Here is a 1,093,553-nt window from a genome sequence, read left to right as displayed (position 1 = left end):
TCTGCATCTTCCTGGGGTCTGAGGGTGGCGGCAGCGGCTGCCCGCGCAGCTCCGAGATGACAATGACATCAGCGCTGTGCCAGCCCCTCCCGGGTTCCCAGACGTGCCCCTCCCATGTCTCTCACACCACACTTGGTTGCCTTTACCAATGTTTCAGCAGTCACCTTTGTTTGGGAACATTTTTAGATTTTGATTATTTCGGTTTGTGCCTCCCATGTTCTATTTTATCTGTGGTATACGTTTATGTTCATTTGTCCTGACCGTTGACCTATGTTTTTACCCTTTAGGCTCCGACCTTTGAATTTGACTTTGAACTTGTGCTTCTAACCAACCAATGCCATTTGCTTTCTGTTATCTGGTTCTGATTTGTGACAGGTGCCTGCGTTGTCCTAGTCGCGACCGCTCTGTGTGTGTGTGGGGGGGCTCTGTGTGTGCGTGGGGCCTCTGTGTGTGTGTGTGTGGGGCTCTCTGTGTGTGTGGGTGGGCTCTCTGTGTATGGGGGGCTCTGTGTGTGTGGGGGGGGCTCTGTGTATGTGTGGGGCTCTGTGTGTGTGTGTGTGAGGCGCTGTGTGTGTGTGGGGGGGGCTCTGTGTGTGTATGTGGGGCTCTGTGTGTGTGTGTGTGTGGCTCTGTGTGTGTGGGGGGCTCTGTGTGTGTGTGGGGCTCTGTGTGTGTGTGGGGCTCTGTGTGTGTGTGGGGCTCTGTGTGTTTGTGGGGCTCTGTGTGTGTGTGTGGGGCTCTGTGTGTGTGTGTGGGGGGGGCTCTGTGTGTGTGTGTGTGGCTCGCTGTGTGTGTGTGTGGCTCGCTGTGTGTGTGTGTGGCTCGCTGTGTGTGTGTGTGGCTCGCTGTGTGTGTGTGTGTGGCTCTGTGTGTGTGTGTGTGGGGCTCTGTGTGTGTGGGGCTCTGTGTGTGTGTGTGGGGTTCTGTGTGTGTGTGGGGGCTCTCTGTGTGTGTGGGGGCTCTGTGTGTGTGTGTGTGTGTGGCTCGCTGTGTGTGTGGCTCGCTGTGTGTGTGTGGCTCGCTATGTGTGTGTGGCTCGCTGTGTGTGTGTGTGCTCCACATTGCTCTCTTCCTTGTGTTCTGCTCGCTCTCTCCCATGTGATTCTCCCTGACAAACTCCCCCGCGCCAGCCAGCTCTCTAACTCGTATACTTCTCCCTTAGCCCTCTGATGCTCTCTCTCTCACGTGCTGCTTTTCCCCTCCTCCCTCTGATGGAGCAGGGATTCGCACGTTACGCGACCTGCTTGTACTCATGAACCTCGAATAGTGTTAATAATCTAATCAAAATGTTTGTCTTACTAATATTGTACTTTTTACACTACACGGGGTGTCCCAGAGACGCTTGCCTATGTGTTTACTAAACCGTAATATGGGCTGAAAACATGGTAAGCACCTCAAATGGTGGAGCTAATCCTGCTTTGTTGCTGGATTTCGAAAGAAAAGGGAAACTCTGTCTTCACAGAGAAAAGACTAGTTATTATAATAACATTTTCATTGGTTCCAGTCAATGTGAACATAATTATAAGGTAATTGGAGGTTGGGGTTTTAAAAATGGGTCAGAACCTGTGTTTCCCGGAATTTATTATATATGTGGAAACAAGGCTTATTTCAAATTGCCAGATCACTGGTATGGAAGCTGCTATTTTGGAATTGTCTTCCCAAAAATATACCATGTGAATGAAATTGCTGGAAGCAATGAAAACACTAATGAATTAGTGCGTAGTAAAAGAGAAAGCGTAGGAGAAATCCTAGGTGATATCTTTGGTGCATTGATACCAGCAGTGGGAGTGGCTCTGAACACACACAGAATTTGCATATTGTCAACAGTAGTGGATCGGTTATCTACTGACACTGCTGCAGGTTTCCTGATGGTCAATACCGAAATGGTTGCGATCAGATCTATGGTTTTGCAGAACAGACTTGCTCTTGACACCTTATTAGCAAAAGAGGGCGGAGTCTGTAGAATGTTGAAAGCGCAACATTGTTGCACTTACATACCTGACAAAAGTGTCAAAATCAAAAGGTATGTGAGGAACATTACAAATTTGGAAAAAGAGCTCAAACCACTGGAGGTTGACAGTGCCTGGAAGAGACTAACTGATGGTCTCTCCTCTGTAGGTCATTGTTTTTCTAACATAGGTAAAAGTCTAGTGAGTAAAATACTGATGCCAATGGCAGGTATAGGTTTAATTGTGCTAATTGTTGTAATCTGCTGCAAATGCCGAAAACACAAAAAGAAATATGCTATGAATAAAAGAGGAGTGAAACGGAATGTGGATGAACTAGAATTGGAGGAACTGAATAATCAAATTTACAAAAGGGTGAAGAATTCTCACCCTAACAAAGAAGTAAAAGAAAAATTGAATCGAATGATTGAAGAAATAGAACTGGGAAAGCTGTGAGAAGTTGGCATCTGGTTCCATTAATAGTGATGATAGTAAATATCATCAAAGAGGGGATTGATGGAGCAAGGATTCGCACGTTATGCGACTTGCTTGTACTCATGAACCTCGAATAGTGTTAATAATCTAATCAAAATGTTTGTCTTACTAATATTGCACTTTTTATACTACACGGGGTGTCCCAGAGATGCTTGCCTATGTGTTTACTAAACCGTAATAACGCTTGACACTAATATGGCCGCTGCTTCGCGGGAATTTAGTCTGCGCATGCGTCGGTCATAATCACGTGACGTGACGCACTAGCAGTTCTGGTGGGAAATGTTTGCTCATGCGCAAATACTGCTAAAATGGCCGCTTTGTTTTCTCATATGCTTCGTGCTTGCAAAGCTGCTATCGCAAAGTTGTTTGTTATGCACTTATCCTAACGCTATAGTTATTATAAAGTAAGGGGTATAGTGTAGCTAGTCATGGTATACAGTGTATTCAATTTTTCTGTATTTCTAAATTGTTTTCGCTTACTTTTCATGTACTACATTCTTTGGGGCCTGAGGAACACTCGTGACTCGATCTTGAAAAGCCTTTCTGGTACTCGTCACGTGATGGGGGAAAGAACCTCATGATGCAGTGGAGCCCAGCCAGCTGGCAGCCAAAGCCAAGATGCTCCTGGGAACCTGAACCGTGACCAAGCTGCAGAAGCTGACTTGTACCTAAAACTGTTACAATTGTATTTCACTACTGTATGCTCTATTGTATTCTGTAAATCTAGTGTCATGGGAAGCTAGAACTTAAGGGGTGGGTACAAGAACTGAATATTAAGTCTGGGAAAGTCAAAATCTTAGGTAAATGGTGACCTAATCCCCTCCTTTGTCCAATCAGAACTTGGGGACCCTTTCACTTGCAACATTAGTGGGTGGTACACTGACCCGAAAACAGTATATCTAGCCTAGGTTTAGCTAGAGAATTTGTCCGACTTGTCCGAATAGCTGACCTGTCACTGACCCAACGAACTCTATAGGTGATTGATACAGAGAGCTGCGGAGCACTCTGTCCGTAATTTCCACAAACTCAATCGGGTTTGGAAACCTTAAGTGCTGGCGGAGCACTTTGTTGGAGAAATTCGATAACCCAATCGGGGTTTTTGGCAGATTCCTTGCGGAGAGGGAGTAGCGCAGGCATTGCATCCGAAGCTGCAGGTGTTGGCCGTACCCTTAGACGAATCCGGTCCTGATCCAAATCCTGGGGTTATCCTGTCCTGACTGTCCATGAGCCATACCTGTTCGCCTACCTGCAACCTAAGTCCTTGAGGGTCCTGTCCCCGTTTTTCCCAACTGACCCGTGGCCAGGGTTAGTTCTACTATCTGTCCTAGGTAAATATAATCCATGTGGGTGTCCGTCATTCTAAACTCTTTCCTATTTTCTTGAACGAAGTATACATTTACATATGTCATTTAACCTTCTCTCCTTAAATTAGATTTTCATGTTTTATTGTTTATTAGCGTGTTCCACTCTTACCTACCTTTAGTAAATGCTAAAACTGTTTGCATATATGTTTGTTCTATTCTTACCCTTCCTATAGAGAAGAAGTATATCTGGATAAATCAAATAGTCTGAGTCTCATTTTCCTCTAAATCGTTAGTGAGTTTCGAAAGTCTACTTTGATTAGTATGTTCCCTTTCTTTACCCGCCTTTAGTGAAGTTGTGAAGTTCTGTTTATCTAAATAGCGTGTTCCTTATTTTCCCTTCCTTTATTTTTCCTGATTCTAAATGTTTCTTACTCTCATACATAGTTATACAATTTTCATGATTCTCGTGATAGATAGTTTGATTGGTGTAAACCTTTGGCTCATGACGCTAGAAGAAAATGATGATTAGATAAAGGTCTTGAAAACTTCCTGAGTTTGTGGTTATTTCAGAGTACAAAAAAACATTATTCAACTGTATATGGTATTTTTGTTTTTTTCCTACTTATCTTCACAGCTAGCTCCCTGATCCATTGTGATCATAGGTACCCGTAATGGTGGAGTGGTAAGTCGGGTACATTAGAAATTCAATAGGAAGGAACTGGGATACTGGTAGTAGAGTGTAAGGTTACCCGACTAATAAATATGGCAAAGTGAATTTATGGGCCCAATGCGTATATGGTAAAATTTGTAAGCTGGGTGACCTGCGCGCTCTATCAGTATTTTTCTGGTAGCAAAGGAAATGGTTAGGGACTAGTTAAAGTTAGGTAGGACTAGTTAAGATAGGTAGGTAGGTTATTTGCTGCTAATTGTGAAAATTTTACTGTTAAAACGTTCGAACAAATTTACAAATGTGTTGTTGCTTTGGAAATTATGAAATGTTTTAAGTTGTTTTTCTTGCTGCTATATTGATATATGTTCTAACAAACCTCATTAGTGATTGTTATATGTTTGTCTGGAATCCCCGGGGCAGAATAGCGAGTGGTGAGGAGAATCCACTTCTCACTGAGGTCAGTGGCTCGAGGAAAATTAGTGCATGGTTAGGCAGAACTGGAAGCGCTAATTAGGGTTTCTGTATGAATAGTTGAATAAATGATAGCAACGAGTTCGCTAATGAAACTTCAGTTGTGATATAACCTAGTAAGGGTCACACGAGAAAGGAGTAGTAGGTTCATCGGAGCTTGAGTGATAGCAAAGGAGTTCACTGGTCAAACTTTAGACTTAGTATATATCCCGGAAAGAGTGGATGAGTCGAAGAAGTAGCAGGTTCTCTAATGCTTGAGTGAAGGGTAGGCAGAAGAGATCTATCCTTAGTGTATGAAAAGTAGACAGAAGAGGTTTACTTGCAGTAAAACAAATCTTTCCTTTCTAGACACTCGAGTACAGTGGCGAATGTTTTACATTGTAAATTAAATAAAGCACTTGCACTTTAAGAAAGAAATCAAGTTTCCGTTACCTTGTGAAGGAGGGAGTCAGGTGCGGAGCTGCTCTGACGTCACTCTGTGCCGCGCTGGGATTGGTAGAGACAGCGGATGTGTAGCGGAGCTGGTATTGTAAAGGAGGGGTGAGCGCAGAAGCGTGATAACTTGTCTCACAAAAAGGCCGCGCACCCATTGGTCAGAAAATTTTGCAACCACTGTGTTGATTGGTTGTTGAAGAATAAAATACGCATTTGGATTGGGAGTGATTTTGTAAACAAGGTCGCTAGTGGGAAAGTATATGTGGCATTCGTATACTCCGGAGACTAGACCGGATACAAGATATCTAGGGTTTGGAAAAGATCAGTGGAAAGGTCGTAGATACGACATTATGTACGGAAACAAGAGGAAAATGACCTTAGTAAGCAAAGTAAAGAAGTATTTCAAAAGAGACACGCCTATCAAAACTAGAGAAGGAGTTGTCATCCCACCACCTAATACTCCCGCATCTTTCATGATGTTTGATAAAGGGTACCACTCTTGTGTATGGTTGGAAAATTGGGTGGAATACACAAAGAATGACGTTTTTTTATCATTTCCGTTAGATGGTACATTTAATAGCAGGATTCTATTCAATTTGAGAACCCGAATGAATGATCTGCATCCCAGACCCAGATTGACACAGTACGAAGCCTTAGAGGAATGGGAGATAGAGGCTTTTGAGAGAGACAAACCCCGAATGGATAAAGGGTTAACCAAATGGTATCCTAAAGTGAAACAAGAAACCCGAGAGAAAAGAATGAAACAATGGAGACAGAATATGATAGTAGAAGGACTGTACCCTATGATGGCACTAGAAGAACCTGTGGGAGGGAAAAGGACAGAAAAGACCAAACATTGGGTGACCAGTGGGGATTCAGATGACGACTATTTGGAGGACTTGTTGATGAAGAATCCACCTCCTTATAATGAAGGACCCAAATCCTCAAGTGTAGGGGATGCTTGCCTGAGACCTCCTTACCAGGAGGGGTCTAGACCTGTAAGTGTGAGAGACGGTTGTCAAATACCTCCTTATCAGGAGGTGCCAAGACCTTTAAGCACAGGAAATCCATTCATGAAACCTAATTATGGTGAGGGACCCAGTATGACGCATCCAACTGCCCCGACCCTGACTCCGCAAATAGTACATGAAACAAGCCTGGAAAGAGTACTGCAGGAAAGAGAGCGAGAGGCTATAGCTAAACAGAGAACAGAATTAATTCAGAAAATCTCCCAACTAAATACAAGTCCTGAAGCCTTGACAATTCCAGTAACTATTGGACCAGTTGTTCTTTTGTATGGGGCTAAACAGGGGTGTCCAAAGACTCCAATTATTACCCCAGCGGTAGGGCAGCCGAGAAAAGAGCCCTTAATTATAGATGACCAAGAAAGTGAATGTGAGTCTGTGATTTCCTTGATGGATTTACCGATAAGGGAACCAGAAAGGGGTTCAAGAAAGAAGAACACTCCTTTCAGTTCAGGAGAAGTGCAGGTTGAGACAGCTTCTGGTACTAGAAGTGCCACCGTAGTGACTCCTGAAGAAATCGAGAGATGGAGTCGAGAATTAGAGAAACCAAATCCCCAGTCGAAACCATTAGATATTTACAAATTAAGAATAGAATTGGAAGAACTGATGGCTGGAAATGTGGGGATGGACAGACTAAATACCTTTTCCGAGGAAGAACTGCTGCAAGAGTATCACTCGTAATACCAGAGTGTTCCATGAGAAATTAGTGGATACTGCGGCTAGTATGGGAATAGATATTGGGAAATCTAAATCGTTGCAAAAACCTTACAGAGCAGAGTTCTCCGACAAAGATTTAGAAAATATGAATGTGACAGGGAAAAAGGTACAGATCAGAGAATTGTTGAACCTGCTGCAAAAATGGGGAGAATTAGAAAAATGGAAAGCCAGATGAGCAAAGAAAAAGGAGGAAATTAGATCAAAACAGATGGCTTCAGAGTATGTCTTAAAAGAAGCAGACAAGGCAGAAAAATTATATCCTATGCGAGAAGTACCAGGTGGAAAGTATGTGCATGTTCCATGGTCCCGACAGGATATTGTGTCCTTTACCAATGACTTCCCGAAATTACGAGAAAAGCCTGTAGATTGGTACAGACAGGTAGAAAGGTTTGTGAAGGTACAAAAATGCCTGTGGAAGGATCTGGATGGGTTTTTCGATATTATAGTTCTCGTAGATTTGTGGACAGAATGTAAAATTGCTATCGATTGGCCTAGTCAGGAATTCCCGAGGGACCCTATCACAGGGGCTCCTTCTGATGATGTAATGAAAAAATTAAAATCAGGTAATGTTGCATCTGAAGGGAAAAGTGCCTGCAAAAGAAACTGATTGGACCCGGATAGATAGAACTACCCAGGATAGAGATGAAATGGTGCATTCCTATTATGAACGACTGTTACAGGTGTTCAAAACGTACAGCGGCATAGATAACATTGAGATGAAGGACATGACCCATTTCATTTACAGGTTTGTATCAGCTTTAATACCTGAAATTTCCCAATGGATCAAAGACAATAAAATCTGTTGGCAGTCTAAAAAAATTGATGAGGTTTTAAGGTATGCCAAATATGTTGAGGATGAGAATGGCTGACAAACGAAAAGCATTGAAGGAAAAGGTCATGTGGGCACAGGTAAAATTAGCAGAACAACAGGAAAAGCAGTTGAGTAAAATGAACAGTAATACCCAAAATCAAGGTTCTGGGGGTGGAGGGAAGGCCAAAGTAAAAATGAGCCGAGAGGAGGCCAAAAAGAAGTTCCCCTGTCACGGGTGCGGACAGATAGGGCACTGGAGAGACGAGTGTCCACATGCACAGAATGGTAACACCCAAATTAATGATTTAAATCCACAGACGCAGAATGAGAAACCAAGAAAGACCCAGCAACAGGTAAAACAAAATCAGTTGCCCCGTGCACCTAGGCAGAATTTTAGGAGCAAAGCGCAGCAGGGTGAAGACATCGAGGTTTGGGAAGGAAAGGAGGATAGAAATGCAGCAACTTCGCAATTTTTATTGAATGATACCTTCCTCTGTGATGAACCTTACTGACGGTGCCTGAGGGGGGAGGATGAGGAGTGCGTACTTGGCGCCTCCTTGCCGGTAGACCAGTCAGGGCCATACATTGAAGGAAAGGTTGAAGGAAATGATGTCACCTTTCTATTGGACACTGGGGCTACCCGTTCTACTGTGAGAACAGCAGACGTTCCAAACCTACCCCTCTCGGGAGAAGCGATCCAAGTAGTGGGCGTATCTAATCAATTGATTAGTACCCCAGTTACCGAGCCCATGGAGATTACAATAGGGAATTTCAAAGAAATGCACAGATTTGTTGTCTGTGATTCCAGTCCTGTAAACCTATTGGGACGTGATTTGCTGTGTAAAATTAACTGTACCATCTTTTGCACACCAAAAGGCGTAGAAATTCAAACCCCAGACGAAGATGGAATATATAAATTAATGTTAATAAGACCTGACTCAGAAATTGAAAGACTGACAATACAAGACTTACCTGAAGAACTCCAACAGACAGTGAAACCAGAAGTATGGGATTTTACTGGAAAAGATGTAGGATTAATGGCAACTGTTGACCCAATTAAAATAGCCATAAAGGAAGATGCAGTTTATCCAAATACTAAACCATACAAAATGAATGCAGAAGTGAAAGCAGGAGTTGCCATTGAAATAAAAAGATTGCTAGAAGCAAACATCATACAAGAAGTGTTGAGTAGTCCTTGTAACTCCCCGATAATTGGCATCAAGAAACCTAGTGGTAAGTACAGGGTAGTGCAGGACCTGCGCAAGGTAAATAAAATCGTTATTCCTTGCTGTCCTATTGTTCCGAACACAGCAGTGATTTTGTATCAAATTCCATGGAATGCTGAATGGTTCACCATTATTGACTTATGTCACGCATTCTTTTCAATCCCATTGCATCCAGACAGCAAATTTCTTTTCTCATTTGAATTCGACAGTCACGTGTACGTCTGGAATCGCGTCCCCAGGGGTATACAGAAAGCCCCTCAATTTTCAATCAGATTCTGAAAAAGTGCCTTGAATCCTTGGTTTTACCTGGAGAATCAGTTTTGGTGCAATATATAGACGACCTCTTGGTGGCGTGTAAAAGTCAGAAAGACTGTGTTGTTGACACCATTGCCTTACTGAACCACTTAGGTGAAGGAGGACATAAAGTATCACCTGACAAACTACAGTTCTGTACCTCTTCAGTAAAATATCTGGGACACCAGATAGAAAAAGGTATCAGGAAAGTTACTTCAGAAAGAATTAGAATAATTCGAAACATGCATTTACCCAATACTCAGAAAGAGATCAGAATGTTCCTTGGAGTTGTAGTATACTGCAGACAGTGGATTGTGGGATTTGCAGTCCTAGCAAAACCTTTGATAAAAATGACAAAGAAAGGAGCAAAAGACCCAGTGGAATGGAATGAGGAAAGCATGACAGCTTTTACAAAATTACGAGAATGTCTGTGTACAGCTCCCGCATTAGGAATGCCTGATTACTCGAAAGAATTTACACTGTTTTGTGATACCCGAGACAATTGTGCACTGTCAGTCCTAACTCAAGAGCATGGTTTGACTAGACGTCCAGTAGCATATTTCTCTGCTACTTTGGATCCAGTGGCTGCTGGATTACCTGGATGTCTGAAAGCAGTAGCTGCAACTTGCATGAGTCTTGAACAGAGTGAATCCATCATTATGGGACATCCTGTAACTGTGTATGTTCCACATGCAGTTGTAATCCTCCTGACCAGAACTAAGACACAGTATCTCACACCCAGTCGGCTGACTAAGTATGAGAGAATCCTTGTGGATGCAGCAAATGTAACCATTACTCGGTGTAACATACTGAATCCAGCTACCCTATTACCCTATTCACTGATTGCAGAAGCAAAGGGAGAGGTCGAGCATGACTGCATTGACCTGACTGAGTTTAGTACCAAACCACGCCCAGATATCAAGGAAATGCCCCTGCCTGTAGAAGATTTCGAACTGTTTGTAGATGGCTCATGTCTGAGACATGAGGATGGAGACCTAAGTGCTGCCTATGCTGTAGTTACAATATCACGTGCTGTAGAAGCATCCTATCTATTTGGAGTAAAGTCTGCACAAGTAGCCGAATTGATTGTGTTGGCAAGAGCCTGTAAATTTGGGAAAAATAAAAGAGTAACCATATATACTGACAGCCAGTATGGTTATGGTGTTGTGCATGACTTTGGCCAATTATGGCTGCAAAGAGAGTTCCTGACTTCTTCAGGTACTCCTACCAGAAATGGAAAAGTGGTACAGGAATTACTGGAAGCAATCCAGTTACCAAAAGAATTGGCAGTGGTCAAGTGTGCTGCTCACAAATCTGGCGATGACAATGTGACAGCAGGTAATCGATATGCTGACCAACTGGCCCAACATTGTGCAAGACATAGAATGTCAGTCAATATCAAATTGGGGGGAAGCGGAAACAGCTGCCAACTTATGGTGTTTGAAAGTGTACAAACAAGGGAGGAACTGAGAGATTTACAGGATGCAGCAGGACCCAAGGAAAGGAGAAGATGGAGAAAGTTTGGTTGTCAACAGAGGAACGAGGATGGTGTCATTGTTTGCTCTAATGGTATGCCTGTATTGCCTGATAGCTTGCTTGCTCCTATGGCCCGGCTACTACATGGAAACGCGCACATTGGTAGGGATGCCATGGTCCGTGTCTTCAAACAGACATGGTTCAATTCAAAATTCAGGAAAGTAGCAGAGGCACTCTGCCAGAGGTGCTTGACATGTCAGCAATACAATGCTGGGAAGAAAACAGTAGTTTTACTGGGTAAAATTGGGAAAGCAGAAGGTCCTTTTATAAGGTTACAAATTGACTTTATCCAGTTACCCCCTTTTAAAGGAATGAAGTACGTCCTTGTCATTCTTTGCCTATTTTCAAAATGGGTAGAGGCTTATCCTGCAAAGAAAAATGATGCTATCACTGTAGCCAAATTGTTATTGCGAGAACTAATACCTAGGTACGGTTTTCCGGTCACAATTGAATCAGACATAGGTGGGCATTTTCAGAATGAAATAATGAGTCAAATCTGTGAAGCATTCAAAATTACTCAAAAACTGCACTGTGCATACCGCCCAGAGGCTTCTGGAGTGGTGGAACAACTGAATGGCACTATCAAGTCGAGACTAGGAAAGATGTGTGAATTTACTGGCATGAACTGGATAGATGCTTTACCACTTGTCCTAATGGGAATCAGAAGTATTCCAGACCAACAGACAGGCCTGAGTCCCCATGAGATCCTGATGGGAAGAGTAATGCGACAAGCATGGGTACCAGGACACAAACTGATAAGCATTTCTGATGATTTGGTACTAGAGTACTGCAAGCAACTGGGTGACCAAGTGCGTTCTATCTCTCACCAGATTGGGGAAGACGCCGTCGCCAGGCCAGCAACTCCAGTCCATAATCTGAATCCGGGTGATTGGGTGGTACTAAAGAAACACACCCGATCAAGTTGCCTTGCACCGAAGTGGGGAAAACCAAGACAAGTAATTCTGGTAACCACGACAGCGGTGAAGTGTGCAGGTGTGCCAAAGTGGATCCATGCCAGCCATACGAAAAAGGTAACCGAAGAAACTGACGCTGAAGGTTGTCCAGCTGAGGGGTCTCCAGATGTTGGTCCTGAAGTAGCTGATGACGAACAACCGAGCACCAGTCAAGATGAATGGATCCCAGTAATCGACCTGACATTCGATCCAATAAGAACCAGAAGCCAAACATACTCAGATAGAGAGTGGGATAGTGAGGAGGAGACAAGAATAGAAGGAGATAATCAGATCATCGAAATCCATGTCAAATCTGATGAGGAGGAAGGTCATATAGGGACAGAACAGGTAATTGACACCCCTCCAAGAACTCCTGAGATTGAAAAGGGACAGATAGAAATTAGGGCAAAAGTTCAAGTGGAAGAAAATCAAAGGTTTGAAGTGCTTGAACAGGATCAGATAGAAATAGATGAAAGTGTTCAGGACACAGAAATTGAAACGCCCAAAAGTCAAATCCAGCATACACCTGAACAAGGCCAGCTTAGCAACCAGGCAGAAGAAACTGAAACAAGACCTGGGACTAGTTAGACAGAAAGGGAAGAAGAAGACGTTGAAGCAGAAGTGCCACAACAGAACGAAAATAAAAGAGCATTAGAAGAAAGCCAAGCAATAGTGCCAGTTAAAAGATTCAAGAAGAAGAATAGAGAACCAAGGTACATCAAAAGACTGAGACTAAGACTGAAAACAGTGGAGGAGAAGCTTGAGCAAAGGAAACAAGGTTCCAGTAAAACAGAGCAAACTGAAGAAAACTCTAAGCGAAGAAGTGCCCGAATAAAAAGACTGAACAATAAGTATCAGGATCCTGAGTGGACTTACCTGGTGTTAGAGGAATTCGAGGATCTTGAAATAAGTGACGAAAGTGATGAAGAATTGACTGCTGACCAGTCTACCGAAGAAGAAGAACCAACCTGAAGTTGCCCTGTGTAAGCAACCTGTGCAAAGTTACAAAGAGGGGTTGGAAAGCTTCTTTTGAGCAAAAATGTCTGATTCCAATGTGAATGGAAGACCTAGACGCAATTGTTGTAAAACATGCTGCAAAGTATGTGTATGTAGTGTAGCTTTAGTATTAATATTATGGATAGGACTAACAATTACTATTCCTTATATGATGAGTAAAGATACTAATGTTGACTCTACAAAGACTGTGACAAAGGACACAGAAGAGCTGCAAACGAAAAATACACCACAAAGTGTAGAAGGACGTGAGAAAGCACTTAGCATTAGACAAACTAAAATGGACTTAGAAGCACCAGATGAGGAAGGACTACATTATCACAGAATCAAGAACAGGACTCATTTAAACGTATTCGCAAACCTTTTAGTACATTATGTAGAAGCCATGGAAATAGAAGACTGTTATGTTTGCATGAAGCTACCTGCTTCTGTAGCTGAGGGAGTGACCTACCATCACTTGCTACTAACATATGGAATTTCCTGTAGTATTTTAGCTAGCTTATTCTATAAAAGAGGACCGTTACAGTACTATTACTCTAACTCAGACGTGATATTTTCTTAACTTCCTGTACGTGGAAATCTGAACCCTGTACATACAAAAAGTGATGTAACACGTTATATGGGAGAATATTTTCTGACTATAGGTACCATAGATTTAGGTGAAGCACATAGAGATAACTTGACCTGTTCATTACATGAACAAGAGAAAATGTTTCTAAACATGGCAGAGAAAAGAAGAGAAAGTTTCCAAAGAAAGGCGAATGATAAAAGACAGAAAACTCCTAAGTGGGCTGAAAACATGGTAAGCACCTCAAATGGTGGAGCTAATCCTGCTTTGTTGCTGGATTTCGAAAGAAAAGGGAAACTCTGTCTTCACAGAGAAAAGACTAGTTATTATAATAACATTTTCATTGGTTCCAGTCAATGTGAACATAATTATAAGGTAATTGGAGGTTGGGGTTTTTAAAATGGGTCAGAACCTGTGTTTCCCGGAATTTATTATATATGTGGAAACAAGGCTTATTTCAAATTGCCGGATCACTGGTATGGAAGCTGCTATTTTGGAATTGTCTTCCCAAAAATATACCATGTGAATGAAATTGCTGGAAGCAATGAAAACACTAATGAATTAGTGCGTAGTAAAAGAGAAAGCGTAGGAGAAATCCTAGGTGATATCTTTGGTGCATTGATACCAGCAGTGGGAGTGGCTCTGAACACACACAGAATTTGCAAATTGTCAACAGTAGTGGATCGGTTATCTACTGACACTGCTGCAGGTTTCCTGATGGTCAATACCGAAATGGTTGCGATCAGATCTATGGTTTTGCAGAACAGACTTGCTCTTGACACCTTATTAGCAAAATAGGGCGGAGTCTGTAGAATGTTGAAAGCGCAACATTGTTGCACTTACATACCTGACAAAAGTGTCAAAATCAAAAGGTATGTGAGGAACATTACAAATTTGGAAAAAGAGCTCAAACCACTGGAGGTTGACAGTGCCTGGAAGAGACTAACTGATGGTCTCTCCTCTGTAGGTCATTGGTTTTCTAACATAGGTAAAAGTCTAGTGAGTAAAATACTGATGCCAATGGCAGGTATAGGTTTAATTGTGCTAATTGTTGTAATCTGCTGCAAATGCCGAAAACACAAAAAGAAATATGCTATGAATAAAAGAGGAGTGAAACGGAATGTGGATGAACTAGAATTGGAGGAACTGAATAATCAAATTTACAAAAGGGTGAAGAATTCTCACCCTAACAAAGAAGTAAAAGAAAAATTGAATCGAATGATTGAAGAAATAGAACTGGGAAAGCTGTGAGAAGTTGGCATCTGGTTCCATTAATAGTGATGATAGTAAATATCATCAAAGAGGGGATTGATGGAGCAAGGATTTGCACGTTATGCGACTTGCTTGTACTCATGAACCTCGAATAGTGTTAATAATCTAATCAAAATGTTTGTCTTACTAATATTGCACTTTTTATACTACACGGGGTGTCCAAGAGATGCTTGCCTATGTGTTTACTAAACCGTAATAACGCTTGACACTAATATGGCCGCTGCTTCGAGGGAATTTAGTCTGCGCATGCGTCGGTCATAATCACGTGACGTGACGCACTAGCAGTTCTGGTGGGAAATGTTTGCTCATGCGCAAATACTGCTAAAATGGCCGCTTTGTTTTCTCATATGCTCCGTGCTTGCAAAGCTGCTATCGCAAAGTTGTTTGTTATGCACTTATCCTAACGCTATAGTCATTATAAAGTAAGGGGTATAGTGTAGCTATTCATGGTATACAGTGTATTCAATTTTTCTGTATTTCTAAATTGTTTTCGCTTACTTTTCATGTGCTACATTCTTTGGGGCCTGAGGAACACTCGTGACTCCATCTTGAAAAGCCTTTGTGGTACTCGTCACGTGATGAGGGAAAGAACCTCATGATGCAGTGGTGCCCAGCCAGCTGGCAGCCAAAGGCAAGATGCTCCTGGGAACCTGAACCGTGACCCAGCTGCAGAAGCCGACTTGTACCTAAAACTGTTACAATTGTATTTCACTACTGTATGCTCTATTGTATTCTGTAAATCTAGTGTCATGGGAAGCTAGAACTTAAGGGGTGGGTACAAGAACTGAATATTAAGTCTGGGAAAGTCAAAATCTTAGGTAAATGGTGACCTAATCCCCTCCTTTGTCCAATCAGAACTTGGGGACCCTTTCACTTGCAACATTAGTGGGTGGTACACTGACCCGAAAACAGTATAACTAGCCTAGGTTTAGCTAGAGAATTTGTCCGACTTGTCCGAATAGCTGACCTGTCACTGACCCAACGAACTCTATAGGTGATTGATACAGAGAGCTGCGGAGCACTCTGTCCGTAATTTCCACAAACTCAATCGGGTTTGGAAACCTTAAGTGCTGGCGGAGCACTTTGTTGGAGAAATTCGATAACCCAATCGGGGTTATTGGCAGATTCCTTGCGGAGAGGGAGTAGTGCAGGCGTTGCATCCGAAGCTGCAGGTGTTGGCCGTACCCTTAGACGAATCCGGTCCTGATCCAAATCCTGGGGTTATCCTGTCCTGACTGTCCATGAGCCGTACCTGTTCGCCTACCGGCAACCTAAGTCCTTGAGGGTCCTGTCCCCGTTTTTCCCAACTGACCCGTGGCCAGGGTTAGTTCTACTATCTGTCCTAGGTAAATATAATCCATGTGGGTGTCCGTCATTCTAAACTCTTTCCTATTTTCTTGAACGAAGTATACATTTACATATGTCATTTAACCTTCTCTCCTTAAAAGAGATTTTCATGTTTTATTGTTTATCAGCGTGTTCCACTTTTATCTACCTTTAGTAAATGCTAAAACTGTTTGCATATATGTTTGTTCCATTCTTACTCTTCCTATAGAGAAGAAGTATATCTGGATAAATCAAATAGTCTGAGTCTCATTTTCCTCTAAATCGTTAGTGAGTTTCGAAAGTCTACTTTGATTAGTATGTTCCCTTTCTTTACCCGCCTTTAGTGAAGTTGTGAAGTTCTGTTTATCTAAATAGCGTGTTCCTTATTTTCCCTTCCTTTATTTTTCCTGATTCTAAATGTTTCTTACTCTCATACATAGTTATACAATTTTCATGATTCTCGTGATAGATAGTTTGATTGGTGTAAACCTTTGGCTCATGACGCTAGAAGAAAATGATGATTAGATAAAGGTCTTGAAAACTTCCTGAGTTTGTGGTTATTTCAGAGTACAAAAAAACATTATTCAACTGTATATGGTATTTTTTTTTTTCCTACTTATCTTCACAGCTAGCTCCCTGATCCATTGTGATCATAGTTACCCGTAACGGTGGAGTGGTAAGTCGGGTACATTGGAAATTCAATAGGAAGGACCTGGGATACTGGTAGTAGAGCGTAAGGTTACCCGACTAATAAATATGGCAAAGTGAATTTATGGGCCCAATGCGTATATGGTAAAATTTTTGAGCCGGGTGACCTGCGCGCTCTATCACCTCCACCTAGCATTATTTATATTTTATCGCCCCGTACACTCCTCATTGCTTCCCCAGACTCCTCATTGCTCCTCTATTGCTTCCCAAACACTGCAGGCACTTTTTTCATATTTTAGTTTTTTGAGAATGCCAGGCTGCCAGTTGCTGAAAGCCGCATAGCTTTAAAAAATGTACATTGACACTAGAACTTCCTTTTTTTACTCACCCATCTTGGATTGGTGAATTATAAAAAGGGTCCTGCCTCATTTCGTAGGAGCATAAATGCATAGTGACACATTGGCTTACTGGCACCCTCCTGCACACAGATTTCCCAATACATATTAACCTTAACCTTTACCTTTGTACAACCGCTCCAACATACAGCGCACAGAGCTCTGATGATGTGCATCACCACTCTGACCTGCGATCTCCACTATCATTCAAGAACTGGGGCCCTCACGCACAGGCCAAATCAATCCTCTAATTCCTGAGCACTTCCATAGCAATGCACCATAATGATGACCCTCATTCTCCTTTCTCAGCAAACATCTTAATAATGCACATCCACTGGTCTACTAATGCACCTCAATTCTGAACTCCATAAACCAGTAAAGAGACGTGCAGTTGTGCCAATGCACTATATTCCTCACATTTAGAAGGAAAATTGACTTAACTGTAATTCAAATTCTCTTTCAGGGGACTCCTCATCATAGTCATAAGAACTTAATAATACTCCAACCAATGCAAAGTATCCCATAGTACTTTTACAAAACATACAAATGAATATATGTACATAATAAAAGCATTATAAAAAGGTATAATGACAACGCAGTGTTAGCCAATAGACTGCAATGCAGAGCATAGGAAACAAGCATTTGCAATGCAAACACTCTCACATTTGTGAAAGTTAGAGCTTTTTGCGTTGTAAGTGACAATGGTTTTTACTTATGTTTTTTGTTTGCAATGGAATAGATATATAATTGTTTGGAGTGAATTTGTGTAGTGGAATTAGGTAACAGTGTGAATAGATGGGGTGAGAGTTGTATAGTATAGATAGAAAGAAAGATTGAGAGGGATAGGTAGTGTGTACATGAAGTGGTGAAGGAACTCCAGACAGAGTAGCAGAAACAGTGTGTGAAAAAGAAGGGGAGAGATGGTTATAGGCACTTAAAGAGGCTGTGCTTGTGTACGCAGAAGACACCGAAAGAAAAGGAGAGTGTGTGTATGAGGTCCGGAACTTTTTGGAAGTATGTTAAAGAAACTTTGCTGAAAGACCGGAAGTTAACCAATATGAGAAATACTGGATCATTGCATGAGAGAGTGAGAACGTGATGTGAGAGAGAGTAGGAGACAGAGAGAGAGGGAGAGGAAATAGTAGGAGGGCACCTAGAGGGGGGAGGTGCGAGGTGGACCTGTACTCAGTATGAGGATGTACAGGAAGGTAGCAAATCTGAGCAGACAGTTTAGAGAGGAGACAGGGAGTGTGAGGGAGGGATGTGAGGGGGCAGTGAAAGGGGCTCAATGGGAGGGAGTAGTGTGGAATGGAAGTGTGTGGTATTTATCTGTGTAGTATAAAGAGATAAGCAGCAGGTGTCTTTGGAAACCAAGCAATAAAGATAAAACAATGCATTCCTGCAGCTCTCACAACTCACAGACCCCACATTGTGAGCTATTCCACCACACCAAGCGTTTCCGTCACTCTGTAAATAAAAACATAATTTCGCATCGGAGAAACGAGGCATTACTTCTGGACTTGACCATAGAGTGGGGGAGGAAGCTGGCTGGACCCTGGGTGGATCTGCACAATATGTACAGCAACACGTCTGGGAAGAAGACAATCCAGGCACTGGATGGCTGGAAGAATATGTTGCTTAATCCAGGCAACAAGGCGGTAGTGTGTAGTAACAAGGCCAGAAGCGCTGGGCCACTGATTGTGGGGTTAATCCCTTGACCATTATGTGGTAATGAAATAAAATGCCTCTGGACTGAGTACCACCATAGGGGTCTTCCTTCTAGAATGAACACACAGGACAGTGTTTTGAGAGAGCCGCGGCTCACCTGCCTTAAAGTATACCAGCCAGGGTGATTGCAGAGTTGCTTCATATTCACAAGAAAGGCACCACATTGGTATTTAGTCACAGTTATTATTGTCTAAGTTACTAACAGCCTAGGCCTCAGGAGAAGGTCCTCAAGGCTGGGGTGAAGACAGGCACTGCATACACCCCGCAGACAAGAATTTGGAAAAGTTTTTTAAAGCATCTGCTGGTGATGTGGGGAAAGAGTGGATTTAAAAGTGCCATAAACACCACTTTTGAAAATGCTGATTTGTGTCATAAAGTATTCATAGTTCAAGGCAAAAAGGTAAGTCAGAATGTCCCGGAGGTCTGTGTGAGTGAGAAATTCAAGACAGTAAAGGAGACAAACAAAACAAGCATTAGAAATGCAATAGGTCTCGCAGCATTAGAGTTAGTGCTTTTAGAATTGTTTATGGGTTTTTTTGTAAATCTTTAGCATTTTTGTTTCCTGTAGCCAATGCTAAAGAATTAAAAAAAAAAAGCCATAAACATTTCTAAAAGCTCTAACTCAAATTCTCCGAGACCTATTGCATTGGAAATGCAATAGGTCTCGTAGTAGGAAAGTTTGAGCTATAGGTGTTATTTATTTTTTTGTTTTTTATTTATGTGTTGTTTTTTCTAAATAGCTAAATTAATAGCTTTCTTCTTTACAAAGCCAATAGTTATAATTTTTGTAAATGTGACACCTCTAGCATTTGTAAAGCAACATGTTTTGTATTAACGGGACTTATATGTGACTTATATGTATTGATATTAAAAAAATCAATGGCTTTAAAAAACAATTAATAATTAATACGTAAATAAAATGGATTTTATTTTATATTGCCAATAGCTTAAAGTTTATTAAATATATTTAGTGAAGATGCTGTGGTTGCGCTGAGTGAGGGTGAGTGAGGGTGAGGGTGAGTGAGGGTGAGGGTGAGTGAGGGTGAGGGTGAGTGTGAGTGAGGGTGAGTGAGGGTGAGTGAGTGAGGGTGAGTGAGTGAGGGTGAGTGAGTGAGGGTGAGTGAGTGAGGGAGGGTGAGGGGGTGAGAGGGTGAGGGGTTGAGGGTGAGTGAGGGTGAGGGTGAGGGGGTGAGGGGTTGAGTGAGAGTGAGGGTGAGTGAGGGGTTGAGGGTGAGTGAGGGTGAGGGGTTGAGGGTGGGTGAGGGGTTGAGGGTGAGTGAGGGTGAGGGGTTGAGGGTGAGTGAGGGTGAGGGTGAGTGAGGGTGAGGGTGAGTGAGGGTGAAGGTGGGTGAGGGTGAGTGAGGGTGGGTGAGTGTGAGTGTGAGTGAGGGTGAGTGTGGGTGAGTGTGGGTGAGTGTGGGTGAGTGAGGGTGAGTGAGGGTGAGGGTGAGTGAGGGTGAGCGATTGAGGGTGAGGGGTTGAGGGTGAGCGAGGGTGAGGGGTTGAGGGTGAGTGAGGGTGAGGGGTTGAGGGTGAGTGAGGGTGAGGGGTTGAGGGTGAGGGGTTGAGGGTGAGTGGGGGTGAGTGAGGGTGAGGGTGAGGGGTTGAGGGTGAGTGAGGGTGAGGGGTTGAGGGTGAGTGAGGGTGAGGGGTTGAGGGTGAGTGAGGGTGAGGGTGGGTGAAGGTGAGTGAGGGTGGGTGAAGGTGAGTGAGGGTGGGTGAAGGTGAGTGAGGGTGGGTGAAGGTGAGTGAGGGTGAGTGAGGGTGAGTGTGGGTGAGTGTGGGTGAGTGTGGGTGAGTGTGGGTGAGTGTGGGTGAGGGATTGAGGGTGAGGGGTTGAGGGTGAGTGAGGGTGAGGGGTTGAGCGTGAGTGAGGGTGAGTGAGGGTGAGTGAGGGTGAGGGGTTGAGGGTGAGTGAGGGTGAGGGTGAGAGGGTGAGGGTGAGTGAGCTACATCTAATGACTTCAGAGGACTGCTTATAGACTGTTTAAATTACAACCACTGTCGATAGTAAGTACTATTGACCCTGATAACACCCTAATATATGTCCAAAGTCACAGTTTGGTAGGACTGGGCCAGACCAATGTATATGTTTCTATAAGTGTAGTCAGGACCATACAAGGGTTAGTTGAATAGCCTTGGCGGAAAACCCTGCTTCATTTTTTCGTATGAAACGATCCAGAGCGCAGCCTCAAATTGACAGGCGAAAGTATGATCTAAACATTACTGACATCTCCATCCTGAGGCGTGGGGTCTATAGCGTGACAGCTCGGTCTACACTTCATGCCCTTGGACGAACGCGGATTGGCTGTTCCGTTCTATGTGTCAGGAGCTCAAGGCTGACAAAACTGATGCCGAACTCCTAAAGGAAGTTTTAGAAAAAATGCGCTTGAGATGAGTAGCAACCAAATCGAAGGCAGGCAGATTTCGCTTCATTTATATCCAGTATCGTTGTTGTCCTGAGCGGCACCCTCGGGGCAACAGAAGCCGCTGCCATTGCTAAATAAAACAATGCAAACAATAGTTTAAAATATGGCGCGCTGAAGGATCTTAAATACAGCCTTTAACCCCTTAATCCTCGCTAATTGTACAAAACACCCACTGTAACGCAAGAGTCGAAGAGCGTTCTGACGTACCTTGCCTCGTAGTTTTTGCAGATGCGTAAGAAGTAGACAGAGGACTAACGCTTCCCCAGGGTAGGGTAACGGGGCGGCCATTTCAGAAGAGAGCGTTTCCGGTCGAGAGGAATGGCAGCTTCTCGGATGGCCACCATACCCTGAAGATTTGCCGTTTGATGGAGAAAGTAAACACAAATTGAGACAGAACACTTTATTGGTCTAAATGGAGGGAGTCTCCCTTCCAATTAGAAAGCCTGCTTGTGCGTGAGCTTGAGGTCCTTTCTAAGCAAGTCTGGTGAAGATATAAAACACTTTATTGCATTTCGGGTTACGTTATTAAGTGGAGAGGTCATTGAGTCGGTACTTGTTTTTCTAGCCTCTCCAGTGCATGTTTTGTTTGCTTCTTTACTTTTGTAGCAGGTAGTAAGATCTGATAATGTACCCCGAAGGACGGCAATAAGAGACTATACAAAAATGCAAATTCAAAGAAATCGCCCAGCAAAACGTGTGCTCAAAGTCCTGAAACGCAAATAGTTTTCTGCTTGTGACAGGCCAGCTGTTTCTGTAATTCTTACACTATTACGTGATTATGCATAGAGTAAAAGTTTTGAACGCGACATGGCAGGCAGGGGAGGGGGCGGAGCGGGGGTGTGGGAGGAGTGCGGGAACAGACGGGGAGGAGAGTAGGAGGAGGAGAGTAGAGGAGGCAAGCAGGGTAACCTGACCCAGGAGGGGGGAGGAGGGAGGAGAAATGCGTCTCGGCCGGAGCAGGGGGCGGAGCAGGGAGAGCGGGCTTTGAAATGCACTTCACACGGCCGGCCGGTCGTGAAACTGAAAGCATGGCCGGCCGGCCGTGAAAGCCTTTGATGCCGCAGGGGGTGGAGCGGCACCAGCTGGGAGAGTAGGCAAGGCAGGCGGCTGGGGGCATGTGCACGCGCTTTTAAGCTCAATGCGCATGCGCATTGAGCTTAAAAGTCACGGGCACTGCAAGGAATCGCCACGATTCCTTGCAAGTTGGACAAAGAGTGGATAAGCCCCCATAGTCTCGCTTGCTCGATGCGCATGCGCATCGACAGGCGAGACCTAAAAATGAATACTGTGTGATGTTATTCACTTAAAAAGCGCGCATATAGTACATATAGTGGTCTCTTGGCGCTGTACCCAATCAACTGATGAAAATAACAATGGCTGCAGCAAGCCAAAACAAATGGTTATTGAACCTGTGGCCAAGTATTAAAATCAACAGCAATAGTAAGGAAAACAGAAGATAGCTAGACATACAAACATATAGATACATAGGTAAGTGGTGGCTTGGAATTGGAGAGGGAGAGAGAGAGAGAGACAGGAAGCCAAAAAAGTGAGCCTTTCCACCACACCAAGCATTTCTGCTACTCTGCACATATAAACATAATTCCCCATCAGAGAAAGTAGGCGTTATATCCGGACTCCACTATAGAGTGAGGTGGAAGCTGGCTGGGCCCTGGGTGGATCTGCACAGTATGTACAGCGACACGTCTGGGAGGAAGTCTATCCAGGCACTGGATGTCTGTAAGAACATGAATTAAAATAGTGTGGGGAAAGCTAAAAACCATGTACCTTTGCACAAGTCCTCTGCCGACCCGGTCGGTCTGTGAGCGTCAAGATGATGGCATGTTCGTGTTTCAATTGTTTTTGAAAAAGAGCCTGCAGAGACGCTACATGATGTCTTCACCATGGAACCAAAAAGAGATGCTGGGAATTGAAGTCCTGGCAAGCAGTCCTCAGGCGATATGCAAAATAACCAGGCCAGATAGGGGTAAAAGGCTGCTTTATTTGGACAGGAATGCAGTTTAACGTTTTTACAAAAATATAAACAAAGCCTCACTAATACAAAGTCAATATCCAAACACCCCCAGCCTCGAGCCATTCCACACAGTAAAAACTTCCCAAAACATTCTTCTAACCAACCATCCTCACCAACTCCTTTCTTTCATGCCCTGACTTCCCCCTACCTCATTCATCGCTCCCCTGTGTTCCCTCTGGCCAAACCTTGTCTGAATGCCACAACCCTTCCTGCCTGTCTCGATCTCCTCAATTTCTGCCACCAGGAAAAACCCTGACCAGGCGTTTTTCCTGTCCCCCCATTACTTCCAATGTCAATATATACGAATGAAAGTTCTTGAATAGGGTGCAAAAATGGCACAGTGTAGTAAAGAAATCCATAGAAAAATAAAAAAACAATCTTATCAAAGCACTGCCACCACAACAGCTAGCTCCCAAAATTTTGCTCGAGCTAGAGAGCCATGAGACAAAGGACTGTCGCCTCAACAGCCCCCATATTAACACCAGGGGGCATATTTACAAGTCCCTTGCGCCACTTTTGCGTCATTTTTTCCATGTTAAAAGTGACGCAAATGTGGCGCAAGGGGCTTGTAAATCTGCACCCAGGTGTTTAAAGCTAAGGTAACTGCTAACTTTTATTTTACATTAAATAGATATAATTTGTTACCTATTAAAGAAAGGTGAACTCCATCTTGCTAAAAAATCGAAAATCTTCTTTAGTTATGTCATTGTGAGTCAACCAGCTTATCCCATTGATGTTGCAAAAGCGATGCATCTCTCTCTTAACTTTTCTCCTTGCCCTCTCGACAGGTGTGTACTTCTCTGAACCCCCCCGCCATACCCTCCTAGGCACAAGCGCTGTAAAAATCAACTTTGTCTTGACCAAAGATCTGGAAATCAATTCAAAACCCGATTTCATCTCTATTATTAAACCTAAACCTGACAATTTAACTAAATCATTTTCTCCCAAATGCAGAAACAAAACATCAGGACATTTTCTTACAGCTAATAATTCACTTAACCATGGCAATAACTTGCCTCATTTCATGCCCCCCCCCCGCTCCTCCACCACACAATTTTTATGTCATCACAACAAAAACCTAGATTTTTTCCAAAATTTATTTTTTCTGCTTGTTTCGCATCCCATTTTACAAAAGAATGTCCAATTATCCAAATGGTCACAAGAGGCACAGGAGGACCCGAAATCTGACCTGAAAATGAAACACAACGTTAACACTTATATAAACTCTAAAGAACTTCTACATTTCTAATATATCTTAACAACAGTCTGAAGACCATCGACCTAAACTCTTGACCTCTTTGATGGAGAAACTCAACGTAGCAGCTTTGGAAGCTGCACTAATTGTAAAAGAGTGCATACCAATACGAGAACAATCCTCTCTCAAATGGCACAAGGCTATTCTCATTACCGCCAATACCTAAGAAGCCTTAAAACGAGAGCTGTCTTGATGTCTAAAATCAAATTAAAAAGAAGCACCACCCACAGACTTTAAATCCTGCTAGGCTTTCATTGGACATAATGAACCGCATATTTTCCGAAGAGTAACATTTGCTCCTTTACCTGTTGTAAATGTATCTAGGACCCTAATTAAATATCCCTGATTCATGCCCTTATGTAGTTATAACAAAACATACCCTTATAAAGGCATAAGAATCATGTCCATATTTAGTCATAGCCAATGCAGTCCAAATACGGCAAGGCTACTCCCGTAGACTCCTAGAAAGTACAACGCGTTCTTTAAACAAACCAAGCCTCTAGCAGCCCGGGAATTCCCCCTGCTTTTGTTTTGATTTGCACAAGAACTCCTGGAGTCCAGAAAGAACTGTAAGTTCTTAGTGACGTCTTATGTCCAACCTTACGTCAAACCCGGCACCTTCCAGGTATAAATATACCAACGTTGCCTTAAGCAAACACACGGTGGTTTGGAGCAGAGCGGCTATTTACTTGCCCGACGCCCAGCTGATGCGAGTGCCGAAGGAAGCCGACCCTCCCATTTGACGCACTGAGAGAGACGCTGTCTTTTCTCCTGCCGAGAAATCCAGCCCCAGTGTTTCCAGTCACCCTGCGGGTTGCTGGGAGATTGAGTCCTGAGAGAGAGATACAAGACCTCCTTCATTCTAAAAACCAAGGTACGGAGCTGATTAAAACCTTAAGAGAATTCTTGATTCAGATTCTTGGCAAACACCAAATTAACTTAAACTGCAACTTACTTACTCCTTCCCACGTATTAGGCTTAGGTCAGGTACACCGGGGTAGGCGTATCTTAGAAGCACCTGTTCAGTACGTTTAGTCAATGTTTTTATGTATGTATATATTTTATCCGTTTTAAAGTATCATATGGCTCAGAAACCATATTAATGCTTTTACAGTATTATTTCATAACACTACTTTTACTGTACGCACTTTACTTCATGATACGTTTTGCAATTGTGGCAACTCACTTCTCTTACATGAGAAAGAAGACTGCTCAATAAATAACAACTTTTATTGAAACCGCCCGTCTCTCTATTTCTCTGCACTCTGGTGAAATTAAGTATGCACGATTGACTAAGCGAAATAGCTGTCTATTGTTTTCACACGACCCTGGAGATATTCTCTTTATTCTGAGGGAGCAAAGTTGTCATGTTTATGCGGTTGTCAGAAACTAATCCCTTCTTGTCTAATCAGGAAAGTTAACTCCTTCCTGAACATTCGAGAAAGTTTCTAGTGACCTCTGAGCTAGCTGGCAAACCTAATTAAGTCTAACATATTCAGCAGAGACCTAGATGACCTCAGTCCTACGTCTAAACTGCCGTTTATGTTATTCCAATGCGCAGAGCCTATTGGGAATATAGGAACTACACTACATGGCGCCCAACGTTTGGTAAGGCGATAATCTAACGCAAGGCACTAGAGTAACTCAGTCGTGCTTTTCACACAGACCCCTTTTCCCGTAAAAACTCCAAAAGACGTCTGGAGTGGGTAAAAGGTTAATATCCGCCGGAACTTAGTAGGAAGAGATTCCTATGTATTAATTTTTGGTTTAGTCAACGTTGAAGGATACAGTGTACCAAAATATTGTGCACCTAATCTTTGTTTCCTTGAAACTTGATCTGCAACAAAAAAACTTTCTGTCAGTAAAATGCCGGAAGGTGAAGAGGATAAAGAAAGAGATGCTTTGGCAACTCAACTGTTGTTAGATGACACAACTCTCCAACAGAATGACCCGAAGGCTATAATCATTCCAGTCAATGTAAGAAAAACTATAACTCTTAAACTTATAGAAAATGGACTATCACCAAGAGGTGGTACAGTCATATTTGTGGTAGAGGCCCATGAATATCGGCAGACAGAGGTATTCTATTCATGGATACATTTTCCAGCAGCACACGCTGTGACACAAGATTTCTACTATTACAAAATAGCGGAACCTCCGGATGAATACGCTCCTTTCGAGGACGTTGAAATTCCACTAACATACCAAGAGCACATGCTCTGGTTTAAAGGCGCCCTAAAATATCAAAATCACATCACCAGGCTCGGTCCACTAGGTAGACCAGGAGCCCCGTGGCCGGTTCTAGCCAGCTACACACCACATCCAGACATTGAAAAAATGTCAGACCGGGAACTTTTAGCTCAGCTAAAACTACTTATCAAAATACATAGACAATTGGTCCAATATGTCATGCGGACTTCAACAGTCCAACCAGCAATAAGAATTCCACAGACCACCCCTCACCAGGGGAACACAAATAAAATCACACCACAGAATATACAATCAGCCATTGGCAAAATACCCGCAAAACGGCAACAAATTCCATTCTGGTTAGCACAAAAAATCACTCAAATAGAGGCAGTATTTCCTGATACTACACCTCATGAGAAACACAGAATTCTGACTATCTGCCTTCCAATGGGGATCGCACCACATGTGGAGGACTGTGACACTTGGGGCACAGTCTTTGCTTCGATATACACAAAAACACATGGTGTTCCGTCTATGGCGGTTATACCAGACGTATTAGGACAGATTCAAAATGAATACGGTCCAGAACCTGCTTTAATTCTAGGTATGAAATTACTGAAAGACTTTAAGCAAGTCTTGGCTATATTACTAGCCAACATAAAAGGAGAAGCAGCATCTGTGGCAATCCGCCAGAAATGGAAAGAAACAGATATAGCAGAACAACCTTTCGAACTTGCCAGAATCATAGAAAAATCCTATGAAGAACTAGGTAGAGATAGTTTGGGTGGGAAACCACTGAAACCCCAACTAACTGAAAATCCTGAAAAAACCTTTATTGAAAATAATCTCAACACTCCAAAAAAGAGTTGGGAGGGTAATAAACAATCCACTCCCAGAGAAAAACGGTTTCAGTCCAGAGGAAGGTCTCCTCAACGGAGAGATAGATCTCCAGAACGAGGAGGCAAGTCTCCCCAGAGGGAGCCCTCTGAGAAAAGATACAACCTTAGAGATAGGGATAAATTGAGAAAACCTGACAGATATCAAGATATTGATACACGTCCCTCTCGATCTTTTCAGACTTCCTCACAGAAATCGGAAAGAAGAGGACGGTCAGAACACAAGGAAGAGCACGTCAAGTCCAAAGACAAAGAACCTGCTCATCAAAGTATAAAATTACAATTTCCAAAAAAGAAGGTAGCCAGTATTAAAATAAAACATGCCGAGGATACTGAGGACACAACTGAAAAACAGAGAGTGGGCCTAGACAATGCTAGACAGCGCAGTAGAAGTAACCATAGCTCGCAAGATCCTGATGAATCTTCTGGAGACAGTGGACACGAATGAATACATTCAAGTGGAAACTGCAGACACCAGAGTTAGCAAACCCCATAAATTATACGAAATAACATTGCGTGTAGAGGGGGACAAAACTAGGAAAGTAAAGGGTCTCTTTTGGGATAACCTTTCGAAAGGCTATGACATCCTGTTAGCTGAGAAAGACTGGCCACCAGAGGTTGTCAGGGAGTGCCCACATGGCGAAGAAATGATAATGCCTGCCTTCTCAAATCACATTCCAATTCATAAAAATACACATTTGCAAGAAAATGGGCAGTAGCCCAAGCCCCTGCATTATATAAAAATCATGTAGGATGGGATGAGGATTCTCCTCACCACAAAATCCAGTTAAAAAATCAACCAACTGCACAAAGGCAGTACCCAGTTAAGCAAGAAGCTAAAAAGCAAGTCAGGGAGATCTTAGATCAACTTGAATATCAGGGGGTGATTGAAACATGCACCTCACAAATGAACACTCCTTTGTTTCCTGTCTCCAAGCCAGACGATTCATATCGTCTAGTTTTGGACTACAGACACCTAAACTCCTGCTGCAAAACATTTGCAGTACAAAACTCACACAGTGCAGCACTAATGTATAACATCGTGCGCAAAAAATATAAAACGACATTAGATACCTCTAATGGAAAATATAGCACCTGAAAGCAGGTATTTGACCGCTTTCTCCTGTATGGGGGCGCAAAACCAATTCTGTCGACTCCCACAGGGATTCAAGAATAGCCCTGGATTATTCTCAGCAAGGGTAACAGAGTTACTACAAATATATGATGATGAGGCATTATCTTATGTCGACGACATCTATCTCACAGACGATGACCTGGAGACTCACTTAAAAAGAGTGAACACCATAATACTTGGGTTCGCAGCTGAAGGGTACAAATTCAACTTTAAAAAGTCACGAATTGCCCATTTAACTGTCCTGTTTTTAGGATATGAATTATCAAGTGAAGGCAAAAACCTAGCAGTACAAACGGGGGTGGTGATGGACGGAGCATCTGAATCAATCAAACACTCACACCCAGTCAAAAGATCTGGGTTTACTCCATCACCGTTCTTTAGCCCACTCTGGCACCCCAGTTCAGACATGGCTATATGCAAATCAGTCTGACCCTGTGCCTCATGGGAACAGTCCAGCCCGAACTGCCAAGCCATGTCTTCCCTGGACCGGAAACAAGCTTCAGAGGACCGGTTTCTGGCATTTCAGCCGTCTTCAGCCCGGCTTGCTTGAATCCAGTGGCAAAGTGAGCAAGGGACTCACGTCTGAGCATACCCTGCCACACTTATGGCGGCCAAAAGCGGTACAAAAGGGGGTGGTGATGGACGGAGCATCTGAATCAATCAAACACTCACACCCAGTCAAAAGATCTGGGTTTAATCCTTCACCGTTCTTTAGCCCACTCTGCCACCCAGTTCAGACATGGCTATATGCAAATCAGTCTGACCCTGTGCCTCATGGGAACAGTCCAGCCCGAACTGCCAAGCCATGTCTTCCCTGGACCGGAAACAAGCTTCCGAGGACCGGTTTCTGGCATTCCAGCTGTCTTCAGCCCGGCTTGCTTGAATCCAGTGGCAAAGTGAGCAAGGGACTCACGTCTGAGCATACCCTGCCACACTTATGGCGGCCAAAAGCGGTACAAAAGGGGGTGGTGATGGACGCTCCGTCCATCACCCCCCCCTTTTGTACTGCAAAAGCCTAGCAGACAACTTCTTAGAGAAGTGTGCTGTCCTCCAAGCACCAAAAACGCTGAAGAACTTGCAATCAATACTAGGTTTCCTGAATTTCGGAAGAACATACATTCTAAATTATGCAGAGAGGGTTAAACCTCTCTATGGATTAATAAAACCTGATTTCAAACCAATTAATTGGACTCAGAAACACACAGAAATTTTAAGATCATTACAAACAGACATGTTAACTAAAACAAAATTGCAAACACGCGAAAACGTACGCAACCTTGTAATCCGAGTCATCCGAGGAAGATGCGGATTCACGTACCTGACCTCTAATGAGGGAGAAACTGTACCAATAGCTTATAAATCACACTTGTACACACAAACTGAAATGAAATTCAGTTCAACTGAAAAAATTCTAACTGCAGTTCAAACTGCCGTAGCAAAAGAAAGAGCCCTAGCCCAGGGCAAGAGCATATCTGTTTTAACAGCAGTATCAGCCCTTGAGGCAGTAACAAGACCACGCATTCCAAATGCTGTGGCATTAGATCCCAAAATGGATACAATGGGAAAATTCTCTTGCTGCAGAAGACGTGAAACACGCTTATGACCCAAAAATGAAAAAACTAGAAGATCTAGAATACGAATATGAATATCCTCTGCCAATCGAAATTCTGCCTCTAGAACAGTACACCTGTGTAATCTACATGGACATTTTTGCACAATACTACGATGTGGATAAAAAATCCTACAATGCAGCGTGCGCGATTGTTAAAGGTCGCTGGCGCTTAGGTAAATTCAGACCGATAATACCAAAAACGGAATCACTCAGAAACTGTAAAGCTCAGCGAGCTGAAATAAGATCTTTAAAGATGGCGCTTGAAAATGCCTATCGCGAATTCCCGACACTAATAGTGTGTGATTCGCATTTCTGCTTCAGGTCTTACAATAATGACATGCAGACATGGATCAAAAACGGTTACAAAGATGACACAGGTGCCACAATAAAGCATAAAAAACTTTGGGAACAAGTAGTTCTTTTGCAGAAAGAACTACGAAAGACTCACGTGATACATACACTGAGTCATCAACGTGATGGCGTTCACGTTGCAGGGAATTCATTGGCTAACAGAGCCACAGCGGCAGCGGTTCAACCGGCTTCCGTAGCCACAAAAAAGCGTTCTAAAAAACACATAGATGGAGAAACCATGCTGGCAGTAAAAGCCTCATTAAAAGGCGATTATGCAGCATTACCTCTCAACTATCCACTCAGTAATACATACATAATAAATGCGAACTCTGTTCCTTTTGCTCAAATCCCTGGAGTGGGGGATAGAGTAATTCCAAACACGAACCGGATGGCTTACTTGATTCAAGAAGCACACCTGGGACAGGGTCTGAGGCAGCAAGAGATCTTGAAATCTCTAATAGAATTACAATCAGAATACTGGTGGCCGGGGAAGAGCTTGCAAATTTATAACTTTGCAAATGGATTGCCAGAACTGCAACAGAGATGGCAGTTGTGAACCGGACCAGACTATTGCCAGGACACCTTTATTATAAAGCATCAGGCTATCTATACGCAGAAATCCAGCCGGAGAAATGCGTTCCCATAATTATTAAGACTAGATTCACTTAAAATGTAGACCCCAGCGCTCGGCTGATGCCAGAACTGTTATTAAAGATTTGCGAGTCTTTATCGGCACATACGCAATTGGCATGCTACATTCTGACCAGGGTCCTGCGTTTAGCTCTCGGGCTTACAAGGAGGCCATGGCCAGCATGGGCATTGCATTGTGGTACTCTTCTCCCTTCCATACCTGAGGGAAATGCGGTAGTGGAAAGAAAAAACCGTGACATAAAGCAATCTATGACGGCGAGGGTATTAGGTTCGGGTGATGGGTGGGTCAAACATCTAACAAGTGTCCAACGTAGTCTTAACAATCCCGCCAAGAAATTCTATAAGAGGTATCACTCCTTACGAACTATTGTTCGGCACTAGAATGAAAATCCAGGACTTAGATTGTCAGACTTCAGTGGTGAAAGAAAAATCCTTTGATATCAAAGACCGTTTGGCTGTTTTACAGGACTTAAATGAAACAAGAAGAAGTCTAAGTAACATAAATCTAAACGACCACTGAAGAAAAACCACCTGTCCCAGCAAGACCTGTCTGGATTCCAAAGATTGGGGATCTAGTCAGAGAAAAGATCGCGGTGAAGAAGGAATTTGGGCCTTCTTACAGAAAAGCAGTACCTGTCTTAGCTGTCAGCGGAACAAGATCAGTAGTACTACCGCCCCTTGCTGGTAAAAAGGAGAACTGAGTTGTATCCATCGACCTGGTAAAACCACAATCATGTGGCCAATAATAAGTAGTAGGCCCAGTGGACTCCCAAGAAATAGCAGAAGACCAAATCTTGCTAAAATCCAAGAGGTTCAAACTGAGAGACTAATCACATTTGATAAACCTGCAGTAAATAAAAAAGGACTATGCAACAAAGCCATGGAACTTGTGCCTCTTGAAACCCAAATTGCAACAGTTCGTCAAGAAACACCTGTCTACAACAATGTAGCATCAGACTATGCTAATGAAACAAAGAAAGATCCAAAGACTAATGAAAATCCAGAAGCAATTCCAACAATTGACAGAACTGCATCTGGCTACTTCATCAATTTCGATGACTTTTCTGAAGATCCAAGCGAGCATGAAGAAACGCCAGCAACAAAAACTTTCAAAGACAAAGTGACTGAACTTTTTCACCAACTAAAAGAAACATATCTGATTTCACCATGGATTGAATTTTGGATTGTGTTAGGTGTACTTTTCCTCCTGCTTTGGCTCATAATGGTTTTATGTTTGGGTAGATTTATTGATGGAAAATATAGTACAATGGACACAGCAAGTCAGAACATCAACTTGGTCCTAAAGCCTCACACATCCCCTCACATCGAGAAAAGAGACCTGTCATCAGTGAACATCACAGCCAATCCAATACCCGGTGGGGTAGCATGGGACAAAACGGATTACAAAATCTATGGTCCGATTGAGCTCTTGAAATATCCACATCAGTTCAAGGTTTTATTAAGTGACTTTGTGACACCAAGTACTGTTTCTGATGATTGGGACTTTGAAAATATTAATAATATGATGTCAGATTTAGCAATGTCAGCAAAATTCACAGAACACGATTATTTGCAGGGTTCATCAAACTATGAAGAAATGTACTGTTTTAACCACTATGGTCATCACTATTTGCATAAATCTGCTAATCCTAGAAATGTTTTAACTTATAACCAATGGGAACATTGTCCAACTCCGCCAAAAAGGCAGCTCAAAAACATTCTATGAGAAATTCACATACTTCTCAGGGTTTAACAACAGTGATCCAGAAACGTTTTATTTTAAAATGTTAAATAAGACAGGAATGAAAACAATGTTGACAAATACTAAATTGATTTATTCTGAAAAATTTTATGATAAAATGTCTACATTTGGTTTTGAATTTTGGAAAAACAACATTGAGACAAAAACCATCTGAGGTACAAAAGACTGGCAGATACAAGGTCTAGAAGCAATATTTAGAGCCTGCATGATCCCAGAACAGATAATATTCCTGAATAACACCATTCAACATACAACCTGTCTTGGTTTAGCCAAGATAAAAGACTTAAACAAACCGTCTATTACAAAGCCCATACCTGATAGTAATAGCACTACAGATGTGGAGATAGAGGTATCCCATATTTTACACCAAAACAGAACAAATCCTGATTGGAAAACATGGTTGAACTGGCCCACAGACACAAATAACTGTCAAGATAGATTCCTGAACAAAATACAGGGGTTCAAACAAAACAGGCCAGACCCAAGATATTCCCAGAGACAACATCCAGGGATAGTTACAACATAAAGTGTAGGGAAATTATGCCTTGAATGGCTACAGAAGTCCACACTGCCAGAAATTAAGCAACACTTAACTTTACTTAAAGAAGGTGCTGACTTGCGGTATTTCATACTGGGACCTCGCAAACAGCGCCAAAAACGTTTCATATACACTGGGACATACGCTGCTTACAACGAAGCTTGGAAAGTGATGCAAATTGAAACTGCTGAAAAAATACGAGAAATTGATCGTATAAATTTGGAAAAATCACTTTCTGTAGTGGACAATGGGTTACCGACTCTGTCCTCCAGAATTTATTCACTGGACAGCATTGTATCATCTGCTATTGATATAATAGAGCAGGACTTGCTAATGTTACAACATGGTCAGTCCCAATTGCGTTCTACTATACAGCTAGGCTGGACGTTGCAAAACCTGCGTTCAGGCTACGTGCCATGGCGTCTAATCAACATAACGTCATTATTTTCTATCTTTAACCTTACTGATAAACAAATCAGTTTGGCAAAAAAAGGAGCAGACTATACGATTCTGAGCATTGAAAAACTTGAGAGATTACCATTGACAATGTCAGAGAGACCTGTCATTGAGTGGATAATACACGGAACAATTACAATTCCGATAACAACTTTCCAGTTTAAGTATTGCCAAAAATATATACCAGCAGGCCTGTATGAAAGGTTGGGTAAAGGATACATCAAATGTGATGGGGTTTTTATAAAGCGCAGGTTGCACTCCAAGGAGCATCTTTGCGCTGAAGAAGAGATTTAAGAACCCTGGTCGATATGGAGGGGAAAGGGGAAGTATCTAGACTAGGTTTTTACATTGCTGTTCGGAAAGAGTGAAGATCCAAGTTTTGAGGGCCTTTCTGAAGATTGCTTCTGTGGGGATTTGACGGAGATGAGAGGGGAGAAGGTTCCAGGCCTTGGAGCCTCGTACCGCCAGGGATTTTCCTCCTGTCATCTTAAGTCTGAATTTGGGAATGGTGAGAAGATTGGCCCCTTGAGACCTGAGGCATCGCGTGGGGCTGTAATGCTTGAACATTTTCAGTATGTAGTTGGGTCCCTTTCCATTGAAAGCCCTGAAAGTGATCAGTAGAATTTTGAAGAGCACCCTTTTGTAGATGGGCAGCCAGTGTAGGATGTTCATTGCTGCTGTGGCCGAGGTTCTCTTTTTCCATCCTAACACTAGTCTGGCTGCAGCATGCTGTACAATTTGTAATATGTGGCAGACTTCTTTGTTGGTCCCTGCATAAAGACTATTACAATAGTCGATGCGGGAGGTAATGAGTGCTACTGCGACCGTTTTCCTTGCGGAGATGGGAATTAGGTCGTAAAATTTCCTGAGCCCTTTAATAATTCCGAAGCAGGTCCCTGCTACGGCGGTGGCTTGCTGTTTGAGGCTCAGGGAGGGGTCAAATCTGATCCCTAGGTTACGGACTAAGGAGGCAGTACTTGGGGGGGCAATGGTGTCCTCAGGCCACCAGAATGTGGGGTTGAAGGTATTTCCTTTGCCGAAAGGTAGAATTTCAGTTTTCCCAGTATTGCACTTGAGATGATTTAGGTTCATCCATTTAAACATGGCGGTAAGGCAGTTTTGGAGCTTTGTTTCGGCTTCACAGTTGTCATTCTTCAACACCAGAATGAGCTGCGTGTCATCGGCGTATGCAATGGTATCTATACCAAAAGATGAGATGAGGGTGATAAGTGGCGCCATATATATATTGAAGAGTGTGGGGCTCAGGCAGGAGCCTTGGGGGACTCCGGAGCCTACTAACTTTTCTTCTGACCTGTACTGTCCTAAGACCACCACTTGTCTCCTATTTGCAAGGAAGCTTTTTATCCAGCTCAGTGCAGTTCCGGCAATTCCTGCCACAGCTAGACGGTCCAACAGAATGGTATGGGACACCGTGTCAAACGCCGCGGACAGGTCTAACAGAACCAGGACTGCTTTCTTTCCCTGATCTAGTGCTGCACGGAGGGTTTCAGAGGAGAAGATTAGGGCTGATTCTGTTGAATGGTGGGATCTGAAACCTGCTTGGTTGGGATGCCAGATGTTATTGGCTTCCAGGAAAGCAGTGAGTTGTTTATTGACAGCTTTCTCAGTAAGTTTGCAGAAAGCTGGCAGTAGGGAAATGGGACGGAGGTTTGTGAGGGTAGAAGGGTCCGGTAGTGTTTTTTTTTGCAAGGGTTTGACTGCTGCGAGTTTCCATTCTTTGGGGACCAGACCGTGGTTCAGTGAGGAATTTATGATGATATTAATGAGTGGGTTGGCAATCTCTATTAGTGAATGGAGCACCAACAGCAGGGGTCGAAGGGGGATCCTGATTTAATTTTGAGGATTTCTATCTGAGATTCTTCTTGGCTTACAGGTTGAAAAGAGGTCAGGGTATGAGTTATTAAGCTGGAATTGATTGCCTTGCTCTCCTCATGGTTATGAGGTTGCGGGAACTCTTTGATCAGCGTTAAGATTTTACCCTCAAAGAAGTCTGTAATGGTGTTGCAGAGGGTCTGTGAGGGGGGATGTCTTTCTGCATGGTTTTAGGGTGAGTGAATGTATTTACAATGTTGAAGATTTCTTTTTGCTTGTTATTGCTTTTATTGATGGCTTCCGTATAGTATTCTCTTTTGGCTGTTTTGATCAAGCCATGATATTGGCGACGGGCGATTTTATACATGTCTTGGTCAAGGTCTGTATAGTTAAGTCGCCACTTCTGTTCGAGGGCCCTAACCTTCTTTTGTTCCTCTTTTAGGGTGGGAGAGAACCACGGGCGGTGGGTCTCTGTTTTCTCCTGGTCCTCAGACAGGGAGGTATAGACTCCTGGCCCTTAATGAGTGTGTTGATCCATTCCCTAAAGGCCTGGCTGTCTTTGTCAGGAGCTCCTGACGGAGTGGGTCTAGACTTGTCTGCTCTTGTCAGGAAGTCTGATTGCCTAATCAGATCTTTCCAACAGGGTACTACCATGGCAGGCCCTGGGGAAACATTTTCGTTTTTTTGGTCCGAGAGTGGAATATCACTGGGAATTCGAACGGGATATAGCTATGGTCTGTCCAGGTTACTATTTGTGGAGTGTCTACCTTGAGTACTTCGATATTGGAGCAGATACAGTCAAGTATATGTCCCGTCTTGTGTGTGACGGAGGTGGTAAGAATTTTTAGGCCAAGTACATTCATAGTATCAGTGAAGCAGATTGTAGCCTGATCTGAGTGAGCATCTAGATGTATGTTGGCATCTCCCAGGATGGTAAAATTGGCTGATTTGAGGGCTAGGTTGCCTACAGCTTCACCGATGCTGTTCATGAAGTCAGTGTGTGTACCAGGTGGTCGGTAAATCAAAGCCCCTGAGAAAGTGAAGGAGTCGTGCATTTTTATCGCAAAACCAACATTTTCTGCCCCTTTAAGGCCTGGTATGGTGAAAGTTTGGCAGTTCAGGGTGTCACGGTAGGCAATAGCAATCACTCCACCCCTCTGAATAGGTCTATCCTCTCTGGAGATTAAGTATCCTGGGGGGAGGGAGTTTGTTATATCAGGGTTACTATTGGGTGTCAACCAAGTTTCCGTCATAAAGAGGCAATCTAGCTTCTTTTCCATTATTAGATCAAAGATATGTGCATCGTGCTTTCCCATGGACCTGACGTTAATCAGTCCGCACCGTAGGTTCCTTACCTGTATTGGTGGCTGATTTCTCGCTTGATTGTTGGGGCCAAGGCTGTGTCTGCAGAGTCTACAGCTCCAGGACCCTATCCAGGTCATCATGTCCAGTGGTTGAGTGCAGGACGATGGGTCTGGTTTAAGTTTTAGTAGAGCTTCTCTTGTTTACCTAATTTTTTGACCAGAGGGGGTGGCACTAGGCACGGGCGAGGCGCGGACGGACGCAGACGGGCTTGCCTTTGGCGCACAGGCGGCGCGCCCGCTGCGCGCTTCCGCTGCGCATTTGAGGGGGGCACATTGTTAAGTGAAAGGGGAGGGGGCGTGGCCTACGTCTGTGGGCGTGTCCTGTGATCGGGCGGAGAATGGCGGCAAGAACTCCGATCCGCGGCAGCCCTTAGATCGGCAGCACAGGGAGTTCTGGTCAGGTGAGGTGGGGGGAGTGCTCAGGGGGAAAGTGCAACAGTGCAGAGTACAGTTTTGTTTTTAAAAGCAGTTTTTAAGATCAAATTGTTAAAATATGCGAACGAGCTCCCGGCTATCTCGCCTCAGGAGTGGTAAATCTCTACTGCGGGCTGGTGTTCAGCTCGCTATTAAGTGGGTTCGCGGAGGGGGCGTGGCCTACGTCCGTGGGCGTGGCCTGTGATCAGGCGGAGAATGGCGGCAAGAACTCCGACCCGCGGCAGCCCTTAGATCGGCAGCGCGGGGAGTTCTGATCAGGTGAGGTGGGGGGGAGTGCTCAGGGGGAAAGTGCCACAGATCAAAATACAGTTTTGTTTTTAAAAGCAGTTTTTAAGATCAAATTGTTAAAATATGCGAACGAGCTCCCGGCTATCTCGCCTCAGGAGTGGTAAATCTCTACTGCGGGCTTGGGTTCAGCTCGCTATTAAGTGGGTTCGCGGAGGGGGCGTGGCCTACATCCATGGGCGTGGCCTGTGATCGGGCGGAGAATGGCGGCAAGAACTCTGATCCGCGGCAGCCCTTAGATCGGCAGCGCGGGGAGTTCTGATCAGGTGAGGTGGGGGGAGTGCTCAGGGGGAAAGTGCAACAGTGCAGAATACAGTTTTGTTTTTAAAAGCAGTTTTTAAGATCAAATTGTTAAAATATGCGAACGAGCTCCCGGCTATCTCGCCTCAGGAGTGGTAAATCTCTACTGCGGGCTTGTGTTCAGCAAATCAACCTGGAACTTACCTTACACACATAAATGTTATAGTGAAGGGAAAAAAGAGGTATTCCTTAGTGGTAACAATTGTAAAAAAATCACTAAGCGGTACACTTCTGTGTCAAGGTATTAACTTGCATGGAGCCTGCGAAGGTTCACAAATAACCTTTCATGTCACCTGCATGGCACTCCTGCAACACACATAGAGCCTTTTTTCAGACAGCTTTCCAATGGCAGCTACGTTCTAATAAGTGACCACAGCTGTTGTGGCATGATGCCAGGAAAAGCCTATCTCGTAACCGTTACTTCCAGGGTTATTTGCTGTATGCAAGTATTGTATCCAAACAGCAATCCAGACATGGAGGCGGCAATATCGCCTTCTTTGAATATCTCTTCTATTCGAATTGATACTTTAAGCAGAATGAAGTCTATTCTTTTACAGACAACTGTGCCTTTAACCTCGTCCAAAGAGACGTATGATCTGCAAGTTGCAAGGACAGCAGCAGAGATACATACCCTATTAACGACAAATTGCCCCGTCCATTTCGTAGAAATGTTAGGTCAAATCTTAAACATGTCTGATACCAGTGGCATCGCACATGTATTTAAGACAATTTTTTCGGTGCTGTTAGCACCCTTTGAAAGAGTTCTGGGCATTTTCCCGAATTTTGTGCATTCGTTATTCGGCGGCCTTCCTCTTCTTTTGGGACTCGTAGCAGGAATTTTATTTTTGATCCTTCTGCTCCGATATGGCAAGCCAAGCCACAGAAAAAACTTCAGCTACGGTGGAAGAAACGATCCTAGCAATACGCTACCGAGACCGAATCACTAGAGTCCTCGGATTTGCCCGACTAAGAGATCTGAATACAACTTGGTTTCTTAAACTTTCTTTCATTCAGACCAATCTGGCAAGATTGCATCTTACCTGTGCTTCGATGTCTGCTATGCGGAGAAGAATGCGTGTTGGACGTCTGTCTTACACTACCATCAGCAGTACCTATGGATATCGATACTTTGCTTGGTTCGGTAACGGCTCATGCAACGTGTTGTCCCCAGCGGCTACCTATTCTGATGACGGCATTCGTTGAGACTTCACCATTACGATTAGGTGGCGGTGAAGTACGAGATGAAAGCAGCACCACACAGGTACAACCATCTGTGAGCATTGCTGATCCCGACATCCATGATGGCAATGATTATTTCATATGCACTATTGCAGCTTTTTCGAACTTGGTCGAACTTTCACCGACTGTTGTAGACCAATTTTTCGCAAGCCTCTCTGATATGATGTTCTCTCCTAACAACGAGAATAACTTTTAAAAACAATGAGCACACAGCGTTCCCTGAACTCTGAATTCGGCCTTCAGTTTTTGATAAACAACCCTACTAAAAACAATTGGAACTATTTTTTCCCCTGAAAGCGAAATAATTTTTTCCACTTCCAAAATATTTACCTTTTTTCTGGCCCATGGTACTCTGCTTAAAGTAGAACTATTCTTAGAGAACAGAACTTCTATTTTTAGGAACTCTAGAGACAATATTTTACCTCAGCCTCTAGCACATGTACAGTATTGTATAAATATGTGATGAAATGGTCTCGACCTTCTTTTCTGTATTAAGAGCCATTTCATAAATGTAATTTTCGCAATTCATTCAGCCAATATTTATATACGCTTTATCTGAATGATACCACTGCTTGAAAAGCGTACAGTATAAATACTCATTTCCGTGTATATACCATACACCATTTTCAAATGCATTTATGTATTTTGGGGTGGGTTGGAAAACACACATGCATCATTATATGTTTAGTATTGCTTAGTATTTAGTAATGATGGACATTAAACGTGGAGTGGGTGTTGTGAATGTATCTAGGACCCTAATTAAATATCCCCGATTCATGCCCTTATGTGTTTATAACAAAACATACCCTTATAAAGGCATAAGAATCATGTCCATATTTAGTCATAGCCAATGCAGTCCAAATACGGCAAGGCTACTCCCATAGACTCTTAGAAAGTACAACGCGTTCTTCAAACAAACCAAGCCTCTAGCAGCCCGGGAATTCCCCCTGCTTTTGTTTTGATTTGCACAAGAACTCCTGGAGTCCAGAAAGAACTGTAAGTTCTTAGTGACGTCTTATGTCCAACCTTACGTCAAACCCGGCACCTTCCAGGTATAAATGTACCAATGTTGCCTTAAGCAAACACACGGTGGTTTGGAGCAGAGCGGCTTTCTACTTGCCCAACGCCCAGCTGATGCGAGTGCCGAAGGAAGCCGACCCTCCCATTTGAAGCACAGAGAGAGACGCTGTCTTTTCTCCTGCCGAGAAATCCAGCCCCAGTGTTTCCAGTCACCCTTGCGGGTTGATGGGAGATCGAGTCCTGAGAAAGAGATACAAGACCTCCTTCACTCTAAAAACCAAGGTACGGAGCTGATTAAAACCTTAAGAGAATTCTTGATTCAGATTCTTGGCAAAAACCAAATTAACTTAAACTGCAACTTACTTACTCCTTCCCACGTATAAGGCTTAGGTCAGGTACACCGGGGTAGGCGTATCTTAGAAACACCAGTTGAGTACGTTTAGTCAATGTTTTTATGTATGTATATATTTTATCCGTTTTAAAGTATCATATGGCTCAGAAACCATATTAATGCTTTTACAGTATTATTTCATAATACTACTTTTACTGTACGCACTTTACTTCATGATAAGTATTGCAATTGTGGCAACTCACTTCTCTTGCATGAGAAAGAAGACTGCTCAATAAATAACAACTTTTATTGAAAACTCCCGTCACTCTATTTCTCTGCACTCTGGTGAAATTAAGTACGCACGATTGACTGAGTGAAATAGCTGTCTATTGTTTTCACACGACTCTGGAGATATACTCTTTATTCTGAGGGAGCAAAGTTGTCATGTTTATGCGGTTGTCAGAAACTAATCCCTTCTTGTCTAATCAGGAAAGTTAACTCCTTCCTGAACATTCGAGAAAGTTTCTAGTGACCTCTGAGCTAGCTGGCAAACCTAATTAAGTCTGACATATTCAGTAGAGACCTAGATGACCTCAGTCCTACGTCTAAACTGCCATTTATGTTATTCCAATGCGCAGAGCCTATTGGGAATATAGGAACTACACTACATATCTACCTGATCCATTTTGGATTTCCCCAGGAAACCCCAGAAAAATCCTTGTTGCTTCCTTGGCAGTAACCACATTTCTAACTTTGAGATCATCATTAAGACCTTTACCTAACAGCTCTGAAATTCTAAAAGCTCCAAAAAACAATCAACTCATGCATAGTTTAAATAATAAATATTCAAAATGGGAAAAACACATGACAGGTAAGTTCTTTATTATGGCACATAACATATTCAATGATACAGGCTCTCTGACACGCTGACCTCTCTTCTTCTCTTTTGCTCAACCTTGCAAAAGTCGCCTCCCCATCTCACCTGCAGATAGCTCATTACCCCAGAAACAATTTCCATAAAAATTCAGGCCTGCCAATTTTCCAGCAATCGTAGTGGCTGAAATGTTTCTTTCTATGTTAGCCATAATGAAATGTAGCACATCCTCTCTATGCCTCCTTTAAACCTTTTAAACTATGTGTCTTATAAGCTACACCTGACTCCAAAAATTCTAACCATGCTATTCTTTAAGCTACTGAGTTTTTCGCAGACCTGCTCCTGGCGTCAAACCACAGAATTTCTGCCACTGGAAATGATATAATGCCTCTGCGATATTGTTATCTGCTCCTGGTACATGTTTAGCTTTAAAAATTATGTTATACATCAGACAACCTACCTTAAATATTTGTAACAATTGCAGTAGAGGTTTCTCTTTAGCTTTCTGATCATTGATTAAATTACCACAGTCTTATTGTCAACGTAAATGATGACCGTCTTTTTTGCCAGTTTAGTACCCCATAAAGCTAAGGCTACTAACAAAGGAAAACATTTAAAAAAGGCTATACTTCTCCCTTCAGAAATCCATCTCTATGGCCATTTCTCAGCGCACCACCTGCCTTCGCAAAAGAGCCAATAACCATTAGCTCCTGCAGCGTCTGAAAAAATGTGTATCAACCATAAAAATTCCTCATCCAGTGACCACATATTGACTCCATTGAATGCTCTCAAAAACATTAGCCAAACGTCAAAATCAGCCCTCATTGCTGCTGAAATCCTAATCTTGGGATGTGGCAGGGTGGCCCCGGACATAGCAAACCCTAGCCTTCTACAAAAGGCTCTACCGGCTTTTACCAGACGGCAAGCAAAATTCAGATGCCCTATTAGACATTGAGTTTGATTCAAAGTTAATTTAGGAGATAATTTGGCTTGTTCTAACAGTTTGATAATTTCCTGTACTTTCTTGTCCGGTAATCTTGCCTCCATTTTAACAGTGTCTAACTCAATGCCAGGAAAAACTAACCAGGTTGAAGGGGATGTATGACATTACAACGCATGCTTTTACATCGCATGCTTTTACAACACGGTTTTTACAACGCATAGTGCTTTTAGGTGCTGGATAGTGAATTGTTTAATTTACTATTCCAACTCCAGTCCCCGTGGATAGTAGGGAAGGTGTTGGATAGTACATTAAACATATTCCCTATCCTAGAGCGCCCCCCAGCGCAATGCGTTGTAATGGTTTGCGTTGTAAAAGTTGCGTTGTAAAGGCACTGCGTGGTAAAAGTTGCGTTGTAAAGGTTGTTTACCGGTTGAAGGTCCTTCTGTCTTCTCAGCCGCTAAGGGCATGCCAAGTTCCTTAGAAAACAACTCAAATTGACAAAGGGCCCTCTCACACTCTTGTGTACCAGCTGAACCAATGAACAAAAAATCGTCTAAATAATGAGTGACGTTAACATATCCTGATCTGTAAGAAAAACACAACTGCAAAAAAGTACTAAAGGCCTCAAAAGATTGCAAGAAATGGCACATCCCATGGGTAGTACTTTCTCCACAAAAACCTGATCTTCAAAATGAATGCCTAGCGATGCCAAATCTAAAGGGTGAACTGGTAACAGCCTAGAAGCTGATTTAATATCGCACTTAGCCAATTGTGCTTTTGTGCCCACTTTCTGATCAAACCCAAGGCTATGTCTATTGATGCAAACTGTACCATGGTATCATCCTTTAATATAAAATAATTTACCGAACAATCTTGAGGCCAGGAGAGGTGTTGAATCATTTGAAATTCATCCATTGTTTTCTTAGGTATTACTCCTAAAGGAGACACTATGAGATTAGATAAAGACCACGAAGAAAAAGGACCCGTCATTCTTCCTTCCAAAACTTCTGTAAATAACTTTTGTTTTACCACTTGTGGATATTCATTTGCTGACTTAAGATTCTTTGCAAATCTACGACATCTAGGGCCCTGGTAGCCTAATCTGTAACCTTCTTTAAATCCCCACTGCAGCCTTGCTGCCTCTTCCCTGTTGGTGTAAAACTTTAGCGAAAAATATAAACTTTCTACACCAATTAGTGTATAAACCCTTGTAACCAGGCTGAAATGTGCTGCCTCTCCCCCTGCCTTGACCAAAACCTCCCCAGTTTGCTTGGTCCCCGAAACATTGCAATATGGAATGTTTCCTTCCACATTTCGAACACTCGTGTTTGTACCTGCAAGAGTTCTTTTGACAATAACCTTAGCAAGAAAAGGGTGATGTGTTACTGCTAAGCCACTTGCAGTGTGCATCGTAGGCGGGGGGTCTTTGAGGGTACATCCACTGCACCCATAACTCATTATCCACTTCCACCCAAGGTTTTTCTGGGAGAAGAACCAAAGGAGCTCGAAATTCCCCATCATAATGTAGCCAAACAAATCCCCCAAATTCCATGTGTGCTTTCCTAATAGTGTCAATGTATTTTAAGATGGCTACTGCTCTTTCAGGACATTTTTCACAATAGACACTCACAAATATTAAAAATGCTGATATCCAAGTATCAATCGTTGTTAGCACCCTAAGGGCCAAATGTAGGTCGCCAATTACCGGTCAGTAACGGCTGATTTCGGGCGTTACCGACCGGTAATTGGTTTTTGAGATGTAGGGGGCCCGGATTTTACAGAATCTGTAAATTTACCGATTCGGTAAATTTACAGATTCAGTAAAATACCGACTCGGTATATTTACCGAATCGGTAATTCCAGATGTATGTGGCACTTAAAATAGTGCCACAGGCCCTTTAGAATTCGTTATTTACCATGAAACACTATCTCATGGAAAATAACGAATTCCTGTGTACATGCACATCTGTGCAAGTACACCTGTGCCATGTGGCACACATACATGTCCTAAGGGCATGTATGTGTGTCACATTGCACACAAGCCAGAATCAGGGGTGCAACAGGGTGTCAAAGTGACACCCTGTCCCCCTTGTAAATTCGGTAATTTTACCGAATCGGTATTTACCGATTCTGTAATTGACATTGATTCCTATGGGCCTCAAGGCCCATAGGAATCAATGGCAATTACCGAATCGGTAAATACCGATTCGGTAATTACCGAATCTTACCGATTCGGTAATTGATTCGGTAAATATACCTACATCCCGATTGCCAGTTCTTAAATACCGAATCGGTATGATTCGGTATTTAAGAATCGGTAATCGGGGATTACATACATCTGGCCCTAAGTCTTTTTGCTAACTCCCATGCTTCTTCCCTCGACCCCTCATTTGATTGGATCTCTCTGTGAAGCAGTTTAAATACAACCACAAATTCGCCCGTCCATATTTTATCTTTAGTCACTTTATTCAAATTTGCACCTAATGGCATAGAAAGCCCCATATAAGGCACACATTTTAAACCTTCATTTCTAGATCTCTCTTCTTTTTCTGTTTCATTTTTCTCAGTACCTCCCACAGATCTGGTTAGTTCATCATTAAACCCACCTACTTCGTCATCCTGTATAGATTTACATTCTTTACTTAACTTGGATAGCTCAACGTCTTCTGAAAAACACTCCGTCCCCACATTTTTATCCACTAATTTAAGATATGACATTTTGCTTCTCTTATAGCATACGCTACTAGTATTCAAATACCTTGGCCCATGGCTCTCACCTGTTCCTAGTGTGTTGCCCATATCCAGCGATGATCTTTTCGTTGTCTCCCCATCTTGACATCTTTTTCCCCCGTTGTGTCTGAACCAAGACTCCCCGTTCTCCTTATCCTGTAAAATATGATTTTTGGACAAACATTTAGAAACCTCCCCCCCTGCTCCACCCTGTTACCCACAACAAAAACACTCTCATCAACATCATCAAAAATGTTCCCATCCGCCAATTCTTCAATATCATCCTCATAATCTACCACCCCTTTCAACTGCACATCCTTATTAATCACACTCACGCCCGGGCATTCACCATCCCCAACTCCACCATCAAATGACCTCCAATCAATTGTTCTTGAAGACTGAGAAGCACATTTCTGATCCCACAAAGTCGGGAGGATTGCATCAAAATCATCCCTCTCTTCAGACTGGTGACAACAGGACGCTTGCGACCTGTCCAGAAATTACTTGTTGTACCTTGCACCTTTATGCAGTATTTTCCCATCGTGGTTCTGCAAGGTGCTGAAACTTGCAGACTCTGGAACTTCTTCGTCCCTTAAATGTATTAATTCTGTTTCTCTATCCACATCACTAGGCACCCAAATCCATTTCCCACCTATCACTGCTGTGTTAATACGTTTTACAAGAGCTGCGTCTTTTTTGACTTGAACATTATACTTCAATTGGCTATTTACCCTATTTTGATTATTTATCATTTTTACCTGGTCTGACGATTTGGCACTCTCTTCAACTTTTGATAATAAAACAGGAGAATGCATTGTATGTACTACGTTGTCACCTGTTACACTCCACACTATTGGAGATAAAGAACTCTCCCCAATGTTTACAGAAGTCTCACTGCCCTTAAAATGTAACATCTCTTTAAATATGGGAATGCCTGGTTTATTAGAAACTGTCATTTCTGAATCATTTAATCTTCCAAAAGATCTCCCTTCTGTTGTTAGCCCACTAGGGGGTGATAAAGAGCTCTCACGTGTCACCTTGGCCTCCCCTTTAATTCCTTTTGCTCCTTAAGGAGCTTAACACAGCCAGACCTATAAGGCTGCAACGTGTATGACCACTCTCTCGCCTCACAGACGAAAAGGAACCGAGCACTGAGGAGGTAATGGAAGCCTCTCCTGTACCATTTTCTAAACCTTTATTACGCGCTCTGGGGACAGCTTTAATAATCCTGGGGGAATTATCAACCGACGAGCAAGCCAAAACGGCAGCTGTTACACCATCAGCAGCTACCCGCCTCGGCTGCTCCATTCCCACCCAAGTCTGTGACAGAACCCTAGGCTGTAATAAAGCCTCCCATCTGGCATCGCAGAGGGGTTTCAAGGCTTCTCTAACGGTTGCCAGTGATTCAGCCATACATAAAGTTGGATTACTTTGAAAAACAACAGCATATTCTATTAGACCAGCTCCCTACCTCACAGCCTGAGCCTGAATAACTAACGGCGGTCGCCAACCGTCAGTCGCCTGCGAGCAGCCAATGACTGCACACCTGTCCAGTGGAATGTTCCACTTGCCCAAAGCTGCCCGGGGGTGGACATTCTGGGCTCATTTATGAAAAGTGACGCACTGCTGCGTGAAAACAGTGATGCGTCACTTTTCACTGCCCCCTCCTTGTGACACCAATGATGCGTCATATTTACAGTATGACGCATCATGGCGCAAGGAGTTACAGATACGTCAGTATTTCTGACGTATCTGTATGGCGCAAAAGTGACGCATTGCTGGAGCGTGACACAAAAGTGACGCAACTCCAGCAATGTGTCCTTTCACATGAGGCAAGCCCCATGTGAAAGGGCCTGCGTCAGTCTTACGCCTGCTGTGAGGCAGGCGTAAGAAATTGACGCATTTGTGTCTTAGAAGTGACGCAGTGAAATCTTATAGATTTCACTGCGTCACTTCTAGGACCCTTTCATGCGTCAGAACGCCCCCCATGCATACATTACACCTGGCGTAGGTATAATGTAGCGCAGGGGTTTACAAAGTGACACATCTACCTAGATGCGTCACTTTTTAAATTTGGTGCAACAAGGCACATTTTTTACACTGCTGGTGCGTCACAAAAAGTGACGCACCGGCGGCGTAAAAGTGACGCGCGGCCTCATAAATGAGGCCCTCTGTGAATGCCACCCCAGGAACCCTCATTAGCAAATCCCAGATGACAAGCCAGTTAAATAAAATAAATAAAAAATAAAAATACGAGGGCAAGCAACATAAAGGGTATGGATGTTGGGTGGGGGGCAATGGCGATCTGGAGTAAGCGGCCGGGTGGCTTTCTTTTATGAACACGGCACTCGCTTCCCAAAACATGAAGTGCATGGTGGCCATGAAGTGCAGCTGTCCTGCATATAACGCGGAGGAGGGTGAGCATGTGAAAACGATAAAGCACAGCGTCAATGAAGTGGGTGCCACGCTAAGCCAGGAAAACCTGTGCACTCTGCAACAACACTAAAAGAGTGCGTGGACACAAACGGAAAAACCCTTTTGTGAAAGCATACCCGTAATAGGCCAGTACTCCAGGGGAGGTGCAAGACACTAGAAGGTGAGACATAGAACTCAAAGAAACCAGAAGGAAGCAAGGCTTTGTGAGTGATGCTTTCCTTAACCAATCAGCAGTGAGGGGCAGAATGAAAAGACACATAGTAAATACAGCATGTCTTCCAGACAGCACATTCACTCTCTAGACTCAACCTAAAAACTGGCACTGTGCATTTAAGGGCCTCACAATACAGTCTGTAGCCTTTCATGCCTCACAGGTGAGAGTTAGGTCAGACAATTTTACAGAAAAATAGAGGATCCTAGGTTAAAGCTGAGGATAGTTGTAAATACTCTTGTCTGGGGAGGTGGGAGGGTTGCTCATGACTAAGATTTGAATGGCCCTGGAAGAGAATTAGGATTTACAAATAAGCAATGTTCCTTCTTTTCCAGGGGATTCTCATCTATAGTCATATGCAATGAGCAGAATAACACACCCAATCTACAAAATAAGTGGACAGCCTAAAAAAATCACCCGAAAAGATTCTTCAAAGAAGCATATTCTACTTGAGTATCCACTCTGTAGTTTTTTGCTTCGGCGAGGAGAGCCTGTGGGGACACAGGCGGGACTACCAGCACCAGAAAGCAGCGGGGGCTAACAGCTGACCACCCGCCCCTCCCCCCTGTTGCCGGGGAACTTCAAATACCTCTTGTGTCTCCCGCTTCGCACCGGCGAGGAGAGCCTGTCGGGACACATGCGGGACTACCAGCACCAGAAAGCCGCGGGGGCTAACAGCTGACCATCCGCCCCTCCCCCCTGTTGCCGGGAAACTTCAAATACCTCTTGCGTCTCCCGCTTCGCGGAGACGCTGCGCACCGGCGAGGAGAGCCCGTGGGGACACAGGCGGGACTACCAGCACCAGAAAGCCGTGGGGGCTAACAGCTGACCATCCGCCCCTCCCCCCTGTTGCCGGGGAACTTCAAATTCCTCTTGCATCTCCCGCTTCGCGGGAGACGCTGCGCACCGGTGAGGAGACCCTGTGGGGACACAGGCGAGAATACCAGCACCAGAAAGCCGTGGGGGCTAACAGCTGGCCATCCACCCCTCCCCCCTGTTGCCAGGGAACTTCAAATACCTCTTGCGTCTCCCGCTTCGCGGGAGATGCTGCGCACCGGCGAGGATAGCCTTTGGGAACACAGACAGGACTACCAGCACCAGAAAGCCGCGGGTGCTAACAGCTGACCATCCGCCCCTCCCCCCTGTTACCGGAAGTACTTCAGGAATCTTTAGTCCCCGCCCCATGGGACGCGCGGGGCGTGCGCCGGGCTAAGCCCGGGCAAAGGGCGGGCCGTCTGTGGCCATCAGGGGCAGACAGGGGCAGGGCAGGGCCCGGTCCCTTGGCGGTTTCCTACCAGCTGAACTAACAAGAGGACTGGTAAGAACTTTTGCTAAATGGACACTCTGGCGGCTGTTTACCTCTACTCTGTTGTAGAAAGAGCTCCAGGATCTATTCGCTAAATTTGTTGTTTTAAGTTAACGGTTACAATTTGATTTGTAAGTTCGATCATATAGTGCTTATTAACTGTTGAGATCTTTACAAAGATCTAACATCGATGGAGAAACGCAAGAGCACTGTGGGTACCTTGGATGCTTTCTTGATAAGAGCAGAATCTCTTCTCATCCACGAGAGTCAATTAACAGAGTGCAGACTTTCACTCAACCCTTCACAATTTCCGCTGACCTGGGACGAGGAACATAATAGTCCTTTATCAGCGAATAAAACTACTTCTCTAATATCTTCTTCCCCTTCTGTTAATCCCCCAACCACAATCTCTTAATTTACGGGACAGGGAGACTGATATCCCTACTCCAAGAGGGAAAGGCCCCCAAACTCGGGAACAAACTAAACAAAAGAAAGGATGAGCTATGGGAATAAAACAGAAGGGAGGTAAGCAGGGTAAAGAGGGAAAGGAACCAGCCGACGCTGATTCTAGCTTACGGGGAACAGTCTCCCTACAAACCCAAACAGATGAAAGCCTAAGCTATCCTGAAGTTCAGACAGGTCCCCCCACTAATAATCCTAAAGTAATCTTACAAGATCTAGGGAATCACATGGAAGGCCTTATAAAAAACATTCTTGAAGTAAAACTTGGTGAAATGACTTCACACTTGACTTCCCTTTTTGATGAAAGATTTGCTCGCATTGAGAATAAGCTGGTACAATTGAAAGAGGATGTTGATTCAATTAGAGTCCGACTGGAAACTCCCAAGTCGACCCCCATTATTACGAACATTCCTTCATTACAAGGGGATAACTCTAATCAACCTAGTCAAGAGTTGCAGTCTGCTCTACCTAAGGTACAGCATTTAGAGAATCAAAACCATATAACTGACAGCACTATGGTAAAGGTTACTGCTAGGATGGAGAATATCAGTAACCAGGGGCAGAAAAACATGATCCTTAATTCCACCAATTGGACGGCCCAATCCAATACAGATAATTTAAACCTCCCACCTGCTTCTTGTCCCTACGTCTTGGTCCTAACGGGGGTTCCACCTCTAAAACAAGGAATGACAGAATCCTGGTTTTCCCTTCGCAATAAAGTGGTGGATTGGCTGGTAAAACACAAGCATTTTAACCTTCAGAACATAAATCTAATTCTGATGGTCCGAAGAGTAGGATGGGTGGGTCCCTGGGTCCCTCCCAAAAATCCATTCAGGGTGAATGTATTGTTATAAACTTCAAGACGCCCAGAATTGTCCGTTCTCTTCTAGCGGACAAGGAGGAATCACCCATACTACCTACAGTAATATTGTCTATTCCACTTGTTTTTTTCTATAAGCCGGTTCTCAAGCCCACCTTCAAAACAAATGGCTCTATCCTAACGCAGAATAGGTTCGAACTTCTGTCATTATTAGAGGAGGTGGACTTACAACCAACTTCTTTTCTGGGATTTGCTCCTTTTACCCCGGAGAGAGAAAGTAGTGACGGACAATTGATCTTAGTCTGTAATCCATCTCAGGAAGCAGTACAAATGGAAAATCCCTTGATCCCGCTCCTGAACTCTATCCAGCTTTCTTTCAAACAGACTCAAGAATTCCCTGTAACCAATTATGCCCCCAAGTTATATCAACCAAGCCCCCAAGTAACAAAGGACTCAGATTTAGTCGTGGTTTCTTTAACAAATAGTAGCCCACTAAAAGAAAGAAGTTGCTCAAACATAACCTCCCAGACTGATGTTAATACATTAGGAGGGGCCTCTATTAGCTTTACATTTTGGAATATTGCCTGTCTTCGATCCATGTTCAATCAAGAAGGGTGGTTAACATGTGTGCGGTCTCATGATATCCTGTGTTTTCAGGAGACATGGTCAGTACAACCAATCCATATAAATGGTTATAAAACATTCTTCTCCCTGGCACTTACCTCAGCCTCAGGGCGCACGAAAGGCTGCCTAGTGGTGTATATATCAAATTTAATTTGAGTGAGAGAAACAAGCTCCTAAAAAAACTAGGAGAATTATCAGATAATTTCAATAGCCATAAATAAATCAGCCCACATCGTGGTAGTTAACTTTTATAATAACTTACAGCAAACGAAACTATTGAAGGAAATACGTAATTTCCTTCTAGACTTTATTAATAACTATCACGGAAAAAATTCCATCATTATGTGGGGTGGTGATTTTAATTTATCTCTCTTCGAAAGAAATAACAACATTACATGCCCAAGAAAGTAATATCAACCATTTTCCCCACTCTCCCATAGGGGCGTGGATGAAGATGATCTCACTCCTCCAACTGGCCTTTGCTAACCCGCTGTTCCCTTAAGTCCAACTTTCAATGGTAGAGGAGCCTCTAGCTGCATAGATTTCATTCTTATGTCAACCAGGGCATGGGCATCCGCAGAACTTTTTCCAGGGGGGGGGGCAAACCTGGCAAACGAAGGGGCGTGGCTAATGTTAATCAATAGGGGCGGGGCTAAAATGGCAGACAATCAGGATCGGTAATTCTCAGGCCAAGTTGAGAAAAAAAAGTGGGGAATTCTGCATTTGAAACTGGACAACAATTAGAGCACACATAAGAACCCTAATATTACCCCCCTGGCCCCTTAAAACTCATACATTTCCTGATCCCTAAAATTATCCCCCTGGCACCCCAAACCCCATAACCGCCCTGACCCCTAAAATTGTCCCCTGGGCACCCCAAAACCCATACCCATCCTGAACCCTAAAATGTCCGCCCCCTTGCAACCCAAAACCCTTACCCACTTCTAAACCCTAAAATTACCCCCCTGGTACACCAAAACCCATACACACCCTGAACCCTAAAATTACCCCTGCCCCCCCCCCCCCCAACTCATACCTGCCCTTAACCCTAACATTACCCCTGGCACCCCAAAACCCATATCCACCCTGAACCCTAAAATTACCCCTGGCACCCCAAAACTCATACCCACCTTGAACCCTAAAGTTATCCCACATGCATCCCAAAAGCTGAATGCTACAGGGCAGATTTACAAGCCCCTTGTGCCACTTTTGCGTCACTTTTAACATGGGAAAAGTGACGCAAAAGTGGCCCAAGGGGCTTGTAAATCTGCCCCTACAAGTTACACTACATTTGCATATTCGGAGGGGACTGTCCTCCTTGATGTTTCCATGCATGTAAGTCTAAAACACTGTAACCTAGATATGCAGCCAGCAGGTAATGCTGGTGATGCTGTAGAATGCATTAAAGTTACTGGAACTTACTTTAAAACTGCTGCCTGTTCTTCTGATACTATTCAGTGGAGTCGGGCTGATCAGCAACACTGTCGTCCTGGCATCTAGCCCCTCCCAAAGGTCTCACTTTCTAGATAGGAGTGGGTCAAATGTCTCCTGGATTCTCCTAGCCTGGGCCTCCTCTGCTTCTTCGTAGGTGCCCTTGGATGCAAAAAGAGACAGATCCATGGCCCTGTTCACCATTTACTTGGTGAGCAGCGCCGTGGATGTGTATTCCATACAAGTGCACAGACAGCAGGGGAAAGGGATGGCAGTGTAGGTGACACTTTTCCTTTGCAAAGTAATTCCTGCTGGTGTCATAGCCCAGGATGTGCTGTCTGTGCACTTGTATGGAATACACATCTATACAAGGGCACAGACAGCAAATCCTGGGCTATGATGACAGCAGAAATTCCTAAACAAAAGAAAAGCGTCACCTGCACTGGCCAACCCTTTCCCCCTGCTGTGCACATCTTACCACTCCCACCCTATGACGAGGCAGCTAGAAGTGGTGATTTGCCATGCTGAAGGGTGTGAATGTTATAAGAATGTGTGTGCCTGGCTGAGACAGCTTCCCGGCACACCACACACACACAGCAGCACCTGAGTACTTCACAAAGGTCTTTAAAAGACCATTTACTTGGTAATGAGGCTTTGTTATGTTTTCACCCCTACTTAGATCCCCTGCATCTCCACTCTGCACATGACTTTGGCTGGATGAATTAGCCCCCCCTCCTGAAATTTGAGGGAGACAAGTTGACGTGAGGTTTAAAAGAGGGGTGAACAAGGGATTGAAGACGCTGAGTGGTGACCGTGATGGGGCAGACATTTAATGCAGTTTCCTTTTTAAATGGGTTTATTGTACAAATCTACTTATACAGACTCGCAGACAGCAAATGCTGCTGCCTTTCCATGGCGTCTGAAAGTTTTTTTCGTGAAGTTGGGTCGACAAGCTGATCGGGTTCTATTCTTCCTTCATGTGGTGGTGATGAGTGGGTTGCAGGGCGCCTGCACTTGTCACCTCTGTCATTGGTAGCCCCCTGCTTCCATCTGAACACTGAGGATCACCGCCCCCCCAAACCACCGGCACCTGGAGGGGTCGCCAGGATGCCTAGGGTGATCAGCTGGCATGGGTGCAAATTCAGGATAGTGAGTGTAAAAATTCAGGACAAAGGGTCCAAATTCGGGACAAAAATTCAGGATAGGAGGTCAAAATTCTGGAAAAAACGTAAGGTTTGCAGACACATCAGAGAAGGTTGCGCAATAGTGTATAAGTAAGTAAATAGACAACCACTAAAGTACAAGTGAAAATAAGTTTATATTAGGTTGAGACAATTGTGCACTTCATGGTTTGTCAGTGTACGCGCAGCTCTAAGCAAATGTGCAGGTCTTTTTGTGGTAACAAAACCGCCCCCACCTTTCCTGCTCCCAGAGAAAACGCCTGATGCCCGGTCCAGCCAGTCTGGCCTTGCTACCACCCTCCAATGGCACCCCTCATCTTCACATAGACCCTCTCTCATGTGTATTTAATTTCTTCTATAGTGCTACTCATCCCAAGTATGTGGGGCAGAGTGTTGGAGTGCGTTACAACACACACATATTATATAGAGACAATCACTCATATAAATGGGAAAGTCAATGTATAGGAAATGTATCTTAAGATAATGGGGCTACAATGTGTCATCATACTTTCATCCATCATTCAGTCTTTCACCATTCATTCTGTCCTTCCATCTGCGTGCCCATCCATGTCCTTATTCATCCATTTACAAACCTATGCATCACGTTTCCTTCCATCCATCATTTTACTCATCCATCCCTCAATCCATCCTTTTACTCATCCATCATCCATCCATCCACCCTTTCACCCTATCCATCCGTACACTCATCCATCCACTCTTCCACCCATCCATCCATTAACTCATCCATCCAGCCATTCACCCGTTCAGTCATCCATTTACCCATCCCCCTTCCTCTTTCGATTCCCCTTTCACTTAGCCATCCATCCTTCCATCCACCCACCCATCCATCTACTCATCCACTCATGAATCTATCCATTTAACCTATCATTCATCCATCCTTTCACTCATCCATCCGCCCTTTCACTCCTTCACTCATCTATCCATCCTTTTGTCCATCTACCCGCCCTTTCACTCTCTCATCCAGCCTTACATCCACCCTTTCACTCATCCGTCCATCCATTCACCCTTTCACTTACCAATTCATCAATCCACCCTCTCACTTATCAATTCATCAATCCATCCATTATTTCATTCATCCATCCACCCATTCACTCGCCCGTCATCCACCCTTTCACTCATCCTTCCATCCAGCATTTCACTCGTGTATCCAGCCATCCATCCACCCATCCCTTCAGTTACTTACTCACTCACCTTTTCACAATAATTATGAGACCCACTAAGAACTCCACCCTCGCTGTAGTTCCTAAAGCAAGGGGTGGGCTGGAGAAGGGTTCACTATGCCCCTGCACATAGGCAATCTGAAAAAGTGGAAGGCATGAGTCATGCATGATGCACAGTGCCTTGACGTGGGGCGACTGTGACATGGCGTTGTTTCCAGAGCTTTAAGTGGGATGAAAAAACTAAGGGGATCTCTCCAAAAGGGTGTTTGATGTAATAAAATGCGTGGCTTAAAACACATAAGCTAAAATTCTGTCCTTAAAATAATGTGCCGCCCGACTGGTATTTTTGTTGCGTCTGTCATTGCATCCAGATATATAATTAAACAAGTGACGTTACACTTTGAACAAGTAACGTTACACCTACAACAAGCCTGAATTATTGACTTTGTCAATCGTTGTTAGTTGCATAAAATAAAAAAAGCAGCAACCATGGCTGCTATACTATAACTATAATCCTTTCCTTTCAACTTCTTTCACCGCCTTCCTTTAGCTAACTGGATTCTAACCTAGCAGCAGCATGGGCGTTTTTGCACTTCCATGTGACAGAATGCCCTGCCCTGCCCTGGACTGAGGCTTTAGGAGGCCGCCACATGCTGTGCCAGCCCAGACTGACCCATTGTCATTCTGTATGTGGCAATCAGCCCCACACAGAATGATAATGGGTGGGGCTGCTCTTGTGCTTACAGTGAGCTGAGGACTTTTGCAGAGGACGAGCCCCAGCGTCAGGCCTCCCTCCGAGCCCCGGCGTCAGGCCTCCCTCCGGGAAGCATTTGTGCATATGGGCGTGTGCAGGGGGGGGGGGCAAGGAGAGGTGCTCCAGGGGGGGGCAAGCGCCCCTCCTTGCCCCCCCCTGCGGACGCCCATGGGCTTCCTTCTTGAACAGTTTAACTTCGAGATTATCTAGGATTTCCGTGTCAAAGCTACCATATTGGGGCCATTTTAAAACACCATCTTTTCTGGTGTATTTGATCCACACTTCGTTATATGTGATGGGGCCTACGCCATGTTTCACATATAATTCATAAGTTGGAGTTCCAACCGGAGGAACTGGACACGAGTCCTCCAATCGGGAGTCCCTAGTAGTACAACCAAGACAAAACAAATTTCCAAGTCTGCTAAGACCAGGCATCTTTGCTCTCTAGTCTAGCTTCAAACTTCAAAGGATTATCGATTACGATATTTCTCGTGAATACACGAGTCCTTCGGCTTTGGCACTTGCAAGTTCCAAACAAAACGATCCCAAAGGATACCCAAGACTAAGACCCAACTAAGGACTGGGAGACGCTCCACTTATACTTAACTGAAATATCGATGACGTCACCAGAAGACTCGTCTCAGTGTTTCGCTCTACCAAACTTCAAGGGTCCAAATCAGGGCGATAGCCAGGGCAGCAGTCCTTCGTAGCCGTCGGGAAGCGGGGAACCTCGCAGCAAAGACTTTCGGACCACGTCGACATGCAGGGGTCGATGAAATGGTTGGCCGTCCTCCAGAATTTTCTCACGAAGCTCCTCACGAACCTCTGGCTGGACCGGTACCGCTGGAATCGCCCCAAACGTTGGGCGCAAACTGAGGTACTGGGTTTTTCAGAACCGGTACTGATCCGGTAACCCAGCGGTGCCAGGGTACACCCAAAGACCTCAAGTCCTTTCCTGATTTAGACCACAGAAACTCAGAGTCTTCTAGGTGAAGTCAAGGATCGATTTTATTGGCTGCAACCAAGGTAACAAGCGTCCTAGAAGTACAACACACGGGAAGTATATTCTCAGGAGACTGTCGCAATTCACAAAGTCAGGCTTCTCTTTTTATACGAAATATTGTGCTTTAGGCAAACATTCTTTACATTTTACAATACTATTAAGATGTTTCCATTACAAAGAAAAAGCAGAGTCATGATGACAAGGCCACAGTTCAGTTGGTACAACCCACAATAAATTACTCGAAAAGGCCCAACATTTTCATCAGATATCGCTGGACCCCCAATAAAACTGGGCACCTCCCCATCATAAAGCAAGCGAGAGAAAAGAGCAGGGACAGGTGTGAGCGAGATTCGGCAGGGTGTGTGTGCGATGAATGGGTTTATGGCCTGTTGAGCCTTGATGCTATCTTGCTCGGCCACTGGGAGATGTACTGACCAAACAGGTTCGGCCTGGGGCAATGGTTCCAACTTGCCCAGGTCAGGGAAGAGTCAATCAAGGTGTACGTGTCCTTTGGAATCGAATTTAGCTGTATTATAAGCCTATGTAAAGGGCAACTCACAAAATGGCTGCCGTACACAAAATGGAAGCCAAGGGTTCAGAACGGAAATGACGATTTCGAGGTGAAAGCGTCACTCGAGCTTGACGAAAATGTTTGTACATAGTGAACTAGCCATTCTCGGTCTTTTCATACCAAATTCGTCATTTTACGACGAAGTTTAATTCTCGAGTCCAGAATTATTACACGAGTCCAGAATTTTCAGAACTACAAACCCTCCTTTTGCCCTTACATAGGCAATTAATCTATCCTCATGCTAATCTGAGTCTAGATCTATATTCCTAAAGTCATTGAGATGTTGCTGTAACATCATCCTAGTACTTAGCTCGTCTCTTGATACAGGTTTCCTTACACATGATGTGGCACAGAGGCCACATAGTGCAGGAGCACACTGCACGCATAGACAGAACAGGAAAAGAATGGCTAAGACCATCCCAATGACCATCAGAATTTTCCATCCCCAGCCGGATATCAGTTCCCAGAACCACCCCATTAACGACCAATCTCCTTTATCCACATGAATAGATTCGGAAATCTTATGTAGTTTGGAGATGGCCTGGTACACTGTTGGAGCGTTATCTGGGATGAAAACACAGCAACTTGATTGGATCAAATTACATACCCCACCTCGGTCTGCAAGTATGACGTCTAAAGTGACCCTGTTCTGAAGGGTCATAAGACGATCCGACTGGAGCTCAGCAGTCAAGTTACTAAGGGCACCAGCAGTTTCAATCACGGTGGATTCAACTACCCTTGTCAATTGCCTTATGTTCCTGCTGTTAGCCATGGATCACCAGAACGGCAGAAAACCCTTTGCAAAGTCCCCAAATTCTTGACCTGCAGTGTCTTCTTTACTCAAGACACCTCTAACTATCCTTGTCCTGTGGTAATCTGCCGCTGCTGTGTAGGTGGGAGGCAACAGGAATGAAACAAAACATGAGCCCGAAAAGTCAGGGGGCAACCATGTATAGGCTCTATCATGGCAGATGAAATAAGTACCCTTAGCTGCTAAAAACGCAGGGGAAGTCTGAGACCCAAAAACATACGTTTCAGTACAGACACTTTTCCCTAACTGAGCTCTGGGATTTTTGCCAGTACCTTGCAGACATAAATGACCCTGATGGGGTACAATCCAAATCGGGGAAGATCTCTTAGCTTGCTGTTTCTCACCTAAAGTAGCTCCATATCCGGTCACGTTCCAATTTATATATGCAAATATCTCATCTTCCGGGGTATTTTCATAAGAGATTCCTTCCTTAATCATGTCAACTATGCCTTTGACTAGGGCGCTAGTCTTGAGGTTGTCTTTAACAGAACGTAGGGGTTGGACTTCACGTGCGTATATGAACATTGTTCTGTATGCCCACACAGAACCATTGTGGCTGAAGGGCAGAACCAGATAAGGGATACCTTTATCCGTTGTGTGAGGCATAAGACCACACACCCAACAGTTAGTCGTGTTCATTACTAGTTGGTGTTGGTGTAAGAGCTGAACAAAGGAGTTATTAATAAACTCTAACCTTCTATTGGATTCATGGTCCGGTAGGGGGTGGAAAGAAGGAGAGGAAACAGTAGGAGGAGGAGGTGTAGGGCATGTAGTGGGTGCAAATGTTACACGAAAAGAGAATAAAACATATCCTATCAAAAACGTCATCACACTGAATAGCATAAAAATGCACAATATTAAAAAACTTTTCCTTGTCATGGTTTTACATATTTTGTGTTTAAAGTTCGTTGGTTTGGCAGGTCTCTCCATCTCGGAAAACTCCATCCTCTCTAAAGTGCTGCCCGCGACGGGAGGTTGATTCTGCTAAGAAATGCTTCTGTCAGTCTAGGGCAACTCCCTTGGACCAACCAGAACTGCCGACCTAACGTCGTCAGCTGCACCCCAAAGACTTTAAGCAATCGCGGCCCTAGCAGCGGAACCCGGAAGGCGGTTCAAAAAACAAAAATAAGCAAGTTTCTCAGATGGGAGAGCTGCACTTTCAAAAATAGTACTTGGAGGGAAAAAGAAAATTGTATTTATTTGTCCATAGGTCTTGGTCTCAAATTATAACGTTTTCTTCCAGGTACTGTTTGATCCTGAAACAGGAGTTCAGGCTCCAAAGTGTTCAATCGCTTTGATGGTGGCACAGCCTCTTGCAAAATGTTCACACTTTCACGTTCAGAGTTAATTCCTTTTACGAGTGCATCACTGAAAGGTAGGAAAGATGGCACGTTGTCGGTTTCTGAGTCAGCGACACCCTTCTGGACCCACTGGTCATATGGCAGGGGTAAAGGGATCCTTTTACAGTGGACCCCGTGGATCCAGTGCTTCTTCCCTTCCACTCGAACTGCCGATCTTGTGGAAAGAAGGACGAGGTGCGGTCCGGTCCACCTGGGCTGGTCGTTCTTCGTTCTCTGGAAGTTCTTGACCAGCACCCAGGATCCAGGGTTGATTTCGTGTCCTGGAGTTTCAGAGACCGGAGGCAGGGTGTCGTGAACCTGTTGATGCAAAACACGCAATTTAGCCGTCAATTCATACAGGTAATCAAGCAGAACAGGGTGTTCTATCTCACTGAACTTGGTGGGCCTAGGCACTCCCGATATGTTGGCCGGACGGCCAAAGACTATCTCGTAGGGACTCAGTTTCACTCGCGAATGCACAGTCATTCTGGTGGATAGGAGTGCTAAGGGTAGAGCATCAGGCCATTTAAGACCTGTGCTCGCTTGAATTTTGGCCAATTTTAACTTAAGCGTGCCATTGTAACATTCTACTAATCCAGCTGATTGGGGGTGATTTGCAGCGTGGAACTTCTGCCGAATGCCTAGCCCTTCACATACATTCTTCATCACACGACCCATAAATTCACTTCCGTTATCAGACCAAACCATCCTAGGCATTCCAAATCTAGGGAAGTACTCTTTCACAAGGGTTTTCGCTGTGGACAAGGCAGTGTTGTCTTTTAGGGGATAGGCTTCTACCCATCTTGAGAAAGCACAAACAACAACGAGTACGTATTTTAAGTTATTGCACCTCTCCATGTGGATGAAATCTAGCTGCAAAACCTCAAACGGATACGTAGGAGGTGCAAAATGACCAGCTGGAGTTGGGGTTCCCTTACCAGGATTGTGTTGCAGACACACCATGCAATTCTTGACAACATTCTCTGCACACTTGGGAATCCCTGGATTTTGCCATACTGGCGCCAACATTTTGCAAATCCCTTTCACGCTGATATGAGCCATTCCATGAGCCATTGTAACTACTGCAAGCACATATGCATCGGGTAACAACCATCTCTGATGCTCTGACAATTCGATCCAACAACCATTTGCATCCATTTTACCCGTACTTTCTCTCCACGTGCTCAACTCTTTCTCTGTAGCCTCAGCTTGAATAGACTTCACACTCTCTATCGTGTCTTCACACATTCCAACATCCCCAACCCATCTTGCAGGGCCTGCAACATACATTCGGCTCATCACATTCCTTGCAGTTTCTTTCGCGATTTCGTCAGCGAATGCATTTCCACTACCAACATCATCAGTCACCTTCTTGTGAGCACTACATTTCACAATCGCCACTTGCAGAGGTAAAGTCAGTGATTCAAGAAGCTCATTCACCAACTGACCATGCTGAGTCTTAGCTCCATGCGAAGTCAGGAACCCACGTTCTTTCCACAATCGTCCAAAACTGTGAGCCACACCAAAAGCATACTGACTGTCGATATAGACAGTCACTTTCATTCCTTTTGACAACACACATGCTCTCGTGAGTGCAATCAATTCTGCTGCTTGAGCTGAATTATGTGGAATACGTGCAGTTTCAACAATCGTATGCAAAGTCGTGACAGCATATGCTGCAGTCGTGTCACCATTCGGGAGCTTGAAACATGAACCATCCACCCATAATGTACCATCGCATTCAGCAAGAGGAGTATCATAGAGATCTATTCTCCCTTTCGTTTCTTCTTCTGTCTTAAGGAAACAATCATACTGTTCTGAAGCATCTAATTCCTCTACAATTGGCAACAACGTAGCTGGGTTTAGGGTGCGGCATCTTTTTATGTGCACGTGACTCGCTAACAATGTTAATTCGTAACCTGACAATCGAGCACTAGTTAAGTGCTGTGTCCTGGTTCTGTTTAACAATATGTCTACCGCATGTGGGACCATAACGATCAAGGTGTTATTCATCACTAAACCAGCAGACTGTCGAATAGAAACAGCTGCTGCCACTGTTGCTCTTAAACAACTTGGCAATGCTTTAGCTACCGGATCCAAAGTCGACTAAAAATATGCACATGGACGCTGTTTGTCTCCAAACAACTGTGTCAGTACTGATAATGCACAACCTTGTTTCTCGTGGACATACAATGTAAAGGGCTTACTGTAGTTGGGGGTACCTAACACAGGAGCCGAACATAATGCATCACGTAATTCAGAAAAACTTTCCTGACACTCTTCAGACCAAGGGACGGGATTGGGTGTATCTTTACACGTTAATGCCACCAAAGGTTTGGCCAATAACGAAAAATTTGGAATCCATTGCCTACAGTATGATGTAATACCCAAGAAAGCACGCACTTCTCTCTGTGTTCTTGGCACACTCAATTTCGCTATTGCCTGAATTCTCTCTGGGGTTAGTTTCCTTCCCTCCTTCGATAAGAGATGACCTAAGTAGGTCACTTCTTGTCGGCAATATTGCAGTTTGGAAAGCGACACCTTGTGGTGCAAGTCACACAGATGACGCAACAATGACAACGTGGCTTTCTTACAGATTTCCCTAGTATCTGCAGCAACAAGCAAATCATCAACGTACTGTACAAGAGTAGCACCATCAGGTAAAACAATCGTATCAAGCTGTGTTTTTAGAGCTTGACTGTATATTGATGGACTTTCACAGTAGCCCTGGGCAGCGCGTTTAAAGCGGAAGCTTCGTCCTCCTAAAGTGAAGCCAAAAATATCCCTGCTCTCCTCAGCAATGGGGATGCTGAAGAAAGCATTCTTCACGTCAATCACCGAAAACCATGTTGCAGAAGCTGGAATCATATTCAATAGGGCAGTAATATCAGGAACAACTGGGAATTTGTTGCACAACTATTTTATTGACCTCTCTAAGATCAATCACAAATCTGTAAACAGGTGGCTGAGAAGGATCAGTTTGTTTCAAAACAGACAGAACCGGACTATTGCAAACGTTGCCTCTTGTCTCTTCAATGACATCTTTTTCAATTAGATCGTAAACGATCGCTAGCAAAGCTTTTTCACCTTCACTAGAAATTCTGTATTGGGGAATTCGTGGCATTTTAACATTGGCTTTTAATGGTACAACATATGGTGGTATTTCTAAAAGACCCACATCATTAGGACCAGTAGCCCAAAGACTATTAGGCAGGGACGACAATTCCATTGAAAGTTTATCCCTTGACAAGTACATCGGAGAAACCACTTTCTTACCCAGTGTAAGCTGTACTCCCGAAGGAGAACAGTACAAAGTCGCATGCAATCTTTTTAACAGATCTAATCCCAACAAATTTTCACCACAACCTGTTGTCAGAATAATGGGTGCTTCTAATTCACAAGGACCAACAGAAAGAGACAAAGGGTCAGAAATCGGATTTCTAACTGGGGCGCCAGAAAAACCTACAGATACATTCATTTCGCCAGACAAAGGTGCGCCAGGGAGTTTGGAGTGCATAATATAACTCTTTGTAGCACCAGTATCCAACAGAAAAGGCTCTGACACACCTGATGTAATCACCTCAACGTATGGTCCACTCTGATCTACTGGAACTGAAACAACTCCCTCTCTTTGTCTATGGCTGTCCCAGCAATCATTACCTTCCCAATGTTCATCTTCTGTATAGTAATCGTCAGCATAGTACTGAGCTGTCCTACCAGATGCGTTATTCTGCTGATCGAACCTATTCATAGAATTTTGAGGTGGAAGAGACTGTGTGTTCTGGGGGATGTTTCCACGTCCTCTACCTCTAGAGGCTTGCTGAACACCTCTACCTCTTGTGTTTGAACCACCATTTGCGCGCTGTAACAGAATAGGACAACTATTCTTGAAATGACCCTCTTCCTTGCAATACGAACACTGGTTGGGACCTACAGAAATAAGTGGCTGAGTATACTCGACTCTTTGCGAGTTCCTTTGATACTGTTGAGGCTGCTGATAATTACTCTGATAGTTACTCTGACCACCACTATTCTGGCTAACACCACCACGTGGCGGATATGCTTGCTGTAACAAAACCTTAGTTTTCAACTCTTTGGTTTTCTTTTCCGCTCTATCTTTCTCGTCTTTGTCTCGATTTTCGTAATATTGCGCAGTAGCCAATATCTGTGCTGAAGAGGACACTGCCCATGAACTCTCTGAATCCTTTAACTTTTTACACAACTCTGGAAGCAGATTGTGCACGAATTTATCGACAAACAAACGCTGACCACCTTCTGTGCTCATATCTTGACCACTGTGGTCGACAAACGTTTCTTCAAACCTGGTGAAAAAATCTGACACCGTTTCATCTTTCTTCTGCTTACACGCAGACAGTTTATCCCAGTTTACACGTATTGCAGGCATTATCGTTTTCATATAATTAATGATCCTACCAGGGAGTTCTGCAACTAAAGGCTCAGGTTTAGCACCACCAGTTTGTAGAGCATCTGCAGCAGTAATGTTAGCCGATGAGTCACCTAACTCCTGATCATGATCTGTATGACGAATCTTTCCCCATAAAGGCTGTGGAACAACATTCCCAAATAACATATCGATATCGGCTAAATTCATGATACATGACCCAGCAGTCTGTGACAACTCTTTGTAATACCCTGCAGGATTTTTACGCGGATCAGGCAATGTCTGTTTAAGGGCTAAAACTTCAGCTCGTTTCCATGGGACATGTACCCACACACGCTGAAAATGAGGCTGAATAGGTGGGTTAGCTGTTAGGTCCCCTTCCCTCCACTGTGGGGGAACCTCTCTCATGGGGTACTGTCGCGCCTTTTTCCTACTAGATGTATCACGCTCAGATTGCGATCCAGAAGTGCCTCCCTTACTCCGATACGACAACAATATCTCAACCGCTTTATTTACCTCGGGACCTACAATCATGCCTTCTGCGAAATCGAACCGCGCACGACACAACTCGGGCGGGTTGCATTCCTGATCATTGTCTTCCAAATCTTCACAGAGAAAAACACACATTTGTTCAAAAACGTATCTCTGCTTCGGTGCTTCCCATTGATGGAAGACTTCCATGACAGACTCTACATCATATCTTACAGTGTCCATAACCCATTTATGCGCTAAACGATTCAGTAGATCTCTCTCTCTATAGTCAGGCAGTTGACTTCGCAACTGTCTTCGTTCCGTGTTAGGGGTCGTAGTAGGCGACCCGAGAAAAGGTGAGAAAAGATTAGTGACAGTGCTGGCCATTCTCTGTTGAACGGAAGGAGAAACTGACGGAAGAACGGGCGGAAAAATAGGCTGAGATAAGGTAGGAGCAGAGACAATAGCAGAAGGAGCATTAGGAGAAGTAGAAGGTGCACTAGGCAAAGTCGTAGAAAGCACAGGTGAAGCAGATGTGATCGGTGGGCCTTGAGGAGGCTGCACCAGAGGAGCAGGAGCCAGCTGAAGAGTAGCTGGTGGGTGCGGTGGAGGAGCAGGCATAACAACCATAGGTTGCGCAACTAAAGGTTGCGGAGGTGCCGTGGCATTTTGTGCATAGGGGGGTGGCGAACTTAACAGATGTGACATTAACGGATCCTTTTCGGGCTCTTTTGCTGCATCTTGCTGAAGACGTGGCAAAACTGGATAGCACTTATCTATTACCATTTTCCATTGCCTGTGCAACTGCTCACTCATCTGTTCTTCTTCATTGTCTTTAAACTGCATAGCAGCTCGCATTATTGAAATACCCCCTTCTCTCTTATTTTTCTTCGCTGATTTAATTTCCTTCTGTTTGGCTTCCTTACGCCATAGGCAGAAAGAGTCAAACATCGCCGGCCGGGCTTTCTTCTTGAACAGTTTAACTTCGAGATTATCTAGGATTTCCGTGTCAAAGCTACCATATTGGGGCCAATTTTAAAACACCATCTTTTCTGGTGTATTTGATCCACACTTCGTTATATGTGATGGGGCCTACGCCATGTTTCACATATAATTCATAAGTTGGAGTTCCAACCAGAGGAACCGGACACGAGTCCTCCAATCGGGAGTCCCTATTAGTACAACCAAGAGAAAACAAATTTCCAAGTCTGCTAAGACCAGGCATCTTTACTCTCTAGTCTAGCTTCAAACTTCAAAGGATTATCGATTACGATATTTCTCGTGAATACACGAGTCCTTCGGCTTTGGCACTTGCAAGTTCCAAACAAAACGATCCCAAAGGATACCCAAGACTAAGAACCAACTAAGGACTGGGAGACGCTCCACTTATACTTAACTGAAATATCGATGACGTCACCAGAAGACTCGTCTCAGTGTTTCGCTCTACCAAACTTCAAGGGTCCAAATCAGGGCGATAGCCAGGGCAGCAGTCCTTCGTAGCCGCCGGGAAGCGGGGAACCTCGCAGCAAAGACTTTCGGACCACGTCGACATGCAGAGGTCGATGAAATGGTTGGCCGTCCTCCAGAATTTTCTCACAAAGCTCCTCACGAACATCTGGCTGGACCGGTACCGCTGGAATCGCCCCAAACGTTGGGCGCCAACTGAGGTACTGGGTTTTTCAGAACCGGTACTGATCCGGTAACCGAGCCGTGCCAGGGTACACCCAAAGACCTCGAGTCCTTTCCTGATTTAGACCACAGAAACTCAGAGTCTTCTAGGTGAAGTCAAGGATCGATTTTATTGGCTGCAACCAAGGTAACAAGCGTCCTAGAAGTACAATACACGGGAAGTATATTCTCAGGAGACTGTCGCAATTCACAAAGTCAGGCTTCTCTTTTTATACGAAATATTGTGCTTTAGGCAAACATTCTTTACATTTTACAATACTATTAAGATGTTTCCATTACAAAGAAAAAGCAGAGTCATGATGACAAGGCCACAGTTCAGTTGGTACAACCCACAATAAATTACTCGACAAGGCCCAACATTTTCATCAGATATCGCTGGACCCCCAATAAAACCGGGCACCTCCCCATCATAAAGCAAGCGAGAGAAAAGAGCAGGGACAGGTGTGAGCGAGATTCGGCAGGGTGTGTGTGCGATGAATGGGTTTATGGCCTGTTGAGCCTTGAGGCTATCTTGCTCGGCCACTGGGAGATGTACTGACCAAACAGGTTCGGCCTGGGGCAATGGTTCCAACTTGCCCAGGTCAGGGAAGAGTCAATCAAGGTGTACGTGTCCTTTGGATTCGAATTTAGCTGTATTATAAGCCTATGTAAAGGGCAACTCACAAAATGGCTGCCGTACACAAAATGGAAGCCAAGGGTTCAGAACGGAAATGACGATTTCGAGGTGAAAGCGTCACTCGAGATTGACGAAAATGTTTGTACATAGTGTACTAGACATTCTCGGTCGTTTGATACCAAATTCGTCATTTTACGACGAAGTTTAATTCTCGAGTCCAGAATTATTACACGAGTCCAGAATTTTCAGAACTACAGTATGTGGGGCAGAGTGTTGGAGTGTGTTACAACACACACATATTATATAGAGACAATCACTCATATAAATGGGAAAGTCAATGTATAGGAAATGTATCTTAAGATAATGGGGCTACAATGTGTCATCATACTTTCATCCATCATTCAGTCTTTCACCATTCATTCTGTCCTTCCATCTGCGTGCCCATCCATGTCCTTATTCATCCATTTACAAACCTATGCATCACGTTTCCTTACATTCATCATTTTACTCATCCATCCCTCAATCCATCCTTTTACTCATCCGTCATCCATCCATCCACCCTTTCACCCTATCCATCCGTACACTCATCCATCCACTCTTCCACCCATCCATCCATTAACTCATCCATCCAGCCATTCACCCGTTCAGTCATCCATTTACCCATCCCCCTTCCTCTTTCGATTCCCCTTTCACTTAGCCATCCATCCTTCCATCCGCCCACCCATCCATCTACTCATCCACTCATGAATCCATCCATTTAACCTATCATTCATCCATCCTTTCACTCATCCATCCGCCCTTTCACTCCTTCACTCATCTATCCATCCTTTTGTCCATCTACCCGCCCTTTCACTCTCTCATCCCGCCTTACATTCACCCTTTCACTCATCCGTCCATCCATTCACCCTTTCACTTACCAATTCATCAATCCACCCTCTCACTTATCAATTCATCAATCCATCCATTATTTCATTCATCAATCCACCCATTCACTTGCCCGTAATCCACCCTTTCACTCATCCTTCCATCCAGCATTTCACTCATGTATCCAGCCATCCATCCACCCATCCCTTCAGTTACTTACTCACTCACCTTTTCACAATAATTATGAGACCCACTAAGAACTCCACCCTCGCTGTAGTTCCTAAAGCAAGGGGTGGGCTGGAGAAGGGTTCACTATGCCCCTGCACATAGGCAATCTGAAAAAGTGGAAGGCATGAGTCATGCATGATGCACAGTGCCTTGACGTGGGGCGACTGTGACATGGCGTTGTTTCCAGAGCTTTAAGTGGGATGAAAAAACTAAGGGGATCTCTCCAAAAGGGTGTTTGATGTAATAAAATGCGTGGCTTAAAACACATAAGCTAAAATTCTGTCCTTAATATAATGTGCCGCCCGACTGGTATTTTTGTTGCTTCTGTCATTGCATCCAGATATATAATTAAACAAGTGACGTTACACTTTGAACAAGTAACGTTACACCTACAACAAGCCTGAATTATTGGCGTTGTCAATCGTTGTTAGTTGCATAAAATAAAAAAAGCAGCAACCATGGCTGCTATACTATAACTATAATGCTTTCCTTTCAACTTCTTTCACCGCCTTCCTTTAGCTAACTGGATTCTAACCTAGCAGCAGCATGGGCGTTTTTGCACTTCCATGTGACAGAATGCCCTGCCCTGCCCTGCCCTGGACTGAGGCTTTAGGAGGCCGCCACATGCTGTGCAAGCCCAGACTGACCCATTGTCATTCTGTATGTGGCAATCAGCCCCACACAGAATGATAATGGGTGGGGCTGCTCTTGTGCTTAGAGTGAGCTGAGGACTTTTGCAGGGGACGAGCCCCAGCGTCAGGCCTCCCTCCGAGCCCCGGCGTCAAGCCTCCCTCCGGGAAGCATTTGTGCATATGGGCGTGTGCAGGGGGGGGCAAGGAGAGGTGCTCCAGGGGGGGGCAAGCGCCCCTCCTTGCCCCCCCCTGCGGACGCCCATGAACCAGGGCTTCCCACCTTATAACTAATTTTACAACGCATGATTGCGCATTTAGCGACCATTTTCCAATTTCCATTACCATGCAATTGGCACGAGGTAGTATAAAGCCAACGACCTTATATCAGGATGAAAATCTTACCATGAACAGACCAAATGGTTATGCAATAAAGTGGGCCCGTTCAGACCCTGAATTAATTACAGACAAGGTTGTCAGAACCTCCATGCCAGCAATCAGCCTATGTTTGGTGGAGAGTTCAACCCCTCAGGAGATCTTAGACAACTTCAAAGCAGTAACTAAATCTGTAAAAGACGCCCTAACCATAATACCCAAAGGGAAAATAAAAATAAAGACTAGCTGGTTTTATTCATCTTGCACTAAAGTGTACCCCGACCTTAAAGCAGCTCTTAAAAAATCTAACAGAAATAGGACAGAGGTTAACCAACTAAGGAAAGCATACAATCAAACTCTACGGCAGAGAATGAAGGAATTAAAAGAGGAACTATGGGTCGCCTTACATAATAGTTGTAAAACTAACGACAGCACAGCGTTCTGGGAAGTCATAAATACACCATTCCTCTCCGGTCCAAGGGAGAGCAGTAATATAGAAGTTGCAATCACTGAATCTGATTGGATAGCTCATTTCTCGCAGATATTTGGCCTAACAGAGGATTCCACCCAAACTCCCAGTATTCGTGGAACAAGGTTCAGTAGCCCAAGCGCTTCTCCCAGTTCACTGGCCCTAGACTTTACCCTGGCCGAAGTCGAGCAAGCTTTGAATGCCAGCAGAGGTGGAAAGGCCCTGGGACCGGACGGGGTCCCTGTGGATTTATATACATTTAAAATGGACCTATGGGCCCCATTATTACTTAGGGTCCTAGAAGCCACGGGAAAAGCTGGTCTTTTGGCCTCTTGGTCAGAGTCCATCCTGGTCCCGGTTTTTAAAAAGGGCGATCGCAATAGTCCAACGTGCTATCGCCCTATTTCCTTACTGGACTCGTTGGGAAAGGTGGTGGGCCGTATCCTGTTAGAATGCCTACAGTACTGGACGGAAGAAAATAACATCATATCTGACCCCCAGTACGGTTTCAGGGAAGGCCTCGGTACCATCAAACAGGTCTTAAACCTGTCATTAATTAGGAGTAAATATGTAGATGCAAAGGGCGGAAGACTGCATTTGGCCTATGTAGACCTTACTGCAGCGTTTGACTGCGTGGATCATGCAAAACTCTGGGACATCTTGACAGCAATGGGGGTCGATACTCTGTTGGTTAACTATCTGCGAGAAATCTATTCAAATGCAACTGCAAGGGTGAGGTATGGTTTGGGGGGCCAGTTATCCGCACCTTTTAGGGTGGAACGGGGAGTAAGACAGGGCTGTGTCCTGGCCTCCTTCCTTTTTACACTTTACACAAACGGCCTGGAATTAGCCATGTTGGACGGGAGTCAGGACCTTCCCCTCATCCAGTATCGCCCAATCCCCGCTCTCCAATACGTGGATGACGCGGTCATCATTGCTCGCACTCCTCTTGAATTGCAGTGCTCTGTAAATCGATACAACCTAATCATGTGGAATTTAGATCTAAAAATCAATATAAAAAAGACCTTCATTATGACTTTTGTCAGAAAATTAAGAAAAGGAAACGATATTTATATACGCAATTCCAGGGTAGATCACACTCCCACCTATCCTTACATAAGGGTTGTTATAGATGAAAAGGGTACTTGGAAAAGAGCAATTGAGGTTAGAAAACTGCAGTTTCTAAAAGCTACCATGGCCTTAGTAGCATTTACCCAGAAACTTGAAAAACGACCCCCGGAAGAGATGCTAAGTATCTATCAGGCCAAATGCATTAGCACAGCCATCTACGGGGCAGGAGTATGGGGGTATGTACAGGCTGAATCCATACAAAAAGTAGAAAACAGTTTTTTAAGATTCTTACTAGCAGAACCACAAAGCACGTCCACATTCAGCTGCCATTTAGAACTGGGTGTGTCCTATATTTCTGACATCATAGGGATGCAACCAGTTCTATTATGGCATCGTCTCTGGACGTCTAACAAGTTAACGCTTACTCAGGCAGTCGTGACAGATTGTGTTAAGTTAGAACACCCTAAGAAGATATTGTGGTTACAATATGTTAGGAAGTTCTTATCCGACCTGGGTATGGAGAATTATTATCACAACCCCCATGAAATGGACCGGATATCAAGAAAGATGTTAAAGAATCATTGTCTAATGCATTTAGCTGGTCTCCGTCTGACAGCTGAAACAAATAAAATCTCTGTTCAGCATTCACTATCAATTCAAACAACTGTGATGAACCAGCCTTATTTAACTTGGAAGTTATACAGTTTTGATAGATTTTTATTGACTCGATTCAGATTAAACATCTTTCATCGTTTTGTCACTTTTCCATCGACAAATAATTGGTCTAAGCAGTTAACCCATTGTCCATGTGATAGTATATCCCCACAATTGCTATTTCATGTAACCCTTTTTTGCTAATTTTATATGGAACCCTGAAAGCGATGGCTGATTCCGATTTTAAAAAGCATGGGCCTTCGCCAATGTCGACCTGCTTTTATGACTCTCCAATTCCTGGAATCGGACCTCTTAGCCATAAATATAGCAAGGTTCTTAAAATTTTGTATTCGACATAGAACTAATTTGTAACTAGAGCTCTGATGCACTTTAAAGCACCGTTATATGACTTTTTTTTTAACATGTAAAACTCTGAACGAAATTTTTATACGTGTAAATTATTCACTGTGATGATTTTTAACAATAATTTAATGGAATTTCTTACTATTGGAAAATGTAATGTATTTTAAGATGTTTGATACTTATATTGTTTTTCTTGCGATGAAACCGAATAAAGTAAATAATGAGACAATAATGTCTGGTGGAGGAGTGGACAGACTTCTAGAAAGTGGCTTTACAAATCTCTGAAATTATATAATTTCTTTGAAGAGCAATAGTAGCTGCTTTCCCTCGAAAGGTGGACAAGGAAGATGCTTTTTCGCTAACTAGCATGCAAGCACTAAACAAGATACTAGCTATCTAGAAATAATTTATTTGCTTCGTAATTTATGAATAGACAATCCGATTGTATTTTTTCTTTTGTTTTAGCTAGGCAAAACCTCAAGACTCTCTTGACATACAGCAAATGGAGAGATTTCCGTGCTGGAGTCAAAAGATTTGGGAAAAATTGAGGAAAGAAAATTGTGTGATTAATATGAAAATCTGAAAGCACCTTAGGAAGAAGACTGGGCTGAGTTATCAAAACTACTTTATCACTATGGAAAAATGTGTATGGTTCTGTAGCATGTAATGCCTGTATTTCACGGACTCTATGAGCAAAGGTTATGTCTACTAGGAAGGCAGCTTTCCAAGAAATGAGCTGTAAAGAAGCCTTGTGGATGCATTCAAAGAGGAGAGCGATTAATTTTATTAGTACTATAATAAGCTCCCAAGGAGGAGAAGCAGACTTAATGGGAGGAAATCCCTTGCTAATGCCTTCTAAGTATTCCTTTTTCACACAGGAGGCTTGTGAAGGAGATTCCCTATGGGCAGGGCAGTTATAGCTGAAGAAGCTGGAAGGTGTTGTTTGATTGATGAAAATTGTAGACCAGACCTTGCAAAATGAAATGAATAAGGAATCCCCACAATTTCCTTGTGGTTATCCTGAATCCACCAGATGCAAAACCTTTTCCACTGAAGGCATAGTATGTTCCTGTTGAAGGATATCTGGCTTCCCACAGAATGTCCATGCAATCATGAGACATATTTAGATGACAGTATTTCAGGAATTCAGGAGCCAGGCCGCTACGTTCAATGATGGAAGACTGGTTTGCAGCACCTAGCCTCCAAACTTGTATGTGAGATCATGTCTGCACAGCAGCCTCTTGTCTGGACATTCGGATTTGTGTAGAAGGTGCCTGAACCACCATTGACAGGCTATTCAAGTGTTATCATTGTCATTCTGGTCTTGGAATGATACAGCTTGATAGAAACTGTTGGTATCAATGGTATTGAAGAAATGGATACAGAAATTTCCTTGACCAGTCTATCGAAAGGGCATTCCCTTTCGACCTTGTGTGCAAGAATCTGGAGGTGAAATCTGGGCATTTTTTTTTTTTGCAAATGCAAAGAAGTCTAAATGTGGATGACGCCAATCTTGAAATATGATTTAGACTTTGTCGTTTGAAAAGTCAGCCATGTTTGTTTTGGACTTTGAGCCTGAGAGAGTCTGCTTCCACATTTTGTATGCCTAGTAGGTGACCAGCACCGATATTCAGATTTTCTGACATAAGCCATTTCCATATGGCTTTAGATTCAAAAGACAGATGTTTGCAATAAATTCCTCCTGCTTCTTCAGATAATACATTGTTGATCTATTATCCATCTCTACAAGAATAGAGTTTGTCATAATCAATAGATGAAAAGATTTCAAAGCTAGATGAACCACTCTGAACTATTAGAAGGTTGATATGGTAAATCTTTTCTTTTTGCCCGACCAAATCCCTTGAGTCTTCAAGTGCCCAATGTGAGCTCCCCATCTTTGGACAGATTCATCGTTTACTAGAGTTTGAACTGGGAAATATTGATAGAATGAGATCCCATTCAGTAAGCCTTTTGGCTGATCTAAGTGATGGACTGCTCACTGTGACAGAGTCAATCTCTTTTCCCAGCTGGCTGGGAACTAGTTCTATTAGTCCTGTAGGCATTGTTGTAGTGTTGTCATGTGAAGCCTGCCATGTGGAAATAGGAAAATGCTGGAAGCCATGAATCATAGAAGAGATGCTATCTGTTGTGCTGTTGGATAACACGCTTGCAAAAGAACGAGACACTACAGAAGGATAGATGATAGTCTCTCCTCTAAAGGACACACCTTTGCAGACTGGGTATCCAGCATCGCACCAAGGTGATGTATTTTTTTGTACTGAGTATATTGTTGATATTTTGAGATTGACACCAAGACCCAAACTGGTTAGAGTAATTGGGTATGGATGAAATTTATGCAACGTCTCCTTCAAATTATTTATTTTATTTTTATTTATAAGGTTTTGTCCAGCGTAAACATGACCCAGGCGGGTATCAGAGTGCTTCACAATTAGGACAGTAAGGATACAATAGGGGGAAAAGAACATTCATTACATAGATGTGTATAGAATGGTAAAGCTGGGCTTCCCAGGTGTACAACAATGTAGTAAACAATCAAGGCATCAGAAGACAGGGCAGGAAAATAAGCAGTAGAGCCAAGGCTCTTTAGGGCAGACACTTGTTCATTAGTATTTTTTCCACTTCCTTTTTGAAAGAAGCTGTGGAGGAGATTCAATGAACTTTCAGTGGTAGAAAGTTCCAAAGCTTTGGGGAGATGCTTGGGAAGGCCCTGTGACTCCTTTCCGGGTTGGGGATCTCTTATAGTTTCTTTTTGTACCAGTGATCAATCTAGCTGCAGCATTAATAGAAGTCCTTAGCGGGGCCAAGCTATGTTTGGGAAGATCACAAAGCGTGGCGCAACCGTAGTCTAGCCAGGTTAGTACAAGAGCTTGTATCGTCTACTTAAAGTCTTCATGTGGGATGAATGGTTTGAGATTCCTTAGTATACTCATCTGGTATTTAGCCGCCTTGATTGCATTGCAGATATGATTCTTCAAGTTCAAGTGCATGACTTTTGTAATTCCAAGGGATTTAGCTGACTCAATAATGTGGGAGAGCAGTTGAAATATGTAAGAAGTTTCATCCAGAAGTCGATCTTGGGAGTGTGATCAATTTATTTATTTATTTAACGGAGTCAAACAAGAGTCAAATGTGATAAATGATAAATCAGCAACTAAAACAATACATTTAGTCAATAACAGGATAAGGATAGCTGTGTCATCGTGAGAGGGAAGGGATTAAAGGGGGGAAAAGCCAAGAGGTAGGGAAAGCCCGAGGAGGGAGAGGGGGAAGGAGCAGGTGATATTGATTCACCACCGGGTCCCATATACGCATGAGAAACACTGGTCAGACACACAGGGGCGATACATTTTTATTCGGGGCAGAGTTGGGGAGGACACTCTGACACTGGGTAGTGTATATGCTCCTCCACCATTGCAATGGACTCCTGCACATCTGGGGGGATATGCCAGACACGCTCTCAGTTGTGGGCGGGGACTGGAGTGACGTGATGGAACAGGGCCGGGATAGATTGAGGAGTGGGAGTGCTGTAGAGAATAGTCCCCCTACAAAATTACACTCTCTAGTAACGGGACTTGATTGGGTGGACGTCTGGAGATACATACATGGGCCCAGTCGGGATTACACATACTTCTCCACAACGCATGATTCCTTCTCGAGACTCGATTATCTCTTTGTTCCCAGGGGGATAGTGCACAGGGTGGTGTCGGCTGACATTATGCCCAGGGGCTTGTCGGATCATTCACCGGTAGCCCTTACTTTTCAGATTGGTCCGGGGCGGCAGACACTCAGATGGCGCATGTCGGTGTGGCATTTGCAGAAAGAGGACTACAGGGACCACCTGGCTGAAGAGATAGATCACTATCTGGCAGTGAATGTGGGGTCGGTCACGTCCCCAGCGGTACTGTGAGAGGCGTTAAAACCCACGCTGAGAGGGGTAGATATTTCTTGGTGTGTGGTGGCGCATTGGGAGTGAAAGAGGGAAATGATGCGTCGGGAGGCGGAAGTGGAGGCGCTGGCACGCAGGAGCCGGGAGGCGGAAGGCGGCCCAGTCTGACAGCAACTAATACTGGCACAGCAAAACTATGCAGCCCTACTGAAGGATGTGGCCCGCTAGGCTTGGCTGGCAACGCGAAGTAGGGTCTATCAGTGGGGGGATTTCCAGCAAGATGCTGCACCGACTATGCCAGGGTGCCTTCCATTCCCAGGCTCTGCTGAGAGTCCTGGGCCCCACGGGGGTGCCGCTTACCGAGCCCCCAGATATTGTAGAAAGCTTTGCTGCATAATATGAGGACCTCTACGCACCGAAAGAATGCCTCACAGCCGCGGTTATAGCCAAATTTATAGATGACCTTCCATCTAAGGCTGTCTCGGATGAGGTGCGGGACCGCCTGGACCGGCCGCTGTCGGACGAGGAGTTGGGCACGGACCTGGGGGAACTGAATCCCGGGAAGGCTCCGGGACCAAATGGATTTCCCAGTGAGTTTTTTAAAAAACATTTTGTGCAGCTAGCCCCACACTTTCGGCCGGTGCTGGAGCAGGCGCGGGAGTGCGGCTCGCTTCCCCCGGACTGGAGACACACAGAGGTGGTGGTATTCCTCAAACCTGGCAGACCTCCAGAGCAGCATGCATCATACCGTCCTATCTCACTCCTGAATGTGGAAGCGAAGGTCTTGGCCAAGGCACTGGCCAACCGGCTTCTACCACATATTTCCACTCTGGTACACTCGGACCAGGCTGGGTTTATGCCCCTAGAGGGTGACCCATCACAATATCAGGCGCTCACATGTGGCACTGGCGGCCAGCGGCGCTCTTATTGGCCGACATGGATAGGGCCTTTGATTCCCTGAGCTGGGTATATCTATTCACCCTACTGCGGAAACTTAATCTCGGCCCGAGATTTCTGGCCTATCTAATGCTATTATACACTGACCTGATGGCGTTGGTGCGGGTGGGGGGAGCGATCTCTTGCCCTTTCTCTATTCAGCGGGGTACGCGGCAGGGTTGCCCCCTCTCCCTGTATCTATTTGCGCTTGCCATGGAGCTGCTGGTGGCCTGGGTGCGCATTGATGCCCAGCTTTGGGGTTTTGAGTGGGTGCCGGGTCTCTCGGACAGAATAGCACTGTACGCGGACGACGTCCTGTTCTTTCTTACCGCTCTAGACAGGTCGGGCCACGGTTGCTGCATATACTACAGATATTTGGGGAAACCTCAGGATTGTATTTGAATCCACTTAAATCTATGCTGTGGGTCCTGGGGGGGTCGACTGAGAATGGGAGCATGGGCTGCATCAGTTCAGTTGGCGGTGGGGGGGCTGAAATATTTAACGGTTTTCCTGTCTGACGTGCCGGGGGTGTCCTGGGAACACAATCTGATCCCAGTGTGGGACCGTACCCAGGAAGATCTTAAGGTGAGGTCCCGCATGCCCCTGTTCATATATGGTAGGTTGGCAATTTTTAAGATGGTGGCGCTTCATCGACTCCGCTACCAGTTGCAGAACCATCCATACCAAATCCCACCCCGATGCTTCAGGCAAGTGAACGCAGCGCTGGGACATTTTCTGTGGGAGGGGAGCAGAGTGAGGGTGGCTCTGGGCACTTCTTTCCTGTCTACCTACTCCGGGGGTCTCGCTTTGTCAGATGTCCTCTCCTACGATCAAACCTCGCACCTGCTGGTCCTTAATGAGTGGTGGTATGGGGACAGGGGGGACCCGGCATATGCGGTTGAGCAGCAGCTTATGGGACGCCATTCCCTACATATGCTATTATACTCCGCACCGCTTGGGAGGTCTTTGCCGTCGGCCACGCGGGTAGTATTCCTCACCTGGAGACAGGCTCTACGCAGGATGGGGTGATGGAATACCTTGACCCGTGAGACCCCCCTTTGAGGCAACGGGCGCTTATCTCAGCTGGCAGCACTGCAGGGCTTCCGGGGATGGGACGCAATAGGCATCTTGGTCCTGGGGGATGTTATGAAGGATCTGACAGTCAAATCATTTCAGGACCTGCAGGAAGAATATGCGATGCCGCGATCCCAGTTCTACCACGATTTACAATTTAGGCACGATCTCGCCCCCAGCCTGGAGGGCCTGGAGTCTCTCCCTGACTTTAGCCCCATAGAAGCGAAGGCCTTCATGGGGGATCTCCCGGACCGTAAGATCTCCCGCATATACCATACGTTGGTCATTCACTGTTCCCCCGGCCTGCAGAAGCTTAAGAATGCATGGGAGGCAGATGTGGGTGAACCGGAGGAGGAGGACTGGGCTCAGTCTCTAGCAGGCCCACGTGGGCGGCGATAGCAACACGCCTGCGGCTAGTGCAATTCAAATACCTCCACAGTGTACTTCACTAGAGAGCGCCTGTGGAGGGCAGGAATGATTGCATCTCCCGAGTGCCTCCGTTGTCAACAGGAGGAGGGTACGCTCCTACATACAGTCTGGAGCTGCCTCTCACTACTTGGCTTCTGGAGGGGGATATGCTCCTGCCTTTCAGAGGTATTGGGTTGGGAGCTCCCCTGCACGCTGCGTTTGGCCCTCCTGCATGTTATGGAGGGTATGGGGGGCAATCTTTACAAACGGCACCTCCAGCTATTAGGCCTCATGCTAGCGAAAAGGGATATAGCCAAGGACTGGAATGCGCCCTGGGCTCCATCGGTGGCTGCATGGAAAAATGGGCTAGATTCCTGTATGGGGCTCAAACAACCTGTTTTCCTTGACAGGGGGTGCTCGCACAAACATTATAAGATATGGAAGAGGTGGGCGGACTACCAGGGTCTAGAACTGGACCCGCCACGGAAGGTAGAGGCACGTTTAACGGACTGATTCATATGCAGTTTCCATGTTAAAACGGTGGCCGGGTGGGACGACCCGGAGGGACTGTGATTCCCGGGTGTGCAGTTACAAGTTGGATGGACTTATGTGACATGGGTGCAATCTGGGGGGAGGGGGGAGTTGGGGGGGTTGGTTATAATGCGGTTTGCTATTGTCCATGAAAGTCAAAGTCATTATTACTGTGTATTCAATGAGTTCAGTAGTCTCTGGAGTGCAGAGCCCTGCAATTTATGTGAAAGTAGACAAATACAATTTGTTTAACAAAAAAAAATGTGGATGAGGAGGCATTGTCCTATGTAGATGATATTTATCTGACGGATGATGATTTACTGGATCATTTGACCAGGGTGAGCAACATCATTTTGGGGGTCGCCTTTGAGGGCTACAAATTCAACTTTGAAAAATCAAAAATAGCCCACCTCAATGTCCTATTTTTGGAATATGAGCTTTCAAGTGAAGGGAAAAGCCTGGCAGCTAACTTTTTAGAAAATTACGCACTGCTCCAACCTCCAAAATCTCTGAAAAATGTACAATCCATATTGGGATTCCTGAATTTTGTGAGGTCTTACAATTTAGATTACACAGAAAAGTGAAACCTTTCTATGACCAAATAAGACCTGATTTTCCAGTTCAACATTGTTCACTGGAACACACAGATATTCTTTGTTCCTTACAAGCTGACATGATAGCCTCCAAGCACCTACTGACACATGTAAACACCACAAATTTGGTGATCCGTGTTATAGCGGGTCAATCAGGGTACACTTACCAAACCTTTAATGATTGCAAAACGGTTCCTATAGCATATAAATCACACGTGTTCCCAAACACGGAACTGCGTTTTGCTTCCACAAAAAAATTCTGACTTGTGACTCCAGTACCAGCCTTTAAAGGCTGTCACAAAGGCAAGCGTTCCAAATGCTAAAGCTTTACATCCAAGGTGGATACAATGGGCTAATTCTCTCTCTGCAACAGATGTAGACTACAAATTTGATTCTACACTTAAAACGCAAGCATTCCTGCAATACGAACAAGAATATCTTGTCCTGAATTAAATAATGCCTCTAGATCAGTATGAGTATATTATTTACACTAATGGATCTATCCAGCCAGCCATAGAAAGTAAACAACAATACAGAACCGCTGCATGTGCAATTGTAAAGGGTTGTATGCAGGAAGGCAAGTTCCATCCTAGCAGTACGAAGACACAGTGTCTAGGAGATTGCACAGTGCAGCTGGCAGAATTAATAGCCCTGTTACTGGCACTAATAAGCACACATCGAGGATTCCCCACAACTTATTGTGTGCGAATAATTTTACTGTGCCCAGTCATACAATGAATATCTTCTCTACTGAGGCCAGAATGGGTTTAAAGATTCAAAAGGTTGCACAATTAAGCATAAATTACTTTGGGAACTGGTATCTGAGTTGAAAAACAAACTACCAAGAGTTCATATGATACACACACTGAGTCATCAACGTGATGACGTTCACGTTGAAGGGAATTCATTGACTAATGAAGCTGCAAAAGGGGCAGTACGAACTGCTACTGTAGGTACAATCACTCGTTGTAGCACAAGAATAGACGGAGACATAATGGTAGCTGTCATTGCTTCAGGTAAAAACAGCTCTGCAGTACCAAAGACATTTCCACTCAAGTACTCCTACAAGTTAGATACAAATAACATTCCATATGCTCAAATTACAGAAGTGTGGGATAGAGTAATACCAAACATGGATCACAGATTAGGCATAATACTAGCTGCATGCGAGGGCCTGGGTTCTGCACATGCAGGAGTTACCACAACAGTTTCTTTACTGAAACAATGCTATTGGTGGTCAGGATTAACTCAACAGACAAAAAATTTATGTCCTAAAGTGCGACATCTGTCAGCAGATGAAGGGTTCCACCATAGCACGGCCAGCATAGACACCATTATTGATATCAGACAGACCACTCGCTTTGGTCTATTTGGACCACCATGGCCCCTTACAATCAGATGGGGCTTACAAGTACATCTTGGTGGCAGTGGATTCATGCTCTATATTTCTGTGGGTTCAGCCTCAGCGCTCAGCTGACGCTCAAACTATTATAAAAGATTTTTAAGTCTTCATAGGGATATGCGCAGTTGGCACATTACTTTCTGACCGTCGCCCTGCGTTTAGCTCTAGGGCTTATTAGGAAGGCATGAGAAGTTTGGGTGTTGCACTGCAGTACTCATCTCCGTACCATCCCAAGGGAAATTCGGTTGTGGAAAGGAAAAACCGGGGCTTAAAGCAATCTTTCACAGCAAGGGTATTGGGTTTGGGTGGTAGTTGGATCAATCACCTATATGGGGTCCAGAGGGCACTCAATAATATGCCAAGAAGTTCCCTAGGAGGTGTCATTACAAATTTGATTCTATGCTTAAAATGCAAGCATTCCTGCAATACGAACAAGAATATCCTGTCCCAAATGAAATAATGCTTCTAGATCAGTATGAGTATATTATTTACACTGATGGATCTATATAGCCAGCCATAGGAAGTAAACAACAATACAGTGCTGCATGTGAAATTGTAAAGGGTTGTATGCAGGAGGCAAGATCCATCCTAGCAGTACGAAGTCACAGTCTCTAGGAAATTGCACAGCGCAGCTGGCAGAATTAAAAGCCCTGTTAATGGCACTAATAAATACAGATCGAGGATTCCCCACACTTATTGTCTGCGATTCATTTTACTGTGTCCAGTGCTATTTAGGATGAGAATGTGGGTACCTGATCTCAATTATGAAAGCACAGTATCGGATATAAATCCTTTTGACAAATATAAACATTTGGCTGTTTTATAGGCTCTCAAAGAATTCTGGGCACTACAAAGCAACGTGCAAGAAAACGCACCTTCACTAGGGATGTAAAATCAGTCACGGCAGGACCTATCTGGATCCTAATGGTCAGGGATCTGGTCAGAGAAAAGATTGTGGATAAAAATAATTTGGACCATCATACAGAAAGCCTGCCCCTGTCTTGGCTGTAGAAGGAACAAGAACAATACTTCTTCCGCCTCTTGCCGGCAAAAAAGAAAAGATATTTGTCGTCATTGATCTGATCAAACCACGCTATATGGCCGATAATGAGTAGTATGTCACATGGGCTCCTGAGTAGCAGTCGATCTCCTCTCGCTACCATACAGGAAGTTCAGTCAGAAAGACACATAACATTTGAAGAGTCACCAATACAAAGTAATGGACTTTCCAACAATGAAATAGAACTCATTCTTTTTCAAATTGAACAACAAAGTAATAATGAAAGATAAATATCAATTCGGCCTAACACAGATATCTACATCAATTTGCCTCTACATGAGACATCTGCCATTTCAACAAAGCCTGCTGAGCTACCAAAGATAGATCGAACTGCATTTGGCTCCTTCATCGATTTTGATGCTTTTTCTCTTGATCCCAGTGAACCTGAATCCCGCCATCTCCAGATTCCCGTAAACAACAAATTCATGAGTTCTACATTTTTCTGAGAATACTTAACCTAGTATCATCATGGCTACAGCTCTGGATAATAACTGGAATACTGTTTTTTCCATTCTGGATTGATCTTGTGACTGTCTTTTGCTTACACATGAATGGAAACTATCTCCCAGAGCGCTCTGCAGTATCAAATGTGAACTTGGTCCTGAAACCTCATACGTCATCTCATCATGAACAAAGAGACCTGTCCTTCGTGAACATTTCAGCTGTTCCAGTTCCTGATGGTATAGTTTGGGACAGAGTTTCATATGATGTATTTGCTCCCACTGAACTTTTGAAAATACTTCATGTATTTACAATCTCTTTAAATTATATCAATACCTCCAGTTCATTTTCTGACGATTGGGAATTTGAAACTGTAAATAATATGTTGTCTGATTTAGAAGAATCTGCTGCATTTTCAAGCATTGAAATGTTAGAGGGCACAACTGCTTACGACCCAATGTACTGTTACCAACATTATGGTCATCACTTTTTGCATAAATCCAGTATCCCACGTAGGCAGGACCCCAGCTGGTGACCACTAGATGAGGAGTTGCCCAATCAGACGGGCGGGGTAGCTGTGGGTACCAAGCTCGATCGTGTGGGGTACCCTGATCCGCTCCTGGAAACTTGGGGAGGCATGGAGATGGCCCAGGCACTTGCCACGGAGCAAGGCCTTCGGTGTGGACACCCTCTCGTCTCATCAGCTGATCAACATGGAAAAGTCAAAGATCTCATAGACTTCTTCTGCTTCTTGTGGTGTTGTGACTTACCCAAATGATCCGACTACTTTGAGTGTGACAATTATATCGGACTCCGTGTCTGCTTCAGGGACCTTCTTCTCGACTGATACCTCAATCATTGTAGTGTCGCAGGTCCAGCCGGCAGGGGCTTGAGGGATTGCTCACTCAAGGCCTTCATGTTCAAGGCGAGGTAATTGACGCAGACCTTTGGGTCATGGTCGCACTCAAAGCACCAGAGGCATACAAGGTGCAGGTTTATCACCAACATTGATCAGTGACAGGTGCCACAGGGCTTGAAGCAGGCCTTCCTTGATTAAATCCTGCCACACCAGGAGAAAAAACTCCAAAAGACTGAAAAAAGTCGAACAAAGAGTTTAGTAAGAAAATGACTGAGGGGTAGCTCTTCTCTGGATCAGCAGTGACTGGTGTGGAAAGAAAAGAACTGATGTCAGCATACTGGGGTGGTGCCTATATAGGCACCGCACACATCACTTTTAGTGCAGACGACGCCATGCGCACCTGAACGACTTCACCTACGTGTGCACACGGGGACTGCTCACAAAAATATTTCTGGATCCAGTCTGACGCCTGGGGATAATTTTAAGGTAAGGATTCTGCAGCTAGAAGTCTCTATCAGATGGGATCCTATTAACTGATTAGGTTGGGGAAAAACAAGGAGAAGTTGAACCCTTGGTGACTGAGTGCATGCCAGAAGTACCTTCAGAAGTGATACATGATGAGTAGGTACTATATTACTCTCAATCTGAGGTGGCAGGCATTCTTCATTTTTGCGTCTCCTGAAGCCACTGTCATGATATCCGTGTCAGCTTCAATAGGGATCTGGTTCTTGAAGTTGAATGATGTCTCAATTGTGCTTTTGACTTTAACGGTGGCTTTGACTTTTTGACATCGCTGGTGTGTTCGATGTTGAAAGGTGTTCCAACACTGACCATCATCCATCTTTGACTTCGAGTCATCTTTGTCTGCTTACCTGTTGAAGGTGGGTAAGTTACCCGACTTCGACATTATGCTTCTCAACTTCAATCAAATCAATCATTTTATATATGTGTATAGAAATATAAACAAATGTATATTTTAACCCCTTCGCTGCTAGGCCTTTTCCCCCCTGTGCTTAGCCATTTTTTGGCTTTTTGGGGTAGTTTGCGCTTAGGCCCCTGTAACTTTTTGACCACATAAGGTATCCATGCCAAATTTACGTCCTTTTCTTCCAACATCATAGGGATTCTAAAGGTACCCAGGGTTTGTGAATTCCCCTGGAGGGGACCCAGAAATTAGCCAAAATACATCTTTTTGTTTTTAAAAATGAGAAAAAAGTGCTGCAAATAAATGCATCTGGGTTTTTCCCTACAAATGGTATCAAATAGAGTTTGTAGGGCTGAAATCACAAGTTTCCCAGCTTTTAGGGAATTACAGAATTTTCTCAGAAAAAAATCAACATATTGTACACAGTTTTGGCATTTTTCTGGGACATAGCCTATTTTTGCTATTTTTTGTGTTTCCAACCTCCTTCCAGTTAATGGTAGAAATGAGTATGAAAGCAATAATGGATCCTAGAAAGCTTTACATTTCAGTAATGTAGACAACATTCTGAATTCAGCAAGGGGTCATTTGTGTAGATCCTTCAAGGTTTCTTTATAGAAACTAAAAGTTAAATAAAGGAAAAATTGAACATTTGTTGAACAAAACAGCCTTTTGTGTCAATGTTTTCACATGTAACTTCTTCTAATTATGACAACTCTTTGAAAGCAATATGCCACTACATCCGCTAGGCCTTACTGGTTGTGGGGATATATAGGACTTTTACCAATAACCCGACAAACCCAGAGCCCAAAACTGAGCAGCAACTTGCAATGTTTTTTTATTATGTACCGGGTATATAGCAATTATTCTGGGAAAATTTATACATGGAAAAATCATTAAAAGACACCTATGTATTTCTGAAATGGGAACAAAATATAAAGTTTGGAAACAGTAGATATTTGCACATTTCCAAAATTGGAATACTCATACTAGCATGAGACTTATCGGTCATTTTTCATAATGACTTCTTTTTTACACATTGTCTTTCATTTGGAAGGCAGAAATGCATTAAAAGTCAATAGGTAATAACAATTGCTTTTGAAATCTGTATTACCCTAAGTCTCCCGATAAAAATGATTCCTCACTTGTGTGGGTAGCCATAGTGCTCACTACAGGAAACTGCTCAAAACACAAAGCACACCACATTTTCACAATGAAAAGTTTCCTTTTTTTTGCAAAGTGCCTAGCTGTCGTTTTTTAACCCTAGGTTTTTTCCTGCACCTAGGGAAACTTAGCAAACCTATACATTTTTGAAAACTTGAAAACCAGGGGAAGCCAGGTGGTTCTCACCAGGTTCTGTTACCCAGAATCCCTTGCAAACCTAATTTTTTTTTTAAACAAATATTTCTCACATTTCTGTGGTGGGAAGTTCTGCAATTTGCGTGGATCCACATATTTTCTCGCTTTCCCCAAAGTCTTCTGAGAAAAATGGTACCTCACTTGTGTGGGTGGCTCAAGGACCCGCAACAGGCAAGGGCCCAAAACCTAATGAGGCAACATCAAAATTACCTATCACAAACCAACCTGGTTTTGCAAGGGGGTCCCATAAGTTTTTGGCCCGGGCCTCGGCGGCCATGTAGGGAAACCTACCCAACCCATACATTTCTGGAAACTAGACACCCGGGGGAGTCCAGCGAAGTATGGCTTGCATGGGTCCCTCATCATTCTCCTACCCAGAATTCACTGCAAACCTCAAATTTTGCAAAACAAATTGCTTTCTTCTCACATTTCTATTTGGAAAGTTGTGGAATCTGCGTGGATCCTCAAATTTCCTCCAACCCAGCATTCCCCCAGGTCTCCCGATAAAAATGGTACCTCACTTGCGTGGGTGGCTCAAGGACCCGCAACAGGCAAGGGCCCAAAACCTAATGAGGCGACATCAAAATTACCTATCACAATTTACCTATCACAAACCAACCTGGTTTTGCAAGGGGGTTCCCATGAGTTTTTGGCCCGGGGCTCGGCGGCCATGTAGGGAAACCTACCTAACCCATACATTTCTGGAAACTAGACACCCGGGGGAATTCAGAGAGGTATGGCTTGCGTGGGTCCCTCATCATTCTCCTACCCAGAATCCACTGCAAACCTAAAATTTTGCAAAAAAGTTCGCTTTTTTCTCACATTTCTGTGTGGTAAAGTTGTGGAATCTGCGTGGATCCTCAACTTTCCTCCCACCCAGCGTTTCCCCAGGTCTCCCGATAAAAATGGTACCTCACTTGCGTGGGTAGGCATAGTGGTTGCAACTGGAAAAGGCCCAAATCGTACGGTGGAGACTTAAAAATTACCTATAGCAAAGCTACCTTATTTTTGGGGGGCACCTGAGTTTTTGCCCCGGGCTTGGCGGCCATCTTGGGAAACTAACAAACCCAAACAGTTCTGAAAACTAGACACCCGGGGGAGTCCAGCGAGGTATGGCATGCATGGGTCCCCCAACGTTTTCATACCCAGAATTCCCTGAAAACCTTAAAATTAGGTTAAAAAAACACTTTTCCATACATTTTTGCGTGGGATCTCCGTGCCGGCACAAATGTCCTACCACACAGCGTTTCCCTTGTTCTCCCGAGTAAAATGATACCTCACTTGTGTGGGTGGGCTAAAGGCCTCTGACTAGGATGACCCCAAAACAGTAGAATTCTCGGTGTTTCTTGTAAATACCATACGCTACAATTTTTTAAAAATACATTTTTTGCCTGTTCTGCTTTGGACACCCACAAAAGTGAGGTATCATTTTACTCAGGAGAACAAGGGGAACGCTGGGTGGTAGGACATTTTTGCAGGAAAAAAAATCCCTGGTGTCAAGTGGGCTTTCTACCCCCCCTGGGGGGGCAGATTGGGGGCTACTGCCCCTATCTGTCCCCCAGGGGGGGCAGAAAGTCTGTAATGGTGGCGGGGGTGGGGGCATTGGCGTGCCTGTTTCGGGAAGCCCCCACCCTAAAAAAAGTGCACACGAAAATATCCCTGGGGCATAGTGGGCTTTCTGTCCCCCGGGGGGGCAAATTGGGGTCTACTGCCCCCATCTGTCCCCCAGGGGGGGCAGAAAGTCTGTAATGGTGGTGGGGGTGGGGGCATTGGCGTGCCCGTTTCGGGCAGCCCCCACCCTAAAAAAAAGTGCACACAAAAAAATCACCTGGGAGGGCATCAGTCCCAGCAGTCTTGTTGTTCTTGATCTTTTTAATGTGGATTTTTACTTCACAGTCTGTAATGTGGTCATCTAAAGAAGCTCAACTACCCTCAGTTAGAACTGGTAGTTCTTTAGGTCTCAGCCAGTTTTGGATGTTCTCTAGGCTGGGGTAATCTCTTCCTTATAAAGGTCCGAGAACAAAGAGAGGAGATATCTTTGCATATCTTCCTGATTACATGAGGTTGCTCCACTCTCATCAATAGTAAATTTATTTATATTGTTCTTGGCTCGATCTGCCCGTGCCTTCCAAGCCAGAAGGGTCCACGCCTTTTCACCATATTCATAGTGCTGCATATTATGAGTAGACCACTGGGCTTTTACTTTTAATTTGAGTTTTCCCCTATATTCCTGATGGAGGCAATCAAGATCTTTATTGACTTGTGCCATTTTTTCAGTGGATAACTCAGGGGTACTCAGCCTCTCATCCTCTAACTTCCCTATCTCTTTTTCTAACTTCTGAAATTCCAGAGACTCTTCACTACTTTTTGAGCAAATCAAACTATGAATCTGCCCACGTAAATTTGCTTTAAAAGCATCCCAGACAAAGTCTAGGGAGGTCGAACCAATATTAAGGGCAAAGTAATCTGTAGTGGACACTTTAAGTGCATTTATTTTGTCAGGATCAGAAAACATTGACCTCTTCAGAATCCACCTGGATCTGGAACTTTGTCTATCACCTACATAAAAAAAAGATATGGGGGCATGGTCAGAGAGAATACTAGGTAAAATGGAGATATCGCCAACATTCTCTAAATCCAGCCTGTCAGTTAAGATATAGTCAATCCGCGAAGAGTGACCATATTTTTTGCTAAAAAAGGTTAAACCTGTTTTGTCACCCTTCTTGGCCCTCCAAACATCAGCCAGCCCAAGATCGTGTATCATATTGATCATTGCTCGGCGAATGCCTGGGGCACCCACATGATAGCTGTGATTAGACCTGTCCTGTAAAGGGTTAAGGAGTACATTGAAATCTCCTCGATGATTATTGGAGTAGTAATTTCTGTTAATTTAGCCTGCATGTTACAAATAAATGATGGATCATTGACATTTGGGCCATAAAACAACACCCTATTTCGATCTGTGCTATAAGCCATCTACCAGACTGGTCAGAGAAGACTGCTTTAATATTACCTTTTGACCCTGACCTGATTATAATTGCCACCCCCTTTTTTTTATGCAACCTGTTCTGAGGAGCAAAAGAGCTCAATCCAACAATATTTGCCAAAGATGGTCTTACACTCCAAAATGCTCCGATGAGTCTCCTGCAGGAGGCAAATCTGGGCATAAGATTGTTCGAGATATTTCAAAACCAATCTTTGCCTACGTGGACATCTGAGCCCGTTCATATTCCATGAGATGAATTTAATTTTACTACTCATTAAGGCTGCAAAGTCTGCCCATTAAGAAGACAATATTCAAATGTTCTAAAGAAGGCTTAGCTTCCAACACAAATCTGAGATTGAGGATATTTTTTTGATTTTCTCCCAATACTACCCCACCCCTGATCCCCCTCTCACACACATCCCATCCCTGCCCCTGTGTGTCCCCCTTACTACCCTGGGAAACCCCCCTTGATCCTCCGGGCATAAGCCCTATGGGCTGAGTCCCCTTGATGCTATCAGAAATACAATTATACAAACCATAAACCTAACTCCTCTAGGAAACCCTGCAAGATAATCATTGCAATGTTTACTGAATTAAGATAGAACCCATCAGACCCCCCCACCCCAATCTATACCTCACTCCCACTCCTGATTTTATCAATGAGGGTATCCACCTCCTCGATCTGTCACATATTACACATGTGGTTGGTCCACATAATTCAAAGGGATGCCGGGAATCTTAGTTGTACCTTAGCCCCCAGTGAGGTCAAGACTGTCATTCTTTTGCCCAACTCCCACTGTTTTGTTGCAGTGATATGTGATATGTCAGACCTACTAGAAAAGGAAAATGGACTAGAAAAAGAATTACATTTAACCGAACCTGCTCTCAGAGCCAGGGATAAAATGTTCACCTTTAGGGAGTTTGTAAGAAAATTTACAGACATTTTCCTTGGCTTAGATTTTGCAGGATTCCTCTTATATGGGTCCCGATGAACTCGCTGAATATTCCGGAGATTCCTTTAGAATTGTGTCCTTTAAAAGAGAAATCACAAAATATTTGATATCTCCCCCTCCAGATCTTCAGGAACATTTTGTATTTTTAGGTTATTTTTTCGGCATTGGTTCTCAAGACGCTCTATGTCGTCTTTAAACTCCCTATTTTGATCGATTAATTTGTCCATTTCCACTGAAGAGCAATGCAAGGCTTCCTTTATTTTTGGAATTTCAAGTTCCAGAACATCAGTTCTTTGTGACACTTCTTCAACTTTCTGAGCTAATGCTTCACATGAGGACTGAATTGCGGCTTGGTTGGTTTCAGAAATAGTGAATCTTCTCCCTATATCGCCCCTTAGAGCCATCAAGATATCCGCTAGTGATCCAGCCCCCATAGTAATGGATGAATCTATTTTAGGTAAATCCGGTATATCCGGTAAAACCGGAGGGCCAGGAAGATTAGGGACTGAAAATGAAGTCACCGCTACATCGGCCGTCGCCAAAGCTTGAGAAGGTTCCAGCCTATTGTCTTGGTTGCCTTGATTTTCTAAGACCAGGTACCTATTGGATATGTCAATAGCGGGGTGAATGGCTACCGGTCTCTCAACCGGTGAACTTGTTGCATTAGTTACCCCAGATGCAGACGGCAGAGGGGGAGAGTTGATTTCTTGAGATCGGTGAATCTGAAGGAGGGTGGTCTGTGCGCTCAGAGAAGCCATGCTAGTTCTTTTGTTAAATCCCTTATCTGAGGGAGTACATATTACTTTGTAGAAGGTTTTCAGGGAGGGGGTTACTCTAACTTTGGAGGATAGGACTTTCTTGGCCCTTCCCTTCCCTCTTCCACCCCGGGTGAAGTGTTCTCCGTCATTACTTTCCTCTTGCGCTGTCTAGCAATGGCCCTTAGCTCCGCACCTGGAGGTGATACGCGTGTAATAGTGTCAATGCCTGTGTCAAATTTCGCAGTCCTATCACGGAGAGTATACCGACACACAGTTGGTTTGAGGCTATGTTGTATACTGCGAGGGGCGCAGCACGGGAAACTGCTCTCCTTATTTTCCATACAACTTTGAGAGCCACCCCGCCAGATAGACCAAGTCGTCTTCCTTAAATACACCTGAGCAGCGTGAACCACGCTGAAAAAAACAACCCCCACAGACTCTGGCAGTTCTGGTAAGCTCCAGCTCCAATGGGGCTCCTGGGTTGCGCTTCAGGTTGTAATCCGTATTATGAAAAAGACGGTCTCCTACCTTTCCCCGGCTCCCGGCCCCTCTCAGTCATGTCCGCTGGCTGCCCTCAGCCCCGGCATACTCACAGGTGCTGACTCTGCCGTGAAGGACCTGGAACTGGAGGCAGAGAATCTGCCCTTTCCACTCCCGCGCTGCACCAACAGCCCGCAGCGGCGAGAGCTCCGATGGTGGGACACCGCCCCATGGGCCAAACACCATTCGCGACTCCGAGGGCAGGTGCACAAAAACAACACAGAAGGGAGGACAAACGTGAGTATTTCCCTTTTCACAATCTCGCACAGAAAATCGCAAGGACGAGAAGATAAAACAGTAATAACTGAAAAAATAAAAGAAAACGGGGCAAAAATGGCAAAAAAAAGGTTAGGGGGTCCTTGCATCTTTAGAAACCATTTTTTAACTCCTAAAACACTTACAGGGTCCCATGAGAGGTCTGGCAGCACGCATCAAGGTGAGCTCGTCCGCGGCCGTTTAGCTTCCAGCCACCATGTTTCCCCCAACCTGACGTGAAGAACTGCTTTAGCCAAGGACTGCTTCTAAATGCCAGCCCAAACCCACACATTTCTAGAAAGTAGACACCCGGGGGAGTCCAGCGAGGTATGGCTTGCATGAGTCCCTCAACATTCTCCTACCCAGAATCCCCTACAAACCTCAAATTTCGCTGAAAAAAATACTTTTTTTTCAAATTTCTGTGTGGAAAGTTCTGAATCTGCGTGGATCCACAAATTTCCTCCCACCCAACATTCCCTCAGGCCTCCCATTAAAAATGGTACCTCACTTGCGTGGGTGGGTCAAGGACTCGCGACAGGCAAAGGCCCAAAATCTAGTGAGGCAACATCAAAATTACCTATCACAAACCAACCTGGTTTTGCAAGCGGGGTCTCATGAGTTTTTGGCCCTGGGCTCGGCGGCCATCCAGGGAAAACTACCAAACCCATATATTTCTGGAAACTAGACACCTGGGGGAGTCCAGAGAGGTATGGCTTGCATGGGTCCCCCAACATTCTCCTACCCAGAATCCCCTGCAAACCTCAAATTGTGCTGAAAAAAAATCACTTTTTTTCTGAAATTTCTTTGTGGGAAAGTTCTGGAATCTGCGTGGATCCACGAACATCCTCCCCCCAGCGTTCCCCCAGGTGTCCTGATAAAAATGGCACCTCACTTGTTTGGGTGGGTCAAGGACCCGCGTCAGGCAAGGGCCCAAAACCTAGTGAGGTAACATCAAAATTACCTATCACAAACCAACATGGTTTTGCAAGGGGGATCCCATGAGGTTTTGGCCCTGGACTCGGCGGCTATCTAGGGAAACCTACCAAACCTACACATTTATGGAAACTAGACACCCAGGGGAGCCCAGTGAGGTATGGCTTGTGTGGGTCCCCCACTATTCTCCTACTCAGAATCTCCTGCAAACTTCACATTTTGCAGAAAAAAAATCACTTTATTCTCAAATTTCTGTGTGGGAAAGTTCTGGAATCTGCGTGGATCCACAAATTTCCTCCCACCCAGAGTTACCCCAGGTCTTTTGATATAAATGGTTTCTCACTTGTGTGGGTAGGCATAGTGGCTGCAACAGGAAAAGGCCCAAATCGTACTGTGGAGACTTCAAAATCACCTATAAGAAAACAACCTGGTTTTGGTGGGGGGGGGGGCACCTGAGATTTTGGCCCAGGGCTCGGTGGCCATCTTGGGAAAGTACCAAACCCAAACATTTCTGAAAACTAGACACGCGGGGGAGTCCAATGAGGTATGGCTTGTGTGGATCCTCTAACGTTTTCCTACCCAGAATGCCAGACAAACCTCCAATTTAGCTGAAAAAAACACATTTTCAATATATTTTTGTGTGAAATCACCGTGCAGGCACAAATGTCCTACCCCACAGCGTTCCCCTGAGTCTCCCGAGTAAAATGATACCTAGGGCAAGGGTCTGTGACTGGGAAGAGCCCAAAACATAGGGAATAAGGATATAGCAACAAGAATTCTAAGTGCTACATTTTAAAAAATATATGTTTTTAGCCAAATCTGCATTGGACAGCCACACAAGTGAGGTATCATTTTACTCGGGACACTAAGGAGAAATCTGTCAACACCACCCATGTGCCTATTATAGTCTATATTGCACATAGGTTTGAGTGCTTCAGCAACCTAAACCCAAACAGTCACAGGTGAAGTGCTTTCATCATGGATGGTAGTCAGCATGTAGACATCTCTCCTGTCTGAAAACTTCACAGCTAACGGTCCTTCGCAACGCACTGCACTGCACTGTCCCCACACAAGCTTTTGACAAACAAGTAACAGTGTCCACTTTGACCAATTCCCTGAACAACCGCACACCAGTGTAGAAGTTATCTACACATTAATGGTGTCCTTTGTCCTCTACCAAGTTCCCACACAATTTTCTCAGTCACTCCAAAAGTGGACGGACAACCAGGGGGGTTAATCCTGGATTCCTTACCAATGTACACCCTGAAATGAGAGACATATCCAATCCTACTGTCACACAGCATATACAGCTTAATTCCATAGCGTGCCCTCTTACTAGGAATGTATTACCTAAAATCCAAGCGGCCCTTGAACAAGACCACTGCTATGTCTTTCCCTGGAGCATAGATCTCCGAAAATGTATCTACTAAGTGATCAATGACAGGCCAAATCTTAAAAAGAAGGTCACACGCAGGGTGATCTCGTGCCAACGCTAAACCATTATCAACAAAATGCGCCATCCGAAGCAGAAGCAAATACCAATCACGACTCATGACTGCTGGAAATATAGCCGATGCCATCAAGGGACTAGTAGACCAATATTAAGACATTGATGGCTTTCTTAGCAAGCCCATCAAAAAAGTTAAACGCAAGAACTTCTTCATCTCTCCCAGATTTGTGGGAGTCCACCGGGTAACTCTAGAATGAGGCTTAAGGCTGGCACTGTTGTCCCTCAAAAACTGTTTGTCATACAAATTAGTCTGCTCAACAATCTCTGCCAAAAACACATCGTCTATAAACAACTGAAAAAAATGTATTGGCAAAAACCTTTTTGTATTCATCCTACACCCTGGAACCAGTAAAGTCTGGCAATGCCGGCTGCACCACGCCTGGGGCAACCCAGAGGTCACACCATTCCAAATGGAAGCCTTGCAGCCCCAGGCTGCAGCCCAGATGTCTCTTGGCACACTATTGGCACATCAATGTCCTCCTCTAACACCGGCACTTCATCCGCACTAAGAGTAGCTTCATTTGCACTGAGAGTAGCTTCATCATCCGATGATGCCATGTGGGGAGAAAACTCACTGCCTGAATCTTCCCCTGCCTCCTCTGCCTCTGATGCAGTGTCAGTCTCTGAACCATGGTCAGAGGAAGACTCAAAAAGCATACCAACAACCTGCTGAGCAGTAATCCTGTGGCTAGCCATTATCCTTACTAAGAAAGGAGACTGCACAAACAAGTCAACAACAACCAACACTGTGCAAAATAAGTAAGTAAAAAAAATGTGTGCCTTTACCACAAAGATCTATATACACATAAACGAGATGATTCAATTGCAAGAGACCGCTACACTCACCAGCACCTACTCTGCAGAGAGACAGCAAAAACAATATCCCACTAGAAAGAAAAAAAACAAAACCAATTACTCACAAAACAACAAAATACACATCGAGCACAAATGCAAAAAGATTTTGACACTCAAAAAACAGAAGCCAAGCATACTGCAATTATTACACCATTTGCAAAAAACACATTCATGCAGAGAAATGAAAAACATTTACATTGTACAAAAAAAGTCTCTTACCAAACACATGCAACTACACAACTGCAGAACCACCAGTTACGAAACCGCAACCTCGAACAGTCTAAAGAGCAAATGCCTTGAACTAGAACAAAAAGGGAGAAATAAAGCTGTAAAATTGCAATTTACAAGAAATAAAACAATTAACATTATAACACGCTATGTCACTACCCAAAAGGGGGCAGAAAGGCCAAATAAACGGACAGATCTGGCCCCAGGGGGGGTAGAATACACATAACAAAATATATGTCCCCTGGAAGCGACGAATGTATTTATTTTTACAGAAAGTCCCAAAAATGCAGGTGATCTGTCCCCGGGGGGGGGGGGGGGGGGGGGGCAAAAATGTCTTAAAAATTAATTAGGCCCATAAGGAAGCGACCCTTGCCCAAGGGGTTGCTTCCATATAAAATTTAAAACACTCCCTGGTGTCCGGTGGGGTTTCCTGCCCCCCCTGGTGTACAGAAAGGCCAAATAAACAGGGGGGGGGGCAGAATATACTTTAAAAAACCAAAATGGCCCCTGGAAGCGACCCTTGCCCAAGGGGTCGCTTCCAATACAATAAAAACGAATTCCCTGGGTCTAGTGGGCTTTTCTGCCCACACCCCCCCATGGGGCCAGAAACGCCAAAAAAAACCAAGAGATCTGTCCCCATGGGGGGGCAGAATATACGTTTTTAATAAATTTGGCCCCTGGAAGCGACCCTTGCCAGAGGGGTCACTTCCATTTAAAAATAAAAAAATTCCCTGGTGTCTAGTGGGGTTTTCTGCCCTTGCCCCCCGGTGGGCAGAAAGGCTAAATAAAAAGACCGATCGGCCCCCAGTGGGGGCAGAATATACTTTTAAAATAAATTGGGCCCCAGAAAGCGAACCTTGCCCAAGGGGACGCTTCCAATTTGATAAAAAACAATTCCCTGGCTCTAGTGGGCTTTTCTGCCCCCCCCCCCAGGTCCAGAAACGGCCAAAAATCGGCCGATCTGTCCCCAGGGGTGGGCAGAAAAGTCTTAAATAAAATTTCCCCCTTAGGAAGCGACCCTTGCCCAAAAAATATATCCCTGATGTCTAGTGGGGCATTCCGACGCTGTGCGCATTCGTGCACCAGGAATGCCCTGCATTGAGATATCAGGGGAGAGGAAACACTGTTTCCTCTTCCCTGATGCCTCAAGGTGGGCAGATTCCCCCCCCCGCCCCACCGGAGCACAAAGCCTTACCCTCTTACTTGGGACGCCTGGAAGCAAATGGTTTCCAGGCATCCCAGCGCTTCCTGATGACGTTGGTGCACGCTGTGCACACTGATGTCACAGGATCGCCGAGGGGGGTAGGGGTGGCAGCGGAAGCTCTTCCGCTGCCATCCCCCTTGGTGCCAACATGTTGAGCTGCCCATGGGGGGAGCACCAGCGCTCCCCCCATGGGTGGGTGCCATGACAGAGCGGTTCCATCATGAGCACAGCCCAACCGATGCTCATGACGGAACCACCCTTCATGAGCATCGAAGGGGTTAAAAAAAGCACTCCGGGATCCCACACGTAGGTGGACTATTATTCAGTATTTATAACAATAGATGAGGATCTCCTGGAAGCGAATACATTTTCAAGTTGAAAAAGTTCGCTTGGCTGAATTGTATGGAATCATATACTATAGAACATGGTCCTCCAACTGTTTCTGTGTGCCAAACAGGCATTGTATGGGTGTTGCAGTAGGTTTTACCATGCAACACCCATGGATTATGATGCTGGCCAAGATTTACTTAATCACGTAAACCTAGGGCAGCGCCAAAACCTTATGCCTCCCCAGAGCAGGTGTAATGAGGAGACATTTCTTTTATTTCTCCTCGTTTTTAGGTCTAGCCTAGGCAGCACTTTCCATTTCTCTTCGAAACATGCTGTAATCAGGATGTGGGCATTAAGCTTCTCTTAGGTCCACCCATACATTTTATTGGCTCCTTGCAGTGTCTTTCAAAATTCTTTTCATTTCATTAGTTTATGATGTTAGTAGTCCCTCCTTCTTCTTGTTTAGTACCTCCCTCTCTGCTGTTGTTACTTTCCATGAGGATAGCCCCTTTTACATGTATGTATTATCTACAGTTTCAAAGCAGTCTTTTGTTAATCACTTTTTCGTGGTTGCTGGCGTTGCAGGCACAGCTACACACTTCCATCAGATGCTTCAATTAAATTATTCTTTCCTGGCTTCCTCTAACAACACTTCCCACCCTGGAGTGTGCATGTAATCGTTAGATGGCCGCTGGCGTGTCGAGCTGTCTGTGTAAAGGGTGGCAACTACATGGTACAAGCAAGTCACTTACTCATTAAAGAAGAGCACTGCTCTTCAACATATTTGTTTTTATTTCCGTCCTCTCCTCACCACAGCGCACAACACTGCTTACACTTTATTTCCCCTCCCCCTGCCTTCCCACAACACCCCTTCCTGCACCGGTTTGAGCATCTCATTTTGAAATAATGGTAAAAAGCTTCCCTGTTTATTTGCAGAGCATTCAGGCTCCGCTTGCCTGTGAATGTTTAGCTGTGAACGCTCGCAGCTAAATTCCTCCTCCTCCTCCTCCTCGTTTACTTTACTGGCTGCCAGAGCACGCTTTAACCCTCTACACACCAGCACACCCCTTGAAGATAAGCCGGTGGTGTTTTACACCAGCGACCTGCTGTACTACGACATCCTTCTGCTCTGTTAGGACTCCTTGGCGACGTTATAACTGGATCTTTTTTTCAGCTCTTTTACAAAATATTTATTTTTTATTTTCACGGAACAAGTCTTACATAATCAACAAAAAAAGTTACAGAAAGTCACATTGTTCCCATCTTCATGAGATATAAACTGAGAGCCTCAGTGACATCAGCACCATCTATCCGGGACACCCTCATTCAGAGTGCATCTCATTACCTCCCTTTTATTCATTTCTTCAGTTTGAATACTACTGCTCAGAGCAGCTTCATAGCGCACCCATTCCATTAGGGATGTCAAAAGCCCGTTCCTTTTGAATGGTATGGGTCACCAGGACCTTCCGCCTAAACATTGCCCCCCACCCCAAGGTACTATTCTTGTGCTGAAGTCACTGCCTCTCATTCATTGGTTTTTGAAAATGTACCTGTGTCCGCCGCCCAGATTTCCAAGTCTGCTAATACTTTTTCATGTTTCCTCAGTTACTGCCTACTCCAGTACATCCTTTTCCCAAAGTCGTCTCCACGCCAGTAATATTACCAATTGTAACAAGCATTTGCAATGCAATAGGTCTCACTTTATTGAAAGTTTGAACTATTGGCGTTGCTAATAATAATGCAAAGCCAGTATCTTAAACTTTCAGTAATGCAAGACCTAATGCATTGCAAATGTTTTTTTTTCTATTTATTTACTTTTTAAGCAATGGCGGCACCTGTGCTTTAGCTTTAAATATCTTAAGCTAAAGCGCGGGTGCTGCAATTTCTTAAAAAGTCAATAAATAGGAAACAAATGCAGATGCACACTTTTTTCCTTTTTCTTTACTTTTGTTATAATCGCACCACCCGTGCTTCAGCTTTAAACATCCTAAGGTAAAGTGTGAGTCCCGCGATTGCAAACAAAAGTAAATAAATAGAAAAAAACATTTGCAATGCAATAGGTCTCCCTTTAATGAAAGTTTGAGCTATTGGCGTTGCATTATTATTAGCAACGCTAATAGCTCAAACATTCAGTACTGAAAGACCTATTGCATTACAAATGCTTTTTTCCTCTTTCCATGTGTATAGAAAGAGGAAAATGCCTCTCTGGATAGTTTTTGTGCTGCACATAAACAATCCTGCATGCAGCACAGACACCCTTGCGCAAGGGTGCCTGCGTTAGTGCTAGACAGCAAATTGTGCACCAGCACAGGGGGAAAGGACAGGAATGCACTGTATGGCAGTCCTGGCCTTTCACATTGGTGTTGGGCAGCGCAGAAAGAAGCCTTGCAGCGCTACCCTATGCCAATTCCCCATAAATGAAGGCCTTTGTGCCTTCAGTGCTCCTACCCAATTTCTGTTGACACTGGAAGATCAGCGCATCTGAAATGTGCAAAAGCTTATGTTTAGCTAAGTGGCCACACACCGAGAAGCACGCACACCCTTCTCCAACTCAGTTACCACGCACCACAACAGCCTTTGGAATTAATGAGTTGTGTTGCTACCAACGTAGCTTGGTGTCGTTGTTTAGGTCAGCCAGCGCGCAAGCACTGCTCTGCGAAGATCTGTGGTAGTTCAGTACGGAGATAAGCTTCGCCCACTCCCCAGCCCTTTTTTTTCATTGGCTTGTGTGTTTGTCATTGGTAAATGCTGTCTTCTGATTCATTATGAGGCTTGTTAGTCCCTCCTTAGTGCGGCCATGTCGTCATTTATATCCTCCCGCGACTGCTGGACCCTTTACTTCGGTTGTTACACAGTACGAGATATTTTACACTGTGAGTACTATTTTCTTTAATGAGGTTCTCCTCCTCAGGCACGACAGGCTTTGGTGCCTTCTTTAACCCCCTCCCTCTCTACTGTTGCCAATGCATCCTTCCCCCCTCCCGCTCTCCCGTTGTCCGTGCTTTCTCCCCAATCCCACCTCGCCCTCCTGTTGTCTGTGCCTTCTTACCCCCCACACCCCCCACCCACCCGTTGTCCTTGCCTTCTCAAACCCAATTCCCTCCCTCCCGTTTCGTGATGCCTACCATTTACAATGCAATAGGTCTCGCGTAAATGCGACATCTATCGCAATGTAAATGCTTGTTGTAACTCCAATCGATTACAACTGGTGTGTGTCTGCTTTCTATCAATGTGACTTTTTCTCATGTCCTAGTTAGTGGTTGCTTCTTTGGGTTACTTCGGCAGCTCTGAGGAGTCATATGTAAATGGCGCTTATTCAGCAGTGAAGTTATGTCCGCAGACTGTAATCTCATTCATTTTTTATCCAGAACGTGGAACACAAATATCAAAGTTTAAGGCGTCTGAACGAAAGGCATTAATTAGTGTTGGTATAAGGATTGCAGCAGATTTCTCATTCAGTGCCTTTGCCAATCCATTCTTAACAGGAGCCGAGGGATGACATAAAAAAAACACAAAGTGCCATTTCAGATGTCAAGCTGCAGTAGTCATTGAGAGACAGACGCACAAAACCTGTAGCAAGCTGTACTCTTAAAGGCAGTTCTAGGGCCAGATCTTTAAATTGGACCAGTGATAGGCATTTTGCATTGGTGCTAGAGTACTGGGAAGGGGGGGGGGGGACTGGCAATTGTTCTGAAAGAATCTTGGGTTCTTCACGTTGATCCCCCTGACGAGATAGGTGACGGGGAAGTCCTGAATTTCTCCCTGGTCCTCTCTCCCCATTTTACCCTTGGTGGAACTTTAATTTACCGGCCACGGGACCTCCCGGTCCTTTTCTTAAAGCTTTACTGGAGGTTATGGTGCCTAGGGCACTGAGGTTTCCGCGCTTTCTGCTGCTGGGTGACCTTAATATTCATGCTGAGGTGGTGGAGCTCCCTGAGTGTAAAGCATTGTTGGAATCTTTTAATCTGGCCCACCTCTCTCAATGGGTCTCTCTGCCAACGCACTCTGGGGGCCACACGCTTGATGTGATTTGTTCGAACTTTCCCCTTCGGGTGGAATCTCCTCAAGCCCTCACGTGGTCGGATCATCGGCTGATCAGATTTGCTTGGTCGGCCCATAAAATTACCCCTACAGCGGTTAAAACCGCGTGCGCCCAGAAGATTAATTTGCACACTCTGTCTGCCTCCCTGAGAGGGAGCCGGCCTGTGTTGGGTAATGATTTGGCCAAGGCGGTGCTGACGTTCAACTCATGGGTTGCAGCAGGGGTGGCTTCCTCATCCAAAGGTAGTGACACTTGTAGAGCCCGTTCTTCCCCTTCCAAACCTTGGTTTTCTCCAGAGCTGCATGCACTCAAACTGGCCTGCAAAAAACTAGAACGGTCCTGGCCTCAAGCATACTGCCCCCTGGCCAAGGCGGCTCTGCGTGGGGTACAGAGGAATTACTATGCCTGTATTAAAACAGCAAAGTGTGAGTACTTTGCCAACAGGATCGATAAGGCTAACAACAACAGCCGTGAGATCTTTGCTATTGTCAAAAGCTTTCTCTCCCCCTGCACTGAGCAACTGGCAGTGCCCCCCTCGGTTGCTTGGTGTGAGTCTCTCTCTTTGTTTTTTGAGCAAAAAATAGCTGTTATCTAGTCTAGTCTTAGGTCCATCAGGACTATGGACTCCATTCTCGACTCTTCCCCTCTTTTAGGGGCATCCTCCCCTAGGTTAACGGAGTTTTTGCCACCGTCAGCAGACGGCACCTTGGAAGTGGTTAAATCCTTGAAATCAGGGTCACCGTCTGACCAGTGCCCTGCGCAGGTGCTCGCCGGCGTGGCTGAGGTGGTGGGACAGGAAATCTTGCATATCATTAGCCTTTCATTCAAGTCGGCCACTGTGCCATGTGAATGGAAACAGGCTAAGCTGCTGCCTTTGCTCAAAAAAGCCGGTGCTGATCCAGCAGTGCTTGCTAATTCTCGGCCGATTTCATTACTCCCTGCTATGGCTAAAATTGGTGAAAAAATGGCATTCCGGCAACTGAACGCATTTGTGGAATCTTCGGGGGCTCTCCACCCGGCCCAATCGGGGTTCCGTGCTGCCCACAGCACGGAGTCTGCATTGGTGGAAATCTCCGAAGCTGTTAGGGAGTGTCTGGACAACGACGGCAGAGCGGCTCTAATTTTATTGGACCTCTCTGCCGCGTTCGACACTGTGCCACACCAGCACCTTCTCTCTCGTTTAGCAGATATTGGGGTTACGGGCTTAGCCTTGGACTGGCTGGGTTCATTTCTTTCGACCAGATTCCAGCAGGTCTGGCTTCCCCCGTTTTCATCTACTGCTAAGCCCTTTCGACGGGGGTCCCTCAGGGCTCCACATTGAGCCCTTTGCTTTTTAATGTTTATCTGACCCCCTTGATAAAGATGGCCGAACAACTGGGGGCCAAAGTCATAGCCTATGCTGATGACACGCAGCTGCTGTTTACCTGGCCCGGCGCTGTCCTGGACACGGAGAGGATTCAGTCCTGTTTATCCTCAGTTTTTAACTGGCTAGCGGCCGCACAACTGAAATGCAATGAGGACAAAACGGAAATTCTGTTGTACGGTCTTTTTCCCCCTAGCTTCAGAGAATCACTTTGGCCGGCTGGTTTTCCGTTACCCTGTTCAGTTAATATCCCCGCTAAGAATTTGGGGGTCTGGTTTGGAGAAGACCTCGGATTCGAGGCACACATTAAGAAACTGACGGGGGGCTGCTTCGGCACACTTAAGGCACTACGGAAGTTTTTTCCTTATCTTCCTTCTACAGCAAGAGAGTCAGTAGCGAGAGCATTAATTCCCTCGCGCCTAGACTATGCCAACGCCTTGCTGAGTGGTTCCCCGGCCTTTCTGGTGGGGCGTCTCCAGGTAATCCAAAATGCCACCGCCATACTCTTATGCAACATTTCTAGCCGTGTGAGTGTAAAGATCCATTTGCAGAGATTGCACTGGTTGCCAGTACCGCAACGGATCATTTTCAAAATTCTCACACTGGCTCACAAAGTTATAAATGGACAAGGTCCGGCTTACTTGAGGAAACGATTTAGTCGCTACTCTCCCAACAGACCTTTGCGCTCTGCCACCCAACATCTGCTGCAGGTCCCACGTTTTCGGCGCTCCCGGCTGGGGGGGGCAGTCGATTGCGGTCAGAGCAGCGTCTGCCTGGAATGACCTTCCTTTGTTCTTGCGAGCTCTCCTGAACTTTGGTCCTTTATTAAAAAAGCTCTGAAAACCCATTTGTTCAAGATGGCCTTTTAGCTGTTCCCCGCGGTTTTGCTCTGTTTCTTTTTTTTTCTTTCTTTTTCCTTTCTTTTCATTCCGCGCCAGGATACTCCGGTAGTAATTGAGCGCGTAATAAAACAGCATATAACATACTGGAACCTACATCTGTACTAGCTAGTTGTGAAACTGAAGCATTTTTTGATTAGTCGTGCATGTGCAAACATCTTTTTAGGTGTTGGCTTATGGCTGCTTAGCTATCTGTTGGCAAGTACTATGGTTTAATTTACATAACACAGACCTAGGGTCGGATCATCAGTTAGGAGGAATTCGATGCAGAGATTCACAGCGGTCAGAATAACAGATAGTATCTCCACATGAAATTCTGCTTTTTATTAGTTATATCCATTGGAATGGGGAATACCTGTGTATGCACAGAATAACGGTGCAGAATTGTTCACAATATTCCCAATTTAGAGGGGTTTAACTTTCCAATTTAGACATGCTCTGGGTAGGTGATAAATTAAAGCAGTAGTTTCACCGTGAGGTGGGAGCAGAGTGAGGGTGCAGGAGGGCAGGTTATGAAAAGGGGAGACTAGTTTTGGCAGGAAAGTGAAAGCTTGGCAGAGTACGGAGGTGGAGGCTTGGATGCAGTTGCAGCCAATGCCTGTGATCTTACAAGCTAGTAAAATTGGGTCTAGTGTTCCCACACCTGGGAAAACCAAGTGTTGCAACACCAGACCATTCGTGATAAGGTGGAATCGTATCCCACCCGGTGATACTTCTCCACCTGACTTATTATCAGGCCCTTACAGTGGACTTTGGGTCAGCCATTTTCCTCAAGTTTGATTGACTATAATGTATATTTTAAGAAACTCAAAATAAATTCATTTATTATAACATTATTTGCTGGGGCGAGTCTATTTTAAGTCTCTGCCTCCAATATTTTCAATGGGAGGGTGTTGCAGTCTCAGTGGTTGTCTATGTGTGGTCCTGGACTTACTTTAGGGTCCTTTTTGGCTGTAGTAACTTTACTCTCGTACACTTGGCTCCACCCACTTTCAGTGGGTGGGGGCAGGTAAGTCTACACTTTCTAGTTAATTTCACCCCTTTACTTATTCAGTATTTTTTTGTTTTTTTTAGAGTTCAGCATGTGCAAAGTGCTTTATGACTGCTTGTTTCCTTGATTTCCATTTTTGCATACCTTATTTTCTATTGTTCTGCCCCTGCACATTCTATTTTTACTTCCCTCCCGCTCCTTCCACTCTCTGCCCTGCTACCTGTCACACTTTACATTTTTTAAGGAGAGTCTGGCAGTTGCAATGCACTGCTGGGCTGTTTGGTTTGTGTTTTTTTGCACTAATATGACTTTGTCTTACTTGATTTTTATACTTCTAATTTTCCAGTCTGACATGTCCGCCTGCCATGTTAGATTGAAAGTGGCTACCATGTCTCAAGCCTCACGTGAGTGCCTGGCACAACTGCAAATTTGCCCTCAGTCAGTCTAAGTAGTAATTTATATATAGCGCCAAGAAACCGCCTGGTGAACGTGCGCTCAAGAAATACATTTTAACATAGCATAATATCTTCTGGGTCCAGAGTTTCACAGATTCTGACATTTGAACACTAAAATACGTTATAATGTTTGAGGTTTTTGTGTATTCTGCTTGAACAGTTACACGTTATCCTTTGCTTGAAGGTTTCTCTGGGTACAATGTGAAGTTGTTTCTGGGGTTTCAGTATGGTGCCAAATATTACTCATTTAAAACCATCTTGGATGATTTATCTTGTTAATATATGTAATCTGTTTGTATGTTTGTGTATGGCAAGCTTGGGGGCATCGTTGTTTGATATCCCATTTAAATGGGCAATTACCCCGTTGACATATAGGCAAAAAAGAGTGGGTGTTAAAACGCACCCCTGTCTTACCCCCTGTCAACGGGGAATTTGGAGTTTGGTATTCACAGAATGGATTTACAACTACTAACTTTAACTTCCGCACTCGGGCCGGAAATTCCGGCCCGGAGACGGAGCTTCCAACTCAGAGGCGGAGCTTCCGGCCCCGAGGTGCAGATTTCCGCCATGGCTAAATCTCTGCCACCGGCCAGAATCCCCACCACCGGGCCGGAAGCTCCCCCACCAGGCCGGAAGCTCTACCTCCGGGCCGGAATTTCCGGCCCGAGTGCGGACGTAATGTTAGTAGTTGTAAATCCATTCTGTGAATACCAAAAGTAGTAAGTGCATTCTGTGAATACCAAAAGTAGTATGTGCATTCTGTGAATACCAAAGGTAGTAAGTTTATGATTTTGTCTTAAGTTAATTCTGTGAATTGTGCCCCCAGTAAGTGGAGGGCCATTCCCTATTTTGGGAAATGTAGCACGAATCTCAACAAGGGCACCCACAGCACTAAGCGGGACGGTGCTAATATTTATTTGAAGGTCTTCCTGCTTAATACCCGCTTGGTTAAAAAACATGAACTTCAACTTGATGAACTTTTAGTTGACTCTACCCCGGCTCCTAACGGAGACGTGGCTGACCAAAGCATCCAATCCTACGATTGCTAATGCGACCCCTTCTGGCTTCCTTATTCTGTGTAAAGACCGAATGGGGGCGGGGGGGTGGCCTTGATTTTCCGGAGCGCCTTCAACTGTGTTGCATTACCCACTTTGGAGTTGGATATATGACGTTAAAACGCATACTTTTACAACGCATACCGTTACAACGGGACTTTTACAACGCAAATACTATTACAACGCATGTATTTACAACGCATTTTTTTACAACGCAGGTACCTTTACAACGCATACCATTACAACGTAAGTATTGGTAAGTATATATTTTTTTTTAATTGTATATTATTTAAAATTAATATAATTTAATGTAATTGTATTTAATTTAATTTAATTTAATTTAATTTCATTTAATTAATTTAATTTAAATTTAATTTTATTTTATTTTTACCCTGTACCCCTTTACCCAAAAACCCAAAACTGACCCTGAACCCTAAAAATACCCCTTTACCCAAAAACTGAAAACTGACCCTGAACCCTAAAAATACCCCTTTACCCAAAAACTGAAAACTGACCCTGAACCCTAAAAATACCCCTTTACCCAAAAACCCAAAACTGACCCTGAACCCTAAAAATACCCCTTTACCCAAAAACCCAAAACTGACCCTGAACCCTAAAAATACCCTTTTACCCAAAAACCCAAAACTGACCCTGAACCCAAAAAATACCCCTTTACCCAAAAACTGAAAACTGACCCTAAACCCTAAAAATACCCCTTTACCCAAAAACTGAAAACTGACCCTAAACCCTAAAAATACCCCTTTACCCAAAAACTGAAAACTGACCCTGAACCCTAAAAATACCCCTTTACCCAAAAACTGAAAACTGACCCTGAACCCTAAAAATACCCCTTTACCCAAAAACTGAAAACTGACCCTGAACCCTAAAAATACCCCTTTACCCAAAAACCCAAAACTGACCCTGAACCCTAAAAATACCCCTTTACCCAAAAACCCAAAACTGACCCTGAACCCTAAAAATACCCCTTTACCCAAAAACCCAAAACTGACCCTGAACCCTAAAAATACCCCTTTACCCAAAAACCCAAAACTGACCCTGAACCCTAAAAATACCCCTTTAAAAAAAACCTAACATATAACATTTTAAATATAATTATATACTTACCAATACTTACGTTGTAATGGTATGCGTTGTAAAAGTACCTGCGTTGTAAAAACATGCGTTGTAAATAAATGCGTTGTAATAGTATTTGCGTTGTAAAAGTTCCATTGTAATGGTAGTGCGTTGTAAAAAATGCGTTGTAATGGGTGTATACCTTTGGAGTTAGAAGGAGCTGAGAGCTTGGGTTTCCTTCTAACTGTCTCGGCTCAACAGTCTATTGCCAGTCTAGTCATCTATCGTCCTCCTGGGCCAGCTGGAAATTTTTTAGAATCCCTCAGTCATGTTATCTCCCCCATAGCAGCAAAATATAGTCATTACCTAGTTCTGGGAGATTTCAATATACACATGGATAACACATCAGATCCAGCATCAGTAAGGATGCGAGAATGCATGGATATACTGAACATGACCCCGTATGCCTGTCTCCCTACCCATGAAAAGGGGCATACGTTAGATCAGATTTCTTTTATCCAAAGGGCTAGAAATAGACCCTCCCCTTCCTTTAGTATGGTGGGACCATTGCCTGTTAGGTTTCAGAGTGTCCAGGGAGCTAGTCAGGCATCTTCCTTAGGACTGGCCCGTGCCAATAGTCATAGACCTTTCCACTTGATCTCCCCAGAGGCTATGCAGAAATCACAGAGTCATCACCCTATCCCCTTAAGTGGGAACCTAGAGGGTGATGTGCTCGCCTTGGAGCACTGGCTCCAACTGCACGCCTTGGAAATCGCTCCCCCAACTATGAGGCCAGTCAAAACTTACAGAGTCTTTGCCCCCTGGTTTACGGCCGCCCTGAAGACAAGTAAAAGTGTGTGTAAACGCCTCGAAATGAAATGGCGGGCAAACTATAATTCCACAGACAAAGGCATTTACAAGCAGGTTTTGAGAGAGCATTATAGGAATGTTGAAGAGGAAAAGAAACACTTCTTTTCCACGAAAATCGATGAGGCTAGTAATAAAAGCAGAGAACTTTTTACATTGTAAAAAATGTTGTATCTCCAAAGTCCACTGGTAGCCTGTCTGCGACTACTAGCGATTGGACTAATCTGTTCGCATGTTTTTTCCACGCTAAAATCAAAACTATCCAAGACTCTTTTGAAATACAGCCACCAGCACCTGTCGTTGCCACTGCCTTATCCCCCGTTGTTAGGCGTTGCACTGACCCATCTTGGACGCAGTTTCCCGCCTTCACTGTGGAAAAATCCCTCTCAATCATGACGGCTCTTAAGTCCGGCTCACCTTCTGACCCCTGTCCGGCTAAAGTACTGTCATCTACTGCAGATGTACTCAATCCTGCAGTAAATTGTATTCTTAATACCGCTCTCCGCGAGGGCCTCATGCCTCAGTCCTGGAAATATGCAAAAATCCTCCCGCTTCTGAAAAAACCGTCGGCCGACCCAGGAGCAGCTTGTAATTACAGGCCCATTTCCTTATTGCCTTTTTTCTCCAAGTCCTTGGAAAAATATGTCAATACAATCACCACAGAGTATGTGGAGGCCAACCATCTGCTTCACTCTAGCCAGTCGGGTTTCAGGGCTAACTTCAGCACGGAAACAGCATTATTAGAAGTTGCTGAAGCTCTTAAAACCACATTGGACAAAGGAGGCAATGCGGTACTGGTGTTGTTGGACCTCTCTGTGGCCTTCGACACCGTACCTCATAACAGACGTCTGCACAGACTAGAGGAGTGCAGTGTCGGAGGAACCGTATTGAGATGGTTCACCTCTTTCCTGAACAACCGAAAACAAACTATTTGGTATCCTCCTTTTACCGCTGATATACTGCCCATGAATGTTGGAGTTCCTCAGGGCTCAATCTTGAGCCCTACTTTGTTTAATCTGTATATGGCCCCTCTCGCACTTCTTGCCGAGAAGCATAGAGCGAAAATAATATCATATGCGGACGATACCCAACTGTGAGAAGGGGGCTGAGTTCAATGGCAATGCTATTAACAACTGTTTATTCGAGGTATTTCCCTGGCTCAGAGATAACCAACTGAAATGCAACTCCAACTAATCAGAGATTATTTTCTTTGGCTCCAGCCCTTGCGATGCATGGCGTAATTGGTGGCCGCAAGACATGTCCCCTCCTTCAGCACCAGTTACTAGGGTAAAAAATCTATGGGTTAAAGTGGATGCTACCCTCTCAATGAAGGCCCAGATTCAATCAGTGGCCGGAAACTGTTTTGGGGTTCTTGAGAATGTTGCAAAACTTTCTCCCCCTGCTTCCTGTCTCGCACAGAAAGATGGTCGTTCAGGCCTTGGTGGTCTCAATGCTGGATTACGTTAACTCTCTTTACTTTGGCCTCCCGGCGTATCTGGTTAGCCGTCTTCCGATGTTTCAGAACGCGGCGGGCAGAGCAATTTTTCTAGTAGGCCCTAGGACACATACGACCCATCTGCTGGCTTCTTTACATTGGCTTCCCATTCAGAAACGTATTCATTTTAAGGCACTGGTTCTGGTCTTCAAAGCCTTTCATAAGATCGAGGCTCCCTACCTCAATGAAAGATTTCAACACTACATTCCCCAACGCATTCTGAGGTCATCTGCTCAGTTTCTGACCTCACGCCTGAGGTCCGACTGTCTCGATTCAGGGATAGATCCTTTCAAGCTGCAGCCTCTCGTTTATGGAACACTCTGTAGGAAGGTGGATACCTGACTATGGTTACCCCAGATTTTTTGCCTTGTGTTTAGCTGGTTTTCGACTTAGTTGGCCTGGGATCCTGCTAATCAGGGCCCCAGGCTATCTGCTCTCTCTATAAAATGGACTCCATGTACCTTAGGTACATACCTAATTGGATATTGGGTCACCTTATGAGCCCCTGTACAGTGTACTATAGGTACCCAGGGCATAGGTGCATCCAAGGCCTACCAGGGGCTGCAGCATATCTTTTGCCACCCCTGGCTGGCCATCCAAACTGACACAACTGGCTGATCACTCAGCTGGGGCAAGGTCGTGTAATCACCCCTTGCTTAGATATAGTATACCTATGTCTAACCTTAGATCTGGACACATATGCACCTATAAATCACTCCTATGGCAGGCCTTAACAATCCTGAAGGCAGAGTGCTTGGTTTTATGTGAGATGGTGCTCTAGCATGAGCTGAGCCTGTCGGCAGCTTTCGGAACCATGTCCTTATAGCTGTTCTAGGATATTGCCATACCATATACTCTTAAGTGCATTATGTACCTCGCGGTCAGATGCTATCTTTGGTTTGGCTTTATCTAAACATGTCGTGTAAGGTGTCATACGCTTTGGAATACTACCCCCGCACCAATTCTGGTGACGGCGGTAGCATTCCACCTTTCTAGAGGGAGAAGACATGTTACTTACATTAACGCATGCGTGCAGCTGTTTTTTTCGCGCTGTGCGGCGTTTTTCGAAAAACCGCATTACATGACGAGCTGAGCTCGTCATGAGCATGCGAGCGGCGCAACTCATGATGAGCTCAGCTCGTCATGAGCGTGGAAGGGGTTAATCCCGGTTAAAGTTAACCAGAGCCTCAGCATCACAAAATGGATGCTGCTGCCACAGACACAAGTCTGGCCTCCTGCTGCTGGACGAAACTCCGGCAGGGGAAGCCTGGACAATAGGTTTCCTGTCACAGGGAGGTGCTAGCACCACCCCAGACAGGAGATAGTGGATTTGGGCAGGGAGGGCTGAATGAAACTAGACACTGCCTGGGGCACACAAGGTGTCCCATGCATAGGCCAGTTCAAACCGGTGCTGGGGCACTCCAGCCCCAGCTCTGGCACGAAACTGGACAAAGGGAAAGGGGTGTAACCACCCCCTTCCTGGGTCCCACCCATAGGCGGGACCTAGCAGGTAATCCAGCCCCTAGATTTGGTATATAGGTAGGAGCTGAGTCCCAAGACTTTAGATAATCCTGACTGAAACTCTGATACAAAACTCTGGACCCTTCGACATCCTACTCGACGTAGAAGACTGAAGAATCTCCCTTGTGGTCAAGGAGTGACCACCCTGTGCAAGCAGGCACCATCAAGCGCTCAGCGGTTTGCTTTATCGTTGCTCCCGCCGGAGCTCGAATGACAGAGCCTGACAAGACCCAGACTTCCAGACATCCAACAGCCCGATCCACAGCCACAGCAAAGCTGAGACCCGTGGAGGCGACGAGAGACGTGGGACCGCCCATCTTGGAAAGCCAGAAAAGTGCTTTCTGTGTAGATCCTGAGGCACCCTCGAAGCTGTGCATTGGGGATTAAAAAGCCCCAGCCCCGAGCATCCTTTGCACCGAAGATCACCAATCCACACTCACCGAGTGCTGCGTGGGGCCCTTTTGCATTTTCCTGCTTGACGCGTCTGTCCGGTCACTTGCCCGTTGGCCTGTGGCCTCTGTGACGACGAACCTTTGATTTTCCAATGCTGGTCTGGTTGCTCCAGACTGGCCCTTGCTCCCCTGAAAAGGAACAGCCCATCAGACCTTGTTGGTCTGATCCAGAAGCCATCTTCGATTCCTGTGTGGATTGCATTTGCCAAGGCCTGTTTACTCCGAATCGAGTACCGACACTGCCGACAGCGAGAGCCTTTTTGGGACAGTCCATGTCCAGCACCTGGTTGTCGTCGACACCTTCTGGTCCACGTGGCAGCGGAGACAAACTTCACGACAACACCTGATCGCATCCCGACATCGCCCGGTTCCTTCCTGGTTCCATCCTGGTCACTGGCTAGTGACCCAGACTCTGTCCCCTCTGCTTTCAGGTACTCTTCATCCTCGATCCACCCTTGGATCCAACCGGACTCTTCTCTCCTGGTCGCCTGCAGCATCTTTTCTCCAAGACTCCATAGAACTCCACGACGAAACCCGACGCACTTTGACACCTATGCACCCGCCTCCTGTGGGTGAGGTAACGCAAGTACTACGGTGCTCCTGTAGAGGTTTACACCCCTAGTGTCCTAGTTTCAAGTGGTTAAGTTCTAGTCCAGTCAGAAGACTCCTAACTCTTTAACTGTCTATCTTTACGCACCCATTGACTTCTATGTGTGCACGCGTGTGCATTTAGACACTGCACCCGCATCCTGTGGACCTCCTGCTCCCTAACAACTGTTCTTATACCACTATTTTAGTATATGGTTTTACGGGCCACCAGGGCCTATCCATATTTGGCAACTTTTGTATGTTATATTAAGTTACTTGTTATGCGCTTGTGCTCCTGTGCTCATAAAGAGTTCAGGGGGTTGTTTTAGAAATAAATACATATATATTTTGAATATATAACCTGTGTGGTGTCCTTTCATTTGGTATTAAAAGGTTTGCATGTGGTAAAACAGCTGGCTTCACATGCCCTCTTGAGTTTAGCCTAAGACTGCTTTGTCCATGCTACCACTAGGATAGCTGGTCTATAAGGTTGACTTTACAACCATCACCATAAGGGTTGCTTGGACTGGTGCAAGGTGCTCACTAGATGAACAGTGAACATCATATACCAGGCCAACTTCTCACACACTCTACCTCTCTGTCTCAGACAGGTGCAAGACCTCCTCACGTTTTGGCAGAAATTAAAGACCTGGCTCTTTCAACTGTAGGTTTTCGGCCAGCTATCTGCACGTAGGTGTTTTCTTTCTGTTAGCTGTTATGTGGTCTTTTGCTTCTGCGCCGGGACACTCCTGGGAGTAGCTGTGCACTTTATAAGTGCCATTTAATATAACATAATGTGTGCTATTTATTTAACACAGTGTATTCATTTCGCTCCTGAAACACAGAGAGCACTGTCATTTGGTGCTTAGCTGAAAAAACAAGGCAATACCCATGCAGTAGCTGAATTGTGTCACCAGGAAAGTTGGGCTTAAATCCTGGCTTCCACAATTGACCAATATATATAACCCTATAAAACCCCTTCACTTCACTGTGCCTCATTTTAACTCAGAGCCAAATCAGAGACCGCCATGAAGGAATTGAGGTCTAGATGAGTGGTGTATAGAAACCTCATTTCAATAGGGTTCAATAGAGAAACATGTTTATTGACATACAACCACAATATCGCACATATATACAGTACGCATGACAAACTAAAATTTCTAGGTTTACTCATGGCAGTGTTGTCAGGGTTTCGAAGATGGGTAAAAGTTCATGTTAAACAAGCATTTGCAATGCAATCAGTCTCGCCTTTGTGAAAGTTCGAGTTATTTGGCGTTGTAGATTATATTGTTTTTTTCTTATGTTTTTTTGTTTGTAGTGGAGCGGATGTATGTTTTTTGTAGTGGAATTATGTGGTTTGAATTGGAATTATTAGTTGTGGAATTGGTTAGGGGTGGAATTGTTTGGTGTGTACGGTATTTGTGTAGTGGAATTATGTGCCATGGTGAATAGATAGGGGTGAGAGCTGTATAAAAAGATAGGAAGTAAGATTGGAAGAGATAGGTAGTTTGTGTATGAAGTGTTGAATGAACTGCAGATTGAGCAGCAGAAAGAGTGTGTAAGAAAGAGAGAAAGAAGGAGAGAGAAGGTTATAGAAGCATAAAGAGGTTGTGCTTGTGTAAGCAGAAGAAACCGAAAGAGGAGGAGGGGAGTGTGTGTTTGTGGTTTTGATTTTTTGTAGTTATGGTAAAGAAACTGTCCTGAAAGACGTGAAGTGAACGAATATAAGAAATGTAGGATTAGTGTGTTAGAGAGCAAGAGAGTGGTGTGAGAGAGAGAGAGAGAGAAGGAATAGTGGGAGGGGCACCGAGAGGGGGAGGTGAGAGGTGGACCTGTACCTACTAAAATGATGTACCGGAATGTATCATGTGTGAGCATGCAGTTAGAGAGGAGATAGTGAGTGTGAGGGAGGGATGTGAAGGGGCAGTGGAATTGTGAAATGTGAGGGGGTTGTAGTTGTGTGAAGGAGAGACAAGAGAGGTAGTGTGTGTGTGGGAGAAATGATAGGTTTTGTTGAAGTGCGATGTAGAGATGGGTTGTATTGGAATTTTTTGTTATGGAAATGCATGATGTGTTTACGTGTGGTGCGGAGCTGTGTAGTAGAACTATATTGCATTTGTCTAATCATGTGGCTAGTAATTAAATGGTCTGAACTGTAGTGGAATTATGTAGCGTGAGATAGTGTGTTATGGATTTATATATGTGGAATAGTTTCTGGAGTTGAATTGAGGTGTGTGCAAGGTGATATGCAATGTCAAATGGAGGCATGTGGTTACTATTAGAAATGACCCAGTGCAGTACATGTGATAAACACTGTCCAGCCACCTTTAAAATGTCAGTATCAGAGAGACAAAATTGAAGTTTGCTTTTCCCCTCTGCCTATTTTAGCACCAAGAAGCAATTAACTTTGCAATGGGGCTACACAAAATGGCCATTGTTGTAATTTTTTCTTATCAGCTACTATACATGTATTTAGCACCGTACATCTACAATACAATACGTTAAGCAGAGTACTGGACTACTGCGTAGTAATATCGGAATGCACTTTTCAGCAAAGTGCAAATGGATTTAAATGAGGTAATAAAAAGGCCGGTCTGCTGCTTTACATCTCTGTGGCGTGACAAAGGCAAGCCCGTCTGCGCCCGGATCGCGCCTTGCGCCCGTTTTCCCTCTCAAACTTACACCAGAGAACAGCTGCTTATGCGCAACAACTGTGAGTGCTGTAACACCCTTTTATGGAAAGGGTACTGGGATAGTCACCTATTTAAATGTAACTCCTGCAACTTTGCTTTTAGGGACACACTGAGCAAACAAACTATCCTTACTTCCAATACTTTCATAACACCACCACCAGCAAACAGGGATACATATTCGATAGGTGAAGATATTGGAGTCACTTTGAAATCACTAAGGGGCATATTATCAAGAAACGACGTTAAAATTATCACCGCTTTAGCGTCAGGAAACTGCCGCTAAAGTGGTGATAATGGGCTTGATAATATGCCCTTGTGAATTCCCATCGAAGCCCATGTTGTGGTGTGAGCATGGGCTTCTATTGAAATTCTCAAGGGCATATTATCAAGCCCATTATCGCCGCTTTAGCAGCAGTTTCCTGACGTTAAAGCGGCGATAATCTTAACGCCGTTCTTGATAATATGCCCCTAAATCCCACAGATCTCCTAAAAAGGGACTCCACAACAGAAAGAAATAACTCCCATGACATTGTTGAAGACACCTTACAGTGTACTCTGCTAAATACTAGATCCCTGATAAAACATAAATTTGAGTTTGAATGCATGATGCAGTTGTCAAACCCAGATTTGGTTTTTCTAACGGAAACCTGGGGGAATGATACTTCTGAGCCCGACTGGAATATTGCTCTACTGGCAGGATATCAAGTGGCCTGTGTAGACAGAAAAGGGAAAAAAGGGGGAGACACTGCCATATTATTTTGCTCCTGCTTCAGAGTAAGCATAGATCCTACCAAACAACTCGAAGCCGAGGCCATGAATTTTAATATTAAAATTCACAACACCTGGATTTTCCCGGGCCTACTTCTTTACCGTCCGCCAGGGTCAAGGTCTACATTTATTCAGTCACTCAAGACTCTCTTCGAATCATGTCTAGAGTTCCCTACTTTCCGAATTTTAGGTGATTTTAATTTCCACCTCGAATCCAATGATAATGGACATACAGCCATGCTGCTGGACAATCTAGCGGGATTCGGTCTGACTCAAATTATCTCTAAATCCACGCACAAGGCTGGCCACACCCTGGATGGCATCTTTACCAATAATCCTAATATTACATTGGACAAAATAATTCCCCTACCGTAGACAGATCACAAAGCCATCTACATTAAAATACCAATCTGAGAGAGAAACAGCTCCCACCTAAATAGGCCGCCCTTGGTTAAGGCTTGCCCCTGGCACAGAAAACAATTAAAAAAAAGTACAAAGAGGCCCTTGATAGGAATCCCCCTACGCTTGTTGCAGATAACAACCTGGCAGTGAACAACTATGACGAATGAATAGATCAGTAGTAGACCAGTTGGCTACGAAAAAAAAGAAACATAGAAGAAGTCAGGCTTCAGCACCTTGGTATAATTCGGATCTTAAAATCATTAAATCTAACTGTAGACGCTTAGAACTAACATGGAGGGTTGACTGTAGCAACACAAAACAGCCTACAATCTAGCCCTAGAGGAATACAAGGCAGCAATCAAAAAAGCCAAAATGATCTATTTCACAAATAGAATATACACAGTTAAGAACTCTTCTAATGAGCTCCTTAAGATGATCACTGTCCTGTTTAAGCGGCAACAGGAAAACCAGTTCATACCAGATCAAGCCTTCTGTAATAAGATCGCTAACTTCTTTCAAACCAAAGTACAATCAGCCTACAATGAACTCTTAAGAACAACCCTTAACTCGACTAACAACAATGGCAAATCTATTTATGAGAACCTAATCCTTAGCAACTTGTCCAGTTTTCCATCACTAACAGCTGAGAAAGTTAACAATCTGCTGTTACTGACCAAGTCAGGTTCTCCCACTGACCCATGTCCCACGGCCATATTACATTTGGTCTCAGAAAAGATCAGTACCCATCTAACCCCTCTCCTAAATGAGGTGATGAGTTCTGGGACCTTTCCTTTGTCTTGGGAAAGAAGCGTGTATAAGGCCCATTTTGAATAAATCCTCCTTGGACCCCCTCTGAGGTGAAAAACTACAGTCCAATATCATGTCTACCGATAGCGGCTACAATTTTGGGAAAATCTGTCAATACTGAACTAACTCACTATCTAGATTCTAATGACATCCTAGACTCCACCCAACATGGCTTTAGATCACACCACTTCACAGAATTTGCCCTGATTATGGCCACAGAGGAGATTCATAAACAGCTGGATGGGGGAGAAGAGCCGTCCTTATCCTACTTGACCTATCAGCAGCGTTTGACACCATCAATCATGCGGTGCTAACGAGGCGGTTGAAGGCAACAGGTAATAAAGAGACGTCTCTAACCCTACTCTCTTCTTTCTTTACATCTAGGGAGCAGAGGGTGTGCTGGGACAACTTGAAATCAGAGAAATATTGCCTCCCATGTGGGGTACCACAAGGCTCATGAGAACAACTAGAGAGTAAGGAAAAGGTTGACTTGTCCTATTCCCTGAGTGGCATGCCAATGAACAAAGTGGACAAATCCTTTTGCAGGTTTGGGCACGCGATTCTTTGCCCAAACTTTGACAGAAAAGGAGTGCGAAAACAACAGCAGTTGTTTTTTAGGAAACCCCTCACCCACCTACCTTGTAGGTGGCATGCTTCATCATCAGTGCCCAGCTGGATCACCTAACGCAATCCAGCTGTGCTTCGATGCCTGAATTACAGCGGAGCAGGTTTGTGAATGAGATAGTGGTGAAGTGCTATGTGCAGTGTGATTATATGATAAAAATATCTCTAGGAGTCACCCTTATAAAAGTTTTAATTAAAGGGTCCTAGGACATGGGTAAAAACATCATGGGTATCTGCGTGAGGTATTGTAATGTACCTATGTATCCCCTTTGAGTAGAGGTCTATTAGTTTCAGTCTTCAGTATTGTCAAAGAGGCTTTTGTCGGGACCAAAATGAGTGAGTGGCAAAAATGGTGCCACAGTGGTGTAAATATCAGCACACACCCTAAAGTGTGTTGTTTGAGTGGTGGGACCTTATAACTTACAGGTCATCAGGGTGGAGTACGGCGGGACCCTGACGGAAAGCATAGGTTTGAACGATTCCTCTACCCCGATTAAATGGTCAGAACCGGGCAGAGCTTATCCGAAGGGATCCATGAGGCTAGCAACCTTATCGAGTAAAAGTACTCCACCCTGACGACCTGTAAGTTATAAGGCGCCACCACTCACACAGCACACTTTAGGTGTGTGTGCTGATATTTTCACCACTGTGGCACCATTTTTGCCACTTACTCATTTTGGTCCTGATGAAAGCCTCTTTAACGATCCTGAAGGCTGTAACTAGTAGACCTCTAATCAAAGGGGATACAGAGGTACATTACAATACCTCACGCAGATCCCCATGATGTTTTTACCCATGTCCTAGGACCCTTCAATTAAAACTTTTATAATGGTGACTCCAAGAGACATTTTTATCATATAATCACACTGCACATAGCACTTCACCACTATCTCATTCACAAACCTGCTCCCCTGTAACTCAGGCGTCGAAGCACAGCTAGATTGCATTAGGTGATCCAGCTGGGCCCCGATGATGAAGATGCCACCTACTAGGTAGGTGGGTGAGGGGTTTCCTAAAAAACAACTGATGTCGTTTTCGCACTCCTTTTCTGTTGAAGTTTGGGCAAAGAATCACGTGCTCAAACCTGCAAAAGAACTTGTCCACTTTGTTCATTGGCGTACCACAAGGCTCAGCATTATCACTGACTCTATTTAACATCTATGTTACCCCTCTGGCCAAGCTAATCAGAGCGCATAGTTTCACGTTGATCTTATACGCTGACGACACTCAGATAGTCATATCTATCTTGTTGAGTGTTGAAATCCCAGCCACCAGTTTCCATAATTGTCTGAAGTCCATCATGGGATGGATGAATCTGAATTTCCTCAAACTTAATACAGATAAAACAGAGATCATGGAGTTTGGGAAGGGCAAATCTATATGGACTCAATCATGGTCGCCAACAGAGGCAGGTAACTGCCCTCTCCCATCTGCTAAGGCGAGAAACCTGGGAGTGATGTTTGACAACCAGTTAAACTTAAAAAACTACACAGTATTGTAGGGCTGGAGGGACGTTTAAGAGACCAAGCCTAAGTAGTATCCCCCACAGGAACAAACTACTAAACAACAAACTTAGGGGTCTATTTAGAACTCCAGAAGTAATTCTATGCTTTTGTAATCATGTCAGCAGTACATGAGAAACAAACACAGCAGATCCAACAAACCATACCACCAAAAAGTGAAGCAACAGGTAACGTGAGTCCCCCTTGGTGAAGGATTCCCATCAAAAGTCTTGTATAGATCAATATTCTCATTTGGTAGTCCTTATCGGGTATCGTGTCTCTTGATCATTGAGACTGGCATACCCCGACAACCAGTTAGGGGTAGCGACCCACAATCACTCGGTACTACCACATGATGTTGATACAATGGGAAGTGCAGTGCAAAAGCAAAAAACGTGGTGATTTAAAACAGGATAGGGAACCTAACACAAACCAGTTTTAATAAACGTTAGCCCCTTCCCCTTTAAAAACAAGAACAGTATAATAGCATCAACGCAGTCCACACAAATAGCTGCGAGGAGACCAACATGTTTCAGCCCCAGTGGGAAAATTGCCCAGGCTTTCGTCAGGGTCTATGTTCTAAATATATGCTACTGCATTATGAGTGATGAACGTGTGAAAAACTAAACAAAAAACACACAAGTGGAAACCAGAAAAGGATATGATTCTCCTTCAACTGTATCAACTCCTCTCTTCGGCACCTGGTCGATTTAGTACCAGGGTGTCCGGGGAGTGGACCTCACCTCTTCCTGGACCTGGCTCAGGATATATGAGACCCCGCTCTGTCCGTCGTTGTCTCTGGCTCTGACTCAGTCTCAGAGCCAGAGACAACGACGTACTAAATCGACCAGGTGCCGAAGAGAGGAGTTGATACAGTTGAAGGAGAATCATATCCTTTTCTGGTTTCCACTTGTGTGTTTTTTGTTTAGTTTTTCACACGTTCATCACTCATAATGCAGTAGCATATATTTAGAACATAGACCCTGACGAAAGCCTGGGCAATTTTCCCACTGGGGCTGAAACATGTTGGTCTCCTCGCAGCTATTTGTGTGGACTGCGTTGATGCTATTATACTGTTCTTGTTTTTAAAGGGGAAGGGGCTAACGTTTATTAAAACTGGTTTGTGTTAGGTTCCCTATCCTGTTTTAAATCACCACGTTTTTTGCTTTTGCACTGCACTTCCCATTGTATCAACATCATGTGGTAGTACCGAGTGATTGTGGGTCGCTACCCCTAACTGGTTGTCGGGGTATGCCAGTCTCAATGATCAAGAGACACGATACCCGATAAGGACTACCAAATGAGAATATTGATCTATACAAGACTTTTGATGGGAATCCTTCACCAAGGGGGACTCACGTTACCTGTTGCTTCACTTTTTGGTGGTATGGTTTGTTGGATCTGCTGTGTTTGTTTCTCATGTACTGCTGACATGATTACAAAAGCATAGAATTACTTCTGGAGTTCTAAATAGACCCCTAAGTTTGTTGTTTAGTAACCAGTTAAACTTCACAGGACAGATCAATATCTTGACCGCCTCATGCTTTTTTTTTATTGAAGATCCTATGCAAGGTCCTGCCTTTCATTCCTCAGGATCTCAGAAAAACAGAAATAGGTGCGCAAATCTTTTCTAAAATAGACTACGGTAACTCATTGTTTTTGGGTATTGACAAGGACCAGGTAGGTAATCTACAGTCATTGCAGAATGCTGCAGCACGAGTGCTACCTAACATCCCTAAATATCACTCCATCTCTGGTTACATTAGGCAGTTCCATTGGTTTACGATTCAACAACGTGTCGAATTTAAAGCCGCCCTCTGGTACATAAGTCGCTGTACGGTTGGGGAGCTTTGGACATGTAGAAGCTATTTCTCTGGTACTCCCCATGATGGAATCTTAGATCAGCCAACAAAGGGCTAGTTCAGGTCCCTAAAATCCAAAAAGCCAGATGGGGAGGGAAAATCCTATCATACCGGGCAGCCAAACTCTGGAACGGGCTGCCGACCACTATTAGGCTACAGCCTAATAGGCTTCAGTTTAGGAAAACAGTCAAGACTTGGCTTTTTCCTCCCCAAATAATTCTGTTACTGTGCCTGGACAATGTATGACACGTCACTCTCAGCGCCACTTCTGCATTTGTGCGCTCTACAAAGACGTTACTTACTTACTTACTTACTTTTGTGTTCTAAATCCAGTGGGCTCCCTGCCACCCCTTCCCCTCCCGTCAGCTCAGCGCAGGGAAGGGGGTTCACAGGAAGCTAGCAGGCATCCTCACTGCTTTAATACTGCACCCCCCTCCAAGCATCGAGGAGCCCTCCCTGCCCCTATCTGTTTTTGCTATCTAACAACATTAACGCATACGTACGAGCCTGCCACTAACTAGTGGCATAAGGTAAAATGACACCCCTGCCCCTGCAGAATGTGAAGAGGGGCCTGCGTCATATCTCAGAGATATTTATTGCCCTAGAACAGAATTTCCCCTGCCCCCTGAAGGATTGCTGGGCCTCGGAAGAATTTGGTGCCTTCTGTTATGCCCCTGCAACTAACCCGTTAAAAGCCTATGAGTGATTAAATCACTACACATTTCAGGCACAGGATGTCTGCCTCAAAAACAACTAGGTCGTTTAGAAGATGTACATACATTTGCCAAAAAATGGCAACAGCTAATATATAATGATGCACTAAACCACCAATACCTCTCTTAGTTATATATTTGCTTAAAAAAGTTGTAAACACTTTATCGAGAAGAACAAAATTTTATTTTATTTCACCCGCACCCTTCCAATATCACTGCTCTGTGCGCGCATCCTTCAAATGATGACCGCAAGCCAAAAGCAGGACAATACCTTCTGTGGGAAGCAGGTCGCCAGCCCACTCATCAGCGGCTTGGCCCCTAATGAAATCAGTACTTGGAGTTAAATGGCACCCGCAGGGCGGCTTGAACGCACAGGCCGTCCTCAAGCAGATTTCACAACGAGGGGGCGGCTTTTCCGTATCTTCAGCACAGCAGTCTCAGGTTGCTGGGAGCACGGCTCACAGCCACCATGTAATCCATCACAGGCGCCGGTCTATGGTGAGCACACCTTTTGGTAAAAGGACTGGGGGCCACTCAAAAAAGCTGGGTTGCAGACGTGCTCTTTAAAGTTGTTTACAAGTTGCCACATTGCTGATCTATTGCTGATCTAACCCCAAAAAAGGAACATTCTAAAGAAAGCCTACAAAACATCGTACAGAAGATTCACAAAACCTGCGGCAAGCTTCACAAAACTTGCAGGCTGTAAATAAAAAAAGAGTCCCTAAACACAAAAGGAAAAAGCCTTCAGAGAAAGGATACCCGTAATAGGCCAATACTCCAGGGGAAGAGCAAGACACAAGAAAGTGGAACAAATAAGGACAATAAACCATAGAAAAGCAAGCTTTTAGGAACGACATTTCAACAAATCAGCTGCACGGAGCAGAATGAAAGTCCACATACTGAACACAGCATGTCTCAACAAGACAGCGCACACACTGCCTAGGCAAGACCTAAAAGCTGTTGTTTTAATATACAGTCTAATGTACTTTAATAAAACACAAGAGTTGAAGAAATAACCAATTTTCATTCGAAATGGCCTTTAACACATTTTACTTGACATCTGCTGTATGATTTACAAGGTGAATGAATCCGTTGATGGCTCTGAGAGCGTGCTTGTGTAAAGCAGAATCCAAAAGCACAAAACAGGTCTCTCAAAAGTATAACGCAATAACATTTGCAAGTGATTATATCAGCAGCATGGTTTCGAGTCATAGTAAGACGTGGTGAAAGCTAATAAAGAGACCTAAGAAGGACAATCTGATTATACATTTAGAAAACAACACAAGCAGAAACATGAAACCACGCCTTGGATTACAAGCCTTTTTATTCCCAATTCATTGTGGAAACTGCATCTGAGTCACCACATTTATGGCACATATAGGTACAGTACAGGTACAGTAATATATCCACAGTTACCGCTTTTTGAGCATGCACCTCGCTCCTTCATCTGCCCTTTATTATGGCATTGTAATCCTTTACAATGCCGAAACTTACTTTTTTTTGCTGATGGACTATTGAGGATGGTTCGTAATCTTAATGCCCTAGGGATGCCACCTTCAGCAGACTTTATTTCCAAGGATGGAATGCATCAACACCTGCTCATCGCAAAAATAAAATCCAATAAACCTACCTCTTCACTCCAACACCTCTAGAAGATGCAATTAACTGCACAGAAAAATAAGCTGGTGCTCTCTGGGATCAGCAAGCATGGACTAGGTCTCACGTGCATGAAAGAAACACTTGTGTATTTTTCTTGTTTGAAAGGGATATCAGAGGCATATTTTAAATACCCACATGTGTACATTTGCCAAAACATACTAAAATAAAAAGCAAAAAGAATTCGCACTAATTTTAAACACAAAGCAGCTAGTAAAGTGAAGTAGAAAAATTTGATTTACGTTTTGCAATAATAACCTTTATGAAATCTTGAGACATTACCACAGACATTCGAGGCCTGTTTGGTATCGAAGTCACCTTTCCCCCCTGTGCGTATAAGCATTGATTAATACTCAGTTATTTCAAAAAGATGTCTCTATTTTTTATTATATATCTTGTACAGCACAAACGTGAAGCTATATTCTATCTCTAGAATCTAAGTTTACCGGCAGTTGTCTTTATAAATATTCACTGCTTCTCAGTTAGGGGGATTCAATTCTCCCTATTAAACACAGTCAACGAAAGTCTCAAAAATGCATTATATAATTCAGTAACAATTACAACAAAACACTGGTATCGAATACAATGCTATTGTCTTAAATCAAATGGTACATGCAACGTTCAACTCTTTGGTATGTTATGATTCGAGTGACACCCCCTGGAATATCTGCGTATGGTACATTCATATCAGGGTTTCTGAACGATGCAAAAGGTTATATATTTATGGTATTGGGTTGGCAAAACCTCATCTAAGTAAGAAAGGTAGGAGATGTAAAGTTTGAACATACATTACATTTCCATGACATAGTTCCATATGCAGCACTGTGAGCTTGGACAATACTTTACCTTACTTACTACTACCCCTTGTTTGTTCCGAACATTCGAAAGCACTTAAAACAGAGTTTATCCTTCGAAGGCCTCACATAAGGCAGCATTTTCACATGTCCTACACTTCCCAGGGATGGAAATGGATTACTTATAAAGTAATTAAAGATACGGTCACAGGGGATGAAAACACTAACGATTTTCCTTTGTACCATGATCTGTAAGGGACTCGCCCTCCACACGTTCGCACACATTGCTTTATATAAGGATATAAGGATATTTGGCCACAAGAGTTGAAAACTACGTATTAGCAGGGTACATTGGGGCACTTAAAGCTGGCTAAAGTGAAGTGAATTTTGCTGATCCTTTTGCGTGCACCATTATAAAAAGTTAACAAAACTCTATTTCTGAAAGTATATATTAATAACCAAATCACAACATAGAAAGCATTTGCCCCTGGGGAAGTACACAACGTTGAGATATCAGGTATGCACAGTTCATCTTTCCAAGGGACTCCTGTACTTAGGACTGGAGGAATGGGGTTTTCCTGGACAAGAGGAATATTCTTCAGAATTTGAAACGAGTAAAAGGAAGTTGTGCTGACTGTCTGTCCAATACTGAGCTCAAACTGCCATGTTCAACAATTTACGGTATCATGTTCCACCACTTGAAGGTGAAAAACTTCCGACGGACATTGGTACCGCAGTGCACCTCTCCCAGCTTCTGGTGGTAGGACACAATGTCGTCAATGAAAGTGCAGTTCAGCTCTAGGGGCAGTAGCATGGAGCGAATCTTTTGTTCCAGGCAGCAAGTTTCCTTGATGAGAGGCCCGTAGGGTTTTGGGATACCAAGTTCGTTCCGCAAAACAATCATGTTTACCTGTATGACAAGATTGCAGAGGTCAGAGATATCCAGTACAAGTAACATGTGATAAAGGAGAGAAAGAAAGAGGGTGAACCAGGATTTGATAGGAGAAGAGGAGTTAGAAGACAAGAATTTAAAATAGAATGGAACAGAAAGTGCGAGTAAATAGATAATAAGGTGAGGGAGGGAATGGTGGGGAGATGAAAGAAATGGAGAACACTTTAGAGAAAGGTATTCATTAGAAAGGAATAAAGATGGAAGGAAATGATAGAAAGTAGCAAAACAGAAGTGTTAAAGAGCAAGTTACTTACTTTCGGTAATGCCTATCTGGTAGAGACTCTAGCTATTCACAGATACCTTAGCTTAGAATATTCCCCAGGCGTCAGACTGTATCCTGAAAATCTTGAGGAGTACCTCTGTGCTCCGATAGTTGGCATTGCTCGGCTCCGCATTGGCATTGTCTGCATAAGTAGTGACGTGTGCGTTGCTCCACACCATTGCGCTGTCAACAGTCTAGTTTTGTGACATTTCCATGCCAGAAGCACAGCGCCACAACAGAATGCTGATGGACCAGTGTGCCGGCACTAAGGACCTACAAGGTACACCATATGGAGAGAAATCCGTTCTCAGAGCAGGGAGGATCAGAGAGTTGGTAAGGAATCTGCGGCTAGGTAGTCTCTACCAAATAAGGCAGGAGTCTCCAACCTTTTCTGTAGTGAGAGCTACTTCTGCTCAGTGAATATTATTGTTACCAGAAGCCCTCACACCCAGCTTAATTGTCTTTAAGACTAATGTCCATAGAACAAGATACTGTGGTTTAAAAAAAAAAACCTTACTAGCAGCACTATTACAGGGCTGCCATGTGTGTCATTGACAGTGTGGTCTTTGGGGATGAATGAACCCTGTCTCCCTTGGAACCTGGGTGTGTAATGAGAAAGCTACAACTGGTTCCATTGGGTAAGCACCACAAGGTGCTTGTTTAGAACCAAAGCATTTCTTTAAAATGTTTGTAGATACATCAATCGAATATCTAACCAACAAGGGTTGTCCCTTGTCCACTTTTGTACTGAAGAAGACCCTATTTGATGTATTTACAAACACATATCCACAGGGTTGAAAAGTCGACGTGAAACTATTTCATTTCCAGGCTCGCTATAGCTAGTAATTTTGAAAATAGTGTAAGCTAGAGTGAGAGACCGGAAAAGAGAATTGATGTTATTGTTTTGCTTATGTTAGAATTTGAAAGGTCACTCACTTCACTTTGTCATCACAGTCACCCATTGAATTGACTGCATATTTGTTAGTGTGTTCTTTGGTAAAACAGCCCGTATTCATTTTCTGTGTTAAGTGGTTGCAAAGTTTGTCTGAAAGACTGAAAAAGCAATAAAAGTAACACATTTATATATTTTTGCTAACTTGTTGTAGGTGTGGTACATTCATGATTGCTTAGTATAATTCAATAGAGATTTTGAAGAAATGCTTTGGTACTAAACTAGCACCTCATGGTGCTTACCCAACGGAAACAGTTGTATGTACTTGCGGCACAGGAAATACCTTTCACCATATATGGCGCCATTACATGTACAACATAAACATGAGCATTATTTTAAATGGTAGAAATTTCATGTGCAGAAAAATGATCTTCAAAAATGTACAAAATATGGAACATTGTTCTGCACTTTAAATTCCTCCCCTTTAAAAAGTGGCTGTATTTTTCAGTTCGACATATGTCACAATGTCTACTGGCCATTAGAAGCAAGAGACCTTCTGTTTGCAAATGGAACACTGTGAAATGGGACAAAATTTAAATGAAGAGTTAATTTAATCATTAAGGTAACTATTCATTTTAAATTTCTCCAATTTAAAATCATTCAGAAAGGTCATTTTGATCTCACACTCCAATACTTAGCTGACAAGGAGTTATATTTAAAAGGTAAATACCTCAGTGCATTGTTTCTTCACTTCTGTGCCCCAGCCACAGCCTGGGTAAATGTGACTGAGCACTGCTCATTATCAGGCCCTGCTATCTGCAACCTGGTGATAATAATGTAAAATAAACACAGGCTTGTCTTAAGTTATAAAGGAAAATGTGAAACTGTGCTTACTTAAAAATGAACTCAAGTTTGCGAGCTACTCTGAAGGTGTCTGTAGTGCTACTAGTAGCTCATGATCGACTGGTTGGAAGCACCTGAAATAAGGCATTCCCAAAGGTAGGTAACTTGTCCATTTTATAGAGACTTCTAACCGCAGATTCTTTATCTTAGACTAGATAGCAAAGCAATACCTCTCAGGAGATGGGTCTGCAATCAGATTTAAACCAGGAAATGCTGGATTACAGAAAGGACAAAATAACTGTCACAAAAGACCTGACTGGCAAGGTAGTAGTGCTTGGTAAACATGTGAAGAGACACCCACGTCGCAGCCTGACATATGGGAGCTGGACTGATGGAGAGGAATTTCATGCATGGAGATTGACCATCAGTAATTGACAGTTCTGACCTTCTTGTAGAAGTCTGCGATGCCATTCTGGCAGCCAGGCACCCCTCAATCAAGATAGTAAATGCCTACCTTTGAGCAAAATGTGTATCTTGGTGCACCACTATCAGCTTTTTTTGCGGTTGCTGGATCAGCCCTCTCTGTGCAAGTCACCTGTTTTGACCCTTTTCCTCAAAGGTCTCCAACACATGGCTCCCCTAAACCCTTCAACCCTAATGGGACCCGCAATCGGTTCTGACATTTTTGATGTGCTCACCATTAAAACCTATGAATAGCAGCCGTCAGTATCGTTTGACCATCAAAACTTTCTTTCTCATGGCCATTACATCAGGGAGGATGGTTCGCAAACTAAAGGCATTCTCTGTGCACCCTCCTTACATGACTGTTTTCCTATATAAACTGGTTCTAAGAACACATACATCTTTCCTATCGAAACTGATGGCACCCTTTCATGTAGGCCAGACCATCACACTGCCAACCTTCTTTGCTCGCCTCACCCTTCCAAAGAGGAGAGACTCCATCGCCTAGATCCAAAAAGATTGTTGTTGCTCTACATAGATCATGCCAAAGAGTTCTGGATAGAGGATCAACTCTTCATTGGGTGAGTCGGGGGAAGAAAGGAAAATGACCAAATCAAGATGGATGTGTTCTGCATTAAAATCGGCTACACACTGGTTAAGAAGCACCCCCATGAGGGCTTGCATGCTCATTACACCAGAGCCAAGACTGTAATCACTGGGTTAGCTCACAGAGTTCCTCTCCTCTACATCTGTCAGGCTGTGACGTGGGTGTCTCTTCACACATTTACCAAGCACTACTGCCTGAACAGTCAGGTTCGTTGTGATGGTTACTTTGTCCTTTCAGTCCTCCAGCACTTCCTGGTTTAAATCTGTTTGCAGACCCATCTCTGGAGAGGTATTGCTTGGGTATCTATTCTATGGCAAGGAATCTATGGCTAGAAGTCTCTATCAGATGAACAAGTTACTTACCTTCTGTAATGCCTTATTTGGTAGAGGCTATCTAGCCACAGATTCCTTTCCAACTATTCGATCCTTCCCATTCTGCGAATGGATTTCTCAGCATAGGGTGAACCTTGTAGATCCTTAGGGGGTGATTATGATGGTGGGTCGATCGCCACCGCCCGGCCGGCGGTGGCGAACCACCCGCCATCACAACCACATTTACCCCCGCCATATTACCATGGCGGGCGGTACCGCGGTGGACGGAAACTCTGGAAGGGCTGTTGGGAATTTCTTTGGGGGCCTGGTGCAGGCCCCATGGGGGGTGGGGGGCTGCACTTGGGGGTACCTATGGTACCCCCCCTACATTGCCATGATCAAGGTGCCTGTCACATTGTGCATGGCAATGCACAACATGCCTCTTTGGCATTGCGACGGGTGCTGTTTACAGCAGCATCCGCCGCAATGATCAAGATGATAAAGATGCAGGTCCATCAGCATTCAGTTGTCGCTCCATGCTTCTGGAGTGGAAATGTCACAAAAAGAAACTGTTGTCAGCGTGCTGGTATGGTGCCTAGCTAGGCACCACACACATCACTACTTATGCAGACGACACAGACACAGAGCTGAACGATGCCACCTACTGGAGGGCAGAGGTGCTCCTCAAGATTTTCCAGATCCTGTCTGACGCCTGGGGAATATTCTAAGGTAGAAAATCTGCAACCAGAAGTCTTTATTAGAATAGCAGGTTTTAGTGATTTCAATACAGACAATACATCATTAAAAAGCTATCTCTTCTCTCCCTTTACTAGATTAAAACATAAGAATGACTGCTTACAGAGTTTGTACTCTTATATTAGCCTGTCATCTGGCAGACCTGTTCAGGTATCTAGTCAATCTTTACTTTAAAGACACATTCTTAGTACTGTTGCATAGTGACGTTTAAACATCCTACTCAAATCACACCAAGGGGTATATTTACAAGGAAGTGCCGGAGCGCGGCGTTAGCCTTCTTGGCTTAACGACGTCCTACGCCACTTTGGAAACGTAGGGCTGCACTATATTTACAATGATATGGTGCAGCCCTGCGTTTCCCCCTGCACTGGTGCTAATTACAGCTGCGTAGCACCAACGCAGGCACTCTTGCACCATAGTGCAAGGGTGCCTGCATTGTGGGAATTATTGTTTATATGCAGGAAGGCGTCACTTCCTGCACATACACAATCTTTACTGGCAATTTGCTCCTTTTATGTGTGTGGAATGCAGCACACATAGAGCAAAATACGAGGAGAAATAAAAGTATTTCTCAGCCTTGAGCCATTCGAACGCCACCCTTTTAATGGTGTTAGTTTTTAGCTCTGCCTCAGATTTACCATTTCTTGTACATCTGGGGCAGTGTCAAAAAGTAATGGGTGGTGCATGGTTACGGCGACAGCAACATCCATTGGACGCCCCTTTGAAGCAGAAAACTGCATTAAAGGGTACGATATTTACATGGCGGCATTAAGCGGCGCAAAGTGGCTTAGCTTCTCCTTGTAAATATGGAGAAGGATATTACACCACCGGAGCATCGTAAACAAGTAGTCACCTCATCTCTGAGGCACCACAGGTCGCATTTTCAAAGTGCATCAAGAGTATACATATATAGATGAGAAGGGTGGTCTATATAGGAATCTATGACCTACATCAACACTGGAGAACTGCACTTACAGGTAAAGTAACTTTTTTTTCTCCAGCATTGGATCATTCATAGAGTCACATGCTTGAATTAAGACTAATAAAGCAATACCAAGCAATAAAAACTATAATTCAGAATGAGGTGCACAATAGGCAAAGAAGTTGCGCAAAGCACTTGCTGCCCATCTGAAGGCTCTACTCTGAATTGTACATTAAATCAGTAATGCTTGGGCAATTGGTGTCTCAATCTCCAGTTCAAAGGCCTTCGGTTATCCTTCAAATAAATGTTGGTGAAAATCTCAGTCATTGCTGACATCCCTCTGATGATGGGAGCTCTGAACTCCCTGGGATCATGTCAGACAACCTTAGTGTGAGCTGTAGTGAAGCAGGAAGTAATACATATTGATAAACCCTGCTTTGATCGTTTTAACTGTGTTTGCTTGATCAAAAGCCATAAAGAGCTGGTGAGTTTGGTGGAAGTATGTTGATTTAGTCAGGTAAAACGGCAAAAGTCTTTTAATGTCTAAAGACCTTCAATTGGTTATGGGAAGAATGTAGATAGGACAACATGGTGCTTAGAAGGAAACTGAGGAATGAATCTTGGATAAGTCCTGTCAAAAACCTTGTCCCTATAGAAATGTAATCAAGGTTCTCAAATTAAAACGGCTTAAAGTTTTTTTTAGACCTGACATTGATAGGTGACTTAGCTAGGTGAATAAAATATGGCACAATTGATGTGGATACATTGATAGTGGGTAAAGGTTCATGGACTGTACCCATATTGAGACTTATTTCTACTTCTTGAAGTACATTCGCAAAGTGGATGGCGTCCTGTTTGTAGGTCTCCAATATATCAAAGGAGCCAAAATCTAGGAGGCTTATATACAGTTTGTAAATTAGCCAGGCACACCTTGGGGTCCTCCTCAGTTTGGATTGTATAAATAGGTATAGACGTACTATGGTATATGTAAGGCAAACGTACAAGGGCATAGGTAGGGATGTGGATACTAACTTTATGCATCACTAGATTTATCAGGGTATAGAAAGGTGTGGAGGTACTATGAAAGAGGTAGGAGAAGAGATACAAGGGTACAGGTTGGGGCTGGAGTTCTGGAGAATAAGTAGAGTAAGAACTATTTGCGAACAGGCAAGTGGAGAACTGGGAAAAAGGTATTCAAAGGCAAGGTGGGAGAAGTGACTTAAGTAGGAGAAGAAGCATGCAATGAAGCAGAGAGAAAAGATGGGAAGTGTGTGCCCCCTACAAACAATGAAAGGATTGGAGGAGCACTCCACTTATCCTGTTTATACGAAAAAAATGGTGCTACAGCACTATCCTTGCTGTCAGCCCAAATGAGAATCATGAAAAAATGTTGAACAACTTGTAACAGTTTTTCCCCCTACAAACAAGACATAGAGAGAATAGACATAGTAAAAACAAAAATGTTTACTTACCTGAATAGCCCAGTAACAAGACTGCTTCTGGAATATTCTCAAATAGCTCATAGGCACCAGCAGGGATGCTGACTCTGAGTTGATGTCGGGGTTGGCACCGTAATGACATCGGAGGTACAAATCATCATGACATCAGTTCTGCTTTGTTTCTTTGCATCTTATGAGAGGTATAGAGATGAATCACATCAGTATATAAGTGAAGTGCAACAAGTAGTCATCTTATTAAGTGATTGGAAGAGTGTTTTCGGAATGGGCAAGACGGAGGGTCGGAAAGGAATCTACAGGTAGGAAAGAGTATACACTAGAAAGGTCGTTACTAAGAGTAAGTAACTTTTTCTTCTGATAGATACTTCTACCTGCAGATTCCTCCCCTTTGAATAGATTCCCAATCAATAATACCCTAGCAGGAGGGTCTGAAGAAAATTATATGAGGAAGTTCAGCAGGACAGAACAACCAAAGCAATGTTTGGCAAAGGTGTGGAGGAAAGGCCATGTTGATGCTATGAAAATGTCTGTTACCTGCACTCCACTGGCTAAAGCCAGTGGATACAACTTTGCTCTGGTAAAGTGTGCTCAAATTCCCTCAGGTGGTCTAGGAGACATAGAAACGAAAGGCTGAGAAGGCTGCCAAAGTTTGACATTTAATGTTGACAGTGGCTACTGCGCAGCTCTGTTGGAGTAAGGGTAATGTATATCCCTAGTATATGTGCAAGGCGCCTTAAAAGAGTCTTCGCTATTGTCAATCCACCAGGATACAAACTTGTTCTGTGTACCTGAATAGACCAACTTAGTCAAGGGGTGATGAACTGAAATATTCTCACCAACCACCTTTGTGAAAGTGAAGGCTGTTGGCCGGATGTTCAAAAAGCTGGTTAAATGGTTAGCAACTATTCACAGTCCCTGTTGCTGTGCTCATGACCAGGGTCCCAGTGCTTTTGGACCAACCGGATGAGATCCTTAAACATCTTGTATGGTGATGTACCACAACATGGTGGTATTGCTGGCCAGGATTTGGACAGACTAACCACAAAGGGATTGGAGGAAGGCCTTGAGAGCTAGCCAAATCATTTGTAGTTCTAGCAGATTGATATGTAATATCTGCTTTTCTGGTGACCAGAGTCCTCTAATGTCCATATCTTGCAGTTATGCATTCCACCCAAAGGTGTATGAGTCCACTTCAGTCACTGTCGCGAGGGGTGGGTGAGAGGACCTACCTCGCAAGACGTTGTCCTCTCTCCCATTAACCTAATTCCACTGCAGTGTCCCTAGAGATCACTATAGAGTTTGCTATATCTCCTTGATGTTGGGACCAATGCATGCACAGGCACCGCCGGGGGCCCCTCATGGGGCAGCATGCATAAGTGAACCAGGAGGGTGTAGGAGCCCAACAGACAGAGCAGTAGTGGGACCATCAGGACTGGGATCTGAGCTCATGTCCAAAATATTGGAATCATGTTCCGAATGTCTCGACTCCTCTGGAAAGCTCTGGGTTGTATGCAGTACTTCACCTTTGAACAGGAGACACTGGAAGGGCTCCAGGAAAGACTTGGGCATTGATCCCAAATCGAACAACAGGGATGTTTCTATTTGCAGGTGATGCAACACCATCTGCAGTGAACCAGCTATAAGGAGCCAGTTATCCAGGTACAGGAATACAGCAACCCCTAACCTGTTGGGAAGAGCTATCATCACTGACATGTCCTTGGTGAACACTCTTGGTGCTGATGTCAATCAAAAAAGAAGGTTAGGTAACAACAAGAGAGTGAGGGATAGTTGCAAAGGAACACTCTTGGTCCCCCAGTCACAATAGTATAAACAACAAAAGAGTGTAACTTCTCAGAAGAAAGAGAGAGCGAGCATGAAGAATCTTTTAGATTCTTTTAGAAGGCCCTCACTCACCAACCTGGTTGGTGACATGCTTCATCATCGGGTCAGGGCGGGCCTTAGCATGCCCATACCGCCGAGGTTTAGTCCACTCTTCTTTTGGTCCTGATGAATGCCTGGTAAATTTTACCACCTGGGCAGAACCATGTCGATCCCACTTAATGGGAAATAGTTGAACAATTTATTCAGCTCTCGTTGCCACACTTAGTTTTTAGCGTGTGTGATTGCCCATTTAATAAATCTTGTTTTTGGACACAATTCAGGCATTTTTAAAACACGTTACTACACCAGCACTTATCACCACAAAAATTCCAGCTCCGCAGTAACTCTGGCGTTGCAGCACACCGGGGAGGTACTCGACCTCTCCCGGTGGGGCTCGATGATGAAGCATGTCAACAACCAGGTTGGTGAGTGAGGGCCTTCTAAAAGAATCTAAAAGATTCTTCATGCTCGCTCTCTCTTTCTTCTGAGAAGCTACACTCTTTTGTTGTTTATACAATCAAAAAAGAAGAACAGCAAATTGGTCCTGTGTGAAACCCTCTACAAATCGCATGTTCTTCTTGGGCAATCACTCGATCAATATGTGAAAATACACGGCCCATAGATTGAGAGACACATCAAGCCTTCTCCATCCATCGCAAGCAAACTCTAAACCAGGGACAGCATTCTGAACTTTTCCTTGTGCAAGTATCAGTTCAAGAACTTGAGGTCTGGGATCAGATAAATATCAGCGTCCATCTTGGGGACCAGGAAGTACTGTGAACATCACTCCTACCCAATTTTTCGCTGAGGTGTTAGAACTGGAATCCTTGGTTTTCCCCCCTAACCTTTTACCTTTAGACCTCCTGTTTTTATGACTTCGTTTTGCTAACCAGTGCCAAAGTGCTTGTGCTCTCTCCTTAAAACATGCTAGATTGGCCTATACTCAATGGCATATTTATTTCACTTGTACGTCCCTAGTAAAGTGGCACTACCTGTTCCCAGGACCTATAACTTAAATGCTACTAAGTGGGCCTGCAGCACTGATTGTGCCACATACTTAAGTAGCATATTAAACATGTCTCAGGCCTGCTATTTCAGCCTGTGTGTGTGCAGTTTTATACTGCCATTTCATTTGCCGGGCCCAAACCTTCCTTTTTAATACATATAAGTCACCCCTAGTGCAGGCCATGGACAGCTCCGAGGGCATGGTACAGTGTATTTAAAACATTGGAAATTTACTTTTAAGCTTTACATGTCCTGGTAGTGGAAAAGTCTTAAATTAGTTTTTCACTACTGCAAGGCCTACTTCTTCCACAGGATAACATTGGAGTTACCTTGTTACATTTTATAAGTGTAATCTACAAATGGGAACAGGTACCCAGCGCATGACTGCTGTTCTTAGAATTGTAATGAAAAATCCTAACTTATGATGAAGTCAGATTTTAAATTACAGTTTTGAAAATGCCACTTATAGAAATGTGCAAAGTTGGTATTTTTCTGCCATAGCCATTTGGTGTCTGCGGCCTGTCTCTGGGTCACATGACTCGGTGTAGTTGACAGGAGGGCTTCGTGTATTCCTCTTAGACAACCACACACAATGGAGAGCTTATGTGTGACTGGATGGGCTATCAGTGGCAGGTTGGGAGGGTGGCGCTGGACTCGGGCCTACTTACACTTGAATGGGCTCTGTCCTCACTCCACACAAAGGGCTGCATAACTCCTGTAGTTAGTCTGGAGCCAGGGCCAGGAAGGCAGGGCACCTGTGCACTCGAAAGGCATGCCTCTTGAAGCTCCTACCCACTTCAACCGTACAACTGGGTTAAAATACTGGACCTCAGACACCAACTCTTCAGCACACTTCTGGACCTGTGGATACTCTGCCAGAAGGAAAGAATGATGTGCTGTTGAAAGGACTCTGCTGGAATGCTGCTCTGAAGAACTGATGCCCTGCTGTGCTGATATGCTGCCCACTTGCCTGGGTGAGAAGGACTAAACCTGCATGTCTGGAACCCAGAACCCCAGAGTGACTCCAAGGGCTAGGTGGCTGACCTCTTGATTTGGAGCCTCAGGAACAAAACTGGCCTCCAACAACCTTGCACCTGGAATATGCCTTCTGTCAGTCCACCTTGACAATTGGTGCCATCCCAGCTCTTTGGAAGTGGGCTTAAGGTGCTCTGCCGGCCTCTGTGGTTCCAGCGAATCCAACGCATCTCTGCTGCGTGGCCCTTCTTTTTTTTGGGGAGGGGGGGTAAAATGTGAATACTTGGGTCCATTAATCCTGCCAGCTAACGTTGACCCTGTAAATTCAGTCATCTTATCAAGACATTTGCAGGTTCCAGGGTAGGGCAACATTATTTTTAAGGGGGGGAGGCACTTTTGATTTCAAAAGGATTACATATATGAATGCAAGTTCTATTTATTCACAAAAAATCTTTGAACACCTAATATAAAAAAAAATTTAATTACAATTCAAAGAATATATGTGTATATATATATATATATATATATATATATATATATATATATATATACCAAAATAAAAAAATATATAAATTAAAAAAAGTAAAAAAGTAAATTACACCTAAAATATCAACTTAACTAACTCCCAAAAAATAACAAACTCATGAAATCATTATTTTTTTCGATTAATACATACAAAATACATACAATACATTGTAATACATACACAAATTAAAATAAACATATATACGTAATTAATTACGAATTAATACATTACAAAAGTATCAATTAATATAAAAAATATGTAATATTTAATACATTTCCAACCTATCCCCTATAAAAAAAGAACACAGCAATAATAAATACAGGTGTAATAAATATATAAAACCTAAGATACATATTAAACGAAATAAACAGTAGAACAATAACACAATAATTAATCAATTAAGTAACTTACATAATTATTAATTAGTTAACATTTAATTAGCAAAAAAATCACATTAAATTAAAATACATTTAATTTTATTTAACTTCATACATGATTCCCATACAGACCCAACAACCTGCAACTAAAATATAACTTACCATTACTAATATTAAAACTAAAATAACATTTGAAATTATAATTTTAAATTGAAAATATAAGAATTAAACAATTTGCATAATTAATAAAATATTAATATTTAATTAAAAATAATTAACAATAAACATTTGTTAAATTAGCTTTAAGTTTTTTTTATTCAAAATATTTCTATTTCAAATAACAATCCAACATCCCTCTCTGACACTATAGATTACTAATGACACCTTTAAAAAAAGTTACTAAATTGCAAACTATATTTTATAAAAATCACCACCAATACTAACACCTAAAATTAATATAATAAATAAAAGACATTAAACTAATTACAAAATTATTGGGCATATTAGCAAGAACCTTGTTAAAATTATCGCCGTTTTAGCGGCAGGAAACTGCTGCTAAAACGACAATAATGGGCTTGCTATATGCATATTAACAAGCCCATTATCGCCGTTTTAGCAGCAGTTTCCTGCCTCTAAAACAGCGATAAATTTAACGAGATTCTTGCTAAAATGCCCCTTTGTTTTTACAGCTATATTACTGAAAACATTAAAAACAATGATTTTCTTAAAAATAAATATTATTTAACTACAAAACGATATTCTTATTCTTGATAACGATATTCTATACAATAATATTTATCACAATATATATTTTTTCGATATTTATGTGCTCCAATATTTAAAACTCAATAGTTTGTCCAAAATATCTCTCAAGGCCAACAGGTCTGAGTGTCATCAATCAAGATTTCATGCACTGCATTTTGAGTGCCATCAATCAAGATTTCATGCACTGCATTTTGTCGTTTCGGCTTCAACTGTAGAAGTTCCAGTAAATGGCAGGTTTAAAATTCTCCCTTATATCTATAGATTGAAGCCGGGATTGTGTAGCTAGGATTACAAAGCACATGAGAGTATCCAGCAGTAAATAAATCTGCTGAGTCAGCTGCAGCACTTACAACTTGGTTGGAGACAATCAACATCTTTCATGACACCTTTGAAAAATCCTGTAGGTCTTCACAAGGTAGTTTCTCTTGGGAAAATTGGAATGTCCCCCAGAGGCATCTATGATAACACCTGAGTATAGCAGTACCACTCGTCATCTTGTTGGCAGTAGAGAAATTTCTGCTTACTGCATCTATTTTCTTACTCTCATTTTCACAAGTACTGTTGAGGAAGGAGAAGTGGGATGATGATTCCTCAGAACAGAAATGATTACAAAATCTTGAGGAGGATCTGCCCAATGGAACAAGAGATCAAGGTCAGGTGAACAATGTCAAGAGTATGCATGAGGAGGAGATCTAGAGTGACAAGTGGGTTTAGAATGCAGCGGCGGCCGTAACAGGTTAGCACTGTGGGGCGGGGCAGGGTGGGAAGGGAGAAGCCGACAGATGACAGAATGGGTATAAATAAATAATATCTATTCCAACCTTTGTCGGCTTTCACCCACCGCACCATTCCCCATCTGCCGCACCGCCCACCACGCTTATCTGTGCCGTGCCGCCCCTGTTAGAATGTAGTGTGGATCTTGATCAATAAGAAGATCTTGAATGGTGGGGATCCTGAATACGAATGAGGAGTACAGTGATGTCTTAATGGCCTTGAACAGTAATGTCTCCTCTAGTGAGGACTCCTAGAATGCCTCCTCAGAGTTCTTGATCTTCCTCTTCATGAGCTAGGATTCCTGACTGGGGATAAAGGAGCCTCAATAACCAGAGATGGGGTGGCAAAGTTGACTGGGGATGGAGCACAGGTTGAGAAGCCACAGCAGATGCAGGTAAGACAAGCTGAAGAGCCACAGAAGAGATAGGAAAAACTGACTCAGAGGGTGATTTAATAGGGGAGACCCTCTGCTACGAGGATGGAGATCAGTGACTTGAGGCAGATGACAGTGTTAACATTTGGCAAGTCTGCTCAGGACAGTGAATATGTCAAGTCAAATCAAGTCAAGTTTAAATTTGTATAGCGCACTACTCACCCAGTGGGTCTCAAGGCGCTTGAGGGAGGGAGTATTACTTATCAAATATCCAAGTTTTTAGTTGTTTTCTGAAAGTGAGGTGGTTCTGTGTGAGGCGGAGGTGGATGGGGAGGGAATTCCAGGTCTTGGCCGCTAAGTAGGAGAAGGATCTTTCTCCCATGGTGGATCTTTGGATGCGTGGAATGGCGGCTAGGGCTTGATTGGACGAGCGAAGTTGGCGGGTGGGGGTGTAGAAGGACAGGCGCGAGTTGAGGTATTCGGGTCCTAGGTCATAGAGGGCTTTGTGTGCGTGGGTGAGGAGGCGGAACGTTATTCTCTTGTTGATGGGGAGCCAGTGGAGGTCTTTTAGGTGACCGGGAATGTGAGCTTGGCGGGGGATGTCTAGGATGAGTCTGGCTGAGGTGTTTTGGATGCGTTGGAGTTTTTTCTGTAGTTTGGCTGTGGTTCCGGTGTAAAGGGTGTTTCCGTAGTCTAGTCGGCTTGAAGATTTTGTTGAGCATGCGTAGGATGTTGAAGCATGATGATGAGACGGCGTTGACTTGTCTGGTCATCGAGAGGGAGGAGTCCAGGATGAAGCCCAGGTTACGTGCGTGGTCCATTGGTATGGGTGCGGTTCCCAGGGCCGGTGGCCACCATGAGTCGTCCCAGGCGGAGGGGGATGACCCTAAGATGAGGACTTCCGTTTTGTCAGAGTTAAGTTTTAAACGGCTGTTCTTCATCCACTCGGCCACTTCTTTCATCCCTTCATGTAGGTTGGTTTTGGCGGTGTTTGGGTCTTTGGTGAGGGATAGGATCAGCTGAGTGTCGCCTGCGTAGGAGATAATGTTGAGGTTGTGTTGGCGCGCAATGGGTGCGAGGGGACTCATGTATACGTTGAAGAGGGTGGGACTGAGTGAAGATCCTTGGGGTACGCCGCAGATGACTTCGGTGGCCTCTGATTTAAAAGGGGGAAGGCGGACTCTCTGGGTTCTTCCGGCGAGGAACGAGGTTATCCATTCCAATGCTTTTCCTTGTATTCCGACGTTGCTGAGGCGTTGTATGAGGGTGTTATGACAGACCGTGTCGAAGGCTGCGGAGAGGTCGAGTAGGATGAGGGCAGCAGTTTCTCCGTTGTCCAGTAGAGTTCGAATGTCGTCTGTTGCTGCGATGAGGGCGGTCTCGGTGCTGTGTTTGGTTCGGAAGCCGGACTGTGAAGGGTCGAGGGATTTGTTGGATTGGAGGAAGGCGGCGAGTTGATTGTTGACGGCTTTCTCAATGACTTTGGCAGGGAATGGGAGGAGCGAAATGGGGCAGTAGTTCTTAAGTTCAGTGGGGTCTGCAGTAGGTTTCTTCAAGAGGGCGCTGAGTTCGGCGTGTTTCCAGCTTTCCGGGAAGGCGGCGGAGTTGAGGGAGCAGTTGATGACGTCTCGAAGATGGGGTGCGATAGTGGAGTCTGCTTTGTTGAAAATGTGGTGGGGACATGGGTCGGTTGGCGATCCTGAGTGGATGGTGTTCATCAGGCGGATGGTGTCTTCAGTGGTGATTGGGGTCCAGGCGAAAACGTTGTTGGAGGGGGGTTTTGGTTCGGAGGTAGGTGGGGTGGGCTGGTCTCCAAAGCTGTTATGTATGTCAGCGATTTTGTTGTGGAAGAACGAGGCTAGAGAGTCGCAGAGGTCTTGGGATGGAATGATGTTGTTGGTGCCGGCGGTGGGTTGGTAAACTCTTTGACGATGTTGAATAGTTCTTTGCTGTTGTGGGCATTGTTGTTGAGTCGCTCCTTGAATGCTGATTTCTTGGTGGATCGGATCAGTTGGTGGTGTTTGCGGGTGGCGTTCTTGAAGGTGGCCAGGTTGTCAGTGGTTGGGTTTTTTCGCCAGGCTTTCTCGAGGGTGCGACAGGTCTTCTTGGATTTCTTAAGGTCATCATTAAACCAGGGTGCTTTTTTGCTGCCTTGCTTGATTTGATGGTTTTTCAGGGGTGCTAATTCGTCAGCGCTGTGGGTGATCCATTGTGGGAGGTTGGTGGCTGCTTGGTTTGGGTCCGATGATTTTGCATGAGGGTTTTGGTGAAGCGATGTGAGGAGCTGGTCGGTGGTAATTTTATTCTAGTTTCTCCGGGGAATTGGTTGTGGGTGGTATTGGGTCGTAGTCTTTTTGTAGTTGAAGTGGACGCAGCTGTGGTCCGTCCAATGGAGAGCTGTGGTGTGATTAAAGGAGATGTGTTTGCTGGAGGTGAAGATTGGGTCGAGCGTGTGCCCGGCCGAGTGGGTGGGGGTGTCAACGAGTTGTTTGAGTCCGAGATTGGCGAGATTGTCCAGAAGGGTGGTGGAGTTGTTGTCGTTGTTCTTTTCCAGGTGGAAGTTGAGGTCTACAACAAGAAGCCCTCTTAGCCTGCATGTAATGAATCTCAGACTCAGTAACTTACGGGGTCATGCCTCCCGTCCACACACCAAGTGGCCAGATCAGGTCAGTGCTGCGTTACAGGTCCAGACATGCGTTCAAACATACCAAAACCACTGTGCACAGGATACAACACATAAAGAAAATATGTGTGAAAGCAAGGAAAGCACCTCACGGACGTAACACCCGAGGGGGTTCCCGGTTTATGTATGTCCGGTTTACCCACTTCTCATCATCGGTTGCTTTCCTTGCAGGGAGGATGAAAATGTGCAAAGGAAGATGTGCACAAAACAGGATAGAGAAACAGGAAGGAAGTGTACAAATACACTACCTAGTAGGATAGAAATATGTGTTCAAAACTAGCAAGTACCTACACCCAACACCAACAAAACATAAAAATATATATAAAATAGTGTGGTTTGGCTGGCTGAATCAATTTTATTCTGGTGCTGCCAAACTGCACTGTTTAAAAAATGGTTAAATTGATACCATTTGATGTTGTAATTGGACCAACATGTTTCATTGCCTTGTCATTGGCAATTTCATCAGGGCAAATGGTTGGGTCTCTTATTCATAATCCTCCATTTGGAAACCTGTGCACATACATACATAAAAACAACAGAACACAGCTGTGGTAAGGTGATGAACCAATGGGAGTCTAAATATATCTTACACTCATACCCTTGGCTATTACCTTGTGCTCGCAAACACTGGGAATACCGGCGAGCATCAACTAGGACGGCGTGTCAGCTGATCACGAAACCGTCTTGGAGACTCCTCAAGGTGAGTCACCTGCATAGAGAGACATAATTCGCCCGTTTCATGTATCTCAGAGTATTCGATCTCATTCATTATTCACATGTTGCTGCTTGCGCAAACAAGTTGCCTATAATGTACCAACAAGTAGCTGTTATAAGTCGGTTTTGCAAATTCCACAACCATTGTCAGGTCGGTAAATAGTAACGCTACATAAAAATTGTGTCGCCATGTGGGTTGTTGACTCCCTCCCCCCTACAACAGTTGCACGGAGCTTGCGCTCACCTTTTATACTCACTCAGTATGCGGGGAGAGCGCAAAAGCATAACCCGCTCGAGCGAAATGCCCGGGGGGTGCGCGCCTACCAGATTCGTAATTGACGCGCATGGACCGGGACGCGGAGCCAACGCTCCTCGCTTTAACATACCACTGCCGAGTCCCTCCGGCGCTTCCGACGTCTCGCAATCCAAACGTGGATTGGGACGCGGAAGTAGCCCGGGGGGGACTCCGCCCCTCGCGCTACCTGGCGGCCATCTTGAGTAAGGGGTGAAGTCAGAGTCAGGAATGACCTGACTTCGTTCGTGTTAAATGTTAAAAGTGAGGCGACCCGATTGAAAGAATGAAGGCGACCCAATTTAAAGGACTAAATCAGAGGTCTTACACTGTTTATTCTTAAAGAATAACATTTAATAAACCGTCCTATGGACGACTTATTGTGACCAAGCCAATCGAGTGTGCCGGTGCTGGTTACAGAAGGAGCCCACCGGCAAATAGACATTCAAGGGAAACGGGGCCATCAGGGATCAAAGCACATACTCGTGCCAGGCAGAATGATAAAATGTCACGTTCTGACTGCCGTACAGCCACCCCATTGCATTGATGATTCATAGAGAAACAATACAAATAGCCATGCTGAGTCTAAGCTGCTGCCAGGTTGGAATATTTAAGACAAGCCTGTAATATATCTACCGCCTGCTCACTTTATTCCATTCGATAGAGTCATTAAGACCCTCTTTGTCAGCCTTCTCAGAATAAATCCAGCGTGCTTCTTTTTTGGCAAGTATTGCGTCTAGGTTGTGTGTGTTACCCATCACCTTCTCTAGTACTGTCCATTGCAAATCACTGGGCCCGTGGTTTCTTTCTATGAAATGTTGGACCAGACGTGTGGTAAGTTTTCTCGCTCGGATGGTACTAAGGTGCTCCTGAATGCGCACTTTCACTTTACGTGTAGTGAGGCCTATGTAATGCAACCCGCACGTACAGGTAATCCTATAGATAACGTGTGTGGTGTTACAGTTACTGAATTTGGTCAGATACCACGTTTTGCCATTGTGTAGTTTAACTTCTTTGGTTGCAGTGGTCAATGGACATACAGAGCAGCCACCACAGGGGTAGTGACCCGCCGGGATAGAATTGGTCTGAGGGTTACTAGTCGTCGTCCTTGTATGTACCAATTTGTCGCGCAGGTTCGCTGCCCTTTTAAATGCAAAGCGCGGGACTGGCATCTTATCATTAGGAGTGTCCAGTAGATTCCAGTTTTTCCGGATGATTTGTCTGATCTTGGTGGAAAGTGGGTCAAAAGTGGTTACCACAGGTACACAAGGTTGATTGGTTTTTACATTGCGTTCAAGAAGGGCATCACGAGGGGTGTTGAGGGCTCTTTTTCTTGCGTGTTTGATGACTCTATTGGGGTATTGTCTTTGTTTTAGTCTGTCGACCAGACCAGCGGACTGGTCTACATACGCCTCGGTGGAGGAACAGTTTCTGCGGTACCGGAGAAACTGACCCACCGGCAGATTGTCCCTCAGTGCACGCGGGTGGAACGAGTGGTAGTGAAGAAGAGAGTTTCGATCCGTGTCTTTCTGATGGACAGTGGTGGCCAACTTTGTATTCTGCACTGATATATCCACATCAAGATATACCGCTTTGCTGTTGCTGATTGACCACGTGAAGCGGAGGCTTTCATCAGCTTGATTCAACCAGTCAAGGAAAAGACGTAATCGGTCCTCTGTACCTGTCCAGATACAGAGGACGTCGTCTATGTAGCGCTTCCATTCCTGGATGTTTCTTAGGAATGGATTAGAGGGGTGGTAAATCACATTCTCCTCGAACTGGCCTACATAAATGCAGGCCAGGCTCGGAGCAAATGTAGCCCCCATAGATGTCCCAGACGTCTGTAAGTACAATTGTCCCTTGTACTCAAAAAAGTTCCTCGTGAGAGCTAGCTCTATACATTGGAGGACAAAAGACACAGGCGTGTCATAGAACCATTCCATCGCCTCCAGGGCACGAGCTGCTGCCACCAGCGTCGCGCCCTGGGGGATGCTGGTGTATAATGATTCGATATCGATCGTGACCAAGAACTGGTTCACGGGATCAAAGGTCTTATCTTTCAAGATGTTTAGGATATCTGTGGTGTCCTGCACGTATGATTTCTGAGTGATGACTGCTTCTCTGAGGAAGAAATCCGAGAATTGAGATAAGGGTTCGAGGATGGATTGTATACCAGATACGATTGGACGTCCTGGTGGGGGGCGCTGTGGCTTGTGAATTTTCGGCAAGATGTAAAATGCCGGGACGCGAGGGTTTGTATTAATAATGAAGTCCGCTTCCTTGGTGGTAACCCATTTCTTTGAGACCGCATCTGCCACTAGATTTTTGATGGTACTGGCGAGTTCCGGCGAGGGGTCACGCATAATAGGGCTATAGTTGGTACGGACGGATAGAAGTCTAAGTACCTCCGTCTCGTAGTCAGCGGTGTTGAGCACGACCACTGCCCCGCCCTTGTCCGCTGGCTTGATAGTAATCGCAGGATTCAATTGCAATGATTTAACAGCTTGCCAATCCTCTCTGGTCATATTGTGGCCCTGATGGAAATGAGTTTGTTGTTCCAGGATCTCCACTTCATGTAGCACTCGTTGCTCGAACACCGCAACTTCAGGACCTACAGCCGAAGTTGGGGGGCAGAACATCGATGGCCGGTGTAAATTGGTGTCAAACAATGACATCGGGGTCTTCTCTTTATCATGGAAAAATTTGTGCAGTTTGATTTTCCGCATCATTTCGGATAACTCAGTTCTGCAAAGGAATGAGTCATGCTGAGGTGTAGGCACGAAGCCAAGTCCTTTGTTTAATACTCGCCTTTCGGCGGCCGTGAGTATGTAGCTAGATAAATTAACCACGATGTCATTCTCTGGGACTGTGGAAGGTGTATCTGACTCAATCATTTCTGAAATGTGCGCCCCCTGCTCCGTGTCACACTGGGTGAGAAGGTCTGCCATGTTGGTGGGGTTTTGCCCTTGCCTCTCCCTCTCTGGGCCTGGCCGCCTCTCCCCTGATGACCCCCCGAGCCCTGACCTAAAAAAGCTCGCAATAATGCTCCTAGATCGTCTTCAGGTTTGCCACCTGTAGCAAAGTTGACACGGTTGCCAGTGGAGGTGGATGGCGATCTGATGCCTCCTCGTCTTCACTGCTGGTGTTGTCAAACTGCCAGTTACTCGGTGTGCGTCTGTATCCCTGCTGGCCCCCTCGATTGGCTTGCTGTCTCCCCCTCCTGGACTGATATTGGCCCCTTGGTTGTTCTTGTGGCCTCTCGTAATACTCGTCCTCTGTATATGGAAAAGCCCACTTGTGAGTGTGCCTTTCTAAATTCTTTTTCAAGCCAATTATTTTCTGATTAACCAAGTAGGCTTTATAATCAGCCAAATCACTCTGGATGCGGGCCAATTGGTCCTTAGCACCTAACAAGGCACTGTTGGTGTTAAGACTCTCTTCTAATTCCAAGATTTCCACCAAAAGTGCCTCACTGAGGCGTTTGGCAGTATTGATAATTAAGATGAGCCAGTCGCGCGTGCACTTGTTTGCCACGCAACTCCAATCAAATCGGAACTGTTTGTCTTCTAGGAAAATCTTAGGCTCAAGCCTAACTATGAGACTAGGCGGTGCAGCCCCAGCTCTGAGGTACTCGGTCATAAGAGCCCCATGAAGGGCTACGCGAATCTGGCGTTTCTTAAGTGTGCTCAGCTTGTCCCATTCTTCCCGTGCCGACACCTCCGCATTCAGAGGGGCGTCAGTTAGCAAGGGTGGGCCTGCAAGTATCAATGAGATCTGCTCGTCAGTAAATGCCAAGCAGTTCATATTCATGTAGAGTTCAGGAGATGCGTGATGAGCTGTTAGACTCACGTACCACTCAATATGTAGCTGTGTCTGTTTTAAAACAATTATTGGGATTAATTTAAAAAGCTATCCTCACGGCTGAGCCGCCGTACTCAATCTGTTAATCAAAAAGGGATACGAGGGGAAAAAAGGCTATCTAGGGCAGTCCCCCACTCCACAAGTCTACAACAAGAAGCCCTCTTAGCCTGCATGTAATGAATCTCAGACTCAGTAACTTACGGGGTCATGCCTCCCGTCCACACACCAAGTGGCCAGATCAGGTCAGTGCTGCGTTACAGGTCCAGACATGCGTTCAAACATACCAAAACCACTGTGCACAGGATACAACACATAAAGAAAATATGTGTGAAAGCAAGGAAAGCACCTCACGGACGTAACACCCGAGGGGGTTCCCGGTTTATGTATGTCCGGTTTACCCACTTCTCATCATCGGTTGCTTTCCTTGCAGGGAGGATGAAAATGTGCAAAGGAAGATGTGCACAAAACAGGATAGAGAAACAGGAAGGAAGTGTACAAATACACTACCTAGTAGGATAGAAATATGTGTTCAAAACTAGCAAGTACCTACACCCAACACCAACAAAACATAAAAATATATATAAAATAGTGTGGTTTGGCTGGCTGAATCAATTTTATTCTGGTGCTGCCAAACTGCACTGTTTAAAAAATGGTTAAATTGATACCATTTGATGTTGTAATTGGACCAACATGTTTCATTGCCTTGTCATTGGCAATTTCATCAGGGCAAATGGTTGGGTCTCTTATTCATAATCCTCCATTTGGAAACCTGTGCACATACATACATAAAAACAACAGAACACAGCTGTGGTAAGGTGATGAACCAATGGGAGTCTAAATATATCTTACACTCATACCCTTGGCTATTACCTTGTGCTCGCAAACACTGGGAATACCGGCGAGCATCAACTAGGACGGCGTGTCAGCTGATCACAAAACCGTCTTGGAGACTCCTCAAGGTGAGTCACCTGCATAGAGAGACATAATTCGCCCGTTTCATGTATCTCAGAGTATTCGATCTCATTCATTATTCACATGTTGCTGCTTGCGCAAACAAGTTGCCTATAATGTACCAACAAGTAGCTGTTATAAGTCGGTTTTGCAAATTCCACAACCATTGTCAGGTCGGTAAATAGTAACGCTACATAAAAATTGTGTCGCCATGTGGGTTGTTGACTCCCTCCCCCCTACAACAGTTGCACGGAGCTTGCGCTCACCTTTTATACTCACTCAGTATGCGGGGAGAGCGCAAAAGCATAACCCGCTCGAGCGAAATGCCCGGGGGGTGCGCGCCTACCAGATTCGTAATTGACGCGCATGGACCGGGACGCGGAGCCAACGCTCCTCGCTTTAACATACCACTGCCGAGTCCCTCCGGCGCTTCCGACGTCTCGCAATCCAAACGTGGATTGGGACGCGGAAGTAGCCCGGGGGGGACTCCGCCCCTCGCGCTACCTGGCGGCCATCTTGAGTAAGGGGTGAAGTCAGAGTCAGGAATGACCTGACTTCGTTCGTGTTAAATGTTAAAAGTGAGGCGACCCGATTGAAAGAATGAAGGCGACCCAATTTAAAGGACTAAATCAGAGGTCTTACACTGTTTATTCTTAAAGAATAAAATTTAATAAACCGTCCTATGGACGACTTATTGTGACCAAGCCAATCGAGTGTGCCGGTGCTGGTTACAGAAGGAGCCCACCGGCAAATAGACATTCAAGGGAAACGGGGCCATCAGGGATCAAAGCACATACTCGTGCCAGGCAGAATGATAAAATGTCACGTTCTGACTGCCGTACAGCCACCCCATTGCATTGATGATTCATAGAGAAACAATACAAATAGCCATGCTGAGTCTAAGCTGCTGCCAGGTTGGAATATTTAAGACAAGCCTGTAATATATCTACCGCCTGCTCACTTTATTCCATTCGATAGAGTCATTAAGACCCTCTTTGTCAGCCTTCTCAGAATAAATCCAGCGTGCTTCTTTTTTGGCAAGTATTGCGTCTAGGTTGTGTGTGTTACCCATCACCTTCTCTAGTACTGTCCATTGCAAATCACTGGGCCCGTGGTTTCTTTCTATGAAATGTTGGACCAGACGTGTGGTAAGTTTTCTCGCTCGGATGGTACTAAGGTGCTCCTGAATGCGCACTTTCACTTTACGTGTAGTGAGGCCTATGTAATGCAACCCGCACGTACAGGTAATCCTATAGATAACGTGTGTGGTGTTACAGTTACTGAATTTGGTCAGATACCACGTTTTGCCATTGTGTAGTTTAACTTCTTTGGTTGCAGTGGTCAATGGACATACAGAGCAGCCACCACAGGGGTAGTGACCCGCCGGGATAGAATTGGTCTGAGGGTTACTAGTCGTCGTCCTTGTATGTACCAATTTGTCGCGCAGGTTCGCTGCCCTTTTAAATGCAAAGCGCGGGACTGGCATCTTATCATTAGGAGTGTCCAGTAGATTCCAGTTTTTCCGGATGATTTGTCTGATCTTGGTGGAAAGTGGGTCAAAAGTGGTTACCAAAGGTACACAAGGTTGATTGGTTTTTACATTGCGTTCAAGAAGGGCATCACGAGGGGTGTTGAGGGCTCTTTTTCTTGCGTGTTTGATGACTCTATTGGGGTATTGTCTTTGTTTTAGTCTGTCGACCAGACCAGCGGACTGGTCTACATACGCCTCGGTGGAGGAACAGTTTCTGCGGTACCGGAGAAACTGACCCACCGGCAGATTGTCCCTCAGTGCACGCGGGTGGAACGAGTGGTAGTGAAGAAGAGAGTTTCGATCCGTGTCTTTCTGATGGACAGTGGTGGCCAACTTTGTATTCTGCACTGATATATCCACATCAAGATATACCGCTTTGCTGTTGCTGATTGACCACGTGAAGCGGAGGCTTTCATCAGCTTGATTCAACCAGTCAAGGAAAAGACGTAATCGGTCCTCTGTACCTGTCCAGATACAGAGGACGTCGTCTATGTAGCGCTTCTATTCCTGGATGTTTCTTAGGAATGGATTAGAGGGGTGGTAAATCACATTCTCCTCGAACTGGCCTACATAAATGCAGGCCAGGCTCGGAGCAAATGTAGCCCCCATAGATGTCCCAGACGTCTGTAAGTACAATTGTCCCTTGTACTCAAAAAAGTTCCTCGTGAGAGCTAGCTCTATACATTGGAGGACAAAAGACACAGGCGTGTCATAGAACCATTCCATCGCCTCCAGGGCACGAGCTGCTGCCACCAGCGTCGCGCCCTGGGGGATGCTGGTGTATAATGATTCGATATCGATCGTGACCAAGAACTGGTTCACGGGATCAAAGGTCTTATCTTTCAAGATGTTTAGGATATCTGTGGTGTCCTGCACGTATGATTTCTGAGTGATGACTGCTTCTCTGAGGAAGAAATCCGAGAATTGAGATAAGGGTTCGAGGATGGATTGTATACCAGATACGATTGGACGTCCTGGTGGGGGGCGCTGTGGCTTGTGGACAATTGTACTTACAGACGTCTGGGACATCTATGGGGGCTACATTTGCTCCGAGCCTGGCCTGCATTTATGTAGGCCAGTTCGAGGAGAATGTGATTTACCACCCCTCTAATCCATTCCTAAGAAACATCCAGGAATGGAAGCGCTACATAGACGACGTCCTCTGTATCTGGACAGGTACAGAGGACCGATTACGTCTTTTCCTTGACTGGTTGAATCAAGCTGATGAAAGCCTCCGCTTCACGTAGTCAATCAGCAACAGCAAAGCTGTATATCTTGATGTGGATATATCAGTGCAGAATACAAAGTTGGCCACCACTGTCCATCAGAAAGACACGGATCGAAACTCTCTTCTTCACTACCACTCGTTCCACCCGCGTGCACTGAGGGACAATCTGCCGGTGGGTCAGTTTCTCCGGTACCGCAGAAACTGTTCCTCCACCGAGGCGTATGTAGACCAGTCCGCTGGTCTGGTCGACAGACTAAAACAAAGACAATACCCCAATAGAGTCATCAAACACGCAAGAAAAAGAGCCCTCAACACCCCTCGTGATGCCCTTCTTGAACGCAATGTAAAAACCAATCAACCTTGTGTACCTGTGGTAACCACTTTTGACCCACTTTCCACCAAGATCAGACAAATCATCCGGAAAAACTGGAATCTACTGGACACTCCTAATGATAAGATGCCAGTCCCGCGCTTTGCATTTAAAAGGGCAGCGAACCTGCGCGACAAATTGGTACATACAAGGACGACGACTAGTAACCCTCAGACCAATTCTATCCCGGCGGGTCACTACCCCTGTGGTGGCTGCTCTGTATGTCCATTGACCACTGCAACCAAAGAAGTTAAACTACACAATGGCAAAACGTGGTATCTGACCAAATTCAGTAACTGTAACACCACACACGTTATCTATAGGATTACCTGTACGTGCGGGTTGCATTACATAGGCCTCACTACACGTAAAGTGAAAGTGCGCATTCAGGAGCACCTTAGTACCATCCGAGCGAGAAAACTTACCACACGTCTGGTCCAACATTTCATAGAAAGAAACCACGGGCCCAGTGATTTGCAATGGACAGTACTAGAGAAGGTGATGGGTAACACACACAACCTAGACGCAATACTTGCCAAAAAAGAAGCACGCTGGATTTATTCTGAGAAGGCTGACAAAGAGGGTCTTAATGACTCTATCGAATGGAATAAAGTGAGCAGGCGGTAGATATATTACAGGCTTGTCTTAAATATTCCAACCTGGCAGCAGCTTAGACTCAGCATGGCTATTTGTATTGTTTCTCTATGAATCATCAATGCAATGGGGTGGCTGTACGGCAGTCAGAACGTGACATTTTATCATTCTGCCTGGCACGAGTATGTGCTTTGATCCCTGATGGCCCCGTTTCCCTTGAATGTCTATTTGCCGGTGGGCTCCTTCTGTAACCAGCACCGGCACACTGGATTGGCTTGGTCACAATAAGTCGTCCATAGGACGGTTTATTAAATGTTATTCTTTAAGAATAAACAGTGTAAGACCTCTGATTTAGTCCTTTAAATTGGGTCGCCTTCATTCTTTCAATCGGGTCGCCTCACTTTTAACATTTAACACGAACGAAGTCAGGTCATTCCTGACTCTGACTTCACCCCTTACTCAAGATGGCCGCCAGGTAGCGCGAGGGGCGGAGTCCCCCCCGGGCTACTTCCGCGTCCCAATCCACGTTTGGATTGCGAGACGTCGGAAGCGCCGGAGGGACTCGGCAGTGGTATGTTAAAGCGAGGAGCGTTGGCTCCGCGTCCCGGTCCATGCGCGTCAATTACGAATCTGGTAGGCGCGCACCCCCCGGGCATTTCGCTCGAGCGGGTTATGCTTTTGCGCTCTCCCCGCATACTGAGTGAGTATAAAAGGTGAGCGCAAGCTCCGTGCAACTGTTGTAGGGGGGAGGGAGTCATCAACCCACATGGCGACACAATTTTTATGTAGCGTTACTATTTACCGACCTGACAATGGTTGTGGAATTTGCAAAACCGACTTATAACAGCTACTTGTTGGTACATTATAGGCAACTTGTTTGCGCAAGCAGCAACATGTGAATAATGAATGAGATCGAATACTCTGAGATACATGAAACGGGCGAATTATGTCTCTCTATGCAGGTGACTCACCTTGAGGAGTCTCCAAGACGGTTTTGTGATCAGCTGACACGCCGTCCTAGTTGATGCTCGCCGGTATTCCCAGTGTTTGCGAGCACAAGGTAATAGCCAAGGGTATGAGTGTAAGATATATTTAGACTCCCATTGGTTCATCACCTTACCACAGCTGTGTTCTGTTGTTTTTATGTATGTATGTGCACAGGTTTCCAAATGGAGGATTATGAATAAGAGACCCAACCATTTGCCCTGATGAAATTGCCAATGACAAGGCAATGAAACATGTTGGTCCAATTACAACATCAAATGGTATCAATTTAACCATTTTTTAAACAGTGCAGTTTGGCAGCACCAGAATAAAATTGATTCAGCCAGCCAAACCACACTATTTTATATATATTTTTATGTTTTGTTGGTGTTGGGTGTAGGTACTTGCTAGTTTTGAACACATATTTCTATCCTACTAGGTAGTGTATTTGTACACTTCCTTCCTGTTTCTCTATCCTGTTTTGTGCACATCTTCCTTTGCACATTTTCATCCTCCCTGCAAGGAAAGCAACCGATGATGAGAAGTGGGTAAACCGGACATACATAAACCGGGAACCCCCTCGGGTGTTACGTCCGTGAGGTGCTTTCCTTGCTTTCACACATATTTTCTTTATGTGTTGTATCCTGTGCACAGTGGTTTTGGTATGTTTGAACGCATGTCTGGACCTGTAACGCAGCACTGACCTGATCTGGCCACTTGGTGTGTGGACGGGAGGCATGACCCCGTAAGTTACTGAGTCTGAGATTCATTACATGCAGGCTAAGAGGGCTTCTTGTTGTAGACTTGTGGAGTGGGGGACTGCCCTAGATAGCCTTTTTTCCCCTCGTATCCCTTTTTGATTAACAGATTGAGTACGGCGGCTCAGCCGTGAGGATAGCTTTTTAAATTAATCCCAATAATTGTTTTAAAACAGACACAGCTACATATTGAGTGGTACGTGAGTCTAACAGCTCATCACGCATCTCCTGAACTCTACATGAATATGAACTGCTTGGCATTTACTGACGAGCAGATCTCATTGATACTTGCAGGCCCACCCTTGCTAACTGACGCCCCTCTGAATGCGGAGGTGTCGGCACGGGAAGAATGGGACAAGCTGAGCACACTTAAGAAACGCCAGATTCGCGTAGCCCTTCATGGGGCTCTTATGACCGAGTACCTCAGAGTTGGGGCTGCACCGCCTAGTCTCATAGTTAGGCTTGAGCCTAAGATTTTCCTAGAAGACAAACAGTTCCGATTTGATTGGAGTTGCGTGGCAAACAAGTGCACGCGCGACTGGCTCATCTTAATTATCAATACTGCCAAACGCCTCAGTGAGGCACTTTTGGTGGAAATCTTGGAATTAGAAGAGAGTCTTAACACCAACAGTGCCTTGTTAGGTGCTAAGGACCAATTGGCCCGCATCCAGAGTGATTTGGCTGATTATAAAGCCTACTTGGTTAATCAGAAAATAATTGGCTTGAAAAAGAATTTAGAAAGGCACACTCACAAGTGGGCTTTTCCATATACAGAGGACGAGTATTACGAGAGGCCACAAGAACAACCAAGGGGCCAATATCAGTCCAGGAGGGGGAGACAGCAAGCCAATCGAGGGGGCCAGCAGGGATACAGACGCACACCGAGTAACTGGCAGTTTGACAACACCAGCAGTGAAGACGAGGAGGCATCAGATCGCCCATCCACCTCCACTGGCAACCGTGTCAACTTTGCTACAGGTGGCAAACCTGAAGACGATCTAGGAGCATTATTGCGAGCTTTTTTAGGTCAGGGCTCGGGGGGTCATCAGGGGAGAGGCGGCCAGGCCCAGAGAGGGAGAGGCAAGGGCAAAACCCCACCAACATGGCAGACCTTCTCACCCAGTGTGACACGGAGCAGGGGGCGCACATTTCAGAAATGATTGAGTCAGATACACCTTCCACAGTCCCAGAGAATGACATTGTGGTTAATTTATCTAGCTACATACTCACGACCGCCGAAAGGCGAGTATTAAACAAAGGACTTGGCTTCGTGCCTACACCTCAGCATGACTCATTCCTTTGCAGAACTGAGTTATCCGAAATGATGCGGAAAATCAAACTGCACAAATTTTTCCATGATAAAGAGAAGACCCCGATGTCATTGTTTGACACCAATTTACACCGGCCATCGATGTTCTGCCCCCCAACTTCGGCTGTAGGTCCTGAAGTTGCGGTGTTCGAGCAACGAGTGCTACATGGAGTGGAGATCCTGGAACAACAAACTCATTTCCATCAGGGCCACAATATGACCAGAGAGGATTGGCAAGCTGTTAAATCATTGCAATTGAATCCTGCGATTACTATCAAGCCAGCGGACAAGGGCGGGGCAGTGGTCGTGCTCAACACCGCTGACTACGAGACGGAGGTACTTAGACTTCTATCCGTCCGTACCAACTATAGCCCTATTATGCGTGACCCCTCGCCGGAACTCGCCAGTACCATCAAAAATCTAGTGGCAGATGCGGTCTCAAAGAAATGGGTTACCACCAAGGAAGCGGACTTCATTATTAATACAAACCCTCGCGTCCCGGCATTTTACATCTTGCCGAAAATTCACAAGCCACAGCGCCCCCCACCAGGACGTCCAATCGTATCTGGTATACAATCCATCCTCGAACCCTTATCTCAATTCTCGGATTTCTTCCTCAGAGAAGCAGTCATCACTCAGAAATCATACGTGCAGGACACCACAGATATCCTAAACATCTTGAAAGATAAGACCTTTGATCCCGTGAACCAGTTCTTGGTCACGATCGATATCGAATCATTATACACCAGCATCCCCCAGGGCGCGACGCTGGTGGCAGCAGCTCGTGCCCTGGAGGCGATGGAATGGTTCTATGACACGCCTGTGTCTTTTGTCCTCCAATGTATAGAGCTAGCTCTCACGAGGAACTTTTTTGAGTACAAGGGACAATTGTACTTACAGACGTCTGGGACATCTATGGGGGCTACATTTGCTCCGAGCCTGGCCTGCATTTATGTAGGCCAGTTCGAGGAGAATGTGATTTACCACCCCTCTAATCCATTCCTAAGAAACATCCAGGAATGGAAGCGCTACATAGACGACGTCCTCTGTATCTGGACAGGTACAGAGGACCGATTACGTCTTTTCCTTGACTGGTTGAATCAAGCTGATGAAAGCCTCCGCTTCACGTGGTCAATCAGCAACAGCAAAGCGGTATATCTTGATGTGGATATATCAGTGCAGAATACAAAGTTGGCCACCACTGTCCATCAGAAAGACACGGATCGAAACTCTCTTCTTCACTACCACTCGTTCCACCCGCGTGCACTGAGGGACAATCTGCCGGTGGGTCAGTTTTTTCGGTACCGCAGAAACTGTTCCTCCACCGAGGCGTATGTAGACCAGTCCGCTGGTCTGGTCGACAGACTAAAACAAAGACAATACCCCAATAGAGTCATCAAACACGCAAGAAAAAGAGCCCTCAACACCCCTCGTGATGCCCTTCTTGAACGGAATGTAAAAACCAATCAACCTTGTGTACCTGTGGTAACCACTTTTGACCCACTTTCCACCAAGATCAGACAAATCATCCGGAAAAACTGGAATCTACTGGACACTCCTAATGATAAGATGCCAGTCCCGCGCTTTGCATTTAAAAGGGCAGCGAACCTGCGCGACAAATTGGTACATACAAGGACGACGACTAGTAACCCTCAGACCAATTCTATCCCGGCGGGTCACTACCCCTGTGGTGGCTGCTCTGTATGTCCATTGACCACTGCAACCAAAGAAGTTAAACTACACAATGGCAAAACGTGGTATCTGACCAAATTCAGTAACTGTAACACCACACACGTTATCTATAGGATTACCTGTACGTGCGGGTTGCATTACATAGGCCTCACTACACGTAAAGTGAAAGTGCGCATTCAGGAGCACCTTAGTACCATCCGAGCGAGAAAACTTACCACACGTCTGGTCCAACATTTCATAGAAAGAAACCACGGGCCCAGTGATTTGCAATGGACAGTACTAGAGAAGGTGATGGGTAACACACACAACCTAGACGCAATACTTGCCAAAAAAGAAGCACGCTGGATTTATTCTGAGAAGGCTGACAAAGAGGGTCTTAATGACTCTATCGAATGGAATAAAGTGAGCAGGCGGTAGATATATTACAGGCTTGTCTTAAATATTCCAACCTGGCAGCAGCTTAGACTCAGCATGGCTATTTGTATTGTTTCTCTATGAATCATCAATGCAATGGGGTGGCTGTACGGCAGTCAGAACGTGACATTTTATCATTCTGCCTGGCACGAGTATGTGCTTTGATCCCTGATGGCCCCGTTTCCCTTGAATGTCTATTTGCCGGTGGGCTCCTTCTGTAACCAGCACCGGCACACTCGATTGGCTTGGTCACAATAAGTCGTCCATAGGACGGTTTATTAAATTTTATTCTTTAAGAATAAACAGTGTAAGACCTCTGATTTAGTCCTTTAAATTGGGTCGCCTTCATTCTTTCAATCGGGTCGCCTCACTTTTAACATTTAACACGAACGAAGTCAGGTCATTCCTGACTCTGACTTCACCCCTTACTCAAGATGGCCGCCAGGTAGCGCGAGGGGCGGAGTCCCCCCCGGGCTACTTCCGCGTCCCAATCCACGTTTGGATTGCGAGACGTCGGAAGCGCCGGAGGGACTCGGCAGTGGTATGTTAAAGCGAGGAGCGTTGGCTCCGCGTCCCGGTCCATGCGCGTCAATTACGAATCTGGTAGGCGCGCACCCCCCGGGCATTTCGCTCGAGCGGGTTATGCTTTTGCGCTCTCCCCGCATACTGAGTGAGTATAAAAGGTGAGCGCAAGCTCCGTGCAACTGTTGTAGGGGGGAGGGAGTCAACAACCCACATGGCGACACAATTTTTTTATGTAGCGTTACTATTTACCGACCTGACAATGGTTGTGGAATTTGCAAAACCGACTTATAACAGCTACTTGTTGGTACATTATAGGCAACTTGTTTGCGCAAGCAGCAACATGTGAATAATGAATGAGATCGAATACTCTGAGATACATGAAACGGGCGAATTATGTCTCTCTATGCAGGTGACTCACCTTGAGGAGTCTCCAAGACGGTTTCGTGATCAGCTGACACGCCGTCCTAGTTGATGCTCGCCGGTATTCCCAGTGTTTGCGAGCACAAGGTAATAGCCAAGGGTATGAGTGTAAGATATATTTAGACTCCCATTGGTTCATCACCTTACCACAGCTGTGTTCTGTTGTTTTTATGTATGTATGTGCACAGGTTTCCAAATGGAGGATTATGAATAAGAGACCCAACCATTTGCCCTGATGAAATTGCCAATGACAAGGCAATGAAACATGTTGGTCCAATTACAACATCAAATGGTATCAATTTAACCATTTTTTAAACAGTGCAGTTTGGCAGCACCAGAATAAAATTGATTCAGCCAGCCAAACCACACTATTTTATATATATTTTTATGTTTTGTTGGTGTTGGGTGTAGGTACTTGCTAGTTTTGAACACATATTTCTATCCTACTAGGTAGTGTATTTGTACACTTCCTTCCTGTTTCTCTATCCTGTTTTGTGCACATCTTCCTTTGCACATTTTCATCCTCCCTGCAAGGAAAGCAACCGATGATGAGAAGTGGGTAAACCGGACATACATAAACCGGGAACCCCCTCGGGTGTTACGTCCGTGAGGTGCTTTCCTTGCTTTCACACATATTTTCTTTATGTGTTGTATCCTGTGCACAGTGGTTTTGGTATGTTTGAACGCATGTCTGGACCTGTAACGCAGCACTGACCTGATCTGGCCACTTGGTGTGTGGACGGGAGGCTTGACCCCGTAAGTTACTGAGTCTGAGATTCATTACATGCAGGCTAAGAGGGCTTCTTGTTGTAGACTTGTGGAGTGGGGGACTGCCCTAGATAGCCTTTTTTCCCCTCGTATCCCTTTTTGATTAACGGAAGTTGAGGTCTCCCAGTAGAATATAGTCCTCGGAGGGGAGGGCGTGAGGGCTGATGAAGTCAGTGATGTCTTCGCTGAAATGTGTGCAGGGTCCGGGTTGTCTGTAGATGAGGGTGCCTCTGAGTGTGGTCTTAGGGTCGGTGTGAATCTGGAAGTGTAGGTGTTCGGCGGGTGTGAGGTTGTCATCGGACTGGTCGTGATGCGGATGGTGTTCTTATGAACGATGGCGATTCCTCCTCCTGTTTGGTTGATGCGGTCTTTTCGGCAGATCTTGTAGCCAGCCGGGATGGATATGGCGATGTCGGGCGCTGATGAGGCGTTCATCCAGGTTTCCGTAAGAAAGGCGACATCCGGCGATGAGGTGTCGAGTAGGTTCCAAAGTTCAATGGCGTGTCTGTGGACCGAGCGGGTGTTGAGTAGGATGCACTTCAGGTGGTTAGTATCGGAGCTCTGTTTGGAGTCTGTGGATTTGGTGCGGGTCTTGATGCAGTCGAACTTGCAGGAGTGGCTGGTGAAGGGTCCATGGGTGTGTCCTGGGGCGGCTTGGTAGCAGATTGGGAGGCGACCGGGGTTGAGTGCTGAGAGGGTAGCGGAATCGTATGTAATGCGGTTGGAGTGGGTTTTGCGGGGGTCAGGGGGTCTGTCGCTGGGCGCGGTCCAGTCGCAGACGGGCGTAGACGGGCTTACCTTTGGCGCGCCTTCGGCGCGCATAGGGCGCGATCGCTTCGCGTCAACGCTGCGCGTCAGCTGATCTAACATAAGTGGAAAGAGGAGGGGGCGGAGCGAGGGAGGAGCAGCTGGGAGGCGGGAGCGGGGTGGCGAGTGGAGAGGGGATCGATACTAGGTGCTGTAGGGAGCGGGGGTGGGGCCGCGGGGGGCAGCGGCTGGGAGCGGGGAGGGGAGATGGCCTGGGACAACAAAAATGGCACCAAACAACAACACGGTGATGCAGGGCAAGATCGGGGCACAGAAAATAATTCAGGCAGCAGAAACGTGAAGCACAGTCTGGCACACAAATTAATCCATTTTAGCAGCAGCAAATGCGATCTTCAGCAATACGCGCTACACAGGCTGGCACACCAATTATTTTAGCAGCGATCAGCAGCCAATACGATACCACAGGAGGCGAGATCGGGGGTACAGTCAGGCACAGAGTGTGGCAGCGCTACGGGATGGCCAGGAGCGGGTGGAGCGACCGTGTCTGACCAGGTAAAGGCGGTCACCTGGTGTTGTCTGAGCTTAGCACACACAGTACCCTACTTTTCTTCACCTTGCAGTCCTATCTGCAGACAGATGTAAGGACCTGCTTGGTGATATTTTCCTTGATGTGAGTGCCTCCACGAAGTCAATTTTGTCTTCGATGTTGATTTCTCAGACTTTGACATAGATATACCGGTCTTCCTAGTTGAAGAAGGGGCGTAACACAGGCCCCTGTAGCCCCCGCGGTGCGGGGAGGCCCTCACCCTCCAGGGGCCTCCGTCAGCACCGCACTTTTGCTGGGGAGCTCTAGATTAAGTCCGGAGGGGGCCCCTTTACGCACCCTGCAGGGGGGCCCCCTCAAGGTTCGTTACGCCACTGAGTTTAAGAACCAGCCATCAATGGCGACCATGTTGTCACCTTCCCCTGGATCTTCCTTGTGAGTAGTCCCTGAAAATGCTGGAAGAAGCTGTGGCAGGAGGACCACCCTCTCCTTGTCCCTCAAATCTATTATACACTCTCCTTCATGCCTGTGCTGGTCCTTCTGCAAAGTCCGTGCAGTTGAATATTTTTTCTTTGTTTCAAAGACTCCTTGGACATTTTATGACAAAACTGGCAGGAGTTTAGAGGATGGGAAGTGGGAGTCACAGGTGGACTCAGACCTGGACTCCTCAGTTTTAAGCCCTGAAGTGCCCAGGGACGAATGTTCATCAGTGACACCTGTCACAGAGTGGAGTGGGGTCAGTAGCCTCACTGAACCCACCCTGCTCTGTGGTAAGGGACTGCCTCCTCTTCTCATTAGGTGACCCATAATAAGGCTTCCCTCCCGTCACCCGAGATCACCATAGTGGCCCAATAAGTTTTCCATTTTTAATGTTTGGTGCGTGCATGTGTGTATGTATGAATGTATGAGTATTTATGCATGTATGCTGCGAATGGGAGCGTGTGCGTATGTGCTTGTGAATGGGTGTGTGCACACTTGACTTGTGCATGGATAAGTATGAGTGAGTGTGCTTGTAAATAGGTGACTGTGAGTATGTGTGTGCATGTGTGGCCTGTCTAGCCCCTGCTGAATTACCGACTCCTACTGGGTGAGTATGCATTAGAAGGAAAAGTTACGTACTTATAACCCTCTTTCCTCAACATAGCAATCTTCACTGCACTCATAAATATTTGAACTGTACCGCCCACGATTCAAGAATGTTTTTTGTCATATCTACAGTAATGACAGTAAATTATAAAAAATCATATAACTTTATAAGCATAATCATGCATTCCAAACTAACTGGGGCTGGGTTTACCAAATTTGGGTTGTTTTTCTTCTTTTAAAATAAGGTGCAACTGAAGAAATTAATACATGAAACAGCCTTGCAGCATAACTATCTATCTCCTTGCTGCCTTAGCGAACCTGAAAAAAATGTGTGCAAAATGGAGAGAAAAAGTTAAATACACTGACCCTTGTAGGTCTAAAACTTAGGACACTGCACCTTAACATGAGGTTCCCAATTCCATCATGCCTTTGTAGTGCTAATTGCTTTAGATTGCCGATTATTTTGGGGGCATCTTGAAGGGGCCATCAGTGAAAAATGTCTAGATACATCTTAAAACATCGGCTGACATCACTAAACAAAAAGCAACATTCTAAAAAGCGTGTTGTTGGTGGTTGTTAGCAATGTGGGACTGGTTAAAGAACTTTTTTCCTCTATGCTGGATGGCCCCTTTAACTGAGGATTCTACATATCTTCCAAACGTTAGGATTTACATTCTGGTAGCTTCGAGCCGGGAGGGGGGGGGGCATAACTAAAATTACAGGTAAGCAACTTTTAGTTCTGCATTATAGGTTACTCAATGATAGTCCTAAACTTTGACAAGAATAGCACGCTCATCCCAAAACTTCACAAATGGATGATACCGTAAAAAGAATATGAGAGCAGTAGGGTGAGACTGGACTAAAAATAGGCCGGCACCAACATAAAAACGGTGCCAATAGTGAATCATATAGCTAAAGAAAAGTGGCCCATGTTTGCAAACTAGGACACTTTTGAACTTGTAGAAAACATAGGGGCATATTTACAAGCCCCTATGGCCACCACGGCGTCACTTTCAGTGACGTTGTGATGGTGATAGGGGCCTCGCCTTATTTACAAGGCAAAGTGGCTTAACGCTGCCTTCTAAATAAGGCACCCTTTCACGCTGTATCCAGCATGAAAGGGGAGGGCAATGGGGTTGTGGTGGGCGTTCCACTGCAACATCCATTCATTTTGCTGCTGCCTCCTTTTTACAAGGGCAGCGTAACTAGGAGGCAGCGCCAACATTAAGACCAGGGCAAACCTGGTCTTAAACAGGCAAAACAAGGAGAAATACTTTATTTCTCCTAATTTTTGCTGTGTCCATGTGTGCTGCCTTGGGCAGCACACTTAGAAACAGCAAATTGCCTATGATTGTTTATGTGCAGGAAGGCCCCCCTTCATGCACATAAACAATCATTTTAAAAAAATGCAGTTTTGCAACTTTTATGTGTGCTGCGTTAAGCAGCACGCATTGAAGTTACAAAACAGCATTTAAAGATTGTTTTTGTGACCAGAGGGGCTGGGTGGTATGGCTGAAGCGGATGTTGGTTCCAGCAGCGAAGATTGGGTCGAGGGTGTGTCCAGCCTTGTGCGTGGGCGTGTTGACCAGCTGCTTCAGACTGAGGTTGGCGAGGAGAGTGTGGAGTCGGGGTCATCCCGGTTGTTGAGTTGGAAATTCAGGTCCCCGAGTAGGATGTAGTCCCCGGAGGTGATGGCGTGGGGTGCGGCAAGTTCGGCGATGGTAGTTGCGGACTGGGTGCGAGGTCCCGCTAGTCTGCAGATGAGGGTGCCGCGTAGCGTGGTCCTGGGGCTGATCTGGAAGTGGAGGTGTTCTGTGTTGGAGCGGGAGTCACTTGTGCTGGATGTGGAGAGTCGGAGGTGGGTCTTGTGTGTGATGGCAAGTCCTCCTCCTGGGCGCTGAGGCCGGTCCTTTCTCTGGATCTTGTAGCCATCAGGGATGGCAATGGCGATGTCGGGGTCAGAGGTGGCGTTGGTCCAGGTTTCCGTGAAGAAGGCGACGTCGGGTGAGAGGGTGTCGATCAAGTCCCAGATCTCTACAGTGTATCGGTGGAGGGAGTGCATGTTGAGGAGTATGCACATTAGGGTTTCCGCGGTGCCCGCATCATGCGGGCCTGTGGAGGTGGTTTTGTCGACGGCAAAGGAATTTCTGCAGAGTCTACATGAGAACTGTCCATGGGTGGTGATGGGTGAGGATCTTTCGCAGTCAGTGAGTCTTCCGGGGTTGAGTGCGTGGAGTGCTTTGAGTCGTATTGGCGGGGTCCCGGAGATCCAGGGTTCCTGGCACTGGCCGCGGTCGGGTTTCAGACGGGCGCAAACGGGCTTGCCTTAGGCGCGCCTTTGGCACGCTAGCGGTGCGTCTGCTGCGTGACCGCGCAAAGGCTGCCATCATGTAAGGGAGGGGGAGGGACTTGTAGCTGGGAGACGGGAGCGGGGTGCTCAGGGGGAGGTGTCACGGGTGAAAGCGGCGGCAGGAATGGGGGGAAACGGTGGGAAACACATATGGAAAATGGGGAAAAAACAAGCAACAACAGTGAGGCACAATACAAAAGTTTAAACAGCAGTCAGGTAAAATACAATCAATTTAGGGGCACAGAGCGGAAAAAAAAAGACAAGACCAGAATCAGGGTAGATTCGAACCCTGCAACAGGTGGGCTGGCAGGCAACACAGAGCACAGCAGACCTGCAGGTGAGAGTGCTATCCTGGGTCCGAAGTCGGAGGTTTCTGTTTACTTCACTCCAAAGTGCTCCCACGTATTCGTCAGTTGTAGCACGCCCCGTCCCACAGCAGAGCGGGAAGAACCCGCTGATGAAGCATGCCACCAAGGGACCTTTTGGTGGGTGATGTATTTTTTCTAAAAACGTTATTGCTTTCCCAAGCTACTAACCAAATGGTTCACTTGGGTTTAGTCACTTTTTGGAAGGTTAGCACTTTATTTTGTAAATTCTGAGTGGACTATTTTTCTTTCTTCACAACCTCATTGGCTACATTGATTGGGAGTTAGTGGGAGAAAGTTATAGAAGAATTCTATGTGATTTAATTGAGTGTCTCTTAGAACAGCTAGCAGAATCTGAACTGACTTTGCTGAAGCCTTTTCCCTAATTCTGTGGGTTTCCGCTATACTTGGTTCTTGAGCTTGTCTCATGAACATTTCTACCTAGTAAACAAAATGGAATCCACTTGGGGGGTGGTGGTGGTCCCTACTGTGGTGGGGAGCACACAGTGTTGTTTAAATACCCCTCGCACACCAACAGGCCCCTTGGTGTCATGCTTCATCATTGGGGTCTTCGCACCCCTCTACGGGATGCAGCGTGCTACGACCGACGACTACGTGGGAGCACTCTCTGTGGACTATGTGTAGATGTGTGTGGGGTTCTAAATGTGAGTGGTGGAGTGGTGAAAGTGATACCTTAAAAAATACCTGGCTCGTGGGGAAAAAAAGATTTTAATTAAGCCCCGGGCTGGTATTGTTAAAAAGGGTGCAGTGTGAGGTTACTGGTGTATAATAATGTACATTAACCTCTTTTTAGTGCGTCGACATGAACATGTGTCGGAGTGCGAAACTCCTTCAGGACGGGAAAAGCACAAAATTCCCCACCTTACTCACATGAATGTATATATAAAATAGTCGGAGCAACGCTGAGGGGAAGAGGGCGGATCGTCTCCTGTAAAACCATTGCTGAACCAAGCATGATGGAACCCCCAAAAATGCGCTAAAGGCTCATGAGGCATTGTAACCAAAAACACTAAGTCGTGATAAAAACGCCAAGTTGGCGCAGAGACTACGTGTTGAACTACAATTTAGGTACATAAACACCTATAGTTCACTATTTTTGTATATTACACTTTTATATATTTATTCATGTGAGTAAGGTGGGGAATTTTGTGCTTTTCCCGTCCTGAAGAAGGAGTTTCGCACTCCGAAACATGTTCATGTCGACGCATTAAAAAGAGGTTAATGTACATTATTATACACCAGTAACCTCACACTGCACCCTTTTTAACAATACCAGCCCGGGGCTTAATTAAAGTCTTTTTTTCCCCACGAGCCAGGTATTTTTTAAGGTATCACTTGCACCACTCCACCACTCACATTTAGAACCCCACACACATCTACACATAGTCCACAGAGAGTGCTCCCACGTAGTCGTCGGTCGTAGCACGCCGCATCCCATAGAGGGGTGCGAAGACCCCAATGATGAAGCATGACACCAAGGGGCCTGTTGGTGTGTGAAGGGTATTTAAACAACACTGTGTGCTCCCCACCACAGTAGGGACCACCACCACCCCCCAAGTGGATTCCATTTTGTTTACTTATAACGCTCAGGGAGACTGAATCCACTGTTTCTCTCCCTCCCTCTTTTGTTATTTACATTTCTACCCAGTTCCAATGAACCTTAATTTTGTTAATTTGAGACTGACACCTTCCGCTTTGAATTTCCCCTTGCTATTTTTTATGCTTTATTTAAATTAAGTAAGTTCCTTTAAGGAACTGATACTGCATCTATTCTGCCTTTTTTATCTTGTAATGATTTGCATTGCCATAATATATAACCTCAGATTGAACAATCGTTTTTGATAATCTCTGCCGTTCTTGTGGATGCAAATTTGTTTCACTGTAGTTTGACTTGCTGTGCTAATGTTAGCTCCTACTATACTATATCAATCAAAAATAAATGGTCCATACGACCAGTGGTACAACATAATATGAGAATTACACCAGAGCCTATAGATATAGAAAGGTGGATGTAGTCTTTGCGTGTATCTTTAGGCAAGTCATCTGTAAATTGTTTCCCACAGAGAGTCATCATATTTGCCTAATAGAGTGGTCACACTGGTCTTTTTTGGGATGCTGCAGCAGTACTACTGATTTTATGCCCTAAACTATCCAGGTATTTGCTCTCCCTGTAAGCTTGCATGATTGTTTCCGTAGCTGAGGCATGCCTTTCATCACTGCTGAAACAATTTCCAAATATGGTTTAGAATATGCACGAAGATAAGTAGGGTTTTGATCCAGGGATTATATTTCTTTAAAAGGTGTTAAAGTTTGGGATTAGCAGCAGAAAGGGTCTGGACTGCACTCTCTATGGTAAAGTGGCCATAATAATTAAGACTGAGCCTGTAGTGCTTGGAGTAGAATATTTAGTTTTGCCATGGCATAAAACAATAACTACTGGCAGGTGTTAATATTGCCTACTAAGGAGACTCTAAATGGAGAGCCTAGAGGTGAGGTGGAAATGTAAGATGCTGAGGTCTCTGATTAGGTACCAGTGTTAGAATACTATGGCAGAGAAGGAGCTGGGTTTGGTAGTTGCCCCATGTGTTGCTGTTGTGTCCTAGTCATTGATTCCATGTGGAACATCCTCTTCATCTAGCTCTAGAATGTAGAGTGTGTTTGGTCCCTGTTGCTAAGTACTTAGAGTCAGTTGCTGTGGGGTGCCCTGTGGGTAGGACTTTGCTGTACCTCAATCTTGAATAAAGAAGTTCATCTCAAGAACCTTCCTGCCTCCCTTGTACTTCTTTACACTGGCGACGAGTGAAGAAGATTGAACCCAACAAGACCATATCAAAAGAAGACAAGAAGAAGTCTCCTTGTGGTCATCAACAGCAAACGTCCTATAACAGCTAAGTTTTCCTAAACTTCCAGGTACTGTGTGCGCTGTTTACAGAAAAGGCTACATCCCCAAGCTGCCTCCCTGCCCATCTGCACTGCCTTGTGTTGTGATCCACGGCCTACATGACGTTTTCATCAGCAAGTCTCTTGGCACCTCCTTCTCCTGTTAACACTTTCCAGGGCGACACGCACTTTTCAAGCATCCTACATCCAGTGCGTTTCCTTGTGGCAAGCCCAAGACGCATGACGTCCAGCGCATTCTGACGCAACACAGACTTCTCGTTGCCTTGCAACCAATTTCGTTTTTGGTTTCCCTGACAACCGCTGATGAGCACAGCCATTCTGTTTCTACTGCATTCATATGTGCACTGCGATTCAGCTTTGATAATACGCTGAGGCGCACAGCAAACCTCATCATTTCTTTGTCTCTGCTGCATGTTGTTTCGCGCTGATGCACACAGCAACTCAATTTCAGTGTACATCACTACGCTGATACGCACAGCATTTCTATTTAAATTTGTGTATCAGCTATGTGAACATTCAATTTCTGCTTGTCTCCGCCTGCGCTGATACACACACCATACCAATTACTACTTGTTGCTTTTACCATGATGTTTTGTTTATCACACTGACAAGCACAGCTTGATTGCTTGTCTACTGCTTGTCAATGACTCCAAACTACAGCTACAGTGTGCTGGCATAGCGTGCTCTCTGCACTGGCACGCAGAGCCTGAAACTTACAAGCACTCAACAAACTAGAAGTCACGTCAAATAATTTCTATACTTCTTGGTGATAAACAGATATACTTCCTTTTTATTAACATTACTCTTGGTGTTACAGGCGTCACTGTTACACGTCTGTTTCACAGACGTGACATATTCTTCAACAACCGTTATTACAATATTAAGTTCTTTGTTGCAAAATGCAAAGTGTTATTCCTCCTCTGTTCTTTTTCTCTAACCCTGGTGATCCAGTTGTGGGTTGGTCAAAATGGAAAAAGGTATTCCTTAAGTATGCAAGGGTTTGTGACGTATCTCTGAGTGCAGAGAGAAAATCAGCATACTGTTACAGAATCTATGACATAATATCGACAGACAGAATATAGACACACAAAAATATCGACACAAAAATATCGACATCAAAAATATCGGAGTTCTATCTACATAAAGGTAAGTACAAAAATATCGAAAAAAATATCGTATTACAAAAATATCGAAGTTAAAAATATCGTTGTTGTATTGTGCGCGAGTCAGCGCGAGGGCATGTTGATGCGAGGTTTTCCTCGGTTGTTCATCACATGGACTCGCGCCGACTCGTGCCATTGTTTTCATTCAGTTTGGCCTCGAGTGATATTATTGTTTAATTGTGCATCACTCGAGACCATCTTCAGTTGCTTACTGTTACACTGCATCTCCTAACTGTATTGTGAGTTACTGGCTATGCTTGGTCTGCTGCTGGAGCTGTATGCAGGGAGTGCTTCATTTCTTGGAATAAACTTAATTCCTCACCTTCAATTTGTTGGTATTTACTCAACAAACTTGGCGACGAGCGAGGAGCACTGAACCTGTTCTTTAAGGAGGCATTTCCTGTACATTTTTATACTTATTTACGATTTTTTCATTTTTCCGACTTCTGAAAAAAAAATAAAGAAAAGCATTCTAAAGCATTCTTTCATGCTTCAACTTACTTTGGATGCAGTTCACAGTCTTCCGAAGAGCAGATTTGACGAGCGACTTGAGGAACAGAGTTTCCATCGTAAAAGCCGACTTTGTTTCGCTTGCGTGTGAAGGTGCGCGCCTCATTTCTTTAATCGCGCTGGATAATCCTTCCTACACGCGTATTGGCTGCTCACTAAAGGAAACTACGCTGAGGCTGATTGGCCTAAACGGAGGTCATTTCTACATTTCCTGTAGAAATTAAAGACGCCGCTTGCTATTGGGTTACCATCCTTGGCACAACTGACAAGGTGACTTCGTTTTCACCGCTTTATTTAAAACGAAGACATCTATTCGATTAACTGAGCATAAAAACGTCAAGGACACAGCAACAAACGAATGGTGAAATTACTTAAAGGGCAGAGAAGCAGTTAGATGGTGATATATGAACACAAGAAAATTTTCTTAAATAATTTTTTCTGTTATCCTATGTGACTGTTTTTTTTCTTCTCTGCAACTCTTTTTGGATTTAAAAAAAAAAAGGGGACAATTCTATTATTATTTTGCCATTAACAAATTATTATCTCTGTTACAATGTGTGCTCAAGGTTATACACTTGCACCCCCACAAAGTTATTGGTCAGCTGGTAGTTCTCCTTGTATGCCATGGATTGAATGGAAAGCCTATTTCTTAAACTATATTGAGACTTTAGATGCAAGTGGAAAAATGAAAGCTCCTGAAAAAAAAGGTATTTTTTTACACAGTTTAGGACCAGAAGGATTAAGAGCCTTCAATCAACTTCCTATATCACAAGCAAGTGGTGACATGAATGTATTTGACAAGGCAGTATATGATTTTGATAAGTATTGTTCTCCCAAAGTGTGTATAGGAATTTCAAGGTTCAAGTTTTTTCAGAGAAAACAATTGAGTGAAGAGACTGTGGATAACTTTGTTTCTTCTCTAAAAACTTTAGCTTTAGATTGTAAATTTGGTAATCTACAAGAAGATTTTATTAGGGACCAAGTAGTCATGCACTCTAAAAATGAAACTATACAGGAGAGACTTTGGATTAATGGTGATGAGAATTTAGACTTTGTATTGTCTATTGTCAGAAAAGCTGAACTTTCCTGTAGAAGTGCACTACAGGTTAAAGGGAAGGAAACTTCTGTGAGTAAGAATATGGTTGCCAAAATCAATCAAAAGTATGACAGTAATAATAGGGATATTTACAGAAAGAAACAAACATTCTCTTCCAAATCTAATGCTGAAATTTCAAAAAGTAATCTGAAGTGTTTTAGATGTAACAGCAAATCACATTTGGCAAATGATAAGACTTGTCCTGGTTTGAGACAAAAATGTTCAAAATGTGGGTTAAAAGGACATTTCACTTCTGCTTGCAGAAGAGGAAACGTAAATCAAAAAGTCAAGTGTATTGAGTTGAATGAGAATAGTGATGAGGATGATTTTACAGATGAACCCAACGACTGTTTGTTTGTTTTGAACATAAAAGATACCGCAGTTTTGAATGTAAATGACCGTTCCATAAAGAAAAAACCATTGTGCGACATGGTTATTGGTGGTGTAAAGATTAACATGTATGCAGATTCTGGATCACCATATTCCATAGTGTGCGAATCTGTATGGAACAAGTTATTTGTACCTAGACTTGGTAGTCATTTAGAAGAGAGTGATATCAATCCTGAAGGATATTCTGGGGGAAGGATAGACATTTTAGGTTTCAGAACCTTAGTTTTCAGATTTAAAAACAGAAAATGCATTGCAAAATTATATGTATCAAAGAGAGGTCCTTCAGTTCTTAGCTGGTTTGATTTTGGAAAACTTGATATTGTTTTGAATCCAAATAGCCCTACTCCAGTGATGCTGATTAATGAACAAAATGGTATTGCTTCTTTGATGTTAAGTAAATTCCCAAATGTTTTTTCTAAAGACATTGGAAGATTAACCAACTTTAAACATGAGATCCGTTTAAAGGACAACGCCTGTCCTAAAATACATAAGGCTCGTAATATTCCCTTTGCTGTCAGAGAGGAAGTTAAGAATGAATTGAATGCTCTAGTAGAAGGAGGAATAATAGAGAGAATAGAGTCCTCTGAGTGGGTTTCGCCCATAGTGGTTGCCAGGCGGGCCAATGGCAAAGTGAGATTATGCATTGACCTTCGCCATCTTAATAATAATATTCTTGTAGACCAATTTCCCCTTCCTCGCATTTCTGAAATGTTATCTGTAGTTGGGGGATCTAATATTTTTTCAACAATTGACCTATCTGCTGCATATCATCAGATTGAGTTGAGTGAGAAGAGTAAGGATTTGACAGCATTCATTACACCATTTGGGTGCTTCAGATTCAATAGGATGCCTTTTGGATTAGCATCCGCTGCAGCAATTTTCCAGAGGGTCATGCAAGATATTTTGAAAGAGTGCAAAAGTGCCATCTGCTTTCAAGATGACATTTTGGTGTTCAATGATGATAAAGATAAACATATTACAGCTTTAGAAGAAGTTTTGAGCGCACTTAATGTACATGGCCTTACTATTAAGCATGAGAAATGCAAGTTTGGTGTTCATTCCGTGAATTACCTAGGCCATGAATTGTGTGCAGAGGGCATCAAACCTAAACCATCACTTTTGGAAGCTATTAAATCGGCTCCTCATCCGTTATCTAAAGATGACGTCAGATCTTTCTTAGGGTTAGTTGAGTTCTACGCTAGGTATGTACCTGATTTCTCGTGCAGAACATATAATATCAGACAGTTAATTAAAAATAGGGTTGTTTTTGAATGGACCAATGAATGTGAGAAAGAGTTCAGTGATGTAAAGAATGCAATATGTTCTGCAAGTGCGTTATCTTGTTTTGATCCTTGTTTAGATAACATTATTACTACGGATGCTAGCGCGAAGGGTCTAGGAGCTGTGTTTTCACAAAAGAATAAAGAGGGAAAAGAAGTTATTATTGCACATGCTTCAAGGGCACTTACTCCTGCTGAGGAAAAGTATTCCACAATAGAGAGAGAGACTCTAGCGTGCATCTGGGCGTTAGAACATTTTAGGGTGTTTGTCTGGGGTAAGGAATGTACTCTTAGGAGTGATCACAAACCGTTAGTAAGGTTACTCACTACAGAAGGTATGTTAAGGGCTTCAGCACGTATTGCACGTATGTCCATGCGTTTGCAGGATTTTATTTATAACATACAATATTTACCAGGAAAAGAGAATGTTTCTGCGGACTTCTTGTCCAGGATGCCTTTACCTATTCAAGAGGATTTGCATAATGATTGGGACAATTTCCAGATTGCCATGATACATGATGAGGGCCCTATTTCAATTGATCAGACCTTGTGGAAAGAGAATTTTGAGAGTGATGACATTTTGAAAAATGTTGCCAAGTATATAGTTGATAGATGGCCTGAAAAGAAGTGTTTGAGTCCAGAATTGAGGAGCTTTTGGGAAGTAAGGTCGGAACTTTCATGTTGTGGGGACATCATAAAAAGGGGTGAGCGCATCATACCACCAGTGGGTGTAAGGAAAATTATAGCATTACAGGGTCATGAAGGCCATAGTGGCATGGTTAGAACCAAGCAACAAGTTAAACATTTATTCTGGTGGCCAGGAATGGACATGTTTATTGAAAGATTGGTCAGAAATTGTGTAATATGTGCCAATTCTGATAAGTCTTTGGTTACTTTGAAACCCAATATGAGTACACACAGTATTCCTAATAATCCATGGGAAACCATTGCCATAGACATTATGGGTCCCATTGGCTGTGAATCCAAGTATGTCATAGCTGCTATTGACATTTTTTCTAAATGGCCCATCATCAAAATTGTCCAGAAAATAGATACGGATTCTGTCCTGTGTTTTCTAGATAAAGTTTTTATTGAGGAAGGGCTTCCCGTAAAGATAATATCAGACAATGGTGTACAATTTATCTCCAAGAAAGCCAATGATTATTTTTCAAGACTTGGCATTGTTCACTCTACTACTTCCTTATACAATCCCAGTGGGAATGGGGTTATAGAGAGATTCAATAGGGTTCTGAAAGGGGCCATACAAATCACTAGTAATGAGGATAAAACATGGGAGGTAGAAATTTTTAAGAAGGTGTGGATGTACAGAACAACCACCAACTCAATGACTGGATATTCTCCTTTTGAGATCATGAGAGGAAGAATACCCAGGACAAAGGTGAACCCCTCGTGGTTGGTGAAGTCCACTCCTTCGAATGTGGATTTCGGTGTGGTCAAAGAAAACCTCGTTCGCACCCATTGTTCGAACAAAGTATATTTTGATGAGAAATGCGGGTCAAGAAAAGATCCCAAGGTAGAAGTGGACATGATGGTAAAGGTCAAGAAGCCATGGAAGGTTAAGAAAGGTGAAAGCTCATTTATGGGGCCTTTTGAAGTCTCAGAAGTTTTAAAAAATTCTGTCAGATTATCCAATAATAAAGTTTGGAATCTGAGCAGAATTGCCATCCTCAAGGCAGACAAGGATGTTTACCGCAAGGAGGTCATTTCTGAACATCATCCTGATTTGTCTTTTTTGGATGAGGATTCTCACACTGCAGACGTTTCACCTTGTTGTTCTAATAGTAACCTTTCCAATCAAGATAATGCTTCAAATGTAGCTGCCTGTTCTGATATAAATGTCATCAACCAAGATGTTACTGGCCAGAATATCTCCTTACCTAAAAGAATCACTAAGCAACCTAAGTGGTTGTCAGATTTTGTTGCTTTTATTACCAGAAAAATGTAGTTCTATGTTTTTTTTTGTTTTTTTTTCTCCCTCTTTAAGGGGGAAAGGTGTGTTGTATTGTGCGCGAGTCAGCGCGAGGGCATGTTGATGCGAGGTTTTCCTCGGTTGTTCATCACATGGACTCGCGCCGACTCGTGCCATTGTTTTCATTCAGTTTGGCCTCGAGTGATATTATTGTTTAATTGTGCATCACTCGAGACCATCTTCAGTTGCTTACTGTTACACTGCATCTCCTAACTGTATTGTGAGTTACTGGCTATGCTTGGTCTGCTGCTGGAGCTGTATGCAGGGAGTGCTTCATTTCTTGGAATAAACTTAATTCCTCACCTTCAATTTGTTGGTATTTACTCAACAATCGTTTTTTTAAATGTATTAATAACAATGTAAAAATAATTTAAAAATACATATAATTTAACAAATTATAAATATAAACATTACAAAATATTTAAAAAAATAATAACTAATACATATACATTTAAAATAAATTAAAAACTCTACATATAAATTAATATATATACTTACTCCACATATTGCAACAGTAGACAAAACCTTGGATAGGCTAGGGGTAAAAATACTATTCCCACTCCAGAGAGTGCAACAATAGAGAAAGCATTGGATAGCGTAGGGGTAAAAATTACTATTCCCACTCCAAAGGGTGCAACAGTAGGGAAAGCGTTGGATAGCGTAGGGTTAAAAATTACTATTCCCACTCCAGCGAGTGCAACAGTAGGGAAAGCGTTGGATAGCGTAGGGGTAAAAATTACTATTCCCACTCCAAAGAGTGCAACAGTAGGGAAAGCGTTGGATAGCGTAGGGGTAAAAATTACTATTCCCACTCCAGAGAGTACAACAGTAGGGAAAGCGTTGGATAGCGTAGGGGTAAAAAGTACTATTCCCACTCCAGAGAGTGCAACAGTAGAGAAAGCGTTGGATAGCGTAGGGGTAAAAATTAATATTCCCACTCCAGAGAGTGCAACAGTAGGGAAAGCGTTGTATAGCGTAGGGGTAAAAATTAATATTCCCACTCCAGAGGGTGCAACAGTAGGGAAAGGGTTGGATAGCGTAGGGGTAAAAATGACTATTCCCACTCCAGAGGGTGCATCAGTAGGGAAAGCGTTGGCTAGCATGGGGGTAAAAATTACTTCCCACACTACTCCCCCTTTAACACACAACACACTACACATACAAAAAAACACAATTATTATAAATATCAATTAATCAATTAATAACAATTAATATTATTATATTATGTAATTATATATGAACTAATTAACACATATTAATTACCCAAGAATAATTAATTACCAATTAATAATTAATTAACAAGATATTTACAAGAATAAACAATATTTATTAATACATTATTTATAATTAATATTATGAAATAATTAAAAAAACTAATTACCAATCAATTAATTAACAATAAATACCAATAAATAAATACAATCTCTTTAATTAATTTAATTTAATTATGTCACACCCTATTCCCCTACAAACACACAAACCACTTCACATAAATAAATCACATACAAAATGTAATTGTCATTTAATCACTTAATAATAATTAATTACCAATTAATTAATAATTAACAATAACAAAAAATCAAAAATATTACCACATTAACTCTAATTATTTTAATTAACTAATTAATAATAATTAATTACCAATCAATTATTAATTACAATAACAAAAAATAATAAACATTACTACATTAACTCTAATTAATATAATTAACTAATTAATAATAATTAATTGCCAATTAATTATTAATTAACAATAACACAAAATAATAAATATTACTACATTAACTCTAATTAATTTAATTAACCAATCAATAATAATTAATTACCAATTCATTATTAATTAATAATTATTTATTAATCAAAAATATTTAAAACAATATTAAATAATTAATTATAATTAAATTACTTTCCACCCTATTCCCCTATAAACCCACAACCCGCTCTGATACTAAAACGCAAAATGTAAACAAAATTACTAATTTCTAAACATACATTAAAAAACATGTTTTACAAACATATAAACAACATATTAAAATACATAACACTAAACAAAATTTCAATATTAGTAACATACATACCTTAATATCGATATTCTGTCTATCGATATTATTGCACATCGATATTCTATACCATCGAAATTAAAACATCGATATTATTGTATATCGATATTTTAATTTCGATATTTTGTCTCTCTACCCTGTTACACTATCTAGGTTCTGAAGGACAGGAAGTGTTCGAACACCTTCCTGATTTAAATGATAGTGAATCAGATTGCCTCAACGAATTCGAGATTTGCCTTAAGAAACTCGACAAGCACTACCTTCCAAAAGTAAGTACCATCCTTGAGCGGTATCATTTTGGAAAGAGAGGGCAAAAATCCGAAGAATCTGTTGAAGCTGATATTACCGTTCTGCGTAAGCTGGGTGCCACGTGTAAATTTGATGGGTCCTCGGAAGAAAGTATCCGTGATCAGTTTATGCTCAGATGCAGTGTTGAGAAAATTAAGGATGAATTTTGGCAAAAAGGATGATCCAAATCTCGATGAGGTTGTGGCAATAGCCAAGAGGATAGAGCACTCCCTCGCTTGTGTTGATGTCATCAAAAAAGAAAATGGTGTCTTAGAGGAAAAGGTTCACGCGGTTACTAAAAGCTCCACAAAGCCCGTTTGGAAACAACGTGATCCTACCCATTCCTCTGCTAACTCCAAACTCAAGGGAAACACCAAGAAGAATTGTTACAGAGGTGAAATGATCGGTCATCTTGCCAACGGCAAGTCATGCCCTGCTCTCCTCTAAGTGTCGTGATTGTGGAAAAGTTGGGCACTTAACTAAAAAGAATAAGTTGGGCAGACGAGTTAAGGAGGTTTCTCTTGAGAGTGGAAGCGACTCTGATTATGATGAGTTACACTGTGGGAAGGTTATAACACTGAATGGTCAAAATAAGAGTAAAGGGCCTCTGGGTGAGGTCCTGGTGAATGATTGCATCAGAATGCTCTTTGACTTGGGGGCAAAGATCTCTCTTATTCCCAAAGACTTCTTTGACTTGAAACTACATGGGAGGGTAAAAGTATACAAACCCAACATTAAGCCCCTGGCTTATGGTGGCCAACCATTAAAATTGTTTGGCCACTTCATAGGCAATATTGAATACAAAGGGAGATTAACTGCGGGGAAAATATATGTCTCATGCAGAGGTGACACCATAATTAGCTGGTTTCACCAGGCTGATCTAGGTGTGTCATTAGTTCCTGGTGGTGATCCCTGCATTGTCCTCAGAGACATCTCTCCACACTCTGTCCCTTTGAATGTTGTTTCGTGAGAGAATAATTCTGTTTCTTGTGTGGTTGACCCAAGTTTTGCTTCACGCACCAAGTTTAAGGACGTCTTCAATGAGAAGTTGGGTTGTCTCTCAAATTACACTCACAAGATCATACTAAAGCCTGATGCCGCTCATGTGGCATGTAGGTGTGTAGTGTACCTTTGGCCATGAGAGAGTCTATGCGCGCTGAACTCAGGCAATTGAAAAAAGAGTGTATCAATATTGAGACGGTGGCGAGCGAGTGGTTCTTGCACGCAAGGCCTCCGGTGAAGTACGCTTGTGTGGACCTCAGTGCTCTCAACCGTGCAGTGGTGGCTGACAGGTACCCTCTTCCAAACATGACGGAAATGTTGGCCCAATTGAGGGACGCGCGCATCTTCTCCACTCTAGATCTCAGGGCGGCCTATCATCAGAATAAAATTGAGGATGAGTCCATGGACTTGACTGCCTTTATTACCCCTTTTGGAACTTATACGTTCACCCGCCTTCCCTTTGGCTTGGTCTCCGCTGCCTTCGTCTTCCAGAGAGCCATGGAAGATGTGTTAAACAGTGTGGAGGGAGTCAAGATATACTAAGAAGACGTCTTAATCCATGGCTCATCCCAACTAGAACATGATGTGAGGCTGAGTGCTGTTCTTGAGCGATTCAGTGCAAGAGGTTTGACTTTGCGTAAGAACAATTGCAGGTTGAACCTCCCTAAAATTGACTACCTGGGTCACTGCTTCACTCGGGTGGAGTTAGACCTAGGGATCGCCTGATGAAGGTCATTGAAGAACTTCCCATCCCGCAATCCAGAGATGAATTAGTCACCCTCTTAGGAATGGCGGAGAACTATAATAAATTTTGTCCAAGGTTCGCTTGCCATACCTTCACATTGAGATCGCTCTTAAAAAAGGGTGTGAAGTTCTCTTCGTCTCTCCAGTGCCAGTTGGAATTTGAGGGTGTTAAGAAGGCTCTTAGTTCAGCTCTCTCCCTTCAGAGCTTCAACACTTCTTCAAGCTCTATTTTGATCACTGACACAAGTTCCAAGGGTTTGGCGCTGTCCTTAAGCAAGCAAGAGACGGCAAGGAAAAGACCATCATGTTTCTCTCAAGAGCTCTTGTAGGTCCAAAACTCCAATATTCTGTGATCGAAAAGGAAGCACTGTGTATCTTCTAGGCCATCAAGAAATGTAAAACATTTCTCTGGGTAGCTCTTTGTTGTCCATTCTGACCATAAACTCCTAAAGGACATCTTCTGTAAAAAGGCTCTAGACACCGTCTCCTCTAGAATATGCAAGTGGGTGATCGCCCTGTAAGATTTTGACTTTGTCGTAAAGTACATCCCTGGGGTAGATAACAAGGTTGCAGATTGTCTCTCTCGCTTAGTGCCAAGCAGTCTGGGGAAGCCCCACTTGACCCTGAAGATTCTTGGGAAATTGATGACTTCAAAGTTTGTGAGATTGTTGGAGGTGTCGTTTCTGAGGCAGAGTGGAGAGACGCCATGAAGAGTGATGTTAAAAATGCTTGAAGTCTGCAGATTGGTGTCCGAAGGTTGGACAGGCATCAAGGCCTTGGGTGAAGGTGTCTGAAAGTTTTGCAATTTGTGGAATGAACTTTCGATGAGTAGAAACATACTTTTCTTAGAGTGAAAATTGTCCACTTGGCTCACCAAGGACACCAGGTCATTTCCAAACCAAAGAAGAGGGTTCGTCTGCACTTCTGGTGGCCAGGTATCGATATTCTTGTGGAGCACATGGTGAACGTCTGCACAGAGTGTAATGCCTGCGATAAAGGTTGCAAAAATAGGGTTAACCCCATGATAATACGAGAAGCTCCTACACGGTGTGGCCTTGGACCTCTTGGGGCCTATCTCCAACAAGGCAGGTCAATCCTATGTTCTTGTTCTGATTGACATGTACTCAAGATGGCCTGAGGTTAAGGTAACACAGAATATAGAGACCAGAGATGTTACAAAATTTCTGGAGGACATTTTCTGCAGAGAAGGTCTTCCAGAATCCCTTCTAACTGACAACTGGGTTCAGCTCGTGTCAAGAGAGATGGAAGAGTTTCTGGCCAGGATAGGGATTGAACACAAACGTTGTTCTCTCTATCACCCCGAATGCAATGGAATGGTAGAAAGGTTCAACCTTGTACTGAAGGAGTCAATTCAACTGGCCAAAGAACAAGGCAGAGACTAGATGTCTGTGATGTTTGAGAGAGTTAAATTTTACCGCTTGACTCCCCACTTCACCACTGAGAAGGTTCCCTTTGAGTTGTTTAGGGGTTGTACTCATGACAATTACATGTTTCAAACTTGGATGTGAGGGAAAGGTACTGATTTTGAGGTTCATGAGGATGCTCAATGGCGGGCACTACAGGATCTCAAGTCAGCCAAGAGAAAGGTCAACTTTGATACCAGACATGAGGTCTCTCGCACAATGGTTCATGTGGGTGACCATGTGAGAGTACGTTTTCCCCAGAAGTCCGCTGGTGCAAAGTTCTCCCCTCCCTTTAAGGTGACCAAGCTGTTTCACATTGCTGTGAAACTAGACGATGGGCGTATTTGGAATTTGGGTAGGATTGCTCCCTTATGTTCATTTGTTTCCTTGGGTCAACATGACCAACTTGTTCCCTCCAAAGGTGTTTCTCCTCTGCGCAGGAGCACTCGTACTCGTAAAGCTCCAGAGAACTTACGCAACTATGTTTTGAATTAATTATGCATCCTTGTTCTCCCAACTCACAATGGTATGTTCTTTGGTAGCTTACTTATGTTCATTACTTCTCTGTTTTGTTTTCTATGCATTAGGTTTGGGGGAAGCACGCACGCCCTGAACTCCACCGACTACATCCTCCTCGGAGACCTGAACTTTCACCTTGAGAACAGCAACGACAACAACTCCATAACCCTGATCGATAACCTCACCAACCTCGGACTGAAGCAACTCGTCACAACGCCCACCCACTCCGCCGGCCACACGCTCGACCCCGCCTTCTCCTCAAGCCTGCACGTCTCCGCCAGCCACACCGCCGAACTCTATTGGACTGACCACCGATGCATCCACTTCGCTTTCCAGAAACCCACCACACACCACTGCACTGAACAGATCCCCTGCCGCTGCTGGAGCAAAATCACCGAAGACCAACTACACGCAAACCTCGCTCTCAGCCCACCCACCAAACCCTCCAACACCGACGACGCTGCCCATAGCCTCAGATGCTGGATCGAGGACTGCGCCAACACCCTCACCCTGCTGAAGAAACCCCCCATACACCAGCAAGAGGGCCAGCTGGTTCACCCCAGAACTCCTAGCCTCCAAGCAAGCCTGCCGGAAACTAGAGAAGAAATGGCACAGTGAACAAATTCCGGACAGCCACGCAGCACACAAGGACGCCATCCACAACCACCACCACCTCATCAGGGCGGCCAAGAGGACCTCCTTCAAAGACCGCCTCGACAACAATGCACACAATAGCAAGGAGCTCTTTAACATCGTGAAGGAACTCTCCAACCCCAGCGACATCCCGCCGTCCCAAGCCCTGTACGACTCCCTCGCCACACAACAGACCCTCCGCACACCATCGACCACGACCCCCTGATAGCCTGAGCCAGCGTGAGCATCGATGACACCATCAAGACCATGCGCACAATCCACTCCGGCACTCCATCAGACCCATTCCCTCACCATGTCTTCAACAGAGCAAGCAGCTCCATCCCACCTCACCTGCGCAACGTCATCAATCCCTCCCTCGAGACCGCGACCTTCCCAGAGATCTGGAAACACGCCGAGATCAACGCCCTACTCAAAAAACCTAAGGCAGGCCCAAGAGACCTCAAGAACTTCCGGCCCATCTCTCTGCTCCCCTTCCAGGCCATGGTCATCGAGAAAACCGTCAACAGACAGCTAACCCGATACCTCGAAGAAAACAGAATCCTGGACCCTTCCCAGTCAGGGTTCCGCAGCAACCACAGCACCGAGACTGTCCTCATCGCCGACGATATCAGGACCCTGCTGGATAACGTCTGTCACCGCACACTACGCGCAAGCCTCCACGCCGCAGGGATCCGAGACAAGGCTCTGGATTGAACCACCTCCTTCCTCTCCAGCAGAACCCGGAGCGTCAACCTCCCCCAATTCTGTTCCAAAGCCTCCGAGATCATCTGCGGCGTACCCCAGGGATCCTCCCTCAGCCCGACGCTGTTCAACATTTACATGGCCCCGCTCGCACAAGTAGCCCGACAGCACGACCTCAACATAATCTTCTATGCCGACAACACTCAGCTGATCCTCTTCCTCACCAAGGACCCCCTCACTGCCAAAGCCAACCTCCACGAAGGAATGAAGGCTGTCGCCGACTGGATGAAGACCAGCCATCTGAAGCTGAACTCGGACAAGACGGTGGTCCTCATCCTCGGCTCCTACCCTTAAGCCTGGGATGACTCCTGGTGGCCGACGGCACTGGGGGCAGCCCCGACACCCACCGACCACTCACGCAACCTGGGAATCATCCTCGACTCAACACTCTTAATGACTAAGTAAGTCAACGCCGTCTCCTCCTCCTGCTTCAACACATTCCGCATGCTCCGCAAGATCTACAGATGGATCCCGACAGATACAAGAAAGACAGTCACCCAGGCCCTCGTCAGCAGCAGACTCGACTACGGAAACGCCCTCGAGGTGGGAGCCCCGACCAAGCTCATCAAACGACTACAACGCATCCAAAACGCCTTTGCACGACTGATCCTTGATGTACCACTCCACGGCCACATCACCCCCCACCTGAGAAACCTGCACTGGCTCCCCGTCAACAAGAGGATATCCTTCAAGCTCCTCCCCCACGCAAGGCACTCCACCAGACTGTCCCAGCCTACCTCAACAGACGGCTCTCCTTCTACATCCCCAACTGCCAGCTACGCTCCGGCAACCTCTCACTCGCCACCGTCCCGCGCATCCGAAGAACAACCACAGGTGGGAGATCCTTCTCCCACCTCGCCGCCAAGACATGGAACACCCTCCCACTGAGCCTACGACAGACCCAAGACCTGCAAACCTTCAGGAGGATACTCAAGACCTGGCTGTTCCATCAGTAGCGCCCCCCCCCCCCCCAGCGCCTTGAGACCCTTGCGGGTATGTGGTGCGCTTTACAAATGATTGATTGATTGGTAGTTGCCCCATGTGCTGCTGCTGTGTCCTAGTCATTGATTCCATGTGGAACATCCTATTCATCTAGCTCTAGAATGTAGAGTGTGTTTGGTCCCGGTTGCTAAGTACTTAGAGTCAGTTGCTGTGGGGTGCCCTGTGGGTAGGACGTTGCTGTACCTCAAGCTTGAATAAATAAGTTAATCTCAAGAAGCATCCTGCCTTCCTTGTACTTCTTCACACTGGTGTTTAGCTTTTCTTCTTCTGAGGTGGTTGATTTTCCCGTATATCATAAATCGTTGCAGGCTGTGTTTGACCTGTTGGAGGTGATAAAGCTTTAGGCGTGTGGGCGCACTGGATGGGAAGACAGTAGTGATTTAGGTGGAGGAGTCACAGTTTTACGGGGAACCATAACAGCCTTGGGGATAGGTAGATGTGAAAGTGGTGTTTGAACTGGATCATCCTTAACTATGGCAATGATTGGAGTACTTGGCCGGACTGGATAATCTGCCAGAGAAAGATTGATTGCATTTTGATGCTGCGCTCTTGCACTGCGATGGTAGATGTTGAGTCTTTCAAGGCTGGGTACCTCTACAGCGAAAACCTTGATCGCTAATGCGTCATCTTCTTAATGTTGATAGTGCCCTTGAAGTTGAAAGATGAGTTCTTTTCAATGTTGTAAAATATGTGTCTATTTTCTATGGCAATCATGTTGGAAGTGCATTCATGTTTGATGTCATCCCTGGTGGCATCTTCATTGCTATCCACGATGGTGTCCTTAACGTGAACTAGGTTTAAGGCCCATGCCTGAAGCGGTGGTGCTGCTTATGCCTCCCCTCTCCTTGTATCTCCCACTGTGGTGGTACTTAGGCCCTCATCACGATGGTGGTTGGTCGGTCAGACCGCCAGCCACAATTGCGGCAGTCAGGAGAACACCAACAAGCATGTGGGCAGTCCGACCGCCACATTCAGAAGCGTCCACCGGGCTGTAGTCCGACAGCTGTGGGTCCGACCGGCAGCATCGTATTGCGACGGTCAGAACAAAGGGATGTCAGCAGTCAGACCGCCACCGACGGTGACCTGACCACCCGACATCGTCATGAGGGCCCTAGTGACTAAGGGCTCTGAACCAGCAGGTGGGGAATCTTCATTGGTTGTACTTTTGCCCTCCTTAGCCTCCTAGAGCCTCCTAGATCTTCTGCCTCTTTAGGTCACAATCTTTGAGAGTCCTTTTCAACATTTTCTGGCAATAAAGACATTCCTGCAAAGTGTAGTCGTTTGGAAGGCCAACCACACAAAATGCTTGAGGATTATTTGGTGCTTTCTTTCTGCTATAGTTGGGCCATTTGACAAACTCTGTGGAAAAATGTGTTGAAAACAATGTCAAAATCTACAGCCTTTCTGACAGGAAACACTTAGGTCTAAGGAAGTCGTCAATTGAAGACAATAAGAACTGAGAAAAACTGTTTCAGTCAAGAAGCAGAGTTTTTCAACCCTAGAAGTGTTCCAAGATGATTCTCTCACGAGGTGTAAAAAAACACACTGGTGCTCTGAAACAATTGTCAGTCCAAGCATGATGGGATCGGGAACTTGCTGGGTCCTTAATGGAGCGATTGTCCTAAGAGGTGTAACACACGTTGTTTAGAGTCGCTAGGCCAGCAGGCTGACAGTTATGCGGTAGGTTCTTTTATGCATTCATGTTTTTCTTGGACCTTATTTAAAACAGGAAAAAAACATTTAAACTTTGGTAAAAACAGCCACAAGGATGGTTATGCATTTCAATGTAATAAACATGTCTACCATTTATAGTAATTTTTATATATGCTGCGGGATCCAGAAATTGCATTTCTTATGGCCAGAAACCACGTTAACTCTTAATGATGTGCTGGATTACTTTAAAACAGACATTAAAACATAAATCATGCAATTCACATACCATGTTTGGGAAGAAAGACACAGCTTTGCCATTCAAAGCATTGCCATTTGCAGCTTTCCCATTTTTTTCGTTTTTCTCCAGCATGAAAAGCGCGGGGATGTCAATAATGTCTTCTTCCGTCAGCCCCAGTTCTTGTTTCAGAATGTCACGGTTCCAGTCAATGCAGCGCTGGAAGGGTAGAAAAATAACTTTTAAGTGTTGGACCAGCAGCACTGAACTGCGTTTTAATTGGTTACTGTGCATTTGCTGTCCTAATTTGGTCGCGCACCTATTATAATGCCTTATACATCCTAAGAACCCTTTAGCCAACCTCCCAATTTTCGAATGCACACAAACACAGAATTACGGTGCCGCAGAATCTTATACATGCATCGACAACTCAAAGAAAATAATTTTCGTTTTTTACGTACTAATCAAAATATATTTGCTGTTTTTTAACTCCTTTATTCTCAATAACAAGTGCCAGCACCTTTGGGGACGAACTGTAAAAGATATCATTTATTAAAATAAAGGAATATTTTCATCCACTTTTTTATTTTTGGGTGGAAATCAGTTCCTATTTTTTCCTTAAAATATTTATTAAATATGTTTTTTCTGTAAAGGGAGGACTCTTCCTCTAACTAAATTGTAAAATTATGCCTAATTTTAGGTTTGAGCTTCCTAAACTATGAGACCAGAATGCACCTTGAAGGTCAAGTTAGTTGCCTTTTGTAGCGCCTTATCTGGTAGAGACTCTATCTAACCACAGATTCCTTACCTTAGAATTATCCCCAAGTGTCAGACTGGTTCTGTAATTTTTTTCATGAGCAACACCCCTGCACGCCGGTAGGTGGTATTGTTCAGGTCCGTGTGGCATCATCAGCGTGTCCGTGCAGGTAGTGGCATGCGCGGTGCTTATATAAGCGCCAAACCAGTGCACAGACAGAAGTTTCTTTTTACAAATTTCCACACCAGGGGCGGGGAGCCATGAAGAACAGTGACCACTAGTGTGGAAAAACTAGGGGCCTGATAGAGTAACAGCCCTGTCCATAGAAATCCATTCGCAGAGTGGGGAGGATGGGTGGGTCGGTAAGGAACCAGCAGCTATATAGTCTCTACCAGATAAGGCGTTAACCAAGGTAAGTAACTTATTCATCTTAAATAGACTTCTACCCACAGATTCCTTCCCTTAGAATAGATACCCAAGAAGTACCATCTCCAGAAGTGGGTCTGTAGACAAAAATGTCATACAAGAAAGTCCTGCAAGACTGAACAGGCAAAGCGCCCAACTCAACGGACCTGACTGTCCAGGCAGAAGAGCTTTGTAAAAGTGTGCAAGGAGGCCCATGTCACTGCCTAGCAGATGTCCAGGAACGGAACTCCGCATGCTAACGCAGTGGACACAGCTTTTGCTCTGGTGGAGTGAGCACGCAAACCCTCAGGGAGTTGTTTCTCACCCAGTGAGTAGCAGATCTAGATACACAGCGTGATCCATCGAGAGATGGTCCACTTCTGCATGGCCCATCCTTTCTTTTCTCTGACCTACCCCACAAAGAGTTCTTCATCCACCCGGAAATCTTGTATTCGGTCAAGGTAGAATGACAATGCTACTTTTTGGTCCAGACGGTGAAGTCACTCCTCCTCCTTAGAGGGATGTGGTAGGGAGTGACCATTTTCAGAAGAAAAGAAGCTCTCATATGAGGCTCCAGTTTGTTTGGGTAGACTTTGAAATAGTGAGGCTTCCCTGAAGCTCACTGATCCTCAAGGCAGATGGTATAGCCATGAGAAATGTAGTTTTGATGTTAAGAAACCTGAGTGGATAATCGTGCAAACGCTCAAAAGGAGCGCACATAAGAAAAGTGAGAACAAGATTGAGAAGCCACTGGGCATAATGAAAGGGGATGGTGGAAACAAATGTTGTAAACATTCCAAGAATCTATTAACATAGGGGATTTGAAGATGGATAGCTGGCCCGGCACTGCAAAAAAGCAGAAATAGCAGAGAGATAGCTCTTGAGAGTGCAGAGAGCAGAGTCCTGCTGAGAAAGTGAAAGAATGAAAAGGAGAACCTGAGAAAGGGGGGCAGAAAGGGGATCATCTGTCTTTCTGTACACCATGCCACAAACTTTCCCCAAAGTCAGGTGTACAATGTTTTGGTGGAGGGATGCCCGGCTACCAAAATAACATTCCAGACTTCGGGAGGAAGGTCGAAAGCTGTCAACTGTCACCACACAATGTCGATGCAAGAAGAAGAGTTGACAGACTTTGGTTAAGGGCCCTCCCTTGCTGCTGTGACAGACGATCCTCCCAAAGGGGCAGCCCAATCGGAGGATCGATGGGGATGCTCAGCAGCTCAGGATACCAAACTCTCCATGCCCAGTCTGGAGCCACATGGATGACTTGGGCCCAGTCATTCCTGATTTTCTGAGGACTCTGGGCAGAAGTGGTACGGGTGGAAAGACATATATGTATGTATAATGTATAAACCATTATATAGCGCGCTCTGTTACTTGAGAGTGTCCTGGCGCGAAGGCCTAATCTGCACCCGAGATGAAAAGGGTCTCTGAGCAGAGAGCCACCTTGGAAACTCCAGCGTGCAGAACTGCTAACTTTCCGTTTTCGCGGCGGTGGCAAACAAATCTAATCAAGGCTGTCCCCACTGATGAAAGAGACCTTACACCATCTCTGGATCGAGAGGCTCTTTGTGATCTGCTAGGCATCTTTTGCTGAGTTCATCTGCTCTGGCTTTCAGAGAGCCTGCTAGATGTTGAACCTTCAAGGAAAGGTGCTGATGTTCCAGCCATATCCAGAGACACAGGGAGCCTACTGACAAAGGCCCCACGGCCCCACCACACCCTGGTTGTTGCAGTACCACATGACGGTGGTGTTGTCAGTGAACAATTGCACTAGCCTTCACTTAATGGAGAGTAGAAAGGCCTATAATGCCAATTGAATCACTCAAAGCTCCAAAAGCTTGATATGGAGTCCGGATGTCACCGGCGACCAGAGTGCTCTGATCGTTACCTCCCCCAAATGGCAACCCAATTCCAGGAGTGACACATTTGTCACTACTATCAGATCTGGTAGGGAAAAGAGAGGAGGTCTGCAGCGTATCCAATCACAATTTGTAAGCCACCACTGCAGGTCTTTTGCAGTTTTTCCCGAGATCTGAACCATGTCGGGGGAGACTCCACTGATGCTGCACCCACTGGAACTTCAGGTCCAACTGCAGAGCCTGCATATGCCAGTGGGCATCTGTCACCAGCAGGATACAGGGGCGCATGAGGCCCAGCAGCCTCAGAGTCAGTCTCACCAAAATCAAGGATAGAGGCTGAAACATAGATATCATAGCCTGAATATCCAGGATTTGCCATTCGGGAGGATAAGCCTGAAACTGCACCGTGTTCAGAATGGCTCAAATGAAAGGGAGTGTCTGAGAGGGAGTCAGGGATGACTTTGGCACATTGATAGTGAACACCAGCAAGTGCAGTATGTCTGCCATACTCTGTAGGTGGAAGACAGCCTGGGGCTAGCTCGCCTTCAACAGCCAGTCATCAAGATACGGGAAGACTGGCATCCCTGATCTCAGCAGATGAACTGCAACCATTGCCATACCCTTGGTGAACATCCAAGAGGCACTGGGCCAAAGGGGAGTGAAAGGTAGATTGGGCGTCATGGAAAGGCCCTGGGAGTAGCCCTGTTGCCCTTAAAGCGCTCCAACACTGAATCCTCCTGTGTCTGAAGAGGAGGGACCCATCAACGGGCATGTGCATAAGCGATGCTGGGAATTCATCAAAAAGCCAGTTGTCCTTAACCATGCATGGTGTCCTAAAGCCACTGTCGATATAACCACTCTGCCCAGTGAGTAGATTGTTTCTAGTACACATTATATCATGAACTTGCTGCATCCCTCTCATTGGCAACATCCTGGGAAAGTATGGCCCAGGTCTCCTTCGGGATTGTTGGCAGCACCTGGGCAACTGTATCCAACAGAGCATGAGAATAGCTGGCTAAAAGGCACGCAGTGTTCACGGACCGCAGTGCCAGTCTGGTGGAAGGCTGGATTACCTAAGGTATCCAGCCTCTTGGATTCCTGATCCAGTGGTGCTGCTGGGAATGCACCAGGATTTATGCAGGAGGTGGAGGCTTGGAACACCAAGCTCTCCTGGGTGGGGTGTTGTGTGAGGAAGTGTGGGTCCCCTGGAGTGGGGCAGTGGTGACGGGCAATCGCACTGTTCATAGAAGCTCCTGTGCTGAGCTTGGACCAGGTCCCAAGCAGGAAGTCATTAAAGGGAGAAGAGGTTATGATGGGACACTCCTGGCTGAAGCACTTCTGTCAAGACATTCGCCTTGACTGCCACCAAGTCAAACAGAGGTTCAGGACCCCAGCCAACCTCACCGCCATTGCAAAGGAAGCTCCCTCCTCTGTAGCCGTAGCCAGGGGGACAAAGCATATATTTGGAGAAGTGTCCAGTCCACTGGCTTCACCCAGCTCCTCAAAGCAGTCCAAGGTGTCATGAAGCTGGTATTCTTCACGGTCCAGCAACCCCTCCTATTACTCTATGTTAGACCTGGAATCCTTGGCAGGGTTTCCCCACCCTTCTTGTTTTCTGACCTTATGTTTTGCTGACTTTGTTTTTGCTGGCTTTAGGACTCTGGGCACGTTACCACTGCTAACCAGTGCTAAAGTGCATGTGCTTTCTACTTCAAACATAAAAACATTGGCTTCTCTACAATTGACATATTTAATTTACTTATAGGTCCCTAGTAGAGTGCACCATATATTCCCAATGCCTGTAAGTTAAATGCTACTAGTAGGCCTGCAGCACCGATTGTGCCACCCACTTCAGCAGCCCCTTTAAAAATGTTTCAGCCCTGCCTTTGCAGGGTTTCTGTCCATGTCGACCTGGCAAGTTAACCCTCTTGCCAGCCAGGCCCAGACTTTCCTTTTTAATACATAAGGTAAGCCATGGACAGCCCCAAGGGCAGGGTGCAGTGTATTAAAAAAAGTTGGCATATACCTTTAAGTTTTACATGTTCAGGTAGTAAAAAACTCTGACATTTATTTTTCCCTCCTGCAAAGCCTATCTCTCCCATAGGTAACATTGGGATTACCTTATTACACCTTATCAGCGCAGTTTCCAATTGGGAAGAGATGGGACCCCCAAGTTTGCTGTCTTTGAAATCACAATTGAAATACTCCGTAATATAGAGACATCAAAGTCGCAATGAATATTGTTACCCAAAGGTAAAAGCATGAAGCGAGCTCTCATCACATAACAAAAAAGGGAATATAACATATTCTCCCCAACCACCACCCATCCACCCACCTCCCACCCAGCATCCACTTTAACCAACAAAAAGGGAGGGGATGATATGAAAAGGGATATAAAAAGGGAATAAGTTAAGCTCATCTTCGTGCCTTACGACTGGGCTTGGGGTCAGGACTCGGGATCTGTGTATCTGGAAGGCGGAGGAGACGAAGGTACCGAGGGCATGTGAGCTCCCGGAATTCCAAAACCAGTAAAGTGAGAAAGGGCCGCCATAGTGCGGGAAACTCAGATCCTCTGCCTGCCAGTGTCAGTGTAAGTTTCTCCATACCCAACACCGACCGTAACCCTTGGAGCCAGCCTGTATGTGTTGGGAGTTGAGTGGACTGCCAGTGTATAAGGATGTTTTGCGTCGTTGTACCTAATGCGATAGTTATTAGCCAACCTCTACGTGACTTAAGGGGGTATGTTAGAGGGTTCGGCAGACCTAAGAGGACGTAGGCGGGAAAGTGCGGTATTTGTGTCTCAAAATGGGAGTCAATCTCATCGAGGATTTGGGTCCAGTACGGTTGTATACATGTGCAGCTCCAGAGCACATGCTCCAGGGTGCCAACCTCCCCGCAGTCTCTCCAGCAAAGCTCACTCCGACGTGGGTCAAAGCGGCGAAGACGCTCAGGTGTATAGTACCAGTAAGTGGCGATTTTGGTTAGGGTCTCCGTGAGGCCCATGTGGTATGCGGAGTATCGTGCCCTGTGATAGACACTTTCCAATTCTTTATGAGTCAACGTTCTCTCCAAATCTCTTTCCCATCTATTGTGGCCTGCATTGTGTGTGTGCGATAACAACATTTTATAACGGTCCGAGATAAGTTTCTTGTCAGAGGAGCGTGTCACAAGCCATTTTTCGTAAGGAGTTAAGAGGCGCTGTGCATGCGGTCTGATGTAGAGCCCAATGTCCAACCTGCAAATATGTTAAACGCTCTGACTCGGCGAGGCCATAGTCCTCCTTAAGCCGTGAGAACGGAATTATACCTTCCAAGTCAAAGAGGTGGCCTAGCGATCTACAGGGAGAGGAGCGCCATGCCCTAAAAGTGGAAGGGGCTGTACCCGGCTGAAACTCAGGGTTATCGAATAGCGGTGTGAGGGGAAGGTGGTCAGCTGACTTGAAATATTAGTACGATCCCAGGAATCTAATATGGTGCCCGTGATGTAAGAAGCTTAGAGATTGGGGGGTCTGTGTTGCCTATGCAGGAAGGGTACCCCCTGTAGTGGCCTGTCCGCCACCGTCTGGTCTTGAAACAACCAGTGTTTCCCAGATTCTAGGCGCTGCCGCTCCACAAGATATCTGAGTTGGGCAGCGTGAAAATACAGCTGGAGGTCTGGAACCCCTACTCCCCCTTTCTCTGGCGGTAGGACCGCTACCTGGTGTCGGAATCGAGGTTTGCACCCGTGCCAAATAAATCTCGATAGTTCCGCCTGTGACTGTTGTATCCAGCCCTTGGGAGGTTTAAGAGGGAGCGTTTGGAAAAGGTACAAGATTTGGGGAAGGATGGTCATTTTAACCGCAGCGATCTGTCCTAGCCAAGATATCGGGTGATGTTTCCATCTGCTGAGCATTTTATGTATGCGAGCATGGAGGTTGGAATAATTAAGCTCAGCAGTAGCCAGAATTGTGGGGGCCAACTGCAGCCCCAAGTAGGGTATTGCGTCCGGCGCCCAGATTATCGGGTGTTCCTCTTGTAGGTGGGTGGGCGAAGGTGTGTGGAGATAGGGAGATGTTAAGGGCCATGAATTTGTCCATGTTAACCTTAAATCCCGATCCGAGCGCAAAGCCATGTAGTTCAACAAAAATGGCGCGCAGGGACTTGATCGGGTCGGAGAGGGAGAGCAAAACATCATCTGCATAAAGGCTTACCGTGTGAATATCGCCCCCAATATACTTCCAGATATAAGAGGATGCTGCCGGATCCTAAGTGCTAGGGGTTCCATGTATAAGGCGAAGAGGAGGGGTGACAGGGGGCATCCCTGTCTAGTCCCTCTCTCAATAGGGAAACGAGTGGACGTATAGCCGTTGACCCGTACTGTCGCCATGGGAGAGCGATAACAATTGAAGATCTGGGTCCGCAGCTTTTCACCAAGACCAGCAGCCATCAGAACCATCTCAAGGTACGGCCAGTGCACCCTGTCAAAGGCCTTCTCAGCGTCAATGGCCAGGAGCATGAATTCGCCCGGGACACGGGATGCCCGTTTGATCAGGTGCAAAATGCGTTTGGTATTATCACTGGTCTGTCTCTGTGGGATAAACACCGCCTGATCTGGCTCAATCAATTGAGCCATATATGGGCCTAGCCGGGCTGCCAGGATGCTATTGAATAATTTGATGTCGATATTTAAAAGGGAGATGGGTCTGTAGGCGGCGCAGGTTGATTTGTCTTTCCCTTAGGGATAACGACAACAGCTGCCTCTAGCATTTTCCCCGGGATGGCCCCAGTTTGGTCAAAGGTGTTAAACAAGGTTGTCAGAATGGGGGCAAGTTGACTACAGAAGGTCTTATAGAATGTGGCCGTGTAGCCATCGGGGCCTGGGGATTTACCCAATTTGAGGCGGGAAATTGCGGAGACGACTTCTTCCGTCTGAATAGGCCTGTCAAGATGGTCGGCCTGGGCCTGTGACAGAGCTGGCATCTGGGCTTTAGCTATATATTCAGCGCTAACCTGGGCATCTATAGGATCTACCGTATAAAGGTTGGCATAAAAGTCCCGGAATGTTTCGGCTATGTCCACATCGTCGGTCACTGACACCCCTCCCCGCGTCCGAATGGCCTGGACCCCCTGCCTCTGCCTAGCCTCCCGTAACTTGCTGGCCAAGAGTCGGCCACATTTGTCTCCCCCTGTGTAGTAGTAGTGGCGAAGCTTGAGGGCAGCGTACTCATTCCTCTCTTGGTCCAGGGCAGCGAGGTGCTTGCATTCTACACAAAGCTGACGCCAGGCGCGTGACGCGCCGGTGCGCTGGTGCATCTGTTCGAGTTCAGAAACTCTTTGCGTAAGCTCCGCACATTTGCGACTACGTTCCTTATTTGGGCCGAAGATATAGCGATGAATACCCCTCTAAGGACCGCTTTAAGAGCCCCCCACTGTGTCCCTGCAGACATATCTGTATTAGCGTTGAGGGTGAGGAAGTCTGTGATGGCCTTTTGAATTTGTTAAGTGACCGATGCGTGTTGAAGCAGTGTGTCGTGCAGGCGCCAGTGTTTGTGAGGTCGCGTTGCAGGCGGCAATTGAAAGGTGGCCAGGACGGGGGAATGGTCGGAGAGAGAGGCTGTCAGTATTTCGGCATCCAGCGCATGAGCCCGGAGGGAGGAAGAGCAGAGAAGGTAGTCGAGTCTTGCATAAGTTTTATGTGCCCCCGAGTAAAACGTGTAGCTGCGTGGGTGGAAGTGTCGCCAGAGATCGTCTAGTCCCAAATCACGGAGACGGGTTCGTCCCTCGGCAGTGAGTACTCCGGTTTGGTGTGTTCTCTGGCCGGAGCGGTCTAAGCCATTAGCGAAGACCAAGTTGAGATCTCCCCTGTCCGTCATTAGGTGCGTATAATGAACCTACTATGAATATCGCCCCTCCCAGGGTAAATTGGTATGTGAGCAGTCAGCCCTTAATTTCAGCCTCCTCCAGAAGAACTGTGCCTGTGAAGGAGCGGGAAACTAAAATAGCTACCCTTGCAGATTTGGACCCAGAAGAGGAAAACAGCTGTATCGGGAAGGCTTGGACTTCATTCTATGGTGGTCCCTAGGGAGGAAATGAGTCTCCTGAAGGAGGCAGATGTCCGCCCCGGAATTTTCCAGATAGTGAAGGACAGCCCTACGCTTGATTGGATTATTCAATCCCCGCTCGTTAAGTGTGAGGGCCTTGAGGGTAACATGCACCATCAGTAGGCGGTGGTCTAAGCAAATCTAAATACACAGTGTGCTGGCTATCAATGTGCTGGTGTTGGCCGGGCGGTGCAGGAGTATAAATGCAAATAGGGTGCCAGGAATCACAGACGGGAGGGGGACGAGGGAACCCAAAGTCAAAAAAATCCAAAAAACAATGTAATCTAACAAAGAGACTCAAAAACAACCAAGGGAAGGGAAACGGGGGAAAATGGAAAGTTTCGAAAGAAGTGTCCGCCATCCTGGATTGTCCGTGAAGTCATCAAAGTGGGGCACGTGCAGTGACCAAAATGTGGGGTCCGGCTCACCCGCCGCCCCCCCTAGGATAGAGAGGTCATTGTATTCAGGAAGAGTCCCAATTAGTCACTCGTGTTTCTGGGCCGTTCCAGCCAATGCCCCTGCTGCCGAAGCCAAAGCATCCTGCTGACCTTTCGCAATGTCTGCCTCGTTAGGCTTCTGTGCTCGGCGGCGTCTACCCTGTCTCCATCACCCAGAGGGTGAGACCTGAGGCTCCGAAGTGGTGCTCCGTTGATCTTCATCATCGCTTGGAAGTGTCAACCCCAAGATCTGGCAGGATTCAGTGAGTGAGCGAAGTTGATGTAGCTTACCGTTAAATCTGAATATGAGACAAAATGGGTGGCCCCATGAGTACTGAACGCCCTTCTGCCTAAGGTGCTCGGTCACCGGTCGGAATTGCCGGCGGCACTGTAGGGTGATCAAAGCCAGATTCTGATATAGTACAGGGGAGTGTCCTTTATACGAAAGTGGGTGCAAAGGCCTAGCCTTTGAGAGAACGTTTTCTTTAGTTTTGAAGTCCTGCACACATACCAGTATGTCCGGTGGGAGAGCGTTGGGTGCGTGTGGGGGGCCCACACGGTGTGCCCTGTCTATGACGATGTCCGCGTCTACTAGGACCGCTAGAATATGACGGAAGAGGCCCGCAGTGAAGGCAAAGAGTGTCGTCTGAGACTTTCACTCCCCTAATCCTGATGTTGTGTCTACGTGACCTGTTTTCCAAGTCCTCAAGGTGCACTTGCATGTCTACCTGCTGATCCTGGAGGCGGAGAGTCTCTTGTTGGAGCATATTGATTTTGGTCGTGGTAGCGTCGCTTTTGTCCTCCATTGAGGAAACACGTTCCCCCACCTCATTGACATCTTTGCGAATGTCTTTTATTTCGGCTGTTAATTTCGCTTTCACCGATTGCAGATCCAATCTAAGGGCGGTGAAGAGCGACTCCAGAAACGCTTTCATAATTAGTTCGTCGTCTTTGCCTGATGGTTGCTGCGGAGCCGCCATTTTAGTTGAGGGAGCCGCCAGATCCGGGATAGATTGCGCCCTGCCAAATATATCTTTCAGGGATTTTTGCTTCCTTGTTCTGGCAGAGGTCATGCTCCCATAGGATGCAGGGTGAAAGTCAATTAGTGGGAGGTCCGCGGTTGCAGAAGCAGTCCATTGACAACCTCAGTAGAGCTAGTCCAGTCCGTCCGATCGTCGTTGTTAAGTAAGAGGAGGCTCAGTGCACTGACGATCACCGCCCAGTCCTGGATCTCGTGTGCTATGGATTTGCCTAGGGAGTGGGGTGCGCGTCTGCTTGCAGAAGCGCCCCCGGACGGGCCAGAACAATACGGTGCCGGAGGTCTGGGCAGCGCGTGACGTCTGCAATGGTAGAGGCAAGGAACTCCCCAGGTGAAATTCTGGCGACTCAACACCCAGAGGCTAGGCTAAGGGCACACCACTGACAAGGGCCGCCGAGAGGAGTGTGAGTCTCAACAGGGTGGAGGGTGCCGCCCGTCTCGGGGGGTCCAGGCAGGTATCACGGCTTGACCACGTGAAGGCCCGGCATCGCTGTCGACTAGGCGGGCATGTAGCTATACCATAGCAATAGGAAGCTCTCGGTGCACTAAGCCAGCTGTGCCACCACTACTACTGAGGTCCCAGACGTGCAGGCCATCCGGGAGTTCTCCTGCCCCCTCAGGCTGCTCCCCGATGTAGGCCACGGCTCACCCTCTGGTGTGTGGCTTACATGACCTGGGCTGCCCCGTGTGTAGCACAGAGTGAGACCTTCCGCGACTTCTAATCTCGGCGTGGGGGCGCGTATTTCTCCTCACCTCCCACCCGGGAAGGATGCCAGAAGTATAGCAGCCCCCCCCCTGTCTCCTACCCGACTCCTCTTGCTGTGGCTGGGGTGCTCCGCGCCGAGCTCCAACGCCTCCTGGCCGCCAGGTCGCCACCTGTGCCTCTGCTGCGGTTGCTGGGTCCAGGATCAAAGGCAGCGCTAGGCCCGGAGCGCCGCTGCAGGAGCCGTCCGAGGGCGCCTCGCAGCAACTCCGCCAGCCGCGGTAGATCCAGCCGCGGCAGTCAGGGAGTCAGCTGGCGGTGCGGCTGGCGGTGTAGCGACCTCCGACGTATTCCGCCCACTCAGGCGGCAGCGGCCCCAGGTATAGGAGCCGGCCTCGGGCGGCCGCTCGAGCGAGGCCTTTGCCTCCGCGCGGGTCTCGCGGGACAGGCCCCTCCTTCCGTCGCCTGGCTTAGCACTGGAATTGCGACCTCCGCTGCCCTCGTCCCCGGGCCCGAGGATCACAGTGTGCAAGGGAAGCTCTCCGGCATTAGAACCTGCCGTCGCTGCTCTCACAGGGGATATACAATGCTGATGTTGGAGGACGGCGGGCAGGAGCTCGAGAGATCGCGTCCTACCTCGCCGCCATCTTGCCCACGCCATAATCCTAACATATGGTGTAGTTAGAAATTAAAATTTTAATCTGGAAATGCCCCTTCTAGAAAGTTGTCATGTACTTACTTTAGCCATTTGGTGCTTTCTTTCGAGCGCCGCATTCGACACGGTGTCTCATGACATTCTGCTGCGGAGGCTGGAGGAAGTGGGTCTTGAGGGGAAAGCTCTTCAATGGTTCCGCTCCTTCCTTTCGGACCGGTTTTTTAAAGTGGCCATTCCACCTGGTCAGTCCTCTTTCCACTCTTTGGGACTAGGAGTACCTCAGGGCTCTGCGCTTAGCCCCACTTTGTTTAACCTGTATGTGAAACCGCTGGCTGCTGTCGTCAGACAAACTGGCTTAACTATGACATCGTATGCCGACGACACGCAGCTGGCGGTGACACTCAGTGGGGACCCTGAGGTGACTGCCCCAGGTTTCGCGCAGGGCTTTTAGCCGTGGCGAATTGGATGCGTACTAACTGCTTGCAGTTAAACGCTAAGAAAACCGAAGTCCTGATCTTAGGAAAGCAAGCGGAACTGTGGGGTGATCAATGGTGGCCTATTGAATTGGGGGTGACTCCCATCCCAGCGGCCGAAGTAAAGAACTTGGGGGTCTGGCTGGATTCCAATCTCTCTTTTACCAGCCATACTAAGAAGATTGCAGCTACCTGCTATGGTATTCTGCGAGGACTGAGACCAGTCCTCAAATTCTTCAACCCCCCAACTCGGCAACTGGTGGTCCAAGCCGCGATTCTCTCTCGGCTGGACTATGGGAGTGCTCTGTTGCTTGGTGTCAACCAGGCCGAGGCCACCAGACTGCAGAGGGTGCAGAATGCCGCTGCGCGGGCCATTGTGGGCCTCCCGAGACGGTGCTCTGTATCTGCAGTTTTAACCTCCCTTCATTGGCTGCCGGTCAGACAGAGAATTAAATTCAAGGCACTCTGTCTGACATTCAAGATCTTGAAATTTTCGTCACCTCCTGCCTTGGTGGGTCTTGTCTCCCCGTATGTTCCCAGGCGGTCTCTCAAGTCGGAATCTCTTCATCTAGTGAGTGCGCCTAGATTCAGACTGAGTAGGATGGGTGGCCGTTCATTTTGAGTCATGGCGGCTGGATTATGGAACTCCCTTCCTGTCCACATCCGTGCCCTTAATAGCCTGACTCTTTTCAGACGCGCGATTAAAACCTATTTGTTCACCTCTGTTGATTGATCGTGTTTCTTTTCAGCGGTGATTTGTTGTGTTGTGGTACTGGATCAGGCGCCAGGACGCCCCTTCGCTGGGGCAGCTGTGCGCTGAATAAAAGTTACTAACATAACATAACATTTCTGCCTATCCCTGAATACACGTCTGGGGTCTGTGACAGCTTGGCTTTGTGCATTACCTCCAGACAGCCACTCACATAGGGAGCAGCCATCCACATCCTGATGGGTCATCCTGGGCAGCATGAGAGGGAGGAGCTGACACATCTGAAAGGGATGTGTCCAGTCCCCACACAAAGGGCTATATATCCCCATGTAGTGAATCTGGAGCCAGGGCAGGAAGGACATGGACTGTGTGAACTTCAAAGGCCTCTCTTTGAAGTCATACCCACTTCAAAAGCACAACTGGGTATACGTACTGGACCCCTGACACCACCAACTCAGTACATTTCTGTACCTGTGGATATTCTGCCAGGAAGAAGGACTGGTGAGCTCCTGGAGGACTGCCACTTCGCTAGACTGCTGCTCTGGAAAACCTGCTTTTATGGTGTGCTGACCTGCTTGCTGTCCACCTTCCCTGGGTGAGAAGGACTGGAACTACACTACTTGAACCATGTTTGCCCAAAGGGCTTGCCTCCTGTTAGAAGTCTGAGGGGCATCAAAGACTTTAATCAACACCACAACCAGCACCTGGGTTCTACCAGCTGAGATTCTGGGCCTACCAAGTGGTGCCAATCCAGTACTGAACCCTTGTAAGTGGGTTTAAAGTGCAGAAGCTACAGAAACCCACTCAACGCTGTCACTGCATGGCTCGGAACCAGCACATCTTTCTCAATCGTAACGCATTGCTGCTACTGCTAGGATTGAGAAAATCACATCACCAGCTGAGAGACTCGATGACGATGCATCGCCTACAACATAGGGGTTCAATGACGGTGCATGTCCGACTTGTGTGACTCAGAACAGATGCCTTGCCTACATCCGAAGGATCAACGCTGACACGCCTCTGACTGTTCCTCGCATCTTGCTCTCGACGCATCCAGTGGGACAAGGTTGGTCCCTACATCTAACGAGCACTCCATCATGTTCGGTCAAAACTTTTGGATTTCACCCAGTCAGGCGCGACCAGATAGCCCCGGTTGGTGTTTTATTCTTTTAAGCACTAGAGTGCAAGATATTCTTTTAAATTTCATAAAGCTGTTCTAGTTATTGCATTTTTGTCATTTTGGTCTTGTTTTGTTCAATAAATAAGGCTATATTGTTATAACCAGGTGTGGTACATTTTTGTGTGGTGTTTTCACTATTTTACTGTTTTAAGTGTTGCACAAGAACTTTACACATTTCCTTTTAAGGTAAGCCTGATTGCTTTGTGCCAAGCTACCGGAGGGTGAGCACAGGTTAATTTAGGGTGTGTTTCTGACTTACCCTGACTATGATTGTGGTTCCTACATGGACAGGGTGCATACTTATCCCAACCAGAAACCAGCTGAGAGACTCGATGACGATGCATCGCCTACAACATAGGGGTCCAAGGACGATGCATGTCCGATTTGTGTGACTCAGAACAGATGCCTTGCCTACATCCGAAGGATCAACGCTGACACAACGCCTCTGACTGTTCCTCGCATCTTCCTCTCGCCGCATCCAGTGGAACAAGGTTGGTCCCTACATCTAACCCGCACTCCATCGTGTTTGGTCAAAACATTTGGATTTCACCCGGTCAGGCACGACCAGATAGCCCCGGTTGGTGTTTTATTCTTTTAAGCACTAGAGTGCAAGATATTCTTTTAAAATTCATAACGCTGTTCTAGTTATTGTATTTTTGTCATTTTGGTCTTGTTTTGTTCAATAAATAAGGCTACATTGTTATAACCAGGTGTGGTAAATTTTTGTGTGGTGTTTTCACTATTTTACTGTTTTAAGTGTTGCACAAGAACTTTACACATTTCCTTTTAAGGTAAGCCTGATTGCTTTGTGCCAAACTACCGGAGGGTGAGCACAGGTTAATTTAGGATGTGTTTCTGACTTACCCTGACTAGGATTGTGGTTCCTGCATGGACAGGGTGCATACTTATCCCAACCAGAAACCCAATTTCTAACACTCCATGAGTCTAGCCCAAAACAATAGTTCTCGGGCTCCGGCCTGGAAGGTATGGCTTCATTTGGCAGTGGAACTGGCATTGGACAATGCCCCTTTGGCTCCTTGTGGGGTTCAGAAGGGGGACAGCGCGCCACTGATGGGTGCTGGCAATTCCGGGAGCATCGACATAGGGACCAGCTCCGGGGAAGGTCGAAGTGGTGCGACCAGCATTGGTGCGGAATCAGGAATGGATCCTAATGGCCTGACTGGTGCCGGAGCCACTGGCATGGAACCATAAGGGGCACTTGCTGAACCAGAAGGGCCCAAAGGAAGGAATAAGCTGCCTAAATATGGGGAGCATGACCTCATAGAATTCTTTTAGCTGGGTGAGAGTCGCTCCAGCTCACAGAAGCTCAGGGAGGTACTGAGACGGACCAGGCGCCGGCTCAACCAAGGAGCCAGGCCTCGAATGTGGATGCTCCCTCGTCTCTTTGGCTGACAGACATGGAGAAATTGAGGATCTCTTTGACTTCTTTATCTACTTGAGGTGGTGTTACTTACCGGAATGACCCAATGACTCTGAGTATGACAAGAATATTGGACTCTGTGACCGCTCCAGAGGATGTCCTCTCAATCAGGACCTCGATCATTTGGCATCGCACATAGACCCTCCAGGAGCATGAGGGATCACACCCTCAAGGATTTTGGGTTCATGGTGCAGCAATAAGTGCCGGCCTTCGGGTCATAGTCAGTTTCGAGGCACCTGAGGCATACAAGGTGTGGGTCCGTCACCGACATCAATCGTTGACAGGCCCTCCAGGGCTTGAAGCAGGCCTTCCTTAATCATCCTGCTACAACAGGAGAAAAAAACTCAAAAATACCTAGATAAAAGTTTAGTAAAAAAATTACTACGGGCAGCTCTTCTTTGGATCTGCGCTGACTAGCGTGGAAAGAAAATAACTGACATAAGCGCGCTGGGTTGGCACCTATGTAGGCACCGTGCACATCACTTCTGGTGGGGATGGAACCAATGACGCCACATGGAGCCGAACTATGCCACTTACCAGAGCACAGGGGTACTGCTCACAAAAAAGTCCCCAGATCCAGTCTGATTTTTGTGGATAAATCTAAGGTAAGGAATCTGCAGCTAGACATCTCTTTCAAATATAGCTGTCCTGCCCAACATATCCTAGTAGGCTTTGAAGAGTCAAGGGAGTAGCCAGAAAATGTAAGTACCCCCCACTTTGATCCATACCTCAAAAACAATTCGGAGAGCGAAACATGTAAGCCAACCCCATTTAGATGAGGAACCTTCATCCTGCCACCCATCCATCTCTCTCTCCATCTTTTAAGCCTTTCATGCATCCATCTGTCTATCCATCCATCTTTTCATGCTTCCATCCATCCATCCATCCATTCACCTTTCCATCCACCCACCCTAAGAACCAAATGTAGGAAGCATTTTACTGCTTGCAAACTGCCCATTATTAGCTACTGGCAAAGGATTTTGCCATTTATAGAAGGAAAAATGCGACTCAGTAACTTGTTACCGAATCACGTTTTGCTTTTGCGATTCGGTATTAGGAAGGGGCGTGTTTAGGGCGTCCCTTCCTAATACGGAACAACGCTGATATTCATGAATGTTTTGCAACCGAGAATGCGGTCGCAAAACATTTGCAGCTTCCCTTAACCTATTCCTTTAACGAAAATGGGCTGCATAACAAAAAAATATATTGCTTTATTAAAAAGCAATCACAGACATGGTGGTCTGCTGACCCCAGCAGGCCACCATCCCTGTGATTGTAGCCCTTAACAATGGGTTGCAAATTGCAACCTCCCTCATCAATATTGATGAGGCAGGTCCATTTGAGACCCACTGCGAATAGCTAACAGTGCCACACACACAGTTGTACAGCGCAGTTTGCGATTCCCTAATAGCAAAACACTATTAGGAAATTGGAAACAAGCAATTTCGTACATTTGGCCCATACAGGGTTCACCCATCCTTCTATGCTTCCACTCACACTTCCAACCATTCATATATCCTTTTACACATCCATTTATCCATTCTTTTTCATTTGTCCATTAATTCACCCTCCTTTTATCAATCCAGCAATCCATCCTTTCACTCTTCCATTTAGACGTCCATTCATCCATCCATCCATCCAGCCTTTCATGATTCCATCCACTTTCTTTCACCCAAAGGTTTGGCTCCTCCACTAAGGCAGAGGAGCATCACCCCAGTGCTCTTTGAGCAGGAAAATTAAAATGATAATAACCTAGTTATTATCATTTTATTTTTTGCAGGCTCGGGGCTGGGTAAGGGGAGGCGGGGCTGGTGGTACAGGGGGAGGAGTAGTGTGCACACTCTAAGTGCCGATGACTGCTTGGCCAGCCTTCTTGGCCTGGCCAAACAGTCATGCACACTTTGCATGTTCTCCACCAGGCTGGATTTTATAGCCTGGTGGGTAATATGTCCAGGGCCCCAGTCCCTATATGTGTGCCAATCGACGGTGCTCAGACCATTGCAGCATTTTGATTGGCTATAGGGAGCCCGGGTGCTTCCTGGTTCTGGGTCTCGAGAAGCAGAGGAGAGAAGCGGCCAGTGGAACAGGTAAGTGGTATACTTTTTTTATTTTGTCACCTGCCACCCCCACGCCAATCAAATTCCTTGCCAGCTTCTACTGTTCACCCCATGTGAACATGTTTTCTCCTTCTATCCATCAGTCCTTCCAACTTTGCATCCATCTTTTCATCCCTTTGAGCCTTCCTGTTTTTCACATTCTTCCTTATTTTAAAATGTCCTTCCTTTCACTCTTCCTTCCAGCCCTCTCTATATCTTTCTTTCCCTCTCTTTTTTCTTCATTTCTTTGCTGTGATTAACTTTGCCACCCTGACCTCTGTTATCATGTTCCCTTACCTTTGTTTGTTTAAGAGCTTTTGTCTGCAGCACTACAGAAACTAAAGGCTCATAAATAACTGTAAGTGCCAACACCACCCTCTCGCCTAAGCGGTGAAAGTAGGGGTTCACAGCGCCATTATTAGAAGTTCATTTAAGAATGCCAGATGGAGTTGATGGAGGTCAGCTGTTACCATGGGCTAGCAAGCGCAACTCCTTCCCATATGGAAATGCTGGGTTTCCACTTTCTCACCCAGGGCTATGGAGATAAGTAACTTATTTTATAATCTCTGGGTAGAAGGTTATAACCAGATCGAGTTAGCAGTTGGAAAAGTCACAGTAGTACCACCCTTTTACGCAGCTTCTGCTGTTAATGTACTCCCTTCTGCCCTCCTCAATTGAGAGACAGGCTGACCTTCCCCTTAATAGCAGAGAGAAGGCATCTTCCCAATAATATTAAAATCAATGCCTACAGATGGGTAGAGTGTACATTCAGCAGGGATGGTGAGGAATTCTAGGGGCATGTTTACATTGTCCCTGCAGCACTTTTACGCCGCTGGGGCATACTTTTGTGACATTACAGAGGTGCAGTGCGTCAGCCCATTGTTACAAGGCCACGCAAAGCCACTCTGTGTGGCTTTTCATGGACTTCTAAATGAGTAAAGCATGCATGGAAGAGGTGTTCCATGGGTGTTGCTATGAGTGTTCCCATGCTACTCCCATGGTCTATAACACTGCCCCATATTCACGACATAGTGTAAATCTGCGGTAGCGCCAAAACTAATGCTTTCCCAAAGCAGGTGTTGCGAGGAGAAATGTTTACCTTTCTCCTAGTTTTTTTCCTTTTTCTACATGTGCTGCATTCTACAGCACACATAGAAAGAGAGAAATGGCTCCTTTTATTGTTTTTGTGTAGGAAGGTGTCCCTTCCTGCACAAAAACAATCATGCCTGCATTGGCGTACATCTGCAGTTTGTGCACTGGTGCTGGCAGAAAGGATAGGAATACGCTGTATGTTGTAGAACCCTGCTCTTTCCCTTTGAAGTAGGGCAGCACAGCTAGAAGGCTGCCTTATGCCAAAATATTGTAAATATGCCCCCAAGTGACGTGCCTCATCAGGTAAGAATTCCCTCAGGCAAAACCGTCCACAGACAGAAATCATACCTATTTTTCAAGGCTTCCGCCAGGAAAGCAAGGTTGGTCCCTCTTGGAAATCCATTTATTTTCGTTTGAGATTGTTAAGCTTTACTAACTGGCTCTCTAAGTCAGCTAAACTATCATAAATGCTTTAATATTTAAGGGCCGAATGTACGAAGCTCTTTTCAGGTCACAAACGTCCCAGCCGCTTGGGCTCACTGTGTCACTGGAATCAAGCTGTCCTGGCTGAAGAGGGGTGAAACCCCGAAACTGGTCCTAGGATACTTGTTTCCGGTCCAGGGAGGACCTGGCTTGGCAGTTTGGGCTGGACTGTTCCCATGAGGTGCAGGGTCAAGACTGAGTTGCATATGGCCAGGTCTAAACTGGGGTGGCATGCGAGCAAAAGAATGATGGATTTAACCCAGGTCTCTTGACTGGGGGTGAATGTTTGGATTTGTTCTGCATTACGTCCATCAATTGTGTGCCTTTTGCTTTCTCGCCCTAAATGCGCTAGGTACGCCCAGATGTGAGTCCTGGGCTCACCGTGTCACTGGAATCAAGCTATCATGGCTGAAGCTGGGTGAAACCCCGAAACTGGTCCTAGGATGCTTGTTTCTGGTCCAGGGAGGACCTGGCTTGGCAGCTTGGGCTGGACTGTTCCCATGAGGCACAGGGTCAAGACTGATTTTCATATGGCAAGGTCTAAACTGGGGTGGCATGGTGAGCAAAAGAATGATGGATTTAACCCAGATCTCTTGACTGGGGGTGAATGTTTTGATTTGTTCTGCATTGCGTCCATCAATTGTGTGTCTTTTGCTTTCTTGCCCTAAGGGCGCCAGGTATGCCCAGACGTGGTTCCTGGGCTCACTGTGTCACTGGAATCAAGCTGTCCTGGCAGAAGAGGGGTGAAACCCCGAAACCGGTCCTAGGATGCTTGTTTCTGGTCCAGGGAGGACCTGGCTTGGCAGTTCGGGCTGTACTGTTCCCATGAGGCACAGGGTCAAGACTGATTTGCATATGGCCAGGTCTAAACTGGGGTGGCATGGTGAGCAAAAGAATGATGGATTTAACCCAGATCTCTTGACTGGGGGTTAGTGTTTTGATTTGTTCTGCATTCCATCCATCAATTGTGTGTCTTTTGCTTCCTCGCACTAAGTGCACCAGGTATGCCCAGACATGGGTCCTGGGCTCACTGTGTCACCGGAATCAAGCTATCCTGGCTGAAGTGGGGTGAAACCACAAAACCGGTCCTAGGATGCTTGTTTCTGGTCCAGGGAGGACCTGGCTTGGCAGTTCGGGCTGGACTGTTCCCATGAGGCACAGGGTCAAGACTGATTTGCATATGGCCAGGTCTAAACTGGGGTGGCATGGTGAGCAAAATAATGATGGATTTAACCCAGATCTCTTGACTGGGGGTGAATGTTTTGATTTGTTCTGCATTCCTTCCATCAATTGTGTGTCTTTTGCGACCAGAAAAAAGCATTTCTAAATGTATAAATCCCTATTTGCGGTCTGGTAAGCTATTACCGAATCGCCCACTGGGTTTGCAAGTTGCTATTACGAAGTGGCATGCCAAGGACGTCCTTTTCCTAATAATGAGTCACAGGGGCAGGTATGCATTTTTTGCAACCGGAATGTGGTAGCAAAACATTCATCTATACCAACTACGTGAATGAGGTCGTAAACCATTTGCAAATGGAAAGTGGTCCCCAAGGGACCCCTTCCCATTTGTGAATGTGGGCTCATCCAACATTGTTTAAGAGCAGGCAGTGGTCCCACAGACAACTGCCTGCTTTTAAAAATGAAAAGGAAGCTTTTCATTTTTCTTTTTTAAATGCATCCTGTTTTCCTTTAAGCATTTCAAAATAAAAAACTGCTTTATTTAGAAAGCAGTCACAGATATGGTGGTTTGCTGACCCCAGCAGGTTACCATCCCTGTGAGTGCCGGCCATTCCCAATGGGTCGCAAATTGCGACTTGCCTCATGAATATTAATGATGCAGGTCCCTTGCCACCCTTTGGGTTTCTCAAATAGTGTAAAACACACTGTTGTACATAACTGTTTGTGATTTCATAAAAGCGAATTACAAACATTCACTATTAGAAAATCGCAAACAGACGTCTATGTACATCGGGCCCTTAGTGCTGTATTAACACACCTTGAACTTAAAAATGTTGTGCCATTGGATTATGCTGAAATACAGGGTATTGTCATTATTTTTTGAATTTGTGGTTTTATAATTGCGTGGGTGTGAATCAAATTGTACAGTTTGCTTTTTTATATAATCATCTTACTACCTATTAGGGCATGGCAAATAAAAATCTATTTGGTCAACAAATAAATGATTAGGCGCCAACTGTTAACCAAGACACTTATCCATCTATTGATGAATTTTCATAGATTAGAACAATATTCTTCCGGTTCCCCCCTCTGTGAAATTCCTCATTTGGCATTCACTGAAGGCATGTATAACAGACACCCACATGCCAGAATATTCTGGTTTCACCTGAACGTTTGTAATAGATTAAACCTGCCTCTAAAAAGCAGCCAGTCTTCGATGCAAAAAGTGATCGCTCATATACACCCTGGAACTTTGGCAAGTTGGTGATATACCACTTCGAAAAGTATACTCTCAATTGTTTTACTAGAAATCCCCAACACTGGGAAGATAACTGACTCCCCTTTTGTAGTTGATTGTACAACTCGATGCGTCATGCCCCCACAGATTGCTGCATTGGGGCAGGCTATTCGCCAATCTCCAATAGAAAACAAATTCTACTACAGCCAGTTGCTCATTCTCAGTAGCAACTTTTTCCACTTCTTGAATTTTCAAAAAAATAGATCTGAATATTATAGTCATGCTTCCAGAAAAGGGTTTACCTATATGAGAACGATGTTGGGTTAAAATGGAGCTCGTGTAGAAACCTATTACATTTATTGACTTTGCATGTATATCTGAAGTGTTGAGCTCTTAGAAGCACGGGATTCTTATTGGCTCTCTGTAATTTATTTTCACTCTTGGAATAAATAATCATGCGCTAAATCATGCGCTAAATGGGAAACTACTCCCTTACCTGAACATATGCATTCTCTTGCCTCAGCGTGTCAGTGGACAGGATCTTGCTGATTGTGTAGCGTTTTGTTTCCAGGCCTGTATACAAATAGAAGATTTGATTTTTGTTGACGTACAATCTCGATCAGCTGGAAGAACATCAACATTAAAACAAAATGGCAGTGGTTGAGCTGAAGCAGATCATTTCGAAAATGGCTTCATTTTGACAAGCTCCTTCAGTCCATTCCTGCCTGTAAGACTGCTGTGGGCCAAAGGGCTTTTGAATGAAATCACAGGAGCCTGCAGCAACTCCCACCACCGAGCAAAGAGAAACCACTACCTTTCTGGTGCTCGAAACTATGGCACTCTGACGTCACTGGAGCCGCAAAGCAGTCCCACTGGAGCCTTGACATCAGGTTCCCATCGATATTTTACATGTCTTTGAGGTATACAGTATGAGAATGAGATCCTATTAGTAAGGTGCAGTGATAAATCTAAACTTGGAACTTTATTAAAATGACTCATAGGAAAGCAGCCTTCAAGAAGATCAGGTGAGGAATCTGCAGGTAGACAGAGTATCCTTCATAAAGTTTTAGTAAGATAACTATTTTTTTCTTCTATGTGTGTGAACATTTGAGATGCACAACTTAAGCTCCACCCCTATCACTAAGGAGAAATACTTATGTGCATTTGCACAATACATTTACCGTGTGCCTAAACCTTATTAGTGTAAAGTGGAGCAGCAAACATACTGCTGGAGTGTATTCACTGAAGAAAGTAGTCATTCATTTAAGTATGGGCTTTAATACATTCATTATAATGTTACAAATTGTAGTGCTCGTTCACATTTGCACTTGCGCATTTTGAGTTATACTGCTTTTGGTGAAATGTCATTCTTATGTGAACGTGTATTCATTTATTAATATTTTACATTTATTCTGTAAAAGTAGGTGCAGATATATAATCATGTATTTATTGTGTACACTGACTGTTTCTTTTATTAAGTTAGTTTAACCAAAGGACTTAAGCACTTGGCCTTCAATGTTTAGCCTTTAAACTGAAAGTTTTGCATGTGCTGTAATATTCTTTCTTTTGCAGATGCTTTTCACATGAAGTTAGTGAAAGGCATATTGTGTATTAGAGATAGTGGGGTCTGGGAGGAGAACTTTTGGCAAGAATGAGAGGCACGGTTGAACTAAGAGAAGACTCCTATTCATGTTGTATCAGGATACGGGAGACAGCCAAGGTCGTCCTGATGTTCAAACCGCACGATGAGAAAATCAAGAGATGTGAATTTCTACTGTGAGAAGGTGGAAAACTACTGGAGTTGATGACGCGGAGTTCTTGAATTTTCTTTGGGTTTAATTGGTGTTCACACTTTAGACTTTAGGACAGATTTTCTTGGACTTTGAGGGGTACAGACCTCTGCTCTATTTTTGTTGTGTGGCTTTATGCTATGTATTGCCTTGATTTGGGGAACTTCTGCTAGAGTCTCCACTATGCTGACAACTTCCTGCTTTCCCTGATTAAACTAGGTTTCCCTACCTATTCAACTTTAGTTTGGAACTAGTTTAGGTGACTTTAGATTCATTCATGCATAGATTGGAGGATCGAGATCTGTACACTGATCATCAAATTCTATTTCTTATCTTTTGTATTGCTGCAACTGAATTTCGCGTATGCCTAATGCTAATAAGATTTAATGTGTTCGATTTTTAGGTTTACCTTTGGCGATTCTGCATCTTTATAATATGTTCTTGAGATTCATATACATCCGATTGGTCCTTAATTTGTAATAAAACTCATTAAACTTTACTTATTGATGCCTGGACCTTAATGTGTGGCCAAATGGGTTACACTGTAAATTGAATTGTTTGACTGATGTGAACTCCCCTTTACCTCTTAGGCACTTATAAAGGTTTATCACAGGATAATTGGTAAGACGGGTCCAGGGTTCCATCAGATGGCAACAGAATGAGGATGGCTAGCTACTGAAGAAAGAGGCATTAGAAGGAGAAGTTACTTACCTTCGGTAACGCGTTATGTGGTAGAGATATAGTCTAGATGCAGATTGCTTACCTTAGAATTCTACCCAGGCACCGAACTGGTTACGGAAAAGCTTTCCAGCATAACCTCTGCACGTCGGTTGAGGGCGGTGTGTGACTCCGTCGCGGTGTCCTCCACCGGATGTGATGTCAACAGAGTGCATATACCCCCTTCCCTGACACACTGACGTTATTTTCTTCTGTGACTAACTTCCACACCAAAACACAAGCCACCATAGGAACTGGCTATGGAAACAAGTGGTAACATACTATATAATGAATCAACCACAACAAGTGGTAATGTACTGAATAATATCAAGAAACAGATCTTGCAGGTAAGAAAAAAACGATATCTCTAACAGATAAGGCATTACCAAAGGTAAGTAACTTGTCTATCTGATAGAGACATCTAGCCCCTGATTCCTTACCTTAGAATTAGATACCAAAGCAACACCATCCCTGGGGATGTATGACATTACAACGCATGCTTTTACCACACATGCCTTTACAACTGGGTTTTTACAACGCAAAGCTTTACAACGCATAGCGCTTTGGGGTGCTGGATAGTGAATAGTTTAATTTACTATTCCAACTCCAGTCCCCATGGACACTAGGGAAGGTGTTGGATAGTAAATTAAACTTATTCCCTATCCTAGAGCGCCCCCCAGCGCAATGCGCTGTAATGGTTTGCGTTGTAAAAGTTGCGTCGTAAAGGTACTGCGTGGTAAAAGTTGCGTTGTAAAGGATGTTTCCCCATCCCTGGAGGTGGATCTGTGAACTGACCTTACCAAAAAATCCGTACATAGATCCAACCGGTCTACTGACAGACAGAAAAGACCAGTGGAGTGAGAAAATCAGGTGAGAAGGAAAATACACTTCACTATAAGCAACGTGGAAGAACCACACACATTAACAGTAAATAAGAGAGATGGGGAGGCATGGGTAAGCAGTAAGCAATAAGACTCTACATGTTGCCCAGACCGAAAGTGGGAATTGTAACCATGAATAACTGAATCCCAATCATCAGGGCCACAGGAACAATAAGAGAGCAAAGCTCTGCGTACCAGCAGCAATTGAGACTTTCTGGGTTGAAAACACCAAGAAGAAATCTCGAATACATGTACAAAAGGAGAAGAATGAGGCATGTCTCCACTACAAATCTACAAGGACAAAACAAAAACAGGTCTTGTCCTGGGAGAACTACAGACAAAGGAACACCACTAGAAACACCCAACAGGGAGAACCACAGAGTGCTGGAGAAGAAAAGCAATGCATACAAAACAATTTCAAAAACTGTCTTGAAAAGGTTATATGGAGGCAGTGTTACGAAAAGGCATATAGATATATCAACATTGCGATACAGATATATATACCTCTATCCAAGACATACACATGTCAATAGACCATTGCCATGCCGATAGTGGATAATACAGTGATATATATAAAATATAAAGATGAAAACAGCACCACGCTGACGTACCTGAACAAAAGTATTATAGGGCTGAGCAATCAGCAACATAGTACCAAGAAATAGAAGAAAGGAATGAGAGAGAGAGAGGGAGAGAGAGAGAGAGAGAGAGAAAGAGAGAGAGAATGAGAATCACACCCCTCAACAAAAGAAAAAACGGTGAAACATTAAGAAATTATGCTAGCTAATTAGAAGCCTGAAAAAGGCTGGTAAGAGCCACATCCTGAAAGAAAGCAACAAGAAAAGGAACCTTGCGATAAACAATACAAGGGTGAACTGGGCCTAAAATAGGCCGAGGTGAGTTAAGGCCAATACTGGAAGGCAGAGACTGTTGGAACTGTGAAGGCTAAGACAAAGCAGAAAAAAAGTAACAAAAACATAGTGCCATAGGGAAAAGTAGCTGAATAAAGCATAAGGTCCAAAATGTTGAACCAACAATGAAAAAGGCAATCGAAAGTTGAAATAAAAATAATATATATTCATTAGAGGAACAGACATTCCATAAAAAGCCGGAATCATCAAAATTAAAGGAAAGAGAAGGGCAATCTCTTGCAAGCCCTGAATGAATGGAAAAGCAAGTGCCTGGACCAAGTCCTGTGCATAATATGCCAAACATAGTGTTTCCAAAGAATTTACGCAACTGCAGTAAAATGAAGTGAAAATCAGTGAAAATCACCAAAAGAGGGAAGAAATCCCCTAATGAAGAAAGGAACTCCAAAAGTGACACGGGTGGCAATAACAGATTCCTAAAGACAAGCTTATACGACACAATATAGCACAACCAAACAGAACCGTCTGCGAAAGGACAACCAACCTTACAGGAAAGGAAGCCCACAGATGAAACCATTGGTTAGAAACCAGTAGTAAAAATCCATATTCAGATGGATGAAGCCATTAACCTACAGAAGGAGCATGGTGAGCAAAGAGAAATGTAAACACCTTGATGCCATACAAAATAAAAGCAGACAGGAAAACTATTTTGCATATATGCAATAATTGTACTCAGGATCTGACAGAACGAGTCAGAATTGCAATTTGCGATTTTTCATGCATTTCATTGCGAATTTTTATTTGCGATTCACATTATTTTTTTCGCTATTTGGAGGTTCGCAAATACGGAATTGCTAAAATCTTGCTCGCTATTTTAGAGATTCCTTATTTTTTTGAATTTCGCAAATTTAGATTCATGCATTGGGAAAGGCTATTTTGCGGACGCAAACGTCCTTTTTTTGCGATTCGCAACATTTGCGACCGCAAATTACCTTGGCGCATGTGCCGCTAAGTGTATGCACTACCCCGACTGTCTCGAAAATGGCACAAAGCTGTGTCAGCATGGGTGCCACATAAATAGAGGCCATCAAAAGGCATGTCTCTGAGAACTCAATGGTACGAAACCAAGCCCGCTGGCGTAAAACCACAGAAGAAGCCATGACACGGCCAGCCGAATCAGTGGTGTCTATCCCACACAAAATGGTTAATTTAGCAGTCTGTTTCCCATCCGAAATCAACGGGCCCGATTGTTACGATTAGCATCCGGAAGTGACGGCAACAGCGATTCCAATTAATCCCATAGTACATGAGAAAATTTGGGTTTGAGTCACCATATTCCAGGAAAGGCAGGAGGCACAGGAGAGACTCTTGCACAGGGCCCTCAGATTGAGGGTGTGAGGAGCGGTGGGAAACTATGTCGTGAGATGACGTAGGTAGAGGATGTTGTATCTTCGACTGTTTGTGACTTACCGCGGGAAGCGATGTCTCAGGAACGGCTCCTGGAATTATGTTAAGTATGACCTCCAATTTGATCTGCCTTTGGTCTAAAAAGCTGTCCATTGGTGGGTGAGATGTGGAAGAGACATAGAAAAAAACGTGGGTTTGCCTTCTTCAACTCCATGCTTTGTTTACTGCTGGTGTCCGGCCTACCACCCTCTTGCTTTACCTCTCCACCAACCCCAAATTTAAAACAAGCATTTACAATGCAACGGTTTCGCCTTTTAAAAAGTTAGAGCTATTGACATTGTTTATGACAAATTTTTATCTCAACTGGTAAGCTCATTCTGCACATTAAGTGACTGCTGCTGAAATCTCTTGTGCCCTTATGGCAGGGCCAACTCAGCCCTTCATATTGCCAAATTCATTAAATTGAGTAAAGACTTTGCTACATTTGTACAAAGGCAATTACAATGATTGACAGACTCCATTATGGACTGGATAAATACAGTCACTTTAAAATAATAAATAAAAACATATGACAGCAGTGACATAAGGAAAAAAAACTAACAGATCAGCATCTAAACATCACATTTCATTTTTGTCAGCAACAATTAGAAAGCCTACAATTTTACATCCTAACCCCAAGCCTGTTGTCCCTCTTGGAGATATAATCTAGATGTGCTATACATGGCAATAAAGTGGCATTTAAGCTAGACCGGAAGACTAGATGTAATGCATTTCCCTTGGTGTTATCCGACTGGCAACTTGTCTCAATCAAGATAAACTTCAGTTTTCATCCCATCCCATCTTATATTTTATTTGCTTTAGAATGCCTCTAAAACGTCGTTTTTAGTGCTGGGCTGAGTTATGATCAACTGGCCCACATTGACCCAAGCGAGTTTGATAATAGGATAAGTGACACAATCATCTCATTAATTTAAGGACCTATCAGCAAGTGGAAGATTGGCACTGTCCACTTTTGCACCCACCGACAAGTCCAAAAATGTTTGCCCATGGTAGATATATAGGTCTTTTTTTTTTTTAACACCTGTTCATTAGTGCACATCGCTCTTGTACTAACCCTGTGCACTGCATCAACTATACAATATGTAGCCTGGCACCCGTTATTTACAGCACAGATGCACACACACCCAGGCACGCACCCCCACACAGATGCGCACACATACACAGGCGCGCACACACACACACAGATGCGCACATACAGAGGCACACACACTCACAGATGCACACATCCAGGCACGCACCCCCACACAGATGCTCACACATACACAGGCGCACACACACACAGATGCGCACAGGCACACACACTCACAGATGCACACACATCCAGGCACGCACACACACACAGATGCGCACATACGCCCAGGAACGCACACACACAGATGTGCACACATACACAGGCGCACACATACACAGATGCGCACACACCCAAGCAGGCCAGGCAGGCACACACACAGATGCACACACACACTATACACAGATTCGCACATATGGACAAGAATGGAAAGTTAAAGAAAACAATGGGAAATAGGAAAACCTGCTCGTAGGCGCACGCACGCTTGTAAGTGAAGGTCATTTATGAGCTCAGCTGACGTACTACGTTGCACCTCGAAGGAGTGACTAACACAATTGGAATATTCCGAGTCATAATTAACCTATAAAGGTTCACTTCGTAGGACGTGGCAGCAATTGCAAATATTATCGATAACAGCAGTTTAATCAGCCTCTCATCTCATTGAAAATATATGAAATTGTTCACCCTTTTGTAGAGTTCAGAGTCTCTGAAGTTCCCAGGTCGTGAGTGCACTGCTGCTTCATGAATCGATGCACTCTGCAGCAGCTGAGGACAACCACTCCTGCGGCTGCCGCGGTCCGAGGCTCTTTCTCAGCCTCGCCTCAAGTGTGGGGTCAGGTCAATCCGGTCGTGGAGCCTGGATAAATGTAATCAACAAATACTGCCACTGTGCGAGGGCCTCTCAATTTTGCTAGCACTTTCACAAGCGAAGACTGCCGCCGGCAGTAATGATAATCCCGCTTGCGGGATCATAAATGCTTCAGCGCCATGATTGCCCACTAGTGTAAACTCCAAAACATGTCGCCTGTTCGCGCCGCAGACATTCGAAGTCTGCGGCGTCATTGGGCAGCCGGGCACAAGGCGCTGAATCGACGAGGTTTCTGTACTGCCGGGTCCGGTAAAAGTCTTAGTCAGTGGCGTCTGAAACCACTATGCTAGGGGGCGCCGGATTTTTTTTGCAAGCACTTTCACATTCATACACGTGCGTACTACTGGCTGCTCAGCACCAGCCGCCACACATGTGCCCGCCGCCCCTAAAAGAGGACCGTTCGGGCATCACACCCGCCGTTGTTTGCACCCCCATGGGGCAGACACACACTGCACACACTGTGCATTCACGCTACCCCTTTGCACCCGGCACTTAATGCACTGCACTTACAAGAACGCATGTGCACCTTTAACACTGTATCTGCCCCCAGCAAGGCGTGCTTTGCCACTGCCCCATTACAGGCACTAGCCCCCCAATCCTAAAGGCTCGACAAGTGCACAGAGAGCACTCGCCTTCTCTGGTGCCCCTTAGCGCTGTATGCCCGGTAAGCACTTTGCAGCACTTCGCGCTCTATGGCACTTTGCTCCAACGACACTGCCAGTACTGCACCCCCACCCCCACCTCCACCAGACCCTGGACGCACTCACCTGGGGTGTCAGCCAGCAGGCAGTGCAGCGGCAGCACGCCCAGCACCAGCAGCAGGAGGAGGGAGCCCCGGCCGGCTTCCTGGCTCCCCGGCGGCCGCAGCATGTTCCTCAAGCGCCGGCTCCTTCCTCCTCTCCCAGGCTCCTCCAGTGCTAACTTTTAGCCGGTCCTCCGCTCCTGCTCCCGTAAGCCCTCCACCCTCGCCCGCTGCTCCCTACTTCCAAGTGAGGCGGCCGGAGTGGCAGCACTGCAGGCCAGCCCCGCCTTGCTTCACCCGGGTGCTGCGGGAGTTCCTCTCTGGGCTCCCAGTCTGCTGTCACCCGGGAGCAGCGCAGACTTCCAGCGCTCCCCGTGGCTCCTCCTCTCGCGCTGTGGGCGGGAAACAGAAACACGGGGGCCGACCCTGCAGCGGCACTGAGCAGATGCTGTGAGCCCGGGAGGGAGAACCAAGGAGCCCGCGCACACCTCACCACAGCCAGACAGTGCCCTACCCACGCGCTCATCCGCCACTCACTAGAAGTGAGTATTACGCATTTGAGAGGGAGGCCCTCCCACCCATGGTGTGTTCGCGTAGTCCCAAAATGACACTCGTTTCAGACAGTACCGTGCCAACCAAGCACGCCTCTGTGTACCGGTGCCGCCACATCAAAAGTAGCCACGTCTCTGATTTCAAAGAAATGTGAAAATCCTACTGTTTGTTTGAAAACGAATGCATTTATACTAGTGTTTTATCACCAGTCGCATGATGTTTGTGATTTGCACCATCAGCTGCCAGTCATTTAGCGGAAAGGCAGCAACTAAGAAAACAAGTCAGGTCCCGGGCCGCGCTGTGATTGGCTGACGTCACGGGGGTGTCCCGGCCGGCAGCCAATCACAGCGCGGCCCGGGAATGACGTCACGGGGGTGTCCCGGGCCGGCAGCCAATCGCAGCGCGGCCCGGGACAAAGGGGCGGGGCTTAAAAAAAGCACCAGAAACGCCCCCGAATCGCGTTTTCGAGAGAAAACGCGATTGACAGCCTCTGCCTCCCAATGGCTAGCCTCCATTTATGGAGCTAGCCAATGATAGGCAGAGGCGGGTCATCACCCCAGATAGAAATCAAGAGGTTTTGCTAGCGCATGCGTACTTCGTACGCATGGCTAAGGCAAAACCTAAAAAACCTAATTGACATCCTGCCACCTGCCCGCACAACTTCAGCATTATCCACCCCACCTTCTTAAAATATTAAAAAATGCGTACCTGGCGTATTGCCACACAACAGTATGAGTATTTATTTACCTTCCTCTGCCCAAATAAAAAAAAAACGAGTGTCTAGCCCTCTCACCCCTACCACCCTTTCTTTAGAGAATCCCTCCCCTACTACTGCTCCTAGCCCGACTATTCAAAATAATACCTGACCTCTGCTACCTACAAACGTCTGCGCCTTCCCTCTCCCTCATCATAGAAGGCACCCTCTCTCCTATCTCCTAACCATCGAGCAGAGAGTCAGAGTTGTACTGACAGGTTGTTTGACATCTCTGCCAGCAGAGCTTTCAACTTCCCATTACTGGCGGTTAGCAGAGAAAGGGACTGTGGCAGTTGGGAGAAGAAGAGAACCCCTGTATGCTCCTACCTTCCTAAGGTTGTGTGGTGACACGAGAGGCTGTAAAGGGGATGTGATCACCCAGCCGCCCTTACACCACGTTGCCCATGTTTCTGGGAATCTGGGTGAGATGGGGGGAAACAGAAGTGAGTGTTTCTTCTATAACAGTGAGAAATATGTCAAAACAGTGAATATCTGGATTCAGAATCTGATCTGATATTCATGCTATTTGCTCTCTTTGAGAGCCATAGCCAAGACAAGAGAACAAAATATAAGTAGGCAACTATGACTACAACGACGTTGTACACCGAGGGTTTCTGAGTGACATGAAATAAAGACGCTGTCTATAATGTTAGTCAACAGAAAGGTGAAAAAATACCCACATTTTTCTCCCTACAATTTTACGTTGCATATGGACTCCAAATCTACACACTACTGTGAACATGCTATTCAAAATGTACTACTGTAAACATAGAAATAAAACTGGACTGAAGCATTATCCATGCTTCAAGATTGAACATTTTTGCCTCTTAGATGTGGAAAAAAAGTTGCTTCTCACTGCTGTGACATACTTGCAGTGAATACCAGCATTTTGAAAAGCATGTTTAGGATAGTGGATGGGTATTGGGCCCATGTGTAACAAATAACTGTACACTGAACTCCTACAGCAATAATGTAAACTATTCTAAGAAATACGGTAACCAATATACTTCATTAATCATGTTAAGAGTGTTCGCAAACACGCCAAACCCAGATCTCTCACTGGGAGCACAGTTACTATTTTTTACGAGGATATATAAATTGTATGTTTCCGTTAATTATTACATGGTGCTGAAATAACTCTTGCACCACTGAGAAAGCAAAGACAATCCTATTCATTGGCTCAGATGCTGTGTGTAAAGTGGGTGATTTCTGGTGCCCCGTGCTGCATTCACTGTGCCACCTGTTGATTGTGGGTAGGTGCAGAATTGTAGTGCTAACGGGTACGTGTGGGAAGTACCCTTTGAAAGAGATTAATTTACTTTTCTGGGAAAAATGTTGTAAACTGGCACTTGGTTGGTTGTGTGGGAGATTCTGTAATGGAATCCTAAAAGGAAGTAGATTGAACATTCTAGGCTGGTTGTCAATTAAGCCTAATCCCCGTGTTTATCACTTGCACTTATGTTCTTCTTTAATATATGTTTACCAAGCCTACATGTCCAGAGGGACATCTTTACCACACACAGTCTGATGGAGAACACGTGGATGAAAAGGAAACACGAGATGTAATCGGTTATCACGAATGAACACTACTAATTTTACAGATATCTTATTTCTATAATAGTTTTTTAGTTTGATCACTGTTGATAGATTTTCAAATTTCCAAACACATATTTAAGCCGTTGAAACTGAGTATTTTGCTTGGATTCTACTAGTAGATTCTGAGCGCAAGAGCCTAGATTTGCGGTGCCCGATATTTCATATCAGATGCGAGATGCTAGTCACACACATCATGTTTTGTGGAAGAGAGTTATCTCAGCTTACCCTGGAACATTGCAGCATCTCCATGGCCTTCTTTCTTTTTCTGTTCAAACAGATCGAAGCATGCAAGCGGGCTGGCTAAGAGCAAACGAAAGCCCTAGGGAAAGAAATGAAGACATCAAACACAAGCAGAATTTGACAGCTCCAATAATAAAAGTGATTTAAGTAGTTATGGCATAATTTAGGATTCTATCAGTATGCCTCCTGTGTTTTGTTTGCTAACAAGAATGCACAACTATAAGAAACTGGATTATTATTTGCGATGGGTGACTACCTACCTCAAGAAATAATGACGCCCTTGTTAAGGTGAACCCTTAAGGTCACTAAATGAACCTGAGCTCAACCCCCTGTAGATGATGACATTATACCTCCAGTGTGTGACTACAGGGGTATGGTTTCCCCTCCTCCCATGTGGCATTTATAATTCCCAATAGGGTAAGTCCCAATATATGAATGGTATGGCACCAGTGCTGACATTATGAAACTATCCATCACTTAGCATGTTATGCTGCTTAGAAGACATAAAAAAAAACACTATGTATGGCACACAACATGAGCATTTTATGAGTGGCTAATGCATGCTTGCATGACTGCATATGCATCAGAACCTTAATCATTCAACACAATTGTTTGTGGAATGACCAACACCTTGGATATAAAGATTACATAACACTATGAGTACTTCTCAACAGATGCAATTTTGCAGACTATAGTTGAAGTCTTATTTTGTGTTCCTTTACTATTTGCATGTCTTTACTACAGGGTTCAAGACCTATTAAGGCCTTTTTGAGGCAAGTAATATCTTACCTTGGATGCATGAAGAGCAGTGCATGTTTTGAACCAGGACAGTGTGTTTGTTTGTGACCCCAAGGGCCATAGTTAAATGGCTGAAACACATTGAAAAATAGTTAAGGGTAATAGGACCATTATATTATCACTCCCCTTTTCTGTAAGTTGATTTTAACCATACTCAAACAACTGTTAATAAAGGGATACCAAGATTAGTTTGAGGTATTTTTATCTTTTTAGGTACCCCACTAGGGAAAATATTCAAAAAGCTTCTTGAAATACGGTCAAGCCTATCCTGGTTTTTAGGGACCAGGACGAGACCCGATGATGAAGCATGCCACTACCAGAGTGGGCCAGAGTCTAACAGAGAAATACAGCCTTTTTCCTTTTTTTCCTTTTCTTCACTAGCAAGGCTTATTTTGTGAAGTGATTTTGTACACTAGGCAGGGGATACATTTTTGTGATTGTAAGTTCCAATAGGGAGACTGTATCCTATTTTTTGCATACTGAAGTTCTCTACTCCCTTCTCAGGAGTGAGATCCGGTTTGATACTGCCAGGGTTTGATTGGTTTATACAAATGCCACATTTATGCCTGACATGAGATAGTGGGAGTGAACGACTCTTGGGCACATCCCACCCAATGGGATAACAATTTCTGGGGCCAATCCTGCACACTTTGGGTATTCTTAAGATGCCAACATTCTTCAGTCACTCTTAACTTGGGTTCTGAGGGATGTGGGTGTGTGTGGGGAGTGTAATCCTAATGTCCTCTCACATCTAACTCTAAAATCGGGCAACCACTGTATCCACAATAACTCCAGAGACGGACGTTTAGTGAAACAAAATTAGAGTTTTGCAGCAACTTATCAGTGGATACTCAAGAATTGGTTTGGCATCAGGTTTCCCTTCCCTTCAAGTTCTCCCTCAGCATCATATGTAAAACCCAGAGACAGAATTCGGGTAGAACAAAAGTGGGTTTTTCCAGCAACCGGACAATGAATCCCGGAAAATGGTTTTTGACATCCTGTTTCCCCTTCTTATAGGTGTGCCACAGAATATCAATCAATCAGTCAATAATAAGCATTATTCTGTTAAAATGAAAGAACCATAAAAGCATACAGCAAATACACAATCAGATAAGAGTCATAAAGAAATTAAAGTAATGAACGATTCATACCACTGTATCTGGGTACAATCAATCCCTCATCAAATTTCTTGATCTGACAACAGCCTTTAAAAACTAGCAACATTACAACAATGTACTCTGAGAGCATTTGTAAAAACAAAAGAGCTGACTGTACTTGCTTAAAATCTCAAGCTTTAAAAAGAGGGACCATAAAAGCCTTTCTCAGAAAGTCATAAAACACGCAAAATATTGTAAAATGCATGGTATCCTGCGTAGACACGTGTCGCAGCCGCAGGGTGCCAAGGAAGAAGGATCATGCCATCCCATAGGAAAAGCGAGTAGTTGGGGTAACAAATTAAGGGTGAATCTATTCAACAAATATCGTGCATTGCTAGAAGTAACACAAGTCAGATTAAGGTTCTATGACTAAATTTGTTTTCAATAACACTTATCCTCGTCCAACCTTTTCTGTAGGGCCAGAGACTCTCTCTCTCATGTAGATGTAGTCTAGGTCTCACAAATTTGTGGCTGACCCAGACTCTATCTGAGTGTACAATCTTATTCGGGCTAATAAACAGGTCCCCCTTCCCAAGTTCTGAAGGGCTATCTTGAAATACTTTAGCCACAGGATTTTCAGAGCACAGTTGAGAGATGGACAGTCCTGCAATATCGCTCTATTTAAGTGGGCTCCTTTCGTCCAAGTGTCAACACAACATAAAAGGGGGCGAAGGGCTATAAAGTCAGAGAGGTAGCTTACTCCCAGCTCATCTTGCATTATGTAGGAAGGGGTGCTCTTTTTTCATCCACCTGGATGGGATCATGTGATCTATAACCCCAGATTGCACTCCCATAACAAGCTTTAGAGACACTCTTAACTCGATAAACTTATAGCAGGGCGCTAATCGGATTCCTACCCAATTGGAGGCAAATTTACAGATGGCTGCATTGGTCTGGACAAGATCCAACTGCTTACTGGATAATAAAGGGTTCCATCATAAATCAGCGTCAAACAAGACATCCAGATACGAAAAGAAATTCACCCTTGTGAGCGTGTGTGTACCTACCTTAAAAATTGTGTTCATTGGGCCAACTATTATCATTCCAGGGAGTACCTATGAAGAAAGGGAGTAAGGGGCATAACTTCAAAGATAAAATTCCTCACCCACTCCTAAAGTATCCTTTATTAGTAGAGTGCGAGGGAGGGATACAATATATTATAGGGTGTGAGGATATGATGGTCCTATGACCCTAAATCACCAGCATGTTCCTCTGGCCTGTATGAGGTCCTGGGCTTACGTCAGGGTGGGTAGAGAAGAGGTCACTCCCACAATGACATGACTAACGTGTGGTTATTACTGAGAGCATGCATTTAGCATGCATAATATTAGTAAAATGTGTACTTGCCGCCATTAGGAATTACTCAAATTGAGTGGGAGAAATGTTCCCATGGGGGCGTGAGGGGAGGCCTTGTAGTCACAGTTTCATCAAAGGTCCAAGCCCGTCCATGTACCTAACTCAGGCTCAGTTCCTCACGCCCCTGTGGGAACATACCTCCAACACGATTTGGTTAATTCCCAACCAGGGCAAGTACACATTTTACGAACCTTATGCTCGCAGTAATAACCACATGTTAACCACATCATTGGGGGAGTTACCGCTTCGCTACCCACCCTGATGAAAGCTGAGTGCCTCATACAGGCTAGTAGACAGGGATGAAACATGTTGTTGATTTAGGGTCATAGGACCATCACATCCTCAGACCCTATAATATATTTTATCCTTCGCTTCTTCTCTACAAATAAAGGATACTTAAGGAGTGGGTGAGGAATTTTATCTTTAAAGTTACACCTCCTTACCCCTATCGTCATAAGTGCTCCCTGGAATATGGTTGAGAACACCCTGACCTTTAGGAGTCAGGGTGAACCTGATAATGAAGCATGCCACTACTAGAGCGGGTAAGGGTTATATAAAGAAAAGGGTCATTTTCCCTACCCAACCCTAAACAGTGGGTGTGCCCTCACACAGTGTACCATTGGTCCTACCGCAGCCTCCAAGGAGCCGGTCGGGCTCCGGAAGGAACACTTTTTGTTCTGTAGTATTTCAAAGGGTGGACGTAACCCTCCATCCTTGCACTAGAGGACCTCTCCACGCTTTAAGGGTAGTAGGTTACACCTCCCCATAACTTGTTCTAGATATAGCTAGGGGCCCACTTCTAACTTCTGCAGGGACACTGGGGTAGTGGAAAAGGACAAACTAGTGGATATAAAAAGGACCTATGTAATAAACTCATACAGTCTTCGATAGGCCAGTTTGAACCAATCTATGAAAACTTGGGGGCAAATGAATCAGAGCTAAGCAAAATAAACGTACTTTATGTTGTTCCCCACACTGTACACTGTGGATATTATTCCTAACTTCTTGCCTACTCTACTGGAGTCCACTGCGGCTGTGTCAGCAGGAAGCAATCCTTTTATTACTAAGCCCGTAAATCAGTCTAGGGTGGCCTTGAGCGAGCAGGCGGAACGGATACACCTATAACAACAAAATGGTGGGGTGGGGTCCTAGGGAATTTAGTTTAAAGACCAACGAGGAGAATTTCCCCTATACGTAATCCATAACACCATACTACCTCGGGTCTATATATTAGCACATGAGTTGTGTGTGATGAATATGCAAGTTCCCTCAAAAAGATTTGTGAACGAGATATAACCAATAAGGGGGAATTATACCTGAAGGACTAGAACCCTCCCTCACACACAGGTGACATGCTTCATCATATGGGTTCCTCCTCCCAGCAGGAAATCCTAGTCCTGCTGAGGGCTACAACTCCCTCACTGTGAGGAAGGAGCTCAGGGATGTTTTTGAAATGATGTTCCCTAGTGTAACTAGGATGCTAAAATCCCATATGTGATGGTATGGTGTAGTGTGGGCGCAGCGCAAAAAAAGGGGGGACTAATAGTGATCTAAAACTGCCTAGGAAGATGCAAAAATTCTTTCTTTTATTGAGTCACTTTGAATCCTGAGGTGAAAAATATCCCTTTTTTACAGTTATCCATCTACATTAATATTCTAAGTATTGCCTCTCATTTCATCTGACTTCTTTGCTCTCAAAAACTGTCCTAGGTAAATGAGTTGTGGAGGAGGCATAGATAACATGACCACGCCTTCTTCAGCTGCATGTTTTTTTTACACCTGGAGTGTTGCCACCAACCCCAACCACACTCTTGCCTTGCCTCCCCTCCAGCCAGCCAGCAGAAATATAGGGTCCCGCAAAAGGCGAAAAATATGTGATGACCACGTGGAAAAGGTGCATTTCCTACACAGGCTGCCCCCAGCCAAGAAGTAGTGTAGACTAATCAATTTCGTGCTCAGGCGATGGAACATGGACAATTTGCTGTTTCTGCAGTAGCAGTCTGTCCACATGTGTCTCAGCCAGTAACCTGGTTTATGAGGAATCCTTCTCCTCTCATGCAGGCCCCACCAGTGAGGCTACTAACACTAGCTGACCTACAGGTGCACCCCAGTAGGCAGACATCACCACCATGTGATGTGCCCCAACACAAGCGCTCTACTTTTAGAAATATTTTGTAGAAGAAAGGGACTATGCTACAACTCTTTCTAAAAAGGATGTTATTTTAGTGATAAACCACAATGAAAAAGGTAAAAGTACCTTTGTGGGATTCTGGTACTACAAGTGTAAGACTTTCTACTATGTACAAATTTAGAGCACATGTCCCTATTGTTAACAGCGAAAATTGCTTTGACATTTCTTTATTTTTATTTGCATAGGATCTCTACAAAATAAACTGTCTCTGGGCGTTTTTTGAATTGGCATAGCGAAATGTGCAGCATGTGCTGTGCAATCATGAAATGAACACCCGTTAAAAACTGGGATTAAACAGCAGAATCTTTAGGATCCTTTTGGAACATCATTTGGGTGGGCATTTGTTTAATGTCTTCGACTCGTGATTTCCAAATCCGAGGCCCCAATATAGAAAATCCACGGTCCTCTTTTCCCATGGAATCTAGGGCCCGATGTAGGTAGGACTCATTTACCGATTTTTATTTACCGAATTTTACCGATTCGGTAAATAAGAATCGGTAAATGAGAAGGGGGGACATGTAGGAGCATCCAGATGTTCCTTTTACCGAATCGGTAAAAATCTGTATTTACCGATTCGGTAAATACCGACCGGTAATGCCCATTCATTCCTATGGGCTTTGAAGCCCATAGGAATGAATGGGCATTACCGATTTGGTATTTACCGAATCGGTAAATACCGACTGACACAAGGGTGCAGGGGGTGTCACTTTGACACCCTCTGGCACCCCCAAAAGAGGCTCGGGTGCCATGTGGCAGGCATACCTGCCCTAAGGGCAGGTCTGCCTGTCATATGGCACAGGTGTGCATGCACACATGTGCATGCACACCGGAATCGGTATTTTAGCATCAAATAGATTTGATGGTAAAATACCGATTCTGTACGGCTTGTGGGACTCAGAAGAGTCCCACCTACATCTCATATTTACCGAATCGGTAAAAAATACTGATTCGGTATTTTACAGAATCGGTAAATTTACCGATCGGTAAATTTACCGATTCTGTAAAATACAGGGCCCTACATACCATTTCAAGATTACCGGTCGGTAACGGCCGAAAATACCGATTTTCGGCCGTTAGCGGCCGACCTACATCTGGCCCCTAGACCTTGTACTCTTCCATAACATTGTACTGCTTGAACGAAGCGTTCTTGTAGGAAGGTACTAGAAAAGCATTTTCTCGTAGGCACACTGGCGCTTATAATAGCAAACATCTGAAAATCAGACAGGCCTGAAAAATGTGTTTCAGCTTTTAGCCCATCCATAACAATAATGCATAACAGTTTAAAACAACGCTTTAGCCACAAAAAAAATCAGCGTGTTAACTTTCTAATATAAGAAAATAAGGGCCCGATGTAGGTAATTCTTATTTACCACTTCTTAAATACAGAATTTTACCGATTCGGTATTTAAGAAGTGGTAAATATGAAGGGGGGAGATGTAGGTATTTCCAGATGTGGAAATACCGAATCGTTAAGAGTCGGTATTTACCGAATCTGGAAATACCGAATCGGTATTTCCTATTGATTCCTATGGGCTGTGAAGCCCATAGGAATCAATGGGAAATACCGATTCGGTAATTACCGAATCGGTAAATACCAACTTTTGCAAGGGTGCAGGGGGTGTCACTTTGCCACCCTCTGGCACCCCAAAAATAGGCATGTGCGCCATGTGGCACACAGACATGCCCTAAGGGCATGTCTGTCTGTCACATGGCTAGGTGTGCATGCACACATGTGCATGCACACCTGAATTCGGTATTTTAACACCCAATTGGATTGGGTGTTAAAATACCGAATTTGTAGGGCCTTTGGGACTCTGAAGAGTCCCACCTACATCTGAGATTTACCGAATCGGTAAAAATACCGATTCGGTATTTTACAGAATCGGTAAATTTACCGATTCTGTAAAATTGTGCCCCTACATGCCAAATCTGTAATACCGGTCGGTAACGGCCGAAAATACCGATTTTCGGCCGTTACCGACCGACCTACATCTGGCCCCAAATCATTTAACATATAAAATATATTTTCTCATTATAATTATATAACGCTATTATTGTAAATTGCACAGTTTCTCACTAAATTGCCGCTATAATGTGGATGATTGTTAGCCCTGGCACCTTGGCGTGGGTCTCCCTTCCACTTTTTTTGTTACTGTGCCTCATGTGTTTTGCTGGTGTTAGCTACTCAGAGCACTGTGCCACTGCCAATCAGTGCCACAGTGCAAGTGCTCTCTGTATAAAATGAATATAGTGATTGGATTCTATGATTGGCTTATTTGGTTTAATGTCAGACCCCAGTAAAGTGCACCAGGAGTACCCAGGGCTTGTGAATCCAAAATGCTGCTAGTGGGCCTGCAGCACTGATTGTGCCACCCACAGAAGCAGCCTGGTAAAATGTGTCTAAGGTCTGCCATTGCAGAACCTGCATGCAGTCTGGTACTGTCATGCTGACTGGGCAAGTGCACCCACTTGCCAGTCCCTAAACCTTCCCTTTACTCCATGTGAGTCACCCCTATGGTAGGCCCAAGGGCAGGGTGCATTGTAAGTATAAGGTAGGACAAGCCCTGAAGTGTGTGGCATGTCCTAATAGTGGATTACAGCCATTTTCGTTTTTCACTATTGTAAGGCTACCTGTTCTCATAGGCCAGAATGGGCTGTTGGAATTGTTACATTCTATGATCCCAACAGACTCAGGCAACACAGTAGAAATTCAAGTTTAGTATGCCTGAACTCAGAATAATACAATACATCTTTTAGTAAGGTTTATTTTAATGTCCTGTGTTTGCAAATACCACTTTTAGAAAGTTGGTATTTGCTTGCCTAACCTTTTCAGCCCGCCTCTGCCAGGATGTGTATCTGCTGTCTGGTTTCTGTGAGTGACAGGGCTGGGGAATCCCAGGAGACAGGCTGGGGCTGCCAGGTGGTGAATAGAAAGATTACAGCCAGATGAGTGGGAGGAGTGCACCTAGACTCTGAATAGGCCTGTGCCCTGAAACCACAATACTGGCTCCACCTCCTGTGGAGCATCTGATGTCTCTGCCCTGGACACTGAAAAGACAAGCCAGAGTCCCTTAAACAAAGTGCTCAAAAACTGGACTGAACTAGGCAAAGGCCCCCTGGCCTCAAAGAACAAAAGAGATTTGTGGTATAAATATTAGAGCCCTGCTCCTAAGAAATTAGATCCTGCTCAACCAAGAAGAACCTCTGCCCGACGAGAAGGAACTGGGAAAGTTGCAAGGAGTAGTACTGTCCCTGACCTGGGGTATTGGCCTGCAGTGGTTGCCTTGCTGCGGAGGAGGGGAAAAGACTGGAAAAGACTTTGCTCAACTTGGCTTCTGACAGATCTCCAAGGGCTTGTGGGTGAGCTTGCCCCCTGAACGGAGTCACAGGACTATTGGACTCCTACTGCCTCAACCCAAGCCGCTGGAATTTGCCGATTTCCCCCAGTCCAGTCCGAACTACCAAGCCATGTCTTTCCCAGACCGGAATCAAGTATCCAAGGACCGGTTTCTGGCTATCAGCCTTCATCAGCCTGGATAGCTTGACTCCAGTGTCGTGGAGAGCCTGGGACTCACGTCTGAGCATACCCAGCACACTCTGGGTGAAAATTGAAAAAAACACAGTTGATGGACAGAATGTAGAACAATGTCATACATTCACCCCAGTACAAGGATCTGGGCCTAAATCCGTCGTTTTTTTGCACTCCACACCACCCTGGGTTAGACACTGGCTATATGCAAATCAGCTCTGACCCTGTGCCTCATGGGAACAGTCCAGTCCGAACTACCAAGCCATGTCTTTTGGATTTAGGCCCAGATCCTTGTACTGGGGTGAATGTATGACATTGTTCTACATTCTGTCCATCAACTGTGTTTTTTGCAATTTTCACCCCGAGTGTGCTGGGTATGCTCAGACGTGAGTCCCAGGCTCTCCACACCACTGGAGTCAAGCTATCCAGACTTTTTTTTTTTTGGTTCACTAATGGCTGACATTCGGACTGGGTAGGTGCACAGGAGGCAGCACCCCGGGACAAACTGATTCGAAGCCCGGTAATGTGCGGGCGCCGATTGTTGTTGCCAGAGAAGACATCGCTCAATAAGCGAGGTATTGAACAGGAGCGGTACTTACAATGAAGCTGTAGCCAGACTACGGGTTTACAACCCCACCGCCCGCCCTGTTGGATTTAGAGGGTATTTTAATTTAATTCAAGTGCACATACATTTTATAATACTGGTCCTGATGAAGCGCAAATGACCCTTAAGGCGACGGAGGCGCGAAACATGTCGACCCATGACCTTCTTGATTCCTGGGGTATTGAACAGGAGCGGTACTTACAATGAAGCTGTAGCCAGACTACGGGTTTACAACCCCACCGCCCGCCCTGTTGAATTTAGAGGGTATTTTAATTTAATTCACGTGCACATAAATTTTATAATACTGGTCCTGATGAAGCGCAAACGACCCTTAAGGCGACGGAGGCGCGAAACATGTCGACCCATGACCTTCTTGATTCCTGGGGTTAGTATGCCTACAGGAACAAGATTTTATTTGGCAGTCAAATCTGCCAAGGGTATATATATCAAACATTCGCTGCATATTTACCCCCTTTTAATCTTCACTTTGCACGCACTTGTTTACCCTCATTGGACCCCCACCCCACACACCCACATGCACCATCCGGCTGTCCTAAAAAGATCTCCGATAAAGAGACCCTTCGGGGGCCTGTAGGGAATTGCAGCGCCAGCCCTACGAGGAGCAAACACCCGATGATGAAGCATGACACCCCCAGGGGTGTGTGAGGGCAACAGAGGACGAAATATGTTTTTTCACTCCTTGGGTGGGTCCTGTTTACCTAAGGTTTTGTTTTCCTTTCCTATTTCTCTCTTATACCTCTTTTAATACACAGGTGACTTTTTGCACCCGTGCGTTTCAGGTGACTATTTGCACCAGACGCTGAGGAACAGTGTCCCCTTTTTTGTTTTGACATTGATAGCCAGAAACCGGTCCTTGGATGCTTGATTCCGGTCTGGGAAAGACATGGCTTGGTAGTTCGGACTGGACTGTTCCCATGAGGTACAGGGTCAGAGCTGATTTGCATATAGCCAGTGTCTAACCCAGGGTGGTGTGGAGTGCAAAAAAACGATGGATTTAGGCCCAGATCCTTGTACTGGGGTGAATGTATGACATTGTTCTACATTCTGTCCGTCAACTGTGTTTTTTGCAATTTTCACCCCGAGTGTGCTGGGTATGCTCAGACGTGAGTCCTAGGCTCTCCACACCACTGGAGTCAAGCTATCCAGGCTGATGAAGGCTGATAGCCAGAAACCGGTCCTTGGATGCTTGATTCCGGTCTGGGAAAGACATGGCTTGGTAGTTCGGACTGGACTGTTCCCATGAGGTACAGGGTCAGAGCTGATTTGCATATAGCCAGTGTCTAACCCAGGGTGGTGTGGAGTGCAAAAAAACGATGGATTTAGGCCCAGATCCTTGTACTGGGGTGAATGTATGACATTGTTCTACATTCTGTCCGTCAACTGTGTTTTTTGCAATTTTCACCCCGAGTGTGCTGGGTATGCTCAGACGTGAGTCCTAGGCTCTCCACACCACTGGAGTCAAGCTATCCAGGCTGATGAAGGCTGATAGCCAGAAACCGGTCCTTGGATGCTTGATTCCGGTCTGGGAAAGACATGGCTTGGTAGTTCGGACTGGACTGTTCCCATGAGGCACAGGGTCAGAGCTGATTTGCATATAGCCAGTGTCTAACCCAGGGTGGTGTGGAGTGCAAAAAAACGATGGATTTAGGCCCAGATCCTTGTACTGGGGTGAATGTATGACATTGTTCTACATTCTGTCCATCAACTGTGTTTTTTGCAATTTTCACCCCGAGTGTGCTGGGTATGCTCAGACGTGAGTCCCAGGCTCTCCACACCACTGGAGTCAAGCTATCCAGGCTGATGAAGGCTGATAGCCAGAAACCGGTCCTTGGATGCTTGATTCCGGTCTGGGAAAGACATGGCTTGGTAGTTCGGACTGGACTGTTCCCATGAGGCACAGGGTCAGAGCTGATTTGCATATAGCCAGTGTCTAACCCAGGGTATTGTGGAGTGCAAAATAACGATGGATTTAGGCCCAGATCCTTGTACTGGGGTGAATGTATGACATTGTTCTACATTCTGTCCATCAACTGTGTTTTTTGCAATTTTCACCCCGAGTGTGCTGAGTATGCTCAGACGTGAGTCCCAGGCTCTCCACACCACTGGAGTCAAGCTATCCAGGCTTATGAAGGCTGATAGCCAGAAACCGGTCCTTGGATGCTTGATTCCGGTCTGGGAAAGACATGGCTTGGTAGTTCAGACTGGACTGTTCCCATGAGGCACAGGGTCAGAGCTGATTTGCATATAGCCAGTGTCTAACCCAGGGTGGTGTGGAGTGCAAAATAACGATGGATTTAGGCCCAGATCCTTGTGCTGGGGTGAATGTATGACATTGTTCTACATTCTGTCCATCAACTGTGTTTTTTGCAATTTTCACCCCGAGTGTGCTGAGTATGCTCCGACGTGAGTCCCAGGCTCGTCAAGCTATCCAGGCTGATGAAGGCTGATAGCCAGAAACCGGTCCTTGGATGCTTGATTCCGGTCTGGGAAAGACATGGCTTGGTAGTTCGGACTGGACTGTTCCCATGAGGCACAGGGTCAGAGCTGATTTGCATATAGCCAGTGTCTAACCCAGGGTGGTGTGGAGTGCAAAAAAACGATGGATTTAGGCCCAGATTCTTGTACTGGGGGGAATGTATGACATTGTTCTACATTCTGTCCATCAACTGTGTTTTTTGCAATTTTCACCCTGAGTGTGCTGGGTATGCTCAGACGTGAGTCCCAGGCTCTCCACACCACTGGAGTCAAGCTATCCAGGCTGATGAAGGCTGATAGCCAGAAACCGGTCCTTGGATGCTTGATTCCGGTCTGGGAAAGACATGGCTTGGTAGTTCGGACTGGACTGTTCCCATGAGGCACAGGGTCAGAGCTGATTTGCATATAGCCAGTGTCTAACCCAGGGTGGTGTGGAGTGCAAAAAAACGATGGATTTAGGCCCAGATCCTTGTACTGGGTTGAATGTATGACATTGTTCTACATTCTGTCCATCAACTGTGTTTTTTGCAATTTTCACCCGGAGTGTGCTGGGTATGCTCAGACGTGAGTCCCAGGCTCTCCACACCACTGGAGTCAAGCTATCCAGGCTGATGAAGGCTGATAGCCAGAAACCGGTCCTTGGATGCTTGATTCCGGTCTGGGAAAGACATGGCTTGGTAGTTCGGACTGGACTGTTCCCATGAGGCACAGGGTCAGAGCTGATTTGCATATAGCCAGTGTCTAACCCAGGGTGGTGTGGAGTGCAAAAAAACGATGGATTCAGGCCCAGATCCTTGTACTGGGGTGAATGTATGACATTGTTCTACATTCTGTCCATCAACTGTGTTTTTTGCAATTTTCACCCCGAGTGTGCTGGGTATGCTCAGACGTGAGTCCAAGGCTCTCCACACCACTGGAGTCAAGCTATCCAGGCTGATGAAGGCTGATAGCCAGAAACCGGTCCTTGGATGCTTGATTCCGGTCTGGGAAAGACATGGCTTGGTAGTTCGGACTGGACTGTTCCCATGAGGCACAGGGTCAGAGCTGATTTGCATATAGCCAGTGTCTAACCCAGGGTGGTGTGGAGTGCAAAAAAACGATGGATTTAGGCCCAGATCCTTGTACTGGGGTGAATGTATGACATTGTTCTACATTCTGTCCATCAACTGTGTTTTTTGCAATTTTCACCCCGAGTGTGCTGGGTATGCTCAGACGTGAGTCCCAGGCTCTCCACACCACTGGAGTCAAGCTATCCAGGCTGATGAAGGCTGATAGCCAGAAACCGGTCCTTGGATGCTTGATTACGGTCTGGGAAAGACATGGCTTGGTAGTTTGGACTGGACTGTTCCCATGAGGCACAGGGTCAGAGCTGATTTGCATATAGCCATTGTCTAACCCAGGGTGGTGTGGAGTGCAAAAAAACGATGGATTTAGGCCCAGATCCTTGTACTGGGGTGAATGTATGACATTGTTCTACATTCTGTCCATCAACTGTGTTTTTTGCAATTTTCACCCCGAGTGTGCTGAGTATGCTCAGACGTGAGTCCCAGGCTCTCCACACCACTGGAGTCAAGCTATCCAGGCTGATGAAGGCTGATAGCCAGAAACCGGTCCTTGGATGCTTGATTCCGGTCTGGGAAAGACATGGCTTGGTAGTTCGGACTGGACTGTTCCCATGAGGCACAGGGTCAGAGCTGATTTGCATATAGCCAGTGTCTAACCCAGGGTGGTGTGGAGTGCAAAAAAACGATGGATTTAGGCCCAGATTCTTGTACTGGGGGGAATGTATGACATTGTTCTACATTCTGTCCATCAACTGTGTTTTTTGCAATTTTCACCCCGAGTGTGCTGGGTATGCTCAGACGTGAGTCCCAGGCTCTCCACACCACTGGAGTCAAGCTATCCAGGCTGATGAAGGCTGATAGCCAGAAACCGGTCCTTGGATGCTTGATTCCGGTCTGGGAAAGACATGGCTTGGTAGTTCGGACTGGACTGTTCCCATGAGGCACAGGGTCAGAGCTGATTTGCACATAGCCAGTGTCTAACCCAGGGTGGTGTGGAGTGCAAAAAAACGATGGATTTAGGCCCAGATCCTTGTACTGGGGTGAATGTATGACATTGTTCTACATTCTGTCCATCAACTGTGTTTTTTGCAATTTTCACCCCGAATGTGCTGGGTATGCTCAGACGTGAGTCCCAGGCTCTCCACACCACTGGAGTCAAGCTATCCAGGCTGATGAAGGCTGATAGCCAGAAACCGGTCCTTGGATGCTTGATTCCGGTCTGGGAAAGACATGGCTTGGTAGTTCGGACTGGACTGTTCCCATGAGGCAGAGGGTCAGAGCTGATTTGCATATAGCCAGTGTCTAACCCAGGGTGGTGTGGAGTGCAAAAAAACGATGGATTCAGGCCCAGATCCTTGTACTGGGGTGAATGTATGACATTGTTCTACATTCTGTCCATCAACTGTGTTTTTTGCAATTTTCACCCCGAGTGTGCTGGGTATGCTCAGACGTGAGTCCCAGGCTCTCCACACCACTGGAGTCAAGCTATCCAGGCTGATGAAGGCTGATAGCCAGAAACCGGTCCTTGGATGCTTGATTCCGGTCTGGGAAAGACATGGCTTGGTAGTTCGGACTGGACTGTTCCCATGAGGCACAGGGTCAGAGCTGATTTGCATATAGCCAGTGTCTAACCCAGGGTGGTGTGGAGTGCAAATAAACGATGGATTTAGGCCCAGATCCTTGTACTGGGGTGAATGTATGACATTGTTCTACATTCTGTCCATCAACTGTGTTTTTTGCAATTTTCACCCCGAGTGTGCTGGGTATGCTCAGACGTGAGTCCCAGGCTATCCACACCACTGGAGTCAAGCTATCCAGGCTGATAGCCAGAAACCGGTCCTTGGATGCTTGATTCCGGTCTGGGAAAGACATGGCTTGGTAGTTCGGACTGGACTGTTCCCATGAGGCACAGGGTCAGAGCTGATTTGCATATAGCCAGTGTCTAACCCAGGGTGGTGTGGAGTGCAAAAAAACGATGGATTTAGGCCCAGATCCTTGTACTGGGGTGAATGTATGACATTGTTCTACATTCTGTCCATCAACTGTGTTTTTTGCAATTTTCACCCCGAGTGTGCTGGGTATGCTCAGACGTGAGTCCCAGGCTCTCCACACCACTGGAGTCAAGCTATCCAGGCTGATGAAGGCTGATAGCCAGAAACTGGTCCTTGGATGCTTGATTACGGTCTGGGAAAGACATGGCTTGGTAGTTCGGACTGGACTGTTCCCATGAGGCACAGGGTCAGAGTTGATTTGCATATAGCCATTGTCTAACCCAGGGTGGTGTGGAGTGCAAAAAAACGATGGATTTAGGCCCAGATCCTTGTACTGGGGTGAATGTATGACATTGTTCTACATTCTGTCCATCAACTGTGTTTTTTGCAATTTTCACCCCGGCTGGGAATTGAGAGGCATCCCCACTCTGAGGTACGACGCGCACAACGCCTCGCACAGTGAACGCTCTAAGACTAGGACCATCCGCCTCGCCCCCGCTCGAATGCCTTGGACCGAGACGCCTAAAACGAGCCGGGCTCGCATAGGAGAGGGGCCGCCAAACGCTCCTAGGACGCCTTCGCCTGCACACGCATCGTCCGCGTCAGAAACGACGCATTTAAAGGTACTGTGAGATTTTGCACTGTGACTGTGTGCGCACCGGACCAGAGTCCGCGACGCTGATTTTCAACTCTTGCAAAATACGATCATCCCCGAGAGAGCCGCACAGGCAGCGCGAAGCGCATGGAACTTAAAACTACGCCTTTTTTTTAACCAAGAATTGAATTGCTAATAGTATGGTGGCCTATTTCTAAATGTTATTTGGTCTTGTGCTAAGCCTTACATAAAGATACTTATTTTTATACCAACCCTGGTGTGGTGTCCCTGTGTGGTGTTGTCACTGAGTTACTGTTTGTGTTCACAAATGCTTAACCCATAACGCTCTGAGATAAGCCTTGTCTGCTCGCGCCACACTGCCTAGAGGGTGAGAAGGGGTTATTTTAGAGGGTAATCCCCTTATCCTGACTAGAGGAGAGAGTCCCTGCTTGTCACAAGTAATTACCTGTGCCAACCAGAGACCCTAAAATCTAACATTGGAAGCAGCGGAAGGGATTTTGAATTTGCATTTGTGATTAATATACAGTGATTGGTGAAGACCACTTAGCGAGTGCAGACCAATAGCGCAGCCACCTACTTTGTTGATTTTTGTTTGCCAAGAGATCTCCAGTTTTTGAAAAATCATGCCTGGTCCAAACAGTACAGAAAAAGCAGCGTCTGTAGTCTCTGACATTGAAGGAATTGATTGGGAAGAAGAGAGACTAGAGAGCTACACCTTAGCCCAGCTGAAGGGCTTCTGCAGAAATATGAGGCCCATGTATGGTTAATCCAGATATCCTCAGAAATATGTTATAAAAATATGATTACGGTGTAAATTGTTAACTATATGCCTTAACTGATGAAATTTCATTATGGTGATCTGTGGCATACATTTTGTGTTTATTGATACATTACGGTTAGGCAATGTAACACGTTGAAAACATAAGATATAATATCTTTTCCATTTCCATGAATTGTGAAACGTATTTCTATGGAAAATAGAGACACAGGAAGTTACTTGATAAAGGCAAATGCCGAAACGCGTTGTCCTTGTTAACTCGTGCACAATAGGTGACAGGTAGGACAGGTCATTTATACGATGATCAGGAATCCTGGGTGAGGTATCTGTTGAGAGCTGTCACACTTTCTGTCCGGAGAGGTGGGAGGGTTACTTATAACTTTGATGGGGATTCCCCTTGAAGAGAAATAGAACTACAGGTAAGCACATTTTCCTGCTCTTCCATGGGATCCTCATTAATAGTCATACACACTGAATAGAATAGCAAGCCCATCCCACAAGAAGCAGACCTGATATACAACAGCTCCAACAACTACCCAATAGATTCCTCATAGAAGCATGTCCTTCTTCAGTATCCGCTTTAGAATCTGAATCTAGACAATAATGCCTAGTGAAAGTATGTACAGATCTCCATGTAGCGGCTTTGCATAGTTCTGAAAATAGACACAATTATTAAAGAGCTGTAGTTGCAGCCTTACTCCCTGTAGAATGTGCTGTTGGTCCACTAGGTAAGGCTTTCTTGGCTAGTTGATATGAGAGAAGTATCAAGGATACCATCTACCTAGAGATAGTTTGTTTTGATGATGCCAAACCTGTTCTCATTGGGCCTCCACAATTATTGAAGAGGTGATCTGACCTCCTAATGTCTTTGGTTTTTTCTAGGTAGAACTTCAGAACTCTTTTCACATCAAGAGAGTGTAAAGTCATTTCAGCTGGAGTAGATGGACTAGGGAAAAAGTCAGTGTTGAGATGTTTTGATTAATGTGGAAGTCTGAAACTACTTTCAGAAGGAAGGCAGGAGGAGTTCTCATCACCACTCTATTGTTATGAATAACTGTGTATTGTGATTTCCCTAACCCTGCGTGATGATGCGATGGCCACAAAAAAGGCTGCTTTCCATGTGGATGTTGCAAAGACGCTTTAGGGATAGGTTCAAATGGGGGACCCATTAATTTGGAAAGGACAACATTGAGTGTGTTCTAACAGGAGGGAACACTTTCTTAAGTCTTTCCAAGAAGTCTTTGATCACTGGAATTTTAAAGGAAGATGTCTGTTACAGAGATTTTCTGTAGGCTGCAATAGCCCCAAGCCTTAATAGAGGAAATACTTAGGCCAAATTTGGCTAAATGAAGAAGACATGGTATAACCACATCATCTTGGTAGAAAATTGCATTATGCTTGTGTTGAATGCACCATAAATAAAACCTCTTTCACACAAAGACATATGATTTTGTACTGGAAGGTCAAAGTCAAAGTCAAAACAAGCTTTATTCAGTATACAAATTATCCATAAAAGCATTCTGCATAATAAAACCTGATTCAGGGCAGTAATATAACAATAAAAACATTTCTTCGTGTTACAATCCCCTATTTCCCCCCCCTCGTAAAATAAAATGTATCTAAAAAAAGTTACGTATTTCATTATTGATGTATAAACACCATACTAATCAATAACATTTCACGGGGTGCAAAAAAATACAACAAAACTTAAAAAGGTACCTGAAGTAGGACCCAACATTTGATCAGCTAATCAGTCTCATAGACAAGTGATTCCAAATATGAGAGCGTTTTCCTTCGCTTAATTGCTAATTGAGTGAAGGAAATTACCACATTACAGATCGTAACATGATCTAATTTACATATAAAGTAAAAAGCGGTTTTATAGGAGTACAACTTATTGGAAATAAAAAGTGGGCACAGAATTGATTTCCTAAGATCCCTGTAAAAATTACAAAACAGTATAAAGTGCAATGTGCTTTGGGCAGATTTACCATCGCCAGGGCACGTTGGAAGGTTTGCACTCCAATTGCCCATCGTAGGAAATGCTATCTGGAAATGCAATGTTCGTAGCCTTAGTATTCCTGATAAATAGAAGGTAAGGTTGGGTGCCTAATAAAAAGGGCCCTTCACAGTATGATATAACATTGGATTTAGTACATAGCCATGCCTCCCTTTTTATCTTCCTAGACCCATGGAGTTTCATTTTAAGCTCCCTCTTGCTAAAATTCTCAATAAACTTTAAAAGCAGCATTCACATCACACTCGATCAGAAGATCATGGACGTATTTTAACCATGGTATCTTCTTCGAGTGATCAAGACTAAGGCAATCATATATTATTTCCTTGGTAAAATAAGTTTCTTCCTTTGTCCAAATTCGATGCCATAAATTAATGGTCAATACACTAATCAAATCACTTAAAAAGGGGACATCTGTTTCTCTATAGACAATATAGGTAGCAGGGAAGATTAGGACTGACAACACCCTATGCAAAAATGTATTTTCCATTATTTGCAATATAGAGGTATCTGCCATTCCCCAAAGGGCGCCATCATAACACACCCCAGATACTGGAAGGTCTTTTAGCCTCTCTTAAAATGTCCAAGCCGTCTTGAGAGAGGTCTAAATCCCCATATTGGAGGGATTTAGAAGCCATGCTGGCAGGTTTAGTGATGGAAGGTTGGTATGCAGTATCAGTCCTCCGAACTTGTACAGGAGGTCCGTTCTGCATGGCAGTCTCTTGGGTGGTCATTCTGACAGGTGTAGAAGATCCGTGAACCACCACTGTCAAGGCCAATATGGTGCTATCAGTATTATCCTGGTCCTGGACCTGTACAGTTTGACAGTCACTGTTGGTATGAGAGGAACACGTCTATTTGTGGGTATCCCCAGTCCTAAAAAAATGCATTGTAAGACATCGTCGTTTAAGATCCAGTCGTAATATTTGCAAAAAAATGACTGAGAGAGTCTGCTTGGGTATTCTAAACCCATAGAAAATAAATGGCTGTTATTGTTAAATTCCTGGCTATTAACCATTTCCAAATTGTTTGGACCTCTAGAGATAAAGGACAAGAGTGAGTCCCTCCCTGATTGTTTAGATAATGAACTGTTGTCGTGTTGTTGGTTCGAACAAGGACAGAGTTCGATATTATGGAAGGGAAGAAAGATTTGAGAGCCAAATTAGCTGCTATCAATTCCAACATATTGATGTGATAAGTCTTTCCTTGTCCGACCAAATTCCTTGAGTCTGCAGGGGGCCCATATGAGCACTCCCTCTCTGGAGAGAGGCATCCTTGACCAGTGTCTGAGTTGGTCCATCCTGATGGAATGGTACCCCCACCAAAAGGTTTGTCTGTTGAGACCACTGTGGGAGAGATTGAATTGCAGCCTGTGATATAATCAGCCTGTCTTCCAAGCAGTTGGATATCTGATTTCACTGGTCCTGTAGACATTGCTGCAGAGGTCTCATGTGCAATTTTGCAAGAGTAACTATGAAGATGCAAGAGGCCATTAATCCCATTAGGGATGCATTTTGTCTTGCTTATGAACAGTGAGCCTGTAGAAGATTGTGACATTTCAGATTGATTGATAACAGTCTCTCCTTTGAAGGATACACTTTAGCTAATTGTGTATCCAATATTGCTCCCAGGGAACTGTAGCTTGTGGACTGGACAGGTCATAGATGTTCTGAAGCTGACCTGGAGACCCAACTGGTTAATGTTTTGATACAAATTTGATAATGCTTCTTTGTCTCTGGTAGTGAGATGCTCTTTATCAGTCAATCATCCAGGTAAGGATAAACAAAGATCTTTGTTTCCTTAAGTGAGCTGTGACTCTGACCATACATTTGGAGAATCAAAGTGGAGCTGATTTAAGGCCGAAATGTAAGATAGTGTCGCAATCCTACCTTGAATCGAAGAAGCTTTAGATGTTTTGCAGATATTAGGATGTGAAAGTAAGCATCATGTAGATCTATTGAGCACGTCCAGTCTCCTTGATGCAGCTGAGGGTAGATGTGATGTAATGCCAGCATCCTGAACTTTTTCTTCACATATACTTGTTCAATACTGTCAGATCTAAAATGAGTCTGAGTTCTTGCTGAGGGCCTTTCGTCTCACCAAAATTACCAGGAATACCTTCCCATTCCTTTCTTGTGATTCAAAACCTGCTCTTTAGCCTGTCTTTGTAACAGAATGTCGACTTCTTTTTGCTACAGGTCTTTGTGATGCTGTGATGTTTTTACTGGTTGAACAGAAGGAAGAGGGTACATGAATCGCTGAGAATAACCATTCTAAACAATATTCAAGATCCATTTGGTTTTTGTTATAAAGTGCCACTCTTTCAGATGATTGGTGTTATTTTCTCCAACAGGAGAGAGTAATAGAGAAGGGTGAAGTGACGACTCATTGTTTGGTAGGAGTTTTTCTTGTGGATGCTGGTTGCTGTTGAGCTCCTCTTCCTCTGGAAGGCTTACAAGGATGGCAAAGCTGTCTCGACTTCTGTTGTTGTTGCTGTTGCCAGTGAGGGGCTTCATACCTCTGAAGGGTAAATCGTCTGCCATAAGGTCTGTATCTCCTATGATACTCCTTTCTCTTTTCTAAACCAGCAGCTTTCAATGTGTCCGTTCAGTCTTCATCCTGGACATCTCTTCGTCTGCATGAGAGCCAAAAAGGGTATTATTTGAAAAAGGCAAATTCATGATCTGATGTTGAGCTTCTGGCTTAAGGCCGGTGAGTCACAGCCAAAATGATCTTCGCACCCAGATGCCATGACAATAACCGTGTCCAGCTAGGTCTGATTCATGTGCTGCTGCACTGATAATCTGATTAGATACCAGGTCACCTTCATTCAAGATTTCATGAAAATCTTCCTAGTCCTCCTTCTGTAGTTTCCCTGTAAACCTGCTCAGTGAATCAAATAGGAATCTGTTGTATCTCCCCAGCAAACAGAGGCACATTCTACCTTTATGGAGGATGCTGAAACCCCACACATATTTTTGCCAATGGTGTCTATCAATCAATCAATCAAATAATGCTTTATTCGATCACTTTGTATCATAAAAGCAATATGCATCAAACATACAAAAACATTTAAACATCGGTGGAGGTTCACATCAAGTTAAAACATGATCAACCTGAGTTTTCAAGTTGCTAAATGTATAAAAGGCTATGTAATAAGAGAGAATACTAGTAAGGAAAAAGGGTCCCTGAGTAATGAGTTTTCCTTTTGTTAAAATTATCAAAACAAGAATGAATAAAACAGTAGCGTTAAAACACCACCAAACAGTCATATGTAAAACATAAATATGTACAAACTAAGTCTATCTGCTTGCTTTCCTTATCTGATAGAACAGAGGAGGTCAAAGCCCCAGTGTGGGACTTTCTTGCCGTAGCCACTTTTACTGAGCAGGAGGAGGGTCAGCTCTGAGAAATAATGGGTTCTGCTCTGGACTTCATAAGTAGACGAGATGATGCAGACCTCAGTGATGCTGAAGTCAGAAATAATTGCGTAGCAGGCCCCAGAAGACCCGGAACAGAGGTAGTAGTGGTCTTGTAATTGTTTTGTGATGCAGAGTCTCAAAGACCACTGATGATGATGTTGTAGTAGTAGGAATATCTATGTTCAGCTTTGTTGCTCCTCTCATGAAAATGTCATTGAAAGTAAGGAGATCATCCACTGGGGACACTCTTGTAAGAGGTGTGTCCGTCAATGTATGCAAGTACTCTCTGATTGAAGAACAAGAATACCTCGACCAGGATGGAGATCTTCTTCTCCTGTGCCTAGACCCAGAGCTGTGAGACCTCCTAGATACTGATGTGGACATGTTCCCAGATGTCTCCTTGGCAGGTGATACAGTGGACTCCTAGATCTCTGAGGAGACTTATCCACCATTGATGTTAGAGGCTGACTTTTTAAAGGTCCTGAAGGGGTCGTTGGAGGGACAGACACTGTGCCAGGAGAGAATTGAGGAGATGGTATTCCTCTAGGAGATGGTGTGTGTGCGGTGTGACTACTGAAGGAGAATATGTCTGGGAATATTCACAGTCAGATGTATGTGGCACAGGTCTCCGCTGCAAACTTTGTAGCCATCAAGGCAAAATGTTTAATGAAGCTTATGATCTAGCCCTAGATGAACAGCGAGGCCTAGAGTCAGTCAAACCTGTTGGGAAAGGCTGGCTCTCTCTGGACATCAACTGTAGCCTTTCCACAGTGTGATTGGAATTTTGTCTTTCGTGTTGGCTTATGAACTGTATGCGATGTTGGATGCTTCTCCTTCGACTGAATATTCTCTACCGGTCTCGTAGTTGAACCATGTGTCTTCAACATCAACGAATGATGGATGTTAGCCATGACGGCAGCCTTCCCAAAGTTAGTCTTGACGTCAAAAGCCGAGTGTGTATTGACGTCGAACGGCAAGTGTGTTTTGATGTTGAACAATGACTTGCCTTTGTCGATGTCTTTGACATTGATGGTGAGCACACCAGAATTGTCTCCTCCGTCAACGTCATACCGATTGATGTCGAGGAGGAACGTCTATTATTTTAATGTATTTCAAAAGAACTTCCTCAGTGGGAGTTCTTGGAACAAGAGAAGGGCTCTTTGGAAGAAGACTGACATTCCACAAGGCCTTTTGATGACCAAACAATTCCTCTCCCTTGCGGACCATGGAGTCTGATCTTCTTTCCTATGCTTAAGAATGCACCTGGATAACTTCTGGCAGTGATCATGGATCTCAGGATGATCGTACCCTGGGAGGCAGACAATACAGACTGAATGAGGGTCAGTTGGTGCCTTTAACTTCCCACAGGAAGGGCACTTCACAAAAAGTGAAGGCATTCTTGAGAGAAAAATAAAAATCTTTTGTCAGAAATAAAATTCTCTGCACTCTAGGTACTGCGAAATGTGAAAAGATGTCAAATGTTAAGGGATTTAGAAAGATATCACTTATTAATTTGCCAAATAGGCAGATCTCATTGCTCCAAGGTCCTAACACTAGGACTCAGTAAAATTAACTGACCTGTCACCAGTGGGGCATGAAGGGATACAGAGGAGACTGTGAGGTTCTTAAAGGACAGTGCCAATTTTCTTTGCTTTAGATAGAAGACTATTTGATAACACGTGCCCTGGGGCCCCACACGTGGGTGGGACTATTTAGTGCTTATGACTTTGATGAGGATGCCCCTGAAAGAGAACTAAGACCGCATGAAAGCAACTTTACCTTTCTGTACAATAACATTTACTTTTTTCTTGTTTAATATGGTCATATGTGGACTTTGGTTATGTGATCGTTCTCTTACTCATATATGCTGTCTCTGTCCTACGCAAAACTAGCAGGTATTTTACAGCCTAGGCACAAATAGCTACTGCAGCCATGCCTTTATTCCCTTGTTCTGCCAGTTGGTGCAGAATATATATTTCACTCACTATGTTCCCCGCAAAAAAAAAACGAATCCTGGAACATATGCGTGCCATTCAAAATAAAGATAAAGCTTATCCTGTGGCACGTCATGTTGAGGAAGAATATAAAAGTAAGTGAAATCTTTTGTGTTTCTTTGTAATTGATCGCGTCCCTCAAACCAACAGAGGGGGCGGTTGAAATCCAAGGATATACTTGAATTAGACACTAGAGCTCCTCAGGGTCTTAACTCTGAAGAAGAATTGGCGTGGTTTCTGGGGGAATAATCTATATCTGAACATTAGGTGTACCCGCATAGCTAATCCGTTCTGGACAAGTACTCTGTATTTCTGGTATTTTATAAGGTGTAAATAGTAGTCTTCTGCTGTCTGGTTTTATTAACTAAGAATTTTTGTTTTATTATTCTGTTTATATTGTGATTTAATTTAGTTTGGTCTGATGGCCATAATAGGGACTATATGTTCTCTATGTTTTTCATAGGTTGACCCAGGATGCTGTACATGCACAAGTTATTTAATGTGATTATGAAATTTGCCAATGGAAAATTCCTTCTGATGCAATCGTGACTATGCAGATTATATTAGTTACAGACACAGTTTACAAATTCCTCAGGTACTGTTTTTGTGGCACTGGCCAGGAGGTATAATGAACATTGTGTTGTAAATTAACACTTGGGTAGCACTGTAAGACTGTTTGATCTTTACACATTGCATGTTCTGTGTACCAGATAGTGTGTTCACTTTATGTATGACCTAACGCTTTGAAGAGTCACTACATGACCACTTTGTATTTGTTAGCAGTCTTATCTCATGGCTTTATTTTCTAATATTTTGGACTATTAGCGCATATGTAGGTATATTTGAGTATTTATTTAGATACTGGTAGGTCACATCTAGGGCTACGGTCTTATGTTCAATCGCTACCAAAATTGCAACTGTTTTGATGATTTTTTCAAATGCTGTTTCAGTATTATGAATTTCAGTTTCATAGTGGCAATTGCTTCTTTATTGATGGCTTCTATAGATTATAATGATTATTGTGTGCACATATAAGTGTGTCACGATATATTTACATTTATCTCTATTATAGATGGGCAAAAAGTATCACTACAAAATGGCCGACTGTTTTGTATATGTTTTCCATCAGTCTGTTTTCTACTGTCACTGTTTAGCACGCTTTCACGTCATACGTAATTTGTATTGAAAGGGTACCGAAAAACTTTGTTTCCTTACCCGTGATCAAGGCGTACAAATGCCGAAACGCATTGGGTTTTTGGCTTGGAACCTTTAATAAATCATCCCATGCACTGTATGGATTGAGCCTCTTATTGGAGCAGAAGGAGTGTGCTTGGTGAGTTGTAAAGTATTCAGGGTGTCCTCATACCCTGGCATGCACCGTGGCTGCAGAGTCCTAGCTTCGATGGGGTGTGTGGACTTATATATATATATATATATATATGAGATGTAGTGAGCAAGGTGGACCTGTCCACCGAAACGCATCTGATCGTTTATTCTTGCAAATAAAGACCCTTGATTTGAATCCCACGGAGTCGGTGCCTGTTTTTCGAAAGGATTGTGAACACAGGATTGGGTTCATATATATATATATATATATATATATATATATATATATATATATATATATATATATATATATATATATATATATATATATTGTTTACCAGTCCTATTCCCAAACGATTGAAGGAAGGCACTGACTATATATATATATATATATTGACAAGTGCTCCAGGGTCCCCACATGTGGGCGGGACTATTCAGTGCTTGGACTTTGATGAGGAGCCCCTGGTGTGTAAGTGCAAAAATTGTTTTTCCATATTAAACCAGAATGCCTTCAGAGGGGATTGCCAAACCCTAGACATTGAACTCTACGCAGTCACTGTGCCCACTAACAGATGGGCATGTGTTGGCTCTGGGGTTTATGGGACCATGACCTTCCTACACTAGATTATATTTCCTGTTCAGTGTTCATTGTTGTCTACTTCAAGGTAAGCATATGCTGAGGAGTGTAGATATTGTATTCTATGTAAACATCTTTGTACCTTGACAATATGTTGATAGTCGATATTGTGCAACTGATATAAGTGCAGGTGGATATAAAAACTTTGATGTTTTGGTAAAACCCCTGAATCTATACAAATACCTCATACACACATACATTAATTCATGCATTTTTAGCCATTTTTAGAGTTACCCCTTTCTCTAGATATGCATTTTAAAATTACACACAGAAGGAAAAAAAAATAATCATGGAAAGAAGGCACCTACCTGATAATCAAAGGAAATAGCTGAGGAGGCACACAGGGCCACCTACCTACATGTTTAAGGTATCGTCAAAGAGCATACAATGGTCACAAAGGGAGGGTACAGGGAGATTCCTGACCAAAATAATCAAGAGAGCTCAGACTCTTGTGAGGGCTAAATCCTTCTAAAATATATCCCAGAATCATAAGTTCATAATGAAATGAGATGGATGTGCTACATTCACAAAATGACTTTGCACAGACAGGCTAACTGGGACAATAATGTTGCTTTTAGTGATGTCTCAAGATATGTGGGGATGGATGGCTATTCCTTGGGTCTTCCACTACAGACATGAGGTGGTCCATTGTAAGGTAGATCACCTAATCCTTGCAAGGTTGTGCAGGTGCCCAAGATGTACATATGAATGTTTGTACCACTTGTTGCCAGGAGGCCAAACATAACAAGAAAAAGACACCTATACCCTTAGCACAGTGATTAGTCTGGTCATCTAAAAAATTGATAGTGAGAAAAAAGCTGGAACAATAACTGTGACAACATGGACATCTTCTCAACATGTTCCTTAAGAGGGAGAGTGGCTGATAGCACTGTTGAGTTAGTGACAATACCTTTTGTCTGTGGACCTAGCATTTCTAGCTTATTGTATCTTTTATGCTCCCAAATAATGAAAACAATGAAAATGCATCTTGGTCCCTTACCTTTCTGTCTGGGGCTGGCACAAAGGTCATGAACTCATCCACATGGCCAACCAGCAGCCAATCCGTGTAGAGCTCCACTGGGGGCTGTACCTGCTGGGCATACAGAAAGTCGCGCACCACTTTGGTCATCCTCCTGCCGTTGGTTCTGGAAAATGATTTAAATATTATGAATGAAAAAGAGGACTTTTTCTACTAGGGGACGCCACTTATTCTCAATTGAATAACTCACAATGATTACCAAATCTAATTACATTTAATAACCACACCAGTATTACTAGATTGTCTGCAAAAACAGAAGCCCTGTTTTCTAGGAAAGTATTTTATTCCAGGTTATGCTCATTGTTTTACTGGCAGCCTCATAGCTCCTGTCCAGCATACATTCTCCCTCCAATCATTTGTTAAATGTAATACCATCCCAGCACCAGAAATCTCAAACATGTAATGCATTATCACTTTCAAACTGCATTTATACTCAACATTTTACAGCATTGTATCCAATCTCATACTCACACATATAAAAGCAAGGCACCAGCCCTGAAACCATTTAATGGAATACAAATTACTTAGGAAAGGAATTCCCAAGAAACAGGCTCAGAGTGCCACTGCTGTCCAGATAAAGAACAGTACACAATAGAGAGAAGTAGGTATTCTGTTCAGAGGGCTTTGTAATAGCCGTTTAATGGGATTTGCATTTTCTGTGACCCTGAGAAAATGGAACAGAAATTGCCAGAAGTCCTGCTAAGGTGAAGCATGTAGCTATGGATGTCTGCTTACTGTTGGGTGTCAAAGTTCATTGGGTTTAGGAGCACACCTGTAGTTCCATATGCAAATTAAACAAAGTTAAAACAGAATTTATTTAACCTGCTATTCATACACTGCAATAGCGTTAATGTGTTCAGATACTGTTAATGCTTCATAATATAAACAAATGTTTTGTTTAACACAGATGCGGAGCTCAAAGATGAAGCGAGATGGATTTTATCAATGGTTCTCGCTGGTTAAGATCAAATAAAGCAGAGTTTTTTCTAGAAGTCCTAATATTAAATTGACAGTGGTAGCACCTACATGTACGCGTAGGTGTCTCCTATTAAATTGCTCACTATATATTTTATTAATCATGCATCCTCTGGCATTTCAGAAGAACTTATTTATGGACTCAGTCCTCATTCACAAAGGTAAATGTAAACTTTTGTGTAAGGTTGCTACTTTTTTATATTCACAAACTACATGTGGAGATTTACGACTCTGCACTACCTATATTTGTGCGTGCAGAGTTCTGCATCCCAACTGCAGAGTCTCCGGGTGTGGAGAACTCTGCACACATAACTATAGGGAGTGCAGAGTTGTAAAAGTCTGTATTTTGTTTGTGAATCCAAAAAGTAGTACACTGTTAAAATCCAGTATCCAAAGAGGTATCCAGGTTAGGCTTTATTTAAATACAACCGCCAACATAAAACAGGTCTCAATTGCAGCACCTCCAAAGTCAGAATGCCAGAAGCCAGACCATGAAATAATGAGATTCTAATTCCATTACCGAGACATGCAAGTGCTCAATAAGTAAATTACAACACATCCCCTTTACAAAAATCAAGGAAATAACAGACCAGTAAACGTTTCATTGCAATGTCTAAAATATAAGAAATAAAAATCAACATAGGAGTATATATATATATAAAACATAAAAAACAAGGAAAATTGGAAGACACTAAATTCTAATATAAAATATAATCCTTGAATTTCACAGGCACATGCTTGAGTCTAGTTGAACTAGTTGAACTATCACTGTTTGCACCTCTATCCATAGAAGCACAACAATGGCCACTAGTTGTACGATGATTTGTCTCAACAAATTTAACCAACCTAGACATACTCCAAGTACAACCATTGTCCAAAGTCACAACATTTTTCTTAATTGCGGTGATGACAAAAGGGCCAAGAAAATTGGACAACCCTTTGTGACAATGCTTGGCTTTTTTTTACCAAAACACGATCACCCAGATTCCATTTCGTCTTCCTCACTGACATTTTGTCATCATACCGCAATTTGTATTTCTGCTGGTACTCGGCAAGTTTACTTCTCCTCAACTCCTCAGTCACAACACTGTTCTTCCAAACAGGAAGCCATACTGGATTCAACTTAGAATTTGCTATCCTCCCTCTCATAGCTTCAAAAGGCGATTTCTGAGAAATAGCATTTGGAACTGTGCGGTGTGCCCACCAAGTTTCTTTTAACACATTACTAAAGGAAACTCCAGAATCACGTGCTCGTTGAGCACAACTCTTGACAACTCTATTCATCCTTTCTGTGAGGCCAAGTCTTTAAGAAAAGAATATATCTCATGAGAGGTGAACTGCACACCATTGTCAGTGACTAAACATTTTGGAATGCCTTCTGAGGCAAAAACGTCTTTTAGAAACTCAATCACTGGCCTTGAATTAATAGTACTCATGCACTTGGAAACCACCCACTTTGAAGTGTAGTCCACTAAAAGAACAACAAACTTCTCATGAGAAGGCAATAACTCAAAGGGGCCTATTATATCCAACCCCAACTTGGTCCACACAGCATCGGGTACTTCTACAGGAGAAAGAGGAACATGACTGGTCACATGAGGCTTATTATTAATGGCACACAAATGACAGTCTTGAACAACACTTTCTACCATACGATCAATTCCTGGCCACCAATAACACTCTCTGACCCGTGCTTTTGTAAGACTCCTACCTAAATGTCCTTCATGGGCTAAGTTGATTACCTTATCCTTAAGCTCATCGGGTCGAACCACCCTATCACCTCTAATCAGATTTTCCTTGCAAAAGGTTAAATCATCCCTTACAGTCCAGAATCAAGATCTTTGTAATTTGGCCCAACCCTTGGAAATAATCTCTTTAAGACAGACACATATTTTATCATTAGCAGTGCAAGATGACCACTCTTTCTTTAACAATTAATTCTCCATCAACCAAATTACACACTCAAACTCCTCTCCCACATGTTCAGAGTCCACTGGCAACCTTGACAAGCAGTCAGCAGATGTATTAATCAGGCCTGATATATACTGTACACGGAAATTGAATTCCTGCAGACCTTCACTCCATCTCTTAAGTCTAGGAGTCATATGGTCACTGTGATGACACGAGAAAATCTGAACAAGGGGACGATGGTCAGATTTCACCGTAAATAGAATTCCCCATAAGTAAAACTTGAAGTGTTGTATTGCCCAAAACGCACTCAGCACCTCTCTCTCAATACAAGAGTAGTTGACTTCAGCTTCTCTAATGGCTCTGAAGGCAAATGCTACTACCTTTTTTCCCCCACCTACAGCTTGGGAAAGTACCACCCCCAGTCCCTTGGGACTGGCATCAGTTGTAAGGATAGTTCTTAATTTGATATCAAAATGACCCAATGTTGGCATCTTTCCAATTTCAGACTTGACCAAATTGAAAGCTATCTCAAATTCTGGTGTCCAAACAAAACGTGCTCCTTTTTTCAATAAAACTCTTATTGGCTCAATTACACTAGCAAACCCTTTTACAAACTTAGAGTAGAACTCTACCATACCCAAAAATGACCTAACTTGCTGTTTGTCTTTAAGTGCAGGGGCTTTGACAATGCTCTCCGCAAGCTGTAGCTTAGACCGTATACCCTCACCTGAAATGACGTGACCGAGATAAGTCACAGACTTCAGACTAATGCGGCATTTATCCTTCTTGACTGCGAGTCCCTTTTCCTTCAACTTACTCAAAACAGACCTCAAGACATTCTCATGTTCACTCTTATTCTTAGCATAAGCTAAAATATGGTCCTGAAAAACACAAGACATTAGGTAAGTTTCCAAGAATCAGTTTCATTATTCTTTGAAAGCAGGCTGCTGCTGAGGCTAACCCGAAAGGCATTCTCAAAAATTGATATGCACCCAAAGGAGTGACAAAAGATGTTAAATGAATGGAATCCTTATGAAGCCTGATCTGATGATACACGGACGACAGGTACAAAACACAAAAAATGTCAGCCCCCTTCAACAAGCTTATAGACTCTGATATATTTGGAAGAGGCTGACGATCTACCCAGATCCATTCGTTTAATCCGTGCGAATCCACACACATTCTCACAGCAGAACCACCATCCTTGGGTGCCAAAATCACCAGAGATAACCATTCCGAGGATTTGATCTCTTCAATCACACCCAATTTCAACAATTTTTCAAGTTCAAGTCTTAACGGCTCAACCATCAAATTCGGCACTCTCTGTACCTTATGTACACAGGGTTTGGCTGAATTTTTTTAAATGATGCGATGCTCAAAACCTTTGAGACAACCAAGGGCATCTGAAAACACCTCAGGAAAATCATTGAAATATTTACTACTAGCATCCACAAAATCAATTGACAATTATGCCCAAATCACGTTGATGTCTCCAACCCAGAAGATTATCTCCTCTCACAGCCACATAAACCTTCCCCACAGTCTCCTTCCCTTTGAACACAATCTTTGCTGTCACATACCCCACAATATCCACACGGGACCCCCCATAACTAAGAGGAGAGATATCTGGAGGCAAAAGCTTTACATTTTCAAGTCCTACAACTTCATCCCATGTTTTGTTCCCCATTAAGGTAAACGGGGAACCTGAATCAGCCATAACGTTGAATTAATTACCATCTACAGAAATATTACAAAACGGCATAACAATTTTCTCAGAGTCAACATTGCCATCATCCTCAGAAATACTTGAAATGACTACAGTGTGGATACTGTCAGAAGTGTTTTCCATTGCACAACCTTTCTTTGAGGATTTGCAAACACGGGCACAATGTCCTCTGATTTCACAGTTAATACACACTGACTCCCTAGAATAACAGTTGGGAAAACTAGAAGAGTGAGAGAAACTGCCACATCTGTAACAGCGTACTCTTTGATTGTCACTATTATTTCTCTCACGATCAAAGGAACACATTGCTGGTTTAAGTCACATTTGTTACGTGGTTGAACATCTCTGCTCAAGGTGGTGTGAAGTTGGTTGTTCTTCAAGACATTCTTATTCTTTGTACCTGAAGACACTTTGGCAATGTTGTCAGAAAGCCCATCATCTATGTCACATTCCGACATGGTGTGTAGAGCATCTTGACTTTTCTTTGTGCCTTCATTATGAGCTTGGTCACTTTCCTAATGATTTTTCCTTATCTCTTTCACCCAAGAGGAAGTATTTTCAACGCCTTCTACAATCGCAATGGCCTCAGACAACGTGGGATTTTTAAATAAAAGTTTCTCTTGCACCCTTGTGCTGTTGGTGCACCTTACTAGCTGATCTCTCACCAAAGAATCTGACAGTTCACCAAACTCACATGTACGTGCCAAAGTTTTTAAAGAAGCAATGTAGGTTCCCACACATTCAGTAGAACCTTGGATTCTTGTAAAAAACCTATGACGCTCCAAAACAACATTGATTCGAGGTCCAAAATATCGTTCTAACATAGTCATGGACATCTGATATACATCTGTAGGCTCGCCATCACCATTACAATATTTATTAGGTCCATGCTGTCATAAATATTTCTGTCTTCCACATCTAAATTATGTAGTAATATGGCTTGCTTCCTGAAGGCAGAACACATTTTCTCCCCCAATTGCCACTATATACAAATCAAATAAATTCCTCCACCTCTTCCAGGGAAGGATAGGTTCTCCTTTTTCAGACAAAAATGCTGGAGGTTGAGACATGCTGGTAGAAGTAGTTATATCTGTTTTTCACTAAATAGTCTAAAATAGAAATTCCTAGTCACAAAGGTGAAAATGCTCACCTTAAATAAAACTGTCAAAAGTATGATGAAAATTGTAATGAATGGTGATCTTTCCCCCGTAGACCGAATCGCTGTCTTCACGATGTAAAAACCAATGTTCTGATCCAATCCACCATTACCTCCGGGTAAATCTGAGCGCAGACCAATCCAAAAAGGCCGCCGCGACGTGAGCGTCAGCGTCAGACTTCAGAATGCAGGCACTCGGGGTGGAATGGAGCGGAGAAAAGACGTCGCATGGAACGCGGAGCTACATGCAGGGTACGCATGAGCACGCAATGGCGTTTAAAAGTAAGCTAGGCTAGTAACTGCCACTTACTTTTCATTTAGGTCCAGATGGAGAAAAAAACAATGAATCCCACATTTAATACATGTGCTCCAGAGATGATTCTAATGATGATCATGTAATCCGAAATGCGATTAAAACCCAAATCCTTTATGTCATTAAAATCCAATTCCAATTAAAGTGTTCTATGAGTTCTATGGTTAAGCATGCAAGTAAATTACAACCTACACTTTCACAAATGTGTAAGTTTACCTTTATGAATCAGGCCCAGTGAGTAAGTTCCAGTCTTAGCTGGAGTGCTGCATGCGTATGTAATATGTGCGCTTTGTTGATGCGTTGTCTCTGCTGTGCATGCGTGCACCTGGGTGATACACGCGACTGCTGTGTGCATTTAATTGGTCATATATGTGCGTTTGGTGGTGTTGTTTTTTGTGTGCAGGGTCTTTGGTTTGCGCCCGCTGTGTATGCTGTGGGCATGTTTTCTTTTATGTATGCATGATGTGTGCGTTATGACAGAATGTGTGTCCTGTGTGTGCAAACTGTGTTTGCAGCACACATAGTAATGGTGTGTGGTGAGTATGGGTTACTGATGTTGATACATAGCCCTGGTGGGGTGACTAGTGTATGTTTTCTCTCGTTGTGTGCATTGTGCTGGTAAGTCTAGTGCTAATGTGTTTTATTCCAAGCGTGTTGGTGCTTAAGGTGTAAGTGGTGTGTATTTGCTGTATGTGCGTGTGTAAGATGCGTGTGTAGTGGAGTTTCTGTCTATGGTGAAATACTCTTCTGCTAGTATTTCGCTTTGTGTGTTAATTAACCAGTGGGTGTGTTTGCATACTTGGGTGTGGTGATGGGTGAGTGAGTAAATTGCTGCTGGTGTGTTTGTCGTACTGTGTGCGTATAAGTTTGTGCTGCTGGTAATGTGTGTGGGGGAGGGGGAGGGGCATAGAAGCGAGGGGCACAACCACTTTCTCCAGCGGATAACTGGAAGTCGTTCAGGGAAAGATTTGCTTACAAACCCAGACAGGGAGATCGTATTTTGGGGGACATTAAACAATACATGGGATCCTCCCCCTGACTTGTTCTGGAAGACAGTGAGAGATGGCTAAATCGGTAGATGTACTGAGAAATGCCAGCCAGTGTCAGGCAGTCTCAGATCCGCTGCAACCAACCCAGGGCAAAGAAATGTCTGGCTGTGACAGGTCTGGAACAATCATGTCGTGTAAAGTAACATCGAGCAGTTCCGAGTTCAGACACCACCACCCCGGGAGCTTTGCAAAGATGCCCTCAAGCATCAAAAGTGCATTTTGGTACACTGAACACTCCCAACAGCAAAGGCACGTGATCGTGGATCAGTCACTCCCATCAACGTAAGTAGCTGTGGATCGGTCTCGGCCACGGAGGAGAGAGAAGTGACCCATGTACGGTTATCCAAAAAAATAGTCGTGGGGGCACAGGAATCCGGTAGGGGAAGGATTCCTAAACCTTGCAACAAACAAAGAACTCCTCTGACCCCGAGCCAGGGTTCAGGAGGTGCGTGCATTTGTCGGTGTATGTGCGTGCTGTCCTGTCGTTAGAGTCTCTGCTCATGGGCAGCTGATGGCTGGCTGACTGTACTCAAATATGGGTCTGCAAGACGTCAGCGCTTTGCCGTGAAATGGATCCAAAAAAAACCAGGGCGGGCGGACGGGATGGGAATCCGCGATAAAAAAACAAGCGCCTCATTTCGCCTTTTCATTTTAAATAACGTCCACGCCCATTTATTTCTTTGACGACCTGCCTCTATAGACAGTGGCACTGCTGCCATTATGTTGAAGCACCGAACGGGGTGCTTGTAAAACCAGCAACACAGAACAGAAACAGAAAGCAGCCCGGGCTGAGTGAGAGGGCGGGGGCTGCCCGCGCATGCGCGCTCCGAGCCCCGGCACCAAAGCGGATTGCGGCATCTGAAGTCCCGGGTCCCAGGAGGGGGCCCGGGTGAAGACCAGCGCTGCGGAGGAGACACGGAACACGCCGAAAGAGCCTGGTGAGCGGTTGGGGGGTGGGGGGGATGTACGCGCGTGTGTCTGTGTGTGTTCGAGTGTGTGTGTCTGTGCGTGTGTCTGTCTGTGTGCGCGTGGGTCTGTTTAAGGGGGGTGCATGTGTGTATGCAGTGTGTGTGTGCCTGTGTATGTGCGCATGCGTGTGTGTGGCTGTGTGAATGTGTTTGCGCATGGGAATATGAGGCACGAGAGGGGCGAGGTGAAATCTGCGCTCGTGCCCCTCTCGTGTCTACATTCCCAAATACGGGCAACAATAGGTCTCGATGCTCGACCTAAAAACTGATCCCCACTCAAAAATACATGTGTTGGATCCAGCGGAACGGCGGTTAAGGGTCTCTCTATTAGAGCAGCATTATTAAGAAGGTCCCAGTAAAAGGAATACCTCCAATTAAAAAATAAACTGCTAGTGATATCTCCAGTTACAAAATAAAATGCTAGTGAAGCTAGTGAGAATATCTTATGCAAGTTAGCCCCATTTATACCTGATTTCTATCATACAGGTACAAACACAGTGTAATTCAGCCCAAAATTGAGGGTAAGAAAAAGTTGAACTTATCTGTAGCTGTGAGCAGCAGTAAAGAAGGAAGATGGCTGCCACACAGGGAACTAAGTAGCCTCTGCAACTCTAATAGATTCCTATTCTAAGTTCTTTATATTGTTGTGTAGTTGCTGCTGTGAGTTGGCAATTAAAGAAATATGCATAACATTTGCCTCCGTGCCTTCCAATAAAATCCTCCAAATTCATTAGGAAACACCATCAGCAACAACGACCTGGTGCTGGTTTGGTCACATCGTCTGCAAACCTGCATTACACCACAACCAGGCAAGCCCTGACTTTAAACCCTCAAAAGAAAAGGAAAAGATAAGGCCAAGAAACACCTAGCTCCCGAGGCCTCATGGCTGACTACAAGGAGATGGGTTACACCTGTAGTCAGATTGAGAGAAAAGCCCAGGTCAGAGATGGCTGGAGACGCCTGGTTTATGGTCTATGCCCCCGGAGGGTAGCTACAAGTAAGTAAGTAAGTCACAATGCCAATTCCAGTTTTTTAGAGCTATCTAAAAATCTCATCCATCAACTTCTTCTGATTAAAAATGCCTTGGCCAGATTCCTTGTCAATTGTCCTAGACAGCAGAACATTTCCTCTCGTCATAAGGTACTTCACTGGCTTACCATTCATTAAAAGAATTTGGTTTAAAGACCATTTGATTGCTTTAGAGCTTTCTTTAAGAACTGATTATCGATCTATATAACTGGCTTTTTACCGTACCTTCTGATGAATGATTTGGGATCAGCCACCACCGGCCTCATTCATACTTCTTGATTCCTGTGCACTAAAAGAGGTGGGTGATCTTTTGCCTTCTGTACTGTGAAACTCTGGAGCAAACTTCCACCAGATCTTCACTATGCACCTTCAGACAAATCATTTTGGAAAAACCTCAAAACCTGGCTGTTTAACTGTGCATAACTGTACCTCCACCTTCCCCTAATGGACTGTTCCCTCTGTTTCTCTTCGCTGAGACCCTTTTGGGCAGACGTTTTCGTTTTATAAGTGCTCACACAAACCTTGAAGGGCGTGGCAAACATGAAGGTCAGTTTAAACCAATTATTTTTAACTGAAATGATTTCTATTTTGTTCATGAAAATATAAAAATGGGAGGAAATAGAATTCTGGGGGGAGTTTATTACACTCTGAAGCAACAGTGACGGAAAATCCCTGGCACTGAAGGAAGTAGTCTTAAACTTTGCCACATTTAACAGACACTGACCTGAGGATCATACTGTGTATTGAGTGTGTTTTACAGCTGGAATTAGGATCCTATGAAGGAAGGAGAAGCGTTGCACACTGACTAATGTACCACTAAAACGGGCTTAAACAATACTATTTCCCTAATTGGTAACCAATGTAGGAACCTCACAATAGATGTGATTGTTTAGTTGCAGTGATAAGTCCGACTTTCTGCATAAGGTTTAGCTTTCTAAGGAGCCTGCTGGTATGTTCAAGTAGATGGGATTACAGTAGTCAAGCTGGGATTGTACTAAGGCATTGATTACCCAAAATAGAATGAACAAACATTGGCAAAGTCATTAGGTCTCGCCTATGTGAGAGCTATTGACTTTGCCAATGTATTTTAACCATGTTGTACAGCAGCGCAACTGCTGTTCAGCCTGGCTAAAATTTAGTGGTGTGACATGGCGTAGAGTAGAGTGACGCAGAGTACAGTGGAGTAGTAGAGAAGAGTGGTGTAGAGTAGAGTGGACTAGTGTGGCATGGAGTAGAGTAGAGTGGTATGGAGTAGAGTGGCATAGAGTAGAGTGGAGTGGCATAGAGTAGAGTGACATAGATTAGAGTGACATAGAGTAGAGTCCCGTGGAGTGGAGAGGAATAGAGAAGAGTGGTGTAGAGTGGAATGCAATAGAGTAGAGTGGTGTAGAGTATAGTGGCGTGGTGTAGAGTACAGTGGCGTGGAGTGGAGTTCCGTAGAGTGAAGAGATGCAGAGTGAAGTGGTTTAAAGTGGAGTGGAGTAGAGTGGAGTGGCATAGAGTGGAACTGAGTGGAGAGGAGTGGCATAGAGTAGCGTAGAGTAGAATAGAGTGGCATAGAGTATCACATGGTCAGTATAGGCCTTTTAAGAAACATCATCATTTACATGCTCACGTTTCTTAAGTTGTCTTCTCTTTAACACATGATGACTTTTGACATGCATTTGCATGTGTGACATTGCAGTATAACACTCTCTAAATCAACACTTCTTACATTTCTACTTTGTAGGTAAGGAAGCAACCTTTACTTCGCATCTTTTACTTCGCAGTTGTTTTACTTAGTATTTATTAGTTCGCATTGTCATTTACTTTGCATGTTTTTAATTAGCATGCCTTTACTTCACAATGTTGTTTACTACGCTTTATTTTACTTCGTTTTTTGTTTTTTTAAATTACTGTTAATGTAAAATTATTTATGGTTGAAGGTGAAGAGAGGGACCACGAGGAGAGAGAGGTAAGTTGGGCAGTGTACTTAGGGTAGTGTCATAGTGTATGTGTAGTGTAGGGTGTAGTGTTTAAGGGTTTAGGGTAGTGTTGTAGTGTATGTGTAGTGTAGGGTGTAGTGTTTAAGGGTTTAGGGTAGTGTTGTAGTGTATGTGTAGTGTAGGGTTGTGTTTTAGGGTTTAGGGTAGTGTTGTAGTGTATGTGTAGTGTAGGGGGTTGTGTTGTAGTGTATGTGTAGTGTAGGGGGTAGTGTTTTAGGGTAGAGTTGTAGTGTATGTGTAGTGTAGGGGTAATGTTTTAGGGTTTAGGGTAGTGTTGTAGTGTACGTGTAGTGTAGGGTAGTGTTTTGGAATTTAGCTTAGTGTTGTAGTGTATGTGTAGTGTAGGGGTAGTGTTTTAGGGTTTAGGGTAGTGTTGTAGTGTATGTGTAGTGTAGGGGGAAGTGTTTTAGGGTTTACGGTAGCGTTGTAGTGTATGTGTAGTGTAGGGTAGTGTATTAGGGTTTAGGGTAGTGTAGTAGTGTATTTGTAGTGTAGGGGGTAGTATTATAAGGTTTAGGGTAGTGTTGTAGTGTATGTGTAGTGTAGGGTAGTGTTTTAGGGTTTAGTGTAGTGTTGTAGTGTAAGTGTAGTGTAGGGGGTAGTGTTTAGGGTAGTGTTGTAGTGTATGTGTAGTATAGGGGGTAGTGTTTTAGGGTTTAGGGTAGTGTTGTAGTGTTTGTGTAGTGTATGGTAGTGTATTAGGGTTTAGGGTGGTGTTGTAGTGTACGCGTAGTGCAGGGTAGTGTTTTGGGGGTAGGGGTAGTTTGTAAAGGGTTTTAGGGTAGTGCTGTAGTTAACCAATATTTGTAGGGGGTAGTGTTATAGGGTTTAGGGTAGTGTTGTGTAGTGTAGGGGGGTAGTGTTATAGGGTTTAGGGTAGTGTTGTAGTGTATGTGTAGTGGAGGGTAGTGTTTTAGGGTTTAGGGTAGTGTAGTAGTGTATGTGTAGTGTAGGGGGTTTAGGGAATTGTTGTAGTGTATGTGTAGTGTAGGGGGTAGTGTTTTAGGGTTTAGGGTAGTGTTGTAGTGTATGTGTAGTGTAGGGTAGTGTTTTAGGGTTTAGGGTAGTGTAGTAGTGTATGTGTAGTGTAGGGGGTGGTGTTATAGGGTTTAGGGTAGTGTTGTATTGTATGTGTAGTGTAGGGTAGTGTTTTAGGGTTAAGGGTTAGCGTTGTAGTGTATGTGTAGTGTAGGGGGTAGTGTTTTAGGGTTTAGGGTAGTGTTGTAGTGTATGTGTAGTGTAGGGGGTAGTTTGTAAAGGGTTTTAGGGTAGTGCTGTAGTTAACCGATATTTTTTAAATTAATTACCCATCCAAATCCCCTATTTCCCTGGCATCCCGTCCCAGTGGTTAGGTTACAAATTAAAAAATAAATAAATAAAAACACTTTGTACGCGTAGTAAAAACATGCGAAGTAAGGTACAGCTAAGAAAAGTAAATTCTAATGTTATTACTAATTTTGCGAAGTAATGACATACGTACTAAAAAAATGAAAAGTAAATGCTTTTGCGAAGTAAAAACCGCAAAGTAAAAGCATGCTATGTAAATGCATGCTAAGTAACATCATACAATCTGTAGTTATGCTGTCATGATACATTGAACATTCAGTACAAGGGACTTTGGGGCATATTACCAACCAATAGAGATAATTTTTGTCTCTAACTTATTTAGAGACAAAACTTATCGCCGCAAATCGGCGATTTTTATCGCAGATAAACCTTGCTATTAGCAAGGTTTATCGCAAATGCGATAAAAAACGGCCGCAATGCATGAATATCGCTGAAAAGTCTGCGATATTCATGCATTATCGAGCAAATGCTCTTAGCCATGTTATCCACCTCCCATTGGATAACATGGCTAAGAACTGCTCCTGGGCAAGTGTTAACTTTTGGAGATATTCGCGCTTAGCGCGAATGTTGGACTTGGCCCGTCTGGCAGGTCCATCCCTGAAGTTGTGCTTAGTATATGTGACCGGGGGATGGTGAGTCCCCTCCTGAGTGTGTGCGTGGTGAGAGAGACCTGCCGCCCATAGGAATGCATGGGGGATGTATGTGGCTCTGGCAGTTCCCGATGCGTGGGGCGTGCCGGGCCGTGTTTGGTATGTGTGCGCTCGTGAGGTTGAATGCTACAAGATGACATATGTGGCATGCGTGTGGCTAGAAGGGAAGGGCCCCTTCTAGACCTTGGTGTGTGTGTGCAGTAGGTGTGCTGGCGCGTGATTGGCTGAAGCCGGCTGGGCCTTCCCCCACCAGGCTGGCCACACCCCCCGGGGGTGCGTCCAGTGTCCCTGGCCTGGCCAGCACCAAGAAATTCCTTATAACCAGTTCCAGCTGGTTCTCTCCCTGCCTGCCCCTTTTGGAGACAAAGGGAGCTCCTGTATAAAAGGAGGGTGGGCCCTTTTCTCTCTCTCTTCTCTCTTCCTGCTTCTCCTGACTGGAACCCTGCCAGGCGCTGCTGCTGCGTGGGCTCAGGGTTGGCTGGCCTCCCTGGGCCCTGCCCTGCTCCTGAACTGCTGTTGGGCCTCTGCCCCTCCTAGGAGCTGCTGTACTCCTCCTGAGGTCCTGGACTCTCCCATGGACTTTGCTATCCGTGGTCCTAGCGCTTGGGAGCGCTCCCCTGCTATCCTAGCGCCTCAAGGCGCTCCATTCCCGCTTCTAGCGCTTGGGAGCGCTTTCCTGCGGTCTTAGCGCCTGGAGGCGCTGCCTTTCTGCCCCCCGAGCCCCCAGCGAGTGTCTACCTCGCTTGCCCCCGTCAATGCTGCCCTAATCGAGGGAACCTGGCCCTCGTCAATCCACCCGGTATTCACCGCCGCAGCCCGGGACCCTTCGTAAGGCCCGCCCCCGGGCCGCGCTCTGAGTGGCTGGCGGCCCGGGCTGGGCTGATGACGTCCCCCCGGGCCGCGCTCTGATTGGCCGGCGGCCCGGGGAGCTGCAGCGAAGGACGGGGAGAGCCGAGACCTGCAGGGAGCGGCGGGAGCCTACTCCGCGCCCCTGCGTCCCCCCAGAAGAATGGCCGCTTCCCCCCGGGGCCCCCAAGAGCGAGAGGGAGCCCCGGAGAGCGAGGAGAGACCGGCGCGTCTCCTAGCCGGTGAGTGAGGCCGGAGGGGAGGCGGGGCATCGGGCCACATTGCCGGTGGCCGCCCCTCCCCTCCAGCGCGAGCACACATGTGCTCAGAGGCCCCCGAGGCCCCCAGTGATGCCGGGTCCCCCGAGGGGGGCCCCGCTTGCCCGAAGCTTGACCCCTGAGCCCCGAGAGGCCCCGTGGGGCCACCAGTGATGCCGGGTCCCCTGAGGGGGGGGCCCCGCCTGCCCGCAGCCTTGTCCCGAGCCCGTGGGGCTCCCACTATTCCCCGAGCCCAGCGAGGCTCCTACAATGCCTGAGCCCGAGAGGCTCCACCGTGACCATTTGGCCCTGAGCCCCGAGGAGGCTCCAACGTGCCCCGGCCCTGCCTGAGCCCGAGGAGGCTCCACCACGTGCCCCTGACCCTGCCTGGGCCCCGAGAGGCTCCCTCATGGCCCGAGGGGCCGCCATTGATGTCGGGTCCCCCGAGGGGGGGCCCCGCCTGCCCACAGTTGTCTCCCTGAGCCCCGCGAGGCTCCACCACGTGCCCCCCTGTTTCCCTGAGCCCCGAGAGGCTCCACCACGTGCTCCCCTGTTTCTCTGAGCCCCGAGAGGCTCCACCATCGCCCTCCTGTCCCCCTGAGCCGGCAAGGCTCCGCCAAGTCCCTCAGCGGCCCAGCACTTCGTGGGCCGCTGCCACGTTTAGGTTTGCCCGGGCCCTTTCAGGCCCCTTTGGACACCGAGACTCTAAGGCGCCCCTGCCCCAGGACGGTCATCTGGCCTAGGGGGTGCTACGGACTAATATGCATGTGATGCTGAGGATTACTATGTGTTGCCCTGCTGATTGACTATGTGTAGCCCTGCTGATGGGGGCCTCTGTTGTGTTATGTACCTTGTCCCTTCCAGCCTGAGTACCCCATGTCTCATGTATGTGATCCCTGGTCAGAGTGAGTCTACTGCTAGTTCTAGGAAGCTCCCAGGAGATATGTGTTCTAATGCCAGTTCCATCAGATGCGTACCACTGGCAGTGGTCCCTTGGCCCTGCCCTGTACCTTTTCCCTGGTAACCCCTGCCGTGCCTTGAACCCCTTGTAAAGTGTATGTTCCTATGTGTCCTGTCTAATACAAAGACTATTTTCATATATACTTCGTGTGGAGTTCCTTTTGTGGGAGGCCTGGGATGTTGCTGTTGGTGGGTGCGTGCGCAAATGCTTCACACATGTCCTCCGAGATAGGCCTGACTGCCCGCGCCGCGTTACCTAGAGGGCGAGCAGGGGTCGACTTTATATAGGAGTGGCGGTCTCTGACTGGCTGTGGCGCAAGCCCTGGCCGGCCGGGGGTTCCATTTCCTACACTGGCGGCTAGCGGTGGGATCCGGACTGGTGTTTGCGCAAGTACCACAACGATAACTGGCCTTCCTACAAAAACTCTGTATTGTAACTGGTCGCAAAGAAAGGAGATTATTGTTTTTAGGAGGTTACTTAAATGTCCGTTCTGTGAAAAATGTGTTCTGGTTAGGTGACCCTAGCCCGGGAGGGTAGATCAACCCCCTAGTGCGATGTGTTTTCTGGATTCACCAGAAGGGTGGGATCCAGTGGTGGCAGCGTAATTGTGTTCAATGTGTATGGTCCCTGTTCCTTCCCTGGAGTAATGATACCTGCCCCACATGGGGTCAGGTCAGGTTGCTAAAAATGTCTACCCTATGGAAATGTTTAATGATCAATGGAAATGTCTGTTCTGTAGAAAAAGTGTCTGTGTACCCTGTTAGTTAGTTGCCCCTAGCTTGGGAGGGTAAATCCTCTCCCTAGCACAATATGGTTTTCTGGATTCCCCAGAAGGGTGGGATCCAGTGGTGTCTGCGTAGCTGTGTTCAAATGTGTATGATCCTTGTCCCTCCCCTAGAGTAATGGTACCTGTGCCACCAGGGTCAGGTTGAGGAATCTGGGCGGTAGAAAACTGTCTTACCAGTCTAAGGGACGATGTGTGGATGAATGTTGAGGTGTGCTGAGTAATGGGGTGTAAGTTCCCTGGGAGGAGGAGCTTGCTGAATCAACGATAATAATGTCCTTCCTTACCCCGCTGAATGTGTTGGATGCATCAAGTCCCCTTACCCCGCTGGTTATGTTTTAGATGTCAGGTGTCGCCCCGGCTGAATTTATGTTGCGTTGTACTGAGACCTGCTGGCGCTGCCGCGGCTCATCGTGTTGTGTTCTAGGTGTCAGGTGTCGCCCTGGCTGAATTTAGGTTGCGTTGTACTGAGACCTGCTGGCGCTGCCGCGGCTCATCTTGTTATGTTCGTTGTACTGAGACCTGCTGGCGCTGCCGCGGCTCATCGTGTTGTGTTCTAGGTGTCAGGTGTCGCCCTGGCTGAATTTAGGTTGCGTTGTACTGAGACCTGCTGGCGCTGCCGCGGCTCATCTTGTTGTGTTCTAGGTGTCAGGTGTCGCCCTGGCTGAATTTAGGTTGCGTTGTACTGAGGCCTGCTGGCGCTGCCGCGGCTCATCTTGCTGTGTTCGTTGTACTGAGACCTGCTGGCGCTGCCGCGGCTCATCGTGTTGTGTTCTAGGTGTCAGGTGTCGCCCTGGCTGAATTTAGGTTGCGTTGTACTGAGACCTGCTGGCGCTGCCGCGGCTCATCTTGTTGTGTTCATTGTACTGAGACCTGCTGGCGCTGCCGCGGCTCATCTTGTTGTGTTCTAGGTGTCAGGTGTCGCCCTGGCTGAATTTATGTTGTGTTGTACTGAGACCTGCTGGCGCTGCCGCGGCTCATCTTGTGGTGTTTTAGGTGTCAGGTGTCGCCCTGGCGGAATTCATGTTAAGTTGTATCCCGGACAAGGAAGACCTGCTGGCTCGGCCGCGGCTTGCCTTGGGGAGAGCTGAACGCTTAGTTCCCAGGTGGAAGACCAGTGGAGGGAGGAAGTTCCAAGACTGGTAGGAAGGTGTGTTCTGAGGGTGTTTCTCCTGGGAGAACGCGGAACCTCAGAAGTAGAGGTAGGGTGGGGCATTCTTGCCCGTGACCTCTGGTAAACCTGAGGGTGCGGACCCTAGGTGGAAGGAACCGTGGTAGTCGTGGCTACACTGAGAAAGGGAGTGGAAAATGGCTGTTGGGGGCCAGGGGTACCGCCCCCCCACTCCGGATTAGCAGGGACCAGTGGTATCTGGATGGCTTAGGGCCTGGTCCTAGTCATGGGCAACTAAGGAGTACCAGGTGGGTAGCCTGGTTGGACCTATGTCTTCATTTTTTATTTTTTTTGTTTGTTTTTGTTTTAACTTTTATTATTTTTAATATGGATATGTTTATTGGTCCGGCACTGCGGGCCGCGTCCACGTCCTACCGCCCTGCAGCAGGGAAGTCCATCCCGGTAGTGATTGGTCTCCCCTGCGTTTGGGCTGGGGGGGGCATGTGTTGGACTTGGCCCGTCTGGCAGGTCCATCCCTGAAGTTGTGCTTAGTATATGTGACCGGGGGATGGTGAGTCCCCTCCTGAGTGTGTGCGTGGTGAGAGAGACCTGCCGCCCATAGGAATGCATGGGGGATGTATGTGGCTCTGGCAGTTCCCGATGCGTGGGGCGTGCCGGGCCGTGTTTGGTATGTGTGCGCTCGTGAGGTTGAATGCTACAAGATGACATATGTGGCATGCGTGTGGCTAGAAGGGAAGGGCCCCTTCTAGACCTTGGTGTGTGTGTGCAGTAGGTGTGCTGGCGCGTGATTGGCTGAAGCCGGCTGGGCCTTCCCCCACCAGGCTGGCCACACCCCCCGGGGGTGCGTCCAGTGTCCCTGGCCTGGCCAGCACCAAGAAATTCCTTATAACCAGTTCCAGCTGGTTCTCTCCCTGCCTGCCCCTTTTGGAGACAAAGGGAGCTCCTGTATAAAAGGAGGGTGGGCCCTTTTCTCTCTCTCTTCTCTCTTCCTGCTTCTCCTGACTGGAACCCTGCCAGGCGCTGCTGCTGCGTGGGCTCAGGGTTGGCTGGCCTCCCTGGGCCCTGCCCTGCTCCTGAACTGCTGTTGGGCCTCTGCCCCTCCTAGGAGCTGCTGTACTCCTCCTGAGGTCCTGGACTCTCCCATGGACTTTGCTATCCGTGGTCCTAGCGCTTGGGAGCGCTCCCCTGCTATCCTAGCGCCTCAAGGCGCTCCATTCCCGCTTCTAGCGCTTGGGAGCGCTTTCCTGCGGTCTTAGCGCCTGGAGGCGCTGCCTTTCTGCCCCCCGAGCCCCCAGCGAGTGTCTACCTCGCTTGCCCCCGTCAATGCTGCCCTAATCAAGGGAACCTGGCCCTCGTCAATCCACCCGGTATTCACCGCCGCAGCCCGGGACCCTTCGTGAGGCCCGCCCCCGGGCCGCGCTCTGAGTGGCTGGCGGCCCGGGCTGGGCTGATGACGTCCCCCCGGGCCGCGCTCTGATTGGCCGGCGGCCCGGGGAGCTGCAGCGAAGGACGGGGAGAGCCGAGACCTGCAGGGAGCGGCGGGAGCCTACTCCGCGCCCCTGCGTCCCCCCAGAAGAATGGCCGCTTCCCCCCGGGGCCCCCAAGAGCGAGAGGGAGCCCCGGAGAGCGAGGAGAGACCGGCGCGTCTCCTAGCCGGTGAGTGAGGCCGGAGGGGAGGCGGGGCATCGGGCCACATTGCCGGTGGCCGCCCCTCCCCTCCAGCGCGAGCACACATGTGCTCAGAGGCCCCCGAGGCCCCCAGTGATGCCGGGTCCCCCGAGGGGGGCCCCGCTTGCCCGAAGCTTGACCCCTGAGCCCCGAGAGGCCCCGTGGGGCCACCAGTGATGCCGGGTCCCCTGAGGGGGGGGCCCCGCCTGCCCGCAGCCTTGTCCCGAGCCCGTGGGGCTCCCACTATTCCCCGAGCCCAGCGAGGCTCCTACAATGCCTGAGCCCGAGAGGCTCCACCGTGACCATTTGGCCCTGAGCCCCGAGGAGGCTCCAACGTGCCCCGGCCCTGCCTGAGCCCGAGGAGGCTCCACCACGTGCCCCTGACCCTGCCTGGGCCCCGAGAGGCTCCCTCATGGCCCGAGGGGCCGCCATTGATGTCGGGTCCCCCGAGGGGGGGCCGCGCCTGCCCACAGTTGTCTCCCTGAGCCCCGCGAGGCTCCACCACGTGCCCCCCTGTTTCCCTGAGCCCCGAGAGGCTCCACCACGTGCTCCCCTGTTTCTCTGAGCCCCGAGAGGCTCCACCATCGCCCTCCTGTCCCCCTGAGCCGGCAAGGCTCCGCCAAGTCCCTCAGCGGCCCAGCACTTCGTGGGCCGCTGCCACGTTTAGGTTTGCCCGGGCCCTTTCAGGCCCCTTTGGACACCGAGACTCTAAGGCGCCCCTGCCCCAGGACGGTCATCTGGCCTAGGGGGTGCTACGGACTAATATGCATGTGATGCTGAGGATTACTATGTGTTGCCCTGCTGATTGACTATGTGTAGCCCTGCTGATGGGGGCCTCTGTTGTGTTATGTACCTTGTCCCTTCCAGCCTGAGTACCCCATGTCTCATGTATGTGATCCCTGGTCAGAGTGAGTCTACTGCTAGTTCTAGGAAGCTCCCAGGAGATATGTGTTCTAATGCCAGTTCCATCAGATGCGTACCACTGGCAGTGGTCCCTTGGCCCTGCCCTGTACCTTTTCCCTGGTAACCCCTGCCGTGCCTTGAACCCCTTGTAAAGTGTATGTTCCTATGTGTCCTGTCTAATACAAAGACTATTTTCATATATACTTCGTGTGGAGTTCCTTTTGTGGGAGGCCTGGGATGTTGCTGTTGGTGGGTGCGTGCGCAAATGCTTCACACATGTCCTCCGAGATAGGCCTGACTGCCCGCGCCGCGTTACCTAGAGGGCGAGCAGGGGTCGACTTTATATAGGAGTGGCGGTCTCTGACTGGCTGTGGCGCAAGCCCTGGCCGGCCGGGGGTTCCATTTCCTACAGCGAATATCTCCAAAAGTTGGTAATAGGAGATAGCGATGTTAGCGACTGTTTTCAGTCGCTAACATCTTGGCACGCCCACTTTGCATGTCATTAGTGATAAATATCACTGACATGCAAAGCGGGGCCCAAGACGGTCACTATCTCCTATTAGCTGTCGCTAACTGGTGTTAGCGACAGCTTGGTAATAGGGAGATAATTTTATCTCCGCTTTCTTGGCTTTTAAAGCCAAAAAAGCGGAGATAAAGCCCCTTGATAATATGCCCCAAAGTTCCCTGCGCAAATGTCATTATTGGTATTTTCCGGTAGGCGATGAAGCTATCCAATTAGAATAAACAATTGCGGCCTGACAGGGGTTGCAACATGGCCACATGGATGCTGTTTATTATATATACAGAACCACTTCCTTGTTTAAGGGAGAGGAGCACTCAGCTGGCACTGCAAATTCACTGCATGCCAGAAATCCAGCTCATGCAATTTCCTGTTTACCAACACGAGGGATTTCCAGCTCTACACCAAGACGGACAGCCTGATGACACTTACCCGTAGGTAATGGGGAGTTAGCCTACATGGCAGGGATTTGCAAATCACCTACTCTAGGCCAGACTAGGTTAGGGAGGGCTAGGTAGGAGTACATTATGCGTTTCAAAAGAGAACCCCTACAGAGAGGAAAGGTATTCAAGGGGGACAGGGAGCATGTTCAAGAGGTCCAGAAGCCCATGCTCCAAGAGGCAAAGACAAAATTCAATAGTAGGGCTAGTGTTCCTTGGTAAAACTAGAAAGTAAGTTAGGCACTGGTTCCCAAAGTGTAGAGGGTGCCTCTGTTTAGGTATAGGGAAAGGACAGTCAATAAGACTGTTTATGTTGCCCTCACACATCCCCTAGATTATGTCATGCTTCATCATTGGGTGATGCTCCTCGTTGGGCCGGCGCTGCAATGCTCAATGGGTCCCCCGCAGGGTTGCTTTGGCGGAGGTCTTTACGAGGCTGCCATATAGATGAATGCAAGTAATGCGGGTAGAGACATGGGTTTAATGTGCAAGGTTAAAACTGGTAAGGGAGTTTCCTAACGCAAAGCTTTATAGACAGGACTACCCTTCCAGAGATAAAAGACCTATGGTAGGTTGGGGCTACCTTCAGCTTTACAAAGGAAACTGGGTATCCAACAAGTGTGATGACAAATATTATAACTACACTTAATGTCTCAAGAGTGGGACCTAATGTGGTCACCCCTCAGTAAATGTGTCAACATGTTTCGCACCTGTTTTGGTAATAGGGATCCGTGGCGCTTCATTAGGACAAAAAACATAAAAACATATGATGAATAAACTACCCCACACTGAATAGTGCCTGTTCTTGCTACCTACTATGTGTGTGTTGTTCCAGCTCCGACCTGTAGGGAGATAGAAAGCATAATAGTCGAAGTTTTAAAGGCGCTCTGGAGGGGTTATTATACCCACAGTGAAATCCCTTGGTCGAAAGGCTCTCACATAATACCCCAATCATGTGTAGTATTGATTATAAAAGAAATGAAAATAATTTTTTTAATAATGCACATGTGAATATGATAACTCAGAAAAATAGTCATTGTACAGAACCCATGGAAGTGAGTAGGCATAGTGCAATACATAAAGGAGACTGATGCTACTGTCTAAAGCTTGCAAAATAAATATATCTAGTATATAGTGGAGTAAAGAGGCATGCAGTGGAGTGGTGTGTTGTACAGTAGAATGTTTTATTGTGTTATACAGTCTTGGAAAGTGTCATATAGTGGAGTAGAGTGGATTGCCATAGAGTGGATTGCAGTGTTTTAGAGTGGAGTAGTTTGGAGTAGAATAGAGTGTGGTACAGTAGAGTGGCATAGAGTGGAGTAGAGTTAAGTGACATAGAATTGCGTAGACTGGAGTAGTGTGGTAAAGTAGAGTAGTGTGTCATAAAGTCAGTTGCAGTAAAGTGGCGGAGCGGCACAGAGGGAGTTGGTAGAGTGTCGTACAGTGGAGTAGAGTGGCTTACAGTGCCATACACTAAATTAGAGGTCTGTAGACTGGCATTGATAGGAGTACATTGTTCTACAGTGGCGTCTATAGAGTGGAGTATAGTGTCGATCAGTGGAGTCGAGTGTTGTTGAGCGGAGTACAGTGGAATGGTATGTTGTAGAGTTGGGTAGAGTGTAGTGGTGCATACTGTAATAGCGTAGAGTGGAGTGGTGTAGAGTGGAGTAGTGTACTGTGGAGTGGGGTACACTGGAGTGGCGTAGAGTTTAGTGGGGCAGAGCATAGTAACATAGATTGGAAAGGCATAGAGTCGAGTGGCATACTGTGAAGTAACATACAGTAGAGTCGCGTACATTGGAGTGGAGTACAGTGGAGTAGCATAGAGTAGAGTTGCATAGATTGTGTCCATTTTACTCCCTATGAAAATCATATCTTCCTTTCAAACCTGAAATAATGTTTTCCAAGCAACCAAAGGGTCTTGTAAGAGCCACCCTATATTATGTATAATGTAATCTAATATTGAAAAATAATTTTCTTCGATTTTATTGGCACTGTGGTACTTCCTATAGACTACCACTGTACTACCCCTGTAGTCTGTAAATGTTTTCTAAAAATATACACATATTTAATGGCATATCCCTACCACAACTACCATATGTGGGCTTTTTGAAGCCTACTTACAGTGTATAACTTCTCCCTCCCCATTTTTGATATTTATATACAGCACACAGACAAACCTCTCTTGCGAATCCAACATGGTTGCCTTTCCACTGTGGACATCTGTCAGTACCCAATCATATTTTATGATGTCATCGCTATGTGCCGCCTTAATATTGCGATGCTACAGCAACAATAGATATCACTAAGACGTTTTGTCTTATACCTTGACAACCACTAAACCAATTTAGCTACTATGTGAAATCAGATAATCTACATAGAATTCTGTACATTCCTGTGAAATTCCCTTTCAATCTGTACTGCCTTTTTGGTTCTATGTCCAATACAAATAAAAGTAAAATGCATTGGGGTCAACATCTGTTTAGAGGCTCCCTTCCCTCTCCCCCCCCCCATCCCCGGCCAAATGCCAACGTATAATGGGGAATAGTTCTGGAAAGTTTCAGGGAGATTCATCAAATGAGTGTCAAGTTATTAAAGGGCAGAAATCTGAGGAATTCCTGTTGGCAACCCTAGCTATAACTATAGAGTGTCTAATGCCACTGTGTAATAAAATATACTTATTAAAGCCACAAAGTTTTTCAGAACAGAAAGACATGACGTTAGCACTCCAACAGTGATTTTGAAGATGTATTAAATGGAAGCAATGTGTTTCAACCTCATAGTCTTTGTCAAAGCCAACAGTGTAAATGTTCAACCTACCGCACAGCTGGGGGAGACGCAGGTGCCATGGCCGTCCCTTGTATCTGTTTTTAGTACAAGGAATGGCCATTGGTACCTGCTTCACCCCTACTACACAGAATTATTCATGGGCTGCTGGGAGGAGCAGGTGGTTTGTACGGAACCAATGTAACAATATACTTCCAACAAAGTAGTTTGGATGAGATATATAGATGATCTCTTTCTGATCTGGAATGGATGATAGAGAGACCTGATAACGTTTGTTAAAGTCCTGAATCAGAATAATTTGAATTTAAAACTAACCATGAATTTTAGTCGAACATCACTAGTATTTCTAGACCTTCAACTATATATTCTGGACCATAAAACTTAGACCTGACTGTACAGGAAGGAAACAAAAGGCAACTCAGTTTTGCATGCATAGAGTAGTATTCCACCACCATTTAGGTCAGCTATTCCTTATGATGAATTTGTAAGAGCAAAAAGGAAGTGCAGTACAGAAAGTTAAATTCTGACAGTTTGAGGTGAAATGATCTCAAGATTTAAGCAAAGAGGCTACTCCAACAAGGTACTGAGCAAAGCTGTAGAGAAAATACACCAGAAATCACAAGATGAGATTTTGTTTGGTGATAGGAAGTCTCTAAAATCACAACAACCTAATCAATTGCAATTTGTTACTACATCCAGCATACAGTCACATGAAGTCTTTATGATACTTCAAAAACAATGGGGCCTACTGAGGGCTCAAGGAACGCTACATGATATGGTAGGGCCCAAACCTCCAATGAAATACGTAAAATGTCCTTCACTCAAGAATAACCTTTAAAATAGGAATTTACAGAATATTCAACAACACATGGATGACACTAAATCTGGCTTTTGTCTGTGTGGACATTGAAAACCATGTAAATTAAGTACTTCAATGTCCAAGGTTGCTGATTATAGTACCGGACGTAAGTACTTTATCAAGAAACAATTTACATGGAGTACGAAGTTCACAATTTATGGGATTGTGTGTCCATGACCCAAATTGTATATTGGAAGAACAATTTTTGCTGTTACAAAGAAAACCCTCAAACACATCAGGGGAGTAACCTATGGGGATTTGAATTGCAGCACAGCACAAATCACTTTAAGGAGTACCATAATAGTGACTGGACTAAACTGAAGTACTTTGGGATTGAACACTTGCCCCAACATATTAGAGGTGGCAACAGAAACTTTGTATTGTGTAGAATAGAGTCTTGGCCCATAATTGAATTGAATTTGATGCCCACATTACATATGAATTTGGATGAGAAATTATCTGTACATTTGCAAATAATGACAGCGACCAATCTGTAAAATTATTCTTTTCTATATTGCATTTGTTTTTAACCAGGGTGTATTTTTGGGCAGACTTCCTTTTTAATCTTTACTAACAGTGCACTAATGTATTAGGATATGAAATACCTGACCCGAAGTTTCCATTAGCTAACATGGGAAAAATATTAGAAAGCAGTGTAATGAATGACTGAGGACAGTTTGAAGATGATCTGATTTAGAATATGAATGAATTATTAGATAGAACGGTGTCAGGGTATGAGAATAATCAGTCACTAGGGCCATTAAACTGTCCAGATATTGCATATAATGAATGAATTACCCAAGATGAGGTTGGCTTTGGGTCGGATGAAGTATAAAAATTAGTCACTAGTGCTGTTATAATATCATTAAAACGTTAAATTGTTATATCCGTTCCAACTTTCACTAGGAAGTTTTTAAATGTATTCTCCTCTTTGGTGACTGTGCATAATGTGTAGATTTAGCGACCATTTGCATTGTTATGTATATTGTAACCAGGAAGAAAAGAAATGTGAATGATGTAATCATTCACTGTCATTATGTTTCTATTTTGGTTTATTTGCAGTCTCTACACTTTGAGTCTGTCTTCACTTTTGTTTTCTTTTTTGTATATATGACACTCATTGGTGCAAATTAGATCATGTCATCAAGACTGATCAGGTCTGTAGTGTCTTGAGATTATGTGCACTAGGACCCTTGTGGTTCTGGGCGGACTCTAAACAGGAATTACGTAATCTGCTGGGAGGTATTAAGGTGTGGTTATAAAAGCTATGTAGCAAAGTATGCAGTGTGTGGTTGTATGTTGAGGAATGAAGATGTATATTGCAGAGCTCTGTGTGCTGCATATTTTATTTGCATTCTCCCAGGCCGGGGAGGATGGTACAACTGGTGACGAGTAGGGGCTACGTACCCCGAAGAAACAAAGCTGTTCTCCTTGAGAGTTTGCAACAGCACAGCAAACTGATTGTGTGTGCCACGTGCCCCCTGAATCGATGCAAAGCACTTTGCGGGTGGCATATGCAGAGTCAAAGCCCTGCTCCAGCGCATAGGCGGCCATCAAAGAAGTTTAATGCCCTACGGGGGAGCACATCCGAAAAGTCAGCCAGAACCCGCTGGTAAGGCTGAAAGAAGAAAGACTGCACCGCGTCATGACACAAAATCACCATCCATACAAAGCAAATGCTAAAAGCCATGACAACTAGGTACACAATAGAAACTTACATACTGGCACGAGCAAGTGAAGTGCTATACGACCTCAAAATTGGACAAGACGACCATGCCCAAACAACAATGGTGCTGTGGGGAGAGGCTGCAGGTCCTGCTGTGCATAATGAACGCTGCCTCAACAGCACCTGCACATTATGGTGACAGTAGGGAGCGCAAAGTACTATGTGGCTATATTCTTGAAGCCACCACCTCTGTTTGACACGGCAAAGAAACAAAACAGCAGTGCCAGGTGGTCTGCATGGATCGAAACGTTCAATGACTTCACAGATGCACTAGAAGAAAAAGACAATAAGAAAATCATTAAAAATCTAAAAAAAACCTTGATGTAGATGGAGTAAAAGAAGTGCTAAAGAAAGTCTCACAAACTGATGCAATGCCGTAGCAAAAGATAAGAGAATTGTTGGAAGCTAACTTCAATCCAACACCAAATGTCAATTATGAAAGGTACATCTTCAACCAAGTATGATAACAGGCTGGCAAAACAATGGATGAGTTTGTCACGAGACTTGACACACTTATCAAGCACTGAAAGTTCTGTGATTTCAATGATGAAGAAACCATGCACCTCGCAGTCTTTGCTGGTTGTCTCAAACTCTTTCAGAAGACGCATGTTGAGAGAGACACTCAGTTTAGAGAAAATGCTAATGGCTGCGAGGGCAGAAGATTGGGCAGATCGACAAGCTGCTGATATGGAAGCAGGAAAAGGGTGCGATGAATCAGCGTTGATCATGAAAAGTAAGCATAAACATAGATCAGATGCGCACAAGTCGACGTCTCCAAAGAAAGAAAGGTCATGCTTCCGATGTGGGTTTTCATTTCCCCATGAAGGTAAATATCAAGTCACGGGACAGACATTCAAGGGCTGTGGGAAAGAAAAACACTTCGTAACGGTCTCTAACACAAAGGAGAAACCAAAAGCGTCACAGCGAGAACCGAAAATAGGTGCCAGAAGATTCCAGAAGCATTCTCACCATGCCCACAATGCCAAAATGAAATATTATCTATGACATGTAGAATCAAAGCAAAGTAGATTGTCATCAAATTCACCATACCAAGGTTCTTGAATGTCACTACCCAGCGCCAGTGAAGAAGACGGATGTGCGTTGATGATATCTACCAAAGATCGATGTGCACATGTAGCTGCTTGCAAAAAAGATCAAAAGTCAAAAGGAAAGCACCAAATGAAGCAAAAAGTTTCATTTTAACACTGTCCTAAGTATACATTAAAAGTGAACGGTTGCACTCTAACCTTCATTAGTGGTGAGTCGATTAATATCATGCTAGTAGAGAAATGTAACAGTTTATCTCCTGTGCCACGCCTTACCCCTTCAAACACAAAGGGATACATGTGGACTGAGTCAAAATCGTTACAGAGTCAACGGCCATTTACAGCAACCATGAGCCATAAAACGAGGTCAGTGCAAGCGCTGATTCATGTTCTTCAGGGAACTTCATTGAGAGCATACCTACTTTTCTTTGCCACCTCTGCTGACATGGGTCTGATATCTCTCAACTACAACAGCCATGCTCAATCTGAAATTGTGAATCAGTTCTGTTTGTTGTTTCATGGCCTAATAAGGCTTAAGACAATGAAAGTGCAACTTCATCATATTATTAAGGACCTTTGCTGTGTTGGCCAACTGCACCATAGAGCCACTTTCCACTTACAAAAAGCCATGGAGAAAGAACTAGAAATGTTATTGAAGCCTGACATCATTAAACGTTCCACTAGTCCTACACCGTGGAATTCTCCCATAGTTGTGGTACCAAAAAAGGGCAGTGGGGGTGTAGTGCACATTTATGTTGATATGCACCATGCCAACAAAGCAATTGAGAGAGAAAGACATCCACGTCCCCACATCGTGGACATGATTATGCAGCTGAACGGAGCCAAAGCTTTCTCCTGTCTTGGCCTGAACAAAGGATACCATCAATTTGAGCTGTAAGAGAACTGTAGGTAGATTACTACTTCTTCGACTCATGCTGGTTTGTTCAGATACACAAAATTGAGTTTTGGAGTAAGTTCAGCTGCAGAGATATGTCAGGATTCCATTCTCCGAATAATTCAAGCAGTCACTCATGTTTTCAATTACAGTGATGGAATACTGGTATTTGGGACAACACAAAACGAGCATGACAGGGTCCTTACACAATTGTGCCAATTACTTGCTGATGCAGGTCTCACTTTAAATGTGGAATAGTGTGAGTTTCATAAAACCAAAGTCAAATTCTTTGGGAACATATTCTCGGATGGGGGAATGACTCCTGACCCTGATAGCTTTGTCCCATTCTTGCCCCACACAAGATGTAACCATGTTGCAATCCTTGCTAGGCATGGCTACTTATAGCTCAAGATACATTAAGGACTCTGCTACAGTGAGTGCCCCATTGAGAAACTTAACAAAGAAAAATGTCCCATTTCAGTGGTCTCCTGAATGCGGCCAAAGTATTAAAGACATAAAACATGCAATTGGGGAGACAACTGAAGTGCCTACTTTGATACCAAGTTACATACTGGGACTACAGAAGATGCGAGTCCGGTGGGACTGGGGTCAATCCTTGCTCAACCCAATGGCCATTCAAATGACCCAAAAAACACATTTGAGCCTATGCCAGCAGATGAATGTCTAAAAAAAATGTGCCTACTCTCAGCCGGAGAAGAAGGGTCTGACTGTAGTGTTGGACTGCAATCATTTTCATGTGTTTTTATATGGGAAATATTTCACTATCATCACAAACCACCAGGTGTTGCTCACTAACTTTGGAAACCTGAAAGCTAAGATTCCTCCTTGCTTCTAACAGTGGAGGTTGAAACTGTAAGAGTGTGACTATGTGATTGTACACAAGCCGGGGAAAGATCAAAACCCTGCTGACTGCTTTTTACAAGTGCCACTTCGTCACCATAGCTCAACGTCCAAAGAGTCTGAAGAGTATCTCAACTTCATTGTGAGGTCCAGCACACCAGCAGCTCTATTCAGTGAACAAATTATTGCTGCTACGAACGCAAATAAGGACATGGTCATCCTTACAGACACTCATCCTTAAAGACACCATTACAACGCAATCTTGGAAGAAAAGTGTTCAACCGTTTGCTGATGATGTTGAATTTCACAAATTCAAAAATGTACAAGATGAGCTATCCGTTACTCCAGAAGGTATCATACTGAGAGGCTCAAGAATCATCATACCTTTGAGCCTGAGACAGCAAAGTGCTGAACTGGCCCATGAAGGACCTAGTGATATTGTTGCCACCAAAAGAACACTAAAAGGCCAAGTGTGGTTCCCTTGCCTAGATGAATGAGTTGAGAAAGAGCTGAAAGCATGCCACCTTTGTAACTGTTTATCTCCCAAGGTGACGCAAAATCCATTGACAATGTCTGACCTTCCTGTAGATGCCTGGGAGAAAGTTGCAGTTGGTTTCTTTGGGCCTCTAGGAAATGGACATCATCTCATGGTAGTCATTAATGAATGTTCGCATTTTCTTTTGGTGGAAGACTTGTCACTAAGAACCCATGACAAAGTCATCGAGCACCTTGATAACATGTATGCAGCATGGGGCATCCCAGCTATTCTCAAATCTGACAATGGCCCACCTTTCAATAGCAAAGATTTAAAGGACTTTCTGGTTTGACTCAATGACAAGCATCAAATGAGTACACCTCTCTGGCCCCAGAAGAAGTTCATTCAGTGAGCATTGATAGAGTGCAAAGGATACATGGTGACTGACAGTGCATCGTCCTGGAAAGTTCATCACATGGGACTCGTCACACTTTAAACACCTACCTTGATGTTCGTCAGCTCCTGATATCACGAGTGAGGTGACCCTGCCCACATGTCTAGATCAAGCATCTGAACGATGCCATTGGTGCCAGATCAAAGTACCCCTCAACTACCTCATATCACCTGATCTAGCCATCAAGAGCAAGCACCTGGATGACTTATTGAGGAACTTTGATGCTAATGCTGTCTGTATTTTTTATTTAACAAAAGGGGAGAAGTGGTGTCTTGAGATTATGCGCTCTAGGACCTTTGCAGTTCTGGATGGACTCTAAACAGTAATTACGTAATCTGCTGGGAGGTGTTAAGGTGAAGTTATAAAAGCTATTACAGATTGTGTGCAGTGTGTCGTATGTTGAAGAATAAGGACGTACATTGCAGAGCTACAAGTGAGGTGTATTACATTTGCATGATACCGGGCTGGGGAGGACACTACAAGGTTGAAATGCATCATGCCCCTACTAATCACAAGTTTTTGAATAAATGAATTTGCAACCGATGAGTGGTCTGCTTATGTTCTGACTGAGATGGGAACTTTGGTGGTGGAGTTATAGCGGGTGACCATCTATCCCAAAGGCAGACCCCACCCTCGTAGTGAGTGTTATTTGCCAGATTTTTTGGTGTGGGTCCAGAATACCGAGCAGGAATATTATTATACCTTAATATCATAACCATAACATTGAGGACAAACCTTGCTCCACATATGTATACAATATTCCCTACTCAGTATTCAGGACCCATACATTATTCTTAGGACTCCCGATTTTTGGTATTTATTAGTTTAGCTTTTCCGTCTGTATTTATCCATATTTATTTTTTGCCTACTTTATCTGTATTTATCCATATTTATTTTGTGTTGTGGGACAAATGAAGTTGTAAAACTGTACATTTCCATCTATATATATAATTGATAGACTCTCACTCATAATTTGATGTCTGTTTTAGCTATTTAAGATGCCAAATATTATATAACAAAACATCCACTGGTAAATATTAGCATTATGCCACAAATGTATATTGACACATGGCATTATTTAATGAAATTGCATCCTGTTTTTAAATTTCCCATGCTCAGGTGTTGGCCTATCATTCATGAAAGACAGCACTGAGTCACTTAAAAGAAACCCAATTTTCAGTATTTATCCACTTTTAAACATAAATGCAGACAGAAAACACATTGTTTTTTGTCTGTATTCATCTGTAAAAATCTGTAAAAACGGAAAACCGGGATCCTTAATTATTCTTCATATTTTAAACCTCTTTGCAGTGCGGCTGGTTCTTAAGAACCTCTTTTATGTGGCTATTAAATCTACTTTAATCTAAGCCTTTTAGGTTTGAAATCTAATAATTAAATTTTCAGAGAAAGATGCTAGGCTAACATGAGCTCCAAGCTAGTGGCTGCTGGTATTAAGGGTACACGGACCAAAAGTTGGTGCTCCGCAATTACAACTATTCCAAAAGAGCTTGTTGTAGTAATTTAATGTGATGGAATGTAGGGAAAGTGTTCCGGGTTGGACTAGAAAGGGGTTTAGAATATAGGTCGTTCAGTGTTAACGGGCCCATGTATTACATACATCGTGGGCTTACAATGGAGACAAGCAGAAGAACATCATGCAGAATGCAGCAGTTATCGCTCTGGTCGGAGCTGTGGTCGCCACGAGTCATCACCGCGTCTTTGCTGAGTCAAGGCTGACATAACATATATGGTGTCGCCTGAGGGGCGTATCGAAATCTAGGTGGTGAGTGCCAGGAAATTCATCTGGAATTAGCCATTTTAGAGCGTGTGCATGCGCATGATTATGCATTTCCTGCTGCCATCTTAGAAGCAGGCACTCCTTCTAGCTGTCATGAGGCTGGAAAAGTCTAGAAACGTCCGTTGTTGAGCTAGAGAGTGTGGAAATACGCAGTTACCAGATGTGACTGCTGGAAAATAGTGATTTCTTTGTGGCAATATCTGTAACTGTCCAAATGAGGCAGAAGATCATGTTTAAGGCCAAGAAATGCCAAAATAACACGAGATTTCAGCTAAATCTCAGCAGTCATCTTAAAGTCAAGCACATTTTGTGACTTGAATAGGAAATTAGTAGCACACAATTTTAAAATCAGGTAAAATATTTTTCTTCCTTAAAAAAAGCTCATTTTCAGTGATGTCTCGAAATTATTGTAAAATAAAAAAAGTGATGTCTAGTGAGGAGCTAAGCAGTGAAACAACAATAAACATTGATACAGGAACATATAATGATGAACAAAATGGGGTAAGTGTTTCAAGAATAATTTTTTGAAGACCATTACCGTTTGATATTTCAGAACAACAAAATATTGCGCAAAGATGGGAAAAATGGAGAAGAAGACTCAAACATTTTTTAAAAGCCATGTGTAAAAAATATTCCGGCAAACAAGCAAGAGATGTATTGCCTAATTTGATAGGAGATGAAGTAGAGTATATAATAATAACATTCTTGGAACAAGAACGGAGTACATATAAAAGACTCCTAAAGTGCATACATGAGAAATTTGATCCACAAAGAAATCTGGGTTTTGAAAGATATAATTTCAATGCAGCATTTTAAAGAGAAGAGGAAACAATGGATGAGTATGTAACAAGATTAAGAAAGTTGGTGACTTTCTGTGAATTTGAAAAGTTCAACAGTGAGGAAGCAATAAGGTTAAGAATAATACAAGGAGGCAACTCAGTAAAGATTAGGAAAAATTTGTTGGAGAAAACATATGATCTGCAAGAAATTTTACGCATGCAAGGACAGAAATGCAAGCCAGAAGCATGCTACAAACATGGAGGAAGGCAGAGTGAAAACTATACAACAAGTAAGACTAATGTCTAAAAAGGAAAATAGTAGAGAAAAAGTAGAACAACAAAATAAAGAGAAAAGACTGTGTTACAGATGTGGTATGTAATTTCCGCACTGTACAAGAACATTCCCAGCACTACAGCAGCAATATAGATAGTGTGGAAGGTCCAATTACAGAAAAGAAAGTTGTAACAGACAAAATATATCAGATGCTAAAAAAACAAGAACCAATAAGTTTGTCAGACAAATGGAATGTGTAGTGTATGGCTTGCACGAAGACATTTATCTGTCTGAAATGTTGTATATGATGTGTGAAGAAGATAAGGTCAAACAAATTAACATGTTAAATAGGGAAAATATAAAGAAAATAACCACAGTATATATAATGGTTGGCCCTCAGAAAGTTCTATTTATTCTTGTTATGTGTATAATTGAGTATCAGAAAATGAAAGAAAAACCCTCTTTAAGTCCGTCCATTGTCAACGTACGATATGGAGATACCATCAGTAAAGAAGAGCTACATGTGTTAAAGAGTGAGGTTCTAGGACCATGTTTGTTGAGCAATGTCACTGCTAAAGTCATAGATATGTAAGCAATGACATGTCATGTTGTGACAGATCATCCGGTATTAAGAAAGTAGCGAGAATAGTTCAATGGATTGGGTAAACTAAAAAATAGAACGATTAGGCTATACCTAAATGAAGCAGTAAAACCAGTAGTCCAGACACACAAAAGAGTTCCAATACACTTACAAACAAAAGTAGAGAAAGAAATAAAAACAATTCTACAACTAGACATAATTAAACCAGTCACTGGTCCAACACTGTGGTTATCACCTATTGTAGTGATTCCCAAAAAAGATACAGAGGGCATCAAGATTTGTGTAGATATGAGAGTGCCTAATACAGTAATTAAAAGAGAAAGGTATCCAAGCCCACATTTTAATGATATGATCATATATGGTGGCACTACTTTTTCGAAGTTGGATATATGTAAGGGGTATCATCAGTAGTAAAGAGACAATCAGTCGAGAGTTATCACACCATTCTCTAAGCATGTTGGGCTATACAGGTAGAAAACATAGAATTTTGGCATATGTTCGGCTACTGAAATTTTGGGGGAAATCATAAAGTATCTGATAAGACCTGTAAAAAACACCATGAATTACAGTGATGATATCTTGCTTTTTGGAAAAACGAAAGAAGAACATGATCAAGCATTGGATGGAGTATGTCAGTGTTAGAAATGGGATTTCTGGTTGGCTAAGGTTTGCACCAAAGCCCGGCAGAAACCACCACTCTAGTCAGAATAAGGGAATTACACTCCCCCCCAAAAAAACCTGCTCACTCCCTGGTTAGCTTGGCACGATCAGTCAGGCTTATCCTAGAGGCAATGTGTAAAGCATTTGCACAAAACCAACAGTAATACAGTGTAAGCACTACAAATGGACACCACACCAGTTTAGAAAAATATCCAATATTTTTATATAGTCAAGACAAGACTAAATATGATAAAAATCCACAATACAGTACTTTAAAAATAGTTAATTCGCAAGATGTTTTTAAATTGCAAAGATACGTTGAAAACACAGTTCCTTGATGTCGATAGCTCTGTCCGGGGCTATCATGGCGTCGTGAACAAACAAATCCAAACAGTTCTGGCTGGGCGCGGCGTCGCGGGTCAGCTATGGTGTCGGGAAGACCCGCAAACAGTACCTTTCAGAGATGCAGGACCTCTCGTTGTCACACCCGTTGCAGGTTGATCTCCTCTCTGATGGAATCAGGAGCGCTGGCGTCGGCAGGCATCATGTGCTGGGGTGCAAAGGGCAGCGGTGCAGGGTACGGTGAACTCAGGTCACGGTGCGAGCAGCAGCTCGGTGGCGGCATTAGGTGGCGACATCGGTGAGACCAGGGTCGCGTGTGAGAGGAAGGCGGTGCTCGTCACGGTGCAGCAGCGGCGTCGCTGTTGCTGAAGCACTGTCGTCGGATGACAAACTGAAGTCGATGGCACCGGCGTTGATAGGCCAAGGCTGCGGTGCGGAATGAGGGCGGTGCGTCGCGTAACTCTATGAGCGGTGCCCTCGAACCACGGTGCAAGCAGCGGCGTTGAGTCCAGCGTGGAGTGTCGCTGTCCGGAATACCATGGCATCGTCGTGAAGCGAGTGCGGTGCCCACAGGTTGCGGTGCGAGGAGTGGCTTGGTGGCAGCGTCAGCAGGCATCGGCGGTGAGACCAGGGTCGCGGAGTCGGAAGGAGGATAAGACGGCGTCGGGATTGAAGTCTTTGCTGTTCCTGACTTCTTGAACAGGGGGCAAGCTCTACCTCAAGCCCTTGGAGATACTCAGCACAAGTAGAGAAGTTCAGCCCAGTCCTTTCACTGCCCAAGGCAGAAGCAGCAGCTGCAGGCCAGCCTGACTAAGCAACAACACAGCAAAGGGGCAGTACTCCTCCTGGCAACTCTTCCAGCTCTTCTTCTTGGCAGGTTCCTTGATTCCAGCGAGTTCTAAAATTCGAGGGTCTGGGTCCCCTTTTCATCCTCAATTTCTCTTTGTTCTCTGAAGGCAGAGAGGCCTTTGCCTAGTCCAAACCAGTTCTGGTCAGTCATGGAGCACTTTGTTGACAAGACTCCTTCTTTCCTTTCACAGTGTAGGCCAGGGACATGAGACCCACCACAGGAGATGGAGTCAACATTGTGGAGGGAAGGCACAGCCCTAATCAGGTCCCAGGTGCAACTCCTCCCACCCATCTACATGTAGATCTTGGTATTCAGCCCAGTGCTGACTCACCCTGTCTCCTGGAAGCCCCAGCCCCTGTCGCTCAAACTCCAGACAAGGAATACACAACCTAGCAGAGGCAGGCTTGGATGGTTAGAGAAGAAAATACCTACTTTCTAAAAGTGGTATTTTCAAACACAGAATGTTAAAACCAACTTCACTATAAGATGTATTTTATCCTTCTGAGTTCAGGCATACTAAACTCGAATTTCTACCTTGTTCCCTGAGTCAGTTAGGATTATAGGATGTTATATTCTAACTGCCCACTCTGGCCTATGCAGAACAGGTAGCCTTGCAATAGTGAAAAACGAAGTAGGCTGGAATTCACTATCAGGACATCCCACACACACCAGGGCATGTCCTACCTTTCACATACAATGCACCCTGCCCATGGGGGTACCTTGAGCCTACCTTAAGGGCGACTCACATGTAGAAAAGGAAAGGTTTTGGTACTTGCAAGTGTGTGCACTTGCCAAGTCGACATGGCAGCCCCAGGCTGCGCACAGGCTCTGCAATGGCAGGCCAGACTTACACTTTACGGGCTGTTTGTGTGGGTGGCACAATCCAGTGCTGCAGCCCACCAACAGCATTTGATTTATAGACCCTGGCACTCGCAGTGCACTTTACTAGGGACTGACACATAGATCAAATGGGAAACATCCTTTACAACGCAACTTTTACCACGCAGTGCCTTTATGACGCAACTTTTACAACGCAAACCATTACAACGCATTGCGCTGGGTTGCACTCTAGGATAGGGAATAGGTTTAATTTACTATCCAACACCTTCCCTACTATCCACGGGGACTGGAGTTGGAATAGTAAATTAAACTATTCACTATCCAGTGCCCCAAAGCACTATGCGTTGTAAAGGCATGCGTTGTAAAAACCGCGTTGTAAAGGCATGCGTGGTAAAAGCATGCGTTGTCATGTCATACATCCAGATCAAATAGGCCAATCATGGAAAGACCAATCCATAACACATTTTATACAGGATCACTTGCACTTTCCCACTGTACAGCAGTGAGGAAAGTGCGCAGAATCATTACACCAGCAAAAACAGAGTCAAAACCAGGAGGTCAGAAAGCAAAAAGTCAGGGGAAACACGCCAAAAGACGCCAAGTCTAACAGTTAGCAACTTGTAAAAGCTGGTGTGATGCTCAATTTTAAAAACTGGGAAATATATAAGGATGAGTTAACATTTTTGGTCACATATTTTCCAGTGAAAGAATGCGGCCAGGCCCAGTCAAAGTAGTGTCACTCAATGTAGTACTCAGACCTATAGATGTATCAGAATTATGTTAATTTTTAGGGATGGCTAGTTATTGTTCACTCTATATTAAGAATTGTGCTACTATAAATGCTTCACTCAGAGAACTAACGATGAATGGGTGAAAGTACATCTGGAATGATGAATGTGAGCAGCTTTTAAAAAACAAAAAAAAAATATCTAGCGTAGCTTATTTTAAATACTCTGATCCAGAGTTATATACAGAATTAGTAGTAGATGCCAGACCTTTAGGACTTGGTGCAATACTGGTACAACATAAACCTGGCAGAGAAACCCTGTGAAATGTGATTTCACATGCTAGTAAAAGCTTGTTTGATGTTAAACAAAAATATTCTCAGACAGAAAAAGAAAGCTTGGCAGTTGTCTGAGCCTGTGAGCAGTACCATGATTTTTTATATAGAAAACCATTTGTAATTATAACAGGTCATCAAGCTCTTCTTTCTATTTTTGGAAACCCAAAAACGAAAATGCCTCCATGAATTGAGAGGTGGGGAATGAGATGAATGGATTATGACTGTAAAATAATTCATAAACCAAGAAAAGAGTATAATCCAGCAAACTATTTGTCTAGACTCCCTTTGAAAACTGAATTAAAACAACAGTTGGAAGCAGAAGAATGCATATGCTTCATAAATAGGTCAGCAGTCTATATGTCAAGTTCTACGTGATTATCGGACTACTCCTCATGGATCAACTGAAAAATATCCTTCAGAACTGTGCTTTTAAAATTGCTGCACTGCTACAAAACCGGCCCCACAAACAAAACCTGCCGCCACCCTTCCAGCCTCCAGGGGAAATGCCTGCCTGGCACCTGATGCCCGGTACGGCAATTCCGGCCTTGGTGGTGTTCAAAACAGACAATGTCTTGTTGGCCAGTCCATCTGCACTGACCAGCATGTGCATGTTGTGGCTACACAGATGCAGTGTTTGACATAAAACAATTACAATTAATGTGTTACTTACATTACCTAAATGAGAGCTAGTCCGCTACAAGGGTTGAACCTAAAATGTGTGCTCTTCAACAATCATTTCTAAAGTTTTGCAGCAGGGTATCTGAAAATCTTCTATCATCTCCAAAAACAGATAATCTTATCTTACTTTACTTATTGCTTCTGTTAGAGGTTTACCCATGACACGGAGCTCACATGAGTCACAACTACAGGCACATCACAAGGGAAGTTGGTAAGTCGAGATTCTAGTCAAGTCGATGTGATGATTCAGTCAGTCTCACTCTCATACTAACTGCCTCATGGCCCGCCCGAGTCCCAAATGTCTGACTCAGTCAGAGAGTGACAATTAAGTGAAGCATGGCCCGGTCTGGACTGGCAGTCTGTTGCTGAACTTGCTCTAAAGTAAGTCACTCACTCTAGAGACTAGTGACACCCACACCACACAGCAGGCATGAGTCTGACTACGACTCTGAGGCCATCCGTCACACGTTCTCTGCAGCAGCCATATTAACCCTTTACCCTACCTTAGATAAGTGAAAACTGCCACTGAACAAAACTCCCCTCTATCTCCAGCAGGTACATGGATAAATCGCCAGAGTTAACTTGACACTTTTATTGTTGCCAGAAAACTGCTGAATTTGCAAGGAACTTTGCAGTGCGGTTAAAACTGCTGCACTGCTACAAAACCGGCCCCACTAACAAAACCTACCCCCACCCTTCCAGCCTCCTGGGGAAACGCCCACCCATCTCCTGATGCCCAGTATGGCCATTCCGGCACTGACCGGCGTGCGCATGCTCTGGCTACACGGATGCAATGTTCAACATGAAATAATGGCAATTAACGTGGTATTCACATTACCTAAACGAAGGCTAGACTGCTAATAGGGTTGAACCTGAAATGTGTGTTCTTTAGCAATCATTTATGAAGTTTTGCAGCAGAGCATTTGAAAATCTTGTGTCAACTCAAAAAACAGATAATCTTGTCTTACTTTACTTGCTACTTATGTCAGAAGATTTGACCCAGGGCCCGCAGCTAACAAGAGTCACAATGACCGGCACCACCACAAGTGAAGTTGGAGAGTCGAGACTCTAGTATGAGCCGATGTGATGACTCAGTCAGTCTCACTCCAGATGACTTCATCGGCACCCGCAGCCCACCCAAGGTCCAACTGTCCGACTCAGTCAGAGAGTGACAATTAAGTGAATTAAGTCACTCATGGCCCAGTCCTAAACCTGTGTTGATTCTAGTCAGTCACTCTAGAGTCTTGACACCCAGCACCCACGCAGCAGGCACAAGTCCGACTCGACTCCAACTCTGAGGCTGTGCTGCGTCAGTGCAGCTTTTAGTGCCGCGGCAGGGAGGGCTTGCCAGTCATCTTTGCCAGGGCAGTCATCATTGCTAGCACTTTCACGCTACCAGATTGACAGCCCTTGGACCCAGTCAGTGGTCCCAAACACAGTGGTACACATTCCTTACCAGGCACCACGTCCTCAGCTAGGGTAGGATGCAGCAGGTGCGTATTTACACACATGTGCTGCCAGCTGCAGCTTGTCATTGGACAATCATGCCCAGCTATGCTGCGCGGGCTTCGTGCTCATTCGCTCTGCTTCCTGGCCTAGGCCCGCAGCAGATACATATAATGTATCAAATCAAGGGCTGCGCCAGCCGACCCGGGGTCAACATAACAACGAGTGAGACAAGTTATTTCCCCCACCTAGGTCCAGCTTGCAGGCCATCATGATGTTTATACAGGTAGAGCTTCAGCACAGCAGTGCAATCAAGCGCTGCTCAACCTGCAGCTGATTTTTTACCACCAGAAGGCTTGCTAAGGCTGATAAACAGCCAGGGGTCGCAAGCAAGGGTTCACAACTGGTGGCTTAGGGTGTGCAGATGCAACCCTTGGAGACCCCTAATTGACGTCCATGGGAATACCTGCCGTACCTAGGGCAGCATTTCCGATGCTATTTCCTGCTCTATATAACTGTCTGAAACAGGAAAAAGTAACATTAACCCTCACCGGCCGGGAGAAAACTCCAGGGGAATCTCAGCACTTCTTTTATATTTTTTTTAAAACAAACCCCACTCTGCCGGTTTGAGTTTGAAAAATATAAAAAATGCCATACAGCGGCATGCCAGCCAGAATTCAGATTTTCCCAAAGTGCTCCTGCTGTGCCGGTGAGAGTATGTGCGACAAAAATTCCCTAATGACCCAGTAAGGAGCCTTATCTATGGAGAGGGGGGTTCTTCAGTGCCGAATTCCCAAGGCAAATTAAGCCATATTATCTGCTTTTACGTAGATTCAGACGCTACCTTAAAAAAGACAAATGATTGGTTAATTAATATACATCGGGCAGAAGAGTCACTGAAAAACAGAGACCTCCTACAAATTTGATTAAATGTAATAGTGCTTGTTCTTTAAAACTTTCCACACTGAAAACATGAACTTTTGTTTCTTACGTTGGGAAGCTGGTTCCAATGATGATCCGGCCTAAAGGATACTCTTTTCCGTTTGCTGTCACAGGAGGGCTCACTTCAAGATTGCCAAAGGAGTCCAGGCTAGTAACTTCGGAGCATAAGGCAGTTTTGGACACATAACCAAAATCAGAACGCTGGTGGTAAGAGGGAAAGAAGACTTTCTCATGATCAACTCATTGGTAATAAAAATAATACATTCTGTTAAGCAACATTTTCTTTTGTTTATGTATTTACGTGCACTACGTGGAGCATACTGACAAGGGATACTGCAGCAATTTGGGTAGTATTACATAATCAATGTTTCTTCCGAACAAGCTTTGAAGAACATTTTTCATGAGAGCAGCTTTGAATGCAGGGTGACTACCTCAGTCCTGGTCAATATTGACACTTTCTCCAGTCCTAAACGTTCAACTAAAATTCATTGTTTTCCGGTGTTTCGGTTTAATTAGTTCAATGGTAGCAAGACAAGACTAGAGCACCCAAAATGCATTAAGCTGTCAAGCGAACGTCTTGACATGGAAACTTTGTACACAGTATCTCTAATGACATGGAGGGAAGTAGTGGTCATCCTATTTGAATGGTGCTAATAGAGGAATTGAGTGAATTTCAGAACGTAAAAGAATACCAGTCAGTTACAGAAAGTGTTAGTCAAAATTAAATTCCCTTAGAGAATATATCAGAAGAGTCGGCTGACAAGTCATATACCATTCGTACCTAAGAGTCTGATAACAATTCATACATTATTCTTACCCAATCGTCACTAATATCACCAAGACATCCTGATGTATTCCTAAAGGGAATTTAATTTTGACTAACAGTCTATCTGTTGCCCTGTCCCTTTGGTGTACACGGAGGGGGTGGGGGGGTCTCTCTTGTTTTTCCTAGTTATAGAAAGTGCACTTAACCTCAATGCTGCACTCAGGGGTTTAGTAGTGACTAGGACGTTTTTGTTGGGTGAGCGCATGTAGCTAGGACTTGGTATGTAGCATCTCAAAATTACAGTGAGGTAGTTTGGGAGATTTCATCTAAGGCTTTGAAAAATACTACCGTGTATATTTGCTGACAAGGAGCTGACCTGAGGTAGGAGTGAGTATAAGGAAATTAAAGATATTTCCCGTAGCGAAATGTCAAACTGTATCATGTGCTGTGAAAGATTATTGGGTGAAACTGAATAATAGGGAATTATAGTTAACTAGTGAGGAGGGGGATGAGTGTCTTGGTTGTATGAAAGGGGGTAATTCTCGGACATCATGAAGGGGTCACCTGAGAACCCTGCGTTGCTCCTTGTGTCAACTGGCATTGCCTTTGCGACTCCTGGTCTCAGAGGTGGCAAAACCTGTGGCAAGAACACAGGGAACGCTCGTTCTTATGGACATCGGTTGGGGTTCCACTTCCATTGTTTTCTGTCAAATTTTATTACACTAATAGTGAATAATGAAATATTATTCACTATTATTGTAATAAAGAATGGATTACAATTAACTGAAATAAAACACTCTCTGGCAGCAGAGGTAAGTAAAAAATGCGTTTACTGTATGTTGTGTGCGTGCTTGTGGGTGAGAGTGTGTTTATGTGCGAGCGACTGTGTGTATGTGTGTATATGTAAGCATGCATGTGTGAGCGAAAGTAAAGGTTAAATGGCATGTGATGTCACTTCCGCTTTTAATGAATGTTCATGGGTTATTTGGCTATATTTTTCTTGTATATATTTACTCAAGTCTGTGCCTGTTAAAAGCTGTTAGTTGTGAATTTTTCCTTGTTCTTGGAAAGGTTGACATGTATCCCTAGTTTTCTTGCCAAGGACGCTGAGGTCACGATCCATGGGTGGAAATCAATAGGGTATGGCAGTGAGGCAGTTGCTGAGGCAGCGAGAAAATCGATTATTTCCATTTTAGAAGAGTTTAACATAAGTGAGTGAATGATCATCCAGTGGCAGTGGCTGAAAAACATTTTGAAATCTGTCTGAATACATGGAGTAAAAGCAGGAAACATGAGAAGGATTTGGGTGTCATCCACGTAGAGATGACAGAATAAGTCAAGGGATGTGATCATATTGCCAAAAGATGAGGTGTAAAGAGAGAATAGGAGTGGTCCCAGCAAGGCGCCTTGAAAGACACATCGCAAGGGATGCAGGGTTAAAAGCGAGGAGCACCAAGAGACTAAGGGGGAAAGATCAGATCGATAGGAGGGGAACCTGTTCAAGCAGATTTTGTGATCCCAAGATCGGTTAGAAGGTAGAAAAGTGGGTTGATTGGCAGTATATAAAATCAGCCGCGGCCGGCAGTGGGAGTACCTGCAGGGCGGTGACGTGGGGAGGGGATGGGGCAGGGTGGGGGGTAGTAATGTATGGATTACGGAGTTTTACAGGTAAGTAAACATTTAAATAAATAAAACAAATTTCGTTGCGCGCACTGCATCGCATTTGGTGATGCAGTGCACTCAACGAAATTAGTTTTATTTATTTAAATGTTTACTTACCTGGGAAGCTCCGTAATCCATACATTACTAACCCCCACCCTGCCCCTCCCCTTCCCCACGTCACCGCCCTGCAGGTACTCCCACTGCCGGCCGCGGCTGTATAACATAAAGAGGAGAGGTGGGTGAGTATGAGAATAAAAGAAAGGTGATTCTGGTGAGCAGAGAATATGGAATTGGAAACATGAGTGGGGCAGTTTCCATCACCGGACACCCTAATACAAACAAGCCTGCACTGATTCTTTTGGGGTCCATATAGCAATGCACGTGACTTTTAGGGTTCCTTCTGGCACTATTTTCAGAGAAATGTGGAGTATCAGGAGGAACTCGAAAGCGTGAGGAAAAATGTAATACTAAAGTTGAACATTCCCAGATGTAAAAAATGTTCAAATGCCTAAATAATCATTATTAAAGTTGGCAAGGGTAATTTGGCAAATCATTCTTATGTGTTCATGAGCCGATTCAATATTGTGACTGGCCAACTCATAAAAAAGGAGAAATTCTGGACCTCATCATCTCCAAAGGAAATACCATCACACTGGATACCATTACTCCTTGCGATTGGTCCCACCACCACTGCATCTTCTTCTATTTTAACAGGGAGGTATCCCCCGAGGAAGGTGCAACCAAAGAAATTGAAGATATGGAAAAGGGACCTCATATATATCAATACAAGTGAACTAGCAACCCACAGTAAATATGCCCTCTCCTCCCAAGTTGACATGTCAGAGGTTCATGTACTCACTGACTTCTACTATCTCTAGTGTCATAAACTCCATTGCACCACTCCAACAAAAAAATGCCTCAGCAAAAATCTCCAAACCTTGGTTTAATGACAACTTAAATTCGGAACGCCGCAACCTAAGGGCAATTGAACGAGCTTGGAGATCCAAACCATCCTCGGATCAGCTACAAGTCCTTAGATCGGTAAGTAGGTCCTATAACAAACAAATCAAGAGCACTAAGGCCGACTACTTCAGATCCCAACTTAATCATGCCTCTAGTTGCCCCAAGAAACTTTTTGAACTTCTTAAATAGCAATTTGCGGAGACACCCAACCGCCCTGACCCTAGAGGCAGCCCACCCTCATGCGGCAAATTGGCTGCTTTCTTTACTGAGAAATCAAGACTCATCAATATTGAACTGGATTCTAAGAAGGCTCTTTTGCCAGCCTCTGGGTTTGCGCACCCTCCGTCCCTCTTAGAGAAGCTCACACCAATTAGTCTGAGCACCAAAATCAATGCCTCATGGGGCACCTTTACTCCCTTCAGTGAAAGAGACATTAACAAGATTCTTCAGTATATCAACCCATCTAATCACTTCAGTGACCCGCTGCCTCCTTCAGTCTTCAAAGAAATTAAGGATGTCGTCATCCCCCTTTGGACAAAGATTGTCAATGCTTCACTGTCACAAGGCACGAACCCTGATTGCCTAAAAGCAGCTCAGGTTTCACCTATACTAAAAAAATCGAATGCAGGTAATGCTGACAGTAAAAACTTCTGCCCTATCTCCAACATCCCCACTCTGGCCAAACTTCTAGAAAAATGCATTCAATCTCAACTTTGCGCAAACATTGAGAATTTCAAACTCCTGACCAACATCAATCTGGAATTCGAAGTGAGCACAGCACCGAATCGGCTCTCACACACATTATGGATGACATTTTAAAAATGATTGACCAAAATGAATCTTGCCTACTAATCCTCCTTGACCTTTCCTCTGCATTTGACACCATTAATCACGACAACCTCCTATCCATTTTGCAAACATTGAGAATTTCAAACTCCTGACCAACATCAATCTGGAATTCGGAGTGAGCACAGCACCGAATCGGCTCTCACACACATTATGGATGACATTTTAAAAATGATTGACCAAAATGAATCTTGCCTACTAATCCTCCTTGACCTTTCCTCTGCATTTGACACCGTTAATCACGACAACCTCCTATCCATTTTGGAGCACAGGATGGGTCTTTCTGGTCTGGTGCTGCAAAGGTTCTCATCCTTCCTCCACCACAGATCCCAAAGAGTCAAGGTGAACCACTCACTATCCCAGCCACGTCAGTATCCATGGGGGTCCCATAAGGGTCCGTTCTATCTCCCACACTCTTCAACTTGCTCTTGGAACCATTAGCGAATGCATTAAATTCCATGAACATTCTCTTCCATGTGTATGTGGATGACACACAAATTTACCTGAAAATCACCGTCCCGGGAAACCTCAAATCACTCATAACTACCGTAACGAATACTCAAAACTGGTTAACTGAGAACCACCTCCTGCTCAACACTTCCAAAACAGAATTCCTTCTCATTTCTCCTCCGAATCACAACCCAAAGTTAGACCTCTGGATAAAGCACCTCACTGCCTTTGACTGCTTCCCCCCCTACCCCCCCCCCCATTATTGATTCAGCCAAATCTCTCAGAATCACCCTGGACAAGCACCTGAACATGAAGAATCATATGAGCAAGGTGTACAAGGGAGCTAATCACCTGATGAGGCTACTCAGGAATCTCAAACCATTCCTTCGACAAGCTGACTTCAAGCAGGTGGTCCAAGCGCTTGTTTTGCCGAGGCTAGACTATGGCAGTGCTACGCTCTGTGGCCTCCCCAAATATACCTTGGCCTCACTAAGGGCTTCAGTGAATGCTGTTGCCAGATTGATTACGGGTACAAAAAGAAATGCTCACATATCCCCAGTCCTAAAATCCCTAAATTGGCTGTCCTACGAAGCAAGAATACAGCTAAAGATTACCTGGCTGTCTCACAAAGACCTCCATTTCAAATCCTCCAGGTATCTATCTCAAAGCTATAATTATCTGGAGGTAGTAGACCTTCAAGAAGTGCTCACTCTTTCCTCCTGAAACCACAGATCTTCCGCAAAAAGAGAACGTATCACAGAGCTTTTTCCGGCTCTGCCCCGAAGATCTGGTACTCTTTCCCACTGGAAGTATGCAGAATCTCCTCCACAGTTGCTTTCAAACAGGAAGTAAAGGATTCTTTATGAACAAGTTCTTGCCTTAAATGGGTTTGGATCGTCTGTTTTACGATATTGGACTTACACCTTTAGCCCTGAGCTGGTTGCTATACTTCGATAGTTAATCGTTTGCTCCCCTCCCAGTTCGCTATTTACTAGCTATTGTATTGTTCTCTGATGCAGCCCTTTTGTAACTGTTTTGTTTGGTATTCTTAATTGATGCCTGTACTTCCCTGAATACCTTCCTTCCCGCCAAGTGTGAAGTGCTCTGATATCCTTCGGGATCATGTTTGCGCTATATAAAACATTATAAATAAATAAATAGTGTTCCTGCTAATATCACATCCCTGCCCTGGGTGTCAATGAAGGTTTGTGTGACGCACCATGGGATGTCTTTCCTAAAGAGTATTGTGTTCGCCACGCGCATAGTTCGAATAGAATGCTGAGTGTGTTTCCCCCCAGTATTTCGAATGCAATCTGGTTGCATTGGTGGAGATGAGGTGAGTTTCTTGAAGGAAACACACGTCAACATTTTGGCTGCTTAGGTATGTGTGTATGAGGCGTGCCTTACGATGATCATTCATGCCTCTGATGTTCCAAGTCAAAAAGATTGTTTCAGTCATGTTTCAATTGGGTGCTGGTATGATAGTGTGCTGTCTGCCGTCAATAGTTGTGCCGAGGTACCCAGTGTGAGGAAAGACGATGCGCCGTACAGTGAATGCAATCAATACCATATTTATAAGAAAGGAAGAATAACCATTTAACAAAACCCAGGAGCCAAAATGTCCACAATCCCCCAGTGGAGCAACCTGGATCCCCCCTCCCACTCCAACTCCCCAATTAGGTTGAAAGACAAGCCAGCCACGCCCAAGGTCCCTCAACTTGGAGAGTAAAGAACCAGAATGGAAATTATCCCTTCGGGTGCAAGGGCTCAGCCAGTTCACCCCATTCCTATTAGGCTGGGTGGCCGAACGTTGGAACATACAGAGGGGAGTGATGAGTAAGATACATAAGGCAGCAATATATCAGAGATAAGGACATGAAATGCAGTTAACCATGGCCAAAGCTAAGCTAACTCGATGTGTAAATTGGGATCAGAGCTTGCAAAGTCATTAGATTGTAGAATGACAGTGTATTACCCTGGTGTCTGACCTCACCCATTTCTCAGGCTTTACGGAGGATGGAGTCTCAGTCATGGTAATTTAGCAGGCGGGCTATTATGGGCCTTGCAGGAGCCCCAGGAGGAGGCCGTGGGCCAAGTGATCTATGCGCCTGTTCAATGATGAAGTGCTCGGACAGGCCTGAGCCGAAGAGTTCACGCAGAAGGTATTCAAGATAGTCCTCTATTTTTCCTGGTGCTGTAGACTCCGGAACGCCGATAATGTGTATACTGTTCCTGAATGAGCACGATCCGAGATCTTGATTTTTGGAGCAAATGAGTTCTATGACCTTGTCCATCTTGAGGAGTCGCTGCTGCTTTTCAGCTCCAGTGTCGTCTGCTTCCGAGACCCTAGCTTCGAGTTGAGTGATGCGGGCATCATGGGTGTCGACCTGCTGCATGATTTGATCAAAGCTCAAAGATAAGTGATTTATCTTGGAGTCTATTGATTTTAGGCTGGATTTGACTTCAAGCAGTTTGGCACGAAGGCTGTCGTCTTGGGACTCAGTTAGGTCTGACTGTGTAGATTGTTAGCCAGCGTCAGGAGGCATCTCGCTGCCTTTACCTATCCCCGACCAGTAAATGTGAGCTTAGGTTGCTTGGCATCAGCCTTATCCATCGTGGGTGTTCTGTAGTGGCCAAATAGGCGGATGGGACGAGGCTAGGAGATGCTAGTGGAGTATTTAGGTGCCAGGGTAGGTTTTCCCCCTCAAGCCTTGTGGAGCCACCATGAGACCCTCCTGGACCAAACAGGAGCGTGGGCTGCTCAGTAGATAGCGTGAGTCTGGTCCGCACCAATGGCCCCGATGGGGAGGACACCAGACAGGGCATTGCAGCGTAGGGGCCGCCCGGAGCCGCTGCCAGAGACACACTGTTTGTCCGCAGTGGCTCTGCCAGGCACATAAAGACTCACGCCGCTCTAGGCCAGGTGGCATCCTTAAATGCCCAGCAGATGGGAGCACAGGCGCATCAGGCCCCAACAAGCCAGCTTCTACAAGAAGAGGAGATCCAGTCGGGGGCAGAGCCTTGAGTCAGCCCGGGCAGTTTATAGATGGCCAGGCCGGGGGAAGCGCAGAGTAGGGAGTCCTGTAGCAGTTGGCTACTGGCCTCGGATTAGCTACGAGCTGGTGCACAATCAGACCAGCAGCGTTGCCTAGCGGTGCAGCGGCGCCAGCCTGTGTCGCAGAGCACGAAAGGGGAGCATCTGCGGGCCACGGCCTCGTGAACCGCAGTGGCCTGTGTCCGATGTAAGCAGGGACCCAAAGCCCAGGAGTGTTTATTCAGAAACTGTCAGCTTCCCCCAACCACCACAGACTTACTTGTGTGTCCATGCGCAACAAGCGCTGCGTGATCACCTCTGCTGTTGCTGTGCTGCACCTGGATGTGGAGGCTGCTGAGGGGCTTGTAGAGAGCCACCCGGGCTCTCGACAACAATGTTGCCATACACCTCACGCATTCACGCACCCCTCGTTCACAGGGTATAAATAAACGGGCGGAAGACTGCTCGTACTCTTCCGGCCAAGAGGCTAGTAACTGTTGTAGTGTAGTTCCTATTATCCCAATAGGCTCTGCGCATTGGAATAATACCTTCAATAGTATAGGCCTAGACCAGACGTTAACTAGGTCTACTACTGTCGATATTAGACTTAAAGTTTTGGGTTTGCCAGCTAGCTCAGAGTTCACTAGAAACTTTCTTGAATAGGCAAGGAGGAGTTGAACCTCCCTGGATAGACAAGAAGGGATTTAGTTTCTGACAACCATAGAACATGACAACTTTGCTCTCCCCTAATCAAGAGTGTATCTCTAGAGTCGTGTGAAAACAAAAGACGACTTATTTTAGTCAGTCAGTACGTGCATTCTTAGTCTCACCAGATTGTAGAGAAAAGGAAGAGACGGGCGTGTTCAATAAAAGATGTTATTTATTGATCAGTCTCTTTTCTCATACAAGAGAAATGGATCGATATTATTGCAATACTTATGGTTAAGTAAAGTGCATACATTAAAAGCAGAAGTATAAAATAATACTGTAAAAACATTGATATGGTTTCTAAGCCATATGAAGGTTTAAAATGGATAAAATAGATACATACACATATACATTTGACTAATCGTACTCAACTGGTGTTTCTAACTACGCCTACCCCGGTGTACCTGACCTAAGCCTAATACGTGGGCGGGAATAGAAAGTAGCAGTTTAAGTTAAGTTTGTTTTGCCAAGTGACTGACTCAAGAATTCTCTGCGAGGGGTTATTCAGTTCTGTACCTGGAATTTAGGATGAATGAGGGATGGTATCTCTCGTCTCTGGTCTCGATATTCCAGGCTGCCTGCGAGGGCTACCCGGAAGCGCCGGAGCTGGATTTCTCGGCAGGAGAAAGGCAGCGTCTCGTTCTCAGCGCGTCAGGAAGGCGGGGCTGCGCCAGCGGGGTCTGCTCTGCTCTGGGCTTCGGCAAGTCTGGCTGCTCCGATCTCGTCACCACCGCGTGTGTTTGCATAGGGCAATATCGGTAATATTTATACCTTTAAGGTGCCGAGATGACGTAAGGATGGACATAGATACGTCAATAAGGATGTCATACGACCTGGTCGTTAGCACATTCTTTTGCTGAAGTTCTCGGTGAAATCAAAACAATGGCCGCAGGGTTTTTCCCAGGTTGTCATAGGTTTGATTTGTTTTGAGAACTCCGTATGCCTTATCAGGGGCTGGAGGAATATCGCTTGTCTAATTAGATGGCAAGCATTATGACCTAATCAGATAACACGTTCCTGTGCCGTAGTGTGGCTTAATCAGATAACGGTTCCTGCATCATGGGGGTTTTCTGCATCATGGGATGGCTGCTAGTTAACTTGTTAACCAGAATAGGGCCAGGAATAGGGGGATCGATACAGAACCTATAGGAATACATCACACTGTCTCCTGCGTGTTTACTGCCTGCGCGCTAGAGGCCTAGCTGACGGCCTAGCTGACCTGGGCCCCGCCGCGCTACATTGGCGACGAGGCCGGTCGCACCACGCGTGTGCCCATCTACCGCCTGTGCTCTGGTCGGGGAGCGCGCGGTGTCCACCCGCGATCGCCCTGCTCCCGTGGTGCCGCGACAGAGTGGGGAGGAGGCTGCGGAGCCCACCCGCATCGCTCCTCGAATTATGTCTGCTGTCGGGTGCGGTTACTCCCAAGCTGCCAGTTCGAGCCCGCCCACGTGCCTCCCTGGTCACCGGGAGCGCTTTCGGCTGGCGGGGCTCGCTGGCGCAGCGTGCTGTGTGGCAGGTAAGTGTCAATTGCCCTGCCCGCGAGCTGCTCCTCCCACGTGGTGGAGTCCTGTGTCTGCCGATCTGTTGTGCCAGCCTGAGTGAGGCCTGACCCTCGTTGTGCCTGCCTTCCTGCAGTGAGGCCTCTGAGCCAGGGCTGCCCCTTCCACTGCCTGAGCCCTTTGGCCAAAGTGCTGCCTTGCCGCCCAAGTGCATCAGGATCCCTGGGGGGCCCAGTGGGACACTGAACCAAGGGAGTGCCCTGGAACTTGTCTGAGTGTGCTGGGCTATACCATACAACAAGCATTGGCAACATCATACCCCCGGAGGACACTGTGGATACTGCAAGTGACCTGGAAAAAGGGAGGAATGTGATGGTTAAAGCTGCATGAGACTCCCTGTGGAGACCAACATTGGGCAGACGACGCCAACATTGGGCAGACGATGTCCACTCATACCCCAGCACCGGCAGAATAGTGCGCAAGAGGCGTTACCACGCGGCCAGAATTCCAAGGTCACGTACTTGAAGCACGCTCCTGAGCCGTGCGCCACTACGCAAGCCGCGCCGGTGCGCTCACACGCGCCCAGCCACCATGAGCAACAGCGCACCAGGGGCGGGCCCGCAGCAAAAAGGAGGACGCAATCCAGCAGTCGCCACAGGTCCTCCGCCACCAGTGCACAAGCACACGGCAGTCGCACCACTGCCCCCCTTCAGTGAGACCCCGGATCCCGCGATGGCCGCGCCAAGATGGAAGGCCTGGGTTGGGCGGCTCAACCACTACTTTAAAGGGACCCGGGAGACTGATGGGACTGTCAAGAGGTCACTCCTCATCTACTACAGTGAGGCGGAGATATATGATCTGTTCGAGACGCTCCTGAATACCGGAACGAATGACAACTATGATGCGGCGGTCACCGAGCTCAACAAACACTTTGATCCACAGCTCAATCACGACTTCAAAAAATTTAAATTCAAGAGGGCGTGGCAAACTGATGCTGAATCCGTGGACATGTTATATGCTACTGCGCCGGCTGGCCAGCAGGTACCGCTTCACGGACTTGAGGGACGAGATCCAGGACCAGATGATCTTGGGATGCCGCTCAAAGCTCTTGTGGAAGCTCATTCTCCGGAAACCAGGAATCTCGCTGGACAAGATTCTGATCCTTTCTCGCTCCCACGAGCTGACAGACGCCAGGGCAGAGGAGATGGAAGCCACTCTGCACACCCCAGTTGCCGTATCGCCGTCGACCAGACTCCCGCCAATCAAGGAAGCGAAGGTGGATGCCATCCAAAGACGACCCCAGACACCTCGCCAGATGCCTAGACCGATATCCGGTATTCCATGTGGATATTGTGGAGAAGATCATCCCACAACGGATGTCTGTGGAGCAAAAGGGAAGACATGCTCCCGCTGTGGATGGCTAAATCACTACGTCAAGGTGTGCCGCAGAGGGAAGTTCCGGTCAGCGGTAGCCAGGCCCAGAAGCATGTCGCAGGGCATTTGGCAAATCTCCCTGGATAGTCCGTCGCCAGTACCCGTTGACCAGCCCCAGGAGTGACGCCCCATGTACAAAGACGATGACGAAGTATTCGTGGTATCGTATGTCAGCAGGACGGGGACACGTCGAAGGCCACCTTCCATTTGCTCTATCTCCATCGAAGGCACTGACGTACAAGCTCTCATCGACACTGGGGCCTCTGTCAATGTGATGGACTCCGACCAATATGTTTGACTATCGCCGAGACCTCCCCTCACACCATCCACTGCAAGGATCTATACATATGGAGGGACAGACCCGCTCTCCTCCGGGGCATCATTCAGACCACCATCGTGAGCAGAAATTACTTTACTGAAGCGAAGTTCCATGTGACAGAGGGCAAGAAGGGGACCTTACTCAGTTGTCACACAGCCGAACACCTCGGACTCGTCTTCTTTGCGAATCAAGTGCATGAGTCCCATGCAAAGGCACTGTTGAAGGAATTTCCGGAGCTATTTGAAGGCCTGGTGAAGCTGAAAGGCAATAGGTTCAGGCTCCACATCGACACTTCAGTGTGGCCAGTGGCCCTCCGATAACATCGGGTGCCTTTCAATTTGCGCCCCCAAGTAGAGGAGGAGCTAAGGAAGCTCGAAGAATTGGGAGTCATCGAGAAGGTGTCCGGGCCTACGCCGTGGGTGTCCCCGCTGGTCGTGGCACCCAAACCAAAGCAACCAGGAGCCATTCGACTCTGTGTCGACATGAGACTACCGAATACGTCGGTGAAGCGGGAGCGCCACATCACACCCACGATGGATGACATTGTAGCTGACCTGAATGGAGCAAAATGGTTCTCCAAACTGGACTTCAATGCTGGCTACCATCAGCTGGAGCTGGAACCGGAAAGCCGGTACATTACCACTTTTTTGACGCATGTGGGTCTATGCCGGTACCGGAGGCTCAGCTTCGGAGTGTCCTCAGCTGCCGAGGTGTTCGAAAATGCAATCCAGGAGGTGCTGTCGGGGCTGCAAGGAGTGATCAACCCCAGCAATGGTATCCTTGTGTACTCTGCCACGCTCGAGGAGCATCACTCACACCTCAGAGCCACGCTGAAATGACTGGTGGACTGCGGACTGACCATGCACAAGTCCAAGTGCTCATTCCATCAAGAGAGCATTGACTTCTTCTGCTACACGTTCACTCGTGTAGGACTCCGCGTAGATCCGAAGAAGGCAGAGGCAATCCGTGCAGCCAGCACCCCTCGGAACCCCACGGAGGTGAGGAAGCTTCCTCGGCATGGCCACATACTGCGGACGGTTTATCCCCAACTTGGCCGTCTTGTCCGAGCCACTGCGGGCGCTCACACGTCAAGGCCACCAGTGGGAATGGTTGCTCGCCAACAAGGCGTTCCAGGACATCAAGGCCAGTCTGCTCGACAAAACCATGATGGCCTACTTTCATCCACAACGCAAGACGGAATTGGTGGTTGATGCTAGCCCTGTGGGCCTTGGGGCAATTCTCCTTCAAGAGCATGGCCCGGATGTGTGGAAACCTGTTGCCTATGCCAGCAAAGCCTTGACTGACACTGAGACCCGATACGCCCAGATCGAGAGAGAGGCATTGGCGATCAAGTGGGCGTGCCAGCATTTTCACTTATATCTGTGCGGCCAATAGTTCAGCGTCGTGACCGACCACAAGCCACTGATCCCGCTGTTTGCTGGCTCATCCCGATTAGCGCCCCCAAGAATCAAACAATGGGCCATGCAACTGCAAAGCCATGACCTTAGAAGAAATGAGCCAAGCCACCCAGGAAGACGCCACTCTGTCCCGGGTCCAGGGAGCCTTGGAGAGCAGCAGTTGGCCTCATTTCATGGACGGTGCCCGCGCCCTCTGGCCGGAGGTCAGCCATGCCTGTCAACAATTGTGGCAGGTCCGAAACGAACTCAGTGTGGGGGAAGGAGGAATCGTCCTGAGGGGACATCTCATTGTGGTCCCAGAGAGTCTACAGAAGAGGATCCTTGCTTTGGCCCATGTTGGGCACCAGGGAATGGTCAAAACTAAGGCAAGACTGAGAGACAAGGTCTGGTTCCCGGCCATGGATTCCATGGTAGAGGAGATGGTGCGGCTGTGCCATGCCTGCACAATCACCGGAGGGGACCCAGCGCCAGCGCCGGTGATCACAGAAGAACCATGCAAAACCCCTTGGACACATCTCAGTGTGGACTTTGGGAGCTTCCCGGATGGTCGCCACATGCTGGTCGTAGTCGATTTGTTCTCGAAGTTGTTGCGTCGACGGCCTACCCACAGGTGAAGAAGGTCCTGGATCGGATCTTCGCCATGATGGGGGTGCCGGAAGAAACCAAGTCCGATAACGGTCCCCCCTTCCAGGGACGGGAATTTCAGGACTATCTTGACAATCTAGCGGACCGGCACCGGAAGATCACCCTGCTATGGCCCCAAGCGAATGGAGAAGTGGAGTGATTGATGAGGACCATCAATCGCGCGCTTCGCATAGCGGTGGACAATGGGGAAGGCCCAGAGGCGGCCCTCAATCAGTTCCTTGGCCCGTACTGTTGGACTCCTCACAGCCCCACTAAGTGTGCTCCGGCTCATCTCCTGTTTAAGCGAGCCCCACGAGATAGTATCCCATCTGACCTGACGTGGGTGCCCGTGGCACGGGATAATGCGGACATCCAGGCGAGGAGAGAGACAATGAACCGGAAAGCGAGTGAGGCCCAGAGGGCTCAGGAACCGCAGCTCAGAGTAGGTGACCGGGTGGTGATCAAAGACCGACACCCCGGGTGGAAGTTCCGAACGCCCTACGAACCAGAGGTGTGGGATGTCGTGCGTGTCCAAGGGACCATGCTGACTGCCAGGAAGGGACAACAATCTGTCACCCGAAACATGTCCAGTTTCAAGAAAACAACGGAAGCAGAAGAAAACCCTGAGGTCTCTGAAGATCAGGACTCAGTGCCAAACCTACTCCCATCTGGGTCGCCGACAGGGAGAAATACATCGTTGGAATCAGCAATGCTATCTGGCCCTGGAACTGGTGGTGGTGCCCATTTGACTGGCCAGAGCGACGCTGCCGAGTCGGCTGAGGGGGCCCCGGCTGGGGTTGCGACATCTCCCTGTGTCCGAAGCCAGAGGTATGGCCTCCAGCCGAATCCGGGACCAAGTCAACGGATCCGAGACTTTGTGTGTGCCTCACCCTGAACGAAGAAAAGCTGGTGGTCTAGAACTAAAAGAAAGAAGGGATGTAGGGACCCACCCGGGCTCTCAACAACAATGTTGGCACACACACGGGGCCAACGTCCCAAGGGTATAAATAAACGGGCGAAGACTGCTTGTGGTCTTCCGGCCAAGAGGCTAGTAACTGTCACCTGCGTGTTTACTGCCTGCGCGCTAGAGGCCTCACTGACCTGGGCCCCGCCGCGCTACAGGGCCCACATGCCAGGGCTTTCCACCGGGCTGCGCCACCAGGGAGCTGAGTTGTCAGCTCAACCCGGCAGCATTGAAGCCCGCAGCGCCATCAGCGGGGAGCCCCAGGGTCGCTAGCAAAATGAAAACAGTACTGCACGATGTTGGCACACTGCAGAGCGCTGCGGCCTGAGCCGCACCAACAGCCGGATATTACAGTCCATGTGAGGGTCTGGCCGGTGCAGCAGACCTGGCCCAGTGCTGTTATTAGGAGGGCGGCCTGTCCTGGGTTCTGGGCGATCCCAGCGCGCAGACTCGACCCCCCTCTGAAGACGGATGATGTCGGATCTCGCTGGTTTGGCCAGCGGAGCTCGCTCACACAGATATTTTATTTGTTGGCAAATGGCTGTGAATGCGGGACGGTGGTTTGGGAGGGACAGCAGACACCCATCCCTGTATTCAAATTTGTTAAATGTGCCACATCTGAGCTTCATTTGCGCTTTGAAAGATATATACATCCACCATAGCACTAAAATAATCTCAGCTTTCATTGCAGATGTTGTGCAAACATTGCATCTGAGATGCAACCCGATATGGGCACATCAGGTCCTTAATGTCGACATTGTAACATGATAAACAAACAGTATTATGGCATTAGTTCTTTGAGCCACAACTTTGGATATCAGCCCTAAAAGAAGACTATAGCCAAATGCATTGATAGAAGAGGAAAGGTGAGTAAGAAAGGTGCACAGAAACACACACACACACTCATCTCTACCTCGACTTACCTAGGCCAGAAACGCATACACAAGAGGAGCCGAGACAGAAAAAGTCATGCACAGAGGTGACCTGTCTACATTGATTCAAACCATTCGCCAACAATGAGATGGATGTCAAAGTAGTTTTCTTGCTCTAATGGCTCTGACTACTTCCAGACATATGTCACTATCAGGTTCAGTTTAGAAGTGGTCATTCACAGGTGCTATGCCTTGTGCCCACCTTTCTCTTTCAGGGTTTACATTCTTAACCTTCCTTGAACATGAGTGGCATTTGGAGTGCGAGCACTTTTGAGAAGTCAGACAAATAGGCACTTCAGCTCCTCCTCCAGTGATAGGAGACGGGCATGTCCTGTAATGTGAGCAACCCTGCGATGCCTTGATTGGGTTTGGGTGGGGTTGTAACCTTTGAGCCAGCACTGCCTGAACAAAAGTGACAGAAATGCTTGAAACAAAATGCACCAGTGGTGATTCACATGGGTGTATTCTGCTGCTCACTTTTACCACGCCATTACTTACAGGGGTAACAGTATTCACGTTGATCGTGGCCTCTTCATGAAGGAAGTACAGTGCAGTAAGAAGTGTTAGTCCAATGCCCCTCTGAACAGGTACACATGAATCCCTACACCTGTTTAGCCATATTCTTTCCCCTCAGTCAGTTGTAGCATCATTATGTCTCTCTGGTCGATATTTGGGTCTACCCGCACCATCTATGGAAACTAACTTGGGTAACTGATGGAGGAAAATGCTAAAATCCTCACACATAGGAGAAACAATACTCCTACTCCACATTTTGGTAATTCAGCAACATTCTCTGCTGCTGTCTCCATTAACAGATTGTGAACAAAGTGCGGAAATGAAATCTATGCTCCAAGAGCCTTGCTAGTGATTTTCCCGCTCTCATTTGACCATAATACAAACACAACAGGACTAGGCATCAGGATGCAGTGCACAGGCCTGGAAGTGTAAGGTGAAAGCAGTAAGGAAACAGATGCCTTTGAAAACGTCCTAGAAGAACACACTTCCAAGATGACAACAACCTGACCCCCCAGGCCCCACTAATCATCTCACAGACGTTTTAAAGAAAAGCAGTGAATTTAATGTCGGGGTTAAGGGCGTCTTGAAGATGGAGGAATGGTGGTTTGATTGTGCTCAAGAGGGTGGAAATTGTTCCCCGGGATGTGGGACTTTCAATCAAATCTTCCCTTCCTCCTCAGTGACGTCCTTACCAGGCACTCTCTTTATCCATATTTTCATCCTCACCACTGAAAAACTCAACCAACATACCAGAACAGTAAGAGGATAAATTCAGAGACCCCATAGGTTTCAGCATCACCTAGTAGCACCAAAAAGGGTATACATAAACTTACCACTGCAAACAATTTCCTGTGTTCAGAAAAAATCCAAAATGTCCTCCACGTGCAGGTAGAAAGCTCCTAGCATGTGTGGGGCATATATTATGTTTTGTATTGAAGATGGCTCCCAGGTGAACATGGCGGCTATTCCCGGGCAAAATGACCATTCACACCCAGGCCAATGAATATCTGCGAGATAAGGAAAACACAGGGACCCCTCATCACATTCTGCAGTGGGGCTGTGGCCCCATCATTTTGCGTTACGCCACTGACCAGGGCTGTGTGAAAGAGTCCGCACTCATTGCCAGAACTGCTGTCAGCATTGACGGCACACGACCAGTAGAGAGCAACACACGATCACCTCCAGCAGATCTATCGGCCACATGCATCAATGTTGCCGTTTGCAAATCCTTAATTGCGAAAATTAAGGAATCGCAATTAAGAATTCGCAAACGGCAATGCATCAAAATTTCGCAAATATTTTTGCGATTTCTTATTTTTCCTTAATTGCGATTCTCAATTTGCGAATCGCAATAAAGGAATCCCATTCCCATTGATTCCTACGGGCCAAGAGGCCCATAGGAATCAATGGGAAGGCATTCACAATTTGCGATTTTCAATTTGCAAATCGCAAATTGAAAATGCAATTTCAAGTGTGCGGGGGGGGGTCCAAAGAACCCCCCCCTGCACCCCTGAAATTAAACTGAAGTGCAATTTACACACACACATGTCCCAAGGACATGTGTGTGTTTGAAATGCAACTTTCAAAAATGCAAATTTGTGCATGTTTGAAAGTTTTCGGTAAATTAGCATGAAGTCCAACTTCATGCTAATTTACCTCTTCCAAATTGCGAATTCGCAATTTTCAAATGATCATGCATTGCATTTAAGAAATCTCAAATTGCGATTTCTTAAATGCAATCGCAATTTTAGAAATCACAACATAATTGCGATTTCTAAAATTGCGAAAACATGATGCATTCCAATTTTGACAATTGCATTCGCAAACGGCCGAAATTTGCGATTCGCACCGTTTGCGAATGCAATTATCAATGATGCATGTGGGCATATGACTCTTCAGCTCTGAGAAGGCTGGAAACAGCATTGTGTTCCTGCCAGGAGCAGGTCTATGATGTGGCATCTACATGAAGGCAGAGAAGTAGCACGGCGTATTTTACTGTGCACATGTGAAAGAAACAGGATGTATTTCTTGAGGAAGTATTCTGGGCAGCAACAAACACACACCTACGTGATTTATTCGTCGTGCAGCTCTGGACATGCAAGCCGGCACAGCACCCAGTGGAAGTAAGAGAGACACTTTTGTTTTTAATGTTCATCGGTGCTCATCAACGTGAGTCCCTTGGAGCACAGGCTTTGGAAGAAGGGGTGCCACAGCACCCCCAAAGAATCATGCTCGAGTTCAGAAGGTGAATGAACTATAAAATACCCTTTACATTTTGTTTTTATCTCGTCACATTTACTGTACATTCAAAGACAGAGGTCAACTGTTAGGCTATGTCTTCTGACGAATTGCTGCTCATTCTTTTAATAAGGAGACTGGGATATACTTGTCTTCTTCTGATTGCTAATTGAGAGGATTTCGTAAAGAGAATTAGGTTGTAGTCTGGCTGGTGTAAAAAGAAAGGCTCAAGGATATCGTTTATTTCTAACACACAACAAAATATAAATACCTATAAATGACCTTGTTAGAAATTTGGCTGTTGGTTGACTGGGGTATGAACCCTTGTTGGCAAGCAGCAACCACAATCCTAGTCAAGGTAAGAGGCTGGCCAACCCTAAATCAACCTGCGCTCTGGTAGCTTGGCACAGAGCAGTCAGGCTAAACTTAGAGGCAATGTGTAAAGTGTTTGTGCAACAATTCAAGAAATGAAACACTGAAAACACCACTCACTCAAAAAGATCCCACACCAGGTTTAGGAAAAGTAGAGTAAACTTTAATAAATAGTGGCATGGAGAGCACGGGACCCACGTCTGGGACGGTATACCCAGACGTGGGTCTTGTGCTCTCCATGCCACTGGAGTCAAGCTATCCTGGCTGATGAGCACTGAAAGCCTGAAACCGGGCCTAGGATGCTTGTTTCCATCCAGGGAGGACCTGGCCTGGCAGTTCGGGCTGGACTGTTCCCATTGGGCGCAGGGTCAAGACTGATTTGCATATGGCTGCTTCCAAACTGGAATGGCACGGTGAGCAAAACGATGGATTTAGGCCAAGATCTCTGTACTGGGGTGAATGTGTGACATTGTCTGCATTCTGTCCATCAATTGTCCTTTTGGCATGAGGTGATTTCACAGCATTTGTAACACTGATTGGAACATATAGATTAATCAGAATGCCAGACAGATTAATGCAGCGCCATCAGTATTTGAAAGAGTCTTGGGAATACTGTTAGGAGGCACAGAAGGGGACCAGTTTTTCAAGATGAGGTTTTAGTGGTTGATACAAATGTGGAGGAGCACAACCTAAGAATAAAGGTGTTTTTTGAAAAATAATGACTGGCACAAGAGGTAAGTGGCTTGGAGCGATATGATACAAGGCGACAAAACTATCGCTTTTGTGTTAGCGTTCCTCAGAGAAATGAGAAGTTCTCCATCATTGAGAAAGAGGCGTTGACTGTGTTAATGGGTAATTAGGATCTCAGGTAAGCAGTTGGTCTAGTCTACACCTCGACCACTTTCCATCCTATGAGTGAAAATAATAATTCTTGTTTTACAAAACAAAATATAGTACATCTTTAATTGGAGGTAATAGCTACCATTTTCAAAAATGCAGTCCCAATCTCCATATGTTAATCAGGTCAACTTTTTCTTAGTTTTTCTCAATGGATATTACATAAATATAACCATTACAAAAGGCAACATTGTAGAATCAAGTGTAGCCTGTACTACAAACAAGAAAATGGACCATGAAAACCCATATAATCGTGAGAAAAAAAAATAGAAAGGAAAAGGGGACTGCTAAGATTAGAGTGCACAAGATTGATAACAGAGTACTCCTCCTTCAAGGAGTGAGAAGGTTTCATTTCCCACCATGCACTATACTAGCAGTTGCCTCCTAGGATCAAGTCTTTTTTGAAGGAGATATGCAAAAAATTTGAATAAACAGAGATATCATATGCAGTTGAGAACTACCAAACTGTGGAGGAGGGAGGGTTGTGTATGACTTCAATGAAGATACCTATGATTTAGAGCTAGGATTACAAATCAGTAAATCTTTTTCTCCATCATAGGATCTCTACTGATATTCATAAATGAAGAATAAAATACCAAGCTCATCCCACAAACTTCTGGTTATCAATAATAAACAGCAAACCACAAGTCAGTAAAGTACATTTACAAGCAGTATCATTAGTGCCGCTTAGCCAACTAAGGATCTAAGGCTAAAGAGTAATGTTTAATAAATATGTGGATAGACTTTCCTGTGGCTTCGTTTTATTTCTCTGCCCCTGAGGCATTCTTTAACCACGCTGCGGTAGCTGCCTTTTGTTGTGTTGCAGGAGTTCTAGCTTTGCCAAGAAGAGGTTTGTTAGCTAGATGATAACATAAGGCAATATGCAAGACTATCTAACGTTTGGAGGAAGGTACACCAGTACAGAGAAGGCCATAACTAACACAGAGTGGGTTCGTTTTATGTAAGACCTAAGTCCTGTTCAAGTAAAACCACGAGACCCTTTCAACGTCAAGAAAGTGGAGGCACCTATTTGCCAGAGAGGAGGGATTACTAAAGAAAACAAGCAGAGAGATTACTTAGTTAATATGACATTTGTATACAAGTTCAGCAGGGTGTGTTCTTACAAAACCCTTTTTTAATGAAAATTGATATACGGTTTAAAAGCAGAAGGGGCTCACTTATTTGACAATCAGATGTAACAGCCATGAGCACAGTCACCTTCCAAGAAAGGTGTTGCAACAATGCCTTATGTATTGGCTCAAAGAGCAGAACTATCTGTGTAAAAAGAAGCAGATTGGGCTCCATGGAGAAGAAGGCTGCAGAGTTGTAAGAAAAGTCATTTTTAGATCCTTGAAACCTTTATAACAGAATTGTATGTAACGGGCACTGGTAAAGCTACCTTACAAGAAAGATGCTGCAGTGATCCTTATGTATCTGATCAAAGGAATAGCAACAATTTAGAAAGACGCAGATTGAACCTCATGGATAAGAAGGCTGCAGAGTTGAAAAAGAAGTCCTTTTTAGACCCTTGAAATCTTTATCAAATGATTTATAAAGAAGAACCTTTGTGAGGGTCCTTTCTGTATGCTATGATGGCAGCCAACTGTTGACCTATAAAGTCAAATTGAATTTTTGACTTTACCAGAGGAAGGGGGTAAGTAAGGAAGGGTCATACGAATGTTTTCACAAACCTAAAGTAAGTTCAGATGACCACAGGGCATGTTCCCAGAAAACATGCTGCTATATTCATTGATGACACTTTAAGATGAAGTACTTGTATCCCGGACAACATATTTGGTTTACACTGCAGGTTCCTCTGACGTCTTATGGGAAAGTGGAGAAGCTCTAGAAATCATTGTCTTGGCCACTCAGGCAGAATGAGAATTATTTTCTATTTGCATGTTTCATCTTCATAAAGACTAATGGAATCAGTAGACTTGCCATGTGAGATTGATAGATAATTCCACAGAGTCTACTGAGGCATAATTACTTGATTTGACAGCAGCTGTTGCTCTCGTACAAACTCCATAAATTGTTGAATCCATTCCCTAGGGAGCACCTCTGCAAAGGTGTTCAAAGACTTCCACAGAGCTCTATCATAACACCTTAGCAGGGATGTGCCACTAACTGTCTTAAATACTGTTGCACTAGATCCACAAATTGTGCGACCTGGCGTGAATATGCACATGTTCTCTCTGTCTAAAGCGGCAGACATCTCAGGAGCGGAGGAGCAAGATGTCTACTTCTTCCTGACTGCCATTACTATGACAGACTCTGGTTTGGATTCTAGGGTCTAGAATAAAGAACTACTGATCTACACCAGGCACATTTTCAAACGGTGTTCTTGGTGCAGACGGGGACAGTGAATGGTGTTATCGTGATTGCGCTGCCACCAGGGCAGCCACAAACTTAAAATCTCAGTTTTTCACTGTGCAGGATGTAACCGCCTGCAATTTATAGAGGGGACAGAGATCTCGTTGCAAGTGGGTGCACCCGCCTGAAGGGGGATATCTGCTGGTCTATGGGACACCCTTTGCTCCCTGAGAGCTGACCACTGGCGGAGCATTAACAATGAGTCAACATTTCATTGCACAGAGTCAGTGCACCACCTAAGGGTGTGTTTGTCTCTGCACCTGGGTTTGTAATAGGGACAAGCACATAGGCAAAGTGATTCCCTCATTTGCATGGGCCCTCCCCCCATGCAAATGATGAAACGTCCTCTCAAGATAGTGCTGGCTCTACATGTGTGCCTGTGTCATCAAGATTATAAAAGGAGCTGCACAAGCGTCTGTGGCCCTTCTGTAATATCATAGGTCCCCAGGAACGCACAAATTGGGCACATACCCCAGTTGCTCCCCTAGGGGCACTATGCATGTTAATACACCAAATTCTGACTGTGAGCCTAGTGTTATTTCAGAAGGCGCATCATTGTAGCGCTTGAGTGAAGAATTTTTCTTCTGCAAGTTGTGGAAAGCCATGTACCAACAGAAGGGAAGATCTTGGGGAAGAATAAGGATCCAATGTCTACGTAATACCAGAGACTGAGGACTGAGAGGCTTCCACTTGAATGTTCAGCCTTTTTGCATCTCTAAGAAGTGCATTCTGAAAGGTAGTATTGCTGTCTATAAGATCTGACCTTGAAGAAGAACAGGTGGTGATGCCGGCATATGTGAGGTATAGGACAAATCTGAGTCCATTGAGATGCACCTAGAAGAAGAAGTAGTAAATGACATTCTTGTCCTCTTATGTCTTTCATTAGAACATGAATGAGGAGGACTGGGATAATCTGGGGCCCCAGAAGGAGAAGTTGGATGCGTCGGATGTAAAAGCTTTTTAGGAACCGTTAACAATGTAGGTAGAAGATCTGAAACCTGCAGTGGGAACTGAAGCAGGTAACCATCTAAGGTGGTTTTGATGGCAAAGGTGAGAGTGATGGTGAATTGAAAAAGAAAGATGCCAGAAGGAGCTTGGGAGATACTTACCATCCTCAACTGTGTTGATATTGACTCCTCAACATTTGAGTGCTGTGAAGAATGTCTCAAAAATAGAATGATTGAACATTTTGGGCCTCATTCTGAAAGCCCCGACCGAATCGGTTTGGAAATAGTTTCCAACCCACTCGGATCGGGAGAGTCCGACCGACGGAGTACAATGCATCCGGATGCTTCCAGATACAATTTGGTTGGACTCCATTGACTTCAATGAAAGCATATGTTCCTAACCGCATCATAATTGGGCCCTGGATCATTCCCGATCTGATTTGGAGGGAGCAAATGCCATTAGGAGGCCTTCCTAACCACATTAGAATCAGGCCCTATGTAGGAATGCTTTCCTAACTGCATCAGAATCAGGCCCTATGTGTCTCGTTATCAAGTACTTCGATGTTGGTCGAGATGAGGTAGAGGATATCTTTGGTGGATGGAATCCTTTCTTCAGAATAATGTTGTATCTGCTTTCAAGTTTGTGTTTAACGGTGGAGACCATGATAAGTTCCTGCCTGAAGAGGTAGTTTTGTCACATGTTCTCACGGCATCCTGGAACTAAAAAATATTTCTTAAGCCTGATCTTTTTATTTCAATCCAAGGTCCGACAGGTGTACACTTCTTATGGTCGGATGGGTGCAGTCAGATTAATGACCTATTGCTGTTTCACTTAATTAAGATATTTGTTTTTGACTACTGACTTCTTTTCATGTTCCACAACCGGATGATTTATGCTGCAGCTGTTAATTGTAGAAGGTGACCTAATTCTGTACATTGGACCCGAGGCTATCCGGTGGCTTTCCATCTTTAATCATAGTGCATTTACGATGCTATGCTGTTTCCTTTCATTGCCAAAAGTGAATGCAGGGACTGGCCCATATGACCTCTGATGGATGGGGGCACCATCTTGCACGCCATTTGTTATACCTACAACCAGACTTTGGTTTTCCAGATCCCTCTAATGTCAAATCACTCACCAGCCTATCATTACTTACCTAACCTTGAAGAAGTCACTATGTGACGAAACACATGTTTTTTTGCTGTTTTCAATACGCATGTACAGATTATCACAAATACTTGGCTTCTGTCTACAATAAACTACAGATTTGAAACATCTACAAGAATTCTCACTTTATGGACTGACTTTATTTGGACTTCTATTGAGTGATTTGATATCTTTGTTTATATGGCGAGGAAGTTGTACACATTTGTCACAACTTGATCGTAAATGCGGCTAGCACATTATTGACCTGGCTGCTTGGAAATCTGGTCTTTAAAGTGATACTTTGAACCAGAATATCTTGAAAAGAACTTATCAGATTTTTATCATTTTGGTCTTGATTTACTGATGATACAAACACTATTTTTCATAAACCTGTGTGAAATCATTTTGTGGTGTATTCATTGTGTTACTATGGGAGTGTGTTTTACAAATACTTTACACATTGCCTCTTTAGATAAGCCTGTCTGCTCTGCGCCAAGCTACCAGAGGGTGGGCACAGGTTATCTCATTTGTGTATCTAACTTACTCTAGCTAGAGTGGTGGGCTCCGACTGGCTTGGCCACCCACAAACCCCATTTCTAACATTGGAGGCATAAGTAGAATAGGGCTTGTGTTTGTGCAATATCATACAGTAACTCATTGTTCAATACAACTCTGCACGGAGACCATTCGATTTTGTTGTTTCAATTTTGCATGGTTGGCCTGTGCGATTTTCTCCTGCTAGACCATGTCACAAACTGGAGACGTAGTACCTGCACCTACAGCAACTAGTTTTGAGCTGGCTATGTTAGAGTCCTACCGTAGGTCTCAGCTGAAGTGGTTCTGTAAGGGATTTCAGATTTCTATCAAGGGACTCACCAGGCAGGTAGAGTTCTAGAAAGCTTAGAGTGCCTTGGCGTTGACCCATGTTGCAGGATCTGAAAATCCAGGAAAAGCCAGAAATCATAGAGGAGGAGGATAATCTAAGAATAAATTCCACTGGGGATTTACCATGCCTTGGGGAGGGGGCCAACAACCTGCATGAAGCAATAGTGGGCCTCTCATCCACAAACAGTGTCCCCTCAGAAACCTGTCCCCAGAGGATCTGGCAGCCAGGAGGGAAGAAAGGAAACTGAGACGACTAGATCTTGCTAAGAATGGAGCAACAGCAAAAACCTGCTTTGGCTGAGAAAAAGCAAGCTCTAGACAAGAAGAGACTAGCCATTGAGGAATGGAAGATGTCACATGAACTAAGTCTCAGAGAGCTGGACATAAGAGCCCTACAAGTGGGATCCAGCAACAGTAATGGTGGCAGCATACATGCAGTATCTTCACATGAGTCAAAGTATAGAGTACCCAAAGATTTGGTCATTATTTATGTGGTGGGGGATGATGTGGACAAGTGGTTTGCAGTCTATGAGGTAGCTCTAAAAGTGCACAAGGTACCAGAGGAGTTCTGGGCTGGTAGTTTATGGAGGTAGATTCCCACAGTGGGGAGGGACACTGTTCTTACACTACAGGCTGGGGACCAGATATCCTACACTGCAATCAGGACCATTTTGACCAGTAAGTTTGGGTTGAAGCCTTAGAAGTACAGACAATGGTTCAAGGCCAGTCTGAAGCTAAATACACAGAGCTGGGATGATTGCTTAGACTATACTGGTAAGGCACTAAAGACTGAGTGAGGGGCAGCAATCTAAATTATTATGAAGGGCTGTATAACTTATTTTTGAAAGAGCACATGCTTTATATTTGTTTTACAGAGCTGTGTTAAAACCTAGTGGATAGTAAGCTTTCTGACCCTAGGAAGCTTGGTGAGGAGGCATACATCTGGGTCAGCTCCAGAGTATCAAAGAAAGCACTTGAGGGAAGCTCTCAAAAGGGTGGTTAGGGTTCCACCCAGAGGAAGGACGGGGAGGGGGGTACAAATATCGAGTTCTCTAAAGGCCCCCAAAACAACTCACAAGGGAAAGAGTCTGGTTCTCATTCCAAATCTGGCCACCAGAAGAAAAACTACCCTGACAAATGTCAGCAGCCCAAGTCTGTTAAGTGCTACAAGTGCTTTGAGTATGGACACTATAAGGGGGATTCAAGTGTCCAAAAAGAGCAGGGGTAGTGCTGGGGGGTGGGCATGGAGATATGTCCCAATTAATGGGGGGGGGGTTGGTGGCATTACCCAAGTGTCCCTGGGTGACAGTGAGGTGGTTCCTAAGATCAATGTGCCTTTGAATACTACATATAGTACAGGCAATGGGTCACCATCAATGTGCAGGGTGTGAGGGTTCTGAGGGATACAGGAGTCAGTATGACTATGGTAAGCAGTCAGCTGGTTTCCCCAGAGCAGGTAATTCCCCATGCATTCCACCAGGTTGTGGTGGCTGACAAAAGAGAGGGTCGCTATCCTGTGGCCCTGGTTCCATTTGAGTGAGGGGGGTTTCAGTTTCTGAAGGTTGCCGTAGGCCCTGTCATGCCTGTGGACAGTTTGCTGGATAATGACCTTGAGCACACTATCTGAAATGAAGTGTGCTCAAAGGTCATGTGGCAATGCTAGGTTTACCTGACGGAATCTGTGCTTCAATGGCCCAGCTAGCTGCTAACATGGGAAAAGGCAGGTGGCGTAGGAAGTCCACCCCCTGAAGGCACCTCTAGTGGAATGGATGGGGTACCTAAGGTGGCCACCCCAGAGTCCTGAGAAGAGGGCATTGCTCCTCTTGGTGACCTGCCTGTCATTGCTGGATGGTATGTAGAAGGAGGACCCACCAATGAGGAGTTATGTAGGGCACAGAGAGAGTGCCAAACCTGTAAGGCACTGAGCCAACATTCTGAAGCCCAAGCAGCCTTTGATACTTCTGGTAGCCACCGCTTTTACTAGGAAGACAGCCTCTTTTACACTGTGCATGGAACAACAAGGGCTCTGGTGTTCCCTCAGTACTATCAATGCTAGAGGGCCTTCCTACTGGAGCTTGGTCCATGGCAGGACACCTGGGCCAAGACAAGACCTCTGCAAGTCATGTCCTCCACTTTTATTACCACATACTCAAGACTTTCTCAGATACATTCTTTAGAACTTGAAGGACTTGCCAGGCTAGTGGGAAGACAGGGTAAAGGCTTAAGACCCCCTTGTACCCACTGCCAGTCATTGGCATACCCTTTGAGAGGGTGGGCATCGACATTGTAGGGCCTATGGATCCCCAGACTGCTTCAGTCAACAGGTTCATACTGGTCTTGGTGGATCATGCCACTAAGTACCCAGAGGCAATCCCTCTGAGGATCACAATTGCACCTGCGGTGGGAAAGGCCCTGATGGGGATTTTTACCCATGAGAGTTTCCCCAAAGACGTTTTGTCTGACAGGGGCCACACTTCATGTCTGTATATAATCAGTCAATGTAGAATGAATGTAGGGTAACTTATAAGTTCTCCACCCCTTACCATCCACAAACTGATGGGCTTGTTGAGAGGGTCAGCAAGACCCTGAAGGGCATGATCAGAGGCCCACCAGAGGCCTTGAGAAAAAAGTGGGATAGCCTCTTTCCATGCCCGTTTGAACTTCTGTTTAGGTACCCTGTTAGAGGACCCCTGAGTTTGGTCAAGGAAGGTTGGGAGCAATCCCCCAGGAAAACACCCCAGGATGTAGTGAGCTACATGCTGACCTTCAGGAGCCAAATGGCTAAGTAATGGACGCTTGCTTCCAGTAACCTAGAAGCCAGCCAGGACGTCATGAAGGAGTGGTATGACAAAACGTCTACCACTGTGGATTGGCAGCCTGGTCAGAAAGTGTAGGTAATGGAGCCCAGTCCTCTCCAGGATTTCTGGGCTGGCCCATAAGATATGATTGAGAAGAAGGGGGAGAGAACTTACCTTGTGCATCTCGAGACCCCTAGGCAATCCCACCGGGTACTGTGTGTCAATCGCCTTAAACCCCACTTTGAGAGGTCTGAGGTCACAATGCTGCTGGTGACAGATGACAGGAGTGAAGTGGAGAGTGAACCTCTCCCTGACCTCTTAGCTTGTGGGGGGAAAGATGGGTCTGTAGAGGGAGTAATCCTTTCCTCCATGTTAACTTCTGGACAAAAGAGAGACTGCCGCCAAGTACTGGGACAGAATTCCTCTCTGTTTTCACTTATCCTGGGACTACCCACCTGTGAACCTATGATGTGGACACAGGGGGCAGCCTCCCCGTTGAGAATAAATCTTACAGGTTGTTAGATAAGGTGGAGTCCAGCATCAATGCTGAAGTGTCTAAAATGTTAGAGTTTGAGGTGTTAGAACTCTCCAGTAGTCCTTGGTCCAGTCTGGTTGTGCTGGTATCAAAGGCTGCCCATAGGGGGCCACACCGAAGCTGAGATTCAGTGTGGATTATAGAGGGCTGAATTCTGTAACGAAGACTGATGCTCATCCAATCCCCAGGGTGGATGAGCTCATTCGCAGGTTAGGACTGCCCACTACTTAAGTACCTTTGATCTTAGATCAGGATACTGGCAGGGTGCAGATACAGAATATTGCACAAATATCGAGTCTTTAATATCGTGGTTCACAAATATCGACAGCAAGAATATCGTGTTCCAGAATATCGACTTAAGGTAAGTAATATCTATTTTAAAAATATCGAAGTGTTAAATATTGTTTGCAAAAATATAGGAGTCCATTTTGATGTTGGGTGGTTCTCCACTGCCCGATGGGCGGTGGCGATCTGCCCGACATCGAGCCACGCACGCCCTACAATTACCCCCTGCCATATTACAATTGCGAGGGTCACAGCGGCGGACGGAAAGACCGTCCGCTGCATCTCCGCCGGCAAGCAATCCATCCGAATGCCTGCCAGGCAGATCTCGGGCCCAATATGGTAGCAGTGTCTTTCAGACACTGCCATTCATATCAGGATGCCTGGCGGAGAGGGCCTTTCCATGACGGCGATGCCGCCATGGAAAGGCATGCTGTCTTTTGTGTTGGGGGCCCGTTGGGGGGCCCGGGGTGTTGGGGGTTGGGGGGGTGCACTTGGGGAGTACCCCCTACATTTGCATGCACAAGGTGGCAGGCACCGCGCGGTGCCTGTCATGTTGTGCATGCAAATGCACAACACGCATTTTTCACATTGCGGGGGGTGCTGCTTACAGCATCACCCGCCGCAATGTGAAAAATGCGGGATCATGGCGGGACCGCCGCACCTATGGCGGCCGGTCGCTTTTGCCGTTGAGGAAATTCCGCCCGCCATCGTAATGATGCCCATAGTTCTTAAAAAGATTGTTTTTTTATTAATGTTATGTATTTTAGTACATATTTTATATGTATTTGATGTATGTTTTTTTGTATAAAAGGTGTTTGTATTTTTAATATATGTGTGACATTTTTTGTAGTTATTAATTTCTTTTAATTTTAATGTTGTGTTTTTAGTTCCATAGTGGGTTGGGGGTTTATAGGGGAATAGGGTGGGAAGTAATTTAATTATATTACATTTATTGATCATTTTTTATTTATTATATTTGTATCATTGAGATGTCATAGTGTTAATTGTGTAAAGTAATTTATTTTTAATTAATTAATAATTGGTTGTTGATTAATTTTAATTAATTGTAATTAATTATGGTAATTGTGTAGTTAATTTTAGGTGTGTGTTGTGGTGTTTATAGGTTTAAAGGGTGGGAAGTAATTTATTTTTAATTCATGAAATAATAATCAGTTGTAAATTAATTCTAATTAATTAATTTATAATGATTATGGTTATTGTATAATTAATTTTAGGTGTGTGTTGTGGTGTTTATAGGAGTAAAGGATGGGAAGTAATTTGTGTTTAATTAATTATTATATAGTTGTTAACTAATGTTAATTATTTGATTTTTTTGGGTAATTGTTTTTTTTGTGTGTTGTTTTTACTTTTAGAGTGGTAAAGGATTTTACTTATTAGTTGTTAACAGTAAACATTTTTAATGTAAAAATAAGTTTTAATTGTGTTTCATTATTTTATAGTTTAATTTAGGTGTGTGTAGTGGAAATTATAGTGTTAAAATGTGTGCAGTCAATTAATGTTTATTAATACAATTGTTTTATTAATATCTAATTATGTTGATTATGGAAATAAATGTAATAAAAAATGTTAAAGTGTTAAAGTGGGGCGCCGCTCGCAGCCGTGGTTCTGCTGACACTTGTTTCCCGTGCCTTTAAACTGAGGGGCTACACTTGGAAAGTACTTACGCTGATTCCTGCCGATTTGGGGCTAACTACTTCAGCACGTTGGGACTTTTGAGAGGAGTGGGACTGCGAGGACCAGCAGTCTGTGCGCATCATCAGCAGACGAACCGGGGTCCTCTTCCCGCCCCCTTTACTCTGTGGTACTTAACGGCTCGCGGGCTCCGCTCGCAGCCGTGGTTCTGCTGACACTTGTTTCCCGTGCCGTTAAACTGAGGGGCTACACTTGGAAAGTACTTACGCTGATTCCTGCCGATTAAGGGCTAACTACTTCAGCACTATGGGACTTTTGAGAGGAGTGGGACTGCGAGGACCAGCAGTCTGTGCGCATCATCAGCAGACGCACCTGGGTCCTCTTCCCGCCCCCTTTTCTCTGTGGTACTTAACGGCTCGTGCTCCCCGCTTCGCGGGCGCCGCTTGCAGCCGTGGTTCTGCTGACACTTGTTTCCCGTGCCCTTAAACTAAGGGGCTATACTTGGAAAGTACTTACGCTGATTCCTGCCGATTTGGGGCTAACTACTTCAGCACTTTGGGACTTTTGAGAGGAGTGGGACTGCGAGGACCAGCAGTCTGTGCGCATCATCAGCAGACGCACCTGGGTCCTCTTCCCGCCCCCTTTACTTCCTATTTAGCCCTGGTCCTTCCCGCGATACGCGGGACGCGTGCGGGTTCAGCGCGGGTGAAGCCCGGGCCAAGGGCGGGCCCGTTCTAGCCCGTTACAGACCGTGCAGGACCGGACCGGGCCTACCCCCTTGGCCCTGATTTGCCCAAGGATACCTACTTGATCCGGCCCCGAGGACTTGTGTAACCGCGAACTATGGCGGGCCGCGAGATGAGGAGTAAGGCCACGGTTTCAAGTACTATGGTTACAGGTACACTGGACAGTTTCTTGATTAGAGCAAATTCTGTACTGTCTAATGAGCTTGCTGTGGTGGAGAAACGTCTTTCTGAAGGCATTGGCAGTGTCAGAAGATCCTCCTTGGGTCTTATAGCCAGTGCTAAAACCCCAGAAAGTGAGGGGGGATCCCCCACTGCCCTACTGGACAGCATTGATCAGACTTTTATGGCTGTCCTGCAAGACCTTGGGAACAGCCCAGGAGTGGCTAGGCCTTCTCTGTTGACTGTCCCCGAGGTGGTAGTACTATCACCTACTGCTGGTACTGCTAACACTGGGCTACCAGTGGGTGGGCTGGATCTTGCTTGTAGACAGTCACAGGGAGTGTGGGAAGGGGCTGTCCCAAACAGGAAACGTGGTGCCCAGGCAAGGGGTGGGAAAACGGCGAAACTTGACAAGGGACCTGAAGTTAATAACCTCACAGACCAAGCCAAAAACAGGGAAGCCCCCCCTGTAATTAATGCTGCCACAAATTTACTTCCACAGGTTTCTGTGATAACTCAGCCCACTGCATTTAGATTTTGGGATACGGCGCAGGCAGGGATGGATAACCTGATGCTTGCCATGGGCACTACCCTGAAATCCTTCCTTAATCCTCTGGTGGACAGACTAAACTCTATTGAGCATAGGCTCCAAACTATCGAACTGGCCACCGGGGAGATGATGAACCATCTCAAATTAGTCTCAACTGTACAGCAGGGACATGATGTTGGTGGTGGGCGGTACCTTTAGTTCCCGCTCCCCCCTATCACTAATTTGGCTCCAGTAATCAATCCCGCGATGTCCCAGGCGCCAGCGGGTGCGGCCAGGGTTAATCCCCCCAGAAGTAGTGGCATGGGTCGGGAGAAGGTAGAGCGGCCCACTGCAGAGGAGGGGAGTGTAAGGTGGAGCAAGGTAGCTAACCTACCCCCGGAAGCGGCTCCTCTAGTAGTGGTATTAACTGGTGTCCCTGAGCTTAGTGGCTCTACTCCAGAATCGTTTTCTTCCCTAAAAAACAAAGTGGTTAGCTGGTTGAACATCCATAGACCCCTCCCACCGCATCAGGCAACCGAAATTGTCATAGTCAGAAGGGGCCCATGGATGGGTCTAACAATTAAAAATATAAAGGGGGACTGTGTCCTGGTTAATTTCAGGAACGCAGGGTTAGTCTCCCACATTTGTAATTGGGTGGGTGGCACTGCCGGCACCATAATCCAGACCCGCCCATTTTCTTTCTTTTACCCACCCCTAAGTAATCCAGTTCCTGTGGGGTGCGAAGAAGGGTGGACAAGAGTGGGTGCTAGGAGTTACACCGGAGGGCCTAGGCATAATTCTTATATTACCCCCATGTATGTTAATTACCTCCATGACAACAGGTTCAGCACTTTGGACCAGGTCGATTGACTTCAAACTGGAAAAAGATTGGGGGGACGAGATGGTTCAGCAAGTCACACAAACTTACAGCCCACTCTGGCAGAAGGGAGAGGGTTGAACATTGATAGGGGGAAGTGCAGGTGGAATCGGGTGGGCTCATGAATGCCCCCCCTGAAAGGGGGGACGTCATTCCTAATACAGCGTTTATGCCAAATGGGGTGAAGGATCACCCTATGCCAACCACTAAGGCAATTACTGGTTAAACATCGCTTAAAATCCTGTCTTGGAAAATTGCAGGTCTATGTAAAAAATTGGCCTGTCCAGAGTGGGGTACCTTCATCGACATGAATGATGTCTGTTTCTTTCAGGAAACTTGGGCAAGAGAGGAGCTATTCAGGTGCGGTTTTGTCTCCTTCTCTATACCCGCAAAGTAGGGGGGAAGGGAAGGCCATTGGGGGGGCTAACAATCTGGGTGAAAACTCACCTGGGCTGTAGTGCCAGGATTTTGGAGACCACATCGGAGGATGTACAATGCATCCTACTGGTATGGCCTGACGCCTCCAAACTTGCTCTGGTCAATGTTTATTCTAGACCAGTGAGCCTTACAGTGGAGTCTAAAACCATCGAGGAGCTCTCAGCGTTCCTAACTAGGATTCCCCAGGGGGCCACCTTTGTGGTAGGTGGTGACCTTAACTCCCACTTTGAGCCATTGACAGATCTGATGGATGGCGCAATTTCGGAAGAGGACGACTATTGGAAAATACCTCCGGTGGTGGGTCCTCCGCCTAAGTCATGGGCGCCGTTGGCGGTAGAAATTCTTGCCCTGCCTTTAAACCACTCAATAAGGGCAGGCAATGGCCGTGTAATTTCGGATACACCCGCAAACTACACTTATAATAAACCTGGCCAAGAGGCTCGACTGGACTATATATTTGTTGAGGCCTGCGCTTGGCATAAGGTCATTGATTTTAAGGTGGAAGCCAGGGGCGAAAGTGACCACAACCCTTTGATCCTAGATTTCCTCTCCCCTGGTCGTTCCAAAGATAGTCCCAAGGGAAGGAGTGGATCAGACAACCGGGCACTCCTCTCCAGTAATAGACGAAGAATTAGATGGGACAAAGCAGAAACCCGCCCTGAGTTAGTGGCTGAGATATACGCTAAAGTAGCCACAGCACTGGAAGCTGTTGTTGCCCTGGCCCCTGAGTTCACCTCTGCCTCAGTTTTTGCTAAGCTCGGGGCTTTGTATCAGGAACTGACTACCAGCTTAGCTGAGACCCTAAATCCTGTGGGAAAGGGGAAAAAACAGGCAATAAACCTACCTGGTTTAACCCAGTATGTAGAAGGGCAAAATCAGAGCTCCTCAGAGCACTGAAACAAAACCATAATAGAGCACTGCTCAAAGTAAAAAGGGCTGAGTATAAGAAGCTAATTCATCACGCAAAAGCTGAGTGGGAGGTGGACCATTGGGCCAATCTTACATCGAGCCTGGCAAGAAGAGATGCCCGGAACTTTTGGCAAATTGTAAACACTGGGTCGGCTGAACTAGTAGCGGCTGTGGCCCCTAACGTCACCCTATACCGGGCGGATACCCCCTTGGGCGCTCTGAACCCGCTGGCACTATCTCCCAATATCCAGCGTGGAATAAAAGAATATGAGTTTTCTGTGGGGGAGGTAGAGACAGCTATTCTTAAGCTTCCCTCAAGTAAAGCTCCGGGCTTAGATAAATTACCAGGCGATCTTATAAAGCACAAACCTGTGGTATGGGCCCCTTATTTGACGGCTATTTTTCATGCCATATGGGGAGGTATGGAGGTACCGAGTACTTGGCTGGGAGCAGAGATTGTTCCTATTTTTAAGAAGGGCTCACCGCTGCTCCCAGCCAACTACAGGCCAATCAGCCTTATTGACGTGCCCCAGAAGCTCTTCGCACAATTGATCTTAAATCGTCTTTTAGACTCGATTGAGGAGCATTCTATCCTGAGCCCCTTCCAGGCAGGATTCAGGAAGAATGTCTCCACCACGGATCAGATCTTTTGTCTATATATGCTTTATTGGAAAACAGTAAAGATCGGGGGCGGGTCATTTGATACTGTTTTCGTTGATTTACGTGCCGCATTCAATCTGGACCCACGTCTGAAGTTGTGGACTGTACTTGGGGAGCTTGGCATTCCACCTCCACTCCTGAATATGCTAATCCGACTCCATGCTGAGAACTATGCACAGATTAGCTGTGGTAGCAATGGTTCATTGACAGCTCGATTCCCCTTTGGCATGGGGGTAAGGCAGGGGTGCGTCCTGGCGCCTACCCTGTTTTGCCTCTATGTCAACGGGGTAATCGCACACCTGGAGGGGGTACTAGATAGCGACGCTCCAAAGCTTGCAGGGTCCCGGATCGCCGCGATTATGTTGGCGGATGACACCTTATTACTCTCTAAAACACCTATGGGTATTCAGCGAGTCTTGGATTGGTTTGTCTCTTTCTGTAAAGAGCGGGGTTTGGAAAAAAACACCTTAAAAACCAAATTTATGATTTTTAACCCCCCTGCACAACACGCCCATACCCTGTGATAGATGGAGTCAGGCTAGAAAGGGTACACACCTTTGACTATCTAGGGCTTACCCTTAATGAATCATTTACTTGGGTCCAGCACCAGCTGAAATTGCAACTTAAGATGACCCAGATAGCTGGGGGTATCTTGAAACTTTTGAGTAAATCATCGTATAAGCCGATTGGTCCACCACTGGAAATTTATAAACTGCGGGCGCGTGGGGCAGTGTCCTATGGGGCTGAGCTGTGGGGTTACAAGAGCGGTTCAGCAATCACTGTCGCGGGGAACAGATTCCTAAGGCAGTTGGTAGCCCTGCCCCCGAGTACCCCACTAGTGCCGCTAAGACTTGATCTCGGCCTTAGACCTATTGAGGAAGAACTGGCCCTCAGACCTCTAACTTTCTGGAGGAGGCTCTGGGTTACCCCAGAGCTGAACGAATATAGGCAAGAGCTAATCGAAGTTTTGGGGTTGCCTAATGTGGGTAAGCTTCCCTGGTTCAAGCATGTTAGAGAGGAATTTGAGAGGCTGGGCCTTGCCTCAATGTGGTCAGACCTGGAGCGCACCTGTTTCTGGAATGTCACGGAAACAACTGGTTCAGGTGTACCGGGATAACAAAATGGCTCTCTTATCATCTAGCGCCCAACCGGGCACTCTCACAGCCACGTTTCTATTGACCAAGGATTCCTATTACTTGGAGCAAGTCCTGGATGACATTAGCCCTGCTGTCTCGAGGAAGCTCTTTCTCCAATGGCGGCATGGTTCGCTACCTACTAGATCACTTATGTCTAAATGGTGCACACTATCGTCCAAGAATTGCCCAGGGTGTACCGCAGATCTAGAAAATGAGGTCCATGTTGTTTTCTTTTGTCCCGCCTATTCAAATCCGAGACAGAGGTGGATCACCCAATATGTAAAAATCTGGGGATAATCCACTGTCTACATGCGTTTAGAATTTTAAAGACGGATCTTTCACCGGCTGTGGCATTTGCTGTTACTAAGTTCTTAGCAGCAATGTGGAATACTAGAAGGGCACTTGGGGTTAATTTATAAACAAGGATAAAGAAGGCACACTTATAGAATTGCATTGGGGTTGGCATCATAACTCTAGCAGGGTAGGAGGGACAAACTGTTTTGTAATATGAAATAGTTACTGTTATGGATTGGTCTTATTACTACTTGCTTTTAAACATGTTATGTATTAGAAATAGTTACTGCTATGGATTGGTCTTACTATTACTTGCTTTTAAACATCTTATTGTACTATTTTAACTGTTTTATTGCTGTGTTCTTTTATGACAATTTTTTTTGTCAAAATAAAGATTTGGAATTGAATTTAATGGAAAAATAAGTTTTAATTGTGTGTTAATATTTTATAGTTTAATTTAGGTGTGTGTAGTGGAAATTATAGTGTTAAAACGTGTGCAGTCAATTAATGTTTATTAATACAATTGTTTTATTAATTATTAATTATGTTGATTATGGAAATAAATGTAATAAAAAATGTTAAAGTGTTAAAGTGTTTTGTTATTGGTGTGGCGTTACAGGGTAGGGCATAGGTTAAATACATTCATGTTTTAATTAATGTTTTTATTTATAAATATTTGCTACTTTAAAATAATTATTTTTTAAAATATATTTGTCATTTCATTTTGTATAATATGTGTAGGTTTTTGTTATATGTAATGAATATTATAATATGTGTTCTTTCCATATGTTTAACATATTTTCTCTTTTTAAGTATTGTTTATTTATTTTTATGAATTTGTTAAATGTTTATTTTTTGTAACTGTTTGTGTGTGAATAGTAATTTTCGTTTTTCCGCTATCCAACACGTTCCCTAATGTTGCACTCACTGAAGTGGGAATAGTAATGTTTACCCCTCCGCTATCCAGCACTTTCCCTACTGTTGCACTCACTGGAGTTGGAATAGTAATTTTTACCTCTCTACGATGCAACACTTTCTCTACTGTTGCACTCTCTGGAGTGGGAATAGTAAATGTTACCCCTTCGCTATCCAACACTTTCCCTACTGTTGCAGTCACAGGAGTGGGAATAAAAGTTTTTATCCCTCTGGTATCATACACTTATCCTACTGTTGTATTCATTATAGTGGGAATAGTAAGTTTTACCCCTCCCCTATCCAACACTTTCCGTACTGTTGCTCTCACTGGAGTGGGAATAGTAATTTTTACCCCTCCGCTATCCAACACTTTCCCTACTGTTGCACTCACTGGAGTGGGAATAGTAAATTGTACCCCTCCGCTATCCAACGCTTTCCCTACTGTTGCACTGACTGGAGTTGGAATAGTAATTTTTACCCCTTCGCTATCCAACACTTTCCTTATTGCTGCACTCACTGGGGTGTGAATAGTCATTTTTACACCTCCCCTATTGAGCACTTTCCCTACTGTTGCACTCACTGGAGTGGGAATAGTAATAATTTTTACCTCTCCGCTATCCAACACTTATCCTACTGTTGCACTCTTTGGAGTGGGAATAGTAATTTTTACACCTCCGCTATCCAACACTTTCCCTACTGCTGCACTCAGTGGAGTTGGAATAGTAAATGTAATTCCTCCGCTATCCAACACTTACCCTACTTTTGCACTGATTTTATTGTGAAATGTAACTTTAAATATTTTTTAAAATATTTTATTGTTTTAATTTATTATATATTTTAGTTTTTTTTATATTTTAAAACATTACTATGTATTTTTATTTGTATATTATTTTAAACTTTTAACATAAATTAAAAATAATAGTTTATTAATTGTTTTAAAGTAAATATATGTATAAATTATTGTCTGTGTGTTTATTTGTTATATTCTATTAAAATGCATATAAAAGTTTTTTTATTTCATGAATACTATATTTAATATTTAATGGATTTAATGTATTATCTTATTTTATATTTAATTAAAGTTGATATTTAATAATCTATATTTTTGCATCAATATTTGTAGTCAATATTTTTGTACTTACCTGTTTAAATATAGGAGCCGATATTTTTGCTGTCTATATGTTTTACTCAATATTTTTAACATCAAGATTTTTTTACATCTATGTTGTGTCAGTGAACCTATGTTGTGTCAGTGATCGCCCTAACAGAGGGAGCAAAGTAGAGGTCAGCCTTCTACACTCCAGAGGGCCACTACCACTGTGATGCCCTTTGGAATAAAGAATGCTCCTTCCACCTTCCAGAGGCTGATGAACCAGGTCCTTGCTGGAATGGAGGCCTTCTCTGCTGCTTATCTGGATAATACAGCGGTCTTCAGTAGCAGCTGGATGGACCACCTTTTTCACCTACAGGAAGTGCTTCAGGCTCTGCAACAGGGAGGCCTGACTATCAGGGCAAGTAACGGCCAGATAGAGCAGGGGTGTACTTGGGACACCTGGTGGGCAGGGGGAAGGTGAAACCCCTTCAGACCAAGATAGAAACCGTCATTGCCTGGCTGCCCCTCAAAACCCAGACTGAGGTCAGAGCACTCTGAGGCCTCACTGGGTACTATAGGAGATGTGTCAAAGGATATGGCACCATTGTTGCCCCCTTGACTGAGCTGACTTCCAAGAAGAGGCCAGGAATCCGATTTGGACAGAGGTATCCCAAACTACATTTGACTCTCTGAGGCAAGCCATGTGTATAGCTCTTGTGATCACTGCTCCTGACTTATCCAAGGAGTTTATCATTCAGAGAGATGCTTCAGAAACGGCATAGAGGTAGTACTAGCTCAGCTTAGTGAGGAGGGCCTAGGTGAACATGTTGCCTTAATCCGCAGGATGTTACCCCCCAGGGAACGGAGATGGTGCGCTATTGAGAGAAAAGCTTTTGCTGTGGGTTGGGCACTGAAGAAGCAGAGGTCATACCTGCTTGGTACCCACTTCCTTGTTCAAAATTAGCACAGGCCCTTCAGGTGGCTCAGGCAAATGAGGGGTGAATTTCCAAAACTGTTGAGGTGGTCAATTTCCCTACAGGGGATGGACTGCAGGGTCGAACAATCCAATGCAGATGGTCTATCTAGTTTTTTTTGCCTTAGTGAAGAGAACTCTCTAGAAACTAGGTATACCTCTCCACTTTCAGCTGGGGAGACATGTGTTCGACCTGAGATCCTTAGGCTGGTCTTCCCCCAAACTTTTTGCTTTTTACTTCCACATTTTGCTGTATTTGTATGCTGACCTTAGGACTCTGACCACCTTTCCACTGCTAATCAGTGCTAAAGTGTATGTGTTTAAACGTGTGTAATTGGTGTACACCTGATTGACATTTTTTTTTTAAAACTGTTTTTATTGTTATTATAGAACTCATCGGCATCAATCACAGGTTGTTTATATTTATAATGCACACTTAGGTTATGAAACTCAACACATTTACCCGAGTCCATCTCCCCATATAATTGGAAAACAGCACTCCTGACCTCGGGCCAATTGTGTTTCTATTGGGCATGAAGCCGGACTGGTCTGGGTGGATTAAGTGTGGGAGATGAGCCATGAGTCTATTTGCCAACAGTTTGGCCAGAATTTTAGCCTCTGAATTTAGGGGTGAAATTGGGCGATAGGAGGTACGGTCGGACGGAGGTTTTCCCGGTTTAGGGATAGCTACTATCGTGGCGATGCGTTGATCAAGTGGGAGTTCGCCCTTTTCCAAACTCTCGGTGTACATTTTAAGCAGATGCGGGCTGATAGTTTGTGTTAGCTGTTTGTATAATTCTATCGGGATCCCATTAGGACCCAGTGCTTTTCCTGACTGCAGTGAGCCGATTGCCACCTGTATCTCATCTTCTGTGGGATCAGCCTCTAGCTCCAGCGTAGCCTCTTGGGATAATTTGGGCATTTCCATACTGGTTAGAAATGCTGCCGCCTCTGCCTTCGATGCCTCCGAGGAGGACGTATACACCCCCCCGGAAGTATTTGGCTAACTCATTTACTATCTCCCTTGGATCTGTCGTTAATCGCCCCTCCTCTGTCTGTATTTGTAGTATGCCTCTACTGCCTCTCTCTCGCCTATCTAGCCATGCCAGGAGTTTCCCGGCCTTGTCCCCTACATCATATATTCGGTGTTTGGTCGCTGTGTGTGCAGACATCGTTGCTTTTCTCAAGTATTCCCTATAGTGATGTTGCTTAAGTTGTAGAGTGTGCGTATTCTCAGGTGTGGGGTCTTTCGCGTGATCTGCCTCAACTTTATGTAATTCCAGTTCCCTTAACTCTGCTTGTTTGTCTCGTCTATATCCCGTAATGATCGCCATCGCTTGCCCCCTAATGACTATCTTGTATGCTTCCCATACCATGGAAGGGGAATCGACCGACCCCGCATTTTCGGCAAAGTAATGTTTAGTGTCCGTCCGGAGCTGCCTTCGAATTTTGGGGATTTGTGTGTACCCAGGGTAGATGGGGTAAAGTCTGTGCTGCGTTTCATGGTTATAGGAAATAGTCAATACCACCGGAGAGTGGTCCGATATGCCTCTGGGCTTAATCGTAATGTCTTTAACATTGTGTAGATTGGATTCCACCATCAGAAAGTAGTCTATCCGTGATAGACTGTTATGTGGGTTTGAGTGGAACGTGTATTGACGTGCTGTGCGATGGGTGTCTGATTGACATATTTATTTTACTTGTAAGTTGCTTGTAAAATGGGTTACCATATACCCAGGTCTTTTAAATTAAATGCTACTAGTGGACCACAGCAATGATTGTTCCACCCACAGAAGTAGGTTTTCAAACCTGTTTCAGGCCTGCCAATGCAGTGCCTATGTGTGCAGTTTCCTGCCACTTCAACTTGCCATTTAAATCTACTTTCCAAGCCTTAAACGCCCCTTTTATTACATATACGTCACCCCTGTTGCAGGAACTACATAGTCCTAAAGGCAGGGTGCTATGTAAGTAAAAGGTAGGACTTATACTGTTGTGGTTTGCATGTCCTGGTAGTGACAAACAGTCTACTTCTTTTTTTAGTACAGAGAGGAGTATCTTTTTGATGTTTCATATGTTTGGAATGGTATTGATAAATCCTATTTACTCGTGAGGTTGGATTTAACTTTACTAATTTAGAAATGCCACTTTTAGAAAGTAGACATTTCTCTGCACTTACTGCTCTGTGTGCCTGGCAGCCTGTCTCCAATACATGTCTGGGCTAGGCTTGGTGACAGCTACATTTGTGCATTCCCTCTAGATAGACAACCACAGCACAGAACGCTCAACTTCATCTGCATTCATCTGCATACTGATGGGTCATCCTGGGCAGGAGGGAGGAGAGGAAGTAACACTTCACTTGAATAGGTAGTGATCTGTCGCCACACAAAGGGCTTATTTACCCCCCATAGCTAGGCTGGCAGACAGGACTGGGCTGAAAGGGGACCTGTGAACTTCAGAGAGTTCTTTTGAAGTCACACGCTACATCAAAGGCACCTTTTAGTATAAGGACTGGGTCTCTGATGCCATCTAATCAAACATGTTTGGTCTTGTAACCAGTAATCGCTGACTCTACACCTGCACATTGTCAGAAGAACTGCTGTACTGCCAGGAGGGACTGTCATTTTGCTAACTGCTCTGCTGTGTTGGCCTGCTACTTGTTGAGCTGCAGGAGGGACTTCCACTTTGCAACCTGCCCCACTGGGATGGCCTGCTGCCTGATACCTCGGCCTTTTGACCAACTTCCAGTGTTCTCCAAGGGCTTGTTGGCTTGTACCCTATACATTGAAGTCTCAGTGTCATCAAATACTAAAGCACCACTATTATCCAGTGGCCGAGCTCTGAGAAGAAGTAGAGGATGCTGGGTTGCTTGCTTACCGTATTCATCAACTCGCGCCCTGCTTGGGTGCAGAAGAGGCGGCTGTTATCTTGCCCTGAATCAATGCTCCAGTCAATCCAACTCGCGCTGCAACTTCCAGCAACTGTGCGTGCCGATTTCAGCTGCCGCAACGACCGCAGCATCTTCCAGCATGGCTTCATTGAGATGCGTTGCCCTGGTGACCAGGGGCCTGGCCAGAGGCGCAAGGATCTTCGACCCTCTACTCACCCGGTGCTTCCTACTCCAGTCGCTGCCACTGTGAAGCCTGAAGAAAACCACAACGACTCACTCAACCAAGCTAGGACAGTCTGGCCCATCTGTACTGTAGTGGGGAGTTGGGACCCTGAGGTCCCAGACACCAGCCAGTGCCCTTCAAAACCATATCCTTAGTGCCGCATGGAGCACTATTTTTCACGTCAATGTGTAGAAATAGTACACATCAGTCAGTACTTGATCGTAAGTGCTGTATGCACAGTATTGCCGTGACTGATTGGAAATCTTGCATTTAATGTGATACTTTGAACCAGTATAACTTGAAAAGTACTTAATAGATTTTCATCATTTTGTTCTTGATTTACTGATAATACAAAAGCTATTTTTCATAAACCTGAGTGAAGTATTTTTGTGGTGAATTCATTGTGTTACTGTGGGTGTGTGCTGCATAACTACTTTCCACATTGCCTATTTCGATCATTTCCGGCTCTTCGCCAAGCTAACAGAGGGTGAGCACAGATTATCTCATTTGTGTATCTAGCTTAACCTGATTAGAGTGGTGGGCTCTGTCTGGCTTGAGTGTATACAATAGCCAACCAGAAACCCCATTTTTAACGGCCTTCTCATCCCGTGAGGGGAGTTACTTCAGCCATTTGCTGGAACAAATCTCCAACCATTTCCAGGGTGGGAAAGGGTCGGATTTAAGTTTGGGAATACCCAAATATACATACCAGTTTATGGGCCCTCACAAAATTGCATGGTTAACTATGCCTCATTCTGCCCACTTCCCACATCCTATGTAAGAGTTACTACTACACGTTTCTCTGCTGTCTTGGTGGAGAAATATGAAGTAGCAAACCCACTTTTGTCAGAAGGATTGCTTTTGTGAATTCCTGTCAGGCGTTAATGGTGACATTTTCAACATTAAAAGTAAGGTTACCTTAAAAAATACTTTTTGAACTTTGTGAATGTGGACTGATTAGAATGATCTATCTCAGCTGTTTTAAAACACAGTAGGGGCTGCTCCTGAACGGGGATGGTATGGCGGGGGGAGGGTGGGACCAGAGGAGGGGGGTATAAAAAATGAAATAAAAAGACTTACCTGGGTGCTGCCAGCCGCCGCCTTTCCTCCGTCTTCTCCACGCCGCAACAGAAAGCACACAGCCTCCCTGATTCCCCTGGCCTATCACAACGCTGCAATGCAGCGTTGTCATTGGTCTGCGTGCCGTGGTTCACTGCTCAGACGGGGAAGGGGAGGCTGTGCATGCTCCCTACCAGACTGTGTATGCAGCCTAATGAGGAACATCCAAAGTGTGCAGGATGGTTTGGCCGGCCTCAACCGTCTGGCACACTTGAGAGTGTGCCTAACACTCCTAAGCGGAGGAGCAGCTGCTGTGGAAACCTTTTGACTTCTGTGGACCTCCACTGAGTAACTACTGGAAAACAGGGACACTGGTGTAAGTAGTTTTGACCGTTTGAAACTCACACTACCCAAAATATCCAGTTACAAGTATACATCAAACACATCCAGAAATTAGGAAATATATATTCTTTTTTATATCAACATTTTAATTATAACGGGAATGAGTTTAGTATTTCCAAGTGATTACCTGCGATGCACTCATGATTATAAAAATGAGAAGATTGTTCTGAAACTTTGCCACATATTTGTTCCTGTTTTTCCCGTTTTCAAACTAAGGGCCATATTATCAAGCAAGGGCGATACATTATCGCCGCTTTTATCGGCAGGAAACTGCCGATAAACTGGCGATAATGGGCTTGATAATATGCCCTTGTGAACTCCCATAGCAGCCCAGGTTCTGGTGTTAACCTGGGCTGCTATGGGAATTCACATGGGCATATTAACAAGCCCATTATCGCCGCTTTCTCGGCAGTTTCCTGCAGATAAAAGCGGCGATAATGTATCACCCTTGCTTGATAATATGGCCCTGAATTCTAGTAATATGTAAAACATTAAGTGGTCTGAAAAAGGGAAAAAAATCATAGCAGGGCATTCCCTATATCGATGAGAGGATACAACTGGGATACTTTCAGTTGTAGAACAGAAAAACGAAAAAAGAGGCAAAACAAAGTATGAGCACATTTCTGTAAAACAAAGAGGGGATAAAAGGGGATTTTTTTGTTTTTTTTAATTTATATTATGCGTAGTTTCCCAGCCTGCACATCATGTGCAGTTGCAAAGACCTTGTGCAGATGAAAAGCATAAGAAGAAATGGGAAATAAGGCACAAGCTAATAGCCTCATTTAGATAGGGCTGTAGAGGAATACTTGCCACAGTTGGCTTTTCACATCCACCGACTTCCCACATCTGCCAAATATTACAGATACTGAGATGGAGTGTATCCTGATGGCAGAGTTGCTTCTTCTTGGTGGGTACCAAACAGTGCGAATAGTGCAAGTAGTTACTATCTGTCGCTTTACTATCAAGGTCAACCATGTGCACCATGATGGTGGTCCTGGAAAGGAAAAGGGTAATAAGGTCCACCACCTTCTGAGAAACCGCTATCGCTGTGACAGGGACATTGATATATTGTTTTCCAAAGAGAGGCTTTGGGTGTCTATATTCAGAGAGAAAAAAAACTCAGCACAAGTCCACCATTCCAACAGGGTATGGCGGACTGGCCATCATTCATTTTTTCACTAAAGATGCTCCCACCATCAATGTGGTAGATGCTTGGATTTAAAAAAAAATTTGACCCTGTGCAAAACTCGAAATATGGCAGCCAGGTGGAGGTTTGTCTGGCAGAGGCAATATTGGTCCACCAATCTCTGAATGAGGCCACGCTGAAGGTTAACTTTTATGGAAGTGTACTGCAGTCGGTTAAAAGAGAGAACACTTTGCTTACCAGGAGTTCCTTGATAGGGAAGTCTTTGAGTCCACCGTCTCGAGGGGAGTCCAGAACAACAGGAAAACTCTTGTGTGGAGCCTCAATGTAGCCAAACTCCATTTCATCCTGTTTTCGAAGAGAAATAGAGACTATGAAGAACAAGTCTCGATAAATGGCAGTTCACAAAAGGATTCTAAACCAAGCATGATAACAAAAACATGGCAATTGTGAGCAGTTCGCCCTACTTTATATAAATAAAACGATTTTTTACAATTCTTTCAAATTCCTCACGAGTCTATGATGATAATATGATTTTTTACTCTTTAATCCATCAGTACCCCATGATCGCACCTGTACATCCATTCACCAAATAACCACATTAGAACTCCACAACAAAATTAATCACACGTATTAATATGTGTGCAGTTTTACAGAATGGAAGTTATGTGTACTGTCATTAGAGAGGTGAGTGATTTATTCATTTATTTTTCTTCCAGAGGTGCAATTAGTGCTTCTACAAGTAACGCTCTACTGGGCAATAAATAAGATTGTACAACCAAGATGGATCGCACACCGCTAGCCTCTCCTCCGGGTCGCCCCTTAGCACTCTGGTACATGTAGTGCATGTAGATGGACGAGTAAAAAGTAGTTCACCACAGTTGGTGCGAGTAGTTACTCGTTATCCCCAAGATCTCTGGACCCGAGAAATGGCTCCCTCGAGCTATGAGCTGACGAGCTCGGATCCCGGACCCGCGCCTTGAGAGGTATCAACCTGAGAATATTTGGCAGCCTGCACAGCAAGCCCCTGACCGACCTACACTCTGCTGACGAGGAACAATAATTCCGAAACACCGGTGTCCAGAGTTGGTGCTGCAAACTTGCTTATACACACAAACTTTCGAAATAGCGCACTCGTTACAAAACTGCATCTACCATGATGCTCCTGGGGCTCACCCGCTGGTGGGTGGAGTCGGAGTGCGACCCATTGACTTACTTAAATGGCTCCCTCGAGCTATGAGCTGACGAGCTCGGATCCCGCACCCGCGCCTTGAGAGGTATCAACCTGAGAATATTTGGCAGCCTGCACAGCAAGCCCCTGACCGACCTACACTCTGCTGACGAGGAACAATAATTCCGAAACACCGGTGTCCAGAGTTGGTGCTGCAAACTTGCTTATACACACAAACTTTCGAAATAGCGCACTCGCTACAAAACTGCATCTACCATGATGCTCCTGGGGCTCACCCGCTGGTGGGTGGAGTCGGAGTGCGACCCGTTGACTTACTTAAATGGCTCCCTCGAGCTATGAGCTGACGAGCTCGGATCCCGCACCCGCGCCTTGAGAGGTATCAACCTGAGAATATTTGGCAGCCTGCACAGCAAGCCCCTGACCGACCTACACTCTGCTGACGAGGAACAAATAATTCCGAAACACCGGTGTCCAGAGTTGGTGCTGCAAACTTGCTTATACACACAAACTTTCGAAATAGCGCACTCGCTACAAAACTGCATCTACCATGATGCTCCTGGGGCTCACCCGCTGGTGGGTGGAGTCGGAGTGCGACCCATTGACTTACTTAAATGGCTCCCTCGAGCTATGAGCTGACGAGCTCGGATCCCGCACCCGCGCCTTGAGAGGTATCAACCTGAGAATATTTGGCAGCCTGCACAGCAAGCCCCTGACCGACCTACACTCTGCTGACGAGGAACAATAATTCCAAAACACCGGTGTCCAGAGTTGGTGCTGCAAACTTGCTTATACACACAAACTTTCGAAATAGCGCACTCGCTACAAAACTGCATCTACCATGATGCTCCTGGGGCTCACCCGCTGGTGGGTGGAGTCGGAGTGCGACCCATTGACTTACTTAAATGGCTCCCTCGAGCTATGAGCTGACGAGCTCGGATCCCGCACCCGCGCCTTGAGAGGTATCAACCTGAGAATATTTGGCAGCCTGCACAGCAAGCCCCTGACCGACCTACACTCTGCTGACGAGGAACAATAATTCCGAAACACCGGTGTCCAGAGTTGGTGCTGCAAACTTGCTTATAAACACAAACTTTCGAAATAGCGCACTCGCTACAAAACTGCATCTACCATGATGCTCCTGGGGCTCACCCGCTGGTGGGTGGAGTCGGAGTGCGACCCATTGACTTACTTAAATGGCTCCCTCGAGCTATGAGCTGACGAGCTCGGATCCCGCACCCGCGCCTTGAGAGGTATCAACCTGAGAATATTTGGCAGCCTGCACAGCAAGCCCCTGACCGACCTACACTCTGCTGACGAGGAACAATAATTCCAAAACACCGGTGTCCAGAGTTGGTGCTGCAAACTTGCTTATACACACAAACTTTCGAAATAGCGCACTCGCTACAAAACTGCATCTACCATGATGCTCCTGGGGCTCACCCGCTGGTGGGTGGAGTCGGAGTGCGACCCATTGACTTACTTAAATGGCTCCCTCGAGCTATGAGCTGACGAGCTCGGATCCCGCACCCGCGCCTTGAGAGGTATCAACCTGAGAATATTTGGCAGCCTGCACAGCAAGCCCCTGACTGACCTACACTCTGCTGACGAGGAACAATAATTCCGAAACACCGGTGTCCAGAGTTGGTGCTGCAAACTTGCTTATACACACAAACTTTCGAAATAGCGCACTCGCTACAAAACTGCATCTACCATGATGCTCCTGGGGCTCACCCGCTGGTGGGTGGAGTCGGAGTGCGACCCATTGACTTACTTAAATGGCTCCCTCGAGCTATGAGCTGACGAGCTCGGATCCCGCACCCGCGCCTTGAAAGGTATCAACCTGAGAATATTTGGCAGCCTGCACAGCAAGCCCCTGACCGACCTACACTCTGCTGACGAGGAACAATAATTCCGAAACACCGGTGTCCAGAGTTGGTGCTGCAAACTTGCTTATACACACAAACTTTCGAAATAGCGCACTCGCTACAAAACTGCATCTACCATGATGCTCCTGGGGCTCACCCGCTGGTGGGTGGAGTCGGAGTGCGACCCATTGACTTACTTAAATGGCTCCCTCGAGCTATGAGCTGACGAGCTCGGATCCCGCACCCGCGCCTTGAGAGGTATCAACCTGAGAATATTTGGCAGCCTGCACAGCAAGCCCCTGACCGACCTACACTCTGCTGACGAGGAACAATAATTCCGAAACACCGGTGTCCAGAGTTGGTGCTGCAAACTTGCTTATACACACAAACTTTCGAAATAGCGCACTCGCTACAAAACTGCATCTACCATGATGCTCCTGGGGCTCACCCGCTGGTGGGTGGAGTCGGAGTGCGACCCATTGACTTAAATAAATAAGATTGACAAGAACAGAACTGTTCGGGTGGCAACCATGGTCTGCATTGCCCCCTTTTACTTGTGTATGTTCATTTTTTATGTGCATACATTCATCAGTTATGTGTTTTTTCATGTTTAATGCTTATGATGTTAATCAGTTATTTTTTTATCTCCTAAGATGTGGCTGTTGCTAGCTATTGAATTTAAATACTTAACACTAATGATTTGAAACATAAGTAACGGAATATGCTGTCTGCAAAAATGCTAACATGAAACTTGACCACACGGTTTTAATGATCAGTGCCTGGGCACACCTCAGACACCTTTGTGAAAGGCACCGGACAACGAGCTGAAAGACTATGGATCACACTTAAATAATTGTGACGCCTTACCTGTTCCAATACATAATGTGAAAGTACCAAATCCTTTTCTAAAAACATGGTGGCATTTCATGTTTGGAAGTATAGTAGTAGGGGCGGATTTGTGGGCGATTCTGGGCGAGTAGTCACCAATAACATGCAGGTTGCTTCCCGCCATGAAAATGCTCACAAATATGCTTTTTGCAAGAGCTCGTATGAATTTGTGCTTTGAGGGGAAATGAGGAGGGAACACCAAAGCGGATAAGAGTGCAAAGGGAGGAGATTCTATACAGAGAAATAATTTCCGCCAGCTGGAAAAAAGCGGGAAAAAACTGTTTCTATCCAGAAGTACCTAAGCATGTATAGGATCTGCAACAGTTTCACATTTATAGGATGATTCCTAAAAGTGTTTGTGGATTTCTTAAAAGTCAGAAATTTGCTCCAAACTTTTAAATACCAATAGTACAGTGAATTTCAAACTTTTCCTCAATCATCAATGGGTCGGTACCAGTTTTCCCAGAACAGGACACAATTAAAATTGTATTCTAAAAGGGAATTAAAGTTCTCTACCTGCATCCACCGATCCCCACGATTCACATATTCGAAGCAGATGCTGATCTTGTAGTGTGCTTCACTGACTAAGCTCTTTATCTCTTTCAAAAACAGATAGTTATCTTTCACGCTGAAGAGAAACACAGAGGGGGCAGAGAAAACACACAGGTGAAACAAGAATGAGACCAAAAGATGCCACAGTGACAGAGCTGTCTTCCTGCCCCGGGTAAATGCAACCAATGTCACTTCCACCCACATCCCCACTTGCCCGGTGCAGCTGTTTCCTTAAATTGCTTCACAAAACATATCTCTGACCGACCGCGCCTCTTTCCCATAAATGCTCTAGTCGAAAGCGGAGGGTTTCAGACCTTACTCCAACCTCCTGTCACCTCCAACGTCACTGGACTTTTTAAATATACACTTCTGGGCTAAATACTTTAATATGGGATCTCAGTAACATTTTACATTTAAGAAAAGATTCGTAGACACATTTTCAAATATTTCCACTTTTTGTTGGTTCATAGATAACTCTTTGGGCGTTAGTTCAATGTCTTCGAATGGGAATGGGCTTCGTAAGAAAACCCCTCAAATATTTCGATATTCTACATTTTCTATATTTTTTCTACATTTTACAACATCAATGACTGGCCTATACTAGAATTGTATAAGGCGTATACAGTGCACATGCAACAATCTCCATTACAGCAAAATAGACAAGCAAAGTAAATTATGAATTTTCAAAAGAGTCATCTGAACGCTCTCCAAATTATAAGGTGTTTGATTACTAAAACGTGTTCTGCATTTCGCATGCATAAGTAAAAAAGTGAAAAACACAAATAAGATAGCCAAAGTGACGAATAGTGTTTATCAAGCCCTGAACAACATGCAAATAACCTCAGCACAGAATTTGCCAAATTCTGAACTGGCCTTTAGGGTTGATGAATGTGTTAAAGAGTGCATAGAAGCATTCGGTATGGCCCCTATACCACCCAAGGCTCCTATGACCAGATGCAGGCCAACCACAGTGGAATGCTTAGGACAAGATGGATCAGCCTTGAAGAGCCTGCACTATGTAAACTTAGGTATGCATTTTTCGTTTTTTAACGCTTTATTAGGGTGAAATGAAAAAGAAACACTGCAGAGTCTTTTAAGTATCCTCATCTGCAAAGCAGCCATATGTTTCTGACATGGGTAGAAGCGAGGGGACTCTTTAGGTCAGCATGCCCCTCCACCCAACATGGGCCATAAAATCCAATGAATGTCTAAGTATCAGGGTCCTCTGCTACTCCCACAAAATGCAAGTGCACTTTGTGAAGCACAGACTTGAGTATTCTACACATCTCAGCCTTGTGACAAGAGCCTTTGGGATAATGTTGTTGAGCGATAGCTCTCCCGAATCTATCCTTTAGTATTCTATTTACCTGCAAACAAAAACCTCTTCAGGCTCCAGAATGTTTGGAGTGATGATCAGTGGAGCCATTCGAAAAGTTACCATGTCTGTGTAAATAGGCGCTTCCGGGATACCCTGGAAATAAAAACAAGAAGTGAAAAACATATTTGTATACATGGAGGGATGGCAAAGAAAAACTGAACATTACGATGTGTAGATTATTTTTCCTTAAATGCTTTGATGGTCAAGTAATGCACCTGTCCCTCAATCACGCATCACGTGCACAGTGTGGGGAGTAATAATGAAAGATGCACTGCTATGTGAACATTACAGAGAAAGAACATACTCTTTCCACATTCAACAGAATGGGTTTGTTGGCAGGGGAAGAAGCTTCCTTGAATATAGAATACGTACAACAAGAGTAGCCCTGGTGCAAGTTAGCGAGAATCAAACCCAGCTGAAAGCACAGACATTAGTGGAGGAAGTATAGACCTCCTTCCACTTCAACATAAATCGACTCCAAGTGGAATACATCTTATTTGAATGGTGATTGACCTGTAGTGCTGTGTGGAATCACCATGTAACTCCATTCATCTTTTCCTTAAAAAGTTTTAATCTAGTACACATGAGAACAATGCAGTTTCAACTTCCTCTTTCAAAAACCTACTCACTCGTTCTACCATGCAATTGGAAGTTGGAGAATAGAGTGCTACCTGTAAATGCTTAATGTTTAAATTTTCTAAAAATGTCCTAATTTGCATAGACTTAAAATGGGTTCCATTATCAAAGACAATCCTTCTCTGTGGTCCTTCCACCTTAATACTTTCTGCAAGAATGTAATAACAGGAGCGGTATCTGGTGTGGTGACAAAATCAAAATAGACCACCTCAAAAAGCAGTCCACTAGGACTAGCATGTATCTTTTGCTGCTTGGTAAAAGCTCAAATGGCCCTGAAAAATCAAGTCATAGCTTAATCCAAGGTCAATCGCGTAGAGGAACCATATATGTAGAATAGACTAACATGTTCTCCAGTGTTTGTCAGAGACAACACATGCTGCAAGCTGAAACCCACCTGTTAAACTGAGCATCCATGCCAGGCCACCAGTAACATTCCTTGAGCTTATGGATGATAGCTGTAATTCCTAAATGTCCCTCATAAGCATTCCCAAACAAGGATTCAAAGGATGTTGGTGGAACCAGAAGATCATGTACTAACAAAAACCCCACCAGCAGAGAAAGTTCATCTGCAACTTGTGCAAAATTCTTCAAAGGTGACTCTAAGTTTCTTTCTTTAGTCCATCTATTTTTAACAAACCAGACTAGTTGCTGCAGAAGTGGATCTGCAAGAAATCTTTTAATCAATCCTGCTAGAAATGGTACACTGTTCCTCACTCCAATCACCATCAAGCACCGCAATGCATTCCACATCATCCACTCGTTCTTCTGGGGTATCAATATTTAAGGGCATCATCAACAGACTATTTACCCTTGCATTCTTACCTCCAGACAGGTATTTGATTGAAACATTGAATTATTTTAACCTTGAAAGAATTTGTACGAACCTGGCTGTGGTATTGGCTGTACCATTGCCATCAAGCATAAAATAAGAGGCATGTGTTCTGTAAATATTTCAAAATGCATGCTCCAAAGGAAAGATTTCAACTTTTCAAAAGTCCAAGAGCAAGCCAATGCCTCCCTCTCAATGGTGCTACATTTCAGTTTAGTAGATGCAAGTGAGCGTGATGCATTGGCAATTGTGTGTTCTTTTTTACCCACCCATTGTGACACTATGGTGCCTAAGCCAAGTTGACTGACGTCCACCATCACAAAACAGGGTTTATGAGTCGAGGCTAGATTACATCATGGTGGACATTACACTCTGGCCTAAAGTGCTTGACTTCAGGGTAATTAAGAGGTCTGATAGTGACCACAATGCCCTTTGCCTAAATATCCTGTGCCCCCTGCCTATGACGGATTCATCCCCAGTTGGCCAAGGGGAAGATCCGGGGGATTTGTTCCTCACAACAAATAGGCGCCGGGTCAAGTGGGGAAAGTTGGTGAGCTCGGAAGAGTCCATTAAGAAATTATATGAGCTGGCACTCCCCAGCTTCATGGAGGTGGATGCTCTCCTGAATGAACTAAGAACCCCAGATTACTACGAGAAACTGGGAAACATACACCAGGATTTAGTGAGGGATTTGGCTGAGGTATTCCATCCGGAGGTCCCAACCAGAAAGAAAAGGACCCTTGTTCCCTCTTGGTACACCTCAGATTGCAGGGCAGCAAAATCTGAGCTCATTGCAGCAATAAAAGAGGGGTCAGATAAGGCCAATGTACGTGACCTTAGGAAGCACTATAAATCAGTGCTGGCGACTGCAAGGACCGAGTGGGACTGGAACCACTGGCAGGATCTTCATGATGCCCTAAAAGTTAGGGACTCCCGGAAATTCTGGGCCCTTGTAAACAATGGGACAGGGGAATTTAGTAAAGCGATCGAGCCCAATATAGCCCCGCGGTCTGGGAGGCCCACTTTGGGGCTCTTTACCAAGATACTAGTTCCTGCCCGGATGCAGAGTTGCAACTGCCCTTGGGTACTCAGGATTTTGGAATGGAACTATCCCTGGGGGAAGTGGAGCTTGCCCTAGAACGCTTACCAGTGGGGAAGGCGCCAGGACTGGATAGGTTACCCGGGGATCTATTTAGGCATCACCCGGACGTCTGGGGCCCATACCTCCTCATTCTCTTCAATGCCATTCTTGGAGGTATGGCGATCCCTGGGTCGTGGCTGGGGGCAGAGATTGTGCCCATCCATAAGAAGGGTTCTACTCTGCTCCCCGCCAACTACAGGCCTATAAGCCTTATAGATGTGCCCCAAAAGCTCTTTGCGCGCCTCATCTTAGACCATCTCCTAGACTGGGTCGAGGACAATGACATCATGAGCCCCCTCCAGGCTGGCTTCAGGAAGAACACGTCGACCATGGACCAAATTTTTCGCCTCCTTCTCCTGTATTGGAAGACGGTCACGCTAGAGGGAGGTCGATTGTACATGGTCTTCGTGGACCTGAGGTCAGCCTTTGACCTGGTCCCCAGGGGGAAGTTATGGGAGGTTTTGCAGAAGCTAGGAGTTCCCCCCCTCCTCCTCAGTATCATCATTAGGCTGCATGAGAACAACTTTGCGCAAGTGAGGTGTGGGAGGGATGGTAAGCCCTCGGGCAAATTCCCGGTCCGCCGAGGTGTCAGACAGGGCTGTGTTTTGGCTCCGACACTGTTCTGTCTGTACATTAACAGCGTCATTCAACATCTTGACGCTGTTGGGGACAATGATGCACCGGTTCTGGCAGGAAGGAGGGTCCCGGCAATTATGTTTGCCGACGATACCCTCCTTCTTTCCAAATCCCCCATGGGGATCCAGAGGATTGTGGACGGTTTTGGCCATTTCTGTCGACAACATGGGTTGGAGGTGAACACGGAAAAAACTAAGTTCATGATCTTCAACCCCCCCACCAAAACCAGACCCAATCCAAAACTGGGGGAAACTAGCCTTGAAAGGGTCTCGACCTTCATTTATCTGGGGGTATCACTCCAAGAAAATCTGACATGGGACTCCCAGGTAGCAAGATCTAGGTTGAAACTTTCCCAGCTATCGGGCGCACTCTTGAGGGTGTCCAATAAGCCCACCTTCAAGCCTGTTAGTCCGGCCTTGGAAACGTATAGGACCCAGGCGAAGGCAGCAGCCACCTACGGCAGTGAGCTGTGGGGACATAAAGCTGGGAAGGTTATGGCAGGGGTGGAAAATTGTTTTCTCAGACGCTTACTTGCTCTCCCGCAAGGCACACCACTCCTCCCCCTAAGACTCGACCTGGGCCTTCCGTCAATTGCAGAGGACCTACGGTCGAAACCTGTGAAGTTCTGGCACCGGATATGGACCACCGAGGAACTGTATCACTATAGGCAGGACCTTATACACGTCATGAGGCTGGATGTTAACGGCAAGATCCCTTGGCTGGCATTTATTAAGTCGGAACTGTCTAGCCTGAATTTGCCAGATTTATGGGATGATCCAGCTCAGGGCTGCCGAAAGATTTCGCGTAAAACCCTCGCACAGCTCTACAAGAACAAAAGCCTTGCTGATATGGACAATGCTTATGATAGTGGCACCTTGACGGGACGTTTTATAGTATCCAAAAATTCCTTTGTGTTTGAACCTTTTATGGATTTTATTTATCCTCTTTTGGCGAGGAAGCTGTTCCTGCAATGGAGGTTTGGCACGCTCCCTACTAAAGTTTTTACCTATAAATGGTCGCTAGGGGGTGACAAGCTCTGCCCATGCTGTAAAGCTAATGATGAAGACGATTTGCACATAATGTTTTGTTGCCATGCCTACCGGAGCCCGAGGAGGCGCTGGTTAACTCCTCTATGTCGGAACCTGGGCTTCAGGAAGTATTTACAGGCCTACAGGGTTATGAAAACCAACACCCTGGGCCACATTGTGTTTGCGGTTTCCAAATTCTTAATGGCAGCATGGATAATAAGGAAGAAAATGTCTGGTTAATTTATATTACCTTGTATTTTCTAACATTGCAGGTCCAGTAGGATTTTTATTGTATATATTGTGTTTTATCTATATGTATTTTTACTGCATCTTTTATGGCCCATGTGGCCGAAATAAAGAATTTTTGGAATTGGTTTACCAGCAATTAACGCCTACAACACTGGTCCACTGATAATGAGATATATGACATGTATAAATGCTTCATTGGTGCAGCTAGTCCACTCACATTTGTGTGCCTTTTTAATTTGTTTCTCAATGGTTGGACAACAAAGGCATATCTGTGTATGAAAAGCAAGTGATATTCACAATGCTCAGAAAGTAACGCAATGTATCCTTGTTCTGAGGTGGAGAAGTGCTTTGAGTGACCCGAACCAAAGACAATTTGGGTTTGATGCCAAGTTCTGATACACTGTGCCCTAAATAGACTAATTGATTCACCATAAATGTACACTTCTCTTTCCTTAAATGATACCCACATTTTTGAACACTTGAAGTACTCTTTCTAGGATCAAATTATGCTCTCTCACATACTTAGCAAAATGACTACCTCATTCTGAAAGGCCGGCATACCCAGAATGCCCATTAGAATAGCACCGCGAACCTCTGAAATACACTTGCTGCAGAGGCTCATCAAAATGGCATGAGTAAAAACGTATATGCCCCTAAGGGAGTAATAAACACAGTAAGATCTTGACTCTCTGCAGCAAGTGGTATCTGTGGCATGCATACCTGAGATCACGTAATGAGAACACTTTAGATCCTCCTAATTTGACCAATACCTCTTGCACCTAGGGCAACGGATAGCAATGAATGACAATGTTCTTATTTTAGGTGTGTAAGTTAACACACATGCACATTTCACCTGTTTTCTTCCTGACAATCGCTACTGGGCTAACCCATTCGGATAACACAGTAGATTGAATCACCCCTTCTGCACACAGATTATACAACAGACTTCGGAGCTCAAATCTAACGCTCAGAGGTACTAATCTGACCTTATGTACCACAGGAACGGCACATTCTTTAAGCTTCATTAAGTTTAGAACTTTGATATATTCCTTATTTTGCCATTAAAAATTTCCGACCACACTTTCTATCTTCACATCCTCATTGGACTCAATGAAGAAAATTGAATTATCGGCTATGATCACAGGTTTGTCAGCTCCAGGAATGCAAGTCAGGCTTAATCTTGCCAGCCAATGATGTTCTTGCCCTTCATTGCTACATATATTATGTTACAATTCTTTTTTCTAAGCATGTGAGCGATTCAATAAAGTAACCTAGAATATCTATATTTTATTCTCCAAATGCTTTAGAATGAATGTCAGTACCAAATAGGGAAATATTGTTCCATTTTTCTTTGTATAGAATGTCTGATAGGCTGACGCTGAATCTGCCATCATGTCCACTGCCACTTCACGAATGAGAGCTTTGCACCACGGACCTTTAGTTTTGCCAGTAATATTGTCTTATGACGTAATAGTAAGGACCACTCAAGATGAATCATTTAGCATTGATCCATATCAGATTCCATACTGCTGACTCTGACTCTGACTTGCGATTCTGAATTTTTGCACACTCCATAGAAGTGACCAACTTTTTACATTTCTTGCAACGTTTGTCAATTGCAGGGCAATGTGGATTATTGTCAGAATGCAAACTGGTTCCACATTTGTAGCGTGTATTTGACATCTTTCTTTATGGAAACTTCACTACTCTATTTTTTATAGTGATTGCTCCTATAGCTTCAGATTTAGACGCCATACTCACAGCTGACACACCCTGTGTCAGGGACTCTGCCGCCATCAGTTTACTTGACACAATTGACCTCCCGATACCCTTTGCCATGTCAATCACTTCAGTTAAAGTGAAGTCGCTGCCACTTAATAGTCTGAAATGTACTCCTCTACAGATTCCTCAGTACTTTGTTTGTGTCTAAAAAAAAATTAAACATTCTAATAAGTAGGAGTGGGCATAACTCGAGAAGTTTTACTCCGTGGAATTCCGGGAGTTTACCAAAGACTCAGTGAGATTCCGCAGAGTTCCACAATCAGCGGAATTCCGGTTTGCCGTACAATTCTACTGAGACAAAACATGCATAAGTGCTTCAATGCCTCATGCAAGGACACTGTTGTATACTTGCCTGTCAACTTACTCTCATTTGGTGAATCATACTTATACTGCAATCGAGTAAAATATCCCCTTAGACCTCAGTAAAAACACTACCCTTTGCCATCCTGTACAACCTTCATAAAATAAATTATCTAATGGCTCACTGTCGAAGGGCTACATACCCCTTTATGCCACTCAAGCCTCCCAACACTCACTGGAGGGGTGACAACCCACCTGGCCTGCTGTAGTCCAGTACGGACCGACAACAGGCGTAACAATAGTTCTCAATTCTCCAATAAGGCAGCTGTACAAAGCAGCCCGAGCCCAATGTGCTCTACCTCTCAGGGCCGGAGGTGCAACTGGAAAACAATTCAATTCAAAATATCTTTATTTCGGTAAGAGTTTACCATAAAAGACGTTAGAAACATACATTTTAAAACTGATATTTGATAAAATGTTATACAGTAGAATAAAAGTTTTTTTTTTTTTTTTTAAAACAAGCCTTTGCACAGTGCCTTGTTACGCAAGCATGTCCTGTGTACAAAAAAGTCAGTTACCAGCCCTGAGGCATTTCCTTCTAATGGGCCAGACAGCACCCAGGTACTTAGCCACCGCAAACACAATGTGATCAGTCAAATCAGTTTTCAGGACTCTAAAGGCGGCCATACATTTCACAAAACCTAGATTCCTGCATAAAGGGACAATCCAGTACTTGCGGATCTCTCGGTAGACTGGGCAGAGAAAAAGAATATGAAGTTCAGTTTCATCCGAGGATCTACATGCCGGGCAGATACTGTTTGCATCATCACTCCATTTAGTTGTAAATGCTCTGATAGGGAGGGACCCATATCTCCACTGTAGGTATAATTTCCTAAGTAGAGGAGGGTAAACTTTATCCTGACTCGGCTCAAAGTTGTAAGTGGCCTTGAAGGAGATGAAAGAATCAGTCAAAATCCCAAGTTTGGATTGATTGAGGAGCAAGGATAATTTGTTGTCACGGTATGTCTTGGCTAGCTCCTTTTTTGATATGCGTTGGCAAGTAGACAAGGGATCGGACCACATTTTAGACAGACCCAAACCCTCCAGTTCCAGTTTGATGAAATTGAGCCATTTGATTTTTCCAACATCCGGCATAGCAAGGACCTCCTGGAGTCCTTGTCTGTAACTGGCCAATTCTGGGGTTGTTCATAGTCTGCGCCAAAAGGCCAGCGGGCGGAAAGCCAAGTCGTCGTCTAGCGGACATAAACCTAGATCCATCCTGAGGGGGACTAGGGGCGTACTAGGTGGTAGTCCAACAAGATTTCGAATGAATTTATTTTCCACTTTCAGGAGGTCTGATGTTCCAACATGGCCCCAGAGTTCAGACCCGTAGATGGCAGCCCCCTTGGCCTGAGCTTTGTAAATCTGCATTGGAGGACCAATGGGCCTGATTGAGGATTTATTGTTCGCCAATAGCTTCATGATGCCCCCCGAGTGTTGAGTCAGTTTGAGTAGGACCTTCTCCAGGTGCGTGTTCCAGGTTAGTTTATCATTTAGAATGATGCCCAGATATTCGAAGGTTTTCACTCTCTCAAGCCTGTTGTGTGCAATGCTGGGGCTAAAATGGAATTTCTGTGGGGGATTGAGGACCATGAATTTAGTTTTGATGGCGTTAATTTCCAAACCATGGGCCTCACAGAAATCCACAAAGCCATCAAGGATGCGCTGGATACCCATTGCCGACTTTGATAGCAACAGAGTGTCGTCGGCAAACATGATAGCCGGCACCCTTGCGGCAGCCAATTTTGGAGCATCAGAGTTGGATACCCCCTCTAAGTGAGAGATAACCCCGTTGACATAGAGGCAAAACAGGGTCGGTGCGAGCACACAACCCTGTCTTACCCCCCTGCCAACGGGGAACCTCTCGGACAGTACACCCATCCTGCCACATCTCACCTGTGCGAAGTTGGCACTGTGAAAGCGAACTAGCATTTTCAACAAGCCTTCGGGAACCCCCAGTTTGGCCAGGACCTCCCACAGCTTGGTCCGGGGGACCAGATCGAACGCCGCCCTCAGGTCCACGAATACAGTGTAGAGGCTGCCACCCTCCAACTGCACCGTTTTCCAGTAAATGAGGACTAGCCGAAAGACCTGATCAATGGTAGAGACCTTCTCCCTGAAACCTGCCTGGAAGGGGCTCAGGATATTAAAATCCCTGATCCACTCGTGTAAGCGATTTAACAGTAGCTTTGCAAAAAGTTTTTGAGACACGTCAATCAAACTTATTGGCCTGTAGTTGGCCGGGAGCAGAGGCGATCCCTTCTTAAAGATGGGGACTATCTCTGCCCCCGGCCAAGTCGGAGGGATTGGCATGCCTTTCAGGATCGAGTTAAATAACACCCTGAGATAGGGAGCCCATATCCTTGGTTCATGTTTATAAAGGTCGCCTGGGAGCCTGTCAAGGCCCGGCGCCTTTCCAGCAGCCAGGGACGTAATTGCCGTGGTGATCTCCTCCATGCTAAATCCGTCCATATCGGCTACACTGTCATTGGAGGAGTACGACACATCTACAGGAAGGGTCATCACCTGGTCACTACTATGTGATTTGTATAGATTTTTAAAATGTTCCTCCCAGACAGAGGGTGCTATATTGGCCTCTACTGCTGCAAGTGGTTCAGCTGAGCCGTGCCTGACGATCTGCCAGAAAGTCTGTGCATCTCGACATGCGAGGGCAGCTGTCATTTTGGTCCAATTCTCCTCATCCCAATCTACTTTGGCAGTACGGAGGGCTAATTTATAGGCTAATCGTTTCTCCCTGATTACACTTATAGTGTCTCGCGCTTTAAGTGATTTCAGCAGTGCAGCTTTTGCTGCCCCGCAGGAAGCATTGAACCAGGTGGCTCTTTTCTGCTTGAACTTATTTAACCTGGCCACTGGGTTCAGCGCCTCTGCAAGGTTAGTGCATAACTCAGAGTGAATGGTGCCAAGTTCGATCATTTGTGCCGGGTTATATAGGGAGGAATTAGATACCACAGGATTACCTGTGGGATCGGATTCTGATTCACTAACTGAGTGGTGCATGCAGCGCTCAACTTTTTCCAGGGCGGGGACGACTGATGCATAAGGTCTCCCAATGTTACTTTGGTTTTCCAACAGTTTAGCCCATTTTATTCTGCGCCTATTGCTGGATAGTGCAAGGTCCACCTGGGGTGCGGAATTTTCATCAACCTTGACTATTTGTGGGCCTAGTAGCTCATATTTTAATGAAAGCAAATTGTGGTCACTATCGAGTCTGGGGATTACACCAAAAGCTTTCACTTTCCCCCAGTCCCTGGTTGAGACCATGATGTAGTCGATTCGCGACTCATAGCCCAATCTGTTAAAGGTATATTTAGGCGGGATGTCACCTTTGAACCGGCCGTTGCAAGCCCTCAGCGAGTGACTAAGCGTGAGGGACATTATTTGGGTAGCAAGTGGGGTCCAAGCCCTGGCCAATGGATCTGCCAGGGTGGGGATATTCCACAATTCGTCCTCTTCACTAGATATACCCGCCAGGTGGTCGGGGAGCGGTTCATACTGTTGATTAAAGTCTCCACCTACGATTAATGAGAAGTGGGGGTTGAGTGAGTCTAGAAACAGCGCTAGATCCTCAACTGGTCTCGAGGTAGCTGCAACCCCCACCGGTCTTGAGTATATATTGATGAATATTACTTTTCCTCCGCCAGGCCATTCCAGAGAAACACACTGGAAGTCCAAAGAGTTGGTTTCCAGATGTGTGGCCCTGCAACCCAAATGGGACCCAACCCAGATCGCAAGTCCTCCTGATGGGCGGCCCTTTCCTCCCCATTTTGCTTGGATGTCAAAGGTAGCGAAACCCAGCCGAGAGTATGTTTCTCTTGCCCATGTCTCTTGAAAAAGGCATACATCATACCCTTCGATAAGTTCCCCCCAATCAGGCGTGTCTACTTTGTTGGCTATCCCAGCGACATTCCAAGAGAGAATGGAAATTACTCCCGGAGCCACTGGTATATTATTAGTAGCTGGTGGCTGAGAACATTCATGTGGGGAGAGTATGCCTTGTTGTTTATAGGACACTCTTCGATTTTGGGCTATACAATATGGGAGGGCTATCTTTGTCAATCGTATAAGATTCAGTTTTTGCTAACTTTGATAGTGTGATGTCACGCCTACCTAGCCCTACTGTGAATTTGTAAGCCTCCAGCGGGTTTGATGGTGAAGGAGGAATTAGACAACCCATCTGTACAATTTGTGTAGTGGGAGTTAATGATTGACCTAAAAAAAGGAACTGAGAGCTTGTTCGAACGGGTGTTGAGGGTGCGGTGATTGACAGATGTAGGCGTCAATCCACTTTCTCAAGACACCCGTATCTATTGGAAGTCGGTACCCCATTCCACCCGCCTAGTGTCTCCGCCCAGTGATGACTTTGCCCACCCCATGTACCGTTCCTCTCCGGAATCCTTCTCCAGTTCCCCCCCTGGTTTTGATGAGGACGGGGTGGGTAGAAGTAGGTGAGGGGTCTGGCTGCTATTGTTGAATTTGTGCTATAGTTATTCCAGGAGTAGATGGCATGCGCAGTATTTGGATTCTCGAAGGAGACAATCACGCAGTCGCCACTACTGGACTTTTGCGTGGTGCCTACCCAAGGTACCCTACGCACCATGAGGATTTTACTCCTTAGGTGGTTGGGTATTGGCTTATTGACGTTGAACCAGTGGATCACCTTGTTCTTTAATGAGGCAAAGTTTTCCTGCTGGTTAAACGTCAATTCTGTAACCCCTGTAAGCACTACAACATAGGAACTAACCTCTGGGGGAAGATCTACATAACCCCTGAAGCGTATGTAGTTAGTACTTGTTCTCTTGGATGAAAGATGGTTAGAATTATGGCCATCTGGCCTCGAATTTAACTGACCTAACGAGGAACATACCATTTGGCCTGGCATGGCTGATGGGGTTGATGATAAATTTTCGGCCGCCGGTTGGTTGGTGGTCGTCGTTGCCCTGTTAGTTGGGACATAAGTATTTGCCTTGAGCCGAGGTTTTGGTATTGGTTTGGCCTTTGGAATGGCAGTAGAGGTGGCAGACGAAGTTGCAGTAGGGGAGGGAAGTGGGGTAGCATTGGTAGATCCCAGAGACTTAGCCTTCACGGGGGCCAGCGAGTAAGCAACAACTGGGATTGTGGGAACGGGTGGTGCAGTGGGGGGCGAAGTTTCTTGCGGACAGGTGGATTTGTTATTCTGCATGGTAATGGTTGCTAAATTTAGGATGCTTTTTTCGATTTCCAGAAGCTGAGTTTCTATGTGTGAGAATCTCACTTCAAGGGGGGAGAGCAGTTTTTTAAGTGTTTCCCAGACGATTGTTAGAAACTCAGCGTCCTTCCCTCTAATGGTGCAGAGCGGAGCTCCGGTGGTGTCGCTTCTTATTGTGAGATCATTGTTTTCTTGAATGACTACCGAGTGTGGAGGGATAGTTTCTGGGCTCATTTCAGAGGAGTAAGTAGTAGTCACTGGGAAGGGAACTGAAGGAGCCTGAAATGGTGCTTTAGTTAAAAGCTGGGCTTTTGCTATTTTAGCCTTTTTCCTTGAATATGCCGAGGTGTTTTTACGCTTCCTTTTGTTATGTGGACCGTTTTTTGGCGTGGGGGAATTACCTCCTTTTGATGGCATTGCTTTGTTGGTTATCGCTGTAGAGGATAGGCCTACCTCAGGTACCTTCTTCTGCTCAGCAGTTTCACCCAGATGGAATTGTGGAGAATAGGTGGCTTTTGGTGAAGATCCCCCCTGCAATGAGGGTATACTAGCCGCTTGCGGCTGATGGAAGTCAACGTGTGTAACAATCAAGGTAGGGGCAGCGCCGTGTGGGCGATCAGGTGTTTTAGCCCACGCAATAGGCCCTAGGGAGGATTTTTTAGTGGCAGTTAGCTCTACAGACAGTCTTCTGGCGGCATCTAGTTCAATAGACACCCTATGCTGCATTTTGGATATTTCATTGTCAATCATCCAAAGTGCCATTTTTCAATTTGGATTTGGCTAGTCTGTCTCTAAACTCGCGGGTTGCCATAGTGGATATACAAGGTAATCAACAAGATGAGGGCTGTGAGGGGAGCGGTAGAATGAAATGGTCAGGCCCAGTCCTGTCTCTACCTGCCTCTAACGGCCTCAAACGGCCCGCTCTTTGCCCGGTCTTCGCCCCGAGCTGCGCCCCGCGCGCGTCCCGCGTCGCGGTTGTTTGGCACTGTAGTAATATACGAGGCAGCTGGGGGCGTGGCCGCCGGGGGAAGAGGACCAGCTGTGTAGAGCTGAGGCTGCTGGTCCTCGCAGTCCCCCTGGTAGGCTCAACGCACTGACTCGCCCAGTGTGCTCTCACCAGGCCGTTCCTCAGCTGGGAGCGCGTGACTCTCTGCCGACCGCAGAGCCGCTCACACCAGCGAGTGGCAGCCTTAGGGGGCGGATGAGCGGCACCCGCGAAGCGGGTGTCGCAAAAAGTGGCTTGCGTGCAGAAGGGTAGACAGGCAGCAACAGGAGTCTGTGAAGGTCCTCGTGGTAATGGAAATCCAAAAAGAACACCCACTCAGCTAGCGTTGTCCGCGTCTGAAATAAGCTGGAGGCTGGGGGCGTGGCCGCCGGGGGAAGAGGACCAGCTGTGTAGAGCTGAGGCTGCTGGTCCTCGCAGTCCCCCTGGTAGGCTCAACGCACTGACTCGCCCAGTGTGCTCTCACCAGGCCGTTCCTCAGCTGGGAGCGCGTGACTCTCTGCCGACCGCAGAGCCGCTCACACCAGCGAGTGGCAGCCTTAGGGGGCGGATGAGCGGCACCCGCGAAGCGGGTGTCGCGAAAAGTGGCTTGCGTGCAGAAGGGTAGACAGGCAGCAACAGGAGTCTGTGAAGGTCCTCGTGGTAATGGAAATCCAAAAAGAACAGAGTCCGACCCCCACTAGCAAAAGCACGTCAACAGCTGTCTCCAAACCTCAGAAAACTACCATTCCCAACACCTCCATGATCCGGGAGGGACAACAAGCGCAGACTGAGCTGAGGGCCATTCTGATTGAAGAGGTGGCGGTCATTAGAAAGTAAACAAATATCCACCTTCTCTGTGGAAGAGCAAGGCACTGTTCATTTATCATTACTGTAATTTCAATTTCAGCTGCCTACCGAAAAAGTCTCAAAATGTGTATATTTTTTGTCTCCATATTTTCATTTGCTAAAAGTAAGTCATGTGAGAGTTTTTCACGGAGTTATGGTAAAAATAAGCACTAGAGCATGTCATAGCATATGGAATGTGTGTTAAAAACCTTCTTTGGCAGAAACATGTAGACCATGCTTAGGATACAAGAGATCAATGATATCTCCCAGATATCCGCATTTCCTCCTTTTAATCCTGTCACAGGGCCCCATTATTAAAGCACTCCCGGCTAGGAGGGGAATCATCTAGGCAGTTTTAACTCACTATCATCACAACTGTCATCAACAAACACCAGCCCCGCTGTAATCAAGCATTAAAGCACACCTAGGGTGCATTCGGTATCCTAGGTGGGAACCCTATGATGAAGCATGCCACCAACTAGGTTGGTGGGTGAGGGTTCTTTTTTCAAACCTATTGGCTTGTTTGCACACATTGTTTTGGATGCAGAATTACCTTTATGAGCATGTTCTTTTTGATTGATTTGATTGTATTGAACAAGCAAGAACACAGCACAAGTACAAAGTCTGAGTGTTGACAGAAAAAAAAACAATTGTCCCTGTTACCAAATAGGTATAGTAAAGTAGTGAACAGGAAGAGATCCAGACAATAAAGTATTACAAATTGTGATAATTTAAATAAAGCAACATTACACTGACCCACAAATGCTAAAGAGCAAGTAAACTACACTTTATGTCAAAAGAGTACTGTTTTTTTCCTTTTGAATAAAGAATGTTTCTCCTGGTATACCTGTCATTGTTAGTGTAGGTGATGTAAAGCTGTTTGAGGTGTGCTCATCACCAATCGTGCAAGCAAAATCTTTAAAAATCTTCAATGTGCATTCTGTTGCCCAGCACTGCCAAAACGAAAACGGTCGCGCCGGTACATCAGGGATATGGTGATGTATTACATGAGATACAGCCAGCGACACAGGGGGTTTGGGAGGCAGCCAAACGTAGTGCCATTTTGTGTTTTTTTTTTTTTAGGTGTAGCCCAATTATAGCCCAACTGTAGCCCAAGTAGTCCTATGCTTATATAATCCTATGAGGGGATTTGCCAGCCACCATTTTAGGTTTTGGTGACCTGGTGGCTGGCAGCAGGGTAGATAGTAATAGTTTTCTTGGCCCCACCCTCCCATTCCTTTTTTTAAGAATTTTAGCTTGGTTGAGTCTTTGGGGTTTATTCTTTGGTTTAGACCAGGTTTGTGGAGACAGGTGCTTAAGGGATCTTTGGAGGTTGTCGCTTGGAACATGTTTTTGAAAAATTGACCAGGGTTGGCACAGGTTTTTCGTTAAGTATTGGATGGAAGTTTGTGAGCAGGGTCAGGAAAAGGGTAGGCTGGTAGTCTAAGTTTCAGGATAGACGTTTGTTAGTTACAGTTGCAGGAAGGCAGGTAAGGAACGTGGGTGTCATTGGGGGAAAAAGTTTTAACTGCAATACTGTGTAATGTTGTTGTTATGTTAATGCCAGGGTGGGGGAACTTTTGAGGGGATCGTTGGGGTGGGAGGGATCAGGAACCAGCTATTTGATGTATAGCGAGGCTTTAGTTTTGTAAGGCAGTTGCCAGTTGGTTATTTTGTAATATGCACCTGTTTCAATAAAGCGGCCTTTTTCACACACCAAATGGGTCTTGGTTTGGCTTGCCTCCCTCCCTCCCAACCTCCCAATGCCAGAACAATGGAGAAGCATCACAGACACATGGAGACTTCATGCGTATGCGCGTGAGTGATTCATGCGATAGTGCGTGAACAGCCAGCGAAGCACTGCCAAAATAAAAAATAAAAACTCACACACGTCTGCCTCACTGTGTCTTTCGGCCCTCCCCAAATGTGTCAATGTAATTTCGCGCTTCAGGTCCCTTCGCACTTGTGTGCTGTCAGGCTGCTTCGCTCAGTTTCTATTCTTCTGAGACGCCATTCTTCCAACATGCCATTCCCCGCGAAATAGAGTTATCGGTCTCTCGCAACTTTCAACTCGTCGCGATGATGTTATGTTAGAGAAATCACTCAAGGCCATAAATGCATTTATGAGACTTTATGGTGTTTCAAGATCAGAGCTATGAGCCCACGACTGCGCTGTAGGGTAGCCATTCCACAGAACACCAATGATGTAAAGAACAGAGAGTGAGGGCAACATTAAATAAATACATTCTGTGTCCGTGCGATGGCAAGGGGCCAGTGGTGGTGCGTCCGTTGGGGCGTTGCCCCACTAACAGCAGTAACTTCAAAATCAACGTCCGGGCGAGGGTTGCTACTGACCAGTGGCCGCAGCCCCGGTTTCCTATGGGCAAGAACAGTCCCTGTTCAAGCCAATCCTGGCACTGCTGGAGCAGCGTCTGGATTGGCTGAGAGGGGTTGCCACCAGCCAGTGTGGTCATTCAATGGCTGGGACGGCGAGAGGATGATTAGAAGCGAATGCCTTTTCACTTCCGGATCTCGCTGTCCCTTCCCCTCCGTCAGAGGCGGCGCGGTCGCGGACCTGGTCAGGTACGTTTTCTTTATTTTATTTATTTTATACACCCCCCCCCCCGGACCTATTGTGAGCAGCGACTGGCCACTGCCTGTGCTTCTAACCAGGGTCCATTGTTGTAGCTCTGAAAGGTTGTTGGGCGCCCAAACTCTGCCATTCCATGTATTGCAAGATAAATAGCCGGCCAGAGTTGCTAAATGTACTCAAATCAATCTGTGCACTACTTCTGTGCCCCCCTCCCAACCCTGCATGGACACTGCTCCCACCCTGCATACAGGACCTGTGTTAAGAAGAAACCCTGTTCTCTGCCTGCACACAGGTGCCACTACCAGTTCTATGTGGAAACTGTGTCCAGCCTGCAAGCAGGTGTTCCATACGCGTCCTGCTGCCCGTGTTAGAAGAACTGCTCCCAACCTTTGTCTCCAGCCCGCACACAGGTGCTAAGTGCCGGTTCTTTGTAGACACTAAGCGGCTCTGGAAGTGCCCTGAGCCTGTCACCTCGTGTCTGCCCTGCATGTTCACTGCTCTCAGCCCTGGCAAACTTAACTGACACTCCCCCTTGCTAGCGCGGACTCTGCTCCCTTCCCTGGCACTTGGACCCCCTCCTCGCCAGTCCTGTCTGGAGGAAGATTCTCTGCATGTGGCAGCTTCACAATCCTGACGATCCGACTACGCCGGAAACGAGTTTGTTTTCAGTCTCACTTTAGTCCCCGTTTCCTGACAAGAATATCCTCCCTGACTTCCCCTGACTTGGGAAAGCGCATCTCTTCCTGCCTGCCTCTAAGCTCAGCATGCACGCTTATAGATTCCCTTTCGGAGCATGTTGTAGGCTGTGGGCATCTTCTTTAGATAATTAATGTTTAGACTGAAGTTGGAATTTAGAGGCAATACAAACTGAGCTGGTGTCTGCGAGCGTGGCGGGTTTTCCATTGTGCGAGATTCTTGGTCTCGCTAGTGTTGCTGCAGTCAAAGCTAGGCCTGACTCTGTGGTGTGGGAGCAGTGAAACCTGATCTAGATGGATGGGCTCTCTGTAACAGCAGACAGCAGGTTTTTCTGCACGGAATTCAGCTCAGATAGTCCCCGCAGTTACTGTCTTGTCCCCTACCAAAAACTCTTCGGGGAATCCAGTGCCCTCTCTACAGACTCCGACTTTAACATCCACCTCACCTCAGGTTAGTGGTGAACTTGCAAATATAAAAAATAAAATAAAGAGAGCACTTTTTACCATAACCACCTATTCTTCTCCCCTCGACCCTCACCAAGCCTCTGTCTGTGGCGTCGCTGTGCTCCTGGTAATTAAGCCCTGCCATCTTAACTCCGGTGGGAGGTCGGTCAGGCCCGGGCCTTGTGGAGCTGTTTTTAGCAGTGTGTATTTTGGTGTATTTTTGGTCTCTGCCGGCCCAGCTTTTGGAACTAGAATTAGCGCCTATGTGTCGCAGCGAAGCGCCCTGAGTTTAGGCAGGGCGTGTGTGTGGTGGATACTGGTCCGCGGAGGTTAACTGCGGGAGGAGGCATTGGAGGAAAGGCACCCCACGGAGTGGGGTTGAGGGGAGACTTGCGATTGTATACTTCAGGAGGAGGACATGTGTCGTTGATATGATGGTGCCCTGCCCACGGATTAATCATTGACTCCGCCAGAAAGGGGCAGGGTGGCAGAGACTTGGCAACTGCGCTCCCTTGATCCTCAATAGATAGAAAAACATCATCTGTTTTTGTCATTTAAACCTCTCTCGAGTCCCCACCCGCTCTTTGCCTTAGTTGCATGCCCTCGCTGTCCCCTTTGACCCCCTACCACCACGTCTCCATTAGCGCTGCTTCAGTCCGCATTAACAGGCCCGTGGCAAGTGAGAACAGAAGCCCTTCTGACTGGTGGATCATGAAACTTCTGTATAGGTCACGCTGGGTCAGTGACCTCTGCCCCCTCACCTGACCAGGCTCCAGGGTTGCATAAATCTAGGATCAAATGCAGACCGTCTGTGCCTAGGGCAGGTGCTCAGCTGATCTCAGCGCCTCACAGCAGTCACTTGTTGCTCTCAACTAGTGTTATTCTGTGAAAACAGATCAAGTGCTTGTGTGAGATGTAACCCAGCTGCTGTGAACGCCACAATGTATGGAAAATTCAGCTTTCAGTGCACTTCTATAGTTCCTCTCATATTTTACATGTTTACTTGATCTTGCATTCCCCACGAGCTAGCTATTTTATAATGTGGTTGTTTATCTGTTTTTTTTTCTGTGCATACTTTGAGGCTTGAGCCATGCCAGGAGTTTATGAAGGGCTTTGATTGAGCACACAGGCGCTAAGGCTAAAGCCAAACAAAGTGCCTGTTAGTGGGTTGGCCTCTCTCTCTGCAGAGCATATTTGGTATTCCATTTGCAACTGAAATTCTGTGGAAATGTATGTGAAGGGGGTACACTCATGTTAAAATATTTGCAAGGCAAAGTAAGAGAAATTAAAGTGCTTATATTTGGGGGAGTGCAGTGCATGTTGGGGCAGTGAAATGACAGATGTGAGGAAGGGCATTCAGGAAGAGTGAAAAGAGGATGCTGAAGAGAAAAGAGAGGGGGGTTAAGATGTGCAGATGGACAAGATATGCAGAGAAAAAGAGGATACATATCTAACATAAAGCACACATAATTGAAGGCCAAAAATCCTTCCACAGGCATCAATGCTATTTAATTTACAGACTCACTATTTCAGAATTTCAGAATCTAAACATTTTCAATGTTAATTATTTATAAGAAATCATTATTGTTACTCATTTATCTTAAACAGCTAACACCCAGTGGCAAAGCCAATCATACTGAAAGTCTTTAGGCATATGTCATTACATCTTAGAGAGAAACCAAAATACCGGTCTGATGGCACACTATTGGAAACACAGAAATGTATTTGGCATGTTCTTTTATAGGGAGCACCCACTTTTTTCGGATGTATGACATTACAACGCATGCTTTTACATCGCATGCTTTTACAACACGTTTTTTACAACGCATACCATTACAACGCATAGTGCTTTTAGGCGCTGGATAGTGAATTGTTTAATTTACTATTCCAACTCCAGTCCCCGTGGATAGTAGGGAAGGTGTTGGATAGTACATTAAACATATTCCCTATCCTAGAGCGCCCCCCAGCGCAATGCGTTGTAATGGTTTGCGTTGTAAAAGTTGCGTTGTAAAGGCACTGCGTGGTAAAAGTTGAGTTGTAAAGGTTGTTTATCACTTTTTTCATCTCACTTGAAGACCTGTCTGCACATATTTCTATATGACTGGTTACAGCCAGCAGCTGTGGGTGCTTCGCGAAGTCTGGTTAGAGCATATTTTTCCAAAGTTAATGCTGCATGCAGTGCAAGACACTTGCAGTTGTCATGCAGAACAATTTACATATTACAGTAACAGTTGAACAAGTTAATGCAAGAAGATACGGGGCAGTTTTTAATGTGTTTAATGTTTCAAAACTATATGTTCCCACTGCTTACTAAGCCTTTCTTTATCGCTGCATTCATTTGTTTTAAAATGCACCATTTGCCAATCTTGTTTAAATTTCTTTCCTCAGGAGAGGGACTCTCCCTAGACCCCAGATTTGTCCATTGAACTTGTTCACATCGCTAACTAGTTTTTTATGTTGGAAAGGGTAGAGTCAAAGCGGTCTTGCTTAGTACCCTAGCTCTCTTCAGAAGTCAGACTTGCTTGGCAACCCAGAAATTCTCTGAAATAATGTATGAGTTTTCTTTTACGAATGCCTAGAAGAACTGAATTTTTAGTCCATTTATCACAGAAATAGTGCTGAAAATCGCACCAAAAAGATGCTAATTTGTTTTAAAAAAATTCATGGAGGGAGAATCCCCCCGAACCCTCCTTATTGCCATCGGGCTCGCTCGTTCTGCATAAGCCTCACCAGTTTAAAATTCCACCAGCCGCCACTGATCATGACGGCTGATCGTCGTGGGCAATAAAACGAGATAAACCTGGCAGTATTTACAGTAAATAAAGTAAATACTGCCAGCTTTATCAATGTTTCATTGTCCATGACGAGCAGCCGCCATATTGCATTTTGGGAAATATTAAATGTGTGCGTTAGTAAACTAACGTCTAAGGCTGCTTGATAGAAATATGAAATATGGATCCCAGGGAAAGTTAGAATGGCTACAAAAGACACATCTAGTCAGCGCAACTTGCAGATTTCTCTCCGCTATCCTGTTCGAAAGCTAATAATCACTCTGGTGCCATTGAACATGTCTGGGTGCGCTGTACTGACTTTATACCCCACAGGCGCCTTTCAATGCAACACATGCCACAGAAATCAAAGACGATAGACAAAGTGTTTGAATGTTCACTCTCACTGATTTGAAACATCCTACCGTGGGAAGCAGCAGCTCCTACATATATGCGACATAGTCCTTTAGCTCCATAAATAACATGAGGGGAGTCGTTCGTTTACCATGGCTGCAGGCGCCGCTCTTTTGCCAACTGCAACTGGTTCCTGTAGTGTCACTTTAGACCGTCGGGAGGACTGGGCTGGAGCAGCTTGATCTTGATGGTGTCCGTTGCCTGCCATAAAGAGCTCAGCCAACACGTGCTGATAATCCCGAAAGTGGAGCTGAAGTGAACTCAATCATAACCCACACCCCCAGCTTACATTCTTATCCAATGAAAAAGCGAGCCTAACAGTGCGAAGGTGAAAGGAGTGCTGCAATTGTTGCCACCCACTGCACTTTGCTGCCCTCGGCCAGCCTCACCCCTTCCCCTTAATGTGAATGAGGCTCCGCTGACCCCGCCCTGGGCCAGAAGCGCCCCATTTTAAGCCTATTCACTGCTGCTTTGTGCAGCCACTCCCTGACTGATGTCACTCTCCTCGCTTGTGCCTCAAGGGCGAGGAATTATCCTCGCCCAGTTCAGCACATGCATACGAGGACTCTCTTGTCCGAGGGTCTGATGTCACCTCAGAAAAAAAAAATCGAAGTGGAGCACCAAGCAGTGAGTATTTAAAGCTGCTCCAATGGTCTTTATTTTCTCCCTTTGTTTTGTCTCCACTCTAAAGCTGCTGGGCTGGGAGGGCAACGCCCCCTTCGCCTGTTAATACCAGCCGCCCCTGTTACAGGCCCAGCAAGATCCTTCCAAATGCATGCCATACTTCTAGCGAGAAGGGAAATCTGTTGTAAGTGGGTAGAATATTTCCCTCCTTAACACTCTGACTGTCTAGATCCAAGTTAGATCTAAGGGGGAAATCATCTAACAGGAAGAAGGCTCTCTGGAATTTTCTATTAAGATTGTTGGTAGAAGAGGTGGGGAAAATAGGTAGGGGACTACCAGTTCGATACTCTTGCTCTGTGATTTCACCTGTTAAGCTCTCTCTAGGACCCCCCTCCCCTCTCCTTTTCTCCACCTCAATGTGAAGCTGCCGGTCTCTGCCGGATCAAATTTGAGAGTGACTTTCCCACTTAGGACCGTACCCTCCATTGCATATGCATACCCGCAGGTGGGAGGGCTACCCACTTGCTTCCATGGCTCCGGGTTACGGGCCTTTGGAGTGGATGTTGTGGTCAGAGGTGAATGGGGACAAAATAAAAAAAAGAATACAAAAATACACTTAAACTGTCTGGGAAAGCAACCTCACCTCTCAGAATGGACCCAATAGACATGTGTCGCTCTGGTTGACTGAAGTACTCAGGCAATGTAAACCAAACATCAACAGCATACATACTCATAATCAGGTTCACAAGATCTTTGTGCTAGGATTTTGTGCTTACAATTAGCTGCGGAACTTAAGGTGAATGAAGCAATCACACGACAAAAGTTAAAAGACCTTCTCATACTATAATCACTATCAAACATTCTGCCACCATTGTGCTACAAGCATGAATCTGTGACAGGGAAATAAGTTTGTTTTCACTACAGAGGTGTATTCTGGTGCATTTGTGTAAGTCCAGGGCCATTCGTAAGTCAAGGGTGGGCATAGACCTTCATGCACACTCTAGGTTAGTATGAGGCAATTACTAAAAATCTGATAACCAGAATACCAAATACCTGCAGCCGAGCATGCAGGGCAGGTGTCACAACTGTATCAAATGATCCTCCAAGCACTCCAAACATCAAAATGAAAGTCAAGTTCCAGTAAAGTCTCTTTCTTCAAAATTTCTCCTCTTTATTCCGTCTTCTTTCTACATCAGCCAACACGTGTTTCGTCCTGTCAGTCTTTGACAACAGACTTCTTCAGGGCTGTAATTAATTACAACAGCACATATTTTAAACTACATCTAGCATTATGACCAAGATCACACAAATAGCGTGATCAAGAATCACCGAATATTTTACAGTGAAAAAAGGATACTGTAGAAAAAGAAGTCAGTACCCGTCACCAAGACCAAACCAAAATCACCCAAGCGTGGTCGTATATATTTTGTATGCCATTCGGCAGAACCAAAGTTTATAAATCCCGAAGTAATGAAACATAAGTCAACCTAAGGAGGCAGAATCAACGTACCCCTTGAGATTCCAGCTCCTCCTTAGTCCATAAATCAATCTACATTAAATTCTAGCTTCCATGAATTACTGAAATATAAAGAAGAGCACCCCAATATAGAACCATTCCTTCCAGAAACAGGTGTACATTTAGCCAATGCACCACAAACGCACACTATATATGTAGCTCACCTCAATTCAAAGCCAATGCGTCTCGTAGCACGAGTCTAAATGTTCCTCCGTTATTAATTTTCGTATCGCTCAATGGAATTTTGTTATGGATTGTCATATCTCTTAAGTATTGACAACGCTGGATAGCTAGAGTACAGAAATACTTGTATACACTTGAGGATTAGTTTAGTTTTTATTTGGCCACTCCAAGATGCCGCCTAAAAAATATGGCTATATATTGCCATTACAAGATGGCGCCTGCGTAGCACGCGGAATATACTGGGAGAGGATCATACTTGATATGCGGTAAGCTTTACATGGATAGTAGTGGAGTTGCACTTCGATTAGGTGCGTAAACACGGTGATTTAGTGTATTATTTATGTTTCTCTGTAGCAATTGAACTTGGATGCATAACTACGACATTCTGAAGATAGACAGACATACATAGTTACTTCGACAGGTAAGATAGCGGTCGGGTTATTTGATTAAATTGAGACTTTTGTTGATTACTATAATAGGTAGAAACCTATGCATCCGTTTGCTTTTAGAATTTTGCAATCATTGCTTGACTTGAGCGATACGAAAATTAATAACGGAGGAACCTTTAGACTCGTGCTACGAGACGCATTGGCTTTGAATTGAGGTGAGCTACATATATAGTGTGCGTGTGTGGTGCATTGGCTAAATGTACACCTGTTTCTGGAAGGAATGGTTCTATATTGGGGTGCTCTTCTTTATATTTCAGTAATTCATGGAAGCTAGAATTGAATCTAGATTGATTTATGGACTAAGGAGGAGCTGGAATCTCAAGGGGTACGTTGATTCTGCCTCCTTAGGTTGACTTATGTTTCATTACTTCGGGATTTATAAACTTTGGTTCTGCCGAATGGCATACAAAATGTATACGATCACGCTTGGGTGATTTTGGTTTGGTCTTGGTGACGGGTACTGACTTCTTTTTCTACAGTATCCTTTTTTCACTGTAAAATATTCGGTGATTCTTGATCACGCTATTTGTGTGATCTTGGTCATAATGCTAGATGTAGTTTAAAATATGTGCTGTTGTAATTAATTACAGCCCTGAAGAAGTCTGTTGTCAAAGACTGACAGGACGAAACACGTGTTGGCTGATGTAGAAAGAAGACGGAATAAAGAGGAGAAATTTTGAAGAAAGAGACTTTACTGGAACTTGACTTTCATTTTGATGTTTGGAGTGCTTGGAGGATCATTTGAAATTGTTGTACAGCCACAGAGTGGCTCTGTGTTTAGAGTCGTGGTAACCGGCTCTTGTCCCCCTTGAGCACCAACTTGACTGTTTATAGTGACTTACCTATACCTGCAGTGCGCTCCTACATAACTGTTACCTCTTTTTGTGCGTGTCACAACTGTACACCATGGAACGGCCATTCATCTCCTAACAATTGAGAATAACCAAGAAGAGACACAGATGACAATGATTAAAAAAAATAGATGAGCCCACTTTATTGGAAAGCAGCTCTTTTAGAACTTTTTTGAATGTTATAACAGATGTGGTGGTGTGTGGAACATGTGGAGGGAGCTTTAATGTGGAGTTGTGTTTCTTACTGGTATACCTATTTCCCTTTTCTTTCTACTCTGCTTAAATGGCACCAAAAGGAGTTGAATGTGGTAACAGGATAAACAAATAGATAAATAAAAGTAAAGCATACATTCCAGGAGAGGACTAGAAAATTGCTAAACATTTGCTAATTCACAGCATATTCAATTTAATGAAATCTGCTACAAAAGCATGCTAAGTGAGAGAATAACAGTAGAAATTTGCTCAGCTAATGTGAGTGCACGCTTTATGCAAGCCCGGCTCTCTGGACCATGATGCCAGCTGTATAATCAAGTGGCCCGAAATTGCACAACTGAAACTTGAGATGGGCTTAGGTTAAATAAACTTGCACTCAGGGTCACTTGAATGTTGACAAATTGTCTCCTGGGTTCAAAGGGTCTGAAAAGTCAGTTAAGAGCACACAAGCCTCACTCAGCACAGCTAAACTGTAAAGTAGAAGCAACACACACAAACGACAGCTATCAAAACAAGGATTACCATTGCAATCCTCAGAAAAGTCACATTCAACTTGCTGACTGATGGCCCTCCATATCTTGAAGGTGATAGCAATAAATAAACATCTTAACTGCTGGGCTAATACCCCACTCCCCCAGACCTCCCCCGTGCTGAGCCATTTTTTATCTATTTGGGGTAGCTCCATATCCTTTTTGCTACATAAGGTATCCACATCAGATTTGCATATTGTGTTTCCCAAAATATTGGGGATTCTAACGGTACCCAGGTTTTGAGGATTCCCCTGGGAGTTGATAAAATAAGCAAAATATAGCTAAACTTTGAGTTTTTGGGGAATAATTGGAAAAAAGTGCACCGCATAAAAGTCACCATCTTCCCAGCTTTCAGCAACATGCAGAGCTGAATAAAAAACCTATTTTTTACCACAGGTTTTGCCTTTTCCAAAGAGGTAGCCAATTATTCCTATTTTCTTGAGCTCTCAACCTACTTCTAATATGTGGTGGAAACCAGTATGAAACCCAAGGAGGATCTGGGAAAGCTATAGATGTCTGTAAAGCAGATACAATTCTGAATTTAGCAAGAGGTCATATTTGCAGATCCCTCAAGGTTTCCCCAAAGCAACTAACTGCTGAAATAAAAAAAATATTTAAAATGAGTAGGAAAAACAGCTATTTGTGACAACATTTTCATCTCTAACTTTTCTCAGGATAGCTGATCTACCAAAGCAGAATACCATTACAGCCTCTAGACCATTCTGGTGGTGGGAATATATAAAGTTTGTAGGTTCTCCAAGAACTCAAGGTACCCAGATGCAATAAGTGAGCTGCACCGTATAATGGTGTTTCATTGTGTTCAGAGCACAGATCAATGCATATGGTGAAATATCTAGAGTGAAAAATAGCTATCAAGAAAACCTATTTATTTTTTAAATGAGCACAAGATATGGAGTTTAGGAGCTGTGGTTATTTGTATTTTTTCTGAATCTGTGTGAACCTGTATTAGCTAAAGATTCAGAGACTATTTTTCAAAATGTCTTCTTTCTTATACACTGGCTTACATTTCAAAGGCACAAATGCAGCAAAATTCAGTTAGTGATACCAAATGTTCTACTGTTGTAGGCTCCAACATGTCTTCTGATAAATTGGTAACTCACTTGTAAAATTTGGAGATCATATTTTGATTAATTTGCGAACAACACCATTAAGATCAAAAAGTGTTTTCGTATATTTTGTCATATGTTAAAAAGTTGCAGTTTATGCCTGTATGTCTTGTTTCAATGACCCCAAGAACTTCAATAAAAATAAAGCTTTAAAAAAAAAACCTCACTTGTGTGGGTAGGCGTAGTGCCTGAGAATGTAAACGAGTCAAAATACAATATGTATGCATCACATTTTTCCATTGAAAACAATTTCCTAATTTTTCTGTGACGGAAAGTTCAGCAGTCAATTGGAGTCCCCTCGCAAGGGCTCCCAAGGAACTTGATTTAATCATTTCCTGTGGTAGGCAATAGGCCCAGCGACACAAGTGGCACAGCGTTTTTATCTGCACAAGTGGGGTAAGGCTGGGAGGTAGGAATTTTGTGGATTCCAGTGCATTACAGAAGTTTCCAGCAAAGAAATGTATGGAAAATACATGAGTTCAGGCAAAGTTTGAGGTTTGCTGAGCATTGTGGGTAATACATCCTCGTGGGATCCATGCAAGGCACCTCCTGATTGTTTAGTTGTTAAAAATGACTGTGCTTGGTAGGTGTCCATGGGTGGCGGCCGACCACAGCCCCAAATCCCGCAGTTATTGCTATTGCGGATCTCTCCACGTAGCACTTTATGGCCTTATGTGTCATGCTCTCTTGGCACACCCACACAAGTGAGGTACCCTTTTTGTCAAGAAACTTGGGGGAATGCAGTATGGTAGGAAATGTGTGGCTTCCAACAGATTCCAGACGTTTTTCTTACAGAAATGTAAGGAAAATTTGTGATTTTAGCCAAATTTGAGGTTTGCACAGTATTGTGGGTAAGAAAATTGTGTGGGATCAATTGTCCTCTCGCTTGCCTTTGGGATGGGATGCTTTAGTCTGCAGGGGGGCAGAAAGGCTATTGAGGCTTTATGGGTGAGGGTGGGCATGATGTTAGCATGGGCCTGACCCACCCCATTATTCAATTAAAAAATATATATTACTGTCATACAGTGGGCTTTCTGACTATCTGATAAGGGCAAATTATGGGCACACCCCCTGTCTGCCCCGCAGGGAGAAAACATACTGGTTTGTCCCCTTTGGGAGGAATGTGGTTTGTCCAATGCCAGAGTGCAAAGAGTGTAGAGAGACAAAATCCTTGGTGTTAGGTGAAGTTTCTACCCTCCCGGTGGCAAGTTTGGAGCAACCTCCCCAATTGAGACTAGCCTTGTATCTGCTACCAGGGGGACAGAAAATTACTATTGGCCCCGCTTGGGCAGGGTCATGGCTCGATGCTAGCATAGGCCGCCCCACTCGTTTGTTTGTTTTGGTGCCATTTTGAAATCCATGGTGTCTTGTTGGCTTTCTGCTCCCTGTGGCGAGTGGCAGATTGGGGGTGAATACCTTATCAACTTTCCAGGAGGGGCACAAAGTCTATTGTATATCTGGGTGTGGAGAGAACAGGCCCATGTCAAGGGGCACTTCCCACTAAAACACATTGCAGTCCCTACAGTGTAGTGGTATTTCTGCCCCCACAGTGCTGATTGTGCGTAATCCCCCTGATCTACCTCCAGGGGGGCAGAAAGGCTGCCTGCTTTCGTTTTGGGGTAGAGGCATGGCCATGCCCATGGAGAGCAACCCCCACCCCTATATTTAAAAATAAAGATTTCTGTGGTGTTTAGTGATCTTTTTGCTTCCCCCTGGGAAGGGTGATGGGGGATAATTACCCCCATCTGGGGGTGGAGCATGGTTATGCCCTTGGTGGACAGCCCCCAAACCCTCTATTTTTTTAAACAAAGCTTTGATTGGTGTTTAGAGGTCTTTCTGTCCCCCAGGGGGGGCATAAAACCTGATGTTAGTTAGGGGTGGGGTCATGTCAATGCCCCAGCCCTATATTTAAGAAAAACTGTCTCTGGCATCTAGTGGGCTTTCTGCCCCTTGAGGAGGCCTACCCGGTGAAATTACCCCCACCTCCCCCTCCGGAGGGACAAAAAGACTGATGCCCCATTTAGTTGAGGTAGTGGCATTGCCATGTCCATAGTGGCCATCTCCTACCCTCTCTTTTTTAAAAAAGCTTTCCCTGGAGGATAGAAGGCTATCTGCCCTGTAATGGGCTGATGGGGGTAATTACCTCCTTTCCCCCCAGGTGATGCAGAAAGACTGATGCACAATTTAGTTAGGGGGTATGGCCATGCCCATGGTGGGCAGCCCCCACCCCTTTATTTAAAAAAAATTCACTGCTGTCTAGTGGCTTTCTGCCCACCCCCCTATACGGGCACATTGAGGATAATTACCCCATCAACTCCCCGGGGAGGCAGAAAGACTGAAATATTTTATATGTGCTGGGTGCAACACGGCAATACAAGCCCTTGCCTAAGGGGCTGCTCCCCATCTCTGGTGCTAGTGGTTGAATCCCTGCTTGGAGACCGCTCTTCTGTGACAATCACCAAGCAGGGAACCACTTCGCAGATGCAGCATTGGAAAGGGGAGCTTCTCCCGTATCCAACGATGCCTCTGCCAAAAGAATCAGTGCTCTGGGGATGAGATGCCCCCGAGCACTGAGTAAAAGAATCCCATTGGCTCATTTTACTCTCACTTTCCTCTAATTGCATCAGCGCACCCTGCAGGCTACTCAATAAACTTTTACCGAACAGCCTGATGTAAAAAAAAAAGGACTTCCTTGAGCCTTTAAATACCTCACCAGTTTTGTCCAATGGCCGACACACTCACTGGGGAGGTAGTGCAGGTGTCAGCCATTAGGCGACACCCACACTTAAAAGGTTAATAGTGGGAATGTTGAATTGCTACTTTAAATCTGAAAGAGTGCACTTGTGGTGGAAGAGCAGATGCAACCCGCCATGGTATGCCTTTGTATTTTCATAAAGTGGGTAGTAATATTTCTTTAAAACATAAGGGTGTAAAACTGCCCTTATAGCAAATTCCGTGGAGTTCAATATGACCCCAGGAATAAAATGATAATCAATTTCTAATTAAACAAACCAGATACATGGTATCTCTTTCTTTGGTATATTTTTTTAAATACTAGCACTCAATTCACGTACAAGCCACTGTATTCTATAATCGCAGGTTGGGGTCCACACTTAAAGATGCCATTTATTGGGTTCTGCTTTGGTTACTTACCTGCCCTTTCGCATATTTTGCCCAGGCTACAGTCCAAAGGTCCAAATTCCTGCCGTTTATGTGGGACGGGAGTGGAAGGCATAGTTCACCTATTGTGCATCTACCCTAAACACATAATTGCAAGGAGAGCCCTCTTAAGATTGTCATTCAATAATAGGGGCATTCGAGCGGGTAGGCAGGATGTCATCGCCTGTTTTAACTCTTCCGACATACTTTTAAACTGCTGATTCACAATTTTTTTTAACAAAATCAGATCCACCCCTCAGCGCACGGGAAGTACATGTTATCATTAGATCAATTTTTTGTGTTTTTACCTGGTGCCTTGTCTTGCGTTCCTTTAATGATAGTAAATTTTTTAATTTGTTTGGATTAATTAAAACCATTACAAAAATACACTCTGATAAATAATTTTTAGGTTAATTAACCTTTTCAATCAGTGCTCTATTAAAAATCTTATGTATTAAAAAATACAGAAATGTTTCGAAAATGCAGAGTACCCAATATTCACATTATGCTCTAAACCTCTGCAGTCTATACACATGTTACTGTTGTGAAGGATTAAAGTTTTTTGTTGTTATTGTTTTTACGTTGTTTTTACGCTCCCACAGGGTGCCACTGGGCCTTACTTAGATGCTAGCATCTTGAGATTCGACAGTACAGTTTGATTGTTTTTAGTATTAAACAAGGAAAAGTGGTTCCCTCTTTTATGCAATGATTGTAATTAACTATGCATACCAATAAAATACAATAAAATCAAATATTAGCACACAATTCACTTTCTGGAGCCACTTATGCACAGTGCAATGAGAATAAACTACATAAGAAGCAGCTAAAAACATTGCATCGGCTTATAGGGACCATTGTCACAGACTTGTATCATGTTTTGCTGTAAGTAAAACGATGCCTATCTTATTCTTACCCATACTGTCATATTCTCTGTCTCTATCAATTAGTAAACCAAATGGAGGTGTTATGTTTTTTGGGAGAAGTTGTGACCACTTTCTCTCTCACACAGAAAACGGGCAGTGTTACACGTTACTGAAGTTCTGATTGGCGCAATTACATTTTGGCAAGTAAGGGATTTGTGGAGCCAGCAGAGACAGTGACATGCACAATCACTCTATTGTCCATATAGCGTAGGCAGGATTCCTTTGTAGGTCTTCTGGTTCTGGCTCACAATGTCAGCGTCAGGCTGCAACCTCCTTCTGTTCTTCTCATTTTTATTACATTAATAGTCAATCAATCAATAAATAAATTATTTATTCGGTTCAGATCTTTGAGCCATAAAAGTACAGAATAAAATTGTGATAAAAATATATTAAAAACAGCAGCACAGTGCATATCAGAGCAGATTTTAAAGTGCAAATGCAAACTCTTGAGCAGACTAAATTTCCAATGCAGACATTGATTTTTGTGCCCGCACTGCAACTTTCAAAAGCAGCTTAACACAGTTAACAATATCCTCATCTTCTAATCGGAGAAATGCCTCATTAGATTCTCTGCAATTGCTAAAATGACGGATCTTAATCAAAGGAAGAAGAAAACACTTAGTGTATGCAAGATAAAAACTACAAAAGAATAAAAAGTGCAGCATCGATTGCCCGGATTTCCCATCACAGGGACATGGACAGGTGTCTAGGTTGGCTTGGAAGCCTAATGGAAAGTTCAATTAATATTTTATGGTGCCTTCTCTAAGACAAAACAATAAACTGCGCTCCCAATCACTTGCATTACCAGTCAAATAATTTTGTGGTGAGCCAACTCGTCCTTGATTCCTGGTAAGGTAGTCCGATACTCTTGTTTATAGTCAATAATACTCTACCATTCACTGTTAATGGAATAAAACATGGAGCAACAGTATCTGTAACAAGATCTTCCCTGGCATATGAGGCAAGTAGAATAAAATGCTTTTAAATGTATGTTGTGTGTGAATGTGGGTGACAGAGTTTGGGTGAGAGTGCGAATGTGTGAGCATGTGTGTTCAAATGTGGGATTGTGTGTGTGTGCGGGTGAAATTGAATGCGTGAGAAAGTATTAGTGGGTCAGAGTAAGAGTGAGCGAGGAAGTGCTAATAAGTGAGTCAGGGTAGGAGTGAGTGCAAGAAACTGATTGAAAATGAATGAGTGCAAATGAGTGTGAATGAGTGATCAAGAGTGAGTGAGAGTGAATGTTCGAGTAAGTGAATGTAAGTGAGCATTAACCCCTTCCACGCTGATGACGAGCTGGGCTCGTCATCAGGTAGCCTCCTCACACGCTGATGACGAGCCCAGCTCGTCACGTAACATGCGCTTTCGGAAATCTCAGCGTGCGAGCGGAATTCCGCCCGCACGCATGCGGTTAATGCTCGCATGTCTGCTGTTGAACCTGGCATGCTTTTAGGTTTATAAAGGCACCAATGGCAAAATGCTGCCTCTGGCACACTGGAGGCAATACTTGCGTATGGAATAACCACAGCAAAATGCTGTAGCTGGCATACTGGAGGTAAACCATGACATTGGGCACCTGTGGAAAAATGCTGACACTGGCATATTGGGGGACATTTTGGCTTAGGTGGCACCTGTTGAAAAGTACCAGTGCTGACACATTGGAGGGACCTTGGAATAAGTTCTTGGCATAAGGGCGGACATGCGTGGCATATGCCAGGGGAGCACCATGACAAAGTACTGTTCCTGGCATACTAGATGTAACTTTTGACATAATAGTCACCCATTGTACAATGCAATTGTACTGGCAATATTCTGGCACTGGCATATTGCATGCCATATTTAGACAAAAAATGCACCCTGTAAAAATATTGGCCCAAGCAATAAAGGCAATTTTATTCATACTGGGGCACCTAGAGAACATTTTAAAAATAAAATGGGGTCAATTTATGGGGACTGTCAGGTTTCTTGTTTCATTAGCTTGACACGCCTTTAAAGGACTTAATTATTTTTTGAGTGTCTTTTCAGAGGTTCTGACTTTTTAGCACATTTATGGTGGTGATGGTGGTATTGGTGGTGGTAATGGTGGTATTAGTGGTGATGGTGGTGTTATTTTTAATGGTGGTGGTATTGGTGGAGCAAATCGGCGGGCCCGACACCCTCTATGGAAGCAGGAGCAATTGGACGTCGAGTGGCTTGGAGTCTTAAATAAAAATGATCCTTTTAGATGCAACAAATAGAGTTGGGTAGAACAAAACGAGGTAGAAACCAATTGTGAAGTCCGTGCTGTGGACACAGGGAAAAAGCCAGGTTCATTGTCGCCTCATCTGGTTTGCAGTTAAAGCGGGACACATGTGTATGTAAGGAGTGTGCCCCCTAGAAGCTTGTGTTTGCACCAGGGCACATCTGTAAAGTGCAGCCCTCAGAATCTGATATCTGAACCCAGGGCTCGTCTTGTTTCCTGGCTCTGAACTCCTGCTCCTCAGTCCAGTTGTGAAAAAAGAATAAAAAACAACGGCCTTTGTGTGCCTTCTGTCAGGAATGGTAAACAGTCAAAATATCGACTACAAAATATCGAATGGACATAATACCGAGTTTTAAATATAGAATGGACAAAATATCGACTGGACAGAATATAGACATCAAAAATATCGTTTTTAAGGTAAGTAATGTAATATCGAATGTTAAAAATATAGACAGTTAAAATATCGAAGTATATAATATAGGTTATTAAAATTATCCAATTTTTAATAATATCGAACTTTTTATAGTGTTTTTTATGTTATTATATGTGTGAAAAGTGTATATTTATGTTATAATTTATTTTAATTAATGAAATTTGTTTTTTTAGTTTTTGCGTAATTTCATTCTGTAGTGGGTTGTGGGTTTATAGGGGAATAGGGTGGGAAGTAATTTAATTTTAATTCATTAAATATGTAAATTTATTTATTGGTATTCATTTTTAATTAATTGTTAATTAATTTATATTTGGTAATTAATTACATTTTAATTGGCAATTAATTTTAATTAATTGATTAATTGTTAATTATGTTAATTGTACTAAATTTTTTTCTGTAGCGGGTTGTGGGTGTATAGGGGAATAGGGTGGGAAGTAATTTAATTATAATTAATGAAATATGTAAATGTATTTATTGGTATTGATTTTTAATTAATTGTTAATTAATTTATATTTGGTAATTAATTAAATTTTAATTGGCAATTAATTTTAATTAATTGATTAATTGCTAATTATGTTAATTTTACTAATTTATTTTCTGTAGCAGTTTGTGGGTTTATAGGGGAATAGGGTGGGAAGTTATTTATTTATAATTAATTAAATAAATACATTTATTTAATTGTATTTAATTTGAATTAATTGTTAATTCATTTTTAAATGTTAAATTATTAAATGTTAATTTGTAATTAATTTGTATTAATAGGTAAATAATTGTAATAATTAATTTTAATTTGTAAATTTAATTGATTAATTATTATATTATATTAAATTGGTAATTACTTTTCATTATTTTTTATAGATATTAATTTATATTTATTGAAATAATATATGAAGTATTTAATTTCCCTACTATTGCACTCTCTGGAGTGGGAATAGTAATTTTAACCCCTACGCTATCCAACGCTTTCCCTAGTGTTGCAACCACTGGAGTGGGAATAGTCATTTTTACCCCTACGCTATCCAACGCTTTCCCTACTGTTGCATTCTTTGGAGTTGGAATAGTAATTTTTACCCCTACGCTATCCAACGCTTTCCCTACTGTTGCACCCACTGGAGTGGGAATAGTAATTTTTACCCCTACGCTATCCAACGCTTTCCCTACTGTTGCACCCACTGGAGAGGGAATAGTAATTTTTACCCCTACGCTGTCCAACGCTTTCCCTACTGTTGCACTCTCTGGAGTGGGAATAGTAATTTTTACCCCTACGCTATCCAACGCTTTCTCTACTGTTGCACTCTTTGGAGTGGGAAAAGTAATTTGAACCCATACGCTATCCAACGCTTTCCCTACTGTTGCACTCTTTGGATTTGGAATAGTAATTTTTACCCCTACACTATCCAACGCTTTCCCCACTGTTGCACCCACTGGAGTGGAAATAGTAATTTTTACCTCTACGCTATCCAACGCTTTCCCTATTGTTGCACTCACTGGAGTGGGAATAGTAATTTTTAACCCTACGCTATCCAACGCTTTCCCTACTGTTGCACTCTCTGGAGTGGGAATAGTATTTTTTACACTTCTGCTATCGTACGGTAATAATATTGGATATTATTTAATTATATTATGTTACTATATATATATGTTTTAACAAATCTGATTGTAAAATTCTTTTTTTATAACTTTCATTAATTATTTAATTATTATAAGTTAATTTAAGCATTTTAAAGTATATTTTAGTAATAAATTTTTACTATTAATTTAATTTAACACTGTTTTTAATAAAGTCGATATTTTTATAAACTATATTTTTGTAAACGATATTTTGGACTCTATATTTTTGTACTTACCTGTTTGTAGATACAAACTCGATATTCTGTCTGTCGATATTTTGGCATTGATATTTTTGCTAGTCGATATTCTGTCCGTCGATATTATGTCAGTGATCCGTCAGGAATGCTGCTGAAAGTGCTGACAGCTCTGTTTAAGCATTTGTTTCTAAGAATACTTGTTCTTGAATGACTGTGTAGGGAGAGAAATATCCCACGGCTTGTGTGCTTTAGTACAGAGAACTTTTCTTTTTTGATTATTTTTTGTAAGAAAAAAAGGGCATGATGTATGTTTTTTATTTATTTTAGATGGGGAGCTAGCCACAGTGTCCATCTAGCTACGGTAAGGTATAAAGAAGGCTCAAGCTACATATATAATCTGATAAGGGTAGCCTGACAGAAAACGATGTGGAAACCAATCTAGTCACTGGGAGAAGAAGCTTTGAGAAGAGGAAAGAAAGAGGATGGGGAGAAGCGCAATAGATGACTTTATTATGTCTGTAATACATGGAAGGCTACAGTACATGTATGGAAATCTCTCTCTAAGTTTGTTCTTATAGTTTAGATGTGACTGCTCCAGTCACCTATGATAAGGAAGCGAAGTAGCTACTGTATTGTAATAATTTATTACAGTTAAGTTGTGAGAATATCTGCAGTCAAGGAGCACATTTACACTAGCTGTATGAACCTAAAAAGCAGACCTAGCGTTTCAATTCTTCCCTGAAAATGAGCATTCACTACCAGGAAGGAGTCTTTGATGGCAATATGTTTATTTTTCTGCTGCTCTAGCTCATTACAAGAAACCGGTTTCTCTGCATGTTACAGCACCTTCTGATTTACAACTGTTTTTGCAAACGACTTATACCAAGCTGCTTATGTGTTTTTGCATCAAAACACTAGCTGCATATGGCTTGTTTATTTGTGCCCTAAAGAGTCCACAGTTATTCCAGATATCTCCACCCATACTATATCTTTCAAATGGACTTGCAAGAGATGAAGGATTTAATTTTTGGGGTGAAAGGAGAAAGATGTGCTCATCTACTATAAGGAATAACATATCAAGTCACCTCTGAAATATTTGATTTTAAAATTGAGCGTCGTCGTTAGCCTCGTTCCTCTACATGCTCAGTGAACCCTTCGGTGACTTGCAATTAATGCTATAATTACGTACGGTAATCCCCATTACTCTTAGTCCTACTCGTCCTCGACCCAGTCATCACTCATGAGGTATTCCACAGACAGGAAACAAAACAGGAAACGCTTTTAGGCTCCACCCCCCCTCCTGCCAGGTGCTATATCAGACCTAACCACCAGAAGCACATCCTGACACACCAAGCAACAAAGGCCTGGACAGGGAGGAAGGGTGGGAAGCATGACTGGGTCGAGGACGAGTAGGACTAAGAGTAATGGGGATTACCGTACGTAATCATAGCATTACCTCTACGTCCCTCGTCCTCGACCCAGTCATCACTCATGAGGCATACCAAAGCAACGCCCAAACAGGCCTTTGGCAACCCAAACACAGCAAAAACACGGACCAGACACAAAGGAGTGCAGCAAGTGAAAAAAGAGCAATACACAAACAGAACTCAGAGCGGAGGGGGAACCCCCACAGCTTGCAACACCCCACAAGCAAAATCGGTCTGGTCAGACAGGGCACAATTCAACCTGCAGAGCCACACAAACGTCGACTCGGAGGCCCAGGTTCCAGCACGACAAATCCCATCAAGAGACACACCATGGTAAGCAGCCCAGGAGGCAGACACGCCCCCAGGGGAACGCGCCCGAACACCTGCCGGACAAGGCAAACCAGCACCACGATAGGCAAGAGTGACGACATCCATAATCCAGCGACCCAAGGCAGGCCTGGAAGCCTAACCAAAGGTGACAAAAAGAGAGGCAGAAGAGCGTAACTCCCCAGAACGAGCCACATAAACGGACAAGGCACGCCCCAGGTCCAAAGAATGAAGCAACAGCTCAGAAGGAGAAGAAGGAGAATACACAAAGAAGGAAGAACCAGATCCTGAGAGGAAAGGAAACGGGAGCGGACTTTGGGGATAAAACCAGGATCCAAAGAAAGCACAACAGAGACATCCAGAAAATGCAAAAACGGGGGGAAACAACACAAGGCCGTAAGCACCCCCAACCGCCTCGCAGAAGTGACAGCCACCAGAAAAGCCACAATGTAGGACAGAAAGTAAAGGTCCACAGTCTCCAAAGGCCCAAAGGGGGAAGACTGCAAAACACCCAACACCAGCGAGAGATCCCAAGGCCCACGAGCGGCCTGCAGCACAGAAATGATGTGGACGGGCAGACCACGGACCCCAAGAGACAACTGTACAACCTCCAGACCGCCAAGGAGAGGGGAACCAGAAGAAGGAACGCTGACCACAGAGGAGAGGGGAAGCGGGGAAGAAGCCAAGGAGGGCCCACCGCCAGGCCCAGCAGCAGAGGAAACCAGGACCTCCTCGGCCAGAGCGGAAGAACAGCCACCACAGGAGCCCCCTCCCGCCGAACCTTCAGCAAGAAGGCAGGAATCAGAGGAAAGGGAGGAAAGGCATAAAGAAGCCAAGGAGGCCACCTGAGAACAAGGCATCCACTCCCCAGGCGCCCACCTCCGGAGACCTGGAGCAGAACAGGGGAACCAGGGCATTGGACTGGGAGGCGAACAAGGCCAGAACCGGAGACCCGAACCTCAGGCAAAGCAAGCGAAAAGTCCGGGGATCCAGGCACATCCGAAAGGAGCAGGCCACCAGATTCAGGGAAGCACTGCGGGACCCCCCCCCCTGGGGAGTGATAAAGGCCACAGACACGGTGTTGTCCGATCCCACCAGGACATGGCAACCCCTCAGATGAAGATGGAAAAAGCGGAGCGCCCTCACCACGGCAGACAACTCCCACAAGTTGGACGACCTGCGAGACTCCACCGGGAGCCAACGAGCCTGCACAGCCCAATGGTCCAGAGTCGCCCCCCAGCCGGAAGCGCCGGCAACCGTGGTCACAACCAGAGGAGGAGGCAGACGGAACAACATCCCCACGGAAAGGTGGAAAGGATCCAGCCACCACTGAAGAGCAGACACAACGTCCAGAGACACGGGCACAGGAACTGCATAATCCAGGACAGGAAAGGGGACCCACCGCTGCACATGCCACAGCAGAGGGCGCAGATGAACCCTGGCCCAGGGCACGGTGAAGACAGAAGCAGCCATGTGGCCCGAACTTCCAGCCACCGAAGGAGGGGAGCCGAGGCTAGCGACAACAACTACCTCAGCAAAGACTGAAGGCGACGAGTCCGGGCCTCCGGTAGGAACACTTTGCCCAACACAGAATCGAACACAGCTCCGATGAAGGGCCTCCGAGTGGCAGGCTCCAGGTGGCACTTCGGCAAGGTGATCAAGAACCCGTGTTCCCCGAGCATAGTCAAGGTCAAGAGAAGGTGGCGAGACAAGACCTCCAGGGACGGAGCCTGAACCATCCACGCGTCGAGAAACGGGAACACCGACACCCCCAGGAGATGGAGATGGGCCACCAAGGGATCCACCACCTCGGCGAACACCCTGGGCGCGGACCGAAGACCAAAGGGAAAGACGCAGAACAGCCAGTGCAGGCCCTCCAGGCAGAAGCGCAGGAAACGCTGATCCCTCACAGCCACCGGGACGTGTAGGCACGCATCCTGGAGGACCAGAATGGAGAACACCCAACCGGACTGGATCAGTGGGATAACCCTCAGGAGAGTCTCCATCATGAACGGGGTCTTCCTCAGGAACAAGTACAGACCCCGAAGGTCGATGACCAGCCGGAAGCCCCCCGTGATCTTCGGCACCACAAAGATGAAGGAGTAGACCCCCAACCCCCTCACCGCCATCGGAACAGGGACACAAGCTTGCTGACCAAAGAACGAACCCCGTCCGACAAGGCCAGACTGCGGGAGGCATCCTGAGGAGAAGGGGTCACCACCACCCCGGAGGGGGGAGGGAGGGACAGGAACCCGATCAGGTATCCCCGCGACAAGACATCCAGCACCCATCTGTCGGAGGTCGTCAGGCGCCAAGCAGGAAGGAACTGGCAAAGCCTCCCACTAACCAGTGGCGGACCACCAGAGACAACGTCCCCTAGGCTGGCACAGTCAGGAACGCCGCGGACCAGACCCGGCACCCCTCTGGGACTTCTTCTGAAACTTCCGGGGGAAAAAGACCAGCCAGTGCCACGCTGACTCCGAAACGAGGACCTATGAAATCTGGAAGGCTGGCGGAAAGACCTGGCACAGAGAAGGAGGAACCCTACGGGGCGGAAGATCACGAAAGGACAAAGAATGCTTGCGCTCCTTGAAGACCTCGTGCAGTATCTCCTCCAGCGAGTCACCAAACAGACGGGCACTAGTGAAAGGCAGCCTCAGAGCCAAGGAACGTCGGGCCGCGTCCGTCTTCCAATCCCTCAGCAACAGGTTACGACGGGCAGCCACAGCGGAACCACAGGACACAGCAGAAGGCCTCACAGAATCAAAGGCGATGTCCGACAGGAATTCCGCCTGGCGCTCCATAGACTCCAGCAACTCCGGACAACTGGCACCCACCTGCATAGATGAAAACAGGGACTAGAAATCGGTCAGCAAAGACTGGGCAACGTATGCCCCATAAATGCCAGAACGAACAGCCAGATGAGAAGCGGCACAAGACTTCTACAGGGCAAAAACCACCTTCGTGTCCACACCATACTTCAGAACGGAATCATCTGCCACGGAAGGATGACCCACAAGACTGGCCACAACAGAGTCCACAGGAACGGAATCAGGCAAAGAGTCCGCCAAATCCAAAATGGAGACAGCAGGGACACAAACCCGGGCATGGAGAAACGATCCGGGTCCTTCCACGCCCATAACAGAACCATGGACACAAAAGGATGCACCGGCAGAGAAGAGGCAACAGGCCACCAGGACTGCGGCAAGAGAACATCCAGAAAAAAGCTGGGCGCAGAATCCCCAGGAAACCCCATGCCAACCCACACATGGGAAAGGACGTCAGGCCAGAGCTCCCTGGAAATGGATACACCCTGCAGCGCAACATCAGCAAGCGAAGACCCAACGGAATCAACAGAGGAGGAAACATCCGAAGTAAGGCAGAAATCCCAACAGCAAGCCACAGATGAGCCTCAATAACAGAAGAGTCTCCAGAAGAAGGCGCCCAATCCGGGCATCAGCACACCTCCAGGAATGCATCACAGGGGGGGGAAGGCCCCACCGGAATCAGGGAAGAGGCAGGTACTGGAGAATGCACATGACCAACGCCCCCAAGGTAGAACCCCAAAGAAAAGAAAAACAGCCGCCAAACAGCCGGCGTGCAACCACCCCAGTAAGAACATTAGAGGGCAGGAGAGGGGACGTAGCACAGAGTAAAAGAAGCACTAGGAAGTGACAAATCGTTCGAGGGTCAGGCGAGGCTCGAACCTTGAACCCCAGCACCAAAGTCGGCAACGCTAACTGTATGGCCACAACTCACCCTAGGAAGAGTGCAGGCTGCGCAAGGATGAGGCCCCGGGTCAATCCCCAGCAGCACCTTTTAAAGGCTGTGAACTGAGAGCGCGAGCACTGCTCACAGAGGCACAATTCCGTGCATTAGTGCGCAGGCACCTGCTGAGTAATGGAGTAGCTTCATTTCTATTTGAGGCTGATGCAAAATATTTCAAAAAGCGTTAAATATTGCAGACACGCAACCGTGTATGAACACGGAACAGGCATGTCCCTGCCCAGCGAGTTAATGGCCCCAAGAACCGGAGCGCCCGGAGCCCACCCGGGCGCCCGCCCACACCAGCACCCGGCACCGAACACGGCCGATGGGTGTAACAGAGGACAAAGCGCATGCGCGCAAACCCAGGAAGACGCCGCGAGACAGCCGGCAAAGCAACCGCCGCCGGCCGCCCCAGTGTAGCAGGGCGAACAACGCATCCCGGAGGCACACTCAGGAGCCGACACCAGGGCCCCTACAAGACAAAGAGGCACTGGCGAGATCGGGGAATCCAAAGGGGAGGAGCGCGCTCCACAACAGCCCAGCGCTCACAGCCCCAAACCCCTACCTGCACGTCCGGATCCAGCAGGGAAGAACATCGATGCAGGAATTCTGGAAGATCCACAGCAGACCAGCAGCGGGAACAGAGACCAGGGCAGGAAACGAAACAGGAAGACCCACGAAGCCAAGCAGCATAGGTCACCTAAGCCCAGGAGGAGAAAGGGAAGCCCAGCAGACCCACTCCAAGGAATCCCACGACGGTCCAAGGAAGCCCCCCAGAGCCCAGCAGAGGAGGATCCACAGAACAAACGAAGCAGGTAAGGGCCCGGCACTCACCCCAGCGTCTCCCATCAAGTAAACCACCTACAGGAAACAAAACAGGATGTGCTTCTGGTGGTTAGGTCTGATATAGCACCTGGCAGGAGGGGGGATGGAGCCTAAAAGCGTTTCCTGTTTTGTTTCCTGTCTGTGGAATACCTCATGAGTGATGACTAGGTCGAGGACAAGGGAAGTAGAGGTAATGTATTGTAGAGGGAGCTTGGTCCCACATAGAATGAAACCAATGCTAGTGTGCGTTCCTGATGGAGACTAGGGTGATCATTTCCTGTCGTAGCATTTACTTATTTCTCTGGTTGAGAGAGAAAATGGCCACCCACCAGGAGAGGGTGGGATATCAAAAAATCAAAGAGTACATCCATCACGCACTCTGGTGTCTTTGTCACTAATACTACAAGTTTCTATGTATTGGCTACACAAGTCAGAGGATCACTCTTATGAACAAGGGCATAGCTGCCTGGATATTTATGCAAAGAGTGAGCTGCAACAAATGTACCTCACCTAAGCCACCAAAATACTCTCAGGTGCAGCAGCTGCCACTCAACTCTTGTGTGTACAAAGTACCGTGCTCTGTTCCCATTTTAGTGGTAAATATTGCAGTATATCCAACGTCAATGGCCAGCATACAACTGGACTTCTTGGTCCTATGACTTCTGACTCATAGCACATCAGTCCTAAACTCTTATTGCACTGTGTGGAAACAAATTAGGGGACTTAATTAATAAATTCGGATTTTTTTTTTATTTGTCATGTGTAAATCGTTGTTTTTATGAAAGATTCCGCGTTGAATAACTTTCTGCAGCCATGAAAGGTTTTCTAATGGCCCCCTGGGAGGAGGAGTGACTTCTAATTACTCTTGCAAGCCCGTGTGTCCCGCGATTAACTGAGCGATTTAAACGAATGGACATTTCAGTAATCTCTTACTAATCTGTTTATTGGCTTTTCTTTAATTGTATTTTGAAAACATGATATCGTGCTGTATCCAAGTTGAAGGGCAGCAAACTACATTTATTGCACTGGTGTCATGCAATGTTGCAGGGACATTTGAACCAACCAACAGTTGTTTCACAAGGCTCCAACTTTCAGGCTGTGCTTTTGCCGATGGAAAATTGCAGCAGTGCAAGCAATGGAGCCCAGAATGTCAGTGCAAAAGTTGCTCTAGCATTTTCCAAACTGTTGGGAAAATAAAAAAAATGCGTGACCTTTGTGGCACTCGTGCTTTAGCTGTAAACATTGTAAGTTAAAGCGCGGGTGCCGTGATTGCTTAAATGTAAAGGAATAGATTTTTTTCTATTTCTTTACTTTTAAGCAATCGTGGCACCCGCCCTTTAGGTAATGATGTTTACAACTAAAGCGTGGGTACGGCTATCATACATGCCAACATTTCAGAAGAGCAAAGAGGGAGATAAAAAAAAAAATCGGGAGAATGGGGCATTGAATCGGGTTACTGGCATGTATGGGCTTTGGAAGTGTGCTGCTGCAGGACTGGACATTTCAAACACAAATGCACAGTTTTTTTCTTACCTTTTAGAAGCATGGAGCGCAATAGCAGGCAGAGAGAGGGTGATGCAAGTGTTGTGCACTGGCCTGGCAGGTTGCTGGCAGAGCATGTCCACGCCTTTTTGTTCTCTAGTTGTTGACTTTAGTTACAATCGCCGCACTCGCGCTTTAGCTGTAAACATCATAAGCAAAAGCGCGGGTGCCGCGATTGCTTCAAAAGTAAAGAGATACAAAAAAGTATTTGCCCATTTCTTTGATTTTGAAGTAATTGTGGCACCCGCGTTTTAGCTACAGTTGTTTAAAGCTAAAGCGCGGTGAATGCATAGTAAAAAAAAAAAGTAAATCCATTTAAAAAATAGGCATGTAGCCGCGAAAGCATTGTAAACAAGCATTGGCATAGCCTTTGGGACCTTGAGGTGTTTAGCCATGCAGCACACTATCCGAGGTGCTGTGCCACCAGGGATTGAACAGCTATGCAATTACTACACATTGAGTCATGCAGTCTGATTCAGGAATACATGTTTGCTTGAAACATGGAAAGGAAAGTGTATCAATTAAAGTGCACAGCTTAAAATATTTTGCAAAGGACGCCCTACTGCTCCTTAGCATTTAAATGAGGTGGGCCTCGGGATGGAGCAGCAAGACTATGGTGGGTGGCAGGGGTGGTTTGGGATCGTTTAAGAGTTTAAAACACCTACGTGAGAGCAGTACATTATGCATTACACTACAAATGCATTAGTTGCTAACTCAAGGATTACACACACACAACAGAACATACAGCAGTCACTGGCAAACCAAACCTCCTTGTATGGGCGTTCACAATATAATGGTCTAAAGTAGGCCTGATTATGTATTTTGAGAGTGAGGTCGGAATCCGAGTGTGTTTTGCTTACAACTTGTGGGCTGTCTTGTTTCCATGCATTACAGTCAAATTATTATGGAAGGATTATATCTGAGGGCTTTAACCACTTGGATGCTGAGCCCCTGGTACCACTTCAATGTAATTTCCATTGAAATCAATGGAAACTCCATGACGAGCTGAGCTCGTCATGAGCGTCGAAGGGGTTAATACGCTGCAGAACGTAAACCTAAAAATCTGATTTCCCTAAACGCATTTGTTAAATTAAGAAAAAGCTTTGCTTCAGAACGAGAAAAACCTGTCTGCTCACTGGCCCCTAAAAGGCTATGAAATAATAATTCAATAACGCCTGCCATGTTGTGCCTTAGGAGGTGACATAAACCTTTCTGTAAGGTACGGGGAGATCAAGAGATTTGCCTTGAACCAGAGGAATACTCGCTACTTTAATGCAGTTTTTAAAAAATTTATTTATTGCACTCGAAGGTATTGGGGTGCTTTTTTTTGTAGACACAGGGAGATTACGTGATTTGCCCAGAATCACGGGATGTGGAGTTGGCCTAAGTCTCAAAACTTGGTTTCCTTGCTTCCATGTCAGCATCTATAGCCGTGAGGATTGCAAAACACGTGCGTACGCAATTACAGTCCCACCCAGCTTGTTGCTATAAATCTATCTACAGCCTACCCACTGAATACGAAAGGCCCTTAAGCACGAGCTACTGCAATACCAGGAGGTTGTGAAATAACCATGACAAGCTTGCCACGTCCAGGTCAGCTGGCTTTGTTAATGCTGGTTATGTTTTTTTTTACGGTCTTTTATATAGCGCGAACTTAACCCGAAGGTATTGGGTAGCAGAGTGCTTTACACGAGCACCAGTTGTGTTACATGAGAACACATTCATTTTTGTTAGGCAAGGGTTGATTAAGTGATTTGCCCATCACTGGGCCGACTGTGAAACATGATGCAGTAAGCACCACACCCCCCACCTTCCATTATAGAGTGATTCCCAAGATCTACTGCCAATCTGCCTTCATCTCCTGGGAGCTGTGATGTGAGTTTTAATGAAGTAAAAGGGTGTCACAGCAATCAGCATGTGTAAACTAAGTTTCCTTTAGTCCCCACTTTTCAAAACGACTGTGGCTACTTTTGCCAAAATTAAACTTTCCCAGAACTAACCCCTTTGCATTGATTCCTTGTCCCTTTATGGCGGTGGAAGGGTGTCATAATGAGCCAAAAATGACAGTTCTAAAAGAATTGGACCCTAAACGAGCTGATTATTATTTTTTTATATATATGCTAAAACAATGTCCATGAGGATATGGCGTGAGGAGACCGCCCTAGGGATGCTCCATGCACCAGTTTTTAGCTTAGAAGAAGTAATCAAAACATAAAAATGAAGGAGTTTTTCGACCCCTCGACCATTACGACGTGGAGTTTTTTTTTTGGGTGGGCCAATTCATTATCAAGCTCTGTATGAATGTTTTAATCAGTCATCTGACATTGTGTTATTATAAGTCTCTGACCTTGTGTCTTTGTGTATTATTTGAGGCGAAGAGCCCTATACCAGAGAATCAAATCTAGTTTCTGAGTTCCAAAGGAGGCATCGCTCTCAATTTGACCATATCGCCTGCAGGTCCTTGAGCTCCACAGGATTGCCGAGGCTTCCCGGGGATTCAGAGAAAATACGTCCAGATGAGCATCAGACCCTGCCTAAATAAATCATCTGTTTCTTTTGGGTATCGCATCTGAAAGACTGCCACGACGTGCGCCGAACGGAAAGACTGTTGGTTTGCCCGTAGTTTACAGTACTGACATTTTTTGCAGCCTCTTTGTCGCAATGAAAGTGAGAGCGGATTTACACTTATATCTGCACCAGGAAGGTTCCTTTGAGCGACCTTACGATTCTCTTCTCTCTCTTCAGTCTCAGATCCAAAAGCTGAAAAATAAACATATATGTGCTCACGAGTGAGTAATCAGAAACTTGCATACATGAGCACAAGTCACCAACATGCGAGCTGCAAGGCTGAGTAAACGGCCCTGAAAGCCAATGTTCCTTCCTAATTAAAAGAGGCACGTCGGGGTGCACGTGTGTGCAATGAAGAGTGAGAACCTGACGTGAAGCAGCGACCCTAAGGCTTTTAATCAAAATTAAGCACCCAAGCTTTGGAAGGACGCTGTAAACAGACACCTTCTTTGCCCAAGCCCTTGCCCCCTGACCCCTGCCAGAAGCGCACATAAGAACTAACAGCCTTGTTAAGGGCACCAGCTGTGGAAGGAATGCAGCTGCCATTCTGCGCCTCCCTGCTCGCTCCAGAGACCCAGATGCCATGGGAGTGAACATTTTAAGAAGAGGTGGGACATGCACCCGCCTTTGGCCAATTGCGTGCTTTCATTTTTTGAAAGCCATACGCAAAGGCCAATGGATGTGAAAACCACACGCACAAGCCTTCTGAAAACTTTCTGAATGTCTGGAGTGGGTCCAAGAGGCACTCTCCTAGAGCAGCGCAGTCGCGCTGCGCTAGGCTCGACCTAAAACAATACCAGTAAGTAAAACCAAGTGGGAGCATCACTTTCGCAGCAGCTCCGATCAGAGCACAACAGATGGTCTGTAGGGCCGAAGGAAATTAAAGGAGCACACCAAATGCATGAGGATTGTTAAAGGGGCAGTCTTTCAATGAATAGCAACTGCAACAAGATAAGAAACAGAGTGACCAAAATAAACAGGCAACAGCAAACACGGGCAGGAAAGGAAGATAAATATAGTCTCATGAAACACAGATATGGTAACAAGGCATAAAGATACAGTAGTCAAGCCATGCTATATGGGAAGAAACGAAAGGCAAAAAGGACGGACAAGAGGAATGACTGACCAATAACAACAGAGGGTTTTTAAAGGACACTGCACCAAGCAAATGAATAGCAGTGGGTGGACTTTACCCTCAGAAGAAGAGACAATAGGTCTCAAAAACTCAACCTAAAAAAAGAGCTTGCACCATTATATAGGTGCACTTTTGTGGTGCATTACTCCAGCGCTACCTCTTTCTCTCTCAGATGAACAGTGCTCTATGAAAGACACTCTCTCTGAAGGACCCCACCTACTCTCAAAATGGGCCTTGCAGACTCTGGCTGAAAGCAAAACAAATGAACTAGTTTGTTTCTTTTCATCTCTGGATCTGCGCGGTCTCAGCTCAGAGTATGCTGCTCACTGTAGCTGCTTGAGAGAGAGAGAGACACACACGTTTACAGCACATATAAGGTGAGGTGGCCTCCTTTATGTACTAAAGTTTGCCCCACCCCTTCCCCACACTGCAGGGGCTACAGGATGTCCATTAAACACCCGGGTACATACTCCTACAAAATGACGTGGCTACCAAGTCATAACATCATTTTTTGCTTATTTTCTTACGGCATGCTGTACAGCATTAGGGATGCTGTACAGCATGGCTAAAACCCTTGACAAAGCCAACAGGTCCCAAAGGCGAGTGCTATTAGCTTGGCCAATGCTTGTTGGTAATTGTGTTTAAAGTACTGATGGTTGGAGCACGTGGCCTGATGAATCTGTTAGCACTCTCAGCAGAGCTTTGTCTGGTATGGGAGCAGAAAGCTGGGAGGAATTCACAATGACATTCGTTCCGGTCTCTCTGGACCCACAGACCTGCTCTACTACAAGCTTCACAGATCACATTACCATCCAGCACTGATATTAGGGGTTACATTAAGATATTGGCACGGTTTAGGTGCAGCTGCTCTGCTAGCGGATTATTTCTAGACCAAAAACAACAGCAGTCCTGACAATACAGGATTTGCTTAACTCCAACACATTATCCGCCTCAGAACAAAAGAATTGACATAAACATACCCCTGCCGATTGGCTTTCCATGATGTTAAATGCAAGACCATGTCTTAATCCATTTAAAGTGTGTCTTACAGTAAATTAAAAACATGTATTTTTAACACTGTCAACTGCCCCCAAATGAGGATTTAACCTTTCTCATCCCACACCATCAAAAATGCAACCATGTCTTTTCTTTCGAGATCTGGACAAAAAGTTATTACACCGTGTACAGATGGTACATGGCTACTCAATAACACTCGCTTTGAGCTTTGGGATTAAAAAGTTAGTTACCTGTACTTACCATGTAATTCTTCAGAATTGATATCCATAGTAATATTATAAATAAAGAGCCCAAACATTTGAGACGGGTAATCTCAGTAACCACAGCACCAATCACAACACCCAATACAGCGTTGGGAAGGGCAGTTGCAGCAGAAGGACATAGGCTATGCAGACGGCCACCATATTTTTAATATTTTTTTTGCAGAGTTTTATATAGCGCGAACATGACCCGAACTGAATCAGGTATCAGAGCGCTTTACATAGTACCAGTTACGTTACATGAGGACACACATTCATTTTTGTTAGGCACGGGGAGATTAAGTGATTTGCCCAGAATCACAGGATGTTTGGCATCGTTACCAAGACTCAAACCTAGATCCCCAGGTCCGAGGTCGAGCGCCTTAGCCATTAGGCCAACTCCTCTATACATTTAAAAGGTAAAAGAACCGTGCCAGCAAAGTAGTCCCTTGTGGGCGTGTCTGCGTTGTGCTGTGGGCGTTGGCTGGGGGCGTGACTAACGCTGGGGGCATGTGGTACGGCCATCACATCTTGGGCTGTGGGCGTGTGCTGGGGGCGTGACAAAAGCTGGGGGCCTGTGTCCGCTCTTCATGCCATGTGAGTCGTAGATACAAGTGCCAATTACGTTGCTGCGCAGCATCAAGGGGCACGCTGGGGGTGGGACACGCTGGGGGCGTGAGAAACACTGTGGGCGTGTGTCTAGCTTTCATGCCATGTGAACGCAATTGCGCCGCATCAAGGGGCACGCTGGGGGCGTGTGCTACGTTCCGCCCTTCATGCCATGTGGGTCGTACATTAATCAGAAGATTGTCTGCTGTGGCCGTGTGCTAGAGGCGTGACAAACGCGTTCACCTGGAGACCTGGTAAGTAACGTTACTGCAGCCTTTCCTGCGCGCTGTTACTGAACTCTCTCGTTCAACGAAATCACACGCGCCTGCTACCATACACCAGGGCTCTAGCCGGGCTCAGGCGGCGGATCAGAACACTAATTACACGCGCCTGAGAACATCAACCAGGGCTGCAGCTGGGCCTCAAGCGGGGGAACACGCACCTGCTAACATCAAACAGGCCTGCATCTGGGCCTCAAGCGGGGGAACACGCAATTGAGCGTGTCTGCGGAGACATTTACTGCAGCCTCTCCTACTCGCTGTCACTCAACTCTCTCATTAAACGGATTTACCTGCGGCTGATAACTCTCTCATACAACGACAATACACGCGCCCGCTAACATCAACCAGGGCTGTAGCCGGGCTCAGGCGGCAGATCACTACACCAATTACACGCGCCTGCTAACATCAACCAGGGCTGCAGCTGGGCCTTCTCCGTCCCTATTCTAATGAAACAAAAAATGTTGTCTACCGCAAGATTTTAAAATAAATTGCCCTTGCCAAATACACACATTACACACATTCTATTTCATACCCGGACAATGTCGGGACGGGCTGCTAGTCTTTTATAAATTTACACGCTTGAATCATCCCTGTCATCAAGCTGGGAGTCCCATTGTAACGAGCTATTGGCAGTTCTTTGTGAAAGCAACCCTGACATTGAAACAAGGTCTGTATTGTAAATTAGTCATATCAATTAAGAGAAACCAAACTTGAAGCAATTAAAGACAGCCAGCCTGAAGACCACACACGTAGAGGCCACCATCTTTCAGATTTTGTATAGCATTAGGGCGAATAAGTTGTAGAATTAGGTAGGCCTCGATTGGGTGGAAGCTGGGTCTCATGTGAATCTATGAAAGATACCAATTCTGGAGAACTACAATTACAGTAAAGTAACTTTTTACTCCAGAATAGGATCTTTCATAGATTCACATGCTTAAATCTGAATAGCAAGCAGCTATAGTAAATAGTACAAATACATGCAGATGGTGGATGATTTAAAGAAGGCTCATATTATTGAAAACAATGATGATGAACCACTTGTCCAACAGCAGCATCTCCCTGCATTGCCGACTCCACAAACATGCAATAATGCAGATTAAATATTTGCCTGTCTTTCAAGTTCCTGTTGGCAAATGTCTGCAATGATACCCACCAAACAAAGCTGATGTCGACATACATCACTGGGCTTTATTACAAGCCTGGCAGTCCATGGACTGCCAGAGCCGCGGGGCGCAGTGGTGGCAGCCTTCGAACTGCCCCATTATGACCAGAGCGATTGGGACGCCCTGAGACCACTGCAAACATCAGGGATGAGAGATTGCTGGTGGCAGCACGGCAGTATTGCGGCCACAGTATGCTTGGTGGGGCCGATGTGGTCCCGCCAAGCATACTACCAGTTTCCTCACTGCTGCACTTTTCATGGCAGTGCGACTGCCATGAAATGTGTGGCGGTGAGGAAACAAAGGGGACTTTACAAGGTCCCCCTGTGCCTCACGCAATGTGGATACACACAGCTGGGCACATGTGCCCCCCCTGTGTGCATGCACACCAGTACCTGCGCGGCATGGACTGCAGCAGTCCATGCCATGCAGCTACTGCCTTTGACGTTCTCATTGTGGTGCCTATTTCATAGGCCCCACCCTGGGAAGGCCAAAGAACCGCCCAACAGATAGGAGAAAACTCCTGATCTGCGGGCGGGTTGTACATGGGTTTGGCAGTGCAGGAGCGGGGCAGACCCACTCCTGGAGTGCCAAACTCATGATGAGCCCCTTAGTGAGTGCACTGAAACATTTGTTTACATAGGGCGGGCAGCTTTATTATAACACTATATAATGGCAGTCGATATCCAGCAAGCTACACTTTGTTTTGAGAGAAATTGTCCTCTTCTGTTGGGCACTACCATTTATAAGTAGCTGCTTAGATTTTCTGATCTCTTTCTTTATCCGGCCTGCTAGTGCCTTCCATGACATGTCCACAAACACCTCCCAAGACTGTGCCACTGTTTCTTAATATCTCTGAGCCTCAAGCAATACTTCTCTGGGTTTAAACCAAATTTGAATATGATCATCCCCTTAATGGGGGCATACTTAACCTGATCAGTTGCAACTAAGGCCAATAGTGTATTCCATCCAGTAATGGGCATGTGCTTCCACAGGCTAAAGCCCTTTGGGATCTCAAGTTCATCTTGTGCAGGGTCCTTCCATGATATATACGAAACCAGGGGTTTGCCTCTGTAACCCGCTGCACCTGGGCTACCAACATTAAAAGTATATACCGTATGACCTTGGAAAAAATTAACCACGTTTCTTACACTTAAACTAATCCTAATTCAATTCAATATTGTGAATGTATCACATTGAGCTATTTAGCCTCATCTGCTGTTATTAAGCACATCTTTTAAACAATCTAATATGATATACACTGCAAGAATCAAACGTCAAATATGATATACAGACACTCAAATACATTCCTAGTCTCTCTAAATTGTCTTTTTGTAGGTGAGGTGGCACTAAAATGTATTTAAAGTCCTTGATCCCCTGAGAGGTAGTGATGAGGGTAGGACTGACTGATAATAACGTCCGTTAATTGGTTCAGGTCTTTCCCAACCAAATTTGCACCATAGTCCATCTTATAATAACTCCTCCATTGAAAAAGATTATTCAACCCATTTCTGCCTTAACAAGTTCAAGTCTCTTCAGGACCACAGGAAGATAAGAAATCTTAATCTATAAATCAAAAATCTATACCAAAGAACTTAGGGGCATATTTATGAGAGTTCTGCATCATTTTTGCACCATGCAACATGATACATGAGTGATACAAACCTCTAAGTCAGATTTATGAAGCCACACAGTTACTTTGCATGGCTTTAAATGGCTTCATAAATCTGAAGTAATGCAACACAGTGCAAATCACTGCGTTGTATTACTCTGTGCCAGGGAGGCGTTCAATGGGCACTGCGTGGGCGTTCCCATGCAACACCCATGGTTTTTGACACATTTCCAGAGTTACCAAACCTGGTAAACCTGGGAATGCGCCAAAAACATATGCCAGCCCAGGAGATGAGTAACAAGGAAAACTGTTTATTTTTCCTTGTTTTTACCTCTTTCTATGTGTGATGCATTCTTCAGCACACATAAAAGAGGAAAAAGACTCTCAGGATTGTTTTTGTGAAGAATTGTGCCCCTTCCTGCACAAAAACAATCCTGCCTACAACACCGGCACCTTTGCCCCACGGTGACAGAGTGGCTGCTTTGGCTCTAGTCTGCCAAAATGGCGCCAGTGCAAGGGGAAAGGACAGAAATGCTTCAAATTGGTAAATATATGTTGCATTCCTCCCCTTCCCTGTAACACAGTGTAGCGCCAAGGTGATTTGTTGCACTGCCCTGCCCCACAAATTTCATAAATATGCGACTTAATGCATCATTTTGTTTAGTTTACCCACTCTGTCAATACAGTAAGGTAAAAATATTCTTATCACACCATAAAGGACAACGAATCAACCAGACGAGGTCCATGCACACAAATGAGAGTATCAAACATGCTAGATGAGGATATAAATATTTCATTTCATAACTATTTGGCCTGAATAGAATACTTTACCCTGCATGCTTTTACTCTGCATGCCATTACCCCACATTTTTACACCGCAAAAACTTTTACAACGCAGGACTTTACAACGCAATCTGTTACAACGCATTCCCCATCCCAACGCAATTAATATTCTAACTCCGGGGGTGGGGGGGTTACTTTGGGGAATGCATTGTAACAGTTTGTGATGTAAAGCCCTGCATTGTTAAAGTTTTTGCAGTGGATAAAATGCGGGGCAATGGCATGCAGAGTAATACATCCGTTGTAAAGGATGTTTCCCATTGGCCTGTCACCCAGTCAAAAGGGCCCATGACTCAAATGCATCGTTATTGTTGAATGAGACCCTAGCCTAGTGAACAAGAGCATGTGAAAGTATCATGCAGGCTTCCCCATGGACCTTACAAGCTTTTGCTGTGTTTCAGCTATGTATGCTTTTATTGTGCCATGAACACTAATTGAATCATGGTTTCTAAATGTGGAACCTGGAGTGAGGTAATGTCAAACATGCTCTGTCATAAGCTAAGTACTGCATTAAGCTAGCCTATTGAGTCTAAGACATTACTGGGAAATTATCCATTAGGAAATTTAAACTAAGGACTTTTACTGCAATCGCTAAATCAGTCACTAAAACTGCTGCTCAACTCGACCAGGGCGATGACTCAATCATGCAAGTCAAGGTTAGGACAGCTCGCCATCTCTAAAAACATGCATTACATTAGGGTGATAAGATACTGAAGGCTTCTATCCACACTATTTACATCGTAATCTATTGCTCAGTGACCTCTTACCAACTAAGACAAATAGTCAAGCAATGACCACCATATTGCCATCAGGTCTCTTCTATAAACAATAGAATCCAAACATCTGTCAAATCTTCTGAAAGCCTTCATGGTAGGAAAGTGCCCACACCATGAGCCAGCATTCCACGCAAGATCCAAGCTACCATCTCCCTTGTTCTATCCAAACTCGATTACGCCAATAGCCTCTACCACCGATCACCTTTGACGACCATGAAAAGACTACAACGGATTCAGAACTCGGCTGCCAGACTACGTTTGCATATCAAACCACAAGACCACATCTCCCCTGCCTTGAAAGCCCTGCATTGGTTACCGGTTGCCAGAAGATCCACGTTCAAGCTGCTTTGTATTACCCACAAAGCAATACATGGAATAGGACCACTCTTCATCAGGATTAAAATCACCAAACACATTCAACAAAGGAACCTACACTCTAAAGGAGCATCTCGCCTCAAAATCCCACCATACAAGAAAAAAACCATGGGTGGCATATCCTTCTCTGTTCAAGCAGCCAAACTATGGAACTCTTTACCCCAACATAAGATCCACCGACAACCACCTTATCTTCAGAAAACTACTCAAGATCTGGCTCTTCCCCACATAGGCACCATACGGAAATAAGACATTTACAGCATATCCCTCTGTATATAAGCATTTGTTTTCACTATAGATATGTACCTATCTTTGTGTATTACTTTAAAAAACATGTAAAACTATTATGTTGTTAAGAGAAGAATAAATAAAAATAAAAATAATAATAATAATAATAATATTCATCAATAAATAAAAATCATCTTTGGTCTACATGTACATACTTCCATTGTACATCTATATACCTTCCATGTGCTTGGATCTGTGTGTCTGTTACTTTTCTCCTGAAAAAGCATATCCAATGCACTACCCTATTTCTCATCCTGTGCCTCTATCAATATATTTAATCTAAATATACTTACTTCCTTTATGTATCCATATACTTTCAATGTACTTATGGATCTATATATTTATCACTTTCTTCTAATTTAGCATTTCCAAAGCACTAGCCTATTTCTCAGCCTATACTTCGCTCAATATATCTTCTAGCCCAACCTTCTGACTCATCTCAAACTTCTTTCTACTACTCCTTTTAATGCACTACCCTATCTCTCATCCTATAGATCTATCAATATATCCTCTACATCCACTCTCTCATTTATCCCAAACCCCATACCACTACTATGATCGCCAAAATAACCTTTTCTAGACTCTCTCCTGCTCTACCCCTCCTTGCATCATCTGACACCTCTTTTTACTACACCGAACCCCTAAAACAAACATTTATAAACTCTCCCCTCTGACTCCTTCCCTCCAAAACTCCTTTTTACTCATCCAAAAGCCTCTTCCTACTGCTAAGATTTTTCAAAAAAAACATCCTTCACTCTTTTATCCCTCCACTATCCTTTTTCAATCAAAATTAACAGACTAACATGTTCACTTCTCAAATTCCATATTCCATATTCAACTATACTAATATACTGCCCAAATAACTGAATAACATATCTACTTCTCTAAATTACTTCATATTTATACTATACTAATTTTCAACACTAATCCTTTATGGGTTCTGGAGTAGCGTGCTACTCGCCAGGAAAGCGCTTCAGCACCCATCAGGGGTAACAAGTGCTATATGAATGCAAATCTTTCTTCCCCTTTTATCCATCCGCTATCCTTCCCACTCCAAGTAACAGACTAATATCCACCACTGAAATTACCTCATATTTCACCATATTAATTCACCACTAATCCTTTATAGGCTCCCTGAATAGCATGCGTCAACAAGCGAGCGATAAATAAAAATACAAACCTTTTTTCCTACTCTATCCTTCTGCTATCATTCCAAATCCAAATAACTGACTAACCTATCCACCACTTAAAATGTACTTGCATGTTTCACTATACTAATTCAACACTAATTCTCTATGGGTCCCGGAGTAGCGTGCTACCTGCTGAAAAAGCGCATTGACGCCTCGTCAGGGGTAGTAGGCGCTATATAAATGCATTTACAATACAATACAATCTAATTTTCTGCTCATAGACCTGGAGCCAATTCAGATCATGTTCTCACTATGGACATATTGGCTACTTCCGTGGGCCACCAGGGCCTTCTCCTTTTTTAAGGCCAAGCTTTTTTTCTTCCAGTGCAAGCATTGCGGCTGCAGCTGTCTTTCTCTTGCCTGCAGCCAAGGCTAATAGATGATTCTCAAGGGCAAATGTAGTGAGCTGCAATTTCAAGGCCTCCTTCAACTGCCTGTCCTACTACTTTTAGGGGGACAAACTGAGAGAGGACATACTGCTCCCAGCTCTAGACGATGCAGGTGATGCTACTTCTTAAGTAGAACGCTCCTCTGGCACTGGGGCCTCCTAAATGTCATCCTCATTTCACTCTTCAACTTCATCCTCATTCTCCTCTGATGCGGACTGTAGATGACAGATCTCCTCACAGGCCCTGATGGCAATATGGCAATCCTCCTTCTTGGACAGTTTCAGCCCTTGTTGCTTGCACATGCTCCTCTACTCTGCCATGCTAAGGATCTCTAAATTAGCCTGGTCCACTTCCATGTTCCCAATCACGTAAGGTGCAACAACTGAGTGCAAGTGTAAATTTGTAAAAAAATAATCTAAAATTACCCAATTAAAAACCAAAAGACAATGAAAGAACAATCTTTAGCTGTCAATTTAGAAAATATCTTTTTATTTCAACTTAAATCACAGTGTGGTACTGCAAAACAGATGTCCTAGATCCAACTACTGAACACCAATGTAAGAAATCCGATTATCATTATTGTTTGGGGTGGGCACCTGCGCACCTCAAGGAACAAATACAACTCTTCTCAGGGTGAACCCTTAAAATCACTAAATTAACCTCAGCTAAATCCTCTGGTATTGATGGTACAGCGCAGACAGTTTTTAATTAAGGCAATGCATAAGGTACTTATGCAGTATCAAAACAGTGGTAAAGTAAAAAAAAAAAAAGTAAAAAAAATCAAACCCAAACTGAATTAGAAAAATAAAGAAAAATATAAACAACAAAATTACACCAAACTAAAAAAGTCCAATAAGGGCACCGGAGATATGATTTTTTAAAGATTTATGTGCAAATAGTGCTAAAAAGTGCAAAGTACCAATGGTAGTCAATGCTCATGTGAGACAGGGTCCCAGGTGCAATTTGAGAAATCCATGAAGGAGATTTGGTCGGATACACCAAGTGGAATGGTCCTGGTGATAGTCAAAAAGTTTGAAAAAGTATGGAGGTCTTAATCCAAAAAGGGACTTTGTCATTTTTTAAATAAAACACTGTCCCTCTCTGAGACATATATTTGAAATTGGACTGCCACCATGAAACTGCCAGTCGGATACCTGCCGGAATTTGGTCGCTCTAAAGCTCTGGAGCTTTTGAGGTTTTTGCTTGAAATAGTTTCAAACTCTCAAAACAGAAAGGGATTTTGTAATTTTTTCAGAGCTGCTGAAGCATTTCCGGGGTGTGAATCTGAAATTCAGTTTGACACTGTGGGACTGCTGGTCGACTGCTTTTCACAGTAGGTTCCCTTGGCTCTGGATTTCTGGAACAAATGTTTTCCAAAGTGTCCAAAGTTTTGTTGGTGCCAAAGCAACTATAAGACTAGATGTCTAAACCCCCAGGACCTCAGAGGGGCCAGAGGGCATCTAGATACTCTTAGGGTGCCTTGCAGAAGCCACCAGCAAAGTCCAGTCCAAGTTCAAGTTGCATCTGTTCAGCTGAGAATTGGAGTGAAAAGGCATCTTGCAGTTTTATGTGTCCATGTAGCCAAACAGGAGGTCAGTCAACTGACTCTTGGAGTCCTCTTCTTTGTCCTGAGTACAAGGGGGAACTAGTACAGTCGTTCAGAGCTCCTCACAGGTCACAGAAGGCAGTTCCAGTTCTTTTCTGTTCTTCTACAGGTCGAGAGACTGTTGTATCTAGTTGCCTCAGGATGCCATATTTAAACCTGGCACTAGCTAGTGGGTGGAGTTAACTCCTGGGAACTCCCTAACCAATGGGATAAAAGTTCCCGGGGACAACCCTACCCAAGTGTCCAGGAGTTCCTGTTTATCTTACTGCAAATGAGCCCAAAATACCATATATCAGGTAATTTTCAAGATGGAAAAGTCTTTGCCCACACTAAACCTGGGCCTTGAATGTTGTGGGTATGTAGGGAGTACACTATGATAATCATCTTTGTCTATTTAGGTTAGCATATTGCGAGGTCCTGGGAGGAATTTTTCACACCTCTTACCATGCTGATCACAGGCTGGGAGTTGCTGGACAGTTAATGCAAATTAGTCTCACGATGCTTCAGGCAGGGAAAGGGTAGCATTTAAAATGTTACTTTTCCTTAATATTTATTTAAAAATTCCAACTTCACAACTGAATTGAATTCCTAATAACTATTAATAATAGTTGAATTACTTAATTTGTACTGGTCTCATTCCAGAGATACAGTATCAGTATTTTTGTCAGATCTCGCCCCCCCCCCACCCCCCCCCCCGGAATGGCAAGTAATCAACACCCCCCCCGGGTGCGGAGCGGCACCGAACATTTCCAAATCCCGCGAAGGTCGGAGTTGGAACTACAATTCCCGGCATGCCGGGAATCGCGTCACGCAAGAGACGCTGGGTCAGGCGCGCACCCGGAAATAAAGACCGCGTTTGAAACCAGCGGCGGCGCCGATAATTCAGCTTAGTCCGGAGGTGGTTCTGCGGTAAGCGGTGGTAGCGGTAAGCCTTTTGATCACTGTTACGGGTGCCCTAGAGACCCTCAGTAACCTTCTGGAACTACAGGTTCAAACACGCAGGTAGCGTGTGTCTTGGACGTCCAGTGACTTTTTGTGGGCTTCAGTAGAACACGCAGGTAGCGTGTGTGATGGATTCTCAGTGACTCTCTCGGCTGGGAGAGGTCATATTAAATCAGAAAGGACTTCCTGTGTACATAATTACCGGCGCAGTTTTACAGCGTCGCCTAGATTCATTAGTCCTGTCTGGATTCACTGGACTGGCAACACGAGCAAAGAGACACTATTGATTCCAGTATGCAAACAACGTTAAGGAGGAATTAACCCTGTTTGCTGTATTTTGTTTTCTCCACATTCTTGTTTATTTTATCTTCCACGCAGGAGAAAAGAGATAGGGGTATCAAAGTCAAGGGGTCCTGTGCTGTTAGGTGAGCATCTCTCATATGGTATGTGTGAAACTTTATGAGTGTATAGCGTAGCCATTGTTAGCATCAGGCTTTCATGCAAGTTCTTTTGTCTCTTATACAGCTAAACAGAATCCTTGGTATCACCTCAAGTCTCTTCTCCTCGCACTAGTCCTTATTATTTTCCTTTACAGGTATGAGGGAAAGTGTGTACTAATTGCTTTGTGTTTGAACAGGAGGAGTGTTAGAAAGCAGTGGGTACGGGGGGATTTATTCTAATAGCTTGTTCACTTGTCGTTTCAGATCTCCCTCCCCGCTGTTCCCTTCCTTTCCCTCCCCGGTGAAACTGCCTTAATGGTCTGTGTTTTAAACCGGACATTGGGGTAGTTCTTCGGGGGAAGGTGTGGGTCTTTCAGCACAGTTCCGAAGAGATAGAGGCGGAGCCTGACAGAATTATCGGCCCACGAATATTCTCTCTTCTCGGCTGTGCTGGAACGCACCATGACCACGCTAGACTATGTAATGGCAGCTCTGGCGCAGGTTCAAGTTGAACTTGCAGCCTCTAATACAGAAGTGGCGGCGGCCAGAGCAGAGAACGCCCAATTGAAAGCCAGAATGGACAGAACCCAACCGACCCAGGCCATGGGAGGGGGGAGCCAGGTTCCTTCTACTTCAGTGATAGTGGAGATACCCGCTCAGATACCCCTAGCCCCTCCTGAACGCTTTTACGGTGACAACAGTAAAGTACAAGTGTTCATAACACAAGTATTGTTGCACTTTATGTGCAAACCAAAGATGTTTACCACCAATCAAGCCAGAGTAGCCTTTCTAATCTCGCATTTAGGGGGTGAAGCAGCCCAATGGGCAGTCCCTGTTGTGAGGAGAGATGACCCCTTACTATATGCATGGGATGACTTTCGTGCTGCTTTCGAGAAAACCTTTGACAGGCGGGCTGAAACCTTTTCGGCTGATAGGGACCTGCTGAAACTAAGACAAGGCGGCTCAGATTTAGTAACATATCTGAATAACTTTCGCCGTTTGGTGGCTGAAACAGACTGGCCTGAAGACAAACAATCTGCCCTCTTCTACCAAGGCCTGAATGATGACCTAAAAGATGTGCTGGCTCAAATCGATCCACAGCCTCGTACTTGCTCCGCACTCATTGAACTCGCTTTACGCCTGGATCACAGGATGAAAGAACGAAAAGGGGATCATTGGACGAAGGAAAAGCCTGTTCTACCATATGAACACGGGGAAAAAACGTCCTCGGTGCCGGAAGCAATGGATATCGGAGCAGTTCGAGCCTCGTTGATGATCAGCGAAAAGAATTACCGTCGGAAACAAGGTCTTTGTTTATATTGTGGGAAGAAGGGACATTTCCTGAGAGAATGTCCGGTAAAGCCCAAGCCTGGCAGGGGCAGGATTGGACAATCAGCAGCAGGAACCACTGAAACGGAACAGGAAAACTACAAAGCTTGAAGGTGAGCGGAGGGGAACCATCAAGCAGAATAACCATCCCTACCATCACACCAGAAAAAGAAACCGGGAAAACTCACCTGTTTTTGCACATGTCTCTAGTAATTGCATCTAAGGAAAGGAACATCAGAGCTATGGTCGACTCGGGCGCTACCGGTTGTTTCATGGATTTTACGGAAGCCAAGCGCCTAGGGGTGCTGTTAATTGCCAAAGAACATCCAGAAACAGTATATGCGGTTGACGGTAAAGAGCTGAATGCGGGACCCATACTGTATCACACCCCGGAATATGTTCTTTCCTATGAAGGAATACACCATGAGGAAATATCATTTAACATTAGAGAGGCACCTCAGTATGGGATCATCTTGGGACTCCCGTGGTTGAAGAAATATGAACCCCATATTCATTGAACCTCCGGCAAGGTGCTTTTCCAATCCGTATTCTGTCAAGAACACTGCCGTCACGAAAGGATAAACCCTTCAGGGGCATTGGCTTCGGTACTACAAATTGCCACTGCCGCTGAAAAAGAAGTCTCTCTTCCTCTTTGTTATTCTGCTTACGCAGAGGTGTTCAGCGAAGTTAAAGCCGAGACGCTTCCTCCTCATCGCTCGTATGACTGCCGGATTGACCTAATTCCAGGATCAGTGGTGCCCAATGGCAGAATATACGCACTTACGATACCAGAGAATGAAATCCTACGAGCCTATCTAGATAAATACTTGGCCCTTGGATATATCAGGTCTTCCAGGTCCCCAGCGGCATCGCCACTGTTCTTTATCCCTAAAGCAAATGGCAAGAAAAGATGTTGTATTGACTATAGAGCCCTGAATACCATCACGGTAAAAAACCAATACCCATTACCATTGATACCGGTCCTGTTGGAGCAAGTACGATCAGCCACCGTGTACTCCAAGCTAGACCTGAGGGGGGCTTATCACCTTGTCAGAATACGACAACGGGACGAGTGGAAAACAGCATTTAAGACGCGGTATGGGCTTTATGAGTATCTTGTGATGCCCTTCGGATTGTGCAATGCCCCGGCCGCATTTCAATTCTTCATTAATGAAGTCTTACGAGAATTCCTGGACCATCATGTTGTTGTGTACATCGATGACATCCTGATTTACTCGGATTCCATGGAAAACCACGAAGAACACGTAAGTCAGGTGTTACAAGCTCTGATGTCCCATCATCTGTATTGTAAGATCACTAAATGTGAGTTCCATGTTACCACCGTGGAATTTCTGGGAGTGATGCTTACCCCATCGGGACAGGTGATGGCGGATAGAAAAGTCAAGGCTATAAAAGACTGGCCACGTCCGTGTAACGTCAAGGATATACAGAGCCTGTTGGGGTTCGCTAACTTTTATAGGAGATTCATTCGTGATTTCTCCGGATTGGTGACCCCGCTAACCCGCCTTACACGGAAAAACGTCCCCTTTGTTTGGGATCAGGAGGCGCAGCAGTCGTTCAAGCAGTTGAAGATCTCCTTCTTCACGGCACCGATATTGATCCATGCCAATCCCGAATTGCCCTTTGTAGTGGTGGCGGATGCCTCGGAAGTTGCGATTGGTGCAGTCCTGTCCCAAAGAAGCGAGACCACCGGAGTATTGCACCCCATCGCTTTCATGTCTCGGAAATTAAGCGCGGCTGAGTGTAATTACACAATCGCCGAAAAGGAACTGTTGGCCATCAGGGATGCCTTCTTGGAATGGCGACATTGGTTGTTGGGTGCAAAACTATTGGTCACTGTATATACCGACCATCGGAATCTACAGTTCATGCGGGACGCAAGACATCTCACACCGCGACAATTGCGATGGATGTTGTTCTTTGAGGAGTATCGATTTATCGTCACTTTCAGACCTGGCTCCAACAACAAGAAAGCGGATACATTGACCCGCCAAGAACATCCAACAATACATACTTTGAAACCAGAGAGAGCGATCATCGAACCTTCTCGAGTGGTTGGTGTAACACAAACCAGGGATTTCCTCTCAGGTGTGAGAAACGGTGTACAGACATGTGTGTGGAGAACATGGATTAGGCACCATCCTGAATGGACAATGAGACATGGAGTACCTATGAGAGGAAATCAAGTACTCGTGCCAACACACACCTTGAGAAGACTTGTGTATTCCTGGTGCCATGAGACCCCTTGTGCAGGACACATGGGATACGTGAAAACGTTGGAGAAGGTGTTGAGACAATTTTGGTGGCCTTCTGTGCTGCCTGATGTACAGAAGTGGGTGAAGGAGTGTACGACATGTGCCCAGATGAAATCCAATCGACAACAACCACAGGGACTCCTGCAACCAATGCCCACGCCAGAACACCCCTGGGAGAGGTTTTCAGTGGACTTCTTAGTCGGCCTCCCCAAAGATCAGGGGAATACAGCCATCATCGTTGTTGTGGATTACCTAACTAAAATGGGTCACTTCGTGGCATGTAAGCAGGTCCCTACGGCTGGTCAGTTGGCTCACCTCCTTTTGGTTCACATTGTAAGGCTACACGGTCTCCCTAGAGCTATAGCGTCCGACAGGGGGGCGCAGTTTACTGCCCGCTTCTGGAAGACCTGGTGCGCAGAGTTACAAATAGCGTCCTCCCTGTCCACCAGTTTCCATCCGCAAACCGATGGGCAGACCGAGGGGCTAAACTAGACTCTGAAGCAGTATTTGCGCTGTTATGTTCAGAACAACTCAAATGCTTGGGTGGATTGGTTGTGGGTGGCAGAGATCGCCTATAACAGCACCCAACATGCATCCACACAACATGCTCCTTTCTTTTGTACGTATGGGCATCATCCCAGATTCACCCCTCTGTTACTGCCTAGTACGTGCAGTAAACTGCCAGACGTCAGGGAGAGGTTGTTGCGTGTCCGCAAGGTGCTCCTTGCCACGCGCAAGAATCTGGTACAGGCCAAGCCTAGTTACAAGAGGCAGGCTGCCGAGGCCGGTGTACAAGTGTGGTGATATGGTATGATTGTCCACGAAGCACATTAGATTCAGAAGGCGCAGCGTATTCAATCTGAGGTTTACAGGGCCCTATAAGGTTGTGAAACACATCAACCCGGTGGCTGTGCAATTGCGTCTTCCTGCTCATTTCAAGATACATCCGGTGTTCCATGTATCCCTTTTGAAGCCTTCCCATTGCCCGCAACGTCGGTTGCCCGTGCCCATCTGGGTGCATCATGACAGAGAGTATGAGGTGCAGAAGGTCCTAGACTCCAGGAGGGTGAGGGGGCGTTTGCTCTACTTGATATCCTGGAAGGGGTACGGCCCGGAGGAGAACTCGTGGGAGCCTGCTGGGGCTGTGCACGCCCCCCGGCTGGTGGCTAACTTCCACAATGCCTGTCTGGACAAACCAGTGTAGGGTCGGTGGCCCTTGTGAAGGGGGATGTACTGTCAGATCTCGCCCCCCCCCGGAATGGCAAGGAATCAACACCCCCCCCCGGGTGCGGAGCGGCACCGAACATTTCCAAATCCCGCGAAGGTCGGAGTTGGAACTACAATTCCCGGCATGCCGGGAATCGCATCACGCAAGAGACGCTGGGTCAGGCGCACACCCGGAAAGAAAGACCGCGTTTGAAACCAGCGGCGGCGCCGATAATTCAGCTTAGTCCGGAGGTGGTTCTGCGGTAAGCGGTGGTAGCGGTAAGCCTTTTGATCACTGTTACGGGTGCCCTAGAGACCCTCAGTAACCTTCTGGAACTACAGGTTCAAACACGCAGGTAGCGTGTGTCTTGGACGTCCAGTGACTTTTTGTGGGCTTCAGTAGAACACGCAGGTAGCGTGTGTGATGGATTCTCAGTGACTCTCTCGGCTGGGAGAGGTCATATTAAATCGGAAAGGACTTCCTGTGTACATAATTACCGGCACAGTTTTACAGCGTCGCCTAGATTCATTAGTTCTGTCTGGATTCACTGGACTTGCAACACGAGCAAAGAGACACTATTGATTCCAGTATGCAAACAACGTTAAGCAGGAATTAACCCTGTTTGCTGTATTTTGTTTTCTCCACAATCTTGTTTATTTTAACTTCCATGCAGGAGAAAAGAGAGAGGGGTATCAAAGTCAAGGGGTCCTGTGCTGTTAGGTGAGCATCTCTCATATGGTATGTGTGAAACGTTATGAGTGTATAGCGTAGCCATTGTTAGCATCAGGGTTTCATGCAAGTTCTTTTGTCTCTTATACAGCTAAACAGAATCCTTGGTATCACCTCAAGTCTCTTCTCCTCGCACTAGTCCTTATTATTTTCCTTTACATGTATGAGGGAAAGTGTGTACTAATTGCTTTGTGTTTGAACAGGAGGAGTGTTCGAAAGCAGTGGGTACGGGGGGATTTATTCTAATAGCTTGTTCACTTGTCGTTTCAGATCTCCCTCCCCGCTGTTCCCTTCCTTTCCCTCCCCGGTGAAACTGCCTTAATGGTCTGTGTTTTAAACCGGACATTGGGGTAGTTCTTCGGGGGAAGGTGTGGGTCTTTCAGCACAGTTCCGAAGAGATAGAGGCGGAGCCTGACAATTTTAATCTGTGGTCCAGTTTTGTACATAGGACAGCTAGGCCTGTCTTTTAGGCCTTCGAAGGCATTGTCACTGTAGGAACATTGTTGCATTAATTTTCTACATATCCCACTTTTAAATACCGTGCCTGTAGGCTGAAAGACATACCTGGGGTAACTTAATATTTAAAAGGGAAGATTTTACCTGTCTAAAAGGGTTATTGTGACAGGTTAAACAGCCGGTTTCATACTGCAGCAGTCAGCCTACACTGGGTAGGCCTGAGGCCCTATTTGCACTGCCACTATAGTGGCTGGAACAATTGGTGTTTCAGCACACCAGTGGCATATAAGTACCAGACCTGGGGTGAATTTTCTACACCAAATACTAGAAAGCTTTATGTATGTTAAATATGCCAATCAAGACTATGCCATCATAACCATATTTAAATAAGGACCTAAGGCACTTTACTCCTGGTTAGCAGGGGCAAAGTTCACAGACTTCCAAAGTCAGCTAAAGTACTGTTCAGGAAATGGCAAACAATCTGGAGTGACCAAACAGAAAGTTGGATTTCCTACAGAATGTAAATCCTGTTTGTTAAACCAAATACAGAAACATTTCCATTACGTTCTGTAGGACCTATTTGCAGAAATGGCTCTAGCATTAGCTAGAATTTCTCTTCAGTTAGCCAGAATTTCTCTCCTTGGATGGGAAGGTGTAGTATTTTAGTCATACATACATGAAGAGATATAGCCGAGGCAGATGAGGTAGAGTTGAGAAGTAGGCTTATTTAACCATTAGTAGATTTACAAGAAGTATTATGCTGGAACAAGCAGCCCCACCAGGAGCAGCCTCTTAGCTACTCAGCCCATACTCCAACTGTCAAACCTCATACCAGTCACCCAAGCATTCCATCCATGTCAATCACACTCACATTCTAACCTGGAACACTCACACTGGCTGAGTAGCTAGATGCAGAGAAGTGCAGTAATATAAACATTAAACTCAGAACACTACACATCCTCTCCCTCTCGAAATTGAAAACAAAAGAAAATCAGAGAGTGAAGAAGAAAACTACTCACAATCAAAGTATACAGTAGTAATATTTGAAAACTATCTACAATCAAAGTATATAGTAGTAATATTTATCCGTGAACCCAGGGATGAGAAGGACTTCACACCACGAGAGGGTAAACAGACAAAAACCAGGAAAGAAGGAAGAAGGAGACAGCAAATACTAACACTGACACCATCCTCCTCCTTTAATACTGAAGAAAATTAATGAAATATGAGAGAAGACCTAACATGAAGAAAACGTCTTCACGAAGGTAGACAGTGGCAAATAAAAACCACTCCTCAAGAGAGGAACTAAGAAAACATGGGATTAACCCATAAGCGAAGGTGTAACGAGGGACAAACCCAAGAAAACACACGCAGCACGGAAAGGTGCAGCACAATGTGGCAAAACAATTCCACTCCTCATGTGAGGAACACTGAAAAATATGGGGCTACCCATGAATGAAGGTGTAACTGAGGGACATACCTCAGAAATCACACACAGCACAAGATAGTGCAACACAATGTCGCAAACCAATTCCACACCTCATAAGAGGAACACTGAAAATATGGAGCTACCCATGAATGAAAGTGTTAAAAGGACAAACCCCAAAACACCCGCGGCACGAACAGGTGCAGCACAATGTGTGGCAAAATTTCCACTCCTCATGAGAGGAACTGAGAAAATATGGGGTTACCCATAACCAGAAAGAAGAAGGTGTAACAAGGGACAGAACCCAAGCACACACGCGGCACGAACAGGTGCAGCACAGTGTGTCAAACCAACACATAGGTAAGAAGTGAAGCACAACCAGCTTACACAAGACAAAGTGAGCCAAATAATGACTACACACAAACGAAAATGTGATGCACATGGCGTCTTACACACTGGACACAAAAGAGAAATTCGCACAGTGCGACATGCACGCAATAACGTACAACAAGGTGTCCAACACAGGTAAAGAAGGTATAAAATCCTAAACAAAGACTTAAACCCTATAACCCAGACATAAGGGTTAACATATGGTAAAACCATGAGGGGAAATAGGATCACAACCTAAACCCATCCCAAGAATAGGGATACAAAATTGCAAATGAGGGTGAGAGAACCCTTAACCAAGACTTAGCGCAGACATGAGTAAGAACTCATGTACGTAACTATGACGAAGAGGGTGAGAGAACCCACATGTGAAGAGTGACACATGCATAAATGCAGAGTAGACATAAGGGTGAGAGAACCCATCATATGTTAAACTACACATTATTTATGCATTTCAAAAATGAACATACTGTAAGTCAAAATCATGCTTGTAGATTAACCATAGTCATGTTAAGCATTTCAAAAATGTGTGAATTGTGAGAAAAACACGCTTGAAAGTTAATGATGCTTGTAAATTAACCACAGTCATAGGTGTTAAAAGAATCAATCACCATGTCAAGACATGTGCCGCTAATTGGACACTAGATGGCAGTGTTACATAAAAACTGTGAAAGAAAAAGTACTTCAAATACCATCCAAAAAAAACGAAAGACGCATTGTAAATTTCGTTTCCTGTGTGCTAGTAGATTAACCACAGTAATAAGTTAAGAAAACATGCTAGTTGAATAACGACAGTAATAGGTGTGCCTGTCACCGGGATGAAAGAGTGGAGGCAACATGTAGGAGACACTGGAGCACGAACTTTGTCCCCGAGCAACATCCATTATGAAAAGAAAAGTAGACTGTGGACTTGCCTCCAATTTCCCAGCTCAAACATAAAAGAAACAGCAGAGTACCTTTTTTCATGACGGAGATCTTTCACTAATCTTGCTGACAGCAGAAACGCCAAGAGTATATAAGGAAAATAAAACGGCAATGAAAAAAAAAAGATTTTCCTCAAAAATGAATTCCGGTCGTGAGGCAAATGACGTGAACAGAGCTGGAGAAATAAACAAAGGGGCACGTACAGTGACGCACCGCAGAGTGGATCACGGCGTTTCAGTGCAACCACAGCAGGCAAGAAGCAGCGTCATAGAGACTCCGAAGAAGGCTCTTGAGAAAACAGCAGGTGAGAGTGTGGAGACACGCGCTGCAATTTTTAAATGTGGAAACTGACAGTTGAAACGATGAAAGCTTCAGAGGCTCGTTTTTCTCCCAAAAACGATCAAAAAAAATTAATAATGAACACAAAATAATGTCACCACATCTGCCTTTAAACCCTGGCAAGGCATGATGAAAAAACAGCTCTCAGTCAGTTTCACATGGCTAGATTTGAACTTTCAAACGAAGTACAACTGTCATTGCAACCAGAACTTGCTGCCAACCACGAAGTCATCAAACTTCTTTTAAAAATCTCATTATAGTAAAAATGTCGACCTCCTTTTAATGTAGAGTCTATTACATAGCACTAGATCAAAAACACAGGCAGTCACCAATTACCTTGATTACTTAGGTACATTCTCCATTAGTTGTGGGACCCTTGACGTTGGTTTTTCATCTTGTACCATTTTTGAATGAATTGGTTCATCTCAGAAACGTAGACAGCTTTGATATCAAATTTCTTGAAGTTGATGACACTGAGATGACACAACAGCATGCTTTTGCTGGGGCTGCCTGGTGTGTTCGGCACTGGTGGGGCTACTTCACGTGCTTGTAGAGGTTCCTTACTTTTTAGATGATAGATGCTTGTTCCACTTCAGTTGCAGGTTACTCCCATCTCTTGTAAATAGGCATATTTTGCGCAGGAAAGTCTCCAGATCGTCGCCAAGAATAATGTAGTATTTTAGTCATACATACATGAAGAGATATAGCCGAGGCAGATGAGGTAGAGTTGAGAAGTAGGTTTATTTAACCATTAGTAGATTTACAAGAAGTATTATGCTGGAACAAGCAGCCCCACCAGGAGCAGCCTCTTAGCTACTCAGCCCATACTCCAACTGTCAAACCTCATACCAGTCACCCAAGCATTCCATCCATGTCAATCACACTCACATTCTAACCTGGAACACTCACACTGGCTGAGTAGCTAGATGCAGAGAAGTGCAGTAATATAAACATTAAACTCAGAACACTACAGAAGGGCTTGCCTATATTTCCAATCAAGAACGATCATAGGTATTGAATTTTCGTGCTGGTTACTAATATAGATGTGGCCTTGTTGAACATTAGAAAAAGTTGGGAAAAAATGCGGGGTAATTAATGGAGTTCTGTGTCACCTTGAATGTTTTTCCTTTGACTAACCAATCATTGAGTTAAAGAAAAACATAATGTTCTTGTTTCCTCAGGTGAGCTGCAACTGGAGCCATATACTTTGTGAAGCTTTGAGGCCAAAATGGAGGCACTTTGAATTGATAATAGTGGTCAGCCACTTTGAATCTAACATATGTTCTGTGCTTGGGGTTGATAGGAATGTTGAAGTATGCATCCTGTGGTTTCAGAGTCAACATAAAATCTCCTTCCTGCAACAAATGGAGTATTTATTGTAGTGTAACCACACAAAATGTTTAAGTCTTTAAAAATGTGTTCAGTTCATGACGATCTATGACTGGTCTCCGTTCACCTGACTTTTTCTTTGTAAGAAAAAGAGAACAATTGTCTATATTTCACTATGATTAGGGAGCTTGTTCTGTGTTCCTTTTTTATCATAATGGAAACTTCTGATTGAAACAGCCATAGATGTTGATGTGGTTTCCTGGATGGTAAAGTAGGAGGAGTTTTTTGTGTGAGTTCCAGTGTGTGCCTCAGAAGTATATAACCATCAATCTGTTGTTAGAATTTTCAGATGGCCGATGTCAGAGGAGATTTCTCTGCATATGAAAGATGGGAGCTATGATGTGGCAGCCTCTAGACTCTTATCACTGACATCTGGAAGACAACCAGGGCTTGCCTTACACTGAGTGGGTGCACAAATTGTGAATGTGAAAAAAGAGCAAAAGAATGTATAAGCCACCTGGATTGATTTGTATGAATGTTTGAAGTGAATGAGACCGAGCAGAATTTGCTTGTTCTCACAAGTGATTACATAAGGATCCTGGGGAATCTGGGATCTTATTTGGTCCTGAGGAAAGCCACATGACCATAAATTGGCAGGGGACAGGTAGGATCCAAGTGGGCATTAGTCCTTGATGAATGTGTGACTATAGGAGGTGCCCCCCTCAAAAAACAATGAAGCAAAATGCCACCAGAAAATCAGTATCTAATCCAGATGTTTAAACTCAGGGAGGTAGGTCCTCTCTGTTTTTACTAATGACCCTCTTACCCTCACTTCCAGTTAGGGTCAGGGAGGTAGTTATTAAACCTGATTAATGCCCAAGACCTGTTAGGCTTTAGGAAAGGGCAGAAATGTGTCGGTTGAAGCCAGGGGCATCCAAGGATCATAGTATACACCTCCATACCCTGCTATTACCCAATGGTAACTTTTTTATCCATATCCATGGTACCACGTACATAAAATGGATACTTTTGTGGTATACCCAAAAGTATTTTTAGTTAGTAACCATGTTATCCAGAAAAATATACAAATATCTAAGAACTCCCTCTGGATAGCCCAACCTGAGGTTGAGTATGCCAAGGTAGTATCCTGTTACCAGGGTGGGGCGAGGTGGCCTATGATGAAGAAGGTCACATCATGTCAGTGAGACCACCTCGTCCAATCTTGGAATTGCAGTCTTGACTAGGAGACAAAAAAGCATAATGTTCTGTATATAAAAAAGATAACAACTGAATCATCTGATTTGCTTCTGGCATTTTCCTCCAGATGCTCCCAAAACAAGGACACCATGCCATTATTGTGTTTTATAAAAAAGGTGGCTGAAACATATAGACCAAAGTAGATGCTTGAGTAATTGAACCTTGAAGGCATCCCCTTTTGTTTTAAATCTTGCCATATAGACCAACATTAAAATCCATGCCTGGGGTACCATGTATACAATATTATTTCTCAAGATCCCACCCAATACAACTAGTGCTCCCTTGTGGGTCGATATTGTAAGCATTCCCCCATTCAGCTTGTATCAGGGAGAACTCTATGATGAAGTATGCCACTGTACTGTTCAGTGGGTGAGGGTTCTTTTATACAAAAAAAACCTTTTTTCGCTCCTAGGTAGATTTTGGGAGTCCTTGAGTGTGTTGATTCTCTCTTTTGATTATTATAGTACCACTCAGGGTGCCTACATGGGTTTGCTCACCATCAGCATCATACTATTAATATGATGATACTGAGAAGCTGAATCACCCTAAAAAAAATTGCTTCTATACGGCCTCTTTTGAATTAGCCTGAGTGGTACAACTGAAGGAATGCTTGGATTTATGGTACTGCGGGTAATTTGTTTTCTTTGAGCCAGTGATGCTGGTTCATGAAATAACCTTAACAGAGGTCTTTAACTAGGTTTATTGGAACCTGCATCATGGATTGATTAGAGTTCTGCATGCCACCTTCATAAGGTTCATCCTTGTAGTGCCATTCTTCTTTTGAACCTTTTTTTGGAGGTACTTTTAGGGTCATATCTCGTAGACTCTGTTTGTTTCTCCACAGAATGTACCCTTTTATTACGCTTTTTACATTTTTTTTAAGTGTCATCTGAGTCTTCAGAAGAAGGTGCCTCCTTAGATCTCACATTCTGTAGTCAAATTAAAAGCCTTCCCTCTCTGTCTTTTAAGAATTTATTTAAGAAAACATGTCATATTTTGCACTCGTATGCTTTATGATTAGGGTTTGTCAATAAATACACTCTTTGTGAGGGCCTTCAGAGTGTAATCTTTTCTTGCCACAAGTTTCATAAGGTCTGAAAAGTTTTTTTATCTGTCAGGCATCGTCTGACTTTAGATGGTAATTCCACGGAAATGTGAAGAAATCTTTATGGAAGAGCAACATTGCAAGAACAGAAACTTATTTGTGCTAAAAATGAGCAGAGATCAGGGGAAGCTCCCTTCACACATGCTGTGTGGCAGAAATCTAAAGGATGGCGACCTCTCTAGATGTGGTGTTCAGGGGGATTTTCGCTGATTGGTTGCAGTTTGGTTCTTTATAAATGATGTGACTAGGCTACTAAACAGTCTTAGCTTCAGGTGTAGTTTAATTTGACATACACGTGCTATTAAGATGTTACCATGGGACTGCTTGGTCGATGACAAGAATAATTAAAGCATTTGAATCTATAAAAAAATAAGTTCTGGAAAATGAAATGTATCCCCAACTGCTTTTTATTTGGCAAGAGACATGGTGTATAGAAATATTATACTGGTCAATTCATTATAGGATGTGAATTTTCACCCTACATTGAATGACCTTTACAAGCACGCGAGTGGAGCATGGCCTATGTTCATGAGCCTCTGCGCATTCAGTAAGCCTGGATATTAAGATTTTATCTCCCTGTAAATATGGGGGTTGTGACACTCACCAGTCTGGGAGAGCGGTACACCGTAATTCAGCATCAAGATATAATGAGCACTGAATATTAAATTAGACTATGCAGCAATTGATTATCATGAATCATGAATGCAATGCAATGCAAATATTTAAATGCACACTTCTATACTTATAGAGTGATCTCTTATATATGATGTCAGAAACATCTCATCATTTTAAGCTATTTGCACCATTACAGAAGATCAGCCATTTGTATTGTGCTCAAAGTGTCTGCTAGAAGTAGAAAGCAACACAGTCTTACATCATCTAAATCTAGCTGAAAATACACAGTCTACCCGAAAGTATATTCTCAATACAATACCAGTTGCTCTTTAATGTAACGTACTGAAAAAATGCTATTTTAGGGGATGTATGACATTACAACGCATGCTTTTACAGCGCATGCTTTTACAACGTGGTTTTTACAACGCATACCATTACGTTGTGCTTTGGGGCGTGGATAGTGAATAGTTTAATTTACTATTCCAACTCCAGTCTCCGTGGATAGTAGGGAAGGTGTTGGACAGTAAATTAAACCTATTCCCTATCCTAGAGCGCCCCCAGCGCAATGCGTTGTAATGGTTTGCGTTGTAAAAGTTGCATCGTAAAGGCACTGCGTGGTAAAAGTTGCGTTGTAAAGGATGTTTCCCAATTTTGGGTCCTTTTTAACAGACACCCGGTACACTGAAATACACAGCTAGCTTTGCAGTTGAAGCTGTAACGATACAAAGATTTTGACCAAGCTAATTCTGGAAAATGAAAAGAGTAAAGTAAAGGTGTAAATCAAAGCGAACTAGAAAGTAGAATATAACATCCAGTGATACCATATAACAATCTTTTTATTTCATTATTCTTTTTGATATTATATACAAAAATATCTCCACACCATATCCCTCATAAAAAACTATTAAAACATTTAGAAAAAAATATAGACATCATCAATAGTATATTGTGTTTCAATTTACCCATTTTGTACAAATTCATGTCGTTTACTGACATTAAAGAGGGTTTTGAATGAAAAAGATATATTTTTGGGTGCCGCTCACAGTGTCCTTTCCGTATCCTGAGATTTGCTGAGGGATTCATCTGCTGTTAACCCGCATACCCTGTGTTGGAATAAGCCTCCCCGCTGAAGCGGACTCGCTGGTGGGAGCGCGTCTTGCAATCGGCAAGACCTGTCATCGCTCCCAGCTGGAGTCCACGGGGTTGAGGCATTGAGGAAAGTAATAGCGGTAAGGGCACCGACCGGGGGACTGCGAGAACCAGCATTCTACAGTCAGCCCAGCTGGTGCCTCTTCCCCCGGCGGCCACGCCCAACGCCTACACGCATGTAACTGCCAACACGCCCTCCGCGACGCGGGGCGAAGCCCGGGCAAAGGGCGGGCCCTCTACGGCCCTCCAAGGCCAGACAAGGCTCGGCTTGGCCGATCCCTTAACATTTTGCATCACATACTTGGGATCTGTTTAATTACACACGCCGCTACATCGTCCCTGAAATGTCTACACCTGCCGATGACGATCTTCCAACCAGGGTAGGTGTCTCTTTTTTGGGGCCCCTGGATAAATTCTTCACAAGAGCTGTAGCCGAAGTTGATAGGGATCTGGCCCTGGCAGAGCGTAGAGCTGCTCGCAGGCTTTCTATCGAGCAACTTAAAAATACTGCATTAGACTCCTCTCTTAAAGCTATCCCTGACTCGCACTCGCACAACGCCTCTAGGGAAAACCCCGATGCTGACCTGTTTAACACGGAAAACATCCCTCTGATTTTTCAGGTCAGCTCGTCCCCTAAAAATTATACATCCACCGCCAGTCAACTTGAACCATCCACTTCCGGCATAAACCAAACTATTGATCTTATCGACCTTGTCACCCCTAAAATTTTCATACCGCCGGAACCTGTTAGATTAAGTACTATAGAAGCATCAACGACCCTGGATGTCGAACATCTACCACCGACTCAAAATCCTTTCTCGCTACAAAAGGGCCCGAAGATATCGACGGTAAAACATTCCCGAAAACAGAAACAGCAACCTATTCGCTCGTCCCCCGAAAAAACTTAGGAAAAGAGGATTGGGAAAAATAGACACCTTCGCAAGCCGAACGCACCCGAAAAAACACTTCCTTCTCATACCCCACCCTCCATAAAAGATTTTGTGGATGCGATTGAGCACTTATTGAAAGCTCTACTACTCCCAATAGTGGAGAGAGTAAAGAGATTAGGCGATCAACTGGACATTCTCATTAAAGGTCCAAATATAAAAATTACAACTAGCAAGGTGCAAGTAAACTCTTCACACACAAAGGAGGCAGAGAAACCACCTAAAGAGGTTAAAACCAGACCTATACCTGTTCCAAATATCTCCACTGCACAACCCTCTTCTGTAAAATTGAACTTAGTTAACAACATTCCAGCCGCCCCAGAAAAATTGCCTCTAAATCGCCAGCCCTATTCTGTTCAAATAAATTCGCTGATGGAATCAGCCAGAACAGGTCCTAAAAATCCGGGACAGGATAAGAATAAGGCCGATCATAAATCTAATAGACATACCAGTGAAAGACACGTGGACTTACCCCCGGCAGCCTCACAAAATGTCATTGTTCTAACGGGGGTTTTGCCCTTACCATCAGGAATGTATGAACACCATACCAGTCTAAAGAACAAAGCCATTTTTTGGCTAAAAAACAACAGGCCATTGCCACCTCATTTAAATGGCGATATTATTATGGTGCGAAGAACCAATTGGGTCGGTATACGTCCCAAAGATATAGAGGGAGACGTAGTAATCATCACTTTTAAAGACCCTAGAATCATCGCGCACATAAGGGACTGGTTTACAGGCCTAAATAGAGGCCCGATTACACCTAAAGAGGTATCATACTTCTATCCTGAGGCACTAATGTCTAGTAACTCGAATTGCCCTAAATCGCATCATGACTTTTTTTTCCATCAAACGGCACCAAAGATCACTTTATAACACTTATCCTTCCAGGCATGGTATGATGGAAAACTTACGCCCCCCACCTTCTACACACAACCTTGCTGGATATGGTCAATATTTTGCGCCCAAAACCCCCACTTGGAATCTTCCTTGTTACAATCACTATGAAACTCTTGGTGGCCTGGACGAAAATTAATGACTTTCCTCATCTGGCACATCCTCTAATGTACCACTCATAAATGGATCTTTGGGGTACAGTAACCGAGGAGAAAGGAGGCTTGTAAGCGATGATATTACTACTGTTCCAACAACCATGTTACCTCTCGCCCAACAGCCAAATATCACAATTAATTCCTCTATCCAGATGGAAAACCGGAAACTTTCTTCTAACCTACAGATACTTAGCTGGAATGTGGCTGGCATCTCCTCAAAAATTATTCAACCAGGATGGCTGGATGTGGTAACTTCTTGTTCTGTTCTGTGTTTTCAGGAAACCTGGGCACAGACCCCGATACATTTATTGGGCTATAAGACTTTTCAATCGCCAGCGACAGAGAGCAAGCAAGGTAGACCTAGGGGGGGCTTGACTATATATGTTAATGTGGGCTTAGGATTAAGGATTCGGAAACACCTCCTTAGGGATTCCTACCAAATAATTCTATTTGAAATGGGTCCTTCCTTGACTCTATTAATAATTAACTTTTATAATAACATGTCTTCAGAGGGTTTGGAGAAAGTACTAAATGACTTGTCCAATGTCGTGGTTTCGATAAAAGAATGGTGTGGGGGGGGAGTGTGCGACTGCCTTCATGGGTGATTTCAATTGCCATATTTGCCAAAACACTCCAAGAGGCCCATGTGATTTTTCTCCCATACAGGAAAATTAGTTTGAAGTCGACACTTCAAATCACTTCCTACACACCAAAACAGGGGAGGCACTAAACAACTTTACGGCTTCTTTTAATTTAGCTTTCGCAAACGATATATGCTCCCCACCGCGACCTTTTAAACCTTCCTTCCACGGACGAGGAGCAAATTCTATGATTGACTTTGTTCTCTTTTCAAGGCCACATGCTCCCCTTATATCATCCTGGGATACCCTTGATAACCTATATGGGGACCACTATCCCTTGACTCTATCTATTGTGGTATTACCTCCAACACTTCGCCACAAACATCCCTTAATAACATACGAGCAACCCACCAAAATAGGTGCATTAAATGGCTACACCCTAAAATGGGAAAAAATCAATCCATTGAGCCTTCTTAAAAATCTTTTAAAGTTGAGGTGGGAGGAGGTACACACATGTTTGTCCTTGGTTGAACAGCCCCAAGTAATCCTTGAAGCCTTCCTGAAAATACAGGAAAGTCTAAAAGAGTTACTCACCCGCCAGTTCACACCCGGTCCTATTATCCCTAAAGGGTGGTTCGATAAAGCCTGCACTAGAGCACAAAAATCACTGAAGAAAGCCTTACACTCGAGCCCAAAGATACCTACGGAGATACGTGAGGCTAGACTTCAATATCGCCTAGCTATAAAAAATAGGAAAAGAACTTTGAAGGCGGAAGCCTGGCAGACTTTGCTGACAACCTGTGGGAACCGTGATTCCTCAGCATTTTGGAAATTTGTAAATGCCCCTTTGCCATGGGTAAATATGCCTGTGAGGAATTTGGACCTTGCTATTGACGGAGATACTTGGGCTGCTTACTTTCAAAAATTATATAGTACACCTATTTCTTTCAATACTTCCTCTTCGGACTCCATTCCTCCCTCAACCTCAACTAAAATGGCTTCAAGAAAGGGCACTTCCAGTATTGTTTTTACGTGTGAGGAGGTCACACTTGCAATAAGGGAGAGCCCTTCTGGGAAGGCACCTGGGCCAGATGCTATTCCAGCGGATGTTTTCAAGGCGGAGCCAGACTTTTGGGCCCCACTCTTAACCTCTGCCTTGAACTCAGCAAATGTGTATGGCCAAATACCAACTTGGACAGAGGCAATCGTGATACCTATTCATAAAAAAGGAGATAGACATTTACCATCTTGCTATCGGCCCATCTCCTTGCTTGATTCTCTAATGAAGGTCGCAGGTCGTATAATTTTAAAACGTTTACAGAACTGGTCTGAGGAGGATGATGTTCTCTCAGGATTACAATATGGCTTTCGAACTGGAAGGGGCACAGTGGAACAGACCCTCAACTTACACCTCCTAATGTCTAAATATGTGGAGGTAAAAAGGGGTAACCTTTACGTAACATACATAGATCTAACCTCCGCTTTTGATTGTGTGGTACATGACCAGTTATGGAAGGTTCTTGAGCAGCTGGGGATAAATCCATCTATCCTCGACTTTATCAAGAATTTGTACAGAGAAGCGGGGGCCAGGGTGCGGTTTGGTCTGAGGGGGGAGTGCTCTCCAAGGTTTACTATCACCAGAGGGGTGAGGCAGGGGTGCATATTAGCCCCCCTGCTTTTCTCTCTCTATATAAACGCCATTGGTGATCACCTGAAAAACATCGAATGTGATTATCCGAAAGTGGGAGGACATGCTGTACCAATTTTGTTGTATGCCGACGATGCGGCTATTCTATCTCAAACACGGCTGGGCCTACAAAGAGCAGTTACCGCTTTTTCTAATTTCATGCATGAAAGGGGTCTGAAAGTGAATATTGGCAAAACTTTTTCAATGGTATATAGTAAGGGATCAAAGAAAATTCCATGTCCCATATTCATTGAAGGTCAAAGAATAGACACAGTCGATCATTTTCCGTATCTGGGGATCTGTGTCCATAGAAAGGTGATATGGCACTCTGCCGTTAAAGCTAGGAAACTTGCTTTTGCTAGAGCAATTGGGGCGCTCCGAGATTTTGCTAGCAAAATAGGGGGGAGACCAGTAAAACAGCTCATCCCTATCTATAAAGCCAAATGCGTCTCAACGGCAATTTATGGGGCTGGTCTGTGGGGGATCGAAAATGTAACATCCATCCAAATAGTAGAAAACCATTTTTTAAGGTATCTTTTAGCAATACCGAAATCAACATCAGTTTATATGACCCACATAGAGTTAGGCCTACCTTACATTTCAGATGTAATTAAAGTTGAGCCACTGCTTCTGTGGCATAAAATCTGGTCCACCCCGGAGGCTGCATTAAACCGAGAAGTAATCTTGGACATTCTTAAACTAGAAGGGGCAAAACACACGAAATGGCTGGTATATGTAAAAAGTGTTTTTTGTGAAATTGGACGCCCAGATTTTTATACTGACCCTATGTCCTTGGAGAACATTTCTAGGAAAACCTTGAGAAAGATCTTAATGGACCATTTGGAAGCCAAGAGGTGGGATATCCAGAAACTAAACAAAACAACTTTGGATTTCCAAGCGATTACCTTAAGTAAGGGTCTCCAATTGTATCTTTCCACTGACTTTTCTCATTTTTCCAGAATGCTTCTTACTAGATTTAGATTGGGCTCCTTTTACCGCCTAATAACATTCCCTTCTTGTAACAATTGGTCTCGAAATCTCTGCCCCTGCCCTTGCGATGACCTCTCTCCTCAATCGAACATTCATTTTATATTATTTTGTACATATTACCTAGTTCCTAGGAAAGCTTTATTGAGACCTCTTTTGAAGAAATGGGGCTTGAGGACTTGTAGAGATGCCTTTGTTCGGCTGCAACAATTGGAGGATAAAGATGTCATAGGCACTATGGAACAGTTTTTGAAATTGCTGCTTAAATTTAGGAAATTTTTATGATAGTCCATGCACGCTTGTGTTTTTAACTTTTTGGCTGTTTTGTACTTTTTATATTTTTTATGATGATTGTGTTTCAACAAAATGTAATGATTGCTTTTATGATATCCTTTGTGAATATCGAATAAAGCTTATTTTGATTTGATTTGATATATTTTTGTACATATTATCAAAATGAATAATAACAATAAAAAGGGTGCTATATCGAATTACTGGATGTTACAGACCAAATACTCACATTTCATAATGAGAACCTCCAAGACGTATAAAGGAAATCAAAGGGAAGCATTGGTATCTTTTATAGAATCATCTGAGACAGTCTTTCTATTATGAATATTGTTCACACTTGTGCTATGAAATCTAAGCTACGGTGGCCTTTAGGGAGAGTAGAGAGATCAGCACTTACATCTCAATTGCTGCAGTTGGGGATGTTTCAAATGAGCTGGATATCCTACTAGACAAGCAATGTTTTTGGCTTACAGCCATTTTGACACTGTTTACGCGATATTTAAAATTACTGTGAGTTCCCAGCCTGAGACCTGGGAACGATTCAAGGACATGAGGGATTGGTGAACTGGAGTTACAGGTAAGTAACTCATTTCTTCTCCAGCTATGGATCTTTCATAGATTCATAGGATCGAATCAGAATTGCAAACAGTACATAGAATTTGAATTAAGGCGGGAACCTAGCTTACCTATACTGAAACAGGTGGTGCAGAACTGCTTGCCCCCCAAACAAGTCAGCTTCTGCAATTACATCCATGCAACAGTGCTTTGTGAATGTGTCATTACTATTCAACGTGGCTGCACAACAAATGTCCTGACGCTGCACTGCAGCATACAGAGTTCTGTCATCTTGTGGAACACACCCTCAGTCTGTTCAGAAGCTGGTGCTGTACTTTGGTGTTACTAAAGGTAGTGCAGGCTGAAAGCAAATGAGCAATACCCTGTTTGGACATTGGATGACCTTTCCTTGGGTAGCCACAAGAGACAAATAATTTATCAGATTTACAGACGCCGGCGCTTAATTTGAGCTGATGGTTTTCAGTGCCAGGCACCAGCACTTAGTTGTCAACACTGGCACTTATAACTGTCTGCCACATGGTGGTGCTGTTTGTCTAATCTAGAGACATGCAGAACAACAGTTGTTTGTATTTGCATTTGTATGCTGTATTTATAGAGCGCAGCTATCACCCAACGGGTATCTTGGTTCTATAGTACGTGAATCATCAGTCAGCAGATGGCATCAGAAATGGGTATGACAAGGAAGTCCTCAGAGCTGTCAAGCTCTAGAGAACAGCCATTTTTGACCTTTTTCCTGAACTGCAAAAGGTCATGGGACTATCTAATTTCCAAAGGGAGGTTATTCCAGAGTTTGGCAGTGGCAGACCTGAACGCCCTACCTCCTGACTTGCCTCTTCAAATTTTAGGAGCACTCACCAGACAGGCAGTGGAGGAACGAAGGCACCTTGATGGAGCATACCATATAAAGGTCTCCTGTAGAGGTTTGGGTCCAAAGCCATGTTTGTTATTTCAATATACATTAACAATTATTACTTGCCACCCAAGCCATTCTTATAGCTTTGGGGCCTGGAATCGTCTGCATTGTCACACTTGTACGAGTATGATGGTTAGTAGCCTGACGAGGGGCCAGGAACTTATTATTTTACAAATTAAGCAGAAGTCTTCAGTTTTGTAGAATCTGATGCACGTATGGACATCTAGGGAATGCAGGTATCTTTCTGCAGAATTGGATGGACTGTAAAAAGAGGAACTCAGAATGACAGGTGCATTTAAGTAAAAGCCCAATGTGATTGTGGGTTTGAATTTCAGTGTGTAAACTTTTTCTGTCTTTTGTAAAATGAAAGTATGCCCAAAAAAATCCCAGGGCTCTTTGAATCTTCCAAGAATTTTGTGTTGAGGTGGGAGCTAGCTACAGAGCCGTCTTCATCTAATGTATTTTTGAAGAGCCTTATTGATTGGTTCAAAGGATGGAAGCATATATACCAGGGCCAGATATAGTAATTACTGATCACAAATTACTGGCAGCAAACTGCAACCAGTGTTTTTGTGCGCCGTAAATAATTTTAAGGAACCGAACAATGTGCTAATAGTTTAGTCCTTAAGATTCTGAATCATAGTTGGTCGAAATCTTACCTACTTCATGAATATTAATAAGGTAGGTCGCAAATTGCGATTCACTATGATTGGAGGCCATCAAAGGGATGGTAGCCTGCTAATGACATTAGACTACCATGTTCTGTGATTGCTTTTCAATAAATTAAACAGTTTTTAAAAAAACAGCCCATTTTCCTTAAAGGAAACAGGACTGTGTTTAAAAAGAAAATGTTCTTTTGTTTTTCTTTTATTTGTTTAAAAGATGGCAATGGTCCCCTGGACCACTCCCAACTCTTCAACAAACGTGTTTTTTACATTCATAATAGTAAAGCAGTCCCACGGGGAACCGTTGCCTTTTGAGAATGCATTACCACCTACTTTGAGGTGTTGGTAAAATATCAATGTTTTGAAATGGATTTCTGTCAGAAAACATTGATACATTAGATGCCAATTCAGTATTTGGAAAGGACACCTAAAACACCTCTTCCAGATACCGAATCAGTATTCATTCTGAACCCCATTTTAGAAGACATAAATACCTTCTTGACTCCTCAAGTTGAATTAATACATAAGAGCAAGCCCTATAATTGTCACAAATATCAAATTGGCACATGTGTGACCATTGAAAGGCCTGGTACATCTGACCTTGAAGTACAGTTTTTAACCCGATACTACAGGAGTGTGCCTCACAAGAGGAAAAGCCATAAAAAATCCCTTCATCAAATGTTTGAATCTTCTTTGGACTAATAAAGATGATTAGAAATATTTCATCTAGAGATAGTGGCCTAATGAACTGTGACTGAAAAGTATCTGAGGCCGTTCTAGGACAGGTCTGTCAAGTACAGCATCACTTGACAGAACTATATTGTTATTGGGTTGAGCCCTTTGCTTTTGCACCATATAAAGAAAGGTTTTCACTTAGCAATATAATTCGTTTTGTGGCTGTTCCTGCAATATCTCTCTCTGCCATCCGTCCAGATGGCCAGGTGGTCAGGAACCAGGCTGTCAGGCTGAGTTACTTAAGTGTGTGAAGGAGGAACTTTCTATTGTGTTTGGAGAGGAGCCTGTGATGGATCTTCAACTGAATTTGTGGCAATGTGTAGAGTCTCTGTAGGTTGCTGTACCAGAACTGACAGAGCCATACTGTGACAAATAGGATGATGGACCAGTGGTCTGCTTTAGTTTTCCTCAGCATCCAGGGAATAAGGGGAACAACAAAAAGACGAAAATTAGGATGTTCTACCATGTCATCGAAAAGGCATAGCCCTCAAATCCCATTTGCTAGTAACTGCTCTGGTGTAGGACAGGCCTTTCTTGTTCTGTAGTGTGGTGAGCAGGTCTTTCATTAGCTGGCCCCATTTCTGGTAGATATGTTGCAGTTGACCCTGATGGAGCTCTCAGTCATGGCAGTCAAAGAGAGGGGACTGAGTGCATCTGCTTGGTTATTCTAGTCTTATGTAAAATGTTCAATAGCCATACTTTCTTCACTTTGGCCAAATCCCGAAAACATCTGTGTCTCTTCTGTCATAGAACAAACCCTCATGCCTCCCTGCTTTGTGATGTAGTACATCGAAGTTGTGTTATCTGTCCTGATTGGCGCAGCTTTGTCAGACAGTCTGGGCAGAAATTCATTCAGACCTATTCCAATGGCTCAAAGCTACAAAATGTATAAGTGGAGTGCCTTCTTTGTTTTTGTCGAGAGGACCCGTGCAGATAGTTCTTGCATGTGGTCCACCCATCCTGCGAATGAAGCATCTGTTGCCATTATTATCCTGTTCATAGTGGGTTGAGACTGGAGACATGCATTGAGATTTGTTGGTAATCTCCACTGCAGAAAGTATTGTTTGAGCCTTATTGGAGCCTACACTGTCACATCCATGATCCTGTTGCTCATTTTCATTGTTGATCTAATTCTTGTTGTACTGGTCTGGTCCATAGCCTTCAGAAGGGTATTAACTATATGCATGATGACATATCAGGGCAAGCAGTGATTTGTAACATCTGACAGAAACTGTCTTTACTACTGCTTGTATTTTTGTTACTCTTTCTCTTGAGTGAATACTTTCCTCAGTTTAGTGTTCAGGATAGTGCAAAGAAATATGAGTCTTGTAATTGTGCTGTATTGGGATGCAGGAGTATGATTTATGAAGATCCAGGGAGATATGGTACTAAACTTCATGAAGTACACACAGACGTCCTGTTGGGAAACCATTCAAAAGGACTATTTGTTCAGGAACTGGTACCGTTTTCGGATGTCCAATATTGGTCTCTACACTTCTGACTTTTTCTTCACCAGGAAAACCCTGGAAAAAAACGTGACTACTTTGGGAATTGGAGCTTTTCTATTGCTCCTTTCAGAAGGAGAATTTACATAGTAGATCTTGCAAGAGCAGATGGTGCCACTTCCTGGGAGGATTTTGTATGAATTCTAGGGTACTGTAAAAATTTACTAGTTAGAGCACCTAGTGACCCATAGTTTTCTTTCTCCAAGCAGAAGCAAAAATGCATATTCTTCCTAAATATGGTGTACTTTTGTTAGCTGTGGAAGGCAGCTTGGAGAAGCTGTGTTTGGTTATCCAGGGAAAATGACTGAGCAGCATTCTTTTTCTTCCCTGGTGACTTGTTTTACTTTGGTGTTGGCTTCTGCTGTAGTAGTATCCTTTATCATATCCAGTCTCTCTAGTGCAGTGATTCAGCATAATTGACCCCTGTACTGAGGGAAAAATCTTCTGTAGGCCTGGGAGTGCCTGAAGCCTTGAAAGTAAGCAGAAGGTGTGCACTGGTGCCAACAGAGACAGTGTCAGTTTTAATGTTCTGCAATGTATCACTAAAATGTTTGCCAAACAAGGTGTGTCAGTCAAACGGCATGTTCAGGATCTTGGCTTGTAACTCGGGACAGAAGGCCGTGGATCTATGCCAATCTATGTCAACCATGTATCCATGGGATTGCTGCTCCTGCAAGCTGGCAGCAAACCAATATCCATTGCTGCATCGGTGATGGCAGCTAACACATTAGCCCCTTCCTTTACAATACCGTAGTCTCCTCTCTTCTGCCATCAGCGTAAAGTTCATGAGGGACGTAATGTTGTAGAACATCTGAAGGCCATAATGGTAAAAATGGCCAAAGCACTTGCCACTTTGAATGACATTGTTGTCATTGAACTGACTATAATACAATGATTAACTATAAGTCTCACATCAATATCAGAGTGATCTTTTTTTTTATCAGCGCTGCTGTCTCAATATTGGGGTCCATTTTAGTGTGTCCAATCAGGCATGCTTGTACAGGCTCTGACACACACTTTTTGTTGAGGTGCGGCACCACTACTTGTAGCCTAACTGGTCTCAGCATAAGTTTGAGACCTTCTTTCTAGACAAGATATTGTGGTGAATTTAGTTGTCTTTCTGGGATAACCTTTAAAATCATACAAGAAACACAGATGCTCAACCAATAAAATTGAGTTGTCAAACTGTTTGTCTGCTTATTCCAAAAATGAATGGAAATAGGCAATGTTGTCTTATGGCGTGACAGGTTGTAGAGGGGTCTTGTCACTTCCATAGGTTGAATGTAGTCCTCAGAATTTTTCCTCACGGTGCCCTCCAACATCTTCCTGACCTTCATCCATAGCATTACCATCCTCCTCCACTATGTCCAAATTCTGATCAAAGTCTGAAGCATCTTGCTCCACCCACATGTCCCCAGCTGTCAGTGGGACCCAGTATTGCTATTGGTGTTGGGGAACATAGTGGCGGTGGTAAAGCAGTGTGATCAAACAAGAGGGACAAGGAATGGTATATTTAACAAGGTCCTATACCCATATTCCTCATAAGTATGAACTGAAAAACAACAGAAGGTAGTTCCTCTGTGGTAACGCAGCCATCTCTATATGTAGCTGTGATGGAGGAGGCTGGGCAGTGATAGTAGACATGGAGAAGGTGGAGGCATGATGGTCCAGGCAGTGGACAAAAGGGAGGATGTAGCTATGGATGTTGAGGGAACAACTGCATGAAAGAATCTATAATTTGTTGCAGTCTTGAAATGAAGGCAATCAGTACTTCCATTACTGGAGGTTCACTGCATTGGCACATTGGTTCATACGAATGGGCATAGCTCCTTAGGTGACCTTTGAATGTGAATGTCGACTGGATTGTCATCGGCAAAGAATTGACAATTGTTGACAGTTTGATAGTTGACAAGGGTCTCACTGTCGACTGTACCATCGTCTATTGGATCTTCTTGGTTGTCAGTGATGGAAAGCTGATAAAGAACTTCTGAGGTGGTCATTGACGGGATGTCTTCAACAATGGAAACTTATTCACCAAAGAATTTTGTCAATAACTATTTTGGTTGAATATCCGGCAGAACATAGGAGAAGCAGGATTTTCATGCCATGAGGAAAATTCAACCAATCACCCGATTGAAGATGGGGAGGGAGTGCCCACCTGAGATGAAGGGCTCACGGGCTGACTGAAGCAGCTAACACTTGATGGTGGAAGGGCATGGCAAGGACTCTCCCCCAGTGTTTCCGGACCAACCTAGGTTGAGATCTGCAAAGCAGGGATTCTGGTGGTTGATGCACCTGTTCTAGGCGACTGCCTGAGTATTCTAAAGGCTAACAACATGTCTGGGGGGGTGGACGGGGTGGGGTCTTTGTGGGGGTGTTTGAAGACCGGGGGGTGGGATGGATATTGGGAGTTTTATACTTGAATCTGTCTATTTGACTGTAACATGTGTGGAGGAGAGCCGAGCTGTATGCTGAATTGACTACGGGGGGAGTGGGGGGCCAGAAGAATGCTCCTGGGGGCTCCTTGATGGGACTATTTGATTGCAGCCAGTTCTGGGAGGATCTCAAGAATGCTAATGTCTGTAATTGTAGTGCATACTGCCTTCTCAACTGCTTCTCTGTACTGCCCATGTGGCTGTTCATATGGCGTCTTCTGAAAACCAATAACAATTTGTTACAAAAAAACAATGAGCAAAATTCATCCAAATCACTTAAAACAACTGCCAGTTTGTGGAACCTGAAGTTAAGGCAGGCTAAAACCCAGGGAAGATGAAGTGGAGGTCTAGATGTAGCCGAATCAAGGTCGAACAGAGAGGAAAGTAGAGTTCTCCTTTGGGACTCCCTCACACAATCTGAGCTAAGATGTCATCTAGCAGAAGTAGAAAATGCAGCATTTCCACCTCATTGGCTAAAGTTTGAGTTGTTTCAAATGAGGTGGTTGTGGTACTTAAGAAATTCTGTTGTTGGGCCTATGGCCAGGAATCTATGACATAATATTGACAGACAGAATATCTACCTACAAAAATATTGATACAAAAATATTGAAGTCAAAAATATCGGAGTTATATCTTCATAAAGGTAAGTACAAAAATATCGAAAATTTAATATCGTAGTACAAAAATATCGAAAGTAAAAATATCGTTTTTTAAATGTATTAATAATACTGTAAAAATAGTTTAAAAATACATATAATTTTAAAAATATTAAATAAAAACATTAAAACATATTAAAAAAATTATAACTAATACATATACATTTAAAATAAATTAAAAACGACATATAAATTAATATATATACATACTCCACATATTGCAACAGTAGGGAAAGCGTTGGATAGCGTAGGGGTTTAAATTACTATTCCCACTCCAGAGGGTGTAACAGTAGGGAAAACGTTGGATAGCGTAGGGGTAAAAATTACTATTCCCACTCCAGAGGGTGCAACAGTAGGGAAAGCGTTGGATAGCGTAGGAGTTTAAATTACTATTCCCACTCCAGAGGGTGCAAAAGTAGGGAAAGCTTTGGATAGCGTAGGGGTAAAAATTACTATTCCCACTCCAGAGGGTGCAACAGTAGGGAAAGCGTTGGATAGCGTAGGGGTAAAAATTACTATTCCCACTCCAGAGGGTGCAACAGTAGGGAAAGCGTTGGATAGCGTAGGGGTTTAAATTACTATTCCCACTCCAGAGGGTGCAACAGTAGGGAAAGCGTTGGATAGCGTAGGGGTAAAAATTACTATTCCCACTCCAGAGGGTGCAACAGTAGGGAAAGCGTTGGATAGCGTAGGGGTTTAAATTACTATTCCCACTCCAGAGGGTGCAACAGTAGGGAAAGCGTTGGATAGCGTAGGGGTAAAAATTACTATTCCCACTCCAGAGGGTGCAACAGTAGGGAAAGCGTTGGATAGCGTAGGGGTAAAAATTACTATTCCCACTCCAGAGGGTGCAACAGTAGGGAAAGCGTTGGATAGCGTAGGGGTTTAAATTACTATTCCCACTCCAGAGGGTGCAACAGTAGGGAAAGCGTTGGATAGCGCAGGGGTAAAAATTACTATTTCCACTCCAGAGGGTGCAACAGTAGGGAAAGCGTTGGATCGCGTAGGGGTTAAAATTACTATTCCCACTCCCGAGAGTGCAATAGTAGGGAAATAAAATACTTCATATATTATTTCAATAAATATAAATTAATATCTATAAAAAAATAATTAAAAGTAATTACCAATTTAATATAATATAATAATTAATCAATTAAATTCACAAATTAAAATTAATTATTACAATTATTTACCTATTAATACAAATTAATTACAAATTAACATTTAATAATTTAACATTTAAAAATTAATTAACAATTAATTCAAATTAAATACAATAAAAAATTACTATTCACACTCCAGAGAGTGCAACAGTAGGGAAAGCGTTGGATAGCGTAGGGGTTTAAATTACTATTCCCACTCCAGAGGGTGCAACAGTAGGGAAAGCGTTGGATAGCGTAGGGGTAAAAATTACTATTCCCACTCCAGAGGGTGCAACAGTAGGGAAAGCGTTGGATAGCGTAGGGGTAAAAATTACTATTCCCACTCCAGAGGGTTCAACAGTAGGGAAAGCGTTGGATAGCATAGGGGTAAAAATTACTATTCCCACGTGCAACAGTAGGGAAAGCGTTGGATAGCGTAGGGGTAAAAATTACTATTCCCACTCCAGAGGGTGCAACAGTAGGGAAAGCGTTGGATAGCGTAGGGGTAAAAATTACTATTCCCACTCCAGAGGGTGCAACAGTAGGGAAAGCGTTGGATAGCGTAGGGGTTTAAATTACTATTCCCACTCCAGAGGGTGCAACAGTAGGGAAAGCGTTGGATAGCGTAGGGGTAAAAATTACTATTCCCACTCCAGAGGGTGCAACAGTAGGGAAAGCGTTGGATAGCGTAGGGGTAAAAATTACTATTCCCACTCCAAAGGGTGCAACAGTAGGGAAAGCGTTGGATAGCGTAGGGGTAAAAATTACTATTCCCACTCCAAAGGGTGCAACAGTAGGGAAAGCGTTGGATAGCGTAGGGGTAAAATTTACTATTCCCACTCCAGAGAGTGCAACAGTAGGGAAAGCATTGGATAGCGTAGGGGTTAAAATTACTATTCCCACTCCAGAGGGTGCAACAGTAGGGAAAGCGTTGGATAGCATGGGGGTAAAAATTACTTCCCACACTACTCCCCCTTTAACACACAACACACTACACATACAAAAACCAAAATTATTTTAAATTTCTATTAATCAATTAATAACAATTAAAATTACTAAATTGATGTAATTATAAATGAACTAATTAACACATATTAATTACTAATTAATTAACAATAAATACCAACAAATAAATACAATCTCTTTAATTAATTACATTTAATTATATCACACCCTATCCCCCTATAAACACACAACCCACTACATATAAATAAATCACATCATTTAATCACTTAATAAATATTAATTACCAATTAATTATTAATTAACAATAACAAAAACATTAAATATATTAGCACATTAACTCTAATTAATTTAATTACATAATAATAATATTTAATTACCAATTAATTATTAATTAACAAAAACAATAAATTAATATATTAGCACATTAACTCTAATTAATTTAATTTACTAATTAATATTATTTAATTACCAATTAATTAATTAACAATAACAAAAATTTATATATATTAAAACATTAACTCTAATTAATGTAAGTAACTAATTAATATAAATTAATTACTAATTACAAATATTTGCAAAAAGATATTAATTATTTAATTATTATTAAATTACTTCCCACCCTATTCCCCTATAAACCCACAACCCGCTCTGATACTAAAACGCAAAATGTAAACAAATTTACTAATTTTCAAACATACATTACAAAACATATTTAACAAACATATAAACAAAATAATAAAATACATAACACTAAACAAAATTGAGATATTAGTAAATTTCGATATTTTCGATATTAGTAACATACATACCTTAAAAAAACGATATTCTGTCTGTCGATATTTTGGACATCGATATTCTATACCATCGAAATTAAAACATCGATATTATTGTATATCGATATTTTAATTTCGATATTTTGTCTCACTACCTATGGCCAGTAATCAAATAGGATCATCATGACAAATAAATCATTAGATAATATAAGGAGATAGGATTAAAGTTATACTAATACACAAAAGAAAATGAGAGGTCTATGGTGTGTGATTGTACAAATGACGGTAAGATCAGGCTAAAGTGAGTGTGAAAGTATCCGTAGGCTGAGATATTCCCATCCGACCACCCATATTTTGGCGGAGTCTCATCATATGGGATATATTGTCATAACATCCAAATATGCCGCCCAAACCATCAGCCGATGGTGCGGAGTTGGATGAAAAGATGTACACTCAAGCCAAACTGATACTTAGGTGTATGTGCAGTGCTAAAGTGAAAAAGTTTAAAATTAACGACTAGACAAAAACACATTTATTCAAGATGTCTGGGTGTCAATGTTAAAAACACGCCAGGTAGTTGAAACTTATGACTACACTGTGGCGCTTGTGCAGATGGTCAACATGTTTCAGCCCTCCAGACTTATTGTACTTGGAGCCCCAATATCCATGTGAAAGATAAATATCTGGTTACAATCCGCGCATTGCGTGGAGAAACACCTCACCTCACCCGGCATCCGCTCGGGAAAATGAAGCCCCGCTCTGTCTGTCGGTACCTCTCTCAGGCGTCCGAGAGGAATGCCTGAGAGAGGTACCACTGCACATACACCTAAGTATCAGTTTGGCTTGAGTGTACATCTTTTCATCCAACTCCGCACCATTGGCTGATGGTTTGGGCGGTACATTTGGATGTTATGACAATATATCCCATATGATGAGACTCCGCCAAAATATGGGTGGTCGGATGGGAATATCTCAGCCTACGGATACTTTCACACTCACTTTAGCCTGATCTTACCGTCATTTGTACAATCACACACCATAGACCTCTCATTTTCTTTTGTGTATTAGTATTGCTGTTGGAGATGAAATGTCAGGTCTTTAAATATTTCTCCTTTTGACCCTCCTTATATTCTGTTTGCAGATAGGATTAAAGTCCGATCAGCAACAATGACGGTGCTTGGGATTAAAGAGAATGATGGCTCTGCTAGTCGTTTGCATTCATGGTCCAAGCTAGTGAACAATTATCCTCCAATGCCCACAACTCACAAAAACCTTTATGCAGTAAAAGAGCTACATTGAGCTCTGGATAAAGAGAGTAAAATAAAGTGAATAACGTTATTAAGCATAGCTGGACAAGGCCAATGGTAGGCCAGGTATTCAGGTTTCCCTGTGTGGAGGGCTTTAGAGCGTGAGCCAGGCAATTATGAAGCTGAGTTGACTCTGAAATTCGTTAGCCTGCAACTACTTAAAAAATGAACTGCCCACTATTCTAAATTCTTGTCGTAATTCCATAAATACGTATTATTGATCAGCAGAATTTAAATCCCCTATCTTAATGAGTCCAGATTGTTCTCACTGCCTACACATTGCATCATAAATATTGGTTGGAAACAGAGGGGACCGCCACAAGGGGGTATCTCTATTATAGCGTTTAACCTTCATCAAGTTTTTGAACCTTATTCCAGACTCTCCGAGCAGTAATCATGCACTTAAACTGCACTTTTTTTTTTATAATATCTCGGGTCAACTTGCCAGAGGAGACATCCCCGAGCTGCCTTGCCAGGTGCAAGCTCATTAATAGTTTCCCATTTCTGCAGAGAGCAATACCCCCCTGCAGAGAACAGAGCAATAATATATCAAGAAGTTTGGAGCTTTCCAGCCACCCGGTTCCTGTGGAAGAGTTAAAATGTAAATGATTGTCTTATCTTCCTATACTTCCATATAACATTTAATCAAATAGATTCCAACTTTCTGAGTAAGGGGCTATTGACCTCGAGGGAAATCTCATAATACAAATAGAGTACCTTAGGTAGCACTATCATTCTCAGGATATTACATCTACCAATAATGAATACATGCAAGCCATTTATACGCCTCAGCTCAGTACTAATCTTGTTTAACAGGGGATCAAAATTGATATGGCTTATAGTAGCTGCCTTGGGGCTTATCCTGATCCCTAGATACAGGACTGTGCCCATCATATGAGTATTTATAACAGCAATATTGTTCAGTACAGAGAATCTGACCTTTTTCTCTATTCAATAGATACCGGATTTCCTCCTGTATTCCCCATCCAATTGCTCATGACTACCGCTATGTCATCCATGTACGCTAATACCTTTGTATCATGTCTGTTATATCGATCTGGCTTTATTAGCAGACTTTGAAAAACATGTTATAAAAATGAATCTAGATAGATGGAAAACAAAATTGTAGAGCAGTGACATCCCTGTCTTGTCCCTCTAGTTCTATGTATTTTCCCTGACACTTGGCAATGATTTGCAGTCTGGCATAGGGAATAAAATACATTGCCCTGATAGATTTATAAGGGCGAGAAAGCAAAAGACACATATTTGATTGATGGACAGAATGCAGAACAAATCAAAACATTCACCCCCAGTCAAGAGATCAGGGTTAAATCCATCATTCTTTTGCTCACTATGCCACCCCAGTTTAGACCTGGCCATGTTAATGTTGTTAATGTTAGTGAAACTTATAAAGCGTGCGAATATCCTGAGGTGTCTTGGCGCTGGACCAGAGTAGTACCTGCAGACGACGAAAGAAACAATGCGACTATTTTGAGAATAGCCAGGTTTTTAATTATTTTCTGAAGGAGGAGAGGGAGTTCAGCCCCCTCAAAGATACAGGGAGAACATTCCATAGTCTTGCTACACAATAGGCCGTGCTCCGACCTCCCCAGCTAGCAGTTCGGATCTTAGGAACCAGCATTAATCTGGCGTTTGTCGATCTTAACTGCATGCCTGGGTGGTACCATGAGAAGAGATGTTTCAAAGGTGCCTGTCCTGCCCCATTCAATGATTTATGGGCAAGGCAGAGTGCCTTAAACTTAAAATGTTGCACCACAGACAGCCAATGGAGATTCCGTATCTCTTCTTTAATCGATTGGTACTTAGGGATTTTCTGTAGAAGCCTGGCTACAGCGTTCTGCACCATCTGGAGCTTCTTTAGATGTTGTTTCTGTAACCCAAGGTATAAGCCGTTACAGTAGTCCAACTTAGGCAACACCAAGGTGGTCACCACTGTTTTTCTAAGATCCTGAGGAATAAATGGTAAGACCTTTTTAAGTTTCTTCAGCAGATAGAAGGAGGCTGAAACTATAGTGTTAATTTGATGTGCATAAGTGAGACCGTAATCTATCAGAACTCCGAGGTTTATTTGCCTTCATCACTGGTTCAGGAGTCTGTCCCAGTTCAGCCGGCACCATAGCCCATCCCATTTTGGCTGTAGATTGCCGAAGGTAACCACTTCGGGTTTATCCAAATTGAGTTTTAAGCAGTGTCTTCCCATCCAGAGGCTGATTTCCCTCATGCAGCATTGAAACGGTACTGCCGGGGAAAAGTGTTTTATAGGCCGCAACGACGATCTGTGTATCGTCGGCATAAGATGTCAATTTGAAGCCAAACTGCTGTATTAAAGGTGCAAGTTCGGAGACATAAACATTGAACAACGTGGGGCTCAACGACGAGCCCTGAGGGACCCTGCATGGAAGTACATAGGGGTTTGCCTGATAGTGGTCAAGGGAAACTCTCTGCCTTCTATTCTTCAGAAAGGATGATAGTAATGTAAGGGCAAGGTCCCTAATCCCTAGATGTTCAAGGCGTGCGAGTAGGGTGTCGTGGTGCACGGTATCAAAGGCCGCTGATAAATCGAGGAGAATCAGAACAGCGGCACGACCCTTAACCATCACTGCTCTGATCTCCTCAGTGGCCTTGATGAGAGCTGTCTCCGTACTATACCCAGAACGGAAACCGAACTGGGATGAGTCGAGTAATTCATTCTCCTGGATGAATTGTGTGAGTTGGCTGTTTATAATTTTCTCAACCATCTTGGCGGGGAAAGGAAGCCTTGCAATCGGTCGATAGTTGCTAGTTGTGTACAGATCTAGATTCGCTTTTTTTAGCAGAGGGAGAATGATTGCGCCTTTCCAGACTGCAGGAAAAATTCCTGATAAAAACATATTATTAAAGATGTTGGTTAAGATTGGACTTACCTCCCCTGCAATGCTTTTAAGAACTGCCGGTTGGCATGGATCCGAAGGGGATCCAGATTTGGTATCCTGAATGTTTTTCCACAAGCTCATTGGATACCTGTGTGAAAGTCAACAGCTAATTTTTTCTGTGGGACACAACAGTGGGATGCAGCTCAGTTGCCTAATTGGAAGTAGTGGTAAAGATACTGTATATATCATTGACTTTATTCATTTTTTTTTAGTTCAAAAGAATTTATTAGAATTTGAGGCAGTAAATAAATAGTTAAACATAATAAAAAGTGATACAGATGATGAGTATCAATAAAGAGTAATATATCATGGAGGCTAAATTACAAATAATTCATTGGATAAATTGCATATAAATATTGAAGAAAACAAAGAATTAGTGACCGGGATAATAAAAAGCATCAACAGTATCACTATGCAATAAAGAGAGGAGAACTAGCAAGAGAAAGGAGAAAAGGAGAAAGAAAAGAGAAAGGAAAAGAGGAAGAGATGGGGAAAGAAGAGAAAGGAAAGAAAGGATAGAGAAACAAACTCCTGTAGGGCTCCACAAAACAAAACATACAAGACACACTTAATCAGGCAACACAAAGGGATATTGAGCAACCAAACCTTTCGATGCTAAATCCATATAAGCATCTAAAGCTCTCCAAACATTACTAGAGATCAAAGGGGAGAGATGGGCCCCATCAACCGAAGTATGTGCACTTCTCAAAAAGGAAACCCATGCCCACCAGGTGTGGTATGAGACTGAGGAAAAAGACTTCCATTCCATAAGAATCACTTTGACAGCAACAGTTAATAAAAGATCCATGAGTTGTAATTCTAAGGAATCTAAAGGCAACGGGATTGGAGAGGCCAAGGGACCAGTATAATCATGGGAAAAGAAAGCTGGAATTGAACATCAAATATTAACATAAGATGCTTATGTATCAAATCCCAAAATGATTGCAGAAGAGAACACTCAAAAAACATATGTGGAAAAGTACCAGCCGATAAGCCACAACTCCAGCATAGGTCGTCTTCCTTGAGAGACAGGGAATACAATCGAACCGGAGTCCAATGAAGGAGATTGATAGAAAATAACTTAGACTGCATTAGAGAAAGAGCAATTTTGTTACGCAGAGACATCTTCCCAATTAACTGCCAAGAATCTGGTGAAATATGTTCTGTAAGATCAGGAGCAAAATGGCGCAACCATTTGTGTTGGGTAACCGTATGCTGAACAGAAGTATTGGAAGATAAATATTTATAGATTTTGGAAGCTACATGGCCAGTTCTAATCCCCAAATGAAATAAGGTAACGGTAGGTGAATTGGGAACCAATCGTAATTTAGCAAGAGCAACTTTAATTTTTAGAAATGTGTAGAAGTCTGAGTTAGTGAGAGAAAATTGTTGAGCTAAGGAGGAGAAGGGTAACGGATCATTATTTGCATCATAAAGATGACGCACAAGCGATATCCCCTTATTAGCCCAATAAGACATCAACTTACGATCAATAATAATTTAAATCTTAGAATTACGCCAAATTGAGGACCATCGTGATTTGTGAAGAGGAGTAGCAACTCTTTTGTCGACCAACCGGACTGCTGCAATGGTATCTAAAATGATCGAACGAGAAAACGGAATAGATAAAGTAGAAGTGGTTAAAAACGAAGAAGGTGGCAAAGGAACAGAAAGCTCTTGTTCAATGAACACCCAGGAGGGCATATGATCAGGATCCAAAGAAAACCAAAGAGCTCCTTGAGAGGCTAAAAAAGCAACTTGGTATTTCTCCCAATCAGGGAAATTGCAACCCCCCATATCATAAGGCTTTCTCAAGAATTTGTAAGCAATTCTAGCTCGCTTGTCATTCCAGAGAAATTTAGAGGTACTGACATCCATCGCATGAAAAAAAGAAGAGGATAATTTTACCGGGAGCATAGCTGATACAAAATTAATGATAGGTGTTATCATCATTTTCAAAGTTTGGAGACGACCCCACCACGAAATATGTTTCGGAGACCAGGTGTCCAGAAGACGACGCACTTTGATTATAGTCTGGGCTTCATTATACACTACAGTATCATAAAGGGTACCACAAGACCAAATCCCTAAATATTTAAGCTGTTTAGATTGCCACTTAAAACCTGCAGAACTCATGTGTGCTGCGAAACAATAAGCATTTAAGGGAAACATCTCAGTTTTGTCTCTATTAAGGGTATAACCTGAAACTTTAGAAACAAGCATTTGCAATGCAATAGGTCTCGCATTAGGAAAGTTTGAGCTATTGGTCTTGTAAACGCCAAATTTTTTATTTATGTGTTGGTTTTGAAAATAGCGAAACTAATAGCTTTGTCATTTCCAATGCCAATACTTATAACTTTTGTAAATGTGACACTTATAGCAGAAGAGAGAAGCATTACAACATTTACCCTTATGATGTGTCCCTCTGGAATACATAATGCAAGCGCATTGGCTTTGTTAATGTTTGAAATATTTTTAAATTGCTGTGCACCTCTTAGTATCGACCCGTTTGCAGATTCAGGAAATCTTTCTAAACAGCCTCTTGTGAAGACGGGAACTTAGCTACACTGCACACGCCCCGACAAAACATTTTTGGAATTGTTACTTAGGAAGGGTTTAATCGGAAGGACATTACTGACCGTTACGTCGTGACAGGTATTGATACAGTGATAGGGGGAGAATTTTTTCACCCGGGAGAATTCTTTCACCCGGGAGAATTCTTTCACCCGGGAATTACCAATACCACAGGCATTGGTAATTCCCAGTAGCAAAATTCTGTTCAGTTATCAGTTGGAGGGCTGGGCAAAGGGAATATCTGGGAAGGCCATTATTTGCATGCAGAATTCATCCTTTTCTCCAGGAAAAAAACGGGACCTTTTTCCCATTAACATTAACATTTCATCAGGGTTTGCCTTGCGAAATATGAACTTGGGATGCTCCCAGTGCGCGTGCTTTCTGGGCTAACACATTGGGATTACCGTCATACGTTTAATAAGAGCCTAAATTAAAACGGCGACTGACCCTTCCAGCACCAAGGAATCCTTTAGTCGGTCCCGGTGCCCCTGCCTGTCCTTTCATCCCACCAGCAATGTCTGCCTGTATGATTCTTGCCTGTGTTTGCACGTGTTGTCTGTCTGTCACACACAGGTAAGAGTGCTGTCTATGTGTGTCTTTGTGTACAGTTGTGCATTTACGTGCTTTCTTGGTGTGTAAATAGTGATTTTATGTGTTGTCTGTAATGGTGCCTTTTCTTGTTGTCTTTGTGTGCATGCATGTATGCCTATATGTAAACCTTTTGTGAGGGAATGCCTGACGCCTGTTGGACAGTGTGCATGGATACCTGTTGGCATTTTGATTAGCGTATGCACAATGCAGGTGCGTTATATATGGTCTTTCTCCATCCCTCAGACTCTTTACCTGTCCCAGTCCTTTTTTGGGTGTCTTCAAAGACAGCGCTAGGCGGTCTAGAAGCACATTTCCTGGTGCTCTCCTGACATACATCACTGTGCCTTCCTGGTACACAACACACCCTGTGTTCCCTTGATGCCTGCTGCTCACACGTTCTATATTCCTCTGTACGTCTCCCTTTGTCTGCAACAGGCCGAGGTTATTTTGGGCTGCGTCTTCGCCCACGTTTATGTGTCACTGCCCTGTGTTCAAGAGTGTGCAAGGGGGTGTGTTGGTCTCTTTACAACATAAGCACACAAGTCGGGTATTGGGTACGTTTGCAACACTGCAAAGTCGTCGTCCCCCCCTCCCCCTTGCTGAGACCATTGCCGTGCACACAGCCTACACCGGTGTACTATAGACACGCCCCAAACATTTCGCCGAGCGACAGACAGCTCATTCGGATAAACCAGATAAACATAAGTAAAAAATAAATACCGCCTTCGGGTGAAGTCCGCGCTATATAAAAATGCATAAATACATAAAGAAATAAATCCCGCCTTCGGGTAAAGTCCGCGCTATATAAAAATGCATAAATAACTAAATTAATAAGTACCGCAAATCACCGCCGTCACTGTGCCGGCCTGCGACCAGGAAGTCAGGCAGGCCGGCGCGACAACAGGAAACAGGAAGTAGGAGGGCGGGAGCCTACCCCGCCTCCAACGGAAGAGCCGCGATGGGAGCCGCGTTTGAAGCACCGGAGCTGGCAGGAGCCTACCCTGCGGGTGCCGACGGAGGGAAGAAGAGTCCTGCTGCCGGGCCCTGCAGCTGAGGAGAGCCGCCGCAGGAATGAAGCCGGTGAGTGGGTTGCTGAGTGGGGCGGGGGGGAGCATGTGTGCGCGCGCGCGCAAGTGGGGGGGGGAGCATGTGTGCGCGCGCGAGTGTGGGGGGGGCGGGCTGTGTATGTGTGTTTGCGTGCGTGTGTGTATGTGTCTGGAGTGCGTGTGTGTGACTGTGGGGGAGGGGGGTGTGTGTGAGCGAGTGTCTGTGCCGTGTGCCTGTATGTGTGTGCCTGCGTGTGCATGCGCTCGCCTGTGTGTGCGCATGCAGAGGGGTGGGGGCTGCCTATATGTAAAGCGCTCTGATACCTGATTCGGTTCGGGCCGAAAAAAAAAAATTTAAAAAAAATGGCTGAGTTACTCTGCGCATGGGCGGGTGAGACGCGCGCTCCCGCGGTGAAAACTGCGAAGGAAACGCTCGTGCACATTGGTGTCCACATTCCCATTAACGGGCAACAATAGTTGTCGAGACAGACACTCTCAATGCTCACGCATTGAGAGTACGTCTGCTCGACCTAAAAAGAGAAATGGTGGCGGTAATGGCAGGAACGGCCAATACTATGTCATCAGAGAAAATAAGAACATCGTCTGCATAGGCAGCTGTCTTCATACAATGGGAGCCAAAATTAAAGCCTTTAATGTCTGGGTGGAGATCAATCAATCTGAGGAACGGGTCAATAGATAACAAAAATAAAAGCGGGGATAAAGGACAGCCTTGTCTGGTGCCTTGGCAAAGGTTAAAAAAAGACGACGTAGCCCCATTAACTCTAATGTTGGCTCTAGGTTGAGCATAGAGGGACATAACCATGTGAACAAAAGAGTCCCCAAGGTTATGCGCACATAGAACAGCACGTAGAAAAGGCCAAGAGACCTTGTCAAAGGCCTTTTCGGCATCAAGGGCCAAAGCTGCAGCCGGAAGATTAGAACGTTTAGCTGAACTCAGAATATGACAGAACGTACGAATGTTATCCCTGGCGAGTCTACCCTTGACAAATCACGTCTGACAAGGGTGGACAAGCTTAGGAATATAAGCCTCCAAGCGTCTGGCTAAAATCTTGGCAAAAATCTTAGCCTCCATATTAAGAAGGGAAATAGGACGAAAGTTCTTGGGATCGGAATGATCCTTACCCTCTTTAGGGATCCCCACAATAGTGGCATCAGCTGCCGAACCCGAAACAGACCCCCCTTGAATAAAGGCATCAAAAACTGACTTAAGACGAGGAACAACAGAGGGAAGAAAGGTCTTATAAAACAAAATGGGGAAACCATCCGGACCGGGAGCTTTCCCAGACCCCGTGGCTTTGATTGCAGCAATAATTTCCTCAGAGGTAATCGAACCACCCAATTTGCTACTATCCTCCACAGACACAGATTGAATAGGAATCGTCTTCAAAAATTCTTGACATTGGGAAAAAGATGCCTGATTGGTGGGAGTATAAAGCTTACTGTAAAAATCTCGGAATACATCAAGAATCTCTGTGGTCTTAAATTTTTTAATTCCCGAGCTATCATTGATAGAGAAAATCTGAGAGGATTGAAAAGAAGACTCCTGAAACTTCAACGTAGCCGCCAACATTTTACCTGCTCGGTTTTTTAAAAGTAGCCATTTAGATTTCTGAGCCTGTACACCTATATGAGCTCTCTTAGTAACAATAGTGTTGTAGGAATATTTTAAATTCTTAATGGACTGTAAACATTTGTTGTCCTTAGAGTTGCGATAGAGAGATTCTTGCTTTTTGATTTCATCCGCTAAATCAGCAAGTTCCTTTTTGATGGTAGCATTTCTAGTCGCCATACGCTTAATAATGTGACCACGAAGAGTGCATTTAAAAGCATCCCAAAAGACTATTGGAGAAGAAACAGAGCCTTCATTGTCAGCGAAAAAGGTATCAATTTCTTTGGAAATGGCCAATATTTGAGAGTCATCATGCAAAAGCTTAGTATTTAATTTCCAAGAACGAGGACGCGATTTAGGAGCAAAGGACAGAAGTGTAAAGGAAACAGCCGCATGATCAGAGACAAGAATAGGATGAATGTACGGGGAAGAGGAACACTGCACAAGAGACGAATGAACCAAAAGATAGTCAATACGAGAGAAACTAGAATGGGGAGAGGAAAAAAAGGAAAAGTCACTACCCGTAGGATTATGAAGACGCCAAATATCTTGGAGATGAGTCAAGGAACACATATTCGTCATCTGCTTATGAGCTTTAGGGGGACGGAAGCTAAACGCAGAACTTCTATCTAACAAGGGATCCATTGGTAAATTAAAATCTCCACCCACAATTAAATTACCTTTATGCAGTGTATCAGCTAATGTTTTAGTAATTGTTCGCCAAAAGGAGGGATCATCAATGTTTGGAGCATAGATATTCATAACATAAAGATTATCTGTACCATCCAAGAACTTGGATAGTAACCATCTGCCCTCCGAATCATGTTCAGTAGAGATCACAGATAGACCAGAATTCTTAGAAATTAACGTTATCACCCCATTCTTTTTGCCCAAGGCCTCCGAACAAACAACGTCAATAACCCAATCCTTCTTAAAAAACAAGGCCTCCTTGGAGGAGATTTTCGTTTCTTGTAAAAGAATCAAATCTGAAGATAAGGATTTACAGTAGTCCAGAATTTTCGATCTTTTCACCGGATATATTCAATCCTCTAACATTAAGGGACAACACATTCAAGCCCGGCATATTCCTACCAGAAAAGGTAAATCATAGTACGTGGATAACAGGAAGGAGAGACCAACGACAAGAGAAGACCACCAACGTCGTATGACAGACATCACAAGAGGAAAACTCCAACAAGAAATTCGTGAAGAGAAGTAAGAAGGGAAAAATGAGAAAAGTGAAAGAACTATTGGAAGATTCAAGAAGAGAGAGATAAAGAAAGAGAAGAAAGAGAGAAGGAAAAGAGGAGGAGGAATAGAAGCACCAGAAAGGAATAGAGAGAAAAAAAGAAAAAGACCCACCAGGGAAGGTCTATAAAGGACCAAACTCATACCTGGGGAGACATGGAAGCGGGAGGGAAGAGGGATGCCGGGCCGTATATAATAGTAAAAGTAGCAACGCTAAACCAGACAGGAAGGAAAGAAAAAGGCCAAAAAAGGATAGAGTAACCATAGCGATGGAAGAACTCAGAGTGGGATAGAAGAAAAGAAAAGCTGCAATAAGCCTCTAAATCAAAGCATATCCAGGAGTATAAGGGTGCATCATACAATAAGCTAAGGATCTAATGAAGAATTATGAGCAACAAAAGTGCTAAGAGAATGCAATCAACAAAGTAAACAAGCAAAATATCCCTAAGGATTAAACAACCCTCTCATATAGGTAGCATACATACAATATATGCAAACTTGAAGTCTGAGAAATATTAGAGGAGAAAACATCATAAATAAAGGGAAAAACATACTGAAACTTCATATATAGGCATAAACAATTAGTAATATAAGAAACATAGCAATATGCAGAATGAATGCAAGAAAAAAAAAGAAAACAGAAAAAAATTGTAATAGCAAAGCATCATGAATCAATATGAAACACAAGTAGCAAGACATAGAGGGTCATCAGAGATAATGAGTAAAGCATGGAGAGAAAGTGCACAGTAAGGTCAAAAATGAATAATACATAAGGTATCGGAAAGAATGAGAGTATTGCAGCAAAACTAACCAAAACAACGCAATGTAGAACGAACAAAAGACAATAGAACAAAACTTGCTAAGCAAAAAGAATAAAACGACCAAAAGACATACGTCGAGCACCAATAAAAGTCTGTTGTGGTACAGGAAACAAGAAAACCGAACGAAGCAGAAGTAATTAGGACATACAAAAGACATATATCAGCGACAAAGGAAAAGGAGGTGGAGTACACATTCTCAATCCGAAGAATAAAAGAAAGAGAGAAAGAGAAAACAGAAAAACTAATTACACAAGTAAACAAAGGACCAATGACAAAAGCTGGATGAATGAAACGCAATCAGAACAACCAGGGAAGAAGAGCCGACAAAGGCCAATGCAGTAATATAACGCAGAGAGGAAAACCAAACGAAGAAAAAAAAATTAACAGCAAACTTCTGACCAACTACAGAGAACTACGGGGGGGAGCCATAGTCAACATGTAACACTAAACAGTGATGTAAAATCACAGAAAAAACATAAAAAGAATCAAGAACCAGAAGGAACTGGAGCAGGCGACAAATCCATCTTTGATTCAGATTGATTATCAAGAAAAGAGGAAAGATCAGCAGGTTCATCAAAAATTCTGTAGCGGCCCTTTGATGGTGATACGAAATTTGGAAGGGCCAGCAAAAGAAAAAGGGATGTTCATGTCCAACAGACGCTTCCGCAGATTGAGGACACCCTTTCTACGAATCACAGTATCTCTCGCAAAGTCTTGCGAAATAGAAATGCGATGGCCCTCCCAAGTCACAGATTGGACCTTCCTCATATGCGCCAAAATTTGCTCAAAATGTTGGTGATGCAATGGCTTGAAGATTACCGCTCTCGGGCTTGTAGAAGATTTAGACCTGAAGGAGGGTACACGATGAGCCCTCTCAATCTCAAAGTCTCTCAGAAATGAAATCTGCAAGGTAGAAGGAAGCCATTGGGAGATAAAGTCAATCATCGATGAAGCTGACTTCTCTGCATCTTCAGGAAGGCCAAAAATTTGCAGGTTACTTCTCCTGTTACGATCCTCCTGCTCCGTAAGGTCTCTCCTCAAAGCCGCCATTGAACAATCCATTTGTTGAAGAGACCGTGAGTGTTGGTGCGTAGTATCTTCCACACCACTAATGCGAGTTTCAGCAGAAGTAACCCTATTACCTAATGCCTTAAAATCATTCCTGAGAGCCGCCACCTCAACTTGTAAAAGGTCAGTATTAGCTTTAGTAGATTGTGCGATATCATGGATGTAGTGACCTGACGCTAGGGACAGAGGACACTAGGACCCTGTGGGTCATGAGGGAGGTGACCAGGTCACCAGACACCACATCCGGTCAGGGGACAGGAAGAGGACAGTCTGGACGGGAACGAGGACGGGGACGGACGTGTGGGAACAGCGTGGAAAGGAAATAAAGAATAAAGAGTAGTGTTTACACCCACCTTGTGTCCAGCGTGTAATTGGATGTATGGTGCCTGCAGCGGGGATGTGACAACTGGCGACGAGGTGGAAGAACTGCCACGCGTGCAGGACATCGACGAGGACGGCAAAAAAAAAAAAAGACGCAAGGAGCTACACGGGAGCCCACCCCGAGAGCGTCCAACGGAGCCACAGCAGAACGCGGTAAGAAGCGTTCGAGGCACAGCGCGAGTGCCAGAAATCAAAAGCGCGAGGTCCTCGCGCTCGAGATAGGAGATCTCGCGAGAGCAAGAACAGATCACGGCGGCCATTAAAGAGTAAGGCGGGGAGAGCCAATGAGAAGATAGAAGAAACGAAGGGGCCATCGCAGGGTCAGGCGAGCGAGATTTCAAGAGCGAAATCTCGCGAGAAGAGAGCGGCCATTTTGAAAAATAGGACAAAAGGAAAAAGGCCATAGGAATAAACAGGGCGGCCATTCCAGAGTCAGGCGAAGAAGAAAAAGAAGCAGAAAAGGAAAGAAAAGGACAAGGAAAGCCTAGAAAAGGCTCAAAGAGACAAGGAGAGCCTAGAAAAGGCTAAAAGAGACAAGGAGAGGACAAAGACAGCCCAGAAAAGGCTAGAAGAGACAAGGAGAACACCCAAAAAAAAAACACAAAAAAAAAAGACGAAGCAAAGACAAGAAAAGGACAAGGAAAGGAGGACACCAAAGGGACACAAGAGCAAAGGACAGAGAAGCCTAGAAAAGGCTAAAAGAGACAAGGAGAACAACAGAAGACGAAGAAGAATTAAAGACAAGAAAAGGACAGAAAAAGCCTAGAAAAGGCTCAAAGAGACAAGGAAAGCATAGCAAAAGGAAAGAATGGCAGACTCAAAGCCCAGCGCGCAATACAGGAGCCCACTACCGTTCAACTTATCGGAGCCACAGGCAGGAATAAGGTGGGAGAAGTGGATCAGACGGTTTGAAAGATACGTAGAAGATACAGATGTAGCAGACGGGAAGAAACAAGGGCTACTGCTGAACTTAGCAGGGGATGACGTCGAAGAACTTCTGGTGCCTACTGAAGAAACGAAAACATATGACCAACTAAAAAAATGCCTAACAGCCAAATTCGACCCACAACGAAACATTGACTTCGAACGATACACATTCACGGTTGCGTGTCAACGAGCAGACGAAACACTAGATGACTTCGCGACAAGATTGAGAAAATTGGTGACACATTGTGAGTTCGACAAATTCGATAACGAGCAGGCAATAAGACTAAGACTCATAGAAGGCTGTCGCGACACAGGATTCAGAGCAAGAATACTCAAGGAGCCAACGTCGTTGGAGAACATCCTGTCACTGGCAAGAGCAGAGGCGAGAGCAACGGAGCATGCCAAGGAAATGGAAAGAGGGAAAAACGTTGAAATAGAAAACGCGCACTTCACGACAAACAGAGATCGCACAGGCCGAGGGAGGAATGACTGGAGGGAACAAAAGGAAAGGAGGTCGCGCGAAGGAACATGTTTCCAGTGCGGAATGGGATTTCCTCACAGAGGCGCATGCCCAGGGTTTGGCCAGACGTGCCGAAGATGTGGTGGAAGAAATCATTACGCCAGTATGTGCCATAGTGCACAAGTCAGAGGCGACAAGGAAAGAACAGGAAAACAACAGGAGTCGACAACAAGACACGTCAGGTATATCGACAACGAAAGGAGAAGTATGTCACGAGGGTCAAGCGAAGAAGAGGAAGAAGAGAAAGTGCAAAGACTATACAACATGTCGGAAGTACAGACAGAGCCAGCAGACAAAAGCAGCCGAAGGAAGACAGACAATGCAAAGATAAGAGTAGGAGCGCACGAAGCAGACTTTATTTTGGACAGTGGTGCGACATGCAACGTCATGTGTGTATCTGAGTACGAGAAAATGGAAATGAAGCCGACACTGAGAGCGTCCAAGGTGAAAGTGTTCACCTGGGGGGCAAAGAAAGAGGTAACGAATTTGGGAAAATTCACAGAGGAACTGAGGTACGAGGACAAGATAAAGAAGGAGGACATTCACGTTCTAAAAGGTGATGCCCCTGGACCATGCCTGATGAGCAACAACACCGCTAAAACGATGGGCCTGATAACAATGACTTATAAAAAAGAGAAAGGATATGCCGATAGCAAACAAAGAGAAGAAAGAAAAATGAGTGAAAAAAAAAGCACAGCAAAGGGCGGACGTAGAAAGAGAGGAGCAAGAAGAAAAGTGGAGGGCAGAGAACAACGATCAACACGAAGAGAGGCTGACAGAAAGAGAGCAGATGGAGAACGACTAAAAAGCAGAAGAAAGGATGATGGCAGGAAACGACGACAAAGGAAGGGGTACAAAGGAACGATGAGAATACGTAGAAAAAAGTAGGAACCAGAGACTGGGGAGAAGGGTCGACGAGACTGTCTCTCTCTCTCTCTCTCTCTCTCTCTCTCTCTCTCTCTCTCTCTCTCTCTCTCTCTCTCTCTCTCTCTCTCTTTCTTTTTCTTTTCTTCATGACGACAATGAGCAGGAGAATAGCACCATGAACATTTGTTTGCAACAAGGGGGGAGATGTAGTGACCTGACGCTAGGGACAGAGGACACTAGGACCCTGTGGGTCATGAGGGAGGTGACCAGGTCACCAGACACCACATCCGGTCAGGGGACAGGAAGAGGACAGTCTGGACGGGAACGAGGACGGGGACGGACGTGTGGGAACAGCGTGGAAAGGAAATAAAGAATAAAGAGTAGTGTTTACACCCACCTTGTGTCCAGCGTGTAATTGGATGTATGGTGCCTGCAGCGGGGATGTGACAATGGACTGCATTGAGACGCGACAAAATAGCATCTAATGTGGCAGTAGAATCCTTCTGGGAAGATTCCGGAGTAAGGGAATGCTGCTTGGACCTCTTAAGAGCCCCTTTAGAGTCCTTGGCATTAGAAGAAACACCCATGTTGTCCGCCATAAGCACAACCTACGTTGAAAAACACCAACACTATGTCTGAAGAAATATGCGCAAAGAGAGGATTCAACAGGTGTAATACAAGACTCAGGGGCTCCTTGTTAGCAGTAAATGTGTGATCAGCACCGTTAAGCAATGATCGTAGTAGTAGAACACAAAATGGCGACTGAAGCACGAATGGTGCGAAAAAATACCACAAAAAGAAGTCACCAAATATTCAAAAATATCGACTTCCGGACATCCAGTAACCTCGTAAACAGGTTGACCAGAACATCAATCCATAGTAGGCAAAAAAACATATGTAAAACATCAGGAAGTCCACTAAGAAATATATGAGGCACATCAAGCAGGGAAAATCATGAAAAATAGCTGCCAGCAGGATAAAAAACCGCAAAGTCAATAGTGAGAATAGTGAATATTAAAGATATCAGGAAATATCACCTCACTGCAGCAGAAAACAACGGCTCCCAGAATGCGCCACTGCACCTGAGGTAACATGCACGAACGACGCCACACAGGAGACAAAATGGCGGCCGCACGGCAAAAGCAGTGAGCAGAGCTTCAAATGAGCTGAAAGGAAGACTCCCGCTATTCGCAGTGGCAGAAATGCATCTCCTTACAATCCTGGCACATTCCGATACATTTTGCGCCGTTCGGGAAAGAAAAGCGATGCCGATAAGGTTCCCAAAGATGTCCTGGCAACCGCTGTCCCCCCGGAGCTCAAGCGCCGACTGCCATCTCAGAGCGGCGCGCAAGCCACGCCCCCATTGACTTTATTCATAAATGCGCTAGCTATACTATCACATAAAGATTGGCTGCTCTCTGATAGAGGGCTATTGAGAGGAGTTGTAAGCTTCTTTACAACCTGAAACAGTTGTTTTGCTGATTATGCAATTCAGTCTTGACCCTGTGCCTCATGGGAACAGTAACTGAGCTTGTAAAGCTTGTAAAGTGCCTGGTTACACTAGCCAGTGTGTCCCCGCGCTGTACTGCTGAGGAACCCATCCTGGCCTGTTCCTGTGAGGCACCCACTCCTGGGCACCTCAAGGTGAAGCCAAGCATCCTTAGCGATCAGGGCCGGTGTGGAGATTAAGCAAGCTATTGCCCAGAGTTGCAGAGTGGGACCCATGATTAGAGTAGGCACCGTGACGAGAATTATCGGGTCCGCGGACATTGAGCCCAAGACCCTGCCGCAACGGGATTTGAACCCTGGTCTGATATCTGCATCAGGGTCTGCCGCTCTAACCAGTGAGCCACACTTCTCCACAGTCCAACCCGAACCGTCAAGCGATGGATTTAGGCCCAGATCTCTGTACTGGGGTGAATGTATGACATTGTTCTGCATTCTGTCCATCAATTGTTCTTTCTGCATTTGTCACCCCGAGTGGGACGGGTATGCCTAGACGTGGGTCCCGTGCTCTCCATGCCACTGGAGTCAAGCTATCCTGGCTGATGAGCGCTGAAAGCCCGAAAACGGTCCTAGGATGCTTGTTTCCAGTCCAGGGAGGACCTGGCCTGGAAGATCGTGCTGGACTGTTCCCATTGGGCGCAGGGTCAAGACTGATTTTCATATGGCTGGGTCCAAATTGGAATGGCATGGACAGCAAAACAACGATGGATTTAGGCCCAGATCTCTGTACTGGGTTGAATGCATGACATTGTTCTGTATTCTGTCCATCAATTTTTTGCGATGGATTTATAAAGCGTGGACCGTGCCCGTTTGGTTCCAAGACTTCCCATAGATAGTTCCATGATATCCTATTGAATGTGTTTTTCGAGTCGAGGAGGATCATAGCCATCCGATCACCTGCTATCCAGTTTGGTTTTCAGAGTGATCAACCAATATGTAACAAACTAATGGCATGACATGTCACAATTCATTTTTCTCATGCAAAGCTATATATACTGGATATACTGAAAAACCAATGGAATATTGTAATTTCCTAGCTCCATGAGTCCTGAAGGTGACATGAATGGGGAATAAAATGTAAGACAAAACACTGTCTATAACCACCTTGCACAAAAATGAAAATAATATATAACTGATGTCTAGAGACACCAGGGTACCCTTTAAGGTAGTCCAAAAGAACTAAGGACTTTTATGGATAAAGGCTACACATAAGTAAGATCATGAACGGGTGATCAAGAAACATTGTTGTACACCTGAATAACCTAACTTTAAATTAAAACACTTGTTAATCATCCTACTTCCAATATCGACCTTCTTTCAGATATGTTTAAGCATTTGCACTGGTGTGCATTACAGAAGTCTACTTACCATTTAAACTATTGTAAACTATAATTTCTTGAAGCACTGGACTCTGTTGAATGAATCAATAAACAAACACTGCTATTCCACCGGATACAATCACACTTTGGTGATATTCACACTCTTCCCACCTTATCAGGAGAGATCTTATCTCCTCTCAAAGATATATGGCATCAATTCAACCTCTTTACACTGTCTCTCCATACCTCCATTAGAGTCTCAAGAAGACTGATGCTGACCGACACAAGTCCCGGAAATGTTGCATCAGGAAAGCGAAGTCCTTCCACAAAGAATTCCTTCTCATTGATCCCAGTATACCGTAGTTTGTAATGTAGATTGGTTCTGCCTAGCACATGCGAGTACATCTTGTCTAAAAACAAAAACAAAAACCACAGTGAATTCAATTAAAATTGCATGCTTTGTTCCCTGCAGCCCACTTTCACAAGAATCTGACTCCTTTCTTATATCTAGATTTCAGATCAGTGTACTGCATTATTATAATGGAGGTATATCATATTGTTAACTTAAAATAAGAAAGCTAACCCAAGAGCTGTCACTCTCTTCTGAGGATATTTGGTTTGTGTAAGTAGATTCTTCCATGTGCAATACAGCTTCCTGAAAAGCACAGTGCCTACAGCATTTGTTTTCTTGTAAGCTCTGCAGGGTGTCATCTCATTGCATATACAGGTGTGGCCTATGCTCCCACAGGTGTTGTGTGTTAAGGACCACATGGGGCAAATAGCTCGCTATACCATAAACTAGGTGCCTTTAGGACCTCCATCACTACAGACTGAACAAGTAAAGCTGTATACCGCACTTTGCCTTATGACAGTTGGATAGGATGAGAAAGGATGTGTCGTCTTGCATGCTGTATCTATATTACTTGTCTTACTGTTAGCTCCCTAGGATAGGAAACTCCTATTCAACACCTCTCCTTGTATGACTGATGTGTTTCACAAGCAAATTAGCTCTATCTCATCTAGATGGCTCATATAACATTTTTTGATGCACGTTAAAAGATGTAGGATCTCGCGCTCCCGCCCTTTGCCTCTGTGACTGTGTCTGGCATGAAGCGCCCTTCCCCATTATGTTGCTATAACTTTGGATTTCAGTCAGCTCATTGTTGCTGGATGCACCACTCTCTCCTTGTCCCTTGCAAGAGGACCATTAGAGCTCAAGGATGATGTTGTACCTGTGGGATCAGTAGACTGCCTCTCACCCTGAGGACAGGAGCGTAATTATATTTCAGGCTCTGGGCTGGCTAAAGAAACTGGGGCCCACACTTTGGACTCTGGATTGTTTTATCGCAGCCAAGATAGAGTTGAGAAGTTTGCTGACTGCACTGCTAAAGAATATGTGCTCTTCAGTACCATTCTGGAATAAATCAATTAAAACCAGAACACAAACCACCTGCATCTTTCCATAAGACTGGCAGATTCTGCTGATAATTATCCATGGGGAGGGGGAGCGATACAAGTACCACCTGGCGACAGATTTGAACGAGAACCCCCAATCCTATATGTGCAAGGCCTGGCAATGGTACCATCATGTCCAGAAGTCAGCATGTTAAGCTCTGCTGCCAGGATGATGAGGCTCCAAAGGCTGTATATTTCTCCATGCATCATTATCGTCTTAGTGCAAATAAGCTTAAGACCACCAATTGCCTACCACATTGTCAGCTAAGTTCACTCAATGAACCAGCATTATCTCAGTTGAAGCCAGCTGTAGCAACATACTACAGAAGTGTAACTGTTAATTTACTTTGGTTTATTATATTTTAGCACCCAGATACCCCTGGGGTGATAGAGTGCACTTTACAAATGTGGATTGATTGATTGAAGCTGTGCAAAATGTTTAAAAAATGTTTTCTTTGATGTAAATGGACAGTTAAACGTTTTTTCATATTAAATAAACAAAATTACACTAAGGAAAAAGTTACTTACCTGTAATCGTAGTTCTCAGAATTGGCATCTTTCTAAGATTCGCATGATTGAACCAACCACGTCATTTAGCCGGGACTCTCACAGTAACATCTTAATAGCAGTTCTATGTTAAAGTGATGCTAAAGCTGAAACAAAGACTGTTTATTAGCCTAGTCCCATCATTTAAAAAAAAGCAACTTCAAAATCAACAACAATCAGCCTGAAGACCACACCTTGAGAGTCCACTATCCTTCAGATTTCCTGTAGCGCTCGAGTGAAGGAATAGTAGAATTAGATGAGCCTCTGATAGGGAGGGGGGTTGGTCGCATGTGATTCTATGAAAGATTCCACTTCTGGAGAACTATAGTTACAAATAAGTAACTTTTGTTCTTTATCAGAATACCAAGCAGTTATATTACATAATACAAATGCATGCAGATGGTGAGTAAGTACTTTAAAGAAGGCTCACTGTAGTAATCTGTCAAGTGTAATCTGTCAATCTGTCACTGCAGCAAATCTAGCTGCTCCTATTGCCCCAAGATATGTTTCAAAGGCATCATGCCATACTTCCCACCTTATAGTAGGTTCACCAGGACTGTCAAGGGAAGATGGTGGCGGATTAACAGATTGTAAAGTGCACATACTATATAAGAATGAACAAAAATAAATACAAATAATAATGGTAATTTCCCAAAAGTACAAATGTCTGATAAATTATAAATTACCAAACATTCTTAAACATGACAAATTAAGATATAAATTAACACACATTACACACTGCATAAAGTTTTCAGTAACACTAGGTATTTACTAAAATTCAAACCAACTTAAAAGGCTATGTGTATCAGCGATAAATTGCTAGTATCCCTTGACACACAACTGAGCTGTATGCATCAGCGTTGAAATGTGATTTAAATATGAATAGCTGTGTGTATCAGCGAAGAGCAAAAATAATTGTAGTCAAATAGAACTTCTTTTAATATGCTTCTTTTAAATATGATACGAAGACGTACAGAAATTGCTGTGCGTATCAGTGAGGAACACGCAGTATGTTTGAAGATAAGATGATGAAAGGAAATTAAAACAGTGCGTAAGTACTTCTGTCACATGTCGAATGGCTGTGCGTGTCAGCGAAGAAAAACACAATGTGAACCAGGATACTCTTTTACACGCTTCTTTCCAAATACTTCTTTCAAATGTCGAATGACTGTGCGTGTCAGTGAAGAAAAACACAATGTGAATCAGGATACGCTTTTACACGCTTCTTTTCTATTCTCGGAAGAGTGAGAAACACAGCGTGTATCAGTTGCTAGGATACACGTAGGAGATCGAAAACAAAGGAGGTGGTGACGTAAATTCCAGGAGCCAATGGCTTTGCTAGAACAACGATGACAACAGTAACAGGGAACCAATGAGAATTGAGTTGACGTTCAGCAGCAGCCAATGGTAATAAGAGTACTGTAGCTTGTGGGACTGCTTGTAGAGGACTTCACGGAACACAAGCAAGGAAGAATGGAGTTGCGTAGCCGAGTGAAAACGAACGTCACAGGTAAAGACAGTTGACAACAAGTTAATGTGGATACCTTTCAAAAAATGCATCAAAGGAAGTTCTTCTGTAGATTATAGAAATGTGCCCTTTATCTTCAAAAAGCGCTTTGATGAAAAGATGTGAAGCGACAATACACCAAGCAATCGTAGGATCAATTAGTATAAGTCAGATATAAATCAAAACAATCCTACCATGGGTTTGATGAAAACGCTGCTTTCTTTGGTTTGATGAAAACGCTTCTTTCTTGAAAGTAGAGGCACGGTAAAACATCAATAATGATAAAACAAAAAATTGCAGCAGTTGCAGAAAATATACGAAGTGAAGAGTCTTGAATGTCTTCCTTTGAAAAATCACAACTTGTACAATAAAGTTGTGGTAAGACATGCAGGTTCATCCATGTAATCAACTCCGTCGCCAATAAAATGTAGTAATTGAGCTGGAAGCCTTAAGTTGTCTTGAGATGTTTATTTAAGATTACATGGATATAGAGCCAGCATAGTAATCATCTGGCTCCAACAGACACTATCCCAAGAATGACCATTGTACATTTTAAAGTAACCAAGAAACACTGGTACAATCTTAAAGTAACATTGCACATCAAATGAGAGATAAACATTACAGATTACTACATTAACCTTATTGAAAATGGTGGTGTAGAACTGCTTGTCCAACTGCAGCATTTCTCTGCACTGTCGACTCCAAGCAATAATGCAAGCAATAATGCATAGTAAATGTGTGCCTGTTTCTTCCACATTGCTGCACGGCAAATGGCCGCTAATGATACCACCGTTAACAAAGCTGTTGATGTTGACACACTCATCATTGAGTGCACTGAAACCCTTGCTTGGAAAGGATGGCAAGCTATATTGTCGAAGTATTTAATGGCAGCAGACACCCAGCAAGCTATACTTTTTTTGAGAGAGCACTGTAAGCTATAAGTAGCTGAACAGAATTTCTGAATTTGCTTGTTCTGCCTATATGAAACTTCAGACAATGTCTGACATCCAGTGTATGAAGCACCCTTTCTGCTGCAGTGCTCGGATCTTTGAAGAAAGGTTTAAGGATTATACATTCATCTAAATCTGATGGTAGTTTAGGTATTTAATTTGAATTAGTTGCTTAAATTGACTCTTTTGTCATGGAATTCGGGTAAGGTTCCCTTAATATATAGTACTGAATTTCAAGTACTAGTCTTGCAGATGTTAAGGCCAGTAGAAGAGCAAGTTTCCAGGATGGAAAGTTTATGTCTGCTGGATATATTGGTTCAAAAGCACTTTCATTAGTTGACAAAGCACAGCTTTTAGTTTCCAGAGGAATTTGTGGTTGTTTCACCAGCAGAAAAACTGTAAAGAGCCCTTTAAAGAATTCCCCTACAGTCCTGTTTAATCAGAGAGAAGATTGGTCTTGTGTCCTTCTGCATCATGAGCTAGCCGTCAAGTGGACTTTCACTGATGCAGACCTGAGGAGGATAATTGGAGAAGGTATGGAAGGATGTGTGTTTGGGGCAGAGGAAATTGAGATGGAACTGGTATCCTTGGTTGCTCTGATAGAACAAGAGGCTCTGTGAAGCAACACTGCTTTGACCATCATAGAGCACTTCAGTATTACCAGAATTCTTTTTTTATTTTGTATAGGATTTTTGCAATTAGGGAAAGAGGGGGTAGGAGGTAAAGATCTCTAATCAGCATTTCCAAAACGCACTTCTCCCATGAACCCAGTAGAGCATGCCTGCTGGCATAGTAACAACATTTCGTCTTCTGATGAGTCACAAACAGATACCAGTTTTGTTTTCTGCAGTGTTCAACTGGAACTGATGCAGTTACCACACATGGTATTCTTTGTATGTTCAGCTTAGGGCGTCTGGCAATGCATTGTCCACTCCTGAAACATGTTTAGCTGTCAACTGCATATTTTTCTTAATGGCCCAAAACCATATTCTATGGGCTTCTTTGGATAGTGGAAGAGATCAAGTTGTACCTGATAGAGCAGAAGTGTTACCTTCCATCTACTCATGACAATTTTACGCGGAAATGGTGTGTGACACAATTTTATATGAAAACGACCACCAGTGTTTAGGCTTCACCTTTCAAAACTACACGCAATGAAGTTCTGATTTAGATACTGCATTGTAAAAGAATGCAGAATGTTAGAAGTAGTTTTCTAATAACACATAACAGTTAACAAAGTAAATGTGAAATCTGACATTTTAGTGACATGTGTTCTTATGCTTAGATAAACGTGATAAATAAATGACAACACCGAAAACGTCTATGTGAGAATAAAATGCTTCATGTGTTAGAAAGTGGATAGAAATATTAGAATGTACAAACATGAGCACTGACATGGGAAACATCCATTACAACGCAGTCATTACATCACACAGCTTTTACAATGCAACTGTTGCTATGCAACAGCCTTTACATCACATGCCAATACCGCGCATGCCATTACAATGCATGTCACTACAACGCATGCTATTACAAGGCATACCATTACAAGGCATGCCATTATAACGCATTATAAGGTAAGTAATGGAGATATTTTAGTTTTAAGGTGGGTATGAGTTTTGGGGTAGATGGGAATAGTAATTTTTACCCCTACACTATCCAACACTTTCCTTACTGTTGCACTCACTGGAGTTCGAAAAGTAATGTTTACTCCTACACTATCCAACACTTACCCTACTGTTGCACTCACTGGAGTAGGAATAGTAATTTTTACCCCTACACTATCCAACACTTACCCTACTGTTACCCTAAAAGTATTATGCGTTGTAATTGTGTGTGTTGTAATGGTGTGCGTTGTAATGGAATGCGTTGTAATGGTAGTTTTTAAAAATGCGTTGTGTTGGCATGCATTGTAACATCATGCGATGTAATGGTAGTTGTGATGTAAAAAATGTGTTGTAAAAGCATGCGTTGTAATTGTTTGTGTTGTAACGTCATATATTCACTGACATTGACAAGAAAAGTAGGTGCTATACAAGGTTGTTATGATTGAATTTCGTAAAGTTTATCATTGATGTGCCTTTAAATCCTGTATACTGTAATAACATATAAAGTGCAAAAGAGCTTTACTAAATTATGTGAAGTGATAGTAGGTAAATGTATTGTTTAGTTAATTAAAACCTTAACAAAATTTCACCTAAAAGGAATTAGTAAATATGCCAATTTTTAAAACATTATTTACATGATCAGTTTGTTGCAAATAAATATTTTTTAAAACATTTTTGGCTAATCACTCTCAATTTGTTGCAAGAAATGATATGCTTATTGCGTCGATAAATTTAAAATCTGAACAGTTAATTTCTAGCTATATATCGTAAGGTTTCCGCTATCAGCAATGCCGTTAAAAGTTCAATTTGTTGGCCTGTTTTTCAGTCTAAGAGTTTTAAGTTTCTTGTGTGTTGTTTGAGGATTCAAGATTTCCACCTTCTAACTCAAGTTTATATTTCAATTTTACGGGCCTGATCATACGAATTAAGACATGTAATCAATTTAGAGTTCATTTGAGGATCGGAGGGGTCCAGTCCTGTTATTATAGCAGCTCTGAAGGTCCCTAATCCTCTAAGGTTTAGAGCTTTTCTAAGTAAAATGACTTGAGCTGTGTAAAGTTTGGGGCATATGCAAATTATATGAATGTAATCCTCTTTGTTGCTACCGCAGAGTCGGCATGATATAGGCCCTTTGAATACCCAGGATGGCTGGTCCGCTGTCGACTGGAGTTTCCCAAAGCGTATGGCCATCAAATGTCTCTTTAAATATATTGAGAATGTAATACTAGGGTACGGTGCCGGTGCAAGGGGACTTGTATTTACTGATCACCATCCAGGCGCCCAATCTCAAATTAAAGATGTTTTTATCAACTAGCAAAGAATGAAATTTTGCTGTTTTGTTTATTGTTTGCTTATAGGACAGATACAGGAGATTTTTGTTCCACAACTCAGCCATGCAAGTAGTTAGTAGAGATGTATAAAGATATTGGTTGTATGGTGATTTTTCTATCCTCCTCCAGTTCTGTCCAAAGGGGCATTATTAAGTGGGGAGTTTTCCGTGTTCTGGTCAAGTCGATACCCGAGCTTTAATGTTGCATACATTCTCCCTATTGTTTCTTTTAACAGGCCAAATTCAAGTTGTACCTGGGCTGGTGAAGCGGATTGATGTATCTAGAAGACTTTCTTATAGGTCGAGACTAGTAATTTGTTTAGAAGATCAGAGTCTTTGCCGTATAGGGCAATACTGCCATACGGTATAAATGGAAGCATTATGATTGACATCACTGCGAGCAGAGGTTTATAGGACGGCTCCTTCAGTTTTGTTTTGCCAGAGTCCTAAAGGCAAATGTTAGTGCTCTGATTCTCTGAGACATGTAGCTTTTTTTGCGCTAGATGGTTTTGTCTATTGTCCATGTAGAACCCCAGATATTTATAGCTTATTACTTCCTCTATCTGGTGGCCTTCAAGTCATATATTCTGCTTAGTTCTTCGATGATTACTGTTGAGAATAGTTTTGGTTTTTAATGTGTTAATTTCTAGTTTATTGAATGAGATATATTCCATAATTTCCTTAAGAGCTCTCTTGGTTAGGCTCATTAGAACCACATCCTCCGCGTACGAGAGAGGTGATAATGGAAGCTTTCCCAATTGAGGGGGATGAGAGTTAATCTGATCAAGCCTTTTTTCCAGGTCAGACCTAAATAGGTTAAAAAGGTGCAGCGCCAATATGCAACTTTGTTTTGGGCGTTTGTTTGGGATCAGCTTTCTGGATAGTCTAGAGCCATCTCCCAACTTCATTCTTATCCATGATTGGGAATAGAATTGCGGTATTCCTCTTAAAATTCTCTTGGGGATTTTCCAGTCGCTCACTTTTTTCCATATACTGCTTTTAAATCTATAAAGCAAAGGCACAGTTGTTGTTTCCTCAGCTTGCATTTGTTTTCTATTAACGACAGAGCTAGGTATCGCCCCAATACCTTTCTTGAAACCTGTTTAGTTAACAGGAAACAGGTTAAGGTTGTTTGACCATTCCCTCAGATCTTCCCGGATAAGTGAGACATAGTATTTTGCTTCTATGTCTAGTAGGGCAATTAGCCTATAGTTTGACGGACTTGTTCGGTCTCCTCCCTTGAAGATCGGTGTGATTATCGATCCTTGCCAATTAGATAGAATATAATTTAGTAGCTCTGTTTCTCTAAACAGTACGGAAAGGTGCTCACACCAGAAAGATGGATCATACATAAAGATTGATTGGGGTATGCCATCAGGTCCTGGGGCACTGTCCCCTCTGCCATTCCGTATTATACATATATTATTCATGTTATTTCATCTGCCGAATAGAAGTGCAGTTCTGTTTTTGCTTTGAAGTAACAGATGCCATGTTGCCTAGCGATTTCCTAGGTTGAATAGGCACCTAAATCAGTCATTACTGTTAAATTGCACATACCATATTCTCCTTGTGTGATACTTTCAGCTTTTCCTTGTGCAACATTTTCATCTCTTTCATTTGCCTCCTCTAGATCTTGGTGATATCAAACCTCCCGGTGCTTCCAAGATGAATGTTCGGGAAAAGTGGTTTATGTAAGCTTGTTTGTTAGAAATGTAGCCCACTGATGTTCTTGTATATTTGAGCGTAGCGTGTTCACTGGCCTATTCAGATTATTTATAATTTCCCAGAAGGTACTGGAGTTTGTTTTTAGTCAATATTAAAAAAATGTATGGGTACCTTATACTTACATGAACAAATTGTAATTAATAATTAAGTAATATTTATTGAAGAATTAATGCACTATTCTTTGTAATGCAAAATTCATATTTTAGCACAATTTCATCGTAAATGAGCTGTATTTCATGAAGGCCTCAAATTTTGCTTCCTTTCCTACTATGAACTTATGAACTAAATAGTTTGAAAACTATGGTAACCATTCGTAAAGTTACCACTTTTGTTCTAACACTCAACCGCCTTCTTTAACATTTGTAGCTTGCTTGACGAGACTTGCTACAAAAGTGTTACTTTCTACAGTAAACGCTTGAGAATGGACAGACAACGGATGTTAGCATGAAATCGCCTGCTTTCTGAAAGCAACAAATAATCGAATGACTAAACTACAGTGGTTATACAGAAATTTGTGAGTAATGGATTACTTAATTCTTCTGAATCTGTACACTTTTACTTACTACATCCTCTCATCCTATCGAGAGTAACCAATGGGACAGAGTGGTCCAACAAATTTGGTGATGTCAAGTGGAGTAAACCTGAAATTGATGGAAAATAATTGCCTAAATTGTGAACTAAGGGGCGTCACCCGCCTCTACCCATCATGCATAACAATGGGACTTACTGAAACAACGCGAACTGTGATGAAATACTGCAATTTGCTGCTAGCTGGTATGCTAGCGTAGTGGAACCTTTTCGGCTGAAAGTCTTCGCGTCAGAGCAGCTGTGGTATTGACGCTGCAATATGGACAGAGGCAGACGGTTCTGTCCATGAACTGGGAATGGTCATTTGGAATTTACTGAACTTTCCTAATAGGTTTGGTATTAGAGACAACTGATTTCCCTACTAATTTCACTTTCCTTACGATAAAAATCTCCCTTGGCTGAGGAAGATACTTCCTTCACATCTGGATCCCGCAGAGCTTGCAAATGCTGATTAAATCTGATCTATCTTAAATGTAGGTTATATGCTAATTCTTTGGATCTAAATAGAAATGCAATTTAAGACAAATTACTCCGCAGATTCTGTTTCATTATTTGTTTGTGGCTAAGTTCAATTTGATTTGGCTTTTAACTAAACTAGAGGTGGGATTACTTGAGAGTTTACTCACAATAATTGAATGTTAACAATTATCTTATTCTAGCTCCTCATATGATAATTTTACATCCTCTAAATCTTCCGGTTCATTTCAGCACAGAACAAGATCCACCGGATGACCTAGGAGATTTGGTATGGTAGCTGAGGTTAATTAGGGATAGGAGACAATAATTAAACAAAACAGTTTATAAGGCCCAACACTTAACGCTACAACAGTAATTCTGGTGGCATGTTGGATGGTTTACTGTCTGACAAACCTGGGATATAAGGAGGCTATATACCAAGGTCGCTATAGTTTTTCACATGCCCAAGTTCATTGACATTTGACAGAGTGCCAGTTCTGAAGACGACGAGACGATCAGACAAGTGATGTGAGTATCAATAGGGCTGTGTAATATTGTTGTTTAAATGTGTTAGAATTGGTAGAGAATTTTCTTTTGTATTTTGTGTAGAATAGTGTATTGTTGTATTGAAGTTGTTATCAGGTTCGAAGTGGCCTAAGACCCGGGATATTCACCTAAGGGTAGTCTCAGCGTAGCATACACTGAGTAAGTTTGTCTGCAGTTTCAAAGGTGCTGTATGTGAGACTTCATTTGCAGTACCGCCAGAGAAGGGAACCTTGTGAGAGTGTGAAAGAAAAAATAATTGGGACGTCGGAGATTAATCGTAAGGATTTCTAGTTAAAGTCGCACTGGTCGAGATTTTCCTTAAGTTGGATTAATAAATTCTGGTTGTATGGAGATCTAGAATTTCTTTTAGTTTAGTAGATTGTTTAAGATCAGAGTGTGTATAAATTGGATTGTAAAGAAGGGGTCAGTTGCTGTGAGGAGTTGGCTTGATGTCCTAAGAGTGTCGCGCTACGAAAGGACGGTTGGTGTATAGCTGCGCTGGCATTGGTTGAGAGTATCAGAAGGAGCCACACAGTGATTGGAAGCTAGAACGATAATAAGGAAGTGTATTCCTCTGGAAATATGAGTGAAATAATTGTAAAGGACATTAAGATATTTCATTGGGAATAATGAGCAACACCCATTGCTTGCCATTTTCACGCAGATACCTGCATGAAAGGGTACCATATTTACAAAACGGCAGTAAGCCAGGCAAAGTGGCTTAATGCTACTTTGTAAATATGTTATTGGCATTGCACCACTGGAACGCTGGAAAAAGTGACGTCCAGGTTGTACAATCCCCTTATAAATATGACCCTTAGTTTCCATCCCAGCTTAGGGACTGGTAAGTCTTAACTGGTCTGCTACCAGACTCCAGACCACAAACCATTGATATATCTGATACGGATTTAGGGCCTTATTATGAGTATGCCAGTCGACAGTGCCGTCGTACTCACGATATTGATCCGACCAGCACCACACTGCAGGCCTACCCACAGTATTACATGTGTGGCTGTCGGACTGCCACAGGACTGCTGCGTCTGCCGGTATTCCAGGATCCCAGTGGTCATGAAGCAGTCAGGGAGCTGTAATGTGCCACAGTGGCACCGCTGAGCATATTAATAGTTGGCTTTCGACAGCCCAGTTCATGGCGGTGAGCCCGCCATGAAAAGGGTGATGGAGAGGCAACAAAGGGGGCCCTAAAAGGACCCCTGCCACTCCTGGGCCTGGGGGTGTACCCCCAGTTCCTGCATGGTGTGGCCTGTATGCCACATCATGCAAGAAGGTGCAGTTGTTGCTCTGATTACAGCGGTCTGTATATTAGGCTCTTCTAGGAGCCTAACAGCAGCTGCCGTCAGACCACAGCAGCACCTCCTGCTACACCAGGATCGAACTCCCAACCTGGTGGACGGGCGCACAGCAGCTTTACTGGTCCAACAACGGATGGTGCGTGGGTAGTGCCGCTGTAGGACCACTAAAGTTGTATTAAGGCCCTTAGAATTTGGAAGGGATACTCAAAACAAGCCCCTTTCAGTTGATGACCATTCACCAACCCATTGTTGGAGTCCGTAAAACTTAACTGAACGCTAAAATTAGGTTGGTACATGGGCAGAAATATTTTTGTGGTAGTAAGTTCTGAATTATAGTGTTTGCAAATGCAAAAACATGGCCCTTTCTTGTGAAAACATTTTCTTTATGTCCTCTAGATCATGAAAATCAGACAGAAGGCACAACATTTGGTGTAAATGTGTTTTGCAGATTTATTTTGCGTTACCACTTGACAAAAATATAAGAGTGGAATGGCAAATTAATGTTTTGTGAATCACAGTCCCCTCTACCCAGTGATTAATTTGTGCTATTGGCTGCATGTGGTCGGCATTGACACTCATTGTTGGGGACTAGCAATTATTTTTCTTCTTCAGACTTTGAACAAGAACAAGAGGGTGAAAAGCAGAAAAGGGAAAATGAAGGGGCAATAGAAAGATAGGTAAACAGTGACAAGGGAGAAGGAAGGGATGAGAACTAACTTTCAAGAGTGAGATAAATAGACAGTAAGTGTACAGTAATGGTCGAAATAATAAGTGAAATAAGAATAGGCAGGCTTGCTATTTAGTTACCCCAGCATTTGGCTGTGCCAAAGAAAATCTGTGAGTACTTGCATTTATTTTACAAAGCAAGTACTGCCTCCAGCCCAAACAACCAAACGAAACATTTGTGTTGCAAAATTCATATACTTTCATAGAACAGTCAAAGGAATTAGAGAGTGAAAACACTTTCCCGAAGGGTAATTCCAGTGGTGTTTAGGATTTGGGTCCTAATCATAATACCACTTCAACTCAAGTTTTTTTTTTTGAGGAATGTTTTTTACATTTTGTATCACTGGTTAGCAACTGATCTCAATTGACACCCGGAATGCCCATTTATCAAAGTTGTGCTCGGTAAATAAGTAACAGTATAATATTTGCCCAGAAACCACTGTTTTCATGAGACAAATTTTAAGTGTGCCTTGTGTATAGGTTTGAAAGGGGACAGTATCAATTGACTGAGGACCGTACTAACAGGCACATGCATCAACCTTTTTGAGCGCAAACGGTGCGATTCGCAAAAATGGCCTGTTTGCGCCCGCAAAAAGTGCTTCTGTGATGCATCAAACTGTAGGGCTCCTGCAATTTAAAAAATCACAATTTATTGTGATTTCTTAAATTGTGATTGCATTTAAGGAATCGCTAATTGAGATGTCTTAAATGCAATGCATGATGAAATCGCATATCACGATTTTGCTAATAAGGGTCGCAAATTACCATCAGTTTGAACTTGATGGTAATTTGCAAAAACATTGAAAAATGTACTCAAGCGCATTTTTCAAAGTTGTAGGTTACACACACACACATGTCCTGGGGGCATGTCCAGTATAAACCACGATAGCTTTGCCCTTTAATAACACCAGATGATAACTTTCTTTACCTGGACTGGCTAAAAACCTAGAGTGTGTGCTTTATGTTTTATGTCTGTATGTCTAGTCAGTACCTCCCCCTTTGTTCACGACAGGCACGATTTCACATGTAGTATGACAAATATGTCTAGAAATCCGAGCCGCACTTTTGGAAAGTACCCACAAGTCACGCTACCTCTGGTTTTTAAAGAAGTGGACCACCACAAAAAAAATGTGTCCCTTTCTTCTATAGGTCAGCTATCAAGCGGCTAAAATCTGTAGGTACACCACATTACCTGCACTATATCTCACTTTTTATTGATACATTTATGAAAAAGTAGAGAAACGTGAGTAAGGTGGGGATTTGTGTACCCCAGTCCTGAAAAAGGTGTTCCGAAACATGTTGGCACACACACATAGGAGGTGATGCACATTGTCTTGCATACAATACCTCTTTTTTTCACCATTTTAATAGCACCAGCCCGGGGGGCCCAATAAAGTTTTTTGTTACCCCACGAGCCAGGTCCTTTTTAAACATCACTCACCAAGAACCCCACCACGCACTCACATAAATAATTCCTCACACGCACCACACATAGTCATTATAAGTGCTCCCATGTAGTCGTAGGTCGCAGCACGCCGCATCCCGTAGAGGGATGGGAGGACCCCTATGATGAAGCATGACACCAAGGGGCCTGTTGGTGTGTGAGGGGTATTCAAACAACAAGGGTGTTCCCCACCATCGGAGGGAAACATCTCCTTTTGAAGAGTGGATTCTATTTGTTTATACATGTTAGTTAAGGGAAAACGAAACATTTTGAATAAATCTCTCTCTCCCCCTTTTGTTATTGATGGCGTGTGTGTGCACAACATGTGTGCACAGATCAATTATAGGGGTGCAACAGGGTGTCCTTTTGACACCTTTGCACCCTTGAAATTGCATGCGCAATTTTCGAGTACGTATTGGGTACTCGCAAATTGCGCATGCAATTTCCCATTCTTTCCTATTGACCTGTAGTCCTATAGGAATGAATGGGAAGGCATTCTTTAATTGCGACTCTCAATTTGCAAGTCGCATTGAAGGAATATTTGGGAATCGCTAATTTTATAGCGAATCCTACATGCATAGGCTTTTGCAATTCCTTAATTGCGATTCCTTAATAATCGCAATCAAGGAATCGCAAAAGCCTACATTGATGCATGTGCCCCTACGTTGCCATGGAACTGGTGGATGTCTAAGTGGTAGAAATGCTCTAAAACGTCCTTTGGGGGATCAAACAGGCTGACTGCTCAGTTTTCTCAAATCTCAAGAATGCAACTAGATTGACCCTGACTGAAGAGTATTTAATCCCACTGTTTACTAGACCTAATAACTACAGAAAGGGTTGATGAGGATTTATTCTCAGTGGATGATGACCATTATTCCTGCACCATATACAGAAACGCTTTCACTTGGTGTTGTAGATCTTTGGATTGCTGGAGCTAGAGCCTTCACCAAAATATTTCAACATTCTTGCGAGAGATCCAAATGGCAAAACTCTAGGTGATCAGGTACCATGCTGTCAAGTTCAGTGACTTGGGGTCATGATGGTGAATCTCTCCTTGATGTCTGGAAAGAATCCTGGGATGCAGTTTCAGAGGAATTGCTAGATGTGTTAACAACTGTAGCAGATCGCTATGACCACGGCAAAGTATTGAGGATCAGAATCCAATGGTCTATCTTCATTTCTCAATATCTTGGATCAACTGACCAAAATAGCATTGCCCATTGTCCCTAGATGTCAAAACATGCTTGGAAAGCACAGGTATTTGCTGTTGCTTGGTGTAGCAAATGGATCGATTGTGGGGCAACCCCCATTGATTAAAGATGTAGTTCACCTGCTTCTGGCCCAGTTCCCACTCAGGACATTCTAAAAGCTGTCGACTGAGTACATCCAGCTGATCGTTCTGGCAACCTAGCACATGTTCCACTGTGATGTTTCTCTTGTTAGAAATGGCCCAATTCCACAATGGCCGATCCTCTTCCGAGAGTGATCAGGTTTGCTCATCCTTGCTTGGTTATATAGAACATGGATGCTGTATTGTCTGTTGTGACTAGGACTGATTGACCTGTTAGTTTGGGAAGGTTTGCATGCAGGCCTAGACATATGGCACGGAGCTCCAACAGATTGATGTGAAGTTCTTTGCGAATTGTACTGTATCTTCCCAGGCCTGTTGACTTGTTTTCATTGTAAGCAAGCCCAGCTCCTGCTGAACAGGCATCATGAAAAGTCTAGAAATGGAAATGAGAACTATACATGAAGATATCAGACTACACAGGGATTTGATTTGTCTCACTGTTACTAGCTGTTTTGTCAACATGTTTCTCGCCACAGTCTGTAACTTTTTCGCTCTTTCCTGAGATGGAAAAGGTTTTCCCAGATGCGTGTCGATTAATGCACCCAAGAGCTGGATCAATGTTTGCAGTACCAATTATGATTTTTCCCTGGTCAACGCGAGGCTTTTTTTTAAAGAGGTTAATGCAGGCCTCCATAGATCTTCTTGCCCCTTCCTTTGATGGTGCTTTGACGAGCCAGTCATCGAGGTATGGGTAAAGGTAGTGCCTTGCACTGGTAGTGTTGTCCCGCTACCAAAAATCTGAGGTATTTTCTGTGTTTTTGACGAATAGGTATGTGAAAAGATGCTTCCTGAAGATCCAAAGGGTCATATACTCTTTTTCTAGTATCATCAGGAGGACTTCTTTTAGAGAAACCATCCAGAAAGACCGCTTCTTAAGAATTTGTTGAGCTGTCTAAGATCCAGGATTGGCCTCCATTAACCTGTCTTTTTCTTTATCAGGAAAAAATTAGTAAAATCCTTGGTTCCTTTTGTGACTTGGGGACAATCGCTATAGATCCCTTGAGTAAGAGCTTTGAAGTTCCTGAAATTAGAGATAAGGTTCATTCTTTGGTGGGCGTACAGGAGGCCTCTGAATGAACACTAATATATGACCTGAATGAACGATGTGCCTCACCCATTTGTATACAGTAATACTCTTTCAAGCAGGAAAAAACTGAGAAATTCTCCTCCCGCCACAATCGTAAAGTAGGAGATGAAAGGGGGGTAAAGGTAGAGTGTCAAGCTCTCTTTTGTTTGTCACTGGTACATGACTGAGAGACACCTCTGTTTCTTTATTATGATCTTCCATATATCTGTTTCTGATTACAGTTGTAGGAGTACACTTGATCATATCCTGACTTCCTTTGAGGAAAGTATGAATGTTGACTTTCATACTGGTGGAATCCTCCACTGAAATTCTGAGATCTTCTTGAAACACCCATATCTATTTCAATACTGCAGAAGGCTCAAAGCCTTAGTCATATCTGTATCTAAATTTAGGCCTTGAAAGGCCTCACACTCATGTTTGCCAAAAGAGAGTAAGGTCATCAAAGGGCATATCCTAAATCTTTGATTGTACCTCAGGATGAAAGGCTGTGGATGTCAAACAATCTTGTCTTCTTAAGACCTTACATCCTGCAGGTTGCCGAAAAACTGTATTTGAGCCATTGCAGCATCAATAATAAAATAAGAAGTGAGTTCTCCTTCCTTAAGTTTAGCCCTTGCTGCCTACCTTTTATCATCAGGAATAAGTTACGTAAATGGTGCAATATAATGTCACATCTGATGATCATATCGCCCTAGAATTGCTAAAGCATTGGCAGAATTGATAGCGGTCACTGCCATAGATGAGGTTCTTTTACACAAATTATCTATAGCCTTACTATCTCTGTTTGGATGACTAGAAGATGTCGTGATCGGATTTTGTTCCTCTTTGGACCACTGAAGAGATAACTAAGGTGCCGATTAGGATGGCGGACAGACCTGCGTCCGTCCGCCACCCCCGAGGTGGAGGGACCGACAGCAGGGGCAGCGGCGGTCCCTCCGTTGCAATTAGGATGTGACCGCCACCCTGGCGTTCACATCTCGTATATTTTACATAGCGGCGGGTGCTGCTTTAAGCAGCACCCGCCGCAATGTAAAATATGCATGTTTACCTTTGGCATGCACAATTTGGCAGGCACCGCGTGGTGCCTGCCACCTTGTGCATGCCAAAGCAGGGGGTACCATAGGTACCCCCCATGTGCACCCCTCACCCCCCAACACCCTGGGGGCTCGCAACGGGACCCCAAAACCAAAAGACCACATGCTTTTCCACGGCGGAACAGCCACCGTGGAAAAGCATCGTGATATGGCTGGCGGTGTCTTGCAGACACCGCGACCATATCTGCCTACCACCACCGCGGACGGACTTGCCGTCCGCCGCGGATCTCACCGCCATCGTAATGTGGCGGGCGGTGTTTTCACATACCAAGGCGGTGAATCCGCATCCTCCAGGCCGGCGGTGGCTTCTGCCGGCCCGGAGGATGCGGATTCACCGCAATCCTAATCGGCCCCTAAATCTGGCTTAGTATGCCTGGTGAGCCACGCTGGAGCAGTATCAGGACTTTTATGCTTCTTCTCCAGATGAGGTATCACCGCTGGAACCGTGGGCAGAGTTTTCATTAGCTTAATGCTTTCTGACTATACAAAGTCCAAAATTGATACTGCCATTACAGACTTCCTTGGTTGTTCCTTAAAGTCGCAAATAAAACATTGTTGATCAATGGGTTTGATTGGTAAATCAAGTTTCTTTGCTGCTTTTTTTATTATAGAATGACATTTTAAAATATCATGTGTTGAGTTTTTTGACACAGGAGAGTCATTCAATGGAATAATGACATCGTCTATAACATTGTTTTGTCCTGTATCATCTTGTGGAAGTTCACCTTCCACCTATTCTTCACCTGAAAACATAGATGTATTGGGGTCATCATCATTCATGTCCTCAAGTGTTGGAGGAACCAGTGGTCTTTGAACCTCTTTAGGGGATGGCCCCTTTCGTGCTAGGGAAGGCAATGGTGATTGTTATCTAGGTGGAGTAGTAGGCAAAGGATTATGCAGTGGCAGAGGATTATTAGCTGGTTACTGCAGTAATATTCTTTGGAACGTGTCTACCATCTGTTGAAATGTAGTTAAGAAAGCCATAGGCACATGAACTAAGTCTGGCTGCCTGTATTGTTTGGGCAATCTATAAGACCTTGAAAGATGAGAAATATAATCCTGCTGATAGTCATATGCAGAATTTCATTCATTTTCCTCCATGTCGCCTTCAAAGTCTGGGACATATTTCACATTTAAATGTTTTGAACTATATGCAGACGAAGCATCCTAATTATTTTCTTGCTCTTGGTCAGATGGTAAAATATGAGTTGGTAGCAAAGATGGCACCATTGATGTGTCTGTTTCTTTTAAAGCTGCAGTTGATGGCATTGCCATCAATGACATCACAACCATTGACAAAACATCGACGATTGTAACAGTAAGACCTTTGCCGCTGGTGATGGCACAATCAAGACTGTTGAGGGAGTAGACGTTGACGTTGTGGTCCCTGTTGATGCTGAAAAGGTCACTGATGACAAAGTCACCATCAACAGCAAACTCTTCATTCAAGGGATCTCTGTCGACATCGATTAATCTGTCGTTGACTTCAAAGGTACTTTAGATGCTGGTGGCCTCATTGTCAACAGAGTAATCATCGACAAAATATCTGAAAATTGTATTTTTACAAATGTTTTCTTTTCCAAAACAGGTTGCTCCATGGACTTTGATTTAGACAAAGATTCCATAGAATAATTTTTCCCATGCTTAATGGTAGAAGAGGTGGCTGCTAGCACTGATCCAAACATGTCCAATTCAGCAAACTGAATAAGTCTCCTTTTTGCGATGCCTTCGTGGAAGTGATTGGAGGAGCACTTTTCATGAAAATCTTCCCCTGTAGAAGGGGGATCGCCTTTAGAAGAAGGCAAATTCTCCTTGGCCATCAGTTGCAATGCCAACCTACTCTTCTGCTTTTTAGGGTTTTAGAAGGAAAATCTGACAAATGTCACATTTAGATGCCCTACAACCTGGGTTAAGGCAATCAATACATTGAGAATGGGGATTATCACTGTCAATCTTTTTCAGGCCACAAAGAGAACAGGACTTAAAAAGTGTTTTTTTCTCTGTTATCCATGGTGACAGTTGGTGACTGATGGCTGTCAGAATTAAAGATCTCTCTGGTCCAGAAATTAATAGAATGTGCCTAAAAACAACCCACAGTACTTTAGCTAAAGATAGCTATGATTCAAAATCAGAGCAGATCAAGACAGTAACAGATTTTGAGGTTCAGTGACAAGTCAGGGTAGAGCTCTGCCATGGGATTCCCTCACACACAACGTGTTGTAGAAATTGGAGCTATGGCAGCCTCTAGGGGGGAGTAGGAGTTCTTAAACTTCTACCTCATAGTCTGAGGTTTGAGTGCTTTCAAATAAGGTGGATGGGCTACTAAATGTACAATGCTGTTTTAGGCCTATGGTAATTTTACACTGTATACTATATGCTCTATATTGTGACAGTTACTCATATTGTTCATTGGCAAGGAGCATCAGCAGTGTGTGTGCTCACTCTGAGCATTATGATTGGGAAGGGATGTCTTGTCTTTAATGGGCGGCAGGGAAGGGCCTTGTGGTTTGAATGCCAAGAGAGCGAGAGGAAATGTATATGATGAGAGATTGAGAAAAGGATAAAGAGAATGCCCCATGAATTCATTCATTAAACTGATACAGGAAAGACTGACACTCATAACAGTCCACTGGCATTGGATTCCCAAGTGTTGAAATTCAGAAAAGAGAAGAAGGTAAAGCCATCCCCACAGCCTAGCCACAGCAAAAGTCCAGCCTATCAGTGTCCAAAGCTCAACCCCTTATGCCATCATATACCCTACATCTTCTCAATAAAGCATGGGCGTAAAATCCGTTCCGCTCGCGGATTTTGCGGATTTTCGGTAAATTCGCAATCCGCGAACTCTCGCGAACTTGCCGAAAATTCGTAAAATCCGTGCGAAGCGGATTTTTTGCTTGGTCGCACTTGCCAACTAGAATACTATACAATTTCGCGGGAGTAAACACTTGCGAACACGTAGATGCGGCGGGCAGCGACAATCTCGCAACTGCGAGATTGCAAAATTTGCAATTTCGCACAAGAAATCCACCAGCAGGCAGCATAAACCTTGAAAATGATGATTTTTATCAGAATAACTCCTCAGGTTGACATTTGCCTGCACTTATTCTTTGCAGGGAGTCCATTTTGGGGGGTGGGGGTGGGAGGAAGGAAGTGCCCCACAGTCTCCAACTTCCTGTTCCTGTCCACCAGGCTCCTCCCAGTGCTTTCTTCATGTGCTGGTCACTTTGATTTGGATCTTGACCTGGAAGGATTACTTTTTGTGGATGCTGCTGAATATTTGGATTTTTGCAAAAATGAAAGCACTCAGCAGGTGCAAAAGTTCAATCTTATCATTAGTAACCATTCCCTGTAGTGCTTCCTGAGGGGCCCCTTCAGAGGTCATTTGCCTACTTGCAACTATTCTATGACCCTGCTCTGACCCTCACAGCAGGCTCAGAGAATAGCTACAAGTATACAACAAAGGTCCTGTTAAAAAAAGTACACTGCAACAGAAAGCAATTACAGACCAAACTGAAAGCCCTCAGCAGGTGCAAAAGTTCAATCTTATCATTAGTAACCATTCCCTGTAGTGCTTCCTGAGGGGCCCCTTCAGAGTTCAGTTGCCTACTTGCAACTATAGGCCACAAAGGTCCTGTGAAAAAAAAGTGCACTGCAACAGAAAGCAAATTACAGATAAGGAAGCAGGTGCCAGCCAGACTGGAAGTTTAAATTCAGTGACACATTAATCAACCCCAAATTAATTCATGTCAGTTGAAGCAGGGCAGGTGTGCTTGCTTTTTTTCACCCCCAAAATCTACAGTGATAAACCAACCAGAGGGTGGCAGTGATGTACCTGAGGGTGGCATGGGTGTACCAGAGGGTGGCAGTGGTGAAACAGAGGGTGCTGTGAACCTGTGATGATGAACCAGATGTAGAAACAACATAGTCGCGGCCGTTGCGAGCCGACAAGTAAGTTCGCAATTGCGAACTGGTACAGAACCCTCGCGAACTGGCAGAAATCCTTGCGAACACAAAAAAAAAAAATCGCGAGAGTTCGCGGATTTTGCGGATTGCGAATCCATAAATACGCAAGTTCGCGGATTGCCAATTCGCAAAATCCGCCCATGCTTATTCTCAATCCCCATGCCACCCCATCACTCAACAGCACCTTTGTGCAGCTCACATGGGAATCCAGAAAGTACTGCCTTCTAAAGTGCAGAGACATGAAGGTAGCATTCTTTTCATGCCTTGGTATCCAATGCCTGCCATGGGAATCCACAGAATTGCATGTGAGATGCTGGTAGGGAAGCAGGACTGGGTGGTGCTCTACGTTTTAGCTAGGGGCATTGGTTATTGGTCCAATGAGGAAGGCCAATGCCCAGGTTCTACCATCACATACCCATCTCCAATTTATTCATGATTCAACTGCCTACATATTCTCACAGAGTGACATTTCAAGGGGGACTAATGAAGAGATGCAGAGGGGCATATGGATAAAAGAAGGGCAAGCTTATCAAAGCATTCTCTTGAGATAAATAAAAAATGACAGCCATCTTAGAATTAGGTTTTCACTACCTTTACTGGAAACCCCATTCTGAAATGGCCACCAATTAGCATTATAACTGTGAAAGGTCGCATCACTGTGCGGATAGGCAGCCTGTCACTGTTGGACACCGCAAGCAAGTTCTATTAAATGTGCTTTACTAACAAGTAATCAGAGTGGCTTAATATAGCTGCCTTAAACGCGGGATTCTTCAGCGCATGCGTCTACTGCATCTACGTAGTACGACGTCTTTCGGTTTGGTTGGAATTCTTTGCAGCTGCGCAGTAGTACTTACGATGGCCGCTTGAACCGCACATGCTAATGCACATGCTGTGCAAAAACTAAACACTTGCACGTCTTACTAAACTGCTAATGCAATAGTTAAAATAAATGAAAGGGATTAGAGTAGAAATCAGTGGTATACCGTGCATTCATTTATTTTTGTGTTCTAACATGTTTTTCTTTGACTTTATTATTTGTTCGTATTTGGGCCTGGAGGGTGACTGAAATCTCCATTTTGCCGGGTTGTACCCAAGTGCATTGGACACTGTCAAACTTCAAGATGTGACATTGAAACTCTGCCAATTATAGTTTAACCAGAAGACACGCCTGGGAACATCACCTCTTGACCCGGAGAGGGGAAGGAGAAAAAGCCAAAAATTGTATACATTGTAGATAAAATTAATATGAAATGCGGGTGGAAATAAAGCATGGGAAAGTGAAATTAAGAGAACATAGAACAATAAAACCTAAGAAAATAACAGAAGCAGGGGATTCACGAATATTGAGACATTGGGGGGGTGGTCCATACACTGAGAATAGTATAACTAAGGTAGGCTCAGTCAGTTAGTTTGTCAGACTTGTCACAGACCTATCACCGACCCATTACTGAAGCAGACGACGGCGGATGCCACGGAGGTCAGAGACGCTGCTCGAGCACTCTGACAGAAGAATCGAGAATGGAGAGAGGGAGAGAGAAGAACCAGAGAGATTGCTGCAGAGGACGAACCTGTCTATCTAGATGGGGAAAGAATCAAGCAGAGCAGTACCTGAGAGGGGTGTGACGCTGGTGTTGCACTTAGAAGTTACCTGTCCCATCTTGTCCTGAACTGTCCTGAACTGTTTGGCTCCTGACTCCCTTTTTCCAGCTCCTTGGCCAGGGGTTGGTCCTCACACGATTCTAGGTAAATATAAATCTGCGTGGTATGTCCTTGTACCGTTTTCTCTTTCCACCCTTGCCAGGTACCAACGTCATGAGATTTTATTAAGTCTTTATGTTTTACTTTGATCGTTTTCTCCTTAAAAGTTGGTGTTTGACATGTATTGGTATTTGACTCACAAAATTACTGCATAGATAAGGCTTTTAAAACTCTCTCAAGTCTGTGGTCATTCTAAGAATTGAAGGTAAATGTCATTTCTACCTATTCTGCTATCAACCTGAACCATTGACCAGAGGATATTGAGAACTAAGGTGATAAGGTTTGGTAAGAAATAGTGTAAAGGTAAAATTTATCACAAGGTTATGTATGCGTGTTCGTATGGGCCCAGGTGAGTATGGTGTTTTAGAGTAAACCCCAAGCTGGTAAATTCGGCTCCATTACAACTAAAGCATCTTATAGCTAGACCAAAACATTTAATGCTTAAAAATGTGTGTGAATCCACCTTTTTACAGTGCTTGTCTAATCAACCATTGACTTTTAAGCACAAGTTCAATACCAATAATGCATTCATTGTCCGCTTCCTAACACTAGTACTAAGCTAGATTCAGGGCATGAAAAGAGGTAAAAATGTTGACCAAGACAGAGTAAACATTCTAATTTTATGGACTGGGGGAAGATATTTTGTTTGCAGAAGAAAATAAAAATCTTAAATACGTAAATAAAATTTCAAGAAGCATTGGCAAAACAAATATTTTATGCCGTGGAAATGCAAGTACAAAGCTATTGGGCTTTGCCAATGTTTGTTTTTATTTCATTACCAAAAATAAACTCACCCCTATGATGTCATTCTAAACTCTAAAAATGACTGACCTGGAAGCCTACAGCTCATTTAAGATAGCTATTATCAAAAAAATAGAACTACACCATGGAATTTCTGACTACCAGGTAAATAACAGTAAACATCTCCGCAAGAAATAGAACACCTAGAATGAAAGTGGTCATTTGTCCAGAAATCCATAGGCTCCTTCACTGGGAATGCACTCAAAATCAGGAAAAATATGCAAAGTGCTACACTTTGAGGGGATTCAACAGAGATGTATGGTTCTAGTTACAAAAGTAGTATGTATGTAGCCCATGAGCCAGTGTCAATGGCATTTTGACTGATTAATGAATCGTTTGTAGCCGTAATGGGGGTTTAGTTTGCGTCATTGAGGGTATTTGTCACAAAAAGGTGCATCGACAGGAGAAGGTGATGAAAGAGAAAAATTCACCGATCCACTGCGGAATGGGGAATTTTTGTGCTGAAGGAGCACAGCCCGACTAGGAACAGTACAACAGAGCGCTGTTCATTCATATGTAGGCAAAACATAGTGTATCACCAGGAAAAAGAGCATGTTGAAATATCTTTGGTGCAAAGTTAGGATGTTAGTTCAATACTGAATGTCCTGTGCAAACATTAGAGTCCTATGTGGCCATTTGCGTTTGTCTCACATTGTTCATCTCTTATTAGTGTGTGAAACACTAGGATAATTGATTCAATACATTTTACCACTTGCCAAATGTGACATGATGCAGTTCGTTTTTTAGATTCGGAGGACAATGGCAGCTTGGAAAGGTGGATTTCTGAACTATAGAGACATTTACGTCCATTTGAGTGATCGTAACACTGTCCATGCAGCACAAAGAGTAGAGTGGCAGATTTACAATAACTGGTGCATCCCTGCATATCAGCAGGGATGCACCAGTTATTGTGCGCCATGCCTCCCCCACCATGGATGCGCCGCATTTACAATGTGGCGCACCATGAGGCAAAAACGGCACAGATGCGTGACGTATCTGTGCGGTAAAAGCGGCGCCTTGCTGGAGTTGCGTCGCATGCGCGACGAAGCTCCAGCAATGCTCTGGGGGCCCCATTCTTACGGTGCTGCATCAATCCTTACGCCTGCTTCAAGCAGGCGCAGGGTTTTGACGCAGCATGGGCCCAAAAGGGACTGAGTGAAATCTTGTTGATTTCACTCAGCCACTTTTAGGAGGCGTTCTTCTCCAGAACGCCCCCCCCTGCGCAGGAACGCCTCCTTCTGGCATAGGGCTTTACAACGTGACGCATCTCCCAGATGCGTCACATTGTAAGTAGCCCACACCATGGCGCATCTTTTGTGCCGCCGCTGCGTCACAAAAGTCGCGCAACGGCGGCGTAAAAGGGGCGCAAGGGGCTTGTAAATCTGCCCCAGGGTGTTTATGGGACTGGGATTTCCACGCACACTCGGAACGCAGAGGCTAATAACAACCAAAGGTAATATGTATTGTGCTATAGAAAGACAATTCCACATTCCTCTCAACGTGTCTTTAAAGGCAGGTCTTTAACAGGTAATTTACACAGCACACTGTATACTACAGGGAGCAGCCTATGCTCTTGGCATACTGCAAAGCCTTTATATATTTTCTTGACATGCACAATGGCCCTTTCATCAGTGCATTATTATGTACAGAATACAACGAACTTGGCTTAATTATTCAAGTTTTAAAAGACAGCTCTTATCTTTGTATTGATCTTAGCTGCAGGCACACAGCACCAATAGTGTGAGCAGTTTGTGAAAGCCCAGACTTTAGAGAGTGTATTTTCTTAAGAAATCTATCTTAACAATGTGAAATCAGCTGTGTGCAGTAAAATATAGTATTAAGGCACGCGGCAGGTGCGATACAGCAGAAATGATGTAATAATTGCCATGGTTAACATTTTACATCTGATTTAATGCTACTAGTTGGCATCCCAGGAAAACAACTGCGACGGGGAACAACACATTACAAGATGGCCGCACACATGCGTGGCCATCTTGGAACGGGTTTGTTAGCATGAAAAAGCAAAACCTATTCCAAAAACTTTGCAATGCTTGCTAACATCTGAGAATCATTTAAAAAAAACATTTGAACATGGCAACCTACAGAATCCGGCGACCAACGTAGGAGTAAGGCTGTAGGGAGAGAGCAAATATGTGCTTTACATAAAGTGTGGGTGAGTGAGTCTCCTTAAGCAAAAGTGAGTGAGAGAAAATAGTCCCTCATGCCCTGCAAAAAATATCAGTAGTATAAAGATATAACACAACCAATTAAAACACAGTGAAAACAAAAGCCACCTTTGGTCTGGCAAAAATAAGAATAGGGAGGAAAGTGATCGAATCAGGAACAGAGAGCCGCGACAGCAAAAAAAAGAAGCCCCCCCCCCGTGAGGACATTACGCCTACGAAACCTCACTTTGGCGTCCGGCATCATATCTGAAGCCTGATCGCAGTGTCCCACAGTACTGAGACACTGATGATCGGCTATGTTCATCCCGAGACGATTCTCCAACTGTGGAGTCCGTCTCATTTTCCCACACCTGAGACTGCATTCCGAGCCTTGATTCCTACTCTCCCTCCGGGGCCTCCCACTGCATTCTAACTACTTCTCACGGGCAAGCCTGCTCCTTGAGCAAATTATTCAGGTTTCTTAAAACTTTGCTGAGCCGATTTCCTTTGTCTTTATCCTACCTCAACCTCTAGCCCCGTGATTATTATCCTTATTTTCTTTTTTATTATGCTGACATTTTTTGTTAAGTTTTACAATAAAGTACATGTTAAAACAAAATAGGTAAGAGCAATACATTGTTAATATGTACTTGAGAAATATTGTAATAATAAGTAATAATGAATACATATCATTTATGGTAACTACAGATGAATACATATGAAATATGTAAGTAGGCATATCATATAAAATATAATTAAATAAATAACTATAAATATTGAGCAATGAGCATGACACAGAGAAGAATTGATATAGCATATTTTTTTAATAAATAAATAAAACATACATGAATCAGACATAAATATGAGACAATAACTCCATAAGAAATCATTAAGAGAAGAGGAAGAAGAAAGTGCTATCATAGAAAATACTCACCGTGCAGGGTATAAAAATTAATAGGTTGAAAAAGAATAAAGAAATAATGTAAGCAAGAAAGCGAAGAATAAGAAGATAAAATGAAGATAGTAGATTTGAAGAATAATATGGAGAGGTGATGCCAGAGTAAGGAAAGGGAAGGAAAAGGAACAGGAAAGGGGAAGGAGTGCTAAAGGAATACGCTAAAATGCAAGAGATAAAACCAGTGGGGATGAGAACGACTTAATATATAATGGTGTAAGACATTGAATTAGTCTGCTTGAGTGTGTATATTTGGTGAAGCAGAGGAGGCAGAGGCATCATCAACTTCAGCTTTTAGAAAGGGAGACCATGTCTGGAGAAACATATCGGCTACATACTGGAGGTAATATATTGTACGTTCATGCAATGCCATCTGCATCATTATCACTAACCATTCCTCTGGCGAGGGTGGGGATGATGATTTCCAATGGCGCAGAATACACATTTTTGCTGTGGCCAATGCAGTATGGAAGAGACAAGTTTGTTGATTAGAGAGCTTTGGGGAATGACGTAAGTCATGTAAAAAAATATTGGCAGATGTAAGTGGTAGAAGTAAAGGCATTGTGGAGTGTAAGGTTTTACCAATAAAGGTCCAAAAAGCCTGTATTTTGGACAAATAATAGGAGTTGTTTCACAACCAGAGGTAGAACACCTCCAACAATCGACATGCAGAAGTAGACCAGCTTTATGCAGTTTAACCGGTGACCAATGCCAGTCATGGAGAATTTTAAATATACAAAATTTAAGCCTTGCTTCACGAACTTCTTTATGTAAACCCTCTAGTAGCTGTTCCCATTCAGTGGCTGTATAAGAAGTAGATAAACGGGATTGCCATTTAGTTTGAAGATTATGAAATAGAGTTTGTGGAAATAAGTGAAGCGTAAAGGTTTTATAAAGGCCAGAGGTCACTCCTTTATGTTTTCACCATATTTTTAAGTAGGATAGTATTGGAGAAACTTGAAGCAACCAAGGGGGAGGTTCCAAATATTTTTTCAAACATTGTTGAATTTGAAGATATTTAGAGGAATGTTGTATAGGTAGATTAAAATCCTCCCTTAGTTGTGAGAAAGATTTGAAGTCGCCATTATGAAGAAGTTGATCTGGGGAGTGGATGCCAGCTGCCTGGTGCCTGCTGCCTGCCAAAAGGCCAAGATAAAGTACGACCATTAATACGAATACCTGAATTATTCCATAAGGGAGCCGCGACATGGATACGAGGATTCAAATCCAATAAATATGTCCTCTTTGCCAGGATTTGTGCATAACTGATAAAATCGGGTTTTTGGGATCAGAACGGCTAGTACCACTGCCATACAAAAGAGAGAGACCTGAGTCTGTGGATAAAAGATGGCGCTCAATATAAACCCATTGTGGAATATCTTTGAATCCTGGTAAAAAATAAGAGAATTGAGAGATATGCAATGCAAAGTAGTAGTGTTCAATTGATGGAAGACCCATTCCTCCATATAATTGGTGGTCTTTTACTTTTGTCATTGCAAGGCGTGGCCTAGCTGAACCCCATATGAAGGTCTTAATCTTGGAATCTATTGATCGAAGCGTAGCTAGAGGAATCTGAAGGGGAATCATGCCTTAAACATTAATGAACTGGGGAAGAGTGACCATTTTGATAGCTTGAACATCTACCCCAAAGAGATAACCTGAGTTTTCCGTTTGTCAAAATCACGCTGCATCTGAGATAGCAGAGGAGCTAGATTGTCTGCAACCATGTTTTCCAGACCTTTCCAGACCTTTATTAACTACAATTCCTACGTTTTTAAGGTGTGAAGACTGCCAGTGAAAAGGAAAGCCATGTACAGCTGCCTTTGTAGTGCCATCGGAAATGGGTAAAGCCTCTCTCTTGTCCCAATTAATTTTGTAGCCTGAAAAAGAAGAGAAATCATTAATAATTTGAAGGAGAAACGTAAGAGATTGAGGAAGATTGGTAAGTGTAAATAAAATATAATCTGCATATAAGATTTTAGAATATCCAATTGGAAGGGGAACACCTATTATTTGAGCAGAGTGTTGAATTGTAGCAGCCAATGGTTCCATTGTTAAAAGAAAAAGGAGGGGGGACAGAGGACAACCCTGGCGAGTTCCTCTCCGAAACGGAAATGTATCAGATATAAAACCAACACAATTCACCTGAACAGAAGGATTTTCATAAAATAAGCGTACTTTAGCTATAAATTGATCACCTAAGCCAAGTTGTTGCATTATTGTAAAAAGATAATCCCATTTATTGAGATCAAACGCTTTTTCTGCATCAAGTGAAAGGGCTAATGCATCTTCTGAAAGATGTTTGGCAGACCACAATGTATGGGCTAACGTACAGAGATGATTCCGAGAGGAATGCCCCGGGACAAAGCCAACTTGAGTGAGATGTATCAGAGAGGGCAAAACCTTGAAAAGTAGAAGAGAATACTATCTACAAGTCATCTAACAATGTTTGAATACATAACATGCAGAAGTAGGCAGATTAGATCTGATATGACAGTAATGAATGAAAAACAAAAATGAATAGAATTTCTACTATTAATTGTAGCTAAATATATGAGTAATCAATTAAGTAGCTGCAAACTATTCAGACCCAACCATATTTGAATATCATAATATGTAAAGTCAGACAAATTAACTCCATTATTAGTATCAATTGAGGGAGACTAAGAATAAATACAAGGCCTACTGTTAACTACATCGAAACATATGAGTAACCAATTAAATAACAGAAAGTTGTTCAGTCCGCATCTGAGGGAGTTTTAAGAAGAGACTTGGATTTGTCTCTATGCGGATCTTGTGTGGAGGTAGAGACAAATTGCACAGCTGAATTTTTATCGTCGTGGGTGCGGCTGAGTCTTTTCCAAGTCCCTACCACGGTGTCTAGAATCACGAAGGTTTCATCGTCTATACTCAGGTAGCTGTGGTGAGAAAGAAGAGGATGATTGAAGTTGGTCATATTGTGAGGGCTGCGTTTCCATGTATTGAGGTTTGATACCGTCTAGGAATCTCTGTAGATGTGCTGGATCGTAGAAGTCTTTAGAAACTCAGTTTCTGGTCATACGAAAGTGTGCAGGCTCAAACAAACCATATTAGATGTCTAGTTGTCGCAATTGTGGGCGCATGGAGAGAAATGCTTTCCGTCGCTCATTCGTTTCCTTAGAAAAATCAGCTGCCATGTGGATTATATGACCCTCGAAAGAAAAAGAACCTTGTGAGCGAGCTGCAGCCAACAGTTGTCTTGCCTGTTCATGACGAAGAAAACAAGCAATAATCGGTCACGGACGCAGTGCAGTATCTTTACGTGGGGGACCAATTCTGTGAGATCGCTGGATTTCCAGAGGTGGATTGAAAAAAATACCAGACAGGTTTGGGAGGAGATTGCAAAGTAATGCTCTAGTGTTTTGTCCTTCAATATGTTCAGGTAATCCAAAGAAGCGGATATTGTCTCTTCTGCTGAGGTCTTCCAAGTCAATGATTTTGCTGTGAAGATAGAGAAGATCTTGGTCTTTGTTTTGAATTGATTCAAGACGATTTTCCATTTCCAGAACCCTGGAATCAAGATCTTCAATTTTGGCATGGAAACTTGTAATGTCTGCTCTAATTGACTTGGTTTCTTCAGCCAAGGTTGTAATTGTGATATCCATGCCTTCTAATTGGCGACTGACCCCAGATTTCTCATGTAATATATGTTGCATGGTCTCCGATGATGCATGTGCAGTAGTGGTGGGCGAAGTCTGAGGCAAATTGGATGAAGAAGATGTATTCCCTTTCATTGGCATGGTGTTAGATTGTGTGGGAGCGTCCGCGAAGAGAGGTTGTTTAGGATTTTTGTTTCCTTGCTTATTAGCAGGCATAGCCTTTTTGATGGAAACTTTGAAGTAGCGTAGCGGCATTGTTTCGTGGTATGAGGTAATTATATATAAAACGTACTATAGAAGACAATTGAGGAGATACAGAAAAATATCTGCAATATTATGACAGCTGGCAAATGCGTGTACGATAAATGTAAACAATTAACAATACATCATTTACCTTTACATTAGCAGCCAGGCGTTAATATGTGTTAAAGACAGTTCCATTTGAAAAGTAATCATGGCTTACCCCCACCTAAATTCATAGACTCATATATAATGACAAATATAAGCACACTTTGTAAAAATGCAAAAAGGTAAAAGGAGGGAGGCAAGTTATATAGTGACTTAAGTTGTACAATATCAAAAGATTCCCCTTAATCATAAGTGTGAGAGGGGGAACAATGGGTGAATTCCCAAGTCACATGAAAGACAGTGATATACAACAACAAAAAGGGTTGAGGCGTATTTGAAATGAAGGATACAGCCTCAGTTTCTCATAGCTATTGCATTACAGCAAAATTGACACCAATAGGAGACGCTGTGTCAGGAAGCAAAGAAAAGCCTCTCAAACTACATGAGGAAGCGTGCTTGCCGTGTCAAGTGAGGAGAAATGGCCTTGTCAGACTAGAAAGCGCGGCCTCAGACATGCCAGTCGATTAGTTGTGAAAGACGCTGGTTCCGCTGCCGTCAGGATAGAAATTTCCCAAGAGGCGCGGTTTTCTTGATGTGAGGCGGCGCGGTCATAAGGGAGTTCTTACCGGCACTTGGCGACATGAAGGCGCGGCCTTGTGAGGAAAAAATGGCGTGGCCTAAAGCAACGCGTCAAGCAGGGAAACACGAGGTAGAACAGATCCGTGTGAGCACCTCTAGCACCTCACTGACGCTCAATGTCGGAAAATCACCTTAGCGGTCACCGTATGTCAGTAAATTCAGCTGAGTCCATCTTCAAGTCTTCTGCCTATGGATGGGCAAGAACAGGAGTCTCTTCAACCGCCGGTAAGTAAGGAAATCCCGTCAGGGGTCCTTCCCGCGGAGGAGCTCACCTTTCAGGCGGCGATCTTCCTGCGTGGCCAGACCACGCCCCCCCCCAATTATTATCCTTATTAATGTTACAATTTGGTGATTTTAATCCTTAGGGCATCCGCCCTCTATTCATGAGAAGTGCACCACGGTTAGCGCTACTGCACTCTTCCATTTCAATTTGCCAGCATTATTCTACTCTGAATATTGATTGTTTCCCCTGTAGAAACCAACCTCTCTCCCCCTCCCGGGCAATATTACTCTGCAGCATCTTCTTGCTCTACTCAATAGATGTTATTTATACACACAGGCACTGCTTTTTGATAAACCAGTATATTTTCTATGTATCTTCTTCATTTCACTTATCAAATTGAGTCATTTAGCCCCCGAGCAAACTTCCCCCTTTATTTACCAGTCCCCCAGATCGTCTACAGTCCTGATGAGATCCTCCTATCCCTCATAGGGTCAAAACACCATCAACATAGACCTTTTGTTCTAAAAAAACATACACTCTGGGATTTCCCTAGTGTTATTGTGTTTCTCTGGTGCTTTGACTGAATGTGTCTAACTATTTAATACCAATGTACCATATATTTGTTGGTATTTTCCTTTTTAGGTCGAGCCTGTGAGACTCGTTGTAGTGGAGTACGGAGTAGAAGCCCCGCCTACTCGCCACCCATGTTTGTCATTGGCTTGTCTTTGTGCTTCATATATGAAGCTTTTGTTTGGTTAATAGGCTTGTTAGTCCCTCCATAGTAGAGCCTCCTGTTCATTTGTCACCTCCTGTGGCGACTAGCCCCTTTACTTCAGGTGTTACACTGAAAGGGTTTTTTTTAGTCATTAAGCTATCTTTTCTTTATTGGGTTTCTTACTTGCATGCACGATGTGCTTTGCTACATTCAGCACGCCATGCCCACTTTCTGCTGTATTTGCCTGCCCCACTACCATTCCGAGATCGCAGCTTTTTATTATTATTTCTTTCTCGCGGCCACCATTTCCTTTCGTTTTCATTACTTATGTTACAATCTCGGCACCGCGCGGTTGACACGATTGAATAAAAAAAATAGAAAATAACGTAGCAGTTTTTTCTTCGACAGACGTTTTATTCAATGATTTTCCCATGCAATAAAATTCTCATTTGTTGCGAACACAATTTGAATCTTACTGTCTTTAACAGGAGTGAGAGGGAGCTACAGTAGTCAAAACAACGTGGCTCCTTTGTGGGCTGCGGTTCTTCACCATTAATAAAGGAAGACACACCGGCAACATGGGAAGTCTTTTATTGTTATTCTTATTCTTTTATTGTTGCCCCCAATGAAAAGAACAATTGTTACTTACCTGTAAACAGGTGATTCTCCAGTATTGGTGTCTTTCATAGATTCACATGCTTGAATATTCCCCGTCGTCGAAGTGGGAGTCCCAAGGTAAATAAAATAGCAATAATTCTAAATATATAGATATATATGAAAACATAATACATAATAAAAGAAGAGGAAATACAACTGAAAACCTCCAAAACGATTCCTACATAGGAATGCATGGCAAAGAGAAAAACTACTTGTAACACATTAGTGTCATTATGTTAGTCCAAATTACAGCCAATCAGGCGCAGGCACCCTCTAGAACCTTCTCCTCAGAAGCTCCAGCCCTAGACCAAGAGTGTATGAGGAGAAGAGAGCCTCTGCGGGGAGGAGGGTGGGTCGCATGTGAATCTATGAAAGACACCAATACTGGAGAACCACCTGTTTACAGGTAAGTAACAATTGTTCTTCTCCAGTATTAGGGGTGTCTTTCATAGATTCACATGCTTGAATAGAATAGAAAGCAGTAACCTCCGAGAGCTGAGATTGCTAGGCACATATGGAAAAAACCAAGACAGTAATAATAATACAGTCATGTAAAACATCATTAGCAATCACAGCAAAAACACCCAGGAGGGGGGAACAGAGGCTCACCTTAGTGGAAAAGATGACGAAGTACTGCCTGTCCCACTGCGGTATCCGCTTCATTGATGGCATCCAAGCAGTAATGCTTGGTGAAGCTGTGTCTGCTGGACCATGTCGCAGCACGGCAAATCTGATGCAGAGGCACACCAGCAAGCAAGGCAGTGGATGAAGACATCGCCCTCATAGAATGTGCCCTCACTGAAGACTGCAATGGTTTGCCAGCTAGTTGATGGCAGAAGGTAATGGCTGAAGAAAGCCCCTTACGCAGTCGTCCGTAAGCAATGAACAGTTGATCGGACTTGCGGAAGGAGGCAGTTCTGGCAATGTAAAATTTAAGGCATCGTTTGATGTCCAAAGAATACAAGCACTGCTCCGCCGGAGACTCTGGGTCCGGAAAGAAAGTTCGTAGGAACACAGGCTCATTCAGATGAAAATCCGTAGGCACTTTAGGTAGGAAAGAGGGGTTGGTGCGAAGCGCCACTCCGTTAGGTTTGAACTGTAGATAAGGCGGCTTGACAGTAAAAGCGTGAAGGTCGCTCACGCGGCGAGATGAAGTCAAAGCCAAAAGCAGCGCAACTTTCCAGGTGAGGAATTTGATATGCGCCTTATGGATAGGCTCAAATGGTGACTTCATAAGTTAAGATAGGACAACATTGAGGTGCCAAGATGGAGGAGGCCGCCGAACAGGTGGGAACTTGCGGAAGAGCCCTTTGAAGAATTGACGGATAATTCTAGACGAACAGAGGGAAGAAGATCCATCATATCGGAAACGAGAGATTGCAGCTAGGACAACTCTCAGGGTAGCATGTGAAAGTCCTGACTGATCGAGACTCAAGAAGAACGGAAGAAGCTGCTCCGGAGTGGAATGGATGGGATGAAAATTTGCTGTCACGCACCAATGACAGAATCTCTTCCACTTGAGTTTGTAAGTTTTGATGGTAGACGGAGCCCTAGCATGAGCAAGGATGTCCCTGCATTCCTGAGATATGTTCAAGTCTGCAAATTCAAGGTGCTCAGGTTCCATGCCAACAATTGTAGCGTGGAAGGGTCCGGATGGCACACTTAGCCCCTGTCCATTGTTAGGAGGTCTGGACGGGGACGCAGAGGAATGGGCTTTCACTGGGACAGCAGAAGCAATTCTGAAGACCATGCCTGTCTGGGCCAACGAGGTGCGATCAATAGGATGTGGCAGGGCTGCCTCCGCATCTTCCACAGCACCCGCGGTACTAACGGAATTGGCAGAAAAGCGTAAGCGAATAGATCGCACCAATCTATCAAAAGGGCATTCCTGCACGACCCGGGGTGGGGATGCCAACTTGCGTAAGACGGGCATTTTCGATTCTCCGGTGTTGCAAAGAGGTCTAGAGCTGGGCGACCCCATCGGTGGAACACAAGATCCAGAGTCGGCTGGTGCAGTTCCCATTCGTGTGTTGAGGAAGAGGACCTGCTTAGAGAGTCCGCCAGGATGTTGGACACGCCCGGCAGATGGACAGCTGTCAAGGTGATCTGATGACGTAGAGCCCAATCACAGATCAACTGGGCCAAGCGAGACAGATGTGGAGACTTGGTTCCAGCCTGTTTGTTCACGTAGTACATGCTGGTGGTATTGTCCGTTTGGATAAGCACTGACTCCCCGTGAACTACAGGTAGGAATGACTTGAGCCGTAGGAAGATCGCCATCAACTCTAGCCTGTTGATATGCCACATGCGTTGGGGCGGAGTCCACTTGCCTTTGATGGTTGGCTTTGGAGATGAGCGCCCCACCCCTCCAGAGAGGCGTCCGTCGTGAGCGTGAGATCTGGTGCGTGAACGAGGAACGACGTTCCCGTCTCCAGATTGGGTGGCTGCGCCCACCAAAGCAAGCTTTTTCTCATGCGGGCTGTGACAGCAATCAGGTCGTTGAAGGACCCGGAGACTTGACGCCACTGTAAGTCCAGTTCCTCCTGAATGGGACGGGTTCGCAATCTGCAATTTGGGATCAGTGCGATACAAGATGATGCCATCCCCAAAAACGACTTTAACATCCGAACAGAAACGGACTGTCTTTTTCGAATGAGGGAGACTAGACGAAGGATCTTCTGTCGACGCTCGTGCGAGACGAACGCTTTTGAAAGTTTCGTGTCTAGGATCGCTCCCAAGAAGTTTCTGGTTTGCAGAGGTGCAAACTGTGACTTTTCAACGTTGATGGTCAATCCCAGGGACTGAAACATTTGTTGGCAAAGACGAGTGTCCTGACATAGTTGATGGTGGGATTGAGACTTGAGGAGGCAATCGTCTAAATATGGAAAGATTTGAACTCCTTGGAGACGCAGGTGAGCCACCACAGGGGCCAGTACCTTCGTGAACACACGAGGACTGCGCCTCTCACCAGGCCTGGTCACCCCCTTGCTCCTCCTGCCGCCTCCTGCCTGCTCCTGCCTGCCAGCCTCGCCAGCCTTGCCGCCTTTTTTCGCCGCAGACGCCCCCCTGTCCCCCCGAGCGGCCCAGCCTCAGCAGAGCCGCCCGCTCGGCAGTTTCCCGCCGCAGCTCGCCACAGGCCCAGCCCACCACCGGCCCATTGGCCGAGCCGCTCCCGCCGCCCAGCTGACCCGCCCTCTCGTCCCCCTTCTTATGACGCCCCCAGAGCGACCGCGCAACGGACGCGCGCAGCCGGAGCACCGATTGAGCGCCTAAGGTGCGCCAAAGGTAAGCCCGTCTACGCCCGTCCGCGCCTGGACCGCGCCCAGCGCCAGGACCCCTGGCCCCCGCAGACCCCATCCCACCCGCCGGACGTACGACGCCGCCACCCTCAACGCACTCAACGCCGGACGAATCCCAGGATGCTACCGAGCCACCCCGAGACGCACCCACGGACCCTTCTGCTGCAACGTCTGCAAGTTCACCTGCATCTGGACCAGCAATACTCCTGCACCAACCAAGACCAAGACGAGCAACAGCAGCTTTGGGGATGACAAAAGTCATTGGCGTTTAGGAGTGGATCCGCGATAGGAGGACTTTCCCCTATAGGGTCTGGAGGGCTGCTGACGAATCTGCTGAGTGGATGTGTAACGCTGGTTGCCCTGATTGTAGGAGCGGTACTGTTGCCCTACTCGAAAATTGGAAGAAGTGCTGCGTCCGCGCGCACCTCGAAAGGACTGCTTCCGGAACTGCAACGTGCCCAAAGACTTTGCCGTATCAGTGTACTTTTTAATGGACTCCAGGGCGTCATCGATGTGAGATCCGAAGAGCGATTCACCATCATACGGCATATCAAGTATCTTGGATTGGACTTCCTGCCGGAAGGAGGTGGATTTTAACCAACCCTGGCGTCGGAGGGCAGCTGCACTTGCAAGCAGACGGAAACCAGTACTAGCAATATTGACTGCACAGTCGATCATTTCTTCCGATGCTCTCTGCCCATCGTGAAGAATCTGCTGAGCGTCCGCCTTGGAAGCTTCAGGTGTGAGATCTATTAATGCAGATATGTCCGACCACATCCGCCGGTCATAGCGTCCCAAAATGGCCAAGGCATTGGCTGCTCGGACAGAAGAGGAAGCCATGGTTGAAAACTTGCGGCCAATAGCGTCTAGGCGTCGACCCTCTCTATCGGGAGGTGCGGTAATAGGAGACGCTGGGTTCCGGGCTCGACGCTGTGCAGCCTGAGTTACTACTGAGTCCGGCTTAGGGTGAGAGATCAAGCATGCCCGAGAACCAGTTGGGGCCTTGTATTTCTTCTCAAGGCGCGGTATTTGAGCAGGTAAGGAGTTTGGAGCTTGCATGAGTTTAATTCCCTCCTTCCAAACAAAATCGATTATTGGAATTGTGTGGACCTGCTTATAAGGCTTATCTTTAAAATCATAGAGGAAAAAGCCCTCCTCACGTTGCGATCTAGGCAATTTGAAACGTAGAGCCGCTTTATCCATTAGTAGATGAAAACTGGTGATATCTACAGGAGGTGAGTCACCAGAGTTTCCTGGCTGAGGAGAGGGCGTCTGCGTTCTGTAATCGTCCCACTCCGCCATATCCTAGTCGCCTGCATCCTCGTCCGAATTGTCATGGACCTCTCCTTCCTCATGTTCTGGGACCGCCTCATCATCCACATCCTGCGGATAAACCGTAGTATGGATCCTGATGGACGTCTGCACCTGAGACGAAGTCGTGGGTGGTTACGATGGCGGAAGAGACGGTGGAGGCAGTACAACGGCAGCAGGAGATTGTACAGGAGTACCTTGCGGTGTTGCTGGGAAACGACGGTTGTAATAATCCAGCATATGTTGGAGATTTGAGATCAAGTTTAATGGAATTGTAGCCATAGGCACTTGGACCAACTGTTCTTCAGGTTGAAATTCTTGGTCTCCGCCATCTTCGTCAGTGTCAGACTCCTGACATTTGATAATCAAATCAGAGGGACTATGGGCCGCCCAAACGTGTCACCTTCATTTTCAGAGTCAGTGTCATGCTCAGAGGTAGTGGCAAACATTGGAGAAGGTGGTTGCAGCTCTGGAACAGAGAACTGTTGGCTCGGAGCCTTATTGCGCCGATGGGATGAATCAGCAGAGGATCCTGAAGTCTGCAAAGGCACTAACGGCAATGAGGCAAAAGAAGCCGGTGCCACAGTCGACGGCGCCGCCGACGGTGCTGATTTGGCTTACCTGTTAAAGTCCGTAATCCATACATTACAACCCCCCACCCTGCCCTTCCCCCTCCCTACGTCACCGCCCTGCAGTTACACCTACCACCGGCCGTGGCTGATCACCTGTGGCCTTTGCAGCTGGAAAATGTTTCGCGTAAGCAGTGTTGGAAATAAAATAAGCATTTGCAATGCAATAGGTCTCACATTTACGCGAGTTTGAGCTATTGGCATTGTAAATGACAATGGGGGATATTCACAAGGAAGTGGCAGAGAGAGGCGTTAGCCTTCTTAGCTTAACACCTCTCTCTGCCACTTCGGAAATGCAAGGCTGCACCATAGTCACACAGATATGGTGCAGCCTTACGTTTCCCCATGCAATGGTGCTAAGTTTCACAACTTAGCGCCAACACAGGCACCCTTGCACCAGAGTGCAAGGGTGTCTGCAAGCAGGGAGGTTTGTTTATGTACAGGAAGGTGTCCCTTCCTGCACATAAACAAACCTAAAATGCCAGTTTGTAACTTACATGTGTGCTGCTTCATGCAGCACACATGCAAGTTACAAAACGGCATTTGAAAAAAAGGTTGGTTTATGTACAGGAAGAGACACCTTCCTGTACATAAACAAACCATGGCATTTTGCTTTTTCCATCTGTGCTGCTCAAGGCAGCACAGATGGAAAAATCAAAAACGAGGCGAAATAAAGCATTTCTCCTTGTTTTGCCAACGTAAGACAAGTGTTTTCCTGTCCTTCATTTTGGCGCGGCCTCCTATTTATACTGCCCTTGTGAATAGGGGGCAGTGTAAAAATCAATGGGTGTTGTGGTTGAACGCCCACCACAACACCCACCGCACGCCCCTTTCAAGCTAAACACAGCGTGAAAGGGGACCTTATTGACAAGGCAGGGATAAGCCACGTTAAGTGGCTTAACGCTGCCTTACGAATAAAGCGAGGCCCCTATCGCCACCACAATGTCACTGAAAGTGACGTTGTGGTGGCAATAGGGGATTGTGAATATGCCCCAATGTCTTTTATTTATGTCTTGTTTTTTAAACAGATAAAAGGGATTGTCATTTGCAATGCTAATAGCTGAAACTCTCGCAAATGCGAGACCTACTGCTTTGCAAATGCTTGTTTAGTTATGGCTCTTTCACTTGAAAATCTTTAAAAACTTCCCACAACTATCATAACAATGGGTAACCTTGAACATGCATTTTGCCATTCGTGCTTATAATAAACTCAATTCGGCTTAATAGGTTTCTACCACTTCATACTGGTTATCTATATGCACTTCTTTAGATTTATACTCGACAGTTATCTTCTGTCTTATTATTTTTTCCTTGTGTATGAGTTCCGTGTGCACGCTTGTTTAAAACCTATGTTGGATACTCAGGTTCACAGGGAGATTCGGGTTGCTCTTGTGTTAGAAAAATGAATTATAATACAAGCTGAGTTGGACCTATTGCTGTGGTTAAGTCCTTTGTGCCAGAGGGCATTTGATGTTTTGTTTATTTCATTAGTCTTGTGGGGGTCATTTAATACTGATAATCTTTACTTCTAGCGTTTAACCTTACCTGAAATGCTTGAGTAGGCACTCCTGATCATCTTGCTTAGGGTGTTGATAGTGTAATGTTAACATTTGCAGTTACTATTTTATAGTCATAAGGACTTTTCTTGAGCAGAAGTAGCTTTCAGAACAGGAACGGTTGTACCGTGGGACTCCCACATTGACGACGGGTAATGATTCAAGTATGTGAATCTAAGAAAAATCCCAAACTGGACAATGTTTATTTTCTTGCCTCATAGTTAGGTCAACGCTGATGCATTTTTTGGTCCTGTAATGCTGCTTGATTACAGTGGCTCTGGGTGCACTTATCAAAGCTGACACATGCATATACGATAGAATGGCATGACCCGGCTTAGACATGGGTCCTTATTGGAAGCATTAGATAAAGTGAGCTTGTTCTAGGAGCTTGATTGTGCATAAAAGAGCATGCTTGGTGCTGCTGCAAGACATTGGATAAAACGATAAAGATACCTACTTGAATACTGGTTCTCCACTGCCATGTAATGAAAGTGCATGTCTCAGAGGAAAGAACAACCCCAGTTCTTTAGCAAATCAATAACAGCCGTTCATAATTCCCCACCCGGAGTGTGTGTACATCAATACAATGGTGGTCATTCTTACTAATAAAAGGCTGTGAGGACTCTGACCCTGCATAGCAAGACAGACTTCAGTACCTGCCCACCTCACAGAAAGACCAAATGCCCCAAACTCGTTGGTTCTCCATCACCACTGTAGGCACACATGTGCTGCACTCACAGCTGCTGTGCAGAAATTAATGTCCAGTGCACCTATCGAAAGTCCCTCACACCCTGTGAGTGATTCTTTGTTTTAGAAACATTTACTAGGACCAAAAACGGCACAAAAAAAAGTATGCTACAAAGAATGAAGCAAACACAGTGACAGGTAGGAAAGATATACAAGTACACCACGAAAGGGGCAGATTATGTAGTTTTGTCAAGATGTCAATAAACAAGGGACATAGTAGCATGGTGTAGGATTTTCCTTACTTTGATAGAGAAAAACGGCAATCTTGTCAGAGTCAGACGCAGTAATATGAAGCAGCAAGTGATATCCTTTGGGAAGTTTTTCTGGGCCACGAGTTCTCAGTACCATCCGAGACATGTCTTCTAGATCTATAGTCAAATACAAAGAATTATTGAGTAAAATGCAAGAGAACCATCAGCATTATCAGCTGCTTGGGAACAGAGCAATATCACACCCATGAAAACTCAGTCCTGACAGTCACAGTGCTGTGGTAATTCATCATCATCTGACACCACATAACAGGAACAAGTTTTTAAAGCACTTGGGACCAGATGTACAAGCATTATCAACAGCGATTTCCTAATTACAATTATTTCCATATCGCCATTAGGAAATCACTTTTCCTAATGTATGCAACTACCAAGTCGAAAAGGCAAATCGTGATTCAGTAACAAGTTACCAAATCACGAATTACCCTTTGTATATTTTAATAAGATTTTTTTTGGTCGCAGACGGCCAGGTTCTGTGAATCGGGCCATTTGCGACCTCAAAGGACCTTTGTACTGCTGGCCCTAATTCTCTAATGGCAATCCTGTTTTTGCTTCCCCAAACATTATGGTAAAACATTCCCAGATCCCTCATACTCATGTGATGAACCCATTCCACAGCCTCTAAAACACTGCGGTGAACCACCTCTAAATATACCACACTACCATGAGAACTTGTTAAGCATTCATCCTACCAACAAAGGTCAACTTCACATTCCCAATCAAACATTGCTAAAAGGACCAGTTCCTGCTATCATAGATGTTATTCCTCTATAGAGTTTAGGCCAATGAAAAGCATTTTATTCATGCAGTCCTACAGATTCATGCACATCACATGGATGTATGTCATTACAACGCGGGCTTTACACCGCGCTACCATTACGACACAGCCATCACAACGCAAGTCGTTACAACGACTTGCGCTGGAGGCGCTGGATTTAGGAATAGTATGATTTACTATTCCAACTCCAGCCTATGTAACAGTAGGGAAGGTGTTGGAATAGTAAACCATGCTATTCCTTAGTACATGGCGCCATCCAGCGCAAGTCGTTGTAACGACTTGCGTTGTGAAGGCTGCGTCGTAATGGTAGCGCGGTGTAAAGCCCGCGTTGTAATGGCTGTCTCCCACATCACATTATATTCGGATACTGTAAGCTTAGATTTCTAGAACAATATGGGGCAATGGCTCGGGCACAGTTAAAACAAAGACAGGTAAGACTAGCCTGCGTTTTAGCAAAATAAGGTCATTTACTATTCACCTTTTTGGCCGAAAACAATGTCATCATCCCCATCTCTCATACGAGATATTGGGCTGTCCTTGTCACAGTTCACTAGTAAGATAGCTCCCTGCCCTTTCGGACCCCACGTCCACGAAGCCTGAAACAAAGAAATATCTAACTTGTAAATACAGTATTTAACAGAGTACTCCACTAATCACAACATGTGAACTTTCTAAACATCGTGTTTGTTTTGTTAAAGGAGCAGAGGCCGAAGAAGCGGAACGCACCCACGGGAAACCATCTTTATTAAATCCTCTTTAGTGATACCCATCTTGTGTTCATCAGTCAGCGGAAGTGTAGGGGCTGCTTCAGTCCACTCTTTTGGTATCCATCAAAATGCGGGGGAGGGAGGAACAATGGCGCCATGTTTATAGGGCTGCACGCCCCTGGAACCAGGTGGGTTAACGGATAATTCTAGAAATTCGGGTAGATACAGTGAGGTTAGTGTATGGGAACAGTTTAGGAAAAATCTGTCTTTCTTTTTATTCTAAAATCTGCGCACTGTCTCGTCTTTGAAAGGTACATTGTAAATCCTTAAAAACTTCCTTAGAGTCAGGTTGCATTCACATCAAAGAAGGTTTGCCTCGTTGTACTTTTGTGAACGATGGTTCTGTTTGTTCTGTTGTGTAATTGTAATTCCCAGAATCCATGTCATATGCCTACGTATTGCAGAGATGAACACCAGAACGTTAACGTCGTGGAGAGTCACTAGGGGTAAGTTATAGAATATAACTGAAAAGGTGCTGGCATTGGAAACTAATTAATTGATTCAGGAGCCCATAAATTGTGGATCAGGGCGCGGAAGAGCAAAAGGGTAGAGTCATGAGTTGCAGAGTTTGAAAAACAGAGCTTGACAGTCAACTTTTACATTCATTTTCTAAAACAAAAGTGCTGCAAGAAATTGGCAACAAGTACAAATGTGACAGGGAATCTGTCCTAGCTTACTTAATTAGTGACACAAAGGCTGCAGTTTAAAATACCCTGCAGGGTTAAGACACCTGCTGCTGCGATCTTCGTGTGTCAAGCAATTTTGAGAAAATAATAATAGGAGTAAGATATTTCTGTTGCTTAATGCAGTTCTGGGAGAGTTGTGTTTTGTTCAATCAGGGGTTTCACTCCTAAAGAAGCACAGACGGGCAATGTGCCTGCTGCAAAGCACATTTTGTAACATGCAGATCACAGATTGGTTTTTAAGTAGATAGGTAAGTGGATTATTGCTTTCGACACTGAGATCATTTTATTGCATCTGTATCATAAGTGGCAATCCTACTAATACAGTACATTGATATATTTACATGGATGAATAAAATGCATGCAAACTGTACATAATGAGTTTATAATCATTGTTATTTTCACAATCTGTCGGTATTCTAACATTGGAAAGAATGATTTCTTTGAGAAGTATTAAGTAGTAAAGCCTTGTTAGTACAGACAGCCCCAATCCCTGCATTACATTTTATACCCAGATTTTAGGGTTGATTCCGATGTCATTCGTAAGGGCTCCGAATCGGATTTGGCTTTGCTGAATCCAATCAGGAACCATTGTTTCCAACCGAATCGTACACACTTCCCAACAACCGATTACGATGCCTGGAAACCATTAGGGCTGTTCGAATCAGTTCCGAAAGGCATTCGGACAGGTCACTTTTTTCGGAGCTGAATCGTACAGCTCTATGAACTCGATTTCAGAGCAAGTGAGTACGATGACCGATTCAGACAGCTGTTTCAAATTGGTTTCTCTGTAACCAATTGGCTGCCGGAATCTGTCTTTGGGGGCCCATAGCAGGACCCCCTTCACCCGGGGCCCTCCCAATTGGACCTGTGGGGGTACCCAAGTGTCCCCCCTTTCCAACCATGCACAGTGTGGCAGGCAACATGGTGTGCCCACCACAGGGTGCAAGGTTTTCCCCAGCCACCCCTTTCTTCAATGGGAGCCTGTGTTCTCGTTCCGAACACAGGCTCCCATTGAAGGCAACAGGAGTCCGGCCAAATCGTATCTGGACGCATCCAGATACACCCAAATCGCTCGGTCGGACTCCCCGGATCCAAGTCGTCCAAAAATCATTGCGGAACCGATTCGGTAGTAATGCTTTCCGAAAGACATCGGAATCAACCCCTTTGTTTCTCCTGACCATTCACTCTTAATATGCAATATCTACTTGTAATAGAAATATGTGATTCCTACACCTTGTAAACCTAATTGTCTTATGTAGCATTTCATGTACATTGATTTACACCTAATTGTTTTATGTAGCATTTCATGTACATTGATTTACTCTCTTGTATGATGTATTGTGTCTGTGTGTGATGTAAATCACTCTAAAGCTCTACACTGGAATTAGTAACACTATGAAAAAATTAAATGGAAAAAATAGGTGTCATTTAAACCAATATTTTAGTAAATACTCATTCACACAGATACATCATGCATCCTTAGATTGCATGCACATCTCTTACATGGGCGATTGAAGAAAGTGAAAAAACTGCCTCCACTTATAGTTTCTCTGGTGCTTATGAAGTGATAAGCTGTGTGCCTTTGTTTCCTTCCATTGAATTGGTGTTTAGGTGTTAGTCTTGAGATTGCTTTGTTTCAGGATGATACTTCAAGAATCAAAGGGCTGATGGCCCTTGAACCAGGTCTTAGTGTGTGCCTTGCTGGAAGTCATAACAAGCAAGCACACTCGTCACCGGCAGGTTTCTGCTCCGAACAAATGGAAAGCAGACAACATATAGGCGAGGCTAAATTGTGCGCTGGTGTCGAAAAATGTCACCAGGGTAAATTCAGCATATTTCCCTGGGTCAGGCAGATCGGAGATCCGGGTCAGAAATGGCTGCGGGAACTGGAATCTGGCAAGATCCCCCTACTTTCCAGCATTACTAATAGCAAATATCTTTTCAATTACTCCTCATTCATTCAAATGTAAATTTGGAGGTGTAGGTCAGCGTGGGATTCATTGAAGGTCAGACATACGTGTTTAAAAAACTGTGAATTCGGCCCATAGTCTCATTTATTAAGCAGTTCATAAACTGAGTGTCACTTTCTAGCCATTGCTTCTGTCACAATCTGATTATTAACACTCTCAAACAAACAATGGGCAAATTACTTTGTTTGGGTTGTTCTTTTCCACAATTCCATCGCGATCAGCATCAACATCCAAGGAGATATCTGAACAGGAAATAGAATTGATTAGTTTTCACTTTGGCATACGGAGACAGAGAGAAGAAAGGTGGAAATTAGGTGAAAAGGTAAGACTGGCGAAAAACTACAGAAAGCAATTGCCGCTGCGTAAGCAAAGCATGCCCATGCACATGCGTCTGATTGGCAGGCAAATGAAACACGGTAAAAAAATGTTTGATAAAGAATCAAACTTAACCGCTTCCCTTGCAGGATTAGAAATCATGTTTCTAAGTGAGGCCCCTTTGAAAAAAAGCAAACATGGGGCATTTCTACATGCTAACTCTGCTATTTTTAAAGTTGCTTCCCGATTGGGCAAAAAAACAATAGGCGTCCTCCTGCAGATATATAGATCCAAGTGTTTATCTCAGGTGGTGTATGGCAGCGAGACTTTGCGGGGCTATGCCTCTCACGATGAGCTTCAAAAAATCGAAAACAGATTCTAGAGACAGTTGTTATGTGTACCCCAGGGAACTACCACCTTTATTGTCCACAAAGAACTGGATGAGCCCTATTTGTCGGACTTGTCTTTTTGCCCTTATTTTATTGGCTTAAAGTATGGCTAAGTAATGGGACCGCCCTAAATAAGAAGATTCTATGGAATATTCTTGTCCTAGATTGTGCTCGTCATATACCCTGGTTTAAATATATACAGAAAGAATTTAGGAAACTAGGAAGACTGGATCTCTTTTGTTACTCAGACACAAATAGAAGGAATGAACTGTCCTGGGCAAAGGAGTCCTTTTTTAGACAGCGGGTGGCCGACAGGGATACATGTGAGTTGGGGAAGTCCAGTGTACATAGGTTTATTTCCCTTGAAAACTATATTATCTCCGGAACCTTATCTTCTAGGACTTCCTAGCTCTATTGACCGTTTTTTACTGACCAGATTTCGCCTTTATTTAGTCTACCTCCTCTTTGCCCACCCATGAGGTAGCAAGAAAGGGGAGATCTTGCTACCCTATGGCTGCGACGGTACGTCTCCACAGGACATGCTTCAAATGTTCTGTAGTAATTATGAGGTGTCAAGGAAGACCTTTTTAATCCCTATTTTAGAAAAAGGTCATTTTAACCAAGTACGACCCGCTTTTACATTTTTATTAATGTTATCAGGGAGCACAGTATAGCATGTTCTCAGTTTCTCAAAGGCCACAGTAAAGCTTGGATCGACCAGAGACTAATCATCACGGGTGGGTGTAGACTGGAAATGTACAGTTTTATTGATTTTATTCCATTTTACTATGTGCTTTTGTGATGTATCCTTGACTTTTTAGGTTTTTCATTACAAAAGCCGTATAAAGTTTTGTTGATTGATTGACTAAGGGTATAACATTTGGCTTTTAGGCCAGAACTGGCTATGGGTTTAACACTTGATACAGAGCTACTTAGCAGATGTATGAATGATTGCACAGTAGCCCTGCCAAACTCTGCTTGTTCCAAAGATTCAGCTCAGTCATGCATGCAGTAAACAAATGCTAATTGTTAATTGCAATACAACTTTGACAACTAATGCCAGAGTAAAATCAAAAATTACTAAAATAGTATATTATGATTGGTGAGGCAGCCGTTTCCTCACACCTCACTACAGAAGTCCACTCAACAGGCTTCTCCACTGAACTTTGCACTCCCCAACCATCTCCTCTTTCTCACAGGGCACACTGGTCTTAGTAAGCAGGCAGACGATGGTGCTCCAGCCTGTAGGGCTTGAATTCCCTGGGTGATGTCTACTCACCCAGCAGGGAGACTAGCATGCCTTGGCCCCCCGTCTTGGTCTCAGGCATAAGTCTTGCAGAGCTTCCTCTTCTCACACAGCTTGTCTGGCTTCTTGGCAGATGACAATTTTTGCGATGCCAAGCTCCCCTTCTTATAGTCCATTTCCAGACACCAAGTGTGATTTAGGATCTGGGTCTTTGACGTTTATTTTGGGGATCTGCTTTTCTTGCAGTGGCCACTCTTCTGACCTCTTGAAATCGGTCTGTCACAGTACGAGTGTCTCAAAAGCTGATAGCCCCACAACACAGGCCACAGGAGTGACTAAAGTTAACGCCTGGATGTCAGCCATAGTGATATGTAAATCAAAAGGTTATCCCAGGGACCCAGTCTTATTTTTTATGATTCTCTTTTCAGGCCCATTTCCTTCCTGAGATGTGCCCAGGCCATTTCCTTGTGACCTCTCACTGAATCATGGAGCACCTTGTGAAGTGAGTAGGGGAAGCCTGGCTCTCACTTCTCCAGGGTGTGTCCCGCCTAGCTTACTAGAATGCAGAAATCTACAAGTCTATCTGAGGGGTATTCTTCTACCTCCTCTCATGTTTCACCATGCAGGCCTGGGTCTTCCTAAATAGAACCCAGGATCCTCCATGTTTTGTACCATCCACAGGCACACATACACGTAGTACATATATACAGTATACACACACTGCACAGCACTGAATCCTTCCTGTACATGCACACACTGCACAGTACTGCATTATTCCTGTATTGTACCTTTCCCAGGCACACATATGTAGCGCAGATACACTACTTATAGTATATAACTCCTCCCTCCACCTCCCTTTTACTCATCCACCTCCCTTTTACTCATCCCAAGCCTTCTCCTACTCCTATGAGCTCCAAAACAAACAATAAATAAATAAAATACAGTCTAAAGCCAAATAACAGACTAACATGTCCACCACTCAAATCAATTTCATATTTCACTATACTAATTCACCACTAATCCTTTATGGGTTCCGGAGTAGTGTGCTACTCATCAAAAAAGCACTTCAATGGGGGCGTGGTTACGACGCCGCACAAGATGGACGGCTAGAGAGTTAGCTCCGCCACATCGGACAATTCAGGGACGCCTTCACCGCGGTTTTCCTGCAGCACGCTGTGCCTTAATGCCAGGAACACAAACGGGAATACATGTGGAGTCGAGTGAGCGCCTTACTACCTTTGGTATGCTGCGCTTCCCCAATTATGAGCGTTGAATGCTTTTACGTGAGCATAGCGCCCGGCATTTTGTGAACGCGCGCTTTTCTATGGCGTTCAGCTTCTCCTCAGGAAAATTCCATGAGCGCGCTAAACACCTTTTAATGCACTAATATCTTCTTGTTTCCACCAATCTGGCTGTATTTTTTGTTATATGCCTCAAATTTGATGTGCTTTCACCTGCTCTAAGATGATGCTTTATAAGCATATTTTTGTTGCTGGACTGGCTTTTTATCTATTGTAAGCTTTGGAATGCAGCTCCGCATTTCACCTTTACCATGGTCTCATGTCTCTTATTGTGAGGAAATCTTCCATTCACTGAGGATGCCTTACTAACTGCGTATGTGACCACGTTTGGATTTATATTTTTATTGCTTACATCACGGCGCAACGCTCTTTCACCCTCTTTGTGGTAAAGCTTTCAAGACATCCACTTGTTGCTGTTCGAATGACTTTTCATTTAATATCACCTTTGGAACGAAGCCTCTCCTTTCATCAGTATTAGGAACTTAAACTTCTTCCTGTGAGGATTTCTTCTTTCTTCTTATGAACTTATGCACCCCTCTACTCACCTGACGTTTGGAGAATCCTGATTTTTATGAGCAACCAACGTGTTTCGAAGTTTGTTTTTGTTCCTTCTAAGTACTTTACTTCATCTTGAAGGTTCTTTGCCTCCTATGGTTAAGTTGCACTCGCCAAAATTTATTTTTGTGCCTTCTACAACTGTTCCGGCAACCTCCTCCTTACCACAACGTCCTTCTACTCCTGTACGTACAATGGCTGGAGCATCATCCTATCGCTCTTCCGCTACGCAGGCTATGTCCAATAAAACTTCTCCTCCTACTACTTCATCCAAACGTTTGAAACAGGACCCTCCCTCACCTGGCAAATCTTCATCTCCTATTTCTATGGAGCTAATTTTGGAAGAAATACGTGCTTTACGTCCATTTATTGAAGAAACTAACAAAGACATGCAATTCTTGAAAGAAAAATGGACGACTATGGATTCCCGGATTTCTTCTGTCAAAACAGCAAATCACGGAGATACAAACCAATTCTCAACGCATCTCCTCCTTAGAGAAATCAATTCTCTCCCTTCAGCAACACACTGAGGATTTAGAAAACAGGAACAGAAGGAATAACCTACGTAATTATGGTTTGCCGGAATCTTTGGAAGGTGACCACCCGTGACCTTTTTCACGTCTTTCCTACCAAAGCTTTTAAACATGTCACCTACCACTTCTCTCAGTATCCAAAGAGCCCACAGGCTTGGTCCTCGATCAGCTGCTTCAGTAAAACCACGCGGAGTCATCATTCTCTTCTTGAAATTTACGGATTTACTCTCAGTTCTTTCTGCTGCTAGAGCCGCTCGTCAAGTTTCCTGGCTTGGTCAAAGAGTCTTCCTTTCTCAAGATGTCTCCACTGCCACCGCATCAAGGAGGAAAGAATTTTTGTCTCTTCGGCCCTCTCTACGTGCTCTTGGTGCTCGCTACGGACTGTTTCATCCCTGCATTTTCAAGGTTACTCACCAAAACCGAACATGGACTTTTCAGGATCCTGGCGAACTTAAAAACTTCATCCTTCTTCAATCTAATTCTGGCATGGAGACCTCTTCTTCTTCTGGTGGTTGACTTTTTCATCACCGATATCTGTTTGTTTTCTGTTGTCTCTCCCCATATTGTTCCTCTTGTTAATTTATATTCATACGTGTCTTGTTTTATTGTTACATAGGAGGTTATATGTAATATTTCGTGTATACCTTTTCTCATCCGAATTCATTTCATTCCCTTCCATAGCTTCATGATGTTCCCTCCATCTTGTGGCTCCCTTTCTGTAATTCCTGATGTTCCGATGCGGTTGGACTGCTGCTCTTCATGCGGTTCGTCTTGTTGAGTGTCGCCATTACCTCACTTTCCTCTTGTATCTCCCCCTCAGGTATGTTTTTTGCAGTCGTCCTTCTGGATATGTACTGTCTCTTCTTTTTTCTCCTCTTTGGCACCCTTGCATTCTCTCTCTTTTCTCCCTCCTTCAACACATCCCTCTACTTGAAGTTATTTGCTATTTCTTCTTTTTTTTCTTACTCGCGAGAAATGCGCATTCGCGGGCAGCCGCGCATGCCCATTGGTTAGCAGACGGTGGCGTGAACGAGCAGAGGGAGCCCCGGGACGCTGCGGACAAGGTAAGTGCCGTTTATTTATTTTTATGTGCCTATTTACCAAAAGTAGGTATGTAGGGGAGGGGGGCATGCGGCGCGTAGTGGGGCTACGCAAAGTGCGCAGGTGGGCGTAGTTTCTCGCCCACTTTGCGTAGCTTCGCGTAGCCCCACTACGCACACTACGCCCAGGGTTAATTTTAATCCATAAAAAACTGAAATGTAAGGTTCTATTAGAAGAAAAAGATGCTGACGGTAGATGGATTTTGGCTAAACTTTTTATTATTTCAATACCTTTAACTGTTTTTAATATCTATGGTCCTACTCAACCTGACTCTTCTTTCTAGCCCTTAATCACGAGCAAAGGTATTCAGCATAAAGAAGATTTTTTCCTTTTTGGAGGGGATTGTAATCAGATTATGGATCCATTCCTTGACCACAAATCTACTGTCCGCTTTATTCCACACAAACCTCACAAACAATTTTTAGACACTATTTCTCAATTACATCTCACTGACGCTTGAAAACTCACACACCCTTATACTTTGGATTATTCTTTTTTCTCTCCTCCCCATTCCTCTTTCTCTCGACTTGACTATATTTTTCTCTCTCAACCCTTTTCTCAAAACTTACTGTCTTCTTCTATCGAACCCATAGTCATCTCAGATCATGCTCCTATTGTAACAGATGTTGATTTACTTCCTCCTCACCCTAAATCTTCTCACTGGCGTTTTAATTGTACTCTTCTCACTGACCCTAACTTCTCTTCCTCTTTTCGTTATTTTACTAATGATTTTTTCACTTTAATTCAGATCCTAATACTCCTCCTCATATTCTCTGGGATTCCTTTTAGGCTACTGCAAGGGGCTTTATCATTGACTTTGTCTCTAGGAAAAAGAAGCAATTTCTTCAAAAGCGTAAACTTTCTCTATCCCATATCAAACATTTGGAACACCAATTCTGTACCTCTTCTGATACTTGTATGTAACCTAGTCTTTTGCAAGCGAAAATTGCCTTCAATAAATTTACCACTGATAATGCATCTTCAATACTCCTTCGTAGTAGTGCGCGTTATTATGGTGGGCGTAACATGTCCGGAAAACTCTTAGCCAACTATCTTACGTACCCTCATAGAATCTGTCTATTCCCCTGACAACACCCTTCTTCATACTGACAAAGATATACTCGACCAGTTCCAATTGTTCTATCGACAGTTATATACTCCAGAATCTCCTCCGACTCCCTCTCTTATCCAATCTTATCTTGAGAAAATACCCACTCCCTCTACCACTCATCTCAATTTCCCAGACCTTGAACTTGAGATTTCATTGCATGAACTCTCTTCAGCCTTATCTTCTCTTACTAAGGGTAAAACACCTGGCCCTGATGGATTTCCAGTTGAATTTTATTTACATTTCTCCGACCTCTTATTGCCCAAGCTTTTATCTCTTTTTCAATCATTTTACTCTTCTGGTAAGTCGGAGGGTTCCTTTCAAGATGCCACCATTTGCCTTATTCCTAAAGATGGTTGTAATCCCAAATACTTTAAAAATTACCGTCCAATCTCATTGGTTAACATTGATTACAAACTTTTTGCTAAACTACTTGCTCTACGTCTGGATCCATTTATGCCTCCTCTTGTTGGTAAAGAGCAATGTGGTTTTATTAAAGGAAGACTTACCTCTGACAATTCTCGACTCTTTCTAAATGTCTTGAATAAGGCCTCATCCCTCTCATTCCCTTTGGCCGCTATTTCTGTAGATGCCGACAAGGCCTTTGATAGAGTAGACTGGTCTTTTTTGTTTGCTTCCCTAAAATGGCATGGCTTTGGCCCTAACTTTATTTCTCTCATATCCTTGTTATATTCTTCACCCAAAGCCACAGTTCTTGTAAACGGCCAACTTTCCTCTTCCTTCTCTCTCCAAAGAGGTGTTCGTCACGGCTGCCCTCTTTCCGTTTTAGCTCTCGAACCGGTTCTCTCCTCCATCCGCAATAATGCCTCTATTACTGGTTTTCCCTATGATGATCATCAATTAAAACTTTCTGCATATGCAGACGATATCCTTCTGTTCATCTCAAACACGGAAATCTCTAGCCCCCCTTTACTGTCTGAGTTTACAGCATTCTCCCTTCTCAGGCTACAAAATCAATTCCGATAAAACAGAAATTCTCCCCTTGACCAACTCTTGTCTTCCTCATCTTTTTTCCTCGACTGGCTTTGCCTGGAACAGTATGAAGATCAAATCCTTGGTATTTGGTTCTCTAATTCTATTGCCTCCTCCATTAAACTAAATATGTCCGCTGTTTTATCTCGAATCGACCAACTGTTTTCCTCCTGGAATCCCCTTTTTCTCTCTTGGTGGGGTCGTCTTGATTCTATCAAGATGATGATTGCCCCTATTCTTATCTATATCCTCTCCATGTTACCTGTGCATATTCCAGCCCTTTACTTCAAGCGTATTGACTCCTCTCTTTCAAAGTTCCTTTGGAAAAATAAAAAATCTAGAATTTCTCTTGCAGCTCTTAGTCAATCTAAATCGAATTGTGGGGTTCACTTTCCGGATTTCCGTCTTTACCATAAATCTTTTCTTTACATAAAGCAGCTCGCTGGCTTTCATCAGACTCTTCCCCCTTTTCTCCTCTTTGGCTTCGCATTGAACAAACTTTATTACAACCCTTCTCCTTTGAGGAAATTTTGCGATTTTCCACCAAATCTCCCTATACCTCCCTTCCTTTGTTTAAACACACCTCTTTTGAAACCTTTAGTCTTTCTGATAGACATTTCACGCGACTCATTTCAATGCACCCCCATCTGGTATAATTCTCTTCTTCTCTTAAATAACAGACCTATTTGTTGGACGTCTTGGAGGTCGAAAGGTATCGTATGGGTTAATCATCTTTTTGATGGTGTGTCGCCTTGCTCTTTTCCCCAGTTTCAACTCAGATTCCGATGCCCTCGCTCTTTCCTACAGAAATTTACTGTGCTTATGGGATTAATCCTTGATTGCTATTATTCTCTTCCTTCTTCCACCCCATTAACACCTCCATCTCACCTTCTTGTGATTCTTTCTACCCTTCCTAAAGCTTCTCTGATTTACAAATGTTATGCTTCTCCTAACCTAGACCGTGTCAAAACCAAATTGGAGCTTTCTTGGGAAAAAGATCTGGATTGTACCTACACCATTGCACTCTGGGATCAGCTCTGGAACAAAACTTTAAAAATTTCTCGATCTGCATCTCTTAATCAATCTTTATTTTTTCTATATCATATATTGTACTTTACTCCTTCTCTTTCTCGTTTTATGTCCCCCTCTGACTCTAAATGTTGGACCTGTGGTGCCTCTAATGCTGGCCTTTTGCATATGTTCTTTCTCTGTCCTACTGTATCTATTTTCTGGAATAAAGTTTGGTCTTGCATTTCTCGCATTTTCACTCTTTCCATTCCATTTTCACTACATTTTCTCTTTTTAGGCTCTCTCTCTGACTCTTTAGTTTTACCTCCACACTCACAAGGTCTTTTTGATCTAATGCTCGCACTTGCATTTCACCACATTTCTTCTAATTGGAAATCTCTTGCGAATGTCTCCATACAAGGGTGGTGGAACTCTCTATGTCACTTTCATAGACTGGATATTGCCTTTGCCTATTCCTGTAAACCAGTTCGTAATGTAGATCTTTACTGGTTACCTCTTACCAACTACCTAGATTAATCAGTTCACAAGAATCCTATCCATATCAATTCAGAGAATTTTAAACCCCCTTGAAGGACTTTACTCTCTCCCGCTTGTTTATATAATATTGTTTACAGTATTTTCATATTGCATTAATCTTGTACGCTGTTGAATTTTTATTATTATTACTTGTGCCATTTGCCTCTTTGGCATTATTCTCTATAGATTTATCTTGTTATAGCATTTCCTCACTTCCCCTTCCCTTCCCTCCCTTCTTTATCCCCTTGAAAAACCCATAAAATGCTTTTATCTCTTTGTTGACATTAGCAATGTTATGCTTTTAGTCCTACTATGTTCACCTTATTTCTTTTTGCTGATGTCATATTGTTGTATCTCATTATCGTTCTTTAAATAAAGCTTTCAAACATAGAGTTGTAAATTTAAAAAAAAAAGCACTTCAACACCTCATCAGGGGTAGCAAGCGCTATATAAATGCAAACCTGTTTACCACTTCTACCCCTTCGCTGTCCTTCTCAATCCAAATAACTGACCAACATATCCACCACTCAAATTACTTTTATATTTTCTCTATACTAATTCACCACTACACTTTCTGGGTTCCAAAGTAGCATGCTTGTCTGCGAAAAAGTGCTTCAACCACCCAGCAATGGTATCAAGCGCTATATAAATGCAAACTTTGATTACTCTTCTATCCCTCCACTATCCTTCTCAATCCAAATAACTGATTAACATATCCACCACTCAAATTACTTTCATATTTTCACTATACTAATTCACCACTAATCCTCTGATTTAAGGAGTAGCGGGCTCACTGAAAAAGTGTTTTGACGCCTCATCAGGGGTAGTAAGCATTATGTAAATGCACTTACAGTACAATACAATACATTTGTCAAAAATGTTATGGGTGAGTAAGTTACCTACTTAACTACATCCAGTGCTTGAAATGGAAAAATGGAAGTGCAGGTACTCTGTAACAGAGTACCTGCTTGTTTCTGAGAAGTCCAGGTACTCTCCAATTAAAAGTATTAAATTTCTCTTGAGAAGTGCCGGTACTCTACCCCTCAAAATAAAAAAGTGCTGGTACTCTGTACTGGAGAGTACCGGCCCATTTAAAGCACTGACAACATCATTCAAGACCTGCGCCGACTCATGACAGCTCTGCATTGAGCTCGGCGCTTGCTTTTTTATTTTTTTTTTTTAATGTCTTTTTTTAGTTTGGTGCAAGGTAACTAAAGTTTAAACGCGCCAATCAAAATTTTTCGAAGTTAATGGATGAACTTTATGCAGAACAAGTCGGAAACAGTGAGCAGAAGATACCCGTTTCACACTTGTTCTAAGCTCATGTATTAACTCAGAAAAATTCCGAGGAATGTTTGAAATTCAGACAACTCAGATGCAAAAAAAACCCACAAAACAATTAGGCCCTTCGCTAATCCGTAGAGACATCACGAAAGACTCCTCTGCCTAGGCGCACAGGCTTGTGACAAGTCAATTCAATTCAATTCAATTTTCCAAACTTTATTTCGATTTCATATAGAAACCATAAAAGTGTACATAACAAAAAATTTGTAAAATCACATAAGATTAGTCAAACATTATACATATTTACATACTTTTCTGAAAAGACCGAATATCATTAATATCTGTTTCTAATCACCATAGCTGATCTGATGAAATTTAAGACGGCATTACAAATATGTACAGTTGATAGGGACAACAAACAATCATACGCTTCTTTGTAATAACGTGTATGAAATGATGCCAATAAAGGTTTAAGGAAAACATTTCTTGGAGCTTTATACAAGGTACAAAAAAACAAGAGATGGAGAGTATTTTGCGAAACCTTATTGTTACAGGGGCAGTTGGGTAGCTTTTCCCACCATCCCCCCTGTTTAGGGAAAGCAAACAAAAAATGTAGGGTACCAAGGCGAAATCTTGTTAAATAAAAGCGCCATTGTGTGTTCATAATATATGACAAATAGAGCTGGCGAGCTGGTTTTCCTTGTACGCTCAGTAGATGGTCATTTGTCCTAAAAGAACCCAAACTAGATTTAAAGGCTTTCTTAATAATCTCCTTGGTATCCCTGCCAAGTAGTTCTGGGTTTGTATACATTTTTCCTAGACCTATCTTGAAGAAGGTCTCTTTAACATATCGTAGCCACGGGATTTGGGTATAATAATCAAGTTTTTGACAATCTTGGATTATATCTTTTGTTAATTTCAAATTTTCTGATTGCCAAACCTTTGCCCATAATATCAGTGGGGCAACATGAATAATGTCATTTATAAACTCAATACCAACTTCCTCATGGCAAAATATATTAGATGTACTCAATGGCACGCATAACAAACGCTTAACAAACTTATTCTCCACAATTTGTATTCTTTCACATTTATCCGAACCCCACACCCCTGAACCATAGGTCAAAACGGAAACACATTTGGCCTTATATAATGATATAATTTCCGCAACACGCCGTTGGCCCAATTTACTAGAAAAGCGGAAAAGGGCTTCGATTAACTGGGCAGCCTTCTGAACCCGTGCTATTAATAATGGTTCCCAACTTAATTTTTTATTAAAGAGGTTACCCAGATAACAGAAGTTATCCACCTTCTCAATGTTAGCATTCTTTACCATATATTTCCGTATCTTCACATTTTTTGGACCACAAGTCATGGCAAAAGATTTGGTAAAGTTGACACCTAAATCTAAATTGCCCATGAAGGTATCAAAAGCATTCAGAGAAATCTGCATGCTGTTTGGGGTAAGTGTCATTAAAACAGTGTCATCAGCGTAAGACAACATTGGGATTCTTTTTCCATTTATTTTTGGAAAGTCAGCAGATGTCTCTAACAAAAAACCCTCCAAACCATTTGTATAAATCAAGAATAAAAAAGGTGCTAAAATGCATCCTTGTCGGACGCCTTCAGTAGATAAAATTGGTTGTGATTTTTCCCCACCACGGCCATATCTGACCCTTACCATTGTAGCAGTGTGCAGCCTGCGGAGCAGGGTGACCAGAGGTTCTTCAAACCCCATAGAGGCCATCATGCGCCACAATTTTTCCCTGCACACTGTATCGAAAGCACTGGACAAGTCCATGAATGCCAAGTGTATAGAGCCGTTCCTGGCACCCATGTACTTGCCCATGATCAAAGCAAGGTTCAGACACTGCTCGGTGGTTCCCTTCCCTTTCCTAAAACCATATTGTGATTCTACAATCACCCCTGAAGCCTCCGCCCATGTTTCCAACCGTGCCAGTATCACCCGACCCATCAACTTACATGTTGAGTCTATTAGTGATATCGGCCGATAGCATCTTGGGTCATACTTGTCACCTTTTTTAAAAATTGGGACCAAAACGGCCTCAATTCATTAAACACGATATTTCCCTGAGTTAGAGCTACTTTTTCAGACTGTGCAGCTGGGAAACGGTAAGCACGGTTTTTCTTTTTCTGTTTTCTCAGCAGTCCTTCCTAAAATAATGCCCTACGTGGGAGCCATTCCGAGATAAATTAATTGACTTTCGCTCTGGAATGCTGAAAAACATGCGCTCTACCCTGTGCTGAGCCGGGGAGCTCATCGTGAAATGGCCCCTGTTGTGCCTTATTGTCAATCATCGTCTATCAAGCCCTTTTCACACAGCACCTAAAACACAATGTCGATCAATTGGATAAAAAGAGGTAAACTTGTCATAATTTCAAAATAATTTATGGCATCCACGCAAAGATCCCTTAAACTTATCGGGGCTTATTTACAAACCCCTTGCGCCACTTTTGCATCATTTATAACATAGGAAAAACGACGCAAAAGTGGCGTAAGGGTCTTATAAATAAGCCCCATCATATTTATGAATAATTTTCTGGGAACTCGTGTCAGTCAGACGAAGACCATTCTGTTCTTGCATGGCGGCCAGGCAACAGTAGCAACTGGCGGTTTTGAATATCCGATGGTCCGAAGGGCTGGCTACACTACGGAAGCATGTTCCAAGAAGCAGTGTCAGCACTACATAGTTAAGTTATTGTGGCTGATCGACAATTCCCAAGAGGCATCCTTCCCTCACTAGGACACGTCCTTCTACTCACTTGACACTTGTACTTGGTGCTTGCTAGGGAGTCATGCGAAACAGCAGATCTGATGAGCGACTATCTGTTTGAAGTCAGCGGCGTAACACAGGTCCCTGCAGCCCTGCCTTGTTGTACGGGGTGGGGATTCTTCAAAGCCCCCCGTTCAGCCCAAGGGCTATAAATATCTGTGAGATAAGCAAGTCACAGGGGCCCCTCATCATATGCAGTAGAGGGGCCCTATCATTTTGAATTGTTTGAAGACCTTTTACACCTTCCTCACTAAGGAACGCTCCTGCCATGCTGTCAAAGAAGAAGGGAATATAGTTACATCCAGAAACGCCACTTAGGTCTGAGCAGACAGTCAAACAACAGCCCAACATTCTCACTGCCACATTCAATGACATGGTAACTGTACAACCCTCAAGCAAAAGCAGCCCATAACACCCCTAATACACACGACAAAATAGCAATTAGACATAGGATAAAAATAATACAAAATTAAACAGAAATAGGCTTAATCGAGGGAGGTTTCCATTCTTGAACTTTCTTGAAGATACATACATAATTGTTAGGTTTCAAGCATTTCACACATGCAGCATTTTCCCACTGTAGGACGAATGACTCAGCTGACCATACAGGTAATACTTAAATGTACTGTCTGTGCACAAACCCTCCTCCTTTCCCCTCCTTTTCCCCCTCTGCATTCAATTTTAGTATTTAACTTTTTCCTCCACTCACAGGACTTGCTTTTGACAAGTTCATGTACCACATTTCCACAATCGCTATAGTTTACTTCAGCTGCAGATTCTTAACTAGTAGTTTATCTAGCAGTGTAGACTTAGTTGTGCACCTCACTATTAGATTCTGTAAATTCCCTACATTCACAAGGGCCAACCATGTTCCTTAGAAATGCTACATTAGTTCCCCACTCTTTCTGTTCTGTCTTTCAAAAATGTATGTTTTTCCAAAACAACAATGATTCAACACTTAAAATGTCCTTTTAGCATATATATATATATATATATATATATATATATATATATATATATATATATATATATATATATATATATATATATATATATATATATATATATATATATATATATATATATATATATATATATATATATATATATATATATATATATATATATATATATATCTGGGCTAACCATAACCATTCCCAGTAGCCAGCTCCTGAACATGTTCTTAGATGTGCCTCTCTTTCTTCTCTCCATAAATTATGCAAGAGCACCCCAAAATATCTCTCCTCCTATCGTAATCAAATATTAATTTCTTTCATTGTTTATAGGGTATCAGAAGAGGCTCGTCGTCGTCGTCTCAGAGAAAGAGAGGTGGTTGAGGCACACTTGTTGCTGCCATGGTGATAGAGTAACAACCTAATAATATTTTCTTCAACCTAAACAACAAGCCAAAATGAAAACACAAAATAATAAACTTATATAATTAGCTCAAATTACAAATGAATCTTGTGAAATAGTTATGTTCTTAAATTGTCACAAGAAATGGACACAATGCTCCTATTCTGTCCACAGTGAAGAAATAATGTAACTCCAGTTAGTCTTGGTGAAATCGTTCTTATTCCCAACAGTGTTCATGAACCAATTCCTTTCACTTTTTAAATGCACAAGATTCCTAAACTGCTCCATTAGCTGTGACATGTCAATACATTACTACTCACTTCCTTCATTGCATATAGTTACACCTAGCTCCAACAGATTGTTTGCAGGGGGTACATATTGTGCAGCTCTCCGCAGCCTCTGTCATTATCTCATTACACCAGTCGTGGGAAGAATGTTGCCCAGTCAAAATATTTATGCTTCTTGGTCAGGAAATTCGCAACACAATCAACTTCCTCAGCCTCTGACAACAAAGATGGATGTCAACGTGTCATGCATGCATATGCATGTCCATGCACACTTCTTTGGTCCAACGTGGTTTGGGCAATCTAGATCACTATCAATCTTCTATAGTAAAGCAACACACATCACAGCTCTGAGACAACCCTGGCGGTGTTTTTTTTACTCCCAATCGGTCAGTTTTAATTCACTTTAAACACATTTTTGCACTGCACTTACATTCCCACACAATTTTTTCATTTCACATCTTGAAGTCTAAACATAGCGCTATCGCTACAATCTGCATAGCTTTGAAAACATCCGTGAGCTCCCCTTTTCTTTTTGAAAGGGTAGTAGCCCTAAGTGTCACTAGTGTGACCTTAGGAGGAGACCCAGATGATGAAGCATGTCACCTATGGTGAGTGATGGGAATCCGTCCTATTAAAGGACATTTCCTTTGTTAGTATATTAGAGTTCTATATACTTTTTAGGTATAGTAGTACAGTCTTGAGGTTCTGTTAGATTCTACATGTGTGTATTAGACCCTTGGACATTGTTGTTGTGTATTTAGTATATAGTGGGGGAGTATATCCGTGCCTGGTCTTTAAATATTCCCTCGGTGCTTCTCATATAGTGGTATTCACTGGTGTTCACAAGAGGCCAGGATCAGTATTCCTTTCCACAAGCTTCGCCAAGTTCTGCAAGGACAAGTCAACATCAATTGTTGGGAGAGGTGTGGCACCGCGGCCAGGGTGACTGACACTGGAACCTGGGGATCATGGTTTGATCCCCGGCGCCGGTGGCAGATTAGCCGAGCACCATGTGACTCTGGGCAATAACTTAATCTTCCCGATGGCCCCCAGCGCCTGGAGACCCTTCCGGGTGGTTGTTTGCGCTTTACAAATGTGGATTATTATTAATATTTTTACTCCATTAAGTAACGTACCCTGGTGATCCCAAGGGAATGTTCCTTATCACTCACTGTCCATAATGCAGAATAACAATCTCTGATAACCTTTCCTCTCCATAGATGGTTTTAGTAGTGAGCCTGTCCCCACTCAGGGTAGGAAATTTGCTTACTTTCAAGAGATGATTTCCTACCAACATTCCTCCATAAAGAACTATAAAAAGAGAGCTGTGCAGCAAGATGCCAATCTGAGTCTTGAGCTCCGGCCATCACAGGGTGCACAGGAATTGCCAACACGTCCCCCCCACTATTACCGGTGACCGGGCAGCAAAAGCAGATACCACTGGTGGCAAAAGGTCTAACTACACCACAGACCCCAGCAGCAACAGGAGACTAAAGAACAAGTTACTTACCTTCGGTAACGCTTTTTCTGGTAGATACAGTATCTGCCTGTGGATTCCTCACCTTGTGAATATCCCCCTGCGTCAGCAGCTTCCGGAAATTCTTTTTGTAGCTTCGCGCCGACGTGGATGGACGTCACAGAGGCACGGCATCGCGCGCGACTCCGCTGACGTCACCGACCCCATATCAGGCCCACGCCGGCGTGATGACATCAGTTCCGCCTTGTTTCCGTGCCTTCGAGGCACACGGACGGACCAATGGCAGTAGAACAATACAAAGTATACACAGTACACAATGTCCAGATTTAAAGGAAAGCAAAATGCAATAAACATTTCCTTTCACAATAAATATATGTAAATATATACAATAAACATGGTATACAAGAGTGGACAACGGGGAGGCGGGCGGGTCAGTGAGGAATCCACAGGCAGATACTGTATCTACCAGAAAAAGCGTTACCGAAGGTAAGTAACTTGTTCTTCTGATACATCTGCCTTGTGGATTCCTCACCTTGTGAATAGAGTCCCACAGCAGTCCCCACTCCCGGAGGAGGGTGTCCACTCTTCTATACCAAGAAATCCTGGAGGACAGAGCGCGCAAAGTGGCCGTCCCTCCTCACCTCGGTATCCAAGCAGTAATGCTTCGCGAAAGTGTGGAGGGAGGCCCAAGTCGCGGCTCTGCAAATGTCCTCTACAGGCACACCTCTAGGAAGAGCAGATGTTGCAGACTTAGCTCTAGTAGAATGAGCCCTTATACCCTCTGGAGGTTCCTTACCCGCCAGGGAGTAGCAGATCTTGATGCATAAAATTATCCATCTTGAAAGCGTGCGCTTGTGCACAGATCTTCCTTTCTTACAGCAGCAAATCCAACGAACAGCTGGTCATCCAACCTGAACTCTCTTGTCCTGTCCAGGTAGAAGTTCACCGCCCTCTTAGGGTCCAAGTGATGAAGCCGCTCCTCCTCCTTGGAAGGGTGAGGGGGAGGATAGAAGGTAGGGAGGGTAACGGACTGCCCCAGATGGAAAGGAGTTACCACCTTCTGCAGAAAACCAGCCCTGGTCCTAAGAACCATTCGATCAGCATGAATGGATAAAAACGGGGGCTTTGAACTAAGAGCTTGAAGCTCACTTACCCTCCTTGCCGAGGTAATTGCTACAAGGAAGACAGTCTTGAAAGACAAAAGCCTCAAGGGACATGAGTGTCGAGGCTCAAAAGGTGAACCCATCAAAAATGTAAGAACAAGGTTCAAGTCCCATTGGGGTACAATAAAAGGAGTGGGAGGAAATTTATTGGTAAGACCCTTGATGAACCGTAAAACAATAGGTGACTTAAACAAAGAGGGCTGGTCAGGCAAACAAAGGAAAGCCGATAAGGCAGACAAATAACCCTTAAAGGTTGCCACCGCCAAACCCTGCTGGGCCAAGGAAAGAGCAAATTGAAGAATATTGGACAAACGAACCCTTAAAGGATCAATGGACTTCTCCCCACACCAAGCAACGAACTTTGACCATCTATAGGAATAAATGGACTTAGTGGAGTCACGCCTGGCTGACAAAATGACATCCACCACATCGTGTGGGAGGGAAAAGGAATTCAGGTTGCCCCGTTCAATCTCCAGGCATGAAGGTGTAAGGTCTGGAGGTGGGGGTGTAGAACCTGCCCCTCCATCTGGGAGAGGAGATCTGCCCTGTGAGGGAGACGGAGCGGCGGGTGAGAGGAGAGGTGGAGAAGGTCTGTATACCACACCCTTCTTGGCCAATCCGGGGCGATCAATATAACTCGGGCCCGGTCTTGGCGAATTTTCCTCAAGGGTATAGGAGGAAACGCGTAAAGGAGTTGTCTTCCCCAACTCAACTGAAACGCGTCCCCCAAGGCTCCTTGCATCGGATACTGGAGACTGCAGAATGACAGGCAGTGAGCATTCTCGTGAGTGGCGAACAGGTCCACCCGAGGAGTCCCCCGCGTCCGAAAGACGTGACGAACCACCTTCGGGTGAAGCCTCCACTCGTGGTCGGCAGAGAACTGCCGACAGAGAACGTCTGCACGTACGTTCAGAACTCCGGCCAGATGATTTACCATCAGGCAAATCTGATGATCCTGAACCCAGGACCAGAGACGCAGAGCCTCTCTGCAGAGACACTGCGACCCCACTCCTCCCTGCTTGTTGACATACCACATCGCGGTGGTGTTGTCCGTCAGGACTTGAACTGACCGTCCGCGAAGGGAAGGGAGGAAGGCCTTGAGCGCCAGACGTATCGCCCGTAATTCCAGTAGGTTGATGTGAAGCAACCTTTCCTCTGGAGACCAAAGGCCCTTGACCTCCAGGTCCCCCAGATGAGCACCCCACCCTAGAGTGGATGCATCCGTTATTACTGTGGCCACCGGAGGAGGTAGATGAAAAGGCTTTCTTTGCGACAGATTGCCTTCCATGCTCCACCAAGACAGATCTGCTGCAGTTTCTCTGGAGATCCTCACTGACTCCCTGAGATCTCCGTTGTGCTAATACCACTGCCTGCGGAGGCACCACTGGAGTGCCCTCATTTGCCAGCGTGCATGGTTGACCAACAGAATGCAAGAAGCCATCAGACCGAGCAGACGTAAGACCTTCAGGACTGGAACAACCGCTCCATTGGAGAATAAAGGAATCATTTCCTGTATGTCGCGAATCCTTTGAGGAGGAGGGAATGCACGACATACAGGTAGGTAGTGTCCAGTACCGCACCTATGAACAGGTTGCGCTGGGAGGGCACCAGGTGAGACTTGGGTACATTTATCGAAAAACCCAACCTGTACAACAACTGCGTTGTCTGTTGCAGATGAAGGAGCACCTTCTCTGGCGACTCCGCTTTGATCAGCCAGTCGTCCAGATACGGGAATACAGGTATCCCCGACCTCCTGAGATGTGCTGCCACCACCGCCATCACCTTGGTGAAGACTCGAGGCGCAGTAGTAAGACCAAACGGAAGGACCGCAAACTGGTAGTGTTGCGACTCAACCGTAAAACGGAGATACTTCCTGTGTGACTTCAGGATGGGAATATGAAAATACGCATCCTGCAAGTCAATCAACACCATCCAGTCTTCTTCCAGCAGCGCCTGAAGAACCTGTGCAAGAGTGAGCATCTTGAACTTTTCCTGTTTCAGGTAAAGGTTCAAGATCCTGAGATCCAGGATTGGCCAAAGCCTGCCATCCTTCTTGGGGATCAGAAAGTACCGGGAGTAGCATCCTTGACCCCTTTCCTGCTCCGGAACCACCTCTATCGCACCTTTTCTGAACAGTGCCAGGACTTCTTCCTGCAGGAGAAGCAGGTGGTCTTCCGAACAAAAACCCTGGCAAGGAGGGTAATTTGGGGGAAACTCCCGAAAAGGAAAAGCATACCCATTCCCCACGAGATTGAGAACCCAAAGATCCGATGTAATCAATTCCCAATCTCGTAGGAAATGGGTAAGCCGACCCCCCACTGGACCCACATGATCCGGAATGGCAGATCTAGGGCTGCTTTGCTGCGTTGGCAGGGGGCTGGGACGGGGAAGAGGAGGAAGAGGAGGAAGCTTGACGGCCTCGAGAACGGGCCCTTTGCTTGCCCCTATAAGACCTGTACAGTGTGTTTTGTTGCTGCTGTGGCTGCTGCTGCGTTGTCTTGTAGGATCGAAAAGACGATCTGCTAAATCCTCTAGAACGTCTCCCAAAAGTGCCCCTGGTCTGAAGGCCCAATGACTTAGCCGTCGCCCTGCTGTCTTTAAAGCGTTCTAAAGCAGCGTCTGCCAAATAAACCAGACCCGTCGAACGGGAGATCCATCAATGCAGACTGGACATCTGTCGAAAATTCATCGACTTCAGCCACGCAGCTCTCCTCGTTGCTACAGAAGAGCCCATGACCCTCGCCACAGAGTCCGCCGTGTCCAATCCACTCTGAATCACCTGCCTCGCTGCAGCCTGAGTATCAGAGATAACTTCCTGGAAGTCCTTCCTATCCACTTCCGGCAATTTGGGCACCAACTGTTTTACAGTGTCCATAAGGGCGTGGATATAACGCCCCATCAGGCAGGTCGCATTTGTGGACTTCAGTGCCATACTGGCAGAGTAGAAAACCTTTTTAGCAGCCTGATCCTGCTTTCTCGACTCCTTTTCAGCTGGAACCCGAGGAAAAGCTCCGATTGAACGTTTGGAATTGGCCGCCTGCAACACCAAACTCTCAGGCAGAGGGTGAGTGGATAAAAACTCTGGATCATCAGGAGCAGCTCTGTACCTCCTGGCAACAGCTCTAGACACAGCAGGAGCTGACAAAGGTTTCTTACAAACTTCTAAAATTGGATCTTTAAGGGCATCATTAAAGGGCAGCAATGGTTCAGTCACTGATGAGGGAGAGTGAAGGACCTCTGTGAGAAGATTTGACTTGAACTCAGCAGTAGGTAAAGCAATGTTCAACAAACTCGCAGCCTTCTGAATCACAATATGGTAAGGAGCCGCATCCTTAGAGGGTTCATCCGATACTGAAACCAAATCCCATTCAGGGGACAGTTCAAGGCCACTGGCCACTGAAAGATCCTCAAAAGGGTCCTCAGGATCCTGCAGCTCACCCTCCTCCAAATACTCCTCACGATATCTCTCTTCCTCCATCAGTCTCTGGGCTTCACGCCTCGACCTGCGCTTCACATTCGAAGCCGCTGGATTCACCGACGGCTCCGTCGAATCCGGTGCCGGCGCCGAGCCCGACGCCGGACGAGGAAGAATCCCACGACGTCGCTCAGGGTTCGGCATCAGGAATGATGGAATCGGCGTCGAAGGATTCGGCGTCGAAGACTTCGGCGTCGATGGCTTCGGAGTCAAAGGCCTCGCCGGCGTCGGAAAATGCCAATGCGGCGCCGGAGCCGGCATAAAAGGCATAAAGGGCGCAGGAGCATAGGTTTGGGGAACACCAAGACCAAACGCCATCGGACCCATGGGACCAACAGGAGCCCCAGAGGGGTACATAGCCCTGGAATAAATTCCATACATCGCATTTAGAAAATGCGTCGGATCCTGACCTGGAGCCGGAAAGGTTGGGTACGAACCCCCAGGCTGTTCTTGAGGGCGTGGAGTCGATACGACGTCGACTTCCTCTTCAGGCTGGTGCACCGGAGTCAACAGACCTTCGGGCAACGGAGCCTCTCCCTCTCCAACCATCTCCCCCTCACCTTCATCCTCCCGATCCAGAGAATGGGATGGAACCGGAGACGGATTCGCTGTCTGCTTCGGCGAGCCTGGCGAATTCGCATGCGACGCCTCAACCTTGGCGTCCTGATCTTCCGAAGCCGAAGACAGCACCTCTTTCTCAACCAGCTTCACCTGTGACTTCGGCTTAGAACCCGAATCCTTCCTCGAGCGATGTCGGGATTCATGAGACCTCTTCTTATGCTTCTTTTTAGACGATCTCGAAGCATGGGCCGAGGACGAGTCCGATCGCGACCTCGAGCGAGATCTTGACCTCGAGCGTCGAGTCCGCGACCTCGATTTCTTCTTCTCCTTACTTCCTTTAAGCTTTGCCACAATAAGCTTAGCTTCTCTCTCCCGGAGGGCCTTAGGGGTCATCTTCTTGCAAGACCGGCAGTCTTCGACGTCGTGGTCGGAGCTAAGACACCATAAACAGCATTCATGCGGATCCGTAATGGACATGGTCTTGCCGCATGCTCCACAGGCTTTAAATCCGGTCTTCTTCAAAGACATGTCGAAAGAGAAGAGAATGAAACACCAACAACACAAAGTAACAAAGTTACTGCAAAAGTTACGGACGATCCCTAGAAAACCGTTAGCGTCGAGGACCCGGAAAAAAGGGAACTGATGTCATCACACCGGCGTGGACCTGATATGGGGTTGGTGACGTCAGCGGAGTCGTGCGCGATGCCGTGCCTCTGTGACGTCCGTCCACGTCGGCGCAAAGCTACAAAAAGAATTTCCGGAAGCTGCTGACGCAGGGGGATATTCACAAGGTGAGGAATCCACAAGGCAGATGTATCTATCAGAACTGGGGTGCAGTGAATTGCATGCTGGGTACATCCTGAGTAACATTTGTCAGCAAGAAGCCACCAGGATGCTGAGGATAAAAAAAGCACAAAATCCAAAGGTATAAGTGAGCTAGCAAGGGACACAGACTTGCCAAATTGGGCAAACCAGTATGGAGAGAAAACAAGATACCTGGCTCAAGGGAAGCTGCAAACTACTGATCCAATGCATGTGCCAATCCCAACTCACCAGTCACATCTTCGCTTGTGGCATTGATCCTTCACTCAGCACATAAGCCAAAAGGTGGTTAGTTTTTGGAGGACACTCCTCAAGACACACCACAGCCACATACGTGCACTGAAAAATTGAGGCAAAAATCATGGCGTAGGAGAAGAAACATATGAAACCTGACTCAGTGGAAGATTGAGTATTTTAGACTGCTCTATTTTTCACAGTCGAGGTAGACATTGTGACTGAACAGCCATGTCCTCACTGGGTGCACAGTCCCCAGACTGAACATGAAAGCCTGAAGGAAATCAGACTCCATCAGACGAATCTCAGTACAACCCCGCCACAACTGTGAATATCGACCTAACATTCTGATGCAAAGCCGTGACTGTGGCTTTGAAAATAAGCAACAGGGGTGTTACTATTGAACATAGGTCCCGAAAGTTGGACCACCACACAATTGCCATAACTTCATGCCAGCCAGTTACTAAAGGAAAAAACAAATTCCTATTTCTGAACTTTGCAGAATGCTTTCAGGCATGCTGGGCATTCAGCACAAAATGGGGAAGATTGATTCCAATTAGAGGACTATGCCCTTAGGCAAGAAAGGTGCCAGTTTGACCACAGCAGATTCCACTCCAGAGGTAGCGGGGAATGGTGGAAGAGCTGAAAAACATTCTCCAGGAGGTTAAAAAGGAAGCCTGGCCCAAATCAATTTTAAAGCTGCTTCCCTTACCTTGAAACTCAACCATACGAAACAGCAGATCGATAAGCATGCATCTATAGTAGACATGGCAAGGAGATAAATATCTGAGGTGAAAGATAATATGAATGTGGCATGTGACAAATCGAACAAACTGGATAAAACAGTGGAAAGCACACAACCCAAAAATGAGCACTTGGAAGGACGACCTTATTGAAGTAACATTAGAATCCTCATAGTATTGGAAACACGACCACCAGCCTGTTGGAACAGTATGTTGAGTAACTACTGTCATCAATTTTCGGCCGAGTCACAGTTCTTCATAGTCAAACATGCTCAGAGTCCCAAGTCAACTGCTAGGCAGACATGGAGACCAATCATTCTGACTGTTAAATGATATAGACAAAGACACTGTTTTCTAATTGACCAAAGCAAAACCATCATCCAGTTTGAAGGATCAGAGAAATCCTTCTACTGGAAACACGACCATCGGCCTGTTGGAACATTTTGTTGTGTAATTACTGACATCAATATTCAGTCGACACTCCTTGTCACAGTTCTTCATAGTCAGACATGCACAGAGTGCTAGTACCCAAGCCACCTCCTAGTCAGTCATGAAGACCAATCATTGCTTGGCTTCTAAATTAAAGAGACAGAGACTCTGTTCTAAAACTGACCAAAGTAGAAACATCATCCAGTTTGAAGGATCAGAAATATCCTTCTACCTCAACCTCACAATCGCAGTTCAAGAGGCTAGGAGTTCATTCTGAGAAGTAAAATAAAGGCTGAAGAAAACTGAGATGAAAAATGTAGTGTTATATTTGGCAAAATTGAGGATTAAATAAAACCTCACTTGTTTTTGCCTCTAGAAACTGCAACAGAGTCCTCTCAATATCAAGGCGAAGAGACATGTCAAAACACCCATATGCAGCTTAGGGAAATAGGGGGATGTGTTACAATGAATAATAATGAATGACTATCTGAAACAGATATAACACCCTTTCAGAAACAAAATGGTACTGCAGCATAAGCTGCTGTCAGCTAAATAGCTAGATACCATTGTATTACTGGTTTGTAGCGATCAGCTAATTAGAAGAGCCTCTGAGGCATGCTGGTGACTTAATCAATGGTCTGCGGAATAGAATCATAAGGTCTATCTACATGGACCCAAAATACTATGAAGCAAAATACTATAAGGATGAAAGCCTTTCAGATAAGGTCAAAATATTTCAAGTCTGCACAAACAGCTAGCACTTCAGGCATACCTTTTGCCCCCGTGTACGTGTAGCTCACATTAAACAGCTGACGATTGCTCTTGAGGTGCAGATGCACCTCTGATTTAAAGTGTGAGAGTTTGTGTTGACAGAGACAAAATCCAGGCATACATAGCAATCTACACTTCACAGAGTGTGAAACTTTGCCTCACATATGATCCGCAGCTATATGAGAAAAACACACCAGGGGAGACCCGTGAGAGATATTGACACCCAACTTATGCTCCGATTTTTCAATGTGGAATGCCCTATGCCTTAATAACCCAAAAAATGGGCACGTATTCACAGGCTAGGACAGACCCAACATTGATTTAGCTATGCTTTGAGAGACTCGCTTACATCTCAGCACTTAACGTCCTTTGCTTTAAAACGAGGAACTCACAGTTAGATTCACCCTATAACGCCCATTTTAGAGGTGTGATGACCTTGGTCCACTAAAGACTTTACTTCCAGCCTTAGAAATAGGTCGCAGACAACTAGGCATATATATTACAGTAGAGGGGTGCTAAGTATGGCTGATATGATTCTATTGACTATAAGTCAACCAAATACTACTTCCACTGACTTCTTCGATAGAGTGATGAATAAGTGCTGCAATCTGCAGACAACATATGAAATTTTGGGAGGAGACTTTAATAATATGATAAGCATACAAATAGATCAATACCAACAGGCGCCACAACCTCCTGTCACAATCTGCTAAAACCATATTACACATAAAGCAAATGAATAGATATAGTTTCATAGGGAGAGTTCAATATCCCTCTGAAAACCGATTTACATATCACTCCTCCGCTTTTTATTTACACTCCATACATGCAATTAGTTGAATTCACAAACCCTATCATGCTGGGCATAAAATTGCACTGCTCACCATCACTTTCATATCACTCCCTAATTTGTTCGACACTTCAAATTCCACCTCCCATGCCAATGTCCCCCCCCCCAGTCCCCTCCACCGCTTTGGAAAACCTGGCAGTTTTGACCATGACCAGATGATTTACTTTATGGTTCTTCAAAACAGAACTTTAGAAAGCCATCATAGACCAATCTATATCAGCTCTGTCACTATAGCATAATGACCTGGGATGGATCTGTCACCATAGCAGTAATGACTTGGGAAGGATCTGTCGCCATAGCAGTAATGACCTGAGATGGATTCGAATTAAATATATGGAGTAGCTTGCTTTAGAGCCAAAGATGCTGCATACTAAAACACTGAGAAATAAACTATATAGAGACCAAGTTCTAATGGTGGAATCTGAATATGAGGAGAGCCGTAAAATCTATGAATTGATGGATATCAAAGGTACTATTTCTAAATTTCCTGAGGTAGGAGACCAGGCGGTACAGCTACTGGGTAAACATGCTAGGGCATGGCAATTAGGGAACGGCATTAGACCAAGCAGAACACTCTTTTTTATTCTAAATGGACTCCAGGGCCAGAGGTGTTTTACAAACATGTAAAATAAATGTGGACCTAATTTATAAACTATGAGGCATGCTAGACACATTTGTTAACTACTTCTCTTGCTGATATACGTTCAGAACAACTGCCACACCTACATAAATATCTAACTATTTAGAGAACATCGCTCTGGCTTGGAAAGATGAAGAGATCAAAGGTCAACCTAATAAACTCCATTAGGTAGATTAAATTAAACAGCAATCAACTCACTAACTAGCGATGAGACATAGACTTATTGGACCCCACTTCTTGGCTATGTACGAGGAGGCACTGATATCAAGTTTCCTTCCTTCAACTGTTAGAGAGACAGGCATTATCATTTCTCTAAAACCATATTTCACTATATTGTCCTGAATATACAAGCAGTTGTGCCATTTCTTGATACAGAGAAAGCATTATTGTTTTTAGTTTGGTCGTACACGCTCAAGGTACTGAGGACAAACGGAGTTTTTAAATTATTTCTGAAAATGGTAAGCTTGGTATACCCTGATCCTACTGTCAGCATCCACATAGATGTATAATTATCAACCATGAGTGCCCACGATGCCCCCACTGTTCGTTCTGTCAATGGAACCAATGTCATCTATACTGCAGAAGATTCAGCTACATCTGGGATTATACATTAAAGACCATTTTTCAAGGACTATTTATCATCGCACTATAGGCAAATGATTTGAACTCCGAAACAAACGTCAATCTAATTTTCCAGGAAATAATTAAAGTTTGGGAAATATCCAGACTACCAAAAAACTTGGTAAAATGAAAATGTTTCCCCTAACAGAGATAGCACAACAATAAGTATACTGTGAACCGATTTGACAAAAAACCTGGGTATACACATACCTAAAAGTTCTAGTGAAATAATTCATCAGAATTAAGGCAGAATAATAGGCATGACTTTGCCTATTCAATGATTTGGTGGATAACCAGAATCAAAATGAAGGTGCTGCATAAACTCTTTGACCTGGTCCTCATCATCCCATTGTCTCAAATGTTTCCCACTAAACTGAGGATGATCTTTTTCAAACTAATCTGGACAGGGAAACAGACAAGGATGCACTGAAAAATATTGACCAAACCAAAGGAGAGTGGAAGACTGGCAATACCAGACTTGCAAGTATATTATCTAGCTACACAAGCACAGTACGCAATCTACTGGTTTCAACCACCTCCTTACAAATAAACAAATATAATGAAGGCTGATACAGACGTGAGGAAGTCAGCAGGCTAGAACTTATATCTATTGGAGATGGGCCTGAGCATGATTGCAGACAACGCTGAACCCAATGATGTCAACAGGTCAGTTGTCATCTGGAGGTGGCTAACAACTGCTTGAGGGGAGCCTGTCTTCAGTAGCCAGTCATCGAGTATGGGATCATAGGTATCCCCAACCTCTGCAGATGGGCTATAATCTGTAAATAACAAAGGGGAGGGAGAGAGAGAGAGGTGGATTCCTTCTCCCTTGCAATATAAATAAACAACAAGAATCCACCAGATTGGACAGTGTGTTCCCTACTGTTGTCGGGAGCACATAGTGTTTTTTAAATACCCCTCTCACACCAAAAGGACCCTTGGTGTCATGCTTCATCATTGGGGCCTTCGCACCACTCTACGGGATGTGGCGTGCTGCGATCTACGACTATGCGGGAGCACTGATAAAGTAGAATATGTGTGGTGTGTGTGAGGGTTGGGTGAAAGTATGTGGTGGGGTAATCTGAGTGAGTGAATCGTTATAAAGTGCCTGGCTCGTGAGGTAAGACAGAATTATTTTAATGAGCCCCCGGGCTGGTACTATTAAAAAGGGTGCATGTCGAGGTGATTATGTGATATTAAGCACATCGCCTCGTGGGTGAGTCGACATGTTTCGGAGATCAACTCCTTCTTCAGGACAGGGTGCACCACACCCCACCTTACTCACGTTTCTCTAGATAAAAAAGTGTATTTACAAAATAGTGGAGATGTAGTACTATTATGTGCCCTCTTCAAAAGAGAGAGTTTCCCAGAGAACCAGAAAGGACTGGGTATACAACAATAGCAAAAGGGGGTTCCTTTCTGTGTTAATCAACTTTTGAGAACTGACCTTCAGGCCTAGATACCAATTTAACTTTTAGTATTCCAATATGAAACAGATTCTTATGTCTGCACACAACCAGGGTATTTTTTAACTCTCAAAGTTTATTTTGTTATTATTTTTTTTTAAACAGTAAAAATCATTTATTTCATAACATTTTCAAATAATCCTATACCGATTGACTGTCTAGTACACATGAATATCCTTATACTCATATCTCAATCGACATTACACTTGATCAATACACAACATTTTAAAATTTCATAACAATATGACAACACAAAAAAAAATTGTATAAAAACTAGAGAAAGTCCTTTGTCGACGCGTTTCGGTGTATAGAGGCTGCTGTAACACCTTCTTCAGGACAGACTTTGAATTAAAAACCAAACTTCTTCATTCTAAAATAAATACATACAATTAGTGTCATATTCTAATGAGAGTGAAGTACATTAACCTAGTGTGAATAGGTACTTTTGTGACATATTGACCAAAATGGTTCTTACTTTCTTGTCATGGGTCTCAGTATGTTTTGTGACTCCACACCCTTGGCGATTGGGGTCATCAGTTCCTCCTCACAGGTGGTAATACTGATGAGTATATTTTTAATTTATCTAAAAAATGGAAACCTCCCAATTAGAGATTTATCTCAGATGGATTTTTTAGCCTCCAGCATGGGCTGTAGCGTTATTACTTACTTAACACGGAGAGAGATGTATCTCTTGTGTCTCAGGATCGAGTCTTGTTTACTTTCGATTCTGGTCTAGGTCCCTTCTGTATTTTTCCTTAGACCTAGTTTTAAAGAGGAACATCTAAATCGGTATGGCCTTATATTTACATTAAATTTTGAAAATACGCCTCAAACTTCACAAAACCTACCTTAGGATTATGTATCCCTTCTTCGGTAATTTCTAAAACGGGTTAGTCTCTCGTTTCAGAGGGGTTTCTTTTCACTTTCATCCCTTATTGTAGAGGTCGTGGTTTTTCCTTTTGTTTGACCTGAATATTGGAGATTTTAATTTATTACACTTATTGCTGTTATAACCTTCTATCGTTTGGCAGTCTATATTTATTAAATTCAGAAAAACAGAGTTTTAACATTAGTTGCTGCTGGAACTCATTTCGTTACGTTTTTAAAATTCATGAGCATTTAACCGATACGAAGGGTGATTAGTGTGTATTCTCGCTTATGAAAACACTTCTGTAGTCCTGTTTTCTGTTAGCTAATACTGCCAGACTCACTGACTTATCAAAGCGCCGTTAGTCTTATCCCCACATTTCACTCGTTGTCAGCGGTTTGATTTTATAATCTATTTCACGTATCCTGAAGGACACGAACAGTTTCGAATTTCGGGAACTCCCGCTTACCGCAGGTATATATATTCCCATTACGGATCGTGCCGGTATCAGTGACACATTAAGTGTAGTCACAGCTCGCTAAGCCCCTCAAAATGGACCCGTACTCCTTACCTTAATGTGCACATTAAGGTAAGGAGTACAGGTCCACTTAATGTGTCACTGATACCTCTCATTAGAATATGACACGAATTGTATGTATTTATTTTAGAATGAAGAAGTTTGGTTTTTAATTCAAAGTCTGTCCTGAAGAAGGTGTTACAGCAGCCTCTATACACCGAAACGCGTCGACAAAGGACTTTCTATAGTTTTTATACACATTTTTTTTGTGTTGTCATATTGTTATGAAATTTTAAAATTTTGTGTATTGATCAAGTGTAATGTCGATTGAGATATGAGTATAAGGATATTCATGTGTACTAGACAGTCAATCGGTATAGGATTATTTGAAAATGTTATGAAATAAATGATTTTTACTGTTTTAAAAAAATAATAACAAAATAAACTTTGAGAGTTCAAAAATACCCTGGTTGTGTGCAGATATAAGAATCCGTTTCATATTGGAATACTAAAAGTTAAATTGGTATCTAGGCCTGAAGGTCAGTTCTCAAAAGTTGATTAACACAGAAAGGAACCCCCTTTTGCTATTGTACTATTATGTGCCTACAAATTCAATGAGGATTGTTTTGCCAATATGCAAATAACTTTGTGTTCTTGGTTCAATTCCTCATGAGCCTCCAAAAGTTGGGGTATGCTTTGGCCAAATGACTCGAGTTACAGCATAGGTAATATCCATGCTTCCCCGAACGCGGCTACGGAGCGTTTGTTGGACTGCAGGACAGGGATGTGAAAATAGGCGTCCTGCAGGTTCAATGCTACCATCCAGCCTCCTGGATACAGGGCAGACAGAACTTGAGCCAGGTGAGCATCTTGAACGTGTCCTTCCATGAGCAAAAGTTCAAAGGATGCAGATTGAGGATAGGATGAAGGTCTCAGAAAGTAATGGAAGAAACAGATAGCCTGACCTCTGATGCTAGCATCCTTTCATGGCTCTCTTGGCCAAAAGAACTAGAACTTCTATTCGGAGAATGGACAAGTGGTCATCTGGGAGGTGTGGTGCAGTGTGGGTGGCTTGTCCGGAGGATGTGACAGGAAGGGGTGGGAATAACCGTGTTCCACATTCTGGAGCTCCCATTGTTGGATGTAATGCTCCTCCACATAGAAGATAAAAGGTGATGTGGCCTCCCACTGGGTGATCATTTGCTGCTGCAGGCAATTTAAAGGAGTTTTGTGGCAGCTGAGGGATGGGGCACTGGTGGTTGGGTAGATCATTGCTTCTTTGGGGCTCGATGCTGCCTGCACCTTTGTCAAAACACTAGTTTTCACATCTGTAGTAGGTAGGGTGAGGCCCAACACTTCTGTGGCTCACCTTATGACTGTTGGAAAAGACACAGATTCATCTCTTGCCATAGCTGGGTTCAGGGGGGATAAACCAATGTCTGGCGATATGTCCACCCCACTGGCATCCTGAAAGTTCAGGAAAAGGTTCTTGTCTTCCCAGAGGTGGAGGTGGATTCCATCATCCTCATCAGCTGGTTTTGTGAGGTTTCTGAGTCTGAGTAGGAGTATAGATGATAAAGCTGTGACCATGTGGGAGGAGGATTCTGAGCCTCAAGTTCCGATAAAAGAATTGGCTCCATATGTGGCATGGGCGTGGCTTTGAGAAATGGGCTGCAGCACTGAGAGCAGGTCAGGCCTGGAGCCGGTACTGGACTCTTAGACCCCGGTTCAGAGGAGGGGCAGTCCTCAAAGTGAGGTTGAGTTGTTCACTTGAAATCGGTGTTGATCTGCCAGCAGTAACCAAACTGGTAGTCACCTCAGATACTTAAGGCCCGATGGTGCTCTAGAGAGATCCGGTGGGGAACCAAATATGGTATTAAAGCCTGCTTGAGTTCATGGAGCTGTTGAAGAATTACCAGTGGCCAGGGGAAGCTGGGTTGCATCGAAATAAGCATTGGAATCAGGACAGAAATGGGGGACCCACTCCGTGGCTGGAGGGGCCCAAGGTGTCACGCAACTCTAAATGTTTGGAGAGGTAGGAATGGGTAGAACCAAGTTTCAACTAGTATGTTTTTTACTATTCTTGCACTTACCTGAACTGCCTGACTGTGACAATGATTGGTTGTAAGATCAGCCTCAAGAGCACATTAATGCCCTTGACTTCGACAGAGACCAGGCCTTATTCAACTTTCAATGAAGCTCCACGACTGCAAGTTTGGCTCCGCAGATACCCTTTTTATTCATCTTGGAGCAGCAGTCACGTAATACTGAGTTGTGTGGGGAGGTGAGGCATCAAAGAGAGACTTTGTGATTGTCCGACACTGACATCTGACCGTTGCAGTGCATACATGGCTTAAAGTCCGTGGTTTCAGTTGGGGACACTTTGCACACTGGAAAATATTTTGAGGGAAAGACTTCTGACAATGTTCCAGAAGCTCTGGGTCTGTGCCAGAAGGTGCAGAAAGAAAGGAACTGACATCAGCGCACAGGGTGGCGCAAATTTAGAGACCCTGACATCAGATCTGGGGTGGGACAGATCCTCTGCAAAGCTTCATGATGCTACCTGCTGAAGCATGAGGGAATTTCTAGCCAAAGTTTCAGGTTCCAGCCTGGCGCCTGGGGAAATTCACAAGGTACGAAATCTGTGGGTTAGAGGTCTCTATCAGAAAAGTAGATACTCAATGCCTTCAATGTGTCCTTTAAGAAGTACATATCTACCTTTGGAGTCCAATATTCTAATAGCAATAGTATCGAATTTACACAATTTCCAAGTGAGATGAATGTATCTTTTTTTGGAGATACAGGTACTTTCCCAAAGATGTGATAGTTCTAAGGAAGTGACACTTCCAGGGCACTTGACGACAAGCTTCTTTATATTTCTGTGAATTGAAAGTTACTGGGGTATTCCAGCTTTGACAATGGAGAAAGATACCATTATTTGGATCTATGAAAAATATAATTGTGTAGAAGAGAAGCTTAAAAAAGGATGCACTCATCAGCTCGTATTGCAGTTCATATATTCAATGTCCTAGAGATAGAGGAAATCATGAGCCAATATTCAAAAAAGTTGCTGCTCTAACCAAGATTTGCAGCTTTCCTAGAAGTACCTTGTGGTATACTGTCTTCTGTTCCAGTCTGGTGTGTCTTCTGTTGCAATCTTATGTGGGATGTTGTGAGTCATGTGGAATGTGTGATATCATTAGTGTCAGTGTTCTATCCCAGGTAGCTTGGACTGAGTTGGTTACATGTTAGCTTCTTATAAGATTCCCCTACTTGTAACTCTTTTTTCATAAACATATATTTTCCTGTACCTACCTACCTTCTGGGAGTCCCTCCCTGTGTGCGTTCTAGAAATGCAACAGAGGAGTCAAGTGAAAACTAAAAGAGACCAAAGTGGAGAGCCATTTAACTGCCAAGCTGAAGAATGAATGCCACCAGTGCCACAAGACATGGCAACCCCAAAGCAGAGCACAATAGCGGTATGATAAGTGTGCTGTATGAGGGTTCACTAAGTAGAGGTGCTGATTAAGAAAGGTACCCCACAGTCTTGCTTAGCATCAGAGTGCTCCAAGGAGGTCTACTAATTCAGTTTAAATACGGTTCTGTTAATGCAAGAGACAACAGCGGCAGTGCTGAGGAATTCTGCTTCAGACTAGCTGAAAAGGTGTTTGTTGCTGAAGTTTTTTTCCAGTGCTTCACTAGAAAGGCCCACCCCATTTCTACCCAGGATCACAAGGTGTATCTGCATAGTGTGGTGAGGGTGAACAGAACTGTGTTGCAGAGTGCCTTAAGTGGTACTGCTGTACAGTAAAGGGAGGTATGAGCTGATAGAAAAGTGCAGTGCTGTATTTTCATAAAATGCCAGCTGTTGAGTACTAAAAGAAAGTCAAAGTGTAGTGTGAAAAGATCCAGTTCATATAACCTCTCTGAAATATTTTTTCAGTGTATGAGAGTGGGCCAGTGAGATTTAACTTTCACTTAGTGTTTTGGTGGCTTTTCTAGTTGTAAGTGGCCTACAGGAGAAACAGCTGTCAGGTAGTGCATGCCATTGCAGAATGAATGCAACGTCCAGTGGTTGTGTTGGAAAATAACTACTGAACTGTCCATGCTCACCTCTACTGACAGGAAAAGACTGGTATGCAGTGCTCTCTCAGCACAGGCAGATGCCACTTATGTTGTCATCGTACATACCATCAGCATTCTGGACTTGAGGTTTCAGTATTTGAAATTCAGTGAAATGAATCCAGGCTTCCAAAACTGAAGCAGGGCTGACCTGATCCATTTCACTATTTGCGAGACGAACTCAGTTTTCTGTAATATCAAGGTGCCCAGGGGGTCCTCAAAGCAGGCACAAATGCCTGATGCGTCCCCGAAGTATTACAGAAGGGGATCCAGGCGCTTGTGCGGCTCCTTCTGTAATACCGATAGCCCTGGTGCACATAAAGCGTAAGCGCTATCATCAGAGGGCTTTACCCTCATTTGCATTGGGGCGGACCCAGTAACTCCCACTGGCATGCCCCGGCATATCCACCAAATTGAATAAGCCATAGAAAGGTTAAAAACTTTGCTGCAACCGAGATATCACTCAGAAGGTCGCTTTATATGTTTAGGAAGTATTTATGCATTTTTAATACCAATGCATCAGGTGGTTTATAGGCATCAATGCAGAAGTTAAAGTACAGTTTAGTGATGAATTTTCTTCATTGATGAAGTACATCAATGCTTGTGATCAATCATGGGTTTATTTTAATTAATTCTGTGGTTGATGGGTTTGGTATCCACGGGTGTTTAGGGTACATATGTGTTTAATTTTGTGAGTCATGGAACATGTACCTCCTCGCCCAACTTCCTTGCCAATTGGATTGCTGAATATCTTGCAGTGTTTTATTGCGTTCAAAATAAATATGTGGGCTATGGGAGGGGAGTGTGTCTAGTGTTAGGTGTACTTTGGTATGTGCTGACAGTGTCCACATTTCATCCTTTGTCTTACTTTTGATTGTTAACTGCACAGTAGGAAGTGCAGGCATCAGGGTGTTCTGATGCGCTTGAACTGTTAGTGGGAAGGGTGCGCACTACACCGGTTTGAAGGCCTGGGTGCTGTTTGCGTTGAGGGTGCTTACTCCACTAGGTTGGAGGCCTGTGTGCTAATTGCTTGAAGGGTGCATACTCCACTAGGTTGAAAGTCCCTGCCCTGTTTGCATGGAGGCTGGATACTTCACTAGGTTTAATGCCTGTGTGGTGTTTGCAAGAATGCGCACTTCCCTGGGTTGAATGCCAATGTGCTGTTTTCTTGGTGGTTGCGTACTTCACTGGCAGCGATGGCCATGTGCTGTTGCGTGCAGTGTGTGCACTCGATTGGGCTTTATTCCATTGCGCCATTTGCATAAAGGGTGCATACTCCACTTGGTTGAAAGTCCCTGAACTCTTTCCAAAGAGTGTGCATGCTCCCCTGGGCTATATTCATGTGTGCTGTTTGCATGAAGAAACACACTCCACAGGGTGTTATGCTCATGCAAATTATTGGTGTTGATGTTATTTCTGGTTGTATATGTCCTGTGTGGGTGTGCAGTTCCGTTCCCTGAGCATGTGTATGAACTTGTGTGTAGGTGTGTATGGTGGTATTTCGTTTTGAACTTACCTCTTGTAGGGTGTGTTCAAGTTTTGTTAATTATGTACTCAAAGTAAAATAAGTGCGTTCTTTTAGTTTGAACATTATATTTTCTGCTTCTTGAGTTTTTATTTTATTGCACTTTATTGTGCAGCCCTTCTTTGTGAGGGGAGATATTGTATCCTGCCTTCTGTTTTAGCCTGATGGGTATTCAGTTCCAGCTTGTTGTGGTATGTGGAATGCCACGTAGAATGTATGATGTCATTAGTTGGAGTGTTCTATTCCGGTCAGTTAGAGTTTCTGTCTACTGCTGGGGAATGAGCTGGTTAAATCCTAGCTCCTGGAAGGGTTTCCTTACTTGTAACATGTTCCTTAATTAAATACATTTGTCTATACCTACCTGCTTCCAGGGTCTTCCTGTTAGTGTGCATCTTCAAAATGCAACATAGAAGCTAACAACCCTGCCAGATATGCTGCCGGTGTTCTCTGAAGCTATATTTCGGAGCACTAAAAATCTCATGCATCAATTCATGTGCATCTTCTTCACCAGAAAAAAAAATATGCACGTGAATAAGTAACTGGAACCCAGATAGTGAAATGTCACTGAAGACGAAACATGTGTCTAACATTGTATGCCAAAGACCACAAACAACAGTATGGAGATTTAACTCAAGGTGGACATTATAAGACCATAATAAATTGAGATCCTTATCATGTACACATTTAAAAAGACGTCCCATAAAACGGGAATGACATTTTAACCTGCAGAAGTACTGGAGGTGCCTCTCCTAGTGGCAAGGATCATCCTTGAAGAAATCATAACGAAAAGTAGACTTGGGGGAAATGGTCATGGTGTTGTCCCCAAAAGTATGATCATTAGATGCCATAAGATATTTCTAAAAGTAACTGATGACGCTTGCAACAAACTTTCTCTGGTTGCCCAGGTCATTACAGTTTTCAAAGCTTTTTTGCCTAAAGTTAGTGGGCCAATTCAAAAAAGCATTTATGAGTATGGGAAGTAATACTACCAGAGCACTTTACGTACTCATACATGCTTTTGAGAATCGGCCTCAAAACATCCAGTTCCCTATCAGTTAAAGTGCAAAGAGGGCACCGGTTTTTATATTTGTGCTAAATGTCCCATGAATATTCATAGTTTGTTCCAATCTTAGATGTTTTGTGGCAGATTCCCAAAGGTATGTAAGAGTACGTAAAAGAGTACAACTTAACATAGTCCAAAATGCGTTTGAGAAAAGCTCCATTTGTCTGGAGCATTTGCCTACATTTCAAATAATCAAAAAGCATGGATTACTTTTGTATTCATCACCCCATAACTTTGGAAATGGTAGAATACATAGTACAGAGTATGCACAATTTGCGGAGACCTTCTGCCTATAAGGCAACATACAAAACAATTTATGAGCATAAATCTTCCAACCAAGCTTTACTATGCAGGCGACAATACGCTGGATCCCTGTGGCAGCCAATACCCTGATTAAGGGCATGAGTTAGAGTTGGGCGGATGGGTTACTCTGTCACAAATGTGACGGATAACCTATCCACTGGATTACAAGTCCCCAAAAATATAATGAACTTCTAATTTAGACTGACAGGATATCTACCATGTTTGTAACGGAGTAACTCATCAGCCAAACTTTATATCAGGCGTAAGGTTCTTTGAGTAATCAATAAACTTGTATTTCTTGCAAATCACAATTAATGTAATAATTCCAGTATTCCAGTTTATATCTTCTGCTGGACATGTGCACCATATTTGCATTCAGTGCCATGGAAAATCGTCTTTGATGTTTTAAATTTTAGAAAACATGGCTATACCTTCAAGAATGAAGTGTATGCCACCAGTATTCACCCCAGAGAACCCCAAGAAGCCCATACCATGGGAAATTGTTTGCTCAATACAACTCAATATAATATGACAAAACATGGGGCAAAATAGAAATACCGATGACCAACAAAAATGCAGGCTAAGAATCACTTTAACAAACGTAGTGGACAGCAGCTCTTCCCAAGACCTTGCTTGGAATCGCTTTATGAGAGTTTTTGGAGAGACAGACAGCAAAATGGAAATATGCGTCCACCAAATACATGAGAAAAGCCAAGTACTTCCACAAGGATATAAGGCTATTGTCCAAGGTCAGCATTTTAAAGTTCTGTGGACAAAAATGGCTACAGTGGTAAATGTTCTTCCACAGCAGAGTTCCCACTTGCATGAACAACAAGCAAATTCAGCCTGTGTTGAGGATAATATTGTTAAAATAATCATAAACAGGGACCAACCTACTATGGATGAACATGGTTTAACATTGTTTTATGCTACATATTTAACAAGGGAATAGAGACGTGGTTAGGGAAAAGCGAGGAACATTCCCATACCCTGGTACAATTTTAGCATGTAATTTTCAGTAACTAATCAAAAGGTTGTGAGTGCAAAAGTACCTTGTGGGTTAGAATCTGAGGTACAAGTAATTATATTCACAGAAAAACATGTGCATTCATAGATCATGCATTAATAATTGTGGGTGAACACAGCCTAACTCTTTTGACCAAATGTTTGACTATAGTATATTCTCCTAACAATCACCTTTGTGGTCATCCAAAGCTTTTGACTAACTGCATTTCCTTAGAATTATCTTCTGGCATCACACTGGATTAAGAGAGGAAGGACTAGATACACATGTACAAGCTGTGCCCTCCCCTCCCCCCAACAAATTGCTATTCAGTGTGATTATACAGGTAAGTACAGAAGAAAGATCAGGTAAGGTTTGCAGCCTACCATACCAGGTGGATACTGCCATCAAGCAAGGCTGCCTCGGCGCAGTGGTAGAAATGGTTACAAAATGCCATTTTATCATGGCCTTCTATAATCCTCAATGCCATGGTTTGAGGCTGGCCCAAAACACTTTACCTCTATATTAACAAGTTATAAGCATGATAGGGAAGTAGAATTATTTATGTTTTAATATAGCCTTATAGCCCGCCGTAGTGGGCTATACCGGCTATTAAAGGTCCGCTGCAGCATTAAAGGCCCGAGCCGAAGGCATTATAAGCCCGGAGCACTAAATTGTTTTCAATGGAGCTACCAACATTCCAATGTTCTAATATTTGTTAATGGCAAAGAACAGAATATAGTGGGAAATAAATGAAGCAAAAACTATGTTAAACTACATTGCATTAATAATATCGATTTTAAAATGTTGCAAAGCATACACATTTCAAAAGAAATAAAAAATCATTTCTGTTTGGTCTATGCATTTAGGTGTAAAGCAAGGCACACCTATAGTCTTGCAGACAAACTACTAAAGAGTGCTGTATCGTCCAGTGCCAGGCGGATGCAGATATAGGACTACAAAAAGATCACTGAGGGGTGTGGTATTTGCTAAATTTTTAAACAACATGTCCAACACTTTATAATGAAAAAAACATCATTGGTGATTGAAGAAAGTCTCAGAGGTATGCTTAATTTGGCTGATAAAATTGTATGTAAACCAGCAGTTGGAATCATTGAAGCAAAAAAAGGAAAACCTGTTGATCTGTAAACCTAGTTTTTTAAAAGGAAATTGTCTCTGAAACCATAATCAGTAGAATATCTCCGAACATTTACGGGATCTCTGGAAACCATGGGGCATATTTACAAGCCCCTATCTCTACAGGAACATCACTTTTTAGGACCCCTTTCACACTACACTTAGCGTGAAAGGGGTAGGCAATGGGTGTAGTGGTGGGTGTTCCACCACAACACCCATTGATTTTGACGCTGCCCCCTATTTACAAGGGTGGTGTAAACAGTGGCATAGCAAGGGGGGGCGGGGCGTTCCGCCCCCCGCCCCGGCGGCATGAGTTTTGGGGGTGGCGGCCTCCCCCCGCTCTTACATGCAGTCTCAGGGCGAACATCTCACCGTCTTCAATCAGCCGGCAGGTGGCGGCAAACGAAACAGAGATCTCGTCGCCAGCAGGCCCGGCTCTTCATCTCAGCTGCCATGGTGCGGCAAACGCAGGGACTGCCATGGGCCGCCACAGGGCTAGCTATGCCAATGGGAGTAAATAGGAACCAGCGCCAAAATTAATTGGTCTTAACATTGCGAAATGAGGAGAAATGCTTTACCTCTCCACTTTTTTGCTGTTTCTATGTGTGCTGCAGAGACACTACCTGCACATAACCAATCATTACCTCAATGCAGGCACCCTTGCACTTTGGTGCCTGGGTGCCTGCGTCGTTGCGGGGCAGCTGATTTTAGCACCAGCGCAGGGACAAAATGTTGGGGTGTGCAGTAATATTGTAAATACGGCGTATTCCTGCGTTTCTGAAGTGACAGAACGCAGTGTTAGCAATTTCAGAGCTAACCCGCCCTCCGCCACTTTCCTCAAAATGTGCCCCCTTGTTTTCAGTAAAATATTGGCTCTGACTAGCTTAATAAACTGTTTGAGGAAATCCTTTTTCGTCCTCTGCTTTTGGACCCACCTTCGATGCATTCGCTTTTTTCCTTGCTTCTATTTTCTACAATGTGTGAATATCAGTAAGAATCCCATGACACAGTAGGAAAATATACTTAGCTTTAATCTGAGTTCCAGCTCATTGGTATGACATCTGAATCCATAGCCCTCTCACCTGCCTCCCGTGTCTCCAAAAAAATGAGCTGAGAATTCTTTAAGGGCAAGTTCCGCTCACTGTGTTACCCTTGAATACATTCTGCGAGGCTAACTCAGCGTTGCACAAAGGAAAGAGTATGGGGCTTCTCTAATTCCTAAAAATGCAGTATTGGTTTGGTACCGAGTATTTGTGTTCATGTATGCCTATTTGAAGGCCACATTTTTCTTTTGTTTCTTGTTTTAAAAAAAAATGTAAAACAGAGGTGTTTTCAGTTAAATATTCTGCTCGGAAGATTTGGCTGATTGAATACATATTTTAAATACAAAAATATTTTGAAAATGTAACGTCTATAAAATGTTTTAATTCATTTAATATTTTCATACCACAAATGTAGTGTAAAAAACGGATCCGGGTATCCGAATTCTGTGTGGCGATGCTTATGGGTACTATTGAGAAGCGCTTGAATAGGAGCTGGATGTTTTTCAGTGTTGCTTGATCCCAGGGGAAATCACTCGGAAACAGGTTACAAAGTTTTGTGATGTGTGGATGTTCATGTTTTTACTGCATGCTACAGAAGATCTGGTCTGTTCCAAACTTCTTATTCGATCTTAAGGGTGCAAGGTCTGCAAAACCAACAGCTCACGTTTACACTCCACCATATGGCCTCGACCACCAGGGAAACTGAAGAGCATCTTGGTAGAGAACAATCCATGACACCTTGTAGATCAATTGGCATGCTGTTAATGCATTCTTTGGATGTAGCTCACAATGGGTTATGCAATGTTATGCACACACCACAGTACTTAATAGAGAATTATAATATCTTCTCACTCTACCATGCAATTCAGCACTACAACTTATGGTTGTCAATAAAGTCCACACGGATCAGAACAACAAGAAAACCCTGATGTAGTTATTGACCGTGTAGAGAAAGTCTTGTTCTTACCAACACCAGTCAGGTAGACTCCTGCTTTATCTATCGGGGTATCTGCACCTGGTCCATAATAGGCAATGGTAACCTGCAAACAGAAAACATTGATTTCTGTGAAAAACGTCAGGACAATTATTCTGTTCACAAATTTTTCAAGTGAGTCAGATTCCAGCTCAGCTATTATTACTATCAACCAAGGTACTTATTCATGTCTTCTAGTCACATAATGAATCTCATTTTCATTCTTAATCCCCAACCCTGCTTCTCATGCAGTCTCCGAGTCAGAGATTATAGGCTTTATAAGCATAAACCTTGCTGGACAGCAGGGCATGTAAAAAATCTCTGTCGATCTTCCCTTGAACACTTAAACGAATGAGTAGGCTTTTTTAATCTCCTCAGCACAGGATACCAAACATGTCAGTAATGTGCGGTGATCGCCTCACCGTGGAAGAACAAGCGACACCACTTGTTTATTCTGTACTGAGCTTCCACATTGGAAATGTCATGCAGCCATAAACATATATTCCTCCAACTGACTTTGAATACTCACCTAGTATTCTAAGTCTATATCTAGTAATTCCAAATACATGACATCATACTGCTATCATGCCCAGTATGTGCCTTGAACACTACATTTACTTTTCGCCTTGGGAAAAACGATAAATACAACTTAACAAAATAAAAAAATAGAAAATAATGAAATTAACTACTACATAGTAAAACAAATACATAAATAAATAAATAAACAACAGCATACAGCAGTAGTATACATAAAACATGAACTTTGGAATATTTCAAAAGAACTTTGAATCAATCAAAACAAATCCATCATGAACCCCAGGCTACCTCATGAACCTATGAGGGACATGTCTAACTTGACTACTCCTGCGATCCTCAGAAATGCTATTTTTCAGTCCCAATGTTTTGCATACACCACTATACTTGCTTCCAACACAGTGGAATCTTTGGATACTTCACAGTTCCTTGTTCTCCTCCTACCATTCTCCGCAGACACACCCAAACTGTCCGAAATTGTTCCTTGCTTGGACTTGACCACTCTCACCACATTCCACCAGTTTGCGCAATTGACTCTAACCATATTGCCACAAGCTTTGTCCACAATTGGTTCACTGAACTTTTTACCATCCTTCCTCACGTATCTAACTTTCTTAATATACACCCGATCACCAACACAAAAGTTTACATCACTTACATGATTTCTATTGTTGAATCTTTTTCGGTTTAGATTTAACTTCAGCCACATTCCTTTTGACCCTTACATCAAAATCATTCAACTCCAAACTGAACTTCACACACCCACTCATCCAACTGGGCATACCTTGGTGGCTGGTTTCCTAACCCTCAACAGTTCAAATGGAGAAACCAGGGTAGATGATTGTGGACTTGTTCGGTAAAACCATAACATAGACCGCACTGTATTGATCACAACACACTTGTTGGTGATGGCCCACTGAACACAATGCACTAGCACCTGTTTCATGCACTCCACTTGACCAATACTTTGGAGATGTTACAGAGACATTTTTAAATGTTTAACATCAACAGATTTAATAATCCTGTCCACCTCCTCATTGAAAAATTGAACACCATTATCAGAATTAAGAAATTGAGGATATCCTTCACAAAAGAGAAAAAAAATAAGAAACTCAATTACCGCTTTTGCATTAGGTTGTGCCACAAACTATACCTCTGCCCAAATGGAATACAAATCCATTGCTACCATCGCAAAACAAAGTTGACTTGGTAACCTATTGAAAGGACCAACCAGGTAAATTCCCACCTTCTCCTAGGCTCTAGATGGGCAATCAATAGGCTGCAATGGGGGTTTTCTAACTATTGAACCCTTTTCTGAACTAGCATATAGTGCACATTCTCCCACTAAACAATCAACCTCCTCTTCCATTGAAGGCCACCACAATATTTGTCTTAATTGTCATTTGGTGAAGGTGGCTCCCAGATGTCTTTCATGATCCACCTTATTGAACTTGAACCTCAAACCAACCGGAGGTACACACGTTTCTCCCATTAGAAAACCATCATCCACAGACAACTCATCATATACCTTCCAAAAGGTTGACAAGAAATAGGAAGGGATTTCTCTGTGGACCAAACCTTGGAGATGTAGGACATTATGTCCTTCATAACCTCAACTGACTAAATTTCATTCTTCCACTCAGACTCTGAAAGTGTACACATTTCTTCTAGGTCCAACTCGGCAATCAAACAATTTTCATTTACAGTGTCTTCACCGTCATCCATATTATCAGCTTGTACAGCAAACGTAGACCGAAAGTCTGCACAGATATGTGTTCCCCCTTGGATGTGCACAATGTTGAAATGGTACTGCAACAACTTTGTTGTCAGTCTGGAAATTCTGGGAGTCTCTTCTTTGATCTTTCACCAGTTAGGATAACCACCAGAGGTTTATGATCCATTTCACAGTACCCCAAATGGAAGTTTACATTTCTGCATGGTCCACTTACATGCCAACAACTCTTTTTCTATGGTAGAAAAGTGGGTTTCAGCATCCCTCAACACCCTAAACGTATATTAATGGTGTTTTCTATTTCACCATCTTCCTGGGTAAGGACAGCCCCCCAGACCATGGTTACAAGCATCGAGAGTGACGCAACATTGACGGTTGGGTTAAATGGTTTGAGGACTTTTGAGCAGCCCAGTTGTGTTTTTACTCACTCAAAATAATTCTGGCATGTGGCATCCCACTTGAATATAATATATTTCTTTAGGAGTACAGCCAAGGATGTAATGTGTGAAGCATAGTTGGGGAAGAAGCGAGCATAGAACTCGCACAGGCCCATGAATAATTTGAGGGTAGATTTATCAGTAGGAGCCCATACATCAATTACTGTGCTAACCAGACCAGTCCTTGGTTCTATGCCATGTCCAGAAACAATATGTCCCAAATATTTGACTCTGTATTCCTAATTTCACACTTCTCAACCTGAAGAACCACCCCTTTTTAGCATAGTATGGTTAACCCTCAATCAAGAATAGCTTTGTGTTCCAACAACTCCTTTCATGTCCCTAAACCCTTGGTACATTATACTCTGGAACACGGATGCTGCAGAGGCTAACCCTAACAACATGCTGCAATATTGCAAAATTCCAATGGAAGACACAAAAGCGGTATAATGCCTGGAGTCTGGTTCTAGTACAACCTGGTGGTACGCTGAGGCTAGGTCGAACTTAGTAAACCACTTCTCACCAGCCACTACAGCGAGTAGATCAAATATTTTAGGACGAGGATGCAAATTAATCCTAATAACATGTTAAGACTATGTAAATAACACAAACTCTCAGTTCTCCATTCCTTTTACGAGCTACCACCAGTGGTGACAACCATAAGGACGATCCAATGGGTTCTATGATTCTGTTGTCATACAACTTCATACATTCTTTTACAAGATCCTCCCTAATGGAGAAAGGCACACTGACTAGTTTGTGTTTCACCAATATGGACCCCTTTTTGATTTTAATTTTGTGTTGGAACCTTTTAATGGTTCCCAGTTATTCCAAAAACACAGGAGGAAACTTTCCTCCCAATTCTTCTACTAGGTTCTCAACAACTATGGAGACTTTGGGGCCCATTAGGATGGTGGGCGGATCGCCCCCGCCAGGCTGGCGGTAGCCACTACCGGCCTGGCGGGGGCGATCCGCCCGCCATCCTACCCAGAATGACCCCCCGCCATATTAGTATGGCGGGGGGGACCGCGGCGGACGGAAAGACCGTCCGCCGCTTTTCCACCCCGGTCGCCTTGCGGCCGGGCGGAAAAGGTTTAATATGGTGGCGGTGTCTATCAGACAACGGCAGCCATATTAGCATGGGCATTTACCAATGCCTTTCCGTGGCGGCAATGCCGCCAAGGAAAGGCATGCGGAGACACCCTGTGGGGGCCCATTGCGGGCCCCCAGGGACTCCGGGGGGTGCGGGGGGTGCACATGGGGGGGTACCTATGGTACCCCCCAGCATTGCAAAGTACAACCTGGCATGCACCGCGTGGTGCCTGTCACGTTGTGCTTTGTAATGCACAACATGTATCTTTAGCATTGCGGCAGGCGGTGCATTCAGCACCGCCCGCCGCAATGCTGAAGATACAGGATGCGCCCGCCACTGTGGGGGGCGCATCCTAATGCCCCCAACGGGACCACCGCCCTTATGGCGGGCGGTCCCTACACATGACAGGATGCCGGGCGGCCAAAGTCCACCCGTCATCCTAATGGGCCCCTAGGTCTTTGGTGCCTGGCCTCAAGACCATTTTGAACAGACCTTGGTGAAACCCGCCAAAAAACAAGGTTCTTTGACTACCACATATATTTTTCCAAACATTTTCCCATTCCTAGAAATCAGAATATCTTCAAAAAATCCAGAAAGATTGAAGCGTCTCCCTTTATAGGATACTGGTGCACGATCAGGGGGTCCTAGAATTCTCCCCAGCCAAAGCTCATCCAATAACTCTTGTGTGACCATAGTTATTCTGGATCCTGAATCCACTAACAGTTTTACTGATCTGTCACCTATCAGGATTTCAGCATATGGGTCTTCACAGGTAGCAGGATCGCCTGTACCCACTGTGTCTTCACAAACAACTAAACTGTATTCTGGAATTCTTCCTGTAGTTTGTCTAAGTGGTCATCATAACCTATTTCCCCTAGGTTTGCTACTACACTGTTACCCCTACCTTTCTGTTTCATCTGGCTCTGGATGCCAAAATGAGCCATTTCTTGCCAGACATTGTTTGCCACTTCTGTAATGTGATACATTTCTGCATCTAAAACACATATTTCTTTGCTTAAAGATTTTTTTTCTTCTGATTTTGTAAAGTTTTTGGAATAAACAGAGTCTTTAACATTGGTTTTCCCTTTCTAATGTATAAGGTTTGCCACCTCCATTGTTTTTCCTTCCAGTTCTGTCACAAAAATCTGTGATATTGCTATACTTTTAGCTATACACAACCTTTTGCCTAGAATTAGATTAGCTAAAGACAATAATTTTTATTGTATTGCCTTGTTTAAACAGTGGTATATGAATTGGTCACAAACCAACTGTCAATTTTGCAAAATGGCAATCTGCCACCAGTCTCCTGAGTGCCGACACATACATATCCACATTTTCCCCAACGTTTTGTTTCCTCATAAAAATGTTGTGTCGCGAAACCACTATGCTAGTTTGGACATTGAAACACAGTTTTAGCTGCTTTACACAGTCTGTATATTCATCCATCTGTTCTTCATCTGCTCCTTCCACTTCAGGTAAATGTCTAACAATGTCACACCCTTCAAATCCTAAAGAATGTAACAGTAAAAAATGTTTCAGCTCTGGGCGAATTCTTGAAGCTGCTATTTCCCCCAAATGAGTCTCAAAACCATCAAACCAGTTCCTCCACACAACTGAGGGTTCCCCAGGCTATTGTGGAAATGGTGGTGGTGGATTAACTGATTGCATAATGAAAAATACTTATTTCCCTGGAAAAAATTTACAACAATCACACTAAACAAGTTTTTAAAGACCACTCGTTGAAAAGTCAGGAGTTAATACGCAAATAATAATAGTATGCATGTCACAGTATGTTTGATGAGGAGTTATTTGGAACAGACTACGTAAGTGTGTGCATCACTATTAAGGTAAGATCTTTATTGTACGATTAATTGAAATCATTACAATATGAATCATGCAAGATGAATAAATACAATAAGGATGGTATTCAATAAAAGACTCTTGAGATCATGTGTATAAAATCTTTCTTGCTGGGTAAGAAAAGAGTGGGAACATAAAAATTCTTGGTCTGCCGACTGGAGTGTTAAAATCCATCTGTGCATGTTTGCAAATGAGCAACAAAAGGCACACATAAAAATGAGATATCATTTTCAGTGGAAACATTCAATAAGGTTTGTCTGAATGGCATTCACATTTCTCAGTCTGACCCAAGTAGGGACAGGTTCAGAGCTAGTCCAAGAAGAAAGTGCTTGTGCAAAAAGAGAACTTGCGCAAAGGATTGTTTAAAACAGTTAAAAGTGATTGCCTTACTGCAGTGCTATGGCTGATAGGGCTAGTGTTGTCCCAAGACAGGGAGCACACCCTTTTGTTTTGTTTATGCTGGGTTTTGTGAGGGGAGTTTTGTTCCAGAGTACCCCAAAATACCAGAGGGAGTTGTGTAGGCAGTGGCACTGCATTGTGAGGGGGGCCACCTCCTTTCTCGGTTGGGACATGTGTTCAAGGCAGGTGGTTTTACTTTGGCATGCCTTCCTTAAAGCCCTGTCAACCCCCTGGAGGGACTTTGCTGTTCAGGAGATTACTTGCTTACTGAGTTTAGGCAGGTTAGTATGGTTTGTCTGCAGGAACCTACCCCTGCTGATTCCAGCAAGACCACAGCCAGTGGCAGTGAAGGCTTAGAGCGGACCTGCAGAGACAGATGGTGTGGATTACATACTCCTTTGGGTGACCGCACAGCCTGCAGGTCACCTCTCCGGCCATGGGGTGTTGTGTGAATTTGACGGGAGGATGCCTAGCAGCTGTTTTAAGATGTTGCCTTTTATCCTGTTGCTAAATACTACACTCAAATAGCGCTGCGACTTCAAGGAGTTGTAGCTGTTTAGCAGAATCCAGGTGTGGGCACCCTTCTCAGAGATTGCCCCCTTTCATTTTAAACAAAACTTGCAATGCAATATAATCTTATTCTACCAGCGTGATCTCTAACTTCACCATAAAATTCCAAACAGCAGTAAACTTTTAGTTTCTCCTTCTATATGCTTCTTCAAATTTCCTTGTGCGTTCCATCTTATTTAGCCATCTCACATAAGTAGGTCGTTTCGAAGACCTCCAGTCCTGATGTATCAGAGAGCGTGCTACAAGGGAGGCAATTGCTATAAATGTCACCTCACCTCTTGTCATTGCCAGGTTTGCACCTTGCCTATTAATACCGAAGAGAGCTACATCTGCCTAAGGATCTAATCTCTTCTGGTTTCCCTCGACTTAAGGCCACGAAAATCCTTTCCCAAAATTGCCCTAATCTTGGACAAGTAAAAAAGTATGTAGCCAATCTCCCCTTCCTTCTGCCTGGCAGTGAAAGCCTCTATTCTCCAATTCTGGGCATATTTTATGTAGTGCTTTGGGTGTATAATATGCCATCCATCTGGACAAAAAGCCATTCTTTTAAAGTTATTTAACAACAAGGGGTGGTGATGGACAGAGTTTCTGAATTAAGCAGAATACTCTCACCCAGTCAAGAGATCAGGGCTAGATCCAACACCGTTTTTAGCTCACTGCACCATCCCAGTTCAGAACCTGGCTATATGCAAATTAGTCTGTTCCTGTCCCAGTGCATGATGGGAAAAGGGCAAACCAAACTACCAAGCCAATTCTTACACTGGGAAGGAAACAAGCTTCCGGGGACCAGTTTCTGGCATTTCAGCCGTCGTCGGCCCGGCTTGCTTGAATCCTGATGGTGCAATGAGCAAGGGACTCACATCTGAGTATACCCTTCCACGCTTAGGGTGGACAAAATATTTAACAACAAGGGGTGGTGGTGGACAAAATATTTAACAACAAGGGGCGGTCCCCGGAAGCTTGTCTCCTTTCTGGTGAAGAATTGGCTTGGTAGTTTGGTCTGCCCTGTTCCCATGATGCACTGGGCCAGGGACGGACTAATTTGCATATAGCCAGGTTCTGAGCTGGGATGGGGCAGTGAGCTAAATAACGGTGATGGATCAAGCCCTGATCTTTGGACTGGGTAAGAGTGGTCTGCTTAATTCAGACACTCTGTTCATCACCACCCCCTTTTCTGAATCGTTTTTGGCCACTATAGGTGTGGCAGGGTATACTCAGACATGAGTCCCTTGCTCACTGCTCCATCAGGATTCAAGCAAGCCGGGCCGACGACGGCTGAAATGCCAGAAACCGGTCCCCGGAAGCTTGTCTCCTTTCTGGTGAAGAATTGGCTTGGTAGTTTGGTCTGCCCTGTTCCCATGATGCACTGGGCCAGGGACGGACTAATTTGCATATAGCCAGGTTCTAAGCTGGGATGGGGCAGTGAGCTAAATAACGGTGATGGATCAAGCCCTGATCTTTGGACTGGGTAAGAGTGGTCTGCTTAATTCAGACACTCTGTTCATCACCACCCCCTTTTCTGAATCATTCTTTTAAAGTTGGCTGCACTTAGGGCCTTACTGCCAAACTGTGATATGGCCTGCCAGATCCAATTCGAGAGTGTACATTGTGTCTCCTGGGTGACCTTTTCTAGAATTTTCTCAACAAGGGTTGATTCTCTTTGGGAGCATAAAAGACGGAACCAATTTCCCACCCCTCTTAATTTAGCACTCAATAGGGCTGTCACTAGCTTAGTTGTACTGGCACTTTAAGAAATATTGTATCTATTAAAAAAATATACAATCTGTATATATTCAAAAAATCGAGGCTTACTCTGGTCAACACATCTACTTTGGACCTCTTGCCAAGTAATCACTCTATTTCCCACTAGAAAATGTCCTAGCTCATTCAGGCCACGGTTATTCCATCCTCTTAAATGGCTAGTCTGTATTTGAAGATCTAGACTTTTACATTCTCCTAAATTTAAATAATAAAACCCTGTAGCACCTGCTTGCTTAAAAAAAGTATGTAGTCTGTAGGAATATTCCTGCAAATGTTTTTGGGGAATTTTGCTGTTGGAATCTGAGAACCAGCCTCCTGCAGCATTTTGTCCCCAAAAAATAATCTACTAATCTATTTGAGTCCACTAAGCGCGCTATCAGATGTAGAATGGCGGCTTCATAATATGTACTTTGAATTTGCTGCTTTTTCTGTTTGGTTATGTAATCATTAGGCCCTGTTCAGTGTCTAGAAATTACATTTAGGTGAGTGCTTGTAGAAAATTTTGTTTTTGATTGATTTAATCTAAAGCAACAACCACACTCTTTGGCAAGGTGAACCCTCTAAATGAACCCTCTGGTAGCTTGGCACAAAAGATTAACTTTTTGAGGCAACGTGTAAAGTATTTATGTAGCTTACAAACACTAATTTAACACTCCGGTAGCTTGGCACAAAAGATTCACTTTGAGGCAATGTGTAAAGTATTTTTGTAGCATTCAAATGCTAATAAAGTTAAAACTCAACACAAGAAAAATCCCAACACCAATTTGAAAATATAGAGAAAAAATGTAATAAATAATTTGATACCAGAACAACAAAAATCCAATCAGTTGATCCAGAGTTTAGATTTTTTTTTAAGTGTCTTTGTAAAAACGAGCTCAAAAAGAACAAAGTGCCACCATGGATATCTAGTGGCACAAGACTGAGGCAAAGTTGAAAGTTATGGCAAATCATGAGGGAGCGCAATTCCAATACACAAAGTGGATCGGGTCCGGTCTTGGTTTACTTCAGACTCAGAAGAATTTTTAAAGAAAAATGTCTGAGAAAGCAAAGTTCAGCGGGGCAAGGTAGCCAGCGTGTCTGAGGAGTTGTCATCGCTGATTTCTACATTTAAACGCTGCCATTATCCTAGAAGCCGAAAATTTCTAGCGGGATAAAGTTGCAGGCTGTAGCTTGCGAGGGCTCAACGAGCTACTATGCAAGATTTGCTGCTGCGGAGAACAATGTAGGGGTAGACACTGCAAAGTCAGGCCAATTGGCAATGTACCTTGTGCAGATCCTCAAGCAAGTAGGTCCCCGTCTTTTGCTAGTTATCAAGCCACTTTGTGGTGAAAAATGTGTTAAGCCCCAAGTTTTGTTTTTTTCTGTTTGGGCACTTTTAGCAATAACTTCAAGGGTCGAGGATTGGGTGGGCACCACTTGGAGGGTATGATTTACGTCATGCAAAGTCCAGGTGCAGTGTTCATGTTGTTGGAGCTTTTTCTTTCCCTGTAGCTCAGAACAGGAGGCCAGCTCACTAGCCCGTGGAGTTACTCTGGTAGTCCTGGGATCAAGCAGCAAGGCAGGCCTCAAGCAGCAAGGAAGTCTCCGATGGTACAAGGCAGGCTTCAAGCAATGGGGCAGTCTGCTGAAGTACAACATAGGCATTCTGAGCTCCCTCCACAGGTCTAGGAGTGTACTGAAGAGTTGGTCTGGGAGTCCAATGTTTATACCTAGTGTCATCTTTTGAAACAGAAGAAACCTCTTGACTTCCCCCCTCATCTGGTTCTGTAAATTTCCTTCCTCCCCGTCCAGACTTCAACAGGTCTAGGGTGACAAATGACTGGTGTCAAGAACTTTGTGAGTGTCCTGGAGGGGGGAACAGCCTTTACAACGCGGGTATTACCACACGCTGCCATTACTATGCTGCTTTTACAACGCAAGTCGTTTCAACAACTTCCGCTGGAGGGCGCTGTTGGCAAAGGAATAGTTTAATTTTCTATTCCAACACCTTCCCTACTGTCAACGTGGGCTGGAGTTGGAATAGAAAATTAAAGTATTCCACTATCCAGCCCTTACAACGCAAGTCGTTGCAATGACTTGAGTTCTAAAAACAGCGTTGTAATGGCACGCGTGGTAATAGCCCGCGTTGTAGTGACATACATCCCCTGGAGGCAGCCTCTTTGAAATGTCTAAATCACTTAAACTCAATCTCACTTATGCTCACTCACTATCTGTCAGTGAGTCCCACTCAGACACACACACATGCTGACACACACCGACACAAAAGCCTACACATACACAAGCTTTCGCTCTCATGGTCACACTATTATCCCCAAGCACATTTGCAACCTATATTTAAAAGCATATTTATTACCTCTGCTGCCAGTGAAGGTCCATTTTTATTTTTAAAAAGGCCCACAAAAGTGGCACCATGATGCCCAAACGGGCAAGTGGCACTTGTGCTCTTGGCACTGAATGTTCCACCTCTCAGGCCAGTCAAGGCTGGATTGGGAAATCAAAAACAGCTCTGTCAAATGATGTCATACCAGCCACCATACTGTGCTGAGTGACCACAGTGAGTTATCCCAACAAATACAAGGGGAGCTTAGGGAGAGTTCTCAACAAATAACTTTTTAAAATAAAATGTGGAACATTATGCATTTTACACACCTGTTTCATCATACACTCATGTCCCCATCTCCTTTTCTGATCTTTCCTCTTTTGCTCGTTCATCCATTTTTTGAATGCTCTTCTCCCTTCCCTAACCATAACACCTCTATAGCTTCTCTTAGACTTTATCTATTCTTCTCTCATCTTACTATCACTCACTTGTTTTTGCCTCCAACTCCTTGATTCTCTCTCCTGGTATCCATGCTATTGCTCCCATAACTTTCATCCATTCCTTATGATTATTAATCGTTTTCACCATCATTCCTTTTCTCTGTTGCACACAGTTACGCTTCCTCCATCCTTTCTCTCTTTTTCTCTGGCTACTTTCCCCCTCTCTTCCTCCCTCTCTAAATCTCTCTTTATCTCCCTTTCTTATCTTTCCTCCTCTTTGGCTTTTACTTTCTATAACTATCTCCCCTTATTTCTTTCTCCTTTCTAAACCATTAAAAGCACAGGCAATTAGATAATAGAGGTAGTGCTTGTCAAACCTGCTCTCCAGTAAGGATGGGTGGATTTGATGACCATTTAGAGTTTGACAATATGAACAGGCTGAACACTGGATTGCCATAATTTGCATGGGAGGAATTGTATTGGAAAAATGCACGGGCAAACATACATTTAAAAAAAATAAAAAAATTATTGAGAGGTCGATTCACAATTCAACATGTACAAAATAAAGTGCTCTCAGTGCTCAATTCAATTTTGGTTGACTAATTCCCACAAACAGTCCATTCTCAGGTTGCATTAACCCCTTCCATGCTGATGACGAGCTCAGCTCGTCATCAGCGTTACCTACCGTGTGCTGATGACGAGCTGAGCTCGTCATGTAACGCGGTAATTCGAAAAATGCCGCATACCGCGGGAAAAACGGCCGCACGCATGCGGTTAATATAAAAAAAAGCATCAATTAAAAGTACGTAAAATAAGAAAAAGCAAGCCACATATTGCACAATTTCCCTTTAACATTTCATTTTGACCAAATCACAGATTAGTTTCCTAAGGACTTCCAGCGTTTCTCAAATTTTGTATGAGACCCTAAACTTAAAGCGTAGCATCTCTACAGCTCTTTTATTTTGTGAAGTTGAGCCCTCCAGGCTTGGAAAGTGGGTACAGTATTACTTCACCAATTTTGTAGAATTAATGATCTTAATGATCTTGCCACCAGGGCTGATATAAAAAAGCATTCCCCTTGCCTTTTGTCTATCGTTCTGCTCGGAGAACATGCCAGAACTGCAATATACTTGTCAATAGTTAATGCTTGACCTATAGTCGTTCTGAGATATTTCTCATTTTCTACCCATAGTTGTTTGATCTTTGGGCAATCCCAGACAATGTGAGACCAAGTACCTCCTCCCTCTTTGGAGCAGCGAAAACTCCTATCCTCAATCTGGGGGTATATATTATGGAGAAACGATGGAGTCCTGAATATTACCCTTTTTGTGTAGAATTGCATTCTCCTAAATTTGGCGCCTCTAATTGTTGTTGCATTAAGTTTGTTCATTCTATTCCAGACCGCTCAAGCGATCTGGAGGCCTTCTCTCCTCTGCCATTTATCTCGGGCTTTTTCATATGTTATGTTAAGTGGTTAGCGCCGGCACAGCTACTCAGTTAGTGTGCCGGCGCTAGATGTGATGACAGATATCGCTAAGCCTCAGTGACCGCTGAACAGGACGTTAAAGCTGAAACAACCATGTTTTCTGTGATTTCCTAAATTCCAGGAGGTCTGGTATCATCCTTAGTTCCAACGGCAATTTATTCCAGAGTATCGCAGCTTGCACCTGGAAGGAACGTCCCGCGATGTGAGCTCACAGATATCTTGGAGTGCATGGCAATTGAAGTGCTGAAGACCTGATAGTGCGGTGGGGCTGATAGAATTGCACTCTCTTCGTAATGTAGCAAGCGCCGCTACCGTTGAGAGCCTTAAAAAAGAGAACCAAGGACTTAAATTGGATCCTCTCGCAAATAGGAAGCCAATGCAAGGATCTCAGTTGTGTCGTCATGCGGACTCTGGGGCCAAGCATCAATATTGCCCTGGCTGCTGCGTTCTGGCCCACTTACAGTCTAGCTAGTAAATACTCTGGTAGCCCTAGGTAGAGTGCATTAACGTAGTCCAGCCTAGAAGTTATTAAGGCTTGGACCACTGTTTTCCAATGGGAGATAGGCAATAGAGGAAGAAACTGCTTCAGCGTCCTAAGCATGCAGAAGCAAGTACCGGCCACTGACTGGATCTGTGACTGCATAGAAAGATCCTCAACCATCTTCACCCCCAGATTTTTCACTGATTTTACGGATGTGGTGGGAGGGGACATGTCGGTGGGCCAAAAAAGATGATCTCTGACTTCCCCGGATTGCACTTCGGTTGATTACACTGGAACCAGGAGAACACTTTTGCTAAGCAACTGCTAATCCTGTCTCCATTGAAATCCGTATCTTTGTTGGATGTGAATAACAGCTGCATATCATCCGCGTATGATACAATTTTGGCTCCATGTTCCTCTGCCAGAGTTGCTAAGGGTGTCATATATATATTACAAAGAGTCAGGCTCAAAATAGAGCACACTATTTGCTGGCGGTCTTTTAGAAAGGAGGCAAACCAAATAAACACCGTACCCCCAAACCCACACTCCGGGAGTCTCAATAGGAGTCAGTCATGGGGGTTGGTGTCAAAGGCCGCGGATAGATCTAGCAATATGAGTATGACTCTGCTGCCTCTGTCCATAACCTCCTTTATGGCATCAGAGACTTCCAGCAGTGCTGTTTCGGTGCTGAAATTAGACCTAAATCCAGACTGGCTCGGGTGTAATAATGAGTTAGTCTTGACAAAAGCAGTAGTGGCTGTATTCACCGCTTTTTCGAGAACTTAAGAGAAGAAGGGGAGCAGAGATATCGGCCTGTAATTAGAGGCTAGCTCTGGGTCCAGTGTAGGTTTTTTCAATAGGGGTAAAATTTTAGCTCTTCTCCACCTGTCTGGAACCTGCCCTGACTCTAAAGAGAGATTGAGAACCTGATTGACCGCTGGGTTAATAATCTACGCAGTCAAGGCCAGAATGGGGGCAGGGCAAGGGTGGGAAGGAGAACCGGATTTGAGGCCTTTCATAATGCCTAACGACTGTTCCATCGAGATCCTCGGAAAATCTTCGAAAGGGGGAACTTTGGCTTGTGTGAGTGAAGAGGCAGGCATAGCACTGTCTCTACACATCGCCGCTGTTATCAGAAATGACTCCTGGATGTCTTTGTTTTTGTCGTAGAAATAGGCGGCCATACGGACAGGCCATTCCTCCGTAGGGGTGAAAGGCTTAACTGCAGTTGCAGGGGAAGTGAAGTCTCTATTTTAAAAATATCTTTACTTTTTAGCCTCTACGACTTGTTTATAGTAAGCTTTCAGACCCTGTTTATAAATTATTTTGTCCTTGGGATCAGAAAATTTACGCCAGATCCTTTCTAGGTGTTTACATGTCATCTTGCTTTCCCTGAGGGCAATATTAAACCAGGGGGCAGAGGTACGTCCGTTCTTCACAAGACGAGAGACGGCAGGTGCAAGATCCTCGGCCCGAAGCCGGATCCACGTGTCCAGAACATCGGCTTCAGCCTCTAAGTCCCCACTAAAAGTAATCGGGTACTGATTGATGGCATTACTTAGTGCCTCAGATGTGATTAAATGAAAGCGTCTAAAATTGCTACACCTAGGCTTCCCTGTATCCTTAGAGCGCTTTTTCATAGACAGCAGATGATTTATTTTCATTAAAGATTTTCACCAAGCTGCTTACTGACCACTTATCCATTGTTTCTTGTAGTGCTTTGCTTAGTTTTGATCTTACTCTTAGCGCAAAAAAATGCTTGATTTTGATAAACGGCCACTTAAGCATATCCCTGGAATGAAGCAGCCCATTCTCTATCTCTGGGCACTTTTTCCAGGAATCTGAGTTAAGAAAGTCTCCCACTTGCCTGTACCCATTCTTCTCCCATTTCTTTAGTATGCCGGTTGGTAACAGCCTGACCTCCCCGGTGTATAGGTTGGCCGATCTTGTAGAGCCATTTATCGTGGGATATCATAAAACTTTGTGGGAGAGGTGTGGCGCCGCGGCCAGGGCGACTGATGCTGGAATCTGGGGACCACGGTTCGATCCCCGGCTCCGGCGGCAGGTTAGCCCAGCACCATGTGACTCTGGGCAATAGCTTGCTTAATCTTCCCGACGGCCCCCAGCGCCTAGAGACCCTTACGGGTGATTGTGCGCTTTACAAATGTGGACTTTACTTTACTTTAACAGTTGGGTTTTTTTTGTTTTAAAAGCCACTGGAGAACCTTATATCGCACTTTCTTCAGGTTCTTGGCTATCCTGATCGGATCTGTGATTTTGCATTCATTCAATATTTTTTCCATAAAATTTTTTACATATCTGGAGAGTTAGGCTGGATATAAAATCTGTGGTTAATGTGTGCAAAATGTGCGTGGTAATCCTTAGGTTTGGGAGGGATAACCCTCCCTCCTCAATCGGGTAGTTTAAAGTGGCTAGTGCTAATCTTGGTACCTCGTTGGCCCATAAAAAGGATGAGAATAGACTGTCTAGTTCTCTAAAAAAATATGTTTGTAGTGCACATGGTATTCTGCAAATAAAAAAAACTTTTTATAATGGTAGAATTGTCATTCATAAAAGGACCACCCAGCCTATTATTGATATTGGGAGCTGATTCCATTTTACTAGTAAGCGTTTAACTTTTTGCACTACGGGAACATAAATTAATACATATAGATCCTCTACTCTTTCCGACACATGTATCCCCAGGTACCTCTTGAGCCGGTAGTTATGTAGTAGCCAAAAACTTTGTACTAGTGTCTCAACCGGACAATTACATAACAAAATTTCTGTCTTGGCCCTATTTATTTTATACCCACCTAATGCCTGAAATTCTGAGAAAATCCCTAATATTTCCTTCTGGGTGATTTCCTGGCTATTGGCAGGGGTTCTATGAGTAGGGCAAAGAGAATTTGGGATAGGGGGCACCCCTGCCTTGTACCCCTACTTATTCTGCAGGTACCCACATTTCTAGAATTAATTATTTTTTGTGTCTGTGAGCCCTTATATAGACTTCTTACTATTTGTATAAAACTTTCTGGAAAACCAAATCTAGCATGAATTTAAACAAGACACTCCCAGGACACCAGATCAAAAGCTTTCTAAGCATCTAAATACCACACTTGTCCCTCTATGTTATTCTTATTAAAATAGTCCAAAGATACAATTCAAAGTTTTGTATTTATTGAGAGTTGTCTACCTGCTAAGAAACCACATTGGTCCATGTGGATTAATGATCCCACAATTGTATTGAGCCTGTTGATGAGAAGCTTTGTAAAATATTTATAATCAGCGTTGAGCAGGCTTAAAGGCCTATATGAGTTGGTGTTTTCCTTGTTCTTGTCCTTCTTCAAAATCCTAACTACCATCGCCATATGGAAAGAGGACGGAGGTATACATCCTTTTAGTATGTAATTAGCTAGTTTAACGAGTTGCATATTCAAAGATAGGGCAAACCTTTTATATAGTTCTACTGGCAGTCCGTCCGCTCCAGTGGCTTTACAGTTAGCCATTGAACTCACTACTGTTTCTATTTCTTCAATAGTGAATCCTGCCGTTATTATTTATCTATGTTCCATGCTCAAGGATGGGATTGGTAGTTTGTCTAGAAAGCTTACAATATAGTCAGGCAGTGTTTGTTGGTCTGTCTGTCATAATTTCTTATAATGTCTGAGAAAAGCCTCCCTAATATCCGGGAAACTAGTTAGTTGTACTTTGGATTACTTGTCTATCTGTGATTCAATTCTATTTTGGACCTGTTTCTCTTTGGCCTGCCACGCAAGTAGTCTCCCTGTATATTCACTCTCCTCATATGTCTTTTGGAGGTATGCTGTGTTCGCTGTGTCACCTAGTTGATAGTAATATTCCTGCATTTCTAGTTTAGCTTGTAGCAGCTCCTGTTTTGATGCTAGGTTTGTTTCTCTATTATACTCTCTGTTTGCGTGTACCAGCCTTGACTCAATCTCTAGTCTTCTGTCCTTTTTTTGCCTCCTGTTGGGAGATTTCTTTAAACATAATAATCCCTCATAGTGTAGCCTTAAAGAGACAACATAACATTTATGAGTAAATAATGGCAATGAATAGAGAGGTGAGCCATAATACCTGTTGCACATTTTTAATGGCAGTCAGGAAAATATAAGACACTTCCTGCTTTCTAAATAAAAATAGCAACTTTAAACCAATAAACACCAGCAGACACCAACAAAAACAAGTGGCATTAGGAACACGTTTTGAAGTGTGAATGGAATGAAATGGATAATTCTCAGCAGACGAGTAGCTATCAAAATCTATGTGCTACTCAATGTACATTGAACATCATGGGGCACATTAGTACAGCGGGCGGACAATGGGACCGCCATCTAAGAGTGCGGCGGTACTGTACATCCCCCATTAGGATGCGCCTGCCAGTGTGGCTGAAAACACCGCCCACCGCAATGCCAAAAATGCATGTTGTGCTTTTCAATGCACAATGTGACAGGCACTGCGCGGTGCCTACCACATTGTACATTGAAATGCAGGAGGGTACCATAGGTACCCCCATGTGCACCCCCTACCCCCGGAGTCGCAGGGGGCCTGCAACGGGCCCCCCAAGCAGACTCCGCATGCCTTTCCGTGGCGGCATTGCCAACACGGAAAGGCATTTCCAAAGTCACATTGTAATATGGCTGGCGGTGTCTTTCAGACACTGCCACCATATTAAACCCTTTTCCGCCCGGTCGACATGTCGAACGGGTGGAAAAGCGGTGGACGGTCTTTCCATCTGCCGCGGACCCCCCAGGCATTGGGGGGTCTTTTCTGCAAGGATGGCGGGCGGATCACCCCCGCCATCCTAATGGGGCCCCATTTGTTAGCAAAAATACAGAAAATGTTGAGGTAAGGGAAATAAGTAGATTGCAGCAACTGCTGTTTAAGTAGATTTAGCAGACATCCTCATTTGTGTCTCTATGTGCTTTACTTTCTTGATGGCTTACAATTGTGCATGCTGTATTAAGCCTGTGCTGCCAATAAACAGGTGGGCTCCGTGTTTTTGGGAATGAATGGCCTTTACCTGCACCTGTCAACAATGCTGCTATTTAATGGGCCAGTATTTGTATTTGCATACAGTGATGATACATTTTTAGCAGAAATATCCCAGACTTGTCTTACAATGCTCTAATTAACTGGTCACTATCTACAATTGTAATATTTGTTATTATTTAAAGGGCCAGCAACATTACCTGTTGTCAGTGTTTATACATTCAGCAGGACAGTGTCTGCACTTGTTAGCAATTATATATACATTTTATAATGAAACTGTGCCTACCATTTTGTACCTAATTTCTGATGCAAAGTGAATGAACATCTAACAGAATAGCTATAATTTAAATTGGCTAGTGCACACATTGTCAGAAATCCTTTGATATTAGTATTTATCCTATAATAGGCAATTAACTTCACTTGTAAGCATGGGTTTTAGGCAGCATATTTCATTGCACATTCCAAAATTCAGAATATGCCCAAGAGTGGACGAACAAGCCAGAAGAGTCATATGTGAAGCCCAAATCCAGCAAAAGGAAGCTTACTTGCCAACATTCTGTGTTGACAAAAAAGACATAATGTATTTCATGTTTACAACTGCTAGAGCCAGTCGTAATAAACCAGAAGTGCCCACCATCTTTTCCTGGCATGGATTTTCTCAATATGGCAAGAATCATAATCCTTATGTGCCAGTGCGAGAAGTGTTTCCTTGGTGCACAATGGCACGGGGTCAATGTCTGGTAATGATTTAGATAAATCACTAATGTTTATATTTTTACAATTGGCAAACCGGTATTATCGGTCAGATCTCTTCAGCAGGCACATTGCCCAACTGAGCTAGCTTTAGACAGTCGATGAAGTTTCACAGTTGTACACATATAAAGCCCCCTTTCTTTCCCTGTCAGCTTCGGTCCGCCAGAGCCAGGCTCTCCCCTTTACCTGAGCTATCCTTGTGTTTAGGTCTGTCAGGGTAATTTGTACAACCTTTGTCTTTAGTGCCGTTTTGGCTGCTTTCACTTGGGCCTCTGATATGAGTTCCAAAAGGGACAAAGGGGGATCATAGGACTGAAAGGAAAGAAAATCAGGGTCCTACTGACTGAGGGAGCAGGGGCTAAGTCTAAGCAGGCCTCTTACGAAAAACATCATCCCGAGTCCTATATGGAAGGCAGCCTTGTGTGTTCTGCAGGGAAATCAATGTGCTTCAGACAGGGTTGGATGTTGATAGCCTGGTGGTGTTTGGAATCGGCAAGAAAGCATCACTATCAGAAAATATACATTTAAAATAAATAATGCATCCCAAAACTTCACCTGAATATTTAGAGGCGAGAGGCACAACCAGGCGTCCTGCAATTGGAGCAGCTAGCTTATTGACTGAAGTGAGGATACAATTGGAGTGTAATTACTAAGGTGCATGAACCCTCCAGGACCAGTGTTCTTTGCTTCCACTGGCACATAATGACTTGACATGCATTCTGAAATGATTTATCCTCTTCAAGCGCAGGGCCTTGTGTTTCTGTATACTTTTGAAGAAGTGCCCTGGGGGAATCCTCCATGCAAGCCAGGGCCAGTCTACTCTGGCTGTAGTTCAGGGCTCACAGAGAGAGTGGCAGGGGTCTGAGGGGGCAGGCTAGAGGTCGCAGCTGCGACCTCTGATGACCTCTAAATGATGTCCATGGTGCCACACCAGGCTACCAACTTGTTTCAGTACCCGGCATAGATAGATTTACTAGAGGAACCCTTGTCAGTCAGGATAGCATTGGTAACTTCAGGAGGAAGATCAAAGTCAGTCAATTGCTGCTGATCATTTTCCATACAATGAGGTGCAGATTGCATAGCTTTCGGTGCAGGACCTTGCCCTGCTGTTGAGACAGGATAACCTCCTGAAGCTGTAGCCTGATCATAGGACAGAAGCTCATGCCCAGACATTCTGGGTGCAACACTCTCCTTGCCCAATCTGGAGCCATTAGGACGACTTACACCCAGTCATTCCTTATCTTCTTCAGGACTCAGGGCAAAAGAGGCAGCAGAGGAAAGGCATAGAGGAGTCTCATAGTCCTCTCTATTCAGTCTCAGGCAAATGTAAAGTAGATATCCTGCAGGTCAAGAGCCAGGCAAATGCAGGGGAAGGCAAATGTGAAGTAGATGTCCTGCAGGTCAAAAGCCACCATCGAGGTGCCTGGATCCATAGCAGACAGAACTTGGACCACCATGAGCATCACGACTTGTCATTTGTTAACAACGTGTTCGGTTGGCATAGGCTAAAAATGGCACAAAGACCTCCATCCTTCTTTGCCACAGGAAATAGCAGGAATAACAACTAATTCCTATTTCCGAGGCCAGAACCCTCTGTACAGCTCATTTAGACAAAAAGAGTCTGCACTTCTTGGAGCAAGATGGGCAAGTGTCCTCTGAAAGAAGCTCTAATTTGGGCGAGAGGTGTGGAGGGTCTAAAAGGAATGGAAGGGCATAGCTTCATTGAAGAATCTGAAGGACCCAATGTCAGACATTTTCTTTTGGTACGTTTGGAGGAAATGTGTGATCCTGCCTTCCTTAGGGTGCTTGTGTGCCACTAAGGGAAAACTAAAGCCTCTTGAGGCTTCTGCCGAAGTGGCAGGGAGTGAGAGGTGTGCAGCCCCTGGTGACCTGGGTGTTGTCTGCTAGATCCTCACCCTCAGCCCTGAAATGACAGGGATGCATGTTGCTTGAGCCTTGGCACTGAGGTACGCCAACCCTTAGGTCTAGTCTCAAAATGGCAAACACTGTTGAGGATACTGTCTGACAGCTGTAAAAAGGGCTAAAGATGCAGAGGCCTTGCTTTCTTTAAAGCATTTCAAGGCAGCATCAGACGTCTCATCAAACAGGCGAGATCTACGAAACAGCATGTCCATCCGAGAGGCCTGCATGTCCCCAGAGAAGGCTGTGGATCTCATCAATGCATGCTGCCGCAGCAACATGCTGATGGCAACTGCAGTGCCAAGCAATCAATAGCAATCAGTCCAGAGCAGATAATATATTTTGCAGTATTCTGGACATCCTGGATGATTTGAGCCAGGTTGGCCTGAAATTCCTTGGCAACCACCAGTAAGATCTCACCAGCCATGTCCAATAAATTTATTTATTTATTTATTATTTATTTATTTATTAATAATATTTCTAGAGCGCGAACAATGGCCCATGGGCGTCTCGGCGCTAAGATATCTGCAATATTTACCCCAAGAGGGGGAATCTGAGTTTACTGATTAAAAAGCCAGGTCTTGAGTTGTTTGCGAAAAGACCATAATGACGGGATTGTTTTAATCGAATGAGGCAGAGTATTCCATAGCTTGGGGGCTGACACCAAGAATCTTCTGTCTCCCCATGAAACAGATTCGGTGCGAGGAATCACAAGGTCATTTAGACTGGAAGAACGTAGTGTTCTGGAGGGACAGTAAGGGGTCAGGTTTTGGGTAAGAAAGGCTGGTCCCAGATTATGCAAGGCCTTGTACACTATGCAGAGAGTTTTAAACTCTATCCTTTTTCTGATAGGTAACCAGTGTAAATCTCTGATGGTATTCGAGGCAGATTGATATTTGGGAATTCTTCCCAGTAGTCTGGCAGCTGAGTTTTGAATAATTTGCATTTTATTCAAGACTCTTTCTTGTGCATTTAGGAACAGTGCGTTACAATAATCCAGAGTTGACAATACCAATGAGGTTACCAGGGTTTTGCCAGCTGTGTCAGGGAGGAAGGGAAGGATTTTCTTGATGAGTCTCAATTTGTGAAAGGCGGAGGAGGTAATCTGGTTGGCATGTTAGAGAAAAGTAAGGCGGTCATCAAAAATGACTCCCAGGTTCCTCACCTTGCTAACAGGCTCAGGAGGGGGGCCTAATGACAAGGGCCACCAGTGGGAGGACCATTCCGGGGTCAGATGTCCGAAGATAACTACTTCCGTCTTATCGGAATTTAATTTTAGGCAATTGGAAGCCATCCAGTTCCCAATTGCCAGCATGCCCAGATTGAGATCATCAGCTCTTTTATGGCCATCATTCTTGATGGCAAGGACCAACTGAGTGTCATCTGCATAGGAGGTAAGGCTCATCCCTTGAGCACGAATGATGTTGGCTAGGTCCGACACATAGATGTTAAAAAGTGTCGGACTTAGGGATGAGCCTTGAGGTACTCCACATGGCAGAGACAAGGTGGAAGAATGGAAAGATCCCATTGTTACCACCTGAGTCCTAGCAGCCAGAAAGGAGGCCAAAAGTTTCTTAGCATTATGTAGGACACCCATATTTTGGACACGGTCGATCAAGATGGCATGATCGACCGTGTCGAAAGCCGCTGATAAATCAAGCAGTATTAAGACTGCTGTCCCACCCGCGTCACGGATGGATCTGACATCATCCGCGGCTTTAATCAAAGCCGTCTCCGTCCCATGAAATTGGCGGAAGCCAAACTGGGATCCGTCCAGTAGATGATGTTCCTTCATGAAGGCCGAGAGTTGTGAATTAAGTGCTTTTTCGGCTATTTTTGCCAAAACTGGAAGGCTGGCTATTGGACGGTAGCTCTTTAGATCGTCCATGTCGAGATGTGGCTTCTTTAGCAGTGGCTTAATGAGAGTCTTTTTTAAGGTAACTGGATAAATACCTGTTCTGAACATAGAGTTGCAAATTGAAGTAACGGCAGGAAGGACAACTTCAATAACAGGTAGTAATACTTTAAGAGGACATGGGTCCAATGCGGAGCCCGATCTAATAGTGGATATAATGTCCACAATCTGGGAACTGGAGATGTCCGCAAACTGAGAGAGAGTGGGACCAGTACGGGAAGCGGTCGACGAATTGGAGGGGGTATTGGTGTTATTGGCAAAAGCAGAGTAGATGTCATTGACTTTACTAAAAAAGAAATTGGCCAGGGCGTCGCAGAGAGATTGAGAGGGAGGAGGAGTCAAATTGGGGGAGTAGCCAGCTAACTGTTTGGTGGTTTCATATAGTGCCTTGTTGGAGTTTTTGGCTCATTCAATTCTATCGCTAAAGAAGTTTTTCTTGGCCTCACTAATCATGGTTTTGTATTTAGCCACCGTTTCTTTATATTTGGTTTTGGCCTCTATAGAGTAGTCTTTTCGCCAGTGTCTCTCTTTGTTTCTGCACTGTTGTTTCTGTGTTCTTAAGACCTCCGAGAACCAGGGAGCCGACGGGGCAGATCTATTACGAGACTGTTGTTTAACCGGGGCCAGAGAGGTAGCCGCAGAGCCCACCCACTCGTAAAATTGCATAGTGGCAATGTTGGGGTCGGCTGATAGCGATGGGTTAGATTTAGTCAATAGTGTTTCCAGGCTGGAACAGTCAATGTCGTTCCATGCCAAGAAAGACTGCCGAGGGGTAGAGGGCAGTGTAGAGGCCCCAGAGTCATGAATGGTCAGTGAAGCCAGGATAACATGGTGGTCTGACCATGTAATGGGAAGGGTTTGTGAAACATGTAAATCCGTTAAGTTAGTAAAAATGCCATCCAGTGTGTGGCCCCCATCATGTGTAGGTGAGTTGACTAACAGTGAGAGACCAAAGGTTGTCATATCCGCTAAAAAAGCAGCGGTGTCTTTATCCTCGGTTTTGTCGAAATGAAAATTGAAATCACCGAGGACAGTAAGGGAGCTATCAAGAGCTGACGATTCGAGGATGGACCTAAGATCAGAGATGAATTCAGCCCTTGACCCCGGTGGTCGATACAAAAGGATCCCTTTGAAATTATAAGAGGGAGTCAACTTGATGGAAAATTGTAAGGCTTCACAGGAAGGTAGCGAGATCATGTTAGTTCTGACAGTGAATGCGTCGCGTAAAATGACTGCAATGCCACCGCCTTTCTTACGCTGTCTATCCAATCTATGGATAGTAAAGCCTCTGGGAACTGCAATCACTAAATCTGGGTCGGACGAATTGTCCATCCAGGTTTCGGTCATGAATAACTTATCTAGTTTTTTGTCCTCTATCAAGTCAGCTATGTCCTGTCGGTGTTTACCGAGCGAGCGGACATTGATGAGAGCCATTGAGTAGGACCTAAGTGATTTAACCTTGGTAATGTGAGGAGGATTCAGGTGAATGGGTATCAAGGATTTACAGCGGGGACAAAGTTGGGCAGCGCTTCCTACAAGGAGCAGTGGGTCAAGTGTAAGACATGACTGATGATGAGGGGGACGCAGCTTTACAAGCATGTTCGAAGTGTATTTTCTCGTGAGACCTGGGGATCTGGACCAGAGGGAGTGGCCCTTGGCCCGGTCCAGGCGCAGACGGGCTTGCCTTTGGCGCGCCTTTGGCGCGCCGCCGGCGCGAACGGGCGGGTCTATTGTTTTTATCCGTGATTGGGGTGGGTGGGAGGAGGGTGGGAGGAACGATCATCTAGACCGCCAGCCTTCCCCTGACCAAGATGGCGGCTGAGGTGGGTGGGCTGAGTTTCCAGCACCTCGTAACGGCGGCGCTGTGTCAGGCAGGTCGGGAAGCACCTCGGGCGACGCTAATCTCGCATGGCTTTCTCTCTCTGGGAGTCTTAGGAAAGGAATTGAGGTCAACTTACGGGTGGAAGCCTCTACCACCAAACGTTCAGGCATAGGGTGCTACGTCAAAAAGTCAGGGCAACCTGGTTATGGTCTATGGTATCTGGCAACCTGCCTGTTCACTGGTGAACAGGAACAAGACTTGCACCAAGTGCCCATTGAGGGATCAGTAATGGCCGTGTTAAATGGAAGTAAGGGTTTGGTTGAAGTTTGTAAAACTTCTGTCTTTACGTTATTTTCGACTTCCATAGTTAAAAGCTTAATACCTCTACTACCCATCTCATTATCAAAAGGTACTCTCTTCCATTAAAGACCCAGCTGGAGAACACAACCCGGTGTCCAGGGAAGTGTCTAATCCACAGACCCCCTGAAAGTCCATATATAAATTGTCATCATCATAGTGTGGAGGGGTAAAATCCCTCACATCTCCATCCCCATCACCAGAGGGATGTTGAATCTGATCAGAGTCTGAATCAAAAAGCTGTTTGAGTGCTGCTATGCAGTGCTGATACAGAGGGTTGGTTCTATCAGATTTGGAATGGATTAGCACTGAGTGAGTTCGCACTACAACATGACGTGATCTCAGTCGGGCTGAGTCTAATTGAGCTCAGAATCAGAAATAACTATGGAACAGTACTTCCTCAGACATCAGGGCCAGCATTGATGTCAAGGGGACTGGCAGGGATTTAGTTGCTGGATTGGAAGTTGGCTCCAGTGTCAGTGAGGAATGTGAGGGGGTTCATGACGAGGGCAAACTCGCTGACCGTAACCTGACTGGAGGTCTTTGCAGATACTTGGACCCGAACGTGCCGTAGACGGAGCAGGGAGAGTGCCAATGTGTTGGAACATGGGCTCTCTAAAGGCCTCAATCTATTGCAATGTTGAAGATGGCCCTGGAAACTCAGGGTGCATCGGGATAAGCTATGGAGTCGGCTTCTTGGTGGGGGACAAGAAGCAGGACTGAGAGGCACCCTGACATCCTCGCAATTTCTCAAACTGAGAGTGGTGTGACTGGGACTTTTCCCGCTTGGCCTTTTTGTGCATCTGCTTTAACTTTAATTTGTTGGACACTAGGACCACATTGAGGATCTTTCACTGTAATAGCCCCAAGAGTGGGAACAGGCCCATGCCCTCAACTTTGAACAGAAGCAAGACTTATATGACTTCTTTCAGTGTTCGGCGAAGTAGCTTCTCATCATGTTCCGTATAGCCTTTGGATTTGTAAGTGCACACTCCTCACAGGACTTGAACCCAGACCCTAGAGGCATACCTCTTCAGGTACTGTCACAGATATTTGTATGCAACAGTCCCTACAAAGCTTAAACCCTGTAGTTTTAGGAGGGGACGTAGCACACTGAGAAAATAAGTAATTTTCAGAGCAAAACTCAGTAACTGACGAGTAAAACATTGGGGGCAAGCTCCGGGTCTACTTATGAAGGCATGCAAATAAAGGAATTAACATTTACAAGCAAGAGTGGCACATATATGCAGCTCCTCCAGCTCTTCAGGGGCAGAATGAAGTCAATGTGAGCTTCTGAAAATTATGTTGCTCATGCCGAGTATATTCCCCATTTCTAGAGACACAGGCCACAGCTTTCTCTACAACCCCTACTGACTCCTCAGGCTAGTAACAGACTGCATGGCTCACAAGACACATCTCCTGGTGTGCAGCTCACAGCTTTTTCATCCTCAGAGTACCTGTTGCAGCAGCTGTCTTGCAGACTAAACTGTGACCATGTGACCCAGTCAGTTTCCTTGCAACTAGTGGTGACCTGCTGCAGATGTCTCACAAAGCTATCTACACACTCACCTGAATACACCTGAAGTGAGGAGGGATTTTGCCTGACTGGCAGGCCCCATCCTTGATATTAGAGTAGGCCAACATGTGACAATGTACACACTACACGCTGCACACTGTGTAGGGGCTTTCTCCTACACCACAGGCTGACAACTCCGTATGGTAAACATCTTTTGACTTCTTGGAATTATACTCCCTGGCCGACCGCTAGACACTCTGTTACAGTTTCAGCCCCCCTTCACCTCATGTAGTTCAACCACTCTCTGAATAATGCTACTTGATTGCTGACATGTTCCCACAGGCTCTCACCTAATACTGACTGCAGTAGTCATTTCAATGGTGTTTAACAACAGTAGCCAATTGTAAACACATACAACTTTTTGCTCATTGTTGGAAATGGCCCTTTTTGCAGTGTCATTCCTAAACTTTTTGCCTGCCTCTTGTATTTTTTCGGACCTGTTGTTGTTGGTTTTATGACTCTGGGACCTTTATCACTGCTGATCAGTGCTAAAGTGCATATGCTCTCCCTTGGTAAATATTACTGTGAATTGGTATATCCATGATTGACCTATTTGAGTTACCTGTTAGTCCCTAGTAGTGTGGCCTGTGTGTGCCCAGGGCTGGTAACCCAAATGCTGCTGGTGGGCCTGCAGCGCTGGTTTGCGCCACCCACAGAAGCAGCTTGTAAAGTGTACCTCAGACCTGCTACTGCAGTGTCTGTGTGCAGTCCAGAACTGCTATCTTGACTGTGAAGTGCCCACCCTTCCCAGCTTCTGAACCTTCCCTGGGCATCAAATCAGTCACCCCTATGGTAGGGTGCATTGTGTGTGTAAGGTAGGACATGGCTTGATATGTGTAGCATGTCCTGGTAGTGAATTACACCCCATTTCGTTTTTTCACTGCTGCAAGGCTACCTATTCTCTATAGGCTAGTCTGACTATTACATCTTATAGTCCTAACTGACTCAGGGAACATGGTAGAAATTTGAGTTTAGTATGCCTGAACTAAGAATGATAAAATACATCTTTTAGTGAAGTTGGTTTCAAGATTCTGTGTTTGAAAATACCACTTTTAGAAAGTGGGTATTTTCTTGCCTAAGCCTTCCAGTGTGCTCTGCTGTTATGTGTATTGGCTGTCTGGGTTCAGAGGGGCAAGGCAGGCTGAGTCAGACCTGGGTTGAATAGAGAGATCTGCCTTGAGTACTGGGGAGGGGTAGCTCCTGGACCTGAATGTGGCTGTGCCTGGCAAGGTGAATGCTGGCTCCACCTCCTACTGTGCGTCTGACGGCAGACCCCCTCTTTTTGAAAGGAAGGATACAGCCTGGTAAACAAAGTGCTCCAGGCCTGAGCAGAACTGGTTCTGGCTGTGCTCAGTGACTAGAGACTTTTTAGAATAAAGACTTTTGGGGTATAAATATCTGTGACCAAACCCCTGATTTTTGTATTGCTCCTGGATGTGAAGAAGAACCTCTGTCTGTTTCACTGAAGGAATCTGCAGAAGAGGACTCTCCTTGTGCTTGTGTGCTGTTTCTTGGACTGGCCTGCAGTAGTTCCCCGTGGACTTAGAAGAAGTGGGAAAAGGACTTTGAAAGAACTTTTATTTTGCTGAAGCAATCACCCAAGGGCTAGAAGAGAGCTAGCCTCCTGCAGGAGTCACAGGCACATCTGACTCCCCCACCAGCCTCCTGATTCCTTTCAGCGAGGACTTCTATCTGCAGGTGAGGCCCCTGTGAGTTCCAGGATCCTCTAGTTCTACTACAGAGAAGAGAGTGCTGAAATCGTTGCTAACGCCCATTTGAGAACTGCCGCAGCTGAACAGCGTAAGAAAAATCCATGCGCTGCTGCCGACGAGTGCTCGCAAACCAAAGATCATCCCATCGCAGGCTTGCGGGCCACAAAGTGCTCGCTAACTTCCAAAGATCATCGCATTGAGATCATCACATTGCAGCGCGGGCACCGTGCACCCGCCATTTTCATTGCATCGCGCCCGGATCGTCGCTCCCTCGCGGGGGGCCAATTTCTTTCACCGCAACAAGGTCGCACACGCAACCAGACCAGCGCATCATCCTGCCTTGCGGCAAGGATTCAACGCATCGATGGCCTAGCGCGGAGAAGTATGTTGCTTTGTCCCGCACGCATCCACAGACCGGCACATCATCCTCCCTTGCGGCAAGGATTCAATGCATTGCCAGCCTCGCATGTGGAAAATCATCGCTACAGCTCGTTTGCGATATTTTGTTTGTTTTGCTATGAAATCAAGGTACTTTGTAAGTAAAAGGGTCGCAGAGACCACTGCTTTGAACTGAACTCCTATTTGCACACTTTGAACTATTTTTACAGCATTTCAAGAGTAACCCTATTTTTCAGTATTGTGGCTTTTTTTCATTATTGGTCTTGTGTTAAGTCTATATATAAAGATACTTATTTTTTATAACTACTTGTGTGGTGTCCCTTTGTAGTGTTCTTCACTGTGTTACTGTGCATGATCATAAATGCTTCACACACTGCCCCTGAGATAAGCCTAGCTGCTCGTGCTACATTACCACAGGGTTGAGCAGGGGTTTTCAAAGGGTGTAGCCTCCTTACTCTGACTTAGGAAGAAGGGTCCCTACTTGGACAGTAGCCAGCCATTGCCAACTAGAGACCCCCATTTGTAACACTTATTGTCATTTCTTTCCTGTTTTCAGGTTTTTCTCAGTTTGATACAAGAGTCACAAACATTAGAATTTGAATAACTTAGAGCCACCTTCAGAAGTTTTACTAATTATCATATGTATATTGATGTTCTAGATTATGCTGCCTTGCATGGCAGCTCTGTTTGTACTGGCATAAGAAAATTCAATAAACTGAAAAAAAACCAAAAAACTTAGAGCCACCTTCCATATTTTGCCAGTGGCCCTGATTAGTGTTTTAGCTTATGTGGCTATTCAGTGACCCTACAGAAGGCCTCTATTCTCATAATGAGCACATTGGCTCATTTTTTCCTTAGTGTACCACATTATTTTAGTATAGAGTTGGGTACTATGGGGCTCATTAGGATGGCGGACGGAAGGACGACCGCCGTCCTGGAGTAGGCGGAAAAAGGTTTTTTCCGTCCGCCTGCCGCGGACAGTCCGATCGCCATATTAGGATGGGAAACACTGTCAAAACTCCGTACGCGGCAGAAGAGAACGCACTGCCGCGGAATTACACCCGACCCGGCAGCGGACGTAACCAATCCAGAGACACCGCCGTACGAAATGACGTCTCCGACCGCGTCCCAAATCACGATGGCGTAAAACACACATAAAACCGCTGCGGAAAAACAACCTGCCTGAACACGGCGGATTCCCCACAGCTAACAAACCACACATTGCGAAGATACCCACCACAAGCAGCTCGCCCACATGGACCCAGCGCTACACGCTTTACCGATACTCTTCGCGATCCTCCACCAGCAAGTCATGGACCATCATCGACGACGACGCAGGTACGCTACACACCATTTACTGCCGGAAGGGGAGTACCTGGCAGGGCTGTGACGTTGGGAGGGGGAGTGTCATGTCACAGGAAATACATTGACGAACGCACAAAAATATACACAATTGAAATACACAACCAGGAATGACAGCGACAAACCACAAAACATGATTTATTAGCTTTATTCAACATAATAGGTGCATAATATCAGAATATCCAAGAGCATGAGCATTGGGTACAACAGATCATGTACATCAGAGGCAGCACGTGAGAGGGCAGAATGCAGTATCAGAACAGCAACAGGGCATTGTGGCGAACAGAGCAGGTACATCATTGGCAGCACGTGAGAGGGCAGAATGCAGTATCAGAACAGCAACAGGGCATTGTGGACAACAGAGCAGGTACATCATTGGCAGCACGTGAGAGGGCAGAATGCAGTATCAGAACAGCAACAGGGCATTGTGCCCAACAGAGCAGGTACATCATTGGCAGCACGTGAGAGGGCAGAATGCAGTATCACAACAGCAACAGGGCATTGTGGACAACATAGCAGGTACATCAGAGGCAGCAGGTGAGAGGGGGTAAGTGCATCAACAGTCCATTGCACTGAACAGGTCCATCAGAGGCAGCACGTGAGAGGGGCTAAGTGCATCAACAGTCCATTGCACTGAACAGGTCCATCAGAGGCAGCACGTGAGAGGGGCTAAGTGCATCAACAGTCCATTGCACTGAACAGGTCCATGAGAGGCAGCACGTGAGAGGGGCTAAGTGCATCAACAGTCCATTGCACTGAACAGGTCCATCAGAGGCAGTACATGAGAGGGCAGAATGCAGTATCAGAACAGCAACAGGGCATTGTGGACAACAGAGCAGGTACATCATTGGCAGCACGTGAGAGGGCAGAATGCAGTATCAGAACAGCAACAGGGCATTGTGCCCAACAGAGCAGGTACATCATTGGCAGCACGTGAGAGGGCAGAATGCAGTATCAGAACAGCAACAGGGCATTGTGCCCAACAGAGCAGGTACATCATTGGCAGCACGTGAGAGGGCAGAATGCAGTATCAGAACAGCAACAGGGCATTGTGCCCAACAGAGCAGGTACATCATTGGCAGCACGTGAGAGGGCAGAATGCAGTACCAGAACAGCAACAGGGCATTGTGCCCAACAGAGCAGGTACATCATTGGCAGCACGTGAGAGGGCAGAATGCAGTATCAGAACAGCAACAGGGCATTGTGCCCAACAGAGCAGGTACATCATTGGCAGCACGTGAGAGGGCAGAATGCAGTATCAGAACAGCAACAGGGCATTGTGCCCAACAGAGCAGGTACATCATTGGCTACCCAAGTATGTGTGTCAAGCGACCCGTCACAAGGAGATTAATAAAACCTAGGTGGTTACATTCGTCAATCTACACACAAACTCAAATGACATGTGACTGATGGCAACTAGACCTCACACCACAGAATCTGGTGGACTGCTTGAACAACTCGCCTCGGACACACCGCCAGCACCAGCAACATGAGTGTGAGACACAGCCACCGATCTACTGACTGACACATGAGCCCTAGACCCAGACACACCGCCAGCACCAGCAACAGGAGTGTGAGACACAGCCACCGATCTACTGACTGACACATGAGCCATAGACCCAGACACACCGCCAGCACCAGCAACAGGAGTGTGAGACACAGCCACCGATCTACTGACTGACACATGAGCCCTAGACCCAGACACACCGCCAGCACCAGAAACAGGAGTGTGAGACACAGCCACAGCTGTGGTGACTGACACATGTGCCATAGACCCAGACACACCGCCAGTACCAGAAACAGGAGTGTGAGACACAGCCACCGATCTACTGACTGACACATGGGCCCTAGACCCAGACACACCGCCAGCACCAGCAACAGGAGTGTGAGACACAGCCACCGATCTACTGACTAACACATGAGCCCTAGACCCAGACACACCGCCAGCAACAGGAGTGTGAGACACAGCCACCGATCTACTGACTGACACATGAGCCCTAGACCCAGACACACCGCCAGCACCAGAAACAGGAGTGTGAGACACAGCCACAGCTGTGGTGACTGACACATGTGCCATAGACCCAGACACACCGCCAGTACCAGAAACAGGAGTGTGAGACACAGCCACCGATCTACTGACTGACACATGGGCCCTAGACCCAGACACACCGCCAGCACCAGCAACAGGAGTGTGAGACACAGCCACCGATCTACTGACTAACACATGAGCCCTAGACCCAGACACACCGCCAGCACCAGAAACAGGAGTGTGAGACACAGCCACAGCTGTGGTGACTGACACATGTGCCATAGACCCAGACACACCGCCAGTACCAGAAACAGGAGTGTGAGACACAGCCACCGATCTACTGACTGACACATGGGCCCTAGACCCAGACACACCGCCAGCACCAGAAACAGGAGTGTGAGACACAGCCACAGCTGTGGTGACTGACACATGTGCCATAGACCCAGACACACCGCCAGTACCAGAAACAGGAGTGTGAGACACAGCCACCGATCTACTGACTGACACATGGGCCCTAGACCCAGACACACCGCCAGCACCAGCAACAGGAGTGTGAGACACAGCCACCGATCTACTGACTAACACATGAGCCCTAGACCCAGACACACCGCCAGCAACAGGAGTGTGAGACACAGCCACCGATCTACTGACTGACACATGAGCCCTAGACCCAGACACACCGCCAGCACCAGAAACAGGAGTGTGAGACACAGCCACCGATCTACTGACTGACACATGAGCCATAGACCCAGACACACCGCCAGCACCAGACACACCGCCAGCACCAGAAACAGGAGTGTGAGACACAGCCACAGCTGTGGTGACTGACACATGTGCCATAGACCCAGACACACTGGCCGGACATGTCCCTGTACACTGACCAACAAATACCATGCCTGCACCTGACACATGTGAGTGAACAGCGGCTGAGCCACTAGGACCACTGAAATGGTGAGCCACAGGGCTGTATGGCCCAGGAGGCAGGGTGGCTCTGGGAGCTGGGGACAGCTGTACTGGAGCGACATTGGGGTGGTCAGGTCTCAGTGGTGTGTGTCTCCATTTCTTTGTGAAACGTAGGGGCACCCCGGACATGCCTGGACTGGTAAGTGGAGTGGCATCACCAGACATCAAAGGTGTATCATGTGCTTGTGGTGGTCTGCTCTCTGGGGACGTGCTGGACCCTGCCTGCCGTTTGCTGTGGGCCTGCCTTCTGCCCTCTGCATCATGTGTAATGGGGGATGCAACAACAGTGTACTCCTTCCTCTGCTTTAGCGGGGCGTGGATGGGAGTAGAGGTATGGGGGGACTCCACCGCTGGTACATGTGTTGTACGTTCCTTAAACATCATCCTTAGTGCAGCCAGGGGTGAAATATGCCTGTCCTTGATGGTGCTCGTGTCCATGGGAGAACCCTTGGCCATGGGATGTGCCTTGGACGTCGGAGGTGTCCTATCCCTGGAATGGTCCTGATCCCTTTCCGGTGCCCTGTCCCTGGGTGCAGACATGTCCATTGTAGTGTCCCTCTCCTTTGAAGCTACCTTGCTCTTGGGAGGTGCCCTTACCTTGGTACTGTCCTTGTCCTTGGGAGTGTCCCTGCTCTTGGGAGGTGCCCTTTCCTTGGTACTGTCCTTGTCCTTGGGAGTGTCCCTGCTCTTGGGAGGTGCCCTTTCCTTGGTACTGTCCTTGTCCTTGGGAGTGTCCCTGCTCTTGGGAGGTGCTCTTTCCTTGGTACTGTCCTTGTCCTTGGGAGTGTCCCTGCTCTTGGGAGGTGCCCTTTCCTTGGTACTGTCCTTGTCCTTGGGAGTGTCCCTGCTCTTGGGAGTTGGCCTTGGCTTGGGAGTCACTTTGGTGGGGGATGGCTGTGTAGCATGCAAATCCATTTCCATACACACCCCTACATGATCCTGTCTGTCATCTCCAGTGTTGGACATGTCGTCTTCGGATAAAGAGATCACAGGCTTAGGGGATGGTGTCTGTGCCCTCCGTGCCCTGCCTTGCTGCCTGCGGCTGCTCCTAGTGTAATAACCAGAATAAGAGGCCTGGTCTGAAGACTCACTCTCCCCTATAACATCAAGTGGTGTGGATGGTTGTACAGAAGTAGCACCCTGTCTATGCGACTGTACATTGGCTGAGGACACAGTGTTTGCCAATGACTGAACTGTTCTGTGGAGACCAGCAACATCGCGATGCATCCCCTCCATGTATGCCACCACCTGCCCCAACTTCCTATCGTGGTCTTGGAATGCATTGATCATGTTGGTCTGCCCTACACACAGCTGGCGCAGCAGATCAACAGACTCTGCACAAAGTGCACTTTGTGTCACTGGGGCAGGGGCGGCGGTTCCTGCACCGAAGGCAACTCTGCTCCCCCTCCTCTGGCGAGCACGAGCAGTACATGTTGCAGTGGGTGGCAGTGTGGGCCCTGTGTGCTGTGTCCCGACTGAAGGTGTCGATTGCCCACTCCCTGTCTGTGCCAACAGTGCGGACTCACCAACACTTTCTGAGGATGAGGGCGATGGTGTTTCCACATGCGAGTCCTCAGGGACGGTCCTGTCCCCCGCTCCGGGGCTGCCCTCTTCAGTGTCAGTCTGCGTGTGTGTGACCTCTGATTCGGAAGCATTGCCACCACTCATCTCCGTCGTCTGTGGGTCAGTGCCCTCTGCCAAAGCTGAAATAGAGAGAAACGCGGTGTGAGTAAGTGCCACACTCACGTACAGAAGGACAACAGATCTAGGATTCCATTACATACATTGTACATGTAGCACACATCCTGCACACGTCCCACCCCTACTATCTGCACACATGTCATGCCATGGGACCACAGACCTCAACGGCATGTCCTGGAACCCTCAACTACCAAGCAAGTGGGCTGTCCACCTGGCGGACATGGATGCCAACGCCTACTCCGCTAATGGCACCAGCATGGTATTTCAGATAAACATACGCACCACGGAAGCCACTACTGTGTCTGAGCAGCAATACATGCATCGCAGGCCCAAGTAACATACAATCTGCTTACCGCTAGTTTGCTGTGGTTCCCCACTCAGCTGGGCGGACAGGTCAGGATGCGTCACAGCACTGATACGGTGCATAAGAGGGTTCATGGTGTGGCGGGCCAGACGTGTAGATCTTGGAATCATCCCCAGTGTCATCTCCGCCACATTCTTGCTAAGCCTGGAGATGTCGTCCCAGCGCTTGTGGCAGTGTGTGTGTCGTCTATTGAACGCCTCCACTGCCCGTACATCACGTGCTATCGTCCTCCACACGGCCTTGCGAAGGTGCAGCTTTACCTGCCATGATGGGAGACAAGAGGGTAATGTAAGTGGACAGTATGACATGCACAAACATCGTAGTAACACGTTTCAACATGCAGCCATGCTCAGCACTACACATGTAAAGGTCCCACAGCACACCGCCAGGCCTGCAGAAGACAGGAGCCACAGAACACCTCATGACCAACAACATGTACACCACTGTACTTACCACCTGTCCGGGTGCACCGTAGAGCCGTTGGTAGTGGCTGAGCACACCGTCCACAAGGACATCCAGCTCCGCTGCGGTGAAGGGACGCGACCGGGTCTCTCGCACTCCCTGCATGGCAAGGTCCTGGACTGTGGCACAACAGCAGCAGCTGTTGGTTGGTCAGCTCAGCAGCAGCAGGTCGAGGTGATGGTCACAGGCAGCAGCCTTTGGTCAGCTCAGCAGCAGCAGGTCGAGGTGATGGTCACAGGCAGCAGCCGTTGGTCAGCTCAGCAGCAGCAGGTTGAGGTGATGGTCACAGGCAGCAGCCGTTGGTCAGCTCAGCAGCAGCAGGTCGAGGTGATGGTCCCAGGCAGCAGCCGTTGGTCAGCTCAGCAGCAGCAGGTCGAGGTGATGGTCACAGGCAGCACTGGATCAAAGCAGTGAATGTGTGCTTGTGAAAGTCACACATATATAGGGCCCAGAGCCCATGTTAGTGTCACACGTGGCCAGCTATTGGTTCCCCCTGGATGCCACATTCGAAAAGGCCCAATGACAGGCCCTGTTGTGGCGGTGCACTGTTTCCGTCATTGTCGATGGCGCATACGCGCCCCGCGTTACCTCTTCCCATTGGCTGCCTGTGCACGTGCCGTCACGGACACATATCGGCAACCGCAAGTGCGCACTTCCGCGACGGTTGCATCTTTTGCAACAATGTTCAATCAGTGGCGCCACCATGGCGGTGCACGCCTTCCGCGGGGGAGGTGCAGGCCAACACATACTTGTAATTATGGAAATCGAAATGGCAGGTCATGACCCCCCTTATGGTAACATTGCATCATCCACCGTAGACCGACCGTCCCTGCACGGTCACCCACCGCCGGGCCAGGCCGGTCACCCACCGCCGTCCCAGGCCAGTCACCCACCGCCGTGCCAGGCCGGTCCCCCACCGCCGGGCCAGGCCCGGTGCACAACCGCCGTGCCAGGCATGTCACCCACCGCCGTTCCAGGCATGTCACCCACCGCCGTCCCAGGCCGGTCACCCACCGTCGGGCCAGGCCCGGTGCACAACCGCCATGCCAGGCCGGTCACCCACTGCCGGGCCAGGCCGGTCACCCACCGCCGGGCCAGGCCGGTCACCCACCGCCGGGCCAGGCCCGGTGCACAACCGCCGTGCCAGGCATGTCACCCACCACCGTCCCAGGCCGGTCACCCACCGCTGGGCCTGGCCGGTCACCCACCGCCGGGCCAGGACAGTCACCCACCGCCGGGCCAGGACGGTCAACACCCGGCGGTGGGTGACATGCCTGGCACGGCGGTTGTGCACCGGGCCTGGTCCGGCGGTGGGTGACCGGCCTGGCCCGGCGGTACGTGACCGGCCTGGGACGGCGGTGGGTGACCGGCCTGGCCCGGCGGTGGGTGACCGGCCTGGCACGGCGGTTGTGCACCGGGCCTGGCCCGGCAGTGGGTGACCGGCCTGGCACGGCGGTGGGAGACCGGCCTGGGACGGCGGTGGGTGACCGGCCTGGCCCGGCCGTGGGTGACCATGCAGGGACGGTCGGTCTATGGTGGATGATGCAATGTGACTGTAAGGGGGGTCATAACCTGCCATTTCGATTTGCATAATTACAAGTATGTGTTGGCCTGCACCTCCCCGGCGGAAGGCGTGCACCGCCATGGTGGCGCCACTGATTGAACATTGTTGCAAAAGATGCAACCGTCGCGGAAGCAGTGCACCGCCATGGCGGCGCCAATGATGTTATTAATTGGACCACTGCACCGTGCTGTATAGTCCGCTATTGCGTTATGAGGGTTGTGACCGTGCTGGCGAAACTGCATATGTCATGCACTATATCATGTGTGTTCATACTATGCCCATTGATGTGCACACAATGTGCTACACATGTGCATGCCGACGTGTTGACGTCTTGTATTTCCCTACACACGTTTCAAATTCTACATATCTACACAGTACATCAGGCCTGTCTCGCCACATTCTGAATCTGTTGTCAGTGTGTAGTTAATGTGTGCTAATAACAATGGTGGGGGTACACATGCATTCTGTGTATGCGTATGTGTGTTGCCTGTTGTTTGACCATGCATGTAATGAGCGGATGCTCACCATTGTCAGTGTTGTCATTTGTGCATGATGACATGGAGTGTGTGTAGCATTATCGTTTTGTGTTTGCACGTGCATGTGTGTCTGTGATGAGGCTTGTACACATTTGGGTCCTTACACATGTCTTGTTGGCAGTAATGTTGACATGAGACTAAGTTGCATTGTACATGTTGACACACTTCATGTTGCTAGTGGCTGCACATTGTTCATAGGGCACTCCGTATTGTCGTAACTTTCTGAGATGTCACACATATGACTATTGTCCACAACATTTATCTTCTTGCTAGTGTTGGCTTACATGTGATGGAGTTGCACAGCCATGCGTTGTTTGTAAGTTGACTTATATTACATCTACTCCCACACAGGAGGGCTCCAAATGTCCATCGCCCATACACTGTGCTGGAGGATATGGTTGACGAGGAGGTGATCAGGAAATTCCGGCTAGATCGACGTAGATTGATGGAGCTTGTAGACCAATTGTCTCCTCATCTGCAGCCACGAAGAACGTATCCTGGTTCCATTACACCCACAGCTAAGGTGATGGCGGCACTATACTTTTTTGCAACTGGCACCTTTCAGTACACAGTTGGACATGCCGGGGGTATGTCACAGTCCATGTTCAGCATGGTACTTCGGGATGTTCTAAAAGCCATGATGCTGTACAAGGATGACTACATCCATTTCCCACGGCCGGCAGAGTTGGCAGCAGTCAAAGCAGACTTCTATGCACTGGGCCAGATACCACACGTAGTGGGTTCCATTGATGGCACACATATCGCTCTCATTCCACCACGGACACGTGAGCCGGTATATAGGAATCGGAAGCACTATCATTCCCTCAACGTGCAGGTGGTGTGCCTGGCCGACAACATCATCTCCCATGTGTGTGCATGACTCCCACATCATGCGGAGCAGCATTGTCCCCCAACTGATGGCAAATCTGCGTCCAGGACACGCGTGGCTTGTTGGTGAGTATGCTGTGGGGACATTTGTGATTTCTGTGTGGCATGGGGTACCCACCAATTCTGGTTGTGATATTTGTGTCTGTCATCCCCCTACATAGGCGACTCGGCGTACCCAAACCGGCCCTGGCTCCTGAGTCCCATACGTAATCCTACTACAGCGGGTGAAATGCGCTACAATGATGCCCATGGAAGGACACGTATAGTGGTGGAACATACTTTTGGACTGCTAAAGTCCAGGTTTCGGTGCCTGGATAAGACCGGAGGGGCCCTGCCTTACTCACCAGGCAAAGTATGCAGGATCGTGATTGCCTGCTGCATGCTCCACAACCTGGCAGTGCGCAATAACATTGAACTGATCTTGGACCCTGAAGACCAACAACTTCCTCGGCCTCCCATCCCACCCATGTCGACTGATGAGGATAGTGGTGAGGAGGAAGGTGTGGACCAGAGGCGTCAGCTCATTGATCGCTATTTCCCTTGAATGTGAGTGACTACCTCTTGTGCCGGTTGACAATGCGTTATGTATGTTTGCTGGTAGTGTGTGGATGTGGTGTTCATCAGCTGCCTGTTCTGGTATGTTATGTTTGCATGTGTGTGTGTGTTTATTTCTCTGGACATGCAAGTCTCCATGATGTGTGTCCTCTCATCCACTGATTTTGTGATGGGTTTGGTTTGTGGAATTTTGCACTGCTGTGTGTTGTGATGGGTGTGATTCACTTTCCTGACGTGTGTTTGCTGTCTCTGATTTTCCCTAGGTCACTCCCACGGCGGCAGGATTCTGTACGACATGGTTCCCTGCACCTGGTCAGGTCTGTTTCTGAGACAATCATGTGAATAAACATGGAGGCAACACATCATTGAGTGTGTAAGTGAAATTTATTTACAGGTTGTGTATTGGTGCTGGTGGATATATGCAAGTAAGTGTTGGGTGGGGGAGTGTGAGTTGAAGGTCATGGTAGATGAAATGTCTGTGCTGACACCACATTGGGTGATGTCCAGCTAGTCCAGCAGACCTGTGCCAATACTTGGCGTAGTGGGACAGGATAGTTTGCGGGTGGATGGCAGCCTCAGGCAGTGTTACAGTCATTGTCGGCCCCTCTTTGAGCGTGTAGATGGAGCATCCCCACTGCTCTCACCTCCATCCAGCCTCGGACGGCCCCTCCGTCTTTGAGCCGGTACGGAGTCAGCTTGTGGGGCAGGTTGCTCAGGGGCCACATCCATGTCCAGGGGCACAGGTGGCGGTGGCGGTGGTGTTGCTGACCGTGGCGGCTGGACACTTGGTTGAGGGGGGGGTGTGTTGGGGTCTAACCATTCCCTCCACAGTGATGTGTGCTGGCGCAGGAGGTCCACTATTTGGCCAAGGCGGCTGTCAATGGACCGCAACACATTGGTGTTATCAACCGAGTCCTGGTGGGCACGATCAGCCTGTCCCTGCCCACGCTCATAGGAAGCCTGGACTCTGCCTAGGGCTTCCAGTGTCTCAGCGCCAGGATGGGGTGGGTGTCCTTCCCCAGCTCGCCGGTGTGAGGTACTCCTGCTTGGGGGATGTTGCCTCGGCTCTCTCCTTTCCCGTCCACTCTCCCTGCTTGCCTGGGATGTTGATGGCCCTGCGTCTTGTGGTGGGTCAGGCAGGGTGGCACAGGCAGGAGTGGTGGTAATGGTGGTGGTGGAGGTGGTGGTGGGTCTACAGCTCACTGTCGCAGGTGTTGCAGGAGTGACACAGGCCACGGTTGTTGAGGCAGGGATTTCCAGTGAGCCAGATGGCCCTGGCAGTGTGCATTGGCCCGCTCCCTCCTCCACACCGGAGCTGGCTGTGGCATCGTCCCAAGAGAGTCCTGGATGTGAGTGAGGAGAGTGTTGCGGCGGGTTGCTGGTTTCACCAGTCAAATTGCGATCACCTGAGGGACAAGATTTTGATGATCAATACTTTGGACATGACATGTTTTGTTTGCCATACATTACTTTTCAGTGTCCTCTCGCACACACCCCACACACCACCACCCTCCCTGTGGGCATGGGGGCCTGTTGGGAGTTGTAGTACTATCCTCTCTCACACACCCCACACACCACCACCCTCCCTGTGGACATGGGGGCCTGTTGGGAGTTGTAGTTGTGACCTCTCTCACACACCCCACACACCACCACCCTCCCTGTGGACATGGGGGCCTGTTGGGAGTTGTAGTTGTGACCTCTCTCACACACAACACCCTCCACCACCCTCCCTGTGGACATGGGGGCCTGTTGGGAGTTGTAGTACTATCCTCTCGCACACACCCCACACACCACCACCCTCCCTGTGGACATGGGGGCCTGTTGGGAGTTGTAGTACTATCCTCTCTCACACACCCCACACACCACCACCCTCCCTGTGGACATGGGGGCCTGTTGGGAGTTGTAGTTGTGACCTCTCTCACACACCCCACACACCACCACCCTCCCTGTGGACATGGGGGCCTGTTGGGAGTTGTAGTACTATCCTCTCTCACACACCCCACACACCACCACCCTCCCTGTGGACATGGGGGCCTGTTGGGAGTTGTAGTTGTGACCTCTCTCACACACCCCACACACCACCACCCTCCCTGTGGACATGGGGGCCTGTTGGGAGTTGTAGTTGTGACCTCTCTCACACACCCCACACACCACCACCCTCCCTGTGGACATGGGGGCCTGTTGGGAGTCGTTTACATTTTGGTGAGTATGTAGCCCACATGCATGGGTTAGAGCCTGGGAGCTTTTTCTTCTCAGTTTTGTGAGGCAGGCCATGTCTATGTGCTCGTGGTGCTTGGTTTGTACTTACCAGCCTCTTCTCCTTCCTCAATTCCTTCCAGGCTCTCTGGGTGCAGTATGCCCAGCACCTTTTCCTCCCAATCAGTATAAGGTATGGGCTCCGGTGGTGTCCCGCCGCCAGTGTGATGTGCTCGCAGATGGTTTTTAGCACGGATACCTTTGACCCTGGTTTTTAGGTCATGCCACCGCCTCTGGATCTCGTGCTTTGTCCTTGGCACGGTCCCTGACGCATTCACCCGAGTTACTATCCTGTCCCACATGTAATTTTTGTTGGCCACGCTGGTCTGCTGGACTAGTGTCCCGAATAAGTGGGGTTCAACACGGATGATTTCATCCACCATGACCTTCAACTCTGTCTCCGTGAATTTCGGGTTTTTCTTGGGTGCCATGGTGTGTGGTGCTCAAGGTGTGGGTTGATTGGTTTGGGAGGTGCAGGTGTGTGGTGTGTAGGAATGGTGTGGTGGGTGTTTGTGTGGTGGGTGTGTTTGGGTGGTGGTTGTATGTGTGCAATTTGTGTCTGCTGTCCGTCGTCTCGGGCCTCTTGCTAGCAGCTATGCTGTGATGCAAAGGATTGTGGTAGTGGGTGGGAGTAATTTTATAGTCTGTGTCGCGGTTGTGTCTCAATGGTTGTTGGCAGTCAGGTGCTAGGTGGGTGTGTTGACTAGTGTGGATTAGTAGGTGCTTGGGGGGATGTCATTGTGGCTTGTGATTGGTGTTGGTGTTTCAGGTGGGTGGTAGTCCTGTTTCGTGTGTTTTCTATTAACTTCCGTCAGACATTTTGCCATTGGTTTGACGGTAGGGATGTTGTTCGTGTTGGCCTTCCGCTGGGATGCACAGTTTCTCGTTGCATTGTTTCCGCTGCGGCCGTGGATGGAGGTGCGTACCGGGGAACAGGCGGCGTTATCCTAATCGCGGCCACGGAGCCTCCACTGGTATTGCGGTGGTTGTGGCTGTTCCGGCGGTCATGTTCGTCCGCGGCGGTGGGTGTTTCTTAGGTTCCGTCCGCTTGCGGCGGTCTCCGGTGTACTCCGTTCGCCGCGGACGGAGTTTGATGTGGTCCATCCGCTGCGGTCGGACTTTAGTCCCATTTTCATCCTAATTGCTACGGAGCGGTCCGGAGTATCTTGGCCGCTTCCTTGGCGGACGGAACCAGTTTCCGTCCGCAACCCTAATCGGCCCCTAAGTGCTTAGTTTTCCAGTGACCTAATGCTTTTTTACTCCAAACATACCTCTAGATCTAAATGAATATAAAATCAGTGTTGAGAACACAGCCTTTGGCTGGCCAGAAATACTTAGATGTTTGCTTGGATTCTTGTGTTGAAAAGTACCCACATGCCCTCGCTTGAATTACCCCTTAGACAGCTTTCCCACTTTTTCTTAGAGAGCAAAGGACACTTAAGTGACCCACCTCCACTTTTTTTTGCTGACTTGGTGTAATTGTTTATAGCTCATGGCTTTCGCTCATTTAGGGAGCTTTGTGGCCCCTTGTAAGAAAGAACATAATTTTTGTAGTAGTCCCTCAACATTTTCTTGTTTGGGTTGGCTGGCATTTAGACTCTGTGACATATAGCACTGCTAAACAAGGCAGTTACATATTTTTTTGCTCTAGAACATGTATTGGTTACAGCCAATTGCCATATTTAGCTTTCCAGTAAGGCCATGGTAAACTGGGATTATTCATCTATGAGAGGGACGGGAAGAAATGGCAAGTCAAAGGACAGCCTTAACAACTATTCATTTTGAAGTGGTTATCTCAATGGAGGTCTCAGGAACTGAAACCTTTGTAGCCCAAAACCACATACGAGCAGGAGGGAAAACTGGTGTCAGCACTGGGAGAGTGCAGGAAATGTAATTCCCCCATGGGAGTGACTGGAAGATAAGACAGGGCTCCTGCAGATTGACTAGAATCAGTGCTTAATTTGATCCAGTAGTTTCTGGTGTTCAGCACTTAATTGTCAATAAAAGCGCTTGTGACAGTATGCCACGAGGTGGCGGTGTCTGACTAATTTAGAGGTAACCATAATAACAGTTCAATATTAATTTAAATATACATTCAAATTACTATTACCTGCCACCCAAGCTATTCTTATACTTTGGGGGCCTGGAGTAGTCCTGATTGTTACACTTGTAAAGATGTGAGGGTTAGCACTTGTGTTGTTGGTATCATTGGCAGCATGGTGGGGCAATGTGTGGTGCGAGCTGCAGGGGCCTCCTGATGAGAGCCCTGGCACAAATTAAGCACTGACTGCAGCTATGGCCATGTTGGGTGAGAGACTGGTAAGTGTTACAGTATGCTGATAAAGTAAGTGCCGAAAAAAGAGGTGGACTTTCCGTGGGAAAAATAACAAGGTTGTGTGTGTAGGGAATTCTAAAAACACTAGAATGTACATGTGATAAAACGGGAACCTTTCCAGCACCTCCTGAGTACATTTACTGACTTGTGAAGAGCATTGAGAAGAAAGAAGACTTTGGGAGCAGGGGAAAAGAAGACCCAAGAACTTCTGGCTCCTGTTGGTACCCAAGGAGTGGAACTCTACCCCAGGGGCCACGTGGTTGATCTCCTATTGGTACTACAGGGACACAAAAGTCAGAAGGGCTCCCTGCTCTGAAGATCCCCTCACCTTGTAAAGTTGCTAGCTACAGAGAGACACACCTGGTGCCTTGATATCTACTGTGTGAATGTGGGGGCTGCAAGATAGACCTGGAGTAGTTTTTTTAGCAAACATACATTTTTTAGGGCCTTCTAACTTTTTCAACTTTAGTAAGACTGGGTCAAAGTGTGGAGTCTTTTCCAGGGACTGTGCATCTTCTGTGTCCAAGCTATCCCGGTTCATCCCACCCTGAGCTTTCTGTCACCTGGAAAAATTATCTGGTGGGACTGCACAATGAAGATTTCCAGTCTTATAGAACCCTGCCTAGCTACAGCATCCAGCCTCTCGCCATGTTTAGGTTGAAACAGGACTACAGCCTCTAGTGCTTGAAGTAGTAATGAATCCACATAATAAGAGTAGTGCTACTGTTAGGTACGGTCTCAAGATTGAAACTGCTGTGTTTTAGTGGATAGTAGAGTGGTCAGGCAGAGCTGCATCCTGGCACACACATATTTAACTTATAAGCTAACTCACTCACAGAAAACCTCATACCCATAGCAATAGCTAGTTGAGAAAAGGGAAAAGGTGCACATTTGTATTGCTCCTCACAACATTATGTAGTGCTAATGTCCTGCACTATGCCTGATTTACAGCTGGTTCATTGTTTCACATAATATATGAATTCTTAAGGCCTGGTAAAGAAATAAAGCCGTCTATAGTCCAATTCATCCTGTTTAGGTAGGGTGGATACATTTCCCTATTTCTTGATCACTTTCAATGATAGTTTAACCTTCCATAATCCTATTAATAAGTTGCAACTCAAATTGCCTCAGGAAATAGGAGGGCTGACCCAATATGAGCAGAGTGATCGGACACTTCCTGTTGGATCTAAAACTAATAGGTGTAATGTGAATGCCCTGGCTGAGGAAGGAGCAGGTATAAGGAGCTACATATAATAGGTATACCTCTGGCTGGTATAGTAAAAAATCATGAGGACTCCTCTTGGGCTTCCTTGATCTGTTCCCAGTATCACTGGACATCAGAAGCTTGTGATCCCTCTCCTGAAAGGTGAAACTGACTGGTCCCACTTCTTCGATGATAGTTTAATTGTGCCTATATGGACTACCTAAAACACCAAATTAAACCATGGCATTCTTAGACACATCATGGCCACAGTCTGCCAAATGGAAACCAGGGATAGAATACTTAGCACACACGCTCAGGGCGGAGGGGCCTCTGCCGTGCTCCTTGAACAATGTAAACAATTGAAAGGCATGCATTAGAGGTCCATTAACAAATTAAAGAAGAAAGTAAAATACACAATACACATGTATCCGTCTCTTAAATTCGTGTAACAAACCACAAAACTATTTGATCTTTGTTGACAATCCTCATATAAGAAATCTCCTAATAAGTTTTGTTTGACTTTACTATTTAAAGATTAAGGGGCATATTATCAAGGGGGTTTATCTCCGCTTTTTTGGCTTTAAAAGCCAAGAAAGCAGAGATAAAATTATCTCCCTTTTTACCTAGCTGTCGCTAACACCAGTTAGCGACAGCTAGTAGGAGATAGCGACCATCTTGGGCCCCGCTTTGCATGTCAGTGATATTTATCACTAATGACATGCAAAGTGGGCGTGCCAAGATGTTAGCGACTGGAAACAGTCGCTAACATCGCTATCTCCTATTACCAACTTTTGGAGATATTCGCGCTAAGCGCGAATATCTCCAAAAGCTAACACCTGCCCTGAGCAGTTCTTAGCCATGTTATCCAATCGGAGGTGGATAACATGGCTAAGAGCATTAGCTCGATAATGCATGAATATCGCTGACTTTTCAGCGATATTCATGCTTTGCGGCCGTTTTTTATCGCATTTGCGATAAACCTTGGTAATACCAAGGTTTATTTGCGATAAAAATCGCCGCAGGTCAGCGGTAATTTTTTGTCTCTAACCAAGCAATAGCGATAATTATCGCTATTGCTTGGTAATATGCCCCTTACAGTTTTACTGTTCCAAATGAAAAGCGGTGATTGACCCTGTGATGGGATTTCCTTGGAAACCTCTAAGTGCTTCATGCTCTTTTGCAAATTTTACAAAGGATTGAGGGCAGGACTCATATTAGCTTGCAAGGGTACTGCGAAGCATACCTACAATCACGTTTCTTCTTTGGCAACTCCCAAAATTAAGTATGCTGTTCAGCAAATCCTAGAGCAAGCAATTAAAGAAACAAAGTATGGCTCCATAGTTCTTAATACGATCTTGCTATAAAGTGAAACATGTTCCGGTGCTGTTAGATTGTTCAGAAAATGTCCTCTTTTCCTCCTTTCCCCGCCATGTTGCAATTTATACTGCCCACCTTGGTTATTTTTGTCGAACTATGTCACCAAGTGTTAGGTACAGCTGAAAAATATATTTTATTGCTAACGTTCCGTAGTGTCAAGCATTAATATTATAACAACCGGCTAAGAAAATCATGTGCCAATTTAAACAGTAATATATATATATATATATATATATATATATATATATATATATTCACTTAAAAAGCTATAGGTTTCAGGCCTTATATAGTTAGGAATTAGCATTTAAAAAACCATTGAAATTGCTCCTATACAGTTAGTTGTACTAACTACATTTCGCGCACCCGCAATCCACTGCTGATGATGTCACATATTACATCATTCATGACATGGTCAGTGATATCACTGATGACATCACTGATGACATCTCAAATTACATCACTGATGACATCACTGATGACATCTCATTTGGCATCACTGATGACATCACTGATGACATCATCCAGTGACTGTGTGTTTCTGTAAAGTTTAAATATGTTTTACATATTGAAGAATGAGTGGATGTATAAGTGTCTGGATGAAGGATTTAGTAGGTGCATGACTGACTGTATGAGTGAGTGATTAAATGTGTCTTACTAAATGCATGGGTTAGTGACTAAACTGTCTGAATGTGTACATCAATATGTCTGTTGTTGTGTAAGCTGCTGCATGTGTTGATCAGTAGCTATATGAGTGGCTATATGGGTTATTGATTGGTTGCCCAAGTATTTGAATGGGAGACTGAGTGTGTGTGTGGGTGGCTGGGAGGTGTGTGACTCTGTGCATAGATGTGTGAGCAGTTGATTCACTAGGTGTATGAGTTCAAGAGTGCATGTGGAAACAGCCATATGGGCGGTTGACTGTGTGCATGGGTGTGTTGGTGAGTGAATGGATATCTCAGTGCTACATGTCCAAGTAAGTACATATGTAAACCACAGTGCATGTGAGAGTTGGCATATATAAATGACTATACATGAGAGCCAGTGAATGTGCCAGTGGCTGTATGGATCATTGTGTACTTGTATCAGTGATTGTTAAGAGAGTAAGTATGTGTTAGTATATGTTTGAATAAGTAAGGTGTTGTGTGTATAACTGTATAGTTGAGGAAATGGAAGTGTGATTGATTCTTTGCATGACTGACTAGGTGTGTGAGTAACTCCATGGATGAGTGGCAGTATGTGAGTGTCTGTATAGGTGTATGAGTGCATATGATAGTGTTGTATTGATGAGTGACTGTATGTATGAGTGATTCTATGGGTGAATGAGTGAATGTGTGTGTAGACCTAGGAATCAGTGAGTGCGTATGTAGTAACTGGTATTGGTGTGTCAATGGTTTCAAGAATGGTAGTCTGTATTTAGCACTGGGTGTATCAAAGGTTATATTAGAGTGGGAGGAGGCGCATCGTATTATCACATGAATGATATCATCAGTGATGTGATCAGTGATGCCAAATGAGATGTCATCAGTGATGTCATCAGTGATGTCATTTGAGATGTCATCAGTGATGTCATCAGTGATGTCACTGACCATGTCATGAATGATGTAATATGTGACATCATCAGCAGTGGATTGCGAGTGCGCGAAATATAGTTAGTACAACTAACTATATAGGAGCAATTTCAATGGTTTTTTAAATGCTAATTCCTAACTATATAAGGCCTGAAACCTATGTTTTTTTAAGTGAATTTGCAAGGTTTTTAAAATGCTAATTCCTAACTATATAAGGCCTGAAACCTATGGTTTTTTTAAGTGAATTTGCAAGGTTTTTTAAATGCTAATTGCTAACTATATAAGGCCTGAAACCTATGGTTTTTTAAGTGAATTTGCAAGGTTTTTTTAAATGTTAATTCCTAATTATATAAGGCTTGAAACCTATGGTTTTTTCAGTGAATTTGCAAGTTTTTTTAAATGCTAATTCCTAACTATATCAGGCGTGAAACCTATATTTTTTTTCAATAAATTTCAAAGGTTTTGTAAATGCTAATTCTATTAGCGGATAACGTTTATATATGTTATTATCCTTCTGGGACCACCTGAGCAGCCATCTTGTTTCTCAGGAGAAGTGAGGCACAAGAGAGCACAAAACAAGGGGCCGATTACGATTGCGGATTTCCCGCATCCACCGGGCCGGCGGAAGCCACCGCCGGCCCGGAGGATGCAGGAAATCCGCCGGGGAGCCTTGAAAGACCCACCGCCATATTAGGATGGCTGGTGGGTCTTACTATCTGTCCGCCGCTTTTCCGCCGCGGGCGGATTCCGCCCGCGGCGGTAAAGCATTAACATGGCTGGCGGTGTCTATCAGACACCGCCAGCCATATTAGGATGTCTGCGGAAAGATGCCTTTACACGGCGGCATTTCCGCCGTGTAAAGGCATACGGATTTGTGTTTGGGGGCCCGTTGCGTGCCCCCAGGGGTGAAGGGGGGGTGGGGGGTGCACATGGGGGGTACCTATGGTACCCCCCTGCATTTGCCTGCACATAGCGGCAGGCACCGCGAGGTGCCTGCCGCTTTGTGCATGCAAATGCACAACTTACTTTTTTATCATTGCGGCGAGTGCTGCTTCAAGCAGCACCCGCCGCAATGATAAAAATACAGGATGTGACCGCCAGGGTGGCGGTCACATCCTAATTTGCACGGAGGGACCGCCGCTGCCCCTGCGGACGGTCCCTCCTTCTCTATGGTGGCGGACGGACTCAGGTCCCTCCGCCATCATAATCGGCCCCCAAGAGTGGAAAACGCGAAAAGGGGGCAGGGTTGAGACCCCCTGACTCCCTAGCCCTTCTCAGGGGGTCCCAGAAGGACCACCAAGTGCAAAAAAAAATTATAATTTTTTTTAAATCGTGGGGTACGCGCACGGTACGCGTACCGTACGCGTACGGTGTGCGTACCCCGCGATTTTTTAGATTTTTTTTTTTGCCCTTGGGGGTCCTTTTGGGACCCCCTGAGAAGGGCTAGAGGGTTGGGGGGTCTCTACCCTGCCCCCTTTTCGTGTTTTCCACTCTTGTTTTGGGCTCTCTTGTGCCTCAGTTCTCCTGAAAAACAAGATGGTGGCCAACACTTCCTGGTTTGGACAGTTTGGAATGTTGACAGTCGACTGCCAGCCAATCAGAAACTCGCTCGCGCACGTAAGGGTACGTGCACGTACGTGTACGGTACGCGTACCGTACGCGTACGGTGCACGTATGGTGAGCGCATATAGATATATCATTTGCTCAAATTCAATTTTCTCAACAACTACTGGAGGGATTTTCACCAAATATAGGAAAGGCACTAGTGCATACCTGTCCCTACCATTTTGCCAAGTTTGGTGTAATTCTGTTCAGCCGTTCGGGCTGTAGTCGCGTCTAAAGGTCCCATAGAAAATGCCATTTGAAAAATTTTAAATTCAATTTTCTCAAGAACTACTGGAGGGATTTTCACCAAACATAGCAAAGGCACATCTGCATACCAGGCCCTACCATTTTGCCAAGTTTGGTGTAATTCCATTTAGCCGTTCGGGCTGTAGCTGTGTCTAAATGTCCCTATGGAAATTAACATGAGAAAACACGTTTTGGGACCCCCCTTTTGGCCCCCGCTTGACGAATCCCCCAAAACTTTCAGGGAAGGAGCGGAGCGGAGCTGGCCAAAAGTCTGGAAAATTACACACAGATTCCTCAATCGGCGCCAAAGTTATTCCCAATAGAATGTTGAACGCATATAGATATATAATGTGCTCAAATTCAAATTCTCAACGATTACTGGAGGGATTTTCACCAAATATAGAAAAGGCACTACTGCATACCTGTCCCTACCATTTTGCCAAGTTTGGTGTAATTCCGTTCAGCCGTTCGGGCTGTAGCCGTGTCTAAAGGTCCCATTGAAAATGCCATTTGAAAAATTTCAAATTCAATTTTCTCAAGAAAAACTGGAGGGATTTACACCAAACATACAAAAGGCACTGCTGCATACCAGTCCCTACCATTTTGCCAAATCTGGTGTAATTCCGTTCAGCCGTTCGAGCTGTAGCCTTGTCAGAATGTCCCTATGGAAATTAACATGGGGAAAACACGTTTTGGGACCCCCCTTTTTTCTCGGCCCCCGCTTGACGAATCCCCCCGAAACTCTCAGGGAAGGAGCGGAGTGAGGCAAATTTAAGGAAAATTACAGGCAGATCTCTCAATCGGCGCCAAAGTTATTCCCAATAGAATGTTCGGAATTTCCTATGGTAACTAGGTTCTAACTATATATACCTACTGGCGACTTCCCATATATATATATATATATATATATATATATATATATATATATATATATATATATATATATATATATATATATATATATATATATATATATATTTACGAACCAGAACTGCATCACGAACCTTGCTCCTTTGCTCTTATGCTTTCGAGCTATTTGTTGGGAATAAAGCCCTTACCAGAAGCCCCGCGAGTGTGGTGAGTGTTTTCTAACACACGAGCCTGCATATATATATATATATATATATATATATATATATATATATATATATATATATATATATATATATAGGTGTGGATTGTTTTTTTGTAAAGGATGTTTTCAAACTCCTGAATAAACTAATCTGATTGTTTACAAATGATCTCTTCATCATTATATTTTGTCATAGATATATTTTATGAGTGTACCTTAGTGGGTATGGTGGATGTACCCTGCACCTGCCTCTGGACTGCTGCTGTGCTACTTTGTCAGCTGTGTTGTTAACATAGCCCACTTGCCCTCTGTAGCAGCCTTTTGCTTACCTTGCCATCATTTGCATCTGTGCTGGGGGTATTCATGCTAAGCTCCATCACCGTTCCAATTTCCAAGGACCATAGCTTCTCACCGTTGATGACTCTCATCTTCGAGGTATCGCTGTTACAGATTTCAGCATCGATGTTCTGGCTGTGCCGCATGCTGAACCACTGTGCCTCTGTGGGAGCAGCCCTAAAAAAAATATAGATATTGCCGTGGGCAAGGTGTGAAGATCTGCACCTTAACTGTTACATAGTTATTCGAATTACTTGTACTGTACGCTTTGACAATGTCCTATTAACGCTAATTAGGTCAGGTGGTTTAGATGGCTTATTACATTAACATCGTAGGTTAGGGACTCTATACATGGACAGAATGGGAATTTATGTTTCACACCTTCCCATAAAATTGAGTGTAAATTCGAGAAACCTATACATGAGTCAAGGTAACACAACTGAGGAAGCTGCGCTCTTACAGATGATGTTACCTTGTATAAAACAGGCTACGCTTCTTCTGAAATGTATGTCAAGCAAGATTGTATTTTGCAACTTAGAAATGGAAATTTATAAAAGCAGGTGATTGTCTGGTTATTGTTTGCTACTGAGACCTATTCCTTTCGTTGGCTCATATAATGCCTTGTTGAGAAGTAATTCGAAAATCCAGCCCGACTCATTACTTTTTAATAAGTTGGTGTAAAACATGCCTTTAAAAATTAGCATTTGGTTACTAAACCAAAATAAATAATACAAATTAAACGGTTAAACCCCTCATCCATTTATATTTAATTATTTTTAAGTAGCAAATTCTTGTTCATCAATATGCCCAAACTGTGTCACCACAATACATGTACAGTTAATCACTCCCAAAAATATAAACTCACTAGTGGGACAAAGGAAAGCATGGCTTTAGTTCTACCATTGTAGCCTGACTGCTGTAGTGTAAAACCTACAGTGGAATTTGTTAAATAACTCTTTTTGACACTTTTAAATATTAGTAAGTCATACCTATATAGGTCTTGTTGCCCAAAATATAGGGTTCATGATGTTTAAAAGTGAAATGTATAGAAAATCAATGATACCATATCGTTACAGCAACATGGTCTTAAAAAGCAATTTTCACAGAATCAAGCCTAGTTGTCCTTTGTAGAAAACCATGGTATGGATTAAAATACTAATACTGTATCTCGGGAATGGAATCAGATAGACAAATAATGAAGCCACCGTTTTTAATAGCTATGAAAATCCAATTTAATGGTGTGAACTCAGATTTTTAATAGTAAGGAAAGGTAACTTTTAGAAAGTTATCCAATACCTACATGACCTGTTAGAAGGATACTTAGCATCAGCTTTTACCAACTCTCAGACCGTGCTCAGCCCTGGAAGAGGTTCCTTACAGGAAGACACAATAGGATTACCTTAATGGGCAGTGCTGACTCTTCTGAGCTCTATAGAGCATGCATGGTGGGGACTGTAGCCCTATGGTTGACACAACAGAATCAAATCCTGCATGACAGGTCTTTCTGTAGCACGTGTACGTATTTTGCATCTTTCAAAGGTAGCAAGCATAGTGCCAGAACGATTCTGTATCTCGTGTGTGGTTGCTTATGGACCCTTCATTTGTGGTACCACAATTCTATCTCTGGGTTTTTTGTAGGTAAGGTGACTGCTTCAAACTGTATTTAGTGTTAGATATGGGAGTAGACTCACACTCCCAGCCACATCGCCCAAGTTCAGTGTGGCCGAAGACCTTTGCCATCTAGGACTTGCCCAGACAAATTGCATTTTGGGCATGTTTGCAGGATTGCAAACAGGAACTACTTCAAAAGTAGATAGGGCAGGGCCTAGGAGCATTTACTCCGTTGGTCAGAAAGGAACAAGGAGTACTTTAGGATACCCTGCATGCACAGGTCTGTGGATGCTAAAAAGATTGACCCTCACCCAGCCTTCTTCAGAACATTTTTGGACTTGCAAAAGGCATTTGACACCTCGCTGCAGCCTGCCTCTCACATGTCAAAGGTCTCCTTCATGTCCGACGTGTTTCGAGGCACGAAGTAAAAGCCAATTAGGCAAATGAAATAAATACCGGATATGAGTTGTGTTTCAATGCGTGTCCTTTCAGCCCATGATGAAGAGGCGTTGGCCTCGAAATGCGTTGGACATGAAGGAGACCTTTGACATGTGAGAGGCAGGCTGCAGCGAGGTGTCAAATGCCTGATGGTGGGGGCACGGTTGTGTGCTCTTTCATAGCTGAGAGCATCTTCGAAATTCAACATTTCAACACGGCTGCTCGCCGTGGAAATTGAGCACCATTTCACGAATTTGAAAGGCTGGGGAGCAGACTGTTTGTCCCCGCGCAGCACCGTGTTCCAGCATTCAATTGTGCCTGCCTGGAATGTGCCAAACCTACTAAGGTAAAATACAAGCTTTTAATCGTACACGACATTGGGCTTACTATAGGAGTTTTAAAGTGACACTCTTTTCACGGGACTTTAACATCCATAATGCAACAGTTATGAGGCACGAAGTAAAAGTCAATTAGGCAAATGTAATAAATACCGGAAATGAGTTGTGTTTCAATGCGTGAAATGCGTTGGACATGAAGGAGACCTTTGACATGTGAGAGGCAGGCTGCAGCGAGGTGTCAAATACCTGATGGTGAGGGCACGGTGGTGTGCTCTTTCATAGCTGAGAGCATCTTTGAAATTCAATATATATATATATATATATATATATATATATATATATATATATATATATATATATATTCACTGAAAAAACCATAGGTTTCTGGGGAAGGTATAGTTAGGAATTAGCTTTAAAAAACATTGACATGACATCACTGATGACATCATCCAGTGACTGTGTGTTTCTGTAAAGTTTAAATATGTTTTATATATATATATGCCAAGACGTATTGAAGAAGGAGTGGGTGTATAAGTGTCTGGATGTAGGATTTAGGAGGTGTGTGACTGATTACATATGTGACTGATTAAACATGTCTTACTGAATACATGGGTTAGTGACTAAACTGTGTGAATGTCTGTATCAGCCTGTCTGTTGTTGTGTAAGCTGGGACATGGGTTGGTCAGTAGCTACATCAGTGTCTATATGGGTTATTGTTTGTTTGCCTGACTATTTGTATGGAAGTCTGAGTGTGTGTATGGGTGGGTTGGAAGTGCTGGACTCTGCAGAGATGTGTGAGGGGTTGATTTACTGGGTATATGGGTTCAAGAGTGCATGTGGAAACAGCTGTATGGGTGGATGTGAGTAATGTGTGAGTAACTACATATGTAAAAAGCAGTATATGTGAGTGATGGTGTATATATATAACTATATGTGAGAGGGAGTGATTGTGAGAGCGGCTGTACGGATGAGTGTGTACTTGTATCAGTGATTATACAAGAGAGTAAGTATGCGTTACTATCTATATGAATTAGTGAGGTGGTGTGTGTATACCTGTATAGATGAGTAAATGGGAGTGTAATTGATTCTTTGCATGATTGACTAGGTGTGTGAGTAACTCCATGGATGAGTGGCGGTGCGTGAGTGTCTGAATACGTGTATGAGTGAATATGATAGTGTTGTATTAATGATTGACTGCATGAATAAGTGATTGCATGGGTGAATGAGTGGATGTGTGTAGACCTAGGAATCAGTGAGTGGGTATGTAGTAACTGGTATTGGTGTCTTAATGGTTTCGAAAATGGTAGTCTGTATTTTACAGTGGGTGTATCAAAGTATATTAGAGAGTGAGTAGGTGCTTCAGATTTTCACTTAGATGATGTCATCAGTGATGGTATTTTAGATGTAATAAGTGATGTCACTGACCATGCCACGAATGATGTAATATGTGACATCATGAGGAGTGCATTGCTTGGGCGTGAGTTATAGTTAGCTGAACTAACTAACTATAACGGTGGAATTTCTATGGTTTTGTACGACTGAAATGTCCAGCTGACTATAACATCCCTAAAACCTGTGGTTATTTGCAGTGAATATATATATATATCATATATATATATATATATATATATATATATATATATATATATCCTTTCAAAGCCCTGGCGCTCAAGATATGCACTCCTCGATGCTCTGACTCATTGTCACTTCTTGGCCTCGCTGCAGCACGTTTGCCCTTTGTTCCATGTATTTTCACAGCTGATACTCGACGCGTTTCGAGGCCGACGCCTCTTAATCATGAGTTCCTAGAGGCGGAAGAAAACGCTCACCTGATTATTAGTTCTTTACTTTATTTAAAGAGTTCGCCCCCAGTGGGCGTGGCTTACATAGTTATGCCGCTTTGCGTGCTGGTATTTGCAGTCTATTCAGGTGAGTAATTTGTGCTATCCTTTGCAAAAGAGCATCGTGCAACAGAAGGAAACGTTACCTTCCTCAGCTTTAGAGTTTTTAGATCAAAAACCAGATCACTTTAACAGTCACAGTGCCATGATTCTCTCAATGATTAGGTTCTGCTTGTACAATAATAACTTTTTGTTTGATGGGACAATGTATAACCAAAAGAGAGGCATTTCCATGGGCTCGTGCTTCTCTCCCAGCTACGCAAATTTATTCGTTTGCTGGTGGGAGAAGCACGAGGCCTGGAAAGATACCAATGGTATATGGACTGAAAGCATTTTGATGTGGACCAGGTATATAGACGACCTGTTTATTATCTGGCATGGTGATCGTTTGTCTGCGGAAAATTACATTGCTACCCTCAATATGAATAACCTCAACCTAAAATTTACCAGTACTATTAGCACTAGCAGTATCAATTATTTAGATCTGGAAATATTTGTACATAAAAACACTTTACAAACCCGCCTATATAGAAAGCCGACGGCGGGGAATGCGATACTGCATGCTGGCTCCTACCACCCTAAGAGTCTGGTGAAGAATGTGCCCTATGGCGAATTTCTTCGCCTAAAGAGGAATTGTTCCTTAGAACAAGACTATATACAGGTCAACAAGGATGCCAAAGAGAGGTTCACGATAAGAGGATACAATGAAAACATTTTACAACAGGCCAGTGCAAAAGCCTCAGGCATTAACAGGAGGGCTCTCCTGACACCGAAATCAAAAGTAGAGGTGCCTGATGAGGTAAGAATGATTACCGAATTCAACACCAAATCGGGGGATATTGTGAATATCTTTAAAAAGCACTGGCACATACTTACCACAGACAAAACATTAAAAAATCACATGACACAGAGACCATTAATTACATATAAAAGATGTCCGTCTCTGGCCGATCATCTAGTCCGCAGCCATTTTAGAACAATGGTTCAACCCATCAAACTGTCAAAAGCAACTGGCCTTTTTCCATGTTTAAAATGTAAGGCATGTAGATTCAGCAGAAAAATGTCAGACTATCCTAATCGTACTGGTGAAAAGAAACCCAACATAAAAATCAAACAGTTGCTAAATTGTAACTTGGAATACACTATTTACTGTTTAACCTGCCCCTGTAAGCTGCGATACATTGGCAGCACCATGAAACCTGCTAAACTAAGAGTCCTGGAGCATATGCGGGCAATTACTAACAACGACAGGACGTACCCCGTTGCCCGCCACTTTGCCGAGCATCACCAAAGTGATTGGGAGAAACTTAGTTTTTACTGCATAGATCAGGCCCCAAAATTGGAACGGGGAGGGGACAGAGATAAGGCCCTACGCATTTTGGAGTCAAAGTGTATCATCAGTCTTAAAACCATGACTCCGTGGGGCCTTAATAACAATGAAGAATTATGGGTTCACCTCTAATTTACATAAATTCTGACATATGGAGAACCAGGGTTAAATGTATTCATCTAACATACCCTAGGGACAGTGACAATACTCCATTGCTTAGTCATGAATCTTGTTGGGAAACTTGTGCTGCAATACAATTGCCCATTCAGGGCTGCATAACTAATGTAAGGCATTATAGGAATGAATCAGCCTATCAATTCTGCACTTTATTGGGAAATATCTATGAAAGATGCCAAAAAATAGAGCTTCTATAAAGATATAGAAAATAGTTGAATTGGTTGCACCTACAGAAAACACTGTGTTTACAATACTTTTTTAATGAAAGTTTTGTGTTACATGTTTTTAAATGAGCACTATGCACTTTATTCAATGTCACCTTTTAAAACCATGTATAACTTAATGCAATTTGCATGTTACAAGATGGCCACCATCTTCTTGAATGTCAGTAGCCGTCTTCTATGTTCATGACAATGTCAGACTGGCTAAAGGTTTAAAATGGTGACTCATATGTGGCACAAACGTAACACTGACGAAGCCTGCTGAGGCGAAACGCGTCTGTTTGGGGTGAGGGGGGGTTTGGTATAATAAATTCTTGAAACGGATACCAGAGTGCCCGCCGTTTTCTTTCCCAAACAACGGATGAGAGGAGGAACGTGCAGTGACATTGAGGCGTCTCACCAGCGCCGGCGTTGGGCACCCGGAATACAGTGGAGCGACGGCGGTGACAAGTAACTGTGCCCTAAAAAAAATAAAAAAAATAAAATATCTATATATATATATATATATATATATATATATATATATATATATATATATATATTCACTGAAAAAACATAGATTTTAGGGATGTTATAGCTAGCTGGACATTTCACTCATACAAAACCATTGAAATTCCTCTGTTATAGTTAGTTGTACTAACTATAACTCGCGCACCCGCAATCCACTGCTGATGATGTCACATATTACAATAGAACAATACAAGTGCCAATACTGAGCTTCAATTCTTAGCATATTTTAGACTGACTATACGAAGGAAACAAAATAGTCTCCTTTTCAAATTGCATCAAACCAATGATTTATTCTATTTTTTTGCTTTCATTATTTTTGCAAAATATATATGATTTTTTTGTGCATCACAATACATTGAAAATATACAACAAGATTATATATACTATAAACCTAAAAATCACTTTACATACTGACATCACATCCCTTTCACCACACAATTGGCCAGAACATTCAATCCACATTCAAACTTCACACATTCATCATACAAAAAATGGTCCCAGTGTCAATAAACAAGAGAGTAAATCAAAATATTCAAAAACACCAATTTCCTCAGTTTTGTGTATTTTCTACCTAATGCAAATTCACAAATTTGCTCTCCTAATTACAACAATGTTTTCTAAGTGACCTGGGACCAGGTCGGTCGACGAGTTTCGAACCCGAATATTAATGGGGTTCTCCTCAGGACCAACTGACTCTTAAGTCGTCAGGAACAAGGATAATCTTGCGAGACTATATCACTCTCCGCAGTTTTCGCGGGTTCTGTATGAATGGACAGCCGTGTGTTCATTTAACTGTACGGCTGCCCACGCTTTCAGCAGCAACCACTGCGCATTTGTGTGCTTTCCGCTTGATCACTCACGACGGGCTCTATTCCTTTTTCTTTTTGGACAAAAATGGTATATAAAATCCGTTGGAGCAGGTAGCAAACAGCCGGTCTGTGTATGGAAATAAAAAACCGGTAACCCCTTTCAAAAAGAAGTCCAAGTTTGTCCCAGTAATGGCAAAAGACTCAATAGATGTATTCAATGATATTGTGGTGTCTCAAGTTAAAAAATTAAATATAAAGACACAAATGACTAAGAGGAAGTTGACAAATCAAGAGAGGAATTATGGGTTATTAATGGATAAACTGAAAAAGGAAAATAATACAGTAATAAGAAATTCGGATAAGGGAGGGAATATAGTGTTGTGGCCTCTCTCTGAATATTTGGCCGAAGCTAACAACCAACTGAATGATGCCCAATGCTATCACCGTAGCTCTCCCCTTCACTATAAACAAATGCAGGATGAACTTTGCAGCAAATTACTGGCGTGGAAGAGTCTGGGACTCTTGAGCTTGGAGGAATTAAAATTTTTAAAGAAGGAACATCCCAAAACGCCGGTAATTTACTTTATACCAAAAATCCATAAAAACAAGGAAAAACCGCCGGGCCGCCCCATCATCGCGGCGTGTGATGGTCCCCTAGAGAACCTGTCAAAATACATAGATTTATTCTGGCAAGAACATGTACAAAAACTGAAATCTTATGTAAGGGACACTGGGGATTTTTTACTCAAAATTGGCAAGGTGGAATGGCGGGAAGGTTATAGTTTAATTACCCTTAACGTCTCCTCGTTATATACATGTATAAGAAATTCTGATGGTCTTAAAGCAGTGCAATATTTTTTATCCAAGAGATCTATAGAGTACACCCAACACAACAAAATGCTCATGGATATGTTGACTTTTTGCTTAGAGCACAACTATTTTCTTTTCGGCAAACAGATATTCCGCCAAGTACAGGGAGTTGCCATGGGGGCCAGCTTCACCCCCACCTATGCGTGTTTGTTCATGGGTTGGTGGGAGGAGCTGGTCCACAAGAGGCAATACAGGGACACATACAGTGACAAAATTATATCATGGTTAAGATGCATTGACGATCTTATGATTGTTTGGAATGGAACACAGGAAGAGGCAGAAGCCTTCATTAAATGTATCAATGAAAATGTGATGAATTTAAGTTTCACATCTCATATAAGTAACCATCAGATATCTTTTTTAGATGTACAGGTCACCATAGAAAATCTGACATTAAACACTACACTATACGGAAAAGAGACAGCTGGCAACACGTTGCTTCATGCGACAAGTGCGCACCCAGCACATCTTATACATAGCATCCCCTATGGGGAGATGCTTAGGCTGCGCAGGATATGCAGCAATGATGCAGAACTGGACAAACACCAACAAGAGAGCAAGTCAAGATTTATGGATCGTGGGTATAGTGCTAAGACGATTGAAACAGCATAAAGAAAATCGAGGTCGAGGGCCAGGGAAGACCTTTTGGAGGTAGTTGGTTCTCCTATAAATGGTCGATATGAAAATACACCTAAAGATGAGGAAGGCCCAAGATTAATCCTTACATATAGCCGTCAACACAAGTTGCTACGTAAGATTATTCAACGTAACTGGAACATTGTTAAGGACGATCCGGTAATTGGTGACTTACTTTCAAAATATCCTGCCATAACATACAGGAAGTCCACATCCATGGCCGATATTTTGGTAAAAAGCAGCCCTGAATGTAAAAACACCATGGAATGGCTAGCGGCCCGGAAGGGATTTTTTAAATGTTCTAGCTGTAAAGCATGCTCTTTTGGTATAAACAAAACATCATTCAATCCCACCTTTAGTCTGAAACCCCAAATGATTAAACAACACTTAACGTGTAAAAGCGAGTATGTAGTGTACATCCTGGAATGCAGTTGCAATCTGAAGTATATAGGAAGTACCAAGGTACCTGGGCATAAAAGGGTATTACAACACATTAGGGCGATCAACAACAGTGACCCCAGTTACCCTGTAGCCCGCCACTTCAAAGAAAGTCATGAGAGTAGAACTAAGGACTTAAAATACTACCTAATAGATACTGTCCCGATTCAGAGAAGAGGCGGGGATAGGGAGGGAATGCTATGTCGTTTGGAGACCCAATACATATTGTTATTAGACACTAAACAGCCAAACGGGCTCAATATGGGTGAGGACCTGTATACATACTTGGATTAGCAATTCCCATCCACATCTATATATATAGAAAACAGCATAATGATGGTATAGTGTAAAAATTATATAAATTTGGAAAGCATGGAAATGGCAATGTACACATTAATGAAATAATCTGTCCGCATCTGTAATTCATCTTGGTTCACTATCAGTAAGAAATTATGAAATTCATTCACAAAATTAAGGTTCTGTAAATATTTGTGTAACATATATATTTTTTATGGAATAGATTTATTTATATATTTTTCTATATGGATTTTAAGAAAAAGAAAAAATTCTCCTTAAGGAATGAATTGGCTTATGCAGGGTTTTGTTATATCATGCCTAGCTAATTGTGGGAATCATTCACTTAATTATATGAAATCCATCTGTATATCCGTGTAACCCGCCCCCGTGACAAAGAAATAAGCAAAATATGCTTAAAAGGCAACCTAGAGCAATATGCATAGATAGTGGTTATGCTGACATTTGGGAATAGATAGCATAAGCCAAGGAGTTGAAGGAGGTATGATAACTCGGTTGCCAAGAATCAAATGATGTGCTTAATCAAGTACAATGATTAAAGTAAACACAATTGGTGGGGTAATGTTTATCAATTTTTTAGCACTTTTTTCTTTGCACATTAGGAGATATCACCATTAAGGTGATACAAGATGGGTTTTTTGTAGTGGAGCACAACATGAGAAATATTTAAGATGAAAAAGAATCAGGTTGAAAATTTTCAGTGATATGAGTTACGCGTCAAAAGACTTTGATATGTTTTATGGCGAGTACGGATGCATGTGATCCAGATTACGTTTTCTGAATGGTCGGTATTAATTCCAAATGTATAGGTAATTAATGGAATAATGGTCCGATTACATGTATTTGCATTTAAGCAAGAATTTACTAAGAAAATGTATTTTACATATATTTAAAAAAACTCATGTGATCACAGTACTAGAAAAAAGACTTGAGTACTCAAACACATGTCTTCGATGTCTATTAATGCACTGCCACTTTAAATAGGTGTGTGTTTCACAATAATGTTGTCATGTGATCAAGGCAGGGATCTTCCGAAACGCGTCGTGATGGCTGGTGGCGTTCTGGAATAAAATGAAGCACTGAATTGGGTCTACCTCGTCTTCTTGTTGCAAGTCCGTGTGGAAGTTGTGGTTGGAGCTAGCCTTGTTGCATATATATATATATATATATATATATATATATATATATATATATATATATATATATATATAAGAATCTGCATTGAAGACTGAGTGGATGTATAAGTGTCTTAAGTGTTTTAACTGTGTGAATATCTATATCACTCTCTTGTTGTGTAGAGTAGTGTATAAGTTGGTTACTAGGTATGTGAAATTGTATATTAGTTTTTTAATAGTTAAGTGAGTAGTTATATAGGAGAGTGATTGTGTGTGTAGTTGGGTGGGAGGTGTGTGACTGTCCAAAGATGTGTAAAGAGTTAATTTAGTATGTATATGAGGTTAAGACTGCATATGAAAACAGTTGATTGGGTGAGTGAATCTCTTTATGGGTGTGTTGATCAGTAAATATATTTCTCAATGATACATGTCCAACAAAGTAGAAATATAAAACGCAGTGTATGTGACAGTTGTTGATTATAAATAAGTATACATAAGACTCAGTGATTGTATGAGTGACTGTACAGATAAATGTTTACTTGTAATAGTGATTTTATAAGTCACTAAGTATGAGTTACTATCTATATGAATAAATAAAGTGGTGTTTGTATAAGTGTGTAGCTGACTATTTGTAAGTATGATCAATTGTTTGTATAAGTGAGTAGGATGACTGTATAAGTCAATAAAATGTGTGCTGGTGGCTAATGTTGATATAGGTGTATAAGTATATTTAATAGTTTTCTATTGATCTTTCTCAACATGTATGACTGAATTTATAGGTAAGTGTTTAGATGTGTGTGTAGACCTAGGAATCACTGAGTGGGTTTTTAGAAACTTTTATTGGTGTATCAATGGTTTAAGTATGGCACTCTATATTTTATAGTGAGTGATGAAAGATTATACTATTGTATGAAGAGATGTATCTGATTGTCACATGGATGATGTCATCAGTGATGTCATTTGAGATGTCATCACTGATGTCATCAGTGATGTCACTGACCATGTCATGAATGATGTAATATGTGACATCATCAGCAGTGGATTGTGGACGCGCGAGTTATAGTTAGTACAACTAACTATAACAGAGGAATTTCAATGGTTTTTATGAGTGAAATGTCCAGCTAACTATAACACCCCTAAAACCCATGAGGAAAACATGGCGCCCGCATGCTGAGCGGTAGCGCGCACCTTCGTTAGTGCTCTCTACCTCCCTCCCTCCCTCCTCGTCTAACGTGGGGCATGGGTGATGAATGAGAAAAACCCGGCTACTCACGGATACATACGGCCTTTTCTTTGAAGAAACGCGGCCTCGGATGCATACAGGAGAAGAGGACAGGTCTCCCGTTTCCGCCTTCTCCTATGGTCTCTCATTGCCTCGGCGGTGGGAAGCTGCAGCCGTGGAGTTAAGGCGCGGCCGCAGGGCAGCTGCTCGCGGCCTTTTGCGAGGGGGGGTCGGCGGCAGTGATACAAGCGGCAAGGTTCGTGGAAATAAACACGGCAAGACGGCGGAAGTGAATACTTTCTTCTCCATACGAGCAGCCTCGGTGTTACCAACTCCAGTAGCCTCACCGGCTTCTCCGGCTGCTGCAGTGTTTGTAACCTCGCTGGCTCCCCCGGTGGCTCCAGCTGCAGGAGAGCTTGATCTCGATAGCGGTGTGTGCTGCAGTAAGGAGCTAGCTGGAAGGGGAGGAGAGGTCAGCGGTGTGGTGAGTAAGGTCGGTTTTGAGTGGGCTGAGTTCTCTGTTAACAAATCTAAGGGCTCTAACTCTACTAAAAAAAAATAATAATAGAGCTGCCAAAACTAAATCTAAAAAAGGCAGGGGTGGGGGCCTAAGGCGGTCAGTGCTTTCAGGCTCAGAAGACTGATCGAGAAAGAGACTGTGAAACTGTAGGTACAGCAACAGCAAGCGAAGAGTCACTGCCATTTCAACATAAAGAGGGCTCAGCAAGATTAAATAGACTTACAAGAGCCTCCGTTAAGAAAGGGCTGGGTGACACTAAACCCCCTTGTATTACCCCCTCTCTGCACTCATATTTTAAGGCGCTGCCTCAGGTTTTAAACATCCAGAAACCTCAGCAACTCCAACTAGTCCACCAAATCCAGCACAGTGGCCATTTGGCACAAACGAATAGCAGCTCAGCCCTTGAGGCAGGCGAAGTGAAAAGAGCAGAGAGTGTAGAGAGCATATCACAGATGGCAGAGGCAGCCACGATGGTGGAGACAGCCGACCAGGGACAAGATAGGCAAGCCAACTTACTCACTGAGCTCCCCATTACTACAGTGCCATTGGATACGGTTGGAACTTATTTATTTATTTATATCATTTCTAAAGCGCGCTGTAACCCTACGGGCATCCTGGCGCTGAAAAATGCGACTGATGGGCTGGTCAGTAAAGCAAGGACAGGGGGGAGGCTTTAAGGAGGTGAGGCATTAGGAAAAAGCCAGGTCTTGATCCTTTTGCGGAAGAGCATCAGTTCGTTGGTTTTCCTGATTGCCAGAGGCAGGCTATTCCAGAGGTGGGCTGCCGCTATGCTAAAGGCTCTGCCACCATAGGTGGCTTTCCTGATCCTGGGTATACTAATGAGATTGGTGGAAGAGGATCGGAGGGCCCGTGTGGGTTCATACCACTTGAATTTGGCCTGCAGGGGCTTGGGACCCAAACCATGTGCAGCCTTGAAAACGGTACACAGAGATTTGAACCGGATCCTCTGCTGAATCGGTAACCAGTGCAGCTCGGCCAGAGCAAGAGTGGTGGAAGAACGACGTCCTCGAGAAAGCACCATCTTTGCAGCTGCCGCCTGGATGCTCTGAAGCCTGGAAATCAGATAAGCAGGAGATTCCAGTAGCAGAGCATTGCAGTAATCCAGGCGGCTAAGGATGATTCTTCTGACCACGGTTGCTCTGGTATGTGCTGGTAGTAAGGGCAGCAGCTTACGAAGGCCACGTATTAATGTGAAGCAGCTGCTCACCTGTCTGTTAACGTTGGACTCAAGACTCAGTTTGTCATTGAAGTTAACCCCCAGGTTCCGTACAGTTGTTACTGGTGCCAATGGCTCACCTGAGTCCAGAGGCCAGAAGTCGGTGGGCAGGTTTCTAGCTATTCTTCCCACTTTACATTGCATTATCTCAGTTTTGCTGCTATTAAACTGTAGTGAGTTTCTTTTTAGCCAGGTTGCCATTTTCCTTATGCAGGTATGGAAGGTCTCAGGGGATTCTGCATGGGCACCGTCAAGGGAGATCATCAGCTGCGTGTCATCCGCATAGTTGATCACGCTAATGCCATGGGCCTTGATGATGGTCATCAGGGGCTGCATATATACGTTGAAAAGGATTGGGCTAATCGCAGACCCCTGAGGAACCCCATGTGGAACCATAGCAAACTCTGACTGATACGGGGGTAGTGCCACTGCCTGCCATCTGTCTGACAGGTAAGAGCGGAACCACTCAAGTGCCATCCCCTCTACTCCAGCAGTTTCCAACCGAGTCAGCAGGATGTCGTGGCTCACCGTATCGAATGCGGCGGACAGGTCCAGCAGAATCAAAATTGCTGACTCTCCCCTGTCCGCCCTCATTCTTAGGTCATCCAGGACCATCAGTAAGGCTGACTCGGTTCCGTGGGCTGGTCGGAATCCGAATTGCTCCTCCTCAAGGATGTTATTGGTTTCCAGGAAGAGGGACAATGAACTGCTGGCCATCCGTTCCAAGATCTTTACTGGATACGGCAGGAGGGAGATGGGTCGGTAGTTCTTGTGGCAGCTGGGGTCAAGATTAGATTTCTTTAACAGGGGAGTGACCACTGCCTGCTTCCACTCCCTCGGCACCGTGCCTGTGCGGAAGGATTGTGCACATAGTTGGTGCAATACAGGAAAGAATTCATCCCCCAGATCTTTCACTATTTTGTGAGGTAGAGGATCCAAAGGGGAGCCAGATGTTACTTTAAGGGCTAATTGTCTAAACTCTTGTTCTGCGGGGATAACGAAAGTGTCCAGGGTAGCCCCTGGTGTCATGCGTTCTTCTATTTCCTCATCCTTCTCATCATTCTCCATTTCGCTTTGGTGCTGCACTGTGGCGGAGGCGGGGTCCTCCATACTTTCAATAAGTGTGGAGATTTTTTCCTGAAAGAAGGAGGCCAGACCATCACATAGTTCCTGTGAGGGTTTGATATTACTGTTAGTGCAAACAGGATGGGACAGATCTTTTACAATTTTAAAGATATCGCGTGATTTATTTGAGCTTTTTAAAATAACAGCAGCAAAGTATTCTGCTTTGGCTGTGGCGATCTCTTTCTTGTATTGAGTTACAGTCAGTCTCCAGAGTAGTCTATTCTGTTCTTCATAGCCTCTTCTCCATTGTCTCTCTGCTTTTTTGCATACGTTTTTCAGATTTTTTAGTGCATCTGTATACCAAGGTGCGGAGGGGTTGCCTCTTTTCCTGATTGCTTTCATGGGGGCTATGCAGTCAAGTCTCTTGGTAACATGGTCACAGAGTAGACTATAATTTGTAGCAATATCATTTTCTGGTTTGAGGAGGGTCTGCATTTGGTCCAGGTCACCCCACAAGAGTCAGATGAAACCCTATTGTCTCTAACAATCAACTCGGGCAGGTCCGGGGGGCCCTCAATTGAGTCATTGTTGAGCTCCTTTAAAACAGATATAAAAGAGGGGTTTAAGGTCTCAACAGACAATCAAGCGGAGATCCGGGCCGCCTGTGAGGTTTTGGAACGGAAGGTAGACCGGCTGAGTGAAAGAACTGAGTCCCTTGAAGGTTCTGTGGAGGTGTTAAAGGCTAATCTGGGCTCTGCCCAAGCGAAAATTCAAAGCCTTCAAAAAGAGGGAGACATGATTCGGGAGAGGGTTGAATCCTTGGAGAATTACTCCAGAAGAAATAATCTCCGACTCCTGAAAATCCCCGAGGGTAAAGAGGGGAATGACATCAAATCTTTTGTAATAAAACTACTTAAGGACACACTAAAGCTGGAGGAGATGCCGGATACCCTGGAAAGAGATATCCAAAGGATACATAGAGACCCCTTCCGCCTAAAGCCCGGTAGGACAAAGCCTAGAAAAATTTTGGTGAACTTTTTAACCTACTCACTTAAGGAGAAGATTTTAAATCTGGCCCTAAAAGATAAGACCCTTAAAGGCTCGGACTTTTCATTTGAAATTCGTTCAGACCTATCGAAAACTACTTTGGACCGACAGTGGGAGTTGGGACAGAGGATGGAAAAATTCCGGGCCTTTGGTGCGACTGTACAGATGAGGTTCCATGCCTTCTTGAGAGTTATGTTTAATAATAAGATGCATAACCTTAGATCCCCTCAAGAGGCCGATGAGATGCTGGAGTCACTAAAAGATTTTGCACGAGGGGAGACTGGCAACCTTTAGGGGGTAGGAGCCGTTTAACTGGACATTTAGAATAGTTTTCATAACTAATTTAGATGTCCCCTAGTACTCCATAGTACCCTGAATGAGTAGCAGGAATTTAGTTGGAATAGAATGTAACCAAAATGTAAACAGCTTATATTTAAAAAAAAAAAAAAAAGGATTTTGAAAAAAAAAAAAAGGGGGGAATGAAACTAATAAAAAAAAAGGAAAAAACAGACAAATAATTAAATAAATAATTAGATAAATAAAAAGGGGGGGAGCCCTTCAAAGTTGTTGGGGTTTCTCGTAAAGGGGCACAGTGGGTAAAAAAGCGGAAATTGGAATTGGAAAGAATAGATTCACCCATGTATCACATATCTCGCATTTTATAGTAGCAGGAGGGTGTGGAGGAGGGCGAGGGTGCTAGAGGGTGTAAAACTGGAGATACAGCAGTCCAGTGTAGATAGGGTGGGGTTTTCCAGGGGAGGGAGGGTGGGTGTTGCACGGGGTGGTAGGAATAAAATTAAAAAAAATCCTCATGTGGCCGAGCCCGCGTACTGTTTTAATCAATTTAACTATGATCACCATTTGATACCCATAATTTTCAGCCCTGATCATAAAGTTGGGGATTACAAGAGAAGTCAGATAGGGCATCCAGAGAAGGTAATGAGAGGATGTGACAGCCTGATATAATGACAAAAATAAAAATGTTATCCTGGAATGTCAATGGCCTGCGTACGAGGGGCAGGAGAGATAACATTTTTCAGTACCTGAGAGACTCCCCGGCACAGGTCATTGTCATCCAGGAGTCACATCTCCTCAAAGTTGAAACAGTTGAGCTCTTAAAAAAAGAAAAATGGATTGATACCTTTCTGAGTACCGACCAATCAGCCAATATCAGGGGAGTTCTCTTTATCCTTAAGAAGCAGGCCAAAGCTCAGAGAGTGGAGCATTGGGAAGATAAAAGTGGTAGGTGGCTTGTGTTAAGAATAACGCTGGATGGCCACCCATATACCCTGGTCGGCTATTATGGCCCTAATCAGGACGACCCTTCTTTTTTAAACAGTATACGCGAACGCCTAGTTACCTTAAATGACCCGATAATATGGGTAGGGGATTTCAATATTGTATTGGATCCAAAACTAGACAAATCTGCAAACTCCAAGGCTTGTGCTTTTTCCAAGTCTAGGCAAGAGCTCCTAATAATTATGTCGCAGTTAGGTTTAACAGATATTTGGAGGGAAAGGGCAGGGCTAAAGTTGGGGGTTTCTTTTCGAAACCTCAAATATAAACATCTTTCAAGAATAGACTACGCCCTGTTCAGCTTCAGCCTTAAAGATTTTTTTACAGATATTTCCTACCTTCCCTCTCATATTTCTGACTACTCAGCTATTCTATTTACCTTGACATTAGGCCACCAAAAATTCAACGCCTCCTGGTCATTTGACCGAACCATCCTATTAGAAGATGATGAGGTCAGCTATCTTAGGATAGAAATTCAACACTTTTTAGAAGTTAATCTAGGTACAGCTGCTATCCCCACTGTGTGGGATGCACTGAAAGCCTTTTGGAGGAGGTGCATCACGAGTAGATCTTCATATAGAAGAAGAAAATATAAAGAGTGTATTGAGAACTTGGAAGCAGAAATGAAGGGCATTGAAAACAATTTGGGTGCCCGTATGGGCACAGAGGCGGATCGTGAAAGATTGGGCTCATTGAAATCTCAAATAGAAAGCCTTTTACAGATTAGGGTGGCTAGACGGTGGGAAGCTAACAAGAACTCCCATTTTGAGTTCGGAGAGGCAGCTGGAAAAATTCTCGCCTGGAAAACTAAGGCCAACCAGGCACGAAACTACATCAGGGAGATCATAGTGGAGGGGGAAGTAGTCCCTCGGCTTACTAAACTAGAAATTGGGGGTGCCTTCCAGGACTTCTTTCGGCCCATATACAAAGAGGAAATTTGTGAAGACATAGAAGCAAGGGAGGCCTGGCTGCACTCTATTCCTACCCCAAAGCTGTCAATGGAGCAAAGCTCGACTTTGGATAGAGTGATCTCTGTTGAAGAGATTGTCAGAGTATTGGGGCAAGTAAAACGTGGCAAGGCAGCAGGCCCGGATGGGCTACCAGGGGAGCTTTACAGGGCCCTTAGCGGAGAGATTGCCCCGGTTTTGGCCTCTGTTTTTAATAGTATTCTCCTGGGGGGCTTGGACCCTCCAAAGTCCTGGAATGAAGCAACAGTGGTTTTAATTCCTAAACCAGGCAAGGATCTGAGAGAATGTGGGTCATATCGTCCCATCTCGCTTCTCAACAGCGACTATAAAATCTTTACTGCCATCATGGCGGCTAGGTTGGGGCGGTGGCAGGCTCAATACTACAATAAAGGGCTTTGTCAAAGGTAGACAGTTAGCAGACCTCACCCAAGATCTAGTTGGGGTAATTGACATTGCTACCACCTTTTCTCTTCCTTTGGCCGCCTTTACGCTGGATGCGACTAAGGCCTTTGATAGGGTCAATTGGGCCTTCTAGGCTGAAGTTATGAGGAAATTTAATCTACCTCTAAACTTTTGCCGCATGATATCACTTATATATAAAGCACCGACGGCCAGGCTTTCTATAAATAACTTTTTGACAGAACCCTTTAACATCTCAAGAGGTACAAGGCAGGGCTGCCCGCTTTCCCCCCTCCTCTTCAATCTTTATATCGAGCCTTTTGCCCAGATTCTCAGAGAGGAGGCCAATATACCATCATTCAGTTTCGGTGGATGGGATAAGCGGGTAGCATTATATGCAGATGATATCCTTATCATGATATCTAACTTAGATCTAGCGCTTTCAACAGTGATTGAGAGAGCAGAGGAGTTCGGCAAGTTTTCCGGATACGAGATAAACTCGGATAAAACGGAAATCATGGCCTGGAATATCATTAGTTCTCCTGTGGAGTGGAGACTATCTCTTCCATGAGGTATTTAGGTATTAAAATCACCCAAGATGTTAGTAAGATCGCCGCTCAAAACTTGGAGCAAGTACATAATGAATGCCGGAAACAGCTTAAGGCATGGGACCACCTCCCTTTATCTATCTTTGGAAGGACAAATTTGGTCAAAATGTCTATTCTGCCCAAATATACTTTCCTGTTCAACTCCATCCCGATGGCCTTTGATAGTAAGCAGATAGCCAAATGTCAACAAGATATCAACTCCTTCATTTGGAGGTATGGAGCTACACGCCTGGCTTGGAAAAAGCTGAGGAGGAGGAGGCAAAAAGGAGGGCTAACGTTACCAGATTTGCAATATTATGCCTGGGCGTTTGAACTATCCTACTCCAGAATGCTATTAAAAACACCTTTTGATAATGCTAGGGGAAGGATGTTTCGAGCTATGCTGGAGGGGGCTGGTCTTCCTCTTACTGGTTTTCTCTTCAAGTTTGGAGATCAGAAATTCTTTAAAAAAGTAAAACTAAAAACTCTCCAATCATTGGCCAGAAGCTGGACTATAATCAAGAAAAGACTGGGGCTTAGTTACTTCTCCAATAAAGCACCCCTGTGGGACTCCCCAGGTACTCCATCATGTCTTTTAGACAGACTGGCGTGTCCGATAAGGGATGCTGGATTTTTTACCTGGGAAGATTTGCTGGCCGGTGGCTCATTGATATCCTGTGAGGAGTTGCGGAAGAGAGTTGGGCCGAGTCTTTCTAGATTTAAATATTTACAACTGACCAGCTGGGCTCAGGCACTGTCAAGGAAGGGGGTCCCCCTGGGTAAACATAGCAACTTGGAAAATCTACTTGTTACTAGGCCAGGGGGGGGAAAGGAGGTCTCCTGTTGGTACTGGGCGATGTTAGAAGAGATAGATGGTGACTTTAAACTCGCGGAGTTACTATGGGGAGGAGAGGTGGGAGATCAGTGCGAAGAGATGTGGCTGAACTCATTTAGTCTTCTATATATCATTGTGAAACCAACATGGCTGAGACGTAACCATCTGTTCACGGTACATCGAGCATATCTCTCTCCCCAGAAGCTAGCCAAGTATCAGCCTGGGAAAAAATGCAACAAATGTAATCTGCCTGAGGCCTCGGATATGTTTAAAGACTGCCCCGCCATCAGTGATTTCTGGGAGAAGGTGATAGATGCTCTGTCTTCCATTCTAAATATCACATTACACATTTCTCTTCCCTTGATCATTTTTGGAGTAGTGGACTATATTTCCGGACATGCCAGATCCTTCTTGTTTTATGCAATTCTCTTGGCCAGGAGACAGATTTGCAGGTACTGGGTGGATGTAGCGCCACCAACCTATGAGGGATGGTTGTCATCACTATATGAAGTTTGTAGAGTTGACCTGGCTAGAACCTGTAGTAGGAAAAGGCTTGCCTTATGGGACTATCTAGTAAATTGGAGGTAGGACTTTCGCGTTTCCCCTCCCCACCCCCCCCCCGAGTCCCATGATTATGCCCTTTTCCTGCTCCATGGACCTATAATAAGGGCCTTCTAGTTTTCGTCTTGGTCCAAAAGGTGGTGATAATAAGCCTAGATGGAGTGATGCAGGTCTCCCTGTAGTGCTTTGATCGCTTTCTTCCGCCAATAAAATCTCTTGTGCCTATGTTCGAGCCTCGTCCTTAGATCTAAGGGCTGGATATGGAGGCACACAGTGGTGGTCGGAGGTGTTTCTTCTTGCACTAGGGTTTCGGCAAATGAGGACAAAAAAAAAAACACCCCTAAAACCCATGTTTTTTTTCAGTGAATTTCTGAGGTTTTTTAAATGCTAATTCCAAACTATAACTGGCCTGAAACCTATGTTTTTTTCAGTGAATTTCAAAGGTTTTTTAAATACTAATTCCTAACTATAACATGTCTGAACACAAACGTATTACGTTACGTGACCCTTGCGTGCTTCCGCGTGACGTCATATACGTTTTGGACGCTGTGGATGCGCGACTCCCACGAAATTTTTTAATGTCTAAAAAAAAATATATATATGTATTTATTATAAATATTAAGGCAAGACATTATCTGAGCTAATCATAAAAATAATATTCTTTTAGTTTTAATAAAGTTATATTACTTTTAAATGCAATTTCGCGAGGTCGGGCTGGGTGCGAGCTGCGTGTGCGCACCCTACGCGGATCCCAAGTGACCAGAAAAAAAGAGATTTGATTGGTTCCTAACACTTCCTATTCTAACTATTGAAGGACCCCACCCATTTCAGTCATTCTTCTTAGACCTTCTTTGGAGCAACAACTCTACTAGGAAGAGCCTAATTTTATGCTGTTTGGAGACCTGATTTTCATTTTTATTAAAGAACAATGTCTACTGGACAACAAGAATCATCTGATTCTGAACAATCCAACAATGAAGAATTTCTACCGGAGCCTGCACGTTCTGAGAGATACAGTTCCATCGTATGGAAATTTTTTACATTTCCTGCAGGACTAAAAAAAGTGAACGCAACCAAGGTCACTTGTAAAATATGCAAAGTCCTACTCTCACGTTGAGATCCAAATAAAAAGTATTCTTACGGGACCGCAAGCATGCTTAAACATTTAAAAAGTTTACATCCCGTCAATCTATAACGCAAGGATTGCCGAAGACTCAGAGAAAATCCACCACCAGCAGTAGCAAGCACTTCGGGGACGTTTCCATCAAGTCAACATCTGGACATACGTCCACAGTTGGCCAATGCAAAAATACACTGCACTGCAGTGTAATAGGCTGCTATGCTATGGAGAGCAGTCTGTGGACTTGGTTTGCAGGGCTTTAGAAAATTATCGGTGCTAGTTTTTTTTTTGTTTTACCCCCAGAAGTTCATTGTTATGTTGCTCCTGTTCTCTTTTTCTTCTTTAAAAAAATACAAAAAAATCTAATAATCGTTCAGAAAAACACAAAAATATATTTAAAAAAAAGTTCTTTTCAAAACTAACGTCTCTGGTTAAAAAAAGAGCTATATTTGTATGATAGTGTGTGAAAGTTTGGTTGAATGTATGCGTACTCTATAATTGACTGAAAGAATGCATTTGTGGTGTTTGGTGAATGTATAAATGCAGAACTATAAGGAAGTGCTGCAGCATGACACTGTAAGCTCTTTAGCTGCAGCGTGCTGTGTTACTACCGAAGCACAGGCATGCAACATATGTACATAAATATGTTGCAAGTCTGTGCTTCCCTCTGCACTGCTGCTTAAACTGCAGCCATGTGGTGACACAGGCACCCTTACACCATGGTGGAAGGATGCCAGTGTCGTGTGGAGTTTGTTTTTGTGCAAAAAGACACACCTTTCTGCACAAAAACAATCAGTGAAGGCATTTTCCTCCTTCAATGTATGCTGTGCATTTTAGCATATATTCAAAGAGAAAAAATGAGGAGAAATTAAAATAATTCTCCTTGTTGTGCCTTGCTACACCAATTGGAGGATTTTGCAGCATTCACACACATGTCCAGATTATAATTTCTGATAAATCTGGAGATGTGTCTATAGAACGCCTTTTCAACGCAAAGTGGTATGTATGATGAGGTCGCATTTACATGGAAAAGAAAAGGTACACATACTGCCTTTTCTTCTCTTTGTAAATATGAAAGAGTGTCTTGCGCTATAACTATGTTACAAAAAGTGATATATTGTTGGTACACAATGCTTCTGAATTTGCCCCATAACTGCTTAGGTATTGGCAGACTGTTACAATAACAAAATATTGCTAGTTAATTGTTTGAAAAATTGCATGAGTGATAGGAGGTAAGCACAGACTTATGTCTGCAAAGATGCTCAACGAAGAATGATTGAAATGATTGCCGTTCTTCAATAGGTACAATAGGAAATATTATGAACCAATCAAATCTTCTTTTTTCAGGTCACACAATATCCTATGATAGTGAAATTCCAAAACTATATTGGTATAAACTGGGTGTTTTCAAGACTGTATTAATACTTTGTAGCTTCTTGCAGATTTGTTTGCATAGTATATAAAGAAATCAATTTGTTCTAGGATTATTAGTTACGCCAATCCTTAACTATACGAGTAATAAGTACAGTAATTTCAGTACTGCAAACAGAAAAGAAGATAAATTTATAAGTACTTACGTTTTGGCAAACTGATAGGATACGTTTATAGATTAATGAAGGGAAAGGATGGGGCCTGATGTGACATGTGCAAACACACTCTGTGACGTGTTTTAAGTTAAGGAGTTTTGTCTCTTTTAATCCTGAAAGAACCTCGGCCCTACTAGCCCACCATGTCTCTCTATTAAATACCAAATAGGTGCGTTGCAGAAAAGTGCTCTGAAGCTGTGTCCTATTTCATACCTCTCTGGTGGGTTGGTTGGCCCCCAGTGACAGTCAGTATTCATGTTAACTTTATCCTGTAACTTAAAACGCTCACAGAGCATCTTCCCACACATATCTACTCCGTCCATCTCCCCTTTCTTCACCTGTGTGCAAACTCAGGCCATTGTGTATTTCAATACTTACTATATGTAGCTGAAAGGGTCACTATGGGAATGCAAGAGCAGTAACAGGGTGTTTGCTGGAGTGTATGGATACCGACTGGGGAATTGTAGGCCTGAAACACAAGTGAAAAGGTGGTTAGACCACTATATGCATAGTGCATAGGAGTTTAAAGCAGTCCATGTCCTAAGGCCCAGCTCGCTGCATGAGATACTGACTGAATTATTAGAGTACTATAAGGTGATACACTGGGTGAATTTACAATTGGTTGAGTTTTACTTTAGGGAATGGATTAGTACATGGTACTGAAAGAGTCACTATGGGATTGCAAGAGCAGTCACGGGGTGTTTGCTGGAGTGTATGGATACTGAATTGGGAATTGTAGGCCTGAAACACAAGTGAAAAGGTGGTTAGACCACTACATGCACAGTGCATAGGAGTTTAAAGCATGCTTTTAAAAAACAGAAATATGCAGCCTACTTATCAGACTAGAAGGTTGTCAAACAGCCAATCATTTCTTTACATTATTCAAAACGGCATCTTATCCATCATTTTAGAAAAATCTCACTTCTCAAACTGCCATTTCACATACAGACACCTTCTGAGTGCATCCAGACCTCCCTTCAAGATGCTTAGTGTGTGGATTGTGGGACACAGCTATATTTTCTGGAGCCAAAGGTATACAGAAAACAAAGTCATTGACAAAGACCTAGCTTTACCAAATGTAGGCAATAAATGGATTGGACAGAGAGGGTTAAAGTGGCATCAATTGATGCCATTGGTTAAATCTTATTTGCATCTCCAACACCCTGACCTCATAATTTTGCACTGTGGTGGCAATGACCTAGGCACTTTGACTGGGGTAGGTCTGGAAATGCTTATGAAGGACACCTTTAGAGAATTGATGTCACTTTTCCCCCAAAGTGCCTTTGTTTATTCTAACATATGCCAAAGGCAAAAATGGAACTGGTCCAATCAATTTTGTCCACAGATTGAGAAAGCTAGGAAACATCCATTTGCACTATGCCCTGTTCAGTAGTGCTTTGATGTCGCCTCCTCGGGGAGGGAGGGGAGGTTTTTCAATTATTTGCCAACGGAGATTTGATGGCATAAATGACATTCTGCGATCTACAGTTCGTGTGGTTGTAGATCGCAGAATGACATTTATGCCATCAAATGCCCTTGTGGTCTCACATATATTGGACAAACGACTCAAATGGCCAAACAACGCATCATTCAGGATAAAAGCCGAATCAACTGCAAGGTGGTAAAAGCACCATTGGTCTGCCATTTTCTTGAAAAGAAACACATTGACACTGATCTCCGTTGGCAAATAATTGAAAAACCTACCCTCCTTCCCCGAGGAGGCGACATCAAAGCACTACTGAACAGGGCAGAGTGCAAATGGATGACTTTTTGCGACTCCGTCCACCATGGATTAAACACCATTGATGAGTGGAACAGCACTGTGATTACATAATCCACTTTATCCTGGCTATAATACTCGATACCGTTCCATTACCGCTCTCATACTGATGAGGTACTCTAATACCCTATGAACCTTCAGTACACCCATGAAATGTACCTCCATGCAATCATCACGCTGATAATCTCCTTTTCTTCAATTGTTTTTATTATTATAACTGATGGCTTAGGCGAGATCATGCTCTCCTTTGACCATTATGCACTATGCAATAAACTATCCCGCTCCTATTCCTGCGAGAATGTCAATATTCACTTGTAACTCTGTACTCTAGCGTTGTATCATGCACTCCCAGCCTAATGCATTTATTTTGCTGTGCTTTCATTCTCGAATATGTTCAATGCACTTTTCTTCTCGAATATGTTCAATGCATTAATTGTCCAATACTCTTTAGCTCATGCATGAATCCTAACACATGCCTTTTCTGCCATAGGCCTCGCACCACCATTTCCAAAATGTCATACGCCACCTATATTGCTTCCACTGTATGACTCAAGGTACTTGTTCTGTTCCTAACCTCCCGGTTACTGTTTACATCCAAGAGCTTGATTCCTTGTGTCTCTTTCTCTCTGACTCAATAAAGTTAATTCCCTTAAGATGGATACACGCCCCCTTTCCAGCAGTCCGTGCTCCCTTCCCTGATTGGCTACAAACCCACCCCCTGTGACCGCCCCTCCCGCTATGCCCCGCCCACCTAAGCGCACAGGTCATTATCCCTAGACGCCCCTGCCGTCTCCATCTCAAACTCCAACGCGCCAGCCCTCGCGGACCTCGATTGCCGCCAGAGACGCCCAAGGGACCCTAGCCCTTCAGTCACCGTGATTTACTCAGGTAACTTCTGTGCCATCTTCTAGCCCGAACAGCGCTCTTGCCGTTCCCGGTTTTACCCCTTTTTAATCCAATTCCCCCCACCCTTCTCCCAGGTCCTGCGGCATTAGAAACAGCCCCCGTGAGAAGCCCGACCGCAGTTCTCTGATCTATCATTCGTATGTAAGTATCTTGAGTGCTCCCGTGTCCCACTCACCCTCTCTCCCTATCCCCTATAGACAACAACCCTAAGATCTGCCTTTCCCCCATCCAGGATTAACGGCTATACGCCTGACATCCCGCCACCCTGAGGCCATAACTCGCCGCACCTCACTGCCAATCCAAGAACCCCTGAGACGCCGGACCTCGGCGCTCTGATTAATCACACCAAAGTAAGTATCTCTAGTGTTCCCGTGTCCCACCCACTCCCATCCCCGACAGTGCTCCACACTGATTTCCCCTTCCAGGAAACACGGCCACATGCCGGAGATCCCGCCACCTTGAGGCCCGCACTCGCTGCACCCCATTGATTAGCACAGAACTCCTGAGACGCGGACAGCGGCACTCCAATTCCCTTGACCCACGTATGTCTTCCATGGCACACTATCCTTTTCGCTCCACCATACGCCCGCCCCCCCTTTCCTCTTCCGTCCTTCTCCCTTCTCACGTTATTCTCTCCCCCCAGGTGCCCCATCAGACGTATGCTCGCTCGGAATTAGCCGCCCAGCATTCTACTCCTACCTTCCCAGGTACGATCTAATTCGTTTCCCCCCCTCTTTGACCACTACCCTGGCCGCGATTCTCACGGGCTTTCAGTTCTCTCGCTAGTCCATCACGGGCCTTACGCTGCCAGTGTGACCCTATCCTGAGCTCTTCCTCACGCCACCTTTGCGCCAAGGTTACCAGTACCTTGCCCCCCTGACCCGACCTTCATTATCTTTCCTTGCCGCACTGTTACCCTTTCCCTCACCCCAGTCATTGTACCCTCCACTTCAGTTCGACCATCACCATCCACCCGCGCTCCCAAACCCTTCAGTTCTTCCCAGCTGACCCCTTGACTCCGCACGCCCGTATGCGTATCTCCCTCTCATTCGCCCCCTGACATGTCTTTTTCAACCCGCAGCACTGGAACTAAGCCGACAACCACGTCCTGAAGATGACCCCAAACAATTAAGGGTTGAAACGTCGTCGACTGTACAGCACATTTATTGGCGCAAATTCTACTGTGGCTATTGCTTAAATGTGAATTGAACACTTAAGTCACTGGAATTGTTCACTTCACTAAGCCACCCACTGTATGATACTTGCACTCACACGCTTCCTGCGCCGTTCACGCTGTTTTTCCTACCACTTGCCTCGCCATCTTTTACTTACACACTATTGAGCACCAAGTAATTTATGGTTGTCATTTGATTTGTCTAGATACAGTGCTGCTACAACTGTATGATCATGACCCTGTTTTTCAATTCCCTTTGAATACAAGATGAATAACAACCAAAGAGTAATTGAATATCTGTCTCCTTTATTTGCTTTCGTGTAATGTTTTCAACATACATGTATAATTGTCTACTAAATATTACCTGTTGGGATATTGTTTTTTGTTCAACCTTGTCACCCTGATCCCGAACAGGTCTATGGGTCTTACTCCAGTTTTATTTTACTCACTTCTATTGAGGCACAAAATGGCTGCCAACACTTCCTGGTTTCGAATGTTGGCAACCACTTGACAGCCAATTAGCATTCAGCGCGTGTCCGGCATGGTGTGCTTAGGGTGGTTTCAGGATGAGTGGATAGATATATATGTGATTTTACTTTTGATTTTCTCAGGAAATACTGAACAGATTTACACCATTTAAGCAAAAGGCATGAGTCTGAACCAAGGACTACCTCTTTGCCAAATTTGGTGTATTTCCGTTCAGCAGTTCGGGCTGTAGCCGCGATGAACGGTTCCCATGGAAAATTGCATGGGGAAAACACATTTTGGGACCCCCTTTTTTCTCGGCCCCCGCTTAACAAATCACCCCGAGACTTTCAGGATAGGAGCGGATCGGAGTGCCCCACCAACTTTAAAAATGTCACAAAGTTTCGCCAACCGGCGCCAAAGTTATTCCAAATAGAATGTTGCAGATTTCCTACGGATAATAGGTCCTAACTATAACTACCTACTGGCGGTGCCAGTAGGATATATATATATATATATATTTTTTTTTTTTCAAATCTAGCCTTATCCTTTTTTGTAGAGCCCCTTCATTTGTTTGCCTGGGCAGCTGGTATTTTGCCCTCTACAGGAGTTGAATTCTGCTGAACAGCCCAAGCAAGATGTGCTCTGAGTAAAGGATAGACCTTCGAAAGAAAAAGGAGGGAGAGAGAGAGAGGGAAACAGCTTTACCATCCTGATTTTTAAATAGACAATACGCAGGGGTATTTCTGTAACAATGATTTTCCAAAACACCTCAAACCATCTAAATAAAATACACCTAACCACATTGGTTTGTCCACATCCATCTCAGATTTAGATTTGGATGGGCTCAATCATGTAGTATTTATGTATTTTAATTGAGAATATGTGGATGGGATAAAATTAACTAGTGGGTCATCTAAAAATACAATTTAATTAAATGATCTGTCCCCGCTTTTGCTTCAGTGTTTGCTCCAGGTCTGGTGGTACCAGTCTCCCGCAGAGCCACAAACTGAGGGAGTCTAATGTCCTGTCAATGAAGTCTATAGAATGTCTGGGAGAGAAAGAGAGAGAGAGAGAGAGAGAGAGAGAGAGAGAGAGAGAATGCTGCCTGCCTGAGAAACTTTCAACTGGCCGGTTGGTTCTGGACATTTTCTTCTGAACCTGGAAGCTGAGTTTTGGGACCAATCACCAACCAGTCCCCCCCACCCCCCGCCTGTCCACGCAACTGAAAACGTGGACCATTTTTCAAGAGCTTTTATTCAAGGTAACAATAGTACTGTAGATTTACGTTCACCTTTCTCTCCCTCCAGGACAGTAAATGATAACGCTACTGTAATTTATTATTTTTCATATTAATTATGTCAGGAGCGCAACTTTTGTACAGAATCAGTTGTCAAAACACAACCCCAGGACAACTGTAAAAGGAACATTGGATTCAAGTTTGTAAGTCCATATTAATTGTACTTGCCCCCTAACAATTGGATGCAAAAAACACATTAAAACATTTCAAAAATATCAGAATCAAAGTTTATTAAAACATAAAAGCAACACAATACATGTCAGTGAAATGTATCTTGATGAGGCATAAGTAGGCCGAACCTAGTCTGTGGTGCTTCTGAACCCCTGGCATGGCAGTTTAAGCTGTTCTTTTCCTACTGAAACAGGACCACGTTTGCCCCTGTTTCGAGGGGCCTAGAGGTTGAAAATTGATGGACTGGATGAACTACAGTTTGAACAGCTGCCATTGGCTGAGATTAGTTCAAGCATTCCTTCCATCACCGTGTTGTTTGATGGAGTAGACGGTTAAAGTGTGATACTTATGTTCAGATGTGGGTCCTGTGCTTACTGTGCCACAGAACTCGAGCTGTACCTCACTGGCAAGACCTCAGTAAGCCGACACAGGCAGGGGTTGATAGTATTTTGTGAGGAGGAGACCTGGCCTGGCTGTCTGGCTGGACCATTCCTAATTGAGGAGGATGTAGACTAATTGGCATAGAAATGGTCCGCTTTTACAGTGGCATAGTGTGTGAAAAACGATGGACTGGAAGGGGGCGACAAGCACTCGACGGTGGCTGAGATTAATCCAGATATTCCTTCCTTTCTCGTGTTGGCCTCTTTAACAAGAAATTATGACAAGAAGTGTGGATAATGGGACAGAAAATAAAGAAGTGAGTTAAACTGATTATCAAAACGAAAAATGGAGAGTTTTGAAGTCTTTCTTTTATACTAAAAGAAATGTGCACAGTGTTATGGAGTGACTATGTAAATAGCCTGGAATGCTGTGTCCATTCCATGTTCTATGCAGGTGGTGTTGAGTTAGCATTCCGAGGTCGGCAGTTAACCACTGACTGGCTGAGGGATGGCTGGTCAGGAGTTGTGTCAGGAATACATCTACTTACCTCAATTTCCTATGTTGTGGTGTTGCGTGCCAGCGTAAAACAAAGCTTACCTCGTTTCAGTAAAATCATCACATAAGAGGTGAGGGGGTGCAACTGTTTGGTATATCCGGAGGGTGGACCGATTTCATCACCACCACGGAATGATTTTTTTATGACTTGAGTATGCCAGGGGTAAAAGTACATTGGAAGAGTTCCAATTTTTTACTGCCCTCTAAGAATGGCAATCCGGGGAAAATATTTTACATTGTCCAGCTGTGTGTCAATGTAGGTCACTTTCCTCTGCACAGATCAGATATTGCAATGTTTGATATACTAAACTTTTTTTGATTTATGTTATGTTAAAATAATTTATAACGCGCGCGGCTACTTAAGAGTGTCCCGGCGCGGAAGCCAAATGATGGAGGGAAGGAGCTGGACAGAGTGACACATTTATACAAACAGCCAAGTTTTTAACAATTTCCTGAACAACCTTGGGTTAGTAGTAATCCGTAGTGTGTAAGGCAGAGCGTTCCAAGCTTGAGCCGCCTTGAAATAGAGAGAGCTGCCCCCCACTCGTATCAGACGGAACCGAGGGATCACTGCCAGGCGCTGAGAGGCTGAACACGACAGTCTTTGTGGCACAATGAAGCTGAAGCAATTCCTCAAATACGGTGGACCCAATCCATGGAGGGCTGCATTGGCCAAGGTAAGGGCCTTGAATTTGACCCGTTAGGCCACAGGAAGCCAGTGTAGGTCCAGCAAATATTGCTTCACACTAGTTCCTCCGGAGATGTTTAACAGAACTCTGGCTGCCGCATTTTGTACAACTTGCAGCTTCCTCAGCTGGAAATCTGGCAGACCTATATATAATGCTTTGGCATAGTCTAGGCGCGAAAGAATCAGTGCCTGCATGACCATTTCCTTGGCTGCCCTGGGTAGCAAGGGCAGAAACTTCCTGAGAATCTTCAGTGTACCAAAACACTGTCCAGCCAGTTTCTTTATTTGTGTGGAGAACCTAAGGTTCTCATCAAACCAAACACCTAGGTTTTTGACAGCCTTACCCACAGAGCTAGGTAGAGGACAGTTCGTCGGCCAGAGGGCTTCCCTAAACTGTGGGGGAAAAGACCCATACAAAAGAACCTCTGACTTCTCTTTCTTACACTTCAGCTGGGCCTGAGCCAGCCATTAAGAAACTGCCGTTAGACAGGCTTTGGCCTGGAAAGGAGATGCATCTGCCTCCCTCCAAGTGAACAATGATTTGGGTTTTTGCTTTCGTGACACTTTCATATGGAATACGGAGTGCCACTGTGTCTCTAGCTATTTGGAATTTCAAAGAGTAGTAGTCATATTCTTGTTCCAATAATCATTTCCAATAGGCATCTATTTGATTCTTTCCTATGCGTTGTTTCTTTTTAGGTGAACCTTACTAGCTGCAGCCATCTGAGAAAGAGAGACTCCCTTACAGCTGTAAACACTGTTCTTGAGAAGTTTTCAGGAATACTGAGTCCATTTCTGTAAATCACATTTCCAGAAGGATGGCGTGACTGTAGCGGGAGTCCAAATCAAGGTTGTAAAAATGTTTAATGCTGGGCCAAACTACTCATTTCTTTGAAGAAGGACTCCAGTTTTAAACAAGCACTCACAAAAAAAAAACCAGGGACAAAGGTAAAATTTAAAAAAAAGAATTTTTGGGGAAACAAATAAATACATTAGAAAAATACTTGGTATAAACTTGCAGCATCAATACTACTGAGTAAGCAAACTTAAGGTGAAAGACTATGTAGGACTTGTCAATGCTACTACATTTTTCCAATTACTTTGGAAGAGCTGGACATGCACCAAAAATGGGTGGCTGTCCCATCTTCCATATTATAGTGACATTGGCATCAATGCACTCTAAATTAGGCGGATGGGACATTCACCACTTTTTTTTATCAATGTCCCGCATTCGCCCACCTCTAATTAAGACCCTGAGGGCCATTTTATCAAGAAAGGGCGATACATTATCACCGCTTTTATCGTCAGGAAACTGCCGCTAAAGCGGCGATAATGTGCTTGATAATATGCCCTTGTAAATTCCCATGGAAGCCCAGGTTAACACCATAACCTGGGCTTCTATGGGAATTTACAAGGCCATATTATCAAGCCCATTATCGCCGCTTTAGCTGCAGTTTCCTGCCGATAAAAGAGGCGATAATGTATCGCCCTTTCTTGATAATATGGCCCCAAGTCTAGTGAATGTACAGCCCCGCGATGCGTGAGCCTTATCCCCTGCTCAGCAGTCTCTTGTGAAGAACTTAGCATTGCGCACTGTGTGGAAGAATGTTTCATGCTATGATGTTTCCCGGAGGGAAGTATGGGGGGAATTACTCAGTGAGTAGCATCTTGCAACTATCTCATTCAATGATCTCGGCTGGTAATTAATTTTGAAGTTTCATCTTTCACCTCAGACTGTTCTGAAATGAACCCGACTGAAATGTGTGAGTCGAACATCCGATACTAGCGGTCTCAAGCAGTAAAACTTGCTCGGAATGCCAAGAGCATGCTCTCTCGTAAAATACTGCTATGTTTTTTCAGATGTACTGCCTCGAGAATTTAGTGGCCATCAACTAATCAGATAGCAATGTGTCAAAATAGCGCCACATACGGTTTTCGTAGTTTGCCTGCACTAAACCGATGCCTATATTTAAGTCTAAAAGGTAATTTGATTTGCAGGGGCTGACTGACAATTCCACCACTCTGGCATTTTCCCAGTGGGCAGGGCTTCAGGATAGAGGGCTCTTTCAGGGTAGACTGATGAAACCATGAAAGGTCCAGTGATCCCGCCAGTGGCGGCCTCCTACAGTCTAGGTCCTGTTTGAAAATGTTTCCCGGTGCTGATTTTAGTATCCAGCTCGGTACTTTTATTTCTGTCAGATACAATGGAGTTGGAAGAATCTTCAAGGCACCCTAGTGGGGCTGACATTGAACCAATGAGTTCAAGCAGCAGGGATTGTAAGAATATTCGTACGTTCTGTCTTTTTTTTTTGTGGTCACACATTGGAAATATACATTACTGGGAGAACATGTAAGTTAACTTGTTTCTTATCATATGAAAAGGCAAATACAGCAGACCAAAATCATTTGTCAGACACTGGATTTTTTGTGCACAGGAATTAGCGTCAAATGTTACCACAGTCTATAGTATGCGTTTAAACAAAAGAGCATCAATGCGTTTCGGTGGGTCTATCTGCTTAAACACCACCTTCTTCAGGACAAGAGCTGATATCTTCCAGCCGCGGCCCGTGGAAGGAGTTGCAGTGGGGCGAAAGGCGGTGCCGGGGAGGGGCAGGGTGGGGGATGCTAAAAACTAAGAGTATGGATAACTGGAGGTAAGTAAACAATTTAATTAATAAAACGAATTTCGTAGCGCGCCCTGCATCGCAAAATCCACCCTGCCCCTTCCCGCCTTTCCCCCCACCGCAACTCCTTCCACGGGGAACGGCTGATATCTTCCAAATCACAATACAGATCTGTACATAACCAAAAACATAAGACAAAATATAAAAAAATAGCAGTTAATACAATGAATACAAATTTTTGACTGCAGTTAACCTCGGAGATTAACTGCTGTCACAAATTTGTTTTAATTATCACAAATTGTTTTTTTAATTGTTTTTTTGTTAACTTGTCTTGATTCAGAGTAGCATAGACTAGGTACAACATATGTTGCTACATCAGGACAATATAAGAAGTAATACAATGTAAGTGCGAGTCCAGGCTCAGCTGATGATCGCACTGCGCCTGGTGTGGCGACTAGCCCAGGAACAGCATAACACAGTACAGAACCACATAGGAGCATAAAAAAGACAGTACAACTACAATAGGACAGAACCAACCTAAGAAGAAAACCAGACATTACAATAAAACCTTGTTTGTGGCAGCAGCAAAAACGAGACGAGGGGAGCATCCACAGGAGCCTCACATCACCGGAAAAAGGAAAAATATCAGCAAGGCTGGGCTCCCAGTGCTTCGAGACAGAGGGGAGGAGGAAGATACTCAACAACCCCATCAGGAGAGACACTAGGGGGACACCTAGGACATTGGGCAAAGGATGGGTCACTCCATCTGGGGGAAGGAGAGAGCTCCGCAGACCGCGCCCTCGCCACTGTCCCCCGCATCCGAAGAGTGACAGCCGGCGGCAGATCATTCTCACACCTCGCCGCCAAGACATGGAACACCCTCCCGATCCTCCTACGGCAGATCCAAGACCTACTTACCTTCAGAGGACTGCTCAAGACCTGGCTCTTCGAACAGTAGCGGCATACCCTCCCCTAGCGCCTTGAGACCTTCACGGGTATGTAGTGCGCTTTATAAATGCTATGATTGTTTGATTGATTGATTGATTGATTTGAGCCAGTAAGTCTCCAGCAACACCGATCAGCCGCAGATATGCTCCATTGCACACAGGCCCACCAGACACATACTCGGACCACTCCCAAGCTTAGGTGCAGCACAACCACCAACACCCCTCCCCTCCCATACATACTGAAAGCTCAGTGCAGCATCACTCAAGGGGTTGAAGAGGCCACCACCGGTGTAGAGGGGAGCAAAGCAACCACAGAGGCCTGAGATGAATCAGCTCCCACATCCTCAGGTTCTCATCAGTCATCAAACTCTCCAGAATAGAACCAAAATCCGTAATATTGCACTCAGCATTCTCATCTGTACGGGCCAAGTGCAAACAACGTTCCTTAGCCACGCCCAATTCACTCAGGTCAGCCCTCCATTTTGCCAGCTGCGGGGGAGTGGGTTGCGTCCAGGGCACAGCAATACAGCGTTTGGTAAGAACAGAAGGGCAAACCGATACCGCATCCAGAATCCGGATTTTGGGATCAGTAGAATCCCCAGCAACAGAGGCTTTAACACGAATCCCTGTAACAGCTCGCAGCACACGCAACACCCCAGCCCAGTAGAGCTGCAACCTTGCACAATCCCACATCATGTGTAGGAATGCAGCAGGTTCCAGACGGCATGTTGGGCACATCAAAGGGTACACTGCAGTTAAACAAGACAGCCGCTGAGGTGTTAAGTATGTGCAATGCAGATAATGAAATTGTGTAAGCTTGAAGCGGGCATTGCTGACTACCTCCCGCACAAGCAAGCACGCTTGTCTCCATTGTCCATCGGTAAGGGGCAACGGCTCATTCACCAACCACTTATCCTGGACTCCAGATAAATTAATCCTTTTGTCTGCCTTCGAAGCTTTATAAATACGGGAGATCAGTCACCTAGAAGAGCAATGGTCAAGCAGCAAAGCCAAAGTCTGTGACTCTTCGGGCTCGTCCTCGAAGGACAAAAGGGGGTGGTGATGGACGGAGCATCTGAATCAATCAAACACTCACACCCAGTCAAAAGATCTGGGTTTAATCCATCACCGTTCTTTAGCCCACTCTGCCACCCCAGTTCAGACATGGCTATATGCAAATCAGTCTGACCCTGTGCCTGATGGGAACAGTCCAGCGCGAACTGCCAAGCCATGTCTTCCCTGGACCGCAAACAAGCTTCCGAGGACCGGTTTCTGGCATTCCAGCCGTCTTCAGCCCAGCTTGCTTGAATCCAGTGGCAAAGTGAGCAAGGGACTCACGTCTGAGCATACCCTGCCACACTGGACACCCAGAGTCCATGGTCCCTGTGCAAAATCTTTGCATACTGTCAAAATTGACAGGGAGGACATGATAACACTCCATTGAGGTAAAGGTTCCCAGCCGTTGAGCACCCCCCCATCATACCATTGCATTATGTCCATTACATCCTGAATGTGGCGGAAACCATGGAGCCACCTGGGGGTATAAACCGGGCATGTGGAGTCCTACGATGGACTAAAGTGACAGCTCTCTCCCAAACCCTTGCAACCTGCCGGACTATAAACAGGTAGTCCTGGGGAACCTGCGATCCCATCATCAGACAGCTCGGGAGATCCTCCTCCATGGCCCATCCTGCCAGCAAGACCTTCTAAGTGTTTGGACCCTCAGCACACCAGTGCACCGCATACTGTAACAATCCAGCAAAATAATAAAGGCAAAGATCCGGAAGGGCCAGACCACCAGCTTCCATATCCAGTATGATTATCTCTAGTTTTACCCTGCTACGTTTTCCATCACACACCAGGGAAAATCAGCAAGCTATTTAAGGCACCAAACGTAGTCTGCAGGATACAACAAAAAGAATTCTGAAGGGCATAGTGGCAACGCAGAGGCAAGACAATCCTGCTCAATGCCACATGATGACCCATCATAGAGAGGGGAGGTGAGTCCAGAACCGGATGGAGTCCTCACGACCAGACAGGACCACCCACATATTCAGAACATAGTTAGCCTCCACTGTGTGTGCGATCTGTATCCCCAGGTACCTGAAGTGAGCACACTCCCATTGAAATTCCATAGCAGGGTGGTCCGCGGCCCCCACCCTGACCAGTCTTGCTAAAAGGGAAGATAACGGACTTCGGGAGATTAACAGGCTGACCCCTATATCCAGTCTTGAACGTATCTTAAAAGTTTCCCAGTTTTGATGTTTGCTATAAGAAAGTTCTGCCGTATCTGTCGCCACCAAATAATGTTTCTCAGAAAAAAGGTGTGCTAAAATGTGATGCACGAGCCAGGGAAAGACGACGGAATCAACTAACTAAATATGTCCTTCATCGAAAAGATGCCTTGAAATATATAATCAATAGCTTGTTTTGTTGCCCTCTGTTATTGCCATATTTTCAGTTTGTCAGAAGTGTTAATTCCAACTGTAAGTATTGCATATATGCCAACCCTCATGATTCATGCTGGAGACTACCTACTTCAAAGCTAGTCTTCTGCCTCCCGATTCCTGTATGCAAAAACCCGATTGCTTGCCAGGCTTTTGCAGACAGGGACTGGTTTTGTGTGGCTCGGATAATACACTACCAATAACCTGCTCCTGAAGACCAGTGCACAACTTTTTGTCATGCTCTCACTGCCTGCATAGCACTTTCTCCATGCTCCTGACAGGTAAGGAAAAACCTACATATTTACATTCAGGTCCATGTATGACAATAAACACGATTGAAGCCTTAATAGAAGTCAGTTGGAGAAATACATTCTTCGGATTATTTTTTTTTTTAAATCTCCCACTTTCCTCTCCTAAAATGTTGGCATGTATTGGCCTTGTTATTTGTACTCAGTGTTGTTACTATGAGAACATGAAGGGCAGGGTTTTCCTTGCCAGTATTACAGCAGATCACATATACCCACTAGCTTTACTGGTTAAGCAAGCTTGCAATTGTAGGAATGCAAAAGGGACATTTCGAAGCATGTATTGGTAATTTGTAGACTACTAGATTATATACTGAGCAAAACAGTGGCGGCTCCTCCGCTGGAACGTCACCCCACAAGAAAAATAAAATGATAATAACAGTGTTATTATCATTTTATTTTTCATTATAGGCTATGTAAAGCTGGTGCAGGCAGGGCGTGGCTGCACTTCCTACAGAGCAGGGGAAGGAGTGGTGGCACTCTCCTAAGTGCACATGAGGGATTGGCCGGTAGTCTCGGACCGGCCAAACCACCATGCGCACTTGGTATGTTCTCCAATGGGCTGTGTCATACAGCCCGATGGAGAACATGCCCAGGCTGAGCGCTGAACCACCGGCACTCAGACCAATCACAATGCTGCACTGCAGTCTTGTGATTGGTCAGGGGAGTCGGGGACTGGGTTCTTCCTGGTTCGTCGCCCTTAAGAGGACGAGGATGGAGGAAAGCGGAAGGTAAGAATTTTTTTTTTCTTTTCCCCTTTTCTTTTTAATTTTTTTATACCCGCACCCCCTCCCCACCCTACCACTACTGCCTGGTAGCTACCGCTACTGGAGCTCACAAAGGACTCATCTCAGATCAACAGTCACATAATATTAAACTGCACATGTCAAGATACGTTGAGTCCCCTCTGTTCCAATCTACTCCTCTACTTTGCCTCTCCTCTGAGGCAATGTATGTTTTTGCTGTTTGTTTAAAATGGTTTCGGAATCATAAAACACTTTTGATACCTCAATCGACTGCCATCAATAAATATATCTTTTACTTCTCAATGAATATATAAATGAATAGAAAAATGTTTTGCTATGCTAATAAATGAAAGTCTCTGTCCTTACAAATGTATCTTATGTAAGCTGGCTGTCGCCTGGCAACCTCTCAGTACAACTTTTATCTGGTTGTAACTCGTTATTCTTATTTACCCTCCTTTTCAACACTTTATTGAAGATTCTACAGTACAGTCACACATAACAACATACACATAGAGAACACTAAAATCTATAACATACGTACACCCTAGCATCAATCCTCACTGCAGCTTAAAGAAAGCCTGCCTAAGGCTGTCTTGGATGAGGCAGCTGTCGCCTTAAGTCACCCCAGCTGAGAATGCACCAAGGAGCCTCTCGAGTCTCTTGGGCAGTGACTATTTTTCCCATGTCGAATGACTCCTGAAACGATCCCAGCTGCTGTAAGTGAAGTCTGAATGTTGTAGGCTCGTAAATCCCAGTTTCCCATTTTGGAGGCATCATAAATCTTGCGGATGAGGTCAGCCACAAGACTATGTTCTTGTGTTTATTTATATTTAACAACCATCCTTTCAAAAATGAAAACATTATTTCATATTGAGAAGGGTCACTAACCCTATGACAGTGCTGCAGTCAAGTACAAAAACATAACAATCAATGATGAAAGACTTAATGAAACTATCCAAAGACGGAGGAGCAATATAGCTGGAATATGCTAAAAGTGAGAACAGATTCTAAGTTCTCTGTCGATGTCAAAATTCAACTGCTATGTCCTTTGGGAATGAATGTTACCTATTTAATCTTCAATATAATCCTACATCACCACAGAGAATGCACTAACCCTGAGAGAGTCAACCCTTCTTACTTAGCATTTGATATCTGTAGCAGGAAGCATTTCATACATTACTACATTTGAGTCAGCAGCTTGGTTATCATTGGATGATTTGCTTGTCCATTCCAAACCCTGCTCCTGAATTGACGGCTTTTCTCCCTATTCTTGGATTTGCCCCTCCCTTGGAGTATTCCTACTTTACCCTGGTTTGTGACTTGATGAGTTGTAGCCTTGCACTGCGGATGTTGAAGAACTATGGGCCACATGTCCGAGCAAAGTATTTTGAGTGTTCCTAATTGCGAATTTTTGTGACTCGCAATGAGAAAGCCGCAAAATGCGATGTACTAATGTGACTCAGACACAATTAGCGATTCCCAGTGGGATCACAATAGACCTGCCTCATTAATATTCATGCAGTAAGTCGCAATTGTGCCACCCATTGGGAATCGCTAAAAACACATGGATGGTCGCCTGCTGGGGACATGTCTGTGTTTGCTTTTAAATAAAGAAACTTTTTTTTTAAATGCAGTCCGTTTTCCTTAAAGGAAAATGTGATGCTTTTCAAAAAGAAAAATGAAACGTTTGTTTCATTTTTTAAGAGTAGGCAGTCTTCCTTGGTACCACCGCCTGCTCTTAAAAAAGTTTTTGTTGCCATTCACAAAGGGGTAAGGATCCCATGGGACCACTTCCCGTTTGCGACTGGCTTACCACCTTATTGAAATAGGCGGTAAACTGCGATTATTTTGCGAATGCATTGCGGTCACAAAACAATCATACATCCCCCTATACTCGCTATTAGGAAGGAACGCTCTAGGCAGGCCCCTTCCTAATGCCAACTTTGAAACCCTTTTTTGCCGTCGGTAATAGGTTACTGACTCTCAAAATAGGGTTAGCACACGCCAAAAGGTAACGGCCCGATTCCCCATTGGCGACTGCTCGATTGGGTGCCTGTCCAATCGAAGATTACATTCAAAGCCCTCTGCTTAGCCCATAAGGCCATGAATGGCAGGGGTCCAGCCCTGTTAAAGAACCTCATTTTCCCATATGTTCCCAACAGGTCCCTCAGGTCTTCATCCAACTTCCTCATGAATACAATAAGGATAAAGATATCAAGATGGGGAGGGAGATCCTTCTCATACCTGGTCCCAAAGCTCTGGAACTCAATGGCCACAGAACTGAGACTGCTGAAAGAGGAACGTAGTTTCAGGAATAAACTGAAGACTTCTCTCTTCAGCGCTGGGAAGCCCTTGGGCAGCCATGCTCTTTAGAAATCCCTAAAACATAAAACATGAACATAAAACCAGTCGTGCATGTGCCCTGAAATTTTCTCCCCCCTTACAAATGTGATTTAGCACTTCGGATACATGTGTTGCTTCTTCCTCTCTCTCTCTCTCTCTCTCTCTCTCTCTCTCTCTCTCTCTCACTTTCTCTCTTTCTCTGTGTTGATTGACAATTTTGAAAATATAGAACGTAATGTTCTGATATGGATGAACAATATTTTCTATATTTAAAAGATGGTTGCATGTTCCATCTACATGTAACATGGTGGCCATCCTGAAAGTATAAAAAATACTATTCTCCGATGGCCGACCACTGCTAATAGATTTGCCAATGCCAGCACATTCTTAAAAGGATTGGCAAAGAGAATAGGGATCGCAGTTGGTGGCCCCCGGAGCCCTCCCTGATTTGCCTGACTTCACGGGCGCCTCTGGTTGGATCCCTAACTGCATCCGGAAGAGGGGGCCACCTGGCTCAGAGCTGATAATCTTACCACCTCTATGCACTTTCTGAAAATTGCTGTTGAGGACTTACACTAAATTGGTGAGGCCCTCACCTACGGTTCCTGAGAGCCAGAGTTCCTGCTGGTTCAACTCATGGACCTAGGAACTAGCTTTTCCTGCACCTCTCCACACCACTCTTCCACCCATTGACCAAAGGAGGTCAGTTGCTTCTCTTGGACTCCCAGCTGGGCCCTGACTGGCCTCCTGCCTTTCAAGTCCATTTCACTGGGGATGATCAATACCCAGGGTCCTTCGGCTGCTCATTCTACACTGCTGAATAGAGGTCCTTTTGATATGGGTAGCTGTAAATGGGCCCATATCCCTTTTCTTTCTCAACATCAGCTCCCCAAGTTGGGGAGCACCAAGCCTCTCAAGAGTAGGCCCCCTTTAACATGGATGGCGGAAACTGAGGCTCTCCCCAACTCTGCCTCACCCGATCAGGACAAACTGGACACCATACTGGAAGCTTATGAGACATTCTGAATCTCCTTGGAAGCCAAAGTGGATGGCATTGCCATGGATGTCAATTTACTACTCACCAATCATCGAAAGCTGGTGGACAGGGTCACTCAATTGGAAAAGACACTTGCTGATCTACAGCCTCAAACGGACCACCTCCAGAGACCCCTTGGTGACCTCACAGAGAGAGTCCATTTCTTAGAGGGCAGAGTGGAAGATGCTTCTGCCATAACAACATACATGTTGTAGGTCTCCCAGAGGGCTGCGAGTGTCTAAATATGTAAGTCTTCATGGAATTTTGGCTCAAGGATCTGTTCCCCCAAAAGATCTCAAACCTTATTTCTCAGTGGAGCCGGCACACCGGGTGCCTGAGAGCCACCCTTTTCCCCTCCCCTTGGGGCTGCCTCTGGACCAGTGGTGGCCAAGAGTTTGCATTATAAAGACAGGGATGCAATCCTCAAGATGGCTCGACAATCCGATCCACTTCTTCAAGATAATCATCACATTCTCATTTTCCCAAGCTACATTCTGGCAGTACAGGTCCAGAGGGCCTCTTTTTTGGATTCAAAAGGAAATTGCAGGATATGGATGTTAAGTAGGCTCTCCTCTTCCCTGCAAACCTTAAAATTATGGCAGATCAAGACACCCACTCTTTCTCCATTGCAGTGGATATATGGGAATGGGTGGAGGGCAGAGACTTCTCTGCCCTAATGGAAGCAACCCTGGTGCTCTCTCCTCCCCCTTCTGGGTGTCACCACCACCACATTCAGAGGGGGCACAACTTAGCTTCCACCTCATCAACAGCTCAATCCCAGGAACTGGTGCAGAGTGGTTGAGGCTCCACCATCGATGCAGTGGCTGCCCTCTGAGACCTTCAGGATAACTCCAGTAGTTCCTCTGCGGGGTCTCAGAAGAAGAGGGAACCTTGTCCCTTATGCTCCAGGATGCGGAGCCACCTTCCTGTGGGACTCCAAAGACAGCCAACGACCTCCTTTAAACCCAATTATACTTATTTGCTGTCCTTCCTCGACCATCCAGGGTCCATCACCCTACCCCCTCGATTGAGGCCTTATAGTTGAGAGTCTTGGCTACATGACACCGACACCATGTCGCCTTGCTTCCCCTTCATCCTCTGTGGGCACTTTCTTGACTGGTTTAGACAGTCTGTGCAATAGGCACTGTTTATTGTACCCCCAGTTACTGTTACCCTAGAGATGGTTGCTCTGTTTCCCTCCTTTCCTCCCCACCTAGTGGTCTCTGGCGCTCAACTGGGCACTGAACCGGGAAACAGTGGCACTGGTTACTAATGTTCCTTCTAAGAGGTATCAAATAATCTCCTGAAATATTAGAGAAATACAGACCCCATCTAGATGGTATAAATCCACTCTTTTCTTAAATGGAAAATGGCCCACATTGTGTTATTGCAGGAATCTCACAGAACACAGTCTGATGAGCTCAGCCTCCAGAAGTGGTGGTAGGTCCAGGTTTATACGACTCCCGTAATAACTCCGCTTATGCTAGGGAGACCTTGATTTGGGTAAGTGTTGAAAATCCTTTCAATTTCCTATCACACAAAGTCAACCCAGAAGGTCGGGTTGTCCTCTGTGCGACCAAGTTAGATTGGATCATTGACAGAATATCGAGGACAAAAGTATTGTGTGGACAGAATATCGTCAAAAATAGCAAGAATGAAAAATCGAGATGGTAAGTGCAAAAAGTATAGATTTGCGATGCTTAACTCCACATCTACGGACCTTGAAGATATATATATACATATATATCTATATATATTTATATATATATATATATATATATATAACAAAAGGGAACAAAGTTTATCTTGCGCTCTCGCTCTCTACTAATGCTGTTGTCATTGTTTTCCACACCAGGACCCGTTATGTCATCTTCATGAGGTTCAGCCATGTCGTTTAGACTAATTACTCAGGGATTGTTTATTTAGTTTATTTTATTTCAAACTAAACTTTTAAACTATTATTCCTTTAAATACACAATGCTATATTATTCCTGCTGTAACCTCATGATATTTTTCTTTAACATTGTGTAGGGTACCACCATTCCAATATGTCTGCCATGCATTTTCGGTTACATCGCATTTGTTAGTCCCATTTCTATGGTAATGAATCATTATTTTGTATTTGCATCTCCCCTTACTTAATGCCGGATTTGTTTGTGTTGGGTTACACGTGAACAAGGCTGTAGAGCTGAAACGCGTTGTGTAATAAACTGCAAGTTCTATATTTGAGTTCCTTTGCCTTTATGACCGAGAGCGCAAGATAAACTTTGTTCCCTTTTGTTGGATTAATTTACCGGACTGCTTCGCCGGCATTTGCGCCAACTTTCTTGGGTCCCAGCACTCCGGAAGAAGCGCTGTTTTTCTATGGATACGAATGGAGGAGTGCACCGGACCGGCCCAGCATGAGGATCTTCACTGAATAATAGTGGATCACTGCGACGTTCATACTGCACTACCCCCCGCGTAAGGTAAGCCTTGCCGATCAAGTCCGTCCCTTGTGAGGAGAATTCGTGACGACAGGTCGGCGGACCCCAGTCAGAATTTTCCCCGGGGCAGCGGGTTGACGTGCTGTGTTTTCCGCGGGTGAGGGTTTTAATTCTAATCCTTTGGTGCAGGCACGTAAACGGTAACTTTTCGAGTTCAAGAAAAGTACGTTTTATTTTGCCGTATGAAGATACATTTATTGGTTGTGGCAAAAGTAACTTCCCATCTTGTAGGGAGGGGTCAATCGGCAAAGGGACTCGGAGACGAATACCTTATTTGCAGTTTCTTAGAACACCAGTATGTCAGAAGAAGAGTCGGGGAGGAGAGCGGCTGCTCTTGCTCTCTTTTGCAGGAAAACAGTTGGTACAACCGGCGGTGGCAGTATTAAAACTTCTGAACCTAAAAATCAACCGATAGATGACAAGATCAAAAGACTAGAAAAATTGAAACGTGCCGAAATATCTAAATGGTGGGAAGCCATTTCACTTCAAAACTATGTAGACCAGTCCATGGCACCACGTGGTCTAAGAATCTTCATTACACCTACATACGAGGCACCTAATCCGCTGATGCTAGGAGAATGGTCAGAACATTCAGCCACCAGTTCTAAAGGTATGATGGAAATACTGATCAAATACGCATGGATAGATCGAAAGACACTTTTGAAAGAGATCGGTGACCTAATTACTGAGTTATCTACACTCATGGAGGAAGAGGCTCTTAAAAAAATACTGGATACCATGAAAGAAAGGCTCATCAAGCATGAGGATGAAATAAAATTACGGAAACAACGTAAAATGAACCGAGATTATGCCGACTATGACTGCGGGAGAATATTAACATTCAGCCGAAAATATGACCACTTATACAAAAATGATAATGCGCAAACAGGCCCTGGTAATATAAGTGTGTCCGTGAATGCCAACCAAACACTGAGTGATACCGAATCAGACATCACAGGGGGAAGTGTGTCCAGTGATGAAGTTGTTCGTAGGAAGAATTTTTTAGACGAATTTCGTGTGATGCAAAAAGATCGACAAAAAGACAGACAGAACCAACAGAATTATGCCTCACCAAAACCGAGAGGACGAGGACGCGGAAGGGGCAGAGACCGGGGAAGAGGAGAAACCGCAAAAAGAGACTTAGACAACGGTGGGAATACCGACAAATCAAAGGGCGCAGTGGGAACGCGAAAGACACGCTCAAACAAAAACTACTAATGGATACACAAACGGTAAATAAAACTGTGGTGAACTTATCCAAAAAATTGATTTCTGATTTTGACAAAAGAACATTATGTCTAGGTCTTTCCTTTTGCCCTTCCACTGGCTTTAATTTCACCGATACCAGAATAGATGTTTTTTAAGTTTGTGCGCAAGCTAAAATTAAAGAAGTGGCACAAGCTAAAAAGACTTGGTCAAAATACCAGTAATTCTAATAACATCCGATCCAGCTCCTCTAACTTGATAATTGGCGAAGTTGATACACTCCTAGCCATGTCAGAACTTAACAGTGATATCTGTGATAATATGGTGGATGAACAACCTTTCTCCACCACTCAATGTCTTGATGATATGAATTTGACACAGGATGCCCCTGCTAAGACCAACTTCAGGGTTAAATCCACTTTTATGCCTACACTTCCACATGATTGCATAGACACGTTTCATGACTGTATTGTCAAGGGGTTAGTTGACTTAAGAAAAAAACAAAACAAGCTAGGGCACAGAGGGTTTCACCACAATCTCTCGTTCACCCAAAGAAAAGCATTGAAGATACTTTATGAGGACAAAAGCATAGTGATACGTCCTGCGGATAAGGGTGGCAATATTGTCATACTTGACCGAGATGCCTACATCAATGAGGCCCAACAACAACTCACTAACACTCAGTTCTATATACCTGTTAACATTGATGTATATAACCAGAGCATCACAACTATCTGGGATTGTTTGCAGACATGGAAAGACAAGGGGCTCCTTGTTTGGGAGGAATATCGATATCTCAAAAAAGATTTTCCCATACTTCCCATTCTACATCTATTACCCAAACTACATAAGCATGCCACTAATCCCCCTGGACGTCCCATTGTCTCTTCGATTGGTAGTGTAAGGGAGAACATTTCCAAATATGTGGACCATTTTCTTAGAGATTTTGTCAGTACACTACCTAGCTATATCAGAGACACCAAGGATTTTCTCTGCCGAATTGACAATATTACATGGGAACCTGATTTTTTGTTCATTGTCTTGGATGTACATTCTTTGTACACTATAATTAATCATCAACAAGGTTTACATGCATGTGATTATTTTTTGAGCAACAGACCTATGTGTTATCGTGAACATTCTAAAATGTTAATGGAAATGATGCAGTTTTGTTTGACCAATAAAAATTTTTCTTTCAATGGCGCCCTCTACAGGCAGATCAACGGTACTGCAATGGGGTCTTGCTTTGCCTCGAGCTTTGCGAATCTGTTTATGGGGTACTGGGAGGATGACATTTTTGCCAGCACCACCCTAGCAGGGGACTTTGAGAAGGTCATCGTGTGGCTTCGCTACATTGATGACCTCTTCATTATATGGAGAGGGACTAAGAGTGATGCTGAGAATTTCATCATGAAACTAAATGCCAACAAGTATAACATTCTTTTGTCAGGCAACATCAGCAATACCCATACTGAATTTCTGGATGTAAAATTAGAGATAAAAGATCTCAAAATTTGTACTTCCTTACATCGCAAGGCCACGGCTGGTAATAGTGTACTACATGCCCTCAGCAGCCATCCCGAGGCACTCAAATGGAGTATACCTTATGGTGAGCTGCTGAGGGCCAAGAGGAATTGTAATACCACTGATTCTTATCTCAATGAGCAGAACATCATTGTAACCAGATTTGAAAGCAGGGGATATCCTGCTTGGGTTCTCAAGAAAGCAATAGAGAGAGTGAATGGGATCGAAAGATCTCAAACATTAGAAGAACACCCTGTTACTGTCACTAATGAAAACGATGAGCCCACAAGACTGATACTAACCTTTAATGCAGAGACAGACAAAGTAAGAAAAATTCTAACCAAGAATTGGGAGATCCTGAAGACTGATTCTATCCTGGGCAGCAGCATACCAGATAGACCCACTATTACTTTTAGGAGAAATAGGAACATTCGAGATTTAGTAGTCAGGAATGACATCACCCAAGTTACCAAGACCGCAGAACATGGCCTAGCAGGTTTCTACCCCTGTGGCCACTGCAAAGCCTGCAAACATAGCAAATACAGGGGGACAGCTGAGTACAATGGTATCACCAAAAAATTGACTCAGTTTCTCACGTGCAGTACTACCTTTGTCATCTATGCCATCGAATGTACATGTAAACTTTGGTACATTGACAGCACTAGTTGTGCTGCCAAAAAAAGAATTTTGGAACACTTGAGGGCTATCACCAATCACGACCCCAAGTACCCAGTTGCTCGCCATTTTGAGCAATACCATTACTCCAATACTGCTGATTTAAACTATTTCATATTGGAACATGTTCCAAGGCATCCTAGAGGGGGTGACAGAGTGCTCGGTCTCAGACAAAGAGAATCTAGGCTCATAATCGAGTTCCAAACGAGATTCCCTTGGGGTCTCAATATGGATGAGGAGCTTGCTAGTCATTTGAGACAATGATTTATATTTGTACCATAGTTCAACCTGTTGTGATACATCTAATGAATGTATTTACTCTTGTAACATCCTTCTTCTTCTGTAACATACTGCAACTCTTGTATCAATCATTTTTAACATGTTTTTTTGTTATATCTTTTTCCATAGGAGGAAAGGAGGGGCCCATCACCTGGATTCACTTGCACGGGCGTACCTATCCTTTGCACTCTGGAAGTCACTGTGCTTCACTAAGTCACTTTTTGATACACCGGCTTGTAAGGTTTGATGACTGAAATCAATATGTTGGGACCATGAGAACATGACACTTGTCAAGAATTCCTAGGCACTATCTTGCGATGATAGCTTGTTGACCTTTATCCTTCTACTTTCCTTCTGGATGTGTGGGAAATGTATTGTTTTGATGACAATTAGAATATGACACTTGTCAATGATTATTTACTACACTCTGACGATATTTATTTTTTAAGACTAATGCTCTGGTTACCATACGCTGTATTGTCAAATGTTGGGACCATTAGAATATGACACTTGTCAAGAAGTCTTAGGCACTATCCTGTGATGATAGATTGTTGGCTTTCATCCTTCTACTTTCCCTTTGGGGACGGGGGAAGTGAATTATAATGAATCATATTGTTTGACGACAATTGGAATATGACCGCTTACCGTACTCTACTAATGCTGTTGTCATTGTTTTCCACACCAGGACCCGTTATGTCATCTTCATGAGGTTCAGCCATGTCGTTTAGACTAATTACTCAGGGATTGTTTATTTAGTTTATTTTATTTCAAACTAAACTTTTAAACTATTATTCCTTTAAATACACAATGCTATATTATTCCTGCTGTAACCTCATGATATTTTTCTTTAACATTGTGTAGGGTACCACCATTCCAATATGTCTGCCATGCATTTTCGGTTACATCGCATTTGTTAGTCCCATTTCTATGGTAATGAATCATTATTTTGTATTTGCATCTCCCCTTACTTAATGCCAGGTTTGTTTGTGTTGGGTTACACGTGAACAAGGCTGTAGAGCTGAAACGCGTTGTGTAATAAACTGCAAGTTCTATATTTGAGTTCCTTTGCCTTTATGACCGAGAGCGCAAGATAAACTTTGTTCCCTTTTGTTGGATTAATTTACCGGACTGCTTCGCCGGCATTTGCGCCAACTTTCTTGGGTCCCAGCACTCCGGAAGAAGCGCTGTTTTTCTATGGGTATATATATATATATATATATATCCATCCAAACAGGTTGCCCCATATGAAGACGCCACTGCCAGGGAGTATAAACACCTTTAATTGCAGACTTCAGCTTCACAGAGTCACAGTCTCCCACCAATATTCATCAGCAGCCCAACGCGTTTCAAGCACTCCTGTGCTCTTGTTCACAGGCGAAATGGAGAAGAGAAACAGCAGTCCTTCAATAGGGAACACCTGATAACTCCACCAAGTCCCGCCCCAGTGGGCGTATGCATGCAAGGCATGCTGGTACTTGGAGTTCCCCATGAGTTTAACCCCGTGGGTGTCGCGGCATCTCTCCCAGTAATCCAGATAAAAGCCCCAGTGCGTTCAGAGGGAGCTGAAAAACACCACCATGCTGACTTGCAAAATGTCTAACAAAACGGCTATCCCTGGTTCCAGCGTGTTTGATTTTGCAAACACAGGATCTGCACCTCGCAGCGATTAAAAAAGAAAAACTTACCTTCCTGTTGTGGCTCTCCTTCATGGGCAAACTCTGTTTGATGGATGTTTAACGGCTGGCTCCGGTCGTGGGAGAAGCCCTGCTGCTGTTAAGTGGTCCTGGCTGGAGTCAACCGTCGATCAGCGTGAAGGGCAGGAGGTCGTTTCATGGTGAAATACTGTACAGCACAGTGATTTTGGGACTCTTTCATACCTACTGGGGTTTAAAGGCATAACATGGAGAGCGTGACAGCAACTCACTGAAGTTTTGTTTAGGCACTACATGGACCAGCAGGCTCAGTGTGAACCGCCGCCCACACGGACAGGTGGTCTGAATTAATATTACAAGTACTGCTTTTGCATCACGCTGTCTTGCCAGAACTGCCTCTGAAGAAATGCTAAGGAGCATGAAACGCGTCAGGCAGGCATCTAAATGGTACAGAAGATTTCCTTCCAATGTGCTGTTCCTCCGTGATTAAAAACAAAAAACTTATCTTCCTGTTGTGGCTCTCCTTCATGGACAAACTCTGTTTGATGGATATATATATATATATATATGCAATGTCTGAGGAACGCGAAAGAGAGGAAGCGTTTGATGCAATGTTCTCTAACTTGCCCAAAGTTGGTCCGGGAACGAGTCACAACAGAAGCACGAATGTCGAGAATAATGGCAATCCTGATGTAAAAACTTTAATGAAAGCCCTTGAAAAGAACAGCTGCAGTGAACTCACCAAATGGTGGGAGATCCGATCCCTTGAGAAATATCATGAGGTGGGAAGGGTGCCTCGAGGGCTTCGAATAATGCTGTTCCCTTGTTTTGATAACCCCAGCCCGCGCCTACTCAAAGCATGGGCCGAAAGCAATCTGGAACAATCTATGCGATTAGTCGACCTTCTGGTCGAATCTGCGCGAGAGGACAGAAAGGAGAACTTAGACGAAGTATCCCGCATTAAAGCAGAACTACAGAAAACGGAGTTCAACAAAGATAAAGCCTACATAGACAAAACAATGAAAGAGATGCAAGAACGTCTAAAAAAACATGAAGATGTGATCAAAACTAGAAAAGCTTATAAATTCGCTAGAGATCAGCAAGATTATGAGTTAGGGCAAATATACACCTTCGCCCGCAAATTTGATTACATGCGAAAACAAAGAGGCAAAACCGCGGTGATACCAATGCAAAGAGTTCAAAACGAAGATCCAAGCACTAATAACTCCGACACCATCAGCACTGATGGAAGCCTGGTCCCAAGTGGCGAAGATTCTGACAGTAGTGACCCTGGTGCAAAACAAGGGGATATGGGTCAACTAACTCTGGCGGAAGAACTGGAATTCATCCGAGCGCAACGCAAATCCACCTTACGCCCAAGGAATCAGAAGCAAAGCAATCTAAGAACTCAAGGAGGAGGCAACGCAGGAAATGCGCAAGAAGTAAAAGGAGGTCAGCAGCAGAAAAAACGGTTTTGGAAGCACAACAAAAACCAGTAGAGGAAAACACCATTATAAATCTCACTGAAATCAAATTGTCCATGGCTGAAAAGCAATTACTTTCCTTAGGCCTTTCATATTGCCCAGAGAGTAATTTTAACTATTGTAACACACGTGTGGACATCTTCAAGTTCATCAGAAAAATCAAACTGAGAAAATACTATTCCATTAAAACGAATACGGGCATCAAAAAGAAGACCATTACCTCAAAAACAACAGATCGTAGTGGTCTTGCAGTGAAAGACATTCCACTCATGCGCACAATGCGATCTTTACAAGGAGCTGACAATGAACCCATCAGCACTCAGGAAATGGCCAATGAGGAAGATATCACAATTGGCCAAGCATCAAGCAGTCCTTTCAAAATACCCTCTACCTTCATTCCTAACATGCCGCGTGATGCCATTGACATCTATGCTGACCTCCTTACAGAGGAGATTAAGTTGTTACACATCAAGACCACCCGTGAACATCAACCTCGGAGATCCAAAAACGATGATTACAATAACCTCATGCGTAAATTGAAACAAAATAACACTATAGTCGTGAACCAATCTGACAAAGGAGGCAACATCGTTTTATGGAGTAAAATAGAATACATGGCTGAAGCACATAGGCACCTCGACGACAAGAAATGTTATACTAGGATAGACATGAAAGCTGTCAATAACATCTATGGCCAATATAAAAATGAACTAAATCAATGGAGACGGGAGGGCCTTATTACAAAGGATGAATTTAAATTTTTGTGTAAAGAACACTCCACAATCCCTAACATATATTTCATCCCTAAGGTCCACAAAAAGACATCACCCACACCGGGACGACCTATTGTTTCTTCCATCAATGGTATATTTGAGAACACATCCAAATATATTGACCACTACCTCCAAGAATTCGTGACTAGTTTACCTGCTTACCTTAAAGACACTTCAGACTTTTTGTTTCTCTTGAACCAATGTGAGTGGTCAGACAATTTGTTATTCATCACTATGGACATTGCGACGCTCTATACGAGTATAAAGCACTCCGATGGTCTCAAAGCAGTAAAGTTTTATTTAAGCAAAAGACCCATTGAAATGTATAAACACAATGACATGCTACTCAATATGATTGATAAGTGTCTCAATAACAACATATTTTTGTTTAACTACAATCTGTATAAACAACTCAGAGGAGTGGCAATGGGGGCATGTTTCTCCCCCAGCTACGCGGGGCTCCACGTGGGCTGGTGGGAGGAACATGTCCTTAGGGTGCTGTTTGCTACATCCTGCTCAGAAAACATCCTCAAATATTGGAGATACATTGATGATGTGTTTATCATATGGAAGGGAAACATACAAGAGGCGGAATTGTTTGTCAGGAACATCAATGGCAACCAACTTAACTTAAGATTCACTGCTAACATGAGTAAAACAGAGGCAGATTTTCTTGATGTGCATGTGTCAATTGTTAACAATCAGATAACTACCAGTATCTTTAGAAAAGCCACATCAGGGAACTCAATCCTTCATGCCAGGAGTTTTCACCCGAAACACACGATAGCAAGTATACCTTACGGTGAATTCTTGCGAATTCATCGTACATGCAGTGACGTATCACTCAGAGATCTCCAACAGGAAGAGGCCAAATCAAGACTCATGAGCAGGGGATATTCACCATCTTTGTTAGACAGTGCTAGAAAAAAGGCCAATACACTGAACCGCCTAACCCTTCTTAATCCGAATAGAAAAGACAATGTCATTGATCAGGATGATCTAAACAACAATCAAATTAGACTCATCACTGGTTTCAGTAGGCAGGCGAAACAAATCAGCTATATCATCAGACGCGGATGGCCCATCATCATGGCTGATTTGGTTCTAAAAGAGATCATGCCCAAAACCCCCACTGTCACTTTTAGGCGCGCATTTTCAATGCGCAATGAGTTGGTCACCAGCAGCCCTGAAACCAAAAAAGGAAAAAATTGGTTGTCTCAGAGACATGGTTTCTTTAAATGCAGTTCATGCAGGGCCTGCACCTTTGGGGTAAACACGACATCTTACACTACCCCATTTGATGACATTCCTGTCCCCCTCAGATCCCATTTTACTTGTCGTATGGAAAATGCAGTGTACGTACTACAATGCTCTTGCAATCTTATGTATGTGGGGAGCACCAAACACCCAGCTAACGTTAGAATCTTGCAACACATAAGAGCTATAGTCAACACGGACACAACATACCCCGTGACCAGACATTTTGCGACCACCCACAACAAAGATTTATCTAACCTCCAATACTTTGTGATTGATGCGGTGGAACCGAGCAAGAGGGGAGGGGATACAGACAAGAAATTGCGCCAACTCGAGTCTAAATACATTATGAAGCTCAACAGTAAGACTCCAGGGGGTTTAAATATGGGGGAAGATCTTCGCAATTTTTTGTAAATTTCATAACCAAGATCTTATGGGGTCTCAGCTAGATGACCATATTCAGCCAGGCCTTAATTCGCTCTACTTATATGAATTGTTATATATCTGTGCAAGTATCCCGACCTTCCAAGGGCATTTTGAGTATACTAGGCAACTGTTACATGTCCCACTATACGACCTATTTTGTTTGTGGGTCTTTTAACTTCAATGAAACTCAATTCGTTAATCACATTATGCACTACTTTTTCATGTCATATATTTATGACATGAGATGTCCTCTTTTTTGCAAGCCTCTTATATCCAATCCGTTTTCCACTATAATGTCTGCAATATTTAGATACATACAGTATCCCAACTCCCCCACCACATTGATGACACCTACAGTATGGTAACATCCCACGAGTTGGTTCAGCATTTGAGCATGTTTTATTTTGTCATCCCCTATTCATTGGCAGTTAATTGTATTAGAGAATGTTCGACGAATTTCCACTTTATATCTTTTTGAAGACCCTTTCCTTTTCAATAAAATGCAGTATAGTATAATTTAGTATATTGTATTGCACGTTATACATTTTATTGGTTTGCAACATCTCTCTTTCCATGCTGAACAACTGAGTTCGTATTTGTACATAGCATATCCACAGTGATGTATATATTTTTTAGGAAATTACATGCATTATGCAAAGATATATTCTATCTGTCATGTTTCTATTGCACTGATGGTATACAGGTGATATCTCAGCATGTTTTTACTCGATAAATTGTATATATAAATTTGTACATGTATATACCTTAAGGGCTCTATAAATATACCGTTTTTCCTAATATAAATATGCACACATAGGGACTTCATTTTATCAAATTACTCTCGTGGTATGGTACAAGTTTGGACAATTCAACAAACAATTGAAGGACACGATATGCTGTTATTTACAACATGATCTTCATGAACTTAAATAGCGTAATTGTCGAAGGCACTTGTATTTGAAATACACATGGTGGATGTATATAGCCATTAATTTATTATGGGATTTCAATGCCTTACACCGTTCCAATATGGCCGATCTGGTCTTGATTACTTTTGTGATTTGCATTTGCACGAGTCCTTCAACTATGTTTATGATTATGGGGGAAAGTTGGCGCGCAATCTGCTGTACTAACGTGTATTTAAAACTGTGGAACGTTTTTAGCAAATTGTCAGTGAGCAAGGGCACAGCCGGTGCCCGAAACGCGTATGACTAGGCTTTGCACCCTGCATGCACCAATAAAAGATTATCACCTTTAAATTCAGACTGGCTGTGGCGTAATTTGGAGTCCCCGTTACGTGTCTGCACGTAAAGTGCGTTCAGGGACAGGTTGGAGTACATATATATATATATATATATATATATATATATATATATATATATATATATATATATATATATATATATATATATCATCAAGGTACATATATGTGGAGTTAGGTATAGTAAAACGTTGCATACCCATAGACACTCAATTTCATAATATTCTTCTCCTCAGTATTCTTGACACAATATTTTGTCCAAATGATATTTCGGACTCCATATTTTGCCCAAACACCGGTTAGATGGCTCCCCCCTCATCATTGGTAGTGTCTACGCCTGTAACACTGCCAGCCTCAGTTGCTATGGCGCTGCTCTACCTACTTGGACAAATGGGCACAAATTCTCTGGATTATCGAGAGGGATTTCAGGTGTGTCATGGACACTTCCCCAGACCTCTCTCTCCCCCTTTCCCTACCACTAACACTGTATTAAATGCCTGCAGTCTGGTCTCTTGGCTTCAACAGTGGTCTCTATTGAATGCTTGGAGACACCATAATCGGGGGGTTATACTCTATGCATTCTACTCTCCAGTGCATGATTTATACGTCTGCTTGGGTAGAATAGTATGCTCAGCTGCGCTCTGTCTCTCCATTTCCTCCCTGGACTATTTGGGGAGGGAGCTGTCGGACCACAACCCCCTTCTCCTGAGTCTGGCCTGGTTTCGAACTCCCCCCCATTCCAAATTGGTGACTATAACTCTCTGCCCTGGAGGACCCACTTGCTGCCCAGGGACACACTGGATGCCCAGATCTCTACTTAATATGAGAACAAGGTGTTAGCCTCCTCCCCGGCTGTGGAGTCAAAGGCATTCAAACTGGTCACAGGGATTTTGTATCTACTCTAATTTTGGGAGCGAAGAGCCCTGGTCTGAGAACTAGACAGGTGGGGGGGAACAGGCCTACATAGATAGCGAACAATAAGTTGTCAATGACCACACACTCCATCCTCGCTCTTCCCAGCCGCATGAAGAGGAGGCCAGGCTGTTGGAATGACTGCACTGTTTTGACTACTCAGTTTATGTAGCTTGAACACATTCAAAGGGAGAAAAATCAGTTTGCCTCCTTGCCTGGTTGGTCACCAAAGATTATCAAAAACCCCCATTCTTTAACTTCATCAGAGGATGGCACCATGCTCTATTCACAAGGTGACATTAATGAAACCTCTGTGTCCTTCTACATGTCCCTGTACCTTTCTCAATCAGAGGTCCCACAGGCTCAGATCTGGGCTTTCCGGGATGCCATCCCTCTTCCTAGATTGACCCCATTGGAACGCAGGGTAATGGATGCACCCATAACAGTCCAAGATCTCAAAGTGGTGCTCTCAGCATTGGCCGTCTGGAAGATTTCTGGGACTGTCCGACTGACGTAAAGGTCAACTCCATCTTGACTTATGGAGGTCGCCATCTTCCCTACCTCAAACTATGCAATTCGCCATCTTATGTAGAATCATTGTCATGTCTGCTGTTAGATGCAGATGTCGCCTAAACTTGCTCTTTTTTAAGAAATGTGAAAGCATCAAGCCATTTGATAGATGAAAGATACAACCATCAATGTGACATTTGTCTGGGTCAAATGTCTACTTTCTATCATGTCATAGTTAAGAACACATAATCAATCCATCAATCAATCAGTGATTTGTAAAGCATAGCAAACCACCCTTGGGGGTCTCAAGGTGCTGAGTAGCTGACTGCTAAGTCGGTGATCTGCTCAATCATACAGCCAGGTTTCGGGTCTTGTGCTCAATTACCAGAGCAATGAGGAGGTCCTGAGGTGCAGGGGAAGTACATTCCAATCTTTAGCCATTAAGTGTGAGAAGGGGCGTCCTCTGCTGTTGCTTTGGCAGATATGGGGGGTGTCTACAAGGGCAAGGGTGGTGGATCAAAGGTGTCCTGTCAGTTGGTGGACTGCTGCGGTACAAGAGTATGCAGACTGCTGCGGTACAAGAGTAAAATCTCTTCCCATTCCTGTCAAAGAAGCGGATTGGAAAACCCACTTGGTAGGACTATATGCAGCAAATATTAACTCCCCTAGTTTTTTACCTGCGGCTATTGACCCTCTAGAAACATACTTACCCAACTATGAACACTCAGTGAGTGACATAGTTGGATTTATTAAAAAAATGAGATCCTCCGGAGCAATGGGTCCGGACAAAATACCGATGACGGTAATCAAAAAGGAACCACTTCTGTGGGCTACGTTTCTAGCCCCTCTATTTAACTTTTGCTATTCTCAGGGGAAGATATAGCCGTCGTGGTCTGGTAGCATTTTAATCCCGTTACATAAAAAGGGCCTTAGATCTTATCCAGACAACTACAGACAAATAGCTTTACTAGATGCAGTGGGAAAAATATTTGCACGAAGTATTCTTGATCATCTCACAGAATGGGTCACAGAGAATAAGGTCCTCCCTATAGAACAAGCAGGTTTCAGAAAAAATCATTAGACATTGGATAATATCACCATGTTGAAATTCATAGAGGAGAAATATACGCTATCTCGCAGATCAAATGTTTATATGGCCTTTATAGATTTTTCTACGGCCTTTGATAAGGTAGATCGGCCGCTCCTTTGGAGGAAACGTCAAAATATGGGATTAATCATTGCATTACACTCCCAAACATGGTATCGGGTTTTAATGGGAGGAAACGAAGGATTAACACCTGTAATTCCAATAGAAAATGGCTTGCAATAGTGGGGGAGGAGCCAAGCTCGCGATCGTAATGGTCGCTCTCTAGCTCGGCTCCGTCAGCCTGCCGGCCTGACTCGCATATCCTGCTACATATCCTGCCCCGAAGCGAAACACTCGAGCAGAAACAGAAACGTAAAGTATTGCTTCTACTCACCGTCTGACCTGGAGACTCCTGTGTGCCGCGGTTCCGAAGTTCTGCCCTGGTGGGACCGGTGCCTCCGCGGCGATGAGACCGGGGTCTCGCCTATTGGACCCAGCCCGGCGTTGATGTAAACGTCGGCCCCGACCGGGAACGTGAGCCACCGACGGGAGGCCGTTGTGCGAACATCCTGCTGGTTCTGCGGCGGGCTTGCCTTGGTGGCCGTGGGGCTGGTGCGGGGCGTGGTGCTCCGAGGACTGATTGTGTGAAGGGGTCCCCCCGCCGCCGCTCCGTTCATCCACCCTGGAGCCTCGCGCCCGGACTCTGCTCGTCAGGCACGCCAGCGTTAGTACAGGCGGACCCCCGACTTGGGCGGCTCTCCTTTCTGCACCAAGGCTGCCATTGCTGGGACCCCCTTAATACCTGCGGGGTTCCGCAATTGCGGGACTGCTCCGAGAGTCGCGAAGGGTGGTGCCGAGGCTGAAATCACAAAATGGCGACCGTCGAGCTAGGCCGCGGATATCCTCAAGACGGCGGACTTGGGTTGCTGGACTGCACGGGGGCCTGGACATGTGTGCGTGAGCCTACGATTGGCGATGTTCTTGGTGCATTACGGTCCCTGCTTGCGACCTTGGCCCCCGGTGCCCCTGGGGGATCGGTGCGGTCCACCGCCATCTTAAATGGACAGTTCTTTGTGGTTCCTTCTTGTCTCCATGCTGCCCCTGCTTCGCCCCCCTCGATCATGACGAGGGTCCATGCCGCTGCCCGTCAACAGGTATACAAGCGAGTGGTTTCGGAACCTTCTGCGCTTCAATGTTTGGAGTTCGGGGACTTGGATATGGGGCTGGGGCCCGATCCTACCCGAGTATTCGAGAAGCATGGTGGACTGCTGCATGTCTTTGCCTTGATGTAGTCGTGTTTCTGCACTACAGGAAAACCCCCGCTTTCCCGGACGACGGGACTGAACTTCTGTCTTTTATTGCTCTTGTTAACATTGTTGGGACACCTGAACTGCATGCCCGGACCTTTGTTCTCTTACTTTTGGTTTGACCTCCCTGGCCTACGTTTTTATCGGAATTTTTCTCATTCGTATGATTGCCCTGCACCATGTTGCTCACTTCCCGCTGTCATGTGGTGGGTGGTTATTGTGGCTAAGAAAGGCCTGGGGTGAGATACTAAGCCCCCGGTAGACTGCTAGTGTACAGATCCGTGACGCAATTGCCCGTATACATAGTGCTGTGGGTGACCCTTTTGTAAGTTCTTTGATGCTCGAGATCGTGTCGTTTTCGTTTACAAGTGTTACGAATGTATGGTTGGGCGGAGGGCTGTGGCCGACCGTTCTGACTCTGCTCCTTCACTCTTCCCTCCTACGTCTTTCTGTCTTCATGTTCTTTTTGTCTTTTTCTTCTTCTTCTCTCTCTTGTCTCTGCTACATTTCGGGTTCTGATTTAGGGCGACAGGCACGCTGCTGGGGGGGTAGGCCGTAGCCTTCTGCAGGGGTGCTGGGTGGGATGGGTGGGAAGGGTCTTATCTGCGGGTTTTATTTTTCTTAGTTCTATGGCCCTTTTGTGTCTCTTATAAGAGCGCCGCGTCTGTCCCTGCCTCCCTTGGTATGTTCGGGATGGGGTCCTTATCATCACTGCTTCCCCTTTTTGTGATTATGCCGCATTTCAATTGCGACTCCCATCCCCTCCTCGTTGCTAATAATCCTGCTCTTTTATGTGTCCTTGCTATGGGGTGCTTGTTCGGCGCGGCGTTCTTCTTTTTCAGTCTTTATTTTTCTTTTTCCCCTCTTCCTTCCCCTCCCCTCTTCCCTTCCCCTTTATCTCTCTCCCAAAGGATAGTATGACGGGTTAGTTCTACTGATGTCGATATTCCGGTTCCTCTGTTCTGTTTCCGATGTGCTTCTGGGTGGTGGATGTGTATATGATGAGTCTACTTGAACATTGATTTGTGTTAACCGCATCTGTTTTCCTACTGATGTATACTGTAGTGCCACTCCTCCACGTTGCTGCCCTTTAGCTTTTTGTAGCCACTGATTGCTTTGGAGAACCCGGATTCATTTATGCTGTAACTGGACCTGTTATACTCCTTATTGTGATATTATAAAATTAACCTTCTTTGTTCCTGTTTGTGGGCCGTCCAGATCCTCACCCCCCCCTTCTTGGGCTGTATTGATTGCGTTCCATTAGGATTGATTCTGTATATTTCCCTCCTGGATTTCTTGCTTGCTATATCGTGTCGTGGCCGGCCGGACTGGTTGTAGGCTCATATTTGTATATCCTTTCTTTACAAATAAAGGTTTATAAAAATAAAAAATAAAAAAAAATAAAATGGCTTGAAACAAGGTTGCTTATTAGCCCCTTTATTATTTTCATTATATTTAGCAGATCTACCCGACTGTCTCTCTCAGCGAGAGGGCAATGCTCCAAAGATAGGTAGCCGGCCTTTCGCATGTCTCCTCTATGCAGACGATATAGTCGTGATGGATCTTACGCCTATAGGGCTAAATAAAAAGTTGTCATCATTGCAGAATTATACGGTGGCTCATTTTTTAAAGATCAATGTTTCCAAAAGTAAAATTCTAATCTTGAAAAGTGGCAGAAGCAGAAAATTATGTAAATTCAATTGGCACATTGGTCTCGAAAAGTTAGAGGTGGTGAATACATATGTATATTTAGGGAAAATAATTGCGAGTAATACGAAGAATAAATCCCATATCGTACACAGCACCAGTAAAGCTATGTCTCATGTTAATGGTCTGCGCATGTTTTATAGCACAATGGGAAGAAGGAATTTTGTACATCTACTGACGGTGCTGAAAGCAAAAATTCAATCAACCTTATTATATGCTATTGAATCAATCCTGTAAAGGAGTGGAGCTTTTTAGAGAAGATAGAAGGCCAAATATTACGTAATTTGTGTAATTTTAATACACTAGTTCCTTCAGCTGCGAATAGATTGGAACATGGACTAATAAGCACCTATATTCAAGGTATTTCCAGAGTTTTACGTTGAGGATACCAGTTAAAAAACAGTGAATCTTATTCCCTAAGAGGTTTCATGTGTAAGGAAATTTTCGGTGGTACGGGGGGGAATACTCTTTTGGCCGAGATTTCTCTTTGGCTTTAAACATCTTTTGTGTTGAGGAAGTATATATTACTTCCCTCCCACTATCAGAATTTAAATCCTTCGTAAAAAAAATTCAAGTGGGAGGATAAGCTATAATAGAGATATTGTGCTGTCTAAAAATAAGGAGAGATTAAAGATAATAGCAAGGACTACTACCCCGAAACTGCCTCAGAAATATTTAACCTGGAACCTAGACCATGGAACAAGACGCTTGTTTTCCCTATTTAGATTTAATCTCCTACCTTTAAATGACTTAACAGCACATTGGTCCCAGAATTCAAAAAATGGAAAAAATTGCAATTTTTGTGAGCTGAGTCTCCAGAACCTGGACCATGTTTTGTTTGTGTGTCCGGCACTGGCCTTTTATCGTCATCTTTGGCTTAGGCCGATGTTTGTACAAAATGGTGTTAAGGACGTAGCCTCAGCTCGCAACTTTCTTTTTAATCCCAAAAATGAAGCTGTGTGTGCAAATTGTTTAATTTTTTTTATGAATTTATGTACATATTTTAACTGTATATTTTCCAAGTGGGATTTATTTTCTGATCAGCTGATTTTCTTTTTTGTCTTTTTATCCTCTCCAGTTTACGAATGTATTTTGCACTAATAGGTCCCTATTTTATAAGCTGCTGTTTACTTAATTTTTTGTATCCCAAATTGTAAATTTGCACATGATTAAGCTGCTTTCATTTGTTATTTGCACAGTTCTGGAAATGCTCTGTTCTCTCTTTGCTCGCTGCTAATTCCAAACTCTGATCTTTGAAAGTGCTTTATGTTGTCGCAGTTGCTTTCTAATTGCTATTTGCACAACTCTGGATACGCCCTGTTTCCTCATTGCTGGCTGCTAAATCCGAAAACTTTTTATTCCTTGAAACTGTGATATGTTGTAATTTTTTATTATCCTGTTTTCGCAATATTACCATATGGTCTTATTTGCATTTTATGTATTAATTGGTGTGTAATTTTTAAGTGGACCTCATTGGAGTTCCAAAACTTTAATAAATTGAATAAAAGGTAATACATTTATTGATTTATGCTGCTTCTTCATTGTGCAAGGCTTTGTATGTGTGGGTCAACATCTTGAAGTGACATCTCTTCTGGATTGGAAGACAGTGTAGTTTCTTGAGGTCGGTGTGATGTGGGTCCATCTGGGGAGGTCATGGATGTGTCTTTTGAATGGTCGTAGTCTCTTAAGGAGGCGTGTAGTGATTCCTACGGAGAGTGTGTCCCGGTAGTCTAGCCTGCTGGTTACAAGGGCCTTTGTGATGGTCCTTCTGGTGTTGACTGGGAGCCATCTGAAGATCTTTCGGATCATGCGTAGGGTGTGGAAGAAGGGGAATGAGACTGCGTTTACCTGTTTCTTCATAGAAAGCTTGCTCTCCAAGATGATGAAAAAGCTATGGGTGTGGTCAGTCAGGACAGGGAATGGGCCGAGTTTCACAGGCCACCATGCGTCATTCTAAGTCGAGGTGTTGTTCCCGAAGCTTGGGACTTCTGTCTTGTCAGTTACATAAGTAAAATATTGTAGTCTGAATTGATGTCTTTTTACCTTATATGCTCAAAAGGAAACATCTGGGATGCATACCTTGACACACATAATATATGCCAGGCATTCTTAAACTTATGTCAGAAATTCAGATTTCTGATAAGATTTAGTATATAAAGACAACCACTGGAGACTCGGGATTCTGCCAGAGACGGTCTCACCTGCTGCCAGCACACTTTGCACTTCAATGATGCTACTTTTCGCCTGAAGCCCGAAGCCGATAAAAGCGGAGTTCCAGAGGAAGACCACAGTATGGGTTTGCCTTTTGCGGAGAACTCTGTCTTTGTGCCTCCACTGGTAAAGACAGCCTTTGCTGTCAACAAGGTATGCAGTGTGTCTCATATTCTAAGAAACTATAGATTGCAAGTTTATCTGCCTACAATGCTCTATTAGCGTAGCGCATAGAATAAGACCTTAGGGTGCTAGGTTCTGGATGACATTTTGTGTGACATTTTAACAATACTAGAAATGTTCATTATATTTTCGTTATTTATAACGTGCCTACTTGCTGATTTTAAAATATTCTGTTTAGTTGTTTTAGATGTAGAAAGAGTTCCTGTAGTATTAAAAATACTTTCAACTTAAAAGTGTTCATTCTTTTTAGCACAGTGTGTGATACTGTGAATAATGAAACAATGTGTGTTGCTGTTTCCACAGTGACCTCATGGGATTGTTAGTAAGCCCAAAGCAATGCTTCTTTCTCAATTACACATTGAATAGTGTTTTTGGGCTACAATATTCTGCCTTTCATATTCATACCAGGTGCACTGAACCAAGTTCACCCAGGCCATCCATGGGTGGGAAAGCACACTTTGTAGAATTACACCAAAGTCGTAATTTATGCAACAGTCGGCACCCAAAATGGAGCTCATATCTTGCAGGTATGCCTGGAGTAGTTTTTTCACTTTTCACACACACTCAACCAATATTATGTAATTACAGACATGTTCATAGTAATCATGGTTACCTTCTACTGGGGGTTAAGGGAACATCTCTTTCCATAGGTTTCTCAAGCTTGACTCCTAAAAGGGTTATTCCCTATTCTGTGGGTTTTTCCAATTCTTTGATTCCAATTTTCAAAAACCATTGATTATGGAGGCATCTATTGTTATAGGGTCAATTGCAGGGAAGTAGTCACTCAGCATCTCAAAGCTTGAGGTGTTCCCGATGATGTGGAACAGTTACTTTTGTAGTAGCTGCACATCCAGCGAATGGCTTTAAGATGTTTTACTTGTGGGTGGAGTTCCAGCCTATTGATGCTGGTTCAGGGCAGTTTCAAGAATATTTACCGATGGATTCGCTAACACACAAATGGGCTTTACCCAGACTTGGAAATCTCTTTAACTTACCAAGAACACCACAATTGGTTTGGTGGTTAATTGCCACATATTCAAAGAAATGTCAGTTTGGGACCTCTGAGCAATGAAGGGGCTACGTGGCCAGTCTTGGCAGGCTACACTCCTGTTCCTTTTTTTTTTTTGTGTAGAGTTTTATATAGCGCGAATTAGACCCGAACCGAATCAGGTATCAGAGCGCTTTACAAAGCACAAGTTAAGTTTTTACATGAGGACACACACTTCCATTTCTTTTTTTTTTTTAGGCACGGGGAGATTAAGTTATTTGCCCAGAATCACAGGAGGTTTTGACGTCGTTACCGAGACTCGAACCCAGATCCCCAGGTCCGAGGTCGAGCGCCTTAGCCGTTAGGCTAACTCCTCTCCCGACATCCTAACACAATCTGATGTGGTATGGGTGTTAAATCACACAGTCATCTTATACAGGAGATTGGCACAGTTCGTGCAACTTACACTAAGCTCCAGACCTGCTGGTGCAGCAGGGCCTGCCGCTCCTACACATATACAAACTATTAGTCCACAGACCATTAACGCTATCATGGTAAATGTGTCCATGAAGCAAGATGAAATTACTTTCTGGATTGCTCACAAAAGCAATCAGTTAGAAGCAGTGTATACGTACACTACCCCCTAAGATAAACACAGAATATTGACTATGTGTCTCCCAATTGAGATGGTGCCTCCCATGGAGGAGTGTAACAACTGAGGAGGCATCTTAGCATGCATTTACACCAGTACACAAGGTACGCCTCCAGTGGCAGTCCCTCTCTGATGTGCTTAAACAGGTACAAAACGAGCGCGAAGATGCACAAGCTCTGGATTTATGGGATAAAGTTGTTGAGGAACTTCTGTATAGGCTCTTCTATCATCTTAAGCAATGTTAAGGGAGAGGCTTCATTCCTGGCTATACGCCAGCAATTGGAAGGAGTTCTAATTCAAGACCATGAACAGGAACTCCAGAAAATAAGTTTATATCTCTGTAGGTAAAATACCTTGGGTACTTGGCCTGTTAACCCACATTACAACCTAAAAATTATAGTGAGGGTTCCGTTAAAGAGAAAGAGACAAAGATAAAATATGGACAGGTTCACCTGCTTTTTGAGAATCCGGCAGAGATGGTAAAAACTTAAGAGACTGTGAAAAGATTAAAATAACTGACCGGCATGTCCTTTTCAGGACACTGAAGCTAAAGAACAGAGAGGGGGAGCCATTCCATGTACCAAAGAAAGTACAGAAGACAGTACTCTAGAAAAGGTGAAGGAGGACGCAAGACTGATGTCAGCATAGAGAGGGAGAAGAAAGGATTGGACTCTAAAACCCCAGCAAAAAAGAAGTAGCAAGACTATCTAAAAAACATGCCAGCTCAAAACACTCCTTCGAAACAGGATTGAGGGAGAGCACTCCTAGACAGTGCCACACAAGTCACAATAGTACATCAAAAGCTTCAGATGTTTCTGCATGCAAATCCAACCGATGACTTCATACATGTTGAGACTCCAGATCAACATTTACACCCTCCCTTTAAGGTTTGCAATGTCAGCATACAAACTGAAGGAGACATACCATGTATAGTCAAAGCAGTCTTCTTAATATAAATATCCAATGATTATATTATCTTAGTGGAAAAAGAGAAATCATAAGGGTAGCCTTCTCTTCTAAAGTACCTAAGGATGTAAGGGAAATTTATGCCAGTGAATGGGCCATGAGACAAGCTCCAGCGTTAAATAGAAACCAAGCGGGGAAGGATGAACCCTCTGGTCCACATGTCATTCTCTTAAGCAATGAACCACAACCACAAGCACAACACCCTTGAAAGCCAGAATCAAAACATAGTATAAAAGCAATACTAGACCAGTTGCAATACCAGGGCACAATAGTACCTTGCCTCTCACCAATGAACATGCCCCTTTTTCCCATCTTCATGCCAGATGGTTCCTATAGAATAGCCTTAGACTATGGAAACATAGGCAGAACAGAACACGCACAGCACAGGATTAATGACAATCCTGGTGCTTAAAAAATATAAAACAACCCTGGATATATTGAATGGCTTTTTCTGTCAAAACTACGGGCCCGATTCACAGAACTAACTTAAGACAAAATCCAAACTTACTACCATTTTGGTATTCACAGAAGGCACTTACTCATTTTGGTATTCACAGAAGGCACTTACTCATTTTGGTATTCACAGAAGTAAGGAGTCCTAACTTTAGGACTCTTAAATGCCTTCTGTGAATACCGAAAGTCTTAAAGTTAGGATTTTTCTCAATTTAGTAGTAGTAAAGTTAGGACTCCTAACTTTAGGACTCCTAAATGCCTTCTGTGAATGCCGAAAGTCTTAAAATTAGGATTTTTCTCAATTTAGTAGTAGTAAAGTTAGGACTCCTAACTTTCGGACTCCTAAATGCCTTCTGTGAATACCGAAAGTCTTAAATTTAGGATTTTTCTCAACTTTACTACAACTAAACTGAGAAAATTCCTAATTTTAAGACTTTCGGTATTCACAGAAGGCCTTTAGGAGTCCTAAAGTTAGGAGTCCTAACTTTACTAATACTAAATTGAGAAAAATCCTAATTTGAAGACTTTCGGTATTAACAGAAGGCATTTAGGAGTTCTAAAGTTAGCAGTCTTAACTTTACTACTCCTAAACTGAGAAAAATCCTAACTTTAGGACTTTCGGTATTCACAGATGGCATTTAGGAGTCCTAAAGTTAGGACTCCTAACTTCTGTGAATACCGAAATGAGTAAGTGTCTTCTGTGAATACCAAAATGAGTAAGTGCCTTCTGTGAATACGAAAATGGTAGTAAGTTTAGGATTTTGTCTTAAGTTAGTTCTGTGAATCGGGCCATAGTGCCTGAGAGTGAGTATCTAACTGCTTTCAGTTTTGCAAGAGTGTAATTTTCCTTCTGACGTTTGCCCATGGGCTATGAGACAGTCTTAGCTTATTTTCAGTGTGAATCATGGAGATATTACAACCATACCCTAAGTTATTGTCATACATTGATTATGTCTACCTATCTGATGAGGATTTGAATTTACACCTGACCAGCGTAGACAGTGTAGTGACCATATTAACATCAAATGTTTAGAAAATTAATTAAAAAAATTAATTGCCTACCTGATGGTGATCTTCCTAGGATATGAGTTATCCAGAGAGGGCAATGGTTAAGCTTGGGACTTCAGAAGTGTGCTAGCTAGCAACCTCCTAACACACTGAAAAAGTTGCAATCCCTGCTGGACATTCTTAACTTTAGACTTACTTATTTGTCTCACTACGCAGAGTAGTGATCCTTTTGAATGACCTGATTTCTCCCACGTTTTCATCCAAACAATGGCTGAACATGCACACTGATATCTTATGTGCTCTGCAAGTAGACATGCTTAACCCCTTCCATGCTCATGACGGAACGGTTCCGTCATGAGCGTCGGTTGGCCTGTGCTCATGACGGAACCGTTCCGTCATGAGCCCGTTGGCTCATTAGAATGCTCAGCACAGCGCGAAAATTCGCGCCGCGCTGAAGCGGTTAAGACTAAATATGTACAAACAAGGGATATCAAAGCCAACCGAGTTATCAGAGTCACACCTGGTCACTATACACCTCTGTGACCTACAATTAATGACAGATTGTCCCTATTGCTTACAAGTCATACTTGAATTACCTGGTGGGAGCAGGTTTTGTTTCCATTGAAAAAATCCTGATGGCTGTGGAAACAGCTATCTTAAAAGAGCACACTTTGACACAGGGAAACCATAGCATTCATCTCCAGTATTTGCACTAGAGGTGACCACCAATGCAAGCATATCTAAGGCTCTTGCTCTACACCCAAGATGGGTACAGAGGGCTTCTTCTTTGAGTGCAGTGGATGTAAAGCTTCAGTATGATGCCTCTCTTCGTAAAAAAGCTTCTCTCCATTATAAATAGGATGTTGCTCCAATTCAGACACTTTACCCCTTGAGTCTTACCTGAGCATCTTCTATAGAGATAGTTCAGCCCAACCTGCAATAGGAACAAAATACAAATACTTTGCAGCCTGTGCAGCAGTACAAGGTATAGGTGCAACATGCAGAGTTACATACCTTGCTACTTCCTTAACAAAAGACTGTGTCCAAGGTTACACTGTTGATTTGCAGCATTGGTGATTGAATGGATTCAAGGATTTAAAGGGGAAACCAATAAAGAATAAACAGATGTGGGGAAAGGTAGCTGTCTTACAAGACAAGCTTCCATTGGTCCATGTGAGGCGCACTTTGGGCCATCCGCGTGATGGCATTTATGTCAAAGGGAATTGTGGAGCTGACCTAGCATCAAAGACTACAATCTAGACTGTCAGAGTAGCAGTTCTAACTAAATCTCAAACAAAATTCGACACAGATATTTTAACAGCCATAAATGCAACCGAGTAAGCTGGGAAACATCTTACAGGGTTCCGTACCAAAAACTCCTATACCCTTAATTCAGATAACATCCCTATAGTAACAATACCAGGAATGGGAAACAGAATAATACCTAATAATCTGTCCTGAAATCAAAAAAGACAACAAGGGGTTGTCATATGCACATGCAGGAATTAACACAACCGTAGCAACGCTACTGGTGGCCTAGTTTCTACAAACATACTAGGGACTATGTTAGGCAGTGTGACATTTGTCAGCAGATTAAACCCTCCACTGCCAAAAGACCCTCACCAACTCCTCTCATGATCTTAAACATCCCCTTTCAGGTGATTTATTTGGATAACATTGGTACCCTCCATTCATCTAACCGATATAAGTACATGTTGGTAGCAAATGATTCATGTTCTCGATTCTAAAGTGCTTCTGCAGTAGTAAAAGATTTCATTCAGATAACTGCCCTGTGTTCGCCCCTAAGGCTTGCAGGGATCCAATATCTGCTCTGGGAGATTGTGTGCAACTCAGCAACTAGGCCTGCGGGAATTTTCAATTCCACCGGTGGAATCAGAGGAATTTGGGAATTCAGAATTACTCTTGCAACACTGAATTACTGATAAATTAAAATGTTGCTGCTCTGCCAGTGGAATAAAAAATGATGCTGTGGTTTCTAAAGTTAGAAACCACCGCATACCACTAGGCGCCCTTGCATACTCTATAATAATTATAACATTTAATCACTGCAGAGTATGTAAGGGCACCAAGTGATATGGAATGGTGTTTAAACTTTAGAAAACACTGCATATACCACTCAGCACCCTTCCATACTCTACTGTGATTAAATGTTTTAATGACTGTAGAGTATGCAATGGCACAGAGTGGTACTTGGCTGTGCTATTTTCTTAGCTAAAAATGCATCATTGCATCCATTTTTGGATGCGAGGGTACATTTTGTGCTAAGAATAGCACCAAATTATCTCTCCCCCTCGTCGTGGAATTCTGCAGAATCTGAAAGAATTTTAATGTAATTCTGTGTGATACCACATAATCAAACTGTGATTTCCATCCACTCCTATCAGGAACCCACTCAAAGTAGAATCTAATGGCATTTAAGGGTGATTATAACTGACCCCTGCACCACGACAGATATCAAATATAGTCTTGACAAAGGTGGACAAAATTGAGAAAAACCACCGAAACGCGTCGACGCATCTCCCAGTATAATTCACGACCCAGATACCTTTTGTTGATATACTGTATTTTGGTGTACATAACCTAGGTGTCAGAAATAGAGTCTGAATATACAACCAGTATTGTACTAACTCTAAGTCTTATAGCCTTTCTGTCTTTGTATTTCAATTTGCTGGTCAATATTGAATGCTTTAAAATTCTTTTTCTTCACATTCTCAACTGTGTCAAGTGGCCTCACACGGGTCCACTCGTTTTATGTTTTTAATGCTTGTATTTGCAATAAATTGTATGACTTCATTTTATATACGTATATCTTGTTATTAGTTTTGATTTTTTATTGTATTTTATTGAGTTCTTCACAAGGGAATTTCCTCGTTTTATTGTAGGGAGAGCCAATGGCATGATTAAACACGCTTTGACTGCCAGGGTGCTAAGTTCAGTCCTTAGCTGGTACCACAACCTGTATGGAGGTCAGAAAAAGCAGTAAATGACTTGTCTAGTTGAGAATTGGGAGGACGCATTCTATATTCGTTTTTTTTAGTTCCTGTGTATGTGCTTGGTGTAGATAATTCTGGGAAGGTGGTGGATGAGAATAAATTTGACTTGGAGAAACATCCTAATATTTTACAGAATATCCATGAAGTTAGAGACAAGCTGTTTAACGCAAACCACTCTGACGCCGTCACCTGTGAAGAGAAGGTTATCACTGCTGCTGATGGGTGGATTCCCATGGTTTGGAACTTAGATCGGGAACATTCACAACAAATACGTTTTTGAACCATCTTACAGACCACCCATTACTGTTCTTGGGGTAAAACGCAACAGAACGGTTATTCTGTCTCCTCTGCCTGGCTCAAGGAGAAACAGATAGGTGTCTATCGATCATGTCAAAAAACCTTATGTGGCCAGTACTCTATAGCCAACTACTGCAGACACCAAGAAGGATTCAGAGTACTGGCTTCCAGCCTCTCCCTACTCTGAATACCCGGTATACAACCTTTACAACGCAACTTTTACCACGCAGTGCCTTTACGACGCAACTTTTACAACGCAAACCATTACAACGCATTGCGCTGGGGGGCGCTCTAGGATAGGGAATAGGTTTAATTTACTGTCCAACACCTTCCGTACTATCCACGGGGACTGGAGTTGGAATAGTAAATTAAACTATTCACTATCCAGCGCCCCAAAGCACTATGCGTTGTAATGGTATGCGTTGTAAAACTCGCGTTGTAAAAGCATGCGATGTAAAAGCATGCGTTGTAATGTCATACATCCGAATACCCTACCCCCTGAACAAAACAGTAGCATTTCTAGCTTGAGTTCACAGCCGGGAATATTTGAGTTTAACACTTTATGCCAAACATTGAATGCAATAAACACAGCTGATGCTGGCAATATGACAGTGGCTACTACTCAATGCAATTTCATGATTTACCATGAAATTTCACCTCACACTACTTCATTTACACTGATACTCTTTTTAGAGACTCAAAAGAACAACAATATTGAAAATGACTCTGGATATGTCACAGGAGACTTTTCAGCCCCTTCTACAGTCACTCACCGCAAGAAACTGATCTGTGCTTGCAGTGTTTTTGGGCAATCATTTGATCACTCCATGGTCCTATGCCTGGATCATTTTGGGAAATGTCCTTTTCATCATGTGGTTGTCAACAATGCTTGTCATTCTACTTCTACTGATTGGTCACTTTGTGCATGCAAGAACAATTGCCCCGCTTATGAGTTGGATACCAGCATGCAGCGTTTTCTTTCTAAGGCTTCTCGATCTAAAATTAATCGTCCTGACTCAAGTTACAATACACAAACACATGTAGCAGTTACCACATATAGTGTAGGTAAGCTATGCCAACAATGATTTTTAGAGCTATGAAGATTCGTTCAACGCAAGTAAAGATACTATAGAATGTGCTGTTTATGCTAATTATGTGAAAATGTTGAACAACAAAATTGAGCAAGAAGCTACAATTGCAGCTGAGATTGCTAGAGACAGTTCTCAAGACAGTCAAACTTCTGCTCCGTTGAGTCAGGACCCACTAGGAGAACCAATTGTTAAAATGAAGCAGCAACTGCTATGGAAGAGGTGGAAACAGCAATGTATCAAGCTCAAGGAGATGTAACAAACTTAGGAAACTTGGAAGAACAACTAAATGTTGAGCAGAAACAAATATATGAGCAAGTGAGAGAACAGATTCACCATGGATTACTTCATGAGAAGAAAGAGTGTTCTTGCTCATCATTTGAACCTATCCGAATGTACAAGCTGGAACAGGCAAAAGTTTTTTAATTAAAGTAATCACAACTTTTCCACAGAAAACAACTGAGTCGCATTTGTCTTGTGTTGTCACTGCTCCAACTGGATTAGCAGCCCACAATATTAAAGGAATTACTTTACATAGTTTATTAATGCTACCAGGAGAGCATGAAAACAAATTAGAATACCACAAGCTATCTGGAGAAGCTAGTTGTGAAGTTTCAAGAGTCTTGAGGAAAATGAAACTTCTCATTATTGATGAGGTAAGCATGGTATCAAACTTAATGCTTGCCTTTGTGCATTTAAGAATGCAGCACATTCTTAAAACAGAGTATGACGTATTGTTTGGAGGAAAACACGTCATCGTTTTTGGAGATCTACTACAACTTACTCCTGTAAAAGGACAACCAGTGTTTAAAACACTGGCGCATGAAGATACCAGAAAGTCTTTGGGGAGCATTGAAAATGTAAACATTTGGTCATATTTTGAGTATACGGAACTTATTGCAAATATACGACAGACAAATTATGCTGATTATGGAACTATTCTTCAAGATATAAGAATTGGAAAAGTGACTATACATTGCAAAGAATCTTTACAGAGAAGATTACTTTCTAATTTGTTTCCAAATGAAAATATTGTCCCAGAGAAAATATATATGAGAATTGCAGAAAACAAATCTGTAATCTGCTTAATGCCAACATTGCGTAAATGTTCTATATTCAATGAAGAAATGTTAAAGTTGGAAAATGAAGAAATTATAAAATTGGAAGCTATTGATAAAATAGAACATGAAGGAATCACTATTATTTTGACTGAAAAGTTGAAGAGGAAATTGGATTCTTTAGAGAAATCGATAAGTAAAACTGCTGGTTTAGAAAAGAATTTATATGCATGTGTAAACTGTAGGGTCAGTTACGACGTAATTTGCATGTGGAACAAGGTTTAGTAAATGGAGCAATGGGTAAATAGTTGATTTTGTTAATTACGTAAATAGAGATGGTATAGAATTTTTGAAAATCTAATTTGATGAAATTGAAGAAGTACAACAATTTAGTCGTTGGTTAGCTCGGAGCTCGGTTTTTGCTTGTAAAAGATTTGTATGTTCGCAGAAAACAGTTTCCTATTTCTTTGGCGTATGCAGTGACCATGTGTTGCTGTACTAGTAACTTAGGAAAACTGGGAAGTGTAAATAGTGAAGAGCATTCCAGCTGACTGAGATATTCCCATCAGACCACCTCTCTGGCAGAATTTCATCATGTGGGATGTTTGTAAATTTATCCAAACAGCCGCCCAACCCATCAAAAGATGGTGCGGGTATGGATATAGGGTCGAAATCTCTAGCCAAGCTGTTACTCAAGAATAGTCATCAAGGTGTGTGGTGCAGTGCTGTGGTGAAAAGTTAAAATCAACTACTTAGACCAAAAATATATGTTTAATAGAAAATGTCTAAGTGTTGAACATAAAAACACGCCTGGTAGTGGATTGATAACTACACTATGGCGCTGTGCAGGTGGTCAATATGTTTCAGCCAAACTAGATATTATCCGGCTTTCATCAGGACCTAGTTGGTAAGCTACTGCTACTAAATAAACGTGAGTACGGTGAAATAACCAAAGATCATAATAGTAAAAGAAAGTACATATATCTACCAGGAACTTGGAGCCCCAATGTTCACAAGAGAGATGTACATTGTTTCTCAAACCGCGCTCTGCGTGGGAAAAGACCTCACCTCACCCGGCATCCGCTCGGGAATAATGAGGCCCCGCTCTGTCCGTCGGTACCTCGCTCCTTCGTCCTACTTCCTCTCGGACGAAGGAGCGAGGTACCGACGAGCAGAGCGGGGCCTCATTATTCCCGAGCGGATGCCGGGTGAGGTGAGGTCTTTTCCCACGGGGCTCCAAGTTCCTTGAGTAACAGCTTGGCTAGAGATTTCGACCCTATATCCATACCCGCACCATCTTTTGATGGGTTGGGCGGCTGTTTGGATATATTTACAAATATCCCACATGATGAAATTCCGCCAGAGGGGTGGTCTGATGGGAATATCTCAGTCAGCTGGAATGCTCTTCACTATTTACACTTCCCAGTTTTCCTAAGTTTCTAGTACAGCAACACATATCTGACCTTCCATTTCCTTGTGTCTGTTAGTCTGTGTATTGGGAAATGAAATGGTAGGTCGTTAAATATATTCCCTTGACCCTTCCCAAATTCTGTTTTTTGGTATGCAGTGACCATTCATAAATCTCAAGGTTTAAGTGTAGATAGTGCTTTAGTGAATATTGGAAGTACTGTGTTTAAAGAGGGTATGGCATATGTTGCTTTGTCCCGAGTGAGAACTTTATCTGGATTGTACTTGATTGATTTTGATGAGACAAAGATTTGTGCAGATGCAAGTTGTGTGAAAGAGTATAATAGGTTAAGAAGAGAATATGCACCCAATCTAGGTCAATATCCAATATTTGAAAAGCGTGTGGTAGGTAGAAAAAAAAGATTTGAGAATATCTGTACTAAAGCTGTAGAGATTGGAGGCAAAAAGAAAAAAGACAGGGTTGAAGAGAATGTTGGTTATCATTTTGAAAATAGTCTGGTGTCAACTGCTATGCTAATGTAGTTGTTAATATTGTTTTTTTTCTTGAAAGTTTGCAACAACAAATTGTTCAAAATCAGAAAGCAAGATTCTGTTTGTTGTTGTATTCTGTTTATGAGAAATGTAGTAGTGATAAAAGTAAAATACAAAGGGCCTCATTTATGAAAAGTGACGCATCGCTGAGTGAAAACAGCGATGCGTCACTTTTCACTGCGCACTTCTTGCGACACCAGTGATGTGTCATATTTAATGTATGACGCATCATGTCGCAAGGAGTTACAGATACGTCAGTATTTCTGACGTATCTGTAAGCGCAAAAGTGACGCATTGCTGGAGTGTGTTACAAAAGTGACGCAACTCCAGCAATGCTCCCTTTCACATGGGGCAAGCCCCATGTGAAAGGGCCTGCGTCAGTCTTACGCCTGCTGTGAGGCAGGCGCAAGATTTTGACGCAACGGGGTCCTAAAAGTGACGCAGTGAAATCTCATAGATTTCACTGCGTCACTTCTATGACCCTTCCTTGCGTCAATACGCCCCCCTTGCATATATTATACCTGGCGCAGGTATAATGTGGCGCAGGGGTTTACAAAGTGACGCATCTACCTAGATGCGTCACTTTGTAAATATGGTGCAACAAGGCACATTATTTACGCTGCTGGTGCGTCACAAAAAGTGACGCACCGGCGGCGTAAAAGTGACGCAAGGGCTCATAAATGAGGCCCCAAGTGTTTCTGATATTCGAAATGTTTTGGACATATGTTCTGGTTCTACTCAATTTACGCAGAATATTCAGCAAGATTGTCAGGAATTTCTAATGTATATGCTTGTTGTATTGGAAGATGAAGGTATAGATATTGAATACCTTTTTGGCCTTTCTTATAAATGGCAACATGACTGTGAAAATTGTTTGTTTACATGTAGCAGTAACATTGACAGTGAAAGATTCATATATTTGACTTTACCTGACTGTGAATCAGTGTCTTTTAACAATCTAATTAGAGGAGCAAATCAAAACATGGAGTGTAGCCAATGTAAATCAGAAATGTCATCAACATTATTTATACAAAGATATGGACAGTATGTAATTTTAATGCTGCTACGTTGTAGAACTGATGGAAGAAAATTGGAAATTATAATTAAAAATGTTGTAGCTGGTCAAGTATCAATATCAGGAAGAACTTTAGTAGCTGTTGCAATTATTTTTCATGATGGACCTTCTATAACATCTGGATACATTGTAATGATAGTCAATTGGTTTTTAAACAACTTTTGCCTAAAGAGTTACCAAATTCTTACCCAATATTTTTAAAGCCAAAATTTTAAGAACAAAATTTGGCCTTTCAGGATTACTGCTGTTAAGGTTGGTTGGACTGGTGTTGTAGAGTACTTTGTAAGTGAGGGTGAGCAGCTTGAAGGTGTCCTCTTGTTGACGTGCAGTCAGTGTAGGTCTCTCAGGTGGTGGGGGATGTGGTTGCGGCAGGGGACATTGATGATCAGTCGGGCGGAGGTGTTTTGGACTCGTTGGACTCGTAGGTGTTTGTCCGAGTCGAGATTTAGAGAGTTGATCCTTATGCATTTCGTTACATCTTTCAGTGGTGTGTGGCTCCTTGGTGAGGGAGAAGATGAGTTGGGTGTCGTTGCCTTAGCAGATAATGTTGAGGTTGTGATGGTGGGCCACTTGTGTAAGGGTGCCATGTAGATGTTGAATAGCGTCAAGTTGAGGGATGATCCCTGGGGGACGTTGCAAATGATGTCGGAGGTTTTAGATCAGAAAGGTGGGAGACGGATGCTGAGGATTACTATTGAGGAACTTCCTTACTAAGAATTTGCGATATACTATTTGGCCATGAGGAAAAGTGTATAAAACTATTAAGGACTATTTGTTGTCTTTTTTCTCAGAATATATTTAAAAGTAACTTACTTTACAGTGTTTGAAAATTAATGATAGTGTTTTGGTGTTATAAGATTCTTTGAGATATCTCATAGTTACGTAAGAAATTGCTGTTTGAAAAAAACATTTAACATATGTTTTATTTCAATTTTTTCTATTGTTAATGAGAATGTTGAATGTTTTTTTTTAAGATAATCTTATTCATTGTCTTTTTTTTGCCCGCTGTTATGTGATGAGTACTATTGAACTCACTATTTCTAGTGAAATTCAATATATTCTGAGAACAGCAAAAAAGGCAAATGAAATGCTTTACAAATTATTTGGTGTTGTAAAGGATATATTGTAACTGTATTTTTGTTTGTCTTCCACAGATGCTAATTTTATAATATATAATTTTATTATTATTTATTATGTTTAAGATAAGTATAAATAACTGTTAAGAATGGCCAATGGAGTGGGCTTCTACGGAGGTGAAATAACAAAACATGGATGGAGTTCAAAGATGGTTTGTATCTTTTATATACATTTGAAAAACTTAAAATATAAATATACTGAGTGTACCAGTATTCTTTGCATTTTACTTCAACACATCTACTAGTTTGGACCAGGTAAGGTGAATAGACATATTGTACTTTCTTTAGTACTGCATTTCATAATAACAGCCTGGGTTTTTTCCGATAGTGATAAGGATTGACTGGTTTGAACATTCATATAAATAATTATAATTATATAATGTTATAAAGTAGTTGAGAATGGTATTTATATAATATTTTTAAAGGGCAAATTAGTTGATAAAGCTAGTTTTGTGTTCTGTATTAGGAAAAATGATAAAATAAAATGTTTATGTTTTTGTAGAAGAACCTCAGCATAACAAATTTACAATGGAAACGTAAGAAAACAATATGGTACACGATTTTGAAAATACTAACACTGTCGTGGAAGAGATGAACATATCTTTTACGAGCAACGTTAATAAAGCGGAAGAAATGAATGCTGGAGATATCAGCTGTGATTTTCTTGATGAAACCTTGGATGATGCTTTTGTGGAAGCATTAGATGAGATTGAGATTCATCAGATGACTTTTGGAATTGATAACCAGGAAATTGAAATACCTGATGAAATTATTTTAGAAGCTGTATTAAATTATGAAATGTTACAAGAATAAATGTATTATTATATAATAATAATGGTTTGAAACACTCTGCTTCCAGAATTATAATCATTCAGCTACTACCCAAGTACTCATGGTGCAAAGTGGGCCTTAGGGTATGGACTGCTTCAAACCCTTATAGACTACATATGTATTTTTGTATGCACCGGCAAACTTGTCTTTTATACCTTCTATTCCCCAGTCTGTATCTTTAGACTTTCACCAAACACTCTCACACTACTGCTTCAATGTTGTAGTGAGCCATTCAGCAGTATGTGCTTATCTATATACTGTTCTAAAAGTGAAGCTGCTATACGTTCAGCCAGACACTCTCACTTTCACTCTCACTTGACACTTTCACATTCACCATTCATTTATGAACTACACATTCATTTTGACAAACTTTTACACACTAACATAGAAATGTAGTTCTTTCTTTGACCAGTGAAGGTAGTTCTGAAAAGAAGTTTTTTTTGTCTTTTTAGTTTTCTATTTTTTTTTGCATTTTTTCAATACATTTTTTTTTAAACCCAAAAAATGGAACTGGAAACAAAAAAACTGTGGAACAGAAACAAAAAAGTAAAAAAAAAAAGTAATGTTTTGGACAACGGTGCTCTTCTTTCCTCTTCACAATGAGGTCAATAGCCTGCTCACCGTAAGAAAGTAATTAGTTACAATATTTACAATGAAATTTCAGATCCGCAAACTGTGGCACAATAATAGGATGCGGACTGCTCGGAGGAGCTGGTGGTGCAGTTGAGGTACTAGGAACTGCAGGTTGAGGAATCTCCTGCAACTGAAGACAAAAACCTCTCCTTGGTGTTCACTTATAATTTGGGTAATAAGTCCACAATAATTTAAATCAACATTGTCCCAAACAGGAGAATTATTTTAGCAAAAACATATGCTTATTTATTCATTATATTCTCATGAGATTTATCGATTGAATTACTTTATTTGATATATTACATATCATAAAAGTACATACATTCTAGACATAAAAACACGCATAAAATAGTATGTCCAATTCACAAATTTAGGGACAATAAAAGACGTTAAAAAAATCTATATACAATTTTTTTTTAAAACCCTGATAATAGGAAATTAAATGCAAGATAATGAAGTACATATGAACTTTCTATACAGGCAAATTCACAGCTTTGATTGAGTTTATCGACCTAGTACGTATCAGCCAAGCACTTGATAAGTATTTTGCAACCCCACATACAATAAACAGAGATGTTGCGTCTGAAGAGAGGATGCGTAGGACGACCCTATAGTCACTAACTCCCAACTCCCTGCATACTGGTTTTAACCATCGCGATCTAGCTCTTTGATATGCTTTACAGGCAAACAGGAAGTGGGGTAGGATTCAGACACACAAGGGCAGTTTGGGCAGGTAGAATGTAGAGCTCGCGTTCCTTTCCAGCCCTCCATGAACTTATTAAGAGGAAGTGTCCCATACCTCATTTTCAAAAAAAGAGATCTATCTTTGGGAACTTGAATAAAATCCAGGAATGGTTCAAGCTTCCTCGTGGGCTTGTGTTCCAAAAATTTGGTAGTTAGGGCTCCCCACTTTAGACTCTTCAGTTCCTCAGCATGAACCCACTCCCAGTAGATTTTCTTAACAGCCCCCTTGGGGGGCGGAGACTGCGAGATCCAAAATTCAGCCAACCCCAAGTTCATAACCAGCTGCCTCAATCTATTAAGCCACTTTATCTTGTTAGCGCTATTCAAGGAGATCAGTTCGTCCAACACCAAGGCATATTTTGCCAGTTCTGGTGTCCTTCTCAGGCGCACCCAGAACAGCAAAGGGCGGAGGCGAACTATATCCGAGACCGAGCCTTTGCCCATATCAAGGAAGAGGGGCTTCAATGGAGTCGAGATAGGGAGGGAAACTAAGTCCCTCAAAAACTTGTTCTCGGCTCTAACCAAATCAACTATATTCTCACTGCCCCATAGTTCAGAGCCGCAAACTGCAGAGGCCAGTGCCTTTCCTTCGTAAACAGCTAGTGCCGGGGCTATGGGCCTACTGACAGACATTTGCAGGTTCCTCAGAATTACTCCAGATACTCTTTTGAGGTTTAGGAGCATTTTGGCGACATGGGAGTCCCATTTCATTTTACTGTTGATCCTGACCCCCAGGTAGTCAAATTCCTCCACCACCTCTAGCGGCGACCCATTAAGAGTGATGTAAATTCTCTTTGCTTTTTTAGATGGGGGCATTACCATCAACTTTGTTTTAGTGGTATTGATTGTCAGTCCACGTTAGTCGCAAAACAGAGCAAATCTGTCTAACAATCTCTGGAGACCAAACGGGGTTTTGGACATCAGGAGGGTGTCGTCTGCGAAGAGGAGGGTGGGTGTTTTTTCTCCCGCCAGGACCGGGGCATCGGCAGTGTCCTCCCTCAAATGGTCTACCACTCCATTAATGTAAATGTAAATGTAGTATACTTGTAAAGCGCACAGCTGCCCCAGCAACGGGGCGTCCCGGCGCTGTATAACTCTGGGGAACCCGTCCTGGCTTTCCCTGTGGGATGGTCCCTGCTGGGAGTCCCCAAGGTGGAGCCAGGCATCCCCGGAATTGGTGGGGCCGTTGTGGAGATTAGGCAAGCTAATGCCCAGAGTTGCCGAGTGTGATCCCTGATTAGAGTAAGCACCGAAGCGAGAATTATCGAGTCCGCTGACCAAGGTCCACGACCCTGCCGCGTCGGGAATCGAACCCTGGTCCCGGGCCGACTTCTGCTCTCGGGTCTGCCGCCTCTAACCAGTGAGCCACACTACTCCACGAGATAAAGAGGGAGAACAATGTCGGGGCCATCACGCAGCCCTGGCGCATCCCCCTGTTCACTGGCACCCTCTCTGTTAGTTGTCCCTGACTCCCCCATCTAATTCTGGCATAATTGTCCTGATGGAATTTAGCAATAAACTTCAGGAGATACTGCGGGAACCCCATGTCCAACAGCACCCTCCGCAATATATCACGGGGAACCAGATCGAACGCGATCTTCAGGTCTATGAAGGCCAGATAAAAGGTCCCCTTCATGATGGTCACAGATTTCCAATATATAGCACAAAATCTGAAGACGTGGTCCATCGTTCCCACATTTTGTCGGAAGCCCGCCTGAAAGTGAGTCAGTATATTCCCTTCCTCAAGTCAAGTTCCTATTCTATTAACAATGACCCTGCCATTGCCAACTACTTTCTGAACAGCGTCGATTAAGCTAATCGGCCTGTAGTTGGCAGGGTCCTCCCTATTGCCTTTCTTGTAGATGTAGAATCCTTCGAGCAGGCAGCAATCTTAAGTTGTTGCCAATGCTCTTCCTCCCAATCCTTCTTTGTCCTTCTGATACAGTTGTTATATTCCTTTCTAGCTACCCAAGCTGCTGGCGTGTCCTTACTTCTAATGCAATTTGATATTGCCTTTTTCTTTTTTCTGCATTCTGCCGTATACCATGGTGACCCCGTTTTAGTATTAGTATTCTTCCTAGGCCCTTTGGTGTCCCCAATGGTAAAGAATAAGCCAATTTTCTCTATTAGACTCTTGTAGGAGTCTGTAAATTTAGAACTTTGTTCAGTGCACTGGGCAGAGTTAAAAAGTGAAAGTTCTCTAGTCTCTGCTTCAACTAGCTCTTTAATACTAGTTAGTTTATCTTCTTGGCACTTCACCCTGTTCCATTTTAGTTTGCGATTACAGTTAGATGGAACTACCTCCTTTGCAGACAATAAGGGACCATTAGGTGCATCCCTCCCGCTTCCCCATCTTATTTCCATACAGAGTGGATTGTGGTCACTGTCCTGCGACTGTCTGATTTCCATATCCACTAATCTGCCCCAAGATCGGGTGTCAAGTAAAATATAATCAATACGGGACGGGCAACTAAGTCTATTATAAGTCATCGCACCATTTGGGTCTGAAGTGGTTCTGCCATTCAGGGCGCGTAAATTATGTTCTAATGTTAACACGTTTAATTGGATCGTTCTAGGTGTCCATTTCCTGATAGGCGCCAAAGTCAGGGGCGGTATAGAAAATCTCGAATCCTCTTCGCTACATCCCAATTGATCATCTTCACTTAGGGGTTCATAGGTACAATTAAAATCTCCCCCCACAATAACATTAGACGAGGGGGTAAGTCCCGCTAGTGCTATCTCAAGTAATGATATAGTGGGTGAAGTTTGGCCTCCCGGGGTACCTCTGGCATACACATTGAACAGTTCCATCGAGCTTCCGTTATTGCTGTCCTTAATGGAGATATGCAAAATGTCATCAGTAGGTAAATCATGCACAGTGAGTGCCCAATTCAGAGCCACACTAATCCATACATGTAGTCCCCCTGATGGGTGGCCTCTCCCTGCACTAGTTGCCAGAATAAAATGGGTAGAATACCCACTTTTGTACAGGGGGATCAAACTCCAGGTTTCCTGGAACATACAGATCTTAAACGTATCAATGAAGTCGTTCCAATCTGGGTTGTCCATATTTTTTAGGAGACCCGCAATGTTCCATGAAAGCAGCTTGATCATGTTGGTATTTGTGGCTAACCGTCTAGTGGACATTTCCGGAGCCATTGTTTCTACTACTGACCTTAGTGGAGGTTGAGCTTTACTTAAATCATTATTACTTTTTCCCCAGTCAGGGGCCACCTCAGCGTTGAACACCATCATCTCCCCATCTATCTGCCCTAAAGTGAGATTAGACTGGTACTCGGGTATTCGCATATTGTTCATTTGCGCTACACTATTCAGAAGGATATCCTTTAGTGGTCAATCAATTTTATTGAGCTCCGAATCATCCCTGCGGATAGCTCTGGACCATAACGAAGCATGTCTAATTTGTGTGCTAGAGTCCCTAGGGGGGCATGTTCTATACTCTAGGGCCAATAAATTCTCCGCAATTGCTGCATTATTAAACTGTATTTCAATGCAGTCTGTTAGTGAGTTGAACAGGGACAACCTTTTTACATTAATCATATCCTCCCTAATAACCGACCTTCACCCTCTCACATGGCGCAGCCAGTGAATGGTTTTATTGCGGATTGATTCGATGCTCTCATAAGCATTAGCAGCACCAAGCTTAGTGACCCCAGTCATGTAAACAGTGGCGTTTGGGGGACTAGGTGATTTATTAGTCCATTTCTTACTCCAAGTTTCCCCAGCATTTGCCTCTTTAATAGCCTCTACTGAGTCACTAAATGGTTTTTTGCCCCCATGTGGATCCTTGAGCCTTGGTGGCTGTCCCCGTGGTTTTGCTACCTCAGCATAGGAACTAGTCATGTTCAGCCCTCGTGGTTTGAGCTGGAATCTTGGGTAATGGCCCTCCTACTATTTTGGGAGCGTTCAATGGTACTGCTCTTGCGTTTGGGGCTTTTGCCAATTTGGACACTATCAATGCCTGAGGGCTATTTTTCGCATTTGATTCTCCCTGCTGTGCTGATTCAATCAGTAGTTTTTTAATAAAAGCTATGTCCACTTCCAGACTTTCCATTTTCTTTATGATTATCCTATTAAAATTCAAACATCTGGGACATTTGCCTCAATGGGATTAACAAAGATAGAATGCAATTCATCAGCTGGAAGTATATTCTTTGGTTTTTTGGTAAAAATTGCAGGGATCACTTTGTTCCTTTTCAGTGACAGGCTGTCTACAAGGGGATCGTGAATTCCCGTCTCTTCAATAGACGGGCCCCCAATAAAATATGTTCACAATCCTCGACAATAGATTCAATGCTAGTTAAAACACAATTAGTTGCGGCATGTTGGGATTTTTTTGCCTTGTTCCCTTTTTTTGTAATTACTGAGGCTCCTCCCCCCTTCATTACCTTTCTCTTGCCCATTGTTCCACGGACCCTCCTAACTCACTATGGGTAGTGTCCCGCTGGTCTTATATAGCCCACTGTCAGTATCACAATGCACTTGCCACAGCCGAAATTGCACAGTACCTTTAGATGTACAGATTGTCCTGTGTTTCACTCGTTAGAGGGGTGGCCCTGCCCTGCCTTGTCCTGTCTAGGAATGCCACAGAATCTCCCGCCCTTGTCCCGGGCTTAGCCCGGCGCCGCCCGCGCGCGTCCGCGACGCTGAGGGAGCCTCAGTTCTTTAAGCGCCTCCGGGCACGATTTGCGGCGGAAATGGGCAGTGCAACCGCAAAGCAGCCTGGGAGCTTTAGTCTCCCCCCTCTGCGGCCGCGGGATGAAAGTGGCAGCGGCGGCAGGGGAGACCAACAGCATCAGGGACCCAGGTGCAGCACTCTCCCAAGGTCAGGTAGGTCAGGTTCGCTTGTCCCTCGCAGCGTTAATGGCCCCCGCTCCACCGAGGGAGCCTCAGTTCTTTAAGCGCCTCCAGGCGTGATTTGCGGCAGAAATGGGCGGTGCAACCGCAAAGCAGCCTGGGAGCTGTAGTCTCCCCCCTCTGCGGCCGCGGGATGAAAGTGGCAGCGGTGGCAGGGGAGACCAACAGCATCAGGGACCCAGGTGCAGCACTCTCCCGAGGTCAGGTAGGTCAGATTCGCTTGTCCCTCGCAGCGTTAATGGCCCCCGCTCCACCGAGGGAGCCTCAGTTCTTTAAGCGCCTCCTGGCGCGATTTACGGCGGAAATGGGCGGTGCAACCGCAAAGCAGCCTGGGAGCTGTAGTCTCCCCCCTCTGCGGTCGCGGGATGAAAGTGGCAGCGGCGACAGGGGAGACCAACAGCGCAGGGACCCAGGTGCAGCACTCTCCCGAGGTCAGGTAGGTCAGATTCGCTTGTCCCTCGCAGCATTAATGGCCCCCGCTCCACCGAGGGAGCCTAAGTTCTTTAAGTGCCTCCGGGCGCGATTTGCGACGGAAATGGGCGGTGCAACCGCAAAGCAGCTTGGTAGCTGTAGTCTCCCCCCTCTTCGGCCGTGGGATGAAAGTGGCAGCGGCGGCAGGGGAGACCAACAGCGTCAGGGAACCAGGTGCAGCACTCTCCCGAGGTCAGGTAGGTCAGATTCGCTTGTCCCTCGCAGCGTTAATGGCCCCCGCTTCACCGAGGGAGCCTCAGTTCTTTAAGCACCTCCGGGCGCGATTTGCGGCGGAAATGGGCCGTGCAACCGCAAAGCAGCCTGGGAGCTGTAGTCTCCCCCCTCTGCGGCCGTGGGATGAAAGTGGCAGCGGCGGCAGGGGGGACCAACAGCGCCAGGGACCCCGGTGCAGCACTCTCCCGAGGTCAGGTAGGTCAGATTCGCTTGTCCCTCGCAGCGTTAATGGCCCCCCTGAGATTTATCATATACAAAGGTATCAAGCAATCTACACAATTCATATATACAATATATTAAATTCTATACAACACTATGTACAACAAGCCCCACGCACACAATGGAAAAACCAATTGTCATCAAACATTCTCCAAAAGACAAACTCAGGCATCTAAATCATCCATACAGACCAATCACGCAATCTTCAGCCACCATACACAATGGAAAACAATACACAAAACAATCAAATATATAACGACACAACAAAAAAAGAGACAAAGGGCCGACGCGCGTTTCGGAAAAGGACCATGCGTCCACAGTTCCTTCGCCGGGGCGCAAAATAATCTATTTCACTTTTTCCTGGCAGAATCCAATTTGTATAATAGGCGTAGTGTTGCTTCTTCTTTCCAAAATTAATTCAATTAGTCCATCAATACATCATATTTATATACAACGGGGCTTTATTTTTAAATGTCATAAAGATCATAGAAGTTCTTAATATTTCCAGGATAAATAGCATGATAGTATCAAATTTAAGGCTATATACAAAGGCCTGAACAGCACGATATTCCACGCACAGATCTTGTAAGTAAAACGATGTCCAGACAAGGAGTAAACGTTACTCTGTGGACGCTCTTAATTAGATTTGACTCGTGGCGCAGATACCGAAGATGCAACCTAATGGATCTTTAAACGAACGCGGCAAACACTTGTGTGGTAGACAAACATCTGTCTACCACGCGAGTGTTTGCCGCGTTCGTTTGAAAGGGACAAAGCCGAGCTAGAAAGGGACAAAGCCTTTTGCCATTCATACAGCAAAGTTTTTAAGCATAGTATTAGCAAAGTGCCATCCATCTCGAGCTGAAAAATGACAAACGCCTTTTACCACACTACGCACAGTATTACAGCTTTGGATTGGTAAAATACCATGCAAGCCACCCTGGAATTCATAAAAGCAACCCCTGACACATGCTTCACTCTCATTAGAGAACTTCAGAGAGGTATAGCTTTGTCCAGACTCAAGGGAACAACTATTATAAGTCAAACAATATGCTTTCAGGCTTAGAGTGTTGAATAAATTATGCAAAATAGGAAGCAGAGAATTCTGGGGCGTTCCAAATTTAGGTGGAGAACAGCTCCTATGTAGAGCACCCTGCAACAACAGCGACACTCTGAGGGGCCTATTTACAAGCCCCTTGCGCCGTCGGCACATGACCTTTCCCTATATTAAAAGTGATGCACCTGTGGTGCATGGGCCTTTTAAATAGGCCCCTGAATGTACTCACCTAAATCTATAGGCGGCCAAGGAAAGTGTTCATTATTCTTAGTACAGTGCATGTGATACTGGTAATAACGAAATAAGATTTGTTGCTGTTTCCACAGTGCCCTAGATCCCTTCATGGGATTATTATAACCCAAAAGCAATGGTTCGATCTCAATTATACATTGAATTGTGTTATGCGGAGCTACAATAATCTGCCTTTCATACTCACCGCTGGGGCACTGAACTAAGTTCACCTGTGCCACCCGTGGGTGGGAAAGTACACCTTGTAGAGTTACGCCAAAGTCGTAATTTATGCAACAGCCTCTCGACCGAGTACTACAATACTTTTGTGGGGTCTTTGGCTCCAAAGCTAGTCAATCTACACAAAGCTTCACCTGACACTGGTCGTCTTCCCGCTACCCTTCGTGAAGCCTCCTTGCTACGCCCTGGATTCAACTCTACAGACCCTATGTCCTATTGCCCTATTGCCATCTTAAATATGAACTATAAGAATCTGAGGAAGAATTTGGCCAATAGCATCCAATAAGCACTTCCTCACCTCATCCATTATGATCAGTATAGATTTGTTCCAGGCTGCAACACCTCTGTAAACAGCCTGCTATTCAATAGAGTAATGAAGGCTGCCCTGGCTTGCTGGACTTGAGCGGCTGCCCTTGTTTTAGATCTAGAGAACGCATTTGACTCTCTGGGCTGGGACTAATTGTTCAGCATTCTCACCCACTTTGACTTTGGTTCCCACACCATCAAGATGATCTGCTTTTTATATTCTGACCCCACGATCAGGGTTCACTCTTGGGGTTTGCTCTCAGATGCATTTCCAAGTTGGGGAGGCACAGACAAGGTTGCCCATTCCATCCCCTTTTTTTCGCATTGCAGATGGAACCCCTGGCAACCCATGCTCGCTTTTGCAGGAGAGACTGGATCATCCCCTATTCGGTCACTGTCTACGCTGTTTTGCTGTACTCAGAAGATATTCCATTTTACCTAAAGGCCTGTAGTCCGATCGATGCAGCATTCCCTATCTCTTGACTACTTTTGGGGCACTTTCATGTTTATGAGTCCGTTGGAATAAATCCTGCCTCTTCCCCCTATCCCCACTAGAAGCTCTAGAACAATTGGTTCTAGGACCCTTTTGGATGGGGGCCTAGGCAATTCCAATACCTCACAATTCAGATTTTCCATACCAACCCAGATCTCCTGGATCATTACATCACTGCTGATGTGACATTGCTCCATGCATAGGTTGCCTTTTGGAGATCCCACCCCTTATCAGTCAGGGACCGCATGCTCCATTACTATTTTGCCACATACCTGATAATACCAAGTTGCTAATTCTTCTGGGACCTTGATATACTGTTTGGAAACCTTATTTAGAACAGCTGCTATCACTAAGTGGCCCTATCTAAATTACAGCTCCCCTCTATCAGTGAGGCTTGGGAGCTCACAACTATGAGTTCTATTATCTGGCAGCTCAGGTGCAGTATGAACTTTTTTCTTGAAGACACCTGTGTTCTTGATCCACCCATGAACCGAACTATTACCCTGGCCTTGGCCCATTTGCTTCAGGTGGCTCTTAAATGCCTAATCAGAGGCATACTTCTCACCAGTGCATTCCTGCAGTGCTAGCACTCAGAAGGTAAGTGCTACTGAACTGCAGGGTACAGTAAGATCGGGTCATCTCTGTACAGTCAAAATATTGAGACAATGATTTTAAGGCACATAAATATCAAGTTTTTAATATTGTGATACACAGCTATCTTGATGCAAGAATATCGTTGACAAAAATATAGATTTTCTAAGGTAAGTAATATCGATTTTAATATTGTTTACAAAAATATTGTTGAAAAGATTATTGTTATTATAATCATCTTTATGTATTTTAGTATATGTTTTAATTGTATATGTCATAAAGGGGCTGATTATGATGTTGAAAGGACTGCAACGACTGACCATCAGTTGCGGTCCTTCCGACATCCGGCCCTGCGGTCCGCCCACCGCATTACAATGCAGTGGTCGGAGTCATCAGGCAGAGGGACCGTCCACTGCTGTTTCAACAGGCTCCTTGAACTCATCAGAGTATCGAAAAGACACCACAAACCCCTAATCACGGCGAAGACAACCTCGGCTCTACCGTTGGGATCATGATGTCATTTTCTGACAGGCTTTCCATGTCGGCCTTCCCAACAGGGAAGGCTGTTGGAAAATTACTTTGGGTGCTCCTAGCAGGGCCCCATTCCCACAGGCCCTCCACTATGGAGCCTGGGGGCACCTATGATGAGGTGCCCACCATACGGTGCAGGAATGTTTCCAAATATTCATTTTGCTATGGTAATTTGTGCTGCAGACCTTTTCCGCCCGCCGCACAAGCTGCAATAGCAAAATGGATGTTTCTGACCGCTGTATCCAAATTGTGAGGTTGAAACCGCTGACCTAAGGTCGGGTGGTTACGGACCGCTACAGTTTTGTCCGCCCGACATCGTAATGAGACCCAAATTGTATGCATAATTATTGTTAATGTTTTCAAATATTGTTTGTAAATTTGTAGCTGCTTTTAAATTTAATTTAATTGTTAATTCAAATTTTTTGTGTTGCAGCGGATTGTGGGGTTTTCAGGGGTGCAGGGTGGGAAGTAAATTAATTATAATTAATTATTAATTAATTAGAAATGAATATTTCTTATTTAATTGATTATTAATTATGTAAAGTGTGTAATTAATTTATTTTTTAAGTTATAGTTTATTTGCGGGTTGTGGGGCTAGTAGGGGTAAAGGGTGGGAAGTAAATTAATTCTAATTCATTAACAATGAGCCCGCTTGCCATCATCGTTGCTGCTGGGGGAGCCTACAGCCACCACAATACTTTGCGCCTGCCCGAGGCCACGCAGTGGCCATCAAGAGGGCGGGTACCTAGTCAAGGAGGGCGGTCCCGCCCCCACTTGCCTGTCCGGCACATCCGCCTCACCGGTTGGAGGAGGCGGCTTGCCGAGAATCTCGTCCGGGCGGCGGGGAGGGGCTTCAGGGGTACTTATGCTGTGGTGCCCCTATCCTAAGCCTCTTTGCCGCCCGGACGCCGTACGATCTTGCGGGACACTCTTTTGTGACTACCTCGTCGTGTTGAGGTGAGCGAGGCCTTGGGCCTACCCTCTCCCCCCCCCCTTACTGTAGCCGCCTGCTCCCTCCGGGTGAGGTGGGAGCCTGGCGAGGCGGCCCGCTAGAGCGGGCTGCTGTGGGGGGGGACGTCCGGTTTTCCTTCCGGTCTTTGTCCTCCGGTCAGCGCGGGCCCGGCCTGTTCTTGTCGGGCCCCGCTGTATTTGCTATACCGAGTCCCGTTTTCCCTAAAGGTTTGGGCGTCTTTAATGAGATCTCTCCGGCGCTGGAGTGGCCATGTTTGTGTGGTATTGTGGCGGCAATTGTAGGATTTACAAATATTGCATTTTGGCGGGTCGAACCTTCCCCAGGTTGTGCGTGGGTGTGTGATGTTGTGTATTTCTCCCTACCTCCTTCGCCTCGTCCGTCCCCCTTCCTCGTCGTCTGATTTCCCTCGCATTCTCTTTGGGGGTGCGGGCTGGTCCGGGGAGCCCCGCGTGGTGGGACTGTCCGTGGGGTAATGGTTCTCCCGGGAGTCCGATGCCGACCCTCTACGATCATCGGGGCTGTGGCCGAAGGGTAGGGTAAGCGTGTTTTTCCGTGTGTACGCTTAGCCATGCTCTGTGCATCTGGCGCTTCTGATTGCTCCTACCTGGGGCCTGAGCTGGATGCTTTCTCGCGACATCGTGCTTGTGCGCAGTGCCCTCAAGTATGGCGCGGTGTGTGGTATTCTAATGTGTACAGTTATTTACAGGTGGGCGCGTGGCCCGAGCGGTCAAAGGATCCGGTCTTAGGCACCAGTCTCTTCGGAGTCGGAGGTTCGTATCCTCGTGCTGCTTGGTTTCTTTTGTGAGGATTATGGCAAAGTGATAGTGCATGCTTGGTGGTGCGCGGGCTTTCAGGCGAAGGCCAAGACTCGTTATGGTTGTACTCATGTTGATGGGGGGGAGCTGTGAAGGATGAGCCAATTTTTACCCGCTTCATCATTATGCACGTACCGTGTATTTTGCATTCAAGGAATACCATCGTTCATGCAAAGTGTTTCCTTTTGATCGCTTCTGACTACGGGATCAAGAAGGCTTAATTTGGGCCCCGGAGTGGGGCGGCACTTGTGACTGGGGCCTGCGGAGATACGAGTGTGTTGTCCCCATATTTACCAGTGCTGCTGAGCTGACCAGTGGTCGTGGCCCCCATCTCATGGAATCGGGGCTGAGAGGCGTTTTGTTTGCATGAACGCTAGGTTTTCTTGCGCTTTCTCGGTTTTAGGGCCGAGATGTTTGTGCGGCTTGCCATAATCATGCGTGATTGTTGGTTTTATGATATGTTTTGGTTTCACGGTGCCGCATTCGGTGCCTCAGGGCACAGATATCCTTTCTTTCCCGGGTTGATTGGGGGCGCGATTACTAATGCAATTGCTGTCCTAGTGTCCACCGCTACTCTATGCCTTCTGTCGGAAACCACTAAGTGTGGCTGTCTAGCGGGATATCCTTACGTCTGTTTAATACCGTCAAGGTTCATTTTCGAGTCGCTGCCGTCCCTTTCTTGTTACTTACCAGTGTGATGTTTTGAGACTGCCTTGCAAATGTATTAGGCTTCGACGGTGAGGCGGCGCTCGTGGGGGGGGTTTTTCTCTCATCTGTCCGAGACATTTTGTCCAGGCAAGGGTTACATAAGTTCTTCGTTAGGGGTCAGTTATGTCTGACGGAGGTATTGTGCACAGTAACAGCATAGGGGCCCGACGGGCTCATTTTCGAAGCCAGAGGCGTGTTCAGCGGTTAGAGTTGCTGACTCTGGAGCTGGGGACCAGTGTTCGAGCCGCGGCGTCGGCTCATTTAATCTAACGGTCGCAGTGCAGTTTTGGTTTTCGGCTTTGGCTTCCGGGCGGTGGCGGGCAGATGTACCCCAATTGACACCAAAATTAGGTCAATTAGTATTGATAGCAAAAGGCTACGCTTTGCATCTTTCAACATTCCGTCGCCACGGTTTAGTGTGGCTACGCGCCTTGCTGTTCACTGCCCTGCCCCAGGCCCATCCTGTCAGCAACGCTAGCATCGGGCGGCTCAATTTGGGTTTGGTGGAGTGGGTCCAGTCGGCGGCACCACCTGTCTCGGGGTTCGTTGCCAGCAACCATGCACCTAGCTCCCACCCCTATGTCCGTCCGGGAGGCTTGGCTGTATATTTTCGTGGTGTAATAGAACACCGCCCGGTTAAGAAAATCTGCTTTTGTCGGCGCGCTGGTGTATAGCCCGTCCTCGCGTTTTCTGCGGTGTGTGTCGGGGGGTGGTGGGGCCAGCCCCTTCGTTCACTCGAACCATGTCCTTCATTTCTCCCCCACCCCCCTGCCTCCGAGGCGTCAGCCAGGGTCCCCATGTCGGGAGGCGGGTCGGAGGCTTCGCATTGTCCTCCCATGGTGCGTTCATGTGACCCTGGGCGACTACACAGGTGTATGCGGCGCCGGGCCAGCGCTGGAGTTTGCGTTCGGCAGTGCGGTCCTTCTGCAGTGGCGACGCTCACTACGTTCTAGCGCAGACTTTCCCGCAGGGTCCGAGCGTCACATTAGCAGTAACGATACCTGAGGAGAAGGTTTAGTGGACATGTTTCTGTGGCATATGTCACACTACTTGAGGTATTAGTGACATCTGTGGTGGTATCTAGAGCATCTAGAAATCGTGGGGTCGCAATCGCAATGCGTTTTGACAACACTTGAAATGCTTTACCATTTTGCAGGAAAGTAGTTAAAAAAGGATATGAACCAACGGTGTGTGCTGATCATTGTCTCTATGGTTCAGAAATATACCTGCATATTGTTTGTGATGATGAATTAGAAACGTGCTAAAGTGCGAACTACCATGTTTTCTCAGTTGTGCCTTTGGCGCGGTAGAGAAAATGTGGCTGGAGCTAGAGGGGGAGTTTCGCTCCAGGTGTCCGAGGGTCAAGGGTTGTGTAAGCATGCGGGGAGTGATGCGCTATTGTCCTCGGCAGCTGTATTCATTTCCGGCTTTGTTCTTTTCCGGTATGGTAGAGGATGGCATTCTGAAATGCGTTGATTTGTGTGGTCCTTGCGCTGGTCCTAAACAGGTTGTAGGCGGATCTCGACTATACTATTTTCCATGTATGCCTCAGTGACATATCGATCAGAGGATAAAGACATCTTTACAGTCTGTTGGAAAGATAGACTCCATGCTCCTGGGCAGCCGGCCATTTCCTGGGGCGGTATCTCTTACTTTGTCCGGCGCACGTGGGTAATGGCGTCAACTTGCCACCACTGGCACGGGAAGTACGCTTCACCATGTCCGGGGCACGCGGGTAATGGCGTACATGTCCGGCCATTTTAAAAGGCAATTATGTGCGAGATGTCCGCGTAAGGATGCGCCATCTGGCTTCAGGGCTAATTATTGGTGGGGCACAGGCATGTTGGCTTTTGATTGTGTTTTGGCATGCACGTCTTTATAGTGGCAGACTGGTGGAGTGGCCTTCCACCCACCACCCCTAATCCCCCCCCTGTCGGGCAGTGTACACTTGGTCCACACAGCCGCCCTCCAGGCCATGGTACACAGAACAAGGGTGCTTGTACATGCCTTTAGGCCGGGCAACGACGGGAGCGGAGAGACGTTTTCGCTGGATGTCCTGGCCACCCCTTTGCCTGCTGGGTTTTTGTTGGTTCTCGTGCCGTTTACAGCAACACCGCACTTTGGCAATTGCTGGGCATAATTTGGTCTTGGATGCGTTAGCAATTGTTTCGCTCGGCCTTTTGCTTGGGCAGTGGTGCGTGTTGGCCACCAGGGGGAACAGTCTCTCGGTTTCAGTTTCTCCGCACACGCTGGAATTTTGTGTGTCCTTTCCACGTTTTCTCATAGAATGTCATTTCTCAGCACTGCAGGATATCATCGTTCTTGCCCGCGAGTGCTGTTTTGCAAACGGGCATGTTCTATTTCCCGGACTGTCGTACACCTGATGATTCTTAAATGATTATGACTACACAGCAGGTACCTCTACTGTTTGTAATACGCGGTTCTCACCCCTGAATGTTTGCCTGTAGATGTTTAATTACCTTTAAATTTATTTAGGGTATTTATTCGGTAAATCTGTGGCCGGATTTCGGGTCACTTCATGCAATGATTCCCCAAGTAAACCGCATTCAGTGGCTATTAATTTAGCTGATTAACACAGGTGCCAATATTATAGTCGCCACTTCTCTGGCATTATTGCAGATCCACTGGTTTATGGGACATATTCATACGTGAATATCAAAAGACACTTTAGTGTTAACGGGAGCCTCACTAGGCAGATAATTGTTAACCGGTGTGTTCATATGTTTTGGAGCACGGCTCAGTGGGAATTCGGCTTTGAATGTGCAACATCCTGTCCAAGGGTATCGTGTTATAAGGTGAGTTGCGGATGAGACCCTAGTTTGTCCTGCTCATCCCTACTAGCAATAGAGGTTGACCGACTGCTTTTGCCCCTTGTAAATTCGGGATGTGGTGGTGTCACTGGTCCCAATTTCGGTCCAATTTTGTTTGGAACTCTCCTTTGGGTTTTAGCATGAGTTGCAGATGAGACCCTAGTTTGTCCTGCTCATCCGTACCAGCAATAGAGTTTCTATGACTGCTTTTGGCCCTTGTAAATGCGGGAAGTGGTGCTGACACTGGTCTCTATTCTAGCATTGGCACTCCCTGATCTAGCTATAGATCAGCATTGCAGGTAGTGATCTCTACGTTGTGGGTGGCAGTTTGTCATCGGCATAGCATGTGATAGAACTGGTCCAAGAATATTACAGCAGGATGCTGGACAGGTATTTGGAATAAGACCCTCACCTGTTCATTGTCGAAGACGCTCCCTCCCTGAGACGGGCGTAATCGAGAGCGTAGTTGCAGCAGGTGCAGGGGTTCCTAGGACACTTGATTCCTCCTCTGCTGAAGTGACCATGGCTGCATTTTATCATCCCACCTCCTTCCTGGGGGCCCATATTCTTCCTCTTAGCGCTGCCTATGACACTCCCTTGGCCCTATCCTCAGATAACTCGCACCCAATCCTTGCGAGTTCAGCCCAAAGTAACCAAGGGAAAACGCAGCGTGTGATAGTGCTGCTTTTCGGGACCCGTCACTTAGTATCCGGACGTCTAGGCATGGCACGTCTACTTTATTTTGATGGTTCGACATGTATCTGACACGCAGATATTCTTCAAAGAAAATCCAGTATCCTTCTATGTATATGATTTTCAAAGCACTCACGTTCCTTGCCCCCATTCACCACGTAGAGGTCTTCAGCCTAATGGGTAGGCACAACGGCCGGCCTCGGTTAGTCCATTGCTAACATGGGCGTTGTGCTGGAGTCTAATATTCTTATGCCATGTCTCAAACCTATAGACTGGTTATGCCACTTTCATATTCGCAGACGTCGTCTGCCATGTATGGGTCCTCTTGTTTACTACAGTAAGTTAAGCGGGAGGATTGTCATTATTTGAATGTCCTGGGGTTTAATTGTTTGATAGCCCAGGCTGAGATTTAGTGTCACCCGTATAGCTGAGTGGATCTTCATTAGACTCCTCCCTCCTTGGATCCTCTGGCGTAATACTCCTCTTTCCACCTAAGCGTCTGTTACACATGTTCTTTTGGGCCAGACGATTTTAGTGGGGTGGATATCTCAGGCTACTTCTGACCTGTACACGGATGGAGTTTTCAGAGTGTTTAATCTTAAACTAGGGTCTAAAGAAGGGTGTTTAGATGTGGCCCGGCATGCAACAATGAGTACCAATCACAGGTTTATAGGGAGCACTGCATGATTGGCAACAACTCGTAACTGAGAAATAGTACTTGGTACCCTCGATTAAGGCACATGTGTGGTCTGCCATGCTTGGGAGGGTCATTCGTTTAGTCTCCCCCCCCCTTCTTGGATCTCCTGCCTTCTTTTCCGAGGCTCGGGGGCCCGCTGGCAGCTCACCCGCAGTCTGCTGCCGTCAGTGTAACACTCTATTCAGTTATACAGAGAATAGCTGTGGCTTCCACAGCCAGAGTACGGACTGCCATAATGGTTTGGGGTGGGCCCGAGAAGTCTTTTAGGATTTCAGGTATGATCCGGGGGGGCAAGTGTTCGCGGCTGTCCCCGAGGCTTCCAGTTTGCCTCTTGTAAGACCTATTCGCTAGTCATTCCAAAATATGCTTTGCGCACTGCAATAGACTCTGTATCCTGGGGAGGATTAGTCGCTTATGCGTAATCTTGCAGTTGATTATTTCCTGTGACTGCGCTTGTTTTCCGGGGGAGAGTCTCTGCAGGGGGGGCCCTCCCCATCACCTGGTCTCTGGCCTGGGATAGTCTTCCCTCATGGGGCAATGGGACTGTTCCCGGGTGGTTAGGCACATTGGTGTCGTGGTGGCTGTTACTTCCCATACAAGCCCCTGCACAGGTCAGCCTTGGGGGCTCCCTGCCAAACTAACTTAAACAATATCTTGTCGGTAGCCGCTCCCAGCCTAAAACCCAAGGGGGGCAGGGGATACCGGCTGCTTGTAGACAGACCTGGGTATCGTTGGCAGCATGTTGCGCGAATGCGAAGTCTGGTGGTCTGAAACAGTGCCTAGAAGACATTGGCGGGGCGCTAAGTCCAGCGAGGCTATCGTGAGAGCAGGAAGGCGCATATATGCGGCCATGACAAAGTTTCGCAGCACAGTGGGCTGTTTTTCTTACCATGACGTGATTCGGGAAAAGGTCATGGGGTACTTTGAGGGAGATGGTGTTCTCCTCTCGCCTGTTGGCTTATACCTCTTTCTTCTGGACTTGAAATAAGAACTCATGAGCAGAGGTTGCAGGTAGAATAAGTGACAATGGTGGGGGGCCTGTGCGGCAGCGGTGACCACCGCACAGGCTGTGGCGGAGTTACGGGGCGATCCGGAAGAAGAGAGGTGCAAATGATGTACTTCAGTGGGCACATAGGGGTGCCAGAGCCTAACCTGTAACCTCATGGGAGGTGCAGGAATCCGTGTCGGCACCCCAGTAGACCTTCGGGCGGTTGTGGGCCTGTGCAGCCGGGGGTTTGCCTAGTCACGCCCAGCAAATGGGTGTGTCAGTATTTAATTATATTCTACAGCAGTTGGGTGGTTCGCCACTGTGCTGTTTGGCTCAAACAGGCGGACAGGTGGCGAGAATGCGGCCTGTCCTGGATCGCCCGTAAGCTAACCCACCATCTTTACATATGTTGTATGTAAATAAATCCTGCAGCAATTTTTGTACCCAAACTCTATTTGTCTGTGTTTCCTTTGCGGGTTTGGGTATGTGGGGCGGGGGAATGTTATGTAGCCCTGAGTTGACTATGCGCCTGCCCGAGGCCACGCAGTGGCCATCAAGAGGGCGGGTACCTAGTCAAGGAGGGCGGTCCCGCCCCCACTTGCCTGTCCGGCACATCCGCCTCACCGGTTGGAGGAGGCGGCTTGCCGAGAATCTCGTCCGGGCGGCGGGGAGGGGCTTCAGGGGTACTTATGCTGTGGTGCCCCTATCCTAAGCCTCTTTGCCGCCCGGACGCCGTACGATCTTGCGGGACACTCTTTTCCCTCCCGTCCTCTTACCCAGAGTGTCATGAGTAGGGGCTGTGGGGGTGTTTTAATGTGTCTTGTTTTTCGTTGCAGGCGGAGTTACGGGGCGATCCGGAAGAAGAGAGGTGCAAATGATGTACTTCAGTGGGCACATAGGGGTGCCAGAGCCTAACCTGTAACCTCATGGGAGGTGCAGGAATCCGTGTCGGCACCCCAGTAGACCTTCGGGCGGTTGTGGGCCTGTGCAGCCGGGGGTTTGCCTAGTCACGCCCAGCAAATGGGTGTGTCAGTATTTAATTATATTCTACAGCAGTTGGGTGGTTCGCCACTGTGCTGTTTGGCTCAAACAGGCGGACAGGTGGCGAGAATGCGGCCTGTCCTGGATCGCCCGTAAGCTAACCCACCATCTTTACATATGTTGTATGTAAATAAATCCTGCAGCAATTTTTGTACCCAAACTCTATTTGTCTGTGTTTCCTTTGCGGGTTTGGGTATGTGGGGCGGGGGAATGTTATGTAGCCCTGAGTTGACTATGTGCCTGGAGGCGCCAATTCACATTGTGAGACCGCAAGTGCCCGGAGTCACTTTAAAAACACCACGGTCTCCAGCAGTGCGGGAGCCCACTTGTCATCATCATTGCTGCTGTTGGGGCCTATAGCTACCACAGTCCTTTGCACACGGAGGCGCCAACGCACATCGCGAGAGCGGAAGAGCACGGAGGCGCTTTAAAAACACTGTAAGTCTCCCGCAGCGCGGGAGCCCGCTTGCCATCATCGTTACTGCTGGGGGGGCCTACAGCTCCCACAATCCTTTGCGCCTGGAGGCGTCAATGCACATTGCGATACCGCAAGCACCCGGAGACGCTTTAAGAACACTGCGGGTCTCCCGCAGTGCAGGTTGTGCGTGGCGTGCCCGAGCAAAGGACAGGTCAGTCAGCGCCTGTCTATGGCAGGAGGAGGCAGGGTGGGCCACCTCCCTTGGCCGTGCAGCAGGACGACCTCCCCTGGTTCTACGCACTAAATCAGATACTGGTATTGTACCCCCTTTTCCATGTTTAAATTCCTGCTTTGAACCTGCATAGCTATTTTTATCTGCTGTCTGGTACCAAGCCCCATCCGTTTGTTTTTTTTGCTGCGTTGGGAGTGAGGACCGAGATAGAGCCTTGAGCTTTTTCCTACAGAAGTGTAAGTGGCGGGTCTATTATCAAATCAAGCAAATAAGGAAATTCAAGGAAGATGGGCAAGATTAAAATCCATGTCAAGGGACAGGATACGGACAACTCCAAAAGGAAGAAGAAGTCTCTTGGCACCATTTGCCACAAGACTATGGACCCTATTGAGACAATACAGGTAATAGCAGATACGTACCCATCGAGCTCCCCTTACCAGTGGTTAGTACAGCTAAGCCAGCCATAACCACAAATGATGATTCCGCAACTCCTTTAGACACTTCACCTAACTCATTAGAAAGGAAAAAATCCGGCAAGTTAATCCCACACATGTTTAAACAATGTATTAAAGGCCTGAGAAGGGGTCTGAAAACCGACTTCTTAAACTGGAACCTAACCTGAATAAACCTGTGCAATGTGCCGAGTCAGGTGGGTCTCCATGTTTAGCTCAAGTTACCAAAATTGAATGCCTTAATAGATTTGATGTCCATGTCCATGAGGAGGTGGGGTGCCTGGGAGTAGGTCCAATGATCCCCGAAGTGTCCTGTAGTGCCCATGCCCCTGAGGTTCTTGAACTACAGTTGCTGATTGAGACACTGAGAGATGAGGTGGCAGCCCTCAGAAGGGAGGCCGCTACTCTAACAGCTGGGGTAGCATGTAGGAAGGAGGTGCACCACGGTCATTTTTAACAGCTGAGAATAGTGGCACAGGGCCTCACCCTCGGGGATTATAGAGCCACCGAATAAAGTTACCCCTCATAGCACCTTATGCCATCCCTTAGACAGCCACAGGAATCACCATCTAAATTGTATACATCCTTTGGCAACTACATACACACAGTTAGGATCAGTCCATGTCAGGGCTCGTCCCAGAGCCATAGATAGAGGTGAGGTGACCTTGGATGAAAGCCATATTCTTAGGCCTAGGTGCGGGGAGATACGGGAAATGGGGTCAGTAAGGGATGGCATTTACACGAGGCAGAGTGCTCAGGATGCCCAAGATGTAGTTTACCTCACCAAAGTGCCCAAACCCTCTCGGGTTGGGTCTGAAGATTACGATTCACTAAAAAATAAAGTAATGTATTGGCTGAGAGCCACCCGCCATTGCTACTCGATAATTAGAGATGACATCAAAGATGTAGGAAGACTCACCTTACCTGGGGCTAACAGAGACATGATTGAAAAAAGAGGGGGAGAGAGGATATAGGCTGGGGCCGCACCCCAAAGGTGTATCGGAGGGGTCCGGCTGCGCTCAGGTGAGTCGTCAATGGACCAAGATCAAGAAGCAGCGTGTATACGCTAAGACACTCGCTTATCCTTTTAGCCAGAAATCATACCTCATCTCTTTTTCCGCAATACCAATAATTAAAAAAATATTTTCCCACCAAAGTGATAGCATTAAGAGGCTGGACTCCACGCCGGCACAACCATGAAGCACAAGCTTCAGTAAATACGTGTACGTGACTACGTGGTATTTGTATGTTTTGTATGGCTACATGTTACATGTTAATCGAGATGCTAACAATTTTTCTTTTCACTTTCAAAACCCCAATTCAGGGAATTACTCTAATAAGAGCAACACGAGTATATCAAGAGATATAAAGTTATTTATGATCGACCTCACCATTTGTTTGCACTAGATGTGACACGGGTCGACACAGACGAAAGAGAAAGACAAGTCACTAATGGATATTTATTTTTCACTTAGATGGTGCACACTAAGTATAAGGAGCTTAATGATTTAGCCAACAATCGTCACGATAGAGACAGCGATATATATGTATTGAAAAGGTGCAATATTCGTACATTCAAGCACAGGTGTGTAATGATTTATATCACCTGATCCTTAGTAACGTTATAATCTGTAAGAAGAAAAACATCAGGATAAAAAAGTATATATATATATATATGTATATATATATATATTCTTCTTCAAGAATGCCCCTGCATTAAGAGACGCACTCCTCCAGCCATGCATTTCAACAAAATCATTTATTAACAAAGGAGCAGGCATTTACCATTCCAGTTTCTTTCTGTCCTCCTGCCTGACGCGTTTCAGAGCCATCGTGCTCTTTCCTCAGAGGCATTTTCAATGCACACACATTCTTCAGGATTCCCACAGTCCCCTGCGCCTTTTCAATTAATCACCTGGCCTCCGGTGTGCCTTTTCACCATTAGTTTTAATCCGGTGCACGCTGGGACTTGCAGTTTATTCCCAATTGATTATGACCTTTCAGTAGGTTTGTGTGCAAAAAAACGTTTCGAGGACCAATGTCAGCCCTCCAGTGGGCCCCAGAATAGTCAACAGGTAATTTTAAGTACACTCCCTTTAACTTCACTCCCCCATAGCACACATCTACCCCTCCGTAGTCTGTATAAAACAGTGCTCCCGTGTAGTCGTCTGGTCGCAGCATGCCCCGTTCCGTAGCGGAACGGGAAGGACCCTATGATGAAGCATGCCACCAAGTGGTAACCCTGGTGGGTGAGGGTTTCACAAAAACCTAAAGGTTTTGCCAAGATAAGGTAAATTTACCTTTCTTACAAGAAATAAGACTGGGTCTTTTGTTTCTATACAGGGACATGATTGAAGTCAGGCTCTTTAATAAGAACATAGTCATCGGAATATTGGCGTTAGATTCACGTACCCTTCCCCCGGCCAATACTTCTATCTCTATTAGATATAGATGCCCTTCAAAGTTGGAGCTAGTGCCCCAAAGACATATCGGGGAAGGATCATGCACCTGTCCGTGTGGAACAGAGATCGGCCAAAGATGGCAACAATTTGATGGAAAAAATCTAGGTAACCCAGGGCCCTTGATGAACTTGCCCACATCAGAAGTTCAGCATATAATACCGAGCAGAATACCGGGCCCTTGACTGTAAATGCAATCACTAGTACAGATCCTATTGGTGGCACACCAGCAGATGGTAGGGCCCTTGCTTCTCCTTCTGCAGGTGAGCCTCATATCACCCATGAAATCTGTGGTTTAGCCCCTAAACCTGTAATAGAAGATGGGGTACCTACTTCTTCTAACCTAAGGGTTTTCGTTGCTGGGATCCTAAATTAGCAATCAGATCCAGACTAGTGTAGCTTTGTGGACACTTTTCATGTAATACTGTTTCAGGAAACCTGGAGTTTGACCACCCCTTTAAGAAGCTGGTATTCTGCCTATGCCATTCAAGCAAGAAGGAAAGAGCTGGGTAGACCCTCGGGGCCTAGCAGTTCGGATATAAAATGCACTGGGTCCAAAGTTAAGCTCCTTTGTGTTGATTCACCAGACATCTTGGCTCTCGAGCTGACCCTGTTCAGTGGCTGGAAGGTTAGAATTTTTAACGTCTACAATAGAGTGGACTGTGTCTCGGAGGAAACAAATACGATTTATATATTAGACCATGTTCTGGTCAAGTACTCCGATAGTGTCTCCGTACTGGTTGCAGGTGACTTTAATTGTACTTTCGAACCCCTTGCTTCTGCTCCTCCAGACCTAAGTGAGGACTGGGACCGTGAGTGGTCAATTTCAACCTTAGACCTACCAAAAGTAAGGTGGGCGAAGAGAGGAGGCCAGGTGTTCGCTCTTACTTTACAGCACGATCTAAGAGCAACAAATGGCAGAACCAGGTCAAACCCAAATGGAGAACACACGTTCAACAGACCCGGTCACACCAGTAGATTTGATTATTGTTTAATTACCCCAATCTTTAGCCCTTAGCGGAGGATATGGTAGTGGTGAAAAGATCAGAGAGCGACCACAATGCCCTTGTTCTTGTTCTTACAAAACTGGGCCCCCAACAACCAGATGTAATGGGCTGACCTGATTTGGGTGTGCTCTCGGTCTCAAACAACCAAAGAGCTGTTAAGTGGGGTTGGGTGGAGGATCATCTGGCAGCTTAGAAGCAGTGAAGATAAAAACAATGCAGTTGATCGAGGAGCTGGGCAAACTACCCCAAAAGGATGCAGTGGAAAGATTAGGGCCCTGTTATGAGCTGTTCTTCTGCGAGGTGAGGTGAGGTACTCACTTAGCAGGCCTCCCACAGTGCGAGGGATGGGGGACAACATAAAGATACTAAGAGTCCCTGGTATTATCAGGATTGTAGGAAGGCTAAGGGGGCGCTAATTGATGCATTAAAATGTAGGGTACGGGCGGAGAATATATCCTGCAGAGCTGAGTATAACAAGGCTATCGGCAGAGCTAAAAAGAAGTGGGAAGGTTCTCTCTGCGCTTCCTTACATACTGCACTGATGGAGTAAGACCCCAAGGCCTTTTGGAGACAGGCAGCATACTGACTAAAGGGGACAAGGCAAAACCTGGAATATACTGTCCAGCCTGATAAATGGGTCGTCCACTTTGGCTCTCTTTATGGTAATGGTGCAAACGAAGGTAGTGTGATCAGTGAGACAAGGGAAGAGACTCTGGGAGGGGAAGGTGAAATCTTAGTCATCTCCATGGAGGAAACTCAACTAGCAATCTCATCATGTGTGCCAGCGCGAGCCCTTGGTCTAGACAGAATACCTAACGACTCATGGCAGATTGCTGAAATAGTGCCCATTTTCAAAAAAGGGGATAGATCCAAGCCTATGAGTTACAGGCTGATATGCCTTATAGACTCCCTTCAAGAAAGACATCATAAACAGGTCTTAGGAAGGTTACAGGACTGGATGATGGAGTTCCAAATCCTGAGTGACTTCCAGGCAGGGTTCCATTCGAAAGTCAGTACCCTGGACCAGGCCTTCCGTCTTACCTGTATTTACTGGAAGGAAGTAGTCGTTAAGGGGGGCAAACTATATGTGGCCTTTGTCGATTTGCGCACTGCCTTCAATCTAGTACCCCGGCCTAGGCTTTGGAGGGTTTTGAGATGGGCCTCCCCGTCAATCTTTTAAACACTTTAATCAATCAATCAATCAGGAAATTTGTATAGGGCGCTACTCACCCGGAGGGTCTCAAGGCGCTTGGGGGAGAGGGGTCCGCTACTGCTCGAAGAGCCAGGTCTTGAGTTGCTTCCTGAAGGCGAGGTGGTCTTGGGTAAGACGGAGGTGGATGGGGAGGGAGTTCCAAGTCTTGGCTGCCAGGTAGGAGAAGGATCTTCCTCCCATGGTGGCTCTTCGGATGCGTGGAACGGCGGCGAGGGCGTGGCTGGTCGATCGTAGCTGGCGGGTGGGAGTGTAGAAGGTCAGGCGGTTGTTGAGGTACCTGGGGCCCAGGTCGTGAAGGGCCTTGTGTGCGTGGGTGAGGAGTCGGAACGTGATTCTCTTGCTGACGGGGAGCCAGTGCAGGTCTCTCAGGTGTCCGGAGATGTGGCTGTGTCGGGGGATGTCCAGGATGAGTCGTGCGGAGGCGTTCTGGATGTGTTGGAGTCTTTTCTGCAGTTTGGCTGTGGTTCCGGTGTAGAGGGTGTTTCCGTAGTCCAGTCGGCTGGTGACGAGTGCCTGTGTGACCGGCTTCCTGGTTTCGGTGGGGATCCATCGGAAGATCTTTCGGAGCATGCGTAGGATGTTGAAACATGATGATGAGGCGGTGTTGACTTGTCCGGTCATCGAGAGGGAGGAGTCCAGGATGAAGCCCAGGTTGCGTGCATGGTCCGTTGGTTTGGGTGCGCTGCCCAGGGCAGGGGTCCACCAGGAGTTGTCCCAGGCAGAGGGTGACGATCCAAGGATGAGGACTTCCGTCTTGTCTGAGTTCAGTTTCAGGCGGCTGTTCATCATCCACTCGGCTACGTCTTTCATCCCTTCGTGTAGGTTGGTTCTGGCGGTGGCTGGGTCGTTGGTGAGGGAGAGGATCAGCTGGATGTCTTCGGCGTAGGAGATGATGTTGAGGTTGTGTTGGCGTGCGATGGCTGCGAGGGGGCTCATGTAGACGTTGAAGAGGGTGGGGCTGAGTGATGATCCTTGTGGTAATGACGGAGGGGATGATTAATTGAGGGCAGGAGGGGCCAGGGGACTCAGTGCAGCAGCTCAGAAGCCACGCTGGGGAGACCGTGAAAGGGAACTAAGGGAAATAGGACAGCTTAATTTGTACCGGGGAAGTCCTGGACCTCTTGCTCTAAAAACAGGAAAAAACATATATATGAGCTATTGGAGACTGAAGCTTGAGAGTTGTACAATTTATTTGAAGACACAGCTTCTAAAAATAATCAATGATAGCATAAAAACCACGTAATACTTGGCCCTGTACCCAGCATTCTCTTGAAAGTCACATGGACCAGTTTGAGTTTTACAAAGTACAGTTTGCAGCTGCTATGAGAGAGGCTTTGCTTTAAGTACACTTTTGAGCTTTGAGGCTGATTGCATAGAAAAAGGCTAAGCACATATGGGTACACACCACTGTATATAAAGTCATATCCTGCAAGTACAAGTTAAACACTTCTAATGCAGTGAAGATAAAACAAGGTCAGAAAAAACATAACAAATATAACATTTCAGATGGCGAAATATAACTGGAATGCAATAAGGAAAAAATATTATAAAGCAGAATATACAATGGAGGAGCATAGCCTAAGTACATGGAACAAGGGCTATCTCGAGTAACCCCTGGGAAAAACTCCTGTCCGACACTCAAGTGCAGACGCGGAGTAGTTCAACGATACTCTGGCGGACCAGCCTTTTATATTGTTCAGGGGTGAGGGGCCTATGGTCACGCTATATCACGTCACCTCGAACCACATATCCTTCTGTCGCCTCTCACGCCCCTGCCTGGTGACTTTCCCATCATTGGTGTAAATGTGACTACCTTCTCGTAATTGTATGGCACATACGTTAGCCTAGACTGAGTTCCTGCCATTCTGACTGGAAGTTTGTCATTAATCAGAAATGTGTTATTATTGCTTTGAAGGGTTCTATTCATGTGCCAATCAGGCAGTCCGCGATAATATTTCGCCACATTTATCCTCTGTTTATCGGATATCTTGCTTGACGTATCTGTGGTGGGAGCTTCCCTTATTCTATTTATGGCTTAGGTGGGGGACGTGGGGTATGTTGCAAGATTTATTGAGGAACTTGACTTCTACAGCTTGTGAGAAATATACAATGAGGTGGGGCCTGGTAGGGGTGCGCGTCCTTGCAGACAAGAGCAGCTGGGTGAAGCTTGGGTCAGACCTGCTTTCTGCTTCTGCTTAAGCTAAGAGAAAATGGCAGTGCTCAGGGCAACGTAACTGAGGCCTGTAACTTCTAGACAGCAGGGCCTACACAGGGGTCATGTCGTGCAGGTGATAGGTGTGTCCTTGGATAGCTATGCAGGTAAAAATTCACCCTCCAACAGTACTCCGCAGATGACTTCAGTGGCCTCGGATCTGAACGGGGGGAGGCGGACTCTCTGGGTTCTTCCGGTGAGGAACGAGATGATCCACTCCAGTGCCTTCTCTTGGATTCCGGTGTTGCTGAGGCGTTGCACTAGGGTGCGGTGGCAGACAGTGTCAAACGCTGCGGAGAGGTCCAGGAGGATGAGGGCCGCTGTTTCCCCGTTGTCGAGCAGGGTGGTGCAGCGGGAGAGAAAACGGCGGTGGGGTCACACAAAAGCAATCAGGGGCACAACAGAAGACGAGAGAAGGACAAATACTGGCACAATACAGTTACTGGCAATCCTACAATTACTGGCACAACGAGACAGAGGGCGAGAGAAATACAAGAGCTGGCACAATACAGAGGGCGAGACAGAGGGCGAGAGAAATACAAGAGCTGGCACAATACAGTTACTGGCAAACTACTACTATTACGGGCACAACGAGAACACGGGCAACAGTGAGGCAGATACTTAACGGGCAGCGGCGGCAGCAAACGGAGACCGGGCACACTGAGGGTGGGCCACGCGGCGGGTGGAGCGACCGGTACTGACCAGGTCAGGTCAGGTATAAGACTCCACTCATCTAGCACGGCACAGGTTAGGTGGGGCGCGAACAACCATGTAACAGAAACTGTCCCTGTCCATCGTGGAGTGAGGCAGGGTTGTGTGTTTTGGCGTCCACCCTTTTTACTCTTTTTATTAACTGAGTCGTTGATTATGTAGACAGGGATGGCTGTAATGCCCCTAAAATTGGTGTAAGAAGAGTGCCCGCATTGTTGTTTGCAGATGACTCACTTTTAATATCTAAAAGCTGCAGGGCCTCCAACAACTCCTGAACGATTTTATAAGGTTTTGTGATGACAGGGGCTTGATTTTAAATGAGATGAAAACTAAGTACATGATTTTTAACAGAGAGAAAAATAAACCAACAACTAGATATGTGTGGGCTGGCAGTGCTAAGCTGGAACAAGTATAAACCTTTGATTATTTTGGCATCCGCCTGACTCCATCGATCGACTGGGGGGCACATATTGAAAAAGAAAAGCTACAATGAATCTACCAATGTGCCCATATCAGCAAAATACATAGGAAGAAGGTATCCAGTCAAATTTCCCCAGCCCTCGAAATCTATAACACCAAGGTTTTGGGAGGGGTACTTTATGGCGCTGAGCTATAGGGCACGGTCAATCAATCACCCCTCACAATTGTTGAAAACCGCTTCCTAAGATAGCTGGTCGATATTCCTGCCACCTCCCTTCTGAAACTTCTATACCTGGACCTTGCCCGGAGGCAGCTGCAACACAGGTTGAATTGTAAATTGCTAATGTTCTGTTTTAGGCTATGAACAGTGGAAGAGCTGAAAACTCTGAAAGATCTCCTGAAATTCCCCAAGGCAACATCAATTCGGGGGCTCATATCCTTACGCGAAATATTGGAGAGGCTAGGAATGGAGACCTTCTGGACTAATCCTTAAAGTATGGTGCAAATCTCAAGGGCGAAGCTGAAAGAATTGTATTGGGAAAAGACACTGGCAACGGCCTTTGCAGAACCAGCGAACAGTTTGAGAAAAGATGTTTTGCTTTTTAAATCCGTCCCATTGTTTGAGTCAACTGTAGATGAAATCATTCCAACGAGGGCATGCAAACTTTTTTTACAGTTCCGTTAAAATTTATTTATTTTAGGAATTTGTTAAGCGCACTACCACCATTGCAGGCATCTTGGCGCTGACTAGATCAGAAGAGAGGGAAAAGGTCGCAGGGGCGTGAATTATCAGGCAGTTGTCGTGGGAAATAACCAGGTTTTGATCTTTTTTCTAAATGGGAGAAGTTCAGAGGTATGCCTAATGTCGGACGGGAGTGTGTTCCAGAGTCTGGCAGCTGCAACCTCGAAGGATCTACCTCCGGCTCTGACTTTCCTGAATCTGGGAACAGCTGCAAGCTTAGCCTCCGAAGAACGAAGCTGCCTGGACGGGGTGTACCAGGCAAATTTCGATCGGAGGGACGCAGGGCCAAAGCCATGGAGAGCCCTAAAGACAATGCAGAGGGCCTTGAATTGTATCCTCTGTCTCACCGGTAACCAGTGAAGTTTTCCCAGAGAGGATGGCCCATGGGCTCTTCTCGGGAGCCCCAAGGCCAGTTTAGCGGCAGCAGACTGGACCCTTTGGAGCCTATCCAGTAGGAATCCAGGGGATCCAAGCAGAAGGGCATTACAATAGTCCAGTCTGTTGAGGATGGTGCATCTTACCACTTGGGCGCGGACTTTTCTTAGGGAGCGGAGGATGGCAAAACAGCAGGCAGTCACCTTTTGTATGTGAGTCTCCATACTGAGCCTGTGATCCAGCATGACCCCCAGATTGGGGACTGATTCCGCCGGCTGGACAGTGGTCCCTGTTTCCGGGGGCCAGAAGTTATCAGGGAATGGCCGGGGGATCTAAGTTCCGGCGCTGACAAGCACCTCCGTCTTCCCCGCATTAAATTGGAGGGAGTTGTCTTTTAGCGAACGTGATATGTCACGCAGGCAGTTGTGGAAAACCTCCACAGATGTAGAGTCCTCACCTTCCAAGGAGAGGATCATCTGTGTGTCGTCAGCTTAGTTGACAATCTTAATATTAAAGCTTTTAATAAGTGAGATCAAGGGTCGAAGATAAAGGTTAAAGAGGATAGGGCTGATTGCAGAGCCCTGGGGAACCCCATGCAAGATCGGAGTAAAAGCTGACTGAAAAGGGGGGATAGACACTGCCTGCTGCCTATCTTGCAGAAAAGAGTGGAACCACTGCAATGCCGACCATCTTACTCCAGCCTCAAATAGCCGCTGCAGCAAGATCTTATGGTTCACAGTGTCAAAGGCGGCAGACATGTCAAGCAGGATCAAAAACGCTGCCTGATTTCTGTCTGCACGTCTCTGAAGCTCGTCCATAGCGGTGATTAGGGCGGTTTCGGTTCCGTGGGCAGGCCGGAAACCGAATTGATCAGCATCAAGAAGTTGATGATGTTCCAAATGGTTGGAAAGGGTATTGCTAACCAACCGTTCAACAATCTTGGCTGGGAATGGTAGCAGGGAGATGGGGCGGTAGTTTTTAGAGGAATCTGGGTTGAGAGAGGGCTTTTTTAGCAAAGGGGATACTAACGCCCGCTTCCATTGAGCTGGAACAGTGCCCGTCACCAGGGATTGATTACAAATTAAATAGAGTGAAGGGAAAAGTTCCATCTCAAATTCCTTCCAGATCTTATGAGGAACAGGGTCTAGGGGGGATCCGGAGGAAATCCCCTTGGCTAGTTTGCAGAAAGCCTCATACGTAAGAGGTGGGAACTCAAGTAAAAGTTCATCTGGCGCCACCTGGTCCAAGAGGGTCCCCACTCTAAGGTTAGAGGGAGGGCCGGAAACAGGAGAGACTTCTAGGTCCCTAATAATGTGTTCAATTTTTTACTTAAAGAAAACAGCGAGGTTCTCGCAGAGTTCTTGGGACGGGATGATGGCGTTTTTGGCGCATTCGGGGTTAGTAACACTATTCAATATATTAAAAATGCTTCTAGAATTGTTGGCGGAGTTGCAAATCATCGAGGAATAGTATTCAGCTTTTGATTTTTTAATCAGGTTCTTATATTCACAAACCTTGGTTTTCCACACCTCCTTAAAGGTTTCTATGTAATCACGTCTCCATCTTCTCTCAGCTTGTTTACAACCCTGCTTCAGATTTTTTAAAGTATCGTTGAACCAGGGAGCAGAGTCGTTACCCTAACAGCTACGAGTTTTTTGAGGAGCGTGGGCGTTAAGGGTAGCTGTGATACCAGAGCATAGTGAGGTGTAATTTTCCTCTACTTGCTTGTCATGATCAAAGAGTTGCTCCACCTGGAACACTTCACCATGGGAGTGCAGACGGGTAAGGGCTCTCCAGTCTCTGCAACTAAATTCCCTATTCAGCACAGGCGCTTTGTAATGGCCACCGTCCCTGTGTATAAAAAATTTAACGAGAGAGTGGTCAGTCCATACCATAGGCAACTATTCCCCCATCGCCACCAGATGGGGAGCCGCGAACAGCAGGTCTAAGAGGTGTCCGGCCTTATGGGTTGATCCAGTAACCAACTGGGAGAGGCCGAAGCTTTCGCAGGATTGAGATAAATTGCGAAGACCTGAGTCAAGGGCGCCATTGCGCCAAAGATTAAAATCCCCAAGAATAATTAGTTTATGATGGGATAAAGCGATGTTAGTCAGAGTAGCCAATAGCGTTTGTTGTTGCTGGAGGCTAAAAGGACCAGGAGGGCGATAGCACAGTACCCCGGTAATAGTAGTCCAGGAGTGGTCCTGAATTGATAAGCCTAAAAGTTCAATGCCCTCAGTTGGGTCTAAAGCAAACACCTTAATGTTACAGGATGCAATAAATATCACACCTACCCCCCCACCTCTCCCACTAGTCCTAGGAGTGTGTAAAAATTTAAACCCAGGAGGGCATGAAAAGCCGGGGTCGACCAGGCAGTCAGGACGAGTCCATGTTTCCGTCATGAATAAGATATCTAATTCATGAGTTTCAATCAGAAGCTGGATCTCAGTGCTGTGCTTAGGCAGGGACCTCACATTCAGAAGCCCACATTTTAATAAGTCATTGCCCAGAAAATCAACTTGTGGGAGGGCCGTGTGTAGCAGAGAAAAGGTACCTTTGTCAGCATGTAGCTGACCAAGTTGTATGAGCATCTCTCGAGTAAGGAGGGCCAGACGGTAGCTGGTTATGAGCAGGTAGGTGGAAACAGGCAGCATAGCTGGCACAAGGCGCTACCTTGGCGCGGACGGGCGCAGACGGGCTTGCCTTAGGCTCGCCTTCGGCGCGCAAACGGCGTGCCCGCTGCCCTCGTCCGCTCGGCGTCCGAAAGAGGCACATCATTTATGGCAAGAGGACAGGGGAGGGGAGGGGCGTGGCATCAGGAAGGGGCGTGGCCTCTGTCCCTGCCGGTGATGGCGGCAAGAATTGTTTAGTGCAGCTTCCGCGGCAGCGCTGAAATCGGCTGCGCGGCCTGTCAGGAGCAAGCGAGTGCCCTGAGAGGTGCAGGAAGGGAGAGGGGTGAGTTTAAAGCACAAGCAATAGTGACTCTCAATGATTAAAAATAACAATTCGCGCTCCCGGCTTTCCGCCTCAGGAGATCAGTCAATCTGGCGGCGCTTGTAATCAGCGCCTTTTATGTGGTACGGCGAGGGGCGTGGCCTCAGGAAGGGGCGTGGCCTCTGTCCCTGCCGGTGATGGCGGCAAGAATTGTTTAGTGCAGCTTCCGCGGCAGCGCTGAAATCGGCTGCGCGGCCTGTCAGGAGCAAGCGAGTGCCCTGAGAGGTGCAGGAAGGGAGAGGGGTGAGTTAAAAGCACAAGCAATAGTGACTCTCAATGATTAAAAATAACAATTCGCACTCCCGGCTTTCCGCCTCAGGAGATCAGTCAGTCTGGCGGCGTTTGTAATCAACGCCTTTTATGTGGGTACGGCTGGGGGCGTGGCCTCAGGAAGCGGCGTGGCCTCGGTCCCTGCCGGTGATGGCAACAAGAATTAAAAACACAAACAATTAGTGACTCTCAAATGATTAAAAAGTAACAAGTCACGCTCCCGGCTTTCCGCCTCAAGAGATCAGTCAATCTGGCGGCGTTTGTAATCAGCGCCTTTTATGTGGTACGGTGAGGGGCGTGGCTTCAGGAAGGGGCGTGGCCTCTGTCCCTGCCGGTGATGGCGGCAAGAATTGTTTAGTGCAGCTTCCGCGGCAGCGCTGAAATCGGCTGCGCGGGCTGTCAGGAGCAAGCGAGTGCCCTGAGAGGTGCAGGAAGGGAGAGGGGTGAGTTAAAAGCACAAGCAATAGTGACTCTCAATGATTAAAAATAACAATTCGCGCTCCCGGCTTTCCACTTCAGGAGATCAGTCAGTCTGCCCACCAGATTATTTTGCTCTAAGTGGCGGTCTAGCACTTCTCTGATGTTCTGTGTCCAGCATGCAAAGCCTGCCCTGAATCAATTGTCCATTTACATCTCTTCTGCCCCCATTATTTATCTCTGAGAAAAAAATGGATTTTACCATTGTGTAGACTTGTGGTAGTGAGAACTTTGTGTATTGACACCCGTAGATCAATGGTCTTTGGCCTCTCAAGATTCTGGTATGCACTATGGATCAGGCGTGGGAAGCTACTTGCATGAAGCACTTTATTCTTCTAGGAACTTATGCATTTTGCTCCTTGCACATCTACATAATGAAATGGTTTTTATTATGTCTTTTCAAATGTTTATTTACCTGCTTTTATACTTGTGCTGTGTACTTTTTAGGATCCTGGTGATCGTAATAAAGTTTTTTTGATGATGATGATATTACATTAATAATAATTATTTAATTTACAATTATTTATGTAAATTGTGTAATTAATTAATTTTTTTGTGATATTTTAGGTGCGGGTTGTAGGGTTTGTAGGGGTACAGGGTCGGAAGTTAATTAATTATAATTAATTATTATTTGTAATTCATTTTAATTATTTATTTGATAATTAATTATGTAAATTGTGTAATTAGGATATTTTTTAAGTTATATTGCAGGTGAGAGTTGTTGGGTTTGTAGGGGCAAAGGTTGGGAAGTTAATGAATTATAATTAATTAATCATTAGTTATTTATTTGTTATTGTTTAACTGATAATCCATTATGTAAATCATGTAATTATTATAATTTTTAAGATATATTTTTGGTGTGGGTTATTGGGATTTTAGTGGTACAGTGTGGGAACATAATTAAGAAATAATGTATTGATTATTAATTATTGATTTGCGGGTAATTATATAATTGATAGTTATGCAAATTGTGAAATTATCATATTTGTTAAGTTATATTTTAGGTGTGGGTTATTTAGTTTGTAAAGTTAAAGGGTGAGAAGTTATTTAAGGAATAATACATTTTCAATATTGTATTCATTTCTTAAAAATTGTGGTATTTATTATGTAATATGTTAATTGTGCTATGCTTTTTCATTTCAATTACATTTAAACTATTGGCTGTTATGATTGTGAGAATACAGTGTGGCCTTTTAATTAAATTAATAAACACTAGAGGTCTGGAAGCGGGGTTTGGACTATTATATGGGACTGGAACGTCCAGTGTTTGAGGCCCGTGGCTGCCCCAGAAAGCACTATAAAATTTGGAAGAGGTGGGCGGAATACAGGGGGTTGTGGCTGGAGCCGCCGATGCAACAGGATGTAATTTGTGACCAATCGTTCTGAAGACCAGGGCAAGGGTAAGAGTGTATAACCACTATTGTACAGACTGATTGCTTTAGATCCAGGTGGACATCGTGAACAGGGCTAGGGTGGGACCCGGGAGGGGGTAGCTTTAGGGGATTGGGGGGTATGGGTAGTTCAATACTAATGTTTATCCTAATTACTGTACTGATTGCTATTCTTTGCTTTTTGATTATATGCTCACAGCCCCTCCGGTGTTCGGAGTACTGTGGATGTCTTGCAATCTTATCTGAAATAACAATAAATTTTGTTCTGAAAAAAAAATTAATAAACACTTTCCCTTCTGTTGTACTGATTAGAGTGGGAATAGTACATTTTACCCCTCCTGAGTCTAATGCGTTCCCTACTGTTGCACAGACTGGAGTGGGAATAGTATCTTTTACCACTCCTGAGTCCAATGCTTTCCCTACTGTTGCACAGACTGGAGTGGGAATAGTAAATTGTACCCCACCTGAGTCCAACACTTTCCCTACTGTTGCACAGACTGGAGTGGGAATAGTACATTTTTACCCCACTTAGTACAGCGCTTTCCCTACGGTTATATAAATTGTAGTGTGAATAGTAGATTTACTATTTATAGAGTTGAATACTTTAATGAATATTGTTGAAATATATATTATTATTATGTGTTTGTGTATTTAATTTTATATTTTTTATACATGAAGTTATGCAATTTTAAGATATTTTTGGCAAAACATATTTTTATATATTGTTTACTTTTTATATTGAATTGAACATATTTTCAGTTTTTAAGCAGTTTATTTGTTCTACTTCCAGTTATTATATGTGTATGTAAATATATATATATATATATATATATATATATATATATATATATATATATATATATTCACTGAAAAAAACATAGGTTATAGACCATATATAGTTAGGGATTAGCATTTAAAAAACCTTATTTTACTCACACAAAACCATTGAAATTCCATATATAGTTAGTTGCACTAACTATATATCGCGCACCCGCAATCCACTGCTGATGATGTCACATATTACATCATTCATGACATGGTCGGTGACATCACTGATGACATCACTGATGACATCTCAAATGACATCACTGATGGCATCATCCAGTGACTGTGTGTTTCTGTAAAGTTTAAATACGTTTTACATATTGAAGAATGAGTAGATGTAGAAGTGTCTGGATGAAGGATTTAGTAGGTGCGTGACTGACTGTATGAGTGAGTGATTAAATGTGTCTCACTGAGTGCATGGGTTAGTGATTGAACTGTCTTAATTTGTGCATCATTATGTTTGTTGTTCTGTAAACTGCTGCATGTGTTGATCAGTAGCTATATGAGTAACTATATGGGTTATTGATTGATTGCCCAAGTATTTGTATGGGAGACTGAGTGTGTGTGTGGCTGGCTGGGAGGTGTGTGACTGTGTGCAGATCAATGTGTACTTGTATCAATGATTGTATAAGAGAGTAAGTATGTGTTAGTATATGTTTCAAAATGTAAGGTGCTCTATGTTTAACTGTATAGATTAGAAAATGGAAGTGTGATTGATTCTTTACAGGACTGACTAGGTGTGTGAGTAACTCCATGGATGAGTGACAGAGTGTGAGAGTCTGTATAGGTGTATGAGTGCATATGATAGTGTTGTAAAGATGAGTGATTGTATGTATGAATGATTGTATGGGTAAATGAGTGAATGTGTGTAAACATAGGAATCAGTGAGTGCGTATGTAGTAACTAGTATTGGTGTGTCAATGGTTTCAAAAATTATACTCTGTATTTAACACTGGGTGTAACAGAGGTTATATTAAAGTGTGAGGAGATGCATTGTATTGTCACATGAATGATATCATCAGTGATGTGGTCATTGATGTCAATTGAGATGTCATCAGTGATGTCATCAGTGATGTCATTTGAGATGTCATCAGTGATGTCATTTGAGATGTTATCAGTGATGTCATTTGAGATGTCATCAGTGATGTCATTTGAGATGTCATCAGTGATGTCATTTGAGATGTCATCAGTGATGTCATCAGTGATGTCACTGACCATGTCATGAATGATGTAATATGTGACATCATCAGCAGTGGATTGCGGGTGCGCGATATATAGTTAGTGCAACTAACTATATATGGAATTTCAATGGTTTTGTCTGAGTAAAATAAGGTTTTTTAAATGCTAATCCCTAACTATATATGGTCTATAACCTATGGTTTTTTCAGTGAATTTTCAAGGTTTTTTAAATGCTAATTCCTAACTATATATGGGCTCTAACCTATGGTTTTTTCAGTGAATTTCAATGTTTTTTTAATAGCAAATATCATAAGCTGTCAAATGTCAAGTACGTGGTAAGTAAAAACATTTTCGTGTTTATGCACACTGATCTGCTTTGAATGCTGCCCCCCCTCCCCCTCATTTCTATTAGGAGTACTCTCTCTTTGCAGATAGTGAAGAGTAGTTAACGCAGGCCTTTGCCCCCGTTGTAATCCGTCGTGCCTGCTTCTCTCTCCATTTGATTGATTGTTATCCAAGCATTTACTGTTTTAGAATTGGTTCTCTTTGGTTCATTCTCTATTTACAAACAAGCACAGAGTCGCAATACTCTGTTTAGTCTTTGCAGATAGTGAAAAATCGTGTAAAAAAACAAAAGGAATCGAGCAAAATCAGTAGGCCACTAATGGGATCTCTTTTTGACCTCGCTAAAATAGAAACATTAGGAACAACCCCTCATGAGAAATACGAAACTAGTGAGATGAAGTGAGCTCCTCACCATGATGGCTGCAAGACAGCTCGGCTCCGCCACCCACCCCGCCCAAAATAACGATAAACTCTATGCAAATATTACAAATATATACAACACACCAGCAAAGTAACAGGGTAAAACATTTTATTAAATAACTATTTACATAACTATTTTATACTTTTTGTTGCCCGATCCGGCTAGCTCAATCGATCGAGCATGAAACTCATGCACTCTGATAGTTCAAAGTTTTGAGGAGTGCTTGTAACACTGTCTGAAGCCTATTTGTACTTGCTACAGCTTCACTATTCTCAATGTAAGTGGGGGCTGTTTGAGGACGTGACTGCATTTGAAAACAATGTGATGCGGTGCCACCCTGAACCGCTTGACGGAGGCCCCCGAGGGACGGTGTCATGGCGCGGACTCGGAGGGGGCGCTTGGCTCCGGCCACCTCCGCAAGTCGTGTTGCCCTGGTGTGGCCTGAGATCGCCCCGACATAGGTGGCCGGCTCCCGGGGTCAAGCGGAACTTTTTGCCTTTTGGTGACTCTTCCATTCTTGACCATGTCCCACAATCCGTTTCACCTAAAGACACGCTGTAGTGGGGCGCCCCTTTACCGTTTCAGTTGCCATTCCGCCCGCTTTTGCTACACTGTGCCTCTTCCGCTATTCAGCTGTTTACCGCCCGCTCTTTCGACTACAGCGTCTCGCTCACCATGTACTTGAGTTGCTCCCGCTCTTGCGGTGCAGCGATAGGCGGCTGCCACAGGACTCTCAAAATGGCGGCCGGCTCTTCAGATTTGGGCGTGGTCCACTAAAATGGGCCTGCGACACCTTGGAACTCGGACGCTTGTCTGCTAGAGCTTCGGCTCCATTCTCGAAAGCGTCCCCTCAGCCTTGAAGATTCTACAAAAGTCTTGGGGGCCCCCGACTCCCGCAGGCTTCTGGTGGGGAGCGGCTAGCATGATTGCTCGTGGAATGGCCACGACGGAGCTACGAAATGGTGGTGCTCTCATGCTAACGCCAGCTTCAGTCTGAAACATCCAGACACACTTTAGACTACCAATTCGATCAGTTCTGGTAGCGCCCCAACGTGACCCGGTAGAGAAGAACTTGCCCTCCCCTCTTTGACTGATGGTTCTTGTTGCCTGTCCCTTGTGTTGTCATTTAACAGAACTATTTAGCCTGCTGAAAGGGGTTGTGTTCCGACCGCTGGTTGGTGGAGACATTTTGACTATATTCTGGACCTGCGTTGTCGCGTAATGCGTCATATGACGCGCCGCGTTAGCGCATCCGGAAGTGCTCCGGTGCGCGAAGCGCAGCTTCCCGGAAGTGATCTGGGGCGCGGCGCGCAGCGCGTAACGTAAGCATAACAGGTCATGTGACTTGTTAATAAAACTTCTCATTGGTTCATTTTACTTTTCTTATTCTAATGATGAAAGGCTTGGTCATATGACCTAAAAATTACGCTTTTTATTACTTTCGAACATTATTTTTTCTTAAACATATGTTATAATGTTCCAGGCTAATGTACTTTCCCGGAAAATTTACAACTGTCCTGCTAGTAAAATATATTCCTTTTTCGAGAAAAAGGACGTTTCTTCGTCCCATGACGGAGCCGTTGAGCAAAAGAGGCTCGGCCTGCTGTCTTAGTCGCCGATACGCCTGAATATCAGATTCTTATCGATCACTTTATGTTGCCGAAGTAGAAACACAACAGCCCTTGACCATTTATCTTTACTGCGTTCCTGCGTATTATACCTTTTACCCTTCATGTAATTGGACTGCTTTATTTCACTTGCCTTTTACTGATTCGAAAACAGTGACTATTATTAAAAACTTTACCAATGTAAATACTACTACCATGTTTTCTTTTAAAAACCTTTATTGTGAAAATGTCAGTATACAAATACGGGCCTATAACCACGTGGGCCGGCCACGGAGCAAAATGTAATCGTATATGATGAGTAGACATTTACACTGTAGAGGAACGTAACGGGCGGGCCATTAGGTTGCAAGAACTAAGGTGTCTAACAGTTGCGGAATCGGTGGACGTACATTTTATAATTAAAATACGACAGAGCCAGTTACAATAAAATTATCTAGATATACATTTGCGGGCAAGTACCATGGGTGACGTTAATTCGAACTTTCAATAGTACAGTAATCAATAACATATCAGAACTTAATATCAATAGGGATGTCGAAATATTCGATCAATTCTCGTCCCCGCCCGCCATGTGCTTCAAAACTGCATACGTATCTCGTGATTTCAAGGTTCAGCAACCAGTACACAACAAGGAGTTACGAGTCCCATTTATTCCGACGCCATTTTGGGCGAGGACGGGCAGGTCCAGGATATAGTCAAAATGTCTCTACCAACCATCGACTATGATGATGTTCATATGCTGTATTTATTAGAGTAACACTCATCTGTCCACATGAAATTAATTTGCCACAATCTAAACATGTCATTTTAATCTTTCCAAAGTTCTTCTAAATATTTGGGACCGTTTCCCTTGCCTCTGATGCTGTCAGTGCCACTTCTTTGGTGAATGTACTGGCAGGTCGGGGGTTCTCCTCCAAATCTCTCTTTTGTGCAGCACTATAATTAATCGGTGCCACCTCTCCATATAACGATGCATGGTATAGTTACCATAACTATATTTTTTTTCGGTTCCTCTGGAGAGTACATCGTGGCAGATGAGGCAGGTAACGTACCGGGCATTTACCTTTTTTGCATGTAGAGGAAAGAAAAAAAAATTCGAGCGTCCGAGTTCTAAGGTGTCCCAGGGCCATTTTAGTGGACCAGGCCCAAATCCAAAAATATACTTTGAGAGTCACTTTAACTGTACTTTGTGGAAATTACGAGCTGACAAACCTGTATGAATGTGTGCGTGTTGATTTAATAACCTCACCGTCATACATCTGCACTCTCCTGCCCACAGCCTCACAGCGGATATTAGCGCTACCGAGGACTCGCTGTGTAAAACAAACATTGCCGCCATTTCCCGTCGCACTCTGAGGCCACGCCCCTTGTTACGAGGCCACGCCCCCTGAGCACTTAAGGCCGCGGAAATCAAGCATCTGGTCAGAAGACCTTTTCTCCTGAGGCGGAAAGCCGGGAGCTACAGGCACGAGCACTTGCTCTTTCTAAAAATTATACTTTGAGAGTCACTATAACTTGTACTTTAGCGCTTTTTAAAAAATATACTTTGAGAGTCACTTTAACTTGTACTTTGTGGAAATTACGAGCTGACAAACCTACCTGTATGAATGTGTGCGTGTTGATTTAATAACCTCACCGTCATACATCTGCACTCTCCTGCCCACAGCCTCACAGCGGATATTAGCGCTGCCGAGGACTCGCTGTGTAAAACAAACATTGCCGCCATTTACCGCCGCACTCTGAGGCCACGCCCCTTGTTACGAGGCCACGCCCCTCCACCAAGACTTCTTCTCTCTATAAAAGATGTGCATATACCGATCGCGCAGCGGGCGAGCGCAGCGGGCGCGACGTTTGCGCGCCGAAGGCGCGCCTAAGGCAAGCCCGTCTGCGCCCGTCCGCGCCAGCTCCGGGCCTAGGGCCTGCCATGCCGCCTGCCCTATACCGTCCCAGAGAATTATGTGGACCAATACACAGCTACTAGACCTAGGTAAAACATCTTGCTCAGCTCTCATCACCTGCAGCTTCCCTCTACTCGGCCCCTTCCTACACAAATGTCCAAATTGTCATTTCGCCCTAAAACCCGCTTGGACTCGTACCAGGAACAGTACTCCTGCAATCATGCAACCCCCCCCCTCCAACTCATACGCCATGGGTTTGGTGAATTGCCGCTCTCTTCCCAGCCACGCCAATGACATCTGGCTTCTACTGTCCACCGCATCCTGGGACGCATTATTTCTAACAGAGACCTGGATTAAAGACTCCTCTAATCCTGACATCGCCCTAGCTCTACCCACGGGCTACAGATTCGTGGGACTTAGCCGCGAAGGCCCCAAAACAGGAGGTGGAATCGCGGTGATCTTAAAGAATCACCTGAAAATCACCTCAAGAAAAATCTTAAACATCAACCCCATTGAAGCACTGTACTTCTCAATCGCTGACTCCACAACAGCCATTTGTTCCGGGATTCTGGTCTATAACCCCCCACATACCCCACAACCCGCTGTTCAAAAGTTACTAGCTGTCGCAGCAGATCTCTCCCTCAAACATCCCCAATTCATGGTACTGGGAGACTTCAACCACCACGTGGATGTAAGTAGCTGTAACCGCGCATCCCAACTCCTTGACTCTTTGCAAAACATTAATCTTTTGCAAAAAGTAAATGGCCCCACCCATAAAGCAGGCCATACCCTCGACCTCATTTTTTCGAACAGCGAGAAACTCAAAGCCCTCCCCCCCTTACCCCTAACCTGGTCCGACCATTTTCTTATACCCTTCGAGTTTCCTCGAAATCTAATTACAAAACAGGAATCCTCTATCAGATCTCAGGGCAGAAAATGGCACAAAATTACACTTTTAGCCTTAGAGCAACACTACCATAACAGCTTGAACCCTCCCCCTGACGACCTCAACGAAGCAGTTTGTACACTAAATAGCGACCTATCGACCGCTATCGAGAAAGTCGCCCCTCTCCAAAACCTCACCTCCCGTAGACAACAGCCATCGGCTCCATGGTTTACGGAAGAACTACGGGCCCACAGAAGCAGGTGTAAAAAACTGGAACGACTTTGGAGACAAAAATACGATTTAGAAGCCAAGGCCCTCTATCGGCAAAGCCTTAAAGAGTTTCGTAAAATCAAACGGCAATCTTTGAGTATATACTTTGCCGAAACGATTACCAAGGCAAAAAACTCGACCAAGGCCCTATTCAACATAGTGAAAGACTTCACCCACCCTGGCGCACTCTCCACTCCAGTGCCCATGTCCCAGACACTATGCGAAAACCTATCTAACTTCTTTGAAGATAAAATTGCCAACATAGCAGCAGCTATCCCTCAGAAAGACCCCGACATCATCAAAGACCCCTCTGTCAACAGCTCTCATGCATTCAGCGCATTCCAACCCCTCACCAAAGAAATGGCTCTATTTCTGGAATGCAAATCTGGCTCACCTCTGGACCCAGCCCCAGCCCTTATCATGAACGAAATTGCCCCCATCATCATCAACCCTCTACTTGACATCTGGAACTCCTCTCTACTCACGGGGGTTGTTCCCTCCGTCTGGAAACACGCCATGTTAATTCCACTTAAAAAAAAAACTAACGTTGATCCCTCCTGTTTAAATAACTACCGCCCGATCTCACTGCTACCCAAACCCGCAAAAGTACTGGAAAAAGCAGTCCAAAAACAACTGTCCCACTACCTGGAATCCAACTCCTTATTCCACGACACCCAATCAGGCTTCAGACCAGACTATAGCACTGAGTCTGCGCTACTCGAGGTCTCCGAATCGATCCGCGAATGCACTGACAGGGGAGAGGAGGCCATGTTGGTCCTCCTCAACCTATCCGCTGCATTCGATACCATCTCTCACGACAAACTTCTGACTCGCCTGCAAGAAGTTGGGGTCAGCGGGCCCCCCCTCGCATGGGTAAAATCTTTTCTCACCAACAGAATACAGCAAGTGATGTTGGGACCTTTTCTCTCCTCCAAGAAACATCTGATCTGGGGTGTCCCACAGGGCTCGGCCCTCAGTCCGCTCCTTTTTAATGTGTACCTCAAACCCCTGGCTAAAGTGGTTGAATCCTGTGGCGTCAAAGTAACTTTCTACGCTGACGACACCCAACTGGTATTCTCCTTCAAAGACCACTCTGAAAAATCCTTTAACAACTTTCGCCTCTGTATGCTAAACATCGCTGCCTGGATGTCTGACAATAACCTAAAGCTTAATACAGACAAAACAGAGGTCCTGTTCTTTAATCAAAAATCGCCTATACCCTCTAATCTCTGGTGGCCGTCTGAACTCAACCCTCCCCCGGAACCTGTACAAACCGCCCGAAACCTTGGCTTTCAATTTAATACCACCCTCTCCTGCAAGACTCAAACTAACAAAGTCACCTTAGCCTGTTTCGGGAAACTTCGAATGGTAAAAAAAATCATCCCCTACCTACCACTTGAATCTCGAAAAACGGTGGTCCATGCCCTCATCACGGCTCATCTGGACTATGCCAACAGCTTATACGTAGGCGCCCCTACTTACCTCATTAGCCAACTTCAAAAAGTTCAGAATGCTGCTGCCAGGCTGGTTTGCAACGTCCCATACCGTCATCCCATCTCACCCCACTTGATTAAACTGCACTGGCTCCCAGTGAAATTTCGCATTCAATTCAAGGCCTTAACACTGGCCTTCAGAGCACTCAATGACCGAGGTCCAATCTACTTACGTAACAGAATGAGGTTCTCACAAGCACCTAGAAACCTGAGATCCAATCACCTACGTCTCATGTTCTGCCCCCGCTTTCGCCTTTCACGGACAGGAGGAAGGGCCCTAGCAGTAGCCACTTCCAAACTGTGGAATCAGATGCCCACAGAGCTACGATTCCTGACGTCCGAACCCCAATTCCGGAAAAAACTAAAGACCTGGTTATTCTCCCAGATATAACAACAGTACCTACGCCTTCTCGAACCTCTGAGATCATGTCTTCAGCGCCGGGACGCCTCCGTCGGAGGTAGCTGCGCGCTCTACAAAATTCTAAATAAAATAAATAATACATTTTGAGAGTCCTGTTGCAGCCGCCTGTCGCTGTAGCATCAAGAGCGGCCGAAACTCAGCTGAATGGCAACTGAAACGGTAAAGGGGCGCCCCACTACAGCAGACGAGCCTCCACCTGGGAAGGCCCGTTCACGCCGCCTCCCCCCCCCCCCCTTCGGGCACCCCACGCCGTTATTCAGAGCAGCATTGTAGGATGGCCACACCAGTGCGGCAAATTGCTAGACACCACCTCGGTGCCAACCGAATCTCAGCGCCTTGTGGTGTCTTCCATTCCGAAAACATTGTTGTGCTGCCTTCGGCCTATTCGCCGCAAGTGCGCACGCAACTCAGCTGCATAGCAAGTGAAACACCAAGGGGCGCCCCACTGCAGCCGAGGAACCTTCATCTTGGGGGCGACGCACAGCATCACATTGCTTTCCAATGCAGTCAGATCCTCAAACAACCCCCACTGACTGACGCGAACTCACAGGCCAACGGAGCGCCCCACGCCGACTTTCGGCGCAGCATTGTAGAATGGCCACACCAGTGCGGCAACTTGCTAGACACCACCTCGTTGCCATCCGGATCTTGGCGCGTTGCGCTGCCTTTGGCCCTATTCGCACATCGGTCCGCTACTGACGCCATCTCACAGGCCAACGGGGCGCCCCACGCCGACTTTCAGCATTGTAGGATGGCCACACCAGTGCGGCAACTTGCTAGACACCACCTCGGTGCCATCCGGATCTTGGCGCGTTGTGCTGCCTTCGGCCTATTCGCACATCGGTCCGCTACTGACGCCTTCTCACAGGCCAACGGGGCGCCCCACGCCGACTTTCAGCATTGTAGGATGGCCACACCAGTGCGGCAACTTGCTAGACACCACCTCGGTGCCATCCGGATCTTGGCGCGTTGTGCTGCCTTCGGCCTATTCGCACATCGGTCCGCTACTGATGCGAACTCACAGGCCAACGGGGCGCCCCACGCCGACTTTCAGCATTGTAGGATGGCCACACCAGTGCGGCAACTTGCTAGACACCACCTCGGTGCCATCCGGATCTTGGCGCGTTGTGCTGCCTTCGGCCTATTCGCACATCGGTCCGCTACTGACGCCGCCTCACGTGGCAACGGATTTTCCACGCTTTTTATACCCTATGCCGCATAACAGGTCATGTGACTTGTTTATAAAACTTTTCATTGGTTCATTTTACTTTTGGTTTCCTAATGATGGAAGGCTTGATCATATGACCTAAAAATAACACTTTTCATTGGATGAAAACTTTTTTTTTTCCCCAAACGATGAAAGCCCCACCTTGTTTCTGGATGTTTCAGACTGAAGTTGGCGTCAGCATGAGAGCACCACCATCTCGTGGCTCCGTCGTGGTCATTCCGCGAGCAATCATGGCAGCCGCTCCCCACCGGAAGCCTGCAGGAGTCGGGGGCCCCCAAGACTTTTGTAGAATCCTCAAGGCTGAGGGGACGCTTTCGAGAATGGGGTCCAAGACCTAGTAGACAAGCGTCCGAGTTCCAAAGTGTCCCAGGGCCATTTCAGTGGACCAGGCCCAAAAAGGAAAGAGCCTGCCGCCATTTTGATAGTCCTGTGGCAGCCGCCTATCGCTGCACCGCAAGAGTGGGCGCAACTCAGCTGAATGGCGGATTTTGGCACAGTGTACCAAAAGCGGGCGGAATGGCAACTGAAACGGTAAAGGGGTGCCCCACTACAGCAGACGAGCCTCCACCTGGGAGGCCCGTTCACGCCGCCTCACCCCCCCCCCCCCGGGGCGCCCCACGCCGTTATTCGGAGCAGCATTGTGGGGATACCAAAACCAGTGCGGCAACTTACTTGACATCACCTGGGTGCCATCCACATCTCAGCGCGTTCTGCTGCCTTGGGACTATTCGCACAACAGACCGCTACTGACGAGCCACCCTCCGGGACGCCCCACGCCGTTATTCGGAGCAGCATTGTAGGATACCCAAAACCAGTGCGGCACCCAGGCAACATCACCTGGGTGCCGTCCAGAACTCAGGACGTTGTGCTGCCTTGGGACTATTCGCACAACCGACCGCTACTGACCATTGTTCCTTCTTTTTTCCTAAAAAAGTTTAAATGTTTTTACTGTTTTTGTTTTGTTGTATATATTTATAAGTTATTAAAGTTTTATAATCCTACTACTTTGTTGGAGTGCTATAGATTTTTAATGTGACACCTAATTGTAAAAACTTTGATGTACAAAGAGGCATCCCTGGAATCTTCCGCTTCAGGCTCGGTCCCCTCCCCAATCACAATACAGGATGGTTTTCAGATAGTAGGAACGCGTGTGGTGTGACGGATCTCATCGGGTGGGGGCCTTGATCTACTGTAACTCCTTTGAAGAGGGGTGATTCTTTACAGCTGGGGCCATAAAGTACATCTGCAGGGCTACCTGATAGCCTGGGACCGGCCTGGACAATCGGACACAGAGGAAGAGGAGTGTCAGAGGGTGCGGTAGTGAATAGGGCGAAAGGGAGGTGTCGGGCGGGCACAGAGTGTGATTCTCAGGGAAGAGCAGCGCAGATGGGGGGAGGTTTATTGCCCATGCATAAGACAGAGAGCGGGGGTGACCAGTGCCTGGGGGAGATGCTTGCTAAGGATCGACAGCGTGCAGAGAGTGGGTCTGGTCAAGGCATCTAAAATGGCTGCCGTGCACGACAAAAGTGTGGCATTTGAAAAAAGGCAAGATGGCGTAGACAATGTTTTTCAACACTTCCTGATTTCCTTCGAATCGAACGTTAACAGACGTTATCTCTCCCACACTACCGGTCCCCATGGGCTTAAACGCCGAGATGGTAGGGACTGCATCCCGAGGAGATAGGCCGAGACGTCACTCGGCAGAAAAAAAAGTAAAAAAAAGTCTATAAACATACAATAAGTTAAAAGTCAATCATTCTTGTTTCCTTGTAGTACGCTCCCCAGTCCGCTTCCCGTTACGCTAACCAGGCGCACCCCACCAAAAAAATCGAGCCCTTTTAAAGCCTCCACATCAAACCTATGGGGTCAGGGAGGATCTACTATGCCCCCTTATGGTCATTTGCCCCTTCGCTTTGGCCTCCTCTTGTCTCTCGATCCTACCGAGAGACAAGATGGCGGCCGCTCCGTACTGTTTGGAATGTTTACAGACACCGGAGAGCCAATCAGCTTTGCTTCGCAAAGCTCCGTAACGCGAAAAGTACGCGAAACGGAGCGCTACCCGGGACGCTGTCACAGATATATATCTTTTTTTGAACGTTAATTTCTCAAAATCCACTGCAGCACATATATTGAGACCCAGCAAAGGCACATCGGGCTACCGGCCCCTACAATTTTGCCAAGTTTCATGCAAATCCATTCACCCGTTCTATTTTTTTTTTTGGATTTTTTTTTGTCCCGCGGGGCCCTTTTAAAACCTCCACATCAAACCTAGGGGGTCAGGGAGGATCTACTATGCCCCCTTATGGTCATTTGCCCCTTCGCTTTGGCCTCCTCTTGTCTCTCGATCCTACCGAGAGACAAGATGGCGGCCGCTCCGGACTGTTTAGAATGTTTACAGACGCCGAAGAACCAATCAGCTTCGCTTCGCAAAGCTCTGTAACGCGAAAAGTACGCGAAGCGGAGCGCTGTCCGGAGCGCTGTCACAGATATATATCTTTTTTTGAACGTTAATTTCTCAAAATCCACTGGAGCACATATATTGAGACCTAGCAAAGGCACATCGGGCTACCAGTCCCTACAATTTTGCCAAGTTTCGTGCAAATCCATTCAGCCGTTCGAGCTAAAAGTGAGTCCAACCGCCCTATGGAAATTAACATGGGAAAAACGCGTTTTGGGACCCCCCTTTTTTCTCGGCCCCCCCTTGACGAACCCCCCCCAAATTTTCAGGGGCTGCTCAGAAACAAAATGTTCCATTTTCCTGAAAGTTTCAGGACTAAAGTGGACTTCATCCCCCAAATATCACTGCGCTACAGTTAGCAAAAATAATTTAAAAAACCTTAGAACCTTAGAAATTCACTAGAAAAACTAAGGTTACAGGGACGTTATAGTTTATGGTTTCACGGAAAATCACATTTCAAAATATCATGCAACTTTCAGAGATCCGTTGGAAATTCCCTTCCAGCTCAGGAATCTGGCTTTTACCTTTCAACAGGTTCTGTCCCCAGCATCCCAAAAGACAATGAGTTGTCTAGAATAATCTTAAGAAGGTAGATCTGCTAAAAAATCAGCAGCATTCCACCTAAATCAGGGAGGTTGTCGAGTGTTTCATTTTATCTGTGCCATGATTCAAAAGGACCACCATGAGCCACTGTAGCTGCGTTACTCCAGCTTCCCATCCCCTCATAAGACAACACCTTATGCTGCCTCCAAGTACTTTCTTACCTTGTGCTCATCCCTCATTAATGAAGGCACAGGAGAATCAGCAAAGAATAAAGGAAGAGTTAGCAAAACATGAGGACTGAATGGTTAGGAGAGATGGAAGGTAAAAAACTGAAATAATCCGAAACAACACTGTTCCAAAAAACTCCCACACCACAGGCGTATTAATTGTGCACCTACCTACAAGATGCTGCTTCAGACACCTTGTATGTAGCATCACTAGAATGTGTGTCCATTTAGTGTACCATCTAATCCAACTGTCAGGCTACATGATTTCGCTTGAAACTTGGCACCACGAGGGCTTAGTAGTTTGATAGACTATGGGACATTCACATTACTGGCACTCCTATGAATGTAAGCTTGTGATCCAAGACAATTAGGTAGTGGAATATTGAATATATACTACCCAGAGATGCTAGCAAATGGACTGAGCTGATATCAGAAGGCTACTTCACGTCTGAAGATTCCTCTACACATTACACTGTGAGAAAGGAGGAAAGGAATGGTGATGCCTTTTTGTTCATGTCCAGGTCTTATAATTACATGATATTGGTAGGCAAAAAGACTGCAAGCTATAGGTTGTATATTGGACAATGGAAATGCTGAACCAAACATTTAAGTGTGAATACCCTCATGTCTTGTTCTATCTTCTCGTTGAACAGAATGTCAGAACAAGAGCATCCGTTGGTGTAGCAAACAAATCTATTTTTGGAATCCCCCATTTCTGACAAATTTTACAAAAAATATAAGGATCCAACTGATATTTCTGAAAGGAGTAAAATCAATGCTTAATTTGTGCCGGTGGTTTCGGGTGCTTAGCACCGGCACTTATTTCTCAGAGCTGGGTTCATGACATTCCTGCTACCTTACACGGTGCGGTGACAACGTGTGTCACGTGATATAGCTGCACTTCACACTGTCTTCCGGTGAAGAGCCAATATCATCAAAGGGTAAATTCATGGCTGGGTAATCTGTGTTGCCTGCCAGTTAGGCTATTTCCTGCACAAATGGGAAAAACAAATTATCATTTGTGTGGGAAAAATTTTGACTGGTGGGTCACTGATTGGGCTGGAGTTGGTCGTCCAACTACTGTGTGTGCGTAAACCTTTTGAAATTTGCCACCACACTGCAGCCGTCCGCCTTATCATGTGACACTGGGACACACACCCCCAGAAACTGTCTGGGCTGGCTGGGTCCCAGCCGCAGTGTAACAAGTTCATCAATCATAGTAGGTAGCACAGTGCTATCGCATTACCAATGACAGCTCACCGCTTGTAAAATTATTATTACTAGCCCGCCCTGTCACTCCTTGATCCCGACCAATGTAGAGATCAGTGTCCCCACTTTTTGCCTGCCTTTGCACCTCAGCATACTGTGCAGCCACTAGCCAGTGAGTTAAGAGAAGAAGCAAGCAGCGTGTCGGACTCTTGACTCATGCCCTGCAGCAGCGAGCCTCAGATTAATTAAGGGGCAAAAAATAATGATTTAACATTGGGCTATAGAAAATAATAACCTCCTTAACACCTTCAATGCTACAGGGTATTTTTCTGCTGCGCTGCACCTTGTTTTTTCCCATTGTTCATGACAAGGTCAGCTCGTCATAAGCACAGCTCCAGTGGTACTGCATGACGAGCTGACCTTGTCATTAGCATAGAAGGGGTTAAAAGGTAATCAGCACCTTTGACTTGGCCAAATCAAGTACTTGACCGTATGCCTTCTCATAAACCTGGTCCTTCGCAGCATGGCATATCAGTGAATGAGAGTATGTGGCGTAAAGGCCAGATCTGCTGACCTTCGAACTGGGGAACCAGGTTCGACTCTCGGCATCGGCTCAATGCGTAATCGCCTTGTGCCTACCTAAAATTAATGTGTCGTTTGATGCCACTTAATGGGATTTGCCAGACCCAGACATTTCCTTACTGGAGTCTTGACATGCACTTGTGCACAGTGACAGCACAGCACCCTTCGCCCCTGCTTCCCTCCCCTCATTACAGGAAGATATAACTAGACACTCTTCCACATTTATCACTCTCTCCTTGTTGCTGAGAGACTCCCTAAACAATCTCCAAAATCTACGTGTTCTCCTTGGTATTGAGAGACTCCCCATATACTGTTTCACATTTAACTCTCAAATCTCAGTGGTGGGAATCTTTCCAAACACTTTGGGGGTCATTAGGATGGCGGGCGGACTTTGTCCGGCCGCCACCCTAATGGAGAACGGGACCGCCCGCCATAAGGGCGGGGGTCCTGTAGGGGGAATTAGGATGTGCCCGCCACAGTGGCGGGCACATCCTACATGTTTAGCATTGTGGCGGGCGGTGCACTGCCGCTTTGCATATGCAAATGTGGGGGGGGTACCATTGGTACCCCCCTGTGATCCCCCACCTCTGCCATCACCTGGAGGCCCCGCAGGGAGCCCCCACAGCACACATTGCCTGCCTTTCCGTGGCGGCATTGCCGACGCGGAAATGCCCCTTACACCCACCATTGTAAGGCTGGCGGTGTCCATTGGACACCGCCACCATATTTTTCCCTTTCCGCCGCGGTCGCAGGAGAAGGAGATGGAGGTTATGGGGGCACCAAAAAAGACTGTCTCACCCATTGCCACCAGTGTTAAAGCCGGCCCTGTTTGAAATATAGATCACGTGATGCCTGCTAAGCTAAGAACATTACCCCACTTAACTTCATTCAGCTAACTGCGACATTTATTTATTTATTTATTTATTTAACCGGATCTTTATTAAGGTTTTTACAGTTTTGATCCACCCACCCCCCCCCATCCACAAGATCACCCCCCCCCCTATACAGGCAACATTAAATACTATATACATACATACTCTTGATGTTGTAACAAACAAAATTATTTTTTATAAGAAGGAAAGAAATAAAGAAAACAAGAAAAAGAGAAAAAGAAAACCCAATAACATTTCTGTAAAGTACTTTAATGACATTAATCATCCGGTCTTTCTATCCATTGTATAAGAGGATACCATATTTATAATCCTTTTCTTTTCTTGTTCATACCCTTCCGACTATAAATAGCTATTTCCAGGCTATATGTTGCTAGAAATCATGCCCGCCATTGCTGAAATGTTGATGGATGTGGATCTAGCCAGGCGGATGCTAGACACATTCTAAGTACTGCCATTGAGATGAACAGAATTCCCTGCATTGTATTGGGTCTGGTATCACTGTCTACCCCTAGCATTATTTCAGCTGTTGAGATCTCAATCCTTGTCTCAAAGATTCCAGATAGAAAAGTGGAAATTTCTCGTCTGATGGTGCTTAGAGTCTGACATGTGGCGAGCATATGTATTAGATCAGCTTCCGACGTCGCACATCGAGGACATAATGTTCCTTTACCTGTACTCAATTTAGATATTCTTTCGGGGGTATAATACAATTGAAAGAAAGTCTTATAGAATTGGGCTTGCAATTTGGTGGACATTGATAATGAATATGAAAGTTCGAATGCTTTGTGTGGTAGGGTCTCTGAGATTCCTAGTTTCTTCTGCCAATTATGGGTATGTTTATTAAGGTCATCGGGAAAAGCTGTAACTAAATTCTTATATATTTCTCCAATTCTAACCCTGTCACTTTGAACCACTGTTTCGATTGCTAGAATTTTCGCGAAAGCCACGTTGCCAGCCCCCTTTTTCATAATAAAATCCCTAATTTGTAGATATTTAAAAAAATCTCGAGATTCTAAACCAAATTTATTTTTTAAAGATTCAAATGAACGGAAGCCCGTTGAATCATAAAGTGAGCCAATTTGTGAAATTCCCGATCTGACCCATCGCATCATACAAGTATCAGTAAAAATCTCAGGGAGATTTGTATTTCTATGTAGGCTAGTATAATAGGAAAACCTACCAATCCCCAAGAGTTTTCGAATATGATTCCAGGCGATGTAAATGCCTTTATTGGTTTTAAAGTGCACTTTTCTAAAATGACAATCTTAGGTTAATCTCCACAAATGATCGCCCGCCTCTTTACCTAGGATAAGTTCCTGTGGAGTTGGGACTGACCTCTCTGGGTTAGGGTCCTGTTTGGAGGTTAAAAGCAATCTACTAAATTTGAGAACTGTAGCCCACCAATAAGTTTTAAAGTTAGGTAGCGCCAGACTTCTTTCTTTTGGTAGGGTGATGAATCTGTGAGCTCTACGTGTTCTTCCGTACCCCCAAATAAAACGAGAAAAAATACTGTCTATTTCTTTAAAAATCGATGGGTCAAAGTTTAAACAGATTGTTCGAAAAAAGTACACAAGTTTAGGAAAAAATAACATTTTGATAAGGTTGCATCTTCCAATAAGGTTGCATCTTCCAATTTATTTATTAATTGGATTTGTAGGGCGCTACAGCTACCCAAAAAGGGTTTCCCGGGGCTATGGCAGACAGGGAGCAGAGATAGCAAGGCAGTCGGATGAATTTATTGATCAAATAGCCAGGTCTTAAGAGCTCTGCGAAAGTGGGTGTAAACAGTTTCTTTGCGGATGATAAGGGGGAGAGTGATCCAGAGGGATGGACCGAGGTAGGAAAAGGATCTTCCCCCTATCCTGACACTGGGCACAAAAAAGTTGCCCATGGTTTCCGACCGCAGGTGACGGGAGGGAACATAGGGGCGGACAAGTGATTGAAGGTACTGAGGTGCCGTACCTGCCTTGATTTTTAACATATAGCTCAGGGCTTTGAACTTAATACGGTTCTCCACCCTGAGCCAATGTAGGTCACAGATGTCCAGAAATAGGGGAAGCCCTGGGATTTCTGCAGAGAAGTCTAGCTGCAGAATTCTGGACTAGCTGAAGTCTGCGGGTCACGGCGTTGTTGGAGCCAAGGTAAAGAATGTTACCGTAATCGAGCCATGAGGTGATGAGGGCATGGTCCGCGGTTTTTTGGGTGGTGACTGTCAGCATCCATAAGATTTTCCTGAGCCATTTTAAGATGGTGAAGCATAATGCTGTAACCTTTACTGTTTGCTGGTGCATGGACAGTGAGTCGTTGATAATGACATCCAGGTTCCGAACATGGCTAGAGGGCTTGGGAAGATTACCCATCTCAGCTGGCCAGTGAGAAGGGCTCCAAAGATCTTTCTTCTTGCCCAGAATAAGAACTTCGGTTTTTTCGCTATTCAACTTTAGGTGATTTTGAGTCATCCAATTTGAAATTTTACTAAGGACCTCCCATATCTTATAGGAGAAAAGGATCAGCTGCAGGGCACCTTCTGGAAGCCCCAGCTGGAATGAGCTTAAATTGAGGTGTAAACCCATGGGAAACCATAGTGTTTATTGAGCAGCTGCTCAATGGAGACCCACATGAAGTGCTGACATTCTGTAAAACAAAGCGATAGACCTTTCAGGGGGGGTTACCTTGTAATCCTGACCTAAAGATGTGAAAAGGCATCTCCTTTACAACATTGGCCCTCTTACAGTCCTTTGGGATAGGGACTATAGAACACCCACTTCTTGCTGCTCTCATGCTGCTTCACTTTAGCCACCATCTTGCATGCAAGCACCCATATTGCATCTGCACAGGGTCCACTAAATTAACCTTTGCCACTTATGCTTGTGTTCTGGTACTTGAGACGGCTCCATCCAGGCATTTGCAAACTCCACTTGCACTCGCTCACATTCATTGCACTCATCCCCTCAAGGTAGTGATTGGCACTACTTTCTGAAGCTAGGCTCACCTTGTGGAATGTAACTGGTGGTACTCATGTAAAGTGCTCCAATACTTTTGGGTCGAGGTCCCGCTATATAAAACTGCAAAAAAAAGAACAAAAAACTCTCTCTACAAAACTATCCCCTTCAGACACCTCTCTCCATACTGTTCCACACCCCACTACATGTCTTTGGCTGGTCTCCATGCCTGTGGCATGAAATTCTATTTTTCCTTCAGTGCAAAATCTCTCAGATTAGAACCACTGAAGGCACTTTACACTGACTCGGCTTGTCCTCCCTCATACATACACCTATTATCAAAACCTTATTTGAGGAAGGCTCCCTTGCTGAAATTCAGATTGGGTATTACATCTGGCTTTCAGCAGTGCCAGTTGAGGATGTGGGTGGAGCCAATAGAGTAAAGTGGTCAAGCAATTGGAGGAAGTGAGTGGTACCGGGGAAGTGGGTGTGACCTCCTAAAAAATGTTTTGACCACCTGTACTTAATATTTTACAAATTAAGCACTACTCTCAGATATACCATTGCTTCTTTGGTTTCTGATGGTCTTTTCATGTGCTCATTCTTCTGTAGTAAAGTGTTAGGAATGTTTCGATCTACAGTTCACCTCTAGATTGATCAGTAGTTTTTAGACTGGTGTTAGAAATTTAGTTTGATTGGCATTCTCACTTTGTTGGGTATAACTGAAGAACTAGCGGTCTGGCATTTTACCCGTGGCAGGCTTAAGAGTGACTGTTAGATCTGGGGGTCTCTAGGTGGCAATGGTATTCACCTTTGTCCAAATAGGGACCCTTACTTCTAAGTCAGGATAAGGGGATTACACTCCTTAATAACCCCTGCTCACCCCCTTGGTATCTTGGCACGAGCAGACAGGCTTATCTCAGAGACAATGTGTTAAGCACTTGTGAATATACACAGTAATACAGTGATAACACTACAGATGGACACAACACAGGTTTTATAAAAATAAGTATTCTTTATATAGACCTAACAGAAGACCATAAACAACAAAAATCCACAATACTACACTTAAGATTACTTAAAAGATGATTAAAGTCTTGCCTGTGCGGAGGTGATGCGTAGATTCTCGGCCTGCGGGCCCGTTGCGGTGCGCAAGATGGCGCCTTAATGCGATGCGATGATCCGGGTGCGATGCGAGAAGATAGCGCCCTTGATGCGGCGATGCGATGACGGTCCGATGACGATGCGATTACGCCCTGTCAGCCTTGCGACGACTCTGTACTTTGGAGCTGGGACAGGCCCTGTGACATGCTTCGCCGTCGTTGAGATGACGACTCTCTCGATGGCGCCACGCTTCTCCGGTGATGCGACAGCAGGCAGCTTCGATGAACACACGCTTCTAGGGAGATGCGACGAAGGCTCGCTTCTCCGGCATTGCGATGATTTCAGCTGCGGCGGCGACACGCTTCTTCTTGATGCATCACGCTTGCAGCTCCCAGCGGCACGCAAGTGACTGGAGTCAGAATTCCTAGCAAGGAAATTCAGGAGGGAGCTGGAGGTGAAGTCTTTTGTCCCTGAGACTTCAGCAGGAGGCAAGGACAGTTCAAGCCCTTGGAGAATATTCTGTAGATGAAAGTCTTTACAAAGTTCCCTCTCCTTTCCCTTGGCAATGAAGTAACCACTGCAGGCCAACCCAGCAAACAGCACACTGGCAGAGGGGCAGTACAAACTCCTGCAGCTTCCTTCGTTCTTCTCCTTGGTAGAAAGGTTTCTTGTTCCAGAAGTGATCTAATTTCTTGGGAGCAGGGTCCCAGTATTTATACCCCAAAATCCTTTGTTCTCTGAAGGCAGAGGGGCCTCTGCCTAGTTCAAACCAGTTCCTGAGCACTTTGTTGACATGACACTCTTCTTCCTTTCACTGTGCAGGGCAGAGACATCAGCCGCCCCACAGGAGGTGGAGCCAGCACAGGGGAGGGAAGATACAGCTCTGGAGCACTCTGTTGACATGATTCCTCCTCTTCTTTCACAGTGCAGGGCAGAGACATCAAACAAGCCACAGGGGTGGAACCAGCATTGCAGAGGGAAGGCCCAGCCCTATTCAGGTCCCAGGTGCAACACCCCCCTCCCATCTAGATGCAGATCTCTCTATTCACCACCGGGCTGCCCAAGCCTGTCTCCTGGAATTCCCCAGCCCTGTCACACACAAACCCAGACAAGGAATACACAACTCAGCAGAGGCAGGCTCAAATGGTTAGGCAAGCAAATACCTACTTTCTAAAAGTGGTATTTGCAAACACAGAATATTAAAATAAACTTCACTAAAAGATGCATTTTATTATTCTGAGTTCAGGCATACTAAATTCGAATTTCTACCATGTTCCCTGAGTCAGTTAGGATTATAAGAATGTAATAATCTTAACTGCCCATTCTGGCCTATGAGAACAGGTAGCCTTCAATAGTGAAAAACGAAAATTACTGTAATTCACTATTAGAACATGCTTCACACATCAGAGCATGTCCTACCTTATACTTACAATGCACCCTGCCCTTGGGCCTACCATAGGGGTGTATAGGAAGGTTTAGGGACTGGCAAGTGGGTGCACTTGGCCAAATCAACATGGTAGTCACAGACTACACACAGGCCTTGCAATGGTAGCCCTGAGACACACTTTACAAGCTGCTTCTGAGGGTGGCACAACCAGTGCTGCAAGCCCACCAGCAGCATTTGATTTACAAGCCCTGGGCACCCATGGTGCACTGTACTAGGGGGTGACAGATAAATCAAATAAGCCAATCGTGGAATAACCAATTAGTACATTAATTTAACATAGGGAGCACTTGCACTGTGGCACTGATTAGCAGTGGCACAGTGCCCAAAGCATAAATCCAGCAAAAACATACAAAAACAGAGGAAACAATTTGTCAAAAAATGGAAGGGAAGACTCATGCCAATGATGCCAGGTCTAACAGTGACTTAGTGAATTTGCCTCTGATGTTTGATTGTCCTGATTTGCAGAACATGGATGCATTAAGGTTCTTAAAAATGCACTCAAAAGAGTTTGATGTTTTTGTCTTTGGCTTCTAAAATAATTGTGTTGTTGTGTCAAAATGTAGTTGGTCAGCTTTTATAGGCTGGTATGCTTCATGCTATGTAACGTCTTAGGGCCTCATTTATATCTTGGCGGTCAGCCTGTCCTTGACCAGAGTAACTGAGTAAATTACTCCATCGCTCTAATAGAGGTGCCAATGTTCAAATTTAGATATGTCCACAAGCCCAGCAGACATCTCCAGGATTGGCAGGAACCGCTGTCATGGTGGTTTGTGTCAATGCATTGTAATTTTGCCATGTGACTTTATCAACATGACAGAGCTGTATGGCAAACTCACCACTTTTTTTAAATTTCAAACGGAAAATCCCAAAATAAAACAATGTATCCCTTGCCATGGAAGTTTCTACCAATGGCAAGGTAGACATTGAGCACTTTCCAATGACCCTTAATGCCAGGTTTTTCCTGGTGGTGACAGGCATTGAAAAACAGCTAAAATGTATGCCCATCTAAATTTGGTGGGAGGACATATAGCCAAACCTGCAACAGCCCGTACTCCGTCAGGCCTTTGGAGAGGTTTTACCACGAAGAGACAGTGGAGTCTCTACCATTGTCAAAATATGGTCCGCATTCGTTTGTGACGGAGTTTCCTCTAAGCCCAGATATAAATCAAATATTTAGACTCCATTTTCTATAGTGCTGAATGCAAGCATTTCTTATATATCTGGAGTGAAGTGGCACCTTCGGGTATGAAAACTGTTTTGCAGCCTCGTACTGAGGGTCGCATGGTTCTTGGGGGGGGGGGGACACTGTTAGCACCTGGGGTGGATTCAACTTAAGGACATGGACTGCTGCATGGCAGCTGAAAAACATGTATATGAGGGCAAGGCAGAGATATTTGAAAAAGCATGGAGCCTAATGGAAATGCAGAGGCATTAGGTAAAGTCTACTAAGGAATAAGGACATGGAGCAGGGTAGGTGATGTCCTAACCCTAATGCTATTCTGTTGCTTTAATGCTGACAGTGAGTGGATGGAACCAGAGTAAAAGTTCTCATTGATACTTCAGATGTTTCTAGTTAAGTGGCAGCAGTGACGGCGATGAGCTAATTGCTTTGTTGCTTATGAAAACTAATAAAAATATTTTGAAAAAAAGTCTTAGACCGCCCTTGTTCCTCAACAACTCCACAGCCTGCTAAATTATTCTCGAAGGTAACTATGGATAAACTTAGATCTTACAAGACTTCCCTTAGGCATAAAACAAGGATAGGAATCACACAGCTGAAGTTCATCATTTTGAAAACAAATAAGAGTGTTTTTCAATTTTGGTTTCAAAACAACTGGCAGTAATTTTGAATTTGTGGGAGGTTCTTGCCCTGGCTCATTTAACAAAAACACCATAATGTGAAGAACAGCAAGTTTAATGTAGGCCTGTTACTAGAGTTTACGGGCTCAAACTAACAGAGTTAGGAAACTCACGATCCCTTCGGCTTTGCCTCGGTGTCTTATGGACTTGCCCAACTGCACAGAAACAGTCATATTACAAAGAGACTTTTCAGAACACTAATGTATTAATAATGAAATCTCTTCTAACAAAATGGAGACTATGAAGACTGCGAAAATCCCCAAGGCAGAGAGAAGAACTAGAGTTTGAATCACTGTTAAAAAAAAGGGGAGCTTAATAAATGTAAATCATTTAGGGCCACACGTAAAACCGTTTTTAATGGTCACAAATGGAGATTTGGGCCTTTTGCGACTGCTAAAAAGGGTATAGCATGTATCAACCCTGTTTTGAGAGTTAGTAACCTTTTACTGACTCACAAAATAGGGATTGTGAGTTGCTATTAGGAAGAGGCGTGCCAAGGTCGTCCCTTCCTAATAGCGAATCGCAAGGCTATGTATGATTTTTTTGTAACCAGAATGCGGTAGCAAGACAATCACAATTTATCATCTACTTCAAGTAGGTGGTAAGCTAGTCGCAAATGTGAAGGCGTCCGCAGGGGACCCCTTCCCGTCTGTGACTGGCAGAATTTTCTTTTTTTATAGAGCAGGCAGTGGTCCCCCAGACCACTGCCTACTCTTAGAAAGTGAAACAGAAACGTTTCATTTTTATTTTTTAAATGCATCCCACTTTTGCTTAAATAAAATGGGCTGCATTTAAAAATGATTTTATTTAAAAAGTAGTCACAGACATAGTGATCTGCTAAAACCCAGCAGGCCAGCATCCCTGTGAGTGCTGGCCATTCCCAATGGGCTGTAAATTGTGACCTGCCTCATTAATATTAATGAGACAGCTCCCTTGCGAACCATTTAGGAATCATAATTCTGTTTTCATTTTGCGACTCACAAATTGCGAGTCACTTAACATCGCAAATACGGGTAGCAAAATGAAATGGTCCTACATGTGGCCCCGGGATTTATGCATAAAAAATGTACTAGATGTGATCAGTCGTTCCAGGTCTATTCTATCATGTGCTTCTTCACATCAAACCACTCAATTAGGAAATCAAAAGGCTACGCTGGCGGAGAGACTGCTGACCAAGGCCTCGGTCAAATTCACAAGGCAAGGCCCTGATGGCATGTGACAGCTGATGAAAGAGGATTTGAGGGAGATGAACAGTGGCTGGAACGACGGTGCAGAGAAGGGAATGTCAGCACATAACTGAGCTGAGCAAAGGATTAAAGGTGGGTGACAACTTGCGAGTGAAGGCGAGCATGTGTGAGCCAGAATCAGAAAGCGCTACTCAAGGGATGTTTAGTAGATCAGCGAATAAGTAGCTGAGAAATAAGTGCATACCAGATGGTAAATGGGCTGGGAATTTAAGCAACAGGCTACTTAAATAATTAAGTAGCTATAAAAGGATGGCGTGAGCAGCGAATATAAATGTAAATTGTATTGTGGGTACATCCATAAACACGAAGAAAGATGCAAAAACACCCCAACACCGACAATAACGTTTTCAGGAGTCCCTCTTCACCCTCTGAAAAAAACAGAAGGTTGCTGCACAAATAAAGAAAAAGATGAGCAGAAATAGGCTAGAATGGATCAGTTTTGTTTCTAGATGTCTGTACCCTTTTATGAGAAGAGAACCATTATTTCAGCCATCCCCCTGCACTCTAATTCTGATCTTTCAATTAGACTTCTAGGCTTTGCATGCGAAATACTGTTACTAAATAAATACGCTCTTCTTAAGCATCGCATTCGGTAGAGCACAACAAAAGTATGACTGCCTGTGTGGGTCTAGAAAGAAAACGCTGCCTGCTGCACTTGTGATAACATCAGACAAATATCATACGTAACACAGAATTCTGTGGTTTTCCTGTGCGTATGTTCCATGTTTTTCTTCCTCAACAAATGAGACTGTTCAGGCACAGCATAAATGTACAGTACTAGATGTAGGCAGAGAATGTACACCCCTTGGCGGTCTCCTGGCACTAATGACAGATAATTCATTCTCTTGCTCATGGTGGGACCTTACTATCTACTTATGAACCTCTAGTAGCAAAGAAGGAACGACTGGTTTGAGACTGTGCGGTTGTCCTACTGACAGGCCTGTGGCCCTCTGGCTCTTCTGATCAGTGTATTTTTGTATAATCTACTTGAAAGAATAGAGTATTTTGTATGATTTGACCACCTGGTCAAGGCTGATCAAGGGACTGGAGCCCTTTTTAAGAGCTGTCTATAGTCACCTGTCGCTTGAAAACACTTGATTGAATGGGAAAATCTCTCCAAAGGGTCTGCTTCTTTAAGAAGAGCATACCATATCATAGTCTTCAGGCAAGCCATTAGAATACAGACATATGTACGGGACAACAACACACCCCGGAATAAAGATACTCAATGATGATGTAATTACCCTAAAGAACACTGTTGGCTCCTTCACACTTCCCACCAACTCAAAGACACCCCACCAACAAGATCTCTCTTTAGGCAACAAAAAAAGAGCCATTTAAAACATGATCTTCATATTGCCTATTGTTTTGAGAAGAAAACCAACTATCCTGGAGTCCTGTTACAGTGCTTTGAATTAGCAGAGAGGTGCAGCACTTGCACGACAGAAAGTATATTTTTTCAAAAATCATTTGGTTTCAGTTTACGTGGTAAAATGACCATTAATATTTAGGTGATAAGGAGATGTGAGAGTTGTTTTTACTTTTGTTTGCTTTAAGTACATTAGAAACTGAGCTTAAGCTAACATAAACTGTGTTTACACCGGTCTCCATCTTGACTCAATGTCGTAATACACCACGCAATGCCTACTACTGTTGTTTCTTGTTCTAAATAAAAAAATTGCAAGCTTTACATCAATAAACAGAGAGCGCTCCCATATAGAGCTTTACTAAATTCTTTGTACTTATGAATTATAAGCTTTACCACTGAAGTTATTTATGGCAGATTTAACGAAATTTCTCATTCTTATTGAGAATGTTTCAGTCCTGAATCCTTAACTTGTTCTAAATGTACTGGTGATTGGTCCAATCGGGGTGCACAAAAGTCCGGGTCGGGGCTACACTGCTCCCAGTCCTAGCCCATAACAAGCTATTGACATGATCATTTAAGACAGTGACAGAGACTTGCTGTTGATCGTGATATACAATGTACATGTACATTTTCCTTCTTTGTAATTTAAAAACATAATTATTTAGAATTGTTTGATACACATGTAACTTTTATTGCTGTTGAACTGACAATAAAATATTTTCAACTAAACAATAATAAAAAAAAGAGTGATATTTTGCATGCGCCGGTAATGGAACTCATAAACTTTACTACAATATACATAAATATTGCCAACAAGAGCTATACATCCCGAGCAGAAGAAGGGGTCTTTTCTAGATCAAAGCACTAATAGTGAAGCCAAGAAAAATGAAATGCGAAATATTTTCAAGACAACTACATTGTATCAGCATATATATTTGGCTTCATAACGAAATCAATTTTACTCACCAAATATATTCTACATGGTTTTAAACAAGTTGTTGGGTCATTGGGAACCTGTGACTGACAGTGAAGTTATTACGTTTCGAAACAATGAGTGTAGAATTACACACATGCTACATGTTTTCTTCAAATTTTGAATACGAGAAAGAAAATGCCGGACAATGAATGGCCAAACAACAAGGAACCAAAGGCCAAACAAACTGTCTAAATTATCGCAATTTGTGACCAGTATTCCTGCAACTATTAAAGAATTTCAAGAAGCAACCTAATAGGTCGGTTCATAAAATTGCGATTCAGAAGGGGTCGCAATCCGACCTACCTCATGAACATTAAGAAGGTACTACAATTGTATATCACTTTGTCTGGCGCCCATCACAGGGATCGTGGTTTTCTAGGGTCAGCAGACCACGATGTGATTTATTTTCAATAAAGTAATCTTATTTTTATATGCAGCCTATTTTCCATAAGTTTGTTTGAGAGTAGGCAGTAGCCATTTGGACCACAGCCTTCTCCCCAACACACATTTTTTCACCATTCAGAAAGGGGTAGGGGTCCCAAAGTAACCCTTACCTTTTGTGAATGGTTTACCACTCCAACCTTGGAATCAGTACATTTTCTGTGATCAGGTTTGGCATAACTGATCTGTATTTGGAGGAGGTGCCTGCAACATGTAATTTCCAAATTCTATATAGGTATAAGATAAGGGCATTTAAAAAAACAATTTTGATGTATGAAACACAGAATCTTAAAATTTGTGACTGTAAAGTACTTTGCACATCTGGCCCCACAACGTCTTTATACAGTATGAACATTTTCCTGCCTTACTAAACAGATGGAACTGTAATGTGTGGCAACTGGCTTTTCTAAAAACAGCATTATTGTGTTAACTTAAGAAGAGAAAAAAGCAGGAATCTAAACCAAAGCAAACAATAGCATAAGTTAAAGTGAAATCAAATGCAAAAATGGAAACAAAAGAATATAATGGTGACAGCCACATCCACTACGTCTGGAATAAATATTTCTCATGAGAGCCAATAAACTCCTCATTTAAGAGTAAAAATGTGCCTGTGGTTGCATTAAGTATTCTTCATACCATTAGCCAGAATACTACCATACGTAAATGTCGAAGCAGTGACATTGCCCACACAAGCTCTGAAATTTTACCCATACAAATTATAATAATAATAAAGATTTATAGAGCACCTGGTTACACCAACTGGTGTGTACCCGCGCTATGGTGAGAGGCGACCGCACAGAGCTACAGTGAGAGTGCAGGGATTAACAGTGACCTAGCTCAGCACGAAAAAGGTGAGTTTTCAAGTCCTTCCTGAACTTGGTTTCAGCTGCCTCCAGCCTAAGACTCAAAGGGAGTTTATTCCAGTTTTGAGGGGCCAGGCGACAAAACGATCTGCCGCCCATCCTTGACTTTGAGATCTTAGGGACAGTAATCATACCCGAACCGCAGGATCTCAACTGCCTCATGGGCACATAGTGAGAGACCGGGTCCGCCAAATATGCAGGACTCTTGCCTTGGGAGATGCGATGGCACACACATAGTGCCTTAAACATCACCCTCTCTCTGATAGGGAGCCAGTGGAGCGACACCAGCGCCTTCTTCGAGGAGGCCTTTCTGGGTAGCATGAGAACCAGCCTAGCCGCGGCATTCTGCACACATTGGAGCCTATTCAAACACGCCCCCGTCGCCCCTAGATACAGTAAATTGCCGTAATCCAGGCGGGAAGTGACCAGGGCGTGCACCATAGTCTTCCTGGCCGACGCCGGCAGCAGGTCCAAGGTCTTACGGAGGCCTTTTAAGACCCCAAAGCAGGAACATGCTACCCGTCTGGACTGATACTCAAAAGAAAGCTTAGAATCCAGCCATATGCCCAGGTTCTTCACCTGATTGCTTGGTATGGGAGTGGGACCCAAGGTCTGAGGCCACCACGCCGACGACCAAACGGAAGGGGTGCGCCCTACAATCAGCACCTCGTCTTGTTACCGTTCAACTTCAAGCAGTTGTCCGACATCCAGGACGCCAATTCCTGCAGACATGCCGTGAAGTTGGAGGACGCCGAGTCCAGATCCTGCATAAGGGACACCACCAGTACAGTGTCATCGGTGTATGACACAACCCTGATCCCGAACCGCTCGGCGATGTTGGCAAGGGGGGCCACATAGAGATTGAAAAGGGTCGGACTCGGGGCCGAGCCTTGCGGTACCCCTTGAAGTAGCCTAATGCTCTTAGAATAGTGGGAGCCCTGTCTCACCTGGAAGCTATGCTCTTCCAGGAAGGAGCCCAGCCACTTCAAGGCAAGACCAGAGACCCCACCTGCCTCTAGACACTGTAGCAAGGTGTGATGTGCCACAGTGTCAAAGACGGCACTAAGGTCCACCAGGATCAGGGCCACTGTCTGCCCAGCATCCACCCCCTGCCTGATTGTTTCAATGGCATATAGCAGTGCCGTCTCGGTGGAGTGACCAGCCCGAAAGCCCGATTGAGAAGAGTGGAGAAGATGGAATTTCTCCACATGCGTCGTCAGTTGGTTGTTCACTACTTTCTCCGCCACTTTAGCAAAGTAGGGAAGAAGAGAAATAGGACGTAGATTATCGAGTCGTTCAGGGCTAATATGAGGTTTTTTGGGCAGCAGCAGGACCACTGCTTCTTTCCAGCAGTTGGGTACCATGCCAGTCCCAAAGGAGGTCTCCAAAAGGTGTCTGATATAAGGTTCCACAACGGAGATACTCTCCTTGAGGACTTTAGGGGCCGCAGGATCCCTAGGAGAACCTGACTTCACATTAGAGCATATTTGAATAAGTGTCTCAGTCGGTGGAACCAGGAGGTTGCTCAAACCTTCCCCCTCCCAAGCACCACTCTCACACAGCCCATTGCCTCTGCCCTCCCTAGCTTCATCATTATGAAATGTTTATATACAATACCATTGAAACCACTTTTGGGCCAAGGACTGGGGAATCACACCTACGGTGTCAAAATGTTGTAGATGAAAATGGCAACAAAGACAAATGTTGTTTTAAATAATTGCAGTTTTGTGGTTATTCGAGCACAAGCTTACACGTATGCATTTCTTGTATTAAAAGCTGTACCTCATGTGTTGTGTCCTTAAGAGTAGCTTTGGAGAAGCCTGCTCCAACGGATCATTGTAAGGTTTAATCTCTATTCATAGAGGAGAACTTTTTTAATCGCTAGAAAAATATTTGGTTGAAATCACATATTTCGAGTGGTCCTGATTAATATGCTTCCTTCACATATTGCGCACTGCGTAATAGATAATTGAATAATACGTCTTAGCATTAACTACATTCACTGGGAGTGGCCATTAATGCTCATTAATAGATTGATCTTTTAAACGAATGTCTTGTGGTGAAAATTGCTCCTCAATGCGACTCTGGCCATTGATGAAATTGGATTGGGTTTAGAAACAAAAAATAACTATGAAATTCAGTGATAAGAACTTTATGTAAGTTTTAGTTAAAGTTCTCAAGGCTATTTTTTAGAATAAATGTTTTCCTTCAAATTTTCATAGAACCAACACATAACACATGTAGTCGATAAACCACCTCTTGTCACATTGAGATGTCAAGGCATACAGCACATATATTGTTACTGTAGCATCTTTTGTATTCTTCAGCATATCCTGCCAATCAGTTTTAATCCGTTTGAGCATAACTTGGTTTGTAGGCGGCATACCTCAGAGGTAGGTACACAGTTGCCCCATATGGCTTGTGGACATGATGTGCGGAAGTGTTGTGAGGTATACACTTCAAATGAGACATTACAAAAGACTTCTCCCCAGAGCCAATCCTTCTATTTGGATAGCAGACTTTTCAGCCTTATCGTCGCTATTTACCTTTTGGCCAAATGGAGTAGCAGGTCATTCAGTATTCGATAGTGCTTTGGGAAATGTGAGAACTTGTGTTACTGGTTGAGGAGGAGTCAAGCAATACTCCGGCAGCAACCACAAGCCCTGTCAGGGTGAGGCACAAGCAAACCCCAAATTAAGCTGTGCTCAACACTCTGGTAGCTTGGCACAGAGCAGTCAGGGCTAACTTATATGTGTAAAGTATTTATGCAGCACTCAGACAGTAATAAAGTGAAAACACAACACAAGAAAAATCCCACACAATTAGTAAAATAAGTCAATTTTAATAAATAAATCAAGACCAACAGGTCAAAAATTCAGTCAATAGAACTGAAGATATTCTAAAGATTTAGGTGAAAATAGCAAAAAGCTACAAAAGTCACTCAAGACTTTTTGGTCATGCAAGACTGGGAGAAAGTCACAAGCTCAGGCTAACCGCAATAGAGTATGGGACAGATACAGGGACCAGGTTATTCCAGCTGAAAAGTACCTTTTCAGTCCAGTGTAAAGAGTCCTGTTTGCGGTGGAGCAGGCAGCGAGGAGCCGTGAAGCGTTATGGATGGTCATCAATGTAGCGTGAAGAGTAGGCCTGGCGTCGCAGAGGCTCATTGCTGTAGCATGAAGATCCTATTGTGCACATGGGTAGTCAGGGCAGAGCTTTGCGCTGGTGCTTCCCGTGATGGGTCGGGCTGACTGAACTTTTCATTGGTTGGCATTGCGAGTGGCAAGGGTTTGGTGCTAATTGGCCCTTTTGCAGTCATGAAGAGCCCAAAAACTTCAATTTAGCTCCACTGAGCCCACACCAAGTGTCCAGGACCTGGAGGCAACACTTGGTGGTCAGGGTTTGCTCCAGTTGGATCTGGGTACTGATTTAGGTGGTTAGGAGCCTGTGGCACGGAACAGGATGCCAGAAAACTAGGCCTTGGAGTCACTCTTGGAGCCCTGGGTTCAGGTGCAGGTACAATCACCCAGACTCAGGCAGGAGGGCAGCAGGGCAGCAGGGCAGCAATCCAGCTAGACAACAGTGCAGCAAGGTAGCAGGCAAGCAGGCCAGCAGAATTGCAGTCTTTTCAGCAGCACAACAGTCCTTCTTCCTGGCAGAGTCTCCACAGGTCCAGAAGTGTACTGACGAGTTGGTGTCTGAGGTCCAATATTGATACCAGGTGCCTTCTTTGAAGTGGGAGAAGCGTCTAGAGGTTTCCTTTGAAGTGCACAGGTTTCTTGCCTCCCCTGCTTGGGCTCCACACGAACTACAGGGGGTATATAGCCCTTTGTGTAGAGACAGGATACAACCTATCAAGTGTAAGTAGGGCTGTGCCCAGATCAGCCCACCCATCCTGCCAGTGATGGCCCACCCAGGCACACCTAACCTCACAATTGAGTGTGATTGTTGAGAAATAATACCCAAAGCCCAACTGTCAGCTACACCCAGTCATATGACCCAGCGACAGGCTGCAGGCACTAAATGGTTAAGGCAGAATTTTTTTTTCTAAAAGCACCCTTTTTAAAAATGTAATCAGACTTTACCATAAGAGAGGATTTTGCATCACAATTCTAAAGGCACAAACATGAACTGGTTACTTGTTCCTATTTGGAAGTTACAACTTATTAAATGTAATAAGGTTACTCCAATGTTATCCTATGGGGGAGGTAGGCCTTTCAGCAGTGAACAAAAATGTAAGAATTGTTCACTGCCAGGACATGTAAAACTTAAAAATACATGTACAACCTTTTAAATACACTGCACCCTGCTCTCTGATCTGTCCAGAGCCTACCCTATGGGCATGCTATATGTATTAAAAGGGAAGAATTAGGTCTGGAAAAAGATTACTTTTGCCAGGACGAAATGACAGTTTAAAAACTGCACATGCAGGCGGCAATGGCAGACCTGGACATGCTTAAAGGGCTATTTGAGTGGGTGGCACAATCAGTGCTGCAGACCAATTCATAACTTTTAATTTGGGGCCCTGGGAACGTGCAGTGCCACTTTACTAGGGTCGTACATGAAATTTAAATATGCCAATTAGGTATGAGTCTATTCCACCAGATTTTCAGGAGAGAGAGCAAAAGCACTTTAGTACTGGCTAGCAGTGGTAAAGTGTGCAGAGTCCTAGGGCAAGCAAAAATGAAGTTATGAAGTTAGCAAAAGAGGACGTTTGAAGGCAAAAAGTCAGGGGAAAAACCCCTTCAAGGATTACTGGTCTAACAGCAATGCAGCCACATATCCTGAATGTGCAACCTACAAAGAGTCTAGCTTAAGAGGCACTAATATGATTTAAAAGAGAGTAGACAGTATACTTTCCAGAGGTCATAAACCCTTGAGCTTTAAACATCTGGTGTATGCAGGGTCACAGTTACGCTTAAATTTGTGTAGTAAAGTAGGGGTGTATTACATACGTGCAAAGATGTTGAACGGCATGAGTTTGTGTCTATGATTCAATGAAACAGATGAGGTTTGAGTATGGCAGAAGTTCCAGTATTTAGCACTCAGTGTCATGCTCACATCTTGTGTAGTGTGGTACATTGGTTACATTGAGGTGAAAAGCAAAACATATTTGGATACCCATCTGTGAGTTGTGGATATACATATTACAGTGGTGATGGGTGTGAACTAGGAGGTTTCATTGCGAAATGTCATATGTATAGTCATTGAGATATCTGTGTGCAGTCTATCCCAATCACACTCTTCATGACGAATCTTTCCCAAATCATATGGAGCATGGGGTTGTTCTGGAGTGGAATTATGGCAAATAGAATCCAGTAAACCTGGCAGTTCTGCCCATCTCATACAAAGCCCATATTGTGTATTGATCTATCCAAATAAGGCTTGGAAGGTGGAACATTTGATTTGGCAGTGCTGCTTGAATGGGGCATGACTGTAGATAATCCTATTCAATGTGGAGATGCGGTGTGGGTGATAGCAATATGCGGAAATTGTGCCTGTGCAACAAAATAGTATGATACAAGCTCTGAGACAGAAAATCTTCACTTCTCGTAAGGAAGTTTGGGAATGAACCAGCCCACACAAGGCTGGTCGCCTGCCCAGATGAAAGGGTGCAGTTTTGATAACAATGTTCTGCTGAGGGGAATGGCATTGGGATGTTGTTAAAAAGGTAAAGAAATATAGCCAGTGCCAACATTTTACCAATGGTTATTCTCCTCCATCGACAGTGCCAGCTTAATCTGCCAGCAGTGGATTCCAATATAGGGCTGAGGTTGTCTAATAAACATTGTGTTCCTATCCGATGCGGATGCATGTAGATGCCTAGGTATTGCACTAATTCAGTTCAGCAGTGGATCAGGTAGACCAACTGGGGTTGGATTGCATCAAGTGTATATCTCTGTTCTAATTTATTGTAATCGATTCTAATGCCTGTAGTTGTTGCAAATTGGCAGATCTCTTCCTAGGTAAGTTGAAACCAGTATTCTTGACACAGAGCACAATGTTGTCTGTGTACAGGGAAATCATATGTTTCTTATCAGTAAAGGTAATACCTCTATGTGAATGACATTCCCTCATCCAATGTGCCTCTGCTAATCTGAAAGCTGCCCAAAAGTCAGCTGTTAATTCAAATCCTGTTCGCTTGAGCTTAGTATAGTAGTGTAATAAGGAAGAGCAGATAGGCGCCTACTCCTATTTCCTGGAGAAGGTAGACTAAGAATGGCCCTTCTAGAGAGTAACTTCCTTCTCTGTGTCCAGTTGGACTGAGATAGCATTACTTTCAGCTTTATTTGATGTACTACCACATATAAGGCACAAAGCAGGTGCACTGTGTGCCTATCAGTACAAAGCCTGACTGACTGAGGGGCAATTTGTTTCCATGAGGAGCAAAGTCTTTTGGTAACTTTTTTTGGTGAAGATTTTGTTCTCTGTGTTTAACAGGGACAGGGGCTGAAACAATAGGCAAGGTGGTTGGTTCTTTATGAAGCTTAAGTTATAATGTTATGACAGCCTCTCTATTTGATAGACGGGGTTCCTTTCTAAAGTGCCTCTTCATGGATGGCCAGCAGATTGTTGGGCCAGGATGTCTTTGTGTTCCTTGTAAAATTCTAGTGTAAGGCCATCAAGGCACAGGGCCTTAATACTAGCCATGCTACCAGTCACAAATACTATTTCCTCCTTGTTTAGAGGATCGAGTAAAGGGGCTCTATAATCCTCATCTATCCAAGCTAATGCTATCTGGTCTAAGGATCCCGGTGTCTGATGTCACTGGTGTATTATGGGGAGTGGAGGCTTCTAAGGTAGTCAGTGAATGTGCTCAGTATATTGGTCCTGGAGGTAGTCTGTCTGGATATACAGTCACGGATACACTTATGTGTTTAGTTTAGAGTTTTGCTTCAGGGCCCAGGTGAATGTCCTACTGGGTCTTTTCTGGTCCTCATACTTCTGTGCTTCAGTGTATTTTTCAGACATTTAATCTCATGGTACACTAACTACTGAGTGAGGAGCAGTTGTTTATAACATCCCTCATTATTGACTCCGATTTCTCCTCAGCATACTGGTCCTCGGGCCCTGTATTACGAGTTCAAGCTGATGCGATTATGTCTGAATGAACTTCAAAACTAGCCTGTTTGGAGATGGAGTTAAAATGTGTATACTTCTTGACTGTCTCCCATACGGAGAAGTATTAAACTACTGAGCCCGTATTTATGCCAAAATACTTATTGATGGTCATTCCAATATTGGTAAGGAAGACTACATCCATCAGCATCCCAGGAAGCTGACAGGATTGTAGGATGTCTGTCTTTAGCCTAATCTCAAATGTTACTGGTGAGTGACCTGAAAGTGTGCTTGGCATATATGCTTTATATGCCATCAAGGATGAGTGGCTATTGGTCAATAGTAGTTAATTCTCGAGTGTGAGTTGTGAACCGTAGAACAGCATAAGAAGATCATATGATTTATCTTACGCACAAGCAATATTTCTTGCAAGTCACCAATCATCTTATCAATCATCGCATATATCATCTGGAGCTGTGACACCCTGGCCGCACGTTCTCAAATGTTATGTGGGTCAATCTAGTGTTGGGTGGAGCATTACATTGAAATTGCCTCCACAAATAATGGCAGGGAGCTCAAACTGTCTGAGAGTCACAGAAGATCTTCAAAGAAGACTGGGGTGTCAACATTTGGAGCATTGACATTTATGAATGTGCAAGGGATGTCAAATAGTGGTAACTGACTACAAGTAGCCTACCATCACAGTCAGAGTGTGCTTTATGTAGTGCCTCAATTACAATAGTTCAGGGAGCTGCAATTATGGCAGCAGCAGTGCCAGGAGGTGGTCTACGTGTCAGAGTTTGGGTATTAGAAAATTGCTCCCTGCCAAAAAAGCTGCATAACAAGATCAACACAAATTGTTCAGATTTCCATTTCCAGAATCATATTATTGCATCCGGATCAGTATTCCAGAACTTCATTCTTGGTTTTAATCAGTTTGATGACGTTCTCAATGATCAGAGGGTCCAGAGAATTTTTACATATCATCTTCTACCTCCAAAATCTAACTGTTTCCTTGATCAATTGTTTTACCATATCTCTGCAGTGTTTTGCCATTTTTGATGAAGTCCTGGTGAGTGTATCAATTTTGGAATCTATTATTTTCAGACCACTTTGTTCGTCCAGCAGTTTAGTTCTTGCATCACATTCTACTTCACAGTTTCCAGTCACCAGGTAAGTAGACCCCAGACCTTTTCAAGGTCCCCACGTAATTTAGTATTTTTCCTGTGCTAAAAGGTCAGATTGCTTTGCTTGGGATAGATTTTATCCAGACTGATAATCTATTTCCTGTCCTACACATACACTGCTGACAAAATTGGCCCACAGGGTGTTCCGAGTAAACCACACTATTTAATGCACAGGCTACCAACTATTTGAGTTAATCCTCAGAGCTCACTGGAAAATTACTATGGCAATGTTCTGGTTGGTGGGGGGAATGAGGGCTCTGCAAAGATTCACCATCCCCATTTAACATACACTCAGTGTCCAGCTGAGAAAACAGACACCTCCTATTCTATCAGTAGAAAAGGTCACAGTGCCCATCCACAGGTCAGTCTTCCATGCTGGGACCATGCCTGGTTGGTATGCAGTAGTCCAGGTTCCACCAGGTCACATCCCACCAGGTTGCATAGGAACCAATCTAGGCCAATACCGACAGGTAGCTCCTGATGATAGCCTTCAACACTGTCAGGGTGCACTCTTTTATATATATAAATTCACTGAAAAAAACAAAGGTTATAGGGACTTTATAGCAAGGTTCAGATTTACACGCAAAAAAACATAGAAATTCAGCAGTTCTAGTTACAGTTATCTTAAGTAACTATAACTCATGCCCTAAGTTAACTATAACTCGTGCCCCTGCCATTCACAATATTCTCATCAATAATTTCACTGCAAATGTTGCAGTGATATTATCAATTATGTTATAGGACATGTTTTAAATTATATAATGTATGGTTTTGTGTGTGTAAAATCTAACTATAACGTCCCTGTAACCTTTAATTTTTTCTGTAAGTTTCTATTTTTTTTAATTCTATTTCCTAACAATAACACCCTAGTAACCTTTCTTTTTTTCAGTGAATTTCCACTTTTTTAATGCTATTTTCTAACTATAACGCCTCAGTAACCTTTGTTTTTTTAGTTAATGTCTCAGGTTGTTTTCATATAAATTGTACTGCGATTTGACCCATAAGTTCAATTTACTAATATACATTTTCATGAGTTTATAAATACATTTTATTCACACATTCATTCTTATTATATATTTTAAAGCCAAAAAATGTAAAATTAACTTACAGTAACTTGTGTTGCCTTTCTATAAATGCAAGGCACCAAGTCTTTCTTTTTTTAAATTCATTTTATGGGTCCGTGGATCCATCATGAATCCTCTGACAAATAAGTGGTTATAGAGCACACATTCAATACTAAAACAACAACACATTTAATACAAACAAATTATAATGCAATTTCTATAAGTACATTACTGCCTGTGTGTGGGTGTGTGAATGGCTGAGTGAGTGACTGTATGAATGGTTTTATGGGTGAGTGGCTGTGTGGGTGTGCAAGTGGGTATAGGAGAGGTGTGAGGGTCTGTGAGTGGATGTGCAAGGGGCAATGTGGGTATGTAAGTGGGTGTGACTTTCTGTTTGAAATACTATGTGATACGTTGGCTTTTTATGATTTATATTTTAAATCGAATAAAGCTATTTTTTAATTGAATTGAATTGAGTGGGTGTCTGAGTGGCCGTGCAGGTTTGTGAGTGGATGTGTGCATGGTTTTGTGGGTCTGGGAGCGGGTGTGTGAGTGGGTGTATGAGTGTGTGAGTAGTTGTGTGGGTATGTAGGTAGTTGTGTGAGTGGCTGTGGAGTGGCTGTGTGGGTCTGTGAGATGGTGTTTGAGTGGCTAAAAACAGAAAGACAGTGGAGCCTTCATTAGTATCAGCACCTAACCCGTAATAACTCTAATAGTAAAGTTCCCCTTCTATCAGCATAGGGAAATGTGTGCACACTGATTGACACCCACCATCACAGTGTTAGTTCCAACAGGAAACTCCGTTTATACTACCACTGGATCCACCTAACAGTCTACTTAGGATTTGCAACCAGTACACACTCTTCGCCTGAGAAAACTGGACCCTTTCTTCATATATTCTTTTTGAAGATTCCAGATCGAGGTATAGTGCGCCTTTACTGCAGTCTCTAACATCTATAGACATGACGTACCATTTATAAATCGCCCTGAAGAAGTCCCAAGTTGGGACGAAACGCGTCGACTGTACTGTCTTTTCTACTAAACATGGAATAAAGAAATCAAAACTGAGGAGCCTTTCTCATGTTATAATTTTTATTTGAACATGCTTTATTGTTGATAATTTTTGGTGCACCTGTGCTTTTGTTCATATCGTGTTTGAGTGGTTTTGTAGGTCTATGAGTGGGTGTGAGTGGGTGTATTGGTGTTTAATCAGTTGTGTGAGTGGTTGTATGTGTGTGTGAGCATGTGATTGAGTGCATGAGTATGTGTGTGGGAATGTGAGTGGGTGTATGAGTTTTTTATAATTGGGGTCTGGATCCACAGATCGACCCAAATTCGCCCTAATCCATGAGTATGTGTGCAGATCCCTATGTGCCCAAAAAACTGTTTGGACAATTTCTTGCTCATGAAGGGTCCCTCACAGACCCCCTCCATCAGTCCCATGGGGTCAGGGTACCTCTACCCATACCCCTTCTATCACTTTTACTTTTTATTTTCTCCCCAGGATCCGTGTCTCAGTGCACAAAATGGCAGATGCAAATTTCCTCTCAGGTTGCGGTCACCAATGACAGCACTGCTATTGGTGCGTGGATACCCGAATCCGCCCAGATTCATGGCAGATCTTCGACCCTGGATATGCATAAATCTTTTAACTTTGACAACTCCAAAACTACTGAACAGATTTAACCAAATTACAAAAGTACTTTTTCTGGACCAAAATGTAGCTTTCTGCCACATTTGGTGTAATTCCGTTCAGCGGTTCAGGGAGTAGTTGTGTCTTAAACCCCTACAGGAAATGGCATGAGGAAAACTCATTTTAATATACCCCCTTTTTGTTGGCCCCCACTTGATGGATCACCCCAAAACGTTCCAGACAGCAGTTGAAGTGACTGGCAAACAAGTTTTGAAGATTCGTCAAATGGTGCCAGAGCTATTAGCAAAACAAAAAATGCTTATCCTATGTAAACTAGGTTCTAACTATAACTACCACACAGAGAGAGCAACTGGAATAACTATAATGATCAAATCAATCCTCTCATTGAACCTCTTGGGTATCCAAAGATATTGGATTAGACACCTCACTCAATTAATCTGACATGCTTCATCATCGGCACCTATCCACACCCTGGTAGGATACCACCAGGGCAGACTCAACCAACGATGGAATGGCAATTCTTAGCCAAATCAAAACTGGATAAGCAGGGATCCAAGTGAAAAGTGAAAAGTGTATTACTAAAAATATCTACAGGTATTCCACTCAGTTCCTTTTTATTCACAGGTTACCTGGGATATGATTAAAATGTATGTACAATATACATGTAACATTTTATTCACAGGTTACCTGGGATATGATTAAAATGTATGTACAATATACATGTAACGTATCTATATTGTATATGTATATTATATAAACTCTCTCACATACACACAGTTACTGAGAAAAACCAAAGGTTGCAATTATAGTTAGGCGAAACTTTCATCATTCAGTGATAAGGTAATGTTTTAAATGGAAAAAATCTGAAATTTCCCCAATTATAGTTATTTCTAGTAACGATAACTCATCCCCTAAGGTAACTATAACTCGCGCCCGCCATGCACAGTCTCCTCATCAATGATGGTATTTCAAATGCTGCACTGATGTTATCAATTATGTTATAGAACATGGCATGAGTGATGTAATGTGTGTGGTAATTAGCTGTGCATGGCGAGGGCACTGTGGTAATAGGTAGGAAACAGTAATAAAACCTACTACTTACCTATATTTAAGTCCATAACCCAGGCCTGAGCTAAAAACTACATAGCTGCCTTTTACGTTTGTAAAGACAGGTATCTGCTAATCAAATACTGCCTTGTCATAGGCATGTACCGCGTTATTTTGCGCAGTTACCGTGGTACACTGCTGCATAATAACTATTTACAAGCTTCTAACTTTAAAACTACTTAAACTAATTACACCTGTTACCAAAAAATACCATTTACACTCCGTAATCTATATTCCTGCCACACTTCATCTACATCAGTTCACTCACTTTCACACTGTCTGTTTAAAGTACCACATTCCACTCTACGCCACTCCACTCTATGCCACTTCACTGTGAGCCACTTCACTGTATGTTATTCCACCCTATGCCACTCAACTCTGTGTCATTCCACCATACACCACTTCACTCTACCCCACTCCATTCTACGCAACTCTACTCTATGCAATTAAACTCTACAGCACTCCGTTCTATGACAAGCCAGTCTACGCTACTCCACTGTACGCTATTCCACTCTACAGTTTCCACTGTATGCAGCTCCACTGTACACCACGTATACCTTAAATTTATAATTTACGCACCGCATTCAAATTATTATAACTCATGCTCAATCCATACACAGAGTTTTGAACTCGGTAATTACACTACATTAACTATAACAAAAGCCTTCTCCATGCACTGGTTATACAATTTCATATTACATCATCCGAAATATTAGCATTCTCGAGAACACTAATAACATTGCAAATCACATCATTTGTGAGAGCACAGTGCGTGGTATTGTCACGCTGTAATATATGCAAACATCTCTCTCACACACCCACACAGATGTATGCAAGCACACACACACACACGCACACACACACACACACCCACACACACACAATGTTCATTCATTTGGTAGAATCAATAGCATTTGAAACCTTACAAAAATGTTAATTGAGGATTACGACTCCTTCCTTATTCACAATTAATTACAGTCTAATTTGTCGGAAGGCCACCGCTTCTGGAGGGACAAGTACTCAGTCTAGCTGTATTAACTGCGGAGATCAAGTAAGTGGGCTGCTTTCGTTAGAAGATGCAGTCATTAAAAGGCATGTGTAACTCAAAGCAATAACCAGCATTTTCTAACATAGTATAAAATGTAAATGTGTTTATTCGAAGAAACAAAGGACCCAATTCAAAAAGGCCCTTTGCACTAAAGTTGAGAAACTGCAGTGCGGAGCTCCTGCCACAAGTGCGGAGTCCCCGCCGCGACTGCGGGGACTTCGCCATGAGTGTGGAGGCCCTTTGTGAATCAGGCTCTGAATTTGTGCAGTGCTAATATTAGTGTTCTACTGAGCTGAGGCTCTCACGCTACTGCTCCAAAGCCTCTCCTGTCTACCCAACTTAGTTTATATCGCTGCACCTCCCAAGGGTCCATAATTCTTGAAATAACTTTACTGGTGCTATGTATGATCTCTCTTTTAGAGAGAAGCTGCTCGCACACTTGCAGCCACTGCACTGGTGACTCAAGTAACCAGCAACATCATTGCCAAGGTAACAAATCCCACAGAGTTCTCGAGTAGAAACAGAATCAGATCGCCTTTCAAGTGCCCCTCACATGAAAGCAGACTGGCATTCCATTTAACTGAGCCGTAGTGACCCCAAAGAGACACTGTATCTCTCCCCTCCTCCCCACTGCCAAGCCCCAGAGCTCCGTGCTGTGTGACACCCTACTCATGCCAGCAGCTATGGTTTTATTAAGCAACTTGGATAATGACCATATTTCCCTGTTATGGGTTCAGGGTGCAACATTACTGGGTTTACAGTGTTATGTTGCAACTCATCTTAGACATATACTATCTCCAGGATAAGGTGAATGTGGAGTGCAGGTTACAGTGAAAGAGTAAGATGTGTGATATCGTTGATGCCATTTCATGAGTACAAAACATCTGACCGGTAATTCTAGTAGTGTTTAACAGACGACATATCACCAAAATTAATACAGGACAACCCTCTACTCAGCTACATTTGGCTCAACTATGCAAATACATTTTATACAAAATAATTTTAAGTTCAGTAGGATATTGTATATCTCTAATTTTGTGTTGCAATGCACTTGTTTGGAAAATTTTCTGACAAAAATAGACCCTGAGGGGCATATCTATTAAAGTTTTGTAGTGCCTTTGCACCACGCAAGGATACACAAGCACAGCGCAAAACCTAGATGAGATCTAGCAGGCCTTGCGTGATCCTGCAGTGCTTGGTATATCTGGAGTCTTGCGTTACTCTTCCCCAGGGAGGCGTTCCATGGGTGAATAGTGGGTGTTCCCATGCATCCACGATGGATTTTGGTGCATTCCTAGATTTACCATGAGTGGCAGATCTGTGAATGTGTCAAAATGCTACGCCTTCCCAGGGGAGGCATAACGAGGAGAAATATCTTTATTTGTCCTCGCTTTTTATCTCTTTCTATATGCCCTGCATTCTGCAGCACTCCTAGAAAAAGGAAAAAGCCTCAAAGGATTGTTTTTGTGCAGGAAGGGGTCCCTTCCTGCACAAAAACAATCCTGTCCGCAACGCAGGCACCACTGCAACATAGTTCAAAGGTGCCTGCGTTGGCGCTAGGCAACCAAAAGTGTGTCAGCGCAAGGAGAGAGCAGGAATGCACCTATATCTTCATAGATACCGGCAATTCCTGCCCTCTCCCTTTCACGCAGAGCAGTGCAGCAAGGGGTCTTTATACTTAGGGATCTCCATGAAACACATACCAAGGTGTTTGGCCCAGAGTTAGTGAAAAGTCACATATGTCAAGGCTGGTGGGTGCTGTTATTTCTCTGCATAATTCGGAATCATCTGTCCAATGGCCCACAGCATGAAGTGCATGGGTTTAAAAAGCATAGCTTTGGCCCTCTGCCTGGTCATACTGTACATTGTAATTATATTGACCTGTTATTATATATTGCCTTACAACAGAGAACCCCAGAACGAAAAAGAGCACCCATACTTCAAAAGCACTGTGGAACCATACAAATGACAGAAGCGTTCTGTACAAATATTGGTAAAAACATAGCATCCTCAATTTCAATATATATGATTCAAGACATTATATTTTACATAAAGTAATTTGGGAAATAGCATTAGGACTTCCAAAGACCATCTTAAAGGGGAGAACCTTAAGATGTAGAAATGGGTCCCATAGTTGGTAAACAATTTCCATGTACTTCTTATTCTGCACCTGGGTAGGAATTATTATATAAAAGTGAACCTATGCAAGGCTCATCCTACCTAACAAAGCTCCTGCTGCCTTTGTCGACCAACCAGACACCTGAGGTTGGCTACCTAAAATCGTCCTGCCATTCACAGTTAAAGTACAAGGGTTTTGGAGCCAGATCATTTTATTCACCATCCTCTCCCGTTTGAAACTTACTACCTTTATCCCGTAAGATAAAGACTCAGAAGACAACTTTCTCTGGTTGACAAAATCATTTAAGTAAACCGTTTTTTTAACAGGCCTTTAGCCTGCTCCTGTCTAAATACATACATTTTGTCTTCCCTTCTTGACTTTACTTTCTCACATTTACCATTTCATAATCTTTCTGTAACACCACCCATTATGTTGGCCTGGAGCAAATGCTAAATTGCCACAGAGATACATAAAATAATCAAAATAAAATGTCATGAAGAATAGCACATTCTTCTAGCTACTAGCGAAATAGAGTCCTGATTTTATTAAAAGCAAAGGAGGCGAATATTATGAAAATTCCTTTCCTGCTTTATTTACAGAGCGCATTCAAAGTCACGCTACATTTCCCCACATTTCTGAAATCTCAACCAGGAAACATTAACCTGAAAGAAATACAACCAATACTATAAATAGACATGGCCCCAAATATACTTCCTCTTTTTTTGATGTGCCAAGATTATAAACCCTGATGAATCTATGCTTAACAATTATCTGCAAAAACCTAAGCAACAACCAAACGAACTCCTTCTTTGACTACAGTTTTTAATTTGTTTATCTTGTAATTTTCATTGTTCTTTATCACTACAGTCAGGCTTGATCCCTCATGCTGATGTCTGATAGGCTGAAAACAGAAATGAAAACAATCAAAAACAGGCCACTTTTGGTGTGAAACAAATATATTATATATGTGAAACAAATATTCTCATATATAGTGGCAGGATAATATTCACCTATACACCTAGCCTGCCACTTGCCTGTGGCCTCCAGTTCCTGCTTGTTTCAGCCTGATCCAGTGACACCACCGCTGCCCAACTTTTCCCGCCCGGGTTTTTGCTGCTCACCATTCTTCCCACCACCAAAAGCCCTGCCCACTCCAGGACCTACTGAATGCAGGGCGCAGCACGACCGCATCAATAGGCACCTGGACACCTAGGCTGCCACTTGTCTGTGGCCTCCAGTTCCTGTTGTTCTAGCCTGATCCAGTGACACTGCTCCTGCCTGGGTTTTCCCACCCGGATCTGCCCACTCACCGATATTGGAGCCAACAGAAGCTCTGTCCACCCATAGGTCCTATTTAATGCAGGCTGCAGAGTTACCACATTAGTGGGCACCTGGACACCTAGCCTGTGACAGAGAGACAGCGCAGATGGCGCACCGCTGGTGAGCCAAAGGCAAGCCTGTCATCGCCCGTCCATTCTTGAACCGTGCCCAGCGTCACAACCCCTGGCCCTCCCACCCCGAAGATACTCCAATACCTAGCTCTACACTCCTGACCCTGGACTTTGACACTGTGCCCACCCACATTCCATGGTAGGACCTTTCACCTGCACCCACAGCCACTTCACCTGCCACAGCACACACACCAGCCCACTGACCAGCCCTACCCTGAACACACTACAGACACAACCTGAACAAAAACACCAACTCACATGCACCCTTCTCAACACACGCTCACTATGCAAACACACCACTGAGATTTGAGACCTCATCTCCACTCTCCCACCCAAAGTCCTCTTCCTCACTGAGACCTGGCTCAAACCCACTTCTGCACCCGACATCACCACTGGTATACTTGAAGGATACAAATCACCCAAAATGACTGCATCCACAAGCCTGGTGGAGAGATCGCAATCATACACTAGGAACCCAACCAATGCACCACCACAAATGACAACATCACCCCATCCATTGAATACCTTGACTTCCGACTCCAATCAGACAGCAAAACCACCATCAGAGGCACTCTTGCCTACCATCCTCCAGGAACACGTCCAGCCTTCTGCAACTTCAGTGCTGACTTCATTGTCTCTCTCGCCATAGACTCCAACAACTAAATTTTCCTTGGTGACCTCAACTTCCATCTCGACGACCACAATAACATCAACACTACCACCCTCCTCAACAGCATGAACAACATCGTGCTCACCTAAATCACCCACGACCCCACATGCTCCGCAGGCCACATGCTAGACTTAAGCTCCAGAGACTGCACCATATACACGCACACCATGGAACTCACCTGGACCGACCACTCCATCATCTGTTTCAACATCACCAGCTCACATACCTCTGCCCCCAGTCTGCCCAATGCCCCCAACTGCAGCTGGAGCAAAGTCTCTAAGGACACATGGATTAATGCCCTCAACACCACCCATCCTATCTCCTCTAACATCCTAGATCAGAACGTCAGAAACTTCAACAATTGGCTCACCAACTGCAGCCACAAGCTTCACTCCCATCGGCAACAACACTCACAGAAGGTTCACCAAGCAGGCTAGCTGGTACACTGAAGGTCTTAAAACTCCTAAACAATACTGAAAGCAACTGGAAATGAGATGGCGCACCAGCAAGGACACGACCCAAAAGACTGTCTTCAAGAAAGCCCTCAACCTCTACCACAGACATTTGAGAGAATCAAAGTAAAAGGTCTTAGCCTCACACATCAAATTAGGCTCCAATAACAACAAAGAACTCTTCAACATTGTCAAAGAATTCTCCAACCACTCAGCTGCAACAAACAACATTAGCCCCTCACTGGAACTCTGTGACAACCATTCAAACTTCTTTTAGGACAAGATTGCCAACATCTACAGAAACTTCTAACCCCAGCCCAAGGCCACCGACTTCCTCAAGCAACACAATGACCCCGCTACCACAAGAGACATCCGACTAACTGAAGGGAGCCAGCTCGCCCCACAGGACACATCCCCCATCATGTCCTCGGTACACTCAGGGGCCCCAACTGTCCCATACCCTCCTCACATCTTCAACCTAGGCAAAGCAGAGTCATCCACACACTCCATCAACCAACAGCTCTCCTCATATCTGGCATTGAACCTTCAACTTGACTCCTCCCAATCAACATTCTGCTGCAACCACAGCATCGAGACAGCCCTCATCACGGATACTGACAACATCCGAGCCCTACTCGACCGAGGAGAGACTCCAGCTCTGATTCTCATAGACCTCTCAACAGCCTTCAAAACAGTCTCCCACCACACACTCATCATAAGGCTGCACAACAAAGGCATCCAAGCAATCGTTCTCAGATGGAGCGCCTCTTTCCTCACCAAAAGAATACAAAATGTTTGCCTTCACCTCCGAACCCAAGGAAATCATCTGCGTACCCCAGGGATTCTCGCTCAGCTCCACCCTCTACCACACTTATATGAAACCTCTGGCCAGCATCGCCAAAACCCACTCACTCAACATCATAGCCTATGCTGACGATACACAATTCATCCACTCCCTCTCTAAAGACACCATAAACACTAAGACCAACTTCCACAACTGCATGGCAGACGTCCCCAACTGGATGAAGGGCAACTCCCTGAAGCTCAACAAAGACAAAACAGAGGTACTGATTTTCGAAAACAAATTCTCCCCATGTGACGCATCCTGGTGGCCATCACAACTTGGACCTACTCCTACCTCCACTGGGAACCTAGGCATCATTCTGTACAACAAACTAACTGTGATGACTTAGGTCAACTCTGTCTCCCCCTCCTGCTTCTCCATCCTCTGCATGCTTCATAAGATATTCAAATTACTACCCCAGAGCTCAAGACGCATCATCACCCAGGCCCTCATCTCCTGCTGGCTGGACTACAGCAAAACTCTCTACACATGGACTGCAGCTCACCTCCTCTGACAACTTCAAACCATACAGAAAGCCACACCCAGACTCATCCTGGATCAACCCCACATCACCCCCAACCTAAGGGAACTCCTCTGTCTCTCTGTACAGAAAATATGTTAGTTCAAGCTCCTGACCCATGCATACAAGGCCCTACACAACAGCGGACAAGCCTACTTAAACCACCGCCTAAACTTCCGTCATGCCACCAGACACCTCCACTCCACGTCCCTTTCTCTAACCTTCAACACCCACATTCAGAGGTTATTCCTTCTCCTACCTTGCAGCAAAGACATGGAACGAGCTACCCTTTCATCTACGGACCTCCCTATCTCTTCCAAAGTTCTGAAAGTCCCTGAAGACCTGACTTTTTTGCTAATCAACTGGACCCTGCCAGCACCCAGATACCCTCACAGGTGACAACAAGTGCTCTACAAATCTATTGATTGATTGATTGATTGATTTCCTTTGTCTTTAAGAAAATCAGAACTTCATCATTAGCAAGGAAAGTCTGCACATCTTTTACAAGACAGGAACCTCTGTTATGCAAGTTTAAAGCATCACATTCATTTCAGCATGCTGAATGGGTTTGCAATCAAAGATTCTAAACGTAGAAACTCTTGACCAATTCTCTGATTATATATTACCTTCCAGCCTGGCCCCAGCCCAAGAGGCCTTAGAAGCCTTAGCCACAGACACTACAGGTGCATAAAACGTAACTCCGTCCTCACCCATCTACTCAAAGCAGTTGAGAACACTGGTGCAGAGGGTTTTCACAATGCTATGAGTAACCTAAGGGCTGGAGACCTTAACCCCTCTGTTGTGTGTATATGCTGTTCAAAACATCTTACCACACATAGTTTATGGTGATGGGGAAAAGAAGGAAACTCAATTAAAGTAGATAATTACTTCCATGCCTTGTAATTCTAAGATACATAGATAAATTCTTCATTGTGCAATTATTTAAAATCATTAAAATAAAACCATGTGTACATTTGAGCATGTCAGCAGGGTAAAGGAAATTACATGGACTACAAGAACATGAACTTCTAATAAAAATCTAAAATACACCCCAACTGGTGAAAAATGCATAGCAGATACATCCAAAGCCCTATATCCAACACTTTTCTGAAAGAGAACACACATAACAATGGCACCAGCTTAGTTGACAGGCCCTTAATGGACAGCTTCTCATTGTCTTACCAAGAATGGAAGAGTTGCCAAACAAAAATAACATTCCATGGCTTAAAATATCTAGTCATAGGGAGATTCTCATATCTAATCCATTTTAGCAATCTACACACCATAGGATGCTTACCCTCAACTTTCTGATGTCATGCTGAATTTGCCAATCTGTAGGTATTAACTGTCGTGTGGGATGTATACACTGCTGCCAAGGACGCCAAGAAGTTTAGAACAGTTGTGGCATCTGAACCAATAGGATCAATGTTCCTTTCTACATACCAGCTACATCTGACATTCCAAGCTGATTTATAAGCTCTGGCTATACCTGAAACCTAACTCCGAAACGTGTGGCATTTCTGTAAATGTCCTAAGATGTTCCAGAACATCAACCCTAACTTGTCACCAAGCACTAGACTGTAACTGTGCCCTTCTGGATCTATATGGGGTTGATCCATCAGGGTTCTGACTACAGGTAGCGATGCGCTATAAGTGCTTAGAGAATAGAATAGAATCAGCAACTCTGGAAATACTGGGATTAAAATTGGGCAATTCACCAACAATTGTAGAATACACGGGGACCATGGCTGGGCTCTCCAACAGGAGGGGCATTTTTCAGCCATGCTACATGCCAACAAACCTGAGAAACACATCTAAAAATCATGAAGAAAGTTGGAAATGTATAAAAATGTAAAACAGACCAATCCTACAGAAAAGCATTAAAAGTCAATGCTTCGGGATCTAGCCGCCAACTTGCTCAACTGGGGTGTCAATCTGGAGGTAAACGTATCTATGTCGCGAGGCCCCAACAACTTTACTATGGTCTTGACGGCATGCGGGTGTAACAGCCAGTCGCTGCTGTCATACACACACCTCAAATACCAATCTGCCACCATTTTGTAAAGTCCCAGAAATTATTCTGCATTCAAAGAAATTTTTTGGGGAGATAGAACTTCCACAGCAACCTGACCTACCCCTAAAAATCTTTTACCTTGTCCCTGCTAGTTTGTTTATGTACATGACCGCTGTCAGTTGACCATTCACAAAAGTAATGCACATAATAGCTCGTTTTTATCAGATTTTGATTGCAAAGGAGCCTGCATGAAGCGATAAACAATTTATGTGCATCAGTGACTCCCTCCTGGACTATCTTCCTCCAAACGAGCACCTGCCACATAGCGTCCCATCCCCATAGATTTGCATCAGACTCTAATAAAAAATCTCAGGATGTAAGAAAAAAGGTCCTTCGGTCCTTCCATTTCATACATTTTCTGATCACCTGTCTATCATCTGACTTGCTTTCTGATGCAAAGGAAACATCTCTGAATATTGTAAAACCCTTCTCAATTGTTTTGCATGTGGTCTCTGAAATGCACTGTAATAAAAAGGACCTAAAAAAGTGCCTGAATTGAAAAAGAGAGTCACCTTGCCAATTACTGCAGTGAAATCTGCTGGTAAGTCATCACCAATTGCATCTCTTTCCAAATTGATTTACATTTTACCTTTGGAAAACACAGAACTTGTTTCTCTGAGTCCACTGGGAAACCCAAGAATTCCATCTGCCTTAAAGGGGCCAGGTCTGATTTTTCCTTGTTCTTGTTGACTATAAGTCCAAAGCTCTGAATCAAATCTACCACTACCTGCACCTGTCTCAGTATTAGGGATTTCTCCTGTGCCAGGAAAATCATATCCTCTAGGTAAATTATCATAGTTACCTCTTGCACTCTGAGGGCTGCCACAACTGTTTTAGTAACTTGGTGAAAAAGAAAGGAGGAATAGACAGACCAAAAGAAAGGGAAGCAAACTTGAAGGCCTGCCCCTGGCACAAGAACTTCAGTACTTGCTGTTAAAATATAGACACCGTTAAGTAATCGTTTTTTTAAATCTGACACATAGTCCAATCTCCAGGCAGCAACATTTCCAAGAAACAGATTACTGTCTACCTCATGAAATGCTAGTAGAAACATGCTAATTTAAATCTTTCAATTTAATATCAGCCTGATTTATTTTGTCCTCTTCCTGCCCCAGAAAAATATTGCTGAGAAAGCCCCATGGTGGCAGCATACAAGGCTCTATTGCTCCTTTCCACCATCACTCCTACACCTAGCCTGAAATCAAGTTCTCGCCGTCTGGAGAAAACCTCATATGCAATGGGGCTGTTCCCTGAATTGGGGTAGTGTGGAGTTTTGTCTGAAACCCCTTACTGTCTGACATACCCCTGGATAGACTGAAATCATATTGCAACCATGCGCAAATTAAACCAATCTGCCGCCCACCTTTACATTGGGAGAGAAAAGCACTCTTACCTTGCACTCCCCCGCCTCCTCCTGACCTCTGATGGCGTAAAAGTGTCCTCCCTTCTTTGTGGGAAGGAAGAGGGCCTGAATTACCTAAACTGCTGCCTGAATAAGTAGAGTCTGTAGATGGCTACCCAGCCTGCAAATGTTATCATATCCGCCAGCCCTGGGATAAACCCACCTAAAAATTATTGCCAAGGAAGAATGAGCCTTGACGTGAATGTCTACACATACTTTCCAATTTCCCTTATTAACTTATACCCAAAGAGGAATCCCTGGTTATTACTAGCCAAATCAGAAATTGCAAGATCTCCCGACTTTGGGTCTATGGGTAACAGCAGACTCCTATGACTCATAGAATAATTCTGCACCAGCATTATCTAAAAAGCAAACTGGTCTCTGAGCCAACTAGAAAGCACATCAGAATCCAGGGCCTCACCCAAAGTTTTTGCTCACTTTGCCAAGCACAGAATTCTGGAAGAAGAGGCATCCAATGCCTTTTCCTGGAATGAGGTCCTTATCTACTAATTTTCTGGGATCCTAAACCCCTCAATAAGAAAGATCACAATTTTAGGATTTAGAAATGGTGCTATAGCCCCTTAAATATGATTTCAGGTTTAAGACATTATATCCTCATTTCTATCATCATAGCCCTCTCAACAGAACACTTAATCTTCGGTTTAATGTATTCATCTAAATATGTTGTGACCATTCTGAAAAAATCAGATGTTGGATAGGCCTCAGGTTAAACACAGGGCAGCATCATGCATCCATATTCCCAAACGTAGGTGTATCTCTAGGGTTTAACTACTTTGCAATATTAGTTACCCCATCATCATCATCATCATAAGAGTTACTGTAGTACAAATCAGCAATAGATTGGTCATAATGCATTTCAAATGGTCTTTTACACCCAAGTCTGCCCATGACAAGTTACTGCCAATTGGGTCACAAGTCATCCCCAAATGGAGGAGATTCATAACCAAAGTTTTCACCTCCATATTCCTGAGGGGAATCTATTATTATATGCCTTCATTTTATCACTCTCTTGCCAGCTTCTGTACTTCTTTCCACATGCTGCGGATGCTTACACCCATTTGAAGGTCAAAAAGAGGTCAAAAAGAGTTCAATATGGCAGTTGCAACAAGGTTACCAATATCAGAGGAAAGAAGAGGATGCCGCTTTGTGTATTGAGTTGAATACAGAGGTGTCCAAAAAAATAGCAGAAGTTCCTTCTAAAACGTTCTCTTTTTTTGCTTGAGAAACATTACTGTGTGTGGCCTTTTTCTATGCAGTAGAAAAGTCAGTCATGTAAGCCCCCAGGGCGGTGAACTCCTACCAATGTCTAATATACTTGCGTTGTCAAGGATAATCACAAATATAAAAAAGACATAAATAAAAAACCTGAATCTCTCTTCTCAAAAACACAACAATTATACACATCAAACAAATTATTCAAGTCAAGAGGTAGCATAGAAACATCTGTGCTAGATAAAAGAACACTTATTATCTACAAATACCAGCGCCTAACTAAAAACAGCTTGAAAAGGCAATGCACTGCCCCCCACTTCACAAGGGAGAAACGTGCTACAAAGTTACAAGTGAACATTCTCCATCACAGAAAGTGTGGCCCCTGTAATAAGAAATCTAATTAACAGTTTAAATAGAACTACCACACGAACAAAGGGATACAAACAAGCAACTCCAGGGCAAACGCAGACTTTTACCTCATGCCTCCTGCACAGATACAAAGAATCCTGAACAAATGAAGAACACTAATGCAGAGGCAGACAGATGTGCTCTGCTAAAACTTTACAAGTAATCTAAACCAAATCACAGCTAAACACTACAGAGCACATGTAAGCTCTTAGTAACCGTAAAATATAAGCATAGAGTAATAATATTACACATCTAAAGCACACAAAATCAGCAATATTTTAACTCACAAGCAGCAAGGAAAGAGGATGTTACTTTGGGATCACTCCTATCTACATTGTTGGTTGCATTTGTTTTATGTTAATGATTCCTGATTGACAGAGCAGGAAGGTAGTGTTTGTTCAAAAGCACTGTGTAAGTAAAGCAAAGTGTGTAGTAGAGCCTCCTGTCTTGTAACAACATTCTGGTTTTATTACATTTAATATTATAACATGGAGAACAGCACAGAAGTATTTTACTCTCAAAATGCAGTTTACTGGACTGCTTAGTTTTAATTTTGCAGGTACAATTTCTCATTTAAGTTTTTTTTCTCTGTGATTGAATCACCCTGGGTTTACCTAACTTATTTCTAGTACTATTTATGATATATACATTTATTTTATTTTGTATTTATTTCCAGCAATTGCATTTTGAAGAGAAGTACAGTGATGTGTCGTCAAGGGACAGCACTTTAGATCGAAATCATGGGTTGGGTTGCAATCATGTCTTATTGGGAGTATATCGTTGGACAATGATAGAAAGTTGTTGCGAGAATACTGCAGTGTGGACATGTTAATTGACAGTTGTGTGCTGCAACCCTCAAGTTCCTACTTGCGTTTTGGTTTGAAATGGTTAATTGTTTGTTGCCCAAGGTACATCTACCACAAAATCTAGACTTGACGGCTAAATTGAAGGATTTGAGTGAGGAAAGAGGGTGGGACCTACAAGTGGACGCTCTATGGTTCATCACAAGATGTCAAATGAAGACATTGGACCGAAATAAGTCTGGCACTCCAAAAATCCGGCCAAAGAGCTGTCAATAGCGAGCTATTCAAGGAAAGTGGTGCCAGTAGAAAAAAATATTTGAAACAAATGAATGCACAAGGCTGGTGATCGATGATGATGTTTTACGCTGCTGCTGATCTAATGGGTCCTGATGGGTTGTGGTTGGACATGGCTTGAGCCAGGTAGGTTTAGGACATGTTATTTAGAGATTTAAATATTAACAGAGTATCTTAGTAGCTTGAGTACTACTTTGTGGTTCATGTTAGGTTCCACTTGCTTGGTGTTAATGAGCTGAGATGACGTTATGCATAGAATACTGAACAATGTGCAAGTGACAATACTCATTACTTTGGCTAGAGTTTTGTAGGAGCAAAGCGGGAGGTTGAGACAGTTTAAGAGTTTACTGATAACGAGAGCATTGATGAGAGATTTTTGCAGTAGCTGTATGATATGCTGAAGAATTTTTGGATGTTTAGAAGTCGTAGGCAGGCCGCAGTAGCTTGGCATGTCAGAGATGATTGCAGAGGGAGGTCCCAATCAAAGCTAATACCTCCATTTCAGGGTGAGATTCATAAAAAATTCCGTTAGAAACTGATGGGCTGGCAACACATCATAGGAGCTCTGGGTGCTGACTGGTGGAGCCTTAGAAGAAATCAGAGTTAGGCACGGTTGACCCATCCAATGATTTAGTGTTTAGAGATAATCATATATACAGGTGATGTGGTCAGGTGTGATGCTGGAGAAGAAAGAAAATACAATTCTTACATTCACAAACAGATCATAGGAGAAACCAGTAAGGGTTATTTCACCATGTCTATGGTGTAGTATATAAAGACGAGTAGGCCTAGGACAGATACTTGGGGGACACAGACTGGTTATTGTGTTGAGTGATGATGTGCATTATTCTATGCAGCTTTGTAGCAATGGTTAGACGTTATGGACCTATCTAAGGTGAGCCCTAGTTCTCATAATGTTGTCAGCAGGAAGCAATGTTTTACTATGTCAAATTCTGTAAGGAAATCGAGAAGAATGAAAAACAAGTACAAGTGACAAGGTATGACAAGCTGAGATGAATAGCGAAGTGTGTCATTGCTATCTCAGTGAATTGAAAACTGCATAAGGCAAGTAGGAGGGTGTGGGTGTTAAATAGATTACTGAATTTTAGGCATATGTATATCAGCTAAAGGTAATACTTTCCAGGTCTTGTAAGAAGTGAGGTAAGAGAGAGATTGGTAGTTTGTTTCATTATCCAGATCAGCACAGGTTTTCTCAATGCTCCGAAACACTATGGCTGCTGCTTTGTAACAAGCCAGGAGGATTCCAGTTGTCAGGGAGTGGCCGGAGAGTTGTGAAAAGTAATTTACAGTTAGTGCTGCTTGGAGTTTGCATGATTTAGGAGTAACATAATTCAAGGGACACAGGAAGACCTAGCTTTGAGGAAGAAATGAGCCAGTTCCAAAGTGTTGGAGTGGAAGACCTCTATCCGAGTGGCAGTGGCAGTGGGAGAGAGGACAGAGGCATAAGGCCTCCAGGGGACTGATGATAATGAGGCAAGTGCAGAAGAGATTTTTTTTATTTTGGAGGAGACAAAAGAGGCAAAGTCATTGGCTGGTAATGAAGAGAAGAGGCTGCTTAAGCGGTTGTGAGGAGAGGATAGGAGTGAATGAAGTTTGCTGATTTTGCAGTATCCAGGGTGGTGGTGTGTCTCATCCGAGAAGCTCTGACTTCAAAAGACTAATAAGGGATGGGGAATTTTTCCATTTACAAAGAAGTAATTTTTTTTTGTTCCGATGATAAGGCGGCAAGTGCAGATCAGAATATTTCGATTTTGGAGGAGAAAAAAGAGACAAGGTCATTGGCAAGTAATGAAGCGCCGCCACAGGTGAAGAGACCGGGGAAGGAGAAACTGCCCCCAGGGCCGGTGAGTGAGGGCTCAAGGGGACGGGGTGGTTCCGATCAAGGGACAGATTCCGAGCGGGCCCGCCACGAGAGCGGGCCGCTCAACCGTTGGTTAGCCCCCGTTTACCCAGGCCCCAAGGAGCCCATTCTTTCATTGTGTATGGGGGCGTGGTTGGTGACAGAGCCCCCGGAGGCTCCAACGTGGGGTACAATCGCTTTTCGAGTCCAAGTGGCTCCAATGATGGCACCATTATCTTATGGCTGGCCCAGGGGGGCCCATGATTTTCTCCCGTAATTGCCCCAGCCTCTGGCATACTTCATTTTAAAAAGCGCTGGTGCACTCCACGTTCTTGGGGGCATCATTTGTTCTACTGAGCCCAGGTGGTTCCAACGTTTGGCAACATTAGTGTCAGAGCCAGATGGCTCCAGCGTTTTAATAATTATTTACTGAGCCCTGAGTGGCTCCAACAAAGGGGGACACATTTGTCCTGAGGGCCAGTGAGAGCCCATGCTGCATTTTCACTTTCCCAGCTGCTCAGCAAGTAGTGGGCAGCTGCACCGTTTAGGTTCTTCTTTATTTCAGGGGACATGTCTTTTTACTCCAGAAGTGAGACGTACTCTTTTGCCCATCCCTACATTGGCCTGAACAGTTGCGCAGCACTTAGTGCCAGCTGCAACGTTTAGGCCCTTCATTGAAGATTCCCAGCTGCCCAGCTAGTAGTGGGCAGCTGCCACGTTTAGGTTTGTGCCAAGTGCGCCCCCCGTGACTGTCGCTGCATTGGCAGCGTGCCCTGACTTTTTGGACAGAGGGCATTTGAGCCCCTTATAGATGGCCAGTTGGCCCAGGGTACTATTAGGTTTGTAGGGCACAAGGCCCTAGTGTACTTTTTATAGGCGCTAGGAAATGTAATGTTTGTAGTGTGATTTATGCACCTTGATTTATGCTTATAGATGTGCTTTTATGCTTACTAGGTATTACCTACTGTCTTTTGTTTTCTACTGCGGTCTAGGTTTGATGTATTCCCTACTGCAGGTTATGTTACTAAGTTTAAGTTTATTTCCTAATACAAGTAATGTTTAGGAGTTGTGGTCTACTAGATTTAGGCTTATGAGGTTGGTGCAGAATAGAGTTCTTTTCCTTATATGCTACTGTGCCTGTTCTTTGATGTAATTATGTACGCGAGGAGCGTGTATGCTCGATTGGGCTGCAGAATGGGAGGGCTCCCTGATTATTGCAGAATGGCTCCGGAGACGCCACGCCAGACCTGCACTCACACCCTCTGAAGACATGCGGACACTGGCCCCGTCCTCTTGCTGCTTCACGGCATGGATTACACCGCCTATGCTTTGGGAATTTTGGGGACCAACTGAACTTAACACCAAGGTCTCAACCCCCCTGCCTGACCTCAAGTTGGCAGCCTCAGTCGGTCTCTTCACGATGCTCTAATGCTCCCGGACAATAGAACTGGTCAGCGTCCCGAGCTTAACCACATCCCTCACCTGACGTTGATCCTGCTCTCCCTCCTGGACATGTACTCTGAACCTTCCCTCAACCGTAGAGACCCTGCTATTTGTCCGATGTCCGGTGGAGCTACCTGTTAGCTGAAGGTGAGATGGTTTGTGGATTCCCCCTCGGCCGTCACCTACCCAGCCGGATTTAGGGCAGACTTTCGTTCGTCTCTCGGTCGTTTCCCCCTCCTACCCTTTCACCCCACCCCCTTCCCCCTCTACACTCCCTTCTTCTCGCCCTCTTCCCCTTTAATGTTTTTCTGTTGAGACCTAGCCATTTGACTGATGCCCGGTGGACCTACCTGATAGCTGAAGAGGAGATGGACCGAGGATTCCCCCTCGGCCGTCACCTACCCAGCCGGACCTTGGACAAACTTTCCCTTCATCTCTCTGCTGTATCTATACACTACCCCTTTTGCCCTCACCCCCTTTCCATTCCTCACCCCATTTTCCTTTTCTTCTATGCTCCTAAAAAGTTTTTTCTGGTATCTTTTGTAACTATTTTCCCCTCGTCTCTACGTCCTGTCTTCCTCCTACCACTTTACCCTATCCCCTTACCCTTCCTGCTCCATTCACCTTGTTCCCCTATGTTCTTTAAATGCTTTTGTAACTTTTAACTGATGTAATTTGCAACATTATTGTCCCTCATGTAAAGCACTCTGATTCCATCTTGTCTAGCCAGTGCTATATAATAACTCATTAATTAAATTTGTTCCCATTTAGTACTATTTCTCCCTTTGTCTACCTCCCTAGCTCCTATCATCTCTCCCCTGAATCTCTCACCTTACCTGCTAGTCTGCCTAGCCCCCTGTCCTTTGTGCTCTTTGATTAAGCACTCGTTCACCCCTTGTTGGGGAAAGATCCAATATTTATACTCTGGAGTCTCAGCGTACCCGCTGAGAGAGTCCACTGCGCCAAAGGAGCCACTCACAGCTGAGGTATGGTATGGCACCCCTTGCCAAAGCACTCCCTCTCCCCTTTTTGGGGAAGGATCCAGTATGTAGGCCTGAAGTCTCAGAGACCCCTCTGAGAGAGTCCACTGCGTAAAGGGAGCCTCCCGCAACAGAGATAGGGAAGTGATACCACTTCCCCTGGGATCACAGCTTACTGGACTTTGCTTTGACTCGTCTACCGGTTTTTGTCCCAGTCGCCCTTCTCCTCCTCTTTCCTTGCAATGTCCTTCACCCTCCCCTCCTCTTCCCGCCTTCATTGCCTATCTACTTCCCCAGCTCCTTCCCCCTACCCTGAATCTTTCCCCTGCCTGCTTTTCCCCTTTCGTATTTGTGCTTATTGTTTATCTTGACCTTACATGTGACTATGTTGCCATGCTCTAATAAATGTGTAACCTTTGTAACGATGTAACCTGTAACTACGATCTGATGCTCATGTAAAGCGCTCTGATACCTCCGGGTCTAGCCAGCGCTATATAAAACCTTTAAAATAAATAAATACATAAAATATGTGGTCATGAGGAGGGGATAGGAGTGAATGGAGTTTTGTAGCTTGCTGGGATGACAAGATTGATGTAATTTACAATAATTAAGTTGTTTAATTTCACAGCATCTAGGGTGGTGGTAAGTCTCAGCTGAGCACCTCTGTACTTCACAAAGGCAACAAGGAATGGGAACTTTTTGTATTTAAGAACAAGTCATTTTTTAGTTCCGATGACAGAAGTGTTCCAATGCTGCAGGCAGAGTTTTACGGGTAAGAACTTGTATGTGGGGCACAAGATGGTATAAGCAGTGAACAGGGCTTTGTAGAATATTGTAAAAGCCTCCTAAGGAGTGTGCTCTGGAGGCAGGAAGAATAGTGTGAGAAGTATGTTTACACATGTTGTGGGAGAAAGTCAGGTTGGAATTTGGGTTTTATTGGAATATCGCGATGGAATGGTGGAAAGTGTTATAGAGGGACAGAAATGATTAACTGTATGATTGTTTTGTCAGAGGGCAAGAAGCCTAAGGGAAGCACTGAGAGGGTGACTAAGTCAGACAGTAATACAGGATCAAGTACAGTTCTTGAGAACTAGTGGTTGTGCTGTCTTTGTTGACCCTGCGGTCAACAATTTCTCTTCTTTCAGGGAGGTGGATGAAAGTTGCTTTGTCAGTGTAAAGGGCTCCTGTCGTGGTTGTGTAATGAAGGTTGATCAATGTCACAAAGATGGTCATAAATGGAAATTTATGTTTGTGTGAATCAGATCTGCGTACTGCTTTGATGTAAAATGATTGATCATTACACATGCAGAATCAGAGGAAAGAGTTTGTTGGTGGAGCAATATAAAGGCAGTTGGCCTGATTCACAAAGGTAAAATACACGTTTAAATACATTTACACTTTGTAGTAAGTCTACTACTTTCAGTATTCACAAACATGAGTGTAAACTTACCACAAACATGTACGTTACTTATTTCCACCCCCAGAGTAATGCAGTTGACTAACTCTTGTGTGGGTTGGTTGTGTGCCGCCTGAAACTCCTCTCTAACCCTCCCGGAAGCCCTCTTACACATTCCTAATCTCATTCCCTTTATTAGTAAGTATACCCATGCTCCCACACACTCCCCGGTGTCCCTCCCACGTTTACTACTAAAAACCTATACTTAAATGTCCGGAGATTCCACAGTCAGGGCAGGGAATTCTTCAAGCAAAATTAAAGGTAAAACATACATTTTGCTGTACGTTTCGTAGTACCACAAAACATACTATAAAGTACAGTTTGAGAATCAGGTGCAGGATGTTTAAGTGATTGTAAAGCAAGGTAGATACGTCCGATTTAGTGAGGGACAGTACTTAGGCTTGAATAATTATTATCTTTGTTATGTCATGATGGATATGTGCGGGTGCATGAAGAGGTTGACATGGGTGGTTAAATCTGGAGATTAGAGTGGAAATTCCATGTTAGAGGACAAATGGGGCACGGAGCATGAGCAGGTAGGTGATGGAAATCATGGTGTGACTAGGACAAGGGCTGGGGGGATGGGGGATCATCGGACTAGGCTAGAGGGTTGTGAGGATGTAGGATTTGTAATCCTGAAACAAGGGTGGAGGAGGATGACTAAGGATACTGGAGGACTCAAAGAACGAGCGAGGCATATTTAGAAATCTGGAAGGACTAGATGGTAAACAACTCAAGAGGACAAAGGGCAGAGGAAGGTAAATGTATGTAAATGTATGTATACTTGTAAAGCGCACTATCACCTTTCAGGCATCCTGGCGCTGTATACCGCTGTGGAACCCTTCCTGGCTTTCCCTGTGAGATGCCCCCTACTGGGCACCCCCAAGGTGAACCAGGCATCCTAGCGCTTTCGAGGCCGTTGTGGAGATTAAGCAAGCTATTGCCCAGAGTTGCAGAGTGGGACCCATGATTAGAGTAGGCACTGAGTTGAGAAATATCGAGTCCGTGGACATTGAGCCCAAGACCCTGCCGCGTCAGGAATTGATCCCTGGTCCCGGGCCAGACCTCGGCCTCAGGGTCTGCCGCTCTAATCGGTGAGCCACACTTCTCCCTGAGGTCTGAGATAAACTGTCAAAAAGTGAGAGTGGTGCAAGTAAATACAATCATATGCCTTGTAGGCCAACAAAATCACAGCACCCTGCACCGCTCTCTACAGATTGTATACCTGCATGTCACTGGAATGACATTATCCCTGTACATGTGAATTTACCACTGAGGATTGGTCCTATGTATATTCGGCAGATGTCCAACTCCAACCATATCAAAAATATACTCCTAAAGACTGGGGCCTCAGCAGGAGATCTATATAAAACTTGCTCTGTACTAGTTATGCATCTTCAATGCAGTAAGGCAAATAATGCATAATTAGCAAATCTTACTTTTGTCAATTGTTATTTTAAACCTGGACCCAGCAACTATAAGCAATTTTAAAAGATATGAAAATAATAGGTGAATGTATGCTTAATGAATATCCAATCACTTTCTGTTTTGTTTAGGAGAAAAGACTATTACAAAGCTACCCCAGCATGGAGGAAGGCTCCTCTGTGCACTGCTAGTAAAAGACTGAAAAAATCTTGCTCACATTTGTCAAACAATAAAGTTTTTGTTGAATTCAAAGACTTTTGCTTTTGAAGTCTTTTTTATTCATCAACTCATTATTTTCATGGTTGTTTTCAAAAAGTTCATATCATCCTTGTAAGTAACATCACGGTTTCCTTGTCATAAATACATGAATGATCCCTGTTTTCTATTCCCAATGCATTTCGGGCGCTGAGATGGCCCTTCGTCAGGGATCGCTCTACAAGTAAAGAAAGTGTGTGAGTCCATTAGTGTGTCTATCTGACATTATTGATATGTTCTATTAGTGGTAAATGTGTGATAAATTCATGCGTTAATATCATGCTCTGTGTTAAAGCTCCTGATGGCGAATGTGCCGTGTTGACGTCTGCAGTAAACAATCAGTGATAAGTATCAGAGGACTCCGTTGCAACCGATGGTGGGGCACCCGCAAGAAATAATGGACCATAACAACCTGGTGATTGACATTTCATCATATCAACTGTCTAAAGAGGAAACCCACACTCTACAAAAAGGACAATCTTTTGTCCCCACCACAAGGACGAATACATTAGAAATGGAAGTAAGTGTTTTTAAACTTTTGCGTAACATTCGCTTATGCCATTATTTTCAGAACGTGATCCCTACACCCATGCGTGAGGATGACATACTGAGAGGGCTTCGCCCCCACAGCACATTTTTGGCCCCACAGAGCCACAAGATCATAGATACGTTTGAAAATCTGGTTAAGCATGAGATAGCATCCTTACCATTTCAACAGCAAATGAAACGTGGAAACCTCACGAAACAAGAGAACAACATCTTACAGAAACTGGCTAACAACAAATCTATTGTCTGCCAAACAGCAGACAAAGGTGGAGCGTTGGTGATCATGGACGCAACATATTATGATGAACAGGTTAAGGCCCATACATCGGACAGAAACATATACTCCCCACTCCAAACAGATCCCACCGAGGAGTTTTCATCTAGATTAATCAAAATTGTGAATCAAGCATTTGATAATGGTACCATCACAGACAGAGCTAGACGATACCTTGCACCCAACAACCCTGCAGCACCGGTTTTATACATGGTGCCCAAAGTGCACAAACACCCGACTAGACCTCCACTTCGACCTACAGTATACATGAAACAATTGGTAAGTTCATCGATAGATATTTGCAATCGTTTGTCATTACAACCGGATCTTATATCAGGGATACCACTGATTTTTTGGTGAAGTTGAACGCATGTACTGACCAGCTGGAAGACTAGGACCTACTACTGTGCACGGTAGACGTGTGCTCGTTGTACACCTCGATACCCCATGACATGGGTTTAGAAGCTGTAGAGATGGCACTCAACGGATCTACATTGGACACTGATTTACAAGTACTATTGATGGAACTTATGATATTCACCTTGTACCATAGCTACTTTAAAGTCAATGACAACTGGTTTCACCAACTATACGGGACTTCTATGGGTAATTGCGCAGCACCATCCAATGCCAATTTATTCATGAAGATGTTCGAGGAGACGCACATCCTGAATGACCCAGCCTGGCAAACACACGGTAGATTATACCTCAGGTTTATAGATGACATTTTTATACTGTGGTCAGGCACAAGTATAACCCTCCACAATTTTCTGGAGCACTGGAACAACATCACCGGTCGATTTCAATTCACCTGGAACTATGATAATCACAGTATTCATTTTCTGGATGTAGAAATCCAAAGACAAGATGGCAAAGTATCAACCACAATTTTTCGCAAACCTACGGATCGCAATTCGATTCTACACTTCAACAGCTTCCACCGACCAGGTCTCAAACTAAACTTACCCTACTCGCAACTGTTAAGGGTCAAGCGCATCGTGTCCTCTCACAAGGACAGCCAACAAGAGTTGAAAAACACACTTGAGAGATTCAAGGATCGTGGCTATCCACAAGAGACATTAGACAGAGCGGCAGCACGATGTGAGAAGATCAATCGCAAAGATTTGCTTCAAGTAAAACCCAAAGCAGGAAACACACGCATGGTGGTGGTATCCAAATACACCACCCTCAGCAACAAATTCAGGATAATCATATCTAAACATTGGTCACTCTTAAGTACTGAACCCGATTTTCAAGGCGCATTCGCCCAACAGGCGATCTTTGCTTACACCAGAGGACGCAACCTAAATGAGATACTCACGAGACCCTGTGATCAACATCCCTCAGTGACATACAGGGGACTCATGCCATGCTACAATTGTAGCAATTGTCATAACGCCATAACAGGGAACTACACCAACCATCCCATGAAAGGCAATAAAATCAAGTTGAAGGTGAATGCCACATGTAATTCATCAAATGTCATATACATGCTGAAATGCCCGTGTGGCTTATGCTACGTAGGCCATACAGAAAGGAAAATACGAGTGCGAATACTCGAGCACAAGAGTAATATACGGACCAAAAACATCAAGTCCACCGTAGCAGCGCACTTTCTTGAGAAGCATCACAATGTGGCACAGTTGAAGTTCCTTGTTTTGGAACAGATCAAACCCACCAGAGACAACAAAAACACTCTTTTGAAAAGAGAGAACTACTGGATCCGTTACATGGCGACGATGCAACCTAACGGTTTGAATGATAGGATGGAATTCCTATGTTATCTGTGATTTATATGTGCACATGCTGAGAACTCTCCATACTTATCTCGCACTTAATATTATGTATTATTATTCATACATCATGAGTATATGTTTGTTATAACTGATGTAACTTCATCTTTGAGCTGTCTTGTTTACGTCTTTGCGTATTATCATATTGCACCCCATGTTTCTACACACCTAGCAAGTTTGACATACCCAGTATCTTTCATTCATAACCTAGCTCACTAGCGATTTCACCATTCTAAGATGGCGACCCTCACACGGATATAGGATCTCAGTCCGTTTTCAGTGTTTGCACCATCAACACGCCGGTATTAACACCACGCCCTAAACACGTTAGCTTCAGCTACGTTGCGGAATACGCGGAAGCCCTGAGTACCCTGCGGAGTTTCTTCGCTTATCAGTAAGTACCTCACACGAGGACGCGTTATGCGAATCAACCCACTATCTTAATTGTTCCCTAATGGCTTGTTCCCGCTTCCTTATTTTATCAGGTTCACGGATAGACCAGACTATGGTCCATGTAAGTGAACCCTGTTATTGTATTGTGAGCATAATATTGAGGGGGCCAACGATTGCGGCTCTTAAACACACGTGCACACATTGACTTAAAATCGAGCACTAGACGCACAGCATGAAGTAAGAGCACACGCGCAGATTAATGGTTTAAGACACCATCGTTTTAACTTCCACTGATATTCTTAATCGCACCACCGGTTGCAACAGAGTCCTCTGATACTTATCACTGATTGTTTACTGCAGACGTCAACACGGCACATTCGCCATCAGGAGCTTTAACACAGAGCATGATATTAACGCATGAATTTATCACACATTTACCACTAATAGACCATATCAATAATGTCAGATAGACACACTATTGGACTCACACACTTTCTTTACTTGTAGAGCGATCCCCTGACGGAGGACCATCTCAGCGCCCGAAATGCATTGGGAATAGAAAACAGGGATCATTCATGTATTTATGACAAGGAAACCGTGATGTTACTTACAAGGATGATATGAACTTTATGAAAACAACCATGAAAATAATGAGTTGATGAATAAAAAAGACTTCAAAGCAAAACTCTTAGAATTCAACAAAACTTTATTGTTTGACAAATGTGAACAAGACTTTTTCAGTCTTTTACAAGCAGTGCACAGAGGAGCCTTCCCCCATGCTGGGGTAGCTTTGTAATAGTCTTGTTATATTGTACGCTGTGTGGACTAGACAGCGATACCACTGTAGCACGCAACAGACCATAAACATTAGAATACTTCAGAATAATTAGGCTGTGCGAGTCCTACCACTCTCTTTGTTTAGGAGATAATTGATAAAAGCTCTTAAACAGTTTGAGTTGAAAGAGCAGGTTGTATCAATAAACCTGCTCTTCCAACTCAACCTGTTTAAGAGCTTTTATCAATTATCAAGAATTCTATCAATTATTATAGTGCTCAATTATCTTTACAATTAAATGGTTACTGGGACGTCTGTGACCCAAAATTAGATGTTATAAATAGTGATATTGGAGGCCAAGAAACTACAGATTGTTTTGGCGATCTGGAAGTTTGTCTTTTGAATGGCCAATATAGTTTAAACTAGCAAGCTCATAATACATTGAGTTGAGCTCACTTATTTCACCTTTATCTCTTGTATAATATATAAGGATTGTCATGAGTTAATTGATTGATTTGAAAGTGATTATGATCATTTTGTGTTGAGAATTAACAGTAAATTGCAATGCACCAGAGTGAAGTCAAAATGAGTCAGAGCATTTACTATAAGCTTGTGGTAGAGCGAGAAAGAAGACCAGACGAAAGTGTAGCTGGTACTCCAATGTTCAATCCACACTGGGTTCAGTGCTACCAGGGTGGTAGTTGCCAGTGACCGGATAGCAATTAACTACTATTTTGAAAGTGGCATTCACCGCATATTGAAACCCTGCGCCTGGTCCGTTAGCGACGTCAATGGGCCTGGTCAGGAGAAGCTTCGCCGATCACACCAGTGTGGACTGAACATTGGACTACCAGCTACAGGAGCGCATAGTAAATGCATTAGGATTCATCTCAAATCATCCTTCTTGGATAAACGCGTTATCGGATACGCCTTTCCTTACATACTATAGTGTCCTGAAGAAGCCCATGTTTGAGCAAAACGTGTTGGCTGTTTATACCTTGTGAAGCACAACAGAAAATAAAAGACATCTCAATATTAATAAATCTGTAACGGATTGTGTTTACATATTTGTATGTGTCTAAATGTTTGTTTTCTATATATTGCCTCTCATCCAATCAAACTAAGTCTCTACATCCACGTTGTCTAACACTAATGCCCTTCAAGCGCTCACCTGCATTCCATGGTTCCATAAGACTTCAGGCTTAGAAAGTGAGGAGACAGTAGATGGAAGAGAACAAAGCAGCAGTTCCAAAATGGAGGATGGATATGAATGTGGAAAATGTGTAAGTCGCATATTATTTGTGCATTGGGGACCCTGAGGTGCTTGGATAGATGGGCTTAAATTGTGTTTGTGTATTCTAGACGCGGAGGGTTGGTTATCCTTTATTTTGGGCTGGGCAGGTGGCTGACTGCTCTACTCTAAATGCGGCCACTGGTATATGTTGTCAGGCTGATTTATCACTGTATTTCAGCTGTATTGAAAAGTATCCTAATACTGCTCTTGAAACACATCAATGGACAGATATCGGTCCCGCCCTACCACCTTAGAGACAGGTTGTGGTGTTTGAGACTGTGTAACATGAATTCAAATCCTAACTTCTTCATGTGATTAATTTGTGTTTGCAATAAGTGGAGGCATCCTGAAGTAATTAAGTACCGAGTGTGTGCTGTACAATCTTTTTTCATATATGCTTTAATTTATTATGTGTTACTTAAATTATAATATTTTTGTCCATTCTTAATGTGCATACCAAAAAGTTGTATATACCTTGACTTACTCGTGACAATACTGTCTGGGTATTATGTCTTACATTTTTCCAAATAAATATTTAGAAATTAATGATTTTAATAAATGTCACTAAATACAGTGATGTACTGTAATCTAGTAAAATGAAATAATGACCATACAAATAATGTTATGCTAATGCTTAGCAAACAGATTCATTCAGCAGGTGTATAACATTTTAAAACGCTGTCAAGTTATGAATGACTGGGCTTTGTTTTTAATCCTAAAACAAAGCTGTATGCTTGGGGGCAGATTTATGTCGGACTTGCGCCACGTTTACGCCGCTGTTGCGTCACGCAACGGCGCGGAAACCTGGCGCATCCCTGCGACCTATTTACAACGTGACGCATCTAGGCAGATGCGTCACGTTATAAAGCTCTGCGCCACATGAAACCTGCGTCAGGTTTCATGTGGGCGTTCTGTCGCAGGGTGGGCGTTCCCTCGTAGGAAAGCCCCGTAAAACTGACGCAGTAAAATCTACAAGATTTCACTGAGTCAGTTTTACGACGCTGCTGGGTCAAATCCTTACGCCTGCTTGAAGCAGGTGTAAGGAGTGACGCACCACGTTATGTGTGGGTGGCCTCTGTACATTGCAGGAGTTGCGTCGCACTTGCGACGCTACTCCAGCAATGCACCGCCTGTACACCACAAGATGCGTCACGCATCTGCCCTTCCTTGCACCATGGTGCGCCGCATTGTAAATGCGGCGCATCTGTGGTGCCGCAAGGAGGGAATTGCGTGACGCATCAGTTCTGGCGCATCCCTGCTGATTTCAGAGATGCGCCAGAGCTCATAAATCTGCCCCTTGGTTTATAAGCAGAACTTTATGCACGCCTTAATAAATCTCTTTATCGAAGCTTTTAACATCTTCACTTGCTCCGAGAATGCGGTTAAAGAGATTTGCCTTATGAAATTCGAGTGTTTTATTGCTACAGGCATGGCGGGGCGCCAGCAAGAGAAAGAAATAAGCCGTCAGCAACAGTAAGGAAACAGCAAAGATAGCAGTTGAAATGTAATACGAGTATTTGAACCAAAATATGTGTAGAAGTGTTATCAACAGGGACGTTGTCATGCTTCACCTTGCCTTACTCTTTCTTAATTTAGACTTGTGAATTCCGTTAACAGTGGGGCTCTTAAAATGTGCAGCTCATCATTTGTCTGCAGCATTAACATTGATCGGGAAAGGAATGCAACAAGCTATTTCAGACGAGCATCTTTACATGATTCCAAAACGCGGACCCTCCGGCTGAAAACGCCGCACATGTTGCTCTTCCGAGTGACCTCCAACCTTCAAGCTGCTGAAAACGTCTGGACAGAAGGCAACCCATCTTTGTCACCTTTAGCTTTTCCTCCTGTCCACAGACCCATGTTTTATTTCTTACTTCCCAGAAATGCTACTAACGATTCTATTGGTGTTGCCCACATTTTCTACCTCTTCCACCACTTCTTTTAAACCAACTTGAAAGTGACAATGCCAAAGGACACACGACATGTGCATTAGTTGCACGTTTATTGTGATTTCGTAATTTCTAAAAGCTCTTACTTACAAATTAGGAAGAAGCACAGCTTGGCTCTTTTGCCCACATCAACAGGATGGAATAATAGATGTGAAAAATGCATAACAATAATTAGCCTCAAACATTTTCTATTCAATTTCCTGTTACCAATACTGGAACAGTTGGTCCTCACTGTTTCATGGTCAAAGGTTGAATCAGCCCTCCTGGGATTGGAACCTGCGTCCTTCAGGTTACAGACAGATCTCTGCAAAGGAGTCACTAACACTACCACAATAGCTTTAACTGCTGAAGTGGAGAACATGAGGAGACAATGAACTTAATCAGGATACAATTTGGAATGCAGAGTGAGGAATGTGCAAACATAGTTATCATATTTGGGTATGGAAGGTGCACTTGAAGGAATACAAAGGTATAGTCCTGCATTCCCTTCAGATATGTTACGGTGTGCATAGAGGAAGGTATGTGACTGCACCACATATAATGATAGCTAAGGAAAAGGTTAACCACCTTTACGAGACATGAAATAAGCTGCTTTTTTTAATCTCATCCAGGAAGGAGAATGATGAAAGCAATGGTAATGTAATGGCTTTTTGGCTGTGACAGCAAACTGCTGATGTCCGAATAGCTATCCATATGTGCAAGGGAGTATGAGTGTGTGATATTTTCCAGACTGCAGAAGTAGAAAGCTTGTCTCTGAAGGGAGCAGACCTGTGCTGGAATGGATAACACCTTGTGTTAGAGGGACTTGTAAGACCAGATATTTCACAAAAGGAAGACATTGAACCAAAGTGCCCCAAGAGCTGGTTAGCATGGATATAGGTCTCATCAAGCTGCTAGCAACCGGCGTACCGGAGGATCTCCATATCATGCAGCCATGCTTCAAGCAGTGCAGTGAACCATAGAGGAGTTACCAGACCAGTCAATTCCTTGCGCAAGCAGCAAGTGAGTGATACATAGTGAAATACCCCTACGGCTGACTAAAGTAGTGGGGAAGCTTCAGGGTACCAGGTAGGTTTCAGGGTCACATAAAGGAAAGGGACCTTCCTATAGGCATCAGCTTTCAGTCATTATCAAACTCTACATATCATCCAATGAAGGAGTTAAAGGGTAGCCTGTCACATATTTGAGCCAGAGAGAATCATGGGGGACTGACCTCAACCAACTACACATGACAGAGGTACAATGTTATCTCTAATTGAGTAGAGTACGTGTAAGCCACTTCTGAGTACTATAAGATCTGGAAGGGAACAGTTGTTACTGCCTACACTGGACAAAGGGGGAAAGGTTGCTCCATCACTAGGAATTGCTGTACAGTATGGGTATGTCTGTGTGCCACATATAGGTTAGTGTACTTCACTTCTTGTTGTACTTGGCTGTCCTATATACATTTACTCTTCTGTGTCATGGCCTTCATAATAAACTTTCAGAATATGGCACTCAACCAGCTTTGTGCATCTGATTCTTATTGAGAGGATGCATGTTAGAGGGTTTTCTAGGCAGGTAGCTGGGAGGTAGACACATCATTTGCATTTATATAAAAAGAGGTTTATCCGAACGGTGCAATTTACAAGCACAGTACGAAGTGGTAGCACTCCTGCGTAGGTAACCACCAAACCATTACCACAAAAGGATTACCAAATGAGGACATGCATAGCGCAATAGCGTGGAAACCAGGACTACACATGGTTATAAAGTATGAAATGCAAGGCTGGAGTCATTTCTTCAAGATCACAAAATGCAGTTGAGTAACTACTGGTACATATCTATATAAAGTATCTTCCAAAATTAAAATATATGTTAATGTAGAAAACTGAAAAATTATTCAGTTTTAATCTGTCTCAAATACACTGCATTTGCGCCTCTCACCATGTCTATAACTTTTCACCTTGATGACCTAAGCAAGAAAGACGAACTTTATGAGTAAACACAATTTTACATCATTTTTAGGACATCTTCAAAGCCTTTCGCATAATCTATGGATAGGGAACGACACACTGCAGATTCAGCAAAAGCTCATTCATCTGCAACACGAAATACAGCACACACGTATATTACCAACTTCTACGGGAAAACAAAGTTTCACTTCATTCACCACAATAGTGGTTGCAAGGCAAGATAATTTTGTGATGCACAGATTACTTTGTTTGCCTAAATCCTCTTTTTACAAATTATAAAACTGAATTACTGAACTTCAAAATACACGACAGTCAATTGGCTGTTTCTGTGGAAATAAACCCCATGGACCTCAAGGCTTTACGCCCCCTTTAACATCATGCCACAAGCACATTAGATTCCTTAATGAAACTTTCATCTAATTCAAGAACCAAGCTACCAAACCTTTTCAGAGAAGAGGGTAGAAGCTCACCCTTGTACATGAGGTCACACTTGAGCTGCATGCATTCAACTGTAAGGGGGCCACCAAGTTCTCATACTCCTACGCATCAGTGTGGACAACACGTCAATGTGAACAACCCATCATTAACAGAAAATACTAAACTCCACTCTGGTGCTCTTTAAGCACAGTGTTTCAAGCAATAGCCCTTGTAAAGCAACCAGAAATATGACCTTATACACGCATCATTAAAATAAATTATTTCTTAGTCCAGTCCACATCCTATTCAATACTATCATTGGGTGCACTTATGAGATGTCTTCACAAAAAAAACAGTCTACCCTGTGAGAAAGTCTCCATCTCAGGCTGAACAAACACAATCCACAGCCAAGCTACAGCAACGCTCAAAATCCACCACAGGTCGCATCAAATATCCAGATGTTCGCTTTTCAAGAAACACCATAACCTTCTAAGACTCTAGAATGGGCTCTCCCTTGTGCTTAGCTTGCCCAATCTCCAATTGTTCTCAAAGGCACCTGGCTGCTTGATTCAGACGATTCAATCTACTTATTGCTGATCTCTGGAACAATCTATCGAGCAAGCCTAAGAAGCTAAACGTGAAAGCCTACATTGCTGAGTCATCTACTGTAGCCCACGTTTTCTTGGGCTTTAGTCATCCTTCAGCCTACAACAGCAGCGCCCAAGGCCAAAATAAAGTTTTGCCATTACATCCTCCAACAAAAACAAATATGATTGATCAGCCTTCCCCACTTATGTAAACAACTCTACTGTCATATCTATTCCATACTCTTTTAATAAATTGATTTTCAATCTCTGTAAAGAATTCCAAATTAAGGGGCCCATTATGATGTCGGGCAGATTGCCTCCGCCAGGCTGGCGGTAGCCACCGCGGGCCTGACGGAGGCAATCCGCCTGACACCTATGCCGTATTAGGATGGCGGGGGGAGCGCGGCGGACGTAAAGACCGTCCGCCGCTTTACCGCCGCGGTCGCCTTGCGACCGCGGCGGAAAGGGAATAATATGGTGGCGGTGTCCAATGGACACCGCCAGCCATATTACAATGGTTGGTGTAAGGGGCCTTTCCGCGGCGGCAATGCCACCACGGAAATGCAGGCTGTGTGTGCTGTGGGGGCCGCCTGCGGGGCCCCCAGGTGATGGCAGAGGTGGGGGATCACAGGGGGGGTACCTATGGTACCCCCCCACATTTGCATATGCAAAGCGGCAGGCACCGCGCGGTGCCTGCAGTTTTGCATATGCAAATGCGTTCAGTATTCTTTAGCATTGTGGCGGGCGGTGCAGAGTGCACCGCCCGCCACAATGCTAAACATGTAGGGTGTGCCCGCCACTGTGGCGGGCACATTCTAATTCCCCCTACGGGACCCCCGCCCTTATGGCGGGCGGTCCCGTTCTCCGTTATGTCCGCCCGCCATCCTAATGACCCTCTAAGTCTTCACTACATTAATCACCTAAAGCAAAATGAAGGAAGAACAGTTGGAATGAAAAAAAACACTGAATTATCTGGTCCATTATATTATGCTTCACCGCCAATGACAGGGTGTGATGCCTTAGAATAAACGTTTCTTAGTCTTAAAATTGGCTGTGTATGTGGTGCCCCAAGGAAGAACACTGAATGCTTTTCCAAGCTGTCTGCTTTTGATTCCATTGATTCCGTTCTGCCACTATCAAGCAGGCTTTCACCAGAAAGGTGGTGATTAAATCTCACTACTGCTACCCAACACATTCTTAATACGACCTCTACTCTTGGAATTCTGTTTCTGAGTCACATGCTTTAATTTGGAACATGTACAGAGCAGACGTCTCAGTAACGTTCCGCGATCCCTTACTTTCTTCAGAATGTGCCTGTCATGATTGTGAAATTGCATCACAGGATTGTTTTGCACTGACTGTTCAGAAGAAATTCAATAGGTAATTTATCTCTTGTTCACAATAAGGCACTTTACTACACATAAAGACTAAATGAATGAGTGTGGAGGTTTTCATTAAATATTTAGCCATATTCTTCTCTAAGCAGAACAACACCACCATCTTGGGAGGTGCAGCACTCTGAAATCTTGAGAAATGAACCAACACGACATCTGTGTGCCATTGTCACTACTACTAATCCCTGTTTGTATCATCTACTGCTCCAAATACTGGTCTAGTCAGTATTTGAATATACTGTTTTTAAACTTGTTTTCACATAGTTTTATCTTTAGATGTAATCATACAGGCTTTTAATACCTCTATAAAATGAGATGTTAACCTTTTTTTATTTTCTTTAAGGAGGGCAAGCCCTAGATACATGTATTGCTTTTGGTGTCGCTGCTGTTTTCTGTTGAAAATGATTCTTAATCTATAGGACAAATTAATAACGTACATGCTGTCCCGTTTGTACAAAGGATATTATACCAACTAATTACTTTGGGGTTATCTTTTAACACACGTAATTGCCACTATTTTGGACATCTTGAAGAACCTTAAATCTAAATACTTGTCTACTTTCATTGATTAACACATATGAAAAAAAAAGTTGCATCTTCCTCTGACCGGTCTTCCCAATACCTCTTCAGTGTATATTGCACATATCCGAAGACTGACTGTAACACCTTTACTATGGCTGTAACTGAGTAAACCAGTTTCTGTAAGGCATCTTGTGTCGCTCCTCACTCAGCTCAAATACTGCAGTGTCCAGCAGATTTTGGCAGGACTGGAACGCAAAAAATATTGATTGCAGCTTAAGGTGTTACATTGATTGAACATTTCAAAGAGTTGACTATGTTCTAGTAAAAAGTAATTTTAATTGACCAATGCAAGATGTACAAAAAAGGCTAGGTACATCAGCATTTAAACCTAGCAGGTCCCGTCGATGTAAGCAGAGATAACATGTTAAATATTTCCACCACTAGATCGTTTAACAAATCACTTAGCAAGTCAAATTTCGAAATCAGGATATCAGAAGTGTCAAAAAGGCAGCTAATTGAATATGATGCATTTGAGAGGGTAATAGAAAGACCACAGAGGAAGCAAGGGGTATCAGAATACAACAATCATTTCAAACAATTCTCAAACATGAGTAGATATCTACAACCTCCCGCAGGAAACAACTGTGTTATTTTCAAGTCGCAGACTGGCAACCAGTGCAGGTCAAATTTAGCATCATTTACGAGTTTATTTAAGCTTGCCTCTTCAGTTACAGCTGCATGAATCTAAGAAGAACCACACGACAGCTCTATGCGACGCCTCTGCAATCCCTAGAGGCTACCTAAAATGTGCTAAGGTTATTGGATCTGCACATAATCTTTTTGGCTACTCATTTTGCATTTCTTTGTGATACCCTCAACCTTGTTTCCTCAAGAATACTCTTGGATGAGGCGTTGAATGTGTTGTTGTGGACTCTGCTGCCTCTCTGCTGGTGCTGTGTATTTATGAAAAAAATCTCTCTCTATGGTTATATGTTGTTACCACGAATTCCGTTGCAACGCATGCCTTTTCCACGCATGCGTTACCACGGAATTCGTTTTCCCCTCATCTTCTTTGCCACGTCGTTCTTACGTCATAAAGAGGAAACGGAAGTTTATTCCGCTTCCTCTCTTATGACACTGTTTTTTTCGGCACGGCGGGATCGTTTTTTTATGGGGGGGGAGACCCCCCCCAACCCCCCTTTTTAATCCTTCGGTTTTTTTTTTCGTGGTAAATACGATCGTTGAAGGCATACGCGTTGGAAAGACGTTTACGTGGTAAGTGCCTCGTTGTAAACGTTACGCGTAGTACTGCCTTCGTTGTTAATGATGTTTCCCCTCTCTATCTTTCATGCCAATTCTTTGTTGAGTTCTCTGTTTTTCTGTTGAAGCTCCTTCCTTTCTGGGGGGCAGTTTGAGTCACATTTTGTGTAGCTTACTGTTTCACGTTGCTATCCGCTACTTCTTAAACATGACTACCTGTGTGGGGGAGGGCACTTTCTACTTGGGCTATCTAGCTGAGCTCCCCTGTCTAGCAGATTGTCGCTTATCTATCTTGGTGTTTCTTTTGAGTTTCTAATGGTGCGCTGTTTTGCCCTTTAGGTGATTTACTCTCTGTGTAGCTCTCCTGCTTCTGGACTATGACCTATCCAACTAGACCAATCCCCTGAGTTAATTTCTCCTTTTCACTATTCGTTTTCTCTCCTGGGATCTCCCACCCATGCAGGAAGTTTTGTTGATCCGGGAACGTGTCTCTCTAGCGCCCCTCTTATCTGCAGTGGGTCCTAGGTTATACTGGTTTTCTCTGTAAGGAGAAACAGAAGGGTCACTATTCTTTCTATTTCATCTATTTATAAGTAACCCTTCTTCTTTCATGATAATGGGTTATTCATGAACGTTTTTTTTCTATAAGTAACACAAATAAAGAGCAAAGTAGTATCTCCCCTGGACCTTTCCAGAATGTTCGCCTGTCTGCCCTGCTATCATTTTGAGGTGCCAGACTCCCAGTTTACCAGGTGAGTGCTGTGAGCTTCATCTTCGCTGCTTTTGGGGTCCACTTCACATACGCTATTCTCCAAGATAGTGATATACGGGAGGTCGGTCCTGTATTTGGAGGATATGTAATTTTAGGGATGCCCAGTTTCTGCAAGGAAGGTCCCGCACACGTGGGCGGTCACTCACCCGTTGATGTCTATGGTGAGACGGGTCCCCAGGACGCACACCGCCTGCACTCGCTCCCCGCGCTCCAGCCGAAGGGTTCGTGTCCGGGCCGCCATCCTGGTTTCTGCTTCTCTTTAAAGCTGGATGGCGCTTCACACCTTCACGCGCCTTGACCACTGTCTCACTCTTTAACCCTTTCACGGCCCCGCTTCCCTCGCGCAGACCTGCTCTCGCGCCTCGTTGACTAACGGTGTGCCCTCGTGCACCTTTGCCCTGCAGACTGTCCTGCGCGCGCTCCTCCCCACCCTTGTCCTCGTGCACCCAGTCGCTCCTGATCTGTCCTCGCGACACTCGGTGTCCCGCAGTCGTCGTTTTTTGCTCCGTCCTAGCTCTTCCGTCTCCCTGGCGTTCTGTCCTGCGCGCAGCTTGTTACTTGGTGTCCCACTATCCTCCCCGCTGCTCCCAGACACGTTGCCTGCTCCTCCTCTAGCTGCAGGTGACACTGTAGACCCGGTCGACACGCGCTCTCAAAAGCGTCCTTCTGCCGGCCACTGGACCCGCCCACCTACTACATCAATGGGTGAATCTCCTGTCCAGTTTGATTTCCCGCCCCCTCGCCTAAAATAACCCATGGTCAAGTTTTCAAAGTGCCAACAAGTTTACAAATTGATGAAAGTTAAGTAGGAGAATGGAATGTGAACACAAAAGCCTGTGTGACAGGTAGATGAAATGAGGAAGACAGGATACCTCAACGTAGGTACTGGGAGGGACCCCTGACTTACAGTGAAATACAGTGTACCTTCTGGTCATTCTTCACACCAACAGTGGGTACTCCACGATCTAGGAAAAGGAAAGGAAACTACATTTACAGAAAGTAATCATTACCGCAAAGAGAAACCCCTTACTCCATAGAACTAGGATTCCTGTTCCACGACAATCAGAGATGGAATGTTGACGAAGGAGGGAGTGTTCACCCCAGAGACATTATATGCATACCTCTTGTAGTAATACATTTGTTCAGTGTGCCACTGAACCAATCTTACCTGGCTGATGAGCCCTAAAAAGGGCGAAACTGGTTCTGGCTTGCTTGTGTTGCAGTTCAGGGAGGACCTGGCCTGGCAATTCGGGCTGGACTGTTTTAATCGGAACAGGGTCAAAACTGATTTGCATATGGTTGGTCCCAAACTGAGGCGGCATGGGGAATAAAAGGATGGATTGGGTTGTTGATGGCTGAGATCATTTCAAGCATTCCATCCATCATTTTGTTTTTGGAGTCCTAACTCTTAGTCACAGAATGCACAATCTCTCTGCTCTTGAGCTTTCCATGACTCAGGAAAGCTCATGAGAGGACAGATGGGGCGGGCAGTCTGAGGCAGCATTACCTAGTTGGCTGTGGCCTGTCACCTCACGGGCACCTTTGTTAATTTATTAATTAATAAATCCTCCAGTTGCATTAGCCAGTGTACTGTGATCTTTACATTGTCGAGGGGTTCTTGGGCTGGAACTTACCAGTGAGGAAGGTCTTATGATAAGCCAACCAGCTTTGTATTCACATTGATAAAAAGAGTGCACATATTGGAGTAGACTCTGGTTTGATGTATGACATCATGTTTTATCTCAGCAAAAGGGTACAGGTTAAGATTTAAACATTAGAAAATCATCAAGGATGGGTAAAATGGTTGTGCAAAATACCTTGCTGATTATTGGGCAGTGCACTGAGTTTTCCAAAATCGAGCCTGCAGGGGTCTAGTGTATAGGATATAAAAGAGACATGCCATATAGGATGAAGAGAATAATAAGATATACACAGGAAAACCAGAATATGAGGAACATGTTTAAGTAATGGACATGAAGGTAAAAGATTTGTTACTGAAATACCATGATGTCTTTAGTTGCTAAGTAGGTGATCTGAAAGGGAACAAATCCAATATTAAAATAAAAAAGATATGGTTCCTAGCATAGAACAAGGGCTGTACCAGAAGCAACCAAAGGAGATGTAAAGGAAGGGTTGAAAGATTTGGAGGGGGCAGGTATAATCTAAAGGGCGGAAAACAAAGAATAACATTCACCAGTCGTAATATGTAAACGCACTAATGGTAACCATCCCTTTTACAAAGACCTTTGCTGAGTCACTAAATATATACAACTAGATAGCTATCCCCTTCAAAACACAAACCAAATGTTAGCTTTAAAAAGGGCAAAGGTTTTAAGTAAACTAGAGTCTGCGTGGCATCAGATCAGTTTACATTCAGAATCAAGAACTTCACACCTTTTGTGAGAACTGAGGCAATTTTTCGATCCAGAAGGTTACCATTATCGATGCTCTTGTATTATAACCTTTCAGTGGGAATAAACCCACCATCTTAACAGCCGATGGATTGACTACATGACTGGTGCAGTCTTGCCCAAATTGTAATGCTGGGTTTAATGATTTATCCATTTCTGAAGCGCTCAGCTACCCGCAACTATCTTAAAATACCCGCAAGGGTGTCCAGACACTAGGAAATAGTCCATTGAGTTGCAACAGGGATCCAAAGAAGAGACTAGTCATCGATCTGCTTATGAAAAATAGTGTGAGATTGATCTGAGGAGAGCATTCCAGGGATAGCATTCCAGACTTAAGTGTTAGATAACTGTTAAACTTACCACCTACCTTGGGGCATCTGATGTGAGGAATGCAGACAAGATTAGCAGATGCAGAATGCAATTAATGGGGGGGGGGGTGGAATAGTAGGAAAATCCTCTGAATATAGGCAAAGCTAGCGTGATGAAGTGCCTGATGGCAAAAGCAATGGGTTTTAAAAAAGAGCGTTTGGCTAAAGGTAGCCAATGAAGAGCATGAAGAAGTGGTGAAATATGACAGTACTTTTGATAACAAGAATGAGCATGAGTTCTGGATTGTTTGCCAGCATTTTAGGAAGTTTTTAGGGAGTCTGGGAAAGATGAAATTGCAGTAGTTCAGTTGGGCTATGATTGTAGCTTGAATAACTGTTTTATGGTAAAGAAGAGGAAGAAAAGGTGGGACGTTTGTCAGGATTTTATTGACAAAGAAACTAGCAGAAACAAGTTTGGATGTATGTGACTGAAAAGTAAGACTGGAGTCTAATATAACTATTAGATCACAGTCAGAAGAAGCAGCCAGAGCTGCTGAATCAGATTTTAGTGGCTGCCAGTTTGAATCCCTAATGGACAGAGGGCCAAAAGTTGGTATCTCCAATTTTGCTTGAGTTAAAATGAAGTGAGGTTCTATTCATCCAATGTGACTGAGGTCATGTAGATCTTGAATTCACACTAGAGGGACGTAGTGTCTCCCTTAAGTCTCAAGATCATTTATATTTTATCTGCAAATGCAAAAAGAATTATACCAAATGAAGAAATCAGAGACACAAGAGCTACGAAATATAAGTTAAAAAGAGCAGAGCTAAGTGTAGAGCCAAGAGGGACACTTTAGTAAATATGTTTTAATACAGAATGAAAAGGAGAAAGGAAAACAGATTGCATGAGATAAGAGGAAATGGCCACTCCACCCCAGCTGGAACTAAGCCTGCTTTTAGGATGGGGTGGGAGACTGTATCAAAGGCCGCAGAAAGATCCAAGCAGTTTAGAGCCACTACATTGCCAGCATCAAAGTGCATATGAAATTCGTTTACGCCTGTGACCAATATGATATCATACTATGTGATGAGTGGAAGCCCGACTGGTGACCCTCAAAGCATTCATTTGATTCTCATTGTAAGGTAGGTTGGAAACTAACAAAATATTCAATGATTTTCGAGGCAGGAGGGAGAAGAGAGAATAGATAGGTAGTTGACAAGAAATGAAGAATATAATGAGAGTTTATTTAGTAAGGGCACTACAACTGCGTGTTTACATACCGTAGGGACACAACATTAACAGAGTATGATTGAAAAGAACTGTAAGCAAAAGAGTGATTTGAAGGGAGCAGGGCTGCACATGCTTGACAGGACAGAGGTCAAGTAGCAAGTAAAAAGAAAAAGTTATAAGGTTAGCTCCAACTGCATTGGGCAAAAAAGGTAAAGGTATCCTTATTTGTTCTAGAGACTGTGATGGGCAAAATAGATGGAACAGATGAGTACTTAAAGTCAGTAGCCTCTTCACTGTTAGGCCCCCCCCCCCCCTCGTGCTAAGCATTTTCTTGGCTATTTGGGGTAGTTTGAACTTAAGCGCCGTAACTGTTTGTTCACAAAAGGTACCCATACCAAATGTGCACCCTTTTCTTCCAACATCCTGAGGATTCTAAAGGTACTAAGGGTTTGTGTATTCCCCTGGAAGGGACTAAGAAATTAGCCAAAATACACAAAATTGTACATTTTTTGGGAAAAAGTGCTGCAGAAGAAAGCGTCTGTTTTTTCCCTTTCAAATGGTATCAATGAAGGGTTTGTGGTGATAAAATCACCATCTTCCCTTCCCAGCTTTAAGGAACAGACAGACTTTTGATAGAAAACCCCAAATTCCTACACAGTTTTGGCATTTTACTGTGGTGTAGCCTATTTTTTGTGCTTTTAACCTCATTCCAGTTAGTGGTAAAAATGGGTGTGAAACCAATAATGGATCCCAGAAAGCTATACATTCTGGAAAGTAGATAACATTTTCAATTCAGCAAGGGGTCGTTTGTGTAGATCCTTAAAGGTTTTCACCTGTAACTTTTTTTAAGGGTGGCAGAATTTTTCAAAGCAATATACTGTTATATCTGCTGGACCCTTCTGGTTTCAGGGATATATAGGACGTGTAGGTTCACCAAGAACCCGAAGTACCCAGAGCCAATAACTTAGCTGTGCTTTACAATGGTTTTTCATTGTGTACCGGGTTAACACCAATTCATTTATAAAGAGTGAAAAATAGGTATCAAGAAACCCTATTTATTTACAAAATGGGAACAAAATGTGGAGTTAGTTTAGAAGTGGTGGTTATTTGCACATCTCTAAATTTGTGGGTACCCATACTACCATGTCAATTAGAGGGCATTTTTCAAAATGCTTCTATTTTACACACTGTCTTACATTTGGAAGGCAGAAATGCATAGAAAGCCAATTTATAATACCACTTTTTCTACTATTCTGTGTTCCCCAAAGTCTCCCGGTAAAAATGGTACCTCACTTGTGTGGGTAGGCCTAGTGCCCACGACAGGAAATGGCCCAAAACGCAATATGGACAGCACATTTTTCCAGTGAAAACGGACCCTTTTTATGCACTGTGTCTAGCTGTGGATTTTGGACCCTAGCTCAGCCGGCACCCAGGAAAACCTAGAAAACCTGTACATTTTTTAAAACTAGACACCCAGGGGAATCCAGAATGTGGTAACTTGTACGGCTCTCATCATTTTCTGTTACCCAGAATCCCTTGTAAACCTCAAACACATTATTTTCACTTTTCTGTGATGGAAAGTTCTGGAATCTGTGGGGAGCAACAAACTTCCTCCCATCCAGCATTTTCCCAACTTTCCCAACAATAATGGTACCTCACTTTTTTGGGTAGACCTAGTGCTCGTGACAGGAAATACCCCACAACGTACTGTAAAGACTTCAAAATGATTGATCACAAAAAAAACTTGGTTTTGCGAGGGAGTGACCTGCATTTTTGGTCCCGGGCTCGGTGGGCATCTAGGGAAACCTACCAAACCCAGAAATGTCTGAAAACGAGACACCTGGGGCAGTTCAGGAGGTGTGGATTGCGTGCTGTCCTAATGTCTCCCTACCCAGAATCCCCAGCAAATCTCAAATTTAAGTTAAAAAAAAATCCTCACATTTCTGTTTGGGAAAGTTGTGGAATCACCAGGCTGACACAAATTTCCTATCACCCAGCATTCCACCAGGTCTCTTGATAAAAACACTACCTCACTTGTGTGGGTGGGCAGAGTACCCACGACAGAGAAGGCCCCAAAAATATGTTGTGGACACATCAAAATTATGCATAAAAAAATAACCTGGTTTTGCAAAGGGGTCACCGGCATTTTTGGTCCCGGGCTCGGCTAGGGAAACCTACCAAACCCAGACAGTTCTGAAAACTAGGCACCCGGGGGAGTCCATGGGGGTATGGCTTGCATGAATCCCCCAAAGCTTTCCTACCCAAAATCCCCTGCAAACCTCAGATTAGGAAAAAAACACATTTTCCTCATATTACTATGTGGGAAAGTTGTGGGATCACCAGCCAACACAAATTTCCTCCCACCAGGCATTCCCCCAGGTCTTCAGATAAAAATGCTACCTCCCTTGTGTGGGTGGGCCAAGTTAACGTGACAGGGAAGGTCCCAAAATTTATTGTGGGGACATCAGAATTTTCCTTACATTATTGTCTGGGATCACCATGCTTGCACACATTTCCTACCACCCGGCATTCCCCTTGGTCTCCCGATAAAAAATGATACCTCAGTAGTGTGGGTGTCCAATGCAGCCTAAAAACATATATAACATACAATATAGTGCTTAGAGCTTGTTTTGCTATGACCTCAATATCTGTGTTTTTGGCTTTTCCCAGTCATAGGCCCTAGGCCCACCCATACAAGTGAGGTATCATTTCACTTGGGGGGACCGAGGGGAATGCTGGGTTGTAGGAAATTTGTGCCAGTGTTATGATACCTCATAGAAATGTGAGAATTTTGTAACTAGATTTTAGGTTTGGTGTGGATTCTAGGTAAGAAAACATTGACACATCCTTGTCTACTTTTCAGAAATGTCTGGGCTTGGTAGGTTTCCCATGATGGTTGCCAAGCCCAGGGCCAAAAACACAGGTGCCCACCCTTGCAAAACCAGGATGTTTAGTGATAGATCATTTTGACATCCCCACAATACGTTTTGGGACCTTCCCTGTTGCAGGCATATGCCCCCCCCACACAAGTGAGGTACCATTTTTATTGGGAGACCTGGGGGAACACTGGGTGGTAGGAAATGTTTATCAGCCTGGTGACCCCACAACTTTCCCACACAGAAATGTGAGAACAATTTGATGTTTTTAGCTAAATTTGAATTTTGCAGGGGATTATGGGTTAAACTCCTCCGGGTTTCTAGTTTTCAGAAATGTCTGGGTTTGGTAGGTTTCCCTAGATCGACACTGAGCCCAGGACTAAAACGCAAGAGCCTCCTTTGCAAAAACAGGTTGTGTTGTGACAGATAAGGGGGCACCTGGGTTTTTGTTCCTGGGCTTGGCGGACATCTCAGTAAACCTACCAAACCCTGACATTTCTGAAAACTAGACACCCAGGGGAGTCCAGTAAGTTGTGGCTTTCTTGGATCCCCGAAGCTTTCATGCCCTGAATCCCCTACAATCCTCATATTTAGCTATAAAAAAAAATCACATTTTCGTGTGGGTTCAGTGTGCCAGCACAGATTTCGTACCACCCAGGATTCCTCTCTGTTTCCTGATAAAAACGATACGTCAATGTTGAAGCTGCCTAACAATAACAACTGATCAGCTTGTAGACTGAAGTCATTCATCAAAAAATGACCTGGACAAAATGACTATTATGTTAGTGGGGAGTGATAGACTAGTAAGATTTTCATGTTAGATTGACAAGAAATAATAATGGATAGTGTAGAAAATGTTTGCAGTGTGTACCTCCAGATTTTTGCCTGATCTGTTTTTGCTGGCTGTAGAACTCTGTACACTTTACCCTTGCAACCATTAGTGAAGTGGCTGTGCTCCCCTTTATTAAAATGCCTGAATTGGCATAACCATAATTGACATATTTACAGTACCTATAATCTCTAGCATATGGTACAAAGTGTACCCAGGGCCTGTAAGTTAAATGTCACTAATGGACTTCCACACCCATTGTACAATACACAACAGCGGCAGTGCAAACATGACCTACCATTTTAGTCTGACTAAAGCAGTTTTTGCGCTGCAATTCGACCTGTTAAAATAACCCCAGGTGAAAACCATCCTTTTAAATGCCAATAAGGCACCCTTAGTAGACCTGGGTGCATGGGATTTATTAATCACTTCTGGGTTATTGGTTTAATCACATAAAGAAAAATATCCACCATGTCACCCACAACCTAGAGGGTGCATGGTATTTAAAAGTCGGACATGTAGAAATTTAAGGTTAAACGTCCTTGCAGTGATTAGCACCTAAACTCTATGTTCACTGTAGCAAGGCTACATAGAGAAACACATGCATGCAATATTAAACTTAATAATGCTTTTTTCGACTATGAAACTACTTGTAATTTCATTCATGAACTCTTTGTAATATTTATTAATAACTCAATTCACTGATGAAATCACATTTTGAATAAATACTAAAGAAATGCACTTTTATAAAGCTACATTTTCCACTCATAAAGCCTCTGGAGAATAATTTGTTTACCCTCCAGTGACAGCCCTCTGAATGCCCAAATCCTGAATGGGGGGTGAAAACCACTCCAGGAGCATATACAAAGGCCTGGGTGTGAGGAGATGTTTATATTCCTGTAGCAGGATAACCATTTTGGCAGTGCCAAAGAATGTAATAAACTTCAAAGGGGCCTCCCCTGCCAAAGATAAATGTCAGATGACACCTACACATGTCCCTTCTTTGTTCCCCTCGGTTAGCTAGGCTCCAATCACAGTGGGGAAGGAACGTCCCCCAGAATTAGTTTGAAGTGTCCATATCTCTGGAGTGGTCACACAGGCTTTGCACAATAGAGAAGGGTCTCACCATCTTGAATTAGGTGGCGAGGGTTATTGTTGAATTGTTTGAAGTGGGGCACACATGAAACACTTAACAAGTGTGTAGAGTAGTAACCCCTGGCAACTTTTCACCCATTAATTAGGAAGGAGCTAAGTGTCACTCCTATCCATAAGCTAGAATCAGGCATCACAAGTACCCTCTCAGAATACTACTGGGCCAGAGGAAGAGCAGATGATGTTGAACTCGCTGTCACAGTCCAAATTAAGAACTCTGATGGACTGGACCTGCTCTCGCTTGTACCTAGAATGACTAAGTGGAATCCAAGTGTCATGAGGCTGACCTTCTGTTTAAGCTTCAGGAACACAAAAAGTGACAGGAGGCCTTTCATGCAGCTCCCCAGCTCGCCAGCTCTGGACCCTCCTGGTGAGTTCTGCTGGAGTGACTCTTGACACCCAACTGCTGTTCCGAAGGCCCTTGGACCCTTGGCTGTGTCAAAGAATACTTCTTTTAACACCCTAAGAAACCTTGTACTTAGACAATTTTTGGCTCCAAAGACCATGGTGGGTGTACTATTGAAGACTCTGCTCTGCGGGGAGTTATTGCTGCTGGGACGATTGCAGCATTTCACTGACTGCTGCATTCCCCTGACCTCGCCGCACCCGCTCCGCGGGTGCCGCATCGCACTCTGGGTCAGAGGTAACTGGACGCCTTGAAGGAGCTGTCGAGTGCAGGGTATTGCTGGGGGCACGCAACAGGGCTGCGAGCGTTGCAGGGACTCCATCTCCCAGGAGTCCCTGCCTGACCTACAGCTACCATCTGGTCCGCTCTCCTTGTTGCTCCGCCCACAGCCCACCGGAGGGTATTTTAACCGCCAGCCTACACGTACCTCGTGGGTGTACTATTGAAGACTCTGCTCTGCGGGGAGTTATTGCTGCTGGGACAATTGCAGCATTTCACTGACTTCTGCATTCCCCTGACCTCGCCGCACCCGCTCCGCGGGTGCCGCATCGCACTCTGGGTCAGAGGTAACTGGACGCCTTGAAGGAGCTGTCGAGTGCGGGCTCTTGCTGGGGGCACGCAACAGGGCTGCGAGCGTTGCAGGGACTCCATCTCCCAGGAGTCCCTGCCTGACCTACAGCTACCATCTGGTCCGCTCTCCTTGTTGCTCCGCCCACAGCCTGTAACCGCCCTTACTTATTGGCTGCTGTGCCCCGCTGCGCGGGAGCGTCGCCGGGCGAAGACCGGGCCAAGAGCGGGCCCGTTTGTGCCCGTTCGTGACAGTTCGTGGCCGGGCCGGGCCCCTCCCGATTCTGTTATTTCTCCTTGCTGTACATCCGTAGTGTGGGGAGATGTCCTGCAGAGAAACAAGGAGCAAGTCATCCTTAGCGGGAGCAGCTATCACTGGAGGTATGGAGAAATTCTTAGTAAGAGCTAATACCCTTATTGATACCGAAATAAACGCTCTCGAGAAGCGTTTATCAAAGGAACTATCAACCAACAAAAGATCCTCCCTTGGTACTCTGGCTAGTGCCAAAACCCCGGACCGGCTTAAAGAGACTAGTATTACTCCCACCACGACCTCATCTCTAAAATCAGTGGAGATCAACTCGGCGTCACCTGATTTGGACATATTGGTTAATGAAATTTTTCCTAAAACTGATATGGTTCTTGACATTAATATGCCCATTTCCCCGGATCCAGTTGTTATTTGTGATTCTATACCAAATGGGGTTAATGAGGGGGCCACAGTCAAACGTAAAAGGCCATTTAATTCAGAAGCAGGAGGCAAAACAAAATCTGCCAAACTTCGACATGAAACCCTTAACCCCACACTTGGATCATCCCACTCCGTATCTAGCACGGATTATTCTTTAGAGACCTTGGGAGCCCTTCTTAAATCCTTTTTATTCCCCCTAGAGTCTAAACTGGAACGTATTGAACTTCGTCTGTCCAATATTGAGAAAACCACAGCTGCTATTCTAGCCAGACTCCCTGAGTCTAATTCACCCTCAAACCCCCCTAACCATCAAATTTCCCCTACTAATCTAGGACTCCCTCTAGTGATCACTGCTGTCCCTTGCAACCCCCATGGGCAATCCAGCCCTGCCACAAAGTAGCAATTTTACTATTCCACCTTTGCTACCTGTGGGTCCAGTACATCCTACGACCGTTACTAATGGGGCTACATCTAATGGTCATATAGCTTCCCCACCCCCGGAAAAGTTCAATCCCAGACCACGTAGACCCGACCTGCCTCCTGAAGCTAATCGCTTCATGGTAGTCATGGCCTGTGTCCCCCCCTTAGAGGCTGGAGAAGGTGAGAACTTTCATTCACTTAAAAGTAAAGTCATCAAATGGCTGAATTGGAATAGACCCCTTCCGGCCCATTTTAATAATGAAATTATCATGGTGAGAAGGGTACCCTGGCTGGGTAAAACCAGAAAGTCTATAACTGGGGATTGTATCATGGTGAGTTTCCGAGACCCTAGGACAGTTTTGCACATATGTGCCGGGTTTAATAGATCACTCGATTCCACCATTCAGACACATCCAGTGTCCTTCTTCTTCCCCCCTACCCATATGCACTATGACCAAGGCCGAGGTAATTGGACGAGGGTTGAGCGGAGGGGTAGATTTCGTGGGTATGAAGCAAGACCGTTTTTTTTGCCCCTGGATACCCCCTTCTGTGATTTTAATTGATTCAAGTGCCTTAACGGGCTGGATGGAGTCGATTGACTGTCTCCAACCCTTGTCCCAGTCCCTATCCCCTTTACTACTGGTTACGGCCCAGTTGCAGCATTGGGTAATTGCTCAACTTTCACTCCAGCACCTGTAACGATCACTACCACTAACCTGGTACATTTACTTTCCCAGGGAACCGACACCGTTGACAACAGTTTAGTAGCAGTTATGGGTCAATGTCTAGTACCCGTAACATCCTCTACTCGGGTGCACACACCCCCCCAGGGAGCCAACCCCCCTGTCCCTCCCCATTTTTCCGTTTCCACTGTTTCCCTAGTTGCCACTAACCCCCCATTCTCTAATGTACCCAAGGCCATTGATACAGCCTCCTGTATTCCTGGCTTTAAATTTGCCAGTTGGAATATTGCTTGCTGGAGACGGCAAATGTCGTCCTTGGGCTGGAGTGAAACCCTTTCCGAGTTTGATGTCTTATGTTTACAAGAGACCTGGGTAACTACTGATATCATCCTCGATGTGTCATATAACAACCCGGCACAAAGGTCTAATATAGGTAGGGACAAAGGGGGGTTAGTAATTTTACTTTCTGTGAATCTCCCTGTTCGTGTGAAATTACACCAGACCGTGGGTTCCCATTCGCACATTTTAATCCTGGAACATAAAAGTGGTCATGTAACTATGTTGATTAACCATTACAACAATTTGTTTGATGCTTCTAATAGCTCTGTGGTGGACGAATTGGGTCTAGCTGTGAGTAAAATTTGTAAAGGCATTCAGAAATCCTTCGATATCATCTGGGGAGGGGATTTTAATATCCGTACCTGCCCCCACTCGTTTACCAGAACTTGTGGGTATGACGGGGATAATGGGGAAAATCGGGCACATTTTATACATTCTCCCTATGGTGACTCCCTCAACTCTCTCATGTTACACTTGGATCTTTTGATACACCCCCCGGCCGCCGACGATGTGGGTAATCCAGTACCAACTTTTGTAGGGTTGAATACGGCCTCTGTTATCGACCATTTATTAGTTTCTGTACACTTTGTCCCATTTTGTACGGTTCCCACTGTTGCCGATCTTGGAAGTAGCGATCATAATGCTATCACCATGTTGATTTCTATATGGGGGGCCCCAGTTAACATTCAGCGCTTGATAGTTGATGTAACCCCCTGTAGGCAGAATGGTATTCGTATCAAATGGTGTATGGATAATTCTGAGAAGTTGCAGCATAAAATTGTACAAGCGGGGTCTGTGGCAATACTTAAATGTTTGGACCCCGCGGCATCCTCTGAGTGCATTATAGCCAATTTTGCGGAATTAGGTACTATCATAAAAAGATCTCTTACCATCACCAAAGACCTAAATAGGAAGGAAAATGTTGGTTGGTTTGATAGTATGTGTACCAAATCTCTCCGAGATCTCAAGCGGGTACTCACCAAACATCCCAGAGACAGAGTGGCCATTATATCCCTTAGATTGTTCTACAAAAAGCACTTAACACGCAGAAAACAAGAGCTAAGGGAGCAAGCCTGGGATGACCTGACTAAAGCTGCTATACTGCATGATAGTAAGCTCTTCTGGAAAACGGTTAACAGCCCTTTTCTTGTAAAAGAAGACTTCCCTAAATTGTCAGCACAGGTTAGCGAAGCAAACTGGGTTGCTCATTTTACCGAAATCTTTGACCCGGCCAGGGAGGATTGTGCTAGTTCCCCCCCCCCCCCCATGTCCGAATTAAAGCCATCTCTGGATATTACCCTTCAAGAAGTGGAAACTGCCATCAGACAGAGCAAAGGGGGGAAGGCACCGGGACCGGATGGGGTCCCGGTTGACCTATATAAATCCAACCTGACACTCTGGAGCCCACTCTTGACACAGGTGTTTAATGCCTCAGTTAGGGACAGCACACCTTCTACTTCGAGTGAATCCATAATCTTACCTATCTATAAGAAGGGAGATAGAGGAGAGGCTAAGAACTACCACCCTATCTCCCTTCTGGATTCCTCCCTTAAGATTATGAGTAGGGTCCTACTGATGCGTCTAGAGGATTGGGCGGAGGACAACAAAATTTTAGCCGAATCCCAATATGGCTTCCGCAAAGGCCTGGGGACAACAGAGCAGTGTATTAATCTCGACCTTCTCATCGGGAAATACACCAAAGCGAAACAGGGTTCTCTATTTCTCTGTTTCGCTGACCTCTCGAGTGCCTTTGATTTAGTGGATCATACTTTGTTATGGTCCACATTACTGGAAATGGGAGCCCCTTCAGCAATTATACACTTCCTGGCCAGACTCTACAATAAACTATCAGCCCAGATCCGTTTTGGCCAGGCTGGGGAATGTACTGGGAAAATTAGGGTTAACTCAGGCATAAGGCAAGGCTGTGTGTTGGCCCCTTTGCTTTTCTCCCTTTTTATAAACGCCATGGAGTCCGAATTGAAGATGGTGCAAGCAGATTCCCCGCAGGTTGGTGGTCATCCTGTGCCGGTCCTGCTTTATGCTGATGATACGGTTCTACTTTCACGCACCCCAAACGGACTCCAAAACCTTATGAATTATTTCCACGATTTTATTAAGGGGAGAAAACTGAAAATTAACAATTCTAAGACCTTTATTATGTCTTGTGGGAAACGGATGAAACTCTCCAAGCCATTTCATTCTAACAATCACAGAATAGAGGTAGTGGACAGACTTTGTTATCTTGGTGTAACTTTTAACAACAAAGGGACCTGGGCACCTGAGATCTTAAATGTGAATGCAAGGATAGGCAAAAGCTCCTCCGGAGTTTTTCGCTTTGCTTCTAAGCTAGGTAGTCGCCGTATTCCGGACATGTTGAATATCTATAGGCATAGATGTGTATCCATTGCCACATATGGATCGGGTATATGGGGCTACTGTAATCACAGGGTCCTGCAAGTCACAGAGAACCAGTTCCTCAAAAGACTCCTCTGTCTACCTTCATCGGCATCCAATGAACTGAGCCATAGAGAGGTGGGTATGAATCATCTTACAGACCTAATGGGAGTGAGACCTCTCATGGTTTGGAGGTCAATCTGGGCTAAGGATGAGACTGACTTTACCAGGCAGATTATCTCAGATTGTCTTCGGCTGGACAACGTCCGCAAGATCCCCTGGCTAAGTTATGTTTCATCTTCTTATAGTGAAATTTTTAACCTTGATATCTTTGATGACCCCCATAGTGCCGTTACTGTACCAAAAAAGGAACTTAAAAATGTTTTTATAGTGACCAAATCTAACTTGCGCAGGGCCGAATGTAACCACATGTTAACCCATGTATTTTATCATTCTAATATGTTGGAAGACAGGGGCATGCCTATGTACTTAAAAGCTATTACCAAGCAATCCCATCAGTTTGTCCTCACTAGATTGAGGCTAGGTATTGTACACAATTTAGTGGCTTTTCCACAGATGAAAATCAATAGCCAATCCCCCTGCCCCTGTGATGGCCTAACTAAGCAAAGCACACTGCACTTTATGCTTATTTGCCCTTTTTACTTGCACCTTCGTCGTTACTACCTCAAACCTGTTTTTAAGAAATATTCTGTGTTTACTACTGCCCAAGCACTGAAACTGTTATTTGCACTAGATACTCTGGACATCTGTTTTTTTACCGCTACCTTTTTACTAAAAGCTGTTTCCCATAGGAAAAGCCTGGTCTTTTAACCCTGCTATTAATTGAGCTGTTTTTTCAAATTGTCTGTTGCCTGTCTAGTATTCTCTTCTGTATTTTACATTGTATGCTTTTGTGATTGTTTTTAATAATCGAATAAAGCTTTGAAATTTTTGAAATTTGACTAAGTGCAATCCAAGTGTCATGAGGCTGACCTTCTGTTTAAGCTTCAGGAACACAAAAAGCGACAGGAGGCCTTTCATGCAGCTCCCCAGCTCGCCAGCTCTGGACCCTCCTGGTGAGTTCTGCTGGAGTGACTCTTGACACCCAACTGCTGTTCCGGAGGCCCTTGGACCCTTGGCTGTGTCAAAGAATACTTCTTTTAACACCCTAAGAAACCTTGTACTTAGACAATTTTTGGCTCCAAAGACCATGGAGGACCAAGATAAACTTGGCAAGCCAATTTTGACCATGGTCCATTGCAGCTAGGGTGATGATTCATGTTTTCCTCACTCTGAGCTTTTCTGCAGCACCAAATCTTATTCAGTGGGACCTCACAGAGGCGGTATCCAGCCTTGTGCAGCCTTTTTCTGTTACAGCATGTAGCCTTTCCCCGCTAAAGGAATCCAAGCTCCAAAGAAGTGACTATGTGGGAACAATGAAATCTTGATAAGGCAGGGTGGCAAAAGCATCTAGCCCGTGAGGGACCATTCCTGGGTACCCAATTTGATTTTCTCCCACTCAGAGTTTTACTGACAAAACCCAGCAGCTTGACGGAGACTTCGCCTTTTGGTTGTTTGACCTTGTGGAGCCATCCTCAGCATCAGCCTTCTGCCTTGCTCAGGTGAAGGTTATGGACTTTCATTTTTGAGACTAAGTCCTAAGGTAAATCCTGTGACCGGGTTAAATCTGGTACTGCATCTGACCCAAACACAGGTCAACCTAAAATCTCACCATTCCCAGTGTACTGTAAACAGTTGACTGCTGTTGCCACACTTCTTTTTGGAGCTATTTTTCTTCAGAACTTTAAAAATTCATATCTCTGGTTCCGCTTATTGGATGTTGGTCATTTTGGTGTAATTGTATTGATTAAAATTGACTCTAATTTTGACTTGATTACTGTTTCGGTGCTTCATAAATACTTTACCGCCTTAACCGCGGCGGTTTTTCCGCCGCGGTGCGGGCGTTCTAAAAAGTGGACGGGGCTTCGTCGGCCATTAGCCGACGGCAGCACTGGGGAGGGAGTGCTCCCGTCGGCCAAAGGCAACACTCTATCTTAGATTCTATATATGGAGTAGAACTTTTACCAGGCATACTTACCTTAAGTTATTGGATTGGCTGGCTGGAGACAAGAAGAGCAGATTAGGTAACTCCAAGACTGGCATTGGGGGCATGATTGCAGAAATTTCAGTACACCACAGAATACCTGTCAGGGTGAAGAAACACACTGGTAGACTATCATTCTTACTTGAAATACAACAAAAGAAAGGGAAATGTTAATGGACTTCAAAATGGTGATAGCATACTTAGAAAACAAAGAGAATAGGTTGACGAGCATAACAATTGAAGAATGGGAAAGCATGCTTGTGAAGAAAATCAAAAAAGATCAGACAATGAAAGACAAAACCGAAAAAGGTGGAATAGAGAAAGAACACAGAGGTCGCATCATGACGTTATGGTAAACTGAAAGAGGAGCTCGCAAAGCAAAATGATGCACTGATAAGGAGAAATAGATTTGTGACCACAACACCAAAACAAAAGCATATATTAGCAAAAGCACATAAAAGGACACCGGGTAAAACACTGAAAGTAAGACAACATATTAGTGGTCTGGTTGGACTCCGATGTGAACACCTGGACTGACAACTGTTTTGAATGTAAACAAAGTAGAAAAAGACTTACCACTAGTACAGATATGTTGACACCGTTAAAAACAGAGCAAGAATTATGGGACAAAGTGGAACTGGTCTTCATTAGTCCAATCTATTCATTGCCAGAAATAAGAGATATGCAGCAGTGTTGGTAAACTACAAAAGCAAGGGAATCAAGTTCAAATTCATAACCAAAATTATCACAAAAACAACATCTAGCTTTTTTAAGAAATGTTCATGAGAGAAGGTGTGCCTTAAGAACTCTTGCTGGATAATAGAGTACAATCTACTAAGTAGGCTATGGCAGTTTCACAAAGACACCAGGAATAAGGCACCATAGATAATGCTTCTAATTTATAGAGTGCAGGTTGGTTTCTTCCTAGTATGGATTGAAAGACATTGTGCCATCCATCCAGTGCTTTGTATATTTTGGCTTCCTGTGCCAAGGTGCGATCATAAACATTCCACCTTGGTATTCAGAATATGGGTTAGCTTCTGTGTCCATAGCAATGTAGTCTGCCAACCCAAGTATCTTCAAAATAATACATTAGGTGGCTCAGTTTGTATTTGTTTTATTGCTATTAAGGGCTTACTATTAGTAAATTGTAGTGGTTAGCTACCTCAGCAATAGGGATATAGGCTAGTGCTATACATTTTGAATTTTTGTTTTATTTTGAAGGCAAATTGAATGTTTGTAGCTTTTCTACACTTAGGGCCTCATTACGATGTTGGGAGGACCGTTGTGGGCTCGTGATCAACCGCTCTCTGATTAGGGGAAACACCCATTACATCGGTGTCCACATATCGCGGATCCATCGCACCACGACTTATACATCGCCGGCTCGTTTACATCGCATGCATTCACTACGCATGCGACAACGGCGCGATGCCATCAACATCGCATGCGATTACCCTGTTTCTCCTCTTCATCAACAGGGTAGTCCAATTTTTTAATAAAACACAGACGGATGCACCTACCCTGGGCGGGTTAAAATATCCCATGTTAATCTTTGCCGACGACACCCTGCTCCTTTCTAAAACTCGGAGCGGGTTACAGATAGCCCTGAATAGGTTTTCAGAGTTCTGCAAAAATAACGACTTGCAGATCAATGTCGACAAAACTAAATTTATGGTCTTTAGTAAGAAAACCCCTCTTAAAAGTTCGGTTACCTTGAATGGTGTCCCAATCGAGCAGGTCAAGGTCATGACGTATTTGGGTGTGACCCTTCATCATCAACTTAGTTGGAATCCTCAATTGGAGACATTAAAACTTAAATTCATTCGCCTCACAGGCTGTTTATTGCAGGAACATAAAAAATCCCTTACCAAATGCATCACTCCGGCACTAAAAATGTATGAGGCCAAGGTCAATGCAGCAACCTTGTATGGAGCAGACATATGGGGTTATAAGGACTTGTCAGTTTTGGCCATTGCACAGAACAGGTTCCTTCGGAACCTGGTAGGGCTTCCACAATCCTCGCCCATTAAACCACTGCTATTAGATCTTGGCTGTAGACCTCTAGATGAGCTGGCACAGCTCCGTCTAGTGGCACTATGGTGCCGGCTTTGGACAACTCCAGAGCTTAGCCTTTTTGCTCATGAATTAGATGAGGTCAAATCATTGGGGGGTGCTTATAAAATCCCATGGCTCAGGGAAGTTAAACAAATTTTGTATACAATGGGCCTGCCCGAGCTATGGACAAACCCTGGGGGCTCCAGGTTTCCATCAAAACTTGAGTTTAAGGACCTTTTTTGGGCCACGAAAAAATCTATACTGGTCACCCAATCCTCGGACAAAAATTTAACTGGCCTTTTTTTAACACATAAGGTAATTCCATCCCTTGAGCCCTACTGGGATCTGATCTGCAAATCGCTAGACCGTAAATTGTATCACCAGTTTCGTATTGGTACATTGCCTATCAATTCCTTTACTGCAAAGTGGGCGATGAATGCAAGTAACAAATGTTTTTGGTGTCCTGACCAGGTAGAAAGCATTGGTCATTTATTTTTTGCGTGTCCAGCATACCGTTCCCCTCGAATGAAATGGCTGAAACCCTTATGTGCAATTTTGGATTGTGGGGGACACAGAGAAGCCCTCCAGAAACTACGAGATATTAGATCCGAAATATTTGTGATTTGTGTAGCCAAATTTCTCGGTTGGGCGTGGCTGATCCGCACAAAGAAATTGAATATATTTTTTAATTGATTGTTATGATCACATGCGTTTGCTTGCCATATTCTTTTTAGTGTAATGGGGATATGTCAGATGTAATTTTTAATTGTATTAGTACTGTATGTCGTCTTTTATGAAGTTTATTCGAAATAAAGACTAAATGATCTGATCTACAATGAACACAAGCACGCGCTGTGTCAAAACGGTGTCACAATTGCTTGTGAAAACACAAGCAATTAGAAGGAACGGTGTCACGAGCGGTGTCAAATCAATTATTGAAAACACACACGCAATTACAAGGAACAAAAGCTCGAGGCTTTATTTTACAATTACACGGTGTCACACAAGCACGATTATTTATGGCCTAACATGCGGTGAAATAAAAAAGGTAAAATAAGTGTGTCAAAATAAGCACGAATCTTTTCGTTTAAAAGCACGATTAAAATAAGAAGAATTTTGAGGCTTTGAATTAAAGAAAAAGCTGAAATAACATGGATTCTGCATCAAATTATTGTGTGTCAAGAGGTTTGTGGTGGATGTATGGGTGCATGGATGCATGATGGATGGGTGGATGAATGATGGATGGGTGGGTGGGTGGATGGATGGATGGGTGCATGATGGATGGATGCATGATGTGTGGGTGGTGGATGTATGGGGGAATGGATGGATGGATGGATGCATGATGGATGGATGGATGAATGATGGATGGGTCGATGGCTGGATGGATGGATGCATGATGGATGGCTGGGTGGATGGGTGGATGGATTGCTGCATGGCGGGATATATGGATGCATGATATGTGGGTGGTGTATGTATGGGGGGATTTATGGATGTATGATGGATGGATGGATGAATGAAGGATGGGTGGGATATATGGATGCATGATGTGTGGGTGGTGGATGTATGGGGATGGATGCATGCATGATGTGTGGGTGGTGGATGTATGGGGGATGGCTGGATGGATGCATAATGGATGGATGGATGAATGATGGATGGGTCGATGGCTGGGTGGATGGATGCATGATGGATGGAATGATGGATGGATGCATGATGTGTGGGTGTTGGATGTATGGGGGAATGGATGGATGGATGCACGATGCATGGGTGGATGGATGGATGCATGATGGGATATATGGATGCACGATGTGTGACTGGTGGATGTATGGGGGATGGATGGATGGATGATGCATGATGGATGGATGAATGCTGGAATATATGGATGGATGGATGCATGATGTATGGGTGGGTGGAATATTGGATGGATGATTAAAATAAGTAGAATTTATTGCATATTATGAAAGGCCATGGAACACAACATGGAGCAACATAACAAGAAATTGGTCAAGATATCATTAACAAAGTTAATTTCCTCTGTGGTGGGAACCGTGTACAACTTGCCTGTGCCTATGGAGAACGTGCTGGACTTTCACAACGCATTAATATTAAAGAAACACGTCTATTTACACTTTTCTGTGGATGGTACGATGACGTCATGACATCATATGACGTTTGGAGACAACGCATTTCTTTGCATAAACGTGTTGATTAATTGAGACCTGCTGGACTTGCATAGGGCGATTGGATACACTTATTAAGGCTGCCTTCAGAAGCCAAATCTGAAAAGAATGGGTGTAATAATCATTGGATAACATATGGCGTCGCCGATTCCAAGCTCCAGTTAAATGTACCATAAATATTAGTTTCAGTTGATTTTCTGACACAAAATGGGTAAATGGATTCACCTTTATTAATCTGACGCCTCAGTGACAACATTCTGCTCCTGCCTGCACCAGCAAGCCCAGGTAACGCAGCCCGGCCCATGCCCCCTCCCTTCATTTCCCCCTTTAGCATCCAATCCACTCCCTGTTCCCTGCTGCCTTCTTACTCCCTCCCTCCCGACTCCTCAACCTTACAGCACTGGCTTCATCTGCTCTCTTTCTCCACGCCACCTTTCCAATCACCTTCCACCTCCCTCTTTCCTTCTCCCCCCTCATAGGACCCTCTTCAACTATCTCAGCCGGCCTGTCATCTCTGAACCCTTCCAGCTGCGACCCTACCATCTCTCACAATCACCACTTTGCCATCTCAGCATGAAGGCCTCTCTAGGGCCCCTTCCAGCTCTTCAGAGATACCTCTGTTTGTGGGTTCCAGTGTGGAGCTGGCAGGTACTTAGTTCTCTAGCTCAATCCTCAATTTCTCTCTCCTCTGCACTGCAAAACGTTTACTCGACCGTCGCCTTTATGAGCATTTCCCCCATTTCTAATTCTTTCACGCTCTTGCATCCATCCATCAATCCCTCCTTCACCACTCTCCTTAAATCATCCGACTCTCTCTGCACCCCCTTGGGCTATCACCCTTCACCCTAGGTGTTTTCCCTTACCCATTAATCACTGCCTTCCAACCGCAGAAGCTGCCCTACCCAACTCTCTTCTCCCATGCATTTTATTCACGAACGAAATCTCCACAGGTCTCCCTCCTGCCTCACGTCCCCTTCTCTGCCACCCAGGTGACCTCTCAGAGAACCACCCTAATAAACAAATACACCCACGCCCTCCTTTGCCACCCATTACTGGTCGTGCCTGTATACCAATCTACCTACAAGCATCCTATGCGCGCCACAGGGAGACACTCAGCCCTCAGCCCTGGAGCACGCGGACGTTAAACATAGCAGGGCCTGGAGATATTAACAGCAGGAAACCTCTGACCAGGGAACAGAGCAAACAAGCCGATTCCTGGAGTTAAACTTGACCTTTCACCCCTCAGAGCAGGTTTTAAGAAGCTCATTTGTCATTGTGCACGAGGATACACTAGGCTCCTTCGGGCTCCAAAAATGACCAACTAGCATATTTGTAGAGACAAGGGGTCCAGCAGTACCCGAACCGAGGAGCATGTTGTGACATATGCGAGTGCCCGTGCAGCACTGCGGGGGGAGGGGGGGCGCAATGTGGGCCAAGGGTTAGAGGGGGAATCATGCATTGGGAGAACAAAAGGCAAAGCACGCGTTGTCATGGCGTGCGATCTAAGCGCCTGCGATCATGGTCTTGGACTGCCGGCCACCTCCCCCCTTGAACACCGACTGAATTACCCAATTCAACCAGTCAACACATGGGGGTCTTTGGAAGTCAAGGGGGGGTACGGGGCCCCCCCCCTGGCCGTATTTATTAAAATATAAAAACAAATCAAAAATTTTAATCAAATAAACATTTCTGAGAATTATTAAAATGCACACTTTTCAGAATATTAGATTGACATCCGTTTCGACATGGTATGATGGGCTAACCTTAACAAATAGCTAATACAGCGTGTCTCCTAACGTAATCTAATCATCCTGAAAATTAAACTGCATTCTAATATTTCCAATACTTTTTAATAACTTTTTAATAACTTTAATAAAGGCCTACGGCAAGGTCGCCAACCGGTGTCAGATCCTTTTACAGCTGCGCTCTCGCGTTGAAGATGCGCATGCGCAACCCAGGGCACGTTACACCCACGTGCGCTCCCCGAACTCCATTTAACCATAACAGGAGGGCCCAGACACTCGCGCACCTTAGTGACGTCATAGTGTTGTGAGGGGTGGCTACCAGCCTGAGGAAAGCGTAGACTCCCTCCCCCGCACCCTTTAAATTAATGGAGACCATCTCCTGCCCCTGAAGTTCTGAGAGAGACCAAATGGCCCCTCCCGCGGGCGGCCCCTTTCGTGAATGGGTCCGCCCCCCCCGTAAGGACCTTAAAATGCTGCTCACCGATTAATGACCTTACCGCCAGACACACATAATAAATACGACAATGCTATTCTAAAAGGAAAAAAGGCCTAAGGATAAAATTGTTAACACACAGCAAAGCATAACATCTACATATATAATTACTCCTGTAAGCGGGAAAAAAGGGGCCTAAGGAAAGAATTGGTTAAAATCACGGCACTGCACCAACGTTTAAATTCTGTACTTCCTTCCAGTAAACAGGAAATTCCAGGCCTACTGGATCAAGTCCCCCTTACATCTATGTTCCGGCACATTGACAAAACCTGATACTCACCATTTGCCAAGCCCCAAGGTCTGCTAATAAGGGATGGAGGGTGGGGAAAATTAAACGGCCCCACGGTGGGGCGAGGAGCGAGCCTGGGGAGCGCGGGCACAAAGAGGCCGCTTCCCGCGCTCCCCAGGCTCTTAACCCCTTTGCCGCCGCGACCCCGCCCCCTCGCCCCGGAAGCACACCAGTACTTCCGGGGCGAGGGGGCGGGGAACGCGGCCCCGAAGGGGACGGGTTGTGGGAGGGACCGGGCCCCGCCATGCTTGCGTGGGGGCCTATTGGCCCCCCCTTGTATCATGGTCTTGGACTGCCGGCCACCTCCCCCCTTGAACACCGACTGAATTACCCAATTCAACCAGTCAACACATGGGGGTCTTTGGAAGTCAAGGGGGGGTACGGGGCCCCCCCCCTGGCCGTATTTATTAAAATATAAAAACAAATCAAAAATTTTAATCAAATAAACATTTCTGAGAATTATTAAAATGCACACTTTTCAGAATATTAGATTGACATCCGTTTCGACATGGTATGATGGGCTAACCTTAACAAATAGCTAATACAGCGTGTCTCCTAACGTAATCTAATCATCCTGAAAATTAAACTGCATTCTAATATTTCCAATACTTTTTAATAACTTTTTAATAACTTTAATAAAGGCCTACGGCAAGGTCGCCAACCGGTGTCAGATCCTTTTACAGCTGCGCTCTCGCGTTGAAGATGCGCATGCGCAACCCAGGGCACGTTACACCCACGTGCGCTCCCCGAACTCCATTTAACCATAACAGGAGGGCCCAGACACTCGCGCACCTTAGTGACGTCATAGTGTTGTGAGGGGTGGCTACCAGCCTGAGGAAAGCGTAGACTCCCTCCCCCGCACCCTTTAAATTAATGGAGACCATCTCCTGCCCCTGAAGTTCTGAGAGAGACCAAATGGCCCCTCCCGCGGGCGGCCCCTTTCGTGAATGGGTCCGCCCCCCCCGTAAGGACCTTAAAATGCTGCTCACCGATTAATGACCTTACCGCCACAGGCCAGGTAGTTAACCGACTATCTGGCCCCCCCCCAGAACTCCCCCCTTCTAGAAAGGTCATACCCTTCCTGCAAAAACCTCCACCCATGCCAGGATGTTTCTTATAAAAAGGGCATTCCCTTCCTCTGTTAAGTGCACCCCATCCCGCAAGTAGAAGTGTTCCCCCCAAATGCAACCGTGAGGGATGGTCTGTAAGACCGGAGTCCTAAATAACCTGTCCAGCTTGTTGTTGACCCTCTTTAACGAGCTGTTCAACGCGCTGACTGAGTTTCCCCCCCTCCATTGCATCCTTGGTATCAGTTGTGACCATACTACAACACTACCTGGTAACCGCTTTGCTAGCCAACCCGCTGCAGATATAATTTCTTCCAGGAGGACCCTTCTGCCCAGACCTGCCAGATCATTCCCCCCTAAGTGAAGTATTACCGCCGAGGGTGGTGTAGTATGTCGCGCTAGTAAGTCCGACATATAGTCCCTGAACTGATTGAGGCGGAGCCCCCCCCTGCCATGGAAGGAGACCCTGCACCCCCTACTTTCCACCCTTTGTTTTCCTGAACCTGCAAGAAAAATTTTGTTAGCACGTTTGACATATGAATGCCCCACTACCCAAATGACTACGGTCTTCTGTCTGTCCTCCTGGTCCCTCCATGCTGTAGTAAAGTTGCCTTGATGCTCCATGGGTAGTTTCCGTCCTGCGTCACAGGCCCGTGAAACTGTAAATAACCAGAAAAACAGCAGGTATTAGCAATACTCCACATGGCGGCAGCTCTCACAACATGTGCAACCGCACGTAGCGTTTATAAGCGCTTGAGGACCATCTCCCAATTCTTTGCACACTCTTTGTGGTCAAACCCCTAGCTGTTGCTTCGGTGGCTGCCCCTATCCGGAAAGAGTGTGTCCCAAACTCTTTGTGATTATAACCCGCTTTTGCCATGCTCATGGCTAGTACCCTCTGGAACTGAAACCTGGTCAGAGGAGTCCCATCCCCATGCATTAGCAGTGACCCCACACACTCCTGTGCCCGCTGTCTTATTAGATCCTCCACATGTGTCACCGGGCAGCAGGGATTGTTCCTTGCCCGATGTAACGCCAAACTTTGGCCCCTAGCGTCCTGATCAGTTTTAGATTTCCTGATGCTGATCCACATAGTGTCGCCCCTTATGCTGATATCCTGCAGCTGAAGGCCGCCTATCTTATCACCTTTGTTGGCCGCCACGAGTTCACCTACCCTGAATGCCCCATAGAAGGCTAAAGAGAAAGCAGCTTTAAATAGGCCCACCTCAGACGTAGAGCTACATGTGTCCGGCAGCGCGAGGAGAACAGCTGACAGACGTTCAAAACCTATGGGTTTCCTGGAATCTATGGAGGGGGGCTGCATGTGCCGCCATCCTTTTAATGCCCTGTGGGCCTGGAAGCTGTGTGTAGGGTCCCTGCCCCCCCGTGCCCGTGCGAAAAAGGAGATAGCGGCCTTGTGCCTGTTGGCTGTTGCCACCGTGCGCCCTTCCTTGTGTAAGCTGCCTAAATACTCATTGAAGCTAGCCTCCATAGTCCAACTACTCTCCCAGCCTTGTCCCAGAAAGTGACAGTAAGACCTGAACGCCCCTTCGTATGCCGTCCTGGTCTTGGGTGCTAGGCTGGCTGCCACGAGGTCATGTAGTTGGGGGCACCAATTTGCCAAAGAATCGCCGGGAATTGGGCTGGCGCTGTCTCTGCCTCCGGCAAGTGATCCCTGAACACCTGCATCTTAAAGCGAGAAAGGGCATCAGCTGCATTGTTTAACACCCCTGGGACATGTTTTGCTCTGAAAAGTACATTCCTTGTCATGCAACACAGTACAATCTCTTTTATCAAGCGTAAAATGAGTGGACACCTTGCAGCTTGTTGGTTGATGCATTCAACCACTGACATATTGTCTGACCAGAATATTACCGATCTGTTGGCCAGTTCCTCGGGCCAGACTTTCAGTGCCACCCAGATTGGGAAAAGCTCGAGGAAACCAATGTTCACCGTCAGCCCGCTCTCCTCCCACCAGGCGGGCCACTTCTGCGCCACCCATTTCTTGCCAAGGATGGCACCAAACCCCACACTGCCCGCCGCATCGGTCCATAAACCAATGTCCGCCGAAGACACCGTAGGTGCACCCCACAGCACTCTTCCATTGAAATCCGCCAGGAATGCCATCCATATCCGCATGTCCTGGCGCACCTCAGCAGACAGCCGTGTCCGGTGATGTTTTTCACGAAGACCCCTCATGGCCTGTGCAATTGAGCGTGAAAATGGGCGAGCCATAGGAATTACTCTCAACGCAAAATTCAACTGTCCCACTGTCTGCTGCAACAGCCCTAAATTCACCTTCTTCGCTTGTAAGCACAGTCCTAGAGTCTGTTTGAATTTTTGGATCTTTTCTGCTGGTAATCTAAAACACCCCTCCACAGAATCCAGTTCGATGCCTAAAAATTCCAGGCATGTCACTGGTCCAACTGTCTTCCCCTGCGCCAACGGGACCCCGAAAGAGCGCATGAGCACGCAAAATTCCTGCAATGCCGACGCACACTCCCGTGAACCCGCCGGGCCCAGAAAAAGAAAGTCATCCAGGTAGTGCATCACCCATTGGTGACCCGTATGTTGTCTTAATGCCCATTCCAAAAAGGAGCTAAACTGTTCAAAATAAGCACATGATATTGAGCAACCCATGGGCATACACTTATCCACGTAGTACTTTCCCTGAAAGGAGAAACCCAGCAGGTGCTGGTCCTCCGGATGAACCGGGAGTAGTCTAAAGGCTGACTCAATGTCTGACTTAGCCATCATTGTACCTGCGCCCAAACTCCTCAGCATGCCCGCTGCCTGATCGAAGGACGCATACTTCACAGAGCAAATTGTGTCATCAATAGCATCATTCAATGATGCCCCCCTTGGTGCGAATAAGTTGTGGATGAGCCTAAATTCCCCTAGTTCTTTCTTAGGTACCACCCCCAGAGGAGAGCACACAAAATTCTGCGTGGGAATGACGTGAAATGGTCCTGCTACCCTCCCCAAACGCACTTCTTTAGCTATTTTTGTTGACACCACTGTTGGATTGGCAAGGACTGATAGCTGATTCCTACACTGTGGTCTCCCGACATACCCCCCAGCAGGAATTCGAAAACCATGTGTGAAACCCTCTTGTAATAGTCTAGCAGACGTGTGATTCGGGTACCTGTTCAACCAGGGGATCAATGCTGACAGCTGGATGGGTGAATGTGCTATTAGCGGGTGGATCTTACTATTCAGGTTTCCTCCTACCCCTGCTTCCTGCACCACTATTTTTATTTCGGCATGTTGTTTCGGGGTGGGACGTGTGGCCACATACGCTACATGCGTGCCTGAACTTACAGGTACCTGGTGCCCTGTTGCATGTCCGCCTATTGAAGTCCCAACATACCCCCTTTGCCCCTCCATTTGCTCTCTGCTTTTGGGCCGCCTCCCCTCCCGGTGCTGATCGAAAGGGCTGTTGAAACGCCTGCTGCGGCCTGGGGAAATAACCTCTACCCGCATTTGTGCTTGTGCTTGCCCCCTGACCCTTCTCGAATTGATTGTGCCATGAGATAGAGTCTACCTTGTCCCATGATAAAGTTTTATCAAATTCTTTGGACTTTCTGAACGCGACATCATATTCCTTCCATACATCCTCTGCATGATTCTCATGGAACATTGTTATCCTACTTTGGTAGCAGTTCATGGCTGGTTGCATCCCCTTAAAACGTTCGCCCATTACTGCGCCGAACACTGCAAAACCCCTCAGCCAGTTGATGAGATTTTCTTCCACCCTAAACTTGTACAGCTTCGCTCTCCATTCACTGGGCAACAACATTTCCTTCTGCGATTTTGCATATTCCCATTCCCTGTTATCTATCAGCAATGAAAACATGTTCACATACTTGTCGGCCCATATCAATTCCTTTACACTCTGTGACACATGCTGTGCTAAGCACTCACCCCTAGAGGGCAATGTTCCTTCGCCCAGCAAAGGCAGGGCAATCTCCTTACCATTCCCATTGTCGTTGGGTAACATTGCTTCCGCAGTCTTGGCACTGCCTCCATCATTCGCTGGACCTGTTTGGGGAGAAACCGGTGCAGGCGGCGTTGCGCCCCTACCACTAGCCAACAATATCTGCGTCACCAATGTTTGTTGCTCCGTTGTCAGAGCAGTATTGACCGGCAACGCACCCCCCCCTAACCAAGGTAGAATAGCCGCCACCTGAGCTGCCAGGTCTATTGGCACGGGCCCTGGCGCGGGAGTGGGAGTAGGGCCCGCACCTAGGGGCACCGGAGCCTGTGGTGGCGCGACGGGTGGCACTGGTGCCGCCGCCGGTATTACTGGCACATTTGGTACTGCCACTGGCAACTGGGGCACCGGGCCTGGAACGGGCACCGGGACCTGAAGTGGCGGGAGTGGGGCAGCTGGGGGTACCTGTGGTGGTAGAATTGGTCCAGCAGGAGGTAGGATGGGAGTAATATTCTGTGGCTGCCCCCCCACTCTCTTATTTCTTGCTCGCCTGGGTGGTGACACAAAGACGCCCCTTGGCTTGGGCGGTACTATCGTCCGCTTGGGTCTACCAGATGGACCGGCCTGGGCATCTACTTTGGCCCCTAGAACCGCTAAAGCCTTATCCATTTTATCAACCTTCCCCAGTCTCTTATCCATTGCAGACATTCTGCGCATCATTTTTTGTAACATTACACCCACATTTGGATTGACACGCCCCCTTCTTTGAGACATATTTATGAGCACACCGTGCTCCGTACCTGACCCTGTTGAAGGTGCCCGAGCTGGATCACACAGACTTAGGTCCCAAGCTTGTCCCCCTGAAATTAGAAAGTACGTTATTTCTTATTCAAACACGCAAATACAGGCAATCAGATCACCCTTCTCGGCGGTACAAATCAAGGTACCTTTCAGAAAACTTTAGCCTCCCACTTTCTTTATCTCTAGCTGCTGTATCTGTAAACACCTAGAAATGCGAAACCGTAAAATACCCCATACACAGGAAATGCCCCTTTTCTGTAAGCATTCAGTTCTACCAATTATTTGGCAATAAATCCCCACGTAAACCGGCAGGACCCCTTTAGCGTGCTAATTCAGTTAACCTACCAAGCATATAAAACAGTGAGAAGCGTGCAACAGATCACAGCAGAACCAGGCTGCTTTTACTAGCAGGTATATTTGGTCTGCTAAAATATACACAGTGAAACAACAGTGCAATGAATTACAGCACAACCAGCTTTATTCTGCTTTGTCTCCCTTCTGCCCGCTGCCCTAGCTGTCCCTGCTTAACCTTGTCTGAACTCTCAATTGATGCACAGATAAACAACACACCCCCGCAAACACAGTGTGCGCTGGACTCGTTTCCACCGCTTTTAAAATTTATTTGCCCGTACGATTTAGGAACACTCTAAGTAATTGGCCCGAGTGAAATCAGAAGACCCGGAGCCCTGTTCACGCTTCACCCGCTGTGAGTAAACCGAGACAATAAATTACCTTTAGCGTGCGTTTCTCGTGCACGTTCACTGAGCCTCTGCCCAGCCCCCGCCTGCCCCACAAAATACCTCGTGTCCGATGATCGACCAGCGTCTGGATTCACTCGATCACCTCGCCCGCCTGCTCCGCCTTCGCAACCTGGGTCGCCCTGGGATCCTGTAAAACACCGCGGTCCTCCGACCCTGGAACTGCTGTGCCCGCCCGAAAGACGATCCTCCCGGTCCGCCTCAGAAAACGCGTCGGGGTGTCTATCGGCCAGAATCCTCCGCAATCCTCGCTGCTACCGGTGCACACCTGCAAATCGCGACCGCCGCTCTCTGTGTCCGCGTCCCCGAACCACCGCAATCTGCAACGCCGGAAACCGCACGACACCTGGAAAATAAAGAAGAGAAAATTAAACGGCCCCACGGTGGGGCGAGGAGCGAGCCTGGGGAGCGCGGGCACAAAGAGGCCGCTTCCCGCGCTCCCCAGGCTCTTAACCCCTTCGCCGCCGCGACCCCGCCCCCTCGCCCCGGAAGCACACCAGTACTTCCGGGGCGAGGGGGCGGGGAACGCGGCCCCGAAGGGGACGGGTTGTGGGAGGGACCGGGCCCCGCCATGCTTGCGTGGGGGCCTATTGGCCCCCCCTTGTATGTTTCATGCTTGGCAATAGGAATCAACGCATTGCCGTTGTAAATACGTGCGATGTGAAAGATGGCGAAGTGTTGGACTTTGTGATGTATTAACCGCGGGGTTAAAGCCCGCGATGTCATGGAGCACGATGTATGATCATACATCCCCGATTAGCAGTCCTGACAACGCTATTATAATGCAACCGCACCATCCCATTTCTCTATGGGAGCTTGTGCTGCAGCCGTAAACCGGCCTCAGCAAAAGCACCCATAGAGAATTGGGAGATTCTGTCAATCCCTGCATGGCGTGGGTGCCTGCCACGTGGTGCAGGGATTAACAGGGGGGCACCAAAGTTACCCTCCGGACCCCAACTGGAGGGCGCAGGGAGAAGGAGGCCCTGGTAGGGCCCCCCAATGTCGCTTTCTGACAGACTTCCTGTGTTGGAAAGACTGATATGGAAATCCTGAGGGAAACAAACATCGTAATCCCAACGGTGGAAACGCAGTCCTTAAAGGATTATGTGCCAGTTCCGACTGTTCGACGGGCTCCATGAGCCCATCGGAAGTCAGCCGGAATGACCCACCGGTTTCACTTTCAACCACTGTCATTGTAACTCTGCAGTTGAAAGGGAAATCGGAGATGTCGGTCGGGGAGCCTCTGACCTCAGGATGGAGTTTTTCCGACCGACATAATAATAGGGCCCTTAGTGCAGATTGTTGGAGGTGTATCCATATGCTTTGATTGAAATGGTAGTAACAGTCGTACATGGCTGTGTGGGAGTACATTTTTTAAATGGTTTGAATCATAGCTTGTTCAAAGTCTATGAATATTTTCTGCGGGTAGTAGTTATTTGTTTTATGTTTAATGTGCTTTAAGAGCTTATAGTAAATGCTACTCTGTTAATTTGGTAGTAGGTCATACATGAAATGGATATTTGTGCTTCGATATTCACGTATGGTGTAAATCTAAGTGGATGGTTTAGGACACATTTTGAAGGTCCCATCCATCATCCAGCTTTGACAGTGACTTAGTTTTAATAAGTTATCTGCTGTACAAAATAGGAATTCTCATTGTTTAAATTGTCATATAACAGAATATGCTCCCGATTTGGGATGCATTGCAGCGGTAACACATCGATGTGTCAAAATTACTTGCACCTGCTGCAAAAATCCTTATGACGCGATGGATGCACCACATTTACAATACGGGGCAACATGGCGCAAGGACCCACAGATGTGTCAGAAATACTGACGCATATGTGGAAAGGAGACCGCAAGGCATGAGGCCCAAAAGTAGTGCATTTCCATAGTTGGTCATAAGACTGACACAACTACAGCAATGCGTCAAAAAGTAGAGGCAATGCGTCAGTATTGACTGACACAAGTAGGCTACTGTATGTGGACCTATGTAATAGAGTGCGAAAAGGTGACTCTATTACATGGGTACTGTATGCCTCACATACAAGTGGGCAAAGTGTACTTCTGTATGCCACTATACCTACGCATGTGTGACATATTGTGTGAGACTACTATGGGCTCAATTACGAGTCTGGTGGTCCACGGAGCGCCAGACTCATGGGCATGGTGATGGCGGTCTTCCAACCGCCCTCTTACAATTAGGGTAGTCAGACCACCATTGCCCCGCTGTAGCTTCCAGGAAACCACTATTACCTGGTGGTGGTGAGGCTGTGAAGAGGCTGCAGTGTTGCCAATCATACTACAAGTTTCCTCTCCGCCATGGTTTTAATTGCAATCCTCCTCCATGAAAACTGTGATAGAGAGGAATAAAAGGGGGCCCTACAGGACCCCCTTGTGCCTCTGTGCCATGGGTGCAAGCAGTGGGGCACAACATATGCCCCCTTGTGTGCATAAACCCCTGTTCCTGCATGGCATGGACTTTTCAGTCCATTCAGTACAAGAACTGTTTTGGGCGCTTCCATGGCTTTGCCCATTTCAGGGCTCTGCCGTGGGAAAATAAAAAAAAGCCTGCCAGACACAAGAAAAACTCATAATCTGGCCGGTGGCCCGACCACATGTTAGATGGATCAGCGGTGAGAGGAACTGGTGCAGCACCACCAAACTTGTAATTAGGGCCTAAGTGTGAGAATACAAGTAATAAATGTTGTGTATTGTGACATTATTTTGTGTTACCTACCATATGTGTGCACTTACCTGTTGAGGGGTACGTGATTTCCTTGCAGATTACATTTTTGGAAGTGACTTCAGCTGGTCAGATTCCTATGCCACAGCCAATGCGTCATTCCTACTCCTGGGTCTTAGAGGCGTAGGGATTTTTACGCATTACAAGTGCAGCAGGCCACTTCCCGACGATGTGTCACATTTCTAACAAGCATTTACAATGCAACGGTTTCGCCTTTGGAAAAGTTTGAGCTATTGACATTGTAAATCCCAAAATGTGTTTTTATGTGTTGGTTAAGAAAACAGATAAATAAATGGCATTGTCATTTACATTGCCAATAGCTCTAACTTTTCCAAAGGCGAAACCGTTGCATTGTAAATGCTTGTTTTATTTTTTTTTACAAAACAGTGCTCTTTGAACTAAAGGACTCTGCTCTCATTGGAGGTGTAAAGAGATGTTGGGGGAGCAGATTTTGGCTAAAAGCAGTATACACAAACATGTTGAAAAACACTGCTATGGTTTTAGTATAAGAAAACATATTTGGCTGCGAGCCTTCAGTTGTGTCTTTGTAAGCCACGCTATGGTTCGAAGTAGATGTGGGAGGGGCCTGGGAGTAGATGGGAAAGGAGGGGCTTTCAAATAAATCACAACGTTTCTCACCGTTCCTTCTGGCAAATGTTCACTCTGTGGACAGAGCGCCCAATAGCATGATGGTAATCACGTATTTGAGTGTACTTTTGAAAAGGATAACAGAACATAACTTTATTTACTATCCTCAGAGCTTCCAAGTCTCCCCATGTCTTGTACAAAAACGTCTGCCAGCCCTGGTATTAGCCGACATCACATTGCATTTTGCGATCTTTTGACTTTAATGTTGAAAATATGGATTAAAAGTCAGCATGTATCGTACTTTTGGCTAACAAGCCAGTGCTGGTTGAAATTGTCATGTGTGTCAAGGGGCCATATGCCAGCTAGGCATGGCAAAGAAGAAAACTAAAATGCAAGAATTAGCATAATGTCTTTTCAGAATTTCTTTCAGGCGTTTTAATGTCCCTTACATATTTTGTCTCCTTTGCTTACACTACATTTTCAATATCACACATGAGGTTTATTGTAAGAAAAAAGAGAGGCATAGCATTGATGTTTGCCAGTCCTTTTCCTATCCACGCCTAATTCACGTTCTCACTTGAAATGGTTAGCTTGCCTTCTGTGTTTTACATTGCATGTTTTTAGTGGGATGTGTTGGAAAAAACTACATCCGATCAGTTTTGGCTATATTTCTTATTCCTTCAAGTCTCATTATAAATCATTTAGCATGTCGCAGTTTTGATAACTTTTACAGAATATTAGTGAGAAAATATGTTATTCGTTTTGCGTGCCTGAGGAAATTATTTCACTATTGGGGTGTGGCATTAAAACGTTTGAAAGTTATTGATAAAAAGGCATGAATGACTTGTTACTATGACAAACGTGTTGACAGGCCATCAAGGGACCATAGTTTTCTAGAAAAGCCGGGCTATTAGTCGGCCTTAAAATACAGTTAAAACCCATCCCTGATTGCCTCCGGTAGCTCAACTAATCGTAAAGCCATCTTAAAGTTATAAATCCTGCTTGTAAAACCAGGTGTGCCTTATTTTCCGTTACCATTTCTATATCCAAAAAGATTTTCCATAGTAATGATGACGCCCGGTTGCATTCACGTCGTCAAACCAAAAAAAAGGGTGCTCGGAAGGGGAGCATGAGTAATTAAGTGGTGCTCGGGGAGGCAGGGGTGCAGGAGAAGCGACTCGGTGCATCAGAAGTGAAGTGGTGCATTAAAAGCGAAGCGACGCGTACATCCGGGTCTCTGGTTTGAGCTCTCTGCAGCTTACAGTATAATGGGTGCGAGATCGCACTACGGGGGGAGGGGCGGACACCGACAATGTGTCCCGACGCCCCTCTCCCCTTGCAGGCACTCACCGGGTCCGGCGGCTGCTGGAGGAGAGCTCCCGCTCCTCGGGACTCTCCGGGGCCGCGGAGGGACGTTCTCTTTCCCCGGGGCTCCTCCTGTGCTCGGGAGCCTCGGGACGGTCGATGCAGGCTGCTTCCTCCTTCCGGCTCTCTCCTCCTCCTCCTCCTGCGATGACGCGGAAGGGGGCTCGACCGGCTGGGCCAATCCCAGCGCGGCCCGGGCTTGAAGGCGGGCGCTGCTTCCTCCTCTCACTCGGGGCCGCGGCGGTGAATACACGGAGCAATGCCGGGTGGGCACCGGCCTTAAATCTAAATATTAAGCGAGGTGGGCACTCGCTCGGGGTACCACAACAGCGGCAAGGTCCCTGACTCGAGTTGCACGAACGGGAGGGGGGCGGGAGAGAACACGGACGACGGGAGGGGGGCGGGAGAGAACACGGACGACGGGAGGGGACACGGACGACGGGAGGGGGGCGGGAGAGGACACGGACGGCGGGAGGGGGGCGGGAGAGGACACAGACGGCGGGAAAGGGGAGGGAACAGGAAAAAACGTAACTCCGCCCTGGGAAAAAATCTCGGGAACGCCCCCGAATCTGGTCCGGCCTTGACGGACAGATCCGGCACTCAATGGCTAGCCTCCATTTATGGAGCTAGCCAATGAGAGCCGGGGGACGTTCCCGAAGTGCTTATTGGGGACATAGGATTTCACCTGCGCTGAAAGGCTGCGCAGCAGCCTTCGGCAGGCGAAACCCAAAAATGACTTGTCCTAAATGCGCACACACTGCAGATGCCCTCCCTGCCACGCTGCTATCTGCTGCCTGCCTGCCACTCACTAGTCACTGCCGCAGGCCCGCCCCCACACACTTCCGCGATCCTGATGAGGTCACCGGGTCCGACCTCAAAATAAATAATTGATGATGACTGTCGGCGCTGCGCTCGTAATTTATATTTTTTGGTATGCGCAGTGTCAGTGATGTGACGGTCGTCCATGGCTAGTGGGGCAACGCCCCAACGCCCCCAATGGACGAACCGCCACTGCCCCAGGGGCTCATGTAGTCTAGTTGCGCCCCAACCCTTGAAGGGGGGGGCAAACACTACAGAGGGCCCCATTGCGCCCAATACCAATACATATCTGTGATATGGGAGATTAAGGGGCCCTTCACATTCTGCTGGGAGGGGGCATAATTTGACGCTACGCCACTGATTTACCCCCGTGCCCCACCCAGGGATCGAGCCCTCGGTGCTTTCCCGCGTCTCCAGGACGCACTCCGCCCCAGCCCCCTCATCTCTTGCACCTTCCCCATAGGCCTCCCTCCGTCCATGCCTCCAACCACCTAAGGCCTCCATGTGATTGATTCCTCATAAGGCAGCTCCTGCCGCTGCTATTCCGGGAGCCCGTGGTATTTTTACTCCTCAGCCTTTTCAGACCTTTTCAGGGCTCGGTGAGAGCCTTGGACTCCCGAGGCCCCAGCAGGGCTCTCTCTCGGACCAACCATATGTGCCACTTGTCAGAGTGCCCCTCCCCCGAAACCTCTGCACACCCAGAGCTTCTGGAGGAGGGTGGTGTGTGGGGCAATGTCTGCAGGGGGCGCTCGCAACCAAAGAAACCGGTCCCTGAAGGGGCACGTCCATAGAAGGAGCTCGCAACCCGAGGGACTGCTTCCTGCTCAGAGCACTGGCTGCAGAGGCCACGCGTGACCGGTCGGGCACGCGCGTCGGTAGGGAGCAGTGTCCACAAGGGGCGCTCGCCTCGCTATCGTAGAAACAACTCCCTGCTGTGGGCACAATGGGCTCTCGCAATCATGGCGGCACGTTTGTTTATTTATTAATGTATTAATTTATTTATTTATTTAATGCGTTTTTATAAAGCGCTGACTTTACCCGAAGGTGTCAGATCACTGTACAATAGAACCAGTTACGTTACAAGAGAGACATGTTACAAAAATGGAACGTACAAAAATAGCAGGACACAGAATCAAAACACATTGCACCTCTTAGGCATAGGACAGCCGCTTGCATGGGACGTTGTGCCTCACTGGCTCATGGGAACATACTCGAGGGTATCTTAAGAGACAGAGAGGTGCCTGAGGTACACATTGGGGGCGGGGGTCCCCGACACACGCATGCGGGCGTAACTCGAGACAGTGCCTGGGGACCGAGTTGCGCAGTTAGGGTGACCAGATGACGTCATCGTGACAACTTTTCAGTTTGGGGTTTGATTTAACAAATCTGGACATTCTGGGAGTTGTCGTTTTGGTGTATTTTATTTGCTTCAATTGTACCTACACACCTGATAACAAAGGTATGTCAATTCAAATTACAGGGATTGAAAAGTGGTGTCCAGGTGCCATGAATTCACCTGGTCACCTCAGCCACAGTGCCTGGAGAGTATGCGTTCACAGTGCTGGATGTGTGCTGGATGTGTGAACCGTGTGTGGGACGAGGCAGGACGGCGTTGAGCACACACGGGAGAGCCTGGGGACAGAACTGTCAAGTTTCCAACATCCTTGCCTGAGTAGTTCAGGATCGTTCTTGGAATTCAGACGCGATTTATAAAGCACTACAAATCCCAGCATGCAACGAAAACAACCCCGGACTGAATGAGCTACCCACCCATGGGCAGGCCAGGGGTAAACGAAACGAGCGCTCCATGGTGGTATTGGAGGAAAACATGGAGGCTGAGGAGGGGAAGAAACAGTGATGCCATAGAGCGAGAGGCACACAGAGCCTGTCCTGGGGGAGGGAAGGGGTTGTTCTTGCTGACTAGTTGACAGATTGAGTAAGGAGTCCGGAGAATGTGCGGCCACGGGAGAGGGGCAAGGTTACAGGTTGGAGTCAGGGTCCTATCCTAGAAAGCACTACGGGGGGAGGGGCGGACACCGACAATGTGTCCCGACGCCCCTCTCCCCTTGCAGGCACTCACCGGGTCCGGCGGCTGCTGGAGGAGAGCTCCCGCTCCTCGGGACTCTCCGGGGCCGCGGAGGGACGTTCTCTTTCCCCGGGGCTCCTCCTGTGCTCGGGAGCCTCGGGACGGTCGATGCAGGCTGCTTCCTCCTTCCGGCTCTCTCCTCCTCCTCCTCCTGCGATGACGCGGAAGGGGGCTCGACCGGCTGGGCCAATCCCAGCGCGGCCCGGGCTTGAAGGCGGGCGCCGCTTCCTCCTCTCACTCGGGGCCGCGGCGGTGAATACACGGAGCAATGCCGGGTGGGCACCGGCCTTAAATCTAAATATTAAGCGAGGTGGGCACTCGCTCGGGGTACCACAACAGCGGCAAGGTCCCTGACTCGAGTTGCACGAACGGGAGGGGGGCGGGAGAGAACACGGACGACGGGAGGGGGGCGGGAGAGAACACGGACGACGGGAGGGGACACGGACGACGGGAGGGGGGCGGGAGAGGACACGGACGGCGGGAGGGGGTGGGAGAGGACACGGACGGCGGGAAAGGGGAGGGAACAGGAAAAAACGTAACTCCGTCCTGGGAAAAAATCTCGGGAACGCCCCCGAATCTGGTCCGGCCTTGACGGACAGATCCGGCACTCAATGGCTAGCCTCCATTTATGGAGCTAGCCAATGAGAGCCGGGGGACGTTCCCGAAGTGCTTATTGGGGACATAGGATTTCACCTGCGCTGAAAGGCTGCGCAGCAGCCTTCGGCAGGCGAAACCCAAAAAGGCATAAATACTACTGCATCAGTTTTACAGGGCATTTTACATGGGAACACCTGCTTTGCATATATTAATTCTACGCGGAACAGCCACTTCTGATGAAGGTAAGAACCGCAGCTGGTGCGTCAACATTTTTTTGGACCTTCTAGATGGAATGAGCTTACTCTGATGCATTGCATTGTTTGGTGGGGGAGAGGTAAGCAGCCTAGGTGTGACTCTAGAATATCTTTAGAATTAGGGGGCTCCTTATGATGGCGAGAGGATCGCCACCGCCGGCCCGCCGGTAGCGATCCTTCCGCCATTACAATGTGATTCACCCGCCATCAAATTAGGATGGCAGTGGGAATCACATTGGTTCCACGGCGGACGGAAAGTCTGTTCCCCATGGTCCCGCAAGGCAGTCCTTTTCCGCACGCCTTGCGGAACCAGAACCAGGGCATCATTGCAGCAGCGCCGTGCAGGCACTATGTAGTGATTAGGATGAGCCCTTCCGCTTGTCTTTTTGCGGCGGAAATCCCACCGCAAAAAGAGAGGTGGAGACTGGCTGTTGCGGGCCCCCTCTGTGAGGGGGTGCACTGGGGGGTACCCACAGTACTCTCTTACATTTCCATGCACAAGGTGGCAGGCATGGAAATGCACATCGTGGGATTTTCACATTGTCTATAAGGAGCTAGTGAAGTGTTCGGGCAAAGATTAGGAACTGTTTTGCTGCTGTATTTTGGGCCCGTAACAGTTTTCTAAGTAGGAAAAGTGGGTCCCCTTGGTAAAGATGATTTATTCATAGTTCTCATATTTGATTTTTGTATAAACCTTCAAATTCTGTGTAATACAAGTCTCATAATTGCTTAACATCTACATATAAATATACCAAATGTTTTCCTTTTAAAATCACCAAAATAGAATAAATAAATATAAGCAAGAGGATTTATGTAGTCTATTAGAGACATGACAAGGGTGAACTATAGTTTCTGCAGATACTTTAGATGAGGCAACAGGCATTAAATAGTTTTCATGGTGTAGAAAGCAGCGGCGATTCCTCCTTTAAGGCAGAAGAGCGTCCTCCTCCCCCCACCCCTCCCCCGCTGCGAGGCTCCTCCACCCTAAAGGGGGAACGAATACATTATCATTATTAAAATGGCCTCACACTTATGCATCTTGCTAGGACGAGTGCCGGGGGTGGGAGTGATTACTGCTGATTGACAGTGCACATTTCGGATTAGCCGGCTGTGCTGGCCATCCCGACATGGGCACTTCTGCCCGCACCCATAGCAGCTGTGTTGAACAGCCAGGGGATTGTACATGCAGGTTCCCAGTCTCAAACGGAGCGCTGGGTTAGCCTGCTCCATCCAATCATGCAGCTTCTCTCATGCTAAATAGCTTGAGAGAAGCTGCAGGATCGGTTAGGCTCGAGTTGGAGGAAACAGAAGTTTCATCCGACTTCAGCTAGATTCTGCAGCCTTGGAGCAGGTAGAACCACCGCTGAACAAAGGATCATTTAACACACAATTTGGTGAGTTTAACTTGCTTTACACACACTCAAGAAAATAATCTTATTTTCCTTAAAAGAAGGAAGAAATCTGACCATATTTAAGGCGTTTGCACTAGAATCTCAATGAGTATGCAGCAAACCAGGATAGGATATATTACGTTTTGCTGTAGAAGAAGCTACCCGAGGCAATTCCGTTTGCACTGTGCGCTATACCAAAAAATAAAAAAGTATTAGAGCTCAAAAATCGAGATTAGCTTTCTGGTCTGCATTGAGCTTAACCGAAGCTGTTTCCCTGCCAGTTTATCAGCTTGCCCCTGTATCCAAATGGGAGAAAAGCAGCTTTTGTTCGCCGCCCGAGCAGGAATCCTTCCTCGGATCTAACAGGGATCTGACTCGTGTTTCCTAAGCCTGGGTTATTATCCCTCGCCCTCACAGTGTTAGTATGAGGTGTGAAAACCAGCAGCTGCGAGATAGGATCCATCATTAAATGATTCATTCATTTATTCCGTGTTGGCTATTATGACATATGATTCATCTGCTGATGCATACAATGTCAACAAGCCATTCAGTCCGGGTCCGAAGCTGAAGGTCACCCAGGCTACGAAAGCACTTGGGCTCATTCTGACAGGAATCACTGAGCTATACAATGAACATGGCTAACCATCTGATGGTGGAGTGGCCCTTTCCTTGACAAGTGATGCTTCCAGTAGAATAGGAAGAGCAAGGGTCTGGGCTAAAGGCACCACCCATCCAATGTTTGCAAAAAACAACTCACATCTACCTTCAAACTCAAATAGGACAGGCTCGTGAAACTACATTTTTGCATGGACTTCTACCACCATACTGTGCCTTTTCTGTTGCAGCTGCCTTTCGCATGGTTTACCTTTACTTTACTGTTCGTTATCCCTCTCCACTGCCTTCTTCCATCAGCAAGATCTTTGAGGGGCAGAAAAGGAGCTACCTGAGGCTTAAGCTCCATGTGCCTCTCATGATGGTCGGCCTCCCTCGCTACGCTCCGTCTCCATGGGGCACTCATCCCAAACTTTTACGCTCATCACTTTCAAATGTCACCTGCCACCACTGGTACAACATGCTTTTTCCACCTGATTTTGATGTAAAATTTTGAGTCTATGGTCACTGTCAGATTTCTTCTTTCATTTGATGTTGATAATAGGGCTGAGCTTCTTTGGCCAGATGGATGTATGTTGGTTGTTCCCTTATTCTCCAGATCTTAGGACCTTCATTTTGGAGAAGTTGAGTTCCATCTGTTTGCTTGATATCTATCAAAGGCACAAACAAAATGGTTTGAATGAGTCTAATCCTTCTGGTTTTCAAGCTATAAGCGTGTTGTTAGCTTAGTTGTAGCACCAACACCTTAAGTTGAAGTACTTGATGAGTTTGGCAGGGATAATAATTATAGGTTGAAGAACAGTAGTTGCAGTTGAAAGGAGACAAACTGATGCCAAGTTTGTGAGTGTCAGGAGGTGGACTGTGCCTAAGGTGGTAGATAGATCCAGCAGTAACAGTGCAGCCACTCCATTTCTGTCCATTCTCATTGTGAGGTAATCAAGTATGATATCACTGCAGATTTGGCACCTAGGCAGAAGTCCATTTGGTGGACGGAGAGTAGATTGTTCCTCCCCTCTGTGAAGTCAACAACCTTGTTTATGGCTGATCTTTCTATCAGTATTCTTATAAATTAACCACTGAAGATTGTGGATAGTTGGCTCAATCTGATGGCATGAGGTAGTTTTTCGCGAGCAGTCTGATTTAGCAGCTCTTGATGGTGGGGAGGTATGTTCTTGAAACTATTGAGTTGTTGAATATGTTTCCTTGTATAAGGACCCAGTCTGATATGTTTGTAATAATGCGATATAGCTTTATTGAGTAATGCCTGTAAGATACATATAGCCTGAGGTATTGCTCTGCTGTCGGAGGTCTGCTGAGCCTTAAGTTTGTAAGCGTGGATTAAACCATGCTATGTAAAAGAAACACCTGTAAAACTAGTTGAAACTGAAAAATAGTTCTCCTGTAAAATAATGCCATTATCTAGAAAGGCCTCTCTTATAGTGTCACTTTGATTTGACATACACTATTTGTACTTTGCAGGTTAGCACAGTGTGCTAATTTACTCTATGAAGACAATTAACCTCAAAGCATTGGTCTGTGGAGTTAAAACTGGAGGCGCACAGGGGGGATATGAGAGGCAATATATATTTCAGAACAGATAGGAAAAGTGATATGTGCAAAATGAAAAAACAATGAGTAAACATTTTCGTTGTAGCCTACGTGCATCTTTATTTCAAATATGCTTGGTTTTCAGATATAAACTGCCAACGTGTTTCGCCCAAACATGGTCTTCTTCAGGGCAGAGGTAGAGTTGCTGATATCCCGCCAAGTAAATTGAAGTTCGTCAATGCTGTACGCGTGAAAAGTCTGTGTCGGGACGTGAAGATTAAAGATGGCCTCATGAGAGGGCACCACCTATATGTCCATATAGTAGAAATCCCAGGTCAGTTCAGAAGTATTGCTTGAACGTGTCCTCAGTGTAAAGGTATTTATAAGCAAAGTGCTGTGTCGTTAGGAGACTGCTTCCATTAGTGTCCTGTCTCGGTGAGAGACCATTTAAGTCAGCCCATAAAAGCCAAACAATTTCCTTCATTTTTTATAATACATTATTTTTACCGTATTTTTCTTCAAAGTTTCATTAAATACAGTTGTGTTCTAAAGTATGCCCTAAAGAGAAGAAATGCATGTTTGTTATCTTTACTTGAAATGTTTTTATGGCATGAGCTAAAGTGCAGATTTCTCCGTTTTTCTTATTTACAGGTCTATCTGGTCAAGCAAGACGCCGTACCTCCCGAGCAGCACTCTCTACGTGGACTGTCATCTTTTTCAGGAGACTCATGCATGTCGGTCATAGACTTATGAGTGAAACTTGAGAATCTAGCGTCTTGCTACCGGAGGCTTTTTCACTTTATTTATATTACTGAACCTTTGCGCTTTCCGATGTTACTGGAGTTACTTACTTGGATACTTTGCCTTCGGGTTTTTATACTACTACTACTACTCTGACCAAGCTTGATTGCAGTTTGCCCTGAAGAAATCTATGGTTTACTCCATGTAGACAAAACATGTGTTGGCTAGAATCTACATCTATGTTGAACTGTGTCAAATAAAAAAAAAAGAACCGAAGAGGAATACTGTGACAACTACCACTGTGGACTGTTCTAATTACTTTGGACACTTATTGCTCAGAATACTAACCTTTTCATGTGGCTATACGTGTGGACTTTTGTCTACGCAATTGGTAACAGCAGGGGGGGCGTGACCTATATCCTTTGAGCATTCTAATTTGTTTGCTGTGACTCTACACAACTCAGCGCATCCTATACCCTGCCACCATTTTCTCTATTTTTGGTCAAACACGAGCCTAAGCAACCCTGTGCACTGGATGTGGTGGCTGCTTATTTCCTATCCAGGGATGGGGATATGCTTCTGGCCGGATACATGTTCTTACAATAGTACTGCTCTAGGAGAAACCATCTCCTTACCTCTCGTTAAACTCTGAGTTTGGTCCCCATGTGTTTCCTGCCCTCTCAGAGCATTTCACCTTGGTTCTTTCTGCCCCACCATTTTTTAGATATCACCAGCTGCCAATCTAGTACTGTCATAAGCGGATATCACCAGCTGCCACTGTTGTACTGACATAAGCCAGACATTGATCCTTCTCTCTTCCACCCACACTTGTCTTTGAAAGCCACAACCAGTGAGGAAATCTCACTATTTCCCTGTAAGGTTAGGTTTGTTTACAATTGGCCATCTCGTTGACTGTCAACTCTTTCACAGTACTTAACTGCAGCAAAAGATTGTTTGCTTAGCACGTACCCCACACATTCACCCATTATTATACATCTACCAAGCCCTTGGTGTTTTCTCTGGACAAAATAATCCATAATATCTTTCAGAACTTGGTCCCACAGCCTGCAGTTTAGGCTAGGGCAGTCGAACTGTAGTTTGCCCTAGTCAGGAGTGTAGCTATCAATGGTGCAGCAGGTGCACTTACACCGCGGCCCAGAGGCCTGAGAGATCCACTGAACCCTGATAACTTCTATAGTTTATTAACCAACCAACAGTAAAGGGCCCATTTTCCTGGCTTGCACTGCTGCTCCATAGAAGACTTACACCTTTGCTGTCCAGAATGAATCTATGTCTTTATCCCGCAGTCTTTTTCCCCGCAGGGAATCACAAGGTGGTCGTTACAACGACCGTGTTGTGATTCCGCATACCATTACTCCGCTAGTTGGAACAACGACTTGCGGAGGGGGGGCGCTGGATGTTGGAATAGTATAATTTACTATTCCAACTCCAGTCTGTGCGGACACTAGGGAAGGTGTTGGATTTTAAATCCAACACCTCCCCCCCCCTCCGCAAGTCGTTGTTCCGACTTGCAAAGAAATGGTATGCGGAATACCAATGCGGTCGTTGTAATGACCGCGTTGTGAATCCCTGCTGGGAAAAGTTTTGTGGTAAACGTTGTTGACCGGCCAGAATCAATAAGCAGCAGATGTAGCTGGCATTGTCTCACTGTAAAGTGGGCCAGTCTGAAAGAGTAAGTGGTCTGCTGGCTGTCAATAGGTACCCTGTCACCATCTTCCTTGGCACACAGAGGGTTGCACTTTTTTCAGCGGACGCTGCAGACATTTGTTTTGGCCCCGGTTCCAGGCCTCCATTAGGAGGTGCGTTGATAGAATCACTCAGCACCAGCCTGTGTGGAACAGTCAGCAGGCAGGTTTAAAAGGGATTCTAAGTGCAAATTGTACTGTCACCACCAACATGCCTCAGGATATAAGTGAAAAGAGCACCATTTGCCACCCTCCGACCACTTGTGAAGGGAATACTCCAACGCCCGCTGCCGCACACAGTAGCGCTGGAAGTAGGGGTGCGAGGATTCAGCACCCCATAACCCTGATGGGGTTCAGATAGAGAATCAACAATGAAGAGACCTTTATTTATTTTTCCTCATTGCAGGCATCTTCGTTTTACAACGTGCTGCAAATTATTTAAACATGGAGAGCTGTGTTTACTATCTCTTTCTCTGACTGCAATTTTATAATTTCAACTAGTGACACTGTTGTGGGTACAGGTGAAAGGGGAAGGCCACAGTATTCCAGAGGTGTTCTAACACACACATTTCTTCATGTGGTTGCTTTACAAAGAAAACTGCAATTGTCTCAATAAATATATCAGCAGCAGGGAAAGTGCAATCTTGGCACTGAAGTCTGGTGATCTCAATGGTCGGCGCTGCTCTGACCGATATAGCACCTGTTCACGTCTCTCAACAGTAGTGCACCCTTGTGAACTCTGGGGCCAAGAAATCTAACCTGCAAGGTCCGCCAGTGCTAAAGTTGCAACTCGTACCCTCCTCCTCCATGACAGTGCAGGTAGCAGTGTGTATGGTCTTTACACCCTTTATGTTCCCCTTCTCTCCTGTCTCTACTTTCTTCTTCGAGTCTGTGCACAGCCTCAAAGGCCAGGGTCAGCACTCAGCCTGGCTGTGATTAATTATCTTTTTAGCTTTTGTAAATTTGATGACCAATCTAAACCCCACTTTTGTACTTTTATACAATATTTTAAATTGTCTTTTAGTTAATTTTATGATAGCAACATTGTCATATTTTTTATGAAAACATGCAGTAAAATTACAATTCACCAATACTGTTGTTTACTTCTGATGTTCCAGGCCCTATACACTTATGCTATTTTATTTGGTATTTTCGTACTGTACATTTTCCCATCAAAATGGCCTTGTAGAACAAACTGTTGTCAATATCCTATCTGTAGCAGAACAGCATTTTCGTCCTCAGCTGGCACCTGAAAATTCCTGAAGATATGTGTAGGGTATTATGCCCCATTTCTCATAAGAATATGTGATGTGACATGCCTAGTGTTGGGTTATTATTGAACGACTTAGAAGCTGGGGAACCAGGTTCAAGTCTGGCGAGAGGCTCAAATATCCTGTGATTCTCGGCAAATCACTTAACTCCCCGTGCCTAAACATGAATCTGTCTGTCTGTCTGTAATGCAACTAGTGCTCATGCAACATGCTCTGATACCTTTGAGTCGAGTTTGCACTATATAAAAATACAGTTAAAAAAAGAAAACAACTTATGTAGTCATGTGGCCCAGTTCTAAGACGTTTTGAAACAAACACTAGAGAGGGGCATTTGTTATTGCTTGTGTGATTCTTAGGTCAATTATATTCTCTTTGCTAGACCAGATCCCTCAGGATTTGCAGCACCAAAATAGAAAGTGGCTGAGATTAATTCAAGCATTCTATCCATATCTTTTTTGTATACTTTAGTTTGTCATCCAAAGTGGGATGGGTATGCCCAGACATGGGTACCATGCAGGCTGTGGCATTGGTACACAGCTGTACACGGCTGGTGAGGCCATAAGTAAGGCGAAAACAGTCACGGGTTGCTTGTGTTCCCGTTCAGGGAGGGCCTGGCTTGGCAGTTCGGGCTGGGCTGTTCCGATTGGAGCAGGGCCAAGACTGGGGTACAAGGAGTACCAAAATCTTTATTGTTTGGTTGCACAAAAACCATAACAATGTTACTACAAGTACTAAAACATATAAAATATAGTACATGATTGAAACCTAGAATTCATAAAATTCACGGTCTCAACGGAGGCTAAAGCCTTCCTATATCATTAATGAAGAATAAATACCAACAGAATATCACAGTTCAACGTAATTAACAAACTGTGAAATCTACTTTACTTGTCAGTAAGTAATCATCAGGAAAGTGCTGTTGTGCAAATAATGCTTATATCATTAATGAGTAAAAGACTTCATGAGTACATTACAGCCTTTATACCCAGACCAGCATCACTTACTGTGCACCACTAGGGTCAAAGACAGGGGCACCAGGGTCAAGACTGATCTGCAAAACTGAGGTGACATGGTGTGCAAAATAACAATGGATTAGTTTGCAGCACTGAGTGGCTGAGATTGATTAATGTGTTCCATCCATTGTTTTTTTGTATACTTTCCTGTTTCAGAGATTGTAGAACCCAGCTGCCACTAGGCGCTTCCCTGTTTAGATAAGCTATCCTCCCAAATATGGTTCTTTCTCCTCATGTGACTGAACCAGCTGCCTGGAAGGGTCCTTGGAATGTATTGAGACTCTATTGTTTTCATCTCCAAGTCCAAAAAGATAATGCTAGGGCTGCCCTTTTTTCTTGTCCATTATCAGGTGGCTAATCCCTTCTAAGTGGTCAAGATTTAACACCCATTTCCTCTTTCTGAACTCAGAACCAGGCTATGGTCTTCTGAGCCAGAGTTGTTAACTTAACCAGCCAAGGATATGAATTTCAGCCATGGATTTGTGATGCGAGGAACAACTGGTTGAAAGCTAGTTCTGACTCTGCCAACCTAAAGTTTGTTTCTACAAAGTCATTTACCTTCTTAAGTTACCAAAAATCTGGAAAATGAGCTACCAAGGGTGGGGTTTCCATGGGTTTCAAAGGGGGCTTGATACTAGGGGGTCCAATTGGCCAATACGGCCTCATTGTACTTAGATCTTAATATTGGGAGGGTGGTGGAGGGAGTAGCTGCCTCGTAAGGTTCTGGAAAGAATTACCCCTCTCCCTTATGGGCAGGATAGCAATTGTGAAAATGATAATTTTACCACTCTGTCTGCCCTACAGCATTCCTTTTACATAGTTTCCAGACATTAGTTTTAAATGTTAGATGGCCTATTGGTGGACCTCCTGTGGGGCTCCAGACGCAAAAGGGTGGGACTCAAAACTCTACAAAAGACATGGTGTAGAAGGAGACTTGAGGTGCCCTGCCTAGAATTGTTTTTAAATCGCTTACCAGCTACAGCATGCTATCCACTGGTTGTAAAATGAGGATGACTAAGAACAAAGACTCCTTGTGGGCACATGCGGTGGTCACCCACTGCCGGATCCCCTGATGCTCGGCTCTGGGATCCCTGCATTGCTCCCCTATATTGTACAACATGTGGCTATCACCTGGGAGACCGGGGTCAGGTGGGTGGTGCGACATGTCCCTTATGCCCTGATATGCCTTTTTGGGTAGCATGTCCTTTCTCGTGTATTACTGAATCTATGTCTGAACGGCGCTAGAAAGAGGGAGGGTGCCAGCTGCTGGGGGATCTATATGTTAATGGGTGATGTATAACCTGAGAGGGGGCAGTGATTTCCTTTGGCCTGTGAGCTGGACAATTTCGCCAGTACAAAAAGGTGTCTAGTGTTGCAAGGGAGGTCTGGCCATCCTTCCCCGAGGAATCCCCCAGCACTAATGTACTGAAAGTGATGTTGTATATGGCCCAAGGGTGTCGGTTGGTATCTCATCTTTACCAGGCCTTACCTGATGACTTACTGGGAGGGACTCTACCCGTGCAGATGAAATGGGATGCACTCATTGGGGAACCCCTAACAGCGGAGGAATGATGAAGATCCATGAGGGTATCCACAATGTAAGTTCAAATGCACGTTTTAAACTCCTTCAATATAATTTTGTGCATCAGACTTACCTTACTCCACGGACACTGCAAACGATTTATCCTGCCCGCCTGGGAACAAGCCGACGCTGAGGGTCATTGGATGCTGCTTCTATCCATATGACATGGGCTTGTCCGTCCCTTACCTCTTACTGAGAGGCCATACTTTCTCCCCCGGGGGGAGTTTTGGGTTGGCTGGTTCCCATGGAGATCTGACAAGAGTTTCTTTTTTACTTCCTGCCCCAAAAAATAAGACACTGAGTAGAAGATTTGTTCTTTATAAGATAGGTACTAGCAAAGAAACACATTGCTTTCACATGGCTACTTCTATGCCCCGTCTGTTGAGGCATGGTTGAGAAACATGAGCTAATGGGCGATTGTGGAAGAGGTACGAATGAAGCATGTCCGGAGGGACGAAAAACTTGAGGACGACCTTCAAGCATAGTCCTATATGTTATCTGAATTACAGGAGCCATGAACACCAGAGGGGTGATCGCTTGATAGTTGGTGGCAGACAATGATTGAGGGAGCACTTGGATACCTTATACACTTGATTCTATTCGTTGACACAATGATCTGACATGGAAACAGGTTGGGAGAGACGTGGGGGATAAACTTGTTACATGTTGGTTTGGAGTTCCCTGGATAGTGTGGATGGGTACTTTCATTTCTGAGCAGTGAAACTATAGTGAATCCTAACTAATAATCATATTGTTCATAGGTGAGACATTTATCTGCATGAGATTAATATGACTGTCCCCTCCCCCCCTCTCTCCATCTTGGATATCCTGTGAATTATTGATACTACCACATGTTGTTAATCTGCATTTATGTGGGGATGGTGGGAGGGAATGGATGTCTATTCTAAGATGTACTCCTATTGAAATACGCTCTCTATAAAATTCACTAAATGCCAATAAAGTTATTTTTTTTAAAGCTATCAAAAATCTGATTTCACCATGAAATCAGATTTAAAGTAGAAATGTTTTTTAGTATTTAGTCAAGTGGAGAGTAAATAAAGATTTTAATCCCATCTTGGCTCATTCGGGGGAAAGTCTAGCAACACCTACACAATGAAATGGTATGTGGGTTTTATTTGCTGTGAAAGCACATTAACCCCAATATGTGTTGTACAACATTACCACACATGCCTTCAACATGCATACCTTTGCCACACATGTATTGTAATGCATTGACATTTACAATATATGTATATATATATATTGTAAAAGTACATATTTAGACCAACAAATATAGCAACAAATAGCGTAAATAGCATTATGGACGGTCGTCCATGAAAGAATCCCTATAGAGATGGGATCCGGTACATGCTGTGATATCACTGTGATATTTTCACATGCACACAATGTGCTGTCCCATCGTACTGAGGGTAAGCTTGTAATAATATACCAAAATGAAGCAATCCGCTATTGACGAGATAGCTTTAGAAGAAACAACTCCCTGGCTGATGATGTGATTTTGTCATAGGTTGGAAACCATGTAGAATATACTGAAAATAATAATAATTCTGTGGATTCGTGACTAAGCCAAGGGAGACACCAGTATATTTGCACAGAGAGGTTGCTGCATTTAAATGTATGCATTGCAATTGAGACATGCAAATTACTGTGTTGTGAAATGAGCGTGTAGAACAATATAACAGTAGCAACATGCACTGAATTGCAACAAAATTGTAAAATGAAAGATATGATGTATGCATAGTCTTTTTTCACTTACCTGCACGGAGGGAAACACCAGCGGTTTAAAAGTATGCAAAAAGTGGCACCTTGTCATCAGATAGCAAGGCTGCTGGAACAGACTGAAATGCATTTGATGTTGGCAGGTGAATAAAGAAAAATACATCAACATACTTACACACTGTGTTGTCATCCTTGGGATCAAGGAGGGAGTTTATATATATATATATATATATATATATATATATTACCTACTGGCGGTCGCCAGTAGGTATATATAGTTAGGATTTTTTCTCTATGGGATTTTTGAAAATTCTATGTCTAATAACTTTGGCGTTTGTGGACGGAATTGGCTGAAATTTTCAGGAAAATGGAACATTTTGTTTCTGAGCAGCCCTTGAAAATTTGGGGGGTGTTCGTCAAGGGGGGGCTGAGAAAAAAGGGGGGTCCCAAAACGTGTTTTTAACATTGAGTTTTCCATAGGGCGGTTGGCCTCACTTTTAGCCCGAACGGCTGAATGGATTTGCATGAAACTTGGCAAAATTGTAGGGACTGGTAGCCCGATGTGCCTTTTGTAGGTCTCAATATATGTGCTACAGTGGATTTTGAGAAATTAACGTTTAAAAAAAGATATATATCTGTAACAGCGGACCGGGCAGCGCTCTGGTTCGCGGACTTTTCGCGCAACGGAGCTTTGTGAAGCGAAGCTGATTGGTTCTCCGGCGTCTGTCAACATTCCAAACAGTCCGTAGCGGCCGCCATCTTGTCTCTCGGTAGGATCGAGAGACAAGAGGAGGCCAAAGCGAAGGGGCAAATGACCATAAGGGGGAATAGTAGATCCTCGCTGACCCCCTACGTTTGATGTGGAGGTTTTAAAAGGGCTCCGCGGGGCAAAAAAAAAAAATAATAATAATAATCGAACGGCTGAATGGATTTGCACGAAACTTGGCAAAATATTAGGGACTGGTAGCCCGATGTGCCTTTGCTAGGTCTCAATATATGTGCTCCAGTGGATTTTGAGAAATTAACGTTCAAAAAAAGATATATATCTGTAACAGCGCTCCGCTTCGCGTACTTTTCGCGTTACGGAGCTTTGCGAAGCTGATTGGTTCTCCGGCGTCTGTCAACATTCCAAACAGTCCGTAGCGGCCGCCATCTTGTCTCTCGGTAGGATTGAGAGACAAGAGGAGGCCAAAGCGAAGGGGGAAATGACCATAAGGGGGCATAGTAGATCCTTCCTGACCTCTTAGGTTTGATGTACCATTTTGTCAAGTTTGGTGTAATTCCGTTCAGCCATTCAGGCTGTAGACGTATGTAAATGTCCTATGGAAAATTGCATGGGGAAAACACATTTGAAAGTGTTGAAATTTAGAACCAATTAAAATGTTACTTTGGTTTTGTATTTGTGTGTGATGAAAGTTAATTGGTTATGTATATATGTCAAATGAGAGGAAACCACAGCCATTTTGTGATACTACTGTCTGAGGTACATTTGTGAGGAATTTTTGGTGGTGAATTTCTGGTGTTTGATTTACACAGTACTAACACTTCTGCTACTTTTAAAAAGGTGAGTTGTTAATTTGTAAGGGGAACTATGTTGTACACTAGAAGATAATTTGAAAAATGTTTTCTGTTATTTATTTGCAGTCCTTCTGTTATACTAAATACTTGATGAAGTTAGTTTTATATTATGTATTACTAAAAACGATAAATGAAAGTGATTATTTTTTTCTGCAATTTACAGCAAGCAATTTCAAAATAAAATGGCTCACAATGAAGAGACCGTGGCAATTTCTTTTGAATTGTCCACTACATTGATTGAAATTGAGAGCACCAATAATGAAATATTGTCACAAGGAGGACATGACTTGTATGATTCCATTAGATTGATTGAAATGGACAGCACCAAGAATGAAATATTGTCACAAGGAGATGACTTGAATGATTCCACTACATTGATTGAAATTGAGAGCACCAATAATGAAATATTGTCACAAGGAGGAGATGACTTGTATGATTCCATTAGATTGATTGAAATGGACAGCACCAATAATGAAATATTGTCACAAGGAGGAGATGACTTGAATGATTCCACTACATTGATTGAAATTGAGAGCACCAATAATGAAATATTGTCACGAGAAGATGACTTGAATGATTCCACTACATTGATTGAAATTGACAGCACCAATAATGAAATATTGTCACAAGGAGGAGATGACTTGAATGATTTTTTTGATCAATCTCTTGATGGCGAATTTATCGAGTGTTTGGAGACCATAGAGTTACAAGAATCATCATTGGAGACTTTTAATGAGGACATTGCTGATGAGGACATGTTACTAGTTCTTTCAAATTTAGAAAATTCTGAAGAATACATTTATATTTAGAAATCAAAAATTGTTTGAGACATTATTCATTTTTATTTTTAATTTATGAGGTTGTAGCGAAGTGATTGTAGTATAAAATGAGACTTATAGTATAGAGTGCAACATTTTTATGTTACATGGTAAGTTTACTCATATTTACTTGCCTTCTGCCACTATATTATCTCCAATGTGTATTTGACATCTCTTCTTCATCTCCGGCCTCCTTTCTCTCACTGTGTGTCTCCGATGCATCTTATCGCTGTTATTTTGTGTAATTACAGAAGAGAGTAAAATAAAATAGTTCGGAACGTGAAAAGGGGGCAAAGTAGAGTACTCCTCACCCCCTAGGCCTTTTTAGGCGGTCCCAAAAGGATCAGTTTCTGCTTTCCTGAGAGATTATGGTATGAGTTCCATATACCACAATAACTTGCATTACAACATGCAAGATATCTATCTCCTATTACCAACTTTTGGAGATATTCGCGCTAAGCGCGAATATCTCCAAAAAGTAACACCTGCCCTGAGCAGTTCTTAGCCATGTTATCCAATGGGAGGTGGATAACATGGCTAAGAGCATTAGCTCGGTAATGCATGAATATCGCTGAGTTTTTAGCGATATTCATGCATTGCGGCCGTTTATTATCGCATTTGCGATAAACCTTGATAATAGCAAGGTTTATCTTCGATAATTTCTGACGATGCTTAGTGGTAAAAAATTGGTTGGTAAGCATCGTTAGCGATAAATATCGCTTAACTTTGGTAATATGCCCCAACGTCTGTTAACGTTCGATTCGAAGGAAATGAGGAAGTGTTGAAAAACATTGTCTGCGCCATCTTGCCTTTTTTGAAATGCCACACTTTTGTCGTGCACGGCAGCCATTTTAGATGTCTTGACCAGACCCACTCTCTGCACGCTGTCGATTCGTAGCATGGCTCTTCACCCACGCAAGCATCTTCCCTAGGCACTGGTCACCACCGCTCTCTGTCTTATGCATGGGCAATAAACCTCCCCCCATCTGCGCTGCTCTTCCCTGAGAATCACACTCTGTGCCCGCCCGACACCTCCCTTTCGCCCTATTCACTACCGCACCCTCTGACACTCCTCTTTCTCTGTGTCCGATTGTCCAGGCTATCAGCTAGCCCTGCAGATGTAGTTTATGGCCCCAGCTGTAAAGAATCACCCCTCTTCAAAGGAGTTATAGTAGATCAAGGCCCACACCCGATGAGATCCGTCACACCACACGTGTTCCTACTATCTGAAAACCATCCTGTATTGTGATTGGGGAGGGGACCGAGCCTGAAGCGGAAGATTCCAGGAATGACTCTTTGTACATCAAAGTTTTTACAATTATGTGTCACATTAAAAATATATAGCACTCCAACAAAGTAGTAGGAATATAAAACTTTAATAACATATAAATATATACAAGAAAACAAAAACAGTAAAAACATTTAAACAACGAAGAGACCATGGCAATTTCTTTTGAATTATCCAATAGATTTATTGAAATTGACAGCACCAATAATGAAATATTCTTGTCAGTAGCGGTCTGTTGTGCGAATAGTTCCAAGGCAGCAGAACGCGCTGAAATCTAGATGGCACGAAAGTGATGTCTAGTAAGTTGCCGCCCAGCAAAAAACGGCGTGGGGCGCCGCGGGGGTGAGTGAGTCCAGTAGGCACCACAGCTATTCTTACCGGCATTGCAGAATTACTGCTGGGGACAATGCCTGTGCTGTAGCAGGGTCACAGCAGAAACAAAAAGGATTCTGTTGAAGATGTTGTTGGTTTTCAATTTGAAAACAGTTCTGGTGTCAACTGCTATGCTAATGTAGTGGTTAATGTTTTGTTTTCTCTAGAAAATGTAAAAGAGGGGGAGGCAGTCCAAAGTTCCGTTAAAAGGGCAAAGGAAAGGATCGGTGGTTTGAACTATCAGTCAAAAAGGGGAGGGGGTGCAATAATTTTTCCTACCGGGTCACACTGTGCTTTCACCGGAAGTGAGGTCTGCAGGATTCTAGTAATTCAAAGTGAGGCTGGCGCCAGCATGGGAGCGCCGACGTCCCGCGGATACAGTTTCGTCACTCCACGGGCGATCATGGCAGTCATTCCCCATCGGGGGTCGGAGACTCCCGCGGCTCCTCTAGAATTTTCAAGGTCGTGGAGGACTACGGTGGTGGAGTCAACCAGTGACCGGGCCATTTCTTTATGCTGGGCCCGCTCTTGCCAGGTCGACCGCCATTTTGAGAGTTCGGCAGCTACCGGCGATCGCGGGGTCACATGAGCGGACGGGCTCCACCCTGCCGGGCGAGACGTTGCAGCATGGCCACAGTGGAAGAACCCTTTTCCGGGCGCCTGGAGCGCTGAGGGTGCAGCTGGGAAGCCTCCACCTGGGGAGGCAGGAGAGGCCTGTTCGCACCGTCTCTCCCTCCCAGTGCACCCCACGGCATCTCGCTTGAGATTTGTTATGGCCGGACCAGGCGATGAGGACGAGGGGGGGGGGGGTCGGAGGCATGTGCAAGACATCCCCCCCCAGTGTTGTAGCAGCCATTATAAAAGAAAGAAGTGTCCCGTCCGTCTTCGGGCCGGGCTTCCGGTGGATGTCGGCCGGACGCCCCTGGCTCTGGCCCCATGAACGGGTTTCTTGGTTTATCGGCTGCAGCCGGATCCCGTCGGCCTCGGCCCCCCGACCGTTGGTGGCCGGACCGGAAGAGCATGTGGCGGGACTACCTGCAACTCTCAAGGGCCACCGCGGCCGGACTGGGAGAGAGAGGGGAGGGTCGAGGAGACATTCCCCCCCCCTGCAACTGTTCAGCGTTGTAAAGGCAATCCCCTGGCCGGGTCCCGCTGGCCTCGGCCTCTCCTCCGGCTACACCCTACGTTAGGATCTCCTGGCCGAGGCGTGGCAGCAGGACCTGCCTTATATGGGCTGCTCCCGGCTGGGCGTAGCCGGAACCCTGCCCCACCTTGGAAGTTTCCAGAGTGGGGGCGGATGTTCTACTGACTTGCATTTTCCCTAGTCTATCGATTTTTTTGGCGTGGCAGGCGGTGGGACAGCGAGGGGTGATTTGGTTTCTCTTACTGTTTTTCTGGTCTCTCACCACTGGCATATTTTAACGTTTTCTTGTTTCTAGGACATTAATAGGTTTTATCATTACGTTATGTTATCGTTTCTTTGTTCGTTGTTTAATAAAAGTTCATGTTCATCAGTGGCCTACTGATTTTCGTTTTCCTATTTTTTTCTTTCCAGGTTGTTTCATGGTAAAGTTTCTGTTAACAGGATACAGTGATCACTTTGTTATTATTGCATATGTCCTTTTCACTAGGGGTGCTCTCTGGTCGGGCCAGATGACGTATCTCTAGTAAATGGTCCGGGTGAAAAAGGTGCATCAATCAGTGGGGAGTAGATAGGCATGACAGATTACAACGGGGGAGAAAGGTCCGCATTACGTACCCTTTCACTACTTGCAAAGATTTTCCTACGTTTATTTGCAAACAGGGAATACCTCCAAAAAGAACTAATTCCTAAACAGTCAATGTTCGGACAATCAATCAATCAATGAGGAATGAAATAGGTATGACGTGTTAAAGGCTTGCGTTACCTACCCTTCACTATCTGCAAAGGGAGAGAGAATATTCCTATTCTTCCTCGTTTGCAGGTAGAGAAGATCCTTAAGAGAATTAACTTCGAACAATTCAATGCTCGATTGAAACAATCAACAAGGGGTACTGTGAACACAAATGAACGCCGCTTATGTACATACGCATTGCTATTTTCAACAGGTTGTTCCTAATGTTTCTATTTTAGCGAGGTCAAAAAGAGATCCCATTAGTGGCCTACTGATTTTGCTCGATTCCTTTTGTTTTTTTACACGATTTTTCGCTATCTGCAAAGACTAAACAGAGTATTGCGACTCTGTGCTTGTTTGTAAATAGAGAATGAACCAAAGAGAACAATCAATCAAATGGAGAGAGAAGCAGGCACGACGGATTACAAAGGGGGCAAAGGGCTGCGTTAACTACCCTTCACTATCTGCAAAGAGAGAGTACTCCTAATAGAAATGAGGGGTGGGGGGCAGCATTCAAAGCAGATCAGTGTGCATAAACACGAAAATGTTTTTACTTACCACGTACTTGACATTCGACAGCTTATTGAAATTCACTAAAAAAACCATAGGTTATAGACCATATATAGTTAGGAATTAGCATTTACAAAACCTTGAAAATTCACTGAAAAAACCATAGGTTATAGACCATATATAGTTAGGAATTAGCATTTAAAAAACCTTATTTTACTCACACAAAACCATTGAAATTCCATATATAGTTAGTTGCACTAACTATATATCGCGCACCCGCAATCCACTGCTGATCATGTCACATATTACATCATTCATGACATGGTCAGTGACATCACTGATGACATCACTGATGACATCTCAAATGACATCACTGATGACATCACTGATGACATCTCATTTGACATCATTCTTGTGCTAATACGATAAACCTCTTCAGACTCTAATATAACCTTAGATACACTCAGTGTATACAGACACTCACACACTGCCACTCATCCATGGAGTTACTCACACACCCAGTCAGTCATGCAAAGAAACAATCTCACCTCCATTTCTTCAACTATACAGTTAAACACACCTTACTTATTGAAACATATACTAACACATATTTACTCTCTTATACAATCCCTGATACAAGTTCACAATGATCGATACAACCACTCACTCATTCAGTGGCTCTCATGCACAGTTATTTATATATGCCAACTCTCACATGTACTGTGTTTTACATATGTACTTACTATGACATGTAGCATTGAGATATCCATTCACTCATCAATACACTCATGCACACAGTCAACTGCCCATGTAGCTGTTTCCACATGCACTCTTGAACTCATACACCTAGTGAATAAACTGCTCACACATCTATGCATAGAGTCTCACACCTTCCAGCCACCCCCACACAAACTCAATCTCCCATAGAAATACTTGGGCAACCAATTAATAACACATATAGCCTCTCGTATAGCTAATGATCAACACATGCAGCAGTTTACAGAACAACAGACATAATGATGCACAAATTAAGACAGTTTAGTCACTAACCCATGCATTCAGTGAGACACATTTAATCACTCACTCATACAGTCAGTCATGCACCTACTAAATCCTTCATCCAGACACTTATACATCCACTCAAGACATATTTTAACTTTACAGAAAAATACAGTCACTGGATGTTGTCATCAGTGATGTCATCAGTGATGTCATTTGAGATGTCATCAGTGATGTCATCAGTGATGTCACTGACCATGTCATGAATGATGTAATATGTGACATGATCAGCAGTGGATTGCGGGTGCGCGATATATAGTTAGTGCAACTAACTATATATGGAATTTCAATGGTTTTGTGTGAGTAAAATAAGGTTTTTTAAATGCTAATTCCTAACTATATATGGTCTATAACCTATGGTTTTTTCAGTGAATATATATATATATATTTACATATATATATATATCCGCACACTCCTGGTCGTTTCGAGCTCGTAAATCAGCAACACACCAGAGCCGAGGCCCAAATGTTGGTTCAAAGTGCTATATTTATTGGCACACGGATAAACCCTACGCGTTTCGAGGCTTGCACCTCTTGCTCCCGTGAGCAAGAGGTGCAAGCCTGGAAACGCGTAGGGTTTATCCGTGTGCCAATAAATATAGCACTTTGAACCAACATTTGGGCCTCGGCTCTGGTGTGTTGCTGATTTACGAGCTCGAAACGACCAGGAGTGTGCGGATGTTTGGGAAGTGGCGATCCCGCCGGGAAGCCCGCTGCTGAGGGAGGCTGGAGCAAACGCCAAAACTTGTGTTTGCATATATATATATATATATATATATTTTCACCATACCATACTTTCCATCAAAGAAGGCGCTGACTCAGTGTATCTTAATTCAAACGTTTATTTTCACGATCAGTTTCTGCTCAGACGCGTTTCGGCGGCTTGCTCCCGCCTTGCTCACTAACATCTGACCATAACGTTATGCACTATATATATACACACAATTCATGTCATGGGTTTCAATTAACACAGTTAATTAGCATTGTTTGGTTGCTATGGTGAAACAGGTTGCACCCTTAGGAGCGACGTGACAAGTTCCCTGACTCAGCACATTGATTTCATGGCAGTCTTTTTATCATTTCTTTTCGTCAACTCCAATGTTATTTTCAAACATTAACATCATGTTTAAAATATTTCATTTATAGATTATACAAGGGTGTACAAATAAATTAAATTATTTCCGCACTCAGGCTACTCATACATCATGAATAAATATAAAACCTCCGTGATTTCTTGACATTCATTTAACCCCTCCCAGTTATGCCAAACGCCTGTGTCCGCTCTCATGATACGTTGTCCATTTGTGGCTGGGATGGTAAACCGATTCCGATTGGATAAGCCCTGTTGTTGTGTGTATAACCATGGTAACCATACTGCCAGTACCTGGTTTGCTTGCTGGTGCACGGAGCCATTGCACAGTACATTTCATCTCGGAGAAAATGTCCCTGATTGTGGCATAGTGCCGGTGAGTGCGTGTGCATAGGCTCGGATTGCGCTGGCCGTAAAACTCATGGTTAGTTTCAATTAGGTACATGTGTAGTGGGATTTATCGGAATTGCGGGATTTGGAGGACATGTCCTGTTGATGTTGCCTTTATGTCTGTAGTGCGTACAAATTGCCCATTAGCGACATCTTATTGTGTTAGTACTGTGATTGTGCTTGGGTGGTGGATGTTTACATAGGGGTACTTAGGGATGAGAACTGAGGCAGCTAGATATGGACACTAAGGGCTTCATCTGCATTTAACCCAGACGGGATCTTGGAATTCAAGAGGATGATATATCTTGATTCCAATCGGCGTAGTGCCAATTTGCGATTCCCGCCCCTCACCTTTTTGGGGATATTGTCTATGACAAAATATGTTAGACCTGTTGCGTCTCCACCATGCGCTTCATGAATGTGACGTGCTACTGGGTAGGTTTGATCCCTGTTCGTGATGGCTCGCAGGTGCTGTAGGATTCTTACATGTGCTTGATGGATAGTTGATCCCACATATCGTTTGCCGCACTCACAGGTGAGTACGTATACTGCAAATTCTGTTTTGCACGTAAACTGTTCTCTGATAGTGAGGGTTTTTTTTCTGAATGGTGTCACCACACTAGTTGTGTTAATTCCGTGGATGCATGCCTTGCATTTACTGCACTTTCTGAAGCCCGTTTGTGACTGTAGCAAGTTTTTCTTTTTCTTGACAACCGGGGCATTACACACCAATTCTGCCCGCATAGACTTTGCCTTGCGAAAGGAAACTAGTGGTTTCCCGCCCATTAGGTTCCCTATAGTTGTGTCATTTCGGACCAAAGGCCAGTGCCTTCTGAGGATTTTACGAAGGTTTGCATGATGGCGATTGAAGCCAGTGATTAGCCTTGGGGGTTGTCTTTCTTGTGTGGCTAACTCACCTTCTGTTGCCTTTGGGAACAGTAGGTCATGTCTATTTTTAGTACTGCATTTGGCTTCGGCAATGCTGCATGTTTTATCAGAGTACCCTCTCTTCTTCAGTCTCGCGAAGAGATTTTGTTTGGCATCAGCTAGTCCGTCGTTTGTACTACAGTTACGTGTCATCCTAAGGCATTCTGCGTAGGGGATCGATTGTTTTAATGGTGTAGGGTGGAAGCTATTGGCATGAAGGATCGTGTTTCCAGCAGTAGGGTTGCGATAAGTGCGTGTTTGTATTTTGTTATTTTGGATGAACAGTTCTACATCAAGGAATTGTATGTTTTCCCTACTTGTATTGCAGGTAAATTTCAGATTTAGAGCATTTTCATTGAGTTTTTCAGTAAACATCATTGCACTTTCCACACCGCCCTCCCACAAAATGAAAATATCATCTATGAATCTTTTGTAGACAATCACATTATTCGTCATGATTTCATGATGCATTTTCATAAGTACCTGCTCCTCCCACCAGCCCATATGCAGATTTGCATAGCTGGGGGAGAAGCAAGTTCCCATGGCCGATCCCTGAACCTGTTGGTAAAATAGCCTGTCAAAAATAAATGTATTGTTTGTCAAACACCATTCTGTCATTTCCAGTATCATCTTGGTGTGCTCAAATAAAGTTATTGGTCTTTTCCCAAAAAGTGTTTTATGGCATTTAGGCCGTCCTTGTGTCTAATGCTCGTATATAACGACTGGACATCCAATGTTAAGAATAGGTAGTTCTCCTTCCATTTAACATCGTACAATTTCGTTAAAAAATCTCCTGTGTCCTTTATGTATGCTGGGAGTTTTTGGACTTCAGGTTGGAGAAAGTGGTCTATGAAGATACTTGTATTTTCAAATAGACTTCCAATCGCCGATATGATCGGCCTTCCTGGTGGTGTTTTGTCATTTTTGTGAATTTTTGGGATTAGATACATTTGTGCTGTCACAGGATAATCATTTTTTAAGAATTCAAATTCCTTTTTGCTCAGTAATCCTTTTCCTTTCCATTTATACAGTTCGTTATGGTATTTTTCTTGGATACCGATAAGATGTGTTGGACTAATTCTTGTATAACATTCTCTATCTTGCAATTGGCTCAATGCTTCACTGTTGTACATTTCCAGGGGCCAGAGTACTATGTTGCCTCCTTTGTCGGACCACCTTACGACTATGTCTGATCTTGATTTGATCTTTTCCATTAGTGCATTGTACTTTCTATTGTGGTCTTGGTTGTCTTGATGATTTTGTTTTGTACTTTGGACGGAAAGTTCTTTAAGGTCTTTAATTGCATATTCAGCAAAGAGGTCAAGTCCATCTTTAGGCATTGTTGGCATAAATATAGACTTTGGTTTAAATCCTGTTTGAACTGACTGCCAAATGTTGATATCAGCACTCACGGCTGCCCCACTAGGTGTAATTTCTTCACTTACACTCTCATTTAGTCGCTCCAGATCTATTAGATTTTGTAGCGTTTCCATGTGCTCTACATTGAGCATTAAAACAGGGTTGTTATTTGTTTGTATCTCAGCGGTGTATTGGCTTGAATTGGAGAAATATTTTTGGAGTTTCAATTTTCAATTTTTATATATATGTATGTATGTATATATATATATATGTGTGTGTGTGTGTATATATATATGTGTGTGTGTGTATATATATATATATATATATATTTATATATATATATATTTTTATATATATATATATATATATATATATATATATATATATATATATATATATACATATATATATATATATATATATATATATATGCAAGAACCTTCTCCACAGGCAAGAAGAAGAGACCACATCAGGGGAGGCAGTGGAGGCGTCTTTTATTGCAAGTAACCAAATTGTTTATCCGAGGCGAATGCATTTCGGCGATCTATGTCGCCTTCTTCAGCGCCAAATGGTTTGAGCAGGAGCAGGGCGTTAGTCAAGGTTTTAATACCGGTGGCCCCTCCTGCATGATGTCAGTAGTCAGTAGTATATGTATATATATATATATATAAATATATAAACAGCAGACCCCTCCGATAGGAAAAGGAAAGAGGCCACACAGGGAAACCATCGGGAGCCGTTTAATAAAGACAGCAAAGCATGATGCATTTCGGTATTCATAACCTTCCTCAGATGCTGCTGCTTCCGTGATGAAACTCCACCCATGCCTTATGAGTGTCCTGCCTTGCCCTCATTGGAAGGTAAGTTACGACCCCTAGTCACCTGATGTTGATTTCAGAAATGTAGTCCATATTGGCACTTCATGTCCCAGCAAGCATTGCGCCCAAGTGGATGCTGCGTGGAAAATGGGTCAATGTTCAGGGTAAAGGCGCGGCAAATTTAAATGGAGCATCCCGGAAAAAACTATATAAATATATATATATATATATATGTCCCCCGAAGATGGCTCGCTGTCGCTCAGACGATGGGCGCTTCTGGATTCGGTGCGTGTTCGGCGGTAGAGCCTTTCCGCATTAATATTTCCCAAAGAATCTCCGGTTGGAGATAGAATGAAAACGCACTCACGGGTTGCTTAAATTCCCCGATCTTCAAATTTAATTCATTTGGCAGATAGCTATACGGAGACAACCGACGCGTTTCGCTATACCAGATAGCTTGATCACGGTTGAATGCATTTTCATTCTATCTCCAACCGGAGATTCTTTGGGAAATATATATATATGTATGTATATATAGCTTCACCAAACACAGTCTGGAAGTCCAGGGCTCCTGGATGGGCTTCGGTATCCCACAATATTTTTACAACATTCTCCCAAATTGAAGAAAATACCAGGATTCCTCGAGATGCTTTGTTCATTTATTTGCACAAAATGCCTCTACACCAGCGCTTTTCACCTTTCGGCTTGCTATGTCGTAAGTTTGGGGGTGATCCTTTAAGTGGGGGCCGAGAAAAAAGGGGGTTCCCAAAACGCATTTTCCTCATGTTAAGTCTTCTGGGATTTTTCATTTTTTCAACACAACTACAGCCCGAACGGCAGAACAGAATTACAACAGGTTTAGCAGTAAGCTAGATGTTGGTCCAGAAAGCATACTTAATTTGGTGTAAATCCATTCTTTATTTTTTGAGATTTCTAGCTTTAAAAATATAGATATCTGGGGATGCAAGCCCTTGCAGTGGACTCGCAAATCCTACAAAAATTTGATTGGCTGACAACACTTCAACCAGGAAGGGTTGGGAGCCATCTTAGGACTCGGCTTGAAACTGAGACGCAGATAAAAAGTTTTTTTTTAAAAGAAAAGGGGACAGGGTAGGAATTACCTGACCCCCCATATATGGTGGGGGCATCTCTGAGGGACCCCGTGGGGGTTAAAATAAGATTATTATTTTTTTACTGTGGATCTGTGCCAAAAAATTTAAAGAAGCAAGCAAGGGGGCCCACACTTGCTTTAAAATAACCCCAGTGAGGGCAGGTCTCAGGGGCAAATGGTAAATTTAGGACGGTGAGAACGGGCCCCCCTCCTAGGGCTTATACCAAGCCCGGGGGACCGCCACCTTCCCAGGGCACTTTTCATTATGAATCCAGGCAGGCTCACTGGACCCACCTGCAGCCCAGGGACCGCCACCTTCCCAGGGCTATTTACAATTATGTGGGGGGCCTTGCAGATCCCCCTGCCCCGAGAACCGCCACCTCCCAGGTCCCCCAACTAGCAATGCGCCAGGTGGCACGTTTTCAGAGTGGTGGAAAAAGGGGGCTTGGCCATTAAAAACCTCTTAGCAAACCCACTGTGTGAGACTTGCTGGAGGTAACAGGAGGGGTAGTTGGCCCCCAAGGACCCTCAATAGCCAAGGCGACTTCATCCCCCTACTAGTAGTGTGCCAGGAGGTGCTTTTGCAGAGTAGCGGAGGAAGGGGGTGTGGCCTTCTATGAGGTCTCAGCAATCCTGCTGTGTGAGACTTACTGGAGTTAATAGGTGGGGTAGTTGGCCACCAAGGACGTCCTTTGGGACCAACTACACCTCCTGTTATCTCCAATAAGTTCCACACAGAGAGATTGCTAAGTGGTCTTCAGGTGCCATGACCCCTTTTTCCACCACTTTTCAAACGTACTTGTGGTGCACTACTGGTTGGGGGATGAAGACTACTTTACTCCTGAGGGACATTCGGGGCCAAGGAGCCCTGATGGTACCTCCTGTATGTCCTACGCAACAGGATTCCTGAGAGCTGGTCGGAGACCCAGCCCCCTTTCTCCACCTCTCTGCAAAATAAACTACTGGTTCAAAAGTCATTGAAATTCACTGAAAAAAACAAAGGTTACAGGGATGTTATAGTAAGGAATTAGCATTTAGAAAACCTTAGAAATGTACTAAAAAAAACACAAATGTTTCAGGGACATTGTAGTTAAGAAATGGAATTTAAAAAACCTTAGAAATTCACTGAAAAAACCAAAGGATACACAGACGTTATAGTTAGGCTCAGGTTTCACTCATACAAAACCAGAGAAATACAGCAGTTGTAACTCAGACCCCTGCAAGGCACGGCTTATGACCTCACATATTACATCACTCATGCCATGGTCAGTGACATTACTGATGACATCCCAAACAACATCACTGATGACATCATCCACAGAATCTCTGACACACCCACTCACACCCCAATATAACCTTTCATACACTCACTTCAACTTCAACACTACCATTCTCAAAACCATTGACACACCCATACCAGTACTTATACACCAAATCACTCATTAACACAACCACTGATATATCCACTCATACATCCATACAGCCACTTACGCACTGTCAGCCCCCCATAGAGGTACTCACACACCTACTCACTCACCCATAGAGTCAATCACACAGCTACTTACTTTTCTATATAGTTATACACCCACCCACTCACTTAGTCAGACAGATACTAGCACATACTCACTCACCTACACGGTCACTGACACAAGCACACACTCACCCATACAGCCACTCTCACAATCACTCACACAGTCACTCATGTACTCTAACATTCACCTATACTGCCTTTTACATATGCAGTTACTCACCCATATACCACTGACACATCCATTCACTCACTAACGCAGCCATACACACTCAGTCACTCATGCAGCCCCTCACAGGTGCACACACTAACCCCTACAGCGACTGACTCCCCCACGCACTTATCCATGCAGGCAGTTGCACACCCTCACATGCCCACACAGATACTCATACACCCTTAGATGTACTCAGACAACCAATCAGTCACCCATACAGCCACTCACATACCCACTCACAAACCCATGCAGCCAATTAGACACCAACTCACAGACTGATACTGATATTAACACAACCTAGTCAGTAACCCATACATTCACTGAGACATCTAATTGCTCACCTATACAGTCCATCACGCACCCACTGATTCACCAATACCCATTGATGTATATATGTAACATTCATAAACTTTTTAAAAACACTCACAGTCACTCGATGATGTCATGAATGATGTCATTTGTGATGCTATCAGTGATGTCACTGACCATGTCATGAGTGATGTAATATGTGGGGGCAAAAGCAGTGCATTGCTGGGGCGCAAATTATAGTGAGCTTAGCTAACTACAGCTGCTGAATTTCTCTGGTTTCGTATGAGTGAAATCTGAGCCTAACTATCACATCTCGGGAACTGTTGGTTTTTTCAGTGAATATATATATATATATATATATATATATATATATATATATATATATATATATATATATATATATATATATATTACCTACTGGCGGTCGCCAGTAGGTATATATAGTTAGGATTTTTTCCCTATGGGATTTTTGAAAATTCTATGTCTAATAACTTTGGCGTTTGTGGACGGAATTGGCTGAAATTTTCTGGAAAATGGAACATTTTGTTTCTGAGCAGCCCTTGGAAATTTGGGGGGGGTTCGTCAAGGGGGGCCGAGAAAAAAGGGGGGTCCCAAAACGTGTTTTTAACATTGAGTTTTCCATAGGGCGGTTGGCCTCACTTTTAGCCCGAACGGCTGAATGGATTTGCATGAAACTTGGCAAAATTGTAGGGACTGGTAGCCCGATGTGCCTTTTCTAGGTCTCAATATATGTGCTCCAGTGGATTTTGAGAAATTAACGTTTAAAAAAAGATATATATCTGTAAGCGCGCTCTGGGCAGCGCTCCGGTCCGCGGACCTTAAGCGTACCGGAACTTCGCGTAGCTAAGCTGATTGGCTCTCCGGTGTCTGTCAACATTCTAAACAGTCCGGAGCGGCCGCCATCTTGTCTCTCGGTAGGATTGAGAGACAAGAGGAGGCCAAAACAAAGGCGAAAATGACCATAAGGGGGCATACTAGATCCTCCCTGACCCCCTAGGTTTAATGTGGAGGTTTTAAAAGGGCCCCGCGGGGCAAAAAAACCAAAAAAATGTTTTTGTTTTTTTTGCGTGGGGAGCGCCCGGTCCGCGAACCGGGAAGCGTTCTGGGCATATATATATATATATATATATATATATATATATATATATATATATATATATATATATATATATATATATATATATATATATATATATATATTCACATGCCCCCAGAATGCACAGTGCTGCTATCAATGATGGACATAAACATGCCATGATGAGTGATGTAATATGTAATATATGAAGTATTTAGCAGTGCATGGTGAGGGAAAGAGTTACAGTTATTTGAGATAACTATGACTGGTCAATTTCAGTGGTTTTGTTTGTGTTAAACATTGTTTTAACTGATATTTACACCTAACTATAACATTACTTTAACCTTTGATTTTTTCAGGGAATTTCTTATTTTTGAAATATAAAGTAAGCTATTACAATTCCTAATGTCTCTTTAAGCATTGCATTTTTCTGTGAATATCTATGTTTTTTTAATGTCAAGTAAGATGTACATCGACAGGTAAACATTGTTTACCACGAATACTTTTCCCTGCAGGGAATTACAACGCGGTTGTTACCATGACCGCGTTGTAACAACGCATACCATTACTCCGCAAGTCGGAACAAAGACTTGTGGAGGGGCCAAAAGGTGTTGGATTTAAAACCCAACACCTTCCCGACTGTTGCACTTACTGGATTTTGAATAGTAAATTATACTATTCCAACATCCAGCGCCACCCCCTTCGCAAGTCGTTGTTACGACTTGCAGGGTAATAGTATGCATTGTTACAACCCTGCCGGGAAAAAGAATGCAGAAAAAAGAGGTATATTCACATTGCCGTGCATGGCGTAGGATGGGGACAACCCCCATGGGCTTCCAACACCCTGCTGCAGTGCATGGCTGACTTTATTATGTAACAATATAAAGGGTGTCATTAAGTAAGGCAGACCTACTGATCTTCTCAAAGGGTCGGTAACAAGATATTAAACATGGCAGGCCTATTGGCTTTTTCAAGGGATCTGCACATCAAAGTATATAAAGCAGACCAATGAGCTATGTAAAAAGTTCATCCAAATCTAGAATCAAATGTATATTTTATTAATTCACATATTGCAATGCTTAATAATAGGGATTTTTACAAATTATTTTCAAGAAAGCATTTTTTGAAACAGTAAACATTTTAGTTTTAAAAAAAAACATTTTCGAGGCAACAAAGTGCAACCAGAAAACCAACAACAAGGGTTCTCAGCACCTCTGCTTGGAATTCTTTAAAATACTATGGTAAGCTCTCCTGGGTTCATGGATTCAATGACCCAGTAAACCTACTGTGCTTTTTTGTTAATGTTGATGTGGGCTACTGTGGTCCCTACAGCCCTCCACAACATTAAAAGAAAGTGCTTGGTGGTGCACCTGCCCCTTCTAAATAGTTATACACCCACCCACTCATTTATTCATACAGATACTAACACATACTCACTCACCTATACGGTCACTGACACAAGCACACACTTACCCATACAGCCACTCCCACAATCACTCACACAGTCACTCATATACTCTAACTTTCACCTATACTGCCTTTTACATATGCAGTTACTCATCCATATACCACTAACACATTGATTCACTCACTAACGCAGCCATACACACTCAGTCACTCATTCAGCCCCTCACAGATGCACACACTAACCCCTACAGCGACTGACTCCCCCACTCACTCATCCATGCAGACAGTCGCACACACTCACATACCCATACAGATACTCATACACCCTTACAGGTACTCAGACAACCAATCAGTCACCCATACAGCCACTCACATACCCACTCACAAACCCATACAGTCCATTAGGGAGGACCTGGTCTGGCAGTCGGTGAACAACCTTTACAACAAAACTTTTACAACGCACTACCATTACAACGCGGTCATTACAACGCAAACCATTACAACGCATTGCACTGGGGGGCGCTCTAGGATAGGGTATATGTTTAATTTTCTATCCAACACCTTCCCTAGTGTCCACGGGGACTGGAGTTGGAATAGAAAATTAAACTTACCACTATCCAGCACCTCTAAGCGCTATGCGTTGTAAAGGTTTGCGATGTAAAAACCGCGTTGTAAAGGCAGGCGTTGTAATAGCCTGCGTTGTAACGTCATACATCCCTGGCAGTCTGGGCTATCCTATTCCTATTGGAGCAGGATCAAGACTGATTTGCTTATGGTTGGGTCTAAACCGAGGTGGCATGGTGTGCAAAATAACAAGGGACTGGGATGTGGCTGGAGAGACCCAGTGGCTGAGATGATTCAAGCATTCCATCTATCACTTTTTTGTATAGTTTACTATGGTTTTGCAAAGCTCACTTTAAAGGTGATTTATGGATGTATAAAAATAGACTTTTATTTTGCAGCAAAAGCACTTTCCCTTGCCATATGCCACTGTGGTGCATTTAAACAATCTTGTTCATGTTAGAAATTTTTCACATATCACATTTAAATATCAGGCAATAGGTGCATGCTTTGTGTCATCTACAATCGTCTAATAGAATAGTTAATTAGGTCAAACAGGTAGTTCCAATGCACATCCTGTTTTAGGTGGGAAACTCAGGTGCTTTACTTCTGTACTACTGTTTAGCAGTGTACTAAAACCAGGAAAAATAGCGTCCAGAAAAAGTAAGAAATCTGGCCAAAGCATGCAGGAAATGCAAGTTAGCTACAGAATGCACATCCCGCCAACAAATTCCCTTCTGTGCATACACAATACATTTTACAGCCCTCATTAAAACATATTGTAAAAGGACAATCAGTCCCAGTATGGGATCCAGCCCAATGTAAAACAGAGGAATCGAAAGCAAACGCTGAATAATAAAAAACCTAGGGCTAAATCAAGAGGCAGGCGAGCTCTGTGCCCTTGAGGGTCACAGTTTCTCCATCTTCTGAGACCACCGGGTGCAGAGTTGAACCTCTTGTCTGGCAGCTGCTTATGCACTCAAATTCCTTTTGCTGAAAGCTCGAAGAATTTCTACAAAGCCAGAAATTGGATGTTAGTTTCCATTGCGGACCCAGAAACCTATTATTGTATAGTGCGGGGGGGGGGGGGGGGGGGGGGGAGAGAGCCATCTGGTACAGGTGATTTCGACACCAGTAGTTCTTGGATCTTGCAATATCTGCCTCGTAATCTGGTCTCTGAGCGAAAAAATCTTTAAGAGAGTGTTATACTTACCTAAGCAACCTTAACCATACTCGAGAGTGTAATGCTTTACCTAGACAACTTTCCCCATACTACTTTAAAGCCGAGCATTCATAGTCCCTCCCCAAAATAAGTGTTATACAACATTTGTAGATGCATAAATACGTGTACCTTGAGTGTGTTGATTTCAGTACTCACATGGATTTACGGACAACTGTTTACACTGATTTCTCCAAACTGAACGTAAAGTGACTTTGTAGTGGTATCCAATTACCTTAAGCAAAATAAAATAAATATATTTATTAGACAGAAAAACAAAAAATGTCAATGATCACACTTTGATCTGTATGAGCTGTAGACAGCTGGAAACTTTGACAAATTAGAGAAATGTAGTGGTAAGACATAATTGTGATGGAATGAACTGAGTGACCGATAGAACGGAACTCTGCAGACCGAATCTGTACTATTTATTGTTTAGTTTTAAGTGATTTGTTTGGTTTGATTGACGAAAGCGGAGTGGCACTATGTGTCCCATTCGAAGATGGCCTTAAATCAGCCCAATAATCCCACTCTTGAAATGATCAATATGGGATGCCTGAAGATCCCGCAGAACTGAGAAAATATTGGTAGAATCGGGAATACTGCAACATACAAGTTCCTGCAGATCTCGAAGTTCTGATGGGACCAGTACCTTCATTTACTGCCTACATCCGAATAAGAGAGGTTTTCGGAACAAGGGGCCAAATGTATAAATCATTTTCGCAGTTGGAAACGGTTCAATGGGTAGAATCAGTCTGTTTTCCGACCGTAAAAATGATTTTACATGTTTATTTATTTATTTATAAAGTTTTATTGCACAAATCGCAAGTTACCGAAACACAATTTGTGTTTGCGATTTGGTATTTGTAAGGGGCATGTTAAGGGCTTCCCTTTCAAATACAGACTCGCAGTATGAATGTTTTGCGTCCGAATTACGGTTGCAAAACATTCATTATTTGCTAACAACCCAAAGGAGGTGGCAAACATTCCTAAATGGAAAGGGGTCCCCAAGGGACCCCTTCCCCTTTGTGAATGTTGAAACAAATATTAAGAGGACCCCTGCCTTCTCTTAAAAGATGAAATTTAAAAGTTTAATATTATTTTTTTCTTTCAAGCAAAAGGGGCTGCATATAAAAAAAGATGGCTTACTTAAAATGCAATCACAGACATAGTGGTCTTCTGACCTCATCAGGCGACCATCTCTGTGTTGGCCATGATTCCTAATGGGTTGCAAATTGCGACCTACATCATTAATATTGATGAGGTAAGTCTATTTTCGAAATCTATAGGGTTCGCAATTTTGGAAATCTGCATTTTGTCAATTAGGAATTGTAGTTTCCTAATTGTGATTCATTAAGAATCTTAATTAGGAAAGCACAATTACTATGTTCATTACATATAGCCGAAGACCTTAAGAGTGAGAAACATGGTTGTGAATGCTGAATTCACTGCCTGTGCCAAGGGAAGTTGACATTGTTCATATGTGGAACCATAATTTAGCGTCAAAATCATGCTAGCTTCCCAGGGTTCAAACCACTGCTCTGTCATTCACTGAAAAGTGAACTGACTTAACTTTGATGGAGTGTCTGGGTTGAACTTTCCCTAGCCCCACAAAGTACACAGAGGGGCGCGCTTTCCAGCTGGTTCTATTAATGCACCTTTTAGAGCATCTTTGCTCCTGTGCAGGGCCGGCTCTAGGGTGGTGCGATCAGTGCAACCGCACCTGCGCTGACTTGTGGTGGTGGTGTCATTTTTGCAAGTATATTATCATTTTAAAAGCTCCTGCTGTCGCTTTCCTGGTCTCCAGCAATTTTTAGGAATCAATTAAAATGTCAAGATAACTTGGGTTAAAATGCCTGCTGCTGAGAACGGGTACCAGCGGTACAAAAGGGGGGTGGTGATGGACGGAACATCTGAACCAATCAAACACTCACACCCAGTCAAAAGATCTGGGTTTAATCCATCACCGTTCTTTAGCCCACTCTGCCACCCCAGTTCAGACATGGCTATATGCAAATCAGTCTGACCCTGTGCCTCATGGGAACAGTCCAGCCCGAACTGCCAAGCCATGCCTTCCCTGGACCGGAAACAAGCTTCCGAGGACCGGTTTCTGGCATTCCAGCCGTCTTCAGCCCGGCTTGCTTGAATCCAGTGGCAAAGTGAGCAAGGGACTCACGTCTGAGCATACCCTGCCACACTTATGGCGGCCAAAAGCGGTACAAAAGGGGGTGGTGATGGATGGAGCATCTGAACCAATCAAACACTCACACCCAGTCAAAAGATCTGGGTTTAATCCATCACCGTTCTTTAGCCCACTCTGCCACCCCAGTTCAGACATGGCTATATGCAAATCAGTCTGACCCTGTGCCTCATGGGAACAGTCCAGCCCGAACTGCCAAGCCATGCCTTCCCTGGACCGGAAACAAGCTTCCGAGGACCGGTTTCTAGCATTCCAGCCGTCTACCATGCAGATAACAAAGTACATATAATGTAAATAGGTCAGTGGGTTATTTCTTCTGTAAGAGAGCTCCTTTTGTTACTTGTCTGTTATAGGTCAAAATCCTAATATAGAATATTGAGCTATTAACTGTCATCAAAGAGCTGCATGCAAACTTCAAGGTATATACTAGAGCTATATGTTTTTTTGCCCAGTCTTTCATTATCCTAACAACAGTTCTTATTATCAAAGAGAACCCCTGACAATGATGTTATGTTTTAAATTCTGAATTTGTGCTTTTGCAGAATAAGGACTCTTAAACTACATTGCCTACCAGTATCGATGACGTCACTCCTACACTACACCTTGTAGTCCTGTCTGATGTAACATTTCCTATGAACTGATTTAAAAACATATGATTGTCTCTGTGAAATGTGTGTGTGATGTAAAGTGCCCTGACACCTTACACTGGTGTGAGCAGTGCTATAAAACGAAATTAATCTGAGACACAGTGGTTATGGAGACTTGAGGGGCACTGTTAAAAGGTGCTAGTGAGAGAATCCGTGGCAGAGGTGGTCATGGTGGGTGGGGGGGAGGGCACAAATGCACATTGTCGCGCAGGGCGCCACCAGTGTTAAAGCTGGCCCTGCTCCTGTAGCAGTATCAGCAGTATGGAGCAGGCAGATGGACTAACAGCCTTATTCATCAACGGGCCGTTTTGCGAGCCCCTAATAGCGAATCATAGTGAATCGCTATTAAGGACTCGCAAAACGGTATTCATGTAGGAATTGCTAAATAAATAGCGATTCCTACACATTCCTTATTTGCGAGTAGCAAATTGCTAATCGCAAATAAGGAATAACTCCCCATTCATTCCTATGGGCCAAAAGGCCCATAGGAATGAATGGGGAGTATTCCTTATTTGCGATTAGCAATTTGCTACTCGCAAATAAGATAGCGATTGAAAGGGTGCCAGGGGTGTCCAAAGGACACCCTGTAGCACCCCTGAAATGCAAATTGAAACAGGTGTTGCGCACACACATGTCCAAGGGACATGTGTGTGTGCAACATGCAACTTAGAAAAATGCTTTTAAAAGCATTTTTCTAAGTTTTTGCTATTTACCGAGAGGTCTGACCTCTCGGTAAATAGCGGCCCAAAATTGCATTTTCGCAATTTAAAAATGGTTGATGAATTGCATTTAAGGAATCTCAAATAGAGATTCCTTAAATGTAATTCCTCGCAATTTAGCGAATTAGCAATTACCGATTTTTACATTTGGGATGATGAATCCCAAATGCAAAAATTGCGCTCGCAAAGGGCCAGATTCTCAGAATCTGGCCCTTTGCGAGCGCAATTCGGCTTGATGAATCAGGCTGTAGGGGGCACATGCATCATTGAGACATTTTGCACTTCTTAATTTGCGAAAAATCCCGAATTGCAAATTAAGAATTGCAAAATGCTATGCATCATTTTTTTCGGTATTTATTTGTGATTCGGTAAAAATCGCACTTTTTACAGAATCCCAAATAAATACCGAATTCTTAAGTGCATTTTCGCAATTCCCATTGATTCCTATGGGCCAAAAGGCCCATTGGAGTCAATGGGAAGGCATTTACAAATTCTCAATTTGTTGATGCATTCCAAGGGTGCAGGGGGGGGTCCAAAGGACCCCCCCCTGCACCCCTGAAATGCATTGGAAAGTGCATGTTTCACACACACATGTCCTAAGGACATGTGTGTCTGTAACATGACAGTTTAAAAAATGCATTTTTTTGCATTTTGACAGATTTTCGCAAATTACCACGAGGGTCAACCTCGTGGTAATTTGCACTTCCAATTTCAAAATTCACATTTTTTTTAAATTGATGCATTGCATTTAAGGAATCGCACAAACGCGATTCCTTAAATGCATTTGCATTTTTAAGAAATGCAAAAAAATGCGAATATTGAAATTGAGTTTGATGCATTCCAAAAACGTATTTAGGAAGTGCAAACGGCCGAATTTACCGATTCGCACCGTTTGCACTTCCTAAATAGGTTGATGCATGTGGGGGTAAATGTTTTACTTATGTGCATGTAACCATGCCTCCATGCAAACGCGGGAACATCCTGGTCACATTGCATAGAAGTGAAATGTGTGCCCCATAGAAGGGCCAAACGTTATTCAGTGTTCAAGGTGTCAGCAAAAATAGGATTCGGCTTCACAGAGACATCCCCCTTGAAAGGGGTTGTGTTAGATTAAAAGCCGATCCAGCACTGGTATTTATTTACAACTGAAAAAATAACTTGCTCTATAGAGAGTAAACAAAATGATTGGGATTAAAGTAAGTGATTTTGGTTAGTTTTAGGTAGACAAAGTTCAGAACAGTGAACTACAACGAGGTATGTGTTTTTTAAGAAACCATGATCTGGCCAAAATTCAGATTATTGTGTTTTGTGTTTTTTTCCTATACTTCTGGAGTAACTTTATGCACGCGGAAGCCGTATTGAAATAGAACAGGCCCTGCAGAAACTCTGAAACTGGATGTCTGTTGCCTTCCTATGACCTGTGTTAGCAACGTTAATCCAACTGAAACTGTATGGAAAAAAAATGTAGATCGCACATGACATTTGCACACAATATCAGACCTCATGTACATTTATAGCACACACATAACTGCCCAATTATAATTTGCGTGACATGCATAATGTTTGCGAAAATTCTGTGGGCCTCATTTATGAGGCCGTGCGTCACTTTTACGCCACCGGTGCGTCACTTTTTGTGACGCACCAGCAGCGTAAATAATGTGCCTTGTTGCACCATATTTACAAAGTGACGCATCTAGGTAGATGCGTCACTTTGTAAACCCTTGCGCCACATTATACCTGCGCCAGGTATAATGTATGCAAGGGGGGCGTATTGACGCAAGGAAGGGTCGTAGAAGTGACGCAGTGAAATTTATGTGATTTCACTGCGTCACTTTTAGGACGCCGTTGCGTCAAATTCTTGCGCCTGCCTCACAGCAGGCGTAAGACTGACGCAGGCCCTTTCACATGGGGCTTGTCCCATGTGAAAGGGAGCATTGCTGGAGTTGCGTCAGTTTTGTGACACACTCCAGCAATGCGTCACTTTTGCGCTTACAGATACGTCAGAAATACTGACGTATCTGTAACTCCTTGCGACATGATGCGCCATACATTAAATATGACGCATCATTGGTGTCGCAAGGAGTGCGCATTGAAAAGTGACGCATCGCTGTTTTCACGCAGCGATGCGTCACTTTTCATAAATAAGGCCCCGTGTATTTATTATTTGTAGGGGTAAAGAGGCTAATCCTCCACCTAGCCTTATTGCCTAGCTAAAAATGAAAGAGGGTCAGCATGCTTCGTGATAAGCGACAGATAGTAGCGCCCAGATTCTCTGGGGTTTAGTAAATCTGGGGTGAGCGTGATTTAATAGCAGGACCAGCAGCTAAACCCAAAAGCCCTCATCATCCCCCGGCAGCCGTTCATAAATCCCCATAAGCAGACTCCTTACTGGCTTTGTTTCCAGAATGGATTGTGCGATTGGAGCTTTCCATTGCTGCGCGGATTTAGATGCCATGAGAGTTTGCACGCAAAGGCCTCCCCCGCTGTGGGGCGGAGGGGGAGTAATGTGTCGCCCCTGTGGGCTCTTACTTCACCACCAAGAAATCTAATGTATCAACAAATCAAAGTGAAATGAAGTACAAAAAGCCTCCGCTTAGCCGCGTGCCCACGCACACACATACAAACACATGCATGGGCACGCCCGTACATGTGTGCATACACACATACACACACCCACACACATTCTCTCTCTTTATAATTACTCTAAGGCAGAGGTCTTCAAACTGGGGGCGGGCTCCCCTGGGGGGGGGCTTAAGTGATCCCGGGGGCGACCGGCTCTGGCCAAGAGACTATCATGCTTTGTTTTAAGTGATTAAAAATGAGCTGCAGTAAGCCACTTTGTAATGGGCCATCACTAACATCTTTTGTCATTTATATCCTGACTGGGAGTATGTGGAAAAGGGGTAATAGAGCTTGAGTGCAATGTTTAAATATGTTCAGACATATTTAAACATTGCCAACTTAACAAAATGAGAATAATTGAGGGAGGGGGGGGCTAATCAGGCGCGCAACACCCATTGGGCACACGGGGCTTCAGACCCCATCCTCCCCCCCCCCCCCGTCAGCCCGGGCAGAGACAGCTTCGCGGGCTGGCGAGCATCTTATTGCAGCCGCACCCGAGTACTTAACAGGTCTTTAAAAGACCATTTACTTGCAAATGAGGCTGTTGTTGTGTGCTGACCCCTTCTCACAGCCATTCGGTCTAAGGTGGAAGAATTAGCCCCCCCCCCCCCCCCCCGGAAATATTTTTCAGCCCCCGCCGAAAATTGGCTCTAGTTGCCCGCCTGGGGCTAATTATTATTTTTCTATTTTTTTTACGAGGGTGCAGCATTAAGAAGTTTGAAGACCACTGCTCTAAGGCCTCGAATTTGAGAACCCTGGAGGTTTTGGTGCTGATTACTGCGCTGATATAATTTGATCCTCCGAGGTTCAGAATTCAACAGGTGGGATAAAAACACCTCTTGTAAGTTTATCCTTTAAAATGTTGAGTAGGATGAGGGTTTTGGTGCTTGCCACACCAAACAGCAAATATTTACAGGGCCTTGTTCCCTGTTAAGTTTTTAGAGGTTTGACCTACCGAAATTTAAACGGGGTGGTGGATCTGGAGAGTGGCAAGTTTATTTCACTTCCTGTAAGAGAGAGCTCTGGTCAAACAGGTGTATGTGCAGTGGCCACAATCTAAGAATGCACTCATAACTGAAGCACCATTTCAAAGTCAAACTTGGTAACTTGGTTATGCAGCCTTCCAGCAAAGTTAATCACCAGGTTACAGTGTATTCAAAATACAGTGTTTGGAGTCACTTCGGCATTAAAAAGTCCAATTCAGTCTCTGATGAAATGAGATCACTTATTTGGCTTGTGTAAGCAATAGAGTATATTTCAACAGATTTGTTCATCCATTGACATTTTCCATAATTTTTAGGTCTAGATTTTGACAGCGCAGTTGACAAGTGGACCTGTTGCTTACAATATACATAGAGTAGGCTTTGAACCTGCCCTTTTCAACCACTGACTTTGTTTGACCAGCCTCTTTAAGCCATTGGCTTGAACTTTGTCAACCACCTCTTGGCTCAACCAAGTGGCATATTCTTCACTCACCTAATGTTATTGGCTGTTTGTGTGTATCCTTCCACTTCCTCTCCAGTGCTTGCTTTGAACTGAATGCTGGAATCCTTTACAAGTAGGGATAATTCAATAAAGTCGGCCTTTTATTTCTTGACTCTTCCAGACCTATTGGCCTTACCTCTGTATGCTTGCATTTAGGTTCAATCATTCTGTTCAGTGTAGGAATCTTTGCTCTAAAGACAAAAGGCTATTCCAATGACATTTGTGAGTCTTGTGAGATTAAATGGTTGATGTTTTCCCTATGATGGTCCGAAACAATGTCACTCTCTTCTTGATCATCTTAAGAGAACACCAAAAATGTGTGTGCTTTTGCTAAGTGTCAGAAGACCTAGCTGCTGGGCCTTTAACTGCCTTTATAATTTTAACTAGGTGGTCTTTCTGTTTTTTCAGCATTCTGGTTGTTTATGCTCCATTTGACAGCACAAAGAGACCTTCATTGAGATTGATAGTTGCGCTCTACACATTTTTAATGTTGATAAGTATTGTCCCAGGTTAGGCAGGGGCAACATAAGTAGCCGAGCAGCCATCTAAGCAAGGCAGTTACGTGTTCATATTACACGAATAGATTTGACCTAGAATCTCCCAATTTTGTTCATTGGGGAAACCAAATTTGAACATAGGCCTTCTATTTTACAGTTGACACTTAAGTTTAAGAACACAATAATAGTGGCACATTGTAAAAAGATGTTCTTCCCACAAGATTTGGGGAGTGTCCCATAAAATTTGACTAAGGCTAGCCGCATCACCAATATACAAGTTCACCAGATGGAGCATGGGCCATTGAGGGTTGGTGGGCCCTGTCTACCACAGAGACAATGTGGGCTTATCTTGTGCCCTTGTAAGAGGTACTGCTGATGACTTAACAAATGATGCTACAGGGATAGGAGTCACATAGCTAGAAAGCATTTAAGTGTTCTTAGCATCGACGTTCCCTCATGTCAAGCATCTAATGACATGCTACAGAATCAATTTCTAACATCCTTCTGGGATAGGGTACAATAACATTTGGGGCACATGGATTCCAAAAGCCTTTCATACCATAGAGTGTAGAGGTGACAACGTCCTACAACATAAGCCAATGGACAGGTTCCAAGTTCATTACACTTTGTTGTTTGTTGCAGTAGCCGCCCTAGGAGCGATAATATCCCCAGATGTTGGTTCTGTGTGCACTGTGCTACAGCACTCAAGCTACACCTCACTGATTAGATCTGAGTAGGAAAAAACAGTCTGGGGTTCTTGTGTTCCCATCTAGAGGCAACTGGCCTTACAACTGCAATGCAGTACACAGCCAAAAGAAGCACAGCAGAAACTATTTGGTGGGAAAATGTGGCACAACATGATAAGGAGCAATACTGCATACTAACGCAATGAGTGAAGAAGAAATTCAATCACTGGCACTCTTCGCTGGATAGAAAAATGGCAAAGCAGACAATCAATGAAAAAAATGACCTACCTGGGGAAAATGATGAACCTCTTGGAGGAACCTTGGCGAAAACGATGGGCTATATGCAATAACTACCTTGGAAACTGACTTTTAATATTCTTTAAGGAGATATCTAGTAGAAGTCACAATAAAATAAAAATGTAACCGCTCATCAACATTTCCAGTAACACTGGCTGTGGTAGGAATGAGCAAGAAGGATGATGGAAGAAGACATAGAAATAGTCTCGGACTCTGAAATAACATCCACAGGACTTGGAAAATGCCCTCGAAAGTGACATTGAGGCTAGAAAAGCCCATGGATCAGGAGCCTCCAGTGGCCCACGCATAGTTTTAGCTTACAAGTGTAACTTTTTTCACTATATCGCATTGTAATTTCACAACCTTACCGTGGTAGAGGATCTGTAGTGCTGGACGTGAAGTATAGAACCCCCAGGACAGCATTGATGGATTCAACAGTGACCAGGTATCCTACTTGAGATATGGAACAGAGTCACTCATGGAAAATCTCATTGAGGTGCATCATATGGGACTACAATAGCTTTCACCATGTGCACTTCTGTTGCCCATTCACTATGTATGTTTGTACACAAAAGGCCTAAAAATGCAAAATGAAAATGGAATAATAAATGGAATGCACATGGTATGAGAGATGTCCAGTTCAATGCTAACTTTCCCAGCGTAACAGGAGTCATAGAACACACATGGCAAATTGCAAAGGAATTTTTCCAATTTTCTTGCGTAATATTAGGGTCCAGGGTTTCATGTTGACTTTGTAAAGTTCTGCGCTAACAGAGTTCAAAAGTAACAAAGAGCTAATGCTTCTGCGCTCCCTAATGAGGGCATTGTTTTGATTTGCTGCTGTAAACGGATTCCAGGCGAGAAAGTTCACTCCAGCTCCATAGGCTTGTAAAATGGAAAATAGTATTAAAACGTCTTAAAGTTAGAGTGGAGTAGACAGAGGCACCAGTTGCTGGAGGAAAAGCTGTCAGTCGGGAAAGTGAATTGAAGGACTTCTGGTCCACCTGTATAAAGGGCATGTCACATAGCTCAGCAATAGGCTTAATAACAATAGTGCATCTGATAGGTAGTTTTAGGCTAATTTTGTAGGGATGCATGATGAAAAATGTTTGGGGGTTTCATCATTGTTTACCCTACCATTTGTTATTGCTGAGATATTCAATACTATGATAGAAGTCCTCACTCACATAATTTACATAGGACTAGCACACTATAAGTGCTAATCATAGAAAAACATCAAAGTTTGAATGTGCTCTGAGTTTGAGGGTACAGGGCTTGGTCCTTTAATCTTTCACCAACTAGAGAAAGATACTTTAGTTTTCCTTTTCTCCACAAAGGTTGTAGTTTCCATCTTGCATCTAGTCAAGCAGGTCTACAACGTATTGATAGAGAATGATTGGTGCTTTGGCAAATCATGATGCCATGCAATAATAAGTGCTGGCATTGCTCTGTACCTTGTGTGTACATGTGGCCTTTTAGTTTGGCAACACTGTTAATTTATGAGCCGAGCTTTGAAATACCAAGTCAATGCTGTTGTCCAGGGACTTGATGGATGGCTGCATGATTGATGCAAAGCAAGGACATGCTATTTTAATTGATTGGTTTTGTCTCAAACCCTATCGCAGAGGTCTTCAAACTATGGGGCACGACCCCAGGGGGTGCGTGGAGTCCTCTGACCATGGGTACAAGTCCATGCCCCTAATGGGATTGAGTCCCACAACATTGAAAGGCACATGCGGGTTTCACTGATGTCTTTTTTATCCTATCATTTTCATTGTCGTTTCTTTGGGTTACATTTGAAAAGAAATGGGACTTGTAATACATTTGGCAGGCTCTTTTAGTCTCATTGCAGATAATAAATCAATAGAAACTCAGTGAGGAAGGGTGAATGGGCAGGAGGCTGAAGAAGTGTGCTCGGAAAACACTTTCCAATACTTATGTAGATGGCTGCCTGTCAGTCTGATTTGCATTAATTACATATACACTGTGGCATTTTGGGGATTCTGTCGCTTTGTTAATATGAGGAAAACTGCTTGTATGGATTAAAAAGGGTGGTGGCGGCTCTGATTGGTGCTTAAAGGGGAATTATTCTTTGAAGAAGGGTTCATTTGGCTTTTTACTGGGAGATCTGGACGGTTCTTTGCAGCCCTCTCAAGTTTACCAACATTGTGCATGATAACTGGTCAGTGGCAAAGGCGCTAGAGGCCCTAAGGCACGTGAGAAATATAATCCCCTCACCACTCTGGATGCTCTGTTTGTAATAAAAAAAAATGCAATAATCAAAGTTTAATGGGCCCCTTGGACCTCTTGGCCCAGCTGTCACTGCACCTTCTGCACTATTGAGATCTGCACCACTGTAACTGCTTTGAAGTTTTTTCGTTGTACTCTGGGTTCGTAGTCCAATTTGTTTCAATATACAATCAGGACTACCAGTCTGAATGCAAAAAAAAACCTGTACTGGAGTCAACTCGTTTTGCATGGACCTGAGAAGCTTAGCTTCTATGGCTATAAAAAGGGGGCACTTGCTATGGCTTTAACGAAGGGGACTGGATAAGAATTTGAAACAGGAGCTGAATGGGAATTCCAAGACGGCATATAAATGAAGCTTTCAGGTCTGGATGGGTATTTTTAAAAGGGTACAAGAATGTACAAAGGGGAACTGAACTTGTCTTTCAACAATAAAAGATGCACAGTTTTTTCTAAATGGGGTGAATTGACATTTTCAGAGGGTAGAGTCTGGGCCGCTCTGGCCATAGCGGGTGTTTTCCTGGTAGGCCGGAAGGGTGGGGGCCGTTTTTGTCACTGTGGGGTGGTTTTGCAGCAGTGCTGCAATATCGGCCCCCTGTAACAAAAGCAGCAGCAGGGCTTCTCACTAGCACCACCGCTGACTCCACCCCACCTCCCCCTGGGGCCGGGCCGACTGAATTGCCAGGGTTGGTTTGCATTCCCATTCCATCCCTGGACAGAGTAGATTGACATTTCAGTAAGGAGGTACTGGATGTAAGCTTTTAGGGAAGAGTATGACTAGCAGGGCCCACCTATGGCGTGGTCAATTTGGGCCTAGGGTGCCAACCTTCAGAGGGGCACAACAAGCTGTCTGTGTAAAATCCTACAAACAGCAGCACCCCTCTCACTTCACTCCTGTTTAAACTTCTTTTAAGCACTTTGTTAGATGCTGGAGGCAGTTTTAAACACCACTTAAACTCTGTTTGGTCCCTCCCATCGCCCTGTCACCCTCTGTCTTCTTGCACCAACAAGCTATTCCCCCCACCCTCACCGATAACTTGGCACCAGCGTGACAGAGCTGAACTGTGGGTGAGTTGAGGGAGGAGCGGAAAGATTGGTGTTTGGAGGCCAGTCACTGCTGTGAGTTAATTAGCCTGAGACTAACCTGTGAACAAAATGGGTTACCTGCCATCTTGTTTTATTCAGCAGCAACATCTGGCTTTTCACATGGCACCAGTAACAAGAGATCTGGATGGGGTATTAAAAAGGGTAATGGACGAGGTATTTGAGAGGTGGCCTAAAGGGTGTGTTTTTGAGAGGTGCTTGGATGGAGCTTTGTAAAGTATGTCTGAATGGTAATTTGTGTACATTGATTTGGCTAGGTATTTGCAGATGGCATCTAGGTGGTACATAGCAGAGGAAGTGAGGTAGACTGCAGAGGGCCTGGATGGGACTTTGTAGAGGTTTATAAGTGTGAGCGCTACAGTTTGAATTTGGGTGGAAATGTACACTGTTCAGGACATGATTTTGTACAGAAGGGTCAGATTAGCATTTTGCAGAGGAATTCTGGATGCCTTTTTGATGAGGGGCCTTGCATAGGTCTTGTGAATTTGGGGCTGTTATTGTTCACAAAAATGGGAAAAACATGAGGATATTATGTTGTCACTGCTTCAGCCGCATATTTCAATGCAAAGTAGGTTTGTGTGAGAAACGTGTTCGCCAATGCCATTTGATTTGCTTTGCATTACATACAAAAGGAGAGTGGCACACAAGTGTTGTGTTAAGCTATGATAAAATTGGGCCCATATTTTCTACCTTTCAGAATTGTCCCAAGGGGATTTTCAATTACTTGGTTTGGTGTTGAAGATATCTTGTTGGCTATGGGGCTGAGTATGACTGCATATTAAGTTTTAACAGGGTAGTGCTTTTTAGGTCTCGGCAACGAGAACTATTGTCGCCTAGTAAGCTAGCAAGGGACTACAGAGAGGTGGACGAGCCGACCAGGGTCTGTGGACGCGCACAAAGGCAGGCAGGCAGGCAGGCATGCGCCAGACACACACACACAGACAGACAGACAGACACGCACGCACGCATGCATGCATGCACACACACACACACACACACACTCTCTCTCTCTGCCGCCCCCCCCCCACTCACCGGGCTCTTTCCCTCCGCATCGGGTCAGTCACGGCAGAAGGCAGACTCGTGTCTTCTCCGGCGATCTTCAGCTGATGTGCACGCCCACGCTGCGTCGTGCGCGCCCACCACGCTGTTTCGCGCCCGTTGATCCTCAGCTTGTGATTACTACTCCTTCTAACCCGGATTCTAAACTACTATTTCTTGGTTCTCTAACTCCACTCTGTTGATTCCTAACAAACTGATACTCAGCACATTTCACAGTCTCGCTTTTGCTTCTCATAAATACAATAAGATTATTTTAAGCAATGTCTACCCTTCTTTTGGTTCTGTGCCTATTATGCTTCTGACTATAGAGTTTTAGAAAGTGTGGTGGAAGATTCAATGATATCAGCGGCGTGCACAGTGCAGAGGAGTGAGTGCAGAGGAGTGAGTGCAGAGGAGTGAGTGCAGAGGAGTGAGTGCAGAGGAGTGAGTGCAGAGGAGTGAGTGCAGAGGAGTGAGTGTGCAGAGGAGTGAGTGTGCAGAGTAGTGAGTGTGCTGAGTAGTGAGTGCAGAGTAGTGAGTGCAGAGTAGTGAGTGCAGAGTGAGTGTGCAGAGTAGTGAGTGCAGAGTAGTGAGTGCAGAGTAATGAGTGCACTACTCTGCACTCACTACTCTGCTCTCACTACGTGCAGAGTAGTGAGTGCAGAGTAGTGAGTGCAGAGTGAGTGTGCAGAGTAGTGAGTGCAGAGTAGTGAGTGCACTACTCTGCACACACTACTCTGCACTCACTACTCTGCACTCACTACTCTGCACTCACTACTCTGCAAAGTAGTGAGTGCAGAGTAGTGAGTGCAGAGTAGTGAGTGCAGAGTGCAGAGTAGTGAGTGCAGAGTAGTGAGTGCAGAGTAGTGAGTGCAGAGTAGTGAGTGCAGAGTAGTGAGTGCAGAGTAGTGAGTGCAGAGTAGTGAGTGCAGAGTAGTGAGTGCAGAGTAGTGAGTAGTGAGTTCAGAGTAGTGAGTGCAGAGTAGTGAGTAGTGAGTTCAGAGTAGTGAGTGCAGAGTAGTGAGTGCAGAGTAGTGAGTAGTGAGTGCAGAGTAGTGAGTAGTGAGTGCAGAGTAGTGAGTGCAGAGTGCAGAGTAGTGAGTGCAGAGTGCAGTGCAGTGCAGGTGAGTGCAGTGCAGTGCAGGTGAGTGCAGTGCAGGTGAGTGCAGTGCAGGTGAGTGCAGTGGAGTGCAGGTGAGTGGAGTGCAGGTGAGTGGAGTGCAGGTGAGTGCAGTGCAGTGCAGTGCAGGTGAGTGCAGTGCAGGTGAGTGCAGTGCAGGTGAGTGCAGTGCAGTGCAGGTGAGTGCAGTGCAGTGCAGGTGAGTGCAGTGCAGGTGAGTGCAGTGCAGGTGAGTGCAGTGCAGGTGAGTGCAGTGCAGTGCAGGTGAGTGCAGTGCAGGTGAGTGCAGTGCAGGTGAGTGCAGTGCAGTGCAGGTGAGTGCAGTGTAGGTGAGTGCAGTGCAGGTGAATGCAGTGCAGTGCAGGTGAGTGCAGTGCAGTGCAGGTGAGTGCAGGTGAGTGCAGTGCAGGTGAGTGCAGTGCAGTGCAGGTGAGTGCAGAGCAGGTGAGTGCAGTGCAGTGCAGGTGAGTGCAGTGCAGTGCAGGTGAGTGCAGTGCAGGTGAGTGCAGTGCAGTGCAGGTGAGTGCAGTGCAGGTGAGTGCAGTGCAGTGCAGGTGAGTGCAGTGGAGTGCAGTGCAGGTGAGTGCAGTGCAGTGCAGGTGAGTGCAGTGGAGTGCAGTGCAGGTGAGTGCAGTGCAGGTGAGTGCAGTGCAGTGCAGGGGAGTGCAGTGCAGTGCAGGTGAGTGCAGTGCAGGTGAGTGCAGTGCAGGTGAGTGCAGTGCAGTGCAGGTGAGTGCAGTGCAGGTGAGTGCAGTGCAGGTGAGTGCAGAGCAGGTGAGTGCAGTGCAGTGCAGGTGAGTGCAGTGCAGTACAGGTGAGTGCAGTGCAGGTGAGTGCAGTGCAGTGCAGGTGAGTGCAGTGCAGGTGAGTGCAGTGCAGTGCAGGTGAGTGCAGTGCAGGTGAGTGCAGTGCAGGTGAGTGCAGTGCAGGTGAATGCAGTGCAGGTGAGTGTAGTGCAGTGCAGGTGAGTGCAGTGCAGTGCAGGTGAGTGCAGTGCAGGTGAGTGCAGGTGAGTGCAGTGCAGGTGAGTGCAGTGCAGGTGAGTGCAGTGCAGGTGAGTGCAGTGCAGGTGAGTGCAGGTGAGTGCAGTGCAGTGCAGGTGAGTGCAGGTGAGTGCAGTGCTGGTGAGTGCGGTGCAGGTGAGTGCGGTGCAGGTGAGTGCGGTGCAGGTGAGTGCAGTGCAGGTGAGTGCAGTGCAGGTGAGTGCGGTGCAGGTGAGTGCGGTGCAGGTGAGTGCAGTGCAGGTGAGTGCAGTGCAGGTGAGTGTGGTGCAGGTGAGTGCAGTGCAGTGCAGGTGAGTGCAGTGCTGGTGAGTGCAGTGCAGTGCAGTGCAGTGCAGGTGAGTGCAGTGCAGGTGAGTGCAGTGCAGGTGAGTGCAGTGCAGGTGAGTGCAGTGCAGGTGAGTGCAGTGCAGTGCAGGTGAGTGCAGTGCAGGTGAGTGCAGTGCAGTGCAGGTGAGTGCAGTGCAGGTGAGTGCAGTGTAGTGCAGGTGAGTGCAGTGCAGGTGAGTGCAGTGCAGGTGAGTGCAGTGCAGTGCAGGTGAGTGCAGTGCAGGTGAGTGCAGTGCAGGTGAGTGCAGGTGAGTGCAGTGCAGGTGAGTGCAGTGCAGTGCAGGTGAGTGCAGTGCAGGTGAGTGCAGTGCGTGCAGTGCAGGTGAGTGCAGTGCAGGTGAGTGCAGTGCAGGTGAGTGCAGTGCAGTGCAGTGCAGTGCAGGTGAGTGCAGTGCAGTGCAGGTGAGTGCAGTGCAGGTGAGTGCAGTGCAGGTGAGTGCAGTGCAGTGCAGGTGAGTGCAGTGCAGTGCAGGTGAGTGCAGTGCAGGTGAGTGCAGTGCAGGTGAGTGCAGTGCAGGTGAGTGCAGTGCAGGTGAGTGCAGTGCAGTTCAGGTGAGTGCAGTGCAGTGCAGGTGAGTGCAGTGCAGGTGAGTGCAGTGCAGTGCAGGTTAGTGCAGTGCAGGTGAGTGCAGTGCAGTGCAGGTGAGTGCAGTGCAGGTGAGTGCAGTGCAGGTGAGTGCAGTGCAGGTGAGTGCAGTGCAGTGCAGGTGAGTGCAGTGCAGTGCAGGTGAGTGCAGTGCAGGTGAGTGCTGGTGAGTGCAGTGCAGGTGAGTGCAGTGCAGTGCAGGTGAGTGCAGTGCAGGTGAGTGCAGTGCAGGTGAGTGCAGTGCAGGTGAGTGCAGTGCAGTGCAGGTGAGTGCAGTTGAGTGCAGAGTGGTGTGTATTGACAATGTAAATGACAATGCCATTTATTTATGATTTAAAGAAAAAAAAAGAAATGTCATGAGCAATGCCAATAGCTCTACCTTTAATGATGCCGAGACCATTGCATTGTAAATGCTTGTTGCATGGGAGGTCACAATGTTCTCAGCTTTCATCTCTGGTAGCTCATCCTCTAATATGATGTATGTGGGTGAAAATATAATTGTGTGAGGTATAGACCCTCCTCCCGTAAAGAAGAAAATCCTTCTTCATACACCTGATCTGGGGACGTCCCCATTACATTTATGTTATTCAGACTGTAACCATACATTTTCATGCAGGTTGACCCAACCCTTCAAGGCCCCCCACATCCTTCAGAGGTTCCGCCCAAGGAAATTGAATATCTGTGAGATATGGGAGACCCTGGGCCCCTCTTCACATTCTGCAAGAGTAACGATCATTTGACACTTAACAAATTACACTTCTCACACAGTAACACTCACTTCCTCTGTCAAGCTAAAGGTAGCTCATATCATAAGTAGGTATGACTGCCTGTGCAATTATGTCCCACTACCCTTCACTCTTGGTTCTAACACGTGTACTATCCCACACCTAAAATCTTTAGCAAATACCACTGTACTAAAAGTTCAAACTTTACAAATAATATTCGCACCCTTTCATCAGGGGAACCTTTGTATTCAATATTTTGATTGTATCTTGTTTTGTTGAAAAAACAAAAAAACATACCCTAAATGCCTAATTTGACCACTTTAGCTAATTCACTCTTTAAAATGCTTGTTTTACTTGACATAGCATTTCAAATCTTCTGTTGTGTATGTTAGGCCTGTCAGCCTTAGGGTGGTCTTCCTCCAAACTTTTTGCCATTTTCCTCAATTTATTTTGGTCTGTTTTTTTTTGGCCTTAGGACTCTGTGCCCCTTACTAATGTTGGTCAGTGTTAAAGTGTGTGTCCTCACTCCTTAAAACATGGTAACATTGTCTTACATTCAATTGGAACATGTATGTGCTTGTAAGTCCCTAATAAAATGGTACTTTGTGTATCCAGGGCTAGTAAATGGAATGCTACTGGTGGTACTGCAGCACTCATTGTGACACCCACTTAAGTAGCCTTTTAAACATGGTTCAGATCTGTCATTGCAGCCTGTGTGTGCAGTTTTAAACTGCCATTTTGACCTAGCAAAATAAACTCCTTTGCCATGCCAAAATCTTCCTTTTTAATTCATATGTCACCCCTAGGGTAGGCCCTAAACAGCCCACAGGGCAGGGTGCGGTGTTGTTAAAACTTTGGATTTGTACTTTGAACATTTACATATCCTGGTACCAAAAAATTTGTTTTTTCACTACTGAGAGGCCTCCTTTCCCCTAGGATAACATTGAGTTACCATATTTAATTTAATGAGTGCTAACTTTCAATTGGGAGCAGGTAGGCAGTTCAAGTTTGGTGTCTAAAGAATTGCAATTTAAACTCCTCTTTAATGGTAAATTCAGAAGTTTAGTTACAGTTCTGAAAATGCCACTTTTACAAAGTTTGAAGAATGGGGGAGTCAGGTCCAGGGACGTGGGGCTAGCTGGACCATTAATATAAATTCTAAGTACACAAATTGCCAGCCACACACTTACTCAAATCCTCTATTTTTGAGGGAACAAACCATAAGAGACTTCCTGGTTCGTTCGGGTATATCACTCAAACCCTTTTATTATTTATTTATTTTTTGTCTTTTTTTTTAAAGTATTGATGTATGAAAGGGACACCTTATCGTTTGTACACCTTATATACAATTATTTACAATTCGCGATTATTTACAACACAAACACATACACATACACATAACTAGTTGTATTATACAAAGTGAATTGCTCTGATAGATATACACTCAAATATTCATACTATGAAGAAAAAATCATCCGTAATTCCATAAAGACCAGAGTCAAAAGTATAAACTTGATGACAATCATAAATCAATGAACTACAGCTGAATGTAGGCAGTTCAAATAAGGAAAAATAGACTCCAAATTAATTCATTCAGTCCATTCAACCAATAAATGGCTAATCTTTTTACGCCAACGCGTTTCGAATCCGGTATGTCAACTCTACGGATTCTCATCAGGGCTCTGTCTTAATACGGGATATCTGCAAGTGTATAAAATAAGACTGGAGTCTATTTTTCCTTATTTGAACTGCCTACATTCAGCTGTAGTTCATTGATTTATGATTGTCATCAAGTTTATACTTTTGACTCTGGTCTTTATGGAATTACGGATGATTTTTTCTTCATAGTATGAATATTTGAGTGTATATATATCAGAGCAATTCACTTTGTATAATACAACTAGTTATGTGCATGTGTATGTGTTTGTGTTGTAAATAATCGCGAATTGTAAATAATTGTATATAAGGTGTACAAACGATAAGGTGTCCCTTTCATACATCAATACTTTAAAAAAAAGACAAAAAATAAATAAATAATAAAAGGGTTTGAGTGATATACCCGAACGAACCAGGAAGTCTCTTATGGTTTGTTCCCTCAAAAATAGAGGATTTGAGTAAGTGTGTGGCTGGCAATTTGTGTACTTAGAACTTTTACAAAGTTGGCATTTTCTTGTCTCAACAATTTGTGGTGCCTGCTGCTTTTCTCGTGGGTCACATGAATGGGCATAGCTGGCAGTTGATCTCTGTGCATTCCTCCCAGACAGTGAGACAAAGGGGGGATATTTGTTGGAAGTATGTGCCAGTTCTCACTTGATAGAGGGGAGGAGCTGCCACCTACCACACTTGCACATCACAAAGTATCTGCATCAGCACTGAAAGGGTTTCACATCCGTCTATTGTGCTCCCGACAAGTTGGACCAGGGCAGGGATACACGAAATTCCTAACACCTCTGGGGCAGAACCCCCCAGAACCTTCTCCAACTTCAAAGCTGGCACCCAGTATAGATATTCAACCATCAGACCCAACCCTTCAGTACATCCAATGTACCTGTGGAAGGCTCAGAAGGACAGCTTTCCTGCTCTGCAAAAAGGCGTTTCAGCCTGAATGAGAAGGACTACATTTGCATTGTCAACCCAATACAACCAGATTAAATCCAGGGATTTTTTGCCAAGGGCTATTGGCTGGCCACCTCATCAAAGCCTCATGGACAGAAAAGGCTCCGGTCAATTTGAACCCAACATATGAACTCTGCCTGCAGCGAGTCTTGCCCCCCAAGTGGTGCGACCACAGTCCTGGACTCTTGGAAGCGGGCCTGAAGGTGCTCTGCCAACCAATAGTTTCTCTTGGGCAGAACCGATGCAGCGCGGTTGTTCTACTCGCAGCCCTGCATCAGAACCGCTGCTGTGCAGTGCATACCCAACACAGGACCTCACATTGAGCCCACAGCTTCTCAGCACTGCCGCGGTGTGACGCATCTCCAACACAGGACATCACATCGCAAGACCTCGTAGACGGTATCCCTTACAGCGACGCAGGACCTCGCTTTGGAAATCCCTTTGATGGCTTCATCGGAACCGCTGCTGCCCAACACATCACGGACGCAGGACCTCGCATCAAGCCCACAGCTTCTCAGAACCACCGCTGTGCAATGCACCGCTAACACAGGACTTTGCATCCCAAGATTCCTAGATGGCATCCCCGACAGCGATGCAGGACCTAGCCTCGTTGCAACCACTGCTGTGCAACGCATCTCCAACACGGGACCTCGCATCAACACCAGCAACTCCTTGGAACCCCTGCTGCACAACGCATCCTCAATGGGGGTCTTGCAACGCTTCGCTTCAAGACTTAAGGTACTTTGCTCAGCGAGCCTAACTTGGTCCCTGTATCTGGCCGTACTCTATTGCTGTTGGCCTAAACTTGTGATTTTGTCCTGGTTCAGTGCTACCAGATAACCATATTTGGTGCTTTGTGCTTTTAAGCATTATTTCCACTTAAACCTTTAAAATTGCATATCCAGTCCTACTGATTAGATTGTTGTCATTTTTGTTCTCAGGTAATTTATTGCACTTTACTCTATTTTTCTGAATTGGTGAGGGATTTTTGTTGTGTTGTGTCTTCACTTTATTACTGTTTGCTGTGCTGCATAAATACCTCACACATTGTCTCCAAGTTAAGCCCGCTTCCTTTTGTGCTAAGCTTCCACAGTGATAAGCACAGGTTAATTTGTGGTTTGCTTGAGTTTCTTTCACTCTGACTAGAATCGTGGTTGCTGCTTGAGTCCGGTTTCACCTCCATCAACCAGTTACCCAATTATCTACAATGTATGAAAGAACTTTATAAAGTACGGTTTATTAATTGCTGCTTGTTAACTAAAGATAGACTCTTCTGCATTCAGTTGTTTACTTTTTTCCACTGAAACGATGGTTGCTTTCGTGCACATGCGCAAGCCCTCCGAGGTGTACACAAGTCACCCCATCTCTTTTTCTTTCCCTTTTGCTCTCCTTCATTTTCTGCTACTTCTCCATTTTCTCTTGTCTTTTACCCAGTCTCGTCTTCAGGCCTCCTCTATGACTCCTCCATTCTCTACCTTCTCCTCTCTTTCTCTCTTCTTTCATTTAGTTCTGTTTTCACCTCTCCCTCCCATTCTCGTCCCTTTTCTCTCTCTATCCTGCTAGCTCGCTTCAATTTTGCCTCTGTCGCTTTCTAACATCTCCCTTTCTCTGTCCATCTTTATTCCTGGGTTACTCAGTCTCACGTATTCTCTGTTCTTCATCTCTCCCTAGTCACCTCTTTCTTTTGAACCCTTTTCTTTCCATTCCCCTTTTCTAGGCCACCTCTTCTTCTCTCCCTTCCTCTACTCTTTTCTCATCTCTATCCCTCTTTCACTCGTTTCCCCTCTGACTTTATCTCTTTCCAGCTTTACCCATCTCTTTCCCGCATCTGCTCCGTTTCTTTCTCCATACCGCGCTACTGCTTTTCCCCCTTCTCTCTCGTTTTCTCGCCCTCTCTCGCGTCCTCTAAACTCCTCTTCCCTGCGGGGCCCCTTCCCTAATCTCCTCGCGATTCACTCAGCGCTCTCCCTTTCACCCCCTCCCGCGCCACCCTCTCCTAGCTCCCTTTTCCTCTCGCTTCTTTTATCCCCCACCGTTTCTCTATGGGAACAGAAGGCAGTAAACAGGTGAGCTTTGCCTGCAGCTGACGCCCATCCATTACCGTCAGCTAGCGGGTCCCCTGGTGTTGATGGAAGCTCCTGGAAGCTGCCGTTTGGCAGGCCTGCAGACTTTCTGCTCTTCTGTGCCAGACCATGAGCCGGGCACATTGCAGAAGGGGGCACAGAAGGAGACTGGGTTATCTGGAATTGGCCTGTAATTGGCAATACTTTGCGCCTGCCCGTCCCCTAGGCTTTCTGGCCTTCAGAGACGGACTGACATGTGAGAGGCGCCATTCTGCCTGCACTGTCAAATCTGAGTAACTTTTCAATTACGTTCATGCCCCAAATTATATTGTGACCAGTTGCATTAAAACGGTTTCAGATATGTTGGTTCCAAGGGCAGGATTTATTTGCAAAATGATTCTGTTCGTCTTGTCCTGGGTGCAAGGGAATTTTTATTGTCAAGTGTTGTTAACAACTAAGGGGCAGATTTACAAGCCCCTTGCGCCACTTTTGCGTCGCTTTTAACATGGGAAAAGTGACGCAAAAGTGGCGCAAGGGGCTTTTAAATTTGCCCCAGTTTATACCCTAGTTAAAAGGAAACATTCTGGAAGAGAATTCAGTTTTTTCCAGTTTTTTTATAGCGCAAACTCCAACAGAAGGTATGCAGCGCTTTACATGAGCACCAGTTACGTTCCAAAACTTTTCACATGCATTTTAGGCACAGGGAGAGTAGGTCCATCTAAATTGGCTCAGAATTGCAGTATTTTGAGCCGCCGCCGGGACTCGAAGCTGGGGTCAGATTTATCAACGGCTTGCGCTGTCCTTGTAAGGAATATGTGATGTAACAACACGATCAAAATGATCGCGGTATGTTACATCGCAGTTTTTACAACGCAATTTGTTACAACCACTTGCGCTGGAGGGCGCTGGTCTTAAGAATAGTAAGATTTACTAATCCAACACCAGTCTACGTACTGTAGGGACGGTGTTGGATAGTAAATCTTACTATTCCTTAGGTTATAGCGCCATCCAGCGCAAGTCGATGTAACGACTTGCGTTGTAAAGGCTGCGTTGCAACTGCATCGAGTTGTACTCACCGCGGTGTAAAGGATGTTTCCCCCTTGTAAGTGACGCAAGGGCAACGCAAGGCCTTAAGTGAGAGTTACTATGCCATGTAGAGCAACCTTGCAGGGCTCTGTGTGTGTAGTAAATGCGGAGTAACATACACAGCGCAAGTCACGGCCTTGCGTTACTCTGGCCACCAAAGGCATTACACGGTGGAGCGTGGGTGTTCCCATGCATCCAGCCAGGGGTTTTGACGCAGTGTCGGAGGTACTAACACTAACTAGTAAACCAGGGATGGCGCCACAATGGTAAGCCTTCCCAGGTGAGGTGCAACAAGGAGAAATATGTTTATTTCTCCTCGTTTTTCCTCTTTCTACATGTGCTGTATTCTGCAGCACAAATAGAAAGAGGAAAAAACATCAGAGGATTTGTATTATGCAGGAAGCTGTCCCTTCCTGCTCAAAAGCAATCCTGGCTGTAATGCAGCACCCTTGCAGGGTGCCTGCTTTGGTGTTTGGCAGCCACAAGTGCGCCAGTACAGAGGCAGAGCAGTAATATCCCATATATTAATAGATACGCCATATTACTGCCCTGTACATTTGACTCAGTGCAGCAAGTTGTCTATCAGCGTTGAGCCAAATATTAGTAAATCTGTCCCTTGGTTTTCCAGTTCCATAGCTGACAACTCAGGCTGTTACGCCACATGCTCTCCCATTAAATTAACGCTGTCTCTAAATGATAATGTGTTTCCTCTGCAATCTTAATATTTCACACAGCCCCACGCTTAGCTGGCGTGAATGGACTATTTTCACACCCTAACATAGTAGCGGAGTGGTACTGGGCACACATCATGACCTGTGACCCAAATGGGAGGGGTAGGTGTTGTACGAGGTACACAGCATGTCTGAAGTGCCTGACTAATGAATTATGGATTTCTGTTGTAACCTCTATCTTTTTTTTAGATTTGCATTGTAACCATAACATTCCTTTCACAATTCTTTCAAAACCCATAATCGACCTGACTGTTGCCATGTCCAGGACTTTTCCCCCCTACAAATCCCCAAAATGGCAGAGGTGAAGTAGCAGCTCTGTAGTTAAAACTGGTGCAGTCTCTGAGAAAATATAAAGGCGGTCTCAAAATAATAAGCCCTCCTGAATCACATCTCATTTCCACCTTTCATATGTGAAGGCAAGGTGGGATCTAAGGTTGTTCTATGCAGGGCCAGGACCTACAGGCAATGTAGTACCTTAGCTTGAGAATTTCCAGGCTGAAGCCTGTCTGAGGTTGCTTGTTTTCCCTTCAGGGGGTGGGCTTGGTCTAGCAGATTGGGCTGGACTGTTCCTAGTGGAGTAGGTTTACAACTGATTCGCATATCACTGGGTTGTTTGTTGCAGAGTATGTCCTAAGTACGAAAGGTATACCCAGACATGGATCGCATTCTTACTGTGCTATAGCATTCAAGTTGCAAATAACTGATAACAGCCAAGTAGGCTGTTACTGGTCTGGGTTTATTTGGAACTGCCCTGGCGGCAGTGGTGGCTCCTCCGTAATGGCGGAGGAGCACCGCCCCCTGCTAAAAGAGGAAAAATAAAATGATAATAAAAGCATTTTATTATCTTTTTATTTTTGCCTAACAGCTGATGGTGCGAGTCTTCAGCGGAGAGGGTGGGGCTATCCTGTTGGAGAGGCATGGCAGGTGGAGTAGTGAGCACTTTTGAGTGCACATATGTGTTTGGCTGGCAGTGCTAGGCCTGCCAAACACACTTGCACACTTAAGTTTCTCCAACCCGGATTTGTTGTACAGCCAGGTTGGAAAAACACCCCAGGCTCCAATGCACTGTTGGAAGGGCAAACGAAGCCACTCAGACCAATCCCTGTTCTCTCTCATGTTGGGAATACTATTCACAGTACGAGAGAAGAACTGGGATTTTACTTCTAGGAGACTGCACAGTTGGAGTACAAGATCGGAGGAGAGGACGGAAGGTGGTGGTCATCAGAGCAGCACGTAAGTATGGTTTAAAATATTTTTAGTTTGGGTTTCATTTTTGGTTGTGTTACCCCCTCCCAGCCCCCACTGCCTGGCGGTTAGGGATAGACTAGTTGTAATGAAGAATGACCAAGACTGAATTGAATAAGGTGGCAGTGGGTGAAATTGACGAACTGGAATGCTGGAATGTGCCCACAAGTGATCTCAATGGGCTGAGATTAAGGCAAGCCCTCCTTCCATCTGCTGCCATGCTCAGCAACGGCTCCACTGCAAACTCCATGATAACAGCTGGGTGAACATCCTCATAAGGAATTTGTAAGATTTCAACACCTCAACATTCTCCCCCCACAATCGAACAAAGACTTAGATTTTTTTGCCCAAAAGGAGAACCTTTGATTTGTCTGTATTTACACTTAAATGATTATCCATGCAATAATCATTGAGTATTAAGATGTTCAGTTTTAAGTCAAGAGGAGTTACATCTAAGAAAGCTAAGTCACCTATTTACAACAGGAAGCCAATATTCTGCCCTTCAATATATGTTGAAAATGTGTGTAATGCTCGCAAAACTGCAGAGAGATCAGAAAGATATGAGCAAAACATTATTTGGGGCAAAATATACCCCTGCTTGAGGTCATTTCTAGTTTCGATCTTATCTGCCAGAATCCCTGAGGTCACTACTCGAGCGAAGGTAATTAAGATCTCCACTCAAGCGAAGGTAATTAAGATCTCGACTCAAGCGAAGGTAATTAGATCTCCATTCGAGCGAAGGTCATTAAAATGTAATAACTGGAGTATGTTGATCCTGGAAGTCATGTAGAGAACGCTTCTGCGACCCCTGGCTTCCCTCTTGTAACCCCTAGCACTGCCTTTGCAACCCCTGACCTCACTATGACAAACGCAGTGCCAAGTGGAGATTGTAAACACTGTTCTGATGAGCACTGTTTACTTTCTGCAGCCCCCGCTTTGAGTTGGTAGTACAATTCATAGTCTCATGAATAATAAAAAAAGAAACAGTTTTTAAACAACTTGTTGCCATGTTTTATTATTGTGACAACATGAAAATTAAATGTTTCAACACAAACCCCCCCGATGTGCTTCTCACTAGTGCATTTTTAAGAGATCATATATTAAAATTAATTAACAATAAGGAGTCATTTAACCCAATAGCATAGTTCATTTTCAATTTATGGTGGACAAAAAAGTATCAAAAAAACTGCACTGAAAATTTTAATTCTACTGGCAAGGGTGGGGTTACTACCTTCCGGAATTCGTGAATTATGTCTGGAACTTGGATGGAAACTGCACTTGGTACGGGTTTCCATGTGGATTCCTTGGGAAAATACATGATTTCCTTTTATACTGTACAGAGGTCTCCGTGGCAGAGAACTCTGAACAGGAAGAGTAGATTTTCCCATATAAATGCATATTTTTAAATTTATTTTTTTTCTTCTGGGAAAATACATTTCCCCGTGGAGAAACCGAGAAACCCCTTCCCCTACACCCACATCAAATTTGGAAGTGATCCTTTCCTCTTCCGACCCCGAAAAGGGATTTACACCAACATTTTATTGGAGTAAAAATTATGACTCTTTTCAGGCTGGAAATGGGAATGATGGGAGTTTAAGAATGACCACAAAAGTACGAATTTGTAGGCGTTCACAAACTTCAAAGGCAGACTACACTTTGGAAGGACAAGGAATATACTCGATCCAACAGCAACTGTGATTTATGGATGGGGAGAACTCAGCACTTTTTGTGGAGATCCTTGCTCACCCCCATTCTTTGACTGATACTGGCGGTAACTGACTCTGACTGTTCCCTGGGCTCTGCAAACCAGGATAAGGGCCAGTGCTCTGATGAAAACGTTATATGGCAATTATGTATAATTATAGTTGGCAATGACCGACCCAGTAAATCCCTGCTATATAGTAGGGTAGGGGGATTGAAACCACCTGTAAGTCCCTAGTAGATAATAGGGCAGGGGGTTTCGAGGCCCAGGAGATTTCCTGCACTGGAGTGTGCACTACTGCATTGCCTGCTGTCACTTTAAAAGGCAGCCCTGATTTGCAGACTGTCTTTAAAAGTAAATTCTATGCAAGTTTGACTTTGGTGGTACAATTACTTCCATAGTGGCTATTGACATTATTTTTACATATGTTACCCCCAAAGTCTCCCCTAGGTGCCCCAGGGGTGGGGTGCCTTGTAACTATAAGCAGGGACATTAAAAATATGTTTTATAATCCCTGTCAAGGGAACAAGGCCAATTTTGTTTTCCTTATAGTTGATGATTAGCTCCACAGGCTAACATTGGAATATGTTATCAAACTATAAATATTGCAAGGAAGGAGCTCAAAATATAATTCAAACACTTAAAAGATTGTCAATGATAAATCCAACAAGTTGCCACTGCTGCATAACTAACACTGAAAATTAGTTATTAAACTTTCTTTTTTGAGGGCCAAAAGCCAGCCTTCAAATAGTCTCTCCTGATTGGTCAGCCTTAAAAGGCTTAGCCAGGATGCTTAGATGAGGTGATAATTAGCGGCACAGAGGAGAGGTTATCTGATGGGTTGAGCTCTGCAACTGCAGAGGATGGGTCTGAAAGAGGGCTGGGTAAATCAAACTGGGATTCCAAGAGAGATCTGGGAATGGAATTGGCAAGAGAGGAAGGGGAAGTGTACATGGAGATGTGCTTCCCCAGTGGGTTAGTTTAGCCAGCTCTTACTCCAAAGAAGAGAAAATCTCCAAATTGAATTTTAAAGTGCAGTGCTTTGTGGGACAAGAATATGCCACAAGCTGTCATGCTTTTCGGTGGCACCGTGCACCCTATTGGACAGCAGTGCCCACCTGCTTGTTGCCCCGGATCATTGAATAAATATGTGAGAGTTGCAGAAAAACTCGGTTCTAGGTTTGAATTTGGATTTGATTCTGCTGCTTGAAACTGCAAGAAGAATGAATGCCCTACTGCAACCCTTGCCTGCACCACACAGGATTGCTCCCTGAAGAACCAATCCTGTTGTACACTTAGAACTACAACCCTTTGCATTTTGCCTTGCTTCAAAAAGGATTAAGGAGTGGACTTCCTAAAAGCAACAGGTTAACTGAGCTTCCCTGCACCTTCTCCCTCAAGAAGTCCCCATCCTGGAGTGTGTCAAGTGGGCTTTTAAGGATTTGGATCGGTGCATTGTTGGAACTGCAGTCCAGACTTCCAAGGACCATCTCAGAGCTTGTAGATCCTTGGATTTGTGGTCTGGACACTTTGAACCCCCAAGAGGAACTTCAGGAAGAAGTTCCAGATGTTTGGAGGAACTTTTGGAAAAAGCACCATAAGTGGACCGACACGATGTCGAGACACAAGCCAACTATCGGACAGGGGGTGCCACAGGGCTCGGCCATCAGCCCGATATTGTTCAACCTGTACCTTCGTCCGCTTATCCAGCTAATAAAATCTTTTGGGGTCTCGGCATTTAATTATGCGGATGACACTCAGCTGGTGTTTTCCTTGGAAGGGAACAATGCGATCTCGCTGAACACCTTCCATCGCTGCATGGCAGCCATAGCGGATTGGCTTCGAGCAAATTCTTTGCAATTTAATAGCTCGAAGACGGAGGTGCTCCATTGTTCCACTGACCGGATCCCGCGGGCTCTACCCACCGATTTCTGGCCTAGCACTTTTTCCGAACCAGTGTCGGCATCGGAGTCAGCTCGTAATCTAGGGGTCATGTTTGGCCCTAACTTACAACTAGACCTACATGTCAATAAAACCACGGGAACATGTATGATGCTGCTCCGTATGCTACGCAGAGTTTTGCCTTTGCTCCCTGCTCAGTCCAGGCCGGAAGTAGTCCGTGGGACTATTTTAAGTCGGCTTGATTATTGTAATGGTCTCCTCCTGGGGGCCCCAAAAAACTTGATAGGGAAGCTGCAGAGGGTGCAGAATATGGCTGCTAAACTGGCCCTTTCACGACCCAGATCTAGCTCTTCTACTCTTGCGCTTCGTGATCTGCATTGGCTCCCGGTAGATCTACGGGTCCAATTTAAAGCGGCCTGTTTGGTGTTTAGAGCGGTACACCTCCTGGGCCCTATCCCGTTACAAAACATGTTTGCATGGTATTCTGCCCCACGGCTTTTGCGGTCGTCATCGGCTCACCTTCTGGTGGTGCCTAGGTTTCAAAGAGTGAGGATGGGCGGCCGCTCATTTAGAGTGGCGGCAGCTAAATTGTGGAACTCTCTCCCACTCACTCTCAGGAGCTACAAGGACTATCTTCCGTTCAGGAAGGCCTTAAAGACTTATCTTTTTCCCAAGTAATGGCTGCGCGACTGCTCTTGTCTTGTGCGGGGGTTCTCTGATCAAAGCGCCAGGATGCCCTCTGGGTGACAGGTCTGCGCTCTATAAGTATGCTAAATAAATAATAAATAAATAGCTAAAGTCAACCACGACCCGGCTTGGATTTCAGGTTCATCCCACTGAAAGGTCCGGAGATCTAGTCTTTCAAGGTTTGAACGGGACCTAGTAGAAAAGCAATCCAACAATGTTGCATCGAAGTCAACCTGCTGTAGGGGATTGCACGAAATTGAGAGAAAATCCTCCAGAAAAGTTTCAAAGTCCGAAGGAGTCCTAACTTTACTACTCATAAACCGAGAAAAATCCTAACTTTAAGTTCGGTATTCACAGAAGGCATTTAGGAGTCCTAAAGTTAGAACTCCTAACTTCTGTGAATACCGAAATGAGTATGTGCCTTCTGTGAATAACAAAATGAGTAAGTGCCTTCTGTGAATAACAAAATGGTAGTACGTTTAAGATTTTGTCTTAAGTTAGTTCTGTGAATCGGGCCCATGCACCCTCGGTCGCTATCCCAAGTGCTTGTCTGCCTCATGACACAGGCATCTATAGGTCTTGAGGAAACCCTGGCATCATAAAATGCTAAAAGTAACTAGTGGTTTGTAAGATATAGTGTAGTGCTTTAAAGTTGTTTAGTGTCAAGCACAGCAGATTTGAGTGTGCAGGCACTTGAACCAGCTGTAGTCTTATATCACAGCCTACTGGGCTATTGGACTTACGTGTACCAGGCCTATCCATACCCCCGCCCCATTGGCACCATTTTGCTCAGCCGGTTATTGATGGGCTGTTCAGGCTGGTTTGAGTGCTAGGCAGCAACTTTAGCACAAGTGGGTAAATGATAGAGGCAGGTATGTAAATGTGGAGTCAAGAATGGTAAATCTATACTTATGCATCTATATCTACTGATATTCTCGAGTCCCTATTTTGTAGGTCGATGTGAGAAACTGGCGACTATGGCACTGAACCACTGCTTGTACTATTTTCTTATAAAAATGCATGAGGACAATATCGTACAGGGCATCATAATGGCACTCTTTTAAGGGGGCTCCACATATTTATGAGGATACTGTTAACTCACCTATAGATTGGAATTGGAAGGGTATAATGCGTGACAGTTATCATGCAGAGAAGTGGTACAGGGATGTTTTGGTAGTGTAAGGCATCAGGGGACACATGCATCAAGAATTGGATTAGCGATTCGTTACTAGAGATTCTTAAGGAATCGCTATTAAGGAATTGCAATTCCTTATGCATGTAGGTTTTGCTAAAATATTAGCGATTCCTACACATTTCTTAATTGCAAATTTCGATACACATTTAAGGAATGCCTTCTCATTCATTCGTATGGGCCTTGAGACCCATATGAATGAATGGGACAGCATTTGCAATTTGCATTTACCAAATATGTAATCGCAAATTGCGCATGCAATTTCAAGGGTGCCAAAAGACCACCCTGATGCACCCCCAAAAAATGTAAGTATGCACATGTGATGCAAACACATGCCCCAAGGGCATGTGTATGCACCACATTGCACTTTGAAAAATGATTTTTTGTGCATTTTTCAAAGGAATTGCTAATTACCATCAACTTGAAGTTGATGGCAATTTGCACTTCCAAATTGCGAAAATGCGATTTGCGAGTGCATAATGCACCGCAATTAGGGAATCGCAATTAGCGATTCCCTAACGGCATTCGCAAAATAGGTAATCACTAAAATTGCGATTACCTGTTTTGCGAATGCCTTGGGGCTTGATACATCGCAAATAGCATTTTACCGGTGGCAAACGGGCCAATTCTGTGACTTGGCCGGTTTGCAACCGGTACAGTGCTTGATGCATGTGCCCCCAGACTCTTTCTGAGAATGCTGTATCATGAGCTGATCCTGAAACGGATGCACTATTTTGGATAACACAGAGTTCATCATCATGTCAATTTCACACCGATGATGTGTTGATTTTTGGAGTTTCAGAATAACTGCTCCCATGTCAGTGGTGACACAAAATAACTTGGATGCAATCAAGATCCTCTTTTTGAATATCTTGAAAATATGAATTTGGGTGGAAACTAAAGTCTCGGCACCAGTGGGTCTTCAGAGATATGTGGTGTTATCGCATGTGGTGTTACTGCATCCTCAAGTTTCCCAAGGAAACCTGTCAGGATATTTCCAGGGTAAATGGACTCGAATTGCTATACAATCTGTGGACATTTGTGATGAAACGACAATTTCTATGCAAATTCCCCATTCCATAGAGGAAAGGTTTTAGTAGTGTGGTAATTCCGCATCACGCAATTAGCCATCTCGTTGATAACAGCAATTGCAGGTATGGTACTGCTGATACGGAGCGTTTGTACTTTTTAGAGTGAGAACACAAGAATTAGAGTACTTATGTGGAATCCATAGATGCATAAATTTCCCCTTCAGGGCATTCACTATATTCAAGGTGGGAGTGGCACTGGTGGTATTGGTGGGGAAGATAATGTACTCTCCATCAGGTCAGATCAGCATATCGATAACCTGTTTCAAAATGATGGAAAAGGTTTACTGGGCCCACCCATGTGACATCCTTAAAGTAAATTGAAATGAGCCTCTGGCACCAAAGGGATCACAGTTAAACAATTTCATCTGCCAATGTTTTGCAGTCTGCATAGCAATATTAAACTGTGATGTATATCAATTCAGAGAAGAATATAACAGAAACACATTTCTAATAACAATAATAATGGAAAACTTTTACATTGCGATATCAAATTACTAGAAATACAGTTTGGTGGTAAATATTAGAATGTCCTCATCCATAAACAGCGAAAGAAAATATAATTACTTTACAGAACAAACAACTCTCTTTAAAAGAAATGAATTGCTTAGCAATTCCCGATTAGGAGAAATGGCTAAAAAACTAGAGCAGAAACAAAGGAGAAAAGGGACAAGGGTAGAGGCTTTCAGTTTAAGGAAACTGTTGGGAGGAGAAATTGTAGTACGAAAAAGTGCCTCTACTAAAGAAGACCCAAATTCGCATAAGGAAAGTGAGAAAATAAAGTGATCTTAAAATGAATGAAATGAAGAAGCTTGAGGGCTGTCCCTTCTAAACAAATAAGAGGTGGAGAAAGAGGAGCAAGAGAGAAGGAGCATGAATGCTGGAAGTAAAAGAAAGCAATGGAAAGATACGAATTTTGAAAAAAAGACATTCTATGTCGTGGTTTATGCCAAGTTGTAAATGCCACTTCTCCTGAAAATTTAAAGTAAATAGCTTAGAAGAATGGCCTCTCTTTGTTGGTATCCTGTGAACTCAGTTTTCTGTGAAACCGCATACAACAGCTTTCTAAAGCATTCTGCACCAGGATGGGAATTTCCTATTGCCTAAGCCTGCATGATTTCTTTGAGTGTGTCCTGCTTACCTGTGTATTATTAATTCATATATTACACCTGTGTTTAAGAGCGTTGGTTAGGTGAATGTCTTTTGCGTTCATTCCTTGTTGTAGGTTAATGTTTTAAATACTGTTTTGTAATTCATTTTTTGTTTAGTCTGCATTTTTGTGGTCTATGTGAACATTAGTTTAAATTAAAATTTAACATAAAAATATATTTACATTTTTCTTTAGTTAAATACATATTTCTACATTTACCTATACTTTACCACAATCAGACTCCACATTCAAATTGGAGATCTTCCTATGGTAAAGTATAAGGAAATTGTAAAATGTTAAAAAAACTTTATAATAAATTTGTGAGAATATGTTTATGTTGAATAATAATGTAAATTAACTTTATATAGTGGTCTACACTTATGAGTAACTTTACTCTCAGAATTTGTGAACTGATGAAAATAGTAGAGCTAATTTAAAGTGTAAGAGTAAATGACATGTTTAAATTACTCACAAGCGTAAATTACCTTTGTTAATTGCCCTTACAGTCGATGTGTGATTGGAGAGGTAGCTGGTTTCTAAGAATGAAAGTGGACTCTGTTAAAGCATCATTACATAGTGTCCTTTAAAGAGATGTGTCTTTAGCGCTTTCCTAAATTGGATTAAGATATAGCCAGTCCGGATGGATAATGGGAAGTCATTCTAGATTCTGTGTGCATTGATGGAGAAAGCCTATAGCTTTGTTTCTTTTTGTGCTGATTTATCTACAGTCTTATGGTGTCCTGGTTGTGGTGTGTGCCTAGAGCCAATAGAGATGGCGAGCTTTTAAGCCAGGCAGACAGGTGTGCAGGTCACGATGCCTAGTAGATGACGCAGTGGGTTTTGAAGATGGTGCAGCAAGTGGAGTTCCTCCAGGGTGGGTTTGATGTGGATTCTTTTTACAAATTGAAAATCTAAATTAGAGAATCACTTCATCTGCAGAGAAGCATTGAAAAAGGTTTTATTTTGTTATTTTCTTTTACGGTTCTCATGGTCTCTTTTATGTGCTTTAGAGATACAATAATTATAATTATTGAAACAGGAAGTTTCAGTGTACTCATCCTTAGCTAAAACAATGAATTGTCAAACAATGCTGGCTAAATTTGAATGGACAATGTTTTTGCATGGCTAACATAATGGGCAAAAAGGAGGCAACAATGTAGGGACAAACACAAGTATGTGGATATAAGTCGTAAATTAGTGCTTGAAAAATGTTAAATCAACAAACCAAAAAGTGTCCAACATTTTAAGCAGCGGAAGTTAATTCTCTGTTTATTTTCTATTCAGCTGCCAACATAGGGCATGCCTTTTGTGGTAGCACCAGCTGGTCTTTTGCATGCGCATTGCTACTGGCTAAAGACCCAGGTGTGGCAGATGCCTGCAGTGGTGGAGCTAATAGGTGGGCCAAGAGGAAGGATTGTTCTTGTTTACACTTGGCCCCGCCCCCATGACATCCATGCTGCGTCACTGGGCCATTCCATGGATCGGTGCCCTGGAAGGCACAGCAACCACAGTGGTGCAGGTTGGATTTTGATTTATTCCTTCAGTAGTCATCTTTATGTAATATATTGTGACTACTGCCCCCGTTTTGGAAGTACACCAACGAAATATACCATTTGAAACTAGGGGTGGGCGTAATTTGCGTAATTGCGTTACGCAAATCTCCGCAAAACTGTAAAAAATCTCCGGGAACACACAGAAATTCCGCAAACACGCAGAATTCCTTATTAGCGATTCTTTTTACCTGTTCGCAATCGCTGTTTGCGTGCTCGGGGGGAAATATCTTGCAAACACGCATTTTGAGAACGCGAACAAGCAAAAAATTTCACGAAGGCGCGGAACGCAGAATTTAGGGCAATTTCGCGTTCTCCGCGGAACGCGAAATTACCCAAATTCCGCAAATTCCTCGAGCGGAGTGGAATTTACTGCCCAGGCCTTTTTGAAACCCCAGCTGGGCAGACGCAGCACTGTGCATCTCGTCCGCCCTCCCCACGATTAGAAAGTTCAGCTTAACTGCACTGATGAGGGTGAAAGCAGTCAGAGAGCAGTGTCTGCACTGCAGGGCGATGGGGGTTGAGAAGTCATATTTTATGCTGCCATTCCTGCCCCTGCCGTGCAGCACAGGCGTGTCAACATAATAGGTAATAATGGGGGCACTGCACCTGTTTTAAGGCCATAACACCCTTTGCTCCCAAAAGCCTCGCTCTCACGCTTAGCATAAGGGGGCTCACGCTTCTAGGGAAGGCTGCCTTAATGCAGTGCCACTTACATTAAGATAGTTTCTTTTTTCAATGGCGGGCACACAGGTTGCATCTGCTTGTGATGTAGGGTGGAAACAGAAACAATAGCTTTTACGTATTCTGTTCCAGGCCCCACCCAATGAAGACATGGCACCAGGGGTGGCTCGCTCTTATGAGCATATGGGTGCCAGCCTCCTCCTTTTCTGAACTGTTTTTGTTGCACCAACAGTGAATAATAGCTGATAATGCTCTGTTGGTGAAATTTAAAACAATGCCGAGACTCGGGACAAGCAGTAACCTGAGGCAATGAAATCTGTCTGAAACCAGGAAAAAAGCCAGGTGCGCGGTTTCAGTTTCATGCTCCAGTGCTGCTTCAAGCGGGAAGGACTGAAGGGGTGCCTTGAGGGTTAATGGGCCACCAAGATCGCAAACAGGAAATGAGGTAAGTAAAAATATGCTATAAACTGCGAAAATGTTGTCGAGAGTATGTGAGAAAGAAAGAGCATGTGTATGTGTGTGCGTATGTTTATGTGTGAACATGTGTGTGTGTGAGTGAATTTTGGAGCGAGTGAATGACAGGGAGTGGACGAGAGTGAGTGACAGTGAGTATGATTGAGAATGAGTGAGTCAGAGTAAGAGTAAGTGCAAGTGTGTAGGAATATATGAGAGAATAAGAGCGAGTCTAAACGAATGAGAAATAGGAAGTGAGAGTGAATCTGGAAGCAAGAGTGAGTGAGAGTATGAGTGAGCAAGTGAGTGGGAGTGAGAGAAAATGAGTCAGAGTAAGAGTAAGTGCAATTGAGTGAGAATGAGTGGAAGTGAGTTAGATTAATGTAAGTGAGAAAGAGTGAGCAAGAATGCATGATAATGAGTGGACAACCATTGCATATTGGAGGGAGAAAACCTTGAGAAAAATGCTGGCCATTATATACTATGGGTACTTCTTAACATGGGGTCACTCATGGTATATGGATGAAATTAATGGCAAAATTGTGGCTCTGACACATTTTATGTAAAATTTGGCATAAGAGGGCTCCCATGGCATATGGAATCACCCATGATAAAATGCTGGCCCTAGCTCAAAGGAGGTAACTGTTGTCAGATGGGTGTGTCCGTGGGATGTTTTGAAAAATATTGGGGTCAACTTCAGGGAGTGTCAGGCTTCATTGGTTTGGCACCCCATCAAAGGACTTGAATATTTAATGACTGCTGTTTCAGAGCCTACAGCTTCTGAGCAATTTTATGTGACAATTGTGCTTTAAAATGCCCCATTTGACTCAATTTTTCATAATTTTCTCCCAGAAGCAGTTGGGCTTGCTCACTAGAATTCTGTCAAATGGTTTTGAACCCCACCACTTTTAAAGAACACCAGCCTCCACTGCGCCGCACACTGGCCTTCCCCTAGGCTACTCTTTGTAGTGCATGTAAACATTTCTGCCTTTGTAGGCAGAACACTCCCAGATTTAGGAGCCTCTACTTGGACCACTGAAAAGAAGGATTTTAAAAACTCACTCATTCATCCACGGTTCCTTGTTTCATTGAATCAGCTTTCGTTTCATTTTCTTTTTTCACGCCATTTCTTTCGACCCACAAAGTCTCGAAGCCTTCTATAGGTGGCGTTGTAGAAAAAGGTATTAAAAATGGCATGAAGAGTTTCTATTGTGTTCCTTCTCTCCATCACAAATAATCCATTTATATAACCTGTTCCTTGTGTGTGGTTCCTGGTGCCTCTCTCTTACTGCACCAGAGAGCAGCGTATCCCGTCTGAATTTCTTGAGCTGCTTCCCATCTCACATGATTTGTCTCATGTTGACCAAAGATCCTCAGCACACGATTAGTCTTCTATACCTTTTGCAAGACCCTTGTATTAGTCTCCCTCTTCATCGCAGATTAGATACACCGATTGACTGTACCTTCTCATTTTCTGCTTGTCTTTTACTCCGGTGACATTGGAGAGCAGTAGCCGCAGCTCCACAGCACTCCACCCTTGCAGCTCTTGGTGTATTGGGCCCTTGTCCATCCAGTTCCATAGGAGAGCAGCGTAACCCTCTGACTGATCCTCCGGGTCTGGTCTTGGTCCTGTGTCTGGCTCAAGCCCTATCACCTGGATGCTGCTTCTGATCTGAGCAACATCCCCTTCAGATTGGTTCTTCCGATCTGGCCTTGGTCCCCTGTATCTGGTTCCAGTCCTGTTTGAAAGCAGTGTCACCACTTGACTGCTCCTGATTGGTTCTTCCGATCTGGTCTTGGTCCCCTCTATGTGGCTCCAGCCTGTCTGAAAGCAGTCTCTCCACTTGACTGCTCCTGATTGGTTCTTCCGATCTGGTCTTGGTTCCCTGTATCTGGCTCCAGTCCTTTTTGAAAGCTGTGTCACCACTTGACTGCTCCTGATTGGTTCTCCCGATCTGGTCTTGATCCCCTCTATGTGGCTCCAGGCTGTCTGAAAGCAGTCTCTCCACTTGACTGCTCCTGATTGGTTCTTCCGATCTGGTCTTGGTCTCCTCTATGTGGCTCGAGCCTGTCTGAAAGCAGTGTCTCCACTTGACTGCTCCTCATGATTTGGCCTTGATACCTTGTGTTTGACTTCAAGAATCATCTCTATTCAAGAGCAGTGTCACCTCCTGAGTGGTTCTTCTGATCGGCTGAGAGCCCCATCCCGTTGCTGCTTCTTCTGGCCTGGTTTTGGTCCCCTGTGTCCACTTCTAGTTCTATCACAGAAGAGTGTCCCCTCACCCCAGGGTCTTCTGATCTGCCGTTAATATCCAGTGCCTGCTCCAGGTCCATCAGAGCACAGCCGCACTCCTCACAGACTCTTTCGACTGGTCCTTCGGGTCTGCCTCCTTTCCCAGATCGCAAGCACTCCCTGACCGCATCTCCATGGCTGATTTGGTCTCTTCTTTCATTTCAGATTTAATGACAGAAAATTAGCATGTTTCAGTCAAAAACGCTTTTCAGAAACAGTTGTTCCAATTTATCATGTAAATTGAGCCCCAGGCTTGGATTCTCCATGGTACTCTTGCCCTGGCTCTCTGGTATTTTTTTTATTTCAGATATTTCTAAAACGATTATCGGGATTAGCAAAAATGAAACTCTATGCCTTAAAATGATGTAGAGCAAAATTTATTTTTGCTCTTTTTACAATTTTAAATTTGAAGGAATACAGTATAATTTTAGAACTATCTAAATCAATACTACCAGAAGCTATTTACGTTATACATCGTACAATCTTTTCTATTTTAACTTTCAACATTACTAAATATATTCGTTTTTATAAAAAAAGGTGTAAATTATGGGAAATGCCAACTTGCATCCTTAACACAGATAGTGGCATGGGTTATTAGGGAGGCTTTAGAGATTAACACACCAATCCTCTAGGGCCTGGAGAAAGGGAAACAACATTTATTTCGAATTGATAGGAATAAAACACGGAGTCCAATTCAAACAGTTTCAAAGGGCTGGAGGAGGCTTATAAAAGGTAGAGAGATAGGTATAGAATACGTTTCCTTATTTCAGAAAGGAAAAACGATTTAAAAAACGCTGGAATTGCCGATGAACCATATTTTTCAAAATTAGCATGCTTTCATTAATTTATTTTCCACAATGAGTTTACCCAAATTACTGTACGAAAGAAGCAGTGTCAACTCCAGGAAATACAAAACGAAAGCTCAAGGTTGTAGTTTAGGACACACATGGCCGATGACCCGATCGGTGCAGCAATGGTCAAGCCGCACTTCATGGCAACCCTCCACTGGCATACGGAGGTTGCCGACTTTTCCCTGCACACAGCAATGGCCCGATTGGTGCAGCACCTGCCTGCTCACACCGCCCTCCAGGAATCCAATTGACAGGATCCACCACTGGAACTTATCCCCCCCAGCACTCTTCTCTTCCTCACAGGTGGCACTGGTCTTGGCAAACAGGCAAGCACTGGTGCTTTATGCTCCACGGGTAGGTGGCCTTGAAATCCCTGGTGGTATCCCCTCACCCAGCTGGGAGACTGGCAGGCCTTGACCCTCAGTCCTGGTCATAGGCAGAACTGTGCATAGCTTCTCCTCATCGCACAGCCTGATTGGCTCCTTGACAGTTGACAATTTTTGGGGCCTCACACTCCCCTTTGTATAGTCCATTTCCAAACACCAAATATGATTTAGAGCCTGAGTCTTGTATGTTTATGATGGGGTTCTTATTCCTTTTAAAGTGCCCTTTCCTCTGCCCTGTCCTTCCTCCAGAAACAGTCTATCACAGCAGGAGCAACTCTAATCTGGTAGCCCCACAATACATGCAATCAGAGTGTCTAGAGGTTCACACATGGATGTTGTCCACAGTGACATGGGTATCAAAAGGTTACCTCAGGGACTCAGCCATATTCTTTATGGTTCTCTTTTCATTCCATCTCCTTTCTGAGATGTGCCCCTTCCTAGAGACCTCTCTCTGAATCAAAGAGCACCCTTTGAAGTGTACTTAGGAGCCTGGCTCTCTCTTCCTCCAGTGTGTTCCACCAGTTCCCAGGAATGCAGCAATTAACAAATCCATCTAGGTGGAGGGAGGTCCTCTGCCTCCTCCTGTTCTTCCAGTTAGCCATGGGCATTCTAAAATGGAACCAAGAATCTTTCATGTATTGTACCATTCACAGGCACTCATACACCCAGCACATGCATAGTATACACACACCACACCACACTACATCCTTCATGTATTGTACCATTCACAGGCACCCATACACTGAGTAAGTGCATATAACATACTTGCACTGCACAGCACTGCACCATCCCTGTACTATACCAATTACAGGCACACATGTACCTAGCACATGTATAACACACATGTACTACACAGCACTACACACCACCCGATGCAGGCCCAGGGTGAGTAAGCACACAGCAGCTGAACTTTAAATGAGTGAGCCTGTAGGCCTCACTCCACTGACAAAGGTAAAAAAGACCTGTTAACTTCTACAGATTACTACATAGTATGCTGCAACCACCTCACTTGTGCTGCTCAACTCCTTATTAAAGACAGAAGTCTTTCACCACTATGAGGGTAGTGCTTTAGATGCCACTCCTGGTCGAAAAAGTCTCCAGTCCGTGAAGTAGGCCTAGGTCATAGCGCACACACATGGTCTGTGCTCACCTATGGCCGCAAAAATCTGCATCACGCATCCAGACATCATAACAGTTGGGGCACTCAGAGCAGGGTGCACATCCATCACCATGCAAGGGACTTTTCCATCCCAATAGGTTGCATCACCAAAAATGAGGAATCCCTTTGAGAAAATAGGATAGTAAAGGGTATGTTAAAAGGCGGGTAGGGAAAGGGAGTGCAAACCACCAAATAACATACCTTGAAATCAATGCATGATACAGGAGCACTGATTCATGAAAGACAGACACCTACTGAATCTCAGTCATAACTTGCAATCTGGACATTCCCTGATTATTTTCAATTATTTTCAAGGCAGCAAATCAAAACAGGCTTAAGAAACAACCGAGATTGTGTGTGAGCGTAGAACTTGTGAAAAGTGGCAATGCCAACATGCACTTCAGCACACTGATGTCTCAGAAGAATTTCACATAAAACAAACCAATTAGAGAGAATACATTAACACAAATTATTTTGCATTCTGGACCGCTGGACATGTGCACCGCTGAGCCATCCCAGTGACATCAGCTGGTGGGGATTGAACCTCACAATAGTGCAGCACATGTAGAAAGTACATGAGCAGAAACAAAGAGAAAAGTCTAACAGAAAGTCAGATACTTTTGTCATTGGTATGGCTCTTCTGATCATTTGGAGGAGAAAGAAAGGATGGGATTCAAGCTGTGGACACTCTTCTGTACGGAAGTGGTGGTGAGGAGGAATTGCTTCTTATATGTGATCCTGGACGCAGTCAGTGATTGGGAGGACAGGTTTACACGAAATGCCCAACTGTCCACTTTCATGCCATCACTGGCTGCTTTAACCCCTTCGATGCTTGTGACGGAACCATTCCGTCATGCCTCACGGTTGAGCTGTGCGTATGACGGAATGGTTCCGTCACGACCACACCCGCGAATCGAATGTTCAGCACCGGGGGAGAATCGGCGCCGCAGGCAAGGTGTTAAGGTACGTGGTGCTTCGAACTTCAGCCTGCTTTAAGGGGAAGAGAATTCGGAGAAGGCATCTTGCAGACTAGACAACTTCAATGTCCACACCAGTTACTGCACTGTCTCAATGGTGGTGTGCAGCACTATGCTAACATGCCACATTCAACTAGTGGCACAGCAGTTTTTCGATGTGGTACATTATGCATGAGTGTTTTATGCACTGGATTGTACTCTATTGTAGCCTCCAAGGTCAACTAAAATGAAATTAAAGTTCCCTGACAAAATACTACTTTGTTACATTTGCTGGTGGTTTGCGACTTCTGCACAATTGCAGGTTGGAAGTGTCGGCCTGGGACAGAAAATAGGCCCAGCCATCTAACTAAGAATGGCCCCCATCCGTGAATCTAGTAGGTAAACAAAAAAATGCCCCACATTTGTAAATTATGGCAGTTTTCAACGTGTAAAGAAACATGGCATAAGTGATTCGCAAGGGAGGGAAGACAGCATACTTTTGCTCTTGCTTCAGGCATTGTTTGTAGTAATATAAGAGAAGTCGAAAATTTAAAACCAGCCAACCAGATCATAAAACAAGCCCACAAAAAGCCCCCCAAAAAAGCTCACACACTGACCTAGAACAGCCCTGTCAGCACTGCCTGATTGGCAAGAGTCCAGTTCGACCCTGCAGGTTGGAGACTATGGTGACTTGGCAGTCAGGTGAACATCTTCATAAATGCAAACATATTGTGATGTGTTATGGGGAACTTTTCTACTGTAAAGCTATAATATGATGTAATGGTATTCTGTATTCTTGGAATGTCACTGTATCCTGAGCTTGTGCGGTTCTTACTCGGAGTGTTCCAGGCAAGACAGTTAACAGCTGACGCCGGAGCCTGTGACGGCTGCGAGCAGACACCAGTGCTGGCTTCTTTTGTATGGAATAAACTTATTCTTCTTAAACCAACTCCTGCAGTCCAATTCGATCCTTGCAAGGACATGGCATAATGTGGCAATGAGATTGCTGATGCCAGAAAGCAGTATTTAGCTTTACAGAAGCCGCAGCGAATTGGCAGGTATTTGAGTCTCCTGTTGTGTGGACTGTGCAGTTGCCTGCTCATTGTTTTGACCTTTGCCACAAGAGAAGCAGGGTAAGGCTTTTTCATTCTTACAAAGCGTTGTTGAGGCGCTACTCAAGAGGCTCATGATCGCGTCATCATTTTTAAAAGACACTTCGCGCTTCAAGCCACTCTAGCACACAACCGTGTTTCCAGAGGAGGCCCTTGAAGCCACAATCCATGTGCCTTCAACATGCCGCAGCACACTCTCCAGCACGATCACTAAGGATATCTCCTGATCGCTTAGCAGCGCTTCATGCTCACCCCACATGCCTAATAGAAGGATTTTCAGCCTAATAAAAGGATTTTTTAGGTCTCGCCTACGCAGCGTGCATGCGCTGCATAGGAAAGAGACCTAAAGCTGTCGATTCCCTTTATGAGGCAAACTCGTGCACGCATTCCATTGCCTTCAATGGCAACGCGTGCACGTGGGGCGCTTGCCTTGCGGGAGCGAGCGGCGGTAATTAATACCATATGGCGCTGCGAGCAGCAGCGCCATATGGTATTAATTATTGCAGCTGACTCCCGCAAGGCAATCGGCAGCCCCCTGCCCCCTGCTGCTGCGCGAGGCGCGCACTCGTTAACTTTCCCCACATCTTCTCTCCTTTGTGCGCAGCTACACTCAAACAACGACTACCCTTCAGTCAGGCGCGTGAGCCCCGGAAGCAGCACCATTCACGGAGGATGGCAGCAGAGGTTGAGAGCTGAGCGAAGCTCGCTGCTGCACCTAGCACTGCCTTTCCCTGTAGTCGCCAGTGGTGCTGCTGCTATTGTGATATTGGATTGTTGTGGACTCTGTTCTACCTCCCAAAATTAGCCACGGGCGCCTGTATGAGTGCTGCGCATTCTCATCCACCAACGGAGCATTATTATTATTCTGAGTGCTTCCACAGAAGCATTCCGCCTGCGCTGGTTTCTGCCAGCCCGTGTTGTTAAAGCACTAACAGGAAGGGGCGAATCCAACCTGGGAAACATTCACAGAACCACGCAGCGCCTCTTTCTCTTGAAAACTAAAGGCTGCACTATTGCCCCGGAGCTGCATAATAGTGCACCCCAATGGCCGTGGACCCCTCTAAAGGGGGTTAGATGCGGCATTTTTCAGCGTGGATCTTGGCGCCTACGAGCGGCGACGTGTGTCCTTGATTTTATTGGCAGCACCTCATACCCCCCGTGTCTTCATTTGATTCTTTGCTATCTGCGCCAATTCTGCCTCCCTTTACGTCTTCCCTTAACTTGGTCTGTCAAAAAGTGGCAATATTTTCTCCCTTTCCTTGAACTTTGTGGAAACTTTTTTGGTCCACTAGTCTTTCCAATCGGCGTTCCCTCTTTCTGTTTGGCTACATTTCCTCATTTCATGTTCTCTTCCCTTGTGCATGCATTTCATGCAGGCCCAGCTTAATTTGGAATAGATTTGGACTGCAGCATTGTAATTTAGTTAATCTCTTGCTAGGGTTTGCCCTCCTTGCTTTGTGTTATTTTGTTCTGGGAGGGTTGAGGGTGGATGGAAAGTCTTCAGACTTCCATGTCAGTTGGGTGATCCACGCTGCTCATTGCTCCTTTTCTGTCGTATGCCAGCTTTCCTGGTATCGGGCTGTATCTGTCCGGTGCCACTCTGCCATCCTCCAGTTAGCGTGGGGTCGGCTCCCCTAGTCGTTAGGGGTGTGTTTATTTTGTGCATGGCCATTACTTTGTAGCTGAGAACATTTGCAGTAGTTCTGCTGGACACCAGGATCTACACTGCACCTTGGGCTTGTACACTTTAATATAGAACTGTGTTTAATTCTAGTTTTTCCACTACATAACTGTTTCTAAATGACATTTCCACAGTTGCTCTGTGTAGTGTCTGTACATTGGCCTGCCTGGCGTTTTACCTGCTTCCATTTAGTGTCATGAATGAATTCTAAGAAAAAACAATCCTTTGGTTTTTCTTTATGAATGAATTCTATTCAGACCCTCTGGCTTATCCCCGAGATGACATTCCTAGCTGGTGAATTACTTCTCTTCTGGCCCTGCTTGAACCAGCTGTGTGCGGATCTGCACAGTGAGCTGATCTGTTCTCACACCTTATTAAGGAAGGGAGATGTTAGCAAAGGCACATAGGTGCATACTGAGCCTGAGCAAGATATTGACTTTAAATAAGGTGGGGGCGGGAGTGGTCTGGGAGGGAGGATCGTAATGACAGCTCATAGCGACTCAACATGTGTTACTCTTACAAATTGTATCAATAGAAAATGACTGGATCCTAGTATTTTTTACTTCAGGTTAACTCAGTTAAGGAATCGTAATTGCTTAAAGAATAATGCTACAGGCTTGTTTTATTAAGACATCTCACCGATGAAATACAGATCTCCAATGTGGAGGCTCAATCAGCACAAAGCAAACCAGGAAACAAAGCGCGTCCAAGGGGTGCACGTGTTCTGGTGGTTACCGCCATTGTCCCTATGTCCCTTGGGCTGGCTCTCCACCTAGCCTCGGGAGACTCAGTGGGCATGCGTGTGTCGTGCCTCTGCATCTCCTGATCCTTGTGCACGTTGCATGTTAGCCTGTAGGCCGCTCCCACCAAGAGGTAGTGTGCGCTGCCTGCCCACTGCTGAGCTAATTCCTACAGCTCTAGGAGGCTTCAGTTTAAACCAGGACTGTCCCCATTAAGGGATCACACTGGCTGGCGTCCGCGTAATGTGGAAGCCATCTGTTAGCTTGTGCACTAGGGGAGAGTTTCCGTGGGAGGAGCAGGCTACAGTCCCATTTTTGGTGAACTGGATGGACATTCTTAGCTTAGACAATATGTCCCTTCCTAATATATTAAATGGGGAGGAAGGATACTACAGCAGTTGTTTCCCACCTTTTGTTCCCCTATTTCCATTCCGATGGGATCTGTGAGGGGGACCTCGACCCCAGAACCCAGATTCCCTGCATTTAGGCAGTAGTCTTTGATATGGGGGCTGCTTCTTTCTGCAAGCATTGACATTGCCACCCCTGTATCCACTAGAAAGTGGTATGATGTTTCGCCGATTAACATTGTGACTACCGGGCCTTCCTCAGGGCAGCTCGGGGCTAACAATAGGGTGACACCGGTTTGGAGTGCCTGGATGGTCTCTGGCAGGTGCCTCCTTGTTCTCCCCCTGTTGGCGTGTTCCACTTTGCACTTTTGCCGTCGCTATCGGAGCCCGAGGAGCTAGAGCCGGTTTCCCAGATGTCACTAGCTCTGGGGTCATGTGGGTTGCAAGTTGGGGTCACCCTGCCGTTGTCCCATAGTTCAAGTAGAGTTTTTCATTTAAGCCCTCTTCTGACCTATATACCTAGTCTGTATGTGCATCTTTGTGTGCTCTATGGTGGATCACTGAAATATTATCGACGGACAAAATATCGAGTTGCCAAAATATCGTTGACTAATTATCGACTACAAAAATATCGAGTTTATATACTTATTTAACTAACTACAAAAATATCGAGTAAATAATATCGAGTCTATAAAATATCGACTTCAATAATATAGACAAACAATATATCGACTACAAATATATCGTTTGTAAGCTAAATAACCCTAACACTACAAAAATATCGACTACCAATATATAGACTACTAAAATATCGTTTTTGTGATTTATCGACTTCGGATTATACACATTATATATGTAAAATGATACATAAATAGTCTTGTAAAATACATTACACAATCCTAATTATATATTATATATTAAAATACATTTTTAAACACATTTAAATGTGTAAACATTTTTCCTACATATCATGAATACTTTGAAAATAATATATACATTTGTCGATATTTTTCTACATATATTATCACATTATTAGTACATATATTTAAAAAGATTTAATTAACTAACCTGCTTTAATGCAAAACTCTTCACAAATGACCATTTCCACTTCAACAAACAAACCAATTAATTGTGAAAAAATTCAAAGTAGCCAATAAAATGCTCTCTTTCTTAAAACATCCTATGACATTAGAGAACACAAAAAATACACACTATAAAAGGAGTACATGCCTACTACAATTTTTTGCTGCACAAGCTATAGAAAACATAAGGCAACTCTTTGATCAAATAGTTCCTGATAAATCGAGATTACTATTCAAGATTGCTACAAAATTAATTAAGTAAGTGAAAATTTATTATTATAATACACAAGTACTAGGCTAACATTGTATGTATTTCTCCTAACTGTTTAAATTACATTTATTTTTCTCTTTTAACATTTGGTTTATAGACATCTCCTAAACACATCAAAATACGTGCTCCTAGTTAATTACCACTAAATACTATTTGTAAGTATATGTAAATGTTCTCTAATACACCAACTGCTGTTCTTATTAACTATTTTCTAATATCCTTTCTTTATTTACTCTATCTTCTTAACAGAATTTCTGATAACATCCGCATTCTACTCAACGAAATGTAAAGACTACACAATTTAAACAAGTAAGTATATGTGTACAGTTCTAAAAGGCCCAAAAATACTAAAACTATTTTCTAAACACCATTTCTTGTTTATTCTATCTCCCTTACAGATATTCTAAACACATCCTACATCTACTAGACTAAAGGCAAAGACTACACAATTTAAAAAAGTAAGTATATTTGTAAAATTCCTGAAAGGCCTTAAAACGCTAAAGCTATCTTCTAAACACCATTTTTTATTTCTTCTATCTTTTCTACAGATATTCAGAAAACATCCTACATCTCCTCTACCTAAAGCTAACACTACAGAATTAAAACAAGTAAGTATATTTATTAACTTCCTCAAAGTCCCTAAAGTTATAAATCTATGTACTAATAATCATTTCTTGTGTATTATATCTTCTCTACAGATAATCACATTACATCCTTCATCTACTCCACCAAAGACAAACACTGAACAATTTAAAAAAAGTGAGTATATCTAATAATGTCCTAAAATTGCCTAAAATGCTAAATTTAATACTGCTTTCTCCAAAAAAAATGCTAAACATTTTTTTAAAATGGCTTATAATTTTTTACTTTGCCTACCAACAGGAAAACAAGAAGAACATACTAGAAATAAATTGAAAATAACAGTTTCTGCATTTCTCAACACCAGATTTACTAACTGTAAGTATAAACAGTGAAATATAAATGTGTAAAACACTACCAATAATATTTTACATTTAAACACGTTTCTTTCTAATCTTTCCTAGAACAAGTAATACAAAATGACTGAAGGTGCAGAATTTGTTATGTCACAGAAAAACAATTTGTTGTTATGTTATATGGGGTATGTTTATAATCAAGAAAGACAAACAGGAAGAAAAGTATTCTGGAAATGTACCAAATACTATTCAAACAAATGCTATGGTAGGGCTACTACTGAAGACACAAATGTATTATCTACCAGAGAACATAATCACCCCCCCAATGTCACAGAGATAGAGATAAGGGATGCTTTAGAAACTATAAAAACAGCTAGCACAGGGAGTGACAAACCTACCACACAAATCCTAAAAGAAGAACTGTTAAAAATTCCTGCCCATGCTTCAGGGCAGCTACCCTCAATTGACTCCCTTAAACGCACAATAGCACGCACTAAAAGATTAACTACCACTACTCAACCTAACCCTACAACTTTTGAAGAAATAATAATTTCCCCAGAAATGAGCGTAACACACAGTAATGAGAAATTTTTACTTTTTGACAATGAAAGCCCCACCAACAGAATTATCATGTTTGCAACTGCAACAAATTTAAGAAAAATACAACAATGCGACCAATGGATGATGGATGGGACTTTTAAACCATGTCCCAAACCATTTTATCAACTATATACCATTCATGGATTATATCATCACTACAATATCCCTTTTATTTACTGTTTGTTACCTAACAAACAACAAAATACATATATAGAAATATTAAATGTTATCAAAAATGAAATCAATAATTATTTTCCCCAAAAAATAATTATTGATTTCGAAATTGCTATGATCAATAGCATTTTGAAAACATTTCCCCACACAGCTATCCAAGGTTGCTACTATCACTTCAACCAAAGTATATGGAGACATCTCCAAAAATCAACTTTAAGCATTCAATACTCAACTGATAGCAACTTTGCATATCAAGTTAAAAAATTAATAGCACTAGCCTATGTTCCAATTAATGATGTAGCGGAACACTATAACTTACTAATTGACAGCACATACTACAAAAAGTATGAAGACAAACTGGCCCCACTACTGGACTATTTTGAGGATACTTGGGTGGGAAGGTTACATAGATCTGGGCACCGACGCCAACCTAAATTCCACATACTTTGGTGGAATGTATATCCAAGTACATTAAACCAAGAGGCAAAAACGAATAACAGTGTGGAAGGATGGCACAATGCATTCCAAGCTACCACTAACAGAGCAAAACCCACCTTCCTAAATCTAATACAATCTTTAAAAAAAGAACAAAGCTACCAAGAACTAAGGATAGAACAATCTGTTACACAAATTGGCCCTAAACTAACAAAACAAACAAAACAAATGTTCAGACTCCTGCAAAGCCAAGTGACCCTATATCCTTCAAGCAGAGGTTTAGAGTACCTATCACTGTTAGCTAAAAGCCTACTATAAAGTATCATACCAAAACTAACAAAAACTTCTGATAATTACAGAAATTGTGAAATCCATAACATTTTCCATTTAATCATAAATAATACATATTTGTTTAATATATTTGTTAAATTTTAAAAAACATTTACTTAAAAAATATGCAATTTTTATAATATTAAACATTGCAATGACATTTAAATCGACATTTCCCACCCAAATAAAATAAATGTGAAAAACTTACAATTTATGTAGCAGAAGAAGAGGTCATCCAGCCACGTATAATCAATACAATACCTTACAATCCAGTACAAACCCTATTTCGGAAACCCTCAAAAACCCGAAAATAATATAATTTTTCTTAAAAACGCTCCAGGAAATCCCGATAATACAAGTGTGGACACTTTATTATTTAAAGTGATATACACACACCTTGTAAAAAATAAATTACGCATATTCTTCTCCCAATGCAATGCGACACCCTACAAATATCCCGAAAATTAGTAAAAGATTACAAAAATCGCTCCAGTAAACGCGGAGTAAACAAAGTGTGTTAAATTCATTTAAAAAATGAACATACACACACTTAGTTAAAAAAAATAAGCACAATGTTATCGTAATCCATTCCAAATGAACAACCATAAAAACCCGAAAAATCGTGAAAAAGATTAAAAATCGCTCCAGGAAATCACAAAAAAAGGAGATAGATGGTAAAATATTACATTTATTTGTAATACAAGCTTATCTCCAAAAAAAAACGCATCCTTCCATGGAATAATACTGCGAAGTTCCGGTACCTGTAAAAAAACATACATTAAGTAACCCACCCACACAAACACCCAAAGATTCCAAAATACACATTAAAATTTATGTAAAACATGTTCAAACACATATCCTAAGCATAAAAAAATACTAGGCCTCTAACATACACGACGCCTCGGTAAATACGAAGTTTCACCTAAAACATACCAAATCGACGACTACATACATACAATAACTCTAAAAACGTCGAATATAGTCTCAAACACTACTACTCTCTACGAAATATTAGTTAAAATTCCCCTTACCTTTCTCAACGCGAAGCAGCTTCCAACCGCGATCTTCTCCAGTCCTGAATGAAGCAAAATAACCTTACGCGGTCAAAAAGTAGTCCCCTTAAACTATATTAGAAAGGTAAACATAATAAATACAATGTTCTAATAAGAAATAAAATACATACACAAACTTATCATTTCTAATAAAAATGTGTAACACTAATTACCATTTATTTAGCTTACATATCCGTTCTTAATTAATATTAAATAATATTTATAGAATATTATTTAATATTAATATTACTTTAAATATATAAACTTTATAATACATATCTTTTAAATATTAAGGGGTCCATTAGGATGTCGGGCGGTGGCACCACCGCGGCGATGGCGGGGCGGAAAAACAGCTTTTTCCGCCCGCGAGCAGCAGAACTCACGTCCGCCACATTAGGATAGGTAAACACAGGTCATTTCCCGTCCGCCGCGGAGCGCCGCGCTCCGCCATCAAGGTGCGCCCGCCACCGCGGCGGCTGGAGCCAATCGAGACCCTCCGCCGCGGCCGATGACGTCCGCCCCGCTCGACAAATTAGGATGGCCCAAACAAGCAGACGCACGGCAGCGGAGACACCGCACAGCTGAAGCAGGCGGAAAGTCGACAGCGGAGCACGAACGCCGAGACCCGACATGAACCCCATGGACCCAGCCCTCCACATGCATCCGGTCATGTCCCTGCTGCAACACTATCGCCAGATGGGCCGCCGCGGACGCCGTCGCAGGTACACCACTACACACATGCACCACACATCTCACATGCCGACACAGGGCCCAATCACAACACTGGCATCCTGCTGGGGGGCACAACACATCCACATGGGCACCCACACATCACCCACCTCACAACAAGGCACCCCACGGCATCCGGAACACACAACGTCCGCCAACCTGCAGCAACGTCGCGGTCACGGACACGTCACCGCCGCGGTCAAACCATGCGCACTATGCAGAAGGCAGGGCAACACCAAGGCATGGCCAGGTCCCAAACATCACAGTGACACACCACCCCGACCAACACTGCACCCCACCCGAGCTAGTCACAGGCCAGGTGCCTATCCCGTGCACCCCCATGCACACCAACAAGCACTGTAACAACAAGCACAATACGCACACACTGCGACACACAACCAGGGACACAGGCACTGCAGGATTGGCTGACAACGAACACACAACACCAGTGCACTCCCCACAGACCACACAATTGCATACAATCATCCACACAGGGCAAGACAAAACAAACAACAGGCATACAACTCCTGGCTGACACATGTGTGTCTCACACCATACAGGGGCACACATACATACACTACAAACTAACGCCCTTCACACTGCACACCTCTGCCACACCCAACACCACACATGCCATGTAAGCCATGCCACCAGGACTAAGGGCCAACACAAGACGACCATACACATACATGCCTGGGCACACAGAAAGGAAAACACACACACCTCATCACATCATAGACATCGACTAAACCACAGCACAGCTGCACACCCTGTGCTGCCAGTGTCCCCCAAGGTGACCTGTGAACAGTGTATGCAGCAATAGCAATTCACCAACACGAAAACTGCATGGCCTGTAAAATAGCCATCACAGAGTACAACATCAGCAGGGCCAGAATGGACTGAAGACCCTGTCCCCCCTGTCTAAAATCATATGGCCACATAGAGCCTTGCAATGGTGATTCACAAAATAGAGCATGGTACTCAGTCAAGCATATGCAAACAAGAAAAGGACTTTAATCAGTAAGGAGACTGAGAAAACACACCATAAGTAACTGTATTTATTCACATATTGCACAGATGTAGCTACACAACATTAGTAGACACCAGCAAGTCACAAAATCATGTACAAATGGCACAGACTATGCACTGGTCAAACACAATCGGGAAGTGCAGGGTCCTTGGCAGGGCAGGGTACAGCACATCAGAGCAACAGGCCCAGAGTCCTTGGCAGGGCAGGGGAGAGTACATCAGAGCAACAGGCCCAGAGTCCTTGGCAGGGCAGGGTACAGCACATCAGAGCAACAGGCCCAGAGTCCTTGGCAGGGCAGGGGAGAGTACATCAGAGCAACAGGCCCAGAGTCCTTGGCAGGGCAGGGTACAGCACATCAGAGCAACAGGCCCAGAGTCCTTGGCAGGGCAGAGGAGAGTACATCAGAGCAACAGGCCCAGAGTCCTTGGCAGGGCAGGGTACAGCACATCAGAGCAACAGGCCCAGAGTCCTTGGCAGGGCAGGGTACAGCACATCAGAGCAACAGGCCCAGAGTCCTTGGCAGGGCAGGGGAGAGTACATCAGAGCAACAGGCCCAGAGTCCTTGGCAGGGCAGGGTACAGCACATCAGAGCAACAGGCCCAGAGTCCTTGGCAGGGCAGGGTACAGCACATCAGAGCAACAGGCCCAGAGTCCTTGGCAGGGCAGGGGAGAGTACATCAGAGCAACAGGCCCAGAGTCCTTGGCAGGGCAGGGTACAGCACATCAGAGCAACAGGCCCAGAGTCCTTGGCAGGGCAGGGTACAGCACATCAGAGCAACAGGCCCAGAGTCCTTGGCAGGGCAGGGAAGAGTACATCAGAGCAACAGGCCCAGAGTCCTTGGCAGGGCAGGGGAGAGTACATCAGAGCAACAGGCCCAGAGTCCTTGGCAGGGCAGGGGAGAGTACATCAGAGCAACAGGCCCAGAGTCCTTGGCAGGGCAGGGGAGAGTACATCAGATCAACAGGCCCAGAGTCCTTGGCAGGGCGGGGTACAGCACATCAGAGCAACAGGCCCAGAGTCCTTGGCATGGCAGGGTACAGCACATCAGAGCAACAGGCCCAGAGTCCTTGGCAGGGCAGGGGAGAGTACATCAGAGCAACAGGCCCAGGAACACACTCAGATCGCTAACAATGGTCTAGAGTAGCACACCTCTGTGTGGCACAGGCGTCTGAGGGTGTTGACAACTCACTCCTGGCTGTCATGTGGAGTGGGACCTGGGTGTGTGTCAGGGACTGCAGGTCCACTTGACTGGTGTGACAGAGGGACATGTGATGTGGCTATAACAGAGGGCCTTCAAGGTGGAGGGCTGTGTGGACCAGGTGGCACCGTGGCACGTGGAGGTGGAGTCATGCACGCCCTTGACACAGTGTGGGTGGGAGAGGTTGGAGGGGTGCCCTTCCACTTCTTTGGAATATGAATTTGCTTCCCTGTCATGGGGTTGATGGGAAGTGGCGTTGACACCACCGGCACACCCCCCAACTGTCCCACATCAGGGGCAGACACTGGCACTCCCTCTGGAGAAGTGCTTGATCCTGCAGTACGCTTGGGCTGGCTACGCCTCCGGACCACCTTACCCTCTCTGGAAGGTTTACCCCCCACAGTGACCACCTTCCCACTTACCCCAGGGGTGGTGTCTACAGTGCCCTCCTGTCCCTTCTTGCCAGGGATGGCCTCAACACTGCCCTCCTCTACCTGAGTCACTGGCCTGGACACAACACTGCCCTCCTTTCCCACACTGACTGGGCTGGTCACAACAGGGGTCTCCTCTGCCACAATGACTGGGCTGGTCACAACAGGGCTTCCCTCCACCTGCCTCGATGTACTTTGTTCTGGGGTTGATGTGGTAGGTGGTTGTGTCCCTGTGCTCTCCCCAGGTGTAGCCATGACATCCCACACATCCTCTGTGGGCATAGCTGAGTCAATTTCTGGTGATGCCTCTGCAGCAAGTGAGCCTGGTGTCTGACACAATGCTCTTCTGGCCTTGCTCTTCTGTGACTTCACCTTGTCTGTGCATATTGGGGGGGCCCTGCTCTTCTTTGGGGATGGAGTCTGTGGACGGGATTGTTTGCTTTGGGTCTGACCTGTGCTCCTAGTGTTGTATCATTTAGTTGATGTATGTCCCAAGTGCTCACTGTCATCTGTTGTGGCCACTGACTGGGTGGACGTCACAGGCACCTGAGCTGCAAAGGGGGCATGTGATTGTTGGAGGGCTGACGTCACTGTACCTGACAATTACAGGAGTGTACGATGTAGGCCACCCACGTCAGAGTGTATGCCCTCCATGAATGCCAGAACCTGGCCTAATTTGTTATCGTGTGCACTGAAGGCATTGAGCAGGGCGGTCAGGCCCACGCAAAGTTGCCGCAGGAACTCTACGCACTCTGCACTGAGGGCAGCAGGGGGAACAGGTGCAGGTGCAGCGGTGCCATGTGTGAATGTCACACGTCCCCTCTTAGTGACACGGATACGGGCAGCCCCAGAGGAAGTGGATGGGAGGGTGGGCAGTGGCCGCTGGTAGTCAGATGCAGCAGCAGACTTCCCATCTCCTGTGGCTGCTAACAGTGACGCATCCCCCCTGCCCTCAGATGAAGTGGTACTCTGTGTCTCAGCCACAGATTCCTCATGCATACTCCTGTCACCCTCAGTAGCGCTGGTGTGGTCAGTGTCACTTGGCTCCGTCTCACTTTGCTCTGCTGCCGCTGTCGTGCTGGTCTCGCCACCACTTTCAGGATCATGTTCCGCCGTGGTGTCTTGCAAATCTGCATTAGTGACAAAAACATGGTTGTATAAGTGTCATTGTCTGGTCACACGATATCAGATCAATGCAGCACATGAGAGGCCTAGAGCTACATGGTAACCACCACACCCTCCAATCACTGTGCAGCTACACACCATATAGACCACAACAGTGCCTGTCATGCGGACAAACAGGCAGGAGTGGACCAATGTCGATGACACACAGCACTACACCCTGCCCATGGATGGTGTCCCCCCAGCCCACATTGACCTGCCCCATGGACATGATGTAGCCACAACAAACATCACCACCTACAGACCAAAAGGGATCCAGAGGGGAATACACACCCCTGTATTGTCTACACATGCCAAATTGTCAAATAGGCCATTACAATCACCATGTGCCAATCTGGGTTCACATTGTCGTCAGATGTGTGGGCCACTACCATGAAGGTGCATGCAAAGTAGACAGACATGGTGTCACACTCATTAAGTGGACACAGCTGTACGGCATAATAGGGACTCCACCCACCATCACAAAGAAGAGTGACCATGTGGACAACAAAATATCTGTCAAGGACTGAAACCTGCAGGCAGAAGCTGCACAGTAAGGCCATGGTGGGCCAATGCCTCATACAGACACACATCACAGTTGCCACTCACATCACATATCACAGCATGGCAGCACATGCACATCACATGTGTCACCGCTGCCACAGGCACTCTACACATGCATCCACTCCCAGACAAACTCTCCCTCCCCGGATACTCACCATCTCTGTCTTGCTGCTGAAGCCCCTTCAGACGTGCATCCAGGTCTAGATTGGTCACTGCCAGTATGCGTCCCATCAGCGGAGTCATGGTGCGCCGTGCCACACGCCCTGTGCGTGGTACCATCCCCAAGGTCATCTCTGCCACTTGCTTAGCCAGCCGGCTGATGTCGTCCCACCTCTTGTGACAGTGTGTGTGTCGTCTGTTTGATACCCCCAGGGCTCGCACCTTTGCTGCTATGGCCCTCCAGACAGCCTTACGTTGGTGTACTTTGAGCTGCAGGTATGAGAGTAAAGAAGGCCAAATGAACATTTACACAATGTCATATGTCAGCATCTATCAGTACAGCAGCCAGACACTGATTCGGGACTCACAGTGACCTCCCTCCCTCCAGAACTGGGGGTACCCTCACAACGCCACTCTCAATGGCATAAACATTAGTGAATGCATGCATACATTGAGGTTCATAGTCTCCATGATAATCACACTAAAGAATGATGCTTCAACACAAATGCATCGACAGCACTGTGTAATTCAGAAATTGTACAGGGCATTAATGGGGCATATCCACTAATCAGTGTGAAGCAACTGTAGCATGTAAGTTGGCTGATGGACAATGTTTGGCTGTGCAGCCACTGAACCTACTCTGTGGGGCACACTGACTATGACTACAGGGGCACCCTGAAATTACATCACAAGCGGACACTGTCCAGGCATCTACAAGGCAAACAACCGTTGGTTATGTCTGCCCGAAAAAGTAGCAAATCCCACTCACACATACAAGTATAGGCCTAGGACAGAGTCACAATGCAAAACACACACTCCCACCACCTGGAAACATCTTGTCTGTCAGTGTTTGTCTGCACCCCACATCCAAAAGCACATACTGCAGCATCATGAATACACGTCTGACACCACCCTGCCCTACTGCTCCCTTCATGTTGACTTACCACGACATTGGGGCCACCAAACAGGCGTGGGTACTGTGCCAGCACCTCGTTCACAAGGACATCCAGCTCCTCACTCGTGAATGGACTGGCACGGATCTTATCTGTTCTTGACATCCCTGTGGATATGGCAGACCTGTGGCGGAAGTGAGTTGTGAGGTGTCCCAGGCAGCAGGCTCTGTGAGCAGCAGGAGAGGGTCCCTGGCAGCAGCAGGAGAGGGTCCCAGGCAGCAGCAGGAGAGGGTCCCAGGCAGCAGCAGGAGAGGGTCCCAGGCAGCAGGCTCTGCGAGCAGTGGGAATGTGTGGCTCACTCCCACAGATTTATAGCCCCCTGGGGTCGTTAGGAAGCTAATAAGCTGCTACAATTGGTTGTCTGGGTCTGCCTTATTCAAAAGCATCCAATGACCGCCTCCGCGGCGGCGGAGCACAGCTTCCGCAATTTTCAAATATGCATCATGCCACCGCGAACACCCATGCCATTGGCTGTATGCAATGCTCCACGGCGGTGACGCTCCGCGGGTGTCCGGGGTGCGCTACCGCGATGGTGCATCATTCAAAAGCATCCAATGACCGCCTCCGCGGCAGCGGAGCACAGCTTCCGCAATTTTCAAATATGCATCATGCCACCGCGAACACCCATGCCATTGGCTGTATGCAATGCTCCACGGCGGTGACGCACCGCCGGGGACCGGCGGTAGGTACCGCGACTCATGCGGCGGAGCATAGCCACCGGCATGTACACAAGTCCATGTGCCAATGGCTACCTTGGCTGGGTAGATGGTGGTGCTGGGGTCACACCGCCGGGGACCGGCGGTAGGTACCCCGACTCATGCGGCGGAGCATAGCCACCGGCATGTACACAAGTCCATGTGCCAATGGCTACCTTGGCTGGGTAGATGGTGGTGCTGGGGTCACACCGCCGGGGAACGGCGGTAGGTACCGCGACTCATGCGGCGGAGCATAGCCACCGGCATGTACACAAGTCCATGTGCCAATGGCTACTTTGGCTGGGTAGATGGTGGTGCTGGGGTCACACCGCCGGGGACCGGCGGTAGGTACCGCGACTCATGCGGCGGAGCATAGCCACCGGCATGTACACAAGTCCATGTGCCAATGGCTACTTTGGCTGGGTAGATGGTGCTGGGGTCACACCGCCGGGGACCGGCGGTAGGTACCGCGACTCATGCGGCGGAGCATAGCCACCGGCATGTACACAAGTCCATGTGCCAATGGCTACCTTGGCTGGGTAGATGGTGGTGCTGGGGTCACACCGCCGGGGACCGGCGGTAGGTACCGCGACTCATGCGGCGGAGCATAGCCACCGGCATGTACACAAGTCCATGTGCCAATGGCTACCTTGGCTGGGTAGATGGTAGTGCTGGGGTCACACCGCCGGGGACCGACGGTAGGTACCGCGACTCATGCGGCGGAGCATAGCCACCGGCATGTACACAAGTCCATGTGCTAATGGCTACCTTGGCTGGGTAGATGGTGGTGCTGGGGTCACACCGCCGGGGACCGGCGGTAGGTTCTGGCATTTTCGTACACATTGCTGTGTATGTCAATCCTGGACAATGTATAAGTACCCTGCAGCTACATGGTGTAGGGCACATCATTGTACACACAATGCCACACAGCCATTGCATCCACAGGAGGACACACGTTCAGTGTGAGCCACTTTAGCATGTGTTTGTGCCATTTTAGTAAGGGTTTGGATGGGTGATGATGATTGACAGACGTCAGGTGCTCTACATAGATGTCGTGAGGTTTAATGTGTTGTTGGTCAGTGCAGACCTTGACCGGGCTGGTGGCACTGCATTGTATCGTACCTGACTTGTGCATTCACAACTGATCATGCACACAACGAGAAGTGTCCCTGCTACTGTGATCATTGTGTTAATGAATGGTTGCAGAATGTACATGATGCATTGAGGTGTGGCAGGTACGGCAGATGGGTATGACAGACATGTTAAGTCACATTACATTTGTGGCTCTAGTAGCTCCATGTCTGCGCATGTCAAAAGTTCAATCATTATATCCACATTCATATTCCCCGATGTGTTACTGTCACTTGGGTATTGTCACTGGAGAGGCCTGCCCTCTGTGTGTAGCTATTGGCCAGCCATGTAACTAGATGTGCCATGCATCTCTCTGGCCCTTGTTGTTTTCCCATTACATCATTGATGCTTTGTGCTATGGCCATCTCATGATGCTTGTCATTGACCTATTCTTTTTAATCCTAAACTAGGAGGAGGCCAAATCTCCTACGTCAGTTGATTGTGCTTGAGGACATGGAGAATGAGGCAATCATCAGGAAATTCAGGCTGGACAGACCGACATTGAAGATCGTTTGTGATCTATTGAAGCCCCACCTGCAGCCTCGCCGTCACTATTCTACGGCATTCACACCCACCTACAAGGTAATGGCAGCACTACACTTCTTTGCGACTGGTTCCTTCCAAGAGACCGTGGCTAACGCTGGGGGGATGTCGCAGCCCATGTTCAGCATGGTGCTGAGGGATGTACTTGAGGCCATGATGATATATCGCAATCGCTACATACATTTCCCCAGGGGACGTGAATTGGCTGCCGTTAAGGGGGACTTCTATCCACTTGGGCGCATCCCACATGTAGTCGGTGCCATAGATTGCACCCATGTGGCTCTGGTGGCACCGCAGGCGACGGAGCACATTTATCGGAACCGCAAACACTACCACTCCATGAATGTGCAGGTGGTGTGCCTTGCGGACATGACAATATCACATGTGTGTGCAAAGTTTCCCGGTTCGGCCCATGACTCTTTCATTATGAGGAACAGCATGGTGCCACGGATGATGGAGAATCTGCATCCCGAACGTGGCTGGATTGTGGGTGAGTTACACTACTGCTATCACGTGCTATGTGTCACTGGCTTTACTGTGGCCGTACAACATAAGCTATGTGTGTTTTTCATTCACAGGGGACTCTGCATATCCCAGTAGGCCATGGCTGTTGAGCCCACTCCGGAATCCCCAGACACCAGCAGACATCCGCTACAATGAGGCACATGGCAGGACACGACGCGTAATTGAACGGACTTTTGGCCTGCTGAAGTCAAGGTTCTGGTGCCTTGACAGGACAGGAGGCACACTCGCATACTCGCCTGGGAAGGTGTGCAAGATCGTTGTGGCATGCTGTATGCTACACAACCTGGCCATCCACAAGGGGGTCCCACTGCTCCTGGACGATGGTGAGGAACCAAGGCCACAACCTGCTCAGGGACCTGAATCCAGTGATGAGGACAGTGGAGAGGAGGAAGGAGTTGACCAACGCCAGCAGCTAATCCAACGCTACTTCACTTGAAGGTGTGTGACGAGTTACAGCATCTACATAGTCTAGTGTGGTAGCTTTTGTTGTGAATGGATATGCGCAGATGTTCCCAATAGCCACATGTTCTGTCACCTATGTATGGTATTGTTGGAATGGACGTTACGTACGGAGATGTATTCTGGACCGTATTTGTGCATATCAGCTAGACAATGTGTAGTGTACCTGTGATAATTTGGATATTTGTGGAGCAGTGATCTGTGTGTGTTGGCACGATGAGACCAGTGACTGTAGTTCTGTTGTGTCTCCCTAGGTACTCCAGAGTGTTCCTGCCCTGCATACTGTACATCATGTTTACACATCATGGACATTATCATCAATGTAAATACTGCACTAAAGAATTCAATACACAAAATCTGGAGTGTCAGGTATTTTATTTACGGGGTGGACATGTGAATTGTGCGGGAATATTTACAGGAAGGTGGGGAATGAGCAGTGAGTTGACAGTCATGGTCACAGAGATGCAAGAGTAGACACCACATGGATGTGGTGACCCAGTCCAACAGACAGGTGCCATTGCCAAGGCAATGTAGGGAAAGACAGTCCAAACAGTGAATGCAGTTGGGGAGAGGGTTGTCTTCACGGCTGGCTCCGTGACTGGCGTGTGGCAGGTGCATTGCTTCCAGAGACTCCCAGGCTCTTCTTCGGACGCCCCCTAGATCTTTTTGGCGGTGGGGGGCCTGCTGAATGGCCAGCGGCGTCGGAGGACTCGCCCCTCTCTGTTGGCGCAGGGGAGGATGGTGGACTGTCATCCTGCTGCACAACAGGAGGGGACGGCGGTGATGGTTGGGACACAGGCCTGTCCCTCTGCAACGCCACTTGCTGGCCCATGAGGTCCACCATCTGTCCCAGGCGGTTATCGATGGACCTCATCAGCAGGATGAGCTCCCTTAATAGTTCATCCGACCGGCCACTTTGTCCCTGGACCTCTTGGTAGGCCTCCACAACTCTGGTGAAGTGGTCCAGGGATGGTGTCCACTCCTCCCGAGGTCTGGTGTGGACCCTAGCCCTCCCACCTGCTCTGCTGCCACGGACCTCTTCCCTCGCCACTGGTGCGCCACGCACTGGCTCCCTGCCCTCCACAGTTGTTGGTGTGGGCTGGTCATCCCTAGGGACAGGGAGGGTGCTGCAGGTGGTACTGGTGGTAGTGGTGGTGGCAGTGGCTGCGGTGGTGGTTGCGGTGGAGGCAGAGGCCGTGACAGCAGGGGTCTGCTGCGTTGTTGTTGCAGCAGAGGTGGTGGTGGGGAGTATGGGGGCCTGGGACCTCTGGGTCTGTGGAACACCAGATGGGCCGGCCTGGAGCTCATCATCCAAACTGTCCTGGGAGTCTGCATCTGTGAGTCCATGTGCCGGAGGTGGAGACTGGCTCTGCTGGTCGTTGGTGTTGTCCCCAGCAGTGAGTTCTTCATCACCTGTGGAGTAGATGGGGAGTGGTCAGTGTTTGTGTCATCTGCGTATCATCAGCTGTCTGTACACTAGTGCAATTTGCTGTCATCAGTTGTACAAATCATGGCAACACCGTGTTACATTACATAGTGCAGAGTTACATCATGGAGTCATAAAGGTTGATTGTCTATGCATTGCGTACAATAGTTATTTGATTTTTACACACACACACTTCATGAAGATATACGGTAGTTACATACCTGTAAGGTGAGTGTGCAGGGTGCAATGGCTGACACTTGCTCCTGGGTGGGGGAGGCCTCCATGCTGCTGGGCTGTGGGACAGGGGGGCATGCTGGGAGTAGTGAGACAGGCCTCCCTCCCTCCCTGCCTCCCACAAACAGCCTCCAAGTGAAGATGGCTACCAACCTGTAAGTTTGTTTGTTAAACAGTGCAATGGCTGACACTTGCTCCTGGGTGGGGGAGGCCTCCATGCTGCTGGGCTGTGGGACAGGGGGGCATGCTGGGAGTAGTGAGACAGGCCTCCCTCCCTCCCTGCCTCCCACAAACAGCCTCCAAGTGAAGATGGCTACCAACCTGTGGGTTTGTTTGTTAAACAGTGCAATGGCTGACACTTTCTCCTGGCTGGGGGAGGCCTCCATGCTGCTGGGCTGTGGGACAGGGGCTATGGTGGGAGTTGTTGTACTGACATTCCGGCCCCATACAGGCCTCCTCATCAGAATGGCTGGCTACATGTTGGTTAGGGATGGACAGTGTATTGGTGGTTGGGTATTGCAAGGAGGTAAAACTCAATGTGGTGTTAAACATTTGTCAGTACTTACCAGCCTCCGCTCCCCCGGCTACTCCTGTGAAACTCTCAGGTAGCAGGATAGCAAGCACCTTCTCCTCCCATGGTGTGAATGTCTTCAGTGGGATGGGAGGGCCACTGCCAGTCTTCTCAGCCAGCGTCCAGTTCTTGCTCCTCTTCTCCTTGACAACCCTCTTGAGATCATGCCACCGCTTCATGATCTCCTTCTTGGATCTTGGGGTGGCCCCAACTGCATTCACCCTTTGGACTATCCTCTCCCACATATGTGTCCTGGTGGCTAATGGTGTCTGTTGGACTAGGTTACCAAATAGTTGTGGTTCTACTCTCACAATCTCGTTGACCATGACTGTCAACTCACTCTCTGTGAATTTTGGCATTTTTTGTGATGTCATGGTGTGGGGGGTTGAGGTGTTTGTGGGTGCAGGGGTGTGTGGGTGCAGGGGTGTGGTGATGAGGTATGTTATGTGCTGGGGGTTCGATTGTGATGGTGTGATGGTGGTGGTGGGTGGGTGGGTGTGGTGTGCTATTTTGCCTCTCCTCTCAGATGTGGTGTGTGGCCTTCTGTTCTGGAAAGATGCAAAGGATTGTGGTGAGTGGAGGGGGTGGCTTTGTACTCAGCTGTGTGGGTGTGTCCAATTGGATTGTGGTTGTCAGGTGTGTTGTGGGTGTGGTTATGTTGTTTTGTATATTTGTTTGTCATTTCTGTATCTGTGTGTGTGTGTTGTATCTATTGGGGGCAGGGCTACTTTGTTTATGCAGTATTTGGCATCATTGCGGTGCTTTGACATCGACCGCCATGTATTTCATGTTCGTCCGCTGCGGTGACTTTGCTGGTGCTTGGCTGCCATTTCTCCCATGCAATCCTGCCTGCGACCGTGGCGGTCGGTGCCTGCGGTTCCGCCCGCGCCACCCTCGGGATATCGTAATTTCCCGTGCGGTGTCTCCGCTTTCCCTGTGGGCGGTTTTGTATTTTCCGCTGCTTTTCCGACCGCCGCGGTCGGAGTTTTGGCATCACCGCACACGTCGGGCGGTTTCTTTTTCACCGCTACCGCCGCGGTCGGTCTGTACTGGCGGTCGATCCTAATTTGTCTGTCGGTTGAACCGCCTCCATGGCGGGCGGTTGTTTTCCACCTCCATGGCGGGCGGGGTGGTTTTCCGCCCGCTATCCTAATGGGGCCCTTAATGTTAAATGATATTTATTATAAATAATTTTTCCTTTATTTAAGTAAATGTAGAAATGTATTTCATTTGTAAATTAATAGTATAAATAAATAATTTTTATTATTTATTTTTATTATTAATATAATGTAAATACATCAATAGGAAATAAATACTATGACAACTCTAAAATTGATTTACTATTTTCAGAATGTATATTTTTTTATTGTAACAAATGTTATAATTATTTTAAAATTGTAAATTAATTTTAATAATTAATATAATATATTAATTATTATTATTAATTATCCCAACAATGTATGTAAATTTAAAACATTTATTTTAAAACATTATATCCAACTAAGTCATTGTTTTACTATTTCATATAGTATTAGGAATAATGTTTTCCTCCTAAATATTTGTATATATATAACAAGAATTATTAATTTTTTATTGTTTATTAAGAACATTGTATGTAATATCTATCAAAGTATTTTACAATGTTTTTTGTATAATATCTTTAAAACATATATTTACTTTCTTATGAGTTTATAATATTCTATATATCAAACATGTATATTTAATAATATTAATATATAATATATTAACATTATTAAATAAATATTGAAGAGTCTGTTAAAATTTTTTATTATAATTTGTTCTAAATATTACAATTTGTCATCCAAATATAAATATGTTACAAATTATTATGTTTTGTATAAATACAGTACAAAAGATATGTTTAGAAAATGTACATTTATAAATTACAATAAATGTAAATGAACACATCCTATTTTCCTAACTACTTATATTGAATATTAATTGTTTTGACTATTGTACTGTACATGTTATAAATACAAATTGACAATAAAACTTTTAAAAACATCCATGTGTACTTATTTTCCTAAGATTATAACACAGTCATGTAAATTTTTCTGTGAGGGTGCTGAACACTGACCAATTATATTTTACTATTCCTAGTCCAGTCAGACAAATATCAGGGAAGGTGCTGAACACTGACCAATTATAATTTACTATTCCAACTCCAGTCAGACAAATATCAGGGAAGGTGCTGGACACTGACCAATTATAATGGATGTATGACGTTACAACGCATACTTTTACAACGCATACCTTTACATCAAAATTTTTACAAAGCAAAAACCATTACAACGCATGTATTTACAACGCATGTTGTTACAACGCAGTTACCTTTACAACGCATACCATTACAACGTAAGTATTGTAAAGTATATATTAATTTTTTTAATGTAAATTAATTGAAATTAATATAATTTAATTTAATTTAATTTCATTTCATTTAATTTATTTAATTTATATTTAATTTTATTTTATTTTTACCCTGTACCCCTGTCCCCCAAAAACCCAAAACTGACCTGGCCTGAACCCTAAAAATACCCCTTTACCCAAAAACCCAAAACTGACCCTGAACCCTAAAAATACCCCTTTACCCAGAAACTAAAAACTGACCCTGAACCCTAAAAATACCCCTTTACCCAAAAACTAAAAACTGACCCTGAACCCTAAAAATACCCCTTTACCCAAAAACTAAAAACTGACCCTGAACCCTAAAAATACCCCTTTACCCAAAAACTAAAAACTGACCCTGAACCCTAAAAATACCCCTTTACCCAAAAACTAAAAATTGACCCTGAACCCTAAAAATACCCCTTTACCCAAAAACTAAAAACTGACCCTGAACCCTAAAAATACCCCTTTACCCAAAAACCCAAAACTGACCCTGAACCCTAAAAATACCCCTTTACCCAAAAACCCAAAACTGACCCTGAACCCTAAAAATACCCCTTAAAAAAAACCAAACATATTACATTTTAAATATAATTATATACTTACCAATACTTACGTTGTAATGGTATGCGTTGTAAAGGTACCTACGTTGTAAAAACATGCGTTGTAAATACATGCGTTGTAATGGTTTTTGCGTTGTGAAAGTTTCGTTGTAATGGTAGTGCGTTGTAAAAGTTGCGTTGTAAAGGTTGTTTCCCATTATAATTTACTATTCCAACTCCAGTCAGGCATATATCAGGGTAGGTGTTGGACACTGATTCTAAATAAATGTTCCCACATATTATTTGTGATTTACACTATATATAATATATTTGATCATTTAGGGCTCCATTAGGATATCGGGCGGATTGCCTCCGCCAGGGTGGCGGTGGCCACCGCCACCCAGGCGGAGGCAATCCGCCCGGCAACCACTCTCGTTTTCCCCTCCGCCTGATTAGGATGGCGGAGGGGACAATGGCGGACGGAAATACCGTCTGCCGCTTTAATATGGTGGCGGAGTCCAATGGACACCGCCAGCCATATTACGATGGCGAAATGTGTGGGCCTTTCCGCGGCGGCAATGCCGCCACGGAAAGGCATGCGGACATTGCTGCGGGGGCCCCCTGCAGGGCCCCCAGGTTGGCGCCACTGTCGGGGGGCACATGGGGGGTACCTAAGGTACCCCCCCACATTTGCATATGCAAAGCGGCAGGCACAGCGCGGTGCCTGCCGCTTTGCATATGCAAATGCGTAAAAGCATTTTTTGCATTGTGCAGAGTGCACCGCCCGTCACAATGGTAAAACTACAGGATGTGCCCGCCACTGTGGCGGGCACATCCTAATTCCCCCCACGGGACCCCCGCCCTTATGGCGGGCGGTCCCGTTCTCCGATAGGGTGGCGGGCGGACAATGTCCGCCCGTCATCCTAATGGGGCCCTTAGTATTTTTTATGTAAAAACGTTTATTTTTGGTAATAATTTATTTTAAAAATATTACTTTTAATTAATATTTTTATTCTAAATGTTTTAAATTTATGTGCAAATTTGTATCTTGTATGACCTATTTTTGTAATTATTTTTCACATATTTAATTATTTTATTTGTGTTATAAAATAATATTTATGTTATTTTCTGATATTTTTTATTTGTATTTTTATCCTTTTTATTTTTTTATAATCTGTTTTTTAATGTATCTGTATATTGTTCTAAAATTAAATAGATGTAACTATTTCTTACATATTTTATGATTGTAATTCTTATATCTTTTTTCTTCTTTTATTAGCAATTTTGTTTTAATTAATATTTGATAAAATTATTAATATTTTTTTTAATATTATTTTATTTTATAAATATTTGATTACATTAATAATAATTATTTATAATTATAATTTTTTTAAAGTATTTGATTAAATTATTAATATTTATTTATAAATATTAAAATAAAAAATTAAATATTTTTTTTAATAAATATTTGTTTTATTTTTAATTAGGTATTTTACATATATTATCCCATATTTATCTATTTTTTCCTATTTTTGTGAAGATTTTTATATAAATTTTTTTAATTTTTAATAAATATTTTATATAAAATAATTATATTTATAAACATTTGTATTTTTTTAATTTTATACTACATTTATAGATGTTTACACTTTTTATTACATATTTTTAAATTACTCCCCACCCTTATCCCCTATTAACCCAACATCCCGCTCCTAAACATTAACATTAATTTGTATATTTATATAAATATATATCTAATTTTCTAAGATATATTTTATTATTTTTTTAAGTTTTTTTCCAATTTTCGAGTAGATTTTTATATTTTTAAATAAAAAAAACATTTTTTCTGTATTTTTTTTTATTTTTTTTTTAAATATACAAATATTTTATAGATTTTTACACATTTTATTACATATTTTTAAACTACTCCCCACCCTTATCCCCTATTAACCCAACATCCCGCTCCGAAACATTAACATACATTTCTATATTTATATAAATATATATATTATTTTTTATATTTATTAATAATATTTTATTAACATTTTATCTATACTTTTTCGATATTTTTTACTATTACTACATATCGATATTAATACTACTCGATATTTTTGACTCGATATTTTTGTACTCGATATTTTTTTCACATTAAATAATACGATATTTTCTACTTCGATATTCTTTTTTTCGATATTTTCCTATACTCGATATTTTTGACTCGATATTTTGTCCTTTCGATATTTTGTAGTCGATATTATGACTAGTTACCCTCTATGGTGTTGGTATCGAATGTTCCCCCCTCATGCCAGGGTAATGAGTATATATTGGTATGGGCGTGCCACTCGTGGCAATTTTTTACTAATTTCTGGGCCTATGTGGGAAATCTAATTTGCATATGGTCGAGTGGAGTCTCCATGGTGGATTAGGGAACTCGTTTTATAAGGAATATACAAACTTTTGATCATCTCAAGATTTTAAAGGGTTACAAATTCTACTCTATACATCGGGAAAACTGTGTACACAGGGTTATACCAGAAACAATCTACTGGTAATGAGCTCTAAAAAAATTGACAAACATTTAACAATTTGACAATGACAAATGCAATGAAATAATAACAACCTGCAACAAAGTGTAAGGATTAGTTCAGAATAATACGAGTTGACTTTTAGCAGTAAAATAGTAAATATGGAACTCTAATTCATGGTAAGAATAGTTATCACTTCATGAAACATAAACTTACTAACATGACACAACATTTAACGTGAAGCACAATTTGCTAACTTTCAACAGAACCATGACATCAATAATGCATAAAATGGAAAAATTTAAAAGAGACTAGAAGAGAAAAGATTGACAGAAAAAAAGTTCACTTTCTCCCAAAAAAACCTTAGTCCCCTCCCAATACCTACAACCTGAGCCGAGGAATGCTTTGTGTAACACACAAAGATAAAGGAGCTCGATTGTCTGTTAATATCGGCTCAGCAGACAAGCATAGCAAGGATTTGTGTGGAGAAAAAAGGGCCAGTTGACAACTATCGGCGCTCTGTGGCCAGACACAATTTAAACCTTATTCAACAAGGTCCAAATTGTTCCCTAATGTCCGAATTACACCCTATGCCACACCTAGGGGTTGTTCATTCCAGCTGTGTCACGCCCAGTGGTCCAAGCGAATACCAACTCTCACTTCTTGATGCTGGCTCTATATCGCACCCAGAGCCTATGCATATCATCTGTGTCACATCCAGTGGTCCTAGCGGTCCCTGTCTGACACCCAGATACAAACGTACCCTCTGTGTCATGCGCAGTAGTCCAAACAACCAAACTGTAACTACCTTAGACTTCTCTAGCGTGCTGACTAGGGGAAAAACAAAAGTAATCTACATACTAGTCTAGTTTGCCACACGCCACATACTGGGACTAAGGATCAGATGTAGTCTCTTACCCTGTGATGGCAGTCTCCAGATGAACCTCTGCCCCATGGATTCAGCAGAAATACTAATCAATTATGGCGCCTGCCTACCGATCTCATTGCGCAGATGTAAATCCGTTCAGGCCGGGATCCTTCCTTCAACAGAAGGCGAGCTTGATGAATCAATCTCTCCTGTCTGACTCACCAAAATGTTGCTCAAATATGATTTTACCTTAAATTAATGAAAAGACAAGAGGTGTTTGGCAAAACAGGAACAAATTGGTTTAATTAAACGCAGCGGTTCGGAAAGTATCCACAGAGGCGCGTCTGAAGACAGTCTTAGAGTACAGATATTTTGGCCGCACATATATACATTTTGTGGGTACAATAAAACACTTTGAATTCTTTAAAAGCACAAGAAAAAACATCTGATAAGGGGGACACAGATTATTTTGGACCTCAGGGAGAGCTAGTGTGAGCCAGTGTGTGCGTGTCCAGGTGTCCAGTGTGGTGAGCACTCGATCACCTTGTGCGGTGTGCCTGACGTGTCCTGATTGGCTGAGTGTTCCTAACTGCATATGGCATCCAACTTTGTGGTCATTTGGGGACATGCGCCTTTGGTAAACCATGTTTTATTGGGGGAAATCTCCTCAGTCTTGTTTGTGATGTGACTATCTATCTGTGGGACCGATCAGGGTTTTCCATGGGTAGGCATTTGTCTTTTGGCTAAGTAACCCTACCTGTGACCTGCCAATTGGTAGGCTTGGGTTTGGGTCACAGGGCCTGTCTGACCACTCATCCCTGACTTGAGGTTAATGGGGAGGTCATCTCGGATGATTTCGACAGCAATGATACAAGTTTGTAAGTGTGTGTACGTGTAACATGGTGGTCATTGATATCATATTTGCTGATATTCTCATTATTATACATACAGTTGTTACATTGTACATCAATATTGCATTCACTGATATTGATGTAGTTATGTGGGCATAAGTAACGGTGTACAACGACATTGGATTTACTGGTATTGACATCATTGTGTGTGCATGGATTACAGCGTACATCGATATTGCATTTATTGGTACTGCCACTGCTATGCGTGCATACATCAGGGTGTACATTGCTTTTGTATTTATCAATCTCAACAGTGTTTATTGCTGAACAATTAGACCTCAAGTGAATCAGGTATTCGTTATCACTGGGCATGTCTGAGCTTATAAAAGTAACTGTGTCTTCTGCTGCAATTGCATAGCCACGTTTCTCCTTTTGCGAAATTATTGAACTGTTCATGTTTCACCTTGCTGCTTCTCATTTCATAGGGGCGGAGTCTATTTCTACAAATTTCTCCTGTCAATTCACTTTCTTACTTTTTCTGCATTCACCGGTGAAGTGTTTCCATGCACCATTGTTGCTTAATTAGAATTTTCTTCAAAGGAGCCAGGCTGTCTTGATGTCATCAAGGTCTGCCTGGCCCTCAGTGTCCATGGCAAAAGTAGCCCTGTAGTGTGGTTTCCGATGCAATGCATTTCCTCATTTTCACTACTGTAAACCACCTCGTACAAAAAAGACCTAGACCTTGTAAGCACTTATGAATTCATCCTTTTGGGGTATACCGTATGTTGCATAATTATTACAAAACTTACTCCCCATCCATTAGTCATTAGGGTAGTCGGTATATCCTGGTAATGTGCCTCCTTTAACAATCGCCCATTCCCTAAGAGTAAAAAACCCAGTTGCGAGACAACAAAAACACACACCTTAGTGTCTAACTGTAACACAAGAAAAATGAAAAAAGTATGTGAGAGCGAGATGGCACCTCACGGGCGCACCACCAACGGGAACCTGGCAGGTATCACCAGGATTGCCCTGTTCTCATCATTGGCACCATCAAGCTCCGAAAAAAGAAAAAAGAAAATGTGTCCAAGAAACACAAAAAGAAAGTATTTTGTGAAGATATGCAGTGAAAGAAAACCACAAGACAACCAATAAAGTGTCAAACAACATGTAAAACACACTGCAACACAGATATGCAATTTTATTCTGTCTCTTGTGTTGGGTGTGGAATCTAAAAAAGTGAGTGTGGTTACTAACTATCCAACCAACACCACTTTACTTGCCAAAATGTTTCATTGCCATCATAATTTTTGGCAATTTCTTCAGGGCGTCATACATATTAAAGCCACTGCATAAGGACAAACTAGTCTTCGCAACTGAAAAACAAAAATGAATATAAAAACACCTTTGTAACGACCTGCCAAATGAACATCCACTGCCTCAACCCAAAAGCATATAACTTAAACTTAATTACCCTCACTCGGCCATCTGCACTCATACCAGCCGGGAGGGTAGTGACCTCATGGAACTGCAACCCCGAATGTGGGTCGTTGATCCTTCCCCTTCAATTTGCTGTGAGGGAAAAGATACAGTGTACGTGCTTAACTCGTGTGTTTCTATCTCCTTGTGAAAAACGAGTAATCAACCTCATGCTATCCCCGAGCATTCCAATGGGCTGTAAGCCAACAAATCTCTATCTGTCTTTTTCAGTCTCTGTCAGTGACATGCCACCCAAATAACATTAAAAACCACCCAGGTTTTAGCTACTTACTAAAATGGTGGAAGGTATCTCGCGTAAACTCGACAATCGTGTTGTTCCAAATGATTACTTGTTGTATTTATATTGGTAAAAGTAAAAGCGGCCAACAATTTGGACTATATCGGACCTCTATATAATCGATATCCCTGTCAGTCTAGAGACAGAGGAATATCGAACCTATTATTAAGTTTACTTTTCGCATTTTAAATTGTGAAAAAACCTCATTATCTCCCCGCATTATAGTATATTGTCATCTAACTCAGTCGAAATGACTCGGACGATATTAAAGCGTACCCAGCCAGCAACTCGAAGTTATAAACCGCCCCGGAGCCCTTGCTCCTTACCGCTATGGTGGAAGGTGACTGGTGTCAAATCAGCCCATACCTATCTCGAACACATCCCTGTTCTATAAACATTAGTTTGATGGCGTGTTCTCGCGATATGACACGGCCGCCATTTTGGATCGGCCAGGGTTCCTTTACAGTCAATGATGTTACCCATTGCGGGATGAAGTCTCGCAGGATCTCGATGTAAAAACATTTTAAGTCAAAACTTTCTCAATCAAACTTTATCAATCATTACAGCATGGGCCAATGATTTACTAATTTATTTCTGATGATATCGCATAAAGAGATTTTTTATATATATCATATCCCACAAAAAGACTTTTTAAGTCAAAACTTTCTCATTCATACTTTATCAATCAGTACAGCATGGGACAATGGTTTGCTAATGTATTTCTGATGATATTGCATAAAGAGATTTTTTTATATATATCTCATATCCCACAAAAAGACAGATGTCAACTTACATCAATTTTTCATAGAATAGTCCAAACACCCACTAAAGGCGTCCTGTCTTTTTGATGTAGCTATACATCCCATCACTGCATATGCGGCATTTCATAGCAACTATAGCACCCGGCAGCTTCGTGGAAGGGGCTAGTCACTGAATTCCACGTGGTTGCGACGGCAGGTATACATTGCAAGAACCAATGCACCCATGCCATCACTATCATGGGCATAGGTGGAAACCATTACTAATATAGATATTAATAAAACTGGATTACATGTAAAGTGAGGGATTGCGAGTGAGTACCCATTCAAATGCCAAAGAACTATCATTCTGTCTGATTCAATGTAATTTATTCCATTCTAGTAAATCATTTAACCCAAATTTTTCACTCTTTTCTTGAAAGATCCACTTGGCCTCTCTTGTAATTAGCAATCGCTCCACTGTGCGTGCATCTCCTGTCACTTTTTCTAACACTAGCCATTTGAATGACTGTTTATTACTGTGGCAGTGTTGCACCAATTTTGTAGTTAGTTTACCAGATTTTATGGTGCTCAGATGCTCCTGAATGCGGGTTTTTATTTTACGTGTGGTAAGGCCTATATAATGTAGTCCACACTCACAGTCCAGCCTGTATACCACATTGGTGGTGTTACATTTACTGAACTGTCTCAAATGCCATTCCTTGCCTGATTTCAAAGTGACGCTGGTGACTTTGGAGGTAAGAGGGCAAACGGAACAAGTGCCACACGAATGGTGACCTATGGGCCGTGTCCTGCTGGTATCTTTAGAGATTTGTGTGCGTGTATGCACCAATTTGTCCTTCAAGTTACTAGACCGTCTGAAGGCGAATCTGGGGAGGGGCATTTTGAAGTCTTATTGGACAGGATAGCCCAGTGCTTGCGTATCGACTGCCTTATTTTAGTAGCTAAGGGATCTGCTAAGGGGTCTGCGCCCGTCCGCGGCCGGACGGGGCTAGGGGCACTACTCCATGCTAAACCTACCTCCTACTCTTCTAAGGATCTTATTGCCCTTCAAGGTAAATGGCTACTTCCAGTTCCCACCCGCAGCCTGATTTCCTCTTTAGGCCTTGCCCCCACCTCCCCCATAGCCCCCCATCCTCCGCTACACGTTCCCCCGTTACCCTGCCCCCTTCCCCCTGACCTCCCCCCCCGTTCGCCGGCATTGTCTGTCTTTCTACTCAATACCAGGTCAGCGGTCAAGCACCACCATGAGCTGTTCGTCTTACTCGATTCTGAGAAACCGGACCTACTGCTCCTGACCGAAACTTGGTATTGTGACACTTCCCTCCCCGTTCTCTTGGCCACCCTACCCTCCTCCTATGTGGCCCTTCGAGCCGACCGGCCGGCGGGCAAGGCAGGCGGTGGGGTTGCCCTGATCGCTCGGTCGGAGTTGAACTTCCAACCACTTCCCTCACCTCCCATTCCCCCTGCTGACTTCCTGGTAGCCCGCTCTCTTTTATTTTCCCCCCCTATCACCTGCCTATTAATGTACCGGCCTCCCCAGCCCTCGCCTGCATTTTTGCCGGCCTTTCAAGACCTATTGGCCAACTTGGCGGTCAACTACGCCTCGGTCTTGGTGATAGGGGACTTCAATTACTGGCCCTCTGACCCACACGAGTGCTCAGCCTCAAAAGAGTTTACAGATTGCCTCTCAACCCTTAATTTCGTGTCGCACATATCCGTCCCCACTCACTCCCATGGGCACACATTGGACCAGGTCTGGTCCCTCAACCTCCCCGTGGCCTCGGCCACTGTCTCGCCGTGCCCTTGGTCCGACCATGCCCTTATTTCCTTCTCTATTCCCCGCAACGTGATGCCTAAAATTCCGTATGCCAAAAACACCTGGGCACGGAACTGGAATAGATTGGATTACCCCTCCTTGTCCTCCATGCTCCGCGACTCTACTCCTACTCTTACTGGCTTAACATCTACCTCTCAAGCCAAGGCCATTAACACCTGGCTGGCGGATGGCTGCGACTCTGTGGCGCCCCTACGCCGCATCTCCATCCGCCGACCAAAGGACTCTAATAGATGGTTCAACGACCACCTAAAAGCTCTCAAACTGAGCGCCCGACAGGCAGAAAGGCAATGGAGGAAAAATTACGATCCCCTATTAAAAACCCACTTCTCATCAGCACTGGACAAATATAAAACAGCAATCCTGGCTGCTAAGTCCACCTACTTTTCGTCCAAAATTACTTCCGCCGGAAACAAACCCAGGGCAATCTTCGGGATAGTGAATGACCTGGCATTCTCAGACCGAACCTCGCCCATTATTCCTCCCTCCCAACTTCTCTGCGACCAGCTCAATACCTACTTCTTAGATAAAATAGCAACCATCAAGCTTAATATCCCTCCACCCTCCTCTGTCTTCGTCGATCCCGCCCCCCCTCCCCTCCCCCACTTTCTTACCTCTATCCCCCCCCCTCACGCAGGACTCTTTTCTGGAGATACTCCCTAAAGTGAAGTCGGGATCTCCTGCGGACGTCTGCCCAGCACGAGTCCTGCAGCAAATATACTCCAGCTGCCCTGACCCCCCCATTGCCTTCCTCAACAGTTCCCTGGCACAGGGCGTAGTGCCCGATTCGCTTAAAGCAGCTACCATAGTGCCCATCCTGAAGAAAGCTGGCGCTGACTCTTCTATCTCGGCTAACTATCGCCCCATCTCCCTGCTACCCTTCCTGGGCAAGGTGATGGAACGCCATGTTACCGCGGTGCTCAGCGCCCATGTTGAGGCAAACGGGGGACTGGCTTCCCGCCAAGCCGGGTTTCGTCCCAGGCATTCGACCGAGTCAGTCGTGGTCTCAGTCTTGGACAAACTCAGAAAGGGTATGGACGAAAATAAACACCAGGCACTGGTCCTCCTTGATCTTTCCGCCGCCTTTGACACGGTGGACCACACCATCCTACTCACCCGTGTCAAGGCGGCCGGTATCGGGGGATCAGCTCTGATCTGGCTCTCCTCCTTTCTGAGGGAACGCACTCAGGCGGTCCGGTTAGGCGACTTCACGGCCACTCCCCTCCCTGTCACTTGCGGTGTTCCCCAGGGATCCTCGCTCTCCCCCTTACTTTTCAACCTTTATATCTTTCCTCTCATCTTTGCACTACAGCAGCTGGAGGTCACCGTCTATAACTACGCGGATGACCTCCAGCTCATCTTTGATCTGTCCCCTTCTCCTCTCTCGGTCTCCAATTTCCAGTCAACCATGACATTCATCAGTGACTGGATGAACCACAACCACCTTAAGCTGAACCCGGATAAAACCGAGCTGGTTCTCACCGGTGGTTCATCCAGTCCCTGGAACTCTTTCTTCTGGCCCCCTTCTCTTGGCTCTGCACCGACCCCCTCCACCACGGTCAAAACACTTGGTGTCAAAATAAACAGCCAACTCACTCTCCATTCACAAATCAGCTCTGTGGTGTCCTCCTGTTTCCTTTCTCTCCGCACTATCCGCACTGTCTCCCGCTTCTTTTCCCCCCAGGCACTTAAGATCATTATGGCCGCACTCGTGATATCAAAATTGGACTACGCAAACGCTCTTTACCACGGTATCCCCGCTTACAGTTTGCGTAGACTCCAGACCGTCCAGAATCAAGCAGCCCGGCTTGTGTACGGCCTCCCTCGTTATCACCACTCCACCCCCCTTCTTAGAGAGCTTCATTGGCTCCCCATAAAGGAACGGGCCCTATTCAAGATCGGGTGCATGGTCTTCCAGGCCCGCCAGGGCTCTGCCCCTGCCTTCATCTCCTCATTAATCAAGTCCTATGTACCCACAAGAGAACTTCGATCTTCCTCCAGGTCCCTCCTCCAGATCCCTCGCTTCACTCGCAAAAAGTTGGGCGGGGCTAATTTCTCCACCCTAGCTCCAACCTTCTGGAACTCACTTCCTGACCACCTCCGTTCTGCCACTCAGTATCTCCCCTTTCGCAAAGATCTGAAAACGTTCCTTTTCAGCCTAGCCTTCCCCACTTAAACCCCTTCAAATATCCCTTTCTTCTCTTCCTGGTCTTTTTGTTTTTACCTCAGTTGCCGATCCCCCCAGCGCCAAGAAACCGCAAGGTGTATGATGCGCTTTACAAGTATTTTAAATTAGAAATTAGAAATTAGAATCGGACGTCAGGGGATGCAAGGGGGTTTTAATTCAAATCTACGAAAACCTTCCACTTTCACACCTTCTAGTGCACCTGTGGGCCTTGAGATCGTGGTCTTCGAGTCTAAAGTTTTACAAGACATTGAAGATCTTGAATCACAAGAGAGAAATATGGGGTATAAAAACATGTCTAGATCTGACTGGGAAGCAGTTAAAACCTTGCAAACAACAATAAAAATTGCGGACAAAGGGGGTGCGGTAGTTGTGCTTAACACCCGGGACTATGAGGCAGAAGTATTACGTCTACTCAATGTACGTGCCAACTACCAGCCTTTGACGAAAGACCCACCACCTGAACTGCTTAACCTCATTAAAGAAATGGTGGGCAAAGCAAGAGAGAGGAAATGGATTTCTACAAAAGAAGCAGAGTTCTTGGTGAATACAAACTCCAGGACTCCTGGGTTCTATATCTTACCGAAAATACATAGGCCTGCCCGGCCACCGCCGGGCAGGCCGATTGTATCGGGCATACAATCTATCCTCGAATCCCTCTCACAATTCGCAGACTACTTCCTGCGTGAGTCCGTTGTCACCCAAAAATCTTTTGTAAAAGATACAATGGATATTTTGAATGTGATCAGTGGGATGACTTTTGACTCCACACAAGAAATATTGGTGACTATCGATATCAAGTCTTTATATTCCTGTATCCCCCAGGATGCCACGCTGGTGGCAGCAGCCAGGGCCCTGGGGGAGCAGGAATGGTTCTATGATGCTCCGCAAACTTTTGTTTTGCAATGCATCGAAATAGCGCTGACACAAAATTTCTTTTGCTATAAGGACAAGTTGTTTTTACGGACCACAGGGACCTCCATGGGGGCTACTATGGCGCCCAGCTTGGCCTGTATATATGTAGGCCAGTTTGAAGAGCACATCGTCTACCCAGTCACCAATCCCTTCAGAGACCATGTACATCTCTGGAGGAGATACATAGACGATGTGCTCTGTATCTGGACTGGAGAGGAAACCAGATTGTTGGAATTTCTCAACTGGCTTAATTGTCAAGATCAAAGTCTCCGGTTCATCTGGTCCTACAGCCGGGACTCTGCTCTGTACCTAGACTTAGACATCAAAGCCAGCGGTAACAACTTGAGCACAAGTGTTCACCAAAAACCCACGGACAGGAACTCGCTGTTGTCCTACGATTCGTACCACCCACGGGCTCTTAGAGACAACCCGCCCGTGTGCCAGTTTCTCCGTTACCGTAGAAACTGTTCCACCACGGAAGTGTTCAATGAACAAGCACAGGTCCTGTGTGATAAACTTTTGAAAAGCGACTACCCAGCAAAAATCGTAAACCATGCAAAGAAGAGAGCTCTGAATATCCCCAGAAGTGCCTTACTGGAGGTCAATCAAAAAAAAAAAAGAGAATGTCTTCCTGTAGTTTTGACGTTCGATCCCTTAGCTACTAAAATAAGGCAGTCGATACGCAAGCACTGGGCTATCCTGTCTAATAAAGACTTCAAAATGCCCCCCCCCCCCAGATTCGCCTTCAGACGGTCTAGTAACTTGAAGGACAAATTGGTGCATACACGCACACAAATCTCTAAAGATACCAGCAAGACACGGCCCATAGGTCACCATCCGTGTGGCACTTGTTCCATTTGCCCTCTTACCTCCAAAGTCACCAGCGTCACTTTGAAATCAGGCAAGGAATGGCATTTGAGACAGTTCAGTAACTGTAACACCACCAATGTGGTATACAGGCTGGACTGTGAGTGTGGACTACATTATATAGACCTTACCACACGTAAAATAAAAACCCACATTCAGGAGCATCTGAGCACCATAAAATCTGGTAAACTAACTACAAAATTGGTGCAACACTGCCACAGTAATAAACATTCATTCAACTGGCTAGTGTTAGAAAAAGTGATAGGAGATGCACGCACAGTGGAGCGATTGCTAATTACAAAAGAGGCCAAATGGATCTTTCAAGAAAAGAGTGAAAAATTTGGGTTAAATGATTTATTAGAATGGAATAAATTACATTGAATCAGACAGAATGATAGATCTTTGGCATTTGAATGGATACTCACTCGCAATCCCTCACTTTACATGTAATCCGGTTTTATTAATATCTATATTAGTAATGGTTTCCACCTATGCCCATGATAGTGATGGCATGGGTGCATTGGTTCTTGCAATGTATACCTGCCGTCGCAACCACGTGAAATTCAGTGACTAGCCCCTTCCACGAAGCTGCCGGGTGCTATAGTTGCTATGAAATGCCGCATATGCAGTGATGGGATGTATAGCTATAGCAAAAAGAGAGGACGCCTTTAGTGGGTGTTTGGACTATTCTATGAAAAATTGATGTAAGTTGACATCTGTCTTTTTGTGGGATATGAGATATGTATAAAAAATCTCTTTATGCGATATCATCAGACATACATTAGTAAACCATTGTCCAATGCTGTACTGATTGATAATGTTTGAATGAGAACGTTTTGACTTAAAAAGTCTTTTTGTGGGATATGACATATATAAAAAATCTCTTTATGCGATATCATCAGAAATAAATTAGTAAATCATTGGCCCATGCTGTAATGATTGATAAAGTTTGATTGAGAAAGTTTTGACTTAAAAAGTTTTTACATCGAGATCCTGCGAGACTTCATCTCGCAATGGGTAACATCATTGACTGTAAAGAAACCCTGCCCGATCTAAAATGGCGGCCGCGTCATATCACGAGAACACGCCATCAAACTAATGTTTATAGAACAGGGATCTGTTCGAGATAGGTATGGGCTGATTTGACGCCAGTCACCTTCCACCATAGCGGTAAGGAGTAAGGGCTCCGGGGCGGTTTATAACTTCGAGTTGCTGGCAGGGTACGCTTTAATATCGTCCGAGTCATTTCGACCGAGTTAGGTGACAATATACTATAATGCGGGGAGATAATGAGGTTTTTTCACCAATTTAAAATGCGAAAAGTAAACTTAATAATATGTTCGATATTCCTCTGTCTCTAGACTGACAGGGATATCGATTATATAGAGGTCCGATATAGTCAAATTGTTGGACGCTTTTACTTCTACCAATATAAATACAACAAGTATTCATTTGGAACAACACGATTGTCGAGTTTACGCAAGATACCTTCCACCATTTTAGTAAGTAGCTAAAAGCTGGGTGGTTTTTAATGTTATTTGGGTGGCATGTCACTGAAAGAGACTGAAAAAGACAGGTAGAGATTTGTTGGCTGACAGCCCATTGGAATGCTTGGGGATAGCATGAGGTCGATTACTCATTTTTCACAAGGAGATAGAAACACACGAGTTAAGCACGTACACTGTATCTTTTCCCTCACAGCAAATTGAAGGGGAAGGATCAACGACCCACATTCGGGGTTGCAGTTCCATGAGGTCACTACCCTCTCGGCTGGTACGAGTGCAGATGGCCGAGTGAGGGTAATTAAGTTTAAGTTATATGCTTTTGGGTTGAGGCAGTGGACGTTCATTCGGCCGGTCGTTACAAAGGTGTTTTTATATTCATTTTTGTTTTTCAGTTGCGAAGACTAGTTTGTCCTTATGCAGTGGCTTTAATATGTATGACGCCCTGAAGAAATTGCCAAAAATTTTGATGGCAATGAAACATGTCGGCAAGTAAAGTGGTGTTGGTTGGATAGTTAGTAACCACACTCACTTTTTTAGATTCCACACCCAACACAAGAGACAGAATAAAATTGCATATCTGTGTTGCCGTGTGTTTTACATGTTGTTTGACACTTTATTGGTTGTCTTGTGGTCTTCTTTCACTGCATATCTTCACAAAATACTTTCTTTTTGTGTTTCTTGGACACATTTTCTTTTTTCTGAGCTTGATGGTGCCAATGATGAGAACAGGGCAATCCTGGTGAGTACCTGTCAGGTTCCCATTGGTGGTGCGCCCGTGAGGTGCCATCTCGCTCTCACACACTTTTTTCGTTTTTCTTGTGTTACAGTTAGACACTAAGGTGTGTGTGTATTTGTTGTCTCGCAACTGGGTATTTTACTCTTAGGGAATGGGGGATTGTTAAAGGAGGCACATTACCAGGATATACCGCCTACCCTAATAACTAATGGATGGGGAGTAAGTTTTGTAATAATTATGCAACATACGGTATACCCAGAAAGGATGAATTCATAAGTGCTTACAATGTCTAGGTCTTTTTTGTACGAGGTGCTTTGTGAGTGGAGGGCGACCTATGACTAGCTTTACCCTCTAAACTCCTATTTGTTTCACTACTGTAAAACAGCCTGACACTGTGATTCTTTCTGTTTTTGTGTGCAGTTTTATATAGCAACAACACCACCCAAAGGTATTGGAGCGCTTTACATTAGCACCAGTTCCTTTACACAAGGACACATTCATTGTTGTAGGCATGGGGAGATTAAGTGATTTGCCCAGAATCAAGGATGGTAATTCGAGGCCGAAACTCGAACCCGGTTTCCCAGCTCCATAGTTGGCGGCTGTGTCCCTTTCGCCACTTCCTCTCCCAAGAGGACACCACATCACCTCTCTAGCCTCTGCCTCAGTTCCACATTGTGGATATGGCCAAATCACGTAATCTCCCTGTGGCAGCCCGCATTTGCTGTTGGTTGCCGTCCACCTCCCGCCCATTGCAGCTTGCCCTGCTGAACTCAATTGCCCAGATCCCCTCCTCTCACAACACTGTTTTTCAATTTTGTTTTGTGGAGTTTTATATAGTGACATCACCACCTAAAGGTTTTGGAGTGCTTTACATTAGCTCCAGTTACTTTTTTTGTGTGCAGTTTTACCTAGTGCCAACACCACCCAAAAGTATTGGAGTGTTTTACATGAACACCATTCACTTTTCACGAGGACACCGTAAATCTAGGCAAATCACTTAATCTCCCAGTGGCAGCCCACATTTGCTGTTGGCTACCCGTCAACCTCCTGCCTGCCGCTGCTTGCCCATGCTGAACTCTCGTTGCACAGATCCCCTCTTCACCCAGATCCCTTACTCCCCCGACTCTGCTTTTCACATTTGTTTTTTGTGCAGTTTTATGTAGTGGCAACTCCACCCGAAGGCATTGGAGAGCTTTACATAAGCCCAAGTAAAGCTTTTTTGTGCAGTTTTATATAGCGCTAAATACCACCCAAAGGTATTGAAGCGCTTTACATTAACACCAGTTACTTTACACAAGGACACATTATTTTTTGTAGGCATGGGGAGATTAAGCACATTGTTCAGAACCATGGATGTTAAGCCGGCGCATAAACTCAAACCCGGTTTCCCAGCTCCATAATCGACCACTCTGGCCATTACGCCACATCCTCTCTCAAGAGGACGCCACATAATCTCCCTAGCCTCGTCCTCAGTTCCACATTTTGTGATTACGGACAAATCACTTAATCCCCGTGGCTGCTCTCCTTTTTTGTTTTTTGCCCGTCCACTTTACGACTGTCGCTGCTTGCCCCCACTGAACTCCGTTACACAGACCCCCTCCTCCACCGAAGTGTTTTTTCATAATTTTGTGTGCAGTTTTATGCAGTTCTGACACCACCCGAAGTAATTGCAGCGCTTTACTTAAACACCAGATACTTTTTTTTGTGCAGTTTTATATATCACCAACACCACCCGAAGGTATTGGAACATTTTACATTAGCACCAGTTATTTTACTATAGGACACGTTCATTTTTGTAGGCACAGCAAGTTTAAGTGATTTGCTAAAGATCAACTTGCTATAGCCTCATATTCTGCTACTGTTCTAAAGCGCTCTGATGCCTTCAGACCATGTCTGCGCTATATTAAATTGCAAAAGGAAATTTAAAAAATCAAGGATGTTAAGTCAATGCCGAAACTCGAACCCAGTTTACCAGCTCCAAAGTCGGCAGCTCTGGCTTTTACGCCTCATCTCTTTACCAGATCCAAAGTCGACAGCTCTTGCCTTTATTCCATGTCCTCTCTCGAAATGACGGCATATTATCTCCCTTGCATCTTCCTCACTTCCACATTTTGTGATCACGGATATATCACTTAATTTCCCCGTTTCTAAACACAGTAAACATTAACAATGTCAGTATGTTTTACTTGCGAGAAATTATTGTTTGTCGTCTCTGCTAGACAGAGCCTGCTCTGCTCAGCTAGACAGCCCATGCGCTGTCTCGAGGAGACGAGTTGTGTTCTATCTGTGGGCTTACAGGCTGCTCATCTCCTACCACTGGTAAACTTCAGCATCACTCTCATTTTCTTTGATGCCATTCTTCATGGAATGCGGGCGTCATGCCCTCATCTTGTGTGTGGCCCGCCCATAGTGCATGGACCAAGTAGATGTCTCCTTTCACTGCTTCCGGTTTGCACAGTTATATTTTCCTTGTTTTCATGCACGCCATAGGATTACTTGTGTTTTCATGCCATCTCCCTTGTACACATACCCACATACCACTGAAATGCATGTGTGTGCACATAAATAAATGCATTTCTTACAAAGTTGTTAAAACACGAACAGCATTTGTTTATTTCTTGTCCACGATCAGATGGTATTGAAACAGTCACTCCATCCTCTGTCTTGCCATAGAGAGAACACGGGCCGATGGTATTGAAGCGCTTCAAGTGTTCACTAGTTACTTTCCACCATGACACATTCAGTTTTTGTCACTGATACTGCTTAAAATAAGATTTTTTTCCCCTTCATTGTTGCTTCCTCTTGCCCTCTCCCAGCGTTGCTTGCCCATCTCCCAATCCCTTCCTGCTTCTGTGCTTGACCCGCCCCCCCACTACCTCCCGTGTCGCTCCTGCTTTTATTTTAAAATTTTTATGTATGATCCAATAGTTTTGGAGTGCTCATTGTATCCTCCATCTTGCCATAGCCTTCCTGGTACACATACACATATACCACTAAACTGCATGCACATAAACTAATGCATTTCTGAGAAAGTTGTTAAAACATGAACAGCACTTGTTTATTTTTTCTGTGTGATCCAATAGTATTGGAGTGCTTGCTCCATCCTCCAACTTGCAATAGAGTGAACACAAGCTGATGGTATTGGAATGCTTTAAGTGCTCACAAGTTACATTCTACAGTGACACATTCATTTTTGTCTCTGATCCTGCTTCAATTAGGTAATTCTTTAATTGTTGCTTCCTCCTGCCCTCTCCCACCGTTGGTTGCCCACCTCCCCATCCTCTCTTGCTTCCCAGCTTGACCCGTCCCCCCGTCCTCCCTTTCCCTGCTTCTTTTATTTTTTTTATTTTTTGCACAATCCCATAGTATTGGAGCTCTTGTTCCATCCTCCATCTTGCCAAAGTGCTAACACCAGCTGAAGGTATTGGAGTGCTTTAAGTGCCCACCAGTTACATTACACAATAACACATTCATTATCATACGAAGGGGGAAGCGTAAGTGATTTGCCCAGAATCACAAACTGTTCAGCCGACCCCTAGATTCAAACCTGGTTCCCCAGTTCCCCTGTCAGCAGCTTTGGCCATCACGCCACATCCTCACTTCACTTCAAAGCTCCGGCAACTGTTTCTCACTATTACTTCTACATTTGTTCAACAAGACCTCATTAACACCGCACAAGCTTTGGCAAAGCCAATAGATCTCAGCAATGCCCGAGCTATTGGACTTGTCAATGTGAATGTCTTTTAGCCATGTTGTCTAGCAGCACATGTGCTGTTAAGTATGGCTGAAAGTCGTAAAAAGCCAAGAATCACATTACCTGTGCTACCATTTCACCTCTATCCTCTTTCACCGAACAATAAAAACCTGCCCACCAAAACTGGTTGAGGAAAGAATGAAGAGACATCGCAAACTCATTCTTGAAGGATTACAGATTATGGTGGAACAGTTCCTCTAAAAGTCCACTTTTGCAGTGAGTTTGGAGAGCAGTTTTGCAGCAAAAGTAGATGGAAGTTGTAAAGCAACATTGCTATTAAGTGCTTAAGCACAACTGAAAGCTGTAAAGGGTGAAGTGGTGGTCCAGGATAAAAACTGAAGTATTGCTTAAGACATTATCTTAACACCAGCGAAGGTCTAGACCCATCTCACCTACCTGTAGCGGCAGGGACTCATGGTTGTCTATCTTCCTCTATACCAAGCACATGATATGTATTTGGGCACCCTCTGATGACTGCAATGTGAAGACAAATAAACCACCTTGTTACATCTCTCAACAAAGTTTTTTCAACATAGGTTGCCCCCCCATAGAAACTTTATCTATTCATTCACCTCCATACAATCACATTCCTTGCCTATATACCAGAACTTTTAAATACTGGCTGCATCAATTGACTGAAAAGGGCTAATCCTTCATATGCATTGAGCTAAACATTCTTTTCAGACTGAGCTGAGGAGATGTAGCCGCATTTTCCATAATCCTCGGGTACCTAGCATGTACCATGAAGAGTGTCACTCAGAAGGCTGTTATGTAGCTCATATTATCATTGTATCCATCTTCTCCATCCCAGTCATTACTAGTGGGCTTGTCTCCTGTTGACCGAATCTCCAAAGACAAAATACCACACATCCCAGTTTACCATCTGTCAAAGATGACCTACTACCTGTCCTTAGCTGCCAATATAAGGAGGGAGTAGACACCCACCACTTCCTGTTTTTTGGATCTGTGTGAGAGTTCTTCCAAAGATCAGTTGAATATTTGTTGTAGTATTTCTAGTTTACTGAAAGTCCTGCTTTAGTGGACCATTTTAAGCTCAACTCATTAGTGGTTTTGCTTTAGCAGTCCCAGGGTGTCAATATTTGGATCCTGCCTTAGCGGATCAACCTACACTTTGGATGGCTTGCTGCAGCAGACTCGTGGACTGGCTCACAATTGTTGTTATGCATACATGTAAAAGTCTTACCTCATTTCTGGCTTCGGAGGGGTGTGTCAGCGGAGTGGTTTAACAGGAGGCCCAACCTTAGCGGGCTCAGCCATCCAGTGCTCTCCTGCCAGAGCTGCAGGGTGTGTGCAGTCCTTTTTAGGTATCGCCTGCCAATGCGCTTGCGCATTGCTGGCGAGAGATATAAAGGGGCACCAGAAAATCCTACCAGAGGGCTTTGGAATGGGGATTATGGCCAGTGCATGTGAGGCATTCAAGTGCAAAGCTGGCATCTGGACTGCTTTCGCCAGTGCGTGCTCGGCCTCACTTCCTGCTCCCCCTCTTACTTTCGTTATCGCTCACACCCCATATGCTAGTTCCCTCCCACCCTTCCTTTGATGTCCCCCCATCAGACTTCAAAGGAATGCGCTCCCAAACTTGCTGGCCTCGCAAGGCTGCCGCTCCCCCGCCCCCTGCGTGCACATCTCGCTCCACCATTTGTCTGTGCCTAGGCATCAGACTTCAAAGGCTGCTGCTCCCCGCCCCCGCCCCCCCCGCCACAACAATGCCGAGAGCTTGTCTTTTTCGGTCAGCATTCTATTACAGTACACTTTTTCTATCCCGCCCGTGTTCTGCTTCTCCTCTCGAACAGTGGACCTCCATTCAACCTGTGCTGCTTCTCATCCCTAAGCACTGTACTTCCCTTCATCCTGCTTCACGCTGCTTCTCATCCCTAAACGCCGTGCTTCCCTTCACCCTGCTTCTCCTCCCTAAACACGTGCTTCCCTTCACCCTGCTTCACGCTGCTTCTTCTCCCTAACGCTACTTCTCCTCTCTAAACATCATGCTTCTCTTCACCCTGGTGATTCACGCTGCTTCTCATCCCTAAACACCAGGCTTCCCTTCACCCTCCTTCACGCTGCTTCTCATCCCTGTCCCAAGCTGGTCCAGTGCTTGCCCCAGCCCTCCCTGCTTTTAATATGTCTCTAGGACCATCCTCACAGGGAATGGCACAGCCGCGAATAATAACGAGAGCTGCGTATATTCTATTTCACTTTTCTCCTTGCTGTCCAACATCAGCAAGTGTTTCGCTTTTTACCGATGCTGCAGAGCATCGGTAAACACATTGATTGACACATCTAATAGAAAAATAAGGCGCGATCTATTGACTTTGCCAATGCTCATTTACATACTGTATTGCGCCCTGCCATTGATTTCACCCAAAAGTCGATGGCTCTGTGGGCTGCAATGCATGCTCTAAATATCCACATGAAACCGTTGGACCACTGCAGAGCTGGCTGAACCTTTCATCCCTCTGACGTTGATAAAATGCATATAGTTGAGTTTGATAATCCAGATTATTCGAGCACCTGCGCAGTGTATGGTGTAAATGATATTATTGAGAAGGTTATATATATTATGTACAGGACTTCATTTAAAGCTAAATTGACTTGACATCATAACTGAGCGGCTTATTTTTCCTGTTATTTATTCCTATTATGGGGATGACAAACTCACACGGGCGGCATGTAGTAGCTTTCGCTAAAATTGCAGCCTATGGTAACAGATTTGTATAGCGCTGAATGTGGCCTCGCAGCGCTGTGTGGTTTGGGTACCATCACACCCTGTCTCGAAGATCCCATCACAGACCGCAGTCTGCTTTGTGTTTGTTTGCACAGTAGTTGCATCAATAATGTAGGTGTGGATGACATCATATTTGTTTGTGTGTTGTAAATCTTGCTCAGTTTGCAATCACACGCCTAGATTTAAGGGGAAGCATACTGACATCAGAAACAACAGATGTTGCCAGGCTCCAGCGATAACCATCCTTTTTATTACTTCACAGACATGGATTACTTGTTTTTTTAAGTCTTTTTTACTGCTGGGTTGCCTGTCCAGTTACTGGCAACACACTGTGAGTTAGTGAATCACGTGGAGGCAATATTGATAACAATCTTGTGTGCCCTGTGTTTACACTGCTATTAAGATTCAGCTCACATTCTTTATTTGGCTAAAATCTCCATTTTTGAACAAACAGACCACGCGCGCATTACAAACTGTACTAATAGACAGAGCAAGCTCTTGTCACAAACAGGCTGTCCAGCTTATTTTGTACGTTGGTGATTTACTTTACATTCACACTATTTGTTTGCCTGCCATGCCCATTTACTTACATGCAAAGCAAGCTCCTGTCACAAACAGGTTGTCTACCTTTTGTTTAGTTTGTTTACTTGCAAGCCTTCTCTATTCACTTCTATGTCTAACATCTAACAGCCCACTCTGAATTACTAAGTCGTATGGCCGCAATGGTGATAAGCATCGTGTCTGCATACTCTTTGTTGTGTTCTATGCATTCACTTCACAGTGCCATCCTAACATTTCTGTCTACTTAGGTGCGAATGAACGGCGCATTACAAACATTTTGTCCCCCTTCTCTTTACTCTGTTGTGGAGCTTCTTCTCTAATTGTTGTGATTGCTGCTATCTCCGTATAATTAGGTGTAAAGCACGCGCACATTACAAACATTAGGTATACTCTCTTTTTGGTGCTGTCTGCCTTTATTTCATTCACAGTGTTTAGTCTGCTGGTTTACGTTGTTCGTAGGCTACCGTGACCACGTAAGCTTTAAATTTATAGCTGCACGTCTTTTCTCTAATGTCTTTAACTTTGATAATAGCAACCACAACATTTATATAGCGCGGATAAAGTATAGCGTTTGCAAATTGTTTTGGTCACTTTGGTTTAAATACAGCGCATACCGTAGACGCGCTTTTTTATTATCCTGCGCACCACTAAAATGCATACCTTTTGCAGTGTATATGGTTTTACATAGTTCTGGAAGATAAGCTTTATATTTATGGTGACCACATACCAATCGGCCTAATCTGTTTACATTTACTTCAGTCAAAGCCAATGCAAAGGCGGAAACAGTTAGGAAAACAAGCATTTACACAATGCAATGGTTTCGCCTTTGGAAAAGTTAGACCTATTGGCATTGTAAATGACAAAATTTGTATTTATGTGTTGGTTTTGAAAACAGATAAATAAATGGCATTGTCATTTACATTGCCATTAGCTTAATCTCTGCAGTCACTCTGCAGTCCCTAGCACTCCATAGCACTCCCTAGTCACTCTGCACTCCCTAGCCCTCCCTAGCACTCTGCACTCCCTAGCACTCTGCACACCCTAGCACTCCCTAGCACTCTGCACTCCCTAGCACTCTGCACTCCCTAGCACTCTGCACTCCATAGCACTCCCTAGCACTCTGCACTCCCTAGCACTCTGCACTCCCTAGCACTCCCTAGCACTCTGCACTCCCTAGCACTCTGCACTCCCTAGCACTCCCTAGCACTCTGCACTCCCTAGCACTCTGCACTCCCTAGCACTCCCTAGCACTCTGCACTCCCTAGCACTCTGCAATCCCTAGCACTCTGCACTCCCTAGCACTCACTAGCACTCTGCACTCCCCAGCACTCTGCACTCCCTAGCACTCTACACTCCCTAGCACTCTGCACTCCCTAGCACTCCCTAGCACTCTGCACTCCCTAGCACTCTGCACTCCCTAGCACTATGCACTCCCTAGCACTCTGCACTCCCTAGCACTCTGCACTCCCTAGCACTCTGCACTCCCTTGCACTCCCTAGCACTCTGCACTCCCTAGTACTCTGCACTCCCTTGCACATCCTAGCACTCTGCACTCCCTAGCACTCTGCACTGCCTAGCACTCTGCACTCCCTAGCACTCTGCACTCCCTAGCACTCTGCACTCCCTAGCACTCTGCACTCCCTAGCACTCTGAACTCCCTTGCACTCCCTAGCACTCTGCACTCCCTAGCACTCTGCACTCCCTAGCACTCCCTAGCACTCCCTAGCACTCTGCACTCCCTAGCACTCTGCACTCCCTAGCACTGTGCACTCCCTACCACTCTGCACTCCCTTGCACTCCCTAGCACTCTGCACTCCCTAGCACTCTGCATTCCCTAGCACTCCCTAGCACTCTGCACTCCCTAGCACCCTGCGCTCCCTAGCACTCCCTAGCACTCTGCACTCCCTAGCACTCTGCACTCCCTAGCACTCTGCACTCCCTAGCACTCTGCACTCCCTAGCACTCTGCACTCCCTAGCACCCCCTAGCACTCTGCACTCCCTAGCACTCCCTAGCACTCCCTAGCACTCTGCACTCCCTAGCACTCTGCACTCCCTAGCCCTCTGCACTTCCTAGCACTCTGCACTCCCTAGCACTCTGCACTCCCTAGCACTCTGCACTCTGCACTCTGCACTCCCTAGCACTCTGCACTCCCTAGCACTCTGCACTCTGCACTCCCTAGCACTCTGCACTCCCTAGCACTCTGCACTCCCTAGCACTCCCTAGATCTCTGTACTCCCTAGCACTCTGCACTCCCTAGCACTCTGCATTCCCTAGCACCACTCTGCACTCCCTAGCACCACTCTGCACTCCCTAGCACTCTGCACTCCCTAGCACTCTGCACTCCCTAGCACTCTGCACTCCCTAGCACTCCCTAGCACTCTGCACTCCCTAGCACTCTGCACTCCCTAGCACTCTGCACTCCCTAGCACTCTGCACTCCCTAGCACTCTGAACTCCCTTGCACTCCCTAGCACTCTGCACTCCCTAGCACTCCCTAGCACTCTGCACTCCCTAGCACTCTGCACTCCTTAGCACTCTGCACTCCCTAGCACTCTGCACTCCCTTGCACTCCCTAGCACTCTGCACTCCCTAGCACTCTGCACTCCCTAGCACTCCCTAGCACTCTGCACTCCCTAGCACTCGGCACTCCCTAGCACTCTGCACTCCCTAGCACTCTACACTCCCTAGCACTCTGCACTCCCTAGCACTCTGCACTCCCTAGCACTCCCTAGCACTCCCTAGCACTCTGCACTCCCTAGCACTCCCTAGCACTCTGCACTCCCTAGCACTCTGCACTCCCTAGCACTCTGCACTCCCTAGCACTCTGCACTCCCTAGCACTCTGCACTCTGCACTCCTTAGCACTCTACACTCCCTAGCACTCTGCGCTCTGCACTCCCTAGCACTCTGCACGCTGCACTCCCTAGCACTCTGCACTCCCTAGCACTCCCTAGCACTCTGCACTCCCCAGCACTCCCTAGCACTCTGCACTCCCTAGCACTCCCTAGCGCTCTGTACTCCCTAGCACTCTGCACTCCCTAGCACTCTGCACTCCCTAGCACCACTCTGCACTCCCTAGCACTCTGCACTCCCTAGCACTCTGCACTCCCTAGCACTCTGCACTCCCTAGCACTCTGCACTCCCTTGCACTCTGTACTCCCTAGCACTCCCTAGCACTCTGCACTCCCTAGCACTCTGCACTCCCTAGCACTCTGCACTCCCTAGCACCCTGCACTCCCTAGCACTCTGCACTCCCTAGCACTCCCTAGCACTCTGCAGTCACTCTGCACTCCCTAGCACTCTGCACTCCCTAGCACTCTGCACTCCCTAGCACTCTGCACTCCCTAGCACTCTGCACTCCCTAGCACTCCCTAGCACTCTGCAGTCACTCTGCACTCCCTAGCACTCTGCACTCCCTAGCACTCTGCACTCCCTAGCACTCTGCACTCCCTAGCACTCCCTAGCACTCTGCACTCCCTAGCACTCTGCACTCCCTAGCACTCTGCACTCCCTAGCACCCTGCACTCCCTAGCACTCCCTAGCACTCTGCACTCCCTAGCACTCCCTAGCGCTCTGTACTCCCTAGCACTCTGCACTCCCTAGCACTCTGCACTCCCTAGCACCACTCTGCACTCCCTAGCACTCTGCACTCCCTAGCACTCTGCACTCCCTAGCACTCTGCACTCCCTAGCACTCTGCACTCCCTAGCACTCTGCACTCCCTAGCACCCTGCACTCCCTAGCACTCTGCACTCCCTAGCACTCCCTAGCACTCTGCAGTCACTCTGCACTCCCTAGCACTCTGCACTCCCTAGCACTCCCTAGCACTCTGCACTCCCTAGCACTCCCTAGCGCTCTGTACTCCCTAGCACTCTGCACTCCCTAGCACTCTGCACTCCCTAGCACCACTCTGCACTCCCTAGCACTCTGCACTCCCTAGCACTCTGCACTCCCTAGCACTCTGCACTCCCTAGCACTCTGCACTCCCTTGCACTCTGTACTCCCTAGCACTCCCTAGCACTCTGCACTCCCTAGCACTCTGCACTCCCTAGCACTCTGCACTCCCTAGCACCCTGCACTCCCTAGCACTCTGCACTCCCTAGCACTCCCTAGCACTCTGCAGTCACTCTGCACTCCCTAGCACTCTGCACTCCCTAGCACTCTGCACTCCCTAGCACTCTGCACTCCCTAGCACTCTGCACTCCCTAGCACTCCCTAGCACTCTGCAGTCACTCTGCACTCCCTAGCACTCTGCACTCCCTAGCACTCTGCACTCCCTAGCACTCTGCACTCCCTAGCACTCCCTAGCACTCTGCACTCCCTAGCACTCTGCACTCCCTAGCACTCTGCACTCCCTAGCACCCTGCACTCCCTAGCACTCTGCACTCCCTAGCACTCCCTAGCACTCTGCAGTCACTCTGCACTCCCTAGCACTCTGCACTCCCTAGCACTCTGCACTCCCTAGCACTCTGCACTCCCTAGCACTCCCTAGCACTCTGCACTCCCTAGCACTCTGCACTCCCTAACACTCTGCACTCCCTAGCATTCTGCCCTCCCTAGCACTCTGCACTCCCTAGCACTCCCTAGCACTCCCTAGCACTCCCTAGCACTCTGCACTCCCTAGCACTCCCTAGCACTCTGCACTCCCTAGCACTCCCTAGCGCTCTGCACTCCCTAGCACTCTGCACTCCCTAGCACTCTGCACTCCCTAGCACCACTCTGCACTCCCTAGCACTCTGCACTCCCTAGCACTCTGCACTCCCTAGCACTCTGCACTCCCTAGCACTCTGCACTCCCTTGCACTCTGCACTCCCTAGCACTCTGCACTCCCTAGCACTCTGCACTCCCTAGCACTCTGCACTCCCTAGCACTCTGCACTCCCTAGCACCCTGCACTCCCTAGCACTCTGCACTCCCTAGCACTCTGCACTCCCTAGCACTCTGAACTCCCTTGCACTCCCTAGCACTCTGCACTCCCTAGCACTCTGCACTCCCTAGCACTCCCTAGCACTCCCTAGCACTCTGCACTCCCTAGCACTCTGCACTCCCTAGCACTGTGCACTCCCTACCACTCTGCACTCCCTTGCACTCCCTAGCACTCTGCACTCCCTAGCACTCTGCATTCCCTAGCACTCCCTAGCACTCTGCACTCCCTAGCACCCTGCGCTCCCTAGCACTCCCTAGCACTCTGCACTCCCTAGCACTCTGCACTCCCTAGCACTCTGCACTCCCTAGCACTCTGCACTCCCTAGCACTCTGCACTCCCTAGCACCCCCTAGCACTCTGCACTCCCTAGCACTCCCTAGCACTCCCTAGCACTCTGCACTCCCTAGCACTCTGCACTCCCTAGCACTCTGCACTTCCTAGCACTCTGCACTCCCTAGCACTCTGCACTCCCTAGCACTCTGCACTCTGCACTCTGCACTCCCTAGCACTCTGCACTCCCTAGCACTCTGCACTCTGCACTCCCTAGCACTCTGCACTCCCTAGCACTCTGCACTCCCTAGCACTCCCTAGATCTCTGTACTCCCTAGCACTCTGCACTCCCTAGCACTCTGCATTCCCTAGCACCACTCTGCACTCCCTAGCACCACTCTGCACTCCCTAGCACTCTGCACTCCCTAGCACTCTGCACTCCCTAGCACTCTGCACTCCCTAGCACTCCCTAGCACTCTGCACTCCCTAGCACTCTGCACTCCCTAGCACTCTGCACTCCCTAGCACTCTGCACTCCCTAGCACTCTGAACTCCCTTGCACTCCCTAGCACTCTGCACTCCCTAGCACTCCCTAGCACTCTGCACTCCCTAGCACTCTGCACTCCTTAGCACTCTGCACTCCCTAGCACTCTGCACTCCCTTGCACTCCCTAGCACTCTGCACTCCCTAGCACTCTGCACTCCCTAGCACTCCCTAGCACTCTGCACTCCCTAGCACTCGGCACTCCCTAGCACTCTGCACTCCCTAGCACTCTACACTCCCTAGCACTCTGCACTCCCTAGCACTCTGCACTCCCTAGCACTCCCTAGCACTCCCTAGCACTCTGCACTCCCTAGCACTCCCTAGCACTCTGCACTCCCTAGCACTCTGCACTCCCTAGCACTCTGCACTCCCTAGCACTCTGCACTCCCTAGCACTCTGCACTCTGCACTCCTTAGCACTCTACACTCCCTAGCACTCTGCGCTCTGCACTCCCTAGCACTCTGCACGCTGCACTCCCTAGCACTCTGCACTCCCTAGCACTCCCTAGCACTCTGCACTCCCCAGCACTCCCTAGCACTCTGCACTCCCTAGCACTCCCTAGCACTCCCTAGCGCTCTGTACTCCCTAGCACTCTGCACTCCCTAGCACTCTGCACTCCCTAGCACCACTCTGCACTCCCTAGCACTCTGCACTCCCTAGCACTCTGCACTCCCTAGCACTCTGCACTCCCTTGCACTCTGTACTCCCTAGCACTCCCTAGCACTCTGCACTCCCTAGCACTCTGCACTCCCTAGCACTCTGCACTCCCTAGCACCCTGCACTCCCTAGCACTCTGCACTCCCTAGCACTCCCTAGCACTCTGCAGTCACTCTGCACTCCCTAGCACTCTGCACTCCCTAGCACTCTGCACTCCCTAGCACTCTGCACTCCCTAGCACTCTGCACTCCCTAGCACTCCCTAGCACTCTGCAGTCACTCTGCACTCCCTAGCACTCTGCACTCCCTAGCACTCTGCACTCCCTAGCACTCTGCACTCCCTAGCACTCCCTAGCACTCTGCACTCCCTAGCACTCTGCACTCCCTAGCACTCTGCACTCCCTAGCACCCTGCACTCCCTAGCACTCTGCACTCCCTAGCACTCCCTAGCACTCTGCAGTCACTCTGCACTCCCTAGCACTCTGCACTCCCTAGCACTCTGCACTCCCTAGCACTCTGCACTCCCTAGCACTCCCTAGCACTCTGCACTCCCTAGCACTCTGCACTCCCTAACACTCTGCACTCCCTAGCATTCTGCCCTCCCTAGCACTCTGCACTCCCTAGCACTCCCTAGCACTCCCTAGCACTCCCTAGCACTCTGCACTCCCTAGCACTCCCTAGCACTCTGCACTCCCTAGCACTCCCTAGCGCTCTGCACTCCCTAGCACTCTGCACTCCCTAGCACTCTGCACTCCCTAGCACCACTCTGCACTCCCTAGCACTCTGCACTCCCTAGCACTCTGCACTCCCTAGCACTCTGCACTCCCTAGCACTCTGCACTCCCTTGCACTCTGCACTCCCTAGCACTCTGCACTCCCTAGCACTCTGCACTCCCTAGCACTCTGCACTCCCTAGCACTCTGCACTCCCTAGCACCCTGCACTCCCTAGCACTCTGCACTCCCTAGCACTCCCTAGCACTCTGCAGTCACTCTGCACTCCCTAGCACTCTGCACTCCCTAGCACTCTGCACTCCCTAGCACTCCCTAGCACTCTGCAGTCACTCTGCACTCCCTAGCACTCTGCACTCCCTAGCATTCTGCCCTCCCTAGCACTCTGCACTCCCTAGCACTCCCTAGCACTCCCTAGCACTCCCTAGCACTCCCTAGCACTCTGCACTCCCTAGCACTCCCTAGCACTCTGCACTCCCTAGCACTCTCTAGCACTCTGCACTCTCTAGCACTCCCTAGCACTCTGCACTCCCTAGCACTCCCTAGCACTCTGCACTCCCTAGCACTCTGCACTCCCTAGCACTCTGCACTCCCTAGCACTCTGCACTCCCTAGCACTCCCTAGCACTCTGCACTCCCTAGCACTCTGCACTCCCTAGCACTCCCTAGCACTCTGCACTCCCTAGCTCTCTGCACGCATCGACCATACACACTCACACACACACACAGCTCTGAGGCGCACACCTACTCTCATTCACCTCGTGAGGAAGGACACTGCGGCGGAACCTTGGTAATCTCCGATTGCCTTTTTTGGGATGGGATCTGTGACGTAGCCGTGCTCCCTACGTACTTCTCTGATAAAAGACCGTGTTGATTTATATTTGTCATTGTAAAGCGATTAGCCCCAGGCTTCAGGGAAGGGTTAATTGAGGGAAACGCTGCCGAGTGCACTGCCGTCTTTAAATGCTAATGCCGTGCGCTTCAAACACACGCGGGCCAGCAAAGGACAGGCCCCTCCTGAATTAAACAAGCCTTAAATCTCAGCTGCGACGAAGCAGGGGGATACGAATAAATCAACCCTCCTCCCCCAACACACACATTCATAACACAGTCAGACCCCCACTTTTACGGTTCACCATGAGATTCGGGCTCACTCATCACAATGTCCTAGGGTTTCACATCGGCCAGCGGCCTCAGTGTGCAGCCCACCCCTTCCAAAGACACTTCGAAAATGGCCAAAACATGCCGAGAAAAAAAAAAAAAACACACGCCCACAGCCGCATGACGACGAAAAGGGGCAGGATGAAAAAAAGATCGCCGGAACGCCCACGAATCGCCTCAGACCGTGACGGACAGATCTCACTTCCAATGGCTAGCCACCATTTATGGAGCTAGCCAATGGAAGTGAGAGGCAGTGACCAAGCCACATACTCTTCTCAAAAGTTTTTTGCCTGCGCGAACGCTGCTGCGCAGCGGACGCCAGGCGAAACCTAAACATAGTAGTTACTGTAATAAAATAACATCTTCCTACCTACCTTTCATTTGCTACCAGCAACAATATGAATATTACTTACAACGTTGCTGCGAGCACTTCCGGCTCCATGCTGTCCACGTTATATAAAATCATGGCAAGTAACAAGGGGCATAAGCAGTGGCAAACATGACTGCTTGAAAAGCCACATGGCACGGACAGCACACGGGCACACTAGCAGCAATGCTACTTCTCTAATGCCAATGCTTCTTCTAACTTCCATACTGCCACGCAAGGCGCGCTATGCCTCTGGCCTGCTTCACTATTGCTGCCCCGATATTCACTCACTGCATTAAAGTATCAAACACCATGTGTAAAAATACAGTTTCTCACAATTCTTAGGCCCTGTGCAGTCTTACTTGACTTTCGTGGCCTATTTCACTATACATCTTCACAGAGTGCTTAGATTAGCTTTCGGTTCTATAATACATTCATGCTTACTTTTTAACCCACAGCTGTGTTTCGCTTCGTGTAAAAAAAACGTACTCCATATAATGCGCTAGTAGATGTTGTTCTTCTGTCGTCATTTGTATAGCGCCCAAGGCGCTACTATTTGCTGCACACAGCACAGCTTCTATGACTTTTCAAAAGCTTCCAAGTTCCATTACGCTTTCACGCTTACAGAGGCGATTACACTAGGGGGTGCTTCTGTAACTACTTATCTGTACATTATGCATTATAACATTGGTACATGGGCACCTGTCGCTGCTGTCTACAGTAATACTGTCGCTAACCACAGACCTCAACTTCTGAGCGCTAGGACTACCTGCAACAACCTCCAACTCCACACCCCAACTCCACCCTCCAACTCCACCCTCCAACTCCACCCTCCAACTCCACCCTCCAACTCCACCCTCCAACTCCACCCTCCAACTCCACCCTCACCCTCCAACTCCACCCTCCAACACCACCCTCCAACTCCACCCTCCAACTCCAACTCCACCCTACAACTCCAACTCCACCCTACAACTCCACCCTCCAACTCAACCTCCTCCCTCCAATTCCACCCTCCAACTCCACCCTCCAACTCCACCCTCCAACTCCACCATCCAACTCCACCCTCCAACTCCACACTCCAACTCCAACTCCACCCTCCAACTCCAACCTCAAACTCAAACTCCACCCTCCAACTCCACCCTCCAACTCCACCCTCCAACTCCAACTCCACCCCCCAACTCCTCCCTCCAGCTCCACCCTCCAATTCCAACTCCACCCTCCAACTCTAACTCCACCCTCCAACTCCAACTCCACCCTCCAACTCCAACTCCACTCTCCAACTCCAACTCCACCATTCAACTCCACCCTCCACTCCACCCTCCAACTCCACCCTCCAACTCCAACTCCACCCTCCAACTCCAACCCCAACTCCACCGTCCAACTCCAACTCCACCCTCCAACTCCAACTCCACCCTCCAACTCCACCCTCCGACTCCACCCTCCAACTCCAACTCCACCCTCCAACTCCAACTCCACCCTCCAACTCCACCCACCATCACTCAGTAACACCACCACATCACTCGGGGACACCACCACGTCACTCGGGGACACCACGACGTCACTCGGGTACACCACCACATCACTCAGGAACAACACCACATCACTCAGGGACACCACCACATCACTCAGGGGCACCACCACATCACTCAGGGGCACCACCACATCACTTAGGGGCACCACTCAGGGGCACCACCACATCACTCGGGGACACCACCACATCACTCGGGGACACCACCACATCACTCAGGAACACCACCACATCACTCAGGGACACCATCACATCACTCAGGGGCACCACCACATCACTCAGGGGCACCACCACATCACTTAGGGGCACCACTCAGGGGCACCACCACATCACTCGGGGACACCACCACATCACTCGGGGACACCACCAGATCAGTCGGGGACACCACCACATCACTCGGGGAGTGGGGACACCACCACATCACTCGGGGACACCGCCACATCACTCGGGGAAAACCACCACATCACTCTGGGACATCACTCAGGAACACCACCACATCACTCAGGAATACCACCACATCACTCGGGGACACCACCGCATCACTCAGGGGCACCACCACATCACTCAGGGGCACCACTCAGGGGCACCACCACATCACTCGGGGATACCACCACATCACTCGGGACACCACCACATCACTCGGGGACACCACTACATCACTCGGGGACACCACCACATCACTCTGGGAACACCACCACATCACTCAGGAACACCACCACATCACTCAGGGACACCACCACATCACTCGGGGACACCACCACATCACTCGGGGACACCACCACATCACTCTGTGATACCACCACATCACTCTGGGACACCACCACATCACTCTAATAGACCACCACATCACTCTAATACACCACCACATCACTCAGCCCAACCACATCATCACTCAGCACCACAACAGCACTGTCCTTGCTTGCTACCAACAAGCATTGCCATAGCCAATAGGACTCGCATTAGGAAAGTGTAAGCTATTGGCTTTGTGAATAACGATGCTATTAATTTATATATTTTCAAAGCCAACACATATTAAAAAAATGTGTCATTTACAATACCAATAGCTCACACTTTCCTAATGCGAGACCTATTGCATTGCAAATGCTTGTTCCTAGAGCGACCTGACACAGTATGCTCCGATTTATAGTTGCTGGGAGAGAAGAAGGCATGAGCATGCTCGCATCATCCCTGTCTCTTAGCCACTGTAAGAAGTGGGAAGTGAACCTTCTGCCGACATTCTGAATGCAGTGTCGGAAGCAATGAAGTCGAGTAAGGGGAAGGAGAAGACTAAGGGGCCTATTTACAAGGGACTGGCAGAGCGTGGCATTAAGCACAAAATGCTAAAGTCACGCTCTGCCATTCAAACATGCAGGGATGCGCCGTATTTACAAATACATGGCGCACCCCTACATTTTCCCTAGCACTGGTGCTAAAGTAAGCTGCCTCGCGCCAATGCCTGAGTTAAGGGATTTATTGGTTATGTGCAGGAAGGTGTCCCTTCCTGCACATAAACAATCACAAATGGCGATCTGTAACTTCTAAGTGTGCTGCATTGTGCAGCACACATAGAAGTTGCAAATCGTCATTTTTATAGTGATTGTTTATGTGCAGGAAGGGACACCTTTCTGCACATAAACAATCCTTCATGGCGTTTTGCTGTTTCTATGTGTGCTGCACAAAGCAGCACACATAGAAAAAGCAAAAATGGGGAGAAATAAAGCATTTATACTTGTTTTGCAAGGTGTTCCCTGGTCTTAATTTTGGCGCTGCCTCTTATTTACGCCACTGTTGTAAATAGTGGGCAGCGTCAAGATCAATGGGCGTTGCAGCAGAACGCCCACCACAACACCCATTGCCCAACACTTTCATGCTAAAAATAGCATTATGGGGTGCCTTATTTACAAGGTGGCATTAAGAGGCTGAACACTGCCTTGTAAATAAGACAAAGATCTATCGCCAAAGGAAGGTCGTTAAAAGTGACATTCGTATGGCGATATTTGTAAATATGCCCCAAAGAATCTGGAGGAGGATACAAATGATACTCAAGAGATTCCCTCCATGGCAGCCATTCAGAGGATGATTCAAGTGGCAGCAGAGGCAGCCTTTAAAGATAGGGAAAAGCCTCCTTCTCTTAAGAAACCTTGTATGGAGTTGGTTTGGCCCAAAAAGATGAAGTTGAGGAGGAGGAGGTGAGAGACAGACCGGTGCAAAGCCCTGAGTTGAAGGACGTTATGCGGTTATACAGCATATAGGCAAAATCTGGCTTTTCTTGACTGCACAGTGTTGGACCCGGCCTCGTGGCGTGGTCCTACCCCTCCCGCATGGCGGGCCCTGGACGACATCGGCCCTCCATTGACCCGCTGTCGCCCTCAGACACCACCCTCAACAAACTCTCGACGAGAGACGCCCCCCTGGCAAACCCCGGCTCTCCCCCCTGGAACACGGCGACCACAGCTCGACCAACCCCGCAGGCCTGGACAACACCCCGGGCCACCCTTTCAGGCCCGACTCCATCTTGGGCCCATCGCGTCCCGAGCACAGGGCCTCGGCCCGACCCCGGCCGCAGCCCCAGCGAAGCCCCAACATCGTGGACCCAAGATCAACCCAGGTGGTAAAGTGGCCACTTGGCGGATGCCGGAGGAGAGGAGTTTCGATGGCCCTCCAGCCGTCCCCGGACGCCTGGTATCGATCGCCTCCGGCCCCCCCTGGGCGCTGGCTCCACCCCCCTGCTGGGTGTCTGGACACCTTCATCCCGGCCCCTCTGCCCCCCAGGCGCGAGGGTCTGGACATCAAAGGACTCCAGTCCTATATCTGGGTCAGCCCTGGATCAGGAAGTCAGTTGTATCTGGGAGTCGAAGCCCTGCTGACCTCGTCGCGGCTGATCCTGATAAGCACTCTTGAACCTGGAACCCTGGAACCTCTGAGCCCTGCTGACGCTGTCACGGCTCTGCCAAGCTGAACCATCCTCCGAGCCCTGCTGACGCTGTCGCGGCTCTGCCAAGCTGAACAATCCTCCGAGCCCTGCTGACGCTGTCACGGCTCTGCCAAGCTGAACAATCCTCCGAGCCCTGCTGACGCTGTCGTGGCTCTGCCAAGCTGAACCATCCTCTGAGCCCTGCTGACGCCGTCGGGGCTCTGCCAAGCTGAACCATCCTCCGAGCCCTGCTGACGCTGTCGCGGCTCTGCCAAGCTGAACCATCCTCCGAGCCCTGCTGACGCTGTCGCGGCTCTGCTAAGCTGAACCATCCTCCGAGCCCTGCTGACGCTGTCGCGGCTCCCGGCACCCCCCAGCTCAAGGATTGGGAGCTGTGCGCAGGGTTCCCTAGTACCCGCTGGTACCAAGACTGTCCCGCTACCGCCGTCCCCGGACATTGAGACTCTGTTGGGATCCCACGATCCCCCCTGTATATATTGCTGCGGAACCTTGCCTTTATTCTTTATATAAAGACTCTTAAATCTACTCTCGTGTGGTGTCTCTCTGTGGTGGTGTGATTGCACGGCTGTTACGATAGTAGGAGAGGAGCCTCGCTGAGGAGGCCTCTCGACGGCGCTCTGCCAATTCCATACGGAGAGGTGGGTTTCGGGGTGGCAGTCAGACATCTTCTGTCTCCCCTGGAACCGCCTTTCTAACACACAGATGGAAGAAAAGGCTGATTTCTTTTGCCATTATCAGAAGAAAGAGTCAGAAATTCTTGCTCTGCACTCTTCAATCAGGAGGGCTTTAGATTCAGAATGGAAAGAAATTGACAAGTCTTTTTCTAGATTTCTGTCTTGAAGGTACCTAATTCAGAACTCTGGGGATGAATTTCTAGTGATGGTGAAGGTAGTTTCGTTTAAGGCAGATCTGGCCTCCTAGGGTACCACTATATCAGAGGAAGCTAGTCCATCTGATCCTGTGGACAGAAGAGGTGACACAACAGTAAAATGTACCTATGCACCTGCCAACTTCTTAATCAGTGACACACAAAAGGGCAATCCAATATTCCCTTGTAGACTTGGGTAACTATAATAAGATAGTTAAAGGGGCCAACAAGGGATTCACTTGGAAGCAAGAATGTCAATCCAATGCAAGAAGTAGGCCTACCGTACCAAACACACCATCCAGTGCCATTCACTACCAGTGCATGTAGCACACACGTGCATATGCTCTACCTCTTCCTGACACCGCACCCTTCCCCACGGAGTACTCTGATTAGAGAGAGACATGCAGAACCTTGGCAAGTAGCTTTTTAAATGCCAAGCCGGGTAACAGTAATCTGCACACACAGGCTCCGCCATGGCAAACCTCTGGCATGTTTGAAGAGCTACTTCTGTGGGTGGTACAACCAGTGCTGCAGGCCCACAGAGTTACATGCCCTAGGTATATGTCTTAGTCCCAGACAAGGGATTTACAGCAAACTCATATCAGCCAATCATGTATACACCGATCACCAGTATGTGTATGACAAGCGCAGCACTTTGGCACTGAAAGGCAGTGTCACAGCGCTAATAGTCATACACCAGCAAAACAGTATCCAAACAGGAGATAGGAAGCCAAAAAGGTCAGGGGAGACCACGCCAAAAGATGCCTGGTCTAACATATACCATAAACCCAGGGCCTGTAAATTAAATGCTACTAATGGGTCTGTAGCACTTCTTGTGCTACTTAGATCAAGTAGCCCTTTAAATCATGTCTAAGGCTTGCCATTTAACTGCCAATTCAACTTTGCAATATGACTCCCTTGCCTAGTCTAAAACTCAATTTTAATTACATAAAAGTCACCCTGAGGTAGTCTCCAAATAGCCCATAGAGCTAAGTGCCTTATAATTAAAAAGTTGAACATGTACTTTTAAGTTTTACATAACTGTTAGTGAAAAATGAACTTATTCATTTAGCACTACTATGAGGCCTACCTCTCCATATGATAGCACTGGGTTACCTTATTGCATTTGATATGTTCAAATTTTTTATTGGGAACAAGTAGGAAAGTCAAGGTTGGTGCATGAGGAATCGTCGTTTAAAATCCTCTATAATGGTAAAGTTGGATTTTACGCCACAATTCTGAAAATATCATTTTTAGAAAGTTGGCATGTTCTTGTCCTAACCATATGGTGCCTCCAGCCTGTTCCTGAGTCACATGACTACGTGTAGTTGGCAGTTGGCCTTTGTGCTTTCCTCCCAGGCAGCATCACAGTAGAAGTTCTGGATGCCGGCAGGATGGACCATCTCTGACTTGATAATGGGGCAGAACTGTCACCCACCACACCTACACTTCAAAGGCACTGGCTCAGCTAACACACAAAGGTCTTCACACTAGCCTATTGTGCCCCAATGCAGACTGGAACCAAGGCAGCAAGGCAAGGAATACCAGACACCACTGTAGGGGAAACTCGAGAAGCTTCTCCCACATCAACGTGGGCAACAGACATAAAATATTGGGCCCTCAAACCCACTCTTCAGATCACTTCTGGACCTGAGGAAGACTCAGAAGAATAACTGCTCTGCTGTTCTGCTACAAGAACGACTACTCTGCTGTCTTGCTGCTATGCTACCCTGCTGCCTGAGTAAGAAGGACTGTCCCTGCACCTTCAACCCAGAACCACCAGAATAACTCGAGGGCTAGTTGGCTAGCCTCCTGATCAGAGCCTCAGGGACAGAAAAGGCTCCAACCATCTTGCAACCTGCACCTGGACACTATCTACTGTGAGTCCTAACTACCCCTCCCCCCCAAAGTGGTTCTTTTCCAGTCCTGGACCCTTGGAAGTAGGCCTAAAGGTGCTTTGGCAGCCCAGCTGTGGTCCCCATCAGAACCAATGCAGCGTGACGGAACCTAACCCAGCCCTGGCAGTTCCTCATCGGAACTAATGCAGCGTGACACAACTTAATGCAGATCTCACCTCACCACAGTTGCAGCTCCTTATCAAACGGACGCAGCGCAACGCAGCTAGATGCAGAACCCCACACCGCTCTTCAGAACAGCTGCTACACAGCACAAACCGATGCACATCAAGGACATATGGTACAATTCTCAGTGGGCCTAACCTAGTCCCTGTCGCCACACTGAGCTCCAAGGCTCTTGGTCTGAATTTGTGAATGGGTGCGGCGCAACCAGATAACCACAGTCGCCGCTTTGTGCTTTTAAATACAATACTTTAACATTGCATATCTCCATTTCTACTGATGGGTTTTTTGCCGTTTTGGTGTCAAATATTTTATTAAAATTAACTTTTTTTGGGGGGGGGTTTCTTGTGTTGTGTTTTCACTTTATTATTGTTTTGGGGCTGCATCACTACTTTACACATTGCCTCTAGATTTTGTGCCAAGCTACCTGAGGGTTAAGCACAGGTAAATTTAGTGACTTTGTGGTTCACTTTGATGGGGATTGTGGCTGTTACTTGAGAAGGGATCACACCCTCCCTAACAAACGACCACAATTTCTCACAGAGTGACTGAGCTTCCATCTCCAGCTCATTGCTTGGCTGCATTCCGTGCCATGATGAACCATGAATTAAGGACTACACATATTTTTCAACATGCAGTAGAAGAAATAATGCAGAAACAGTACAACACAGCAACACCACTCCCTTTTCAATCAGCAAGAAATGCCTCAAACAGAAACATGAACACCACAGGAAGCATTAGTGCCTTGAGGCTTTACACTCTACACAAATGCATGTCTGCTAACCCTACTGATTTAGGAGGCAGGCGACGGCTTTTTCAGTGAAACTTCCTTATAGCCAGAAAAAGGTGCACCTTAAGGAAAGAACGAAGCTGAGCCTTAGGATGGAGACGTAGGAGTACAAGGGAGGAAAATGATGTGTAAGAGCCTCCAAGAGAAGCATAGAGCCAAGGGCCAAATATGCGATAGGTGGCGACATGTGCTGATATTTGCTAACACTTTTAGTAGGGTTTGTGTTACTTTTTTATTGCAAACCCAATCCAAAGATTTTTGGTGGGATTTTCAAACCAACACAAATTGTGATTTGCGCTGGATTGTAACCCAATGTAACACAAAGTTGTGCCATGCGCTGCATTGCGTTACTTTGCATCAAGGGGGCTTTTCATGGGTGGTGCATGGGCTTAACCATTGAACATCCCATGGGTTTTGAAACAAAGTCCTATCTACAAAGAACTGTAGACATCGATGCACGCCACAGTCATATGCCTCCTTGAGGCAGGCATAACGAGGAGAAATGTCCCATTTCCCCTCATATTTCCAACTGTGCATGTGTGTTGCATTGTAAAAAAAAAACAGTAAACGCCTTAAAGCATAGTTTTCACCTTAGGGGACTCCTTCCAGCCCAACCTCTATGCTTCCCACAATACAGAGACCCTTCTCTATGGTACAAGGGTGTCCGCTTTGGTGTTGGCAGCCAGGGTTGGACTGGGAACAGCCAACAGCCCTGGAAAGTCGCTGCTCGATTGGCCCAGTGAGCGATGGGGGGAGTGCTGGGGGGGGAGGGGGGGAGGGTGCTAGCAAGAAGCACCGCTCCCACTTTTCTTACTGGGGTCCGATAATGCAGCACTGCCACAAAACCGCCCCCTGTAAGAAAAGCACCCACCCCCCTCGCCACAAAACCGGTCCCCACCACTCCAGCCTACCGGGGAAATGCCCCGATGCCCGCTACGGCCAGTCCGACCCTGATGGCAGCCACAAGTGCTGCAAGCACAGGAAGAGAGCAGAACAGCCCCATCTACTCTTTCCCTTTTATACAACGCAGCGCAGCGACTATACTTGCTGCATTGCGTTGTGAAGCATCAGCATAAATCTGGTCCTAGATATGTGTCTCAAATGGCATCTAGAACTAAGAGCAACAGAGGAAGACATAAGCAGACAGAACACGGCAAGAACATCCGATAAACAAGCAAGGAAAGCAGGAAGAGATGTCGGAAACCAGCGCAAGAGCTTGGACCATGATCAACCAATGGGGGAATAACGCAGGAATCTGGCAGGAGGAACGTGACCAGATCAAAGGTTAAAAAACATCAGAACGGAAACTCAGAAAAGGCAAAAGAGAAAGTGATAAAGAGAGAAAAGTGGCAGGACAAACGACATAAAAGTAACCGAGGACGTTGTCATTATAAGAAACTTGTGGAGTTGATTTTACAGGGAAAATCTGTATGGCAGATCGAGTTTAAAGAATTCCTGTTAAAAGAACATTCCTGTATGTAGGACATACTTAGATCAGCGGCATGTCTCCGCCAGCGGAAGCATGTGCTAGTGTTACACCTACATTCCCAGGCTCTATTGGATGCATAGAAAAGCTTGCTGGACACCAGCGAATTGTGCAAGACTGATTGACACCTTTATATATAGCATGTCAAAACTGCACGCGCATGTTAACGATCGCCACATAAACATGGTCACAAAAATATGATTCGTGAGATAGGTTTTCCTGCAGGTCACTGTGAAGTAACCTTTGAAGGTCTGATCTGTGTCACAAGGCGCGTGTGAAAGCTACTGGCCCTAGGAAAGTCTGGACGAGCCTATTGGTCACATCTCAGCTGCACCAACACCACACAGTAAAACCCCGGGTGGGCTGGACCACCGTCGAGTGCTGTAAAACGTGTGTGATCATCAGTTCTTCTAGGCCCCTGAGGTGACCCGAGGCAGCATTACAGCAGCTATGCTGCAATATACATGTGGGACAACCGGAAGAGGATGAAACTGAACTCAGTGCCTGATCGCTTGGGGAAGATGGCGCTGGTAGCACAACTGTTTTAGGTTTCTTGTTAACCAAGACCTTTTGATTTTTTATTAAATTATGTATTATATACTTACATAGAGGGGCCTTCAGCCACCTGTCTTCATCCATTGGTCTCTTGTGCCATTCACATTTGCCTTCCAACAGGGCACAAGTTCTAAAAAAAGAAGTGGGGGAACTAACCCAGTTAGACAGTATGCAAGTGACTTCGCAATGCATGACATCGCAGGATGTGACATCACAGGAAGTGACATTTGCTCCTAACACATACTATATATGTTTAGCAGTTCTATCATGAGTATATTTGATCTCATTACCAGACTTAACAAGTGAGATTTTGCATCAGGGTCGTGCTAAAAAAGTTAGGCAACTCCGGCACAAAATTTGGGCCTCAATTTATGCATGTAGAGCCAGATTTATCAAGGGTTTGCTTCGTTCTTGTGCCACGCAAGGGGACGCAACAGCACCTCAAAAGCTAGGTGAGATTTATCAAGCCATGCAAGGCACCTTGCGTGGCCCTGCAATGCTTGACAAATCTGGAGTAACACAAGGCTGTGCAAATCACTGCCTTTCATTACTCCGCCCCAGGGAGGCATTCCATGGGTGGAGAGTGGTGTTCTCACACATCCTGCCATGTATTTTGTTGCATTCCCAGATTTACGATTAGTTGTAGACCTGGAAATGTGCCAAACAAAATACTAAGCCTCCCAGGGGAAGTGTAACAAGGAGAAATATGTTTATTTCTCCTAATTTTTTCCTCTTTCTACACTTGCTGCATTCTGCAGCACACATAGAAATAGGAACATGCCTCTGAGTATTATTTTTGTGCAGGAAGGTGTCCTTTCCTGCTCAACACCAATCCTGACTATAAAGCAGGCACCCTTGAACCGTGACACAAGGATGCCTGCGTTGACGTTAGGCAGCCAAAATTGCACTAATGATAGGAAAGGTCAGGAATGTTTTTTTAGAAAACTCCCCTAAAGAAATTGGCAACAAGGAGACATTTAGCAGGAAATTATTTTATGCATAATTAGTTGCAAAGCCTCTATTTTAAAATACATTATAGGGTTAAGATACCTGCTGCAGAGACCTTCGTGTTCCCAGTAAATCTCAGCAAATAATAATAGTGGTAAGCCAACTCTGGAGGCTAATGCATTTGCTGGATAGATCTGTGTTTTGTCTAGTACCAGTTTTCTATCAAAGTTGCATAGAGGTTTGATATGTCTTCTGCAAAGCACATCATGTAACATGCTTTTGACATATGTTTATTTTATGTAGCTAAGTAAGTGGGTTACTGCTTTTAACACAAATATCCTTTTATTATTTGCAGTTCATAAGTTGTAATCATTTTAAAATAGCACAGTGGGTTGTGAAGGGCATGTGGCTCCTACAACATGTAACCCTCACTGTCTTCTGTAGCACATCCTGTACATTGATTTTTAGACATATGATTTAGTGTCAATATATAATGTTTACATGTAAGGCGCTCTGACAACCTGCATTGGGATGAGTAGTGCTATAAAAGAAATAAAACAAAATAGTGGTATTTAAATTGTTATTTTTGTAAATACTGGGACAGACCAAAACATCCAACATTCTTACAGTACATGCACATCTCTTACATACAGGGACTGAACAAAGCCAAAATCATACCCCTTTTAAGTACCAGTGAAGTGATAACATGCTCTGTGCCTTTGCCAGTGCATTTACATGTGAGACTCCAGATAGCTCCCAGCTAGGAAGCTGAAGGAGGCCTGATGGCTCCTTAACTTCGGCCTTTGTTTTGCGCCAACTGGAATTTAAAATAATAAAGCCACCTCCCTGCCTACGTGGTGCTACTAAGAGCAAAAGCAGACAACGCACAGGCACTGCTGAAAATGTCTCAGTGTCTGAAACATACACTGGGACAAATCACCATATCTTGGTGGAGTTCAACTTCTCGGCAGGGTGGGCGGTGTCCCCCCTGTGCAAAATACTGGGGATCGCCATCTACCTGCATGTACCCCCGACTTCTGCCCTGGCTTTCACTCACTAAAGCGTATAGCATGGGGCAGTGGGTCAGCCTACTTAAGCTACTGGTTACCTTCACTTTAAGTGACTGCATTTTGCTCTCTCACAAGGAACACATCCACGCACAAGCTAGTTCCCTTTGGTGCAGCTGTCAAATTGTAATAAAAAAGTATGGGAAATGTGATCCTGAGTGCAATGGATGCAGGATCAGCGAGTGTTGGGCAGGGTCAAGACATGGCTAAAAAGAACAAAATAATCTGTAACTATTTTGTTGGTCTTTCACCTTTAGGTAACGCCATATAATATATCACACACCTTAAATGAAAAATAAATGTAAGCTAAACTAATCAATGAGACATACACTATTTTACGTTATGAAACCTCTATTGGTTAATGTGATCCCTGCTCATGTTTTTGTATGTAACAACGAGCCACAAAATTGCATTCTGTTTGGTGCCATGGGGAATAAATAGTGACTTGTGTGTTAGTCCCAGCCTGTGACAGAAAGCATTGTAAATATGTAAGTCATTATTTTGAGCTTGCATTACACACAGTATGAGATGGGTTGCCAATAAATTTACAAACAAGATTTAGGTATAAGATTGAAAAAAGTGCTTCCAAAGTTTAGATTTTAGTAATAGTCTGAACCCAATGTAAACATTTTTGAAGACTGTCACCCTTAAAATACCACTAAAATTAATACATCTTTGTCATCATGCAGCTTCAAGCGAACTCCATCAATTAAAGCCTTTCCTGCCTTCAAAGCAGCCTTTACATTCGCAGATTAACCAAGTGCAAACATTTATATTTCTTTCAGGCAGCAGACACCCTGGCAAGAAGGCGTGTTTCCTGTTTAGCTCTCTGGCCCTAACTCGATTTCTCAGCGCTGGAGACTCCCACCCATCCATTTCAGCGGAGGCATCTCAATTTTAGTAACTGTCTTGGGAGGGTTGTCTTTTAAGAAGAGATAGGGACACTGTTGTTGTCAAATTAAAAAACGTACGAGCATGTTGTCCCCCTCAGATCCACCCAGTTCAATCTCTACTTCAGTCCCATTGTTTTTGTTTTTCCTTTATAATTACTTTAGTGTGATGTTTGTGTTTAGAGCCTGATGTAATAGCAGGACTCTTTACAGGCCCATTCCATCTCTATCAAATCCTATCTCCTGACAATGCTGTTGTAAATTTATTTGGAGTGTTTTGCTCTCTGACCACTGCAATTGTGCAGCGTACCAGATTGTATCCATTTGACACTCTTCTGTATTAACTCATCTTCTTTTTATCTTTTTTATTTCTTTCTTTCTTTCTTCTTCCTTTCTTTCTTTCTTTGCTTCTATTTATTTATTTCTCTTTCCTTTTTAGGTTTCGCTGGAGGGCGGAGCTCTTAGCTCCGCCTCCAGAGAAATCTGTAGTCTTCACAGTAAGGGCACTTGAATACGCCCTCTGTCCCATTGGCTAGCTCCATAAATGGAGGCTAGCCATTGGAACAGAGATCTGTCCGTCATTCACGGACCAGATTCGTGGGCGTTCCCTCGATTTTTTCCCTGGGCGTTCCCTCTGTGTAGTCATGCGGCGGTGGGCGGAGTTGTTTTTGTTTTTTTCGGCGCCATGTTGCTCTCATTCTGCGGCCGACCGACGTTGGAGGAAGTCCAGGTGGGTGAGTGCTTGTTTTTCCTTTTCCTTGCCTTCCCGACCCCCCTCCCGCTGACCGTGTGCTGTTCCCGCCCCCCCCCTCGCTGTCCTGTGCCCCGTTCCCGCCCCCCCCCTCGCTGTCCTGTGCCCCGTTCCCGCCCCCCCCTCGCTGTCCTGTGCCCCGTTCCCGCCCCCTCCCGCTGTCCGTTCCCGCCCCCCTCCCCGTGTGCCCGTTACCGCCCCCCCTCCCCTTTCACTCTCCGTGAAATTCAGGATCTCGCTCTATCAAAAAGAGCTAAGTGAATGTGCAGAGATATTGGAACGCGGCCTTGGGTTCTTGACTCCTGTGTGCTGTGGCTGTGCAGGCTGGTGCAGATGCTGAGTCCCATAAACCCGCGTTGGACTTGCAGACTCTCTCCTGGACTGGTTCACATCGAGCTCCTCTCTCCGCAGGTCTGCAGGGAGCAATTTGTGCAGCTGCACAGCCAGCCCATCCTCCAGGACCTGTCCAGATTTCTCTTGCAGAAGTACTGCGCCAGCATCCCGTAAGTGACCCCGTCTCCATTCCCTCCTCCCTTCCTCCACACCTCAGCCTTGTGCCGAGAAGGCAAGCATCCGCATTATAAGTATTTGTGCCTGTTAATGCATGAGATGCTGTACGTAAGTCAACCATCCATTGGCTGCTCTCGCAGTGTTTTATGTCTTTACCTCTGCAGCTTTTACTTCTTCCGCTTTACTTGGTCCTACCTTTATTTTGAGCCTTGTATCAAATCTAAACTTTACTCACACATGCCCTCCCACACCTACACGCTCTCCCAAACACCCACTTCTCACACAGGCCTCACGGTCTGCACGCTCCCTCTGTTATCCTCAAGGTACGCTGTCCTGTGCCCCGTTCCCGCCCCCCCCTCGCTGTCCTGTGCCCCGTTCCCGCCCTCCCCCCTCGCTGTCCTGTGCCCCGTTCCCGCCCTCCCCCCCTCGCTGTCCTGTGCCCCGTTCCCGCCCCCTCCCGCTGTCCGTTCCGCCCCCCTCCCCGTGTGCCCGTTACCGCCCCCCCTCCCCTTTCACTCTCCGTGAAATTCAGGATCTCGCTCTATCAAAAAGAGCTAAGTGAATGTGCAGAGATATTGGAACGCGGCCTTGGGTTCTTGACTCCTGTGTGCTGTGGCTGTGCAGGCTGGTGCAGATGCTGAGTCCCATAAACCCGCGTTGGACTTGCAGACTCTCTCCTGGACTGGTTCACATCGAGCTCCTCTCTCCGCAGGTCTGCAGGGAGCAGTTTGTGCAGCTGCACAGCCAGCCCATCCTCCAGGACCTGTCCAGATTTCTCTTGCAGAAGTACTGCGCCAGCATCCCGTAAGTGACCCCGTCTCCATTCTTTCCTCCCTTCCTCCACACCTCAGCCTTGTGCCGAGAAGGCAAGCCTCCGCATTATAAGTATTTGTGCCTGTTAATGCATGAGATGCTGTACGTAAGTCAGCCATCCATTGGCTGCTCTCGCAGTGTTTTATGTCTTTACCTCTGCAGCTTTTACTTCTTCCGCTTTACTTGGTACTTGGTACTGATACTGCAACCTCCAAACCTGCCGAACTACCTTGCTAGCACTGGGCCCGCAAATGGTGCACGCATTTCTGCAGCTCGCAGTCTTGATTTGCACCGACGCAGTTGAACCCCCTCAGGGCACTCAAAGCTAAGACCTGCACGTTGCACTCGGACCTCCAAGTGGCAGGGGCCTTAACCCACCAGCCTGTTATACCAGTGTCATCTACCACGACCCCCTAAGCCCCTTTCACCCATCCCTTCACTCTTGTCTCGGCTCTATACTTGCCAAACCTTCATTCCAAGACGCCATCCAGTTACCCCAATCTCTCAGTCCACCTCCCCTTCATTTCCTCCTCCCTGCCTGTCTCTCCTGAGTCCGTCTTCTCCTCTGGTGCCCCTTCTTCCCACCATCAGTTCACGACCCTTCGCCTCACCTACCCCTACATCACTCCACACAGACCCCCGCTGCATCCCGTCTGTTATTCAGCTCCAGCCCCTGCCGAGCCTCAGCCAGGCTCCCTTCCAACCCTCTCATCCTATCCTTCTCACATCTCCTTCACTTCGTCCCTCCTTCTCTCCACTACCCGGTTTCACTCAGCCATTCTTCCCTCTGCAGCCAGCTTGTCCGGCCCCCTTCCTTCAGCTCTCCTGACGTTTCTTCTCTTCATCTCCTCCCTCGTCTCCCCCTTCCATTCCGGCCCCTTCCCTTCGTACCCACTTCCTACGACCCTCCCTATCCCTACACCCAATAACTCTATCCCTCCTCGTCCTTGTATACCACGTCCACCATCCGTCCTTGGCGCCCCACCCCCCTCCCTACGACCCCCTCGTCCCTCCTTCACCTCATCTCTTTTTGCCCGCCATCCCCCATTCACAGCATAATCTGAAAAAAGTGTTGGCAGAATGTGAGGTGGGGAGCAAGAAGGGGGAAGGAAGGGAGAGAATCGGGTGCTAGAAAAGTTTACGCTATATAAAACTGCATTAAGTAAAATAAATACTTGCACCCATTCACAGCATTATCTGAAAAGGTGTGGGCAGAAGGTGAGGTGGGGAGCTAGAAGGGGGAAGGAAGGGAGAGAATCGGGTGCTAGAAAAACTCGAGGAAGATTACTTCATATCATTTTTTACACCTCGTTTTATTTTATTCTAATTGTAACAGATCTTTGTGTAGAGTGCAGAGTAGTGAGTGTGCAGAGTAGTGAGTGTGCAGAGTAGTGAGTGTGCAGAGTAGTGAGTGTGCAGAGTAGTGAGTGTGCAGAGTAGTGAGTGCTAGAGAGTGCAGAGTGACTAGGGAGTGCAGAGTGACTAGGGAGTGCTAGGGAGTGCAGAGTGACTAGGGAGTGCAGAGTGACTAGGGAGTGCAGAGTGACTAGGGAGTGCAGAGTGACTAGGGAGTGCAGAGTGACTAGGGAGTGCAGAGTGACTAGGGAGTGCAGAGTGACTAGGGAGTGCTAGGGAGTGCAGAGTGACTAGCTAGGGAGTGCAGAGGGAGTGCAGAGTGACTAGCTAGGGAGTGCAGAGGGAGTGCAGAGTGACTAGCTAGGGAGTGCAGAGGGAGTACAGAGTGACTAGGGAGTGCAGAGTGACTAGGGAGTGCAGAGTGACTAGGGAGTGCAGAGTGACTAGGGAGTGCAGAGTGACTAGGGAGTGACTAGGGAGTGCAGAGTGACTAGGGAGTGCTAGAGAGTGCAGAGTGACTAGGGAGTGCTAGAGAGTGCAGAGTGACTAGGGAGTGCTAGAGAGTGCAGAGTGACTAGGGAGTGCAGAGTGACTAGGGAGTGCTAGGGAGTGCAGAGTGACTAGGGAGTGCAGAGTGACTAGGGAGTGCAGAGTGACTAGGGAGTGCAGAGTGACTAGGGAGTGCAGAGTGACTAGGGAGTGCAGAGTGAGTGCAGAGTGACTAGCTAGGGAGTGCAGAGGGAGTGCAGAGTGACTAGCTAGGGAGTGCAGAGGGAGTGCAGAGTGACTAGCTAGGGAGTGCAGAGGAAGTGCAGAGTGACTAGCTAGGGAGTGCAGAGGGAGTGCAGAGTGACTAGCTAGGGTGTGCAGAGGGAGTGCAGAGTGACTAGCTAGGGAGTGCAGAGGGAGTGCAGAGTGACTAGGGAGTGCAGAGTGACTAGGGAGTGCAGAGGGAGTGCAGAGTGACTAGGGAGTGCAGAGGGAGTGCAGAGTGACTAGGGAGTGCAGAGTGACTAGGGAGTGCAGAGTGACTAGGGAGTGCAGAGTGAGTGCAGAGTGACTAGCTAGGGAGTGCAGAGTGACTAGCTAGGGAGTGCAGAGGGAGTGCAGAGTGACTAGCTAGGGAGTGCAGAGGGAGTGCAGAGTGACTAGCTAGGGAGTGCAGAGGGAGTGCAGAGTGACTGCCGAGATTAAGCTAATGGCAATGTAAATGACAATGCCATTTATTTATCTGTTTTCAAAACCAACACATAAATACAAATGTTGTCATTTACAATGCCAATAGCTCTAACTTTTCCAAAGGCGAAACCATTGCATTGTAAATGCTTGTTTCTTTATTGCCTTCTTTCATTGATGCCTTCCTTTATTCTCTTTTCTTTCTTTCTCTTTCTTTCTCTCTCTCTTTCTTTCTGTCTGTACCTTTTTTCTTTAATTCTTTCTTTTGTTCTTGGTTTCTTTATTTTTTCTTTATTTTTTCTTTCTTTCTTTCCTTCTTTCTTTTTACTTTCCTTCTCTCTTTTCTTTCCTTCTCTCATTCTTTCTTTCTTACTTTTTCTCTCATTATATTTGCTTCTCTTTCTTTCCTTCTCTTTTGCCTTCTCTTTCATTCGTTCTTTCTTTCTTTTATTCACTCTTTCATGCTTTCTGTTTCCTTCTTGTTCCTTTTCCCTTTTTCCTTCTTTTTCTTCCTTTCCCTCTCTTTCTTTTTTCTTGCTTTCCTTCTTTCTTTCCGTCTCTGTTTCTTACCTTCTCTTGCCTTCTCTTTCTATACTTCTTTCATTTTTTCTTTTCTTCTCACTTTCCTTCACTTTTTCATTCATCTTTCTCTCTTTCTTTATTTCTCTTGCCTTCTTTCTTGCCTACCTCTCTTCTTTTCTTCTTTATTTTTAAAGGCAACAGGCTTTCAGCCAGTGCCAGAGTGTTTGACTTTTTTAGGTCTGTTTTACTAAAATGATTTTGATTTTACTAAAATGATGTCCATAACATAGTTACATATAGGAGTTGCAGCCAGTCTTCATGTATTTGTCTGTGGTTTGTGCCATTCACTTTTTTTCTTCCATCCACTTCAGCATGCATTAAAGGGCAATGTATCAGCCCACTTCAGCATTGGCTAACTTCACTATGAGTAACAGAATAATGCCCTTTCACAAGGAACACGTCCACACCCAAAATGGTTCCCTTCAATGGCAGGTAGCTCTATGATAATGCGTGTGTTTTATAATGTATCAAAAACTTTTTGGGCCTGTTGCAATTTTTTTTTGGATTGATTGATGAGGGCCCCGTATATTCCCAAACAATAACATTTTGCAAACACCATGACAAAATAAAACAATTGCCAGAAGGCTGGCAGCCTATACCAGATCTATTGGCTTTGTCAATGTTTGTTTCAATTAAGTACGTGTCCAGGCATGCCAGCAATATAATTTAGCACCAATTATTGTCTGACAACAACTGGAATAGGTGAAAAAACAACAGTTTAAACAAAACAGGTGTAGTAACATTTATTTTTATTTTTAAAAAGCAATTATATCACCAAGATCTAGGTCACTACTAATTAACCAGTATAAAGTACTCCCGTTGGGTAGACATTTTCGGCAAAACAGTGGACTCTTCTTTGAAAAAATAAGGTTCCATTCTGGCTCTAATGTCAAATCACAGAAATTAAACCTCAACGGGAAGCACTCACAAATATAAACACAGCAGGTGCCTCAGTTGAAGCTGTCCCCTCTGTAAAGCACAAATTATCCTAATTTGTTGGGCTTGGGGAAGGTAAAGCAGGTGTGTTTCCTCTTGTATTCTACATTGAAAAACAATCTGAATTCCTTAATGGTGGTGAATGCATTGTTGATCTGTTGGAGCGCAATCTGATCTGTTGTGACTGTGACGAGTGATTTCTTGTTTTGTGATCAGAGGCTATGATTCTTCCTTTTAATTACCCTGAGTATACAAATGCACAAAATCCTCTGCAAGGGTTGCCTGTTTTGCCCCGCCCTGCTTTGCTTAGTAATATGCAAAAGTCTTCCTGCCTTTTCTCATGTTGATGGACTGCTTACTAAATGGCCTCCAAGAGCGTTTCCCGCTGAATATGGTGACGTGATCTTGATGCAGAGGAATTTTGAGGACATCACCAAACAAACAAGCACTTACTTCATATAGGGCCTTATTAGGATGGCGGTCCGACAGCCACCAACAGGCCATCAGTGGTGGTCCTACCGCCATCCAGCACAGTGATCTGACCGCTGCATTATGATACGGTCAGTGCGACCACTGGGACGGAGGGACCAACTGAAGCATTCGACAGGCAAAAGGAGCACGTCGGGCCGTCTGTCGGAACGTAATCCCTACAATAGGGGTGGTGCCTCCGAAGACACCGCCATAGGGATTATAATGTCCCTTTCCAACACCCTTTCCATGGCGGTCGACTGCCATGGAAAGGCTGTCGGAAAGAGCCTTTGAGGGCCTCTAGCAGGGCCCCCATCCCCTGTGGGCGTCCGCTATGACATCCATGCCCCGTTTGCCAGGCACCACATCGTGACTGGCACACAAGGCATGGATAAATCAAAACCTACCCTTTTCTACTGTGGCTTGGGCTGCGGCCCTTTTCTGGGCGCAGCACAAGCCGCAATGGAAAAGGGGGTGTTTCCGACCGCCTACATGCAGGTTGCATCTTGATTTGGTGGGTGTAACCATCGACTACATGTCAGATGTTCGTCCAAATGCCATCATAATTATGCCCATAGTTAGGAGGAAGTACCCTTGTTTGGTGGGGATTTCCCTCTTTGGAGTCTTGTGCTGTTTTCTGTATGAGGATTCATGTTATCATCGAAGTAGCACTTAATAATGAACTAATGGAAAGTACTTGAGTTGGGTAGACATTTTATACAAAACTGTGGGCTCTTGTAGGATAAATGGGCAGGTGAGGTTCCATTCTGGCCTGCTTAACTCATTCCCCCTCAATGCACTGCTTATGACCTCACATATTACATAATTCATGACATCACTGGTGGCATTCAAATAACATCACTGATGACATCCCTGATGACATAATACACAGAACCACTCACACACTCAGTCACACACCCACAAAACCACTCACACACCCACTCATAGATCCATACAAACCCTCACACACCCAGTCACACACCCATACAACCACTCACACACCCACTTACAGACCCACACAACCATTTACATACCCACTTACACACCCAAGCAACCACTCAAACATCCACTCACACATGCACAAAACCACTCACACACCCACTGACAGGACCATACAACCACTCACACACCTACTTACACAACCAAATAACCACTCACACACCCACACAACCATTCACACACCCATAGAACTATTCACACACCCACTAACACACCAATACAACCTCACACACCCACTAACACACCAATACAACCTCACACACCCATTCACACACCCACACAGCTACTCAGACACCTACTCACTCACCCATACAACCTCTAACACACCCATACAACCACTCACACACCCATACAACCACTCACACACCCATACATCCACTCACACAGCAACTCGCACACCCAGAAAACCACTCACAAATCCATTAAAAGACCCATACAGTCACTCGCATACCCACTGATAGACAGGTACAGCCGCACACACATCCAGTGACAGATACATACAGTCATTCACACACTCATTCACACACGGATACAGACAGTCACAAAGCCACTCAGATTACATATGTTAGAAATAGTATTACTGATTGGCAATACAGAAAGAATAGCAATTTAACTTATGCAATAGGTTAGTTAGTGTCTCAGGAACATTTACAAAACACACTCACTTGATGATGTCATCAGCGTTGTTGTGGAAGATGTGATCAGGGATGTCACTGACCATGTTATGAGTGACGTAATATGTGAGGTCATAAGCATTGCTGGGGCGCAAGTTATAGTTAGCTCAGCTAATTATGAATGTTGATTTTCTGTGGTTTTGTGCGAGTGAATTTTCTGAGCCTAATTATAATGCCTCTATAACCTTTGTTTTTTTCAGTGCATTTCTAAGTTTTTTTATTCTATTTCCTAACAATAACGTCCCTGTGGCCTTTGGTTTTTTCAGCGAGTGTATATATTTTCAGAATGAATATGAAAATGAATTCAATGAAACTACAAATGCGTATTCTTTTCTTTATTTCTATTCCAAATGTTGTGTCGTGTCTGATTCATTGACTATTTGAGACCTGAAACTCACCACATGGCCATGTGACCAAGACCCCATGCGAGGTTAAACGCATCTTTTTTCTGCTGTATAAACACCTTGTTTATACATGCCGTTCTGGAGTGGCTCGTTATTCTTACCAGAACCAGTAAGAATTCCTCAAACACATATTTAAGTGGCGGTGTCCACACTCAAGCCCCGTTTGGATGGGCATCTTTAGCAACCGCCAACTCTTCTTTTGGATTTGCTCAACAGAGATGCCAGTGGTGATCGACCGCAACTGACAGGAGTGGTCTCTCCACTGGACGATGAACAGGAGGCCCGCAGCTGAGCACCAAGGTACTGGGGTCCGTGGTAAAATCCTCCCACACTGAGGAGCTGACTGGGCGCAACACACAAACGGCCACAGCAGAGTGTCGTGTTGTTCCTTTAAGTTATGTTTAGAATTGTTTTGCTTTAACATTCCTTGTAGTCACAGTGGACTCAATACTACAATTTTGGCGACGAGGATGGGTTTACAAGGAAGAAGCGTTTTACTGAAGTATTAGTTCTACTCTAATTCCATCGATATTTTTAAGATCCTCTACTCCAAGGAACACCTTTATTCTGCTTTTATCTTGACTGCCTCTACTTCGTTTGACGGCCTTCTTCACAGCACCCATGTGAGTAAAGTAACTTTGTATTTTAATTGACCCCAGACCTCCGCTCTATGCGCAACCCTTTAAGAGACTTTGATCAACTTTCATTGTCTTTGCGCTGGGTCTATAGTTAACTCAACCTTTACGAAACTCTATGGGTGATCTGTGCATCTTTTAAAATTCGTGGTGAAGTTGTGAAGCGGTTACCTTCGAATTCTTCCTCGCTCTCCGATTCTCCGACTTCCATCCTACGTTGGATTCTGATGTGCATCATACCACGACGCATTACGCACGTCGCGTGATGACGAAAGACTCTGGCGGCCATTTTGAGGTTTCCATAACAACGCTACCGGCTATTCAGCGTCTGTGCTTCGTTACTCAAAAACATCGATCAGTAGTATTATTTTCGTAATTTTGAGGCAGTTTTCAAAGGCGTTTCCGCATATTTACTAATTTATTATCCTCATACATAATCCTTCAATTTTGCACGGAATTGTCGTGGTTCCAGTTTTCATCAAGTTATATTTAGTAAGATTTTTCTTTCCATTAACTATTTTGTGACATTTCATAATTCTCTATGGCTACCCAAAACTTTACCATTCAATCACCTCAGGCCTTTTGGCCGTCTGGGACAGAGCCTTGCATGAAATGGCTTCAATGGAAGGCATATTTTCTAAACTTTATCGATACTATCGACGAAGAAGGAAAAATGAAACCAGAAAGGAAAAAGAAGTTATTTTTACATTCTCTTGGTGCTGGGGGTTTGAAAGTGTATGAAGAAATGTCAAAATGTACTGGAGGTGGGGAATCTAATGTTTTTAGTGATATACTGAAGGATTTTGATAATCACTTTTCTCCCAAAGTGTGTATAGGTATTACTAGGTATACATTTTTTCGCAGGAAACAACAGCCTGGAGAAAGTATAGATGTCTATGTATCTGAACTGAAAAAGATAGCTGATGATTGTAAGTTTGATCACCTTCAAGAACAGTTTATAAGGGATCAGGTTGTGATGCATGCATCTGATCCATCAATACAAGACAGACTTTGGATTAATGGCGATTCAGACCTTAAGGATGTTTTAGCTACCGTTAGGAAAGCTGAGCTGTCTGGCCGTAGCGCTAAAGCTATCAAAGTAAATGACAAAGTTTCTTCTGATTCAAATGTTGTTTCCGGACATACTATTTCTAGAGTTCAAGGTAAATCTAATTATAAACAGAAGTACCAAAGTAAACTGAAGCCTAGTGATGTTAAAAATTCTGAGAAGCTCAAATGCTTCAGGTGTGGCAGCAATTCACATTTGGCTAATTTTAAATTGTGTCCAGCCATTAAGGAAAAATGTTCCAATTGTGGGCTAATTGGACATTATTCTAGAGCCTGTTATAGGTCTAAGAGTAAGAAAGTTAAGGTGATTTGTGATTCTTCTTCTAGTGATGACGAAGATATTGTTAGAAATGTTTTACATTGTTCTGTTGAAGATGAATGCATTAAAAAAGTCACACATTGCTCAATGGAAGATGAGTGTGTTCAGAAACCACTTGAGAAAGTTTATATTTTCAACATTAATGACTCCCTGAATAGAAACATTCTCAAAAAACCAATTTGTAACATGTTAATTGGTGGAGTTCCCATTAATATTTATGCTGATTCTGGTTCTCCCTACACTATAGTTAATGAAAAAGTGTGGAATTCTGATTTCGCACAACATTTGGGAAATGATTTCTATGCCTCAGATATCTCTCCTGAAGGATATTTGGGGGAAAAGATTGAAATTATTGGTTTCAAGCCTTTAAAGTTTAGATTTAAAGATAGAGATTCCCTGGGGAAACTTTATGTAGCCAAACGGGGTCCTTCTGTCCTTGGATGGAGAGATCAGAGGGATTTGGATATCATTTTGAATCCCAATAGTCCTGAACCAGTTTTAGTAATTAATGATGGTGAAAAAATTGGTGATTCCATGCTTAAAAAGTTTCCCACAGTTTTTAGTGGCAAGATTGGTAATTTTCATGGATTTTCTCATCGCATTGTCTTGAAGAATGATGCGAAACCTAAAATTTTTAAAGCTAGAAATATTCCTATTTTAGTTCGCAGTGACGTTGAGAAGGAATTAGAGAAATTGGTTGGAGAGGATATAATTGAAGCGATAGAATCCTCTGAATGGATTTCTCCAGTTGTAATTGCCAGACGTTCTAATGGCAAAATTCGGCTATGTGTAGATCTTCGCCATTTGAAGGAGAACATTGTAATTGATAAATTTCCATTACCTAAAATATCTGAAATGCTATCTTCAGTTAAAGATGCATCTATTTTTTCTACTTTGGACCTTTCTGCCGCTTGCCATCAGATTTCCTTGGATAATGACAGTAGACATCTCACAGCTTTTATTACTCCCATGGGGTGTTTTCAATTTAAGAGAATGCCTTTTGGTTTAGCTTCCGCTGCTGCCATTTTCCAACGTATTATGCACCAGCTTTTTGGCAAACACCCTAAAATTAGATTTCTTCAAGACGATATTTTAATTTATGGGAAAGATGAGGCTGAACACAATTCCATTCTTGAAGAAGTTCTTAGTATTCTTGAAAAGAAAGGTTTGACAATTGAATTTTCCAAATGTCATTTTGGGGTTAAATCTGTAACTTATTTAGGTCATGTATTATGTTCTGATGGTGTATCAACTAAACCCAAGCTAGTTGATGCTATTAAAGAAGCATCTTCCCCAACTAGTAAGGATGATGTTCGGTCATTCCTCGGGATGAACAGTCACAAATTTGTCATTTCTATAATTGATATTTTTTCTAGATGGCCTTGCATTACCATTGTAGATAAAGTCGATTCAGCCACTGTTTTGGAGTTTATTGATAAAGTTTTTATGGAAGAAGGTCCGCCTACTCAGATTATTAGTGATAATGGTGTTCAGTTCTTGTCCAAACTGGCTAAATCTTATTTTGATAGAACAGGTATAATTCATAGAACTACTTCATTATATAATCCGAGTGGTAATGGATTATGTGAAAGGTTTTATAGGGTTCTGAAAAATGCCATTCAAATTGCTAAGTTAAAAAAAAAGGATTGGGAAATTGGTCTTCACAAAGCTGTTTGATCCTACAGAACCAACATTCATGACGCTTTGAAGATGTCACCTTTTGAAATTATGAGGGGTCGTGTTGCCAGAACTAAGTACAATCCAAATTGGTTACATAAGAAAGATTGTTTGAACATTTGTATGAATGAAATCAAGGGCAATATTATTGAGAAACATCTCCAATATAAGAAGAATTTTGACAATAAATTTGCCTCTGGATCTGCAAATGTTGAAACTGGCATGTTGGTTAAAGTCAAATACCATGGAAGGTTCGCAAAGGTGAATCTCAATTTTCAAAACCTTTAATGATAAAGAAAGTTTTACGAAATGCTGTTCTTTTGAGTGATGGAAAAGTATGGAATTTAAAGAGAATTGCTATTTACAAAGGGAAGAAGGATTTTTGTACTGATTCCATTAATTCTGCACAATTTCCTAATATTACTCCACGTTCTCAAATTGTTCAAAATGAGGATCATGGTGGTTTGCTCTTTTCTGAAAATGTTTCTGTTCCTGTTAGTACCTCTAATGTTGATATTCCTGGTGGTATTAACAATGAAGCTATTTCAGAAATAGAAAATGTTTCTGTTCCTGTTAGTACTTCTAATGTTGATATTCCTGGTGGTATTTACAATGAATCTATTTCAGAAGTGGCTAACCCTGTTAAAGATTCCAATTATATTAAGGATACTGTCATTGGGAAGAAACGTGTTTGTTCCAAACCTATATGGTTACAAGATTTTGTTTGTTAATTATTCAGTTTTTTCTTTTGTTTTATAAGGAAGAAGATGTGTCGTGTTGTTCCTTTAAGTTATGTTTAGAATTATTTTGCTTTAACATTCCTTGTAGTCACAGGATTCTCTTCCAGCCTCTGCGCTGACAGTTGCTGGGGAAGAAGTCCTGTGTAGGTTGTATCCTACCTTGCTCCTGTGCTTTCCTTCTAATAAACTCTCTTTTTATAACCATTATTGAGTGGACTCAATACTACACAGAGGTATCGCCAGGGTACCCCTAGGCAAATTAGCCTGAGGTGCAGATTGGGACTGTACGATCATCTGATCGTGACAAAGACAGTGGCAGCGGTGGGATGCCTCGGAAAGCCTGATTTTCAAGAGAAATACAAGCAGTAACAGCAATGTATTGGATACATCACAACCACAACTGATTCCAACTAACATCAAACAAAAAGGAAATATCCTTGAAAGAGTCAGACTCAAGGAGGTGAGCAGGTGGTGGGAGGCGACCCTCCTACAGAATTACCTGGAGGTAGACCGCATACAGTGAGGGCTAAGGATATTGATCATAACAAACACTCAATAGCCAAAGACAGAGCACTAGGAATAATAGACGGATGTATGTCGCTTTTACCACGCATGCCTTTACAACGCAGGGATTACAACGCAAGTTGTTACAACGACTTGCGTTGGGGGGCGCTGGATAGTGGAATAGTTTAATTTTCTATTCCAACTCCAGTCCCCATGGATAGTAGGGAAGGTGTTGGATAGAAAATTAAACTATTTCCTATCCAACAGCGCCCTCCAGCGAAAGTCGTTGTAACGACTTTCGTTGTAATTCCTGCGTTGTAATGGTAGTGCGGGGTAAAAGTTTCGTTGTAAACGATGTTCCCCATAATGGACAAGGGCAGATGAGAATTTGGAACGGACCTCAAATCGGATCAAGAATCCTTGGACAGTAACCCCGCTAATCCTACAGAAATTATGTCTTTTTCTGAGGAATTTCACCTCCTACAAAGGACCAACAAACATTCCTTCAGAGGAAACCAAGAGGGAAGGGCAGAGGTAGAAAAGGCAAAACCAAAGAAGACAACAGCGCAGGAGAAAAAAGCAGCAGTATTGGCATGGGAACATGAGGCCAGGGTCTGAAGGAACAATGATGGAAGATTCTACGTAACAACTAACGGTAATCAATCTCTCTCATGGAGAAATTGATGATACTGAAGAACAGGTTTTAAAGTTGTGTCCCTCTTTTTGTCCCGAAATGCCTTTAGATTATGCTCAAACACGCATTTATCTGTACAAATTTCTACGAAAACTAAAATTATTTGAAGTACACACTTTACAAAATAAGAACACCTTAGCTGTGACCATCGGACCAGACAGAGGACTACCGTCCCCCTTGTCAATTGACGACATTTCCATGACATGAGTGATCAGGCTTAGGGCTGTACCACTCACACTACATCGGATCCTTTTGACCCAACAAATCTTAGAACACTACCAGAGACATTTGGTATTGACACAGGCACAGCCAGTGACACGAGGTTCAGTGCAGCACCTAAATACATACCACAGGTAGCCAAAGACAACATAGACATATTCTGAGAAGCTGTGACACACAACATATTAAAACTTACCCACAGGCTATGTTCCCTGTAAGGTGTGCACATGGGCATGCGCGCACCTTACACTTTCACAGGCCCAACACCTCTGCAGGAGCACACAGCAGATTATGGTACAAAGAGAACGACTTCCCCAGCTGAACATTAACAAAAATGCAGTAGCGTGGAAGGAAGTTTTCTATTCATGTGCGTGCTGCAAAAAAGGGAAGGAATCCAGTTGAAATGAGATTCTGCTAGGGGCCCATCCGTATTCGGATGGGGCCCCTTAGGGTGGCAATGTGATGAGGCAGCTCTTTAAATAATTATGCTAATGTATTTAACATCTTTACGAGCCCTTTTGCTTGAAAGAACTTGACGAGGTGTTAAGTGCATTAACATGTCAACAGGCTGCAGGGGAGAGACAGGTTCACTGCTCTATGAGGCCATCAGGCTGGTCTAACAGGTGTTTTCTTTTGCTGTTTTGGCATGTATAATGGGTTGGTTGGCTGGTTTTTACTGTTGATTTCCCTGACATTATCACAAGCACTGCCTGCGGTAAACACAAATGCATGAAATATCCCACACCTTGTAAAACATAAACAGTATGTCTTTGCAAGTTCAAAACTGCCCTTAATTTGCAAATGTGGGACACGTTTTTTAGGTGTCTCATTCACTGATGGAGACCACTTGTTGCCCATTCCAAACCTGAAGACACATGCATGGCTACAGTAACAAGCATTGTCAAAGCCGATAGGTTTCGCCTATGCAAGATTTATTGGTTTGTCAATGTTTTATCATATATACTGCACAGCAGCACAGGCTTAAAGTAAAGAAACAAAAGTGTGTAAAAACAAATTTTTTCCTCTTTAAGCCATTTTGCATAGCAGTCCACGCTGCTATGCAGTATAGCTAAAAAAGCATTGACAAATCCAAATAGCTTTCAGGTATGCGAGTGCTATTTGGCTTTGTTTAATGCAGGAGGGCATAACAGAGGGAAACATAAAGTAAATGGGGGTGTTGTGTGGGAGGTCTCTCCTAAATAAGAAAAAAAATAAACTTAATGTAAAATTATCTATCAATGATTATAAACAGCGGGAAGAGGGCAGAAGGGCAAGCAACAGGTGCACATAACCTTGGCTGCTGTGCACAGAGGAATTCCATTGTCGCTCACAGAAAAAGAAATATTAGAGGGAATATTGCCCACAGGGTACCAAAAAGAAAGAATATTACGAGAGACCAGTGGGTGGAGACTGTAGAGCAATTACCACTCTACAGAAAGATGAAAATCTTATTGTTAAACCATCAGACAAAGGCGGAAATGTAGTCTTAATAAGCAGAAACAAATACATATGCAAGGCACATAGGCAGTTGAATAACACTACCTGCTATGTGAGGGTTGATAAGACATACTTCACAGAGCTACAAGGGAGATACTTTGATCTACTAAAGGGTGGTATGATAGCCAACTACTACGTTGGGACGAATGACAGTTCCTTAAAAATGAGACACCAATAACACCCACTTTCTACCTACTCCCCAAAGTCCATAAAAACATGACAGACCCACCAGAATGCCCATAGTGTTCTCGAAGAACAGCCTATTCGAAAATACATCAACCTTTGTAGATCACTTTCTATTTCCATACATCAAAGATTTGAACTCCTATGTGAGAGACACAAAAGATTTCCTGCAGAAGACACAAAACTTACATTGGGAGCCTGAACACTGGATAGTATGTCTAGATGAGGAAAGTTTATATACCTGCATAAGACACACAGATGGTATGAGGGCATGTAAACACTTTCTTAAAGCGCGAAACATGTACTTGCTGGAACACACATATATGATCCTTCAAATGCTTGCGATTTGCCTCACAGAGGATGTGTTTATGTTTGACAATATATAGTATAAACAAATACAGGTAACTTCCATGGGCACCTATTTTGCTCCCAGCTATGCCAACCTCATGGTGGGCTGGAGGGAAAGCAGGTGCTATGAAGCAAAGAAATAGAACAGTGGATCAACAAGGTTAATCTATGGCTAAGGTATATTGATGATGTGTTCTTTGTAAGGGAGGTCAATGAACGAGTACTTAAATCATTTGGCAGAACTAAACAGTAACAAAGTGAACCTCAGTTTTACCAAGCAATACAGCCAAGACACCATAGACTTCCTTGCCCTTAGACTCACATTATTTGATGGAAGGTTAACCACTGAGCTATATAGAAAATCGACAGCAGGCAATTCAATCCTCCATGTGGTAGTTGCCACCCATCTAAATTTAGGTGGAGTATTCCTATTCCCTATGGAAAATTTCTTTAAGCCAAAAGGATTTGCAGCTCAGAAGAAATGTACGAGAGAACAAAGGAAGAGATGATTAGAAGGTTCACAGTATTCCCAGAAAGCCCTACAATAAGGGAGTAGGAAGGCAGTAAACATCAAAAGAAAGGAAGCCCCTTTTCAACCTCCAAATCCTAAGAAAGGGAAAGAAGGCGATGGAGGCCCCATCATATTCATAACTAGATTTGACACCCAGACAGGAAGCCTGAGACTTCTTTTTTTTTAAAAGATGTGATATCTTAACTCAGGATCTAGTTCTGAGAGAAAAACTGGGAAAGGTCCACTCGGTCACCTACCAGAAAAACCTATCCTTAAGAAAGTGTTAGTGCATAGTCACCTCGCACCCCGTAAAATAAACTGGCCAGACCAAGGGAGATGCTTCTGCAAATGTTGGAGGTGCAAAGCCTGCAGACACAGTAAAAATATCCAGGAGGTAACACTGTAGAGAGTGAACAGAAAATGGAGGATCCCCAGAGTAATAAACTGTTTGTTGTCTATGCCACAGCCTGCCCATGTGGAAATTGGCACATTGGGTCCACTACCTTCCCAGCCAAAAATTGTGTCCTTGAACACTGGAGAGCTATAACTAATAGAGATTATAGTTACAGCACTGCCAGGCATGTACATGAAGTACATAATGGGGACTGGACACTAGCTGAATACTTAGGCCTGGACACAGTTCCCAAACACCCGAGAGGTGGGAATCGCCTTTCAGCATTGCAAAGATTGGAATCACAATTTATCCTACAAGCTGGTACAATTTTTCCAAATGGAATGAACAATGAGGAAGAGTTACACTCTCACCTATGAATAGCCAGATGCACATCCCGAGCCCGACTCCACAAGTTCCTTTTAGTTTTTAATGATTGTACATACACACTTTTTGTTTTGTTTTATATAATTTTCTTTTAATCTTAGCCGTAGAATAGTGCAATAAAAATGAAACCTATTTAATACCCATAAAAGATGGCATCAAATTAGAGCACACTACCATAGGCAAAACACACACAGATGTAGAAACCAGAGTTTAACTGGGGATGTGTTCTGTTTCTTACAGGATGATTATGGTGAAGCGACATAAATCAAGATTAGCCACTTCTAGAGCACCGGAGAACAGACACCTCTCCCTTCCAGAATAATTAATAGTGATAGGATGTATCCTTTAGACGAAAACTGCTGTATCAAGTTATGCTACTATGGCATCATCCTTACATGACTGTACAACTATGATCAAACATTCTGTTACCAATTGCCTTTTGGAGTGTGCATGTTTTTGATAGTATATACAAAGAATGTCACAAGGTATAAGCACACATTATTATCATAATGTAATGTAACTCGGGGAACTAAACCCAATTGAGAGCTATGATTCCCAGTTCACCCATTTTGCCAATATGTGGTACTACAGCCAGACACTGCATTGTTATTCCTAACGAAATGTATAGTGTGCATCAAATTGCTGTTGAAACGGCCAATCCAGCTTGTCATTGACATGCATCATTAAAATGGAAATAGGATTTTTATTAATTCTTGCCTTTTCTTTATTTATTTTTGTATGCCATCTGGCTGCATGTATTTAAATAAATCTTTTCAATTCTGTGACCAATTACCAGTATGAATATGAAAATGTATTCGATGAAACTAAAATTGGATGTATGACGTTACAATGCATACTTTTACAACGCCTACCTTTACAACGCAATTTTTACAACGCAGGATCCATTACAACGAATACCATTACAACGCATGTTTTTACAACGCAGATACCTTTACAACGCATACCATTACAACGTAAGTATTGGTAAGTATATAATATATTTTTAAATGTAAATTAATTAAACTTAATTTAATTTACTTTATTTTGACCCTGTACCCCTGTACCCCAAAACCCAAACCTAGCCCTCAACCCTAAAAATACCCCTGTACCCCAAAACCCAAACCTAGCCCTGAACCCTAAAAATACCCCAAAACCCAAACCTAGCCCTGAACCCTAAAAATACCCCTGTACCCCAAAACCCAAACCTAGCCATGAACCCTAAAAATACCCCTGTACCCAAAAACCCAAACCTAGCCCTGAACCCTAAAAATACCCCTTTACCCAAAAACCCAATCCTATAACATTTTTACTATAATTATATACTTACCTATACTTACGTTGTAATGGTATGCGTTGTAAAGGTATTTGCGTTGTAAAAAAATGCGCTGTAATAGTATTCGTTGTAATGGATCCTGCGTTGTAAAAGTTGCGTTGTAAAAGTAGTCCGTTGTAAAAGTTGCGTTGTAACCGTTGTATACCCTAAAATTGCATCTTATTTTCTTTATTTCCATTCCAAATTCTGCTTCATATCTGATGCATTGACTATATGAGACCCGGAATTCACCACACGGTCATGTGACCAAGACTCTGTGTAAGGTCGAAATGCATCTTTTTGCTGCCGAATAAACGCCTTGTTTATACATCCCTATCTGGAGTAGCTAGTTATTCTTACCAGAACTGGTAAGACTTCCTCAACTATATATATATACACTATAACTATAACTCGCACGCCAGCAATGCACTGCTGATTACGTCACATATTACATCACTCATGACATGGTCAGTGACATCACTCATGACATAACTGTCACGGTTATAGTTAATTGAACTAACTATAACGGGGGAATTTTCATGGTTTTGTACGTATGAAATGTCCAGCTAACTATAACGCCCCTGAAACCTATGTTTTTTTCAGTGAATTTCTAAGGTTTTGAAATGCTAATTCCTAACTATAACGTGCCTTAAACCTATGGTTTTTTCAGTGAATTTCAAAGGTTTTTTAAAGGCTAATTTCTAACTATGCCTACAGAGATAGGACATGTGAAGAAAGAAAAAAAATGCACAGAAAGAAAAAAAAGAAATGGAGAAAGAAGCAACAGAAGTCAACAAAGACGAAGAAAAGTGCAGGAAGAAGGAAAACGTGCAGAAAGAACAATATCATCCTGTACCCTCAACTTTTTCAGAGGGTACTGGTGGTAACTGACTCTGACTAACCAGTCCTAGAGCCAGTGCTATGTTAAAAGACACTTAGAATAGAGTGAAAATACCTACATACACTAGGGAACACTATGCGTTGGGGTCTCCCTGAGATTAGCATGACCTCCTCTGTAAGACCCTAGTATATAATAGGGCAGGGGGATTAAAACTACCTCTTAAAACGCGCCAGAGGGCGTGTTTGCACACGTCACCTCAGGCCCCGTCCCCTCCCTTCACCACTATGCAATCACACTGTGTGGCCGTTTTAAGTTGGGAGATTAAGTCCCCTTGAATCCTGAGGGTCCCTAGGGTCCAACTAGCCCACTAGGTACCTCCAGTAAGCGCCACAGAGCTGCGTTGCAGAGAGATGTAAAAAGGTGGATGGCCTAGTCCACCTCTCTGCAATGCAGCGCAGTGGCGCTTACTGGAAGCACCTGGTGAGCAAATTGGCCCCCAGGGGTCCTCAGGATTGAAGGGGAATTATTTCCCCAACTTAAAATGCGCAACAGGGCCTGTTTGCACACCTCACCTCAGGCCCTGTCCCCTCCCTTCCCCACTATGTAAATGCGGCTTGTGGCCGTTTTAAGTTGGAAGATTAAGTCTCTTTGAATATGAGGGTCCCTAGGGTCCAATTAGCCCAATAGCTACCTCTAGTCAGCGCCACAGAGCTGCATTGCAGAGAGATGTAAAAAGGGGCACGGCCTAGACCACCTCTCTGCAATGCAGCGCAGTGGCGCTTACTAGAAGCACCTGGTGGACTAGTTGGCCCCCAGGGTCCCTCAGGAGTGAAGGGGAATGATTTCCCCAACTTAAAACGCGCCACAGGGCATGTTAGCACACATCACCTCAGGCCCCGTCCCCTCCCTTCGCCACTGTGTAAACACGCCCTGTGGCCGTTTTAAGTTGGGAGATTAAGTCCCCTTGAATCCTGAGGGTCCCTAGGGGCAAATTAGCCCACTAGGTAAGTCCAGTAAGTGCCATTGCAGAGAGATGTAAAATGTGGCACAGCCTGCACCACCTACTGGAAGCACCTGGTGGGCTAGTTGACACCCAGGGTCCCTCAGGATTGAAGGGGAATCATTTCCCCAACTTAAAACACGCCACAGGGCGTGTTTGCACCCATCACCTCAGGCCCCGTCCCTTCCCTTCACCACTGTGTAAACACGCCCTGTGGCTTTTCTAAGTTGAGAGATTAAGTACCCTTGAATCCTAAGGGTGCCTACGGTCAAACTAGCTCACTAGGTACCTCCAGTAAGCGCCACAGAGCTGCGTTGCAGAGCGGTGTAAAAAGGTGTGTGGCCTCTGAACACCTGTCTGCAACGCAGCTCCCTGGCACATACTGGAGATACCTCTTGGGCTAGTTGGCCCTCAGGGACCCTCAGTATTGAAAGAGAATTAATATCCCAACTTACAACTCGCCACCGGGCGCGTTTGCATAATGGTGAAGGAAGGGGGCGTGTCCTGAGGTGACATGTCTGCAAACACGCCCTGTGGCGCGTTTTAAGTTGGAGAATTAATTCCTCCTCAATCCTGAGAGTGACTGGGGGCCAACTAGCCCACCAGGTACCTCCAGTATGAGCCAAAGAGCTGCATTGCAGAGAGGTGTTGAGAGGCCACGCCCCTTTTTCCAACACTCTGCAACGCAGCTCCGTGGAGCTTACTGGAGCTACCTGGTGGGCTAGTTGGCACCCAGGGACCCTCAGGATTGAAAAATATTTAATTCCCCAACTTAAACTGCGCCACAGAGTGTGTTTACACACATGTCAACTCAGGCCCCACCCCCTCCCTTCCCCACTGTGCAAACACGCCCCGTGGCGCATTTTAAGTTGGGGGATTAACTCCCCTTGAATACTGAGCGTCCCTGGGGTGCAACTAGCCCACCAGCTACCTCCACTAAGTGCCATAGATCTGCCCTGCAGGGAGGTGTAAAAAGTGGAGTGGCCTCAGAACACCTCTCTGCAACGCAGCCCCCTGGCGCATACTGGAGGTTCCTGGTGGGCTAGTTGGCCCCCAGGGACCCCCAGTATTCAAGCGGAATTCGTTATTCATCCTCAAACGTGCCAGGGGGCGCATTTGCAGAGTGCTGAAAAGAGGGGGCGTGGCCTCCGACGCAATGCTGGTCTTTTTTTTCTTGTTTAAGAAGGGGGCACTGGGTAACCCCCCCTTCTTTTTCTAATGTTATGGTCATGGGGACCCCATCCCCAGGGCCTGCCCCCTAATTCTTTTTAAAATACCCAAAATTCCACAATCGGCCCCCGGGGACCCCATCCCCCGGGGCATGGCCCTTTTTTTTTGTTGATACTGCTTTTGAAGGGGGGCTGCCTTGCCCACTCCTTAGGCCATACAAACCAAGTTTGCTATGGCAGGGCGGGAGCCGCGAGGCTCCCACCCTGCCATAGCAAACTACAGTGTCCCGGGGTGGGAACCCCGGGACACTTCAGGAGCCGGCCCTTGGGGGTGGCGGTCCCCAGGGCCATCAAGGGCTCCAGGAGGGGGGCCGGGTGGGCCCCCTCCCAACATTTTCAAAGGCCCGGGGGTGGTGGTTCCCGGGGCTTGGAGGTCCATAACGGACCCCCCCAATTTAAACTCTTAGTGCCCCGGAGTGGTGGCGGTCCCCGGGGCGTGTTGGGGGGCTCAACCCCCCCCACACAGGTGGCAGTCCTCGGGGCTGGGGGGGGCCGTGAGCCCCTGCATATATTCTCATATAGCTCCGGGGGTGGCTGTTCCCGGACTTGGGATGCCTTTGAGCCCCCAAACATGTATTTCAAACCCCCGGGGAGTGGCAGTCCCCGGGGCTGGGGGGCTGTGAACCCCCGCACATATTTTTGTAAAGCCCCGGGGTTGGCGGTCCCCGGGGCTTGGGGGGGCCTTTGAGCCCGCCCACCCATGTATTTAGTAGCCCCGGTGGTGGTGGTCCCTGGGGCTGGGGTGGGGCTGGGAGCCCCCCACATAATTCAGAAAAGCCCCGGGGGTTGGAGTTCCCGGGGCTGGGGGCCGCTTTGGGCCCCCCATGACATAAAACACATTGCCCCCGGGACTTGGCCCCCGGGGCTAATTAGCACCGAAGCGTGATAGCCCGCACTTTGTTTCTTTTTTTATCGGCTGGATCCGCGCACCCTGCGTGGATTTTGCTGATTTAAAAATATATATATATTTTTTGTTCTGGGCCCTGGGGGTCCTTGTGGGACCTCCAAGCAGGCCTAGGGGGTCAGGGTGTTTCTACATTGCCCCCTTTATGCAATTTGGGCATTTTTCTCTCTGCTTTCTTGTGCCTTGGTTCTACCGAGGCACGAGATGGCTGCCAACACTTCCTGATTTGGAGTGTTGACAGCCAATTAGCATACAGCTCGTGATCGGGAGTTTGTGCGGATCCTGCGCGGCCATAGATATATATGTGATTTTACTTTTGATTTTCTCAGCAACTCCTGAACGGATTTACACCATTTAACAAAAAGGCACCTTTCTGAAGCAAGGGCTAAGTCTTTGCCAAATTTGGTGTAATTCCGTTTAGCAGTTCGGGCTGTAGCCGCGGCTAAGGTTTCCTATGGAAAATTGCATGGGGAAAACACGTTTTGGGACCCCCCTTTTTTCTTGGCCTCCGCTTGCCGAATCACCCCGAAACTTTCAGGATAGTAGCGGACCAGAGCAAGCCATACGTTTTGAGAATTTTGCGAAGATTCGTCAACCTGCGCCAAAGTTATTGGAAATAGAATGTTGCGGATTTCCTATGGAAAATAGGTCCTAACTAATAACTACCTACCAGTAGGTAATATATATATATATTTCTCCTGGAAACCCGATGCCAGGGCGGCACACGTCCTGCAAGCACAATTGAACTCTGACTTCCAGGTCATTTTTTTTTACTAAAGTTCTTTTATTTTAGGCTTAAATAATAGGATGGTCAAAGCGGTCCTTCAGTATACAAATATAGACCAACGCGTTTCGGCGAGTTGCCTTCTACTGGGTCATATATATTGTCCAAGTTGTCCTGAGCTTAAGGACCCCACTCCACGGAGATTTGTTCAACATGACCTTTTATGTACCAAGAACAGCATATATCATTCAGAGTTAAATTCCATTGTCCCTAACAAAACAGGACATAGTGGTAGGACTGTGCAAATGTCATGAACATGGTGAAAGGACTATGAAGTAAACAAATATGTATTACACAGGGGTTGCCCTCTTGAAATACATCAGTGGAAATCCAAAGTGTATTGGAAAGTAGTCAAACTCACTTTTTTAATGGCACATCGAAAGACATACATAAAATCCTGGTCGATAACTGGAACATTTTGTCTAATGATCCAGTAATCGGCAATACCATTCCTGACACCTGAGAATCACATACAGGAAGGGACGCAGTCTTAGAGGCATACTGGTATGAAGCGACATTACGACCATAGAACAGACCAAGGGACACAATTTGTAGGGTTTTTTCTTCCTTGCGGCCACCCCAGGTATGAATGCCAATAGGGTGACACGACAATTCCTCACTTGCTGCTCTTCCTTTGTAGTGCACATCCTTGAATGTCCTTGTAATTTCAGATATGTTGGTAGCACGACTCTCATGGCCAAGAATAGGGTTCTTGAACACATGAGGGCCATAATCAACATGAGACCAACATTATCCCATTACAAGACATTTTAATATACACTTTTTCTCTGTCAGCTCCAAACTCAGGTAATTTGTGATTGCACAAATATACCCAGGTGGACACAACATTGAAGAAGAAATGGGTACTCATCTTCATGATGACTAATCATACTTCTCTGTACACAAGAGACGTCACTTATTTTTTGTTCATTGCATTGTCTTTTAATTCTTTACCTATCTTCTGTCCGTAGGTGCATCTCTCTTTGTTCCCACAATGTCTTTTTGATATATACATCTCAATATATATCTTTCCCTATTGTCCTTCAGTTCTCTGACACCTGATTTCATGCATGTGGTTTGTCTCAGATCTGCTATCTTGCCTGTCTTTGCTTCTTACAAACACCAACAATATTGATTCATGTTGTTGCTTCTATCTGTCTGTTTTTATAGGAGGAAAGGAAGGGACCCATCGCACCGAGCCGGACTCTTCAGTTGGGCTACCTACCCTTTTCTTCATGTAGCACCCATCTGGTGTTTTTCGCTATCACAGATAAGAACCTTCTATCATATTATGATTTTATTTGTTGAACTTTTGCTCTTTTCATGTCTTTAAGTGTTTTTTCATTATGTAATTATTGAGCACAATGTTCCATGATAGAGGGGCATCTCTGTGCATAGACACTCCACCACCCTTCAGGTGGGGTCACATCTGCACATTGGAGATGGATTCCACACTCACAACCTTGGTTCACCTGTGGATGTAAGCCACTATATTGATACAACCTGAGGGTAGACACTCAGTACCCAGAAAGACTGGTAACCCACTTGGGGCATACACACAACTGACATTTGGTATATACAATCCTGATACTGTGCCCAAGGAACGTGAGATCACTATGAGCTAGTACGTTCACATAACCCATCCCAACACGTGACCAGTGGGGAGATTGCTGATAACATGCTATTCTATGTAGTTTAAATTATAATCTAATTATATTAGAATTTGTCACTTGACGAGCTACACCATGCATGAGTTCGACTACTTTTCAATACACTGTGGATTTGCACTAATGTATTTTAAGATGGCAACCACTGTGTAATACATATGTGTTTACGTCGTAGTCCTTTCACCATGTTGATGACATATGCACAGTCCTACCACTATGTCCTGTTTTGTCTATGTATTGACGCTTTTCCTTAACCTCACTGTGTGATCAAGACCGCTGGTCAGTCGAAACGCATTACAATAGATTTATGATGTAATAAATCTTCTTTTTTGCATCTACCCTCTTGGCCTGAGAGCGTGCTACATTGGTGTGTTGGGGATATATATCTATGGGGGGGCCTGCATGTCCCCCACCCATTAGTGAAGAAAGCCGGGAGAGGTGGCGGTCCCCGGGGCTTGGGGGTGGCCCGCAAGACTCCCTGCCCTCTAATGAAGAAAGCCCCGTGGAGGTGGCAGTCCCCGGGGCTTGGGGGGGCCACGAGGCCCCCTCCCATTAATGAAGAAAGCCCTGGGGAGGTGGTGGTCCCCAGGGATTTGGGGGGACGCAAGGCCCCCTTACCCTTAATTAATAAACCCCCGGGGAGGTGGCAGTCCCCGGAGCTGTGGGGGCCCACGCGGCCTCCGCATATATATGACACATTTCCCCGGGGACGTGGCCCACCCGGGGGCTCAAAGAAATGAATCGCGGGAGTCAACGCTTCGGTTTTATTTTTCAGCCGGATTTGTGCACCCAGCACGAATCAGGCCGTATTTTTTAAAGCTTTTACTTGCCCTGGGGGGTCATGTGGGACCCCCTGAGCAGGCCTAGGGGTTCAGGGTGTTTCTACCCTGCCCCCATTTCTTGTTTTTATCCTTTTTTCACCTTTTTCCTTCTGACTTTGTACCGAGTCACACAATGGCTGCCAACACCTCCTGGTTTGGAGTGTTGACAGCCAATCAAAATAAAGCTTGTGATCGGGAAGGTTCGCAAATCCTCCTCGGTCACCAGATATATCGATATTTTTTATTTTTGAATTTCTCAGGAACTACTGAATGGATTTACAACATTTAATGAAAAGGTCGCTTTCTGAACCAAGAGCTACCTTTTTTGCCAAATTTGGTGTAATTCCGTTCAGCAGTTCGTGCTGCTGCTTTGTAAATGGAAATTAACATGGAGAAAATGCGTTTTGGGACCTCCCTTTTTATCAGCCCCCGCTAAATATAGAGAGAGACAGAGCGTGAGATAGATTATATATATAGATTATATATAGATAGATAGATAGATAGAAATATAGATAGATAGAAAGATAGATAGATAGATAGACAGACAGACAGACAGACAGACAGACAGACAGACAGACAGACAGACAGATAGATAGATAGATAGATAGATAGATAGATAGATAGATAGATAGATAGATAGATAGATAGATAGATAGATAGATAGATAGATAGATAGATAGATAGATATGAAATGTTTAAATAATTGATATTAATTGCAGGCATAAAAAGTAATTCAACGTACTGGATATTATATAAAAATAAAAAAGTTACTGAGGTTGGGATTTTTTATTAGTGATTGATTACAACTTATTTATAAATTAATATATTTAAATCCATAAATTATTTAATACACATTTATTTTGATGAGTTAATTTTATTCTAGTAGACCTACCCTTTTTTTTAATATATTTGTTTTAAATATTTTTATTGGCAATTTGTATATATCTTAACCATATACAGTCATCAAGTAATTTTTAGAATCAATATCCAGTAAAACATTATGACACATTGCACAGAAACATTCTGGGTTACAAATAATCTTTGATTTTTGTTGCACAGTATTACAATTGAGGGATTACTTTATCGTAGCAATCAAATCATCTATGCTCAGCTAACATTCTAATACACATTATACTGTTGATACATAGTTCTTACATGGCCGGCAATCGGCCTTACATGCGGGATTAACAATACTATTCAAAATTATTGAGTTTACTTTTTAATAAATAAAAAACAAAGGAATAATAACCTCATACGAAAATGTAAACTGCTGTAGTGGAGTGTTATATAATATTGTCCTGTTGTTCGGTACCGGTGAGAGGTCGCTTGGGGGGCCTCACTAAGGAATAGGTCCTATGCATAACGCATAAAGCACTGTACGGACAAGCCCCAAAATATATCAAGAAACGTTTAGTTCCATACGCCCCAAGCAGGAATTTACGATCAGCAGACGCTGCTCTACTGATTTGTCCGCGTTTTAAGCTATCCTCCTTTGGAGGGCGCACGTTTTCCCATACAATTCCCAGTGCATGGAACAAACTGCCAGAGAGCCTGCGCAAAGAAACAAACCTCTTATCTTTCAGAAAAAAGCTAAAAACTGTGCTGTTTCAGGAGGCCTGGGGTAATGCCTAACTCTCTCCCCTCTAGTATGGTGCTCACTCTCTGCAAAGCGCTTAGAGACCCCTGGGTGATAAGGCGCTATAGAAATCTAACATACAATACAATACAATACAATTCCCAACCTAACCCTTATGTGAACGAGGGAAAAGTTCCAGACGATACACTTTTGCCATGAGAGACAATTCTCTTCTCAAAACCTCTTTTAGTATGACAATAACTGCTTTCCAATAGTGGCGTAAATACTGACAACCCCATGTCATATGTATAAAGTCTTCATCGAGATGGGCCCATCTTGGACACCTCTATGTGTCCCCTCCACAGGTGACTTTAAGACTTGAGTAGTCATATAGGTCATATGTATGAAGTTGAATTGTATGTATTTTAGCCGCGTGTTACGAGAGATCTTTTTAGGGGACTGTAATATCTTACCCCATTCAACATCTGTAAGCCCTTACCCAACAAACCTTACCCATCTCTCCTTCAAGCCGCTTAAGGGCTCTAGGGACATGGCGAGTAAGGTAATATGAAACCACTTCACCTGATGTCCGGCTGTACCCGGAGTGATCAGTGCATGCAAGATTGGATGTGTCTCAGGTTCCTCCCTTCAAGTACCCCACAGTTACCCAAAGGTACAACTCAGAGCCTTATACCATAAAAACTGGCCCTTGGTGAGCCCACAGCTGTCCACCAGTTCTTCGAAGGGGATTAGGGTTTTTTCTAGGTAAAAGCCTCCTACATCCTCCAGCCCCACTTCAGTCCAGTGTGCCAATTGATCTGCTGTGAAAAGCAACGTAGATGATCCGTGTGGTAAGCTCACCAAAGGAGGCATAGGTGAATATCTTGGGGCTCTTTTTACCTTGGTCAGGGAGCTTTTCCAAGCCTGTAGGGCAGTGGACTGTGGCACCGAGTCATGTGGGGTGGGAGTGGACTGGACTATAAATTTAGCCACCAAAAGGCTAGGGTGGCCAACAGGCTCTGATAAGCAGATACCCACCTCATTCACTCCCTCCAACCATTGTGCCAACCGTTGCAATTGGGCAGCCAACATATAGAACTCAAAATTCAGCACCCCTAGTCCTCCTTTAGCCATGGATTGCGGTAGTGTCTTTAACAAGACTCTCGGGCACCCATCACCCCACACTAGATCTCACAGTAAGGAATTCAGCGAGCGTAACCAACCTGGGGTCATCAGAACCAGCAAGTTAACAAAATAATACAAGAGGCGAGGTAACATGACCATTTTGGATAAAGAGATTTGGGCCATAATGGGGAGTTGCAGGGTAAACAAGAATAGAACACCCAACTTAAGAGATCTCAGTGCTTTGCCCAAGTTTCCTTCTCTTAAATCTTCTAGAGAATGATAAATATGAATACCCAGATATTTAAATGTGTGGGGATTCCAGTGTATGTCAGCACGCAAGTCCTCAGGTCTAGGAAGTGGACCACCACAGGGAACAGGTATGTCTTAGATTTGTTAACCCGAAGGCCCGATACTTGTTCAAAGCTCTCCATGATCTGTATAGCCATGGCAGTACCTGTGACCGCCTACCCCAGGTATATCAGCAGGTCGTTTGCATAAAGTGAAATAATATGCACTTGCGCACCCACTTTAAGACCCAATCCAACGCCTCCCAACCGGAATCTCTAGGCGCGTGACTCTATCACTAGAGCAAACAAAAGAGGTAAGAGCGGACAACCCTGCTGCGTGCCGCGGACGATCTTATCCCAGTTAGAAATTGTTTTGCCCGGTTTGAACCTTGCAGTTGGGGCGGCATAAAGAAACCGCACCCATTTCAACCCGTCATCCTCCAGACCCATACGCAGCATAACGTCAAATAGGTACACCCAGCTGTCCGTATCAAAAGCCATTTCCAGGTCGATCAACAATACTGCCGCCTGTCTTCTACGTAGAGCTTCCGCTTGAAAGAGAATAGAGTAAAGTCTACGAGGATTATAGGAGGTGTTGCGGGTGGGTATAATCCCATTTTGATCTGGGTGTATAAGTGATTTCATGTGGGAAAGCAGCCTACTCGCCAGGATCTTGTGAAGGATCTTAAAATCTAGATTAAGCATAGAGAGGGGCCTAAAATGCACAACTCCAGCATCTATCTCTTTGGTTTTAGCAAGGGGAATGACTAGCGCATCCCGAGTGGTATCGGGGAGTTCCCCCTTCTCAAATGCTGCAGCTTATAGGATTTCCAGTTGCGGTGCCAGGTTAGTCACATATTTATCATAGAATTCTGCCGGGAGGCCATCGGGGCCAGGCGTTTTACCTGGTGCCATATCCACAATGGTAGCACAGATTTATTGCAGTGTCACCGGGCCCCCCAACTCATCTTGCGTCTGATGGTCTACGGACCGAAGTAGAAGTGGGTCTAAGAATTCAACAAAGGCGTGGGCTAACTGTCACCAGGGCGGCACATAGCCTCTCATAGCATTTCTGGAAGCAAGCAGTAATGTCGTCGGGATTATAATTTAGGCCACCTTAAAATATTTTACATATTTTTTAATGAATAATACACTTTAAAATGTTCTCTGTACTTTTGCATTGGAAGATCTGTGCCACACTCTGGAGGTCAGTAGGCATGTGTGCAAAGTCACAAGTGGTAACCTTACATTCATAAATCCTGTTGTAGGAGGCTCCACCCCCTCATTTGAGGAGGTGGAGACACATAAGTGTATAACTAGGTGCCTACACTTGGGAATGGTGACTAGAAAAAATGTGTACATCTAGATGTAGTAGTAATCCCACATGTGAATAAATATGCATTTAGACATTTACCTTTGTGAATTCCCTAAGAACAGTGAAAAGCAGTACAAAATCAAAGGGGCCATGAAAAACTGCCCTCCTACCTTCAGAATATTTTGTGCTCTCTGTATCAGACCATAAGATCCTATTCTAAATGCTTTTAATACCAAAGAGGACTTGGAGCTATCCATGGAGCTGAACCATCTTAGTAAAAGAATGACCATTGTATACTCTGAGAGAATATTTTTGCGGAAAGATCAGACCGAGATTCGCCAACTAGATGCATATTAAGTTGAAGTTGTTCAGTGAATATGAATAGAGACGGAGACTTTGCATCTCTTGTGCACTTCTTTTGAGTGTTCTTCTATTCTAAGTTGTACTTTAAGGCCATTCAGTCTTAAAATGTTACTGCTGACTGGACAATTATCTCAATTGTGGGTGAAAATCACTTATGCTATGTAGCATCGGCTTTCACATCCACTTCTCCTGAGTTAAGAGTTAACTGCTTAACCAATGTACTAGCAGTAGCCAAGATAAGGTTATACATTGGCCCCAGAAGAAGGGGTGTATTTTTTAAACTTTCACTCAACACAGGGCAGCAAGCAAAGTTGCTGCACTGAGTTGCGTGAAAGGGAAACAGCGGAAATGCTCCATATTTACAAACATATAGAGCAATCTGCTCTCTCCTTGTGCTGGCGCACTGTGTGCCGCCCAGCGCCAACGCAGGCACCCTTACACACTACTGAAAGGGTGCCTGCGTTCCTGAATGATTCTTTTTGTTCAGGAAGAGACACCTTCCTGCACAAAAACAATCTATAGAAGCATATTCTCAGTTCTATGTGTGCTGAGGCAGCACACATGGAAAGTGGAAATACTGAGAAGAGAAAAATATATTTTGTAAGGTAGTGCCTAGGTCACATAAATACACAGAGTCAGGCTGTCTGTGTTTAAAGCCTTTAATTCCCGGAGCGCCGGGCTCGCACGTCTATTCGGCTCCGTAAGCCGGCGCCACACAAAATGGCCGACTTCCGGTTCCGGGGTTACACTTCCGGTTCCGGCGCTTGGCCACCAAACACTAGAACGATGCCACATATCTCCCCCTTTACACAATAACACAGAATAAGGAAAGCAAACTCTTACTTAATGTCCATATCATAGTCCTCAAACCTCTTGGGCTCACTATTCTTCCTGCTCTTGTCTTCACTGATTTCTCATCGCCAATTCGGTCCATCCCCGTGGCCCTTCCCCGGGTTTCCAGTTTCATTCCTTCTCCCTCCTTTCTCTCTTCACTTGCTCCTCTCCTGTTTTCTCCGTCACCTTCCTCTCTCTCTCTGCTGCTCCCGCCGCTTCTGATTTCCTTCTCTTCCACTTGTGGTGTCGTTTCATCTACTTGCTCTTGTCCTCCTTCACAACCTCCGTTACTCTTCTCTCTGCGTCTCCTTCTTCTCCCTCGTCCACTCCTGTAGTCCTCCTCAGTATTTTACTACATTTGGCCATTCTGTCCTGCGACCAAACTTTGCCGTCGCTGAGTAGTGCTGATCTAGCAAATGGCTCAATCACCTGTAGGGGCGGGGTGAATTTACTCTCTCCCTTTCTCTTCAACGTTGCAACTTTCACTCTCACCCAGTCCCCCTTCTCAAGAGCCACACTTCTGTTCCGTGTATGTTTCTTGCGCCTTCTCCAAGTTTCTCCTCACTATTGCTGGTGACCACTTACTTTGCACCACCATTGTCCTCCACGCGATGTTGTCTTTGGTGAAAGGCTCTCTTCCTCTCAACACCTTGAAGGGGCTATAGCCTGTGCTGCCCGGCGTGATGCGGTAGGCCCATAGCATCTTGGGCAGTTCCTTCTCCCAATCGAGTCCATCATTTATTGCCGCTTGAATGGTTCCCATGATCACACGGTTGAAACGCTCCACCATGCCATTTCCCGCTGGATGGTATACGGGTGTGTGTTTTACTTCGAACCCATTTCTGGACATGTATGCCTCCCATTTAGCCGAGAAAAATTGGGGACCATTGTCGCACGTTATTGTCTTTGGGATTCCTTCCTTTATGAACACTGCATTCAAGAAGGCGATCACCGCATCCGAGTCTACTACGTCCTTCACCTCCACTTCCGGCCACTTGGAGTATCTATCCATCATGACTATCGCGTATTTCTGATTTCCTTCCACATCCAGGATGGGTCCTAATATGTCTATGGACACTATTTCCCAAGGTCCTCCTGGCGTAGGGAATGTCCCCAACTGTGGTCTTAGCATCACTTGGGTTTTGTCTGCTTTAGCACAGGATTCACATTGTCTCACGTGTCTTTCCACTTGTGCATCAATCGCAGGCCACCAGTAGGTTTGTCTGGCCAGTGCTTTGGTCTTCGTGATCCCCTGATAGCCCTCATGAAGTAGCGCCATCAGGTGTTCAATGAGGCCTCGGGGGGGTACAACCTTGTCTCCTCTGAGTAGGAACAGGGGATCTTCACCCAACGACAGCTCATCTCTCACCTCCCAGTATCTCCTCAGTTCTTCTTTGAGATGCCTCTTCTCTGGCCATCCATGAGTGACGTACCCTTTGATCGCCTCCAAGTCCTCGTCCAGCCTGTAGGCCTCCGCCCATTCTTGCGCACTGATCACCTGCTCCATCTCCTGCACGGTAGCTACCACGCAGCCTTCCCATCCTGGCTTCTCCTGTTCCTCCATTCCTTCCATGGCTGCTGCTCTGCTCAGAAAGTCTGCTACTTTGTTCTGTGGTCCAGGTATGTATTCCACTTCATACAGAAAGTCCAACAGCCTTAGTGTCATCTTGGCTATCCTTGGGGTGGCGTGCGCGTGTCCACTCGATGTTAAAACTTTTATCAGGGGTTTATGATCTGTGCGGACCACGAATTTGGCTCCCCACAGGTATTGTCTAAAGTGTTCCATCGCCCATACCACTGCTAGCATCTCTTTTTCAATGACGCTAAACTTCTCTTCGTTTGGAGACAAGGATCGGGATGCGAAGCTGACTGTGGATATGGCTCCTTTGTCAGATCTTTGCGTCAACACCGCTCCCAAACCCCGGTCGCTGGCATCGGTGGTGAGAATGGACTCCGCCTTGGGGTCAAAACCTTCCAGTGGTATGGCTTCCCCCATTTCCTGTTTCAATTACTCGAATTCCTCCTGCTCCTCTTCGGTCCACTTGAACCCGTTCTTTTTCCTAAGCAGTTGGCGTAGGCAGTGCGTCTTGGTGGCAAAGTTGGGGATGAATTTACTATAGAACTCAGCCATGCCCAGAAACGACCTGACGTCTTCCTTTTTCCTCGGCGCCGGTGCGTTCTTTATCGCCTCCAGATTGGCTCTCTTTGGTACGATCCCCCTTTCGCTGACCTCATGGCCCAAATATGTGACTGAAGGGGCGCCGAACTTGCACGTTGACCATTCCGCCGTGTGTCCGTTGTCTTGTAATGTGCGTAGCACTATGTGGATTCTTTCATTGTGTTCTTGCTTGGTCTTTCCCACTACAAGGATATCGTCTTGGAAGAATTGGATTCCCTCCATCTTCTGAAAGAGCCTGTGCATTAGCTTTTGGAATACCGCAGCCGCGGATGCCAACCCGAATGGCATTCTCACGAATTTGTAACATCCGAAAGGCGTTATCAAAGATGTGAGATGGTTGCTGGACGGGTGGAGTTTCACTTGATGGTACGCTGATGACAGGTCGACCATAGAGAACCACTTTGCTCCTTTTGTCATTGCCAGCATCTCGTTGATGCGTGGGAGCGGGAACTTGTCTATAAGAATGTTTTTGTTAAGTTCTCTGAGGTCTACACATAGCCTCACCTTCCCGTTGGGCTTCTGGGCCACCACTAGGGGCGACAACCACTTCGCGCTCTCTATGGCCTGTATCACTCCGCTCTTTTCCAGCCTGTCCAGTTCCTCTTGCACAGCTTCTCTGCATCGAAATGGGATGTTTCTGACCTTGTGGATGACTGGTTTCGCTCCTTCTTTCAATCTTATCACATGCTTGAACTTGACCAGTTCCCCAATCTGCCCACTGAACACTTTTGGATGTTCTCCGCACCAAGTCTCTTCGTCTTGCTCACTCTCCATGTCCATGAGTAGGACTTTCTCTTTACCTCCGGGGTTCAACATGATGCCTAGGGCGCCTTGATCTTTCCAGCTGAGTACCGGGGGCCCCCTTTCCGCTACATATAGTTTGCAGTTGGCTTGCCTTCCCTTGAATTCAAACAGAAGCGGGCAGTACCCTAGCATGGGTATTCTCTGTCCGGTGTACGTGACCGGCCGTACATCCATGGGGAGCAGATCCGCTCCCACCTGAGTCTTGAACTTCTCTTCCCACACTCGTTTCTGGACAATTGTGATAGGGGCACCTGAGTCGGCAATCATTTCGATCGGCACTCCTCCCATGCGCATGTTTAGTTTTGGCTTATCCGACTCCTTGCCTCCCATTTCCAGGACTTGGACATCGATGTAAAGGAGTTCTTCCTGGTCCTCCTCCTCTTCTTGTGGTTCTTCCTGTTCCCGGTTCCCTTGGTCAATGTATTTGACGGTGGGCCTTTTTGATTTCCTGCGACATACTTTTTCATAATGTCCATATATGTTGCAGAACGAACACTTAGCCCTGAACGCTGGGGAAACCTTGTCGTTGCCCATGTGCGACATGCTTCCACACCTGTAGCAGCTTGATCTGCCACCTCTGCTTGTCTTCTGGTTTTCTCCACCTGTTTGTTGGTGCCTTCTGCTTTCCTGCTCTCTTGTGGGTTCTCGTTGTTTAGGTTTGTCTGCCTTGTGTACCATGACTCTGCAGACCGTTTGTGTTCCTCCTCCGTCCTTTCTTGCCGCCTGTGCGCATCGTTTGGACATCTCCGCTTTCTTCACCATGGCCCATACTTCCTTCAAGGGAGCATCTCCGTTCACCCACAGCTTCTCCTGCACATGCGTGCTCGTCGTGTGCATTATGATTTGATCACGTATTAGGTCGTCGTGCAGGGCTCCAAATTTACACGTGATGGCAAGTTTCTGCAGGGCGGCCACATATTCATCTACAGTCTCTCTGCACTCCTGTTTTCTGTGGAAGAAGGTGTGTCTATCAATGGCCACACATACCACCGGTCTGTAGTGAGCGTCCAGGTCATCAATGGCATGCTGGAACACGTCCGTGTTGGTCGCGGCCCTGGTGCCTTTGACAATGGTGTCATAAACTCGTAACCCCTTTGGGCCTAAATTGTGTAGTAGGATCTTCCGTCTTCTCTGGCTCGTGTATGCGGTGTCCCCTTCATCCTCCAAGGCCTCCAGGTAGTTGAGGAAGTATCGTTTCCAGTCTTCCCACGGCATCATGGGCTCTCCTCTCTTCGGGAGGAAAGGGACCATGTGGGTGAGAGAGGTGGATGGCGTCGCCATCCTGCTGCCACTTTCTTGGAGCGCCTGGGCGGGAACCGCGTGGGTGGGCGGACTGCCGGGCGCCTGTCTGGTTTCGCGGCCTCCCTCGTCGTCCTCCTTGCTGGCAGCGCCACCTGTCGCTCCCTCTACGTCTTTGCTTGAGCGTGGTCTACCCCCGTCTGTGCTACCTGTCGCCTCGCTCCTAACCTGCTGCTCCGCCAGCGTGCCTGTTGTGGACGGTTGCACTCAGGGGATGCTACTTTCCCTGGGCGTTAAAGCAGTGGATACTCGCGTGGTCTCTCCCCTCCTCATTGGTGGTGATCCACTTGAGACTCCTGGTCACCTTCTGAATGGTGTGGTGACGTCGTCGATGCAGGTGGGCTGGGTTGTGTGCTGCGTGGTGGGGTGGTGACATGCACGCTCACCGTTGCCTCTGCCGCGCTCTGGGTCGCCTACTGAGGCTCTGTGCAGTGCCTCGTGGGTTCTGGGATGTTCCTGGCAAGGTGTGGGACCGTCCAATGCTTCTTTTCTCCCTTTTTTTTTCTTTGCAGGGCCAGCGTGTTACTGCTGGATCGTGTCCCGCCTCGTCGCCATTGTAAGGTAGTGCCTAGGTCACATAAATACACAGAGTCAGGCTGTATGTGTTTAAAGCCTTTAATTCCCGGAGCACCGGGCTCGCACGTCTATTCGGCTTCGTAAGCCGGCGCCACACAAAATGGCCGACTTCCGGTTCCGGGTTACACTTCCGGTTCCGGCTCTCGGCCACCAAACACTAGAACGATGCCACATATTTCTCCTTGTTAGGCCCCACTTGGGAAGACGTAGCATTTTGGAGCATTCCCAGGTTTTCAAGTTTTGTAAATCTGGACAAAATCCATGGATGGATGCAATGGGAATGTTCGTGCTCCACCTATGGAACGCCTACCGAGTTGAAATGTAACATAACACAGCGCACGAAACTGTGTTGTGTTACATATCTTTAGGAAACCAATGAAGACCACACAAATCTTGCCTTGTGTGGCTTCGTAAATATTACTGAAGACTGCATTGTCCTTGCGTCGTCTTGTGGAATGTAAGGACATCGCAGTAGCTTCATACATATGGGCTGATGTATACAGCATCCAAATCAGCAGGGAAAGTATACATTACCAGGTGCTCGTAAAAGTCTCGGATTTTGGGGAAAGCCAGACAGGGCACACATTGTAGATTATTTTCCTTTGAGGTGCACAGCTCCATTGTCCATCATGTGAGTGTGTGGAACTTTTGAGCAATGGGTGTTTCCCTTTAAGGAGCACCACAAAACGTGCGCCAGTGTGTAAGGGAATGCATATAGGAAACACACCTTTCTTTATAAGGCTCACAATACTATGACCCCGTGTCTATGTGAGTGGTGTGAGAGAGAGAGAGAGAGAGAGAGAGAGTGTGTGAGAGAGAAATTGCATATACCAGTGGCTACTTTGATGTGAAGTACACAGCATCACACCACAAGTGTGTAATGGACTGCCCATAGGAGAGGCCACTTTCAAAAAGGCATACAGAGTTGTGGTGCTAGAGTGAGGGTGGGGGAGAGAGAGACAGCATGTGTGTGCATGTGTGTGTATGTGTGTGTGCGTGCATGTGTCTGAGAAAGAACTGTAGATGACAGATACTGTGCTCCACTTGTTGTGTGGTACAGTGTGCACAGGAGAGAATGACTCCCAGTCCATTGTTATTTTGTATGCCATGCCACCTCAGTTTGGACCCAGCTATATACAAATCAGTCTTGACACTGCTTCAATAGGCACAGTCCAGCCTACAGGGAGAAGCAAGGTCCTCCCTGAACCCGAATAAGCAACCCAGGACCATTATTGACCTAGTTAGGGCTCATGAGCCATGTACAGCTTAGCTCCAGTGACACAGTGTGCACGAGACCCACGCCTGGGCATACCCATCTCACTTTTAGGGTGGCACTGTAAAATATACTAAAAAGTGATGGATGGAATGCTGGAATTAATCTCAGCCTCTAGTAATTACTTGGAGTAACATCCCAATACATAATTATCTTGCACACCATGCCACCTCAGTTTGGGCCTAGCCATATGCAAATCAGTCTTAACCCTGCTGCAGTGGGAACTGTCCAACCTAAGCTGACAAGCCAAGTCCTCCCTGATCCGGAACAAAAGCAAGTCAGGACCGGTTTCCCCCTAGTTAGGGCTCATTAGCCAAGTATAGCTTAGTTCCAGTGCCACGGTGTGCACAAGACCTATGTCTGGGCATGCCCGTCCCAGTAAAGGTGACACTCTAAAGTATATAAAAAAGGGACTCTATTATTCAAGACATCAGACGTAAAAAAGAAAATAAAAACATTTGGCATTTGTCTTTACTCTTGATGCCTCTGGACATAACTGTTGTTTCTGTGGTCTTTGTCTGCTGTATAACATAAATGTGCACAAAGAATGAAGCAAAACACTTTAATAACAAAGAACGAATCCCTATTCCCATCCTGTTAGAATCACAAATGAATGTGTCAAGATTTTTTTTATGCTGTAGAGAAACTGTTTACCAGTCCATTATTTGGGTTTCACCCCAATAGTTTTGCCTGGGCAAATGTTCCACCTGGGTAGATCTCGTTTTTAAATAGATATAAAAAATGTCACTTTACCTTGATCCATTGGTGCTACCATTAGGTTTTATGGAAAATAATGGCTGTAATCTGTTGCTGTCTGTTATAGGCAAACCGATTACGCATTTAGGGGCACATGCATCAATGGAAATTGCATTTGCAAATGGTGCGAATCGCAATATTCGGCCGTTTGCGAATGCAATTCCATTATTTGGGATGCACTATTATTTTTGTAATTTTCGCAATTTAAGAAATCACAAAATGGCGATTTCTTAAATTGCGATTGCATTTAAGGAATCTCAAATTGAGATTCCTTAAATGCAATGCATCAAACTTTAAAAATTAGCGAATTTGCAAATAAGGGGAGCAAATTACCATGAAGTTGACCTTCATGGTAATTTACGAAAACTTTGAAAAATGCACTAAAGTGCATTTTTCAAAGTTCCATTTTACACACACACATGCCCTTGGGGCATGTGTGTGTGCAAAATGTACTTATAGGCAGATTTCAGGGGTGCAACACGGTGTCCTTTGGACACCCCTGCACCCTTGAAATTGCATTCTCAATTTGTGAATTTCTAATGGTGAATCGCAAATTAAGAATGTCTTCCCATTCATTCCTATGGGCCTCTAGGCCCATAGGAATGGATGGGGAGGTATTACTCAATTGCGATTCTCAATTAGAGAATCGCAATTAAGGAATTTTAAGAAATCGCTATTTTTTTAGCGATTTCTTGATGCATTGCAGTTTGCAATTCCTTAATTGCGATTCCTTATTTTTCGCAATTAAGGTATCGCAAAATGCAATATTGATGCATGTGCCCCTATCTGTTAGCAGCTGGGCTATCTTTTGCCCAATTCAGTTATCTAGTTGGACCTCCTTCAGTACATCTCTGTGGTGGACCAAAATATGGACATTACATCCCATGGAGAAGCTCACGCATACTGTTCACATTAGAAGGGTCAAATTCATAAGGGGGTGGGCCCCATTTAACACGCATGAAAGAGCAGGGATCTAATGGAAATGTCCCGCTCTATAAGCCAATAGCAGTTATAATATCTGATTTGTGGTACCTGTCACTGGCACTTAATGACTGGCAGAATGTACACTCATAATTACTGATGACATTAGAGGCATAATATGATCTGTCTGGCCAACTGCATTTCTGTCTATTTATGTAATACTCTGAATTAGTACTGAGCTGAGATGGGCTAAAGAGGCTGTATTTGCCAGTTTTGATACTGTGGGAATTATCTTGTAACAATTATCAGTGACTTCTTTATTCATATAGTTGTAACAATGTTCCAAATTTTCATAAATAATGTTGTTACAAATACTTCTAGTTCAAAACCTGAATACAACCATAAAAAACCTGAAAGGTGAGCAGTCAACCGTTGAAAAGTGTATACTACTACACCACGTGAAGTGTGTTTGATTCTTATCTTTTGCTCCATTTGCGTTAGAAAGGTTTTTACTTAAATCATAATATGCAGAGGGTGGGTTAGTGATAAATTAGGTAAATCCAGAGGGGCAGATTTACAAGCCCCTTGCGACAATTTTGCGCTGCCGTTGCGTCACTTTTGTGACGCAGCGGCGACGTAAACAATGCGTTCAATTTACAATGTGACGCATCTAGGGAGATGCTTCACATTTTAAAGCCCTGCTCACATTATACCTGTGTCAAGTATCATGTATGCAGGGTGGGCGTACCCACACAGTCTCTTAGAAGTAATGCTGTGAAATATATAAGATTTCACTGCGCCACTTTTAGGATGCCACTGCGTCAAAACCTTACGCCTGCTTGAAGCAGGCGTAAGGAGTGACGCAGCACAATAAGTATAGGCGTCAACATGCATTGCTGGAGTTGCGTCATGCTTGCGACACGACTCCAGCAATGTGCGACTTGTGGGACATCAGATGTGTCCGAATTTCTGACGCATTCGTCAATCCTTGCACCATGGTGCGCCATATTGTAAATGCGGCGAATCCATGGTGGTGCAAGGGCATTGCAACCTGGCGCAAGGAAACTGACGTATCGCTAGAGATGCGTCAGTTTCTTGTAACTCTGCCCCCCAGCGTCATAGAGAAAAAACTTTGCAGCTTGACAATTTATACATCACACATTGCTCATGGCCAATTTACTATTCAGCCTACTGGTAAGTTGGCCACATCGGAAATTGCATTTTCTTTCAGAGACCCGTTTGTGTGTAAATTGCACATCCCTGGTTTGCAAATGAGAACAGTACATCAGGCACCAAGCACGAGGCAAATGAGCTCTTCATGCACCGCCCCCTTTGTGGCGGGCTCAAGAGGAAGGAAAGTAGTTATATGCTGTGGGAAATTAGTGGTTTTGGGTGGTTACAAGATATCCTACAGCACTGTGGTAGAGAACCTGGGGTGGCTCTAGGCTCATGGCGGCCCTGGGCAATGAGCGTTGGTAGGGGGCCTGGAAGAGGGGGTTCCGGGCGGGGCGGAGCCCCCCGCAGGCGTGGAGGCCAGTGAAGAGGGGGGGGGGGTCTGGGTGTTTGGAAGTGGAACAGAGCCGGAGGCCGCCAAATCCCTGCCAGGGGCCGCCACGCAAATATGTAGCGCAAACTCGACCCAAAGGTATTTGAGTGCTTTACTTCAGCATCAGTTACATTACAAAAGGCCATATTCATTTTTAGGTTGAGCCTAGACAGCACTTGAGCTGTCGCTTAGCGACCTGTACAGGTACCAGAAACGTTTTTGACTTTGAACCTCTGGAAGGCGGTTTGCGTCTCGATGTCGGCTAAGCATCCTGCAATTCTGGGCAAATCGCAATCTCCCCGTGCATAAAAAAAGAGAATGTGACGTAGTGGGGGTCATGAAAAGCATTCCAATGCCTTCGGTTCGAGTTCACACAATATAAATGAACTGCAAACACTAAAAAACAAAAAATCACTACATTGCAGAGCAGGCTTTCTGCTTCTTTAAGGGCAGAGACCTTAGGAAGCATACTGATTTCCGTGAAGATTTCAAATGGTGGGCATCCCCTCCTCTGAGAAACGGCTGCGTGAACTCATAGTCCCTTCCCTCGTATCTTACCCTGACTCTCCTCCTGATAGCTGACCTCGGCCAGCCTTTTACCTGGAAGTCGATCCGAAGAGTCTTTCCAGAACATTGTGATCTGAATGTCCCTGGCTAGACCTCAGAAATATTCCAGATGGAAAGCAGTTCTTATGGGTATGCGAGGTACCTGCAAAGCGCACTTATTTATCAAATTTGGAAGGTCCAAAAAGTGACAAAGTCCAACATTCCTACCTCCTCCACTAGGTGGCGCATCACTGTATACCATGGCAGCGGATGAGAGGTCAACCCTTGCCAAATAGTAGCATTGCTGGGTGTATGGAAGGGGAGGGCCTCGTGGGCTGGTGCCAAAGCTACAATTGTCTTGCCCTCCGCCACCGACCGTGGCCCATCACCAGGAAACCTGTTGCCCCCTAAAAATCACTTCTAGTTATGCCACTGCAGTCGTAGAGTCTATTTCAGGTATCTTAGAGCATGGGCATGCATTGCATTGCTGGTGGCATGAGGTTGCCAACTCCCCAGGCTCACATGTCCCCGAAGGACCTTAGAGGAAGGTTGCCAGGGGCATAAAAATTCCTGCAAGACGTCTGTCCCTCGGCCTCACTGCCTTCTAATGGATTAATCACAGGCCCGGACCTGCCAGTCGTCAGCTTCGGACCAGCAAGGCGGGTTGTTATGTGTACTGTACACTGGTTTGCAGTAAAATGATTTGTGGGTGATTACATTTCCACAAGACCCATCAATGTAATGTGAGCAAAAGCGTGGCGTGGATGTCTTGTGCAAGAGAGTTGCACACTCTCAAGGCAGAAAGCAGGCTTGTGCCGACAGGAGCATCTTAGCCAGGGAGCAGGTAGTGGGGGTGCAATAAGAGTTCAAACTTGTAAATTGATACTTGTATAGTGCACTACTCACCCACAAGGGTCTCAAGGCGCTTGTACGAATACCACTGTGGAACCCATCCTGGCTTTCCCTGTGAGGTGTCCACTCCTGGGCACCCCCAAGGTGAGGCCAGGCATCCTTAGCGTTGTGGGGGCCGTTGTGGAGATTAAGCAAGCTATTGCCCAGAGTTGCAGAGTGGGACTCCATGATTGGAATAGGCACCAAGGCGAGAATTATCAGGTCCGTGGAATTTTTGAGTCCAAGACCCGCCGAGGCAGGGAATTGAACCCTGGTCCCGGGCTAGACCTCTGCATCAGGGTCTGCCGCTCTAACCATTGAGCCACACTTCTCCACACGACAACATGCAACAGTGACCTAAAGCAAAATGTGAGGAACCCCTGCAAAATGCGACTAGGGGCCCCTGATTCTCCCATAGCTTCCAGTTATTCATTGGGCTGAATGGAGACACCCAGAAGCGTTCGGGATCAACTGCACCACAGGGGTTGCCGAGATCCACTTTACGCCTTTAAAAAAAAAAAGTTTTATATAGCGCAAACTCGATCCAAAGGTATTGGAGCACTTTGAATGAGCACCAATACCTTTGCATATGGTAAGCACTTAGGTGAGATTTACTATGCCACGCATAGGCTAGACTAGAGTAAAACAAGGCAGGGTAAGTTGCTGCCTTGTGTTACTCTGCACTGGGAAGGCACTCCATGGATGGAGCGTGGCTGTTCCCATGCATCCACCAATAGTTTGTGGCACATTCCCAGATTTACTAACAATAGTATACCTTAGAATACGTCAATATGCTACGCCTTCTCAGGGGAGGCGTAACAAGATGAAATATGTTTATTTCTCCTAGTTGATTTCTCTTTTATTTATGCTGTACTGTGCAGCACACATAGAAAGATGGAAAAGCCTCGGCAGATTGTTTTTGTGCAAAAAGGTGTCCCTTCCTACTCAAAAGTAATTCTACATGTAACGCAGGCACCCTTATGCGTTGGCACTTGGCACCATCTAGTGCACCAGCACAGAGAGCAGGGATGTGCAATATATTAGTAGATATGGTGCATTCCTGCCCTCTCCATTTGAAGCGGTGCAGCATGATGTCTTACTACATTGTGCTGTGTCAAATGTTAGTAAATCTGCTCCTAGGTGATTTGCCCAGAATCACAAGGATGTTAAACCGATGAAAGACTAAAGATGGCTTCCCCAGTTATAAAGTCACGAGCTCTAGACATAAGACTACATCCTCTCCTCTCTTGCTTGCAATCACATCACTGGGAATAATCTGCTTTAAACCAACAGCTATCAACGGCTGCCATTCCGGCCTTCCCCTGAAAAGGGTTTCCTGTTTCTCTTTTTAAGGGTCATGCACTGAGTGCCATCTTTTTAACATCCTGCAGGTAGTGAGGTAGTATCTTCTCCTTAAATGGAATCCGCGTATCTCAGCACCCAGTTGGGGAAGAGGAAGTCTCAGACACATGCAGGGACTCAGGTGACATCAGCGTTTCACAGAAAGTGATGTAATATTGTCCTCATGTCTCAAGTTAAGGGAAAGCGCGTTCTGTTTTATGCTGTCTATTAGATCCTCTCGAATTACTTCTCTTGTTTTTGGTACTGCTTTTTATTTCTTGGATGTTTATTTTTTTCTGTTTTGAATTCTCGCCTCGTTTGTATTCTCATGTCTGTTTTACTGTATTTTCTGGTCACGATTTTGTAAAGCGCTCTGATACCATTGGGTCTAGCAAGCGCTATATAAATCTTATGAATAAATAAATAAATACATTTTGGTCAGAGACATTTTAAGGCATGGGCAATGAGGGCTAGGCTATTGCCCAGGGCCTCCACCTACAAAGGGCCCCAGTGCGAAAGTAAACTTTACCTCGCTCTAGTTCACATCTGTCTGTGTCTATATCTGAACCCCTCTTCTTCTCTCTAACTACCTCTACCACGGGAAACAACGTTTACAATGCAACTTTTACAACGTACTACCATTACAACGCAACTTTTACCACCGCAACATCCATTACAACGCACACTTTACAACGGAGTCATTACAACGCATGGCACTACAACGCATACCACTACAACGCATACCATTACAACGCAGTCATTACAACGCATACCATTACAACGCAAAACTTACCATCCAATACTTACCCTACTGTTGCACCCCCTGGAGTTAGAATAGTAATTTTAACCCCTACACTATCCAATATTTTCCCTACTGTTGCACCCCCTGGAGTTAGAATAGTAATTGTAACCCTTATACTATCCAACACTTACCTTAATTGTAATGTAATGTAATGCGTTGTAATGGTATGCGTTGTAAATGTACTATGCGTTGTAGTGGAATGCGTTGTAAAGGTATGTTTTAAGAATTCGTTGTAATGGTATGCGTTGTAAAAGTGTGCGTTGTAATGGATATTGCGTTGTAAAAAATGCGTTGTAAAGGTATGCGTTGTAAAAGTGTGCGTTGTAACGTCATACATCCCTCTACCACTGTCCCTATTTGCTCAATGCCAGCTTAGGTATTTTTGGTGACCCCCAGAAAGACATATTTAAACTGTTTTTGGGTAAAAACCATTTCCAAATTATTTTGTTGTTGTATTTTTTATTTATTTAGCATAATAACTTTATAAAAGCAAACACAATCACTTAAAAAATGTATGTAGCGCAAACTTGACCCAAAGGTATTTGAGTGCTTTACTTCAGCACCAGTTACATTACAAAAGGCCACATTCATTTTTAGGTTGAGCCTAGACAGCACTTGAGCTGTCGCTTGGCGACCTGTACGTGCTTTGTGGAGTTCAAACCGCACATTGTTTCCCATTGCTTTTCATTTGTCTATGTCAGTGTCCTTTCAAAATCCTTCCTCGCTTACTGTTAATCCTTCTTCAATGTACAGCCTTGTTGTCATTTGTATCCTCCTACGTAGCAGAGCCTAACTTCCAGTATCTTCACACTGTTGTCTTTATATGTTTTTGTTCTGGAACTCTTTGTTTCTTCTTGCTCCGCTTCGAGATCTGATATGTTGTTATTGCTCCAGCGCAGCACCACGGCTGGTAATCAGCACTGCAATGTTCTCTGCTTGTGTCAAACATGGTATTGCACATAGGTCTTTCCACAGAACCCCCCCACATGGAGCTGCCTACATTAGGCTATTTTTAATAATAGGCAAAACCCCGGTTACCGGCACTGCAATGATTCCTGCTCATGTCAAACACAATATTGCGCTCAGGTCTTTCCACAAAACCCTCCACACAGAGCTGCCTACATAAAACATACTTTATATATCTAGGCTTTTATGATTCAAATCTTTTTATTGACATTTCAACAATAAACAAAAGGAAAATCAACAGTGGACCTTGTGCTTACTGGACTTCGCAGAGCCCCAAACGGTGAGCACCTTTATACAAGGAACACTAAGTAAACAATCCCTTACCCTCCCTCCCTCCCCCCTCCCTTCCCTCACTCACTTTGGGGCTAGATCCTAAAGGTTACAATATCCGCATGTAGGGTATTACGTGGGTGATTGTAAGGTCGCCTCTGGAAGGAGCAGAATGCGTAAATATCTGGGACACATAAGCTCGTGGAACTCTTGTGTCAATAGGGATATGAAGGGACGCCACATCTCTCTGAATGTCGATCCCCACTGCGCCAATGAAAGCCTAATCTTCTCCATACCTAGAATTTGCCAGAATCTGTTGAGGCAGCCAATATGGGTAGGTATTTGTTGAGTGCCCCAGTGTATCCAAATGTTTTGCAACGCTGCACCCAGAGTCAGTCCTGTTTGCCGTCCCCATCTAGCTTTCAGGGGATATGTCAATGGGTTTGGAAGGCCAAGTATAATATATGCAGGGAATCATGGAAGCTGGGTACTGAGATGTAAGTTAATTTCCTCAAGAACCTGTGACCAATACTGCTGCAGCACCGGAACTCCCATAATATGTGAACTAAGGTCACGGGATGGCCGCATCCCCGCCAACAGTCCACGCTCTGTGAAGGAAATGCCTGTGTTTCCGAACCGGTGTGTAATGCCAATATGTTACTGTTAGACCTGGCATCTTTGGCGTGGTTTTCCCTATCTTTTTGCCTCTACCTCCTGTATTTTTGATGCTGTGCTGGATTTAGTTTTTGCTGGTTTAGACGCTTTGGACACTCTGCCACTGCTGATCAGTGCCAGAGTGTAAGTGCTCCCTATGTAAATTGTTATTCTGATTGGATATACATGTTTGGCATATTTGTAGCACCATGAAGTCCCTAGTAAAGTGCACTGAGTGTGCCAGGGCTGGTGATGACAAATGCTACTAGTGGGCCTGCAGCACTGATTGTGCCACCCACAGGAGTAGCTCTAAAATGGTGTCTCAGGCCTGCCACTGCAGTGCCTATGGGCAGTTTAGAACTGCCATGTCCTCCTGGTCAGTGTCCCCACTGACCAGGCCTAACCCTTCCCTTTTCGTGCACATCAGCCACCCCTATGAAAGGCCCAAGGTACCCCCCTGGGCAGGGTGCAGTGTATGTGAAAGGTAGAGCATGTACTGGTGCAGGTAACATGCTCTGGTAATGAATTACAGCCATTTTCGCTTTTCACTACTGTAAGGCTATCTTGCTCCATAGATTAACATGGGGGATGCTGGCTACAGTGGTTAACAGCATTTCTTCCCATAGGAACAAGATAGGACATAAGTATCTAGTATCCCTGAACTCAGAATTTAATAACACATCTTTTAGGAAAGGTTGTTTTTAAATCCTGTGTTTGAGAACAGCACTTTTAGAAGGTTGCTGTTCTCTTGTCTGACCCTTCTATGTGCTGGGCCTGTTTGTGTATTGACTGTCTGGTTTGAGAGTGACAGGGGCTGGGGAATTCCCCAGGAGGCTGGCTGAGTCAGCCCCAGGCTGAATGACTGCATTTGCAACTGGAGTGGTGGGAGGAGTTAGTACCTGGGCTGAATAGGGCTGTGCCTGCCTTCCACAATGCTGGCTCCACCCCCCTGCTGGGCGGCTGAGGACCCTGCCCCTCCCTCTGAAAGGAAAGATGCAGCCAGCAAAACAAAGTACTCAGGAACCACCCAGAACTGGTTCAGAACGGGCTCAGGGCCCACATGCACCAAGAGAACAAAGGGCCCGATTCACAGAACTAACTTAAGACAAAATCCTAAACTTACTACCATTTTGGTATTCACAGAAGGCACTTACTCATTTTGGTATTCACAGAATGCACTTACTCATTTCGGTATTCACAGAAGTTAGGAGTCCTAACTTTAGGACTCTTAAATGCCTTCTGTGAATACCGAAAGTCTTAAAGTTAGGATTTTTCTCAATTTAGTAGTAGTAAAGTTAAGACTCCTAACTTTAGGACTCCTAAATGCCTTCTGTGAATACCGAAAGTCTTGAAATTAGGATTTTTCTCAATTTACTAGTAGTAAAGTTAGGACTCCTAACTTTTGGACTCCTAAATGCCTTCTGTGAATACCGAAAGTCTTAAAATGGTTTTTTTTCTCAGTTTAGTAGTAGTAAAGTTAGGACTCCTTACTTTAGAACTCCTAAATGCCTGCTGTGAATAATGAAAGTCTTAAAATTAGGATTTTTCTCAATTTAGTAGTAGTAAAGTTAGGACTCCTAACCTTTGGACTCCTAAATGCCTTCTGTGAATACCGAAAGTCTTAAAATTGGGGTTTTTCTCAGTTTAGTAGTAGTAAAGTTAGGACTCCTTACTTTAGAACTCCTAAATGCCTGCTGTGAATACCGAAAGTCTTAAAATTAGGATTTTTCTCAATTTAGTAGTAGTAAAGTTAGGACTCCTAACTTTTGGACTACTAAATGCCTTCTGTGAATACCGAAAGTATTTAAATTAGGATTTTTCTCAGTTTAGTAGTAGTAAAGTTGAGAAAAATCCTAACTTTAAGACTTTCGGTATTCACAGAAGGCATTTAAGAGTCCTAAAGTTAGGACTCCTAACTTCTGTGATTACCGAAATTAGTAAGTGCATTCTGTGAATACCAAAATGAGTAAGTGCCTTTTGTAAATACCAAAATGGTAGTAAGTTTAGGATTTTGTCTTAAGTTAGTTCTGTGAATCGGGCCCAAAGACTTTAGGGGTATAAGTACAGGACCCCTGACAACAGAAAATTAGATCATCCTGGAAATCAAGAAGGAACCTCTGCCAAGGAGAAAGCTGACTCTGAAGAAGGAAGACTGTCCTGCTGTTGCTCTGCTGGACTGACCTGCTGTTGCTTTGCTGCCAAGGAGAGGGGAAGGACTTTGCTTGTGAGCTGTGTCCCCTGTCTTGAAGGAATCTCCAAGGGCCTGAGTAGAGCTGGCTCCCTGTTTTGAAGTCCCAGGAACAAAAGGACTTCACCCCCAGCTTCCCTGAACTCTGCTGAGAGAGTTCTGTCCCTCCTAGAGTGCTTGATCCAGTTGTGGGGCCTCTGGAGGTTGTACCTGTGCTGGGAAGCTTGAGACTAAAGCTTGAGAGACTTTTGAAACTGAAAAGTGTCGCATCGCTCGCTTGCGGAGCGCATCCCCGACAGTGCGAGAAGTTTCCCGCCGCTACGAAGGTCGAGGGTGTCGCAGCGCCTGACGCCGCTGCCAGAGATGTCGCATCCTTCGTTTGCAGGACGCACCAGACCGGTGCGGGAGAATCGAACATCGCTGCGAGTATCGTCGCAGAGCCTGTCGTCGCTGGGTGAGAACGCCACCCCGCTTGCTTGCGGACCGCATCACGTCCCTGCGAGCATCGTCGCAGAACCATCGCATCGAGGAGCTGCGAGAGAGAGGATCACCGCTGGACCGCGCATCGTCGCCCCGGAGATCGTCGCAGCCCCTTCGAGATCGTCGCATCGTGCCTTTGCGAGAACAGACTTCCTACGGAACGTACGCACCGGAATCCATTCAAGTGGCCTTCCTCCCCATACAGATCGGATTCGTCGCAACACGCCCGCTGCTGCAGCGGGGCTGTCGCAAACGCCTCCCCAGGGTCTCAGGAGCTACGCATTGCTTGTTTTCCACCGCACCAGCTTCTGCTTTTGGAACTTTGTTGCAACTAAAAGGTACTGTGAGTAAACGTGACGCAACTGTGAACTTTTCACGCATCTGTAGAGAATTCTATCGCAACGTAGAGAATTCTATCGCAACGTAACGAATTTTAACGCAACCTTAAGAACTCTTTTGAAACCATATTCTTGAACTGTGTATGTTGGATTTTTGTCGTTTTGGTCTTGTGTAGTTTAGATTAAATACCTTTATTTTTCTAAAACTGTTGTGGATTCAGTTTGTGGTGTTTTCACGGTGTTACTGTGAGTGTTGGTACAAATACTTTACGCATTGCCTCTGGTTAGCCTAGACTGCTCGTGCCAAGCTACCTAGAGGGTGAGCAGGGGTTATCTCAGAGGGTTATCTCCTTGCCCTGACTAGAAGCAAGGGTCCCTATTTGGACAGTGGTACCTACCTCTGCCAACTAGAGACCCCCAGTTCTAACAGTTACAATTTTGGTGAAGGTTTCAGTGAGCGCAATGTGGTGACCATGTGCCTGGCCCTGGGGTATATTACCTCCCAAACTTTGCTATTCAACTGCCTTCCCAGATCCCTTTCCCAACTGGTACGACCCACATTGTAGATGTGTTTCTTCATTGAGATCAGCTATGCGCACAGTTTGGAGATCAGCTTCTTGTCTGAGGTCTAGGTAAGAAGCCATTTTTCATAGTGGGAGAAGTGTCTCTGTGCGTAAGGCTTATTTTGTGGGTGTAGCACCCAGTTCGGAGCCGGAGGTATTGGAGGTGAGCTGACTCAGGGATGCCATAGTCCTTGCAAAGTTGATGAAATGGGAGAAACCCTTCCAATTCAAAGAGGTGGCCCATGGAGGGATACTCCGAGAGCTTCCCCACCTAGCAAAGTGTGCGTTTCCCATTCCCTGGGGAAAATCGGGATGGTCCAACAGAGGGGTCAGGGGGAAAGAAATGTAGTCAAGCCATATCGAGTGCTGGTCCTACGTCAACATAGTTGCCTGTGTAATGGGAGATAGGTAAGGGTTGTGTGGTCTAGGGGATTTTGTCAGGAAAGAGACCCTTGACAGAGAAGTGGCAGCGACTGCTCTGTCTTGGAAGAGCCAGCGTTACGGCCCGGCTCCATTCCATTAGGTACCGCAACTGAACTGCCAGGTAGTAAAGTTGCAGATCCGGGATTCACAGGCCTCCCTCACTAGGGAGAAGGAAGCTGATGGATTTCTTCAAATGAGGTCTCTGCCCCTGCCATATGAACTTCGAGAGTTCTCTATAGCCTTTTTGGGATATACCTGACTTCCGTATTTGCGGCCACAGGAAGCTTGCCCTTGCTCCCGGTCCCCGGTCTCCCCCGCCGCCGCAGCCTCTGCAGATCTTGGCGCGGCCGCAGCGAGGGGGGACTGCATTTACCATCAGCCCTAGCGGCAGGACCCGGAAGCCGCCCACGAGAGTTCGCGCCCGGAGGCGCTTTGAAAAACGAGGAGAGCCCCGGTGGAGCGGGTGCTCTCTATAGCCTTTTTGGGATATACCTGACTTCCGTATTTGCGGCCACAGGAAGCTTGCCCTTGCTCCGGGTCCCCGGTCTCCCCCGCTGCCGCAGCCTCTGCAGATCTTGGTGCGGCCGCAGCGAGGGGGGACTGCATTTACCATCAGCCCTAGCGGCAGGACCCGGAAGCCGCCCACGAGAGTTCCCCCCCGGAGGCGCTTTGAAAAACGAGGAGAGCCCCCGTGTCGCGGGACTGCACGCGGGCTAAGCCCGGGCAAAGGGCGGGCCGTCTACGGCCGTCCAAGGCTGTGCTGGGCCCCCTATCTAACTTCCGTGCAGTGAGGTTATCTCATTTACCTCCCCATGAAATTGTGTGGGTTCCCCTTACCTGTTTAATGTTTAATGATTGTATAGATTTCTTGTATTTTGCTTAGCTTAGTTGTTAGCGTTGATAATTATGGCACTTCGTTCTGGTAAGGGAAGAAAGGTGATGCTTGCGACCGCAGGGGGGACAGCTATGGGCAATCTTGACCATTTCATTAAGAGGGCCACAGCAGTTTTGGAAAAAGAAATCGCTTTTACAGAAAAAAGACTCTCTTTAGACCTCCTATCTGGGAAACGCTCATCCTTGGGCAACATCCGGTTGGCGACTACTCCACCTGCCCAAATTACTGAAGGAGATCCCATTGCTGATATTAGCATCCCCCCACAGCTACAAGATCAAACATCCTCAACTGAACGAAATAAAGATGATTCGTATTTAGAACCATCTGTTGAAATCATCTCTGGTGAACAATCATCTACGATATCCCCTAATCGATCTCAGAGCAATAAAACGTACCAAAAAACAACAGGCCCAGCACAGATATTTAAAAAAAGAAAGCGTGGGGGAATAGTCATAATGGAAGAAGTGCAAAGTCATTGAAAGTAATTCAGAGCCCACCGAAGAACTCAGGAAACACGATAGGGGAGACCACACTAGATAATCTTCCCCTATCATCCCAATCTATTAAAGAACTAATGGGGAGCATAGAGCAATTAGTGAAATCCCTAATATTGCCATTAGTAGAGAGGGTAAAAAGAATGTCAGAACAACTGGGGACCATAGAAACAACATTTACATCTTATATAGATTTGACCAGGGAACTTATAAACACGATAACAACTCAACCTATGTGTAACACGTCTTCCCTGCCGTTACGAGGTGACAAATTACATAGCAATGACCCACTAGTAGTATCAGAGGATATTCCCGAGACCCCCTTGGCAGTAGATAAGGGCTACACTACTTCCAGGGGAGAAAGAGGATCAGGCAGGCTAGAAAACCCAACAAATCTCACCCAACCGTACCAAGGATGCCATCACCTACTAATTGCCTAAGGGGAAATCAGCAAATAATTGACTTGCCACCAGAGGCGGCACCTTATGTGGTGATATTAACGGGTGTCCCGGAATTAGAGACTGGGAAGACTGAGGGCCACCAAGAGCTCAAAAACAAAGTAATATACTGGCTAAGTCGCAACAGGCCACTTCCCGCAAACATCAATGGTGAAATTCTCCATGTTAGAAGACTTGGTTGGGTGGGTCGTAGACCGAAGGACATAAGGGGGGATCTCATCATTATAAATTTCAGGGACCGCAGAGTAATCAGACATATGGGTGACTGGAACACTGTGCAGGGAGGGGATGAAATCTCGACACGGGATCTAAGCTATTTCTACCCCCAATCCCTGTTGGTAAATCCCCCACGAGCTCGTGCCTTACATGGCTGTAATAGTGAAACCTTTGGTTTTAACGTTCCTACTTTCAATCGCTTCTCCATGCTTTCTGGTCTGGAAGGAGTCGATTGAATTTCCAACCAGGCTTCTGGGGAGTGCCATGAATTAAAACAACCAGTGAATGAATGAATGAACAGGCTTTTATATCGCGCAGCTATGCCCAATGGGCGTCAAGGCGCCTAACTCAAAACAACCTAGCAGGGGCAGTCAGAAACAAGAACTTACTGGTATGCTTTAATGAAATACCAGGTCTTCAACGCTTTCCTGAAGAGATCAAGGGAAGGCTGTAATTTGATCTCCAGGGGGAGTATGTTCCATAGCTGGGGAGCAAGGATGGAAAAGGCCCTGCTCCCCCATCTAGCCTTCTTAGCGCGTGGGACCACCAGTTGATTTAGCTCAGATGAGCGCAAACATCTGTTTGGAACATACCTCGTAAGCAAGGATCCCAAAGCATCAGTCGGACCTGCCTTTAAGGCACGGTACGTGAGGCAGAGAAGTTTGAATGAAACTCTTGAAGAGATAGGGAGCCAATGGAGACTCTTCCTAGCCATGGTCATAGAAGACATCCAGGGCAGGGCCAGTACAAAACGCGCCGCCGCATTCTGTACAACCTGCAGGCGCTGCAGGAGACACTTGTTGGTCCCGGCATAAAGTGAGTTGCAGTAATCGAGCCGTGACCCGACAAGGGCAATAGCAACCTGCTTACGTGCCTGTGGGGAAAGATAATGGACAATTCTTTTAAGAGTCCTAATGACACCCCAACAGGTGGCCACGGTCCTATTGACCTGGAGTTCCATAGAAAGCCGGGTATCAAAAATGACGCCAAGATTCCTTGCAGAATGTGTCGGAGTGGGGCAGATGCCTAGGGACGAGGGCCACCACTCGCCTGACCACAGGCCCTGGTCTTTCCCAAAGACCAGGACTTCGGTCTTGTCGCCGTTCAACTTTAGGGAGTAACCAGTAACCCTAGTAACCAAAAAGGCTAGCTTTAAAGGTAAACAGTCCATATTAGCGGATATCGACATACAGCCATCAGCATTAAATCACATTGAAGAGGTGTCAGTCAGCACTGAACTAACTAGCAAAGATGACAGGCTATTAGAAATTTTACCAACCATAGATGAGTGTGGAAATACCGTGGCCCTTGAAACGATGGAAGTTACATTAGTAGAGCATGCTAAAGTGTCAGTGGATAATAACCCAGTTAAAGTAGGCGCGCCGATAATGTTTCTTTTCTGGAATATAGCTGGATTGCGCCCAAAGGTAGAAAATGGTACCGGGCTGAATTTTTTCCAGAATTTTAATGTAATATGTCTCCAGGAGACATGGACCACCAGCGTAATACGCTTGGTAGGTTATAAAACTTATTTCTCACCCGCATTACATGTAGCATCTGGCAGAGCGAAAGGGGGTCTAAGTATTTTTATTTCAAACATGATAGGGGGCGTACAAATAACCACTGTGGCCTTAGAGGCAAATTTCCAGGTGCTAAGTATCCGTTTTGGTAAAAGGGAGACCGTTCTCCTGGTACATTTTTACAACAATTTACCAGATGGAGAACTACTGACGATACTGCGACAGTTGCGACTCCAACTGTCGGTATTAACAAGGGAATCGGCTGAAGGAGCCACCATCATTTGGGGAGGTGATTTTAACCAGCATCTCTGCCAACACAGTAATCGGAATTTGTACGGGCTAACTGATGAATTTGAGGATCCTAATATTCATTTTTTCCACTCAATTGTGGGAACTATTTTAAATGAAACTCTCTTTGATTTGGATCTCCTAATTGCAAACAAAAAAACCCTGCAACCCAGCGACCGGATGCACCATTTATTGGTAGGGATAGGTATACTACCATCAATTTTATTCTACTATCAAACACGGTGGGAAATCGTGCTACTGGGTTCGAAACACTTATTAATGTTTTAAGTGACCACTGCTCTCTTAGTATAACATTTTATCCACTTCACGAATACCGCACTCAAAGCATAGTTAGAGCATTGAGGCAAAATACACTACATTTGGACAGATTAAATGGATATTCTTTAAAATGGGAGAAAGTTGATCCTCCAGAAATCACCAAGAAAGTCATAAATGCGGTCTATCCTTCCATCCTTAAATGCTTAGACCTGTCCATACCGGATGAGGAAGTATTAAGCAACTTTAGAGAGGTTTTAAAAACAATCAATGATGTACTTTTCGTAAAATTAAAAAAAACCCTGGTTGAAAAAAATAGGATGGTTTAACCACAGATACACATTAGCGCATTCCAAACTAAAAAAAGCACTGCAAAAACCAAACAGAGTACCTCAGGAAATAACAACGCTGAGGAGAGAATATAATATAGCTATAAAGGATAGGAAAGCTGAATTGAAACAGGCCTTATGGGCTCAACTACACAAAAGTAGCATTCATAAAAACAGCTCAGTCTTTTGGGCCGTGATCAAATCCCCATTTTTATCCGATCTTAAAGACACACCCACCATTGAGGTGGCCATTGATGAAGTGGCATGGGTAGAGCACTTCTCAAGATTTTTGAGAAAGGCCCAGTAAACGAGGGTAGGCAAGACTCCACTACTTTTGCTCCTCCAGTGAACCCCTACCCATTAAAAATTGAAATCACTATTAATGATGTTGTCCAGGCATTAAAAGCCAGCAAAAGTGGTAAGGCTCCTGGCCCTGACGGGTTCCCAATAGATCTATTCAAATCGAACTTAGATCTTTGGGCTCCAATTCTGACGAGGGTACTTAAAGCTGCGTGTGAGGTGGGACTAATGGACTCATGGTCCAAATCAATTATGGTCCCTATTTTTAAAAAGGAGGAGCGTCAGGAGGTTTCCTGCTATCGACCGATCTCATTGCTGGATTCTTTGGGCAAAGTGGCGGGTAGAATTATCTCAGAACGCCTCCAGGGATGGGCAGACGATGGCAGGATCCTCTCGGATATTCAGTTCGGGTTCCGGGAGGGCCTAGGGACAGTTGAACAGGCTCTAAACCTTACAATGTTATTAGGGAAATACGTATGTGCAAAGGCAGGCAGTATTTACATGGTATATGTGGACCTGTCAGCAGCCTTTGACTGCGTTTGCCACGTAAAGCTCTGGTCCGTGCTATTGGACATGGGGGTGGACGTACCTTTGGTAAATCTCCTCCGCGAATTATATTCCAATGCTTCAGCAAGGGTAAGGTTTGGGGTTAAGGGCGAGCTATCTGCGCCTTTGGGGTCGAGAGAGGAGTCAGACAAGGCTGCGTCCTGGCTCCCTTCCTCTTTACGCTCTACACCAATGGCTTAGAGAGAGCTATTTTGAATGGGAGCCAGGACCTCCCGCTAGTGAAAAATCGTCTGATTCCAGCTTTACTCTACGCGGATGACGCCGTGATATTGGCCCGCACCCCCTTAGAGTTACAGAAGGCCCTAAATAGATATTCCGAATTTATGGGTAAGCTGGATTTACGAATTAATATTAAAAAAACCTTTGTCATGACAGCTGGTTCTGGGAAAAAAAGGACAAAGGATATATTTTTAATCAGGAGAAACTAGCAACTACAGCACAATACCCATATTTGGGAATTATCCTAGCCATAAACTTAACTGGAATTCAGCCATTGAGTCCGGAAAATTCCATCTCATGAGAACTACTAAGGCCCTTGTAAATTTTTCAAAACAACTGGGAAGGAGACCACCAGAGGAGCTTTTAAAAATATATAAAGCAAAATGCCAATCCGCAGTGTTATACGGGGCTGGAGTGTGGGGGTATGCAAATACAAACAATCTACAAGTGGCAGGGAATGTTTTCTTGAGTTTTCTTTTAATGTTACCTAAGAGTGCATCTACTTTCTCGTGCCATATCGAATTGGGGATTCCCTACATTTCGGATTTAGCCAGAATACAACCCCTTCTTCTATGGCACCGCATATGGTCGTCAGACAAAAACATATTTACACAGCAAATCATCTTAGACTGTATGGGTTTTGACCTCTCATGCAAAATAGGTTGGTTATCGTATATAAAATCTTTTTTAAATGACCTAGGATTGGCAAAACACTATATGGTCCCAACCTCTATTCGGTCATTAACTAGGAAGGCATTACAAGTGTTGTCCCTTACCCATCTTGAAGAACTACGGACTGCTAATGAAGCCTCTAAACCATCTGTCCAACACTGCATGTCTGTTCAAACTACTTTTATTATACAGCCATAGCTAACTTGTGATTTCACCTCCTTTGAGAGATTCCTTCTAATCAGGTTTAGACTAAATATGTTACACCGTCTAGTTGCATTTCGAACAAGAAACAACTGGGATTCAGTTTTACCACGATGCCCGTGTGATGAGATCTCAATCCAGGCAACCATCCATACTTTCTTTTTCTGCAGATATTACAGGGAGTACAGAAAGATTTGGCTAATCCCGTTATTAAAACTTATGGGCATCAGAAGATGCCGCCCGGCCCTGTTAGCCTTACAATATTTAGGTGAAGAGTGGACATCAAGGTACATTGTTAAGTTTTTGAAATGCATCTTTCGCCATCGATTAAAAATTATCCTATAATTCTGTGAATTGACAATTTTAAATGTTGTGTTTAATAAGATGAATTGTTCCCACAGAAGCTAGTGTGTAATGTAACATGACGTTTTCTTTTAATACTTTATAAATTGATAGATTACTCAATACTTAATCTGTTTGTTCTTTTTATCAAACATGTTTTTATGAAATATTTTAGGAACCAGTATTTTGTACCAACATAGAATGTGAAATGTAACTTATTTTATGAAAAAATGCTTTTATGGTTTTTAACATGACAAAAACCGAATAAAGAAATATTTGAATTGAATTGAGTTCAAACTGTAGCTTAGAGATCATACCAATGGGGGCTGCAAGGGAAGAGTCTGGAATAGGTACAGGATCTTTGAGAGGATTGTCATTTTGATTGTGGCTATCCTACCGAGCCAGGAGATACGGTGGTGTTTCCACCTTTGTAGATCGGCGCGGATGTGTCTGAGCAGTGTATGATATTTAATGTCTGCTGTGGCCTGCGTGGTTGATGCCAGATTTATCCCGAGGCAAGGCACGTGGCACGTCGCCCTTTGAATGGAGTGCTTTCCCTTCAATTGGTCTACCACTTGGGGAGAGAGATTACGCGCCAATGATTTCTCGACATTAATCTTAAAGCTGGACGCCATGCCAGAAATCTCCAACTCCAGCAAAAATGCTTCAAGTACTGTATCTGGGTTCTTTTTGCATCTGGGTTGGAGAGTGTCAACAGAATATCGTACGCGTAAAGATTGATACTATGCTGATCGCTCCCGAAAGGCACCCCGGTGATGTCAGGGTGGTCTCTGACTCTCTGCACCAACGGTTCCATGTAAAGGGCAAACAGCAGGGGGGACAGTGGGCACCTCTATTGTGTGCCTTTACCAATTGAGAAAGATTGGTGAAGTATACCCATTAGCCCTGAACATTGCCGTCGGGGAGCGGTAACAATTTAGGATCCGAGTCTGCATTGTTTCTCCAAGCCCAAAATGTGCAAGGGCTTGCTCCAGATAGGGCCAGTGGACTCTGTTGAAGGCCTTCTCAGCATCTACTGCTAATATCATGTAGCCGTGCACCCGGGATGCTTTCTCAATAATATGAAGCACCCACTTAGTGTTGTCACTCGTCAGTCTTTGGGTCATAAAACCTGCTTGATCTGGGCCGATCAGAAAGGGAATAAGTGGGTTCAATCTATTAGCCAAGATGCGAGTGAAAAGCTTAAGGTTGCTGTTCAGGAGGGAGATTGGGCGACATGAACTGCAGTACGAATTGTCTTTCACGGGTTTAGGAATCACAATTATCAATGCCATGAGCATTGAGGCCGGAATTGCCCCTGGTGCGGCAAACAAATTTAGGAGCCTCGTCAAGAGGGGCAGTAGGTTGTGTTAAAGGCTGATATCAAGCTATCTGGGGCTGGGGATTTTGCCAGCTTTAGCTGGGAGATTGCGGAGATGACCTTCTCTATGCAGATCTCTCCCTTCAGCCGCTCGGCTTGTTTGGGGTTAGCGAGGGTGTCTGTGCCTCTACCAAGCATTGATCACTGGCCGAGAGGTCTAGCTGTTGGGGCGAATATAGGTTCCGAGTAAAAATCTGAGAAAGCGCCGACTATGTCTTTGTCATTCGTCACCAGATCCCCTGCTCCCGTAAATATAGATTGTGGTCCCAGAGTCTGCCATTGGGCTCACAGTTTAGGGGCTAGGAGCTTGCAGCACCTATCCCTACCCACATGGAAAGAGTGGGAGAACTGGATGGCAGCGTACTCCGCCCGATCGAAATCTATTGCGGCAAGCTGCGACCGCAGCGTAGACAGCTGGCGCCACACCCTGTGTGATGATAAATTCATTAAAGTTCTTTGATCTGTTGGGAAAGGTCCTCTCTTTTCTCTGTCCGCATTTTATTGTCTGCCGCTGAAATCGCGATAAATTCACCCCAGATCACTGTTTTAAGCACTTCCCATAGTGTCGCAGTGCACACCTCTGGGCGATCATATGTGCTAGATAGTCTTCGATATATTGTCGGATCTGCTCCACCACCGCAGGGCGTTGCAGTAGTGTGTGCCCCTGTCATGCGGTCCGCTCCGTTAGGGGGAAGAACAGGGAAAGCATATTCACCGCGTGGCCAAAGAGTGCAGCTGCGAGGATCTCCGTTTCAGTCAGGGAAGCGTGTATATCTTTTGTGCCTAAGAAATAATCTAACCTGGCCTAGGTTTTGCGTACACTGTAATAAACGGAGTACTCGCGTGTCCGAGGGAAGAGAGGCCCTACAAAGTCTGTCAGACCCAACTCTCTCAGCCAGGCATGGCCCCCATCCGATAGTGCCCCATTCTGCCCCTGGCATTGTGCTGATCTGTTGAGAGTGTTCTCCAGCACCAGGTTAAGATCCCCCCCTACTAACACTCTGCATTCTTCTGTGGACATTGCCTCCATCAGTGCTGAATGGAGGAACGACTCCTGACCTTCATTTGGTGCGTAGACAGAACCCACTAGAAATGTCAGTCCCCCCAAGTGTAAACCGATATGTGAGGAGCCTACCTTTAATTTCAGCCTCTTTAAGGATCACATTACCCCTGAAGGATCAAGCCACCAGGATGTCCACCCCCACCGTTTTAGTCGGACCTGAGGAGAAAATTGGTGGGGAAAGGCCCTAAGGCAGTGGTAGTCTTTTGCTAGTAGTTGCGTCTCCTGAAGGAGTCAGATATCTCCTTTTGAGTTTTCCAGGTATGAAAGAACAGCTGTGCGCTTCACAGGACTGTTGAGCCCCCTCACATTGAGGGTGAGTACTCTAAGTATGGCAGGATGCATTAGTGTATGACACAGGAGAAGTGGAGAAGTGTCGCTCAAATTTTTAGAGCGGCAGACCTTGATGCAGAGGTCTGGTACGGGACCAGGGTTCAATACCCGCCTCGGCGGGTCTTGGGCTCAATTTCCTCGGACCTGATAATTCTCGCCTCAGTGCCTATTCTAATCATGGGTCCCACTCTGGGCAATAGCTTGCTTAATCTCCACAACGGCCCCAACAGCACTGGGATGCCTGGCTTCACCTTGGGATTGCCCAGGAGTGGACATTTCACAGGGAAAAGCCAGGAAGGGTTCCTAAGCGGTATACAGACAGCGCCGGGACACTTCCGTTGGAGGTAGCTGTGCGCTCTACAAATGCCAGCATTACATTACAGGCAGACATACTGTTGGCCTCCTCCCCTTAGGTCGTTCTCCCTCTATATCTAGGCGCAACCCGTCCAACCCACGGCAAAGTCGTGCTGTGCTGTGTAGCCTGAAAGTGATTGTACCCTTAAACTGGAAACCCCATAAACTCATAGAACGAATTAACAGTTAGAATAAATGAAATGTTCAAAATCAGTCACACAGCCAGTCTTGGCCATCAGGAATAGTACTTGGGGTCTATAGTGTGGCCAAGTTCCAACCCCCTCCCCCCCACAGCCCACCCAAAACCGCTAATGAAAGCCGCAATGCACTAGTGTTGGACAAGAATCATCGGGTTTGGCCAGCACTGCAGGGATTGACTCCATTTCTACCAGATATTCCTTTGCTTCGGGGACAGCGTCTCTGCCGTTGACTTCTCCATCTTGTTTGGTCCTCACCACGGCTTGTGGAAAGAGCCCTGGTATCACCACCCTCCTCCGGCACATCCAGATTTAGCAGCTGAGAAGCCTCTGTAAGGGATCTCAGATTGTGTAACTTGCCTCCCAGGCGGAAAATGAGCCTACGGGGATGGCCCCAGGAGTAGGATATGCTCTGATTGCGCAAATGTGTAGTGACTGTGGGGAACACTCTCCGCTTCTGCAGCATGAGAGCAGCCAGGTCCTGCTAAAGAGTCGGAGTTTGGCCTTTGAAGGAGATTGGGTGCATATCGCGGGCTCTGTGCATAATTTCTTCTTTCCCCTGAAATTCATAGACACATACCACAATGTCCTCTGGAGGTTCCGAGTTGGAGCGGGTAGGACCCACCCAGTGCGCTCTATCTAGTTTAATCTCTGTATCTTGAGGTTTGCCGAGGATGTGGCGAAAGAGCTCTCTCACATAGTTGAATATATCTTCTGCCTTCTGCGCCACACCTCAAAGGCGAACATTGTTCTTTTGTGATCTGTTCTCAAAGTCTTCGAGGTGGGCCTGTAGATCTATGTGCTGGTTGTGGAGGCGAAGCACCTCTTGGCAGAGAGCCTCTGTCTCCACAGTTTGGCCATCTCCTTTGTCATCAAAATCCACCACCCGGTCCCCCAATGAATCCACATACTTCCTGATATCTTTAATCTCCTGGGTGAGGTCTCTCTTAACTGTTTGTAAGTCTTCTCAAAGCGTTCAGAACAGTGAGTCCAGGAATGCTCGCGTCACAGGTTCCTCCGATGTATGACTCGTCTGGGGGGACTCTGTCACCAGAGGTACCTCCCCCACAGCAGTCCCACCAGGGCATTTGGGCATGTCTCTGAGGGTTTGATCTTTCTTGATGTGGTTGTTGGACATGTTAGACTGTGGGCACTCTACGGCCCCCGGAGTAGGTCTGACTACTTAGGATTTCTGATATGTGGTCTGGGGTCCCGTGTTACTCCCCTGAATTTCTCGGTCTCCATCTGTAGGCTGCTTGCAGGGCAATGGAAGAGGCACACCAGAGGGCGTGAGGGTTCCCCAGCAGCCGGCACGTACAGACTCTGTATAAGGTGCAACTTAGCCCCACCGGTTTCACTCTTGTTTAGGGATGGTATTTGCTATCACGACGGCTATGGGCCCGAGTGTCTCTGGAGGGGTGTTGGGCACCTCAGTCTCTGCAGCTTCCTGTGTGGCCAAGGCACAGGCAGCCTTGGCGATGGATCAGCCCCATCTGATCCCTTCCTGATAAGAAGTCTTCCCCTTCTTGGGATCACAGCCGATGGCGGCCACCTGCCCGGGACAGTTAGCCCACTGCTAGGGCAGGGCCCCCACTCCTCACCTCAGATTTGACTTATATGAGGACACCGTTCGCCGCAGCTTGACTAACAGGTGCAAGTCTACTGCAGTTTAGGGTGTTCCCGCTGCAGCTATCTTGTCTGGGCAGTTTCCACCACCACCAGGGCCCACGCAAGCACCTCCCCGGCCCAGGCAGTGTGTCAGAACCACAAACCTAAGTACCGAAATTTGCGGAGTATGTTCCCTGATAAAGGATCAGGTGTTTCCTAGTCGGAATGCATGGACCAGTCTGGTCCGCAGATGGAGAAGCAAGATGGCACCTAAGATGGCCACCGAAGATCGAGCAGGGGTGAGCGGTCAAGCTTATGTGCCCACACCTGCAGGAGAGTAGAGGAGCAGCGCGAGCGCCTTCGTGACGACGCACTTCACCAAAGAATCCCAGTCAGGAAGGTCGCATTAACGCTAATTCCCTCGGAGTTCTTGGCCCGTATTATTATTTAGTTTTTCCCCAATTGGTATCCGGAGAGCAGAAGTTGTGCCATAGTCGTAACTCGCCTACAGGGTCTGACGCGAGTTGCCGAGGAGCTGAATTCCCAAGCGGTGTCTCGTGTGACACGGAATTCGACGGAGACGGTGTTTTCCAGTAATTGCTCGAGCGAGAGGGAGCGGCTATGAGCACAGAGCTAAGTGGATATTATTTCGGAATTAAAGACTGTATAAGAAACAAACAAGCTTACCTGGAATGAACTCGGTAGTTGTAGAATCTGAAAACGGAAGGGACTAATTAGTTCTAAGGCATAAGACAATTTAAGGATTTTAGAATTATTTGAAAGTCTGTAAATATTTACCTAAAAACTGTATGCTGCGTCATAAAGACAAACCCTGAAACAAGAAGAAGAAGTAAAAGTTAGTCATTAGGAGTTCGTTAAAACCCTAATGATTGTGAATAAATGTACATAAATTACAGAGCTAGGTTGAGTACAATAGAGAATCTGTGAGACAAGAACAGGTTTAAAAGAACAAGAAAAGAAAAGAAAAGAAGACAATAAAGATATTAGTTAAAGAACAGAAAAAGAAGAAACACAGAAACCCACTTAAAGAGCCACTCTACAGTTAGTGAAGTAAGTGCACTTGCATAAAAATTCATAGACCAATAGGTTTAAAAGAAGGACAGAGGAATTAATCTCTATTTTTTTTTATTAGTAACAACTAGCTGGCGAGGAAGACAGAATATCACTCAATAACCAGAAGAGAAACAAAGGTCCAGGAGATTAAGGGTGGGTGAAATACACAGTAGAGTAATTCGAGAGTAGAGCAGTAGTATAGGTAGTAATGTTGCCTTAAATTTGCAGGTTCCTGAAAGAAAATAGAGAAGGTGTCCGCAGATAGCTGACAGAAGGAACCATTCCAGACCAGTCTCTTCTTTGTTTATTATTTTATCCAATTCCCCCGTCCCCCAAGGTAATGGTTGGGGGGTTCTCGTTGAGACCTACTGGCATTGCTGAGCGGGACTAGGGACCTAGCATCTCTGTTCCCGTGCAAGAACTGGTAAGTCATTAAAGTGAATAACTAGAGTTCTGACAGAGTGAAGTGCCCACGTTGCCTTCGCACCTGAACAGAGATGGCGGAAGGTATCGATGCACAGTCCCTAGGAACAATTCTAGATGCGATACAAAAAGAGTTAGGAGCAGTCAGAGAAGAAAATCGAGACCTTAGGCAAGAAGTAGTAAGTGCCAGGAAGGAAACTGCAGAATTAGCATTAAGGCTTAGGCCCACCAGTAGTCTGGAAAGAGAAGCTATGAATCCAGTGTTAGAAGCCACCAATAGATCAACCACCCAGGTAATTCATTCCCTATCCCCTGTTATTCCACTAGCGGCTCCAGAAAGATTTAACGGGGATCCTCAGAAGGCGCAAATATTTCTTTCACAATGCTCTTTGCATTTTATGTGCCGCCCTTCGATCTTCCCTGATGCGCAGTCCAAGGTAGCTTTCATACTCTCGTATTTAAGTGGAGACGCAGCTTCCTGGTCAATGCCGTTAGTCTCCCGGGATGATCCTCTACTTAGGAACTTTGAAGGATTCAAACAGGAATTTCTTCGAATCTTTGACAGGAGGAGGATTTCCCAGGTGGTAGATAACGAATTACTCGACTTGCGACAAGGAAATCGAGACCTAATAGCGTACCTGGCTCAGTTCAACAAACTGGTGGTCGAGACTGACTGGCCAGAAAGCAAAAGAGCTGCAGTATTTTATCGTGGGTTAAGAGATGAACTAAAGGATACATTGGCTCAAATTCCAAATCGACCCACAGAGATTTCGGCACTAATAGACCTAGTTTTGGAAATAGACTTTCGTCAGGGCGAAAGAAGAGGAGAAAAGAAGAAGGATTTTAGAACAATTACTCCAAGATTCGATAGAGCTCGATCAGAGGGCACAAGAAGTACGGAGATCCAACAAGGAATCGAACCAATGCAGATTGGAACAATTAGAGGTCCCCTATCGAAAGAGGAGAAGGACAAAAGAAGAACTGGAAATTTATGTATGTACTGCGGATCCGGAGGGCATTTCGTTAGAAATTGTCCGAAAAAGCCCAAAAACACCTACAAGCCGAAGGAAAACTAATGGCACCACCTGTGGGAGGAGTTGAACGGGTGGATGCGAATCAAGAAAAAACTCCAACAGAACATCGAGTTGCGAACACACTACAGTCAGCGGCTCCACATTTGAACCTGTCCATGGAAGCAAGATTTAGAGAGACCATTCTGACAGAGGTGTCGGTTATGATAGACTCCGGAGCCACAGAAAACTTTTGCGACTTAAGGTTTGCGGCAAAGGTGGGCATCCAAGCGATTAAGAAGAATAAAAGTGAGCCCGTCCGAGCGGTAGATGGGACCAACCTTTCGTCAGGACCTATCATAAGTCACACGGAGGCGATCCAGTTGATTTCAAGAGATGGGCACAAGGAAAAGATCCAATTTAATCTGATAGATGCGCCACAATTTCAATTAATTCTAGGTCTTCCGTGGCTTACCGAACACAATCCTACAATCGATTGGAGTTCTAGAACTATTGAAATTAACTCAACGTATTGCCATGAGAATTGTTTTGGTGCAGAGGAGAAGACCTTGGAAAGTAATCCGGCCCTATCATTGTGTTCTACTGGACATTCCATGTGTGTAATAAACACTACTGAAGTCCCCGAAGAATACCAAGAGTTCCAAGACGTGTTTAATGAAGTGGAGGCCGAACAGTTGCCTCCACATCGAGTGTATGACTGCAAAATAGATCTGGAACCAGGTTCAAACTTGCCATGCAGTCGCGTCTATGCACTAACTGAAAAGGAAAACCAACATTTAAAAGAATACTTGGATAAGTATCTGGCAAATGGATTTATTCGGCCCTCCCAGTCCCTCGTCTCGTCTCCTTTATTCTTCGTGCCAAAGAAGGAGGGAGATTTGAGGGTGTGTATTGGCTATGGAGCAATCAATAAGATCACGAAGAAGAATCGATACCATTTGCCATTGATTTCAGTACTTTTGGACCAAGTCAAGGGAGCCAAAATTTATACCAAATTAGACCTGAGAGGGGCCTACCATTTAGTCCGAATGCGCGAAGGTGACGAGTGGAAGACGGCATTTCGGACTAGGTTTGGGCTTTTTGAATATCAGGTAATGCCCTATGGGTTGTGTAATGCCCCGGCTGCCTTTCAGCACTTCATAAATGACATCTTGAAAGAATTTATAGATCAATGTGCAATTGTGTACATAGATGACATTTTAATTTACTCATCTGATGTGTCTAAACACCACGAGCAAGTAAGAGGGGTCCTGAGGAAACTACAAGAGCACAAGCTATTTGTGAAACTGGAAAAATGCGCCTTTGTTGTGTCACAAGTGGAGTTTTTGGGGTTTGTCCTTTCGCCTTCCGGAATATTGATGGATCGGAAGAAGGTGGAAGCAGTAATGAGCTGGGAGTCACCTACGAGCGTAAAAGAAGTCCAGAGCTTCATTGGCTTTGCCAATTTCTACCGGAGATTTATTAGTGAATTCTCCAGGAAGATTCTCCCCCTTACCAAATTGCTGAGAAAGGGAATCAAGTTCGAATGGACAAAGGAAGCCGAAGAAGCCTTTCAATCTTTGAAGACTGATTTCACCACAGCACCTGTCCTGTTGCATGCTGATCCAACGGAACCCTTTTATGTTGAGACGGATGCATCTGATCAAGCTGTAGGTGGAGTACTGTCTCAACGACACAAGACCACGGGCCAATTGCACCCGGTTACCTATCGCTCCAGAAAATTAACCTCGGCTGAGATTAATTATACCATCACAGAGAAGGAGTTATTGGCCATCAAGGATGCCTTTAAAGAATGGCGACATTATCTGATGGGGGCCCAACACGTAGTGACTGTGTTTACGGATCATCGTAATCTAAAATTTTTAAAGACAGCCAGAACTCTTACGCCAAGACAGTTGAGATGGTCTTTGTATTTTGCGGACTACGATTTCGTGATCACGTATCGTCCTGGGGCTCAAAATGGAAAAGCAGATGCGTTGTCCAGAATCGGCACAGAAGCACAGAAAACCCTTACGGAAAATCAACCAATTATTCCGAGTACAAAGATTATTGGGGCTACCACCTCAATCAGTTTAGAGGAAGATGTTGCTAAGGTCATGAGTCCAGAAGCCATGCAGGATTGGGCAAAGGAAGATCCAAATAGAGAGATTATCCAGCAACTACCCTATTATCGAAAAGCCCTGTATGTTCCCACTGTTGAATTGCAACAACAAATAATGCGAGAATGTCATGATGATAAATTAGCCGGTCACAAGGGAGAAGCCAAAACCGAGGAGTTGATCAAAAGACACTATTGGTGGCCGAAGATGGCTTCAGACATCGAGAGGTATGTTAAGTCCTGTGAGATCTGCGCTCAGGGAAAGTCAGAACGGCAGGCCCCAAGAGGTCTTTTGCAACCACTGCCCACTCCCCCGTATCCATGGCACACAGTCACCTTAGATCTTATTACAGATTTACCAAATAGTCAGGAGTTTGACACAGTCCTAGTAGTGGTGGATACCTTTTCCAAGATGGCCCATTTTACTGCCTTAAAAGGGGTTCCCTCTGCAAAACAGTTAGCCGCCCATTTCAGTTCTCAGATTGTAAAGATACATGGAGTACCGAAGATAGTGATTTCGGACAGAGGTTCTCAGTTTGTGTCTCACTTCTGGAAGGCCTTTATGGAAGGTTTAGGAACGGAAGTTAGATTCTCCACTAGTTATCATCCTGAAACTGATGGACAGACAGAGAGGGTGAACCAAGAATTAGAACAGTATCTGAGACTGTTTCTTCTAAAAGAAGAAGGAGATTGGCCAGATTATTTGTGGATGGCAGAGTTCGCCCACAATAATGCAAAGAACAGTTCGACAGGTTACTCCCCCTTTTATCTAAATTATGGCAGGCATCCAAATGCTACTATTCGGCAGACTGATATCTCAGTTCCAGCAGTGAAATAAGTAGTATCTTATTTGCATCAGACACAGCTAAGGGCAGTAGACAATCGTGTGAGGGCTAAGGAAAAATATAAGGGCTATGCTGATAGAAAAAGGAGAGAAGGACCAACTCTGAATATAGGAGACCCAGTCTGGTTAAGCACTAGGAACTTGAGATTGAAAGGTAATCGTAAATTTCAGCCCCGATTCATTGGCCCCTATCCGGTTGAAGAAAAAATCAATCAGGTCACCTACCGAATAAAATTTCCACCTAAACTAAAAATCCATCCAGTTTTCCATGTTTCACTGTTAAAGAAAGCTTCCACAGACCTTAGAACTAAAACCCCTCCAAAACCAATTCAATTAGAGACAGGAACTGAGTTTGAGGTGAAAGAAATTTTAGATTCCAAAAGATCCAAGGGAAACTTGTACTACTTGATTGACTGGAAGGGCTATGGGCCAGAGGAACGGTCTTGGGAACTGGAAGAGGATGTCCATGCTCCCAGGTTAATTAGGTCTTTTCATCAACGATTCCCCTCAAAGCCAAGAAGGAAAGGAGCTACCTTGTTGGGGGGTACTGTCAGAACCACAAACCTAAGTACCGAAATTTGCGGAGTATGTTCCGTGATAAAGGATCAGGTGTTTCCTAGTCGGAATGCATGGACCAGTCTGGTCCGCAGATGGAGAAGCAAGATGGCACCTAAGATGGTCACCGAAGATCGAGCAGGGGTGAGCATTCTAGCTTATGTGCCCACAGCTGCAGGAGAGTAGAGGAGCAGCGCGAGCGCCTTCGTGACGACGCACTTCACCAAAGAATCCCAGTCAGGAAGGACGCATTAACGCTAATTCCCTCAGAGTTCTTGGCCCGTATTATTATTTAGTTTTTCCCCAATTGGTATCCGGAGAGCAGAAGTTGTGCCATAGTCGTAACTCGCCTACAGGGTCTGACGCGAGTTGCCGAGGAGCTGAATTCCCAAGCGGTGTCTCGTGTGACACGGAATTCGACGGAGACGGTGTTTTCCAGTAATTGCTCGAGCGAGAGGGAGCGGCTCCGAGCACAGAGCTAAGTGGATATTATTTCGGAATTAAAGACTGTATAAGAAACAAACGAGCTTACCTGGAATGAACTCGGTAGTTGTAGAATCTGAAAACGGAAAGGACTAATTAGTTCTAAGGCATAAGACAATTTAAGGATTTTAGAATTATTTGAAAGTCTGTAAATATGTACCTGAAAACTGTATTCTGCGTCATAAAGACAAACCCTGAAACAAGAAGAAGAAGTAAAAGTTAGTCATTAGGAGTTCGTTAAAACCCAAATGATTGTGAATAAATGTACATAAATTACTGAGCTAGGTTGAGTACAATAGAGAATCTGTGAGACAAGAACAGGTTTAAAAGAAAAGAAAAGAAGACAATAAAGATATTAGTTAAAGAACAGAAAAAGAAGAAACACAGAAACCCACTTAAAGAGCCACTCTACAGTTAGTGAAGTAAGTGCACTTACATAAAAATTCATAGACCAATAGGTTTAAAAGAAGGACAGAGGAATTAATCTCTATTTTCTTTATTAGTAACAACTAGCTGGCGAGGAAGACAGAATATCACTCAATAACCAGAAGAGAAACAAAGGTCCAGGAGATTAAGGGTGGGTGAAATACACAGTAGAGTAATTCGAGAGTAGAGCAGTAGTATAGGTAGTAATGTTGCCTTAAATGTGCAGGTTCCTGAAAGAAAATAGAGAAGGTGTCCGCAGATAGCTGACGGAAGGAACCATTCCGGACCAGTCTCTTCTTTGTTTATTATTTTATCCAATTCCCCCGTCCCCCAAGGTAATGGTTGGGGGGTTCTCGTTGAGACCTACTGGCATTGCTGAGCGGGACTAGGGACCTAGCATTTCTGTTCCCGTGCAAGAACTGGTAAGTCATTAAAGTGAATAACTAGAGTTCTGACACAGTGCCAAACTGCTCCGATGTGCCATCTGTGGCCCACGACCGCACCAGACTGCCCAGTATAGGGCCAGGGGATGGTAGCTGGGGGGCCTTGTCACCCTCCTCTGGTAATCGCTCCGCTCCCAGGCACCAAATCCACTTCAGTCCCCCAGTGCCATCTGTGCCTTCTATGTGTCTAAGCCTCCCTCCGGCCCATGTGTCTTCTGTCGCTCTCGAGCGTGAGCTCCAATCCGCGGCTCCTCTCTATCGGGTCTACAGGGCCCGCCTAAGCCTGGGCGCAAACTTTCTCACCAAGTCCGAGCGGTCTCGGGAGTCCACGTCCGGCAGCGGGCAGGGAATCCTCAGTAACCTCTCTCTGGTATCTGGCACGTCTCTGCACCATGGCCAGATGCACTTACTCCTCGTTGGTCGGCCAGGGCCTCCCCTCGCCCTCCCCCAGCCGACGTCGGTCTCTCACCTCGGGCCAAGTGGCAGTGTTCTGTGTGGCGACCCAGGGGCTCTGCGCGTACTTAGACCTCAGGCAAGGCCTCCAACGCTGTATCCGCCCCTCGGCTCCCTTGGATCAGGTTCACTGCGGTCCGCCTGCTTTGGTGTCTCTAGGGCCGGTTCCCCCCGCCCCCAGGTCCGGGATATCAGTTGTGGGCGGTGGACCACTGGCTCCCACACCAGCGACTGCTGCACTTCTCTGGCGCCCTGCACCGGCTCGCTGCTCAGTGACAAGACGCACCCATCGGGAGCTGCCGGCAGTGGGGTCTTCATGTCCCCAGTTGGACTGAGTGCTCTGCCGGTTGTCCCAGACCGTATCACGGAGATTTGCCAACGGCCGGGTCCGTCATGCTATGTTAGGCTGGTGACAGGCGGGAGAGGCGGAGGAGAGCATCCTACCTCGCAGCCATCTTGGCCACACCCACATATCTAGGCTTTTAACAAGAAGTTTTAGATAGCACATATATGGATCAATGGCACCACAGCACTCAATTACATTACGTCATTTAAAAAATATTTTAGCACTTAAGTGATTAAGTGAGTTGCACCAGATACACATGAGAGCTCCAATTGTCAAGTTGCTGTTACTGCAAACTGTACCTTTTCAATTCCATTGAAAAAAATGCTGTCCTTCTTAAAGAAAAGTAGAAAACACAACAAGCTAGCCAAAAACTTGGAGCGAAGAGAACCTGGTATATCATAAAATGCATTCTGTTATAAGATTTATTCCGTTCCAAGATGGCTCCCATTGAATTTGCCACTCATGTGCACTGCTTCTTGGACCAGAGTGGGACGAAAGCGACGTGATGTGCAAATGCAGCCCCTTTACTATGTTAATGGCAGTTTATTCTGTCAGCTGAGGGATATAAGTCAAACTGTCTACTTCTGGTTTTCTTTCAGCCCTCGGATCCAAGATGGTGAGAACCAGACTGTTTCTACAAAGTATTGATGGCTTGGTTGCCGGTGGTGGGGGCAAAACAAGAAGTCTTTTGGAGCTGCTTCACCGCCTTTAGCTTTTTAATGAGCATCGTCGTTTCTTCTCTGCAAGTTAATGGGTAAGTACAATGTGGTTTCTTCCCGGTGTTGGGGGCATTGCAGCCTCTCCACCTTCCAGGCCATCAAAGATGGTTCATTCCCATGGAAGCTTGAAACAGCACCGGAGACTCTGGTTAATTTTATAGGGGCAGGCTTTCCATTGCATAGTGATCTGTAGGTTTTGTTAATCAAACATTATTAGGATTGCTTGTTGGGGCATTTGTTGGTCTGTCGCTGCTGTTTCATGAGCTTCAAGGCATGGTACTTGTGGCTAGAGTACATCAAAATCAAAAATGGTACGGTTGTTTCTGCTGAGTAAGCCTGTATTTGGATGGGAACCTCAGCATGCTATAGGATGTAGTGCCATTTAAAGCACATTTTGTAGCAGAATGTTCTGTTTCCCTGGCATGATTTATATGGCAGCCTGCTCTTTGAGGCTTAACAAGTGGACGTCTTCCAACCCTCTCGGGCACTGACCTGAATTTGGCCTCAAGAGATTCTCTGACCGGCATGTCACACTAGCTGCCAGTTTCAAGTGCTGAATTGTTAAATCTACTGCTTGCACACAGTTTTTCCATAGTATCTATGTAGACGATAACTAGACATTTGGGTGAACATACCAGTCAGAGAATCTCCTGAGACCAAACTCATGTCTGCACCCGAGAGGTTGCAGACTTTTCAAGACTGTGCAAGTTCACATAAATGTAAAGATCCCGATTGCATTTGTATACAACCACCAAAGGTGAGAGCCACAGAGACTACTCTATCAATCAATCAATCAATCAATCAATCAATCAATCAATCAATCAGGATTTATATAGCGCAGTAGGGTATCCAGGTGCTTTCAGGTCCTGGAGGTGCATTCAAACATTTAGGTCTTGAGGGCCCTTTTGAATTTCAGAACACAGGTGATGGTTCGGAGCTGCAGGGGGAGGCTGTTCCAGGTCTTTGCTCTGATCTAGGAGAAGTCTCATCCTTCATTTCTGCTTTGGTGGATGCAGGTGTGTGGACAAGTGATAGGGAGGCAGAGTGTAAACTTCTCAACAGTAGATGGAAGTTCAGGCAGTGTTTGATTTATGCAGGTCCTTGGTTGGGTAGAGCCATGTGTGCATGGGTCAGAAGCTTGAATGGACACTTCTGTACGGGGAGCCAGTGGAGTTGTCTGAGGTAGGGTGTGATGTGGGTACATTGGTTAGGTTGAGCACAAGTCTGGCTGTGGCACTCTGTATGGTCTGAAGTCTCTGCAGAGGGTGTGTGGCGATTCCTACGTAGAGAGTTGCCATAGTCCAGTCAGCTGATGATGAGGGCCTTTGTCACCGTGCATATTGTGTGCAGGGGTAGCCTATTGAAGATCTTATGTAGCATGCTCCGAGTGAGGAACAAGTTGAAGGTGACAGCATTGATCTGTGATTTCATGGGCTCAATGATGCCACATGTGCCTAACAAATCTAGTTTATGCACAAGGTAATCTTTGATACTAAAATACAACCCTCTCGCTTTGTGCTTAACTGGTGTGACATTGCCTTTATTTTGATGCAATACTTAAATCCTGGTATCTTTCTCAATGCATCTGTAAACACCCTGGGGTACTGATCAAAAAGCTCCTCTACCCACTTTTCCTTATGAACCATCATGATTTGTTCAACTGCTTCTGGCCTCAACACCATACCAAACAGTCCCTGATGAAACCACCATAGGATATGTAAAGCTTTGCTAGCCACTTTAAGCTTCACTTTAATTTCCTCCCTTTAAACGCCAATATGTTGCCATAAAGCACCTCCAAAATTATGTTTCTGCCTTAATACACTGGTGCCCTGTCTGGAGGTTCCAACACTCTTTCAGGTCAAACCTTGTTAAACAGGATCTTACTTCGCACAGTTATTCTGGCACCAGAATCTGCTAATAACCAGAGAGTCTTTTCACCTGCTTTTACTCTAAGTAGGGGTCAACACAATACACTAGATGACCACTCACCATATCCTGTTCTCCACAACTGTTGCAAATGGGTGCCACCCATTTATTCCTCTTTTGATTATTTAGTTCTTGGACTTTTTTGTGGGAGTGTCTCACTATCTGAGTCTCACATACTTTAATTTCATGGTAATTGGACTGAGTGTGTTTATCGCCAGTGTCTGCCTTTTAAGATAAGGATCCTTCAGTGCAGCTAGGGTAAGGGGCACCGGGCTGCACATGTGCACATGGATGTGCACACTTGTGAAGACTGTGCATGTGAGACTACCATTGTACGCAGCCCGGTAATTACACACAGGATGGTACAGGTGGAACTCTGCAAGGATATGTATTTCTTCTGGGGTAGGTCTTTGAATTTATTATTATTGTTATTGTTATAAAAAAATTATAAAGCGCACGTACACCAAGGTTTCATGGCGCTATTCTGAACTGGTCGCGGCCAAGAAGAAGTGTTAGTCGTGTGCTTGTTTGAATAACCATGTTTTGAGAAGTTTTCTGAAACGCAATAGTTCTGTGCAGGATTGTATCTCCAAGGGGAACGAATTCCACAGCTGTGGATCCAGGTATGCAAAACGTCAGCCTCCATGTCGTTTCCGGTTGAATTTAGGAGTGACTAGCAGGTGGAGATGTTTGGAGCGAAGATCCCGGGTAGGAATATACCTGGATAACAAATTATTAATGAATATGGGACTGTGCCTATTTAGTGATTTAAAAATTAAGCAGCTTGTCTTAAAAGCGGACCGTTGAGACAATGGGAGCCAGTGTAGTTTTTTAAAGAGAGGTCTGGCAGATTGCCACCTGGGTTGCTGGTGGATCAATCTTGCTGCCTGATTCTGCACCAGCTGGAGTTGCTTAGGGCCATATGTATCAACACAATTCCCCATAGACACATAATGGGCAAAACTCTTTGTTACATCTGGCCCATAGTCAGATAAAGTGGTAACCCTAAGTAGATCGAGTTGGCATAGTCCAGGTGGGAAAATACCAGACCTATCGCCACCTGTATTAGTGCTGCCTGGGTAAGCATGTGGCGGATCTTTCGGCTCTTTCGTAATTGAAAGAAACAGGTTGAAACCACTGCCCCTATGTGGGTCTTCAGAGATAAGTCTCTGTCTACGGTCACCCCAAGGCTTTTTACAGAGGTAGAGGGCTAGGGGGAGGGCCCGAGTTCTGCTGGCCAATAGTGTGGGCCCCAGAGGATCTGGCTGCCCCCTATCAATAGCACCTCAGTCTTGCCTGAGTTACGTTTCAGGTGATTGTAGTCCATCCAAAGACGAATGTGTAACATAGTTTCCTGAAAATTAGTGATTGAATTGGGGGAGTTGGCTATGGTAAATGTAAGCTGAAGATCATCCGCATAGTTGAATGTCGTCACATTCCTGTCTTTTAAGGACTTGATTAAAGGAAGGAGGTACAGATTGAACAGGTGAGGGGATAGAGAGGAACCCTGTGGGACCCCACATGTAGTGGTCAACTTATGTGCTGTAAAGTTAGCCAGGCGTACTGATTGGGTGCGGCCCTCTAAAAAGGATTCTATCCAGTCTAGGGGGGGGGCCTGGATACCAGCCTATCTGACACTGTCCCCCAGTATCCTGTGGTCAACCGTGTCAAACGCTTCAGATAAATCCAGGAGCACCAAGGCCTGAGGGGTGCCTGAATCTGCTTTCCTACGTATGTCGTCCAATACTGCCAATATCACTGACTCCGTGGAGTGGGCAGGACGAAATCCTGGCTGGTGGGGGTCCAAGTAACCAGATTGTTCCATGAAATTGGATAGGCATTTAGCCACATGTGCTTCTAATATTTTAGCTAGATAGGGGAGTAGAGATATAGGACGATAGTTGGAGGGGTTAGATGGATCTGCTCCAGGTTTTTTTACCAAAGGGACCACTATTGCATCTTTAAATGGTTTAGGGACACAGCCCTGTGACAATGATGCATTCAAGAGAGACAAAGCAGGCTGCGGGAAGGTCAAATACAAATTCCCCGCCTAATTCTCCGCAGCCGCCCTTAGTGATTGGCTGAGCAGAGGGGAACACCGTGGCTCGTTAGGGAGTCAGCGCCGGCTATATCGATGAAAATGTCTCCGTTTCTCAATTTCCCAATTTTAAAAGATACAGTAAAGTGCAACGCAGCGGTTTTTAAAACAAGATAAAAAACATAGTGTAACATGAGCAAATTTCTTCCACAAGGTAGCGGCACAGTTTTCAGAGTATTAGATAGGCAAGTAGGGTATACAGGGAAAATCTGTAGTTCTTTCACTGTATTATACATAAAGATGGAATCTGCCTTCGAGAGCAGTTTTGTCCCACTTAGCGCTATACAGTCCAATGACTTATCAAATTGCGATCAAACATGCATGCCAAGTTTGTTTTTTCAAGATCCAATAACATGCATATACATCTTATGGGTTGTCAAGAATTGTCATATTTCTCTGGCTCAGCTCCCAATCAGATTCCAGGCTTTTATTTCACCTGCAGGGTCAAATAAATTACTCTGTTCCCCAACAGATGGAACAAAGTCCTCTGAACACAAATAGAGCAATTGCCAGTGATTGACTCTGTACCCTGAGAGGGAAGGGGTATAGGGAAAATCTGCATCTGATAATTAGCTATCACACCGCACCTGGGCTGGGCCAGACTAGGCCCACTGAACAAAGGAGGAAGTCCAGAAATCTGGATCCAACACAGGAGGGGCTCACATTTGAAGTTTTGATGGGATGGGAACGGATCGGGCAGTGATGTCAGCTAGGGCTGGCGCTGAGGCCCGCAGAGGAGGTCTTCACAGAGAAAATTTGATAGTGTTGTTTTGGACAGGTGGGGAGGGATGATGTGACATCCAAGGATTATCCAAGATTAGCCAGGAGGGCCTGGCATCTAGAACTTTCCACTTACACTTATAAGCCCCTGCAAAAGGGAAAGACAGTGAACAATACCCTGAACCTGGAAGGTGACAACAGCAGAATCATGGACAACTGAAAGCAGAAGCCACACACTCTAACGTTTATTTCTCCATCAGACAACTAGGGTTAGACGGGTCCCTTAGGCCTCTTAGGACTAGCTATGGTAAGACATGAACACCAATGTCACTCCAAGTGCTCTGCAAGACAGCCAGAAGAGTACTCTGTTGGATCGAAGTGGAGAAACTGTGCATGATGCCCCCAAGCAGAAGAGAAGCATCAGGGTGCATGAGAGGAGAAGACTGATGCAGAGACCCAGTAAAACCAGCTGCAAAATGTGCCCTTTAAAGGCCATGAGGCCTGTTGAAAATGCTCCTGGTGGCTAGTGTTTACCATCAGTAGTACAATGAGACTAAGGTCGACAAAATCAGCCCATTGGGGCAAGGGTTATGCTCCCCTAAAGGTATAACTTTTGACCCCCAGAAGAAGAGAAATGGACATGTGGCTCTCCGCTGCTATTTCTGAGATTACCTCCCGAGTGGGCCAGCATGCGGGGGTTAGTACAAGAAAATTTTTCATGCTTTCTTGGAGGAGTGTGCATGCCCACCCTTGAGCCAGATTATAGCCCCAGGAAACACATCATCTGGGTCCCGACCCAATCCAAATGCCTCCGGTGATCCCATGCCCCAGAGGCCAAAAGAGAAGGCTGAGGAGCAGATCCTGCCGGTTCTAACCAACCCCATGCCAATGTCTGAGGGGTGGACACACGCAGCTATGAGTACTCCAGCTTGCGCTCCACACAGTGGGAGGGATAGTCGCTGCTGTTCTCACCTGCTGGGAGGAGCAAGGCCAGTAACCCCAGGATGCCAGCTCTTGCAGAGTGCAAGGAGCCAATTGGGGTCGCAGGGGCTTTGGACAATCCAACCGCCTCCAACATTACAAATAGCCTTGAGGTGTGCTGAGTGTGACGGGGCACCCCTATATAACAAAGAAAGAATGCAGAGCAAGGCTGCAGGTAAACATAAGGGGAGAGGGCAAATTTACTAATTTATGTATGCATTTTCTCCATGAGGAGAGCCCCATTATGCCCCACGCCAAGGTTCTATCTGGTGTCCTTGCTCATTGTGCCCCAAGAAGGCACAGGGGCCCCACCAAAATTGATACACTGTGCTGTGGGGGGCTGCTGAAGATGAAGCAGCTACCCTGGACTTATACCAAAATGAATCCTAATTATTTTAGGTCATAATAAACATGAACCCTGGAGAGGTTTGGCAAAATTGTAAGTACTCCCAGTGCAGGAGCTTTTGCTTTTATGCTCTGGAGTGCAGGGATCCCTAATGTTTGGTTAAATGGCTACACTTTATGGCATGCCATGTGTGAAAGAAATAATCTCTTTTATTATTGTGTTGCTCTTCAATGTTTTATTGAATGATTAGTGATGAGCATTGCAATGGTTATATGAATGATGAATGCATTTAAACATGATTATTGATTGGGTTTAATGGTGATTCCAGACATGTGATTGTTGTGTTTGTTAATGAGGTGAGCCCATGACAAAGTTTATAGGCCAGCCTTATATTTTAATGTGGTGACCCTTCGGCAAAGCCCATAGGCTCACTTTATATATTGATGTAGTGACCCCTTGAGAAAGCAGATAGGACTGCTTAATTTAAAATGCCACCCCCTTATATTACGATCTGGTGTAGGTGGGGGTTTGGTTATTATGGTGTTTATGACCCACTAGGGGTCAAATGGCATTTTAAAATGTCACAAAGGGTGGGAGGGAAAGGGTTCTGTCTATCAAATCCACCCAGGTTTTTCACCATTTGATCACCTGGCTGTTGCCCTTTTACTGTGGGGGAGCCTCATAACTGATGACTCACCCTTGGTAAACACAGTGTAGATTGACTGCGTGTGTGTACCACCTGTGCCTGCCTTTCCAGATAAGGCTGCTGCGACATAGCAAGGGTAAAGGGCACTTGGTTTATTACATGTGAACACACATGTGCACACAGGTGTGCACACATTTAAGAGCACACAACAACACACATGCCAGTACTGATTTTAGTTGGTTATTATTTAATTAGAGCACACGTGACACTTAGTGTGACCAAAACAATTCAGTTTTTATTTATTTTCTTAAATTTTTTAAGGGTTCATTTTTTATAAAAAAAAATATTTTTAAAAAATTTACATCAGATTTCACAAGAACAACATATAAAGTAAGTAGTCAACAGACCACAAACTAAATTTAGACACAATAATACAAAATATTGTACAAAAATTCAACCATCACAAGTTATATCGTTGGACAAGACCTGGATATGACATAGACAACAAATCCGACAAACAAATGAGTAAGCTTCAGTTCACTGCTTCAAAAAAGAGTGAACACATTCAATAACAGAAAAAAGAAATAAGCAAATAAATAGGTGAAACAAAACAATACGGTAGAGCTCGAACAGGTTGAGATTCGTGTGAATGAGTTTTTCACAACCTAGTTAAGGGCAGAGACCAAACTGTGCACTATTCAGGGCCCCCAGCGCAGTTGTAAACTCATTATCATTCCATCACAAAATTTTAAAAAAGAGGGGGTTAAGCCTGATAGTGTGTTTTCTCACACTTGTTTGGTCACTTAGCGGTCGACGCTTTTCGAACCAAAGTACGAATTAAGTAGGGTTCTCCTCAGGACCTAGGACTCATAAAGAGCTTTTTTAAAGATTAACTGATCTCGTCTGTCCAGGTGAATCAGAATGCTGTGTTTTGAAATGGTCTGGATTTTTCAGGTGGAGTGCAGCCGCTTGTCCCGAATGATTGGATTCTCTTTTCCAATATGGGTGGTGCCTCTTCGCAGACTGGGAATGCCGCGGCCTTATGCCCCGGAGATCCCGTTGGGAATGCTCACTGCATTGCCCCATGGCGGTGACTGGTCGCGACTGGGAGTTTGGGAAGAGATGGGTATACAGTGCCTGGGAGACTTCTATGAGGACAGGGCGTTACTACCTTTTCAGGCACTTCTGGACCGCTATGACGTTCCCCGGGGCGATTTTTTGCTCCACGCGGCGGTCACAAGGGCATTCCAGGCGCATTGGAAAACTGGTCATGAGGAACCACAGCTGTCCGCTACGTGCCAGTACGTCATGATGTCTGCGGGAACGGTTAAAGCAGTGTCATGCCTGTATTCCAGGATGATCAATGAGAGATTGACCCCCCCTGGTAGTGCTCAAGACCCGTTGGGAAACTGACATAGGGAAGGAAATCCCTGAGACCATGTGGGCCCAGCTGCTGCGTCGAGCCTCGAAGGGCACGCGCAGTGCTCGATTCCAATTGGTCCACTTCTATATATTGCATAGAGCCTATCTGACCCCGGAGAAACTACCGAAATATTTCGCCTCGGAGACAGCAGCCTACCCTAGATGCAGGACGCTCGGAGCGGACCTCATTCACATGCTATGGTCCTGCTCCGTGCTGACCCCCTACTGGTTGTTTGTAGGAGACACGCTATCCGAAGTCACTGGAAGATCCTTGCGGATAGATGCGGCAGTGGGAATTCTGCACTGGTTCCCACATACCCCCAAAAATAAGATTTCTAGCAAGTTTATCGACTTAGGGTTGCTCCTATCTAAACAGGAAATCACCAGTCATTGGAAGGCGCGGGTTGGTCCAACGAGCGCTAAATGGCGCAATGAACTTCTCAAGTGGGCAGGGAGCGAGAGCACGTTGAGATACCAGCAGGCGAGGCGGCGGCAGGATGAGCGAGCACTAGAAGCAGCGCAGGCCTGGGAGACATTAGTGCAGGCCCTGCGCGACCATGACACACATACTGACTCTGATAGTGTTGCTGAGGAACTGCCTAGGCCCCAATAGCATAATATTGGTGTGATATTCCCATTAGGAAGGACTAAGTCTCTTATCACATGCTCTTTGACCGTATACTAAATTACCGATGGCGGGTTGGGACGGGGGAGGTGGAAAGAGGAAAGGGGAGCGCCATTCGCTTCCGTCAAGCATCGGAGGACTATACCATCAGGACTTGAGACCCACTCCTCCGGGGGGTAAGACTGTTTGGGGAGGGAAGGGTGTTTCTTTGGGTTGTTTGGAAAAGCAGAAGAGACCAAGTCATTTTCACCTGTTTTACACTGCTAGAACGTGGAGCTATTCACTAAACATCAGATGCAAATGCCGCCCGACCCCCGGGTTGTGGGCTAAATGGCCGTGTATAGATATTTTACCACTACCGCCGACTTTGATATGAACCATCTAACAGGCGACTATTATGTGATTATATTTGTTTCCTGCAATAAAAATATATTTCCAAAAAATAAAATGGGTGGTGCCTCTTAAGTCTTGATCTTGCGTGGGATTTAGGATTGAGTTTTTTGCGGGGTTGGCGTGACTTTTTCAATTTTCTGCATTTTGGCTTGAATTCTTTGTTAGATCATGGCGACGCTCGAAACCATTCCGTGTGTTCTTGACAAGAAAGAAAAGAAATAAAAGAGGATGTTTTTATGTTGACAGTAAGTTTCATGTGTGCTCTAATGAAATAATAACCAACTAAAATCAGTACTGGCATGTGTGCTGTTGTGTGCTTGTTGAAATTGGCCTAGCCTTACTGATTATGGGCCAAAACCCTCTTTAGCACATTTGTGAGCAGCACATGTGAGACTCCTGCCATGCGCAACCTTTTAACCGTGCACAGGTAGTCTAGTGCAGAGGGGACTCTGCAGGATTGGATATTGACCTTGGGGTAGGTCTCATAATGTTACTAAACCACACAGAATTTTCCTATGAGTGTATACTGTCTTGCCTGCAGTGACACTCCATTATACACATACGGGGGAGAATGCCTTAGAGTACAGTTTCACTTTCCTCTGACCTACAGTGACCAGTGACATATTGGAATGGAGTGGAACTTGTATGCCATACCCAAATATGAGAACTCCCAGGTGATATCTGAACAACTTATGGGTCATCCAATATTGTCATATTTCTCTGGCTCAGCTCAGGATCAGAGCCCAGGCCTTTTGTCATCCTGCTGTTCCTGCTGTGCCAAGTAAATTACATTCCTCTTCAACAGCAGGAACAAGGGGCTCTCCACTCAAAGGAATCAATTAACAGGGGGGATGCATTTATCAATCAGCTCTCATACTATACCAGGGATGGGCCAGCCCAAGCCCACTGACTAAAGGAGGGAGCCCAGATCTCTGGAGCCAACACAGGAGGGGGCTCCCCTTAGATGAACTGGTGGGAAATTCCCTGGTAGAGATGTCAGTGAGCAGAGCTGAGGCCCACAGAGAGGATGTGACCAGTAGTGTCATTTGCCATGGTGATGCCATTTTAGATTGTCCCAGCATGCTGTCCAGGAGGGTTGGGACAGGGGTGGAGAAGGGATGTGGCACCCCAGGATAGGCTAGTAGTGCCTAGCTTTTAGAACTTTCCACCCTCTCTTAAAATGTCTTGCACAAGGGGAAGACACTCTTGGTTGTAGTTTTTTAGCGGACACTTAGACTGGAGGCAGCAGCCAATGACAACTGGAAGTAGTCCTGATATCCATCTGGACTAAGAACTCTGGCTACAGTTGACCCTGGACTAGTGGCGCTCTCCCCAGTACTAAGGAAGCTGGCCACCTTACACCCACAAATGACTAGTTGGGTGAAGAACTGGAATTTTGTGTCAAGGAGGAGAGAAACCCAGAGGATAAGTAGGAGAAAGGCTTGTGCAGGGAGCCAGTGAAACCAGCTCCTTGCAAAGTCACCACCGTAGTAGCCACGAGCCTGAGGAAAGTGGTCCTGGTGGCTAGTGCTTGCCAACAGGTGCAAAATGAGACCAAAAATAAGTGAAACAACTCAACCAGACCAGGGATACAGGGGGGGATTAAGGATTTGACCTTTGAGGCCCCAGAAACGACTCGGAGCACGTGGAGCTCCACGAAAGCATTGGTAAATGCCCCCATGGTGAGCCACAGAGAAAAAATGCTGTTTTGACCATGAGAGGGGACGTGCATGGAGCCCCTTCACCAGAGTCCCAAGGGCTTGGGGTTCCCACCCCCAGGCCAAGTTGTATCCACGGGGCCCAGGACCCCAATTTTGGGCTCATCAGCACTGCCAGAAAAACAGTGAGTCCCATCATGCCCCGAGAGGTCAGCCAGGGGTTCTGGGCTCTCAACTCCAGGGCCCAATGCAGGCAGCAGCAAGTGGAGTGCTGTCTTGCACCCCCACAGGGAAGAAGAGGGGCCCAGGAACCCCAACTCTGGGTTCCAACGGGGAGATTAAGACAGTGGAGTTCCATTACACTCTCCCTATCTGTGGTGGACCTGCCCCCCTCCCCAAGCCCGTGTCGGGGGGTGTAGGCGGGCACCACCATCACAAGGTGCCCTGCCTGCAGGAGCATGCAGGGGCAAAAACAGTTGTAGGCTCCTGAGGCAGTAAGAGAGAGACTGCCCCATTGGACCTGGTGAGGCAGCCAGGGATGGGGTCACTGGGCTGCCCCCACTGGTAGGCAGTAGGAGGGATGTGCCTGAGTGGGATTGGGAACCCTCAGGAAGAAAACAACAAATAGGAAAGAGGACACGCTGTGCCGTGCAAGGCCATCCTGCACAGCAAAAGCAAACAGACTAAGTTGCTCGTTATTATTTGTGAACCTGAGGGGAGCGCCCCATTATGCCCTGCAGGAATAAAATTGCTCAACATTCATTTCTTTAAAAAAAAAATGTTTTATTAAGCAAGACCAGTTAATACATATACAAAAAGATATATATAGCAGCAAATAAATATATAAATACATTCATGATTAGTAGCGAAAGGCAGCGGTTCTATACAAAGTGACAGTATTATTATTATTATTTATGTGCTTATAAAGCGCACTTATGCCCAAAGGCGTCCTGGCGCTGCCTACTGACTTCGGACATAGACAGGGGAACTATTCCATAAATAACCAGGTCTTAAGCCCCTTTCGAAATGAAAGTAGCTCTGAGGCATTTCTGAGATGCCCCGGCAGGTTGTTCCAGGCTTTTGCAGCAAAGAAGGAGAAGCTGTTTCCTCCCCATCTGGCCTTTTTTACTCGTGGCACGGCAACCAAACTGCCTTCGGCTGATCGAAGCGCTCTGCCCGGCACATACCATTTTATACCACTGCTCAAAAACTCTGGGCCAGTGCCCTTCAGCGCTTTAAAGACTGTGCACAGAGCTTTAAACTGAGCGCGTCTTGATACCGGCAACCAGTGTAGCTGCCTAAGACCCTCACAGAATTTAAACATATCTGGGGATCCATAGCAAAAGTCATGCTGCCACGTTTTGAACTAACTGTAATCTGTATTCATACTTCTTTCTCAAATTCAGGTACAGGCTATTACAGTAGTCCAAGCGCGACAGTGTGAGGGCAGTGACAGCCGTCCTAAATCCCTCAGCTGGAAGGAAGCATTTTATTTTCCATAATATCTTGAGGATATGAAAGCAAGACGACACTACTCCGCTAACCTGGTCTCCGAAGTCCAAATTTTGGTCAACAATCACACCCAGATTTCTGGCCTTCGCAGTAGTGATAGGTGGACTTCCCAATGCCTCCGGCCACATATCAGGGGTCCAAATGTTAGGATTGTTTCCGAACATAATCACCTAAGTCTTTCCGGCGTTTAATTTGAGACCGTTGGAGGCCATCCATTCTGCCACGTTCTTTAGACAGTCGTGGCATCTCGCTGCCATATTCACTCGAGTCCCTCGTTGTAACGATAACACAATTTGAGTATCATCTGCGTACGATGTAAGTTGCAGGCTAAAGGATCTTATCAATGCCGCCAGAGGGCTGACATAAATATTAAAGAGCGTGGGGCTCAGGGAGGACCCTTGCGGCACCCCACAGGGAAGGGCAAAAGGCTTTGATTTATCCACTCCCAGGTCTACTGTCTGAATTCTGTGAGTCAAGAAGAACTTAAGGAGACTCCAAGCCGGGCCCTCCAGCCCTGCCCCCGCCAACCGGTCCTGTCAACACTCCATGGTGGACCGTGTCGAAGGCTGCCGACAGACCCAACAGAATCATCACATCAGCCCCTCCTGGTCCACAGCCGCTCTGACCTCTTCCGTGGCCTTGATAAGGGCTAGTTCCATGCTGTGACCTGCATGAAACCTAAATTGCGTAGGGTCTAGGGCATTGATCTTCTGAAAGAACGTGCTAAGTTGTTGATTAACCCCTCCGCTGCTTCGAACGTAGTGCACGCGACGTCCGTTGAACGTTCGCAGCGCGGAAGGGGTTAATGGCCTTCTCTAGTATCTTAGCCGGAAATGGGAGATGAGATATTGGTCTGTAACTATTGGGATCCTTTGCATCCAAACTGGGTTTTTTATAAGGAGGAGTATCGAAGCGGATTTCCACTTCCTGAGGTACTCATCCATATCCATGATCATGTTGAACACAGGTGTGAGAGTGGAAGGAATGACCTCGGGGCAGATTTTGAGAACTGCAGGTGGGCATGGATCATTGGGAGATCCAGACCGAACCGTACACAGTAGGTTTAAGACCTCTGTGTATTGTAAAGGATTAAACCAATCTAATCTGTCCTGCGGCTTCCTAGATTTTAGACCAGTTCTGGTTGATACTACCACCGCCTCTCCTTGGGTTTTGGAAAAGGAGGAGAAAATCCCTTCAACCTTAAACCTAAAGGACGAGGCTAGAGACTCACACAAAGCCGGGCTGCTATGAGTGCTGGGCTTAGTTGGGATCGTCAGTCTGGTGATGGTCCTAAAAAGTTCTCTAGAAGAGGAATTTGCCCTCTCAATCTGCTCAGCAAAATAGGCCTTTTTCGCCTCCACAATCAATTGCTCATACAGAATAAGACTTCCTTTGTACTTTTCTTTATAGATAGGACAATAACTCCTTCTCCAGACCCTCTCAAGCCTCTTACACTCTGTTTTGTGTTTTTGCAGGAGGTCGGAATACCAAGGTGCCGATGGCTGCACTCTCCTGGGTGTAAAAAATGTTGTCGGTGCAAATTTATCACAGGCGCTCTCAATCCACCTTGTATACAATTCCTCTGCCCTATCAACATTGGCAGAAAAGCTAGGCGCATTTAATGTCAAGAAATTCCCCATTTCCTCCCCATTTATATTTTTCCAGACCCTGACAGCAATCCTTGGTTTAACTGCAGCTGGATTCCAGGATCCTTGGTGGAGAGAGAAGAGAATGGCCGCATGATCGGACCATGAAAGAGGTAACACTTCCAGCAAATCCAAACCGGCATTGTTGGAGAAAATGCCGTCTAGCGTGTGCCCGGCTGAGTGCGTGGGACCCACTACCCTTTGGTCGAGTCCACCATCCCCCAAAAGACCAATCAGTCTTTTAATATCCGTGTCAAGGGCATTCTCTAGGTGAAAATTAAAATCTCCCATGATCGTAAAGGTGTTCGCTCATAACCCTGCCTCCAGCAAAGTGCCCAATGAATCCAGAAACAAGCCTCTGGGCCCTGGGGGCCGATAGATTAGAATCCCTTTAAAGGTGTTGTGGGGGGAAAGTCGCACACTAATGGACAGTGCTTCACATGTGTCAGTAGAGGCAATGGAAAAAGAGGGCTCAAGGCTATGATGGTAAATAACAGCCAGCCTCCCCCTTCCCAAAGGACGGTCCAGCGTATAGCACAAGAAATTGGCTGGCAGGACATTCACAATTGCAGGGCCTGAGGTGTTATCTGTCCATGTCTCTGTAATAAACGCCATCCTTATTTGATGATCCTCCAGCAGTAGACTGCACTCCAGGCCATGTTTAACCAATGACCTGGCATTTAGCAGTAAACATTTCCGGGGGGGGGGGGGGGTTGTGCAAGGCTCCTGGCAGGTTCTTACTTCCCTCCTAGGAAAACAACAGGGTTCTGCCAAAATCATAGGAAGGGGACAGCCGCAGCTGGAACATAAGTCTGTGAGCTCGCCAGGCCCGACCCCTGGATTAAACCTAGGACAGCATACTCCCCCCCCCCCCTGGATCCAGGCCTCTAAGTACACTGGAAGCGTACGTTAACATACCTGATCACCCGAAGCCAGGGGCACTGGCCCTGAGCCCGATCTGAGCGCGGACGGGCGCAGACAGGCTTACCAGGAAGGACGGCAACCAGTAGTGAACCCTCGAGCCCGGTAAGATTTAGGCAAACATGAGAAAAGATTTCACAAAATTAGCAGCAATCTGGCTTAAAACATTAAAATAACAGCGTGACCTGGCGGGTATTAAACACAACTAGTACTCCAGGAGTCAGCGCTGCAAGATCGTTTCCCCTGGTTAAATGTCCTTTCTCAGTCCACCCGCTCAATCACGGCCCAGTTCCCGCCTCCTATCCCTCCAACCAGCAGCGCTCCTACTCGGCTTCTGCAGGGAATCAGGAAGGACGGCAACCAGTAGTGAACCCTCTAGCCCGGTAAGATTTAGGCAAACATGAGCAAAGATTTCACAAAATTAGCAGCAATCTTGCTTAAAACATTAAAATAACCGTGTGACCTTGCGGATATTAAACACAACCCGTATTCCAGGAGTCAAAACAATCGTAGATAAGCAAATGGACAATAGCTTTAAAATAATTTACAAAAATGCATATCAGATCATTATAAAATATCACAGAAATAAGGATATGTTTGTAAGTATGGTGTTCTTATGGCGCCTTTACATCTCTGATCCAGGCAGCAATAGGTGACCAGATCTTATGACCACGCATTCGCGAGTGTCTACCCCTAGTAGAGTAGATGGCTTTTTCTTGATTATACACTCCCAAGAACCTGGTAAGCCACATTTGAAAGGTAGGAGGCACATCACAGCATTCATTTTAATTGTGGTTGTCTCCCAGGACAGCAGGGGCCCTACCAGGGAAGTGGAGCTGAAGAGTTACAGAAGTGTAGCAGCACCCCTCCACCCAACAAGGTACCCAACACACTGGGAGAGGAGATGCAAAGTTTGAATGTTCTAAAAAGGAATGACCATCCCAAGATACTATTGGATATTCAAGCACTCCCAGAGCTGGAGCTATACAGCTAGAAGTGAAGCACACTCTAGGGGCTGAGTGTATGGCTACAAGATCTATGTCCTAAAGGTTGTTAAAATGATGCAGAGACAAGGTGGACATTTGAAAATGCTTTATTTAAAGACAATTGTCATGTGGATTTGAACAATGCTTTATAGAGAAGTGTTCTTCATGACAGTTTGGCATTGCTGTCTTCTAAAGTATTATTTACCAAGAGTTAAACAATGCTTTGTTCATATATGTCAATGACAATGCTTTATTCAAAGGTTTGTTAACGCTGACAGTAATTCGTATTCTCGAGAGACTGCAATGTTTTATTCTTGATAATGTGGGCACATCATTGCAATGCTTGACTATTCATAACAAGTGCAAGGAGATTATGGTTACAGAAGTCAGTGATGGAAAATAGTATTACTGTTACACCCAGCGGTTACTGGCTGGCCAGGACGCATTGAAACCAGACAGAATCCACCATCCTAGATACGATGAGTGCAATACCCTTGTCTGATAACCTGTGCTCACCCATGGGCAGATTGACACAGAGAAGTCAGACTCCTCCTCATGGTCAAAGGGTAAAATGTTGGCACACCACCACCCTCGCAACACAGTGCGTATGCTACAAAAAGACTCCACACTGTATATATAAAACACTGGTCTTTGTATTACACACACATTGAAATTAATGCTACATACACATGGGATATATACTTTACAGTTATATGCAATTGTAGAACATTCCCATTTGCAGCAGAACGGCATCAGCATATATGCCCTATTCTGAAGTATTCATATGACCCGACATTCCCAATATTACATACCTCATACAGTTGCAATGGTCAAGTAATCACAGATTTTGACTACACCTCGTGACTACCCTCAGTCACTCAAACGGCACCAGCAGAAAATACACCTGCCCCTGCTGGCGACACTTTTATTAGATTATTGGGACCACCTTAATTGGAAGGAAACAGTTACTAGGTTTCGTCCCTCCAGATTACCTTCAGGCACCCAGCTGGACCTTCACGAGTGCGGGATCACTGCAGTCGTGGGAATTATGAATATGTAATAAAGGATTTCTTCTTCACTACAACCGTCCTCATGTGATGTGTTACACCAGCTGATTACTGTTTTCCCCAAACTGACACTGCAGTGAGGCAATGAAGAGCAGTAATATGCAATCCATCTTCTCCCCTTGTACTTGTACCCAATTGAAACGTTTGTGCCTCAAACCTACCAGGTTGGACAATACATCATCCACCCCTTGAGTTTCTTAACAGCTTCCCGGTGTTCGTCAAACAGTTATTGGGGATCTAAAGGCAGATCAAGAAGATGTTTGAATATTGCTCTCTCTTCAAATCCCAGCAAATGCAGTAAGAGGCAATTTTTAATTTCTGCCCAAAATCTCAGTGCACCAATGGCACAGATATACAATTCAAATGCATCAAACCAGTTTCTCCACCCAATCAATGGTTCTCCAGGACAATCTAAGGATGGTGGTTGTGGAATCACTGAATTCATGAGCTAACACAGTCCACAGAACAGAATACTGGGGAAATGAAAGCCTATATACGAATGAACCTTCCAACCAATTGTCGCCTGCCAACAAATATTGCGGCAGAATTGGAGAACAACAATAGCTGGAAAAGTAGTTAAAATGTTAAATATCGAAGAAACATCATGTTTCTAGTGTCACATAGTCACTCCTTTGACACCATCAAATATGTAATACAGGGGTGGGATGATATGGGCTCAATGTGGATGTCTAGTGCCTTGCTTAACAGTCAAGAACTACTGGAAAAAGTAATATGCCTGTCCTGACTACCCTCAAGATTTTTTTACAAAAGTAGATAATTACAAGTGTTTTCCTCAGTTTACTTCATAGGTGTGCAAGTCACTGTCGAAGATCTGAATGCTGCGTGCACCTCAGACTGAATTGCACACACGTCTCAATATTTGAATGAGCACTAATAAATTAGAAGTGTGCCAATCCCCAGACCGAAGCATTGGGTAATCCTAAAACATCAACGCTTCTCTACAGGCGTTGTTGACTGTCATTCGCTCCATACCAAGACACTGGTGACGTGTGTACTTAACAACTTGCGTGTTTTATCACCAGTGGTGTTTTCTATTAATGACAAGTGGTGGGTCATGTGTGGGGGGTATGGGGTAAATAAATAAAAAAATATAATAAAAAAGAACTTATCTGCCACTGCTGGCTGCTGTCTCAGTGTCCTTCTGTTCCGGTCCTGATTCCACATGGGCTGGTGCACACTGCACAGGCTCCCAGACACCAATCAAGATGTTGATCTCATGCTGGTAATACTATTTACCTGTATGAGAGCAGTGCATGATTGGCTTGAGCGGGCTGGTTTAACGCTCGCTCAGGGTCAGGGAGCCTGTGCCTTTTCTCCACCCGGCTGTGCAGCACAGCTCGGGCAGAGAGATTTAAGTGTGCATGCCGGTTTGGCTATCCTTAGACAGCCGGTCAAACTGAGATGCACGATTACAGTGCGCAATATTCTTCCTCCCCCTGCTGTCATCTTGGCCCCTCCTCTTCCTCTTCTTGGCTGACTCTAGCGCAGTAAGAAAATAAAATGGTTGTATTTTTCACGTGCCCCTCTACTGGCTCCGCCATAACGGAGGTGCCGCCGCTGTTTGTCATAAAGGTACCTCCTACCAAGATTGGTGGCACATTTATTTGACTGCTGGGTTCAACTTGTGTAATTTTCAGCGGCCTTTGTTGTGTTCCCCTGTTGTGGTGCCCAAACGAAACAAGGGCTGTTGAACGATAATGACCGTGGTAATAATTCAAATGCTCAAATTGTAAACTACATGAAGTGAGAATCTTAGATTTGGATGTCACTTAGCGAAATGTGCAGCATAGTACTCCTCAACTACAATGAACAGCAGGTCCATCCAAAGGCTTCTGGGTGGCCCATTGCTAAACAAAACTGTTCACCAAAGAAGGTATGGTGACTGGAAAAATTCAAATGGTGAGGCACTATTGTAGGGGTCACTTGTGGATCTGTCCAAAAATGATGCAGAAAACTGACCTGCCACTGTGTGTGCAAGCTGCAGGTAAGACATCAACTGTTCCAATACTGGCAAAGTCTAGAACTCAAGTGGCACATTCTAATGCAAAAGAATTCTATGTGCACACACACCCATAGAGAATATTACATTCTCTTTCCCAGGCAGGAAAATACCAAACTCCACACACAAAGTTGTGTGCAATGGAAGCATTGAACAGGCTATAAATTGCTGATAGTTTGGTCTGCATCTCTTTCCTCCCTCTCACAAAAATGGAGCCTAGCAGAAGTCCTCTCCCTCCCAAGCATGAAAATGCCAAAGTCCTCACACAAGTCGCCTGCAGAGGGAAAAGTCAATGAGGCCTTCTTGCAGTCTACATTGGCTGCCCATTGCCAGCCTCATCAAATTCTAATATTTACTTTCAGAGCCTGCAAGCAAATTGACGCCCTATATTTGAGAAGAAGACTGCCACCTACCAACAGGGGAGATCATTTCGCTCAAATGGGCAAAATCTTTTACATGGTCCCAGTGTTCACAAGGCAAGAAGAGGAACTTGCGCCTTATTCTTTTTGGCAGCCAAACTCTGGCATTCATTGCCTTTGACTCTTCACTTCGCTCCTACTGAACCAGTTTTTCCTAAGCATATGGAGACTTTTCTCTTTGATGTATAGACTGTTGTGCTTTTTTCGTTTGATTAGTCACCTGTTCCACTTTTAGGCCACTAATGCTGCGATACCTCTTTGGAAGCAGCCGTGTGCATTAGAAACTTTATTGTATTGTGTTAGATTAGATTGGATTGTACCAAATAGTGTATCTAATGTTGCAAAGCCTTCTTAATGACCAACAACTGTCTGTCATGGACAATGTAATTTTTTTCAGAGAATTTCAGAGTTCTGGTATAATAGGCAACTGTATGAACAGCTCCAGTTCAATGAGCCTTTTTATAGCGAATGTAGGAAAGTGCCCTTTTTCTATGGTCACCTCCAAACATTGTTGCCCCAATGCTGATGGTTAAGACTCTGAAAGTGCACTGGACCTGCTAGCCAGGCCCCAGTGCCAGTGCTCTTTTCCGATAACTGATACAGGTAAATTGGTAATCTCAATTGTCAAGGACTTTAACGCCCATATAAGTGCGCACCCAGGTCATGGGAGTTAAAGGGGTCTCCAGGGCCTGAAGCACTGATTTCGCCACCCTGAGTGACCCAAGTAAACAGATGACAGCAGTCCTGCCATTGCAGACTGCAAGAGCAGTGCAAACTACTCAAACTCGACATTGCTGATGGCAAAGTTATAGCACTATTTAGCACTATTTTTAATATATGCCAGTCACCCCTAAGGTAGGCATCCTGAGCCAAGGAGGCAGGGTGCATTATATTAAAGGTATGGACATATAAGTGCAAGTTTATATGTCCCTATAGTAGCTTCTTTCCATGAAAGGCTACTATAAGTGACCAGGAGGTCATAGGATAACATTGGCAGGCACCTGGGAACACCAGAGGTACTCATACAAAGCTCACTCCATTAAGAGAGAGCACCTCTGAGCACAACAGTGGAGACCCGTAGGTCTAGTTCAATAATCCAAATTATAAATCACAGGGTGATGGCAAGAAGCAGGAACTTCTGCTGTATACACGGGCCTCAAACCTTGTTATAATTGTAGTAACTGCAGTAACTGTATTCCTGGCAATAAGACCAACCACCCCATGAAAGGTTACACGATTAAACTCAGAGTGAATGCCACATGCAATAGTAGTAATGTCATCTACATGCTGAAGTGCCCTTGCGGCAAATGTTACATTGGACACACAGAGAGAAAGATTCGAGTCTGGATACTTGAACACAAGAGTAACATCCGCACCCAAAACTTTAAATCTAGTGTAGCTACCCATTTCTATGAAAACAGGCACAGTGTGGCACAATTGAAATTCCTAATACTTGAGCAAGTCAAAGTAACCCGGAACAATAAGAACACCCTCCTAAAAAGAGAGAACTATTGGATCCGTCTCATGTCCACCATGGTGCCCCACGGGCTTAACGATCGCATGGAATTTCTATGCTACCTGTAATATTGGATAATGTTCTGTGCTGCATTTTGTTATGCTGTTCCACTTATCACTTCGTTTATTTTGTGTTTCATTTAATTTTTATCTTTATTTTTTTCTTTTCGTCTAGCATTACCCCTTTCCAATATGGCGCCCTCTGTTTTCACTTTCGGTGCTCACTGCCTGGTTGGCAGTCCACTTTCTATGTTGCTTTACCCTCGTTCGTTACTTTTTTTCTGATCAGCGGCTCTCCTGACTGATCATTCACTCTGCGGCACCCTGTGCAGCTAGAATCACACCGCTTCGCTGTAAGTACCCGTTTTGGGACACCACTTGACCCTGCGTGGCTTTACCTTCTGTGGAACCGGCGGTTCCAATTATAACCTTTAGAGCACATGTACCTTTGCGCCTTTAACTGCACCTTTATTTCCTTTCTCGCACACTTTGCTCGTTCACGTTTTTGCAGGATCAGAGTGTCACGGCTCACAGGGCTTCAATCTTTGGGAATCTATACCTTGTCGTACGCTACTTTTATTTCATTTTTGTATCACGCATGTCTTAGGGATTTTTTACCTGGGTTAGCATCTATCTGGACTCTTGACCGTCTTCTGTTACACCTCTACTTTTCTTGAGCACCTATTTTCGTCAGTATTATCATTTACTTATAGACATATGATTGAATTGTTCCATTTGGATTTTTTGTAGAGTAATCCCCTGAAGAAGGGCGTGGCCCGAAATGCATCGGGATGTGTGATTATTTGTTTGAAAAACTCGTTTAATGATGGAGATATATCATTGGACACTTTTTGTTTATCAATCATGATACAGCAACCTCAACACCTACTGAATAAATGGTGAAAGTTGAAAGAACACTGTGTTGCTTCTTGCCATCACCCTGTGATTTATAATTTGGATTATTGAACTAGACCTACGGGTCTCCACTGTTGTGCTCAGAGGTGCTCTCTCTTAATGGAGTGAGCTTTGTATGAGTTCCTTTGGATTTTACACTGCCAGGCCAGACAGTGTTATCCTCTTGCAGCACCCTTTACCTGTTTACAACGTTTACCCTGTGAGCAATCAGCTGTGCGAGCTCCTCTTCATTATAACACCAGAGGTAGACAGCTCCATTATGGTTCCAGTGAAATATGTCATTTTTGGTATCAAACTGCTTGTCCCAACACCCCTGACAGGATTCCCTTGTTGGATTTGATGTGACAGGCACCCAGGTGACTACCTTAGATGTTGGTTATCTGGTTGCCCTAGCCTTTCCTGTGCCCTTGCTGACAGCTTGCAGCTGCCGCTGGAAAGCGAGGAATCTTCCCCCTGTCAGGAGGTGTGAACACTCCTAGGAGTCAGAAAAAAGGCCTTAGCAGGAAGGAGGTAACACCTCACTTCTGTACAGCATGACCAGTGAAGTGGCACATCAAGGTGGTAAGCTTCAACGTTTTCACCTACTCTGATATGCATACAGACTGCCTCTCAGAGGAGGACTCAGCGACCAGGCACATTGGCTCATGGGAAGCCATGAAAATAATGTAATCAGCAGGGTACACCCCCAGAAGGCTTGCCACACCCGTAGGGTGGGCTGCCTGGTCTGCACAGCCAAGGATGGTTTCTGCCATTTTTTAAAGTGGCAGAATAGAGGGTTCTTGGTAGAAAAGGCAGCACACTGCCACTGCTGTGGTCACCACAGGGACGGATTAGCTGCTGGGGCTAGTAGCCCATTGGCCACGTGCACCCACACCCCTAACTCCCCTAAATCTAAGATTTAAGGGGCACCCCTGGCACCAGAATTTCAGTTCTGATTCGAATTGCAACAGAGGACAATGAAGAGACCCGAGTCTGTGACTACAAGACCTGCACAAAACAAAGGCACAATACTATGCACTTGTGGCAACCACCCGGCAACTGCACTACTATGACTCATCCCAGATCAAAGACCAGCTCCCCCAGACAGAGGGACCCCTGGGAGAGCCAAAGGCAACTCCAGACTCCCTTGTACTAGTGGCACTAGTCCCCCTTAGCCCGCAGGTAAAAGCATGCTCCCAGAACCAATGAATCACTGCCCTTCGGGCCCTCCAGGGGATTTACCAAAAGCAGATGGTCCAGTGCATTGTGGGAAATGTAGTGCTGACCTTCAGCAAGTTTCAGGTGGCTACCATTTTCCCCAGGACCTTCGGACGTCCAAATATCTTCACGCTGACCTTACAGCTGCCAAGGCTTGTTGGTGGCTACCACTACCTTCATTCGACGCTGCAATCCAAGGGAACTCCACAGCACGTTCAACCTACCACCTCTGTGGTCCCATTGTTAACTTTTCACATCCATTTCCTTACCAGCACCGTCTGAGCGGTAAAACCAGCTCCCCGGTGACTCCCGCTTCAGCGCCAGGGGCAGACCCTGCACCCGGGCCCTATGAGCCAAGAAAAGGTAAAATCACAGTTGTGGCCGGGTCTTGGGACCCGCATCACCTTACTCCTCACTGGGTTCCAGGCAACTCAAACTGCAAGTGACAGATTGTCTCTAGTGCTATTTACCAGTGACTGGAATGTTAACGTTCTGCAGTACTGAATTGCGCTGATTTATTTTTTCTTATAAATCTATACCTCTGGTTTCATTCATCCGATTGTCTTTGTTTTGGTGTCTAAATTTATATAAAATTCTGCTTTATTCTTTTTAATTGGTGGTGGACTTCTTTTCAGTCATGTTAATTACTTACATTCCATGTTGGTACTCTGAAACATGTGTTCCTCTATTAAAGCCTGACTGCTCTTTACAACACTACCAGGACTAATTTAGGGATGTATTAGTGTGAATCCAAAGGACCTGTGTGGGGTGTTATGTGGTGACACCTACCCAGCCTCACTGCATAATACTCTACTTTCCTACAACGAATGACTTTGCTATCAAATGTCAAAGTGCCAGTTTCCACAATGAAAGTAAGAGTGCAAATTTAATAGAGAATGCACCCTTCAGGCTGCTTCCTGCTCGCTGTCAATAAAACAAAAAACTTTGTTGAGTCAATTGAGGGATGGGAGTACAATATTCGAGAAGCCTCATAAAAAATGGCAGTAAAAATTGAAGAAATCAATGAATCATTGATTTTCTTTGACAGTTCTGGGTGTGGGCCAATCCCGGACTGATTTCACTTTCTCTGTTCCATATGTATCAGAAATCCAAAATACTTGGAAAACCACCACAGGTACTCAAAGATACATTCCTCTACTTTTGCAAAGAGAAAGTGTTCTCATAGACTCTCAACATCTCTTACACATGTTTCCAATATTTCTCTAGAGTTTCAAAAAAGACCAAGATAACTCAAGATATATGAAGATGAATGTGTCTACCGAAGTGCAAGGGGTCTGCATTGGGGGTAATGATTGTTTATGTGGAGGAAGGTATGCCTTCCTGCACATAAAGAATCCAGAATGGCAATTTGTAATACCTATGTGTGCTGCATTGTGCATCACACATAGAAGATGCAAATCATCATTTTTTTAAATAATTGTTTATGTGCAGGAACGGGCACCTTCCGCACATTAACAATCATCCATGGTGATTTGCTGCTTCTCTGTGTGCTGCACAATGCGGCACACATAGAAATAGCAAAAACAAGGAGGAATTAGGCATTTTTCCTCTTTTTGCAATGTTAAGACCAGGGCCCTAATTTTGGGGCTGCCTCCTATTTACACCACCCTTGTAAATAGGGGGCTGCATCAATACGCCCACTGCAACACCCATTGCCCGCCCCTTTCACACTAAGTGTAGCATGAAAGGGGCCCTTCTTTTCAAGGTGACATCAAGCCACGTTGTGGCTTAATGCCGCCTTGTCAATAAGGCGAAGGGTTTATCACCACAGGCACGTCATAAGAAATGACGTTCCTTTGGCACTAGGGGCTTGTGAATATGCCTCTATGTTTGCACTGCCAAACAGTTCCCAAGACTGCAGCAAATGTAAGACTCTCAATGATATTTACCTGCCAACAGAATGTCACTTTTTTGATATTGTGGTCACAATACGGACGCCGAGATTGGCCACACTTTTGTTTGGAACGGAGGACGCCATTGATCCTTAAAGAAATCGCCATAGTGGTCAACTTTCCAGCCATTGGATGCTAGCTTCTTTTACGATCAGCTGACTTAGTCTGGGTCCCGGCTGGGACATCCAAATTTTTGTCGCTTTTGGGATTAGATACTCAGACACCTTTACCATGGGATCATCCTAAGAAGTCACATTGAGAAGTTTTCTCTGACAGAAATCCAGACACTTTTGGAATCCACCACTGTGACATTGTGCTTTTGTGGGCCCTCCTAACAAGTCTCATTGGGATGCTTAATCTTTTAGAGTTAGGTCCAAATTCCATTCAGAGCACCATTTGAAAACATATATTGGTACAGAGCCCCTTGCCTACATATTCGGCAATAGTGCATGGTATACAGATGGCCTTCTACCACTGATTCAGTTGTCTCTTCGGTGCCCTGATGAAGGAATTGCTTGTTATATTCCATTTCTGACACGCGTGTCAGCACTTTCTATCTTGGATTGATTTATGTACTTAATACATTGAACAAACATTTTATTGTAATTTGGTGTGTGTATGTATTGGTTTGTTAGTATTGTATTTGTTTATTGTACATATGTCTTGGATATGTTTTGGCTTTGTTTATGTTCTCCTAATTGCTTATTACATTATGTTATTTTTTTTCTTCTAGTTAGTGGGGCTCCTTTACAATTGATGTGCCTAAATATATTGGTGTGTATTGATTTTATGTATATGTGTGATATCAAAAAATTATTTTATATAAATGATTTATACTTTTGATAATAAAAATTGAAAACTATTGGTTTGTGGGACAATTATAATTCTATCTTGGATGTATTACCTAATATTAAATTGTTGATCTTGGAGAAGTGTTCTTTGTTGTTTACACAATACGGGCTGCGCCTTATTTACAAGGCAGTGCTAAGCCACTTAATGTGCTGCATAACATCATTTAACTCAGGTCTTTGCACCAGTTTGCCTCTCACCTCTTGCACCTCATCCTCATCTTGATGGTCCAAACCAACTCCATACAAGGTTTCTGAGGAGAAGAGGGCTTTTCCCTCTCTTTCAAGGCTGCCTCTACTGCCAGTTAAATCATTCTCTAAATGGCTGCCATGGAGGGAAAGTCTTGAATATCATTCTTATCCTCCTCCAGATTCTTCGGGGCATATTTATAAGCACTCTTAGAAATGGGGAACTGGCACCTTTGTCCAAGTAGGAACCCTTCTTCTTAGTCTAGGTAAGCGGGATACACTTCTAAAATAACCCCTTCTCACCCCCTTGGCCAACTTGGCATGAACAGACAGGCTTATCTCAGAGGCAGTGTGTAAAGCATTTGTGTACACATACAGTAATACAGTGAAAACACTACAAATGGACACCACACCAGTTTAGAAAAATAAGTAATCTTTACCTAAACAAAACAAGACCAAAGCAACAACAATCCATAATACAATACTGTAAAAATACTTACTTTGCAAGATAACCTTTAAATTGCAGAGATAGCTGAAAAACACATTTCTTCCAAGTCGGTAGCTCCGTCTGGGGCTACCGCGATGCTGAAACAGTTCCATCTGACTGCGTTGGTGCGGGTCAGCTAAAGCAAAGACAGACTCGAAGACAGTACCTTTCTCGTGGCGGCCGACCCGATGGTATGAGCCGGTCAGGGTAAATGTCACAGTTGCATTGTAAAATGGAGGCGGTGCAGGATGGGGTGCCCTCTTGATGTGGTGCAGGCAGCGGCTCAGTGACGATCATCCAGATGGCATCAGTAAGGCCAAGGCTTACTGTGCAGGCTGAGGTGGTGCTTGATGCAGTGCTGGCAGGCTGCAGTGCAGGCGATGGAGCCGGTCGATATACCGATTGGGCAGTGATGGTGTCAGTGACGTCCAGGCAGGGTGAAGTAAGGTGGTGCGGAATGTGGTGCCCTCAGGTCGCGGTGCAAGCAATGGCTCAGTGACGATCATCAAGATATCATCGGTGAGACCAAGGACACGGAATCCTGTGATGGGCTCAGTGACAGAGTTTGAGGCCTTTCCTTTTGCGGTGACTGAAACCAGCAGTTCAAGAGACGGTACCCAGAAGGATGGTGAGGTCTTTGCTGTTCCTGGGACCTCCTGAACAGGGGGCAAGCTCCACTTCAAGCCTTTTGAGACACTTGGCAAGCAGGATACACACACAGTTCCTCTCCTTTGTAGACACAACCACTGCAGGCCAACCCCAGACATCACACAGCAAAGGGGCAGTACTCCTCCTCCAGTATCTTCCAGCTCTTTTCCTTGGCAGAGGTTCATCTTGATTTCTAGAAGTAGTCTAAAGTTCTGGGGTCTGGGCCCCAATATTTATACAGCAAAATACTTTGTTCTCTGGTGGCAGAGAAGCCCTGTGCCCTGCCAAAACCAGTTCTGTCTTCTCTGGTGCTGCTGCCCGGCAGGAGGTACAGACAGGCCCATTCAGGTGTGAAAGGAATCTCCTACCCCTACTCTAAATGCAGCGCAGGTCTAATCAGCCCAACCCTGACTCACCCTGGAAAGGCAGGACACACCTCACCCCTCCAAGTGGCTGTCTGAACAGAAAGCGGCATAAAAGGGGGTGATGATGGACGGAGCATCCGAATCAATCAAACACTCACACCCAGTCAAAAGATCTGGGTTTAATCCATCACCGTTCTTTAGCCCACTCTGCCGCCCCAGTTCAGACATGGCTATATGCAAATCAGTCTGACCCTGTGCCTCATGGGAACAGTCCAGCCCGACCTGCCAAGCCATGTCTTCCCTGGACTGGAAACAAGCTCCCGAGGCAGGGTATGCTCAGACGTGAGTCACTTGCTCACTTTGCCACTGGATTCAAGCAATCTGGGCTGAAGACGGCTGGAATGCCAGAAACCGGTCCTCGGAAGCTTGTTTCCGGTCCAGGGAAGACATGGCTTGGCAGTTCGGGCTGGACTGTTCTCATGAGGCACAGGGTCAGACTGATTTGCATATAGCCATGTCTGAACTGGGTTGGCAGAGTGGGCTAAAGAACGGTGATGGATTAAACCCAGATCTTTTGACTGGGTGTGAGTGTTTGATTGATTCAGATGCTCCGTCCATCACCACCCCCTTTTGTACCGCTTTTGGCCGCCATAAGTGTGGCAGGGTATGCTCAGATGTGAGTCCCTTGCTCACTTTGCCACTGGATTCAAGCAAGCCGGGCTGAAGATGGCTGGAATGCCAGAAACCGGTCCTCGGAAGCTTGTTTCCGGTCCAGGGAAGACATGGCTTGGCAGTTCGGGCTGGACTGTTCCCATGAGGCACAGGGTCAGACTGATTTGCATATAGCCATGTCTGAACTGGGGTGGCAGAGTGGGCTAAAGAACGGTGATGGATTAAACCCAGATCTTTTGACTGGGTGTGAGTGTTTGATTGATTCAGATGCTCCGTCCATCACCACCCCCTTTTGTACCGCTGTCTGAACAGAATGACCATCCCCGGCCCCTGCTATTTCAAAACCACTCAGTCAGTACACAAACCTAGCAGAGGCACACGGGATGGCTAAGCAAGAAAATACCCACTTCTAAAAGTGGTATTTTCAAACACATAATGTAAAAATTGTACTCGCTAAAAGATGTATCTTTACATTCTGAGTTCTGGCATACTAAACTTTATTTTCCCATCTTGTTCCCATGGGCAGTTATAAGATGTTATAAGTTAACTCCCCACTCTATCCTATAGGACAGATAGCCTTGCAATAGTGAACATTGATATTGGCAGTATTTCACTATCTGGACAGGCCACACACATCAGGGCATGTCCTAACTTTCCCATAAACGGCACCCTGCCCACAGGGGTAACTTGGGCCTACAATAGGGGTGACTCATATGTAAGGAAAGGGAGTATTAGGGCCTGGCAAGTAGGTGCACTTGCCAAGTCGACATAGCAGTACTAGACTGCACACAGACACCGCAGTGGCAGGTCTGAGTTACATTTACAGGCTGTTTATGTGGATGGCATAATCAGTGCTGCAAGCCCACTAGCAGCATCTGATTTACAGGCCCTGGGCACACACAGTGCATTGTACTAGGGACTGACTAGTAAATCAAATAGGCCAATCAGGGAATCACCAATCCATAACAATAATTTACAGAGGGGGCACTTGCACTTTGGCACTGAACAACAGTGGCAAAGTGCCTAAAGCATCTAGACCAGCAAAACAAAGTCCAGCACACAGCAAAAACACAGAATGCAAAGGCAAAAATAAAGAGGAAACCCATGCCAATGATGCCAGGTCTAATAAAAACCTATCGCCACAGGAGTGTCACTTTTAACAACGTTCCTGTGGGGATAGGGGCTTTGTCTTATTTACAAGGTGTTGTTAAACTACTTAACGTGGCTTAACGTTGCCTTGTAAAAGGGGTACCCTTTCACGCTATACTTAGAGTGAAAGGGTTGGGCAATGGGTGTTGAAGTGGGTGTTCCGCTGCAACATCCATTGATTTTTACTCTGCCCCATATTTACAAGAGTGGCATAAATATGGGGCAGGACCAAAATTAAGACCAGGGAAAACCTGATCTTAACAGGGAGCAACAAGGAGAAATGCTTTATTTTTACTTGTTTTTGCTGTTTTTATGTAAAAACAGCAAAACGCCATGCATCTTTGTTTATGTGCAGGATGGTGCTGTGTCCTGCACATAAACAATATTTGTTTTAACTGATGGGGTGCAACTTTATGTGTGCTGCACAAAGCATCACAGATAGAAGTTACAAATCACTATATAAGATTGGTTATGTGCAGGAAGGGACAACTTCCTGCACATAAAAGATCATTCCCCACAACGCAGGCACCTTTGCGTTGTGGTGCAAGGGTGCCTGTGTTGGAGCTAGGGTGCTAAATTTAGCACCAGCGCAGGGGGAAACGCAGAGCTGCACTTTATTGGTGTAAATACGGTGCATCCCTACATTTCAGAAGTGGCAGACCACAGCATTAAGGCAAGAAGGCTAACGCCACGCTCAGTCACTTCTTTGTAAATATGCCCCTGAGTGTTTGTTCTCTAAAGCCATTCCTATGCAAGATGTTTCCTAGCATACCTCTCCAGACAGCAGGGTACCACTTATGCCAACAATAGCTTCAGGATTTTTCTTTGTTTGCTTTGGCAGGTGAGGATGGTTATAGAATCTTAAGTCCATAAAACATCCAGAAGCCCCACAATCAATGAAAGGCAGTGTGGTTAAGGGTCCTTGGAATGTGGTAAGTTTCAACTGGAGTTGAAAATATTCACATACATCTAGTTCACATGTTGGGACAAACCTATGAATTGGATGAAGGCTAGACCGAGGTTTGACATTTACAGTCGAGTCCAAGAGTTTTTCGCAAGGAGGAACAATCTCTTACTAAATATCCTACCTTCCCACTATAAAGGCACAGTTCATTCATTCTTCTGTTATTCTTTTCAACTGTGGTAAAATATTTCCTATTATTTCCTAGTAGCATTGGTTGTTCTGGGAAACTAATTACTTTCTTGATTGATTAATTCTGTACCCTCATTGGACTTTGTTTAATATACCATCACCTTTCCTGGTGCGAATTTCAATCTGTAAGGATTAATCTATCTGTGCAGTGGATTTGGTGCCCTATGAACTAAACATGGGGCCTGCATTAACTTTTCTTCGAGGCCAAGGCAAAATTTCACTGCAGCAATTATTGTTAATGACTAATATACATAATGAAATCCTTATTTCCTTGAATTAAAGTAACCCTGTATGAACAGCAAGCTTAACTTGCTTTTGTCAAATATAGCACTCCACTCCACTGTACCCAACTGCACTCTTCTCTATTCTGCACCATTCTACTATACACCACTGTAGTCAACACCATTGCACTCTATTGTACTCTACTCTGAAACACGCTACATCACTGAACTTTACCCCACTCTACTCTACATTACTACATTCTATGCAAATGCACTCTATGCCACTGCAGTCTGCTTCACTCCAGTCTATGCCACTGCACTCTGTAGTACTCCACCCTAGGCATCTGCACTCTATGCCACTGCACTCTATGGCACTATACTCTACTATGCATTACTGTACCCCACTCTACTGTGCACCACGCTACTCTGCACCGCTCTATGCCACTTTACTCTACTTGACTGCAATTTATGCAACTTCACTCTGCACCACTCCACTCTGCATCACTGCACTCAACACCACTGCTCTCTACAATGCAATGCTCTAATCTACACCACCACATTCTACGACGCTGAAATGTATTCCATTTAATTTTATGCTACTCTACTCTGCGCCACTGCAGCCTATATCACTATAATCTGCAACACTCTACACCAATGCACTCTACACCAGTCCGTTGTCATCGAATCAAAATGGAAATCAGCTCTCTAATGAATATCAACAACAAAATAATTGTAAATCTTAGACAAAACAACCAATATCATGTAAATTGCAATTGTCTAGGCCGTTTCTCCCAACGTTACCCTCGATGTACAAATATAGATTAAAATGTACCGTGCTATGCTATGTATTAAAACGTACTGAAAGTCAAACAGTGAATGCAATCAATATTCCCATGTTAAGCTGAAATGAACCATATATGATAAAATGAAATGGATAATGACTTTTAGGCTTACTGCTATCAATCATTAATTTTGATATTCTAATATGAAACTGTAAACTATAACATTGGATTTTTAAACAAATATACAAGAACTAATAGTATTTTGTTCCTTGTAGACATATTGGCTGAACGTATAAAACTGTCCTGAGGAAGACACCACGACGTGTCGAAACGCGTTGACTCGAACTCAACAGCCATGATAACTGTAGAAAGGATATGTATCAGTGTCTATCCAAATATGTTTTAAATTTATGTTTTCTTCAACTAGGAAACTCATCATTTTTGCACCAATAATCTATTATAAGTGTATATTTGCATTGTATCAATTTATCTTTGTTTTTATTAAAAAATACTATTTTTGATATCATTATGTTTGTTTGTGTTATGGTTTAAGTTTCCAACTTTGGGAATTCTTTAGTCGAATACATAGCTGGTTTGTGTTTAACTGATAGCCTGGGTGTTTACCTTTACATTCTCTACACCAGTCCGTCCACTGTATGCTACTCCACTGAACGCCACTCTGTGTAACTCCACTCTATGCCACTCCTTTGCACGACATTCTATGCCATTCCACTGTACGACACTCCACGCCACTCTCCTCTACATCACTAACTTTGAGCCATGCAGAACAGCAGCCACACTGGTGTACAACATGGCTAAAAGACAATGGCAAAGCCAATAGTTCTTGCATAGGTGAGACCTACTGGCTTTTCCGTTGCTTGTTAAGATCTGGCAATCTTTCAGAACCAGATAACAGCCAGCCTGAGGATGTTATGGACAATACCTGCTCCTACTGCAACAGGTCTGTCCAACCCATTAGTTATTTCAAGCTTGTGAAGATGATCAGAGTATACGTGGAAAAAAGAGGGTGGGTGCAGAGAATGGAAAGGAGTTGCTGGACCCAGATCCCTTAATATCTTGAGCAGGTAATATGCAAGTCACACCCAGCAAGTCACCACTAAGATTACAAAACCAATGAGATAGTTCAGGGTTCGGGAGGGATTTTAGTCGTTAGTAGTTGAGGGAGAACAGAACCAGTTGCACAACCTTTGACTCACAGCCTTTGTTACACGCTCACAGCAACATTACAAAATAAAAGAATGGACGGAGCGTTGAAACTTTCAAACACACTCACCCCGAGACACAGATCTGGGTTTAATACATTCTTATTTTGCTCACCACATCTCCAGAGTTTGGACTCAGCCATATGAAAATCATGCTTGACCCTGCTCCTGGAGGGAACAGTCCTGCCTGAATTGCCTGGCCAGGTCCACCCTGAACCGGAAACAAGCATCCAGGGATTGGTTTTGGGGTGTCACTCCTCATCAGCCAGGCTAGCCTGAATCCAGTGGTGCAGCGAGCAAGGGACTCATGTCTGAGCATACACTTAGCCACTTAGCGCCCACATAGCAACATCACAAAATAAAATGATGGACTGAGTGTTGAAACTTTTGAAACACTTCCCCTCAGTAATAGATCTGTGTTTAATCCATCGTTATTTTGCTTGCCATGTCATCCCAGTTTCAGGGCCGGATTGGGATCAGAAACCGGCTCCGGCAAACTGCTCAGCTGACCCCCCCCTTAGGTGAGGGGGAGTGCAGCTGAGCAGTTTGCGAGCGCCGGTTTCTGTCGATGTTTTTACAGTGGCCCGATATTGCCCACCCCCCGGTAACAAAAACTGCCCCCCAGGAGCACAAAACCGGCCCCCACCGTAGCGTCCTACCAGGGAAATGCCCGGTGCCCGCTATGGCCAGTCCGGCCCTGCCCAGTTTGGACCCAACCCTATGCAAATCAGTCTTGAACCTGCTCTCTATGGGAACAGTCCAGCCCAAACTGCCAACCAAGTCCTCCTGAACCGGAAACAAGCATCCAGGGAAGGTGAAACTACAAAACAAGATAACATGACTTTAAATATTATTTACATGCATTTAGAGCTGGCAAGATAGCTCACTGAATTTGAAGCTCGCCAATCGCAATAGTTTTAACCCAGGCAAAGCCAACTCGCCCTTCCATCCTTCAAGGAGCATTATTTGGAGATTAACCCCTTATAAACAGACAAGTTTAAGTTTGGAGCCCTACACAATTCATTTATTATATGTATTCTTTAACACTGTATGGAACAGGGAGCTCGGGCATTTGAATGCTGTCTCACTCTGTAACTGCATGAAATGTTGATAGGCCGGCCATGTGTAACCCGTGATAGCGCTACAACACTGAGTAGAGCTAAACACATCTCCAGGCACTTCTTTCCCATCTGTATATTGCGTCACTCTGCGAAATAAACACCAACTATAAGGATCATTAAGGAAGAAGCATCCTTGCTTCCCTTTCTGTCCCACTTCACCACTGCTTAGAATACACAGTGCCCCCTGGCACCCTCCCTCTGGCTCACTTCGCCCTGCGTGAAATATGGAGCATCCCTGGCATGTCGAGCCCAAGGCCTACGAGGGCTTCCCGTGGCGTGATCCGAGATCTTTCCTCCAGATAATGAGGCCCGAAAGGAGGTAAATAAAGAAACAAACAAATTGGAAACTCCTATTTTGGGCATGTTGATTTGTGCCCCGCTGGCGTCCTCTGATCAGCTGTCAGTGCGGCGGAGGGGGGCGCATTCCGTCCCTAGCATTAGTGACGGTAGTTTAATAGAGACAATACCACAGCGGCAGCTGGACGTTACGAGGTAACACAAGCACCGAGAGTGATTAACCTCGAGACTGCGGCTCAGGGAGCCTCGTTCTGAGACGGCCACGCACGAGGAAGGCTGTCATCCCCTTACACTTCAAAAAGTCTCATAAATAATCTTACGTCCACCCTGTTGGTCCCACATTGGGCCCTCACTGTAACGTTAATGGTATGTGCCGCTGCTCACCCAATCTGGAATGTACAAATGGTAGACGTTGAGTCCAAAGGCAGCTTGGCAGGTTAATGCACCTGCTACAAAAATGCATTTGGAAACCCCGGGCCAGATTCGCCAGTTTATCCCGCAGCTCAGTGCAGCAGCCACAAATGCTGCGCTGCGTGAGAAGGAGAGAGCAGGAGAGCGCCATCTTTACAAAAATATATGCCACTCTCCAAAGGCGGCTACTAATAAAAAAATGTGGTGGAGCACGATGGCCCCAAACTCACCAGTCTTGCTCCCCCTGGGGTAGCACTTCTAGTCCCAATCGTGTCCACGAGCAGGTAAGGGAAGTACTTCCTTCTTGCTTGTGGAACCCAAATCCAACCAATCCAGGAGCTGCTCCTATGCAGAAATGTACATTTGTGCGCCACAGACACATCTTTACACCATAGTGCAAGGATGTTTCTGTGAGTCTAGCATAGGTTTTACTATGCTTAGACTAACTCTAAACATGTTGCCACTTTGGATGAGTGCTGTACAGTGCAACACACATGGAAAGCTGGAAAATAAAGGAGAAAAAAGCATTTCTCCTTCATAGTGTATATCTAAAATGGGCACTATTTTCAGACACCAATCAGTGTCTCATTTTTTAAGTAAACAGTGTTTAGCGTCAGAAACCTTGGGTGGTTGCATGGAAATGCCCATGCAAAAAGAACAATTGATGGACAGAATACAGAACAATGTCATACATTCACCACAGTACAGAGATCTGGGCCTAAATCCATTGTTTTTTTGCTCACCATGCCATTCCAGTTTGGATCCAGCCATATACAAATCAGTCGTGACCCTGCGCCCAATGGGAACAATGCAGCCTGAACTGCCAGGCCAGGTCCTCCCTAGACTGGAAACAAGCATCATAGGACCGGGTGCAGGCTTTCAGCTCTGATCAGCCAGGATAGCTTGACTCCAGTGGCATGGAGAGCACGGGATCCACGTCTGGGTGTACCCGTCCCACTCGGAATGACAAATGCAAAAACAACAATTGATGGACAGAATGCAGAACAATGTCATACATTCACCCCAGTACAGAGATCTGGGCCTAAATTAATCGTTTTTTGCTCACCATGCCATTCCAGTTTGGACCCAATGATATGCAAATCAGTCTTGACCCTGTGCCTAATGGGAACAGTCCAGCCCAAACTGCCATGAACCACCTGTGGTATGCTCCCTTGGTTCTAAGTAATGCATTACTTTCAAGTGATTTTTCAGCATAAAAAAGGTTTTATTCTGGAAAGTAAATGGGTAACAAAAGATTTGCAGGCTTATTTACAAGCCCATTGTGCCGCTGGTGTGTCATTGTGCGCATTTACAGGGCCAGGGAGGTGTCAAAAAGCACACTGCTGCTGCTCGGGAGGGGGGGGTTTAGGTGACATTGGCCCAACAAAACTTGCCCCCCGCGAGGCCCCTGCATACAACCCTCTCTCCCTGCATCTGCCATGGCCTAAAGGTGATGGCCCTGCGGGGATAACACTGGTTCTGGCAGAGCACGGGAGGCAGTGCGTAGAGGAGTCACTGATCAGTGACATGAGTCACCTCATGTCACTGATTCCGGCCGCGGAGGTGCAGGAGCTCCGGAGCTCCTCCGCGGCTGCCCTACCTAATTGCCGATCCCGATCTCTAATCTGGGCCCCCGGCACTGCATACTGCGTCGGAACACCCGGTGCCTGCAGTGAGATGGGAGCGGGTGCGGGCGAGGGCGCTAAGCGGAGGGGCGGAGTAACAGGCGGGGGTCTGCTTCGGCTCCCGGTCCACGCTCTGCTCCGGCCCGACTCCTGGCCACTGGAGAGCATTCTCCTCGACACCGATGCTCCCTACCTGAACCGGAGAGTGTGGGGCACTTGCAGGGCTGCTCCGATCGTTGCTGGTGCCGTGGGAGCGGTGAAAATCTGCAGTGCTTGGGAGAAGGCGGCGGCGTACAGTATGGCGGTCGCAACCTTGCCGAGAGCGCTGACAGTTGCAATCCCCAACAGGAGGTACGGTTGAATGTCGCAGCACAGAGGCTGACACAAGCTTTACAAAACCCAGGTGCTTCATTAGCGGCATTTCACTGGAGGCAGTCCTCATAACGATATTCCTTCCCGCGCATGCCTGACCTTAAAATGGCGGCTGGCGGCGACCTGCAACTGGCGATCGGCTCCCCCTATTGAGCTTCTGAACCCAACTCTCACTGCCCTCACACACCAAAAGCTGCCCCTGATCTTAAGAATTGATGGATTCCTCCACTTGGAGCGCTGAGGCTGTCGACATCACCAGACTGCCCCGGGGTCACGCAAGACTGATCTGGATTTCCACGGACCTGCTCATGGTGGTGTGCGCACGCCAGCCTACCACACAGCGTGCTGAGGAATACCACATGCCTGCACCATGACTGTGGTAGGGAATATCGAAGCCTTGCAGGACAATGTTTCATACCAACCGTCTCTGTCTACAAGCAGGCATCAGGCCGAACAGGGCTCTTTCATTTTGGCCAGGGGCACTCTTATAAGATGCATCGGAGTGTCGGATGACCTTAACTACTCACCCTGGTACTGGAAACACTTGAGGCACTGTATTGGTGGACCACAGACTCTCATGGACCTCCTCACTTTTCCTGCCCGCCATTTTGCTGCTGCTCTCGGCCGTTTTTCTCTTGTCCCCGGCTTGTCTTCTTGCCCATTCCTTCGTCTTTTACCCTTTTCCCTCGTTTCCCCCTTGATGTTCCTCAAATGTTTCCTCCCTTTTATGCATTGCCTTCTCTCCCAACCCTTGATTCCCTCCCACCCTACCTTGGTGTTGTGACTTCGTCCCCCCTACAACCCCACTTAAGGGAACTCTGCCTGAGGATCTCTACTATGTGTGCTTATTTTTGTTTATAGGGATAACTCTTATCACTAGTATTTGCAGTAGATCTTTGTACCATCTACCGTTCCTATGTGACCCTTGAGTATATCCAGTCATATCCCTTCCCTATGTATATAGAGATAACTCTAATCACTAGTATATGCAGTAGACCAGTGTGCTCTCTTCCATTTCTATGTGACTCTTAGAGTATATCCATGTGTATCCCTTCCCTATGTATATAGAGATAACTCTAATCACTAGTATATGCAGTAGACCGCTGTGCTCTCTTCCATTTCTATGTGACTCCTAGAGTATATCCATGTCTATCCCTTCCCTATGTATATAGAGTAATCACCAGTATATGCAGTAGACCTTTATACCATCTTAGAGTATATCAACGTGTATCGCCTCCTTGTGTGACTTTACATCTTGTACATTTGCAATTTTTTTCCGTGTGTATCCTTTTTGTAACGCATGTAATCCTAAGTCCTTATGTTTCTCAACTGGTGCTTATGTGAAGCGCTCTGACACCTTCGGGTAAAGTTCGCGTTATAGAAAATCGCATAAATAAATAAATAAATAAAGGAGAGAATGTCCCTAAGGCTAAAGCAATAACTGGCACCCAGGCTCAATTTACAGCATGGCAATGGAGGGCCAAGATACTGGTGCCACATTAAAGTGTCCTGGGGGGCACTGGGGAAGAAAGTCAGTCTCTTGGGACGGTTTACAGAGGCCCCAAAAAAACGGCCCACAGGTGACCCTGAAGCACCAGCCTATCGGCCAATCCCGATTGCCCGCCTTACCTATCCGAGCCTGCCTACCATATGATAACGAAGGACCACTTTTAACAGTCAAATCTGAGAGAGAATCGGGGATTCGGGAACACGGACAAGACTGGAGCAAGGCGAGAGGAGCGCTGCAGTTTGCATAACCTTGCACACAGCTCCGTACGCCTCTCATATGATTGACGCCCTGGGCATCCGCCCAGCTCACCCAAGCCAAAAGCCGGCCCTGCTCACTGCAACGGTAAAATCTGCATGCAAATTTGCTGTGCCTCGAACTCGCTTGAGCACCTTGCAACTCCTAATTAGGCCCAAAGTGATTTTAAATTGAGCAAGAAGGTAACTTGGTGAGCACGTTCAAACCGTGCACTTTTAAGTGAGAAAAAGTCTGTGCATGAGATTTTCCAAAACGTTAATATTGAAAAAGTCTCTAGTTGGGACAAGTTAGAGCTTGCATAAAGTTGGGACATTATACAAGCTCTAAAGAATTCAAAATTGTGGCCTAATAAATGTGACTAGCTTGAAAAAACATGAGCAAGTCACGAACAGGGCATGTAGCACTTGCCGGTAAAGCAAGGAGTCCGCTTTAGAACAGCCCACCTCATTCACAAGGTATTTTATGAAACGGGCCCCTTACAATTAAAAGACAGATTCCCCAAATGCCTCTCAGGTAGAGATCTGTGACTTGACTGTTGACTCTCACTTACAATTGTGCTGTATTTCCCAATCCGATTGACACAAACAGATGGGAAGTCTTTTGCACTCCTGGGACCGAAATTATGGAATGACCTCCCCTTTCACTTACACTCAAACCAGAACAATCTCTTGTTTTACAAATAATTAAACTTTCTTTTTGCTTTTTGGCTTTCTGTTTCTTGCGGCACCAAGATGCTCTTGTGGGTGAATGTGCACTATATAAACCAGTAGATAAAAAAACAAAACGAGTTGAATGTATTTTTTGAACATTTTATAGAGACAAATGTTTGGGTGTTAATGCTCACCGGAGAGCGAGGGATGATGCAGATCATAGCTGTGAATGTCACTCAGTAGCAGCCCTCAGCTGTGCTAATCACTTCATTCAACACCCTCACATGTTCGTTCAGAGCAGGCATCATGTCATTATTTCATCCAGACCAAGATGAAAGTGTATCCTTTACATTTGCTTCGGTTGTCCGGCCACTCAGCTGGGACTGACACTATGCATGCATGTCACTTCACCAAAATGCCAGGGGTAGCGGAAGTGACCTCAAACGCCCTTTGACCATCACTTTCACGCACAAACACATGCTTACACATAAGCACACATTCACACTTATGCACACTCTCGCACTTAAACACACTCTCTCCTGGAAGCAAGCACACAACCTGCATATAAAAGCATTTTATTTACTTACCTCAGTTGCCAGGGAAGGTTATAGTTCAGCTAGCGGTACTCCATTTTTTATTACACTAATAGTGAGTAATGTAAGATTATTCATTATTAGTGTAATAAAAAAATTGAAAGAAAACAAAGAGAGAAGAGCTGCTACTGTGTTCTTGGCATTGATCACCAGCCGACTGGACTATGGCAATGCCCTCTACATACAAATTGCAGCACACCTCCTACAGAGACTTTAGACCATACAGAACGCCGCAGCCATACTCGTCGTCAGACTTCCCCGACAAACCCTCATGACACCCCAACTCAGGAAACTCCACTGGCTCCCCAAACAGAAGAGATGCCAATTCAAGCTGCTGACCCCAGCACACAAAGCTCAACATAACCAAGGACCTGTCTGTATTAACCACCGCCTGAACTTCCACCAATCGTCAAGAAGACTACGCTCCATCTCCCTTTCACTTGTCCATATTCCCCGGATCTACCAAAGCAGAGGTGGAAAACACTTCTTCTCCCACATCGCAGCAAAGACATGGAACAGCTTCTCCACACACCTCTGGACCATCACCTCACTTTAGGAATTCCGAATGGCCCTCAAGAATAAGTCTCCCGGACCTGCAAGTGCCTGGATACTCTTTTGGGTGATTAGCTGCCATTTATAAATCCTGATTGATTGATTGAATGGTTGATTAAGGGTCACAGGGGGCAAGAAGTGTGGCTCACTGGTTAGAGGCGGCAGACCCGTAAGCAGAGAACGGCCCGGGACCAGGGTTCGATTCCCGACGCGGCAGGGTCGTGGACCAGGGTCAGCGGACTCGATAATTCTCGCCTCGGTGCCTACTCTAGTCAGAAACCACACTCTGCAACTCTGGGCATCAGCTTGCCTCATCTTCACAACGGCCCCCCCAGACCGCCGGGGATGCTTGGTCGCACCTTAGAGATACCCATCAGGGACCATCTCTCAGGGTGAGCCAGGACGGGTTCCCCAACGGTCGAAGCGTGGAGATACTCCTCCGGGAGTCGATTCCTAGCGCTATATAAACCCGCAATTAAATTAAGCTAGTGGCTGTATGACATCCATGACACTATCGTTGAGACTAATCCCCCTTTCTTCAGCCTCGATCAAAAGAAAACTTCTTCCCAGGACAGGACTGGCCCTTTATTCATCTGGGCATTTCTCTGATGAGTTACTGCCACAGCAGGCTGGTTTTGAAAGCCCAGGGCCGCTCCTGGTGCCTCTCACTTTCCGCAGCTACTGGAGTATAATTGCACAGGCACAGGGGGCTTCAAGAAAGAGAGGAAGGTAGAGCGAAAGAGATCGATCAGAGAGGGAGGAGAGAGAGAGAGAGAAAAGAAGACATAGAGAATGGATGGATAGTGAGAGAGAGATAGTGCAAGGAGCGGAAAGGAGAGGAACTGGCAATTTTTACAGGGCTGCTTTTGGTTACCTACTCTGGCCCTGTTGATTCTCCTATCACAAAAGCATGGGAAAACCCAATTGATTGGGTGAATTAGGTAGCACAGGCCCCTACTAAGTGTACCAATTTAATCAGCAGCACAAGGGTGCGGTCCTAAAGACCAGTGCTAGATGTCCCTGTTGAATCAGCAGTACACTGGAACAGTTGAACATGCCATTACTAGGTAGCAAAAGGGTGCGGTGCCACAAGCCATTAGCAAATGTTTTTGTTGAGTACGCAGCACATTGGTGCAATATTGCAAGCTGCAACTATTTGTACCTGTAGACTTGGAACCCGTTTTCCTTGAGAGCATACAATGGAAAAAATAGCCTCTTTTATGTATTAAAATCTTTATTCACAGGTCATGAAAATCTCATGAACCGCATCTTTTTTAGAAGGAACTATGCTTTTACAATGCTATTCTGCAAGAAGAGACAGTTCGATTATGGGCAGAACATCTGCAGAGCCACAATTCTGTATATAATATCTGCATCCCCAGAATCATTTGCACAATTCCAAACACTTCTTTTTCATTCTCACAGGAAAAACACTCTTCTTGATGTTACTAGGCACAGGTGAAATTGTAATTACCATCTATCACACAAAGGGGGTCCGAGGAGGTTTAGAGACTGGCAAGGGTTGACTACCCAGTCAATAAGTCTAAAACAATCAAGAAAACCTTGGGTATAAAAATACAAAACCATCCAGTGATCCTATGAATCGTCATAGAATGGTGGATTCATTGGTGGATGTGTCATAGATCACTGGGTATTTTTGTATATTTTAACTCTTCTACACACATATAATTGTTTGTACACCATTGTTTTGATTGAACACATTGAGCAGCAGCGTGTATGATTAGGCCTTGAAGAAAGCGGCAACACCTCTCTTTGAGGGTTAATAGGCTGAAACATGTCAACCACATATTGATACCAACAGCAGGTAAATTTTTTCCCCCACAATACCCTGTTTTTAATCCTGCCCCAGGGACACATGAATATAGGTAAGCGTGTACCCTGCAGCTAATTTTAACTGTCACTATCACTTGCTCTCATGCCCTCACCACCCTGAGCTCTTCATTTCGGTATTTAGTATACCTCTCTCTATGACAAAACATCCCTGAGCTTCTCCCTCTTAGTAAGGGGTTTATAGAAGGTACCATGACTAGGTATCACGGTACAAAGATATTCCCAATGATGAAGCATGCCACGTATGTTGGGTGAGAGAAATGGCCCTTTTAAAGGGATATTTCCTTCTAACTAGGTCCTCATTTGCAACACTAATGTTTACAGACCGAAGGACTTTTTGATTGTGGCAGCGTGAAGTTGTAATTACACCAGAGTAATTATGAAGTGAAATGACTGAAAAATACAAGCTTATGCTCATTCACCCAATTTTTGCCAACAAATGTCTACCAAGAGCACAGGAACCTTAGTGCTAGCAGCTGGTGTCTGCTTCTGTTCTGTTCCTGTTCCAATACATTTAATGCTATTTTATTAGTGCAAAATGCATACTTGGGTTCATTTTGGATGTGAGGGTGCATTTTGCACTAAAAAATCTTGTGTAATTTTTCTGTAATTTGTCGTAATTACACAACAGCAAATGACACGAGTAACGCCCACCCCTAAAATAGTACGTGCCAGCAAACGTGTTCAATTTATCTTGAAATTTTTGCTGGAAGAGGGTGATTTCAGCAAAATTTTCATTAATATTGAAACAATCTTAATTTGGTTGTTAGTATCTGTTACAAATATTTTTAGGTGTAGGGGCGTGGCCAAGCAGCATGGCCGACAGGACGTGAGCTCCGCCAGCTCCCGTTCCGAGGACCCGGTTATCCTTCATATAGATCCTGTTTGGGCTGTTTTTCCCTCGATTTCCGAACTTGAAGTTTCCCTCATACTGGGGGGACCCCCGCGTTGGGAGGGGGCGGATCGTGGAATTCCTGCAAATTGTGTCGGAGATCCTGCGGGCGCTGTGAGGGCTCCGAAGTGACCTACGTGAGGCCGTGGTCTGGGCCTTCACCAGAGCGTCGCAGCAGAGGCGGCCCGTTCCTACGCGGCTCTCAGCTGGCCCGAGGTCGGGCCTGACCTCGGCGGAGTCTGCTCTCGTCTAGGGCTGCGTCTGGTGAGCGTTGCTGTGCAGCTGGGTGTCCCCGGGCGGGCTCGGCGATCTGGAGGACCTTGCTCCCGTGCACAGGAGTCGCGGCGCCCACCCCTCCCCCTGACGCTATATTGCACCGGAGCCTCCGGCTCGGAGAGCGCCCCTGCGGTGAGCCTCCATCTACTCTTCAGGGCCCTGGGGGCTGCTGAGCGGCCTGAGGTGGGCTGAGGTGCCGGACATCGGGGGGCAGGCGCGATTGGATCGGCGCCCTTCCCCCCACTGAGCCGCCATCTTCCCCTGATGCCGTGGCGCTTGTCTCCCTGCGCCGCGGCACCACACCAGCTGGAGGCCCGCTGGCCCACGCCGCACTATCATCGGGCGCGCCCTGTGGGTGGACGCCCCAGGAGCCTAAGGGGTCATGCTGCTGCTTCTTGGGGGTGAGTGACGACGCTCCGGGCGCCCCAGTTGGCACGAAGACCTCGCCACCTACACCAGCCGGATTGCCTAGGCTCCCACCGCCTGATCCAGCGCGTGGGTTGTATGCCGCTAAACGCTCCTTGTTGGCCGCTAACTGTAGAGCTGGACTTATGCGCCTGCAGTCGCAGTTGTACTAAGTGAAGTGGACTGCCCCTCCACCCGTGCTTGACCCTGCTACCTCCTGAGTAGTCTAGGCGCCTCCCAGGTTACACTTGTCTGGAGCTACCTGGGGCAAAGCCATATCACCTGCCATTCCCATATTCAGGGCGTCCTCACACTGACCATCGGACTGGGGGTGACTGGGGAGAGTCCTCTGCGACGTCTTGAGCAGGTGCGTGACTTACTCCTCCTGATGGCGTCCCGCAAGGATAGGACCTCAAAGTCTTCCCAGCCTAACACCATTGTGCAGTACACTACTCCGTGCCTGCCCTCACAGAGGATAACGCGGCAGACGGATCCGGAACCCGGTGGAGATGGTCCAGCAGAGCCGTCCCGAGCGGAGATCCTGAAGGCTATACAAGGATCCCATTCCGCCCTGGAGAGGCAGATAGAGACTGTATCAATAGAGGTTAATCTACTACGAACAGATCTCCGGAAGGTGGCGGACAAGGTGTCGGACGCTGAGGGTAATATTACTCAATTACAGGGGGAGGTGGCCTCCCTGCAGAAGTCAGTCGCGCACCTTACGGCCACTACGCGGGCGCTGGAGAGACGAGCTGAGGACGCGGAAGGCAGGGCCCGTCGGACCAACATCAGGGTCCTGGGAGTACCGGAACGGATGGAGGCGGGAAATGCTGAGCACTTCCTGGAGACCTGGATCCGCACCCAGCTGTGCCCGCATGGCCTGTCCAGTGTTTTTGACATCAAGCGGGCACATAGGGCCCTGGTCCCTCCTCCTCGCCCAGGTGATCCCCCTAGAGCTCTAATCGTGAAGATCCTGTACTATAAAGATCGCGATTGTATCTTGAAAGCTGCAAGGGAAGCAGAGTCTCTCACAATTGAGAATAGCCGAGTATCCATCTATCCTGATTATACCCAGCAAGTCAAGGAGCAGCGGAAATCCTACCTGGGAGTCAAGCAAAAACTCCGGGAAATGAATATCCAATACATGCTCCTTTACCCGGCCAAACTCAAGGTGCTCTCACAGGGCCGTGCACACTTCTTTGAATCCCCGGCGGAGGTGTGGGAGTGGCTGGAGATAAGGGGGGATGACCTGCCCCCCGGTGAACGAGGCGGTCCCCGTGAGTCGTGGGGGACCCGTCCCCAGCGACGACGTCGAGGCAGAGCGAGGGGCCGATCTGGATCCCGGGGTCCTGACGAGCCTCGAGTTACAGTAGGAGCAGATGGTGCCCTCCGCATGAGATCCTCACCGACAAGGGCCGCCCCGGAGATCCCCCGGGGCGTCCGCCCCTGGGGAGGTTTTGGTCCCCGATACCCTGCAAGACACTCTACGGCTCTACGACTCTACGGCTCCGGTGATCCCGGAAACTGGCCTATCCGAGCCACGACTGGAGTAGGCTCCACCTTGAGGTACTCTCTTGTTAATGGTTTCATGTCCTCCGCTTTGGGGCCCCTCTGTTGGGTTGTTGCTGGCCCACTGATATCCCTGACTTTTGCTTGGAGCCCTTGGATAGCTGGGTGGAGCGGAGGACTTGCGTCCCTTTGGACAGAGGTATGAAGAGTGGGGTCCATATTTCCTGGACGGATGTCCGCTCAGCCCTGAGACTGATACCGGCAGACATGCCTAGTGACTGTCCTGGAGAGCTGGGTCCCTCGGGGAGCTGGGAGGGGAGGGTGGGTGGAACTGGTTTGGTTGTGTGACAGTGTGTGTTGAGTGGGTTGAATGTGTACGTCCTGGCACTGGCAGGGGAAGGGCGGGGTGGCGTTTTTGGTTGTTGCTGTCCTCTTGCTTGTGGGTGGGGGTGGGGGGAGTGTTGCTGAAGGGGTTCTGAGTTTGGGGCTTTTTGGAGGGTGGAGTGGGATTAGTGCGGAAAATGTCATTGGCATAAAATGTATTGTGATTCAGGTTTCTATGTGGCTGGCTGGGTGGGCTGGTTCTCCCGGTCTAGCTGGTGTTTGGGCCCAGAGGTGGCAGGGCGCAATGCATACCCACTATGGCCCGGCTGGGCGCAATCATCGACCATGGGTTTTAAATTCTTAACTTGGAATGTGCGCGGTTTGGGTACTTGCACCAAGAGACACAGGGTTCTTTCCTTCCTTAAGCGACATGGAGTCTCTGTCGCGTGCCTTCAGGAAACCCATTTAGATGACGAGGGGGCACGGCGGCTGTCTAAGAAATGGAGGGGCCAGATGTTCCATTCCTCCTTCTCCACGTATGCCAGAGGGGTCCTTATTTGGGTGGCGCCTGGGATTCTCTGTGCTGTTCAATATGTTGAAGCAGATGTTGAAGGCAGGTACCTGCTGTTGCGGATCAGGCTAGATGACAGGGAATTCTTACTCTTGAACTCCTATGCACCGAATATCGATGACCCAAACTTTTTCTCCCGCCTTCAAGATCTCGTTGTTTCGGACCTGGATGCTCCTTTCCTCTGGTTTGGGGATTTTAATTGTGTATTGGACCCTGATATGGACCGACATCCCCCTCGCTCTGGCACGAAGCCGCGCATGACGGCGCGCCTTCAGGAAGTCATGCATAACTTAGGGGCTGTGGATGTGTGGCGAACCTGCCACTCCACTCTGAAGCTATATACCTGTTATACCCCGACGCACGGAACCCATAGTAGATTGGACCGCGTCCTTGCGACCAATCTCGCTCCGTCTCTTACTTTGACGGTTACACACCAGGCCCGATATCTGTCAGATCACGCCCCGGTGTCATGCACGGCACAGTGGGCTGATCAGGCTACCCGTCCCCGTACTTGGCGTATGCCGATGGACATCCTACAAGACCAGGTGGGAAGGGACCATGTGGCGACTGCCCTATCGGATTACATAGATTTAAACTGGGGGAGTGGTGATTTACCCTACTCCACCAGATGGGAGGCCCTGAAGGCGGTGGTACGCGGAACCTGTATGGGCCTCACCAATGGGGTCCGGAAACAGCTATTATCTGACTTGCAAGATGCAGAGGGCGTGCTCCGGCACTGCCAGACTCGACCGGACCCTGACACTTTGGATCAGAAGGCGGAGAAGGCGGCCCAGGTGTCGGTGCATGACATCCTCGCCCGCCTCGATAAATACACCTTGGGCCAGTACAGACAGCGCCTTCATCGCGAGGGTGACAAATCTGGCCGACTACTGGCCTGGATCCTTCGACGGGAGTTCGCACCTGAGCGGATAACCGCCCTATGTGCCTCAAATGGTACTGTGGTGCACTCGGAATCTGCTATTCTTGAGGTCCTCCGATCTCACCTGCAGGCTGTTTATGCAGCTGACCCCTCGGTCACGGAGGCTTCCTTTCAGCCCTATCTTCAGGATTTGGGTCTCCAGGCCCTCTCGAGAGAAGCAGCGGAGGAACTAGATGCGGGGTTGACGCTCCGGGAGATCAGCGTTGCGTTGGCTACCCTGCCACGTGCTAAGACCCCGGGTGGAGACGGTTTCCCGCCCGAATGTTACCACTCGTTCGGGGATGTCCTTGCCCCCCTCTTGTTGCAGGTTTACAATGAAGCTCTGGAGTCTGGCGTCCTTCCGCCTACTATGAACCAGGGAGAGGTCTGCATGATATTGAAACCAGGCGGGGACAGTTGTGACCCCGCAGCGTTCCGGCCTATCACCCTGATCAATACAGACGCAAAGATCCTCACTAAACTATTGGCCACCCGCTTAGCCCCGTATATGGCCCACTTGATCCACCCGGACCAATGTGGGTTTATTTCCGGCCGTAATACGGCGATGAACTTGCGGCACCTGAATCATGTCCTCCACGAGGTGCGAGGGAGAGAAGGTTCTCATGTACTGGTGTCAATTGACCTGGCTAAGGCTTTTGACACGCTTAACTGGGGGTATCTGCTGGAGATGCTCCGGAGGACAGGGTTGGGGCCGGTGTTCTGTAATTGGATCTGAGTGCTCTATGGGGCACCCCGGGCGAGAGTTCGGCTTGGGTCGGCCCGCTCGGAAGAGTGGTCCCTGGGGAGGGGCACTCGTCAGGGGTGCCCCCTCTCCCCGCTCCTGTTTGCTTTGACAATAGAACCCTTGGCGGTCTCAGTTCGTGCCGAGTTGGCACAGTGGGGCATCAAGGTGGGCGATGTCGTAAACGTGGTCTCCCTCTACGCCGACGATGCTTTATTCTATTTGACGTCCCCCAGCGACTCGCTTCCCGCATTGATGCAGATTTTGGACCGCTTTGGCGCAGCCTCTGGATTGCGAGTCAACCTTGGTAAATCTTTGATTTTCTCACTGGCGGACTGTGCTGCCGACCCGGGCGTGGATCTCCCATGTCTGGGGCTCAGATGGGAACGTGAGGCGTTCCGCTATCTCGGCATTCAAGTGGCCTCGACCGACGAGCGCCTGCTGGCTCCGGACTCTTCACCAGTCGGTGTCCTTCTGGAACACGCTTCCTCTCTCCCTTATGGGACGATTGGCGGTCGCCAAGATGGTGATGCTCCCTAGGATGTTGTATATTTTGCAAAATACTTCCCGAATATTTCGCACGCTCGATTGGGCGTAGCAGAGTTGCTTTGCGCACGGTGGTCCGGATTTGGGAGGAGGGAGGTCTGGAGGCCCCGAGATTTGATCTTTATTACTTCGTGGCACAGCTCCTCCTGGCTGCACGGTGGTTCGCTGATGTGGATAACTGGGAGCTGAAGCTGCTGCTGGGCAGAGCTAACGAGAGGACTCTGCGAGAGGCTTTGATGCAGGGAAAAGGAGCGGATGAGTCCTTGCCCTATATAGTACGACACACGGCAGAAATTTGGCACCGATTCGTCGAGAAGGTATTGAGACGGGCCCCCTTCCATAGAGAGCTACCAGTGTGGATTTTGGCCCCGGTGCTCCGGATGGAGGAACATGTGTCCTAACGAGAATGGCGGGATGGCGGGTGTGAGACCCTGGCGGACCTCTACCCGGATGACTCCTTTGTCTCCTTTGAACGCGCATCGGAGCCCTTTGGATTGAGCGGGGGGCAGTACCTGCACTACAGAGGGCTCCAGGAAGTAGCCAGAACAACGTGACCTCAGTTCCCGGAGGCTGCTCCGCTGACTCACACCCTCGACATCCTCCTGTCGTATGGTAAAGGAAGAAGCGTGGTCTCCCTGTTCTACTCGGCCATGCGACGGGATTCGACCCCGCCGACCGCGCCGTCCTGGGCGTCCTGGGAGGCAGACTTGGGGATGGCTCTGGAGCCGGGACAACGCAAGCAGATTGGGCTCCTGACCCGGAAAGTCTCGTGTAATGCACGGTTCAAGCTGATACGTTTTAACTTTGTCCACCGCACCTATATGACCCCGGTCTCTCTGAATCGCATTTCTGCAGATAGGAGCCACAACTGCCCTAGTTGTGGAGCGGAGAGGGCAGGATTTTTCCATTTGGCCTGGGAGTGCCCGCAGGTCGGTACTTTTTGGAGCGAGGTGGTGGACCATATTAGTCATGCTACAAAACTTAGGATCACTTTGGACCCGCTCCATTGCCTATTGGCCCAGAAGAGGAACTTGTCCTACAAGTTCTTGCAATTACTGTTGGTGCTGGCAAGGCGGCATGTGGCTATAACCTGTATGGGGCAGAGGGCTCCCGAGATATCCCTCTGGCTGAGGGATGCTAGAGAGAGGTCCCTGGCTGAAGAGACGCATATGCAGCGCAATCGCCGTGATGAGAAACTTCAGGATGACCTGCTTGCCTGGAGGTCGATGTGTCTAGAGGGGTTGACAGATGATGATTCAGATGCCACCAGTGCCGAGTTGTTCACCCCTGGGGGGTCTGGTTCTGAGAGTAATGGGGAGGGAGGCGAGTTGGAGGGCCCTGGTCCGGGGTAGTGCCCTGCTGGACGCACGCTAAAGTTCCCTGTTGTATATAGCTGTGATTTGCTTTGACTCCCGAGGGTCTACTTCTAGATGTGATGTCTGCGCCTTTTCAGGCCTCACATGACTAGCCTGACTTATTCACGCACTTTATCATTGATGCCACGCACAGGGGTTTGTTTTTTGTTCTATGTTGAAACTGTGTTTTATTGAAAAGTGTAGCTATCCAGAGGGATAGGAATGGGATTGCATGAAGGACATGGGAGAGAGTGTATATATAAGGAAACCAGCGGATGCAATGATGTATATATATTATTCATGTATGCCCGTGATTACTTGAGACATGCTCTGATCCTACGCCGCCCAACCTCCGGGATGTGGGCCGATATGGGTGTGTTCTGCTCTGAACCTTGCATGTCAATGATCTTTGCCCTCGGTCGATCGGAGTGGCTATGAAGACCTGTGCCTTCTATGTTTTCGCAATAAAAATATTTTAAAAAATATATATATATTTTTAGGTGTGGCTTGACAGCACAGCTGTCACATAACCTAAACTGATTAACTTAAAAAAACAGAGCTTTCAGGAGGACTACAAAGAGGGGCTTTGGCTCCAACCAAATGTTGGGGGACATGTATTTTTGTTTTGATTGGCCAAATGTTGTGTACTTCAGTAAAAACAAGCATTTGCAATGCATAAGGTCTCGCATTAGGAAAGTTTGGGCTATTGGTATTGTAAATAACACATTTTTTATATATGTGTTGGTTTTGAAAATAGCAAAAATAATAGCTTTGTCATTTACAATGCCAATAGTTATAACTTGTGACACCTATAGCATTTGTAATGCAATATGTGTTGTATTCACGTGACTTAGATGTATTGATATTACAAATAACAATGGATTTGAATTTTTTTAATAATTAATACTTAAATAAAAGTTATTGTAATTTATAATGGCAATAGCTTAAACTTTTGTAAATAACTTTTGTGAAGAATATGTTCAGTGTATTTTATTGTGACGAAAATCCAAGAACAGAAGTGAAATACTAACCTCTTTTTGTGACATTTGTAATAAAGCTTGAAACATTGAGAGATCATATTTGACCCAGTTGTTGGTAAATGGTTGCACAGATTGATGCTGTGGTGGGGCTGAGAGATGTTGTGGTGGCGACTAGTGATGCTGTGGCATTCAATGATCCTGTGGTAGCGCATAGTGATGTTGTTGTGCCCCTTAGTGATGCTGTGGTGGTGCTGAGTGATGCTGTGGTGGTGCTGAGTGATGCTGTGGTGATGCGATAGATAGAGTGAGTGGGATAGATAGATAGAGTGAGGGCGATAGATAGATAGAGGGAGGGCGATAGATAGAGGGCGATAGAGAGATTGAGTGAGCGAGATAGATAGATAGATAGATAGATAGGAGTGAGGGCGATAGATAGCTAGACAGATAGAGTGATGGCGATCAGTATCTAAATAAATAGATAGAATTAGGGCGATAGATCGATAGAAAGATAGATAGAGTGAGGGCGATAGATAGATAGAGTGAGGGCGATAGATAGATAGCGTGAGGGCGATAGATAGATAGATAGAGTGAGGGCGATAGATAGATTGATAGATAGATAGAGTGAGGGTGATTGGATAGATAGAGTGAGGGCGATAGATAGAGTGAGGGCGATAGATAGAGTGAGGGCGATAGATAGAGTGAGGGCGATAGATAGAGTGAGGGCGATTGATAGAGTGAGGGCGATAGATAGAGTGAGGGCGATAGATAGAGTGAGGGCGATAGATAGAGTGAGGGCGATAGATAGAGTGAGGGCGATAGATAGAGTGAGGGCGATAGATAGAGTGAGGGCGATAGATAGAGTGAAGGCGATAGATAAAGTGAGGGCGATAAGATAGAGTGAAGGCGATAGATAGATAGAGTGAGGGCGATTAGATAGAGTGAGGCCGATAGATAGCTAGAGTGAGGGTGATAGATAGACAGATAGAGTAAGGGCGATTAGATAGATAGACTGAGGCCGATAGATAGAGTGAGGGCGATAGATAGACAGAGTGAGGGCGATAGATCGATAGACAGATAGAGTGAGGGCGATAGATCGATAGACAGATAGAGTGAGGGCGATAGATCGATAGACAGATAGAGTGAGAGCGATAGATAGATAGATAGTTGTGTGTTTGGTTGTGTGTGGTTGTGTGTGTGGTTGTGGTTATGTGTGCGTGGTTGTGTGTGTGTGGTTGTGTGTGTGTGGTTGTGTGTTATGCTTTGTTTTTCTATGTTTTGTTATGCTATGTTTTGTTGTGTTTGGTATGCTATGTTTTGCTAGGCTATGATATGTTTTGTTTTGTTATGCTCTGCTATGTTTTGTTATGTTATGCTATGTTTTGTTATGCTATGCAATGTTTTGTTTTGCTATTCTATGCTTTGTTTTGTTATGCTATGCTATGTTTTTTTGCTATCCTATGCTTTGTTTTGTTATGCTATGCAATGCTTTGTTGTGTTTGTTATGCTATGCTTTGTTATGCTATGCTATGTTGTGTTGTGTTGTGTTTTGCTATGCTATGCTTTGTTTTGCTATGCTATGTTTTGTTATGCTATGTTTTGTTATGCAATGTTTTGTTTTGCTATGTTTTGTTATGCTATGCTATGTTTTGTTATGCTATGCTTTGTTATGCTTTGTTATGCTATGCTATGTTTTGCTATGCTATTATATGTTTTGCTATGCTATGTTTTGTTATGCCATGTTTTGTTATGCCATGTTTTGTTATGCCATGTTTTGTTAGGCTATGTTTTGTTAGGCTATGTTTTGTTTTGCTATACTATGCTTTGTTTTGTTATGCTATGCTCTGTTTAGTTTTGCTATCCTATGCTATGTTGTGTTTTGTTATGCTATGCTATGTTGTGTTTTGTTATGCTATGCTAGGTTTTGTTATGCTATGTTTTGTTATGCTATGTTTTGTTATGCTATGCTATGTTTTGTTATGCTATGCTATGCTTTGTTATGCTTTGTTATGCTATGCTATGTTTTGCTATGCTATGCTTTGTTTTGCTATGCTATGTTTTGTTGTGTTTGATATGCTATGTTTTGCTGTGGAGAAGTGTGGCTCACTGGTTAGAGGAGGCAGACCTGGAAGCAGAGGTCAGCCTGGGACCAGGGTTCAATTCCCGGCTCGGCGGGGTCTTGAGTCCTAAAATGTCCATGGACTCGACATTTCTCGCTCCGGTGTCTACTCGATTCACGGGTTCCCACTCTGCGACTCTGAGCAATAGCTTGCTTAATCTCCACAACGGCCCCTCGCGGCGGGATGCCTGGCTTTCACCTTGCGGATACCCTGCCGGGGTTATCTCACAGGGGAATACCAGGACGGGTTCCCTAAGCAAGCGCTTAGAAACCGCTCGGTGATTTGCGCTATATAAATTCCTGTACATTTACATTTACATTTACATATGCTATTATATGTTTTGCTATGCTATGTTTTGTTATGCCATGTTTTGTTATGCCATGTTTTGTTAGGCTATGTTTTGTTTTACTATCCTATGCTTTGTTTTGTTATGCTATGCTCTGTTTAGTTTTGCTATCCTATGCTATGTTGTGTTTTGTTATGCTATGCTATGTTGTGTTTTGTTATGCTATGCTATGTTGTGTTTTGTTATGCTATGCTGTGTTTTGTTATGCTATGCTATGTTTTGTTATGCTTTGTTATGCTATGCTATGTTTTGCTATGCTATGCTTTGTTTTGCTATGCTATGTTTTGTTATGCTATGTTTTGTTATGCTATGTTTTGTTATGCTATGTTTTGTTATGCTATGCTATGTTTTGTTATGCTATGTTTTGTTATGCTATGCTTTGTTATGCTTTGTTATGCTATGCTATGTTTTGCTATGCTATGCTTTGTTTTGCTATGCTATTATATGTTTTGCTATGTTTTGTTATGCCATGTTTTGTTATGCCATGTTTTGTTAGGCTATGTTTTGTTAGGCTATGTTTTGTTTTGCTATCCTATGCTTTGTTTTGTTATGCTATGCTCTGTTTAGTTTTGCTATCCTATGCTATGTTGTGTTTTGTTATGCTATGTTGTGTTTTGTTATGCTATGCTATGTTGTGTTTTGTTATGCTATGTTTTGTTATGCTATGCTATGTTTTGTTATGCTATTCTATGCTTTGTTATGCTTTGTTATGCTATGCTATGTTTTGCTATGCTATGCTTTGTTTTGCTATGCTATGTTTTGTTGTGTTTGATATGCTATGTTTTGCTATGCTATTATATGTTTTGCTATGCTATGTTTTGTTATGCCATGTTTTGTTATGCCATGTTTTGTTAGGCTATGTTTTGTTTTGCTATCCTATGCTTTGTTTTGTTATGCTATGCTCTGTTTAGTTTTGCTATCCTATGCTATGTTGTGTTTTGTTATGCTATGCTATGTTGTGTTTTGTTATGCTATGCTATGTTGTGTTTTGTTATGCTATGCTATGTTGTGTTTTGTTATGCTATGCTGTGTTTTGTTATGCTATGCTATGTTTTGTTATGCTATGCTATGTTTTGTTATGCTATGCTATGTTTTGTTGTGTTTTGTTATGCTATTTTTTGTTATGCTATTTGTTGTTATGCTATGTTTTGTTGTGCTTTATTACGCTATGCTTGGTTATGCTATGCTTGGTTATGCTGTGCTTGGTTGTGCTGTGCTTGGTTGTGCTGTGCTTGGTTGTGTTGTGCTTGGTTGTGCTGTGCTTGGTTGTGCTGTGCTTGGTTGTGTTTTGCTGTGCTGTGCTGTGTTTTGCTGTGCTGTGCTTTGCTGTGCTGTGTTTTGCTGTGTTTTGCTGTGTTTTGCTGTGCTGTGCTGTGTTTCGCTGTGCTGTGTTTTGCTGTGCTGTGCTGTGTTTTGCTGTACTTTGCTGTGTTTTGCTGTGCTGTGTTTTGCTGTGCTGTGCTGGGTTTTGCTGTGCTGTGCTGTGTTTTGCTGTGCTGTGTTTTGCTGTGCTGTGCTGTGTTTTGCTGTGCTGTGCTGTTTTGCTGTGCTGTGTTTTGATGTGCTGTGCTGTGTTTTGATGTGCCGTGCTGTGTTTTGCTGTGCTGTGTTTTGCTGTGCTGTGTTTTGCTGTGCTGTGTTTTGCTGTGCTGTGCTTTGCTGTGCTGTGTTTTGCTGTGTTTTGCTGTGCTGTGCTATGTTTTGCTGTGCTGTGCTTTGCTGTGCTGTGTTTTGCTGTGCTGTGCTGTGTTTTGCTGTGCTGTGCTGTGTTTTGCTGTGCCGTGTTGTGTTTTGCTGTGCTGTGCTGTGTTGTGTTGTGTTGTGTTTTGCTGTGCTGTGCTGTGTTGTGTTTTGCTGTGCTGTGCTGTGTTGTGTTTTGCTGTGCTGTGTTGTGTTTTGCTGTGCTGGTAAGGGTATGTGAGGGGGTGTGTGAGGGGGTGTGAAGGTGAGGGTGTGAGGGTGAGGAGGTGTGTGAGGGTGAGGAGGTGTGTGAGGGGTGAGGGGGTGAGGGTGTGAGGGTGAGTGTCTCCAATGAATGTCACTGCTTGGCCTTCTTTGAAAATGTTCAGTGCTGCAAATAGAGCATGCCGCCCTAATTATCACAGCATGAGGCCCCAAAGTGATAATTATCACAGCATGCAGAGAGCCGCCCCACGCTGCTGGAGCACTCAACTGCACATTAATTATAGTTGAGTGCTCCAGCAGCCTGGGGCGCCAGTTGACATGCTGTGATAAGTGGGTCTCATGCTGTGATAATTGTTGAGGAAGTGGAGACTCCTGCTGGGATAATTGGTCTTGTGGGCCTCAGGAAGTAGAGTTTCATGCTGGGATAATTGGTCTGGCGGGCTTGCAGCGCCTGACGTCCAACAAACGTGCACAAGCTGCTCAACCTTGAAGCACGTTCACAGACCTGGGTCGGCTCGTGCCCAGGTCTGTATCGGGCTCGTTCACAGCTGTTACTCCCTTGACAGGGAGGAAGGTGACTATAGTCTCGCTGGCGGGAGCGCTTCGCGCTCCAACGCCAGCTCGACCTAAAAAGTGCTTCCCCTCCATGCAGATGTGAGTGTTTTGTTTCTTTATCCAGCAGCCTTCACCAGCAGCAGTACTGCTACCTTGACCTTTCAGAGGCACATACATGGCACTGTAATGTTGCTGAAGTGTATTAGATAAGTATATCATTTACTGTGTATGTTTTTCTCTGGTAGTAGCATAGATGGGAGAAAGGCAATCGAAAGGCAGTCTTGGGGAATATATTTTGCTTTCCAGTGATGCACCTGGAAAACAGCAATTCATCTCTCATGACAACCCTCCTCCCATCTATGCTACTGCCAGAAAAGGGAAGCACCCACCTTTCCATCATTAAACTTAGACTTCAGAGTGCAGTCCTGTGTTTGAGATCAGTTTAAGTGTCCCAGGGCTACACTAAGGTACATGTTTTTTTGGGTCTGACTTGGCAGCAGAGCTGTCACCTGACCTTATGTGATTTAAAAAAAACATAGCTGTCAGAGTACCACAGAGAAAGGGGATTAGGTTCTACCCACTTGTTCGTTATCCTAACTACAGGTTGTGATTGGGCAGACATTTGGGCACTTCCACTACAAAGAGGAACCGTGACTCTTTAGCAAAGTATTGCTGATGTTAAATAGCACAATCTACTTCTGCATACACTTGGAATTCCCATATTTCATCATGCCTTCAGGGTTTTGATTTGCCGACAGGGTTTTCTGGAATGACAATGCCTAGCTTTAAATAATGTTTTAAAAAAAAGATCACTAGTCATTCACTTAGTGCGGATAAGGCAGTTTTAATGCAAAAGCGCATGCCTGGTCTGTGATTAATTCCTATAATTCCCTGCAAATCCAGCCATATTTAAATGCCCACTTTTGGGCCCACATCAAGGAAATATTTTCAAAATGAAGACATGGCATATACCCAACTAAATAAGGCACACTGATTTGGATACAAACAATGGGCAAACTTGGAATGTAGACTGTGAGGTGCCAATGTGAAACTTTTTTACGTGTTGTGTGTGTGTGTCCTAAACTGCTTAAAATATGCTGTGTATTATTGAAACCTCTATTCCTTAAAGCATGGGTTAGATCATCCTGCCAGACTCCTATTTTATGTTTAGCAGGTGAATCAATTCCACTATTATGTCATATGATAACATTTTTATCAATTGCGGAAAAATTACTGGTATCTGCAGTGTGCAATTAAGGGTAAGGTATATTTTAGAAAATATATGGACGCTGTTGCCAGGTTATTGGCACTTTGAATGCGTTTGCAGTTGGATGTATTGATTTTGTCTCAGGCAATTTTTGTGATTTGTACCTAAAGAGTATACCGAAGCATCTGTTTTTTATTGCTTATTTGCAAGAGAACTTTTACAATTTTGGCACTTTGACACTTTATAGCCATTTGCACTATGTCATATACTGTCTATAGTTTTTACTGCACATCCCTGGGAATCGGACTATCATATGTTGTTTGATTAATGATAAAAGAAGTGCATCTGTAGTATCAATGTTCCAGTGACATGTAACCATAGAAACAACCATCCTTTTATGTGTGCACAGGTGTATTAATTGGTGAATAATGGATTTGTTTTTTACTTTCAATGATTTTTGATAATCGAGCAATAAAGAATTTAATTACATCAACATTACAAAGAGTGCATGAATTGCGCTTTTTGGCTTGTGAACATTTTTATACTGAATATGGCAGGGCTGATTTGGTTATGGTGACAAGTCAATGATCATGGCCATAGTTCTGATCTGTTTATTATGAAATGCTATGATAAAAGCCTGACATATTTTTTGTTAAGAGTATATGTTAAAGTTAATAAGCAGTTTAGAGTGGCTTGTTATTACTTTATATTAAACCTACCAATAGGTATTTTGATACAGGAAATCTCACAGATTACAGTCGCAGGCATAGGTTTTGGTGTTGGTAAGATTCCTTCTTAGGGCCTTTTAGGAGGGATAGTATTGGGCTTAGCCAACATCATTTATATACTGTTATCAATTTATAATTATGTGCCTGATGGTTTCCTTGTGCAAAAGATTATGCCCAAAACAATAGGCCTAAATTGGGTATGGTGACAAGTTATTCCCTGGTTGGTGCACCAGGAAAGGTCTTATGCAATAGGTCTGGTCTGCTTATTATGAAACATTATCACAAAGACACTTGTTCTAGCTTATTTATTATTAAATATATTTGTTAAAGCCAGGAAGTCTAACAATTGGTTTCTATCAGATTGTCTTACAGACTATAGACGGCAGGGATATAGTTCAGGGGGATGACGTTTTTGGGGCATCAGACCCCAAAATACATGCATTCTTGGCTTGGTAGTAGGGTCTGGAGCACTGGGGTGGGTTTGCTATCGCTGTGTTGGTTTTTCTCACGGTGAGGCAAGAATGGACAACACAACGTGACCTTTGATGATGTAAATGGGAGAGCAAAAGACACAGAGATACCCATTTGGTGACAGAATTTCAAAATGTGAAATCAGATAACTTGGAATCCATACCAGCTTACCTGTGTATCCGAATTGTGTGACCCTATGTAAATATTTTCTTTCACAGTGCCTCTTTTTTCTGTTTTTATCACATCTGAGCAAACCTTTAAATCATTGAGCTCAGGATGTGCGTTGTCCAAACACTTCTTATGTTTGATTTGAAAGACTATAATGTACCTCCATCTTTAATAAGAAACAATGCCACGTTTAGGGTTTACATGACTACTGACCTGTCTCTTAGTTCACTAATGGCATTGTCATTGGGTGAGGACATGAATATTTCTAAAAACCATCACTTTTAATAAATGCCTCGCTATACAGTGACATCATCTGATATATTACGGTGAAATGCTTACGCATGTTAAAGAAATGCACTTTTAAAATGTTGACGATATTGTATAATATTTTTACATAATGTTTGTTAAACAATATACATGTCCAATGTTATCATGACTCAGCTCTTGCACAGACTCTTGGAGCCAAGCCAGACCCATGAGTTGTCTCTGGCTGAGCTTGCCCTATTAATTTTCTGTGTGCCATTCTCGTTTTACGGCTCAGGCGTAGTGCCTGGTTCCATCAGTCACTAGATAACATGAATCGTAAAAAGTAAGGATTAGAAACATAGAGCCTTTCCCACATGCTCTGATTTGACAACTCTACCATTGAGGCTTCTTATAGTAGAGTAGAAGAAGAGTGCATGCATTGACTTGTGCAGGGACTCAAGGCTATTGTTTTGTATGTGATGATAGTCAAGAGTTCCCAGGGAGAGCTACCATGCTCAGGTGGGGTGGACAGGGGCGCAGCTTCAGAAGGAGTGTTTGGGGTGTGATACTCCTCAAATGTATTCTTGGTTTGGAATTTGGGTATTGGGGGCCCTGAGTCGGGTCTGCTGTGTCTGTGCCTGTTTTACTTGTCATTTTCATATTACTAAGAGGTTTTAACTTGTTAATTTGTTGGATTGGGTTCTTAAATATATATAGTGACCAGTTTACTGAAAAAGAGGTAACTCTGCACCTATAGAGCGAGTCCTAAAATGGGTGTAAAGGTACTACTTTTTAGAATTCATAAACTTGGCAGTAGAAGGCTTGGCAATCTGCTCCGGTCTCATGTTTTGAGGCATACTACTGGTAATCAAACATCCAAACGATGATGGGATGAATGCTTGCAAATAGTCTGATCAGTGGCGATTGCTAGGAGTATCATTCCAATCCATTGTTTTTCGCCCACTGTGCCACTCTAGACAAAGATTCACTTAATGAATATCAGTAGTGACTATGTTCCTCATGGTAGCAGTCCATCCTGAACCTTGGTCATCTCACCCCTCCACCCTGCAGGCCACTGATGTTTTGTTCGGAAATTTGAGATTCACATTCCCTTAATCTCATTGACTAAGGTAGATCCCTGATAGACAGTTGTATGTGATTTCATAATTTCATAGAAAAATTATTTACTGGAAAACAATTACAGAGAAACCATTTCACCTAAGCTGTTTAATGGAAATATGCAGGATTACTGGTATTTATCATTTCATGGAAACAAATTAATAGAATATCTTATTTCAAAATGGGCTTTACCATGTTTATTTTTTAAGGTGTAAATGCAATGGCTGTAATTCTCAGAAACATTTTTGTCAGAGATATTTATTTCATTGCTTTACTTCAGAGGATGTTACTTTGGATTTATATTTGCTGACCTTTCACCACATCTAAACACCATCCATCCTTGACCAGCTCACAACTTGTAAACACTATCCATCCTCACATCCAAAAAACTCCCTCACATGTCTAAACCACAACAGTTCTTGACTCCTAAGCTCCACCGATCCATTAACCCTAAAAGTGTTTTCTACCCTAAACTCAACCCATCCATGAACCGTGAAAACCCTTTATCATGCCTAAACTACTCATTCCTGACCCCTAAATATCACCCATTCCTGAACACTGCCTCCTTTCTAACTCCCACAATTACACCCTTTGAACCCTAAAAGCACCCCACTACCCCTAAACTCAACCCACACCTGAACCCTAACAAGCTCTCTCTGTACTATACCACAACTTTTCCTGAACCCTAAAAATGCCTCTCCACCCCTAAACACCATCCACCACAGAAATCTAAAAACCCATATTACTCCTAAACTTCACCAATCCCAGAGCACTTAACACCCCTTACCACCCCTAAATTCCATGCATCCCTGAACTCTTACAAACCCTCACCACCTCTATCCTCCAGCCATTCACATTCACTGAAAGGCTCTCACTACCACTAATCTCCACCCATCTCTGAACCCTAAACACCCCTTTCTACACTTAAACTCCATCCATTCCTGTCCATTAAAACCCCTTATCACCCCTAAACATCACCCATCCTTGAAACCAAAACCCCTCCCTACCTATAAACTCCACCCAGTTGTGAAATAATTTGGGATTATTTCCTTAAAATTATATTTGCTTTCAAATGTTTCCTTTCATTTTAATTTTTTGTATTTCCTTAAAATAGTATTTCCGTAAAGTTAGTTTTCCATGATTTGGTTTCCATCAAAGTGGTTTCTCAATTTTAATTTTTCCATTAATTCACATACATCAGATACCGTTTTTTTGTTACTTGTAATCTCACAGGTTACCATAGTAGGCAAAGGTTGTGGGGCTGGCCACCCACACTGAAAACCCAGGGGGTTTTCACTGTGACGACTCTTGTTAGGCCCTGGTTGTATATTGTTTTGCAAACTATACTTTTCTTTATAGTTTTAATTATATTACTGTATGCATTATGATGCCTGTTTATGTGCACTAGAATAGGCCTTTTTAGGGCTCGCCCCTTTTCTATTTCGCAGAAATAGAAAACAAGGGTGAGCCCTTATGTCGCTGATCTGCTTCTTTCCCCAAAGGCTCTATTCAGGCAGCTGATTGGCTCTCTTCAAGCCGGATTCCCAACAGTTCACGAGAAATAGAATCACGTGACAAGCTCCTCGTGGACGAGCTTGCACGATCCTTCCCCCTGCCAGCAGCATTTGGCACATCAAAGGCTTCGCTGCCACATCCACAATTGAAGCTACGATCAAAGGCTTCCGCTGCCCCGCCCCCGCCGTCACTTATTCAGGGCCGCAGGCAAGCATTTCTGCCCAGCCCCCCTCCCAGCGCTGCATTGTCTTCACGGCCGGCCTCCGGCCGTGACTCACATTTCTCCTTCCTTTGTGCCCAGCCCCCCTCCCAGCGCTGCCTTGTTTAAAATGGACATTTATGTTGAGCGCGGAGTGCTTTTCTTTTGTTCATTGTTTTCACAATAGCATGCACACCGCGCTAAATATGTAAAGTGGTGGCCGTGCTTTTGTTTTGAACTTTACAAAGATTGATTTAATGCTGTTTAACAGCACGGCATACAGAGCATTTACTTTCATTGTATCGGATGCGCTCTGTGCGGCATACAGCGCTTTTACTTTAATTGTATCGGAAGCGCTCTGTGCCCGTTGATACTGCTGCATCCCCAGACTCACATGACACCCCCTGACCCCACCCCGCTACTCAGAAGCAGCGGTGCCACCGGTCTGATATTCTTCACCTTTAATACAGGAAGATCACTGCAACCCACAGGTGGGTATTTAACTATAAACAGAGGTAAAACGCAATTATCGGCCAGCTTTCTCAATAGGCACTTTTGTAAGGTCCAATCAATCAGTGTTTTTGTGACCACGAGTGACCTCAGTATATCACACCTCTGAAAGCACAATGACGTGTTCAAGCAATTGTATACAGGAAAACTAGATATCCGCACCAGATGATGTCTGAGATGAGTTGTTGCCTAGGAGGCAGGGAGTGCATGCGCTCTGTACAGAATCTCCTCTGCGCTGTTTACAAATCTTTGAAACACTTGGCATAAACCTTTACAGTGCTTAGTACGATTTATTCAAAATGAAGTCCCGTTTGTTGTTGCACTACTACTAGGGTATGATTAAAGGATTCTAAGACCTGTTCCCTTTCTTCTTTTTGGCTCTTCATACACCATCTTTAAAGTGTTCATTATGGCCTCCTGTGTTGACAGTGAGCACAGCGTGAAAGAAAATGCAGCAGAATTATAGCATAATTAACTTACCTTTGTAGATCTGTTTTACCAGATGTGAAATCTAAATAACTTATTTAAGTGGCGAGAAAATTAAACTTCACCTCCACGTTTCTACAGTTGTAGTGTTATTTTTTAATTTAAAATTGTAATTTTTTTCGAATTGCGCTGCATTGTTTACTTGCCATGCAGATTCAGATATAACTGTCAATTTGTTCTTCTGACTTCATGGTAAGGGACCTTTTACATCCGCCAACTAGACGTGCAGTGCAGGATAATGGAGTTGTATTTGTTGACAGGACGCAAATGAAATCAAGCATTTGCAATGCAACAGGTCTCACATTTACTACAGTTTGAGCTATTGGCATTGTAAATGACAAGGCCTTTTATTTATGTGTTGTTTTTCAAAACTGCTAAATAAAAGGCATTATCATTTACAATGCCAATAGCTTAAACTCTCGCAAATGCGAGCCCTATTGCATTGCAAATGCTTGTTTGGTTAAGCTGTAAAAGCATTGGTAAAGGGTATGGGCCTTATCGGTTCACTGGGAAAAGACATGCCAGATTCCACAAGGTTGACCTGCTTATTAAGAAACATTATGGCAAAGCCATTAGGCCTGCACTACTTATTGTGGAAAACATCTGTTAAAGGCAACAGGCATTTAAGGATGGATTGTTAATATACTTTGCTAGAGCCTGTTGGCAGGCATTTATTTTACACAGAATCACACAGATTACAGTAGCGGGCAAGGGTTTATGGTATTGGTAACTTATCCGAACAAACCATGGAGATGGAAGTTTTGCAAAATGGTAATCCATAATAGGCTCTAGTAGCAGGGATTTTATATTGTTTTGACAACTGTAATTGTGTACATATTAGTAATGATATTACCCTATACCTTATGGTTGTCTTGTAGGCTCTAACAGCAGGGATTTTATATTGTTTTGACAATTGTAATTGTGTACATATTAGTAATGTTATTACCCTATACCGTATGGTTGCCTCGTGGGAAAGCCTATGCCCAACACAGTAGGTCTAATAAGCCAACAATAAAGACTATAGGCATGATTGTTTTTTTATGAACATTTATGATAAAGGCATTAGGCCTGACATACTGATTGTGAGAAATATATGATAAAGTCAATAGGAATTTGAAAGTGGATTTGTATGAGCTGGTTATGGAGACCAGTCAATGATAAAAGCTGTTAGATATAGAGTCAAGCCAATGGTAATAGCTACATGCTTTATTGGTCCAATAGGAAAGGCTATGCAAGATTCTTTAGCTATGATTTGCTTATAATGAAAAGTTTAGACAAAGCAAGTAGGCCTTTCTTACTTATTGTGAAAATCATGTGTTAAAGGCAATAGGCTTTTAAGGGTGGATTGTTATTACACTGCTTTAAAGCCTGCAGGTAGAACTTTTGTTACAGGAAATTAGGTAGATTACCATAGTGGGCAAGAGTTTTGGTGTGGGTGACCACCTGAACAAACCTTTGGGAAACAGGATTTCCAATATGTAAATCCTTATTTGGCTCTTTTAACAGGGATTTCATATTGTTTTGACAACTGTAATTTTGTACCTATTTATAATTTTATTACAGCATACCTGAAGGATTATGACCAACACAGCAGGGTTGAGTTGGTTATGGTGACAAGCCAACGATCAAAGATTATAGACCTGATTCTTTATAGTGTTATTTATGCCAAAGGTAGTTGGCCCGCCATATTGATTGTGGTAAGCAAATGTTACATTAATTAGGCATTTAAGGGTGGTTTGTTATTACTCTATATTAAAGCCTGCTGATAGATATTTTGTTACACAGGGTCTCACAGAATAATATAGTAGGCAAAGATTTTGATGCTGGTACCCCCTCTGACAAACTATTAGTACAGAAGGTTTGTACTGCCGCAATCCTTGTCAGGCCCTCTTCTGAGAGAGAGTTTTTTGCAATGCCAGCTGTAACTTTGTATACTTCTCTCATTTTATGAATGAATTCTTGGCAGTTATCTTGTTGGAAAGCTCAACCTCAAAAGAGGAGGCCTGAGTAAGGTATGGAGACAAGCCAAAAGTGAATAATAAAACCTAATGACATATTGATTGTGAAAAGAATATGTTAAAGTCAATAAGTATTTAAGATTGGATTATTATTTCTCTATATTAAAGCCTGCAAATAGGTAGTTTGCTACATTTTGTTACATGGAATGTCACAGATTACCTTTGCAGGGAAGGATTTTGGTGTTGTTTTTGTCCCTGACCAAGCCTAAAGTTGTAAGATTTGCACTGTAATAATTCTTCCTGTAATCTCTTTGGAAGGTCTAACCATTTTAGCTGTCTGCCAGGATCATATAATAAAAAATGATGTAATAATACATTTTTAATAGATACATAGTATTAATTTGGGTGAACTCTCTTCAACACTGGTGTGTTCAAGTGTCATTTGCACACCACTTCCTGCCATTACAGTGTACTACACGGGGTAATGGTTCACTCCACATCAGTCACTGGCTCTCTTGCCCTGTGAATAATGGCATTTTCTGATCACATGTGAACAGCCACCTGAAAATGTGTGCTCTTCAGTGTTAGGGCTGGTTGTCCAGTCCTTCACTTTTTATTTTTGTCCTTTTAAAGCTTTCCTTTCTTTTCTTTACCTCTCCTTTTTGGTTTTTCTTAAGAGGATACTACAACTCTCATGGCAGTGCTAACAGGTTGCTTTCTGGCCGCTATTTAATCTGCAGTGTGTTGCATCCGTCATGACAATATCCTCTAAACCAGCTGACTATTATGGAATGCTATTGTCCATTATGAGCAATTGTTTTACCATTCCACAATGGCCAACACATTAGTTGCACCCATGGAGACCATGCAGTAACATTCAAACAATAATACACTATGAACAATACCTCTGTAAGACGGACATCTGCTGCCATGTTTACTTTTGTTATTGCAGGCATGTGCCCACCATGTTTAGGCGGTAGCAGGCTTTTTTTTTCTACTTGTAGTCTTTTTTTATCTTACATATATTGCTGAGTTTCTGGTTTTATTGTGGTGGTGTCAAGGGTGAGTGTAAGAATGACTCAGTGGATGGATGAATAAATGCAAAGATGAGTAACAGAGTTCATGTATAATAATTTTTTTTGTTGCATATTTATATAGCGCAAACTCGACCCAAAGGTATTGGAGCGCTTTACATGAGCACAGTATTTACATTACACATTCAGGCACGGGGAGATTACGTGATTTGCCCAGAATCACAGGATGAGGACGAGACCCCGAGGCTGGAACCCTGGTTTCTAGCACCAAAGTCGTCAGTCTAGCCGACGGACCACATCCTCTCCCCTAATAATATAATATATAATGAATATAATGAATTACTAAGTGCCTAAACCCACCAATGACACAAGGGACACTTTCAACCATAAGCCAGACCTATAGTCATTGTCAATGCTTATAGAAGAGAGCAATCCATTTTTATTTGTTAGATTCCACTGTATGAATTGCTGCATAGTTGAAACACAATGAAAAAGAAGCAGTGGTGGCGGTTGACAGGATTAGGAAGGAGTGCGGAGCAGGAGAACCTCAACACTTAGGGTAGGAGTCTTCAAAATTTTGAGTTGGGCCCACCCTTTGTTGTAAAAAGAATGATTTGCCCATAGAATAAAAACATATTTTTCCTACAATAATTCTATAAATTTCGTAGCTCTAAACATGCTTAATCATTCCAACACTGCAGTTAAATTCAGTTATCCCTTTTAAGTATGTGATCAAATACAAATTGCCAACATGCTATGGGTAGCCTGGTCTTCCTAATGTGTAAAAATATCCGCAGTGTGATTCTAAAAGATATGGAGCTAAGGTACTTTGAGGATAATTTAGAGTCCTCTCAATTTGACACCTACTCCCAGGAAAGACATGGCAACATATGTTATTGTTGGCCCATTACAGAATTGCTTACTGCCACTCTGCTTTTTCACCAAAACAAACCACTGTTTTCAGAATGATGCTGCTTTTGCCATTGCCTGACCACTCCCCGAATCCGTTCAGTAAACTAAGGGGGACACACCCAACAAATTGAAGATCTGTGATTTAGGGGGTTAAACTAAAAAAGACCAAAAGGTGTCTTGATTCATGTGTAATATTTTTGAAGGTTTGCCACGGACTTTTAGGGTCAAATTTGGCAACTACAGACATCCTTCAGGTTTACAACACACTTATATCCACACGTCTCTCATTAGGGCCTCAAACTAATCCAAAGGAAATTCTTCTTAAAAACCGAGGCCCTTTACTACTTGCCTTATTACTATGCTAAATAGACAGTACTGTCTTGGGCAATAATTGTCTTATCACTAATGAGTGGCCATAATGGGACAATCTAGATAATCATCTCTCAATGCACAACCACCATGGACCGCCAGTACACCACCTCTTCGCAGATTGTTACAATAAAGTTGTAGTCTAGACACCTCAGAAAGACTAGTAGCCCCTAAATATAGTAACAGGTTATCTCCTCTCCCTTGTATTGCCTTTCTGGCTAGCAAGTGGCCAATGTTTTCAAATGCTTTGCTGTGCAGTCTTATGACCATTGAAGCGCATTGACAACTGCAGGCATTCAAATGAAGGTTGCTGTCTAAGTGCATAGCTTACTTATGGGGAATTAAATAGATGTATAAAAGTAATACTGGCCAGTTGATTTACTATTGAGTGTTGTATAAAGGCAGCCCAATATAATAATTTGAACTACAAAATATGTTTTGTAAAATGGACCCCAAAATGCAATATGCTAGGCTTTACACGCAGATGAAGTTATATTTCTGTTACATAGATTCAGCATCTCCCTGAAGCTTTGTGATTGTAAGTTACATTGTCCCTTAATTCCAAAAAAGGAATGTCCCAGCTGATGAAGTCAGTGAGTATTATAATCATATTCATCTGCAAATTGCTAATGGGATCACATCTTTTTTGCAGAGGGTCACAACGAGCTGTTTAGGCGTGGTCAATAAATTGAAAGCTTCCCCTTAGAACTCCCATATGTGCAGCATAGCTAAAGATTAAAACAAAAATGATGCAGATAGCCTCATCATTTCATAGGCGTGCACACCATCCATGTTCGTGCCTACAAAATGATGCAAGCAATTTAAAAATGTTGTTTATCAATCTGAGTTGTACCAATAACAGAGAAGAAAAAATATTCCAAGCAGGGGCGCATTGCTTTAAAGGGACAGACAAAGTATAACTTTACTGAAAGAGACACGTATGCCCGAAGCAATGTCCATGAAAACAAATAAAATCACATGTATTTAATAAATAAGTCAAAAGTTGTGGATAGGGACACAAAACACAAAAGACAAGAAATCATATAAACAAACTCAGGCAATAATGTGTGACACAAATAAAAAAAATCAGTTAGTCACCAATAAATCTACAACAGCTATTCTGCCCTTAAGTTCATTATTTTATACATTTTATATCGTTAGTGCGCGAGAGTCGACAAAGTTTTATAGACATAACAGGATCATCATCAGGACATTATAATAGATACTTGAGAACATTTTCTCATTGTAAGAGAGGAATAACTGAAAGAAAAACGACGGAAAAAGAAAAGGAAAAAGGAGGGACAGTTAGTTGCCACGGGGAGAAAAACTATATGTAATCAAAGTCATACGAATTCCCAGGGGTGTAGTGGGTCAAGTGCCTATTGCCAAACACACTGGTGGGGCCCAATCGGGTCACTGAGAGGGATTTATAGGGTCGGTGCTCCCCATGCTTAGGTACCCAGATCAGGGTCCAATAAGGGATTCCCAAAGGTGGGGCCAGAGCGCAACACCTGGAAGGAAGAAACACAATGTAAGCCATGCAGGCCACTCAAGGTTTGTAAAAACTAAGAGAACCAACCAGACTCATGCCAAATACCTGACATATAGGGGACATTATTGTGGAGGGTATCCGGATGCGCTGGTCCTGGCACCAATAGTAGAGAGACCAAACAAGTGGGTGACAGAATCACCTCCCAATATTCAGAATTTCAGAAAAATGGAGGTGGATGACTAAATATCTATAGTGATGAAGGTGCCGATTAAGAATAAAGGTAAAAAAAAAAGTAATAATTGTGGTCATAAAATATACAAGAAAATTGTAAATTTGTGTTGCAAGTCTACAGCGAGGAGTCCGTTGTGGTTCACCCAAAGTACCGAGTGCTGATGAGTATGTTTCCTAGGAGTTTGCCAGGGGTAGGAGATCTCACCGCAACACAAAGTGAACACCGCGTTTCCAATTGAAAGTGGCCATGTAAAAGCGTTCAGCATGGGGGCAGCAAAATAGAGGATTGACTAGGCGTCATTCATGCATTAAAGGTCGGAGTGTTGTTGGGCAAGGCTAAATGCTGGCCATTTTATTAGAGGAGATGGTTAGAATAAGTAAAGTAGAGGAATTGAAAGGATAAATACTAAAACCTGCACAGTGGATTATATACAAAATAACAACCTCTGGGAAACCGTGGAGTGGTACATATCACTATGAAACGGGGGACGCTTCCATTAAATTAGAAACTTTATTCAGCCCCAGCCGTTACAACTCAGTGATCACCTCCAACATTGCAGTGCACACCTCCCAACTGCTGTGCAACTCCTCTCCCGTGCGTTCTACATTCCACCCGTATTTCCTCCCATTCTTTTCTACAACAACCTCCCCCTTAAATAAAAAACAAAATACCATGCCTATGACCAATACAGAAAACATTTTAAAAAGACCATTGTGGTCTACCTATGGCTAATACATTGAAAAAATAGTCAAATGTATTCTACATGTGTATATCTAACTATATATTTTCCCAAACGCACATTTTACAATTGCTCATGTACAAATGAAATTTTCATTTTTTTGGTTTACAAATTATTCTTCTACATCTTTCCTGGAACTCATTCGTTGCAACAATCTTCTGTTGTTTATCCAACCTGTCACTAGAGTCAACCTGGGCTTCTGTTCTTGTCTGCTCTCTTTTCATTACCAGATAGATCCTACTTCTTTTCCATCTCATTCTGATCCATCCAATCATAATTGCATTCATAGATCCCACCTTCTTTGATCTTACCACATTCATTAACAGCATACTTGCATTTTGCCAGTCTGCTTATATGCCACACCTTGCTCAATAAAGCAGAATTACTGAACAATTTGTTGACTTTCAAGTATCCGGTAATCTACTTTCCCCCTTTTTTGTTTCCTTTTCCCCTTTCATCCAATCACACTTGGCCATTTATCATGATACTCTTTGTAAGTTTGTTTATCTAGCATCATTTTTTTATTCATTTTCAGGTGACCACTCTACCTGCCTAGTCAATGACATCCACTCTGTGTCCTTAGTTAAAAGTTCTCTCCCTTTCATACCTTCAAATAGGCTTTTGTCAGTACTGGGATTAGGAGTAATCCTATACGCCCACAACATTTAAAAATATCAACTTCCTGTTCCGTTTATTACTTACAGCCATTTGCAATGAGCCCATAATCACTCTATTGAAGCGCTCCACAAGACCGTTTCTACCAGATGATAAACTGATGTGGTTTTATGTGTAATCCCAGTCCTCACTAAAACGTTTCTGTTAACAATTATTAGAGATAAATGTTTTGTGAAGCCCCCCCTTAACAAAAGTACTGCTTAAAAATGTTATAACGCGATAAAAAATCTGCTGTCCTGACAATTTCTATTTCCGGCTCCTTGGAGAAATGATCTATGGCTATATTAATGTATTTCTTTCCCGCCATATCATTTTCAATGGGACCCATGATGTTAATTCTAAATTTCTCCCATGTTATATTAGGAAACGAAATGGGCAACAAAGGTGGACTGAATGTTGTAAGTGCTTTATCAGAAATATAGCACTTCATACACTCTCTAACTAACCTTTATATAACCATCCAAATCAGCCCACCAATATACGTTTTTGATTCTTTGTTTTCTTTTTGTAATGCCTAAATGAGCTTTGTGACCAGTTTCAAGAATGTTCTTCCTTAACCAGCATGGTGGCAGTAATCTACCACACCTGAGTAATACTCAAAGTCAAAAAGGTTTATTGCATAATTAATTAAAATTATTACAATTTTCACATGAAAGATAATAATACAAAATGTAAATATGTTTACTAAAATTAAGTCTCCTTCTTTGTTAAAAAATAATGTGAAGCAATGTTTTAAAACTTTCTTCCAGAGATACTCCCGCTGTCTTGGAATATCAAAATGTTTTTGCTTGTTTGTACGAATTTTACCAGTCTCTAAAATAAAGGCCGCCTTGTTGTCCTGCTTCTAAACCTTCTCATTGTTCTACTTGGCTCAAACATTTTTTCACTTCTGCCAGGAATTTTGTTCCCCGGCAAGCCATAATGATAGAACTCCCTCCCAACCAGCAAGTTACTGCTTGTCTGCAGGTGCGGATATTTAGCTCATTGCAAATACCTTTTAACAGTCGTTGCCGTTGTGCCATAAGTGGCAGACAGACACACAGAAAATGGGCTAGTGATTCTGTTTTGTAACCGCATAGTCTGCATTGCTCAGTCTGGTGGTTACCTTTCCAGGATGGTAATAGATCCTTTGAGATGTGCATGCCCATCCTATAATCGGTAAATGCTCTTTTTAAGTGCACGTTGAAGTGGGAGGTTAAGTAAGCGTGTGGTGATCCTGCTTTGAAGGAATTGATAATGGTCCAACCGTGCCGCCGTTTTAGTAGTGTGCTTTTGTCTTCTTGAAAAGATTTCTTCCTTGCTGCCATGTTGACCAATCTACTTATGCTTGCTTTATCCGTCGCGGATTCCCATGCGGCTTCCAACTCCAGCTCTTTTATGCAGATTTTCAGATAGTTTCCCCAGGAGCACGGGGTTCCGGTCTCCCCTTGATTTTTTATAACTTCCCAGTTTAGCCAGTCCATGGATTCCGGGTCTGCAGATCTAAGTTTATAGCACAGTTTTACGAAGCCGCTCATGCTCCTGTATTTCTGGTTTTGCAGACCAAAATCAATCCTAACTTGCGAGGCTGAGGCACATCTTGGAAGATTAAAAACCGCTTTGTAGATTTTGGTTTGGAGATCATTTAGTAAGTCTGTTTCCTTGCCACACCAGGTAACTAGACCATAAGACAGAGAGGGTAAAATTTGTGCCGACATAACCTTCAGCATGTGTTTGTGATTTGGACAGTCCATCTTTGTTTTTAGTAGACGGTAAGCGAAAATTAGAGTTTGAGCTTTTGCGCGCATTATATTTTTATGCTCCATTTGTTTAACGCCCTGAGATATTGTAATTCCGAGGTACTTGTACGACCCTTGCTCTTTCACCTTTGTCCCGTTCACCATCCATGTGTATCTTAGATTTTTTGGGTCTACCAGACGGACCACTTTTGTTTTTTCTTTGCTTATGTCCAGACCCTCTTGCTTTAAGTATGCTGCTAGTATGTGTAGAGCTCTTTGTAGGCCAATTGGGGTTTTGCTCAGCAATACTATATCATCTGCATATTGGAGGCAAGGAATTCGATGGTTTGCCAATGATGGTGGGTGAACTTCGTCCGTCTCCAGCGCTTTTGCGAGGTCGGAAAGGAAAAGATTAAAAAGGGTGGGTGCTAAAACGCAACCTTGTTTTAGGCCCTGTTGCGTTGGTATGTTCCTCTTGGTATAAGCTCCATTTCCCAATTTCACCTTTGCCCATGTACTTTGGTATAAAACTTTTATTGCCTTTAATAGTTTGGTCGGCATCCCCCAGCACTGTAGTTTGCCCCATAAACGCTCTCGGTTGACTCTGTCGAAGGCCGATTTAATATCGACGAAGCAGGCGTACAACCGTGCACCCTTTGCTGCCATTCTGTCCGTTAGTAATGACAGGCAAGTTAGGTTGGTGATTGTCCCCATTTTCCGCCTAAAGCCAGTCTGGAACCAAGGGATTCTGTTTGATTCTTCTTCAATCCAGTCTTGCAGCTTTAAAAGGATGCAGGAGGCGTAAAGCTTTGCTTCTACATCCATCAAAGATATAAGCCTATAATTTGTTGGATTACGATGATCGCCATGTTTGAATATTGGGTGAATGACGCTACCCTTCCAAGACGCGGGTACCTGGGCATCATTATAAATGAGATTGAAAAGTGGCATTAGGATGTCTGCCCAGAATTCCGGGTCGTGTTTGAAGATGGCGTTGGGCAGCCCGTTCGGGCCTGGTGCTCCTTCAGCTTTTAGTCTTGTAATGATTTTACAGAGTTCTCCTCTAGTGGTTAATTCCGGGAATACCGTCTCCTCATTTGAACCCCCCTTCGTCCCTAGTACTTCTGTACCTGTGTTGTTAATTCCCGTCAGATCATCCTCAATTAAATTTGTTGGCCTTATGTCGTGGGGGAGGCCTGCTGTTGTTGTGCTGTTGTTGTGCAATATAGGGATTGTACATGCTGTACATGCTGTGACCAAGCGTCGGCTCCTACTCCTGATTCCTGATGGAGTTTTGATCCTTTATTTAGATCATTAATAATGCCCCAAAAGTCATGACTGTTAGGTTGTTTTCCTGCACTTAGGAGTTTATTCCATATCTTTTCCTTATAGGAGGTTTTTGCGATGCTCAGTGACTTTCTATAAGCGCTTCTGGCTTCAATCAAGTCTCCCTTGTTTGTTTGTAACCCCAGTCTTTTTTGTCGTGCTAGATCTCGGGCCTCTTTAGTTACCCTCCTTTTTTTTGTTCTTAGTTCCATGTTAAACCAGGGCTCCTTCTTGAGGGTAGACTTGCTCTGTATCCCTGATGTTGCTGGAAATTTATGGAGAAGGTCCAGGACCAATTGTTCCCAGATGTTTACAAGATCTTCCTTTTTTTGCAACCCTAACTCAAGTTTTCGAGCTATGACGGCGGACCGAATTTTTTCCAGCCCTTCTCCTCGCCATTTTAATTTCTTTAGGTTGAATTTGGATGCTTGATGTAGTAGACAAGACATGTTCGATGCCAGAGTGGGCGTGGTGTTTGAGGTAGTTATTTGGGGGAAATGGTCACTTTCTGGCCGTTAAGCAATTTGGAAAGTCTCGATGCCTGCAACTAGGTCGTCACTTACTATTGTATAGTCTATTGTTGAGTGGGCCCTTCCACACAGGTACGTAATACCTGCCGGCCTGTCCCCCCTCATGTTGCCATTCAGAATCGTCAGACCTAGTTCTCTTAGGTTGGAAGCTAACCTCGGACCTCCATTGGACGGTGGCATGTTTCCTTTTGCCCTGTTGTTGCCGATTAGGTCGCAGTTGAAGTCCCCGGAGATTAATAATGGACAGCCTGAATAGGTTTTTTGCATCAGTTTTATCAGGGACGTTAGGCTTGCTTGTTTTTCTTGGTGTAACTTTCGTTCTGGGTGGATGTAAACGTTGAGAATTATGATTTTCCACTGTTCGGGCCCAATTGTCAGAGTTTCTGTGATTCTGGTCACTTGCACCCAATTAAGACCTAGGTCCAATGATTCCGATGTCCAATTATATTTTTGGGTTATATGTGTTGATAGGCCTCCCCGGGGGTGCCCAAAGTTTGAGAGTCTTTCTGCCAAGATGTGGTGGGCCTTAAATCCTGGTATTACTGTAGGTGATAGTTTCCATGACTCCTGAATCAGGATTACGTCTTGTTGGGAAAAGAAGGCTTGTGTGTCATGGTCCAGCTCCATTTCTTGGAAGCCATGTACGTTCCATGAACAAACAGAGAGGTTTGTTGGTTTTTTAACACTCTGCATTTCCTCCCTCCTGCATGAAGTCATTGAAAAGGTTTTCTCTGTGTTAGGGGCCCTTATTACTCAAGACTGTGGGAATCCAGGACCAATCCATTTTGTCCCGGCCTTGCTGACTGGTCGATTGCTTATTTACTTTCAAGATTACCCCATCCATTGAACTTGATGCAACTGGTGAAGTAGCGCGTGCTCCTAGTAGACAGGAGAAGGGAGAGCCTTTTTTTCCGTTCCCCTTTGTTTCTTTGCGGGTACTTTTTTGTAACGGGAATGGATATCTTGGGCGTGTGTTTCATACAATCGATATTCCCCATGTTTCGAAATGGTCTTTTGTGGAGAATATCTTATCTGTGATGGCCTTTGAGGCCCAAGTTGTGACGGTGTCTTCAGAGTCTGTGTGATGGTTTCTTTGAAATTCGACAACCAGAAGATCCTTTGATGTTATCTCCCTTAGTGCTGGTGTTTCATGAAACAATTTTAGCAAGTTGCCTCGATTAAGGATATCCTGTGGCCCCTTTGATGGGTATTCTGGAATAAAAATTAGCTTGTGATATGGAAATTCAGGGTGATGAGAGAGTTCGTTGGAGACTTGCGGGAAGCCTGTTTTGGTCAGTTGAGGCTTCGTGGATTCATTAAAGTTGCTACTTTTGGAGGGGGAGTCTCGTTCCTGATCTCTTTTCACTGGCTTCGTCGAAGTTATTGTGCTTTGATTTTGTCCAGGATTGTAATGCTCGTTTGGCAAAGGATTGGGCCGCATTTGGAATAGGGCGCAGTTGCGCTCATTGTCCGAAACAGTGACGCACATGCGGGCAAATGTGGCGTTCGACTTTGGTCCTGAAATTACTCCCAGATTTTCGTTTGAAGGTGTTACCAATTTCAGGGGGCTGAACTGTGTCCTGGGGGGAATCGGACCCTGATGGTTGACCGATTTGGACGGACTTTGTGTGTCAGGGTTTTCTCCCATGGCTTGTGTGGGCTTTATTTGCTCAGGGCCTCCATTATCAATGATATGGGTAGAGTCGATGGTTCCTTGGCTTGGGTTGTAGTCTTTCGTTAAGACTGAACTTGTTTCTCTTTGGTCACTATGGGCTGTAGCTGATACGAAATTCGTTGTGCACGCTTGATTGGCGGATATTGTTGTCGCTCTCTGCCTTGATTCTCCGTCCCTCAAGAGGATTTGGGTGTCTAGTTTGTCTGACGGCTGGTTTGGTCCCTCCTTGCCACCTTGCGGCGTGGTCAGTAGGGTGGAGGTGGATTCCTGGGGGGCATTTGCTTTAAAGATCGGAAACAAGTTGCCTAGTTCTGTGTTTTGTTGCTGTTTATACTTTAATCTAGCTTTCCTGGCCTTTTTCTTTTGTCTCTTGGTTTCTATTTTTTCCTCTTTAAAGGATTTTTGGGTAAGCTGTGTTATTTCCAGGTCTTGTGCTGATCTTTCTGGCCACACTTCCCTCGGGTTGTGTTCTAAATCCTTTTGGTGGTTGCTGGTTGAGTGCTCCTTTGTGCTTAACCTATGGAGAGTGTGTGGTTTTTCCAAAGTAAGATTGGTTGTTTTTTCAGCCGGATTGCGAGAGTGTCTTACCTCCCCTAGGATATCCATCAGGATGGCCGGCAAACTTGCTAATTTTTCTATTATGAGACCACAACCACAATAACACTCTTGTTTATTAGGGCCGGTGTCGGCATCTGCTTTCCCCTGTTTTATTACTATTGATGAAAGTGCGTCCATTTTTGTGTTTATGCCCGCGATATGGCCCGCCACTAAGGTGATAAGGTCAATCTGCACCTCCATTTTATTTGATTGATAGTTCAGGACTTTTATGGCTTGATCTAAAGAACTTAATAAGGTCTTGATCCATGTGGACGGCTGATCTCCTTGTGCCTTATTTGACTCTTTGGTATCTATGTCCATCGAGCTACCTGATGAAATGGTTATTGGTGCGGTTTGATTTGAGTGAAGGTCCTTTGTTGACATGATGTTGCTGTCATTTATAGTAAGGTTATGATGAATTCTTTTTTCCACTGGGCAGCGTGGGGTAGACATCGCCAAACCTAGACTCGGATACTGATTTTTCAGACTCGGCTCAGTTCGTAGTGCTCTACCTTGAGTGTCTAGGTACGTAGATATTCTCTCCGTTAGTTCTTCCAGTTCGGAGTCGTTCGATAGAAACAGCGGTTTTTGCCATGGATCTCCGTCACGTGAGGATGCTGAAGGAGAATTGCTGTGGCTTGCCGGTCCCTCGTTAGGCCTTGTTGGTCCTTTGAGATCCATTACTTTAACCAGGTCGGTGAGTGTTGTGCTGTGGCTTGCCAGTCCCTCGTTAGGCCTTGTTGGTCCTTTGAGATCCATTACTTCCACCAGATCGGTAAGTGTTGTGCTGTTATTTATATTCGGACTGCTGTCCTTTGTGATGGGATCAGCCACAATGTCCTTTGGGGTTTCAGCAAAGTAGGGGTTTGAATGATGTACTTGTGCAGTAACAATCGCTGAGTTTCCCTTGGGTGTGGGGCCCTTGGATTGTGGTTGGGGATTTGGCCCTTGTTGATCATCGGTCATGTTAGGCGGGCATGTATCCGGTGTAGAAAGTACGTTAATTGGGAAAATAGGATTTGGCAAGTTGCTGGCCTCAACTGTTGGCGCGTAAATTGCAGCAATAGGATCCTTTAGATAAAAGAATTTTAGGAGCCCCGATTTTCTTGTGAGATTTGATGTCATTTCGGGGGTTGGTACTGAGACCAACCTCTCCCTAGGACTGGGTTTGGCCCCTGAAGGGTTGTCTTCTGCGTTTGACTTCTTTAGTTTTTTGGGGGGCTTTTTGTTTTCCACCGGGTGTCGCGTTCTTCCTGATCTCATTTTTCCCTGGTTGGGGCTCGGGGCCCACTTCTTTCCGCTCCTTGCCCCCCTGCCCACCTGAACATTAATGAGGGGGTACTAGGGTCTTGGCTTCTTGCCGTGGTCCAATACAGGTCAGTACGGGTCAGCACAGCACAGCAGTGTGTGAGGAATTGACGGCGAGGTTGTAAAATTCTTAGCCCGCTAGTGGGAGAGCTTGGCTCCCTCTTCTTCTTCCCCCCGTCCTTGTGCCTGGTACTTCAATTTGGTTTTCCTCGCTGAATATCTGCCGGTCTGTGCCAGTCTGTGCTGGTCCGCTGAGCTGCAGGCTGTCTCTCCCCTGAACTCCCCCGCAGCGCAGCACAGGGCAGGGTGAGGGTGGTGCCCACCTACTGACTTGACCGTCTCCTTACTGCCTTCCTCTGAGCCCCTCTGCGCCCTACTTGGTCGGCTAGCAATGGGTCACAGTGGGTTGTTACTAATGCCTGGGGAGTGCTAAAGGAGTCCGCTGTGGACTGTGAGTCTGAGTAATACTCCATCCTCTTCACTCAATTCATTCCGAATCTCCCAGAACACTCGTAAATCTTTATTCAAATTTTTTCCGGACAATCTTCATTTACATATTTTAACACCAATTGTACACTTCTATCCATGTTCATTTACTCTATCCACTCGTCCCTATTAATGCCCACCATTCCTTCATAAAACACATCTGCAACACATCCATCAAATAAGAAACGGTCAAAACTGTCCTGTGCCGGTACAGGCATGGGACTCAGGAAATCAGCAATCCTTTTGTTGACACCTTGAATGTACTTTACTTCATAAGTAAAATCCAGTAATTTGATAGACATACGTGCCAAACGAGGTGAAGCTCTTTGTAATTCAATGGTGGTGAGAACTTTTGTTAGGGGCTTGTGATCTGTTTTAAGTGTAACATTGTAACCCCATACAAATAGTCAAAAATGAGTCAAACCCCAAACACACGCTCACATCTCTGGGGCAGATTTACAAGCCCCTTGCAACACTTTTACGCCTTTTTCACTTTTGTGACGCAGTGGCGGCGTAAACCATGTGCCACGTTGCAACTTATTTGCAATGTGGCGCATCTATGCAGATGCGTCACGTTGTAAAGCCCTGCGCCACATGAAACCTGCTTCAGGTTTCATGTGGGCGTTCTGTCGCAGGGTGGGCATTCCTTCGCAGGAAAGCCCCGTAAAATTGACCCAATTTAAGCTACAAGATTTCACTGAGTCAGTTTTACGACGCTACTGTGTCAAATCCTTATACCTGCTTGAAGCAGGCGTAAGGAGTGACGCACCATGTTAAGTATGGGCGGCCCCTGTGCATTGCAGGAGTTGAGTCGTGCTTGCGACACAACTCCAGCAATGCACCGCCTGTACGCCACAAGATGCGTCACGCATCTGCCCTTCCTTGCACCATGGTGCGCCGCATTGTAAATGCGACGCATCCGTGGTGGCACAAGGGGGGGATTACATGATGCATCTGTTCTGGCGCATCCCTGCTGATTTGCAGAGATGCGCTAGAAGTTGTAAATCTCCCCTTCTGTGTCTATGACTGCATATCTTTCTTCTGCCAGTGAAAGAGCGTGTGAGGCGACAGCTACAATCCATTAATTACCCTGCTCATAGATTTGGGAAAGCACAGCCCAAATCCTTTTTGCTTGCATCCGTAGTGACATGTATTTTGTTTTGGTACCTTACAAATGTTTGTTTAAGATCAGCAAATTCCCTTCGACACTCCATAGACCATTCAAATTTGGCCCTATTTTTTAACACATTTTTCATACCATATATTTTCTCTGCAACATTTTGTATACATTTAGAGTAAAAGTTGAATAATCCCAGGAACGCCCTTACAGCTTCCTTACTTGAGGGCAGCGGAGCGTTACAAATTGCATCAAACTAACACCTCCCAAGGCCTAATCCCCATACCACTGATATTGTGTCCCAAGTACATTATTTCCTCCTTGGCAAACTTGCATTTCCCAAACTCAACAGTGAGACCTTTCCGTTCCAAGATTCTCAGGACCTGTCATAACTTATCATCATGTTCCTCTTTGGTCTCACCCATTATCAGGATGTCGTCCTGGCAAAACATAACTTTTCCAATCCCTTCAAAAAGGCTTCGCATGAGTCTCGGAAACATGGCAGCGTCTGACGCAAATCCGAATTGGACTCTTAAGAACTGGAAACATTCAACTGGTGCAATGCTTGTGGTTGTCTTCCTACCTTCTGGAGGTAGGCAGACTTTAAGTCCAGTGTTGAAAACCAGTGTGCACCCTTAGTATTAGCCAGCAATCTCATTAATCCTAGATGTTTTTATTTAATTCTTTGAGGTCCACATATAACCTGATGTTCTCGTTGGATTTTCTGACAACCACCAAGGGTGAAACCCATTCTGCTGACTCAACCTGTTCAATTATCCCATACATGACTGGTTCTGTCAACTCAAGTGTGACCTCATCTCTAATGGAAAAAGGTATGAGTCTCACTTTATGAACATATGGTCTAGCTGTGGATTTTATTTCGATTTTATGACTGAAATCATTCAGGTTACCCATCTTTCCAGAGAAAACGCCAGGAAATTCACCTACAAATATTTTGCCAATGTTATTTTCCTTTAGAATTTTAAGAATTGGTTCTATTTTGTTGGAATCCAATATATTCCCCAACTCTGCCTGGTCATACCACTCTAAAACAGATGGACTTTTTCTGAAACATTCACTTTGCTTGTTCCTTTTCTTCCCTTAAAATTGACATCCAACCACTTGACACATATCAAATCAATATTCTCTCCTGTGTACGTTTTTACTATTACATCCAGGCTCACTAATGTATGAATTTACACCTTTCCAAACAATTCATCCCACACAACTCTGTTAATAATAGTACACGGAGATCCTGAATCCGCTACTACCCTCACATTAACACAATCAACAATCAACTCACACATTGGTTTCTTACTAGCACTGTGGTCTCCATTTAGGACATCATACTCTATACCGAATGCTCTGTTGGTATCCAAATCTTTTCCCTGCCCATCTTGTTCTGAGCCCTCATCTTCCTGAATAAGTATTTTAATATTGTCTTTTTATCTTTTACACACTTTAGCGTAGTGTCCAAAAATACACTAAATGTTCTGCACTGCCACACCTTTACCGCTTCCTTACATCTTCTTCACCCTTCTTCGCGTCAGATTTACCAGTGGATGTAAATGTGTTTTGGACAACATTCCTAGAAGTGAACACACTATTTTAACCCTTCTTTGCTTTCTTCACAATATAAACCAATTTACTTTCCCCTTGAGCCTCCTCTACGACAGCTTTGGCACATCTGCCTGTGAGTTCTGCTTTTTGTTTTACCAGCACTATAAAATCCTTTCACGGAGCATCCCCAATCAGCCATAATGTGCACTGTATAATGGCTATGCTCGTGTGCATAATAATCTGGCCACATATCAGTACTTCCTGCAAAGCCCCAAACTGACAAGTTATGGCCAAATGCTTAAGTGCTGCCCCATATTCATGTACATTCTCAATTTTGCCTTGCGTGCCTTGGCAGAACATGAATCTGTCTGCAGCCACACACACCACCGCTGAGAAATGAGCATTGAGGTCCTCTAGTGCATGTGTGAAAACATCACCATCACCCCCTGCCTGAGCATGTTCTCAATTTTAATGTATTTTTTTACCCTACCCAGTTCTAAACAATGTAATAACACTTTTTTCTTCTATTCCTGTGTAAATTCTTCTTTAAAAGTATCTATGTAATTGCAAAAGTACTCCTTACAGTCTTGCCATCGTATGGAGGGTTCACCTTTTGCCAGCCGAAATACTTGCGCCATGGATAAATTTAAAGAACTTTACATGACCCCAGAACTTGCAGAATTAGCCTCTTTTAAAAAAAAAATATTTTCAATTACATAACTGTACAACAGTCATTGGCATCAATATCAATTACAGTGTCGTTCCTGGTGATTACAATACTGTTAAACATACGACAGTTCATATAGTACACATCAACTATATCATACATATCAGTTGTGATTTCACAAAGCATCATCCAGGAGCATCAACGGATAGGCTGTGAACAGGCACCAAATATCTTTTGGACATGATGCCTGTGGTAACTCAGCCTCCTAACAGTTTGTTGGTCCATGCAGTATGCCATGTCTTGTAGACAATGTTTAATTTGGAGTGTACCCTTCGTTCCCCAATGGATTGCCATTCTTCTCTTTGTCAACAACAGAGCTATCGCAGTCAATTTAAGGTTGTCTAGTTGGAGATGTCTCACTAATCTGTGGTGGGTTCATTACCGGCTCCATGACCATGTCCGAGAGCCTGTTTGTGACCTGTCTCCAGAAACGTCTTATAGGCTCACAATGCAATGCTAAATGTATGAAATCAGCTTCTGGGATCCCCATCGCACACGGCCAGCATCTACCTTGAGACCAAGCTTACATAACTTGACAGGGGTTTAGTAGATTTGCCGCAAATATTTAAAATGTATGATCCGAAGGTTACAATTGTCAGTAAGTCTATCTGTCAAGTCACAACAGAAATCCCAGTCTTCCTGACTGACTGGAGTGTCTTGTGTAGCGTTCCATGCATTTAACTGTTTTATTTGGAGCTGGGTGTCTATCCTTTTATGATGCAGTGTAAAATTTAGTAACTAAGGGGCCGATCATGATGGTGGGAAGTCTGCCACCACTGGGCCGGCGGTGAGGACCGCCGTGGTCCCGCAAAGTGGGCCTTTTCCGCCCGCCATGCGGGACCCGGTACAATGGGGCTATGGCGGCGGTGCCGTGCAGGCACCGCCGTGGGTATTAGGAAGCCTGTTTTTATTGGGGAGGTGGGGTGCTGCACGTGGGGGGTACCTATGTTACCCCCCTACATATGCATGTACAAGGTGACAGGCACCGCACGGTGCCTGTCACGTTGTACATGCATATGGGATACATGTTTTTTAAATTGTGGCAGGTGCTGCCACCCGCCGAAATGTTAAAATACAGGATGCCTGATGCCAGTGTGGCGGGCACATCCTAATTTGTTTGGCGGGACCGCCGCCGCCATCGTAATCAGCCCATTATTTCCCACATTTAGTGCTCGTGAGTAAGACTGAGACTGCACCCAGTGTGTCAGTTGCGCTCGGGAATTGTTGATATAGGTTTCGCACTGCTGCCCTGAGTGAGTGAAATCTATTGTCACTTGGTTATTACCTTGTGGGTCATGTAGTGCTATGAACACTCCCTCTGGATAGACATCCATAAATGTTCGCAAGCAAACTTTAACATAGCCAAGGCCCCTGATTCCTGTGTCTTAACAAAATGACTGGGTGGTACAGAAGAGGCTTCACTGGTGCATGAATTGGTTGCGCTGTTGCACGTTTAATGCGTTCTTTCTATGCCCAGGTGGTACAATGTACAGTGTCGATTTCCTTCTGGGTAAACTTCACCTCTGCATGTGGTATTATTGCCTGTAGTGGTATAGGGTAGACTTCGTCATTTTCCATAGCTGCATGTTGTGAGTATTTGGAGGGAAAATGTCAATAGTGGGCGAATTTGCTCTGCTGTGCCATTATAATTAGTGACCTGGTTACATATTGCAGCCAAAATGGACACACTAGGGCGTGTTTCATACTCGCGTTCCAGTCGCATTAGGTCTCCCCCTATAGTGCTCATTTGTGCTCATAGTGTAATAACGAAGTGGCTTGTGGCCTCCATTGAAAAGGTGCTGGGATGTGATCAGCATTGCCATTGTCAGTAAGGCCGGTACATGATCTGATAATATCTTTGGTAGGTGCTTAATTGTCCTTGGCCAGGCATACACCTCCCTTGCCATTAGCCAGCAGTA

General features: G+C 44.7%; 1 protein-coding gene and 1 long non-coding RNA gene across 2 annotated transcripts in view; both read right to left on the bottom strand.

The window, feature by feature from the left end:
* Nucleotides 1-47,038, bottom strand: part of LOC144754691 (uncharacterized) — a 220,140-nt gene extending 173,102 nt beyond the window's left edge. The window contains exons 1-2 of the long non-coding RNA XR_013594757.1: nucleotides 46,967-47,038; nucleotides 45,543-45,651 (exon numbers count right to left, since the gene is read on the bottom strand). This is a non-coding gene — a long non-coding RNA (uncharacterized LOC144754691). The remainder of the gene's footprint in view (nucleotides 1-45,542; nucleotides 45,652-46,966) is intronic.
* A 73,942-nt stretch (nucleotides 47,039-120,980) lies between these two features.
* On the bottom strand, nucleotides 120,981-762,862 carry LOC144754689 (protein-arginine deiminase type-2-like). The gene is made up of 16 exons (XM_078642812.1): nucleotides 762,398-762,862; nucleotides 575,521-575,704; nucleotides 524,519-524,591; nucleotides 484,091-484,152; nucleotides 480,966-481,083; nucleotides 479,683-479,808; nucleotides 438,561-438,724; nucleotides 331,101-331,204; nucleotides 329,698-329,809; nucleotides 325,477-325,584; nucleotides 280,577-280,728; nucleotides 240,493-240,637; nucleotides 213,502-213,595; nucleotides 202,468-202,544; nucleotides 180,196-180,363; nucleotides 120,981-123,034 (listed from the first exon to the last, which is right to left on the bottom strand). Exons 1-16 carry the CDS (start codon nucleotides 762,490-762,492, stop codon nucleotides 122,801-122,803), a joined length of 2,016 nt encoding a protein of 671 aa, XP_078498938.1. The 5' UTR covers nucleotides 762,493-762,862; the 3' UTR covers nucleotides 120,981-122,800.
* Between the last annotated feature and the right edge of the window lie 330,691 nt (nucleotides 762,863-1,093,553).

Source organism: Lissotriton helveticus, chromosome 5_1, assembly GCF_964261635.1.
Source record: "Lissotriton helveticus chromosome 5_1, aLisHel1.1, whole genome shotgun sequence".
In the NCBI taxonomy this organism is placed as follows: domain Eukaryota; kingdom Metazoa; phylum Chordata; class Amphibia; order Caudata; family Salamandridae; genus Lissotriton; species Lissotriton helveticus.
This window is presented reverse-complemented; position numbering and strand designations above follow the sequence as displayed.

What these genes read in the sequence shown, in the direction of transcription:
- LOC144754689 (XM_078642812.1), bottom strand. Translation starts at nt 762,492, where the DNA reads ATGGCGGCCCGGACACGAACCCTTCGGCTGGAGCGCGGGGAGCGAGTG. An exon ending in AGTCTACCTGACTGGTGTTG is followed by an intron (nt 484,153 to 524,518) that starts GTAAGAACAAGA and finishes TTTCCTGTTCAG; the next exon opens with ATATCTCCTTGGATGTTGAT. An exon ending in AAAAGAACAACCCAAACAAA is followed by an intron (nt 481,084 to 484,090) that starts GTAATTTGCCCA and finishes TCTTTGTTTCAG; the next exon opens with GCTTCGTGGACGTGGGGTCC.